Below are 1,127,565 nucleotides of genomic sequence, written 5' to 3' on the forward strand. Positions count from 1 at the left end.
AAGAGATGAATACCCTAAGCAGATTCAGAAGGATGTGGGTTGCAGTAGGTACTGGGAGATGAAGCAGCTTGCACAGGTTAGATTAGCATTGAGAGGTGCACCAAACCAGTCTCAGGACTCAAGACCACAACAACAACAACAACATGCAATATAAATTTCCAATTCACAGATTTGTTAAATTTTCCAACATTTCCTATCGAAGTGTGCATCATATTTGATATGAGATTAAGATAATGATATATTCCGCAAATGAATGTTAATTTAATTTAGTCAACCACAAAGGCGTTTTTCCGTATGATTCTGTGAGTAATGAATCAAGTTTAATATAAGTTCTTTTACCTCCAATTGAAAAATCTCAAATTTTTTTAACAAGTGAAACTACAGGATGTAAACAATACAAGTCTGCGACTTAACATAGTGGAGCAGAGGATGTCAAATGTTCAGATGTGTGTGAAATCTTATGGGACTTAACTGCTAAGGTCATCAGTCCCTAAGCTTACACACTATTTAACCTAAATTATCCTAAGGACAAACACACACACACCCATGCCCGAGGGAGGACTCGAACCTCCGCCGGGATCAGCCGCACAGTCCATGACTGCACCGTCATACACCGCTCGGCTAATTCCGCGCGGCCCAGAGGATGTCGAGATGGACAATTTGACGCATAAAAGGAGTCATTTGTCAAGCTATGAAACGACCTCAAACTGGCCTGGAAAAGCTTTCTAAGACAAGACACTTGCATGTTGTGTAAGGTTCTTAAAACTCTCTTTCCCTCTTATGCCCTGGCTTTCTTTATTTTTAGTAAGCTAACCTTTCCGGTGAGGATGAGGAAAACAAAACACGTTAGAAAATATTAATAAAAGATTAATTGTGTTTCTTGTTCCATTTAAACTTAATCCTTACAAGTATAGTCATTTCATCGCAAGAAGGCCAGAGAAACAGAATAATTTAACGATTACTTTTATGCTGTTACAGTTCATAAAATTACAAGATAAAATTTACACAGATGTAAATTTTACAATCTGTAAGTGTAAACCTAAGCAAGATGGTTAAGAGAGCCAGATGTAAAAAATATTATACGGCATGCAAGCACTGTAGATTAAGTGTCTTTTGTAACCCAGTTTGACATTGTTTCGAAGGCGGATAGAGCACAAGTGTCGTATATCATACTGCTCATTTCGACTTCCCCACATTAGGTGGTACGCTGGAAGAAGTTATCATTTACACCTTGTATATCAGAAGGTGGGTAACAAATAGCTTCAAGTGTGTGAATTTATTCAAGTGTAAAACCAGGAGAGTATTCATATCTGTATATGAAAGTTGATATGCCACGGCTCGCAGACGTGATTGAAAACTTCCTTAGACTATTTCTTAAAACATATGAACAGCGTTGAACTTATTACGTTATTTCACCTGACTTGGCACTGGATGTTCTACGGAAAGTAACAGGTTAATACTAAAGCTGAACAACTCCACTTTAGTGAATGGTGGAATAAAACGGTGTTTTTCATTCTTCATGCAGATATGCGGTTGCATCAGTAGGTTCATACCTCGTTATGTTGGTAAAGCTGGCGAATCTTACCTTATGTATTTTGATGTGAGTAGTGTTAAAGGTTGGTCATGTATCAACATCTTCCACGACCCAGTTTTGTTTAGCTTTCTCCAGAGAGTAGAACTTTCATGTGAAAAATATACTGCATGATTCTGGTACAGGGTATATCACAAAATTGATTTTGAATATCGAGAAAGTATTCACGATTTTCATTCAGATTTGCCCCTGTAACCGGAAAAAATTACACCACCATCTGACAGCAACAAACCAAAGAAAATAATTTAAATTTTACATTCAGAAAAGCTATGCTTTTCACTAGAGAAATCTAAACGATATTTGCATCGTAAGTTCACATACGAAAAGATTCATATTATTTCATTACAATTTTCAGGGTGTGGGGTGGGGGGGGGGGAGGGTGGCGAGGGGAGGGGGAGGGGTGCAGTTCTTAATTCCACCTTAACAGAAGTTTGTAAAATTTAAATTCGTCAACTGTTGTTCACTTACATTATCAACATATTATGTAAAGAGATACTGAGTGTAACTGCAATCCAGAATCTGAAAACATGTTTTATCACATTCTTAGCAGTACCAATGCACTTTGAATAATGTGTACTACCACTGTGGTACTTTATGACCACTAAATTTTTTTAAAAGAAGTAAAAAGAAGTAAAAGGAAGTATGTACGGGCCTGAAGCTGAAAATACTGATAACGGCATTCATTGTGAAATGCCTACTACAAAGACATAAACTTTGGATTAAGTTTAATTGAAAAATTTAAAACATTTATTGAACCTAATGCAGTATATATGAAACACATAAAACGAGAAACGTCTTGGAAAAGTGCATACAAAGCATCCATATTGATTGCAAAATCTAATTTTGAAAGGAACATTGTTTTTAACGAAAACTTATTTAGTATTAAATCCAATAACTCGTGCTGATAAGCCAACAGCAGTAGTAATTGCTATTTTAGGTATTTCAAAAGTGGCTCTAATAGAACTTAGTTATGTGTACTAAAGAAACTTCCAGAAAATCATGTGAATTCATGTTATACAGATCCAGACAGCTTAATTTGCCATTTTAAACATTCAAATATTTATGAGGTTAACGGGCCTCATACTGACACACGGTCTGACACTTCACATTTCCCATAAATAACAGCTATAACTATTATATAATTTGTTCATATAGACTGCTGGGGTGGCCGAACGGTTCTAGGCGTTGCAGTCTCGAACCGCGAGACCGCTACGGTCGCAAGTTCGAATCCTGCCTCGGGCATGGATGTGTGTGATCTTAGGTTAGTTAGCTTTAAGTAGTTCTAAGTTTTAGTGACTGATGACCTCAGAAGTTAAATCCTATAGTGCTCAGAGCCATTTGAAACTTTTTTTTTGTTCGTATAGAAACCCAAATGTATGCACTCAAGACTGAATCAGGACGTCTATTGAGCAGAGCAAACAGTCTCAAAGAGACTTCTCTTAAAGATATAATAATCGATTGTTATTGGGAATGTGTGTGTAGTTATGAAGTTAAAACCGATGTGTAATATGTTTCTACTAGTAAAAAGCACAAGTTACGTTTATCAGAGGAAGATGATACACGGTGTTAACAGCAAAATGTCGATATATTCAGTGTAAAAACAATAAATTTACACATCTCGAAGGTAAAGCATTTGTTATCAGAACAGTAACAAAAGATTCTCTAAAATCGAGCAAGATAAAATACAAATAAAAACAGTAAAATTATGTGGCTACTTTCGTTGCACCCACTTAATTTTTCTGTTCATATTTTCATTTTATCTCTATTCCTTTCAAAGATTCTTGTATTACATGTTGGATGATGAAGGCTTGACCTCCAAAATGATGAATTGTTAGTGTCTTTTGCAGTGTCAATAGGTGGTTTAAAGTCAAAGGGGTTAAATATTTTCTACTTCCAGTTTCATTTAAAACGTTAGCTTGCCGTCACTACTGAGTGAAAAACTGTGACACTAATAATGACTAATTTTCTGGTATATGTGTCAAAATGTAAAATTTTATATTAGTCTACCTGTGACAATGTGAAAACATTGAATGTGGTTAGTAGCGTTTATCTCTGAAAACATAACTACATTAAATGTGATTTGTAACTGATTTAATGTATGAAAGAAAAAAAACGCGTGTTTTATAGCTGATTTACTGCGTAAAAATAAAAATATTTAACAGTTTAATTTTACTTATTTCATCTGAAAATCTTTTCTACAGTTCAGTTTAACAGGAGGTCGACCATTACTCTGACTCATTAAAGTGCTTGTAACAGTAGAGTATGATTGTGAAACCCTTGAGCTAACTCAAACACACACACACACACACATTTAAAGGTTATGTACCGTATGTGACAGGGAGTAATGAAAGAGTAAAGCATAAATGATAATAAAGCATTGAAATTTATTAACAACACACTACAGTATTTAACCCAAATTTTTCTCTTAGTGAAGTATGGAACTGAGATACATTAAATTTAAGGATGAGTAAGTACAGGATTGGATATAAACGTTTTTAGTGCAGTTCAGTGCAATCACTTATGAATTAGTGTGTGTGGAGTGGGGTTGCACCTACATATATTTGATCAATAATTCAAGCGGCTCAGAAACTGCTGTGATAGGCTGTTTCATATTAACAACTGGTAAAATATTGGACTCGGATCATTTTCTTAATTTCCCACCAGCCACATCGCGCATTTTTTTTAATTTCTTGCCAGTAATATCTTGTATTCCGCCCACTGTCATCAGGTCCTGATGCAAGGACCCTCGATCCGAAACCAGGACTGAGGGATGGACTGGAATGCTGATAGTCATGCTACTGTTTGAATCGGTAGTCAGGCGTCTAGGGTAAGTACAAAAGTGTATATATCGCATTGAAACACATTTCCACAAATAAACCAATAAACCTCTCCTTCAGCACTGTACCAATACATTTCTCATCATACAGTTCTATGTCGATGGCTGACTCCAACATCAATAATAACAAAATATTGAGGCACGACACAGAAACTACCACTCCTCACACACCCAGAAAATATAAGTGAAACAAAATAAGATTGGGAAAAGGGAGGGAAAAGTCTTCTCAGCCAGAGACGTGCTTCTGAAAAGAGTCTAGCCTTACAGAACGGAGCAGCAGCGTCGGATTCATCTGAATTCTCCGAATTCTTCCTTTTTAGCGAAAACATTGTTCATTTGCCAACCTTGTTAACCTGCATTTTATTCATAAATCAGCCGAGAATTATCCTGTCAATTAACATCTGCCAGTTTTCCACAACAAAGAAAAGAACTGTGCTATTCCTCTTTAATAAGATCATTGCCTCTGGCTTGGAAAAGCCTCCCACCTTTCCACAAACACAAATTAGGGTTTCGTTAACTTAAGGCCTTCAATCATTATATTTCTGCCTTTTTTGGCGTCTAATGATGTATGCTTAATACCGATGGGTTCTGCGAGCTTGTAGTCAGTTCTGCTGATGGTAGGACTCCTATGGGACTAAACTGCTGAAGTCATGAGATCCGAGGCTTATATGCCACATAATCTAACTGAAACTAACTTACGCTAAGGACAACACACACACACACACACACTCACACACACACACACACACACACACACACACACACACACACACACACACACACGGACATTCCAGAGAGAGGACTCGAATCTCCGACGGGTGAGCCTCCCGAACCGTGGAAAGATGCCTCAGACCGTGCGGCTACCCCGCGTGGAAGCTTTGCTCACATTGTTTAAATCCATCAGCAATCCCCAGGAATGTAACTCCAAAATTTTTGAATCGAATTATTTTTCTTGCTCCTTATTTAATATTGTGGAACGACATTTTTACCTATGCTGAGGGATTCTTCCGACCTTGGTGTCATCTTATTGCATAACAATAAATTACCCCAAATAATTCCGCTGCCAGGGGCTGACTTGTATACTCACAGTAATTTTTAATTTTATTTTACATCTCATTTTCGATTCACAACGAAGTATTTTGTTCTATATTTTTCCATCTGTAATATAAAATAAAAACAAAGTATTACGAAAGAAAACAGAATAATATCTACAATAAATTGACATAAACTATATTTACCATTTTCTCCCGCACTTTATTGACCTGATTCGTCGGAAATGTAAAATACACTCCTGGAAATGGAAAAAAGAACACATTGACACCGGTGTGTCAGACCCACCATACTTGCTCCGGACACTGCGAGAGGGCTGTACAAGCAATGATCACACGCACGGCACAGCGGACACACCAGGAACCGCGGTGTTGGCTGTCGAATGGCGCTAGCTGCGCAGCATTTGTGCACCCCCGCCGTCAGTGTCAGCCAGTTTGCCGTGGCATACGGAGCTCCATCGCAGTCTTTAACACTGGTAGCATGCCGCGACAGCCTGGACGTGAACCGTATGTGCACTTGACGGACTTTGAGCGAGGGCGTATAGTGGGCATGCGGGAGGCCGGGTGGACGTACCGCCGATTTGCTCAACACGTGGGGCGTGAGGTCTCCACAGTACATCAATGTTGTCGCCAGTGGTCGGCGGAAGGTGCACGTGCCCGTGGACCTGGGACCGGACCGCAGCGACGCACGGATGCGCGCCAAGACCGTAGGATGCTACGCAGTGCCGTAGGGGACCGCACCGCCACTTCCCAGCAAATTAGGGACACTGTTGCTCCTGGGGTATCGGCGAGGACCATTCGCAACCGTCTCCATGAAGCTGGGCTACGGTACCGCACACCGTTAGGCCGTCTTCCGCTCACGCCCCAACATCGTGCAGCCCGCCTCCAGTGGTATCGCGACAGGCGTGAATGGAGGGACGAATGGAGACGTGTCGTCTTCAGCGATGAGAGTCGCTTCTGCCTTGGTGCCAATGATGGTCGTATGCGTGTTTGGCGCCGTGCAGGTGAGCGCCACAATCAGGACTGCATACGACCGAGGCACACAGGGACAACACCCGGCATCATGGTGTGGGGAGCGATCTCCTACACTGGCCGTACACCTCTGGTGATCGTCGAGGGGACACTGAATAGTGCACGGTACATCCAAACCGTCATCGAACCCAATGTTCTACCATTCCTAGACCGGCAAGGGAACTTGCTGTTCCAACAGGACAATGCACGTCCGCATGTATCCCGTGCCACTGAACGTGCTCTAGAAGGTGTAAGTCAACTACCCTGGCCACAAGATCTCCGGATCTGTCCCCATTGAGCATGTTTGGGACTGGATGAAGCGTCGTCTCACGCGGTCTGCACGTCCAGCACGAACGCTGGTCCAACTGAGGCGCCAGGTGGAAATGGGATGGCAAGCCGTTCCACAGGACTACATCCAGCATCTCTACGATCGTCTCCATGGGAGAATAGCAGCCTGCATTGCTGCGAAAGGTGGATATACACTGTACTAGTGCCGACATTGTGCATGCTCTGTTGCCTGTGTCTATGTACCTGTGGTTCTGTCAGTGTGATCATGTGATGTATCTGACCCCAGGAATGTGTCAATGAAGTTTCCCCTTCCTGGGACAATGAATTCACGGTGTTCTTATTTCAATTTCCAGGAGTGTATTTTCCCCCTTAAGTTTGTAGTTCCAGACAATCATATTAACGAGCCGTAACACCAAAACATCTTCTTCAGTATCCCTCGAATTTAAAAACAGAGTTAGATATTCCAACGGGAGGTAGTATTAATCAAATCAGAAGAAAAGTTCACATAATGACATGTACGGAAATCAATACTTGATAAGGACAAATCGCTCCTTGCATTCCCATTTCCTAATTTTGAAGACGCAGACACTATAGGCAGTGGTGAATGTTATTACCATGTATCCTGACACATTCTTCAGCCGATCTTTGTTGCGAACCACGCTCTTTTTAATATATAGCTTTATCCATTCAGATTGCGTCAGATGCACTGGTCACATTCTCCTGTAACGTGGGCACATTGTCCAAGGGTGGGGACTGTGTATCGATGATACCTGCGCGATACGTTACTAAAGAATGTGGTTGATACAGTTGGGGACAACAACCTATTTTCGGCGGATGGCCTCCTAGATCGACAGTCTTGAATCCGTTTTATTTCTGGCTATGACGCTGTTTGTAGACATTGGTGTATAACTGATGTGAAGCCAACATATAATTGTTATTCAAGCCCTATTGAGGAAATTCAGCCCAGTAGTAAGTCGTGTGATTATTGCCATGACACATCTCGGGACAACATTATTCCATTTTCAAGTGCTAAAAACAATGAAACCAGATAAAACAATCATATCCTTATACTGACAGACGTATTAGGACCAAAGAGGTTCTGAGTGATAACCTACCTTAAATAATTTTTTATGCCATTAGGCCTCGTCACAGCTTGAAAACAAGCTGTACACGTGCTTTACCAACTCATGTCCAAACAAGCTGTGGCAATAATCACACTATTTACTACCAGGCTGAGTATTCTCAACATTAGTGTATGTCCAACCCACTGACAACGTGCAGACATTGCAAGGGCATATTGCCAATGCATGTCAGTTCCATTTGAAAAAGTATGTCTTACACTGTGAAAATGGGCTGATGAATGAGTCATCATGCGTATTAAGCACATACAGGACTGTATATGAAGTCCACGTAACGTACACATGAGATTGAGAGGGTAGACTGGCCTATTTCCAAACACGTATTGGTTTAGGGACATATCATTATGGGAACATTTTTCGTGCCTTGACCAGTACTACCTTTTGAAACTTGTTTCTAAACTCCTTCAAAATCTTATTCTGTGACGAATACCGACAAATTACAAAACGAATTACCAGGCATATAATCATTTAAACTCTAACTATTGTCCGAAGCAGACTTATTTTACGACCTACCACAAACAGTGAAATATTCCAGAAACATTAATCTAGCAATACCTTCAACCTTGCAACGTATATATTGAAATCCAACAGTCACTGTCAAGTTACAACACTTTCCTCACTTGGTACATGTGAATCAGAAGGAAATTTGTAGAACTGGCGCAGTTCACCACCCGATCCGATTCGGTCGAACTTACCCTAGTTTACTTACCACGCCCAGAGAGGCATTTTGTCAGTTATTCTTTGTGTTCTCTATACAAAAATATTACGTAATGTATGGTACAATAGAATTATATTCTTTCATGTAGTCCGCAGAGGTCTGAAGAGTCTACGAATGTACATGTAGATGCAGATGTGCGTTTCCTGTCGTATTTCTTCGCTAATAGCTCCAAGACTGATGTTCTCATTATTTTATGCGGCACGTAGAGTTTCGTCCCCGTAGTTAGCAGCGTGGCGGAGTAGCTGTCTTGCCTTCCTGATGTGCTACGTTTCTAATAATCGCTGATCCTGTATTGTCCGATTGAGAACGTCTGCATTATAAGATGTGGAGATGTGAAGAAGTCGAAAAAGAAATGGGCGTCTGGAGGACTGACTCAGCGTACAGGGAACTCAAAGCATTCTTCAGTGAAATTAAAAGTAAGGGTCGTCAAATTAAAGAACGCAGTCAGAAATCCAGCATTAAACATGGAGAAAGTGGATAGAGTATTTATAAGGCCTCCATGAGGGAAGGGCTTGTCTCGTGACTTGGGAGAAGAAATGTTACCGACGTAGAAGACATAGGGGCTTCAGTATTTAGAGTCTGATTTTAAAAGTGTTCTGGCTGACTTGAGATAAAATAAGGCAGGAGCCGTAGATAACATTGCATCGGAAAAGCCACTGGAAGAAGTGACAACAAAACGACTATTCACATTGGTGTGTAAAATCTGTCACACCATCAGACTTTAGGAAAAACATCATCAACACAATTACGAAGGTAGCAAGAATAGTCTAATGCGAGAATTGTGAGACGATCAGCATTACAGCTCACACATCCAAGTTGCTGACAAGAATAATACACAGGAGAATGGAAAAAGAAACTTGAGAATCTGTTAGATGACGATCAGTTTGGCTTTCGGAAAGGTAAAGGCACCAGAGAGGCAGTTCTGACTGATAATAGAACCAAGAATGAAGAAAAATTTAAACACGCTCATAGAATTTGTCGACCTAGAAAAAGCGTTCGGCAGTGTACAGTGGTGAAATATATTCGAAATTTTGAGAAAAATAGGAGTAATGTATGCAGAATGACTGGTAATGCACAATATGTGTATCAGTCATGAGTGAACAAATGGACTGAAAAACCAAGAACGAAATACGCGGAGTAAAACGGGTGTGAGACAGGGGTGCAGTCTCTCGCCGCTACTGTTCAATTCATGCATCGAAGAAGCCAAGAGGAAAATTAAAAAACTTTCATGAGAGGGATGAAAATTCGAGGCTTAAGGACATCAGTGATAAGATTCGCTGTTAACATTGCTGTCCTCAATGAATGTGACACAGAATTACGGCATCTCTTGACTGGAATGACAGTCTGCGAATGGAATTTTTGTACCTTGGAAGCGAGGAGAACATAAGAATCAGAGAAGCAAAGGCAAAGGAACAAAGGACTTAGTTTGAAAAAAAAAGTTTATAAGCAAGTAGTTTCGAAAATGGTTTTGTATGACGGGAATCAACTGGAAGAGAAGGAAATAAAGGTGTTTGAGATGTGGTGCTACAGAATAATGTTGAAAATTAGATGGGCTGAAAAGATAAGGAATAAGGAAGTTCTCCAGAAATTCGGCGAATAAAGGAAGATACGGAAAACACTATCAAGAGGGACAAGATTCACAACCACAGGTGGAAGCACAAGCGGCCAAAGACACTGCTAGCTAGGGCATAGCCACCTATGGTAAGCTAACATACGCAAACAGCGACAAACGTCGGTAAACTCCTGCATATTAGCAACACTGACTGGCAACTACCAGCTGTTATTAGAGCCGACCAACAGGCCACAGCAGGGACACCGACGAGCTCGCCCACAGGCGCACAAACAATGTGCCAACATTGCCTCACACTGTGCTTCCGGAATATGACCTATCGGACACAAGATCGATAACAAACCTAACTGTTGCAGGTTGCTGACGCTGAACGAGGACTCCGAACCAGCACCCAGCGCCAGCCGCCGAGCAGCACAACGCACAACGCCAAGGTATCGACAAGCATGGGACCCACTACTAACAAAGCCTATCCTTGCACAACCTATCGCAGGCAGCAAGACAACCGCTACTGCTCTTACCACCCGACCTAACTATCGCAGAGGTTTTTTTTCCCTTGGCTCTTGCCTTGGCACTTTTTTTCCTCTGCCCTTAAAACCGCTACCATTCGTAAGATTTAGACCAATCTATCTCCAGATGAGCGCGTATTAATGGTTAATCTTAACCAGACGTACGCAAACATCGCAGTACCCACATCCTGCGACACCTCACTTTAGTGAATACTAACCCTTATGCAGAGATGGCAGTAGACCTTTTGTGTTGGCCATCATGCCGGTGTGGGCGTGAAGCGGCTCCGCCTCTTTTTTTTTTTTTTAAAAAAAAAAAAAGGACATCTATTAAGACATTAGGGAACAGCTTCCATGATACTACAGGGTGCAGCAGAGGGTAAAGAGTTTACGAAAAGACGGAGGCTGGATTCCATCCAAAAATAGTTCAGAACACAGGATGCAAGTTTTGACTCTGATACGAAGAAGTTTGAGCAGGAGAGGAATTCATCTCGTGATGCATTAGACCAGTAAGAAGAGTGGTGACAAAAAAAGCCTGTGTCAAACTTTACAGAAAGCAGAGACTGCTGTGATTGCCGCACCGCCTTATTACGGACTGCCACGTGCGAAGCCCACGCACAAGGAACAGTAAGGGCCGTTTGCTGACGTCAGTCGCCAAGCGGTGGTTCACTCGAGCCCTGAGGGCGTCCGCTGCTTCCAGTTTTAGTACCCTCTTTCGCTTGGTTTACGACTGCAACTTATCGTGTATTTTGAGACCAACGAGCTTCATTTAGACGCAGCAGTTCCATTAAATCTTCATAATGGGATCAGTTTACGAATGAATTAGATAGTTTTATGCTATTTAGTGACGAGTGATACAACTGACTCACCATTTTAATTTCATATATGCTCATACTATGTAACATTACGCAGACGTTTTATTTGAAGATATTATTTTTCGAACTTAAAAAATACAATATTCTTTCATGTGACTGTACAGTATGATAAGCCTATTTTCCATACTAAGTTTACTTTAGAGATCAAAACAACAGTTGTAGTTTCCAGTACTAAGATAAAAGTATTTACAATGATTAGTCGTGTAGCTCTAAGTACGATAACAAGATGCGCTGCTTGCTTTCATACCAACACGAATCTTCACTCCTATGAAAGAGAAAAAGAGCTCGTACATAGATATGACCATACAAAATTCCCATCAGTGGGCCATGACAACGATTGTTAGTCAACTATTACGTCGATATAAGAGGTTGGTGAAATGAGAAAACAAAACGAATTATTTAATTTGTAACAGGCGACGTATTTCCAATTAACAGTAGTCACAACTAAATGGCAGAAATTGTGCATAAGTGTCAGTAGTTTCTAACTGTTTTGTAGGATCGTAGTCAACCAGTGGAAGGGCTTGCTATTGAAACGTACGTAATGTGTTACATGTAATGTGTTACGTGTAACAGACGTCTTTCTCTTCGTAACTAATTACAGTTTTTGTTATTAGCAAACAAAACAATAATGACAACGCTGACATCTATAGCAAGGATGTTCCAAAAACGTCCAAAACATACATCCAGTTCTATACGTTCGGTTTATAAGAGAAACATGAGAAAAATCTGAATATCGAGGAATTGCAAATTCCATGTCTGTCATATATTGGAGTGACTGGTGTACGCTTCGATTCCCCAATGGAATTTATATTTAACTTCGTATCGGAAAAGGACGAAGATATCTGGCATTGCATTTTTACTGCTGTTTCATCCCCCACGGCCGTTTTACGGGTCAAATCCCCATTATAATACAGCAATATGTATTCGATAATTTTTACAGCATCCGAAAATACGTCAATCGCTTGAAGCGTTACAGCGTAGATATTATGTGTATCAAAGTGAACACATTTGTCAAAAGAACACCAGAACCACGGAAGACGTGGGCGAAGTAGTAAAAAAAATAATTTTACGCAGGGGATCACATTGTATGTGTCTCAGAAATGTCATTTCTTTATTAGAATCTTTTCAGACAATATTTGTCATATCACATAATTCATACGAAATAGAGAGTTATTTATTGATTATATCCATAGCACCTCAAGTCTTTAATGAGCAATACTTTAAGGTATTACTTATAGTAGTGTGGGTTAACAGACAGATTGGACATACTAGAAAGATTATTTTGCTATAAAGAATGTATTTTATATATCTGGCCGTATTTTGACGCGGGGCGAATCAATGTCACGTAACATACGTTTAAAAATATCTAACAAGAAGCAAGCTCACGTGATTCTGATGACTGTTGCCCTCTAATCTTTGATATGAAACAACAATTATCCATTTGCTTACTGCAAACAGCCACAGAAGACGAGATTTTTGTGAGACTGGGCAGTTTGTGGAGATGTAATTTATGAAGATGTGCGAAAACGGTAAGTTCTGTGCGCAGTAGTGAAATCAAATCTTCAGGGAAATAGAATTTTTGTTGACAAATGTATGCCCCGTTATTGAAAATGGCCGATCATTTCTTACTCATATGTTTCTCTATCTGACGCAATGAATGCTGCATTTTTTAGTTTTGTGTACTTCACAAACAAAATAGAGATCACACCATTCAGAGAGAGAGAGAGATAGAGAGAGAGAGAGGAAGAGAGGTGAGACGGATGAGGAGAGAACAAGAACAGAGGTTGCGTGTATGTGATACGCAGAAGTTCAGTATTTGTTGTGGCCACTACGGAAGAGCCTACAAGGTCGATTTGAATTAGTTCACTTCTCAGTTATCTGTGCAGTGTCAAACAGACCAGCCCACACTCTACAAGAAACATCAGTGTGGCAGTCTACGGAAGCTCACTCAGATTAAAAGACATTTCGTGGCGGCGCTGTGCTTGAAGGCTCCTGTGGTCGATCTCTCAGAAAGAAATATAAGTCAAAGGAAATGTTTTGAGAACGGTAGGATATATTTCGACGGGAAGGCAAAGAGACGAACTGGCGGTATGCTCAGTCAAGTGGCTCCACAAGAGCGGGCTTGCTGCACGTTTTTTATCTGCTGGATCAGAAGCAGAGGCCGGGGCGGAGCGGCAGTAAGGGAGCTCTGCGCTTCTTCCGCCATGTTTAAAGGAACGTCAGGCGAGCGCCGTGCCGCCGCGACGCCTGGCACGCTTCTCTCCAGAACGTTCGCCCATTTATTGAAACTCCCGAGCGGCTGACGTCATTGCTCAGTTTGTCTAACGAAACTTTGGGAGAGATAACTATCAGTGGTGAAAGAGAATCAAATCGCACTAAGTGCGTGTAACGTGAAAGGAATTAGTTTAGGATAGTATCCGGTGCAAGGGAACTCTTCGCAACAGATCATGTATTGTTTTATTCGTAAACGGATTTACGTTGCTTCTGATACTTACGAGAACACGCTGAAAAGTAATGCGTCCCAATTTTTTCTTCTTTTCTCAATATCGGCTGAGGTATTGTGTATTGTGTATTGATCCGGCAACCTAGAAACGACGGAAAGTCTTCATCCCACCGTTGCCCTCAGTGGCTGACAACAGGCCACAGCAGTCCACCCACCCCTCCGCAATCCCATACCATACCCCGGGTTACTGTGCGGTTCGACCCCCAGTAGACTCCCCACACAAAATATATGTAGGGTGAGTAAACACACTGAACAACGTGAGAGTCATTGTCAAGTGGTCGCGTTGCTGGCACATGAGAGGTATGAAAAGTCTGCAAGTCAGAGCAACGATGAATAGGAAAGCATGCAAATTCAGAAATCTACTGACGTATACAACTTTGACAAAGCGCAGATACTTAAGTGAAATTTTGACTTGTCCTCTGGCATGATACTTCCTGGAAGATTAAAACTGTATGCTGGACCGAGACTCGAACTCAGAAACTTTGCCTTTCGCTGGTAAGTGCTCTACGGGCTTTTTTCCCTCACATTCCTGAATATATCTAAATCTACAAAAAAAAAAGGAAAAGCTAATGCCACCGTCACATTTTCCCTAAACTTGAAAATGAGCGCCTCGTGATGGCTGGGTGTTGTGTGATGTCCTTAGGTTAGTTAGGTTTAAGTACTTTTAAGTTGTAGGGGACTGATGACCATAGATGTTAAGTCCCATAGTGCTCAGAGCCATTTGAACCATTTTTGAAAATGAGCCCTCAACCACTTCAGGCGTTGGGCCCTATCAAAAAGAACCCACAAGTCTATCGAAAACAGAAAGGGAGGATACAACGAAGTTTTCACTATTATTTAAATGTATGTATAATTTTTTTTATTGTTTACTCTTGTTACATTAAATCCGTTACCCTCGCTCCAGCTCGTCCCTGTAGAGCCTTCGACATCAGTGGGAGAAAACCAGCGAAGTGGTGATCCATCAGCAGGCTATCGAGGCACGTCTTCTCGCAAGTACAATCGTTGAGGGGACTGAATCTGTAAAATGGAAGAAGGTAAATACGCCAGCTGTTCCTAGGAAGGAATATCCAGCTGCGTGGAGGGGGGGGGGGGGGCAGAAATACACGGTTGATACTGATATTTACTGTTCTTGACAGCTGGACAATGCCGTTCGTTAAGGAACAGACAGAAATCGATGGGCTGATTTGTCACCGACAGCAAACAGGTAGTGGACAGCGTATTCGCTAATCCAAGTCACTTACTGGTTCGTTGCCAACAGGAAATGTCCGTGTCCGGGAAGAGAAGCATTTATGCAGGTCTATGGCCATTGTTATCTTGCACGACACACGAGCTAGACCATTGCTAAGCCTCCAAGATGTATCTGGTGAAGATGCGACTTGCTAAATTCTTCCCATTAACCGTCTCACGTACCAGTTCAATTGGACATCTGATATAGGTGTAAGGGCGTGCACTACACACCACACGACATTCCATCGGACGAGGGGCTGTTTTCCGTAAATTACATTCGGTGGAAGCTGGAATGCAGGAAGGCATACACATGCAGGGAGAAGTGCGGTCCGCATGTTGCTGTTTTCAAGAAAGAAGTAGCTCAAATAGAAGAAAGCGCACTGGGACGTATGTCAGTGGTACTGCGGCGAGCTCGGTGTGAGGGACCTCATCAAAAAGCTGTTGAAGCAAGCTGGGGAACGTCGCCACATCTTGAGATGCATACTTACAAAGAGGGCTGCTGGTCGATGTTGGACATGACCAAGATTGAGGCCTCCTTTGGCCTTTAGGAGACCTCATATATCACTGACTACCTGAGCTTATAGCTCATTGACTCACAAAGGAACACAATGTGGCTAAAATAGTACGACTCACGACCCCTCCTCATAGCTTTACTTACACCAGTACCTCATCTACATTTCAAATTTCATAGAAGCTCTCCTGCGAAACTAGAAAGACTGGCACTCTAAAAGATAATATTGCGTAGACCTGACTTAGCCACAGCCTGAGGATGTTTCCAGAAAGAAATTTTCATTCTGCAGTTGATAGCGCACTGATATGAAACTTCTTAGAGATTAAAGCTGTGTGCCAGCCCGAGATTCGAACTTGGGTCATTCGCCATTAGGGGACACATACCTCATGAAACAAACCAAGGATTCGTCGAATCCATACAACGCAGGAAAGCTGATTTATTGTGTTTCACGCTATTAAGAAGATCCTCATACTTTGGCTTATAATTGCACAGCGAGGCGCGATTTTCGTTTAAGCTGAGGCGGATAACGGGTCAAGTTATATGACATTGGTGGTGAGTAATGTTTTAAGGTTTATGGCTGCTCAATCATGATAGGTCATACGCGACGCTATTGTGTTATTATTGTTCGATAAAGTTTATAGGTGCGTATACGTAAACAGGGCTCGGCGGCCCCAATTATTATTTATGTGCAGACCCACACACACGCTAGTACTCATAGGGGTATCAAAGAATGCTACAACAATAGAGATTTGATGGGCATGAACACTGCGTGAGTAGTCTGAGGGTAAGTCGCAAATTTGTGTCGGCCGAAGACCATGGCCGTATGGCCGATGCGGTTATAGCAACCACTAATGAAAAGCGGAGAAGCGGTAAATCCGGGTTAGAGTTACATACCGCCAAAAATTTTCAAGTTTCCCCATTGATTTATGTAAGTTCCCACAGACAACCGTCGTCTGTTTTCCTTCGATTCATTTCCAAACAACTGATGATACTGAGGGCATCTTCGTAGGCTATTTCCAGCCTAACAGAGAAAAATGTAGCTGAATCAATAAAAAACCGTTTCTATGATAATTTAGCGGGTGCGAACGTTAAAAGTTGAAGAGTTCATAACAGAAACACCCCTTGTCAAAATTTACATTTTTCAGCAGAATATAAAAATTGTTTTGCGTCCTCTTGTTGACAGTTGGATGTTTTTGTAGTCCTTCCTAGGCACGTTTAAAATACTCCTATGATATTTTCACAACTTACCTTTTAGCCGAGCTCCAAGTAATTTTTTTTTTTCAAATAATAATCTTCTCTGATACAGTACAGTCTTGTTTACGTCCCGTCGCGTCGCGGTCGCGAGTGCTCGTAGTTGTTTACTACTGCGTTGTCGCTAGTTTGGAGTCCATCACTACCGACGCAACATGGCACATTCATACAGACAAGCCACCATCAAGATCAGTTTTCAACCCGATCATGCACGACCGCGAGCTTTTGAAGTGGAACGTTTCCTTCGTGACGACGTTAAAATTGACCCGCGAGACATAATTGGTATCCATCTCTCTATCACGAGCAGTGTGGTCTACGTCAAGCTAGTAAGTGACGAGGTGTGCAACAGAATCGTGAGCGCACATGCCAACGGTCTTAAATTCAAACATTCTGATGGCCATATTGGGGCGGTCTCTATCGATCACGCGGGGCTTGGCCTACGTACGATACGCGTCTTCGAACTCCCTTTTGAAGTACCACCGGACGTAGTCACCGAGGCTTTCCAGCCCTACGGCAGAGTGATCAGCCATATGGCCGAAAAATGGACCACCTTTACAACGTACCCCGTTCTCAACGGGGTACGACAGATTAAAATTGAATTAAACCAAACATGTTCCGTCATATCTTGTCATCGGCGGATGTAGGGCGATCGTTATGTATGACGGTGAGCCACGCACTTGCTCTGGTTGTGGCCAAGTAGGGCACGTCCGTTCGGATTGTCTCCGACGACGGCTTACTCAAATCCCGACAGGTGAATCTATGACTCCTTCTACGGTGACGACCCTTCCTCTCAATTACGCCGAAGTTACACGGGCAGCAACCTTTACCGATGCTGACGACATTAGTCCGATAGCCGCCCCCGATGGCGAGAACATAATGGCTTCTGCAGTACAGGATCCGGCCTCTACAACGGCACCCCCAAGTGAAGATAATCACCGACCGACCTTGCAAGAAGGCGCAGATGCCAGGATGGACATTGACCCACGGGTTGTGCCGACAGCGGCTTTTCTTCCAGACACCGGAGCAGCTGAAGAAATCCACCCACATTCAGATACTGAAGCACACGTCCGTAAACAGCGTTCCCCGCGAAAACACAAGAGACGGCGGCGTGCTCCATCGGACGAGTGTTTGCAGCGATCGTCTGCCATGGACTGTGGAAATTCCGACGACGGTACTGGCGGTACAGAGGCCGCTGTAACTTCAAACTCAACAGATCGCCGTGGTGACGGCTTCAGCCCCTCCGACCCCACAGAACAGCAGGATCACAAGCAGACAGCCGCTACCGATTCCCAGCCAGAAGAGCCGATGGAGTCAGCGCCGAATGCCGCAGCAGCCACTAACAGCCACCAACAGCCGATGGTATTTCATGGCGACTGGGCGGACGACTGTGAGGCACAATCCTTGCCCATCGTGTCGGACGACACGGGGGGAAATTTATCCCACCAGTGCTGACCCTTTCCCGCCATCAGTTAGAGTGACGAGACAGCCTTACAGGGGGCCAACACGGATGATGTGGATAGACCTCAAACATATCGCATTGCAACAATAAACATCAACTCTGTACGGACGCGCGCTAAGTTATCCTTGCTACAGGATATGTTGAACTCTGCTTCCATCGACATAGCCCTCCTCCAGGAAGTGTACGTCGACGACTTCCCAGGCATGTACGGTTACGATGCTTGCGTCTCTCCAGCTTCCCCAACAGGCAGCGATGTCGCTGTACTTCTTCGGGAAGGGATAGTGGCGGACGATATCCTGTTTCTGCCTGGGGCAAGAGGAATGGCACTCACAGAACTGGGTGTCCGCCTTATCAATATCTACGCACCTTCCGGGAAGGACAAACGTCGCGAACGTTCACGATTCTTTGCGGAAGACGTCGCCCCTCTCTTCCAAGGCCTCCACGACCATCTGTTGTTTGGAGGTGACTACAATTGCGTACTGGCGCCCAGAGACCAACTCCCACGACATAATCTGTGCCCGGAACTCGAGACGCTAATGCGAGACCTGCAGATAGTGGACACTTGGGAACATCTTCACGGCCACCGACCGGGATTGACGCACTTCATGAGTCACTCTTCCAGTCGTATCGACAGGATTTATGTCTCACGCTCTCTCGCCGCTGGAACACAGGATACGGAACTGTGGCCTGCAACATTATCGGACCACTCAGCTTACATGTGTGCCGTCACCCTGCGGCGGCAACAAGTGTGGAGAAGCCGCAGCCTGTGGAAATTAAACATCGCTCACCAAGCCGTTGAGGATACGTGGCATTCGTGTGAAAATCGCCTCCGTGCATATCCCACAACGATCCGCTGGTGGTTGGACTGCGCCAAACCGGCACTGAGGCGAACGTTGATAACCTACGGTCGCGACCACGCTACTTGGCGAAGACATACACTCGACTTTTACTTCCGGGTCCTGCGCGACTGCGATACTATGGCGCCGTCTCCGGAATGACAAACGGCGGTCCACCGTGCTAAGGCTCAGATCCTCGCTCATATGCGACGCCACCTAGAGGGGGTAGTCATCCGCTCGAGGACGCAGGATCGGATACCTAGCGAACGCCGGTCAATGTTCCAGGTCCTTCGTGGACGTAAACGACGCCAACGAGCGCTGATACGCTTCATCGACAAGGAGGACGGTCATCACATCACCACGCAACAAGACATAAGCACAGCGTTCTACAATCATTATTCCCAGCTCTATTCCGCTCAGACCCCTGATCCGACAGCACTGGAGGACGTCTCTCAGACGATTTACGGCACCGTCACCCCGGTAATAGAAGCGGCCTTGATGGAAGAAATTACAGAAGAAGATCAACGCCATTAGAAAAGGAGCTGTCAACAAGTCTCCGGGTCCTGATGGCCTCCCCTTGGAATTTTACCGGACTTTTCAATATTTATTAGCCTCCCGATGGACGGACATCTGTCGCGAACTACTATCCCCCGGACGTGCCGCTCCCTGCGGCCCTTGTGGAAGGGATGATTATTCCTATTAACAAACCGCCCGGTGGCTCACGACTGCAGGACTACCGCCCGTTGACGCTATTGAACTGCGACTTCAAGATATTTTCTCGACTGTTGGCGGCGCGGATACGCCAGACCCCAGGCAATGTTATCTCACCCGATCAGACGTCATTAGGAGGCGACAATAATATTCAAACGGCACTCAGCGAATATCGTGACTTGATCTCACTGGCGAGGGCATGTCGTCTGAAGGGTGCACTGGCGGCCATCGATTTTAGTCAAGCTTTCGACCGAGTGGACCACAACTATTTGGAAGCGGTCCTCCAACATATGCGGTACTCACAGCCATTCGTCACTGTCGTCATGCGACTACTCCGTGGCGCGACGTCCAAGGTGATCGTCAACGGCCGATCTTCGCAGCCCCTCACCATTTCTCGATCGATACGCCAAGGCTGCCCTCTGTCCACTTTACGCTGTGGCCATGGAACCTCTCCTCTGCGGCCTGCGCCAACGACTAACGGGTATGACGTTACGAGGCCACACTTTCCGATGTAAAGCGTACGCTGACGACCTGGTGATTGTCATCCGCAACGGTGACGACACCGCTAGCGCACTAACTTGGATAGCGAAATATGGCATGGCCACTGGTAGTCGTATCAACGTCGCAAAATCGGTGGCGATGAACATCGGGGTCGGATTGTCTGAGAACAGTGTCAGCCCCATACAGCTCAGTGATAGTTTGAAATGTCTCGGCATTGATTTTACAGACGATATACGACGGACCGCTGCTCACAATTTTCGACGGCTTTTACGAAATGTTCGGACTGGAATTGCCAACAACCGCCTACGAGCCCTGGATATCGTCCAACGGACCCAGTATGTCAACACACATTTAGCGTCACGCATTCCGCGCTACGCCCAGATATTACCTATACCGGTGATGTTAGCTCGCCGTATACTTGCGGCTTTTGGGTCCTTCGTGAGTTCTGGAATGCTTTTCAAGATCAAATATGAGACTCTCACCCTTCCCCCGGATCGGGGAGGGCTTGGCCTTTATCACGTTTATGACAGAGCGGTCGCCCTATTTGTGAGCACATTAGTCAAACTATGACACAGCCGTCCGGACAGTCTGACCAGTTTGTTAATAGAAGAACTAGCACCGTCCTCCCTGTTGCCGCCTGTGCCGATACACCACGTCCCCTCTTCGCTCTTCTACATCGGTGTCTTTTACCTCGAACTCATTTACGTTCGACTTGCCTTACCAGCGACTCAACTGGCGACGGCAAAGACTGTTTATAGGGTCCTGCAACGTGGACGACTCGATAACGTCGTGGAGAGGAAGCACCCAAACGTCAACTGGCGAGTAGTGTGGAGGACAACTCACCACGTAACACTAGACACTGACGTCACGGCAATGTGGTATATCACTGTCAACGGTAAGCAGGTGACCAGATCAAGGCTACATGCGATCCACATGGTAGACTCACCCATGTGCACGAGCTGTGGCGTTCAAGACAACGATGAACACCGTCTTAGCTGTGGCGAGTCTACAGCAGTGTGGCACTTAGTGAGGCAAATGTCAGCATACTTCCTTCGGGTAACGCCGCATCATATCGACCCCAAGACTATCTTATACCCGGATGAAACGTATTACCCACGCACTAAAACTAATGCAATGACGTGGCTTCGTGGACATGCAGTGCATTATTTGTTTCAAGACGGCACTAAGGACACTTTAGACTTTTGGAACTATTTGCAGGAACGGCATTGCAAGATCCTCCGTAACCCAAAGTATCGACAATATTTTTCCAATTTTTTGTGGAGTGCGTTCCACGACCCTCCACGTAGCTGGAACATCACGGGTAAGAGAAGCTAAAATTACAATACGATAATAGAACACTACACGGTACAACGTGGGATCTACTTTCATCATTACGAGAAGTCATACCTGGGTGATACAGCAGATGGAGAGTTTCGTTGGGAACCCTCACACTCTGTAGCAGTATTTGTCCCATTTCCTCTTTTTGTCCTCGGTGAGAAAAGGTCTTCGCAGTTTTAGTTTTCCCATCCGGTGCAAGATGTAGCACTGGTTAATGGTGGTATGGATTCCACCCTTCAGTTTTGTTTCATGGTTTCCTTCGCCCCGCACTTTGCTCTCTTTCTTTATGCCCTTTTCTACAACTATTAGTATGGTTTTAGTTACGTGCGTCCCCAACTCGACGCAACGAGTGCACTTACTTGTTTTCTGTTCCTTACTGTTAAAAGAAATAAAAATTAAAAAAAATTTAAAATAAATAAATGAATAAATAAAAAAAGTCACAATTAAAAAGAGGCGGTTATAGCAACCACTAATGAAAAGCGGAGAAGCGGTAAATCCGGGTTAGAGCTCCATACCGCCAAAAATTTTCAAGTTTCCCCATTGATTTATGTAAGTTCCCACAGACAACCGTCGTCTGTTTTCCTTCGATTCATTTCCAAACAACTGATGATACTGAGGGCATCTTCGTAGGCTATTTCCAGCCTAACAGAGAAAAATGTAGCTGAATCAATAAAAAACCGTTTCTATGATAATTTAGCGGGTGCGAACGTTAAAAGTTGAAGAGTTCATAACAGAAACACCCCTTGTCAAAATTTACATTTTTCAGCAGAATATAAAAATTGTTTTGCGTCCTCTTGTTGCCAGTTGGATGTTTTTATAGTCCTTCCTAGGCACGTTTAAAATACTCCTATGATATTTTCACAACATACCTTTTAGCCGAGCTCCAAGTAATTTTTTTTCAAATAATAATCTTCTCTGATACAGTTTATTCTTGACAGAAAACTTAGCTGGGATTAAGAGGGATTGATACAATACCTGCAGTAATTTTATTATATTGACAGCATGACATACTATAGGACAAAGATTATGTAATGTTAGAGAGAGATAAAATTAAACGAATCTAACATTCCCTGATGCTCTTCTCTACTTTCGTCAGGCTTAATCAAATCCCGACCACATCCTTCTCCATAAGCAGTCAATGAACTGAAAACGTTCTGGCTCTCACTCACTAAGAAAGAACTTAATAATCGTGATTACGTCATTGTAAAGGTGACTGAAAGTCAACTCACGTGGAATCTTCATTATATTTCGATATGGAACACTACGCCAAGACCCCGTACAACAGTCACAAACAGAAATGCGATTCTGTTTTATACAGTTCATTAGACCTTTCAGTTTGTTTTTTGTGCATGTGGTTTGTAATAGTGATCAATAGCCTCTTTCATTCTAATATCAATTACCTGTCTACGTTTCAGATGTTGAAAGGTGCAGGATGTTGTCGAGAAGAAATAATGACTATTATCGAGTGCTCAGGAACATGAAAGACTTGATTCTGTTTCTTACGTGAAATAAATCCTGCTCGTTGGGTAACAAAAAAATGACCTCTTACGGGAGAGAGTAGGTTATTCCGGTGATCATTTTCATACCAGAAGTACATCAAACGATAACTTTAATATGGACAGTGCTTCCATCGGATATCACAACTAAATCTCTTTCAAAATGTTGCTTATTTTTGAGTATTCACACAACACAATACGTCATGCCGTTCTTCCCCCTCTACAACTCCTCTATGATAACTGATAATTATGGCGTCATCATTGGAAAGGTAGTAAATACCAGGAACATAATATCGTAGCTGACTAATATAAAATATTCTTTTACTTTTTAGTTGAGATATAGGCAGGTTTTGTGTGAAGTTGAAAGATATGACTGAAACCAACCTCTGTTGAGCATTGTGGTTAAGCGTCTTTCTGGGAGAGGATTCTGCTGTGCGATACTTTTTTATTTTTTATTTATTTATTTGTTTATTTATTTATTTTGCACAATCAGTCTTGCTTTTCGCCAGTACTAACAGCGTTATCTGCTTCCCTGAAACTTCGCAGATAGACCAAGTGCCATACCAACGATATCAAAGTGATATTTCGCAAGTATGAAGCAATTCCCAGTACAGTTTATACGGCACATTAATCTGGTACTCGCTCAGAAAAACTTCTCACATTTTCATCATTTATACCGCTGAAGATGTCTCCCGCTGTCTGAGAGGAAATGTTAGGAGAATGTTTTACACATAGCCCACGGCGTAATAGCCCGAAAGTTTTAAATGACGGCAGTACCAGACGTGAAAGCTCACATTGTATGATCATTCGTACGTTTCCTTCTCAGTTAAAGTTTCAGGCAGATGCCTAATAGACGGATGTTTTTCTGGAATGAGTAATGAAAAACTCTTAGCTTAACTAAGGACATTTAATATTCACTAAGGTCTCCTGTGCAAAAGCCTGTTACTGGCTTTTCTCATATCTTTGGGAAGACTGTTATTCGATATCAAACGCAGTAATATCGTGCATAGTGGATCTGGAGAGATTGAATGGAAAGTCGCGAATGGCTCTGCACACACAGGTAGTTCTGTTGTAGTAACATCAGCAGTAATTCAGGCTTTAGAATAAAATGATAATTCGTGTGCAAAAGCTATAGGGGAATAGTGTGTACATAGATCATAAAGTATCTAGGAACAATGGATGCTTTTTGGTCGGTACTTTAGACTGGTGACTGATTTTACAACCACATTATGATTAAACAACAGCTAAATTAGCCGACCTACACCTCGCAATGCGGAAGAATGCATATTAGAGACCCCCAAAAACAGTTTCCGCCATTTTCTGCAGTTTCTGTTGTTGGAGATGAGGTCGTGTTTCTCCAACATTTGTAAATATCTCGAGTTCTGCACATTTGAGTGCTGTCTTATATATTGAAACTATTTGGAATACTTTGTTAACTTTTCAGCTATAGAATTCCCTGGTGAGTGAAATATATCTTTTTAAAACTATTTATATAAAATGTGGAGGGTTTGCTGACGGAGAAAATAAAATAATGAAACAGTGCTTACCTGCAACCATTTCTTACATGATTGATGGGAACATTTCGACCAATAATGATCTTGCGTTCCTCGTCCATCAGCACCCCCTTTTTTGCTACATTTTCTTTCCTTTCTTGACTTTTCTGTTTATTTGGACACTGCACACCTTTTTCAGAATTCACAACAGATTCACAGATGATGGTGCTTAACAGTGGTAAGAACTTCATTGACTTTTTAAATTGAATCTTCCAAGTTAGCTGCCAATAGTTTTATTATATTCCGTAAAATAGGCCTATTTCGGCAGTAATGCCATTTTCAAATACTTCCACGAATATTAAAGCTGCTAATCTTAGTTTTGCTATATTTGTACCACGTACGAAATACAATAAAACTATTAGCAGCTAACTTAGAAGATTGAATTTAAAATGGCATATTACGACGTGTTTCGTGCTGCGGGCCCATATATACAGGGTGTTACAAAAAGGTACGGCCAAACTTTCAGGAAACATTCCTCACACACAAATAAAGAAAAGATGTCCTGTGGACTTGTGTCCGGAAACGCTTAATTTCCATGTTAGAGCTCATTTAAGTTTTGTCGATATGTACTGTACTTCCTCGATTCACCGCCATGATTTCATACGGGATACTCTACCTGTGCTGCTAGAACATGTGCATTTTCGAGTACGACGCAACATGTGGTTCATGTACGATGGAGCTCCTGCACATTTCAGTCTAAGCGTTCGTACGCTTCTCAACAACAGATTCGCTGACCGATGGATTGGTAGAAGCGGACCAATTCCATGGTCTCCAAGCACTCCTGACCTCAACCCTCTTCACTTTCATTTATGGGGGCATTTGAAAGCTCTTGTCTACGTAACCCCGGTACCAAATGTAGAGACTCTTCGTGATGGTATTGTGGACTGCTGTGATACAATACGCCATTCTCCAGGGCTCCATCAGCGCGTCAGGGATTCCATGCGACGGAGGGTGGATGCATGTATCCTCACTAACGGAGGGCATTTTGAACATGTCCTGTAAGTGTTTGAAGTCAAGGTTGTACGTTCCGTTGCTGTGTGTTTCCATTCAATGATTAATGTGATTTGAAGGGAAGTAATAAAGTGAGGTCCAACATGGCAAGTAAGCGTTTCCGGACACATGCCTTCATAACATATTTTCTTTCTTTGTGTGTGAGGAATGTTTCCTGAAAGTTTGGCCGTACATTTTTGTAACACCCTGTATATTTGTGTGCGTGCGTGCGTGTGTGTGTGTGTGTGTGTGTGTGTGTGTGTGTGTGTGTGTGTGTGTGTGTGTGATTTCACCGTAGCCAAATCTGAAACTCATCGTTTGCTTCAATCAAAGTTAGGAGGAACAGCCGCTGTCCAGGATTATTGCAGCTGAAAGAAAAGGTAAATCTATAAAACGTAACTTTTTCAAAAAAAGTAAGGTTATTTTATGCAGTTACCTTTTCTTTCAGCTGCAGTAACGCTGGACAGTGGTTGTTCCACCTAAATGTGACTGAAGCAAACGGTGAGTCTTAGTTTTGGCTACGATGAGATCACGAAAACGAAAGAAAATGACAATTTTCTCTTTGTTATGGCCTCTTCCATTACATGCATAGGTTAGAAATTTGCTACGTTGGTTACAACTAGGCGAAAAGTGAGCAGTGATGTAATCACTCATTTTGTATATATTGGGAGTGGCTGCCCCTCCCTGTATATATGGCGTACACCGCTGTGCAAAAATTTGAGCGCAGTCGGGAACAAAACAGATACCATAAGCCGGCGTCAAAACGTCTCTCTCACTCTTCCTTTTTTGTTAAGTTGTCGGTCCTTGGTCTGGTTTACCTACATCATGCTTATCTTTTCATCCGTAAGTAGCTAAAGCACTCAAAATTTCGAGTAATATCCTTTGTGTATTCTAGAATTTGTCAATCTGTGGTATTTTTGCCATCTTATGCTTTTCCTTCGCCAGATTGTCTATTCCTGGTGACTAAAGCAAAGATCCAAGTATCTCTAACCCTTTTATAGGAAGGATCTTCTCCAGACACATCTCCTCAAATATTATTTCTAGTGTTTCTTCAGTGCGTACGATATTTGCACACTTGATGTTTTAAAACATCGATGGATGACTACCATGGTACTTCGACGAGCTATAGGAAGTGAAACTTGTCGAGGACGACTGAGATCGGAATGTAGCCAACAAACAACTGGAGATATTGAATGCGTGTGATTCACAGATAAAATAGCACTGTAGATCCATAATTCTTCCGTTTGTTTCCTGCTTCGTTGCGAACAATAATCCTTTGGTGAAATTTGTAACGTACAATAGCAAGAACAGAATTTGGAAAGACGTATTCATCTTTCAGCCTTCTTGCATTTCTCGATGAATGTGCGTTAACATTCCCACGACCGGCCGACTTCGGCTTTAAGCCATTTTCATGTGAACAGATAAATGAACATCATTAAGACGATTCATCCTACCAGGTGAGACGTTTCCATTGAACCACGGTTCTAACTGGGTATATGGTGAGCATTACAATGGTAGCTGACGAAGTAGTGTGGCCAATATGGGAACTTTCAGCGGTCGTCTGCTGCAGAGTCCCATGATCAGCAATGTGTCCTGAACGGCGTGCACCTAAAAATTTCTTCGTGCATGAAAATAATGCTGTGTCGACAAATCTGACACAAACTACCAGCTGTCCTGCATGCCACCTATGTGTCGTTTCACTGTCCTTTAGCCACCTTCCACTCATACGACAGTAGCACGCAAAAAGACGACCAACTTCGCTATTTTCTAAATGCTCGTTCTCAGACCCTTTACCAAAGTAGTTTACGTAAGTTGATTTCCTTGATACTCAATTCGTCTCTGCTCCGCACGTATGCCAGAAGTGTTCAATAAGTAATGCACAAGTTTTTTTTCTCGGAAAATTTCGGTTGAAAAATGCGGGAATTTGTTGTGGGATATCGTTAAATATTCCTGATTTGGCTTCTATAGGTTCGTGTAGTTCCAGTAGGTGATTGCGTAACAAATAGCCCTCAAAATGGCGTCTGTAATGGAGGTGTGTTCCAGGTATATAACTGTCTCTGAGTATCTTTTGGTGTCAAACCATAATATGGCATGCACTCATACGCTCCAGCTTGCAGTGAACAAAAGCACAGTGACTCGCTCGCCGAGGCGTCTGTATCATAGCGACAACATCGCGCGAACCTGCCTGATCTCGCGCGTGCCGGCTGGCCGCACACAAAAATGGTTCAAATGGCTCTGAGCACTATAGGACTTAGCTTCTAGGGTCATCATTCCCCTAGGACTTAGAACTACTTAAACCTAACTAACCTAAGGACATCACACACATCCATGGCCGAGGCAGGATTCGAACCTGCGACCGTAGCGGTGGCGCGGTTCCAGACTGTAGCGCCTAGAACCGCTCGGCCACCCCGACCGGCGGGCCGCACACAGCAGTCACTCTTGCAATGTCGTAATGTGCGGACACTCTCATTCGAGGAGATCGCCGGATCATTGTCCAACACCTCGCTGCTCAACTGGACGTCTTTGTTGATACTGCTAACACACTCGTACAACAGATGGAGTACTCAATGGTGTATGCCCGCTGGATTCCTCTCCGCCTAACAGTAAATCGTAAAAAACAACGAATGACCGTCTGAGCGGAATTGCTTCTGCGTTACGAAACTGTTCGTCACATTTATTTATTTCATTTATATCATTAACAGTACCGAGTAACCCATCTTCCTGAAATGTAAGGTGGGCTACTAAATCTAATAGCAAAGACTTCTTATTGTTACAGTCATATTGGTATGCAGGCATTAATATGATCTGAACAATATAAAGAACAAATTATATAAAAGCTTACAGAGAATTTAATGCTTTCCTGCTATTAAAGTGGTTCCATGTAAATTGTTTCTGCCTATTTGAGGAGAATATAATATATATTTTTTCTGCCTAGGTGAGGAGAATTCAATTCGTAATTTGTAATCTGTATAATGTGAACGTCAAAAAATGTAATACAATAAGTCAATTAAAGCTAAAAAAACCACAAATTTGAACCGATAACTCTGGGAAGAAAAACAAATGATATTAAGATAAACTGCTTGGCTTTTGCCGATGATTTTGCAATACTTTCAGAAAACCTGTCTGAAGCGGTTATTCAAATAAACCTTATGGAAGAAAATAGCAAACAGAACTGATCTCAAAATTTCAGCTGAAAAAACCAAATTCATGACAAATATAAAAAATGCACCAAAATTCATAGAAACACTAATGGGTAAAATAGAGGGAGTATATAAATTTAAATATCTTGGCGAAACTACGCAGTAGAATGGACTAGAAAATTCTGCAATAAATGTAAGAATGAACGAAATACAATGAAAATATGGTTTAAACAAAACTATTTCGAACAAGAAATGTATATCTAGACAAACGAAACTAAAACACTACACCACAGTGGTACGACCAGAATGTTTATATGGATCTGAATGCCTAAAGATGAACTATAAAATGGACAAACTAGAGGTACTGGAATGAAGGATTGTTAGAAAAATAATGCAAGTAATAAAAACTGCAGATGGCACCAAGAATAAGAAGAAGAAGACTATAATTGTGGTAAAAATAAGCTGCAATATGTAGAGGAAAGTGTTACGCTACACTTATATGTGTAATATAGTCTAAACAGCTTGTTCGTTGATAACAGCCTATTTCTACCTATTTCAGGTGTGAAAGTCCCGGTAGACCCTCGAGCTACTCTCATCTGAAACAGTGTGTGTTTATGTAGGTTTGTTGGGTTTATGTGTAGTGAATGTTACTTGGAATATTGCATGTCAGGACACTACATGATAAGCAGTAGATGTTTGCTTGTCTAAATGTTGGTAATTATGGTATATTCTGTTTGATACCTTAGATACACAAACACCTGATGTACATATTATAAACCGACGGAGCATCTGATACATGGGATACACGAAATTAGCTTTACACAAATAATAAACTTATAGTTGTAAATTTTCTAGTAGAAATAGACGATAGTTCATAGCCACGTGAGTACAGCATCTTCAAATAACTTAAAAGATTATATTTTTAGTATTATACATGGTTTATACAGAAAAACATTCGATGTATAAAATACATTCAATGTAGCTTTACATAAAGAGGAGAATATACTTCTGTCTACACATAATAAGACGAATAATACGTTATTGTTTGAGTGGAGTATACTAAAAAAATATATAGTGCATTGTTGGGGAGGAGGAACCTCGGAATGAATATAAGTTTCTCGAGCGTTCTTCTCCCAAGCGACGTTACCTTCTTATTACAGTCTTAGTATGTGGTATCACTGCTTCTGTGGCTGCTTGGTTTGTTTCGTGATTGTTACTTGTGTTGTTTGTGATTGTGTTACACCATGCATTGTCATGTGTTGTTAGTTTTGGTCCCTTACGTTATGATCCCATCTGAGTCATGTTCACTTAGTGTGTTGGTTCCTTCCATGCTTTCGGAAGTGCAGTGCTTGTGTCTTCCCAAGTAGTTTGTTGTGTTGTTTGTGCTTGTCTATGCATCCTTCCATACGGGGTTTGGGGCTTGTATTCTTCATTTCGTGTGTTCGATACAATGTCGGCTACGCTATTTGTTGTATTCCAGTCATGGGGATTGCGTATTATTCTGGCGATGTTATTGTTGTTCTGTATAGATCTCACGTATGCTAGAGTGTTGCATTGTAGTGTGACATGTCGTGGTGTCCCTGTTTCCCTCTCTGCTTATCCCCAAAGGTATATTTCATTGTTAGTTAATCCCATGTCTTTTAAGTGTACCGAGTATAGCCTGTGGGCGGTCAGGAAATGGACAACGTTTTGTCAAACATTGTCACAGGCGATGAAACATCGATGCATCACGTCGGAAACAATTTGCGACTCCATGGAGTGACACCACACCACCTCTCCTCTGAAGAAAAATCTCAAAGCAGCACTCTCATTCGGTAGAGTCATGACGACGGTGTTCTGGGACTGTGAAGTGGTTTTCCTGTTTGATGTGGTACCTTCCATCTGTCTGGCCCAATGAAGGACGCACTCCGCAGAGAACAGTACGTATATGATGGAAAGGTTGTTGTTGCTGCCAGACGCTGACTCCGATGTCAACCAATAGAGTGGTACCATGCTGGAATACAGGCTCTCCCAGTAAGATGGCGTAAGGTCGTCGCACTCAACGGAAATTATATTGCAAAATGTAGTCTTTTAGCCAACAGAGTGGGGAATGTATCTAAAGACTACATCACGAGTTTTTGTCTAAGTTCTAGGATAACAGTGCAAGTAACTCAGAGATAGTTTGTGAGTTAAAATTTTTTATATTATCAGTTCTTTTATACACAACTCCGCCAAGCTCATTATAACATTACGTTAAAGTTTCGACATTCACACGCAAATAGAGTCACTCCTAATAGCGAGCTTATGCTGTTCAACCGATACTGTTCCCGAAAAATTTACAAACAAATGTTCTGTTTTTTAAAACGCATGCTCTGTATTGTCCAGATCACTCTGTTTCGGACGTTGGTCGTTACCACTTGTCCGTGATAACTTGATGGTTCTTCACTGTCAAGTTTAACTCATAATTCCGCAAATTTATTACATCTTTCAGAGCTCCTAATACAAGAGTCCGAACATTATGATGGCTGAGATCAGAATCGCTTCTAGACTACACAAATCGATTCTTCTAACCCACAAAATACGCACGAATATACTCTCCTTTGATTGGATTTGAAACTTCATAGCCAGTGAACTGTTAGTATTAAGCAGCGCTATCTCGTGTTTCTGCTACGAACCAAGCACAACGTAATATCTTTTCAAGGCGATTTATTAAGCGAAGAAATTTAGACAACTCACAAATATAAACATAATCTGCTCTTTACTCAATTATCATATTATGACGCACTTACTATGTACAGATACATTTCTCGCGCTACCATTTACTCATTTAACAAACAACAATATTCCAGAATGAAATTTTCTCTCTGCAGCGGAGTGTGCGCCGATATGAAACTTCCTGGCAGATAAAAACTGTGTGCCGGACCGAGACCCGAACTCGGAACGAAAGCAAAGGTCCCGAGTTCGAGTATCGGTCCGGCACACAGTTTTCATTTGCCATGAAGTTTCGTAACAATATTCATTCATCATATTACTTCATATTCACACCTTCAGTCACACTAATAACTAAACACATTAAATCTGCAACAATTAACTAAAGACATAAAACTGATTTAAGATAAAGTTCTGTTTGCAAAAAACATTATTTTGATCTTTTAGGATAGCGACATCGTTAGGCAAAAGCCTGTTAGCAACTGAAAGGGGCACAACAACCTCTGTCACGATAGAGTTATGTAATGCGTCAGTTAGGAGTGATAAATGTTACGTATCGCAACATGTTTTCATGTAATGGTGGCAGAATAAGGAGTTATGCCAATGCACTTAGATGTCAAGTAAATGACCTGTGAAGCTGAAATGAGTAAAAAAGTTGGACGCCACGTAATTAATTCAAAAATCAAGTGCACAGAGCGACACATGATCTCTTAGCATCACAAATGCGTGTATTAGATAATACAGTTAGGCAAACATTATATGAGCCAAAGTTCTACACAACACAAAATATTTAGTAAGCTAGATTGAATGGAGGAATGCCTTAGTTGATTGCACTGCTCTTTAAATTAAATGACTAAAAACGAATTTCGTGCCAAGCCTAGTGGACTACTCACCTCACAAGGCAAAAAAGAAGCAACGACATGAGCTAAATAATTCCACTCGCTTCGATCATAGCACGCTCTCTACGTAAATCAACGATAACTTCAGCACGAAATGCAAAAGCCCCACGAACGGTTAATAAAATAAATATTTAGACTGACATTGCCTACTGGTAACCCCAATAACGTGAACTGCCTGACCAAGCAACACACACAGTGAACAGCTGTATTTCTTACATCTGCACTGGCAGACTTATTCAAATCTTCATCAATAGTATTTTACTCGGTTGGGAGAGATTCGATCACCTTAAAACAATATAAAAGTTAATCAAACTGTCTGCAGTCCACATTTAGCACATAAAACCGTCTTTTCATTACTTCTGCAATAACAAGTTCGCTTAATAAAGCAAAAATATAACTGAAAGCGGTAAGTGGCTATTTAATAGGCAACTTTAGAGGCCTCACAAGAGTACCTGATTTTGAAATCAGTAGTAGAACACGTTACAGAACGTAATTAAGTTCCACTGTATGCCCTTGTAATAAGTTCTTGATGTCATCTAGGTACCTATTACTGAGTTTCATGTCAATGAAGTTGTATGGTCCGATATCCTATTCAGAATCTACAGTACTTTCTATCCCATAATTACTGTCCGTTATTGTTTTGGTTACCGGACTCAATCTCTGAGCTAACAGAGTAACAAAAACAGAAGTCACTGCAGCACTACTTACTGCAAAGAAACCGTTCGTCGTCGACTTTCTGCAATCAACTCACGAGGAGAAAACGGCAAGTGCCGTTACCTGATTTCCCAGAATCTTCACTCAATGGAAGAAGACCCAAATAAGCGAACACGTGACTCGGCTTAACCGTCGATACCCGAAATTACTTGAAATATGACGGCCAAAACTTTAGAGGTCCTTAATGTGACTTTTGGCGAAGAAATAATTGAACATAAGCAATGGCACTGAGACCTATGTCGTAGATAGACACTTTTATTTTGGTTTTCAATTAATCCACCCACATAGGAGATTACAACGCGGATGCTTTTCAGTGTATATCGCTATAAGGTACTCATTATTCGTCTACTAATTGTATGCCTGGTGAACGAATTTTAAAAAAAAGTTATTCAGAATTTTTTAAAATTATTTTCAGTGAAATTCCTGTAGTGTGTCTTCATTCCTAATCAATTGTAAGCTCCATTTTACGGTAAAATGATACGTTACGAGTGGTTTGCCACGAAAGTATTGCGACCATGTGAAATCTTCAGCAGTATTGACAATGTTTCTTTCCCGAGTGAGTTTCATATGACGAAATGTCACTGTTACAAACCTGCCTCGCGAGATACTGGTGGTGATCAGAAGCTGTTAACCTCCACTCTTTCTACGACCGATGTCATGCAAGGGAATGCATCAAATCTTACTGAAGAACAAACATAAGAACAAAATGTAAAATCTGTACGATGTGAGGTCCGCCAGTTACGCAAAACACCGTTTTTTCAAGTGCCCAAACATGTTTCAGCACCACTGTGCCATCATCAGGGGGTTTCCGTTTTATTTAATCTGTAATGTGAACATTTTTACTAAATGATTACAAAATTATGTGGATACTTATTCCAAACAATTGTTCTTTTTTTGTTAATACCTTTACACTTGGTGTACACGATTTTCCAGGACCACTTGCATGTTTTTTATTACAGGTAGCTTGTCATCTGCAACCAAACGATGTTGATGAGAAAGTTTGTTGGGAGTTAACCTATCATCTCAAACTAATTTAGTATGTCGCGATATTTCGCTCCTATATTAATTTTTACTTACGTTTTCTGCCGGACCTCGCATCCTACAATTTTAACTGCAACACGGGAAACACAAGGAGCAGCAAATCCAAATGATGAATAAAATGTAATAATTTATATAAGAACTGATATAATAATGAAATAAAAGAGTATGAGAGTTTAAAGAGTTTGTATCCCTATAAAATACTGTACACATATATGTAACACAATAAATTTATGATATTAACTGTGAAACCTAGTTGTAATTTTACAGGTAATATGACATATTTGTAGCACCTACAGTCGTATAGTAATTTTCTACGGATATGGGTATATGAAAGGAAATGAAATAAAAAAATAAAAACAAAAATCGGGTGTTGAGCACGGGGTAGTGGCACGGTGCCACTATTTTGGTCGCGATAATCTTCCGCTGAAAGGCATCTATCAGTCGGAAAAGCTGAGTATCGTTTTCTCAGTAACAGTCGAGTGTCTACCGACAAACCGAGAAACACGTCTCCTTATTTTGGTCCTTCTTCCGCTGAGCGAAGTTTCTGGGAAATCAGGTTATGGCACTAGCCGTGTTCTCTGAGTCAGTCACGTAGTCGTAGATACTTTAGGCCGGCCAAGCCTCGACTTGAGGCGTAGCGCCTGCGCATCACTCCTGTCACTTGTTAGGACAATATCGTTATAGGCATGAGTCATCGACAGATGTGACCAGCTGACATAGACCTGAGTTACAGAGCTGCACGTAGTTGTACTAGTAGGCGGCAGAGGTCAGCAGTTGACGGACAGTGCTAGCAGTCGTAGTCAAAGCAATGTTGTAAAGTTGTGCTTGACGAATATTTAATGTATTTGCATAATTATAATTGTTTTATATGTGTAGTAATTAGCAGTGTGAGTGTTGTATGAGTGAAGAAGAACAGAAGTAAATGAAAATTGTTTTGTTTATTCACGAAGTACCACGTAAACTATACAGGGGCTTTACTATAATTAAATGCGCAGTCAGTTTATGGTACTAATAAATCGTGAATAGAACACAAATTAATCGGTAATATCGGAAGGAGTAATTTTACATTTTAATACTTTTCTAAATTTATTTATTTAGCAATTGCCATAGAAAGAAATGTTTTACAATGATTGGTCATTTAAGTAAGTCGCGGGATAATACTGCAACCAGATTTGCTATTTGTGATATCAGCCAATCAGAAAAATGCAGGTTCGCGCCAGTCTGTTCTGGGTACAAAGCCTTTGGTGTGATCTAAGTAAGTCAGGGCTGAGTGTTCGAACTAGTAACGTCTCATTGAAAGCAGCTCCGACGAAAGTACTATAAAATTGCGGGAAAATGCTAATTACGAGTTCGCGAAGTAGTACAAAGCGTATGTAAGTGAACGGTATAGTGGAACTCGTGTGGAATTTCAGACGGAATATCAAAATTATTGCTTTTGACCGTTAGTTAAAATCGCGTGGCGTGTTGTGCGGTCTAAGACTGGAACAGGTATTACATGTAGAACAGAGTGCGCAACATTTGAGCGAGAATTTTCATAACTAAACGATCTAGTGAACTCTATTAACTTCGTAACGGGTGTAAATACCATAAACTGGCTACGTGTGTGATTGTGGTGTGCGTGGGAACTTTAGATTGTGTAGACACTTAGTACGGACTTGGCAGTATTAACTGTGATCTTTGTCGTAAAAATACACCTGAAAATTTACATTGCCGAGATAAAACTTTTATTTCAGTACTAGCCACATCCCGTTTACCGGAAAATTCTATGTATGTTGCGACCTGCAGTAGACAGTAGTGGTCTAGTATTTTCTACTACAGCTTTTAGCTAGACAAATGAACATTGCTGGACACTGGCAGGGCGATAAAAAGTAACCTGCCGCGCCGCAGACTGGTGTGATCACATCGGCAAATGTCATTAGGAAAGCATGACATGCTTTCGTAACCACCCACTCCCTCTTGGAACATAGTGTAATTGTCAAATTGTATGTCAACGTAGTGCCGATATAACGTGTTGTAGTAGAGATAAATTTTTGAACCGCTCGTCATTGTTTAGGTGGTAGGCGAACGACAGAGAGCGCAGTGGGATTTACTCGCGCTGGGTGTAAGCTCGCTGGGCCCAGCGGAGCCCCTGTGCAGGCTTTGTTAAGTGCGGCGGGCTGGCCGCAGATGGGTAGAGAGGGCGCAGGAGCGGCTGCGGAGAGCAGCAACCGGGATTACGCCGGGGGATTTGCAGAATACACTGCCGCGAATGGGCGCGCTCTGTGAATTACAAGACCGGAAATCCACAAAGATTAAGGGCCACATCCAGCCCACATATCATTTAGCATGGCGCTTTCGAAGAAGCAGACACGCTAGAGAAATATTAGCCAGTCTCTGGGCGAACCCCACTGCTGAGATGTTTATCTTGCGCTGCAGAGAGCCCACGATAAATGCCGTCCTGCACGCCACAATAAACAACCTGCAAGTCTCCACGAACCATTTAAGCTGTGCCAGTTCATCCATTTTGATATGCTAGCTCTGGATTTAGGATACCCTAAGTCAGTGCGAGGATTTTCCAACGAAACTTTCTGACAATTAGTTCTATTATCAAGGTTCTGAGATTCAGAAACTTCCTTCTCTTATACATTCACTCCTTAATACACGGTGCTGAAATGAGGGACTAACTGGTGTGCTGATATTTATTCAGGTGATCCAGCTCACTCTGACGCATCATCACTTCGGTACATGAAATTCAATTTAGCATTAAGACTCCGCTGTTATGGAATACTTTGCTTGTGTATATTACCTCCATCATGGTCGCAAGTAGGCAGAAGCAAGGATGACATAATTCCTGGCACAGATGCAAGCTGCAAGCTGAGAAGCTGGTCGTCATTGTTACTTAACGGTCAACTATGCACCGGAAGAAGAGGCCGTGGAGACTGTCACCGACTCCGATGACTGTTATTCCAGTACGAAGTGATATACTTTTTATTGAACTAAAAATTTTATGTTTAGTTTACTGCCGGCCAGAGTGGCCGTGCGGTTCTAGGCGCTACAGTCTGGAGCCGCGTGACCGCTACGGTCGCAGGTTCGAATCCTGCCTTGGGCATGGATGTGTGTGATGTCTTTAGGTTAGTTAGGTTTAAGTAGTTCTAAGCTCTCGGGGACTGATGACCACAGAAGTTAAGTTCCATAGCGCTCAGAGCCATTTGAATTTTTTTTTAATTATAGTTTACTGAAGTCAGTTCATATTTTTACTTTGACATGAATACAATAGTTACGTATGTCAGTGTTCATATGGAACAGCATACGACTGATATACAATAAAGTAATGTGAAGATCTGTTATTAAGAAAGTAGAAGACTGTGTTGGGCACTATTTCAAGAATTTCATTTTAATGAAATCGGTGAATTGTTCTATGGAAGCAAATTACCAAATACGGAAGCCTGGATGCTACTAGGGCTGAAAATTTACGATTATGTGCGTTATAATGCTATTTGTGAGGTGGGAGTATTTGAGATAGAATATTTAAACGACGTAGTGAAAAGTAGAAGTTGCAAACACTCTTACGGTTCAGAAGAAATGTACTTGAAAATATTCTAAATTTCGTATTAACCAGAGAGTTTACAGTTGCAACTGCGATCTTTGCCGATTTTGGTATTTGGTGCAGGATCTATTGATTTCTTAGCAGAGGAAAATATTGAACCTACATCACGTAAAATTCACATTACACACTAGAAGAATATTCGTCATTTATGGTATTAAATTGGTTTGCGCTTCGGATCTGTTAAATATAGGACCTACAGAGATAAAATTATCAGGGAAGAGCGGAAGCTCTTGTGCCCATGAAGTGAAGGCTTGCAGGCTATAACGCAAGTCGATGTTTTACAACTAGACATCGAAAAGATAATTAATACAGGAAAAAGTGAAAAGTGAATAATCAAAGATAGCTATGAGCGACCACGTAGACTAATTAGTTGCTCAAAGCCATAATCGTCTTTATTAAACGGTTTTACCACATCAAGCCACAAAACTCACTACCAGCCAAAATATATGACAGTGAAAAAAGCATCTTTTTAAAAACTTCCTAGCTTATGAAACAGAATCTGCTCAAAGAGCAACAGTAAAGATAACTTTAACAATTTAAGAAAAAGTCGCTTAAGGATATTTTGGAAAACTAACTTTGTCCACATGTTAGGCAAGTACACTCTTAGTTCAGGCTCAAACCAGTAATTACTGTTAAATGTTTTTGAAATATTCGCATAACGTAATAATCAGGACAGTACCTTGTGCTTAAGCAAGTTTAAAAGAAACTTTGCTACCAGAAATTCATAACATGGGCAGTACATGCAGATTTCAAAGGAGTTGTATAACTTTACGTAAAACTTTAAGTAAGGTTCCATAGATCAGAACATTAATGTAGCTGCTACTTAAAATGTTCAAAGAGGCTAAGACAATAGCAGACATGCCTCAAAGGCAGCCAATAAACACCAAGGTGGTGCGTAAGAGCAATAAGTCCCCATGGCTATCAGCTGCTGGAAAACCGGCTTCGAAGCTCAGAAGACTAAGTAGGGCTGTTAACAAACACCACTTAGGAGAAACATCGGCCAAACAATATTAAATATTAATGGTCAACTTCAAGAGAAATGGTCAGCATAAGACTCTTAATATGCCGGCAAATTTCAAAAACATACCTTCAATTAAATTTACAAAATATAAAAAATGCACAGTAGTGGAAAAGGTAGTGTCTCTTAAATTATTCAGCAGAACAAAATTCGATGCATAAAAACTTAATAAATGCCCACAGAATAAGACCTGGCGGTAATTTAGCCAAACCACGTGGTAAGGAATCTTGTGTGAACCAAACAGTTGTCTTAGGAAACTGACAAGCTTCTACGAGGCAGTACTTAATAATTAGATCTTACAAGAAATGCTTCGTTCCATGGTATTTAGGCACGGAAATCTACAACAAAGTTTTAACATATATATTAAATACAGTAAATTTCTGTTGAAGTACAAAATATAAAATAAAAGATTAAATGCAGAATCCTTAAGAACACTTAAGATCACCATTTAACCTGAAAATTTTTGCCAAGGCTTACTGCCAAAAAATACTGCGGCACAAGAAAGCCAACGTCCATATCAGTGGAAAAATCTGACATTAAGGTCAACCACTGAATTTAGTCTTTCAGACTGCTGATATCCAGCAAACATACACTACAATGAAGCTCTCAGTAGTCACATAAATCCCCAATACAGGCACAGTTACATACACAGCCAAATATTCGACTTAACAGATAAATAATTAATCTGAAGCAACAGAGCTTTAGCTTAGATAATTACGTGCAAACTAATATTTCACTAAGCCACCAAGCACAGGCAGTAGATGTGGGCGTATCAGAATATGAGAAATACTGATCATATATGCACGATGTGGCAGAATTTGATAATCCTGGAAATATCCGGTGCAGCTCCCGCGCTGCAAATAGTCACGCCAGTGAATAATGCCCTAAATCGAGGCACGCGGCACAGATTGCGAGCCGCCCACGGGTCGCCCACCATTCTGCTCAAACCACTCCAACACTCTTCTTGCCTTGTTGGAAGGTATTATCGCCACCAGGATTTACATCAAGCATGAAGAGTTGCAGTGGGCCGCAATGATATTCACATACTCGACAGCTGTCATTGTGCCTTCGATTACTACCACAGACCCTACGGAAGCCGAGGAGTATGTCCCCCTAAGCATAATACTGCCTCCAAGCGGCCTGTGTCCGTGACGCCACGCTTGTTACGAGCAGCCAACTGCCTATATGACGGCAGACAGGGCATCAATCTAGCGTAGAGGTGAAATTAATACTTTTGACCAATTGTCACATTTCCATTGATTCACGGCCCGATCTCGATGACCCCCTAGTCAATTCAGTCATGATAATGTCATTGAATCAACTCGTGAGGTTCGCTTGCTGCATTGTAGCATATTCAACGATATCCACCGAACTGTGTGGTCCGAAATACTGTGTCGTCAGATATATCACAGATCGCTGACCGTCCTGTTTCAGACGTCGGGTAAGCTTCCAACCTCCTCACTGTGTGACGACAGCGTGGACGTCCTACTGCGTGTCACTTACTCGTAGTTTCAACGCCCTTTACTTTCTGTAGACGCAAAAGGCAGTAACAAGCGAACAACCGACAGGCTTAACCGTTTCCAACATGATAGTTCCCGGTGCCGAGTAATAAAAACATTTTCTTTGTCAAAGCGTTTTGCCCTTCTCCTTTTATACGTCTCCAAATACCTTCCTTATCGTGTCGAGTTACGCAAAGCTGCCTGTCTCGTTTCTTTGAAGTCGTATTACACGCAAACGTGTCTAAACATTCATGGTGGTGTCTGTTTGTTCTATATCGTGTCTCCCTACCACTTTCGCGCAACGACGCTCTGAGCGTGTTTTTTAGGGAACTAGTTTGAACCTGGGGCCTGTTGCTGGTAAGGAGACGCCAGACCACACATGACACGTAGAATTCAGAAGAGTTCAGTGAGACTAGCGATGATATAATCAAATGCTTAATGATCTCAGCGTCAGCTCCACTGCACTCGCTGTAAAAGAATCTTAATACTAACTAAATTTAGTGGAAAGGGTTCAAGGCTTTCCTATTTTTAGTTAGCTGGTAAAATAACGTCGAAAAAGCAGTTAAGTTTACCATTGGTAACTTTATTCTACTCACAAAACATCATTTATAAATTGCACTATTGATAAAAGGAAATGTTTTAATACAGGATGGTAAAAACTAACTGCGTTCAACAAAAATGTGAACGAATATTCCCTGAATGGGTTTCCAAGTTCTACAATCTATCGAAGGATGACCTATGCCATATCACATCTATAATCTAGGTTTAATTTAAGTTTCACAAAAGAGAAAACTATCAAAATGGTCTACAGTGACCCTCAATTATCTTTAATTACTTATTTAACATATCGTAAATTACAGTGGCTGATGTGGCTTCTCAATAACTATATAAAAGAAAAATCATCGCGTTTCAGATCTTTTCTTCAAGTGGCAAATGTGAACACCATGAGTTTTAATTAACGATCGACACTAGTATTAAGCAAAAAGGGGGTGTAACAGATGAGACTTCTGCACTTCTGAGTGAAGCCTTATGCGCTCAAAAATGCGGCATCGCGTACGTTCATTACCTTGTCGGTGTTTAGGCAGCGTCAGGGCGACAGCGGCCGCCGCACCAGCCATCCAGCTCGCCGTCTCGGAACCCACTCTCCTCTCACTTCTCCTTACTACAATTTACCGAAGTTAGTTTAAAAAAACTATCTGGCTATGTTTTCATCTGACCAATCAGGGTCTCAATGTTAACCTCAAGCTCCGCCTACAAAAATTCTGTCTATCCAATGAGAAACGTTATACTTTTCGTGGTGGGGCAATGTTTTTTAAAGTTTGCAACGTAACAGAGACGCTAAAAAGTCTCACGCTAAAACCTGCAGCTGGTGTGGTCCTTTTAGCCTTATCGTGAGATCTATACTGTTCTTCTGGAGGGCTCTATCTTTTAACATAGGCTGGAGGATTGTCCTAATGTAACAGACATACGAAAAAGTCTCACGCTAAAACTTGCGGGTGGTAGTGGCCCTTTTTGTGTTATCGTAAGATCTATACTGCTTTTCTGAAGGGCTCTAGCTTTTAACATGGGCTGGGGGTTGTCCTTGACGTACCTGAGACGCGAAACAGTCTCACGCTAAAACGTGCGGGTTGTGTAGTCGTACAGGTAGGCTCGCGGTGTGGGTGCCCAGCCCCTCCCTTATCGTAGGGCCTTCTAGCTTAACACGGTTCTGCTCTCGGCTTCTGTCCTCTTTTCTCCCCTCGGAACTGCGTCTGCCTCACGGTGGGAAGGTACGACATGCATTTAGACATTCTTGTGTTAGTCTGTGGTATTCCATTTGCTCACTCTTTACTCGTATTACTTTGGTTAATTTAATGTCACGATTTATTCGAAGCTATGTGACATACTAGTAGATTTGCTTATTATGTCAGGGTTTTCATGGAAGGTGTTGGATTTGCCTGACACCTTACACGTGTAACCGGAAAAACTCTCTGAACTAAATTCAGTAACATGGAATCATATGATACAGCTACCTGCGAATTTACCAGAGACTCTGTTTCCAGTGCTATACAGGATTATCAGAAATAGTCTGATGACTTTGTAAGAGTGCTGCACGGGAGGTTGTGCTGAGAAATAATTGTTAAGAAAAAAAACTGGAAACTTTGCTCCGTTTCTCAGTTATTTAGCATTACATCGGAAGGACGTTTACATGGGACGCTAAATATGTCCGTCCGTTTAAGTGGGAGGAAATAGGACGGAACGCAACAAACACTTGCATGCCGTTTCTGCCCAAATGTTCAGGTAAAACGTATGCTGATATGAGTCAAATTTTTGCTGATATATCACAAACGTAAGGCACGTATTTTAATCGTCCCACATGTGACTGTTTCGAGAAGTGAATGGCCCTTTTCTGGTGAAACATACCTTCGTTTTTCCACAAAAGTCGTCCTTTCCAAATTTCGAAATTCGATGCATTGCAAGTACACAGGGAATACTGCTTTAGAGAAGGATAGTCCTCTTCCACCATACCTGTCACTTTCTGTAGGTGATAAGAAAATAGATTTTGGCCGTGTAATACTTCCAATACTACAGCATGCGAAACCTGAAGCGACGAAGAAATGGATCCATGTTACCATATTTTGTGGAAATTGGAAATTGGTGGTACGTTCCTATGGGACCAAACTGCTGAGACCATCGGTCCCTAGGCTTACACACTATTTAATCTAACTCTAACTCACGTTAAGGACAATACACACACACCCCTCCGACGGGGTAGCGGCTACATTGCGCGGTGCATATGTTGTGTTCAGACCTAATTTTAAAAAATCACATTAACTCTACGTACCCCCGATGAATTACCAATGGCCCTCGCGTTGGTAGTCGGAGTTTCAATAACCTTATCACGGATGTTGTCTTCAAATTGTACTGTACGCGCCTAGCGTGTTGCAACTTTACACTAAAACTTCCTGTCTCCCTTAATTGCACATAAATCGCTGGAAACGTATTCGCACATGGAATAGCTCCGATCGTAAATCTTAGCATTGTAAACTGTACGGGCCTCCAGTGTATGTTAACCTGCAGCGCCGAATTCTAAATGCATATTGGCGTATTCGTAGAAAGAATACAGATGACGCCCCATTGCACCACTACATTCACAGTTGTGGAAGTGTGTGTCACGCTTACCCCGTCTTTATCCCATCATACGTTCTTGTCTACATTCGCATGTAAACGAAGTCTCCCGACACCAGTCAAGTGCCTCAGTAGGTTTTCCGCACATGGCCAAATGACTGGCACATAACCGTCTCCTATAGAAGCTGATAACATTAATGCCAGTTTCTCTCACTGTGTAGATGGTAGCGTAAGGGTTCGATCCCTGCTACTACAGCTGTTTAGTTTTTGTATTGCTCTTTTGTTCAGTTTGAGTAAACGCAGAACACGTTCGTCAATACCGCCTCCGGCAGGCTGCTTGAATCTGCCCGCGCGATCAGCTGTTTGGCTAACAATTAGTTATCAGCACAACCTCCTCTGCAACAGCCTTTCAATCTCTTCAGACTGTTTCTGACCACCTTCTAAAGCGTCTCATTGCACCTGCCTCTCTCGAGCTTCAACGACCGACTTGCCCTAGGCGTTCAGATCCAGACGTTCTCTACGAACCATGAGGACCGTTAGATTCTGATTGGCTTGCCCGATGCGGCCCTGTCAAAGAGTATGTGGAAGCTGTAGTTAAAGACAGTCAGGCTTCCAAACATCGAATGGCTGGTACAGAAGATATCCTCGCAAAGAATCTCCGATTTAACAACAGGCAAAAGTAAATCAGTACTGAAAGTTGTGATTGCGATAGACATCTTGCAGACCCTCGCTGTGAACAGTAATCAAATATTTTCATTCATCGCTGTATTTGAGTAAACGAGTAAGGACCTGAAGCCGTATTCCATTACGCATTTATTTTGATAGGTTTTCCCATCAGCGCTTTCTATCGAAATTTTCTGCACCCCTTAGTCTAACGTGATCGAGTCACCATACATTCATTGTTGATGTCCCATTTGCTACCTAAATAATTGTTCGGTGTTCCTATTAAACCTTTTGTTTCTGGGAGAGGTTGCGGAGGGAAAGGGGAGGGTGGGAGGGGGAAGCGCTGGTTGCCTGAATATGGAAAGAGTATTGAAGAAGGACAATGGGTAAATTATAACAAAGGAATATGTCATGATAATAGATCAGAAATCACTGAAATTGAAACAATAGGTAACAAGGGATTAGATGAAATACAGTCTGACGAAATAACATAAGAACAGAAAAGCTGTAGGAAGAATTTGTATTAATGCTGCGCTGCTAAAGTACGGGAGAATGGTGCTGAATCTACGACTGTTACATCTCTTAAACTAGTTGGAAGAGCAAGAGTATACCCAAAGACTGGAAGGGTGCTAGAGTGATATCAGTTTTGTAAAAAAGGAGGCAAAAGCCTGAGCAGTAAGTATAGAGAAATAAGTTTACTGGCCTCAGCATACGAGCACAATGTATACGCTAGGATTTGAAGCACAAGATTAACTATATAACGGAAGTAGCACTGCATGAGGAACAGGTGGATTTTAGGAAAGGACGCTCGATGAGGGGTGCTGTTTTTTTTCATCAGATAATACAAAACCGCGGAGAATATAATAAAGAAAGCAACATTCTTTTGTCGATTTCAAAAAAGCTTTCGACAACTTTTGGGAAGATAATGACGAATCGCGAATATGTGAAACATCCAACAAATCCGAAAGATAAAATTTTGTATCAGAATACGACTATCAATTTAGATCTCAGCGGAAAAATTAGTAATGAGACACCAACTAACAAATGCGTTCGACAAGGCTGTTGTATCTCCCCAGTTTTCTCCAACATCTACATAAATGAAATAATGCATAAATGGGAAAGAGAATGTCAGAAATGTTTACATCCCGTTAAGAGCACTCTTCTAAATAATTTACAATATGCAGACGATACACTGATCTTGGAAAATAAACAAGAGGACGTCCAGAAAGGAATGTACTTACTGAAACAAAAAAGCGCGAGATTTAAAATTGATATCTCAACAGATAAAAGTAAGACAAAAAGCCTACACGGGAAAAAAACACATTAGAGCCAAAATGTTGATAGAGCAGAGTGATTTAGAGCAAGTAAACCACTCCAGTTACCAAGTATGTGAGGTGACGCATGGCTACAGCAATGACACTGGAATTAAGCTCAGTAAATTCAGCCTGGTATCTGGAACAATTGCCAGAAACCTTAGAAAGAAACTAGGAAAGAAATTCAAATTAAATTCTACAATACCGTCGCAGTCCCCACACTGCCCTTTCAAACGGGAGGAAATCTCTAACCCGGGTAGAGTAACACATCTGTCCAGCACTTTACAGCGACTTACCGATAAAGGATGTGGATCACAAAAAGATGCCTGAAACTGAAAAGTCGATATTAATGCTGTTCTGTCTACGAACTACTCCTTTTTTCACGAAATGTGTACGTTGTCATATCTTCGGGAAGAGTTTCCGTTCCCAAGTAATGTAGGTGTACTTCTCTCACAAAATTTAGATCTCCCTTGCGAAACTCAACCTACTCGGAGATCACCGCTGTGGCTTGTGTGGCTGATTGGTGCGAACGCAGCAATTCGCCAGAGATGCTGCTGGCAGTGGAGTGGGTCGGATACCGGATAGAACAGCTTAGGCGGCCGGATGCGAACCACTCGTAAGGTGTTAGGCTACACTGATGAAATGGGGCGTGCGTCAAATCCATTTCTCCCGTGCCGTGTGTCACGCACCCTCACCGCCAAGCTCTATAAGCAAAGGGTAGTGTTGCAAATAGCATTCACAGAGAGGTGGAATGCTGTTTCTGACATCCGATGGGACTTACATATTCCATTCTCTAGCCCTTCAGAATCCGTTCAACAGTTCGACAGTTCGTGGATGTTGTATTTTTCACTTCGTATTTTTCTATTAAATTAACCTATGCACCTAAACACGAATGATGTGTGAGATTTAAAGTAATTATGTATTTACCCAGAAAAACTGAACCATAATACGTCATGCAAGTTAGAGATTTCTCCGTGTAGCAGCCTGTGGTTTGCCTGCTGTTGTCTTTGTAACTGGGGACGTAATTAATCAGACTTGCTGTAAACGTCGTACCAATGATAATCGACTACAAGGAAAACGACCAGATCAAAGTCGCTATTTGGAGAAATGGATCAAACAAAAATTTTAATTTTATCCAATTAATGGAAGTATATATTTGATTCTGGAGGAGGACCGCTTTGAGTGAAACAGAATTTTATCTTTTCTTCTGTTTCCCATACATGTTTCGCTGAAATTTCAACATCATCAGCGGGATGTTATTTTCCTTGTAATATGCTGGAAAAACGCTCTTTATTGATAGTACCCATATAAATTTGAGCTGTTTATATAATCTTCACAAATCCGAAAAACAGACAAAGTTATGTACATGTTGCCACATACTCTGGTTTACATGGATTTTTAAGTTTTTTGTTGCAGTTGTATCCTTTCACAGTTTGTCATCTGCAACGATATAGAACTTAATGTAGTAAAGTTATTTACTACTAGATTTCAGGAGTGGGCATGTTGCGCTTAGGCCTGACATTAACTAATTCTCTGTGCAAGATTGTGTGTGTGTGATATCAGTATGTGTCACTTACTTTTTTTTTTCTTTTTTTTCTGTACTGAGACCCGTGGTCTAGGGGTAGCGTCGTTGACTGATAATCAAAACGTCTTCGGTCACGGGTTCGATCCCCGCCATTGCCTAAATTTTGATAAATAATCAGCATTGGCGGCCGAAGACTTCCGGCATAAGACGTCAGCCTCATTCTGCCAACGGCCTTGTCAAAGAGGGCGGAGGAGCGGATAGAGGTTCTCTTGTCCTAGGGGTGGGAAATTGACCCTAAAGGCGGAAGAATCAGCAATGATCAACGAAATGAGGATGCAGAAGGCAATGGAAACCATTGCATTAAAGACACATAACGTGTATCCACAGGACATGTGGCCTGTAGTTGAAGAAGTGTCATGATGATCTCTCCATTGGCAAAAGATTCCGGAATAGTCCCCCATTCGGATCTCCGGGAGAGGACTACCAAGGGGGAGGTTACCATGAGAAAAAGATTGATTAATCAATGAAAGGATAATGTTCTACGACTCGGGGCGTGGAATTTCAGAAGCTTGAACGTGGTAGGGAAACTAGAAAATCTGAAAAGGGAAATGCAAAAGCTCAATCTAGATATAGTAGGGGTCAAGGAAGTGAAATGGAAGGAAGACAAGGATTTCTGGTCAGATAAGTATCGGGTAATTTCAACAGCAGCAGTAAATGGTATAACAGGTGTAGGATTCGTTATGAATAGGAAGGTAGGGCAGAGGGTCTGTTACTGTGAACAGTTCAGTGACCGGGTTGTTCTAATCAGAATCGACAGCAGACAAACACCGACAACGATAGTTCATGTATACATGCCGACGTCGCAAGCTGAAGATGAACAGACAGAGAAAGTGTATGAGGGTATTGAAAGGGTAATGCAGTATGTAAAGGGGGACGAAAATCTAATAGTCATGGGCTACTGGAATGCAGTTGTAGGGGAAGGAGTAGAAGAAAAGGTTATAGGAGAATATGGGCTTGGGACAAGGAATGAAAGAGGAGAAAGACTAATTGAGTTCTGTAACAAGTTTCAGCTAGTAATAGCGAATACCCTGTTCAAGAATCACAAGAGGAGGAGAAATACTTGGAAAAGGCCGGGATATAAGGGAAGATTTCAATTAGATTACATCATGGTCAGATAGAGATTCCGAAATCAGATACTGGATTGTAAGGCGTACACAGGAGCATATATAGACTCAAATCACAATATAGTAGTGATGAAGAGTAGGCTGAAGTTCAAGAGATTAGTCAGGAAGAATCAATAAAGAAGTGGGATACGGAAGTTCTAAGGAATGACGAGATAGTTTGAAGTTCTCTAGCGCTATAGATACAGCAATAAGGAATAGCGCAGTAGGCAACACAGTTGAAGAGGAATGGACGTCTCTAAAAAGGGCCATCACAGAAGTTGGGAAAGAAAACATAGGTACAAAGAAGGTAGCTGCGAAGAAACCATGGGTAACAGAAGAAATACTTCAGTTAATTGATGAAAGGAGGAAGTACAAACATGTTCCGGGAAAATCAGGAATACAGAAATACAAGTAGCTGAGGAATGAAATAAATAGGAAGTGCGAGGAAGCTAAGACGAAATGGCTGCAGGAAAAATGTGAAGACATCGAAAAAGATATGATCGTCAGAAGGACAGACTCAGCATACAGGAAAGTCAAAACAACCTTTGGTGACATTAAAAGCAACGGTGGTAACATTAAGAGTGCAACGGGAATTCCACTGTTAAATGCAGAGGAGAGAGCAGATAGGTGGAAAGAATATATTGAAAGCCTCTATGAGGGTGAAGATTTGTTTGATGTGATAGAAGAAGAAACAGGAGTCGATTTAGAAGAGATAGGGGATCCAGTATTAGAATCGGAATTTAAAAGATCTTTGGAGGACATACAGTCAAATAAGGCAGAAGGGATAGATAACATTCCATCAGAATTCCTAAGATCATTAGGGGAAGTGGCAACAAAACGACTATTCACGTTGGTGTGTAGAATATATGAGTCTGGCGACATACCATCTGACTTTCGGAAAAGCATCATCCACACAGTTCCGAAGACGGCAAGAGCTGACAAGTGCGAGAATTATCGCAAAATCAGCTTAACAGCTCATGCATTGAATCTGCTTACAAGAATAATATACAGAAGAATGGAAAAGAAAATTGAGAATGCGCTAGGTGACGATCAGTTTGGCTTTAGGAAAAGTAAAGGCACGAGAGAAGCAATTCTGACGTTACGGCTAATAATGGAAGCAAGGCTAAAGAAAAATCAAGACACGTTGATAGGATTTGTCGACCTGGAAAAAACGTTCGACAATATAAAATGGTGCAAGCTGTTCAAGATTCTGAAAAAAAGTAGAGGTAAGCTATAGGGAGAGACGGGTCACATACAATATGAACAACAACCAAGAGGGAATAATAAGAGTGGACGATCAAGAACGAAGTGCTCGTATTAAGAAGGGAGTAAGACAAGGCTGTAGCCTTTCGCCCCTACTCTTCAGTCTGTACATCGAGGAAGCAATGATGGAAATAAAAGAAAGGTTCAGGAGAGGAATTAAAATACAAGGTGAAAGGATATCAATGATACGATTCGCTAATGACATTGCTATCCTGAGTGAAAGTGAAGAAGAATTAAATGATCTGCTGAACGGAATGAACTGTCTAATGAGTACACAGTATGGTTTGAGAGTAAATCGGAGAAAGACGAAGGTAATGAGAAGTAGTAGAAATGAGAACAGCGAGAAACTTAACATCAGGATTGATGGTCACGAAGTCAATGAAGTTAAGGAATTCTGCTACCTAGGCAGTAAAATAACCAATGACGGACGGAGCAAGGAGGACATCAAATGCAGACTCGCTATGGCAAAAAAAGGCATTTCTGGCCAAGAGAAGTCTACTAATATCAAATACCGGCCTTAATTCGAGGAAGAAATTTCTGAGGATGTACGTCTGGATTAAAGCATTGTATGGTAGTGAAACATGGACTGTGGGAAAACCGGAACAGAAGAGAATCGAAGCATTTGAGATGTGGTGCTATAGACGAATGTTGAAAATTCAGGTAAGGAATGAGGAGGTTCTACGCAGAATCTGAGAGGAAAGGAATATGTGGAAAACACTGATAAGGAGAAGGGACAGGATGATAGGACATCTGCTAAGACATGAGGGAATGACTTCCATGGTACTAGAGGGAGCTGTAAAGGGCAAAAACTGTAGAGGAAGGCAGAGATTGGAATACGTCAAGCAAATAATTGAGGACGTAGGTTGCAAGTGCTACGCTGAGATGAAGAGGTTAGCACAGGAATTGAATTCGTGGCGGGCCGCTTCAAACCAGTCAGTAGACTGAGGACCAAAAAAAAAAAAAAAAAACTTTTTCTGGTTTCCCCATTACCTTTAGTGTGAAGAAGTGCACCGTGTAGCTTTCAGAAGAAGTAAATGAAACATATTGCAAACAGATACACCATACACGCAGACGCAATCACACACACACACACACACACACACACACACACACACTCACTCACTCACTCACTCACTCAATCACACAATCTTCCAAGTAGAATTTTTTAATATTGGGCCTGCCGATAACATTACCAGTGGTAAAATTTCGAAGTAAATAACTTTTATGCATTAACCTCAGTATGCCTGCAGATGACAAACTGTAAAAAAAAACAGCTGCAATGAAACATATAAAACCGCAAGAAAACCACGGGATGTGATAAAGAAGTATAAATAGAAGACTTTCTTTTTCAAATTTGTAAATACTGTCACAAAAACTCCAATTTATACGTGTACGAGTACTAGTAAAGAGCATTTTCCCAGTATTATACAAAGAAACTAAAAGCCCACTGATGGTACTGAAGCTTCAGCGTAACATATTTTGGAAATACAAAAAAAGATAAAAGAATGTTTTGCTCAAGGTGGATCCCCTCCAGAAAAAAATCTGTTAGCGAGTAAACACGAACAAAAAAGCCTCAAGCTCAAAATTATTAATGGAATTACAGTTCAACTACTTGAGGCAATGTACTTTAATTACATATTGAAATTAATTTTACGGCTGATAAAGTCCAGGATGCACTATTACCCAATGTTACAGTTGCAGTCACATTGCCCTTGTACTCATAATCAGAACATACAAATGAAATAAAGTGGAGAAGCCTTTCAAATGATAGAAAAAATGCTATGACACGTTGTCGTGCTACATCTTTTTCTAGCTAGTGCTTTCGGAGAGCGTGCATCTTCTGACAAAGCCACCGCACTAGCTCTTCCCACACAGCTCTCAGAGGATGGCGGCGACGGACAACTGGCTCTCTTACGGAGCCTTACCAGTAGTTCTTTTCTCCATGCATAATTCGCAAATTGAATACGAAAATAATCGTGGTGCCAGGAGTAAAGTGTATTGTACAATTATTTTTTGTCATTTTCCTTTACATCTTCACTTTTAGGGCTGAATGTTTGATGGAGACTACTAATATACTTGGTAATGCTAACCAAATATATTTCCTACATTTATTAACATTCCCTGTAATATCCATAATCATCGATTCTACCACAACCTTATTATCACTGTTTCACTTCTCGACGTTAACGGATTCCTAAAGTTCGGATCTGGTCTTCTTTTATTAGGGTCTATGATATTACCCTCATGGGTTGGCTGTCTAGTTTTTTGCTCAAAGTAATTTTCATCTAAGACATCGAGAACACCCTCACACGAATCCCTTCCTTTGGCACCAGTTATAATTGTATGTGTTACTCTCTCGTTCGATCGGTAACTTCATTTCCCTTATTAAAATAGCGTGATCAAGAACTTTCTCGCGGTATTCTCCAAGTTGTATCTGCATAGCTCTGCCACCACAGCTCATGGCGCAGGTAGTCAAAACAAGCAGCAAGTGCCATGTCTGATACGCCCTTGATGTCTATCGTTGCCAGCACTACTTCATACTTGGAATACGTGATAACCTCACTAGCTACTACACAGTTCATTATGGCAATAACTACTCCAGGACCACTGGCACTACTGTATCCGCCTGATTCACCGACTGTCTCTAGGAAAAATACCTGGTGGCCTTTGTTTGATTGAATTATTAGCTATGTTAATTTCATGGATGACACTGCCACTGTGAGTTACACAGACCGGTCCGAAACCGTATATACTCTATAATTGTCCATAACTTCTAATTAATTCACGGAAATGTCTCATTTTTGGTAGTCTCATAGTTTACTGTACTGGTAGTCGTCACACGGGCACTGTTTTGTTTTGTTTCTGGGTAGTCGCCACGTAAGGCTTGTTTTGCACTTGATGTCGCCACATAAGGTTTGTTATGTTTTGTTTTTGGTTGCGTGGGTAACCATGGCTGGTGCAAGGCTGGCATTCGATTAAAGGGAGTCAGATTGGAAGTGGTACATTAAGTATGAAAACATTAACACACTCGAATTTCTACATCTACATATACATGACTACTCTGCAATTCACATTTAAGTGCTTGGCAGAGGGTTCATTGAACCACAATCATACTATCTCTCTACCATTCCACTCCCGAACAGCGAGCGGGAAAAACGAACACCTAAACCTTTCTGTACGAGCTCTGATTTCTCGTATTTTATTTTGATGATCATTCCTACCTTTGTAGGTTGGGCTCAACAAAATATTTTCGCATTCTGAAGAGAAAGTTGGTGACTGAAATTTCGTAAAAAGCTCTCGCCGCGACGAAAAACGTCTTTGCTCTAATGACTTCCATCCCAATTCGCGTATCATATCTGTCACACTCTCTCCCCTATTACGTGATAATACAAAACGAGCTGCCATTTTTTGCACCCTTTCGATGTCTTCCGTCAATCCCACCTGGTAAGGATCTCACACCGCGCAGCAATATTCTAACAGAAGACGAACGAGTGTAGTGTAAGCTGTCTCTTTAGTGGACTTGTTGCATCTTCTAAGTGTCCTCCCAATGAAACTAAACCTTTGGCTCGCACTTCCCCACAATATTATCTATGTGGTCTCTCCAACTGAAGTTGTTCGTAATTTTAACACCCAGGTACTTAGTTGGATTGACGGCCTTGAGAATTGTACTATTTATCGAGTAATCAAATTCCAACGGATTTCTTTTGGAATTCATGTGGATCACCTCACAATTTTTCGTTATTTAGCTTCAACTGCCACCTGCCACACCATACAGCAATCTTTTCTTAATCGCTTTGCAACTGACACTTTTGTTTTTTATTTATTTATCAGAAGGCACATTTGGTGCTAGGCTACTGGCTGTGACATTCAAAATTAAGGAGGGAATTGTATTGGTGTTATGTAAAAGATTTAACATTTACTATGTAATAGATATTAATGTTAATTTATTTAGAACGCGAAAGTGATCAAGCTTTGATTATTTAAATATGTTAGAATGTAAAATAACGTAGAATAACCTGTATCCAGTCACATGGACGGCTTGAGGGAAGGGAACTTACTAGACGGTAAATTATAGCATCATTTGCGAACAACCTAAGAGAACTGCTCAGATTGTCACCCAGGTCATTTATATAGATCAGGAACAGCAAAGGTCCCAGGACGCTTCCCTGGGGAACACCTGATATCACTTCAGTTTTACTCGATGATTTGCCGTCTATTACTACGAACTGCGACGTTCCTGACAGGAAATCACGAATCCAGTCGCACAACTGAGACGATACCCCATAGGCCCGCAGCCTGATTAGAAGTCGCTTGTGAGGAACGGTGTCAAAAGCTTTCCGGAAATCTAGAAATACGGAATCAACTTGAGATCCCCTGTCGATAGCGGCCATTACTTCATGCGAATAAAGAGCCAGCTGCGTTGCACAAGAGCGATGTTTTCTGAAACCATGCTGATTACGTATCAATAGATCGTTTCCTTCGAGGTGATTCATAATGATTGAATACAGTGTATGCTGCAAAACCCTACTGCAAACCGACGTCAATGATATAGGTCTGTAGTTAGATGGTTAACTCCTACTACCCTTCTTAAACACTGGTGCGACCTGCGCAATTTTCCAATCTGTAGGTACAGATCTATCGGTGAGCGAGCGGTTGTATATGAGTGCTAAGTAGGGAGCTATTGTATCAGAGTAATCTGAAAGGAACCTAATCGGTATACAATCTGGACCTGAAGACTTGCCCATATCAAGCGATTTGAGTTGCTTCGCAACCCCTAAGGTATCTACTTCTAAGAAACTCATGCTAGCAGCTGTTCGTGTTTCAAATTCTGGAATATTCCATTCGTCTTCCCTGGTGAAGGAATTTCGGAAAACTGCGTTCAATAACTCCGATTTAGCGGCACAGTCGTCGGTAACAGTACCATCGGCACTGCGCAGCGAAGGTATTGACTGCGCATTGCCGCTTGTGTACTTTACAGACGACCAGAATTTCTTCGGATTTTCTACCAAATTTCGAGACAATGTTTCGTTGTGGAACCTATTAAAGGCATCTCGCACTGAAGTCCGTGCCATATTTAGGAGCGTCTGTAAATTTTAGCCAATCTTCGGGATTTCGCGTTTTTATGAACTTCGCATGCTTTTTCCGTTGCCTCTGCAACAGCGTTCGGACATGTTTTGTGTACCACGGGGGATCCGTTCCATCTCTTTTCCAATTTATGAGGTATGAATCTCTCAATTGCTGTTGCTACTATATCTTGTCAATGGCGAATAGAATTTCAAAGACAGCCATCGACACCTATAACAATTCCGCGCATTCGAGGCAAATTTGAAGTTGAAGGTTGTGTTACAGGCGTACCCAAACAACGATATGGACGACCTGTAATAGCAACAAGTCCGTCAAACTCCCGTGCAGTGCTACGACAATTCGTTCGCTCACCGGAGAAAACTGAGTTAGTGTGTCCGTGAAGAGTTCAGAGCACATTGAACACAGCGAAGTTTAAGTGCCGCATCCCAAGAGTGGTACACACTATGAACGAGGACAACCCAGATCGTAGAATGGAGTACAGCGAGTGGTTTGATGGCATGATGCGCAACAAGGAAGCATTTGCAAAGACACTTGTGAGATGTGATGAAGCGCAATATAAACTCAGTGATACAGTAAACCGCCAGAAATGTGTCTAATGAGCCACCGCAAATTCGTGCGTCAATATGAAGAACCCTGCGAATTTACCGGAAGAGAATCTGAATCTGAATGGACGTTCAGCACAGACGACACAGTTATAGGAGATTTCTACCTGGAGAAGCTGAAGGCATGTATTTTACTTGCCATCCGTGAGGTGTATGGGACCGAAAGGATTTACTTTCAACAAGATGCTTACCCACCTCACTACCATAACCTTGTTAGGGACTACAACAACAAAAATCTACCCGCACGATGGACACGTCTAGGAGCTGATGTCGAATATCCACCGCTTTCTGTACACTTGTTGTCTCCGGACTTTTATCCACGGCGAACATTGAAAGACGTCGTTCACCGACAAAAACCACGGACATTGGATTAACTGCGAGAATGCATCGATCATCCCTACTCAGATATCCTACTGGACACCCTGTAGTCGGTCGTTCCAGCAGAACTTCAGTGGCATCGCCAGTGTATGGATATTAAAGATGACGCTTCGAAAAGCTACACTGATTTTCAGAACTTTCACTTTACTCATCACTTTTACCGAAAATGAGGCATTTCTGTCAGTTAATTTCGAAGTTGTGCACAGTCCTACAGTAAACACTTTTCGCATCTCTCTGTAAAATTACTTGCGAGCTGCTTATTTTCAGACTTTAGTAGTAGTGTAGACGACAGCGCGAGATATGGAAACTTTACAATAAGTAATTAAATGCTGAATCTTTAGATGGATATATTTATTGTTCATGCAACTTTTTTACACGCTGCAGTTATGTGTTTAAGCCGCCTTTCTCACTCCACTACTAGCCGAGGCCTCATATCCAGATTTTATTGGCACGCGAAGCACATCACTTGTTCTCCAATGGGAAGCATTCAGCGGCCGGCCGTGGTCTGAAGTATTCGCTGGGAGCCGCGATCGTATTCTCTTTGTGTGAAGCAAATCTCACCCTCTGTTACAAACCAAAGAGGACCTCGCTGGAAGAGAAGAGCTGTTTACAATTGTGGGCAGCCCTGACTTCAAAGGAATGCTTATGTTGTTGAATCATCTCTTTCGGTATCGGACAAGGGTTCTGACTGCATATGTACCACAGCCCGAAAGGCAACAATTGTTTCAAATCAATACAGTGGGTAGAGAACACCAAAAGAACAATTTTTCGCTAGGGAACGTGTGGTACTTGAAGTCAGTTTGTAATTTTAGGGAACATCTCCTTAGTGGTGCTGACCTAAGCTGTTGTGTAGGTGTCGCTGACTGGGAATTTTCCCTGGCATTCAAAATTGTTCCGTGTACGGATGACTGGATATACTGGTCGGTTGTACCTACGAATGTTAGACAAAGGCTACACTTCTGGCACGATGCGGCGCCAGCCGAACTCAGTGTTGCTGTGAGGAATCATCCGAGAGCCACCTTCAGGAATCGATGGATCGGCCGAGACGGCACTGTGTCCTGGCCACCCAGGTCGCCTGTCCTCACGCGTCTGGATCTCTTTCTCTGGCGGCATATAAAGCAACTGGAGCTTGTGGTTCAAATGGTTCAAATGCCTCTGAGTACTGTGGGACTTAACTTCTGAGGTCATCAGTCTCCTAGAACTTAGAACTACTTACACCTAAGTAGCCTAAGAACATCACACACATCCAGGCCCGAGGCAAGATTCGAACCTGCGATCGTAGAAGTCGCGCGGTTCCAGACTGTAGCACCGAGAACCGCTCGTCACTCTGGCCGGCTTGCTTGAGGAATAGTTGCGCAAACAAAAGATCTTTTCAGTAGAAGTGTCGTCGCTGCTTGTAACATTGCGCACACGCCTGGAATCATTAAACGCACATAACAGAGCAAATCTCCGACAAAGTATGGCATACACACAGGCTAATGGTCTCGAATTCTAGCACCACCTCTGATTGCCACTACTACAATTACCATGCTATAATACCTTCTGTGTAAATCGTCTGTAGCACCAAAACCTGTCACCAGCGACCAGATGTGTCATAACTAAACACGTTAGTTGTGATATTCACTACCTCCTATATTAATGTGAAATAATACTTTCAGAATACCCCATATTAGCTGCCTAGTAAAGTCTCAAATTACTTATACGCCAGCCGGTGTGGCCGATCGGTTCTAGGCGCTTCACTCTGGAACCGCCCGACCGCTACGGTCGCACGTTCGAATCCTGCCTCGAGCATGGATGTGTGTGATGTCCTTAGTCAGGTTTAAGTAGTTCTAAGCTCTAGGGGAGTCATGACCTCAGAGCCATCTGAACCATGTGAACTTACCTTTGCCAGCCGGAGTGGCCGTGCGGTTCTAGGCGCTACAGTCTGGAACCGCGCGACCGCTACGGTCGCAGGTTCGAATCCTGCCTCGAGCGTGGATGTGTGTCATGTCCTTAGGCTAGGTAGGTTCAACTAGTTCTAAGTTCTAGGTGATTGATGACCTCAGAAGTTAAGTCCCGTAGTGCTCAGATCCATTTGAACCATTTGAACTTAGCTTTATTTATATATAATGTAATCTAACAATTACGGCATGACAGTTTCAGTTATTGAGACTAGTGTTTCGCCTATGTCGTCGTAAGAAAACTATGATGTCTGTTAGACTGTAGTGTTTAGCAAATCTGTAATTACCCTTAGTAATATACTTCACTTGTACTTACGTATCGTTCTGTTCTACAGTTCTGATGAGTAGAGATAGTTTGTATTGTATTGCATAGAACTGGGAACCTAGAACCGGCGGAGAGGCTTCATCCCTGCCGCACCCCTCAGTGGTTCAGAACCCCACAATAGGCTAAAGCAGTTCACTCACCCCACCGCCGCCCTCCACCGAACCTAGGGTTCACAGTTAGGTTAGTGAAGCTCCAAACTGAACCTTACACAGTCGCAGTTCACACGTTCCTATTTCACAGCAGTTTTATTTATTACTAACTTCTTTTTCTTGGTTATTTACATACGGCATGTTCTGTATTTATAGTTATTATAAGCAAACATCTAATACACATTTTCTAAATGTGAGTTCTGTCTGCCAGTATCCTCTCCACGCCTACATGCGTTTAATAAAACTGCCTGCCTCCAATTATTTGTGAAACTGCCGACTGCCATCGGCCTTCTCAAAGAGGGCGGGAAAACGGTAGGAGCCTCAATGCACTCTCTTTGGGTGGAAAGCTGCCCTTAAAAGATGGAAGACTCATCAGTGATTAACAGCATGGGGATGCAGAAGGCAAGTAAAAACCGCTTCATTAAACACATATAATTTGGGTCCACAGGTAATGGAAAAACATTCGTGACGATCTCTCCATTGGTAAAAGATTACGGACCTGTTCCTCATTCATATGTCCGTGAGGAGACTGCCAAAGGGAAGGTGATCATGAGAAAAATACTGAATGACCAACGTAGCGATAACGTACTACAAGTCGGAGGAATGAATGTCGGAAGTTTGAACGTAGCAGGGAACGTCAAAAAATCTAAAAATGGAAATGCAAAGAATCTACATGTAGTGGGAGTCAGTGAAGTGAAATTGAAAGAAGATAAGAATTTCCGGTCAGACGAATATAGGATATTGTCAACGGCACCAGAAAATGATTTAACCGGAGTAGGATTCGTTATGAATGGGAAAATAGGACAGAGAGTGAGCTACTGTTTACAGTTCAGTGATATGGTTGGTTTCATCATATTCGACTGCAAACCAACTCCGACAAACCGTAGCTGTGGTGTACACGCCAACGTCGGAAAGAGGAGATGAAGCGATAAAGTATATGAGGATATCGAATAGCTAATTCATTACGTGAAGCGACATGAAAATCTAATCGTAAAGGGGAACTGGAACGCGGTTGTATCGCAGGAATTAGAAAATAGGGTTTCGGGGAATTCGAGCTTGACACTATTAATGAGAGAGCAGAAAGACTAACTGAGTTCTGCAATAAATTTAAGATATTAAAGCGAATACTCTGTCCAAGAATCACATGTCGGGGAGGTATACTTGTAAAGGAAGGCTCCAGCTGCGTTACGTTATGATCTGACAGACATTCCGAAATTAGAAATTGGGCAATTAGGAATTCTCAAGAACAGACTCAGACTCAGATCAAAATTTAATAATGATGAAGTGCAGACTGAAGGTTGAGAAAATCGTCCAAAAGAATCAGTGTGGAAGTGGGATACTGAAATATTGAAGATTGATGTGACGCTCAGTTCTGCAATAAGAAGCATCAGACTTGGCATTTCAGAAGAGACAGATTGGACAGACAAACAGAGGAACAAAGAAAGTAGCTGCGAAGAAACCAAGGGCAACAGAAGTAATACTTTAGTGGATCAACGAAAGAAGGAACTACAAAAACGTTTCGCGAGATTCATAAATACAGAAATATGAGTCACTTAGAAATGAAGTCGATAGGAAGAGAATGATTGCTACGGTGAAATGGCTGCATGAAAAATGTGAGAAAATAGAGAAGGAAACTACTGTCGGAAAGATTAACTAAGTGAATAGAATCGTCAAAAATTAAGAAAGCAATGGGAATTACACTGATAAACGCAGAGGAGAGAACAGACAGGTGGAAAGAGTGGATAGAAGGCGCCTGTTAGGCGGGCTGGTCTGATAACACGATAGAAGAAACAGGAGTCAACAGAACACAGACAAGGCGTCCTGTGTTATGATCAGAAATTAAAAGGGCTTTGGAAAACTTAACATCAAATAAGGCAAATAAATCATAGGGGGAAGTCGCACCGAAACAACAATTCCCATTGGTGAGTAGAATGTCTGATACTGGATAAGTACCATCTGACTTTCAGGAAACATCAGATGCACAATTCCGAAGATAAGAAGGGCAGGTAAGTGCTAGATTTATCGCACAATCAGCTTAAATTTACATGCAACCAAGTTACTGACAAAAGTAATATCCAGAAGAATGGCAAAGAAAATTGAGGCTGCGTTGGATAAGGACCAGATTGACTTTAGGAAAGATAATGGCACAAAGAGGCAGTTCTCACTGTGCGTTTGATAATGGAAACGGGGATAAAGAAAAATCAATAAACGCTCATAGCATTCGTCTACCTGGAAAAAGCTTTCGACAAAGTAAAATGGTCCAAGGTATTCGAACCTCTGAGACAAACAGGATAAGATATAGGGAAAGACCAAGAGGCAACAAAAGGACTGGAAGATCAAGACGATGTGCTCGGATTAAGAAAGGTGTGAGACAGCGATGCAATCGTTGGCTCTTACTGTTCGATCTATACATCGAAGAAGCAAAGACGAAAATAAAATAATGGATTTAAAATTCAAGGTGAAAGGCTATCAGTGAGAGGTTAGATGATCACATAGCTGTCCTTAGTGAAGGTGAAGGAGAGGTACAGGATCTGTTGAATGGAATAGTCTAATGAGCACAAAATATGACTGAGAATCAATAGGAAGGAGACAAAAGCAATGAGATGTAGTAGAATGAAATCAGCGAGAAACCTGACAGCAGTATTTGTGGCCTTGAAGTAGACGAATTTAAGGAACTCTGCTACCTTGGAAGACAGCTTACAGATGACGGAATGAGGGCACAACAAACAGGCAGCACAGGCGAGGAGGACAATTTTGACCGAGACTAATCTACAAACAAATGCCTTAATTTAAGGAATTAATTTCTGAGAAGAACGTTTGCAGGGCAAAACCTGTAGAGGAGGACAGAGACTTGAAAATACGCAACACATAATAAAGGACTTTGTGTGGAAATGGTACTCTGAGATGAAGAGTTTAGTGCGGGTGAGGTATTCATGGTGGTCTGTGTCAAACTAGTCACAAGATATTTAAAAAAAGATACGCTGACTCGATGACTGTGTTCATATGTTATAAGTGGTGTTGTAGCTGTAGAGCGCGTACCTAGGAACTGAGAGGTCGTCGGATCGAGTCTCGGTCCTACCATAGGTTCTTCTGTCTCGTCTTAACCTAGTCGTCGCATTTCGACGATCTGAAGAGTCGCCAAAACATCACGTGGTCCGGTTTCCACGTTAAGCTGAAGATCCCCTTTCCCTGGTTGGATGACTGGGGCAGGTTAAGTACACATAAGTCCTTAAGTGGCCTCCAACAGAAAGAGAGGCAGCAGGCTTTTGCGCCACAGGAAATTATTATTCATTTATCAACACAAGTAATTACGTTTGTAAGGAATCCTCACAAGGTGAGTCCTGGTCGCCTTTGACCATTATTTTTTCATTGTATGCATTTCATTTCTCGATTATACTGGTTAGCACTGCATTACGTACATACAGGGTGTTTCAAAAATGACCGTTATATTTGAAACGGCAATACAAACTAAACGAGCAGCGATAGAAATACACCGTTTGTTGCAATATGCTTGGGACAACAGTATATTTTCAGGCAGACAAACTTTCGAAATTACAGTAGTTACAATTGTCAACAACAGATGGCGCTGCGGTCTGGAAAACTCTATGGTACGATATTTTCCACATGTCCACCATGCGTAGCAATAATATGGCGTAGCCTCTGAATGAAATTACCCGAAACCTTTGACAACGTGTCTGGCGGAATGGCTTCACATGGAGATGAGATGTACTGCTTCAGCTGTTCAATTCTTTCTGGATTCTAGCGGTACACCTGGTCTTTCAAGTGTCCCCACAGAAAGAAGTCACAGGGGTTCATGTCTGGCAAATAGGGAGGCCAATCCACGCCGCCTCCTGTATGTTTCGGATAGCTCAAAGCAATCACACGATCATCGAAATATTCATTCAGGAAATTAAAGACGTCGGCCGTGCGATGTGGCCGGCACCATCTTGCATAAACCACGAGGTGTTCGCAGTGTCGTCTAAGGCAGTTTGTACCGCCACATATTCACGAAGAATGTCCAGATAGCGTGATGCAGTAATCGTTTCGGATCTGAAAAATGGGCCAATGATTCCGTTGGAAGAAATGGCGGCCCAGACCAGTACTTTTTGAGGATGCACGGACGATGGGACTGCAACATGGGGCTTTTCGGTTCCCCATATGCGCCGGTTCTGTTTATTGACGAAGCCGTCCAGGTAAAAATAAGCTTCGTCAGTAAACCAAATGCTGCCCACATGCATATCGCCGTCATCAATCCTGTGCACTATATCGTTAGCGAATGTCTCTCGTGAAGCAATGGTAGCGGCGCTGAGGGGTTGCCGCGTTTGAATTTGGTATGGATAGAGGTGTAAACTCTAGCGCATGTGACGATACGTGGTCGTTGGCGTCATTTGGACCGCAGCTGTAACACGGCGAACGAAAACCCGAGGCCGCTGTTGGATCACCTGCTGCACTAGCTGCGCGTTGCCCTCTGTGGTTGCCGTACGCGGTCGCCCTACCTTTCCAGCACGTTCATCCGTCACGTTCCCAGTCCGTTGAAATTTTTCAAACAGATCCTTTATTGTATCGCTTTTCTGTCCTTTGGTTACATTAAACCTCCGTTGAAAACTTCGTCTTGTTGCAACAACACTGTGTTCTAGGCGGTGGAATTCCAACACCAGAAAAATCCTCTGTTCTAAGGAATAAATCATGTTGTCCACAGCACACTTGCACATTGTGATCAGCACACGCTTACAGTAGAAAGACGACGTACAGAATGGCGTACCCACAGACTGCGTTCTCTTCTATATCTTTCACATCACTTGCAGCGCCATCTGTTGTTAAAAATTGTAACTACTGTAATTTCGAAAGTTTGTCCGCCTGAAAATGTACTGTTGTCCCAAGCATATTGCAACAAACGATGTATTTCTATCGCTGCTCGTTTAGTTTTTATTGCCGTTTCAAATATACCGGTCATTTTTGAAACGCCCTGTAAGTTCTCTACCGCTTCGAAACATACTTTTCCATTAGTATCTTTTTACCTGATGGTGCGACGTTTGAAAACCGGTTTGTGACATAAATAACAAATATTTTGTAATATTATACCAGTAATAATAATTTCGTGTGACGCGGACCTCCCGTCGGGTAGACCGCTCACCTGGTGCAAGTCTTTCGATGTGACGCCACTTCGGCGACTTGTACGTCGATGGAGATGAAATGATGATGATGATTAGGACAACACAACACCCTGTCTCTCAGCGTAGAAAATCTACGACCCAGCCGGGAATCGAACCCGGGACCTTAGGACTGATAGTCCGTCGCGCTGACCACTCAGCTACGGGGGGCGGACATTATACAAATGTCGTCTTTGTTTTTATTCGTAATGTATAAAATATTGTAACAGCAGCCGACGGAACAGTCAGTAAACCCATCTGATATAATTTCGCAGCAGATTACATTCTCCCCATAGTTTCAGTAGGTTCATCATACGAGCGTTGCCTGAAAAGTAATGCCTCCTGCTTCGTAACACTTCATCAGTGTGCAGCTTTGGTATAGGGCTGGTACTGGCTTGTTCCGTTGCCTCCTCTCTACAGTCCCAGTTGGCGGAAAGCCTTAGCAGTTGTGTTACTACAGTGTTAAGTATGGAACCCTGTGAAGACGGTCGGTCAATGCGCTTTAAGCAACGTGCAGTCATTGAATTCTTGACAGCAGAAGGTGTCACGCCTAACGAGATTCATCAAAGGGTGGAAGCAATTTATGGTGACTGTGTAGTGGGGCGGGAACATCTGACCTGCGTGACAAACAAAGAGTTGGACGTCCTGTGACAGCAACCATCGAGTTTCACAAGCCAAATGTTGACTAATTGACTCAGGACGATCATCGTATCACTCAGAGAGAAATTTCAAGCACAATCGGCATTCCACAAGAACATTTGGGTCACATTAGTGCTTTGCTTGGCTATCAGAAGCTCTGTGCACAATGGGTACCCCGGATGCTGACTCCTGAAACGAAAGAGCACATCCTTGAAATTTACAGGAAATCCTCTCGCGTTCCGAGGATAAAGCTGAAGCCTTTCTCCATTCAACTGTGACAGCAGACGAAACAGTCTATCGAATATCGACGCAAAGACTCGCCTCAGAAAAAGAAATTTAAGACGCAGTTCTCAGCTGGAAAAAAACATAGCCATAGTGTTCTGGGACGCAAATGGTGTTATCCATGTTGATTTCCTTGATTGTGGAACAGCAATAAATTCAGAACGTTACATCAGAACGCTGCAAAATCTGAAACGACGGCGAACTAGGCCCCGAAAGGAAAAGGGATTTCCGTTTCCTGCAGCATGACAATGCCAAACCACACAATTCACGGGCGACCATAGCAGAACTTCAGAGACTGAGTCTCACCAGCATACAGCATCCTCCATACAGTCCAGATTTACCGCCGTCTAACTTCCATCTGTTCCCGATAATGAAAGGCTATCTGCGAGGGCATCACTATGCTTCTGATTAAGTTGTTAAGACAACTGTGGGACTGTGGTTGCGGAAACAGTGTCGATTTCTTTGGCGACGGCATAAAAAAACATGTTCATTGCTGGCAGAAAGGTGTCCAGTTGGATGGTGCTTTGTGGAAATGTGGATACTGGTAATTAAATACCACATTCTAAGGATTATTTCTGCGTTTGATTTATTAAAATATTCCCATCCAATCGCAATTAACGAAGGTGGAGGCATTACTTTTCATTCAACCCTCGTATTTGTATTTAGCTATTTTTATATTTCTACTACTCTGCGCTCTTTCGACGTTTATTTCGTTCATTCTTCTACTATTTCTACTTTCAGCAATCTGTTCAAGTCATCTGTAAGTCACTCGTAGTATGTAGAAATCCTGTCTTCATTCCTCCTTCGCCAAGTGTACAAAAGAAATGGTGATTAGGGGCAATATTTATTTCAGCTGTAATGACTTCTATCCAGTTTTGGTTGATAGTTGCCATTACTTTCATGATTAGCGCGATCTTACTCCAGTTTCAGCGTCTTAGCTTTATTTTATAGAAGCATCCTAGCATTCAGTTATTCTTCCAACCACTTCAACTCACAGCAGTGCCTTATAATTTGTCGTTCAGTTACCTACTGTTGAACCAGGTATATTACGTTCAGCTTTCCTTTACATTATTATGTTAAACTGTTCAAGGCAACAATTTACAAACTTACGCTCAATGTGCTTTAAGTTGATAGAAGTTGTAATATTGTGAACGAAAACAATTACATGACGCGTATTCCTTTGATTCCAATCTTTAACACTTCAGATCAAAAACAAAAAACACAATTTGTTGTGGGAGCATCGGTAAATTCTCGGAAAAGAGTTGCCTTAAAATATTTGAAGTGAAAAGTTTGTCGAAACTTGCCCAGCAGTTGTGGAGATAGAACTCTCTAGAAATGAAGTGGCTTGGGTATGAGGTATAATGAAACAGCATTTTACAGAAGATAACTTTTATTGAAAGATTTGTACAATGGTTTCCTTACTGGATTGTTTTGGCTGGGAGAACGACAGCTGTGTCGTTTGCAAGGCCTTCTGTTGCGTGAGTTCCGGCGTCTCATTACGTCTGATGGTGTGTATCTCGTGTCGCTGTTTCATCCACTTGACTGGAGACGCGTATCATGAGGTAGCCCATTCAATTATTATGAATGAAGTCGTGAATCAGATGGTGATACCTTGGATGTGGCATCCCAGTGCTTGTCTTCTCTAAGCGGCCGCGTGTGTCAGTGTTATGCCTCGGCCAGCGGAGCGGCGCGGCGGGGGAAGGCCAGTGTCTCGGACTCCAGTCTGCCAGTCTTCGGCTGTCAGATCTTCATCACCCACAGGTGACTGCTGATGTGATGCCGTCTCCTTCGCGTCCCCACAAGTCACCCGGGTAGATGAAAATCAGTCTTCAAATACCTTTTAACCACTGTCTTCTGGCGGAGAGGCTGCTGCTAGATATTCCATTGCAGCGGCGGACTTGGTGCTTCTGTGTACGATGTACTCTCTTCCTCCATGACGATCTTGAGCACCGACTGAACTGTACTGGAGCTGAACTCTAACTTCACGGTTATTGCCTCTTCTGTCATGTTGAAAAGCTTCTCGAAGAATATTCCTCACGTCGGTCATTGGTTCTTGGAATATAGGCGGGGGCCTTTGATCACATGTGACAATGGAGAAACACGTGAGCCGGTCGGGCGATGCCCTGATGGCTGAATCAACAGCTTCTGCTTGTGTAGGGAGGGCGACGGCTTCTCCTGAACGTGCTGACTTGCAAGTGCTGGCCGTTGCCACTGCTGCTCTGCCCGCTGTTGCCAGTGTGTAGCTCTTATAAAGTAAGCTAATTGTTTTAATTTATTTTCTACTGTCCACTTCACTTCACATTGATTTCACTAATTTATTTACCTATCTTAAGTACCACTCAACAGTAACAAATGGCACTTTCTACAGAAAAACTGCAATGATTTGCTCTAAAAACTGCCCCATGAAATTGTAACAACTCGCCACAAATCTGAATCAGCATACCCCAAATCTGTATCATGTTGCCCCTAGACTGTATCAAGCTATCCCAAACCTATATGAATCTGCCACTGAATCTGTAAGACCCTGCCCCAGAACTGTGACCAGGTGGCCACAAACAGACCATAATTTTCCCACCGCATAACACTTTGTGGGTAATGGTGGCAATAATTGCCATTTGGTGCAGTTGGTTACAGTTTCAGGAAAACTTGTTACAGTTTCACAGCAAGTAGTTTGAGGGAGCTAATTGATATAGTTTTATGGTGAAATGATACAGTTTCAAGGCAAGTTGATAGTTTTGAAGGGACAAGATGGTATAGTGTTTTGAGGCAGTTCGATACTGTCTCGAGGAATAAGCAAATAAAATTTTTTTGAGCTGTTTAGTATACTTTTTGGAGCAATTTGATACACCTTTTGGGCAAACTGATACAGTATGGGCAGCAATTTTTCACAGCTTTCCTGTAAACTGGAACGACAATTTATGGTCTTGGGGAGATTTTGAGACAGAGAGCGTAAGTTTATGTGAAGACTGCCATTCCCAAGCATGTGCACTTATGCTGACTCAGAAAATATTACGTGCTTATATATAGCGTCAGTACATGCGTGCTGACATCAACAAGTCTAACTGTGATGTCGACTAAGCCAGCTGAGACTTGTCCTAGTAAGCTGCCACTTTTCCCACAGAGCAACACTTACCAATGCCACTTGTCCACAGCAGGTGGTCAACAGGCTGACTGCCATGCAGTGATACCAGGTTCAAGTCCCAGTATGGTCAGAAAGGAACACGGAAGAAATTATTCAACTGTTGTTAATGTTCATAATGATGAAACGCATTGTGCAGGACTGCACACAAACAGAAATCTTCCACAATTGGCCACCCAAGACATGTACTGTCCTTTGTTGAACATTTATTGTGTGTTCAGCTCAGCTTTTCATCACAAATTCAAAAAATGAAACATGACCCGAACTAATTTCCCATTTTGCAAATTTTGATGTAACAAGGAGCCTAGAGTTTTGCAGTTTTCCTGTAAAAAACGAACAATAGCAACATTGTCATTTTTGAACTCTATGATATATATGAATGCTCTATATACATTTAACTAATTCTGTTTCATTATAACAAGTTGGTTGACTGTAATGTTAAGGACGTATTATTTATACTGGATTCAGTTTGCCCACAATTTGCAGTTTGATGCCATTTCTCCAAATTTGACTCTCTAATGGCGTTATCTCAAATATTCACTCATATTGTAAGAATTGTTCGGTTTGCAAAGACAATATTCAAAAAATTGTTATGTTTAATAAATTCGTATGTTTTCACTAAGTGTAACAGCATAAAGTACCAAACGAAATATGCTACAAGTCTACGTTCACTGCGATTTATTGTATGAAAATATAAAAAAAAATGTAATAAAATTTTTAACAACAGTATATTTTTATTTGTGGTCTTTTTTCCTTTTCATTTCCTCGTTAAAGTAAGCATTAGAGAGAGATGAATTATATTGATGATGAGGCAAATGAGCAATATTGTAGGTAATTTTTTGATGTTAGATGCACACATATGAAGTGTAATTTAATTATGAGAATGAGGTGGAAAGAGAGAGAATGAGAGAGGAAACTTACAGTGGAGTATGATTTATAAAATAATGATGATGAGGTAGGTGTGGAAATGTTGTGTTTACACTCATGACATGATATCTAATGACAGGACAGTATGATATTTACTAAAGTGGGGCATTATGCAATGTGTGTGTGGGTGGGTGGGTGTATGGGTTGGTGGGTGGATGGGTGGATGGGTTGGTTACAGAAGAAGGAAATAATCTGTCGCAAAATCACACACAGTTCAAAGAAAGAGATAGGTAACACGTGGAAGCACTGCATAGTTTTAGTTAAGAAAGGAAACATGAAATGCGGAAGGGTGTATTTGTTTTTCAATACGAAACAAAATACGTGAATCTCTGTTTCAACGCTATTTCAACAAACTAAAATCGTTCTAACTTAAGCCTTTCCATTTAATTCCCGCCCCCCTCTCTCTCTCCTTCAACACTATTTCAACATACTAAAATCGTTCTAACTTAAACCTTTCTTTCTTGTCTCCCACCCCCTCCCACCCCCCCCACCCCCCCCCCCCCCCCCACCACCCGCGTCTCTCACTCTCTCTCTCTCACTTGTCCTTTATTTTTACCAAAGGAAGGCGACAACTTTACTGTGCACGTGTCGTTCCAGCTAGGTCATTTTTGCTCCCCAAGTAACTGTGCACATAGACGACAAACAACCTCTATCTTTCTAACTGACGCTCTGTTACAAACAGTATAAACTATATTCCATCATACAACTAGTGCATGGAATTTCAGTGCTATACGAATGTTAATATAAGTAACACCTTCTGCTGCCAACATACCACACAAAACAACTGCGACAGAGTGATAATATTAAATTATTAAATCTACATTTAACAATACAGAAAGATAGATTTCTCATTATTCTTCGTAATTTTGATCCCAATGTTTAGTGTTTGATACATTATATGTAAATTATACGTTATTATTTAAAACTTTTAGGTGACAATTCTTTTCTTCTCCACTTTACATAGCACTAACATCACAATCCATTGAACTGCAATGATCTCTAGTTTCCCTCACTTTCCACAGTGTGTATAGTTCATATCAACGTTAGAGCTACCACAGAACTTCCGGTTGGATTCTGAAATCGGTATGTTACATAGCGTTCGTTAAAATCAATGTTACACATGTATAAGTCTAGTCATTCGCGTATCCGCCTCACAGTCACATCACCAACAGTAAACTTGGGCAACTTTCGAAGGTTATTGATACGTCCTTGGTGGATTTGGTACTCATGTGATTTCCAATGACTAGCCCACGTACGAAGTCTAAGAGCTCGCTAGATCGACCCATTCTGCTGTCACTGTGTATGTACTGGCGACAAAGTACAACCCGCCACTTTTATACTGGCATATTCACCCCTCGTAACATCTAGTGGTCAGTACTGCATTATATCGGAACATACAGATACTTTCCTTCAGAGATTGTTTTTACCGAGGTGTACTGAGAAGTAATCCCCCGAATGTTTTATTTGAAAACTCTTACACCATTTTACGTAAAAGTAACTTTGTTAATATTCTACATCTTTATTCTTCGTGTCTACGTATATATTGCTCAACAAAGTCACCCTAGCGACGAATATATTTCTTCCAATGCGGACCCAGTTGATACCTTCGCTGTAGAATGACTTTATTAACGGAGCCACAACCTCACCTCTGCTCTTCATCAGTATCAAAGTGAAATCCTGGAAGGTGTTCTTTAAAGTGTGGAATGAAATGAAAATTGGATGGCCTCAAGTCGGAATTGTATATGAGGATGATCGAAGACAGGGCTTCGCATTCACGCAGACGTAACGCTCTTGTGTGGTCCGCCATTGGCATGCTGAAAGAAAGGGTGCTCCACTTGTGGACGAATTCTTCGCATTCGAAACTCGAATATAGCACACTGTTTCTCGCTGACATAGTTACACACTACAATTTGGAGCCATCTAACATCAGAGGTCTGCAAATATGTAGACATGATGAGTAAAGACGTAGAATGCTTATAAGGTTTGTTTTATTAAAATAGTTTAAGAGTTTTCACAAAAACAAAGTCGGGGGCATTACTTTTCGGAACGCCTTCGCAACTTCTCCACGGAGTCTAATGGCGTGCAGAGTCTCCAAGAAACAGTTTTTCGTGTTATGGTTTAAGAGTGGCAGAGAGTTTCTCTTAAATATTACATTAGATGATTTTATTGTGGAGTAACTGGTCTGGAATCACTTCTTTGATTTAAGCCCTTTCAGTAACTGTACTTCAGGACCGAACGTCTAATTTTGGTTCTCGGGATGGCAGTAGCCGCAACATTTAGCAAGAAAAAATCTATTAAATAAAAAGTTACTGAACAATTTAGATGGTATTATTCGTGAAGTCTATAGTTATCGCGGATGTGGATGCATACCAGGAATTTATTTCCGTTAAGAATACTTGGCTGCCGTGTTACTAACTAAACCCGTCTCCTATACCGGGATACCCTTTACCCTTTACAGAACGCAAGTGCTACCCTGGCGCACATAAATAAAATACATTGAACTCGAAATTAATGAGGTGATTGTGAGGAAATTTGGAAATGAGACACTAAGATTAGTAGATATGTATTGTTATTTGGGCAGTAAAATATATGTCCATGACTGAACTAGAGGCGATGCAAAATTCAGACAGGTAATAGCAGTAAAAGCGTTTCTGAAAAAGGGAAATCTGTTAATATTTAGTATAAATTTTCATTTTAGTAAATGGTTTCTAAGCTTCCTTGAATGGCGTGTTTTCTTGGGCAGAAGTGAAAGGTGGGCTATTAAAGTTCAAACAATAACAGAGTATCTTTTTAAAGGTGTTGCCAGAAAAAAATGCTAAAGGCTGTTTGAGTACATCGGATAACTTATGAAGGGATACTCAGTCTAATATGGGGAGAAAGCATATTTGCAGCACAACCAGATTAAAAGAAAGGATTGTTTGAGAGAATCCATTCTGAGATATTAGGCAGTCGTTGATTTAGTAATGAAAGAAAGTGTGTATGGCTGGGGTGGGGTAAGGCGGGAGGGGTACAGATTGTAGAGTGAAACCAAGGCTAAACTACGGTAAGCAGGCTGAGACGGATACAGGTGACAGTAATCATCAGGAGGTTTGTCCAGGATAGACCAACAGAGAGAGCTACATCAAACCAATATTTGAACTAAAGGGAATGATAACAACTGCAGTATCGTGGTGGGGATTTCGTGATACTTTCCGATAATACCAATATGACTTAAGCGCAAATAATAATAGTTATTCCTAATACATGCTGAGCAACATAGTGTCATCTAACGTCGTTCCTTCTTCACAGTTGAGTGCTACTAAGATTTGTGTCGAGTAAAAGCACCTGTCACACAATGTTGGCCAAGAAATTACAAAGTTAAGGCAGTAGAGCAATCCATAGCTAGCGCAGACTCACCCTCGTAAACTATTTCCGCATGACAACAACAAAAAATGGTTCAAATGGCTCTGAGCACTATGGGACTCAGCATCTGTGGTCATAAGTCCCCTAGAACTTAGAACTACTTAAACCTAACTAACCTAAGGACATCACACACATCCATGCCCGAGGCAGGATTCGAACCTGCGACCGTAGCGGTCGCGCGGCTCCGGACTGAGCGCCTAGAACCGCTAGACCACCGCGGCCGGCCCGCATGACAACATCGAGTATGCTTTTTTTTAAAGTCTATGCCAGTAGTACGTATCACATGTCTCATGACAGTGACTCGTCAGTTGAAAGCAGGGGAAGGAATATCTGTAAATGTTAATGCACCAATGTTACATGCTGCATATTACAGTTGGAGATTTTGATGGAGAATGTTCACAGAAACAAAGCTGAAAACAAAAGCAAAAGCATTTAAAAAATGACAGTGACGTACCCTTGTTTTATTCGTGGACATAGCGTCTTTACCTTTTATTCGTCATGGCTTTAGATTTGATTCAATTAGTCTTGACTGGACGGATGGGACAGCTACTGTTCCACAGCCTCGCCTCCCCCCCTCCCCCCCCCCCCCCCCTTCCCGAGAGACCTGCAATAGCCAAACTCGTTTTTGTATTGACTTCACAAAAGCTAATGCAATTACCGACGAGAATGAGTCACAGTGGAAACGTTTGTGTCGCGCCGGTCAATTACTTTTATGTGCTTTGAGCGGACACTCATGTAAAATTCATTGGACACTGACAGCAAACAAGCAAATTAAAAAAAAAACGAAAATGCAAGCCATGTAGTTGGTTAAGTGGCTTGTGTAATGATGCGCGTCACAACGTATGAGCTCGACGTAATATTTTCTCTACAGAATATCGTTTCTGAAGATGTTCGTGTAGTTTGTTTCTGTCGTGTAACTATTTTTTAAAACGCCCGAAGTGTGAAAGCAATTCTTACAGTATCCTCTACCAACTCATAAAGAGAGAACTGAACCTAATTAAATCGCAGACATGTTCCGTGCACTGCTTAGTAATATAGAAAATAAGCTTTCAACATATGACCGCAGAGCAAGCCGACCGGGATAGCTCTCATAAGCTACTTTCTGTACAACTTTATAGATCCACATTTTGCCTCGTTCCTGTATGGAAAATTCTTCGGTATGACTTGTAAAATTTGAGGCTTACTAACGATACGTTTAATAACTAACATGGTTCAAAAAGACAGATTCGAATTCACAAGATTATATCTTATTCATGAATGAGGATAAAAATTTGGGGTGATTTTACAGTATTACCGAAACGATAAGTTACATCGGTGCCCCTTCTATATTTCATCGGTTTTTACATAAGGGGCGATCAGACGGTTTGCGTTTGAGGGTTTTGCTGCAGTGTATACGCAACGCAACGCGTCTCAGATGCGGACATATAAGCACCGACATGTAGACAAGGGATTAGTGTGGCATTCGTGTCTTTCCGATGTGCGTATAGCAAATGCTGAAACGTGATCTGTGGCGATAGTATTACCATATGAGCTCAAACATGATCAACGTGTCTTATACTTTTGTCGGTTGCCGAAGAACAAACACAGGTAGGCATCCACAGGAGAATGAAGAATGTGTTTGGGGTAGTACGTCTGTCGAAAATTCATCATCGTCGAATGGTATGCCAAGTTACAGGCCTCTGCTTCGTGATAACGCACATCCCCATATCGCAAATGTCGTACGGCTGAAGTTATGCCAACTCAAGAGGGAGCACTCCAGTACGCACCCTATTGTTCTTTTGTCTTGCCACGTGATCATCATACCTTCGGTCCCTCAAAAAAAAAAAAAAAAAAATAAGTACCTTGAAAGTTTCAAGCGCAGCAAACAGTTATGGAGTCTTCACGCACCAGGACACGGTGCTTCTCCAAAAGGGCATCTTCAACCCGGTGCCTCGGTGAAGTCATTGCCCAGTGCTCACGGAGGTGTTGCCTTGTTGGCATACCGATTTTGGACGGTATAACCTTCGGTGACTGTCGGAAGGACTGACTCAGCATGTAGGTAAGTGAAAAAAACCTTCGGTGACATTAATGGCAATGGTGGTAACATTAAGAGTGCAACTGGAATTCCACTGCTAAATGCAGAGGGCCAGCCAGAGTGGCCGAGCAGCTCTAGGCGCTACAGTCTGGACCCCACGCGACCGCGACGGTCGCAGGTTCGAATCCTGCCTCGGGTATGGATGCGTGTGACGTCCTTAGGTTAGTTAGGTATAAGTACTTCTAAGTTCTAGGGGACTGATGACCTCAAATGTTAAGTCCCGTAATGCTCAGAGCCATTAAATGCAGAGGACAGAGCGGATAGGTGGAAAGAATACATTCAAGGGCTCCATAAGGGTAACATTTAGGAGAAGAAACAGGAGTCGATATGGAAGAGATAGGGGACACACTATTAGAACCAAAATCAAAAGAGCTTTGGATGACTTAACATCAAATAAGGCAGGAGGGATAGATAACACTCCATCAGAATTTCTGAAACCATTGGGAGAAGTGGCAACAAAACTAATATTCACGTTGGTGTGTAGACTTATGAGTCTAGCGACATGTACTCTGATTTTCGGAGAAACATTTTCCATATAATTCCGAAGACTGCAAGATCTGGGAATTATCGCACAATCAGCTTAACAGCTCATGCATCCAAGTTGCTGACAAGAACGATATAAGAAGAATGGAAAAGAAAAATGAGGATGTGTTAGATGGCGATCGGTTTCGCTTTAGCAAAGATAAAGGCACCAGGGGGCAATTCTGACGTTGCGGTTTAAAATGGAAGCAACACTAAATAAATATCAAGTCACGTTCACAGGATCTGTCGATCTGGAAAAGGCGTTCGGCAATGGAAAATGGTACAATATGTTCGAAAGTCTGAGAAAGATAGGGGTAGCTGTAGGGAGAGATGGGTAATATACAATATATACAAAAGCAAAGAGGGAATAATAAGAGTGGACGCCAAGAGCGAAGTACTCGGATTAAAAGGGGCAGAAGACAGGGGTGTAGTTTTTCGCTCCTCCTGTTCAGTCTACGAATCGAAGAAGCAATGATGGAAACAAAAAAGAAAGCTTCAGGAGTTGGATTAAAATTCAATGTAAAAGGATGCCAAAAGATTCAGAAAGGGAAGAAAACTTACATGATTTGCTGAATGGAATCTAATGGGTATAGAATATGGACTGAGAGTAAATCGAACAAGGACAAAAGTAATGAGTAGCAGCAGAAATGAGAACAGCAAGGGCCTTATCATCGGGATTGCTGTTCACGATGTAGGTGAAGTTGCTACCTAAGCAGCAAAATAACCAGTGACGGAAGGAGGACATCAAAAGCAGACTACCTATGGCATAAAGTGCATTCCTGCTCAAAAGAAGTCTACCGTTACCAAACATAGGTCTCAATTTCAGGAAGAAATTTATGAGATTGTACGTTTAGAGCACAGCATTGCATGGTAGTATAACTTGGACTGTGTTTAAACCGGAAGAGAAGAGTGTCAAAGCATTTGAGACGTGGTGCTGCAGACGAATGTTGAAAACTAGGTGGTCTGATAACTTAAGGAATGAGTAGGTTCTGTGCAGAATCGGAGAGGAAAGGAATATGTGGGAAGCACTGAACGGAGAAGGGCAGGATGATAGGACATCTGTTAAGACCAGGGAATAACTCTGATGGTACTAGAGGGAGCTGCAGAGGGGAAAAAACTGTAGAGGAAGACAGAGATTGTGATGCATCCAGCAAATAACGGAGAACGTAAGTTGCTAATGTTACTCTGAGATAAAGAAATTGACACAAGAGAAGAATTCGTTGCGGGTCGCATCAAACCAGTCAAACGACTGATGACTCAAAAAAAAAAAGTCCTTCGAACGGTAACTTCAGGATTTCCTCTTATAAATGCCGTTAGGGGTCTCCGTAGTGCAGCTACCTCGCTCGCTCGATCCGTCGTTCGTTACCCAACATCCGTTATAGTAGTGGTATGGCGATAAAAACAAACATTTTACGTTCTTCCTTTCAACAGTTACTATACAGTTACAAACAAGTGACATGATTTTCGTCGAGGGCACAGCTCTGCACCTCCTACAGCGCAACACATTCGACGATGACACCAAATATGTGCCTAGTTAAAAAAAGAACACGTACTGCAGTTACGTGTACAACTGATATATAACCTTTTAAAATACTAAGTAAAACAAGAACTCTGTCCACGGCGAGTGAACTTTCGGTGCTTTAATGTGTATATTATTACGTCTGACTCGCACTGTGTAGCTTCTCGTTTAAGGTTTTAATTCTACAGTGTTTTAATACCAGTGGCGCACATGACTACCGTTACTTTGAGAAAGTGTATGATCATGTATGGCATTACAGCCTCCTTTTCAAAACTCTGAACGTTGCAGTTCCAGTGAACTATATCCGCCATGTAATATCCATTTCCTCAAGCAGCCCGCACTATGCAATCATATTCAACCTCACTTCCCGTATTTCCCACCCCACTCCATGTTCACCAAGGGGCTCTGTAATTCCTTTCGTATATCTTATATATTAGCAATACGTCTGTAGTCCCTCCTCTTGCCCATCTCCTGCGATACACCGCCGACACCGCATTACCTGCTCACTCCAACACCGTCCAGAAATCGCAATGATCCTTTAAATTCCAATTTACCTAGTCTACGTCCTGGTACAACCAATGGCTACTAAAAATCCTCCATGACGTAGGCAATAATTATAGGATAAACAACCTGCAGATTCCACCTCCATTATTTATGCCTCAACCTTCTCTGCAATATATTGTACTAACCGTCGACAGCAAACTAACCCGGTAACATCTCTTACCAACTATCATACAAAAAGTCCACAATAGACAAAAACTACTAGGGTAATGTCGGACGAATCGGGTCGCGAGACGAAACTGGAGAACTTTACAAAATGGTTCAAATGCTTCTGAGCACTATAGGACTTAACTTCTGAGGTCATCAGTCCCCTAGAACTTAGAACTACTTAAACTTACCTAAGGACATCACACACACCCATGCCCGAGGCAAGATTCGAAACTGCGACCGTAGCGGTAGCGCGGTTCCAGACTGTAGCGCCTAGAGCCGCTCGGCCACCCCGGCCGGCGGACAACGTTACAAATTTCATCCTCATCACCACATACGAAGTGGTATAGGAAGAGTTGACACATAGCGGTCGCTGATGGAACTCGTTATATAAGTTGGAAACTGGAAAACATTGTCTGGTGTGTTGGTCATTGTTTTAAAATCTGTGGAAAATTTTGTAAGTTCAGAAAATATTCTCATCTGGAAAAAGGTCTTAGGTTCAAATTAATGTATCTCTGATAATTCGTATGTAATTTCTTAAGTATTCGTTACACAATAAGTTTATATCCTGAAAAACAATTTATGATGTTCCTACCACTGCTTCGTGCTTGTGAAGGACTACTAACTTAGAGAAAAGTATATTCCGCATTTTCCTGGAATCGGGCCAACACAATGCAGGTGAAAAGGCTCAATACTTTCATTTCAGTTTATTGAAATTTTTATTTTGTGTTCGTTTCCACTTCTATGTTTTCGTTTTGTATTCCAGATGGGAAAATACATCAGAAAATTTGTTTCTTTGTGGACTGAGAATAACATTAAAAATACAATTAAAGCTCACCTGGAGAACAGAAGTCTGCGCCACGCAGCGAAATTGTTTGTGGTGCCGAATTCCTGTGTACAAAGACAACTGAGGTAGAAAAGATTTCCAGGAATGTTAACAGGCGCTCAAACAATATTCAGTAATTACCAAGATAAAGAATTAGTTTCTAGAATTCTGAAATTAAGGGCACGTGGCTTCCCGTTGGATTAAAATAATCCAAGGAGGGCTGGCTAAAAATTCGCGGAGTCCAACAAAATAAAGTATCCCTTCTCAGACGCCAAGCAAAATGGCAAGTGGCTACAAGGGTTCAGGGAAGAAAACTCGAATTTTCTTTGAGAAATGCGAAAGAGGTTTCCCTAGCCAGGCGCAATAGTGTTGATAAAGAGAATGCATCTGACTTCTTTTCCTTGTTGAGCAAAGCTATTGAAGATATCGATTTACTGGACAAAACCCAACTCATTTATGATACAAATGAACCAGGTTGCTAATGAACAACAAAGCCAAAAGAAAGTTTTTGCTGAAGACGAAAGCAAAGCTATTTATGCATATACTTCTGTACAAAGACGAAAACTGGTCACCATCTTAGCTTGTGCTAATTCCACAGAAAAAATTAACTCCCCTGTTGCTATATTTAAGGCTAAGAAATCTTTACAATAATTTCGCTACTATTTCCCAAACGAGTACATGATAACAGTGACAGATTACGGATCAATTAATAGAAGAAGTATACCTCAAATGGCTTAAACATTTTCAGTCTCACTGGGTTCCTGAGCACTGCATTTCACTTGTGGACGGTCATGCGCCTCACAAATCCTTACAGGCGCTCCAGTTTTGCTACGAAAATACTCCCAAGAACACAACTCATCGCCTACAACGATTAGATAGGTCACATAGAAGCCACTAAAACAATATTACGATAATGAGTGTATGAACTTCATTCGTAACGAAAAGGAGAATCGACAAGCTCATATTTGGAAACATTTCCAAGGCTGCATGTATGAGAGCGACACACCAGCGACAGCAGAAAATGGATTTCGTTCACCTGCCGTTTCTCCGTTTGAAGAAGCACAATGGCTGAGCAAAAGCTCTTTCCGCTAGTAGATAATCACATTGATAAAAAGTAGCGAAGCAGACTGAACTTCAGCCTGTGTCTCCTCATGCTGGTCCAGTTATCGACAGGCCTAACAATCATATGGCAAATTCTGCTTCATTACACGACTTTTTTGCCGTCTCCATGAAAGACTACAGCAAAGTATTCAGTCAGGAAGCAGAAAGCACTGCTTCTTACATCACAAGAAAATATAAACGCAACAAAAATAGTTTCTAAAAAGAAAAAAATATATCATCATACCCAGGCAGTTCGAAGAAACATCAGCGAGATGTTTCCTCTGCATGAAAGAATCGCAATAGTGGAGGCGAACATGTCTACCGATTCATTTAAGGAAACGCGGGACATTTTTGCGAAGAAGCTTCCTGGCGTTCCCACACCAGCGAACAGCAGTATCCAGCAGTCCAGAAGCTGCCACGTAAACTTTCCCAATAAGTGAATGTGCTGAATCCGCTGCTATATCTCATGAATAATGAAGCCTGATTCCATTCGCCAGGACATGTGAACTACCAGAACCCCAGACACTGGTCAAGAAAGAATCCCTATACTAATAATGACGAATCTGTTCACGGTGAAAAAATCTGAGTATGGTGTGCACTATTTTTTTTTGAAACAGCAGGAATCACTGCTGTGTATATGCGAATTTTTGAGGAATTTTAGGCACTGCTGACCCTCCACACGATTGTGGCCACAGCGTTCGCCGGACCTAACCGCTTGTGACTTTTATTTGTGCGGCAATCTAAAGGGAAATGTGTACGCAATAACCCAATAAAGTTTATCTAAGTGTTTACCTAGTTGTTGTTGTATCTGTTCGTGGCGGGCACCAATTCGTACGTAATTAGCGTGCAGTCTGTAATCCGTGTCGGTTTCTCGTGTGCCTCGCTGTACTATCAAATGACCACCATTTTCAAAAAATACAAACGTGTCCTCGCATTTTAATAGAATCTGAAATCAATAGAATAAGCAAGTACAATGGTGATTATAGGAAATTTCATATATAATGATTCAGTAGCAGTGTTTAAAATTTTTAACTGCTTGAATATTACACATTATTATTTAGACGTAGCCACCTTTCTTCGCTCATTTACGTAAAGCTTTAGGAAATTAGATGCACGTGTCCCGAACTGAAACCATTATGCAACAAGCGTAGTGCATCGTCAGAAGATCCGCAGTCCGGCTGCGGTAGGGATGACTGGTGTATCACAGAGTGATATGGATATTCTTATCCGCCATACAGTCAATCTCTTACACCACGTGATTTGCATCTTTTCCTCAACCTAACAGAAGACAAGGGGGAAAGAGATTTTCCAGCGATGACGATGATCACACAGAAATTCTCGAATGTTTTGGAACCAACGAGTGTATTACTATCATCGAGGAAATGGAGACTGATTGAACGTTCCGACCATTGTTTACAGAGATTTGATGATTGTGTTGAACGTTTATGTGTAAAGCAACATTCTAAAAATGTTACTTGGCCCTCATGATAATGTATGACTCATTTTTTTATGTGATACACGTAGATACACGTGCTTAATAGTACTCAAACTCACCACTCCAGCCTTTAGGGACATTTTCAGCACGGGAATCACGACAAAAGACAGTGAGTTAAACAAGTTTCCAAGCAAGCACCAAGACTCGGTTGGTGCAAGCGATATAGATAATTCTAAAGATCTATGTCGATGAAAAATTTCTGATTTTAATTCACTCGAAGTAAATGGATGTTACATAGTCCTTTTGACGATTTGAAGCGGGAGGTGTGCATAGAGGACAAGCCGCTAAGCTCTCCAGCTACCAGTGCGTGGAGTGTAAACGTAAATCTTACCGTAAGTAGTCACAAGGTTTTTATCTTTTGTTGTTATTATTTCAATGATACAATGGCAATCTTCAGGCGAGAGCTGTAATACAATGCAGAAAGTTTCTAAAAACATTTAAAAGGTAGAAAATGTTTATGTTTTTAAAATTTCCGAATCATATGGGTGGACATTCAGTATTGCAACAAAAATATTGTTTTATTTCAATATACAGCCACTTTTTGGCATTCTTTCACATAGCTGAAAATACAGAAGCAGTACATAATAGGCCTATCTGAGCAGAAGTGTTGATACCCGGACTGTGAGGAAAGGAAGGAAAGTGTTTGTAGGGGGTTGGCGAACAGTAGTCCTCACATGGAAAGCAAGACGAGGATTCTATTAGGGCTGTCCCGATAGGTAGATTTTCAGGCGATTAAGTTGGTTCCTTTGGGTAGGAGTTGGTGATTTAGTAGGTCCAGCATTATGAGACGTGTTGGCACAAGCCTTGCAGAGTAAGAGTGTTAATAATCGGAGATGAAATGACAGGGTGGATGGTGTCACGTTTGCAAAAAGTGTAGGTACCCACAGGTGTTCAGTGTGGGAGGGGAGAGCTAAGAATAATAAGCCCATACAGAACCCTTGAAAGGTATGTAAAAGGGAAGGCGGAGTGCGTGGGGCTTAAGGTTTGGAGGGAGTGGTAAAATTTTGAGTGAAGCGATAATCCAGACGGTGATGGCGTATGAGAGGTTTTGTCGGGTTAAGACATCGGCTGAATCCGGCCAAAATTTGGTAAGGTCCAAATAAAAGACCTAGTTCTACAAGAACAAATTTTCGTTCTAAACGCTCAATAATTAAGTCCTTTTGCGTAGAAAATATGATGTATAACAGTACATAAATGTTGTTCGTAGTTTCACAAAATTAGTCGTAAGAGTGAGTCGCATGAATCTATTCGTCTTCTTCATTAAAGCGTATAGGATCGTAAGTGCGGCGAATAGAGTCAGTGCAAAAATGTATACATCACATAAAATAAAGTGGCAACACATTTTCCACAAATGAACCTTTTCTTCTCCTCTGTACCAACAAAATGCTCGTGGCACGAAACTCTGTCATTGCCTTGACAGTGGATCAATCACCAGATTTCCCCGGTATCAGATCGCCGTATTTAACACTTACGGTTTTGTTCTCGTAGGTAGCTGCCATAATCTACGGACAGCTAATATAGCTAGAGTTTTTGAAGCTACAATTCGTGTGTGCAAATATATAGTTGTAATTTCAAAACACTTTTAGGTTAGTTAGAGATCTACTTAAAATTCACTTCAAGTGGTACCGCTAGTGTTAAATCTCGAATACGCAGATAAAACTGCAATTTAATGGTGATCTTAACAGAAAAATTTAAAAGGCGTTCTAGGATTTTAAATTGTAAGGAAACACGTGATCTTTCAGCTCACATTTCCCTTACAGCCAATTTACATCTACAGAAGCACACAAAACGCAAGTGCAAAGAAAAATTTCACGTTTGTAGTCGTCTACAGTGTGTTGCAAACTGAAACGTTAAGAGGTACACTGGCCAACACTATATTCACCAGACTCTTATGCTAGATTTATTTCGTGATGTATCTTTCATAGCAAGTCAGTGAGAATAATACGATAAAACTATGCAGCAAATGCTCTTCAAAAAAAAAGGTCTAGAATCAATACTATTTTCAGATGTGTAATCTGAATCGAAATTAATTAATTGGTTGTCATCATCTGTAAACTCGTCTGGGACTTTCTAAATGTTTTTTTCCAAACGTTTCCCCTCTTTCCTGCACTATTTGAACACAAAACCGACTTAAAAGCTGACGAAACGTAGTAGAGGGAACTCGAACGTCGTCTAATGCCTACGAAGCGAGAGACAATAACAAAGGCTTAAAAATAATGAATTGTTCAAGCGATACCGAAACTGTCATCTAAGAAACCTGTAGACCTCACAGATGCTACCGGGAACCGTAAAAATACGTTCGACATCGTGAAAAACCATCGTAGCTGGCGTGACGTAATATTACGTCCGCCGCACGCTAAGTGTTAATGTCGCAGAGTTCACAAGATGTGTCCTTATTTTATCTCTTTCTTCGGAGGATTCTGGTGAGTATGACTAATCATTCATGTTGCAGGCTTTGACTACAGCCAAGTCGCAATGGCTTTCGTACTGACAGCAGTCGCAACACCTTCGAAATGTAGATGACAATAGGGGTGCGACAATGAGCACTCTAGCACTCGGGGACGGCTTTTCGTTTTTGTTAGGAAAAGAGAAAAGCGAGATTTTCAAAAAGGTACATGGTAATTGTGCTGTCTCCAGAATCAATTATTTTTTTCTTTTCACTTGCGAATCTTGTAATTCAAGTAGAGGTGAAAGAAGTCAATTTATTCGTCACTACTATTATTTATTATTATTACTATTACCATACATTATTATAAGGTTCTTACAACACTACTATAAAGAATTTTTATTATTTTACTTATTAATTATTCAGAACTATTTATTATTATTATTGCGCTATTATTCTTATTGTTTTTTATTATTTTATTTATTATTTACTCACAACTCACCTCAGCCGACATCCAGTTTAGATTCTTTAATTCATATTTTTCTGAAATTGTCCAAAAGTGGAAAGCGAACAGTAATTACAACCATGACTAGTAAGTGAGGTTCTCTATTTAGGCAGCAAAATGATTGACAACGGCCGAAATGGAGAGGATGTAAAATCTAGACTGCCAACGCCAAGAAAAATATTTTTCAAAGAAGAGAAATTTGTTAACATCGAATATAAATTTAAATATTAAGAAGTACTTTATGGAGGAACTGTTTAGAGCGTAGCGTACGAAAAGGAAACAAGGACGATAATCAGGTCAGGCTAGAATAGAAAATTTGGAAATGTGGCACTTCAGAGCACTGTTGTAAATCATATAGCTGTAATAATAACTGAATAAGTATTTAGTCGAATTAGAAGAAAGAAATTTGTGGCAGAATTTTACAAAACAAGGAACCGGTTGATCTAACCTATCCTGAGGTGTCAAGGAAAAGCCCATTTGTTATTGGACTGAAGTGCGCAACAATAATTATAACCCGTGGGGAATATTAAAACAGAAAAAAATAACGACTTTCCGTTTAAGGAGGCCGGTAAGAGTCTTATTATTAACTTCTGTTTATTTCTGACACAATCACTTTTTATAATACAATAAAACCGGATTCTAGTGAAGCCTGACATTACCAGGAAGCGGACAGCGGTCTTACAGTAATTTATGGGATTGAAACCAACATTAGTTCGAAAAGCCTTTACTGCCCAGACCACATTTTACATTATACAATTAAAGCATGATTACTAGTGTCGGTCGCTTTCAACAAACATCTTCACATCGGTCAAATCGTAAAAACAAGTTGAATATGTACTGAAAAACATCATCTGTAGTTACAGTCATGAAATAACCTGCATTCACGCTATAGACCAAAACGACTAGAACAGTACGTCGTTAAAAGAGTCATCAAGAACTAACAAATTTCTAAACCCTAATCCCGCAAGGTACATGTAAGTAAAATTTGTATGCAACTATGCTAGCCTTGTTGTCCCATAATAATACGAATGCAAGTCATTACATGACTGTTATTAATGATGATGTTTTCTATTGCATATTCAATTCGTTTTTACGATTTGAACGATGTGAAGATGATTGTTGAAAGCGCCTGAAATTAGTCATCATAACATAATTATGTAATATAAATTATAGGCAGTAAAAGTTTTTCTTATATTAAAACATTTTTTTCATTCAACAACCCGGTATCATCCGAGAATGGCATCTTAAGATGATGTGGGCGATATTTAGTAAACAAAAGTGCATGCGTTGTCAAATTATAGCATGGACATTTGCACATGAAATGACACCTGCTACCGATAGCATCTGAAGATGGCCATTGTGGACCGAAAGCAGTTGCGATTGTATAATAAAATGTTACCGTGTCAGCAGTAAATAGAAGTCAAATGTTGGCATTCCAGAAGTTTAGACACGAAGCACTCGCCACTTGATTAACGAGGTACCATTCCACTGCGAGGTCACAAAAGGCCGATGATGTTTCCGGCATTCGATGCCCCACATATTGTCTACCATGGAACCACAATATTGGCTGCAAATTTCAACAGGGAGCGGGACCAGAGGTATCCAATGATGAGCACAGCATGACGCTATGGGACGTAGTTGAACTGCTTAGTAGATGAGTAACTCACAACATGCTACAGTGTTGGTGGTGTTGATACAAAGCAGAGCAACGGCCACGATAAATAAAGCAAACATTGCATTATATCCACAGCAACACTTTCCGAAGTCGACATTTTGTCAGAAAGAAATCCAAGGAATGTCGAAAAGTGACAGAGAAGTGGAAGATGATAAATTAGCGTATCTGCAAGGTGAGTCGTGGAATTTGTGGTGACGTATACGCTAGACTGTATGGAATGTACAATGAAGAGTACAATGGCGACAATATGTGCTTAACGAGTGAAAGCGACATTAAAACAGGTGTCGAACCATGTAACCCTTCGTCGTTGTCAGACAAATAGCTAAAAATCCCATCTCCAGTGAAATGTAGTGAATGACAATTCTTGTCGAAGGAGGGGATAATAAACATAATTACGTGTCTGGAAAATCATCCGGAGCATGTAAAGGTTTCGAGTAAGTCCACAGCAATCCAACGGAGTAGTCCGTAAGAACAACTGCGGATATTCAAGGTAGGACAAGGCGCGCTTGTTACAAAGCCTGGTATTTGCGAGTTTCAAGAGTGCTCGGTATAATTTACAGGATGAGCATGATACTGGCATACTACGTGTTGCACAAAAAATTATGAGTGACGTAGATTACACTGATTTCAAGGGAAGCAGTGGATGGTTGCATAACTTCAAACAGTGGAACAGAACTGGAAGACATAGGGTACTTAAATTTCAAACAAAGCTTCAACTTGACAATGAATAGCAGACTGCAGAATTGGCTTGAAAGTTTTTAGATGAGGTAAACAAACTTATCATCCTGTAAGAAAGAGGAAATGCATCAAAGAAGACCAACTGCCACCAATGCCTCAATGCATTCGTGCGCAGTTATGCTACATGTTAATGTGAATTGTAAGTTTGAAACTTCCTGGCGGATTAAAACTGCGTGCCGGACCGAGTCTCGAACTCGGGGCCTTCGCCTATCGCTCTACCACCTGAGCAACCCAAGCACGACTCACGCCCCGTCCTCACAGCTTTATTTCCGCCAGTACCTCGTCTCCTTCTTCATATCAGCGCACAATCCGCTGCAGAGTGAAAATCTCATTCTGGAAACATCCCCCAGGCTGTGGCTAAGGCATGTCTCCGCAATATCTTTTCTTCCAGGAGTGATAGTTCTGCAAGTTTCGCAGGAGGGTTTCTGTGATGTATGGAAAGTAGGGGACGAGGTATTGACGGAAGTAAAGTTGCGAGGACGGGGCGTGAGTCGTGCCTGGGTAGCTCAGGTGGTACAGCACATGCCCGCGAAAGGCAAAGGTCCCGAGTTCGAGTCTCGGTCCGCCACACAGTTGTAATATGGCAGGAAGTTTCATATCAGCGCACACTGCGCTGCAGGGTGAAAATCTCATTCTGAATGGTAAGTTTGTTCGAAAGATATTATCTTTATTACGAGAAGTTCGAGGTGCTCTGCCCCGTGTGATTCATTTTCGTGTACGTGATCTTGCAAGAGGAGCATTTACCTCACAGCCAGCAAGAGAGGGAAGACGTCCTGTACGGTCTGTAACTCCAAAGTAGTTCGTCTTCGACCTGGATGGTGCGAGCCTCTGTGTTCACTGTGGCGCACCATTTGTCATTCGTTGTTCGTAGTGCAAGTTACTGGTTTGTTCTGAACAGTTCTTGAATGTCATCGATGTCCATTTTGTTACATGTAATATATTGATCCCACAGAAGTTTGACCTCTACACCTCCCGAAGACTCATTTCTGTCACCCTCCTGATGCATACGGTGAGTCATTAGTGACTTATATATTTGCCCTCGTAATTGTTAACACAACACATTCAAATTAGTCTTACTTAAGACTGAACTTGCGACCTCGCATTCAAAGGGGCTGTGACGTCTCCTGGCCAGACGTTTACAAAATCGTTAGAATATTTAAAAAAGTAATAAAAATAAACATTTATCTGTGATATTATTATTTCATTGCAGTATGTATGGTTGTAGATTATGTGTTAAAGGAAATACCAATTTTTTATTCTTATGTTTGTGCAATATTTATGTATTTATATTTCACAAATAACGTCTGTGGTCGGCGAATGTACGTATCGAAGCAGATAATGATAATTAGAAATAATTACAAACATGCATATTCAATTGCCTATAAATAGTGGAGTTTAAAACATCACTGTCTCTGTCTTCTTGTAGCCGTTAAAGTTGTAAGAGCCTGTGACGCTCGCTTGAATCCTTAGTTAGCCTTCATTTGTCCTCTGATCGAGAAAGACACCACTGGAGTCTGGTGTTTGAAAAAGGTGTGTAATTTCAATTTATGTTGATTTTTCGAATCTATAAATTCTTAATATTATTACCTGTTATAATTTATTGCTAGCTTGCCCAAGATTTCATTCCACATTCTTAGCAGTTTTCAGCATATTCGGTATTTTTCATTCTGCAGAGCCGAGCAGCGATCGCGGGAGCCGTTGCCGCAGCAAATTCAAATTCTGTTACTTATAATACGTCTTGATTGCAGCATGTGAAAGTTGCTGGATTTGGACGGGCTACTCCTGTAACTGAAATATCAGATCTGAAGATGGTTCAGTATGAACCGAAACCGGTCACATGAATAAAAAAAATGCAATCAAGACGAATTATAAGTAACATTATACAATAACTGATTGCTGCTATCCCATCAGACATTATGTCTGTTTTCGCAAAATTCAAATTAAACTGAATGAAAGCAGTTTCCCCGCAATTTAGCGGGCATGTAACGGTACATTAAAATTATCTCTCTCAGCTCCCTGTAGACTTCAGAGGGAAATTGTGAATTATATTACGTCATTTTCAGGTGAACATGGGTAGCTGCTTTATTTTATGTTACTTAAACAATTCATGAGTGATAAAATCTTACTTTTTTGTGCCCAAAGACTGCTGTGCAAAACCTGTTCTTGCTAAATAACGTAATAATCAAATTTCAATTTTTTTGTTTCATTCTCTCATATTAGTCGTGTCGTGTTCATATATTACAAAAAATCCATTGCAGCTTTTACGTTTAGTGAACATAACATACGGGTAACTTCCGTACAGGTAATAAGGGTAATTTTCTGTGGATTCAAGACATGAAAGTAGCTAGGGCATTTTTTTATTCCATAATTACTTACAGTAATGATACCATGTTCCATATCTAACAAGCCAGATCAGTGTCATATAATGATAACTTGCAAATTAAGGATTGTACGTCCACAGCAGGAAATCTTTCAGTGTTGTGCGTATCCCCACATAATAGGTCAAAGTGTGTAAAGTTAAAATATTATCAACTGCAGAAACTAACAGTGAGGATCGTTTTTTTGATTATCCATTCTGGATGAGAGGTCGTGGTTGTGAATATACATGTTAAAAAGTATATCGGCTCAACCACTTGGCCAGCCGATGTGGCCGAGCGGTTCTAGGCGCTTCAGTCTGGAACCGCGAATGGATGTGTACGATGTCCTTAGGTTAGTTAGGTTTAAGTAGTTCTAAGTTGTAGGGGACTGATGACCTGAGATGTTAAGTCCCATAGGGCTCAGAGTCATTTGAACCATTTTTTTCAACCACTTGTTTATAGTGTAAAACACTAAGATTGACGCGTTTCAGAAGTCAAGCTTCCATCATCAGAATAATAAAAAGTAAAAGAACCTGTTAAAACTCGCTAAAATGAAAGGTTCACCAGGCACAGTAAAACTGATTATAAAATTAAAACATCGTGGCTACTTCCCTTGTTGCAGCCGTGTCTTCCATGGTGCATCTCCACGTAGTCGTCAAAATATAAAAATAACTCTAAAATGGTGTCGCCTACGGTGCATGTTCCATTTTAGCGAGTTTTAACAGGTTCTTTTACTTTTTATTATTCTGATGATGAAGCTTGACTTTCGAAACGCGTCAATCTTAGTGTTTTACACTATAAACAAATGGTTGAGCCGATATATTTTTAACAAGTGAGAATCGTATTTTACCTGTCGTGCTCGCAACAACAGGCAGTATAAAATTAATTAAGATATTATGACATAGAAACTGAATCAAATGTAAAAAGGGTGTGCGATGTAGATTACGCGACAGGGTCTTTGTAAGTTCCTGACCTAGTGTCCACAGCTTTTAGGCCGTTTAAACGGCGATAACGGAGGATAATCTACTATTGTCCCTCCTGGGCGGTATCTGCTTCGACTTGGAAGCCATTTCTGACCTCCTCCTCTTTCTTGCAACAATTGCTCGGACGGCCCCGAGACCGCCCCCAGCTGCGGGTGAAGTAGTCTTCCCAAAGAAGGTGGGGGCAGGAGCGGCAGGAGGTGGCGCAGGACAAGAGGAAGACGGAGAAGGAGAAGAAGAAGTTACAGCAACGACCTGGTGTCTGTCGTCGCGCCAAGAAGATTGAAAACAAAAGGACATATATATGAGATATATATATATATATATATATATATATATATATATATATATATATATGTGTGTGTGTGTGTGTGTGTGTGTGTGTGTGTAGGTATGTATATATATGAACGGGAGGACCAGCGGTGGCGCAACGCGCTAGTTTTGAAAGCGGATTGGTGGCGGGACGCGCATGCGCCCTGCGCGCGGTATTGATCGCGCGGCGGCGAGGCGGGCCTCGGTCAGCCCCGGTCGAGGGGCGGAGGGAGGCGGCGGCGGCGGCGGCGACCGAGGCGGAGGCGGCGGCGGCGGCGGCGGCCAGTGTCGTCCAGGGGCCGGCCGGCAGAGGGCTGCGGCACGACAGCGCTCGGCGGACGCACGGCGACGACACGGCGGCGGCGGCGGCTGGGATGCTCGGCGGCGGCCACGGCCACGGCGACGGCGACGCGACGGGCCCCCGCAGCCGCGGCTGCTAGCTGCCAGCTTCCAGCTGCCAGCACGATGCGCGCGCCGCCCACGGCCGCGGCGTGGCTGCTCGCCGCGATCGCCTGCTGCTGCCTCCCCCGCGGTGAGTACCCTCCGCCAGCCACCAGCTGCCCGCTTCCCTAGGCCGCCGCGGCGCCCGCCGCCTCATCCACATCTGGACCGAGGCTACCCGCTCACTCCAGTACTGGCACCTCTGTGCTACTGTCGGAATGTAGCTGCTACCGCCCTACGAGGGGAACCCCTTATCTGCGGCTTCCCGCGCACCACACTTCTTTACTAGTGCCTCTAGTGTCATTCAGGGCTGACAACCTATTATCTCCGAGCATCGCCAACCTCCTCCGCAATTTTGAGACTTTCTTTTGTTCTTAAAACACGCCTTTCTCAAAAAAACAACGGTTTACCTTTTTCTAATTTTTTTTTTTTTTTACTCAAATATGTTATGGTACCAACAGCGTCCCGCCCCAGAAGAATATCTGCTCCAGCTGCTCTGAAATTTCTATAATCATCCCAGGTAAGCAACCTAAAGATGTGTGCTTCTAAGGTAACTACGTCCACCTGTCCCAGTCCGGTACCAGTGCCTCTATAATCCAGAAATGGATCTCTATGACGTCTCTGCCTCAGGAATATGATACGATTTTTTTAATAAATAGTATTTCGCTATCGCTGACGCCAGTAAAAGAATTTCATATAATCATGCAGCTACTCTTTTCAATGTAGTAGTATCCTGATCGAGTACTGCCTAACTACAATTCTCATACGATACCGTCAGTAGAGGAATAATGGTCTCTAATGCATTTTCTATCAGCCCAGAATTCTGATTCACCTCTGGAGGCAAATCCACTATTAATACCACGGTCCCACGTTCAGCTCTGGGAATGTGGCTGCTAGCGTCATGTGCCGAGAAGCTCTATAGAAATTCGAGGAATGTTCCGTTCTTCCACTAGCGTTAAATTCCACAGTAGCAATGCCTGTGTGTTTCGTTTAACCTTGAAATCTTTTATGCCTACGTATCACGAATCGTCTCCTGAATTTTGTTTCTTTTATTTTTTCTTCACAAAACCACCATCTGCAACAGTCAGTGCTTTCCCTTTCATTAATATTTTCTTATTGCGTAAACGTTTCAGTTTTTATGCCAGGAATTTAATTAACGTAACCCATTTCGAAATTATACAGTTTCATCATCTGGTGTGCTTGTGGCTGTAACTACGAAGTACATCATTTTTCTTCTTTCTGTGATTGTGTGATTTATATTCATGGATGGAATGTTACTGTATTATTTTTGGTTAATCCATTCAGCTCTATAGTTGATAGTGTTTAAGTCTCATGATCAATTTCGAAATTATACTCATGATACTTTTTAATTTGCCTTTTCCAAAACTATTTTTTATCCCAATACGTTCCGACACTGACATCAGGTTCCATGCCGAGAAAGATGATTATCTGTTATGAAATTCGTTAAAAGTAGTATTCTGCTGTAGCGCGAAAAAGATTATCATACCTTTCTCAACACTTAGTTCATTCCTGAGATGAATATCGATTCGCTATAGTGCTGGGACACACAAATCACCGGAAAAATATTTTCTGTTAGTATTTCTCCAGTCATGAATTACGATTCAATTACGAATCCGAATGTGCCGATTGAGTAATTTATACTACTATCACCCGTTTGCTACGTTCAGCTGTGGGAATGTAGTTGCTACCATCAAATTCTGAGAACTTCTACAGGAATTTGCGGAATCTCTGCCACGTGTTTCCTAGGTAGCTATGTCCACCTCAGTTATTGTGTTGACTGATTACAACAGCTGTGTGTATCGTTGAACACTGGAAACCTATTACGTCAATGCACCGCTAACCGACTCTGAAATTTTTGAGGTATTTTCGAGCTTTTTTTAAGGAATATAAATTTCGCATGTGTCAAAACTCTTTTCCTTTTATTTAATTATTCACCCAAATATGTTTCCTCAGTTACAGGTTCTTTCAGCTGTGTAAATATGATTACTTCATCGAAATGTATTAAAAATATTATGCTATCGCTGTTGTTCGAGACAAAAAAGACTGTCATATCGTAGTGATCACTAGCGGCAGTCCTTCCCTAAACTTAAGCGTACCTAAATTTTCGGACCTAAGAACCAACTCAGTACAGCAATCCTACGATACACTCAGTATTGGACAAGAATGTCCTTGAAATGTATACTTTTTCAGCACGAAATTATGATTGAACTGCGGTAACCTAATGTGGCAACTGTGTTCAATAGTGCTACGTCTCTGGGACTTTCAGCAATGGAAACCTTGCTGCTGCTGCTGCCATCCGCCGAGAACCGTTACAGACATGCGGCGATCCTGTATCTCCAGATATCAACTGCTAGTTGTATATTTTTGCTAGACAGCTGTGTCCATCCCGACCAAGAGTCATGGCTTACTGCAATACTAGTAGCTCTGTGTACCGCTTTTATTGTTATGTATGTCGTTTCTCTTGCGCAAGAAGTACATGACTCGGATCAGAAAATATTATTGTACATTTTCATGTTTTCTCTGCTTTAAGTCTACGAAGTATAACACGTCCTTGATGAGGGTCTTCTGATTTACAGGTGTTGTTTGGATCCCACAAAAGCAGAAATATTAAATTCGAACTTGACGGAACGTGGCATTCAAGAAAGTTAGGGATTACACCAGATATAGGTTCGCCTAGCTTCCATTTGTAGCCTAGGACCAGTTCCCGGGCTGTTTTGTTGAAAACCATCACGACATATTGCATTATCCGTCCTTATCAAGTGCTGCATCACCAATAACACTGTCATCGACGCGACACAAAATACTGTCTTCGATCTTTCTTCTCGTCTCGCGTTTTCGATCAGTAGTTGAGCGAAATTCATAAATGTTATAATTAATTTTTCCCGGTACTGCACCTTTGTTCTATTTACGTGCCTAAAGGTTGTATTATCGAGATAACATTTTTATGTCGTAACACCATATCTTCCGACTGTAGCTTGGAATGGATGGACAGCTTGTATGATTTTTTTCACTGATGTTGCTGAAATTTTGTAATTATTACTCAAGGTAACGGACTTTTCAGAACTTTACATTTAGACCATTTACGTTTTGGTCCAAAAAACCACACTTTGACATTAATTTTTTACTCAAATATGTTTAACAGCAACGGGAGATTCCTATCTCAACAATGCAGTTAACTGCTGCTAAATTTGTTAAAAAGAGTAACTGCTTTCGCTATCATTCGCGCGTAATACACTAACGCATAGTTCTGTGGCCTCACGTGGTCCTAACAGCCTTACACTGTGCACCGACTCACTACCGTTCTCCTACAAATACTGGAAAAATATTTTTAATAATATTTCTTCACTCTTGGTTTGCGATTGTACTCACATTGAGAAAGTGCCAATCGTAAATAGAAATATAATTAAGGGTTTTGGGAAAACGTCCCAACAATTTGCTGTCGTTCGTACCTACAAACGATACTTTTGCATTTATCTCAAAAATGCCCTATAATTTTGATTTGTTGGCCTTTTTATACGGTTGTCCCTGATATACCCAGACTTTCATAGGCGGGCTGATTATCTTTAAAATTAAACGCACGCACACACACACTCACACACACACACACACACACACACACACACACACACACACACACTGCACTGAACAAATATTTCAGTTAAAAATGTAACAACATATCCTTGCTTTCTCGTGTCTTCTAGAGCGAACTCTTCTTTTTTGTAGTAATACTTGTTCAGAATATAAAGCACTGAATTTCATGCACACATACAGTATTTTTATAATTGACTTCAAGAGGTCTGCATTTCTTATCATTTATTTTATTTTGGTACTATAGTACAGTTTTGCATTAGGTCGTTTTCAAGTATCCGGATAAATTAATAAGCGTTTTTTTCACAAAACGTGTGCGATAGCAAATGTTGCCAAAATTTTAGAAGAGCACGAAAATAAAACAAAAATTATTAGGCAGCGTGGAGCCATTCAAAAAATTTATTGCAGCCATGGACCAAAAATGAAAGAAATATACGACAGTCTGGCCAATGCTATCCAATGTCCTCTTCTCGAGAACTGAACAAACTCATCTTGATAAAAACAGATTGTGCAATCCCAGTCAAGTACAGGGTGGTTGCAATTAAACTTTCACTACCTGAGAGTGTGCAGACAGTAAACTATTTACCGTATGGATACCTAGCTTTATAGGAATGATGTTCACAGACTTGCTGTTGTCACTTCCAAGCCAGTAACACGTGGCTACCAACCGTACTTAACTACTATTCTATAAAGATACAAATGGTCACAGCGTGTGATAACCTTTTCTTTCAACAAGCAGCGAAATTCTCAACAAACTCCACCTTGGTGGAAGGAAAAGGGACTCAGCAATCAGTCTCAGATCTAATCTGTTTTTTTTATTGCAGATCTAGGTTTCAGTTATTGAATACGGACTCATCATCCTTGTGACAATACATGTTACAATACGACTTTAAGATGTACGTGGCCAGATTCAAACTCAGAAAAATCGATTTAAACGCACTGAAGAAAGCTATCTAATAGCTGAAATCTGTATCCGCACTACAAATACAGACTGAATATGCGACTCGTTATTGAATTACTTTTTTTGCTATTAAAAATTTCTGTTCTTATGATTTTAACGGCATTTCATTCGCGACGTTTTCTCTCTATTAATAGCTCCGACATCTATAAGAACACTCCTGTTTGACCAGTGTCCTTCTGTCATGAGGATCAGAAAATGATGGTTCTAGATATTTCTTCTGCAAGCATGACAGACGAAGGACTCAACACTGAACATCCTTATCAAAGATAGTAACAGCTGTCTCGGCATTTTATCACGGAAACCCACTGATTACATAGAATATAGTTGGTTGATTCATACATATTCCTTGTCTTCTGCACTAGGACTTACCTCTAATTGTGAATGTGCCAGCCTTGAAGAAAGATAAATTTTGTAGTTTGTGAAGCTTTCCAAAAACTGTGTTGCTCTGTTAATTATGAACTGACGATCTGTTACATTTACTCCAGGGATGACAAACTGATTTTGTCGCTGTGACTTGTTTCTCTTTTTATGTGGTTGTTTCTGAAAGATCGGACTCCTCACGGTCAGGTTGAATGTCTTTTATTAATAAACTGAACTTAAAAAAAATATTCAGATACAGAAATAGATATAGATTTTAAGAACATTCCAGCTTTTTCTTAGTCTTTTTTATCTCCTGATAGAATACTGGTTCAACATGCAAAACAGTGAATTTGAGGCAATCATAAAATAATCTTATCAATGCTGTCCGATGCCAGATAAGTTACCGATCTTCTAAAGCATGGGTGGGCAAGCGGTGGCCCATGGCCCGCATCTGGTCGACAACTGCATCCATTCTGGTCCGCGGAAGAAATTTTGGGTGAACGTAAGATTAATGTACTCTCAGAAACATCTTTTAGGCACAATTTTCTGACATGGTGTGTTGAGATAGGGGTATGATTCATATCTTTGCTTTAAACATAACAGACGGTAAATGCTATTTTGTCGATAACTGATATTTTGAGACCGTGGCTGTGTGCAAAATACAGATTGATTCTTGCTACACTTATTATGCTATATATTCATATTAATATCCCCATTACCGGCGCCGGTAATGTAAATAACAACAAACATGTTCCTTAACGTGAACAGGCAGTCTGATGATAAACCTGTTTAGTTCGAAACGGGTAAGGGCGCTATTTATGTGAATAAATAGCGTTATAAAAAGTGGCTGGTTGTTTTTATCTTCTCTGCAAGAATCAACAGACGTTACGGTTTTGACTCTATAGACCAGGAGCGGTCCTTTCACGTCATGACTAGGTTGCCCACTATCTTAAATAAATAAATATGCGAATTAGGCCCGCGGGTCACCAAAAGTTGCCCGTGCCTGTTATAGAGGAGCTGGTTCTGATGGAAAAGATCGTGTACTCCCTGACAAATAGATTGGAATAATTCCGTACACACTTCTTAATGGTCCTATAGCGTTCTTGGCAAGTTCTAGTGACGTGATTAGTAGTGCTCGCTATAAATACTAGGCCATGTGGTGTATACATTTGCGTTTATTCTTTGAGGGGAATCACGTATTAGCACACCAATACAACATATTATATATTAATGCAACAGGGAAATGAAAAAATTAAGAAGTAGGGGGCGATCATCGTCTTCATTTCACATTAGTTAATGTAATTTTTATGATGACTGGCAAAATGTGGAGAAGCAAGGAAAAAAGTTATTGTTTAATGTCGCCCTCATTAATCGTAGAGATTTCTATCACGTGATTGTCTGACATGTTAAATGGTACCTATAACTGAATATTTGTACCTTAGCACCATCTTAAGGATCTAATGCTTTGCCCCAGCAGCATATGACACCCAAACTTTTTCTTGGTCTTCGAAAATAAACCTCTGCTTTCTGAATTTTGCCTACATTATCTTTGTGTTTAATAGAACAAGCACCATTTGAATTGAAAATACTTAGTTCTACCATCTATGCGATGACACCTCATCTAAGCTCTGGGCGTCTGGCGTAGAAGAGAGGATTTGCAGTAGAACACTAGCTTTTGGGTAGTGCAGGAATTCTTGGAAAGTAACTCTTGCTAGCATGAAATTGAGTACGGCATTGTAATACACTTTTAGATCCAGTTGGATCTCTGGAATGATACTTACTACTTAACTATTGAATGCATTTATTTAATTTACTTAGCTTTTATCATTTCTCCTACCTACGTCATTAAACGCTGTACTATTCGCGGAGTTTTGCTATTTGGGGAGCAAAATAACTGATGATGGTCGAAGTAGAGAGGATATCAAATGTAGACTGGCAACGGCAAGAAAAGCGTTTCTGAAGAAGAGAAATTTCTTAACATCGAGTATAGATTTAAGTGTCAGGAAGTCATTTCTGAAAGTATTTGTATGGAGTGTAGCCATGTATGGAAGTGAAACATGGACGATAAATAGTGTGGACAAGAAGAGAATAGAAGCTTTCGAAATGTGGTGCTACAGAAGAATGCTGAAGATTAGATGGGTAGATCATATAACTAATGAGGAGGTATTGAATAGGATTGGGGACAATAGACGTTTGTGACACAACTTAACTAGAAGAAGGGATCGGTTGGTAGGACATGTTCTGAGGCGTCAAGGGATCACCAATTTAGTACTGGAGGGCAGCGTGTAGGGTAAAAATCGTAGAGGGAGACCAAGAGATGAATACACCAAACAGATTCAGAAGGATGTAGGTTGCAGTAGGTACTGTGAGATGAAGAAGCTTGCACAAGATAGAGTAGCATGGAGAGCTTCATCAAACCAGTCTCTGGACTGAAGACCACAACAACACATTCGCGTACTTTACTGGCTTTCAACACCAAACATGAATATAACTTTCTCTTAAATCTGTTCGTGTTGGATGGAACTGATAGAGATCTGAGACTGTATTACTTAATTTATGAAAGCTTTTACAGCTTCCGTTAAGTCTATTTCCCAGCATGCTGCTATCAACGGTTTATGACTGGTATTCATAAATCAGTTATTATGTTGCACATTTCTGTGAATGTGAGACTGTCTTTTGCTGCCTGTGCCTTTGAGCATATATTACCACAGCATGGGAAGCACTATTTTCGAACATTAACTTGCTGACACACTCAGAAAGAAATCTCTCCGCACTTGACAACATCTGTAATGAACACATGATGTATAAGAAATAATTAGGTACACTATGTCTGCACTCTACCGAAAGTCACCTCGTCAGTAAATATGGCAAATAAAAGTGTCTGCAGCTGATGAAGCGTTATTTTGTAATTTTTTCGGCCTGTTATTCACTCTCTAGATTTTATATTTGAAAAAATGTAATTCCATCAGTTTTGTACTGTAATAAATGTATTAATCTAGTACACCAAAAAGAAGTAATAAACAGGGTAAAAAATTCTAAGTTCTCAGGTGCGTTTATCCATGAAAAGTTCAAATTGAAAAATCATATAGTAGACCTACTAAAACTCTCAGGTTCGACTAGTTCTATCATAATGAGTATTTTTTCCATCTTTCACGATAGAGAAGGAAATAAGTTGATAGATTTAGCAAGATTTCATTCACCGATGGCTTTTACGAGATAATGTTCCGCGGTAACATCTGATTTAGGCCAAAAGCGTTCATTGCTCAAAAGAAAGTAATTAGAATTTTTTGTGGAATTCACACACCTACATTTTTCCGGTGTCTCTCTAAGCAGCCAACTCTATTAAACATAACCTACAGCACACATTCATTTAGGAAATTTGTTATCAACAGTCCATCTGAGATTGAGTGTAACACAGATACAACACCAGGACGAAACTTTATCTGAATTATCTTTAACTGCATATAATTTTCCCGCAGAATGGGTTCAAATACGAAGCGATAAAACTCTTTGATAATCTACCCGTGGAAATAAACGGTGCAGTATACATCAGGAGTGTGTGAAAGGAGGATTAAACACGCTTCTCCACAGAGAAAATCCTGAGTAGAAATAATTATTCATCTAACAGCAAATGGCCAACATGTTGCAATACAAATGTTTTTTTGTTTTGTTTTTGTTTTTTGTTTTTTGTGTGTTCCATGTTTGTTCAGAATAATGTCCCACGTTATAACGTGAACATGATCTACGGAACACGTAACTTACTAATTCATGCAATAGTAAATGTTTCACCTTCAGACTGGTAATCGCTACTTAAGCAAATTCCTTTCACATCTTGCCTTCACGAAGCCCTGCCACCAAGTGGGAGCATTTCAGATAAATATTTACAGGTTGTCAAAAATAGATTCAATAAAAAATTAAATAAAGCACTTGTAACAACGCTATCAAACATGAGACTGCCATTGATACACAACATGTCATATCGTGATATACACATACGTCCACTGCCTCTTGCTACGACATTTATTCGCTTCTGTAAATTGTGACGCAGTGTGCAAACATATTAATAAACGACTACGTCCGAGGCAGAAGGTCTGAAAAAGACTTTCATGATTTGCTTTGGAAGCTTGTGTTATCTAAACTCATGCCGCAGTATTATTTTTAAATAATACTAGTGACCAATCCGTTCGTTCTCCTGATCGGCGCTTATTCTTGCGTCCCACACGAACCAATGAAGCGTTTGATTCAGGCAATTAGTCACGAAGGTTAACGTTCTTCTGCAGCTATACGTTAACAATACGCGATAAAATCGGCAATGAAAGTGCTTCTGGGACGGTATGCAATTACGTGAACTCCTGCCGTAGCCACGCTAGCGTAACGCCAACGAGCTGCCGTAATTTTCGACAGCGGGCGCTCTTTCGCTCAGTGTGGTAAAGGGCATTTGACTTGCCACTCATTAAACGACGTGTTACAATTTATGTAAATGAACAAACGTTTGCCGCATCGTAAATACGCTGTGTCATTTATAACATTTAGGTCTCGTTCCTCACCTCCAAGCGGAAACTGGGTCGTAAACAAATCGGGCTTTGCAGGCGTGATATGTAGTGTGTCAACAGTGTCGGTGGCGTCCCCACATTGGCGGTAGGAGCGATTTCAGATTATCTGCGTTCATTCACCACGCTGGCCTGTGTCCTCGTGCTGCGTTGCAATAAATACAACTGTGACGTCATGAAGTTACAGTGCTCTCCGCTGCCTCTCGTAATAATGCAGAACACAAATAGTGTTTGCAAACCGGTTTCCGATGCACAGTCACCATAACGGAAGATGCGTAAATCATAAAGATTTTTGTGTAAATTGTAATATGGAACCACTTACTTCAGCAATAATGAAGTAGCGTATGGTGCACATCTTATAGATGGATCCATCTCAACCGCGAAGATTGCCATTTATCATTCACTGAATTCTTTGGAGGCTCAGACGCGTGAGAGTAAAAATACGCAATGTCAACGACGTGTCGACGCATTAAAAATATCTCAACTTTATAACTTGTACGAGATTTTCTCCCAGTTGTTGTTGTAGTCTTCAAACCGGACAACTGTGTGACGCAACTATCAACGACACTCTGTTCTATTGAAAACTCTCTTCACCCTCCTCACTTCCCTGCATCACGATTCCTAAATGCCTCAGAATGTGTCGTATCAGTCAGTCCCTTGTTTTATACAAGCTGCGCGACATTTGTCTATTTTTTCCCCTTTCTCAGTAGTCAATCGATCCACACATCCAGTCTTCAGCATTGGCCTACAGCAACACATTTAAAAAGCTTCTATTCCCCTTTTTATATGAACTGTTTATTGTCCTGCTTTCACTTCCATACAAGGCTACACTCCATACAAATACTTTCACAAAAGACTTCCTCACAGGTGTGGTCGATGTTAACAGATTTCTTTTTTTCAGAAACCGTTTTCTTGCTGATGCCAGTCTGCATTTAACATCCTCTCCACTTCGGTCATAGCCAGTTATTTTACTGTCCAAATAGAAAAACTCGTCTATCGCCTTTACTGCCTTATTTCGCAATTGCTTCGGCGTCACAAGATATTATTCAACCTTGTCACTTATCCATTCTTTTATTTTTGTTGATAGTCATCTAGTATTTGCCTAAATTATAACACACCAAGATAGAAGAGGATGGTAGTATCAAATAAGGGGTATATCAACTTGATATTAATAGTAAATTAATTTGGGAGGAGTATACTACAGAGCTGCTGCGGACTGGAAAAGACATAAGCGATATAAAAATAAACAATTATTTAAATAAAAAGTTTTTAAAATCACACGTCTTTAAAACTAACTAAAAAGCATTTCTCCTAGCATTTCTCCTAGCCCCATGCAGATTCCTGCCCCTATATATTTATGGTTGTGACTTTAATAAGTATGAAGATACTTGTAGAATTTTGGAACGAAAGACATGTGGCACGTACAATAGATAATGGTAAGACGTGTAGTGAATAGGGCTCGTGCAATAGATAATGGTAAGTCGTGTAGTGAATAGCTGTTGTTGAGAAAAATGACACATCACTGAGGATCATTTAGACTACGAAAAAAAATTTTAGTGACTTAGGTGAAATATTTTTGTATGACTTATCTATTGCACGCTTCTACGTTTCTCAATTTAAATTTTTCAAGTATTGTCATAGCTATTAGAACTTCATAAGCACATTTTTCAAAATTTTCTGTAAGGGGTTAGGAACCTATATGGCGCTAGGAGAAGAGTCCTTATAGTCTGTTTTGAAAACGCATTATTATAAAACTATTTACATTTGAATATTTTCTGCTTATAAGTGTTGTGTGTATGAAATTTTTCAGTCCATTTCAAATATTTTGATGCATTTACAACAGATATATGTTTATGTATATAGTTTGAAACTGCGGGTTTGATTCCCAGCCTTGTTATAAATTTTCAGGAACTGCTTTAGTCTGTACACATAAAGTAATGAATTAATGAGACCATAAAATTTCTGAAATTGCGTTAATTCATTTTTAAAGAGATATGTGATAAGTTTCAGGCTTATTTCAGGTTCTCTCCACCTGAGTCAAACGATATATTACTTTCTCTTACATGTATCTGACGAGAATACAATGAATGAAAAATCAGAGAGATTCGAATTCACATGGAGTCTTACCAGCAATCGTTCTTCCCGAGTACTATTCGCGACTGTAAGAAGAAAAGGGGAAAATCGCTGTGGTAGACAGAACACCCACCACCACGTACCGGACAAGAAAGTGAGTTAATACAGCATTGTCATCTAGTTATGACATACGTTCTGACAAAGTTTCAAGTCTCTATCATATGGGGAAGTTTATTTAAAATCAACTGCAAAGTTTGTATCTAACAAACAGACAAGGAAGTGTATTAAAAAGGAAGTGTATTTCTCGTACTTCGATTCTATAATTTCATACAAGAATTTGTATGATCACTCATTAGGACAAACAAAGCTTTGTGAGTCCAAAAGTGTGTAATAATACATTTGTGGAGTAAGATGCAAAATGTTTTACAGAAGCCTGTTCTAAGAACTGTCTGCACAAACTACTACCTTCCAATATACTTAACTTTACTAAACTGTTTACATGTATATGTAACTCCTTGTCAAATGAACAGTGTAATACTATAAATAAGAATACATTTAATAAAGATTGACTTTAGTCCAGAAAGGTGTCCATTAATCACTTTCTTGCTATCTTCCCAGCAGCCATGCAAAATTGAAGTATTAATGAAGTTCAGTTTGACAGGCGCCTGAAAACTAAACTGGTCGCCAACTCATTCAACTTCATTGATATGTATACATAATTAGTAGCATAAAATAACTTGGCGGGAAAAACAGATTTCAGCTTATATACAGTAATGTGATAAATGTAAATGAGTGTCGCAAACACGTGTTCTGTTTAGAATGTGTAGCATTAATAGCTTAAGAATCATGAATGCATCTTAGTGCATTGTACATTTACATGCTCTGTGAAAAGTTTGTTATTACCTATTAAATAATAATACATTTCAGTTTTATTGACTTATTCCATATTTTTCAGCCTAATTTCACTTTTGGGGACGTAAAAAAAATTGGTGGTATGTTTGTTTTATGACATGTTCTCCTCTCTATAGAAACACGAGGAGCTACTCTGATATAAATGGTGACTACCTAACCATATTGATGCATTTAAAGACCTGGTGAAGCTTTACTGTAAAGCTTGCACAGGGTAGAGTCCACAAAATATAACATGTTACTTAAGGTACCAATATAGCACTAAAAAGGATAGGCAAACATACGCACCAGTATAACATCTTCCAACATTTACAGTCGAATTTTCGTTGCAGAGCAACTCATTAATTCTATGTGCCTTGGAAAACTTCTATAAGTCACTAACGTGTGACACGGAAGCTGCGCACAGCACATGGAACAGATGGGTTGCCCTGTAACTTGATCTGAAGATGTTATAAATCTGGACGACACGGGTAATCAAATGCGACAGTAAACTACAACAAATATGTTAAAATAATATTTATACACTATAGCTTATTGTCTATCAAGTCATCTAACAACAGCACAACAACCTAATTGTTTCCAAATGTAGAATCTTTGCATTGTGACTGTATCACAACATGTTAGGTATCGTCTTTAATGTGAGGCTGCTAATATAAATAAACATTGTCTGCATAGGCCAACACGAAAAGCTTCGTGAATGAAAATGGCTTTTTCTTGCCGTTTAGTCTTGCTTCAATGTGGTAGAAGGGAAAACCGCCTAAGTCTCCTCAATGAAATTTTTTAAGCCTGGAGAGAAGAGCGATCTGCTTAAGAACTGGTTCATCTGAGGTAAAACAGTTCTGTTACCGCTTCTATACTTGATGTTGGACCTACTGAAGGAGTTTGTAAAGCCTTACGCAAATATGGAGAATTTTTCACGTATCTTTGCGTACCTTCCCCCATCTAGCAGCAGCAAAATGAAATACCGCGTGTTTGTTGAACCCCACATTCGAGAAATGATTTTCTTTTCAATCAAAGGCATGAATGAGAGAGATTGTTACTAAGATCTGAGGCAGGAAAACGTACTCTAGCCAACGTCTTGAAAATGTTCAGAAAGTATTTCTGTTTGACAAAGGGCAGGAGTCATTCTTTGATCAGACACTTTGATTTTTCCCTCGAAAATCTGAGTTATGACTGCGAAGATCAATGTGAGCGATTTCATCAACAGGTTAAATTGAGTGAGGTACAGTAATACAGCCAATGGTATTCCATTATTATGGGATGCCAATGTTTGCCACTTCAGCAAGGAGCACAGCAGCAGTTCATTTAAAAGAAAAAAAGGCTGTTTTAGATTAATGAAAGCGAAAAGACAAAATAAATATAACCCAAGAACATATAATTCCTATGCAAACAAGTTACTCATACTTCAATAACGCCTCCATTCATACCGAAAAACTGAATTAGTTTTCATTCCAGTTACATCTGTTTCGCTAATTTTCTAGTTCATAACGAAGCTATACAGGGATACTGATTTCTATGTTTCACGTGCTCTTTTAAATAGTCCCAGACATTTTTTGTGGGGTAAAGAGAGAACCAGTTGAGGAGCGATAGTGCACCTGTGCGTTTCCCAAACGAGGAGTTATACGTGCAGCCCCGTGAATACATCTGTTGTCATCATGGAAGACGGTGGCGTCCATCACATACTAACCGAGATAATGTAGACGAAAGAGCAACACCTGATCTTCCAGAATGTTGAAATAAGCATCCTGGTTCACAGTCACGGTAAATTAATTAGAACAGAATGGAAAAGAACTATTATTTTATAACATAAAATTTCAAGTAATCAGATTAATGTACAAGAGACCAATCAAACCACAAAAGTTAATTTACATTCATAAAATATCAGTAATATAATATCAGGCCGTTAAAATCAAAGGGGTGCGATAAAAGTGACGATTCTGAGAGAATAAAAATTTGCGTGAAAACTTTTAAATGCTGTGTTCATTTGTTATATCGTCTACAGCAACAATCATACGTAGTGGTTATTAATGAAGCTACGCATACAATATCAGTGAGTTAAATAAAGAATGTTGTGTTCAGTAATGTTTTTACCAATAACCTAATTTGCACGTACACTCCTCTGCCACCAAGGATGCAATTTACTCGTGCATACCTCTGACTCATTAATATTTGGCTTAGAACGAAACACAACAATCTAACACACTCTTGTCCCATTTTCACGTATTATACCATTTCATACACATAACGTTTATTGATTACACGTATAACGACGTGGATAAGACAAACGAAAAAAAACGTTACATAAAAAACATAAATTTCGAAGCAAGTTCTTCTCATACGCACGTAGATATACTGTTATTTATTTTAAATAAGCGAAATGTCAATTCCGAGCCCTACATAGCATTATCATAAGGCTTGACCCACCACTTTGACAAATATATGTATGTGCACTTTCATATCTTTGTATCCAAAGAGAAAACGCATCTTGTTAAGTAATTCTTCAGATAATCGCTAGGAATCAGTTCAGATCACTCAGTGCACTAATATCCCATTGCCATGAGTAGAGTGGTTCATCCACTATTGCAAGTATCTCCGAATGTTTTGGTTTATCACTTGTAGCCCTTTGACTCTAGCCACCTTATATGCTGCATAGCATACGTAATTGATTATTTTTGAATGTAGCAAATTTTAAGGTTATATGTGAGTTCTCTTCTGCCCAAATTCTCGGATCATCCTTCATGAATTCTCCAACTGAATAATAACATTCCTGAATCAGTATGTCATATAAATTTTTTTAGTGATTCTGAATTAATATTGAGCAAATATTTTCCTTCTAGTCTCTTATATAATTTCGAACCGAGGTACTGTATAGTTTCAGAACAAAGCTTTAATCAAGAGCAGGGAAGCATAAAAATAATTTTCATTCCTTCAGTTTTAATCATGTTGAAATTGTTGAAACTGGTTTGCTACAATTAAGTGAGCGTTACTGTGAACAAATGCGAGAATAATTAGTTCAGAGATACAATGTCAAGGAATACTTAGTACATACGGTAATGGACCACTTAGTATACTTTTTAGGAGTGGTAAAAACATGTTTCTTCGCTTTGCGTCGTGTATATTTCTAAGCATGATTTGGTCAAGTGTTAATATTAGAGACACATTTTCGGGCTGCCTAAAATATATGAAGTGGTTCTTATTAACGTCGAGAAACATCCGAAGCGACGTAGATGACGCGGAGATAAGGAATTTAATGAAAGAAACAAATGGCACAAACGTCGTGAAGCAACCCAAACATGAATGAGAAATATTGTACAGGTGACGTCGAAAGATGTGCCTTGCCACACCTGCAGCATTTGTGGTTGGGCGTGATGGATGATTGAGATATTTAATAATTGCATTCGACCAAGGGATGCCGGTTTCAAACATTTTTTGTTCAGTTGTAAAGGTAGAAATTACAAATTTGTTGTCCTCGTTGTTATCAAATAAAAGTTGTATTATTTTGTGTTTTTTTTCGTTTCGTCCGTTCTTTCATTCGTTTTTTTTTTGGGATGAGGGATGCTATTGAGTAAAAAGACGCAGGTCATTTATTACTAACAACTCAAATCGGAAGCTTACTCATTTACTGGTGTCGCAGTCCATCAGGCGTTTGTCGTACTGTATTTTGGAATGTACCAGCGGAGACTGTGAGATCCATAAGTAAAATAATAGATCTTAGTTCAAATACGTAACTGCCTGACACAATGAAAAAAATACTGCCCGCCAACGCAAAACTGGAAACTTAAGCCACATGCGCTAAAGTCACGTACGATGGCCCGGTGCCCCACCGACGTGAATCCTTGACTTGTGGTGGGATGATCAGGCGCGATAGGCCCAACCGCTGCACGTGTGGTGAGGTACATCATCTGGTGACGTCACATGTTGAACATGTGTCATCCACTTTTGCGGTGTTTCAGGGTATTTGCGATCCCATGTGTCATATAGCAAATCGCTTGTCTCCTAAGGTAAGTCGATTCGAAGGTTTTTAAACGGTAATAAAATCATCCTGTATGATGGGCTATCATTCGTCTTTTGTCGAAAGGCGACAATTATGGATCATGGTGCACCAATCCACAATGGTGTCGAATATGTACGCTCCTTACACCAAGCGAGGTGTCGTTTGGCATTCACCAGCGTGATGTGTGGCTTATGAACAGCCGCTCGACCGTGAAATCCAAGTTTTCTCAGCTCCCACCTAACTGTCATTGTACTTACAGTGGATCCTGACGGAGTTTGGAGTTCCTTCGTGATGGTTTGGATAGATATCTGCCTATTACACATTACGAACCTCTTCAACTGTCGGCAGTCTCTGTTAGTCAACAGACGAAGTCGGCCTGTACGCTTTTGTGCTGTACGTGTACCTTCACGTTTCCACTTCATTATCACATCGGAAACAGTGGACCCAGGGATGTTTAAGTGTCTAGAAATATCGCGTACAGACGTATGACAGAAGTGACACCCAATCATCTGACCACGTTCGAAGTCCTTCCGTGGAGCGCCTCATTCTGCTCTCTGATGATGTCTAATGACTGCTGAGGTCGTTGATATGGAGTAGCTGCAATGCACCTAACATGAAAAACGTATGTTATTTTATTGGGGGGGGGGGTTCGCATATTTTTTATCACATAGTGTATACTTCATTCTCCAGTGGATGTCTGCCGATGTTTGTCCTTGTGCAGCCAAAAAAAGAATAACACCACGTTGGTCCTGTTTGGACGCATTTGATCATAAAGTGCCCATGATTCACATTTCTCCAGTTACCTCACACACGTCGGAAAGTGACTAAAGCCTCACTAATCCCTTGTTTACATATCGGAGCTTGTACACCATCATCGGAGTCACGCTACGTTCCATAAACGCTGCAGTAACACACTCAACCGAAACTTTTTGATCGCCCCTTATTGTTCCGTCTTTATCGCTGATTTGAAGCCACTGTGATACACGTTTTCCCTGGCGTTCATGTTTGTTGCATTTTATAATATCATCATTGCAAATGCACTGTGCATACAAGACCCAAAAAAAAAATTTTATGCAGTAGCATTTCTAGGAAATTCATAAAGTGGATACAACTCACTGTACGAGAAAAAAAGACAAGAAGAAATCTACGCAAAACATGACAGATTGCTAAACCACCGATTGTTAAACGCCTCATTGAGTCAACAATACACTCGATGCTGTGAATCACTTGAAAAAAGAAAGCGTGACTTGTCTGACCTCCAGGCTGCTAGCGTCCAGGTTCTGTGTCGCTTCGTCGATGGAAGACGTGTAGCTCTCAACTGCCGCTGTGAGCAGCAGTCTTTTCAGAAATACCCGGCCCCAAATCTCTGCTGTATCCAGTGCGTTCGAAAACTGGTCGACATGGGCGTTTACGTGGTGACAGCGTCAATTTCTATCGAGTTAGAAATCGCTTGTCGTTGACAAGCCGTGACATCCGTCTCCAATACATCCACATGATTTTTCATCGTGTTGCATAGTTTCGAGTCGACACGCTGGACCGTCCGCGATGGTACAGCAAGAATTCGGGTAACTTCGGTCAAAACGTGCTACTGGGCACGTCCGAAAACGAGAGTTCCTTGCTGCTGATTGCACGGTCTCTCCCGCGAGAGGTTCGAGTCCTCCCTCGGGCCTGGATGTGTATATGTTGTTCTTAGCAGAAGTTAGTTTAAGCAGTGTGTAAGTCTAGGGACAGATATTGTTGTTGTTGCGGTCTTCAGTCCTGAGACTGGTTTGATGCAGCTCTCCATGCTACTCTATCCTGTGCAAGCTTCTTCATCTCCCAGTACCTACTGCAACCTACAACCTTCTGAATCTGCTTAGTATATTCATCTCTTGGTCTCCCTCTAAAATTTTTACCCTCAACGCTGCCCTCCAATACTAAATTGGTGATCCCTTGATGCCTCAGAATATGTCCTACCAACCGATCCCTTCTTCTGGTCAAGTTGTGACACAAACTTCTCTTCTCCCCAATCCTGTTCAATACCTCCTCATTAGTTATGTGATCTACCCATCTAATCTTCAGCATTCTTCTATAGTACCACATTTCGAAAGCTTCTATTCTCTTCTTGTCCAAACTATTTATCGTCCATGTTTCACTTCCATACATGGCTACACTCCATACAAATACTTTCAGAAATGACTTCCTGACACTTAAATCTATACTCGATGTTAACAAATTTCTCGTCTTCAGAAACGCTTTCCTTCCCATTGCCAGTCTACATTTTTTATCCTATCTACTTCGACCATCATCAGTTATTTTGCTCCCCAAGTAGCAGAACTCCTTTACTACTTTAAGTGTCTCATTTCCTAATCTAATTCCCTCAGCATCAACCGATTTAATTCGACTACATTCCATTATCCTCGTTTTGCTTTTGTTGATGTTTATCTTATATCCTCCTTTCAAGACATTGTCCATTCCGTTCAGCTGCTCTACCAGGTCCTTTGCTGTCTCTGACAGAATTACAATGTCGTCGGCAAATCTCAAAGTTTTTATTTCTTCTCCATGGATTTTAATATCTACTCCGAATTTTTCTTTTGTTTCCTTTACTGCTTGCTCAATATACAGATTGAATAACATCGGGGAGAGACTACAACCCTGTCTCACTTCCTTCCCAACCACTGCTTCCCTTTCATGTCCCTCTACTCTTATAACTGCCATCTGGTTTTTGCACAAATTATAAATAGCCTTTCAAAATGGTTCAAATGGCTCTGAGCACTATGGGACTCAACTGCTGTGGTCATTAGTCCCCTAGAACTTAGAACTACTTAAACCTAACTAACCTAAGGACATCACACACATCCATGCCCGAGGCAGGATTCGAACCTGCGACCGTAGCAGTCGCACGGTTCCCGACTGCGCGCCTAGAACCGCGAGACCACCGCGGCCGGCAAATAGCCTTTCGCTCCCTGTATTTTACCCCTGCCACCTTCAGAATTTGAAAGAAAGTATTCCAGTCAACATTGTCAAAAGCTTTCTCTAAGTCTACAAATGCTAGAAACGTAGGTTTGCCTTTCCTTAATCTAGCTTCTAAGATAAGTCGTAGGGTCAGTATTGCCTTACGTGTTCCAACATTTCTACGGAATCCAAACTGATCTTCCCCGACGTCGGCTTCTACCATTTTTTCCATTCGTCTGTAAATAATTCGAGTTAGAATTTTGCAGCTGTGACTTATTAAACTGATTGTTCGGTATTTTTCACATCTGTCAACACCTGCTTTCTGTGGGATTAGAATTATTATATTCTTCTTGAAGTCTGAGGGTATTTCGCCTGTCTCGTACATAACCCCTTAGGAATTCACACAAATTTTAACATTTTGAGAGTTCTCTTCTGCTATTTGCGTCTGCACGTAGACACATCTTACTGCCCTGATTCCGTGCAGACGATTAGCACATTCGTAATCGTTCATAAAAGTTACTCCTTCGTCGTTGCTTGGCACTAATTGTCACTGTCTACAGTGGGTAGAGCAAATAGTGTGAGCTTTTAAGGGACGACTAATATTTTGACCAGTGATCTTTTGTTCATGGAGCTATAAATTTCACAAGCTGCGAAATGAACAGTGACCCAAATATAAAATAAATTACCTTTATTTCATGTCTATGGTCTCAAATGTTTTTGTCATCGGACTACCGGTTTCGGTCTATGATAGCCATCCGCAGATCTGTTTTATAAAAACATGTCATAATAAACTGGAGCCATAGTGGCATCGTGAAATGCTAAATATTCGAGATACCTTACGTGATTTTGTTTTCAGCGTCTGACGGTACCACTATGGCTCCAGTATGTTAGGACATGATTTTATAAAACAGATCTGAAGATGGTCGTTATAGACCGAAACTAGTTGTCTGACGACAAAAAAATATGCCGCCATAGATGTGAAGTAAAAGAAATTTGGCCTATAAATTGCGTAGGATTTGCCGCGCCCCTAATCTGTGCTAAGGGCTATGACTTCTTGCAGCAAGACTGTAATGCTCCAGTGATATGGAGCACGTCGAGTTGCCGGTCGTGGCCTTCGTCGACCATTTGCTTTTTCGGAACTGCAGATCACTGAAGACGTTTGATAAAGGTGCTCCGAAGTACGTAACAATCTAGACAGGGGAAGGAGCGTACTTGACGATGCCGCAATCCGCAAAGCAGGAGGCAGACAGGATGGTGCGAATATCGGAGCAGGCGAGATAAGCCAGCGGCAGGTTCCCCAGGGGTAGGGGTGTGGGCGTGGAGGAGAGGGAGAGGGACAGGGAGAGCAGGAAGGCCGCGCAGCGTCTGCACAAAGCAGCACCCCGCCTCCCTCCTCCCCTCCCGCGCTCGCGCTCGCGCGCGCGCGCTCTCACAAAGACGGCGCGCCCGCCATTGTTTGGGCAACAGGCAGCTGATGCATGCAGATAACTCGGAGGGCCCTCCGCCATCGGACCGCGCCATCTCACAATCACTATTTGGTTACAAGTCCGCGGCGGTGGCGATAGCTTCTCTCCTGCAATCACCTCGGAGCGCGGTGCCCAGTATGTGTTTGAATCGCCTCCCTACTGCATGAGCACAACCATGTCACCAGAATCCACATTCATGTTAAGAATCCAAGATTCATCATCCTTGGTGATCCACGTGATGATGGACCCTCGAGGGCAGCATGTAAGCCCTCAGAACAGAATTTTGGTATTCTTCTTAAAAACGCTCACTTATAGCTTTCGAGCAATGTAGTACTGGCACTGGGCAGCCACATGACCATCCACCCTTCATGGAGAATCAAAGTAAGTGAAGAGATATGTCTGTGCTCCAGTCGTTTGTATGGAATCCGCATAGTGCAACGGTGGTTGTATTATGTCAAAAAGGAGCTACAGTGTCCAGATGTGCCCAAAATCACATCATGAATGGAGATGTCCAGTTTGTTGATATGTCAGCTCGTACTGTTCAACTCGGACTGTCCAACATATCTCCGAACTGTGAATCTCTCGCGACAGGTAATACGGTGCGAAAATTATTGGTCGTTAAAAAATCCTAAACGACAGATATTGGATGAGTGTTACGCCTTGTGAGCAATCACAACCTACAAAAGTTGATGCAGTGAGTAAATGCAAGTCCATTTCAAAAACCTCCCAACTAAACATTTTGAGGGGAACTACATGCTTCCGAAATTTAAAGATAGGTAGCTACCAATGGCCACTGCTACCAGGGGCACATTTAGAGTTACAGCTTGAATGGGTTAAAGAGCGCAAGAACCACATAGTAGCTGAGAAGGAGTATACAGTGTAGTTCGACGACTGGAGGTGTTTCCTGCTTTCAGTTGATACAAGACATTGAAGACAATGACCCGATGAAGCGTTTAACGCAATGTGCGTCAAGGGTATAATACTAGCCAGAAGCTATTCTGTACCTGTATAGATGACCCAGATCGTTTGACGCGCTTTTTTTTGTGCCGTGACCTGAAGCCATACAGTCAGATTCCCGGGAACCTTGTCAAGGATGTTTACTTAAACGTTATCGGTGACCAGATGTTGCCCTGTCTTCTACACCTTCATGAGGAGTGCGCTGTGAACATTCCTATCGTCCTTGATGACCACCAGATATGAAAGAATACGGCCTTCCTAAACATACTTGTGCTATTATCAAGGCTATCGGCGTTATTACGTGGCATTTAAATTACGGCTCCTGGTGGTTAGCGTTCTTCGTCCAGTGTCTTTATTGCTTTCATAAAGGTTCTGGGTACCTGGCAGGTGTACCTGTATAGATGACCCAGATCGTTTGAGGCGAACACTATTGTACAATATATTCGTCTTTTGAACCTGTACAAGCGGCTACACTATAGTGTGTGTGCGAGTTGTCTGCATCGGTTTTACGTCCTGAGCTTTCAGTTTCTAGCACGTGTAATGTTGCGTTGTATTGTTTGAGTTGTGTGGATTTATAGTATAGATAGTAGGATCCCTAAAAGCACGTGATTATCATTTTCAGGCGGTTGTGTCTGACGCTTGGTGTGTTTCGCCAGTACGCCAATTGGCGTAATGAACTACATAGTACACAAGAGCCACAGAGTATCTTAGATACTAGCACCTGGACGGCAGTACCCTCCATGGAAGTGCGACAAAAATATGTCATACACACGGCAGCGAAATCGGAAGGCACAAAGTTGAGGACTTATTCTGTTCTCCTGTCCTTCTCTGTAGTTGTCATCTTCACCATCTTCAAGTAGTCTGTGATGCATCGCTCGTTTCTGTTGTAGTGATGTCGGTTGCCTCTTGACATCACCATTCTTACCACTTTGAGAAATAAATGGATAAGATTGTTAACTGCGTCATCTTTTTCTATTTCCTTAGCGAGAATATTTCGTAACTGATCAGCACCCCACAGTATTGGTCTCGTAAATTTTCAGTAAATCGTATTCGACTGGCTGTGACGGATTCCTACAAACTTCCCCCATCAATTCCTTTTCTGAGAATCTAATCACCTTTCTTACCGAAAAGTCAACAGGTCATCATGCATCAAATGAATTCATTCTCTCTAGTTTCCAAAGTTCATCTTTTGCACGTTTTATGCATTGCCTGTAATGCCTTTGCAATCATTGTATTAAGTTTTGAGTCTTTCTATGATTCTTCTTTCTGTTTGTTTGTATTATTATAGTAGGTTTGGTAGTCTGTCACCTTCCATGCTACTGACGAGCTGTTTCCATTTCTTTCAGTTCACCGCAGACATGTCATACGATGGGAGGGTTGTCTCAAACTCACCCCATTCCTTTACCCTCATGTCGACCCTTCTAATATGGCTCTGAAATGGAGGTCAGAACCGCGATGACCACGACTGAAATCACTTCTGTTCTCAGAAATTGGTATAATGAGCGTCAGTGAGACCTCTCCTTTCCTTATGAGGTTCATTTGCAAACCTCTGCGGTCTAAAACGGAAGTTTACACTGCGATGTCCAACAAAACGACGTTCTGCACAACATTTGATACTTCTGACACCCCTCCAGAAGAGGAGATATTGAGGCTACAACCTTACCGAACATTATCTGACCCCTTTGAATTGTAGCATGACCATAGGTTTTTAGTGGTACACAGGGTGAAACCACTGGGACCATTCAGAACCAATCGACGAAGTTTAGACGTCATCTGTAGTAGCAAAGGCCGTTGATGCATTTTCAGCCTGTTGTTTTGTGCTGTTCTGTAAATAGATCATGGAGGCCTGCGACGTTGACACATGTGAATAAAGTGGAAAAGTGTCCCTCTAAGACACTCCAGTTCATCATCAATATTGTCAGTGATACGTGTGCATGTTTGTTGAGCACTGTACAAATGTTCCTGTAGAGAGACGACATTTGATAAATTCCTGAGCACCTGTAGGTGGGCAACCCCTCTGACCCTTCGCTGAGTGGCGCTGTACTGATATTCTAGAACCTGCTTGCAGGCATGCAGAACTACACCCTTGTCTATTTATTTAATTTGTCTGCAATATTTGTTTGTGACAAATTATGTTAATTATTTAGAGGACGTCTTGTTGTCCAGTAAAATAAGACATGTCTCTTTTAACTATACTATAAGCTTTAATGAAATTCGTGAAGATCTATGTGTTTTCTTGCAGTGTTCTAAATTTTTTTCAGAACTTTTTTTCAGGTAGGTTCTGTTATCGATACAGTTCCTTCCTCCTCTAAATCCTGATTCCTGCTCTTTTTTTTAAATTCTTTTTCTAATGTTTCTGGAGTATGGCTTGTATGCTGTGTTCATTGTCTTTATTACTCGATAAATTTGGACTTTCTCCTTTCTTATGTACAAGAAACATCCCTGTGTGCTTTCACAGTATTGCCAAATGTGAGTTTTTTTCCTTTTTTGCAATCCACTACAATATTTTCTTCTGCATCTGTTCTTAATTTTACTTCAGCATTTGTCCACAGATCTTTATAGGTAGCCAATCACTATTTTTATCATATCATGTGGGTTGTTACAACTGCCACACGAAGATTAAGATACTTAACTACTTTGTGCACTGCATTCTGGCACAACATGCATGTGTTGAAGCTATAAGTGTCCCAGGTCGCCTGTTGATGTTTTCTAATATTCCTACAGAGTCATTTGCCAACATACGTAGTTGTTTACTACCATGTGTTTGTTTTTCTATCACATTCTTAAGACGTCATCCTTCCTCTATACTCCTCCTCCTACTTGTTCATTCCACTGCCTTTTGTGAGTTTACAGAGTATATAGGCTGCTGCAGCTGATTTATCACTTATGTTTTTATATTCTTTTATTACTCTTCTATATCGTTAACTAGGACATGTAATTACTTCTTTTCTTCACTTCTGTTATAGGTCTCTTATTGCACCTTGAGTTTCATATATGTTTATTTGTTTTCTTTGTATCGTATGCCTAGTAAATATATTTCTGAAATTAGCAATTAGTGACAGCTTTAGATGTCGTCTGCTCTATAAATTCGTGTGCCTGTGTACAACTTTGCTGATTTTTCATTAGCTAAGAAGTGTTTTATAATGCTTGTCTAATGTGCCATGCAAGTCACTTTGTGAATCTGTTTCGTTTAAAGAAGGAATCCGTATTTCTCAGTCGATAGTAAGCTACGAAGTTGCCCAAAAACTCTTCCATTTCTCTAATGGTGGTCTTCTGGCTGTGCAGCGCAATTGTAGTTTGCATTATACGCACAATATTTCGAAGAACAACTCAACGATCTTCCACAGATGCTGTGAGGTTTTCGATCTTTTGTACTCGCGGCCCTGATTCCAACCAGACTAATGAAAGACAGCTGGGTGTGTCGTGAAAATATTATGAAACAATAACTCGGCCGAATACCTGGAAATCCACTAAAAGTCAGTCACGCCGAGATAACGTGAGGTATGATATGCTCCATTTCTGTTTACTTCCGTGCGGGGTAGTCGCGTGGTCTTGGATGCCTTGCCACATTTCGTGCAGCTCCCCCTGTCGGAGGTTCGACTCCTTCCTCGGACATAGGTGTGTGTGTTGTCCTTAGCGTATGTTAGTTTAAGTTAGATTAAGTAGTTTGTAAGACTAGGAACCGATGACCACAGCAGCTTGGTCCCAAAGGAACTTCCCACAAATTTCTGTTTATTATTGCTTCTCCATGCTTTCCTACTATATTATCTAACAGTTCATTAGTAATCCCGCATTAAAGTTTTATTCTATATCCATGTGACCTCTTCTATCACTTAGATCTAATATGCGCTGAAACTCTACTTGTAATGTATCTTATTTGTCCTTACAACCTTCCTTCAGTGTATATGTATTAGTAGAATTCCCTATCACGACTAACTCATACTTCCCCAAAGCATTTGCACGTTCCAGCGTCATATGGCGTGTTCAATCCCCTTACCTGTGTTCCGAACTTGAAAATAGCTTCTTGCTCATCACGAAATCATTCTACATTAATACTCAGCAAAGCAAATTGTTCCTGTTAACTGCAGCGTCTCACTACAATTTAAAATTAGCAAGCAAAACATTGTCCATAGTAATAGGATCGTCACAAGTGGCTGAACATTTATGCTCGAATCGCTGTCTCTGAATATCTCCGTATTGTGCAGTAATGTGTCACTACTAACGTTTAACATCAATGTTTTCATAATATAAAGACAGTATTTTGTTTCTGGCGTTCGCAGTGCTATCCAAATTTGTAATGTGCACTATAATTCAATAACGTGTTGATTACATAACGAAAGTTTCACCAAATAGATGAACTGTCCTTCCTTACAATAGTTGAAAAGTTCCCTGCTTGTTAATGACGTTTGTTCGATAAATTACGTTGTTTATAAATTTTCTTTTGTTGTTTCAGATGTTGTCTGACGATTTTCGCAGCATGAGAGTTGCACGGAATTGAAAAAAAACATTTAGTTTGAGACATGACTTAAGAGAAGAAACATTCGGTAAGGCTCTCCAGCATTTGACTACAATGGTACACATTCACAGGCTTCCCCAGTTTGGGCGCCAGAAGCCGTGCCTTGAACAGACGATGTACAAATAAAAATATTCAGGAAAAAATAGACGAAGAGAGATGCGAAATACCACCATCGGCATTTGTAGGACAACTAATAGTAATTAATTATAAAGGAACAGTAGGAGGAAAGCGAGCAGGAAACAAATAGTGGTACGTCTAGTACAAATTAGCGACGATGTAGCACTGACAGAAACGAAAAGATTAGCAGAACATGGGAAGAGATGTAGCGCTACATTATTTAATAGAAAGAGAGACAGACATTGTCCAATTCAGTCGGCCATCTTTGCCAAGCTGTGGCGGCTCTTGAGTTGTGTGAGACTGTCGGTCAGGTTACACAGTTACAAAGGGCTGACAAGATTGTGACCCCGTAGCTCGCACGCTTAGCGGCTGGCGTCCCTTCACAAAGGCACGGACCGCCGTCGCCACACTGGGAGAATTCCTGGAGCCGTGATCGTTCCTCTTACGCAGTGGCGCTACTGGTTCTCGGACACCCGACGCCCTTAGACGGCTATCTGCAATACGACATTACTCCTCTTAGGTGCTGCAGTGTTTGATTCTGCAAATGTTCGTTTTCCGAACGTTGAACTAAGTTAAGGACACGCTTAATGCTTAATGTTTTACGAGGAATCAGATTAATAAACACCTCGATTACAAAATTGCCGTAATTCTCACCGTTACGTACACACTTCGCGTGTTCTTTCGTATTCGTAATGTAGTGTGAAATAAGGAGTTTCTAAGCCGCATGATTCGTCGGTGAGCGGAAACTGAATGCGAACTGCACTGTACATCATCGACTGCTAACCACAGTATAATCATTGTATCTTCGCATATTCATGGTCCATCCGATGAACATTTCGTTAATCGAAGCCAGTACATTCTAATGGACTGCGGATGTTCCACAGAGGCAAAAGTAAATCAAGCGCGCAAAAAGGAAACGTAATAGAACCTCCAATATTTTCAGTATACATAAACGGTTCGTCAGGTGGTATCACGAGCAGAATAATGTTGTCCCTGACCATATAGTTGTGTACAGGAAAGTATCGTCGTTGGCACATCGCAAAGAATTGCAAAAGGACTTAGACAACACACTAACTCCGTGTAATCAATTTTAGCTCTCTTCAAATGTGGTTAAATGAAAGGTAATGTCTGCAAAAAACTTAAAGTTGTATGAAAAATCGTATGAAAGTCCATAAATTTACGTAACATTGTCCACGGAGTACAGCGACCTATATTTAGGCTAAAATATATAGTCGAGATCGCAATAAAGTGTGTTTATTTACGGGTTTAGGCTTATGTTAAGGCCATCTTCAGAATTATTTTTTTGATAGTGTACGATAAAAAAAGCAAAAACATCTGAAGATGGCTTTCACATAAGATAAAACATGTAAATAAACAAATATTTATACGATCTAAACTGTTGCTTTTAACCTAAATTGTATGAAAGTGTTGGGCCTCCATTATCTACATAGCGTCAGAACTATATCTGTCATGGCTAACTGATCGTTATCAAATAGATCTTCAACTTTCTTTTTACTTTTCCAGTACACTATTCTCGCCAGAAATTTGGAAACATGGGCTGTTAAACTGGGTGTAAGATAGTTCTCGTATTTGTCTGCGTTTGTTATCGCCAGGATTGTACGGATGATATTTCTCCAAAAGTCCAGTGGTACGCCACCAGTCTCACAGATTTTGCACTTTAGTGTCAATAATGGTTTTCTCCTTTCGACCTAAGTTCTTTCAAAATCATCTAGTCATCGTCTGAAATTTTGCAAACCACCTAGTACTGATATTACAAAGGGTAAAGTGGAAGACAACCTCAGCGTGTTAGATTGAATGGACTACCAGTTGAGATACTTGTCCATACACTGAAGACCCCATGCTTTATGACAAAATGCTTAGTCATGTGTTAGTCCACCTTTGGAACGCAATACAGCAATGATTCTGTGCGATTTCGACAGCTCATTGGTAGTTTTCCAAGGGTATGTCGCGCCAGCATTTTACGCACAGTTCATGTAATTTCCGTACATTAGAGGCTAGTGGGTTGTGGGGGCGGAGTGTGCGAGATGAGCTCCATAGGGTTCAGATTAGGCCAAGACATCAACGTGAGATCACTATGATGATCCCCAAACCTCTGTGGCACGATTCTGGTCTTGTGACAAGTACAGTTGTTCTGCTGGAAGGAACCATCGGGGAAGACTTCATACGTTAGAGGATGCGCGTAATAATGATCACATGGTCCACAGCTGACATGCAGCTTCTATTACTAACACAGTTGGTCGCATGGTATCTCAGATAACTGTCTGTCGCAGTACACCCCTGTCCCAACCGGCTCGCATGCGTAGAATGGACCTTCCTTCGAGCAGAAATTCGCCGTGATTTCGGCATACCCAGCACAACCATCGTCATCGTGTGCCAAGAAAAGTCTTTTACCCACGTATAAATCTCGATGATCCAATACCCATGGCAATCGTGTCTGACTGTTTAGTTGGTTCAAGATGAATACACCTGATGATCGTCTGCTGAAAATCCCCACGTGCAACAATGTTCGCTGTACGGTGTGCTCCAAAACACGTATGCTTGACGCAGTATTGTATTTTGTTGTCAGATCTGCCACAGGTCAACTTGTATCCCGCTTTACTGAGGGTATAAACTTCTGCCCTCCATGTTCTGTGGGAGGCGCCCTCTTGTATCACCGACCTCCATTTTCCTGTGATGCTCCCGACAGGAGCATGTGAACAGCCGATCAACTTCGCCGTTTCCGAATTGGTCGTTTTGAGATGGTAGATCATAACAATCGCAGTTACAGTCGCTTGTGTCAGGGGATTTCTTCATTTTTGTCTCATATCGTCGTTAGAATGTTCCCCTTTCGTCTCTGCTCCGTTAATACACTTTTCTTACTGCGTCACATACCCTAAACGTCACCAGGTACTCAGTCTCATGATGAACAGTGGTCGTAAAGTTTTAGCTCATCACTCGTACTTTGTGTTCATACTAATTTGCTCAAACAACACACTGATTAAACGTAACGCTATCAACGTGTGATTTTAAGGCACAGCAGCGTGACATAACCATTAGGAACAGAAAGTATTCGCAGCAGAAAAAAATCCCTGCATCGGGCCTGAAAGCGCTGCTGCAGCGCGTGGAATGGAGCGCCTTTGAGCTCCGCAGACCCGCAACACAGGCGCGTCGGCACGTCCCCCTGTGCCTGTGCGGTGCACCGGGCGGCAAGCCGACGCCACGTCGCCCGCAGCCAGACAGCGCCAGCCAAAGCGGATACGCTGCCAGCCTGCGTGGGCGGATGAGGCTCCAAAGAGAGCTCAGCCCTCCTGCTGCCACCGCCGCCGTTGCTGCTGCTGCTACTACTACTGCTGCCCTGAGAGTCTTCCACACATGCCTAAAACAGCCGAGAGACATGCCAACATATCATCAAGTAAACACGCACAGCGCCTCGTACATCTGTCTTCTCTTGCCTGCAGAATTTGTGGTCAGAAACATAACTGCAGGGAACCAGAAATTATTCATTTGGGGTGAGAAGTCAAAAATAAGCAGACGAAAACAAAGGACCTTGTGCATAGTGCCAATCCGTCATCTTGCTTTGCAAATATATAAAATGTAACAGTCAGCCAACCGGTTGCACAAAACTTGTTTTAAAAAACACATTAACTAGATTTCGATAGCTCTAAGACTATCTTCATCAGAATGGTAAAAGTTGTCTTGTAAGTTCAAGCAACTTTTATCTTTCTGATGAAGATAGCCTTAAAACTATCGAAACGAGTTAATGTTTTTCAAAAAATATATATTTTCATACACTGTTGCTAAGCGCACTGCCAGAAAATTTTTTTAAAATCTTGCTTTGCTTTTTTAATACATTTCGATTGCTTTTAATTCCTCCTTCAGCCCTACCTAAGCGAATTTCGGCTTAAAAGGCGACCACCATCAGTAGATTCTCAGACCCGAAACTCACGTTCATATACGTATCTTGTCGTCACTGCTTACTCCAAGGTTACAAATCCGCTTCTACGTATAATGATTGACGTGATTTTAAAATAATAAATAACAAACAGAACCTTTGCGATGTCCATCACTACTCAGCAGAGAATAAAAAAGAATTCCTCTTTAATATAGCGTCACGAATGCTGCACCTGTGCTATTTATTATAAATTAATCGTATGAAACCGTTGCTTCCGCTGTTCTGCTAGTAACTGCCATAACTCAGCCAAAATTCTCGAGAAGTGTCCACAACTCTCCACATTTTGTTAGGCATGTTCTTTTATTATGGTGGCTTCTACGGCATTCTTACGATGAACCCACGCCTTACGTCAGAATTATAAAGTGCCTCATGACTTAAATAATTATTTGTATAAATTTGGATGATGCTGAAAGTCATCTTTCAATACGAATCAGTGGATCATAGAAATTTAGGATAATCTCGTTGATTGCTGGTTCTGCTAGCACGTAAATCTCTTTCATTATACTGTTACTTAAAACGAATTGAGATACAAATAGGAAGGAAAATTTCATATAAACACAAAAATCTCGATACACATGTTTCTGTGGTGTCTAAGGGGTATAAGTGCAGATATTTTAGCATGTGGTTACTTAATGTGCAGAAATATCAACGTGCTGTTTAATTTTTTTTCCATTTCTGAAAGGCTTCTCGAAAATACGTAGCATGGTCGTAACTGCATCACTATCTGGAACAAATCTGCTAGTACAGACTAACCGTTTGTAGTTCACGCTCCAACAGCCTGCCAGCTGTCCAGTGAAAAATAAACAATAGTGGCTTGCTTTTGCCACGTGTACTTGGAGGTACTAACCAACTAGTAACTGCTATGCTGCAAATGACATATTGATGTAACGTTGCTCATTATACCATATTCAGTCACCCATAGAGATATCTGCACTTATACCTACTACGTCCTGCAGAACACCTCAGTAACTTCGAACGTGGACGAATTATGTTGAGTGGTGGTGATGTGATTGTCAACTGGTAGCGCGAAGGAACGGCCGCAGTTAAACCATGATCACACAGTACAGTATAGCACGGCGGAGGGTAGTTGTACAAAATCGCCCTGACATCAGCGGAAGGAACCACTCGTGAGTACCGAAGCGCTATCAGCAGCCTTTCTAACACCATCACTGTGCATATGGAGTTAATAAGAATAGGTTACAATAGTCAGTCAGTTCTTCATAAGCTACTCATTTCTATAGCCAGTGCTAAGCGAAACTTGCGCTGGTGCAGGGAGCGACGCCAGTGACCAGTGGATGAATGAAAACGAGTCATTTGTTGTGTCATGCTATACTTTTTGCAGCCCCATGGTAGGGTCTGGATTTCTCGCATGTCTGGAGAATATTACTCGCCGTTATGGGTACTTGTGTACAGAAGAGAAACATTTCAGAGACGACTACTGTATCAGCTTGACAACGTATCATGTCTTACAGCAGTATGTGTGAGGCCATGGATGGTGGACAACAACATTCCTGAAGTGGACTGGCCTGCCCAGAGTCCCAACCTGAAACCAATGGAACAGTTTCGGCAGCGTTAGCTTTGCTCTAATGTCCTTAACTCTTCTGGTCTCAGCTCTTCATGACGGATGGACTGTCATTCCTTCACAGACAATGACACCTCCTTCAACGTGTGACAAGCAGAATTCAAGGCATTATAAAGATCAAAGGTGGACACAAACTACATTACTGTCCACAAATGGGTATGCAGATATATTTGATCGGATAGTGTATATCAAAAAACAGAATTTCGTTCACAAATCACACATGAACCCTTAGGTTCAGCCAAGGCAGTGTGTTTGGTACAGTAAAGATGTAACTGTACAGACATTCTATTTCATTAATTATTTAAAATAACGTCTCTTAGTTGAAGCAAATTAAGTATATCAAGGTGTTTCGACCTCTTACATCGACCGTGATACCGTAATTGTTCCAGAAAGTGTCGCAAAGTAAGATGTGCAAGACTATTTTTCCAGTCTTGGTAAATTAGTTTGTAGGAACTATCTCCGATTAAGAGATGGTTCTGAGTTCGAATTAATGTTAGTAATAATGGGGATAATTTCTAAAACGGAGACCAAATGTGAAAACTTAGATCATATGCGGAAACTTATAACATAAACATAGGCAGAAAGGTCGATGTGAAAAGAGACGTAAGATTTCAAGCAGTTTTGTGCTGCATCCCGAAGTATCTGTTATGTTGTATCTGAACCGACTTATTGTCGATTTTCGATTTACGAAAAGAATAAAGAATTCAAAAGAATTGTATTAAAAGTTTAACAAATGTCGTAAGTACACGGATTGTATTCAATCTAATACGAAAGATAAATGCAATTGTACTCATTTTTTACTAGAAAAAAACTTTCTATCCTAACTAGCTTCAGTTCGTATTCTCATCGCTGTTGTTACCATACCGTTTTCACTATTGTTAGTGCAATTCTGGACATTTCGTCATCAACAAATGGCTCTGAGCACAATGGGACTTAACATCTGAGGTCATCAGTCCCCTAGAACATAGAATTACTTAAACCTAACTAACCTAAGGACATCACACACATCCATGCCCGAGGCAGGATTCGAACCTGCGACCGCAGCAGTTGCGCGGTTCCGGACTCAGCGCCTAGAACCGCTAGACCACCGCGGCCGGCTCTTCATCAACAGTACAAAATTTTAGATGGTACATCATATAGGCATATTACTCTTTTTTTTATTTTGAGTCATTAGTCATCTAACTGGTTTGAACGCCCTGCTACGACTTCCTGTCTTGCGCCAAACTTTTCATCTCCAAGCAGCACTTACACCCAACGTCTTCAGTTATTTCTTGGACATATTCCAATTTCGGTATTACCCCACATTTTTTACCCTATACGGTTCCCTCTAGCACCAAGGAAGTCATTTCTTGATATCGAAACACAGGTGCTATCATCATGTCCTATCGACGTCAATGCTTCCCACATACTTCTCTCATCGTCGATTCCGAGGAGAAACTAATTTATTATTTTTTACAAAATTCTTCTGTAGCATCACATAGCAAACGCCTTGATACTCTACTTCTCGGCTTCCCTCACAGTCAGTGATTCGCTTCCATACCATGCTTAGCACCAGACGTATATTCGCATAAATATATATACAAATGTCTTCCCCGAATTGGCCGTTCCTTAGCATTGCTAAACATATCACTTGACATATTTAAAACCCTACCGCAAAACCCTTAACATCTCCTCAGCGCCGTCTTTTCCTCTTACTGACTCATCTGTATGTACAGATGGAACCAGAATTCTCCCGACAAATTTCGGAGGTGGTGGTAGGACGAAAAGGAAAAAAAAAAAAACGGTCTAGTAAGCACTGTTTGGAAAATGCAAGATGAACACTGGTTCATCTCCGCTACTGTGGGATATACGTACTAAAAGCTCTTTACCAATTGTTCGTCTTCGCTACTGTGAAGTACATATCTTCTACTGAAAAACTGCTCATAGCTCTTAAGGTAGGCATTTTAGAGCCCATTCCTGTTTTGATCCATACTACCACCCCTGAAAGTTTGTCGGTGGAGTTTTAGTTCAGGCTGTATTTCAGGCCTTGCACTGAAATATTTCATTGAATTTTGTTGCAAATTCACGGGCTACATTTTACAGTATTGGAATGAAATAGTAGATGTACTTAGACAGTTCGGCTCCAGTGTTTAGATTGTCCCGTCAAAGTTTCAATCTGCTAACTCTTCATTAGAGAATGTAGCCCACCCGTAATTACCCCATCGCCCAGCCACTATCTCGTCGCCAAACGGACATTAGAGCTCTCGACCAGGGGCAGTAACTGCCCCTGATGCCGTGATATAGACTCCCCGACGTCCTCGCTGCATTCCGTTTACGATGGTCACAAACCAACAACCGTCTCCTCTCTCGTGCGCATCCATAAAACCTGGCTAATGGCCCTCGTTTATTCGCTGTTTAAAAATTCCATAACTGCGTAGCGGCGTGGGGACGCGGCAACCTGTGCTCTGGCGCTGGGAAAGCGTGGGAGGCGTGGAGGCCATACTGCTTATGACCTGGACCGTACCGCACTAGGGACCGACTGTAATATTCTATTCCATGAACGCCCTTGTCGTAGTGTGAGGATTCTGCTGCCGATTTTTGCGTGGCTCTCCTACACTCCGGAGAATTGTGCAGAAAGACAAATACAAATTACATGTCAGGGGTAGTCTTTTAATCATCACCTCAATAAAAGCAAGCTGCAGCCTTGTAACTTGGTGATGGTGTTAGTCCTTCTCTACATGTTCACCCTTCAATTTGACATACTTTTCGGGTACATACTTGTACCCTACTTGTACATTTAGGAATTTAGTTTATCCACCTCGTCGTAGTTCCGGAATTGCATGCAACGCAATTGTTTTTTCCCACCCGAAAAAAGAGAAAAATGTCTTTACCCAATAACAGCTGAGCCTCCGCAGCTCACTGATTAGCGTGTTTGGCTTCTACCCGCGACACTCGGGTTTCGAGTCACAGTACAGTACCGCCAGAGATTTTTTCTTGGTCGGAGGTCTATAATGGGGTGCACTCTGTCTCGTGATGCCAAATGAGGAGCTGCTTGAATGAGAAGTACCAGTTCCAGAATCAAGAAATCCAATAACAGTTGTGAGAGTAGTGTATCGACGCCAATCCCCTCCGACCTCATACAGCGATGACGTCGGCTACGGATGACCCGGCGGTCGGTCGCTCCAGATTGCCAAAAAGTGGAGCTTTTATTTGATTTTGCCAAAGAACCACTATGTATGAATGTGTCATGTGCAAAATGAGCTTTGTCGCTGTGGCTGAGCGAAAGCACCCCCATGGACAGCTTCGTCTTGACAGTGTCCCGTAAACTCTCCAGGATATTTCGGTATTGTTCTATGGCGATTTACACATTATGAATATCTGTTAACAGCACATATTGGTTGTCCCTAAAAACAGTGCATCAAATTGCATGATTTTTTTTATAGTAGGGAATAGACATGTTCCAACGGTGTGACATTTGTCTCTGGTAAATTGTGAGATGTCTAGCACCCTTTCTTGATGATTACACGGCTGAATTAACCAGACACAGCTGCGATATTTCCGCTCCTCCTGCATAAGTTCGTCGTGGTTTTATACTGAGCTCACCAAAGCCATGGGATACCTCCTTTTGCCCGGCTTAGTGCAACAGCTTAACATGGCCTGGATTCACCAACTCGTTGGAACCCTGCAGAAACAGTGAACTACGCTGCCTGTATTGCCGTCCGTGATAGCGGAAGTGTTGTCGGGGCACGATTTTATGCACGAAGTGACATCTCGACTATAGCCCGTAAATGTTCGATGGCATTCATCTCAGGCGATCTGGGTGGCCAGATCAAACGATCGAATTGTCCGGAATGTCTTTCAACCCAATAACGGACGATTGTGGCCCGATAACATGACGTAATGTCATCCATAAAAATTCTACTGTTTGTTGGGTACTTTAAGTGCGGTAAAGGCAGCAAATTTTCTGCAAGTAGCCAAGCATAACCATTTCCAGTCAATGATCGGTTCACTTCCGTGTAAGCCCAGACCATAGTAGAGCCACTACCTTGTTGACAACTTTGGTTCATGGCTTCTGTGCAACACTCGAACCCTACCATCAGCTCTTAATAATTGAAATAGGGACTCACCTGATCAGGTCATGATTTCCATGGTCTAACCGATATGGTCTCTAGCCCAAGAGAGGCATCGCAGGCGATACCGTTCTGTTAGCAAAGGTACTCGCGTGGGTTGTCTGCCGCCGTAGCCCACTGACGCTACATTTCACGGGATTGTCCCAACGGAACGTTCGTCGTACTTGGGACATTGAACTCTGTGTTTGTTTCACGTAGTGTTGTTTGTCTCTTAGACAACTCTACGCAAAAGCCGCTACTTTCGTTCGTTACGTTAAGGCCGTTGTCCGTGAGGAGAGACAATGCCTGAATTTTGGTATTCTCGGCACACTCTTGACAGTGTGTATTTCGGTATATTTTGTCCGCCTGCTTAGCTGAGTGGTAACTTGCTCGCCTCCAATGCAAGTGGGCCCAGGTTCGATTCCCGGCTGGGTTGGAGATTTTCTCCGCTCGTGGACTGGGTGTTGTGTTGTCCTCATCATCTTTTCATCCTCATCACAGGCACGCAAGTTACTCAGTTTGGCGTCGAGTGCAATAAGACTTGCACTTGGTCGCCGAACTTCTCCGAATTGGGGCCTCCCGACCAACGATGCCATACGCTCATTTAATTTCATTTAATCTCGGTGTATTGAATTTCATATGACCTCCGAAACGGAATGTCCCATGCGTCTTGCTCCAACAACCATAACGCGTTCAGAGTCTTTTAAACAGCGTCGTGCGGTAATAATCACGTCGGTAACGTTTTCACATCAATTTCCAAATGACAGCTCGGCTAATGCACAGCCAGTTTAGCATTGTGTACACGAAACTACCTCCATTTGTATATGTACGAAACGCTATCTCATGACTTTTGTAACCTCATGAAAGAATGGTTGTGAGTGTCGACTATGATCACGTTCAAAATGGCGTGCAAGATGGTGAAAACTGATTCACAACGGAGAGTATCACATCGGTCTCTGAGCATCAAGACCACCACTTGTTTTGTGGATCCTGGTTCTTTACAAAGAGCCGAAGGTAAGTTATAAAACACAAATAACACAATGCCATTGTTGTGAAACGTTAAGAGCAGCTCGCTTCAAGATTACGAGCTAAGCCCTGAAGGCTACAACTCTGACCGGGCAGACGCAAACAACGCTGATTACGGTTCAAATGGCTCTAAGCACTATGCTACTTAACATCTGACGTCGTCAGTCCCCTAGACATAAAACATTTTAAACCTAACTTACCTAAGGACATCACACACATCCATGCCAGAGGCTGTATTCGAACCTGCGACCGTAGCAGCAACGCGGTTCCGGACTGAAGCGCCTAGAACCACTCGAAATCGTCGAAATATTTACGCCTAGGAATCAAATTAACATCAGCACCTTTATACTCGAGATTTTAGAAAAGCATCATTTCTGTAAAGATTCCCGAATGCATAATCAAATAGCTGTAGCAAACCAAAACGGGTGTCTATCCTCACTAACCAAGTCTTAAACTGCACCAAAACATGTTCCGAACCAAGAGTGAGGATCGTGAGGCACCGGCCAGTCACACTCGCCGTGAAGATGCGCAGTAGTTTAAAGAAAAAAAATACGTGAGGTGGTTACCCAATGGCTCCTAGAGACGTAGAAACAGAATTTGATTCGCTAAAAATCAAACTTCAAACTTTGTCAACCATTCTATAAGTTCTGCCAGCGGCAGTTCCCATAAAATAGTCTTCTGCCAGTAGGGGTGGCTCTCATTACAAATATTTTCGAGAGAACCAAGGGGAACCCTTCGACTCGGTTTTAAGTACTTCGTTAGACAACATTGGAGATGGTTTGTAAGGTTGGCACTACACTTGCAGAAAACGCAAGGGACTCTGTGTTCCCCTCACTGAAAGATTCGAATACATACACTTACACATTCACACATGCAGAGATTACCGTGGGATGTGATGTGGATGAGAAAAGGATGCTTTTGGTTAAACGGATTAAATAATAATAAATAGGACTGCCTTTGTCATTGTGAAGTACATGCTTGCATGTCCAATGGTACATTGGATAGTATTTCTCAATAATGTATGCGTTTCTTTTTCGTATTTATTCACCAATACAAGGCTCTCGATTCTCAATAAATATGTCCCGCCTTGACGGCAATACACGTAACGAGTTCAAGTTGTTACACGTGGATGACGACATGCGGAAGTTTTGGTGTGGACACGATTCGTGCTTCGAGAGTCGGGCGTTTATGGCGATGGCGACCGCTCGCGAGAAGTCTGGGTTCGTATAGGGCCGCAGTGAATGTTAGTCATATATATATATATATATATATATATATATATATATATATATATATATATATATATATATATATATATATATACGAGTGTTGTTCGGAAAGTAAAGAACGATCGACCGGTAGCGAAATGGAAACCAGAGTGAAAATCAAAACTGTTTCCATTGCACATTTAGCTACACCTTCGAAGTACTCCTCTACATAGTCGCCGCTCCGGCTTAGACGTTTGTCGGAGTGTTATACCAAATTTCCAACAGAATCGTCATAGAAGGCAGCCGCCTGTGCTTTCTCATAATTCTCTACGCAGGACTATAGCATGTAGCCTGCGCCCAAGTGCTGTCTTCGTATACAGCGTTTCATGTGAACACAGACGATACTCAGGACGAGCCAATTAGAGCTGTGTTGTGGCTGATCGAACACTTCCCATCGTAAAGGCTGCAGTAGCGTCTTCACTGCCCCTGCAGAGTGCGGCTGAGAATTGCCATGAAGAAGGAAATGCATGACAGTTGTGTCAGGTGGTCTGCATACATTAAGGCGAAACCTCTCAGTGGGCCGTTCACCTTGGGGGGAGACGTTGTTCTAAGCACCTATACTCGCTCACAGTGCGCTCGTAACTGAAAAGACCGTCTTGTTGCGATCGAAGGGCATACTAGAGACACTGTAAAAACGTCTGTTGAAAGCATTGTCGGATTTTCACAGACGTTTCCATTTCGCGACCGATCGTTCATCACTTTCCCAACAGCCCTCGTGTATGGTTGTAGACAGACACCTTTCTATCTGACAAAGTACCGCTGTGACTGTGTGCTAAAGGAAATAAAATTTTACATCGTACCTCTCTCGCCCACAGCTGTAAATAGCTTGTGTCAGACGAGTTACACGTAATATCGTTTGATGTTTTGGCATAGGTAATACTTTAACCTTACCTCACAAGGTGTGGTCTCTCAGACCGCGTGAAAATTTTCACACTCACTCTCCAACGCCAGTTGTGTTGGAATGACTCTATACTCCCCTACCCTCCTTAATTGCCAAGCATACGATGTTTTGCTGTCGTCTGCGTTATCGCCTTCGTTATTTATTGTTGACACGTGTTATTGATAACTATTGGAGTCTTCGAGTCTCCTAGACCGCGCCTCGTGAACTATGTACCTGTTATCCTCAGTACAGTACCGTATAGCTCAAAATGTGTTGGCACGAATGAGTCATTTTTAACATTCCCGAATTTGATGAAATTGTTATTTGCACTATGAAGGAAGGTAACGGTGATAAATATAAAGAAATAAACGAAGAAGACGGCGATTTTACATTAGTCAGTGATCACGTGCTATCGCACCAGAGTATGATTCAGAGGAATAACTTCAGGAAAGTTGTGATGGGGATCTGTCTGTTTCTCAATGAAATACTTAAAGTGTCTGTTTCAGTCGAATGTGTTCTGAGTGGTGATAAGAAAAATGTAGTTCCCAGCAAAGAACAGTCTTTCTTTTTGTACCTATCTGGTGAAATTTTTATGCGCGAATTTAAACCTTGGAAATTAGATTTATTTGGAAATTTAATTTGATACAGAGATTGTATAATTTTTCAGAATGTAAAATTCAGTACTGTTGAAACGTCCCCTTAGAAAAAATAGTGAATTACTGTGCTGGTAAACCTCCTACGTTATTTCATTTTCAAACAGCTGAGCAAAACTGAACGTACTCAAACATTTCTCTCTTTACTTATTCTGATCATCACTAAACTATCACACAATATTTTTAGCGCAACGCTATCTGACTTTTAATAATCCCTACAAAATTATGGCCCTGACTAACAATAACCTATACCTTTCATGAATCACTTACCTCACAAATATCTTCATTACTCGAAATACTGCAATACAGCGAGCACCAGTACTGCCAGCTAAATGAAAGATTCTAACTACTGAAGTAACTAACTACTGATAGGCATAGCAAATGAAAGATTTTGATAGAGAACAAACAATGTATTTACCTTAATATAGTGTTCAAAAGTTATTATATATATAAGTTCATGACATCCGTTCTTACAAATTTACTGTCTCTGATGGACACACGTCCAGATCATCCGCTCTCAAAACTCCGCCATCTGTCTCCCCACATCCACCACTGCTGGCGGCTCACCTCGAACTGCGCAACGCAACGAGCTGTTCACATCCAGCTGCCCAACACTACCATAGCAAACAACAATGCAAACCACACACACACTGCACACAGCACAGCCAGTGATTTTCATACAGAGCGCTACGTGGCATTACCAACATAAAAACCTAAACAGCCTACTTACACTCTAACAGTCTATTCATGTTTACTATTTAAAAAAAATTACACAAAATTGTGTGCTTTTGTATGATTAAATATTAAAGTGCCGCAGGCTCTGTTTAGTGCAATAAAATAAACTAGAAGCACTTAAACAACACTTAAATAATTGTAAAAATAAATTTTATATCACATAAATTAAAAATTTCAAATGATTTTTGCCATAAATCTCGTGGTATGTGCGACAGAAAAATCATATCGCGAGTTAAGGATTGTGACTGTGCACTAAACAAATAAAATTTTACATCGTACCTCTCTCTTCAACAATGGTAAATAACTTACGTCAGACGAGTTAGACGTAATACCGTGTGAGGTTCTGGCGCTGGCGATACTTCACTCTGCTTCAGAGGGGTAGGCGGCGAGGCGGTGCAGGCGCTGTTTGTCATGTGGATAGCAAGCAGTGTGCCTCAGTATTGCGCGGCACGGTGCGGCGAGCGCGCCGTTATTGATATTTATACGGCTGGGCCGTCCTTGTTTGTCTTAGGCTTCCCCGCCGCACATCCGCTCTCGTCAGCCGCATCTGGCCTAAGTCTGCTTCATCGCCACCGCTGCAGAGTCGGACTCCCAAAGTCACAAGGCTGCGCAGGGCCTCTGCGGATGTGACTCCTCCTCACAAACGTGTACAACAAGAAACCGACAGCAAAGATGTAGGAGACTATGGAAAGCTTTGAGAAACAGGCACTCCACCCCAAATACACTGGTGAGCCAATACACTATCAACACTGCTCACCGAGAGACTGAATGCCACCCGGGTGTACTGAGCGCACGTGACGTCATAAATGTACTGTATAAGAAAAGCAAAGTCGAATTATCATAGCGACTATATGGGCTGTAGAAGCGGAAATTCCCTAACAGCGACATTGATAAATGGTACATTCTTATGAATCGCAACCTTGGAATGAACGCCTCGGAAATAGCTCTTCACCAGCTGTTGCCGCGAGCATCTCCGGTGAGTTTAATGCGGAGAAACAATGACATAGCTACGTGGTGTCTGACGTCCACGGCTCATCACAGAACGCGAAGACAGGAGGCTTACTACTCTCGGGAAAGCAGTGCAGGCTGCATAACATATATTATAGTTCAATGCTGGCGAAGGTAAAAGTGCACATGGATATTTACAGCAATTGTACACTAGGTGTACCCCGATAGAGCCAATGAATGTGTCACTTGCAATTGTAGGTGATATGGAATTATAGAGACTGGTCAGTGGATCAATGGGAACGTATTGATCAATAGCATGTAAAAACCGTTATGATGTGGAACATGTCAAATAGACAAGAAATGTGCACAGGAAACAAGTTTTTTTTACATTATAGTGTTATACCTAAAAATTTCTGTTATCTATCCCATTCCCTTAAATGGCACAAAATGCATATATTATATCTCCAGATTTATTTATTCATATTCAAGAATTCATCTATGGTACAGAAGGAGTTTCTAAGGAGGTATGATTTCAATTTGTTGTTGAAAATATTACTGCTGTCTGTCAGACATTCCATCTTGTAATTTATCAAAAAGTTTTATAGCAGCATATTTTACCCCTTTCTGTGCCAAAGATAGTGTAGGATAGTGTAGGTCTTTCTTTTTTCTGGTATTCTTATCATGAATGTCGCTGTTGATTTTAAACTGGTCCATGTAGTTGAGAAAAAATTTCATTGCTGAGTATATGTACTGTGAAGCAGTTGTAAGAATTCCTAACCCGTTAACCAGATGCCTACAAGATGTGCCACTATGAACTCCATACATTATTCTAACTACTTTCTTTTGAGCAGTGAATACCTTTGGCCTAAGTGTTGAGTTGCCCCAGAATATTATTCCGTATGACATCAGAGAGTGCAAGTATGCAAAGTATGTTAGCTTACTAATTTCTACATCCTACATCATACGTCACAAGCTCATTCGCTTAAAGCGGATACTCAAACGCACAAGCCGTACCTGAGTCACAATTTTTCTCACATTCGTTACAGAAGGGGAAATGTATGTTAGACCCCGTCTCCTCACGCCTGTACAGCTGCTTGCGGCATTTTCATCTTATTGCCATTTATGAAATAAAATCGTCATAACTTCTGAACGATTTGCGTCAGGACGTTCAAACTGTTCGGTTGGCCGCGAGAAGATAATTAGCATTCGCATTCCTGGTTTACTTTAGCGACAAAACTCACTTTTATTTGGATGGTTTTCTCAGTAAGCAAAATTGGCGCATTTTACGGACTGAGAATTCGCATTTCGCGATCGATTAGTCTCTTCCTCCTCAACGGGTAACTGTGTGGTTTGCAAAGTCCACTCACGGAATAACTGGTGCGATATTCCTTGATGACACGGTGACCACCGAACTCTAGGGGAAGATTTTTGAAGATGACGTCATCCCCATTTTCCAAAGTGACCCTGATTTCGACAAGATGTGGTTCATGCAAGACCGAGCTCGACCCCATCGGAGCAGGAGAGAGTTTGATGTCCTGGAGGAGCGCTTCTGGGACCGCATTTTGGTATGGGCATGGATTGACAGCCATAATCTCTGGATCTGAACACATGCGACTCCTTGTGGGACTATATTAAAGACAAGCTGTACAGCAATAATCCCAAGACCATCGCTGAGCTGAAAACAGTCACTGAGGATGTCATCGACAGCACCGATGTTCTGACACTTCAGCGGGTCATGCAGAATTGTGTTATTCGTCTGAGCCACGTCATCGCCAGGCAGTCGAAAATGTCATGATCTAAATCCGAATATCTGTAGTGACGTTTACATGGTGCAGAAAGTGTGTGTACGCCGTAGTTTGTAACTAATTTACTTTTTTGTCATATAGTTCAATAATTGTCACCGTGTAATTAAGTCCCACACAGAATAATTCAAATTTCTCCTCCAAGACCCTTTCCAATGAAACAGAAAACGTAGATGCATTTAAAGAAATCAACTGCGATTTAATAATTCTGGACATTCAGAACATAAAAATTACTTCTGTACGTCAGAAAATTGACCACACTGTCCGTTTTGATTTCACGAAAATAGCACATCCATATCATTACTTATTTTGGGTGGGGTTTGAGCGACCTTTCTGAAGTATCCCATGCTACGTAGTAAAATCTATGTCCCAGAATAAAAAGTGTATTTGCTCCATAAAAATTTCAACTGGTTTAGTCATACGGAAGAGGAAACTTTTACAACTCTACATATCTTCCCTTTATAGCAACGGGAAGTCCTTTGTTACTCGGTTGATTGGTTGATTTGGGGGAGGGGACCAAACAGCGAGGCCATAGGTTCCGTCGGATTAGGGAAGGATTGGGAGGGACGTCGACCGCGCCCTTCCAAAGGAACCATCCAGGCACCTGCCTGAAGCTATTTAGGGAAATCACGGGAAACCTAAATCTGGATGGCTGGAAGCAGGTTTGTCCTGCCGAATGCTATTTGTAATCGGAATTGTTATTACAATTAGCATTCAGCCATGCAGAGATACTTTTCACAATATACATCCACGCAGTTTAAGTGTATACAGCATACAATGTGTTTAAAAATGTGTCCCGTATTCTTAGGCGCTTGGTTTAGTCAAAAAGAGGAAATGAGTCCTAGGGATATATGCTCGGAAAGAAATATATTCTGCAATACGGGCCATATTGTCCTAAGACTGCCATCTGTTAACGTTTCAGAAGGTACCCATCGTGACAGCCACGCATTATCACGCATCCGTCAGCGCTCCTAAGAGACTCAAGAACGCGAGTGAACACACATAACTGCTCTCGAATTTGGCCACATGCGTGTAAGGCAAACATTTGTATTGGCTGTTCAAGATGATATTCTACTTGGCGTGACATTCTCTCTTCCATATCTGGCGTACGAATTGGACACTTTCCACAGAGATACCTTGCCCTTGTTGCGAATGGTCCGTTGTCTGCAAGTTGTTGAAACAGCCTGTTGAACACTTTTTTTCTGGTGGAATATGGTGATGAGAAATTCGTACGGCGTACATTAAATGTTCGTGTCGATTAACTCCCTTGACTAAAACATACAGGATACCATGCCTACTATTTCTCACACGACGTAGTTAAAGTATCATAGTTATTATTCAGTTAATTGCAGATATGAAATGTTAACCGTTTCAATAGAATTCGGCTTCACTGTTTACAGTATTCACACGCTACAGAAACATTAATCTAGTTTTGATGCCAACATAATATCAAAAATGATGTGGCCGATATGTCAGCATGTTTTTATTTCCGTACTTGTGTTTACAGCTCCTCCTGAGCAGTTCTAGCAACCCTAAGAAAATTGGATCCATTAAAAAAACAACTCTGTATAAAGCGAAGAACACAGCTGACAATCTGAAGGCTAATCAAAGATGCATGAAGCATTAACATCCGTACCGTATCGTCCTGTAACGTCAAAATAAACCATTCGTCGACACTGGAATGCGTTTCAACATTAAGTCTCAAAGTGTTCGGCATTTCAACCGCTCAGTAGGACAAACCACCTTCTGTTGCTTTTATTTGTATTTTCTTACACACTGAATTCCCGGGGGTAAATAAAACATGAAGTAATTTTTTACCTAGACACGCAAAAACATAATGGATGATATTGTCAGCACTACTCTGTTAGAATTATTCGGGAAAAATTATCATTTTTCTTCTATATTATGGTGAGGGCGGTTCACGGTTTTAAAGGAAAGATGCCAGACGAAAGCCATTCAGAAACAGACTAGATACAAACGTTAAAGGAGTATAGCGAGCTGGTTTATGTCGTATGCAAGGGACACGATCGATGGCGCTTAATATTCATCTAACAAGCCTATACGCTTGTCCGGATTGATTTATGCAGACGGCAGGAAACGTAAATCAGTGTCCGTCGGACTCACCGGTTATTGGCTGCGTGCAGATACCAGCTCTGCACCATGGCGCACAGTCATTGACCCGGATTATACCGGTGTCACCGAGGACACTATTTCCCGTACACGGTCAGACGTTCAGTTGATGTAGTTGGTATTGCAAATAGATCTGTGGCGATCATCTAATGCGACTACGTGGGTTACGTGCAACATTCACCATATTTTATGCCTTTTGTAACATGGTCCTACGAAATTTTAGTCCTCTTCGTATTTTGTCACATACTTTCTGAGACCTAAATCCTAAACACTTTCTACAGCCATTGCAGAGCATTTGATGGTATTGACCGTGCAACACTTTTGCATGACTTGGAGCATTATGGGATTAGAGAACACGCTCATTATTGCTTCAGTTTATTCTTAGAAAACAGGAACCAAAGACTTTTCTTCGAATATGAATAAACATGAGGAGACTCAATCTGACTGCGGTCATCTAATGTGCAGATTAACAAAGGTTTCCGTTGCTTTACTTGATGTATATCCATGATCTGCTACTAAAAATGATAAGCGACTCCCATTTTGTTTTCTTTGTGGATGCAACATGTGTTCTTCTAAAACACTTTGAACGTAATTCAAATGATGAAGCTAACAGGGTAGACAGCAACATCAGCACATGGCTTTCAGAGGCCACATTAATATTTAGCTGCTATGTAATGGCATGCGTGACATTTCTGACACGTAAAGGCGAAATTTTAGTATGCCACGGTGATCTAACGGTCAGAAAAGTGGACTATTTTCAGTTAGTAGGGCTGAGAGTATATGATAGGCTTTATTGGAAATATCACGTTCAAGACATCGTGCGGAAACAAGATGCTGGCCTTACAAATCTTTTAACTGCCAGTCTTAGGAAGAATTACACTACAGTTCTCTTGAGACTTTGTAGGTTAAGCTGAAAAGCCAACAAATTCCCTTTCGTTCCACTATTTTTTTTATTCCGTAACGTTTTCAGCTAATTGAGGGTTATTCAGATAGCAGCTTAGTAATGTCTTGTCAGTTACTGGCTCATGCTTATCTAATAAGCCGAAAATCATTTAGTAGAACGAAACTCAATTTGTTTCTTTTTGAATCTAAGATTTGAAATCGTTCTGCTAGGAAGTGACAGAAGAATCCATTGAGCTGCAGTTTAAATTCAGAGAACCGGAGTTAGTGGCAATTCTGTTGCACTGCTTCCAGTGTATATCTTATGTAAGAAGCATAACAACGAAGAAAGATTTAAGAGTGTGTAGAGGCGTAAGGACATAAATTTTTCTTTCGCTCCCCTTCCTGACGGAACACGACAGTGAATGACTAATATGACACAAAACACCCTGTGCCATATGCTGGGCAGTATTTTGAGGAGTATACAGGATATTAAGAAAACTGAGAAATCGAAAGAAGTAGTACACATGTGTCGAGAAAAGGATATTTTATGGGACATGAACACTTGTTCGCAGCAGATGTAAGACTATTGTAAAACATGAAACGACGTGTCACTGAAGCTCTATTAACATACTCAACAAGCCGCTTTTAATGATTTTCTGTTTTTCTGTGATCTAGCTACACATTTGTCTGAACAATAGGTAACATAACCTTGAATTTATGTCAACATGCATGCATACCTGTATCGTGAATTCATGTTACGTTGAAAAATATTAGATTGGTGGCTAAGCGCGCCAGAAGTTTAATAAACACAACAGATAGATCTAACATGGAATTTAGTCTTCAGTAATATATTCTTCTTCACTGCCCACAAACGTCTGCCAACATTGGAGTAACTTTTCTATTTCGCCGATATAAAATCACGTGGTTTTGAGGCGAAGAACTCGTCGAGCGGTGTTCGAAGAGCATTTTCATCCCGAAATGAAGTTCCTTGAAAGTTGTTCAGCTGAGAGCGGAAAAGGAGAAAATGTTAGGCCGAAAGATCAGGTGAATAAGGTGGATGGAGAATGGTATCCCAACCCAACTACTCTATTATACCGAATTTTCTGTCTAGTGGAGTTGGGATGGCGGGGGGGGGGGGGGGGGGGGCGGGGGAGTTACCGTGGAGTAGCAGTTCTTCACGCAGTCTTCCTGGTCACTGTCCGCGGACTGTGTCAGCGGAGCGTCTCCGTTGTTGACAATAAATTCCAGCCGTGATGGTTACGTCTCGAGGAAGAAGTTCGTAGTAAGCCGCACCGTAGTTGTTCCACCAGATTCATAACATTATCTTTCGAGAATGCGAGCAAGTCTTTTTTACGAAAAGTAGTTGCTTTTTTGGGACTCAACCATTTCTTTATTTTCCTTACGTTGCCATAAAGATATAATTTCTCGTCACCACTAACGATATGGGAAGGCATGGCAGGTGTTATTCGCGAGCCTATTTGTGACGAGCAAGCAGAGTTGCACGTATGCCAACCCGCTGGTTTTTGTGATTTTTACCCAGACACCCCAGCCGGCCGCTGTGGACGACCGAGTCTAGGCTCTTCAGTCTGGAACCTCGTGACCGCTACGGTCGCTGGTTCGAACCCTGCCTCGGGCATGGATGTGTGTGATGCCCTTAGGTCAGTTAGGTTCAAGTAATTCTCAGTCTACGGGACTGATGACCTCATATGTTAAGTCCCATAGTGCTTGGAGCTAGTTTGAACCACACACCCCACTTTGGAATGTTCCCCAAAACATCCAAATCTCACACAAGGGTGGAGTGATCACAGTTCGTCACATTTGCCGATTCTCGAGTACAATGACGGGGACCATTGTGAATTAATGCGTTTAAATGGTTTTAATTAAACGGCGAGGGTCTTCCTGAACGTCCAGAGTCACTAATGTCAAAACAGTTTTCCTTTAAACGGAAAAATCCTTTTCTTACCGTGCTCTGTCTAACAGAGTTACTCTCAAACATGGCATAAATATTTCTGGCTGCCTCCGCTGCTGTCATCCCGCTACTGAACTCAAACAGAAAATTATGTCGGAAATGCTCCGAGTTCTCCAGCTGGCATCCATTTTCTAGCGTGCCCAGCTGCACTCACTATCTCCAATTGACAAAATGACAATATATAAACTCAAATAGCAACGGTGAACTACAGATAAAAAATTACGCCCCAAAAATAAACCCATAGCAATCAGAACTACAGCATGCAAAACAAAAACGCAACGAACTTGTACACTAACGTAATATACACTATGTGATCAAAAGTATCCGGACACTCCCAAAAACATACGTTTCTCATATTAGGTGCCTTTTGCTGCCACCTACTGCCAGGTACTCTATATCAATGACCTCGGTAGGCATTAGAGCAGAACGGGGCGCTGCGCGGAACTCACCGACTCCGAACATGGTCAGGTGATTGGGTGTCACTCGTGTCATACGTCTGTACGCGAGACTCCCACACTCCTAAATATCCCTAGGACCAGTGTTTCCGGTGTGATACTGAAGTACAGGCCGATCTCGTCTGTTGACTGACAGAGACCGCCTACAGTTGAAGAGCGATGGAATATATAATAGGCAGACATCTATCCAGACCATCACACAGGAGTTTCGAACTGCATCAGGATCCACTGCAAGTACTACGGCAATTAGGCGGGAGGTGAGAAAACTTGGATTTCATGGTCTAGCGGCTGCTCATAAGCCGCACATCACGCCTGTAAATGCCAAACGACGCCTCGCTCGGTGTAAGGAGCGTCAACATTGGACGATGGACTAGTGGAAAATCGTTGTGTGGAGTGACGAATCACGGTACATAATGTGGCGATCTGATGGGAGGGTTTGGGTACGGCGAATTCCCGGTGAACTTCATCTACCAGCGTGTGTGGTGCCCAGAGTAAAATTCGGAGGCGGTGGTGTTATGGTGTGCTAACGTTTTCCTTGGAGGGAGTTTGCACCCCTTGTCGTTTTGCGTCGCACTATCACAGCACAGGCCTACATTGTTGTTTTAAGTGCCTTCTTGTTTCCCTCTGTTGAAGAGCAATTCGGGGACGGCGAATGCATCTTTCAACACGATCGAGCACCTGTTCATAATGCACCGCCTGTAGCGGAGTAGTTACACGACAACAATATCCCTGTAATGAATCGACCGGCCTGCACAGGTTCGTGGCCTGAATCCTATAGAACACCTTCGCGATATTTTGGAACGCCTACTTCGTGCCAGACCTCACCGACCGACGTCGATACCTGTCCTCAGTGCAAGACTTTGTGAAGAATGGGCTTCCATTCCCCAAGAAATGTTCAAGCAACTGATTGAACATATTCCTGCGAGAGTGGAAGCCGTCATCAGTGTTAAGGGTGGGCCAACACCATACTGAATTCCAGCATTACCGATTGGGCGCCACGAACGTGTAAGTCATTTTCAGCCAGGTGTCCCCATACTTTTGATCACATAGCGTATGTAGTATGCAAAATTCTGAATAGGTCGCAGAGGGAAAACTCATTGACTGAATACAAAATGATATTATTAATGCAATATTGCGCATTTTGGCTTCTGCCATCAGATGTCTTGGAACTCCAAGTAACAAGGTGATAAAATAGTTACATGTTGTAGTGGTAACAAAAATGAGCAGTCCGTCTCCGATGCTATAACTACCTCCTAAGCTGGAGAGTGTTGGCACCGCAACTGCTGCCTACTTCTGTTGAGACCTTCGGCCAGGACACTGGCGCGGCCAGGCTTTTCCTTGCGCCAGTATCGCCTGCCGTGCGGTTATTGCAACAGAATCCGGCGCCACTTGATTCCGTTGTTTACGGTCGGACGGAGGGCTTAGGCCGGACCACGGCCGGCTCGAAATCCACGTTCACAGTGCGGTCCGTGCCAAAGCCAGCAGCCCATACAGCCGCTCGTCGCCAAAGCCCGCTCATACCCAACTACCGAGGGCCCACACACGCGCCCAAATCTCCCTAATACCTGAATGGCGTGGCAGTGGGTAGCATATTCCATCCATTATGTTTCTCAGTTTTACAATATCTTCAATTCGCAGGGGCTCGGGTTGCTTCAGGAATAATAATAAATATTATAGGAAGCGGTGGTGTACGCTAATTCGAGTGAAACGTTCTATAAAACGTATGTCAGTCTTTTAGTTGTCATGAAATGTATTCGCCGGAATGGGACTCGAACCTGGACCTCCTGCTTCACGCGAGCTGTCGCCTTAACCGCTTTGACTGTCCGTGCAAAACTCAAGGCCAGACCCAAACTTTCAGATGTCGCCGTACCTACGTCACAGCCTGTGCTTGTACAGAGGAGGCATTTCAATCGAAAGTCTCTGCTTGGTACCGACGAATAAATACAATATTGAACTTCCTATGTTGCTAAGAGGAACGATGCAGTATAGGTTTTTCGGTTGCACAGGTACTTATTTCACCTGTTCGTACTCTGTTTGCTGAGGGTTTGTTTAACAGCTGTTATTTTTGTTTTCAAGGACAAGTTGTGAACTTGTGCTTGAGTTCATTTAACTAAATTTTTCAATTGTTATTATGATTATGATTCGTCGATTCAACTGCATCATTTAACCATGCCACACATTTTACAAATTCTGAGTATCCCGATGGAAACGGCCTTGCCGCAGTGGATCACCGAAGTTAAGCGCTGTCGGGTGTGGTCGGCACTTAAATAGGTGACCATGGCGGCCGCCATGCGCTGTTGCCATTTTTCGGGGTGCACTCAGCCTCGTTATGCCAATTGAGGAGCTACTCGACCGAATGGTAGCGGCTTCGATCAAGAATACCATCATAACGACCGGGAGAGCGGTGTGCTGACCCCACGACCCTCCTATCTGCATCGTCCCTGAGGATGACACGGGGGTTGGATGGTCCCTGGAGGCGTGGCCTGAAAACGTAGTGAGTATCCCGATATGGTACAAAGGCTGCTCGGAAAATGAGGTCCGATCGGGTGCGAAATAGAAACCACAGTGGAAATCCGATGAGGCTTTGCACGGATGTGTTGGTCAGTGTCACGCCGCTCTTCAGGTCTGAGCACACGGTTAGAAAGTAAAAATACTTATAAAATAGTGTCCCCACCAAGTATGAGGGGCTGGTGACAGATTCCGCCTTATGACATGCAGCCCACATAATGCAACTGTCGTGTGTTCCTTCTTCATAAAAATTCTCACCTACACTTTGCAAGGTTAATGTAGGTGCTCCTGCAGCATTTTCGACAGGACGTATTTGACCACCGACAATACAGCTCGTAATTGGCTCCCTCTGAATTTCATCTTTGATAATTTGAACTGCTGGCTACGAAGACATTTTGGCACAGATAACGAGCTGTACACCAGCTTAGAGAATTGGCGAAAAGTACAAATGGCTGCCTTCTGTGGCAGGGTATTAGAAAGTTGGTACCACGCTATGGCAGATGTCGAACTCGGAGGGGTGACCAGAGAAGTAGCTGTAAGGTGTAGCTAACTATTTCAAATAAACTTTTTTGTTTTCATTGTGGTTTCCGTTTCGCAGCCGATCAGACCATTCTTTCCAAATAACCTTCTTATATGCAGGGTGTAACGGGTATAAGCATAGGTAACTGTAGATGGGGTACCTTAATATATACACACATCAATGTGTTGGTTATTTTTCCTCTTAGACGAAGGAGGAGGAGATTTGTGTTTATCGTCCCGTCGACAACGAAGTCATTAGAGACGCAGCACAAGCTCAGATTGGAGTAGGATGGGAAAGGAAATCGGCCCCTGTCAGTGTAGGCTAGGCATTTTGTGTCCACGCGTCCACACCTGACCTGGTGTCAAGGGGAAGATATGCATTAATGGCTTGCTCTTGTCATATGTACTTGGAGGAACTACCCAACCAAAAAACATGGGAATTGTAATAACTACAATTATTAGCTTGCAAATGATGTAATGTTGTTCAGTATAGCGTCCTCAGTCACCAAAAGAAGTATCTGAACTTACACCCATTGCACTCCATATGTAAGTGTTCTGTAGTGGATACACTGCCGTTGCTTTTAGAGAATACGGTAGACGATTTTCTGACCTCAGGGTATCAGATTCAAGAGTGTGGTACGCAGCAATTGCAGTTCATCTGATCATGAAGATAAACAGAGAGTAGATGTAACAGACGACATTATTTAGGTGGTAAAACGTAGTCCTTCAACTAGGACACATACCGCAGTTCTACGTACAAGAATATGGAAGACATTATACATACACATTCTTTGTCTTTATCATTTACAACGGATTCAACACCTTTTAGGAGATTATGGCAGATGATCAGAATTTTAGTGTTGGATAATTGCAAATTACCGGGTAATCCGATTTATACTGTCTACTTGTTAAGCCACTTTTACTCATACCCTTATCCGTTACATTGGTAAGCCACATCGGTGGCGTAACGAAACCCTACGTTATTTTGGGGACACACATTTTCAAAAAGCTTATCTGTGGCATTATAATCAGCTGACTGGACCAGATGTGTTGCCACATCGCCTCTTCTTCTAGTAGGAGGATATTTCAAGGCTATATTTAGAACTATTTTTTGTCCATCTTCAGCACGTGGTTTTCCTAGTTTTCGTTTTTTTCTATTCTGTTACCCAGACTTTTATGAGATTTCAGCACTGTTAGAAGAGGTGTTTCCTACAGTACGATTGGACCGCTGAAAATTTTAATCATCAGGTGAGAGATCATCTGAATCTAGTGTTCCCATGAAAATGGATCAGCAGACATAGACACTTTTTTGACCACCAAAGTCCTGTGCTTTACGTCTTTGGATTTTTGCCTTTGCGGATGGTTGAAAGACGAATTCCACAAAAAGCAAATACGAGCGTCGAGCTAATCTGTCTGATTACAAATAAAACAACGCCGACATGAGAAAGGCTACAAGTAGTGTTTTCAACAGAATTCCAAGTACATGGACGCCTTATTAACTTCTTCTTCATGGACAACATTGTAGACTGTTCCGACCTTAGATTTTAGACCATCTTTTTATGTAACGTTCAATATCTCTTCTTCAAAAAGGAGGATATTCCAAGGCAAGTTTCAGGAATCTTTTGTCTTCCATCTTCAGTACGTGATCTTTGCAGTTTTTCTATTTTGAAATACAGTGTTTAGTCGTTCAATGAAAAAAATGTTATTTTTGTCTCATTTCTTCATCCCTTTCCTATTGCTTAGAGAGTAACCTATTACTGATATCAGAAATCACATTTCCAGTACCCATACTGTCTTCATTATTTTATTCAAGCACGTCTTAGTTCCTTACAGCAGAATCAGTTCGGTAATAATTTTACAGAACTTTTCCTCTCAATGTTTCTTCGAATTATTCCTGTATAGAAATCTATGAAGTTTCTTTGTCACTTAGTCGTCGTCAACAAAAGAAAGTTCACGACCGAGGTAAGAAAAACTAGAGATCTGCTTTTTATATTGATAATCTATTTTATCTTTAACACGATGGACCAATCGCATTGCAGTAAGTTTAGTTTTCTTCCTGGATATGTGCAGATAGTAACTTATTCTATTAGCATGTAACATATGCATGATGTTCGAAGTCTGTCTTCGTCTTGCTGTAGAAATAATTGGCCTTCTACCAATGGCCTTACTTTTACATACTTGTTGATAATTTTTATTCAGGGTAAAATACTCTGTTCCCAGTCTCTAAACACTTTAGCCATGTATATATCTAAGAGAATTAGACAGAGGTTACAGCTTAGCTGTACTCGGTTATTAATTAAAGTTTATTGTATTAGTTTCTATCCCGGACCTAATACATTTTCGTCGTTTTACAAGTATTTTGCATTACGTGAATCATATGTTCCGGATGTCCATTATTTTGTGTCATCCTCCAGAGCTACTCATAGATTTGTTGAGATTCTTCCCGCTAGTTTTCTTATGGAACATATGCAGTTATCAATGTTTACACAGCCTATTTGGGGCCCAGGGGCTAAAATACTTTCATATATATAATGGTGTAATTTGATATTTTATTTTTTTCATTTTCCATTTAGTAATATTGCCATTCGTGCGGCAACGTTACCTTTACCTGAAACTCCACTATACATCACTGCATTTCTTTTACTTCTTTAGTCCCCTGCATTTTTTGTCCCGGTGATTAAAACATTATTAATTTAGTTTCCAGACAGATCTGATCTCTAACAAATTTTCATTCGTTTTTTTATACGTCTTATATTCCACTTTCCCTCTTAATTAGTATGTTGGTGTAAAAAGGAAAATAAATGAAAAGATGCTTTCGGGAGCTTCTCAGATGGTGGGTCCACCCATCGCCCCCCGTGGATCAACAGGCTGAGTTCTAGGAAAAGCATACGTCAATGTGGAACACACTTCGTATGGCGCCTCAGCTGATACCTGTGCGGTACGAGTGACCTTGCCAGTAGCAATGCTACTGCTGGCTTAGCTCTCGCCTGCGAGCCCGCCGACCACTCCAGCCACATGTTCAATGCTTAAATAATGCGGTGTTCCCTGTCGAGGTGCACTGGCTTCAGATGTATAATTTATGAAAAATCAACTGTGAACTTAATTATTCCCTTTGGGTAACACTTTCTGTGGTTATGTATCCTGTAACCGATAAAAAAGGGCAAATGTTAAATTATATGTATTATTCGAATTAGTCTCTAATAATACGCTCCCGCATGTGTAGCAGAACTCGCACCCTGTTCACTCGGGAAACAGAGAGAAGAAACAGACCTGACTGTTGCATCGGGCAGCTTGACAGTGGATTGTAGGTGGTTTCTCACGCTCTCTTGAGCAAATACTGGATTGGGTTCCCAATTTCCGCCTCACAAAATACGGCTCACAAACAGCAAACAAATTTTACACAAGAGACAGGCAGATGGCGCACACGGCTTCCTTATGTAACGGTCGGCTGCGCTACAGGAAGGGCATGCAACTGTAAAGTTAAATCAGCTAGATATTGCATTATAAAATACATATCTTTACCTCAATTGTTTATTGTAGACATTCGATTTCAGTCGAAAACAAATGTTACTTTGTTCCATTAACCTTTAGGATCATTATATGAATACGCGGTGTCTCGACATTTGGACATGTCCGAAAGTACAGACACCATGAATTCACATAATTGATTCGCCTCGATGAGCAATGATTCTAAATGAGATGGAAAAAAACGTGGCTTCTTGGTTAAGCGGTCACGGTTCAGACTATATGGCGGCCGCGCCGGGTTCGGAACTCCCTTGTGCCTTTTTTCTTTTTTTTTCAAACATCATTAACTCTCCGTCGGGTCATTGAAATGTTTGTTCTCTTTCTGTTGTCTTGGCAGTTGTCATATTACACATTGGTTATAGAATGTGAGCCACATGGTAAGAATACGTTGGCCTCGCAAATAAACGTGAATAGTTGCAGTAGGCGAGATATCATATAGGCGTCTCAGGGAAATGAAAACAACAAATAAACGAGCGTGAACTATGTTACAACAAAAGAATTCAAAATCCGAAACTTACAAAACGGAGCCTAACTTCAAAAGAGTTGAAACATATGTTTCGACGAAACACAGAGAAACTGTGTCAGTGTGAAACTGTTAGTTCATTTGTTGCAGCTTGTGTGACAAACTATTATGTTTTCAGAATTTCTTTGGGAGCTGGGTTAGGTTGTTTGTGGGAGGAGACAAAACAGCGAGGTCTTCGGTCTCATTGGATTAGGAAAGGAAGGGGAAGGAAGTCGGCCGTGCCCTTTCGAAGGAACCATCCCGGCATTTGCCCGGAGCGATTTAGGAAAATCACGGAAAACCTAAGTCAGGTTGAACCGTCGTCCTCCCGAATGGTGCTTGGGAGTGATCACACTCACATTCATACGAACACCTAATCGGGAAAGTAGGCATATCTCTCTTACTATGCGTAGGAATTAGGTGTGTCGGTGAGAGATTCCTATCACGTGACACACGTACTGTCACTGATGCCGTGAATCACACGTCAGACGTGTTTTCCGGTGGAGGCTTCGGTTGACTTGCCACCTTGTTATCAAATGTTTGCGGTTCTCATTTGAAAGTCACTTCCTTTACCTCAGATGTTAAGTCCCATAGTGCTTAGAGCCATCACTTCCTTTCGGTTGCTAATAGAGTAGTTGCGCAGGATCAACTGTCATTAAATGTTGTAAGGTCGCTTTGAAAAATTATAAATGACTGTGTTTAAACTGACACACAATATTTTTAGCGTAGCGCAATCTGACTTTTAATAATCCCTACAAAAGAATGGCCCTGACTAACAATAACCTATACCTTTCATGAATCACGTACCTCACAAACATCTTCATTACTCGAACTACTGCAATACAGCGAGCGCCAATACTGCCAGCTAAATAAACGATTCTAACTACTGAAGTAACTAAGTACTGATAGGCATAGCAAATGAAAGATTTTGATAGAGAACAAACAATGTGTTTACCTTAATAGTGTTCAAAAGTCATTATATATATATATATATATATATATATATATATATATATATATATATATATATATATATATATATATCAGTTCATGACATCCAGTTTTACAAATTTACTGTCTCTGATATCCACACGTCCAGATCATCCGCTCTCAAAACTCCGCCATCTGTCTCCCCACATCCACCACTGCTGGCGGCTCACCTCCAACTGCGCAACGCTACACGCTGTTCACATCCAGCTGCCCAATAATACAATAGAGACAACAATGCAAACCAGCCACAGACTGTACACAGCACAGCCAGTGATTTTCGTACAGAGCGCTACCTGGCGTTACCAACATAAAAACCTAAACAGCCTACTTACAAGGTCCTTTCATTATACCTCGCTCTTGCAAACGGACGTTACACAACGACACAGACACAAATTTGAATATAGCGAAGAGCGAAAAAGAAAGTTTCTGGCACAATGGAGGTTTCAGCACGGCTCGCCCTCTTCGCAATCAAACAACGTGACAATCAAACTACCTGGCAGATTAAAACTGTGTGCCGGACCGAGACTCGAACTCGGGACCTTGGAATTTCCGGGCAAGTGCTCTACCAACTGACCTACCCAAGCACGACTCATGCACTATCCCTATTCTTTTTTTTAGTGTTCTCGTGCTTGATCTACGCTCAGTTTCTGACGAGGCGTTCTTACCACTGAATCTGAGGAGGGTGCGATGTGGAGTTTCCCTTGTAAGAACAGGGCTGGTTCAAATGGCTCTGAGCACTGTGGGACTTGAGGTCATCAGTACCCTAGAACTTAGACCTACTTAAACCTAACTAACCTAAGGACATCACACACACCCATGCCCGAGGCAGGATTCGAACCTGCGAACGTAGCGGTTGCGCGGTTCCAGACTGAAGTGCCTAGAACCGCTCGGACAGAACGGCCAGCTGTAAGAACAGGAATAACATAAAATGGGACTTCTGAGGTCACCAGTCCCCTAGAACTTAGAACTACTTAACCCTAACCAACCTACGGACGTAGGGACGTCACACACATCCATGCCCGAGGCAGGATTCGAACCTGCGACCTCAGCGGTCGAGCGGTTTCAGACTGTAGCGCTTAGAACCGCTCGGCTACATCGTCCGGCCAGTAATAACAACAAAACAAGAAGAAGAAATCTGTACTGAAGCACTGTGCATATTCTACGTCCGAGGAAACGATAGAAAAACCTGCAGTGGAGTGTTGCAATGAACATACGTCACTAGTGGTAGTCGAACACTGAGTGCTGGCAATCCGGTCATTGGGAAAGCAGGCAGAGGAAGCACAGGCGAGGGGCAGCAAAGGCGGTAGGGCAGGGCAGGGCAGTGGCTAACAAGCCCGAGACAAGTGTTGGCCGGCTGCGTCAACAGCGCCGAGCTGGTCTGGCGTGGCCGCAGCCGACCCTGCCGCCCTGCCACGGTCGATACGCCACGCCACGCTGGACTGCGCGCTCAACAACGGCTGGCCGGAGCCGGTGCAGCTTCTGGCTGCGGCGCAGCGTCTGCGGCTGTCTGTAGCTGCGGGAGAGTCACTAGGCGTCAGCGCGATGCCTTCTGCACAAATGGCTCTCAGTACTACGGGACTTAACTGCTGAGGTCATCAGTTCTTTCTACACATACAGGGGTGGAGAATACTTCTAGACGTGCCCCGTACCTAGGCCCGTATCAACGGAGGGGGGGGGGGGGGGGGGGGGGAGGCAAACCGCGGTATCTGCCCCAAGCGGTGATTTCAGGGGGCACCAAATTCATATTGAAGAAAAAATCCTGTTTCACAACACGCCTATCATCCAGCGCACTTTGCTCTATCGATTATTCATATGATTTTGACACCCATCCCAGTTGGTTTTTGAACATTTTAGAACGAATCATAAGTTGATTTTTGCATGCGTGCGTACTGTAGGTGATTTCTTTGTCAGGTGAATCCCCGTCGCATCTAGAAATAAAAATAAGTTTCCTTTAATTTACGTCTATGGTCACAAACATTTTATTAACACGTTACGGGTCTCGGTCTATAAGAGCATCATCTACTGGTCGAAACAGTAATGCTACTGACAACATGACTCGTGCATGTCGCTGCAGTCATAGACTGTGCGGCTGGTCCCGGCGGAGGTTCGAGTCCTCCCTGGGGCATCGGTGTGTGTGTTTGTCCTTAGCATAATTTAGGTTAATTAGTGTGTAAGATTGGGGACTGATGACCTTAGCAGTTAAGTCCCATAAGATTTCACACACATTTCAACATTTTCAACTAACCTAAGGACATCTCACACATCCATACCCGGGGCAGGATTCGAACCTTCGCCCGTTGTGGTCACGATGTGCCGGACTGTAGCGCGTGGAACAGCTAGGCCACTCCGGACGGCGTACATTAGGACTTTGGTTTTATAAAACAGATCTGATGGTGCTCATTATAGACTGAAACCGGTAATATGTTAACAAAAAGTTTTTGGCCATAGACGTAAATTAAAGGAAACTTATTGTATATACGGGACACTGTAACAGTTGCAGAATTAGTGAGGACAAGATTGTTTGTTAGAACGAGGAAAGTGCAGAAATGGCGACAGCACACAAATTATATGGAAAAATACAACGATTCCAAATTTATATAAAAATTTCATTCTACTACTGTTCGACGTCATGGACAAGAAACTGGAGCGTACGAATGAAATGCGAAACTAATTCCTAACAAAAACATTTTTGCTTATAGTAGACCTAATAAGCGTTGTAATCGGTACTTTGTGAATTATGTTCTGTTGTGTTATTTATGTAAACGAGCTACATAAAAATGACTATTTGTGCCAAAACAGTCTCGCTTTGTGCGTGTGTTACGCCACTCTTGCAAATTACTAGTATTAACGGCTTTTCAGTATTAGACAAGGGCATTTCGATTTTGCGTGTTGCAAAATGTTTGAAAGCACGCCGTGTAAAGCTGTAGCAAGATTAGAGAGAAAAAGATGCCTCGACCTAAGCATTGAAGAAATGTACACTGTTTTGCTTGTCTCTTATCTTTGCTGGTTTTATGTTTCCTATATTTAACTTTATCTCACACAAAAGAGAAATTTATTAGCCAATAGGCAATAAAGAGTGTGAAGAGTTCTTATTCTCCCGGTCACAAGTAATCCTACCAGGTAATAATTGTGAGTCCTCTTTTTAAACGGGGTAGGATGTCAAACCGGCCGACTAGGACCAAGAGAGGCACCACAGGATATTTCAGTTTTCATTGTCCTCACTATAGGCTTGATGGCTTCAATTACAAAACATACACGTTTCAATTCCACAGAGCAAAATACAGTGACCTGAGACAGAAGAATGCTACGTGACGACGCCTAGCACTGCCCTTTGACACACTTAAGACCGAATAACATGTCCTCGAAATATATGTTTTATATATCCAAACGTTCAGAAATACATACACTAAAACACATTTTTCGAAATTTTTTGAATTTTAATTTTTGATGTCCTATCTGCAACCCTACATGCGGGGCTGCCCATACCACAAACTCCAAGCGTGTCCCACCGAAGTGTCTGGCAATGCTAGAGTAAGCGCCAGATTGCACCACTGTTTCTGAGTCGCTCTAGAAATCTTCGTCTGCTCACAAAGCTATTACTAATGTTGTGAAGGACGACAATGCACCATTTTTAAACTACAGAAACTTTGGGCCACGCGCTTCAAAAACTGGTTCAAATGGCTCTAAGCAGTACGGGACTTAACATCTGTGGTCATCAGTCCCCTAGAACTTGAAACTACTTAAACCTAATTAACCCCAGGACATGACACACAGCCATGCCCGAGGCAGGATTCGAACCTGCGACCGTAGCAGTCTCGCGGTTCCGGACTGAGCGCCTAGAACCGCTAGACCACTGCGGCCGGCTACCACGCGCTTCAATTGGTCGCCAGATTGCCCTGTTGCCAGATTCTCTGGACAACTCATGACCGCGAATGCTTTGCGTGCCGGAGATCGCGATGTATCCAAGAAGGGACGTTTGTATGTGTGGACCGACAACCATAGATTTGCCTGTCAACCGACGAACGGCAACAGGGCAATCCCACGGCCAACCGGAGCGCTTGGCGCCACTTTTTCGAAGTTTAAAAATTGTGCGTTGTTGACCTACACAAGATTAGTAATTTTGGTTCCCACTGGCATCAGCTATCCAGGATTAAAAATTCGTTACACAAATTTTCTCCGCCCTGTATAAGCAAATAAACGATTGCAAATTATCTGACAAATAGTCTCCTACGTTAAAAATAGGCCAGCTTACAGAACGAGCGAGGGAGCCTTATCGCCTAGTGACACTGGTATGAGTGACAAAAGCATTGTTCTTATCAATATTTTGATGATAAACAAATGAACTAGAGAAAAGTAATTATAAGTGCGTGCAGATATCACGAGCAAATACACTACTGGCAATTAAAATTGCTACACCAAGAAGAAATGCAGATGATAAACAGATATTCATTGGACAAATATATTATACTAGAACTGACATTGATTACATTTTCACGCAATTTGTTTGCGTAGGTTCTGATAAATCAGAAATCAGCACAGAGAAAAAAACACCTCTGGCCGTAATAACGGCCTTCATACGCCTGGGCATTGAGTCAAACAGAGCTTGGATGGCGTGTACAGGTACAGCTGCCATGCAGCTTCAACACGATACCACAGTTCATCTAGAGTAGTGACTGGCGTATTGTGACGAGCCAGTTGCTCGGTCACCATTGACCAGACGTTTTCAGTTGCTGAGAGATCTGGAGAATGTGCTGGCCAGGGCAGCAGTCGAACATTTTCTGAATCCAGAAAGGCCCGTACTGGACCTGCAACATGTGGTCGTCCATTATCCAGCTGAAATGTTGGGTTTCGCAGGGATCGAATGAAGGGTAGAGCAACGGGTCGCCGGCCGGGGTGGCCAAGAGGTTAAAGGCGCTACAGTCAGGAACCGCGCGACCGCTACGGTCGCAGGTTCGAATCCTGCCTCGAGCATGGATGTGTGTAATGTCCTTAGGTTAGTTAGGTTCTAGTACTTCTAAGTTCTAGGGGACTGATGACCTTAGAAGTTAAATCCCATAGTGCTCAGAGCCATTTGAACCCAATCCACGGGTCGTAACACATCTGAAATGAAACGTCCACTGTTCAAAGTGCCGTCAATGCGAACAAGATGTGACCGAGACGTGTAAGCAATGGCACCCCATACCATCACGCCAGTATGGCGATGACGAATACACGCTTCCAATGTGCGTTGCCTGCAATGCCGCCAAAGACGGATGCGACCATCATGATGCTGTAAACAGAACCTGGATTCATCCGAAAAAATGACGTTTTGCTATTCGTGAACCCCGGTTCGTGTTTCAGTTCACAATCGCAGGCGATCCTGTCCTTGATGCAGTGTCAAGGGTAACCGCAGCCATGGTTTCCGATCTGATAGTCCATGGTGCTGCAAACGTCGTCCAACTGTTCGTGCTGATGGTTGTTGTCTTGCAAACGTCCCCATCTGTTGACTCAGAGATCGAGACGTGGCTGCACGATCCGTTACAGTCATGCGGATAAGATGCCTGTCATCTCGACTGCTAGTGATACGAGGCCGTTGCGATCCAGCACGGCGTTCCATATTACCCACCTGAACCGACCGATTCCATATTCTGCTAACGGTCATTGGATCTCGACCAACGCGAGCAGCAATGTCGCGATACGATAAACCACAACCGCGATAGGCTAAAATCCGACCTTTATCAGCTTCGAAAACATGATGGCACGCATTTCTACTCCTTAAACGAGGCATCACAACGGTTCACCAGGCAATGCCGGTCAACTGCTGTTTGTGTATGAGAAATCTGTTGGAAACTTTCCTCATGTCAGCTCCTTGAAGGTGTCGCCACCGGCGCGAACATTGTGTGAATACTCTGAAAACCTAATCATTTGCATATAACAGCTTCTTCTTCCTGTCTGTTACATTTCGCATCTGTAGCACGTCATCTTCGTGGTGTAGCAATTTTAATGGCCAGTAGTGTAGAGTCAGGAAGTAGATTGCATTAAAAGCTACACCCATTAAAATATATACATGTCGTAGTCTATTTGCTGTACTCGTCGTTTAGACCGTTCGCCTGGTGCAAGTCTTTCGAGTTGACGCCACTTCGGAGACTTGCGTGTCGATGGGAATGTTATGATGACGATAAGGACAACACCAGTGCCTGAACGGAGAATATCTCCGACCCAACCGGGAATCGAACTTGGGCCGTTAGGTATGACATTCCGTCGAGCTGACCACTCAGCTATCAGGAGTAGAAAGTGGCAAAAATGGCATCCCTGAAATCAGAGGAGTGTATACTGAAAGGGACGCCATTGTCACCGTAACTTAGATCGATTTTCTTCTATGGATAATGTTGTCTAAAATTATGACTCTTTCAAAGGCAAAAGGTATCACTGTAACTGGGGACGCTTCTACGGCGTTTCGGCAAGTGAGGTAAAAGATAACTGGGGCATCCACTCAAACCGTACTCATCCACGTACGTAAAAGCACTACTTGCCTGGCCAAGGTGGTGCATGAAATCGCCGTCACACGCTCGGTGTCTGCTGTCTTGTGGGTATTCCGCTTTGAGGTCGCCATCGCTCAGCAGTCATCCTGACAAGATCGCCTGCTAAGGGATCCAGCCTTAGCAATGGCGCGCGGAGGGTCGAACTGAGCCCTCCGAGCCACCGGTCCACCTGACACTTGCCATATGCTGAGGTAGCCCGCCAGACCGCCTTGCCTATACATTAGCCAAGTCGAGTGTATCCCCCTTAAGAAAACCCATTTAGGTGTTCGAACTCGGAAAACATCTACAAAGTGGACAGCTTTTAGAAACGGCAGCGCTATTACACTCCAGCTACTAAAATGCGTGAGAAAAAAATTTGTTATATTAAACTGTGTAACTGGCCTGTTATCTGTGGTTGCGCCTTGAAGAAGATGACTCGCTGTAACAATAATTGGCATCTAAGAAGTATGAACCGCGTTTCTGTTATTTAGATAGGATCACTGTAGGTTTAAATTGTACCTATCCTCTCTATACTTCCTTCATTTCGTATTTTTATTATTCCACAACGTTGAAGTTACAGTTGTTCAACATGGAAATACGCACCAGCAACTACCACATAATTCTCCTGCAAGAAATGTACTGCATCTTATAACAGATCTGAACAGATTACTTTTTAACATACTTTGAAACATACTAATCAAGAAGAACAGAGATAAAAAAAACTCGTAACACAGCTATCTTACAGAGTATCATTTCTTACATCCAGAGATATTTATATCTGATAAACTATTTTTTTTTACACATGCTTTCAAATTATTACCCAGAGAACATTGCAGAAATAACAATAATGTCTATACTACGCTAGCAAGAATTTTAAATATCTTTCCAAAATTCGAAAAATAATAATCACTGTCAATTTGTATCACTTTTTCTGATTTCTTATAAGTGAATGATACTTTATGATTTTGTTTAACTTGAGAAGCATATATTTTTATGATATCACAAAAATGTCTCTATGTGGCATGACCTGCGTGTCTTAGTGTATCAGGTACTCCGAGTATTTTTATGTATCAAGCACTCCGATTGTTTGAGTGTATAGTGGTTCCGACGACGGTTCAATCCCGTGTCTGGCCGTGCTGATTTAGGTTTTAGGTGATTTCCCTAAATCGCTCCCGGCAAATGCCGAGATGGTTCCTGTGAAACGGCACGGCCGACTTCCTTCCCCGTCCCTCCTTTTCCGATGAGACCGATGACCTCGCTGTCTGGTCTCCTTCCCCAACACAACCAACCTATAGTGGTTCCCGGTTTGTGGTGAAAACAGAGCCATTGACCATTTCGATTTAAAGCCGCTGTCTCAGCACAGCTACCCTCGTAAGATCGTCCCCTGCTTTGCGTCTGCTAACTGTAACTATCCACTCATCCTCACTGTGGTCCATAGACGCCCACCACACGAATCTTCTGTAATAAAGCTATTGGGAAATAAAGGATTCAGCTGTCTCGGAGCAGTCTGTAAGTTGAGCTGACCACCTGCCTCCAACAGAGAGATTTGGCACTCTCACATCAACATCAATCCTAAAACTTTTTCGAGCACCTCGAAGAACGTGAAGCGGACAGACTTGGCCGAATGACGCTATTGGCTGCCGCATCACATGCTACCCCCTCGTCGCCACAGCGCATCGCCGCGCCTCGTGTCCCCCTATGTTCACTTGGTCGCAGAAGGGTGTACGTCGCAATCATGACACAGCTTTTCCAGCTCGAGACGAGAGCCTGTATCATAGGGAGATATAACATTGCAGTGACGTTTTGCGTCAGGATCTACTCATACTACACTCGTGCCTATCACATAAGAGGTCTTAGACATTCACAAACAGCGCTGTCCACGGTCACATTGAGACACAGTAACACGAATGCCAGGTCAGGTAACCTGAAAAAGACCGACGCCATGCTCTGCGCGTGTACGTGTGTGTGTGTGTGTGTGTGTGTGTGTGTGTGTGTGTGTGTGTGTGTGTGTGTGTGTGTGCAGACATCAGTAAGGGTTTCGAATACTCGCAAAAAAATATATTTTGCGTAAAAGATCGTAGTGTACAGGGTAGCACACAATTACTGGGTGCTGTAGCGTAACTAGTAACTGCCATAATTAACGCCAGGGGCAAACTTTGGCTTGACAAGCGCTACAGCATCACAACGCTTCCAGAACTTCTCTGTCGCCACAACACATACACGTACTTGGAAGCTGATATACACCGTCTACAACTCCAACTAGTAAATTGTTGTGTCAGAGACCATCGTATCCGCTATAGTTTTCCACGACCATAGGCTCTACTGACTTTTTTCTTCCAGTTAACTTTTAAATTCCATTTTTTCTGTCAGTTCATTTCTTCAGCGCCATGAGTAAATTTAGCCTTTACTGACGTCGCAGTAGCATCGTCAACGACGCATCTTTCCAATTTTAGTTCCTTGAAAATTACCTTACGCAGTTCTATAACTTGTGAGACTCAAACTTCATGCCCATTTCCATCTCGTACCTCTTCGTTAATTTAGTCTGAGAGTAATATTGTCTATTATGATTGCATTCACTCCGCGTACCTTTCATGTTGTTGTTGTTGTTGTCTTCAGAGACTGGTTTGATGCAGCTCTCCATGCTACTCTATCCTGTGCAAGCTTCTTCATCTCCCAGTACTTACTGCAACCTACATCCTTCTGAATCTGCCTAAGGTATTCATCTCTTGGTCTCCCTGTACGATTTTTACCCTCCACGCTGCCCTCCAACGCTAAATTTGTGATCTCTTGATGCCTCAAAACATGTCCTACCAACCGGTCCCTTCTTTTTGTCAAGTTGTGCCACAAACTCCTCTTCTCCCCAATTCTATTCAAAACCTCCTCATTACTTATGTGATCTACCCATCTAATCTTCAGCATTCTTCTGTAGCACCACATTTCGAAAGCTTCTATTCTCTTCTTGTCCAAACTAGTTATCGTCCATGTTTCACTTCCATACAAGGCTACACTCCATACAAATACTTTCAGAATCGACTTACTGACACTTAAATCTATACAAGATGTTAACAAATTTCTCTTCTGCAGAAACGCTTTCCTTGCCATTGCCAGTCTACATTTTATATCCTCTCTACTTCGACCATCATCAGTTATTTTACTCCCTAAATAGCAAAACTCCTTTACTACTGTAAGTGTCTCATTTCCTAATCTGATTCCCTCAGCAGCACCCGATTTAATTTGACTGCATTCCATTATCCTCGTTTTGCTCTTGTTGATGTTCATCTTATATCCTCCTTTCAAGACACTGTCCATTCCGTTCAACTGCTCTTCCAAGTCCTTTGCTGCCTCTGACAGAATTACAATGTCATCGGCGAACCTCAAAGTTTTTATTTCTCCTCCATGAATTTTAATACCTACTCCGAATTTTTCTTTTGTTTCCTTTACTACTTGTTCAATATACAGATTGAATAACATCGGGGAGAGGCTACAAACCTGTCTCACTCCCTTCCCAACCACTGCTTCCATTTCATGCCTCTCGACTCTTATAACTGCCCTCTGGTTTCTGTACAAATTGTAAATAGCCTTACGCTCCCTGTATTTTACCCCTGCCACTTTCAGGGAGAGTATTCGAGTCAACATTGTCAAAAGCTTTCTCTAAGTCTACAAATGCTAGAGACGTAGGTTTGTCTTTTCTTAATCTTTCTTCTAAGATAAGTGGTAAGGTCAGTATTGCCTCACGTGTTCCAACATTTCTACGGAATCCAAACTGATCTTCCCCGAGGTCCGCTTCTACCAGTTTTTCCATTCGTCTGTAAAGAATTCGCGGTAGTATTTTGCAGCTGCGACTTATTAAACTGATAGTTCGGTAATTTTCACACCTGCCAACACCTGCTTTCTTTGGGATTGGAATTATTATATTCTTCCTGAAGTCTGAGGGTATTTCGCCTGTCTCATACATCTTACTCGCCAGATGGTAGAGTTTTGTCATGACTGGCTCTCCCAAGGCCATCAGTAGTTCTAATGGAATATTGTCTACTCCCGGGGCCTTGTTTCGACTCAGGTCTTTCAGTGCCCGATCAAACTCTTCACGCAGTATCTTATCACCCATTTCATCTTCTTCTACATCCTCTTCCATTTCCATAATATTGTCCTCAAGTACATCTCCCATGTATAAACCCTCTATATACTCCTTCCACCTTTCCGCCTTCCCTTATTTGCTTAGAACTGGGTTTCCATCTGAGCTCTTCATATTCATACAAGTAGTTCTCTTCTCTCCATAGGCCTCTTTAATTTTCCTGTAGGCAGTATATATCTTACCCCTAGTGAGATAAGCCTCTACATCCTTACATTTGTCCTCTAGCCATCCCTGCTTAGCCATTTTGCACTTCCTGTCGATCTCATTTTTGAGACGTTTGTATTCCTTTTTGCCGGCGTTTTTATATTTTCTCCTGTCATCAATTATATTCAATATTTCTTCTGTTACCCAAGGATTTCTATCAGCCCTCGTCTTTTTACCTAGTTGATCGTCTGCTGCCTTCACTACTTCATCCCTCAAAGCTACCCATTCTTCTTCTACTGTATTTCTCTCCCCCATTCCTGTCAATTGTTCCCTTATGTCTCCCCTGAAACACTACACCCTTTCATGGCGTACGATATTAACGATCGGTTCATTTGCAGTTTAGCCGATTAGAGGGATACTGTATGGAACTGGTGTGAAGTGCACGTAACTATAACGAGTACAAAGTAATACTATTATCGAAAATGGGAGAAAGTCATAACTGTTTCCCCTGAAAGCTGTATAAATGTTTTATACAGCAGGTACTCTGCAGCTCGCAGGAGTCCTAGGAACTTCATTATGACTAAAAGTCGACATCGACTGTCTAGGATTTATTTTTAGCTTAACGTATGTTTGGCTTCAGTTGCTCTGCTGATGTTGTTCGAGTGGTTGGTCAGTGATTGTTTTTACGACTTGAAGCACAAGCTACCATACTTGCACATGCATATATTTTACAAATATTAAATATTGTTCATATCACATTACGGTACATACAATGTGAAGACGGCTAATCCCGAATGACAGTCCGACATAATAAATTTCAAAAATAAATCCTGTGCGGTCGACGCCGACTTTTTGTCGTCATGAAGCTCCGGAGGTCCGGTTACTGTTTTAAAAGTTTCAGGTAACCAACAGCAGCAGAGAAAACTGCCTCTCACCTTTGGTATCCTGTTTGTGGCTCTCCTCCTGTTTTTATCCATTAGTATTACTCTTACTGTTTCTGTTATTGCTGTTGCAACTACCAGCATCGAATACAGAAACCCCCGTGATGTGCGTTTAACCATTTCAAATATACTGGCTACAATTGTGTACATTAATTTTGCTGCGTGTTACGTGCAACAGAAACCTTTTTTTCTCAATGGAAACCTCATGTCTCATTTGCGAATGTTCAGTCGTCTCATCGTGCGCCACATGCATCACTATATAAATATCGGCAAGTCAATGTAGCAGTACGCACCAGCTCCGCTGAATAATTCAGAGCCATTATTGTTAGTTTGTATTTTAATTATTAAATGTTTAGTTAATTTATTACAATAGTGAATATTTCAGAATCAATTATTTTAGTTCATGAAACAAAACTACTTGTACGAAGTGTGTTTTGAAAACAGGTTCATACATTAGTATAAATCTTGCGTTTAAAATCATCAAACAAATAATCTAAGAGCGTCTTACTCCAGAAGAAATTCATGTCTGAAAGGGTTGATAATTAATTTTCCCTTTCGGAATTTTGTAATTTTCGAGCGTAGCGGGATAAGCCCTCTCTACAGCGTTAACTCCTCATATGCCAGAACTATTCTCATTTTACCACTGTTGTAATGCAACCACCACATTGGTTACATGAGCTCATATGGTGTGTAAAAGAGAGGGTATGCTCATACCACCATGCGTATTTCCATTCATTCCGTTAGCAACTATGTTCCAGCGTATCAAGACAAACGCTGTAGATGGTTTGACATCCCACTAAGCTTGAAAATGACAAAATGTCAAAAATTTTTATTGCGAGTGCAGTTTCCACAGCCATAAGCGGACTGACTACTTTTAGCAATCACAGTCTGCTGGCCCATTCCTCATCAAAAATTCTTCATTCAGTGTCGCATAGGTACTCCTTAAGCATCATCTGATCAAATGTTACATACGCCGCAGTAAGATCTCTATGAGCGCACACTTTCCAGCTTACGTGGGAAGTGTCCAAGAAATTATTCGTTCCCTATTGCTAGCGTATTTCTTTGCTCTATCTTGTATAAGTACAAGGTCGAAGTAAATCGTTTGATCGTAGTGGACGTTAGTCCTCCGACAAACAGTACGGGAAAGCAAAGCACATATTGTCTTCGCTTTATTTCCTCTGTCGAGGGGAAAGAAAAGATAGACGCTATAAAGCACAGTAAACCGGGTTTAAGAACTCCGACAATGAAGTGTTTCCTGTGTTTTAAGGTTGTGACACGTGATTTATTACGCCAGAAGTGGATTGTCCACTACCTTTTCGAAACATTTCATTAAATCAGCTTTGCGTCGGTCGAACGCCCTCTGTGAACAATGTAATCCACATTTTCTGCAGCGCGGACCCTGTTCGCCCTCTGAAACACGACACGGTGGTACAGTCGCTCGTTAATCCACCGCTGCCGCCACACTGCCTGTTCAGCTACCATGTCACAACAACAAAAATAATGTAATAAAACTTAATTTTTTACCAGTTACTCACTAGATAATCACATTCGCAATCACACTGTGAACACAGCAGGATCAGGTGTAACAACATTCCCATTTTACAATTTATTGTACGTCAATATGGATGCTGTGTGAGCCCAATTTTTACCACGACAGTCGTCTCAATGTGCTTCAGCAAAACTCTCCTGCAAAATGAGGTTATTGTATATTTGTTTTAACGAATTCTACTCCTTCATGCACATCACATTTCGCATAGGTGGCGTAAGGACTGAAAGCAATAGGTACTTAAACAGTAAAAAAGAAAGAAAAAAAGAAAAAAGGAAAAAAAACGCTTCATCTCAACAGTAACCGAATCAACAAAATACTACGCGACAAGTCCTTGGTTGTAAAAACCGTACGTCGTGTGACGAGTCCTTACTGTATATGAAAAATTGATTAAGAATTGATTAAGAAAATATTTTGTGATATCTCGACCGCGTGCTATGTATCGACCACCACAACTGTATTTGATACTTGACATTTAATTGTTATTGTGGTTCACTGTCTGCTTCTGGTTAGTAAATTTAAATATGACATCGACTGGACTTTCGCACTGGAGCCTAATACGTAATCATAAATGTACTTGAATTCTATTTTTTCAATAATTACCTATACTGCTTGTCGTAAATGTCATGTACATCTGCAGATACGCCTCGTTTGATGACAAATGACTACACACGAATGTTGAAAATTAGGTGAACGGATAAGGTAAGTAATGAGGAGGTTCTGCGCAGAATCGGATAAGAAAAGAACATGCGAAAAACACTGATAAAGAGAAGGGACAGGAAGATAGGACAATGTTGAGACATGAGGGAATGACTTCCATGGTAATAGAGGGCAAAAATTGTAGAGGAAGACAAAGTTTGCAATACATCCAGCAAATAATTGAGGACGTAGGATGCAAGTACGACTCTGAGATGAAGAGGTTAGCACAGGAGAGGAATTCGTGGCGGGCCGCATCAAACCAGTCAGAAGACTGATGACAAAAAAAAAAAAAAAAAAATGCAGATTACGCATCTTTTCTTGAATCTCGGTCTCCTTCTAGCGCTGCACAGAGTACGTAACGGTGCGGCATGACATAATGGATACATAGAGCTTTATGATGACACGATGCTCCAGTTATCCATTGCCAAGGACGAGATGCACCACGACTACTATTTGAAAGTCATGTAAAAATAATTACTTCAGTGATTGGGTTCATACTTCACTTACTCCATTGCCCCATATGGATCACCATAATAATAAAACATTTCCTTGATATACCTCTACACCCACAGTCCTCGCGCGAAATTACACTGTGGGAGTAGGGTAAAACTCCAACCACTGTCACTTCCTTCCCTTACCCCGTCCATCTCGCGAATGGTGAACGGAAACAACGAATCGACTGTTTGCAGGCGTCCAGGTGATTTCGAATTTCTCTCTCTACAAAGGGTGAACCAGAACTACCCCCTAAATATTTCAGGAGTAGAGGTAATTCGTTCTTTTCCGGCGGCGTTCAAGGTCATAAATAGCCCATTTATTCTAGCGCCTTGGGTCAAAACCAAGCTATTTTCACTTTCAGTCAGTTGTCTTAAAACATGACAACTACGATGCGACCCATGGTTAAATATCCTAAGACTGTCCTACACTACGTGATTTCACTTCAACACACATGTTGCTTTAACTATCACAACACTATTCTCAATATCTCAGCCCTGTAGGTGTGAGTTCATAAACAACTGCCCAACATTATACTTAATATATAAACACCACCGCAGTGTGTATACAGGCCCAACAGTAAATTCACCAAATTTCACAGTGATCAGGAAGCAGGTCAGAAGTGGGATCTGAAGAACTTCCCAAATGGGGATGTTGAATATGCCAGCTATCTCACCCTAAAGTTGTCAGTCCTACTGTGTCTCCGACAGCTTGATTATAATGTATTAAATTATATTAAAAGTGTGAATTATCCCCTCAAGTATATTGTTAGACCAACCCGCTGTTGGTCTATTGATCGATGGCACTCATACGATAATCTTTATTTCTGTTATATCTTTATTTCTGTTATTTTTGTCGGAGTCCAAATTCACTGGAGTGTGTGACTAAAAATAAGGGAGAAACCGGCGAATTTAGGTTTGGAGCTGGTTTATAGCTGCTAAAACCAGCGTTAGGGAAAGACAATAGCGATCTACCAAGGTCGCATTCATACAATGGTGGAAGAATTATTTATTTACCAATGCTACAACGATCACTATTACAATAAAAATTATTATACATCTACATCTACATCTACATGACTACTCTGCAATTCACATTTAAGTGCTTGGCAGAGGGTTCATCGAACCACAATCATACTATCTCTCTACTATTCCACTCCCGAACAGCGAGCGGGAAAAACGAACACCTAAACCTTTCTGTTAGAGCTCTGATTTCTCTTATTTTATTTTGATGATCATTCCTACCTATGTAGGTTGGGCTCAACAAAATATTTTCGCATTCGGAAGAGAAAGTTGGTGACTGAAATTTCGTAAAAAGGTCTCGCCGCGACGAAAAACGTCTATGCTGTAATGACTTCCATCCCAACTCGTGTATCATATCTGCCACACTCTCTCCCCTATAACGTGATAATACAAAACGAGCTGCCCTTTTTTGCACCCTTTAACCACAACAAAAACATTGCCATGTTTCTGACGTACGTTAAATATAAAACCATTGTATTTAATCTTTTTTTCATCTAATATTTAACACAAGGAAGGTGGGTTTCAGTTGTCATACAAAGTGAAAATAGAGCAATAATAATGAAAAGATAGAAGAATAAATTCGTTTTATGGTAGGACAAAACCACACCCCCACCGTATCAACATGTACCCTTACGCACTACACTACAGCGCCTTTTGGGGATGATAAGTAAATCCAACCCGTCGGTATCTCCTCAAATAAGGACCATCAGTGTGAATCATTCAAGCAGTACTTTAATCCCTGTCTCGGCCTCACGCTCACTCCGTGCAAAATTTTTTCCGCTGCTGTGAAGCTCATTTCTATACGACAAAACCTTTGAAGTTCTCGCTAATTTGGTGCTTCCTTGTATCGTGCATACCACAAGAGAAACGTGTGTCTACTCCGCATCGCACATAGAATATTTATCGTTAGCACTTTGCTGTTTTTTTCTTTCGTGTAAATTCTTATCTTCCATTGATTTCTGTATCGTGTCCCTCCCGACATAAAATGCACATCGTCGCAGCATTAACGTTTTTCTTGCATATTCTGTTAATTTTTCCCCTATGCGCTGTCACTGTTTTTTCCTCCTTATCAGGAATAAATTTTATTTTGTTAACAATAATTTTCCAATGTAAGGAATCGAGACACACTACGTACCTAGGAGAGCAGCTGTATCCAGTCAGCTGCAGTTTCAAAATAGACTCCTGGAAATGGAAAAAAAGAACATATTGACACCGGTGTGTCAGACCCACCATACTTGCTCCGGACACTGCGAGAGGGCTGTACAAGCAATGATCACACGCACGGCACAGCGGACACACCAGGAACCGCGGTGTTGGCCGTCGAATGGCGCTAGCTGCGCAGCATTTGTGCACCGCCGCCGTCAGTGTCAGCCAGTTTGCCGTGGCATACGGAGCTCCATCGCAGTCTTTAACGCTGGTAGCATGCCGCGACAGCGTGGACGTGAACCGTATGTGCAGTTGACGGACTTTGAGCGAGGGCGTATAGTGGGCATGCGGGAGGCCGGGTGGACGTACCGCCGAATTGCTCAACACGTGGGGCGTGAGGTCTCCACAGTACATCGATGTTGTCGCCAGTGGTCGGCGGAAGGTGCACGTGCCCGTCGACCTGGGACCGGACCGCAGCGACGCACGGATGCACGCCAAGACCGTAGGATCCTACGCAGTGCCGTAGGGGACCGCACCGCCACTTCCCAGCAAATTAGGGACACTGTTGCTCCTGGGGTATCGGCGAGGACCATTCGCAACCGTCTCCATGAAGCTGGGCTACGGTCCCGCACACCGTTAGGCCGTCTTCCGCTCACGCCCCAACATCGTGCAGCCCGCCTCCAGTGGTGTCGCGACAGGCGTGAATGGAGGGACGAATGGAGACGTGTCGTCTTCAGCGATGAGAGTCGCTTCTGCCTTGGTGCCAATGATGGTCGTATGCGTGTTTGGTGCCGTGCAGGTGAGCTACCACAGTCAGGACTGCATACGACCGAGGCACACAGGGCCAACACCCGGAATCATGGTGTGGGGAGCGATCTCCAACACTGGCCGTACACCTCTGGTGATCGTCGAGGGGACACTGAATAGTGCACGGTACATCCAAACCGTCATCGAACCCATCGTTCTACCATTCCTAGACCGGCAAGGGAACTTGCTGTTCCAACAGGATAATGCACGTCCGCATGTATCCCGTGCCCTCCACCGTGCTCTAGAAGGTGTAAGTCAACTACCCTGGCCAGAAAGATCTCCGGATCTGTCCCCCATTGAGCATGTTTGGGACTGGATGAAGCGTTGTCTCACGCGGTCTGCACGTCCAGCACTAACGCTGGTCCAACTGAGGCGCCAGGTGGAAATGGGATGGCAAGCCGTTCCACAGGACCACATCCAGCATCTCTACGATCGTCTCCATGGGAGAATAGCAGCCTGCATTGCTGCGAAAGGTGGATATACACTGTACTAGTGCCGACATTGTGCATGCTCTGTTTCCTGTGTCTATGTGCCTGTGGTTCTGTCAGTGTGATCATGTGATGTATCTGCCCCCAGGAATGTGTCAATAAAGTTTCCCCTTCCTGGGACAATGAATTCACAGTGTTCTTATTTCAATTTCCAGGAGTGTAAGATAATATAGGAATGCCCAATAAGAAAACAGTGAACACTGCTGAATATGCCGTGTGCATAGTACAAGAGGTACATGGAATATCACAAGAGACTGCCGTCACACAGGCACGCCCACTCGCCTGCCGCCATCTCATTTCAGAGCAACTTCATCCATGTGGCGCTCACAGTTAGGGACTACACTCTGCTTCTGCGCAACATCCATCAGTGCAGCAGAGCACTGTCAGCTGTGGACTATTTCACTGTGCCTAGTAATTCCCAACAAAAGAAGAAGGGCCACTGACACTCTTGCAGTTCCTATAGTTCAACCGTTCTTAAAGTTCCTGCATTTCCTGAACTACACTATGGAGCAAACGTTCGCTAATTGCATTCATAAGACTAGCAGTTGCTGTTTACGTATCAGAAACGCTCAAGTGCGAATGACGGCATAATTACGTTCAGTTAAATTAAATATCGTATCACCACGATTAAGGAGTAAATTCTCTGGTAGTGTAGATGTTTGGACTGAATTGAGAGTAACATTCAGTTACAACTTCCCAACAGAACTGGTCGCTTGAAATAAACAGATCAACTGGTGTGCAACGAATTACATCTGATAAATTTCGGGCATAGGACAACTTCAGAATGTCATACACAATATTTCCATACAATGCGTAGCGTCTTTCACGTACGTTCTCATTATAAGTGCTCAACCCAGTTGAGTACTGATGGTAAGGACTATGTATGTGATGCTTTGCGTTGTATGAAGACATTTTTATGACAGTCTGAAGATGGGTTACTCTTGAAACGCATCAAGCAAAATTTTTTGAATAGCAAGTGATGTGTACATTTCAAACAACCTTTTCAAAAAAAAATATACGAGGAGGGGGGGGGGGACGTTCAAAAAGTAAAGTAAAACTCTTTTTTTAAAAACGAAAGAAAAAAAGGTTGTTTTTATTCAGGATTCCTGGGCACCCTATTTTTGTACGTAGTCTCCATTAAATACGAGGCCTTATGCTACCTTACTGGGAGTGCCAGTATTCCTGCATGGTACTACTCTACTGGTTGACGTCGGAGCCAACATCTACCTGCATCTATAAACCCCATCATCCACATACTTATTGCCGTGGACTGCCTCCTTCATTGGGCCAAACAGATGAAGATCGGAAGGTGTCAGACTCGGACTGGATGAGGAAGCTCCAGTGGAGTACGCAGACTTGTCTGAGGCCTTGCGTTGTAATGGCGAATACAATTTCGTTTGAATTTTTGTGGCGAAAAACACGCTGAAGTCGTTTATTCGATTTCCTGCAGATGTGACAGTGGCACGCGGGAGATCAGAGAGGTCTGCGCGATGACGACAGAGGCCTCATCCAGCGACTCGCTGTGGTTTTGTTCACTGCCAGCTCGCGGTAGATATTCTGCAAGCGCCTATGCGTATCTGCGATGCTCTGTTTTTCCGCCAAAAGAAACGCAATAACAGCTTTCTGCCTGGAATGCACCTCCCTTGCAGACGCCATTTTGAAGGCTACGCATGACGCCGCACCATATCGGAACATAAAACTTCTAGCAACCCTACCACAACAAAGGTTAACATTTAATAATGATTGTGGTGTTGCTCACGCTGCTAAATACTGCATTTTCGGGGAACAACAAAGTTATTATGTGGGAGGTGTCACTAGAGCACAGTTAATAAAGTCATTTCATGCAATAATAAATAAACTAGGCACTCATCTTTTCGTATTTCCCACGCTGGTCTCATTGTAAAATCATGGCTCAACCGTCGGAAATCTAGGTGGTGATGATTCCAAGCTCGGATGGAAAGAGGCCTAGGTTTTTATTCTACGATATTCAAAAGTTTTATAGATGTATTTCACAAACCATTCTTGAAGATTGCACTTATGCGGTGATGTAAAAAAAAGTATATCAGCACTCCGAATTTAAGTTACACTCCCTTTTAATTGCTTTTATTGCAATATCACGTAACACACAAAAACATACTTGAAAACATCTTTCTCACTGTTAAAGTTCACATTTTATAAGCTGACGTCAATATGCGTCTTTCCAACATGACCTCCAAGACTTGACTTTCTAATGGTCCGACTCTCTAACAACTAACTAACCGCTTACGCGCCCAAAAATCACAGTCACAAGAATGCCAAAGACCATTGTGACAAAAAAAAGAATACACATAAGAATAATATCATTACAACATAAACATATCGATGTATCAAAGTACCTCTACATTAGTGAAATCAAATCTGAATGTTGTCTCAGAAATACGTCAACTACTTTACAGAAACACAGTAGAATATTGCTGGTATCGAGAGGATCAGTTGAGCTGCCGTAATGGTTACGTAATTTAAGTACAATTACAAACTGTAGGGGCGATGTCCGGTAACAAATTAATATTTTTTTTTCATCCGAGATTGCCAAGATAATTTTTTTTTTTTTCATTCTTTACTGAACGCCCCTCGTATGAAGTGCTTGCAGTTTGTATCTGATCATATGATCATGATAGTTCTAACCACTTCCGGCTATACTGCTTGTTGTACGAGTGATAGATTAACTTGTTTCAACTGGCTAGCGCCAACCATTCAGGTCACGTGCGCTCTCCGCTCCCCGAAGGTAACTTCCCGGAGTGGACCCTAGAACTCGTAGCGGCCGTTGCGACTGCCAGGCTCAGGCTAGCCGCGCCGAGCCACGCAGGCAACCCGCCACGCTCGCCACGCCACGCCCCGCGACACGGCGCCGCTGGCTGCACGCCGCCCGCAGGCACGCCCCAGCGCGCGCGCGCGGCCAGCTGTGCGTGCCGCCTGGGCGACAAATCTGATTTACGCGCCAACAAGCGTAACGTGGCCGCGTAATGCGAGTCACGCACAAAGCCGCGCGCCGCCTGCTGCCTCGCCGATGATTCCGAGAGTTTCGCCGCCGCCAATCGCGCACTGTTGCGGTTACTCAATAAAAGTAAACACGATAGCTGCTCATCTCCCTTAAGCTCTCAGTTTCATCTGCGCCAACTTCTGCCCTCGTCATGCCCGAATCCCTTACGCTATAGGCGACTAGGGGAGACAGGTACACATTTATACACATTTCTTTTCGGAAATTTTTAAACCGTTTGATAAATCGAGTTTTAAATTTTTGATACTTGTACATTGAAGAGCCAAAGAAACTAGTATAGGCAAGCGTATTCAAATACAGAGATATGTAAACAATCAGAATACGGACCTGCGGCCGCCACCGCCTATATAAGGCAACAAATGTCTGGCACAGTTGTTACGGCCGGCCGCGGTGGTCTAGCGGTTCAGGCGCTCAGTCCGGAACCGCGCGACTGCTACGGTCGCAGGTTCGAATCCTGCCTCGGGCATGGATGTGTGTGATGTCCTTAGGTTAGTTAGGTTTAAGTAGTTCTAAGTTCTAGGGGACTGATGACCACAGATGGTAAGTCCCATAGTGCTCAGAGCCATTTTAACCATTTGAACAGTTGTTACATTGGTAACTGCTGCTACATTGGCAGTTTATCAAGAATCACAGCATTTCCGAGGTAGCAATGAAGTGGAGATTTTCCCGTACGACCACGTAGCGAGTGTACTGTGAATATCAAGAATCCGGTAAAACATCAACTCTCCGACATAGCTGGGCCCGGAAAAAGATCCTGCAACAACGTGACCAACGACGACTGAAGAGAATCGTTCAACGTGTCAGAAGTGCAATCCTTCCTCAATGGAATGACCAAATAAAATTAATCATCGGTACGGCATGAATCCTAAGGAAATGCAGTCGCCGGCCGCGGTGGTCTTGCGGTTCCAGGCGCTGCAGTCCGGAATCACGGGATTGCTACGGTCGCAGGTTCGAATCCTGCCTCGGGCATGGATGAGTGTGATGTCCTTAGGTTAGTTAGGTTTAAGTAGTTGTAAGTTGTAGGGGACAGATGACCTAAGATGTTAAGTCCCATAGTGCTCAGAGCCATTTGAACTATTTTGAAATGCAGTCCGAAAACAAAGGAAGTAGGTTACAGTACACTTGTTCGCCCATTGCTTGAATACTGCTCACCAGTGTGTGATCCGTACCAGATAGAGTTGATAGAAGAGATAGAGAAGATCCAACGGAGAGCAGAGCGCTTCGTTACAGGATCATTTAGTAATCCCGAAAGCGTTACGGAGATGATAGATAGACCCCAGTGGAAGACTCTACAAGAGAGACGCTCAGTAGCTCGGTACGGGCTTTTCTTGAAGTTTCAAGAACATACCTTCACCGATGAGTCAAGCAGTATATTACTCCCTCCTGCGTACTTCTCGCGAAGAGACCATGAGGATAAAATCAGAGACATTATGGCCCACATAGCGGCGTACCGACAATCTTTCCTTCCGCGAACAATACGAGACAGGAATAGAAGGGAGAACCGATACAGGTACTCAAGATACCCTCCGCCACACACCGTCAGGTGGCTTGCGGAGTATAGATGTAGATTGTTGTAGATTTCAATGCTGGGCCTACAATAACCATCAGCGTCCGAAAGAGTCAACGAAACATCATCGATATAGGCTTTCGGATCGGAAGGCCCAGTAGTGTACCCTTGATGCCTGCACGACACAAAGCTTTAAGCCTCGCCTTGGCCCGTCAACACCAACATTGGAATGTTGATGAATGGAAACATGTTGCCTGATTGGACGAGTCTCGTTTCAAATTGTATCGAGCGGAGCGGAAGGACGTGTACGGGTGTGGAGACAATCTCATGAATCCATGGACATGGACTCTGCATGTCAACAGGGGAGTGTTCAAGCTGGCGGAGGCTCTGTAATGGTGTGGGCCGTGTGTAATAGGAGTGATACCGGACCCCTACGTCTAGATACGAGTCTGACAGGTGACATGTACGTAAGCATCTTGTCTGATCACCTGAATCCATTCATCTCCATTGTGCATTCCCACGGACATGGGTAATTCCAGCAGGAAAATGCGACACACCACGTGTCCAGAATTAGTACAGAGTGGCTCCAAGAACACTCTTCTGAGTTTAAACACTTCCGCTGGCCACCAAATTTCCCAGAAATGAACATTATTGAGCACATCTGGAATGACTTGCAACGTACTGTTCAGAAGAGATCTCCATCTCTCGTACTGACTGCTCAGTTCAGAGTCGCGGGGCGGCGCAGCTTGCTGCATGGATGTACACCTGCCGTTCTGGAGCATGAAGATGATCCTTAAGGACTGTAACCGGTCACTCCAATTAAAAGAAATGTTTAATTACATATAGCCTATTTAATTATACTATTGATGGTGCTCAGTCCGCCGAATGGAGAAGTTAAGAATGGCAGTGCCCTTGGTGCTGTTCGAGAGAAGTAGGGTATGTGCCGGCATCTGATTTCGCCCTCTCGCTTCTCTCAACATCATCATAAAACACAGACATACCCCAACACTATAAACGTATCCGTCACACTCAAGCACACGCCGCGAATACACATGCAACTTTCACGTATCTGTAAGGATGTGCCCGGATGATAAACATCCTTTCCAAGAGGCGGCGGAACCCACCCCATGGGATACCTCAGCCAACAAAGCCATACAACATTCACGTTCACATCGCAACCCTAAAACGAATAGATCTACTGAAAACTGAGTTTTAATACATTACAACAGGTGTGGAAATTAATTAGCCTTAGTAGTTATTTTGTGAAAAAATTATGTTTCCCTTATACGAGAAGTCGAAACAAGTTTTGATACTATTTATGTGACCTGAGGGTGATAAATCAGTGAAAATAGTTCTTATTTTTCTTCGACCTCAGTATTTCATTTACAAGTACCACTCAGGAACTGGGGTAGGAGCAAGTCAATCGTTTCCATTTTATTAGTAGGGTACCGTCTACAACCGCATACCCCCTCCTTCTCGAGCTCCACTTGCTTCACCTGTACAAATCGCAGCAAACGTTCAAAAATGGTTCAAAGGGCTCTGAGTACTATGGGACTTAACATCAGCGGTCATCAGTCCCCTAGAACTTAGAACTACTTAAACCTAAGCAATCTAAGGACATCACACACATCCATGCCCGATGCAAGATTCATACCTGCGACAGTAGCGGTCTCGCGGTTCCAGACTGAAGCGCCTAGAACCGCCCGGCCACAACCAGCAAGCGAAGGGACGCAGTGGTTGTACACTTGGACAGAGATTCAAGTTCCATTCGACTGTAGAAAATTATGTTATCCGTATTTCCTCTAAATCGATTAAAGCAAATTTCCGGTATGGTTCCTTTGCGAAGGACATATTTCCAATTTTTCCCCACTCCGATCGTGTGCTCCGTTTCCAATAACCTTGGCGTAAAGGACACGTTAACCTTTAATCTTCATTCCGTCCTACGTTATTTGTTATAACATGCACCACCTTCTAAAAAAATAGCATCGTTCCTCTTCCTCTACTAATAACCAGCGTAACAGTGCTCTGATGGTCCACTAGTTCGTAGTCTAGACCCAGTTTCTGCAACATTTTATATGACAACTCCGCTCCGGCGAATTCCTTCGGCCACAACAGTCAGTGAACCAAAATACAAATGGTTCCACTAGGCAACTTTGGAGGTTCTGTAATTTTCAGAAATCCTTCTTTCTTTAAATCATCCCTTATTGGCTTGTTTCATCCCGTCCATCTTTTCCTACCCTGTGTTAACCTTCCCTTCTCTCTGTAACAATTACACCCAAAATTTTCTAGTCTGTTCCCAATATTTTCCTCGTTTGCCGTTCCTTCCAGTGTCAATTCAACTGTTCCTTGATGCCACAGAAATGTCCGCCCAAGGTGCTCCTTATTCCGAAAAGGACTTATCAATTTCTTCCCTGACGTACTCTTCTAGGTAATTCTTCACCTGTGATTCGTACTCTTAATTTTCTGCAGTTCTCTATTTCACTATAGTTGAAAGGCTTCCAGCATTTTCTTTCTCAGATTTTCGTTGGTTCTGCTTTCACTATTACATAATGCTGTGACCTATACGTACTCTCTCGGGAATTCTTCCTCAAATTCAGATCAACATCTGATAACAATGGAGCGCTTTTATTGGATAAATCTTTCTTCTTCTGTATAATCTACTTCTGAAATCTTAATTACTTAGTATTTCTCTTTCTGTAGAAGAAACTTCTTTCACATCTACAATTATTTTGTGTTTTCTAACATTGTCTTTAAACAATTCGTTATTCCTTTTCCATCCCTGACCGAGTGAGGTGGCGCAGTGGTTAGCACACTGGACTCGCATTCGGGAGGACGACGGTTCAATCCCGCGTCTGGCCATCCTGATTTAGGTTTTCCTTGATTTCCATAAATCGCCCAGGCAAATGCCAGGATGGTTCCTTTGAAAGGACAAGGCTGACTTGCTTCCCCGTCCTTCCCTAATCAGATGAGACCGATGACCTCACTGTCTGGTCTCCTCCCCCACAACAACCCAACCAACCCATTTTCCATTTCTCTTCGTCATCTCCCTCACTGCTTTGATTTTCCTCAGGCCGTATTCTGTGGTAAATATGCTATCTATTCGTTATATTATTTGTTATTTACATCCAGGCAGAAGAGCTATGTCGTGTTCGAGCTTTACACTTCGGGAATTGTTATTTCACTTCATTAGTTATTTCTCCGAAGTACAAATTGGACAAGAGTGGTGATAATCTGCATCCAAGCAATACACCCTTTTCCAACGTCTTGTTTATGTTTTACAACACCTACATGGATTTTTTACAGCGGTTGTAGATTATTAGTCTCTCTAAAGATTCCAACTTAGAATGTCGAGGGGTCCCTACAGTTTCATAAACGCTTTGAAAGTACTCTTATTTTGCTAAGTCTGCCTTCCACTACTAAAAGCAATCGTATCTTTCATCATCCTGAAACTGGAATTGCCCTCGTGCGGCACGTGTTCATTTTTGTTTATATTCTTCTGTATGTTACTGTGGTCAACAGTTTACCAGCATTAACCATTGAACCATTAACAAATCATATAGCTGCGTGCGTTTGCAAAACCTATTTCCCGGTTCAGAGCGGCGATTCGTTCTCGTATTGTACCGCCTGCCGAATTAACGAGGAGGGCTGGTGTGCCGACGAACATGGCAGCGGTTTTCCAGCAGTTTTCCATACCCCACTAGACGAATATCAGTCTGATACTCACGTTCCTCTCAGTTTACACTGTTCGCAAACATTGCGAAAAACGTTTTCGCATTTTCCCATGGATAATAGTCGACGGAGCACACAAATTGAGTCCCACGGAGGGATGGGCAGTGTGGTGCGGAGGGAGAGAGAGAGAAATTGATGGAGGAGGACTGGAATTGTATAAGGATGGCGGCCACCTTTTACCGCAAACATTGACATTACCAAATCCAGGTTAAAACACAGCGATCCATTGAATGAGGCTAGTAAAAAAAAAGGAGTATGATTAAATCATTAACGGTTTGAAACCCTTTTCCTCCCATGGAAAAAGTAATTGCTGATTTTTTTACGGTATATTTATTTTATTCGGGAAATATAAAGTAAAATAGAACTCATGTCTCCCGATGTACATTTTCAACGACAAGAAAATATTTCTCGTGTATAGTTATACTTCTGGACCAGGTTAATTTTAATGCAACTCTTTGAAACTTTTATTATTCGTGGTCACCAAACCAGCGGTAACCGTGGGAGACGATCTTTGATTTGAGGAAGAGCGCTAGAAGTGTAAGAATACCTTCCTGGGAGGTAGATGGCGCATAGAACCAGTCAGATAATGGTAACTCTAGAGATCTGGAACTCACTTGTAATCGGACATATCTCTTTGTAGAAGGAGACTTTTAGTGTGGCAACAAAAATTAGTGCTGAAACCGGATGAAAGGTTGATACCGAAGAGATGCGACGCAAGTTGCCAGACGAAGAAGTAAACTGTCGGGGAAAAATCGCAACAGCCAAAAAATAATAAATGTTGTGTAATGAAATTTCTGGAATACACTTGTCTAGATGATATATTTAAGCGAGTAATATTGCAAGATCACAGTTTAGTGTAAGTGCGAGATAAGTCATTTCAAATATGCAATGTTTGTACTTAATAACCTGCGTAACCGCCAGAATGTTGAATGCAAGCATGCAGACGTGCGTGCATTGTGTTGTACAGATGCAGGATGTCAGTTTCTGGGCTGGACTTCCATACCTGTTGCACCTGGCCGATTAACACAAGGAGGTTAATGTTGGATGTGGCTGACGCTGGAGTTGTCGTTCGATAATATGACAGGTCTGGTGCTCGGCAAAAGTAACATCTCGATACTCTGGATCAACTGCGGTATGTGGCTGAGCAGTATCCTGTTGTCAAACACTCCCTGGATTGCTGCTCATGAATAGTGCCACAAGAGGTCGAACTACCAGATTGACTTACAAATTTGCAGTCAAGGTGCGTAGGTAACCACGACAGATCCCCTGCTATCATACGAAATCGCACACCGTACCTTAACTCTAGGTGTACGTCCAGAATGTCTAGCGGGCAAACAGGTTGGCTGCGGGCCCTCAACTAGCCTCCATCTAACCAACACACGGCCTCCACTGGCACCGAGATAGAACCAGCCTCGATCTGAAAACGCAACTGACCTCCACCCTGCATTCCAATGAGCTTTTACTTGACACCACTGGAGACACAACTGGGGGTAGTTTTGGGTCAGTGGAATGCACGTTACAGGATGTCTGGCTGGCAGCTCTCCTTGAACTTCGTTGTGTCACTGATTTTGTATGTCCATCAAAGGCTTGAGCGACTTCAGCAGTTCACTTAAGTAATAAAATGGAACATCCGCAGCCATCCTTTCGAAGTTATATGTTACATAACTACCAGTTTTGGTGATTCAATGCACATCTTCGGGCCTTAACTGACGCGGTAGGGTTAACTCCAATCGTTTAAACGATTCCATCAGTGGCCAACATGTAGGAAATGGTTTCCGTAGATTGTAACAAACTGAAGTGAGTTGGTGGTTGATGATTGGAGACAATGTTTGCTGAGTTTCTATAATCTCTTGAAAATTTTACCCGTCATGAAAATGGGATTTAGTGTCAATTTCCAGTAGCTTCTGTTTCAAAATGTATTTCAATTGTAACTGGTCCTTGACAATAGTTCTGCTTCGTTTGGTTTCACTTACTGATTTATTGACTCCAGTAGAGCAATAATGTAACTGATACAATACCGAATACAGTAATGGTAAGATTCTCTTAATTACAACGCTTTTAAAATTCAGTGGAACGTTTGTTCCTGGCTTCATAGCCATGTTCTACTTTGGAACATGTTTACAGATTTGGAAAAATAATACATTTCCGAAGAAATTTTTATAATTTTGGGAAAGACTTCAGCGCATAAAAAATTAATGCCATCTTTTAAAAATGGAATAAGAAAATATGTAGTTCTTATCTTAGGCCTCGATGGGGGGAGAGTGTTGTTAACCGAATCGTGCAGGTATCCTAGTATGGCGGCTGGTTAAATTTGATTTTAATGACAGCCGATGTGGATAGTTGCTACACTTCAAAGCTGTACAGTATCGTACTAAGAGAGAAAAAGAGTGAGCTTGACACGGATGAATCTGAGACCCAAAATTCCAGATGTCAGACACTCAAATCGGTACCAAACGTTGTACGTCAATGGAGTATCAAGCAAGACGCCGATTTATTTCGGGCTGTGACCTGTCGTTCAGTAGAACATGCATAAACGGTAATTAAAAGTAGCACAGAACTACCGAGCACAGGAAAACCGGATCTGTCCATAATTCTTTCGTAAATCTGCAGTGAGTGATTTTGTAGAGTGTGCGGTCGTCGTACCAAAAGCCCCGCTATCACACTGCAATGGTTACGATTTTTTTATCTGTTTAAGAATTAAAATTTTAACTACGTCTTCTGACATAGTAAAGAATTTTTCGGAGTTTGTAGCAGTGTTTTTTTGGCAGTCTGCTTTTCCTTCGTTAGTTGAACGATATGTACTTGTTATTGATCTAATTAGTTACGTATCTATTATTGATCTTATTATGTTGTTTATTATTACGACTACAAACAATAATATTATTATTATTGTTATTACTTCCGCACGTGTGATGCAATTATTTCTGTACTTTTCTTTTTACATATTCTGTGAAACTACTAATGCACTCTATTGATTTATTTCTTTCAAAGAAACGATACGAAAACAGACTGCCAACAGAAAATTGCTGTAACCCCAAACATCCCGTTTACATGTCACAAAAAATGTCGTATTTGGGGTTTGAACCCAGGAACCTTTATATGAGGTTCCAAAGGCCTGCCAACTTCCTCCAGGAAACACGTATTAATTACTCAGAATTAGAATTTTCGTGTGCTCTGTATATCTGGTGTTAGTTTTAATTATACTACAGTCCATTAAAATTCCTACACCAAGAAGAAATGCAGAAGATGAACGGGTATTCATTGGTCAAATATATTATACTAGAACTGGCATGTGATTACATTTTCAAGCAATTTGGGTGCATAAATCCTGAGAAATCAGTACCCAGAACAATCATTTGGCGATAATAATGGCCTTGACACGCCTGGGCATTGAGTCAAACAGAGCATGGATGGCGTGTACAGGTACAGCTGCTCATGCATCTTCAACACGCAGTGACTGGCGTATTATGACGAGCTAGTTGCTCGGCCACCATTGACCAGACGTTTTCAATTGGTGAAAGATCTGGAGAATGTGCTGGCCAGGACAGCAGTTGAACATTTTCTGTGTCCAGAAAGGCCCTTACAGGACCTGCAACATGCGCTCGTGCATTATACTGCTGAAATGTAGTGTTTCGTAGCGATCGAATGAAGGGTAGAGCCACGGGTTGTAACACATCTGATATGTAACGTCCATTGTTCAAAGTGCCGTCAATGCGAACAAGAGGTGACCGAGACGTGTAACCAATGGCACCCCATACCATCACGCGAGGTGATACCCCAGTATGACGAATACACGCTTCCAATGTGCATTCACCGCGATGACGCCAAACACGGATGCGATCGTTATGATGCTGTAACAGAAAATGGCTTCATCCGAAAAAAATGACGTTTTGCCATTCGTGCACCCCTGTTCGTCTTTGAGTACACCATCCCAGACGCTCCTGTCTGTGATGCAGCGTCAAGGGTAATCGCAACCATGTTCTCCAAGCATGGTCTCCATGCTGCTCCAAACGTCGTCGAACTGTTCGTGCAGATGGTTGTCGTCTTGCATACGTCTCCACTTGCTGACTCAGAGATCCAGACGGGGCTGCACGATCCGTTACAGCCATGCGGATAAGATGCCAGTCATCTCGACTGCTAGTGATACGAGGCCGTTGGTATCCAGCAAGGCGTTCCGTATTACTCAACTGAACCCGCCGATTCCATATTCTGCTAACAGTCATTGGATCTCGACCAACGCGAGCAGCAATGTCGCGATACGATAACCCGCAATCGCGATAGGCTACAATCCGACCTTTATCGAAGTCGGAAACGTGATGATTCGCATTTCTCCTCCTTATACGAGGCACCACAACAACGTTTCACCAGGCAAAACCGGTCAACTACTGTTTTTTTGTATGAGAAATCTGTTGAAACTTTCCTCATGACAGCACGTTGTAGGTGTCGCCACTGGCGCCAACCTTGTGTGTTTGCTCTGAAAAGCTAATCATTTGCAAATCAGAGAATGTCGTTCCTGTCGGTTAAATTTCGCGTGTGTAGCACGTCATCTTTGTGGTGTGGCAATTTTAATGCCCAGTAGTGTATCATTCATACATGTTTTTCTAGACGACAGCACATAGTACGAACTAAATCAGAGTTTTGGTTGATACTCTGTCGACGTAGAACATTTGGTACCGATCTGAGAGTCTGGAGGATTGGGTGTGTAGAGATCCATAGTAATTGAAGGCCAGGTAAATGGGTTCGCATCGTTCTTGACCGCACAGCCTGCAACGACGACGAAAACACTAAGCAACACAGCCAGCTGCAGACGGGCATCACAGACGCGGTGCGCCGACAGGTTTCAGTGGCGGCGAGCGGCCCTCATCGGCGCGTAACGGGCGCTCACTTTCCACTGAGCCGACCGTACGCGCACGCACAGGCAAACGCACTCGTACGCAGGCGATCGAATCTGGCGCCGCGATGCGTGAGACGTGCTCGGCCAGGCGTCGCCGCAGACGCCCGCGCCGGCAGACAAAGGCCGCCCGCCCCCTCCCCTCCCCCTGCCCGGCGACACCTGATTACCCGACCACAGCACCCAAACAAAGTCACGGCCGGTAGCTTTCCTACAGCTTTTGGCGCGTGGCGATTAAAAAAACGCCGCGATGAACCTGGAAAAAAAAGAGACTACCTACTAACGAACGGAAATTGTGCTGTAAATCTTCTATTTACGTATTCTGTTGGGGGCGACTGTAAAGTTAACTTGAATGCTATGCTTTTCAACTACCGAATTTCTGACCTTTTGGGAAAGTGGAATGAGTACTACTTTCTCATTTCTGTGTCACTTTCAGCAGATAAAGATGCATCGGCACACCCCACAAATGTGCTGGGGAGAGAGTTAATATTCACTATACAGGGTGGTCCATTGATCGTGACCGAGCCAAACATCTCACGAAATAAGCAACAAACGAAAACAACTACAAAGAACGAAATTTGTCTAGCTTGAAGGGGGAAACCAGATGGCGCTATGGTTGGCCCGCTAGATGGCACTGCCATAACTCAAACGGATATAAACTGCGTTTCTTTTTTTTATATAGGAACCCCCCCCTTTTTATTACATATTACTGTATTATGTAAAGAAATATGAATGTTTCAGTTGGACCACATTTTTCGCTTTGTGATAGATGACACTGTAACAGTCACATGGCTCACAATTTTAGAGGAGCAGTTGGTAACAGGTAAGTTTTTTAAATTGAAATGCTTAACGTAGGTACGTTTGAACATTTTATGTCGGTTGTTCCGATGTGATGCATGTACCTATGTGAACTTATCATTCCTGAGAACGCATGCCGTTACGGCGTGATTACCTGTAAATAGCACATTAATGCAATAATGCTCAGAATGATGTCCATCACCCTCAATGCCTTTGGCAATACGTGTAACGACATTCCTCTCAGCAGCGGGTAGTTCTCCTTCCGTAATGTTCGCACATGCATTGACAATGCGCTGACGCATTTTGTCAGGCGTTGTCGGTGGATCACTATACCAAATGTCTCTTTTAACTTCCCACACAGAAAGAAATCCGGGGACGTCATACCCGGTGAACGTGCGGGCTATGGTAGGGTGCTTCAACGACCAATCCACCTGTCATGAAATATGCTATTCAATACCGCTTCAACGGCAACCGAGCTATGTGCTGGACATCCATCATGATGGAAGTACATCGGTATTCTGTCATGCAATGAAAAATCTTGTAGTATCACCGGTAGAACATTACGTAGGAAATCAGCATAAATTGCACCATTTAGATTGACATCGATGTCATGGGGGCTAATTATGCTTGCTCCCATAATGCCGCATCATACATTAACCCGCCAAGGTTGCTGAATTCCACTAGACGCAGACACTGTGGATTTTCCGTTGCCCAATAGTGCATATTATGCCTGTTTACGTTACCGCTGTTAGTGAATTACGCTTCGTCGCTAAATAGAACGCGTGCAAAAAAAAGTGTCATCGTCCCGTAATTTCACTTGTGCCCAGTGGCAGAACTGTACACGACGTTCAAAGTCATGGCCATGCAATTCCTGGTGCATAGAAATATGGTACGTGTGCAATCGATGTTGATCTATGATTCTCAACACCGACGTTTTAGAGATTCCCGATTCTCGCGCAATTTGTCTGCTGTAAAGATTAGCCGCGACAGCAGCTAAAACACCTACTTGGGCATCATAATTTGTTGCAGGTCGTGGTTGACGTTTCACATGTGGCTGAACAGTTCCTGTTTCCTTAAATAACGTAACCATCCGGCGAACAGTCCGGACACTTGAATGATGTCGTCTAGAATACCGACCAGCATACATGGCATACGCCCGTTGGGCATTTTGATCACCATAGCCATACATCCACACGATATCGTCATTTTCCTCAGTTGGTAAACGGTACATTTTAACGCGGGTAATGTATCACGAAGCAAATACCGTCCGCACTGATAGAATGTTACGTAATACCACGTACTTATACGTTTGTGACTATTACAGCGCCATCCATCACAAAGCGAAAATAGTGGTTCAACTAAAACATTCATATTTCTTTACGTACTAAACGAAAATATAATAAAATGGGGGTTCCTATTTTAAAAAAACGCAGTCAATATCCGTTTCTACTATTGGAGCGCCAATTAGCGGCCAACCATAGCGCCATCTGGTTTCCCCCTTCAAGCTAGACAAGTTTCGTTCTTTGTAGCTTTTTCGTTTGATGGTTATTTCGTGAGATATTTGGCCCGGTCTCTATCAATGGACCACCCTGTATACTTACACATGAGTTTTCTACACTACGCTACTTCTAATCTGTAGAAGAATCTCATCTACTGAAGCCTTGCGAAAGGTACTATAGAGGAGGAAAGACCTGAAGGAAAATAATACAGGGCTTTGAGGGCTCAACAATCGCAATCCATCATACGATATGAACACTAATGATTACGTGTTTCTAATTTCACCGTTTTGTCATGACATTTCTCATGCTCGTGTTTGCTCATAGACAAAGTGAGTTTTTTTTAGTCCCAACTGAAGTACACTTTCTGACAAGTCGCCTGATGAAATGTTTCTTTCAGACACAATTAATTGCTATTATTTACGTGTAGAATTTAAGACGAAATACAGAATGCAATAGTAAAACATACAACTACTCTGTGCTACCAAAATATAAATGATTACTCTTGAGAAAGTAAAATTCCTTAACCTGAGTTACAATGATTCTTATACGTGATGTGTCAGGACGTTAATTTGAGTCAGTAGCGTAACTTAAAAACAATGAAGCAGTGCACGGCACAATTCCTGAATTAGAATGTGTCAAAAATGGTTCAAATGGCTCTGAGCACTATGGGACTCAACATCTGTGGTCATAAGTCCCCTAGAACTTAGAACTACTTTAACCTAAGTAAGCTAAGGACATCACACACATCCATGCCCGACGCAGGATTCGAACCTGCGACCGTAGCAGTCACGTGGTTCCTGACTGAGCGCCTAGAACCGCTAGACCACCGCTGCTGGCTTAGAATGTGTCAGCACAGCTAGCGTGAAACGCCTATCACTTCGTTAATGAAGCAGTGTGACTGTAGTATAGTTTAAGTGAAGCACCCAACATTTCGATTTCAGGTCGTCTTCGGCAGTATTCGAGAATCCGGTGGCAGAGTTCTGTGCGTAGTCCAGGTGGATAACAATCCTTCGGATTTCAGCATATTAACTCGGCTGTCCAGAAAGCTGTCAAGAGCGAACGTGCCTCCTGCTAGCTGCACACCGGTTTTATAGCCCATAGGGGCGTGGCGAAGTTATCACATGATGCTGCTTATAGATGGGCCCCGTCTATTGCACCGCTTACATTGTGAATGGGAAACTCTCTTCCTAGTATCCTATAGCCGCGAGGTATTACTGACCGGCGTGGTCTTGTTGTACACGAAGTAGTAATGGAGACTCGTGTCTTCCGTGTCTCCTGTCTCCGTGGTGCTGTGCTCGATGCGAAAACAGCATTTCAAGCAAAAAGACTTGATTATTCTTGGAGGCTGGTATAGAGCTCAGCGTATTGCAATGCGTGTCCCAATACGTCGGTTAATGGTTTGAGGTAGTAAAAATTACTTGTATTTAAATAGTCAACAAAACTGTTGGTCCTTGTATGCCTCATATGGTTAAGACGCAAATTTGATGCACTTAAGTGGTGTAACAAGCTCGTTCAACGGTCAGTCGTCAGTGGAAGTTAAGAACTTTGCAAGTAGTAGAAGTAGACCAGAATGGCGGAATACTCCGATGTAGCAAACCCAAGTTCAAATTTTCTGCCAAAGGTGCGAAATTCCTCAATTCCCTGCACAACAAGGTCCCCAAACTGAATATTAAGCTTGTAGCTAATTTTGTTTCTGCTCCTCCTCAATATTTTCTCTTTGTTATACTCCTAGTCCTTAATCTCTGCCCATTACTCGTTCTATCCAACACGTCCTGTCCCGCTCGCTAACATTCACAGAGGACGGCAATATTCTCAGTGGGTCTTAGTGTTGATATCGTTTCACTCTGGGTTTTCTACATGCCTTACGCCCTATTTATTTTTCCATTTTTCTCCTATTCCTTCGTTGTCCTTAAGTATCATTCAAAAAAAATGTTTCAAATGGTTCTGAAGTCATCAGTCCCCTAGAACTTAGAACTACTTAAACCTAACTAACACAAGGACATCACACACATCCTCGCCCGAGGCAGGATTCGAACCTGCGACCGTAGCTGGCTCGCGGCTCCAGACTGAAGCGCTTGAACCGCTCGGCCACAACGGCCGGCATCATTTTTCACCTACAGAGCATACTTATCTTTATATTACAATCTTTCCTTTCATTCCATCTTCTTTATATTTAAATCTTTCTTCATATTTCATTTTTCTAGATCAACAAACCCTAAAAACGTGTTTCGATTTTCATTACAGTCTCGTACTGTTACTAAGCATACCGTCAGACCTCTATCTCTTCTGCCTTCACCTCTAAAAAAGCCACACCGATTATCACGTTAACAGACATTCACTTTGTCTTTCCATCATGTTTTGTGTATTGTTCTTGGCAGTATTATTCTTGTCATCAATATGGATGCAAACATCATCAAGCCTATTGATAATTATTTCGTTCATCTGCCCTTTATCTTCTGGGCTGTGTACAGGATGCTCCTCTGCACGTCTAGTCCTTTCATGTAGCAGTACTAGAAGTGGAGAATCTATGAAGCGCGTAGGGAGGACGCCGAAAACGGTGAAGTAGTTGTAAAAAGGAAACGAATCTATCTGACGTCCAAAAGGCATGATCACAAACTTTCGGGGCAAGGATGGAGCGTTTCCGAAACGGCTAAGTTTATAAACTGTTCGCGTGAAAGTATACCGCACATGGCAAAACTGCGCTATCGAAAACCGGCGGCGAGGAATTTGTGGTGCGCCACGGGCCGTAGATGACAGTGGGGAACACCGGCTAAAGAGACGTGTACGGACGAATAGATGTGCCACTGTTGAACAATTGACCGACCAGATGAAACTAGGGCCTACTAACTTTGTCTTAAGCGATCGTCCGGCGAACAATGCTGCGTATACGTCTCCGCAAGAAGCGCCTGATTCACGAAACCATGCTGAAACTGTTCATCGGAGACAAACGCAAATGGATCTCCAAGGCTCCATCGGAGGGATGGCCTTTGGAGTGTGAGTCGTGAAACGTCAGAAATCAAACTCTCTGCAACAATCATTGGAAGGATCCAGAACAGAGAAGGAAGCTTCACGGTCTGGAGAATGTTTTAGTGGCATTTCCTCCTTTATCTCGTTATTGTGGAAGGCACAACGCATCAATACAACTACGCAACTGCCCTTAAGGATCTTATCTCCCCCTTACACGTAGTCTGCTTTTACTCGCCACGATGGCATCTACCAGCTGGACGATGCAACGCCTCAGTCACTTTGCAGTGTACGTGCGTGATTCGAAAACCACCTGGGTGAGTTTACCGCACTCCCGTGGCCACCAGACGCACCAGATCTAGAATCTGTGGGAACACATCTCTCGGGCAATTTCCGCAACTGATCACCAAACGAGAAACCTATCGCAGCTGATCGCGCCACTTGACCCAGCATGGTTCCACATCCCTGTCGATACCTTACAGAATTACACTGACTCTCTTCCTTCACGTCTAGCAGAAGTCAGCGTGGCACAAAGTGTTTATTCAGGCTCCTCACAGTTATTCCCATAAAACGACGATGTAGGTTCGTATGGTTCAAATGGCTCTAAGGACTATGGGGCTTAACATCTGAAACGGCCGAGGTGGCCGAGCGGTTCTAGGCGCTTGAGTTCGGAACCGCGCTGGTGCTAGGGTCGCAGGTTCGAATCCTGCCTCGGGCATGGATGTGTGAGATGTCCTTAGGTTAGTTATATTTAAGTAGTTCTAAGTTCTAGGACTGATGACCTCTGATGTGAAGTTCAAAATGGTTCAAATGGCTCTGAGCATTTTCGTCGTTCAGATTTCGAACTTTGTTTGATGTGACTCTTCTTAGTTTCATTCCTTACCCTACATCAACACGACATCTCGCCAAGCCATTCACAATCGTCGCTTTCTACAAAACAATCTGTGTCTTGCTGTAATAAACATTCAGGTTTAATTGCAAAAAAATGGCTCTGAGCACTATGGGACTTAACATCTATGGTCATCAGTCCCCTAGAACTTAGAACTACTTAAACCTAACTAACCTAAGGACATCACACAACACCAAGTCATCACGAGGAAGAGAAAATCCCTGACCCCGCCGGGAATCGAAACCGGGAACCCGGCCGTGGGAAGCGAGAACGCTACCGCACGACCACGAGATGCGAACAATTTAATTGCATTGAGGGGCCAATCGGCGTTCTGTAGCTTTCACCCTGTCCCTTTTTCTCTAATTTAAAATGTCATTTACGTGATGGAAACAGGTTCCAAGAGAAGTACCGACGTCTTCACGATCCAGGGGCAGAAGATTAGCAGGTGAGTCCTATTACCTGTCTGATTGGCAGTGATTTCTCCAGGTTTATTCATATTTTCATCAACTATGGACCAGTCGCTACAAATTAGACCATTGTATCTACTCTCTTAATTTATTTCCTTCCACTAGATTAATTTTGTCGCTCCATGTTATAGATATCCAGTCAGTTACTCCCTGACGTATACTGCCCCCTTCTTATGTTTAATACGTTACGATGATTATTAACTGCCAGTCCTTGTAAGCAAAGTCGAGTCTCCAAAGGTCTTCATACATTTCGCAAGTTTTTTGGCAGCCTGAGGATACCAAGTGTGTCGGGTGGTCCTTCTCTGAACTTATATATGATTAGTAATGTGTGTGATGATATCTCTTAAGGAGGCAGCACTTACACCATCACCTAACACCATAGGTGAACTGTGCAGAGTGTTTGTCTATCAATGGAATGGTTGAACCGCGATGGTTGACCTGCCCCCTTGTCACGGTGCATTCTGTACTGCCATGTAATGCCATCAGGAAACGTATTACAGTTGTGAAGATCATAGGTTTGGAGATGGTTGGAGTGGCAGCGGCGGTAAGGGAGAGGGGGGGAGGAGGGGGAAATTGAACAACACAAGTTAACTGTCACCAATCTAAGAACATTAAAGTAGCCGTAAACGTTTTCTCTCAAGGGTAAGCAGGAAGGACATTCGCCACCAGCGAGTAGGCTTAACAGTAGAATTTGCGGCAACTAGGGAATACGACTGGACCGGTCGTCGAAGTATTGAGCAAAACTGGAAATATCAACTCCCTTATAAACGCGTAGTACACCATTTAATCAGTCACTCCGAGAAAACCTGATATTTTTTATATGATACCTCACTGTAGCAGGAAACACCCTTTTTCTAAGGTGTCCCAGTGCTGGATACCAGATATACAGTAGACATCCGTTTCGAAGAACGCGCGACATCAAAGAAACAGCAAACTTAATCTCTTACGAGGAGCGGGAATGAGGTTCAGCAGACAGAAAGAAACAGAAAATGTCCGGCGTTTCACCACCGAAAATGGGCAGTGGCCGAGCGCTCCCCTCCTGGCCCTGTTCTTTCGCTGTCTATTACGTACGTATTGGCAATTTCGCCATGTAACAAGGAGTGTCGCAGCGGGAGAGCAATCGCAGAGAAATGCAGCAATTACATTTTTCCATTAGTGATTTGTGGGCGAGACGGGTGGCCAGCGAGTTGTGGTGGGCGCAGAGGGTTACGTGTGGAAGGGGGAGGGGGGGAGGGGTGGGGGTTGACAGCGGCGGACGCAATATCTGCCGCGGGCGCTGATTGGTCGCCGGCTCGCGCTCCGCCCCACGCCTTTTTATAACGCGTCGAGGGTATATTTCATCCCCCACCCCGTTACACGCAGATGTAAGAGGCGCACGGTCACCAGGAGGGAGAGGGTTACATTACATTTTTTCTATCTTTTTCCGACATATGTCCTCTCTAGCATCACAATTCGCATATTATAGCTACTGACATGGAGGTACTTTGGAAAGGAAAAGTGGGCATCTAATTGTAGCATACCATTCTCTCGGTAAACCAATTAAATGTCGCGTGGCTACAAGTTTGTAGCGTTCTGTTATATTTGACACCGCCTCGGCGATTCGAGCGCTTGTTACGCTACTTGTTTTTCCATGCTGCGTTTCATTGGCCCGTTATATAATTACGGACTGTCATTATTGTAATTATTTTCTATCGTATCAATGAGGTACTTACTATTTTCAATTAATAAAATACACATATAAAACTGTAAATTTAAGACATAAACCAATTACAAGTAAAAAAACAGTTAGAACTGTAACGAAAGTTCAGGGATTTTAATTAGGCAGTTGAAAATACTCCGACAGCACACTATGTACAAATTATTATCCAGAAATGGTACTTAAAAAACCAGCTTTATTACGCAGGGATGTGTGTCCCTTTAAACACTATTTAATGTATTTTGTAATAAAAGTTTTCATTTTTCAAATTTCATTATTAATGGTGGGGTATTTTGCAAAATTCAGATTGTAGCAAAAGGTGATTATACAGTTTCCAAGAATATTAATTATTTATCAACTTTCACATGAAAAACGTTTTTTGTATATCATGGTTTCGAAGATATTCCCTCTAAATCTAGTATGCCAAATTATCTTTCCGAATGTGTTTTACCCCTTCGAAGCGAAATTGGTTACAAACAAAAAATACTTATTGCACCGTATTGATCCTTGTACACAACTGACAAGTGTCATCAGGAACGTTTGCCGACACTTGGAAGTGTTCCCTTGTGTGTTGAATTTGTTCCAGAATTATCGACCGGCCGCGGTGGCCGTGCGGTTCTGGCGCTGCAGTCCGGAACCACGGGACTGCTACGGTCGCAGGTTCGAATCCTGCCTCGGGCATGGGTGTGTGTGATGTCCTTAGGTTAGTTAGGTTTAAGTAGTTCTAAGTTCTAGGGCACTTATGACCTAAGGTGTTGAGTCCCATAGTGCTCAGAGCCATTTGAACCATTTGAACCAGAATTATCAACCGCAGAAAAAGAGTGGTGATAACAGGCAACCGAACAAAGCACCTCAGTTTCAGTAGACAGAGGCGATAATGACTACAGAACTGAGCCGGCGTATCTTGTCAGGCATGCTATGGCAACCTCATAAAATGTTATGTAGTCTTTCCTCAGGACTTCAGCCTGTCCATCATCTATTCACATAGCGTGCTTTCCTGTCTTGATAGTTGCGTGAACATTGTTCTCGATCAAGCTGAAGAGTATGCCAGATGCACCTCCAGTGGATTTACCGTGTCTTAAGCCAGACTGACCGTCATCTAACCCATCTTCAGTTTTCTTTTCCATTCTTCTGCATATTATACTTGTCTGCAACTTAGATGCATGAGATAGTAAGCTGATTGCGGGATAGCTCTCGCACTCATCGCAACTTTTCATATTTAGGCCAATGTGTATATATTTCCGAAAGTCTGATACTGTGTCTCCATACTCGCATATTCTATGAAACTACTTGAATAACCCCCTGCTGGGCAAATCTCCTAATGATTTCAAAAATTGTGAAGGAACATTATCTATCCTGGCTGTGTTATTTGATCGCAGGTCTTCCAAAGCTCTGTTAAACTCCAATAGTAGGTTCTATTTGTCTCCATACCGACTCAGATTTCTTACTGAATCATCATGCAAATCATCCCTCACGCAAAGGCCTTCAGGGAATTCTTTCCACCTATTCTCTCTCACCACAGCAGTTTACACTGTAATTCCTCATGCACGATTAATACTGACCATTTTGCATTTAATTTTGCGGTAGTTTCTTTTCCAAAAAAGAATCCAGTTGTGCTGAAGTAATCCTTGCCACAAGATTTCTTTTTCGATTTTTTTTCCAGTTTCCTGTAGCCATTTCGCCTTGACTTCCCTGCATTTCCTAAATACTCGTATTTACTTATTTATTTCATTCCTAAGTGACATATATCGGTATATTCTTCTATAATGTGTGAACATTTTTGCACTTCCTTCCTTCTTCGATTAATTAGAGTATTTCTACTGTTATCCATGGTTTTTCGAGGTTACCTCCCTTTTACGAGGGGCGTACAATAAACAACTTCCCTATTTTGTTGATAACATTACATACGATTTATCATAGTGAAATAATCAGCCGGGCGGTGTGGCGGTGCGATGTCCTTAGGTTAGTTAGGTTTAAGTATTTCTAAGTTCTAGGGGACTGATGACCACAGATGTTAAGTCCCACAGTGCTCAGAGTCATTTGAACCATTTTTTGAAATAATCTTATTGACATTGTAACAGAAGCATTGTAGAATTCCAATAAAATTATTTCATCATGAAAAATTATGTGTAACGTTTATATATAAAATATGTAAACTAAGTTAATAGATGCCCCTCGTTCTCTAGTATGGTAGTGACATTTGGTACACAATGCAATGCGTTAAAGTGGAACCGATTTACGCTGGAAAAAACATTACTTCCAATTTTGGCCACCAAGTGCAAATCTGGCATTATCAATGCAGGGAACACGTATAGAAATATTTCCACATATAATGGACTATGAACGAGACGAGGGCAGTACATGTCACATAAGTGAGAAAGGAGTAACGTTTATTCTATTGTTAACCTCCGCTTACGTAATTTGCTCAGTAAGAGCACGAAAGATGTCGGCGAGATGCTGCATACGTAAAACTACTTGATGGACAGTTACTCGCAGCGGTTCCGGGGGAATCTGATCATTGCTGTCGTGCATACTGGCCTTCAGATCACGTAGATAATGACCCCTTCCCTGATAAACGCATTCTTTTAGACATCTCCAGAGCCCAAAGTCACATGGACTCATATCGGATGAAAACCCAGGCCATGCGTCTGGCAAACCTCTGGAGGTAACATGTTCTATTGTTGCGCCGTCTTGCATGGAAATAGCAGTTTCCACACAGTTGCACTCTTCCAAAGCAGGAATTATGTGCCGTACAAGGAGGTACCTGTAAGATACAGAAGTCACAATACACCCGACCGGCCATATGGGTGTATTTTTTTTCCTCTTCTTCTTCTTCTTCTTCTTCTTCTTCTTCTCAAAGAACAACGGACCGAGAATAAAGATGCTTGTTAATCCACACCAGACAGTCACATACGCCCAGAGCAGCTGTTCTTCGTACACAGCACGTGGTTTAACAGCACTCCAAATTCGTTATTTCTGTATATTCACTGCAGACTATAGTGCAAAATGTGCCTCGTCACTCCATACAATATTACTCGGCCACGTGTAATCAACTTCGATTTGCGCCAGAAACGGAAGATTACATCCAGGACGCTGCTGCGGATCATCGGGTTTCAGTTGCTGCACCGTCTGGATCTTGTGCGTGTATCAATGTCTTTCTCATATAGTCCGCAAAGCTTTCTGTATGGATGACTATGTGATGGGCAGTTCTCGTGATACTGGACGAGTACCAGCACTACCTGCGGCACGAGCTGCGTGGTCAGTTACGGCAACAGCAACCTAATCAATAACGTCCGCTGGCCGATGTGGCCGAGAGGTTCTAGGCGCTTCAGTCTGGAACCGAGCGACCGCTACGGTCGCAGGTTCGAGTCCTGCCTCGGGCATGGATGTGTGTGACGTCCTTAGGTTAGTTAGGTTTACGTAGTTCTAAGTTCTAGGGGACTGATGACCTCAGATGTTAAGTGCCGTAGTGCTCAGAGCCATTTCAGCCAATAACTTCCACCGGCATAGGACGCTTTCCTCTTACAACTGTCACAACAAGTTCATCCGTGTTTAGAATTTCATTATCATCTTCTTCAAACTATTTAGGGACATCAGGCCTCTTCTGAGACCTTCCAGTCGGCGATACACTCGTGCCGTTCACAACATTTTCACTAACAGTGCAAGGACAGTGCATCCCGTTCACTCCCGTTGTGGCTTTCCAAACGACAGTGAGGATGTCATACAATCTGACAAAGAGTCTACAGCGCCAGATTTGTATCTGGTAGCCACAATTGGAACAAATTTGTTTTCCAGTGTATATCGGTTCCGCATTAACGCATAAGCATACTACTAAGTTTCGTTGGCATACGATAATTATAGCCCACACTGAACCTCTGTTAGAAGCTGCATTTTAATTATAACCATCAGGTAATTCTATGTTCGGTCCCTGCAGTTGCTCTAGTTAAACATGTCCATTCCGCTTCAACCTAACTTCCTATTGTAGCATTCACTGTCTCAGTATCTACAGCTGAAATTCACTTCATCATAACTCAGGACCTCAGTATCCTTCTTCTTTCCACATCGATTCTTTCGGACACTTGTCTAGAATATTTGTCTACATCATTACTGATCTGTAGTCCGAGGCTACATTTGTGTCTGGGTACACATTACAGTCCAGCATCTGATTTAAAAATTCTTGTCTCACTGAGATGAAATGAACCTAGACTCCTCTTACGTCGCCAATTATATATCTTCCTCTTTATTGAGCAGTATATTCGCTATTACCAGCTGAAATGTGTTACTACCGACCACACATTCTCCCATGACAATTTTATGTGCTCCTGCTACAGTGTTCCTATCATTCGTGATTACTAAATCTTCATCTTCTGTTACATGTTGCATTACACGTTCAATATCATTACATAGTTTTTTTTAATCTCTGATCTACTGCATGCGTAATCGGGATGTATACCTGAACAAATTATGTCGTCGTGGGCTAACTGTCGATTTTAATGATACTAAAGCTATCAATGAACTATTCACAGTAGCTCTCTCTTGTGACGAATCCTACTCCTGTAACACAATGATATGCTGCTGTTAATTCGTCTGACCAGAGATCTTTAACATCTTTCACTTTTCCGATCAGTGAAAATTCTAGATGAAGCTTTTGCATTTACTTTTTCAGCTTTTCTAGCTTTTTTATCGCACTCAGACTCGAAGAAACTTACAATTTCGTTAATTATTCAGTCATTTCCTCAAGACCGTCTTTCCATTCGCAGTACTCTTGAATGTGGTACTAATCTATAATCTTTATCTAATGCAGATATCATCACTGCAGATGTCCCGTGAATACAAGTTATGTGTCACTAATTAAGTTATTTCCTTTGCTTCTGGACACTCACACCATTGACCATTGTTGTTCTTCTGCCTTTTAGGAGCAGTTTCCTACCCAAAGGGCAAGAACGTGGCCTGACTGTCCACTCATCCAGCCTCTTTGACAAGGTCGTTGGCCGAACGAAGCAGCGTCTTGTACAGGGAGTCTTCGACCGCCACTGCATTCACAGTTTAAGCAGTCGCTAGAATCGAACGAGTCACTACGGACGCTTTTCTACTGGTCTTAGGTGCTGTCCCTAGCCCACAGTCACGGATTTGTCATTAAGACCATCACTATGCCGTTATGAAGAATTTTCACTGCATTCTCATAAGGCTGCAGATCTGCCAAGAAGTTCAGGTTGATCTATTACAGGCATGCACTGCTGAATACTCTGTTTTACCTCAGTGCATGCATTCCTCATATGAAACCTCTCAGAAAACAGGCGTCAAACTGCCATTCGAACTCGGTCTAATGTGTGGCATTTCAGTCGACAAAGTGCTGGAACATTTAAAAGAATGGTTAAGGGAATGGTTTTAGTTTGAATGAGATTCACTTGAAGCCGATGTCTTCCGTGCGTTTCATCCAGACCAGGACGAGTAAAATTTCTTCCGTCCTGTCCCCAGACATTCACCCTTGAGCCCACGAAGCTGGAGAAACACTTGATTTGTTACCGAGTGGCTGCGAAAAATGAACTAGATGTCTTAAGATCCATAGGCTCTGATAGATGGGTTACTGAAGAGTGACGTCACTGCACAATAACGCGATAATAATAAACGACATTAAAATTTAGAAGTCAAGTGAAGAATAACAAATACATATTGTATAACGAAACATTTTTCTCCTAAATATTATACTGCTACAAAATACTTATGTTTACACTATGTTATTTCTTCAGTTCAAGTACTGACCTTCGCATAGATATGAATCATCGATTTACTCTTTTTTCAAACAAAAAAAATTTAGTTGCTTATAACGATGTTACTATATAGTGTAAAATACCTTAATGATATACGGTTTCCTCTAGTCTACATTTTCTTTCTTGATCTCATCCATTCATTAAATCACAAAACTGTAAAGTTTTATTCAATGAAATAATACAGCTGATATGCTAGGTTTCAGGTTTTAATTTGAAAACTGCTCTAAAATATTTTTGAAGATTAGGTAAAATCATTATACAAATTTTCTGGCTCAATTCATTCAAGATACTTTGTACAAAGCAATAAAAATCATAAGGCACTGACAATGTGTCAAAGTGATAATTTGACACGGACTGAAACATCGCCCGCTGAACCGACAGATATTCACAAAAAACGCTGGGATAGCGACAGGAACTTGACATATGGTCGCTTAGTTCTGAGGATTTGTGAACAGTTATATAGAGCAAAGTTCTCAACAGCCGCCTACGCGATTGAACGTTTCGGATTAACATAACGAAAGAGAGTGGGATAATTCAAACGCATTGAGTCAAGAAGGGAATTAGTAGTAGAAGCAGTCACATCACACGCACAACTGCGAAAGGCACTGCTGGGCTTTCCTTGGCTATATCAGATTAGTCAGCTCAATGGCCGGCAACGTGTGCTTTTGTGTGTGTGTGTTTGTTTTGCTGACAAGTCGTCACACAATTGACAATTCAGGTAAACACAGACTAGGTCGATTTAACTAATCTTGTGAGTGCCCTAAAACAGATTCTAAAAAATACTTTCATCTGTATATGTACATGTTCCTCTGCCTGAAAAATGACAGTAGCATCGCTTTCGCATCTTCCAGAGTGTGTAGATTATTTGAGTACTCTTGACGAACAAATAAAAATTACAAAGAGATTAGGTCGCCTAGGAAGTCAGAACATTTTACCGTTCTTTCTAACTTATCCATTCCGAACACGTTATGAAATTTTGTCAGGATTGCATATAGCTTTTAATGATTTGTTTGCTGTTTAGATTACGTCGTCACAGACAGGTGAAAACAATTCCCTGCTCAGTTTTATTGTACCTACATCGCTATTCTATCTGAGAGGCCTTTGCTGCAACTGAGCTCGGGCAGCACGAGAACAGTTCAAAGACTGCTGTTGTGATCCGATAGCAATACAAGACAGGTGTGCTACGAGAGACCATCTAAAAGCAAATCAGACTTTCATATCCCGGTTCTAGGCTTAAGAATTAAAAAAAATGTATTCTGCGTGACATCACAAAATACCTGGAAGGCATAGGAGATGTAGATAAAATGTGCCGACGGTCGCGAGGCTTGCAAAATAAATTTACTGCTCTGACGAACCGTGGCACTAGAATCCTCACTGTATTTGTGCTTTACCCAGTTCAAACTGTACCTCGATTACCAGTAAAAACACCATGCTGGGCGGAATGCTTCAGTTAATCGCTTCAAGATTTTAGTCGTCTCTAAAGAATAATCGTTAGCCTCGGCGAATGGTGTAGTACCTTCCGCCAGTTTTTAATGTCTGCTCTTAATGTTCCAGTTTCTACATACATACTGCACTAAAAGTCTTAGACAGTCTTTGTCTGCCTTTTACTGTCCATTGCTCGATCTATATCCAAGTTAAATATTCCTCTTCAATCTCTGTTCATATTTTATCTATTCTCATTTTTTCTTCTTCCCGTCAGTTTTTCGTCTCTTTTTTCCAGTGGTCTGTGTTTGACATCCATTTAACGCTGTACACCAGTCACATGATTTCAGAATCATCTTCCACACTTTCATGACAATATCACGATATCAACAGAGCTCCGTAGTTGAAAAAATCCGCCTTCTTCTGTCCATCTGCTCCTGTTGTGTTCCTTACTCTGATCATCTTACATCGTGGTCAGGACAGTTCCACATCATTTTGTGCTGCTACATCTTTTCCAGATTTCATATTAAGCATCTCATATTCGCTTTCCTCTAGTCTTCTTCCTCACCATTATCATTATTGCTTTATTCACCCTTAACCTCAATTCTGTGCTGTATGTTCCGCCACTTTAATTCACAATACCTTCAAAGTTTCCAAATTGTTGGCCAAAGGAGCTATGAAAATGAACAAATAAAGCACTACCATCCACTGATAGAGTATGGTGCCCGAACGACCTCCGTGACATCCTCAGCCAATGGTGTCATCTGGTGCGTTATGGAAGGGTGCTCTCCCTGTCATTTTCGCATTAGAAGACCTGGTATCGTTGTTTCTCATTCAAGTAGTTTCTTATTTATCATTGCTAGGCAGAGTACATCCTGTTCCAGTCCTCCCACCAAGGAAAACTCCCTGGAAGTACCGGAAAACGAACCCGGGTCCTTACATGTCGGTCAGCCCTTTTGGGCTTAAATGTGTGAAAAACAAATGATTTCTGTTTTGATCTTCGATTTTCATTACTCAAATTTGGTGTCTGCTGTAATTTAATTCTCTTTGTGTTTCAGTTCCATACTAAATCATTCCCAAAAGCTATCTCCCATTAGTTCGCTGGGATCTTTACCGTTCCTGTAAGCGTAATGATATTTGCACAATGTCACCTCCAATTTTATCTCTTCTTCTGTATAATGCTTTATTAGTTAGTTATACGCTTGAAATCAAAGACTAATACATACATTGCCTAATCGGAAAATAGTAAATCCGAAGTAAATCGCATTACCTTACCAGGGACTTTACATACAGTCGTTCTTGCCCGCTAGAATAAAGATTTCAGTTGACGGATCCTTATGTTTCAAAACTCGTTAGCTAGCAAGGCAGTAATAATTCTTCTGTAATTCAGAACTAGCTGCTAAGTCAGATGAATACTTTCAATATCTCTTATAGGTTAAATTAATTTACTAATAATATAAATAATATTTCGTTGTCGCCACACATTTAAAAATTAATACTCCCCCTAAAGAACACCAATACTTAAGTGGTGGGGGTGCTCGCCGGCCGCAGTAGCCGAGCGGTTCTAGGCGCTTCAGTCTGTAACCGCGCGACCGCTACGTTCGCAGGTTCGAATCTTTGATCACAAAGAAAGGCGATAATTCATGAATAACTGAGGTAGAGAAGATGAGTTGTCTTTGTATATGTAGAAGAGCTAAAGCTTCCAAATTGGTGATAATACATGCTGTTAATAAAATTACCAGCGACCTATAGTAAACCAGCTACAATTATTTACAATAAAAGAGAACATATGCCAGTGGTTACACAATGCTGTATCGACACTAACTTGGCAACGCCGCACTATTTGTTCTGCAATCGGATGTGAAGTAGTTACGTACAACACAACAGAACAAGTAATTGTTAGTCAAAAATTGATCATAACTACAGAATAAAAGCAGTTACAATAATGAGCGTCTTCCTTTGTAGGTATAAAAGATGTGGAAAAAAAAACTTGTTAGTTATTATGCATCACTAACAAATTAAGAGCAAGTTCTGCTGAATTTGCCACGTGTCTGAACAATAAAAGATCAGACGACAAAGTTTACTTTACCGGCGTTTGACGGATAAAACACGGAGTTATATATCCTTGACATTGTGTCGGCAGCTGAGGGCGATTTGAATATCAGGTACGCCAAGATATCTAGTGACTACCTGTTTCGGAAGATCTGTGCTGTCATCATCGGATTGGTACAAGGTCCGATGATGACGGTACCTGCTGAAACCTATAATCAAAAAAGAGATTTGCAAGCGATCTTGGCATACCTGATGTTTCAGAATAATAAATGAGTAACTGATTACCCAAATGATGAAGTAATAGGACACAAAACAGGTAAAAAACTTTGAAAACAGTTTCTAGTACAGCTTCCTTTTCGTTCGTTACCAATTTAAGATAACTATTTTGCAACTGCACTTTGATAGTATTTATTTACTGTCGTAGGTGCGTAGCTGTCAGTTTACAGTAAGCATTGTCGCCGGTTCCCTTGTTATTGTCCATAATTATTTTGTTAACATTTGTTCGGTGCAGTTTTTCAATTATTTGAATTAAGTGGCACTCTTTAATATAAGTTCTGCACGTAAGGTCATAGCTTGTGAAAATAATGATAGCACAGTCGACTACCACACTCGACAAAACTCAGGTAATAGGTTAACATTTTACCTCTTTTGCGGACCAGCGCTGTTTGCGCAGTCTACCGTTGGCAGCATGCCACATCTACTCACCAAACTTCCACCTGGCGATAGGCAGAACGTTTGCGATCAATTCCTCTGGATTTGATCTAACATTACATTCGAGAACCAGACCGTTTATGTCATGACTCAGTGAGGATCTAGTATAAGGCTGTTATCTGTATCAGGTGCCTATTTTATTCATGAAAATACTGTAGCGTAGTCTAACTGTTTTGATTAACTGTAGGCATACTGAAGATATTTTACGAACTGTTCATTTTCTCAGCAGTGACTGCCAGACTAGTTTCCTGTAAAACTGAACATTTCAAGCCCTCTTCACCATTGACATTAATGTCATCACTTAACTGACTGAACTTCGTGTGTTTGTAACTGAAGACAATGATGTACGTGTCTGCATGCCATTGTAATCTGCACACCTTCCCTTAATTTCTGCCAGTAGATTGATCACAATCACCGACTAAGCGAGAGGCCATGGCTAATTGCGCCTGCAAGCACAAGAGGAAGCTGATGCCTGGCTCACTGTCAGAACAGCATACTGAAAGATGGTGTCCGTTTCAGTGAGATCAGACAGTTCTGGTAGGGAAACTAATAAAAGCGTACATGTTTGATGTCAAAAGCAAGTATAATGAGGCGAAACCTATAACGACAATATCTGAATCCAATTTTAATATAATGAGTGACCCAGACGAAGGACTCGTACACTACACTCATGACACATCTAAGAATCGAAGTACGATAAGTACGAGTATGCATGTAGGCCAAAGTGAATCAGATGTGGCGAAGGCGAACAACATTCCAGTCCTCAGTGTCACTACGTTGTGGTTCTGCAGCAACAGAAATATTTATGCTTTGCACAATAGCCTACCATATACTGCCAATTCCAAAAATGAGATGTAATCTTCGTTATTCGTGTTCATTTGAATCCTTTAAAACTACACTTGAGACACTGGACTCATTGACTAACAAGACATGGGTAGTTATTTTATACAAGTCAGCGGTACATAAAAACATATTTAGGCTTCCTTGGCTGATTGCACGATCTCGTGTGCTGGTCCATACCCCGTTGACTTCCCGCTACCGACATCAATAGCGCTGGTCATTCGCTATTGGCGTAGTTTCGCGTTTCTTTGCGTCTGTTAATATATATATAAAGTGAACATCACATTAGCGTAATCGTGTAGCATATTGTCGAATGGGAACTGCTGTGTACATAGTTCCACGTAGTCAGCGCGTACACAACTTTCCCACTAGAGCGCGCCCCGCTAAGCACAAAAGTGCAGGCGCAGCGCTCGTCCATCTCAGCACTACGAGATGGCGCTGCCTTAGAGACGGACCAAATTCTGCTTCCACCGATCTGCAACGCAGCCAATGAGATTGCTGCTAACGTTCAGTGATACCTGAACACGCGAGGTGTTATAGTGGGTGTACAGACCTCCGATTAGTCAGTCTGCATTTCTCTGCACCAGTCTGTACCAGTCTGCATTAGTCTGTATCAGTCTATAGTCAAGTTTCAGTCTGCACCTAATAAGATTACAATATTCCTGTACATAGCCATGAAGATAAATGTACAGACACTTTGTCAAGTATCAGAGATGTGTGAGAATAAGATGAACATACCAAGACCAAAGGAACTTCAGATTGTCAATTGTAAATAGCATCCAGAATCAAGTTACATAATGTTTATGCTGTTATTATTTTAATAAATGTGTATGAAAATAATCAAGTTCTGTTTAGAGATGGTCACCGTCAATCTGCTACTCTAAGTGTGCAAGTGGCATTTCTATCGTCCGACCTAATGGCAGAAGATAAACACGCCACAGTAAGACCACAAGACATATTGCTGACACTCGCCTACTTCGTTAGAGCGACAAGTCAAATAATCTGATTGTGTGTGTACCAAAGGTCTTACAGTACTCACACCACAGGAATATAAAATACCATTTAAAAAAATAGGTTTCTCCGAGAAACAGATCAACATTTTTCGTTGACACTTGGCAAACCATGAAACACGTAAAAGTATGTTGTCTTTTGGCTGAGACCATCCTCTCCACGTTGTACCAACTACACGGCAAATATCTACCGAAACATTTGAGGTAATCTGACTCATTTCCTTTGGGGAGACATCTGGTACTCGTACTCTGTTAATTAGTGGTCCCAGTATGGAGTTCTAACGAACTGCCAGAGCTGCAGAGCTCTTCTTATCGAATCATACAAATATGTGTCAAATGAAATGTACAACTATCCCCTATTGCTTAAAGCCAGGAGGAACAAATAATAAGGGAAATCATCTTGCCTCAGAATAAATGAAGGGAGAGAAATTGTCAGCACTATGGCCCAGCAGTGCCACTGCTCGTAACCGGCTTCTGGGTATCTGTGTCTCAGTGCGCAACATTTCAGTGGCGAAGGCGACGGGCGTCAGGTATACCCCGCCAATAATAAAAGCAGCAGCTCGCCTTGGAATAAATCGGAGAGCAGGCGAATTTAAGACAGCAATTCCGGAGCGTGCAGGTGCACCTAATGGGCTCTGAAGTACGTAACGTATGGGCACCGAGCTAGGGTCCTGGTCCCGGTCCGCGTGGGTGGCGCTGCACAGCTGCGCGCGCTGCCCTGGCGCCGTGACGTCACGGAGCCGACCCGCCGCCCACGCGGAGCGAGCACCGCTCGCGGCTGTTTCCGGGCACGTAATGAGGAGCGCCCGGCTCTCGGCGGGCACTCCCCACCTGTGGCCCCACCAGCGGCTCACAAAGGCCCGTCTTGTTCGCATGCCTGCAACCAGTCTGTGGCGGAAATATGACTTGCAGGAAGGTTGTGTCCAAACATTCCAAATACATAGACTATTAATTAAAATTATTCCTCTCTTGCGTCGATCTTATTCAGCAGTACGAGCTTCAACGTCTCCCCTTGCGGGTGAATATAAAGATCCAAATCTTCCTGCAATTGTTAAACTGCAGGCCGGAAGTTTTCTTTTGTTGTGGTACCCTTTGCGATTCCGTTTGAATGTCCTCCAGTGTATCATCTGCTTGCTTCTTCAGCTTTTCTTCTTCGGGGAAAGAAAGACGTGCGTCTAGGGCGTGCGGTGAGTGGCAGCATGTCATTCTCAAAGGAAAGAAGTCTTCTGAAGTAAGACTGATTTCAGGTGTGCCGCAGGGGAGTGTCGTAGGACCGTTGCTATTCACAATATACATAAATTACCTTGTGGATAACATCGAAAGTTCACTGAAGCTTTTTGCGGATGATGCTGTGGTATATCGAGAGGCTGTAACAATGGAAAATTGTACTGAAATGCAGGAGGATCTGCAACGAATTGACGCATGGTGCAGGGAATGGCAATTGAATCTCAATGAAGACAAGTATAATGTGCTGCGCATACATAGAAAGAAAGATCCTTTATCATTTAGCTACAATATAGCAGGTCAGAAACTGGAGGCAGTTAATTCCATAAATCATCTGGGAGTAGGCATTAGGAGTGATTTAAAACGTAATTATCATGTGAAATTGATCGTCGGTAAAGCAGATGCGAGACTGAGATTCATTGGGAGAATCCTAAGGAAATTCAATCTGGAAAGAAAGGAAGTAGGTTACAGTACGCTTGTTCGCCCACTGCTTGAATGTTGCTCACCAGTGTGGGATCCGTACCAGATAGAGTTGATAGAAGAGATGAAGAAGATCCAACGGAGAGCAGCGCGCGTCGTTACAGGATCATTTAGTAATAGCGAAAGCATCACGGAAATGATAGATAAACTCCAGTGGAAGACTTTACAAGGGAGACGCTCAGTAGCTCAGTACGGGTTTTTGTTGCAGTTTCGATAACATACCTTCACCGAGGAGTCAAGCAGTATATTGCTCCCTCCTACGTATATCTCACGAAGATACCATGAGGTTAAAACCAGAGAGATTAGTATGCAGTGTTCCATTGTCATGGTGGAGTACCCAGTCGTTCTAACGCCACTTCTATGGACGTTTGCTATTCGTGACCTCTCTCAAACGACTTAACACGTGGTGAAAGAAAACTTTAATTATTGTCTGATAAGCAGGAAGGAACACTGCTTTTCAAGATATTCCCAATACAGAAATAAAAAAGAAACAGATCAACAAGGACATAATGCTGCTGTGTACTCCTCTAGACGATTTTGGCTGACGTGAAAAAGAATCCTTCCATTTTGACGATTAGGGCTTAGTTTTGCGTCCATAAGCATTAACCCAAGTTTCATCACCAGTGACAATATTTGAAATAAAATTCAATCGGTGTTGCTTTTGATCGTCTTAAAGCAGTTGCGACTCAAACTTCATCAGAATCCTAATTTTCAATAATTCTTATAGTATCCATTTACACGTATTTTAACGTTTTTGAGGTCTTGTATGGCATGTCCATGATTTTGAAGAATCGGATCCCTTACGTGCTGGAGGTTATCTGGTGTTATGCTAGCTGGCGGCAAAGTGGAACGGTCGTAGTTATACTTCCACGCTCGTAAATTTTTAAACATTTACACAAGTCCTGCATCTTTTTCTCATCCAATAGACTGTCTCCGAAAGCTTGTTTCCACTTTTGGAATGTTTCCGCAGCAGTTTCACTAACAAGGGAACATTCTTAAACATCAGAAAATAATATTAATTAACATGGGCGGGTCCAGTTCTGTAGAATGATTGTTATTTCAATATGGACTTGAGAAACGAAGCAGTCAAGCTGCAGTCCCAAGCAAATAATCAGTTCTCTTTGCCAAGGCTTACTAATGTACTGAAATATACCTGATAGAAATCAGAATATGCAGAGGATCAACCGTAGCAATTTGAAATACTGCTGAATTTCGTTTTGCATTGTCTTCTCCGTTCTGTATATTAGACACGAAAAAACTTCGTTCATTTCGTGTGCATGGTCTAATAAGCGTTATGTTTCAAGTATTTATTTACAGATTTTCGTTATTGAAATTATTTGCTATCATGATAACGAGTTACTTATTATTTTCAATTGACAACATGCATATATGTGAAACGGGAAACCAAAACAAACAAACATTGATGTAAAATGTAAAATTACAATTTGGAACATAAAACAAAAATAAGTAAAATAAATAATTAGAATAATAGTGAATGTTTAGATATCGTAACTAGGTATGTTGAAAACACTCCAATAGCACATTGCGCACAGTTTATTTTCCAAAAAAGTTATTTCAGAAACAGCTTTGTTACACAGGGATGTACATGAATGTTTCTTTAATTTATGCTAAAAGTTTTCAGTTTCTAAACTCATTAATGGTGGTGGGATATTTTGCAGGATTTCTAATTACTTTTAAAACTGATTATACAGTTTTCAAGAAAATTGTTTAGCTATCAGCTTTTATACGAATAATGTTTTACATATCATCGTTTCGAAGAATTCCCTCTAAACGATATACCCTCTAAACCTAAAACGACAAATTGTCTCCTGATGTGTGCTTTACCCATTAAAAGTCAATTGGGAACAAACAAAGAAATTCATGTTGCACTATTTTACCCCCGCGCCCCTACATACTCGCGAAGTTTCGTCAGGAATGTTTATTGGCATTTGGGAATGTTCCCTTGTAACAGTAAAACAGAACTTTACATACGCACGCTGCTCCTTCAGTTCAGTCATTGAAAAACGGCTGATATGATACCGGAAATCTCGCCGGTAACTAACGAAACCAATATCCCGCTGCCAGTCAAGGAGGATGTATGGGGAGACACCTATTGGTATTTAACTGTATTCATAATCATTCGTGGACAAAATTCAGATTTCGGGAATTTTTGGATATCACTTCGTATTTATGAAATTAATGGCCTCAACAACACTGCAGCTGACGTATCAACCAATAAAAGCGTTGGCCTCTTCTTACCATCATGATGTCTATCAGTGTTGCAGAATCACATGGTGTTTAGTATTGTCGGTTCGATTATATTATATTGCAGTATATTATATTATATTAGCGACGCTGACGTGAATTTTTAAACAACATGTTAGTAGTTTGAAGACAAGAGACCATTTCTATCACTAACATAAAAGAAGTTTAAAAAAAAGGGCTGTATAATTTATTTAGCGGTAACGTATGTATTTTGTTTTATTAATAACGTTGTTGTAAACCATTTTAACAATTACAACAGTTTTGCCTTCTAGGGGAATTTTGAGAAAATACAGGAATATTTTGGGTCCTGTTTGAGCTGTCGAATACTAGGGACTGCTTTCACTATAGTGACGGTTTAACGTGCTGCACCGGCCGGAGTGGCAGAGCGGTTCTAGGCGCTACAGTCTGGAGCCGCGGGGCCCCTACGGACGCAGGTTCGAATCCTGCCTCGGGCATGGATGTGTGTGATGTCCTTAGATTAGTTAGGTATAAGTAGTTGTAAGTTCTAGGGGACTGATGACCTCAGCAGTTAAGTCCCATAGTGCTTAGAGCCATTTGAACCATCTGAACGTGCTACAAAACAACAATGTTTTATGTTTAGATCATTATACTGGTAATGATAGTGTGAATATTTTAAGGATCATACAAAAAATGAACATGAGAGAGCACATTTACCACTGATATAGTTTGCAACAAAACTTCTGTACCTTTTTATGCAGTAATAACGAATAAAAATGAGTGTATTAGTACCATTATTGCAAAAACAGTTTGAGCTGTCATTCTGTAATGCTTTTATTCATAATGCTTGCAATACTGTGGCCAGACGATTGTATGTCTCTCTGTTATTATGTACTGACGCTCTGCAAAATGTCACTTCCCGAGCACATTCTTTGAGTGTTGCCCCTTTACGCATTTTTATAACAACTCTCTTTACGTCTGTGAGAGTGAAACTACACGCTGTGCCATTAAATACATTGCGAAAGATCTTGAAAGCCGTTTGATTACATCATTTTAGTTATTTGAGGTGTTACAAAATGTTTTGCTGTGTACATTATGTGATATGCATGGCTATATACGCATTTTCCCATGTGTGTGTGTGTGTGTGTGTGTGTGTGTGTGTGAATGAAAAAATCCCATGTTGTATGTAGCACCAATATTCTTAAATATTACACATGTATCACCGACACAACGGTAAGTAATAAAACAGCAGCTGTAATACACGAAGTGGAACAATGTTAAATAGTCATATACCTTTTTACTTTGTTGGTACTGTTGTTATAGGTATTTGCAAATGGCCACAGGCCGAAACTGGCCGCAATGTAACGTGGTGAAAACATCCTCCTCAGATAGAGACGAAACATTTTAAGGTAAAATCCATTCGACCGTGGCATAGTAGCCTGCAACGTTTTATTAATTGTTACACGATGCAATAAAGCGAAGTATTTGACAGCATAATGTGGATGTTTAAAACTGTTTTGTCATTCAGGACTTGCAATGGCTATTTTTGGTCGCAACATGGAAACCATAGTGCAAATGAAGTATATTTTGTAACATTTAGTTACACGTTCCAGGTAGTTCCCCACTTAGTCACCACTCCGACTTAGCGTAGTACTAACTTTCCAGTACCTTCGTCACAGAATGTGGCCGTCTGTTATTTACGACAATTCTCTAGTCTGGTCTGCAGTTTGTTGACTGTGCCAAATGCAGTTCACATAGCCAGCGGTTAATTTTAGCGAAGAGATGAAAAAAGAAGGGAGTCAGGTCAGGGATGTATGCTTGTGGATAAACAACTTCCCATCGAAAACTCTGTAGCTGCATCTCCGTTGCTGCATCACCCTGCAATTTGCGGCCTTGAATGTTCATGAAAAAGGAAATGCACTACAGATACACTTAGGTGAATTGCATGAAATGAAGCGAATTCCCAGGTTGATACTGTTTTCTAGGCATCTTTACGTATTCATTATATGCTAGTAACTGGACACTGCGACGTGACACGATCTACGGGTATACTAGAGACTCTGCGTCTTTCATCTGCACAAAGCTTCACCAGTTTTCCACAGCAGTTTTAATATGACGACCCATCAGGTTTTGAAAAAAAATAGTCTTTCTATATCGCGGCTGTGGACCCACACAAGAAGAAGCTTATAAATGTTTGAGAGAACCAACATGGCGAACATCGGTTTCAATTTTGTGACGTCATAGTAACTCCCTTTATTACATCTGCACCGTATTAATAGTTTAACCATCGAAAACACATGTTTACACACAATATGTAACTATATAGAGAATGTACGAGGGTTATTTGGAAAGTAAGGAACGATCTGTCGCGAAATGGATGCCACAGTGAAAATGCAATGAAGTTTTGAATAGGGGTGTTGGGCAGTGTCCCTAGTATGGCCGTCGATCGCATTAAATCGTTCAGTTCTGATAACACAGGGGGCACATAAAGATACCTAGAACAATAGTGTCTCTCGCCAAGTTCGAGGGTCTGGTGAGGAATTTCGACTGGAGCTATGCAGCCAACATTACATATCTGTCGCGCGTTTTCTTCTTCAAGTCAATTCTCAGCCGCATCCTGCAGGGGCAATGAAGATGCTCAGTGTATCGTTTTCAGTTGGAAATGTTTCATGACCCACAATACAGCCCGTAACTGTCTCCCTCTGAGTTTCATCTCTCATCACATGAATCGCTTGCTGTGAAGACAACTTTTTGTCACAGACAACGAGATGTACGCCAGCGTAGACAATTGGCGGGAAGCACTGGTGGCTGTTTTCTATAACGAGGGTATTGCAAAGTTGGTACAACGCTACGAAAAATGTCTAAGTCGGATATGCGGCTATGGAGATAAGTAGCTGGAAGTTGTAGCTAACTGTTGCAAATAAAACAGTTTTGATTTTCACTTTGGTTTCCATTTCGCGACCTATCGTTCCTTAGTTTCCGAACAGCCCACCTATATAAATTCACATTTACGGAATTGAGACCTCCAGCTGTCAAATGTCTTTTTCTAGTAATAAATTTTTAACAAATATCATGATAAACTAGAAATTTATTAAATTTCTTAAATTTAACCTTCAGCGATGCAGGTAAATGAAAATTGACTGCTAATAAAATCTGCAGATTTTTCCATATACTCTTAACGAAATAGCATTCAGTTTATTAAAGCGTGTTGCTTTAGTAACAAAAAGAGAAGACGCTGACTGAGGGAGGAAATAACTCATACTCGTCACAGTCTCCACCACTCTGAGCGTCTAGAAGAGGCAAAGTGTAGTCCGCCACCAGCCTAAGAATAAAGAACCCTTTCCAAATAACAATTACTAAATGAAATGAAAATTGTTTGCACTTAACTGAAAATAAATATCACATAGTCACTCATATTTTCTCACTATGCAAAACAAAAACAATGAACTGCTGAATGCAAATATACTAGTATATTCTTCATGAGAAAAATACATTCACTAAGCCTCTTAATATTCGGCTATTAACTGGCTTCAAACGAAAATCAATGAATTTTGAAATCAACGATTTGGCACTTATCCTTGCTTGGCGCAAGTAAAACATACGTCAGTCGGAGAAGAACTCAATTCGTAGATTCACGTGCAGACTCCGAATAAGACGGCACGGCAACAGCACCTCTAAATTCCGTGCCATCTGGCTCATTGTCCCTCGTCTCCAATACCTACGCATCCTCTGTCTTCTTTCTTTTCTCCCTGGAGTATACATCATGGTGATAACTCTGTCATTCTTAACATGCAACATATTTTCCAGAATTAATTAGCAAAAGAATGTTACATTACATGCAGCCCTGCAACACGTCATTTAGTTCCACGTTTTAAATTAAGACTTTACTGGGAAAAAAGAAGGTAGTGTGTATGTATCATTGTACAACATAATATTTGAGATATAAAAAGCTTACTACTATTTTTTCTGGGAAATCTGACGAGTTTTCTACCTCCCTACCTTCAGGCGGAAAGTCTTGTCACAATAATGATTTCTAAGTGCTTCTGAATTAATGAGCTTCCGCGTATCGTCCCATACATCTTGCAGAATATCACTACTTCATACAGGCATCATTTTGCAGAAGCTGAATATACACCACTCCCTGTTGCAGTGATAAAAAAACTCCACCTAAATAGTAAACTCTCTAAGCGAACTGAAGAAGAAATAAATATCACTAGCGACTGTCCACATAGTGTTTTATTGTACCGTGTATAGCAGTGGCAAAATTTGAAACTAAATCGTGTCGGATGCAACTGCACTTAAATAAAAATTACATTTATCTAGAGCCTTACATGTTCATCATAATGACAAAGTTAGAGAAACTGAAATTTATGTGGAGACATAGTAACCATCAATTTTTCCTATGCAGTGTTGGCTGACTAAATAAGAGTGATGGTAAATAACTACGCTGCTCTGCAACCACCCTCGCAATTAATTCCATACGGTGGTTCGCGAAGTACAGCTCAGAATCTTGCAGAGATTATGCCTAGGCAAACTGCATAAAAAGCTCTCCGTTCTTCGCCGCGTCAAATTCGAATAAAATTCCGAGCTTCCGATGATTGCCTATCGTCAGCGTCAGGAGCTAAAAGTGACTGTCGTGAACTGGCGAAGTTCCCACTTTTATACCCACATATTTCCCGCTTAAAAGAGAAGTAATTCTTGGGATGCCGTTAAAACAGCCCCGGAATACACAGTTGCTTTCCCGCTTATAACGTTAAGTCCTCATTAGCGCCTGGAACGCATAGACATTCTTGGAATCCCTTCTGCCTCACTGGACCTGTATACGATGATTACAGAAACTTGAAAGTTCGCCTGAACAACGTTATACGTCCATTAACCAACAAAGTTTTAATGTGTTAGTGAACTGCTCCGCTGTCAGAACTTTAGTTGTACCTCCGTAGCTACATTCCGTGCACACAGATTACTTAACGGGCCATTGACTAGGAGCTTTCCGTTATGGAGGCCTAAGATACGGTACAGTCCCTCGTGTGAAAGTGATTTATAGTCACAGGGTAAATATGTGAGTGGGCATGAAGTTCAAAATCCTTCCTTAAATTACCGCACAAGTATCTTCGTCTAAAATGTTGCAGCCGTTTCGACATTTTCTTGCACAGTAGCTTACAATCCTCCAATCAGACGCTTAGATTTCCTTCCAGAGAGCCTAATAATTTATCAGCTATGTATACGGGTAATTAATGGTCATCCGTTTTCTGTTACTGAAAGAACCTATACAGAACGCTGTACCTTTTGCGCGTGTATCATGATGCAGCGGCCTTGAGCGTATTGCATTCAAACGCGCCATCGGACATTTATCATTAATTTCTCTTAGCATTGCGTCACTGCAGTAACAGCAAATAATTATACAGGGATCCTCTATTAATTATCGGCATTAGGAAGTTAAATGGTCGAAATATTAAATTTTGCTCTCTGACAGTAAAACGCAGGATAGATCCATGCACACAAGTATAATACATGAAAAGGTTTGCCCATTTAACTCCAAATATTACCTTTGAGTCCTAACAGAGTGAAGCCGCATGTCCCTGCATGGCAAGCACGTCCTTTGCTACGTAAAAGCAGTAGCTATGCGCTCACAAGCTTCATGTCCGCACGTTTCCTTCGACCAAGCAATAGCTTAATACCAAATAATAATATGAGTATAAATTAAAACTTAATTATCAAACAATAAATAGTTCAGAGTCTACTAAAATTTCTGCTGACTTACAGTCTCCGTAGATTAGCATTTCTACCTTCTCTTCGTTGGTGCAAATTGTTCTCACACAAATCTTCAGCTGAAGGCGGTTGGCTAAATGACCAGTTTCATTTTTCTTGTGTTAACGTTTCTTTTCTGACGACTTCAGCAGACGGATGAATTACGTTACCCCAGTATCTGCGTTGTGTAATAGAACAGGCGAGTGAATGCCTGTTTCGGTTTACGATTTAATGACGTTACATTTATGTTACTGGTACAGTGTGATGCAGTTTGAATAGCTGTTAAGGAAATGAAATTGATAACCGAATAGTAAATATTTCATACTATTTAGAAAACCGTACTGCTTCACAATGAACAATGATATATGAAAGGCAAGTATAGTAGTCAATGTACGACTGATACCTAAATAACAGCTGGTGTATACACTTTTTATTTTGATTCTGAATAAAACAATATTTTGGATGGTCAGGATAAGTGGGACAACCCGTATACAGACTCTTCTTTAGGTTGTGCTCCACGGGTAGTACAAAAATCAATTTCAGGTATCTAAAATAACAAATCTACTAAAATACACTACTGGCCACTAAAATTGCTGCACCACAAAGATGACGTGCTAGAGACGCGAAATTTAACCGACAGGCAGAAGATACTGTGATATGCAAATGATTAGCTTTTCATAGCATTCACACAAGGTTGGCGCCGGTGGCGACACCTACAACGTGCTGATGTAAGGGAAGTTGCCAACCAATTTCCCATACACAAACAATAGTTGACCGGTGTTGTCTGGTGAAACGTTGTTGTGATGCCTCGTGTAAGGATGAGAAATGCGTATCATCACGTTTCCGACTTTGATAAAGGTCGGATTGTAGCCTATCGCGATTGCGGTTTATCGTATCGCGACATTGCTGCTCGCGGTTGTTGAAATCCAATGACTGTTAGCAGAATATGGAATCAGTGAGATCAGGACGGTACTACGGAACGCCGTGCTGGATCCCAACGGCCTCGTACCACTAGCACTCAAGATGACAGGCATCTTTTCTGCATGGCTGTAACGAATCGTGCGGCCACGTCTCGATCTCTGAGTCAACAGATGGGGACGTTTGCAAGACAACAACCATCTGCACGAACAGTTCGAAGACGTTTGCAGCAACATGGACTATCAGCTCGGAGACCATGGCTGCGGTTACCCTTGACGCTGCATCACAGACAGGAGCGCCTGCGATGGTGTACTCAAAGACGAACCTGGGTGCACGAATGGCAAAACGTCTTTTTTCGGATTAATCCAGGTTCTGTTTACAGCATCATGATGGTCGCATCCGTGTTAAGCGACATCGCGGTGAACGCACATTAGAAGCGTGTATTCGTCATCGCCCGGCGTGACGGTATGGGGTGCCACTGGTTACACGCCTCGGTCAAGTCTTATTCGCACTGACGGCTTTTTGAACAGCGGACGTTACATTTCAGATGTGTTACGACCCGTGGCTCTACCCTTAATTCAATTCCTGCGAAACCCTACATTCCAGCAGTATAATGCACGACCGCATGTTGCAGGTTCTGTAAGAGCCTTTCTGGATACAGAAAATGTTTGACTGCTGGCCTGGACAGCACATTCTCCAGATCTCTCACCAACTGACAACGTCTGGTCAATGGTGGCCGAGCAACTGGCTGGTCACAATAGGCCAGTCCCTACTCTTGATGAAGTGTGGTATCGTGTTGAAGCTGCATCGGCAGCTGTACCTGTACACACTATCCAAGCTCTGTTTGACTCAATGCCCAGGCGTATCAAGGCCGTTACTACGGCCAGAGGTGGTTGTCCTGGGTACTGATTTCTCTTCATCTATGCACCCAAATTGTGTGAAAATGTAATCACGTGGCAGTTCTAGTATATTTGTCCATTGAACACCCGTTTATCATCTGCATTTCTTCTTGGTGTAGCAAATTTAATGGCAAGTAGTGTATTCCTTTTTCTTGCAGCTAGCTTCGTCAGTAAGTAATCGTCTCACAGATTGCTATTTTTGAAAGGGTCTACACCACATATATTAACTCTACAATAAGTCATATATCTATTTATCACAGCAAAAGTAAGTGTGTAACCTACTTGGAATAGAGCGCGACATCACCTAGCCCAGAATGTCTTAAGTAGATACTCAACATATTTTAATGTTTCATACATGTGGTACACATCTTTCAGAATTGTAAAGACTGCCTGACGAGTACACACTGGTAGCTAGACAGCTAATCGATTTTGCCGTTTACTATTTTTCCTTTGCATCGCCGAACCGGAAAGAGCACGGAAATGTATCGTCATGGGGAATTGTCTAATCTTTAGGGACGAAGATTCTATTAATCTGATCTAAGTTTCTAAATTTTTCCACGCCGGACAAGGCGTAACTGTTTCCGACAGTGTGGTATGTAGACTCGTGTGTCATACGCTGCGGGTCTGTTCCGACACATTGTTCCTCGCTGCTGTTTACCCGGTGTAGCACTGAAATCCCCGTCTGAAGAACGGATTAATTAAATTGCCGCAGTGCGCAATTCTCCGCCGAATGAACTTCGCTGACCGTCGCAGCAGAGGAACGGGTGGGATACTATTGACAGCAAGTATCATCACTCCGTTTCAGTGTGAACATATTTGGTTTGTAGTTGAGCAGTCGCTACCCATATGTCCGGTGATTAAATGGGTCTCCGGTTCTGTTTAAACGCAACCTTTTGTTCCCTCTCTGCACGTTGTGAAGCAGATGCGGACTGGAGCGGCACAAATTGCTGAATGTAGACCAGCTCCGCGCACCGTGAGGGAAAGCGTGCTGCGTTGCTTGGTAATGATGTGCAACATTTACCTACCGACTTTTGGGCTCCGTTGTGTCTCCCACTGGAAAACCGATGGTAGAAGGTTGCGGCAATTGTGATAAATGATGCCAGAAACAACATCTAAATATTATTGAATTAATTCAATTGATATATTACGAACACGTATTCAGTTAACTTGTCTAGAAAGTACATTTTTAGTTGTTTGATGCTGGCAGTTGTTCAAACATAAATCCCACGAAGCCTCGGTATGTGAAGTGGCAAACCTACATGATGAATAGTATTTGAAACTAGTAATTGTTATTTTAACTGAGTTAGCTGGAATCTCCCTGAAACATTGCTAATATCACCTAAAATCCTACATTTTTCTGTTTCCTGCACATTTTTATTTTTTACGAACGAGTTTATTTTGTTTTCTCTGCACTTGCGGATAACTACATGGAAATCTGCTCCATCACTACCCCTCCCTCACGTATTCCATTTTATAAACATTGTACAAAATTTACATTTTAAATTACTGTAGACTTTACTGAAACAACTTTGAGTCACTTTTGTGTACTGTACAGTACACTATTAACAATCTTATGAAATGAGAATCTTTTTAAATGTTGCAAACTGAGGCTGTTAATATTTAGCTTTGGAAGTTGGGACCACATTCTAGATCAATTCGACTGGGTACACACTCTATGAGCATGGAAATTGCATGATCACGCCTCCTGCTTGGGATCAGGAGAGGCTCCAGTTCTGCTGAAAAAACCATGAAGCAGGCCACAGCCCACTTCTGCGAAAACTGACAAGGTCCCAAGGGACCTTCACCCATTCTAATGAGTTTCACTGATGGTCTCCTGCTGACAAAGAGGAAGCAGAGGCCACACTAAGAGAACAAATTCACTGTGAGAAAAACGCAAATCATCTTTCCTAGCAACAGTGCTTACTACAAAATAAAATTAACCTCGAAATAGTACCAAAAAGGAATCAATACTATGTGAGTACATGTGAAGGCAATGTAATCTATTAGGTGCTACATAAATTTCATGTACCATTATTTCATTTATTTGTTGTAGGTGATGAGGAATACCAATAAAGTCGGTTTGCAGTAGGGTTTTGGAGCATATACTGTATTCAAACATTATGAATCACCTCGAAGGGAACGATCTATTGACACGTAATCAGCATGGCTTCAGAAAACATCGGTCTTGTGCAACACAGCTAGCTCTTTATTCGCACGAAGTAATGGCCGCTATCGACAGGGGATCTCAAGTTGATTCCGTATTTCTAGATTTCCGGAAAGCTTTTGACACCGTTCCTCACAAGCGACTTCTAATCAAGCTGCGGAGCTATGGGGTATCGTCTCAGTTGTGCGACTGGATTCGTGATTTCCTGTCAGGAAGGTCGCAGTTCGTAGTAATAGACGGCAAATCATCGAGTAAAACTGAAGTGATATCAGGTGTTCCCCAGGGAATCGTCCTGGGACCTCTACTGTTCCTGATCTATATAAATGACCTGGGTGACAATCTGAGCAGTTCTCTTAGACTGTTCGCAGATGATGCTGTAATTTACCGTCTAGTAAGGTCATCCGAAGACCAGTATCAGCTGCAAAGCGATTTAGAAAAGATTGCTGTATGGTGTGGCAGGTGGCAGTTGACGCTAAATAACGAAAAGTGTGAGGTGATCCACATGAGTTCCAAAAGAAATCCACTGGAATTCGATTACTCGATAAATAGTACAATTCTCAAGGCTGTCAATTCAACTAAGTACCTGGGTGTTAAAATTACGAACAACTTCAGTTGGAAGGACCACATAGATAATATTGTCGGGAAGGCGAGCCAAAGGTTGCGTTTCATTGGCAGGACACTTAGAAGATGCAACAAGTCCACTAAAGAGACAGCTTACACTACACTCGTTCGTCCTCTGTTAGAATATTGCTGCGCGGTGTGGGATCCTTACCAGGTGGGATTGACGGAGGACATCGAGAGGGTGCAAAGAAGGGCAGCTCGTTTTGTATTATCGCGTTATAGGGGGGAGAGTGTGGCAGATATGATACATGAGTTGGGATGGAAGTCATTACAGCATAGACGTTTTTCGTCGCGGCAAGACCTTTTTACGAAATTTCAGTCACCAACTTTCTCTTCCGAATAGGTAGGAATGATCATCAAAATAAAATAAGAGAAATCAGAGCTCGAACAGAAAGGTTTAGGTGTTCGTTTTTCCCGCTCGCTGTTCGGGAGTGGAATAGTAGAGAGATAGTATGATTGTGGTTCGATGAACCCTCTGCCAAGCACTTAAATGTGAATTGCAGAGTAGTCATGTAGATGTAGATGTAGATGTAAAGTATCTTGAGATCAAAAACGCTGTCACTTATCTAGCATTTCAGCTGGATCCCTCCATAGTCGTATAAAATAATAATAATAATAATAATAATAATAATAATAATAGTTCTCAAACTCTTTAATTTCTGCCACAGACAACTGGAACAAACTGTTCTGCACTACACTAACATTTCAGTATCCTTCTGACATCAAAAAAGAAGGGTGAAGATCCTCCGTTAATCATTCCATACGTTTTATTCACAAATTATCGTTGTGACTACTTCCGTACCCCAAACGGAGAAGCATATTCTCTGTTCACCTTCCAATTACATTTCCCACTCCATGTTCCGCACATTAGTGTGAAATGGAAAGGTCGTCTGTGTTACATCTAGATCTTCATATATGCTGTAAGAGTCACCTTACGGTACTTTGAGTAACATTGTCGGTAACCCTCGGTGTGAACTCTAATCTCTCCTATTTTAGGTTCATGGTCGTATCGCGAGATGTATGTGGAAATGATTAGTATATTGACTGAGGGTTCTGAGAGCATACGCTCCCAGAACGTTACCATAATACATAGCTCCTACCTTGTAGTGTCTGCCACTAGAGTTGAAACTGTAACGAACCGCGTTGATTATGTTTTGATATTCTCTATTTGCTGTATCAGTCATACATGTCCAAGATGATGAACACGTTGACAAACGGATTTAGTAAGTGAAATTATTTGTGGGCGGACTTCCAGATGGATCTTTCGATGAAATTCTGGCATCTAACTTCATTACTACTAGTTTCATGTGGACTTTTCACTTTAAATCACAGCATACCAGTTCCTTCCGGTATTCCACCTATCTTCAGTAGTCGACCTGTCTGTTTATGCGCAATACATTCATTTGTAGTCGCGCGGGATTAGTCGAGCTGTATGAGGCGCTGCAGTCACGGACTGTGCGGCTGGTCAAGGCGGAGGTTCGAGTCCTCCCTCGGGCATGGGTGTGTGTGTTTGTCCTTAGGATAATTTAGGTTCAGTAGTGTGTAAGCATAGGGTCTGATGACCTTAGCAGTTAAGTCACTTAAGATTTCTCACACATTTGAACATTTGAACATTTATTTTCATTGAGAATCAAGTCACAATCGCTGCACCAAGCCTCGATCGCCTGTAGGTCTTCCTCTATTCCGCTACAACTTTCTAGTGTTTTGACGTCTCCTTTTTTCTTGTTTCTTTTCTTTCTTTCAACAGTTTTCTATTTCTGTTGCTGTTGCTCACCACGAATTCCTTTTCTGTGTCAAACACTGCATTCAGAGTCGCTTGTACCCAACGTATTCAAGTATATATTTGCTTATGCTGTCTTCGATACGGCGTAGATGATGTCTATCCAAAATTCTGACGGTATGTCGACAGTCTCATGGATTCTACATACCAACCTGAATAATCGTTTGGTTGCCATTTCACCAACGATTTTAGAAATTCTGAGGGTATGTAACGTACCCCTCCTCCGTTAATTGATCTCAGCTCTTCCCGAGCTCTTTTAAATTCTAACTCTAATACCAGATCCCCTATGTCTTCCACATCGACTCTAGTTTCTTCTTCTATGACGTCATCAGACAAGTCACGGTCCTCATGGAGCCTTCAGTGCACTCTCTTTACTTATCAGGTCACTCCTTGGCGATATGCACTGTAATTCGGGTCACACTCCTAACTGATCACCCTTGTTTTTAATTTCACCGACTGTTGTTTTACCTTTTTCCACAGTCATGTAAGTCCTTTCGACGATCAGTTCTTTATCGATGTCACGCTATGTCATAAGTAGCGATGTCTTAATTAACACACGTTCCAAAATACTGCAACATACTGTCGTCAGCGCTAAATGCCTATACTTTTGTGCTAATTGGTTTGTCCCGACGATATGTCCCCCCCCCCCCTAATGGTCTGGTAGGGGTAAGAAAATGCTGAGATACAAAAATGAACGCTAGTGTCAGTAAATAATGTATAAATCAATCAATAAACATCGTACCTCGCTTGATTCGCATTCTGGTCGTGCGATAGCATCCGTTGCAGAGACGGACAGCGAAGAGCGTCATTGAATCATTATTTTGCGCAGACTAGAGATGGATATAAGGCTCATCGGGTTGCATTTGTCTGTGAAGTTGAGAGTCGGTCGCACTCGCCCGACGTATCGCCCGCTGTTCCACAGTGCACGCCGCGTCGCCAGCCACCTTACATAATGCACATGGCAATCTCCCGCCTCAGCTGCGCAGTGTAGCTACGCTTTGTCGACTCCATTGTCTTTCTGCATTACTCGAAACGAAAACACGTTTTCTCTCCTGGTCGCTGGACCATATTGGGAAAATGCGAAGGGCTGTCGAACAGCATACAAGTTTATATCACTGGCGTTTGCTTTATTCTCGGGTGTTATGTGCCTAGAGACCGAAAATCTCCTCTGCAGGAATCAACACAGATTCCGCAAACAACGATCGAGTCAAATCCACCGCGTTCTGTTTGTCTGGCGCACAGATTGATGCTTAGTACCTTGACCTCTACAATGTGTTCGGCTAAGTTTCGTGCTGTCATCTGCTGAGGTACGAGATGAATGTCAGAAAAGGTTTTTGATTGGACTGATTACCTACTATATAGGACACTGAATATTTGTAACACAGTAAATTTCTAAGACGCAACAATGACTTCGAGTGTAACCCAGATGATCGCTACTGTTCACAATATATGTAACTATATTACTTCGTTATCTTCATGAGAGAGGATCCAGATGACCGAGAAGTCATAGGGAAAATCAAGAAGACTTGCAGCGAATCGACGCTTAGTGCATGGACCAGTAGCTGAAGCTCAGCATTAACAAAAGTAGAGTTTTACGTATAAGTAGCTGGGAAGACCAGTTATTGTATGATTATACGACTGTTGAAGAATCAGTACATAGGTGTTTCGTCTGGGTCGATCTAAAATGAAACGACCCTGTAAAACCAATCACAAGTTGGGCAGACTGAGATTCAGTGGAAGAATCATCTGGAAGGGTGGTGCATCCAAGAAGGAGGTAGCTTACGAAACCCTCAGTCGGTCGATCCTTTAGTACTGTTCATCAGTCTGAGACTCAGACCATTCAAGGCTGGAAAAACCAAATTAACTAGATCGAAAGAAGAGCAGTGGATTTCGACATAAATGTTCGTTCAAACAGTGCAAAAGCCTAAAAGACATGCTCGTTCAGTTCCAGGGACAGATGCTACAAGCTAAGCGTTGTGGATCACTGTGCGGTTTACGAGAAGACAGGATAATTTTCTACGACTTGTTAACCTAGAAACAGCTTTCGAAAAAGTAATTTGGAGGAAGAAGTTTGAAATCCCTAAAAAGGCAGCCACATGCCGGAGAGAACGGTGGCTAATGTACTACGTAGAGGAACCGATCAGTAAAAATAAGAGTCGACCACCAAGAAAAACTGGTTTGATAAAAATTACATAAGGCAGTGATGCAGTTTTCTCCTGCACTGCTGAATCTGTATATCTAATGAAAAAGGGCTGTCGTAGGAGACTGTTGCAAATGCTGTGTCTGACAACAACATCACAATTGACTAAGAGACAGCGCGACCAATACGACAGTTAATGTCAATAGAAAGACACAGCACTGAATTTTACCGTTATCGGTGCAAGAAAAGTTGCTTATATAGTTGTTTCTCAATTCGCCTTTGCTTTGGGTCATCAGTCTTCCGATTATTTTGTGACTGAGAAACTAAATACCTGTTTTCGAATTTCGAGCTTCAAAGTAACCTTAATAGCGACATACTTTCAGAAAGCCTTTCATCCCGTATTTCACTCACCTAGGAGTGGAATTTCTGACAATCTCTCCTTAAACGCTGCCTACAGTATAAAATTAACGTCTCAAAACTTCAAGATTGCCTTCTTAGTGGTTTAGGCTGGACGATGACGACTCATTGAGGATAGGGATTTACTTTCCAAAAATAGTGAAATATTTATGTTTTCATCTCTAACCGAGAAGCCAAACACCAACTTTCAAAGATCAAGTTTTAAAGATGCTTTATTTTCATAAAACCTTTCACCCCCTACTCACCCCCTTAGGAGTCGAATTTCCAAAAAAAGTGATACACATATGTTTTATTTCTAACGGAAATGACAAATGCAAATTTTCACAGATTTAGCTTCAAAAATGCTTCAACAATGAAATATTTCCATAAAAATTTTCGATCCCCCATTTCACAGAGGCTGAATTTCCAAAAATAATGAAACTCATATTTTTTTTTTATTTCTGACTGAGAAGTCAAACACCAATGTTCATAGATATAACTTTAAAAGTACTTTAGTAGTTGTTTAGTAATTATATTTTTCAAGAAAACGTTTCATCCAATATTTCGCCCCCATATGGTTAAGTTCCCAAAAATGCTGGAAAACATATTTCCTTATTTCGTATAGATAAATCAGATTTTGTAGCTCTAGCTTCAAAATTACCTAGCGACATTTTTTGAAAAATTGTTCATCCCGAATTATACCCCCTTAATGTTGGAATTAGATGACTGCTTCAAATGTCGAGCGTCTATCCTTAGTGGTTTTGGCTGGGCTATGATGTGTGAGTGAGTATGTCAGTTAGTCAGTCAAAATACTATATTTTGTATATAGAGAAGACTATCTGTCTTTCTCTACAACTGAAATCTGTTTTTCTCAGACTTTCGAATATCTTGCACTTTTTCCATTGTCGAAAGCTTTTTCCAGGTCGACAAATCCTATGAGTGTCTTGATTATTTTCAATTATTGCTTCCAGCGTCAAACGCAACAACAGAACTGCCTCTCTGGTACCCTCTGTTTTTTTTTTAAAGCCAAAGCGGCCGTCACCTGACAGATCCTCCATTTTCTTTTCGTTCTTTTGCCTATTATTCCTCTCAGTAACTTGGATGCATGAGCCTTTAAGCTAATTGTGCGCTACATTTCACATTTATGTGCCATTGCTATCTTCAATGTGGGTGCTAATTTTCCAGGTGCGTAACGGCATGCTTCCAGATGTGGATATGTGTCTAGGGATACTCCAAATTGAATAGTCGCTTGCTTTTCACTTACCACAGTGATTACAGAAAATCCAAAGGAATTTCATCTCTCCCTTTCTGCTTTATTTGATTGCAAATTTTCCGAATCTGTATTAAACTCTGACTTTGTTCGCTATTAATAGCTGAAATTTATGCAGAACGCAATTAATCTTTCTCCTCTCTCATCCATACTCACCATATTACCCGTGAGTCTTTTTTTTCCACTCCTTCTCCAATTTCCGCGTTCCAAGCTCACAATTATAAAATCATCATCTTGTTTTACATAAAGTATTACTGTTCAGTGTCTTCAACATTTGCTATGTATCTCTACTTTCTACTGCTACTGCTGTTGGCGTTGATTTGCTATTGATTGTCATGAGAACAGTCGGATCACTGAATTATTAGCAATTGCTCACTCTACCCCTATTTTTCTATTAGTAACTAATAGTTCTCCCACTACCTTTTTCATCTCCTATTGATATTATTCTTCTTTCGTCTGACCAGAAATTCCTATCTTATCGTTACATGACCGTTTTTCAAAATTTTGACCAAGTCTGTCCTCCGTAAAAAAGTAGAACATTTTACAAAAACACTCTATACATATAGTCATTTCACGAGAAATATTTTGCTAGCAAATGTTGATTCCAATGAAAGAAGCCATCGGTGCAGACTAAGCAGACTCTTCAGAATAGCTGCTCAGGGATCGGACGCACTGACTGGAGAGGCACTGGACAAAGTTCATTAAACCAAAGGATGATTTTGAAGAAAAGAAACAAATGCATATTTGATCTAAAAACATATCCTTATTAAGAGAGGAAAGGAAAGCACCACCATTGTGGCCACTGACGGGAAACTCAGCTACATTTACATCACAAAAAGAAACTGTGGCTCAGAAACTGATCGTTATTATTAATTTATTATACCACGAAGAGAATTAAATCACTTCTGTTATTTCACGATTTTCAATTATTGTTGTGTACTACTGTAAAAGGAGATGTTAGTGAATCCAAAGTCAAACAACTATGTTTGATGTAATGCACCAAATATAATTCGAATGAAAGAATGTGTTTTAACTGACTTGCCAGTTCAGCATCTGGAAGTCTACATATCTGAATCAACCAGTAATGAGTTTTCTCATTATATACAAACATACCGAAAGCTACGGATTTCGTAATGTATTCAGATCCACTGTAAAACTTAACCTCCGTTTTCACCTTCATAATCGGTAAATTCTATTCAACCACGTATATTTCGTCCAGGATTTGAGCTACAATTATTAATAAGTGTTAAAGGAGACATGGCCACGAAAAGGAAGCTATTTCGGCTCTGGCGGGGCGGGGGGACGAACTGAAACATTATCAGAATGCTGTTCAATACTCACGAAGTAACACCTCGTGAGCAGGTCACTTTAGATATTTTGATTCCAGCTGTCTAGTAAACTAAAAACTCGTTCATCTTCGTTCTACTTACACACTGTGTATACATACCACAGTTTAATCTCTCGCTACAGCATGCCATTTCTTATTCCATCTAAATCGATTACCTTAAAACAGAGCAGAAACTTGTGATCCATTTACATTAGGTTAAAGTTCCTTTCTCTCCAATCACAGTCACCTCTGGCTGCAGGTACCAAACGTGGAGATCTGCTTTCCTCTTGAGAGCCATGCCCTTGGTCTTTCGTCAGTCGGCGTCTGCTAACGCAGGAAAACGGCCACGTAAAAGTGATACTGCCAGCCCGCACGCAACCGTCGAATAAAACGTGCAGCCAAACGGCTGCCATGGGCCGTGACTCGCTCTAGCTCTCAGAATAATGGCTAAATGTTTTACGTTAGTGAGGCACTGAAACGGCAAAAGCGTCCCAACAGTTTATCACTACATACTTTGTCTCAGATTGAATACAGAATTTTCACGTGTTGAGAGACGGGTATTTAGTAATACTCGTACGCGTCGATACCCTCGAAATCCTCAAGGGACGGGCGTTGCACCTTGCCTTTCCCATTCGACCGTTTTTTCCCACATCCTATCTTCCTGCGTTCTCCACATCTTCTTCTCTTCTTACAGCAACTTGGCACTCAGTATGTAAACATAAAACCCCAATCCATTACCCCACTTCGCTTCCAAATTAGGCTCATATTTATTCTTCGATGCATTTCCATCCATTCTCTTCACCCAGAACTTCAAGCAGCTTCCACTTCCAAACCCTGAAATTTCTGCCGACGTCAGTGACATCCTACACAATCCATCCCAGACTTACCCTCCCAGACCTTTCTCCCTCGTTACACCTGTTCTCAACCCCGCCATTTCAATTCTACATTAGCGTCTCTTGAAGTTCTTAGCTGTCAAACGTCTTTTCATCTCCATCACGAATATAATGTTAACATTTCGTAGATGTTACGGCAGCATCATGTTCATTTTCCACTAGAATCTTCCTCAGAAATCTACTAGTTCCCAACCACACAGATTGAAAACGATGTGTAAAGTTGTGGCGAAATTTCCTTCGGATGTTTGTATCTAATGCAACGAGTATTAGGAACAACGGAAATCATCGAGTATCGCAAGAACTTAATAAGTTACGTAAAATTTTAAACCCCAAACAGCTATTTGATGACGAGACTGACGCTTCGAAACTAGTAATGATACTATCTGTTCCTAATAAATAGCATCATTAACAGTGCTATTTAATGTTTTTACTTTATTTTAAGAATCAACCAGTAATTTCAGATAGCTTCGAACTAAAAACGTCAGTATTTTTTAAAAAAAATACAAGAAATTGAAGTATGTTTCTGTTTAATAATGACACTAGCTAGGTAATGTAGGATGTTGACTGCAAATCTGGTAATGTATCAACTAGAGCAAGGAAACTTGTAACCGGCCGCGGTGGTCTCGCGGTTCTAGGCGCGCAGTCCGGAACCGTGCGACTGCTACGGTCGCAGGTTCGAATCCTGCCTCGGGCATGGATGTGTGTGATGTCCTTAGGTTAGTTAGGTTTAAGTAGTTCTAAGTTCTAGGGGACTAATGACCACAGCAGTTGAGTCCCACAGTGCTCAGAGCCATTTGAACCATTTGAAACTTGTAGACACTAAATTGATAACATATCACACTAACACCAAATTGTCTCAGTTTTTAACAAATGATTCAACTAAAACTGACATTTTGATAACACAGTATGGGCACTCGATTAGTGCATCTGAACAATTCAAATTCATGGGTGCTCAGATACTTCCTAAGGTGTCAGAATAGTGTCTGCAGTAAGCGATAGTCCGACATGAAAATAGCTCTGAGCACTATCGGACTTAACTTCTGAGGTCATCAGTCCCCTAGAAATTAGAACTACTTAAACCTAACTAACCTAAGGACATCACACACATCCATGCCCGAGGCAGGATTCGAACCTGCGACCGTAGCGGTCGCGCGGTTCAGACTATAGCGCCTGCCACATCAGCCGTCAGTCCGACATGAAATTAGTCTGCTTCTCATATTTTCATTCGCTTGTGCCACATAGCATTATAATCTGGTGTAACTCTTTCTACTCAAACAGCGTATTTTTTGCTCAGAACTGGGAAGTTAGAACAATATCTCGGGTAAGCTCTCGAACCTCTAGCTAAACCCTGTTCAGGGGAATTCTGATGTTGGCTTCTCAATGTATATTTTCTTTAATGTATTTGTTGATAACAATATGAGCTTTTTGTTTTTGAATCATCAGTTGTCTGGCTGATGCGGCCTGCATAGATTAATCCCCTGTGCCATCCTCTTCAACTCAGCGTAGCACTTGCAACAAAAACCCTCTATTATGTGCTGGATCTATTCCAATCTCTACCTTCCTCTTAAGTTTTTACCATCTATAGTTCCTTATAGTAACATGTAAGTAATACCCTGATGTCTTAACAGACGTCCTCCCATCCTGTCCCTTCTTCTTGTAAATGTTCCCCATACATATATTTTCTCGCTGATTCTCTGCAGAACCTCCTCATTCCTTACCTTACAAGTCCATCTACAATTTAACATTCGTCTGTAGTACCTCATATCAAATGTTTATATTGTCTTCTGTTCTGCTTTTCCCACAGTCCATATTTTACTACCATACAATCCTGTACTCCAAAAGTACCTTCTCAAAAATTTCTTCCTCAAATTCAGGCCAACGTTTACTATCAGTAGACTTCTCCCGGCCAGGAATGCCCTTCTTGCCAGTGCGAGTCTGCTTTTGATGTCCTCCTTGCTCTGTCCGTCGTTGGTTATTTTACTGCCTAGGTAGCACAATTCCTTAACTTCATCTGCTTTGTGACCATCAGTCCCGATGTTAAGTTTCTCGCTGTTACCATTTCTACTACTTCTTATTACTTTTGCCTTTCTTCGAGTTACTCTCAATCCATATTCTGTGCTCATTCCGTTCAGCAGATAATGTAATTCTTCTTCACTTTCACTCAGTATAGCAATGTTATCAGCGAATCGTATCACTGATATCCTTTCAACTTGAATTGTAATTCCACTCCTGAACCTTTTATTTCCATCATTGCTTCCTCATTGTACAGACTGAACAGTAGGGGTGAAAGGTTATACCCTCGTTCTTGATCATCCACTGTTGTTATTTCTTTCCGTCTTTCGTGCGTATTATATTTGACTCGTCTCTCCCTATATCTTACGCCCATTAGAATTTCGAACATCTTGCACCACTTTATATAGTCGAACGCTTTTTCCGAGTCAACAAATCCTATGAACGTGTCTTGATTTTCCTTTAATCTTGCTTCCATTATTAGCCGCAAAGTCAGAATTGCCTCTCTCGTGCCTTTCCTAAAGCCAAACTGACCGTCATCTAGCGCATCCTCAATTTTCTTTTCCATTCTTCTGTATACTATTCTCATATAATGCTATTCCGAAAGTCAGTTGGTATTTCGCCAGACTCATACATTCTACGCACGAACGTGAATAGTCGTTTTGTTGCCACTTCCGCGATTGATTTTAGAAATTGTGATCGAATGTTATCTATCCCTTCTGCCTTATTTGATCTTAAGTCCTCCAAAGCTCTTTAGAATTATGATTCTAATACTGGATTCCCTGTCTCTTCTAAATCGACTCCTGTTTTCTCTTCTATCACATCAGACAAATCTTCCCCCTCATAAAGGCTATCAATGTATTCTTTCGACCTATCCGTTCTCTCCTCTGCATTTAACAGTGGGATTCCCTTTGCACTCTTAATCATTTCTTTCTCGATTTCTTCACATTTTGCCTGCAACCATTTCGTCTTAGCTTCGCTGCACTTTCTGTTTATTTCATTCCTCAGAGTCTTGTAATTTTGTATTCCTGAGTTTCCCGGAACATTCTTATATTTCCTCCTTTCAATTGAAGTATTTGGTCTGTTAGCCATGGTTTCTTCGCCGTTACCTTCTTTGTGCCCATGTATTCCTTCCCAACTTCTGTGATGGCGCGTTTTTAGACATCTCCTACTGAGCTATTCCTTATTGCTGTATCTATAGCTTTAGAGAACTTTAACCGTATCTCGTCATTCCTTAGTACTTCCCTATCGCTCTTATTTGCTTATGGATTCGTCCTGACTAATGTATTAAGCTTCAGTCTACTCTTCAACGCTACTGTATTGTGATCTGAGTCGATATCTGCAGCTGGGTACACCTTACAATTCAGTACCTGATTTCGGAATCTCTGTCTGAACATGATGTAATCTAACTGAAATCTTCCCATATCACCTGGCTTTTTTCAAGTATACATCCTGCTCTTGTGATTCTCGAACAGAGTATTCGCTATTACTGGCTGAAACTTGTTACAGAAGTCAATTAGTCTTTCTCCTCTCTCATTCATTGCCCCAAGCCCATATTCTCCTGTAACCTTTTCTTCTTCTCCTTCCCCTACAACTGCATTCCAGTCCCCCTTTACATACTGTATTGCTCTTTCAGTAACCTCTTATACTTTTTCTATATCTTCATCTTCAGCTTGCGAAGTCGGCATGTATACTTGAACTATAATTGTCGGTTTTGGTTTTATGTCAGTTCTGATAAGAACAACCCTATCAATGAATTAGTAACTGCAACACGATTTTTGCTCTAGCTTCCTATTTATAACGAAACCTTCTCCCGTTATACCATTTTCTGCTTCTCTTGATATCACCCTTTACTCATCTGACCAGACATCCTCGACTTCTTTCCATCTCACTTTCTCTCACCCTACTATATATAGACTGAGCCTTTGCATTTCCCTTTTCAGATTTTGTAGCTTCCCTACGTCGTTCCAGCTTCAGGCATTCCACGCCCCGAGTGGTAGAACGTTATCCTTTCGTTGGTTATTAAATATTTTTCTCATGGTAACCTCCCCCTTGGCAGTCCCCTCCTGGGGATCCGAACGGGGGCTAGTCCGGATCTTTTGCCAATGGAGAGATCATCACTTCTTCGATTACAGGCCACATGTCCTGTGGAACACGTTACGTGTCTTTAATACAGTGGTTTCCATTGGATTCTTCACTCCCATGCCGTTGATAATTTCTGATTCTTCCGTCTTTAGGGGCAGTTTCCCACCCCAAGGACAAGAGTGCCCTGAACGTCTGTCCGCCCTTCCTCCCTGACGACAGAACCGAAAGTCTAAAATAAACATGAAAAGATCCCGGTTACCGGTTAGGTAATAGTAGCGTTCCCGCAAACAGTTTAGGTAGGGTGGTGTCTCTCATCACTTTGCGGCGTTTGCTGTGGGCGGCAGGCAAGCACGGCGGCCGCTGCACTGATGTAGGCCTCCCCAGTCGCTGCCGGCTCACGTCGCGGGTTTGCATAATGCCCTGTGGCAGGGGCCGCACTCATGCACGCCACAGACGCCACCACCCCCACCGCCACAAACACCGCCCCAGCGTCAAAGGTCTGACGCGGCACGCTCTGAGGCCCATTGTCCCTGCCAGTCCTGCTGTTCTTCATTCATTTCTGATTTTCCCCACACATCTCTTTCTCCGCATGAGACGAAATCAGCTGTACCACAGTGTTCAGTCTTGCGTCCCGTACTCTTTCTCTTCTGACAAAACTTCCTCTCTTACTTTGTCTACACTTCTGTGATACCACATTTATACAACTTTTATACTCAGATTTGGAATGTATCCTTTTTATACTTTTTCTGTGTTTTCCCTTTTCTAAACCGTAATTTCCTATTGCCATTATTTACACTGGCATTAAATTATTATAATCCTGTATAACATGTAGCACATATCTCTTCTCACTGCAAAAAATGACCCTAATAAATTTTCGTCCCTGTGTATTTTGTGCTATGATTTAGAGGGCAACAGATATTTGTACTGATATCCCTCTAATGTACAGCAGTCACTGTTTACACTGTAATTAATCCACTCTTTATTAGATTCCCTGTACAGGTGCACCACACAAAACCACTAACGATTGTAATAGTTGGATATGTAACACGAGTGTTGAACATTCTGTTTAACATACCCTGTCAAATGTAATGATACGACATTCTGCGTGTTGTCAAAAACCTCTGTTTTCGTGGTTTGGTTTCCTTCACACTAACGTATTTGTGAACGCTAGTCCGATGTTGTCTGCTGATGAAATAATATTCAGAAACTCTCTTGGTAATAAACAAATATCTACATCTACATCTCCATACTCCGCAAGCCACCTGACGGTCTGTGGCGGAGGGTACTTTGAGCGTCTCTATCGGTTCTCCCTTCTACTCCAATTTCATATTGTTCGTGATAAGAAAGATTGTCGGTATGTCTTTGTGTGGGCTCTAATCTCTCTAATTTTATCCTCATGGTCTCTTCGCGAGATATACGTAGGAGGGAGTAACATACTGCTTGACTCCTCGGTGAAGGCATGTTCTCGAAACTTCAACAAAAGCTCGTACCGAGCTACTGAGCGCCTCTCTTGCAGAGTCTTCCACTGGAGTTTATCTATCATTTCCTTAACGCTTTCGCGATTGCTAAATGATCCTGTAACGAAGCCCGCTGCTCTCCGTTGGATCTTCTCAATATGTTCTATCAATCCTATCTGTTACGGATCCCACACCAGTGAGCAGTATTCAAGCAGTGGACGAACAGGTATACTGTAACCCACTTCCTTTGTTTTCGGATTGCACTTCCTTAGCATTCTTCCAATGAACCTCAGTCTGGCATCTGCTTTACCGACGATTAATTTTATATGGTCATTCCATTTTAAATCACTCCTAATGCCTACTCCCTAATAATTTATGGAATTGACTGCTTCCAGTTGCTGACCTGCTATATTGTAGCTAAATGATAAAGGATCTTTCTTTCTATGTAATCGCAGCACATTACACTTGTCTAAATTGAGATTCTATTGCCATTCCCTGCACAATTCGTTGCAGATCCTCCTGAGTCTAAGAAAACCCAGCTTGTGTTTTTTTAACTATAAAAAAACATTTTCACTGTCACTGACATTCGCAAACAACGTTTATACCAGTTCTGAAACTTAAAACTTTTGCTGCGAGTTAGTCCTGTTGTATCCCTTGATCCGGCTGGGGACCTCGTTAGCAGTAATGTTTCGCAACTGTGCACACGGAAGTTGGTCAGCAACTCTCTTGTCTGTGATTGAAAGTGAGACTGATTCATAACGTCAATAATTTGGTTAATTTGTAAAAAGAGTTTTGTTTTCTGCAATAGTGATGTGACAGCGCGAAACATAATGAATGATTAACAACAGTTTTGTTTGTAACATGGAGTCTGTAAGAACATTGCCCATAAAAGCCAAGGTTTGGCGTTCGAGTCTGCCACAGTTTTAATATGCAAGAAAGGCTCAAGATTGTGACAATTTCACTGCTGATTTCAAGCTACGTTTACTGCTGGATTACCTTATACAGTACCATCGCAAGTTTTGCTTATGTGATATTTGTTTACTTATTTTTATTTCACGTGGAAAGATTCGAGCCTGCAGGTCGTTTCTTGCAACTAGCTAGACGTCCCGAGGAAGCTAAAATTACAACTGGTATAAATGTGAGCAACATTTAATAACAGTAATAATAATAACAATAATTTGCACTGCCATCCAAAGTGTCAGCAAAATCAAGGAGACACGACTTGCACTACTTTCCACACAGGCTTAGAAAATCGAATTGCAGTCACTCTGGCGTAAACCACGGAAATTGGTCGCAATGGTTCACAGGACACTGGGAGCAGAGCCAGATCTTGAGGGTGCTTGGAAACCGTTGGCACTGATAAGATATCCATCTACCAAAAAACAAAAGGTCACTTTATTGGGACCTGCACGATTTGTCTGGTGATACATGAGTTAGAGCAGTGATCGCTAACTGATGTATCGCAAGGAGAGAGGAGAATGAAATTTGAGCATTCGAAGGAAGTAAGGCAATAACGCTCACTTTCACAGAAGTTGTTCATCATATATGGAGAAGAAATGATAAGTAAGGCCACAGAAGAGGCAAGAGATACTGCAATTTGTGGAGAAAGGGTAAAGACAATAAAACAAGCGGACGATCAAGCACTAATGGCGGAAACAGAAGAGTAACAACGCCAGATGTTAAAGAATATTGCAAGAAGGGGCGAGGCGTATGGAATGAAGAGAAATACAGCAAAGACAAAAGTGATGAGAATAAGCAAGAAAGCAGCTCCAGTTAACATACTGCTAGAAGGAAAAAAGACAAAACAAGTAAAATTCTTTGTGTTCCTAGGAAGTTTCATGATATGGAGCGAAGGCTATACAAAAGAAATAAGGAGTGTTTGTGTGAGGAAGAGAACATTAGAAAATTTGAAGAAGACTTGCACAGGAACTTGGTAAATGTTACGTCTATCGTTTAGCATTATACAGTTGTGAATCATTCATAGTTCAAAAGAAAACGGAAAGGTATTTAGAAACTATTGACATATGGCTATGTAGAAGAATTCTGAAGGCTAGGCGGTCGGGAGGAGTCAGGAATAAAAGTGTAACAAAGAAAATAAGGTCAGAACGAAAATTATTGGAATTAATCGGAAACAGAAAAAAATCTATCCTGGAACATATACTGCTTAGGAGTTGTGAGGAACAATTAATTTTAGCAAGAAAAGGGGAAGGAATGAGAGCAAGTGGTAGCATAGGAAATGGACATTAGAAGAGGACGAACGTACAAAAAGATGAAGAAAGGTGGTCATAACAGAACACGATGGCGAGCCTCCAGCTGTACCCTCTCATAAGATAGAAACTCTAAAGAAGACTAGACGACGCTCACATTCCTAGACCCTTGGAAAGTGTCAGACTAGTGATAAAATACGAAAACCAGCGTGGTTCTTTTTACTCTGTGTTGATAATAATAACATTTAGAGTAAAAAATACGTGGAAATATCGGTCTTATCAGCAATGAGCAGTTCCCTCGTTCAGTATTTTCAAACGCGAGTAGCGACATGTAATAGAAACGTGTGACAACAGTACAGGAGGAATAAATGTGGAAAGGAACTTGACTCGTAACAGGAAGTGTGAAAAATTATATGATAAGATTAGAAACTGAGACAGAACGCAGAAAACAAAAAAAAAAAAAACCGACAACCACAGCACAGGTTCTTTACAGTGTGGCAGAAACACTGGTTCTATTACGATAGGGAAGCTAAGGCGAAAATAAAGCTTTAATATCATTTTTGAGGATCTAAGTTTCGGTAAACTGGAGAAGTACAAATACGCAAGCATTAATACGATTCGCAGAGGTTTGTAAGAGACACGCAGAAAAGAAGATGGTGGTTCCGTCGACGATGAGGAACGCTTTGAGGTCCTAAGCTGGGATTTGGCTTTTTGGGGAAGGAAATCAGGCGTTCTAAGGGAATCATAACGGTATTCGCCTAATGCGATATAGAGAAAATGCGGAAAAATTAAATCTGAATAGCCATTCGCGGGTTTCAGGGGCGGCCATCCATGATGCGACTCCTTTGTGCCTCTTCACTCGGTAGGACTTACAGAGGAGCTGTTGTAGAGATGATTACAAAACCTGCTGATAAAGTCGAGATTACCATAGCGAAGATGTGGAAGGGATAAGAGAAGCGGGACGAGCGAAGCAGGCGACGACAGCAAGTAGGGACAGCTGTAATCTGCGTGAGGCAGGTGACGCGAAAGGAATGGGGATTGCGGACGTCAGACACAGCCCGTGGAGATTGGCTGCGTGGCGCGGCGCGGCGCGGCTGGGGACGCCGTATTCCCGAGTCTGCTATCTCGCCCACACTCTGAATTCCAATGGCCTGCAGGAAGCGGGCAGGGACCGCGCGGCGCGGTGCGCCCACCCTCCGCCACCCACCGCTCTCCTCGGCTGCCGGCGTCCGCCGTCTCGTGGGAAATGTGCCCGAGCGCGCTAGCCCTGCTGACTCGGCCGCCGCGAGTAGCGAGCAGCGGGGAGGCTGCCTGCCGTGACATTTCGCGCCGCTTACGAATGGCGACGGGAACTTCATCCGGCTGCGCTGCACGTCCCACGGCTGCGGAACGCAAGTTGCAGGCTAAGCAGCCGAAGACTTTAGAGGGCGTCGCTTACCCTTGTCCCTGATTATCTGGTAGCAATCCCGCTAAGACTGACGTTAACTGGGATCTTGTGTCTTTCAAATGCTGCATAACAGACGACGCAGAACTGACAGTCGATCGTAAAATCTTTGTCTGATTCAGGGCTATATTTGAGGGTCCTCTATAAAAAGACAGTCATAAGGTACTGTTTTTAGGGAGGGGTACAGTACCAGTACTGCAGCGGTCTGGACAGAGAGAAAGAGACTCATAAAATGTCTTGTATGGAGTGTTCTTCTATATGGCGCTGAAACGTGGACTATGAGGAAAAGGTTTATTGAAAAGGAAGAGACCTATATATGTGCTTTATCTATCTAGAAAAGGCATTTGACAGTGTGGTTTGGGACAAGCTGGCGACTGTAATAAGGGAAAAGAGAGTGGACTGGAAAACAGTTTCCGACTTTGATAAAGATCGGATTGTGGCATACAGCGATTGCGGTTTATCGTATCGCGACATTGCTGCTCGCGTTGGTCTAGATCCAATGACTGTTAGCAGAATATGGAATCGGTTGGTTCAGGAGGGTAATAGGGAACGCCGTGCTGGATCCTAACGGCCTCGTATCACTAGCAGTCGAAATGACAGGCATCTTATCCGCATGGCTGTAACGAATCATGCAGCCACGTCTCTATCCCTGAGCCAACAGATGGGGACGTTTGCAAGACAACAACCACCTGCACGAACAGTTCGACTACGTTTGCAGCAGCATGGACAATAAGCTCGGAGACCGTGGCTGCGGTTTCCCTTGACGCTGCATCACAGACAGGAGCGCCTGCGATGGTGTACTTAACGACGAACCTGGGTGCACGAACGGCAAAACGTCATTTTCTCAGATGAATCCAGGTGCTGTTTACAGCATCATGATGGTCGAATCCGTGTTTGCCGATATCGCGGTGAACGCACATTGGAACAGTCTATTCGTCGTCGCCATACTGGCGTATCACCCGGCGTGTTCGTAAGGGGTTACACGTCTCGGTCACCTCTTGTTCGCACTGATGCCATTTTGAACAGTGGACGTTACATTTCAGATGTGTTACGACCCTTGGCTCTACCCTTCATTCGATCCCTGCGAAACCCTTCATCAGCAGGATAATGCACGACCGCATGTTGCAGGTCCTGTACGGGCCTTTCTGGATACAGAAAATGTTCGCCTGCTGCCCTGGCCAGCACTTTGTCCAGATCTCTCACCAATTGAAAACCTGATCAACGGTGGTCGAGCAACTGGCTCGTCACAATACGCCAGTCACTACTCTTGATGTACTGTGGTATCGTGTTGAAGCTGCATGGGCAGCTGTACCTGTACACGCCATTTAAGCTCTATTTGACTCAATGCCCAAGCGTATCAAGGCCGTTATTACGGCCAGAGGTGCTTTTTCTGGGTACCGATTTCTCAGAATCTATGCACCCAAATTGCGTGAAAATGTAATCACATATCAGTTCTAGTATAATATATTTGTCCAATGAATACCCGTTCATCATCTGCATTTCTTCTTGGTGTAGCAATTTTAATAGCCAGTAGTGTATTTAGATTACGGTTCAGTCACATAAGAATGACGCTAGTGGCGCCACTATGATGATCTAAAACAGGTTTGGTTTAAATATAAGCTGTATCGCCCTTGAGCGCTAGTTGCGTTTGAGATTGGGCGTGGTGAGCTGAGGGTAGTCAAGAAGTGACGAAGGCGGCGTTATCAGCACCTCACTAAGTGTGAAAGATGCCGTGTAATAGGGCTACAAGAAGCTGGATGTTCCTTACGCGATACTGAGGAAAGACTTGGCAGGAATGTAGCTACTGATCATGATGACTCACAGCGATGGTCACAAGAAGAACTACCAAAAGGGAGGACCATTGCATACGGTGACTAGCTCTTTGGCACCACAAGCAATGTTACAAATCAGTTACTTCAAGGACAGCTTCGAGCCGGAAGTCCTTATCATGCTAAACCCAAACTACAGCTATTTGCAACTATTTGGAATACACCGAGAGCTCATTGGAGGGCAGGGTGGAGATCTGTTGTTTTCTCTGAAAGTTGGTTGTGCCTCGGTGCCAGTGATGGCCGTGGTGAGAAGAAATCGAGTGGAGGGCTTGCAATCAACGTGTCAGCGTTCCGGACGTACCGGACGTACACGTGGAGCTGTGGTCCGGGGTGCGCTTTCGTATGACAGCATGAGCGCTCTCGTAGTTGTATCGTACACCCTGCCTGCAAATCTATACTTCAGTCTGGTGATTTGACGTGTTGTGCTGCCATTTATGAGCAGCATTCCGCGAAGGTTTTCCAACATTGTGACGCTCGCCCACACACCGATGTCATAACCAAACGTGCTCTAGAGTGTAACGACACGTTGCCTTGGCCTGCTCGCTCACCAGATCTGTCTCTAATATAGCACATATGGCAAATCCTTGGACGACAACTCCAGCGTCCTCTATAAACCGCATAGACATCTATTTACAGACCGACCAGGTGCTTTGGACATGGTTCTCCACCCAACAAACTTACATCCGCCACCTGAACAACTCAATGCACGCCCTTTTGCATGATTGCATTCAACATTCTGCCGGTTCCACACAGGTCATTACTGCACGAGCATTAAATATTTTCAATGGCTTATCTCGACCTTACATTAAGCTGTGAGCTTGCAACGCTGATCACTTACATATGCTATCTAGAGAAATGTATTTCCAAAATATAATTATTCCATATTAATTATTTTTTGGTGTTGCGATTTCTTTCCCGTCAGTGTATTTCAGTTTCTGGCATCTCCTACACTTCCTGCTCTCCACTGCTACCTGAAATACCGTGGAAGTTATTTCTTGATGTCTTAACACATTCCTTGTCATCCTGTGCCTTTTTACTGTCCGTATTTTCGACATGTTGTTCCCTTTCACGATCTGCGGATCGATTTCGCAGTTATTCCAACTTGCGGGCAGCCAGTATTATACTTAACACCAAGTGTACTCCTTTACTGCGTTCATAGGAATATGTCATAACACCTCCATACTCTCCTAGAATCTAGTAGTAGTTTGCTGCGCCACTTTTAGTTTCTATTTATTGTGGGATATAGCCTTTAATTGTCGTGAAATGTCTCTTTTCCCTTTCAAAGACGGTAGGAAGCACACATATCACGAAATATTGCTGTCTTGAAAGACAATGAGAAGTATTCTTACCACCAAAGTAGTAGAGACATAGAAGTGGACTTACAGCAAAACCAATATTTCCTTTTGTGGACTTCGGGAAGCATACATATCACTTGCATCTTGTTTACTATGCACATGGGATATGTCTCACCCCCTCTATGGTATGTGACATCTTGCGATAGAACGCTGTACCTGGTGTATATAGAAAGCGTGCGTGACGTCTTCGGGTAGTATGCTGCACTAGGTGTATAAAAAATGCTACATTAATCAGTTTCTGTTTTTCGTGTCATCACTTCTGTTGTCACTTGTGAAGTCGGAACATATGGTTCCGTTTCTACAGTTCGTAGTACTACCATTTGCTGCGTGTTGATACACTGGCTGGGACGAGCAGAAATCGCCAAATTGCCAAACCAAGTGCACAGTGAGTCGGTTTCAATGATACTTCACGTCATCAACGGAAGCTCGAAGTTTTCGTAATGGTAACAAATGACACCTCACAAAAGGACAGTGTATAGAATACTTACCACCATAATTTCTGATTCTAAATCACAAAAATAAAATTTAATTAGATATAGTCAACTGATCATAGGTCGAATATAATATCAAATAATTAACTTTGATGAGTCACTACAATAACATACTTGAGAAAGATTATCTTACACTTCATCCAGTTTTTACTATCGACCTATAGAACCGCATCTCTTATTTTCCGGTTTTCTGGCATGACTCACTGCTGTATAGTGTTTGCTCGAAACATATGTTCTCAGAATATCTTCTTGAAATTGTGGCCGAAGTTTGATATTAGTAGACAACTTTTGGCTCGGAATGTCACCTGCGACTGTGCTAGTAAATTTATATGTCCTCCCTATTTCGTTAGTCATGTATTATTTTGCTTCTAAGGTTAGCTCAATTCTTTCACTTTGTCTGCTTCGTAGTTCCGAATTTTAATGTTAAATTTACACTTTCCCATTCTGATTCTTGAACACATTGTATATTACGCACCTTACTCACAACTTACACCTATTTTTCTGAGAATTTGTAACACAACTTATATCATTTTACATTTTTAATGCTATTTCTAGACTGACAAATTGTACTAAAATGTCTAAAAATTATGAAATACGCCATCAGAACTGCCTCTCTGAAATCTATACATATCCTAAAGCCAAACTGACCGTTTTAACACCACGAAAAAATAAAGTTATTTTTTGTAAAATGCCGTTGTTAGAAGTTAGCTTAAAGAATATCTAATAGAAAAGCCAATTGACTAACCGCTAAAAGCGTCCATCCAATTTAGAAAAATTCTGTATTTATTCTTTGCTAACTGTTGAGAATAATGAACACTTGCACATATAGCAACAGTTTTTGAAAGTACAGCAGGAATGCCCTTCTTTGTTTCGCTCAAAATTTTGTTGATCTCCAGTGATGGACAGTGATACTTCGTTTCAAAATAAACTGAGTTTCCTATTGAAAGAGGTTACTACATCTGTTCTAGTAATGAATAGGGTCTTGGATCTTCTTTTGAGATCCACAGCCATGAAGTTTGACTTATAGCAGTCTTCGAGGCGTTAATGTATTTTAATGAGTAACTGCCAGAATCAAATAAGCTTTTTTGAGTAGTGTAGGACCTCCCACCGTATCTTGTCTCGTGTTCCATTTTCGTTCACACTTTCCATTACTTGATGAAGTGAAGAGTGCAACACCCGTTTCCTGTAGATATCCAAGAGGAACAACAACTAATAGAGAAGGAAAGAGCATTACAGTGACACATAGGCTACACACCCCTGATGGTGGTAACCTGGTGAAGTCATTATGAGTAGCTGGTGTGTAGTTACATTTGGACGTAGCACCAGTGCCATCTATTGGTGCAGGGAACGGACTATACAACTCTACATTGGCATTATGGCGTTTATTTACGTTTAACTTTATATTTATAATTTGACGGGTATTCGCTCTGAATGAGCTATCTGATACTTACTCCTCTTGAATGTTTGAATTTTATCTAGTATCCATTCTTCATCTGAAAATTAAATTTTCATTATTTGTAGCCAGTATATGTTGTGAGATTATGATTGAGCTTTAAGTATACCCCTGTGATCCTATGAAGACCTTAATCCAGTGATCTATACAACGAACAGACTGCTCTCTATAAGATAATGTGGACTGTTAAGAAAAGTGGCACAACGGATACAACTGAACATTTAAATTTGAACAGGTGTGTCCAAATTGAACACGAAATAGGTTACCACAGCGCGCATAGATATCATGAGAAAGGGTTCTATCTGGCTATGGAATGAGACCAAAGGTCACAATAAAGTCATCTTCGTCTCTAAAACATGTTAACTTGATTCCAAACTTTGAATAGATAATACTAGTAATAGTAATCATTAAGTGCACAATACTGCAAACGGATTACTAAACATAAAGAATAATACCTCAGTGCAGGTGGATGAAAAAGAATAGGAAATTATAATAACGACATTCAGTTAACTATGACCATGTAATCTGCCAGTGACTGATGAATTAGCTAACAAACTAAGGGAAAGTCCAAGAGAAGGACATATGAGCACCAGCTACCATGCCTATACGAACATTGAGTTCAACTACCTGAGTGAGTGACTTAATTCCGAAAAGCAAGACTAAATAGAAATAAATTACTTCGTGTTTGCCTCATCACATCATGTGCAAATGTGGCATATGGTTACCGTTATTCTAAAATTCATATGCAGAGTATGGCTGCAACGGCAGTTGAAAGTTACAACTGCTCCCTCAGTATCTGTAATCGTCTCTTAAACAGAGTCTCAAAATGAGCATCACGTGAAGCATTGATTGCTGTACGCACAGACAATAGTGTTCCGCTTTGAAGCTCTAAGATGAAGTGCCTAAATGCTTGCCTTTTAAAAATCTTGTTGATTCTGCCAGGATTGGATTCTCACTAGTCAGTTGCTGTGGACCTTCTAAGTTCCGTCCAGTGAAAGATTCATAAAAACTTTAGCAATCTCCCTCGTTAAATAATCTTCTGCAATTAACCAGTACACTCATTTCTCCCTTAGGGTAAGATAGAAATCAAAAATTCTCTCCCATTATCAGGTTGCTTTCATGTTTCTGTCAATGATACCCGCTGCACGCAGACAGTCCCGAGTTTACATCCCTGCTACAAAAATAAGTTTGATGAGCCAATTCTGGGATCCCCTTAAAAACGGTTTATGCACCAGTTACTGTTGACCACCTCCGAGTTCAGCAAATTCCCCTCGCTTTGAGTTTCTCATGTTTTCCCATCGCTATCTTTTTAGAAGGTATTCTTTTTAGTGCATCTCAAAATGTGAGTTTACAACTTTGCGAGTTCGACCTCCTGGCCTGTCGTGCGGCCACCAGCGGGGCGCAGAGCTCCGTCACAAACAGCACACATCGCCCAGTGAATACGTGCCTTGGCCTTTTAGTGAAAACAGTTTTACAAGCCACTTACTGTTCTATCCCATGACCTTCGCTTTCCCACAGTCAGCCAACGGACTCAGCTCACAGAAAAATAACACATAGCTATCAATAAGAAGTAGGAGCGAAAGCAAAAAGTGCTTATTAACGTCACAGGCAATGATATTTGTTTCCATCAAATGTATACTTACATGCATCACATGTAAGTTCAAATGAATTGCTAGTCTAATTTGTATAGTGGGTTATTAATTAGGTTATGGAGCAGTCCTGAAAAAACTTGCCATTTAACAATATACATACATCCTCTCAACCAATGTTGTTGCAATCCATATTATTTTTTACAATGACATAACCAGTAGGTCATTATTACTATAGTTATAAGTCTTTCTTCGTTTATCTTCTTTCCAAATTACAATAAGGTTTACTTCTGCGTTTGATAGTTTCTGCCTTCCACAGCATCCCAAAAACTCTTCATGAATTCACTATGTTTTTACTTTGCGTATGCTCTCTTGACGCCAGTCTTTTTTGTTGGCTTCTCTGTAAACTGAATCATTGTTGAGGGAATTATATTACGAAATGGTATCTAAAAGTAGTCGATGAGCTTTGATACTTGAGAAACAACATAACTGAGGTTAGTCAAAGTAGAGAGGGTGCAAATAGAGACTTCCAACAGCGAGACAAGTACTTCTGAAAAAGTGAAATTAAATATATAAATTTAAGACGTGTGTATCCAGGCTGAAACGGCGAATGAAAATTTGGATCAAGGCCATGATTCGAACCCAGGTCTCCTGCTCACTAGGCACATAGCCTTTGCACCACAGCATGGACTACTCTAGCCCATCTCCCTCCTCTGTCCAAATTCCTGTTCACTTCTTAGCCCACTTGGGATGCCCCCTTAAACTCGAACATCATTGTAGAGGCTCTTTAATTGTATTGGAACAGTACTTCAGCATCGAACGACATGTAGGATCCTGACTGAAATTCAGGCATTGGTGTTTTCATCGAATGAAACTATGTGGTTCCAGAGACCTTTTCAAGTATCAAACAATGCAGTTGCTCAAAACCACTTATGCAAGAACGGAGTAGTGGTTAGTGCGTCTTCCTAGTGAGCAGGATGTGTGTGTTCGAATAATGGCCTTGACAAAACTTTTCATTTGTCATTTCAATCTGCATATACACATCATAGATGTTTGAGACATGAAAAGGTCTCTGCATCTATATGGTTCCCTTGCTGTAAGTTAGGAAGTCTTTTCTGAATTTAGTTTGAGTGCAGCCTTTTATGGATGTGAATAGTGGACAGGAAGACAACAGAAGCATTTTAAATGGGATGCTACAGATGAACGCTGAAGATTCGGCGAGAAGATAGAATAACTAAAGAAAGAGGTAGTGAATCGAGTTGGGTAGAAAATATATTTGTGGTCTAGGTTGACTAAAAGGAGGAATGTGTACTAGGACACATCCTAAGGGATCAAGTTGGTAATGGAAAGAAGTGTGGTTTGAAAGAAAGATTATAGAGGGATATTAAATGGTTCAAATGGCTCTGAGCACAATGCGACTTAACTTCTGAGGTCATCAGTCGCCTAGAACTTAGAACTAATTAAACCTAACTAACCTAAGGACATCACACACATCTATGCCCGAGGCAGGATTCGAACCTGCGACCGTAGCGGTCGCTCGGCTCCAGACTGTAGCGCCTAGAACCGCACGGCCACTCCGACCGGATAGGGATATCAAGGTTTGAATACAGTACATTGGTTCAACTGGATGTAGGCTGCAATAATTATGCATAGACGAAGAGTGTTCTCATGTCAGACTGGCTTGAAGAGCTGAATGGAGACCACAGCAGTAACAACCTTGGAACTGTGCTTCCTTACTAGTGTTCAAAAGGCCAGACAATTTTCTTCTGTAATTTCCAAGTTTTATACAGCTTCCCAGTTTCTTCCAAATATTTTTATCACCTTTGAATTACTTATACAGAATAAACTGTTGGTGATTTTATTTTCCATTCACAAAACGTGGACACAGAATTTCAGGAATATTTTGTGCATGTCGTTAATGAACTTATGTTTGTGTGTAGAGATCATATGTTCTTCGCTTCATCTAAATTGCATTTTCTTGTGTTGGGACATAAAATTTGCTACAATTTTTAGTTCTTTCTCTTTTTACGATTTTTGTACAACTAATGAGCGCCCTCCAACAGCTATGTTCTCTATTAGTGCTACCGTCAAAAGAAATGTCTTATAACGCTTCAATTTCACATTTTACCATATTACATTTTTTATATTTGTTCCATGGAATTCTGAATAGCCACTAATCTTTCATGGGTTGCAATAGTGCCAAACCATGATAGCAATACGATTTCTCCTAGGTATTCGAAGGAGGATTGTTTCATTGGTTGCGCTACTGCCAAACGTTGATAGCAATATGATGTTTCCTCGGTAAGTGCAGGAGGATACCTGTAAATTCGTCCAATATTCCATCGTTAGTGGTACTTTCCTACTACTTTGATGCAGATTTTCCACTTAATTGGTTTTCTCATGCCTCTGAACATACCATTATTATTGCTCATCAACATACATTTTCCATTTAATTGGTTTTCTCGTATCTCTTAAGATATTATTATTTTCAGTATTATTATTATTTATCATAGTCGTTACTAAACACCTTATTGTAATGAATAATAACATATAACAAGATCAAAAATATATCTTATTTTGGCACTTAAGTCAAACACTTTTCCCACACTACACATATTGAATTACTTTAGAGCATAATTTAATTTCAACAGAAAAAAGTGAACAGCTTCACTTTCACTTATGTAGCTATGTGGAAGAGGTAATTCGTATTTTGCTGGAAATTTAAAAAAAGTTGTTCCTGTTCTCATGAAGGTCATTCGTGCTGTGCTGCAGTCGACAATGTAAACAGATTTTCATAGTTAACACTGAAACACAATAACTGTGTTGGTACTAACAGCTACTATTTCTAAATGGTTGCTTTGGAATGTGTTCCCTTGTACGAGGAACAGGTACAATCTGTGATGGTATTTTTCAATGTATCCTGAAGGAAACAATGATGGGCACACGAAATGGTTTCATGGGCTACAGGCAGCCAACCACTGGCCTGTAGAAGAAAGAATTCTGTCAAAAAAATGAGACGTGCGTAAAGTGAAAATTGGGTGTGGGACACGTATCTTCGCCTTTAAACAAAGCATGTAATGAAGAGAAATAGAAGGGAGAATAACAGCTTGCTTAGCATCAAAATTCGGAACGACATAGAAGTATAAGAAATGAAATAATTCACTCATCTATGAAACAAAGGATGTCTCAAGCAAGGAGGATATCAAAAATACATCAGCTAAGGTGAAAAAGGTAATTAAACAGAAATGAGGTATAAGAGAAGTCGATGTATGGAAGCAAAAACGTTACCTTAGGAAATCCGGAGGATATAAAACTACCAGTATTCGAAATATGGTGCTACTGAAGAATGTTAAAAATGAAGTGGAGAGATACGAAATGAAGAAGTTACATGGAGATCAGGTGAGGAAATGAGTCTGGGAAAAACACTTGCCAAGAGAGGGAGGAGGTTAGTGGGACTTCTGCTACTGGAAGTAGGAACAGTTAACTTATAAACGAAGGAGCAGTACTGGGGAAAATAGTAAGGGCAGGCAAAAATTAGTATGCGTAAAACAAATTATCACTTAGAAAGAAAATACGATCCTGCGGTGCCTATATTATTCCTAATTAAGGTGCAACGTTTCTTTGGGAACGGGCGTTGTGGTGACTACGGCTGGTATGAAATACGTTAAATGTATTCGCAATTGCGAACATGGACAACCATCAGCTTAAGAATAGAAATCATAGGAAGAAAGTATTGGTTGCTCAGCATGGTTCAGTAGCAACAATATGTGTTCACCTCTGCTCGTCATTTAGGTAGAGTTAATCATTTTAACTGCGTCGTCATAATACATACATTGCTGGACAAGAAAGTGAAGTAGCCATAAGGGAAGGAGGAATCGAAATGGAACGTCACGAGTTGAGAGGTGTGTGATGTTACTGCAGTACTTAAAAAATCTATCAAATTGCAAACAACATGATTGTATGTATCCATTTATCAGTACGACGATGCATGTCCTGTGGCCTAGATGCATGCACTGGTTTAGGTCAGGAAGGCTGCCATTAAGTCATTGTATCCTCTCCTGAGGTAAAATGGCTCATACTGGTGTAAAAAGACCTTGATATTCTTGATAGTGGCACTGGGACAGAGCTTACATCCGAACTGCCCACACATGTTCTATCTAGCACCTTTTTACCTTGGAAGTACCTCAACATTATTCAGTCAGTTCACATATCAACTTGTATGTGGGCGAGGATTGTTCAGTGGAAACGTGGCACCACTATTCCGTTGCTTTAGATGTAGCACATGAGCACATAAGATGTCCGTGATGTACTGTTGTGCCACAAGAGTTCTTCCAGTCACTATCAGCCCTGATCTGAACTCATGCCCAATGGGACACTATAAAGCAGAGAGTATACCGTTCTATCTCAATTAGACATTGGATGAAAGAGATGTTTTCCGTGGTCACTGTACACTCACCTATAGTGGTCATCGGGGTTAATACAGTGATTCATCGCTAAACACAATGTGACGCCATCCATCAGCTTCTCTAGTTTCTTGTCATCGCACCACTCCAAACGAAGCCCTTTGTATTGTGGCGTTAACGGCAGCCTGCAGGTGGAACAATAATTCCTTAGTCCGTGTCTTAGTCCAGTCTGCTCCAAATGGTGTGCGTGAAGACAACGTTGCACTAAGCCTGTTACTTATTGTCTGATGGATGGGGTTATGATGTGCTTAGTGCACAATACAGCAATATTCTCTTATGGTGGTCAGACTTAGTTGATCAGAACCTTGACGACGTGTATGTCTGCCCTCAAATGCATGTAGCCTGACATTTATTACCCATTACTAAAAGTGTCAATGTCTCAGGAAAGATTTCGATATGTAGCAACCGAAGTTTTTGATCATTTGACGTAAAGTGTCTGAAAGGTGGGAAAGAAGTTTTCAATATAACCTGAAATCAGTTCCGCTAGATAACTCATTCAATTTCATGACGAATTTTTAATTAAAAGTTAGTAGAATTAGTTTTAAGTGTGACTGCATGACTACGAGCAGAAGATGAGACGTTCATGATTGTTAACATTAATCTTTTATACACACCGTGTAAACTGACTTGTTCCACCTCGTTTTGGTAAAACAACAGTTCCAATGATCTACGAAACCTGAAACTAACGAAATAACCCACTAGACAAAGCTGGATGTTGTAGTTACAGAAGGAAGTGGGAAGTCCTACACCACTCAAACAGGCAGACAGTACAAAACTGGAGAAAGCGTGAGAATAGCAGCAGAAAACTCTTTTTGTCCCTGCTCTGTTTATTATTGAGCTCGGTATGCCACCTATTTTTTAACGTAGGTCTTCCAAATGTGCCTTATTTCCGCCCAGAAAGGCTATATCGTATTCGAACCTTAGCATTAGAAATCTGTACTCCTAACATTTTCATTCCTCTTACGAAATTTCTTTCACTGTCCTTATTGCTTCTTTGAAGAAGACTGGTGATATGCTGCAGCCCTGCGTTATTTTTTTGTTTCTTGAGTTTGAATTTTTATTACTTTCACTCCAGTACTCTTGATGGTCTCTGTACTTCAGCACCAATCTTATGAGGACTGCTTTGATTTTGACCATAAATGTTAAGAAGGCATACTTACTTTCTCTTGAATCTTCCTTGTATTGTTAAGTGCAATATTAGAATAAATTTGGTAATCCTACTCCACCTTACAATGTCTAAAACTTTCTCTATGTTCACAAATGCAAGGAGTGTATCTTCGTTACTCCTTAATCTGTGTACTATTACTAAACACAATATCAGTAAGAATTTATGAATCTGACAGTGGAGATGAGTTGCAACGTAGTATGCAGAGCATTTGAAAGATGTGTGTGTTCGGTATTTGAGGTGTTGGTATGGGCGCTAAATAGGATTGGCGTTAGAAATTAGACTACGTCAGGAATAATCTACCATTGTTGGAAAAGAAGAAAGTGCAAATGGAGTCAAGCTTCGAACTTCTAGCGATGTTACGTTTCGCAGTCTGTTTCATCAGATAAAGTACTCTGTTATCTGTTAAGGGAACCTTGTTACCATAGCGAGTTGTGGCTAGTTATTTTACTGACAGGTATCGCTGTGTTTATATTACTCTAAGAGTAAAATTCATGACAAATTTAGTAACCTGTTAGTTAAAGCTAGGCTGTGGATGTCGGGATTGGGAAAATGTTGTTACATGCACTATTTATCATCAGTGTTGTAAATAATAACCGTTTAAGGCTATCGTCAAAAATCAATAGTTCTTAAGAAACATGATAGAAGTGGAAACGTGACCAAACTGTCGTCTAGCGATGTTTAGTTCCCGAGTATATTACAAGAGAGATCTCGTCATCGAAACTAGTAGTGGTTTGTAAATTTTACTGGCTATGTCGTGATTCCGTTACTTGTGCTTCACTTGAAGGTCTTGGCCTCTCGGCTTTTCCGCTCTCAGTCTAGCCAACTCTTCCGTGGTTTTCCTTATTATTTTGTAGTTCAGTATTTGTTTTTGTGGTATTCCAGCCTCGAGATGGCAAAAGGACCAGTGACTTTATTTAATCTGACTATTTCTCTAAATTACTGTCTTCGTTACTTGCGTCCATATTTGATTTCGTGGTTTGTATTTTATCACATTCGATTTAATGGTGACTAGTTTCGAAAGCTTTCTTTCTCTCTTAAACCATAACCGTATTTAAAATTACATTGGACAAAATGTCTTTATTCCTTATATGATCTGTGAAACTATAACATCTTCTAAGTCTCGCACATTTTATTTCAGTATTTTTGTAACTTTAAACATAAATATTGAGACGAGTCTCGTACTTTATTAGTGCAAGTCGCCTGAAGATGAAAGAGTATTTGGGAAATTTGAAACTTTGGGGTTGAAAAATGTATTAGTATAGACACTAAGTACTACCTAAAAGATAAATTAGACGGCGGACGACGGATTACGCTGTTGTGTGTCACTTCCTTTACTCAGAGAGTCGTTCGGCTGATGTGCTGGGTTGCCTACCTCGCCCAACACGTTGCAGGGAGGCAAGCCGCGCGTCGCCAGGTCCGTCCCGCCGCGGCGCGGCCGAGTCATCGATTATCCGCTACGGCGTCGTCCCTTCTCGGCCTCTAAAGACATCCTCGAGCTTCTCCACGGCTATTTTTGACGCACCGTTAGGCTATCCTCGAGCTGTGTACCCGCAAAGGCAAGCCGCTTCTCTCGGCGGCCGCCAACGCCCTAAGGGGATAATCCGCCGTCGCGAGTGTCGAAGAATAACTGCGCGGTGGCCGGGTCGCACAAGAGAGGCATAAATTTTAGTAAGGCTTTGTCGAGGGCTCCGGTGAGGCCGTCTGGCGATCTTCCCTTCCCCGTAATACGACGATACATTCTTCGACCAAGAGAAGGTATCTATAAATTGAACCCGAAAACTGAAGGAAGACAATTGTAAGGATACCACAGGTTCATACACTTCGAGATAAACATCTAATTGACGGAAATAAATTTTTAATGTTTATCGATATAAATAATTTGCACCTTACATTACAACTTAAGCTGAAAGTAGCGACTGCCAATAAATATTTATTTTATTCATATAAATAACTTACAACTTAAACTCAAACTGATAACTGTCAATAAATATATTTAGTGTTTTATTGTTAAAAATATCTTATAGCTTGTACGATGGAGGTTCGATAAATAATCTAACACATTTTTTTCGGGAAGCAGGTCGGTTTTATTCAATTTCCCAATACACCATATTTTTCACCACTGTTTTGGTCACAAAAGCCTATTTTTCAACAAAATCAACCTTCAAAACGATGGATTTACGCCACCTTACAGGGACGGCCTATTTGCTCACGTAATACCACTCTACTGGTGTGCATCAGAACTGACGTCTTACAACACCAATCACGTTCCCGTCATGCACGTACTACATCCAGCGGAGTTCATCCTTCATTGGGCCAAACAGATAGAAGTCGGAGGGTGCAAGATTGGGATCTAGAGTAGCTGAAGAAAAGGCCCAGTGAAGTTTTGTGAGCTCTTTAGGATGCGCAGCCTTGTATGAAGCCATCAGTTGTCACGGAGTAGGAGAACTTCCTTTACTGTGTTGTAGAGACGAACACGCTGAAGTCATTTCCTTAATTTCCTTAGGGCAGCACAGCTGTTGGCGGCCGGCCGCCACGCGGGAGATCAGACAGGATTGCGTGACATTCGTGCGTTGTTGAGAGACACCTCACCCGACGACTGGCTTCCTCTGAGCACTATGCGACTTAACTTCTGAGGTCTACAGTCGCCTAGAACTTAGAACTAATTAAACCTTACCAACCTAAGGACATCACACACATCCATGCCCGAGGCAGAATTCGAACTTGCGACCGCAGTGGTAGCTCGGTGCCAGGCTGTAGCGCCTAGAACCTCACGGCCACTCCGGCCGGCACCCGACGACTCAGCATGCTTTGTTCACTGCCAGTCTCCGTAGACATTCTGAAAGCGCCTATGAATAACTACGTTGCTCTGATTTCCCGCGAAAACAAACTCAATGGCATCTCTCCTTGAAACGCACCCTCGTCACAGATACCGTTTTGAAAGCCACATGTAACGCCACCACCCATCGGAACCTTGTGAAACCGTATGGACTGAATCGGAAATATTCCACGATGTCCCAAACCAAATTCCGCGTTTTTCCAACCGAAATTGGCCGAGAAAAGAACGTGTTGTATTACTTGCTGAACGCCCATCCTATAAAAACTTCAGCTCAGTGTAATGGCTACCAGCTTCAAGGCATGCATTATACGATAACGATAACCTATTGACGGACATGAAATCTGTGTACAAAACCGCGTGGCCTCAGTGCTTCCACATATCGTATGTGACAGGAGTGTAATTCCGCACTACGTATTTCGTGTGTACATTTCATGGGCGTGTTGATAAGCGCTTAATGATTTTTGTTTGTTATTTGTTGTTCAAGGCATCATACAATAGAAGCAATAACATTTTTAGGTAAAACTGTAGTTTACAGTATTAAAACGAAGGTACTTAACGACAACACACTAAACTCATATTAAATAACACCATAGTATGTTATATGATTAGGAAAACGGTGTTCACCAACGACTTAGAGTGTTCAGATTCGAAAATTTGTACAGAAAACAGCAGCCTGAAATGCCCTGTTATTTGCTTTAACTAAGCCGACTAAGCTCCGCAGTTTATTCAACTTCCTGCAAATTTGCAAGTGGGATTGCTATTGTGATTCGCAGCATTCATAGCGTTCATCAGGTTTAACGGAGCTCCATTCCTTCAAATTTTCTTTACGTCAGGATGTGCCCGTCTTTAAGCAGCTCAGGGTGTTCCAAGTTACATAAGTGTTTTCGAAACTCGCAGAAAATTCCTCATTCGGATTGTTCCATGTGCTTATTAGAGGTGATTGCCACCGGCTCCACAAGGCGTTAATTATGCGATTATAGAGTTGCTCTGAGTGATTGTAAAAAGCTCTTTCTTTACTTCAGTCTCAGCGGCCGAGGACCATTTCCAAACACAGAGTGTCTGTGGTGCGTCTCTCGCTTTTGTTTATCAATCTATGCAGCTGTTCTGCTCATTTCTTCGGGAGCTATGACCATAAAGTGATAGATTTGATTTACAGACGTTGGGCGAAGACATCCTGTAATAATACGTCCTATCTACACCTAACTGATTGGCGTGAGTAGAGTTCAGCCAGACAGGGGACGCAAACTTCGCGGTTGAGATACTAGAAGGACCGTATTGGCTCAAATGGCTCTGAGCACTATGGGACTTAACTAACAAGGTCATCAGTCCCCTAGAACTTAGAACTACTTAAACCTAACTAGCCTAAGCACGTCACAAACATCCATACCCGAGGCAGGATTCGAACCTGCGACCAAAGCGGTCGCGCAGTTCCAGACTGTAGCGCCTAGAACCGCTCGGCCACCTCGGCCGGCGTGAGTGGAAGCCCATTGTTCTCGTGAACATTACGGTGACCATTGTTCATACGGAAGCATGTCAACAGTCGCTTTTCCCTCGTTTCATTATAGTCAGGAACAGGAAAGGAAATAACTAACATTGATATCGGATGCATTCCGCCGTGCACCCAATGGTAGCTTAATGTGCATGTATGAAGAGGTATATTCCACTGTCGACATATCACAGACGATTGCCGATTGTTTTAAGCGATAGCCCCTCCAGCACATTGCTTAATATGGAATACGTGTTTACCATACGTTCTTCACTCGAAAAAAGGAGGAAAAATAAAAGTTTAACATGTCGTCGGTCAAGGTTATTAGCAACGGTGCACAAGCTCAAATTAGGGAATGACGGGGAAGAAAATACACGGTTCACGTTCAAAGGCACCATTACGATATCTTGGGTGATTTAGGGAAATGACGCAAAAAACTAAAACTGGAGGACATCTGAATCGTCGTCCGGTCTGCTAACCATTACGATACCTCGCTCGCTTTGGACGTTACAGGCCACATAGTGCCTGATATACTCCTTCCCAAACATGACTTCTTATTGAAAAACACTAAATTTAAAATCTGCTACCGTCTGCGTAATTTTGACTCTACGGGCTTACGGAAGGAGCAGTACAGTAGGAAAAGAGGAAGAGCAGACGAAGACTAGAAAACGTTTCACGTCGTATTACTCAGCCTTAACCAGAATTTTATTTGCGAATTTTAACCACCGTAGTCAGATTTGCAGTGTTTATACTTCGCAGGCAGACACGAGAACAATATAAGCAGACGTCACCATTTTAGAGAGGACGTGTAGTTGGGTTCAAAGAAACATGTTGGAGTAATCGACGATTCGCAGGACATTTGACTAGCTGCGATGCCATTATTCGACGATGTTGGCAGGAATGGGTGAACCATGGCCGAACACAGTGTCACGATGGAAGCGGTCGACACAGAGAGTCGACAGAAAGACACGAACGAGCAATCGTCAGAGATACACTCAAGAACCCGGGATTAATAATTGTCATTGATCCGACTTGCAACTGGTGCGTCGGTGACAACAAGGACCACTTATGGGCGATCACAGAAAGAGGGCTGTGCTCAGGCCACCCCTTCCGCTGACTACCAGTGGCCTCTGTCCGCCGATAAGTCCATTTTCAGTGGTCTCGGGCACATTCAGCCTGGAATCTTATTGACTGGAGTATAATTGTCTTCAGTGATGAGCCCCGCTTCACACTCAGCCCCGATGACTAGAGCAGACGCTGCGGGTAATGGTGGGGTACCAACCCAACAGTCGCCCGCCACACGGCCTAACAGGCATGAGTGATGATCTGGGGTGCCTTTTCTTTCTATAGCAGGATCCCTTTGGTTGTCATCCGCGGCACTCTTACAGTAGTTCGACGATATTCTACGCCCTCTTTTGTTACCCTTCATGGCAAGTCATCCTGGGCTTACGTTCCAGCAAGATAATGGCCACCCACACGCTATTTATCCTCGTGCTTGTCAAACCCTACCTTGGACAGCAAGGGCGCCGGATCTGCCCCCAGTTGAGAACGTTGGGAGTATTACGGGCAAGGCTCTCCAACGAGAATGAGATTTTGAGTGTCTGACGCACCACTCGGACAGAATTTGGCGCAATATCCCTCAGGGTAACCGCTCCTATAAGGGCCAGAGGCAGACCAACGCGTCATTAACTTCCTCGAGATGACTGGTGTTGTGTGTCTTTCATCCTCATTCACTTGCAAGTCGCCGTAGTGGCGTTAAAGAACTTGTGAGTAGCGGCCGAACCGTCCCGCAATTGGTCTCCCTGCCACCAATGCCATACGTTCATTATTTATTATTAGTAACTTGCTCAGTTGGCGAATCTGTTCTCTTGAATAAAGCTGTGTTTATCTGTACGTGTACATCACATCTACCGATTTATGTCCCATTCGGATAATTGCTTCATGACACGCCTTTCCTTTCTTTTTTCCTTTGTTTCTTAGAGTGCATTAGCAGATGACAAAGTATGTTTCCCGTCGTATTTTCGAAGTTGTATGGATAAAGAGAAGGGTATCCAACACTGGCCACGGACGATAGGTGTGGTAGTTACGTCGTGCTGAAAACATTAGCAGAAGACTGAAGAAGATAGCATCAATTCAGTTGAAAGATTACACTAAATAAACACAAAAATTTACACGCTAAAAGTCATGAGCAAGAGATTAAATACGAAAGGCAATAAACGTCTACAGCCTGATTTGTTTTCATGAGGATTTTATTACATGGCAAAGTAGTCTTTGACGTTAATCCCATCTAGAAAACTTTCTCCTTGCCAGGTTTCCTCCTCAGGCCAGCAACACAACTTTCCTATTGAATATTCGTATCCTGATGTGCGCCGTTTCATTCCCGTCAACGGCTTCACAGGGAACATCACCAATTTAGAGGGAGGCTTTAGCATCCCTCAGAGAGCTACAAACACTTCGGCTCGGCGCCAACTCCGTATTTTCCTTAGCTCGCAGTCTTGTTCCAGAGATTCAGCGCTTACCTTTCCGGCACGTTTTGTAAGAATTATTCATCTGAGACAGAACACGAAGTAATACAAACAGCTGTGATACGAGCTGCACGCACGAACAGTGTGGTTACTGTAACAAATTACTTTACTCGCCAAACTTTGAACACAGCAAGGAAGCATTCTTATGGGTCTATTTTTAATTTTCAATAAGTCCGAAAACGAAGGGCTAATGACAAATGTTAGTATGTTTCTAGTCAATAGCTGCAGTTTTATCGAACTCAGAGCTGTTAAAGTTTTAGATACTCCTGTTACTTGGATATGAAGTACATGAACTGCATATATTTATAGATATACCTTTTACTTCAGTTTACAAGTGTCGCTACAATCAGTTTTCAAACTTCATCTAATTTAGATTTCTCAGGTTATTTTTCTATATAGGATGAATATTTACACGAAAACTCTGCTTTTAAGCTTTAAGAAATGAACTTCATTCTTACTTATCACTTTGACGAAGAAAAAAAAGTCATATTCGTATTTGGCACAAAGCCATAACTCACTTACTTTGGTAGTTTTGCAACTCTCTTATATTTCACTTAAGTGTTAAGCGTTAGCGTATTAAAATAAAATAATGCCGGAGGACATAATTCACCACTGGATATAGGTTTGATGCATTCATTGGAGTCACACGGCGCTGTCCTCTGAACAGTAAAAGTCTCATCAAGTACTAACAGTAATAACGAATATCACGATGACAAAAGCAAACTTTTTGTATGATGGAGAGAATTCGTAAGAGGATGAAACGAAGTGCAACGAAACTATTATTTGTAATCAGTTTTTTACGTTCGGCCTGTGAATAGAAGTTATTAGAGAAAGAAGGCTTTGTACATATTACACTTAGACTGACTAATACAGAATATAGGAGTTACTTATCTCCGCAAAGAAGGAGACAAACATTTTGGCATTTAAATGGAATTGCCAGTGAGATCGAAAAGTGCTCCCAATAATGTCAGTTTTGTACTAATATTGACATTTCGTAGCTTATGATGTAATGTATGGTATTAAAAAAATGATGACGCTAATGAACTAAATAGATTTCTACATGTTTGTGGGACCATACGTCGAAGTTCCGAACATAAATTAACGAAGGATTCAAAGCAATTACTCCTCCCGTCTTGATGTCTAGAAGCGAAAGAATGGAGACGGGCTGTTGTTAAGCTGACATAAGCGAGAGGTCTCTGCCATAGAACTGTAAATTACGAAATGAAGTACTTCTGGCGTATGTGAGTAGAAATCGAAATTTAATATTTCCGTACATCCAGTTCACATGTGTAGCTGGTTTTAAAATAGGTGATAACCAAAAGGTTAAGAATATGAGAAGATCAAATTCTTGTAGTATAAATATCTCTGAAATTATAAGTACTCATTTAGAGCTTACATCGGGTGATTCTTTCTTAGATCCAAGGTCGCCTAAATATATGATGTTATACTGCTATAGCGTTTGTGAAATTATTATATAAACAGGGACTTTGTTTTCATGACCACTTTTTTCTGCTCCCGACATGCATGACAAAGCATACAGCAGTCAAAAGAACGGAACTAATTAATATCCTAACAAATAGTGTTGTTTTGAATAAGATCCTGAGCTTTCATCGGGTTTCCACTGATTTGTAGTATTCTCTTCAGAAATATTAAACTGCAGGTTTTTCCCTAAACAAGTTGTAGAAATAAATTGTCCTGTTCTTACAGAGATAGGACCGCTAAAAACAAAAAAAAAAAAGTCCGTAACTAAATAGTTAGTACAGGTTATTCTGTCCTTTGATAAGCCTCTGTCCGTTGAAACTACAGGGATGGCTACCAATAATTCTTAAACATCTTTCAGCCTTCCTTTACAAATAATCACGAGCGATTTGGCTGCAACAGGATATTGTCACATACATGCGACAAACGCTCCAGTAATTTCATGGGTTCAAATGGCTCTGAGCACTATGGTATTTAACTTCTGGGGTCATCAGTCCCCTAGAATTTAGAACTACTTAAACCTAACTAACCTGAGGACATCACACACATCCATGCCCGAGGCAGTATTTGAACCTGAGACCGTAGCGGTATCGCGGTTCCAGACTGTAGCGCCTAGAACCGCTCTTCCACCCCGGCCGGCTAATTTCGTGGGCTTGAAATACACTAATAAGCTATAATTTCCCCATAGCCATAAATCTATTGTCAGGTAAAGAGGAAGGCCCCGATAATGGATCTCTCAATGAATCAGTAGCTCATAAAAAGCTTGTGTTAGGAACTGTCATATCGGTGTAGGAAAAAGATTTATGCTCCGTGATACATAAATTAAACCGTTGTCTATCTGTGCGGGTAAATCTCCAATAACTTGGAGAATTTTCCATGTGGATGTTGGTTAAGTTTTAAAAGAAAGTGTGCAGCACTTATTCAGAACTCGTTCCCGCACGTTGATAATAAAGCAAAATACCTTGTCATTCGTTTCTACCCACAAAACGATATGTACCAAGGGGATGATGAAGGATACATTATTGTGAAAGCTGTGAGATACTTACACAGAAGTCGTACGGATATTTTGGAATAGTTCGAAAACCTGCTAACAGACGAGGCCATGATGACTATATATAGTGCTCCTAAATAGTGCACCCCAACTCTGGGTGATCAGTTCCACCGTTCAAAACGTGAAAGGAGGATAGAGTACCGAAGGAAGAGATTGAAATCATGTTTTCCATTGAAAAACGTGTTTTTCTGGTAATGGGTTAAGACGGGTTAGAAGACAGTCCTTAGGCAAGAAGGCGCAGTTTTGAACAAAATGACCTGATGCGAAAACCATTCGCAAGCTCTTCGGAAAATTCCAAGGGGCAGGCAGCGTGGTTGATCACCTAGCGTGGAAATGTTGGCCCCTGGGAAACTGTCATAACTCGGGATAGTGTCACCACGCTCTCTTGAATTATTCATTAAAATTCGAGGAAATCCGGTTCGATGAACTGCAGCAGAGACTGGTTTGAAGCGTTCTAGACACAGCCTATACATGTTTCCATTCAAAATCCAGAGCCAGCAGGCCACACATGTAGAAGCTGTTACTTCATAAGGCTGATTTCGTAAGCCAGATTCTCACATGATTGATCATGAAGGATTTGATGTTTGTTGCATCTGATTCACATATGAAGCAAACATCCAACTGAATGGATTCATAAATATTCATTACTGGCTGTTTTAAGGTCTCGAAAAACAGTATTTGTGTGCAGCGAAGCCACTGTTTACTCTTAAAATTACTGTTAAGGCTACGTCAACTTACAGACGCTTTATTGGCCCTTTTTTGCGTCAGACGCTGTCACTAGTGAACGTTGCGTTGTAATTTTCGATCAGTTTGTTGCCACACAGCTAGCGTACGACGATCGACCAGTAAAAAAAAAATGGTTCAAATGGCTCTGAGCACTATGGGACTTAACATCAGTGGTTATCAGTCCCCTAGAACCTAGAACTACTTAAACCTAACTAACCTAAGGACATCACACACATCCATGTACGACGATCGACCAGTAAAAAAAAATGGTTCAAATGGCTCTGAGCACTATGGGACTTAACATCAGTGGTTATCAGTCCCCTAGAACCTAGAACTACTTAAACCCAACTAACCTAAGGACATCACACACATCCATGCCCGAGGCAGGATTCGAACCTGCGACCGTAGCAGTCACGCGGTTCCGGACTGAGCGCCTTAACCGCAAGACCACCGCGGCCAGCTCGACCAGTCACAGTGTGGTTCACGATGGGTTTCGCTTGTGAATGAATACTTCGGTGACAGAGTAATTGTCTTCGATTACTGCAAATTAAATTCCGCAGGGATGGCTTGCACTCCTCATATGAATCCTCTGAATCCACTTCCGTCAAGACACTGCAGGATGTGATGAAAGTTTCATTGTTTGTTTGCGCCCCGCCGTACTGCAAATGAAGGACTCTTTCGAAAAGATTGTGATGTGACTGCAGAGACTGTCTGCAGAGGACTATTTTAATTATGAACCCTGAAACTATACGAGCTGTACAACGTACAGCACCATCTGTTAGCAGCTTTTCTAACTATTTCGAAAATTCTGTATAACGTGTGTACAACATTTTTATTGCATTCAAAATGAACTTACCATTTGTTGCACTCGTCTACCGATTTTAGCTATCAGGATATTTAAATCAGAAGTCAAGGACTCCTTCGTTGAACACCCGGCACATAACCGCAGCAGGTGCGGTACTATTCTGTGGACCATATGGCCATAAAATAAAGAAATGCATGAACAAAAACGTTTTCATAAAGGAAAGTTCAGATTTGTGTCCCGGGTGCCAACAAACTTATCGGAAATGGCGAAGCTTGTCGATTATACGCATGCTACTGTTCGAAGATTTAAGACACGCATAGGCGTTAAGGTTTTGTAAGTATGCGCATCAACACAGAACTTCCGCGTCGGAAGCTTGCTTGCCACTTCTGTTAACTTGGATAGGTGGTGATCGTGGCAGATCTGGTACAGGAACAAGTTTTTCGGACACCGTTCAGTGTAGATTAACAAGGAGCTCCGCTTTACACAGCCCAAGGTCAGTTATGATTACAGTGGACAAGACCAAGAATGAAGTGTGAAGGACTAGCTGTTTAATGTGTCATTCACCCAAAGTATTGTTCAAGGAGTTGAGGAGAAGGTTGTATGGAATGGTTCGCAGATGGACCAAGGACCAAAAATGGCTCTGAGCACTATGGGACTTAACTTCTGAGGTCATCAGTCCCCTAGAACTTAGAACTACTTAACCGTAAATAACCTAACGACATCACATACATCCATGCCCGAGGCAGGATTCGAACCTGCGAGCGTAGCGGTCGCGTGGTTCCAGGATGTAGCGCCTAGAACCACTCGGCCACTCCGGTAGGAGACTAAGGACCAATGAAAACTATTCGCCTGGTGAAATGTATCATGTTTCGCATTACACCAAGTCGATGGTCATGTAAGGATATGGCTTCAATCAGGCGGAAAAGTCTTCGAAACATGCACTGTTCCACGGATGCGTGCTGGTATTATGCTGTGAAGAAGCATTCAGCTGGGTTTCCATGGGACTCGGCGTAGCAATCGAAGGCACCGTGATAGCTGTGGAAGACGGCCGCTGTGGCCGAGAGGTTGTAGGCGCTTCAGTCCGGAACCGCGATGCTGCTTAGGTCACAGATTCGAATCCTGCCTCGGGCGTGGATGTGTGTAATGTCCATAGGTTAGTTAGGTTTAAGTAGCTCTAAGTCTAGGGGACTGATGACCTCGGATGTTAAGTCCCATAGTACTCAGAGCCATTTTTGACTACGCGAACATTAATGCAGGCCACGCACATACCTTCACGTTTGGTGCCCTCGCCGACAGTGCTGGTACCTTTTAGCTGTATAGCTATCCCTATCGCAATGCCATAAACGTGTTACGGTATTTTGAGGAGAATGATAGTAAACTCACTTTGATGTCTTAGCCTCCTAATTTGACACATCTGAATAATTTGAACATATCTAGGACTCTGTCGATTGCCAGCTCCATGCCCACGATTCATCAAATAGTAATAAACGGAAATGGCCTGAGATGTGTGTGCACATCTGGTGGCACATGCCTCCGAAAGCATACCAACGACTTGTTGAACTCATGCCATGTAGGATCGCTGCTGTACTGTCTTGCAAAGGTGGCCCAAATCGATATTAGGCAGGTCTTTATAATGCTTTGGCTCATCTGTGAACCCTTTCCACACAACCTTCTGTTCAACTCTGTCAACGATACATTGGAAGCACGAGACATTAAACGCTAGTCCTTCACACTTCTTTCTATTACCTTTTTTCTCAACAGGTATCAAAGTCGTCTGGTCATTCTCCTTCTTCTGGTTGTGTATAAGCTCTCGCATCAATCAGACCTGGCTATCTGCGGGATTGTGAACCGCGAGACGTGAATTATTCGTCCGCGTCGCAGAGTGCCGACGCTGTTGTGACATCTGGCCGTGGACGCTGAATTCCTGCTCTCCGCCATGCCACGCCTCGCTTCCAGAAACCACTTCCGCCACTGGCACACCAGGCGGGCACCTGCGGGTTTGCAGGCGTAGCGCGGCGCGTTAATTGTGCAAACAGGCGCGCGCTGCGCAAATACGGCTGCAGCCGGATGGGCCATGCATAAGTCAGCCGCCCGCGCCAGGGCCAATGACTTTCTGGCCGAACTAGGCCCGCGGCGCCCGGCCGACACAACGCGCACCCTTCTCCCAGGGGCGCTGCCTCCTCGGTCCGCTACAACCTTCCACAACACTGTGGAGGCGCCGAAACTGTCGCCCCAGCAGCACAGTCTCTCGCTTTTCAGAAAAAGCACCTTTCCCCTGTATTTCAAATTGTGAAATAATACAATAATCCAGGGTAAGGCAAATAAAAGTGTCTCGGAGGAGTGGATACGGTTGGACATGAATGTATGCATAGAGCCACACCCGTGAAGCACCGTCAATTTACTTTCAAGACCTTTTCTTAAGAATTTATTTTATTTACTAGTGATTTATCAAGAAGATTAACACATTTAATCATACTATATCAGCGTGGAAGTAGTTGCCAGTGGTTAACTGATGAAAACAAATCAAATTTCTTTCAACAAATGGAATTTTTATTCCTAAAAGCGTTTTTTTTTTCTTTTAGAAAGAGATTTAAAATTATAATCAGAAAGCAGCCACTAAATATCAAGTTGCAATTTATTAAGAGACAGAAAGAACAAGCTTTTGACAGTATGAGCTTTCGGGCTGAGAACATTGCGCACCCTTTTGACATGGCTGCAGTCACGACCGCTCATAACAACCTCTGAAAGACTACACTGGTGCAAATCTGCAACACACAAGATCACTTTAAACTAAAAGTATTTTAACAACTCACACAAGCACATAACTATGCACCCCGTAGGAGGGATGGAAATGGTAAAAATACTAACATTAAAACATTAACTTTCCACCGAAGGTGCAACTTGTTAAAAAAAAAAAAAACTCTTACGGTGAAAGGGTGGCAACTTTATATACTAAAATAACCATTTAAATAAAAACCCATGAAATGCAGTCTTACATAAAATATACAAGGTTAGCCAAACATGCTCTACATTACACATATACCGCCTCCCAAGATGACGGGCAAGATAAAAACATATTTCAGGAATTCGGCCGTTACACTTCAAGCAATAAATTCGTTAACACCGAACCCGACAAACATGACAGAGGCAACTATTAACGAATGGCAGATTGACAGGGAGATTACTGAACAACCCGAACCGCAGTTGCTCTAACCCGACCCTACTCCAAAAGGAAAAAAAACGGACCACCCAGTTCATAAATAACCACCTTACCGCGGGTGGGCAAACGGAGAATAATGGTGGGATGACCCCAAAACAAAGCGGCTGGTGACATCATCAAGAAAACAAGTTAATGAAACAACATATCTCCAATCATTTAACTTCTAATGAACTGCGATTTCCGACAAAGACCTGGCGCAGAACCCCCAAAACGCTCTCCCGAACCTTCCGCTGCTAGCCGCTTCAACGGATGCAGCAAGGCGCGCCGATCTCCCGTCTCACGGCGTCGCAGCTCGCACCGCCCAGACCGATGTCGTGGCTTGACTCTTTGTTGCTCCCGTGTCGGCCGCGAAGCCACTACCCGTCGCTATACGGCGCGACCCATTGGACTCACGTGGTGACCTCACATGCGCCGACGCTCAAGGAGGACAAGTCATCTTGTGTCTCAGTGCGCGACCGACCAACCGATCGATCCAACCGCCAATGACCGTCGCCCGAGCAACTCGAGCAGACTGGCGGCCTAACGCGCAGACTCAGAGGCAGGAACTCAGCACCGACCGGGCGACCACTCGCTGAGTTCTCTTACTGGCGGAGTGGCAAGACTCTCATTTTGCCGGCTTTAAAGTTTGATCCAAACGACAAACATACTAGCACTCCAAACGACAGACAGACACTAACTGTCGCACAAATGCGAACGAGAGACAGACCAGCAACTGGTGACGAGTGACTGATCCAGACTCACTCCGACTGACCTAATGCCACTGGCGAGCTTATAGCACCCCTTAAATGCACGTGAACAGGCAGCCTTTCCCCCTTTTCCAGCAGTCGGAGGCACCGAATCTGCGATTGCCACAGTGGCGCCGCCGCCAGAAACGGAGGGCGACTGCTTCACTCAACGCGCTGCGGCGTGCTCTTCAAAACAGCAATTTTTCCCGCGGCTCAACGTGTACACCCGCCATTTGATACACATTGGTTCAGAGCGTAGTTCGGGCTGTGTCAGTACGAATTGACAGTGCAAAGGGGAAGATACTACTCAAAGTGGAGCAGCGGGTGTTCGTTGTGGTAAGTTACGTGACAACTAAGACGTGGAAATGGCGTGGTCAGTTGTTTGCTGAGAAGTTAAATGGTGTCAAAGTACCAGCAAAGAGTGCAATGCAACGCACAGTCAGAATATGGGGTCAGATAGGATCTGTTTTGAACAGTTCAGAAAACATTCCGAAACGTGACCGCATAGCAGAAAATGTGGCTGCATTTCACCAGAAAATGCTTCAGTTTCCTATTAAATCAACCCGACGCCTGCCGAAAGAGACGGGTATATCATGTCGATCATGCAGACGAATACTCCGCTTGGACCTTCACATGCATCCCTAAGGATTGTCTGTTGTTCATGCATTCAAACTAGCAGATGTTCATCAGCGCCTCCAGTTTTGTGATTCACTGTTCACTGAGATAACAGTAAATGGCTTGGACATGGATCTGTTCTTTAAATCTGATGTTTCACTGGAGCGGTTATGTCAACTCGCAAGAACAATGTGAAAACAATGTGACGTCCACATTACATTATTCGAACATACTGTGGTAACTTTACGCGTAGAGTTCGTTAAGTACAAAACAAAGCTTCCCTCATTAAGCAAGTAGCCATGAAAACCTAATTTCTCATTTTCAAGTTTACATTTCAAATATGTTTGTACTGAGTAGAACAACATTTGATATGAAGTCGTAGGCGGCTCTCAGCCACACATTCGCTACAATCTCGCAAATGGCTCGTTTTCTGGTTCTGTTTTTAATAGAACGTCTTCGGCTTCCACTATCGTACACTTCCACTTATATCAGTTTTCGCTTCTAGCTGTAACACACCTTCCATAGAGATTTCCAGTTCTTTGTCCAAGCGCATTAGTTCTCTTACATCATGAATATAAGAACACGTTCAACATTTTGAAACAGTTTCTGGTCACGGAAGTCTAACAGTAAATGACTGGAGTCAAGTGACTCAGTTTGTGGGGCATGCTCAGAGCGAAAAACTTCAAAACCCCTTTCCTATTTCCATCTATAGCCATAAATTGTTTGCAATATAGTATCTGTAGTAACTAATGTTACTATTTTCAGAAAATTTGCTTCGCTTCTTAGTGCAATGCTGTTTATCTTGTAGAAAAGAAGGCTGTTAGTAGTCTCCTACAATGGACATTTTTTCTCCTTAACAAAACACGTTTCACCTAATTGGCCGAGGTATGTTCTGTAGTCTGCAAGGGTATAGATTATTATAATTATCACTTACTTGACTACAATGTTCATACTTGTCTTATCATCTTATAAAATAAAGTCTGTAGAATATTGAAGTGCTCTGTCTACTTACAACTACAGCAAATGACTAGTTAAAGCAAGTGGTGTAATAAAAGAGAATATAGTAAAGTAAACGACTGAAAATAATTATAGGTAATGAGTGAATGTAGTGCAGATACTAAAGGTGAAATACACAGAGTGGCACTCTGGTTCGAAGTCCACGTTAATCTGTAAGTCTCCATAACTGACTCGATAGTGTTTCGTCTCCTTCATTGTTATACATGCGTGCGAATTAAGCACGGCGATTAGTTCTTAGGTGGCGTACCTTAGTAACTGATAAGGAGAACAGCACAACAACAGTAGAGCATTTTGTTATTTTGTTCTTTAAATTAATTTGCGATTGTGCGTGTATTCGCTATAAAGAACACGTAAAAAGCTCAACGGAAGAAGCTGAACTAGTCTTCGAAATATTTTGTTAATATATTTCAGTCTTTCAAATTAAAATACAGTTTCATAATTGTGAATACATTAGTTTTCCACAAGTTAAACGATAATTCTGTAAAACTGAGTATTTATAATGAAAATTGGTAACAACCTCGTAATCGCAAACAGAGATGTTCATTGTTGCTCGCAGAAGCAGTTAACTTTGAACATACACCAAACTATATTTTCTGTAACTATTTTCTCAACACTTTTCTTTTTTTGATATATCATGGTAGAAATATATATATATATATATATATATATATATATATATATATATATATATATATATATATATATATATTAGTATACTACACTATGTTTCATATGACCTAACTGTTGTTAAAAATAGGAGCGCCTTGCGGCGCGGGGCGTTTAGATTTACAAAAGCCCCGCCGCTTTAAAGGGTAATAGGGCCTTTAGGTATATTTTCTTTAGTATATTTTAGATTTGTTTTTTGTTTAAAGCATATGGTTATAGGTATATATAGAATTGTCTTTTTCTTATCTTTAAGATGGTGTTCTTAGTTCATTTTGTGTTTTGGAGACTCCAACTCACGTCAGGAGAGGTGCCCTCTATGTTCTTACTTAGCCTCAGTCGTTCAATTGCTCCAGATAAGGGACTTCCGCCTGTGTTATTCTTACTGGAGTATTGCTTATCTTTCAGTGTTCGCGATCTAGCGCTTTCGTGCGGCTCGAGAGCTTATCAGTAGCACTTCCTGCCTCGCTCTCTCTCTTACAGAAGTCCTGTGTCTTTAACTGTTAGTTCTTTATTGAGGCAACCGCATTTAGCTTTCAGCGAAGCAACTGCATTGGAGTGTTTTGCTGTGCATAAATAAGTGCCTTAAAGAAGTTGTTTAGTGTTGTAGCTCTCAAGGGAACTCTGGGATGCATCTCTGGGTGCCTCTCTGGGTGCCTCTCACACTCACACTACAGCAAAAAAGAAACCTATTGGGTCACGTTTAGTGACTCATCCCGAGTCATCCAGATATTGATTCACCAGCAAAACACGGATACATTATCTGGGGGGGGGGGGGGGGGCAAAGCTCTGTGGGGGGTTAAACCCCTACTGCATTTATTTATATATATTATGTGAAATGCTGTCATCGTTAGTTATATATATCTTTTCTTTAAATCAGTTTCTTATGAGTTCTTGGTTTCTCGGCGATATATATTGATAAGTGATTTAAAATCCATGAGCTTAAATTTATTGACGCAACTGGCAGCCAAAGAGAATTTTATAAGTTATATTTTTCTCTTACCACAATACAGCAGTCAAATAAGTGGAGAGAAAGAAGCAATGTGTTGTATCTACTGGAGAACAATATACAATGATAGCTTCATGTTCCTTACAGGACATTACTCTTAGTTCTTTTCAGCTCTTTGATTTCAATATTATTAAAACATATATTTAATGCTGTTATTCCCTAATATTTTCTAATCGCTAAGAATCTTAACACTACATCTTCCATCAAAATAAAAGAGAGGTTACAATGGATCAGTTCAGATATCGGAGACAGGCAAAAGCATACGGTCTCCATCTGGGACACATAGAAAAAACACTTTGTTTTTAGGAAATCTACCTTCAGTTTTACTTCTAAAGAATATGGAGACAACTCAGAGAGAAAAATTATGTCGCAGAATGAGATATTTATTGTAGTGTGTGTGTGAGTGTGTGTGTGAGTGTGTGTGTGTGTGTGTGTGTGTGTGTGTGTGTGTGGTGTGTTTTGTTTGTGTGTCGCATTACCTAGTCTTTAACAACAAGATCCCGCTTCCCATTTCTCTCGAAATTTGCCTCAGCGTCTCAGCAACGCGACATAATTATCCGGGATACGGGAGATGTTGCTCTGCCTTTGGCGTACCATTCGCCCCCCAAGACGGTCCGCTTAATGTTCCTCGCGCCTGGCTGTTAACGGAAATGTCAGGCGCAGGTTGCCGCCCCTCTGGAACAGCTGGAGAAATTTTAATCATATCAGTTGTCGCAGCGCTGCCGCCGCGGAATATTAAAGCTGGCAGCGCTTTATCACCGCCACCTGTTGGCTATTAATATCACAGCGGGAGGTGAGCCCGCAACGCCCGGAAACGGCTTTTACGAGCTCCGTTACTGCTTTACGTTCGCCGCAGGAGGTCCCAGGTGGCGTCAGCAGGACTCGAAGATGTCCTGGGTGGGCCAGATGTGTGTTGCGCACCACTTGGTTCTCCACGGGTTTTTCATATGTTGTATTCATTACCACAGAACTAGATAGCAACGAGGATTACGGGCAGCGGCCATGTTCTACATCTACATTCTACATTTATATTCCGCAAGCCACCCAACGGTGTGCGGCGGAGGGCACTTTACGTGCCATTACCTCCCTTTCCAATTCCAGTCGCTTATGGTTCGCGAGAAGAACGACTGCCAGAAAGCCTCCGTGCGCGCTCGAATATCTCTAATTTTACATTCGTGATCTCCTCCAGAGGTATAAGTAGGGGGAAGCAATATATTCGGTACCTGATCCAGAAACGCACCCTCTCGAAACCTGGACAGCAAGCTACACCGCGATGCAGAGCGCCTCTCTTGCAGAGTCTGCCACTGGAGTTTGCTAAAAATCTCCGTAACGCTATCCTGTGACGAAACGCACCGCTCTTCTTTGGATCTTCTCCATCTCCTCCGTCAACGCGACCTGGTACGGAGCCCACACTGATGAGTAATACTCAAGTATAGGTCGAACGAATGTTTTGAAGGCCACCCTCCAGTCTCTGAACAAAACAAAAATACACTGATAACAAAAAGCACTATTATTTGTAGCTGTATGTGATGTTGGCTATATGTGTAGTCTTGATTTCTACTACGCTGTTGGTGCTGAGGGTTCCTGTTAACGTTTTCTAGGCAAGGGCGTTGTACGTAGACTGGTGGGGAATCATCATCATCATATCCATTTTTGGTTTAGGCATTCTTACAAGTTCCAATGTCAGGCAGATTGCAGATGATTTTTCCATGTCTTCTTAGGACACCCACTATCTCTTTCCCCTTCAGGTGTATAGTTTTATATTACTTTAGGAATTCCTTCATCGCACATCCGTTGAATGTGTTAAAGTCATTTCTTACTGTAATTTTATGAAGTATGCTTTTAAAATTCACTTCATTTCTTATTTCACTAGTCTTTTCTGATCAATAAGTTTGTAACAAGCTAGTGATCTAAAGAGTCTCATGTCTGCTCCTTCAGTCTTCCAAAGCTGACTGCCTGTTAGAGCCCAAATCTCTGACTCATACATTTGAACTGGCACTGCTATAACATTAGATAATTATATTATTATCTTTTTTTGGAAAGAGTCCGATTTATAATACCACCAGTTGAAGCTCTCGCAGCTTGTATTCTTCATCACTGGCTGTAATACATGAGGTCTCACACACCACGTATTTAATATTATTTATTAGTTGTAGCACATGAAATGGTTCAAATGGCTCTGAGCACTATGGGACTTAACATCTGAGGTCATCAGTCCACTAGAACTTAGAACTACTTAAACCTAACTAACCTAAGGGCATCACACACATCCATGCCCGAGGCAAGATTCGAACCTGCCACCATAGCGGTCGCGTGATTCCAGACTGTAGCGCCTAGAACCGCTCGGCCACCCCGCCCGGCGTAGCACCTGAAAAAATAGTGGGAATTATTGGAAAGGGCCAATAAAAGGTATGTCGCTGGTAGGAGTTGGGTGAGATTGCATATGTGCTAGAGGAATGCCAGCATCAGCGCTCTTGAGATTGCTAAATTCTGGTCTGCACTAATGTAGTATGTGCAGTGTTTATGTTTTTTTTTCCTGGCTTGAGTACAGTAATCAAGTCCAAATGGATGTAGTTAACACTAGTTATACAGAGGATAGACTAGTTTGGAGACTGGCATTAAAGTAGTCTGCTGATTGAAGAGAACAACTTCCCTTCTTTTGGGATGCTGATGTAGTATAATGCCGAAGCGAAGAACGAATGCACCTAGAAAGGGTGTTAAATGTGATCGCACACAGTCCTCACCTCAGTCTGCACGAAACTAAACCAAATTATGAGAACACTTAATCGTAACACTATCATACAACTTCTTACCGTAATTTCTCTAGCCTGAGAGATTGCTCCTAACTACTACCAAAAATCGAAACAGCGACTAAACTTATCTTCACGTCCTGAATCACTACCCATGACTAACAGCTTGTACTTCTAGACAATGCTACACCTCCTGCTCGTGACACCCATATTGCCTATATCAATCAGGTGAAAACTTACACTTACCTTCATGGCTCCTCATCTTCGTTCAACTGTCACCTACTGAGCTTACACCTCAATCTCTGGCAGAGTCCACTGTTGGCCATGACACTACAGTCAAATAAAAAACAAACAAAAAAAGGGAAATGCACTCAGTTCAACATGTGTCGACAGAACAGCACCCCTGCAGTAGATGAGTCACCTTCTTCATCCAAGGATGGCAGTTGTAGACGTTTTATCCTCCATTTGCTACCACACAGTGGGGTGAGTGTGGCGACAGTTGGTTAGGTGACCCAGTAGAGACTCTGACCAAAAGAAAAGTGTTTATGCAGCTTTCAAAACAAACTTTGTCTCTGGCTTCGAAATACAAACCTAGCTCACTAGGTTGACTCTCGCCGCAACTGGCTCATGGCCGGCTGCTTCTGACCAGCAGAGGCGCTCACATAGATATCCCACTATGCTGTCGTCAGGTCGGAGCACGGCCAGGGGCCCCAGCAGACCACGACTGTGACGTCATTGACGCTGCATGTGTGCCGCAAAGGCATTCCACTAGGCGAACAGCACCTTGTCGCGGTCCACATAGGTTCAACATAATGGAGCGAGATGATTGCAGTTCGAGGGATGCGACCCACTGCCCTCCCGACAGGAGTCTGACAGCAGCTGGCTGGCACGTCTGGTCAGTGGGACAGAGGCACAAAGTCCCTCAAGGAGTTCCGTCCTGGTAGAGGCTGGCCCTACACGAACTCATGGCTGCTGATGGTGATGTCCAGTCGTCCAGCATGGACGTGGCGTGGTCGTGGTGGTGGCGCTGCTGGACACCAAAGCCCACCCGCCTCAAAACTCAAACATATTTCTATGCTACTAGTGCGCATCTGTTGCTCAAAATCCGGCACAGTGAGAGTGTGACTCTCGAGTGGTGACATCGACTCTCCCGTTATGACTATTACCATTATGTAGTGCAGTTTTACTCTGAATGCAGCTGGCCAATCTTGCAATCCGTCTGTGCACATATTAGTCTGACACACATGTTGCCACGTTGCAGGTACCAACTTGTGACTGGTATTGCAATACTTCACAGTGGTTTTCATGCCACCTCTATTGACTTCACTAACACTGGATAGCGACGCTAGAGCTGTGTTCTAAAATTATGGGATTTTGTTTCTTGCTCACCTGTAATAACTTACGTTTTTCTACATTTAGAGCTAGCTGACATTCATCACACAAATAAGAAATTTTGTCTATGGCATTTGTATCCACCTATAGTCACTCAATGACAACATCTTCCTGCACACGAGAGCGTCAGCAGCAAACGGCCTCAGATTGCTGCTCACCCTGTCGTCGGATCATTTATGTATGTAGAGAGTAAGAGCGGTCGTATCACACTTCCTTGGGACACTCCCGACGTTGTCCTTCTCTCTGACGCCCGCTTGCCGTCGAGCACAACATACTGGGATCTATCACTTAAGAAGTCTTCGAGGAATATGGAATCTGCCTGTTACCCGTCAGCCATGGTTCGCAGGATATCGTGTGAGAAAAAGGCAATCGAGGCAATACTTTCTAAAGCCATGCTGATTTGTGCACAGAAGCTTTTCCTCTCAACGTAATTTATTATATTCGAACTGAGAATTCGTTCAAGAATTCTTGCAGGAACGCGATGTTAAGACTACCGGTCAGTAATTTTGTACATCGGTTCTTTTACTTTTCTTATGTGCATGAGCTATCTGCGCTTTTCCCAGTCGCTTGGTACTTTAGACTTGGCTTGAGATTCACGAAATATGCTAGCTAAGTCAGAGGAAAACGCCACCAGACTTTCTTTCTTTCTTTCTTTCTTTCTTGTGCTTTTGCAGTATGTCCTGCGGATACGCAGGATCGGCATGGTTAATCCGGGGTGGCAATGTTAGTTGAAAGGGTGGCCGGATGACCTTCCTGCCGCCACCCCGTACCCCCCAGGACGGAATTAGTGTACCCCAAATGTCTGCCACTAGTGCAATCCATGGAATAGTGCTAAAGAGTTCAGATGTCTGCGAGCAGTGTAATTGAGGCTGGACGTGGGGACCAGCCCGGCATTCACCTAGGGGGATTTGGAAAACCGCCTAAAACCTACATCGAGGCTGGCCGGCACACCGGCCCTCGTCGTTAATCCACCGGGCGGATTCAATCCGGGGCTGGCGCGCCTACCCGAGTCCAGGAAGCAGCGCGGTCGGCTAACCTGGCGGGTAAGACGCCGCCAGACTACTCTATATAACTCCGGACTGGGAGTCCATCCGGACTCTTTCAGTTGTTTCTCTACTCCTGGGCGTCTATTATTATGTCGTACGATAGCCGAACGACATATTTCTGGGTGAAATAAGTAGTAACGTAAAATTTTAAGTTTCAGCTTTCCTTCTGCTGTCCTTTGTTGCCACACTTGACAGGTCTACAAGTGACTAGATAGATGACTTCGTCAGAGTTTTTCGTACACCTGGAATTTTTCGGGTTCTCAATAAGATCTTTCGGTAAAGCATCACGATGGAAAACTGTTGTATGCTTCTCCTATCCAACGTTTTACAAAAATACGAATTTCTACTAACTTTTGCCTGTCGTTATTTGTGTGTTGTTGTTTGAACCATAAGTGAAAATTATCTGCTTCCTCACTAGTTTCCGAATTTCTTTATTAAACCACTGCGGGTCTTTCCCGTACTTAATCCTCTTACTCGGCACATACTTTTCCAGAGTGTCATTTGCAGTCATTTTAAACTATGCTAATAAATCCTCTGCGTCCATAATGATTAAATTACCTCCTTTCATTCTGTAAGTGGGATGCAAACAACTGCTTATCTGCTCCTTTTTCCAAAAATACTCTCCTAGCATTCCTTGTGGACTTATTAACTTGCGTGACTGTAGTCGCTATGATGGTATGACCACTCCTGTTTCATGAAAAGAAAAAGATGAAACTATGAACATCTCCTGGTGATTAAATCTAGTTGCTTAGAAACTTTAGTAAAAAACGCAAACGAATCTACTGACTCTTCCATAAAGCTGAAACAAGATACATAATATTCTCGGAAACAAATTATTACTTAGTTGCGTGTACCTACGACTGTGACATTCTATATCATCGGGCCATTGTTTTCCAAACGTGTACGAAGAAGAGATCACAGAAAATGTTCGAGAAGAGTTAATTATACGGGCTTTGACGGGTTCGCCCGCTTAACAGCCGCGGCTACACGCCACATGGGACAGAAATCAAACGGGCGTGCTCTATGATTAAAATGTAGCACAAACCAGGTCTCCCACTCCGACGTGTGGACGTGGCGTACAAAATAATAAATTACCGTGACATGTCTCCTGGGCGCAGACGTCAGCAGCGTGTTTTATGGCTCGTGTCACGTGTTGCATTCGTGGCGCTGGAAACGCTGAAAGGCACCGTCACTTCTCGCCCCGATGCGAGGACGCTTTCAGTTACGTGGGGCGTTCCTACGTGTGTAATTACTACTGCTTTAATTATACTGCAGCGGTCTGGGAAGGGCAAGGTTCAGACCTGTTAGAAGCTACCTTTTTAATCGCCATTGGTGTATTAAGTCAGCTATCATTTGAAAGCAATTATCGCTCACAGACATGGGCCTTTTGTAGGTGCTCCATTTGATGAAAGAGCTGTGAAGCATGTTCAATGTCAGCTTTTCAGGAAACACGTTTGATCGCCAGATCTCGTGATGAAAGATCTGATCACACCTAATTAATACCGTGCACTGGAACGATGTGACATCGTACAAAATTATAGTACGGGTCTTCCACACGGCTCTTCCATACCGCAGAAATAATGTTCTCAACAGTATCTGACAGAACATTATCAACTAACACTTCTATTCTTTAGAATAACACACAGTTTTCGACGCTATCATATTTCCATTGTCCATCAAATAAGAGCCCACTCGATATAAATTGAATGAAATCGTTAATATTTCAGTGAATGCGCATGCGGCGAGGCAGACCAATGTATAAGATATGTAGAAATATTACTGTTTAGGTCGTGACACATAGGGAAAAAATTGCAGTTATTTTGATTTTTTTTCGTACTGTATAAGAAAAGATTTTTAAAAGCACACCCCTTACACCGACAACGACAATTCTTGCTTTTCCTCCGGCAACAGGCCTTCGTCTTATTTGGACGACCACACTTTGCATGCATGCTTCTGATACGTATTCTGATTTTCGGTCGACAAAGAGAACTAAAAATTGAGGAAATTCGTTCTGCTTCAGCTGTTTTTCGAATATAGAATTTAGGTGTAAAAACAGATCATGTGGAATCAGACGGTTACTATACCTGTTTCTCTAAATGGTTGAACTCGGTTTCATGCCTGAAGACTGGCTCTGTACAGATATCGTGCCTGCCAATGTGGCGGAGTTGCTCAGTGTTTCTCGGGATTTCTGCTTAGTCAAATAATGTTAAGTACACCCTGATACGGTACACGCTAAAATACACTCAGGAATCGTTTCTGGTGATGTGAATCGTATTCAGTCCATTTTGCAAACACATTTCAAAACGTATTTTCGCAAAGGTTGAAGATATACTGCTCTGCTCCTGAGTGATGTTAGATAAGATAGATATGATAGTCCCATAACCGACCAGCAGGTCTTGCCCTTGCCTACAGTACCACACAGGACCACGGCAGGCGAATTTCTGATTGTTTACAACAAACTGTAAACCCACTCAAATCATATGTAACATCGATTAGATGTAAGTATACAGGATGAATCTGAAGATGGGCCTTGCAAACACGACATCGGTGATGCAACTTGGAAATCGAAGACCGTTCTTGCATCCGGCTTATAATTTAATTATAGTTTCATTTTTGTCATGCGATTGCGTTCTCGCCCTACATCAAGACCGGAAGCTGTATTAATGAAAAAGATAATCCTGTAGTTTTATTTTTTCGACATCATGATTACACTGAGGTGTCTAAAGTCATGGGATAGTATATTTACATATACAGATGGCTGTAGTATCGCGTGCAAAAGGTATAAAAGAGCAGTGCGTTGGCGGAGCCACCATGTATACTCAGGTGCTTCATGTGAAGCGGTGATTGTGGACGTACGACGGAAAATAATAGACTTCGAAGGCGGAACGGTAGTTGGAACTGGATGCATGCGACACAGCATTTCTGGGGCCGAGAATACCAAATCTCAGGCATTACGTCTTACCACGGTCAACGTACTGGCCGACAACCTTCTCTTAACGACCGAGAGCAGTGGCGTTTGCGTTATGTTGTTAGTGCTAATAGACAAGCACCGTTGCTTGAAATAACCGCAGAAATCAATGTGGGGTGTCCGACGAACGTCTGCGTTAGGACAGTGTGGCGAAATCTGGAATTAATGGTCTACGGGAGCAGACGATCGACGCTAGTGCCTTGCTAACAGCACGGGTTACCCTGTAGCACCTCTTCTGGGCTCGTGACCAAATCGGTTGGACTCCACATGACTGAAACACCGTGAACTGATCAGATGAGTCCCGATTTCAGTACGGTAGGGTTCGAGTAAGGCACAGACCCACGAAGCCATGGACACAAGGCTATGTGCAAGCTGGTGGTTGCTCCATAATCGTGTGGGCTGTGTTCACTTGGAATTGACAGCGTCATCTGGTTCAGCTGCTACTTCGGAGAACATTTTCAGCCATTCGTCAAATTCATGTTCCGAAACAACTATGGAATTTTTATGGATGACAGTGCGCCTTGTCACTGGACCACAATTATTCGTAGTTGCTTTGACGAACATTCTTGACAATTCGAGCGAGTGAAATGGCCACCAAGATAGACCGACATGAATCCCATCGAATATTTATTGGACATAATCGAGAAGTCACTTCGTGCACAAAATCTTGCACCGACAACGCTTTCGCAGTTATGGACGGCTATAAAGGAAAGGTAGTATGGCTCAGTACTTCTGCAGGGGACTTCAAACGAGTCCACATCATGTACGACTAGTGCACTCAGCTGAGCAAAAGGAACCCTGACACGATGTTAGGAAGCATCCCACGATTTTTTTCACCTCAGTGTATAGCTTTACGTCTGTCCCTCGCAGATGCGGAGTGGTGATGTGTTCACGCTACCAGTGGCGACCTATTAGCAGGCCGCCGCCTGCAGACAGCGGCTTGGGTGCGGCGGTACTCCCCCGTCCCTGCTAGCCGCGTGCCGCGCAGCCGGGCGCTGCCTCCAGCCTCCAGCCTCGGCTGTCCCGGCCAGCAGCCGGTCAATACGCGCTGCCCGCCTCCCCGCCGCCGCCGCCCCGCCGTCGCCGCCCACGCATTCTTCGTGGCCGGCGACCCGCTCTAGAGCACACGCGGCCACTTAAGGCGCAATTTGCACCACCTCCGTCGATGGCGGCCCACCGCACACCTCCAGTGCACCCCCCAGACAGTCCTGCGCTGCTCAGTGGCCCCACTCCAGCTCTTACAGGTTTCACTCTCGCCTTTACCGCCTACAGTGAAGCAGGTTTATCAATGCAGAACACGCGTTAAGGATCAAAATAGTCGGATGTGCTTCGTTACAAGCATACGACGACGATAACTTTGGATCTGCAGAAACTTTTGTTTGCAGGAGAGGGGGAGTGTGGAGATAGGGTTAATAAGCCTTTTGAGAAGTTCATCTCACCCAGCGTGTATTATTATATGTTGGCTATATTCCAATCCCACCGTCACAGAACATAAGAAAAGAGTATTGGACATAGTCTGATACCATAAACGGCCGCAGTTTTACTGAGAGTGATGAATAGAAGGATATATAGCCAGTTGAAGTTTAACGAGAAGGTGAATGTGGTTTTTTAAGAGGAATAGGCACGAGAGATCCTACTGGCTTACTATGAATCCTACGAGAGAAAGAAATTAAAATTAATACCTTTTTGCTACAGAATTTCTTTTTGTCAGGGCTCACACAATTACGAGTATTTGACGCTATATCTTTTCGAATTACTTGGTCGATGTGAGCGTCAGTACATGCTAAAAGTAAACATATCATTGCGGCCTCTACTAACTATTGACACCTAGTATATTTTGACGCAGCCCTCTGCCATGCAACAATGGGGAAAATTCAGAAGAGAATACTATGTGTGTGAATGACGTTCCATTGAACACACATCTAGCAGAGTTAGTAGCTGTAACACAAGGTACAAGCTTTGTAATTAACCTTGTTACAGACAAAGCAACAAATAACTGTGTTAGTAATCTCTCTCAAAGAACTGTTGTTTCTCAGGAAAAAGACTCTGCCTTAAATGAAAACAAAAAAATAAGAATATATTCTGGTTTCCTACAAATTATAAGCTACCTTACAAAACCTGAAACAGACGGACGTGGCAGAGGAGACGATTTGAAACTTCACGGTTTAGAGGGTATGTGATGTTATTTCAGTGATTACCAAATCGAGTCAAATTCAGAAATAACTTCTCAGCATGGGCCCACTTAACAGTACGACACTGCACCTTCCTCTGGCCTCTCATATCTTCCACGTGTGGACATCATTGTCCTGATGAAAAATGGCGACATGATTCAGTCACATCAGAGTTTAAGATATGAGGACGCAGATTCCCTCGATGTACCATTGTGCCGTCAAAGTTCTGACAGTCGCTACCTGCCGTGGTTTTAAGTCATACCCGAAGGCCGCCGGTACAATGACGCTACGCAATGCCTTTCGAACATATTGGTAGAACGGGAGCTCTCCTAAGGGCGCCGCCATACTCGCCGATGATGCTACAGAGCTGCGATTCATCGCGGAACTCAAGGTTACGCCATTCATCAGCCGTCCATGGTTCTTGGGCAGCGCACCAAGCCAAACGCTGCCTTCTCTATTGTGCTGTTAACTGCAGCCCAAAAATGTGGCCGTAATTTCCTATTACGGCTGCTACCATTCTCAAACCAGTGTTGCGGAATTTCACAGAAAGTTACAGGGTGTCCGTTATTTGTTCTCGGATGGCTGGCGCAGCTGTCAAGAAGTTACGATGTCCTTGGTGCACCACACGGCGATTTACCCCGTCACCCCTTGTGTTGGTGGGACGACAGGTACCCCTGCCCCCACGTGTAGCCCAACGGCCTCTGTCACATCTGAATACCCCACAAAATTGTGTATTCATCTATTCGACCAGGCTTCCAAAGACGACCTACAATGAGATAACTTTCGAAATATGCTATGCACTGATGTCCCACTGGAGTGCGCGATATCTTCTTGACACCTCACAGTTATCGCTCATCATCTGTTCAGGTCCCCTGTATAGCGCGCCAGGCCTGATAACACTAAATACAAACAACACTGATGCACTTTGGAGGCAGTTCTACCCGCCATAGGGAATTGCAACTCCAATTATTTACATACCCGGCGATGGCTGCACGGGTACAATGTTACCCTGAGATTCGACTATGTCTTCCGGGTGCATTTTCTTGTTTTGTTAGACAGTGGTGAACAGCACCAACAGATAACTGATTAGGTGCACAGTAGCTAATAAACAGGATAAAACGTTTAGCTGCACACACGGATGGAAACTTCAGCTAGGAAAACACATTACTGACCTGCTCAAAGCAACTACATACTTTTGGAAATAGTAACATTTCAACATATTTCTCATTTTTCCACACAATATGTTATGACCTAATTTTCGGGGTAGCTCATTACTTAGAAAGGAAATAACGATTATACAAAAGCGAGCACTTTACGTGGTATTCACCCAGATACTTTCAATAACGACTCTTCGAGGAGCTACGCATGTTATCTACTTCTTTTATACGTATTTCGTGACGAAATTCGCCATAAATCATCCTTCATAGTTTCAAAGGTGCTAGAAAGAAAATGTACATTTACAGCACACAGGTAAAGCAGAGAGTAACAGAGAAAGGAGCTCAATATGTAGCCACAAAAATGTTTCATCAAGTACCCTGTAACATAAAATGACCGATAGGTAGAACCAATTATATGTCTGTCCTAAAATGTTGACTATACCACAAACGAATTTTCTATTAAAAGCAGTAGCTTCCGTTGTTTAAAAAATTAAATTCACCACTTGCAATAGACTGCAAAGTTCATTCTCAATGAAGTTTAGCCAGTGTGCTATTTACTGATCTGTACATGGGACATGTCCGAAAGAACAGATACCATCTTCATATCTATACATATATAGTTAAGGCTCAACGGCCATTTGACCATCTTCTTCTGTGCGAATGCACAAACAGTGCCAGAACTCTTTCGGGAATCGGCAAAAAAGCGACGAGTAATGAATATAATGGGCAGGGACACTATGAATATAGTGCGGGACAATAAGTTGAGAACGTGGGTCTCATGGGATGCGTGCCGGTGATAATACCCTGCAGTCGCACTCTCCTCTGTGTCCTCGGTGGCTCACATGGATAGAGAGTCTGCCATGTAAGCAGGAGAGACCGGGTTCGAGTCACAGTCGGGGTACCCATTTTCGACTGTCCCTCTTGACGTATATCAACGCCTGTATGCAGCTAAGCATAGTGATTTCTTTATATTTCATTCTTTTTCTAAGTCTACAAATGCTACAAACGTAAATTTGCCTTTCCTTAACCCATCTTCTAAGATAATTCGTAGGGTCAATGTTCCAACATTTCTACGGAATCCCAACTGATCTTTCCAAAGTCGGCTTCTACCAGTTTTACCATTCGTCTGTAAAGAATTATGTTAGTATTTTGCAACCGTGATTTACTAAGCTGGTAGTTCAATAATTTTCATTCCTGTCAGCACTTGCTTTCTTTGTAAGTGGACTTATTATATTCTGCTTGAAGTCTGGAGGCATTTCACCTGCCTCATACATCTTGCTCACCAGTTGGTAGAGTTTTGTCATGACTGGCACTTCCAAGACTATCAGTAGCTCTAATGGAATGTTGTCTACTCCTAGGGCCTTGTTTTGGGTTAGGTCTTATAGAGCTCTGTCAAATTATTCACGCAGTATAATACCTTCCATTTCATTCTCATTTACGTCCTCTTCCATTTCCATAATATTGCCCTCAAGTACATCGCCATAGACCCCCCTGTATACTTCTTCCACTTTTCTGCTTCGCATTCTTTGCTTAGGACTAGTTTTCCATCTGAGCTCTTGATTTCTTATGTACCTGTAGCGAAGTCCTGAATTCTTAAGGAACTGCCTGGTTGTCCACTGTTTACATCATGCGACTCCGGAGAAGACATAAAATTGTTGTTGTGATCTTCAGTCCTGAGACTGGCTTGATGCAGCTCTCCGTGCTACTCCATCCTGTGCAAGCTTCCTCATCTCCCTGTACTTACTGCAACCTACATACTTCTGAATCTGCTTAGTGTATTCGTCTCTTGGTCTCCCTCTACGATTTTTACACTCCACTCTGTCCTCCAAGGCTAAATTTGTAATTCCTTGATGCCTCATAACATGTCCTACCAACCGGTGCCTTTTTCTTGTCAAGTTGTGCCACAAACTCCTCTTCTCCCCAATTCTATTCAATACCGCCTCAATAGTTGTGTTATCTACCCATCTAATCTTCAGCATTATTCTGCAGCACCACATTTCGAAAGCTTATATTCTTCTTGTCCAGACTATTTATCGTCCATGTTGCACTTCCGTACATGGCTAGACTCCATACAAATACTTTCAGAAACGACTTACTGACACTTAAATCTATACTCGATGTTAACAAATTTATCTTCTGCAGAAACGCTTTCCTTGCCATTGCCAGTCGACATTTTATATCCTCTCTACTTCGACCATCATCAGATACTTTTGCTCTCCATGTAGCAAAACTCCTTTACTACTTTAAGTGTCTCATTTCCTAATGTAATTCCCTGAGCATCACCCGACTTAATTCGACTACATTCCATTATCCTCGTTTTGCTTTTGTTGATGTTCATCTTACATCCTCCTTTCAAGACACTGTCCATTCCGTTCAACTGCTCTTCCAAGTCCTTTGCTGTTTCTGACAGGATTACAATGTCAAAGGTTTTATTTCTTCTCAATGGATTTTAATACCTACTCCGAATTTTTCTTTTGTTTCCTTTAATGCTTGCTCAATATACACTTCGGGCAGAGGCTGCAACACTGTCTCCCTCCGTTCCCAACCGCTGCTTCCCTTTCATGCCCCTCGACTCTTAAAACTGCCATCTGGTATCTGTAGACATTGCAAATACCCTTTTGCTCCCTGTTTTTTACCTCTGCCACCTTTAGAATTTGAAAGAGAGTATTCCAGTCAACATTGTCAAAAGCTTTCTCTAGGTTTACAAATGCTTTCCTTAATCTATTTTCTAAGATAAGTTGTAGAATCAGTATTGCCTCACGTGTTCCAACATTTCTATGGAATCCAAACTGATCTCCCCCAAGGTCGGCTTCTATCAGTTTTTCCATTCGTCTGTAAAGAATTCACGTTAGTATTTTGCAGCTGTGACTTATTAAACTGATAGTTCGGTAATTTTCACATCTGTTAACACCTGCTTTTTTTGGGATTGGAATTATTATATTCTTCTTGAAGTCTGAGGGTATTTCACCTGTCTCATACATCTTTCTCACCAGATGGTAGAGTTTCGTCAGGACTGGCTCTTCCAAGGCCGTCAGTAGGTCCAATGGAATGTTGTCTACTCCTGGGGCCTTGTTTCGACTCAGGTATTTCAGTGCTCTGTCAAACTCTTCACGCAGTATCATATTTCCCATTTCATCTTCAGCTACATCCCCTTCCATTTCCATAATATTGTCCTCAAGTACATGGCCCTTGTATAGATCCTCTACATACTCCTTCCACTTTTCTGCTTTTCCTTCTTTGCTTAGAACTGGATTTCCATCTGAGCTTTTGATATTCAGACAAGTGGTTCTCTTTTCTCTGAAGGTCTCTTTAATTTTCCTGTAGGCTGTACCTATCTTACCCTAGTGAGATAAGCCTCTACATCCTTACATTTGTCCTCTAGCCATCCCTCCTTAGCCATTTTGCACTTCCTGTCGACCTCATTTTTGAGACGTTTGTATTCCCTTTTGCCTGCTTCATTTACTTCTATTTTATATTGTCTCCTTTCATCAATTAAATTCAATATTTCTTCTGTTACCCAAGGATTTCTACAAGCCTTCGCCTTTTTACCTACATGATCCTCTGCTGCCTGCACTACTTCGTCCCTCAGAGCTGCCCATTCTTCTTCTGCTGTATTTCTTTCCCCCATTCCTGTCAATTGTTCCCTTATGCTCTCCCTGAAACTCTGTACAACCTCTGGTTTATTCAGCTTATCAAGGTTCCATCTCCTTAAATTCCCACCTTTTTGCAGTTTCTTCAGTTTTAATCTACAGTTCATAACCAATAGATTGTGGTCAGAGTCCACATCTGCCCCTGGAAATGTCTTACAATTTAAAACCTGTTTCCTAAATGTCTGTCTTACTATTACATAATCTATCTGATACCTTCTAATATCTCCGTGATTCTTCCATGTATACAACCTTTTTTTATGATTCTTGAACTAAGTGTTAGCTATGATTAAGTTATGCTCTGTGCTAAATTCTCATTTCTCACTCCCAACCCATATTCACCCACTATGTTTCCATATCTCCCTTTTCCTACTATCAAATTACAGTCACCAACGACTATTAAATTTTCGTCTCCCTTCACTACCTGAATAATTTATTTTGCGTCAGCATACATTTCATGAAATTCTTCATCATTTGCGGAGCTACATCTACATCTACATCCATACTTCGCAAGCCACCTGACGGTGTGTGGCGGAGGATACCTTGAGTACCTCTATCGGTTCTCCCTTCTATTCCAGTCTCGTATTGTTCGTGGAAAGAAGGATTGTCGGTATGCTTCTGTGTGGGCCCTAATCTCTCTGATTTTGTCTTCACGGTCTCTTCGCGAGATATACGTAGGAGGGAGCAATATACTGCTTGACTCTTCGGTGAAGGTATGTTCTCGAAACTTTAACAAAAGCCCGTACCGAGCTACTGAGCGACTCTCCTGCAGAGTCCTCCACTGGAGTTTACCATCTCCGTAACGCTCTCGCGATTACCAAATGATTCTGTAACGAAGCGCACTGCTCTCCATTGGATCTTCTCTATCTCTTCTATCAACCCTATCTGGTACGGATCCCACACTGCTGCGCAGTATTCAAGCAGTGGGCGAACAAGCGTACTGTAAGCTACTTCCTTTATTTTCGGATTGCATTTCCTTAGGATTCTTCCAATGAATCTCAGTCTGGCATCTGTTTACCGACGATCAACTTCATATGATCATTCCATTTTAAATCACTCCTAATGCGTACTCCCAGATAATTTATGGAATTAACTGCTCCCAGTTGTTGACCTGCTATTTTGTAGCTAAATGATAAGGGATCTATCTTTCTATGTATTCGCAGCACATTACACTTCTCTACATTGAGATTCAATTGCCATTCCCTGCACCATGAGTCAATTCGCTGCAGATCCTCCTGCATTTCAGTACAATTTTCCATTGTTGCAACCTCTCGATACACCACAGCATCATCCGCAAAAAGCCTCAGTGAACCTCCGATGTCATCCACAAGGTCATTTATGTATACTGTGAATAGCAACGGTCCTATGACATTCCCCTGCGGCACATCTGAAATCACTCTTACTTCGGAAGACTTCTCTCCATTGGAAATGACATGCTGCGTTCTGTTATCTAGGAACTCTTCAATCCAATCACACAATTGGTCTGATAGTCCATATTCTCTTACTTTGTTCATTAATCGACTGTGGGGAAATTTATCGAACGCCTTGCGGAAGTCAAGAAACACGGCATCTACCTGGGAACCCGTGTCTATGGCGCTCTTCTAGAGACCTACGGTACACCGCTGCAACAACGGGGGCAAGTTCCTTCGCGTACTCTGTGCAAAATCGAACTGGTATCCCATCAGGTCCAGCGGCCTTTCCTCTTTTGAGCGATTTTAATTTTTTCTCTATTCCTCTGTCGTCTATTTCGGTATGTACCATTTTGTCATCTGTATGACAATCTAGAGAAGGAAGCACAGTGCAGTCTTCCTCTGTGAAACAGCTTTGGAAATGACATTTAGTATTTCGGCCTTTAGTCTGCCATCCTCTGTTTCAGTACAATTTTGGTCACAGAGTGTCTGGACATTTTGTTTTGATCCACCCACCGCTTTGACATAAGGCCAAAATTGCTTAGGATTTTCTGCCAAGTCAGTACACAGTACTTGAGACAAAACTTCCTACCTTTTTTAATATTTCTATTTACGGCTGAAATTATCGATGCAGTAACCGCTTTATGATCGCTGATTCCCTGTTCTGCGTTAACTGTTTCAAATAGTTTGGGTCTGTTTGTCACCAGAAGGTCTAATATGTTATCGCCACGAGTCGGTTCTCTGTTTAACTGCTCAAGGTAGTTTTCAGATAAAGCACTTTAAAAAATTTCAATGGATTCATTGTCCCTGCCACCCGTTATGAACGTATGAGTCTCCCAGTCTATATCCGGCAAATTAAAGTTTCCACCCAGAACTATAACATGGTGGGGAAATCTACTCGAAATATTTTCCAAATTATCCATCACGTGCTCAGCCACAACAGCTGCTGAGCCACGGGGCCTATAGAGACATCCAATTACCATGTCTGAGCCTGCTTTAACCGTGACCTTCACCCAAATTATTTCGCATTTCGGATCTCCGTCAATTTCCTTCGATACTATTGCACTTCTTATCGCTATAAACACGCCTCCCCCTTCACTGTCCAGACTGTCTCTGCGGTATGCATTCCAATCTGAGTTTAGGATTTCATTACCGTTTATGTCTGGTTTCAGCCAAATTTCTGTCCCTATTTCTATATGCGCATTGTGACCGTTTATTAATGAGAGCAATTGTGGGACCTTTCTATAGACCTTCCTGCAGTTCACTATTAGCATATTAATACCGATATTCCCTGTTGCATTTTGCCCACTCCTACCTTGCCGCGTCTCAGGAGGCGTCTTCTCGGGCCTAGGGAGGGAATTCTCTAATCTAAAAAACCCACATGTGCAGTCCACACGTACTCCGCTACCCTTGTAGCTGCTTCCGGCGTGTAGTGCACTCCTGTTCTATTCAGAGGGACCCCACATTTCTCCACCCGATAGCGGAGGATGAGAAATTTGCACCCCAGATCTCCGCAGAATCGTCTGAGCCTCTGGTTTAAGCCTTCTAGTCGGCTCCAAACCAGAGGACCGCGATCGGTTCTGGCAACGATACTACAAATAGTTAGCTCAGATTCCACCCCACGAGCTAGGCTCTCCGCCTTCACCAATTCCGCCAACCACCTGTACGAACTAAGGATGACCTCTGAACCGAGACGGCAGGAGTCATTGGTGCGACATGAGCAACAATTTGCAGTCGGGTGCACCCAGTGCTCTCTATCGCCGCCGGCAGGGCCTCCTCCACATCTCGGATGAGACCCCCCGGCAAGCAGAAAGAGTGAACACTGGCCTTCTTCCCCGACCTTTCCGCTATTTCGCTAAGGGGCTCCATCACCCGCCTAACATTGGAGCTCGCAATAACTAATAAACCCCTTCCCCCGTGTGCCTACTTGGACCTTGCTGAAGGAGCGGCCACATGTCCCCTTACAGGCAGAGCGGGCGGTGCCTCATGGCCAGCCTCCACATTTACCCTCCACCTCGTGCGCCGCGAACGCCGCTGAACCCGCCACTCCCCTTGGGGGCAGGGTGGCCCAACCGCGCCCGGTACCCGAGAAGATGTCTCGACAGCAGGGACAGTGGGTGAAACATGTAACACCTGTTGGCATATAAACTAGTACTACTGTAGTATGCATGGGCTTCGTGTCTATCTTGGCCACAGTAATGCGTTCACTATGCTGTTTGTAGTAGCTCACCCGCACTCCTATTATTTTATTCATTATTAAACCTACTCCTGCATTATCCTTATTTGATTTTGTTTTTATAGCCCTGTATTCCCCTGACCAAAGGTCTTGTTCCTCTTGCCACCGAACTTCACTAATTCCCACCACACCTAACTTTAGCATATCCATTTCCCTTTTTAAATTTTCTAACCTACCTGCCCGATTACGGATCTGAGATTCCACGCTTCTATCTGTAGAACTCCAGTTTTCTTTCTCCTGGTAACAACATCCTCCTGAGTAGTCCCCGCTCGGAGATCCGAATGGGGGACTATTTTACCTCCGGAATATTTTACCCAAGAGGACGCCATCATCATTTAATCATACAGTAAAGCTGCATGCCCTTGGGAAAAATTACGGCTGTAGTTTCCCCTTGTTTTCAGCCGTTCGCAGTACCAGCACAGCAAGGCCGTTTTGGTTAAAGGCCAGATCTCAATCATCCAGACTGTTGCTCCTGCAACTACTAAAAAGGCTGCTGCCCCTCTTCAGGAACCACACGTTCGTCTGGCCTCTCAAAAGATACCCCTCCGTTGTGGTTGCACCTACGGTACGGCCACCTGTATCGCTGAGGCACACAAGCCTCCCCACCAACGGCAAGGTTCATGGTTCCTGGGGGGGGGGAGATACAATATGGTTGTGATATTTAGCCATTCGCCATAAGCACTGAACCCAAAACATGATGAAATAACATTGTCTTGCTGCAGTGGTCATTCTCCGACCTGATTAACGCACTGAACAACACTGTATGAGCCTCATACTTTACGAATAGTCTAAGTAACTAAATATAGGTAAAAAATACCAACAAGTTGTTGTGAATCATTTTTGCACGCCACTCCTTCCTATCCCCACATCCACCCCTATGCGTAGTTGGGGAATCTTACTCCCACAATATTTTTACACAAATAATGAGTGAGGTAGGTATCAAATTTAGTTGAAATTTCTCCACGTTTCCTGGGCCACGCTTTTGTTTTGACAACCCTGCCCTCGGCCATAGGGCTATTTGGCTTGTCTCACTAATTCTTTCCATACAGAAGGTGACATCAGACTTCAGACGTTGCAGAGCTACGCCGATATGTCACTGTCTCTTCATCCTTAGGGTGCAGCGCCATCAGAACTGTCACCAATTACCCTCGTGTCCCTACAATCTATGGATTCGATACTAGTATCGATTGTTATCGCGTATTTTTACGTGCCACGGTTTCTCTTCACCAACATCAGACCCAAACCTGGAGCGGTGGTAGGAGAATGGTTGCTCCAGCTAAGAAATCATCGCAGGCGCGCAAACAACGCATCACCAAAGTTTCTTCGTAATTGGATGAATGATGTAGGATAAAGACAATAAAAGCAAACAAATAAATAAATATTAATTTTTATATAGGTTGTAAACGATAACTGTTAATGACATACCACAGTAGCGTAGGGGAAATCGAGGTTAACAATATGATACGGGGCGCTTGTGGTCTATCAAGCCGGGAAACAACCTAAACTGGTCCACAAAAGCCACCTAACCTACAGCGCATGTGCGCTGGGACAGATTTTCAATACTCTCTCTTTCTTACGCTTAGAGCTATGACAGCTATTTCGTTAGCAGCATTAATTTAAACTGTCCTGCGAGGATAATGAAAGGAAAAAGACTTTTTATGCAAAACGTAATTAGATTTAAAATTCGATATAAACTTAACCGACCCGATCTTAAATCACTTTATTATATCTTGAATAAAATGCAATACTTTTCTTTGAAACAATCCGTTGCCATAGGATGTGTTGTATATTTGTTACTGTCGCTGAATACTAACATATCAGTTGATGTAATAAAAGACAAGAGCTTCTTCTCTCAAAGTTCAGTTCACTATATTACGCAGAGATCTGTCTAAGACATTTCTCGCCCTGCTACCTGTAATGAGGTGAGCCTGTCGTCTTCGGAGACAGTTGCAGACTGGGCTGAGCGGTACTCCGTTCTGACGTAAGTAAACCTTCTCCAGAGTTAATGGAAATGAGCGTTTAGCGTCATTGTCCGGGAGGCCCCCTGAGGGGCAGGTCCGGCCGCCTTGGTGCATGTCTTACTACATTCGACGCCACATTGGGCGGCCTGCGCGCGGGATGGGGATGCAATGATGATAAAGACAACACAACACCCAGTCCTTGAGCGGAGAAAAATCTCCGACCCAGCCGGGAATCGAACCCGGTCCCGTAGGGCGGCAATCCGTCACGCTGACCACTTTTTTTTTTAATCTCATGTTGTTCGCTTTTGTTCGTTGCATCGGCTCAAGGCGGACGTCGTAAGACATCCGTTTAAGTTCGATGTTGATCGATTAACTTAGTTTTTTTTTTTTAATTACAGAGGGCACGTAACCCTCTGACCGAACACGCTGAGCTACCGTGTCGGCATCACTTAGCTATCGGGGCGGACTTCTCCAGCCGTTGGGTGTGGGAACTCTTGAAAGCGTGTTCAGGCGGACATCTCTCATTAGCCGTTGCGTCTAGCAGCGACTGCGCTTACTTGTGGTTCCGAAGCGCGGTACCAACCTTGGCTTCAGGCCTCGTTATTCGGACGGCACCACAATAAAAGCAATAACAATGGGTTTTTACTATTCAAGAACGATTTCAGTCAAAATCTCAAGCAGCTCGCATCCGTTGTATCTGAGGTGGCTTTTGTAGAGCAATCTGAGGCGATTTCCTGGCTTGATAGATCACAACTGTTCTGTATCTGTTTGTGTCGGTGTCACCTACACCACTACGGTACGTTGTAAACAAACAGTTTATAGCGAGCGTATCGGATAAAGAGCTAAAATAGCTCATACATACTTCGTGGTGACGTGCGAGTTTCACGACTAACGTGGAATGGGAAGTGATATTTCCTCGGCCATGTGCTGGATAAGCCATATGGGGCTACGCCGCTTTTGTGTACGTCTGCGAACGAACGCCGCGGCCGATACTATCTCTCCGGACGCGTTCCGCGTTATCGGACGCACTGGGCGCTATTTACCGGAATTCCTGCCGCCGCATAAGCATCATATCCCCCACGTGGCCGCCTCCCCCTTTCCTCTGCCCCCCCCCCTCCCAAATCCCTCCCCCTACCCCCTTGTCAGAGTATTTGCATAAGCGCAACGGCAGCGGGCCATCAAAGTGGATGACCCTCAGGTGGGATTGGCCGCCATTGAGCGTGGCTTAATTTGATGGTGACAGCGCGGCAGTCGTGTTAATCCGCCGCCATCGGCTGATGGGGTTTGCGTTCTAGGGCCAGCAGAGTCGCCGCCGCACTTATGTCTACCCAGAGCGCCCTCAACAACTCTTCCCTTCGCTTCTTCGTTTCTGCTTTCTATGCAGTGCCACGTGTCCACTGCTGTGTAAACAACAATCCAAGGGAGACTTCGGTAACACTACAGAGTTTGCATGCACCAGGTAGCTCAGCTGTATCTCTCGTGTTACTCGCAGACCTCTTTCAGGTCACCATTATGCTGTGTAAGTAGCTGTACAAGCCTGCTCTACTCATCCGCAAATGAAATAAATATTTCATTGCAGACCTTACGTTATCGTTATCAGAAATGACTATCATAAAACACAACATTGTTCTGGTATTACCACTGATACTAATATTACTTCCGTCGTGGTATGCAGATATCATTAAATGTTGAGATGGTCATTCCGGCCCAGGATTTATTTATTTATTGCACATTTAAAGAACTGTTCATGATATTTTAAAACAGATTCCGCCTATTACAGTTTTCTTTCCTCCCCCTGTATTGCATTTTTTTTTGTTTTTATCTGCAACATTTGACAAAGAACAATAGTTTTTAAAGTAACAATAATTTGAGGGAGAAATATAAATAAAATTTTGTTGTTCTAAGAAGAACGTAAAAGGTGATAATGTAGAGGAGAAATATTTGTAGAAATAATTCAAAAGCCAAGATTGCTTAAATACTATTTACTGGATAACCGGTTTCAACACACCAATGGTGCCATCAATGGATCTGAATGTAGCTTAAGATTTATGAACCATTTGGATATAACGATACATGAGGCAGACCAGCTGATTTAAAATCATTGTCACAAAAAAATCAAAAAACAAATGCTGCCATGGTCATTCTTTTCCATAAAGGAGTTGATTTTCTTTTAATTTTTTGTGACAAAGATTTTATATCAGCTGGTCTGCCTCATGTATCGTTATATCCAAATGGTTTATAAATGTTAATCTACATTCAGATCCGATGATGGCACCTTTAGTGTGTTGAAACCGGTTATCCTGTAAACAGTATTTAAGTGATCTTAGCTTCTGAATTATTTCTACAACAGAGTGATCGCCCTACCACGCAGTATGTGTTCACTGCAAAAGATAAATTTTTGTGACTGGCGGTGAATACCTCGGAATGATTTCTTCGAGCTATTGACAGCCAGTTACAACAAAATAGTTTTTAGGTAGTAGTAAAGAACTGTTATTGCTAAGCCTATGGATTAACATCAGGTAGTTATCCGTGTCCACACTGGTTGCTTTCTTCTCTAGATTGCCAGCACTTCATACTACATTTACTCCAATATGCACGATACTATTATTTGAGTGATATGTACAATTTGTTAGTGTATTTTGGCATGTTATGTCTGACTCGTAATGCAAGGTGTCCCGTTGACCGATACATCTCGATCTTCATTCTCATCCAGTTCCTCTTCAGTGTCAGTGTTTCCTCCGTCACTGCGCGTGTCGCCGTCCACCAAAAAAATGGTTCAGATGGCTCTAAGCACTATGGGGCTTAACATCTGAGGTCATCAGTCCCCTAGTCTTAGAACTACTTAAACCTAAGGACATCATACATATGCATGTCCGAGGCACGATTCGAGCCTGCGACCGCAGCAGCAGCGCGGTTCCGGACTGAAGCGCCTAGAACCACTCGGCCACAATGGCCGGCTCACCGTCCACATTTGACCTGTTTAATTTAAGGGTGGCAGGTTTGTCTTTCTGTCGCCACCCTGATACTACCCCTGTCCCCCCCCCCTTTCCCCCCCACCGCACCTTACACATGCGTACCCAAATTGCCCGTGGGTGGTGTTACTCTCGCGAAAGAGTGCTTTGGGTTTATGAATGTTTGGACAACGTGTAACTAGGCGGGACCTGGGTACCATCCCGGTATTTACCAAGTCAGATGGGGAAAACCGCCTAAAATCCACACCCAGGCTGGCCAGAGTACCAACCCTAGTCGTCAGTCCGCCAGCCGTTTTACATGTGAAGCTGACACATCTCTCCCTCCCTCCCCGCACAGCTATGCGGGCTGTTTTATCTCGTTACAGATTAATAATGTAATTTTATTTTATTGAATCATTTATCCCTGTTTCCTTTCATTCTGTGAAAATACCATCACAGCAGCGAAAAATCCTGTAGTATGTTGACACCAAACCGTGAAACATAACTCAACAAGTACTGCGCGTATGTATAGATGCAAAAGTATTGAGACGTGGTCGCCGTCGTTGCAGCAAGCGTTCAGCCACTCTTCCATTGTGTTGTATTACCTCATGCGAGACGTACGGTACACATCCGCCAATTGTTCATCAATAAACTCATCCATTATGCTGTGTACCACCATTTACATACAATTAACACAGCTGAAAGACAAATGCGAGACGGGAGCAATACTCAATGCAAGCCTGAGGGTAAAGAGTAAATTGGGCATTATTGTTCACAACAGCAGCAGCCGAGAATTAATCGAACAATTTTATTCCCAAGCAAGTCACACATTACATATCAATGATGTCTGCTCTGTTGTCCAGATATTTTCTGTGTAAATGTTGGTAAGAAATCAAACAAAATGTAGTTTCTCCGTAAAACCAGCAGAGACCAGGCGTCCCTTACACCAGATTACAAAGAAAATACCGCTGATGAATTCCTGAAATGTTTTCGGTGTTCAGGTTCAATCTGCATATTTTATGAGAAAAATTCTGTCATCTCCTTGTATTGTGATTTTTTAAAGTTGACTTTAGGTATTTATGGGTAAACGACCAATGCCTATATACAGCTGCTTGTTTTGGCGATAGATGTATGATAAAGTACAAATAATGAAGAAGAATTTCACCACGGACTAACACTGAAGCAATTTGCTCAAAACTGAGATGAGAAAGCTTCATCTCGATATAACGAAATCCTCTATTTAAACTTGTAAATCACGAAAATGGAGCTGTTCACCCTGAAATTCGTTTTGAAAAACAAAAATTTACCAAAATACTGTTGCTGGAATTCAGCTCATAAAATATACAGGAGGAAAGGTCAGGAATTAGTGATATGACAGGAATTCTAGAAAAAATGGGCTGTAAAATGCGAAACAAATTCTTCTATTTCAGGCTCTTTGATTTTTGGGTGTATGCCCCAAAACATGAAAGAATTGTAAGGACACATGGGCTTTGAAATGCATAACTCAAGAGATGTGAGCACCAGTTCAGTGTCAGAGATGTATTTCATAGTAGCGAAGATCAACAAGTGCTCAAGGATCCTAAGGTATGCACTTTAGAGCCCATGTCGACTAGGCTTTTTTCCTTCTAAAGATCATTCCTGCCATATCCCTAAAAGACCATTCTTCCTGTGACTCACTGTATATCTCACCCAGATGATCTACAATATGGGTATATCAAAGTTGTGTTTCTCCCACGAAACGTCACGTCTCTATGTCAACCGATGAACCAAGGTGTTCTCGAGACGATGAAAAAACATTTCAAAAAAACATTTCAGACGCAAGCTGCTGGACTACTTAATCAGTGCTATTGATGCTAAAGCAGATTTTGTGCAAGCTCTTAAAAAAGCGACGTTTTAAGTGTCATTCATTGGATTGCTGAAGCTTGGAATCTAATTCCTCCAATTTCTCACGTCAGGTCTTCGAAAAAATACTCTTATATCATAAGGCAAATCATCAGTGCTGGAAAGAAGGAGGCAACAACGAAACTCATGCTGACGTGACAGAAACTGATGAAAATGACGTGATTTTGGTGAATTTATGGAGAGGCTACCGCCTTGTGAAGACGCGAACTTCGAAGACGTTGAAGAGCGGATTTAAACAAACTTCTTTTTTATTTGACTGAGGAAGAGATGGTCCGAATTGCCACCAATCAGAAAGCGTCAGATGAATATGCCTCTGATGACGAAGCAAAGAAAAAAAATTCTCACACAGTCAGTTACGAAGAGATCCAAAACGCCTTGGAGTACATCAGCCAACAGAAAGAGGCGACTTATCCCGAAATCGTTTGTTTCCAACGATGGAGATATATTTCCCGCAGCAAAAGTCTCTCAAGCCACAAAACAAAAAACCATTGCAGACATTTTTACCAAAACATAAATTCTAAAGAAGCGACCTAGAACTTTAACGTCCATAAGTTAAATTTTTTTTTTTCTTTAAACTTCCTCTAGACAAATTTTTCGTTCCTTTGAGTAATCTCTAGATTTATTTCATAATTTTATACAGTAGTTTATTTTTTATTCAAAGGAGTAGGTGATAAAATTAAAACTCTTGTTTTTTCCTGCTGCCAAATAAGGCGGTTTTTTTCTCTAAGAACGCAAAATAAACGAGCTTTTTTATTGATCATTTAAAAACCTATGAGTTTTCAATCATACGTTGACGCCTTTTTAACCCGTCAACACAATATTTTGCAGTCAAAGACATGCAGGCTTATTCACAACCATATAAATAACATTGTACGTACCGTACGCATGTTTTACTATCATATTTCGCGGTGTTGATGTAATTCGGGGTGTTTCACGAGTGAAAACAGGGGACTTCGTTTTATCCGAAATTTTCGTTATCCAAACTGGCCGCCGTCCCTACCATTTCAGATAAACGAGAGTTTTCTGTATGTTCAAGTGAATTATCAACGCAATGTACAACATAATTATTGAAAACCTGAGAAATTATTCTGCTCACACCCGATTTCAAATCAACCAGTTTCAAGTTAATCAATTCTCCAGCACTCGTGTAGACCTCAGTTCCCCGTTATTCGGACAACACTTAGCGGAATTAATTAAGACCTTTGACGGCTGTGGATTGTTGCTAACTTCTTGGCAGATTAATTCTGTGTGGGCGGATCAGAACTTCAACATGGGACCTTTCTTTTAGCTGTAACACTCTTACCGACGAGTTGCCAGGTACGAGCCACAATTCCGACATTATTCTCTCTCCTTTGTTTTCCAAACTTTACGGAAGCTTTCCTGCATACCTCACGGACTGCCCCTCCGCAGCAGAGCGAAAGTTTCACCCTGGAAACAAATGCTGTGCTGTGGCCGAGACATTTCTCCGCGATAAACTCTTTTCCGAGAATTCTAGTCCAGCGGCGCGGTACCCACTCCCGATCTGCCAGTGTGTTTCGAAGCATGGTATTCTATGTCACGGAGTGAAACGTTCATTCTCGATATCATCATCAACGGGCAAGCGTCGTTCGTAGTGAAGGACGTATCGGTCTTCTCTCGAGAGGCAGTGACAGAGTGGATGCTGTTACCGATACACAGGGTGATTGTTCGATGTTCATTGTGGATCAAATAGCCTACAGAAGCCGAAAAGTTAACCATTTCACACAAACCATTCTTTACATAGCTAGTAAGCTCCTTATCTTGCGTATGATTCGGATTACATGCAAATGTGTATCCTGTATATAAGCCGTGAATTGAAATGCCCTATAATAAACAATGTTTAGACCAATGAATCAATATAATACCGCAAACTCTTAAGAAAGTATGACTAAAAACAGAATCGACTTATTTACTCTGCGCAACGTATTTGCAATGGGCTTGGCAAACAATTAATTGATTCACGTGAACTTATCAAGTTGCAACATTCATCTGAATATACGAGGGTAATGTGTAACCTGGTTTTAGCTGAACTGCAAAAATTTTTAATTGACACTTTTGGAACCTTTTTTTTACTCTTAATTGACTACATCTCCCCCCCCCCCCCAATCCCCCCAAAATTCCTCTCCGGTGCCAAACTCTTTATTCCACAGTATCACTTGCAACTTACGTCGTTAGTTATTTCTGGATGTATTCCAATCGCTGTTGTCCTCTATAGTTTTTACCCTCTACAGCTTATTCTAGCAGCACAGAAGTTTTTCCGTGATGCCTTAACAGATTTCCGTCCATCCTATGCCTTCCTCTTGTAACTGTTTTCCATACGTTTTTTTTTTTTTTTCCTCGGCGATTCTGCGAAGAACATCTTCATTCCTTACCTTACCTGTCCACCTAACTTTCGACATTCTTCTGTAGCACCACATCTCAAAAGCTTCGTTTCTCTCCTTTTCCAGTATTCCCACAGTCCATGTTTCGCTAACATACAATTTTGTGTTCCAAACGTAGATTTTCAGAACCTTCTTCCTCAGACTAAGACCTGTGTTAGATTCTAATCGACTTGTCTTGGACGGGAGTGCCCTTTTTGTAAGTCATAGTCTGATTTTTATGTCCTCCCTGCTCCGATCGTCGTGCATTATTTTGCTTCGTAGGTAGCAGAATTCCTTAACTTCATCTACCTAATCCTGATGTCAAGTTCCTCGCTGTTCTCATTTCTTCTACTTCTCATTACATTCGTCTTTCTTCGGTTTACTCTCATTCCATAGAGCAGATCCTGTAACTCTACTTCCCTTTCACTGAGGACAGCAATGTTGTTAGCGAACCTTCCACCTTGAATTTTAATTCCTATCTTGAACCTTTCTTTCATTTTCGTGATTGCTTCTTCGAATTATACATTGTACAATAGGGGCGAAAGGTTGAATCGCTGTCTTATACCCCTTTTAATCCTGGCACTTTGTTCTTGGTCCTTCATTCTTATTATTCTCTCTTGGCTCTCGTATCTGTATCTCCCTGTAGCTTATCCCTATTTTTCTTAGAACTTCAAACATCTTGCACCATTTGACATTGTTGGATGCTTTTTCCAGATCGACAAAAAATATTAACTAGTCTTGCTTCCATTATCAATCTCAACATTACAGTTGCCTCTCTGGTGTGCCTTTACCTTCCCACTGGCCAAACTTACCATCATCTAATACATCCTCAATTTTCTTTTCCATTATATTGTATAGTATTCTTGTCAGCAACTTGGATGTATTAGCCATTAAGCTGATTCTGCGATAATTATCGCACTTGTCCGCACTTACTCTCTTCGGAATTGTGTGGATGATGTTTCTCCGAGATTCATATGTTAAATCGCTAGACTCATATATTCCACACACCAACGCAAATAGCCGCTTTGTTGCAGCTTGCTCCAACAATTTTAGAAATATTGATAGAATGTTATCTATCACCTCTGCCTTATTTGATCTTATGTCTTCATAGTTCTTTTAACTTCTGATTATAATACCGGATCCCCTATCTCTCTTACATCGAGTCCTGTTTCTTCTTCCGTCACGTCATCAGACAGGTCTTCAGTCTTTGGTGTACTCTTCCCACCTATCCGTTCTCTCCTCTGCATTTAACAGTGCAATTACATTCACATTATTAATGTAACCACCCTTGCTTTTAATTTTACCGAAGCTTGTTTTGATTTTTCTGTATGCTGAGTCATTCCTTCCGACAACCATTGCTTTTTCGATTTCTTCAGATTTTTCATTCAGCAATTTCTCCTTAGCTTCCCTACACTTCATATTTATTTAATTCCTTAGAGACTTGTGTTTCTATATTCCGAAATTTCCCTGAACATTTTGGCACCACACAGTGATTCTGTAATTGAATAATATCAAACAAATACAATCCTGTTATTGATTTTCATTTTCCAATAACTTTACTGGACGCAAACGGCAGCATTTTCGGAAAACAACCTAAGAAGGCTTCCCGGATTGTCTCCCACGTTATTTATACAGATTAAGAACTGCAGAGGGCCTACAATACAACTTTGGGAAAAGTAGCATCTCTTTTTCTGTTTTAGCCAAGGGATTTTCATCAGTGGCTATGAACTGTGACCTTTCTGATAGGCCGCCCGGGTAGCCTCGCGGTTTGAGGCGCCGTGCCACGGTTAGCGCGGCTCTCCAATCGAAGGTTCGAGTCGTCCCTCGGGCATGGGTGTGTGTATCGTTATTAGAGTAAGTTAGCTTAGGTTAAATTATTAAGTAGTATATAAGCCTAGGGATCGATGACCTCAGCTGTTTGGTGCGAATCTTGCCTCGGGCATGGGTGTGTGTGATGTCCTTAGGTTAGTTATGTTTAAGTAGTTCTAAGTTATAGGGATCTGATGACCTCAGAAGTTAAGTCCCATAGTGCTGAGAGCCATTTAAACCATTTGTCTGGTCCGACAGGAACTTACCACAAATTTCCAAAGATTTCCCTTCTGATACGAAATCACGAATCCAGTAGCACAGCTGAGGCGATACACCATAGACACGCAATTTGACCTGAAGCCCCTTGTGAGGAACAGTGTCAAATGCCTTCCGGCAGTCTAGAAATATCGAATCAGTTGGATATTCCCTGTCGATAGCACTCATTACTTCAAGTAAATAAAGCCCTAGCTGTGTTTTACAACAACGATATTTTCTGTATCCGTACTGGTCATGTGTAAATAAATCGATTTCTTTTAGATAATTCGTAATATTTGAAAACACAGTATATGTTTCAAATCCTCCTGCAAATCGACATCAGTAATATGGGTGAGTAATTCCGCGGATTACTCCTTGAGAATTGTTGTGACCTGTGCAACTTTTCAGTCCTTAGGCACGGATCTTTCGTCGGACGTAGGGTTGTACCAACTGCTAAGAATGGAGCTATTATATTACATTTCATTGTTTTATATTATTTATACTATATCAGCATACAGTGAAAGGTACTGAACTGGAATACAATTTGGCCCGGAAAATCGTTTTTAGTATCATCGTTTTAGTGGTACTGTCATCGGTAACATTATTATCATTGTCAGGCAGTGCGGGTAGTGACTGCGTCTTGCTGCTGGTGTATTTTACATACAAACAGAAGCTCTTTGTGTTTTTTGTTGCCGGATTTCGAAACACAATTCCCTTGTGGAAACTATTAGAAGCACGTCGCACTGAAATGTGCGCTAAATGTTGTGCTTGCGTAAAACATCGTCAATCTTGGAGACTTTGCTTCCTTTTAAATGTAATCATGCCTTTTTTGTTGCTTCTACAACGGTGTTCTCACGTGTTTTCTATAGCATAGAGGATAATTTCCATCTCCTATTAACATACTTCATATAAATCTCTCAGTTGCCAGCGATACTACCTCACTCAAGCCAAATCTTGTCTACGCTTATACAGGCGTGTCTTAAATTCTAAGAAAAAGATCAGCGAAAACGTTTAATTTTCCTGAAAGTGGTTATATGAAGAGAACAGTGTGGATATTACATAACGGAGTAATATGAGAATGTTCGAGTTTACCTCGCTGGTCAACGGGGATTCCAGTGTATTTTGGATTGCAGTTTTAGATATAAAACTTTTGTCACAGTGGTATCTGACGGCCAGTATTTCATTTTGTTTGTATCGAGATTAACGAGGTTGAGGGACGAAGACAGGACTTGCCTCATATTCATTTTTAAAAAAGGGAATGCATTTGTATATATTAAAATGAACAATGACTCTGAATATATCGGAACCATAACGAATTCGAACATCAGTATGCAGCTCTGAAATACCGCTGTCCACCTGCCTTTTCGAGTATATCGCCCTTGTCCATTAAGCACGATCAGGAGATAACTTTAGGTAGCTTTCTTTTTTTAATTAAGAGGGTAAGAAAACCAATAACGGGGTGTTTCACGGCACAGATTAAATAAAGAATACCTATTAATCACACGTAGATTCCTCGAAGCAGCACGGTGAAGCCTACGCATCTATTTCCGCTTCTGGGCGGCTGCAACAGAAGCGAAACATTACCACACAGAGGTACAGCAGGCATCCCCCACACATTCCACTCGCATTGCTCATAGGAATGCAGGCCGCGATATCTGGCTGGCAGGGCGCGTATGTTTGTGTTGCACCCTGTGTGTGTGTGTGTGTGTGTGTGTGTGTGTGTGTGTGTGTGTGTGTGTGTGTGCGTGTGCATGTGTGCCAGCGACTGCGATCGAAGATACCGTCTGCTTATCCCGAGAGAACACAAATACCGCGCAGGCTTCGCTCCCACCAAGGTAATTCCGCTGCTGCGACGCACGTTCCCATTTCAGATCTGTTGTGCTCTTCATTCGTAGCAGGCTTAGGTCTCGCTGATGAAAAGAAAGCAAACATCGTGAAACTCTCTGATTAAAAAATTTATGAATATGTTCCTTTGCTATGCAGGAGATAAAAATACAGGGAACGAAAGGTCACAAAAATTGCCTTTTACAGCGGATTGTGAGAGGCACACGGCCCATGATGAGTGACAGTCCTGGAGCGCTCCAGAACGACCACTGGGCTCTTTTAAGTGGATGATTAATATTTTGTCAGGTGAGCTTATATGTACACTAAATACCCTCCACTATACACCGTGAGGTACTGGTGAAAATGTGTGTACGGAAACTGACAGCAGTCAGACACGAAGAAATGCAGAAGACCCAGAAAAAAAAAGAAGAAATTAACGCTGCCATTTCGAGCGTACACTGCAATTCACTTGCTGCGTAGTTCGCTTTACGGTGCAGTCTTTATGGCAAGACTGCACCTGAAATGTTAATCCAGGACGCCCGGTGGCTCTCAATTAGACCTGACGTTTCTCTCTGTGCAAATTGAGAACAGGCAGGTCCGTTATTTTCACGAAAATTCCGCTAATACGTTCCACGTTGTAGACCAATGGGAGCGTGCACACGGAACACCTTACAGCACGGATATAAAGCACCGCTGCCAGGCTCAAAGCAGAAAAATTACAGCACCACCTCCCATTTAAGAGCGTTATTGTGTTTGTTCGTGTTTCTGTAGTCAGGCTCTGCTAGTCTTATTAACACTGAATCGGCAAGCAGGGTATTAAGCACTGAGCCAATGCCAGAAAATTTCACAACGAAAAATGCTCTTGCCATAGCACAAAAAAGGTGACTACATCCTGGGCACAGTGAGGGATGTAAAAGAAGGAAACAAGTCTTTCGACTTACCTGACAGGCATTTAAATCAAAACATGTTGACATATTAGCGCCTTCTTACTTGGTAGTACTACACATGTCATGTAATATTATGCATTGTGTCGAGTAAAGTAACATGTTAAATTATATCATCCAGCCAGGAACAAATCCGTCTCCACAAATTTTAGCCCTCCATAAAAACGTTCTTATCTTTTACATGTATGATTTTCAGCCATATGACATTACACGTTGTTTATCATGGCTAGAGAATCTCCTGGATTTTGGGTACAGTGTCAGGGATTTTAAGTTATAAATTGCAACGTGTGCCAATGTCTTGCAGCTAGGGAGGTCACTGCTCTGGGGAAGTAGGGTTAACACTTGAAAAAGCGTGAATGTGGGAAGATCTTTTGATTTAAATGCCTTTCACGCTGCCAGGTAAGTCGAAAAACTAGTTCACTGCACTTACATCCCTAACTCTGCGCAGGAAATATTCGCCTTTCTTGTGCTGTGATAGGAGCATTTTTCATTCTGGTTCCCAATTTTCACTTAACCGTAATTTTGACATTAGAACGTCCTAGCGCAGCAACCGATATAGATATTTGTTGACTCGGGCGACGACGTATCCTGTAAAGGTGTCTCGTTGTCTTTCGAACCGTGTTTCTTATATCGTAGCAACGGATAAAGCTTTCACAAAACAACAGGACGACCATTAATCAGATATACTCCTTTACTTTCTTAACAAAATTTGGACAGATTCACACAAGTTTGTAACATACGAGCGGCGTGCTTCAAAATCTTTCGAGAAAAACGTGTTTTTTGCACGTAAACTGTAAACGAAACAATACTTTTGCAAATGGTTAAAACATGTTTTAGGCCAAGGTCCAGTCTACTAAATTCCAACCATCGATGTTACTTAAAGTCGACTGTTTTTTCATGTAAAATCTGAACGGTAGTCATACAAATGGTGCCATAAGCTGAGCATTAAATTTAGCCAAACTAAAATCTTTAGCGAAAGGAATCAATCGATTAGGACAATTTACCTCGGAGTCTGCTTGAGTTCGTCGTTCGAGCATTTCTAATTATACTGTAACACAGCTACTCGAAGAAAATCGATAGCAACAGGCGAACTTTGATTTAATATTTAGCACCCAGTTTCGGCACGTTCTTCAGGTCACTATACACATAACTAGACAAGCCATCAAAACGTTTGTGCTGTTATAGAGAGCACTATGTACAACTGTTTTCCATAGACTTCTTCTCCGTACACGTTTACCCTCCACACCTCTGAGGACAATGTCATTTGTCCACATGTACCGAGAAGAGGTCTATGTAAACCAGTTGGGTACAGTGATCCCTATAATAGCAAAAACGTTTAGATGACTTATCTAGCTACAAGTATAGGGATCTGAAGATTGTGCCAATGAGGCACCGAAACTGGTAGCTAAATAAAATTGGGGCTGCTAGTATCTATTTTCTGAGTCTTCAAATGGTTCAAATGGCTCTGAGCAGTATGGGACTTAGCTGCTGAGTTCATCAGTACCATAGAACTTAGAACTACTTAAACCTAACTAACCTAAGGACATCACACACATCCATGCCCAAGGCAGGATTCTAACCTGCCACTGTAGTGGTCTCGTGGTTCCAGAATGTAGCGCCTAGAACCACTCGGCCACTCCGGACGGCTCTGAGTCTTCGACCATCGCAGTCCCATCCCATTTACACAAAAGAAATTACAGAAACGGCATGCGTGAGTGGATCTATAAATGTCCACTGGTCCGGGAACAGAAAAACATTTTATTCGATGTTGCTAGTTTAAATAGGAACCGAGCACCGCATCCCTCCTCCCCCACCCCCCACCCCCACCCCCGCGCTCACTAAGGTAACAAGGTTCTGCCCGCGGCCTTTTCAGACTTACTTGTTATAGCACTCGGCAATGTAACGATTAACAAGTAATAATTATTATTAGAAAGCCAAGACATCGTGATACAGTGCATAACAGCTTGTTGGTTAACCTTTGTAACGCAACAAAGCAACGATACGGTGCGTCGTGTATTCGACAAATTCTCGGTAGTTTTTCTGGAGATACGTAGTACTGGGTACCTGCGTCTCCCTATAGTACCAGGGAAGCTACTCCCTCAGTCCTAAAACGTACCCTACCATATATAGTATTTCTCTTAAATTCAAATACACTGGACGATACTTAGGAGAGTGCCATGAAAGAATGCTTGCATCCTGATCTGTGGGACATTCGGCTGTGACTGGCCCGATGTTGGATAGCTTGGGAACATGGGACGCAGGCACTATTGCCGTCAGGGTTCTAGTCGACCACGTCTCACCACCACGATGAAAGATCGCCACACTGTGCACCAAACATACCTGAGCCTGCCGTCGGAGTACAAATAATCGACTTCCTGCAACAGTCTGCGTCATCCCAGTGCATTGGCTGGAGACTAGCAGCAGACGGTCTAGGGAACGACCGTCCGATGCGTAGGCTGCCGTTAACACCGCAAGACAAACGGCTGCGTTCGAAGTTGTGCCGTTACCGAGAAGTATGAACTCCTGATGAATGGCGTCGCACTGTGTTCAGCGATTAAAAGTAGTTCTGCACTCCCCCGGAAGATGATCCTCGGTGACCACGGTGGCGACCTTGGTATTGGTCCCACTCCTCCAACGCTTTGGAGAGGCGTAGCCGTGTCACTCCTGGCGTCTTTGCGTGAGGGATAATGAAGTATGACTGACTATAGGTCGCAGTTGGCAGAGAATGAGTCAACTCTAACGCCACAGCCGTGTACACCGATCCCCTGCGTCCTCTTGTGTTTACCTTTGACCTGATAGTATCGTGATGCCATTTTTCAACACGACAATTCTCGTCCGTACATTGCCACGTGACCTTATGAACTGTTGCTGTAGGTGGTTCGATGAACCCCCTGTTAGGCATTTAAACCTGATATGCAGAGTATGCATGTAGAAGTAGATGTAGATGTTGACGTTGAGGCACTCCCTTGGCTAGCACAATTCTCAAAGCTGTCCCCAATAGAATATATGTGGGACCTTGTGAAGTCCATCTTTCTTGTGAACGTGGGACGGCGGCAGACAGTGTAATGGAAATGGATCACCTCAACCGTGCTTTCGAAGTATTTATTATTCAGAAGACTTATTGGTTATGTAATGTATCGTTGATACTAGTCGATTGAATACTAAATACTTGGAAAATACGGCTTGGTTGTTCCATTTCCGTTACTTGCATGTGGAACCGGCTCGGACATCAACTCCGCCCCAGTTTCAGTATCGAGGACATCAATGATCAGTTGCACCATTTGTGGGCCAGGTTGCCTTAGGACAGGGTACAATAGCTTTATGACAACAGACTCAGTGCAGGCATCAGGCCAGAGTGAATGTAACGTCATGCTAATAAGTACGGTTATACTGCCCAATTCTTTCTAAATTTGGATCGATTTGGTAACCACCAAAATAACATCAGAGACCCTTCCATTTTTTTTTCTCCTCCCCTTCCGGGCTATTTTTGTCAGGCCGTGTATTTTTTTTTTCTTTTTTTACCCCGTGGCGTGCCCCAACGCCACAATGCCACATTCAATTTCTGCAGTGGGCGGTGGTCATAATGTTTTAACTCATCAGTGTATTTTTGTGCACATATGCGTGTCTGGTGTGTGTGAGGGGGTAGAGGGGGGGAGAGAGGGAGGGAGTAGGAGGAATGAGCAGGCGGTAGTTCTTTGTAGGTCTGTGCTCTGTGTTAGCTTTAAAGGCCTAACCATTGCCCCTCTCATATTTCGACAGACGAAATGAGCTCATAAAGGCGATGCTTTATAATACTGGTTCTACTTACTAATGAAGCGAAACAGCGTTACGCCGGGTATGGGACAAATGTGTGGTAATGAATTTGGCACAGCCAGGTTGTCACACGCTGCCGTTCCGCGCACTCCGCTCCGTGTGTGTGTGTGTGTGTGTGTGTGTGTGTGTGTGTCTGTGGGGATAATTTTCGATCCCAAACAGACTTTGGCCCATTACCTTTTATTAGTTAGGGAGGACGATCGATGGCTTGATCTCGTTATGTCTGTGATTACTGGCAAATAATACGCCCCGCTGCAGCCGCACCGCAAACTGCAAACGCCTCTGGGCGCTCATTCGGTACAATCATGTTATGTTATAACACTGTGATTGACTGACGACAGTTGACGCGAAGATCCGAATTACTTTTTATCTTTGAAAACTGAAGAAACCACAGGACATATGCGTAATAAACGATCTTTTATTGTGTACCGATGAGCGGAACAGTAAAAATTCCATCATCTGGTGAAAAAAATAAAATCACTTAATCAACTGAGGCGAATGATGTTACTTATTACACCAGATCATGGAACTTTAACTGTGTGTACACAACAAAGGATTGCAGATTAAGCAAATGACCAACGGTTTCTTCATTTTTCAAACTGGACAGATGCAACTGCCCCAGAGGAGGAACTCTTTTCATCTTTGCTTTTTATAATTGCTTATAGGGGTGACATGACAGCTTAGGTACGAAAGCAAACTATTAATCTCGGACTCCCCCCTCCTCTCTCTCTCTCTCTCTCTCTCTCTCTCTCTCTCTCCACTAAATACACACACACAAATACACGCCCTTATACAAACACACACACACACACACACACACACACACACAAACACACACACACACACACACACGCCCTCGCGCGCGAGTCACGCACGCACGTAAGCACACTAAAAGTTTGGTAGGAGTAGTTAAGGAAGTAAGTGTAAATATGTAGCCCACCAGGTAAATATTAGCATTTTGCTACGATAGTTATAGAGAATAGAAGATAGGCTTCAGTCATAAACGTGATTTTTATTTAAATGAAAATGCATCTCGAGCATTGAAGGCCAGTCTACTGGTGCTCAACATATACTAACCAGCCAGAAAATTATGATCATTGAACTACTGTCAATATAAATCAGTCCAGGCGATACCAGCATCACCTGGCGAGGAATGACTGTTCGCCAGACACACGCATAGTGACTGTAATAGTCTATCAGTCAGCATGCTGTCCGTGTGTAGAATGGGGAAGGCGCGTGATCAATCTGAGTTTGATCGAGGGCAGGTTATGATGGCCCGGAAGCTGGGCTTGATCACGACCTGTCCGATGATAGAGAAGTGCTGTGGTGAGTGTCTTCAGCAATGGCGAAACCAACGTGAAACCACGTCCAGACGTCGTGGGTTTGGGTGGCCACCCCTCATTACGGACGTCGGACGTCGTAGGTTGCGCAGACTGGTAAAACATGAGAGGCGGCGGACTGGGGTGGAACTAAAACCAAACTTTAATGCTGGGCAGACTACAAATGTGTCTGAATACGCAGTGCACCGAACATTCCTGCCGACTGGCCACTGCAATCGACGACCCACGCATGTAGCAATATTAACATCACGACATAGTAAACTACGGCTGAAATGAGTACATGACTATCGGCACTGCACGTTGGCGCAATGGCAGAGCGTTGCGTGGTCTGATGAATCCTGATACCTTCTTCATCATGCAGATGGGAGGGCAAGAATCCATCGTCTTTCAGGGGAACGGCTCCTTGACACCTGCGCTGTGGGATGGAGACCAGCTGGCGGCAGCTCCACTATGCTCTGGGAAACACTCACGTGGGCATCCATGGGTACAGTGGATCTCTGCAAGGCACCAAGGCGGCCAAGGGGTATAGTACACCAGTTGCAGAGCACATAAACCCCATTATGACGATCATGCTTTCCGACAGCAGTGGTATTTTTTACCAGGATAATGCGCCATGTCACAAGACCAGCAGTGGTTCGAGAAACACGGTGGCGAGTTCCAATTGACGTACTAGCCTCCCTACTCACCAAATCTGAACCCTATCGTACGCATCTGGGATGTGATTGAATGTGCTTTCATAGCTCGTAGCCCCCCCTCCCCGGAATTTACGGGAAATAGGTGTCTTGTGTCTGCAGATGTGGTGCCAACTCCCTCCGGCGACCTACTAAGACCTCATTTCTTCCACTGTCGACGCTGTCATCCGTACCTAAGTTGGGCATACTGTCTAACAGTAAGTGGTCATAATGTACTGGCTGATCGTTGTACTATTCTGTCATTACTCGTACTTAGCAATGCCTATATTGCACTTCATTTTAGTCTGATAACCGAATGAATGTCTTTAAAAGAAAACAGCTGTCAAAAATAATCAGCTACCTCTGTTAGTAATTGTGCAGATTTAGAGCAAAAACATTTTACTTCATATTGCTTTAGGAGATCAGGGCCAGAGGACCGTACGCAGCTACAAGGCTCTTCTTGCACTGGTTTCTGTTTTCTGCTTTCTGCCGCCACTGACCCTCTACGATGATCTGCAACAAGTTCTCGTGGATTCCGTCTCTGCACATTTCCTTTGCTCTACCTTGTGGTCATCTTCGGCGGGGACCGAACTCCAGCGATCTCAAAGAACACTGATCGTTGTCCTTCCGAGAGACATGTCCTCTCAATATAAGAAACTTAGTTTTCACCATTCCAAAGCTATTTGGACAGTTGCAGTTCTCATTCAGCTCACAATTATGCGAGATTCTGCATTCCTCATTGAACTAAGCTTCTTCATAGCAATATATTGTCCTTGAGACTTCCCACTCGATATCGAGGAAATTAACTGAAGTTCTTCGTGCTGACAGTCCGTGATTTGCAACCAATTATTTATCGATGCATGAAATTACTTTACGATCAAAGCCTTCCTTCAGTCAGCTTCAACACCGAGGCAAACGTTTTCTTCGCTATTTCCACCTCCCACGATAACACTCAGGAAACAGCTGCTTCATTTCAGTACTGGCCAAGTTTTTTTTCCACAATGCTAAACACCGGCTAACACTGGGAGAACATTCCTAGAAAAATGTAGCCCATTTAGCAGGACTAAGGATAGACCGCCGCACTTCATCCAGGCAAGACTATAGCTACCTCTTCCGTGAATATTGATGATGATGATGATGTTTGGTTTTTTGGGGCGCTCAACTGCTCGGTTATCAGCGCTCGTACAAATTCCCAACCTTTCCTCAGTCCAAACTCGCTACTCTCATGAATGATGATGAAATGATGAGGACAACACAAACACCCAGTCATCTCGAGGCAGGGAATCGAACCCGGGACCCCGTGCTCGGGAAGCGAGAACGATACCGCGAGACCACGAGCTGTGGACACCGCGAATATTAGAAACCAGCATCGGCATACACAGTATCCGTCAGTAAGAGCACACAGGTGGGGCCAGAAAACGACACGACACAGCTTGCTTCAGAATAAGAAATCTCTGAGAGGAAAAATCGTATACTGCTTATTTCTGTGCTTTTAAAAGATAATGATAGCCATAAAAGTAACATTTTTATAAGCAAAACTCGCCAACAGAAAGAGCACACTTACACTGAGTAACGACAGACCAGATTCGAGATTCATATACGTCCGAGCTTAAACTGAGAAATATTTTACGTATAAAGAGAAATAAAAAAAACATGTGACTGACAGGCCGCATTTCTGTCCGACGCAAACCTGATGGAAACCTGCATTTCTGAAGCTAAATATAAAACGTGTGTTAATTTCTAGCGCTTTGTACGAGCTCTGGCATTTTCTGTTATCATGCACGACTGCACGCTTACAAATAACAGCTGTTACCGCATCAGCCGAAAATATATATAATTCAGACAAGGCCTTTCCGCCAAAGGGCATTCGTACATTGTTTTGTGTAGTTAAGTGTATCTTTTTTTATGAACTCTTATCATTGTGACATTGGAGTATAAGCAAATGGAAACTGAAGACAGTTATTCAGCAATGTTCTGTTATTTACGAGAGTGAGTCAGATGAAAACCTTAAATATTTTTTTAAATATTATTTATTGTGCAGAAGTGGTACAAAGCTGTATCATTTTTCAACATAATCTCCCCCACGCTCAACGCAAGTCCTTCAGCGCTTACAAAGTGCATAAATTCCTTTAGAAAAAAATTCTTTTGGTAGTCCGCGCAACCACTCATGCACCGCGTGGCGTACCTCTTTATCAGAACGGATGCTGCAATGTCATTCAGTATCACTCGCTGTTTTTCCTTCACTATGTCTTCAACTGCTGCAGTGTTCTGTGTAGTAACAACTCGTTGTGCCTGATTTGGAATAGGAGCATCTTCCACTGAAGTGACACCATTTGCGAACTTCCTACTCCATTCGTACACTTGCTGCTGTGACAAACATGCATCACCGTACTGAACATACGTTCGTCGATGAATTTCAATAGGTTTCACACCTTCACTAACCAAAAACCGAATAACAGTACCATGCACTTCCCTGGTGCAAGTCGCAAGTGGGACGGCCATCTTTATACTGGTACTGCGATGGTATGTGTACATCTGCACTATGCTGCCACCTACAGGCCATTCTGCACGCTGTTTTTAGCACGCTTAGCAACTTACAGGAGAACGGCGCGAAAATTCGATTTGTTATTATAAATTTAAGGTTTTCATTTGACTCGCCCTCGTACATTGTCCGTTGGTCATATGTTCCGTATGCCAGTAAAGAAATGGAATTAATGCTCAATACCATTGCCGTGATTCCTGTAAGGATTGCTATGAACAGACAACGGCTGATTTCCCTGCCTAACAAATCTTTTTCATTCCTTTGTGACTTCCTCGTCGTCAACGAAAATTGAAACTGAAGAAGGGATATCCTTCGTTACACCTTATTACACTATCTAGTCACATTAATGTGACCGCTCGTCAAAATCCTGAATAACCACGTTTAGCAGCACACACCGCTGCAAGACGTACCGGAAGATTGTCGTTTAATTTCTGGAAGGTGCTATGCGGGCTCCAGTGCCGTGGCAGCTGCGCTAAGTTTCTAGGTTGATGATCTATGGTGCGAACTGCCGGATAGAGGTAGTTCCACATAGTCTCGACTTGGTTTAAATTCGGGGAGTCTGGTGGCCAGGGGAGTACGCTAAACCCGCCCTGATGCTTTTCGAACCACGCACGTATACTGGTGTGTGACACGATGTATTGTCCCGCTGGTAGATTCCAAACAAAAACAAACTGCATGTAGAGATGATCATGCTCCGCAAGGATAGAAGCAAACGAGGGGCGTTTGAAAAGTCCGTGAAAAAATAAAAACTACTTACGTGTTTGGGGTAAAACTTTTTTATTTTTCAACTTAGGCTCCTTTTAGACTTATACACTTCGTCCAACGCTGTTCTTATTTGTTGGTCCCTTCCATATAATAAGAATTGTCCAAGTCTGCAAAATAGCTATTAGTTGCTGCAATCACATCCTTGTTTGAATAAAATCTTTGTCCCGCCAGTCATTTCTTCAAATTGGGGAACAAATATTAGTCCGAGAGAGCCAAGTCTGGAGAATAGGGGGGATGTGAAGCGAGTGGAATCCTATTTCCATTAATTTTGCTACCGCAAATATTGAGGTGTGTGTTGGCGCACTGTCGGGATGGAAAAGGACTTTTTTGCGGTCCAGTACCCGGCGTTTTTCTTGCAGCTCGGTTTTCAATCGGCCCAGTAATGATGAATGATATTCACTTGTAATAGTTTCACCCTTTTCCAGATAGTCGATGAGGATTATCCCTTGCGAATACCAAAAGACAGTCGACATAACCCTTCCGGCCGAAGCAATGGTCTTCATCTCTTTCGGTGCAGATTCTCCCTTGTGTAACCCATTGTTTATATTATTGTATGGTCTCAGGAGTTTAGTGATGTATCCATGTTTCATCCACAGTGACGAAACAATGCTTAAAGTTCTGCGGATTCTTCATGAACAGCTGCAAATAATCCTTGCAACACTTCACATGATTACATTCTTGGTCAAGCGTAAACAATCGCGGAACACATCTTGCGGATAGATTTCTCATGTTCAAACGTCCATGCAATGCTTAAAGTTCTGCGGATTCTTCATGAACAGCTGCAAATAATCCTTGCAACACTTCACACGATTACGTTCTTGGTCAAGCGTAAACAATCGCGGAACACATCCTTCGGATAGCTTTCTCATGTTCAAACGTCCATGCAAAATATTATGTACCCGATCATTCGAGATGCCTGCAGCACTACCAATGTCACGCACCTTCACCCTTCGGTCATCCATCACCATATCATGGATTTTACTAATGATTTCTGGAGTCGTAACATCCACAGGGGGTCCAGAACGTTCAGCACCCCTTGTGTCCATACGGCCACTACAAAAATTTTGAAACCACTTATAAACTGTTCTAATCGAAGGTGCAGAGTCACCTTAATGTTTATCAAGCTTCTCTCTAGTCTCCTGAGGCGTTTTGCCTTTCATTAAGTAATGTTTAATCACCACATCGTCCATTTTTTGACAATTACTCGACTTCCTCGATTAACACGAATGCCAAATACAATCAAGTAGACCAATATGGCTGAAACTTGGTGTGCCTTCTTTCCAAAGATGATACTAACCAAACATGACGTCGATACGTGTCGGTGGTACCATCTCTCGGACTTCGCACGAACTTTTCAGACGCCGCTCGTACTTTGTTGATCCACTGTGCCTTCCAGAATGGCGAGGTCACCAGAGAATGCTCTCCGCCCTGGACCGGTCTGACGATTGCTGCGAAGTGTTTTCTTTCAGACGTTTCATTCCGTACACGCCAACAGCCTGATTGGCCATAAAACGTGATTCAACTGAATCACTCGCCACTCAGTGGTCTACTTGTGGTACTAGCTTTCAAATTCCAGCCTTCGTCCCCCACGAACAGCTGCCAACATAAATGCTTGAACCAGCAGTCTGCTGCACACGCCCACACGCAGCAACGTTCGCTGAACGGTCGTTGAGGAGACACTTTTGGTAGCTGCTTGGTTCGCCTTGACGGTCAGTTGCTCAACACTTGCACATCTATTCCCCCATATCCTCGCATTCACTCCTGTTATCTACGGCCAGTGGTGCACCAGAGTTGCTCGGTGACAGTTCTGGATAGCGCCGTCTTTCCATGGATGGTGTACTTTAATTACGGCAGCACGCAAATAGTTTAGGACTTTAGCCCCTTAGGAAATGCAATGGCCCAAAAGCCGATGATTATGGTTCTTCCGACATCATGTACATCACTCCACTTCCATTTTAAGACAACGACTCCACTGTTTTCGGGGTCATCTGACGCACTTAATATGTCCTCTACTGCTGATATTTTTCCCACTTGCAGCCTGTGAGTGATTATTACACGCTGACGTCGAACAGAGGAGGTGGTCACATTAATGTGCTTCCACGTTGTATATATATTATAATGTATTTATTATCCTGTTGTCTGATATGAACACAAACGGTTTCCTACCTAACTACACTCCTGGAAACTGAAATAAGAACACCGTGAATTCATTATCCCAGGAAGGGGAAACTTTATTGACACATTCCCGGGGTCAGATACATCACATGATCACACTGACAGAACCAAAGGCACATAGACACAGGCAACAGAGCATGCACAATGTCGGCACTAGTACAGTGTATATCCACCTTTCGCAGCAATGCAGGCTGCTATTCTCCCACGGTGTCGATCGTACAGATGCTGGATGTATTCCTGTGGAACGGCTTGCTATGCCATTTCCACCTGGCGCCTCAGTTGGACCAGCGTTCGTGCTGGACGTGCAGACCGCGTGAGACGACACTTCATCCAGTCCCAAACATGCCCAATGGGGGACAGATCCGGAGATCTTGCTGGCCAGGGTAGTTGACTTACACCTTCTAGAACACGTTGGGTGGCACGGGATACATCCGGACGTGCATTGTCCTGTTGGAACAGAAAGTTCCCTTGCCGGTCTAGGAATGATAGAACGATGGGTTCGATGACGGTTTGGATGTACCGTGCACTATTCAGTGTCCCCTCGACGATCACTAGAGGTGTACGGCCAGTGTAGGAGATCGCTCCCGACACCATGATGCCGGGTGTTGGCCCTGTGTGCCTCGGTCGTATGCAGTCCTGATTGTGGCGCTCACCTGCACGGCGCCAAACACGCATACGACCGTCATTGGCACCAAGGCAGAAGCGACTCTCATCGCTGAAGACGACACGTCTCCATTCGTCCCTCCATTCACGCCTGTCGCGACACCACTGGAGGCGGGCTGCACGATGTTGTGGCGTGAGCGGAAGACGGCCTAACGGTGTGCGGGACCGTAGCCCAGCTTCATGTAGACGGTTGCGAATGGTCCTCGCCGATACCCCAGGAGCAACAGTGTCCCTAATTTGCTGGGAAGTGGCGGTGCGGTCCCCTACGGCACTGCGTAGGATCCTACGGTCTTGGCGTGCATCCGTGCGTCGCTGCGGTCCGGTCCCAGGTCGACGGGCACGTGCACCTTCCGCCGACCACTGGCGACAACATCGATGTACTGTGGAGACCTCACGCCCCACGTGTTGAGCAATTCGGCGGTACGTCCACCCGGCCTCCCGCATGCCCACTATACGCCCTCGCTCAAAGTCCGTCAACTGCACATACGGTTCACGTCCACGCTGTTGCGGCATGCTACCAGTGTTAAAGACTGCGATAGAGCTCCGTATGCCACGGCAAACTGGCTGACACTGACGGCGGCGGTGCACAAATGCTGCGCAGCTAGCGCCATTCGACGGCCAACACCGCGGTTAATGGTGTGTCCGCTGTGCCGTGCGTGTGATCATTGCTTGTACAGCCCTCTCGCAGTGTCCGGAGCAAGTATGGTGGGTCTGACACACTGGTGTCAATGTGTTCTTTTTTCCATTTCCAGGAGTGTATTACCAGATAAGGTTAGAAATTTGAATTCAGTTATCTATTTGTAGACATGTTAGCACAGTCACCAAGTTACATACTCTGACGGTCCAAAATATGATGCTGACTGCTTGGCGCAAGACTGAACGCCGCCTGGTGGTAATGCGGATACATGACGGTGTAATCTACGTAAAGAACAGATGAGTGGGGAGTCATGCTACAGATGACATGTGCCACAAACAGGGAAACCCACTGACATAATCGACTTTGACAATGTTGTTGTTGTGGTCGTCAGTCCAGAGACTGGTCTGATGCAGCTCTCCATGCTACTCTATCCTGTGCAAGCTCCCAGTACCCACAGCAACCTACATCCTTCTGAATCTGTTCAGTGTATTCATCTCTTGGTCTCCCTCTACGATTTTTACCCTCCACGCTCCCCTCCAATACTAAATTGGTGATCCCTTAATGCCTCAGAATATGTCCTACCAACCGATCCCTTCTTCTTCTCAAGTTGTCTCACAGATTTCTCTTCTCCCCAATTCTATTCAATACCTCCTCATTAGTTATGTGATATACCCATCAAATCTTCAGCATTCTTCTGTAGCACCACATTTCTAAAGCTTCTATTCTCTTCTTATATAAACTATTTATCGTCCACGTTTCACTTCCATACATGGCAACGCTCCATACAAATACTTTCAGAAACGACTTTCTGACACATAAATCTATACTCGATGTTAACAAATTGCTCTTCCTCAGAAACGCTTTCCTTGCCCTTACCAGTCTACACTTTATATCCTCTATACTTCGACCATCGTGAGTTGTTTTGCTCACCAAATAGCAAAACTCATTAACTAATTTAAGAGTCTCATTTCCTAATCTAATTCCCTCAGCATCACCCGACTTAATTCGACTACATTCCATTATCCTCGTTTTACTTTTGTTGATGTTCATCTTATATCCTACTTTCAAGACACTGTCAATTCCGTTCAGCTGCTCTTCCAGGTCCTTTGCTGTCTCTGACAGAATAACAATGTTATCGGTGAACCTGAAAGTTTTTATTTCTTCTCCAGGAATTTTAATTCCTACTCCGAATTTTTCGTTTGTTTCCTTTACTGCTTGCTCAATATACAGATTGAATAACATCAGGGATAGGCTACAACGCTGTCTCACTCCCTTCCCAACCACTGCTTCCTTTTCATGCCCCTCGACTCTTATAACTGCCTCCTGGTTTCTGTACAAATTGTCAATAGCCTTTCGCTCCCTGTATTTTACCCCTGCCACCTTCAGAATATGAAAGAGAGTATTCCAATCAACATTGTCAAAAGCTTTCTTTAAGTCTACAAATGCTAGAAACGTACGCTTGCCTTTCCTTAATCTATTTTCTAAGGTAAGTCGTAGGGTCAGTATTTCCTCACGTGTTCCAACATTTCTACGGAATCCAAACTGATCTTCCCCGAGGTCCGCTTCTACCAGTTTTTCCATTCGTCTGTAAAGAATTCGCGTTAGTATTTTGCAGCTGTGACTTATTAAACTGATAGTTCGGTAATTTTCACATCTGTCAACACCTGCTTTCTTTTGGATTGGAATGGTTATATAGCATCTCGGAAATGCCGATTCTGGTCAGCTGTTCGCGTGCTAATGCCATCAGCATCTCTAGAAAGTCATGAACTGTATTCGCAGCTGCGAATACGAGAAACCTTCAGCTGCATAAGGGAACGACGGCAATGAATATTTGTGCCGAAGCGGGAGTCGAGCCCGGATTTCCTGCTATATGTGAGTGATCGCCTTATCCACTTATGCTAACGGTGTACGATTCAACGCAAGACCCAGACTTCCACATGTCGTCGTTTCTGAGTCACAACCTCACAACCTGTACTCCTACACAAATATGTAATTCCCATAGAGGGGTGAACATTGGAATTGAATGCCATTGTCGGGTATTGGAAGATAAATATTATATTGCAATGTTTGTGTTGTTAAGAAGAACGATGGAATATTCGTTAGCACATGCCTGAATATCCAAAGGAACACAGCATCGCTCTTCTTAACAACATGGGCACTGCAATATCGTACCTATGGAAAGCGGTTGAAGGATAACGACAACAGAAGTCTGCGACAAGGTGATCGAGGTTCATGCGTCATCACAGCCTCTTTAAAGCAGGATATGTGGTGATCTGTGTAAGATCTCATATTTAATAAAATATTCCAAGGTATCAAGCCGTATCGGATGAATTTCTTAGGGAAACTCAACGTTTCGTCCCCTTGTATGTCTTGAAAGGTAGTTCATAGATATTTCGAAGGTCAAATGCACTTCCTAGCTACTACTAACTTGTAGAAAGTAGTGAGCCAGAGTGTATATCGGACTTTAGCGATAACTGAAATCCCCGTTGTCCTCCGCAGAATAGGGTGTAAAGTTGGCATTCACCAAGAGATTGTGTACAATGCACTTTAACGATCAGCTGTTTATTTGTCCCATTAGTAATCTACCAGTTTCGATTATAAACCATCATCGAGGATGTAGGGTACAACAGATTAGTTAAAAGCATACGAGATCATTTTAACCAGTCTGTTAAAAGCATATGAGATGATTTTAACTAAACTGTTGTACCGTACATCCTGGACGGTTAAGAACCAAAACCAGTGATGACTAATGCAACCAAGCCGCACGGTCTAACGCGGTGCTTACCGGTAGGAAAGAAGTGCCAGTCCCCGGCACGAATCCACCCGGTGGATTTGTGTCGAGGTCCTGTGTGCCGGCCAGCCTGCGGATGGCTTATAAGGTGATTTTTCCATATGCCTCGGCAACTGCAGACTGGTTCCCCTTATTCATCTCAGTTACACAATGTCGGCGATTGCTGCGCGAACACAAGTACACCATAATTTACCACGCAATCATTTGGCGGGGAGGGGGGGGGGGGGGGGGGGGAAGATCCACTGGGGACCGTACCGCACATCAACCCTGGGTTCGGTGTGGGGCGGCGGTGGGGTGGGTGGACTGCTGTTCCCTGTTGTGGGGTTGTGGAACAATGCGGGTTACGGCGGGACGAAGCCTCCCCGTCGTTTCTAGGTCCCTGGCTCAATACACAATACACACAATGGCACCAATAAGCTGATAGTTAAAATGCATTTTACATAATACTTTACGGCTGTTGAACCTCACTTTATGGAAACATTACACAGCAATAAATTATTGTGACCACGGCCTAACAGCTAGGGATATTTTAGTGTGACATTTTCGGCTGCGCAAGTCTGCGTTGTGTAAGACTTGACGACAGAGCAAAATGATGGTACAGGCACAAATGTTTAGCAGCGCAGCGTTCAGCACACGTTATTGAACACGGCGATCCGCAGCAGACAAACATTTCTCTTGCTGTCCCGACGACTTCGCCAGTTAATGCCCGCAGCGTGGACAGGGACAGCACCATCAAGACTGCATCGTGCGTCAACGGATATGTGTCACCTAATAGGATCAATCACGTTTCCTGTTACACCGAGTCGATAGCCGATCCCGCATACACGGTCATCCAGGCAAGCGGATGCTCGAAACACGCACCGCGCCACGGACGCCAGCCGGTGGGACAGTATTACGGTATATGGAGGACATTCACATTCGCTGTCATGGTCTCTCTGGTAGCAGTCAAAGACACCGTGACAATCTGATAATGTGGACTACGTGAACGCTATTGAGGACTACTTGAGTTCCTTCACGCTTTAGATCTCCCACGATGGCATTGGAATCGCCCAGCAGAATGACAGTAACACAGCGCCAGTATCGTGCTGCAATGGCTTGAGGAACATGACTGTATTCATGGAGTTGCCTTGTCTAACAATTCGCCTGATGAAACACACATGGTCACTAATCGGGAATTTCGTGAACTGCGCGTAGATATCTGGAACCGCATACTTCTAGAACTGTCGAAACGAGATCACGCTGAATCGCAGCTGCACTGATCCAGAGCTGGACCAACACGCTGTTAACGTGGTGGTCATAAAGTATGTATAGTTCATGTCACAAATAGAGCACGATTGTAACATCGGAGTGATGTCAGCTCACGCAGAGCTGCGCTTCCCGCGTACCATTCACGAGTGAGATAAAAACAGAAATATTGTTGGTGCCGAAAATACCAACTGCTACACACCGAAGTCGATTAACAGACTACAGTTGTGGACCCAGGCACGCTGCTGGTAGCCGTCCTATGTGGCTCGCACCGCTCGTTATGGCTCTTCTGACCGGAAGCGTTGGCGGTGAACCGCGCACGTGAGTCTCGCCGCCCGGCTCCAAGGAAACCCCTTCTGCGCCGGCAAAGCCCTTCAACGGCCTTTAAGTTGATGTGTTAGCGGCCGCATCGATCTCCCGCCGCTCGGGAGGCGAGGGGAGCTGCATTTGGTTCACATCCCACGGTTAAAAACCCGCGCCTGTGAACTCCTCTCTGGCTTACCCCACCACAGTACTATAACTCCTCTCAGAGAGATAATGCGCATCTATTTACGTGTGCAAAACTTCAGGACTAAAGTAACTTTAGTTGATGTCTCACTGCCATACAACAAACCTCGATGAAAGATTAATCAAACATAGAATTGCTGCAATATAGTACAGAAGATATACGCAATGAGATGAATATAAATGACAATTTCATTCAAAGACATTAATTACACTAAGGAAATCGACGTTCTAAAAGGTCCTCTGGACATGGTGCTTCTTTATAGGATGAGTGATCAGCGCATTCTCTGCAACGTGCTCCCATAATGACCACAAGGCTGGCAAGGAGACTCGTGGTACGGCGCTCCATCCCGCCACCAGTGCTATTAACAACTGCTGGGTGGTCACTGGTGCTGCAGTACGTCTTGGTAAGTTGAGGGGAGAAGCCACTCCATTCGCCGAATATACTCTCGTTCCAATAACTCCTCCAGCTGCCGTTTCGATGCTGCCGCACATTTTCATCCATAAAGATGAAGTCAGTGCTGAATGCAGCCCTTAAGAGAGGCACATGGGGAAGGAATAGTTTCACAACAACACTGCTCGGTGAGTGTTCAGCGTTCAAAGGTATCGAGGTCAGTACGGCAAAGCGACATTTTGTCTCAGCACATCATAACACCTCAGCTATAAAAAGGGTCATGTTCAACAAAGTTCCCGGCTCAGTTACGTGTTTACACCTCTCTCCACATGATGGTGCAACCAGTAACGTTGAGTGGGCATACATGCCGCCAAGGTTGTTTCGACAATGCTGCAGGAGTTTCGCTGGGAGGCCCTTATACATCCTCCATACATTCTAATCTCTCTTCAAGCGATTTATATAATTTTCGAGCCCTGAACAAAAAAATTCGTGGCCGTGTCCTATCTTACAATGGAGCAAATGTGTTAACAGTTACGATGATTACCTTTCAAATAACAAACAGTTTACTTACTTATTTCCGTCGCTTCAATAAGCCCCCGCAACGCATTCGACACGTTCTCGGTAAGTCGGGGTAACAAACACGCCAGTCCATTCCCGAATACACTCTCGTTCCAAGAACTCCTCCAGCTGCCCATTTCGATGCGGTCGCACATTTTCATCCACAAAAATGAAGTCAGTGCCATTTTGAAACTGTCCTGCTGCTCAGGTGACTTCAAATGATACATACGTAACGTTTTGCATTCGTAGCATTGTTTTCGGCTGAGAAAAAAAAAGTGGTGCATTAATTTCTGGGAAGAAGCTGCAGAAACAATACAAGAAAGTCAAAAAGTATATAAAATGATCTTTCACTGTCTACCCTCCAAAATAAACAAAAGGAGTAGTAGTGAGGAAAGCCCACCAGCAAGACTGGGAGATACATCTTAGTAATACAGAACATGATAGTAATGGCCATCAAGAGATAGCATATAAAGCATTGCAAACGTTAAATAAAAATTAATAGGATTCAATTCGTTTGAATAAAATTACGAAAATAGAGTAGAATAATTACTATAAAAACGTTTGGAATGATGCTAACCTGGAAGAGAAGGAAGACAAATACCAAAGAATAGAGGTAAAAAGCCTAGATGACATAACAATAAAAGAACACACAAAAGATCAAAAAGCAGCAGCTTTAGATCGAATTAATGTAGAGTTACTTAAATATTGGCGTTTATCATCACAGTTTAAATTGTTAATTTGTTTGCCATGTTCTGGAAGCAAAATGATGTACCTCGAAATTTGAAGAAAACAAAAGTAATGTCGAACGAAAGGATCAAATACTATGCGTACAAAATACGAAAGGACAAGATTCCTTGTTACAGCTAATATATTAGATGCAGGAATTGTAAACACAAGTTGTTATATGTAACATTTTATAGTGCTATAGTTACGAGGGTTGCCCAGAAAGTAATGCAACGCATTTTTTTTCTTCAACAGTTCTTTACTGAACGTAATGACAATTACACATATGAAAGAACGGTGTTTTATCCATACATCCTATTTTTCCACGTAATCTCCATCCCGTTCCTTCCTCCAGCGCGAAACAAGAGCGTGTGTGCCCCGTCGGTACCAATCCCTGTTCTGGTGGCGGAGCCGCTGCTTCACCGTGTGAATCACCTCCTCATCGTCCTCAAAATGTCTTCCACGAGTGGCATTCCTTGATGGCCCAAACAAGTGGAAGTCCGAGGGTGCTAGGTCAGGGCTGTCAGGTGTGACAGCCGTGGATGATCTCCCCTACGGCTGCAAATTGTGGAGTTCCGCCAAACCGCTTTCTGATGAAATCACCCTCCGTGCCCAGCGACTAACTGTACTTGTGTCGATAGCAGATGCTGAACAGACTTTGCACGAGCGTTTGTGAATATTCCCCACAGTTTCTTTCTCTGCAGTGAAAAATTCAATGACGGCACATAGCTTGTAACATACTCTTACATCACCTACAGACGCCAGTTTGAAACTGTCCTGCAACTAAGCTATCTGTCGGAAGTGACGGAAAGATGGCGCGCTCAATCAGTTGACTCCAAATAATACATATTTAGCGTTTGGCATACGTAGCATTGTTTTCAGCTGAGAAAAAAAATGCGGTGCATTACTTTCTGGGCAACCCTCGTATTATTTTGACATTTCGTAGCTCAGTGTTTCCTAGTAGACGAACGGGTTTAATTTTGAAAGGGACTGTCAGCGCCTGATGCAGTTTTTACTTTAGAAATGCTTACTGAAAAGCAGGAAGAGTTTAACATATTGTCCACTTTTGAAACCAGTGACAACCTTTCAAAGAAAGTTTCACTTGTCTTGAAGCAGGTGTTTTAGGGGGGTAGGACGAGAAACAGACCGACTTGGAGCAGGAGAGGCACCACAGGACATTTTAATTTGCACTGTCTATACTTTTGCAAATAAATTCATAGAACGTTTTCAGCATGACCAGGATGGATACAGGATTCACGATCACAGAAGTTCAAAAACATAACAAAATAATTTTTTTAACATGTGAAATTTCATCATTTTTTTCACTTAGTATTGGTTGTATTTGTTGCTGTAGGTACACTTTTCTTCATAAGTAAGAGAGATTCTTCGACGGACTTTGCACAGCATGAAAACCATACTTACAGGTGTATGAAACTCTAGAATTTGCCAAAGATGTTAAAAACTGTGGTAAAAATTGAGATAACTCACTATAAAACTCCAGTTTTCTCTAAACATGAAGTTTAAAATGTAACAGTTCATTCATTTTTCATAGATTCAATAAAATCTAAAGTTTCATACACCTGTCGGTATGGTTTGTAAGCTGTGCAAAATTCTTCAAAGAATCTCTCTTAGTTATGAAGAAAAGTGTACCTATAGCAACAAATGCAGCCAACAGTAAGTGAAGAAAAATCATGAAATTTCACGTCTAAAAAAATTATTTTGTCTTGTTTTTGAACTTCCACTGCTATGAGTGTGAATCCTGAATCCTTCCTGGTCATGCTGACAAAGTTTTATGTATTTATTTGTAAAAGTATAGACAGTGCAAATTAAAATGTCCTGCGGTGCCTGTTCTTCTCGAAGCCGTCATATCCCCCTTAAATTTTCTGCAGACTTTACCCTGACTGTCACGTCACTCCCCCGACAGTAATTAGAATCCTAGGCGTGTCATCCGACCAATCATAAGCTTAAAAGCTACTGCAAAGGAGGCACACTTTGTTCTCGGCAGACAGTCAGCTCCTGACGAAGAAGGTGGTGCTTATCTTCGAAAGTTCGAGCTGAACTTAAATGTCTTGAGGCCTGCAGATCGAGCAGGTTTTATACACTAGCAGACGGTATACCGTGAGAATTCGGTTCACCTTTGTCCCGCGTATTACTCTAAGACAAAGCCAACATCCGACAGACACGAGGACGGCTCGTAGCACTTGTGCCGAAAATGTGAGCGCCGCTCTTGGCCGTCCGGCCGGGTTTCATCACAGGGCCTGCCGAGTCATTCCCCGGTTTTTAATATCTCCGCGACGGACGGCGAGCGCCATTCCGAGCAGAACGGCCTGGGAACGCGGGACAGGGGTGAGAGGAGGTGAGAGGACGAGAGGTGGGGGTGAGGAGTGAGTGGAGGGGAGGGGAGGGAGAAGAGGGGCGGAGAGGAGAGGACTCGTCCCGCGACAAGGTGTGACAACCGACCCGCGCAGAGAGCGGTGCGTAGTCATGCGCTATGGCGATAAAAGCCGTCACGGCTGAGCACCGCGGCGCAGAGCATCCCGCCGTGACGCATGCCGTTTCAAGCGGAGATGCCGGCGCATCAGCAGCGCCCGCGCCCAGACGGGCCTATCTGGAGGCCCATCTACCTCTCCTCTAGAGGACTCTGCTAAGCGTTACGTTGGCGCATCGTAACATCCTTACCTTGGTCACATCATTTACGCCTGAAGTGGATTCCTCAATCTCGTCAATACGATTCTCAGTTGTGGTTAGAGTTCTAACCAAGAAGAAATGCAGATGATAAACGGGTAGTCATTGGACAAATATATCATACTAGAACTGACATGTGATTACATTTTCACGCAATTTGAGTGCATAGATGCTGAGAAATCAGTACCCAGAACAACCACCTCTGGCCGTAATAATGGCCTTAATACGCCTGGCCGTTGAATCAAACAGAGCTTGGATGGCGTGTACAAGTACAGCTGCCCATGCAGCTTCAACACGATACCACAGTTCATCAAGAGTAGTGACTGGCGTATTGTGACGAGCCAGTTTCTCGGCAACCATTGACGAGTCGTTTTCAGTTGGTGAGAGATCTGGAGAATGTGCTGGCCAGGGCAGCAGTCGAACATTTTCTGTATCCAAAAACGTCCGTATAGGACCTGCAACATGCGGTCGTGCATTATACTGCTGAAACGTAGGGTTTCGCAGGCACCACAGCAACGTTTCACCAGGCAACGTCGGTCAACTGCTGTTTGTGCATGAGAAATGGGTTGGAAACTTCCCTCATGTCAGCACGTTGTAGGTGACCCCACCGGCTCCAAACTTGTGTGAATGCTCTGAATAGCTAGTCATTTGCATATCACAGCATCTTCTTCCTGTCGGTTAAATTTCGCATCTGTAGCACGTCATCTTCGTGGTGCAGCAATTTTAATGGCCACTAGTGTATTTTTGTCTATAATGTAACACACAGCCACCAACAATCTATATTTTACAATTGTTATTGCCTACACTGGCCCAAATAAATAGGTACTCGACAGAGGTCAGCTTCTTCTTTCTTCTAATTGACATAACAAAGGGCTTATCTGGAATCAAAGTACCACCTGCGAACTCAGCAAGTATTCCTGATGTCTCCAAAACCAGCAATAACATGACATGTAAACTGCAATCTAAGTCCACGAAAGACATCTGGACCTACTTGCTGAATTGGCCAGCAAGGCCAATGTCTATTGCTTTCAAAGATTTGTACAGGCACAATGTACCGCCAACGGCGACGGTAATAACGTCACCTAGGTACACAGTCGTAAGTTAACAAAAGTCTATTCCTGATACCTCCTGTCGAAGTAGTCCCATAGATTCTAGATTGGATTTAAATCCGCGTACTTTAGCGGCCAGGGCAATACGGTAAACTCATCCGGAGCCGATAAAAAACTAACTGCATGTGCGGGTGCACATGGACCCAGAGGACAGATGCGTACTTGTGTCCATACTTTGTGACTTCCTGAATCACTCAGGGAATGCTGCGAAAACATTCACCAGACCGTAACTCTTCCTGCTCTGACCTGGCCCCTTTTGACGACTGTTGTAGGGTGTTTCTACCTCGACGTTTCACGCCTTAAACGCCAATGGACAACTTTTGGATGGAGCATCAAACGTGATTCATCTATAAACGTCATCTGTCGCCAACCCGTACACGTCCATTTGCTGTACTGGTTTGCAAATTCCAGCCCTCGTCGCCGATAAACAACAGTCAGCATGGGTAGAGAATCAGGCGGTTGTTGCGGAGGCCCAGACGCAGAAACGTAGGCCGAATGCTCATTAAGGAGACACTGTTGGTAGCCCCTTGGTTTAGCTGGGTGGTCAGTTAGGACTTAACATCTGAGGTCATCAGTCCCCTAGACTTAGAATCACTTAAACCTAACTACCCTAAAGACATCACACACAACCATGCCCGAGGCAGGATTTGAACCTGCAACAATAGCAGCAGCGTGGTTCCGGACTGAAGCGCCTAGAACCGCTCGTCCACAGCTGCCGGCAGAAATGCTTCCATCCTGGGCCCGACCTTCTGGATGTTAGATACATCTGCTGACAATGGCTGCATTGTTTGCCGGCAGGAGTGGCCGTGCGGTTCTAGGCGCTCCAGCCTGGAGCCGAGCGACCGCTACGGTCGCAGGTTCGAATCCTGCGTAGGGCATGGACGTGAGTGATGTCCTTAGGATAGGTTTAATTAGTTCTAAGTTCTAGGCGACGACTGATGACCTCAGACCTTAAGTCCCATAGTGCTCCGAGCCATTTGAGCCATTTTTGCACTGTTTTCCGTAGCCCCTTGACACGCTAACCTCCGCTGTTAGTGCTGCCGCCTGTCATCTGTGAGTGGCCTTTTCAGGCTGACGTAGATCTCAGGCTGTGCTCACATTAACATGACTGGCCCGTATAATAACCACCCCGTAGATTTACAAGAACCAAGCAAGTACGGAGGACCGTAGAAATGACACAGACAGCAACAGTACGAACGACATAATAAATTGTTTCAATGGCTGCATTAGTTACATGAAAGAAGACTTCTTCTCAGTTCTACCGATGTGGATCGTAATAGTGCTATTGATAAAAAAGCTCAATCCCGTGCAGCCTAACTTCACACTATTTTGTTCTCTCTCACCAGGGAGGATGGAGTGTGTTTTCGCAGGTCCAGAAGCAGAGAGTAACATGAATTGCAGCAGGCAGCAGGGCTGGAGGCCGGTGAATCCCCAGCAATAAATAACGCCTTTGTCCCGGCGTGTTATTCAGCATGCGATGATATATTTACGCTTAGCGTTTGTGTCGCCGTTATCCGCATTCCAATTGCAGGCAGAAACTGTTGATGGAGGCACAAAGCCACACAGAAAGCTCACACGCAAGCAAACATATGATGGATTTCGGAAAGGACCTCTGCCATAGTATTCATGTGACACTATTTGACACTGGTACATTTACTTCTCACAGATTAAGCATATTTATGCACTCACTTATATTTTGTTCATAACATATCCAACTTCACAAATATTAAGATTTATCTGTTATTTATTCGTCACTTTGACGTGAAGTGCATTTCGTAGGTACCCACACAGAACGTAGGAGTCGGCCGGAGTGGCAGAGCGGTTCTAGGCGCTACAGTCTGGAATCGCGCGACCGCTACGGTTGCAGGTTCGAATCCTGCCCCTGGCGTGGATATGTGTGACGTCCTTAGGTTAGTTAGGTTTAATTAGTTCTAAGGGACTGATGACCACAGACGTTAAGTCCCATAGTGCTCAGAGCCATTTGAACCCAAGAACGTAGGAAAGATTTGTATATCGTCAAGAGCAGTCTACGAAAGGTCGCTCTTAGCATGTACAACGGTTCCGCATATCGACTGCACACGTCGCCAATGACGATAGTCTATCTATGCCTGAAACAGGTTACCAGAAAAACAATATTTGCTTTCTAAACTGATCTCTTTAGGGCCAAAGGAAACAGGAATGACGCAGGCGTAAGGCAACTCTGGTGGGACGGTAGCAGGAGGCACGTGCAGCTGTAAGGAAAATTAGGAAGAAGGACAGGTCGTCATATTTCGTCTTTGCATAAATCAACAACTCATCTTCTGTAGCCAGGACAATGCGCGGTTAAGCCAGTACGGAGACGGTCTGACGCCGATGGATAATAATAGTGACTTAACAAAAATATAATTGATCACAAAAAATTGACAAGCATCGTATGTGGCCTATTCGGGCAGTAAGCTTCGATTGGTCGCAAAATGGAAACCAATGTGAAAATCAAAAATGTTCTACATGCAACAGATGCCTACACCTTCCAGGTACTTCTCTACATAGCCGCCGTTCCGATTTGGACATTTGTCGTAGCGTTGTACCAACTTTCCAATGCCCTCTTCTTAGAAGGACGCTCGGTCAGTGCTTCATGCCAATTCACTACGCTGGTCTACATCTCGTTGTCTGTGTCAGAACGTTGTCTTCATAGTTGGCGGTTCATGTGAGGAGAGATGAAGCTCAGGGAGAGTCAATTACGGGCTCTGTTTTGGGTGATCAGACACTTCCTATCGAAAATGCTGCAGGAGCATCTTCATTGCCCCTGCAGAGTACGGCCGATAATTGTCATGCAGGAGGAAGCGCGTGGCAGTTATGTTGTGTGGGCTGTATGCCATCAGGCGAAATCTCATACCAGGCCCTCATTCTTGGCAGGGGACGCTATTACTCTAAGCACCTTTACATGCTCACGGAAAAGAGCGACGTGACGCGATCGACGTGCATACTAGAGACACTGCCCAACGCATATGTGAAAAGTTTCATAGGGTTTTCACTGTGGCTTACATTTCGGACTGCAGCGGACCTTACATTTCGAATAGCTCACGTAATATTGACACTGTCATTTAATTTTTAACCACAAAGCAATTATCATTGCAGATATCCGTACATACACCCACTGACATTTGCAGAAGCACAGATGTTTAGCCGCAAAGAATGTATTGCAGCAGATATTCGTCGATTTATCCGCTGATATCCGTAGACGCAAAATCTATATCAATATCTTTAATGCCTGCTAGCTGCTGAATTCTAGAGCATGTTCCAAGTTCGAACATAAAAAATTTCCCAGAAAAGAAAAGCTTCTGTCATATCAGCACGTGTTCAGAAAACAATGATCGCGTGAAACTCAGCTTGAACTTTTCCCATACTATACCCTGCACACCATGGATGAAGGGCACCAGGCAAAAACCATATTCTTACACATTCAAAAGCATTAGAAGCAATGAGACACTACAGACTATTAACGAAGGACCGGACATACGGAACAGTTTCTCAAGTAAGTGGCTCTAAGGCATTTTAAGTAACAGAACTCATTATGTTCTCCTGGTGGGCGAGTGTTCATCAGAAACAAGGGTGTTGTCACGTGTGCCGCAAGGAAGTGTGATACGACCGCTGTTGCCCTCTATATGCGTTAACGATCTGACGGAAAGTGTCGTCTTTGAGTAACTGTAGAAGGATATAATTTCTCTTTGGAGTCACGAATGGCGGCTTGTTTTAAATCTGAGAAAATGTAAGTTATTGCGGATGAGTTGTAAAAACAATCCTGTAATTTTCGAATATAGTATTAGTGGTTTACTTCTTGACAAAGTCACATAAATTACATAGGTTGGTGTGAAGTTGCTAAGAGATCTGAAGTGGAATGAGCACGTAAGGTCGGTTGTAGGGAAGGCGAACGGTCGACTCGCGTTTAATGGCAAAATTCCAAGAAAGCGTCGCTCATCTGTGAGGTAGATCATTTACAGAACACATACGCGACCCATTCTTCAGTACTGCTGGAGATTTTGTGACAGCCACCATGTCGGATTAAAGGAAGACGAAGTAATTCAGAAGCGTGCTGCTAGATCTGTTAGAAGGGAACGAGTTGCCCTTTTTGTGACACGCTATTGAGAAAATTTAGACCACCGGTATTTGCAGCAGATGGTAGAATGATTCTACTCACGCCGACGTACATATCACATAAGGACTGTCGAAAACAAGCTAAGAAAAATCAGAGCTCTTACGAAAAGCATACAGATAGTCGTTTTTGCTCTCTATAGTTGCGAGTGGAATAGGAAAACGAAAGACTAATGGTGTGAAATAGAACTGCCTTCTACGAATTCAACCTACAGTATATTTTTGGTTTACTTAAAACCATTTCCCCGGCGAGCTCATTTTGTTTCGAATCTGACATCACTATGCGACGACAAGTTTAGCATCGCAATGTAAGAGCACAGGGACGTAGTTCATCAAGCATTCACAATAATGATTTAGTCGATAAAGTGATTTATAGAATGTGCAGCTAAAAAGCCCTAATACAACATAATGGAGTGTTCCTTACAGCCAACGTCAGTGCCATGCATATGACAGTCCACTTCTTAAAGTTTGTAACACCAATGAGCAGGCCTCAACAATTTGAGTGCCGACGCCCGTAATACCACGTTGTCGTCAATGTCTGAAATAATGCAAAGCCCGAATTATTAGGGTCATAGCAGGTCTCACTAAGATGTTATGCCTGTAATATTATGACCATGGCACTTTTTACAACATTGAAGGCAACATACTATTACGGGAATGGAACTCAAAGCGTTAAGGACACAAATAACAGAGTACAGACAGAGTACTGTTAACCGAACTTTTGTTAAGAGGCGATATATAGACCCTGGTGACTGTGCTGCCGCAACTGCCAACAGTTACTAGTTCGGTGACTTATCCGTAACTGTTGAAAATCACATAATATAACGACGATACCAGGAGTGTTACTGAATGTTCAAAATATTTGTTAAAACTAGCACAGCTAAACAGATAACTGCGAGCAAAGCGTAACCTGTTGCAGTTGGTGACTTTATTTACACAACTGGTGGGAACAAAAACGTAGGAAGCAGTTATGTGGACAGAAAACGCTTCAGAAATTCTTCTATTTGAAAAAGAACCCTTTTACAGAACAAACTCGTGCACATTGAGAGCTGTTAATCAACAGCGAAATTTATTTTCACTTTAAGAAATGATTCAAATTACTACTCTCTAGGAGTCGAACTGACTTACGACAGATTGAAACGGGACATGTATCTACTGTAAGTGACGAGGTTGGCGTTGTAATGCATGGAGACGCGAATCAAGTTCGGCACAGACCTCAAATCCACTCATAAAGCTTGGGTTACGGTTTATACCTGAAGTCAAGAGAAGAATGAAATGATTTATAGTACGTAACCGCGAGATCGGGGCTAATAATAAGTGTCCCAAACGAGTAAAACCGATTTAAACTGCAATGCGTTTCCTTAAGCCAAAAGGACGTAATGATCTCAACGATAATGGCACCTACACGAATGAAGGCAGTATAGCAACCGACAGACGACGACTGCTCAACCGAGCGGAACAAATACAGGACAAATAGTATAAAGATCCGAACTTTTACAGCTGAAAATCGAACCCTTGATTGGCTGGACGTTACCAACGAACCTCCCCTGAAACATGTCGCTTGCCCGGCAATCTATTAGTTAAAAGAGCTACGCTAGATATTTCAGCCCAGACAACGTTCATAAAAAGATACGTGCCTCTTCGGAGTTGACAGATTAGTGCCATCTTAGTGTGTTAATGAAACAAGGAGAAAACCAGTCTCTTTTCAAGTGGTACAAGGTACCCTCCAGCTTGCACCATATGGTGGATTTTGCAGTCAGTACATAGATGTAGACAGTGCATATGACACATGTCAAAATAGTGGGCCAGGTTGAAATTCAAGCTTAGTTAGATGGGAACTTAGCCAAAAATCCTACATTTCAAAAGCATTTGTACTAACTAGCAAGTACACTGCCGTTGCCGAGTGGTCAAAGCGACAAAGCCTTATATGGGGAACCTGGATTCGAATCCCGGGACTGCCAATGATTTTTTTCTTTGGTGTGAGGACTAGATCGGGATACTCTCAGACTCGTGATTCCAACACCGGGGCTAGCCGACTGAGAGGTAGCCGTTCCAGCGTGTAAACGTTGGCATCGACCTGGTGCAGATCCAAGGCCTCTCCATAGTTTACAGTATCCAATGATAAATGCTGAGCATGACATGGTGGTCGGTCGACTATACTGCATGGTCTTCAGAGCCTGATCGAGAACTTTCAACCACTAAGTAGCATAATACACTAAAGAGCTAAAGAAACTGGTACACTTGCCTAATATGTGTAAGGCTCCCGTGAACACGCGGAAGTGCCGCAAAACAACGTGGCATGGACTCAACTAACGTCTGAAGTAATGCAGGAGGGAAATGATACCACGAATCCTGCAGGGCTGTCCATAAATCTGTAACAGTACGAGGGGGTGGAACCCCTCTGAACAGCACGCTGCAAAGCATCCCAGATGTGCTCAATGATCTTCATGTCTGGCGGGTTTGGTGGCCAGCGGAAGTATTTAAACTCAGAAAAGTGTTCCGCATTGTCCTGCTGAAATTCCCCAAGTCCCTCGGAATCCACAATGGACATGAACGGAGTCAGGTTATCAGACATGATGCTTATGTACGTGTCACCTGTCTTCACCAGCTTGAAAGTCCCCTGCCGACATGTAGGGTACATGGATTCATGAGGTTGTCTCCACACCCGTATACGTCCATCCGCTTAACACAATTTGAAACGAAACTTGTCCGACCACGCAACACGTTTACAGTCATCAACAGTGCAATGTTGGTGTTGGCGTTCCAGGCGAGACGCAAAGCTTTGAGTCGTGCAGTTATCGAAGGTACACGAGTTGGCCTTCGGCTCCGAAAGTCCTTATCGATGATGTTTCATTGAATGGATAGCACGTTGACACTTGTTGGTGGCCCAACCCTGAAATCTACAACAGTTTGCGGAAAGGTTGCACTTCTGTCTCGTTGAACGATTCTCTTCAGTCGTCGTTGGTCCCGTTCTTGCAGAATGTTTCTCTGACCTCAGCCACGTCGGAATTCCTGATAATCACAGTATACTCATGAAATGGTCGTACGGGAAAATCCCCACTTCGTCGCAACCTCGGAGATGATGTGTGCCATTGTTCGTGCGCCGACTATGACACCACGTTCAGACTCACTTAAATCTTGATAACCAGCCTTTGTAGCAGCAGTAATCGGTCTAAAAAACTGCGCTAAACACTTGTCTTATACAGGCGTTGTTGACCGCAGCGCCATATTCTGCCTGTTTACATATATCTGTATTTGAATACGGATGACTATACCAATTTCTTTGGCGTTGCAGCGTATTGTGTATTGAGGTCAGTGGCGGCTCGCAACCACAAATATGCATTTCTCTCGCAGACTGCTTGTTTGCAGACCAATGTTTGGTGATTTTTTTATAGTCTCATACTTTCATCTGTTTTAGTTTACAATACTGTATTGTATATATCGTGTTATACAGACGTAGTGCGTGGGATGATTTCATGTGATCAGCTCCTTGGACGAAGCTGCCTGAAGTGCTTCTGGCACGTGGCTAGTACACGCTTGTGTGAAAGTCGTTCCCTGTGGCGGAAGCAAATTGCCAGCACGTGACCGACCGCTACGTCTGGCGGTTTAATTCCCGCTAACGAGATTCTGCCGTCGGTTCGTGTTCCCTCTGACCCGCTCGTTCGTTTGCCCGAACGCTTCCGCCTAGCTGTGGTCGCGGCTCCAGTTTCACAGAGGGAGGTTCCTTATTGGAAGCGCTGATAGCTAGCACACGAGACTCATACATCTCCAAGGGGGCACTTAACAAACAGTACCACCACCATATATCTCGGAAAGCCGTTTCCCAGATCGGAAACCAGTTGACGTCTAACTAACTTCGTGTATTACTTTATGTTGTTTGAGCGTCCCTTTTCGAAGACTGTTCTCCAAGCTAGTCCGTCCTGCGCAAGCCATTTCTGAATAATTACTATAACCACTCTAATCTGTTTACTTTAGTAAAGCTTCAGTCTTTCTCTACAGTTTTTATCACCCCCCCCCCCTTCCCATCGACCAACTCACAATTGCGCTATATACGTTTCTCCCCAATTCGAGTTGGTATCTCTTCATTACTTATACGTTCTACCCGTCTAATCTGCAACGTTCTTCTGTAGTATCACATCTGAAGAACTTCTGTTCTCGTAGGCTACTGTTGTCCATTTTTCACTAGCGTGCAAGCTACACATTCTTCCCAACAGTTACATTTACATTTGATGATAACTTTCTCCCACTTTACACTTGGGCTATCACCGTCAATGTTTAAAATTATCTAATATTTGTAGGAGATCAGTAGTAATACAATTCCCTGAGCATCGCCTGATGTAATTCGACAGTATTTGCCCCCATCTCGTGGTCGTGCGGTAGCATTCTCGCTTCCCGCGTCCGGGTTCCCGGGTTCGATTCCCGGCGGGGTCAGGGATTTTCTCTGCCTCGTGATGGCTGGGTGTTGTGTGTTGTCCTTAGGTTAGTTAGGTTTAAGTAGTTCTAAGTTCTAGGGGACTGATGACCATAGATGTTAAGTCCCATAGTGCTCAGAGCCATTTGAACCAATTTTATTTATTTTAAAAAATTGTTCAAATGGCTCTGAGTACTATTGGACTTAATATCTGAGGGCATCAGCCTTCTAGAACTCAGAACTACTTAAACCTAACTAACCTCAGGACATCACACACATCCATGCAGGCAGGATTCGAATCTGCGACCGTAGCAGTCGCGCGGTTCCGGACTTATTTCTTTCCCAAACTAGTTTCGGTGACAGAAATCACCATCATCGGGGGAGTTTTTTAAATCTAAAACACGCAGAAAATAGCATAGTTTTACAAACACAGTAACACATTATTACATTTTTACTGTTCATGTTTTGAAATATCGTTTTCTATGGATACTTCTATACTACCTTATTAATTGGACGTTAAGGCATATTTTTAAGAGTTATTCTCGCTGTTTTCGGCATATTTTCTGTGCTTTTCTCCTGTTTGCCGTTTTTCTCAGTGTACATCATGTCATGGCAATGGAACCGCTCGCTGCACCCCTTTTCGAATCAAAGCTCAGGAAGCGTCTCGTGGACAAATATTGTAAGATCGCTATGATAATGCGATGGTGCACCATCCTAGTGGAAAATGACGTCGGAAGGCATTTGTGAAATTACATAGTTCGCCAACACGTCGAGACAAGTGTGCCCTGACACTGTAGACTTCATAAAAAAAACGTACCTGTTACACCATGGTTGTCTAATACCAACCTCACACTAAGTTTTGGTGTGTCACTGAAAGTAGTCAGTCATTTCTGGAGTTACAATTCCCCATATTCGACCGTCTGTTAATTTTGCCACGGACGTGGATGGTAGATCGACTCCATACTCCTAGATTTCCAGAAGGCTTTTGATACCGTTCCTCATAAGCGACTATTAATCAAATTTCGTGCATATGGAGTATCGTCTCAGTTGTGTGACTGGAGTCGTGATTTCCTCTCAAAGAGGTCACAGTTCGTAGTGATAGACGGTAAATCATCGAGACAGAGCAGAAGTGATATCGGTCGCTCCGCAAGGTAGTGTCATAGGACATCTGCTGTTCCTGATTTACATAAATGATCTAGGTGATAATCTGAGCAACTTTCTTAGATTGTTTGCAGATGATGCTGTAACTTACCGTCTAGTAAAGTCACCAGACGATCAGTTTCAAATACAAAATTATCTAGAGAGAATTTATGTATGGTGCGAAAAGTGGCAATGTGCACTAAACAAAGAAAAGTGCGAAGTCATGCACACGGGTAGTAAAAGAAATCCGATAAATTTTGGGTATACGATAAATCGCACAAATCTAAGGGCTCTCAGTTCGACTAAATACCTAGGAATTACAATTACGAGCAACTTAAATTGGGAAGACCACATAGATAATATCGTGGGGACGGTGAAACAAAGACTGCGCTTTGTTGGCAGAACGCTTAGAAGGTGCGACAAACCTACCTCTGCTGGAATAGTGCTGCGCGGTGTGGGATCCTTACCAGGGAGGATCGACGGAGGACGTCGAAAAAGTGCAAAGAAGGGCAGCCAGTTTCGTGTTATCGCGCAATAGAGGTGAGAGTGTCAGTGATATGATACTCGAGTTGGAGTCTCACTGAAACAAAGGCGGTTTTCTTTTCGGCGAGATCTATTCACGAAATATCAATCATTAACTTTCTCTTCCGAGTGCGAAGATATTTTGTTGACACCCACCTACGTAGTGAGAAATGATCATAATAATAAAATAAGAGAAATCAGAGCTCGAACTGAAAGATTTAGGTGTTCCTTTTTCCCACGCGCCATTCGAGAGTAGAATGGTAGTGAAGTAGTGTGAAAATTGTTCGATGAACCCTCTGCCAGGCACTTAAGTGTGAATTGCAGAGTAACCATGTAGATGTAGATGTAGATCCCCATCAATGAACAGAACTGCATTGAAGTAATCGTTGTTTTCGTCTATACGATGCAATATATTTTACGATGCAACATTTCGGTAGCAAAATCCCGCCGTCTGTTTCGATACGCAGGCTTAATGTGTTGCAAAAGTTGGTGTTTATAAGCACGCAACCGGAGATGTTTGTGCACTGTGTCGTTCGCCCTCGAACGCAGGACGGCTAGTTTCCTATTAGCTTGTCTAACGGATTCGTTCTGCGATCTTTTGGTTCACATGCCTTTTAGGACGCTCTCCAGCATTTGATATGAAAATTGCCGTTTGCTGAAAAGTTATGTCCCACTGATAATGGATTTAAGTGTGGGAGGATCCACTTTCCATTCTTCTGTTACACATCGGCGAACACTTGTTACAAATTTTAACTCAGCTAACCATTGCACATTGTGAACCTTTGGTTGTGGCGCCCACATGTTGACTGTTAGCAACACACAGTAAACTTTTGTACTCACACGCCTGCATGCGCCGTAAGACTTAGCGCTGTTCATAAAATGGTGAGGATCACGTCTTGGAGAGTGTCTCTAGAGACTGTGTATTTACCCAACAACACAAAATATTGAGTTATTTCGTTACAAGCATTTTTTGCGTATATTTCTAGCCGGACACATTGTACTTCATAATAATTCCCAGTTAGATGTATGGCCTGACTAGCTTGACGCAACTAGATCAGAGACCATTTGTTCACCAGTTCGCTTTTGCGGATTATACGGGTGCATACGTCGTACAAAGAAGCACCGGTGGAAAATTTCGATCATTTGGCAGGATTTCTGTGGGAACGGCAGGCCCGCTATCGTGTGGCCTTTGCAGGCGGGGAAGACTCAAGCGGCGCACGGGCTGGCGATGGCAGCGGAACAGAGCGGTTTCGCGATACACGTATCGGAAGCGGCGCGTCGATATCGACTGTCGTGCGTATCACGTTGCTTTGGCCCCGCGCCGGCCGGACGGGGTTTTGTGGAACTTTTTATCTGCCCGCTTCCCGAGACCTGGCCATCGCGGTTCACACACACCTCGTGTCCTTTTTACGCACCCTGGCGTATCTCCCGGTTCCACACACCGTCCACGGTTGCTGATATTCAGTAGCGTTGACTGAAAGGTCGAGAGTGAGGAGTTGGGAACGGAAGCTATCAGGCCAAGAAAATATATCGCAAAGAAACAAATAATTTCATTTTTAAGGCCAGTACTGCGCCAAATCAATAAAATCTGTACAAGTTTATTGCCGAAATGCTCAACAACAAATACAAGCATTTAACCGCGTCCCACACCAACACTCGAAGAATTTATATGTGTTTCAAAGCAGACAGCTTGCGATCAGAAAACGGCATCGTCATCAAAACTGGACGCGCACAACACATTAAAGGTCATTCTCATTAAACAAGGAAATGAATACAAGGTACACTATAATAAGAACTTGGAAACTAAGCCGCGCGGGATTAGCCGCAGAGAAGAATGCTGGTTACAAAGTCCAAGCCAGGAGTTACGACAATTGAGTTCATTTGTATAAAGCTCTCTTGCCCGCTCAATTAAAACCGTTGATGCACGGCGCTCGGGCTAGCCAGTACAGAAAGTCAAGCTCACGCCCTCCCATGTGTAAGGCACTGAAAACCACGAGTTAGAAGACCGGGGGACCGGAAGCGAAGTGCTGTATAAAGAGCAAACAAACCACCGCTTACGTAACGGGCACCGAGCGGAGCGCGTCACAGAGACAAACAAGGGATAGTGTAGTTCCACGTGCCGCAGGGCTAGTGGGGTGTGACGGCACATATGCCACACCTACGAACCAAGAAGTTAAATAATTTACAAATTATAAAGAAAGCAACTACAGCTAGACTCCAGTGCCCCGACACTGAACAAGCCACTAAGGTTGTCAACACCAATTTACCTAAGATTGTCTTACGCAAAGACACCAGTCACTGGATGTGGAGCACCGAACAGCTAGAAAAGAGTGCTGTGGAGCACCGAACAGTTAGAAACGAGTATTTTAAGGGGTTTCTCACCAAACTGTGATAACTGAAGAAAATTTCATGAGCCAAAATCGCTAAAAAGCATTTCACTTTATGCTTGTGAAACACTCCCGATTGGTTTGGATATTGTTAATCACCTTGTAGCAGCCTTATAAATGAGATTAGCCGTCTCCTAAGGATAAAGCGATGATTGAATAATACTGCTGTCAGAGCAGTATCAGTGTTTTGGCTGTTGAATAATGAATTAACACAACCAATAACATTCTGTTGCAATAATAATCACTACAGTGTTTGGCTGCAATTACGAGGGCAATCCCAAAAGTAAAGTCTCCTATTTTTTTGAAATACATAGACCTGTTTATTTCTACAATGGTTCACATGAGTTTACAGCTTGAACATTTAGCTATTTTGCGACATAATCACCCTTTCTGTCGATGCATTTTTGTAGGCACTGTGGTAGTTTTTGTATGCCCTTGTCACACCAGCTCGCCGCCATGCTGTTCAGAAAGTTATGAACCTCTTCTTTCAGCTCGTCGTCGGAGTTGAATCGCTTTCTGGCCAAATGTTCTTTTAACCTAGGCAGCAGGTGACAGTCACTGGGCGCCAAGTCAGGCCTATAGGGTGGGTGGGTGATTATGTTCCACTGAAACTGTTGCAGGAGAGCAACGGTTTGCCGAGCGATGTGTGGGCGAGCGCTGTCATGGAGAATTTGTACGCCCTTGTTCAGCATTCCTCTTCTCCAGTTGTGAATTGCCGGTTTGAGTTTTTTCAGAGTCTCACAGTACCTGTGAGCGTTAATTGTGGTCCCTCCGTTTCAGCTCCGACGACGAAGTGAAAGAAGAGGTTCATAAATTCCTGAACAGCATGGCGGCGAGCTGGTATGACATGGGCATACACAAACTGCCACAGCGCCTACAAAAATGCATCGACAGAAATGGTGATTTTGCCGCAAAATAGCTGAATGTTCAAGCTGAAAACTGATGTAAACCATTGTAGAAATAAACAGGTGTACTTATAAAAAAATAGGAGACCTTACTTTTGGGATTACCCTCGTAAGTGTTATATTCATGATTTTACTCAAATGTGAGACAATTGCTCCCTTCACATTCCATTTTAATGATGGTTATAGTCATCACAAGTGGCTCTTTGATCCCTTCACACTCTATTGCGTTAATCAGCACGGACTCACCACCACCCTCACTGTAGTCCAATTGTAGGTGGCCGGAGCGGTTGATACGAAACGCGTAATCACTGTAGACATTTAATAAAAACATTCAAAATAAACTCGTTTGTCATGATTGGTAAAGGCTGCTGGGAGTCAACCCGCACCGTCGAGGACACACTAAGTCGAAAATACGTATTACGGGCGGCGTTCAATCATTACACCCCGTCCTGCTCGCTTAGAGCTCTCTTAGCGACTTCTGCCCTTGCACATTATCTGCACTCCACTCACTGATAATTGCTGTATCTCTCTGGCACTGTATCTCTCCGGCAGCCGTGGCGCTCGACTATCGATATCTTGCCTACCTCGACCGGTGTGAGGCAAAACTACGTTTACGTAAGGGGCTGCGGACCCGTTGCAATTGGCTTCGACAGAGCTATGCTGACATCATCGCATCCGCAGGAGTATGAACAGAAGTTGATAGGAAAAGTATTTTACAATCGTGATAATGTAGCTTGATAAACTGTCTTGTTACGTAACCTTTGGAATTATAACATACCCTATGCTTTATAATTTTTACAACTGTTCTTTAGTGTTGCAAGTTGTTTGTCATTGTGTATGCACTTCTCACTATCATGAAGACCACGACACATAGGCCTGTCAAATATAAAAGTATTATGTACAGACATAAACATAAACACTACCAATGTTCATGTTCATCACCAGCGGGGAAACGCAACGACTAACTTGTAAGTCCATCATGCAACACTGTGGCGGTTGACTGGATTATCGTCCTGTATATAGCATAAAACGTAGGTGCATACTTCCAAATAATTGATAATACAATACTAAGAATGATTTTTATTTGTATTATTATACAGTCCAGTTCAGAGGAATATGGAAGTATTTGTAGACTTCATCAACAAATGAAAATTTGTACCCTCGGCCGGGGGGATTCGAACCCGGAGCTCTTGCTTACTAAGCAGATGTGGTAACCAGTACGTCACACTAGCACAGTGGATTTGTGTAACACCGTGGACTATCCTAGCACCCCCCCCCCCCCTATTCTTAATCCAAATTCCCATACACGTCTCACACCGAGGAGGAGAACCAGGTTCGAATCCCAGCCTTGGTACACATTTTTAGTCTTCATTAGTCTGCATGTACATGTCATAGATGTTTCAGAGTTGAAAATGTCGCTGGAACCATATAGGTTCAATTAACTATACGTATAATTAATGTATGTACTTTAATAATTTTGTTGAATAATATATGGTTCAAATGGCTCTGAACACTATGGGACTTAACTTCTGAGGTCATCAGTCCCCTAGAACTACTTAAACCTAACTAGCCTAAGGAGAACACACACATCCATGCCCGAGGCAGGATTCGAACCTGCGACCGTAGCGGTCGCACGGTTCCAGACTGTAGCGCCTAGAACCATCCGGCCACCCAGGCCGGCAGTAATATATGTATGACGAATGTTAAGGAACAAGAATTAGGATGGGAATATGCTAAATGTAGACAAGAATTTAAAAATAAATTCTCCAGGCAGGATGTCGGTATTCTGGTGGACTCTGTGTGACGTTTACAATTTACATCTGAATCGTCATGTTTCGAATTTCAGAGTATGATGGCTAGGAATTTTTTTTCAAATAGCTGTGCATACAATATTATAAAGAGATCGACGTTAAAAATAAAAATGTTATATAATTTTTATCACGGAATTACTATGTTCGTTTACCTCACATAAGCCGCCCTATGTTCGGTGTTCGGTGGTCCGCTTGTGTTGCAGTGGGAAAAGTCTCCAACAGGTAGTTCCTTTGGCGCAACTGGCCTCGGTCCGTCTTTAGACTGACCCTGCCATAGTCGAAGCAGAGACGATATAAAATGCAGACAGCCAGAAGCAGGAAAAGAGTTTCTGAATAAGAGTAATTTGTCTGTACTATACCCCTAGATCAAACGAAAGCGGACAGCAAACAGGTCGGTTATGAAAAAAATGTGGTGCTACAGAACAATGCTGAAGTTTTACGTACACGCCTCACCACATAACATGTAGGGTGGAGGCTCCCCGTATTGCATAGGGGGAAGCCGGCAGTCTAGGGCAGGTCTGACACTCAAGGGACAGGGACATGTGTGTCAGAGAAACCATTCAGCACACATTGCTCACCGTGGGAGGAAGGAAAGAACACTAGGGTTTAAAGTCCCGTCGACATGACGGAGCACTAGTCCTCAATCATCTTGGCAAGTGCAGGAAGCATTTCAGGGAAATCACGGGATATCTAAGGCTGGATGGCCGGACATGGATTTGAGCCATCGTCCTCTCAAATGCGAATCCAGTACGTTCTGTGCCACCTGGCTTGGTGTGTTGATAATGGGTCTCTACGGCATGAAAACCCTACTAGTTCCTTTGATGATCTAATGACATTGTCAACTACGATTCTAGTGGGAAAGGACAATCGATATTGGACCGTGGATCGCTGGGAACGTGTCATCTGGTCGAAGGAATCACTTTTAATGTTACGCCATTTCTACGATCGCGTCCAGATGCGCCGTCATCCAGACGAATGGCTAATCGGAACATTCACTGCGCCACTCAGACCCCAGTGAGGATGTGTTGGGTTCTTTGGGGAAGGAGACCAGACAGCGAGGTCATCGGTCTCATCGGATTAGGGAAGGACGGGGAAGGAAGTCGGCCGTGACCGTCCAAAGCAACCTAGAGCTATTTAGGGAAGTCACGGAAAACCTAAATCAGGATGGCCGGAGGTGGAGATCCCAGTGAGGCCGCTATTACGCCACATGTCTTTCGTCAGACTTGTGGCAATAATCGCAGGCAACATGACAACTGTAGACTATATGAACATTATTACGGAATACCTGCATCCCTTCATACTTGGTGTCCTCCCGACGGCGATAGCATCTACCAACAGGATAAATGTCTGCGTTAAAAGGCCAGAATCGTCCTAAAACGACTGAACTCGTTGTTGATGTGTTGACCACGAAAGTCGCTTGATCTGCAGGCGCTGGAAGACATCTGGAACCACTAAGTCGAGAACTGCGTAGCCTGCACGAAGACATCTGCCGCCACGTAGCTCCGTAGATCTACGAAGGACTTGTTGAATATATGCCCAGCAATCGTTACTCTGTTTTGTTCCAAAGGCAGACCAATACGCTTTTAAGCAGGTGGTTATAATGTTCCGGCTCAGCGGTTTACATTAAAACCAATATATGGTTTGTTAAATTGTGCCAGCCGGAGTGGCCGAGCGGTTCTAGGCGCTACAAAAAAAATTGTTCAAATATGTATAAATCTTATGTCACTTAACTGCCAAGGTCATCAGTCCCTAAGCTTACACACTACTTAACATAAATTATCCTAAGGACATACACACGCACCCATGCCCGAGGGAGGACTCGAACCTCCGCCGGGAGCAGTCTCACAGCCCACGACTGCAGCGCCTTAGACCGCTCGGCTAATCCCGTGAGGCATACATACTGCACTGCGGCGAATAGGCGAAAGGGGGAAGGTGTGAGATCTGGACTGTAGGAGGAAGAATAGTCCATTGTAGTTCCACGTGCTACTCTAGGGTGTGCAGGAATGTCTGCGAGCTTGCATTTTTATGGAGAAATTCCTTCGTTGCTCTTGACGGGCTTCGGTTAGGAACCCAGGGGGTACACACCTTTGATTACTCCAAATGGTAGACGAGTGTGTCAGCACTAACAACAGTGATGTATAGTTGTGCAGCAAGATGTTTGATTGTTACCCATCGATCAACTCGAATGAGAGTGTGTGCGCCGACCGGTGTGCCTGAGTGGTTCTAGGAGCTTCAGTCTGGAACCGAGTAACCGCTACGGTCGCAGGTTCGAATCTTGCCTCGGGCATGGATGTGTGTGATGTCCTTAGGTTCGTTAGGTTTAAGTAGTTCTAAGTTCTAGGGGACTGATGACCTCAGAAGGTAAGTCCCATAGTGCACAGAGCCATTTGAACCATTTGTTAATTTGTATTTCCCACGAATAAACTGAATCAAATAACCGCTCAGTAGATATAAGAGTCGCTTGGCCTGAGTTGCAGTTTCTGTACATTTTGTATAGGAGTGCTGAGAATAGTTTTGGAGGTGTGGAATCTCCTCTCTTGACACCTGCTTCACCTCTGAATTTCTCGCTGTCCTTATGAAATCTAATGAACGCTGTTGCATTGACGTACGTATTCTTAGATGTGTGCAAGTTTATAATGCTTCCACTGTTAAGTGCTTCTTCTTCTTCACAGCACCTAAATGCGCAGTGCTCTCTTCCCGATTCATTGCCACGTTTTCGCCGTTGGTGTTGCAGTGAGTTTAGAGGTTCGTGACCCGTGTTTGGAAACAACGGCTGGCCTGAATCGGGCCGCCTCGCTGCTCGGAGCTGGCTGGCTCATTACGCGCTTAACGAATCACCAGCAGAGCACGGCACGTCACGGCGGCCCCCACGAGAGCCACTCGCCGAACCCCCAGCAACGGCGCGCCTCCACGCCAGTCTGAATCGCTGCTACCGCGACGCCACGTCTCTCTATTCCCTCTTCACCCGCTCCACCGCATACCGGCGTCTGTCAGCTTTTTTACTGCCACGTTAAATGACGTAAAGTTATCCGACGCCTTCAGAATTACGAACGGGACGCGATTCCTAATTAGCGTCGACAACATTTAGTACCATCCCGTGCCGAACCTGCAACGAATCAGTAAACACATTTTAGAAGAAAAAGAAACCTTTCATGCGTCACCCTGCCTGTCAGATCGTGTGATCTCTTCTTCGAGCATTCGTGAAATGGAGCAGTAACGCTTTTTTTATGCGCGTACCCATAGATTCTTCGAGGGTTATCCAGAAAAGAGTTTTCCACACAGGCGAAAAGTGGAAGTACCGTGTGCGCAGTGAGAGGGGATGGCGCCTGTTTGAGATACGTAAGTAGTAGTTGTCCTGTTCGACAGCTGACACTGCGTAACATAACAAAGTGGAGCACCCTCACTATAACATCTATACGTATTACAAATTCCACTGCAGCGTTTTTAGGTCTGTATGTTATTACTAATCTCAGGAACTATTGTAGAGATTTTGATATGGTTTTCACTAACAGATGGCCTGATCCACAAGGATTGTTTATGTGAATAATTAGTTGTTTCCAAAATGTTCAAATGTGTGTGAAATCCTAAGGGACCAGACTGCTGAGGTCATGGGCCCTATCCATACACACTACTTAAAGTAACCTATGCTAAGAACAACACACACACACACACACACACACACACACACACACACACACACACACACACACACACACACACATGTCCGAGGAAGGACTCGAATCTCCGGCGGGAGGGGCCGCGCAATCCGTGACAGGGTGCCTCAAACAGCAAGACCACTTCGTGCGATAGTTGTTTAGAGCAATAATGTGTAGAGTATATAATACACTACTGGCCATTAAAATTGCTACAGCAAGAAGAAATGCAGATGATAAACGGGTATTCATTGGATAAATACATTATACTAGAACTGACAAGTGATTACATTTTCACGCAGTCTGGGTGCGTATATCGTGAGAAATCAGTACCCAGAACAACCAACTCTGGCCGTAATAACGGCCTTGTTTCGCCTGGGCATTGTGTCAAACAGAGTACAGCTGCCCATGCAGCTTCAACACGATACCACAGTTCATCAAGAGTAGTGACTGGCGTATTGTGACGCGCCAGTTGCTCGGCCACCATTGACCAGACGTTTTTAATTGGTGAGAGATCTGGAGAATTTGCTGGCCAGGGCAGCAGTCGCAAATTTCCTGTATCCAGAAAGGCCCGTACAGGACCTGCAACATTCGGTCATACATTATCTCGCTGAAATGTAGCGTTTCGCAGGGATTGAATGAAGGCTAGGGCCACGGGTCGTAACACTATTCGAAGTACCTTCAACGCGAACAGCAGATGGCCAGCCAGAGTGGCCGTGCGGTTCTAGGCTCTACAATCTGGAACCCTGCGACCGCTACGGTAGCAGGTTCGAATCCTGCCTCGGGTATGAATGTGTGTGATGTCCTTAGGTTAGTTAGGTTTAAGTAGTTCAAAGTTCTACGGGACTAATGACCTTATAAGTTAAGTCCCATAGTTCTCAGAGCCATTTGAACCATTAGAACATAAGATGACCGAGACGTGTAACAATGGCACCCCATACCCTCTCGCCGGGTGAGACGCCACTATGGCGATGACGAATACACGCTTCCAATGTGCGTTCACCGCGATGTCGACAAACACGGATGCCACCATAATGATGCTGTGAACAGAACCTGTATTCATCCGAAAAAATGTTGTTTTCAAATTCGTGCACCCATGTTCGTCGTTGAGCACACAATAGCCGGCACTCCTGTCTGTGATGCAGCGTCAAGGGTAACCACAGCCATGGTCTCCGAGCTGATAGTCCACGCTGCTGCAAATGTCGTCGAACTGTTCGTGCAGATCGTTGTTGTCTTGCAAAACTCTCCGTCTGTTGACTCAGGGATCGAGACGTGGCTGCACGATCCGTTACAGCTATGCGGATAAAATGCCTGTCATCTCAACTGCTAGTGATACGAGGCCGTTGGGATCCAGCAGGCCGCTCCGTATTACCCTCCTAAACCCACCGATTCCATATTCTGCTAACAGTCATTGTCTCTCGACCAACGCGAGCAGCAATGTCGCGATACGATAAACCGCAATCGCGATAGGCTACAATCCGACCTTTATCAAAGTCGGAAACGTGATGGTACCAGGCAACGCAGGTCAACTGCTGTTTTTTGTATGAGAAATCGGTTGGAAACTTTCCTCCTGTCAGCACGTTGTAGGTGTCGCTACCGGCGCCAACCTTGTGTGATGCTCTGGAAAGCTAATCGTTTGCATATCACAGCATCTTGTTCCTGCCGTCTGTTCCATATTTAATTAGTGCTTAACGTGACATCTTGTGGCAACGTCGAGAGCTACGAGCTGATCAGCTACACAGGAGGCGGTATCTGCTGGGAGAAGCGGTAAACAGCCGCCGCAACTCCGGAGCGCAGCGAAGTTACACCACAATCTGTACATATCATGAATTCAACTACTATTCTACACACGTTTTTCTATCAGTATGTGAAAGCTAATCTCAGGAAATACTGTAGGGATTATGATACAGTTTTCACTACATATTATATACAAGTCGTCCGACCATAGATTGGTTCAAATGGCTCTGAGAACTATGGGACTTAACTTCTGAGGTCATCAGTCCCCCAGAACTGAGAACTACTTAAACCTAACTAACCTAAGGACATCACACACATCCATGCCCGAGGCAGGATTCGAACCTGCGACCGTAGTGGTCACGCGGTTCCAGACTGTAGCGCCTAGAAAATCTCAGCCACTCCGGCCGGCTGACCATAGATGCTTAGTGCAAAGCAAGTCGCTAATCACTTATACAGTGCAGTTATTTTTGGACAACAGTTACGTAGTAGATATCAAAGGTGTACTTCACTCAAAACATTTTATAAATTATTATTATAAGTTAGCAGTTCGATTTGCTCACTGGTAGTGTATAGTTAATTTAGCCAAAAAAAATTGCACTACACTGGAGGACTTGATATTTAAAATTTCGTAATACCACATGCTCAAAAAATTCCGCCCTCACTTTAACTGCTACACTTGCCTGTATGAATTGAAGGTATTAAGTTTTCTGACTGCATAAAAGTGCTTGACTGAAACTTACATGTCATCATTCGGAACATGTTCTATTAACATCATCATTCGTATGATACAAAATAATGCATAATGCGTTAATTTCACTCCAAAAATATAGAAACTGATTAACATTTAAAAGCGCTAATAACCTCGTTGCTGCGCGCCTAACCGACACACAAAATTTAAAACTGCTTATGAATTACTAATGGGTACAGGGAAATGTGGAATCGTTTTGTTATATTATTAGCTAAAATTTCGTTAGCGTAACTAAGCCCAATTGCATAAATTTTGAATTATTGCATAAAAGTGAAACAAAGTTGCGCACTCGGACGCCACAGCGTGATTTCTTGCATACGTACAGCATAAACATGTGTGTAATAAAAACTCTTTTTCGCACACATTTTCGATGGAAAAAATACGTCAGATACAGTTTAACGAAACCGCAATTATATGCGTGAAAATTATGTTGAGTAAACAGTCTGAAGCTCTGCTAACCAACTTGTGCAGCTGATTGAGTTCTCCGTTACAATACTCGAGTTCTAGAGTTTTCAAAGGGAGGAGTAATCTTTTTTTCTTTTCACGGTGAATGAGAACACCGCTGACAGCTGTTAAAACTTGGTTTCGATTGATCACACTACCGGTTTCATGGCTTATAACCATATCTTCAAGTACAGTTTACATTTTTAAGAACTGAAATATAATTATAAACTCTGTTGTAATTTTTTGCTGTGGTTAGACAGTGCAACAAATTTGAACTGTGTGTCTTGCAGCAAAATTAAAGTATGTGTTCTTTCATAAATCAAACACGCTGACTGCGAAAATGAAATCAAAAATGTTCTATCACGTAAAATTTTTTCTGTAAAACATACGCCTCATATACTACTTTCGAGAAACCTGAAAACGATGTAACAGTACAGAAGAAATTGATTAGTATACAGATCATGTAACAAAAGTAATTGTTTGTATTACAAAACATAAAACAAAATGAAAATTTTACGAGAAAACTGAATAAGGCTTTAATTGTACTTACAAGTTAGACACTTTTCCTGGATACTTCCCGTTTGTGGGTGGACGGTGAAAATTCTTGTAGAAGTGTCCAGCAGTAACCCAGCAAAAGGTTTGGTGACCCTCTTCCTTTATATCGTCTTTTCGACGGCAGCAAAACCATAGTGAAATCACTTACCATGTTTGTCACTCATATCTCCAAGATTAGATGGAAAGAAATCCAAATGGGAAATAATGAAATGTAATTTCAGAGGCATTTTGCAGCCCAGAGACTTGTAACAGACCAGCATGTGTTCTGTCAGTTCCCTGTCAGTCTCAGACATTACGTTTTCTCAAGAAATTGCAGCACACATCTTTAAAAGCATCCCAAGCTGACGTCAACAACTATTCAAAAGTAATATCTTTCATCAAATCGCAGATTTGAGGCCCAGTGAAATTTTTCCTTTAATTTTTGTAGTACTAATCGCAAAAAAATTAGATATCAAAAATTGAAAATCCTGGCCATCTTTGTCCACTGCTTTCACAAAATTCTTCATAAAGCCCATTTGCAGATGGAATGGTCGTAATAGCGCACTGACTTTGTCATCAACGGATTCATATACACATTAGTTTCACCAGAACTGAAAAATTCTTTCAAAGGTCCCTCTTTTATTACATAATGGTCTTTCTTTGCCCTTTTAATCCAGTGACACAAGAAACAGCAATATTTTGTGTAACCAGTCTGCATTCTCAAAAGAATTCACAGAACTATGAGATCACCACAGATTTTGCATTTGTGATTCTAATAGCCAGTATACTTCAGGAGTAGCCTCATGTTCTCGCAGGTTTCCTTTAAGTGAACGGAGTGGGCCACTGGTATCGAAGGTTTCTTGTATCCGTTATGTAAGAGACCAGATTTGAGCCTACTCTTTGAGGAATCTACAAATAGTTACTACTCTTCCGGATTCTGAATCATTTCAAATTTTGTAAGCAGCCCATTTATGTCATTACAACATACAAACTGTCTGTCATTATAAAAAAAGTCGAAAGACCAAGCTTTCGATTACGGAATGAAATACTAGTGTTTGGTTCTAAGAGATTCTTTACTTTAAGTCGAAACCCAAGTAATTCTCCTAGTCTCTTTGAAAGATTAAGATCCCCTACAAGATCGTTCAGTTCTGTCTGCGACAACGGCTGTGGTTGTAGCCATGATGCAGGTGGCGTGTACTCAAGATCTTCATAATCTATCGATTTTTCACTACGATCTTCTGTTTCATCGTCCAGTGTCCATCCCATTGGCGGTTTTGGGACTGGGAGAGAATCAGAATGAGGAAATGGGAGAATTTCATATTCCAAATTTGGATACGAAATTGTGTGTTTTAATTTTCTTGAGATTCCTTTTACTTTGATTAAACAAAAGCAGCCACCTGTAATGAGTTTTCTGAGTTCCCTCCAAACTGTGGTACAGCAATTGACATAGTTGGGTGGGTTCCATGCAACCAACCTCCTAAATAGCGAGAGCAACATGAGTGACAGTCTGTGGTGCCCAACAGTTACTCTCATCTACCTTTGAATCAAAATACAACAGGTATGCCCTTTTGGACGATCGGTGAAATGGAATGTATTTGAGACCTAGTCGTAAACTCACCACACACATAACAGGAAAGATGTGGTGAATTAACACACTTCCTAGGCATAGCCGAGTGTAAGAAACGCACATTAACAAATGTGCACGCGTCAAGAACCGATACTGCGTGATGCAACTGCAACTTCATTTCATCTATCCCGCCGGCCGCGGTGGTCTCGCGGTTCTAGGCGCGCAGTCCGGAACCGTGCGACTGCTACGGTCGCAGGTTCGAATCCTGCCTCGGGCATGGATGTATGTGATGTCCTTAGGTTAGTTAGGTTTAAGTAGTTCTAAGTTCTAGGGGACTAATGACCACAGCAGTTGAGTTCCATAGTGCTCAGAGCCATTTGAACCATTCATCTATCCCAAGTGTCTGTCTTCCCATGCCTTCCTACACCCAGCATCGACAATGATATTCCTAACACAACAGAAAGCGATAAGCGCCGCGACAACATAAATAACGTAGCCGAGCGCAGATATAATTGCTTTTCCAGAGAAAAGTTTTGGAGATAGCGAACAACGATTTTCACCAATGTTATCAGGGCACTGAAGTACATAACAACCACACATTTTTGTTCTGCGGCAAATTTCATTGTCCCCTGCGTTATTTTTAAGACTTATACTCCCAAAAATTATTACATTAATCTTCCAAGCGTGAAGCCAACGTCCTTAGTCAATATATTACCACATTTTTGTTTTTTATTTTTTTTATTGCGTGATATGGTGGCTGGCTTCTTAATGGCTGTACAGAAATTATAGTAGATACTATACAAAACACACGAAGTTATTTAATACCAGTAAAGAAATAGTACAATCGTTTTTATCATTCAACATGTATTTTTCTCTAAAAAATTACTCTCATCTCTTCCACCCAATACACCTCTCCATGCTTACCGATCCACTATCAGCACCGCTTTCCGTTAAAACAGGAATAGTAATTATTATACAGAATTGTTAGTAGAAGTAATTAAACCTTGGAAGTTGTGGCGTAGTTTTATGGACTCAAATAATGCTTGCCAACCAGAATATTAATAATTTTAAGGCTTTTGGAATTGTTTATGACTCCCATGACCAGAATTCTGCTGAAGAATCAAGTGACAGAAAAGTAAATTTTATACGATACTGTTTTGATATATTAGATTTAGGACAATCACGTTCGGAATAAATGGCAATACGAGGCGTTGCTATTGTAGACTATCTTTATTATTTATGTATACCTACATTATGAATTATGAAATCTATCCAGATGACGAAATTCAAGCAATAACTGAACAGTGAACATAAAATCATTAGAACGTAGCATTACAATTTACGGCTGTGATTCTACCGTCAACTGTTAGGTTTATCAGTACTTCCTTTGTACTTACAGAATGTAGAGACAACCTGTGATCGGTTTGTCTGCTGGACGCGTTGAGGACTCTGTTGCTGCCCAATTACAGGATGCCAGAATTACGCACTGCCGTTGCCCATCACCGAACTTTGACTTAGGGAATAAGTGCGGCAGCCAAGAGCAAACCTCTTTGGGCCTCATTTATCTTTAGGGGCGTTCGACTGTGTCCAATATCGTGTTTCAGATGTCCACCGCACTGGACAGCTGTTAACCTCGTTTCTTGGGCGTTTATAGTATGTCCTTAAAATGCATGAAAGGCACAGTACCAGTAGGCAGTATCCACTGCAATGGACTGTGTGCATTTGGAGCCTCAGGGCGTACTGTAAGCGCCAAAGAGGCGATATTAAGAGCTGCCCATTGCAGTGAACAGCTGCACCAGAAGGCTAATTAATATACTGTTGTTGGTCAATCCTTTCCTGTGTTTTACTGATGATATTTAATTCACATGATCAATTTCGAAATATTTTGTTTTCTTACGTATCCGTGACAGTCCAATTCGGCAGAACTGTTAAAGTAAACAAAGTGGTCCAAAACAAAACCACATCAAAAATTAATAGAACTACCGTAACTGTGTAATATGGTTAGTTTATATGTGCACAATATGAAGTCAAAACGGACAATAACCGAAGTTACACTCCTGTCCAACGGAAAGTGATTTAAGATTTTCTTCAGGCCTTTATGCTGGAAGACGTGTCACCAACCACCCCAGTGAACTGATCCTGTGCGCAACACTTCAGTGTCTTAGTCCAGAAGTTGGCTTTAAAATGATGCGCGATTAGATATGCACTAGCTCCAGCGTGGCAGACATTATTAATGTTTCCAGGCATACGCTCATACAGCCATAGCCACATTTATTTTGTGGGCATGGAGTAATCGGGGGATGGCAGGATGAGGGTGAGCTGACCAGTCTTCTAACTGGTCTGATGCGTCCCACCACTACGAATTCCTCTTCTGTACCAGTCTCTTCATCTCAGAGTAGCATTTACGCCTGAGTCCAGAATTATTTCTTGGAAAGATTCCAATCTGTGACTTCCACCACAGTTTTTACGCTCCAAAGGCCCTTCTTGTACCATGTAGGTAATTCCCTCTATTACCTCCTCTTCTTCTCAGTGTTTTCCACAGATTCATTTCCTCGCCAATTTTGCGAAGTGCCTCCTCATTTCTTATATTTGCAGTTGACCTATTTTTCAGAATCCTTCTGTAGCACAACAACTCAAACGCTTCGATTCTTTTTCTTTCATGATTCACTTCTGTACCGTACTGTGCTCGAAATGTGTAATTACAGTATCAGCAATTTCTTCGTCAAATTTTACAGCTACGAAACTCGGTCTTTATCGTGCCTAAATCCTTTGTAGAGAAAAATGTCCTATCCAGACAAGGTTCCGTGGTCACTGTTAGAATGTAAGCAGCTGGATAATATAGAACATAAAATGTCTTTGGTATTAAAAACAGTCTGTAGATTATACATGATTCTTACATAATGGACGTTCAATCATTCCCCGCTAGTGAGCTGTTCGAGAACCTGTGTACCTATATACATGCTAGGTGATGGAAAATTCTTGATTATTTTTCCAATGCACAGACCAACTACGCAAAATATCAGTTGCATTGTGAAGCTTCGCAAGAGTTTTATTTCAGTACTATCCGTATCAGTGTAGGACGCCATTACAGTGCCATTGCGACTGCAATACAAAATAAACACGCTCAGCTAAAATAGTATCACACGCATTAGCATTTACTTTTCTTTTCTGTGTGATAACAGGAGCTAAAGGAAACCACAAATGGCCACCCACACCATTACAGAACACCCAACGTTCTTCGCCGCTGGATGGAGAAATTTTGTAATGTACTTTTTACCCGTTGTTCTACATTCGCAAACTGACCCTGCGACAGAGAGAATATCGAAGTACACTTACTTACATCACGCTTTGATAATGCAGGTTCTGTGTTCTTATTTGTGCAGTTCACATTTCACCTTTTTAACTGGCATGTTTTTAAATGAATACCGAACCAAGCAGTGTCGTTCAGTGGTGCTTGTCAGTCAGTTACTATTAATAATCATTGTATGTTGCCTCATGTCTCAATCAGTGAGTTTATATTTCCGCCACTAGTGTATTCACCAGACGAACTTAGCAACAGAATGTGTACGGCGTTCGATGCTACCCGCATACTTGTTCAAGCGCTCTTGGGGAATTTTGTGGTTCGCCACGGATCGATGCCACAGGCGATCAGCCACCAGTGCAGCGCCTTGATGCATTTCCAATAAGTGGTACTTCGTCGGCTGGCTACAGATCACCGAAAGATGAGCATAAGCCAGCGTGCAGTTTCGCAACGGAACCTTGTGGAAAGCCATAAGTGATTTCTCCCCTATCGGAAGAATCTCCCTTACTCGCAATGGTTGAAATAAAACCACCGTTTATCTAGCTTTATATTGTGATTCACGCAGTTAAATGCTTTAGACAGAACATGGAAAACACCAATCTGTATTTAATGCTTGAAAATCTTGTGAATGAACGTGTAAATGACAAGAATATAGATCGCTTTATTAAACGCCCACTGCATATCTTCCACATGTATAACTGTATACATCCCCGCAAGCCACTATACGGTACACGGCGGAGGTACCTTGTTCCACTATTACTCATTCCCTTTCCTGTTGCACTCACAAACAGAACGACAGAAAAACAACTGCCTATATCCCTCCGTACGAGCCCGAATTTCTCTTATCTAATCTTCGTAATCGTTACGAAAAGTGTACGTTGGTGACAGTAGAACTGTTCTGCAATCTGATGCAATTGCCGGTTCTTTAAATTTTGTTTTTCGTAAAAAAGAACGTCGTCTTCCCTCCAAGGATTCTCATTTGAGTTCACGAAGTATTTCTGTAATACCCGCTTATAGATCTAACCTGGTGGTGACATTCCTAGAAAAACGCCAATGAATTGCTTCGATGCGTTCTTTTAACCGGTACTCGCGAGGATCTCAAGAACGAGTCGCTCTAGTGTTCTGCAAGCGGTCTCCTTTATAGACGAGATACATTTTCATAGAATCCTCATTACTGCCGACCTTATGTACTTATTCGTTTTGAGACGTCACGCCTAGATATTTAACTGACGTGACTGCGTCAATCGGTACGCGACTAATATTGTTTTTGAACCTTACAGGACTGACTTCCCATTGATCTGCATTATAAATTAAATTTTCCGACACTCAGTACAAGCTGCCATCATCAGACAACACAAAAAGTTTTGTCACCCTATATCTTCCAACAGTAACACCAAGATGATACTTTTACGTATATTTCAGTGTCACCAACATACAATCGCAGATTGCTGCTCACCTTAACCGTCAGATCACTTATGTACGAGAGTTGAAACTTTAATAGTGGCAACTATTTATTTACAGCTAGTACAAAAAAGATGCGTGTTTCAAAGTTTTACCGACCTTCAGAGTAGTCACCAGCATTTTGTATAAGCCGTTGCCAGCAATGTGGAAGTCGTAGGATACTCTTAGCAGTGCCAGTTGTGTTGAGACTTCAAGCGGGGCGGTCTATTGCCTGAGGGTTATCTGCCATTTGTAACAAAAAAACTGAGGTAATAGATCAAAAAAGAACTGAAACGGGTGTCTTGCGACGTCTGCACCAAGCAGATGAAACGAACAACATGAGATTACAAAAAAGAGAAAAAAAACTGTCAACACAACTGGCACCGCTAAGAGAATCCTACGGCAACGGGTTATACACAATGCTGGTGGCTTCTTTGAAGGTCAGTAAATCTTTGAAACACGTACCTATTTTGTACGCGCTGTAAATAAATAATTGCCACTATTAAACTTCCAACCGTCGTATACACAGTACAAGAGCACGCCTGACGATACTCCTGTCTCTGATGAACGCTCACCATCCAGGACAACGAAAAGGGTTCTGTTACGTAAGAAATCTTCGAGCAATTAATATATTTGGGCGCCTGTTACGTACGCTCGGAGCTTCGTTAACTTTCAGTAGTGATGCAACACTTTACAGACGTCGAGGAATGTGGAATATGGTTATTGTCCCCATCTGTGTTTCACACGATACCGTGCGAGTAGAGGCCAGGCCGAGTCTCACACGAGCGATGCTTTGTAAATCGTTAGTGATTTGTGGGCAGAAGCTTTCCTGTCTTTCATATCCTTTGTTCTGACAAGCAACTGACCTCATTTTCCTGTTGCAGATTAGCGACTTGTAGCCAGCGTAACAAAGTGGCGGGACTGCCACCCTTAGAAATACTACAAAAGCTGATAAGAGTGGAAAATGTAAATTGAAGACACCCTTGAGACTCGAAATCTAATGTTGTCGGTGTAGAAAAAAGAGGAGTTAGCCACGGAAGGCTGGCACGCGTGACACAAGTAAGTGGAAGTAATCAGCTAACGGCCCATGTGGTTGCCATTCACATATCCACACGACGGGAGCTCTCCAGAGGTATTACAGTTTGTCTGAAATCTGACTAAAGAAAGGCATGACCATCTACAAAACATGGATCAAAGCCGGCTACCAAGGAAAGCCCATAATTACTGATCCTTTGACCCTAGAGTAGAAGAAAGATGATGACGAATAAGATGGCGCTATTAGCTTTAAATTGTTTGCTTTCGGAATAGGCACATATGTCTTAGCCGTATTTTTACAGGGGTTGACCAAATTACGGAAATAAAAAAACAAAGAACATCCCGAGACGTTTCGCCAACAGTCCGTCAGCGTACAAAGACACTTTTGCTGCTGAAGGGGTGGAGAAGTGACAGACGCGGGCGCCTAAATCTTCGAGGCTCTATACGTCGTTGGATGGCATTTCCGGACACAGCTTCCTAGCCTCGACTTGTTCCTCAAAGCACATTCTACAAGCCACCAAATTTTGTCTGAACATTTTTGGGACATCCTGTATAAACGATATTCTGTCCAGCGCAAATAACGCAGAATTATTGCCCTTCGGTGATGAGGCGAGCATTATCATTAAGCGCAGCAGAACAAGCAATATTTGAAGTATTCAGAAGTGTCACTGATCTGTTCTTGATAAATAGATCAGCACATAACTTATGAAAAACGCAAATCCCTCAGATTTGTGTAAGGCAAGATAAATCTTCGTGAGTAACAATGAAGTACAGGGTCAGGATAGTATTTAAAGTACTTGTTCAAAATTTCTGAGTGTGCACACTCATCAGAATTTGAACTAGAGATCAAATGTTATAGATCTCATACGCTTGAGTTCAGTAAGACTTGCTGATTCTGGTGGTGAACGATTAGAAAAATGGTTAATTCACATATTTCCCTTCATTGACAACATATGGGATAATTTTCTGTGGTATTTCTACATACACAATGCGTTCATTACACAGTAAGGTTCTGTGAGGACGATAGCAGGTGTGCATCTGCGAACTACTTGCAGGCAACCGCTTTAACAATTATGCGAACAAATCATAGCCTCACTGTGTATTTATTCTCATGGAACGTTTGTTGTGAAAAATCACACAAAAGATAGAAATAATGATAGCATTCGTAGATATAACACTGCGAACAAAAGTAGCCCTTACTATCCACGTCGTAACCTTATCTTGCACAGAAGGGAGCAAAGCACGCAGTGATAAAAATATAACAGAGAAAATGAATGTATAAATTAACGTATCTGACTTTACGATAAACTGCCTTAAAATTTACAAGATAGCTCTATTCCGGAATCTTTTACTAATATGAAACCTCTGAACTGGTACGACATTTTCACAGATACATACTAGAAAACACTGTGCTTTATAGTGGACAAGAATGACGATAATTAATTTGGCTTGCCTACCTGTGGAAAAGGAACGCTCGTTTCTTCTGCAACCTGCCACTATTGAAATAATGACGAAACTCTCTAAAATCAAATTTCCTTTACCGCCCTTGCGATGTGCGATGCAAGACCGTATCGTATCACTTTTCACGAAAATGCTTTTGTAGCTCACAACTCGCGACGTGCGATGCGAGTATACAAAACACATTCATACAGGTAAAGAACGAAAAATGAGGAACTAAACTTAACGATTGATTAATGAGAACAAAGACTTCAAGTATAAATACGCTTCATTAAACCGTAACAATGCACCCTTACATAAAGTTCTCCCAGCTACACAAGTTAGCAAAAATCTTTCTCAATAATTTTGCTGTGTACAATTACTTTCCTTGACACTTATTTCAGTAATAAGAGAAATCCATGTGCTTCACTGTAAAACCCCTTACAGTAAACTTTAACCGTCCCAAAGTTCTAAAAATAAGAAATCAAACAATTACTAATATACACATAAGAAACTATTGTGCCTTAGAAAACTTCCCTTTTGACATTCTTGCAATCATAGCATCTCAGTACCACAAAATTTGTCCTCAGAATAAATAAATACGGAATGCTTTTCAAACAGTGATGTTTCTACTTATAAAATGGCATTTTTTTTAATAATATGAATATTTATATATGTGTTTGTAGAGAGAGAGAGAGAAAGAGCGCGAGAGAGAAAGACAGAGAGAGAGAGAGAGAGCGAGAGAGAGAGAGAGAGATTGATTTCTGATTGAATGATTGAATTTTTTTACTTTAAGTCGTAACTGGTACGTAAATTTTGGTTGCTACCTCCTTAAATGATCATCTTCTGAACCAGTTGGTGACGTATTAGAATTTTGAGAAAGTTATTGTTCTTTAAGGTTTAAAATACGACTCCGTTAGTTTCTTGGCCGTATTGCGGATATCTTTGAGCCCAAGTTTTCGTAGCTTTTCATCATTAAGGGACCGCTGTTGTAAGTAAATAAGATCAAACAGCAATCTGCTTTTCGTGAGGAAAGGACATTGCTTGGCACACAAACTTCCTTCATACTACACTTCCTACTACATCACAATTGGTCAGTGGAGTTCAGCACCCTACTATTGTACAAGAACATAATCCAATTACTGTAATTAAGAAATTATGAGAGGTTGTTACTTATTGAATAAAAACTGTAGAGAATGCATTTCTTTTCCTGTATTTTAGTGAACTTTGTACCCTTACAATTCTGTCGATTGATGGACGGCGACGACAATGACGTTCACCTCCTTTTCAAAAAACAAGATATTTCTATTCTTCACTTCCAGAAAATTTGTACACATAAATGTTTGACAACTCTTACACATACTTTACTCGGTTTTATCACTAAAATATCAATTTTCATTAAATGTAACAATACGTTCTGAGCGACGGCCTAGCAACACGTCCTCTTTCCACAAGATACAGATTAACAGTCCTCTTCTTTTTTAATAAATCAATTGCCTTTCTTTTAGAGTCCATACTCAAAAGATTCACAACTACTACCGTGTCATGGATTGCTCGTTAAAGAGTTTTTTTTTTTTTTTTGTCCATCTGCACTTCACTTCACTTCAGGTACTTTTTGAATCAAATTTACATTTTCGGTATTTACACACATTACTGAGCTTCTCAGAATAAAATCAGAGACAAATTAGTTAAAAAAAAGGGGGCAGTTCGGCTCACATAACATTACATACTACACGGAGTCCAGCTTCCATCCTTCTCGAAGCAAGTACATAGCCAGACTGCTTTTTTATTCCAGTCTATGATCACAAAAGAATTCTTTAGACGATGACCGGTTTCAGCCTGTAATGACACACCTCAGATCTTTTTTATATCATGTCCTAAAGTGATACGGCCTTAATAGCGTCGTCAAAACATATAAATATGCCATTATGGCCGTATCACTTTAGGACATGGTGTAAAAAAGATCTGAGGTTGGTCATTACAGACTGAAACCGGTCATCGTCTAAAGAATTCATTTGTGATCATAGACTGGAATAAAAAAAGCACTTTACAGTATTGCGTCACTGTTTGTAGACGCGATTATGTCGCAGTTAGTGAGACATAGCCAGACTGTCTAAAGCTACTTGCTACTCTCTTCATAAGTCTGTGGTCTCAAGAACAGACTTGCAAAGAATATGGTCATATCGATAATACGGCGGTTGAGTACATTTACCAAATTCACAACTTCACGTTTATGGTCAAAAACCTCTTGAAAATCGACGTTGCAAAGAGGTCAGACCCCTACACTGTATTAGAGACGGTAATGTGTTTTTGAGTTCCCTTACTTTTAGCCACTGTGTGCACATGAAGATGACCTGCTTTTCTGTCTCAGGGAAATTTCTTACATTCGGGCTCAGAGTGCCTGTCGCGGCACGGTGCGCGACGGTCGGTCGCTGGCCGAGGAGTGTGCGGTGACGCGGCGAGGCAGCTGAGCGGAAGCCGGGCCACGGCGGGCCGGGGCAGGCTAGGGCAGGCGAGGCCAGCAGCCGCACAGCGCGGCAGAGCAGAGCAGAGCAGAGGACGGCGGCGCGGCGCGGCGCGGCGCGGCGCGGGGCGTATTGATTCCGCCGGCGCCCGCGCCGCGCTGCCGGCACGCACCGCGAACATGGCGCGCCAGCGCCGCGCCGCAGCGCCGCCGGAATCTGCGCCCCTTCTCCTGCCCCCTGTCCCCTGCCTGCCCTCTATCCTCTGCCTCACTGGAGGCCGTCTTCTGCGAGCTGCAGTCTCCGGCACTTGTGCCTTACAGGGCTCCTTGGTTGCAATAATCGGGCGACTTTCACAACCGTGGCCACTGGTTGTTGCAGCAGACTCTTGTTGCTGTGGTCGTCACATCTAGGACTGGTCAGATGCAGCTCTCCACATTCTCCTGCGCAAGCATCTTCATCTCTGCATAGCTTAGTGTATTCGGACCTAGTTTCCCTATCCAGCATCTACCGACCCCACGCCACTCTCCATTACCAAACAGATCTATTTTACCCACCAACCGACCTCCTTTCTTTTCTCAAAGTTGTGCAACAAATTTACACTACTGGCCATTAAAATTGCTACACCACGAAGATGACGTGCTGCAGACGCGAAATTTAACCGACAGGAAGAAGTTCCTGTGATAAGCAAATGATTAGCATTTCAGAGCATTCACACAAGGTTGGCGCCGGTGGCGACACCTACAACATGCTGACATGAGGAAAGTTTCCAAACGATTTCTCATACACTAACGGCAGTTGACCGCCGTTGCCTCGAAAACGTTGTTGTCATGCCTCGTGTAAGGAGAAGAAATGCGTACCATCACATTTCCGACTTTGATAAAGGTCGGATTGTAGCCTATCGCGATTGCGGTTTATCGTATCGCGACATTGCTGCTAGTGCTGGTCGAGATCCAATGACTGTTAGCAGAATATGGAATCGGTTAGTTTGAGACGGCAATAAGGAAGGCCGTGCTGGATCCCAACGACCTCACTCCTCTAGCAGTCGAGATGACAGGCATCTCATCCGCATGGGTGTAACGGATCGCGGAGCCACGTGTCGATCCCTGAGTCAAATGACGACGTTAGCAAGACAAGAACCATATGCACGAACAGTTCGACGACGTTTGCAGCACCATGGACTATCAACTCGGAGACCATGGCTGCGGTTACCCTTGACGCTGTACCAGACAGGAGCGCCTGCGATGGTGTACTCAACGACGAATGTCAAAACATTTTTTTGGATGAATCCAGTTTCTGTTTACAACATCACGATGGTCGCATCCGTGTTCGGCGACATCGCGGTGAACGCACATTGGAAGCGTGTATTCGTCATCGCCATACTGACGTATCACCCGGCATGATGGTATGGGGAGCCATTGGTTACACGTTTCGGTCACCTCTTGTTCGAATTGACAGCACTTGGAACAGTGGACGTTACATTTCAGCTGTGTTACGATCCGTGGCTCTACCCTTCATTCGATCCCTGCGAAACACTACACATCGGCAGGATAATTCACGACCGCATGTTTCAGGTCCTGTCGGGCCTTTCTGGATACATATGTTAGACTGCTGCCGTGGATAGCACATTCGCCAGATCTCTCACCAATTCAAAAGTCTGGTCAATGGTGGCCGAGCAACTGGCTCGACACAATACGGAAGTAACGATTCTTCATGAAATATGGTATAGTGTTGAAGCTGCATGGGCAGCTGTACCTGTACACGCCATCCAAGCTGTGTTTGACGCAATGCCCAGGCGTATCAAGGCCGTTATTACGGCCTGGGGTGGTTGTTCTGGGTACTGATGTCTCAGGATCTATGCACCGAAATTGCGTGAAAATGTAATCACATGTCAGTTCTAGTATAGTATTTTGTCGAATTAATACCCGTTTATCATCTGCATTTCTTCTCGGTGTAGCAATTTTAATGGCCAGTAGTGTATTTTCTTCTCATTAGTTACCTGACAAACCCCTCCAATCCTCAACATCCTTTTGTAGCGCAACATTTCAAGACACCCAATTGTCTCCTTCTCTGACCTGTTAATCATCCAGGTTTCATTTCTGTACAAGCCTAAAGTTAAAACAAATACAGATAAATACTCTGAGATGACAAAAGTCATGGGATACCGCCTAACATCGTGTCAGCCCTGCCTTTTCCCAGGGTAGTGCAGCAACTCGACGTGGCGTGGACTCCTCCTGCAGAAATATTGAGCCACGCTGCTTTTACACCGTTTGTAATTGCGAAAGAGCAGTATTTTGTGCCCGAACTGACCTGTTGATTACGTCCAATAAATTTTCGATGGGATTCATATCGAGTGATCTGGGTGGCAAAACAACCGCTCGTATTGTTCAATATGTTCTTCAAACCAGTCACGAACAATTGTGGCTTCGTGACATGTTTTAGAATATGGATGGCTGCAATTGGTCTCAGGGTAGCTGAACATAATCATTTCCAGTCAGTGATCGGTTCAACTGGACCATAGGACCTAGTCCACTCCATGTAAACATTGCACAGTACCTTGTAACGACTTTCGTGGCTTCGTGCGATCTGTACCACACTTGAACCCTACTACCAGATCTTACTAACTGGAATTGGTACTCACCTGACCAGGTCACCGTTTCGCAGTCGCCTAAAGTCCAACCGACATGGCCACGAGCCCAGGTAAGGCGCTGCGGGCGATGTCATGTTGTTAGCAAAGCCACTCTCGTCGGTCGTCTGCTGGCATAGCCCATTAACGCCAAATTTCACGGCACTTTCCTAATGGAAACCTCTGTCGTACGTCCCAAGTTGACTTCTGCGGCTATTGTCTGTTAACACGCAAACTCCGTGTCTCTCTGTGGTTAAGTGTCGGCCATTGCGCTGTCCTTGGTAAGAGGTAATGCCTGAAATTTGGTGTTCTAGTCACACTCTTGACACCTGGATCTCGAAATATTGAATTCCGTAACGATTTCCGAGATGAAATGTCCCATGCGTCTACCTCCAATTACTATTCCGCGTTCATAGTCTGTTAATCCCCTACTATAAGCACTTCGGACATCATTTTCAAATGCATCATCTGAATACAAATGACAGTTCCGCTAATGCATTTCCCATTTGTACCTTGTGTACGCGATGCTACCCCCATCTGTAGATGTGCATATCGCTATCTCATGACTTTCGTCATCTCAGTGTATCTCTTACTACCTTTTATCATCTCAGCGTACCTCTTACTACGTAAGAGGTTGGCAATACAGACCGCAGCCGATCTTTGGCCTCCTCAAAATATCCTGCCCCATCTTCCTCGGTCCACGCGGTCTTCTCCAACTAGTCCCATCATACACATATACGCCTGCTTAGCTGACTGGTATCGTCTTTGCCTGCCATCCTGCGGGCCCCTGGTCGATTCCCGGCCTTGTTGGTTATTTTATTCTCTCGGGGACTGGGTGTCGTGTTCTCCTCATCATCACCGACAGCCACGTCACCCAATGTGGCGTCACAGGAAATAAAACTTGAAACTCAATGGCCGAAGTTCCCTGGATGGGGCCTCCGGGTCATCAGTGCCACATGGTCATTTCATACGTATGCTCACTCTGATACCGTCCGTCTATCTCACGTGTGGTCCTCTCCTTGGTGTATTGCCTCTAATGACTTGTTCCACCACCTGTCAGGTGATCTGGTCGTCACGCCACATTACGTTCTCAAGCCACCTCAGTCTCATCTCTTTAATCGCAGTTGCAATGTCCAGCGGCTTGTACACCTCCTGCAATTAACAGTTTTTCCTTTTTCTACAGTCGCCTCCTCCATTAGCCCAAAAATCTACCTCAGAACAGCAACCTCAAAAGTCAACAGTTTTCTTTCTCTCTTTTGTGTCACAGTCCTGCTCTCTGATTCGTTTAGTACGGCAGGTTGTATTATTTTTTGACCTATTTCTCGCCTGGACTGTTGCCATTATTTACCGGTCTATCTCATTCCTTTCACTGAGTTCTGTCCCAAGCTATTCGAACTCTTTTCACCCTGCACAAGGTTTTATCAACTATATGTAAAGGACTGTTATCGTTCTCTCCGCTCACTACGACTTATTTGGCTTTATCCGTATTCATCTTCAAACCCGCTCTCATCAACTGTTCTATTAACACGCTGAACGAGATCTTACTCATTTTGTTGTATGAAAACTACTTCATCCGCATACGCCAAGTTGATCTTCCTACCCAGCTTTATTCCTGTCTGCAGACTTGTTACTTTTCTCAGTGGCTTTTCCAGAGTCAGATTGAAGAGAAGAAGGGAGAGGCAGTCTCTCTGTCGTATTCCAGTCTTCACCCGAAATTTCTCTGACATCTTTCCATCCACGTTCACCTTGCACGTTGTCTCATGTATACATGCCTGTGTTAGTTTTCTCGAAACCTGCCCCCTATTCAGTTCTTGCCATATTGTTTGCCTGTTTACTCTGTCATTCGCTTTTCGGCTGTCAATAAAAAGACACTGAGCATCTCTGCGAAATTTCCAGCTCTTTTATAGCACTTACCTTATTACACTCGTGTGAAGTTAGTCTACAGTTGATTTTTCCCCTTCCAAACCCTGATTGTTGGAGTCCTGGTACCTTCTCGAGGTATGGTGTTAGCCGCTTCAGCAATAATATACTCAGGGTCCAATACGTTGTGCACAAGGATACTTTCCCACCTACAAGCTAAAATTCCCTTTCTCATTATCTCTGCGGGTATGCCATTTTTTCATGGTACTTTTCCTCACCTCATCACTTTTGGCTTCTCCTAGCTCTTCCATGTTCAGCTGTTCATTCTTTACTGTTGGGATTGTATTTCTATCTTCGATGTACAATCCTTCTTCTTCTTCTTCTTCTTTTCAACACTTATATTTTTATTGTCTGTAATAAATTGTACTTCTTTTTTTCACTGCTGTTCTTGCTATAGCCTGTCTACATTTTATATTCTCTGTATTGCTGCCGCGACCAGTTATTTTGCTGTTCTTCAGTCTTAGCGTGACTCAATCCCATTACCCTTGTTTTACTTCCGTTGATATCCGTCTTACAATCTGTTTCCAAGAAATGTCCCTCCGTTCAATTGAGTTCTCTGCCGTCTCTGAGAGAATTACAGTTCAAATGGCTCTGAGCACTATGGGACTTAACATCTGAGATCATCAGTCCCCTAGAACTTACAACTACTTAAATCTAACCAACCTAAGGACATCACACACAGCCATGCCCGAGACACGATTCGAACCTGCGACCGTAGCAGTCGCGCGGTTCCGGACTGAAGCGCCTAAAACCGCTCGGCCACAGCGGCCGGCGAGAATTACGGTCGTTACGGCAACGTTTTTATCTCTGCGGCAAAGTTTTTATTTATTCTCCTTTAACTTTAATTCCCTTTCCAATTTTTTTAACGGTTTAGTTTACTGCTTGCTCAGTGTAAGGCTACAATAGCGTCAGTGATGCGCCACAGCCATGTCTCACTTTACTCTCAACTGCTGTTTACCTTCCGTGTCCATCGACTCATACAATCGCAACATGGCTTCTGTAGAAGAGATAGACAACCTTTCACTCCCTGTATGTCTATCCCGAAGCGCCGCCAAACTGCAACAGCACCCTAACCTGTTTTGTGTACCAAGGGGGATCTCTTCCATCTTAAACTCTACACCTCTATCTCAGTGGTATAATTTTCTGTGTGATAGATTGTATACCTCCTCTGTAACGCGAGTCTTCTTCTGCTACAACGATGATCTGAAGGTACTTCACATCCTAAACCAACAGTTGTAACGATAAACCAGAAATTCTTATACTGTTAATTAAAAGACAAAAAGTATACCTACAGCTGTTCAAGTTAATCTATGCAAATGACGTCTAAAATTGCAATCACGGATGAAAAGATAGAGATAGTGCATAGTATTGTATTGGCCGAGAGGCGTAGCCTTAGTATGTCATTACAACCGAAGTGCCTTGCACAAAAAATATAGAGAAAAGCTGAGATGGGAAAGAGAATTTCCATTACCTTGCAAACGATAAAACCTAAACTAGTGAATACTAGTCACATTTTCCGAATGACATGGTACTATGTTATCTGTTTCGCGTGGGTCGAACATAAGCATTTAAATCACAACGATCGTTGCATTTTGCGCGTTTGCAAAGGATCCGTAAGTATTATTAAAGCATAAAACACGAGTGATCGACTAGGTAAACCTAGATCTTGGCGGGAAGCACTAGGATTAACTCCGTAACCGTAGAACAGGAGAACTACTTCTATTACGGGACGGCCTTCTACAGATAGCAAAGCAAGCCGCACGTGATCAGCAAGGTAGCAAAAGTTTTCCCAATGAACGAAGAAAACATCGAATGCAGTCACACATTGTAAACCAAGTAGTTTCGACAATTAACAGTACCTTTGATTTTGAAAAACGTCGTATACTCTTTGGTGGTAAATTCAAAGTCCAGCTTATCCATTATCTTTATTTTGTTCAGATATCATTATTAATATATCTGAACTATAGGCCCACCACAGACACAAAAAAATAATTTTTACATTCATATGTATCTCATACATCCGCAATACACCCTAACCAACATGATATAATAGATATTTCTAACCATTAGAATAAACAGTTTTTACCTATGGGTACATAGATAGGGCGACTATTTAACAGCAAGCCAATCAAAATCATGTAATTAAAGTGTTTAGACTTTGAACTGAATATTATTTCAGATTGCTCAGTTTTGTTTGCATATTCGCCAATCTTAATTTTCTCAAGTCGTAAATAAATATTTCGAACCGTAATGCATACTTTACAAAGTAATACATTTGCATGAGTCTTCCAAAGAAGCCAAATATTGTCAGCCTGCCGCTCGACAGTAGATCAATAGATGTCATGATAGATGTCGTCTCTAGGAGGAGCTTTTCTTCGACTGCTCCGATTTCTGGACCCTTCCGATGCAGTTAGGGTAGTCTATGGCTCCTATTGTGAGCCTAGACTATTTGCCTAGTCTTTCCTAAACTGACTTCGCTGTAAGTCGCTCGTAACGACTGCGTCCGATGTGAGACTACGATTGTCAGTTGCTGACAGCAGAAATGGCTGACCATATTAAATGGCTGACCATATTCGCTGCTTAAATACTGTGCAAACTTCTTTCGTATTATCTTCTGACTGGTTTGATGCGGCCTACACTATGTCCTCTCCTTTCTACTCTCTATCTCAGTATAGCACCTACACTCAACGTTTTCGTCATTTCTACTACTTATTCCACTTAGAATTTTCAACATATTACTTTTCTAACTGATTCTTTTCTAACTGATTCTTCCGTAATACTTGTTAATCACTTCTTTTTCTCTCGTTCTCCTGTAGTCCATGATTCACTTCCATGCAATAATGTACTCTAGACGCACTTTCTCGAAAATTTATTTCTCAATTAACGATATGTCCTTGGTATTAACATACTTCTTTTGGTAGGAAATTACTTCTTGGTTACCCTAGTTTGCTTCTTCCAACCTCCTTGCTCCATCTGCCGTGTCTTATATTGCTTCCAAGGCAGCAGAATTTCTTCAACTACGAATTGAGAGTAAAACAATGAAAGATGCAAAACATCGCTTTATGTTAGACGCCTTTCTTTGTGCTTTACTCTCAATTCATATTCGTGCTCAATATTCTGATGATCCTCTCAAGATACCCTGAAATTCTTCCTCCTTTTTTAAGAGGTTAGCAACGACAGCAGCGAATATTATCATCGATATCGTTTCACCCTGAATTTTAATCCCACAAGTGTAGCTTATTTTTTGTTTCTTTCACTGCTCTTGCGATGTACAGCTTGAGCAGCAACGGTGGAGGAATTAATCCTTGACTGGCACATTTTATAATCTGGGCACTTCCTTCTGCGTGTGCGATTGTCGTTCCCTCTTGCTTGTTCTACACTATGATAAGGGACCTATCTTTCGCTAGAGCGTGTTACCATCTACTTAAGGTTTTTCAACGTTTTCCACGGTTTTAAACAATCAGCCTTTTTTAAGTCTATAAATGCTACGAACGTGTCTTGGATCTTCATAACTCTTATTTCCATTATCTAGTTTTACGATGGACCTATATCTCTTACATTTCCTATAGCCTAACTGAGACTCATCTCACAGATCTCCAATTTTAATTTCCATTCTTACTACGGTAAGCGTGACTTGTCTATATGAGTATGTGATAATTCTCTTTTCACCTTCGCGATTGTGTAGATGATGTGTGTGTATGAAATCTTACGGGACTTAACTGCTAAGGTCATCAGTCCCTAAGCTTACACACTACTTAACCTAAATTATCCTAAGGACAAACACACACACACCCAAGCTCGAGGGAGAATTCGAACCTCCGCCGGGACCAGCCGCACAGTCCATGACTGCAGCGCCCCAGACCGTTCGGCTAATCCAGCACAGCATGTAGATGATATTCTTCCAGAAGTCCGATAGCATTTCTCTAGTCTCATAAATTTTAGCCAACACCATTGGATAATTGTTTGATTACCGCCTCCAACAATGACTTTAGAAATTCTGAATTATGGTCATCTGTCGCTTCTGATTTGTTTCATCTCAGGTAATCCAAACCACTGTCAAATTCTGACTCCTACACTAGAGCCCCTGTGCCTTCCTTACATACAACCGTTTCATCTTATGTCACAGTTCCTTTACTTGATGAGTGCCTCAATCTCTTTAAAGACGTTATCCATTCAGTTCAATTGATCCTCCAAGTCTTTTTCCGTTATATATAGCCACGACACTGTGAGAGACGTAAAGTGAGGGATATAATGTAGTGGCATCAGTAAGAATAACTTAGATTCGTACTAACTGGAGCACAGGTGTTTGCTCTCGGAAACCACTTAGCGAGACGAACACGCTAACCTGTTGAGTTGCGTGACAAGCGGTCATTTGTAGCGTGAGATCGGGGGCTCCATCAAGGTGGCGTGCTGCAGCTGGCTCTCCTATGCGCTTGCTTTACTACATGCTTGTCGGGCAGTTTAACAGCAATTAGCTCGAAGACTGTTATCTTGCATTTCGGTGAGACAATCTCTTGCATAAATGACTGTAATACACGTGCGTGGGACTTAAAACATTATTGCTCGGCGGTATCAATATTTGATGCTACTTATGACACACCAAGTTCCTAATTTGTAAGTGAACATGTTCACATCTTGTACAACATAGACCAGCATTTTTTTTCTCCTTTCATGACCAATTCCGATGCATACACTCATCATCATATACTTCGGTTATTCTAAACTGTTCTAGTGTGGATCGCATAGATTGAAAAGCGTTAATACAATTAAAGAAAGAAATTATAATCAGACTCAACTTCATATTCCGCAAATCATATACATTGGATCATTGTACCCTTCACTGGTATTATTCCACATTCCATATTCACACTTACGTCGTCATCAACATGTAAGGGATCCACGATCAATTACTGAGCATTATTACTTGTTTATTCACACAGGTCATGCGTGCGTCAGGTACAGATTACCGAAGTCGAAGTGACGAGGTCACAGTGTCAGTGATGTATTGTTGTGCGAGTTGTTGACTACACCCAGTGGTGGTGGTCGAAAGTAGCGGTTGAGCGCGTCGCCTCGTCGCGGGCAGAACCTCAACAATCGCCGTAATTTTAATAGTGAGGAAGTGTATTTTTATTAATAGTGAACTTGTAAAACAAGATTGTGCATATGTGTTGCGAGTGAATTTCCGGCAGTGTTCGCGTCTACCGCGCCGGTCATTATTGGATTGCAGTGTATCTTGGATTGCAGTGTTGGATATTTGCGTGTCATCAGAGTGGCGTGTGACGATTAACATTTCAGTTTTGGCCTGTGTTGAAATTAACAGTTTTCAGTCACTCTAACCGGTGTCTTACATTTGTTTCTAGAAAGATTAGTCAACCGTAATTTCAACTACAATGGTAACGACATTCAATTTAATATTAGTATGGTGTCGTTTAATATCGTTGTAATATCTGTCCAAGTCAGTCGCCGTTACCCTTTAGATAAGATGTCTGGCTCTGAGCACTATGGGACGTAACATCTGAAGTCATCAGTCCCCTAGAACTTAGAACTACTTAAACCTAACTAACCTAAGGACATCACACACGTACATGCCCGAGGCAGGATTCGAACCTGCGACCGTAGTTGTTGCGCGGTTCCAGACTGGAGCGCCTAGAACCGCTCGGCCACCAACCGCCAGCTTTAGATAAGGTCTCGAACTAATTTCCGGCTGCTTGCCTTATTCAAAGGAAAACGTTCGTAAAATCACAAACAAGTGTTTGACATCCACAGTTTGACAGAGGTCACCTGCGGACAATTTCATTCATTACATTCTTCAACTATACGCACCCGTGTCCCTTCTCTATCGTTATCCAGCGACCTTTCACTATGTCGTTGTATCGGTCCTTCTTTAATTCGAAGAAACCACTAAATCTTCCTTAACCAACCTGCTGTCCATTTGTCTGGTTTCGTTTCCTACCTGCCTAAATGACATTTTCATTGCAGTCGTAATTATGTATTCCATTCCAGCCTCTTCCTCCCAATTTTCTTTTCTTTTCCCGGCTATCCCAGCAATCCCCAAAATTCATCTCTCCTTTATCACAAGCAAACTTCATATTTCTGAGTCCAAACTGTTAACACACAATGATTGCAAATTTCCAATTTTCGGCGCAGTGACACACACACACACACACACACACACACACACACACACACACACACACACACACCCTCACACTCACTCACTCAAGGTGTCTGGGGTATAGGTTAGTACGTTTTCTATTGGTATGCTGAACAACACTACGCAAGCTTTTACTTCATTAAGAGTAGTATGGGCTTATGTTGGTTAGTGTCTCTAAGTCCATGTGGCAAGAACAAGCAATTAATGCTTGTTATCCCCTGAACAGAATGTCAGGTGTTGAAGAACGGACGGATGGAAGCGAAACGGCTAGTCTATACTGACAGGCGTATTTCACTTAGTGGTGCACTAAGACCATGAAAAAACATCAGGTAATAAATGTGGCACTTATACCCCTCTCATTCTACTACGTTAATCAGTTGTCTCTTAGGCAACCAGGGATGTGGTACTAAGCAGTGCATTCAGCGAATCATTTCAGTGGTGCGATGGTAGTGGGTCATTCCTCTCGTTGTAGTTTTCACTGTCTCCACTATTACAGAATCTGGTATATGATGATATGATTCCAGCGTCCATGGAATTTACAAATAATTTGTCGCACTCATGACTACGATGTTGACCCGCACTGTCCACAATATAGTCACTGATACGGTTTGGAAGGGTGTCATAAAGCCGTCGCGTCGTCTCTTGAAACTAGCTGGCTCACAGATGTTGTAAATTGACCTTGATATCCTAGCTACGGGCACGGACGGATTCGGCATCAGAGATGATCTCACACATGATCTGTCGGGCACAGAACTGGGAACTTTGCTGCTCACGAGAGTACCTCAAAATCGTTCGATACAGTCGTACGAAAGGTAGCACATGAGGATGTACAGTTAAAACATATATTGTTCCTGTCATTGAGTGTCGCTCTTTTGTTTATTTCGCTTTTTCCTTGATACGTGACACCAAAAATCATTGATACTGCCAGCAGCATCATCATTTGCCGTGAATCGTCCACTGCTGAACATAGGCCCCTTCCAGACTTCTGCACTCGTTAAGATCTGCAACTGTCCGCTTCCAGTCTGGTTATTCTTGTTTCTTTATATCGCCGATCCATCAGTTCGTCAGTCTCTCATTACAACAAGGAGACCAACACACAATGTCCGTGACACATCCTACCTCACTCTCCTATCTTTCCTCTTTTCAATTTGTCTGCTTTCCTGTCCATTCCCGTTATGTTCGCTGCATATATTTCCATTGCTCGATGGACAACCTTCACTATTTGAGTTTTTATCACATTTAAAGTACATGTTTGTACTGAGAGTATACATTCTTCATCGACATTACCTTATCCACATATTGGGAACTTATTTCTGAACAAAGCATTCAGTTACCCAATTTAAAACCACTTTTTGTTTAACTTCTTATTTATCCCTTTAAGTACTCATGCGCTTCTTCTTTTCTGTCGTGCTAAATATTCAGTTCCATCAAATGTTTATATAATTTCAACGTCAATATGCCTGCATTTTGATTCTACGTCATTTTGACATATCTGTGAGTAATCTTCCTGCCTACTGTGATTCTTCCATTGTTCATTTGCTTCAGCTTCTACTGAAGTTCTTCTGCTGTCATACTTGTGCAAATTTTCGACGTGTTTACGATCCCGTACTACATTCAGTAAAAGTGGTACCCTTATACGATTGCTTTGTTGTCCGTCTATGTGTCCGTCTAATAAGATCAATTCTTTCCAGGAACGGGTAGAGGTAAAAATAGTTCAGTTCATTTAATATATAATGATCTGTAGTCCCTTGTGGATGTACAGAATTTGAGATACATGACTGGCCATTAAAATTGTTACACGAAGAAAAAATGCAGATGATAAACGGGTATTCATTGGACAAATATATTGTACTAGAACTGACATATGACTACATTTTCACGCAATTTGGCTGCATAGATCCTGAGAAATCAGTACCCACAACAAACACCTCTGGCTGTAATAATGGCCTTGATACGCCTAGGCATTGAGTCAAACAGAGCTTGGATGGCGTGTACAGGTACAGCTGCCCATGCAGCTTCAACACGATACCACAGTTCATCAAGAGTAGTGACTGGCGTATTGTGACGAGCCAGTTGCTCGCCCACCATCGACCAGAAGTTTTCAATTGGTGAGAGATCTGTAGAATGTGCTAGCCACGGCAGCAGTCGAACATTTTCTGTATCCAGAAAGATCCGTACAGGACCTGCAACATGCGGTCGTGCATTATCCTGCTGATATATGGGTTTTCGCAGGGATCGAATGAATGGTAGAGCCACGGGTTGCAACACATCTGAAATGTAAAGTCCACTTTTCAGAGTGCCGTCAGTGCGAACAAGAGGGACCGACACGTGTAATCAGCGGCACCTCACACCATCACGCAGGGTGATACTTCAGTATGGCGATGGCAAATACACGCTTCCAATGTGCATTCACCGCGATGTCGTCAGACGCGGATGATGCTGTAAACAGAACCTGGATTCATCCGAAAAAATGACGTTTAGCCGTTCGTTCACCCAGGTTCATCGAGTACACCATCGCAGGCGCTCCTGTCTGTGATGCAGCGTCATGGGTAACCGCAGCAGTGGTTTCCGATCTGATAGTCCATGCTGCTGCAAACGTCGTAGAACTGTTCGTGGAGATGGTTATTGTCTTGCAGACGTACCCATCTGTTGACTCAGGGATCGAGACGTGGCTGCACGATCCGTTACAGCCCTGGGGATGCCTGTCATCTCGATTGCTAGTGGTACGAGGCCGTTGGGATCCAGCAAGGCGTTCCGTATTACCCTCCTGAACCCACCGATTCCATATTCTGCTAACAGTCATTGGATGTCGGCCAACGCGAGCAGCAATGTCGTGAAACGTAAACCGCAATAACGGTAGGCTACAATCCGACCTTATCAAAGTCGGAAACGTTACACGGGGCTACACAACATCGTTTCACCAGGCAACGACGGTCAACTGCTGTTTGCGTATGAGAAATCGTTTGGAAACTTTGCTCACGTTAGCACGTTGTAGGTGTCGCCACCGGCGCCAACATTGTGTAAATGCTCTGAAAAGCTAATCATTTGCATATCACAGCATCTTTTTCCTGTGTTTAAATTTCGCGTCTGTAGCATGTCATCCTCGTGGTGTAGCAATTTTAATGTCCAGTAGTGTAATAAGCGAATCTTGTCAAAAGATACGGCCTTTTATGTCACATATTTTGATACGCGCGAACTCACTATTCAAAACCTGTATATGAACTAGCTATATACGTAATTCAGTTTTTTTTCTGACCTCTTGCTGCGCGAGACCTACTCGTACTTCTCCGATTTTTTTTACTGGTATCGATATCAAATATTGGATTTGACAGGTATGTAATAAAAGTCAGAAGACTGGTAACGGAAACATCAATGGACAGAACATTTCTCCAAAGTTGTAGTTCACAGTACAGGTTCTCAATACGGGCACAGTTTGTGCGCGTGGAAGGTCGATAGTGACGACAGAGAACGTGCATTTCGCGACTGCAGCCCGCCATAGAAAGCTGTTGAATTGGTTGCCTATCTGCAGGCGTGAACTAATTCGATGTGACAACAGGGAGCGTATGATCTGACTCACCTCCGCCCTAGTACAACTGCGTCACGGCGTGTATTACGAATCAAAACTGGGACAGACACTCTATCCGCTGATGTAAATTTTCTGTATACCTTTTGTTCTCGTGCAGTCATCTTCTGAAATCCCACACGTACTTATGAATAATTCTGCACACAATAACGTCAGTATCCACACTTTCCTCCGTATTATTAAGGTATCGATAAAGTTTTTATACGATGACATCGGAACGTATATCGCATTGAATCTGGTATTGAAACGCATAAAAATGCAACCTGCAAGTCAGACAATAACAGACGGTAATGGCGTATAAACAACTGGACGCCCGGCACGATGCATTCGACAAGACCGAAATGTGCCTCCAGGGAACAAATCTTTCTGAGTTGACTGTGAGAGCTGCATTGTCTAGATCGTAAAACCGTGTCGTCAAGTTTTGACTTGAAAAGAGGGACGGGGGTGGGACCAGGAGGTGTGGGCGCTAGAACAGAAGTCTGCTTGAAAAGGAAAGAGTGCGGCGACGGGGGTTGGGGTTGAAGAGGGGCGAAAGGCAAGATGAGGTAGTGGGTGGGGAAAAGGGTGAGCGTAGCAGGGTGGGGGAAGAGAATTCCCGTGAGAACTCGCAACTGTGGCCGCGACTGCGGCTGCGGCGCTGCGCAACAGCTGGCGGCTCCAGGCACAGGGAGCAGACCGTGCCTCGCTGTCGCAGCCCATCTGCGCGGCTTGGCTGATTAAACGTGACGAACCTTCTCTCTGTGTTGGAGGCGACGTTTTCATCTACAGTTATGAAGAAACTGTCGACATATTCAATTTCAGTTATTAATGGTTGGCTTTTGAATAAGAAAAGTGTGTAAGCACAGCGATTGTCTACCCAAAGGGTAGTTACCCACCTTGTGGAAGTTAACCATTTGGGGGATTAAATGAAAATTTCAGAGGGGTAAAATCAAGAAGTTTGACATTAACAGTTTATTTAAAAAGCAAAATTATTTCAAAAGTATCACACCTACTAGAAGTATTACTGTTTTGTTACAATCTATTATTTTCTAATTAAATTTACAAATACGAAAATCTGGTTGTGAGGGCGAAGTCAACAGTTATGAAATGAATGCTACTTTCAGTTTCAGCGCTATCAGCAGCCTTACCCCCTTGCTTGATGAAGCGCTTTTGAGTGTGCAGATCACTACATTCATCTGGAGAAACGTTTAGTTTACAGCTTTTGATGTGCAGTCCGTAGGTGGTTGTCAGATTTAACTGACAGGAAGGAAAGGACCATGTCAGATAGGTTATGAAACTCTCATGATGAATCCTCTTCTGACTGGCGAAAAATTTCTGCTAGTGTTCCACAGGGTTCAATTCTAGGACTCCTTCCGTTCTTGCTATATACAGGTTATCCCAAAAGTTCTGCGAATAATTTTTAGGTGTTTTAGAGGCTGTCTTGAGCAACAAATCGGAACCCGACGTCCGGTAACGTCACCCAACGATACTACAGAACGTCGAAGTTACAGGCGCCGAATCCCACCACTAGGCCACCCATTCTGCAGCAAACGTGACCCAGTACGATGAGTGACTGTGAGCGGAACGTCCCGCAGTGTTGTTTGTTTTTCAGTTTTGCCTGAATCACCAGTGGAAAACATGGCGCTAGCTGCTGCGTACAAAGGCCTTGTCTGCCACGAATGCGATGCCCTGTTGCCTTCGTGGATAACGATCTCATTCGCGTCTTTCTATCTGCAGTTTATTTTTCTCTTGCATATCGATAAACGTATTTTAAAGAGTTCCAGGCGAAAAATAAACTGCGGATAGAAACCTATGTCCAGGAACGTCATCCAGCGAGATAACAGATCATCGCGATTATAGGAGACAAGTCCTTTGTACGCTGCAAATAGCTCGATCTTCTCCACTAGCGATAGTGGCTATCAGTCACGATCACTGAACATTGCAAGACGTTCCGCCTACTGTCCATCAGCGTACAGGGTCACGTTTGTTGCCGAAGGGGTGGCGTAGTGGCAGACGCGGATGCCAATATCTTCGAGGATCTGTAGGTCGTTGGATGACATTTTCGAACACCGGATACAAGTTCCTAGCCTCGATTTGTTCCTCAAAACCCCCTCTACAAGCCATCAAATGGTTCAAATGACACCGAGCACTATGGGACTTAAAATCTGAGGTCATCAGTCCCCTAGAACTCAGAACTACTTAAACTTAACGAACCTAAGGACAGCACACACATCCATGCCCGAGGCAGGATTCGAACCTGCGACCGTAGAGGTCGCGCGGTTCCAGACTTACGTGTCTAGAACCTCTCTACCACAGCGGCCGGCTAGAAGCCATCAAACGTAGTCAACAACATGTCTGGAATACCCTGTGTAAACGATATTCTGTTTAATGCAAACAACGCAGAATTATTGTCCTTTCGTGATGAGGCAAACATTATCATCAAGCCCAACACAACAAGCAACAAATGACATATTCAGAAGTGTCACTGACTGGCTCTTGATAAATAGGTCGCCACTGGGAAAAACGCAGATCACATCCGTACAAGGCAGGATAAATCGTCGTCAGTAACAATAAAGTACAGCGTCAGGAAAGTATGTAAATTAATTGTTGAAAATTTCTGAGTGTGCACACTGATCAGAACTTTAACTAGAGGTCAGATGTTATAGATCTCATACGCTTGAGTTCAGTAAGACTTGCTGAATTTGTAATTGCTGATTCTGGCTGTGAAAGACGAGAAAATAGGTTAATTTACGTCTTTCCATCCATTGATACCACATGGAAAAATTTTCTGAGCCATTTTTACATACTGACGTAATTCATGCATTGTACAGACACGTTCTGTAAAGATGATACCTGATGTGCACCTGTGGACTACATGTAAGCGACTGCTTACACGATTGTGTAAACTAACCATAGCCTCAAAGTGTAGCTTTTATTGTGGAGAATCACAAAAAATTACAAATAATGACAGCATTCGTAAATGCAGCACTAAAAACAAAAATAGCGCTCACTATCCACATCGTAACCGTAACTTAGACAGAAGAGAGCAAAGCATGCAATGATAAAAATATTTCACTACCTCACTTCTGAATTGTAGGTGTTGTCAGATAACGAAACTTTTAAAAACAAATTGAAATCCTTTCTATATGACAACTTTCACTGCTTGAATGTATTTCTCAGTTCACACCATGTCTGTATGGTTTGACAACATCCAACAATTTTTGTTGCAGACTAAGGTTTTTTCAAAAAATCCTGTGATGCAAATGGTCAGCGTGTAGCCTTGATGTCGCAGAGTAACGTACCTTACTAGCAAAACTACTAACGTGGTTCACATTATGGCTACTTTTACGAATATGGTTCAAGACGAACAAAATAAATTAGCTCCACCTAGTTGCGACCTCGCATGTCCTTCAATTTTTTGCTTGGTCATTTGCTCGTTCATTGTCGGAGCAACAGTAATAAGAGATGTAACTATGTTCAAAATGGCGAACATTTTGGATTTCTCTCGAAAAATAAATATGCAAAATCTCTGCTTGTTCGCAGAGAAGGCAACTAATTTAACACTTTAAGGTAGTCAATTTCCAATCCAATGCTGAAGTTGATGTCAGTTCTCAGAACTGACAACAGAGCTCAACGTAATAAGCGAAAAATGCTCATACACAGATGATAATTGTCAGTACATGTCATCAGCAATAAATTCTAGTGCGAAGTTTTCTTCGAATTTGTAATTTCGAGTTACAAACGCCTGGGAACTTAATCAAATTTCAGTAAGTAACGTGACATTTTACAGATGCTGATATCTGAAGTCGAAACACAGAAAGTATGATTCAATAAAACCGAACTACCAACACTTTGATGAATGGTTGGTAGCGAATATCAATTACAGAGGTGAGCCCCCCATCACTGATTGCGGAACGCTTCCTCGATTAGATACAAACTGATAGTTTCTCGTCACCCTTTCAAGTCTAACCGTCTCTCATAGGTAAAGTGAAAGATAGTAGAGATATTCATTCATCATCTTCACAGTGACTATATAATGCATCTCAACTGCTTCTTGTTTATGTGAATCACAAATTAAAATCGAATGATACAAGTGCTCAATAAATTAGCGACTGTTGGCTTCATGTCGCATAACGTTATGTACATAAAAAATATAGCAGGTTTATTACAATGTCAATAGGCTTTTGCAACAACCTAAGACCTAACGCACTGGAAAATTTTTCTTTCAATAAAAATTAATAAATGAAATCTAATTTTGTTTGTAAAGAGACATGTGAGTGACTTTTATGGCAGGTTTGTGACTTAACTAGTGATTGGAATGAGAAAAGTATTTTCTTCTGAAATATTTTCATTACATATAACGAATGTTCTTTCTCGGAAATTCAGCAACGACTAAAGAATATACACTTCCATCACACTCAAAAATCAACTTAATCTAGTAAATTACGGCCAACATCAATTGGTAATTTAAAGCTAAATACATCGTGTTCGCCATTTCTCTTGACTGAGAATTTCGTCTCAGGTAAAAGTTTCCTGGCGAACGAAATAAGCCATCCGATGCTAATTAATGAATCTGCAGCGTAATATCATTGGTTAATTAGAATTGATGAGGAAATTAAATTGCTGGCAGCGTCTAAGACGGTGTATTAAACCAATAACGACTATAGTTGGGCTTTTCCATTATGAATGACGTATTGATCCCAGGCGACTGTTGCAGAAGTTCGCGACTCTCGACTGAAGGGGCACCTTTTATGCAGCCACCAGTAACTCCTTTCACCAGCTACGCTCGGAAGAACAAGAAGAAACCTACGCTCGAATCAGCTCCGTCGAAAACAAGTAGGAAGTCAGATTCATTAAGTATGTCTGAGTGCAGTTGACGCACTATGAAACTGAAAAAGCTACCGCTGATTTCCTTTGTCCTCATACCTCAGTTTGAGATTCCGTCTCTAACGATGCCGTCGTTGACGTGATGTTAAAGCATCAACTTACTTCCTTTTTACGAAATATTGCCGTAAATGTCAAATATATTTCGTATAATTGTATAATACAACGCGGTTAGGGAATGGAAGCCTGGGTGATATTGTCTGTTACATGGTTGAGCTGAATATTCCTTATTTTAAACTCTAATAGTAAGTAAAACCGCGTGTGGTTTTCGGACTTCTGCTTTCTACTTCCTGATTGCTGGTGGCCGTCGACTGCAGCACTACAAGGATAAAAAGCAACCAGACACGAGACACAGTTCAGTTCGAAAAACAGCTGTATAAATACTCTGGCTTTCATAACATTCTTAAAATACAGCCACAGTTGGAACTAGACAGTGTTGAACGTGCTAAATCTATTCGAGACTGATAAACCGTTTGCGCCAAAGGATCTATTTCTCAAGATCTAGTATGGACTAAACACGGCTGTTATATCGCACTAAATAATACGGACGTGCACAACAACCAACCTATCGAGAATGACGGAACTGCTACCAAGGACAGGTGGCTCCAGTCAGATCCAAACAAAGACAACAACAAACTTTTCCACCCACAAGTGAACAATCTCTGTCTTAAAATTTCTCACCACAAATGAATACGGATGAAACAGATAAGGACAACAAACCAAGACGCTTAAAACAGAATCTACACTTTTTCACGTCCCTGAGACGTGCCATTCGCAATGGGCTTCGCCCAGACAGTAGATGAGACACACTTGTTCAGGCAACGATGGTGTGACAATACTCACTACGTTTGCTAGTTTCTTGAACAACAAACACACAACAGATCTTGATGTTCCTCTTCCACAGCGTGCAGGATACCTCTTTACCGATCGATAGCCTCCACAGAACTGCAGAGCTCAGAACGACCATAATAAAGGCATACAATCGTACTTCGATGTCAATGTGCATAACACAACGTCGTCAAACAACAATAGGGAATGCACACTGACAGTCAAATGCAACAAGTAAACCGAGTTTCCAGGCGGATTGCATACGACAACATAAATGCTCACCGAAACACAATTTGCGTAGTTGTGGAGAGAACACAAACAAATGGATTTCCCAAGAAGTGATACCATTGTGCTCCAGAATACGCACTTATTCATACGTTGACTTGTGTGCGACCATAAAGTACATACCCGAAACAACACTCATGTAATAGTGTAAATCGCACCATCCCAAGACATGATGGCAACAGGCTCCGGAAAACACGCACACATTATTCGCCTTCATAGGGAGGCCAGCAAATCCGTTCCTAAAATAGAGCCAAGCTCTAAACAAGAAGGTCTACCTTGCCGGATTCATACGACTCACGGTAGTCCGCAACTACTGACGGCCCTTAGATACACAATCTTCCGCATACTAAGTCCGCAAGTCCACTCTGCTACTTCTCGGCAAGTGCTCTCTCCTACTTCCAACGACTTCACGAAAACCAGTCTGCTCGACATAAATACATACCACGTATGACACTGACGTTTAATCGCGAAACGCACTACTCCATAGCGTTGCTGGTATGAGCTGACCACCACTTCCGAATTAGTGGCTGGGAGAAGAACTCGTCGGCTCGGCAGTGTCTGTCTGCCTTTACAGGAAAACCGTCATCAGACCTCGCAACAACTGTAAATAGCACCGCGCAGAAGAGGCGGTGCGATGAGCAACCGGCTACATTCCTCTGTGTAAGTGAGAAGTTACCATTTAATATATTATCCTGTTCATCTATTCCGAGACATTATGTTACAGGTGCTCTCCTAAAATAGTATTCCAGATGTTATTTACACTCGAAGAGAAAAACAAACGACGCATCACGAAGGAATTATCAGAATGGGACGAAAGTAGGTACACGTGACGTACATGTTCACACCAATAAATTGTTGCAAAAAACAAATGGCTCTGAGCACTATGGGACTTAACATCTGAGGTCATCAGTACCCTGTACTTAGAACTACTTAAACGTAACTAACCTAAGGACATCACACACATATGCCCGAGGCTGGATTCGAAACTGTGATCGTAGCGGCCGCGTGGTTCCGAACTGAAGCGCTCGACCGGGTAAATTATTGCAGTCTCTGAAAAATTAGATGATTTATTCAAGAGAAAGAGCTTCACAAACTTATCAAGTAAATAACGCGTTGTGCCCTCTCTAGCTCTTATGCCAGCAATTATTCACCTTGTTGGATGTTTTCCTCAGGAATATCACGCCAAATACTGTCCAACTGGTGCATTAGATCGTCAAATTCCTGAGCAGGCTGGGGGGTGGTGGTGGGGGGCTGTCCATTATGCTGCATCGTTCTCAATTGGGAAGAGATCCGGTGACGTTGTTGGCAGTAGAAACTCTCGCCATGTGTGGGAGGGCATTGTTTTGCTGAAATGTAAACCCAGGAAGGCTTGTCATTAACGGTAACAAAAGGAGGGGTAGAATATCGTAGAAGTACCATTGTGCCGCCGGTGACAACTAAAGGAGACCTGCTATGAAACGAAACGGCACTCCAGACTACGACTCTGGTTGTATGGCCTTACGGCGGTGACAGTAGGTTGGCACGCTACCTCTGCCGAAGGTATCTCTAGACACGATTTCACTGGTCATAAGGGTTCAGTTTCAAGGATTCATCTCTGAAACCAACTTTATTCCAGTCAATGAGATACCAGGAGCCGATAATCAGTGAAGATGTGTCTGGGGACTCCCTGGCCAGCAGTTGGATACCAACCCTACTCTTAACCGCCTTACGGACCGACAACCAGGAATGATGGTCTGGAGTGACACTTCGTTTCACAGCATGACCCCTCTAGTTGTCATCCGCTGCACACAGAGGTACTGCGACGGTATTCTACGCCCCTTCTGTTGCCCCTCATGGCAAACCATCCCGGGCTTACATTTTAACGAGATAAAGCTCAACTACTGGCCTTCGCTCATTCCTAACCCTACTTTGGCCAGCGATTTCGCTGAATCTCTCCCCAAGTGAGAACGTTTGAGCACTGTGGGGATGGTCCTGCAATCAGCTTAGGATTTTGACAATCCAACGCGCCAATCGGACAGAATTTGGTGCGGTATCCCCCAGGAGCACATCCAACAACTCTATCAAGCAATGCCAAACCGTGTAACTGCCTGCATCAACGCCAGAATTTGGACCAACGCGTTACTGACTTGCTCAATTTGTGAAACTCTCTCTCTTCAATAAATCGTCCAATTTTCTGAAATTGTAAATATTACTTGTTTGTACATATACCTCACATCTACTAAATTCCAACCCATTCAGATAATACCTTCAATTCTTAAATGACTAGTGTTTGAGAAACAAATGAACAATTTAGCATTAGCTTTTCATATTATAAAGCACTGTAATGTGCCCGAATGTATATACACAACAGTTTTGTCCAATAAATGTTAACCAAACAAGTCTGTGCTATTTTAAAAAATCCGTGTTCGGAGGACTGGTGAATCTGGACCCTATCCGAGTATTCTGATGATGATTTTCCTAAATTGCTTCTGGCAATTACCAGAATGTTGTCCACTACAAGGCCACACATGTCTACCCGTCCCATCCTTATCAAACCAGACCAGTATTTATATATTTACATGTACGTATGTATCATGTTATTTGTTCTTAAACTATAAGAGCAGGATGAGCACTATCCTTGTAAAAGTGACCCACAGAACAAAACTACTTCTGTCACCACTAAAGAATTTCCTGATGCATTGGTACTCGCGTTATGGAGGTCATTTGGCCGTCTTAAGAAATGTCAGTCGTTTAAGAAAGCTATGATACGAATAGAAAGTTCAGCTGGAAGTGATCCAAATAAGAAAAGTTCATATTTTCCCATTGACTAATCATCACGGTACATTAGCCTCGCAAACCATTCGACTGGCACCCCTAACTGCTGTCGTAGGTTCCCTCGCTCGCGGTAGGCTGATTCAGCAGCAGCTGCATCTGATGCCTGGATAACGTGAAAGATAAGAACGGAGTCAATATTTTTGTACATTGCAATCTAATACAGCTGGAAAGATTTCTCAGTTAATTATTTGAAAGAATGATCGTAACAAACGACATGGAAGAACTGAATGGACGTTCCATCGACTCTATGTTCACAATATGTAGATCACTATCTGAGTCGGAGAAGTAGTCGGTAAGAAACTAGCTGTGACCGCTTGAAGCAGCGATAGCACCATTCCCCTAGAAAGGTTAGAGGGAAATCTCGGGAGCAACTTCTCTTATTCTTCTTCTGTCAATCCAGGTTTAGGACTTGAGGCCTGTCCGGCTCTCACCATCTTACCACTCTCATTCTTCCAATAGGATAGTATTCCATTGCTTGTCGTCAATTCTCTGTAGTGACATACCCGATACACGCTAATCATAATTTCGTTAGACTACTTTTTCAGTAAAAGGCTGTAAGCGCAGTTATTTCTTATTTTATCTTCACTTGTTCACTTGTGCAGCCTTTCAGTGATCTAAGGAACTTCATTTGTGATATTACAAGTTGCCTTATTCCTTTGATAGTAATGTACTAATTTCAACATAGTAGTGTGAGTATTTTCATGTGGTAGTGAAATATTAGTTCGGTTTCTCTTTCAGTTCTGCCATGTAAAGTTCTTATCATCGTACCACATATAGATCGATAGGTGTGAAATTTCTTGTTTATGTCTAGCTCTTCTTCAAAAGTTATGTCACACCCCGTATACAGGAAATGGCACCCGTGTTCTATTACTATATTGATGCAGATTATCTTTGTTCTCATCAGGCATTTTCCTAAAAGCATTTGTTTTTGTGTTTCTTATTGATAGCTTCAAGTTATAATTTAAGCTTATATTCTTTAAGCTATGTACTGGTATTTGTAACTTGTATTCATTGTCCTGTATGATTATCTGGTCGTAGGCAAAAAATGTTGGATTACAAATTTTTATGTCCCAATTCTTTTACCATGACGTATTATGTTCTTCATCCGTTCCCTGACAAGATCTTCGTGGTAGATGTTGAACGCTGTTCGTGACATACTACAGCCTTGCCTTACTCCCTGGTTTGCCTCTGTTTCTGGTGTCTGGTGTTTGCCAGTACTGTGCTTGTTATGGTATTTCAAAATAAACCTTGGCATATTTTTAAAACTTGCCTGGGGCTTCAACGTGCTCAAAATACAGGTCTACTGTGTCGTGTTTCTCGCTGAAACATGGTACAGCGCAGACAGGATAGGAGGCGACAAACAGCTTTCCTGTTGGCGTAAGGTTCATGGACATCAAAACCAAGCGTGATTTAAGTATGAAGAAGTGTGTGTAAATGAGCTACTTCTACATCTGTGTATGTTCTCTGTGATGCATTGTACGATGTGTGCGGAGGAGTGCATCTGCTACTATAATCATAACCCCTTTTCCCGGTGAGACCACAACGACAGTTGAGCCTCCGCGCCGACTGTGATTTCTGTTTGTTGTTATGGCAATTTTACGGATCTGTGTGAAAGAAGGTATGCTTTACTCTTGTCGGAATTTAGCAAATGACACACAACGCATCTATTCTATCACCTGCCACTAGTGATGGCTCGCTCTTACAAAAGGCATATATAGCAAAACGTTCTGCTCTTACCAACTCCTCTATCAACTCCACCTAGTAAGAGCCCCAGACGTACGAGCAATAGTCAAGAATAGGTTGAACAGGGGCCTTGTAAAGTACCTATTTCCTAGAAGAATTACCTTGTCGGTGATTTTTTTATGTTAGTCTCAGACTATCTACCAGTTTCACAATTAATTTCATGCTGCATTCAATTAAGAGTTGCTTCGAACAACATCTACATATTTTAAAGTTGTTAACTATTTTACTGTTTGATTGTCAACAGAGTAATGGAGTAATATCGGGTATTTCTCTCTATTTATGTGCAATGCATCACATTGTTTTATGTTGAAGGTTGAGAGCTCTGCGATAAACAGTCCAGACATGGAAGAACTGAATGGACGTTCCATCGACTCTATGTTCACAATATGTAGATCACTATCTGAGTCGGAGAAGTAGTCGGTAAGAAACTAGCTGTGACCGCTTGAAGCAGCGATAGCACCATTCCCCTAGAAAGGTTAGAGGGAAATCTCGGGAGCAACTTCTCTTATTCTTCTTCTGTCAATCCAGGTTTAGGACTTGAGGCCTGTCCGGCTCTCACCATCTTACCACTCTCATTCTTCCAATAGGATAGTATTCCATTGCTTGTCGTCAATTCTCTGTAGTGACATACCCGATACACGCTAATCATAATTTCGTTAGACTACTTTTTCAGTAAAAGGCTGTAAGCGCAGTTATTTCTTATTTTATCTTCACTTGTTCACTTGTGCAGCCTTTCAGTGATCTAAGGAACTTCATTTGTGATATTACAAGTTGCCTTATTCCTTTGATAGTAATGTACTAATTTCAACATAGTAGTGTGAGTATTTTCATGTGGTAGTGAAATATTAGTTCGGTTTCTCTTTCAGTTCTGCCATGTAAAGTTCTTATCATCGTACCACATATAGATCGATAGGTGTGAAATTTCTTGTTTATGTCTAGCTCTTCTTCAAAAGTTATGTCACACCCCGTATACAGGAAATGGCACCCGTGTTCTATTACTATATTGATGCAGATTATCTTTGTTCTCATCAGGCATTTTCCTAAAAGCATTTGTTTTTGTGTTTCTTATTGATAGCTTCAAGTTATAATTTAAGCTTATATTCTTTAAGCTATGTACTGGTATTTGTAACTTGTATTCATTGTCCTGTATGATTATCTGGTCGTAGGCAAAAAATGTTGGATTACAAATTTTTATGTCCCAATTCTTTTACCATGACGTATTATGTTCTTCATCCGTTCCCTGACAAGATCTTCGTGGTAGATGTTGAACGCTGTTCGTGACATACTACAGCCTTGCCTTACTCCCTGGTTTGCCTCTGTTTCTGGTGTCTGGTGTTTGCCAGTACTGTGCTTGTTATGGTATTTCAAAATAAACCTTGGCATATTTTTAAAACTTGCCTGGGGCTTCAACGTGCTCAAAATACAGGTCTACTGTGTCGTGTTTCTCGCTGAAACATGGTACAGCGCAGACAGGATAGGAGGCGACAATCAGCTTTCCTGTTGGCGTAAGGTTCATGGACATCAAAACCAAGCGTGATTTAAGTATGAAGAAGTGTGTGTAAATGAGCTACTTCTACATCTGTGTATGTTCTCTGTGATGCATTGTACGATGTGTGCGGAGGAGTGCATCTGCTACTATAATCATAACCCCTTTTCCCGGTGAGACCACAACGACAGTTGAGCCTCCGCGCCGACTGTGATTTCTGTTTGTTGTTATGGCAATTTTACGGATCTGTGTGAAAGAAGGTATGCTTTACTCTTGTCGGAATTTAGCAAATGACACACAACGCATCTATTCTATCACCTGCCACTAGTGATGGCTCGCTCTTACAAAAGGCATATATAGCAAAACGTTCTGCTCTTACCAACTCCTCTATCAACTCCACCTAGTAAGAGCCCCAGACGTACGAGCAATAGTCAAGAATAGGTTGAACAGGGGCCTTGTAAAGTACCTATTTCCTAGAAGAATTACCTTGTCGGTGATTTTTTTATGTTAGTCTCAGACTATCTACCAGTTTCACAATTAATTTCATGCTGCATTCAATTAAGAGTTGCTTCGAACAACATCTACATATTTTAAAGTTGTTAACTATTTTACTGTTTGATTGTCAACAGAGTAATGGAGTAATATCGGGTATTTCTCTCTATTTATGTGCAATGCATCACATTGTTTTATGTTGAAGGTTGAGAGCTCTGCGATAAACAGTCCAGACAAGAAGAGAATAGAAGCTTTTGCAGCTGGTGCTGCAAAAGAATGGTGAAGATGAGATGGGTAACTCGAGTAACTAATGTTGAGATACTGAATGCAACTATAAGAAAAAAAATTGCGGTGAACTTGATTAAAAGAAAGGAATGGGCTGGGGACAGGGAGGGGGGGGGGGATACACAACAGTATAGAGTGAAAGAATGACGAATATATTAAGCAGCTTGAAATAGATGTATGTAGTTATTCGGAGATGCAGAGGCTTGTACAGTATACATTTGGGTGCAGAGCTGCATCAATCCTGTCATTAGACTGAAGACTACAACGGCAAATCGCTGATCTAAGTTTCACCTATCTGCAGGTCTTCCTGAAAGTCGCCACGTTTTGTCCTGTCGGAAAAACACAGAGAATCCTCTTCTTTGACTATTATTATGATGGATGCGCCACTACCAGCGCACCTGTCTACTGTCGCATAGCGGTCGTCATGACGGCAGTCTGTGGCACCCCAGATGTCGTCGCACAGTCTCTTTACAAACTTGTGTTGCTGCAAACAAGTCCACGTGGCTGTACGATCCTGTGTAACTGACCAAACAAATTGTCTGCCCTCTCGCGCGCTAATCGCGTGGGATAGTTGAGATCCGGGATGACGCGCAGTATTGTTCTCCTAAACACATCGCTTCGATACTCGCGTGACAGTCACGGGAGTCCAGCAAATGCGAGCATCAATATTGCAGAACGATAAACTGCAGATTCTGTGGACCGTAATCCAACTGCTGCCGTGGCTTTCGATCCTACATAGCTAACCGAGAAAATTAACTTTCCTCTCGCATATAATTCAGGACGTCGGTTGCGAGTGCTACTCTGAGATGAAGTAGTTGGACAGGATAATGATTTGAGGTCGGCCACATCAAACGAGTCTGGAGACTGATGACTCAAGGAAAAACGCACAGTTGGACTGGCGACTACACTTTAGAAGTCACAAGTAATTTCTGATTTCAAGTGCCTCTCCACAATGCCCGGCGGTTCCTGTCTGTCAGCCTGTGTCTGCCTGCTCTTGGTTTAGCCACGGTTGTTCCTTCGTGTTTCCACTTCACTGCCACTTCACCAACAGTCGACTCTGGCAACTGTAGAACGGTTGCACAGGTGTTATCAAATGACTAGTCCGAATTCGAAGTCACTGATCTCTCCACTCCAATGTTACTTTTTCTCTACTGTCGATACAATTTTCCCACGTCCCTTTATAAAGGCGGATCCGCATTACATGGGGGTGACTGGACAGTTTTGATCAGATAGCTTCGAACTAGTTGCTCCCATCTACTTTGGGCAGTTGCACTGAAAGGCTTACCATTCGCATATAGTATCGTGCACGCAGAATAACTTGTCCAGTAGATGGGCAGTCAGCAGGGCGACTGTGGGAAGAACGGTAGCAGAAAGGCGGTCAGCACGCTGAAGGGGAAATGCCGAGCGCTTGAGGGGAAGGCTGTTCTACACTGAAGCCTACGCTCATATTTTTTTATAAATATTAAGTGGAGCCCATTCACGCACATACTTGGTTGGTGAAAGATGGTGGTAGGAGGAGAAGATTACTGTTTAACAAACATCCCATCGACAGCGAGGTCATTAGAGACAGAGCACAAGCTTCGATTAGGGAGGGACAAAGAAAGAAATAGATGTACCCTATCAAATGATCCATTGCAGCATTTGCATTGAGCGATATAGGGAAATCACGGAAAAACTAAATCAGGATGGGTGGACACGTGTTTGAACCGTCGTCCTCCCGAATGCGAGTCTTGTTTTCTTGCATATTGACCTTCCAAAAAGATCTACTGTCATCTATCTGCAATCGTTAGTATCCAAAAAGAACTCAGAGATTTATTTTGTGCTGACTTGTTAATAATTTGTAACTTTCAGAGAAGCGACAACAGCGGCGAATTTTGAGTAAACCCTACGCTTCTCTTGTTGCCACGTTAAAATTTACTTCGTTCGGCAAAACAGAGAAGCAGCTTATAGAGTGTCACCTCACTAATATATTGCGAGAAAATTCTAAAACAGTGGCTTACTAATTTTGGTAAAGTAGGAATGAGGACAAGTAAGATCAATAGTTTATGAAAAATGACATTCTTGATACAAACATTAACATGTGAGTTCTTGATTTACGTTATTCCAAAACCCACAACATTTCTCGCTTCACCAGTTATAAACGACCCTTAAAAATTACGTTCATTCATCGAAAAAGTATTAAGTTAGTAGAACAACTTGATAGATAATGAAGTTTCTTATGATAACCATATGGAAAAATACTCTGCTCTTTGCATGCTGTCATTTTAAAAAATCTCTTTTCGATATCCCAAACCGTTTTTTGAACTGTCATGAATTGTATGGATTTTTCATTGTGGCTGCGTCGCGGGCTGTCCCGATCGCAAACGAGTGTGATACATACGATTTACTTTATCGAAATTGGTGACAAATAGACACCTCCACCCTTCCCCCTCCCCCCCCCCCCCCCAAAAAAAGGTAAATTTCACACGCAGCAACATAATACGTAATTTACACCAAATGCAAAATCAAAGCGACAATTGTTTTTCATTGCAAGTGGTGCAAACGGCTCTAAGCACTATGGGACCGATGACCTCAGTTGTTGCCATCAGTTCCCTAGACTTCGAATTACTTAAACATAACTAACCTAAGGACATCACACACTTCCATGTCCGAGGCAGCATTCGAACCTGCGACCGTAGCAGCAGTGTGTTTCCGGACTGAAGCGCCTACAATCGCTCGGCCACAGCGGCCGGGTTTCATTGCAAACTTTTTTGAATTTTGCAAGTGTCTTATATAAACGTAAATATCACAAGAACTATGACCATCAACGAAATGATGTGCATGTCATCATGAAACTGACGTTGTTGTTGTTGTTGTGGTCTTCAGTCCTGAGACTGGTTTGATGCAGCTCTCCGTGCTACTCTATCCTGTGCAAGCCTCTTCACCTCCCAATACCTACTGCAGACTACATCTTTCTGCATCTGCTTAGTTTATTCATCGCTTGATCTCCCTTTACGATTTTTACCCACCACGCTCCCCTCCAGTACTAAACTGGTGATCCCTTGATGCCTCAGAACATGTCCTACTAACCGATCCCTTCTTCTAGCCAAGTTGTGCCACGAACTCCTCTTCTCCCCAATTCTATTCAGTACCTCCTCATTAGTTATGTGATCTACCCATCTAATCTTCCGCATTCCTCTATAGCACCACATTTCGAAAGCTTCTATTCTCTTCTTGTCTAAACTATATATCGTGCACGTATCACTTCCATACATGGCTACACTGTATACAAATACTTTCAGAAACGACTTCCTGTCACTTAAATCTATACTCGATGTTAACAAATTTCTATTCTTCAGAAACGCTTTCCGTGCCATTGCGAGTCTACATTTTATATCCTCTCTACTTCGACCATCAGCAGTTATTTTTCTCCCCAAATAGCAAAACTCCTTCACTACTTTAAGTGTCTCATTTCCTAATCTAATTCCCGCAGCATCAACCGACTTAATTCAACTACATTCCATTACCGTCGTTTTGCTTTTGTTGATGTTCATCTTATATCCTCCTATCAAGACACTGCCCATTCCCTTCAACTGCTCTTCCAAGTCCTTTGGTGTCTCTGACTGAATTACAATGTACCGGCGAACTTCAAAGTTTTTATTTCTTCTCCATGGATTTTAATACCCACTCCAAACTTTTCTTTCGTTTCCTTTACTGCTTGCTCAATATACAGATTGAATAGCATCGGGGAGAGGCTACAACCCTGTCTCACTCCCTTCTCAACCACTGCTTCCCTTTCATGTCCCTCGACTCTTATAACTGCCATATGGTTTCTGTACAAATTGTAAATAGCCTTTCGCACCCTGTATTTAACCGCTGCCACCTTCATAAATTGAATGAGAGTATTCCAGCCAACATTGTCTAAAGCTTTCTGTAAGTCTAAAAATGCTAGAAACGTATGTTTGCCTTTCCTTAATCTTCTTCTAAGATAAGTCGTAGGGTCAGTATTGCCTCAGCCGGCCGCGGTGGTCTCGCGGTTCTAGGCGCGCAGTCCGGAACCCTGCGACTGCTACGGTCGCAGGTTCGAATCCTGCCTCGGGCATAGATGTGTGTGATGTCCTTAGGTTAGTTAGGTTTAAGTAGTTCAAAGTTCTTGGGGACTGATGACCTCAGCAGTTGAGTCCCATAGCGCTCAGAGCCATTTGAACCATTTTGTTCCAACATTTCTACGGAATCCAAACTGATCTTCCCCGAGGTCGGCTTCTACCATTTTTTCCATTCGTCTCTAATGAATTCGCATTAGTATTTTGCAGCTGTGACTTATTAAACTGATAGTTCAGTAATTTTCGAATCTGTCAACGCCTACTTTCTTTGGGATTGGAATTACTATATTCTTCTTGAAGTCTGAAGGAATGCGCCTGTCTCATACAACTTGCTCACCAGATGGTAGTTCTAATGGAGTGTTGTCTACTGCCGGGGACTTGTTTCGATTTAGGTCTTTCAGTGCTCTGTGAAACTCTTTACGCAGTATCATATCTCCCATTTCATCTTCATCTACCTCCTCTTCCATTTCCATAATACTGTCCTCAAGAACATCGCCCCTGTATAGACCTCTATATACTCCCTCCACCTTTTTGCTTTCCATTCTTTGCTTAGAACTTTGCTTGATATTCATGCATGTTGTTCTCTTTTCTCCAAAGGTCTCTTTAAATTTCCTGTAGGCAGTATCTATTTTACTCCTCATGAGATAAGCCTCTACATCCTTACACTTGTCTTCTAGCCATCCCTGCTTAGACATTTTGCACTTCCTGTCGATCTCATTTTTGAGACGTTTGTATTCCTTTTTGCCTGCTTCACTTGATGCATTGACGAATGAAGCTATAAGTAAAGCAAAAACGATTTTTTCACCAAACAGTTATCATCACCATCTTATGTAAAATGGCTTAAGAACTACTGAAGGGCGTGTGCCTCGATTCTGTCATCATAGTGCGTCGACAGTCGTTCGAAAACGGCTAAACAGTATCGCTCTTCCCTTGCAAACAAACGAAAGAGTTCACCTAGTGATGTGTATTACGTGCTATATTCATCGTTTCACTATTTCAGTGGCCAGAGATGTAGCAGATATTAAAAACAGTTCCAAGTAACACACATACGAGTTGTTAAGGTTCGGCGAGTACCACGGCAGCTTTATTGGAAACGTACGCAAGTGGAATAAATGTAAAGTTTTGTCCGGGTCCTCTGAACGTTTGAGTCTCCGGCGACTCGCCTCGCACATTGTCGGCGGGCCTTTGTGCCGTGGCGCATGCGCACTGCGCCGTACTGTTGCCGATGCGCGGCTACCAGCTAGCTGCTTGCTACGTGCTACCTGCTGCTTGCTCGCGCGGAAAGGCTGCCGCCCAGCTGTAATCAGGCACCGCTTCGCCTCTCATTCACGGCCTGCAAAGGCGTTTCGCGGTACCACGGCACGCAGCAAACGGCTCGGCGTTCCGCTTCACAGAAACGCACCGCACTTCTCACATGTCGGCATTCCGCGTCCTTTCCCTCCTTTTAACACCAACTGAGGGAACACATCCGGCACAAAGAAATATTTTGCGCCTCCGGTCCTTGTTTCGACCGACATCAGTTGCGCGAAGAGCAAAAATTCACAGTAAAGCGGCACAGTACCGCAGGAGTGGTCGGTGCTCTCGTTTTATTATTTTGTCAACAGAACAGTTTATAACACATTTTTATTTAACTGTCATATGACACTGTAATTCTGTCAGAGACAGCGAAGGACTTGGAAGAGCACTTGAACGGAATGGATAGTGTCTTGAAAGGAGGATATAAGATGGACATCAGCAAAAGCAAAACGAGTAAACTGGAATGTAGTCGAATTAAGTTCGGTGATGCTGAGGTTATTAGATTAGGAAATGAGACACTTAAAGTAGTAAAGGAGTTTTGCTATTTGGGGAGCAAAATAACTGATGATGGTCGAAGTAGAGAGGATATCAAATGTAGACTGGCAAGAAAAGCGTTTCTGAAGAAGAGAAATTTGTTAACATCGAGTATAGATTTAAGTTGCAGGAAGTCGTTTCTGAAAGTATTTGTATGGAGTGTAGCCATGTATGGAAGTGAAACATGGACGATAAATAGTTTAGACAAGAAGAGAATAGAAGCTTTCGAAATGTGGTGCTGCAGAAGAATGCTGAAGATCAGATGGGTAGATCACATAACTAATGAGGAGCTGTTGAATAGGATTGACGAGAAGTGAAGCTTGTGGCACAACTTGACTAGAAGATGGGAGGAGCTGTTGAATAGGATTGACGAGAAGTGAAGCTTGTGGCACAACTTGACTAGAAGATGGGATCGGTTGGTAGGACATGTTCTGAGGCATTAAACGATCACCAATTTAGTATTGGAGGGCAGCGTGGAGGGTAAAAATCATAGAGGGAGACCAAGAGATGAATACATCAATCAGATTGAGAAGGATGTAGGTTGCAGTAGGTACTGGGAGATGAATAAGTTTGCACAGGATAGAGTAGCATGGAGAGCTGCATCAAACCAGTCTCAGGACTGAAGACCACAACAACAACAACAACAACAACAACAACAACCCGTTGCTGTCGAAATAAGTTATCTTCAAAAGTAAAACTAAAATATACGAGTAGTCTATTTTAAAACTGTACACAATGGAATGTTCTTGATCATGATCAAAAGCAAGAATGTTAACAATTGTTCTGCATCAGTTTGAGAAGCAATATTGGAGCAGTCATCTTAAAATCAGTGCTTAACTTGAAAGTGGCTGTTTTCAACTACTGTCATTTATTACTTGAATGAAGAAAGTCCAAGAATATACTACGATGTCATGGTTGACAAATGCGAAAGTTAACTATGAATAACAGAAGCATTTTTTATGTAAGTTCGACAAAGTATTGAAGCCATGTGTCACATATTTTTGTTTTGTAGTTTCTTTTATTTTACTACAACGCTCCTCTCTTTCACGTTATAGATTAACAATTTTCAAACAAAACCTGAATTTAAATGTTGACAACTTCAGTATTTCATAAATATTGTTTGTGCTTAAGTAATAAACAGAACGATAACTGTGTAGGACAGAGATATTGCGTAGATTACCCGGCCCATTACATACCCTTACTCAAGTTTCTAGACAGTTCACTACTTCTTGCCTTTAGAGGAATCTAGTAAGACAATGATCGCAAATGTAAAGAAAGCGATAACTGTAAGATAACGCCTAATAGATATGCAACACACCTAACGCACATGTAATGCGGGTGTGAACTTGAACTGACCAAAGTTACTTGGAGAAATGCCGTAGTCTACGCTGACTTACGTTATTGCACAGTAGCCTACAGTAGTTTTACAACTCTATGTGTAACTTTATTTTTACTTGTTTTGCTCGACCAATGCGAGCATCTTCAGAAATTACGTAGACAGTGGCCACACATTACATAGTATCGGCCTGTGTATAGTGTTGTCGTCATACATACATACTTTTTTATGTACCACAACGGCGCTTTACACAGCCCTATAGATTGTAACGTGTGAGGCTCAGCTACGTAACTTCTGGAGATGCTCACGTTGGTCGAGTTAAACAGGTCAAAATAAAGAAAATTTTATGCGACTTGTGGCTGCTCTGCAATTCTAGTTTCTAACGGTCGCGGTCCCCTTGCAGACGAATGGCATCATTCAGCCTAAGACATTCATACCATAGGAATAGCTTCCACTTTGGACCAGAATGGCTTTGGTAGATCTTCAGTCTACTCATCAGCGCTGACTGCTGTGCTAACTTCAATAGTGGATGCTGGACTCCATAAGTTAGTGCAAGTAGAGTACTTGTGTCGCCGTGAAGAGACTCTGGTCTACGATATCATCCATAAGGAGTGAATCGATTCTGCTCTTCTCGAGTCGTCATCGGTCTACAGTTACGCTACATGAGCTTATTTAATTTCTTACAGGGTTATTAGTGCTTAGTCAAACTCTCGCTAGTCGGTGTTCCGTCTTAACTAGTGCTTCTTGTGTAACGTTACGGAAGCTAAAGAAGGGTGGTTCCGTCTGCGCTATTCTAACCGTTGTCCCTTAAGTGCCCGCAGTCTCTTTCAAGAGTGGCGCTTAGGGTCCTCTGCCTGACCTAGTAAAGATGTTTATAAGTTTATGCTATCCAGCTGGCTTCTGGCGACACTTTCGCATGGTTGAGAAAGGCCGACACTTCTGAAGGTGGAAAAACTTTTACTCTCGCGTTCCCCTACTAATTTTGTTGCTTAACATCTGTACTACATTATCTGATATTTAACGTATTCGCTACATGTGTGAGTACATAATTGCGGCGAGTTTCTTAACCCTTACTAATTTTGATGCGTACCAACTATACTACATTATCTGATATTTATCGTATTCTCTAGATGTGTGAGCACGTAACTGTGACAAGTTTCTTAACCGGTTATGTACTACAGTCGCAGCTCGCATGTGAAACAGTTGATTATACAGAAACGTTCTGGTCACAGCGATCTGGGTCACCTTTAGATTTGTAAAAATTGTTTTTTGAACACTGGGAATGCTTATAGCAATATTTCTCCGTTATGAGTGTGTTTGCGATGGTCAAATACTGATATAGCCGAGTCGTGAAATATGAATACACTACTGGCTATTAAAATTACCACACCAAGAAGATGACTTGCTACCGACGCGAAACTTAACCAACAGGAAGAACACACTGTGATATGCGAATGATTAGCTTTTCAGAGCATTCACACAATGTGGGTGCCTGTGGCGCCACCTACAACGTGCTGACATGAGGAAAGTTTCCAACCAATTTCTCATACACAAACAGCAGTTGACTGGCGTTGCATCGTGAAATGTTGTTATGATGCCTCGTGGAAGGAGGAGAAATGCGTACCATCACGTTTCCGCTTTGATAAAAGTGGGATCGTAGCCTATCAGGACTGTAGTTTATCGTATCGCGACAATGCTGCTCGCGTTGGTCGAGATCTAATGATTGTTAGCAGAATATGGAATCGTTCAGTTCACGCCGTGCAGGATCCCAACGGCCTCGTATAACCAGCAGTCGATATGACAGGCATCTTATCCGCTTGGCTGTAACGGATCGTGCAGCCACGTCTCGATCCGTGAGTCAACAGATGGGGACGTTTGCAAGACAACAACCATCTGTACGAACAGTTCGACGACGTTTGCAGCAGCGCGGACTATCAACTCGGAGACCATGGCTGCGGTGCCCTTTGATGCTGCATCACAGATGGGAGCGCTTGCGATTGTGTAATCAACGATGAACCTGGGTGCACGAACGGCTAAACATCATTTTTTCGGATGGATCCAGGTCCTGTTTACAGCATCATAATGGTCGCTTTGGCGGCATCGCTGTGAACACACATTGGAAGCGTGTATTCGTCGTCGCCATACTGGCATATCACCCGGCGTGACGGTATGGGCCGCCATTGGTTACACGTCTCGGTCAAATGGTTCAAATGGCTCTGAGCACTATGGGACTTAACATCTGTGGTCATCAGTCCCCTAACTAACCTAAGGACATCACACACACCCATGCCTGAGGCATGATTCGAACCAGGGACCGTAGCGGTCATGCGGTTCCAGACTGAAGCGCCTAGAACCGCATGGCCACACCGGCTGGCCGTCTCAGTCGCCTCTTGTTCGCATTGACGGCACTTTGAACAGTGGGCGTTACATTTCAGATGTGTTTCGAGCCTGGCTCTACCGTTCATACGATCCCTGCGAATCCCTACATTTCTGCAGGATAATGCACGACGGCATGTTGCAGGTCCTGTACGGGTCTTTCTGCATACAGAAAATGTTCGACTGCAGCCCTGGCCAGGACATTATCCGGAACTCTCACCAACTGAAAACGTCTGGTCAATGGTGGCCGAGCAACGGGCTCGTCACAATACGCCAGTCACTACTCTTGATGAACTGTAGTGTCGTGTTGAAGCTGTATGGGCAGCTGTATCTGTACACGCCATCCAAGCTCTGTTTGACTCCATGCCCAGGTGTATCAAGGCCGTTATTACGGCGAGAGGTGGTTGTTCTGTGTACTGACTTCTCAGGATCTATGCACCCAAACTGCGTGAAAATGTAATCACATGTCAGTTCTATAATAATATATTTGTCCCATGAATACCCGTTTATCATCTGCATTTCTTCTTGGTATAGCAGTTTTAATGGCCAGTAGTATATATTTACTAGTGCGGAATTTAATATTTCGCTGATGGGTACTGCATGAAACACGACAAATATCATCCGTTATCCTGTGGAAGCGCCTGCTCACGGAAGAGAGCTGAAACAGAGAGGTTACGTCTACTGCGCCACGGTTTCCTTTAGCGTGTTATTTCTTTCGCTGCGCCTTCTTTTTTCCGCCGCTCTCTGGAGAATTGCCTTCCGCTGGCGCACGAAGATGAGAACTTCGTGATTTATAGCGCCACGTGGCGGCGTGGGCAAGCAGCTCTGTTCATCTGTAAAACAAATGGCTGGCACACGGTACGGGTGTGCGGCCAGTGGCGCGCGAACCGTAACTGCCCCCGCCGGTGCTGTGCTGCGGCGGGCAGTCCACGTGGCACGTGGCTGCAGACAAATGTGGGCGGGCGAGCCGTCCTGACACTCACAGTGGCCGCAGGGCTTGCGCCTTCTCCATGAGGGATATCAAAACGTGTCTACAAAAAATGGCTCTGAGCACTTGGCATCTGTGGTCATCAGACCCCTAGAACTCAGAACTACTTAAACCTAACTAACCTAAGGACATCACACACATCCAAGCACGAGGCAGGATTCGAACCTGCGACCGTAGCGGTCACGCGGTTCTAGTCTGAAGCGCCTAGAACCGCACGGCCACATCGGCCGGCCAAACGTGTCAACAGAACTTCCAATTCTGTCCTCGTGTAGATTTCAAAAATTCTTACTTTTATTCTGAGGGATTTAATATGACTCAGCAGCACGTTCTCTTCCGCGTTAATCACTTTTTCCGAGACTGGTATGTACCATAGAGATCGGAAATGAGCTCCCGTTGGTTGGTTGGATGATGCAAGCGACCACACTATTAGGTCTTCAGTTTCTTTTCGCCGCGCGGGATTAGCTGAGCGGTCTGGGGCGCTACAGTCATGGACTGTGGGGCTGATCCCGGCGGAGGTTCGAGTCTTCACACGGGCATGGATGTGTGTGTTTGTCCTTAGGATAATTTAGGTTAATTTGTGTGTCAGCTTAGGGACCGATGGCCATAGCAGTTAAGTCCCGTAATGTATCTCACACATTTCAACATTTTTTAGTCCCTTTTCCCTCTAACAGCACGTCGATATGATTGTAGATCAGAGACAGCCTACCACGCAAAACTAAGGGGGAAGGTCAATGAAGGCGAGATAAGAGACAAAAAGGAGACAGAGGAAGAAAGGAAGGCAACGTGCCCCGTATGTCGAGCAGCAAAGGCCACGAAAGCAGCATGCAGTGAGGAGACACACATTCCCCAGCCCCCTCGACTTACCAGAGGTAACACACACAGATATTGCCTAAGAGAGACTAGCAACACGGACAGTGCAGCAGAAACACAGAGAAGTAAAAGAGAAGAGGGGGAAGAATAGTAAGAGAGCAGGTAGGGTGAGGACCGGATTGTACCACCAAACCCAGAGAGCTGCAGCTCTGTCTGGGCAGAGAAGGCAAGGAAGTGCTCTGCCAACCCGTCAGTGGGCCGATAAGGTTAAGTGACCCTCTATTGAAGGGAGTGGTTAAAGCCCCTTTCGCGGATAAAACGTCAAACTTCAGTGAGCCACATCATCATCTCCTAACACTAGGTGTAGCGAGTCAGGGAGATGAAGTGTCCGCCACAGGGTGGCTAAGCCGGGATAGTACATGAGTCATCCAAGTATGGCTGATGCGGAACTACCGAAGAGTGGTATCGATAGCTACGATGGCAGTGGCTAGATTGCCACTACGACAGACACCGACGGCAGCGCCCTCTGGCCGGCGCTGGAGAGCTCTACGAGCATCGCTGCAGATTCTGCCCATTCCATCAGGTGCAGCCAGCCAGGACACTTCGCTTCAGCATCGCACTTACGTACATCGTTTATCACATTGTTTTTGCACCAATATACCATTTTCTTGCAGTACCGATTTGTATTACCTTTTGCCGCTCCTACCCACGCGCCGCCTTCTCGGCGGGATACAAAAGAAGGAATGGTAAAGTCCTTACGAGAGGCCTGCATGGAGGACCGCCACAGTTTGTTGTCCCCTTTATCACGTGTAGTTTGTATGGTGAAGTCAGAACGAAGCATTCCGTTTTCTAGATTCCTAAAACATAATGACACAGCACCGATCGGTGGTCTCTGAATACCTATCTCAAGGGCAGGTTTACTGGCAGTCAGTTCGACACTGATGAGATCAATATCAACAACCTTTAGAACACGAAGGTTTACATTTACATCGTAAATGAAATGCAGAATCAGATTCCTCTTAACTGCAAAAATAAGTACACTTGATTAAACTTCCTGGCAGATTAAAACTGTGTATGAGACCCAGACTCGAACTCGGGACCTTTGCCTTTCGCGGGCAAGTGCTCTACCTGGCAGGAGGTATGTTTGGAAGGTACGAGACGAGGTACTGGCAGAATTAAAGCTGTGAGGATATCTCAGATGGTAGAGCACTTGTCCGCGAAAGGCAAAGGTCCCGAGTTCGAGTCTCGGTCCGGCACACGTTTTAATCTGCCAGAAAGTTTCATATCAGCGCACATTCCGCTACAGAGTGAAAATCTCATTCTGCAGGTACACGTGATATTTGCAATTACAGCTCCACCTACCACGAATGGTAAACAATGATTTGAGTAAACCGTATGTCAGAATGAGATTTTCACTCTGCGGTGGAGTGTGCGGTGATATGAAACTTCTTGGCAGATTAAAACTGTGTGCCCGACCGAGACTCGAACTCGGGACCTTTGCCTTTCGCGGGCAAGTGCTCTACCTCGCAGGAGGTATGTTTGGAAGGTACGAGACGAGGTACTGGCAGAATTAAAGCTGTGAGGATAGCTCAGATGGTAGAGCACTTGTCCGCGAAAGGCAAAGGTCCCGAGTTCGAGTCTCGGTCCGGCACACGTTTTAATCTGCCAGAAAGTTTCATATCAGCGCACATTCCGCTGCAGAGTGAAAATCTCATTCTGCAGGTACACGTGATATTTGCAATTACAGCTCCACCTACCACGAATGGTAAACAATGATTTGAGTAAACCGTATGTCAGAATGAGATTTTCACTCTGCGGTGGAGTGTGCGGTGATATGAAACTTCCTGGCAGGTTAAAACTGTGTGCCGGACCGAAAGTCGAACTCGGGACCTTTGCTTTTCGCGGGCAAGTGCTATAGTGGTAGAGCACTTGCCCGCGAATGGCAAAGGTCCCAAGATCGAGTATTTTAAACCGTATGTATTTTTTGGCATTGAATCCGAATATGTAATACAGGGGAGGGGGAGGGGGGGCTCATGTTTCAAAATACGAAGCCGACTCCCCTCATGGACGAAGAGTGGGTTGGAGTCAGCACGTACAGATGTCCTATTTACTAATATTAAGTTTTCACTTCCAACATTTGTTTCGCACGATGTATTGTTTTCAAGATGTTTAGTTTTCCCTAGTTACAACACCCTTTGCAGCACACTTAAGAGACACCAATCACAAAATACTTCGTATTGATGAATCACTACAAATATTATATCATTTACAGAAAGGTAATGTCATGGATGGAAGAAAAGCGACTAATTACAGTTTTAAATTAACAAAAAGATTTTCGAAACAGAAAATTCCTGGAAAACTGCTCTCTTACTTTGCTCTAGACTACGACGTATACCAGGGCAACCACAATCTTAGTGTGTTCCCTGGTTAGGTTTATTTATGGGTGACAGCCCGGGCGGAAAGAACAGGAATTAAAGCACGCTCTTGCCTCCATGACAAAACCAGCCGAGCGTTCAGTTGATGTAATATCGGGAAAGCTGCGCCAGGTCGGCCAGACGATATTGCGGTTACGAGTCCAATTACTGTGCTCGGCGCTCGCTGGGGGGCGCGACCGCAGCCTGGTAACCGCGTCAGCAGCCGGTGCCAGGGCAGGTGGGCGCGCCGCTCCACCTCATTTCCGCATTCTTCGGCTCGCCGGAAACCGCCGTCGGAGATCCCCGTAGACCTGCAGCGACGGGAGACTCGCGGTAATTGGGGCGTGCCACGCAGGGCGCACTAATCCGTTTGAGCCCGCCATCTGCGCCTAATGCGACGTGCAAGGTGGCGGCCGACGCTCGTCTTCCGCTTTGCTGTCGCCTTTGGCAAGCGGTTTAGTGTACTAACAGGTAAGCGCTGCGAAAGACAATAAAAGAACCGGTCACATCTCACTAAGAATGTTAGTTAAGTCGGCAGGGAAGAACCAGAACGTTCTACAGGGTGACTCAGAAGTCTGTTAACGTACGACAGTTTAATACTTCATGGAATAATGTAGGCAGGGAGGTAAAAGTTGACACTCATGCGTGAAATGACTTGGGGTTTTATTGAAACCAGAAGAATATACAAATTGCCCGCCCCCACCACCAACTTTAGCACCGAATTGTTAATGACGTACTATTCTTGGAACACCTTTATTTTTAAAATGATGAAAGATATTTGTGTGTGTGTGTGTGTGTGTGTGTGTGTGTGTGGTATGTTTGTGTGTGTGTGTGTGTGTGTGTGTGTGTGTGTGTGTGTGTGTGTGTGTGTGTGTTTGTGTGTTTGTGTGTGTGTTAGAATGAATGACGAAGGAATTCATGGTGCATAACAAGTGCTACTGACAACTCCTTCTTAGATAACAAAGCCAACTATCCTCAGGGACGGTGGACACTCGTTACAAAACATACTCCCCCTGCGTTACTCCTCTCCATTACGTCACTCGCTTGACCTGCACACTGCAACTCCATTTAAAATCAACCAAGTTAAAATGTATGCGCTATACTTACTGTTCGTAAATCACTCGACTGCTGCACTCCTTACTTCTGAACTGGCAGAAAACCGAAGACTCCAGGCTGTGAATGCTTTGTGTCTGACCACAGCCATTAATAGTAAAAATAATACTGTGTACAGCACTATATTAGCCCTTATGTAGTTACTCCTGTATCGTGCTGTCAAAAAAAAATGGCTCTGAGCACTATGGGACTCAACTGCTGTGGTCATTAGTCCCCTAGAACTTAGAACTACTTAAACCTAACTAACCTAAAGACATCACACACATCCATGCCCGAGGCAGGATTCGAACCTGCGACCGTAGCAGTCGCACGGTTCCGGACTGCGCGCCTAGAACCGCGAGACCACCGCGGCCGGCCGTGCTGTCAATTAATACATTTATCTCATTCGAGGCAACTAATGAAGAAATTTGTAAAGTACTGCAGGAACTACCTACAACTCGGAGAAGACATTTTCTTGAGATATTTAAAATTTGTTACGTATATGTCTCACTTTTATCGTCAGCGATGTACGGGACAAAGCACAAGATTTGTGTGAATGTGAGGAACCTGTAACTTCCATCACATTAATGCCACTAAGTAAGAATAAGTAATTATTGATAACTCATATAAGCAATGTTAGCACTCCGTCTTCAGACTACAAGTGCCCATCGTGACCAACCGACCGCCGTGTCATCCTCAAGTGAGGATGTGGATAGGAGGGGCGTGTGGCCAGTACACCGCTCTCCCGGTCGTTAAGATGGTTTTCTTTGACCGGAGCCGCTACTAATCGGTCGAGTAGCTCCTCAATTGGCGCACGCGGCTGAGTGCACCCCGAAAAATGGCAACAGCGCATGGCGGCCTGGATGGTCACCCATCCAAGTGCCGGTCACGCCCGAAAGCGCTTAACTTTGGTGATCTCACGGGAACCGGTGTATCCACTGCGGCAAGGTCGTTGCCTCATCAATGTTAGAGTCTTACAAAATTATGATAAATAGTAATGATATTTTGAAAATAATTTAGTTTCGTGACTGAAACACAATCGAATTATTTGGTTTTTACCCCTCAGAAAATTTCAATTTACCCCTAATGGGGTGACATAAAGGCAGTGTACTAAAGAAATCCAGAGTATCTGGTTATAATATTTCAGGTGAAGTAATCAGCCCGAATGTAATGTCTGAAGTAATGTGACCAGACGAACAAAATTTGGACTCATTGTAAATGAAAATTACCTCAGTGACATTTGATTCAGTAATAGAAAAGCGAGGCAGTACGTTTGAAAACTGGCAGAAGCCCCAGCAGAGCCTATTTTTTCAAACTTTTCATAACTGAAAAGCATTTTAAACAAGAAAGGCACAAAGTGACAAGCGCTGTAGTACACAAGATAATTCAGCTATCCCTACCAGTGATTCTTATGCAACATGCAACACCCTTAAACATCACATGCAAGATTTTCATAATCTCTCGCTCATTACGTGCAAGCTATTACGCTTACAGAAAAAAATGAGCACAACCTTTTTTGTACGACATTTGATGTATTTAAATTTTGTGCTAGGATGAGTTACAGCTGAGGCGGTAGTTTCCAAATTACTCAGGAAAAGCCTACAGAAATGACCTACAAATCCGGGTTTCTCAAACATCTCGGAAACCGTGAAAAACGGCGAAAACGTATCCCAGTACAAAATCTAGCTACATTTATTTTCCTACAAAAATATCCGTTCGTTTTCTCTGTAGGACTAATAATTTGCGCATAGTGAACGAGAGAATATGAAAATCTCGTACTTGGTTTTTTAAGGCGTTGCGGGTTGCGTAAAACCCATCGGTAGTGGCAGCTGAATCACGATGTATAGTGCTGAGGCGGTGTCTAATACACTCAAAGGTGCTAGTGCTCATCGAAACATGAAAACAAGTTCGATAAAAAAGTGCATAGAAAGGCATAGTTTCTGAGAGATCTAAACAACTGTTCACAGGAGAACGTCGACGTTACGTCCATTCATTGTTCACAGGAGGTTTTTAACGTGACGTCTATCCATGAAAATGAATCCATCTGCCGTTTGGCATTAGGAATCGCGGAATTTTTTAAGTAAAGCAGTTGCTCATTAAAACAACGCTCAGACAAGAAGGCACCTACTGCATTCTTCTGCTACGAAACGTCGGGTATTGGTTCCTGGATTTTCGCCCGCCGTGTGCAGCGCATTTTCCTCCACCTCAGGCATACGGAATCAGCGAGGCTTTTCGTTTCAGACCTTTTGGGGTGTCAGAGGACCTGTGTCCATAAGACGCTAGAGGAAACGGCCGAACGGCTTATCAAGCAATAACTTGCCGCTGAAAAATCATTTCTGCTACGTCACATAAGAAGAAGTAAGCTTTTGTTGAGCGGTGGAAAAGAGAAAACAAAGGATACAGAACCATTTGAACGTACAAACAGCACTAACACGTTAAAAACAGAAGTGAAGTCATCTCATTTAGTAGAGAACACACCACAATCTATACCCAGAGTCGCTAGTGACGCAAGATACAAATTACACGCTGAAACGAATGAAGTTGCAGTACAACACAAGACGCACCAAACAACTGACTGCAAAATACTTAATACTCAGACTAAAGTATACCTAGGATATTACGATAAAGAAACACATGCAATCATAATGTTGAACCTACTGACTGTGTTTACTTCCACAACCAAAAGTATTTGAGCCCCACCTATGAAAATCTGTACAGCTCTCACGTCTTATGCAGTTCCTGACATATTTTATTGGTCTTGGTTTTCTTGTTTCAATAGAAACACAGGAAGTCCCAAATGTAACGATTCATTTGAATGAAACACATGTTTAAGTATCAAATCATACAACCATACAACAAGAGCAAATTAGAAATCATTGAGTTTCAAAGTGGCCACCCCGGAAGTCAACACAAAGAAATCACCTTCCCACCGCAGCTAGGAACGTGCTCTGTAGTTGATAAGGTGTAATTCTGTTAACCGCCTGCACAGTCCGCTCACGCAGCTGGTGCTAGATACTGATTTCAACCCTGTACGTATCATGAAGAAGTATAGAGGAGGTGACATCAAGTGACCTCTGAGCGCACATACGCGGTATACCTCTACCGCTCAACTGTCCAGGCAACATGCGGTTGAGGTAATTTCTAACAATGAGACCAAAATGGAGAGGAGTCCCGTCCTGCTGGTCCACGACGGAATTTAGAATTCCATCGGATACCAGTTGCGGTATCAGAAAAGCTGAAGCATGTCAAGGTAACAGGTACCTGTTATCGTTTTCTCTGCGAAGTAGAGTGCTCTCTGAACCTCAGTGTCGGTCACCCTAACCATACGATTAATTTCTGGGTGTTCACATTCTTCAATCGCATGAGAATTACTGTCGGCCTATATTCGGCAGTTATGATGGTTCACAAAACTACCCGTGTAAAGTGCGACGGAGGAGGCTATGGAGTAGGTTTTCACGGCCTCCAAAGGGTCAGCACACATTTGCATACCTGCGACATAAACTTTCTCCTCCAGGTGATGCCTTATTTGGATTAGATACGCTTTCTTATTCAGAGTGGAATGTTCAACTCACATCTCAGCCTAGGAATGAAAGAGTCTGTGGTTCTATAAATGACCTCCTCTATGCTGAGGACTGCGTCAGTGGATGTTGATGGTCGTCATGGACGTTCCCGATCAAGCACACTTCCTCTTCGTCTGAATTTTCTGACAAGATGCCTGATATTGGTCAGTCCTGGTATTGGTGAGTGTTCGTGGTCCTTTTCCATACCTTCGACGGAATAACTCACGTACCTCAAACAACGGTCATCCTGCAGACATCTATTTAAGGATCTAGATATCCTCACAGTAACCTCACAGTATATATATTCCCTTATGAAATTTGTTGATAATAATCCAACCCAATTCAAAAGTAATAGCAGTGTGCATACCTATAACACCAGGAGAAAGGATGATCTTCACTATGCAGGGTTAAATCTGACTTTGGCACAGAAAGGGGTAAATTATGCTGCCACAAAAGTCTTTGGGCACCTACCAAACAGCATCAAAAGCCTGACAGATAGCCAACTAACATTTAAAAATAAATTAAAAGAATTTCTAGATGACAACTCCTTCTACTCATTGGCTGTATTTTTAGATATAAACTAAGTAAAAAAAAACTTAATCATTAGTGTCATGCAATATTTTGTGTAATGTAATTTCTTGTACAGACATCTTTTATTAACCTGACACGTTCCACATCATTACGAAGTGTCGCATTCATGATCTATGGAACAAGTATTAATCTAATCTAATCTAATCTAATCAACGTTTTACAATGTTTCCATGAAACAGTGGGCAATCTCTCGTCTACAGAAAGACAATTGATGACATTAATGTTTTCATGAAATACGTCGTTATTTTTGGGACATAATTTTCACTTTGACGGTCTGGGAACTCGTGGTAGGAGCAATGCTAGCTCCACAGAGAGAGGTTTGGAAAGCAGAAGACACGCACCGGAAGAAATAAAACTGCGGTTGGCTCGTAACCTTCGTTGATAAATCCACTGGTAAGAGATTTGCTTGCTAAAGACGTTTCGGAGCGAGTCCTGGCCCGGCACACAGTACTAATCTGTCACGAAGTTACAATATCTTTCTATTAACGGCTATATAAGAGTATATGTGTATATATGATTCGGAAAGAGTAATGTACATGGTGCACAGGATGGTTCGGGGGTAGTAGTAACTAATCTCGGAGATGCTATTATAGGTTGTTTGGCATAAAACGTTCTGCATAACAATTGTCCAATTTTTATTCGTTACAGAGATGCAGGTTTTGCAATATAACACAAACAAATAGTCACACAAGGTGCTAAGCAAACGAAAATGATGATAAATTCCACTTCCAACTTGAATACTCTTTTGAATTCTCTTGGCAACACCGCGTATAGCTTTTCTGAGGTCGTCTTGACGTACTTTTATGAGGGCAACACTATTCAGACTTATGACATCATCCCCAGTGTTTACCTTTACCTTGTCAACGGCTGTGCCGCAGTGAATATACCGGTTCCCGTCTGATCACTGCAGTTAAGCACCATCGGGCAAGACCAATATTTGCGTGGGTGACCGTCCCGCGTGCCGTTGACAATTTTCTCTTTGACTTTACTACAGAGGGGTCAGGGCGAGAAGTGGCCTAAGGTCCTGGCTCACATGTCTATGCGGCAATGTCATGGATTAGACACGAACCTCTCCGCAGTGTGTACACGTGAGGCCATGCGAGACAGTTGATGGTGACCTATCCTTTGGATGGGGAAGTTAAGCTCGGCTGCTCCCTTGATGTCATTCGAGAACCGTAGGTTATATGCTGGTAGCGGATTCCTCCTTTCCTCTTCTCTCATAATAGTACAATACATACGTGACAAAGCATTAGATACACATCACTTACAGTTATCTTCACTTAACAAGCACACAACACTCACACTTCGCGAAGGAAAGGTACCTATGGACCAGAAGGATAGAAATCGTCTATCTAATTCAGGCGGCTGAAAATGGCCATCGGGGTCTTCCGGCCTGTCATGCAGCACTTTATGTTACTTTAGTTTTCCCTCGTAAGCTTCGAGTTTCGACCATGCCAATACGCAAAAGTTGAAGCCATCAGGATGGGGGAGTCTGCTGACCCAGGAACGTGATCAATCCATCACTCCAACTTCTGAGATTAGATTTTGTGTCACGTAACGACTATACTGTGCAGGTTTACAGGTTCCCTCTCTCATGCTGGGGGAATATATTCATCCTTGAAGCCAAAGGAACCACTTATAACAATGCTTAGAGCTTCTCCTAGATACGGGGCCCGTGTATACTTCGCGTTTCAAGCATACCAATAGGCAAAAATTTAAAGGGATGAGTATGGGGGACACTGGTGACCGAGGAACGTGACCATATTCATCGATCTTACTTCTGAGGTTAGATATTGTGTCACCTCTAGGCTAGAATGCACAGGTTGGAGGTTTACACTAATTCCGGAGGAATATACCCATCCTCGAAGCCAAACGAACCGCTTACAATAACGCTGGAAGCTCCTTGTAGGTAACGGGGCCCTGTAAGACGAAGTAGTAATATAATAGGCCCAATCAAATGATTGTGTGTCTTACCACAGCACACCACACATTTACAGAAAGGCGCTCTTGCCAATGCACCTACACAAAGCATGTGACTCATCGCCGAACAATCCATGTCAGTTACGAATGTATGTTCAAATGAGATACATCTGTTGGGTGCTGCACATGCCTCACGCAGTTAAGCGAAGACAGGAGCAAACACTCTTCAACCTGGTAATTGTTCCACAAGCGGCAGCAGTGTTTCCGTTACAAAATCCGTACAAAAATACCATATGAACATACTCGTCATTTGTAAATAAATATGGAATGCTTAAACGATAAAGTGAACTGTAAACTGAAGCAAAGCTCAACAACGTGAACTTCAGGTCAATAAACACGTAGGAACTAGAGTACCAACGGGCGAAATGAAACCTTATCGCTGTAGCAATAGAAACTGAACAAGTATTGTAGGGAATGTTTTATCCGAACTACTCTATACTATTTTTACAACATACTAAATATTTGTCATTACTCCTGAAACGTATTTTACACTACAGTTTTTCAAATGCACCGATAATCAAGACGCCAACGATTTTGAACAACAACGTGCTTCAGTATCAGTTTAACATCAGGCTGAAGCCACGTGGTCCAGGGCGCCATGTCACGGATTGCGCGACCCCTCCCGCCGAAGGTTGGACTCCTCTCTCGGGCATGGATGAGTGTGTGTGTTGTTCTTAGCATCAGTTACTTTAAGTAATGCGTAAGTCTAGGAACCGATGAGCTCAGCTGTTTGGTCCCTTAGGAATTCAGGCATATTTGAACATTTTTTAACATCAGGCTGAAGCCGTAAGTTTATCACACCCATAAATCGTTATTTTAGTGTCTAATACAGCGCACAAAATTGTCTGTAACGTTCAATCTTCTCCTGTCTGTTAGTGACATTTAAGAAGAATATTATGCAATAATGTGGAAAGAAAAGTCGATATATGAATTCTGGGAGAACATTTTTGTGGTGACACACTGTGACGGTTAAGTCTTTTTGTTCCTTTGCTTCGTACCAGTTCTTAGTGGAAAAGCAAAGGTGTAGAAAAACATCAACACAGGAGTACCATAAACGCTGTTTATATCGAGTCCCTTAACTTCCACTAGTTCACCTTGTACCCCCTGATAACAGCGAGTACTTGATAAACTATGCATCACAAAACGGCGTTCCCACAGACGGCAATAAATTTTTACATGCCCGATGTTGGTGAATGGTCGGTCGGGTTCGCCAGTTTTACAGCAAATTGCCGTCCCGTTTATTAGGTTTTTAATGCGGGTCGTCAAGTTTATCTGTGCGTGCGGTCTGGCGAGCGCTCTGCCGAGATTACCCAGGTCTAGGTATTATTCATTATCTCGCCCGCACAGGCGCCGCGCAGGTTTTACAGCGGCCGCCAACTTGTCCCCTTTGGTCCGCAGACTCCCTTGTTTTACTCCTTTCTTTTCTGCAAGGACTCATGCCGCCGCTCTCTGCCGAATGTTACGCAGTGACATTGATTTACAGACGCCACGTTGCAGAAAGAACGTGCGTAAAGCCGCTTTTTAAAACATTCCATTGTTGTGCAATTCTAATGAATTCCGTGTCCTTTCGTAAACCAAATACCGATTGTTAGCACTCGATCTATTTGTAATCGGTTGCGTCAGAAGAAGGGCCTTTTGTTCATCAAAACCTAAATTATCGTGTAACAAAAGTTCGTTCTCATGTAACATAACAGACACTTTTGACCACTACATGCAATTGTTTCAAATCAACCGTCATTTTCCATCGGACCTTTTACTAGAATATACTTCAGTGTCTTCCTTCGTATTTTGATGAAGTATCCGTATTTAATTTCACTTTTAGAAATTATTACAACCACCTCCTATTCGCAGTGACAATAGGTTTTGTGCAAGATAACGTCCATGGACTAACGCTGAATACCCTGATATGGAGCAATTGATGTACAAGGTCGAAATACTTTGATACCGGTAATTCCTTTCATTTAAACAACAATGTTTTAATTAATATCAGTTATTTGAAACACTGATAGAAATGCACAGTAATTTATGAGATTTCTCGCTCTAAATCTAAGCCTAGATTTGTAATAGAAACTTAAAATGCAATGTTTTTATATACCACGTAAGAAGAAAAGAGCGTTCCGTATTTTAGAGGCAGTAATATGGATCAAAATAATAAAGAAATGTGCAGCAAACATGAGATTTAAAATGGACACCTTTACATGTATTGTCCAATACTCTTTCACGTTTGCGAAGAGTGTTCATAACTCATAAGTTGCGCGTTTTAGAGTCGATGTTGACTGCACATTTTAGTCTTTTTTTGGACGATAGTACCACCCTCAAAATATAAAACACTTTTTTTTTCGTCCTGTATGTATATGAATAACTTTCTATGAATTTAGGTTTTGACTTCACTTTAGTGATTTTTGTTTTACCATATCCTAAAATCTAATCTTGAGCATTGTCCTGCAAAATGACGGTCAGTTCCTGCAGTGTCATCACTTCTATCTCTAAGCTGGTCGTAGGTTGTGTTCCAAAAATGAACAGCATAGAGAAAGATGTGGCGACACATTCTGCAGGACCTGAACATCATTTTGCTCAAGCACGTACAGTGCAAGCTGTTACTGAGTTGTTTGATAGGGCTTCTAAGTGCTATAGCACCTACTGCACTCTCCTGACTTAAGCCATCCTGATTTCATCTCGATTTCTAAAGTGAAGGAAATACTTCGCGTCATTCGCTTCAGAACTGCTACAAATTCCTCGGGAAATAGACCGCTCCGCTCGAACTGTCAACGCAACTGGTACTGCTAAGAGTATCCTACGACTTCCACATCACTGGCAACGGGCTATACACAATTCTGGTGATTACTTTGAAGGTCACTAAAACTTATACAAGCTGTAAATAAATAGTTGCCACTATTCGTCAGGCAATAGGCCGCTCCGCTCGAACTGTCAACGCAACTGGTACTGCTAAGAGTATCCTACGACTTCCACATCACTGGCAACGGGTTATACACAATGCTGGTGATTACTTTGAAGGTCACTAAAACTTATACAAGCTGTAAATAAATAGTTGCCACTATTAAAGTTCCAACCCTCATATTCCTATCTCTAGCTTGTTATTCCTGCTCTCAGTCATCATATCAAGATAATTAAAAATCGCTGTTCCTCACACTCCGACTGTATATACCATATTAGTATTCATCTTTTTAAGGTATCTCGCCAATTCTTTTATATCTTCCTCTGATTCATGATACGCTATACCATCAGCATATCTTCTGTACATACGTGTTTTATCACATTGATGACCATTTTTTTAAAAACTGGTTCATATACATTCAAAAAGATATCGATCCTGTGCCTGGTAATGCACAACTCGCTGCTGAATCTGTTTCTTGTACTTAAACTTATTGTTACCGAGTGAGGTGGCGCAGTGGTTAGCACACTCGGACGACGATTCAAACCCGCGTCCGGCCATTCTGATTTACGTTCTCCGTTATTTCCCTAAATCGCTTCAGGCAAATGCCGGAATGGTTCCTTTGAAAGGGCAGGGCCGATTTGCTTCCCCTCATTCCGTAATCGGAGCTTGTGCTCAGTCTATAACGACCTCGTTGGCAACGGGACTTGAAACACTAATCTCCTCCTCTTCTAAATTTACCACTATCCTTGAAGTAGTTGAGCAATAAGACAAACCTTAACAGTCTTTTAATCTCCTCTATTTCTACCGCACATATTTTACCTTGCTCATATAAGTTGTTTACTATAACTTGTATGGCTTCTTCAAACAGCACAGATGTATACAAATTTGTCACGTCTAATGAGCCAACCTTCCGCCATCATTAAATCTGCCCTCCTGTTTCAGTTGTGCCACCTCCTTACAGTTCCTAACGTAGAATGTTTCACCAGAACTGGACCATTTGCACTTAACCGTTTCATTAGTTTTCTGCAGTTCATTTTTGACACTGACGATGTGGCACCGTTCCGACGATTAATCTGTGGCCGCCAAAAAAACGTTACCGAGTAAATCTGCGGAGCAAAAGGGCACCTAATTTGCCTCGCGTGCCGAAATTCCCTCAGGATGTGTGGATTACAGCTATGGCCTCAAATGGCGATCTGTGCCACGCTAAGCAAGTTCTGAAAATGGACGTAATGAATTATTCAGCTTAAACAAACACAATCGCAATTTTTTCGCTCCTTGTAACCAGTTTCAGGGGCTATATTTCTGAAAACACTTAGATTGCCACAATAATTACTGTTCACATCTACAGAAGCTCGTGTCACCAGAAGCTTAGTGTAAAGCCTGGTATGGTACTCGATGGGGCTACAAAATTCAGTAGGCAGTCGACAAATGAAGACCTTGGGAAGCGCCATATTGGATTTCTCCGTATTTTTCGCATTACAACTTGCTTGTTATGGCGGTACACCATTACTACACAATTTCAGGGCAACGGTACGATGCACAAACAACTCACTGGTGGTACAATTTGTTATAATTAAATGCCAGTTAATGAGTCATTGGTGTTAAAAGCCTTCAGAAGATTCTAAAATGAAACAGAGATGTTGAAAGCTGTATCTGGTCGCTGTAGTGTAGTTGTTACAGAGATGAAGGTACAAAAGCGAAAGAAATAGGTTCGTGTTTATAAAAGAATTATATAAAAATAACATTTAATTGTGAAAAGGATAAATAGCTTGCAGAAATTTTTGATAGAATACTGAATGTCGTATACCCTCAAGCTCTGTTCCCGTCTAACTCTGTGTGTTTCTAGCACACCCAATAGGTTATTCCACCAGTCATCAGAGGGGTCGTATAACAGCGCATTGTTATTTATGGTTTCATGAGTCTAAATCGGCTACTACAGTTCAGAGACAATTCAAGAGTAAACACTCGGCTATGGAGTGAGCAGAAACCACGTCACGTAACTGAACATGTATGGAACACAAGTAAGGTAAATGTTTCTTGCGCTGTAAGCTGTAACAAGATTTACGATCGTTTCTGTTGTGTCCAGTAAACTGCAACTGGAAAAGTGTACATGAACGTGGCTGAAAATTATCTGATGCCTCAATTACAACAGAATATGTGCACAAATGTTGTTTTCCGGCAGGGAGGCGCGCCACCACGTTATCATTGTAGAGTTGTCGCATTTCTCTGTAGGAATGTGCCGACCTGGACTGGATGTGGTGGAATCATAACCTCTCCCCAGCGATCAGCTTATTTAACCACAATAGACTTCTATGTATTGGGTTATAACAGAGACATAGTTTGTTCCTCCACTTAGGGGAACATCGACGATCTGCAACAACGGATAACAGAAGGAGTTGCCACCATACATCAGACTTGTCTCGTAAGACTTGGGTGCTAGTTGATTGCAGATGGAACGTTTGTCGTGCTACAAAAGGTAGCCACAATGACCACAGATACACCTTAAAGATATACTGCATTCAGTGCTGTTTACAATATTTCTGTAAGTTATTTACCTTTTTCACAATTCTAGGTTACTTCCGTGTAACTAATTTACAAACTCCCTGTATTCAGTTTTTTATTTGTAAAATACTGCAGGATTTTCTTGCTAACGTACTAGCCGTGTGTTCTGCGGTATTTGGTGTTCTGTGATATTTAAGTACAGGATCGTTCTCTCTCAGGAGTGAACTTGTAGAATTTTGCGGTGTTAGTCTTATTAAAATACAAAAAAGTGCCACAAGTTAAACGATTGGCAGTGACATCTGTATCTTTGCTTGTCACAAATATTTGTCTGTTTTCCGAGGGTGAGACTGGAGAGATAGCTAACAGCATAGCGTGCTGTTGCTTGGTGGCCGTAGCCGCGAGGATCTCAGACCCAAAGTAGAAAGGGCAATGACCGTGTAGACGGAATGGTGTCCAAGACCCAAAATGAGAATTGCGTCTAACAAATCGACATACCTATTACTCAAGGGTCAGCTAGCTAGAAATCCAACAGTCACAATCGATGGCTCACCTGTTCTTCGGCGTCGTGAGGCGCCATACCTGGGGGTAGTCATCGATCGTGGTACAGTTTTGTCCAACACATTGACACGGTGACCAAGGGGTCGTGAGAGGTGTTAAGCAACTTGAAAGCGATTGGGCATAGAAGGTTTCATCCACCAACTGAATTTAATTATGTCACAATTTTCACTTCTGTATTGGGCCACGGATCGGAAGTATGGGCACACAGGTTCACCACTGTCTTGCCTGCCATGGCCGTGAGGAGGGTGCAGCGAAACATGCTCCTGCGCTAGTCGGAGCTTACAGGACATCTCCTAGGTGAGCATTGCTGGTACTCATGGGGATATTTCCCTTAGATATTAGGGGAGCAAACAGCATAGTACTGGGCCAAAAAGGACAAAATTGACAAAACTGTGGAAATTCTGGAAGTTCACAAGTTCACGTCAGGGATAATCAAAAGAATGGTGGGGGGGGGGGGGGGACTTTGTCAGGAGTGTTGGGATACCGAGGAGAGTGGACACAGAAAAAACAGAGGGCTACTGCATTTCTTCACGGGACATGGACCGTACCCGGCAAATACTTGCCGGTTCGGGAAACGGTCTACTCCTTCGTGTGACGTGCTGCGGTCATTCCATACCATGTGGTTTACGAGTGAGCCTGTTCGACGATGTGGCTGCTAGATTACAACGAGAATTGCCGCATCACGACACGTACCACCTGATTAGAGGCCACTATACCTTCAGAACTATTGACAGTCTCGCCAAGCATCAGAAGTCTTGTGAGACTACCGGAGGGACAACCAATGACTAGAAGCTGGTAGCGAAACACTCCTACGTACCTGTCCTATTCCGCCAGGGCGCACACTGGTTGATCGCCGAGACGGTCGGCATCCGCCGCGTCTTTATCAAGGGGAAGGTGCGTCACCAGCCGGGTACGACACCGCACACCGATAATGAGCTGCAGAATTAGGTTCGTTTTTAAGTAGGAAGTAATTTTCTCTAACAGCTTTTAAGTTGTAAACTGCAGCGACTTAAGTTCTTGGGCCAGGTCGGTGCCAGGAGTTGGCTCAGTGGGAACGGCCAGACAAAGTAGGTTTGTATTCTCTGGCACATTTGTAAGCTGCAGGAGAGTAGTTTGGCAGAATAGGTAGTAAAAGCAGATATAGTGATAAAGAGAAGATGTTGCCCATAGTTCTTAGCTAACACTTCCTGTAGTATTATAGATTTGCTACAAACTATTATATAAAAATATGACCCAGTAATGTATAAGATGGTGGGCTGTTGTGTTCAAATTATTGAGATATTGTCACAAATATTTGGCTGTTTATTTCCGAATATTTCCCGATTTTCGAGGGCCCGCTCACACATCTTACTTCTGCAAAACCCGATGCCAACACAAAATTCGAAAGCAGTCGAGCAATGATCCGGGCAAATACAAGTCATTTTGACGTCACTTCCAAGTAGCCCTCGGTTAAAATGAGCTTCTCCCGTTCAAAGCAGTACGACGCGACTCTGGCCAGCGTAGCGTGCAGGGGGAGGACATTTAAGCGTCGTGGAGGAGAGTCGGATTGATCGCGGGCTCAGCCCGCCAGATCCACCGGCAGCCGAGACGTGGGGGCAAGCCAGTGGGGTAGGACATGGCAGGCCGTGTCTGATTTATTCTGCGTAATAAAGGCGCCGGCGCCAGGTAGCGCCCCGCCAGTAAAACACCGTAGCGCCTCCGCCGCCGCCGCCGCCGCCTCCAGCCTTAATTACACGCCGGCGCGAGGGATGTGGCGCTCGACACGGACCCACGATGCCGCTCGGGTTTTTGCGGATCGCAGTTGGCACGCATCCGGACGAGGAAAAACAGAGAGCTTCGTAGGTGAAAAATGTCTAACGGCTGTTTGGCGCGCGTTACAAATGAGATGCGTCTACATCAGAAAGGGGAGTTTCTCAGATAAAATCTCGTAGGATTAGTAGAGGTGTGACGCCATCGTCTCCGAGCAACCTTTCGACACGTTTGTTACTTATGTCCAGGCGACGTGCCGCGATGCTATCGAAAGTAATCGTTTCTCGAGGGAACTTCGGGCAGCTCCATCGCATACCTTTGGAACTGAACACGGCAAGTGCCACAACCCGATTTCCGAGAAATTTCGCTCTGTGGAAAAGCGTTCAAAATAAGCGATCACGTGCCTTGGCTTATCTGTAGATATTCGACAGTTTGTGAGAAACCGACTATCAAAGTTTTTGAGTTACTTTATTTGCCTTTTAGAGAGTAAACAATCTAGTCGTAGATATGGCATGGTGTATAGCGTTGCGGCTTCATAATTTTGCATCCCGTGTTCAAGGCCGATTTTTAGTTTCATTTTACTTTTTTTTTTATTTAACTACCCAAGTCCGTATAAGATTACTACACGAATGTTCTCTAATAAATATTTAAACAGAGTTATCATCCGTCTACTAATTACATGTACAATGAATGAATGAATGAATAAATAAATAAATACATAGAAAAGTTAATTGAAATTGTTTTCGGAGAAGTTCCTGTACTGTATCTTGATAGCCGGCCCCTGTGGCCGAGTGGTTCTAGGCGCTTCTGTCCGGAACTGCGCTGCTGCTACGGTCACAGCTTCGAATCCTGCCTCGGGCAAGGACGTGTGTGATGTCTTTAAGTTAGTCATGTTTAAGTAGTTCTAAGTCTAAGGGACTAACGACCTCAGATCTTGCGTCCCATAGTGCTTAGAGCCATTTGGACCATTTTTGCATCTTCACTCACGATCAACTGCAAGCCCGAGTTTCCGGAAAAAGTGACCAGTTATGCGTGTTTTGTTGCGAAATTAATTCCATGTCTACATCTACATCTACATCTACATCCATACTCCGCAAGCCACCTGACGGTGTGTGGCGGGGGGTACCCTGAGTACCTCTATCGGTTCTCCCTTCTTTTCCAGTCTCGTATTGTTCGTGGAAAGAAGGATTGTCGGTATGCTTCTGTGTGGGCTCTAATCTCTCTGATTTTACCCTCATGGTCTCTTCGCGAGATATACGTAGGAGGGAGAAATATACTGCTGGACTCTTCGGTGAAGCTATGTTCTCGAAACTTTAACAAAAGCCCGTACCGATCTACTGAGCGCCTCTCCTGCAGAGTCTTCCACTGGAGTTTATCTATCATCTCCGTAACGTTTTCGCGATTACTAAATGAGCCTGTAACGAAGCGTGCTGCTCTCCGTTGGATCTTCTCTATCTCTTCTATCAACCCTATCTGGTACGGATACCACACTGGTGGGCAATATTCAAGCAGTGGGCGAACAAGCGTACTGTAACCTACTTCCTTTGTTTTCGGATTGCATTTCCTTAGGATTCTTCGAATGAATCTCAGTCTGGCATCTGTTTACCGACGATCAACTTTATATGATCATTCCATTTTAAATCACTCCTAATGCGTACTCCCAGATAATTTATGGAATTAACTGTTTCCAGTTGCTGACCTGCTATTTTGTAGCTAAATGATAAGGGATCTATCTTTCTAAGTATTCGCAGCACATTACACTTGTCTACATTGAGATTCAATTGCTATTCCCTGCACCATGCGTCAATTTGCTGCATATCCTCCTGCATTTCACTACAATTTTTCATTGTTGCAACCTCTCGATACACCACAGCATCATCTGCTAAAAGCCTCAGTGAACTTCCGATGTCATCCACCAGGTCATTTATGTATATTGTGAATAGCAACGGTCCTATGACACTCCCCTGCGGCACACCGGAAATCACTCTTACTTCGGAAGACTTCTCTCCATTGAGAATGACATGCTGCGTTCTGTTATCTGGGAACTCCTCAATCCAATCACACAATTGGACTAATAGTCCGTATGCTCTTACTTTGTTCATTAAACGACTGTGGGGAACTGTGTCAAATGCCTTGCGGAAGTCAAGAAACAAGGCATCTACCTGTGAACCCGTGTCTATGGCCCTCTGAGTCTCGTGGACGAATAGCGCGAGCTGGGTTTCACACGACCGTCTTTTTTGAAACCCATTCTGATTCCTACAGAGTAGATTTCTAGTCTCCAGAAAAGTCATTATACTCGAACATAATACGTGTTCCAAAATTCTACAACTGATCGACGTTAGAGATATAGGTCTATAGTTCTGCACATCTCTTCGACGTCCCTTCTTGAAAACGGGGATGACCTGTGCTCTTTTCCAATTCTTTGGAACGCTTCGCTCTTCTAGAGACCTACGGTACACCGCTGCAAGAAGGGGGGCAAGTTCCTTCGCGTACTGTGTGTAAAATCTAACTGGTATCCCATCAGGTCCAGCGGCCTTTCCTCTTTTGAGCGATTTCAATTGTTTTTCTATCCCTCTGTCGTCTATTTCGATATCTACCATTTTGTTTTTGTCGTCTGCCGACAATCTAGAGAAAGAACTATAGTGCAGTCTTCCTCTGTGAAACAGCTTTGGAAGAAGACATTTAGTATTTCGGCCTTTAGTCTGCCATCCTCTGTTTCAGTACCATTTTCGTCACAGAGTGTCTGGACATTTTGTTTTGGTCCACCTACCGCTTTGACGTAAGACCAAAATTTCTTAGTATTTTCTGCCAAGTGAGTACATAGAACTTTACTTTCGAATTCATTGAACGCCTCTCGCATAGCCCTCCTCACACTACATTTCGCTTCGCGTAATTTTTGTTTGTCTGCAAGGCTTTGGCTATGTTCATGTTTGCTGTGAAGTTCCCTTTGCTTCCGCAGCAGTTTTCTAACTCGGTTGTTGCACCACGGTAGCTCTTTTCCATCTCTTACGATCTTGCTTGGCACATACTCATCTAACGCATATTGTGCGATGGTTTTGAACTTTGTCCACTGATCCTCAACACTATCTGTACTTGAGACAAAACTTTTGTGTTGAGCCATCAAGTACTCTGAAATTTGCCTTTTGTCACTTTTGCTAAACAAAAAAGTCTCCCTACCTTTTTTAATATTTCTATTTAAGGCTGAAATCATCGATGCAGTAACCGCTTTATGATCGCTGATTCCCTGTTCTGCATTAACTGATTCAAATAGTTCGGGTCTGTTTGTCACCAGAAGGTCTAATATGTTATCGCCCCGAGTCGGTTCTCTGTTTAACTGCTCGAGGTAGTTTTCACATAAAGCACTTAAAAAAATTCACTGGATTCTTTTTCCCTGCCTCCCGTTATGAACGTTTGAGTCTATATTTCCGCAAATTAAAATCTCCACCCAGAGCTATAACATGGTGGGGAAATCTACTCGAAATATTTTCGAAATTATTCTTCAGGTGCTCAGCCACAACAGCTGCTGAGCCCGGGGGCCTATAGAGACATCCAATTACCATGTCTGAGCCTGCTTTAACCGTGACCTTCACCCAAATCATTTCACAGTTCGGATATCCGTCAATTTCCTTCGATACTATTGCACTTCTTATCGCTATAAACACGCCTCCCCCTTCACTGTCCAGCCTGTCTCTGCGGTATACATTCCAATCTAAGTTTAGGATTTCATTACTGTTTACGTCTGGTTTCAGCCAACTTTCTGTCCCTAGTACTATATGGGCGTTGTGACCGTTTATTAATGAGAGCAGTTCTGGGACCTTTCTATAGACGCTCCTGCAGTTTACATTAATATTGTTATTCCCTGTTGCATTTTGCCTACTCCTACCTTGCCGCGTCTCAGGAGGCGTCTTGTCGGGCCTAGGGAGGGAATTCTCTAACCTAAAAAAACCCCATGTGCACTACACACGTACTCCGCTACCCTTGTAGCTGCTTCCGGCGTGTAGTGCACGCCTGACCTATTCAGGGGGACCCTACATTTCTCCACCCTATAGCGGAGGTCGAGAAGTTTGCACCCCAGCTCTCCGCAGAATCGTCTGAACCTCTGGTTGAAGCGTTCCACTCGGCTCCAAACCAGAGGACCGTGATCGGTTCTGGGAACGATACTACAGATAGTTAGCTCAGATTCCACCCCGCGAGCGAGGCTTTCCGCCTTCACCAATTCCGCCAACCGCCTGTACGAACTGAACCCAGACGGAGGAGTCATTGGTGCCGACATGAGCAACAATTTGCAGTCGGGTGCACCCAGTGCCTTTTATCGCCGCCGGTTGGGCCTCCTCCACATCTTGGATGAGACCTCCCGGCAAGCAGACAGAGTGACCTTCTTACCCGATCATTCCTCTTTTTACCTAAGGGGCTTCATTACCCGCCTAACGTTGGAGCTCCCAATAACTAATAAACCCCTGCCCCCGTGTGCCTGCTCGGACCTTGCTGAAGGAGCAGCCACATGTCCACTCACAGGCAGAGCGGGCAATGCCACACGGCCAACCTCCACATGGTGTGATATCTCCAGCACTGGTAACGACATTTCATTCCCGAGTGAGATTCATACAAAGAAATGTCACTGTGGCAAATCTGCCGTCACATGACGCTTTTGGTGTTTGGAATTTAGATGTTTCAAATATTACTACCATCAGCATCATCCAAAGGATTGCACCAAATCTTAGTGAAGAATAAACTTAAGAATGAGAGATAAGAATCGATGTAACAGTGTGAGAATTTAAAGAGATTGTAAACCCTGAAAATACCATAAACACATATATAATACATATATGGCACTTTCTGTGAAACCCAGTTCCAATTTTACAATTAACGTAACACCCTTGTATCCCCTAGCTCGACAAGAAACATTTACGTAGGAATCTTCTATAGACGTGGGTAGCTCAATTAAAAAACAAAAAGTAAATAAGGACAGTAATCGGGTTTCCACCATGGAACATGAAAGTGAGAGACCGAGCGCTAACCTCTACCACTAGTTAGATTGAGCTCATTGCGTGCTCAAAAGCGTCTACACTACTACGAAAAATTTTACGCTCTTTTTATCAGAAACGGTCTAATATTTACGGATAATCAGAGGCATATGTTCGCTTATTTTGGCTCCTCTTCCACTGAGCGAAGCTTCTGGAAAATCGTATTAAGCCACTTGCTGTGTTCACCACGTGAGTGTCCCAGGTGCTCGTGAGGGATGCTGCAGTGGCTAAGGATGCGCCAAGTTCCAGTGCTTTCAGTTCATAAGTTCCGCTATTTGCGTCCGCTATTTGCGTCCACTATTTGCTTCTCTTTTTACGCCATAGCCTTTCTCGTCGCAGTGGACTACTAGTGGCAAGTGACTCAACTTGCAAGGGATCCGTGATCCCACGAACATAGATATTCGTATCTGACACCCAGGTCGATATCTGACAGGAGTCGATTGCACGAGGCAGTGAGATTAGTGTCGAGTGAAAGCAGTACTGGGAAGACAGGCAAAAAAAAAAATAATTAAAAAGTTACGGTCGAGCTGAGTATGGTGTCAATGGCGGATGTGCTGAGTGAGGAGTAAATTGTAAATTCACCGGAGTGTGACAAATGAGTGCGTTTCCTTACCGTCGTGGGGATGACCCTCATCAATACCGATTCGCGAGTGATATGAAACACAAAGTGACAAGTGCCGGATTACGTGTTTTGCGTCAACCGCGTCGGCCAGCTACAACCATGGATTCCGGTGAGAATTGTTGTGAATGTTAACCATCGTCATTGCGTGTGACGAAGTACTTAAAATCACCAGCCAATAAAAGATATAACCGTAATTAAACGTGTAAGGCGAAGGTAGCAACTGCCTCAGAATTTGTGTGTTAATAGAAATTTCATATCAGTTTGTATATCGCAACCTTTGTGGTCCTTAACAACAGAAAAACTTTCAGTCATTAACTATTCCCTTTCAGAACAGCAGCACTCTGTTGAAATACCCCGAAACCACAGCAGAAAAACCGATGGCCTTTCATCCATTAAGCACACAGTCATATATTCCTAATAATTGACTGTTTGGCGGCTTCGGTAAATCACACAACTCAATAAAGGATATAACGGAGTGTTTCAAATTGCAGTGCCTCTTCGTGTACTAAGATTTGTTAGTCACAAGTTATTGTTTTTGTTTTCATGTGACGATGCCAAAATCGCGTGTCTGGATTGCAGTTTAGCGCTAATATTTTTACTAGAGCACTATTTCCGTTGTACATCAGCGGAATGTCGCAGAATTAAAGAGAAAACCACAATCACGTTCAAATGATGGTGCGTCCACATTCAAAATCAGACGTCACTTAAGCCAGTAACTAACGTCAGTTGTTTCGGGATCCTGTTAAGAAAATTCTAAATACTGTAAAATCATAAAGGAAATAGGCACGATAGTAAAGTTTATTAATGGCCAAAGCAAACTGTATAACGGAGGTCCTTTACCAAAGCACTATGGTAAAATATCCACTATACTAAGAAATGAGAGGAGGGTAATGTGGTGTTCAAATATGATTAAACATCAACATTTACTTGCAGAAAATAGGCTTATTTTTCTATAGTTCGCTATGTTTATTATTTCAAACTACTGTTTCGGGCAGTTTTGCCCTTCGTCAGATAAATTATCATTGTTACTGAGCAACCATTCTTGAGGGAACTATTAGCTCTGCTTCATATTCAATTAAACTGAGAGTCCCCTTAAGACTGGAGGTAACTAAGAGAAATGATCTGAAGATGGGCGACACTAGCGGAAACCGGGCAATTAAAACAGTGATCACCAAAAGGAAAATAAACCTATTTTTTACACATAAGGATCGCGAATAATTCCCTGTGACAAGTATGTCCGGTTTCGAAAAATATTTATTTGTTCCGGAAAATATATGCATAGAAAAGTATCACACTATATTTAAAAGGCATACTTTATCTTCAGTGTCTTGTTTTGCTACTAAGCAGCAAATAAGCTCAATGTTATTTTCTCTCTCATTAGGGTAGGCTTTTCTCTATCCAAGCACAGTGAAACCAAAATCATGTTCCATTTCCATATATTTTTTATCTCTTGGTACAAATATAGAGTCGTCTTCCAAACTTCGCCATGTGAGACAAAAACGAAGCAAACGATTAGAGATTAAGAAGACGCGAAATACAAAATGCTTTACCATAGTGTGATTAAGCGTGGCCAGATATTTTAACACACGACGCCATCTTTTCCAGTCAGTACTCTGCTGTTTCTTGTTTTTTCGCCACACAAAGGGTTTTAGAACTCTACACTTGTGGCATTCACCTGATCACTGACGTTACCGACACATTCGCATCGGTTTTGGTGGCTGGGTTACACAGTAGCGTGTGCCATGCAGTGGCCACGAGTAGTCGGTTTAGACGAAGTGCTTCTGGTTAAAACAGAATTTAGGATAGTGCGACATCCCATGAGCACCTCGCTGCCAGTAAACGAACGTGAGCGTGACACTGAACTATTGTCTGTTCAAATGTGAACATGTGACACTTTCCTGTAATTGCTCACAAGTTTCAGTGACAATATTCGCATTTGGGCTCTGAATTGAGTCAATGGTTAAAGGTGTAAATTTGTGGAGGACCGAGACTCGAGCCTGGATTTTTCGCCTTACGCGAACCGTCGCTTTATCCACCTCCGCCATCCGAGCAAGCTTCCCTTCCGACCCATGTGCCATCCGTTAGACGCCATTAACGAAGCGTCACCCGCCCGTGAGCACCTTACCCGCAGCCACTGATTCCTGGAAGAGATCAGGAATTGTGTGCATCCGCACTGAAAGGAAGGATCGTTGATCGTCGTCATACGAGCCAAATCAATATGATCATCTGATTCATAGGTTGTTTGTCCGTCTTTGGAATGGTTCAAATGGTTCAAATGGCTCTGAGCACTATGGGACTTAACATCTGTGGTCATCAGTCCCCTAGAACTTAGAACTACTTAAACCTAACTAACCTAAGGACATCACACACATCCATGCCCGAGGCAGGATTCGAACCTGCGACCGTCGCAGTCGCACGGTTCCGGACTGCGCGCCTAGAACCGCGAGACCACCGCGGCCGGCTGAAATTTCGGTCACCTGGTTTTTCCTCAGAATGTGAAAACATTTGTATGGTGCCCACCTTCGTAGGGAGAAATGATCATCATAAAAAAATAGGACAAATCAGAGCTCGCACGGAAAGATTTAAGGGTTCGCTTATCCCCCACGTTGTTCGAGAGTGGAACGATAAGTAAGTAGCTTAAGTGGCTTGAAGATGATTCGATGAATGGCCTGCCTGGCACTTAACTGTGAATTGCAGAGTAACCAGGTACAGGGTGTTACATTTATCTGAAGACCGCCTGTGGGGCGCAGTAGATCCTGGGCAGCGAGCGTTCCGTTTCCTGGCGATCAGATGCCGTGTCACCCGTCTACTGCTGCGATACGACGTGACTACTGATAAAATACATGCAAATCAATTTTGTACTCACCCATGTCACGCAAGGAGATGCTGTAACTTCCTGCCATTATTTTCCACGCATTTTTGACATCTACTAAAGAAATTATAAATCACGCGATATAATGCTCTGTGAGATATTGAATTACTGATTCACGGATTTTATCCTTGAGTTCCTTCAGTGCACCTCACAAATAAAAATCGCACGGAGTTAAATCAGGACTTGTATCGGGCCAGATATTGATAGTAATCACTCTTTCATTCAACACATCGTGAACTGCGTGCAAAGAAACATTGACCCTATGAGCCTTTGCCGAATCCTGTTGAACAAATGCAAAGCTTCGTTCTCTTTCACTCAGATGATTAAAAAACGGTCATTAAAAACGGTTTTTCACATATCTCTCGCTTGTAAATGTGTCATTAAAATTGGGTCTATTATTCTCTCACCACTAACTGGGCACCACACTCCTATTTTCTGATCATGAAGTGGTTCCTCATGAAGCACAACAGGTCTATCTGCGCTCCAATGTCCACAATTTTGGGAATTAACATACCTGTGTATATGGAACCAGGCCTTGTCGGAAAACTGAATGAAGTAAGGATCCATTTCACCGCCATGCACTTGTTTTAAAATCCATTCGCAAAACTTAACCCTGTGTGCAGGATCACCAGGGCCTTAGCTCAAGCAGCTTAGTACCTCTTTGTACAGTGGTGCACGATAATTGTGTTTGCTGCGAAAGACGGTATGCAGTGCCATCGACACGACATTGTGTGAGCACTGTACGTCGTCGTTTACGCTTCTTATCTTGAACATTTCCCGTTTCACGAAAATTATTCACTAGTTTGTGAATTGCATCACGACTCGGAACTCGAACACCTGGAAACTTATGTTCAAACAATCTCCGAACAGTATGAGCGGGCCGGCCGGTGTGGCCGAGTGGTTCTAGGCGCTACAGTCTGGAACCACGCGACCGCTACGGTCGCAGGTTTGAATCCTGCCTCGGGCATGGATGTGTGTGATGTCCTTAGGTTAGTTAGGTTTAAGTAGTTCTAAGGGACTGATGACCTTAAAAGTTAAGTCCCATAGTGCTCAGAGCCATTTTAGGCAGTACGATCGGATGCTGTACGCACTTAACGAATCGTAAATAAACAGTCGTTGTGGAATTGAATAATTCGCTCTTGTCATTGCTGGGTTCGTGAAGTTCACTGTTACCTTCGTGATGTCTGTTTCACTGTTCGAGTGACACTGGCTGACAAGGCTAATCATACAATATAGGCTTTCACGGCCAGTGTTGTCTTCAGTTAAAACTTCCAGGCTGAGAGGTCGTGGTAGATGGATAAAATTTCCACCTAACGTTTCGTCTACATCTGCAGGGGACATTTTCTGAGGTCATCCGGCTACTGCCACTGAGGCTCCAGGTACTTTAGCATTTATAGAGCGCATAGAGCGCACCACCATTCGTCACGTTATGCCGACGGTGTGCCTTTCTTTGGAAGACGTCATCATTCTCGATTCAGAGTAATCGATTTCATTCTGCTGGCGCAACGTCGACATCCATATTTTTTCTAACTTTAAAACTTCCTATTAAAATTGCCTCAGTGGCAGTAGCCGGACGACCTCAGAAGATGTCTCCCGCAGATAGAGACGAAACGTCAGGTGGAAATTTTATACATCGGCCTCTCAGCCCGGAAGTTTTAACAGAAGAGAAGGCGTATGTCTGTACGGCCTTCAGGCTAAAACCCATAAAAAAGGGGAGGGGGGCATAGTGCGGTCACTCAGGACGTATTCGATCGGCAGACGCGGCTTCCGTGGCCACCCTACAGTACCCCAGGCAGGCGGTGATCATATAAATGGAACAGCCTGTAGATGTAGATGTGAACATATGTAGGACGCTCTCGAGCACCACCTCAGCGTCCAGAAACCACCAGTCGATAATTTACGGGAGAAGCGTCACCTGTGCATAGATCTCCAGAAATCTACCGAGGACCTATCGAATTCATGCCTCGCAGAATTTCTGATATACTGCGTGATGGACCAACCGACCATTAAGGAAATATACTGCTTTGGCTCATCAGCGAATCGCAAACAAGCCGACAGTCCAACTACGACGTGACACATGAACTACAGAGAGCCGTACTTGGCCCCTGTGCACCGCAGACAGGGAGCGGGAAGCGGCGCACTACATCGCTTCCCACTGCTAACTTCCCTCGCAGTGAGCCCGCCTGGAGGCAGGTGCAGCCAGCCAGCAGACGGCGCCAGGTGCGAGGCGCCCTGCCTCCGCCTCCGGCTCCAGCTCCAGCCGGCTCCAGCGCGGCTCCAGAGCGGCGGGCGCGCTCATTAGCAGGGCGTGGCGTGGCGGGCTCAGGTGCGCGCGCGCCGCCCTCTCCCAATTTAATTACCGCTGCGACCCGCGCAGCTCCTCTCGCCGCAGACACCGAGCCAGCCAGCCGTCTGATCGCCTCACAGCCCGTATCCAGCGTATGCACCGGCAGAGGTCCCGACGCGACCGAGCAGAGGTCTTGCATACATTTCATGACATTTCGCAAATTCCTCTCATCTGCCCCTCTGTATTTTCTTCCTTGCCTTCTGTGACACCAACCACCGTGACACTTCCCACAGTAAATCTGTTGTCTAGGGTTGGTTGGTTGGGTTGATTTGGGGGAGGAGACCAAACTGCGAGGTCATCGGTCTCATTGGATTAGGGAAGGGTGGGGAAGGAAATCGGCCGTGCCCTTTCATAGGAGCCATCCCGGCATTTGCCTGAAGCGATTTAGGGAAATCACGGAAAACCTATATCTGGATGGCCGGACGCGGAATTTAACCGTCGTCTTCCCGAATGTGGTTATCTAGGGAATATCATTTCAACTGTGTGCCTACATTTGTGATTTCGTGTCAGAAAGGCCGTAGGTCGTGGTGACTGACTAGTGAAAAAGAAAGTTTTAAGGCTTGTGCACAAATTAGAAACATTCTTCCATAAGATTTAGTAAACAGATCAGATGCACGTAACAGAGACTTTATTCATCAATAGGCCGGCCGCTGTGGCCGAGTGGTTGTAGGTGCTTCAGTCCCGAACCGTGCTGCTGCTACGGTCGCAGGTTCGAATCCTACCTCAGGCATGGATGTGTGTGACTTCCCTAGGTTAGTGAGGTTTAAGTAGTTCTAAGCCTTAGGGGACTGATGACCTTAGATGTTAAGTCCCATAATGCTTAGAGCAATTTTGAACCATTTCTATTCATAAATAACATATTCTCCTTCACTAAACAGTTCGTCAAAGCTGGGGTAACTTTCTGATTCTACAACTGTAGAAATCACATGGTTTTGAGGGGAAGAAACCGTCGATCCATGCTCGTAGAGCATTGTCACATGCAAAGTAAGTTCCTTGAAGACTTTTCGGTAGACAACGGAAACTACGAAAATCTGAGCGCGCAGGATCAGGTGAATAAGTTGGGAGCGGAATCACTTCCCAACCCAAGCCCTGTATAGTGTTTGTCAGTCTAGCAAAATGGGTATGAGCTTTATCGTGGAGCAGCATCAATTCACGCAGTCTTCCTGGTCGTTGCTCTTCGACTGCGCCTGCAAGATGTCTCAGTTGTTGACAATAAATGTCTGTAGTGATGTTTAACCTCGGGGAAGCAATTCGTTGCACACCATACCGTCGCTCTTCCACCAGATGCATATCATTTCATTTTCTATATGTTTTGTGGACCGGGGGGGGGGGGGGGGGGGGTTGCTTGGTTTGGGCTCAGACGCTAGTTACTTTTCCTTATGTTGTCTTAAGGACACCATCTTCCGTCACCAGTAAACTATGTAGGATAAGAATGTTCGGTATTGTTCAAGAGCCAACTGATCACTAGCGAGCAGAGAAGAACATACCTCTACCTGATGATTTTTCTGATTTTGGCTTAGAGCATGCGGTACCCAAACACCCAGTTTTTGAACGTTACTCATTGCATGTAAACATCGCATAATGGTGGAATTATCAGAGTTTATCACATTCGCCAATTCTCGAGTACTCTCTTCATCAAACACCAAAGGCATTCCGAAACGTGGAGAGTCACTGATGTCGAAACGGTTCTTCTTAAATCGAGAAAAGCATGTTATTGCCGTAGTCTGTCCAGAGTCATTATCCCCATGCAAGACGCAAATGTTTTTGGCTGCATCAACTACCGTCACTTCTCTACTGAACTTAAGTGGTAGAATGTATAGAAAATGTTCAGATATCTCCACTTGACACTTCATTTTCTTGTGTCCGAAGCTCCAAACACTATCTCCAAATGACAAAACGACAACATGTGAACTTAAATAGCAACAGTGAAGAGCAAATAAAAATGACAGTCGCTAAATAAAGCCATAGCAAGTGGAATACCAACATACAAAACCAATACGCTACGAACTTAAGCACTAACTTATTTTATCTACGTCGTCTTCCACGGAAGCATTATGGATGAGGAAGTTGCAGAGGTCTAAACAGTATACTACCAAGGAAATGGAATAGGAAGCACAAATCAGCCGTCATATTACAGAAACATCATTGACATCTATCTGCTGTAGTATTTGGAACATATACTGTGTTCAAATCTTATGAAGTACAGTGAAGAAACGTGCCTTCATAATCGAGGGTGCTATCGCTAAACTATACGGTACTGAGCCGACAAGTCAAGGAGGGAAAAAAGCACTCCGTCTTCAGGCCATAAGTGGCCCATCGCGACCATCCGACTGCGGTTAGGAGGGCCGTGTGATCAGCACACCGTTCTCCTGGTCGTTAAGATGGTTTTCTTTGACCGGAGCCGCTTTTATTCGGTCGAGTAGCTCCTCAATTGGCATCACGAGGCTGAGTGCACCCCGAAAAATGGCAACAGCGCATGGCCACCCATCCAAGTGCCGGCCACTCCCGACAGCGCTTAACTTCGGTGATCTCACGGGAACCGGTGTATCCACTGCGGCAAGGCCGTTGCCGGAAGTGGAAAGATGGAATGAAATTCCTAATCAGCAGCCCTTGCACCAATGTTCTGAATTCAATTACAAATCTCTCCACAGTGTCTCGTGAAGTGATAGCATGTCATACTATTGGTGATTATCCATCCATTCGATTTATGGAGGAAGCGCTATGACCACCTTGGTGCTATTCCAGGTTTCACTTATCATCATACACCACACACGTAACACTAGAGCTTGCGCAAATCCATTACAGTCACATACACACCACCAATACACATACGATACAGCTGTTGTAGGCAAGACAAGGAGTCCTTATGCACCGACGAAGAAAATCCGTGGTGATGGGAGGGGGGGGGGGGGAGGGAGGGTAAAGGGCATGAAGCCACCCCATGAAATTTCCCAACCAAAAATGTCATACGACATGTGCAATTCTGAGTTCGAAGTAAACGGTCTGTTGACACATAACCATTACGGATTTAGAAAATGTAGTTCTTGTGCAGCGCTCCTGGATCCTTATCCTCACGAAGTTACGAACGCTGTCGACGGGGGATCACAATCAGCATCTAATCAAACTACGCGCCTATGGAGAATCATCTCAGATGTGCGACTGTATCCATGATTTCCTGTTCGAAAGGACGCAGTTAACGGGAAGTGAGCTAGTGAAACGGATGCAATATTTATAGGGTTCCCCAAGGACTTGTTACAGCCCCTTTGCTGTTCTTAATTTATATAAACCACTTAGAAGTCAATTTCAGCAGCGATCTTAGTTTCTTGTAGATGGTGTTGTCGTTTACCATCTTGTAAAGTCATCAGAGTATCAAAACGAACTGCAGAATGGTTTGACATAATAATTACTGTTAAAATCACAAATTTATTTATGCTGGTAGCCGGTTTCGACCACGTTGTGGTCATCTTCAGACCTACAAGTCAAATACAAAGTCTGGTCAGAGGGCTATATACATAAAAGAAAAGAAAACTATATAAAATTACAAAGTTATAAAACGATGAACTACCAAAATACTATATGAGGAGGAGCCTCCTTCTGGTGGTAAATCACTGCTAGGTAGATCACTCTAAAAAGGTGATACGATGCTCCGTCACGATCATCTCAAAATGAACAAGATTGTGCTAAACATTTGCCATATAACCAAGGTAATGAAACAAAGTGGTTGTTCGTCATACCGAATGTGCTTCAGTTTTCTGCCTCTTAACACTTTCCAGTTCTCTCCAACCAGTTAATGTAATAGTTCACCATATTATACTGATTACGTCATTTCAATCGAGACAGATAACACTGGTACGGACTCAGGCACGAGCATAAAAATGGCTCTGAGCACTATGGGACTCAACTGCTGAGGTCATAAGTCCCCTAGAACTTAGAACTACTTAAACCTAAGGACAACACACACATACATGCCCGAGGCGGGATTCGACCCTGCGACCGTAGCGGTCGCGTGGTTCCAGACTGTGGCGCCAGAACCGCTCGGCCACCAGCGGCCGGCGCTCGAGCATAAAACAAATCGTTTATATGCTTCATGAATCTAGCCACGCTTCGTTGTCAACGTCTGAAAATCACTGTCCTTCTTTTATTCCAGAATGGACACACACCATACTCAGAGATATAATACTGACTAACAGCATCGACCTACGTTAGCTCATTCACGATGTCTATCTTTCTATAACAGCTGCACGTCTTTGACAGATATGTCTACCACTGACAAAACCTTTCCCAATACTATAGTCAAATGCGTTAAGGTTCAAATAAACAAACATGTAGTTAGGTATTTTTCACATAAATCCTTTACAAGTGAAGTTGCTAGCCAAAACACATACTGTACATGCTACATCCTTACCATTAGCTCACTGACACATAGAAAGTCGGAGCTCGATGGCATACAAGGCCAAGCCATCCGATGGAACAACTGTTACGAAACTTAAACTGATTAAAACTGTGTGCCCGACCGAGACACGAACTCAGAACCTCTGCCTTTCGCGGGCAAGTGCTCTACGATCTTTTTTTTTTTTTTACATTTAGGGAACGTGTACAAATGAGAATTCTAGTAACTAAGTGTTACAAGTAAGTGTTACAACAACAAAGGTGGCATAAAAGAGTAATCCAGAAATAAAAACATAAATCACTGATGTAATTCCAACTAAAAGGTTCTTCAATAATGTAACTGGTTCCACTTGGAGCATCGTCATCGTTATCTGATATCTCCAATTGCGCCTTTGAAAGGCATCTGCAACGCAGGCATTCAGCTTCGCTAGTGCCTCAAGGAAAACAGCATCCTTGCAGTAGCTTGTCTCTTCCTTCGCTCATGGCTGTCAAGGCAGAACGTTCAGCCGTTTGTGTGATGCGGCACAGAACATTAACCGCAGCTCGGCACTCCCCAGCTGAGTGGGGGGTTAACGAAAACGCTGCGTAAATAATTTGCGAAGAGCGTACGGTATTTCGGTATGCGTTCGAGGGCATTGTGAGTATTTTGTAGGAACCACCAGTAATCAAGCTGCTCTTTCTCTCCGTTGCTAAAGATGTATGTAGTCGACGGTAAGTCCTTTGAACCATGTAAGGGCATGTTATTTTGCAGCCGGAAAGTAAGTTCCATCGGGACAGAGTAGGGTCTGAGGGTCAATCATATCAGGTGTGACCCGGAGGTAACAAGCCAATATCTTCTGTGTTAGTCGCCAAACTACGGACGATGATGCGCAAGTAAAACGATGTTCATCGGTATTCAAAAGGTGACAATCTGGGCAATAACGGGAGTCTGCCAGTCCAATAGTGTGAGGTCGCTCTAGTGTGGCAAATTTTTTGTTGGCTATCTCATACCACTTCGAACGCACCGTGGAAGACAGAAAGTTGTGGTTTATCGTTTTCACCACTCTTGGCCAGTGAACCGTAGGGTACTTGTTTTCCACCACGTTATGAGGAACAGCACGTAGAAGGTTGGTATAAAAATCTTTCGCCTTTGGTGGATGCGTGGCGGAGAGGTTCGAACTGACATAGCTATAATCAAGAATGAAGGTCGACACATGGGAGAGCTGTGGTGCGACGTGCGCAACCGACACCGGCGGGACGTCAGAGACTGGCATCAGAACCTGTAGTAAACGACCCGTGAGAGAGATATATTGACTTTTCCATCGTTTCGTCATGTTGCTCATGTAAAGGGCAGCTGCTCTCGCCCTGACGTTGACCAATCCCATCCCTCCTTTGTGCACTGGGAGGGTAAGAGTGTCGTATCGTACTTTAAAGATATGACCTGCGGAAACGTAGTAACTGAAGGCCTCCTGAAGCCGGCGACCTATCTGCAGCGGTAGTGGGAGGACCTGTGCCACGTGGTTGAGTTTTGATGCCACGTAGAGGTTCAGGTATTCAACACGTTGTAGCTGATTCAAGTCCCGGAGCAGGTTCTGTCGCACCATTGCGCGTATGATCTGTAATAACCGTCGGTAGTTTGCTGCAGCTGTTTTACGTACATCTTTCTTGAACGTGATTCCCAAATATCGCAGATCAGAAACTGGTGGGAGGGGAGCGAGGGCTTCCGGTCCGAGACCACGCCCAATATCCAACGCCGCCGACTTGTTGATGCTTAGAAGACTGCCTGCGGCCTGTCCGTATCGCTCAATCCAGGTCATTGGAACGAACCTCAGCTGGCCGCGGGTCGGGATCTTGTGTCTCGACGTCCTCGGCCCACGAAGCGGGCGCGGATGTCTGTTCATGGTCCATAGCCTCGGAATTTTGGATAGTAAGGGACCGGGCGACTTCGCTGCCTGCACTGGTACCTTCCCGCTGCTCACTATTTCTGTCAATGGGCTGATGGTCGAAAGCTGCATGTTTTTCTGTCTGTTCTGCAAGGTTGAAGTCAGTGGAAACAGCCTCAGCTTCGCGGCTGGCTTCTTGAGTGGTCAGTTGTTCTTCCCCGGCCGAATGCGAACCGCTGTGTTCCGACACGGTCCGACGACGGCGCTTTCGGCGTTTCGGTGATCGCTGTTTCCGTACGTGGCCTTCATTGTCAGAAGACGGCACTGACTCACGCTCCGCCGGAACAAACGCTTCGGTCGGTACTATAAGGGAATCAATTGCCATCTTACTGGCGTCAATGTCTGTCGCGTTCGGTAGCTCCAGAGCCGTAGTACTATTTTCCACCACTGGCCAGGTTGGCGGATCATCCAGGTTTTTGTCCGTGGAAAGTGATTCTTGTACCGCTGAAGCGGTCGGCCGTGTCTGTTGTGTGAAGAACGTCGTGAGCGCCGCAGCGTAAGTAACGGGTAGAATAGTCTTCGCCGCTGGTGGTGCAACGTCCTTCGGTGGGAGTTGTGTGATCCAACGCTGGAGGCACTCGCAACGAAGGTGACCTTCCTTGCCGCATCCGGAACACGTCTTCGGCTGGCCGTCATAAATAACTATAGCCCGGCATCCTCCTATCTGTAGATAGGATGGCACGTGTCATTGGAGATCTATGCGCACTTGGCGTACTCCATTGAGTACTGGATACGTCTTAAACTGGGTCCATTTTTCAGCCACGTGTTCGTGTACCGTGCCGTAGGGGCGGAGCGCCGCTACAACTTCTGCCGCCGGGAGTTCAAATGGAAGTTCGAAGATGCGTACAGTCCGCAGTCCCATTGCGGCATGGCCGACCTCGACGTTGCCAACATTGCCATCTGCGTGGAAGAAGCGGAGTTCTTGTTTCATCTCTCGAAGCACCTTGTCGCAAGTAGTTTCGTTTATGAGCTTTACATAGACCATGCTACTGACGATCGAAAAGTGAATGCCGACAATGTCGGCAGCCGGGATCTTGGTTTCCTCTTTTAAGAAGCGTTCGACTTTGAGCGGCTTTGGTCGGGTAAAGTCGTTCCGAAATGTGAATTTCAAGGTTGATCTTCTGTATTGGTTTGCCATGGTCTTGTAGCGCTACGGCGTCACGTTAGTGTCGGCCGAAGAAAGTAAACAAGGCGCGTGGGCCCTCTCTATCAGCGGAGAGCACGCACCGCACGTCTGTTTCGCTCGGCTGCAAGAGCCGCACTATCCATCTGATCTACCGCAGCACGACTCACGCCCCGTCCTCACAGCTTTACTTCTGCCAGTATCTCGTCTCCTACCTTCCAAACTTTACAGAAGCTCTCCTGCGAAACACCTCTCAGGCTGTGGGTGCACCATGTCTCCGCAGTATCCTTTCTTTCAGGAGTGCTAGTTCTGCAAGGTTCGCAGGAGACCTTCTGTAAAGTTTGGAAGGTAGGAGGCGAGATACTGGCAGGAGTAAAGCTGTGAGGACCAGACGTGAGTCGTGCTTCGGTAGCTCAGTTGGCAGAGCACTTGCCCGCGAAAGGCAAAGGTCCCGAGTTCATGTCTCGGTCGGGCACACAGTTTTAATCTGCCAGGAAGTTTCATATCAGCGCACACTCCGCTGCAGAGTGAAAATCTCATTCTGGAAACTGTTACGAAGTACCTCCTGGCAAGACACATGACTTACCCAGGTACTAATTTACCTAGATTTTCTATACTTCACGTTGGCAGCACGCTGACGGTAAGCCTCGACCATATGAACGCAGTGTTCCTACAACAGTACTGTTGTTGTTGTGGTCTCCAGTCCTGAGACTGGCTTGATGCAGCTCTCCATGCTACTCTATCCTGTGCAAGCTTCTTCATCTCCCAAAACGTACTGCAGCCTACATCCTTCAAAATTTACTTAGTGTATTCATCTCTTGGTCTCCCTCTACGGTTTTTACCCTCCACGCTACCCTTCAATACTAAATTGGTGATCCCTTGATGCCTCAGAACATGTCCTACCAACCGATCCCTCCTTCTAGTCAAGTTGTGCCCCAATTCTATTCAATACCTACTCATTAGTTATGTGATCTACCCATATAATCTTCAGCATTCTTCTGTAGCACCACATTTCGAACGTTTCTATTCTCGTCTTGTCCAAACGATTTACCGCGCATGTTTCGCTTCCATACATGGCTACACTCCATACAAATATTTTCAGAAACGACAACCTGACACTTAAATCTATACTCGATGTTAACAAATATCTCTTCTTCAGAAACGCTTTCCTTGCCATTGCCAGTCTATATTTTATATCCTCTCTACTTCGACCTTCATCAGTTATTTAGCAAAACTCATTTACTACTTTAAGTGTCTCATTTGCTAATTTAATTCCCTCAGCATCACCCAAGTTAACTCTACTACATTCCATTATCCTCGTTTCGTTTTTGTTAATGTTCATCTTATATCCTCCTTTCGAGACACTGTCCATTCCGTTCAACTGCTCTTCCACTCCTTTGCTTTCTCTGACAGAATTACAATGTCATCGGCGAACCTCAAAGTTTTTACTTCGTCTCCATGAATTTTAATACCTACTCCAAATTTTTCTTTTGTTTCCTTTACTGCTTGCTCAATATACAGATTGAATAACATCGGGGAGAGGCTACAACCCTGTCTCACTCCTTTCCCAACCACTGCTTCCCTTTCATGCCCCTCGACTTTTACTACTGCCATCTGGTTTCAGTACAAATTGTAAATAGCCTTTCGCTCCCTGTATTTTACCCCTGCCACCTTCAGAGTTTGAAAGAGAGTATTCCAGTCAACATTGTCAAAAGCTTTCTCTAAGTCTACAATTGCTAGAAACGTAGTTTATTGTGTCACATTTCTAGAGTATTCAGATGTTTTCATTTTATTTTAGGTTTGACGACGGTTAAATAATCGAAACCGGTTACCAATGAATAAGTCTGACAATTGCGGCGGTAGACTTTTAATTAACCCTTAACTTACAATATGGTCTGTCAGCGGGAAGCTTCGAACGACTCACTTCCGATAGCAGGCTCCCTCCGCAGCGCCGTCCCCGGGGCGATTATTCAAACACAAAGTTCGAGTCGTTACGAGGCACCCCAACTTTATGCAAAGTTCTCAGAGCCACGACAGGCCATCGAAGACTCGTTAAACTTTCGAGAACACTCTGTGAACCATAAATACCATGCTGGCTTGCGGAGATGCTGAGGAATCGATAAGATGAGCGCTCGTGGTGGATAAACGGGATGGAGGTCGTACAGATTCACGGGGTAGTTGGACTTCTAATCTACCAAGGATCGAAGTAGCTATCAAACTGTCTACCCATCTGTATTCCAGATAGGTCATGGTGGGTATGATATAACTCGAGTTCTACATCACAACCGTGGAAAAAAAAGAAAGAAATCAGTCACTTTTTTGTGATTATTCCATTTTTTCCTCTGATAACTCAGATTACTGATAAATTTAAATAATTGCAAGTCACGTAGATTAACGCCGCAAAACCACAGTGATGAACAAACTAGATACATGCATCAAGCTGAACATCCACGATCCTGTCAAGTCTTTTGAGAATTTGAGTCTTGAAGTGAGTCAAAGAAGCAGAAAAATATTCGAAGCAGATGATAGAAACGGTTGACATTAAGTCATGGCTAACAGTCATACGACCAACTCTGTTGAGAATGTGATAGTATTAGAAAAATATTATGAAAACAAAAGCTTTCCGACAATATCCTAAGTTAAATACGTAAGTTTGATATCCAGGATTAAGGCTGCTGGCAAATCTTCTACATCTATATAACCCTCCGGTGAGTGCGCCTCCTGATTTCACATGAGTGGGCTCGCAGCGGCCTTTACACCGCAATTTCGTCTTCCATAATTATCGTTTCTAGGAAAATCGGAGGGTAAAAACTGAAGTAAAACATCTTTTCACTGTATTAATTATTTATTTATGGAAAAAATAAGTAAAAAAGAAATCACTTTATTAAAATAAGTAAAAAAGAAATCACTTTATTAAAATAGTTCATATGAATAAACATCCGCAAACAGAGCAAATTTCAGTTTGGTGATCATTGGCATCACAGCAGAGGCGCACAACGTTCTGACGAGAACGCTTCTTGTAAACACTGTGTCGACCACTGCTGCAATATGTCTTCGTCCTAACATTTTTGTGTCGTCAACGTGTGTGACATACCCCTGGTTTAGGTTCGTCGTAAACTGGCCCCCTTTACTGAATCTTTCTAGAAATATTTCTACATCTTTTGGAAGGTTCGTTAGCTTTTCTCTATGTACTAGATGAGCATCCATAAGACAATATGACAGACTTTTTTTTGAAAAACCGTCTCCTAAAGTTATTATCTTGGTTGTTGTGGCAAAAAATGATATTCAAATTTAGTCTCTCGTTACCAAGGTGGCGGTAGAATAATGCGAGCGGCCCATCTCCAGCTTGTTCTGGCTGTTGTATATGCACACATTTGAGCTGCAGTATCCACCCCTCCCTTGATTCTCCTCTACTCTAAATCTGCTGTCAATTTTCCATTTCCAACGTCAGTTTCATTTACGTCATGCGTTGTGGAGAGGAGGATCACAGCTATTTTTGTGACAATCGAATATAAATAGAAATCGTAGTGCAAGCTTCTAAGTGTTGTTCTGATTTCCTTTGTATCACTAGCCCGAAATTCTGGTGCGATTTGCGTTTCTTTTCCGAAGTTCCGATGGTAGTCAAATTTTTATCTGGTAGATTCTGAGGGAGACTATAGCTGGTGTAAGAGCTGTCGGTCTTAACATTCCTATCCGTGTCCTCTATGGGAATTTATCAGTCCTGACATCTTCGTGATGTAAACGTGGTCGTCGCCCGCCATACGGCCCAACAACCAGAGATGATGATCCGGGATACCATCTTTTTCATAGCAGGTCTCCTTTGGTTGTCATCAGCAGTAGCCTTACAGAATAGTGGTACGACGACGATATTTAGCGCCTTCTTGACAAGCCATCCTGGTCTTATATTTCAACAAGATAATTTCCGCCAGCAAACAGAATTGCTATTGCTTATCTTCGTGCTTGCCAAGCCCTGTAGTGGCCAACAACGTTGCCGATTCTCTCACCAAATGAGAACGTTTGGATCATTATGGACATTGCCCTGCAACCATCTCGGAATTCTCACGATCTGACGCGCCAGCTGGACAAAATTTGGAACGATACCCATCAGGCAGACATCCAACAACTCTGTCAATCAATGCCAAACCGAATAACTGTTAGCATAAAGGCCAGAGGTGGACCGACGTGTTGTTTACCTTCTCATTTTGATTTTGTGTGTCACTTTCTCTTGAATAAATAACCCATCTTTTCTGAAATTACAATCATTTATATATATATATATATATATATATATATATAGATTGCAGAGCAAAAGATTGCAGTGCAATAAAGCAGCTGGGGTGGATGAAATTAAGTTGGAACTCATCAAATACAGTGGAATGTCAGGTCTTACATGGCTACACAGGATAATTTAAATGGCCTAGGAGTCGGGAAAGGTTCCATCAGACTGGACAAAAGCAGTAATCACACAAATCTTTAAACATGGAAACAGGAAAGAGTGTAACAACTACAGAGGTATCTCTTTAATCAGCGTTGTGGGTAAAATCTTCTCAGGTATTGTTGAAAGGAAAGTGCGAGTATTAGTTGAGGACCAGTTGGATGAAAATCAGGGTGGGTTTAGGCCTCTTAGAGGTTGTCAGGACCAGATCTTTAGCTTATGGCAAATGATGGAGAAGTGTTATGAGTGGAACAGGGAATTGTATCTATGCTTTATAGATCTAGAAAAGGCATATGACCGGGTTCCTAGGAGGAAGTTATTGTCTGTTCTACGAGATTATGGAATAGGAGGGAAACTTTTGCAAGCAATTAAAGGTCTTTACATGGATAGTCAGACAGCAGTTAGAGTTGACGGTAAATTGAGTTTATGGTTCAGAGTAGTTTCAGGGGTAAGACAAGGTTGCAACCTGTCTCCACTGTTGTTCATATTATTTATGGATCATATTTTGAAAACAATAGACTGGCTGGGTGAGATTAAGATATGTGAACACAAAATAAGCAGTCTTGCATATGCGGATGACTTAATTGTGATGGCTGATTCGATTGAAAGTTTGCAAAGTAATATTTCAGAGCTAGATCAGAAATGTAAGGACTATGGTATGAAGATTAGCATCTCCAAAACGAAAGTAATGTCAGTGGGAAAGAAATATAAACGGATTGAGTGCCAAATAGGAGGAACAAAGTTAGAACAGGTGGACGGTTTCAAGTACTTAGGATGCATATTCTCACAAGATGGCAACATAGTGAAAGAACTGGAAGCGAGGTGTAGCAAAGCTAATGCAGTGAGCTCTCAGCTACGATCTACTCTCTTCTGCAAGAAGGAAGTCAGTACCAAGATTAAGTTATCTGTGCACCGTTCAATCTTTCGACCAACTTTGTTGTATGGGAGCGAAAGCTGGGTGGATTCAGGTTACCTTATCAACAAAGTTGAGGTTACGGATATGAAAGTAGCTAGGATGATTGCAGGTACTAGTAGATGGGAACAATGGCAGGAGGGTGTCCACAATGAGGAAATCAAAGAAAAACTGGGAATGAACTCTATAGATGTAGCAATCAGGGCGAACAGGCTTAGATGGTGGGGTCATGTTACACGCATGGGAGAAGCAAGGATACCCAAGAGACTCATGGGTTCAGCAGTAGAGGGTAGGAGGAGTCGGGGCAGACCAAGGAGAAGGTACCTGGATTCGGTTAACAATGATTTTGAAGTAATAGGTTTAACATCAGAAGAGGCACCAATGTTTGCACTGAATAGGGGATCCTGGAGGAATTTTATAAGGGGGGGGGGGGGGGCTATGCTCCAGACTGAACGCTGAAAGGCATAATCAGTCTTAAATGATGATGATGATGATTGTTATAAGCGGAGACGTTACTTCGCAAAAAATCTGCAGCATCTTCTCAGTTACTTTGATGCTCAACTATACTGTCACTAGATGGCGTTTTCATGAAATACAGTCACAAAGACTCTCAGTTCTGAGTGGAAGCGTCAGTCGTTGCAGCCGCTTAGCTACTAGCTGTGAGAACCGCTCCCTCTGCGCCGGATAATGCACATCTCTGCGCGTTCACGCAACAAGTCAGTACTCATCCTCTGCTGTTATGAAGTGAAAAACCGTTATAACAAGAAACGAATCGTAATTTTATTCAAAATAACCACACTCCATTGACTTCCACCCATTTGAATATTAGTCTTTCGAAAGAAGCTATCTCAGAGAAAACATCGTATTAAAACAATTCCTCACATTAACAACCTCAGTCTGTCTCTCAGAGTCTTCTTTTCTATTGCCGTTTATTAGCCTAGTGCATATTACCTATAAATATTCTCCTTGAAGGTGTTGCAGAAGTAAAGGTGGGTTTATTTGAGTTAGTGCTAAAGCCATTATTTCTCAGTACGTTATCCTACGTCAGATAATATGCTATGTTTTCTGTTCAGCTAATATCCCATCTCACAGTGTTAGACCCTTGTCTTTTGACCTTGCTGGTATCGCTGGGGTCAATATGAGCCCAAAAAGCAGACTGTAAAAACATACTGTTGAGGCAAAACGTAATGACCACTACTCACTGCGGCGTTGAATGCGGCCTGGTGGCGATGCGGGCACGTGACGTAGTAACGAAAGTATCTACGAGGAGCAGACACAGACGGGAAATCACCCTAACAAAGATAATGACTCTCAAATAGGAACTCTATTCTCATAAACCACTTTGACAAACATCTATATGAGTATCTCAAAAACGGCGAAAGAGACAGAAGGACTAGGCGCTACATAGTTCGGCGTCTACGACACCTCACAGAACATGAGTATCGGAGGCTTGTCTGCTGCCGGCGCTTTAGTCCGGAACCGCGCTGCTTCTACTGTCGCAGGTTCGAACCCTGCCTCGGGAATTGATGTGTGTGATGTCCTTAGGTTAGTTAGGTTTAAGTAGTCTAGGGGGTCGATGACCTCAGACGTTACGTCCCATAGATCTTAGAGCCATTTGAGCTTGTCTACTCTGTAAAGTAGGATAGATGGTGATCTGTGGCATGTCTGCCGAAAGAGCACAATGCTGGTGGTTGCACAAGTGTTTCAGAGTACGCTGTTCGTCGTACATTGTTTGCCACAGAGCTCCGCAGCCGACCATCATTGCTTGTTCACATGTTAACCCAACGACAGCGTCATTTGCGATTGCAGCGGGCACGGACCATCGGGATTCGATAGCCGATCAATGGTGAAACGTCCCCTTAGAAAAATTTATACTCGACTGTGCTTAAACTGACACACAACATTTTTAGCGCAACGCAATCTGACTTCCAAAAATCCCTACGAAAGAATGGCCCTAACTAATATTAACCTATACGTTTCACAAATCACTTACCTCACAAAAATCTTCGTTACTCAAGCTACTGCAATACAGCAAGCGCCACTACTGCCAGCTAAATAAAAGATTCAAACTACGGAAGGCACTAACTACTGATAAGGATGGTTAGCAAATGAATGATTTTAATAGAGAACAAGCAATGTATTTACCTTAATAGTCGTAATATATGTAGCAGTTCATAACATCCAGTTTTACAAATTTCAAAACTCCGCCATCTCTCTCCCCACGTCCACCACTGCTGGCGGCTCACCTCCAACTGCGCAACGCTACGCGCTGTTCACATCCTGCTACCCAACGCTACAATGACGAGTATTACAACAATGCCAACCAGTCACAGACTGCACACAGCACAGCCAGTGATTTTCATACAGAGCGCTATGTTGCGTTACCAGTAAGAAAACCTAAACAGCCTACTTACAATGGAAAATTGTGGGTTCTTCGGGTGAGTCACATTTTTGCTACGCGAGGCCGCTGGGCGTCCCAACAAACGCCGTCAACGAAGTGAACGGCGGCTCGGAACGTGCAGCGCCCCACGGACGCAGGCTTGTGGGAGCAGTATTATAACACGGGAGACAGTCTCCTGCCTTGCGTGGGACCTGCGGGAATAATTGTAGACACGCTGACAGCTGCGAACCATTTGCATCCCTTCATACTTGATGTCATACCCGACGGTGATGTCATATTTCAGTAATATCATTGTCTGCATCTCGGAGCCAGAACCGTTCTATAGTGGTTTGAGCAGCATTATACTGAACTTACATTGATGACTCACGCCTGATGTAGATAACATGGTACCCATTTGGGACGCTATCGGGCGACATCACCGCGTACGCAAATTAGCGGCCCATTCTTTACGCGAATTACGTGACCTGTGCGGAGCCCAGATACGCAGAATCAGTAACGTATTTCGTTCCAAAGACGGATAGATAAGCCATTAAGCAGGTGGTTATAGTGTTTTGGGTAATCAGTGTATATCTCCCTTGATTTCAAGACTATTATTTTCAAAAGATATCACTTTATCCCTATAAGTCAACTGTATCCAATGAGTTTTCGTTCATTTTCGTATTTACAACGCAGTAAAATATATTGATGGTTTTTTCATCGAGTAGCATAGGGTCAGTATGAGCTAACTTGAATTCTATGTTTGTTTCTTGAATTTAATATGGTAGTTATGGAAATAGAATGATGAATGGTATGTTGAACATGTATTATGCGACACCTGCAAGAGTGAAAATATTATTTCCCGTTGGTTTTTGTACACACTGCTAACACATCACCACGTTAGGTATCGTGACATTAAAGTTGCTTCTGGGCTACAATACCTGTCGTTAAATTAATTATTTACAAGAGCTGTCAAGTGGTTGTTATTCACTTATGGTTGCGGTTGTCCCTCATACAAGATAGGGGAAATTAATACGGTTTCAAATCTGCACGGGTACATATTCTCCACACGTGGACAACCATATAAGATGGAACGCACAACACATATGGAAACAATCTCCCGTGTAAGCTTACTGTATTTTCCCAGTATCCTGAAAATGAAGTGAGTCTATGTACCTCCTACCTTACCTACGACTGAAACTATGTTATCATTTTGCTGAATTTCCTAAAAACTTTTCGTACGTTTAGAGCAATTTGTCAATTTTCGCGTCATAGATATTATGGTCAAATAATATTATGCTTTTTTTTTATTTTATGAAGTGGAAAAGATTACATTTCGTCGGTTTAAAGAAAAGTTTCAATCTTCGCACTACTCTGAAAACATAACAAGATATGATTTTTGTGCAGCTTTTCTCAGACGCTAATTAAAAAGAAGTAATTGTATAATATTAGATTACTTAGATTATAGAGACGTATAACTACAGATCCAAATACCACATTACTATTTGATCGAAACATACAAAACAGCGTTTTTAAGATTCCGCGTGACCAAAAAAACTCCGCTTTATCTCGTTCTAAAGGGACTTAGGCGCAGCACGCACAATAATAATAAGACAATATTCCCCTGATATGCTCTCCAACATTCTCCGTTTCTGAATCATGGCGAAAAATTTTCTGTTTTCCTTTAAATGCTGAACATCACGAATACGTAGAAGTAAATTTGCAGAAAAAAATTGACAACTTTCAAAACATTTTCTCTAAATAGTACTGCAAAGTTTGAATGTGTTTATTGAAAAGCATCACGATGAGCCAAAAAGTTTCTGTACTACGTATTTATTTACAAACTACTTCATTCAAAGACCGTCTTCAAATCAACTACATATGAAAAATGACAAGCATTAAATATTACATGGGAAAATAGTTACAGTAGGCCATAGTATCATCTGTACTTGAAATGAAAAAAAAAAAACAGCTGATACAGTCGTTAATTTAGGATACGACTTTGGCCATTCAGTACGCCGAACACTGCAATTTACTAGTGATATTTGCACATGATTTTAGACCTAAAATGTTTAAGGTAATTAGTGCATCTACAAAATTGTTGAGATTTCGCGGCCACCCAGTTGTTGAATTTTGTCTCAGAGTCTTCGGCAGGCCCTTGTTTAATGTGTTTCACAAGCTCGAGCACTATTAATGGCTCAGCCATCGTTATTGGTGTCCACCAGCAACTAAGTGTAAATCTTTGACAACGCCAACACTCGTGCCTGCGAAACGTCAGAAAAATCGTGAAATAAACATCGGCCGATAATCCCGAGACAAAAGCAGGCAGATAATACGTGATTTATTAACGACAAAACACTTCCCCATTTTCCACGGATCGCCAGACAGATGGCTCACCCTGGTGTAAGCCGAACCTGTCGGCAACGTCCATATGTTGCACGATCTTGTGAGCAGTGCATGTAATGCAGCCTGAATGTATCCAGGTGAATTTGAAAGGGTACGTGATTCACCTGAAGATGGACTGAAGAACGTGCCAGGATGAGTGTTAACCGCATGCAGCACTGTGTATAGACAGATTAGTCCGTATCTCAACAGGTTTTCGTTTGCGATCATATCGTTAAAGGAAATGGTTCAAATGGTTCAAATGGCTCTGTGCACTATGGGACTTAACATCTTAGGTCATCAGTCCCCTATAACTCAGAACTACTTAAACCTAACTAACATAAGGACATCATACACATCCATGCCCGAGGCAGGATTCGAACGTGCGACCGTAGCAGTCGCGCGGTTCCAGACTGCGCGCTTAGAACTGCGAGACCAACGCGGCCGGCAAAGGAAATACTTGTCTAGTTTTGACCAATAGTACCTGCTGTATGTACGCTATTTATTTTAATGTATTCCCGCAAACAACACTTTTAACTATTTCATATAAATTCCGAAACTGAGAAAAAAATTTACACGGTGTGCAACTTCGCTTCCGCCGCTTTTCCCCAACATTTGAGGCTTTAATGAAACGAATTGGTTACACATGTATCGTTCAAAGTATTTTCCATCGCTGGCCACTACTTTCTCCCATCTTTCGAGCAGTGTACGAATTTCCGCGTCGAAAAAATTTTTCATCTTTTGGACCGATGCACGAATCGATCCCATTTGTGACTTCTTCATGACATCGGAAGTACTGGTCAGCCAGCCCACGCGCCATTGATCTAAACAGGTGATAGGCAGAGGGAGCAAGGTCTGGCGAATACGGCGGGTGGGTTAGGACTTCCCATTTTAACGTTTCCAAGAATGTTTTGACCTCTTTTGCAACGTGGGGTCGAGCGTTGTCGTGCTGCAAAATCACTTTATCGGGCCTCTCGCTGTATTGCTGCCTTTTGTATTTTAACGCTCTGCTCAAACGCATTAATTGCGTTCGATAACGAGTACCTCTGATTGTTCCACTTGCTTTTTAATACCTCATAGTACACGACGCTGAGCTGGTCCCACCAAATGCAGATCATTATCTTCGAGCCGTGAACATTCAGTTTGGCCGTCGACGTGGAACCATGGCCAGGATATCCCCATGATTTTTTGCGTTTAGTGTTATCGTAATGAACCTATTTTTCGTCCCCTGTCAAAATGCGATGCAGAAATCTCTTCCATTTTTGCCCTTGCAGGAACTGTTCACAAGCACACAACCGCCGTTCAACGTCTCTTTGTTTCAGCTCACACGGGACCTAAGTTCCTTCTCTCTGAAACATGCCCACAGCCTTGAGACGTTTTGAAATGGAATGCCGTGTCACTCCCACTAATCGCACCAATTCTTCTTGAGTTTGACACGAGTCTTCACTCAACAATGCCTTCAGTTCTGCATTTTCGAAAATATTCTCTCTTCCCCGACTATGCCGGTCTACGACGTTAAAATCACCGTTCTTGAAGCGTTGAAACCTCTCACGACACGTTGTTTCCATAATAGCGTCCTTACCATAGGTACTAGACAGCATTCGACTCAGCCGCTGTTTTCTTCATATTGAAGCAAAACAGTAACACCTCCCGCAAATGAGGAGAATTAGGCTCGTAAATTGACATTTTCAATCAAGAACAACTTTATGACGCAGACACAAATCTACTAATGTTTGAATGACGTTATGTCGACCAAAGTCCAAGCTAACTGCCTGACGTCTGAGATCTGTTTCTTTCGACCGCTACTTACCGTTGTCGCCACCTATCGGTAAACGGCCGAAGGAAAGTTGTACATCTTATATTTGAAGCCAAGAAACATTGCCTTAACATACTTCGGCGTGCACCAGATTGGTCGTACGCGTAAACAGGTAACGTGAAGATGGTCGGATGACCGGACCAGATAGTCTGTGAGTAAATGTACAGTAAATTTGCTTTAGATGGTCGCGAAGCAACTCAAATCGCTTGATACGGGAAAGTCTTCAGGTCCAGTTTGTATACCGATTAGGTTCCTTTCAGATTACGCTGATACAATAGCTCCCTGCTTAGCAATCATATACAACCGCTCGCTCACCGATAGATCTGTAATTACAGATTGGAAAACTGCGCACGTCGCACCAGTGTTTAAGAAGGGTAGTAGGAGTAATCTATCAAACTACAGACCTACATCATTGACGTCGGTTTGCAGTAGGGTTTTTGAGCATATATTGTATTCAAACATTACGAATCACCTCGAAGGGAACGCTCTGTTGATACGTAATCAGCATGGTTTCAGAAAACATCGTTATTGTGCAACGCAGCTAGTTCTTTATTCGCACGAAGTAATGGCCGCTATCGACAGGGGATCTCAAGTTGATTCCGTATTTCTAGATTTCCGGAAAGCTTTTCACACCGTTCCTCACAAGCGACTTCTAACCAAGCTGCGCGCCTATGGGGTATCGTCTCAGTTGTGCGACTGGAATCGTGATTTCCTGTCAGGAAGGTCGCAGTTCGTAGGAATATACGACAAATCATCTAGTAAAATTGGAGTGGTATCAGGTGTTCCCCAAGGAAGCGTCCTGGGACCTTTGCTGTTCCTGATCTATATAAATGACCTGGGTGACAATCTGAGCAGTTCTCTTAGGTTGTTCGCAGATGATGCTGTAATTTACCGTCCAGTAAGGTCATCAAAAGACCAGTATCAGTTGCAAAGCGATTTAAAAAAGATTGCTGTATGGTGTGGAAGGTGGCAGTTGACGCTACATAACGAAAAGTGTGAGGTGATCCAATTGAGTTCCAAAAGAGATCCGTTGGAATTCGATTACTCGATAAATAGTACAATTCTCAAGGCTGTCAGTTTAACTAAGTACCTGGGTGTTAAAATTACGAACAACTTCAGTTGGAAAGCCCACGTAGATAATATTGTGGGGAAGGCGAGCCAAAGGTTGCGTTTCAACGGCAGGACACTTAGAAGATGCAACAAGTCCACTAAAAATGGTTCAAATGGCTCTGAGCACTATGGGACTAAACATCTATGGTCATCAGTCCCCTAGAACTTAGAACTACTTAAACCTAACTAACCTAAGGACAGCACACAACACCCAGCCATCACGAGGCAGAGAAAATCCCTGACCCCGCCGGGAATCGAACCCGGGAACCCGGGCGTGGGAAGCGAGACAAGTCCACTAAAGAGACAGCTTACACTACACTCGTTCGTCCTGTGTTAGAATACTGCTGCGCGGTGTAGGATCCTTACCAGGTGGGATTGACGGAGAACATCGAAAGGGTGCAAAAAAGGGCAGCTCGTTTTGTATTATTACGTAATAGGGGAGAGAGTGTGGCAGATACGATACGCGAGTTGGGATGGAAGTCATTACAGCAAAGACGTTCTTCGTCGCTGCGAGATCAATTTACGAAATTTCAATCACCAACTTTCTCTTCCGAATGTGAAAATATTCTGTTGAGCGCAACCTACACAGATAGGAATGATCATCAAAATAAAATAAGAGAAATCGAACAGAAAGGTTTAGGTGTTCGTTTTTCCCGCGCGCTGTTCGGGAGTGGAATGGTAGAGAGATAGTGTGATTGTGGTTCGATGAACCCTCTGCCAAGCACTTAAACGTGAATTGCAGAGTAATCATGTAGATGTAGATGTAGATATATGACGTTATTCCTTACTGACACATTCATAAAGATTTTTCAGGTAGTCATGACTTCCGCAAGGAGGGGCCTTAAACTGTGGGTTTGCAAATTCGAATGTGAGGTACTGTTAAATCGACTTTACCCGTTTCGAGTCGCTCACTCTCACATTGTTTCTGACCCACTGAAACAGGAACAGCCGCAGATCTCTCTCTCTCTCTCTCTCTCTCTCTCTCTCTCTCTCTCTCTCTCTCTCTCTGTCTCTCTCTGTAAAGAACTAATATCGATTTTAAATCCAGTAGCTGCGTTTCCGCGTTATCGAAGCCACCGCGGGTGAGATACGAGTCAGCCTTTAATTTAAAAAATGTGCAGAAAAGGAGTTCCGTACGCGTGGCTGACGTCGAACGCGGTTGGCGGTGACGGCTCGACAACTCAGCGAGCGCTGGTCGGTTATTGGCTGAGCGCAGAACACGCCGAGCCGGGCAAGCGAGCGACACGCGGCCAGCACAACTTACGGCGTCAGTCGCGGCAAGTCGGGCGTCGCGTTTATCACGCCGGCGTCGCGACGCCGTAAACTTGGCGCGGGGCCTAACACGCCCCCAGGCGCCGGGGCCCGGGGGCCGCGCGCAGGAGGCGGCCGAGTCACACGCTTTGTAATTCCGCCGGCGACAACGAAATTCGATTAGGGAAGTTGGCGCCGCGAGCGCCGTGGGGTGAACAGGCGCGGCGGCGGCGCGCGGGCCCTGCCCGCCTGTTCTTCCATTACCGGCAAATTCGTTTTCCCTCGCACCTTTGCCTCGTAACAAGGACTCCCGCGTCGCCTCGGTGGAGACCTGGTGCGCAGGGCGGCGGCACGGAGACGAGTGTCAGCAGTGGAGGACGAAAACTGAGTAGCGGGCGATTTGGACCGAATTACCGAACGGACGTGATTCGTATGACTTACATGGAGACGGCACGGCCGTGGGGTCGGGGATTTGTCCGCAATTTTGTGTGGTGAAAGAGGACCCCTAACACCTCACGTGGTTAAAATATTAGGACGCACTACTCGGAAAATCCCGAGAAAAATCGACCCAAAGTTTCTTAGGTGCCTTATGAACATAAAATGCTTATCCATTGTCGTGCTGCAGTTTGGCCTACATGGTTAGCACTCGGACCCTTACGCCAGAGGTCTCGGGTTCGATTTCTCCTCTGGCACTTTTTTTTTCTTTTGTTGCATGCAAAATTGCCTCACATTGTTACAGGACAATCGTGAAATTATTCCCGGGAAGACAGTATAAAAATTAATTCTATTAATCACCATAAATTACCGTCACCAATATTCCGAGACATGATTCAATATGCCTGGTTTGCCTCAAAATTGCCAGAAACTCGAAACATTTTCGTAAATTTAATGGGGCATGTTTTTGTACAGATTTATTGCAAACGCCCTGTGATTGTAAAAAATCCGCTTTTGTATGTTGTGCAAGATGTCGCAAAAATTATTGCTTTGTTTGTTTATTCCATAATTTGCACTGTGGTTCTTGTTTATAATTATCGGAAGTTCCCTGCGGCTTTTCGCGGATGATGCTGTAGTATACAGAGAAGTTGCAGAATTAGAAAATTGTAGCGAAATGCAGGAAGATCTGCAGCGGGTAGCCACTTGGTGAAGGGAGTGGCAACTGACCCTTAACATAGACAAATTTACTCTATTGCGAATACATAGAAAGAAGGATCCTTTATTGTATGATTATATGATAGCGGAACAAACACTGGTAGCAGTTACTTCCGTAAAATATCTGGGAGTATGCGTGCGGAACGATTTGAAGTGGAATGATCATATAAAATGAATTGTTGCTAAGGCGGGTACCAGGTTGAGAGTCATTGGGAGAGTCCTTAGAAAATGTAGTCCACCAACAAAGGAGGTGGCTTACAAAACACTCGTTCGACCTATACTTGAGTATTGCTCATCAGTGTGGGATCCGTGCCAGATCGGGTTGACGGAGGAGATAGAGAAGATCCAAAGAAGAGCGGCGCGTTTCGTCACAGGGTTATTTGGTAACCGTGATAGCGTTACGGAGATGTTAAGCAAACTCAATTGGCAGACTCTGCAAGAGAGGCGCTCTGCATCACGGTGTTGCTTGCTCGCCAGGTTTCGAGAGTGCGTTTCTGGATGAGGTATCGAATATATTGCTTCCCCCTACTTATACCACCCGAGGAGATCACGAATGTAAAATTAGAGAGATTCGAGCTGGCACGGAGGCTTTCAGACAGTCGTTCTTCCCGCGAACCATACGCGACTGGAACAGAGGATGTAGATTATATGTATAAAAATTGAATGTTTCCCAATCGACTGATTAAACAGGCAATGTTTCTCCTCGTAAACTTTACAATGAAAAATGGAAAACCCGCCGGCATGAATTGTGTTATTGGACAAAAAGAAAATAATTTTTATTCAATAATGCAACTAATTTGTTAAATATAATGTAGGTTTGGGAAACTTTCTGAATAATTGGTGAAATAACCAAAGAAAATAAAACAGAAGAAAAAAAGTGCCAGAAGAGAAACCGAACACGAGACCTCTGGCGTAAGGGTCCGAGCCCTAAACACGGAGGCCAGACTGCGGCTTGGCAGTGTACGAACATTTTATATTTATAAGGCACCTAACAAACTTTGGATCGACTTTTCCCGGGATTTTCCGGGTAGTGCGTCCTAATATTTTAACCATGTGAGGTGTTGGGGGTTCTCTTTCATCACACAAAATTGCGGATAAATCTCCGACCCAACGGTCGTGCCGTCTCGTTGTTAGTCAAACTTTTAGTTATCACTTCGGAAGCTCAATCTGCGGCCATGAAACCTTCTAAACGACCTCTACATCCGCACTCTGCAAACTACCGCCAAACACATGGCAGAGGGTACGCATCATTAGTGCAGGAAAAATTGTTTAAACGCCTATATGCGCGCTGTTATTAATCTAATCTACTCTCCGCAATTCCTATGGAATTCCAATATTGACAATGTAGGGCAGCTGAACGGAATGCACACTGTCTTGAATGGAGGATATAAGATGAACATCAATGAAAGTAAAACGAGGACATTGGAATGTAGTCGAATTGAGTCAGGTGATGGTGAGGGAATTAGATTAGCAAATGAGACACTTAAAGTTGTAAAGGAGTTTTGCTATTTTGGGAGAAAAATAGCTGATGCTGGTCGAAGTAGGGAGGATATAAAATGCAATGGCAAGGAAAGCGTTTCTGAAGAAGAGAAATTTGCTAACATCGAGTATAGATTTAAGTGTTAGGAAGTCGTTTCCGAAAGTATTAGTATAGAGTGTAGCCATGTATGGAAGTGAAACGTGAACGGTAAATAGTTTGGACAAGAAGAGAATAGAAGGAACAGAAGAATACTGAAGATTAGATGGGTAGATCGCATAACTAATGAGGAGGTACTGACTAGAATTGGGGAGAAGAGAAATTTGTGGCATATCTTGACTAGAAGAAGGGATCGGTTGGTAGGACATGTTCTGAGGCATCGAGGGATCACCAGTTTAGTATTGGTGAGCAGCGTAGAGGGTACAAATCGTAGAGGGTACCAAGAGATGAATACACTAAGGAAATTCAGAAGGATGTAGGTTGCAGTAGGTACTGGGAGATGAAGAAGCTTGCACAGGATAGAGTAGCATGGAGAGCTGCATCAAAGCAGTCTCTGGACTGAAGAACACAACAACAACATGGAAGTGATAGGAAGGAATCTTAGTACATTTCTTCAATTCCTCACTTAAAGTTGGTAGGCTTTTGCGGGGTGCTTTTCATACATCTTCAGTCGACTGCAAGTTTAGAATATCTCAGTGACGCTCTCCCATGGGTCAAACACCTGACAATATGTGCTGTTCTCAAAACATGCCTCTGAGCACTATGGCACTCAACTGCTGTGGTCATCAGTCCCCTAGAACGTAGAACTACTTCAACCTAACTAACCTAAGGACATCACACACATCCATGCCCGAGGCAGGATTCGAATCTGCGACCGTAGCAGTCGCACGGTTCCCGACTGCGCCCCTAGAACCGCGAGACCACGGCGGCCGGCTGCTGTTCTCATCTGGATATTCAATAGCCATTGCTAGTTCTATTTAGTACGCATCTCGCACAGTCTAGCAGCATTCTAGTATTGGTCGCACGGGTGTAGACTGATACAATTTCCCTAGTGTTCTACCAATGAACCGAAGTCTGCGCGACTGAGTTGCGCCACTTAGCTGATGCGATCTTTTCATTCGATATCTCAAGAAAACTATCACACCCAGATTTTTGTATGAACTGACCAGTTTCAACCGTGAGTCTTTGAGATCATTGTTCGTATGATACACGCTTGTTCCTATTTGAAATGCACAAATTTACACTTTTCAACATCTAAAACTAGTTTCCAACTTTCTACCACTGAAATATTATCACAGCCCGACTGAACATTTGTGCTCTTTTTATATATTTATTCATTCTTACCTTTAAACAGCACTTCGTTATAGACAACTGCATCATTTGTTAAATGTCTGAAGATATGGTAATATCGTCTACAAGGTCATTATTATATAATAGGAACAGCGAGGTTCCCAACACGCTGCCCTTTGACACTCCTGAACTTACTTCTACATCTCCTGACAACTCTCCATCAAAGATAATATTTTAATACTATAACTTTAAGGATGTGAGGTTGCGGTTGTTACACTTTACAGTAATAACTTCTAGCATTCAACGGTTTTCGTCTTATTCAGAACTAGACAACGCGTTTCGAAAGACATCATCAGATTGTGAAATTTAGCTCATGAGGCTAAAACATTCAAAGACGTATCAGCACATTTGCGTCGTTCATAAAATGAAAAAGAATCAAAATACCTGCGTCGTCTTACATTAAAATAGTCGACTACGGTCAGTAGTGGCCTCATCGACCACCGCACCAGGAAACGCCCTGCTGTGGGTTTCAAGAGCGTCAAGCTGAATTTTTTCCAGGTGTCCTGGGGTGGTTGCATGTATTAGTGCGTAAGTGCAGCTGTAGGCTCAACCATAATGTCGTTCTACTGCTCTCTTACTTTTCTTGGTTACCAAAGAAGCTAATTGCTTGTCTACGACCGTATGCCTCCAGCTAATTCGTTAGTTCCAAATTTGTAGTTATACATCTGCTTCGTATTAAAATTCTAAAAAATTAAGAAATATAGTTCTGTCGTTTTCACTTACGTGTTAAGAACATTGTCGTATTTCTTTTCATGAATGGTGATCTCCACTTCTTTCACCAAGTTGTATTCTCGTCCTTTCTCTCCTTTTCTAAGGGTAGTGTGATAAGTCGTCTTCTGTTCGCTTAAGAGGATGGCCTGTATGGTACACAAGGTTCGCAACAGATGATTTGTCGTAGTTACAGTCTGAATGCATCTTTATGTAGCTTGTTTCTGATGGAAAAAAATTTCTTCTTGTATGTGTAATTTACTTTGTAACACGGGATGCTCATTGTATTTCATAAACTCTCGAACTTCGTCAACAAGCAACATAATATGGTCTACGTAACGTTCATAATAAACTTTTTTACCAATAATGACTTGCTCGGACTTTAAAGCTTTACCTTCTAAACCACTGATAAAAATATCTGCCACATTCCCTGAAAAGTAAGACCCCATCGCCAAACCATTATTCTTACTATAAAGCTTCTGACAGAAACAGAAATAGTTAAAACTTGTAATCAAATGTAAACGTTCTATGAATTCAATGGGCTATTGCCTTGAAATTTTCCGTATTTAGGCAAATTTCCCCTAATTACTTCAAACGTTTCTTTGACCAGAGCATTGAGTTATAAATACTTACCATTCAGTAAAACCATACAGGAAGAGTCAGAGACTGGTTTCTCCTTGATTTCGTTAATCACAGCCATAATATTACACATCAAATAGTTGTTGTCAAAGACTTAATTTTTCTTTTTTATGAATTTGGTCGGGCAGTCTACTTTCCTTATAGACTGTGGTATTTCCACATTCCACTATTGGTCAGATTGGGTGGTCAGCCTTATGTATTTACAGTTATGAGATTACTTCAGGTGCAGTTGGATTTGTAATTAAGGTGCTTCGTTTTCGGCATCTGTTGCCAAAAAATGTGTATGTTTGAATGGAAGTCTGCTATTTTGGATTATGGTACTCTCATTTTCATAAAAAACAATATCTTCGCAATGTACTGCTCCTCCTTTAATATTACAACTGTATTTGCTTTATCTACATTTTTAGCAATGGTCTTCACTTCAATAAGCTTTTAACTTATGGGACTAACAGTTAAATGGTCAGTTTGAGTTTGATGATTACTATTGTTCTGCTTGATAAATTCAGTTTTAGCAACATTTATCAGCTTATAGCTGATATGACCAATTTCATTATTTAATTTGGCAACTTCAGTTGTCTTTTCAGTGAATGCAATGAGTTATTTTCAATCTTTTTGTTAAATGACCGCTCAGTTTTAACCATTAGTCTTTCATTTAAAATTTCTGTTTACGCGTTACCGAATATCATTTTGAAGATAGTGGTCGATCAACAGCAGTTACAATGTAGATACTGGTGATGAACTGCTGTGATAAAGTAAAGTAGAAACAATCAAGTAAAGGAAGAAAAATGAAGGGCTCTTCATTGCTACTCTTCCACCCTTTTTTCACTCACCCCTTTTTCACGCTTACTCTCTTACACACACACACACACACACACACACACACACACGCACGCACGCGCGCGCGCGCGCATACACGCACATACACACAAACATACTATTTAGCTTATGGTCATTCATTAGTAACTGCTGTGTTAATCGTAAGCAGTAAATTGTAATGTTTGATGAAACTTCCATTTACGATGTCAGTGTTCTTGATCGTTTTCGTAACTATACGCCTCTCTGCTTGCAATGTTCACACCCCTCTGACCGTTCAGCTATAATGAACTTATGTAATGATAAACAGTTGATCATACGTTGCTATTAGAACAGTGTGCATGTGACATCGCATGTTGACACTAATTTTGTAAAACTTTTACAGGCACCTCATGTTTTTAAAGACTCAGAAATTTACAACCGCCGCTTTTAAGTGTGCCGCTGTCCCTGGAATCTCCTAAGCCCTGCACGAAGTTTCCAGAAAGTGCGGAAAGGAATCTTGTGGCATCTGCAGAGAAATGCGAACACGAGCCGTCCCACAACTTTGGTACAGAGTTTTAATGCCCCGGAACAGCGGCGGTCTGTAACGGGATTAAGGGTTCCGACCTATTTGCGCGCGCACCGGACGTGAATTTCAGGAATGCGAGACGCTCTTTGAGAAGTTCTCTCCCCGGAAAGAAAGGCTGTTCGCGAAGTGCTAAGAGAGATCAGACGAAAGACCGTACTTCAAATCGCTTCGCAAGAAGTCAAAAAAGAGTTTTAAAAAAGAAAATAAAAATTCTGTCTCCCTCATCCTTACTTTCGATAATTCACTGACGGACAAAAGGAAGGAGCAAAAGGAAGGTAAAGGCTTGATGTTCCACCGCCAACGAGATCATTAGATATTACACGAACACACACACGCACACACACACACACACACACACACACACACACACACACACACACACACACACACGCTCATACACCGTACAAGCGTTCACCTTCAGGAAAACATTTCAAAAGAGGAAGAGAAAGTTCGTTACGAAAGTGCGAGGCATCAGGGATCAGGTTCGCCTTACAGCGAGACCTTAATGCCTGCTTTGCCATTTTCAACTTTCTTCGGATTCGACGGCTTGGGCTCCCGCATTGCAGTATGTAGCAGTTTTCAAAAAATACATGAAAAACTCACCTTTGGAGACAAGAAGATTTCCGACTGCTGTTAAATGCAAAACATTCCTTGCATTTAAATAAAATGACCGGTACCTAAAAAACAAAACTGTTGTTCAATGGGTAACGTCAAAGTGTAGTAATCTCAAGGTCCTGGTCTGATCCTCCCTAGCAGCAATAGCCTTTTTTTACTGTTACTTTTTTTAACTTTTTCTACCAGCTTATCTTTCTGAAAAGTATTAAATATGTGATACTTAATAGCGGTTGGCAATCTAATCTTCAAAAGCGATTTTTTCGAGTTCTTTTAAGAAATGCGTAGCACTGGTTTGGGAAACTGATGTCAGGGTACTGAATTTCAAGTCTTGTAAGCGTAATGACTAGAAGGGGCAAATCCGTAAGGACCCTTCTTAGTTTCATGACGTCAGCTCACTACACTCAAATTTGTTCGTAGGTATCTGAATGTGTAATGCTCCGAGGACAATGCACATTAACTCTTATACTGTTCAGAATGAGTGGGACGGGACAGTAGCCAAACCTCCATCTTACGCAAATCTACACTGAGCTAGTAGTAAATAAAACCAAAGAGAAATCGCAAAAGTTAATTAAAGTTGAGGCTTATCGATTATAATGTAATTGTCTCATATACGGCAAAGAAATTAGAAGATCATTTCAACGAACTTCATAGAGTCTTGAAAAGATGTTAACACGTGAACATAAACCAAAATTAAATAAGGGTAATGGAGTAAAAACAGCGCTAATGGAGTAAAGTCAGGGTCACTGAGCGAATTTGTTTGGGAAAGGAGGCACTAATAGCCGTGGAAGTGTTTAGTTACCTGAGCAGCAACATAATTGGCGATGTGCGAGGAGAACTGGTTCTGAAACTGAGAATTTTTTTAAATACCAATTTTGGCTTTGAAAGTCTCTTCTGAAGGTATTTCTTTCGGAGGTAGCTTCAATGAAAGTGCTAAGTGGACAATAAGCAGCATAGAGAAGCTATCCACATTTCGCGCTACGGAAGAATGCACAAGATTAGAAGGGTAGATTTAATAACTAATAGAAATGTGCTGAATCGAACTGCGAAGATGTGAGGTTAGAACACAACTTACCTACAACAAAGAATCGGTTGATGAGAAAAATCCTGAGGTATCAAGGAATAGACAATGTGGTTACGGAGGGGACGGGGAAGGAGGAGGGGCGGGTGGGTGGGGGGAGGAGAGGAGGAGTAGTGATAAATTTTGAGTGCAGATCCAAGACTTCCTAAACACTGTAAGGCGGTTTAGCTGCATGGAGGTTGCAACAGTTGCACAGAAATGAACAGGTTTTTTAGGGATAGCAGTGAAAGCTGGATCAAACCAGTCTTGACATGAACAGCACAGCTACAGTATACCTTTTTCAGTCCTGTCACTGTTACAGCGCAATTATAGTTCACTATCTTTGAAGTGGAATCAATGGGTGGCAACTTCAGATAGAAGAAGTTTTTTCTGGCTTTTGGCCTGAAGACCAATCAACGACCTCTCGATGATTTAGTCATTTTCTAGGGTTTTACATGATAAGGTTACATTTGTTAAAAACTTTATAATACGTTTTAAAATTAATATATTATTTTGGTAAAGAAGAGTTACATTATTAGTCCGTAATGGTTGATGAGATCTATTTAAATGTTGCAAGAAATCAGTCTGCTTGTTGCCATATAGTTTACATTCGGAAACTATTGTGATTATATCTCCTACCGTAACTCCGTCACATTCACAGTAAGGTTATATTCAACGTAATTCGCTGAAGATGACTGCGGAATGATCCCTCATTAAATCTCAAGTGAATTTTGAAATTTACAAACTTTTTATTTACATTATTCGTGTGAAACCGGGGCTTCAGGGCAATCTTCGGCAACATTTGTTCGTTGCTTCCGTTTAGTGCGTATCGCTTATTGACGGGCGTGTTTACAGACTACAAAATAGTTCAAATGGCTCTGAGCACTATGGGACCAAACTTCTGAGGTCACCAGTCCCCTAGAACTTAGAACTACTCAAACGTAACTAATCTAAGGACATCACACACATCCATGCCCGAGGCAGGATTCGAACCTGCGACCGTAGCGGTTCTAGACTGTAGCGCCTAGAACCGCTCTGCCGCCACGGCAGGCTACAGACTACAGAACAGAGTAATTTTATGTACTAAATTTTCTCATTTTTAGAGTGCTGAAGGAGTGACCTGTTTTAATTGCTAAAAAAACATTCGACAGCCTGCATCCCATTAAAAATTTCTTTATTTAAGCCAACCGGTTTCAATAGACTTTGCTTTCACCTTTAGGTCTTAAAAATCTTTTTATTGTGAAATAGTACAGTGTTTTTGTGATGTAACAAGCATCTGGGAACAACATATGTATGGACATGGCCTTCTGCCCAGGGTGCTTCACGTTACATATAATTAAATATTTTCAGTTATGACACACCTTTCGTATTGTGATGGTTTGTATCCACTTGACAAAATGGCATGAGGTTCAACGTAAAATGAACACGTTTCACAAAAAAAAAAAGATTTTTAAGACCTGAAGATGACAGCAAAGTCTTTCGCAACCTTTAGTCTTAAATAAAGAAATACTTTATTCGATCATATTGCGTACACAACTGGAAACGCTCATGTCCTTGTGCTACCTTTGCACTTTGATTTCTGAAACGCGTCATGCATACTTTATGGTCAATAAAGTCATTCTACACCTGATGTTCGACTTTTTGCGTGACCTAGTCAGCTTAACTACAGATCAACACATATTTACTGGAATAGTAATAGCCTACTAGTGACTTTATGTCACACCTTTATTACCTCCTAAGATATTTACTATTATTCCTTAATCACTACGAATAGCCGTGGAAGCGGTTGTGCCTCGAATGCATAAACACTTGCTTTGGCTGACAGCAGGAAGAATTTTTTTCTTCAATCGTATCGCTGCGAGACCTTGCATTCATCCACAATTTTGCCAGTGTTACCAGGTACATACCTCGCAAAAGCGCTAATAACCACCCCGGTGAGCACTCTAGAAACCACAGAAAAATTTAATAGACAAAAATACCTTCTTAAGGAGGATATCTGTTTCTTATAGCCCTCTGCGTATACATCTTCCACCATCAGTCGTGTGCGTTCCTCTCGAGTTGCTCCTGGTCCGAGTCGTGTGATTTGTAGGGTGACGAGAAGAGAGACAAAAGGTGGTGGAGGAAGCCTGAGAGACACCGCAGCAGAAACGGGGCAAGGAGGCAGGCAGGGAACATCAGAGGGGATGAAACGCCGGAGGCGGCAAGACAATGGCGTTCTGCTGGGATGGGGGGAGCACCTGAGGCTGGGCAGGAACCAGCAGATGGTTACGGGCGGCAGCAGTTTGGCCATCAATAAAGACGACCGCCCATTGTGCGCGGCTGCCGCTGCGGCCGATGCCTGATGCCTGCCCCACTTTCATTCCTCGCTCCGGGCGCAGCTAAGCTCTGTATTACACCGCGAGAAAGTACACCGTGAACTATAGGGCTGTTCGCCGACGATGCTGTCGTTTATAGCAAAGTATCGTCATTGCAGGGTCATAAGGAATTGCAGAAAGTCTTGAAAAACATTTCCACCTCTTAACGTATATCCACCTTCAGACTCCCTCATCTGTATTTAAAGGTCTTCCTTCATTTGCTATTTGCTGTGTGTGTGTATGTCTGTGTGTGTGTGTGTGTGTGTGTGTGTGTGTGTGTATGTATGTGTGTGTGTGTGTACTAAGGTGGCAAAAGTCATCCATATATGAATTGTGCAAAAGTATTGCCAGCGTAGGATTTTGTTGACGAATTAATCTATCGATTTTGTTTCATAAATATTCGATGTGATTCTAGTCAGGTGATCCGGTTTCCAAACAGTTGTGGCCCATTATCATCCACAATAATTTCATCGTTGTTAGCAACCATGAAGTCCTTGGATGGCTGCAAACGGTCCCCAAGTAGCCGAACCTAATAATTTCCAGTCAATTATCGATTCAGTTGGACCAGAGGACCCATTCCATTTCAGGTATACACAGCCCATATCATTATGGAGCCGCGACCAGCTTGCACAGTGCCTTGTTGGCAACCTGGATTCATGGATTCGTGGAGTTGGTGCCACACTCGAACACTACCAGCACCTCTTACCAATTGGAATCGGGACTCACCTGAGCAGCCACGGGTTTCCGGTCGTTTAAGATGCAACTGCTGTTGTTAAGACCCCAGGAGAGCCGCTGCAGGTGAAGTCATGCTTTTAACAAAGGCAATGTCCTAACGAATACGTTCGTCGTACGTTCCACAGTGTTGCTCATCTTTCAGCACTGACTACTCTATGCAAACATCGCTGCTCCCCATCGTTAAGCGAAGGCCGTCGGCAAATGCATTGTTCGTGGTTAGAGCTACTGCCTTAAGTTTGGTACTCTCGCCATACTCTTGACATTGTGGACCTCGGAATATTTCCCAACGATTTCTGAAATCGAATGTCCCATGCGTCTAACTCAAGCTACCATTTCGCGTTCAAAGTGTTAACTCCTGTTGTGCAGTCATGATTATGTCGGAAATCTTTCCGCATAAATCACCCGAGTACAAATGACAGTTCCGCCAGTACACTCCCCTTAAACATCTTGTGTACGCGATACTACCGCCATCTGTATATGTGCATATCGCTATCGATGGACTTTTGTCACATAAGTGTATACAGAAAAGAGACCACTACTAATTTGGCCATCCATAATGATTCGTAACATCCCCACTCTTATAAGATGGTTAGTTTCAGGTCGTTACTCAACAGTTTGCAAAGTGTACCAAACAGTATAGTATATGGGTACAACATCTGAAGGACATGGCAAAACATTGCGTGCAGAGAACATTATACCCGTTTTTTATTCATACCTAAGAATCTTAGTACCTCCGATCGACACAAACAGACGTCTGGATCAGACCACTTTAATGGTAAGAGTGTTTATAGTATTGGTTGTAGTTGTCCACCAGTAAAATAATTCCACCAGTAAAATAATTCGGTCAGAAGGGGAGAAGTCTTAATATTAGTTTTAAAAACATTGCGATAAAACAAACTCGAAAACAGCACAGTGTGCACACCTACGCTCTAAGGGACGGCTCACTACTGTAGTTTCCAAAAATCTAAAAATTTTATAAACAGAACCTAAGGGATCTTTGCTTAATATTTTAGAACATTTGGAAGTAGTGGGATGTCTTAACACTATTGCCGAGTTAACGCTTAGTGGGCATGTAGAACTATGTCACCATTCCCTTTTGGAAAATTTTGCTTGATGACATACAACACACATGAGTACTGAGGGCAAGAGTGAAAGACGTGATTTATAATAAGTAAGTTACCCTCTCCCTATGCTTCTCGTGGCTCGGTTTCCTTTCCCCTTCTGTGTGCATATTATTGTGATACTGTATTACGTTCCTGTTATATCTTCTTGTTAATTGTAATACTATTAAGATGTACTACCACGGTATTTTGTTCTGTACAGAGGTTTCCCTGTCTTCCAGTGCCTACCCGCATTTATACACCGACTTAATGTTACACTTTGCGTTGCTTTTCGAGTTTGTTTGTGGCCTCTGACTCATATGTCGGTTCTTCTGGTTCTACAGATGTGCTGCTATGTCACGCATGTTCTCCTTAGGAAGCAGGCTACTTACGCAGTCTGTGTTGTACTTGTGGTGCTCGCCTCTGCTCTGAGAACACGTATGACGTTTGTCTGTTATTTATCGTGTGGGATATTTCAGGGACATTAGGTACTGAAAGGTCACTTCCTAATCAACATTATATTAATTTGGTAACTCTTGTTTCAAGGTAGTTCTAAATAATCTTCTTAGGTCAACAGTGTTTACATGAAGATGTGACTACTATGTGAAGAAACTAGTACTGATTAAAAAATCATTTTGCCACAAATGTCGTATTTTTCGTCATTTGAAACGTACTGAGGCACCAAGATATCATCGTTTGGTGGTGGAAGGAAGAGTGGGGTGTATCAGTTGCAGAGGGAGGCCAAGGTTTGAAACAGTAGACATACTGAAATGTATGTTGACTGCAGTAGTTATGCGAAAGTGAAGAAGCTGCCACTGGATTGTCTAACGTGGAGAGCAAACCAGGTTTCGGATTGAAGACCACTACAACAACAGCCAGAACAATCCGATATGACAACAACGGTACAGACCTCAAGGGAATTACATATTTTCCTTAGTTGAAGTATATATTTATTAGTTCTACTGTCATTTATCTGTGTACTTGTTTCTCCTCATGTCTTGCTACTCAAGCTATCAGAGAAGATCGGAGCACGTAAATTCCGATGAGACAGCATTTTTTGTTTTCCTTTTTCACCAGCTTGGAACTTACGTTGCTTGTGCGTATTTGCAAAATTTTACTGTTTTAGATGTACAGAGCAAATTTTAATGTAAGGATCATTAGAGGAAATAAATGTTGTTAGCGTCTTTGAAAGAGATTTTATTGTCTTGAATGGGGCTCCTCGTACTGCTACAAATCGCAGATAACCCTAGTCCAGTTTAAGCCGTTACATATTTCCCCAATTATATGCTCAAAGTGTCCTGTATTTAACTGAATAAAGTCACCATCGTCGTAAATGTCCTTGATGAGAAGTAAGCGTAGAGTACAGCAAATGGTACATGGTCCCCGACAGCGGCAACTGTCAGGAATCTTCTCTCGCTGACGTTATTGTAGCTACATTTAAGGAATTTAAGAAAGAGTTGGCACAACGACGTCTAAAATTCACAAGGTTTTAATTAAATGTCGCTCGTACCACAGAAGGCGCTGTATAAATGTATAATCAAACACGTGATGCTTTTCCTGTAATACTTTCTGCCTCACTCGCGCTAACTTGCTGCGGTGTCTAACGAATGCCAACGTATTCGGAAAGTGCAAATATTGAAGTAAGCTAATTGAGCGCCCGTGTTCACACTAGACGTAACGGAGGCTGGAGCACAGTCATCACCTACCTCGCTTCGTCAACCAAGCTCGTTGCTATCGCGGTCCCAATCATTTGTTCGCCTTTTAATTAGGGCGAGTTGAAGAAAAATGTCACGTCTCCCACGAGGAGAGTCGGTGGATTCCTCCAGGGAGGCAGGTAAATGTTCACTTAATTAAAGGCTACGGGTTTCTGCCCCTCTTGAGGTGTTCCATTTAAATATGTATTTAAGTCGCCTATGTCATCAGCACTTCTCTCTGCAGACCATGTCACATTTTTATTTTCTTAATTTATAAAACAGCACAGATAACTTCGCTAAATATCATTCAGGAAGACACTGATGAAAACCAAGGAGGAATGTACTACATACGATGAGTATTCGAGAACAGCGAGTTTTAATTCAGTGTCTACGGATGATCCCAAACATTAACTGGATGTCGGTCACGTTTGAATCTCAAAACAGTAGCTGTTGTGCGTAGCGTGGATTCGACGACTCCTTCATAGTTTTCAGAAGGTGTGTGGCAACGAATGTCTACGAGCAGGTCACGCAATTTCTGCAAATTACAGACCAGTGTTTTGTGAGTGAGGAGCTGGCAACCGCTTGCGACCCAGGTGAGTTCCGTCCGTCTCAGGTCATGCGTATTTGGTGGCACAGGTACCAACGTAAGTTCTCTAGCACGACTATCAAACAATGGGTGCATTGTGACTTGGACGATTGCTCTGCTGGCATTGCTGTCGCCATCAGGGAAGACAACAAGCATGGAAGGGTGTAGGTGGTGCGCAATAATGTGCAAGTATTACGCAGCTGCCACGTTACCTTTGACTACTAACATAGGTGCCATGGAAACCATGGCACTATCCCCCATAGTATAATAGAGCCCCAGTGGCCTACGTCCGCGGTGCAGTGCATGTTTCGAGCACCTACACGCCTAGATGATGGTGTATCCAGGCATGACAATCGACGTGGTACGACAGGAAATGGCGGCTGGTCCCGGCGGAGGTTCGAGTCCTCCCTCGGGCATGGGTGTGTGTGTTTGTCCTTAGGATAATGTAGGTTAAGTAGTGTGTAAGCTTAGGGACTGATGACCTTAATAGTTAGGTCCCATAAGATTTCACACACATTTGAACATTTTTGACAAGAAATGTGATCATTGGAGTCGTTGCTACAGGTTAACCCAAAATCGTAAACAGAACACACGAACGTCGTATTAATTCATGTAAATCCACCTGAAAATAAAGGTTTAACATCTGAAAAGAATGGTGGGAAAGAAAACTGTTTGTACTGCACTCGGGTGTCGATGCGAGTGCATTCGTTTAGCCGACCGGTATAGCCGAGCGGTTCTAGGCGCTTCAGTCTGGAACCGCGTGACCGCTACGTCGCAGGTCCGAATCCTGCCTCGGGCAATGCTGTGTGTGATGTCCTTAGGTTAGTTAGTTTTACGTAGTTCTAAGTTATAGGGGACTGCTGTTAAATACCATAGTTCTCAGAGCCATTTGACCCATTGTTTTACTGTCGTTTACGTAAGGTGGGTGGTATTTCTACAACGTAGCTTGCCATCATCTGCAGGAGATGCCTGCGGAAAGTATACATGTGCTCAGCGGAAACTATTAATAACATGGCAGTTATTCATCATTTTGACGATGCTGTTACTTCATTTGATTTTATTATGATTTCTGTGTTATTATTTATTATTTAGAATTGGAGTAATCACGGAATAGATAAAAAAATTTCTCGTTTCTTACAATTTTTTTACCTTTCCAAACAAACAGGTGTTCCATCAAAGTACCAGGATCCTCAAAGCTATCCGCCAGAGGAAATATTTAGGAACTCTTACTGTAGACTGACCGTCTTCGCTTTGCATAATAAGTGCAATTTCGTGTCTCCGTAAAACTTGTTGGGCGTTTTTCTTTTATCTCTTGCCGTTGTCCATTTGTTTACTGTAATAGGACAGATAAAAAATCGGGGAAAGTGAGGGATTATTTTTCCCATTTGCATGGTTTGATGTACGAAGAATTCTTTTAATCACTTAGTGACGGCATGCAAACATTTACAGCTTATTTTTGGCAACTTTCAGGCACTGCATAAAACATGATTTTCACTACATCGTGTGTCCTTCATACTCTTTTAGTCCCCAACCGCACCCCAGCACTTCCCCCACGCTTGTCAGGGTCGGTGGATTGGTGGGGTCTCGTGATTGCTGAACGTTGGGTGTGAACTCCGGTCCCTAATTGCTTCTGCCGTCAGCGTAGGACCCGGAAGCCGCTCTCCGCCCATGTTGTTACGTCAGCTGGCTGGGTGCTGGGTGCCACTTTTTATTGACAGTAACGTCACTGCAGCTCGTCAACCCGTATTTCAGTAGCCTCATTTAAAACACAGTACCACAGTGGGGCTGTCTCAGTTAACCAGGCCCCCACCCGTTTGTATTTCAGTAACCTCCTTTAGAACACAATCCTACAGCGATACTGGTATCTAAAGGAGAGCAATGAAATATGAGTGGGTGACCGCCTGATCAACAGACTCAGCGGTTTCACTCTCAGTAAAGCATGAGACCCTGCGATCAGTCAACTGGAATATGAAAGTCGGCCGAGGGCGACTTCAGCGTATTTCGGGGACGGCAAGAGCACCCAGGGATCGGATTTCGCACCCAGCTTTCGGAGATCGCGCCTCTCCGCCATTTCAACGGAAGGTGGCGTGCGACTGAGTGTTGATGGAGGGGGCGGAGCACGGTAAGAACAAAAATGAAGTGCAATGTAGCGGTTATACTCAGTTAGCGGATACACTATGTGATCAAAAGTATCCAGACACCTGGCTGAAAATGACAAAAAAGTTCGTGGCGCCCTCCATAGGTAACGTTGGAATTCAGTATTCCACTCTCACAGGCATACGTTCAATCAGGTGCTGGAAGGTTTCTTGGGGAATAGCAGTCCATTCTTCACGGTGTGCTGCACTGAGGAAAGGAATCGATGTAGGTCGGTGAGGCCCGGCACGAAGTCGGCGTTACAAAACATCCCAAACGTGTTCTGTAGGTTTCAGGTCAGGTGTCTGTGCAGGCCAGTCCATCACAGTGATGTTATTGTCCTGTAGCCACTCCGCCACAGACCGTGCGTTATGAATAGGTGCTCGATCGTGTTGAAAGATGCAATCGCCATTCCCGAATTGCTCTTCAGCAGTGGGAAGCAAGAAGGTGTTTAAAACATCAATGTAGGCCTGTGCTCTGATAGTACACGCAAAACAAAAAGGGGTGCAATCCCCCTACATGAAGAACACGACCACACCATAACACCACCATCTCCGAATTTTACTATTGGCCTGCACACGCTGGCAGATAACGTTCATCGGGCATTCGCCATACCCACATCCTACCATCGGATCGTCACATTGTGTACTATGATTCATCACTCCACACAACGTTTTACCACCGTTCAATGTTTACGCTCTTTACACCAAGTGAAGCGTCGTTTGGCATAAACAGGTGTGATGTGTGGCTTATGAGCAGCCGCTCGACCATGAAATCCAAGTTTCCTCACCTCCTGTCTACCTGTCATGGTTCTTGCAGTGGGTCCCCATGCAGTTTGGAATTCCTGTGTGATGATCTGGATAGATGTCTGCCTATTACGCATTACGATCCTCTTCAACTGTCGGCGGTCTCTATTAGTTACTACGTGAGGACGACCTGTAGGCTTTTGTCCTATACATGTCGCTTCAGGTCTCCACTTCACTATCACATCGGAACAGTGGACATAGGGATGTTTAGGAGTGTGGAAATCTCGCGTACAGACGTTTGACACAAGTGACACCCAATCACATTCGAAGTCCGTTTTTCCCGCGGACTGCCCCATTCAGCTGTCTCACAATGTCTAATGGCTACTGAGGTCGCTGATATGGAATACATGGAAGCAGGTGGCTGCACAATGCGCCTAATATGAAGAACGTATGTTTTTGGGGGTGTCCGGATAGTTTTGATCACAAAGTGTATCATTTGAAGATGATGGTAAAGTCTGCTGTGAAAATATCATGCTACGTAAACAAATGCACCTTGCTGGACACCGGAGACCACTAGGAACTCCAGGAATTTCGTTGTTTCAATGATTGGGTACTGAATATAGATGACATTCCTCTAACATACTTGGTATGGTTGCCCTGATAAGCTAATCATTTCCATACCTAATGACATAGGACATAAATTACGCCAATTTGACGTTGGTTGCATGCTGCCTCCGTAGCGCTGAGTTTCTGTTGGCCAGCGGCGTATAATGCGGAGAAATGTCGTGTGAGGAAGGCTGAAGACGTGGCCGGGAGCGTGTTCGCTGCAGGACCGGGCGAGCGGGCAGGCGGGCTATCGGCGTTCAGGTCTCGTCGCCGGCTCGTTCTCCGGCGCGCTGGCGTCCGCGGCGCACATGAATATTCACGCCGGAGAGGCAGCGAGGCGGGGCGGCGCTACAAATGAGCGAGAGCCACGGCCCTGGCGCGCCGCCGCCTCCGCCGCGCCTTATTAAATTATTTACTCGCCACCTGCGCTCACACTCCGCCCGCATACGCACGCCCCGCGCACGACACCTGAATTCCAGACGAGATCCATCCTACAGACACCGCAACGGCTCTCCTGCACTCGTTTCCGGTACCGCACCTCGACACTGATGCCCGCAGTTTCGTCATAGAGCTTAGCTCAGCACATCAGTCCTTTGTAACGGAGGTTATTCTGTCGTGAAATGGAAACAACAGCGAAAATCCGATGAATCGTTGTACAAATGAGTTCGGCTCACACGAAGTTTTAGTGCATGCTGAGAGATTTCGCCTAATTGCATGCAACCCCACACAACGTAACTGTCATGCATTTCATTCTTCAGGACAATTCACAGCCGCACACCACAGGAGCAGCGAAGATGCTCCTGAAACGTATTTCATGGTAAGGGTTTGATCACCCGTCATAGAGCTCCTACTTCGATCCTCCTGACAAAATTTTGGTACAGACAGCGAACTGCAGACAAGCGTAGAGAACAGACGGAAATCATAGGCGGTTGCGTTCTATAATGAGGGTTTTGGAAAAATGGTACAACGGTACGACGTATGTCTAAATCAGAATGGTGACTCTGTAGAGGGCCGGCCGCGGTGGCCGAGCGGTTGTAGGCGCTTCAGTCCGGAACCGCGCGACTGCTACGGTCGCAGGTTCGAATCCCGCCTCGAGCATGGATTTGTATGATGTTCTTAGGTTAGCTAGGTTTAACTAGTTCTAACTTCTAGGGGACTGATGACCTCAGATGTTAAGTCTCATACTGCTCAGAGCCATTTGAACTTTTTTTCGACTCTGTAGAGAATTAGTTGCAAGGTGTACCTAACTATTGAAGACAAAAACTTTTTTAGAATGAACTTTTCACTCTGCGGCGGAGTGTGCGCTGATATGAAACTTCCTGGCAGATTAAAACTGTGTGTCGGACGGAGACCCGAACTCGGGACCTTTGCCTTTCGCGGGCAAGTGCTCTACCGACTGAGCTACCCTAGCACGATTCACGCCCCGTCCTCACACCTTTAATTCCGCCAGTACCAGTTCTCCTACCTACCAAACTTCACAGAAGGTCTCCTGCCTGCCTTGGAGAACTAGCAATCCTGGAAGAAAGGATATTGCGGTGACATGGCTTAGCCACAGCCTGGGGGATGTTTGTAGAATGAATTTTTCACTCTACAGCGGAGTGTGCGCTGATATGAAAGTTCCAGGCAGATTAAAACTGTGTGCCAGACCGAGACTCGAACTCGGGAACTTTGCCTTTCGCAGGCAAGTGCTGTTTTAATTTTTTTTTATTTTTACTGTGGCTTCCATTTCGTGACCGATCGGACTTTACTTTCCAAATAGATCTGGTATATATTTATTATCTCGAGTCACCCCCCACCACGACTTTCTTTTCTATGTGAAACTCTTCATCTCATAGAAGCACATGCATCCTTCCTCCATAACTGCTTGTTCCTTATTCTTCCCCTACAGTTCTTAGTATCTCATGTTCCCCAGAGTCTTAACATGTCTCAAATCAATCTGCCACTTGCCAACGTTTTCCACATCTACGTTTCCTCGCCTAGACGTCTGTGAACCTTATCAGTCCATCTAATTTTCAACAACCTACCACAGTAGTACATCTCGAGCTCTTTGATTCTCTTCTTTTACGGGTTTCCCACAGTCTACGGCTCACTTACATACACTGCTGTGATCCAAATGTACGTTCTTACAAATTTCTTCTTCAAATTAAAACCTATTTTCTTCTTCTTCTTCGTCTTGCGGTTCTCTCCTCCGTCTGCGCAAGTTCAGCGTTCTGGAATCGTTCCTGTTGACTGTCCAAAGCAATTGCTACCGCATTCACAAGGAATTCCACAAATTCCAAGAACACTATCAACCGCGCACACTGGCGAGATAATACGCAACGCTTCAGAACACTGCAAAGAGCAGCGACGCCACACTAAACATAAAATAAAGTACCACACGTGCCTGCCCGTAACTCCTGATACTGGCGACGTAATAAGTTGTCGAAAGCTTAAGATTGCACACAAATCGGAATCAATAAGAAATGTTTTGAAATATCATCAAATATTCTAGAATACGACTTGGAGACGGCTCACATCGCGTCGTTCACCACTCCGGCAAAATTGTCTTAAATTATGAAATGTGAAACGTAGTAAAGACAGAGGAACAATTCATCGAAACTGTGCGTCTGTTTAGAAACTAAGTAAACAAAGAATGGTTGAGTGAGTGAAATAATTTTGCCAATAAAAACTATTGTAATTCAAAAAGAACTGAGCTAATATAGAATTTGATATTATCAGAAGTAAAAATATTTAAATATACTGCCGAAAAAAAAACAGTACACCTGAAGGACGATGTCGATTTTGATAGGATGCCAGTATGTGCCACTGGGGGGATAGTAGATAGTTTCAACGTCGTCCACCAACAGGTAGCGTAGTGGCATAGCTACGAGAGCGTCATCTGTCTTTAGCCATTAATACGGAATGCTTACAGCCAGAAGGCTCAGTGTGATGCAACGATGCCACGGAGAGGTACTCGTGCTAATTACAGCCAATTCAGCGAATATTTTTGGGGGTCGCATTGAGGCCTTCCGAATGGCGGGATGGTCCTACCGGAGCATTGCCACCCAAGTTGGACGTGCTGCGTCAGCTGTGCAAACGATGATGGTGGCCACGTGAACATTGTCTCACCCATAGACGAGGTTCTGGACGTCCACGAAGCACGGACGTCGGCCATGATCGTCATATTGTAAGGACAATAAAGGCAGATCGTACAGCTATCGCAGCACAGGTAAGAGGACTTTTGAGGCCAAATGTGTCAACACAAACTGTCGCGAACCGGTTATTAGCGGTGGGACTACGATCACGCACACCTCAAGCCCGTCTTCCGCTCACGCCGCAGCGTCGACGTGCAAGGCTTGACTGGTGCCGTCAGAGGATCACTAGGAAGACGCGTGGTGGTCTTGCACAATGAAAGCAGATTTTGCCCGCAAAGAAGTGATGGTACTTCCGCGTACAACGTAGGCCTGGTGAGCGCCGTTTTCCATAGTGCATTCGTCCAAGACACGATGGCCCCACCCAAACCTTATGGTCTTGGGTGAGAACTCTAGTTCACCTTTGGTGTTTCTGGAAGGGACTCTAACCGATGCTACGTACAGAATGTTATTAGATCCGTTACTTTGCCGTTCCTGCAACAGGAAGGCGATGTGTTGCTCCAGCAGGATAATGCTCGCCCACACTCAGCCAGTTAAACTCAAGGTGCTCTATAAGATATGCAGCGACTTCCCTGGCCAGCACGATCTCAGGACTTGGCTCCAACAGAGCATGTGTGGGATGTGATGGGACGAGAAGTGACTCATGTGACTGGTCAATCAACCAAGTGAAGAAGTCGAGGGGGCCTGTCCTCACTTATACCAGGACAGTATTCGCCACCAATACGACCGATTGCATGCCAGACTCCGTGCCAGCATTGTCGTCCGTGGATGCTACACCACTTACTAATACGGGTGTTTCAGCATGAGTTGATCTTGATACCTCAGAACCGTTTATGCTATTGATTTGTAAATTTAAGTATTTCATATAGTCTGAAGAATACTCAGTACTGTAGAACACTCAGTATAATGTCGGTTATTTAAACTAAACTACACTTCTCGAACAATCACTATACACACACACAAAGAAAACAAGTAACATGTAGACGACTATTCATCAACAGCGTCGGTGAGGTCCGTCGGAGCTGGTCCTAGCTCGGCGGGGAACTGGCTGTACTGCTGCTGCGCTGGCCTTATAAAGCCGGCGGAGGCCGGCGGAGTACTCCAACTTTCCCTGGGTCTGTGAGGCGACCTCTGCAGAGAAAGGTTCGCATTAGTCTCTAGCAAGTCTGTTTATTTTGAAGAATTGTTTTCCTCTTGGTTGCGTCTGCAAGTGCTTGTGAATGTTATATGGGACACAGGAGTCTCTTGAGTGTAGTCTGTCTGGCAGGGGCCGTCTTTGGCAGACGTAACATAGTCCACATGCACAATTCCACCAATAAATCTGGAATGAATGAGAAACCTCTAAAAGGGTGTGCAAATTTTTTCCGGTGTTGTACATTGATAAAATGACGAACTAAAGCGAAATCATGGAACTTTCCAACACAATTCTAAATATGACCAGGGAAAAAAGCTACGAAACAACATCATAAAAGCGGAAATATCCACCGGAAATGGAATCAGCAAGTCGGTATTCATAGCACAAATTCCACTCATTTCAAATTAATTACCATTCAGCTTTAAAAGGTTCCAGTTTCCAGGAAGACAAGCGTACAGTGCACAAATAAATCACAAGATCAAACATTTCAGTGCTGCGTAATGAGTGTAAAAGGACGTCATTTCGCAATGACACCTATGCAAAGCGTGTTTGTGTGTGTTGGACAGTAACAAAACTTATTCGTATTTGCACCTGAAATCAAAACATCAAAAATGCTTTATAACAGAAAAACTCTAAATTAGATGTTGTACAAATTATTTCACTTATTACAAATTTTTTTCCAAACCAAAACACAAATAGAAAAAAAAGTGAAGCTTGTCCTTTTCAACGACTGTATTCTGCAAATCACGTGAATTTCATGGCGGACGTACTTCCAATCGTATCACTTATTGGGGCTTCTTCCTGTCCCATAAGGGAGCGACGATATGTACGCCGTTGTAATATGATCCTAGATTATCACATAACATTGGTTTAGACTCTTTCTAAGTAGGTTTTCACGGAACGAATTGCGTCTATATTCTACTGTTTCAGTTCTTTTGGCATCTTCGTGACAAGCTCCTATGGGTCCAACAAGTCTTTGGCCATTCATGACGCCCTACTTTGTATCAGTTCAATATTCTGTTCATCTAGTTGGTACCTCGCACACAATTGACCAATATTCTAGGAAAGATGGTACGAGTGTTTTATATGCAATCCCGTTTCTAGACGTTTACATTTCCCTGGTATTCTACCAATGAACCACTGTATGCCTTTCCTAAAATTGAGGCTACGTTAGTGTTCTGTTTAATATCCCTACAAAATCTTACACCTACACTACGTGATCAAAAGTATTCGGACACCTGGCTGAAAATGGCTTACAAGTTCGTGGCGCCCTCTATCGGTAATGCTGGAATTGTATACGGTGTTGGCCGACCCTTAGCCTTGATGACAGCTAACGCTCTCGCAGACATAAGTTCAATCAGGTGCTGGAAGGTTTCTTTGGGAATGGCGGCCCATTTTTCACGGAGTGCTGCACTGAGGAGAGATATCGATGTCGGTCGGTGAGGCCTGTCACGAAGTCGGCGTTCCAAAACATCCCAAACGTGTTCTATAGGATTCAGGTCAGGTCTCTGTGCAGGCCATTCGATCACAGTGATGTTATTGTGGTGTAACCACTCCGCCACAGGCCGTGCCTTATGAATAGGTCCTCGACCGTGTTGAAAGATGCAATCGCCATCCCCGAACGTCTCTTCAGCACTGGGAAGCAAGAAGGTGCTTAAAACATCAATGTAGACCTGTGCTGTGATAGTATCACGCAAAATAACAAGGGGTGCAAGTCCCCTCCATGAAAAACATGACCACACCATAACATCACCACCTCCGAATTTTACCGTTGGCTCTACACACACAGCCTGATGACGTTCGCCAGGCATTCGCCATACCCACACCCTGCCATCGGATCGTCACATTGTGTACCGCGAGCCGTCACTCCACATAACGTTTTTCCATTGTTAAAGAGCCCAATTTTTACGCTCCTCACATCAAGCGAGGCTTCATTTGGCATTTAGCGGCGTGATGTGTGGCTGCACTAATTTCCAAACTCAAAAACAACAAGAATCACAGTAATTATTCTACATCTACATCTACATGGATACTCATCAAATCCCATACAAGTGCCTGGCAGAGGGTTCATCGAACCACCTTCACAATTCTCTAGCATTCCAATCCCGTATACCGCGCGGAAAGAATGAACACCTAATCTTTCCGTAGGAGCTCTGATTTCCCTTCTTTTGTCGTGGTGATCGTTCCTCCCTATGTAGGTCGGTGTCAACAAAATATTTTTGCATTCGGAGGAAGAAAGTTGTGACTGGAATTTCGTGAGAAGATTCCGTCGCAACGGAAAACGCCTTTCTTTTAATGATGTCCAGCCCAAATCCTTTATCATTTCTGTGACACTCTCTCCCATATTTTCGCGACAACACAAAACGTGTTGCCTTTCTTTGAACTTTTTCGATGTATTCCGTCAGTCCTATCTAGTAAGGATCCCATACCGCGCAGCAGAATTCTAAAAGAGATGGACAAGTTTAGTGTAGGCAGTCTCCTTAGTAGGTCTGTTACATTTTCTAAGTGTCCTGCCAATAAAACAGTGCCTTTGGTTAGCCTTCCCCACGGCATTTTCTTTGTGTTCCTTCCAATTTAAGCTGTTCGTAATTGAAATACCTAGGTCTTTTGTTGAATTTAGATTAGACTGATTCATAGTGTAACCGAAGCTTAACGAGTTCCTTTTAGCACTCATATGGATGACCTCACACATTTCGTTATTTAGGGTCAACTGCCACATTTCGCACCATTCAGATATCTTTTCTAAATCGTTTTGCAGTTTGTTTTAATCTTCTAATCACTTTATATATATATATATATATATATATATATATATATATATATATATATATATATATATATATATATATATATATTGTAATGGCAAAAGCCAGATAAATGTTATAAGACAATGAAAAGAAATAATAACAAGCAAAATACTACGCTATACGATTCCAAAGTGGTGTTCTGCCCAACAAGATACAAATTACTACAGAAAAACTACCGCGAGTGGCCACCGTGCTAGAGCTGGCGTAGGTATTGGCTAGAGCTGTCGTAGCTTAGGAACACATTGCCAATGTGATTCTGCTGGCAAGCTTAATCACATTAGTTCCAGTTGTGGATCTCTGACAAGTGGCTTTTCACGAAGTAGTGCCATGTTTATGCAGGAAGTTTGTTGATGTTTACATTCACTGGCGATGTTTTGATATGAGCTCTTGAAAGGAGGTCGGCAGCCCACCTTGTTTGTCTGTCGTGCAGGCCCTCTAACTGATAAGGGGCCGCCACGACAGTAGCATTATTCATTTAACGCTCCTGTTACGTTGCAGTAACGCCCTCAAACGGAATCTTTTTGATTGCCCCTTATAAAAACTAGATACATAACGAATGAACGGTTAAGACATACATCGTCAGTCATGCGGAGTTTTGTGTGTTGGGGTGGAAGGTCCTCTATCATGGAACACGTGATACTGCCAGTCTTGAAAGTGAAGATTTGTGTTCGTTAGCAACAGCTTCTATCTCAAACAGCTCTTGGCTTCTGGTGGAAAACTTGTCCACCACAAACGTTGCGCTGAATTGCCTATCATCGACAAACTGGATTATATACGGATTGCCTCCTTCCTCCCCCCCCCCCCCCCAAATGCCGCCACGACTAGCCAATTTATTCTAGGACCAATGAAGTCTTACAAATACCATGTAACGACAGGGAATGACTGAAATAAATAAGGGTACGTTGCCTCCTCTAAAATCAATATTGCCCTGAGAAAGACTGTTGTAGTAGTCCCGATATCTCGGTTTTAGAAATTACACGAGCAATATTCGGAATGTAAGGCCTGATCGGGAGCGAAATGGAAGCCACAGTGAAAATCCAATGGAGCTTTGCACACTTGCGTTAGCAAGTGCCCCCAGTAGGTCCATCGATAGCCTCACACCGCTCTTCCCATTTCCGAGCGCGCGCATAAAGGTGCCCAGAAAATATTATCTCCCGCCAAGCGTGGGTGCCTGCCGTGACATTTCACCTGATTTCAAGCAGCGATCGCAAAGTAACTGCCATGCTTTTCCTTTAACATGGCAGCTCTCGGCATCACACTGCAAGGGCAGCAAACACGCTCCTGCTGCGTTGCCGATGGGAATCTTTGCTCGCCCACCATACCATCCGGACTTTGCTCCCTCTGATTTTCACCTCTGCTCACACGAACCGCTGGCTATGAAGACAACATTTTGGCACAGACAGACCAGCGTAAGGAATTAGTGGAAAGCACAAGTGGGGAAAGTACAATGCTACGGAAACATCTACATCTACATTAATACTGCACAAGCCACCTAACGGTTTGTGGCGGAGGGCAATTTACGTGCCACTCTCATTACCTCCCTTTCCTGTTCCAGTAGCGTATGGTTCACGGGAAGAACGACTGCCGGAAAGCCTCCATGCGTGCTCGAATCTCTCTAATTTTACATTCGTGATCTCCTCGGAAGGTGTAAGTAGGGGGAAGCAATATATTCGATACCTCATCCTGAAACGAACCTTCTCGAAACCTGGACAGCAAGCTACACTTCGATGCAGAGCATAAGTTGTAATTGTGATTGTATGGAGTAGTAGCTGAAAGGTGTAGCTAACCGCTGGAAATAAAACATTTTTGATTTTTACAGTGGTTTCCGTTTCGCGACCGATCGGACATTACTTTCTGAATAGCCCTGGTATTTTAATGGATTTTATACAACGACGCGGTGCAACACTCCGACAAATTTTAATCGCCCAGTTCATAAATGAGCCAGGCGAAATACCCTCAGACTTCAAGAAGAGTATAATAATTCCAGCCCCAAAGAAAAAGGCGTTGAAAGATGTGAAAATTACATAACAATCAGTTTAATAAGTCACAGCTGCAAAATACTAACACGAATTCTTTATAGACGATAGGAAAAACTCGTAGAAGCAGACCTCGTGGAAGATCGCTTTGGCTTCCATAGGAATATTGGAACACGAAAGGCAATACTGACCTTACGACTTATCTTAGAAGGAAGATTAAGGAAAATCAAATCTACGTTTCTAGCATTTTTAGACTTTAAGAAAGCTTTTGACAATGTTGACTGGAATACTCTCTTTCAAATTCTGAAGGTGGCAGGGGTAAAATGCAGGGAGTGAAAGGCTATTTACAATTTGTGCAGAAACCAGATGGCAGTTATAAGAGTCGAGGGGCATGAAAGGGAAGCAGTGGTTGGGAAGAGAGTGAGACAGGGCTGTAGGCTCTCTCTGATGTTATTCAGTCCGTACATTGAGCAAGTAATAAAGGAAACAAAAGAAAAATTCGGAACAGGTATTAAAATCCATAGCGAAGAAATAAAAACTTTGAGGTTCACCGACGATATTGTAATTCTGTGAGAGACAGGAAAGGAAGAGCAGTTGGACGGAATGGACAGTGTCTTGGAAGAAGGATATAAGATGGACATCAACAAAAGCAAAACGAGGATAATGGAATGTAGTCTAATTAAGTCAGATGATGGTGAGGGAATTAGATTAGCAAATGAGAAACTTAAAGTAGTAAAGGAGTTTTGCTATTTGCGGAGCAAAATAACAGGTGATGGTCGAAGTAGAGAAGATATATAATGTAGATTGGCAATGGCAAGGAAAGCGTTTCTGAAGAAGAGAAATTTGCTAACATCTAGTATAGATTTAAGCGTCAGGAAGTCGTTTCTGATAGTATTTGTATGGATTGTGGCCATGTATGGAAGTGAAACATGGACGATAAATCGTTTGGACAAGAAGAAGCTTTCGAAATGTGGTGCTACAGAAGAATGCTGAAGATTAGATGGGTCGATCACATAACTAATTAGGAGGTATTCAATAGAATTGGGGAGAAGAGGAGTTTGTGGCACAACTTGACAAGAAGGAGAGACCGGTTCGTAGGACATGTTCTGAGGCATCAAGGGATCACAAATTCAGCATTGGAGGGCAGCTTGGAGAGTAACAATCGCAGAGGGAGACCAAGGGATGAATACACTAAGCAGATTCAGAAGGATGTAGGTTGCAGTAAGTACTGGAAGATGAAAAAGCTTGCACAAGATAGGGTAGCATGGAGAGCTGCATCAAACCAGTCTCATGATTGAAGATAACAACAACAACAGTTAATAAATTCATTCACAGCACTCTCGCCTCTAGTAGACCACTGGCGCCTTTTCCGATTCGTCCTCACCATATCATCTCTCAGTCTCCATACATAACAGTGCCAACTAATTTGACTAACAGACGCTGCCTCTCACTTGGAGAGTTCCCATACCTGCTTCATCCTTACGAAGTGAATCCTTACCTAGTGATTGCCGATATCACATTAGAATAATGTCGAGGAATCGAAGCACACAGAGATTCCAGTGCTGGCTTCGACAGCAATAAGTGCTGAGAGTATTTGTCCGGCTGGCGTAACCGAAGGGGGACGTCCTCAGCAGGGAGCCCGGAGAGCCAGCAGGCGGCGCAACCTGGGCCAGCCATTCGCGTGGCTGCGTAATCGCGGCGGGAACCCAGGGTCGCACAAAGAGGGCTGACGGAATGCCGAATGAGAGCGCCCGGCGCGGCCGTCTCAAAGGGACTGTCTACTGTCCGCTGCTCGCCGCCCACGGCCACCGCCCGGGGCAGGTGGGCGCCGCCATTAACCTCCGCTTTGGCTTCGCCCTCCTAATCACGGGCCCCAGACGTGGCCAGGTGGGGCGCACAGCTCCCACGGCACTCCCGCCTGCTCGCCTCTGTGCACCGCATTACCTGTCTGACTGCAAAGGACGCGCGTCACTTAAAAGTGTCTACTCAACCACGTGGCTTTGCCAACAAGTCGCGGTAATTCTTTTGCTGTACTCAGTGAAAGTATTAAAGGAGTGTATGCTATTACAGTGCCCTACAAAACGCTTGTCCACGTTAAGTACTACACTACTGGTCATTAAAATTGCTACATCAAGAAGAATTGCAGATGAAAACGGTTATTCATTGGACAAATATATTATACTAGAACTGACATATGATTACATTTTCACACAATTTGGGTGCATAGATCCTGAGAAATCAGTACCCAGAACACCCACCTCTGGCAGTAATATGGCCTTGATACGCCTGAGAGTCAAACAGAGCTTGGATGGCGTGTACAGGTATAGCTGCCCATGCAGCTTCAACACGATGCCACAGTTCATCAGGAGTAGTAAGTGGCGCATTGTGACGAGCCAGTTGCTCGGCCACCATTGACCAGACGTTTTCAATTGGTGAGAGATCTGGAGAATGTGCTGGCCAGAGCAGCAGTCGAACATTTTCCGTATCCAGAAAGGAACGTACAGGACATGCAACATGCTGCCATGGATTATCCTCCTGAAATGTAGGGTTTCGCAGGGATCGAATGAAAGGTAGAGCCACGTGTCGTAACACATGTGAAATTTAACGTACACTGTTCAAAATGCCATCAATGCAAACAAGAGGTCACCGAGGCGCGTAACCAATGGCCTCCCATACCATCACGCCACATGATACGCCAGTATAGTGATGACGAATACACTCTTCCAAGTGCGTTCACCTCGATATCGCCAAAGACGGATGCGACCATCATGATGCTGTACACCATTGCCGGCGCTCCTGTCTGTGATGCAGCGTCAAGGGTAACCGCAGCCATCGTCTCCGAGCTGATTGTCCATGCTGCTGCAAACGTCGTCGAACTGTTCGTGGAGATGGTTGTTGTCTTGAAAACGTCCCCATCTGTTGAGTCAGGGATCGAGACGTAGCTGTGCGATCCGTTACAGCCATGCGGATAAGATGCCTGTCATCTCGACTGCTAGTGATAGGAGGCCCTTTGGATCCAGCACGGCGTTCCGTATTACCCTCCTGAACCCACCGATTCCATATTCTGCTAACAGTCATTGGATCTCGACCAACGCGAGCAGCAATTCGCGATACGAACAACCGAAATCCCGATAGGCTACAGTCCGTCCTTTATCTCAGTCGTAAACGTGATGGTACGCATTTCTCCTCCATACTTGAGGCATGACAACAACATTTCACCATGCAACGCCGGTCAACTGCTGTTTGTGTATGAGAAATCGGTTGGAAACTTTTCTCGTGTCAGCACGTTGTAGGTGTCGCCACCGGAGCCAACCTTGTGTTAATGCTCTGGAAAGCTAATCATTTGCATATCACAGCATCCTCTTCCTGTCGGATAAATTTTAATGGCCAGTAGTGTATGTTAAGAAGACTTCCGCTGACAACTGAAAAAATTCTTGTTTTGTTGATACACAACTATACTGAAGCGCCAAAGAAATTTCTATAGGCATGCGTATTCAAATACAAAGATATGTAAACAGGCAGAATACGGCACTGCGGTCGGCAATGCCTACAGAAGACAACCAGTTGCGCATTTGTAAAGTCGGTTACTGCTGCTATAATGGCAGGTTATCAAGATTTAAATGTGTTTTAACATGTTACAATCGGCGCACGAGCGATGAGACACAGAACCTCCGAGGTAGCGACAAAGTGAAGTGGGAATTTTCCGGTACGACCATTTCTCGAATGTACAGTGAATATCAGGAATCAGGTAAAACATCAAATCTTCAACGTTGCTGCGGCCAGAAAAAAATATCCTGTAAGAACGGGACCAACGACGATTGAAGAGAATCGTTCAACGTGACAGAAGGGCAACCCTTCCGTAAATTGCTGCAGATTTCAGTGCTCGGCCATCAACAACTCTCAGCATGAGTATCATTTAACGGAACATCATCGATATGGGCTTTTGGAGCCGAAGAACCACTCTTGTATCCTTGACGACTGCACCACACAAAGCTTTACGCCTCGCCTAGGAGCATCATCACCGGCATTGGACTGTTGATGACTGGAAACATTAACAGGTGTTAAACTTGAACTCACATCCTAAAAGTTATGAGAAGTTCTCTACCGCAGAATTGACAGGACACTTTAGGAACCAGCATCCTACAGGGAATGAAGTACCTCACCCTCACAGGCCTTGTAGGTCGATGCGAATAGGTGTATGCCTGGGAGCTACGCATCCCATACTACTCACCTGCAGGAGATAGTAGACCTTAGTATTTGACATAAATTTCAACTTAACCCGTTCCTAAGCAAGTAGGTCTTAACAGACGGACAGACCGACAGACGGACAACAAAATGATCCCATAATGGTTCCGTTTTTACCGAGTGAGGTACGAAACCTAAAAATACATAAAATACCAACAGCAAGAAGAACTTGCTGTAAAAGAGACATACATAAAAATCGAAAATGAATTTAAGTTTCACGAGTTCCTTGAAAAATATTTGCCAACGGCCTTGCTGCAGTGGTAACACCGGTTCCCGTGAGATCACCGAAGTTAAGCGCTGTCGGCATGGGCTAGCACTTTGATGGGTGACCATCGAGTCTGCCTAGTGCTGTTGGCAAGCGGGGTGCACTCAGTCCTTGTGGGGCAAACTGAGTAGCTACTTGATTGAGAAGTAGCGGGTCTGATCTCGTAAACTGACATACGGCCGGAAGATCGGTCTGGGACTGGGTCTAAGAGGGCTTTCGGCATAACTTAACTAAAATAAGGGACAGTTTGGTAGGACATATGCTGAGGCCTCAAGGAACAGTTAATTTTACAATGGAAAGGAGTTATGCAGGGATGAAGAGAGGTTAAGGATAGTGTGTGTGGCAGCGTCACCCTTTCTTCGCAATTAAGAATAAAAAACAACGAGTCATATGCTTACACGGCACATTCCCAGTTGCTGTTTTATTGGCCGAACAGAATGAGAACTAACACTGGAAAGCGGGAAGAAAGATTAGAGTTTTATGCCTCAGAGACAATCGAGGTCATCACAGACAGAACACAAGCTCTAGCATGCACGCCTGCAATTGCCTTGACAGCCTATTGTGACCAGATGAACAAGTTACAAAACCGGCTACTTTATTTATTGTTTACAATAAATTATTTAGCATGTCTGTTTCTGTAACTAGGTTATGAGCTTCTCTTCAGAATGATACTTAATTTAACCCAAAGCAAGCCCACCACATGGGTAACTCGAGTTTACTGGCACCCTGTATTAATTGTTACACCTAGCATAATCTTACAGTGGTTGGGGTGACAAAGTGGTGAAGACACCGGACTCCTTCGCAGAAGAAGTGGGCTTCGATCCCTGCCTGACCAGCAACATTTAGGCTCCCTCCTAATATCCTCATCGTCGACGGTCGATAATTCCCAAACTTCCTCCCTTCCTTTCAGAAATATGTAACTGGGGTTGCAAAAAAACTGTAACCATTATTTTTACACTTCTCTTTGCTCACCTTTTCCTTCAGAGGAACGAAGATATAAATTTCGCGATCGCGGATAACAAAAGGGCAGATGCGACGGGCGGCTACGTATTGAAAAGCTCGTTACTGCGGCCTCCCGTGATTGATGGCCGCGTTGATTAACAGTGAATGATAAATGGCAGTCTCAGAAGCTCCCTGCAAAACCAAGTGGGAATAATTAAACACAGACGCCAAATGATAAATCCGCCCCACTCCATCACATTTAGGTAAAATCAGTTCCACATAGCTCCCTGCTCGATATATCGGAATGCAAAGTGATCGCAAAGCGAATGCAAGACCTTCTTAGGAAACTGATAGCGACGTCGGATGAAGAAGTAGCACTGCTTTCTACACGGGGTTTTGAAACACTTTAGGAAGGCACTGTTTAGTACAGGAAGTATTTGCACTCTACCACTCGCGTATGGTTGTAGGTGCCAAGAGATAAAAGTTAACCAGCAAGAAACACATTGTTTACAGTTTTTTAATATAATAACAGATTGAGAAATCGAGTAGGACTGAAAATTTAGACTGGCTCATTGGCCAATTACGTGTTATTACTAAATCGATACTGACAGACATATTAGACAGAGGGTTGATAAAAAGAAAACAAAATAGTAGTCTAATTGACACTTTTAACTCTCTACCAACAAACGAAGAGAGAAATTGTTTTTGAATCTTTCGAGCTACTTGTGTGGCTCGCAGAATATGAGGTATCAGTAACAAGAACCTTTAGAACCATAAGTACATGGATAAGAAAGAGTGTAACAAAAACTCCCTTGAATGAATGAAACTCAACTAAAAGAAAACTGAGACGTTGATTACCACCGTGCACAAAATGAAACTAAAATGAAATCATACGTTCCAGTATTCCAGGAAGACAGTATCCAAGAAACAAAATCTTAAGAACAACTTAGAAGTGGGCTGCAAAGTATCTATATTTCAAAATGTACTTACTTGAATGAAGTGCAATTCCTGCAACTGAATGGCACTGATGTGAGAAGAATGTGTCAGGAACACCTTACCTTTACCTTATTATTTGACATGGTCAAATTTGGAGGTAATCCATCTGTTGTGATAAACTGTAGACAGGTAGATAGATAGATAGATATCCAGCGATCACAAGCCCTGCAGACCATGCGCTGCTTCTACGAACTGCCTCCATTCCTTCCTGTTTTGTGCCCGGTTCCTCCAAGTGTCTTCAGTTCCCAGGGCTGTTAGGTCCTGCGCCAGGTCGTCCGCCCAGCGCTGCCTCAATCCCCCAATGGGTCGTTTGGTGTTTGGTTTCGTCTCTAGTGTCATCTTCGTCTGTCTTCCATGTGGCATACGGGCTACATGGCCCACCCATTCTATTATTTTGCTCTTTATGTTCTGTAGGACAGTTGGTTGTCGCATCAGAAGGTAGATTTCCTCGTTTTTCCTCCTCCTCCATCCTTCGTTATCTAAAACTCCCCATATCTTCTTTATTACTCTCCTTTCAAGTATTAATAGTTTTTCCTTTTCTCGCTTAGTCATGCTCCATGTTTATGAACCTACATTACTGCTGAGCATATCAATATGTTGCAGTTTTTCATCTTTGCGTTCACTGAGACCGATTTAGAGCCGAGCGTCTCTCTGAGGGAATGCATGCATTTCATTCCCACTGCTATTCTTTCCTTGATGTCCATTTTTATGTTGTTCTCTGTGGTAAACCAAGATACCAAGTACTTTAATTGGTGTACTCTCTTGAACCTCTTGACATTTATCTCAAGATATTCTTCTTGCTCTTGTCTTCTCTCTAATTGCATGAACTCTGTTTCATCTTGATTCAGTTTGAACCCTACCTTCTGTGGATAATTGTCCATTTTTTGGTACATTCCTTTCAACTCGTGCTTTGATTCACTTAGTAGTACTATGTCATCTTCATATGCGAGACAATTGAAATTACCGCCCATCTCTACTCCAGCCCACTCCTGTCGCTTACACTCTTTTATTACTTTCTCCAAGATGACATTGAACAGAACACATGAGAGATCATCCCCTTGTCTGAGGCCTGTCTCAATATCGAATGTTTCTGATACTGTTCCTCGGAAACGTACTGCTGCCTTTGACCCTTCCATACAAGCTTGCACCATTCTCACTAGATTCTGAGGGGTTCTGAAGTCACGCATTGCATTCTATAGGCTGTTCTGTGGATGCTATCATATGCACGTTAACAATCGACGAACAGGCTGTAGATATCTTTATTATATTGCCAGTGTTTTTCAGACAATTATCTTAGTGTGAAAATGTGATCTATAGTCAATTGGTTTGATCAAGCGAGCTTTGTACAAGTGTAAGCTCTCACCTCCCTCCTTGATTAATTCTGGTGTTATTCTGTCCTCCCCTGGGGCTTCGTCGTTTCTGAGTCCTTTGATTACGATCTTCAAGTCTTCTTCACTAACTTCCCATTCTTCTTCATCTTTCCTTTCCTCCGTCGTGTTTTGCAGGTAACAGCTCATCTCGTTCTGGGCGATATACTGTCCATCTTTCTGGAATTACTTCCTTGTCAAGTTGCCGTTCTTATCTGTAATGAAAAATGTTGGGCTCTGAAATCCACGTTTCTGATTTTTTATGTATTGGAAGAATTGCCTTGAGTTCTTGTTTTGGCTCTCTGACTCAAATTGTTCTAACAAACTGGTTAGATATATTCTCTTCTCTGTTCTTACGATTCGCTTTGTCTCCCTTCTGATGTTAATTAAATGTTCCCTTTTCTGCTCATTCTCCCTGTCAGCTAGCCACTTCTCCATCATCTTCATTCTCTTTTCTGTAGCCTTCTGGCATGTCTCGTTGCACCATTTCCACTTCTTCATTATCTTCTTTTTTCCCAATATATCCTCCGCTACAATCAGTACCGTGGACTTTATTTCTTTCCTCCTTTCATCCACGTCCGAGACAAGTTTGTCTTTCGTAACAAAGAGTTTTTTACAGGACTGGGTTGTTTATCCGGGCTTGGGACCGGCAGTGGCTGTTACAAGGCAACTGAACCAGGCGGAGTTGTGATAAACTGTGGATTTAGAAAAACCCTTAGATTTAATATCGCATATATTACTAGTTTCACCTTGTCTACTAGCAACCATCAGTTCATTACAAAATACACTGATCAGTGTTCAACAGCAAAGGACGGGACATATTCCATAATTAGCGTGAGAAGCATCGTTTGTTATACAGTCCAACGGGACAATGATGTAAATTATGCCACAATAAGTGGTTGTAATATGGAATGTGCAATTATAGAATAAGACAGTTTACATATATGAACACTGAGATAATGCTTTTCAAGTTACGTTATTCTAAAGTGACTTTCGAAGCAGTGATTGTTATGGACTCTGAAGAATAAGATGCCAGAGTCCGTAACAGATTCTGACCTAACTTAGAATAACTTAAAGTGACAAGTATGATTTCAGACCCACTTACGCTAACACAGTGATTCTTCAGCAATGTTACTCGACTTCACTGTGTCTCTGGCTTAAAAACGCGTTATCGGACAGCACTCCTTTGGTATTTATAAACAGAAGAAAGCCAAACCCACGTTTATAGCATAGATTTAGCGAACTGGAAGAGAAGAGAATCGAAGGTTTTGCGATATAGTGCTATAGAAAACTGTTGAAACTGAGGTGGACTGATAACAGATGAGGAGATTCTCTGCAAAATCGACGAAGAAAGGAATGTATGGAAAACACGGACAAGAAGAAGGGGCAGGTTGATAGGACATGTGTTAAGCATCAGGGAATGACGTCGATGATACCAGAGGGAACTGTGAAGAGTAAAAACTATAGGATAAGATGATAGAGAATACATTCGTTAAATAACTGAGGACGCAGCAAGCACGTGCTAGCCTAAAATGAGGAGGTTGGAGCAGCAGAGGAATTCGCGGCGGATCGCATCAAACCACTTTAAAGACTTGAAGATTTAAAGCTTTTCACAGTTTAGAGTGGCATATTGTCTTTGAAATTCTGAAGGTAGTAGGGAACAAACAGGAAATGAAAAGGTTATCTACAGCTTGAACAGAAACTAGACTGCTCTTGCTAGAGCTGAAAGTTTTGAAATGGAACATGTTTGAGTAGGAACTGAGACAGGGCTGTTGCCTGTACCCGATGATATTCAGGCTCTACATTAAGCGAGCAGTAAGAAAGGCTAAAGCAAATTTGTAAAGAGAATTAAAATTCAAGATGAAGAACTAAAGCACTGAGGCACGTCGATGACACTCCAGTTTTATCAGAGGCAGCGTATCACGTGTAAGATTATATTAACGGAATAGGTAGTGTCTTGAAAAGAAGTTACCAGATGAGCATCGATCAAAGTAAACCAAGGGTAATGGAATGTATCAAGATTAGTCAGTTAATGCTGATGGATTTGTGAAACGTGGCTGACAGACAGTTAAGAAAACAGAAGCTCTTGAAAATTCGTGCTACAGAAGAATACTGAAGATCTGATGGGTAGATGCATAAGTGATGACAAATTACTGAATCCAATTGGGCACAAAACAGATTTATGTCACAACTTGACCACACCTACATCGGCAGGATTACTCTGCAATTCACAGTTAAGTGGCTAGCTGAGGGTTCATTTAGATTATTTCTCCTCACTCTCTAAAGCCCGCTAGAAAAAGTGAACACTTAAATCTCTCTGTACGAGCTTTCATTTCTCTTATTTTATTATGGTGATCATTTCTCCCAATGTATTTGGGCACCAATAAAATATTTCCAGACTCTGAGGAGAAAATTGGTACTCGAAATTTCATGAAAAGATCCTGCCACAAAGAAAATCGCCTTAGTTTTAATGACTACCAGTCCAATTCGCGTATCATAACCCTGGCATTCCCTCGCCTATTACGCGGTAATACAAAACAAGATGCCCTCCTTTGGACTTTTTCGATGTCCTCCGTCATACTACCTGATGGGGATCCTACACTGCACACCAATACTCCAGTAGTGACCGGACGAGCATGGTGTAAACAGTCTCCTTAGTAAATCTGTTACATTTTCTAAGCGTTGTCACACTAAATCGCAACCTTTGGTTTGACTTCCCCACAGAATTATCTATGTGATCGTTTGTTTGTAATTGTAATCTCTAAGTATTCCCGTTCAATTTACAGCCATTAGATCTGATTTATCGTGTAGCCAAAATTTAGAGGACTCCTTTGAGTACTCATGTGGATAACTTCACACATTTCATTATTTACAGTCAGTAGCCACATTTGCATCATACATATATCTTCTCTAATTCATTTTGTAATTGCCTTTGACCATCTGAAAACGATAAATTAAGGCATCATCTGGAATCAATCTAAGACGACTGCAAAGACTGTATCCTAAATCGTTTATATACATCAGGAGCAGCAGAGGGCCTTCTTTCGAGATCGCCAGATATTGCTTCCGTTTTACTCAATGAGTTTCCGTCATTGACTAGAAACTTTGACCTTTCTGACGGGAAATTACAAATCCAGTAGCATAGCTCAGACGATACTCCACAGCACGCAGTTTGATTAAAAGTCGCTCGTGAGGAATCAATTTGGCATCCCCTCTCGATGGTAAGAAAAAGGAGCTAGTTGTCTTACACAATAACGATGTTTTGTGAATCCGCGTTTGTTATTTGTCGATAACTAAACTAAAATAATGGATTGACTAAGTGATCACATCTAGAGGCACTGAGGAATTTTCAATTAAGTAACAGTGAATAGCTGCATCAAATCAGTGTTACGACTGCAGACGCTAAATTTAGAAAACAGAAATCACTTTTTCAATAATGAATTATAAATACTACACCCTAGTCACGCATAGTGATTAACTGTCCAAATCAAATGTAACCATTTTTATGTATAAGCTGCAAATGTTTCATTTCATTGAAGCGTTGTCACAATGTACTCGAATGTACTCGTATTACTGAACTTTCTTTTAAAAAAAAAATCATCATTTTCAGTCTTCTTTGATGCGGGTCGCCACGAAGTTCTCTCCTATATCAAACTCTTCATCTCAGGGTAGCACTTGCACGCTACATCCTCAGTTATTTGCTTGGTGCATTCCTCTCTCTGTCTTCCTCTACATCTTTTACCCTACACAGCTCCCCGTACTAAGGTCCAAATTACTCCCTGATGCCTTAACAGGTATACCATCTATAGATGATCAAAGAGATCAGTGTGCTCTCTTAAGAAGAAGGTTAATATTAGTCCTTTGAGCTAATTTTATGAAGGAATCTAAATTTTTTGTTTACCTATACGTATTTAGGAGGTAATGGCTATCTGGCGAATTACTTCTAAGATGAGTTAGTTGTGGCGATAGGATTGTGATAATGCAGATGCAACGATAAAGATTTTCGGCCAGCGGTATTTGTGAACCAGATTTTCTTAAATTTTTGATGCAACCATTTCACCAAGATGTGGTCGAATTTTTCGACTGAAACTTGTAAATCTTGAAAATGGAACTGTTTAGGTGCATGACTCGAAATACTGCTGACACCTCTCCTGATGTAAATGTCAAACTGTTTTCTGGTATCATTAAAACATGTCGTCCCATTAAAACATGGTTCAAATGGCTCTGAGCACTATGGGACTCAACTGCTGTGGTCATTAGTCCCCTAGAACTTAGAACTACTTAAACCTAACCTAACTAACCTAAGGACATCACACACATCCATGCCCGAGGCAGGATTCGAACCTGCGACCGTAGTAGTCACACGGTTCCAGACTGCGCGCCTAGAACCGCGAGACCACCGCGGCCGGCATTAAAACATGTCGTGCTTCCTATTAAGCTCTCTGTTATATGAATAAAATGCTTTATTCATCACCACTAACCCACTTCGACAAAATATTCATTATTGATCACATTGCATGTACCACGAATGTCTTTCCCACAGCAAAGTCTGGACAACCTAGAAAGAAATAAGTAAGGACCCGCTAAACACACCAATATCCGTAAAATCGGTTTGCTCCAGAATTCTTGAGCATATTCTGAGATTGCATATCACAAAGTTCCTTGAGACGGAAAAGCTTATCTCCACGAATCAGCACGATTTCAGTAAGCAACGCACTCTTCTCCTTTTCTCACATGATATACTATGAACTTTGGATGAAGGGCACCGGCTGATTCCAAAATTTCTAGATTTCCGATAAGTATTTGACACGGAGCCCCACTGCAGACTGTTAACGAGGGTACAAGTGTATGGAATAGCTTACTACATACGTGAGTGACTAGAAGACTTCTTACGTAATAAAACTCCCACTCATTGTCCTCTACATCGTATGTTGTTAATGATGGACAAGATTATCGTCAGGAGTGCCACTCAGAAGTGTGATAGGTTCGCTATTATCTTCTATATACGTACATGATCAGGCAGACAGGGTGGGTAGCAATCTGAGATTGCGGCTGTTTGCTGATGATGATGTGATGTACGGGAAGGTGTCAAAGTTGAGTGACTGTAGGAGGATATAAGATGACTTAGACAAAATTTCAAGTGAGGGTAAGGAATGACAGTTAGCTCTAAATGTAGCGTTGATGACTGTGGCCAAAAAAGCGAATGGTCGACTTCATTTCCATGGGAGAATTTCGGGAAATGTGGTTCATCTCTAAAGGAGACCGTGTATATGACACTAGCGTGGGGTATTCTTGAGTACAGCTAGAGTTTTTCGGATCCACACCAGATCGGATTAAAGTATGACATCGAGGCAATTCAGAGGCCGGGTACTAGATTTGTTACCGGTAGGTTGAAACAACTTCGAAAGTATTACGGTGATACTTCGGGAACTCAAATCAGAACCCCTGGAGAGAAGGCGACATGCTTTTCTAGTAACACTACTGAAATAATTTAGAGAAACAGAATTTGAAGCTGACTGCAAACAGTTATACTGCCGCCAAGATACGTTTCGTATGAGGATCACGAAGATAAAATACGAGAAATTATTACTCATACGTAGGCATATAGACAGTCTCCCCCCCCCCCCCCCACTCTGTTAGCGAGTGGAACAGAAAAGGAAATCTCTAATAGTGGTACAAAGTGCCCTACGCCACGCATCGGATAGTGATTAGCGGAGTATGTATATTGAGCGAGATGTAGATATTTTTTACGTGCCAATAACAGAGCGTAAACGCGGTTCAATAAAGAAAATGCTATGTTCAGATGCCTTTTGACGCAGTCGACCACAGATTTCAACGAAAAACGTAAAAGATTACTCTAGCCATACAAAGCGGTACAAAGTGAAGAGTGTACAATTTTTAGGAGCTTCTAGTACTTCACGCTAGAAACAAAATATTTATCAATTCCGTAACTTTCTGGTGCGTCTATCAACTCGACCTTCTCATTTCGGCACATTTCCCAACGAGCTACCTCCCATTAGTCAGTCATCTGAGCGTCTTCAGCAATTGCGCGGTGCTCTCTCGCGGATTGGAGGAAGCACCATCCTACAGCAAGTCTCATTCGCTGCAATGCGACCACAGAGAGACCTCAGTCCAGCAGTCGCAGGTGGGACAGAAGCCGCATACCACCTCTGGGCGAACAGGGCAGGAGGGGAGGAGGGCGTGGGGCGGAGTGGGCTGGCCGCTGACAATGGCGGTCGGGGGCGGGAGGCGGGAGGCGGCGCAGATTGCGGCATCATCCGCAGCCGCAGCGTCCGCCGGCGCTCGGCTGTTCTCGGCTCAGCCCCAGCGCTGGCCGGCGAGCCGCGGCGGAGCTCCGCTCGCGTAATTGCGATGAAGTGCGCGTGATTATTTCTGCGGGGGCGTTTTGTTCTGCGCCAGCTGCGCGCCGCTCGCCCGCCAAATGTCTCCTCTCGACTTCTCGCACTCCTCTTGGGGATCGCAAGGTGGTCGCTTCGATCGGGCTGCGCCTGAGACATGAGCAAGGAAACGTTGCTACACAACTATATGGGGACCACCATCGATTTGGTTATGGCTATGTTCCCAGCGACAAGAGCCCAATATCCATCTCCTCGATATTTATAGGTATTCCACTTCACACTCCTTATTTAATAGATTCTGTCCGATAAGCGATTTGCCTCAGATTCGAGAAACATCAAACCAAATTTACCAAAGAGGGACAGAAACTTTATCAACACTGATGGAAATAGGAAGTGTTAGATCATGAACATCTCGAACGAATGCTACCGATATTTTGATTTCACAATTTGTGCTAGCTTATTTTCCAGCATTTTCAAGACAGAAAAAAAGGCTTCTGCAGATGAATGATGTGACTACTCTTACTGGAGGTTTTCAGATGTGTATCGCAACAAATCATGCCCAGAAGCTATGCACGTGCAGCTTATTGCCACCTTTCAAACTTTGAGAAAGGTCGAATCATTGGCATGAGGGACACGGGACCATCGTACAAAGATGTAAGAATTTAGCTTTCCGTCGACAACGGGGTCATTAGAGACGGGGCAAGAGCTCCGATTAGGCAAGAGTGGAGAAGGAAACTGACCGCGCCCTTTCAAAGAAACCAGCCAAGTGATTTCAGGGAAAACCTGAATCTCGATATCTGGATGGAGATTTGAACCTTTGTCCTCTTGAACGCGAGTCCAGTGTCTTAACCAATGCATCACCTCGCTGTGTGAGAATCATACAGACTGACCTAACAAACAACAGTAGTTCAAGGACAACAGAACGAGATGGACTGAGTTCAAAATTGTGACAAGAAGCGTACGCACAGGTACTTCAAGGAGAAAGGTCGCAGGATTGTCCGGCTGTCTCGGACAAATAAATTAACGAAAACATTTGAAACCCAGCCATATGTTGTAGGCAGAGTGTCAAATGGTTCAAATGGCTCTGAGCACTATGGGACTTAACTGCTGAGGACATCAGTCCCCTAGAACTTAGAACTACTTAAACCTAACTAACCTAAGGACATCACACACATCCCTGCCCGAGGCAGGATTCGAACATGCGACCGTAGCAGTCGCACGGTTCCGGACTGCGCGCCTAGAACCGCGAGACCACCGCGGCCGGCGGCAGAGTGTCATCACGAACCGTCTAGAATACGTTACTGTTTGCTTGGATGGGATCGCAAGTTTCCATATGTCCTTTACTGCTGACACTATATAACAGACTAAAGACAGAAAGAAGGTCAGCACCGGCCATAACGTCATCTGTCTTTCTTATTGCATTGCACATCTAGATTTGAACTGACAATGCAGCTATCGTCAATATGTTATAGGCAGCCATATAGGCTGAACGTAATTACAGTGACACATACTCAAATTGCTGCTACTATTACCTAATTATAACGACAAATGTTCAAATTACTGACACTGTTACGTTCAGTCTACTTGATTGTTTCTAAACCACTGACAGTAGCTGCACTGTCAGCTGAAATCTACATTTGCAGTGCAATAAAAAAGGCAGATGACATAGCGACAAATGGACAGATGGTGACCGTTCCGTCCTGGGTTAAATCACGGTCGTGTGGCAAATCATTCAATCATTCCCATGAAATCAAACGTGAGAGATTAAGCAGACTTGCACAGTGTAGTCAAACTGGGACTTTGGGTGGCATTCCGTGTTCATCGATGATTCTCGTTTCTGTTTGTACCCAGGATGGCCACCCCCAGAATGCCCGTAGACGACCTGATGAAAAAATTGGAAGCAGTGATTCTCGGGATTCCTGGCTCTCCAATATCTGGAATCGTGAACTCGCAAGCTATCGGATACGACAACAGGACTGATTTGGTAATTATTGAAGGTGTTCTGAATGTCCTACTCTGATCATTCTCATATTCTAATAAAAGTATCCTATATATTTTCGGCTTCCTAGTAGATATTTCACTTTTACGTGTCGACTTTTATCTTACATCCTTCTACTGCAACATTTTGAAATACCTCCAATTTTACCTCCGTTATTTTCTCAAGACCCACATTCCACTGTGTTCAAGTACAGGTATTTCTCCTTTTTCTCCAAATTACTTCTCATGTATTGTGCTGTGGAAACTATTTTCCCAGAGTGGAGAATTCGTTTCCGAAGCCAACTTCATCTTTACTCAATGAGTCGTCTAATTTGATAAAAATACGTAATGTATGATTTTTACAACTTTCCTGTCATTTTTATGGCAGATCATAAAGTACATGAGGAAGAGCAGAGTCATAAAATAAAACTGTTGCAATGTCCACTTTGCAATATCCAGGACAGTATCAGACAATTTTCCCTATTATTCATTAAAGAACAATCGTCTGCCTTTTATTTGCTGGATACGAAAGGATCCGCCACTGAAGCTCTCTTCACTAGAACTTAATATTAGTTTTCCGTGCATCTTCAGTCATTTCTGAACTTCAGCTCATTGACAGACTAACTCTAGCAAATGATGGGGTAGTTTCTGCAGTAGCGTACAGGCATTTACGAATCTGACAGTAATATAGATTTAGGTATTAAAATATCTGAGTTAACAATCTTTACGTCAATTTCAGGGCACACGTGGGAGTTTTTGCTCTCAGACAATTTCGAACGCTCAGTTAGTACCCTCAAACTTCTTCACACTAAACGCGAATTTTCGCTGATACTTACTGTCTGATAATTACTTGCGAGTACTTTCTGAAAAGATGTTGCGATGGAAGATCAACAGGACTGCATTTTTATTGCTTTTAATGGCAAAGATAAAACGTAAACGATCTTTTTCGTGGTAAATAAGAGAGTGAATTAGAGGGCGGGATGATTCTGGATGTAAGAATGTCATTGTAGAGCTTGTGAAGTAAAATCTACAAGAACACAGAAATTTTACGAGAGTGACACAGACCTAGATAGAAGAGATACTCATTATAATTGGACCCAAAATTGCCAAGCAAGATACCAGTGTGCGTAAATTCAGTGGTGTTAAAAACACATCTCTTGTGACACTAAGATTTCTAGCATCAAACACATTAAATCTCTTTAATATTTGATAATGTAACAATTACGATGAAATAACATCACACCAGATTTCATCCTGACAGCCATATTCGTCCAAAAGTCCAGCAGGGTGCATATTTCATAAATGAATCATTTTCATACTTACATTTATTTGAAAATTTTACTTGTACTAAGTTAAGGAACCAGTCGTAAATTTCTAAAGATCTGTTCCTCGACAATCAACATAATAGTATACGATACGGCTGTCTTGCTCGAAATTATTTGGCAATTTTCCGAGTTCTAAAATGATTACTTTGAAACATAAGTTCAGTTGTTTCTCCATCTTAACTAATTTATGCTGCGGAAGTATGGATATTCTGGTAAATTTCTTCTGTGTTAAAAACTTCAGCCATTTTAGCTAACAAATTTCGCTTTTTATCTCGGTTCCTGTAGTCCAGTAACTGTGTATGCCATAACGCTGGCCTTCCCTTATACAAAATAATTCATCGCTCAACTTTATTCTGAGTCCACTTTCGGCAGCCTTCTTCATAACATTTTTTGCCGAAGCCTCGCTGACATTCACTTGATGCCGCGCATCGACTGCGACGAAAGCCTCAGCTGTCCCGACAACGCCGGTACACGTTTACAGAGCAATTGGTCGCAGTGTGTACGTGGCGCAGTGATCAATGAGCTAGTGGCTCGTACATAGTAGTATTTTAACAGTAACCTAGGCTCGAGTCTCCACGGCAATAAGTTTTCGTTTATTAATTCCATAAAATATCTCTACGGTTTCTGGTAGGTTCTTTGCGGCGTTGCATTGTTTATGTCTAGAAATTTCGAAATAGGTTAACTGCTCCTGCTGTTTGTGTAGGAGATAAAACGGACCGTTTCTTTGCTCAGAAACGTACCACGGTCACAAATGGTGCGTCTAAAGACGTAGTTTCATGGGTACTTCCACTTAACGTGTGCATGACTACGACAAAATATATCACGGAGATGTGCTAGCGTAAGAAATGTGGCCTCTCCAAGAACACTCAGCACTCCTAACATTCTCAGTACAATTTTTCTGGTCTGAGAGCTACGGTGAGCAGTTCTCAAGAGATGGAGGTTGCCGTGTATACGAGAGAACGCAGAACGCAGCTTCCGGGCACTGCCTGTGAGCAGACCCTCGACGCTATTTACACGACGCTTGCTATTAGTAAAAGCTCTCTGACTGTGAAAAAGTATCACATATATACTTCGGTTAAGGAAGACTCGCAATAACTCACTGCGAGCTGGTAATTACCTTTGTGACAAACTTGTTAATTTCTGAAGTTTCAGCGATAAAATAGAGAGACCGAAATGTTATCTATGGCTTGTATAGAAACCAAAAGAGGCGGCCTGGGTGGCCGTGCGGTTCTAGGCGCTACAGTCTGGAACCGCGTGACCGCTACGGTCGCAGGTTCGAATCCTGCTTCGGGCATGGGTGTGTGTGATGTCCTTAGGTTAGTTAGGTTTAAGTAGTTCTAAGTTCTAGGGGACTGATGACCTTAGAAGTTAAGTCCCATAGTACCCCAGAGCCATTTGAACGATTTTTTTTTTAAACCAAAAGAGCTGGGAAGACAAACAATGGTTCAAATGGCTCTGAGCACTATGGTACTTAACTGCTGAGGACATCAGTCCCCTAGAACTTAGAACTACTTAAACCTAACTAACACATCCCTGCCCGAGGCAGGATTCGCGCGGTTCTAGACTGTAGCGCCTAGAAACGCTCGGCCACTACGGCCGGCCCTGGGAACTACAACGAGGCAATAATAGATCTGGGAGTGAGGCGGAGTCTTAGCCTTTCACCATATTATTTAGTCTGCACTATAGCAAAGAGTAAAATAAACTAATGATACGTCTGCGAAAGTGAATTTATGACGAAGAAAGAAATTATTAATGTAGTTCATTGAACTGTGGAGAAATCCAGACCAACAGGCATTACATGCAATGATCAAAAATTATTGTTCATTGAGAATGGCTAGTTTCTACGTGAAATCTAGATCTGCCAATAAAAATTCCAATGGACGAGTGATAGCTAAAATCTATTACTTACAAGTAAAAATAACAGTCGCTGCGTGCAGCAGCCTCTGAATGGAGGGTAATCTAATATAATGTATTGGTTTTGTTCACAGTTATAATGACTTTTAAGCAACATGCAACTAATGAACCTAGAGAAAACTCCGTGATCCACTGATCTGCGGCAGGTGCTTCAGTTTCTTAAACTGCGACGAGCAGTAATGGCATATTCGAGAACAGGCGAAGACCAAACTGACAGAGGGGAGGGGGGACAGATGTGGATTGGGGATCTGCAGGCAGCTGAGAGCTTCGGTCGCGATGGAGCAGGCGTAAGTGGGGACATATAAATCTCATCAGGTCGGGTCATCTGAGCAAGTATAGGCAGCCCGCTATACGGCCGACCTATTACCCATACATCACCAACGAAGCGTTTGGACTGGCCCTCACCCTCCATCCCTGTGATACCACAATCAACACAAAGATCTGCGTATTTTTCAAATTAAGTACACAACTCTGTCTTCTTGTAACCAAACGTCCAATCTCGACGCGATCCATCTCCAGAGCTTATCTTCATCTCACAGTACCACTTACGCCCGAAGTCATATTCATCTCACGATAGGACTTACCTAGATGTCCTCAGTTACTTGTGCTATACGCTGATGAACAAAAAAAAATTACGTCCACCTAGGTAATACTGTGCTAGTTCACATTTCAAACGCAATATAACAGTGATCCTGTATGCTGTATGGATTCAAATAGCCCTTGGTAGGATCCACAAGTCACCTAATTCTGGCAAATTGCGGGTCGGTCTTCTGTGGGCGTCGAGTTGGGAACCGGTAGAGACCCAGAAGTGTTCCCTCAGGGCAAGAGAAATACAAGCTATGCTCAGTAATACATGTTTTCGAATCATACCTGATATAAATATTAGCGACCTGAAGATTACCAGTAATGGACTACTATAAGGATCAGTCTTAGCAGTGCTCCTCTTCAACCTTTACACTTGCCAACGGAGCACTCACACGTTTTAAGAAAAACCTGACCTCTAACTCTCCACCGTCTTTCCGCTTGCTGGGCATGTTCCTGTATCCTCGCCCGCCACTACTCAGATACCATCTTACAGGACGGCGTCATCCGGTTTCGCAGAAACGGAGCAGAGACATGCACAGAGCAGGTACTGTCGATAACTGAGCGTTAAGGATGTCGCACGCACAACAAGGTCGTGCAAACCTGGGCCACCGGGCCGGAGTGGTCGAGCGGTCCTAGGCGCTACCGCTGCGGTCGCAGGTTCGAATCCTGCCTCGAGCATGGATGTGTGTGATGTCCTTAGGTTAGTTAGGTTGAAGTAGTTTTAAGTTCTAGGGGACTGATGACCTCAGAAGTTAAGTCCCGTAGTGCTCAGAGTCATTTCAACCATTTTTGAAACCTCGGCGATCTTGCGCGTACCGACCGGCAGCACACACCTGTAATTCCTGCGATGTTGGAACTTGAGGACATTCTCATCGAGGTGATCAAAGGATATAAAGGCATTTTTCCTCTCCATGACAGGGCCTTACATAAGTCTGTGCACCAAAGAGAACGTCAAAACCTTCCTTGGACTGTTATTCTCCATCCCTCCTACAGCCGGGATCTCGCACCTTCCTTCCCAACGAAAGATGCACACCACTCGAAGTAGCATGTGGATGACTGGGAGGCTATTGATGCAGCAAGACATTGGCTCCGATGTCAACCAGTGGTGCGGTAGCATGCAGGCATCAAGACCCATAAGGTGGTGTCATGCAGCCTCATTGAACGGACATTGTGTTTCGTAGCCAAAAGAGAGGGAAATACACTACTGGCCATTAACATTTGCTACACCACGAAGACGACGAGCTACATACGCGAAATAAGATGCTGTGATATGCAAATGATTAGCTTTTCAGAGCATTCACATAAGGTTGGCGCCGGTGGCGACACCTACAACGTGCTGACATGAGGAAAGTTTCCAACCGATTTCTCATACACAAACGACAGTTGACCGGCATTGCCTGGTGAAACGTTGTTGTGATGCCTCGTGTAAGGACGAGAAATGCGTACCATCACGATTCCGACTTTGATAAAGGTAGAATTGTAGCCTATCGCGATTGCGGTTTATCGTATCGCAACAATGCTGCTCGCGTTGGTCGAGATCTAATGACTCTTAGCAGAATATGGAATCTGTGGGTTCAGGAGGGCAATACGGAACGCCGTTCTGGATTCCAACGGCCTCCTATCACTATCAATCGAGATGACAGGCATCTCATCCGCATGGTTGTATCGGATCGTCCAGCCACGTGTCGATCCCTGAGTCAACAGATGGGGACGTTTGCAAGACAACAACCATCTGCACTAACAGCTCGACGACGTTTGCGGCAGCATGGACTATCAGCTCGGAGACCATAGCTGCGGTTACCCTTAACGCTGTATCACAGACAGGAGCGCCTGCGATGGTGTACTCAACGACGAACCTGGGTGCACGAATGTCAAAACATTTTTTGGATGAATCCAGTTTCTGCTTACAGCATTATGATGGTGACATCCGTGTTAGGCATTATCGCGGTGAACGCACGTTGGAAGCGTATATTCGTCATCGCCATACTGGCGTATCACCCGGCGTGATGGTATGGGGTGCCATTGGTTTCACGTCTCGGTCATCTCTTGTTCGCATTGAGGGCACTTTCAACTGTGAACGTTACATTTCAGATGTGTTACGACCCTTCATTCGATCTCTAAGAAACCCTACATTTCAGCAGGATAATGCAGGACCGCATGTTGCAGGTACTGTACGGCCCTTTCTGGATACAGAAAAAGTTCGACTGCTGCCCTGGCCAGCTCATTCTCCAGATCTCTCACCAATTGAAAACGTCTGGTCAATGGTGGCCGAGCAACTGGCTCGTCACAATACGCCAGTTACCACTGTTGATGCACTGTGGTATTGTGTTGAAGCTGCATGGGCAGCTGTACCTGTACACGCCATCCAAGCTCTGTTTGACTCAATGCGCAGGCGTATTAAGGCCGTTATTAGGGCCAGATGTGGTTGTTCTGGGTACTGATTTCTCAGGATCTATGCACCCAAATTATGTGAAAATGTAATCACATGTCAGTTCTAGTATAATATATTTGTCCAACGACTACCCGTTTAGCATCTGCCGTTCTTCTTGGTGTAGCAATTTTAATGGGCAGTAGTGTAATATGTAGTTTTGGAATCCTGGCTAAAACCAACCTGCTTCCAGAAGAAACAATTGTTGCATTACCTAATGAACGCCGCTCATACTTAGAAAAACACTCTAGATCACATAAATCGGATTTATTTCTGACCGGTTTATGTCCAAAGGCGGATCATCTTGAGACTATATTCCAAAGGTGATGTGTGGTGATGGATCCATGGAGCACAAACTGCAGAATACGACTGTTCGCCGACGCCGGATGAAGACGCCTTTCTGTGAGTACCACGCTCGCAACATTTAAAACATAGGGTATGTGAATTTTCTACGGAAAGACGTTGGCCACTTAGGTAATACAGTTCTGAAGCATGCCGTTAGCACTAATTCTCTCATAGTAATCAGTTCTTTCCGAAAGGCGCAGGCCATGGTGCAGAGAATCCCTTTGTCTTCGCTGTTCACGCATGTCCGCCTCTTCGCTAATGGTCCGCAGTGCGCTTCGGTCGTGCCTCCAGCTGCGTCGGAAAAACGACACCGTAAAATGTTGGCGGAAGTTTATGGTCCGGGTCCGCGTGCCAAAGCTATAGGCTGCCGCACGAGTGGCTTTGAAGAAATTAGACGAGAACGGCGGCGCGCGGGCGAGCTCCGTTATCCGCTGACGTCCCGACTGGAAGGAAAGGCGCCCAGCCAGGCATCCAGCGAGATTTCGCCCGCGAATCCGATCTGCCGAACGACCGAAGACACCCGAGCGGGGGAGGCAGTAAAAACGGCTGGGAGTTGCCACGGCTAAACCCTTTACGTTCGCGTCCTTTTTTTTTCAACGTAGCTTACGCTTCCCACTGGACGTCTGTCAAATAATGTCGAGCAGGAACATTTCCACAAATCTCAGTATTTTCCTCATTTTGGACGGATTACGTCCCGTTTATGCCGCCGCGTCGAGGAAGTTCTCGAATTATGGTTCTGAAATTCATGTCTTCTGATAAAACTGTATTCAGAAAATCGTCATGGTGTACCTAGGTATGCGTCTTCCAGCGAGATACAGCAAGAGCCTCCATTAACATCTTCTCATCGATATTTTTTAACATGACTCATCCGCGTACCAATTTTTATTTAATTATATAATCAATATGGACAGATTCGAGTGGCTCTTCTAAAAGACGTCAATCATTCTGTACACTGTCCAAGGAGTAACGGGAAGGAATGACAAACTTCGAAACGGAATTAAAGTTCAAGGAGAGCGAAAAAAACCTGTGAGATTTGCCAGTGCCATTGTAACGCTCACAGATGGCAAAGACTCGGAAAATTATGAAACAGAATGGATAGGTCATGAAAAGAGGTTGTAAGATCAGTATGAAGCAACAACAAAACAAACGCCATCCGAAAAGGCCTTAAAGGCCCAACAGTACCCGTCGACCGCCATGTCATCAGCCCACAGCCAACATTAAATGCGGAATACGAGGACGTGATATCTACAGGTCGCTCTCCTGGCCAATGCCAGATTTCGTGATCGGAACCGCTACTCCTCAGTCAAGTAGCTCCTCAATTGACCCCGCAAGGGCTGAGCACATTCGGCTTCAGTGCTCAATAGACCAGGACCATAACCCATCCGACTGCTAGAGGAGACATGCAGCACTTAACTTTAATGGTTTGACACAACATCAACAAAAACTTAACAAGGTTCAAATGTGTTGTGTACATAGTTCTGCGTAGTCAGCACGGACACAACTTTCCCACTAGAGCACGCCCCACTAAGCACAACAGCGCAGGCACAGCGCTCGCCCGTCTCCGCACTACGAGATGGCGCTGCCTTAGAGACGGACAAAATTCTGCTTCTTCTGATCCACGTATTAATATGTAACGCAGCCATTGAGATTGCTGATAACGTAGAACCTTTTCTCCTCGTGGATCACACTCATGCAATGATACCTGAACGTGCGAGGTATTAAAACGAGTGTACAGGCCTCCGATTAATCAGTCTGTATTTGTCTGCACCAGTTTGTACCAGTCTGCATTAGTCTGTACTAGTCTATAGTCAAGTTTCAGTCTGCACCTAATAAGATTATCATATTCCTGTACGTAGCCACGAAGATAAATGAATAGACACTTTGTCGCATATCAGAGATATGTGAGAATAAGATTAACGTACCAAGACCCAAAGGAACTTCAGACTGTCAATTGTAAATAGCATCCAGAATGAAGTTACGTAATGTTTATGTTTGCCATTATTTTAATAAATATGTGTGAAAATTAATCAAGTTCTTTTTAAAGTTGGTCACCCTCAATCTGCTACTCTAAGCATGCATGTGGCATTTCTATCGCCTAACCTAACGGCAGAAGATGAACACGCCACGATAAGACCACTCACCTACTTCGATAGAGCGACAAGTCAAATAATCTGTGGTGTGTGTACCGAAGGTCTTACAGTACTCACACCACAAAATGGCTCTGAGCACTATGTGACTCAACATCTGAGGTCATCAGTCCCCTAGAACTCAGAACTACTTAAACTTAACTAACCTAAGGACATCATTCACATCTATGCCCGAGGCAGGATTCGAATCTGCGACCGTAGCGGTCTCGCGGTTCCAGACTGTAGCGCCTAGAACCGCTCGGCCACTCCGGCCGGCGATAATGGAATGTATTCCACTTTAAAAATGCCATGCTGAAGGTATTGGTTTAGAATGTAAGACGCTAAAATTCGTCAATATGTTTTGCTATTTAGAGCTTACACCAACTAACGAAGATCGAAGCAGAGAGGATATGAAAAGTAGCTTGACAAGAGCTAGGAAAGCGTTTCCGGCAAAATATTTTTTTTTTAGAATCGAATACAAATTTATGTGTAGTGAAGACTTTTATAAAAGTATTAGTCAGGAGTGTAGACTGGAATGGAAGTGAAACGTGGACGATAAACAGTTCATACAGAACAAAAATAGAAGCTTTTAGAATGTAGCAGAGGCATGTGGGATGAACTACATAAAATGGACCAGTTGATGGTTCAGTTACTCTTTCAGTTAGTGGCAAGCTGAATACGCATCTCCGAAACAAATCTGAACTATGTGTATTTAGCAGGCGCTGGTTAGCAACGTCTCGCGCTTCAGTCGAAATGCGTATCGTGGACTGTCATTAAAACTGTGTCCTTGATCGGGCCCCGAAACAAGAACCATGCCTTTCGCAGACAGTAGTCTTACCGACTTCCGACGCTTTTTTAAATCTGTTCCTTTGAAAACTTCATTTATGAAAATAAGACATATGGTGTCCTGGTGACCACCATGATGTGATGGCTACCACTTCAAAGTCTCAAGGTCAGATACCTACTTGTTCCATCTCTCCATATCCCCACAATAGCACCTACCACCGCGCACACAAGCGGAAAAGGAAAGGTAGCTCAGGGCACAAACACCAATGATTGGAGAGGGCTGGTTGCGCAGGAACATATATACAGCGTCTCATCAAAACTATCCACACGCCCCTGTACAAAGCACATTTGACCATTAGAAGTCACTATAAGTTGATCTGTCAGAATATAAGGAAGTGGGGAGTACTGCGTCGACAACAGCGAAGAAGTAATATCAGAATGAGTCGATAGGGACAACTCAGTGACTACGAACATTGAATAGTCGTTGGGTGTCACCTAAGGAACAAATCCATCAGGGACATTTCAACAGTTGTAAAGCGGCACAAATTGTCTGTTCCGAGAAAGAACAATCACAAGACCAGTCAGACCTAATGTACCAGCTGACAGTTGATAGTGGAGCATTGCATAGGGTAGCTCTAAAAAACCACGTGAAATCAAGGGAAGGAACTACACGCGAGTACCAAAGTGCTACAAGCAATACAGATAGTACAATGACTTGAGCGTAAGGAGTGAAAATGATTTCGATACAATGGCCAAGCAGCTCCTCATAAGGTACATTTCTTCTGTAGTCAGCGCTACAACCAACGATCCAGGCGTGTGAAGAACGATACCACTACACCGTTAATGGCTACTAACGTGTCATTTGGAGTGATGAATCATCCTATACCCTATGACAATCCGATGAAAGTGCACGGCTTTGGCGATTGTCTGGAGAAAGTTACCTACCATCATGGATATCGTCAACAGTGGAGTACGGAAGAGGTTCTTAATGTTCGGTGTGGCGTGTTTTGTAGTTACGGTGTGCTCCCTTTATCGCGCATAAGAAAACGCTAGACGCGGAAGGATACGAGTATATTTTATAGTATTTTGTATTGTGTACAGCACATGAAAACGTTAGAGACCATGACTGTGAAAATGCAATTGTCGTGGTTCAGATGGCTCTAAGCACTATGAGACTTAACATCTGAGGTTATCAGTCACCTAGATTTAGAACTTCTTAAACCCAACTAACCTAAGTATAGCACACACATCCATGCCCATGGCTGGATTCAAACCTGCGACCGTAGCAGCAACGCAGTTCCGGACTGAAGAGCCTAGAACCGCTCGGCCACAGCGGCCGGCGCAACTGTCATAAAGAGGCATCAGTGATACATTGATATGTGAACAATCATATTCACGAAATGGACTGGCCTGCCCAGAGTCCGACCTAAACGCAGTGGAACACGTTTGGGGTGAGTTACAACGTCGACCTCGCTCCAGATCCCAGCATCCAACGTCAAGACCTGTGATTTTGGCTTTTGAGGAAGAATGGTCTGCCATTTCTCCAAGATATTCGAACATCTCAATGTATATGTCCCCACTAGAGTTCAAGCTTTGGAAAGTCGAAGGCTGGACACATTCTATATTGATGTCCACTAATGCATTTACATATACTTCCGATCAGGTTGTGTGTATGTATAGGCTGTTATGGCTATAAGTGCAGATATTTCTAATGATGACCGTCGACAGCGTACCTAACAATTTGCAGCAGTATTTACTTCGTTTGTAGACTAATAATTACAGCTATTACAAGTGGTATTGAAAGGTATGTGCTAAGGTCTGATCAGGGTAGCTCCAGAAAATAATGTCGGTAGTTGCCAACCGCAAGGTGGAACGAGTATAATATCTTTGAGTAGGAGGATCTTTGACGGTTAAGAGAGCCGGGGGCGCGCAGTAAAAAACCGGGGAGTCGCAGGTAGGTGCCCGGAGGGAGCAGACGTGTGCAGACAGCTTTAAGGGAGGAGTCGCTTCTAGGTGCCCGGAAGAAGCAGACCTGTGGTGACAGCCTTAAGGTAGGTCGCGCTCGCTGCCCTGACCAAACTTTAGCACGTAAATGAGAGAAGATATATAATGATTTCAAATTGGTTTTGTTAGATACTGTTCAGAGTTAGGATTTGTATGTCCAAGGATTGACACAATAAGCGTTTGGTAAAATTTTTTGTAAGAGTGATTCGTGCTGCAAAAATTTTGGAAACGTTAGGTTTTGTGTATGACTTAAAATTTTAACAATATTCATATTGAGATCAACATTGTGTTTAAATCTAACAGCCTGAATCATAATCCACATTCTTTGCTTGTATTGAATACGAAAATGAGTAGTAAAGTAAAGTTACCCACCAATTAAAGAACGTAAAGAAAACCACGCCTCTATGCAATATACAGGGTGTTACAAAAAGGTACGGCCAAACTTTCAGGAAACATTCCTCACACACAAAGAAAGCAAATATGTTATTTGGACATGTGTCCGGAAACGCTTACTTTCCATGTTAGAGCTCATTTTATTACTTCTCTTCCAATCACATTAATCATAGAATGGAAACACACAGCAACAGAACGTACCAGCGTGACATCAAACACTTTGTTACAGGAAATGTTCAAAATGGCCTCCGTTAGCAACGATTCACGCATCCACCCTCCGTCTCATGTAATCCCTGATGCGCTGATGCAGCCCTGGAGAATGGCGTATTGTATCACAGCCGTCAACAATACGAGCACGAAGAGTCTCTACATTTGGTACTGGGGTTGCGTAGACAAGAGCTTTCAAATGCCCCCATAAATGAAAGTCAAGAGGGTTGAGGTCAGGAGAGCGAGGAGGCCATGGAATTGGTCCGCCTCTACCAATCCACCGGTCACCGAATCTGTTGTTGAGAAGCGGACGAACAATTCGACTGAAATGTGCAGGAGCTCCATCGTGCAGGAACCATATGTTGTGTCGTACTTGTAAAGGCACATGTTCTAGCAGCACAGGTAGAGTATCCCGTATGAAATCATGATAACGTGCTCCATTGAGCGTAGGTGCAAGAACAAACTAAATTGAGCTCTAACATGGAAATTAAGCGTTTCCGGACACATGTCCACATAACATATTTTCTTTATTTGTGTGTGAGGAATGTTTCCTGATAGTTTGGCCGTACCTTTTTGTAGCACCCTGTATATGTGCAGTTCATAGTTTGAAATCGATTTTGGTATAACTAACGTTATCAGAGCAAAGTTATTTCAAATAACTAATTTTATTCCATTGCGCAAATGGCATTATTCAAGTCAAGATACACTTTCATTAAGTAAACATCAGGGCCAAAAGATAATTTTCTAGTACCACCTTAATGCCACTACACAAACGGCATAATTCTCTTAAACGTGATTGCTGAGTCAAATACATGTTGCATTTCCGGCAAAATGGAGGAGTGCAAGAAACAAGTTCACAGACGCAGTCAGATGCTGGTTTGTTGAATAATTAATTTAGAACAATATCATCAGTGATACTTTCACACAAAAAAGATACAATTTTGGTTAGATACTTTCAGTACGTTTTTAGGTTGGCTAGTGCCTCCAAGTACATGTGGCATAAGCAAACTATCAAATACTTATTTTACTGAAGTATGGACGTATAGATGTTGTTGTTGTTGTGGTCTTCAGTCCTGAGACTGGTTTGATGCAGCTCTCCATACTACTCTATCCTGTGCAAGCTTCTACATCTTCCAGTACCTACTGCAATCTACATCCTTCTGAATCTGCTTAGTGTATTCATCTCTTAGTCTCCCTCTACGATTTGTACCCTCCACGTGGCCCTCCAATACTAAATTGGTGATCCCTCGATGTCTCAGAATATACCCTACCAACCGATCCCTTCTTCTAGTCAAGTTGTGCCACAAGCTCCACTTCTCCCCAATTCCATTCAGTACCTCCTCATTAGTTATGTTATCTACCCATTTAATCTTCAGCATTCCACTGTAGCACCACATTTCGAAAGCTTCTATTCTCTTCTTGTCTAAGCTATTTATCGTCCACGTTTCACTTCCATACATGGCTACACTCCATACAAATACTTTCAGAAACGACTTCCTGAAATTTATATCTATACACGATGTTTATAAATTTTTCTTCTTCAGAAACGCTTTTCTTGCCATTGTCAGTCTACATTTCATATCCTCTCTACTTCGACCATCATCTGTAATTTTGCTCCCCAAATAGCAAAACTCCTTTACTACTTTAAATGTCTTATTTCCTAATCTAATTTCCTCGGCAACTTAATTCTACTACCTTCCATTATCCTAGTTTTGCTTTTGTTGATGTTCATCTTATACCCTCCTTTCAAGACACTGTCCATTCCGTTCAACTGCTCTTCCAAGTCCTTTGCTGTTTCTGACAGGATTATAATGTCAAAGGTTTTATTTCTTCTCAATGGATTTTAATACCTACTCCGAATTTTTCTTTTGTTTCCTTTATTGCTTGCTCAATACACAGATTGAATAACATCGGGGATAGGCTACAACCCTGTCTCACTCCCTTCCCAACCACTGCTTCCCTTTCATGTCCCTCAACTCTTATAACTGCCATCTGGTTTCTGTACAAATTGTAAATAGCATTTCGCTCTCTGTATTTTACACCTGCCACTTTCAGAATTTGAAAGGGAGTATTTCAATCAACATTGTGAAAAGCTTTCGTATAGATGCAAAACGGATTGTCTATACCGATAAGCATAATCCTCTTCGTGACGCTGTTACGACCACGCAGATAATACCAGGTAGTGATTTATGTTATGTATATGTCAGAGAGACAATAACAAGCACACTAAAGTTGTTACATATTAAGGTAACAATTATCACAATACCTGTGCCTACACCCCTAACATCCTGTATACACGTAATTGCTAAGGATTATTGACGTGTTCTGAGAGGTAACTGCAGTAACATCTAGAGCCCGTATGAGTCCGTACACGTAACCCTTCACAGCGCAACATAGGAGCCAAGTGCTGCCTGACTGTGAAATACCGCATCCGCTGCCGGCAGACGACCGCCGCCGCACGTCTCTGGGCCACATTCCTTTCGGCAAGAGGTGGAATTTTCTCGCAGCCTTTCAGTGTCGGCCGTAAATCTATTCCATTCCCGGAGCGAACAGCAGGCCGCGTTATTCGCAGCTGACGGTGAATCCCCGGCGCCGAGCGCCGCCGTTATTACCTCCGCCTGTGTCTGCGGCGGCGGGGCAGGCAGCCCGGGCCATCAAGCGCCGAGTCTCAATCGCTATAAAACGCATCCCAGCGGCGATCTCTGCCGTAATTCGTCCGCCGGTTCCTCGCTGCTGCTGTCATAAAGTGGCAGCGCGGCACGGCAGCGGTGCGCTGCGGTGTAGTCGCTCTGCCCCTGCCGCCTGGGTCAACCTCCAGAGACGCCGCAGTTGCTCCACAGCGAATGGTTACGTATCAGTCATTTTCCACCTCACCATCACCGCTCCTATCAGCTTCCTAGGCTCATTCAGTCGCAATACGAGGAATACCAGGAAGCGACACGCAGTCAGTTGCACTTTGCTACTACCTATAAAGGCTCGTTTTTCCTAGAAATGGGATCAATTTCGCGATATTACGTCTGTTATTTAGCCATATAGATATTCTGCAAGTATTTGTGCAGTGCGTTGCAGAGGGTACTTAGCGTGATACCAAATTTTAGGATTTCTTCCCGTTCCATTCGAGTATCGGGCATGGGAAGAATAAATGATTGAATGTCTCTGTGCATGCTGTCCTTGCAGTAACGGTACGTTACGGGCTGAAGAATATTTCTAGGTTTCCCACTTGACACGAACACTTGAAATTGGCGTCCGTCTTCAGCGAATTAATGGTTTTTAAACATTTTCGAGAGCCTTTCGCGTTAGTCAAACAGGCTTGCGACAATTTGTATCGCTCTTCTTTCTATACCTTCATTATCCCCAGCTACTTACTTGGTGTGTAAAATTTGATGGAGAAAGTAGCTTTCGCATGATGTGTTACTGGCAAGTAACACGGCTAGATGAAACTTCTACATCTACACCTACATACATACTCCGCAATCCAACATACGGTGTGTGGTGGAGGGTACCTCGTACCACAACTAGCATCTTCTCTCCCTGTTCCACTCCCAAACAGAACGAGGGAAAAATGACTGCCTACATGCCTCTGTGCGAGCCCTAATCTCTCTTATGTTATCTTTGTGGTCTTTCCGCGAAATATAAGTTGGCGGCAGTAAAATTGTACTGCAGTCAGCCTCAGTTGCTGGTTCTCTAAATTTCCTCAGTAGCGATTCACGAAAATAACGCCTCCTTTCCTATAGACTCCCACCCGAGTTCCTGAAGCATTTCCGTAACAATCGCGTGATGATCAAACCTACCAGTAACAAATCTAGCAGCCCGCCTCTGAATTGCTTCTATGTCCTCCCTCAATCCAACCTGACAGGGATCCCAAACGCTCGAGCTGTACACAAGACTAAGTCATATTAGTGTTTTAAAAGCGGTCTCCTTTACAGATGAACCACATCTTCCCAAAATTCTGCCAATGAACCGAAGACGACTATCCGCCTTCCCCACAACTGCCATCATATGCATGTCCCACTTCATATCGCTCTGCAATGTTACGCCCAAATATTTAATCGACGTGACTGTGTCAAGCGCTACACTACTAAAAGAATATTCAAACATTACGGGATTCTTTTTCCTATTCATCTGCATTAATTTACATTTACCTATATTTAGAGTTAGCTGCCATTCTTTACACCAATCACAAATCCTGTCCAAGTCATCTTGTATCCTTCTACAGCCACTCTACGACGACACCTTCTCGTACACCACAGCATCATCAGCAAACAGCCGCACATTGCTATCCACCCTATCCAAAAGATAATTGATGTAGATAGAAAACAACAGCGGACCTACCACATTCCCCTGGGGCAATCCAGATGATACCCTCACCTCCGATGAAGACTCACCATCGACGACAACGGACTGGGTTCTATTACTTAAGAAGTATTCGAGCCTCTCACATATTTGGGAACCAATCACATATGCTCGAACCTTAGTTAGGAGTCTGCAGTGGGGCACCGAGTCAAACGCTTTCCGGATGTCAAGGAATGTGGCATCCATGTGATACCCTTCATCCATGGTTCGCAAGATATCATGTGAAAAAAGGGCAAGTTGCGTTTCGCATGAGCGATGCTTTCTAAAGCCGTACTGATGCATGTACAGCAACTTCTCTGTCTCAAGGAAATTCATTATATCCGAATTGCGAATATGTTCGAGACCGATGTTAAGGATAATGGTCTGTAATTTTGAGGATCCGTCCTTCTATCCTTCTTATAGGCAGTCGCTCGAAACTTTACGTTAGGCAAGAGAGTCGCGATAAATGCCAGCTAAGTAAGGAGCCAATTCAGTAGGGTACTCTCTGTATTGGCTTCGAACACAGTACTACTACAGCATAGCACACAAGTAATTGAAAGAATTACGCAATGAGACACACGTAAATGTCACTTTTATTAAACGCCACAAATTATATCGTAGTCAAAGCTATTTACGATGGTTCTCTGAACATTACAAAAGTTGGGAAATTGTTCATAATAAGGTATGTGATCACCACGGACAGCAGAGAATGCTCTGCAACATGTTTCCATACTGACCACAAGATTGGTAAGCCACGCGGTGTGAGCTGCCATGTCACGGTTTGCGAGGCTCCTCCCGCCGAAGGTTCGAGTTCTCCCTCGGGCATGTGTGTGTGTGTGTGTGTGTGTGTGTGTGTGTGTGTGTGTGTGTGTGTGTGTGTGTGTTGTTCTTAGCATAAGTGCGTAAGTCTAGCGACCGACGACCTCAGCAGTTTGGTCCCTTAGGAAGTCACACACATTTACACATTTGAGGACTGGTAACAGTTCTCTAGGCAGGTCGCTCTATTCATCTAACAGAGCCGTTGACAATTCCTAGATTCTCGTTGACGCCTGTAGACGGTCTGCAACGCTCCCAATACCTTCTCGATGGGATTTAAGTCGGAGGAACGTGCAGGCCGGTCCTTTCGCCGAATATCCTCTCGTTCCAAAAACTCCTCCACCCGAGCTGTTCGATGGGGTCGCTTATTGTGAACCGTAAAAATTAATTTTGCCCGAGTGCAACTTTGAAAAGACACACATAGGGAAGCCGCACGGTGTCACTATAACGTTGATCAGCAAGTGTATGGTGTACATAGATTTGGAGGACAGTTCGACCATAGTACATTACGCCTCTCAACAACGTAACACCTGGACTACCAAAATGATCATTTAATTCTGCAGGATTCCGTGGGGTGTCGTTCAAGGTTAAATCTGGGTTGTTACGCCACCTCACATTTCATCTCTATGATCGATGTCTCGACCCTTCCGTTGGGATCATCCTCAGAATCTTTTTCTGACCATGGATAACTGAGCCCTCTCAAAGACCAGTGTCGCTTTCCTTATAAAAGAGAGTTGCCCGACGCTTATGCGAATAAGTGGCGTTATCGGTTAAAATTCCTGTGGCTACTGTTGATGGGCCATTGTCATTCGATATAAAGGAGATTTTCCCGCTCTTATTCTGAAGAATAGTCAGTAGTTAAAATTCCTCCTGATATCGCTTGTGGACCATTGTCATCGGATAGAAGCTAAATGGGGAAAGCAAGAAAAGGAGAATATTTAACAAAAATATTATTTTCCGCAAAGTTGGCTTCCTGGACATTGTTCGCGCACGCTGCCACATGTTCATTTTCTTCATGGTGGGAAGCCATGAATCTAACCCAATAGCAGACCTTTCTGATGAAGTTACACCCATTCTGATTACCTCCACAATGCATGAGTCTATGACACGACGCGTGGCTGGGGCAAAGAGTATATAGGCGATACGGTTGGACTATTAAAGAACGTATTAAGGAAGAGGAATGCCGCACACGGTTAAAAAAATGTGTGAAATCTCCAGTTATGGAACATCAGTAGAACTGCGGTCATGACACTGATATCAACAACGTAGATCCTCTGGAAAAGGAAAGCAACATTTATAGAAGAAAATTAGGAAAGCGGTTCAGATTTTTATGAATTGAACGCTTATTTCTGAAAGGGGACAACTCACGATTGATAAATTATTCACAAGAAGAAATAAACATTCCAAAATAATTGTTTAATACTTTAATAACGACTTTTATTTCCCTGTGTGAAATCATGAATTTTCTACACTGGTTAGGCGAATATAGCCTTGTCTGAAAAATATATGTAGCTGCTACGATGATTTATATCACGTAGAGTTCTCCCCTTACAGCAATAAATGAGGAAGCAAATGTATTCCAATACGCTTACTTAAATTACATGACGGTAAGAACAAAATTATTGAACGACAGTATTTCTAGTGCAATAAATTTAAAATAAAGTAATAATGCTGCCGTTAGCATACTGTTATACATAAAAATGCACTATTAAGATACGTAATCGTGATATGAAGTACGTTTATACAATACACAAATACTTGCTGTTTGTCAATGCTTTTGAACCTAAACCACTGAATATGTTTCAGATTAACGGTATAACGTTTGACTGTTCAGAAAACTACACTAAGTTCGTACAAAGATCAATACAAAACGTGTTACAAAAGATGACTGTTCTCTTTCTCATAAAACTGAGTACATGTTAAAAGCTGATTAGAAAATTGTTGACAAGACTGTCTTAACTTTGTACAAAAAAGGAATACAGAAAATGTTATAAAAGTTAATTGGCCACTTGTTCACAACTCTAAGCATTTTAATGTTATCTGTGGAATGGTTAATCAAAGTTATGTACAGAACAACCGATTGGTCCAGCATGATTCCAGAAAAGCCACAAGTTTATTTCTTACACGTGACAACTTCTTGAGTTGTTCCCAATTAGAAGGAACTGGAGGTATCCATCCAGTCTCTAAAACGGAAAGGCAATGGCGTCATCATGTCTTAAAAAAATGGCTCTGAGCGCTGTGGGACTCAACTGCTGAGGTCATTAGTCCCCTAGAACTTAGAACTACTTAAACCTAACTAACCTAAGAACATCACACACATCCATGCCCGAGGCAGGATTCGAACCTGCGACCATAGCAGTTACACGGTTCCGGACTGCACGCCTAGAACCGCGAGACCACCGCGGCCGGCCATCATGTCTTAGTTCCAAACTGTGCACATATGTCTCAATAGAACGAAACCAACAAAATCTGGATTTTTAATTTTTAAGGAATTATTCCCTTTTAATAATTGGTGATGCAGTTTCGAATATGATTTGTTTGTTCTCGATTCTAGCTATTACGCAAAGAGCAAAATTAAACATTACAAGACGCTCTAATACGGAGAAATATAAACCTTTGTAAGTTTCGGGAATTATCAGGTGTGTTTAAATTACAAAATAATTAAGAAAATATGCGCATAGGAGTATCATTCTGATTATCATTATACATGGCTTACAGCTTACGTGATATGCGAACAAAGCTTCATTGATGTGGAACCTGCACTTCAAGGTATTCGAATTTCCTTTACTATAAATCTATGTTCATCCTACACATGAATCAACCTGTTGCCAAATTAACAAATACTTTTATCAATACCTACTGTGGACCAGCAGCTTGCAGTTCAAATCGTCACTTGTTGCAAAACTTTAGTTAATGTTTCATTTGTTTTATCTTCAGTTTGTTCAGGCACTTTGTCGTTTCCAGAATAAACATGTAATAATTAGAAAAAGAGAAATCTAAGTTTCTTCTCTATGACAATAGATACTCATATTAATTATTCCTGTGTTTATGATTGTCACCAGAGCATAAGTTGGTCAAGGTTCCTGGGACTAAAGTAATTACCTCAGAAGTAAGCTGTTTAGGTGTAGAAATGGACTTGCAAATTAAGGTTACAGCAATACAGTTAATGAAGTGATCATCCGAAATGTTTCCAATTACGCTAAGTGCTCGGAAAAGGAACACAAATTGATTTTCCGCTTGAGATATTAAGAGCAGAGTTTAATGGACGTCGTTTGGATTGATTTGTTACGCTAATTAGTCGTAAGTACGTCCAACCTACAAATATTTTCATTAACACCACTTACATCACTTGTATAGGAAACAGAAATGAAAAATGACTTTCTCAAGGCAGCAACGTTCAGTTGTACGCCACAGTTTTATAGGTGCCGTTGCTCGTTTTCACCAGCTGTACTTGATTATATACACACTTGAAAAGTCTGATATATTGTTTATTTCATTTTAAATTATATATTTTTCTCGCTTCTCACTCTATCTTCGTCGTTAGCATCACCCCTATACCAGATCAGCCGCTTCTGTTTTTTCTGATCCATCGGCTGACATATCCACTCATCGGTCGTTCTCCTCTTAGTACAGAATAGAGTACTATTACGAAAGAAAGACTTCCATTTGAAGACATCTGTCAGTGTCATCACTGTTCAATCATTCACGGCACAAATTATCATCCTTGGCGAATTGTGTCATTTCTTAGGTTCCATATACGCGAACTCCCCTGGGGAATAGCTTTCTAGTCGCCTGTCACATGGATCCTGTCCTAGAAGCGAGATAAATCTCAAAATAGGAATTTTAGAGCCAAAGCAAATCTGTGGTCCAGTATTGTGAGTGACCCACGTAGCGCTCCACCATCTTTGGTTTCATAGTGCGATGTGTGAAGATTCTACTGCACTGAAGACTGGTGCAACCTGTAATGGAGCCTGTGTACATAATATTTTGTAATGGATTATTATACGCTTGTGATTTGTGAACGTAAAGCGAAAATAAGAAAATTTTCACTAAGGGACTTTCCCTGTCATATTGTTAACTTGTAAGTATGCTGCCAAAGAAAGCTAGAGGGGCAAAAAATGTAAGCGTTATTAAAAGTGAATATTCAGTAACTCACATATTTGAAAAAAGAGATTTTTTTTCCGTAGTGTATACAGTTTCTTACTGGCATGTGAAAATCGGAAGAGATCTCAAACTCCGTTGTAGGGTGTTACACCTAATGGAATGATGCGTTAGTGCGGGAGTACGCTGGAGATTCAATAACTTCCAGCATAAAAAGACCCAAGGTACTAGAGAAGCATAAATATTTCGTTTCAACTGGAATAGCTGGGAGGTGAAATGTATGTTGGTAGTCCTGATGTAATTAGTGGCATTTTGTTTCTCATTCAGAGATTCTATCATATAAGAACAGTTAAATCTCAATGCGTAATACCGGATTCAAACAAGCAACTCCTTGATGCATAGGCTGTGTTATCCTATCCCTGAATCTGGTATATGGTGATGAAAGTTTTCTGTCTAAACTGTTTCTGATGGCTCTTGTCAAGCCTTGTTTCTCATACAACATTCTCATTCTTTCGCATTTACGGTATTGTCCCTTCTCAATTTTGGTGTTCAGGTAGTCATTGTTTTTTTGTTTAATACTTTTATTATCCTTGACCCGAATTCTGTGCTAAATAAGTGTTCATTTGATTCACCAAATTCCTCAGATTTCCCTAAAATTATTGAGACATCTAAAGCACTAACTTTGGTATGTAATCTCCATATATTTTGACTCAAGAGTAGACTTTCCTTTTACTCCATACACTGTTCCTTATACAACAGAGGAAACAAGTAGTTACCCCTACTTTTATCGTGAACATGAACCTGTGTTTTAGATATTCAACTTTCATTACGTCTTCTTCGACATTAGAGATTACTCATATGCCTCTATATATGGCGCCTTTGCTTCTCAAATCAGTGCGTTACTGCAAAACCAATATAGTTATTTGGATTTTCTTTCAATTCTCCCTCCCGCCGTCTCTGCAGTTTTATATTTTCATGAATCCTGCACATATTTCACCTCCTACATTCCTTCTTTCTCTCTCGCTCTCGCTCTCTCTCTCTCTCTCTCTCTCTCTCTCTCTCTCTCCCCTCCTTCTCCTCCTCCTCCTCCTCCTCCCCCCTTCTAGCCGCTTATCTTTTTGCATACTGCTACAGCTCGCGTTTCGAACTTCATTTCAAAAGTCTGTTGTTGACTTCGCACTTTATAATTAATGACGCGTGGCTACATTTTGTACTTCGTAAACACCGAAAGTAGAATTCGGAGAGAGCTTTTTCAGAAGTTTGAGAGTTTTTGTTATGGATAAGGAACCTTTCTCTTTAATGGATGAATCTGAACTCTGCATTCTCCCTTCCAAAGTGTTACCGCATTGAAGTTGATTGCTAACGCAATATGGAGATAAGAAAACTCAATCAACTTCTCACTACTATGAGTGTAAACAAAACACTGGTGCCATTCTCACTTTCATTCCAGTATATTACTCATTTTTCACCTTAGGCTACATCGTAAGAAGAAAAAGGTGGCACATAAAGTAGTATTTTTCTTACTTTCCGTGATGGAGGTATGCCGTCGATGTAAAAGCGACGCTGAAGTGTTTGTCCCATCACGCTTCAATATTTTTATCATTTCTTCGTTTCATCATTATCTTTTCAAATAGTTTTACTCACAATCATATCTCTAATAGGTTTTGTCCACAGAAAGATTTTTGTTGTTACCAGTACTTGACGTATTCTGATCTACCTACGTAACAATTCATTTAATTTTAAAACTCTCTGCTTCAAAAACAGGTTTAATTTAGTATTTCTAACGAATCGTTTCTTGCGGTATTTCTATACAACATAAATGACAATGATTTTACTCTGCTATGGACGTTCATTAATGTTTGTGGTATTCCACCCATTTTTTTAGCTACCTAAACTAAATTATTCAGGTTCATATTTCTCTTTCTGGGCCCACGAACATATCTAGCTAAAATCAGTACGATCGCCAGCCTCACTATAAAATCTCATCCAATGAGACAAGGGTAACTAGTTTTAAATTAGAATCACAGAGGTCTATGCCTGTCTTACAGACCCAGCGTCTGTTCACGGATCGGGGAGCTGTAGGAAAGTCAAATTCCAAAGACAATAAAATTAAACTGTTACACACTAAGATTACGCCGGACACAGAAGAAAAACGTCAACCCGAAATACCTAAAATCGCTTACCATAAAGATGAGGGACTGATTATTAAAAGGACACGCTAAATTAAATGAAAAGTGAAAGCGCTTTATTAATCTCCGTTAATTAATGTTTCTACAGTTTGAAATGCAAGGTTTAATTTAGCTTCCATAACACCCTTAGACAGTCCGAGACACTCCTGAAAGCTGGTTGAACAGAAGAACTATAATTCCTACGGTCTTCACCTACCGGTTATCAGTACTTCCACCCACCAGTGAATAAACGATAGAAAGCTCCCTTTGGTACTTGACGTTTCACGGCGACAACGGCGTCTGTCCGCTTTCCATTGCTCCAGATCAAACTGCAAACTTCTTCCTCTATGTTGTTTACCCTTTCTTGCCTCTCGACACAGTCCACATCCATGGCTGCAGCCACCAATACCACAAGACTAACACCGATAGCCTGCAGTTGCCCCGTGCTACAGCACTCCGACTCACCTTTTGTCTTCCTTCTCTTTTAATGGCTCCCTCACCAAAATCTATGAAAACCGAGCGTCCACTCGGCACTCGCCTCCCGAGCCACATTCGTGCTACGACATTCCGAGTGAATTTCCAAAATAGCCGTCGTCCGGAAACAACAGCTATCGGTTAACAAAAGCAAAGCTACGTTTTTTACCGCTTCATAACGCACATTCATTTGTTGTTCGCAAGTATCTTCCGAGTTCACGGTGGCGCTACGGCTCCGCAACTATCCCAGAAATCATCTAAGCTCCGTAGCATAAATTACCGTGGTCGGTCTGGCGACTCCAGGGCTTCTGTATCTCAGCGCCACATCCCAACTTCAACACGTCGCTGCACAATACACAGTTCTTTCAGCTGTCGCCACTAGCCGAGAAGGAGCTACATGGTCCACTCACAGAAATGCGACCATCAACTATGTTCGACATCAACGTGCAATAACAACTCACTGATGGTAGATGTCTCCACTGGCAGTGGAGCGTATATAAAGTGTATCAGGATAACGCGGAAAGCAGTGCAGTCATTTATCGTAAGTCCAAAAGGGCGTAATATTTGGCTTTCCGGCCAAAGCTGCAGACATTTACAAAATGGCTGTTCGCGTGCCGAAGTGGTTAAATCATAACGTGCACGGCAAAATGGCGCCATCCAAAACAGGCACCAAGGCAATCGTGGTGTAACACGGGCCATAGATGACAGGTGTGAGAGATGGCTGCTAAGATGTACCAGCCCGAATAGACGTGCTGCTGTTGAGAAACTGATCGCCCAGATGAACCAAGGGACTAACAACAGTGTCTCCTCAACGGTAGTTCAGCGAACGTTGCTGCTTATGGGTCTCCACAGCAGGCGTCTGGTTCGTGCACCCATACTAACCGCTGTTCATCGGCGATGAAGGCTCCAATTTGCACGCCACTGGCCCAACTGGACATCCACTGGGTGGTGACATGTGGGCTTTTCAGATTAATCACGTTTTATGCTTCACCGACAGATGGCCATTAATGTTCACGGTGTGAAATATCTGAAAGTGAACATCCTGCAATAATTCACTGAAGGGCACTTTCTGGGCTATCTCGTCGTTCTGGAAGGAGGCACAGCGGATCAACACAAGTATGCATCTGTCCTTGGGGACCATGTACACCACTAGATACAGTTGCTCTTCCTAAGCATGATGGAGTCTATTGTACCTATTGTACGACGTCGTGGTCTCCTGACCTTCATTGCTTACATATTCCGCCCTCACAATCATGTTCCGCACATCAAGACGCTTCATTCGAACCCAAACTCGGTAAGATAAAGTCAATGTTGTATGAATTCATGTAAACGATATGCAAGTAAATAATAAATCGTAAGTGCGCACTGTGGTTGAAATACTCGAGGCTGGCGTACACACATACATTCCAGATACGAAGGTCACAGGAGCTTTTAGTTCGAGAGAGGCATCCGCACGCCAGGAGTCTGGTACCAACCCCTCTATGTCGGCCGGTGACCGCCCGTAGCGCAGACAGCGTTTGCCTGAGTGAAAGGACGACCCCGTGTTCGGCTTAAAAGCAGATACCGCTACATTGTGTGGGAGCGGCCAGGCTACGCATTCTTTACACATAGCACGCCCTTTCAGAGATTTTCACACGGAGACAGCAAATGTCAAACGCCAACACTACAGATTTTCGGATTGGTCGCCTTAAACGAAACGTCATTCTCCCGGTTTAGAAGAGCAATGCTGATTGTGAGACGATATTTCTGACGCTTTGAGCTGAAGGAGTAATGGAAGAGACCAAAAAATATACCCCTTCACGTCTGGCGTGGAGAGGGGCCGTTCCGTTGTCGCTCTTTGAGCGAGAACACGTAACGAGAGCGTGCGCGCTCGTACGTGTACTCAAAGAGCGAGGAACAAGACTCTCCTCAGTACTTCACTGAGAGAGCACCTCTGTTTAGAGCGAATCGAAGTGCGACCCTATACTGAGTCCTTGCGATTAAGCATTGTTCACTGTGTTGGCCGCCACACTTATTGTGCAGTGTGAACGGACAGAGTTATAGTTAAACGCCTGCGAGCGAATTTTTGAGTGTCATCGTGGTGGACTGGTTATCTGACCGGTGTAACACGCCAATAGTTAGACGAGGGGCGAATAGGAGTCCTTGGCTTCATCATGGCAGAGGGAGAGTTTGATTGGCGAAGGTCAGTCCAGATAGAACGAGAGTTATCTTATTTGTCAGCAGCGAGCCTGCGCAGACAGCAGTCATTCCAGCTTACGGTATTGTGCGCCACAGCTATAGCGAGCCCCATATTTCCTCCACAGCAGTACCCTTCACTGCATTTCACAAGCGACAGCCTCGACCATACCTAGCAACATTCTAATAGATAATTATTCAAGTTGAGTAGGCGCAGCTCTCAGCCATTCTGCCAAGTTAATAACAATCTTAAACTTTGTATAGAAATTTCATTAGCGAATCCTATCCGTGAGAGGTAACTTTACATTCCGAAAAGCACAAGGATATAACTTGTTTAATTCATAATTAAAAGTTCCATTGTGATTTCTCAGAATTTTTGCCAAATAAATAATAATTTTCGTTAGCTTCGTGTTCTTCTTACACTAACTAGTACTACTCCAGTACCCAAGTATCCTCCTAGTTACGTACGAAATTTTGTGAATTTTTGTGTAATTTCCTTACAGTGGACGACTCCAGAAGGTATTTATTGCTGAAAGTTTTTCAGGCATTTCTCTTTAGAACGTTAGGAGCGTCTGTCTGACTTCTGTAGTAGTGTGGGGGTGGAAATTGCATCTTGCAGGAGCCACAGGGTAAAGGGTACGTCTCAGATCAATCCCACGCTAACAGACTATGAGCAGGACCACACAACGTGTCACACAGTTCGCAGTGTACCAGCGTTAGAAGAGGACCAGGATGAGTTTAATGTACATAGTTGGCGACCAGACTCCTGGATTTAAACCCAACCGAGAATGGGACAACCACGATCAGATTCTCAGCCAAGAAACCTAGCGCAGCTCGCCACGGCACTGAAATCTGCATGGCTCCACATCCCTTTCGGGACCTTCCAGAACATCTTCGACCCTCTTCTTGCACATGTTCCAGCGTTCCGCACCGCAAAAGATGATTCACGCTTATGACAGCTGATCACTTTAATGTGACTGGACAGTGTATGTTCCCTACGTCTGACGGGCTGCTACAATCAAGTGCAGTTTGCCCCACTGCCATTTGACTCAAGAATGAGACATACTAAATCAAACAGTACGATAAGTTTCTCATAAACATACCATCACATGTTTTCCTCTGGGTTGGTGTTGTTTGGCTGCTAATTTCAATTTCATCACATTACACTCAAGAAAATTCAGTTATTTACATTCTGTTGCTGAGAATTCTTTCTGGTTGTATGGCCGTGGTCCATGGAACTCTTCTATCCCTGACGCTTCGTCCAACGCTACGATGGACATCTTCGGAGAAGCTCCTGGTTGTGCTGAGTCTTGCCGACTGACGAGTCGGACGCCGAAGAGCGGCTTAAATACCTTGGAAAGTGGGCGTGGTCTGGATTTCACGTAATAGCAGAGATAAACCTTTTCAAAGATGAAATTTAACAATCGATAATAGTATGTCAGAGGTACCAACTTCTCATCGATTCTGTAGCGCCATTGTCCATATATCGCTGAGTTTCATGACTTCTTCTTTTCTGTTAAAATTATCCCCCTGTTTATAAATTTCGATGGATTCTGTATATAGCCGTGAATAATAGTTCGTCATATTACATAAAACTTTTGTTTCCGAAAATTTCACTACTTGATCACCTGAATGAAGAGAATGTTCTGCCACGGCTGACTTTTCAATTTTCCGTAGTCGGCAATGACTTTTATGCTCCTTCAACCGTGTACCGTGTACAGGGACTAGACTGCAGTTATAAAAGCCGAATTATAATTAAAACACACCTTAAGACAAGCGAGCCAGCAAACATGTGGAGTGAACGGCAATGTTACGTTTCATCATAAAAAGGTATTCTTGCCGGACTCCTTGATTTATGTTTTATCAGTGAGCGCGCGTAAGAAGTGGCCGCAAGGAGGGAAAGGGATTTAAACATACCTTTGACAGTTAGCCAGTTTCATGTGGTTTTACTCACGTACAGTCCTTTCTACGCAAATTTTTTGTTGCATTAAACCACTGAAGCGTTGACTGAACAAATGTTCATGCATGGAAGATATTTTGAATCAAGAATAACTGTAACATTTAAAAAAGTATTATAGAGAGTTGTTTCAGCTGCGAAGGCAATAAACATTCGAGGAAGGAAGAAGAGAAAGATAGTAGATGAATCTGTTAGCGACTGGAGTAAAGCTCGTGATAATAAAGCTTATTGTTACCTTATCGTCTAATTTACTGTTGTACTGCAGACAATAACGTAATTTCAATTGCCATACATTCAAACAAAGAGTCGTCACTACCCTGTGGGACAGAAACGGCACGTGCCTGATCGACAACGAATGCAGACGAAGATATACTCAGGTTTAAATAACTTTGGATTGGCGTTTCATCGAGTCGAGTGGTTGGAGCCAGCCACCGACCAAGCGTAGTTCTTTCTCTCGTGCGTCACGTTTTGCAGGCACACGCAGAGCCTTGTCAAGTGTGACTGACTGCACGCCGACAATAATCCCCTCGTCACCGAAATCTGTCAGCCGCAACTTCACCGGGGAAGACAGTTCTATCAACACTGCAGGCGAAACGGTTAGGTTAGTTACAGTTTCTATTCAACTTGCAAATTAGAAAACCGTTTCAGCTGTATGAAATCATTTTTGTGGGGCGCAATTGATTTTCTGTGTCCCAATACGTATATTCACAGCTGTGGTTGCCCCGACAATATAGTGTTTAGCACAGTTTCTACTGGTGCTGTAACCTAGCCTGTGATGCCATCCCACTTGTCCCTATTCCGTTTCCCGTCTCTCTTCTTTTCGGACTATATACAATGGTGCTACTAATCTGACTGGAACCACAGTTCGCTTTGTCCAGCAGGAAACTGCCGAAAAATGTACCGACAAGACAAGCTGAAAACTGTACTGAGGCTGAAAGAGATTTGCCCGGAACTTAAACCGGAACACACAGTCCGTTATGGAGAGCGAGCTGCTCGGAACGACTGTTTCCCATCCAGACTCCCCGCTCGAAGTTTCGTACCGGAACTAAGAGCTAAAAGCTGAAAAGTTTTCGGGCTAGGAGACCCTGCAGAATGCTAGTAACTTGGCCACTTGAATGAGTTTCGAAGTCAGGAGACCTACTCAGACTAAAAATCCCACTGTGGCACTCTGAATAACAGAACCCTCTGCTCAGGTACTAACAGAAAAAAATCCATCTAGAGAGTAACTTCATACACGGCTTCTGTGCAATATGTTAGTTATAACTATCGATAATTTCCCGCATTGGTAATAAGGAATTACTTCTAGATTATTTATTAATTGCATTATTTTAAGAATGTTGTGTTCGTCATAAGAAAAGCAGTAACACTGAAGAAAACCAAAACGCTGTCTATGAGAATTAATGAGCAGCTGCTACATACACGGAAGAACCAAAGAAAATGGAACGCCTGTTTAATAACCTGTAGGGCCCCCGAGCACGCAGAAGTGCCGCAATACTCAGTGGCATGGACTCGACTAATGTCTGAAGCAATGCTGGAGGGAACTGAGGCCACGAATTCTGCACGGCCGTCCACAAAACCGTAAGAGTACGAGGGGATGGAGATCTCTTCTGATCAGCACGTTGCAAGGCATCCCAGATATGTTCAGTGATCTCCATGTCCGGAGAGTTATCTGGCCAGCGGAAGTGTTTAAACTCATAAGAGTCTTCCTGGAGCCACTCCGTGACGGGTGTCGCATTGTCCTCCTGAAACTTCCCAAGGCCGTTAGAATGCACAATGGACATGAATGGATGCAGGTGATCAGACAGGATGCTTACGTACGTCTCACTTGTCACAGTCGTATCTAGACGTATCAGAGGTCCCATATCACACGCCCCACGCCGTCACAGAGCCTCCACCAATCAGTCCCCTGCCGACAAGCAGGGTCTATGGATTCATGAGGTTGTCTCCATACCCATACACGTCCATCCGCTCGATACAATTTGAAACGAGACTCGTCCGACCAGGCAACATGTTTCCAGTCATCAACAGTCCAATGTCGGTGTTGACGTGCCCAGGCGAGGCGTAAAGCTTTGGGTCGCGCAGTCTTTAAGGGTACACTTGTTGATGACCCAGCATTGAAATCTGCAGTAATTTGCGGACAGGTTGCGCTTCTGTCACGTTGAGCGATTCTTTTCAGTTGTCCTTGGTCCCATTCTTGCAGGATCTTCTTCCGACCGCATCGATATTGGAGATTTGATGTTTTACCAGGTTCCTGATATTCTCGGAACAGTCGTAAAATGGTCGTACGGGAAAATCCCCACGTCATCGCTATCTAGGAGATGCAGTGTCCCATCGCTTGTTCGCTGACTACAACACCACGTTCAAGCTCATTTAAACCTTGATAACATGCCATTGTAGCACCAATAACCGATGTAACAACTGCGCCAGATACATGTTGTCTTATATAGGCGCAGCGCCGGACTTCGCCAGTTTCTTTGACGCTTCAGTTTATGTCAGCTTCACTAATTTCATAGAACATTGACAGTAAACGTAAAATCAGTTATTGTTTAACGAAATTTATTCCACAAACCAGATATTGAGCTGAATAATAGGAGTGGCTAATAACGTTCTCATTGACGTATTTACCGAATATCTGTCTAATTGCAAATTGATATCCTACTGCTACCGGTTACAGTTATTTACTTTTTCACTAAATTGTTAAAATTCCATTCTGAATCTTAGATAGGTATTCATAGTCGGAGTGGAAATTATTATCACTTCCTTTATTGTGCCTGTGCATTTCACTGCTCATCCTAAACTCACTCCATTTTTACTGAACTTGAATATCATCAGGAACAAACATGAATCAGTCGAGTTGTGGCGTCAGGCTGTCTCACCATTGTGACGAGATTCCTAAGCGTCATTTGAAGGTGACGATCAGAAAACTAGCCCAAACGTTGCGGCGACACGACGCAACGACTCAGCTAATAAACCGACAAGAATCCATCTATGAATTTCCTCGAGAAAGCCTGCATTCCCACATAAACATTTTGCAGTCTAAGTGTAAGAATCCCAAGTTCCCTAACGAATTTTCTGATAGATATCCATTCAACTTATAACCAAATTATCACCTTTATATAATATTCAGCTTATAATCAGTTTATGGCCTTTACACAACATTCAGCTATAACGGTATCAACTGTAGACGATATTCTCAGATTCGTGCTTCGACTAAACGGATACTTTTTCGTCATTAGGTGAAGTGCTCCACGGTATTGTTTCACAGTAGACCGCTGAGTGAATGCATGTAAAGTCCGCTAGCAGTCTAGTCTTGAGGGCAACACAGAGAGATTTCTAGGCACTAACCAGGCTTATGTGAACTTTTTGTTTACCATGTTGCCACCACAGCTTATTAACCGTGTAGATGAGAGAGAATTTGACAAGGAATTTCAATTAACGAGTTCCCATTGGCGGGCGCTTTCACACCCGTAAATCTTTTTATATTGCTAAGCATTGAAATTGCAACACTATGAAGGCGGCATGCAACAAGCGTGAAACTGATATGAAGGTTGAATATGCGATTAGTACCATTTCAGCGCAACAGAGTGATGACATCTACATTATGTATATAGGGAAATATTACAAAGCACCTTCTGCATACGGAAATTCTATTTGAAAGGTGGTTTTTTGTGAGATCGTGCAATGCCCCGTTGTAAGGAAGAGAAACGTCGTCAGAATTCGACAGCGGCAGGATCGTGGCAATCGAAACTGCAGTTAGCCGTTCTGCGACACTGCTACTCGCTTTTCTCGGGATGCCATAACTGTTATCCGAATAAAGGATTGATATGTGCCAACAAAACAACTGTTCACGTTGTTGTTTATAATGTATGAATCTGGAGATATACCATCTGACTTACAAAAAATATCATCCACACAGTTCCGAACACTGCAAGAGTTGACAAGTGTGAGAATTATCGCACGATCAGTTTAACAGCTCATGTTCCAAGTTACTGATAATAATAATATACAGAAGATTGGGAAAGAAAACTGAAGATGCGTTAGATGGCGATCAGTTTGGCTTTAGGAAGGGTAAAGGCACTAGAGAAGCAGTTTTATGTTGCGGCTGATAATGAAAGCAAGACTAAAGAAAAATCAAGACACGTTCATAGGATTTGTTGACTTGGGAAAACAGTTCGACAGTGTAAAATAGTACAAAGTGTTCGAACTTCTGAGGAGCATAGGAGTAAACTGTAGGGAGAGATGGGTAATATGCAATACGTACAAGAGCCAGGAGGGAGCAATAAGAGTGGAAGACCAAGAAAGAAGCGCTCGGGTTAAAAAGGATGTCAGACAGGTATGCGTCGTGAGTGAACAAGTACGGACTAATACTCAAAACTATTTCAGTACATCGCATCTGTTTCAGTCGCAGTTACCCATTTTTATAGTATTAATAGTTTCAATCTTCCCGGATCATCTTCAGATCTATAAATGTAAACGATATATTAACATTCTTTTATCTCTTTGGTGGATCTCATAATCGTTTAAACCCAATGCTTGGTCAATACTTCCCTGCTGCGATCCGTAATTTTCTTAATACTCGTAAGCTGGAGGAAAACCTTTCTACATGATGACCGGCAGTAAGGATGTCAATTTTACGGCCAACAGAACGACAGTCGATTACTTTTAATACAGAACAATGGCTTCAGCCAGAGTTAACACGTAGTCAGTGTCACGCGAAGAGCGCTGACGCAACTCTATATATGAGAAATTCCTTGAGCCCCTGATGCAATTATTGTTTAGCCTCAGAAAATGTCTCCTACATCCACAGACGAAACATCCGTGAATAGTTTCATTCAGGCTGGATTGTGCTGAGCGGTAACTTTTAAGAAAAAATTCAATATATTGGACCGTTACCGAGTTAGTTAACATTGAAAATAGCGAATCTGGCAGTTGCGGACGCAAATTCAAGCAGCCTGCTAAAGACACTGTTGCCCAAGGTGTGCCTCGTTCGGTGTCCGAAAACAGAATGAGAGAGCGATGCAAAATTCGGTCATGAGACGGTAGTAAGGATGGAGACCGAGCCTCCGGCTGAGCAGCCCCGTGTACTATCGTTTACGCTATGAGAACAACTGACACTAATTGTATCTGACGGGCCGCTTGAATTTGCGCGCGTAATGGCCTGATTGGCTAACATCAGCGCTAACTCGGAACGGCGCAATGCATCGAATTTTTTCCTTAACAGTTATTTCTCAGCACAACCAACCCTGCATTGTTCTCACAATCTTTTCAGACTGTTTCTGATTCCCTGTACATCGTCCACGAAATCTCAGCCCAGAAGTCTTAACTGAAGTGAACAGCTGCTGTGAAACACGTGTTTTGTTTGCTGCGCCGTGCAGATTCGCGTAACCACTTCACGTGGCGTTTGTTGGGATTGTTTGCAGCAAGACAACTATCTACACGGACAGTACAAGAAAACCTGGAGCACCACAGAAAGTATGGAGACGTCGAATAGAACGAAATCACCAGACTACATCCGTCAACCTCATACGGGCCCAGAGCCTGGAATGATGGTTTGGGGATCCACTGTGTACATAAGGCAATCGTCTCTGGTTCGCACAGGAAGTAATTTGAACAGGAGCCGTTACATTTTTGTCGTGCCAAGGTCGGTACCCAGTGTCTGCACGCTGTTTCCGAGGTCACCGTGACGTTAATCTGGCCTAGTGGGCTAACGGTACAGCGCGTGATTGGAAACCAAGAGATCATGGGACACAATCCCGGCACGACCACGGAAACTGGCTTTAACATAACCCTCACTTCTTACCGATCTAAGAGCCACCAGGAACGAAACGTTCTTCGGATTTCACGTTAAACTCAAGCTCTACATTCCACCGTTGGGTAGCCGGATTAGTTTAGGGAGAAGCAATCGAAAGACTTGCAGCCTGCAGCTGCGACTTTCTCGGTGAACAAGATAACGCAAGACTGCAGGTTCCCTATGTTCGCCTAACCTATCTAGATGCAGATGGTATTCGACATCTGCACTGACTAGTACGCTATCCAGAATTGATACCCTCATCATACTGATTTCAGAGCTGTTAGAGTCATGATTGGTTGGTTGGTTGAGTTGGGGGGAGGGCGGGGGGACCAAACAGCGAGGTCATTGGTCCTAACGGATTAGGGAAGGATGGGGAAGGAAGTTGACCGTGCCGTTTCAAAGGAACCATCCCGGCATTCACCTGAAGCGATTTAGGGAAGTCAAAGAAAACCTAAATCAGGATGGCCAGACGCTGATTTGAGCCGTCGTCCTCTCGAATGCGAGTCCCGTGTGCTGACCACTGCGCCTCCCCGCTAGGTCAACGGCGACCTTCGCCCAGTAAAAACGTGGTGATTTTGATTTGCACACAAAGTGGCACACTTTAACTCGCCAGCAAGTGCGTAACACTGAAGCAACATGAATCGAAGCACCCATATTCTCGATTCATGGTCTTGACTTGAAGCGGCATGAAGAGATGTACTCATGTCTGTCGTCCAGGATCAGTTCGACTCAGTGCCCAGCCAGGTTAGAGTCATTGTTTTTGCCAGAGGAGGCGGCTAACTACCCAAATTCCGCACCCTGTATTACCTACAAACTTAATCGTGTACTCTTTCTACAATACATTACACGCACAATAAATAAGATCTCGTTGTGTTTCAGTGTCCTAGAGTTGTACTTTTAATGACTAGCAGTGTATAGAAGGACACGCATATCTGGAAGAGACGCCGTGGCCAGCGTTGTGTGCCGGGTGAAAGTTGTGTGACGGCCGCAGGAGCCGCTGCCGGCGGACGCCGCTGGCTAGGGCTGCAGGCGGAAGCCGCCACGGCGGCGCAGCGCCCGCCTTCACGCTCGGCTGGCGCTCCACGCCGCGTGGCTACTGTCCCCTGGCCATCGATCCACCCGCAACCTGCTACACACAGGCGCGGAAACTTCACGCTCACCAGCCAGTACGCCTACTGTCCGCTCGTCCGAAGAATGCGAATGATAGGAATACGGTAGCCATTCGGGTTCGCATTTTGACATAGGCTACAGCAGAAACAGTAAATCCCCACCTACGATTCTTTAGAGTACCGAACACCCACATGCAAAAAGTAAAATAGTCCTGCATTCTTGTCCTATACAGGCCAATCGGGACCGACTGACCACCGTGTCAGCCTACGCCGATGGCGTCATAGGATGCGGCATGGAGGGAGATTGATCAGCACATCGCTCTCCCGGTCGTCGTCAGGTTTATCTTGTAACCTCTACTGCTCGGTCGAGTAGCTCCCCAGGTGGCCCCAGAAGGCTAACACCCAAACTTCCAGATGTCAGACACTCAGATCGCTACCAAACGTTCTATATCACTCAGATCGCTATCAAACGTTCTATGTATATAATCAACCAAAACACCGATTTAGTTCGTGCTATGTGCTGTCGTCCAGTAGAGCATGCGTAAATGGTAATTTGAAGTAAAACCAGAACTACGAAGCACAGGAAATGCGAATCTGTGCGTGACGGTTTTGCACCTCACGCGTGGGTTAGTTGGCAGGGCGTCAGGTCGTCATGTCAAAGGTCCCGCGTTCAAACCCCACTAATGACAATTTGTGTTAACAATTTACGCATGAAACTGTTACATGGGAGAATCTTTTCCTGACATGTAAAAGGACTTTTGGAGTTACTAGCAATGTTCTTTTGGCAGTCTACTTTCGCTTCGTTAGTTGAAAGAAGCGAACCTATAGAGTTCACTTGTATGGACAGGTGTTGTGTTCCGTCGGACATGTCGAACAATTGCGCCAGAACAGACACAACTAGCGATGAACCAGCTAGAGCATTTGTAGTTTCACAGACTATATGTAGGAACAGAAGAATAAAAAAAATGTTTCACACATGTGGAGATATTAATAGTCCCATACAACAATTAAACGGAAATACAGTAAAAAAATTGTAGAAATTCTTCCAGTCCATATGTGGCATAACAACAACCCAGTGCTTAACAGTATTGGTTGAAAACAGTCTTGGTTGCAATTTTATTTTTTTTATTTTTCAAGGACGCGTTTCGCCTTATTTAGGCATCTTCAGGTTATCTTTTCTAGATGCGTGAGCCCCCATCTTACTGTTACTCGCTCCTGTGAACGGGAAGGCGTTATGCAGATCTTAGTGCCTCTCGCGTCCATCTAGAAAAGGTAACCTGAAAATGCCTAAATAAGGCGAAACGCGTCGTTGAAAAATAAAAAAAATTAAAAAATGCAACCAAGACTGTTTTTGACGAATAAAAAAATTGTCATCATTGGAGTATGAATCCACATCCCTTGGTACGACGATCTAAAGCTCTGTCAACTTACCCAAGGAAGCTATACGTGGTAGCTACTCTCAGTTACGCTTTTCATGTGCTCTGTGATTCTAGTGTTACTTCTGATTAACGTGTGGTAGATCCCTCAGGACGACAGCACATAGTACAAACTAAATCGGAGTTTCGGTTCATATTCTATCGATATACAACGTTTGATACCGATCTGAGTGTTTGACATCTGGAGGTTTGGATACCTCGCAATAGCGGGAATTGAACCCTGGACCTCGCACGAAAGTCCGCTGTGCCGACCACTCTGCTAAGAAAGTGGGCAACTAAGTATTGTGCAATTATATAATTTTGCATGTACATTCAGTGGTATATGTGGACACTGACTGCAGATTTGTTTTGAATACAATTAGTAGTAAATATGTAAAACATTAAAAAGTCATGCCAAACGCTGCATTTTACTGCAAGAGTAGCGAAAATGCTAATCTCCGCAATATACTTTCTTCCAAGAGTGTTAGTACCATAAGTTCAACAGGAGAGCTTCTGTGAAGTTTGGAATTTGGAATGTAGGAGATGAGGTAATGCCGGAAATATAGCTGTGAGGACGATTCGTGAGTGGTGCTTCAGAACCTAAGTTGGTGGAGTATGTGCCCTCGAGAGATAAAACGTGCCGAGCTCGACTCTCGGTTGCGACACATAGTTTTAATCTGCCAGGAAGTGTCATATCAGCGAACAGTTCGCTGCAAGGTGAAAAATCGTTCTCTATCGAAAACGTAGTAAGCGATAAGCTTTCTTCGTTTTATCATTTTGTGATGGGTATCAGCGATAAAGAGTTTCATAAAATTTGAAATTTAAAGTTTGTTGGAAATTGCTATGTGAACTTATTCTCAAATACTTGAGTTATTCATCGTCAAGACATATACATAGTTTCGAACCGTTATACTTGACTTTTTGTGTTACACCTTTAACGTAAGATTATGACTATTAACAAGTAAATTATGACAGCATTTAAAATTTTTAAGTACGATCAATAATTATACGAAACGCTGAAAATCAAATTTTGATTTCTACTGGAGGCCGTTAGATAAGTAACATGTTTGGCCTGAGTTTCTCCTGGCGTAAACTATGTTCAAAGTACTTACGGGCATTCAGTAATATGTTACTGGAACCGTGTCCTGTGTCAGCCGCTTACTAATATAGATCGGTATACACAATCTAAAAATACTGCTTCAACACTGGTTCGAATATGTGCCGCAACCGAGTATAAACCACAACCACGAGTTACAAAATAGAACAATCAGCCTTTTTAATTAACAGTCTTCACTTTTAATTTCACCACCAATATTTGTTTCATCACTGTACTCAGTCCTCGCCACTAAACTTTAAAACAAATATTATATTACCTAATGATCCAATAAGGTGTCATGCTCTCATCGTCCAAGGTGTTTTGTGTGGAGGAAATACGATCTGATGCTTAATTCTAAATACTGATAATTTAAATTTACTATATCTTTCAAACAAATAAATATACAGAGTTGATATTTAGAACGTTTGTCATTTTACTGATGCTCTTCTACATTTCAATCGTTAATATCGACCAAAGCCTTCAGATTTTAGCATTCAGGTCTTTGTTACAAAACTTGTTAATTTCACTTTAATAGTAAATCCTAAACTTATAGATACGATCAACATTCAAGTTTTATTGGGATTACCAGGAACATTTATGGTGGACAGCAGATTAAAATTACTGTGGCTTGATTCCCTGTAGTACTACAGAATTAAATACTTTTCATAAATGTTACCTTGGTGGCCGATCCTGGGTCCGCCATATTTAACACTGCCACGTCCCCTCGGCCAGAAAAGCCTTACATTGGGTTTCCCTACGACGTACGTTCTCGTCTATCTGACTCATACACCACAGCGCTTAGGCCTCAGTAGACAATAGACGCCTGTGAGTTTCCCTATGTCGTGGTGAATCTGCGCCCTTTGTGGCATACTCTCTCATATCCTTTGCTGTAATAGTTTCCATCTCCTAAGGCAAAGTTAAATACGACTTTTAAGCTTGTCCTTTGTAGAAGTAAGTGGCTTTAGGGGTATAATGCGTGTACACTTGATCATAAATGTTTTATGAGCCATTATGTATAATTATTTTATGCACTTTATATACAGTTGTTCTTTGGTACAGATGGCCCACAGACAGTCAGAGTATGATGGAAACCGCCGGCCAGTGTGGCCATGCGGTTCTAGGCGCTTCAGTCTGGAACCGCGTAACCACTACGGTCACAGGTTCGAATCCTGCCTCGGGCATGGACGTGTGTGATGTCCTTAGGTTAGTTAGGTTTAATTAGTTCTAAGTTCTAGGCGACTGATGAGCTCAGAAGTTAAGTTGCATAGTGCTCAGAGCCATTTGAACCATTTCAACCATGATGGAAACAGAGTGTCAACACAAAAATAAGTACAACTGTGTACTGCACGATGCAGTTCTAAACTTTATGAAAGCCGTTCATCACACACACACACACACACACACACATATATATATATATATATATATATATATATATATATATATATATATATATATATATATGACCAGCAGACTAATAAAAGCTGTTTCCTTTCCTTCCGAATATGGCTCATAATTTCTGAGAAACAGGCGATCAAAAACTGTGATACTCAGAAGCTGGAGACAGATCGATCCGTCATGCGTCTGAGATCAAGAAGATACGTACAAACCGAAACACTGTTATCTCAAGGAGTGTTGATCTACAGTTTCTCCACTGGTAATCAAGAATCGTTTAGTTCCGAGACAGGGGTGGGAGTGCGCGGTGAGAGCGCAGCGCACAGCAAATACGCCTTCGGCTTCCGCCCACCCCGCGGCCCCCTGTCGCCGCCGTCCCAGCGGCGGGGTCTGAGGCTCTGGGCACGACGCTGGGTCCGCTCCACAAACACCATCCATCACGGCCGCTATCTGCCCTAATACAAACACGGCCGCCCCGGGACGGCCAACTCCCGGCGAGCGCGACCTTTACACCGGAGAAACTAATTTAAGTGGCTCACAACTCCGTCGCGGGCGAGCTGAATTACAAACACAGCTCGAGTGGAAGTTTTTCTCTTCCTCCCGCGGAAAAGTACCTCCCTAGGTACTCGAGTCGTAACGTTATGACAAAGTTTGGCCTTCTCTTACACTCAGAAGCTGCCACTAATAATCGGTCAGAAATCGTTTTTCACCCTTGTCGATGTCGGTTGAACGAATACCTCTCAAACGGGAACGGGACGTGTATTGGGACTCGTGTTGTTCATATTAAATATTAAAAGCTGGGCTCTGAGCACAATGGTGCTTAACTTCTGAGGTTATCAGTCCCCTAGAACTTAAAACTACTTACACCAAACTAACCTAAGGACATCACACACATCCATGCCGAGACAGGATTCGAACCTGCGACTGTAGCGGTCGGGCGGTTCCAGACTGTAGCGCCTAGAACCGCTCAGCCACTCCGGCCGGCAAATATTAAAAGCCTGCCAGGCATTAGTAACCACACGCCTCTTGCAGGCGGTGCACTTGTGCACAGGGTGAACCAAAATTCGAGCACTCGGACATCACAGGAAGATTCTTTTCTGTCATACTTCCGGATTTCCCCGAACTTATCCAAGTTCTGAGTGCGTCAAGGAGAGTCCTGGAAGAGCTGGGAGAGCTATACAACTGTCCACTCCTTATGTATCTAGACAAATTCGACTGACGGGAAACTAGTAGAATTTGATAAATGTTAGCTAAATATCACTAAATAAGAACTGACGCTAGGTAGTTTCTTTCGTTTTATATTCAAATATCATCGGCAAGTAAGGTTAGACGCTCTCCTATACACATACCTCATTCCAGGATAATGTTAGAAACTTTCGGGGATGCTGGAGAAGGATAAATGTATGAATTTGAGGTAACAGTCCCTGTACCGGAAAGGAACGAGTAGAAAGTTAAAAGACGTTGTTAAGATTATAGGGTAGGCAACTTCGAATGGTGGTAGTATAGACCAAAACAGTTTCCTGTGACAAATCGAATTATACACTACTGGCTATTAAAATTGTTACACCAAGAAGAAATGTAGATGATAAACGGGTATTCATTGGACAAATATATTATACTAGAACTGACATATGATTACATTTTCACGCAATTTGGGTGCATAGATCCTGAGAAATCAGTACCCAGAACAACCACCTCTGCCGTAATAACGGCCTTGATACGCCTGGGCATTGAGTCAAACAGAGCTTGGATGGCGTTTACAGGCACAGCTACCCATGTAGCTTCAACACGATACTACAGTTCATCAAGGATAGTGCCTGGCGTATTGTGACGAGCCCGTTGCTCGGCGACCGTTGACCAGATGTTTTCAATTGGTGAGAGATCTGGACAATATGCTGGTCAGTGCAGCAGTCGAACATTTTCTGTATCCATAAAGGCCCGTACAGGACCTGTAACATGCGGTCATACATTATTCTGCTGAACTGTGGGGTTTCGCAGGAATCGAATGAAGCGTAGAGACACGCGTCGCAACATATCTGAAATGTAACATCCGCTGTTCAAAGTGCCGTAATTGCGAACAAGAGGTGACCGAGAAGTGTAACCAATGGCATCCTATAGCATCACGCCGTGTGATACGTCAGTATGGCGATGACGAATACACGCTTCCAATGTGCGTTTACCGCGATGTCAGCAAACCGGTGTGCGACCATCATGGTGCTATAAACAGAACCTGGATTCATCCGAAAAAATGACGTTTTGCCATACGTGCACCCAGATTCGTCGTTGAGTACACCATAGCAGGCGCTCCTGTCTGTGATGCAGCGTCAAGGGTAATCGCAGCCATGGTCTCCGAGCTGATAGTCCATGCTGCTGCAAACGTCGTCGAAGTGTTCGTGCAGATGGTTGTTGTCTTGCAAACGACCCCATCTGTTGACTCAGGGATCGAGATGTGGCTGCACGTTCCGTTACAGCCATGCGGATTTGATGCCCATTATCTGGCTGCTAGTGATACGAGGCCGTTGGGATCCAGCACGGCGTTCCGTACTACCCTCCTGAACCCACTGATTCCTCGAGCAGCAATGTCGCGATACGAAAACCCGCAATCGCGATAGGCTACATTCCGACCTTTGTCAAAGTCGCAAACGTGATTGTACGCATTCCTCCTCCTTACACGAGGCATCACAACAACGTTTCACCAGGCAACGTCGGTCAACTGCTGTTTGCGTATGAGAAGTCGGTGGGAAGCTTTCCTCATGTCCGCCACCGGCACCAACCTAGTGTGAATGCTCTGAAAAGTTAATCATTTACATATCAGAGCATCTTCTTCCTGTCGGTTAAATTTCGCGTCTGTAGCACGTCATCTTCATGATGTAGTAATTTTAATGGCCAATAGTGTATTTAAAGCGCAATTTTACGTGTTCATTCGATAGAGATATCGTAGTCCATGGCGCTATTCGTTTCATCCGTATGTATTAACAGCGAGATTAAAATACACAGAATAACTGGGACTACAGCAGTGACCAAGCAGCGCTGCTGAATGTCAGTATCAGTCAGGGAGGGTCAAAGAATGCTGTTGCTGTTGACGTACTGGTGTTTTGCTGTCTCTGTTAATACATATAGACGAAAAGAATAGCGTTCTAGTCTGGTTTGAGACCGTTTTGTGGAATGGGTATGTAAAATTTGATCATTATTTTGCTTCTAATGGAAAACAAATCAAGGCTTTCTGTCGACATTTGGAGTCACGTGAAAGACTTGATGTGCAACATTCGTTCGGTTTGATTCTAGCAACACATTGCACACACGAAATTGCAAATATCTGTCGAAACAAGAGAGAAAACGGACCTGAGAGAGAGAGAGACCAAGATTTAGTAATTATGATACAGATGCATAAAGATGCAAGTCTCTGCATGCGACTAAATTCTAGTAAATAGGCTGATTGTAGAAATGCTGTATGGAGTTCCAGCGAGCGGCAAACAGCGCACGAAACAAGGGTGGCTGGCGAGTAACACCGAGTGCGACACTCAGGCGAGGTTAAGGCGCCGTAAAGCACGGGCTGCTTCGTAAAAGGCGTCGCCGGCAACGCAGAGGTAGTTCGCCCGGAAACTGGCGACCGGTTCGGCGGAAGAGACGAGGCATTAAACTTTACGTCACGATCCGGGAGACAGCAGCGCCGAGGTGTGGCCTGCCCAGATGAAGCCAGCGGCGGCTCGGCCTCTCCGTCCGCGCTTTACGACGGAACGGCTGCCGGCGAACATGTCACACTTAACTCCACGTAGGGGGCTCTGGAGCGGCGCTGTCTGAGGAGACGGCACTCTACGTGAGGGGTTGTTTTCCGTCCAGTAGCTGTTTACCTAGTACTTTGATATTAAAAATGGTGAAATTTGTCTGTAGTGTGAACAAACCATGCTTTTTTTAAAGTGTACATGCAGTATATTAATTTCAAAGTAAAATCTCTCAAAAATTCATCGTAATGAGTGAAAAACTATCACATGCCGTTTCTGTGATCCATGTAAAGCATATGACTGAATAAATCACAACATTCTTTTGGAAGAAACGTCCAGTTCATGGCGTCTGAGATATCTGACAGCCCTCAAGATGAATCTTCCCATGAATGTTGACAGATTACTAACGGCGTTCCACAGGGTTCAGTCCTGTGTCCACCGCAGTTCATGGTTTCTCCATACGCTGATGAAGAAGAATTCGTGCTGTCTGTTTTTGATGCCAGTGTTACAGTCAACTCTAACATACGGAGCACTAAATTAATATTTAAAAATATTATTAATTGGTTTGGGTAAATGCCCTAACACTTGACAGAAGAAACACGTTTTTCAGCTCTGTACAAAGCAAAATATATCATCGACAACAACAATACGGCGCGAACTGAAGACAATACTCAAACCTGATTTCTACAAAATACATGTGTTTGTTGATCTCTGCTTGAATTGGAAATACACTATTTGTCAGCCTCTTCTGTTTGGTAACATTTCATCTATGTGTAGATGGCGTAGAGAATAAGCTCAGATTGCATACTTCCATTCGCTGACGTTATATGTGAATTTTACACGTAGACGTAATGTAATCAATGCACAGAAAGGTGCTATATATGAAGTATCCATTCTTGGACAGCAAGTAGGCAACTGAAAAATTAGGCGTACCAACAACAGTCTAACAATGAATTTAACCTTTTGTGAAGTTTCTTTGGACAAAATCAGTCAGAAACTGAAGACATTAGCGGCCTTCATAAATACTGTGTGACACAATCATATCTAAACTTCGTCATTGAGTCATAATTTCCTTCTGAAAGCCCGAAGAAACAGGAAAGTTCCTTTAAGTATCTCAGTAGCTCTGGGAGAATTAGAAGTATTTTCAGCTGTCGGCAAGCTGATCGTTGTTTCTGCGCATGACGTTCTTTGTCCGGTGTAATGTAGCGTTTGCTCGGATCATATTAGTTATTCGTAGCCTCGTAGGTCACGGTGTATGAAATCTGTTAATGTGTAGTTCGGGCCAAGTGGCAGTAACGAGCAAATTAGTGATTCTTTCGCAGTCTCTAGCTGGCAGAAACATGCAGCACACACTTCGAGAGCAGGTTTTTTATTGTGAAAGCACTGGAAGACAGATTCGCTGGTTACAGCGCTACTGGTATTCCGGAGAAAATTCAATGTGCGCGACGTTCCAACAGAGGCAACAATAAAATCAGCTATAAAGAAGCCTAAGACAATTGCTGACAAAAGAGTGGCAGCAGTAAACACAAACCATCAGTACAAGCCGTCCGCGGTGGTCTAGCGGTTCAGGCGCTTAGTTAGGAACCGCGCGACTGCTACGGTCGCAGGTTCGAATCCTGCCTCGGGCATGGATGTGTGTGATTTCCTTAGGTTAGTTAGGTTTAAGTAGTTCTAAGTTCTAGAGGACTGATGACCACAGATGTTAAGTCCCATAGTGCTCAGAGCCATTTGAACCATCGGTACAGGTGTTACTGGTAACGTACGAAGGCTCTTGGAATACACTCCAAGGAAATAGTTGCGTCGATGGGGTCATACTCATGTGGCACATGTCAGAGCTGTGGAGAAATCGGCTTTGCGACCATACAGAGTAAGCATGATGTAAGCATTGGAACAAACAGAGCATGAGAAAAAGATAGTGTTACTGCCGATGGTTTTAGGGGTATTTTATTCAACGTCCAAACTTTCTCTCCATATCTTGGTTTACAGATAAGGCATGTTCCATTTGTTTGGTTACACCAACACACAAACGACCGGCCAGTCGATGTGACCCATCGGTTCTAGTCGCTTCAGTCTGGAACCGCGCGACCGCTACGGTCGCAGGTTCGAATCCTGCCTCGAACCGGGCATGGATGTTTGTGATGTCCTTAGCTTGGTTACGTTTAAGTAGTTCTAAGTTCTAGGCGACTGATGATCTCAGATGTTCCATAGTGCTCAGAGCCATTTGAACCATTTGAACATAAATGAGCAGATACTAGGCTGGTGTAAAATCTCTTGTCATCCACAAAACAGCACTGCATGATGAAAAGACCAGAGTGTGGTGCGCTATATCAGCCCCATTCTCTTTTCTACAACTGTAGACACTACAGATTATACGTGCATCTTCAATACATTCGTGAAGCAACTGGATGACGTCGGACATACAGAAGGTAATTTCGGACATGATGGAGCAACATGTCACACGTCTAACGTTTTCAGGTAAATTTGTCGCCCTGCAGGTCACCTGACCTGGTCCCGCCAACCCCCCCCCCCCCCCCCCTGAATTTTTCTTCTAGGAGTATCCTAAAAACCGAGTGTACATGAATAGACGAAGGACAGCTGAAGAACACCATGACGCCATTATATTAAGTAAGCACCTTTGGAGAGGATGCACTTCACAAAACGTCGCGGAATATGGTGGAACTAGTACATTTGTGCTTCGATGCTGGCTGAAGGCATTTCCAACGTTTATGGTGAAGACTTTCTATGTATGAAATCTCCCAATTAACCATTAATAATCAGCATTAGCAGCCGAGGACTTCTGGCCTGAGAAGTCTCCGTCATTCTGTCAACGGCCTTGTCAAAGAGAGAGGAGGACGGACAGAGGTTCAGGGCACTCTCTTGTTCTTCGGGTGGGAAACTTCCCCTAAGATCGGAAGAATTAGCAATGATTAACGGCATGAGGATGCAGAAGGCAGTACAAACCACTACATTAAAGACACATCAATTGTATCCACAGGAAATGTGGCCTGTAATTGAAAAAGTGTCATGATGAGCTCTCCATTGGCAAAAGATTCCTGAACAGTCTTCCATTCGGATCTCCGGGAGAGGACTGCCAAGGAGGAGGTGACCATGAGAAAAACATTGAATAACCAACGGAAGGATAACTTTCTACGACTCACGGCTTGGAATGCCAGAAGCTTGAACGTGGTAGGGAAGCTAGAAAATCTGAAAATACAAATGCAAAGGCTCATTTTAGATACAGTAGAGGTCAGTGAAGTGAAATGGAAAGAAGACATGTATTTCTGGTCAGATGAGTATCGGGTAATATCAAAAGCAACAGAAAATGGTATAACAGGCCTAGGATTCGTTATGAACAGGAAGGTAGGAGAGAGTGTGTGCTACTGTGAACAGTTCAGTGTTAGGGTTATTCTTATCAGAATCGACGGAAAATCATCATCGGCGATAGTTCAGGTATATTCAGGGATACGTACCGACGTCGCAAGCTGAAGATGAAGAGATAGCGAAAATATATGTGGATATTGAAAGGGTAATACAGTATGTAAAGGGATATGAAAATCTAATAGTCATGGGGGACTGGAATGCAGTTGTACGGGAAGGAGTAGAGGAAAACATTACAGGAGAATATTGGCATGTGCAAGGAATAACAGAGGAGAGAGAATAATTCTGCAATAAATAGCAACTAGTATTAGTGAATAGTATGTTCAAGAATCAAGAGACGAGGAGGTACACTTGCAAAAGACAGGGTGATACGGCAAGATTTCAGTTACATTACATCATGGTCAGGCAGAGATTCCGAAATCGGAGGTTCTGGATTGTAAGGCATATCTAGGAACAGATATAGACTCAGATCACAATGAAATAGTGATGAACAAACAGAATTGCGAACTTAAACCAAGAAACTGCTCACCGTTACAGTCTGTTGTTCTGCAGTGGAGTCGTTCATATATCGGCTTTATTACGAAGCTCTGCCCGGCACTATTTTACACAATAGAGACCACAGGGCAGGTGGGGCGGCTGACAACACCCACTACTCCTTCGGCCAAGGCCACGGTCCCAGGACCACTGCCGATACCATCAAGCCGCGGACAGCCAATGTTCCCCACACCGCACTGGCGCATCCTCGTCCAGGCGTCTCTGCTGTACTGCCTATGCTATTCCTAAAACGTACATCAGCGGTCACCGCCGACTAGAAACCTGTAAGTTCGTTCCGACAGAACAGGCCAAACAGAAAATGCGAAGAAGCGTCAGTACCAGAGGACAAGTAGCAAGGCTTGCTGGCTCCCGGCATACATTTATTTTTGTTTCCATTTACTTGGTGGACTTTATACTTACAAAACACTCGTGCTACACGCTCTACCAGTCATAGCTACCAGGGATGATGAGAGAACAGAAAGAAGCGTAGCAGTAATGATCACAGACTTTTCTGCATTAAGGGAAGCAGACGCTTCAAGAAAGACGCCGTCAATCTCGTGAAAGCGTGCTTACGAAGTTTCAAGATCAGTGTTAAAAGTAGTGACTCCCGAATGTAGGACCTGTCGTTATATGGAGTGCGTTTAGTGAGATGCCTAGAAGTTATTGTCACATAGTATACATGGACGACTGACGTCTAAGACTGGGAATGTCGTCCAGTTACCTTTAAAAGTCATCTCTAGTTCACTTCATATCAGCTAAGTTATTCAAATTCTCCGCGTGCTAGAATTTTTCGGTCGTAACACTTTCTATCACACACTGATCTGCATGTGAATCGTGTCATCCATAAATAATCACGTGAATCAATATTTTTCTCCAGTATCGGGGGCGACTAACAGGGAGAAAATAACGATATAACCCGATTTAAACAGTGGTGGTAACAAGATTCCAATTTAACTTGCGAATCATGCGGTACAACATGTTTCTTGTAACACAGTGCTGGGTGTGAATAAAAGACCAGTTGTAAAAAAAAGTGGGAGCAAATCCATCACAAGAACACGTGAGTTGTAAAAGCAGCAACTTATTTGGCATTCCCCTGGTGGAATTTTTAAACTGCAAGCACAAAAGAATAAGCAACTTCACTCCAGAAATCCAATTTCTTTTTCTTCCGCGTAGGGATGACAGCTCGGAATAATTAATGATCCTACATTATCTAATATTACTCCTGAATTTATTCATCGACCAAAATGGAAAAACTTCCACAAACTTCTGTATAATTTCATGCATTAATTAATGCTCCAACTCCAGTTGCGCACGTTATAACTTCCTCAAAATACTTTCTCGGAAGAGTAGACTCATTATAAAGTTTACTGTCTCTCACACAAGCAATTACTATCCATGTCAACATTCATGAACCGTTATGAATGTTCATCTATTAACATTACGGCATATCATGGTGAAATACGTTGAAAGTGATTGTTTTATATTCTTATGTAACATTATTCGAAATATTCCCGCTCCATGATAACTGGCAATAAAGTTAAGTTACAGGTAAGGTAATTAAATAGTACTTGAAAGTATAAGAGCTGTAACACAAACTTTACCTTGGTATTCCGCGTATTCCGCAAATAGTTTCAGGGAAATCTACGTCTGCAAGTACTGACAACAGTTACAGGTTTTCTATATCAGATAACTGATGCTGTGTGAGAACAACTTTGCCCACATCTGCACATAAGTCCGAATTTTATGACCGGGATCAATACGTGAGATGTAAGTGGGGCAAAGTTAAAATTTCTCGACTCATATTTGAAAGCACACTGCTGTGTTCCATTTCGTGCTACTCGTTATTTTTAATGGTTTGGAAATTCTAAAAGTATTCAGCGAAAGGCTTCACTTCAACATCGGCGAAAGAAAATTTCTTTACCTTCCTCTTATATGTAGCCTTTTAAATTACAATTTGTTTTCTTTAGTTTCCCAGGTGAATTATTTTGAAAGTGTTACAAAGAAAAAGTAGTGGCAAACTTAAATGTTCGTCGTCGGCATTCTTGGTGATGTGTGACCGCGTAAGTAACTTATATCCTCACACAGAAAAACGTTTTTTAAAAGGTTATCAGACGTCGCTCGAAAATGCAAGATCAGCATTAAGTAAATGTCTCGAATAGTAATAGTAAACGCTTGGCTCCTCTCGTAAATGATTAATTCATCGACCGGTTTCGTAGCTTAGAAGCCACATCATCAGGTTACATACGTTAAATCCTGACATTAAACAGGCGACATGGGTGGGACCTAACCTTCCTTCTCTATGAATAAGAAGCAATTAATGATTCGTTAAATAAGCAGAAAGCGTGGGTGCACTATTCCTCAAGAGTGCCACGAATCCTGAAATGACGACAATAGGCCGAACGTAGTCTGTTAAGAATTATATCTAGGATCATAATCCGTCAAAAGTTGCATAAATACAACGGCCCGCGATGCGTGGAGAATCAGGCGAGAGAGATCCCAACTAAGGAGTGCAAAGTAAATGATCAGCTAACGAGAGATCTAATGGCGCTCCCTCGCCAAAAATAAAAATGGTTTTAAATTAAAGACAGCATTATTATTCACATAACTCATGCAGTACAATGAACCTAAATCTGTAATAGTCAACGTCCATAACTGGAAGAAGGGGAATAATAAAAAAAATTGCCAAACTGCGAGTAGTACTCGCGCTTTAAGGCTCTTACAAACTTATTTCAGTATATAGCTGGTTCATCCATTACAGGAATCAAACATCTCTACCAATTTTTTTTTCGTTTTATCGATCTCGAAACAGGAAAGATATCGGAACCGATAATTCAATAAACTTTCGAGAATTTTTTAATTTCTAATTTTAGGTTTAAATTTTGTTGTATAATTTAGCGTTTGGTACTGTAATTTTTCGTTTACATTATTAAATCTAGCGTTGTGTTATCATGCTCTGCTTATTAGCAACACGAATCATGTAAACGTCTTAAAATCGTCGTTGAATAATGTTTGAGTTATGTGAACCAAAGTTTACAGATAAGTGAAAGTAATTTTCTGCGATCCTATGCGCTCAGGCGCCATTAAGTTTTCAAATAATAAGAACTACAGTATTGTAATTCTGGTAAAATTTGACTAATAGATACTGAAGTCTGATACTTCACTTCCAGCCACAGGGTATTTTGAGAATTAGTCCACAGACACTTAAATTCACATAGAAACTAGAAGTCGAAATTCTACTAAGAAATATTTCCCACGAAAAAAAAAAACATTCCTCTAAACATTTAAACTACAACATTGGTATCTTTCAGGCGATAGTGATTATGTATTTACAAGACCAGAGCGTCTTAGGCATTATCTTCACTCATAATCGTGTGATTTGAGAATGAAAACATGGTCCAAGTAGACTTTTTTGTATTGTCTGTGCGATCGGCCAGTTTCAACGTTGGGTCATTTTGAAGCAAGTATCTTAAGCTTCCCGATTCATTTTGCATTGTGATACTTTACCGGTACATGTGGACAGAAATACGTTTTCCGTTTGTGTCGGCTGATTGACCTAACCCTGTGTAATGCTGAACTGTTTTTTCACCATAAATATCCGTGAGATTTATTGCTGTCCACATGTACCAGCGATGTATTACATTGTAAAATGAAGCTGGAACTTAAGATATGTACTTGAATATGGCACAAAGTTGAAACTGGTCGTCCGCACAAATAATAAAAAGAATACAGTCTACTTGGACTATGTTTTTATCCTCAAAACAGGATGAGGCTGCGAACATGCATATGAATAAAATGTTGTAACGTCAGTTGAGGCCAAATATTGATTAGTAATTTGAACTCAAATAGAAAATTGAATAAAATGACTATATTTATTAAATTTTAACAAAATTTGTAAGTTATTACTAAAAAATGAATGAATAGTACCGCACAGTGTATCAAAGTTGGAAAAACCGTAGTCGATAATCGTGTTAGTTCTTGTAGTGCCTTGGTTAATAATGGTAACATGCCTTTGGAGAAGAAATATAGTAAAATTAGTAACAGCCAGTAGTTAAAATTAACTCAGAATATATTGAACAAATATGGCACAAATGAGGGGTAATCTTGTCACTCAGAATTGTTAGTGATCTATCAAGCTGCCACCTTGTTATAGGACAAACAATGAAATAGAAAATACATCAAGACATCATGTGTCCAACATGAATGTATCCAGTCCCTACAGAAAGGGAGACTTGCAGAACCGAAATGAATCAAGCAAAGGCTAGAAGTTAGTCATGAATTTCGAAACACGGGTCATAAAGACAGTGGCAGGACAATGAAGCTTTCAGTATTGTTATCAGAGCAATCGCAATGTCACATGCTCATGGTGGAAGCAACGTGACTGCACGATTGCAACCAACATAGTTGCTGCAAGTTACCTTTAGTGAAACACGTTAAGCCGGGCTATCTATGCACAACGATGATTCCAGGGTACTGGAGGACAACACTCGTGTATTAAAATTGCAGCTACTACTACCCGTGATGCGAAGACATCCAGGATCTGCAAGTGAATGGACTCGGAAAGCGTTGTCTCTGCACTTTTGTAAATTCGGGTAGGGTACCATAGCGTGCGTCCATGGAGGTGAAACTAATGCTGGTGCATGAGGGCAGTAGGGCGACACGGCGTCTCGAACTTAAGTTGAGAAACCTCTCCAGCCGCCAGTTCTCAGACCTCAGGAAGAACTAGTGCCCTCCACGTCAGTGTGGCTCAAACTTAAATTCGAAAATAACGGCCCCAGATTTTGCGGATTTCCGCCGTCTCCCGTAGGTTATTTATTAATTAAGTGATGAATCTGAAAATTACTTCACCTCCACCAATCGATGGTGCTCTATGCAATCAAGCCATAGATGGTATCCGTTGGCTGGAGAAAGAGTTTAATGAGTTTTTAAATAACTGGCAGTCAGGTCTTCGATTACTTTCAATGTACACGGAAATTTGCAAGCAACTCTTATTTAAGAAATTACAAAACTAATTTTGTTTGGCTTTCTGCCTATGTAATGGGGGATTGGACTGTACAGTCATTGTGATTTTGTTATGTACGCTGCGTGCCTTCGAAAAGTCTCTGCTATTAGTTATAGTTTTGGAGGCGTCAGTACATATCACAAAATACACTCCGGAAAATTATCAGAAATGCAGATTACAGTATATTGTCTCATCTTCTCTATTCTTTTGCTTTTTGAAGTTTTAAGTGCTAATTTGTGTTTATTTACATAACGGATTTTTTATATCTGTTCCTGTGATGCAATGTGCTTCGTACTTTGAAGAAGTATTCTGGCACACATGTGTTTAATATTCTCTGTGATACCTTGAAGATTATGGTTGGCTCCACCTGAGTGCATGATAATGAATTTTATTCATACATAAATGATAAATGGAACAAGAGACCTACAATTACCCCTTTAGAGTTACAACTTATTATAACAGCTTCGTTCTACAGCACCAGTTGTTACGATATAATACAATCATTGATTGCACGACATTTTTCATTATGTTCGTTAGAAATAGTTCGATAATTTTCTTATTCCATAGTCACACACACCCATCTTGTACTCTCAGTATCATTTCAAAATTTAATAATTATCTTAATATTTATACTGCTCCATCGTATCATTCGCGTTGTTCACACTTAAGTCCGCCATTCTCCATGCCCTGTGTTTTGACGCTACCTTAGGGTGCTCCCCAATCGTTAGCGTCCCTACGACATACGCTATGCGTTTCACCGATTGTACCACATTGTGTCACGTAATTTTCCGACGATTCCGCCCGCCGGTGTGGCCGAGCGGTTCTAGGCGCTTTAGTCTGGAACCGCGCGACCGCTACGGTCGCAGGTTCGAATCCTGCCTCGGGCATGTATGTGTGTGATGCCCTTAGGTTAGTCAGGTTTAAGTAGTTCAAAGTTCTAGGGGACTGATGACCTCAGATGTTAAGTCCCATAGTGCTCAGGGCCATTTGAACCATTTTGAATCGACGATTCCCATTCTCTTATAATCGATTCAGTTTTCTTACAGGTGCATTTTATCGTAAAACTGCTGCAATAAACTGGGGCTGAGTCCTAGATTATGTGAGGTGACCTCAAACGTTTCCATAGATATGGCCGTCATACAAGGTATTCACTAACTGCACTGTTTTGGTGAAAGTTTTGTTATAAAATTGAAAACATCGATTGCTGAAGTCATTTTGATGTACTCGACATCGGAATTACGATACGTTGGTGTTTTTCGGGCATTCATTATGAAGTGTTCAACCAACACTACCGCGGGTAAATCCGTTTGTTACTCTAACTACTGTACATTAAAAGCTGAATATTATTTATTAGTTATTTGACACATTATCTACCGATAGCGGGCACCAGGTCTCTTTGTTTCGACGTTCTAAAACATGGAGGAAGGTTGCCTCTGTGGCCTTCTCCATATTCGCTGGCAAGTGGCGCTGTTCTAGTAGACGTGTGCCCTTAAACGTAGCCAAGCGAGGTTTAGTGGGTTCAGGTAAGACGCCCCTGGCCGGCTGTAAACCTGCAACAGAGGACGGCAAGAGAAGGCCCGCGCGGCCACGGTCGGACGATTATGTTTACGCAAGCAGCGAGGCGAGCCGGCCCCCTCGGGTAGGTGGCGTTCTGTTTACCTGGCGACGGCTAACGCTATTACGCCGCGGACCCGCTCACCGCCCGCCTGCATAAACAAGCAGCCAGACCTGTCGCCCCAAATTTACAGCCGGCTCGCACCACCGCCATTCCGTCTGGCGGCGGCGTTCTCAATCCGAGCGTTTCTCCTCTCCAAACACATTTTACGCCACTGCTATTTTTTATTTGGTTTAATGTGTCTTTCTGCTATGGTCAGAGCCTGTCGGAGTGGCCGAGCGGTTCTAGGCGCTTCAGTCTGGAACCGCGCGACCAATACGGCCGCATGTTCGAATCCTGCCTCGGGCATGGATGTGTGTGATGTCCTTAGGTTAGTCAGGTTTAAGTAGTTAAGTTCTAGGGGACTGATGACCTCAGATGTAAAGTCCCATAGTGCTCAGAGCCATTTGAACCATTTTGCTATAGTCAGAATTCTGGAGAGAGTTTGACCTAACTATTAATGCTGATCTACCCCTGAAAGCCACCTCGTCAATTGGCTTATTATTCTGAAACCCGGTAATCCCACAAGAGTTTTAACCCCCCACATTACTTTCCTCCATTACTAAACTGCCTATTCGTTGATGCCTCAACATGCCTTAAATTTCTCCCTCGCCCCTCCTCCCTTCCCACCCCAATGCCTTCAGTTATTCGAACAACCCATCTAACATCCAGCACACTCCCGTAGCACAAAATTTCAAAATCTTCTATTGTCTTCTGGTCTGAACTGTTTATCGTTCACGTTTCACAGGGCAACATTCCGCAGAAATACCTTCAGAAAGGAGTTCGTGACTCTTAAATTTAAATCCGTTGTTAACTAATTTATCTTTTTCAGAAATTTATTCCTTGGTTTTACCAGTTTGCACTTAATATCTTCTCTGCTTTGTCCATCATAAATGATTTTGCTGCCGAAATAGTAAAACTCATTAACTACTTATAGTGCATAGTATCTTGAAGTAATTCAACTAACTGCATTCCATTGCTCTTGTTTTACTTTTGTTGTCGTTCATCTTAGAACCTCTTTTCAAGACAATATCCAATCTGCCGCGCAGAATTAGCCGAGCGGTCTAAGGCGCTGGAGTCATGGACAGTGCGGCTGGTCCCGGCGGAGGTTCGAATCCTCCCTCGGGCATGGGTGTGTGTGTTTCTCCTTAGGATAAGCTTAGGGACTGATGACCTTAGCAGTTAAGTCCCATAAGATTTCACACACATTTGAACGCATTTTGAATATCCAATCTGTTCTACTGCTCTTCCAAATCCTTCGCCGTTCCTTAGCAGTCTCTGAGAGAATTAGAACATTATTAGAAAACCTCAAAGTTTTTGTTGCCTCCTCCTGAGCTTTAATTCTCTTACCAAGGTTCTCCTGGGTTACTTTCACTGCTTGCTCCGTGAACAGATTCAATAACATAGGGACCATTACCCTACCTCACTCTCTCCTAAACTATTACGTCCCTTGTATCACCTGGTTGATTCGGAGGAGGGGACAAAACAGTGAGTTTAAAAATGGTTCAAATGGGACTGAGCACTATGGGACTTAACATCTGTAGTCATCAGTCCCCTAGAACGTAGAACTACTTAAACCTATGTAACCTAAGGACGTCACATACATCCATGCCCAAGGCAGGATTCGAACATGCGACCGTAGCGGTCGCGCGGTTCCAGACTGAAGCGCCTAGAACAGCTCTGCCACTCCGGCCGGCAAACAGCGAGGTAATCAGTCCCATTGGATTAGAAAAGAAGTCGGCCCTGCCATTTCAATGGAACCATTCCGGCATCCTTTCATAACTACAGTCTGGTTTTTGTACAAGTTATACTTAACTTTCAGTTCCCGTATTTTTTTCTGCTATCATCAAAATATAAACGGGTGTATTCCAGTCGCCATCGCCAAACTTTTTCTCTAACTCTATGATTACTATAAATATTGCTTTGCCTTTCTTCATACTGTCTTCTAAGTTATGTTGTAGGGTAATGCTTCGTGTAGACCTACATTTCTCCGGAACCCAGTCTGATCTTCCTTCAGTCGGCTTTGAGTTTTTCCAGTGACCTATGAATAATTTTCAGCTATCATTTATTAAACTGATTGTTCGGTAATAATCGGACCTGCCTGCACCTGCCTTTTTGCAATACGAATTCTTAGAGTGCTTTGCCTATAAACCACCGCAATAAATGAGCTGTTGTTAGAGAACTTGGCACAAAGGACTAATACAACTTAAGATACAGGTTCCTCGTATCTGGCAAAAATTTACGTTTATAACAAAATAATCGATGTATGAGTTACTTCGCAGCGTTTATTGCACAGATTTCCGATTGTATCACCTACAGGTAGGCACTACTTAAGTCCGCCTCGGTAGCTAACTGGTAAGCAAGCCAGATTGCTAACCGAAGGAGTCCGGTTCGATTTTCTCCGCTCAGTTGCAATACAGCACGGCGAGATGATGAGTTCCAGTTAAGAGTAGCGATATCAGAGTACAGTGACAGGGCGGTTGCTTAGCACAGCCGGTGCTAATCTGTTTGAGATGGCTGCTCAGGGAGAACTGACTCTCGTCTGTTCTACGTCTGGTTACATGGACACCTATGCAGTTCCCCGGGTGGCCGAATTGCGTGGCCAGCGTTCACGTGGAATAGTTACCGACGCTTGTTGCAGAGCCGCTGAACCTACGATGTCCACGGTCTCTGCCACTGATGCTTCCTTCTATATAAGTGAAAAAGGTCTACAAGAATCATATTTACAGATTCCAGGTCTTGGTCTCGTACCGTTCTGTCCAAATGTTTCCTTTCATCACGAAAGTCTGCAGGATTTCGCGACAGTTGTCACTGAAGACTGTTCAGGTAACTGTGAACAACACAAGAGCCTGAAGAAGATCCGAGCAGATGGCTTGAATCGTCGATGGTGTAGAAGAAACTGAAAACTGCGAGGCCTAACATCATAGGAGACTTTTACCTTGAAAAGAAATGAGCGTATGGCATTGTACCAATCATTTCAAAGGAACCATTCCGGCATCCTTTCATAACTACAGTCTGGTTTTTGTACAAGTTATACTTAACTTTCAGTTTTCTGTATTTTTCCCTGCTGCCATCAAAATATCAACGGGTGTATTCCAGTCGCCTTCGCCAAACTTTTTCTCTAACTCTAAGTTCGGCCACCGAGTGCAAGTCTTATTTTAATCGACGCCACACTGGGCGACTTACGTGCCGGTGATGAGGATGAAATGATGATGAGGGCAACTCAACACCCAGTCCACAAGCGGAGAAAATCTCCTACCCGGCCGGTAATCGTACCTGGGCCCGCTGCACGGGAGACACGAACGTTACCACCCAGCTTCCATTGTCTAAATTACCACACGTTAATGCCTCAAAATTCGTGTTAAACGTATCCCTTTTGTTAGTCAAATTGTGCCATGAGGGTCATTCCTCCCCAATGGAATCCATTACTTCCTCAGTACCTAGTTTCCTGATTTATCATCTAATCTTTAACATTATTGTACAGCACCAGTCATTACAGAGCAGTAATGTGATTACGATTTGTCAGTAATTGTTTCGCAAATCTCTCCTGGGTGATTTGGAAGTGTGTGTGGTCGTCGCATGAAAGTTACCGCGTTTATACCCAACTGGTGACAATTTTTTTAACTGTTTATCCGTGAAACACTTGTATGGAAAAACATTTTCGTGATATTCAAAAAGATTCCGGAGTTTTCGCAATGTTCTTGTGGTAGCCTACTTTTGCTCGTTAGTTAAAGGTTATATACTTATTATTGATCTTATTATTTTGTTTATTACTACTACTACAGTTATTATCATATTTATTATTATTATTACTTCCGCAAGTGTGATGCAATTGCTTCTTTGTTTTTATCTTCTGATCGTATATTCCGTAAAACTACACATACACTGCCAAGATAAAATTTCTGTAAACTGCAAACAGTTCTTTTCATGTCATAAATGAAAATACTTCAAATGGCTCTGAGCACTATGGAACTTAACATCTGAGGTCATCAGTCCCCTAGAACTTAGAACTACCTAAACCTAACAAACCAAGGACATCACACACATCCATGCCCGAGGCAGGATTCGAACCTGCGACCGTAGTGGCGCGCGGTTCCAGACTGAAGCACCTAGAACCGCTCGGCCACACCGGCCAGCACTACGAACTTAATCAGAGTTTTTTTTGCTACTCCACTGACATACAACTTTTGGTACCGATCCGAATGTCTGACGTCTGCAGATTTGGGTGTTACAGATATGACGTCATAAACACTCAGATGCGTGAAAAAATGCCGCATCATGCATGACGTTTTAATTCATTTATTCTTTACTATTAACAAGAGGGCCTTAGGGTCTCGGTAATTCAGTTCGGGATGAGACATCGCAGGTTAGTAATGTACCTCACGCGTATCCACCCATAAAAGCTGTAAAGCGCACACTCCAAAGATTTCGAGAAAAAGGGAGTCTAAGGTCAGCTCATGTTCAGGTCAGTTTATACGCTCTGACAGCACGGCAAAATCGCAGCACCTGCAAAGAACTCGTTAGCCAAGCAGGCGATCCAGATTTGACCCAACATTCGATTAACTTTTCATTTTGTTTTTGTAATTGTTTTAAAAGTTATAACAAGTTTTAAATAAAGTTAATGACCTAAAATAGAATCAATTAAATCACAAAAAATATTATTTTATTTATGAAATGATTGTTATAGCTAATTAACATAAATGTAAATTAAAATTAATATTTTCTTTTTAATACACATTTTAATGGAGGTAAATTAAAGCCTTAATTACCACTCCAACAAATTTTCTAGTAGGGTTTTATTTATATAAAATTTTAGAATATCGTCTTTATTTGTAAAGATCGTATTTTACACACATGTACAGTATGATAACTATAATAAAATGCTGAAAACAAAAAAATATTTTGACATCTTTCACAATTTACGACAGACAATTGTTTACACGAATAACCTTTATTTAAAAAAGAAAAAGATCTGTTGGAAAATATACTCCGTTAACATTCATGAAAACTTCTCTTTTATTAGAAAGCCTGAAAAGCATTCGAGACACGCAGAATCATTTCCTTAAATACTGGCAATGACATTTGATGATGCACTATTGATTGATATTTATACAGTCTTCACGGAAATTCGTTTCTCTATTATATTCAATGAGATAATCACTGTTTTGTATACTCTTTATCAGTTGTTTTTACCTTTATATACAAATACACGTCACAAGTTGGGCAAGAGGAATACATTTTGGAAGAATCACTTTAACTGTACATGTCTCTAATTTGTTGTCATCCTGAAATGTTTCGTCATATTATTCCGGCTTTGTTTGCCCACTTCAAGACTCAATAAGAAATAAAAAGTGTTCTTTTCCCACATAAGACCTTAAACAACTGTTGTGAAAGTCTGTATACAGTCCTGTCGTAGCTTCCCAGATTTCGAAAATGTTATTACGACATTTTTGTATTTTTGCTCATGTTCATTTGCTGATTTTTGAACCCGGGGGCCAAAGTTACCGGTTGTTTCTCGTAAACAAACAAACACTTGGGCTACAACTTTTCCAGACAAAATGAGAGCGTATTGAGAAGCATATGAATGCTTCAATCTATTCATGTCAAACCTCTTGGCGAAAATAGTTTTCCTTCCTTTGTCAGCTACAGTCCTATTGCTCAATGACTGCTACTTATATCCTGGAAAGAGAAAACAACCAAAATTGAAGTATTTTTTCATAGAGCCGTAAAAATAGAGAGAAAAGTGAATTTGTAAATACTCTGCAATAATCTACATATCTGGTAAGTGTTGATGACAGATTTTTTGTTGAAATTCGGTATCAGTTTGAATGTCTGTGTTCGTAAAGTGTGTGCAGAAGGCAAGGTTTCTTCGATCGTTATTTTTTCTTATTTTTTTAACAAATTTCTTACTTTTAGATGGCGAATTCCTTCTTTCTTTTTGAATTTATGCACCCAACTATCAGAGGCTTTAAATTCAAAATCTGTAAATTGTCGTGCTGCTTCTAAAGCCCACCCTGTAAATTCAGAGTAGTCGCTTGATGATAATTTTCTCGTGCTCAATAAAGCGACTATATGTCCAGGAACTGATTGTTGCATTCTTATCAAATGGATTGCCTCCTTTTTTATTCCTTCTTCCCATAGGGATAAATATTCCTTCTTTCCTAACCGGCTGCATGCTTTTTTTGTAATGCTTGTAGTTTCCTCGTGGAGTGAGCCTTTGCGAAATAATCAACTTTAATTTTGTAATCCAAAGAAAGATGGTCTGCTTGGCTTGTTTTTTTCTGGTTGACATTCGCCGTTGGGCTATGGACTTTGACTTTTTTAAAAGGATTCTCGACATAGTTTTCATTTTCATGAGATAGTTCATCATCAGCCACAAGAATTTTTTCATCCAGTTTGTCCATAGTGCGTTCGTAAATTTCTTCACCCGTATAGACTGGTTCAGGAGAAATTGATGTTGAATATTCCCATGAAACCAAATGGTTTTCAGCAAGTAAGCTTTCGAAATAAACTACCGTAGCTTTTAACCTCACATTCGACATTTCACTCTATAAGGAATCTTGGCTTATTTCACCTACAACTTCTGACACGTTCGCGATGTCTTCATTAACAACAGACATTTTTAATTCATAATACTTTAAACATTCCGATAATATTTCACAGTACGGAACGATCCAATCTTTGTGACAGCCACGAATTAACTGGCACGTTAGTTCGAGTTTCGAGAGGGTGGTACAACTGTATATATCGTATTGTAGCAGCTAAGGATCGTTGATCGATAGTTGCTTCAGGATCTTGACGATTCCTGACTACCTGCCTATTTGTATGAACAATACGGCAACAGTTATACTCTACTCTTTCACAAAGAAACCGGTTCCTCAAATTTCGACGAATATTAATCTCTCTACGACTTCTAATATCGTCAAATTTGTAATAAAATTTTCGTGACAGTAGCAACGAAAGCTTTAATTTACCTCCATTAAAATGAATTTGAATTTATTCAACTTTTTAAACAGAAAATATTAATTGCAATCATACTTCATGTTAATTAGCTGTAGCAGTCATTTCATAAATATCGACAAGAGACGTCACCTTCGATCGTCGGGTTAAGGATCGTCCGAAGTGAAAGATCTACCTGACTGTCATCCTTTCTATTGCTCTCTACGGTACCGAGTGTTGTCCAGCTGCAAAAGAGACAGAACGACGTTTGGGGGTCATTGAGACTAAGGTGCTTAGATGGACAGATGGCATCACTCGACTGGATCATATACACAATGACGCTGTCAGGGAACATCTTAGGGTCGCACCGATTCAGAAGAAAATGCAAGAAAGCCGTTTGCGATGGTTTGGACATGTGATGCGTACAAAGAATGATACTACTGCAAAGGCAGCATATGCAGTGGAAGTCATGGAAAAGAGACCCAAGTGACGATCTATACAACGACGTGCCGACACTCAGCAATGTGACATGTAGCCTGTAAATCTTCACCCAGAAATGACCCGGGATCGAGCAAAATAGAGACAGCGAATCCACTCAGCGGCCTCTTTCGTCAGGCGTAACAAACGCTAAGGAAAATGAAGAAGAACAGTCATTTCATAAATGAAATAAAATTATTTATGATATGATATTATTTTAGGTCCTTAACTTTAAGTAAAAATTGCAATAATTTTTAAAACAATTGAAAAAATACATTTCCCGAAGGTAGTATCAAAACAGCACCGCCCAGGTGGCAAGCGAGGCCGCTACAGACGCAGCCGTGTTGCTGTGCTGCCAAAGCGTATAAAATGATCACTATATGAGCTACGAGTAAAACTTCAGACTTCTTTTTCTCAGAATCTTGTGGCTAGCGCGCTTTACAACTTCTACAGGTGGGCACCTTTAATGTATACTACTAACCTATGAAGTATCATCCCGAAATGAATTTCCGATACCGTAACGTCTCGCAGGAAGACACTCCTAAAGTCGACTCAACTTCAGGAAATTCCTGACACACGGCTGCGCTTTTGACAGCTATCAACTGCGAAGCACAAAGATTATAGGCGAAAACAGTAGGAGTCTACAGAGCTATGAAGATGCGTTGCTATAAAGACATTTACAAAATAACACTGTACAGATACCAATCGACTGTATGTATACATTTGTGCAATCTGCATATTTCTTTGTACTACTGTTCCATAATTTAAAAGGTGTTCCCGTGAGTACATAAAATGAAATTTTTCGATGTTCCACTACATAGTTCATTTTTTGTTTTCGTTTCTGATAAAAAGTTGTCAAAATGAATACTAGTGCAATACCGGGTTTGTCAGCTAGTATTTACAAAAAAATAAACAAACCATCGACGACTACGGTAGCCTTGTACCAAAATACTCAAGGTACATTTGCTGAAAGTGAAGTTCAGGTTCGCCCTGCAGATCAGCTTTCAGTGCAAACAAAAGCGTCGAGTCGAAAGTCGTTCTGTGTATCTCGGAGATTTCCCAAGACGCACGCGTCAGTGTATGATGTGCTGTTAACAAAAATATGCTTCGTTTATGTTTGCAACTTGTTGATTTCCCTTTTTTAAATGATGCAGGTCTCTCAGTCACACGGTGACAATTTGACAGAGGGCTTCACACAAAAGGAGAAAGATGAACGGCAGACAGGAGAGCGACGGCGCTCTCTAACGCGCAAAAACAATTGTGCCGGCACTTATCGGATATTTCCGCTGCATCTGAGCTCTAGTAAACTGCACTCGAAAAAAGAAAATGGCGAGGGCCGCGAGGAAGACGGAAGTGGCGGCGGGAATTTTAATTAAAGCGCGTGGGGCTGCCTGAACACACTTGCACCAATTACGGCGTCCCAATTACGTTGGGCTCTGCGCGTGGCTTGGCGTGCCGCCTCAGTCCTTCCCATACTTCTCCCCCCCCCCCCCCCCCCCCCCGTACCCTACCACCGCTTCACCCCACCAACACCTTCTAACATCCATCTCTCTCATATCGCTGTTTCTGGCTCGCCTCACCACCTCATTTACAAGCTCTGACCAGCGCACATACCTCGCTGTGCAGTTATCGACTAGTAAGCGGTGTTAAAAGATAGAGAAAGTGTCTTTTTCTGAGCGTCGTACATTTGTTTCATTGTCGTTATTAAGAAGTTCTTTATTCGCATAGCTTCCATGTCTGCTACAGGCATATGAGATACCTGTCTGTACAGATTCCTGCGCATGTTCTGCAGTGCTCTAACACTTCGTAGGAATTTGAAAAAGGCAAATTACAGAACCGCCAAGGTGGATTTATGAAGTAAGTCTTAATTAACGGTTTTGATCATCTGATCAATCGTAAATACCGGTTTTGATCATCTGATCTTCTTCGTGTTATTTATTATTTCTTACTGTGACGCGTCCGCAACTCGTGGTAGCGTTCTCGCTTCCCGAACACGGGGTCCCGGGTTCGATTTCCGGCGGGGTCTACATCTACATTTATACTCTGCAAGCCACCAAACGGTGTGTGGCGGAGGGCACTTGACGTGCCACTGTCATTACCTCCCTTTCCTGTTCCAGTCGCGTATGGTTCGCGGGAAGAACGACTGTCTGAAAGCTCCATGCGCGCTCTAATCTCTCTAATTTTATATTCGTGATCTCCTCAGGAGGTATAAGTAGGGGGAAGCAATATATTCGATACCTCATCCAGAAACGCACCCTCTCGAAACGTGGCGAGCAAGCTACACAGCGATGCAGAGCGCCTCTCTTGCAGAGTCTTCCACTTTGTTAAACATCTCCGTAACGCTATCACGGTCACCAAATAACCCTGTGACGAAACGCGCCGCTCTTCTTTGGATCTTCTCTATCTCCCGATCTGGTACGGATCCCACACTGATGAGCAATACTCAAGTGTAGGTCGAACGAGTGTTTTGTAAGCCGCCTCCTTAGTTGATGGACTACATTTTCTAAGGACTCTCCCAGTGAATCTCAACCTGGTACCCGCCTTAGCAACAATTAATTTTATATGATCCTTCCACTTCAAATTGTTCCGCATGCATACTCCCAGATATTTTACAGAAGTAACTGCTAACAGTGTTTGCTCCGCTATCATATAATCATACAATAAAGGATCCTTCTTTCTATGTATTCACAATTCATTGCATTTGTCTATGTTAAGGGTCAGTTGCCACTCCCTGCACCAAGTGCTTATCCGCTGCAGATCTCCCTGCATTTCGCTACAATTTTCTAATGCTGCAACTTCTCTGTATACTACAGCATCATCCGCGAAAAGCCGCATGGAACTTCCGACACTATCAGGGATTTTCACCTGGCTCGAGATGACTGGATGTTGTTGTGTCGTCTTCATCATCATCATTCATCCACATTACGGTCAGAGGAAGGCCATGGCAAACCACCTCCACTAGGACCTTACCTACTGCGGCGGTTTGGGCCTCCCGCGTCGTTCCCCTACGCTCTGTCAAGGAGTAGCGGACATCATCATCATCTTCACTGTGGCGCGACATAAAGTAAAAGCCCTCGTGCGTCAGCTGTTGTGAATACTAAAAAGCATTTTACTATCAAACACGCAAAGTAATGTGGACCAAATAACGCATGATGGGTGACGCTGTTGAGAACACAATTTCGGATCATTTTGTATTCCACGGCCACACATGAAACCCAATGCCACTCTCCACTCCATCCAGTCAGCATTAAAACCTGCTGCAAATCGTTCAAATGGCTCTGAGCACTATAGGACATAACATCTGAGGTCATCAGTCCCCTAGAACTTAGAACTACTTAAAACTAACTAGCCAAAGGACATCGCTCACATCCGAACCTGCGATCGTAGCGCCTAAAACCTCTCGTCCACGATGCCCGGCAAAACCTGCTATAAGTTGGCCATCGTTTGTGATCACGTAACCAACACAATTCCTGACTCGCGGAAGACATACCTGTCGTCCTAAAGCGTCTTATCAAACGGTCTGTGCGTTGCTGTGGTCTAGAGGTAGCGTCTTTGACTGGTAATTAAAACGTCATGGGCCCGGGATCGACCCTGCTAATTCTTAAATTCTGAATAAAATTCATTAGCAATGATGGCCGAAGGATTCCAGTATAAGACTTCACCTTTATTCTGTCAATGGCCTTGTCAGGGCGGAGAAGTGGACAGAGGTTCAGAGTACTCTCTTGCCCTTGAGGTACGAAACTGCCCATAAAGGGCCGTGGAATCAGTAATGATCAACGACATGAGAATGCAGAAGGTTATGGAAGCAACTGAAAAAAATATCATGACGGTCCCTCCATTGGTTAAAGATTCCGGACTAGTCTCGCATTCGGAATTATTGGAGGGGACTGCCAATGCGAAGGTGACGATGAGAAAAACATTGAATAACCTACGATCGAAGAACGTTCTACGAGTAGGAGCGTGGAATGTCAGAAGCTTTAGCGTGGTAGGGAAGCTAGAAAATATGAAAAGGGAAATATAAACGCTCACCTAGATGTAGTGGAGGACAGTGACGTGACATGGATTTCTGGTAACAAGAGTATAGGGTAATAGAAACAGGCTAGCATAAAGGAGTATAACGGGAGTAGGTTTCATTATAAGTAGGAAAGTAGGACAGAGAGTGACTGCCAGTTCAGTGATAGGCCTGTTCTCATTAGGTTCAGTAGCAAACCAATGTCGAAAACAGTAGTCCAGGTATTCTAGCCCAAGCCACAAGCAAACGGTGAAGAGATAGAGAACGTTTATGAGGATAATGAACAAATAATTCAATACGTAGAGGAAGTCATTGGCGGTTGGAATGCGGTTGCAGGGTAAGCAGTAGAAGAAAGAGTTGCGGGAGAATATGGGCTTGGTAGTAGAAATGGGAGGCGAGAAAGGGTAATTGGGATCTGTAATAAAGTTCACGGAAGAATCAGAAGAAAAGGAAGTAAACTTGGAAAAGGTGCGGAGACACTGGAAGATTCAGGCTCGTGTACCTCATAGCCGGATAGAGAGTCCGAAATCAGAGATTGGAATGCGAGTTGCACGCAAGGGAAGATACCGACTCAGATCATATTTCACTAATGACGAAGAGTAAATTGAAGTTTAAGAGATGCGTCCGTAACAACCAGTGCAGAAGGAACTCGGATAGTGAAGTACTGAGGAATGAGGAGGCTCATGAAATTCTCTGAAGATGTGGATACTGCGATATGGAATTCCACAGTAGGCAATTAAGGCGAAGAGAAGTGGACAGCTCTGAAAAGTGTAATCACCAATGTTTGACAAATCAGCAAAGGTCCAAGAACGGTAACTGACAACAAATCTTGAGTAACAGGACAAATGTTCAATTGATAGACGAAAGAAGCCAACAATATTTATGCAAAGGCAGGCACAGAGAAATATAAATCACTTAATAATGAAATAAATAGGAGGACATAGAAGAAAGACGAAAGCAATTAGAAGTATTAGAAATGAAGACAACGAGAATCTTAACAGCAAAATTGGTGACCACGAAGAAGACGAAATTAAGGGACTCGGCTACGTTGGAAGGACGGCCGGAATGGCCGTGCGGTTCTAGGCGCTACAGTCTGGAACCGCGAGACCACTACGGTCGCAGGTTCGAATCCTGCCTCGGGCATGGATGTGTGTGATGTCCTTAGCTTAGTTAGATTTAAGTAGTTCTAAGTTCTAGGGGACTGATGAGCTCAGAAGTTAAGTCGCAAGTGTTCAGAGCCATTTGAACCTTTTTTTACGTTGGAAGCAAAATAAACCATGAAAGACGAAGCAAGTAAAACGTTAAGAGTAAACTAGTATAGGCAAAGGGGCGTTCGTGGCTAAAATAATTCTGTTAGTACCAAACACAGAACTTTGTTTGAGGACGAAATTACTGAAAATGTACGTTGGAGCAAAGCGTTTTATGACAGTGAACCATGGCCTGCGGAAAAGGAAAGTAAAGAGAATCGAAGCGTTTGACTTGTGGTGCCACAGAGGATTGTTGGAAATTAGGTAGGCTGATAAGACAAGCGATGAGAAGGTTCTCCGCACAATCAATGAATGAAGGAATATATAGAAAATATAACAAGAAGAAGGAACATAGCGATAGGGGAGATATGTTGAGACGTCAGGAATAACTGAGAGTAACTTCAATGGCACTAGAGGGAGAATGACAGAAACTGGAATATGTACAGCAGATAACTGAGTTTGAGAACATTTGGAGCAATCACTATTCTGAGATGTAAAGATTGTCACAGGAATTTGTGGCAGGCAGCATAAAACTAGCCAAACGACTGACCTTAAAAATAAAATCGCTCTTTCGATGTGCAGCTACAATGTCAAGCCGGATATTGAAGTGTTCTTCTTCATTTGGCATGTTTTCCGGTGAGATACAGGCTTTAACATCGATGATCATGGACTAAAAATTCTCAAGTTATGTCTACTGTGCTACGGCTACCATAATGATCTGAACGGTCCAGAGCTCTTGCAGATCACTTGGTGTGTACTCTGTTAAGATACAGGACTTGCCATTGATGGTCGTGGACGCAATATAGCACAGTTGAGTCTCTGATGATGCACTGTGTGATCAAGAACATCATCAGTGACCACGGCCACGAAAGACTGCAGATTCTGATGCAGTTTGGAATTACTGTGTGATGACTGGATAGATGTCTACGGCCCTCTTCAACTGTCGGCGGTCTCTGTCAGTCAACAGACGAGGTCGGTCTGTACGCTTTTGTTCTGTGCGTCTCTCTTCACGGCTCCACTTCACTATCACATCGGAAACAGTGGCCCTAGGGATGTTTAGGAGTCTGGAAATCACGCGTACAGACGTATGACACAAGTGACACCCAATCACCCGACCACGTTCGAAGTCGGTGTTTTCCGCGGAGCTCCCCATTCTCCTCTCTCACGATGTCTAATGACTACTGAGGTCGCTGATGTGGAGTGGCTCTGAGCACTATGCGACTTAACTTCTGAAGTCATCAGTCCCCTAGAACTTAGAACTACTTAAACGTAACTAACCTAAGGACATCACACACATCCATGCCCGAGGCAGGATTCGAACCTGCGACCGGAGCGGTCGCTCGGTTCCAAACTGCAGCGCCTAGAACCGCACGGCCACGCCGGCCGGCGCTGATATGGAGTACCTGGCAGTAGGTGGCAGAAAAACGCACCTAATATGAAAAACAGATGTTTTTGGGGTGTCCGAATACTTTTCATCACATAGTGTAGATATACGCCATTTTCCTGTGGATCAGGTGGTACACACCCTTTAAGATGCATTAATAGGTTTTTCCTCGCTCGTAATTGGTGTTAGATCAGCCTTATTCTTTGTGGTATGACATGACTAGTGTAATGCACATGTCATAGGTTCTTACAGGTGTGATGGACGCTTAACTTGGATGGCTGGCCGGTGCTGTAAATCCCTAACGCCAGTTTTGCTATGTCGTTCATTTCCCACGGCGAGTGATAAGGCAAGGAGTTGATCGACTACAATATGAAAACCATTGGACTTCCCTGTACCGGCTGGAACATAGCTCCACAGGTACACACAAAGTCTCCAGAATGTTGTTCAGATTTATTTTTTGAAAAACCAATTTTGCATATGTTGGTGCTGTACTTGGCTCCAGTTGACGCATGTAGTGCTGGCCACGTGCATTTCCATGAAACGTGATAGCAGAAACCCGAGAGTACTGGGCAGTACTAGAGAAAGAAATGCTAGAGAGGCAGAGAGAACACAATGGACGAAAAAAAGCGGAGTGGGGGAACAGAGCGGCAGGTCACAGGAGCGGAATGCAATTTTCATTTATAAATGAAATAATGCGTAAAATGTGAGCGACTCTAAAAGTAGCGTCCCAACTCCTGCCTGCCCCCTCCCCGCACAGAATGGTAATTACGCTCGCATATTAATGTGGCTGTGGCGCTTGTGGTAGGGGAGAGGGGGGTGGGATGAGCGTAGGGGAGTGCGACGCAGGAGTGGGGAGCACGGGCCTGCCAGCAGAAATGGAAAACTCGGGGAAATACTGTATAAATGTTGTTTCCGCACGATTAAAGGCCGTAGCTGTGTTTGCTCGCGCTGGTGTGAAAACGTAATTTCGTGGACTGTGTGCGTTACTTCCCTTTGTGCTCACGCCGCAAGGGATGACTTCACAGAAACGGTACAGTATTTTACGATAGAAACTTTGCGATCCTGAAATAGTGCGTAAATCAAAGCCCCGGTGTAAATTAATTTCGCCATAGAACATCAAACTAAATAATCTGTATCTGATTTTGCTTTTAAATAGCCATATTGTTACTAGTTGGAAGATACGATTTCCGGCCTGGCGGGAACGAATATTCCTTTCATTCAACTGCCCGATCGATTTCGTTTTGGCGAGGTATTATATATGCATTATGCAGCACATCTGACCACCGCCACAGAGCTACTCCACAAGCCACCTCATAGTGTGTGGCGGAGGTTACTTTGTGCAACACTGTCGGTTTAACGCTTTTCTCTTCCAGTCGCGAATGGTGAGCAGAAAGTACGACTACTAATATCCCTTCGTCTGCGCTCTAATATCTCCAAACTTGCCTTCATGTTGTTTTCAGTGTTTATTTATTATTTTAGAAAAGTACGCTCCCGGAATTTTGTCACTACGAGATACACAACGCCTATCTCAAAGTGCTTATAACTGGAACTGGATAAGCATCTTCGTTACTAAGAGAACTCGTGCCAAAAGGCGCTGGTCTCTTTCAGTTCTTCTCTGTTTCCTTTCGAAATCTTGCTTGTTACGTATCCTGGATTGAGTAGCAATGCTCAATTACCTTCCGAACGGGGTATTTTAAATTACCGCCTTCGTGGTGGGCTATACTTCCTGATTACCATGTACTATTACAGTAATACCAGTGCGTCGATAATGTTTCCTAAAATTAGTTTCAGGTGGTCGTTCCAATTGAAGCCGTTTACACGCTATTCACTACATATGAGTGTTCTGCTATTGACGTGTAACCAAACAACAGGACTTCTTTCAGCTTATTTACGCTCAATATGATACATTTGCTTGTGTCGAGAGGCAGTTGATCCGTTGCGGGTGTTTCTGCACTTCTCTTCAAATTCTAACATTGTGATTTGTCTTTATCCAACCGCCTGGACCTTCCATCGTTATCCATTAGGCTACATAACATTCCACTTGGGTACACGAGAAGAGGCTGTTACTAATGGCTCTGAGCACTAAGGGACTTAACATCTGGGGTCATCAGTCCACTAGAACTTAGAACTACTTAAACCTAACTAACCTAAGGACATCGCACACATCCATGCCCGAGGCAGGATTCGAACCTGCGACCGTAGCGGTCGCGGTGTTCCAGATTGAAGCGCCTAGATCCGGTCGGCCACTCCGGCCGGCAGAGGCTGTTACATCTTAAGATTTATTTCCGTTTTCAGTTTGTGGAGCTTACGTGGAAATACAGACAAGAAACGTATTGATTATTATACCATTTTTGTTTATAGCTACTTCTTTCTTTAATTTTGAACAATACCTAGGTGTAAATCCTTTCATCTTGCATGGGATGGGTATAAGCATCCAATACAGATCTATGACACAGCAATCTCTGCCGCTAAAAACGCTTCCTTCATTACTCATAGAACACAATTGAACCTTATAATTGTCCCATACTTAAGTCGCTAAAAACGGATTCTTTATAGGATCGCTTTGTTGTCCGTAAGTCTCTCCATCCCCTGTTCTCAGATACTTTCAGAACTAGGGCAGCCACGTCTGTGATCGACCACTCCTAAAGTACAGCACATGTGTTTGCATAGAGGTGTTAACACTTTTAAAATATAGAACTGAATGATAAGTCCACTAGTTTGCAGTAGCTGTATTTACTGTAGTCGATTAGAATCACACACAATCGGTTTCGCATGTTTTAAGTTGAATCTTGTGGTGTACATAATGCAGTGTCGTATGGTGTAGGGAGCTATTACAGAACGCTGCAGAGTGACAGCTGGGATGCAAGTCAAAATTGTCAGCCTTCCTCTATTGGTGAAAATGAAGAATATCCATTCTGCGTTAAAATCACGATAACCTATCGTGACTTGACCGATTAAAATATTTTCCTGTAGGTCTACATCAAGGAAAGGAACGGAAAGCTGCATGAAGCTGAAATTTGTAAAAAATACGAGTAGTAAGCCCTACGGTCTCTTGGCGGTTAAAATACTTCAGCTTCGAAGTCAAAGTAATGTAAAGCTATGGCCATTTAAGTTACTCGCAGCAGTCCGCTGTGGCCGAGCGGTTCTAGGCTCTTCGGTCTGGAACAGCGGGACCGCTACGGTCGCAGGTTAGATGAAGTCCCATAGTGCTCAGAGCCATTTGAACCATTTTTCTTACTCGCAAACTCACTCATCAAAACCTATACGGTACTTCCCATTGACGTAGAATAATGAAATTTGGAAAGAAGAAAGGTTTCACAGTAGAAGTAAAGGAAAAGAAATCCGAAAATTGTTAATTTATAATCATATGACATAAAAAATATTTTTTGCGCTTGCTGTCCGTCTGTCTGTCAAGACCATTTTTTCTCAGGCGTGGGTAGAGCTATCAGACTGAAATTTGTGTCAAATACTATAAAGTGTACCGCATTTAGCTTCTATGTCAATGCTATCAGTACGACAATATACGTCACATATTGTGACACTCTCAGACTCACTCACCATACCGTATAGATGAAATATCTATACACATGACTATGTTTGTACAGAATTCTCAGAGCACGAATCCTATCCTTTTTTAAAGTAATCCAGTAATAAGAACAGGGAGAAATCTATTTCTCATGAGATAAGTTCACAGATACTGCACCGTACACGTTGAGAAAGCTATTCCAGTGGCACGGGACATCTGCGACTGTTCCAGCTGCGGGGTAATAAACGTGCAGCTGGCAGGCGGCCCGGCGTCCAGCTGGAGCGATCCTGGAGCCGGCATATCGGCCGGCGCCCTTTCATTCAGGCGGCCGTCTGTTGCAGAGACGGCGAAAAGCGCGCCCGCAGATCGATGTGGCCGAGAATGGCGCGGCCGGGCCGGGTCGGCTGCGATGAAATATCGACGAACTTTTCTATAGGGCATACGTGCCGCACCTTAAGAGGCTCTTTATGCCGGCGCCCGATCGTAGCTTCTGCAGATACTTCTGCTTAGGTCCTTTCACATGCAGCCCACCCTGTTGCGACCGATAAATGGCTAGCTTCCCACCATTCTTCGATATCTTTCTCCGCATCGAAGCCTCAAGACGCTCCTATAGAATATTTAAGCCTCAATACATTTTAGGAATAATGGCTTATTCTTAACACATCGTAACGATCACTTCGCTAGCGTGTAAGTTTACAAGTACTATCGTATCACTGTAAATACCATCGTAAACTAATGCTTTCATCGCAACCATTATTCTTCCTTCAATAGTGCTCATTATTTTATGTACTTAATTTTTTATCTCCATAGTAAGCATTTTCATCATTATCACCGTCACATCACCATCACTATCAGCCACTAGACATACGTCTGTAGCTCAGAAATTAATGTTGAAATAATACCAAATGCTAACTTTTGTTCATTTTGTAGAACTGGCTGTTAACCACCGATAAAAGGAAAATCATCGAGTGTGTAATGGGAAACGTGAAAATTATAGGTTTCGTGTATACCTTGTTGTTATTCTGAAATAGTGACTAACTTAAAGCGACATTACTCGTCAGTTCAACGATCTCTTGTAAAGCAAATAACAACGCATCACACTTGTAGATACTTCCCTGCAAGTTACCTAAGTGACATACACACACACAAAGTCAGATACATCCACGCTTATAGTCGAAAGTTTAGCACCGCCGTCTTTGAGGGGTGGGAGGACCTATTACGGGTTCATACAGCCTCACGGGTCCAATTAGAAGATGTGGAATATAACTAGGAGGAACGGTGACACGCAATCCAGGCCGTGAAAGCCTTTCTCTCTGCTGTGTGATACGAGACTTCTATTTGATCACTCGAAAGATCCTTGTAGACTGTTATCTTCAATTAGGTGGAGTCTTTGTTTGTTGCAAAAAGAATCCCGACCGTTCACATCGGTCAAGAGTAGAGAATATAATGCTTACGTATTTGTGGACACCATCCTGTGCCTATAATACCTGATAAATGACCCTAAAGGCCTCGAGAAAAAAATTATCGCTTCTTTGTTCAATGAATTTAGTTATTATTTAAAATGACACACATTTCAATATATCTGAAATTTGAAGTGAAACATCTTGACCCTTCAGCTGTATATGTGGAACTTTATATCTCAACTGGTTTCACTTATTACAGGCATCACCACTGGAAGAAAAGCTATACAGTGAAAAATCAAAACGACGTTAACTTCAAATATGGAGTGACAATATGTTCCATATATAAATAAGTATCGTGATGAAGTGCATTAAAACAATAAAACTGACTTCAATGGAATTCATAGAGGTAGTGTCAAATCTGAAATTGCCAAAAACATTTCACTTATTCAGAACCTGTTACGACGTTGAATGGGATATATACCATCTGTCGACAACACTTTACATTGTAGAAATATAAAAGTATTACTGTATGTCGGCTCCTCATTAAATATATGACGTTCTTCTCATTGATAATGGTGTTATATAATCTCATAGAGACTGCTGAGGTGGTTCGGAATCACTAAGTCATAAATCTGATCGCAAGCAGTTACACTGTAGGCCACACAACTGCAAAAAAAAATAACTACATTACAATGGAGAGCCTGATTTCGCGCCGTTTTCGCATATTATTACAGAATTCAAAATAACGGAGAGTTTCCTTTCTCTGCTCATTACCAGCCACGTATAAGCAAGATCTCGCACAATCACATTATTCTTATTATTAAGCGTTTGTAATTACTGTTAAATGTAATACAAGTTTATATTTCACATACATGCTGCAGAATAGAACAAAATCTGATCGGAAGGCACTGGATGTTATGTTGGTCATCGGCTGCTGAATCCCGTGAGTCCAAAACAGTTTAGAGACTGGGTCAATAAAAAACATAGGTGAAACTTAAGATGGTGGTTTTAACGCTCAGATGTTCTTTATAATTCCTTTCACTTGCGTAAAACGCACGTAATTTTTATGCAATAAGGTGAAACTATCAGAAAAATCGTTCTTTTGGATGTTGTTCAACTCACGTGTCATGTCTTGAATGTCGTTTACTTTGTTAAAATGTTGATTCTTCACTTGAATTTCTGCAGTTTGTCGTTTCGCGGTTGGTACGTATTCATAACACCATGTTTCGTCACTGGAATGATTTTTTCCAGAAAAACAATTGTCCACGTTTTCCATTTCAATGAAGTCACGGTAGTCGTCCACGAGATGTTGGTTTTGTTCGGGAATAAAGGTTTATAAGAGAAATTTAGCACAGTCTTTTCCTTTCTTCAAAACTTTTTCAAAACTTTCTGCGAAATGTCTTGAACACTTCATTTAGAGATGATACTTCTTTGCGATTTCTGGCACAACGACGTTGGTACACTGCGGCCACACGTCCACAGCTTGAAGCTGCCTGCTCACGATTGACTGGTCGAAAGCGCACATTCGTCGTTACAGTTGTTAGTTGCAGCTGTCACAGTAGTTACTGCGCTGACGTCGCTTATACGCGAGTAATGAACAGTCTTGGAACTTTCTGGACGGCCTTTGTGTGCCGTGCTGTCCCGATTGAAAGGGGTTCTGACGCCCCACATTCAAATAAATCAGTGGCAATCTCAACACAGTAGACCATCGACAGCCCCATATATCTTTGTAGAGAAGACAGGATGATCGTTCACGAAACATTTGTAGTCGGCGAAAAAACAAACGGTCTTGGTTGCAGGGTTGTAATATTATTTATTTATTTTTTACTACCTGGTAACCAAACAATAATTACAACCTTACAATCAAGACTCTTTGTTTATTCAATGTACATTACTTATTGTTGTACCATGCTCTCTATACGTTGTGGCCGGCCGGAGTGGCCGAGCGGTTCTAGGCGCTAAAGTCTGAAACAGCGCGACCACTACGGTCGCAGGTTCGAATTCTGCCCCGGGCATGGATGTGTGTGATGTCGTTAGGTTAAAGTAGTTCTAAGTTCTAGGGGACTGATGAGCTGAGAATTTAAGTCCCATAGTCCTCAGAGCTATTTGAAACATTTTATAAGTTGTGAAAAGTTACACTTACAGTCATTCTTTGCGGTCTGTTGCGTGTGAGTGAACATAGTCTTTGTGATGCTGAAGGCACACCCTAAACACCGATGACCACGTAAAACGCGAATTCTCGTGCACTCTCCGATATGCTGTGACCCATGTGTCTTCCACCGATTATGATCCCACATTCAAAGTCTATTACCTCGCGACATTCTATTTTGTTCACTACAAACCAGCCTGTGTTTACGCTCGCGAAACGCGCCGCATGTAAATGCAACGTTAGAGGCTTTCGCCCATTCACCTTATTTCTTTTAAATACGAGAGTCTAAAGTCAGCCACACATACCACAGTTTCCTGCAGTTCTTAGGTCAATGGGTCTGTTAAGTAAATATGAACTTCGGCACATATCCTCATCGATGTCAGCACACATTCAAATATCCCAGGTATACGACGAATGCATTGAAAACCATCCACAATATATTACCGGGGTTCATAGATACAATCAACGGAGCTGCAATACACCAAAGCTTATAAATACTTCCACATAAGAAAAAAAATCCATCGGTTACAAGTTGGGGGACTGCGGGCCCATGGTATTGGCGATCTACGACCATCACACTTGTTGTACAGTACTTAGATATCCAGAATATTGATCAAATGACACTAAGGCAGCTGGTCACTTTGCAATTTCTTCCTCACTTTCAGACTTTCGAAATAATCACAGCCTTACAAATGGCTCTGAACACTAGGGGTCTTAACATCTGAGGTCATCAGTCCTCCAGAACTTAGAACTACTTAAACCTAACTAACCTAAGGACATCCATGCTCGAGGCAGGATTCGAACCTGCAATCGTAGTGGTCGTGCGGTTCCAGACTGAAGCGCCTAGAACCGCTCGGCCACAGCCTTACATTTTAACAGTGTTGTAACATTGGAATGACGGCACTTGTGCATACTTCGTAATGGGGAAGCAATTGGCTTCCAGACGTGTGTTTGTTAGGATTATTTGCTTGTTTCATTGATAGGGCATTAGGGGTATAAGTGCAGATATTTCTCTGATGACTGAAGACAGTGTACTGAACAACATGAAGTCAGCATTTACTTCATTACAGCTACTAGGATTACTATGTTTTTGGGTTGGTTAGCACATCCAAGTTTGCACGGCACAAGCAAGACATTAATGTTTATTTTCCGCTGGGCAGCTAGTCAGGTATTGGAGTGTGGACACGTAGACGCGGAACGGAAGTCTATACTTACAGGAATAGTTCACTTCAAGCGCAGTTATAACAGTTCAGAAAACATAAGGTAGTAAATTATATCTTTTGCTAGATTGGCATAAAAACACCAAGCATGCTGTCATGTAAAGGTACCGAGAGAGAGAGAGAGAGAGAGAGAGAGAGAGAGAGAGAGAGAGAGTCACAACTGTACATACTTCTAAAGGCCCCAGTTCGATTTGCGGTCTGGTATAGTTTTAATCTACCAGGAAGTTTGAAACCAATGTGCACTCGGCATCAAAGTGATTATTCATACCGCAAATATATATATATATATATATATATGTGTGTGTGTGTGTGTGTGTGTGTGTGTGTGTGTGTGTGTCTATAGCTGAATTTCGTACATGAATTTCGCGAGGGAGCGTGCACTAATGTACAGCTGTAAACAAAAGAATAATAATAAGATAGTTACGCTGGTTTATACAGAAGGAGGAAGTGTTAAGAGTCTGACATAAGGGAAGAGATCCGGTCTAACGGCAAAAGTATTATTTCGTTATAACACTATCAAAGGCGGCCCGTCATTAGCGAGCTCGAGGAAAAGATGGTACGAGATATTCGAACAGCTGCAACGGTGCAAGACGCCGGCTGTTCGCTGCTTGCTGATGATGGTAATAAAGAACAGAGGGGGCGGCTGGGCTGTGACGGCGCTGGAGTGGCCGCTCCCCGAGACTATTTCTTCATTCGTTTGGACTCATTATGCGCGGGTCCTAATGAGCCAAGTTGAGAGCGCCGCCTGTCTGCGCGCCACACTTGTGTTGCCATTGACAGCGGGACTGGCTCCGCCAAATCAGCCGGCCGGTGGCGTGTGCTCGCCTCCACTGGGGGTTAATTAGAGCCCTGCGCAGCCCTCCCACCTGCTTTCCTCCGTCCTCTGCCAATATTCCCACGTATCTTCGCTGCGCATTCCGTGCAGTAACGACTAAGGCATTCGAGCCGTGTGTGAGACCAAAGTACACTCCTGGAAATTGAAATAAGAACACCGTTAATTCATTGTCCCAGGAAGGGGAAACTTTATTGACACATTCCTGGGGTCAGATACATCACATGATCACACTGACAGAACCACAGGCACACAGACACAGGCAACAGAGCATGCACAATGTCGGCACTAGTACAGTGTATATCAACTTTTCGCAGCAATGCAGGCTGCTATTCTCCCATGGAGACGATCGTAGAGATGCTGGATGTAGTCCTGTGGAACGGCTTGCCATGCCATTTCCACCTGGCGCATCAGTTGGACCAGCGTTCGTGCTGGACGTGCAGACCGCGTGAGATGACGCTTCATCCAGTCCCAAACATGCTCGATGGGAGACAGATCCGGAGATCTTGCTGGCCAGGGTAGTTGACTTACACCTTCTAGAGCACGTTCGGTGGCACGGGATACATGCGGACGTGCATTGTCCTGTTGGAACAACAAGTTCCCTTGCCGGTCTAGGAATGGTAGAACGATGGGTTCGATGACGGTTTGGATGTACCGTGCACTATTCAGTGTCCCCTCGACGATCACCAGATGTGTACGGCCAGTGTAGGAGATCGCTCCCCACACCATGATGCCGGGTGTTGGCCCTGTGTGCCTCGGTCGTATGCAGTCCTGATTGTGGCGCTCACCCGCACGGCGCCAAACACGCATACGACCATCATTGGCACCAAGGCAGAAGCGACTCTCAGCGCTGAAGACGACACGTATCCATTCGTCCCTCCATTCACGCCTGTCGCGACACCACTGGAGGCGGGCTGCACGATGTTGGGGCGTGAGCGGAAGACGGCCTAACGGTGTGCGGGACCGTAGCCCAGCTTCATGGAGACGGTTGCGAATGGTCCTCGCCGATACCCCAGGAGCAACAGTGTCCCTAATTTGCTGGGAAGTGGCGGTGCGGTCCCCTACGGCACTGCGTAGGATCCTACGGTCTTGGCGTGCATCCGTGCGTCGCTGCGGTCCGGTCCCAGGTCGACGGGCACGTGCACCTTCCGCCGACCACTGGCGACAACATCGATGTACTGTGGAGACCTCACGCCCCACGTGTTGAGCAATTCGGCGGTACGTCCACCCGGCCTCCCGCATGCCCACTATACGCCCTCGCTCAAAGTCCGTCAACTGCACATACGGTTCACGTCCACGCTGTCGCGGCATGCTACCAGTGTTAAAGACTGCGATGGAGCTCCGTATGCCACGGCAAACTGGCTGACACTGACGGCGGCGGTGCACAAATGCTGCGCAGCTAGCGCCATTCGACGGCCAACACCGCGGTTCCTGGTGTGTCCGCTGTGCCGTGCGTGTGATCATTGCTTGTACAGCCCTCTCGCAGTGTCCGGAGCAAGTATGGTGGGTCTGACACACAGGTGTCAATGTGTTCTTTTTTCCATTTCCATGAGTGTATATGATACTAAACATGTACTGTCAGCAGCCAGCCGCTGTTTGCACTGACCTTCGAAAACGCAGCATTTTTCCTTGAAGCTTGTAATCTCACATTCCTTCTTAATTCCAGTTATTGCCCACAATAAGCAAAGTCCTTTATGAAAAAACTTTCTAGCTTACTTAGCTTTTCGTGTCGAGTTGGCTCTAGTTCGTCTTGTCTAGGGCCTGGTTCTTGAAGCTGAAATTCTCACATTGTAGGTCCTCATGCTTGAATTGATCCAAATAAATTTGAAGATCGTTGTTGCAGAACTTTTGTTGTTACATTAATATATTTTGTTACATTTTAGAAGATCCTACAATCTTTTGGAGTTTCATATTAACAAAGCCAAAATTATATTCTTCGCCCACAATACCAAAAATACTTCGGATCACAAGAGAGGCATGCTTAATACTCCTTCACTCTGCAGTAATAACCATATTCCAAAGGGTTTACAATTTTTCTTGACAAATGAATTTTATTAATTTAGATTATTATTTCACAAATGCATCCAGAAATAATCATAGTAAACAGTACTAGATTGCGTAAATAATAATAGAAATTTTAAGTGTGCATATAATTCGTAATTTCAAATGTTCATAAAAAATTTGTACATTCAAATCACTAACTTCTGATACCGTTCGAATAGTGAAAATGGCAGTATTAAGTCTTTGAACAATATCCTGAACGTTGACTTTCCACGACAGCTTACTATCTGAACACCTAGGAATATGAACTGTTCAGTTTCACTAATCATATGCCCGTTCTGTGAAATTAAAACGTCAGGTTTTGTTGAATTGTGTGTCAGAAACTGTAAGAATATTTAAACGACGTCAATGACTCAAGCAGCATACTAATAATCTTGTATCCGAACATTACCGTTTTGTTTTTCCTACTCATGTGCATTAACTTACACTGTTCTAGATTGAGAGCTAGCTGCCATTCATCGCACCAGCTAGAAATCTGCTATCAGTCATCTTGTTTCCTCACACAGTAGCGCTCCATCGACCCCTTTCCGTACAGACAGCATCATCAGCAAACAACCGAAGCTTGCTGCCCACCTTGTCCGCCAAAACATTCATTTATGTAGAAAATAATATTGGTCGTATCACTCATCCCCAGGGCACTCCTGACAACACCCTTGTCTCTGATGAACACTCACCATCGAGGAAAATGTACAAGGTTCTACCACTTTCAAAAACGTTCGAGGCACTCACATATGTGGGGCCTGTTCTATATGCTCGTACCTTCGTTAACAGTCTGCAGTGGGGCACCGTGTCAAATACTTTTCGAGGATCTCGAGATATGGAATCTGCGTGTTGCCCTTCTTCCATAGTTCTTAGGTTATCATGTAAGGAAGGGCAGAGTATAGCAACAGCTATCATTTCTAAATCTGTGCCGATTTGTGGACATAAGCTTTTCGGTGTCAAGGAAATTTATGATATTTTAACTCAGAATATGTTCAAAAATTCTGCAGTAGGCCAATGTTAGAGATATTGGTCTGTAATTTAGCGGGTCCGTTCTCTCATCACTCATACATACAGGAGTCGCATGCTCTTTTTCCTAGTTGCTTGGAACTTTGTGCTAGGCAAGAGATTCGCGATAAATGCAAGCTAATTGAGGGGCCAATGCTGCAGTGTACTCTTTGTAAAACTGGATTCGGATTCCATTCGTACGTGGCGACTTATTTGTTGTTTACTTATTACTGTGTCGTCCATACGGGAATCTGTTCGATGGCCGAACGACGGTATGTTTGTACGATTCTCCTGCGTGAATGATTTCTTAAGCGCGAAACTTATAACTTCGGCTTTCGTTTTTGTATCTTCTACTGCAAAGCCAGACTAGTCAACGAGTGACTTGATGGAAGCCTTAGACTCACTTAGAGATTTTACATAGGACCAGAATTTTCTCGGGTCTGATCTTTTGCTAAGACATAACGGTGGTAGTTGTTCTACCCCTTGCACCGGACTAACTCGTCCAGGAAAAGACACTGCGATTCCCGGCGGGGTCAGGGATTTTCTCTGCCTCGTGATGACTGGGTGTTGTGTGATGTCCTTACGTTAGTTAGGTTTAAGTAGTTCTAAGTTCTAGGAGACTGATGACATAGATGTTAAGTCCCATAGTGCTCAGAGCCATTTGAACCAAAAGACATTGCGAGCGGCACCTACCTACCTCGACCACGGCCAAGTCAACAGCGCCCTCTATATCGCCCAGTTGCCGTGCTCGGCAGCACGTCGGGAAATTCTATTTGAAGATCTTCGACATACACGGTACACAATCATTCCATACACTTTCGTTCAATGCAGCTTTCTCAAATACAGGTTTCAAACCTACATCTTCCATTCGATGGCTGTGCTTGAATAATTTGCTCAGCGATAACCTTCTCTTTGGGGAACATTTGACCACAGAGCATGGTCATCAGTTTTGTGAATTTTAATGCAATTTGAAATCAGAGAACAAAATGGAAATAAAATGAAAATACAGATAAGAATGATAATGATTACCAAGCTAGGCGCAGGGCAAAGGTGAGCAGAGTTTGAACAAAAAGGCATAATCAGGTAACAACAACTTGTCCATGTACGATACGATATTGCAGTGCCTGTGTTATTCTGGTGACGATGCACTGTGGCGACCACTGGCGTTACGAAACACTTCAGATCAATCGTAGACGTGTGGTTGACGACTTATGGAAGTTTGGATCTGGCCGTGAGTCGTGCACGGATAGCTAAATGGTAAATTCATTGTCGTCATTCAATTCAGCAGCCGAGGGTAGTCATCATTCGCAATTGCGAATTCATCTGATGTGTCCGTATGTGTTCCCGTGAATATTCCCTTCTGCTGTCGTGGTTTAGAACTTTGTCGTCATATCTGAAGCATCATCCATGAGGTGAGGCTGCCACTCGTGTTGTTTCCAGTCGAAACTCCTCGAGCTACTCACAGTTATGACACGTGTTAGCTACAAGGTGTTATTCCCGTATCAAGAGTTGATTTTGAAGTAAGCAATCAGGCTGTCACTTCTTATTGTCAGAGCTCTCCCCACGTCTGCCCACAGGCTCTTCTCGGCACACTTTCTGAAACGGAGTCATCACATTCAGACTCGTATTTCACTGTTCATTCTTTGTAGTCTCCCAATTTTGTAGCCTCTATTTATGTGGGCTAATGACCATCTTACTTCGTTAGATACTGCTGCCTTCGGGTGGAAAACAAACTGCACGTTCTCCCTGTTTTATCGCTGCACTTTTTTAGCGACATAAAAGCCGCGACAGAGTAAAGGCGTGCTCTAGAAAGAAATATGACTTTCGCAAAAGGATTCTTACAACGCGGTTCATTGATTCCGATTGCCAAAGTCGTTTTTCCGTCTAATTAAAAACCTCTGATGAGAACAGTCTGATATTTATCTTTGTGAACTGCTGTTATTTAGTCTCTGCTGAGAAACCAACCCAAAACTGCGTCATTAAGCTTCAGCGACAGCCAAGAAGATAAATTCTTTAATCAAGTGGAATGTCCGGGAATCCTTTTTCCGTTTCATAATATATAGAATTACCAGTGATCTGGGTAGTTGAATCAGCAATCTAGCCCCAATTTACACCTCACCAGTCGAAGCACTGTAATAGTGGTCCTAGCGTCGCAATGCTTCATTCTGTGACATTGCATTCCTACTACAGGATGTAAACTAAAATTTCATGCGCATTATGTACTACTACTGTCGAGCAAACAACAAACGTCATAAGCATTTAGCATCAGTGAGCAATGAAAACAAAGTATTTGTTTGTCTCTTTTCTTTTCTTCCTTAGCCTAATTAGCGAAGTGTTGATTTTCCCAATTACCTTGCATTCCTCTCTTCCATATGATTGCGACGATTCGGTTTATGAGGATCTTTAACAACGATTGCTATGTTGCGTTCTGAAGTTGAAGATAATATAGGCACTTTTTACGTGCCGCAAAAGTTCCCTTCCCGCAGAAGCTCACTGACGAACTCACCATGTTGTTGTTGTGTTTTCAATCTGTCTATACTGTGCAGGCCTTTTTTTATCTCGGCGTAATTGCTGCAGTTTAGATCCGTTTGAACCTGCTTACAGCGGTATTCATTCCACTCAATCGTTGGTTGATTGATACAGGCACCGGTTTTCATGGTTATTTTAAAAATAAAATACTCACGGTTGCAAAGTTATTGTTCTTTAAAACTAAGTCATTTCCTCGTGGTTACGCATCATCGGATTACGTAAAAGCCGACCGGTACGGCCGTGCGGTTCCAGGCGCTTCAGTCTGGAACCGCGTGACCGCTACGGTCACAGGTTCGAATCCTGCCTCCTGCATGGATGTGTGTGATATCCATAGGGTAGTTAGGTTTAAGTAGTTCTAAGTTCTAGGGGACTGATGACCACAAATGTTAAGTCCCATAGTGCTCAGAGCCATTTGATCCATTATCTAAAAGGAAAATGGAGGCTAATTAAATAACTATCCTGTAAACATTATAAGGCGTGGTTCTAAACTGCACCAAAAATTTTATTAAAACCGCAAACAACACTCACGCAAAACAGCTGTCAAATGCAGTTCACTGCGCCAGCTATCAAAACTCTCCGTCTGCCACATACGCATGAAACCGCCTGGATGAAAATCCAGTAGTCAGCGTAACCAAAAGGAACTGTGGGAACTTAAACAGGAACAAAGAAGAATTACAAATGCCTTTGAACTGTTACAGTATCAAGCAGAGCGCGGGGCAGAAGCACGCGTACATGTTGACCTGGATGCCAAACAGCTAAGAGGTATGACTGCCAGCGACACTAAGAGTTGCTAAACTGCGGATGGCCGCATGTAGCAGCGCTAATATAACAAAAGCACAATAGAGTAAGCTACATAGAAGGTAGTGTGGCGTTGATTAACCTACACTAGATAGTAAGAAATAAATTAGACTGAAAATAACTTAAAACCTAATGATGATCAAAATTATTGACCAGGTAATATTAGCCATCCAAATCACGTGCAATACAGTGATGTTTGCTGTACATACTATGTAAATAGTATTGTGGTAAATGACAGTAATATTAAAAGTTAGCCAGCAAGCATGACATGTGTAAGGCACACATAAGCAGCGTCCATGAACAGTTTTGTATGGTATATAATATGTTATAATCCCATGACTACCACATAGGCACTTGAATGTATGAGGACCCACTATAATTGTGAATCCGGCCGCGGTGGCCGAGCGGTTCTAGCACTACAGTCTGGAGCCGCGCGACCGCTAAGGTCGCAGGTTCGAATCCTGCCTCGGGCATGGATGTGTGTGACGTCCTTAGGTTAGTTAGGTTTAAATAGTTCTAAGTTCTAGGAGACTGATGACCTCAGAAGTTAAGTCCCACAGTGCTCAAAGCCATTTGAACCATCTGACAGGTGAAGTTGGATATTTGACCGTGCAGTAGTTTGGGTGGTGTTCTTTCTATTTTTATCGGTGGACCGTATTTGTATTTTCGACTGTATTAAGGAATTTGCGTGAGCCCACTGTACTGAGTTTACTTTTATGTTCCCTTAAATCAGTAGGTGCTTTCATATTCATGAATGCTATTTTTGACATCAGTTATAACCTACAAATTACATCAGTACGATGATATGTACAAGTGCACTTGATTAGTGACGATTATGTAGAAATTGGCCAGTAGTGTGACAAACAATTTTCATATGATAGTAGCCTCAGCGCAACCATGGCTTCAGTGAATTGATTTTTCAGAGTTATGGAACCCGTTATAAAAAAACTTTCGTTACATACTTTTGATGTGATTTCTTTTTTCTTTTGTTCAATGCCAGACCTGTGGACATAGAGGCATCTACTATGTTAAAAACTTCTTGTCACACGTGCGTGGTGTAAAGAACCACGTAAAATTTGCACGTGGTCGCTTATAATAATAGTTGCCCTAATAAAACACAAGGGAAACGAAGCAGTTTAGTTACGATTGAAAGAAATGAGTTTTAGCTTAGTTTCTCCGTGTGTGTTGTATACTGAATAAATATAACTTCAATAAATCGGTGTTTGTCTATTTCTTCAAACTCCTTGTAAGACTAATACGAGTAATTATTTTTATATGACGTATATATTTTCTTCGTAATGTACGTCCACAACTTCTCGGAGCGTCTGCAGGCGAATGGATGCGGCTGTAAGCAATTACAGCCTTCGAATTCCGCCTTTTTTCTGTTCCATGAGTGGGCTTGCCAAAAGGCAGACAGGGCTGCCAACCGACGGAACTCTCGCTAATGAGCGCCCTCCTCTTCCTGTGCTGCCAACTTTCTCTGACTAAATGGTTGAAGTCCTCTTTTTGTGCCGCGGAATTGCTGCAGGGACTGCCCAGTATATCATTAGGACCGGGCAACGAAATGAAAAAGAGCAGCTGATAAGAGGAACTAAGTTTTTTTCTATTGAAATTGGTAATCAGCAAGTTACCAGTCGACAAACTAGGTCAGCAGACGGCAATGCGGTAGCCGTTTTATCTGAAGGAATTTGTTACCTTCTGACAATGGAGAAGGTTTAAAAAGTCGCTTTAAGATTCAAGTTTTAAATGGAATCGTTGTGTAATGTAGTTCTGTTAACACATTCGGCAGTCATTAAAAAAAAAAATCTTGTTGAAAGATTTTGCTTACTGTCAGCGTTTTCTCCTCATTCCTAAACTGATGCTAGCTCCTTCAGCCTCACTTACTTGTAATAACAGCACTTATATAACAGTCCAATCATTGTATTTGGATTTTCTGCCTGGGAATAATAAGAGTTAGTTTTTCTCACAGGCAGTAAAACAGTTTGATGATATTCCCCAAAAAACAAGTGTTCAGCTTCTCATCACCCTTCCCCACAGCTTTGGAGGAAACTTAGTGCCCTTTGATTATTAAATAAATAATGTCTGATGCACTTACGGAAAACAAGAACAACTCTGTAGTACAAGGCAAAAGCGGATGTGTGGGTGCAGCAACTTTTCCAACAATGACACATCTTGAAAAGACCAAGTTCTGTAAAAAAGAATCGATCCCAGTCTTCACAGATATGTCATTTTCACTGATGACGTCACCTGTTCACGGTCAATTACCTCATACGACGCCATCAGAGGGGAGTGGCTTGTGCGTCGCAAATGTAAACATATTAAACGTTTCTGACTAGGTAGTTTAAAAGCCACAAAGCATTCCTCCTTTCATTTTCGCATTGTTCCTTATTCACAACACCAAACTTTGTGAATTGTAATTACTCTGCAGCTCAGCAGCACAAACAGTCGTGCCTCTAACATTCAAGGAACGCCTCCACATAGCCGTTTTTTTTTCTTTTCTCAGGGGAAATCAAGATGTTAATTTAGATGCCAGGTCTAATTAAATCCGTTAGGGTACTGCCATATTCCGAAATGACACGACATCTTGTACGAAGAAATGCTCCCGAGTTTAATGAAGTTCTCCTGCTCGGATCTGGCGGTAATTTATACACGCAATTATGCTCAGCTCTGACAGGAGAACTTATCAAGCCTGATTTGCTGCAACATTCCGCGGAACTTTGCGGCAGCTATATTGGACGTAATGGAGCTCTTCGTTTCCCACATAAACTTAATTTCGTCGCAGTAATAATCAGCTCGACGAGAAACTTAGCTCGCAGCAGTCTCTTAATACCTTGTTCACCTTCCAGCAGGTACCGTAACGACAGTCAGCTCGGCACTACCAGCAAGTGCTTACTACTTCAGTACAGCCAATAAAATAAGCCCACCTGGAAAGCACCCTCTACTAGCCAATAAACGAACTGCTGAATTCTATCGCTTGCGCCACTGTCCCGCGTTGAGTGCGGGGTTGGTTAAATCAGATTTGGCATGATAACTTGAAGGTGTGGCCGGATGCCCTTCCTGCCGCCACCCCGTACCCTCCGGGGCGGAATCAGAGTACTCCATCCGTCTGCATCTAGTGTAAATCATGGAAAAATGCGGATGTGTTTCAAATGTCTCTGAGTCGTGTAACTGAGGTGGGAAGTGAGGACCAGCACGGTATTCACCTAGAGGGATGTGGAAAACCTCCTAAAAACCACATCCAGGCTGGCCGGCACACCGGCCCTCGTCGTTAAACCGGCGGGCGGATTCGATCCGGGGCCGGCGCGCCTACCCGAGTCCAGGAAGCAAACGAACTGCTGAATAACTTAATGCAATTTTGTTAGATAAAAGCTTAGAACTATACCGTTATATTTCTTTTCTGTGTGATAGCTGTTCAAATTTACGCCTTTGTCAAATGTCTCACAAACCTGAAAGATTCGTTCTGGATACAAAACCGCCGCCTAGGTGTTCAGTCTCACACTGACAGCACCACGAAGTTCTTCTCGGGGGCAGACCGTTGAGAACTAGGCCACTTTGTAGCGTGTATGACGTAGGATCTCTTGGAGACAAGTGTTTTCCTGTACGGTAGACAGTCAAAGAGGTCCCACTCAAAAAGACGCAACCATCTTTGAAGCCTCGCTCCACTGAGTAATATGGGAAACGAAACATGAAATGAAATTACCAGTTGTAAAGACTGACTGAGAAACGGTCACAAACTTTGAGGAAACATCGATTCCAGCCGCAATCAGACATCGAAATAATTCGATGGTGAAAGCTCAAGTTTGTGTTGGACCAGGAGTCGAACCAGGATATCCTGCTTAATGTGAGCGGTCGCCTTAGCCGCCTCGGCCATTCGGACCCGCTTCCCGTTCGAACTAAATGCTCAGCTAATCGCAAGTACGCTTCCACAGCCGCTCGGTCTATTGAGTCTACCAGTTTTAGAAAGCAGTCGACCGCGCTATGCCTATAGAAACAAACGAAGTTACCTTCTCCTGCTGTTCAGCAGTTGAGTTAATATCAGGAACCGGCAGAGGGGAGGAACATTTACGTCACTGTCCAGGACCGAGGTAATGAGAAGATGAAACTAAGAAAATTCCTGGCAGATTAAAACTGTGTGCCGGACCAAGACTCGAACTCGGGACCTCTGCCTTTTGCGGGCAAGTGCTCTACAGATGTGAGGCCAGGGCGCGAATTGTTATTGGGTAGCTCAGATGGTAGAGTAGTTTCTCGCGAAAGGTAAAGGTCCCGAGTTCGACTCTCGGTCCAGCACACTGTTTTACTCTGCCAGGAAGTTTCTCACCAGTGCACACTCCGCTGCAGAGTCGAAATCTCATTCTGGAAGATGAACCTAACTTGATTCAGCATCACTCACTACATCTACATCAATATCTACATTTAAACTTCGCAAGTCACCCAACGGTGTGTGGCGGAGGGCACTTTACGTGCCACTGTCATTACCTCCCTTTCCGGCTCCAGTCGCGTATGGTTCGCAGGAAGAACGACTGCCGGGAAGCCTCCGTGCCACCTCGAAACTCTCTAATTTTACATTTGTGATCTCCTCGGGAGATATAAGTAGGGGGAAGCAATGTATTCGATACCTCATACAGAAACACACGCTCTCGAAACCTGGACAGCAAGTTACACCGCGATGCAGAGCGCCTCTCTTGCAGAGTCTGCCACCTGAGATTGCTAAACATCTCCGTAAAGCTATCACGCTTACCAAATAATCCTGTGACGAAACGCGCCGCTCTTCTTTGGATCTTTTCTCTCTCTCCTCCGTCAACCCGACATGGTACGGATCCCACACTGATGAGCAATGCTCAACTATAGGTCGAATGAGTGTTTTGTAAGCATATTTCCCTAATTTATCTCAAGTTTCTCACAAAGTAAGATCACGTATTCTCATCGGAGTGATTTCATGTTGGCACAATACAATAACGATGTGCCAAACGACTAGGAGTATCAATAAGCGATCGTAGGCATTAAATTTTCAATTCACCACCCTCGTGCTTCATTGGGCGCTGCTCCAAAGAGCACACTGTATGTTTTGGTCACTTTAGTGTCCCGATATGTAGTCTTCACCTAGTAAATGACCAGCTCTCTGACTGGATATATTAACATTTTATTAACACAGCATACAAAGAGCAACATTCAGCATAAGGTAGCTCGTGAACGATACAGGGAAATGGATGGTCCTGATCTGGTATCGTGGCGTGGGTAAGAGTCTGTCGTGAATTGGGTCGCGATGATGTTGTGACTTAGATAGTGATGCTAGCCAATTGTGAGGTCGTTGTGATCCAAACTGCGATAACCGTTGAGGTAACAGGTCTTGGGAGTGCAGTATCGGACGGACGAGTAGTCCGAAAACAAGGCGGCTTGCGGCCGGCGTTAATGCCGAGGGTGTACAGAAACGTAAGCTGGAGTACTGCCGTCTGTCTGCACCAAAGACTTTGTAAAAATAACTAGACTCCCCGCGGGTGCTGTAAGTAAGAGACATTGTTGTGGTAAGACTCTGATAACTGAAGTGGTTTTATGACTTGTAAGGACACAGATCGAACGTTATATATTTAAAGGTGCCCGCATACAGTATTTGTTAGTCATAACTGTACTGTCTACACATTCCAGTAAATGTGAAGAAACATGATGAAGAGTTGTGTACGAATAATTTCGAGACACAAACCAATATTACCTTCAACAGTTTCGTAAGCTCATTGGAAGAAGCCTGGGGAAATTCAGTCCGAAAACAAAGAAAGTCGGTTAAAATGGTTCAAATGGCTCTGAGCACTATGGGACTTAACTTATGAGGTCATCAGCTCCCTAGAACTTAGAACTACTTAAACCTAACTAACCTAAGGACATCCCAAACATCCATGCCCGAGGCAGGATTCGAACCTGCGACCGTAGCGGTCGCGCGGTTCCAGACTGTAGCGCCTAGAACCGCTCGGCCACTCCGGCCGGCGAAGTAGGTTACAGTACACTTGTTCGCCCACTGCTTGAATACTGCTCACCAGTTTAGGATCCGCATCAGATATGGTTGATAGAAGAGATGGAGAAGATCCAACGGAGAGCAGCGGCGCGTCGTTACAGGATCATTTAGTAATCGCGAAAGCGTTACAGAGGACATACCTTCACCGAGGAGTCAAGCAGTGTATTGCTCCCTGCTACGTATATCTCGTGAAGAGACCATGAGGACGAAATCAGAAAGATCAGAGGCCACACAGAGGCATACCGACAATCTTTCTTTCCACGAACAATACGAGACTGGAATAGAAGTGAGAACCGATAGGGGTACTCAAGGTACCCTCCGCCACACACCGTCAGGTGGCTTGCGGACTATGGATGCAGATGCAGATGAATATATTTAGATGATTTGTATTAGGAACTTCTAGTCTTAGTGAATTTTCAGGAGGTATACAGCACTGACCTTACATTGTTTTATTTAACAGTAACTGCTTACTGGTGAAGATTAGATACAAAACGTTTCATTGTGCAGTGCAGTAAAAAAGCTCATACGCTGATAGAACACAACACAATAAGGTATTACGATTCACCACATACTGTAGATGGCAAGAAACGGTAATAACGCAATGTATGAGATACTGGAAACATCATGAGATGCTAAACACATTTCATTTCAAAACTAGGGAGCACCATTTTACAACGCATGCTACAATTCTAGCTCAAGCTACGGCATTAAGAGACATTTAGTTGAGACAAAGAATTATTGCGAATTTCTTGTAGTACGTTAAATATAAATCAGTAAACAGTGACTGATAGTCGTTCACTGGCCTTTGTGGCCGAGCGGTTCTAGGCGCTTCAGTCCGGAACCGCGCTGCTGCCACGGTCGCAGGTTCGAATCCTCCCTCGAGCATGGATGTGCGTGATGTCCTTAAGTTAGTTAGGTTTAAGTAGTTCTAAGTCTGGGGGAATGATGACCGCAGATGTTTAGTCCCATAGTGCTTAGAGCCATCTGAACCATTTGATAGTCATTCGTTCATTAATTAAATTGCTTCCACATAGAGCAGACTTTGTAGTTAAACCAGCCACACCCTGGCTGTATCGTTTTTAAGATAAGGCCGCTTGAGCTGTACGTCCTTCATTTACGAGGGTCGGTCAAAAAGTAATGCCTCCCATTTTTTTCTACTTAAAAAAATTAAGTTAAGTGAAAAATTTGAATTTGGCGCCATTCTTCAAACCTTCTTCTGCAATCCACTGCAGTAGTAACTTTCTGTGTCAACAGGTGGCAGCACAGCAGAAGTTTGTAAGATGGCCGACATCGATGTTCGTTTGAGACAGCGTTGTGTGATTGAATTCTTGAATGCAGAAGGTGAAACGCCCATACGCATTCATGAAAGACTGAAGAAGGTGTATGGTGTTGTGACAGTGGATGTCAGCACTGTTAGACGATGGGTTCGTCGTTGTAAGGAAGCTGAAGGGCAAACACCGTTGACTGACGAAAAGCGGAGCGGCAGGCCGGTGAGTGCAGTGACTCCACACAACATTCAGCAAGTTGATGACATCATTCGTGGTGACCGTCGGGTGCTGCAGATGAAGTGTGTCGCATTATTTCTCTTAGTAAAGGCAGTGTGATCACGATTATTAAACAATTGGGGTACTCAAAAGTTTGTGCACGGTGGGTTCCAAGAATGTTAACCGATCAGAATAAAGAGGCAAGGAAAACAATAGCCTCCCAACACTTGCAGCGCTTCCGTTTGGAGGGAGATGAGTTTCTGAAAAAAATTGTGACCGGGGATTAAACATGGGCATTTTTTTGAACCCGAATCAAAGAGGCAGTCAATGGAGTGGCGTCACACAAGCTCGCCGAGGAAGAAAAAATTCAAAACTGTGCGATCGGAAGGGAAAGTTATGACAACAGTTTTCTGGGATACAGAGGGTGTGATTCTGGTTGATTTTTTGGAGCAGGGATGCACAATAAATTCTGTTCAATACGTCAGAACCCTCAAAAAACTTAAAGCACGTCTTCAGCGAGTTCGCCCAACAAAATCAATGGCAGATGTTCTTCTTTTGCATGACAATGCAAGACCACACACCAGTCGTCACACCTCTGACGAGATTGTCAAAATTGGATGGGAAGTTTTGCCTCATCCCCCATACAGCCCTGACCTGGCACCATCAGACTTCCATCTGTTCGGGCCACTAAAAGAAGCTCATCGTGGGATTCATTTTGAAGATGAGGAGGCCGTCAAAACATCCGTCCGTCAATGGCTTAGGAAGCAGAGCTGTGATTTTTACCGTGCTGGGATACATGCCCTTGTTCAAAGATGGACCAAAACTGTAGAGATGGGCGGAGATTACATTGAAAAATGACAAAATGATCCTCAATGTTGTGGTTTTCAACCTATGTAATTGCATTTAAATTTCCTGACAATTAAACGTAGAAAAAAAAATAGGAGGCATTACTTTTTGACTGACCCTCGTATAAGCACGTCCGGTTTCGCAGCGTTTTAGTTGCATCGTCAGGAGCACTCTGTACAAAGTAATAGGTAAAACCTAAATTAACACAAGAAACGTAGCTAAAACGGAAAGATGTACGGGACTAACGTACAAAATCAAATCCTGTTACGATCGAGAAAAGAGAATGGGTCATCCATGATGATTTTGTGAGTATGTTCATGACATACGTCCTTTCATTTTTATTTTGTTCTCTTCCCTTAAATGAGTTAATGTCCATTAATTTGTCCAGATTGCATTTGATAATGCAACTAAAATCCTGCGAAACCGATCGTGCTTCTAAATAAAGGACCTTCAGCTGAAGGGGTCATGTCTTCTAAACACTGTTTTGTAGTTACATACTTACGTGAGCGTGGTGGGCGTACTGTAAGACCTTCGGTACACACACCATCAGATTATTTGACTCGACGCTCTAACGAAGTAGGCGAGTGTCAGCAAAATGTCTCTTGGTCTTATCGTGGCGTGTTTATCTTCTGCCGTTAGGTCAGGCGATAGAAATGCCACTTGCACGCTTAGAGTAGCAGATTGACGGTGACCAACTTTAAGCAGAACTTGATTAATTTTCACACACATTTATTAAAATAATAACAAGCATAAACCTTACTTAACTTGATCATAGATGCTATATACAATTGACAATCTGAAGTTTCTTTGGTCTTGGTATGTTAATCTTATTCTCACATATCTCTGATACTTGACAAAAGTGTCTATACATTTATCTTCATGGCTATGTACAGGAATATTTTAATCTTATTAGGCGCAGACTGAAACTTGACTATAGACTGTTACAGACTAATGCAGACTGGTACAGACAAATGCAGACTGACTAATGGAAGGTATGTACACTCGTTATAATACGTCGCGCATTCAGGTATCACTGCGCGAGTGTGATCCTTGAGCAGAAAAGGTTCTACGTTATCAGCAATCTCATTGGTTGTGTTGCATATCAATACACGGATCGGCGGAAGCAGAATTTGGTCCGTCTCTAAGGCAGCGCCATCTCGTAGTGCGGAGACGGACGAGCACTGTGCCTGCGCTGTTGTGCTTAGTGGGGCGCGCTCTAGTGGGAAAGTTGCGTACGCGCTGCTTACGCGGCACTATGTACACAACAGTGAGACATTAAGTGTGTCACATAAAACTCAAGGAAGACGTGCTATACCCAAAGGCGCGGAAGTTTACCACCACAGTGACCACCGAGTCACCTCCCTAATTGTCCACTTTTCACAGTACACCATTTACAGGACTGCGACGCATTGGCCTGCGCACGAACAGCGCCTTTATAAGCAGCGGGCACAAGGATCTGGCGAGGTGCATGGCGAGCAAGTGATGGCGGATGCAACCTAGCCCCTGTGCTGTCAGCGCCACTGTCACCGATACGTGCGCCACTGGAGAGTGAGGCTGAAGCCCCTGGTGACGCCTGCTATGTGTCGGATTGTTAATTGGTGTGTTCTGGTTTGTCTGCACTGACGCTTCCAAAACGCGCGTTGTACGAGCGATGCTCGGCGCGTAATTCTCTCTGGTGGAACAGCGCCTGCGCCACTGGAGCAGACTACCCGCTGCTCAAGAGCGTCGTGCAGGAAGTAGAAGTGGTCGGCTTATGACTGGTATATGGCAGCCACCACGACCGGATCTGGGGTAGCATGAACTACGACTATCAATTCTCTGACGCTCGTGTTTCTGTCTACACAAGCGCTAAGCAAACTTAATTCCTTTAATCTTGTGGCTAATCGATGATCTTTCCGACACTTGATTCAATTCCTCATCCCTCCATCCTTAATCACCATGATATGTAGCGTAATGCATGTAACTACGATATATTCATCGTAATTCCTAAATAGCTTACAGTGTTGATTTGACAGATTCCAGCTGACCTGTGCTTTTCAAACTTTTTTAAACTATCTTCGTACATCCCTGGCACGCAGATGGCATAATTTTTCTTAAAAATGAAACTTCTCCAGCTGTACTTAAGATTTTATATTTATTTGGCTACTAGTTTCGATGTTGCGTCAAGACCGTCTTCAGGCCCGTACACTTTGATGAAATCAATTGTGTGTGGCTCAGTACTAGAAGTCCGCGGTGAGACCGTTGGGAGCAACATCACGATCACCTGCTAATTTGGTTGGGAATTCCATATCTGCAATTGTATCACCTTCCTAATTAACTAATAGGAATAATCTAGCAACTTTCCCTTTTTCCGGCATTAAAAACTGAGCCAAGACGGATCTGAAAGTTCTCTTGCTCTCGCTTCACAGTACAGAACGGAACCAGAACTCAAAATTGCACAAATTCTTGCGTTTATCAGACAGACAGAATATGTGATACTATGTTTCTTACTCAAAACTCAGAGAAATCTGTGTACAGTTGGACAACTGAGATATCGTGAAACACCAGTTTTCACTTTAATTGGTCACACTTCTGCACTTTTTCGTTGCTGACTGCCACCAGCAGATGATAATAAACAATCGTTCATCTGCTCTTAAACAAGAAACACCATTGACGCACATTACCTCCACTGATCACATTCAATCCATAAGCAGGGCCAGTTTCGTTATTAACGTCAAATCTTGTAAAAGTTTTGCCACAGAAAAATGGTACAGGCTGTGTAGCGACTGTTCTATTGCCCCCAGTAGCGCCTATTCTGCATGAAAAGAGAGGTTTCTTCCCGGAAAGCCATATGTGCCCACAACAGGAAATGTGTACGGCGTTTGGGCGGGAGAGTGTGTAGGCCATGACATGAATTACTCATCAACAACGTCACTACGACATATCCATCGGTTACTCAGTTTCCTGTTTAAGCATTCACAGCATGACGATGGAAGTGGGGTGGCACACCAATTGTTGGTAGATGAAGACCACAATGTCGGTCTCCGGATGTCGTATGTGCCATTTTTCCAACATGTCCAGATACACGTATCCTGTAACGGTCTTTTTGCAGAAGAAAAAGGAACTGCAGGCCGAACCGCCGATTTCCACTTGCAGAGGCATCCTCAAGCTTCAAACTGCGCCGAATGGAATCGGCAGTTTGATGAACTTCGTTACGAAGTGTCCTTGCTCTGTTACGGCAGACTGATTTGAATGCATTTCAAGTACTACATTCGTTTTCTCGTCACCTGCCGCCATCTTGCCTAACTGCTCACTGCTGCGCCCTCGTGGCAGAAATCCGAAATGCAGCTGCATCAATACAAGACTTCTCTAGCTTTTCTCTGAGTGAGTTTTGTGACAATATGTCAAGAAATATAGCTGCAGTGAATATACAAAATAGCTTCGATCATTTATAACAATCCTGGATTATGTTTTCATTAACCAACTTCAGCATAACATTAAATACAAACTTAGGGAGCAAAGAACATATGATCTAACCACAGTCAAGATTTCGTAGTCTGGGAGTCCTGAGTTCGATTCCCGGCCGGATCAGAAAATTTCTTCTGTCCTGGATTGAGTGTTTGTGTTGTTCACCCAATTTGGTGATCATCAACGAGCAAAATCATCGAAATAGTGACAAATAGCAAGACTTGGCAGTAGGCGGCCGAACAACCCCCCCTCCCCCCCTCCACGGCTTATAATGGTATATGATTATTTTTTTTATTCTAATCACGAACATATTGTAGGGGCTGACGTTAGTCTCTGGCACACATATACTCACAGTACATCACTTACAGCTGTTTTGTTTTGAAAGGCAAATCATTCTCTTATAATAAGTTTTTTTTAATACAATTTAAAATATGAAAAGGTTTCTATGTTTGCCTGCAAACTATGTATTACTGGGACACTGTATGCCTGCGTCCTTTACCAATACAATATAAGACGACAAATCACGGTAGCAGGTGTTACATGTAAGTCAACACGTGCCCAAGTGAGGCATACTGGAGGGAAGTTGTTCTCAACGACGCGTCCCCCACCCCTTCCCCCACGTCCTCGTTACTACCTGTAGCAAAAAGTTCACATGCTGCCCCGTCACAGGCAAAGATAAAAATTTAGTATAAGTCTGAACAAAGCCTCTCCGAAACTAACATGAGTCGCATCCCCTGACCCTAGCTCAGTTTCTGGTTTCGCTCTTCGTTGTACCGGTACCGGATCAGTAGCTTACATCGCTAAGGTGAGGAAGACCACCTGTAGTTACACCCGAAACATTTGTTTATGTTACTCTCAGAAAAACGTTTTTAGCGAACAGTTAATTGGGAATAAAATTAATTACGATCTGCTTCAGAGTGTTTTAATCCGTCGCAAAGATCACTGTTCCAAGGGCGCCGGAGAAGAGCTTCATACGAACACTCTTCCGGACCAGGACGATAACAAAGGCGCGGGCGCAGAGGTGGGGTGGGGGTTGGGGGAGTGGGAGTGAGGTGGCGCCGTCGGGACGCTGAAGGCGCCGCGGGCTGGCGGGGCCGGACAAAGACGCCAGCCGCTAATGAAGGATTAGCGCGGCCAGCTCATTGTGGGCGCCGAGCTGTAGCTGGCGCAGTGGTCTGAGGGGTTGAGGGGGGGAGGGGGGGGGGGCGCTATGGCCGGGCCAGCCAGCACACACGCGCCGCTCTCGCTCTCTAGCGCCGCATTGCGTATGCCGTACGCGTGGCGCGTGCGGACAGCGGCTGCGCGCATGCGCACAGCCGCCACGCGCTGTCAGCCTGCCCTCTCCCCGCTGCCCTGTCGTAGCAGCTCGGTAACCCCGCTTGTTGACACAGTTGCGGTTGTTATTGCTGCCGCTGCCGATGCCATTGTTGCTGCTCCTGCGTGCAAAGCGTACTCAGCAGCGGTATCAGTCAACCCGCACGCCCCAAATCACTGCACCGCGCGTGACGGTAGCCTCGTGAATGCTATGCCTTTCTCCCTCTTCTTTCTGCTGCGTTATAAACACGTATCAAATTCCTACGGTGGACGTCACTTTATCGTGTATTTTGAAATCGAGCCCGGACTGCGGTTACAAGAGTCGAAGAAAATGAAATGGAAGCAGTAGCCCTCTACACACCTAACAAACAAGCATTACTACGAAAAAATCTTTCACACGTGCCGTACGATAAATCTGATATTCTCACCAGATCAGGTGTAAAGTGTTCCACATCATTTGGCTAGATATTTCATAAGTGTAGTTAGTGGAAGCGCAACCTGTATCCTTTACGATATGAGAGCACACGAAGGTTTTGGCAATGCACACAAGTAAATCAAAACTCAAATGAAAATACTTAAACATAAATACCAAAAGGCGTTTCAGACACATTCCTACAGTCTTTATATAACAAGCGCGTCACGAAATCAATTTTTCAGTTCACTTATAAGTATTACTCAACACTTAGAGAATTACTCAGACGGATGTCATCTAAACAATTTTTAAACAAATATCTACTGGTGTTGCATTAGAAACGACTGCGAGAAATAAAATGCTGTGATGCGAAAATGTGCGGCTTCGTTTCCCTTCTTGCTGTCGGCTTTAACTACGATAACAGGGCATTTAAACCACGAGGGAGATTGTTTCGCCCATATGTATTCTTTCTCCTTATAGACAATTTGAAACAAATTTGTGTACACAGCTATGTACTGTTTTGTTTTCTTCCTCGCAATCAGTTTAAACATAAAGAGGAAAGCTGTATTTATGGCTTATGCTTATGGCCTTATGATCACATTACTACAAAACAATATTCGTTCGAAACTTTGTAGCCCTGTCCGTTTGTAGCTTAGAACTAAGGGAAATATTGTCATTGAAGCTATCATCCTCACAGATTGAGCAGCAGGAGAGGTCTCCCATACACCGCATACCAAGACATTTGCTGTAAGCGACGTCAGTTCCCAATAAACGTTTCGTTTTGTATAACAACAACCTAGACTCGAGATCAACGAGAGGTGGCGTAAGAGGTAATGGACAGAGCCGGTGGCAAGGGAATGGACATAGAGAGGAGGAAGGAAGAGGTGGACAGGTGGAAGAGCAGGAGGTTGAAAGAGATTAAGTGAGAAGGAGGTGGACAGAGAGAGGGGAAGGATGTTATGGACAGAGAAAGGGGGAAGAGGAATAGGAGATAAACGGATGACGAGGAAGAGATGGACAGAGAGACAAGGGAGAAGGAGATTAGGACAAATATCCAGTTCACATACATGTTTAACAATTGCAAAGCACTGCCGGGTATTCTGGTAAATTTTGTAAACCTAGTATATAATATTACACTGCAATAAAAATACATCTTGAATTTATAAAGCTAATCGCTGTTCCATATTATCCTCGTCTCTGAAACTTGGTTGAAACCAAACATTTCTTCCGACGCTATCCGAATGACTGGTTACTCTCTCGTAAGGGCAGATCGCGAAACACGACGCGGGGGTAGTGTGGGTGCCTATGTTCGCTCTGATCTGACACCTACTGTACTATGCACATCGGATGCAAAGGGCGAAGGAGAAGCAGAGTTCCTGTTTTTCGAAATAAATACATCAAATCAGAAACTGTTAATTGGAGTAATCTATAAACCTCCAAACGTCGGTGCCATGTCCTCCTTTCAGTCTGCCCTGTCCTCTCTCGTGACACAGTATGAACACATAATCATTATGGGCGACACAAACATCGACTTACAGTTAAAATCTCCCTCTGCCGAAAAACTAAGGCGACTGTTCCACTCCAGTTATATGAGTTTAACACCGCTGGACCCAACTCATCACACGCCACACAGCCTCACACTCATAGATATAATAGCAACAAAGCGACCAGGTAAAATAATCCGCGCCAATCAGACATCCGCTCCGGGACTTTCTGCTCATAACGTGATATTCTTAAATTACTCAATGCATACTACCAAAGAAAAATCTCACTTGGTAACCTACAGAAACTTAAAAAATGTTAACCATGACGCTCTTCAAAATGATTGCTCAGACATCCCTTGGCATGATATAAGCAATGAACCGACTTTAGACGGAAAAATTCGGCAATTATGTGGCAAAATTATTGCACTGTATGATAAACATGCTTCTCAACGCACTGTCAGGGTAAAGAGAGCTCCCTCTCCGTGGCTCACCACTGCATTACGCCAATTAATGAATAAACGCGATGCTGCACATAGGGCCTTCAAGCGTAACCCAACTCCCGAGGCGTACGAAGCTTATAGGAAACTCCGAAACAGAACCAAGCAAAGCGTGAGGAATACCAAAATCAGACATGCCCGCTCTGTCGTATGCGGCATATCAAAACCTGCTGCACTGTGGAAAAATCTGCACAGTTTCGGTATAGGGAAGCGAAGATATGACGCTGTTTGTCAAGAATTAAACGATTTCTTCTCAACAGCTGTAAACTGCCACGCAGCGACAAATTACCAGCCCCAAGATATCAATCTCTCGAGAGACAAGTTTTTCCTAAAACATGTCACAACCGGCACAGTACACAAGGCAATTATGAGAATCTTTTCCGAGGCAGTAGGGAATGATGGAGTGAGCATTGGCATGATTAAGAACGTCGTAGAGACTATTATTCCAGTTATCAAAGACATCTTCAATCTGTCTCTTGTCAGTAGTACGTATCCTACTGAGTGGAAGCAAAGTTTAATTCAACCTATACCCAAGACTGACAACCCTAAGTCGCCAGGTGACTACAGGCCGATCAGCATACTACCTGCAATATCTAAAGCACTAGAATACATCGTCCATGAACAGCTGACGGATTACCTCAAAACTCATAACATCCATGACGAATATCAGTCAGACTTTCGAAAGCACCATAGTACAGCAACTGCATTAATCAAAGTAACTGATGACATTAAACATGCTATGGACAGACGTGAAGCTGCTATCCTAACACTGCTTGAATTTAGCAAGGCTTTTGACACAGTTGACGTCGATATATTACTGATTAAAACGAAACAGCTGAATTTCTCAAACAGCGCAATATACTGGTTCGACAGCTACCTCAAAAACAGAAGTCAACAAGTCATTTGTGGGTCGGAAAAGTCATCATGGAAAAACGTGCGCTCTGGAGTTCCCCAAGGTCCGTCCTTGGCCCACTACTCTTCTCACTGTACATTAATGATATTTCTTCAGTGATTCACTCCTGCAACTACCATCTATATGCCGACCACATCCAACTGTACATAAGTGCAAGCCACAAAAACATTGCTGACGCAGTAGCGAGTATGAACGCAGATCTTTGCTCTGTTTCTCGATGGGCACAGAACCTAGGTCGGAAACTAAACCCCAAGCAATACCAGGTCATACTTATATCTCATTCAAAGTTAATCAGCCGGTACTTTCGCGAAACAGTCCGTCAAATACTCCTCAATGGTACCCAACTACCATACCAAAAAACAGTAAAAGACCTTGGAATAATCTTGGATGAACACCTGAACTGGGAAGAAGAAACAGTCACAGCTTGCCGGAAATCTCTCTCCTCCCTACATGCAATTGAAAAATTTAGAAAAATGTTTCCAACCCATGTTAAACGAAAATTAGTCCAAACACTAGTCTTGCCTAATCTTTACTACTGTGATGTAGTTCAACACGGCACAAATAGTGAAAATTCTAGATGCCTCGAGATAGTGATGAATGCTTGCGTTAGATACGTGTGCAATATTCGGTTGTATGATCATATCAGTCCTTCATACTCCCAGCTAGGTTGGATACGCCCACATAAGGCACGCGATCTCCACACGATGTGCTTACTTCATCGATTTCTTAGCCACTGGTGCCCCCAATACTTATCTTCTCACATTAAACACCTATCATCATTCCACAATCGCAATACCAGATCGGATACGTCTAGCATCTTGGCTGTACCTCTACATAACACAAAATCTTTCTCCGTGTCATTCTCCATCTCAGCCATACGACTATGGAACGCGCTCCCCTGTGATCTGCGTCTTATCCAGAACTACTCAACATTCAAGAAGGAACTCAAAACTTACATTTTAGGGACGGTATAGCCACCATTGTTGTGCCCCTCTCATCTCTTTCTTTCTCCTCTCCATCACAGCTTCGAATTTTACCATTCTATTTCTCTTCCTCTAACCTATCTACCTCTTATATATGTCTTTCACCCCATTCTGTCGTCTTATGTCTCTGCTCGATGAGAATAACTCACAAGCTGCAAGAATATAACGAGAAATTTCCCAACTAACAATAGGACTGACATTCACAAAAGAAAAGTATGTTAACTTTCATATACATAGTCATTACTATTATTATTATTATTATTATTATTATTATTATTATTATTGATTGTTATAATTATTTTTTTACTGTTGTAGTTATGATTGTACTACTGTTATAATCTCTATTTTTTTCTTTAACATCAATACTGCATAATACGTTATATGTCCTCAATGTTCTGTAGAAACTGTAACTCGTTCAATCTGAGTATGCCTGGTTAGGTATAAGAGAGGGCCTGAAGGCCCTAATCTTGCCAGGTAAAATAAATAATAAGTATTTCTTCTGTTAAATATAAGTTTTTTCGAATGCCTTCACGTTTCGACAGTAAATGGCCCAATGACGCACAGTAATTGTCTTTTCACTTGCACTATCCTCAGCTCCCTTCTCATAATTACATACCGGATGTTCAATCCAAACGAAGACATTGAAATATCTTGGAACTATACATAATTCCCATAAATTTCGGGTTGGGGGGGGGGGCGGTGGCGGGGGCGACGAGCTCTGACCCCACGTTCAGTCACATCCCAAATACGTTCGTTTGGGTTCAGATTTGGCGAGTCGAGGAGCAGGACATCAAATGGAACTAGCCACTCTGTCCCTCGAGCCTTTCCAAAACACTCCTGGCCTTGTGACATGGTGCGTTATGTTGCAGAAGAATCCTACTTCTGTCGGGAAGAGGTGTACATGGTCTGCAACCATGTTCAAAAACTCCACGGCCATCATGGCGCCTTGCACGAGCTCCACTGCACCCATGGAAGCCCACGTGAATGCTTCCTAGAACATAATGGAGCCGCCGCCAGTTTGGCTCCGTTCCGCAGTACAGGTGCAAGGAGCTGTTGCACTGGAAGGTGACGATTTGCGCCCTCCCGTTGGCATTATGAAGAAGATACCGGGATTCATCAGAGCATTGTGGTTGCGCCAACGTCCGGCGCCGATGGTCACGTGCCCATTCAAGTCGTAGCTGTCGACGTCGCGGTGTTGACATACGCACATGCGTCGGTCGGCGGCTGTGGAGGTCCGTCGTTAAGGCAGCACGGTGCACTGTGTGTTGAGACACATTTATACTCTACCGAGGATAAAAGTCTGACGTTATTTCCTCCACAGTTCGCCGCCTGTCTTGTTCTATCAGTCTGCCCGCCTACGACGTCCGGGCGTGGGTTCACCTTGGTTTCGCCACGTGTTGAAGACATTCATCACAGCACTCCTCGAACACTCGACGAGTCGTGCAGTTTCCGAAACGCTCGAGCCCAGCCTGCACGCCACCACAACCTGCCCTTGGTCGAACTCAGATCGCGCGCCTTCCCCATTCTACACAGAACAGCACGCTCACTGACACCACACGTACCGTGCGTGTGTCTCACCAACAGTCGCTCCTCGCCAGGTGACGCTGCTGTCGCCTCGACGGGTTTATCCATAGTAGGTCGGTGGTCATAATGTTCTGTATATTCTCCTCCTAGAATTAGAATTAGTTAGCAACGACTGTGGAAAGCGTCGACATCACAAACAAGAACAACACGAAACTAATGATGACATGTGCACCAATATACACATCTGATTTGATCCATTATAAACGGTCTTTGAAAGCCTGCGACTGTGAAAACAATAGGTTTATTTATAAATACATCTCCTGCCAGTCACGATTTTTCTTTATTTACTTTTCGCACGACGCGTTTTGGGAAATGATTCCCATTTTCAAGTGCGTACGTTGTTTGTATTTAGCAATTTCTATTGACGTTGTCGATGTGTGAGAGTCTGCTTCATTTCGTTGACTTTTACTGCAATATATAAGAAACACGCGATTTTTTAGTTGGTTATCGATTCTTTTGGGTGCTACGGTCGCAGGTTCGAATTCTGCCTCGGGCATGGATGTGTGTGATGACCTTAGGTTAGTTAGGTTTAAGTAGTTCTAAGTTCTAGGGGACTGATGACCATAGATGTTAAGTCCCATAGTGCTCAGAACCATTTTTTTTATTCTTTTGGTGAAGTTAGTGACAAAATTTAGAAGAATTTGTACTTACAGTTTTCTAACTGTACTTACCAATATTTTGAAAGGGGAAGCCAAGTGCACACTGGAACAGGAAATGTTCAGATCCACATTCTGCTCCCCTGTAGACTGTGCAGTCCTCCACCTTTGTACGATTACTTTCATTCCCTATAGCTCAATCAATTAGAGATTGTTAACTTCCTTGTAGTCTGTGTCCAGGAATATTTATGGTTCCCTTTGCGTTGAGACAAGCCGTTCCGTTTCTTAAAACTGTACTATGCACACATATCTATCGGCCTCTCCCATTTGCCTACAACCTTGCTAGCACGCTGCTTATCCACTCGTCCACTAAAATCTTCTGAAGGATACAACTCCTTCCTGTTGCTAAGGTCATCTAGGAGGTTTGTCAGATCATTAAAGAAACTATTCTTTTCAGCGTCAGTAGCATTATTTCTCGGTGTATATGCTGCAGTATTCGCTACGTCATATCCTTTTAACTTCAAATCGACACGCATCAAATATTTGTTCGCACAGTCCCATTTCCGAATGCAGTGTTTCCATTTTTTATGTACCGCAACGAATACCCCTCCTTTGCCCAACATTGTTCACTCCACTGTAACTATGAACATAATCGTCTATTTCGTCTACGTCTTTGCCTTTATTTCTTGTTTCTGCTCGTGCTATTACGTCTACATTGTTCCGATTGATTTCTCGGAATTGTTCTGCTTTCTTACTTGCTATACCCTGGACGTACCGTGTACCAAAGTTAAAATACGAATTCGTTTGTTGGCTTGATTGCGTTTAACTCTGATTCGGTACCGAGGATTTACTCCAGGATTTTTTGCAGATTTAAGTTTTCTGAGTGATGGGGAGCAGGCCCAACGCCTCACCCCCAACCTGGAGAAATCCAGGTGACTTAAAATTTCTTCCCATCAACATGTCTCCAAATAACTGTGGGCATTAAGATAGCAGATTTCGGTGCCTCATTTATAGAAGAATTCGAGGAAAAGGCGCTGGAATCTGCTGTCTTAAGGCCTACAGTATTTTGGAGATGTGTTGACGACACATTTGTAGTGTTGGCTGTTGATATACTTTTCGCGATGTGAGGTCGTGGTCCAAGAACTTTTCTGCTCCTTACGTTTCGTCCAGGACTGCGCTGGACTTCCTCAGAGGCGCTGCTCCGCTGAGTCTTGCCGACTGACTGGTCGGGTGTCTGAGAGCGACTTATATATTGTGAGAAGGGAGGCGTGGTTCAGGAGACACGTGATGAGCAGTGATAATCCATAGGAAAGTTAAGGTTGACTATCGATTACCACCTTGTCAAAGATAAAACTTTTTAGCATTTTTGTAGAGCCACCAGTCAGTCGGCAAGACTCAGCGGAGCAGCGCATCTGAGGAAGTCCAGCGCAGTCCTGGACGAAACGTAAGGAGCAGAAAAGTTCTTGGACCACGACCTCACATCCCGAAAAGTATATCAACAGCCATGTCACCCGGTCGTGAAAACCTTCATTCTACAATTTGTAGTGTTGCCCCATGGTGAAGATAAATTACAATAATTTTTAAGTGATCTCAATTCTATCCGTGCACAAATCTAGTTTACAATGGAAACTGAAAGGCATGGATGCCCTCCATTTTTTGGTATTTCTGTTCGGCGTAAAAATGATGGCACCTTGAGACATACAGTACATCGGAAACTGACACGTACAGATTTATATTTACTTACAAATAGCTGCCACCACCCATTCGCAGACGGTTTGTATTCTCAGAACTTCAGTTCACGGAGCACACACAGTTGCTGCAGGACGAGCTCCTGCACTTAAAAGTTTTTGAATCCAACGGTGATTCGCCACATCAGATTCGTAAGGCACTACAAATGAAACTAAAGGTGACCAGAGGCAATGCAGAACAAGACACAGAAAGATTTTAAGCCACGGCTTCCCTGCCGAATGTGGGAAGCCTTCGTCAAAAATATGACGGATCCTCAGTAAGTACAAAGTGATTTTTCGTCCTCCATCGAACACAGCTGCACACTTGGGTTCCATTAAAGATGAGCTGACGCCCCGGAAGGCTGGAGTATACAAGATTCCCAGCGAATGTGGCCTCTCATACATCGCACAAACGAATCGTACAGTCCATGAAAGATGTACGGAACACGGCACGTACGCCCACCTTTTACAGCAAAATAAATCTTGTATGGCAGAACACAGTATTGATACTGATTACTCTATGTTTTACAAAAAGTCGAAATTTTAGCGTGTACATCATATTTCTGGGACTCGGTGGTGAAATAGACAGATGAAATGCGCTTGGCGACGAATTTAACTAATACTGATAGGGGCTTCAGATTGGAGAAGTCATGGAATCCAGCGCTTTCTGTGACAAACTTACAAAGACGTCGTGACAGTGCAGTTCAAAGTGATACATCAACATCCTATCGTGGATCTACTGCGCAACCAAAGACATAATTCATACACATTGTATTTCTCTGAAGCTGATCAGCGTGTCTGGCGCCTGTGTATCTGTGGCTGCATGCGTAGTTGCACGTTCCGCGAGTTTAAAAGTATTCAGCGAGCGCTGGAGCGTCCGTTTTTCTTTTCACTCTGAAGACGGCTAAACGGTATAAAGACGAAATGTAAGAAGAAGGAACTGAATTTAAGCGGCTGCACATCCGAAATTCAATGGTGCATTCGCCGCGGAAACATGAAGATGCACATGAATGTAAACTGTTTTAAATCATCGACAATTTTAGGGTCTCCCGACAACGCGTCGTTTTAGGTACGATTTTTTATAATAAAATGGCAGGAAATTACATACGGTAGGTAAAGGCTTCCTGTAAACCTATAGATCCCAGTATCAGCTATCCCTCTCTCCCTGCCCCCAAAGCCACTCCTATCCCATCACCACCTCTTACCAATCCTCATTCCTCATCACCCCCCCCCCCCCCCCCCTGTTCCGACCCTTCCTTTCCCCTACAGCCATGTGTCCCAGAGCAGGTCCTTTTCCAGTTTTAGCGAAAATGTACAGTCCTTCGTCTTTAATGGTCAGTTTATGTTCTATCATGTTCAGTGTTTCAAGAATTCTTTCAAGTGCTTAGTTTCTTCAAATGTTTCTCTAGTAGTTTTAACTGCGTTGCCTGCCCATATTTTTATCTCTGTTTTAAATAATTCATCAACACAGTATTATATTAGTTATATTCTCCCATTAATTTTGTCTTTTAAAATAATTTTAATTCATAGTTCATATGTCTCCACATTTTGTTTTTGTTTTACCGTCTACGCTAGAGACATGTTCAACTGCCTAACGAGCGGGTTACTTGTATCGCTGCTTGCCCTCCCCCCCCCCCCCTCCTCCCCCTTCCCCATCATGCGAGAGGTCATGGAAATAACAACAAAGGAGACAAAAGGCTTCCTGTAGTTGATGTTTTTGTGTTATTATTGTATGATACGAAAACATACGTTTCAGTGCTACGGCACAATGGTATATAAAAAGCAGGTCTGTTTGGTTCAATTTGCGTATTAAATATCAAATAACGACATTCGTAGATGCAGTTTCAGACAGTATCTGCCATATACGGAAGCCCTTTGCTATGTCGAAGCTGTAGAGCAGATGACATTGTCGTGAGCTGCGAGTACGGAAAACAAAATAGCAGGTTACGTGCATCTCCTTCCTACTTTTATCATATTTTGTTTTTAAACGTTCTGAGTCTTTTTATTCGTTTAATAGAACTATTATCTGAAAATTCGATGTTCTTTGAAAAATGATGTCCCATACTTCTTTACAGAGCGTAGGGGGACGACGCGGGAAACCCGCGCCGCCTTACTAGGCGACGTCCTAGTGGAGGTGGTTTGCCGTTGGCTTCCTCCGACCGTTATGGGGATGAATGATGACGATGAAGACGACACTACAACAACCAGTCATCTCAAGGCGTTCTTTATGATAAATAATGTATTTCCTGTCATTCTTGTTGCAAAGGCTCACAGCTGGAATGTATCCCCAGTGGCGATAAACCTTACGTGACTGTCAGTCTATGTCTGAAAGCTAACGCAAGCTGCACACTGGAAGTTTTTACTCTTGTGAAACTTTATATAACATGTGGGTTTATGGACTGCGTGGTAGGCGTCTTAGGAACGAATAACACGGGTTATCTGGAAACATTCGGACGCATCTTGTACCTTACGCTACGTATGATATGGTTAAGGGAATGACGGACTTGTTGACGAAAGAGATGAGATAATGCATATGAAGACGGTACATCTACATCTACACACTCCGCAAGCCATCTTATGGTGTACGGCTAGTAATCATTTCTTTTCCTAATCCACTAGCAAACAGAGCGAGAGAAAAACGCTAATCTATATGCCTCTGCAGAGCCCTACTTTCTCCTATCTCTTCCTAGCGGTCTATACGTGAAATGTATTCAGGCGACAGGTGAACCGTTCTATAGTCAGCTGCAAATTCCGCTTATCTATAATGTTTCGCGGGAAGAACGTCATCTTCCGTGCAGGGATTCCCGTTCCAGTTACCGGAGCATTTCCGTAACACTCGCGTGTTGATCGAAACTATCGGTAACAAATCTAGCAGCGCACCTCTGAATTGCTTTGATGTCTTGCTTTAATTCGCCCTGATAGAGAACCTAAACACTCGAGCAGTACTCAAGAGTGGGCCTAACTAGTGTTCTATTTGCAGTCTTCTTCAGAGATGAGCTATACTTCGTTTGAGTTCTCCCAGTGAACCGAAGCCGACCATTCGCCTCCCATACTATCCACGTTCGTGCTCGTTCCATTTCACATCGCTTTGCAACGCTACGCCTAAATATTTAATTCGACGTGACTGCACACCTGCATTCTCCCACTACAAGAATATTTCTCCTACTCGCATCAACCTGCATTTTTCGAGGATTATACAGGGTGTTACAAAAAGATACGGCCGAACTTTCAGGAAACGCTCCTCACACACAAAGAAAGAAAGAAAATATGTTATGTGGACATGTGACCGGAAACGCTTACTTTCCATGTTAGAGCTCATTTTACTACATCTCTTCAAATCACATTAATCATGGAATGGAAACACACAGCAACAGAACGTACCAACGTGACTTCAAACACTTTGTTACAAGAATTGTTCAAAATGTCCTCCGTTACCGAGGATACATGCATCCACCCTCCGTCGCATGGAATCCCTGATGCGCTGATTCAGCCCTGGAAAATGGCGTCTCTACATTTGGTACCGGGGTTGCGTAGACAAGAGCTTTCAAATGCCCCCATAAATGAAGGTCAAGGGGGTTGAGGTCAGGAGAGCGTGGAGGCTATGGAATTGGCCCGCCTCTACCAATCCATCGGTCACCGAACACTTCGACTGAAATGTGCAGGAGCTCCATCGTGTATGAACCACATGTTGTGTCGAACTTCTAAAGGCACATGTTCTCGCAGCACAGGTAGAGTATCCCGCATGAAATCACGATAACGTGCTCCATTGAGCGTAGGTGGAAGAACATGGGGCCCAATCAAGACATCACCAACAATGCCTGCCCAAAGGTTCACAGAAAATCTGTGTTGATGACTTGATTGCACAATTGCGTGCGGATTCTTGCGGATTCTCGTCAGCCCACACATGTTGATTGTGAAAATTCACAATTTGCTCACGTTGGAAAGAGAACATTTGCACTGAAATGAGGATTGACACATTGTTGGATGAACCATTCGCAGAAGTGTACCCGTGGAGGCCAATCAGCTGCTGAGAGTGCCTGCACACGCTGTACATGGTACGGAAACAACTGGTTCTCCCGTAGCACTCTCCATACAGTAACGTGGTCAACGTTACCTTGTACAGCAGCAACTTCTCTGACGCTGACATTAGGGTTATCGTCAATTGCACGAAGAATTGCCTCGTCCATTGCAGGTGTCCTCGTCGTTCTAGGTCTTCCCCAGTCGCGAGTCATAGGCTGGAATGTTCCGTGCTCCCTAAGGCGCCGATCAATTGCTACGAACGTCTTCTTGTCGGGACACCTTCGTTCTGGAAATCTGTCTCGATACAAACGTACCGCGCCACGGCTATTGGCCCGTCCTAATACATACATCAAATGGGCATCTGCCTACTCCGCATTTGTAAACATCGTACTGACTGCAAAACCACGTTCGTGGTGAACACTAACCTGTTGATGCTAGTACTGTAGAACAATGAGTCGCATGTCAAAACAAGCACGGAAGTCAACATTACCTTCCTTCAATTGGGCCAACTGGCGGTGAATCGAGGAAGTACAGTACATACTGACGAAACTAAAATGAGCTCTAACATGGAAATTAAGCGTTTCCGGACACATTTCCACATAACATCTTTTCTTTGTTTGTGTGTGAGGAATGTTTCCTGAAAGTTTGGTCGTATCTTTTTGTAACACCCTGTATAAAGCTGCCATTCATCACACCAAACAATAATTCCCTCTGTCTGTACCTTCCTATAGTCCCTCAACGACTCCACTTTCCAGTACACTACAACATCATCAGTAAATACTCACAGACTGTTATTCACCCTGTGCGCCAGATTATTTATGTACACAGAGAACGAGAGCGGTACTATCGCACTTCCCTGGGGCACTCCTGACGATACTCTTGTCTCTGATGAACACTCTCCGACCAGACCAACTAACTGGGTTCAATTGCTCAAAGAACTCTTCCAGTCACTGAGATATCTGAGATCCCTCTGCTCGACCTTCATTGCAATGAGTCAATGGTTTTCCAGAGATCCAGGACATAGGATCTGTCTCACGCCCTTCATGCGTGTCTCTCACTTATCACGTGAGAAAAGGGCTGAGTTTCTGCTAAGCGATGCTCTCTGGAACTAGACCTATCGGATGCGGGCAAAGAGCCACCTGTGACCTACAGGTATACACGCTTTAGGAATGACCGTTCCGCCAACGCGCTTACCACGCCGTATGTAGCGTACTGCGTATCTAATAAAGCAGCGACGCAATCAGCCTCGCGTCACTGTTCGTTACGTCACAGCCGACTCAGTCCGCGGAGGTGATCCACGTCGCAGGCAGCGAATACGCGTCACGATGGAAAAGCAATTTGGCCTGTCTTTTCGATTTTCAGCAGACAGGTACAGCGCCAAACAAATTTGCTGCTGGCAGTCCGCAACTGATGAAGGCTTAAATAAATACGCTAACTGGAGGGGAAAAAAGCAGCAAACGAGAAGTGAAGGGAGCTGCGTGCGTCATTAATTAAACAAAGGCCTGCAGTACCCGGCTAACGTCATATTTTGCTTGAACCCTGCCAGAGGTGAATTATGGATCGTTTGGAGTGCGTCCTGGTGTCACGGACTCGTAACCTGTCGCAGTGCTCTCTGTGTGCCACAGCTTCAACAGTGTTGAAAACTGAAATACACGGTCTATATGTTCCACTATAGGATTTATTTTGCAGTCCGTTGTGACACAGTTTTGAGATTTTTGGCCATCCTGAGACAGCTCAAGACTAGAGAGTCGACACAGCATTATAGCTGTACAAAGGCTGTTTTTCCAAAGACATGTAATGTTTTATGAGTATACGAGATGGTTCACACAGATAGGCAAATATTTTAACATGTTATTCTACAAGTAAAACTAAATAAAAAAAGTTCGTATAAACATAGGTCCGCAGATGTTTGGTTACGGAGTTACGGCTAATAAAAGATTTTGATGAAATTATTATATCACTAGGTGTGAAATATATTAACTGATTGCTGCTACCTTAGCAGGGGTAAATAATGGAACTGTACTTGACCGTCAAGGATTCTGCGATTGGTGTTTATTGATAGCCATAATTCAGAGTAATATTAGTTTTATGCCTATATTTGCTTTAAGGAGATCACGTCATTTAATATCATCCTTCAGAGCACGTTCAGTGAAGGTAGTAGCATCTTTCTTTTTAAGTCTTCAACTCCACCTTAATAACAATAGAATGACGATGGATATTCAAATATATTACATTTCGGTGTCTGTAATTTTTTCTTCGGCAATGCATAATAAAAAGGTGTGAGTTCAACGCTGTGCGTCACGGTTCTGGCCTCCATGACAGAGGTGTCAAAGGAGGGGGTAAAATGTTAAGAGTCGGAGTGACGGCCTTCCACCGTGTGAGACATCCACGGTAGCATTAACAGAATTATGGTGACATTTTTTGCCAATGTGACATCATTAGCCCACGCTATTCCTCATGTGAACTTCCGAGCTCTAACCTACGTTTTCTTGTATTGTCACAGTGCTGTGTGAAGCATCGCTGACCCCTAGGGTTACGTCGCAGGGGTCCACGCTTCTGTGCCATTACAGACGGGGGTTGGAAGTACCTCTGAGCCAACTTTTAAACTTTTGCCTCATAATGGAAGACTGTTACAGGATTTAAAAAACCAGAGCCTTTAATGGTGTTGCGCAGCGTGTTTTATTTCTTTTTTTTACATATTTAATTTCACAAAACATTTGACCTTTTTTTTCTTTATTAAATTTATCATCTGACGATGTCTTCTAAGTAATTCACCATTAATGTAGTCTACACGAATTCCAACAGAAACTTGTGGTAAATTTTAAATTACGTATCGAAACTACAAGTTGACCACGGCCCCAGCAAGTTAGTGTCTTATGTGACTGAATAAATTACTTCACTGGTGCCGCTACCCAATTCGACCGTTGGCGCAGTTGCCGCTGGCAGAAAGTGATTCAGGGCAAGGTGGTAATAACACAGCAGTGAAAGACGTTTCAACAGGTGCAATTCAACAGGCGTGTTGTGATTTTTGTCAAAATTACGGCATTGCAACTCCTACAGCGCAACAGACGTACGGATATAGCATTCTCCTTTGGCATCTAAGGTCGGATGAATTCAAGGTAAGTAATTTTTTTGTAGAGGTTTCTGAAAAATTTAGTCTGCTCCCATCCCCTCTCTCCCCTCCTTTCCATCAGCTTTGGGTGAAGTGCTATGCCCCCTAGCAACAACTGGGAATGAGCTAACCCCAGACACGCTCGCAAAAGTATGGACAGGCTATGGCTGTCTTCTGGATCATGATGAATAAGACCGTTTATGTTTGATCCATCTAGTTTCACGGCGTTAGAGCTACATCTTAGGGATACAGATTTATAATTTATTCCAAACACTAATCAGTAGATGACCCAACAATCTTCGTCCCATTTAGATAAAACTGTTTTACCGTCAGGAGGTCAGTAAACAGTGTTATCACAGTGTGAGAAAGAATGTTGCATCATCTACTGCCTGTCGTTGGGAATAAATCATAAATCTGTATCCCTGAAGATGTGGCTATAAGGCTGCGAAACTACAGTAGTTGGAGCCGGCCGGTGTGGGCGTGAGGCTCTAGGCGCTTCAGTCTGGAACCGCGTGACCGCTACGGTCGCAGGTTCGAATCCTGACTCGGGCATGCATGTGTGTGACGTCCTTTGGTTAGTTAGGTTTAAGTAGTTCTAAGTTACAGGGGACTGATGACCACAGATGTTAAGTCCCATAGTGCTCAAAGCTATTTGAACCATTTGAACTAGTTAGATGAGAAATATTTATCCTAGATTTGAAGCAGTTTTATTTATTTTGAAGACAAAACCGATTCAGCTGCAAGTACTTTATTTATAAGCACGATCGGTTCCGCAACATTTTAGCTGCATCTTCTGGTGCAATAAAATCAATTTGTGATCTAATGATGCACCTAAAATGCTGCGAATCCGGTAGTGCTTATAAATACTTACGGCTGAAGGGGTTTTATCTTCAAAATGAAATATCCAGGCTGTCGCTCCCCAAAATACAAAGTCTCTTGAACTTATTCGTCATGATTCATTTATACAGTTGTGGATACCCACAATACAAAATTTGCTTTATCTTCTAAATATCTGTACTGCTTCCAGTGGAGGACACATTGAGCGTTAGTGAAAGGTAACTGGAACTTTGACACTGAACAGAATTGTAAAAGAAGCTGATATACCTTTGCGTTCTGGTGGTCCATACGTTCCTAGCGTCTTTCCATAAGTGTAATAAACGAAACATATACACGTAACACTAACTTTAGTCATCAGTAATATATTCTCTTTCACTAATTGCAACTATCTGTCAACACTGGGATCACTTTACGACTCCGCGGCTGTGGAAATCATGTGTTTTTGAGGCAAAAATCTTGTCGATCCATGTTCGGAGCGCATTTTCATACGGAAAGAAAATTCCTTTACAGTTGTTCGACAGAGAACGGGAAAGGTGACAATCGGAGGGAGCAAGACCTGATGAATAAGGTGGGTGCGGCATGACTTCACAACCCAACTCCCGTATAGTGTTTTTTTTTTTCGATCTAGCAGAATGCGGGCGAGCGTTATCGTGGGGCCGCATTACTTTACTTAGTTTTCTTGGTCGTTGTTCTTGGACTGCGTCTGCATGACGCCTCAGTTGTTGAAAATAAATATCAGCAGTGATGGCTACACCTTGGGGAAGCAATTCGCTGCTTCACCAAATGCATAAAATTATCTCTTGTGAATGAGCGCAGGTCATGTTTCGACTCAACCATTCCTTTCTTTTTCTTATGATAGCAGGAGGACACCATTTCTCCTCACCAGTAACGATGCAAGATAAGAATTGTCGGTGATGTTCATGAGCCGCGCGGGGTAGCCGTGCGGTCTTAGACGTCTTGTCGCGGTTCGAGCGGCCCGCCCGGTCGGAGGTTCGAGTCCTCCCTCGGGCATTAAGTAGTGCGGAAGCCTAGGGACCGATGACCACAGCAGTTTGGTCTCATAGTCGTTACCACAAATTTCCAAATTTTTTTATTTTTTTATTTTTTTTATTTTGGCTTAGAGCATGCAGTACCCATTCACCCGAATTTTGAACCTTCCCCACTGTATGCAGATGTCGCACGATGGTGGAATGATCGCTGTTCACCAAACTTTCCAGTTCCCGAGTAACTGACGTGGATCATCGTGGATTAATGCGTTTAAACGATCCTCATCAAACCGCGAAGGTCTTTCTGAATGTGGAGAGTCACTAACGACTCATGAAAACGAGAAAACCGTTTTCTTGCAATGCTCTGTCCAATGGCATTATCCTCATACACGGTGCAAATGTTTCTGGCTGCCTCCACTGCTTTACCCTTTTGCTGAATTCAAACAGAAGACTATGTCGGAAATGTTGCCATTTCTCCACTTGGCACTCCATTTTCTAGCGTCCATACTCACTCGCTGTCTCCAAATGACAAAATGATAATACAAGTAAACAATGACAGTCGATAAATAAATAAAAAATTACAGTCGACAAATAGACCCATAACAACAGGAAAACAAAAACGTTACAAACTTACGCACCAGCTTAATATAATCGGATGGTTGTGTAATTAGGCTGTTTAGGTTTTTATGTTAGTAACGTCACCTAGCACTCTGTATCGAAATCACTGGCTGTGCTGTGTGAAGTCTGTGGCTGGTTTGCATTGTTGGAGTATTTAATATTGTAGTGTTGCGCTAAAAATATTGTATGTCAGTTTAGTGTTGATCAGAATAGGTAAAGAGCGAAATGTCTGAGTACGTTCAGTTCTGCTCAGCTGTTTAAAAATTATATAATGTAAGAGGTTTACCAGCACAGTAGTTCATTAATATTTCTAAGGGGACGTTTCAGTTGTAGTGAAAGTGAAAAATTTGTAGTTCTATGGATATGTTAAAGTTTACGCCAAGTTTCTACCTTCACTCACGTTAGAGATGTCCTCTTGTGAAATCGGATAAATCTATTCGAAACATTTTGTGTACGATGTGGTGTTGCTCTAAGCTCAAGAGGGAGCGTGTATTTACGAGCGCAGAGCGTGCGACGGCGCCTTGAGGTCGCGCGGCTGCTGTCGGCGTCCCCGGTCCCCGGCGCCACAGACCGCCGGCACCGCGGAAGCTGTTTTCGTTCGCCGCGCCGCGACGTCTGCCGTAATCACTATTCATTGCGCATGCGCCGAACAGCGAGGCAGCTGCGCGCTCTGGGGAACGGGACCCGGCAATTCAGCCCAGGGAAAACAATCGCCCCGGAGTGAGGAACTTTAATTTCACAGGCACAGGGTACAGTCGCTGCAGGATCTGAGCGGGGCCAGCAGCTGAAACAACAGACGCCTTCTCGTCGGCATTTGTTATACAAGGCGCTTTTCCCGCTACGTTCGATAAAACCGAGGCTCTCTCTATCTCTCCTTAGAGAGAGCGTCGTAAAGCTGCGCAGAAGACAATAGTACCTTGCCCAATATTGTTCACACAGTCGACTTACTTGAAAACGTTAGTAAGGGAGGGTGAGGGTTACCGTTTTGTGTAGACTAAACTCCGTAACTTATTGTGCCAGCTGAACTCAAATTTTCCCAACGCTTTGCTGACGTCGCAAGTACCTTCTTTCGAGATGGTTTTCACATCACTCTTCTACACTGCTATGAAGGGTGGGAAGTGGCTTTATAAAACAATAGTGTCTCGTGTTTTTTGATCCGTAAGCCCACAGCATTTTGCCGGCCGCGGTGGTCTAGCGGTTCTAGGCGCGCAGTCCGGAACCGTGGGACTGCTACGGTCGCAGGTTCGAATCCTGCCACGGGCATGGATGTGTGTGATGTCCTTAGGTTAGTTAGGTTTAAGTAGTTCTAAGTTCTAGGGGACTAATGACCACAGCAGTTGAGTCCCATAGTGCTCAGAGCCATTTGAACCACAGCATTTTCTTCATTCGGTGTTCTTCAGGTTCTTACATTTCACTGGATGACAGAGGATTAAAGAAATTGGAGATAATAATGTAAACACATCTTTCTTAGAAAGGTGCCTCAGATGTTAGGCTGGCGAAATCGCTTCTGCAAATATAAGAACACTGTACACAGCGAGAAGGAGGTAGAAGTACTACTCATCTGTTGAAAATAAAAGTTAGCAGAACAGCAGAAGCAATAATGCTTTCTTACAAAAAAGGTACATGCGCTACAGTACTGTAGTGCTTTTAAATGACACATTGCGAACAGTAAAGGAGTCTCGATTTATAACTTACCATACTACATGTTACTACACTCCTGGAAATGGAAAAAAGAACACATTGACACCGGTGTGTCAGACCCACCATACTTGCTCCGGACACTGCGAGAGGGCTGTACAAGCAATGATCACACGTACGGCACAGCGGACACACCAGGAACCGCGGTGTTCGCCGTCGAATGGCGCTAGCTGCGCAGCATTTGTGCACCGCCGCCGTCAGTGTCAGCCAGTTTGCCGTGGCATACGGAGCTCCATCGCAGTCTTAACACTGGTAGCATGCCGCGACAGCGTCGACGTGAACCGTATGTGCAGTTGACGGACTTTGAGCGAGGGCGTATAGTGGGCGTATAGTGGCCGGGTGGACGTACCGCCGAATTGCTCAACACGTGGGGCGTGAGGTCTCCACAGTACATCGATGTTGTCGACAGTGGTCGGCGGAAGGTGCACGTGCCCGTCGACCTGGGACCGGACCGCAGCGACGCACGGATGCACGCCAAGACCGTAAGATCCTACGCAGTGCCGTAGGGGACCGCACCGCCACTTCCCAGCAAATTAGGGACACTGTTGCTCCTGGGGTATCGGCGAGGACCATTCGCAACCTTCTCCATGAAGCTGGGCTACGGTCCCGCACACCGTTAGGCCGTCTTCCGCTCACGCCCCAACATCGTGCAGCCCGCCTCCAGTGGTGCCGCGACAGGCGTGAATGGAGGGACGAATGGAGACGTGTCGTCTTCAGCGATGAGAGTCGCTTCTGCCTTGGTGCCAATGATGGTCGTATGCGCGTTTGGCGCCGTGCAGGTGAGCGCCACAATCAGGACTGCATACGAGCGAGGCACACAGGGCCAACACCCGGCATCATGGTGTGGGGAGCGGTCTCCTACACTGGCCGTACACCTCTGGTGATCGTCGAGGGGACACTGAATAGTGCACGGTACATCCAAACCGTCATCGAACCCATCGTTCTACCATTCCTAGATCGGCAAGGGAACTTGCTGTTCCAACAGGACAATGCACGTCCGCATGTATCCCGTGCCACCCAACGTGCTCTAGAAGGTTTAAGTCAACTACCCTGGCCAGCAAGATCTCCGGATCTGTCCCCCTTTGAGCATGTTTGGGACTGGATGAAGCGTCGTCTCACGCGGTCTGCACGTCCAGCACGAACGCTGGTCCAACTGAGGCGCCAGGTGGAAATGGCATGGCAAGCCGTTCCACAGGACTACATCCAGCATCTCTACGATCGTCTCCATGGGAGAATAGCAGCCTGCATTGCTGCGAAAGGTGGATATACACTGTACTAGTGCCGACATTGTGCATGCTCTGTTGCCTGTGTCTATGTGCCTCTGGTTCTGTCAGTGTGATCATGTGATGTATCTGACCCCAGGAATGTGTCAATAAAGTTTCCCCTTCCTGGGACAATGAATTCACGGTGTTCTTATTTGAATTTCCAGGAGTGTATATTGTATACAGGGTGTTTCCGCAAAAGCATGCAAAAAATTTAAGAGGACATAGAGGATGCTCCGCTGGACTATATGAGATAGGGAACTTGGGGTCGGAGAAGGCAACATAATCAGATAATAGGAAAACACATTACTATGTATTTTTTTCTTTACATTAGTTAACTGAAAATACCATCATTGACACAATGAACTTACCATCTGTCCTGTATCTCACAAAATGTGCTGAAACTGATGGCCATCAACCTCAATGCAAGCATGGCATCGGCGAACAAGATTCTGACGTACCCTGACAACTGGTGTGTTTTGAATCACATCAGAGGCGGATACAATTCTGGCAACTAATTCCATCTCCGAATCAACTGTGCTTTCATACACAAGTGACTTTCGATACCCCCGTAGGAAATAATGAACGGGATTCAGCAGCGCGGGATTAGCGGAACGGTCTTGGCGCTGCAGTCATTGACTGTGCGGCTGGTCTCGGCGGAGGTTCGAGTCCTCCCTCGGGCATGGGTGTGTGTGTTTGTCCTTAGGATAATTTAGGTTAAATAGTGTGTAAGCTTAGCGACTGATGACCTTAGCGGTTGAGTCCCATAAGAATTCACACACAAACACAAACACACACACACACACACACACACACAGACACATACACACACACAGCGGGATTCACGTCAGGTGACCTCGCAGGCCATGGAATAGTACTTCCTCTTCCAATTCAGCGAACAGGAAATACTGCACAGGTACTGCTCCATCATATTGTACTGTACGTATCTGAATAGCAGTGAGTAATGAATGAGTACGTCGTTGATTCATAGCACGTCCCGTCATGGGAAAATGTAAATAAGATACAACAGAGTCACCTTACGGACAAGTAAAAGGTGCATCATGAGTTTCTGGTAATCAGAGCCGTCATACTTGTTTCTTTACAGGAAATAAGGAATTTACATATAAATAAACAGCACAGTAAGTGTAAAATTATTCCAAGTTAGTTGCATCTAAGCTGGAAAACAATAATGCTAGACAACACGGTAGACAAGTTTATTTCCAAATCTCTTATGCTCGCTTCTCCGACCCCAAGTTCCCTATCTCAAACTGTACAGTGAGCATTCTCTATGTCCTGTTACATTTTTACACACTCTGACGGAAACATCTTGTATAAGAAAACACAGGTGAACGGTACTTCTACCTCCTCTTCGTTGCTGCGCACTGCACTCACATAACCACTCTCATAAAGTCGATTGACTGAATAACCAGTATGCATTTTCCTTGGGTTTGTATTTTCCTACTGCTAACTCCAGCAAGTGAACGAGTTAAGCTAACCTGGGTACCTCAGTCTGCACTAGAACAGGGGAGTCAACGTCAGTTTTGTGTTACGTTTCTAAAAACCTCGTGCTTACGGGAATGTCGAATTGTGATACGTTTTTGAGCAGATCTTGAGAAGAGTAAGTGCACTACCAGATAAAAAATTTAAAGTGCTACTTAAAAAGACATACTTCTGTTCGTGCATTTGTAACTAACAAAGTTAGGGGAAATAAATTAGGCTGGCAATGCCCTCCCCCCCTGGTAGCTAAGCAACATTTCCATGACAATTTTATTTTGATTCTAGAGAAAACGTTATCTAGGATGTTCAAAATAAATGAGATACCTCCCTTATCAATCCTTCTCCTATTGATGACCTGAGTACCTCAAGATCTCATCACCACTATAATCTCCTACCGTTGCCGGTGTTATTACATGTGCCATGCCTTTGTAAGGTAAAAGCGAGTACTGTAGATAATAGCGATTGGTGATATTTAACGGGCACAGCGGTTCTAGGCGCTGGTTTACTTCCAGTAAGTTAAACAAATCAATACATTTGATACCTTGTCACTATAAATAACAGCCGGTTACTTCTTTCTTGCATCCTGTTAGGCACTCATGGTTCCGCGCAGCACCTGCGGAACGTTTGCAGCCGTTCCGCACTTCAGCCGTGGCTCGTTATCAGCTCCGCACACTCAGGGCCTTAGGAACTGCAGTATATTCGATTCTTCGGTAACAGCTAAAAGGGGCGGGCCGCCGGGTGCTGAATCGTTTCACTTCGCAGCCAGTGCCGCAGTTCCAGAAATTTTGGCGCGTTTCGAGTTGCTGCTGCGTTGTGGATCATTGAATGCAGTAGTTTCCTCGCCTGTTATGCAAATATAATATACTCTAGAAAAGTTAAGTATAGAAACTTGCCATCAGTACTTACAAAAAATTGTTACAGTATTGCGAACAGTATCAGTGGTTTCAGTGTACTTAACAGTCCACACGAACCTATTAAATAATTAATGGGTTTCTAGGACCTACTATTTGTTTGGAATTGGAACGTTGTAACATTGTTGTTATTGTTGAGCTCTTCAGTCGGAAGGTTGGTTTGATGCAGCTGCCTAACTACTGCAGACTACATACATTTGAACCTGATTTCTGTATTAGTACCTTGGTTCCCGTGTAGAATGTTCATCCTGCATCACCAGGTACATCATTCCTAGGCGCCTCAAGGTATGTCTGATCAACCACTTTTACATAAGTTGTACCACAAATTTCTTCCTACCCTAGTTTCACTCACTACCTCCTCATGAGTAAGTCAAATTACCCAATTCATCTTCTGCATTCTTTCCTGGCACCACATTTCAAAAGGTTGTCTTCTCTTCTTGTCTGAAGTGTTTATCATCCACGTTTCACTTCCACACAAGGCTACACACTTCAGAAATACCTTCAGAAGTGACTCCTAACATTTAAATTTAAAGTGGGTCATAACAAAGTCTTCTACTTCAGAAATCTTTCCCTTTTCAAATTTCGTCACTTCTTCGGCAATGTACAGATTGAATAAAATAGGGGATAGACTGCAAACCTCCCTTCCCAATCATTGTTTCCTTTCATGTTCTTTGACTCTTAAAGTTGCAGTCTGGTTTCTGTACAAGCTGTATATAAACCTACGCTCACTGTAATTTAGCCCTGTTACTTTCGGAATTTCAAAGAGTGTATTCTAGTCAGCATTGTCAGAACGTTTCTCTAACTCTACAAATAATGTAAACGTAGATTTGCCTTTCCTCTGAGATAAGGCGGCAAGCCTGGTATTGCCTTGTGTGTTCTTGTAACCGATTAATATAGACAGGAAGAAAACGTTTTATTTTATGACCAGTTTCGCTGTCATTTTTAGCAAATTTCAGTTTATCTTTCTCCAGCTTCAGTGTCATCTTTTGCTCACTTCGGTGTTGTTTTTGCCCGGTTTCGGAGTTATTTTTGAAAGTTTCGGCGTTATTTTATGCGAATTTTCCCGCTATTTTGTCTCAAATTCTGTGTTTTTTTGCCAGTGGCAGTGGAATGGAGTTCGTTAGAATTATGGTATTTTCGTATGACGTAGCATATGAAGCGATAATTCTCGATAAATGAAATTTGGCGATTAAACACGTAGCTCAATGTTGGAAAAAATCAGAATACAAAAAAAAAATGGCTCTGAGCACTATGGGACTTAACATCTGAGGACATCAGTCCCCTAGAACTTAGAATTACTTAAACCTAACTAACCTAAGGACATCACACACATCCATGCCCGAGGCAGGATTCGAACCTGGGACCGTAGCGGTCGCCCGGTTCCAAACTGAAGCGCCTATAACCGGTTGGCCACACCGGCCGGCATCAGAATACAGTTTTAAGGTCTAGTAACAACCAGCTACCAATATTCCCCTATTTACGACATTTCACACGGAAATAAAAAAAAATTGGTTGAAATTCGTAAAAAACTGCTTATTTCGCTATACGCCACTAAAAATCATTTATTTCATGTTAGTTTCCGCATTGTCGTTTACGCGAAATTTTTCTGTCCCTGCGTATTAGTCGTAATTCGTAATTTACCCATCGCTACTAAACAGAGAGTTCGAAAGTACGCTACATACAGAGTGTCACGTAATGTACTCCCACGAGGCCAGGTGCAGAGCTTTGCGTGTTAACGGACACGCCGTACGCCTGTAACGCGTCGGGCTCAGCAGGTCGGCCGACGCGGCGATTTCTGCCCGATCGATAGGACGCGATTCGGTCGACCGGTCGCCGGACAAGTGCACACACAGTGCGCGCGCCAAAGGCCGACAAAACCGCTCTTCGGCTAATGATTAGGTGTGAGGGGCAGGGAGGGGAGGCGACGGGATGGGAGGGAAACACTGCCGCCGAAAAAACACGCGGGCGGCGGCGCGCCGCTTTTTTCAACTGATTTATGAAACAAAGCGGTCGCGAGCGCGCTGTCAAATTGTGCTCGCATCGCGCTAACGATGAGCGATGACAGCGCAGTGCCACGGCTCGCCGAGCAAGGAGTGGGCTGTATCGCACTGTTGCTTTTTCCCTGCCACTTTCCTCCTTTTTTGGAGTATGGGCTACGAGCAACGGGAACGGATGTCAGTGCACCACGGCTGTAAGCGCTGAATTTTCCGCGGACTGAAAAAAATAAAAACGTGACGCTGTGTTTTAGCGGCTTGTCGCAGGTTGTTGCGGCGTGACTTCCATTTGCGTATCGAATTTGTTCCGGGATACCTCACTCTGCATATTACGCGACACTGGTCTTACTATAATTAGTTCGTCGTAAGGTCAACACTAATACAAAAAAAATGCCCCCCCCCCCCCCCGATTTGTCATCGCAGGCAGTGAACCTACACCAGATATTGTAACGTAACCGTAAATATGCCCTACATCTATACTCCGCAAGCCACCGTACAGTGTGTGACAGAGGGTGCTGTTGACACCATTATGACCTCCCCCTCCCATGTTCGTTTAGCAAATGGCGTATGGCGAGAATGATGATCATTAAGCCCAGTGATTATCTCTAATTTCTCGGATTTTCTCGTTGTTGTCATTTCGCGAGATGTTATGTGGGAAGGGAGTAATGATAATAATATCGTGTGATTCAACGGCCTCGTGCAAGTCTTTCGATTGGACACCGCTTCAGCGACTTGTGTCTTTGAGCCAGTGGGGACCCGACGTTGCGTAACTTCGAGATGATCGGGCGAAGACCGCTGTATCCAACATGGCATGACTCTTGTCTGGAGGTCTGGAGAAAGTAATACGTTACTTGTCTCTGGTTTCCAAGATACACAACTCCTCTCTCGCAGCGTCTGCTACTGCAGTTTGTTGAGCATCTCTGTAAAACGCTCTGGCGAGAACTAAACGATCCCCTGACTAAACGTGCCGCTCTTCGTTGGATTTTCGCTATCTCTTCCAGTAATCAGTTGCGCAAAGGATATGAGAGTGATGGGTGGCAGCCAAGAATCGGTGGAATAATTGTTTTGTAACAAAGTTATATCGTGAATGAACCTCATATCCTTAAGATTCTTCCTATAAATCTGAGCCTTAAATCTGCTTTTCCTACTATTCCTTTTATGTGCTCATTTCTGGTAAGGCCGCTGCAGATGATTAGTCCTAGGTACAGTTTGGCCAAAATAAAGGGGCCCCGTGTCTTAAACACACAGATATTTCACTCGTTTATTGTAAATGTATAATACAGAGTAGTACATTATTGTTATAAAAAACAACGTACTGAATGTTCAATAGGTCAACAGTTCACAAGAGGTGCTAAAAGTTTTGACCGTAAACTGCGGTACACAACTCAGCACATCTCAATATGTCTCTGCAAATTTAGGCAATCTTTTGGTGTTATTTCCGCTGTCGCATTGCGAATGAACTCTTCAATTGTATGTAGGTTGTTACTGTAGGCATTATGCTTTAACTTGCCCCACAAATAAATATCACAGAGAGGCAGATCGGGCGATCTGGAGGCGATAAGCTTGCAGAAACTCTGCGTTCTTCTCCGAAAGCTTCATTGACGTACAACATTGAAAACCGTGAAGTATGCGACATATATATCTTGCTGAAACAAGACATACTCTGTGTGATATGAAAGGCTGCTGCAATTCAGTTACATACACTTGAGTTGAACTGCACACCAGACGCCTACTTTCAAACCATGCACAGCCTCATCAACGCGTTCACTGGGAGTGTCTGTTGACCAACAGCGAGCGGTTTGGGTCTTTATGTGCCCGCTAAGGTGAAATTATGCTTTGTCTGAGCTGAAGTAAGGCTTTGGATCCAGGTACCATCAGCGACATGCGTGATTCTCAGTAGTGTTGTCGTTGAGCGTAATCTGTAGGTTTTAATGCTCGCATCACTCTCACTTTGCATTTTCTCATATGTATCAGCTTCAATATGTTTTGGCATGACGTTCGTTTGATGTTTAGTTTGGAGGACAGTCGTCTAGTTGATTACCGTGGACTTCTTACCATAGTCTCCTGGACACGTTCAATATTTTCCGGAGAACAAACATTCTTTAGTTTACTGAAGTTAAAATCTTCTGGGTGATTAGGCCGCGTCATGTTTCTTCCAAAATGTTCGACGTTTCGACCCTTCTGCTGGGACTTCCTCAGGATCATTTGGTGTGCACTACTGCCAGAACACTGTCAGAGACGAGAGTCTCGTCCACTTATAAAGGGGGAATTTTCTGGCGTTAGTGCTGAAGAAGTGATAGTATTGGTTAAAATTCATATTGGTACCATTGGTGGGCCATAGTCATAGGCTAACACAGAAGAAGGGGCGTTGGTAACTCATCTCCCGTGGATACCATTGGCGGTCATCGTCACTGGATAGAAAGGCACTGTTCCACACTTATAGTGGAGTAGGGTTATTGGTTTAAATGCTTGCTACTGCTATTGGTTGGTCGTTATCAGCGGCTAGATTCGAACGCCAGAAAGTTCCCCCTTTATAAATGGATGCGACACTCGTCTCTGACAGTGTTCTAGCAGTAGTGGACACCAAAAGATCCCGAGGAAGATCCCAGCAGAGGGGTCGAAACGTCGAACATTTTAGAATAAACATGACGCGGGCTAATAACCCTGAAGATTTAAACTTCAGTGACAACGGCCACTAAAGCCTGCAGCCTTACATGTTCTTTAGTTTACATGGTTACGTTTCGCGTTAGCGACTGAACCTGTTGCTCTAAATTTAGCGCAGGTCGACAAACGGACGGGGATTGCATTGTTCTCGGTTCCAAGCGACAAACGAGCTTTGCGTTTGATTTATGTGTGTATTCTGCAAATTACGATTCTCACTTGCTGTAAGTCGCTACGATCACGTTTAGTGCTCGCATTGAACAGAGCGCTCAGAGTACTGTTGAACGCTCCTCTATCCAACCAAAACTGACGAAGGAGGTCGGAAGCACCGTGACCAAGCTGTCGGTCGCTGCTACCGGCGACGGCGACATCTGGCAACGGAACCTACCTATCATTGTCGGTCCCACTGTGAACGCAACGTAAGGTCTTATTTGTCAGTCACTCGACAAACTGCAGAATATGTTTATGGGCTACATAACCAGGGGATCTGGGCGAAACATTCGCACTTTTATAGTTTCAAGTAATGGCGGTATTCGGAATACGTTGGGATTAGCGTAGTTGTGGGAATGAAGAGGAAAGCAAACGATGTGAAATAATAATCATGTACATTTCCACGCACACAATATTGATCAAAATTCTTTACAGAGCATTACAATACCCCGGTGTAAACGATGTTTGACGTAAGAATGATATCTTCGTGTACTTTTTGTTCAAATATGTGTTAAATCTTATGTGACTTAACTGCTAAGGTCATCAGTCCCTAAGCTTACACACTATTTAACCTAAATTATCCTAAGGACAAACACACACACCCATGCCCGAGGGAGGACTCGAACCTCCGCCCGGACCGGCCGCACCGTCCAGGACTGCAGTGCCTTAGACGGTTCGGCTAATCCCGCACGGCGAGTACTTTTTATTTTTCATTTTATTTAAAGGGCAGGGGCACAGGTAATGGACTATTGCAGTGGTCACGGTTATTATCTATGACAATGCTGCATACAACGGTTAATAAGCACTTTAAAACAAATATGGTATTTGCAATAAAAATACGCGTGATCAATAAGTTAGCTCTGTAAAATATGAAGCTGCGCATCTACGATGCCCTTTTGCCATTGATAAACCGTGATCATCATAAGAATAAACCCGATGTAAACGTTACATTACACCATGTTTTCTTCCGTGTTTGCTTGAATCTCACTGGATTTCGTTTCACGTGGAGCGAAAGCCAAGCTGTGTTCAGTACAGTCAAGTGCGATCATAAGTGTATGTTTTATGCAGTGTTACACGCACGTAAACTGTGTGATAATGTGGGACAAGAGCTTTATCGGCGCATTTAACTCGGGCAGCACTGGCCAGCCAGGCTGGTCCAACTACCCTGCAATGATGTGAGCAGTTGCAGTTCAGAGGGAAAAAGAGACGAGCAGAGAAACAATATAGCTTCGAATGCCTTTTAAATTTTAAAGAGTATGAAATAATATTCAGCAGAACTCCAGCACTAACGCGCGTTTCTTAGGTGACCACACGGAAAGCATAAAATGCTCTCGTTCTCACCTAACGTGGTACTCTAATCAAAATCAAGAGTGACGAAAATTCCTAACTTAAACACAGAGTAATTTTTATGAGCGAGCTATCTGTGATGTAAAAGCAGGGATTTCACCGTATTGTTGAATACTGAAGCCACTGAAGGTATATAGCCGGCCGCGGTGGTCTCGCGGTTCTAGGCTCGCAGTCCGGAACCGTGCGACTGCTACGGTCGCAGGTTCGAATCCTGCCTCGGGCATGGATGTGTGTGATGTCCTTAGGTTAGTTATGTTTAAGTAGTTCTAAGTTCTAGGGGACTGATAACCACAGCAGTTGAGTCCCATAGTGCTCAGAGCCATTTGAACCATTTTTTGAAGGTATTGATTACAGTCAATCGTCTGGTAGTCTTTAGCTCCTTTCTTATTCGAATCCGAGAAATACGTTTCAGTTCTGGAACTGTCGTCTGCTGCTTTGATAACGAGTCGATCAACAACAGAATCCAGACGCCGCATTTTCTCCTCTTCTTTTGTGACGTGCAGCTCTATATCCCGCCAGCGTTCGGCGGTGACATGTGAAAAAGCTAGGTGCTTCAGTTACGGTCATGTTATTTCTCGCGACAAATCCCTTAACTTGGTTCCAATCAGTTCTGTTGGGTTCATATTGTAATGGTACAGTGTCAAATGCAAAAAAATGCAGCATTTATATGGTGTGCTCGATGCAGTGAAAATAATTGTTGTTCATGTTTGTACGACACTTCTCACTCTGGCTCGTATGAGACTACATCTGTGGTATAAAACAGTGGGCACAGTCGAGATAAAGAGTATTTGGTCTTTCACGTATGCCCTAAAATTTAAATAGTTGTTTTCTTAATTTAGACAACGTTTATTAACAATCTTTCATAAAATATCGATACTCAAGAACTTATATTTGAAGTGGAAACAGGAATTTCGCGTGCAGTACATAATTATAAGCAAGAAGTAGTGCATTATTCATAAAAAATGATGATAAATTTTACAAGTACGAGATATATATGTAGGTATTTCAAATCTAACCTAAAGTAAAGGATAACCAAGGCGAGACTTAAACCAGTGAACCATGAATTACACCAGATCATCAGTCTGCTACGCTACCGATTTCGCTGTACACGCAGTATATATTTGTATCTCAACTGTATCAAATACAGTCCCTCGGAAAATTTCAAACTCGTTTTTTTTTCTTTAAATTTATGAATAAGATTAAGGACAACCCATTTCTCTGCACTTTCTAACCGTGTTTCACATGCGTGTTTCTTTACTGAGGGGAAGCAGCGTCAATCATTTTCATACTGCGGATTAACAGTGAGACGATCACAGCACAGCAGTACAGAGACTATGAATGTACACTATTTATGAAATAAAAACTACATACTGTAGCTAATGCGTGATTACAAAAACCGTTGATGGCTGCTAATACATCAGAATATCTTAAAGTTACATTTAATGTAACTTGTTGTTGTTGTTATAGTTTTCAGTCCTGAGACTGGTTTGATGCAGCTCTCCATGCTACTCTATCCTGTGCAAGCTTCTTCATCTCCCAGTACCTACTGCAACCTACATTCTTGTGTATCTGCTTGGTGTATTCATCTCTTGGTCTCCCTCTACGATTTTTACCCTCCAATACTAAACTGGTGATCCCTTAATGCCTCAGAACATGTCCTACCAACCGATCCCTTCTTCTGGTCAAGTTGTGCCACAAACGTCTCTTCTCCCCAATCCTATTCAATACTTCCTCATTAGTTATGCGATCTACCCATCTAATCTTCAGCATTCTTCTGTAGCACCACATTTCGAAAGCTTCTATTCTCTTCTTGTCCAAACTATTTATCGTCCATGTTTCACTTCCATACATGGCTACACTCCATATAAATACTTTCAGAAACGACTTCCTGACACTTAAATCTATACTCGATGTTAACAAATTTCTCTTCTTCAGAAACGCTTTCCTTTCCATTGCCAGTCTACATTTTATATCCTCTCTACTTCGACCATCATCAGTTATTTTGCTCCCCAAATAGCAAAACTCCTTTACTACTTTAAGTGTCTCATTTCCTAATCTAATTCCCTCAGCTTAACCCGACTTAATTCGACTACATTCCATCATCCTCGTTTTGCTTTTGTTGATGTTCATCTTATATACTCCTCTCAAGACACTGTCCATTCCATTCAACTGCTCTTCAAAGTCCTTTGCTGTCTCTGACAGAATTACAATGTCATCGGCGAACCTCAAAGTTTTTATTTCTTCTCCATGAATTTTAATACCTACTCCGAATTTTTCTTTTGTTTCCTTTACTGCTTGCTCAATATACAGATTGAATAACATCGGTGAGAGGCTACAACCTTGTTTCACTCCCTTCTCAACCACTGCTTCCCTTTCATGTCCCTCGACTCTTATAACTGCCATCTGGTTTCTGTACAAATTGTAAATAGCCTTTCGCTCCCTGTATTTTACACCTGCCACCTTTAGAATTTGAAAGTAACTTAGTAAACTAACTTAGTAAAGTAACTTAGTAAAAAGATATCTAAAACATAAACAGGACCTACTTCCAAGAGCATATACAACACCAGTGCACGTGCGCTACGGCTTCTGACCAACTGTCAAGTTTATGTTTGTTTACATCAAGTTTATTCTTAGCTGCCGAGATTTATACCGAGTTGTATGGCAGTGGTGCGTGGAAATTTTCTATCTCTGACGTTTCGTCCAAAGCTGCGTCGTACATCTTCGGAGATGCTCCTGGTTGTGCAGAATCTTGCTGACTGACGAGTCGGATGTCGAAGAACGGCCTAAATACTCTGGAAAGTTGGCGTGGTCTGGATTTCACGTGATAGCACAGATAAACCCATCAATCATAGTTTGTCAAACATAAAAGCTTCTCATCGATTCTGTAGCGCCACTGTCGATATATCGCTAAGTTTCATGGCTTCTTCTTTTATGTTAAAATTATGCTCATGTTTATATATTTCGATGGCTTCTCTATATAGCCGTGGACAATAGTTCGTCATAGTACATAAAACATCTGTTTCTGAACATTTCACTGCGTGATCACCCGACTGAAGAGCTTGTTCCGTAAAGGCTAACTTGTCTGTTTTCCCTAGTCGGCAAAGACTTCGACCGTGTATTCACACTTCTCTTTGTAGTTCCAATGTAGACATTACCACATGTACACGGATTCGGCCGGCCGGAGTGGCCGAGCGGTTCTAGGCGCTTCAGTGTGGAACAACGCGACCGCCACGGTAGCAGGTTCGAATCCTGCCTCGGGCATGGACGTCTGTGATGTCCCTAGATTAGTTAGGTTTACGTGGTTCTAAGTTCTAGGAGACTGATGACCTCACCAGTTAAGTCCCATAGTGCTCAGAGCCATTTATGATGCTGTGTCCCGTCGCTCGTGCGACCACTGGAACAGCATGTTCAAACTCACTTAACTGTTGATAGCCTGCCTTTGTAGCAGCAGTAACCAATGTAACAACTGCGCCAAACACTTTTTTTATATAGACGTTGCGGACCGCAGCACCGTATTCTGCCTTTTTACACGTGTCTGTATTTGAATAAACATGCCTATACCAATTATTTAGCGCTTCAGCGTACATAATGTCGAGTAACAAGAAACGAATACTTTGCAACTGATGTGCGTCTCCACAGGAGCGAATACATATGGTACAAGATCTGGTCCCTACGGTACCTTGGCCTGTGTCGCCTCGCGCTGGCTGACGCCCTCCCCGCGCCGCAGTGCACGCACAGCCTGACTGTCGGGTGAAATGAGGCGCGCTTGAGCCAGATGGCCTGCGACGTGGCGCCGCGCTGCGCAGTGTTTACGATGGCCACTGCGTCGCGTGTCCGCTTGGCTGCGCCGGCCAGCAGACGCGACGTGTAGCGGGGAGGGGCGAGCCCAGCGTGCGCGGCCGCCACTGGCAACTCACTGGACCGCGATCGGCCTTTGTTCTCCACTGCCAGGGCCGCCACCTTTTCGTCCTTGATGTAGTCGCGCCCTAATGCAGAGCCCAACGCGAGCCGTTGCTCTCCTTCGGACCCGACTAGAGCTAGTGCAAAAAGACGTCTGTGTACAGACTTCATCGCAGACAGTGTGGCTTCAAAGGCGCAGTTACATGGAAGACTGGAGGCGCATAAACGGGTTGACCACTGCCCCAAAAATAAAACACTTTAGCAGACGTTCACATTCTGAACACGTATTTACAGTACCGGACATTAAAATTGCTACACCAAGAAGAACTGCAGATGATAAACGGGTATTCATTGGACAAATATATTGTACTAGAACTGACATGTGATTACATTTTCACGCAATTAGGCTGCATAGATCCTGAGAAATCAGTACCCAGAACAACCACCACTGGCAGTAATATGGCCTTGATACGCCTGGGCATTGAGTCAAACAGAGCTTGGATGGCGTGTACAGGTACAGCAGCCCATGCAGCTTCAACTCGATACCACAGTTCATCAAGAGTAGTGACTGGCGTATGTTGATGAGTCAGTTGCTGGGCCACTATTGACCAGACGTTTTCAGTTGGTGAAAGATCTGGAGAATGTGCTGGCCAGGGCAGCAGTCGAACATTTTCTGTATCCAGGAAGGCCAGTACAGGACCTGCAACATGCGGTCGTGCATTATCCTGCTGAAATGTAGGGTTTCGCAGGGATCGAATGAAGGGTAAAGCCACAGGTCTTAACACATCTTAACACATAACGTCCACTGTTCAGAGTGCCGTCAATGCGAACAAGAGGTGACCGAGCCGTGTAACCAATGGCACCCCATACCCTCACGCCGGGTGATACGACAGTATGGCGATGACGAATACAAGCTTCCAATGTGCGTTCACCGCGATGTCGCAAAACACGGATGTCTACATCTACATGACTACTCTGCAATTCACATTTAAGTGCTTGGCAGAGGGTTTATCGAACCACAATCATACTATCTCTCTACTATTCCACTCCCGAACAGCGAGCGGGAAAAACGAACACCTAAACCTTTCTGTTCGAGCTCTGATTTCTCTTATTTTATTTTGATGATCATTCCTTCCTATGTAGGTTGGGCTCAACAAAATATTTTCGCATTCGGAAGAGAAAGTTGGTGACTGAAATTTCGTAAAAAGGTCTCGCCGCGACGAAAAACGTCTATGCTGTAATGACTTCCATCCCAACTCGTGTATCATATCTGCCACACTCTCTCCCCTATAACGTGATAATACAAAACGAGCTGCCCTTTTTTGCACCCTTTCGATGTCCTCCGTCAATCCCACCTGGTAAGGATCCCACACCGCGCAGCAATATTCTAACAGAGGACGAACGAGTGTAGTGTAAGCTGTCTATTTAGTGGACTTGTTGCATCTTCTAAGTGTCCTGCCAATGAAACGCAACTTTTGGCTCGCCTTCCCGACAATATTATCTATGTGGTCCTTCCAACTGAAGATGTTCGTAATTTTAACACCCAGGTACTTAGTTGAATTGACAGTCTTGAGAATTGTACTATTTATCGAGTAATCGAATTCCAACGGATTTCTTTTGGAACTCATGTGGATCATCTCACACTTTTCGTTATTTAGCGTCAACTGCCACCTGACACACCATACAGCAATCTTTTCTAAATCGCTTTGCAACTGATACTGGTCTTCGGATGACCTTACTAGACGGTAAATTACGGCATCATCTGCGAACAGTCTAAGAGAACTGCTCAGATTGTCACCCAGGTCATTTATATAGATCAGGAACAGTAGAGGTCCCAGGACCTACATGATGCTGTAATCAGAACCTGGATTCATCGGAATAAATGACGTTTTGCCATTCGTGCACCCGGTTTCGTCGTTGAGTACACCATCGCAGGCGCTCCTGTCTGTGATGCAGCGTCAAGGGTAACCGCCGCCATAGTCTCCGAGCTGATAGTCCATGCTGCCGCAAACGTCGTCGAACTGTTCGTGCAGATGGTTGTTGTCTTGCAAACGTCCCCATCTGTTGACTCAGGGATCGAGACGTTGCTGCACGAACCGTTACAGCCATGAGGATAAGATGCCTGTCATCTCGACTGCTGGTGATACGAGGCCGTTGGGATCCAGAACGGCGTTCCGTATTACCCTCCTGAACCCACCGACTCCATATTCTGCTAACAGTCATTGGATCTCGACCAACGCAAGCAGCAAAGTGGCGATACGTTAAACAGCAATCGCGATAGGCTACAATCCGACCTTTATCAAAGTGGGAAACGTGATGGTGAGCATTTCTCCTCCTTAAACGAGGCATCACAACAACGTTTCACCAGCCAACGCCGGTCAAGTGCAGTTTGTGTATCAGAAATCGGCTGGAAACTTTCCCCATATCAGCACGTTGTAGATGTCGCTATCGGCGCCAACCTTGTGTAAATGCTCTGAGAAGCTACTCAGTTGCACATCACAGCATCTTCTTTGTGTCGGTTAAATTTCGCGCCTGTAGCACGTCATCTTCGTGGTGTAGCAATTTTAATGGCCAGTAGTGTAGTAACGTGCTCGTCCACCATTGGAATGCGGTACAACAGCTAGTCTACGCAGTATGGATTCGACAAGTCGTTTCCACATTTACGGAGCGTGGCATCAGATATCTGTAAGCAAGTCTCACAAATTGCAACCCAACGCGGAGCTCGCATCCGACAGGGAAACAGATGTGTTCCACCGCGTTAACATTAGTCGAATTTGGTAGCCAAGGCATCAAGGCATTTTACCATTAATAACAAGCGTCAAAACGGTCACAGGGATTAGTTATCACAGTGTTGCTGTATCGAGATTGAACACTGTAACCCACAAATCCTCCAGAAATAAACGAAAAATATACCTGTACAAGAAACCGGGTAAAAATTCACTTGGCGCATTCGTGAGAGACAATCTCCACTCGTTCTAAATTAACAATATAAATGATTTTTTACCAAATGAATTAACAAACGACCTAGGTGATCCTTGGAACAGAAAACGTGTCAGACCACTGTTGCGGAAACAACGAAGGAAAAAATGCCAAATTTAAAAGGACGCAAAATCTCCAAGATTGACGATCTTTCACAGAACCTAGAAATTTAGCGCGGACTTCAATGCGAGGTGCTTATAACAGCTTACACAACGAAACTTTGTCTCCAAACCTGGCAGAAAATCCAAAGACGTTCTGGTCGTATGTCAAGTATGCTAGCGGCAAGACACAATCAATGTCTCCTCTGCGCGATAGCAGTGGAAATACTATCGATGACAGCGCTGCCAAAGCAGAGTTACTAAACAGAACCTTCAGAAATTCCTTCACTACAGAAGACGAAGTAAATATTTCCGAATTCGAATCAAGGACTGCTGCTAACATGAGTGGCTTAGAAGATGATATCCTCGGAGTAGGGAAGCAAACTAATCACTAAACAAAAGCAAGTCTCCCGGTCCAGACTGTATACCCTTTAGGTCCCTTTCATAGTATGTTGATACAATAGCTCCATACTTAACCATCACATACAGCCGTTCGCTTGACAAAAGATCCGTACCCAAAGACTGGAAAGTTTCCCAGGTCACACTAATACTCAAAAAAGGTAGTACAAGTAATTCACTTAATTACAGGCTCATATCAGTAACGTCGATATGCCGCAGGATTTTGGGACAGATATTGTGTTCGAACATGATGAATTACCTCGAAGAGAACGGTCTATCGACACATAGTTAACACGGATTTACAAACATCGTTTCTGTGAAATGCCTTTTCAAATTGATTCCGTATTTCTAGATTTCCAGAAGGCTTTATGACACTGTACCACATAAGCGGCTTGTAGTGAAATTGCGTGCTTATGGAATATTGTCTCAGTAATGTGACTGGATTAGTGATTTCCTGTCAAAGAGGTCATACTCATAGTAATTGACGGAAAGTCATCGACTAAAACAGAAATATTTTCTGGCGTTCCCCAAGGTAGTGTTATAGGCACTTTGACGTTCCTTATCTATATAAAAGATATACGAGACAATTTGAGCAACTCTCTTAAGTTGTTTGCAGGTGATGCTATCGTTTAGTAGTTTCGACTGGTAAAGTCATCGTAAGATCAAACCAAATTGCAAAACGATTTAGAAGAGATATCTGCATGGTGCGAAAATTGGCAATTGACTCAAAATAACGAACAGTGTGAGGTCATCCACATGAGTGCTAAAAGGATACACGTTAACTCAATCTAATCTTAAGGCAGTAAATTCAACTAAATAACTAGGAATTACACTTACGAACAACTTAAATTGGAAGGAACACAGAAAATGTTGTGGGGAAGGTTAAACCAAAGACTACGTTTTATTTGCAGGACACTTAGAAAATGTAACAGATCTACTGAAGAGACTGTCTACACTACGGTAGTCCGTCCTGTTTTAGAATACTGCTACGCTGTGTGGGATCCTTACCAAATAGGAATGACAGAGTACATCGAGAAAGTACAATGAAGGACAGCGGGTTTTGTATTATCGCGTAAAACGGGAGAGAATGTCGCTGAAATAATGCAGGATTTGGGATGGACATCATTAAAACAAAGGCATTTTTTGTTGCGGGGGAATCTACTCACGAAATTTCAATCACGAGCGTTCTCCTTTGTTTGCGAAAATATTTTGTTGACGCCGACATACATAGGGAGAAGCGAACATCATGGTAAAACAAGGGAAATCAGAGCTCGCTCGAAAAGACACAGGTGTTCGTTTCTTCCGCGCGCTGTACGAGATTGGAATAATACAGAATTATTGCGACGAATCGATCTGAAATCCCTTGTCAGTAGCACTCAACACTTCATGTGAATAAAGAGCTACTAGTTGTGTTCCACGGGAACGATGTTTTCTAAACCCATGTTGACTATGTGTCAATGGACCGTTTTCTTCGAGGTAATTCATAATGTTCGAACACAATATATGTTCCAAAATACTGCTGCATATCGACGTTAACGATATGGGCCTGTAATTTACTGGATTACTCCTACTATCTTTCTTGAATATTGGTATGACCTGTGCAACATTCCAGTCTTTGAGCACGGACCTTCGTCGAGCGAACGGTTGTATATAATTTTAAAGTATGGAGCTAATGCATTAGCATACTCCGAAAGGAACCTTCTTGTGTGTCATTGTTCGCCGATTGTGGCTTTACAGTTTCTTTCATCTTTTATTTAGAGGGTGGTTCGATGAACCCTTTGCCAGGCATGTAGATGTAGGCTACAGCACGGTTCTGGACTTGCGATGCAGCCTCCGCTGTGAGGAAGAGATCAGGCATGAGGGACGCACGTAGTGCGCAAATTATTCGCGTTGTCCCCAGCTGGCATGTTCTAGTTGACGCCCAGGTGACTGTCCCCCATAGCATAATACCACACGCTCGCAATAGGGGGGAGGGGGGAGGAGGAGATGAACCAATAGAAGATTGGAATAAATACACACCAGGGCAATGCCAGGTACTCCGCTAGTATCTGATACATTATTTTTGTCGCGTTCTTGCGATTTCGTAATTCCACTAGAAACCACGGAAATCAGCTTCTTCAACTCAGAAGGAAGACAGCGCATACGAGAGATGGACACTGACGTGTGAATGTTCGTGAAAATACACTTCCCCATATTTCAGGTAACTGACTCCTCTGGGAAAGTAACACAGCATTATTTCCACTTCGCGAATTAAGCAGTATATACCTGTAGATTACCATAGCTGTTATTGGCTACGCTGAGACCTACAATGAGTGAAGAAGTGTCAGAGACAGACAGTAAGAGATTTATTTTAGAATAAAAATCCGTCGACTGTCTGTATTTCGATTTTTCGGTTTTATTATCGATTCATATCGGAAATGATATCTAAAAATCGAAATAAAAACAGATTAGATGTAAGGGAAATAGAATCTAAAAACTCAGATATAGACAGATTAGATTTTAGGTTTAATTTCCGATACGTATCCGAAATAAAACTAGAAAATAGAAGTCTAGACCGTTCCCGGAGTTTTATTCATAAAATATACTTGCTTTATTAGAAATGTCAAAGAATCCAGCCTTTCACCACGCCTTGCACCATGATGAGCGAAGTGTAAGACTTTAATCGTTGAAAGTGGCCTGATGATCTTTAGCAGCTCATAAAAGCATTTCATGTCTGTTCTGAAATAATTCTGGTAATCGTTGGAGCCCAGCTCCTTCGGCAATGAAATATGGTTGAAATTATTTCTTTGAGAAAATCATTTCCAATAGCATTCTCTGATCATTACAGGCCAGTCCGCCCCCGTAGCTGAATGGTCAGGGTGACGGATTGTCGATCCTCTGGGCCCAGGTTCGATTCCCAGCTGGGTTGGGGAATTTTCTCCGCCCAGGAACTGGGTGTTGTGCCGTCCTCATCATCATCATCCACATCGACTGCAGGCGCCGAAGTGGCGTCAGATTGAAAGACCGGCACCCTGCTAACGGCCTGCCCGTCGGGGGGCCCTAGCCATACGTTTAAATAAATAAATAAAATAAAATAAAGAGGCCTGTGCAGTTGTGAAACAGTCAAGTCAAATCCAAGGTTCTGCGTCTTTGTTACACCAAGCGGCATCTCCAAGAACCTAGCAAACAGCTGCGAGCGATATGAATAGGGCGGTGTTGTGATCGCTGAGTGCAGTTGATCGGGCCGTGTGGAGTCTAATTGTAAACTGTAAACTTTCACGGACGGAATCGTCACAAATAATAAAATATTCCGGCCTGTTATGCCATAGTCGAAGGGATTTCACTTTAACACCCGACGACTCGTCCCCATCTGCGGACGACAATTTTAAGGAGGACCGTAGCTTTGTTGAATGTCCGATTCACACTCCGGTTCGCTAATGAGCCAGCGAGCGAAGCTGTGATTCAGACATTCAACAAAACTACGATTCTCCTTAAAAATGTCCTCCGCAGATGGGGACGAAACGTCGGGTTTTAAAATTAATCGTGTGGAGTTTGCATAAATAAACAGATATTACGAACTGAGGCGTTCTCGTTGGTATGTTCGATCTCTATGCACTGCAGCAGCTAATTAAAGCACTACCAACTTCTTTACCTCTCTACCAGATGTCAGAGGCAAGTCAATTCTTTGTTAGGAGACACTCAGCTATATTTTATATCAACTGTCTGTTACAGTGCTTCGAGAACAAATTCTTAACGCAAGGTTTTATAAATACAGTGTCATGAGTTGATGTGCTGCAGATTCAGATTCACTTGATTCATGCTAATATATATTTCCAATGATTTTCCTAAATCACTTATAGTGACTGCTAGGATGGCTTTTTCAAAAAGCCAGTATGGCTTATAATGCTTTTCCACATCTTTTCACCTGGAAGATCTGTATTTCTTTCGTCCTCTCTTACACCTTAGTAAGCCAATGCTACTTCATGGACTCATAATAACAGGGATTTGAACGAAACTGACCATAACTCAGCGGGGAAAGCTAAGGTACTGCACACTCATTGGTCTCGACCTCCGTGCCATCCCTCGATTTCATTTCCTTGTGGCTAGCGGAGGCAGCTCTCCAGCCACGCCCGACGCCCCGTTGCACCCTTGCACCTAACATTGCCCGTCCAGCCAACGAAGGGCGGGCAATCAGTTGCTGCGTGCCCAAAGCTTTCGGAGCAGAGCGCCCTCAGTTCTATCAAGAAAACAAACGGGACAGTTATCATAAACGTTTACGACGCCGGACATTACTGCGACGTCGGCCACTAGAATACGGAAGAGCCGAACGTCCGCTTTGGCCGGCCGGCCATTCGTTCCCCGGACTCCAGAGGGAGGGAAATCTGGAATGGCGCGGTCTCCCCAGCGACCGGCAGAGCAGCTCGGTTTGGGAACAACAGTCGTACGAAATGGGCAGGGGCAAGAGCTTAGCATTTACGACAGTCATCGGGCCCAACGGACGTGCGTCGTCATCTACGAGCTGTCTGCAGTGGGCGGGAAGTCGATGGATAGTTCACGAGAGCAGACAACAATACACTCTGGAAGAAGAGGTGAAGCAAAGTGCAGGCAAACGTACGACGTAAATCTGACCCTGCCTGTGTTATAGCCCCTGGAAACATGTTACTTTTATACTTTTTTAGATTTATTTGTGTTGTTGGTGTTATAGTCTTCAACCTAGAGAATAGTTGATGCAGCTCTTTGCGATAAAAAATGGAAGCCGTGCGGGATTAGCCGAGCGATCTGGGGCGCTGCACTCATGGACTGTGCGGCTGGTCCCGACGGAGGTTCGAGTCCTCCCTTAGGGCATGCGTGTATGTGTTTGTCCTTAGGATAATTTATGTTAAGTAGTGTGTAAGCTTGGGGACTGCTGGCCACAACAGTTAAGTACCGTAAGATTGCATACACATTTGAACATTTTTTTGAAGAAATGAAAACAAAAACAATGTGTCCAAAATTTGTAAAGGTTAAAATTTGTATTCCATCACGGTTGTTACAAAGGCTCGTTTGCGGGGTAGGGGTTGGGAGAGCGGGGGTGAATGCCCCCTTGAAAAATTTTACTAAAAAGTTAAGATTTTATCATCTATTATTTTAAAATCATTCTGCAAATTTTCTGAAAAACTACAGGTTTCATTTAACACAAGACACTTTTCTTTCGTTTCCCTAAGAATTTGCTCACAATGGCTGGCATGCGGCTTGACTGTAGAAAATTTTCCAGCGAGGAAAAGGCACCATTCACAGCCTGACCGCAACAGCTGGCCAGTGACACTGTCCGTTGAATACACAGGAGGAACTGACAAGCCACAGAAATCTGAGAGAAGACGAGACCGAAGGTGGAAAATTCTTACTAAGAAAAATAACAGAAAGACTGGCTTTCTCGAAAGCAGGTGGACAGAACAGGAAAATTTAACATTCCCCCATTTGTATAGTCGTATCACAATCTCAGATCTAAGTGAAATACAGATAATGTTCAGTGCACACTTCTGTAAGAGCTCACAAATCCGGCATTGGCCGTATATTAATTTTGCCAATTCTCTGTTAGGAACGGAAAAAAAACCGTGTTTGTAGTGTATTATCCCGGACAGTTTCTGTGTGCTGAGCGAACACGATTTTGTATACGTCCCCATGTCAACATCTCTTCATACACAATGTGATCAATAGTATCCGGACACATGGCTGAAAATGACTTACAAGTTCGTGGCGCCTTCCATCGGTAATGCTGGAATTCATTATGGTGTTGCCCTCCCTTAGCCTTGATGACAGCTTCCACTCTCGTAGGCATGCGTTCAATCAGGTGCTCGAAGATTTCTTGGGGAATGGCAGCCCATTCCTCACGGAGTGCTCCACTGAGGAGAGGTATCGATGTCGGTCGGTGAGACGTGGCACGAAGTCGGAGTTCCAAAACATGCCACAGGTGTTCTATAGGATTCAGGACAGGACTCTGTGCAGGACAGTCCTTTACAGGGATGTTATTGTCGTGTAACCACTCTGCCGTAGGCCGTGCATTATGAACAGGTGCTCGGTCGTGTTGAAAGATGCAGTCGCTACCCCAAATTTCCCTTCAACAGTGGGAAGCAAGAAGATGCTTAAAACATCAGTGTAGGCCTGTGCTGTGATAGCGCCACGCAAATCAACAAGGGGTGCAAGCCCCCTTCATGAAAAAGGGGACCACACAACATAAAACCACCGGCTCCAAAATTTACTGCTGGCTCTACACATGCTGGCAGATGACGTTCACCGTGCATTCGCCACACGCTGCCATCGGATCGCCACACTGTGTACCGTGATTCGTCACTCCACACAACGTTTTTCCACTGTTCAGTCGTCCAATGTTTACGCTACTTACACCAAGCGAGGCGTCGTTTGGCATTTACTGGCGTGATGTGTGGCTTATGAGCAGCCGCTCTACCATGAAATCCAAGTTTTCTCACACCTACCGCCTATCATAGTACTTGCACCACTGCCTGCCGCAGTTTGGCATTCCTGTGTGATGGTCTGGACAGATGTCTGCCTAATACCCTCTTCAAGCGAGCGCGGTCTCTGTCAGTCAACCGACGAGATCGGCCTGTACACTTTTGTGCTGTATGTGTCCCTTCAAGTTTCCACTTCACCATCACATCGTAAACAGTGGACGTAGGGACGTTTAGGAGTGTGGAAATCTCGTGTACAGACGTACAACACAAGTGACATCCAATCACTTGACCACGTTCGAAGTCCGTGAGTTCCGTGAGCGCCCTATTCTGCTCTTTCATGATGTCTAATGAATGCTGAGGTCGCTGATATGGAGTACCTGGCAGTAGGTGGTAACACAATGCATCTCATATGAAAAACGTATGTTTTTGGGGGTGTCCGGGTACTTTTGATCACATAGTGTAGCTGTATATACGACGATTGTTTTCGCGTACAGCCTTTTGCACTACGCAACCAAAAGCTGTGAAAAGCACTGCCAAGTGTAAGGAATTTAAGTTGACTGGACTGTAGTAGCGTGTTAGTAGAAAAGAATAAATGTATTAAAACTTCATGCCTAATCAACACTTTTTCACGCATCTCATTGTTTACGAAGTAATATGTCTTGAATTATGTGTCGTACAATAATATATTTGTGAAGATACATTCAGAGGCATATGTGGATAATGTCTGCAGACGAAATGCGACAGTTTTTCACGCAGTTTTGTGTTTATGACGTCAGTCTCCAGAACTAACTGTGGTACCATGATATTATTTTGTAAGTGTATTTAGCTGCATATGTGGATACTGAACGCGAAATTTATTTCGAATCACAGAAGTAATAAATTTTAACGTCATACATGATGCGGAAGTTTTTGAAGTAACTGTGATAGGTGTTTCACTTCCACTAGCCCAGCTAGCACAGAGACTGTGCGTAAGGAGTTAAAAGGAATGGGGTAGAAAGGTCGGACAGTTCCTCATAAGCCATACATTTCTGTGATTACTGCTAAGCGACGCTTGAGGTGACGTCAAGAGCGATGCCACTGGACAGTGGATGATGTGAAACGAATGATTTGGAGTGTTGAATTACACTACACCCTGTGGCAACCCGATGGATGCGTTTGAGGTGGTGAATGCCTTGGCAATGTTACGTGTCATCTTCTGTAATGCCAACAGGGAAGTAAGGTGGGTCAAATGGCTCTGAGCACTATGGGACTCAACTGCTGTGGTCATTAGTCCCCTAGAACTTAGAACTACTTAAACCTAACTAACCTAAGGACATCACACATATCCATGCCGGAGGCAAGATTCGAACCTGCGACCGTAGGAGTCAAACGGTTCCGGACTGCGCGCCTAGAACTGCGAGACCACCGCGGCCGGCGGGAAGTAAGGAAGAGATGGTGTTACAGCATGCAGGTGTTTCTCGTCGTTAGTGTGTGGTCCCCATTTCTGAGCTTAAGAAAATGCTGAATGTGGAAGTATGTAAACACACTGCACAGCTTTGTGTCGAGGAGGAACAGTTCGGAGACGATGCTTGTTTGTAGCAACATGACATTGGACCCTCACATAAAACAGTACCTGTGAGGCAACTGTTTTGTGGCAATAACATTCCTGAAGCGGACTATCTACCCAGAATTTCTTCCAGAACTTAGTGAAACATCTTTGGGATGAATTTGAAAGTCAACTTCGCTCCAGACTCTAGACTACCTTCTATGTTCCGGCTCTTGAACTATATCCGATCCTATTGGTCAGATAATACAGGGTGACAATTATTCCACTATATGAAATAAAATCGTCATAACTTCAGAACGGTTTGCGTTAGGACGTTCGAACTGCATAGCTGGCCGCGGGACGTGATGGGAATTAGTACACGCAGGCACGTGGTTTGGTTTAGCGTCGCAGCTCATTTTCACTTGGAGGGCTCCGTCAATAAGAAAAAATTGGCGTATTTGGCGGACTGAGCCTTCCTATTTAGCGATGGAGGGGTCTCTTCATCCTCAACGGGTGACCGTGTGGTGTGCAGTGTCCAGTGACGGAATAATCGGTGCGATATTCCTTGATGGCACGGTGATACGTGACGGTTTTGGAAGATAATATCATCCCCATATCCAAAGTGACCCTGATTTCGACACAATGTGGTTCATCCAAGACGGAGCTCGACGCCATCGAAGCAGAAGAGCGTTTGATGTCCTGGAGGAGCACTTTGGGGAGCGGATTCTGGCTCTGCGGTACCCACGAGCCGTTGGCATTGGTCTCGATTGGCGACCATATTCTCCGGACCTCAATATATGCGACTCGTGGGGCTATATTAAAGACAAGGTGTACAGCAACAATCCCAAAGCCAGCATCGATGTTCCGACACTTTTTCGGAGCATGCTGAATTTCGTTATTCGACTTCGCCACGTCATTGCCAACGATGGCACGCATATCGAACACGTCATAACCTAAATCCGAAAATCTGTAGTGACGTTTACATGTTGAATAAACTGTGTGCATGCCGTAGTTTGTAACCAATTTACGTTATTTTTCGTGTAGTTCAGTAATTGTCACCTGGTATAATCAGCGCAGTGTGATTGATGGACGTGGAGATGTGACAGAATAGCATAATTGAGATGTGTTTGGACGTGCCCATGACATCGTTTATGAGGTTACCCGATTTGGTGGTTTATTACTCAGCTGTCCAACCAGACAACGCCGGAATGATGTACCACCAGCAGCCATGTAATATGGTTTAAGAACTTAGTCGCAAAAATACTTACTCTCTCTCTCTTTCCTTGTGCCTGTGTCCCGTCCTTCGCAGCGTCGGCATGGTTATCGACTGATCTGGCAGGGTTAATTGAAGGGGTGGCCGGATGCCCTTTCTGTCGCAACCCCAGTGGATAAGATGATGATGAAGAAAACACAACAAGGTGACGAGAACAACACAACACCCAGTCCCTGCCGGCCGCAGAGGCCGAGCGGTTCTAGGCGCTACAGTCTGGAACCGCGAGACCGCTTCGGTCGCAGGTTCGAATACTGCCTCGGGCATGGATGTGTGATATCCTTAGGTTAGTTAGGTTTCAGTAGTTCTAAGTTCTAGGGGACTGATGACCTCAGAAGTTAAGTCCCATAGCGCTCAGAGTCATTTGAACCATTTGAACCCAGTCCCTGAGCGAAGAAAAATCCCCGACCCAGCCGGGAATAGAATTCGGGCCCCCTGGCGCGACATTCCGTCGCGCTGACCACTCAGCTATCGGGGCGAACCTTAAAAGACTCTTACTGCCAGCGACCAAAGACGAGTTCATCTCTTTCCAGTAAGAATCGGTTTCAAACTCGAGAGGAATTTCTGTTGTTAGTGAACGATGTCCCATCTCAGCCACGTTCTGAGTGAACGTTGCGAAGGAAACTGCATATAATGGGCAGTTAGAATTGAGTATCTCGCAAAAAGTTATTGCTCACGGCGTCACATAGCGCTGCACATCTTAAATCGAACAGCACACCAGAAGCTACACACTTTCTGCCTTGAGGCGTGTGGCATGGTCGGCCGAGTCGAAATTCCGCCTCTTCTCGAATAACGCAAGGTGTGAAGTGTGTCGATATCCCAATGAGTCATTTAAACAACAGTCTGTGGTACCTGTCGTTCAGCCCGGAGGTGATTCTGTGATGTTTTGGGGTGCTTTATGTACAATAACTTGGACCCCCTTATTTTGTTTAGCATGAACATGAACTAAAATGTTTGTTCCAACCTTCTGGTGCCAAGAAAAAAAATGGTCAAATGGCTCTGAGCACTATGGGACTTAACATCTGAGGTCATCAGTCCCCTAGAACTTAGAACTACTTAAACCTAACTAGCCTAAGGACATCACACACATCCATGCCCGAGACAGGATTCGAACCTACGACCGTAGTGGTTGAGCGGTTCCAGACTGTAGCGCCTAGAACCGCTCGGCCACTCCAGGTGTCAAAAAGTTATCGCTTTTTACACTCGTTCATGGGGAGTATGCTCTTCTTCCTAAATTACAACAGTCGTATTCACAGGGCTACACGCATACTATGGGAGTTCGACGAACACTCAAGCATTGTATTGCATCTCGACTGGCCCACTATGGGGTCAAATCTAAATCCTGTAGAGAATGGCTGTGGCCATTCAGGACAGCGGGTGAACTGTAACAGTCAACATTCTCGGAATTCAGTAGATGTAATGGGATTCGGTCATCAGTGAGTGACTTTAGATAGTTATGGCAAACGCGTCAAGAACCTTGTAACGATCTAAAAAAATGGTTCAAATGGCTCTGAGCACTATGGGACTCAACTGCTGTGGTCATCAGTCCCCTAGAACTTAGAACTACTTAAACCTAACTAACCTAAGGACATCACACACATCCATGCCCGAGGCAGCATTCGAACCTGGGACCGTAGCAGTCGCCTAGAACGGGGAGACCACCGCGACCGGTTGTAACGATCTCCCTCGCCGAAATAAGACCACCGCAAGGGCAGAGATAATTTTACATGGAATTAATGTGATATCTTCTAAGGTAAACTTTTTTTCCAGTGTGCTTATGAAGTCGATTAAACTTTCGTTCTTCAGCAAGATTTTAACAATCAATCTGCACGACGGCAGTGGTTGCCAACGGTTTCGGCCATTTGGTAGCATGTCCCGTTACCTCGCTTGCACTATGCGGGTAGAGTCTCGGTCCCACGAAAGAACGTACGGAAGTGAGAATAATCGATCGTCACGAGGCACTACTGTATACGGCGGAGCGTAGTGACGGTGAAAGCGAGGGCCCGACCAATAAATAAGGGCAGTAAAGAGCCTCCGGCCCATCCCCCACGCTGCTGCCGCTGCGCGCCAGGGGCTGCGCAGATCACTTCTCGGAATTACGTCACAAATCACCGCCAGCGCACGCGACCCCGCGACATTGCGGATGCTCGGCTATGAACGCCTGCGTGACAAAGTGCGCGCAGCCGGAGTGAATTTTCTGATTGCACGGCCCTCTGACTGATACCACCGCGGAGACAACGCCGGCAGTAATAAATTCCGGAAGTGGTGCAAAGCGCTTTGGAGCGCCACTGCGAAAATCGGAGCAAGAAATCCTACCGCCAAGTTTACGAGTCTGAAGTGATACGTCTCCTAAACATATACGAAAAAGCAGGAAAATTTTCTTAAATGGCGTTACTACTGGCAAGCCCTGTTCAAGCTTTCAACCAGATGCAAAGTGGGACGCACGGTCCTCTAGGTCAGCGTTTGTCAATCGCCTTGTAGCTACACATGGGGATGTAGGTATACAGGGTGGATGGTACGACGGTCATAATAATGGTAAGAACCCAAAATCTACTTCTTAATTGCACACGTTATTAAACACCAGTTGAAAAAAAGTTAAATGAATGTAGCAAGGAAGTCCATATTAAGCTCAGTCGAGCGAGAGAAAGGCCACCTTCACACGGAACAACAGAAACGCGTCTCAGTTCCGCGGCAAAGCAGTGGTGTAAAACGTCGCAGCCTCACCCGGCAGTGGTGTGATCTGGAATTCTTACGTTAGTGGGGTATGGGTTTTAGTGCACTCATTGAAGTTTCTTATATATTTTGAGTATTGAAATTAATGTTTTAGTCATTTGTAAGTTATTACTAATAGCTATTGTATCGAAATAACTGAGGTTACGATCAACAGAATATGTTTTATGTTTAGACAGTACCATAACAGACTCACTATGCAAAAGAACATATTCATGATTTATCATCTCCTTTCTCTTTACCAAAACATTTCTTTTCTGCATGTAGTCATTTCATCTTTCCCCAGACAAAAGCTGTCATTGACCTCATCTTCATCGTCTTCATCTCCTTCTTGCTCTGATGTGTAGCGATGACTGACAATAACAGCATCTTTGTCATCTCCATCATCAGAATCAATTGGCCCCTCATCAAAGTACATCATCAGTCAGTGCTCGCACTTGGTCTCTTTCTGGCTCATAAGGATCAATCCATAACAATATTTGTTATTAGTTATACAATCAAATATCATATCTTACGCACAAAAAAGCAATGAAATAGCTACCTTGACTTTTTCTTCTTGTGTGGGACGAGAGTGGCATGTTGCGGTTTCGCAACCCCCAACTTGTCTCAACAAAATGGTTCAAATGGCTGTAAGCACTATGGGACTTAATATCTGAGGTCATCAGTCCCCTAGCACTAGAACTAATTAAACCTGACTAACTTAAGGACATCACACACATCCATGCCCGAAGCAGGATTCGAACCTGCGACCGTAGCGGTCGCGCGGTTCCACACTGAAGCGCCTAGAACCGCTCGGCCACAACGGCCGGCTTGTTTCAACAGTACATCACGATGTCCTATGCACAACCACAGTTACAAAAACACACTTGCACCTCTCTACTGACATCTCGTAGCAGCCACCTGTAACTACAAGGTATTGCGACATGTCATACAGCTGTTAATTACAGAAATTCGTCAGAAGGTGTATACCACACCCCAATCTGCTCGTGACGTATTGGAATTGCTGAGTACTGTTATTCGGTAGTATAATCGTGTAGGTCATACTGTTGATTGCAGGTGGAAGTCAATGCAGGAGATTTCATCTGTGAAGCTGAAAAACATTCATCGGTATGCAATAGGAAGTATAAGAAATAGTCAAATAAACTTAGAAAATTAAAGTTTTCACCGAACGTTGGAGGTAAATGTTCATCAGAGAAGATGACGATTGGTGGGCGTCATTCACAATTCTTCCAGTTTGTGTTAGGTCTGTGGACATGTAGCACACAGGCACTCAAATTGTAGATTATCTTGTTTGCCATATCATGCTTGCGTTGAGGTCCGTGGCCGTCAGTTTCAGCACATTTTGTAAGATACTGTATACAAGGTACGTTCATTGTATCAGTGATGGAATTTGCACTTAACTGTAACTAATGTAATGAAAAAAGCACACAGTGAAACGTCCCCTTAGAAGAATTTATACAAGACTGGTCTATGTGAAACGTCATCTTTGAACAATTATACACGACTGTGCTTAAACTGACACACAATAGTTTTTAGCGCAACGCAATCTGACTTTCAATAATCCCTACAAGAGAATGGCCCTGACTAACATTAACGTATATGTTTCACAGATCACTTACCTCACAAAAATTTTCGTTACTCGAACTACTGCAATACAGCGAGCGCCACTACTGCCAGCAAACTAAAAGATTCAAATTACGGAAGTCACTAACTACTGATAGGCACAGTTAGGAAATGAAAGATTTTAATAGAGAACAAACAATGTATTTACCTTTATAGTCATAATATACATATCAGTTCATGACACCAATTCTTACAAATTTCAAAACTCCGCCATCTCTCTCCCCATGTCCACCACCGCTGGTGGCTCACCTCCAACTGCGCAACGCTACGCGCTGTTCACATCCAGCTGCCGCTGCCCAACACTACTATGGCAGACAACAATGCAAACTAGCCACAGACTGCGCACAGCACAGCCTGTGATTTTTCATACAGAGCGCTACGTCGCGTTGGCGTTACCAGTAAAAAAACCTAAACATCCTACTTACAACAGTAATGTGATTTTGTTCCTATTATCTCCTTAAGGTGGCATGTCCGATCCCAGGTTCCCTATCTGAAACTGTTCAGTGGAGCATCCTCTGCGTGCTGTTAAATTTTTGCACAGTTTCACGGAAACACCCTGTAGATATCTTGCAGCCTGCAACTTCGAATAGGACCACTGTTTGCTGAAAATAATACCCTTCCCAGTCGTCAGGAAACATGATTATTTCATGGAGCCGATTGTGGGTGAATGATTGACAACCACCCTGGGTGCTGCTAGCGATGCCACCTCAGGGTAGCAGCGGTTGTGGCGCAAGGCCAGCGTACTCGGCTGGAAATGGGATTGTCGGGGAAGGGAGAGGCCGGCCACACGTTTCTTTCCTCGTCAGGGAGCAGGAGAAGGCGACGGAGTGCGCTCCATTCGAAGGCCGAAGCTGGGCGGCGCGGCACAATGGGAGCGCCGACATTATGGCGCCGAGTCAACACTGGCCACAATGGGCCCTGTTTATTCCATTCTGCGTGGGCGCCAGATGAAGAGCTGCGGCCGCTGATATTGGGTCAGGCTGCACCCTCAATGCGGCGCTGCTGGAACAATACGCCGCCGCGGCCCGCGCCGGTAATTGTGTCCGGTGGCCGGGAGGGCGGGTGACCTCACGGAGCCGCGGAGGTCGCGGCTGTAAGGCGGGACTTGAAGCTCGGCACACACGCGCCCTGCGGCAGACCGTCCCGCAAAAATCACGGTCGCCTGCTGCCGTGCGTGCCGCCAGGTGGAGGATGGGGGTGGGAGTGGATGAGCACAGTTTGATGCTATCTCCTTTCCTCCCTCCCTCAGAAGTTAACTTACGTATTTCATGTGTCACAGATGACTACAAGTTTAAAAACACTGAATAACAAGGAGCCATTTGAACCAATTTGAACCCAAGCCCATCCAGGTGGCTAAGATACTTTTCAGTGTATTGCGATAAACATTGACTATCATTCCTAGACATTTTCGGGCTCGTATTTTTCAGGTTACTTTATTATCCGAAGGTCACTAGGCGAATTTAGAAACGACATATAATTACAATTTCGTGCGGATCAGTAGCTGTGTCGAAGTCTTTCAATTACACCCCCCTACGGCGACTTGCGTGTCCTTAATCGACCCCAGTAATTCCGTCAGGGAAAGAGGATCTGCAGTTTAGTGTGAATTATGAACCACGAGTTGCTGGTAATTCGTCACATCGCTGAGAGGTTGCTCCTAGATTAAAAGAAGGCTGAAAATTTCATACGACCTTTCGGTTCCCAGGCAAGAGCTCTCTACCTCTAGACCACCGGCGCTGACCAATTGATATGTAGTGTCGTCAGAAACCGGTTGGATAGCTTATAACGGCGCTGCAGGGTAGGTTCTGCTGAGAAATAATTGTTAAGAAAAACTTTCAATACTTTAAGCCGCTTCCGAGTTAATTAGTATTGAAGTTAGCCAATTAGGTCACTGCGCGCAAATTCAAGCCGACTGCCGGAGATAGTATCGCCAAACGTGTACTTTGTTTGGTTTCCTAAAACCGAACAAGAGAGCGATACAAAAATTGGATATAGGGACGGTAGTAAGGAAGGAACCCGAGCCAGTGGGTGAGCAGTCTCGTGCACTATGTAATAGTAGTAGTAGTAGCTTTGTGCATCCGTAGCCCTCCTTTTACAAGGATACAGGGCATGTCAAAGTATTTACAAGTTTAGACCAATTTAAAATAAGCTAATTCGTAATCACATATATTTACAGACTTCTAGTTAGATACAATCATTAGATTTACTCCTGGTATGCAACACTTTTTTTACAAATAACTTATTAAATAATGTAATGCCACACTGTTCACTCATATCTCACTATCAGTCATTGCACACACTACACACACATTGTTTCATAACACTTCACTCACTACGTACACCAATACTCACACTGCTGATCTCCTGGTCATTTTCTATACTGCAACTTCCCCGTTGCTATCCTGAAAAACTGAGTCAGCATCTCTCTATAATGAGTAAGATGTTGAGCTCAGAAAGGGGAAGAGGTGTTAGTATTGTGCTATGCACAGCTTGAAGATAAGTATTTCTAGTAAAGGAAATACCGTAGTGTGAAGATGTTACGTGGAATGTTGGATGTTTTGTAATCATTATTATTATTTATTTGTAAAACATGTTTTTACCAAACCCCTACTCTGTTTTGTCTAAGTAATCCTTCAACGTATGAAATGTATTGCATAACGTTTTAGCTGCCTTTTTAAATAAGTGTTTTTTTTTGCACTTTCTTTTATCTCGTTTGGTAATTTATTGTACAGTTTTATTCATTGGTAGAAAATGTTGTTTTGAGTTTTGTGTTAATTTTTTCTTGGTAAGTGTAAGTTGAGTCTAGCTCTTGTTCCATGGTCATGGATAGAGCTGTTTGTGCAGCGATTACCAATGTTATTTTTGGTCTGTATAACTGACTGGTAAATGTATTCACATGGAGCAGTTAAAATCCCGTGTTTTAAACAGATCTTTACAATGAGCTCGAGTACTAGTTTTGGTTGTTATTCTTATGGCTTTTTTCTGGAGTTTGAAAATTGTGTTAGTATTTTGTGCATTTGTTCCCCAAAAAAGAATGACATAGCTAAGAATTAAGTGTACATATGGACAGTATGTAACAAAAAGACACTGCATGTTACACACTGATGATAGAATTCTAAGGGCATAACATGCCGATGGCATTCTGTTTGCAAGTACCTTTGTGTGTTCACACCACTCCAACTGAGAATCAATATCAATTCCTAGAAATTTTGCATTTGTTACACAGTCTTTAGAAGTGCCATCTACAGTTAATTTAACATTGTCACTTTTCCTCTTCGAACTGAAATTCATAGCATTAGTTTTCTTTACGTTCAAAGTCACTTTATTGCTTATTGATCAGTCATAAACTTCCTTGAGAGCTTCATTTGCATTCTCTGCAAAGAGTTACCTTGCTTTCTCAGTGACTATAATATTGCGGTCATCTGCGAAGAGAATTTTTTCACCATGAGTAACACTACTGGGAAAGTCATTGATGTATATCAGGAATAGTATTGGTCCAAATATGTTACCTTGCGGAACCCCTATATTTAATGAATTTTGGTTCTGATAAGTATTTTAGTAAATGTTTAGATCTATTTGAAGTTCGTGTTATCTCTACTCTTTGTACCCTATCTGCTAGGTATGATCGAAACCAGTCATTAGTCACCCCTCTTATTCCTAATGCTTCTAATTTATTTAACAGAATCTTGTGGTCAAATGTACCAAAGGCCTTAGAACGATCCAAAAATATGCCTATGACACACTCATCCAGAGCATCAAGGACAACGTTTGTGAATTCCACTATGGCTTACTCTGTATTTTTACCACTTCGGAAACCAAACTGTGATTCGCTTAAAAGATTGTATTTATTCAGGTAATTCATTAATCTGTCTTCTATTACTTTTGAGAATTGTGACAGCAGAGGAAATGGGCCGCTAATTTTCTATGTCTTCTGCATTTTCTTTCTTAAGCAATGGTACAACTCTTGCCTGTTTTAACTGCTCTGGAAATGCCTCTGATGTGAAGGATTCATTTACGACATTTGTTAAGGAGCCTTGTATAATCTCTACGCATTGTTTCAGTAGACACAAAAAACTATCGTCTGCGCTATGAGAAAAACGGACACTATATCTGGTGGGCCGTCTGAATATACGCGCGCAACGGTTTGATTGGCTAACTTCAACGCTAATTAACTCTGAAACGGTGCAACGTATCAAACTTTCTTCTTAACAATTGCATCTCAGCACGAGCTACCCTGCAACATCCGTACAAGCTTCTCAGACTGTTTCTGACCACCCTGTATACAACCGAAACACCACTCACCCAGATTAGCCCTTCGCCGACTGATTCATTCACAGCAGTGCGAGGAGCGATCTACAATCGTGAAACGTGTAATGAGCAAGTAACCAATCCCTCCATCCATTATAGGCAATAGGTGACTCGTGACGATGCGGCTGCTTCTTTATTCACGCCATTCCTATTCAGCCTAACAAGGTTGACTGTAAACCGTTCCAGACCTCTCTGCCGCAGAAAAATCCGATGAATCGAACTCTTGAACTGTGGTCCTTCTGCACCGAAGGGCAATGACGCTAACCATTCGGCTACGGAGGCGGACCAAAAATTGATTGCAAAAATATAAATGCTTTTACTAATGTTTTTCTTTTCTTGGAGAGGGGGGGGGGGGGGGCGTTTATGGCCCCATTATGCCCCTCTTCGCCTCTTGGACCGCGTCTGAAGGGAGACAGCGAGTACGGGACAATCAATAAAGCCAGGTTCCTCCACCAATGAAGACGGATAAGCAAGCATTTCTAAGGCGCAAAAGCATTTCCCACCATAGGCTGCCTATTTTATGCTATCTTCCAGTACTGCTTAAACCGCAGCGCGATGGCTTGAGAGACAGGGTTGAGGCCTCCCTGAGCAGAATCCGCGTGGCGCAGTAACGACCGTTGGTTTGGTACATCACCCAGCCCGTGTGTGGTTCCTACTCGGTTTTCCACGGTCGTCCCCTACTTCCGATTTAGCATCCAATATACAAAAGAAGAGTTAAAAACAAGCTCACTAGACAAAATGTTGGTCATTGTCAAAGCACAATGGTCGATTTTGGAGCACTGTAGATGGTGTATAACTGGTACTGGATGGTCATGTGACCATCTACCCCGCACTTAATTCATATAAGTGGTGTAATATGCCAGCCAGTTGTATGGCGTCAGCGCAGTAAGGCGGATGGACGTAAAGACGTAATAGTGCGTCAGAAAAGAGCTGTCGTGTTCCGATGGGCCATGATGACACCGAGAATGAAGTCGGCCGATTTGTTGCTGCAACTACGTGGACTGTACAACGTGTCTACAAGGAATGTTGTACATCTCGCAGCAATGTAGCACTGTTTAAGAGCAAAGATACGAAAAAGAGCATTGTAGTGCAACCTGCATCCTTTCATGCTTGCTGCTTGCTGTCTTCCGCGAACCGTGTCAGGGTTTTCTCCTCCCGGGAATTAGGTGTTTGTGTTCTCCTCGTCATTTTATCATCATTCGGAAAACTGGCGAGACTGGACTGTGAAAATATTGGTAATTTGTTCAGGTTCTGATAACCGCGTCGTTGAGCGCTTCACAAACCAGACATCGTGATCATCTTCCGCGACGGCGATGGCATATTCCAGCAGGATAGCTGTTAATGTCTCAAGACCAGAATCCTGCTATATTCGTTCGAGGAGCATGGTAGTGAACTCACGTTGAACTCCTTAGCCACCAAAATTTGCCTGATCTGTACCCGATGTAACACGCATGGGACGCTGTCGGGCGCCAGATTCTCGCCCACAAACCCCCAGTCCGTAATGTACTACAATTACGCGACCTGTGCGTAGATATCTGGTCCCATATTCCTCCGGAAACCTACCAAGGACATGTGGAATCCATGTCACGCAGAACTGCTCAAGTATTGTGTTTCAAGTATGAACCAAGATCACTTTACGCAGGTGATGGTTACCCCTTGGCTTGTCAGTGTAACTTGTCTCCCGCATCTTATCCTTGCCAGCTTGCCTTAGGCGCGGAATACAAAAAAATTTTCGAGTGATAGAATGTCTGTCTTCGCTAAAGTCTTGCTGTGGCTTTAAGAGAAGTTTTAAAGCAATAAAAAAGTAGAAGTAAAAACTTTTAAAGACTGACAATGTGGTCTCTGAGCACGCAACCAGGTCAGATTTATTCATTGTCACTGATGTTTCCACCTGCAAATTCCGTACACTACTACCATATGCTCTGCCACGTAGTAACACAATCAATGGAGGTCCATGCCTTACACTATCAGAAGGCGTGCTAACACAGCCTAACGGTTGGCGCGACAGCTGGTGATAAGAAGGAAATCCGTGCCCAGCACAAATTTTCAGTTGTCATGGCGGATACCAACTGTCAGCGTGATCGTCGCTGCCACCAACTCTCCACGTCGGGTTTGGTCATCCGAACGCAGAGCGCCGTTGAATATTGTGGCTTCCGACGTGAGACTGCCCCTTTCTCTCATGAAGCCCAGCAGCAGCTTATGCCACTTACGCCTCCTGTCGGCGCTGCTGTAAGCTGTGCCGTCAACGGCTCGCGAAGTGCTGAAACTAGAAGCTGCGAATCGGGCGTTATAAGGGTACGGCCGAGGAGCTGAAGGCAGGCAGTAAATACGGCGATAAAAGCAGTGACCTTTCCTGCCAGGGGCGGCCACAACCGACCCAGACTGTTATCGGCCAAGCACCTAGCTGGCACATTCCCGTGATTGTTACCTTGCAAACCGCCTTGTCGCCCGTCCTTGTTGTCTGGTATCGCGTGAAGACTTCGATACCGACAGTGTTGTCATACACTGTTTTGCTATTCAATTAGAAGAATGGTTTGACGCAGCTCCACCGCTGGTCTGTTCCACGCTGCTCTATTCTGTGTGTCTTCATCTCTGAGCAACTACTGCAAGCTACATCCATTAGAAACTGTTCGCTGATGTGAAGCCTTAATTTTTCTCTGCAATTTTTACCCCGCACCTCCATCCATTACGAAATTGACCGTTTCTTGTTGCCACATCTTGATGTGTCCTATTAACCAACCCCTCCTTTTAGTCAGACTGTGCGACAAATGTATTTTATTTCCAATTCAGTTCAGTTATTGATTATTGCTTTATACATTGTAAGGCGGGTACGCCTTCACCTCCTATAAAATCGTCGCATTTTATGTGTGAGCGGTCCAATGCTGTCGCTCGTGCAAGAGTGTATAAAGCAATGGACAATAACTGAACCGAATTGGAAATAAAATTAATTTGTCGCACATCCTGACTAAAAGGAGGGTTGGTTAATAGGACACATCAAGCTGTGGCAACAAGAAACTGTCAGTTTCGTAACGGATGGAGGTGTGGGGTAAAAGCTGTAGAGAACAATTAAGGCTTCAGAGCAGTAAACAGTTTCTAATGGATGTAGCCTCTTTAGCTATTCCATCTGCTCACTTGATATTTAGCGTTCTTCTGTATCACCACATTTCAAAACCTATTCTTCTATTCTCTTCTTGTCTGAACTCTTGATCGTCGACATATCACTTCTGTACAAAACTACACTCCGTCCAAATACCTTCAAAAAAGACTTCTATATGTTTAAATTTATATTCAGTGTAAACAAAGCCCTCTTTTTCTGAAAATCTTATAAAGTGACGGCTGTGATTTTATGTCGAGTGGTCTGACAGTAGACCAGTGTTCTTAATCGATATTTTCGTTTGGAAACAAACAAATATGTGACAGTAATACACTTAACCACTAATTCCTATGGTTCTTTCAACACATCCACTGATGATGGTGTTGTACACTCTAGTTAATTAAAGTAGGACGAATTTCCTTAACCCAATGTAATCGACACAGGCAGCACAGTATGGCCTTGTGGAGATAAACACAACGTTTAGTCGTATCTAATATACTTATTAATCTGTTGCCTGATGCATCTGAAAATGATCTGAGATGCTCGAAGTAAAATACTAAATTCAAATCTTTAGATCTAGTGACAGTTACTTTTACAACGACGGAAATTTGATCTGTTTATCAAATAATGTTGTTAAACGCTACTGTCCCTTGTGAAATGAAGACTTGGAAATTTGATCTGTTTATCAAATAATGTTGTTAAACGCTACTGTCCATTATGAAATGAAGACTTGGCGGTAAGTTAATAAAGTGATCAGCTTTGGGATTCCTCTATAGGAACAAGGGAAGGATTTTGTAAGCTTGTGCGTGATCCCACACGCTGCAATAGAGATAAGCGTTGCTGAGATCGAAGAACAAGAGAGGAAGTTCCTATTCCTCATTTACAGAGATTCGCTGGGCTGATAAATTTACAATTACGTTGACCGATTTGCACGGGACAAAAGCAGAGCGACCGAGAAATTTATGTTACAGTTGGAATCAGCCGACCTCTATGGCCGAGTGGTTCTAGGTGCTCCAGTCCATAACCGGGCGCCTGCTACGGTCGCAGGTTCGAATCCTGCCTCGGGCATGGATGAGTGTGATGTCCTTTGGTTAGTTAGGTTTAAGTAGTTTCTAAGTCTAAGGGACTGATGATCTTAGATGTTATGTCCCATAGTGCTTAAAGCCATTTGAAGATGGAGTCATGAACAATGGCGGTCGAGTTTAAGCTCGTTCTGCGCACGTACGTCACGCATTCTCCGACAGCCAATGAGCGATCAGTATTGTTGTGGGCGCTCTGTTACGAATTTGTAGCCTGTGCGAGCATTGCACGTTAGCGCAGCGAATTATTTAGAGAATTTTTATTCCATGTATTGCGAGTAGTCATCGCTGATGGTGGTCGTAAGCGACAAATTCTCGACAAGCAAGCGAGTGACATGATTTTTATCTACGGCCACACGAGCGTTTTTCCCACGCGCGTTTCTGCCACAATTCACGCAACACGCGTGACCATTTAAGGAGACCATATCCCGCAAAATACCTTACGAATAAAGAAAAAGTGTTTAACTACAGATTGTCACTAGCACGACGTTATGTGGAATATGCATTTGGCATTTTATCAAATAAATGGAGAATTTTCCATCGTCCAATCGATGTTAACATGGATGTGGCGGATACTATTGTTCAAGCATGTTCTGTACTTCACAATTTTGTGAGACAGCATCATGGTTACAATTTTGAAGACACACTGACTTGCATAATGGAAAGTATTCCGGCACATGGGACAAAAGGGACGGTCAGTGGCAAAACTATCAGAGATCATGTTGCTGATTACTTCTGTTCCCCTCAAGGATCTGTAGCATGGCAAGATCATTATGCAAACTTCTTCGGATGAAGACTAATTATTGAATTGGCTTGTTAACATTTTATTCATGTAAAAATATCATTTTACACTGTTTTATAGTAATTAATAAAATATTTACTATCTATAATTACCTAGATCTGATTTTTGCTTGTTATCCATTCTATCCCATTTTCTACCAGAACGGCCGCTGTAACTGCTCGCTGCGATTCCTTTTTTCTTTCTCTAATTTTGTATTCCGGATCCCTTGTATTGTGACAGCCATGGATGTTTCTGCACTTCCATAATAATGATTTCACTGTCCAGGCGCTCCATTCTGGCACTTTATAAAATACAAGAAGACTGCTACAATGACAACGAAGCGAGGACGGCAAAGTCTGTCCGTAAGCTGAACAGCGAGCTGCCGAGCAGGGTTGCCAACAATAGAACTTTTTTCCTCGTACATAAACAACTAAAATCTCGTACTTCCGCTTTCAAACCACGTACGTTTATCATGCATTTGACATGTTATAAAACCACAAATGAGACATGTGTGGCTACTTCATTATGAAATACCTACTTTTTATGATATCGCACCACGCATTGTTAGACTGCATATGTTGTTTATTATGAAATACCTATTGAAATAATACGGCTACACGCATTGTTGCATATGTTGGCATCGCTACGATTTCAGTTCGGTAATTGTCGGTAAGCGTCGGAGGAAAGGGCTGAGGTTCCGGACTCTGCCGCAGCGTGTCTCCCGCCCGTGTGGCCAGCGCCCAGCGTGAAAAACACGCAGAACGAATGCACCCGAGGGCGTTCGCTCAGCGTGAACGCCGAAGTTTGCGGGCCCGCGGCGGGCGAAAACGCCTCGTGTGGCCAGCCCCATTCAACACGCAGTGGTCTATAATGCCGGCGTGAACGCCGGCAGAAACGCGAGTGAAAAAAACGCTCGTGTGGCCGTAGCCTTACGGTACACAGCCCATGCCCCAACTGTCACTTGGAACCGGCAACAATGCGATCCCGGTCCATGCCTCGACGTGCACGAACCGCCATCGTTCGTGGAGGAAGAGAGAACGAACGCATTGGTCAACTTAAACAGGGCGGCTTACAGAATGTGGCTTACGACACACGTGGCAAAGATTTCAGCGATTCAGAAGGATTGTTGTACACAGAACTGTGACTACAAACAAGCTCTGATCGCGACGTAACTAACAGTACGCCAGCAAGCAGTCTCACCGTCGTTGCCCCGTGGTACAGCTGCTTAACATGTCCCCACCGGCCCACTGCATCTCCAACGTGTCCAGACAGCAACTCGCTCCATATTCAACAGCCTACTGTTCGCTCCTCAAGAACGTCGAGAGGATGCGGTTTTTGTCGCACACTCCCGCCAATCACAGGCCTATACTCGAGACAGCGTAAGAGTGTTGCTGACAGTTCGAAGCGCTGTTGCCAGCTTTCGACTGCGAAGCGCTAACCGCTACAGGCGAAAACAGTAGCAGTGACAACACTGTGGCGTTTCCGTAGCGACATTTAGAAAACTGCATTACGTTATTGTTTGACATAGGCCGCACCCAACCCACTGCAACTGCCAGGGATCAATTTACGCCGATTCAGCTGTAGCTTCCGGGTGTAACGCAAAGGTCCAATCGGTTCGCAGCAAAAGCGCGCCCTACGGATCCCTTGTTCGTCGGTTTTAACAGATTTTCCACAAAGATCTCGGAGCATCTACTGCGAAATTCCAGCAACCAATGAAAACACTCGTCCACGAATTCGACGAGAAAGATCGATCCACCTACGCGTTCCAAGTTACATACGCCGAGACAGAGAATGTTGGAATCCTCTCCCACCAAATTCTCTTTTCTTTTGATCCTCTCCCCCCCCCCCCCCCCCCGCCCCCTCGCCCTACAGTCCTAAGCACTCCAACGGTCCAACGCCCACAGCCAAAGTAACCCCCACCCCTATAGTCCTAAGCAGTCCAACGGTCCAGACCTCCGTTTGCTCGGAGGGAGCAGAAAATTTGCCTTAGCCCACAGCCAAAGTAACAGAATGAATTTCACGCAAGACAGGGAGTGTTCATGAAACAGAGGCAGCTGATCGAAAACGGAAAGTTAAAACGTTTACCCCGCACATGAGTTCCTATAGTTACTGGTCCGAGTAGAATATAATAAAGATGGCATATAAAAATCATAAAGTACTGTACCTACTCGACATGATGTACACTAAAGAAAGACGTACTCAAATAAATGTACATCTTTCACTCTTTTCTTGCAGACATATTCTCACCACTCAGTTATTTCGCTGTGTAAGTAGGAAAAGTCATATACTATTATTAGTGTCACTATTCCTAATGGCCGACAGGAAGGGCATCCGATGGTCATTTGAACTAACCGTTCCAGAATCCGCCCCTGATAGCTGAGTGGTCGTCGTGACGGAATGTCATACCTAATGGCCCGTGTTCGATTCCCGGCTGAAACGGAGATTTTCTCCGCTCAGGGACTGGGAGTTGTGTTGTGCTTATCATCATCATTTCATCCCCATCGACACGCAAGCCGCCGAAGTGGCGTCAAATCGAAAGATTTGCACCAGGCGAACGGTCTACCCGACGAGAGACCCTAGCCACACGGCATTTCCATTACCGTTCCCGAACTGTAAATAACCAGGTCGACTTAGCGCAGTTGCGGACAAAGGCACGAGAAAAAGAAGAAGAAGCGTGTCAGACATCCTAATCTAATTCGCCAGCAACGCCTCATGTAATTCAACTACATTTGATTACTTTTGTTTTATGTTTGCTGATGTTCATCTTGTAGCATCTTTTGAAGACACTGTCCGTTCATCATTAATTCAGTTTGTTGCGGTGCGGTTTGTTGTCCGCGCAGTAATGTTCACTCACCTTTCGAAATGCAGCACACACACGTGTCCTGAAGCTACGAGCAGCTTTTTGTCGGCTGGAAAACTGTAGCAGAAACCGGTCGCGCTGCTTGCGCCAAGGGAGTGTAAGAAATTTTCTTCTGGTTCCATGTCTGCCTAACTGCTAAATAAGAGGAAGTCACTGAATGAAAATTTCCATTTTTGCCACTCTTTGAATACACTTTCAACAGACAAGCCCATACTATTTTTGGAGCTCGAAATACGACATTCACACGTAACCTCAATCACAGTTTAATAGCCGGGTATCGTTTTACCAGAAAAATGCACACATATCGTCTGTGGATTGAATGCTCGTTCACTACTCTATAACATTGTTCACTTTGAATTATTTGCTCTTGGTTAGACGTGGTACAGAACGCCACGCCAGGCGATTCTAAGTTATTCAAAAAAATGGTTCAAATGGCTCTGAGCACTATTCGACTTAACTTCTGAGGTAATCTGTCGCCTAGAACTTAGAACTAATTAAACCTAACTAACCTAAGGACATCACAAGCATCCACGCCCGAGGCAGGATTCGAAGCTGCGACCCTAGCGGTCGCTCGGTTGCAGACTGTAGCGCCTAGAACCGCACAGCCACGTCGGACGGCAAGTTATTCAAAGAAGGTGACAATATACACAGAAAATCCAGTATTCGCGCATTCGTTTTTACCGTTCGTCAGTAAATACATGTAACATAATTTTAATGAAACTAAAAATGATTTAATGAAAATGAAGTAATTTACGACAAACTAATTTTCCTTGTTACACAAAAGCTTGATATACCGTCAAATCTTTTACGAATGGTTAGCTAACACTCATGAGTTTCTCAAGATGTTACTGACCCATGTAAGGCTTAAATGCTGAGTTTTACTGATTTTTCGTATTTCTAAAGGTATGGTACATTTTAGGCTCCAATTTACACTGTTGTTAGCTATACTGGATAAAGTTTTGCTCTATTTGCTATATGGCAAATGTCGGATTAATTTGGCAATAGCGTACGTAAGCTGGCTCACATGTATGACATCCTGTATGAAGCTAATGTCTGTTTGATTCTGTATGGGCGATGTATGGTTCTACGCCACAAGCTGTAACCTAATCCTCGCCTGTTGTGAAACCCAGATGGTGGAAGAATAGCGCAACTGCCGGTTAAATTCTCAACAGAGCAACGTGCGAACTGGGAAGCTGCAGCACAAACTTACTGTAACAAACGCGTATATATTGGTCAGGACGTGATAGTACAGAGGTAAAAAGAACGCAGAGTAACATTATAAGCAACGTTTACTCCCGAGTTAAGCTGAAGTTGACGTGTGTACAGCCACCAATCGGCGGCATCGACGCGAGACACTACTCCCTTGTCTCCTGGGCCGGGAGGCATTGCGCGCCGCCTGAACCATCGGCTGGGCCGCTCTGTGTTTGGTCGGCCCTCGCGATCGATGGCGGAAGCCCGCCACAGGGAGGTTTGTGCCGCGACACCAGCTGTGCCTCTGACCCAGATTCTAGCAGCCGCCGGCGGGGGCGTGCTGCTGCCACATCACACGTTTATCCCACACTCGGGGGTCCTAGAATTGTTGGTACCGGAAAATTGTTTCACTAACGAGTAACATATAGCGGTTTCTCCTCTCATTCCTTGCACGAACGTCAAAATAGCAGATGCTGAAATGAGTAATTTCTGAATAGAAAAATACCTGTGAGTGCTCAACTGACCTGCGAAAGAATTTGCTCAGCTGTCTATCGTAGGTCGCTGGAGGGACGAATTACTGCGATTTGTGCCAGGTAGGACTGATGGAAGTGTGTGTGTGTGTGTGTGTGTGTGTGTGTGTGTGAGCAGGAGAGAGAGAAATTCTTCCCAAATTCTGTCTCTGAACAAAGTGTCCCCATATTTAGGGCTCTTCAAATCGTAAAGGCAAGGATGTTGCGAGACCAGCTCACAGAGCATCACACCCTGTCAGTGGCTCATTTCAGTTTTCCGTGACTGGCTCGACATCTTTCTAGCAGCCGTACGTCTCCGTGTCGTCCGACTTCCGTCGCAACACTACTCACTAGTGCAGTGCTGCGGCAGCTGCCGCAACAGTCGCGCGTCGCATCCCAAACTCGAACTGCGCATGCGCCAGCAGGCAACTTCTGACGTCACGTAGCGACCCTTCGCAGTCGCTAGTGTGCGTCGCGTCTTGGACAACGTACCTTTAGCCGACGCGAGACCGTTACAGAGTTACCCAACATACTCCATTTGTAGACGCTACAAGAGGGGTGTTGTGCATCACTGAGATGTTGTCCCCTCTTTCCCCTCTTCCAAATCAACCAGCAACCACTGAGAGTTTTGCCATCGAAATTTCGAGAGAGTACTTTCTCGTAAGAGCCAGACAACATATTACTTCCTCCATCGAAATAGCCACGACAAGAAAATTCGAGAATGTAGAGCTAATGCGAAAGCTTACTGGTAATCATTCATCTCACGTGCGGTTTGCGAGTGCAGTAGGGAAGGGAAGATCAGTTAGTGGTACAGTACCATACATACACGCCACAACACGTCGTCAGATGGCTTGCGAAATATTGATGTGGATGAAGTATCCTAGTGATTGGAATAATGCACAGATCATTCCTGTTTTCAAGAAGATCGCTAAACAGACGTGTACAACTATATAATGACGATGCGCGGTTATCAGCACCCGTACAAATTCCCAGTCATTACTCAGTCCAATCTAGACACTTTCATGATGATGATGAAAGAATGAGGACAACACAAACACCCAGTCCCCGGGTGGAGAAAATCCCCAACCCGGCCCGGAATCGAACCCGGGGACTCCGTGATCCGGAGGCAGCACAACTATAGGCCTATGCGCGACACAGGTTGGCTGTGGAACGTTAGAAGTCTTAAGCACGCTTATTACGATCTTTATGGAGGCAGAATACCTTCTCTGTAGGGATAAACATTGATTCCGGCAACTGCAATCATGTGGAACACAGCTCTTTCAGTTGGCCTATGAAATCCGTAAGGCAGTAAACACTCGCACACAGCTTGGTGCCGTGTTCCTTGACACCCGAAACTCGTTCGATGCGGCTTCTGCACTGTCAACTAATGAACAAAATACGAGCTTTTGGAGATGGCACCAGTTTTTTTGATAGGGGGGAAGAGTTTGTAGCAAATAGAACAGCACTTCATTCTTAAAGGAGAGAAGTCGTCAGACTTAAAGAGGAGTTTCAGGCGTTTTCCAGGGGAGCGTTATATTACTACTCGCTATTTATGCAGAGTATTTGAGTATTATAGACACAAACGAAAGAGGCGAGTAGGGGATAATGAAACAAACAAAAATCCTAATAAATGTAGGTCCGAAAACCAATGGTTTCGCCTACAAGTCGTGTGCACAGTTGCAGTCATACCAATGTTACAACACTGTTAACGTCAAAGGAACACGAAAATTGAGACGCTGCTAAAAACCGTCGTCGGTTGATTTTATCATCATTTCGGATTTCAACGTTTCGGTAACAAGTGTATCGCTTGTGGATCGTCCCCTGATTTCAACTTGTCGGAATTTTTCTTAGGTGGGGACATTTAAAAGCTTCCAGCCCTGTTGATAGCGTTGGTGAACTTCGGAAATGCATTGTGTATCGCTGTCAATGGGTGCAGAATACGTCTGGGCTTTTTTAACATGTGTGGGCATCGGCAATGAGGCGTGCTGTCTCCTGCCTTCTCACGAATGGTGACTATGTGGAACGCATGTAATGTGTTTGTCCTCAATGCATATCTGCAGTTTAAATCTTCGGAAACTCCGTTGCAAGGTGTCCATGTACTCTGCCGTAACACGTCGTATCGGGGTGACGATTGGTTCCCGCAGCTACGTTTATTGGGATTAGTTGCTTGTTTCATTGTCCTTTACTTAGAGTTTCGTTTGTAGCCATAACAGTGATACACGCTGTGTACGTGACATACTGTATAACGCCACAAGCTGCATGAGGTCATAAGATGATGCTGCTGCACACACAGGAGTCACAAAGCAGAGAATTATAGTGAAATGCAAGACGAGCTGCAGAGGATCGGTGCATGGTGCAGTGGTTGTCAATTGATCCTCAAAATAAATAAATGTAACGTATAGCGGATAGACAAACAAAAAGACCCGTATTGTAAGATGACACGAATGCCGAACAAGCACTGGAAGCACCCCCATCCATTAAACATCTCGGCAAATGTCTGCGAAGCGATTTCAAGCGGAAAGACCACATAAAACTACCCATGAGATAGTGCAGATGTCAGACTGATTCACTGGAAAAATCCTTACAAAGTGCAGTCCAGCCACTAAGGAGGTAGCTTGATTTGGATACTAGTTGTGTGCCCTTCTCTGGTTCGGTGTTGAAACCTTGATGTCACCTAAGAGACAAATGTACTTAGTTCTGAAATGTTTTATATACTGGAATTACTACTTTCAGAAAGCCATCTGTAAGAGTCTCTTAGCAGAGACTAGTAAAAAAGCCAGGTTTTTGCGGTATGTCGGAAAATCCATGAAATGGACTAACACTGCCAAGTAAACAGCAAACAGAGCGAAGATTTGCGTTGTTCAATCACATGCCTTAGTAGCGTCCGGTGTACCTGGAGAAAATATATTTGGACATTTCTAGATTTCGATATATGAATATTCTGCCGCAAAAAGAAGGTTGCTACCCTTTTGCAAATTTTCGGTCAGCAGAAGCAAAACTCAGAATTCTAAGCTCATTTGAATCTTATTTCCTGTTGTAGTTGCTTAATGGTTGTAATAAATACAACAGGCTTAAAAAAATGTTCATCTTTCACGAATGGGAATGCTACTGGTGATCACACAATCATCACTACAAATGATTTCTTCTCAGTGAGCGGGCTCGTATGGATCGCTAAACCCACAGGTAAATAGTCTTTCTTCATCAAAATAAAACAGTATTCTCCATCAGTATATACGACTATCAGAACGAAAATATCTGAGACGACTGCAGAATAATTCGCTGCTGATAATACGTTTTACGTTCTTGTAAACAAAACACAGCAGTCTTTGACGCAACATCAAATACAATACTAGGAATTGGAGTTCCATTTTGTACCAGGGGACCCGTGTGAAACTTTCGCACTTATATAGTTTTAAGTAATGACAGTATTTATAACAAAGTGCAATCATTTGAATAAGGGAAGTGGTGTGAATAAAGAGAAAACATCTTAAAAACTAACCGAAGCTCATGAAATAATAATCATGAATTTATGGTACATCCTTGTAGGGTATACAATTCCAGGCACATAATTTTGAACACTTTCTTCTTTGCAGAGCATTACAATACGTCTACGTAAACAATTTTTGACGTAAGAATGTAATCATCGTATATTTTTTATTTTTCATATTCTTCGAGGTTTTACATGAATGTTTGTTGATTCAATTACAGTTGAAAAGGATACATCCAGTTGTCCGTGTGTAAAGATGGGATTTGATAAATTCAGTCCTGATCTTTGAAGCTTTTGTCCCTGCGACTTGGTTATAGTGATCGCAAACGCAATTTTAATGGGCGTACTTCGATCAGATGGAGTCAAGTTTATCTGTGGTATTACAACACATTTCCCGGTGTCAGTCAGCTGAACATTAATTACAAGCAGAGGATCCGTGTAAAACTTTCGCAGTTTTATAGTTGCAAATAATGAGTGTATTTGGAATAAGTGTACTCGTTAAGACAAGTGTAGTTGTGGGAATGAAAAGGTCTTAAAAAAAAACAACCGAACCTCATGCAGTAATAATCACGAATTTCTGATACGTCCTTGTCTGTATAAATTGTGTGAGAAAAATAACGAGCCTTATTCTTAATCTACAAAAGGTTTTGTTTCTTTCAAATAAAAATATTGTCCCTTTCGAAGCAGTTCTCCTCGCCAGCTATACACTGGTGGAGTTGTTCCCAAAAAAAAATGGCTCTGAGCACTATGGGACTTAACATCTCAGGTCATCAGTCCCCTAGAACTTAGAACTACTTAAACCTAACTAACCTAAGGACATCACACACATCCATGCCTTCGGCAGGATTCGAACCTGCGACCATAGACTGAAGTGCCTAGAACCGCTCGGGGAGTTGTTCCCAGTTTTGGCAGCACGCTGATAGGCTTCAACTGGTAGGGCCTGTAATATGTCTGTCACATTTTTTCCGAATCTACATCTACATCTACGTGATTACTCTGCTATTCACAATAAAGTGCCTGGCAGAGGATTCAATCAACCACCTTCATGCTATCTCTCTACCGTTCAACTCTCGAACAGCACGCGGGAAAAACGAGTACTTAAATTTTTCCGTGCGAGCCCTGATTTTTCTTATTTTATCGTGATCATCGTTTCTCCCTATGCAGGTAGGTGCCAACAGAATGTTTTCGCAATCGGAGGAGAAAACTGGTGATTGAAATTTCATGAGAAGGTCCCGTCGCAACGATAAACGCCTTTGTTTTAATGATTGCCACTCCAATTCACGTGTCATGTCTGTGACACTATCTCCCCTATTTCATGATAATACAAAACGAGCTGCCCTTCTTTGTACTTTTTCGATGTCATCCGTCAGTCCCACCTGATGCGGGCGGACAAGTGTAGTGTAAGCAGTCTCTTTGGTAGACCTGTTGCACCTTCTAAAGCTTCTGACAATGAATCGCACCCTTTGGTTTGCTGTACCCACAATATTATCTATGTGATCGTTCCAATTTAGGTTATTTGTAATTGTAATCCCTAAGTATTTAGTCGAATTTACAGCCCTCAGATTTGTGTGACTTATCACGTAATCGAAACTTAGCTGATTTCTTTTAGTACTCATGTGAATAACTTCGCACTTTTCTTTATTCAGGTTCAATTGCCACTTTTCGCACCATACAGATACCATATCTAAATCACTTTGCAAGTCGTTTTGATCATCTGATGACTAAACATAGCCTTAAATGAGAGCATCACCTGCAAACAATCTAAGACGGCTACTCAGATTCTCTCCTATGTCGTTAATATACACTCCTGGAAATGGAAAAAAGAACACATTGACAACGGTGTGTCAGACCCACCATACTTGCTCCGGACACTGCGAGAGGGCTGTACAAGCAATGATCACACGCACGGCACAGCGGACGCACCAGGAACCGCGGTGTTGGCCGTCGAATGGCGCTAGCTGCGCAGCATTTGTGCACCGCTGCCGTCAGTGTCAGCCAGTTTGCCGTGGCATACGGAGCTCCATCGCAGTCTTTAACACTGGTAGCATGCCGCGACAGCGTGGACGTGAACCGTATGTGCAGTTGACGGACTTTGAGCGAGGGCGTATAGTGGGCATGCGGGAGGCCGGGTGGACGTACCGCCGAATTGCTCAACACGTGGGGCGTGAGGTCTCCAAGGTACATCGATGTTGTAGCCAGTGATCGGCGGAAGGTGCACGTGCCCGTCGACCTGGGACAGGACTGCAGCGACGCACGCATGCACGCCAAGACCGTAGGATCCTACGCAGTGCCGTAGGGGACCGCACCGCCACTTTCCGGCAAATTAGGGACACTGTTGGTCCTGGGGTATCGGCGAGGACCATTCGCAACCGTCTCCATGAAGCTGGGCTACGGTCCCGCACACCGTTAGGCCGTCTTCCGCTCATGCCCCAACATCGTGCAGCCCGCCTCCAGTGGTGTCGCGACAGGCGTGAATGGAGGGACGAATGGAAACGTGTCGTCTTCAGCGATGAGAGTCGCTTCTGCCTTGGTGCCAATGATGGTCGTATGCGTGTTTGGCGCCGTGCAGGTGAGCGCCACAATCAGGACTGCATACGACCGAGGCACACAGGGCCAACACCCGGCATCATGGTGTGGGGAGCGATCTCCTACACTGGCCGTACACCTCTGGTGATCGTCGAGGGGACACTGAATAGTGCACAGTACATCCAAACCGTCATCGAACCCATCTTTCTACCATTCCTAGACCGGCAAGGGAACTTGCTGTTCCAACAGGACAATGCACGTCCGCATGTATCCCGTGCCACCCAACGTCCTCTAGAAGGTGTAAGTCAACTACCCTGGCCAGCAAGATCTCCGGATCTGTCCCCCATTGAGCATGTTTGGGACTGGATGCAGCGTCGTCTCACGCGGTCTGCACGTCCAGCACGAACGCTGGTCCAACTGAAGCCCAAGGTGGAAATGGCATGGCAAGCCGTTCCACAGGACTACATCCAGCATCTCTACGATCGTCTCCATGGGAGAATAGTAGCCTGCATTGCTGCGAAAGGTGGATATACACTGTACTAGTGCCGACATTGTGCATGCTCTGTTGCCTGTGTCTATGTGCCTGTGGTTCTGTCAGTGTGATCATGTGATGTATCTGACACCAGGAATGTGTCAATAAAGTTTGCCCTTCCTGGGACAATGAATTCACGGTGTTCTTATTTCAATTTCCAGGAGTGTATATCAGGAACAACAGATGGCCTATAACATTTCCTTGGGGAACGCCGGATATTACTTCTGTTCTACTCGATGACTTTCCGGCTATTACTACGAACTGTGACCTTTCTGACAGGAAATCACATATCCAGTCCCACAACTGAGGCGATACTCCGTATGCACGCAGTTTGATTAGAAGACGCTTGTGAGGAACGGTGTCGAAAGCCTTCTGGAAACCTAAAAATATGGAATCAATTTGACTTCCCCTGTCGATAGCACTTTTTACTTCATGAGTATAAAGAGCTAGTTGTGTTTCACAAGAACGATATTTTCTGAATCCGTGCTGGCTATATGTCAATAAATCGTTTTCTTCGAGGTACTTCATAATGTTCGAATACAGTATATGTTCCAAAATCCTACTGCAAATCGAAGTTAGTGATATAGGACTGTAATTCAGCGGATTACTCCTACTTACCTTTCTGGGTATTGGTGTGACTTGAGCAATTTTCTGGTCTTCAGGTACGTATCTTTCTGTGAGCGAGTGGCTGTATATAACTGCTAAATATGGAGCTATTTTATGAGCATACTCTGAGAAGAACCTGACTGGTATACAATCTGTAGAACAATTTATACACGACTGTGCTTAACCTGACACACAATATCTTTAGCGCAACGCAATCTGACTTCCAAAAATCCCTACGAAAGAATGGCCCTGACTATCATTAACCTATGCGTTTCACAAATCACTTACCTCACAAAAATCTTCATTGCTCAAGCTACTGCAATACAGCGAGCGCCAATACTGCCAGATAAATAAAAGATTCTAACTACTGAAGGCACTAACTACTGATAGGCATAGTTAGCAAATGAAAGATTTTAATAGAGAACAAACAATGTATTTACCTTAGTAGTCATAATATATATATCAGTTCATGACACCAATTCTTACAAATTTCAAAACTCCGCCATCTCTCTCCCCACGTCCACCACTGCTGGCGGCTCACCTCCAACTGCACAACGCTACGCGCTGTTAGCATCCAGCTGCCGGTGTCCAACACTACAATGGCAGACAACAATGCAAACTAGCCACAGACTGCACACGGCACAGCCAGTGATTTTTGTACAGAGCGCTACGTGGCGTTACCAATAAGAAAACGTAAACAGCCTACTTACAAATCTGGACCGGAGGCCTTGCCTTTATTAAGTGGTTTAAACTGCTTTGTTTCACCGAGGATATCTACTTCTATATCACTCATTTTGGCAGTTGTTATTGATTGGAATACAGGAATATTTACTACGTGTTCTCTGGTGAAGGAGTTTCGGAAAATCGTGTTTAATAGCTACTTCAGTGGCACTGTCATCAGTGCCTTCAACGTTGCTGAAACTTCCTGGCAGATTAAACCTGTGTGCCGGACCGTGACTCGAACTCGGGACCTTTCGCGGGCATGTGCTCTACCAACTGAGCTACCCAAGCACGACTCACGCCCCGTTCTCACAGCTTTAATTCCGCCAGTACCGTGTCTCCTACCTTCCAAACTTCACAGTAGCTCTCCAGCGAACCTTGCAGAACTAGCACTCCTGAAAGAAAGGATATTGCGGAGACTTGGCTTAGCCAGATACTGGGGGTTGTTTCTAGAATGAAATTTTCACTCTACCGTTGTTATCGCGCAGTGAAAGTATTGCTTGTGTCTTGCCACTGGTGTGCTTTATGTATGACCTGAATTTCTTGGGGGTTTCTGCCAGATTTCGAGACAGAATTTCGTTGTGGAAATTATTAAAAGCATCTTGCATTGAAATACGCGCAATATTTCGAACTTCGGTAAACTTTGCCAATATTGGGGATTTTGCGTTCTTTTAAATTTGACATGCTTTTTTCGTTCCTTCTGCAACAACGAGCTGACCCGTTACGTTTTCCATGGGGGAACAGTACCATCACTTATTAATTTATGTGGTATATATCTCTCAACTGCTGATGATACTCTCTCTTTGAAAACATTTCACAACTTTTTTACACTTACATGATCAGATCGGAAGGGGTGAAGACTGTCTCTTAAAAAGGCGTTAACAGCATTTTTATCAGCTTTTTAAATAGCTATACTTTGCGGATGTTCTCCAGAGTCCCAAAACGACTTCCTTTTAAGACATTTTTCAATCTATGGAAAAGAAAGAAGTCACAAGGACTCAGATCAGGTGATTAAAGGTGCTGTGGAACAACAGGAATGCCTTTTGAGGTTAAAAATTCCCTGATGGAAGTGGCCACGTGACATGAGGCGTTGTCATGATACAGTATCCTCTTGTCTGCAATGCCCGGTCTCCCTCGATTCACCTTTTCCCTGGGACTTGCAAGGACATCTGTGTAAAACACTTGGTTGACGGTTTGTCCTGAAGAAAAAAAAATCTTTATGCACTATACTTGCAATGTATGATTTGCTCATTCGAGCTTTTTTCGCTCCAGTAGATGCCTCAGTGTGCCACTCCTCACATTGCCGCTTTGTCTCAAGATTGTACTCAAACGTCCAGGATTCACCATCACCTGTGATCACAGCACTGAACCATTTGTGGTCATTGGCAGTCCTTTCAAGAAGATCAACGCATACGTTTCTTCGAGTGCCCTCCTACTCAGTTGTGAGGTTTGTCGGCTACATTTTGGCACAAACCTTTCACATACGCTGAACTTGTTGAAGTGTAAGGTCTCCCTGAGCGAGGTTCATCGTCAACGTGTTCTCGGTCTTCCAAGAATGATTTGTGACAAGAAAAATCTTGTGCCCTTGATAAGTAATATTCCCCAAACGCTTGTTTCAACTTTTCAAAGGTCACATTGGCAGTTTACCCAAGTTTGGCATAAAATTTAATGGCTTAACTTTGCTCAAGAATTCCGTTGTCACGTTTTCGCAACACCACTTCACTGATGTCGCACCCAGAAATCACGTGTGGCTGTTCGGAGCTGAAACTCGACTTGAGCTCCTGAAACGGGTCAGCACACCGTTCTACACAAACAGAAAACAGCGTTGCTAGATCACTCGCAGTGGCGTCCGTTTAAAAAAAAAAAAAAAAGGTTCAAATGGCTCTAAGCACTATGGAACTTACAATCTGAGGCCATCAGTGCCCTGGACTTAGAACTACTTAAATCTAACCAACCTAAGGACATCACACACACCCATACCCGAGGCAGGATTCGAGCCTGCGACCGTAGCAGCTGCGCGGTTTCAGACTGAAGCCCCTAGAACCGCTCGGACACACCGGCCGGCTCGTCCGTATCATTACTTTTGACACACACCTCGTACATTTCAATGGACATGATTTTGAACAAAATTCCTAACAGAGCATTACAGTACCTAAGTGTAAACGATGTTTGACGCAAGGATGAAATATTCGTATTTTTCTTGTTTTTAATATTATTTAAGGGATAGGGGCAGAGGTAATGGACTGCTGGAGTTATCACAATTATTTTCTGTGACAATGCTGTGTACAAACCATGCAGTTAATAAGTACTTCAAAACGAATGAAATGTTATTTGTAATATGTTAATATGAAAAAGGAGTCTCTTATTTGTGATTAATAAGTTAGCTTAGCAAAATTACATATGAATCTGGGCATCCATTATGCCCTTTTGCCTATGATGGTTAAAACTCTCTTTTATGTTAAAATTTTCCGTAGACTTCAAGTTTTAGCTCAAAATCTGTAGGCAGTGTCAGAACCATTTAACAATCATTTCCAACGGTACCTCAATCACAGCTGTACGATTAGTGTCTGTTGAGAAAAAGCGATGTTGACTTCAGAAATTATATAAACGATCACGACTGCAACCATGAGCCTGGAAACAAACTAACAAATACACTGGTTGTTTCGAAGTGATAATTCAAACTCGTGCAGCCGAAAGTGTTGAAGATGTTGTCTAGCATGAAACGTCGCCGGAGACAGCAAGCAATCCTGTTTGAATCCTCCCCGAATATGAGTAGTTCCGGAATATGAGTGATGTCGCACAGCCTCACAATGGGGCGTTGGCTCGTATGTACACTGCCAGGGTGGAAAACGCGTTATCTCCCCCGTATGGAGGTGGAAGGCATTAGGCTCCACTAACAGTCAGCGTCTTGCGCTCATTAATCTGGGCGCATACTGCGCTGCACTACCCCCACCCCGACACCCAGCTGCCCCCACCACCACTGCAGCGCGCTCTTTGCACGCCATTACCTGCCCAATTATCCGCAGCGCGGCGCTGCGCGTGCGCGCTCTAGGAAACGCCGCGCCGACGTGGCGGGGCTTATAAATTACGCAAACAAGCCGCCGGGTCACAAGTAATTTCCGGCTTCAAGTTTAATTTACGCGGGGCCAGGCTGCGGCGTGCTCCCTGGACTGTGAGCCGGAGATAAGGTGACGAGCAGACAGCCGCGGGCGCCACGCGGCCTCGCAGGCTTAACGAGGTCCGCGCTTTGCCGTACCGTGGCGAGCGTGAGCGCCACCCGGCTCCTTGCGGCCGGCGAATGTACTAGCTGCGGCCGCGGCAGGACTGCAGGCGTAGTCTGTGCTTGAACAAGACTCGAACAGCTCGATCACTGTAAGTCACAGCGAGAGAAATCACGGATTCTGCTTCATCTTTCAGTTGTTGCAGAGCCTGGCGACTTCTGTTGATACTATCTACACGACATGGTTATGATTAATCATGGAATTTAATAATAAATATAATTGTGAAAAGCGTTCTCCGATATATTCTACAGTACAAGATCAAATGGGACAAATACCGACCGGCAAATTATGAAAGACGGGATCGCTGTGTTACGATCTACACATACCAGTCGCCGAATGCTGGCCCCTGTTTTGATTGGAACAGAACTGGAATTCTTCCTAAACGTCTGTCAGGGAGAGTGAAGAAGAAGTAATGTAGCGCTGAAACTGGTTACTCAAATAAAATAAGTGGAAATTTGGACGGCTGAAGGTATTTTGGTTCGACATTTTAAGTTGAACAGCCGAGGTCCCGCAACCATCTGTGTAAAGATGCACTTACGGAGACTATCAGAACTAAAGTTGGTAGCGATCGGAAGCAAGTGAATGTCGTTCCGATGAGATACATCTTTCGAGTTTTAGTCGAACAGCGACTATCGACAGTCGCCGCGCTGTGGCTCTTTAGAAAAGAACAGACAATACTTCCTCTGGGCGTACCGCCGTAATTTATTCTAGAGATCGCACTCACAGTGAATAAAAGTCATGTATCTAGTTTTTTAGGCATTTTGTTCTTCACTGATTTTCTTCCTTGTTTCATCTGAATGTTGCTACCTCGATTCCAAGCTAATTAAAAGCTGATAAATAATTTACCCGTTATTCTAAAGCGTTAACAATGATCGAAGTGCATTGCAGGCAGCAGCGATTGATCTCTCGCAATTCCCAAGCAATTTGATCAGACGTATGCGATAAATCGCTCCTGTGTGGCAACATGGCCGCCTGGCTGTAGTTACTAAGCGTGATTGTGTAGTTTTCTTTCGTTTCGCTGTGCCCACGTAGTATTACGAATTTATGTTAAGATGTATATGTATTCAAGGAGCACGCACCACAGTGAAAACCGTAGCTGATGGTGGGTTGCCACTTACATTATGAAGGAATAAAAATATAAATACATTGCCAGCCATAAATTTGTAAGTGAGCCGCTTTTTAAGTTAATGATAAAGAAGCAGAGAAAGTTCGTTGTTATACTCACAAAACACTGAGCTACGCCTGGTCAGTTTCACTAATTTATAAAACAACTGAACGCATTATCAATGTTTGTAATTTCTATTCGGAACGAGATAATATTAAATGGATATTTCAGTCTTGTTGTTGAGGGCACGGCTATTGTAGAGTCCAACACCTCATATGATTTAACTCTCCATCAATTTGCAAGAGGCATGGACACCAACAGTGCTGCTAATGGTAAAATTTGTTACGGCATTGAGACTGCTAAACCACTGTGCAAATACTTGTAATTTAAGTAAAAGACTGTGACATTAAAAGAGAAATGGAGGTTCTGAGATTTATTTGCGAAGTACAAACCCGAAATTTGTACAAAACGCATTTGCCGTCAATGAAAAGCGAGGTGTATTCTGTGCAGATGGTTCCAAAGAAAAACGCTACAAACAAAGATTAATAAATTTAAACTTTTTGTTGTCTATGCTGTTTGCCTTATTTGATGTCAAATCTTCCAGAGCTCTGATAAGTTCGATTGTAATACTGTATCCCTTATATCTTTCACATCGATTACAATTTGTCTTCAATTACGTCATCAAGATAGTACGTTCCCCAAGTAGAGGCCTATAAATGGACTCTTTCTACCAGTCAGTGCTTTCCACTACTTTTAACAGTGGAAATCCTCTTGCAATCTTGACTGAATCGTTTCATCTACATCTACATTCATACTTCGCAAGACATCGTATGGTGCGTGGCGGAGAGTACCTTGTACCTCTACTCATTTCTTATCCTGCCCCACCTGCAAATAGAGCGAGGGAAAAACAACTGTCTATACGCATCCGTACGGGCCCCAATTTCTAGTATCTGATCTTCGTGGCCGTTACGCTGAATGTATGTTCTCGGCAGTAGAATCGTTCGGCCGCCAGCTTCAAGTGCCGTTCTCGAAATTTTCTCAGTAGTGTGCCGCCAAAAATATGTAGCCTTCCTTCCAGGGATTGCCACTTGATTTCACGAAGGGTCTCCATAAAACTTGCGTGTTTATCGAAGCTACTGGTAACAAATCTAGCAGCCCGCCTCTGAATTTCTTCGATGTCTTCCTTTAATCCGACCTGGTGGGGATACCATATACTCGAGCAGTACTCAAGAATGGGTCGCACATATTGTATACGAGTTATTCCTGTACACGAAGTATTCTCCCAATATACCAAAGCCTTCTCTACAGCCATCCCTACATCCTCGTTCTGTTTCATATCGCTTTGCAACATTATGCCTAGATAATTTATCGACGTGATTGTGTCAAGCATTATACTACTAATGCCGTATTCTCATGTTACGGACCGAGCGAGGTGGCGCTGTGGTTAGCACACTGGACTCGCATTCGGGAGGACGACGGTTCAATCCCCTCTCCAGCCATCCTGATTAAGGTTTTCCGTGATTTCCCTAAATCGTTTCAGGCAAATGCCGCGATGGTTCCTTTGAAAGGGCACGGCCGATTTCCTTCTCAATCCTTCCCTAACCCGAGCTTGCGCTCCGTCTCTAATGACCTCGTTGTCGACGGGACGTTAAACTCTAACCACCACCACCACCATCATATTACGGGATTGTTTTTCGCTCTCATCTACACTATCTAGAAATTTTTTCTGTGTCATCTTGTATTCTCCTACAGTCTCTCAATGACGACACTTTCCCTTACACCACAGCATCATCAGTAAACAGCTGCAGATTGCTGCTCCTCCTGTTTGTCATTTCATTACGCCGGACCTTTCTGTTTCCTGAATATATCCTTTCTATGACCATTTCTGTTTCTATTTCCCTTTAGGCTCTTTACACTTACTGTTTATTTCATTTCTAAGTGACTTACACAGTTGTATTTCCTCCTTTACATAGCATTTCTGCACTTCTTTGTTTCGGTAAATAGTTGAAGTGTTTCTTCTGTTACCCAAGGTTTCTTCGCAGTTACCTTCCTTTTATTCACGTGTGTCCAACAACTGCGATTGGTCTTTTTCTCGTCAGCTGAACCGCATACGTGGTGTCCATTACCACAGTATCAGTCTTCTGGTTGGTTCGATGTGGCCCACATCGAATTCCTCTCTTGTTTCAAACTCTTGATTTCAGGGCAGGACTTGCACTTTAAGCTCGCAATTACTTGTTGGATGCATTTCAATCCCTGTTTTCCCTTACACTTTTTATCCTCTACATCTCCCTCTAGCACCAAGGAAATTATTTTCTTATGTTTTAACACATCTCCTGTCATCCTGTCCCTTTATCCTTCTAGTGTTGGCCGTATGTTCCTTTCTTCGCCGATTCTGCGGAAGACCTCCTCATTTCTTAACGGTCCATCTAATTTTCAGCATTCTTCTGTAGCACCACGTCTCAGGCGCTTCAGTTCTCTTCGTTTCCGGTTTTCACACAGTCCACGTTTGACCACCACGAAATTCTGTGCTTCAATCACACATTCTGAGAAATTTCTTCCTCACATTAAAGCCTACGTGTGACAACAGTAGACCTTTCTTGCCCCCGCTGTCTGTCATAACTTACTTTTTATGTCCTGTTCTTCCGTCGTTTCTGCTTTGGCTTCAAAGATAGCAGAATTCTTTAATGCTGCCAACTTCGTGGTTCCAGATTAGGAAGTTAACTTTATCGATAATCATAATTTTGCTGCTGCTCATTACTTTCGCCTTTCTTCGGCTCTCAACCATATTCTGAGATCGTTCTTTCTATTCAGTCCCGTAATTCTGCTTCATTTTCAGTGAATCTTATGATTGATTTCATTTCACCCTCAAATTTAGCCCCAGTCTTGATCCTTTGTTTCATTTCCAACATTAATTCTTCGACGTGCAGGCTAGAAAACTTCGGACGCACATCCTCTTCAGCAGTTCGGTATTGCACTTCTTTACACATTGATTCTTCATCATTACTAAACTGTGATCGGCATCTATATCTTCTTCTGCATACGCCTTATAATTACATATCTCATACAAGAACTATTGTTTTTGGGGTCAACTTGTTCAGTATTCTTCCGGTAGGAGATGTCACCCTAGTTCTGCCGACGGCCTTGCCAGAAGAGGGCGGATAATAATTCTGTTACTGAACTGTTCAAAGAAACTCACCATCTGCCCTGGCTCCCTGATTATGACGAATCCCACTCCCGTTGCAATATTTTCTGCTGTTGATGTGAACCAGTACTCATTTGACCAGAAATTCTTCTTTCCATTTCACTTCACCGGCGTGCACTATAATTAGATCGAGCCTTTTCATTTCCCTTTTTCAGGTTTTGTAGCTTCCACATTCAAAGTTCTGACATTCCCTGTGCCGAGTTGTAGAATGATACTCATTCGCTTGTTATATCATCTATTTCTCATGGCCACCTCCCCTTTGCCAGTCCCGTCCCGGATATCCGAATGCGAGACTAATCCGGCATCTTTTGGCAGTAGAGAAATCATCAAGACACTTTCATCAATTACAGGCTACGTGTCCTATGGACACACATTACTTGTCTTCATTGCAGTGGCTTCGATTGCCCTCTACATCCTCATCCCGTTGATCATTGCTGGTTCTTCCTCCATTTAGTGAAAGTTTCCTATCCTAATGGAAAGAAGACCGCTGCCACCTGTATCCGCTCCTGCGCCCTCTTCTGCCAAGGCCGTCGGCAGAGCTAGGGTGACATCTCGTACCGGAAGTTGTAAGATGCCACTGTTGATGATACCTCCTTAAAATTTAAGCAGTGGATGGGACCGTGCCCGACACGTAAGATGTTTTGGTTGACGGATTCTCGTCTTTTTACATTTTCTTTTATTCATGTTGTTTTTTCTAACGTAATGAATTTTCACTTTCTGTTTGTGTGTTACCATTGTACAATTAAGGACTAAGAATGAGAAGAAAATTTGGTGGGTCTGCAGAACATTAGTAAAATGGCTTGCGCAACCTGGTACCACAAAACTTGCACAGACTAGAACATGGTGAACGGGGAGAGCTCGTTGTGGAAGCGGATAAGGAATAGTCATGGGCATACAATGTCCGCCATTGTTATGGAAGCAATAAAGCCAGTATATTATCTGGTAAATGTCTACGTGGCCTCATTCAAAACCATAACGAATGTTTCGACAGATGTGTATGGCAGCGAGTATAAAAGCGGTCTTTGTTGCTTGGAAAATTCTGGAAACAAAAATAATACACAAATCAAAAAATGTTTAGCGTCGCCCTGGGTCCCAGAACTCTGAAGATAGACGTTGACTGTGCATATTGTATCACAGACACAGCCCTTGACTGTTCAGAGGTGTCACTAAATCCGCCCAAAGATGTAAACAACCATGCATCAGCAGCGCCTATTAGATGGAGGGGGTCCGACAGCCGATCATTTCGTCATTCCACCAGGAAGAAGGTACACGGCTCGTATTGTCTGTAGTTCAACAATGCCAAGAAGGTCAATATCGTGGTTCGATCGCGTCCGCATTGTTACTTTGTGCCAGGAATGGTTCTGAACGAGGGAAGTGTCCAGGCACATCGGAGCAAACCAAAGTGAGGTTTTTTCGGAGTTGGAGGAGATACACAGAGACAGTAACTGCCTCCCTCAGGCCGCCCAAGGGCTACTACTGCAGTGGATGACCGCTATCTAAGGATTATGTCTCGGAGGAACCATGAAAGCAACGCCACCATGTTGAATAATGTTTTCGCGCAGCTACAGGCGCAATAGGCTGCATCATTCGCAACTTCACTCCCGACGTCAATGGCGAGGTCCATCTTGGCAACCACGACACCATGCAGCGCGGTACAGATGGGAGCAAAAACATTCCGAACAGACCGCTCAGGATTGGCATCACGTTCCTTCACCGATGAGTGTCGCATATGCCTTAAACCAGTCGTGTCTGGAGGCAACCCGGTCAGGCTGAACGTCTTAGACACACTGTGCAGCAGCAAGGAGATTCCCCTTTTCTTTTGGTGGCATTATGTGGGACCGACTTACGCCACTGGTGGCCATGGAAGAAGCTGTAATGGCTGTACGATACGTGAATGCCATCGTCCTACCGATAGTACAACCATATTGGCAGCATACTGGTGAAGCATTTGTCTTCGTGGACGACAATTCGCACCCCCACCGTGCACATCTCGTGAATGAATTTCTTCAGGATAACGACATAGTTCGACTAGAGTGGTCAGCATGTTCTCCAAACATGAACTATACTGAACATGCCTGGGAATGATTGAAAAGGGCTGTTTATGGATGACGTGATCCACCAACCACTCTGAGGGATCTACGCCGAATCGCCGTTGAAGAGTGGGACAATCTGGTCCAACAGTGCCTTGATGAACTTGTGGATAGTATGCCACGACGAATACAGGCATGCATCAATGCAACAGGACGTGCTATTGGGTATTAGAGGTACCGGCGTGTACAGCAATCTGGACCACCACCTCTGAAGGTCTCTCTGTATGGTGGTACAACATGCAATGTGTGGTTTTCATGAGCTATTAAAGGGGCGGAAATGATGTTTATGTTGATTTCTATTTGAATTTTGTGTAGGGGTTACGGAACTCTTGTAACCAAGGTGATTTAAAACTTTTTTTGATGTGTGTATGTTTCAGTGTTAGTATAATTGTTGTTGTTGTTGTCTTCAGTCCTGAGACTGGTTTGATGCAGCTCTCCATGCTACTCTATCCTGTGCAAGCTGCTTCATCTCCCAGTACCTACTGCAACCTACATCCTTCTGAATCTGCTTAGTGTATTCATCTCTCGGTCTCCCTCTACGATTTTTACCCTCCACGCTGCCCTCCAATGCTAAATTTGTGATCCCTTGATGCCTCAAAACATGTCCTACCAACCGATCCCTTCTTCTAGTCAAGTTGTGCCACAAACTTCTCTTCTCCCCAATCCTATTCAATACCTCCTCATTAGTTACGTGCTCTATCCACCTTATCTTCAGTATTCTTCTGTAGCACCACATTTCAAAAGCTTCTATTCTCTTCTTGTCCAAACTAGTTATCGTCCATGTTTCACTTCCATACATGGCTACACTCCAAACAAATACTTTCAGAAACGACTTCCTGATACATAAATCTATATTCGATGTTAACAAATTTCTCTTCTTCAGAAATGCTTTCCTTGCCATTGCCAGTCTACATTTTATATCCTCTCTACTTCGACCATCATCAGTTATTTTACTTCCTAAATAGCAAAACTCCTTTACTACTTTAAGTGTCTCATTTCCTAGTCTAATTCCCTCAGCATCACCCGTTTTAATTTGACTACATTCCATTATCCTCGTTTTGCTTTTGTTAATGTTCATCTTATATCCTCCTTTCAAGACACTGTCCATTCCGTTCAACTGCTCTTCCAAGTCCTTTGCCGTCTCTGACAGAATTACAATGTCATCGGCGAACCTCAAAGTTTTTACTTCGTCTCCATGAATTTTAATACCTACTCCAAACTTTTCTTTTGTTTCCTTTACTGCTTGCTCAATATACAGATTGAATAACATCGGGGAGAGGCTACAACCCTGTCTCACTCCTTTCCCAACCACTGCTTCCCTTTCATGCCCCTCGACTCTTATGACTGCCATCTGGTTTCTGTACAAATTATAAATAGCCTTTCGCTCCCTGTATTTTACCCCTGCCACCTTTAGAATTTGAAAAAGAGTATTCCAGTCAACATTGTCAAAAGCTTTCTCTAAGTCTACAAATGCTAGAAACGTAGGTTTGCCTTTTCTTAATCTTTCTTCTAAGATAAGTCGTAAGGTCAGTATTGCCTCACGTGTTCCAACATTTCGACGGAATCCAAACTGATCCTCCCCGAGGTCTGCATCTACCAGTTTTTCCATTCGTCTGTAAAGAATTCGCGTTAGTATTTTGCAGCCGTGGCTTATTAAACTGATAGTTCGGTAATTTTCACATCTGTCAGCACCTGCTTTCTTTGGGATTGGAATTATTATATTCTTCTTGAAGTCTGAGGGTATTTCGCCTGTCTCATACATCTTGCTCACCAGCTGGTAGAGTTTTGTCAGGACTGGTTGTCCCAAGGCCGTCAGTAGTTCTAATGAAATGTTGTCTACTCCGGGGGCCTTGTTTCGACTCAGTTCTTTCAGTGCTCTGTCAAACTCTACACGCAGTATCGTATCTCCCATTTCATCTTCATCCACATCCTCTTCCATTTCCATAATATTGTCCTCAAGTACATCGCCTTTGTATAAACCTTCTATATACTCCTTCCACCTTTCTGCCTTCCCTTCTTTGCTTAGAACTGGGCTGCCATCTGAGCTCTTGATATTCATACACGTGGTTCTCCTTTCTCCAAAGGTCTCTTTAATTTTCCTGTAGGCAGTATCTATCTTACCCCTAGTGAGATAAGCTTCTACATCCTTACATTTGTCCTCTAGCCATCCCTGTTTAGCCATTTTGCACTTCCTGTCGATCTCATTTTTGAGACGTTTTTAGTATAATTAGCAGAACTAAAACAATGGACAAATTAGGCATTCGGCTAGGGAGTAACCTGATTAAAGCCATGACAATTTGGATTGTCGGCAGAGGGCCAAAGTAGAAAGAGCTACTGAGATCACTTTTGAGGACTCCAGAGTAGGAAAGAGACTTTAAAAAAAGAGTGCAGATGACAGAAAATCAGATAGTCAAGAAGAATAATCAGCTGTAGTGTACTGAAATGTGACAGCGACACATTCTTTTCTAATTTTCCGGAACTTACATTTCCATATTCTCTACGTTTTCATCTATATTCACCAAACGTTTCCCAGTTAAAGTTTACGGTAGTATCGTTATATTATGCCTAATACTGACTAGAAATGTTCTGATGTGGGCACACAGCACATCATTGAAGACAGAAATGTTTGTACTCCATCAGCTGCTTCATAAACTTTACTGACATGTGCTGCTGGTTTCTATTTACGTGCACCATCGTCTGGTACCTGATAATTGTAAACAAAACACTTAACAACGTCAGTGTATTGCAAAAATTCTAATATTACCACCGATATCTAGTTACTGAGCAAAGAGTCGATTTAGCACCTTGCTTTCCGTTGTTAACTAATTTTAACCACTACGTCTGTGTCTCAGAATTGCATCTTTTGCTTCACTTGGCAGGCTGTGAAATATTTTTGCAAGGTGGTCCACCACAGCTGTGATTCTTTTAATCAAAGACATTTTTGTATACGCCATCAGCGTTGCTGTTTCGATCTATTTGGTCTGCTTCCCAGACGACTTGAGGCTAATTCGGCGCCTTGCTTGTTTATTTCCAGAGTCACTCCAGGGGCCCCACGAGAAACGATTGCTGCACACCCTGCTGGACCACTACAACGTCCTGGAGCGGCCCGTCGCCAATGAGTCCGATCCACTACAGCTAAGTTTTGGTTTGACCCTCATGCAGATCATCGACGTGGTGAGTGTCTGTTTCCCCAGTCCCAAAACTAATCCCACTTTCTGCAAGTCACGCTGTGTGATTTGTACTTATTATTTTGATGCCCAATATATTATACTTTGCTTTGATTAAATTCGCTTGTGTATCTTTTCGTAGCCAATTGTACAACAGCACTTATTACGTTTTGTATCGAGTATACCCGAAATATTTAGTTTTTCTTTTATCATGTGTTTTTCTCAATTCCATAACATGATTTATTTCATATTACAAATGACTGATTTAGCACATTAGTCCTGTTATTTAAATGTGTTACGATGTTTTCATGTTTTACAACTGAATTTTTGACAGTGAATAGAAGATCTGTGTTCTTAAATGCGTCGCTCTCGTGGTCTTTCGACAGACAACGAAACTGCACTGGTTACCAGATGAATCAGTTGTATATATTTTGTGTTGATATATCCATGTTACTTAAGACATATTGTCTAATACTAGTCTGAAAGAGTACTCGAGTTAAATAACAGAAAATTATAAATAAATTAATTTTTGGAAATAATGCTGTAATTTTTGCTGTTTAGAGTACTTCAGCAGACATCTGTCTGCCATCGTGGAGAAAAGAACTTTTCTCTTTTTGCCTTTTTCAATATAACTTTAACGATATAATAATTTTCCTCTACAGGATGAAAAGAACCAAATCCTTACCACAAACGCTTGGTTAAATTTGGTAAGTTCTGTGTTGGTATAGGGATGTATGCGATAAGCCTCTATTACTCACGAAACTAGATGGTACAACTTAGTTAAATTGTGAACAAACTAAAATCCTTTATTTCCTGTCTAAGCGAAGCAATAAATGTTAAAGCTTATGCTATTGTTAAATCCTTTCAGAGCTACCGTATATGGCAACAGTCACAATCTCCGATATTGCTCCTCGAACATTCATGAAAATTGAACAATTCCTTAACAACCTCTCTTTTTTTCAAAACGAACAAAGGCTGAAAACTTATGTTTCATTTGCAAACAAGACATAATTTAGTTTCGTGTGCAAATGTGGCTATCTGTGCTATTGGCCGAACGATTTTTAAAACTGGCCTACAAGTTTTTTAACATGTTTATACAAAATTTTTAATCGACGCTGAGCTTCCACGTGAAAGATTTGTGTCCCTTTCCACTTTCGAAAACAATATTTGCAACAACAAAAAATTTGGAGGCTGGTAATGCAGGCTTGGCAATATAAATTAATTTTTGTTGCCAAGTCTCCTTGCTTCAGTGTTGTCGAGCTTGTGAGAGATGGTCTTAATCTCTGGAAGCTTTTCAATTTGAAATTCACAGACATTTCTCTCACAAGGTCTATGCGTATGGTTTTGGTGTTTGCATTGTAACAATTGTAAACTAACATAAGCACATTTTCTTCTCATTGCATGTTAATAGGATGAGAAGAATCAGCTTCTAATAACAAACATATGGTTAAAACTGGTAAGTCAATTAACTCAAAACGAAACTTTTTAAACAAGAGGATAAAAAAAGTTGAGGCAAAGCGAAAATTGTAATTCAATTCATATGTGCTGAACGTCAAAAACGACTGACTTTCACTAGTTTGTGTTCCGCTTATTCACAACTTTTTCTATCCTCGCTACCTAAATTATTCTTTTAACTTATTTGGGAGATATAACCGTTAGAATGAAGAAAGTCACTTGTTTGGCGTATGAAACCTGCATGGAAATATTAAAAGAAACGCCAAGTATTCCACATACGTAGCTTGACATTCTTGTCCGATATTTGCAAATATAATTTCTGTGTCGTATTGTTAATATTTTGCTTCAACTTACGCCATTTTGTAATTATGTCTCGTTCGTTACAATTTCCTGTATACTTAGGCAATGTAGATGCACTTTTCTATTTATTACCATTTTAACGACAATCAGTGGTTAAATAACTTCGTGTAAACCATTAGTATGTGAATTCACTCACAAATTAGAGACTACACCGCAGAACCCGTTTATACCCCTCTTAGACAGTAAATTGGTGCATTAATATGTGTTTAATAAGAAAAAAAATCAATTTTCACACTCATTTCTGTAAAGTCGTAGAAAATATCCGTTGATGCGGTTTGATAAAAAAAATGTAGTAGGTCGTCAATTTAACTTTATTCAGGTACTGGGAAGCCTTTTCGTGAACTGGCAAACATTACGTTTCATGGGATGGGCGTTAAGAAAAATTCTGAACTGAAAGATAATTTTAAATATCCCTGTAAAAAATAAAGGGTTTCTAAAAGTCTTATTTTAAGAAAGACTTTAAAGAAGAGTCGTGTATGTATCTAAGATGAAATGAGATAAACAAACTTTAAATACCTCTGCTATAAACCAAAGAACACAAAGCGATAAAAATAATCAATACATATCTGTTTAAAACTGTAGATGTATATTTCTGTTCTGCAAGTTATCTTTGTATATAGTATTGTAAATATTTGTAGTGTATTACCTGAGGTAAGTAGCAGCAATATGGCATGCATTTGTAGTTCAAAACTAGTCGTACACCTACTGCATGGGAGTTAAGAAAGTAGTGTAACTATAGGCCTGTAGTTGCTTAGCCTGCAACGCTTAGTGAAGCTTCGAAGGAGGGACGACCTCTGCTTCCCGCGGTTTTCTGTCGGGAATTAATTAACGTCTTTTCTAAGTAAGATATCCTGCATGTCCGAAATTCCGTTTATAGAAATAACTATCCCCGAATGAACACACCACACCTATCTCAGCCAGCTTCATGTTTGAAGTTTTGGCGACGCGAGTCTACCTGCGTTGATTATATCAATTGTTTCGGAACAGCGTCATGTTGTAAAATAAGCCTACGTTTCGAGTATCATTGACTATGTCTTTAATGGCACTACGTCCGTGCAGCTCTTCATTCTCAACTGGGTCTCAATCTCTCACACAATTATGTAAATAGCGAGCCTTTGCAGTGTGCATTTCGAAGGCTTAGGTTCCTTTCCTGTCGCCAACTCCCTTTCCTGCTCCATTGGCGAACTGTCCGAGGGACAAAAAGTCTTATGCCGCCGTACGCATGAAAAAACATACTTTTGGGCGCTCGGTATTGTGGTTTCCACCACACACATGCGCACACACTCACTCACTAACACACACACACACACACACACACTTACATACACGCGCGCACACACACTGACTGATATTGATAAAAAGATAAATTTTATTATTAAAATACACAACATAACTTGGATGCCCCTTATATTGCACATGTCGTTAAACGTATCTAAAAAGGTTTACGAATTTGTAATTAGGTTCCCTTAGTTCAGTCACCGTCAGTCGGACATGACAGCTACGTATGATAACACCAATTTCCGCTGACAACAGAGATCGATTTAGTGTTAGAAACAGGTATATAATTGGTTCTAAATATTTATACGAAACTATTATCGGATTTCGGAGAGTCGACAAAAATCGGTGTTTTATTCGGAATACGAAGATTCATATCGCACTCAGCAATCTCAGTCGACATCATAGGCATGTGAAATCCTCCGACCCTCGTCTGTCGCAATTCATGGTAGCGGTATTGATTTTTGATTCAAGTTATACCATACGATAACAGCACTTGAACGGCTGATATTAGTCATGGACGGATATATGCAGTACGAAAGTGCTGTGCGCACTGTGACTTCTCAAGCGCCTCAGAGAAATGCGAAGACATTGAACAATAAATGGCAGTACACTCGTCTTAGTCACCAATACATTTTTTTTTTTAAATTTACCATCTCATTACGCGTTTCGGAATAATCCCATCATCAAACCTGTGGTATGAAACACACAATACAGATCACGATGTACAGAGGTATATACGTACATTGTAACAATGTAGTGAAGCTGAGAAAGTTCGTCAATGCCTAAACTGACACAACCAGTTCGAAGTGGCACAATGTTAACAGTTTTACCAGTAGGTGGCCTTAGTGGCAGTACGCCTATGATAATCGCAAACTTATACAACACTTGTTTCATAAAGTACTTGCCTTTTTTTAACATACACGCTATGTTGTATATAAAAGGTGTGCTGCTAAATTAACCACCTTGAACAAGGCTGCAGTTATTACATTCCAAGCTGCTACATTCTGAACATAAGAAGTGACTCAAGTCGAAACAGCTCCGTACCTAAATTTTATCCAAAACGTTAAAAGCAGTTTTAAGTGGCACATCAAAATTACAAACAGCTCAATAAATATGAGCCTTAAACTGTGGAAGGAAAGGAGAGCAGACAGTTCAAGTGTGCTTACAAGGCAGCACAACCAGTTATGCCCTGGTAACTGGTAATGCTTGTAACATCGATATCGGCCATTACAGTTACACTGCACAGACTGTCAGTAATTGTAGTGAAAACGTTTTACCAAAAAAAGCCGTATTTGCAATGCTTCAGGATCCTATGATTAAACCCACACATATAGCGAATAAGGGGCTGTTCAGTACCCCAAATTCAAACAACTATTTAAACAACAGTGTATGACAGTGAAACTGTTAAAAAAACGTCTCTGCAGTTTGGTTGAAATTTTGACTGGTATGCACTAATGTGTGCAGACAATGTAACTCTCATGTACTGTTATTTACGTTTTTCATTGAAACTGGCGTAGTGAACATGTACAATATTTGTGGGTTTAGTCACAGCCGGCTGAAGCACTGCAGCTATGGCCTTGTAGAGAGGAATTTTTAACTATACCTACTTTTGTGGAGAAATTGTAACGACCGATGTCGAAGCTGAAAGAATTACCTGGTAACAGGGCATCACTGGCACTGCTCCCTTGTACACACACTGTGTTTATTGAGCTGTTTGTTTTTTGATCTGCCACTTAACATTGTTTTTAACGTTTTGGAAGGAATTTATGTACCACGCTGTTTCACAATCTAGCAGCTTCGAATATATTATCTGCAGCCTTCTTGCAATGTGGTTATTTTATTAATAAAACATTTGTATACAGCACAGTATGGAAGTTAAATAATACATGTACTTCTTTTACAGGCGACAGTGTGCATTGACTTTGACTGGTACGTTTCTCAGCTTCACTGCGTTTTTTGGTGTATGCCTGTTAATATCTTGTCTTCCATCGGATCTTTCATACCACAGTTCTGATGACGGGGTCATCCAGAAACACGAAATGAAATTATGAATAAGAATGTACATTGGTGACCAAGACCAGTGTATTACCAATCAGTGCTAAGGATACCCGCAGATTTGCTGAGAGACTGCTTGTTTAAAATAACGAAACACAGAAATGCTCCCCGTCTAATTTTCAAGTGGTAAAAATTCAAATGAAAATTAAAAGCTGCTATCATTGAGCACATCAGCCTTGAGTTCAACTTTTATCTGTTCAACGCAACACACAAAGTTATACGATAACTAGAGTATTGTTCAGCAAGTTACAAAAAAAAAAAAAAAAAAAAAAAAAAAAAAGAACTACACCGAAACACAGTGCGATAAATTGTTGTGATGGAGACCACATACTATGATGGCAGAAAGATAGGGCCATCTTGCCACACAATGTAGTCACCAGGGAGATTAAACATATATTTAATCGGAACTTCTACAATGAAGCAGTTAAATAATGAAGCAAAGCAGAGCCACAATTTACAGTCCAGTTTAAATCGCGAATATATTTCTTCGGTCTGCGTCACTGAATTCTTCCTGCCGACTACGCCGCCACGATTATAAGGTTGCCGCATCTTGGCGTATTTAACTGACAGCTGCAGCTGCAGCTGCAGCATGAGGTTATCCTTAGAGCCGAAAAACACAGTGTTGAAACCTTGTAACGCCATTCATGAACAGTGGACGGACAAAAGTTTTAAAGCGGTTTTGCACAATTTGCTTGTGATCGCTTTTCGATTCGAAGATACTTCACGCACTTTTACAACACAAACCTAACACGTGACCACTCCGACACAGCCGAAGAGACAGAGAAAGCGACTTTCCGATGATAATCGAAACAGGAACTGCATGAGTTAGTGTTTACTGCGGCGATAAACATCGAAGACTTTCATTCCAGTGTTTCGGCATGCTACGGCGCACTATTCGCGCTGGAAAATAAAAATGCTGTTTACGGCACACATCTCCGTTAGAAAAACTGTACACACAAGTCGTGTCGTTAGGAGAAAAGAGACGTAAATAAAGACAGTGGCCCTAACAACAGAACGTTTCTGAGTGTATTATATGTTCAAACTTCGGGAGTTACATATACCAAACCTGGAAATGGCATTCATTAATTAAAAAAGAGCATTTTGTCACTCTGTTGATGACTGTGACAAATGTGTTAGGTTTCAAGCGATCCTTCAGTTGAGAGCTTATTCATGATCAGGACGATTGCAATAGGAATTCAATAAATGTGTGTCGGTACAAGGAAGGAAATGTCTTTCGTAAGTGAAATGCTGTTGAACGCTGGGGAATTTTGTGAATTACACGACTTACGGGAAAACAACCAACAAGAAGGCAGAAAATATTCACAAGAACTGTGTTTTTACCCAAAGAGATAAGGCAGGTTTTGAATGAAATTGAAATAAATGAATACCGAAGAGCCACTGCACCTTACGAAAGTACTTTCGTCACATTCATCAATTACTTAACACTGCCTGTCAAATGGTGATAAAAGCATCATATGTAGACTGAGATATGTTTTGTTCTTTGAACACTGTATCCTGAAATTTCCTCTGGCAACTTTCTTGTAATAACGTAATACATGGACTGATAGGAGTGGGTCAGGTAAACTTTTACAAAACTACTTCTTCCTCTTCTTCACTTCACGGAGTAGATGTACAGTCTGATCCTTCTTCACTGACGCTATCTGTCCATCGGATATCCTAACCCGCTCTTTCATGTTAGTTTGTTTGACTGATCTTTAACCTCATTCTCTTCATAAGTAGCTCTCAGTTTATGCGTCTTTGCTACATTTTTTTCATTTACAGTGTATACGTACTTTGTTCTCTTATAATATTGTTTTACATTTTATTTCTGATGGTACATCCCTTAATTGCATTAAAAATTTCATTTCAGCAGACTGTATTCCTTTTTTCCTTAGTAAATGTCGAAGATTCGCTTCCTTATTTTGGTGCAGGGATAGCCATCACTTCGTACCATTCCTTGTCTCGTCACTGTATGAGAAATTCAATTTATTGGTGACATCGTTTGTGTATTCGTAACTATTAACACAGCCTAATAGCTGAAAGTGTGCCACTCGTTTCACTGATCGTCTTTCCAGTACTATGTCGCACCGTGCTGGAAATTTCCGTTTGAATGCCAATGCTTTAGTGTTTTTTACTGAACATACAACGCTCACTCCTAATGAAGAAAAGATGCCTACGGGCGTAAAGGATAGAGCACACCTTTCCACTTCAGGCAGCTGAACCTGTCCTCCAGGGTATCCGAATCATGCCATACGCCTTTACTTTACTTCAATGAAAATTTTAGGTGATACCTCTCACGAATTTCAGTTCGGATATGTACTGAAAACTAGAGGTCGTTATCTGCCTTGTAAAGAACCGTTTGTTTTCTGAATAATTTTCTGTCGTCTGAACAATTATGTAATGAAAAAAAGCACTCCGTCTTTAGGCCACGAGTGGCCTACCGGGACCATCCGACTGCCGTGTCATCCTCGGTGGAGGATGCCGAGACGAGGGGCGTGGGGTCAGCACACCGCTCTCCCGGTCGTTATGATGGTATTCGTGACCGAAGCCGCTACTATTATGTCGAGAAGCTCCTCAATTGGCGTCACGAGGCTGAGTGCACCCCGAAAAATGGCAACAGCAGATGGCGACCTGGATGGTCACCCATCCAAGAGCCGCCACGCCAGACAGCGCTTCGGTGATCTCACGAGAAAGCAGCGGGTAATTCATTACACTACCTTACTGCCCATAAGAGTGACCTGTAACGGTTTTCTTCGAACTATCAAACAGCTGAGGCTGTTTTTCGGACGTATGTATCACGTACAGGTTAATTTCATTCAGAAATATTTAGACAACTGCGCGGATAAAAACTGAGCTGAAGGAAATTCTTAGATACGAACAGTCAGGCCCATGGTTTCTTGAAGGTTTCAACTTGTTTGAGGTCTCTTCCATCACTTACAATATGTGCTTTTCTAAAAATTCTAATCTCTGAACGTCCATCATTTTTCTCTTTCTCCATTTGCTGCTCTTTCCGGTGCCGACATAGCTATTCCATCGCCATCTGGTAAGGTAAACTTCTTCCCTCTCCATTTGGTTTTAGTACTTCTTCACTTCGTACATTGTCCGTTCACTTGTGAAATAACATACTTAAGTAACACCACATTTCAAATACCTCCTGTCGCCTTCTCTGCAAATTCTAGCAATCCAGTTATCACTTTCTTGCTATTATTGTTTGATAAAAAGCATCCAGACGCCTGCCAGTGGATATTTAACGTGGAGTGTGTCCACCCCCAGCCTGTATGACTGCTTCAAATCTACTGGGGACCCTTTCAGTAAAGAGTCTGAATGTCTATGGAGGAATGGCAGACCACGATTCCTCAAGAGCCGAAATCGGAGGAGGTAATGAAGCTGGACGCTGGGGTCTGGACCTCCTAACTAATCCTAAAGGTATTCCATTAGGATTACGTCAGGACTCTGGGCAGGCCAGTCCATTTCAGGAATGTTATTGCCTCACAGATATGGGGTGCTTTGTCACGCTGAGCAAACAGTCATCGTCTCCCAACTGTTACTCTACTGTACGCAGTGCACAATACTGAAATTTGAGTTCATACCGTACCTCCTTTAGCATCTTCCTTAGCGCAATTAAGGGCATCAAACCCTAACCACGGAAAACACCTCCATACCGTAATACTGCCTCCTCCGTTCCTCACTGTTGCAGCAGACTGGGTCTGTCAGGAGAGCTCAGCTACTACGAACGTAGACTAGCCATCGAATGCCACCTGGATAAATAATCTGTGAGCGTCATTTGAATACCGAGCGAGGTGGCGCAGTGGTTAGCTCACTGGACTCGCATTCGGGAGGACAACGGTTAAAACACGCATCCGGCCATCCTGACTTGGGTATTCCGTGATTTCCCTAAATCGCTTCAGCCTAATTCCGACATGGTTCCTTTGAAAGGGCACGCCCGACTTCCATTCCCATCCTATCCTAATCAGATGGGACCGATGACCTCGCTATTTGGTCCCTTCCCCCAAATCAACCAACCAACCGACATTTGAGCACTACCCAAGTCGACTGTCGGTGCTGTCACTGTGAAGTAGAATCGCGAACGAACAACTACAACTAAACCAAGAACAGGCAGGTCTCATCTACTGAGGGTCACTGATCGTTGAGCATTGCGGAGGCCAGTTGCAAAAAGTCGCATGAAAGTCGGTAGAAGGAACCATTTGTGAATTCCAAAGAGCTACTAGCAGTCCTGCGAGCACAGTAGCTCTGCGTAGGGAATTAAAAATATTGGGTTATTATGGTCGAGCAGCTACTCAAAAGAAACGATTTTTTGTAGTCAGTTTTAGCGACGGCTGAGGTGGTGTATGGTGCGAAGCAACTGGACAGTAGATGACTGGAAACGAGTGATTTAGAGGGGAATCAGGCTGTATTCTGTGGCAATATGACATCGGGGTTTGGGTTCAGCGAATGCTTGGAGAGCGTTACCTACCATCATATGTAGAGTCAATAGTCGAGAACGGAGGAGTTAGTGTTAAGGTATGGAGTTGTTTTCCGTGGTTAGAGTGTGGTGCCCTTATTGCGCTTTTGGAAGACGCTAAATGCTGTGGGATGTGAACAAATGTTACAGCATGTGCACTGCGTACAGTAGAGGAACAGTTGAGAGACTTTGATCGTTCGCGTCAGCATGACAAAGCACCCCGCATCTGTGAGGCAATAACATTCCCGAAATGCACTGGCCTACCCAGAGTCCTGACCTGAACCTAATGGAACTCATTTATGATGAGTTATGAGGTCGGCTTCGTTCCAGACGCCAAAGTCCAACTTCACTATCCCCTCTGGTTTCGGTTCTTGAAGAATGGTCTGCGATTCATCCACAGACATTCAGACATTCCACTGAAAGGGTCCCCATCAGATTTCAAGCAGTCATAAAGCAGTCATAGATCCACTAACAGGTGGACCCATAATAGGATATCTGTTAAGACATCAGGGAATGACTTACGTGGTACTAGAGGGAGCTGTAGAGAGCAAAAACTGTGGAGGAAGACAGAGATTGGGATACGTCCAGCAAATAATTGAGGATGTAGGTTGTAGGTGCTACTCTGAGATGAAGAAGTTGCCACAGCAGAGGAATTCATGGCGGGCCACATCAAACCAGTCAGAAGACTGATGACACCCCCCCCCCCCCCCCAATAAAAAAGACTGTCTGGTGCTTTTTATCAAACAGTGTAATAGTAGGAAAGTGAGAAGTGGACCGCTAAAAATGGGGAGAACGCGAAACAGGATGAATGTGAAATGTGGTTTTATCTCTACTGACAAGCCAATAACACCCACATTCTTTTATAAATTCGGCGCGGCCTTTTCTGACCAGTCAATTCCGCTTTACATACGGATGTCCAGATCTGTTATCAATAAAATTGCAGAAAGCTATCTTTGTCTGCACGAACGTACACAATTCATTTTTTGTTTCTGCCATCTTGTATAATCTTGCTTACTAGATGGTGGAATTCTTCCACCACTATGTCGTTGAAAACATTGATGTTACCTGAGTCCACATTCTCCTTTTTACTATTCTCCGTCACCTCCTTGAGCCATAATCTGTGCTACGTACGCTGTCGTTTGCTTCCTGAGTGAACCCTACATCGGATTAGGATGACTATTCCGATACACGAATTCCAACGCCACCGCGAGAGCGTCGAAGATTATAAGGTTCTGGATGACTTCCTGGGGTTTCTTCCGAATAAATATTCCACAAAATTCAGGGTATCATGTTAAGTGATCATCGCATTAAAACCTATTAGACAGTTAAGACAATATTCTTTTTCCTGGGCTTAGTCCGTATCTCCGCATGTTAGTCTGGATTTGGCAACGTTAGTGGTAGAGCGTGGCCGGACACTCTTCCTGTCCCCCTCGCCCCCTACCCTTCTGAACGTGAATTGTACGATTACACTCCCATCAGTTTGGGTCCAGTTTTATCCACGCGAAAGTCTGAGGTGGGACGTACGTACTACCACAGTATTCAGCTACACGGTTGTGGGAAGCTGCCTAAAACCAACAAAAAGACTGATCAGCACACCGACACACGTCATCGATATACCGGGCGGATTCGATTCGGGACCGTCGCGCCTCCCCGAATCATGGAAGCTTCTATGCGGACTGGCCTGACAGTTAAGACAGTGGGTACATAATATAAATGATGTGCTGCTTACGAAGAATTCCCGTGTATGAGGCGTTCGCCTTTCATGGGTTCAGACCGAAAATGGTTGGTTGGTTTGTGGGATTAAAGGGACCAGACTACTATGGTCATCGGTCCGACCGAAAATGATCTAAAATGAATATCATATGTGCAAGAGCTAATGCAATAGCTCAAAGAACATCTGGTGATTTCGTGTGGGTGTAAATTAAACGATTATTCGCAAGAGACAAAAGTGTCGTTAAAACGAGTTGGTAAAGGTCAGTCTGCTCAGAAAGAAAATGAAACTCATTTCGTCTACAGAAAAAGTGACGGCATGCGTTTTTTGAAAATCATGGGATATTTATTTGAAGAAGTGTGAGAGTGACAATTCCTTATTATACTATGTTACGGATCATTTAAATAGCGAATTAATACACAAAGGACCAACATTGGCAAGCAAAAACTTGTTTTTGTAATGCCCATTTTCTTTTTCCGTCTAGTCGAATCCACGGCGAAGAATTTAGTTGTGCTGTAAGCGTGGATGACAGATACTCGGAAACCGATTTTTCTTCTGAAGAAGATAAAAGAAACTGGAATGTCGGTGGATCATATCCGTTAGATGCCGAGTAGATTGCGTTGAGGAACATTTTTTTTCCAAAAAGAATATTAATTCCAGCCAATCTGGATCTTGGTGAGTGTCACAGCTGACAAATTTTAATTATTAATGGAAACCAGTTCAGCTGCATAATTAAACATTTATTGTATAGGCTGCGCTCTTAGAATGTCAGTAACTAGCCGAGGAGTACTAAAGACTTGACATAAATTGTCTGGTTGCCGAATGCAGAGTTGAAGCACAAAGCCAGAAACAATGACCAGAAACATCCTTCCAATCGCTTGGCGGAACTTTGGCGAGCATACACAGTATGCTGCGTACATTCTGGGCAATTTACTGTACGCATGATGCCGTGTCCGCTCGCCTTACTTCCGCCAGGAGGCCGGAAGGATGTTTGTGATCATTGTTTCTGGTTTTGTGCTTCGACACTGCATACGATAAGCAGACCATTTATATCATGACTTTAGCATAACTCGGGAACCTGCAGATGTTTTAAGAGTGCAACCGGTTGTAGCAATTATACAGCTGACGTAGTTTTCATTAATGCTTAGACTGGTAATTATTGGCCGCATCTCGTGGTCGTGCGGTAGTGTTCTCGCTTCCCGCACCCGGGTTCCCGGGTTCGATTCCCTGCGAGGTCAGGGATTTTCTCTGCCTCGTGATGGCTGGGTGTTGTGTGTTGTCCTTAGGTTAGTTAGGTTTAAGTAGTTCTATGTTCTAGGGGACTGATGACCATAGATGTTAAGTCGCATAGTGCTCAGAGCCATATTTTTTGATAATTATTATGCCCACTTAAATATCAGATGTCATAAACGATGACCGGGCACAATAGCGTACTATACGAATGATTATATTACAGTGTTTTAATAAATAACGTACTTTGAAGGCTGTTATCCACTTAGAACATCTGCATCCTAACATCCTGTCAGAAAATCAGATTCCCTTGCACGTCTCAGTCACTGCTTGAAAATACTGGAATTACTTGATATCCGCGGCGTGCAATGCTTTTTCACTCTTCTGTTGTTCGACAAGATTTATTCACTATATTTCATTTTATACTGCCTACATAGAGTTTAAGTCTGTTGTTAGCTTATTTATTCAACTAACACTAATTTTTTACATGGTATCATTTTCAGTATGGACTGCATTAAAAGGGTGCGCTGAACGTATTGATATATTCAGTCACAGAGAGATTAAGCTAACCGGCTTTCTATTTTAGGAATTCTAACTTGTCCCCAACGGATAGGAACCGCAACCAAATTCAGTTTCACTCACACCTTACGTCCAAATGGCAATTTTAAAATTTCTTTCAGTAACAGCACACGAAGAAAGTAAATGCTTTGAAGGATACCAACATACGTAACTCAGTATCAGAATCGTAAATACTGCCGGCCGCAGCTGCTAAACGCTGGAATAGTGCCGGGCACCTTACAGCACTCTGATCTCAAGAAGAAGAATGTTTCAGGTTGAAACATGACCAGTTTTACGCTTACCATTTGCTCTTAAAGTATGCCATAACGTACTCTTCTTATTTGTCCATTTATTGAAATTCACAGTTAGACGCGCCATTTGTTCCTTCAGTATCATAGTTACTTCGTTTTATTTCTCCATTATCCAAGCCAATGGCAGAAACTTTCTTATGAAATGAGTATATGAGGGCTGTCAGCAACTACATGTGATGATTATGCCTAGAACACTTAATTTATCTGCAACAATGACTACATTAATCTGATGATAAATTCATTGTCACTCCGTGACGCTTATGGTAGAGCTTATAAGCTGACCAATCGGGTTTGGTCCCCAGTTGGAGAACTTTTTCTGATCTGTTTCTAGGTTCATTACTGTAGGGTGTTGGTCGAGTTCCGGAACTATATTAGTTTTAAATAAACCTTAGATTCAAGGCGAAAAGAAACAAGTTAACACATTGAAAACACACACATGGAAAGTGCAAGTGATATATGCCATGCGACAGATGTGGGCGAAAGAACGCCAGAAATCAGCCAGCTGGAGTATTGAAGGCACAAGCATGAGTTACCGGCGCTGGAAATCGCCACTGAGGACGCTTCTCAAATAAAAGAAGCGAAACGCATATGACAATAAACAAACTGCCTTCAGTTATCTGCATAGACGGAAAATACCTCCACGAGTTAACACAAGCTGCAATACAGATACAAATACAGTGTTCCTACGAACAACATATAAAAGTGTTACCACAAAAAGAACTGTTGAGAAACTACACTGGACGAATTTACGATGCACATGCAACTTGTAAATTACACGTGTTAACTTAGCAGTGCCATTTAATTTAAAAGACAACAGGCTTCTGATGATATTTACTGTAATGTGCAACATAGGATGCTGCGTCCTTGAAAACTTGAATAAAACAAACGGTAAGCACGAAAGTATAAGTACATGTCGCACCAATACCTCACGCTTCATGAAATGGCTGCTTCACTCTTTCTTGTACATGAGACGTAAATATTCGTCAATAGGCAGTTCTTCGAAGAATCTTCTTAGAAGAAGTGATTGGTATTCAAAGGCGCGGTAATTAGAGATCTTTCTAACACAATCTGAAATATAATCAAAAAATAAAATACAATGTTGACATTACAAAAATTTGTCTCGAAAGCGCGTTTCCCCTAAAATTGTTAATATACGCTATGTCCGGAACATTTAGAGTCAAAATTGACCAGGGTTACGAAACTGACTTACTACATCTAACATTTACGAGCCCATTCGTTATGACCACTTGGTACATAGCGGAATAGTCCACGTTCTGAAAGCAATACAGCAACGATTCTGCTTGACATTCATTCGATAAGTCCTCGGTAAGAGTCTAGAGGCACGTGGCAGTAAATGTCTACGCGCAGCTCACGCATCCCTCGTAAATTAGGGGCCAGTAGTTTCTGGCAGAGCTGCCAGATGTGTTCCATCGCGTTCAGATCAGGCGAATTTCGTGCCCAATACATTAAAGTGAATGTCTTATCGTGCTTCTCAAACCACTGTAAGGCGATTCTGGTTCTGTAACATAGACAGTTATCATGAAGGATGACGTCTTCGCCTTGGAAGTAGACCTCAGGCATTAAGGAACGCATGTGACCTGCACTGATGTTTAAGTATTCCGCAGTTGTCATGCTATCTGCCACAGGACCCGAAGGAAATCCAGATGAATAGCCCCATAGAATAACAATGGTCGCATCGACCTGTGTCCGTGGGGCATTGCACGTTTTCGGCAGCCGTTCGTCTCGATGACGGCATAACGACCTAGTGGTGTAGCCAGACACGAGATTCATCTGTCCAGGTGACACGTTTCCATTGATCCACGGTCCAATTTCGATAATCCTGTGCCCGTCGCAGTCGTAAATGGCGACGTCGTTGGGTCAGTATAAGAACTCGTAGAGGTCATCTGGTGTGGAGCCTCACGTTCAATGTCGTACGATCAACGGAGTACTCTCAAATACTTGCGTCTGCACCAATACTGTTTTCTGTCGTCAGATTTGCTACAAATATGCGCCTACTCCATTTTACGGGGCTTTCAACCAGCTCATTCCCACGTCCTGCGATGATGCGTGAACGTTCAAAACATTGACCGCTACTTGTGGTTTCGTAGCCATTTAACCACTTTCCATAGATGCTGAAGACAGTTGCACGCAAACTGCCAACAAGCATCGCCGTTTGCGTGATGCTCGTTCGCACCCGCTGGGCAACAATAATCTGTACTTTGTGAATGTTGCTTGTGTCGGTGGATTTCCCAATATGTGGAACTATTGTCATTACAACGGCTCCACATTTGTCTCCGCTCCACTTGTTTACGGGTTACGTGCGGGTAACGCCACTACGCAGGATTCATTCTCGCGATGGGCAGTGGTCATAATTGATATATGGGTGCTTTCAATTCTTTTGGACATTTCATCTGTGGAACATGTTTTGACTCATCAGTGTGTAGCAACAACTTAATCTCATAGCAATTTTCAAAGTGACAACGTTTATTGCCTATGAATTAAATGCATTACAATACAATCAGCTGACCGAACTGAACGCTGGGTTGCAGGGACAGGGAAGGAAGCGTATCCGTTCACGCTAAAGGGGGGGGGGGGGGAGGAAATAATTCTGTGAATTCAGTTCATAGCCTGCTCAGCCACACATCAAAACTATTTCCTGGTAGGCCGCACCAACTTGGCAGCTGAAAAATACGAGATTCCTCCGCTTTCTAAAGGGTTTTCCTTTAATTCGCGATGTTTATTCTCGTGTTATCACCTAACCTTAAAACCTACAACAAATTTGAAAGTCAAAAGCATTCATTTGGATCTGAATGCCCGACAGGAAATTCGTATGTAGAAAATCTCAAACGAACCATACTCGCTGGACAAAAAGTTCTCGGTTAACTTGCCGCGTAAAATTCGAGAAGATTGAGGCAGTCATCGAAAGCTTGGCATCTTATCCGTCTTTGACGCGGCATTTAGCCGGAAAGTTTTTGTCCAAGGACTCCGTCGCGTGAGACTTCGTAGCCCACCTGTACTCCCTCGTACATGGTAACTAGGAGTCTACATGCTTGTGCAGCCATCGGCTAAGAGGTGATGCGGACTGCTGGGAATGACGCAAGTGACGAAAACGGTTTAGACAATCAACACTATAGCTGTCAGCATTCACTGATAATGCCAGTAGTTGTACGTAACAAATAACTAAAGGCTTCCTACTGCAACTGTTAAGGGGGGTAGGACGTCAAACGGACCGACTTGGAGCAGGAGAGGCACCACAGGACATTTTAATTTCCACTGTCTATACTTTTACAAACAAAATTCATAAAACTTTCTCAGCGTGACCAGGAAGGATTCAGAATTCACACTCATAGCAGTGGAAGTTCGAAAACCTAACAAAATAATTTTTTTTTACATGTGAAATTTCATCATTTTTTTCACTTACTAATGGCAGTATTTGTTGCTATAGGTACACTTTTCTTCATAAGTTAGAGAGATTCTTTGATGAATTGTACACAGCATACAAACCATACTTAAAGGTGTATGAAACTCTAGAATTTTTTAAATCTATTAAAAACTGTGGTAAAAGTTGAGGTAATTAATTACAAAATTTGTGTTTTTCCTAAACATGAAGTTTAAAATATAACAGTTCATTCGCTTTTTTCATAAATTAAATAAATTCTAGAGTTTCATACACCTGTGAGAATGGTATGTATAATGTGCAAAATTCATCAAAGAATCTCTCTAACTTATGCAGAAAAGTGTACCTATGGCAACAAGTGCAGCCTTTAGCAAGTGAAAAAATTATGAAATTTCCCACGTAAAAAAAAATTATTTTGTTATGTTTTCGAACTTCCACTGCAATGAGAGTGAATCCTGAATCCTTCCTGGTGATGCTGAAAAAGTTTTTTGAACTTATTTGTTAAACTATAGACACTGAAATTAAAATGTCCTGTGATGACTCTCCTGCCCCAAGTCGGCCCGTTTGACGTCCTACCCCCCTTAAAGCAGACTTTAGGTGAAAGATTTCCATTAAGTTTCGTTACATCGAAGTTTAAATTTAAAATGTAATGTAAAAAAATGAATAGCTGAACTAAAGCTAAGATAACGTTTCATGTAATGTGGCTGGCAAAATAAATCGAACTCACACTCAAAGAGTGTATCCTGTGTCTCTCATCGTTTAAGGTATGTTGCAGGAACATGAACCTACAATCCACAAACTACCCTCCTGGCGAAATACAACAACTAATGTGCTACATAAACTGTACGCTCAGGCAGCCTTCGAAGTGCTCGTTCGCCAATTTGCACACCTCGCTGTTGGCTACAAAGGATAACTTACTCGTTCGTTCGTCGTGTAGTTCTGGCTTCATTCACGTGTTGGCGTCGTATGTTGTTACAGGATTGCGTTGCAAATCGAGGTTTTCTCTGTAATACACTTTCTGGGAGGAATCTCTTTACGCCAGTGGGCTACCCGAAACCCATTAGTACTCCTCCGATCTTTTCTTCGGGAGTTACCTAGCCATTTCGTTCGCCAATGACCTCATGACCACGAATAAAGAAACATAGAGTGTCTTGTGTTCTAGGCGCGCAGTCCGGAACCGTGCGACTACTACGGTCGCAGGTTCGAATCCTGCCTCGGGCATCGATGTGTGTGATGTCCTTAGGTCAGTTAGGTTTAAGTAGTTCTAAGTTCTAGGGGACTGATAACCACAGCAGTTGAGTCCCATAGTGCTCAGAGCCATTTGAACCATAGAGTGTCTTGAAATGTCCTGGTAGATAAAAACTGTGCTGCACTGAGAATAGAAACCGAGGACTTTGTCTTTCTCGGGCAATGCATACGCCTAGATCGATAGTAAGAGTATTGCTCCAGAAAGGCCAGGTTCCGGGCGCGTTTCTGGTCCGGCACAACGTTTTAATCTGTCACGAAATTTCAGAACAGCGCATACTCCGCCGAGTACTGAGAGATTCATTCTACATAACGTGTTTCGTTTTCATTAGCCGTTGTTGCAGTAGGTAAACTGTCTGTCCCACGTGCTCCCCCCAACCCCCCCCCCCCCCCTCCCCCCCGCGAGCAGCCTCCTTCGTTTGCGCTGTGTTTCCTTGCGTTGTTACGGTACCATCGGCTGTAGTAAGTGTGTAGAGAAGTAGTTTCATTGCTAGACGGGCCGGCGCGGGCCGCCGCGGGGCACCGGGGCCGCGTCGACGTGCGCGTCAGCGGCGCCGTGCTCCGGGCGGCCGGCCCCGGGCCGCCCCCAGCCTCCTGCCCGCTCCCTCACCCGCAACCTTGTTTTGTTTCTCTTGTTGGTCCTCAGGAGTGGAACGACGTGAACCTCAGGTGGAACTCGTCAGAGTTCGGCGGCGTCAAGGACTTGAGGATACCGCCGCACCGCATCTGGAAGCCAGACGTGCTAATGTACAACAGGTATGGCAGCGGACGTGCACTCCTCTAGCCCTCGCGCACAACACTCACGACTCACTCGTAGTGATCGAGACTTCGCCGAACTCTGCCAGGACTTTCTTTCCGTTTTATGCTGCGCGCCACCGGCACACCTTTTCCATCCATTCGTTTTGACCTGTGAAGAGTGCAAATGAGCTTGCCTCTTTACTCTCAAAATTTGCAAAATCCTGGAAGTGGATATCTTTAAATATGTTTGTTGCCAAAATATATTGACACTAAACTTATTCATACATAAAGGTTACCTTCGCAGACAGTAAGCACACTGGGCTATATATTAATCAAACTGGTTACTTTTGAGCATTCGTAAGCCACGACACAGAAGCGGTGTATGCTTGTCAGTCAAGAATCGTCGCTTAAGATAAGTCCAGGTGGAGACACGTCAGATTGGCACAAAGGAGCTATCGCGTGCTGGACCTGCCGGTGGCCACACTGTGAATGAAACTGCTCGTTTTGTTGATGTATCTATTCGGGCTTCCAATGTGTCTACAAGGAACGGTTACAAGTCGCAGGCATGTAACACGGCGTAAGACGAGTTGTAAAACAGACTGTCACCTAGAGGGACCAGAGACGATTGCCATGTCTTGTCAGTGACAATCGGATTCAAACTCGACAAGAATTTCTGCCGTCAGTGAATGCAAGTCCATCTCAACTAGTTGCCGACACTACGAAGCAACGTTCATGCAATGGATGTTTGAAACCATGTATTATGTACAATGCCGTTCGTTGCTCACGGCCGCACATCAGACCACAAGTCTTCAGTGAACCGTCTCTTTTCAGATGATGCACCGACAGTTGAATGAGACGCAAAGCCGCAGTATGTGAAAGGCGTATTTGTGGCCCGAGGTAGCTGTCTCGTAGTTTTCACTTACCATGTAGTCGTTCCACTCATTCAGGGTACCGCAAACACGAAAAAGGCCGTTTATTTCAACATTCTCGGTGACGAATTGTTGCCCTTTCTTCTGTATCTTCATGATGAGTATGCCGTGGACACTCCCTCATCCAAGATGACAACGGCCGTGTTCACATGCCTGCGCGCAAACGTTCCTGATTGACGAACACTCCAGCACCCTATGACACCTGGGCTGGCCTACTAAATCGCCCAATCGTAATGCTGCAGAAAACGTATGGGACTATTTGGAAGAGAGGGTGAAACGTAGCAATCAACATTCCTGCTCTACAGGATCCGATTAGCGATGGCTTCATCTGAATCGTCATACCTGACCCGAAATGGGGCCTTTTTCAAGGCTAGAGCCTGATTTGGACAGTGAACTATTAGCATGATGTCTCTTAGGGAATTGGCTAATATTTGGCCTGGTGTGCTTGGCTACAAAATTGAACTTCAGCAGAACGAAAAATGAAATTTGGCGAATGCCGATTGTTGAACAAGGCGCATCGAAAACAGTGGGAATAGCTGATGATTGGATTCCTCAGGTAAGAACCGGAAGGAAATTTTATACCCGAATGAATTTGGAATTGTTTAGTTTCATAGTTATGAGAAAGCCATATTAAAACGTGTGAAACTCTTCTTTAAACTTGCCACTTGGTGAATTTTTCAAATGGTTCAGGTGTCTATCTTATAGGTGAATAGTCCTCAGCGCGTTCCTATGGCTTCATCTTTGACAGATGTTGCTTCATACGTCGGTTTTTCCGCAATACTATGTAAAGAAATTTGGTAGGTAAGGCGAGAGGGAGAGTTAAATTGTTCTTTACCTATCCATCCACCATTATTATGTGCATTAAGATGCATTCGGACTGACACTGCCGAGTGTACTACTGCGACATTATCCCTCTTGCCTGCTAAAATCATCCCATCCTAGTGAACGTAAGAAATTTATTAAAATAATTGATACATTTTTCAAGAACCAGATGAAACACATTCATTTGAGACAGTAGCCATAAAGACTGTGTCATAACACGGAAAATAATAATTTCCGGACACTTGTTGTTACTGCTTTTCTGCTTATTATTGCATGAGGATTCCGATTCATCGCACTTGCTCACTATTTTCGATTTACCTTGTATATATTCCTAATATTTCGTTTATAGTAAAGAAGATACAAATTATGTAGGGGAATGACTTATTTACAACTGCACACTTTTCCGATTGGGTTAAGACGGAAGACCTCTGGCAAGATCTGTCGTCAGTTGTAAAAATACTGTAAAAGTTAGAGACCTTAGCTATAGAATTTCAGTTTTCTGTTGAGTCAGACAACATTTCCGATCTCCTAGAAAAGTATCATGCTAGCTACAATTGTCCTCTGCTTGTTTCATTTCAGTAATATTAACAAAAAGATAGATCCATAAAATGGATGTGCCACAAATATTCAAACGAGGGTTTGCTAGCAACCATGTTTCTATCTGAAAAAGTAAAACGGAACGAAAGGAAAATGGCATGAATAGATAATCCACATGTATTGTCTTTAGAAATGTGAGAATTTAATATAAACGATGAACGTTGTTTTCAGGGTCAAGTTAAAAGAAAATACTACATAGTACTGTAAGGAACGAAACAAGTAAGTTTTGCATATACACATGTGAACTGAGGAGATGAGAAATTCAACTCAGGATGAAAAAAATTCGGTATTCAAGCCAATAGAGATATTCTGGAGAATCGATCAGTCAGCCGACTATCTAATATCGAGAGCAAATGTGTGGATAACTGTATAAAGCAACAAGTCCTTCCATTAAGGACGATATATATATATATATAGCATTTACCCGCTTAGACAAATAGCATCCTTGCTTAAATTCTGCCACCACACGCAATCAACTATATACAGGCTTCATATTAGCTGTAGCTATTAGCATGAGCTATTATTTGCACTTTTCTTGGTCTTTGGCTAAGGAGCAAAGATTTCAGCTGTTTATTAAGTAACTAGAAGGTTTATTTCATCTATTGTACATAAAACGGAGTTGCCTGGAACTTGTTCTCAATACTCATTTTGTATCTTGATTTTAATTTCTTGCTGTCGCTGCGACGAACCGTGGAGAGAGAGAGAGAGAGAGAGAGAGAGAAAATCGGAAGGCGAGGGCCCCGAGAAGGGAAGTACCTTCTTTCCAGAATACCTCTATTGTGTCCTGAGCGAGCGAGAATGTGTGTGAGAGTATGGCTGTAGGATGGACACAGCACGTGCGATCAGCAACGGCCACCGGCACCTCGTACCGGCACCTCTGCTTGCCTCTCTTGGGTTTCTATCTGTCTCTATCGGTAGGACTAGACAACAACAATCAGGGTATGTAACGCTTCCTCTCTCTCCCATTGTCATTTAAACGCCATTTCAATAAATTGAAAAGCAACCAGACTTAAATGGAATGTGATAGTGCCATTATTAAAAATAACTTACCTCCTTTTGTGCCCTGAGACAGAAAAAAAGAAGAGATGAAAACAAAATTATAACACATTTAGCTGGCATGCATTCATTCACATTTCGAACTTGCTTAATTTCATATACGATCTGTCATTCTCTGAGCAAAATAGTAAACTAGAATGTATTGACTAAAAAAAAAAAAGGTTAACTTTAAAATTACGTTACCTTTCATTTGCCATTTTATAAATTTCGTGTTCTTCTCATAACAGACACAGTTAAATTAACTGTTTCAGTTGTGCTTAAGGAAAAATTAAGGTAAATCCACTAGAATTCTCTTTTCCATGAACCAAAAAACTACACATTAAAACGTACTTATCTACTTCTAACTAGCAGTTCTTAATCTGAAACAATATTAAAACGAAGTGTCTAAATATTTCGCAGGACTGGCAGGCTGACAGGCATTGAAGACGGTCAGGACGACCTCGTCTCTCACCAGATGGCTCTGCGGACGCTGGGCAGTGACGACTTTAACCTCTAACTAAAACATAACTCTAATACTTGGCTGGCTGACGGCCACCCTAAGTATACGCCACAACTTCTCTGCTTTCTGTCAGACTCCTTTTCTTGTTTTTTTTCTTTCTTTCTATGTTTTCTGTAAAATAAACATTATCATTTCGCCTGTACAGTGTAGCTCGTTCCACGGGAATCCACTTGCCCTGGTTCCGCACACTCTGATTGTCGCCTCTTAGTTGATTCAAAGGATTACATTAACGTAGTAGACCTGGCAACATCGCGAATTGCGCGTCGCCGAATGAACAGACTGAGAGTGCCGCGTTTGGCCACAAAGTAGTGTCTTTGACAGTCCTGTAGTACAGGAGATTTTATTCGTAAACTCGTAGAGCTACGAAGTGTTTGTAACTACTGAAAATACGGTATGCTGAGTGTGACGAATGTCCATTGAGTAAATCACTACGCAGAATGGAGCAGAATTTGAAATGAGCAGAAACACGATAGGTAAAACGGAACACCTCCGTTGAATTCATCCTTAAATTAAACGCCTATCTATGCGTCAAACTGACATTCGAAATGTGTGTCTTCGTCTGAGCTACAAATCCGTCAATCTGGAAGGTGGATGGATTTCTGTGGCAGATGTTTTCTTTTCCGCTGGTGCAGACATAGTGAATTCGACAAAAGTCGAGGTTTTCGGGAGCCAAGAGCGTTCTGCAGCAGTAATATCGTGTTTTTTTCTTCTTTCTAGAGTTATAAATCGTAAATTGTATGCATGAACATATTAAATACTATACAGCGATACGCATATATATGAAGGGGTGCTCGTCACGATAATATGGTAGAAATGATGCACAAAACATATGAAGGCAGTCATAATGCATGAAGTGTTCATGGCATAGTAAATTATCGTCCGTATCTGATGGAAGTACATGATTGTCTTAAACGGTATTTCCTCTACATCGCTATCAAATGAGTCTACATCTGTCTAAAAACTCATGACCGTTAATATTACTTCATGGACAGGGTGCACCGATGTATAATATCGAAGCAGAGCTAGTGTTATTTATACCGAAAAACTGCACTCGAGCTACTTATTATCAGAAATACAAAAAAAAAAAAAAAATATTTTCGTCTCGATGGCGAAGTATTTTTACTAACATATGACTGGTTACAATGCAGTATCCCCCGCCACCAAAATGACTGCAGATAGCACGTCAGTGTTAACTGGAGTATCGTAAGTTTGCTCCTTAAAATACTGCGGTTAGCATTGACGGTGCTATTCGTAGTCAAGCATTTTATATCTGATGACTGTGCACAAGACGTTGTAACCGATATTATGTTAATAAAAAAAAGATTTTCGATCCAGACGGTAATAGATTTTTACATTAATAAACAGTAGTGGGATCACAACATCCCAGTTATTAATTAAGGTTGAGATATGAAAGACGTACCTGCATCGGTAGATCAGCAAATAACCATCCATTATAAAGTCCTTTCGGTGATTCGGTCTGACCATTCGGGGCGCGCTTGTATTCTCTGCGTATCTTTCATCGACAGTTATTCTGGTGCCAAAACAAAGCGCGCTCAGTCTGCCATATTCAGCGATTCGCGAATGTCGGTATCAGCCGGCGATGCCTGCGGAAGCTAACTGCAATATTCCGTGAAACAAAAAAAATGTTTCCTGTAAACAACCACAATTATTTAAAAGAAAAAAAACAAAAAAACCTAAAATAAATACCAGAGCATAACGTCCTTCAACGGGCTGCACTGTAACATGCTTTCTGTGTTAAAGTGTTTAAATTTAATTTAAAATAATTAATATTTACATACATGGAAGTAAAAAAAAAAGAATATTTACTCTTTGTGTGACCTAATAAATAACTAAATCAATCAAAGGGGTAATCCCGAGCATCAGTGCCCGGTGCCAGGTACGGTCTGTCAGTTGCCGTTGTTGTGGGCCACTGTGCTCCCTGCGGGCTGGTGCGAGACACATTGCCGGCACACGCCGCCAGTGTATCTCCTCCCAGTCCGGCTTCTCGTGATACTCCCACATACCATTCTCCAAATTCTCATCTTTTCAACAACGACAAACAAGTAGACACATTTAAAATACTTCAACTGTTCTGTTTAACAGTACTGCTACTATAAATTTTGCCTTTTTTCTCAAAGAAAGTATTTTTGATTTCTTTTTCTACTCTTTTAACTGTGACGATCTATGCAGAAATTCCTCTCTGAGTTTTTAATTTTTTTTTTTTGTAAATGAAATTTGAGATCACACTAGATTAACTTACTTTTCTTGCCTGTAACTCTGTTGTTTTCAACTTTTCCACCACAAGTGCTGATGAGGGTTTCGACGGGACGTATCCAACGAACGTTGTGGTCAGAAATAACGGTAGCTGCTTGTACGTTCCACCGGGCATCTTCAAGAGTACATGCAAGATAGACATTACGTGGTTCCCCTTTGATGATCAGCGGTGTGAGATGAAGTTCGGTAGCTGGACCTATGACGGCTTTCAGGTACCCCAACAGCATAGCAGAAATGCCATTTCATTGTTAATTCTGAAAACACTGTTAATAGAGATAATCCACTCACTCTCCATATAGTCACTGCATGTCACGTATAGAATTTTCTCAGCCTGTACTAGTAAATGTGCAGTAATTCCTCTGCTCAACTTAGGGAAGTGTTGCACTCTGCAAAGAACGCGGACACATAGACTAACTTTGCAGAAGATATAGCAATGTGTATGATGCAGAGTTCCATTAAAACTTGACCTCATCTACGGCGACATACATGTAATCGTGTGTGGCTTTGTAGCGTTACGCTCTGAACTGAGAAATGTGTCGTTCTCAGTCGCAAATGCTTCAGAAGTGGCCGTAGACGATAACATAAAACGTGCATAATTTTTTTTCGGTAAGAGTAAAACCCGATATTTCGGCGACTGCCAACGTCGTGACCTTAAGGGCCACGGACGTCCCCTTTCCCCTTCCTCAACGATGAATACTAATGTCTCGCTATTGAAATTAATGGCAATGATGAGTTTGCACACTGACAATAGTGACGATGGAAAATATAGATCAGGTTTGAACGACCAACAGATGACGGATTTATTAGACTTGAAGCACAAGGATTGGGGGATGACAGGGGGGGAAGTATGTGATTCTGGCGTTTACATTAAGGGAGGTAGGACGTCAAACGAGCCGACTTGTAGCCGGAGAGGAACCACAGGACATTTCAATTTCCACTGTCTATACTTTTACAAATAAATTCATAAAACTTTGTCAGTATGGCCAGGAAGGATTCAGAATTCACCCCCGTAGCAGTGGAAGTTCGAAAACATAACGAAATAATTTTTTTGCATGTGACATTTAATCATTTATTTCACTTACTAATGGCTGCATTTGTTGCTATAGGTGCACTTTTCTTCGTAAGTAAGTGAGATTCTTCGATGAATTTTGCACAGCATACAAACCATACTTAAAGGTGTATGAAACTCTACATCTTTCCAAATCTATTAAAAACTGTGTTAAAAATTGAGGTAATCAAGTATAAAATTTATGCTTTTTTTGTAACCATGAAGTTTAAAATATAACAGTTCATTCGTTTTTTCATAAATTAAATAAATTCTAGAGTTTCATACACTTGTGCGTATGGTATGTATGCTGTGCAAAATTCATCGAAGGAGCTCTCTAACTTATGAAGAAAAGTGTACCTATAACAACAAATGCAGCCATTAGTAATTGAAAAAATGACAAAATTTCGCACGTAAACAAATATATTTTGTTATGTTTTCGAACTTCCATTGCAATGAGTGTGAATCCTGGATCCTTCCTGAAGATGCTGACAAAGTGTTATGAATTTATTTGAAAAAGTATAGACACTGGAAATTAAAATGTCGTGTGATGCCTGTCCTGCTCCAAGCTTACCCGTTTGACCCCTTAAACGATTTAAGGGAATCAGAGCAGACCGAAATTTCGTTCGCCTGACACTGATTTAAACAGCCCACCGTGCTAACCACTGCGCCAACTTATTTCTTGTGATGATGATGATGATGTTTTTACCAATAACGGTGATGGCGAGAATAGATACACATCAAGAGATATCGGCCAAATATTCGCCCTTAGTGTCTTACATGCATTAACAGATACACGAACACAAAAACTAGCCCTTCCTCACATTTTGTCTGCGACAGTGCTGTCGCAGGAACAAATATCAAATAGTTGAAAGCCTCCGGTTACAAACAAGACATTCGGGCAGTTCCCGTCAGTTTGAGATAAATGCTGAAACTAGTACTTTTTGTCTAATATTTCCTATTGGGAGCCTCCTTATCCCAGTCAAAGCTGTCTGGGAGTTGATTAAAAAGAATTAAGAGTTCTACAGCTTACGTAGGAAATGAATTTTGGAGAAAAATGAAAAAAAATCTGTGATGGTTAAATCACTGATGTTGGTGATGGTTAAGTTCCCTGATATTTTGACGATTGTTTTATCACTGAGGATTAAGACGATTTTTACCAGTGATGACAGTGACAAATATTTCATCCCTGGGGAAACTGTTGACGGTTTTAACAATGAGGATGAAGATTGTTTGGTCACTGACGTTAATAATTATAGTGAGAAGTTACACTTCCACAATGTATTTGACCAAGCTTAACTGCAGATTGTATTTCATCTGTAAAATATGCCATGAAAATTGCAAACCCCATAACTGTCAAGAATCTTTCAAAATTTGCTATGCTTTTTGTGTCAGTCGAAGCCATATTTCAGATTTTCCGGGTGGCTTCGGGATACCGCTCTTCGGCACAATATTTCACAGACTTATTCGCTGATATTTCGACTGCGGGAAGAGCAGGGTTCATACTTCGGTCCGGCCATCGAGATTTAGGTTCTCTACGTTTCCCTAGTTGAACTGAGACAAACGCCGGAATACGACTGACTTTCTGTCCCATCCATGACCGATCTGAGCTTATAATCCATCTCCAAACATACTCGAAGAAACCTTCACCGCCGATCCTTCAGCTGCCAAAATATAATGAACATAAATATGAAATCGCCACACTGGATGCACAATGGGAAGTTAAGTCGCGAGAGCCCTAGAAATCACACCGATTTGTTAGTCCGAAACCAGATATAAGAACTTTTTACAAGCCACCGCACAAATCCTCTGTTGATCCGTTATCTGTTGTAGATGGAGAGAACTGAGAAATGTTATTTGCCACCATCAATCACGACGTAATATCCGTTTCATGTCACGTGAGTATCACGTGAGTAAAATGGACGAAAACTGTTATGGAGGAAGAAAAACACATTTACTATTATCAATGCAGAGAAAATTCTCGTAACTACATGCAACGTAGATTTTTACAGTAAAAATGAGAATGGTTAAGTGAAAAGGAACCGCACCTTAAATTATTTTTTTTCGGATACCTTGAATGTCCTTAACATTTTGAAGAGCACATAGCAAAATCGTGGTTTCTCAAATATCCGTTTTCATGTTTACTGGAAATAACTTCTCTCACACTCCTACTTGTACTTACTAGTAGATCATTTGTCTATAAGAAATCGATGACAATCGCCTGTGTTCCAACTGACGCGTGGACTTGCTTTTCACAGCTGGATTTGCAGCTACAAGACGACACGGGCGGAGACATCAGCAGCTTCATAACGAACGGTGAATGGGATCTCCTAGGTATGTACCACTCGACAGTGCGACTACCCACACAGCCAATCTTTTCATTACGAGCACCGCTTTGTGAGTACAATCATTCTCTGCGAAACAAGAAAACGAAAAAAATAGTTCAATTCAAATTCAGATTGCTTGCTCAGAAATTTTACTTCAAAGGCAGCACGTACTTGCAGTACGTGAAACAATGTCTGCTCTAAGTTGTTTGATGATTTTCAGTCCTCAGTTTCACTAACTTAAAATTCTAGACCTCATATTTCAATAATATCAGCAGAAGAGTTTTTTCATTCTCGCATATGTAGAACATACTAAAATTTACAATGCTTATGTTTCAGATAACGAACGAGCGAAAAAGGGGCCCCTCTCTATATATAGTAATGAAATCACTGTAACTGATGTGACCTGTCACTTTTTCACTCGTTCTATTGCTTGAAATCCTACTTAACCCGAACTCAGCGTGTAGTTAGATTCTAAACAGCACTTAGGGACCCATAATTGCAGAACTGTTCCAGAAGCAAGAATTTTTCTCCATGTTGTGGAAACTTGAGAAAGAAAATATGGATCGTTACGTAGTTTACTACGAGCTAAGTCTACTGGAGAAACGATTTTAAAGTTGCTGCCCTCTGAGAAAATTTTTTTTTTTCGTACTTACTTTCTGTCTCAGTGTCAGTAAGGTAACGGTAAAACCATGTTGTATGGTAGCCTTAATGAACGAGAGATGTAATTTCACAGTCTTCGTACCAAAAACAGATTTACATTAATTTAGTGATGTATACGAAGGTCGAGGCACGATACAAGTAACTAATCTCTTCTTTTGTTGTACTCACTACAAGTTTCGAAAATTCAAGTCAATCGGTAGGTGATAAAATTTGGTTTATATACCTTCTCTATCAAGAAACATTTGGATTCTAGTAATTTGTCTTTGTTAAATAACTGGAGAGCAGTATGTTCTAAATAGTTATTATTAATTTTACAAACGTTATGTTTACTGACGTTACCTACTGTATTCTAACGATTAAAACCTAAGATTATACTTTACTGTATTCTTTGTGCAGTACTGTATAAAGTGCCTCATACTTGAAGAAAATTGTTAAAGGATCCTTAAAAGTCGCAGTTTTGTACCTACTGAACTATTGAAAATGAAACAGTTGCGTATTCACAACAAAACGATGTGACGAATGTATTGCATCATATTTTATTACATGTGCTTCGAGTCACAACTCGAAACTGAAGACATCTCTCGATCAGTAACACAGCAGTATCAGAGACTGTTTACTGCGTGTGTGTGTGTGTGTAATTTTTTTTTCATATCGAGTCAACTACTTCAAAATACTTTTACTCAATTGTTCTATCAGGTTTTATGTGTTAGATACTGATGAATGGGATTTTAGATTCGGTTGTCAGAAATATACGATCTGCTAGAGACTAACAATCAGAATCAGTGACATGAAGACGGCTCTGGCTCTGTTTTGTCGACCCTTGCATCGTCTTTCTTTGCCAGGTAAGTAAAAGCCCTCTACCCTCTCCTAGTTCAAAAGATCCTTGCGGAAGGTTCATGTACCAGATGACAACAATGGAAATTGTTCGTCTCGGTTATAACAAGGCGACAAAATAATCACGTGTCATCAGTATCATTATAGTCTACAATTCGTACCAGGTTGTATAATATTTCCGAAAAAAAATATTGCGTGAGAACGGATTTAAAGCTAGTGACCACTAATTCGGTGTGGCATTTGTTCCAGTAGAGACTTTGGAACACGGAAAGTGACATTATCATTGTGTTTTCGTGTTGCATATTCTTGCTGTGCTCCGTAACTACACATGCTGCGTACGGGTTGAGGAGGAGCTTCAAACAGGCACGTGGCGCCGCAAAGCGGCAGTCGCTCGAACTGCGACGAGTGTGCTGCGCACTGCTCATTTTACGCATGCGTCACGCCGCGAGCGCGCTAACGGGCCCTGTTGTATTTTCAACTTAACGTTTAAGTCATTCAGACAATGAAATTTCACTTACTTTTCTTCTTTATTATTCTCTGATACTTTCAAGTCATTGCCAATACATTAAAGAAATGAATTTTATATGTCTTAATTTTGAGCTGTCACAAAATCAGTAATATCTTTTTCAAATGAATTAAATTTTTGTAGCAATTTTCACATCCATTATGAGAGGTAATATTGGATAGCAAATAGCTCTGTAAAGCGATACTGCTTTTGTTTGATTCAGTTGTTCGATGGCAGGTAAACGCTGGAGCAGTATTGAATGACAAAGCTGTTTGTAGTACAAGTGCGGTTAGGCGGGGCGGTGTCAGACTCCTAAAGCTGCGGCACAGACAATGAAAAATTTTTCCATTGCCCTCTGTTGATGGCTACTCGCCCAAAACAGGTGCAACACGATGCCGTCCCATCTAGCCTCGCATATGTCTTGTGGTTTTTAATTTATGACTACATATATTGCTCAATCTGATTCTAAATCAAACGAGAAGTAGCTTAACAAATCTATATGGCAGCTCCATTGGTTTGAGGAAAGCCCTGGCCGAGGCAGCGCCAATGGTGTAGTGGTTCAGTATTGGACGCGAGAGAGCTCGTGGAAGGCGAGAAGTTTGAAAACTTGATCACAGACCGAACCCTTGTGAGTAGGAAAATTTTTCCTCCTTTCCCTCCTTACCTAACCTGCCAAAATGCTTCATAACCTCCGTTATTTCCCTTTTCTATTCTTTCTCTAGTTTAAAAAAAGGCTATTACAAAATGAACAAGAACTTTCAAAGGCTTTCCTAAAACCATATATAAATAAACACAGATGATGGGGCAGCCCAGAGGTGTAGAAATGCTTGCCCCATTGCTTATCAAACTGTATTTTTTCCCATTATAAATCAAGTACATAAATAAAGAGCAGCATAAACTTTCAGTTATTAAATCAAGTGATTGGAATTGGAATGGATAACATATGAAGTTATACGATTAAAATATTTTGTTTTGATTTTGTTTGAATGCATCATTTATTTGTTCTTCTCTTTCCTAGAGAGCTTCCATCTTTGCTCCTGTCCTTTATTTCTTCATTCCAGGTGTTCCCGGGAAAAGGAACGAAATTTACTACAATTGCTGCCCCGAACCTTATATAGACATAACTTTTATCATTATCATACGGCGCCGGACCCTGTACTACTTTTTCAACCTTATTGTTCCATGTGTTCTCATCGCCTCCATGGCTGTTCTTGGCTTTACTCTGCCACCGGACTCAGGCGAAAAACTATCTTTAGGTAATATTTCTCGCTCAGGTATTCATTCATTTTGTTACGTATTTATATCCTTCTTCAGCCACTCTTTTTGTTTAAAGGTTGGCTTCTTTTTTCTTACCTATGATTTCTCAAAGTTTTTTGTATTCTATGCCCCCCTTTCCCTTGTTTGTGCTATATTTTCAGGCATGCCAGGGGAAAAGAACGTTAAAGAATATGCTTGCTGTCCAGAGCCCTACGTTGACATAACTTTCGTCGTTCATATCCGGCGACGGACCCTGTTTTACACGGTGAATTTGATCGTTCCTTGTGTAATGATCTCGTCTATGACACTCCTTGGGTTCACTCTACCACACGAGTGTGGAGAGAAACTAACATTAGGTACAGTAAAGTTCTCGCAGGAGCTTCCTTTTGTCTAGCATTTGTGAGCAACTGTAACATGGCAAAAAATTGTTGCACTTTTCACAGAGTAATTTTCTCGTATTAACTAAATGCAAACCATTTCATTCAATGCTAATACACATTGCTTGCAGCATTTAAATCAACCGTTGTATGTAGCTTACTGTACACAGTTCTGTAATGATTAAGGTGTCATAATTATGTTACAAACATTTGCCTGATAACGGCGGGAACATAATTTTTAATGAAAATGCTGACATACTGGAAGTTCCTCAGAATATGTTTCTTATAGTGCGGTTATGTTTCTGTTGAGTTGTATTGCCTGGACATTAGGACGGCACTTTGTTTTCATTTATATCCCATGCTTATATTTTCGTTTCGTTTTGTCCATTGCTTGCTTTGCATGCCCAGACTCTTGGTGGTTGGTTCCTTGTCGATCAGACTAAACAGAAACGATAATGCCGAATCCACAGATACACTGATACCATAACACATTTACACTTAATCGTATATACACTCATACTATGATGCAAGTTGTCTTTGTAAACATTTATCTGTTGCAATTGTATAGGTTCGTTTATTCCCAACAGAGGTTTGTGAAGATATAAGTGACTTTAAGATGTTAAAAACTGTACTACATGTTGTTCTTTTACAGCGCAGGTGAATATTTTAGATTTTATGAGAATTCCTTTGATTAGACCTGTCCTACGAGTATCACTTTTATTAATTTGTGTAATGTTTAGGAACGTCAGCCAAGTAAAGGTAATGTAATTGAGTGTCACTTCATAATAAAAAAAAAACATGTAAGTAATCTGAGCTTAAAAATGTTTTTAACTTATGTTTATAATGTTACTGTAAAAATTGTATAATCAACTAAGAAAACCTAAACATGTCATCTAAAACAAATGTAAATTCAATTTTTTAAGAAAAAGTACACTAGAATTAAAATAAAATGGATCTGTAAATGCCAGTATCTAAAAAATTTGCATGAATGTGTCATTTTATCCCTTATTTTGTTTTTGAAAGATTTTGTGCAGTACTTTCGAAGTGTTCAATTCCGACGCATTAATTATTTAATTTCCGTCTTGTGTAAGGTTTAATTTTTTGTTTTGGTTTTTGCGAATTTCTTAACTATCTAGATGGGAACATTTTCAAGAACTTTCCTTCCGAAAGATCGACAAGTTGTTTTACTGGTAGATGTCATGTACGAAACATCACATATCCCACCGGAAGATAGTGGTTTCTCGTAAAACTGACAATAATAATACATTTTTCCTCTTAAAATAGCTTCGCTTTAACGAGGGTAAGTTCTAGTACAGTGAATGATTTCTTCATGTCTTTTCTGTATAGAACGTGTGGGTGGGTTACTATACCCGGCAGCAGTGGGAGACACACGAATAAAAGTCTCATTTTTAGTGATAACTTCTGTGGTACAAGAAGCAGTTATTTCTAATAAAAAACTATACCCTTAATCATCAAAATTAAATGTAGAAATTAATTTTACCTAAATATAAGCATATAGTTGTATTCGGAACAAGGTTACATGGGAAATGATAGCACCTAAAGGAGTGGATCGAGAGTGTCGAGATCTTTGAGCGTTTCAGTTTATTGTTGGGAAGGCACTGGCCTTAGCTTGTGTATGCCGGCCCCCCTTAACTGGTTGTGTTCTTTTCTCCCCTTACAGGTGTTACTATCCTCCTGTCTCTGACAGTATTCCTAAACATGGTGGCCGAGACGATGCCAGCCACCTCCGACGCTGTCCCCTTATTAGGTAAAGCAGGACAGCTGGCGCAGCTGGTGCTTGCGAGACAGAGGGGGGTGGCACTTTTCTTGTCTTGTTTTGCGCTCACTTGTCTTGCCTCTCCCGTACTACCTTGTCTTGTCTTGGGGATGGCATAGTTCACCCTCGTTCGGTGATCCCTTCACTCCCCTATCCCGAGCGGTCCAACCTTCTCATCCTGTTCTTGCTCTGCTGTGTTCTTCCGGAACGTTTGCTACTACTCCCACTCTTCCTCACTACTACTACTACTACTACTACTCTACGACTATTACTAGCTATTCTTAAAATGCTGCTGTTATGACCGTCAGCATTGTTTCTCTTCCTATGGCTCTGTCCTCAGTGGTTCATTATATTCATTTATATGTGTATGTGTTTGTTTATTCTGTGTATATTTTCATTTTTTTTACACTGTGTGTTTTTTATCTACTCACTTGCTATGCAAACGTCGTTTGTGTGTTGCTCACAGCTTTTTCCAGGAGGAACGAAACATTTTGGTAATGCGTCCTGTGTATTGTTTAACAATTAGATTTCTTGTGTGGTGAATGTTGAAAATTTTTCACCTGAACACCTGCAAAGTCTGAATGATTTAGCGCACTAGGTGGTTCGATTTGTGCAGAGTTTTTTGAAAGCGTAGATTTGCATTGTCCAACTTTGATTGGCGCGTAGTTAGAGCTGCACACATTTAGTTGAGCGCGCACTCTCGAAGACACGCCCGGATTTAATTGTAAATGTGTGACACGCTAGCTGTAGTTCCCCGTGCCTTCAGTATGACGGGTGTACTCCGTAACGACTGTGCCAGACCCGGTCTGTTACATAGTTCTGAGACCTCGACCACTAGGCTACACTAGTCTTTTCTCCATTATTTGCATCAGATTCTTTAACTGCAGTAATTCCCAGCATTCTGTGACTCTAACTGTATGCTTTTTATTGCCTTTTTAAAGTATCATCATGTAATTACAAGTTACTTGACTCAACTTCATTTCTAAATTTCAAACTAACAGGAAGATTAAAACAAAACTGTAAGATAAAAAGACTGCTTAATTATTTTGTACTTAAAAAAAAACAAATGACAAAATATAAAGGAGCAACAATGGCTGTTGCTTCGAAAAGTGGCTGAAAATATGTTGATACTGTTAAATGTTTGTGAAAATATTTTCAGTCTGTCTTCGCGCTAGTTTTGAACGGAGCCAAAAGTAGTGAAACACGAGACAGTTGCTCCAGAATCACTCGAAATTGACGCATCATATTTGTGTACATAAATGTTAACGAATTATTGCTACCACTATGGCTTGATCTGAGATAAGTAAAAGTAGTATATACATTAGTTTTCATAGTAGACCAACATAAGCACTCACAAAGAGCCATAGATGAACGTGCAACATGAACATTAGTAATTCTTCACACCCTACCATAGGCTAAGAATAGCACACAGTTTAGAAGCCTTGAAGAATGTCCTAATTATAACCAGTGTGTACAAGTTCCTTTAGAGCTCTACAAAAACCGCTACGGCAGAGCAGCAAGACGGTTAAAGGTAAAGATACGGTGCTGGCATATAATTGAGGCATTCTTCTTTGCGCTCCCAGAGAAACAACGCTTTAAACGTAACACAGACAGGAGCTGTATTTGTATGTTGCAGTCTGATGTATGTGGCTGCTACGGTTTGTCTCCTATCTATCATAGGCACCGGCTTTCTGTGTTTATCCTGCATGAAAATTCAGTATTTCCCTTACTTGTACAAAATATCGAAAATGTATAACGTATTTGCATTAGCATATAAATAATACAGAAAATAAGATTATACTAATTTTAATGAAGAAATGAAATGTGTATGTAAATTTGGAAGACGTCGGTGCCTATGGCCCTGATCCGTCCGCTTATTTCCTTTTATTGTTTACCTTACAATTTTTGTTTGCTTAAAAATACAATGGTAGTTGCACTGTATTTAAGTTGTTTGATTTTGTTTTAACATGAAAATCTAACCACCTGAATATTTTGCAGAAATATCGACACAGTACTTTTGTTTGTTTGTTTGGAAAGAATAGTTCTAATTATGAACAGATTCAACTGAAAGATGTAATACATCCGTTGAAATCTGAATTTGCGTTCATTTTTCACGGTCGAAACTGTGTGTTGCTTTTTTGTGGAGCAAACTCAGAGAGTTGCATTTCGACCTTTTTATAATTATTTTCGTCTGCAGTTATCAGTGAAATAAGTAACCACCGTTTCAGACCAGTAATGCATTTATTTGGAACCTAGAAAGTTCAAAACAATTTTCAACATTGCCATATTCTTACAGTAGATTCTTGAACTTGGTAACGATGATGATTTTTAGTAGTGCTTTCTCCCCACAGATGTCACCGTTCTTCTCTCTCTAACGTTTTTCCTTAATATGGTTGCCGAGACCATGCCTCCGACTTCAGAAAGACCGTTAATAGGTAAAATAAAATAAACGTAGATATACCTATTTAGCTGTCTGTTTAGTTTTCTAATATAAGTCCCTCATAGCATGTGATTTTTAGAAAATTTTGTTCTTGGACTGCAGAGGGACAATGGATATAACGTTATCATCGCTGGTGTTGGAAACGTATGACAGGCGTTTTCAAGCAAAGCGTGTATCTTCAGACGCCGACGCAAATAGCACAATTTTATGACGCTATCATAAAAGTAGTTACCATACCAAACCAATCCCAGACCTATCTCAAAAGAATCTTGTCCGTTAACGGAAAGTTCTACTTGTTTATTTTTCTCTTGCGTTCGTTATAATAGTGCACATGGGATGTCGTACTACACGTTGTCTGTTGGGTATATAACGAACAAATCATTTAATTTTTGACATGTCACCGTGAGTCTTAAATTTATTTTTCGACTTTAGGTTCTATTTTTTTTTCTTTTTGTCGGAAGTTTTATTATATATTTTAGTGTAGCATTTTTATTTTTGTAATCTCTGTGTTTCATTTATCTGCATAAAACAACATGTAAAAACGATAGTTAAATATAAAAATCATTTGCTGCTAAGAGAATTTCTTAAAGTGGCCATTTTTAAAATTTTGTCTTAAAAACCATTACTTCAAAGAAATGAAACGTCGATGTTTCATACATTAAAAGACGCAAAAAAATTCATTGTCAACAGTCCTTGCGTTATGTAAGAGGAAGAATAGTTTAAGTACACTCAGTTATTACTGTAAAAAAACAATTCAGTCATAATATAAGGTCTGGAAACCTTTAATAAATGCGGTAGGTTGAATTCTAGATATAGTATTAGGTGTTAATCGTTTAAATTACCAGTTTACGTGCAGCTAAATAAGGATGAAACTTTCCCCTTTTACATTGTTTTCGAAAATGTAGCACCGCCGAAAAAACTCGCGCCACGCATTAAATTTTGACCCTTATGTATAAACTGAAACAATGGGCTAGAAGTACTTCGGAGTATGAATAAAATCAAACGAGAAGGAACTAAACACGAATTTCACGTAAAAAAAAAAAATACATCGTTGCTGGACAATGTATTTTCCTAAACTTCCGAAAATAAAATGTGGTTACTGGTCTAAGTAGGTGTAAGCACGAACGAAGTGGCTACATGCAGGTATCCCGGTACATGCAACAAGTAAAAAAATAGTAGTTACTGAATTATAAATCGAAACAGGAAAATGTAGGCACCAAAAAGTCATGTTCATCTGAAAGAGAAGAAATGTGTTCCGTAGAAAACCATAGGTGAGAGACATAACTGGAGCTAGTTTCTTAGATGCGTTAGATGAACACTGAACATTTTGGTCATAGTTTGATTTAAATTACCCGAAATCAGTTTGCACGTCATGGTCCGTTGACCAAAGGTGGATTTCTCCGTCGTAGGGAAAACATCCAGCTACAATTTCACACACGAGACCATACTTCTTATAACAGGAGGAGGTCGTTGTTTTCAGACAAATGAATTCTTGGGGCTGTCGCTATGTTATATACACGTTGTCTCCATATTTAAGATCCAATCTATTGAGCAAAAAATACACTTAGGAGAACCAAAAACGAAAGAGACCATTTTCAACTTTCAGTTTATGGCGAGAAAGAAATGAAAGTTACAATTAAATATCCCGATGACGTCGAAGTCATTAGAGACAGAATACAAGGTCGAGGGGGCAAATTATGGAATTAGGCTGTTGCCTTGCTTAAGTCACCATTCTGTAATTAAGCGATTTAAACACGATATACCTACATCATAACGGTCTGTAGGGTTTGAAATCCGTGCCATCAGAACACGAGTCGATTGCATCAAACGCTACACGATCTTGCTAGGGGGCATCACGGATCAGTAGCATTCTTCTGTGTATACAGGGTGGTCCATTGATAGTGACCGGGAGAAATATCTCACGAAATAAGCATCAAACGAAAAAACTACAAAGAACGAAACTCGTCTATCTTGAAGGGGGAAACCAGATGCCGGTAGCTTGGTCCACTAGGTAGTGCTGCCATAGGTCTAACGGATATGAACTGAGTTTTTTTAAAAAAATAGGCACACCCGTTTTTATTACATATTCGTGTAGTAAGTAAAGAAATATGTTTTAGTTGGACCACTTTAGATGACGCTGTAATTGTCACGAACGTATAAGTACGTGGTATCACGTAACATTACACCAGTGCGGATGGTATTTTCTTCGTGATACACTACCCGTGTTAAAATGGACCGCTTACAAATTGCGGAAAAGGTCGATATCGTGTTGATGTATGGCTATTGTGATCAAAATGCCCAACGAGCGTGTGCTATGTATGCTGCTCGGTATCCTGGACGACATCATCCAAGTGTCCGGACCGTTCGCCGGATAGTTACGTTATTTAAGGAAACAAGAAGTGTTCAGCCACATGTGAAACGTCAACCACGACCTGCAACAAATGATGAAGCCCAGGTAGTTGTTTTAGCTGCTGTCACGTCTAATCCGCACGTCAGTAGCAGACAAATTGCGCGAGAATCTGGAATCTCAAAAACGTCGGTGTTGCGGATGCTACAACAACATCGATTGCACCCGTACCATATTTCTATGCATCAGGAATTGCATGTCAACAACTTTGAACGTCGTTTACAGTTCTGCCGTTGGGCACAAGAGAAATTACGGGACGATGGCAGATTTTTTGCATGCGTTCTATTTAGCGACGAAGCGTCATTCACCAACAGCGGTAACGTAAATTGGCATAATATGCACTATTGGGCAACGGAAAATCCACGATGGCACCGACAAGTGAAACAGCGTTAATGTATGGTGCGGCCCCCATTTTATCGATGGCAAACTAAATGGTGCAATGTATGCTGATTTCCTACGTAATGTTCTACCGATGTTACTACAAAATGTTTCACTGCATGACAGAACGGCATTGTATTTCAAATATGATGGATGTCCGTCACATAGCTCGCGTGCGGTTGAAGCGGTATTCAGTAGCATATTTCATGACAGGTGGACTGGTCATCGAAGCACCATACCATGGCCCGCACGTTCACAGGATCTGACGTCCCCGGATTTCTTTCTGTGGGAAAAGTTGAAGGATATTTGTTATCGTGATCCACCGACAACGCCTGACAACGTGCGTCAGCGCATTGTCAATGCATGTGCGAACATTACGGAAGGCGAACTACTCGCTCTTGAGAGGAATGTCGTTACACGTATTGCCAAATGCATTGAAGTTGACGGACATCATTTTGAGCATTTATTACATTAATGTGGTATTTACAGGTAATCACGCTGTAACATCATGCGTTCTCAGAAAAGATAAGTTCACAAAAGTACAAGTATCACATTGGAACAACCGGAATAAAATGTCCAAACGTCAAACGTACCTACGTTCTGTATTTTAATTTAAAAAAAACCCTACCTGTTAGCAACTGTTCGTCTAAAATTGTGACCAATATGTTTGTGACTATTTCAGTGCCATCTATCACAAAGCGAAAAAAGTGGCCCAACTGAAACATTCATATTTCTTTACGTACTACACGAATATGTACTAAAAATGGAGGTTCCTATTTTTAAAAAACACAGTTGATATCCGTTTGACCTATGGCAGCGCCATCTAGTGGGCCAACCATAGCGCCATCTGGTTTCCTCCCTCAAGCTAGACAAGTTTCGTTCTTTGTAGTTTTCTTGTTTGACGCTTATTTCGTGTGATATTTGGCCCGGTCACGATCAATGGAACACCCTGTATATAAACGATCACGGAAGGATTTCACAGTATTTCAAGCCTTTCTAGGGGGCCGAGTAGTCAGGTATGAAATAATAGTTATTTGATGTGATAACTTACTCAAGCAAACGTACTGTTCTGACGCTAGAAGCATACCTTTGACTACTGCGAAGCTGATACGTCTATGTATCTTTGTAGACATTGCGGACTACAGTTAGTCATCCTCGATGGGAAGAAGTTCAGCTCGGTTACTAGCTACTAAGCGAAGTGCGTCTCTAAGAAAACCTTTATTAACTGAGAACTAACTTGTGAAAACAGTTTATAGCTTTTTATAATAAAATTTACAACGTTCATACACATACGAGCAAGAATCAAAATGTTATCTGAGACAAATAATACTAGTCTCTTTGAAAAGCAGGAAAAAACGCAAAAATAACATATCACTGATGAAAAATATTAAAGGTGCCGTACGGCTCACGCGGTGACCAGCTAAAAAAATTGATTAATAAATTTACCAACAACTATGAACGATGTGTGATTACATCATTTGCATTTCAATTTTTAATTACTGTTAATAATCGCAAAAGAAAAAAGTCTTCTACAAAGACAACAAAAAGAGATGTAGGTTATTAAACGACTCTCATATAATTGTTACTATCAAGGAACAATAAATTTGCCTCGGTTGAGAAAAATGAGAAATCAATTAGATATCCTTTGACTTAATCATCTGAAGTAATTATTAACAGCTCAGAGAAAAATTAACCGGAAATAATTTCAGTATCGGAGAGAGAGACGATACGCGCGTTTAGGCATCACCTTCTTGTTTCTTTACTTTTTGTTTTCATTTCACTAAGAGTTCTTTCACTTAAGTTAAATGGTTGTTTGGTTGAGTTTTGTTCAAATTTGTTCTTTTGTTTCACTGCTAAATGTGAACACACGTTAAAACCTGTAAATGAGAAGTTCCGTTCCGTTTGTTTTGAGTTGTTTGGTTTGCCTAGGTGTTCCCCTCGCACTCTCCAGTCCCAGCCCCGCCCCCACATTCGCACCGGCCCGGGTCCCCCTCCCAGGCTACAAACTCTGACGTCTTGTTTGCTGGTGTTTCAGGGAGCGACGACTGCAGCCGGGGAGCCAGATCCGCTGCCTGCCTGCTTGCGCCTCATCCTCCCATGCCACGGCGAAAAGGACTAGCTGCGCTACACGCACACGCACGCACACACACACACACACACACACACACACACACACACACACGCACGGATGCAAGCACACATATTGATATTACAAAGCCTCCGCTACACCACACACGGTGAAATACAAAATTACAACTACTCACGCATAATTCATGTGTGGTGAAGTGTACAGTACTTGTATGTCATGTAATGAAGTGTTGTCGTAGTACCAGGCACAAAATTATTCAAAGATTCTAGGTTGATGTGTTCACGTCTCTGATGTGTTTAGGGTCTGGTGCCTCCGTTGGTAAAAGATAACCCTTATAGGATTACTTTGTTGTCCATCTGTCAGTCCGACTGTTAAAAACCATTTCCCTCAGCAACGGGTAGAAGTATGAAGCTAAAATTTGTGTCATATACTAAGGTCTACGATCAGCTGGAGGTGTAAACAATTGGAGCGTGTAAGACAATGCAGTCTACGGCCATTTATGTCACATATTTCCATACTCCTAAACTCTCTCATCAAAACCTGTACGGTGCTTTCCGTTCATCTAGACTCACGAAATTTGGAGAGAAGCCAGGTTTCACAGGAAAACTGCCGAAAAAAATACGAAACTTGATAATGTCAATTTATACCACATGAAAAAAGTTGTTTTGTCATTCCTTATCCGACTGTCTGTCTGTCCGTCCGTGTATTATGATCGGTTTTTTTCTGAGGAACGGGTAGACAAGTTGAAAGTCCTGCCACATACTGATGTCTATGGTCTCACAGTGGTGTAAAAAAGTTAAGCTTCTAAATCAAATCGTGTAAAAGATACAGCCATTTGTGATACATACTTTGATACTAGCAAACTCACTCCTGAAATTTATGTGCTACGTCTCGTCGACATAGAAACATAAAATTTGAAAAAAACGAAGTTTCAGAGTACAAGTAAATGAAAAAAATCAGAAAATGATATAGAAAATTATATATATATATGTATATATATATATATATATATATATATATATATATATATATATATATATATATATATATATATATATATTATAAAGAATATTTGTTTTGCAGTTATCTGACTTGAAACTTGAAACATTCTCAAATGCATTGGGATTCTCATGACCAATATCTTCGCAGTATCAATGGTGATAACAGGCAGAAATCGTGGAGATTCTCATTTCCTGGGATGGATGAACTGTCTATATATGTAATTAAATTTGTACAAAATCCTCAGAGCGCGAGTTCCAGGGGAGGTACCCAATTTTTGCACACCTGGAAACTTTTGGGCCGTAGGGAAGTGTCAGCAACTGATACTTGGGCCGCTCTTTCCGGAGGACTGTTTCTGTGTGCAACTACACTATTGTTCACTAAAATAGCATTATCAGGATGGATAGCAAAAGGGAATTTTTCTACGTGTAAGTATACAGTATAGTATGAGCAATTACGATTAAATTTGAGGGTATATGGGATGCGAAATATTGTATACAAGCTGCACCAACAACGGCTCTAACTCTGCTGAATGTCGAGTAGAAATAAGCTTACTTGGCGTCATTCCATGCGTCTACATCTCTATGCCAAAGTCCAACTGAGTTGCTGGAGAGTCATTTCGTCCCATTTTCTCGGCAACCGACGACACGATGCTCTCAGTGGGCGAGTGATATGGACAACATGGTGACCAGAACGACAGTCTGTCGTCCTATGTATCGAGGTAGGTCGGCACGGCACAGGCAATATGTGATTGTGCTTTACCCTTTATAGGATGATTCCACGATGTAGTCACAAACTTCCAGCGGTGATGAGAAGGGTAAACGTATCAATTTGAGCTGAGGCGCTCCGGTTAGGGAACACCAGGGTGGAAAGCTGTAAACGCAAATCGTTGTGATACCTTTGACAGTGGAATACATGTACTGATATTGTTATTGCTAAGACACGATAGGAAACTTCCAGTAGTAGTATTAAGTACCAAAACATGAAAAAAAAATTCTAGTGAACATGGATTCTAAAATGCAGAATGGGTCAAATGGCTCTGAGCACTATGAGACTTAACATCTGAGGCCATCAATCCCCTAGAACTTAGAACTACTTAAGCCTGACTAACCTAAGGACATCGCACACATCCATGCCCGAGGCAAGATTCGAACCTGCGACAGTAGCAGTCGTGCGGTTCCGGACTAAAGCGCCTAGAACCGCTCGGTCACACCGACCGGCCGCTACAGAACTGTTGAGTACTTTAATCAAATGAAACTATGGGTTCCAGAGACTTTTCAAGTCTCAAACATCTATGATGTCTAAATGCACACTGAAGTGACGAGTGAAAATTTGTACCAAGGTCGGGATTCAAACCCACGTCTCCTTCTCACTAGGTCTATGCTCTAACCACTAGTGATCAGTTTAGATATCTGCGTTATTGAGCACTTGTTCATTGTCGATACTGCGAAAGACATATCTTGTACTCGTAGGTCTTAGGTTTCCCTATTTTTGGAGGAGGTAGTATGGACTCTGAAATGCATACCTTAAGAGTTATGGACACTTGTTTAGTAGAACAGATGTGTTTCACAGTATCGAAGATGAACAAGTGTTCACACCTCCTACGTTATGCATTTCGCAGCCCATGTTTACTAGCCTTTCTTCCGTTTTATTCCGTCACCTCGGCCCTGCAGTCTTAGTATACCTCTGACCACTGTCAGAGGTATAAAGACGATTTTCGCTTATTACTTTCGACTCGGCTGTTTCCATACTGAGGTCCCTTACGTCAAACTGATAAATTTACTCTTTTCCATCATCCCTGAAAGTTTTTAACATCGTCATGGAATCACCCTGTACAATGTCACAGGGCCCTCGACGTTAGCTACAGCCACTAGCCTTAAAAAGTCCAAAATGTCGCGGCTTCTGCCTACCTTAGCAGCTGTCCGAACCAGAGATGATCGTGTGTGTACTCAATGGCTCCCACGTGGATACATGCTTGCGAACAAGCCCCTTTCCTCACTCAAGATACGGAACGAAGCCCAACGATCTAGCACGGCCGAGCAGGCAGACCCTGTCCTCTCGGGTGCAAGTCGCACGCGGCCACTGAGATCCTGCATAGCTTTGAGTAAGGTTATCCTAAAGCCATCGATCATATTCTCGTGACATTCGTAGCAATATCGCTGAACGATAGACCACAGTCTCGATGGCACCCAATCTTACCGCTGTCGAATGCGCTTCAGCCATTAGGAACCTACTACGTAATCCTTCCTCATATACAATATTTTGATGCTGGTTACTCCATTCAACTTTGTGTGGTTCCTCTGAAATGCTTATGATTTGCATATCCAAGCATGAAGCACGCTTCATGCCAAAATTGCTTCATGGTGTACCACTTGCAATGGCTTGCAGTGCGTTTTGGGAGACTTCTTGCTACTAGCTGTTGATACAAGAAGGCAAAATTTTAGTTCGGTTTTTCCTTACGCATGACTAAGAAGGAAATGGTAATTCTGCGTGAAAAAACTGGTGAGCAGATTTCGCCGATGCGGCGCGGTAGCTGTAATGTACCCAGGTGAATATTCAGCTCTGCTTGGAAGCACACGTGATTTTATATCGGCATCTTTCGAGTATCTGCAGCATGCAGATGCACGATGGGGGTTGTAGGGTGGGGGTAGCAACTTTAGTCTGGGCCTCTAGTGCTTCAAAAGGGAAGTCACCATTCAAATGGGCACTTTACTAACACGTGTGCAGTCATAAAATCGCAAAACAGAGACTGTATACTATACGCAACCATCCCATTTAATTCTGGTATAGAATGTACTTTCGTCGTGAAAATGATTTTACAATCATGTGTAATCGAATCAGGAGCAAAACAGAGGTAACACCCGAGTAAAGCAAAAGTGATACCCGGTAGACCCAAATTAAGTATTATAGGCCCTGTGTTGTTCCTGATCTAGATAAACGTTTTTACAGACATCTATGCAGCACTCTTTGAGTGTTTGAAGATGATGCTGTCATTTACCGTCTTTTAAAGTCATCACGTGATCAAAATCAATCGCAAAATGGTTTGGACAAGATAGTAAACAGTGTGAGGTCATCCACAAGAGTACTGAAAGGAATCTGCATGAGTAATGAAAGGAATCCGCTAAATTTCGGTTACACAATACATCACGCAAAGCTGAAGGCTGTAAAGTCAACTAAATATTTCGGAGAACGAACAAGCTTCATAAGCCGCGATCGCAGTGTAGACACTTTTATTGCTCCAAGATGAACGGTTCCTACAGTCTTATCCTGCCATCATATGATCTAAGGGGCACAAAAGATAATACGGGCGATGGAGGAAGAATATAGTTATACAGCGATAATATAAAATATACAATATTCCACGTGTAGACACTTTTATTTCTCCAAGATGAACGGTTCCTACAGTCTTATGCTGCCATCATATGATCTAAGGGGCACAAAAGATAATACGGGCGATGGAGGAAGAATATAGTTATACAGCGATAATATAAAATATACAATATTCCACGTACCTTTTGAAGCTTGCTACAAAATGGCCAAGCTACATAATATGAAGTCAATGCATAGAAGGCGCTCCTCACGTGTACACGCCTGGATAAAAATGCAGTCGATGTAGTATACACAGTTGGTACAGTGGATTATTTGGTTTTACCAACTTTGTGTATTTTATCGACTGGATTTTTACCAAGACATGAATACGTGGGGAGTGCGTTTTTTGGTATGATTTCGCGTAATGTAACATGATAATTTTATAGCACGTTCCAGAAGGTAGTGGAATAATGCATATTTTGTACATCCTTCATATGAATTGTAGTCTCCCTGTCCTTCCCCACCCCACCCCCTCCTTATTATCTTTGTTTTCACCTTAGATCGGATGACAGCAGCTTAAGACTGTAGAAACTGGTCATCATGGTGCAGTAAAAGTGTCTACACTGCATTCGTGGCGTATAAAGTGTGTTCATTCTCAACCAAACCATTCGTCCCGCAGCACAGCATGTATACCTTAATAAATATTTATGGATTACAATTACGAATAACTTATATTGGAACGATCACATACATAATGTTATGGGGAAAGGTAACCAAAGACTACTATTTACTGGCAGAACCCATAGAAAATGCAGCAAATCTATTAACGGGACAGTTGGCGCGGCACTTGTCCGCCCTCTTCTGGAGTATTCTGTGCGGCGTGGAATCCGCATCAGATAAGGTTGACAAGAGGACATCGAAAAAATTCAAAGTACGACAACTTGTTTTGGGCTGTCATGAAATATGACAGATACTGCCACGGATATGAGAATTGGGGTGGCAAACATTAAAGGAAAGGCAGTTTTCGTTGCGGCAGGATCTTCTAGTGAAATTTCAATCACCAACTTTCTCCTGATAGTGTGCAAATACTTGATTGGCTCCCACCTATATAGGGAGAAATGATCACCACAACAAAAAGACAAATCAGGACCCCCCACGGAAAGATTTCAGATTTCGATTTTCCCGCGCGTTGTTCGAGAGTGGAACGGCAGAGACATAGCTTGAATGTAGTTCGCCAAACCCCCTGTCAGGCACTTTATTGTGAATTGCGGGGTAGTCATCCTGACAGATGAGAAGCTGCGCAGAGAAAGCTGCAAGGTTCTTTTCCAATTTCAGTGATGTATTATAGTTGACATCCCTCGAAACATGCGACGAAAAGCAATATAAGACTCTATTATAATCTCCGAGCAGACTGGCTCGCTTTTAAACAAAAAACAGGGAGGGTACCAACACAAAACAATATCGAGGCTCCACACTTTCACCCTTACGGAGGCCTTGGGATTCAGTGAGTAAGTAAAAGGTAGTAATCGTTCCATTGCGCATCTTGATTTAAATACTTATTTGTACAAATCTTTAGCCATAGTAGTCTAGTGTAACGTGTCTCCTAGTAAAGATAGGCGGTCCTAGGATTTGCTGTCACTTATCCCCTCTTTCGGCTCTGGAAACGATTTGTTGATGTGGAGAACGAGTGACTGCACCGTTCCGAGTCCACGTTAAACACTAGGCTCCCCCGTAACTGGCTGGGTTAGTCAGCTCAGCAGGCGGACAAAGACAAAAACCATACCGCCCCCAGTAGTGGAGCTATGCCTCACGAACCTTAGGATTTAAGACATTTGTACTTAACTTACCATTTGTGTGTGTACATCTGTGTATATTATCATTACAAAAACGACATTAAAGTAAAACAAGTTGTTGGGATCGTCAGTGCGACGTCTGCTTTGAAAGCGGTCTCCACGCTAATCCATCTTGTGCAAGCGCTCTCATACTTGCTTAATTACTGCAGTCTATGCCCTATTGTACGTGACTGCTATTGTCAAATGTTGGTCTCCCTCTGCAATTCCGCCCCATCCCCTTCTCATTTCCATTATCAAACTCACTGTTCCTAGATGCCTCAGGATGTGTCCTGTCTACATATACCTTTTTTTTAGCCAAGTTACGCCACAGATTTCCTTTTTTACGCAATTAAGTATCTCTTCGTTAGTTATCTGATCTTAGTAAATTTGTCAGAATTATTTTGTAGCTCCACATATCAAAACCTCTTATTATTTTCTTGTCTCAGCTGTTTATTGTACGCGCTTCACTTCTGTACAAGGCTACATTCCAGACAAATACGTTCAAAATTGCTCTGAGCACTATGGGACTGAACATCTGAGGTCATCGGTTCCCTAGACTTAGAACTACTTAAACTAACCTAAGGACATCTCACATACCCATGCCCGAGGCAGGATTCGAACCTGCGACCGTAGCAACAGCGCCTAGAACCGCTAGACCACAACGGCCCCTTCAAAAAGTCTTCCTAACTTTGAATTTGATTTCGATATTAACAAAATTCTCTCTGTCAGAAAGGATTTTCTTCAGTTTGCTCTTTATATCCTCTCTACGTTTGTCACCGTCAGTTATTTTCCTGCTCAAATTGTGAACCTTTGTTACTACTTTTAGTATTGCATTTTTAATTTAATTCTCTCAGCAACGCTTGATTCAATTCAGTTACACTACACATTGCCCTTGATTCACTTTTGTTGATGTTCTTCTTATAACCTCTGTTCAAGACACCATCCGTAAATGTTCCTTCCAAGTCCTTCTCAGTCTCTGGCAGAATTAAAATCTCATTGGCAAATTTTAAGGTTTCTATTTCTTCCCCCTGAACTTTAATTTCCTTTCAAAATTCCCTTTGGTTTCTTGAACTGCAAGCTCACTGTCTTACTCCCTCCTCAATAATTCCCTCCCTGTTATATTTGTAGTCTAGCTTCGGCACAAGATGCATATAACATTTCGCTCCCTGTTACTTTCAGAATTTCAAAGAGTGTATTCCAGTCAACATTGTCAAACTGTTTCTCTAAACCTACAAATACCAAAAATGCATGTTGACGGTTTTAAAATCTATCTTCCAAGATAGGTCGTAGGTTCTGCAGCTCTTCCACTCTTCTCTAAATAATTTGCAAAATTTTTCATTTTGCAGTCATGACATTTTAGACTGATCATTTGGTTATATTCACAGCTGTACGCACTTTCCTTCCTTGGAATTGGGATTATTATGTCATTATAGAAGTCTGAGGGTATTTTGTCTGCATACTTAAAAGAACAGTTTTGCACAGTTGGTTCTAAAACGTATTTCAATAATTCTGAGGGAATGTAGACTACGCCCGGTGCTTTGCTTCGACTTGGGTCTTTCGTAGCTATGTCTAATTCCTTCTCGCATTATCATATTTTTTAACTCATTTTCATTTAATTCTTATTCCCTTTTATAATATTCTCTTCCAGCTCTTTTCCTTTGTGCAGATTTTTTGTACTTCTTTCTACTTTACAACATTCAATTCTTTGTTTAGGGCTGCCTTTTCCATCTCAACTCTTGATATTCATACAGGTGCTTTTCTTTTCTGCAGCAGTTTCATTAATTATCTTATAGGAGTGATTGTTTTTATAATTCCAAAGCAGTAAAATGCTTATAGTCGTTAATATTGCAGCTTTACATTTATCCTGCAGCCATCTCTGCATTGCCAGTTTGTTTTTCGAATGAAACTAATTTTTCAGGCGTCTGCATTCCCTCTTGCCTTCTTCATATGCTGAATTCGTACATGTTCTCCTTCCATCAGTTACATTCAATATCTCTTGCTCGTACTGGGCCTCCTCGTTTTGCCTGGATGTCCCTCTGATGCCATCACTATTTTACTCCTATCCATTATTTTTTATCGTAGTCCTTTCACCTATTTCAGTCATTCGTTGCCTAATGCTGCCTTGGACGCTCTCAGCAAGCTCTGGTTGTTTGAATTTATTTATATCCCACATAGTTAATTTCCCAATTTTATGTAGTTTCAATGCTCATTTCATCACAAGTAAATTATAGTCAGAAATCATATATACTCATAGGAAAGTTTTGTTGTTTCTTTCGTGATGTTTATTGAACGAAATGTGTAAATGATTTAATTCCGCTCTGTGCAGAATTTCACCTTGGGGTTTTCGCGTTTGTTTCTTTCTCAGAGTCTATCTTCTCCAACTGTTTTTCATTTACTTCCTCTTCCTACAACTAGATTCTAGTCGCCACTCAAAATTAAATTTTCGTCTCCCTCATTGAAATGAATAATTTCTTACAGCTCATTATTCATTATTTAAATATCTTAATTATTTTTCTGTGTATCTCGGGTACCGTAGTGCGTCCACTATTCTGCCCATAGTATCTGATTCTCATTCATTTTTAGTCCTGTACCTGCATTATCCCTATTCGTCCCTACTCTTCTTGTCATCACGTTTCACTGATTATCTGTGTGTGTTACATCAACCTGTCCCATTTCTGAAGTTCTCTAACGTGCCTTTCCGCTTAAGGGATTTAACATTCCATTTCCTGTCCATCAGAACACTAGATTTGATTTTTTGATGCTAAAATCCTCCTGGGTAGTTTCCGCCCCAGGATCAGATTATGGGAATAGTTTACCTCCGAAATATTTTACAAAGAGGCTGCCATCATAATTATATCATGCAGGAGTGTTGTGCGTTATCGAGATAAGAAATGAAACAAAAGGCTATTAAAATACAGAAACTGAGAAAAGGAAAACAGTCAAATATTTTCTGAAATGATTTGCCCAAATGTAAGAAATAGAACAGATTAGAGAAACATTTGATGCGCCTTTGAATGATGCTCGAAGTCTCAAAATCATCTACAGATAATAAGTTGCAGATGGAGAAATTAAAGTTCGATGTTTAACTTAGAATTTTGAAGAGTTCTAGAGGCTATTCGTGTGGTGGTTTATTTAGGCCATACAGTCTGCTGTAGTGTGATTTTGAATTCATTCAACGTGGTGAAGCATATGTGTGTCTAAACCATTTTATTTCTAGCTCTTAGACAAATCATTTCACAGTTCTTAATTTTTTTTAAATTTTCAAGTTTTGTTCATAATACATGATACCTATTTGTCCAATTCGCACTATTCATATGCCTTTGAAAACTCGGACAAAAGTTTTCCCTCAAATTACTAATTCAAGTCTTCTTAGTTACCTTCTTACCTTCAAGTAAATAAACCTTTTATTTCCAATACTAGACATCACGCTGGTTTATTTGATAGCCCATTTATCCACATTCCACTCTTCGTTTGGGTGTGAATATTCGGACAACATTCCATTCCGCAATTTTCTCCAAGTCACTAAATAAGTTTTTCTTGATTACTATGATTGGTTCCAGGCGGTAATACGTTTTTACGAACCTAGACCTTACGATGGTAAATGTCCATTTCCTGTTCTTAAGTTGGTTATGAAACTTCGGACAAAAGGCCAATATGTTATTATTAGGCAGTCTCATTTTTGCGCTGCTCATGAAAATTTGGGAAAAATCCATTGTGTTATTATTAGGCAGTCTTTTCTTCGCTGTACTCATAATGTTTTATGGAAAAATAATGGCGTTGATTCCCCTTGCTTCCAGTTGTTCGCAGTACCAACACGGCTATTCCATATTGTCTAATGTTACAAGGACAGATCAGTCAATTAACCCCTTAGATATGGTGACACCTCCGGTACAGCTACAAGTATCGATCTAGCATGCAAAGAATCCTAAAGCGGCAAAGTCCTTGGATCGTGGGGACGCAATAAAAAATGTAACATTAATGTATTTCTACAAAGCACATTTAATATGGTTCAAACGTCAAAACTGGTGGGAAAGCTGTAGGCCTATAGTCTAGTCGTCACAATTTGCGAATAAACACAGCGAAGCTGCGATTTCTGACTGGTATTAAGAATGATGATTTCCTTTACTGTCCAACATTCCTGCAGTCAATGAAAACTAAAACAGGCGAAGAAGGCGAATCCTTCAAAAAGTTGTACACGTCAGAAATGACTATGTGAGCAAGCAGAGCTACCTTCACTAGATCAAAAATGGTTCAAATGGCTCTGAGCACTATGCAACTTAACTTCTGAGGTCATGAATCGCCTAGAACTTAGAACTCATTAAACCTAACTAACCTAAGGACATCACACACATGCACGCCCGAGGCAGGATTCGAACCTGCGACCGTAGCGGTCCCTCGGTTCCAGACTGTAGCGCCTAGAACCGCACGGCCACTCCGGCCGGCCCACTTAACTAGACACATAGTTTACGGGCGCCCTACGCACAACGGCAACTTGATGAAAGGGTGTGTTGTTTCATTGTTTCATTAGAGATTCTCAGCGGACTTTACGTTTCCAAAATAAGAAGTGAATGTTTATGTCGAAATGCTGCAATGTTTTGCGGCACCTACACTGCAAAATATTGCGCAAGTACATCAAAGCCAGTTTGAACACGCCAGTGGACATCGCACAGTGCAAACCTGTCAAAGACAGCTGTATGAGAATAATACGATAACCTTATCTTATCATTACCTGGTGAATTTCCCGTCTTCCCTTAACACTATTGTGATTCTTTTTTAAGAAGCCGGGTCTATTCTACTCAGACTGAAATAGAATAATAGTTCTCACGAAATTTATGGCATGTAATCTTACCAGGTGCACAAATCTTGTCCAAACTGCTAATATTTCACCTTTCACTTCTGTACAGGGCTACACTCTAGACAAATACCACCAGAAAAGACTTTATAGCACTCAAATTTATATTAGGTGTTAACAATTTCTTCTTTTTTGCAGAAATGTTTTCTTACTACTGCCAGTCTTCATTTTATATTTTCTGTACTTCGCCCATCATCAGTTAGTTTCCTGTCCAAATAACGAAACACATCTAGTAGTGTTAGAGTCTCCTTTCCCCATCAATTTTCCTCAGCAACGATCGATTTCAATCTACTGCATTCCGATAGCCTGGTTTTACTGTTGTCGGCCATCATCTTATAACCGCATTTCAAGAGAAAATCCAAACGGTTTAGCTGCTCTTCCAAGTTCAATGCAGCCCCTTACAGAATTACAATGTCACCAGCTAAGCTCAACGTTTTATATTCTTAAGCTTTAATATCTTGATAACTTTAAGCTTTAATTCCCTGGCAAAATTTCTCGTTTTTTTTCCCTTTACTGCTTGCTCAGAAAACAAACATATTTAAAATTATACTCTTCAAACGACTGTGAAATGCATGGACGTGGGTACGTCACATTGAACCAGTTATTAGGTTTTTTACCGCTCACTTCACGTATCGAGCGCGGGAAGAACGACGGTTTAAACCCCTCCGTGAGTGTTGTTGTTAATCTAACATTTGTCCTCAAGATCCCTACGGGAACAATACGTCGGATGTTGTAATACATTCCTACAGACATAATTTAAAACCAGTTCTAAAACTATGTAAGTAGTCTTTCTCCCCACGTTAGTCCTATACACTCGACTAATAATAATCTAGGATGGGTCACACTCGTGATGTGCTAAGCAATCTCCCTTGGAGGTTGACTGCAATTCCCAAACATTCTACCAATAAAGCGAAGTGTGAAATCTGCTTTACCCACGACGGATCCTACGTTATCATGCCATTTCATATGTCCACAAAGTTCAATATGAATAGGTTCATTCCAACTGTGACTCATTGATATAGTTTTTCCGTTTTGTGTAGTGTACAATATTTCGTTTCTGAACATCTAAAGCAAGTTGCTAACATTTACACCACTTTTAAATCTTAAAAACAAGAGCCAACTGAATATTTATGCTGCTTATTTAAGACGACACTTCATTACAGATAACTGCGAAACCTGCAAAAAGCGTGAGATTACTATTAATATTTTCCCCAGTAATACACCACATGAACAGCAAGGATTCTGATACATTTCTCTTGGGCACACCTGAAGTTACTTCTGCATCTGTCGCTGACAATATGCTGAGTCCTCCCTATCAAAATATCGTCGCTCCAGTTACAAACTTCTCTTGACTCCCCATAAGATTGTACTTTTGATAATAAGCGTGCATGTCGTACCGAGTCAAATGTTTTTCGGAAATCGAGAAGTACTGCATCTACCTGACTATTTTGATCCAGTGCTTGCACAAGTCTTGTGAGAAAAAAAGAGTTGGATTTTACTTAATCAGTGTTTCAGGATTCCATGCTCCTTGGCATGAAGGAGGTCATTCTGTTCGAAATACCTCATTAAGTTTGAGGACAGAATATGTTCTAATATTCTACAACAGTTCAATGTCAAGGATTCTGGACGGTAGTTTTGTAGACCATTTCTACTACCCTTCTTGTAGACAGGTGTGACCTGTGCTTCCCTCCAAGTACTGAGCACGGATTATTCTACGAGTTCTACGACACATCACAATTAAAAGAGGAGCTAACTTAGCCGCAAATTCAGTGTAAAATCTGGCATGTATTTCATCGTGCCCTGGAGCTTGGTTTAATTTTAGGTATTTGAGCTGTTTGTCTACGGCACTGACACTAATAGCTATTTCGCTCATCTTTTGCGTGGTAGAATGTTTAAATTGGAACAATTCTTCTGGGTTTCCCTAGTAAAGGGACATTTGAAAACAAAGGCAAGTATTTCTGCTTTTGCTTCGCTATACTCAATTTCAGTTCCTTTCTCTTCTGTGACTGACTGGACACTAACTTTCGTGCCACTAACATCATTTACATAGACGAAAATATCTTTGGGTTTTGTGAAATATCATTTGAAAATATTCTGCTACAGTAGGTATTAAACGCTTCACGCATTGCTCTTCACAGCCGAATACATTTCATTCATCACTTCTCTATCTACAGTCATATGCTTTGTTTTCACCCATTATCCAGTAGTCTCTGTTTCTTTAGATGTTTGGTCTCAATAACGATATACCATGGAGGTCCTCCATTCATGAACTGTTCTACTGGGTACATATCTAACCAGTGTTTGGTCAAGTATTCTTTTAAACCAGCCACTGCTTCTCCTTGCGCTCCTGTCCCACGCTATACGTTTCTAGTTTCTCATTGGGTATGGCACCGCAACCCTTTCATCCAATCTACTGATCGTATAAATCTTTCTACTTTGTTATTAGGTAATCACTACTGCCATTGCTGCCCAATGGTCACTGACGTCAGTTCCAATGTGGACATAGTGTCCATCTGTACCTATTAGATCTAACATATTTCTATCGTGAGTGGGATTCCGAACCATCTCTGAGTAGTTTTCAGAGAGCGCACTCAATAATGTTTCCCAGTATGTCTTGTTGTGGCCACCACTATAAAAACTGTAATTTTCCCAGTTGACTGTCCTCCAGTGATACATATTGAATAATATCGGGGATAACAACCCCGTCTCACTCCCTTCTCAATCACTGCCTTCCTTTCATGTCCTTTAACTCTTAAAACAGCAGTCTGATTTCTGCATAAATTATAATCTTTCGCCTCCAGGTGTTTTATCCCTGCGACCTTTGCGACCTTCAGAATTTGAACGAGTGTATCCGAGTGAAATCTTTTTGGCTGTAAAACGAAAATTATTGTGTCCCTGCTCGTATTAATAAGCTTGTTCGTTCATCCATTTTTGTTAGTATCTTCAAAAGCTCATCTATTTTCATTGTGAGATCTTTCGATATTTTTATGTTGATTATGATTCCGAAAGCACTGTTACATAACGCAGCATCTCAAAGAGTTAAATGTTTACCCACATGTCTTTTCGCATTCTCCCTGTCTTCTTCAAATCCTCGTTTGGCATGTAACTCATAATTACGTTATGAAAGTACTCTGTAGCACAGTACATTCCACCGCCTTCACTAATGCACCTGGGTGCTGAATTTTCGGAGGTCAAAAACACTACGCAAGTGAGTATTAGCACAGTAGTTTGTACCAGTGCACAATGGCTATGGTGTGCCGGTTTTTACTTGAAATTCGTGTACTTTCAATCTTTGAGCATAAAGTAATGTAATATATTTTTTTCATAGTTTATTTATGAATTTCATTAATCTTGTGTTATCGTATAAACATATTTCCACACAAGGATATATATATTTATAAAAACAATATTTGTACAGCTGCAAGCTCTGAATGATGTTTTTTGGACTATCTCTTTAGTCTCTGAGGATGGTCTGAAAATCCGAAATCAGTCACAACGATCTATAAAATAAATATTATTGTGGAGTATAAACACAGTGTATTTCGTATTTTAATATGTCTGTGTTCCTCCAAGTACTGACAGAATATTCAATAAATATGTCTTTGATGTCTGCTATAGTTTTCTAGGTCGATTTTCCTTTCGTTCCCACAGTTACTGAAATAGAAGTTACAGAGGATCTGTTCTAAAGTTATTTCCTGCATATGTCAGTTGTCTCCTGCGTATGTCAATTGTTTAATAATTACATTTGTAGCACTATGAAAAATTCATCTTTGACCACACCATCTGTGAAGTGTTTACAAACATGTGTTTGCGACTGTGCCTCTTAAATCAAGTGGTACGTCTGAAAACATTGGAACAAAAAAACCCATGCTGTAGCTAAAACGTTAAAAACGCTTGTCTTGGATTATTTGGTAAGTTTACACTATTCATCATTTCCACTATTTCGCACATATTTTTTCGCGTCTGACATACGAAATTCGTAACCTAACATCAAACCTTTTCGTGACAGGAATATACATTTCATCTCACTCAAGAGAACAGATCATTGTATTAGGACGAAGATGGGCTCACAGGGTACGAAATGCATCGCGTACTGAATAAAACACGAAAATGTGTGACCGAAGGCCTCATTTTTAATTCATTCCTCGAGTGTAAATCCGATGACTGTGTCTTGATTTTTCTTAATTCTTGCTTCCATTACTCAACGCAACGTCACGGCTGACTCTCTGATGCCTGTACTTCTCTTAAATTGTACCTGATAGTCATATAACAGCTCCTCAATTTTCTTTCCCATTCTTCTGTATATTATTCTTTTCACCAATATGGGCGCATGAGCTGTTAAGCTGATTGTGCGATACTTCCCTCACTTATCAGATCTTGCTATCTTTGGAGATATATCAATGATAAGTTTTTCGAAAGACTGATGAGGTGTCGATAGTCTCATAGATTCTACACACACAATTCCACTTGTCACTTGCCCCAGTCCTTTTAGAAATCTCGTCTACTTTGTTTGAACTCAAGCCTCCCCCCCCCCCCCCCCCCCAACAGCCCTTTCAAATTCTGACCTCTACTACTGTATACCCTTTTTCTTCAACATCAGCTCCAGTTTTTTCTTCTATCACGTCGTCAGAAAATTCCTGCCGCCTCACATAAGCTTCAATGAACTGTTTTCTCCTCTCTCCATTGCGTTCAACAGTGGAATGCTCTTTCTAGAGATGTCCTCTCCACTTCAACTGGATTAGCTGCTGTGGAATTCCTTATCCCAGTATCCACATCTTTAACAAACTTCAGAGTGTCTTACCGTTCTTCAGTACTTCAGTATCCCACTTCCTTCCACCTTGATTCTTCTGGACAATTTTCTTAAATATCAGTCTATTCTTCTTAGTTACTAAATTGTTATCTGAGTCCATATATTGTCCTGCATGAGCCTTACAATCCAATAATTGATTTTGAAATCTCTGTCTGGTGGTGATGTAATTTAGCTTGAATCTGTCCGTATCTCTGCGTCTTTCCCAAATATGCCCCCTGCTCTTGCGAGTCTTGAAGAGAGTATCAGCTACAATTAGATGACATTTATTTCAGAACTCAGTTAGTCTTTCCCCTCTGTTATTCCTAATACCAAACCCATACACTTCCGTAACTCTTCCTTCTACTCCTTCCGTTACAAACACGTTCCTATGACCTCGATTATTAGATTTTCATCTCCCTTTACATAATGAATTACACGTCCAACGTCGTCATAATTATAATATCTCTATCTCTTCATCTTCTGCTTGCGACGTCGGCATGTATACCTCAACTACTGTTGTCGGCGTTTGTTTGGTATCAACTGAACAGGTCGCAGTAACTCACTTTCTGTTCTGATTTCCTGTTCATAACGAATCCTCCTGCCGTTATACTACCTGCTGCTGCTGTTGGTATGACTCTATATTCGACTCGAAATCTTTGTCATCTTTCCATTTCACTTCACTGGCCGCTCTGTATCTAAAACCAGCCCTTTTCGGATTTTCTATCTTCCCTATCACGTTAAGATTTCTGACGCTTCGAGCTCCGACGATCAAAATTTTACCTTTTCGTTGTTGACTACATCTTTTCCTCACAGTCACTCCTAGCTGGAAGTCCCCCCCCCCCCCCCCGGAATCCGAACTGGGGACTAAACCGGAATCTATTGCCAATGTAGAGGTCATCGTGACACTTTTCAGATTACAGGCCACATGTCCTGTGTATATACCATATGTACCTTTAATGCAGCAGTTTCCATCGTCTTCGTAATCCTCATGCTGTCATCATTGCTGATGTATATAGTATAAATTATAAAATAATTAGTTTCGTGTGTACAGTGACGGAACACCACATATAGGGCAAGTAGGGTACAACGTTTCTTCTCATGCTGAATCAGCCTTCTGCCCTTGTAACACAGTATTGTATGCTTCTTTAAATATACCTTTTATGGTGCACTGAAGGTAACATATACCACTGAACCTAGATTGAAACTACGCTTCGGTTCAACTATCAGTCGACATTGTGTCTGTTTTAAGGATTCCTCACACTCAAACTCCCCGTCGGAAATACAAAGCACAAACAATTAAAACAAAGAGGAGAAGGAAACTTACTGGCAGATCTAAACTATGCGCCGGACCGGGTCTCGAATTCGGGACCTTTGCCTTTAGTGGGAAAGTGTTCTACCAACTGTGCCACCAGAGTACGAGTCATGAATCGTGTCCTGAAATACATACAAGTACATAACTAGCATTCCTGGAAGAAAGGAAACTTTGAAAATGTGACTTAGCCACAGCCCGAAGGACTGTTTCCAGAATGAATTTTCACTTTGCAGCCGCGTGTGCAGATTTCAGTCTGCTAGGAAGTTTCATATCTGTGCACGATCCGCTGCAGAGTTAAAACTTTTGTCTGGCCAAAAGAGGGCAATCACAACCAGCTGCTACACCAAAAATTCAAGTTTAAGTCATTTTGTGACACGATGGAAATTCGCTCTCATAAATAATTCGATCACAATTATCCAGTCAATAAGTACTCCGTGTATATACAGTAGAAACTAATGGTCGGAAATGAACATTTAGATTTTCACTGTCTAAACAACTTATATCTTACAAGAACAACTTAATCTCACAGTAACTGTCAAAAACATAATTACCAGTTCCAAAGCATTAATCATAAGACAACACAGTGAAAGAATTGAACTATTGGTTCAAAATCATATAGTTCCATTGTTTGCACACACATTGTTTTGATAGGTATGTAACTTCTGATACACCGGTACTTGCCACATTCTGTTCTTCGAAGGCTGGTTTTATGGATACGTCAACGGGTGCTTATTAATTATCTGCTCCTACATGATTTAATCATCGTCTCGATTCTTGCCGTACAAACAATTCTTCGTCAGAACATTCCACCAGCTGTCTGTGATGTATAGGCCCGTTTCTCTAAGTTTCATACTTGGCTCTAAATTTCTACCAATTAGGGCAATGCCTGATGTGAAACTTCCCTGATGTATATATTGGTTTTGCTTACCGGGCTCTGTACCCAGATGAGCCGTACACTTCATACAAGCCCGTGTAATGAGTACCGCTCCATCATAGTCAAACAGTTATGAAATATAAATGCTACAGTGGACACACCAAAACCCCTTGTGTGTTGTTCTTCAAGGAAGTGGCACCCTCCACGTTGATTGTTATGAATCAGTATACTCATTCGCGTCTGACAGGTGTCTCTCATTCAAAAGCTTGCATGCCTTAAACAGTCGCCTCCGACTATTAGTTCCTGATCGCAAAACACTTAACTTGGGATTCACCGCCGTCTGAGTATCTTTAACTGTAAAGTTTGAGACACTTTGTTGAAGTAATGCTAAGTACACAACATGTGACTTCTCAGTATAGTGTAGAGACTGAAAACGGGGAATAGTTGGGCCAGAAACTTGTGGACTCTCTTCTCAACGACTTATAGGCATTATTAAAGCCAGAGGTGTGGGATGAATTTTTCGTCCAAAAAGAACGGCGTCATAAGGCTTGTAATTGTTGAGAAACATAAATAAAACTGTTTTCTGCTTCATTCACTTACTTTTTAGCACTACTCGTTTCGATGATTCACACCCACATTTTTATCTGGAGAATTGTTTAGTCACAAAGCTCATGAAAGAAACTGTTTTTTACAAGAAGCTCTTTAAAAATTAAAAAAAACATGAATTTTTGAGAGTAAATTTTACTTACAGAGGAACTATAGTCGTAAAATGTCTGCGTACTGCTACTTGCAGTATGTCCTTACCACTGTACATAATGTTTACATCTGCATTTTTTATTGCTTTTCCGGCTGTGGACTCGTTGAGGATCATCTCTTTTTATCATCCAGCAGATCTCTTTTTATCATCCAGCAGTAGTCCGCTATCATGTTGACGTTCCATCTTCCTTGATATCTTCTTTCCATTTCTTTCATGTCTTGGTGGAATCTTTCGCCCAGCTCTTCCACTTACATCACCAAGGTTTGCAGGGAAGTAGTCAAGATGTGAGTGGAGAAAATGAACCTTAATGCTCATGTTACAGCCGAACTTCTTAAAGTTGTCGAGCATGTTTGCGACGATTGTCTTGTAGTTTGGATCTCTTTTGTTTCCTAGGAAACCGGTAACAAATAATTTAAAAGATGTCCATACCGCCTTTTCTTTTGTTTCCATTGTGTCCACAAAGTTACTGTCTGTCATTAGTTTTCTAATGTCTGGTCCGACAAAGATTCCTTTCTTGTGCCTCGGATAAAGCAGGAAACTGAAACACTCCCCTTCTTTTGGCAATACCTTAACAAATTGTGTCATCAGTTTCAACTTAATGTGAAGTGGAGGAAGTAACACATTTTTGGGATCCACAAGGCTTTTCCTCTCAACATTTTTAACCCCTACTTGTAAGGTTTCTCTCAAAGGGCCACCTTTATTTATGCAGTGTTGTTTTCAGTCTCTACTGTCTGAGTCACAGAGAAAGCAAGGGAACTTTGTATAGGCACTTTGTTGACCAAGCAGCATTGAAATCACTTTTAAATCACCACATAGTATTCATTTGTGGTCTGAATAGCAGAGTTTGCTTAAAACCAGTTCAAGGTTTTTGTAACATTCTGTTAAGTGAACCGAGTGTCCAACTGGTATAGTAGCACGATTATTGCCATTGTGTAGAAGTACTGCTTTAAGGCTTCTTTTTGAAGAATCAATAAAAAGTCTCCACTCATCAGGAGTATATTCTATTTTGAAACGTGCCATAAGTCCAGCAACATCACTGCCAAACACTAGGTCACCTTCTTGAGAGAAGAAAGATACAAACTACTTTTCCCTCGATAGAAACCGGGAAAAGGATGTACCCGGAGCCGACATATGTTTATCTTTCAATCTAGATCCTAAAACATCTGCCGATTCTTTAGAAAGGCCTTGGTCTCCAACTAAATCGTTCAGTTCAAATTGTGAGACTGAAATGGGATCGGTTGTGCCAGGATCGTAGCAATCTCTGTCTTCTTCACTATCACCTTGCTGAGCCAATGGCTCGTGATCATCTATATCATCCAAAGAACCTGGAAGAGAGGGTACTAGTACTTCAGGTCCATGAGGAACACGGCGAGTGGCTGGTTGAATGTTAGGATATGAAGTATCCTTTTTGTTTTTAAAATTGAAAGCTCGTACGTTGCAAGAACAAAAATAGCAGTCATCACTATGATTTTTGGGCTCCCTCCAAACCATTGGTATTCCAAAACATAAGGACTGCTTTTTACGTTGAAACCATTGCCTCAGTTCTTCAACACACTCTGAACAAACTTTGTGCTGGGCCCAAGGCTTATCTTGATCGCCTAACTTTATGCCAAAATAGGCGAAATATACTTTTTCAACAAAATCAGAAATGTTTCTTTGTTGCTTTTTAACGGTATAGTTACCACAAACGTAGCAGAAGCAATCTGGCGAGTTTATACACTCTCTGGTAGCCATTGTCCATAAAATAACTTCACAACTCAAGAAAACAACGCGTGAACAGCACAAAGTGAAGAGGTACTGTGAACTGAAGGACAATAGCAGAAGCTCACTGCTTGGTGATGGCGGGGGAAGGGGCAGAGCGACAGACAGGCACTGACATGAAAATACTGCTGGTTTCTCCTAAATACTCTTTATTTTACGTACATCTAGTATAAAAACGGCTAAATAATAGTTTATGGTGATCCTAAAAACCAAAATTCAAACTCACTAGTGTGCTGAAATATCGAAAAAAGCTAAAACTAGACAAGCAGTTTGTGAAATAATTGTACGTGATGGAATTTTTTCAAAACTTTTAAATAAGCGTTGAAAACACTACAAAAATCACTTAATAAATTTGAAACAATTTTTATGTTGCAGACCTGTGTTACTGGTAAATGCAGAATCTTCGTAAGCAGCGTGCCACAAGCTTAGTATCCCTATTCTCTACTAATGATTTAGAATGTATTAGGTGAAACCACCGACTTTTTACATATTTGCGATGCTTCAATAAGTCTGCTACAGGTAGGTCTTTCAGTGTTATGCACAAGGTAATCCACCAGTCTTGGGACATCAAGTATCCGCGGAAACATATATTATATACGAAAAAATGTCCAAAAAAATGTGCTCATACGAAATGGGAAAACAATATTATTCTGTCAGTTCGTTCTTAGATGAGCCCGTCATCAACTTTATTTCTAAAATTGGGAATCCTATATATTCCATTACAGCTTCATATTCACCATACTACACACGCAACTAATTACTGCACTCTACTCTCAACAAACAAAGATGATCTCAATGAAAATTATTCTGAGTCACATTTCGTCGTCGAGGAACAGTCAGATTTCAATCTAGAATGAGATCTGTGAGAAATATAACAACAATTTTTCTTTTAAGCGTTTTTTGCCATCGTAATAGTAATGCTAAGCTGATGGTCTCGTACTGTAAGCATCCAAATAGTAGATACAGCATTTGAAGTAGATACTTCCTGTGAGTTAGTATGGGCAGAGACCATTGTTTGCAACCGGAATAAAATAATAATTGGATCCTTTCACTGACCTCCTAATTCAGATGATACAGTTGCTGGAAGCTTAAAAGAAAACTTGAGTTTGATTTCAAACACGTAACCGACTCATACGAAAATAGTTGGTGGTGACTTTAATTTACCCTCGATATGTTGGCGAAAATATATGTTTCATTCCGGAGGTACGCATAAAATATCATCCGAAATTGTGCTAAACGCATTCTCTGAAAATTATTTGTGAGAACACACTTGATCTCTTAGCAACCCAGTCGCAGGTTCGAATCCCACCTCGGGCTTGGATGTGTGTGATGTCGTTAGGTTAGTTAGGTTTAAGCAGTTCTAAGTTCTAGGGGACTGATGACCACAGATGTTAAGTCCCATAGTGCTCATAGCCATTTGAATCATTTTTTTTTGTTAGCAACAAATAATCCTGAATTAAAAACGACAATAAAAACCAATTCAGGGATTAGTAAACACAGAGTTGTCGTAGCGAGATTGAATATTGCAATCCCCAAATACTCGAAAAATAAGCGAAAAATATACCTATTCAAAGAAGCAAATTAAAATTCACTTAACGCCTTCCTGAGAGACAATCTCCACTCATTCCAAATTAATAACAGAAGTGTAGACCGGATGTGGCTTAAATTCAGAGAAAAAGTATCGGCAGCAATTGAGAGATTTATACCAAATAAATTAAGAAACGACGAAGCTGATGCTCCTTGCTACCCCAAACGTGTTAGAACGCTGTTGCAGAAACAACGAAACAACACGCCAAATTTAAACGGACGCAAAATGCCAAAGATCGGCGATCTTTTACAAAAGCTCGAAATTTAGTGCCGACTTCAATGCGAGATGCCTATAACAGTTTCCACAATGAAATCCAAAGAGATTCTGGTCGTATATGAAGTAGGTTAGCGGAAAGAAACAATCAATGACTTCTCTGCGCAACAGCAATGTAGATACTATCGAAGACAGTGCTGCAAAAGTAGAGTTTCTAAACACAGTCTTATGAAACGCCTTCACTAAAGAAGACGAAGCAAATATTCTAGAAAGTAGAGTTACTAAACAGTCTTCCGAAACGCCTACACAAAAGAAGACGAAGCAAATATTCCAGAATTCCAATCACGAACAGCTGCCAACGTGAGTAACGTAGAAGTAAATATCCTTGGAGTAGCGAAGCAACTTAAATCACTTAATAAAAGCATGTCTTATGGTTCGGACTGTATACGAATGAGGTTCCCTTCAGAGTATGCTGATGCATTAGCTCCATACGTAACGTCTGTGACGTAACAATCATATACAAGCGTTCGCTCGACGAAAGATCCGTACCCAAAGACTGGAAAGTTGCACAGGTCACACCAACATTCAAGAACGGTAGTAGGAGTAATCCACTTAATTATAGGCTCATATCATTAACGTCGATATGCAGTCGGATTTTGGAACATATATTGTGTTCGAACATTATGAAGTACCTCAAAGAACACAGTCTATTGACACAATCAACATGGGTTTAGAAAACATCGTTCCTGTGAAACACAACTAGCTCTTTAGTCGCATGAAGTATTGAGTGCAACTGACAAGGAATTTCAGATCGATTCCGTATTTCTGGATTTCCAGAAGGCTTTTGACACTGTACCACACAAGCGGCTCGTAGTGAAATTGCGTGCTTGTGGAATATCGTCTCTGTTATGTGACTGGATTTGTGATTTCCTGTCAGAGAGGTCACAGTTCGTAGTAACTGACGGAAAGTCATCGAGTAAAACAGAAGTGATTTCTGGCGTTCCCCAAGGTAGTGTAATAGGCACTTTGCTGTTTCCTATCTATATAAACGATTTGGAGACAATCTGGGCAGCCGTCTTCAGTTGTTTGTAGATGACGCTGTCGTTTATCGACTAATAGAGTCTTCAGAAGATCAAAACAAACTGCAAAACGATTTAGAAAATATATCTGAATGGTGAGAAAAGTGGCAGTTGACCCTAAATAACGAAAAGTGTGAGGTCATTCACATGAGTGCTAAAAGTAACTTGTTAAACTTGGAACTTGCTAAACTTCGGTTGCACGATAAATCAGTCTAATCTAAAACCCGTAAATTCAACTAAATACCCAGGTATTACAATTACTGACAACTTAAATTGGAAGAAACACATAGAAAATGTTGTGGGGAAGGCTAACCAAAGACTGCGTTTTATTGGCAGGACACTTAGATAATGTAACAGACCTACCAAGGAGACTGCCTATACTACGCTCGTTCGCCCTCTTTTGAATACTGCTGCGAGGTGTGGGATTCTTACCAGATAAGACTGATGGAGTACATCGTTAAAGTTCAAAGAAAGGCATCACATTTTGTATTGTCGCGAAAGTAAAAGAAATGCGTTTTTCGTTGGGACGGAATCTTCTCACGAAATTCCAATCACCAACTTTCTGCTCCGAATGCAAAAATATTTTGTTCATACCGACCTACATAGGGAGGAACGATAACCACGATACAATAAGGGAAATCAGAGCTCGTACGGAAAGATATGTGTTCATGCTTTCCACGTGCTATACGAGATTGGAATAATAGAGAATTGTGAAGGTGGTTCGATGAACCCTCTGCCAGGCACTTGAATGTCATTTGCAGAGTATCCATGTAGATGTCGATGTAAACATTGAGGTGACAAAAGTAACGGGAAAGCGTAAAAGTGTAAAAGGACAGTGCATTGGCGGAGCTGTCATTTGTACTCAGATGATTCATTTTTTCAAGTTGCTGACATGATTATGAAGGCAAGACGGGAATTACCTGACTTTGAACGCAGAATTGTAGAGCTAGACGCTTGGAACGCTCCATTTGGGAATAGTTAGGGAATTCAATATTCTGCGATCCACAGTGTCAAAAGTGTGCCTAGGATACCAAATTTCAGGGGTTACTTCTCACCACGGACAACGCAGTGGCAGACGGCCTTCATTTAACGACCGAGAGCAGCGGCATTTGTGTAGAGTCTTCAGTGATAACAGACAAGCAACACTGCGTGGAATAAAGACAGAAATCAATGTGAGTTGTATGACTAACATATCTGCAAGGGCAGTGCTTCGAAATTTAGCGTTAATGAGTTATGGCAGCAGACGACCGACGTGAATGGCTTTGCTAACACCACGACGTTGCGAAGACTCTGCTGGGCTCATGAGTATATCGGTTGCACCGTAGACGACTGGGAAACCGGTGTCTGCTCAAATTAGTCCCGATATCGATTGTTAAGAGCTGATGATAGGGTCCGAATGTGGTTAAGGCCCCACGAAGCTATGGGTCCAAGTTTTAACAAGCCACTGTGCAAGCTGGTGGTGGCCCCATAATGGAGTGGGCTGTTTGTACATGGAGTGGACTAGGTCTTCTAGATAAACTGAACCGATTATTGAGTGAAAATGGTTACGTTCGACTACTTGGGGTCCATTTTCAGCCATACATGGATTTCATCTTCCCAAACAACAACTGAATTTTGATGGGTGGCAATGCGCCATGTCACCGATCACAGCTGTTCGCGACTTGTTTGAAGAACATTCTAGACAATTCAAGCTAATGATTTAGCCATCCATATCGCCTGATGCATCCCATCGAACACTATTTATTTGACGTAATGGAGAGGTCGGCTCTGCAAAAAATCCTTCACCGGTGACACCTGCGCGATTCTCGACGGCTATAGACACAACATGGACCAGTATTTCTGCAGGGGACTTCCACTGACTTGTTCAGCCAATATCATATAGAATTACTAAACTACGCCGGGAAAAAGGAGGTCTGACACGAAGTTAGGAGGTATCCCATGACTTATATTCTCTGATTATCCAGAATATTATGACCGTCTACGTGATAGCCGGCATGTACAACTTTGTCACCTGTCACAGCGGCGACGCGTCGTAACACGAAAGGAGGAGACCTTGGTAGGTCGAGAGAAGGAGTAGGTACCACATCTGCATACACAAGTCACCTAATTCCCGTAAATTCCGTGGAGGAGGCAATGAGCTCTGACGCCACGTTCAGTCACATCCTAGATGTGCTCGATCGGGTTCAGATCCGACGACTTATGAGGGCAGCACATCATTTGGAACTCGCCACTGTGTTCCTCCAACCACTCCATCACATACCTGGCCTCGTCAAATGGCGCCATTATCTTGCTGAAAAGTACCACTGTCGTCGGGAAACACTATAGTCATGAAGCGGTGAACCTGGTCTGCAACCTTGTATGATATTCCCCTGGGCCCATGGATGTCGACATGAGTGCTTTCCGGAGCATAATAGATCCGCCGCCAGCTTGTCTCTGTCCCGTAGAACGGATGTCAAGGGGCTGTTCCCCTAAAGACGACTGAGCACGGCCTCCCGTCGGCATGATGAAGTAGGTACCGTGATTCATCGGACCATGCAGCGCTTTGCCACTGCGCCAACGACCAGTGCCGATGGTGACGTGCCCATTCCAGTCACAGGTCCGATGTCGTGGCGTTAACGTTGGCACATGTATGGTACGTCGGCTGCGGACGCCCATCGTTAGGAGTTTTCGGTGCACTCTGTGTTCAGACACACTTGCACTCTGCCCATAATTAAAGTCTGATGTTAGTTCCGCCGGTCCTGTTTTACCAGTCCGCTCAGCGTACAACGTCCGACATCGGTGACGTGGGGCTCTCGCCCAACCGCACGGCGTCTCTACGTGGTTTCACCTTGGTTTCGCTACGTGCTGAAGACACTCACCACAGCTCTTCTCCAACACCCGACAAGTCTTGCAGTTTCCAAAGTGTTTGTGCCAAGCCTTGGGCTATCACAATCTGCCCTCGGTCAAATTCAGATAGATCTCGCGCCTTCCCTATTCCACACACGGGCAGCACGGTTACCGATACTACACGCACCGTGCGTGTGTCTGACTATCAGTCGTTCCTCGCCTGGACGGGTTTATGTTGATAGTATTTCGGTGGTCATAATGTTCTGGCAGATCTGCCTGAACATATATTAGCCGAGAAACCCTGCGTTGCCTAGGTATTTATTTATAGAGATGCGTCAACGCCCGTACTGTGCATCGCCTGGCCTTGTGATTAATGATTGTTACGTCACATCTCCTGAACCATGTGATGTACAATGGCATTATTTTCTATGTACATTCAGCAGCTTATGTGAACACTGTCTGCAAAATTTCTTGCGAATCGAATTTGTGGAAAAGATGTGGTATATGTGCTTACTGTCTAAACAATGTTACGCGAATAAGTTTACTAGTAAAGAAGTGGTAAATTATAACGCCATTCCTCATATGGTATTTTTACTGCATGAACAGCGGAAAAGTTATAAGTCATAGACATTTTTCCTTTCACTATTTTCCAGGTATGGGCAGCGAATAAAAATTTCGTTAATGTTTGTTGTAAATCGCTAAGTGCTCTCATTCTGAAATACTGGATGCATAAAATTTGGGAATTCACGGGTCGCGGGCTACACTTCTTTTTCGCCGCCAGCCACGGCGATTGTCATCTGACAGTAAGTCATGTGTGTAACAAGTTTGGTTGAAATCGGTCAAGTGGTTTTGAAATGACTTCTCTTCCGGTTGCCATCTTATCATTCCATAAAATTATTTAGCCTGTTGCCACCAATTTCAATACGTTTGACTGATTACATACAGCATGTTAGCATATTAGTAGTAACATCCCAGCAAAATTTTCTAACACGTTATATCATAATATTAATCAAGACTCAGTCAAGGTATCTTAAAGTGAAATGGAAAGGAAATTAGAGTTTCTGTTCATATGGTTGTAGGGTAATATCTAAAGCATCAGGAAATCATATAACGGGGGTAGGATTAGTTATGAATAGAAAAGTAGGCCATAGATTGAGTTACTGTGAACAGATCAGTGATAGGTTTGTTCTTATCAGGATGGACAGTGAACCAACGACAACAACAATGTTTCAGGTGTACATGCTGACGTCCCAGAAGATGAAAAGATAGAGAAAGCATATGAGAATACTGAGCCGGTAAATCAGTGTGTAAAGGAATATGATAATCTAATAATCATTGGGTATTGGATCGCGATAGTAGGGGGAGGAACGGGAGAGAGAGTTTCGAGAAAATACGGTTTGCTAGTAGGAATGAGAGAGGAGAAAGGCCAAACGGAGTTATACAATGAATTTCAGTTGGTATTAGGCAGTATACTGTTCAGATATCACAAGTGTAGAAAGTATATCGGGGAAAGGCCTGGAGATACGGGAAGACTCCACCTGTAATACGTCATGGTCAGACAGGGATTCCGGATCCAATACTGTATTTCATGGCGCACGCTGGAGCAGATAGAGACTCGGATTGAGATTCGTCGGATCAACGAGCAAAAGGGTGACGTACTGAAATAGTGAGGAATGGCAGGCTACGTTGGAAGATGTTTGACGATGTAGGTACTCCGATACTGACTACTAGAGTAGGTCAGTTGAAGATAAGTGGGCAGTTACTGAAGATGGATGGACAAACAACGGTACAAGGTAGGTAGCTTTGAAGATACATTGGAAAATGGGAGAAAAACTTCCGTTTTTCCACAAAAGAAGTCGGAAAAGTTTAGGGAAATTCAGGAATAAAGAAATATAAGTTAGCTAGGAATGAGATAAACTGGAAGTGCTGCGAACCCAAGGCGAAAGGTTTCAAGATAAATTCAAAGAAATTGATTCACCACATGGAGAAGTCAAAAAAACCTTCGGTGGGGTTAAAAACAAGGGAATCAACGTTAACAGTGCAATGGGAATCGCACACAGGAGAGAGCAGATAGGTGGAAAGAGTACATTGAAGGTCTGTGAGAGGCGGAGGACTTGCCTGATGACTAGATAGAAGAGAAATGGGAGTCGATAAAGGAAATACAGGGGTCAATTATTGGAGTCAAAGTTAATTAGAGCTTTTATAAGTCTTGCGATCAAATAAGGCAGAATGGATAGATAAAATTCCTTCGGGATGTCTGAAATCGTTGGGAGGAAGTGGAAATGAAGCGATTATTTAAGTTGGTATGTAGAATCTATGTATCTGGAGACAAACCATCAGATATCTGTAAAAGTGTCATCCACGCAGTCTCAAAGGTAGCAAGGGCAGCAAAATACGATCGCATTGTTGTACAATCAGCTTAACATCAAAGCTGCCGACAACAATAATACACAAAATAAAGGAAGACAAAGCTGAACATCTGTTAGATGACGGGCAGTTTGGCTTTCTAAAAGGCAAGGATACCAGACAGGCAGTTATGACGTGACTGATAATAGAAACAAAACTTAAGAAAAATAAAGGCACATACGCAGAATTTGTCTACCTGGAAAAAGCGTTCGCCAATGTACAGTAGTCCAAGATATTCGAAGTCTGAGAAAAACAAGAATAAACTGTAGAGAAAGTCGGATGATTTGCAATATGTGTTAAGACCAAGAGGGATTAATATGAACTGAAGTGGTCGGATTAAAAAGGGCTTAATAGGGATGCAGTCTTTTGTCCGTACTGTTCACTCTGTACATCGAAGAAGCAATAACGGGAGGAAGATACAAGGGCGGGATTAAAATACATCGTGCAAGGACACCTACGATAAGATTCACTGATGACATTGCCACTGCTATCTTCAGTGAAAGTTAAGAATTACAGGACGTGTCAAAAGAAATGAATAGTGTAATGCGTACAGAATATGGTTTGAGAGTATATCGAAGGAAGAAGGAAATAATGAGGAGCAACAGAAATGAGATTAGCTATAAACTTAGCACAAAAACTGAGGGTGACGAAGTTGACGAATTCTGCTAACTTGAATGCAAAATAACACATGACGGGCGAAGGAAGGAAAGAACAAAGAGCAGATTAGCACAGCCAAAGTGTCCATTCCAGACAAAAGAAAGTCTGCTAGTATTAAACATTGGCCTTAATTTCAGAAAGAAATTCCTTAGGATTAACGTTCGGAGCATAACATTGTGTGGTAGGGACTCATGGACTTAGAGAAATCCGTAAAAGAAAAGAACCGAAGCGTATCAGGTGCAGTGCTATAGAAGGAAGTTGAAAATTAGGTGGATTGAAAAAATAAGTAATGATGAGGTTCTCTGCAGAACCAAAGAAGGAAAGAATGTGTGAGAAACACTAGCAAGGAGAAGTGACAGGATGATACGATATGTGTTAAGATATTAAGCAATAACTTGCTTCCTACCTAATGGGACAGTAGACAATGAAAACTATAGGGGAAGACAGAGACTGGATAGATACAACAAATAAATGAAGAAGTTGAGCGCAAGTACTAGTCGGAGATGAAGAGGTTGGAAAAAGAGAGAAAAACATTTGTGGACGGGGCAATGGGGTGCTCAGAAACCTGATGACTAAAAGAATATTCTATGGCTACAGTTATATGAACAAAACTGTGTACAATAAGATTGTTCATTTTAGTGTTCATGACAAAGGGAAGTTTGAAAGTGAACGGATGGCTAAGGAAAACAAAAGTAATTTACCGGTGGTTGGTTGCCTGTCATTAAGTACAAACACGAGAACTACACAGCTGCTTCAAAATCTCCCTCACTGTCACCTCTGTGGCGTCCGGCCCCGGTACCTGAGTGGTCAGCGTGACGGAATGTCAATCCTAAGGTCCCGGGTTCGATTCCCGGCTGGGTTGTAGATTTTCTCCACCCAGGGACTGGGTGTTGTGTTGTCCTAACCATCATCATTTCATCCCCATCGACGTGCAGGTTGCCGAAGTGGCGTCAAATCGAAAGACCTGCACCAGGCGATCTGTCTACCCGACGGGAGGCCTTAGTCACATGACATTTCATTTCACCTCTGTGGCCATTCTTCGAATGTGTTACATTGATGGATTTACAGAAAATCAGGGTGTCCTACTCTAGCTACAGTAGTACGAGAGAACAGTATGAGTAACTATCTGATATTCTTGTCTTCAACATGACTATAGTGCAAGAAAAAATACAAATGGAATTGCATCGTGTGAGGCCTGGAGTGCTTTACAACAGAATTTGTGAAACTGAGGTCTTTCAAGTAATAATCGTTGCATGAGTAAGTGATATGCGTTATTGATGACATCGAATGCAATTATAAGGCGCCAGTTACGATATTTTTCCGTTACGGTATGAATTATAGATGCCAGAGTACTGCTACAAAACGTTATACAGTCTCGGAAGCATATGGCTTTTGCAAAGCACGCCTCTTTATCAGATGGCTTCCACTAACAAGGGAAACGCGCCTCATCGTCATCACCGATTTCGTCCAAATTTGTGCTGCATGCAAGGCTTGGCTAGAAATAAAAGTGACAGAAGTAGGAGCTCCAGATGGCCAAGCGTTTAGAAGAAATAGCTTGTGCGGCGCGGGTTGCGCGTGACATAAGTGTTTTACATATTGTGGTTTCCACGCAGCGGCGGGAATAGTGGAATAATTACAGGATACTGGGCTCATGGCCCTGGGTTCGACACCCTCCGCAGAAACTTTTTTTTTAACTTTTATATTACTTACACTACAAATAAAATTCTCAGTATATTGTATTTATTAATACTGTCATAAAAGACATGAAGAGGAAAGGCAAAGGAAAATTTGGGATTGCAAATAGATTTCCAGAACGGAGTTGCAAGGCCTATAAGAGAACTTTGTATACATATATCAAAAAACTTTTTGCATCATCGAGGTTCCCAGAAATCCAGAAGGTAGACGTTGACTGTGGATATTGTATCACAGACACAGTCCCTTTGACTGTTCATAGACACAGTCCCTTTGACTGTTCAAAGATGTCACTAAACCCGTCCAAAGATGTAAACAACCATTCATGAGCAGTCCATATTAGACAAAGGGGGTCCAACAGCCGATCAGTTCCAGTTATTCCACCAGGAAGGAGGTACACGGCTCGTGTTGTCTGTAGTTCAACCATGCCTAGACGGTCAATGCCGCGGTTCGGTCGCGTCCGCATTGTTTCTTTGCACCAGGAAGGGCTCTCAACAAGGGAAGTGTCCAGGTGTCTCGGAGTGAACCAAAGCGATGTGGTTCGGACATGGAGGAGATGCAGAAAGATAGGAACTGTCGATGACATACTTCGGTCAGGCCACCCAAGAGCTATTACTGCAGTGGGTGACGGCTACCTGCGGAACCCTGAAAGGAACGCCATCATGTTGAATAATGCTTTTCGTTATGCCACAGAACGTCATGTTACGACTCAAACTGTGCGCAATAGGCTGCATGATGCACAATTTCACTCCCGACGCCAATGGCGAGGTCCATATTTGCAACCACGACAAAATGCAGCGCGGTACAGATGGGCCCGACAACATGCCAAATGTACCGCTCAGGACTGGCATCAAGTTCTCTTCACCAATGAGTGTCGCATATGCATTCAACCAGACAATCGTCGGAGACGTGTTTGGAGGCAATCCGATCAGGCTGAACGCCTTAGCGCCTTAGTCACACTGTGCATCGAGTGCCGTAAGGTGGAGGTTCCCTGCTGTTTTGTGGTGGCATTATGTGGGGCCGACATACGCCGCTGGTGGTCATGGAATGAGCTGTAATGGCTGTACGATACGTGAATGCCATCGTCCGACCGATAGTGCAACCATATCGGCAGCATACTGGTGAAGCATTTGTCTTCATGGACGACAACTCGCACCCCCATCGTGCACATCTCGTGAATGAATTTCTTCAGGATAACGACATAGTTCGACTAGAGTGGTCAGCATGTTCTCCAAACATGAACTATACTGAACATGCCTGGGAATGATTGAAAAGGGCTGTTTATGGATGACGTGATCCACCAACCACTCTGAGGGATCTACGCCGAATCGCCGTTAAGGAGTGGGACAATCTGGACCAGCAGTGCATTGACGAACTTGTGGATAGTATGCCACGACGCATACAGGCAAGCATCAAAGCACGAGGACGTGCTACCGGCTATTAGAGGTATCGGCGTGTACAGCAATCTGAACCACCACCTCTGAAGGCCTCACATGCAATGCGTGGTTTTCATGAACAATAAAAAGGGCGAAAATGATGTAGATGTGGATTTCTATTCCAATTTTCTGTACAGGTTCCGGAACTCTCGCAAAGGAGGTGTTGCAAACTTTTTTTTTGATGTGTATATAAAATTAGATACTTTATTTTACAATTGTTGCTTTACACGAGCTGGGGTGATTTTGGTCATAAAAGCAGGGGAAACAGTAACTTTCCCGGCATCTTGCCTCATTTTTACAGGTTGTAAAGAAAAACAATATTTCTACTGTGTTGTTAAAATATTCTCGAAAAATTCACGTTATTCGGTAGAGAACTACTAAGCAATGAGTTCGTAATGGTAGCTAAGGTCATCCTCGTCGTTCGATGAGCCGAGTTTATCTCCGCAGTGGACCTGTTCTTCGCGTGCAACTGTCGAAGGCTGCTCGCACATCAAAATTAAGCTAAAAGGGTACGGATTGCTATATCAATTAATTACGATCTCACCTTGTAAAGTTATTTGCTGAGTCCTCGTGGACGGTGTAAGGACAATCCTTTCTTGCAAATTTATTTGCAACCCCAAATTTCCCATTGCCTCTTCTTTTCACGCTCTTAATATTAGGTAATATTCACAAATATAATATATAGAGCATTATTTCGGTTTATTTGCAGTACACGTAACTGAAGAATTGAAAATAAAAAAGTTGTGGCAGAGATCCTCTTTCTGTACTGTTTCTGCTGCGCCAACCGCGACCGAGAAATGACAACACAACTGCTGACGACTCACCTGACCCACTCCAAAAATGCTATTTTTCTGAAAGCGTTTGGGTTTCCCACTTCTGTCACATTCATTTCTGGCTAAGCCATGCGTATACTATGAATTTGGACGAAATCGTTGGTGACGAGTAGCTTTGGTCTCCTTGTAAGTTAAGGTCTTGTGCACGCTGTGGTTTGTTCTATATACGAGCTGGTCCATTATAGCGCCGCCTATGGCATATGTACAGTATCGTGATCGCCACCAGGACGAAGTAACAGGCAACAACAACAATAAACAATTATTACATCAAGTTAACTCCGATAAAGGATGTGTAACCATGAATTCCTTACTCTGCCCCAGTGTCATGTAGAGTTTTACCTGTTGCGGTCGTCTTTTCTGATTTAGTTTAACAGCCAGCCTTAGTAACCGTTACTGGTGGGTGTATAACAAAACATAACTCTGTTGACAGTCAGAATTAGTATCAAGATTACAAATTTCAAACCTGGTCAGTATACTTTCTATCTACTTATGGTACTCATAAGAAAAAAAACACTAGCGATAGTTACAATGTTTCACTTCGTCATATGTTTCATTATAAGCAGTTATTCCGCCCGGTTAACAAAAGTTTTTCTAGCTATCGAACCGCGTAAAATTGTAAATACACTCCTGGAAATGGAAAAAAGAACACATTGACACCGGTGTGTCAGACCCACCATACTTGCTCCGGACACTGCGAGAGGGCTGTACAAGCAATGATCACACGCACGGCACAGCGGACACACCAGGAACCGCGGTGTTGGCCGTCGAATGGCGCTAGCTGCGCAGCATTTGTGCACCGCCGCCGTCAGTGTCAGCCAGTTTGGCGTGGCATACGGAGCTCCATCGCAGTCTTTAACACTGGTAGCATGCCGCGACAGCGTGGACGTGAACCGTATGTGCAGTTGACGGACTTTGAGCGAGGGCGTATAGTGGGCATGCGGGAGGCCGGGTGGACGTACCGCCGAATTGCTCAACACGTGGGGCGTGAGGTCTCCACAGTACATCGATGTTGTCGCCAGTGGTCGGCGGAAGGTGCACGTGCCCGTCGACCTGGGACCGGACCGCAGCGACGCACGGATGCACGCCAAGACCGTAGGATCCTACGCAGTGCCGTAGGGGACCGCACCGCCACTTCCCAGCAAATTAGGGACACTGTTGCTCCTGGGTTATCGGCGAGGATCATTCGCAACCGTCTCCATGAAGCTGGGCTACGGTCCCGCACACCGTTAGGCCGTCTTCCGCTCACGCCCCAACATCATGCAGCCCGCCTCCAGTGGTGTCGCGACAGGCGTGAATGGAGGGACGAATGGAGACGTGTCGTCTTCAGCGATGAGAGTCGCTTCTGCCTTGGTGCCAATGATGGTCGTATGCGTGTTTGGCGCCGTGCAGGTGAGCGCCACAATCAGGACTGCATACGACCGAGGCACACAGGGCCAACACCCGGCATCATGGTGTGGGGAGCGATCTCCTACACTGGCCGTACACCTCTGGTGATCGTCGAGGGGACACTGAATAGTGCACGGTACATCCAAACCGTCATCGAACCCATCGTTCTACCATTCCTAGACCGGCAAGGGAACTTGCTGTTCCAACAGGACAATGCACGTCCACACGTATCCCGTGCCACCCAACGTGCTCTAGAAGGTGTAAGTCAACTACCCTGGCCAGCAAGATCTCCGGATCTGTTCCCCATTGAGCATGTTTGGGACTGGATGAAGCGTCGTCTCACGCGGTCTGCACGTCCAGCACGAACGCTGGTCCATCTGAGGCGCCAGGTGGAAATGGCATGGCAAGCCGTTCCACAGGACTACATCCAGCATCTCTACGATCGTCTCCATGGGAGAATAGCAGTCTGCATTGCTGCGAAAGGTGGATATACACTGTACTAGTGCCGACATTGTGCATGCTTTGTTGCCTGTGTCTATGTGCCTGTGGTTCTGTCAGTGTGATCATGTGATGTATCTGACCCCAGGAATGTGTCAATAAAGTTTCCCCTTCCTGGGACAATGAATTCACGGTGTTCTTATTTCAATTTACAGGAGTGTAACTATCAAGGCACCCAATGTTTAGGCCAAGGTTGTAGTGGCCTTCTTCTGGGTCTACTGATAGAGAGGACAATGTCACTCTAACCGCGGACGAAACGTTGGCTTCATCATGGTAGGTAAAGGAAACGGCCACTATAGCCGTGGCCGAGGCGTTGGTTTCATTAGATATAGCTTTTCCTAATGACGCGGCACCATTCCCAGGAAACATTCGTGTTAACTGACCCTGGCCGCGGAAACCTAAGCAGTTATAATTATATGATCGATTTAAAGTATTACAAGAGTGTCGCTGTCGTAAAGTGAAGTTCAGACGAAAATTTTTCAAGTCACTAAATGCTCTAAAAAGGTAAACAGGATCACAAGTTTTATACTACAGCAGGAAAGACGAGTACATTCATTTTAAGACGAGGCCATTAGCGACGTAACACAAGCTCCGACTGAGTAAAGAAAGGGTCTGTGTTCTTTTCAAAGGAACAATCTCCGCATTTCAGTAATGATTTAGGGGAACAACGGAAAATCTAAATCTGGATGGTTGGATGTTGTTTGAAGAGCCGTATTCCCGAACGCGAGCTCCTTGCATTGCCACTACGCCACCTCACTCGGTGCCATTGTAAAAGAAGTTCGTGTAGCCAGTAGGTAAGCGAAAGTGAAAGAACAAATGAGGAGATGGGCCGAACATTTTCGAAAACAGAATCGAAAAATCAACCCAACGAAACAAAAATTACAGACAAAAAAAAAACTAAAACTTGCAGACCAAGTAGTGAAAAACTGACACAAGGAATGCGAAGAAGAAACAGAATAATATTTTTAATTTCTTACCACAGTAATTTAACACATATTCTTTATTCCTTGTTTCATACCGACCATCCTCATTTGATCAATGAGGACGAGGCGAATTTTCACGCTCAACAGTTTCTCAATTCGTTCTAGTGTCGCCTCGAATTACGTCTGAGAGAAGCCATTGTTCTGAGCTCTGATATTACGTATGCCATCATGGCTGGTCCACTGCCTACATGAATGGATTGCGGGTAATACAACTGCATTGCCGACGAATCCTTAGAAATTCAAAAGTATGTGTTGTATGTACAAGGCATGCTGCGAGACACTTACTCACTTGTGGCAAACAAGCCTTGTAATAAGTTGGAAACAACTTCTTTTTCTAAAAGTCAATCCGAACCGCTCGTAGTATGGGTGTCACACGTGATTTTCTCTTATGTAACGTCCACATTTACAGGTAAATGGAATATTTTTAGATACTAATCATACGCATATAGCTTCAACTATTTTTGAAAAATCTTCGCTGATAAACTGGAGTTTACAGTCAAAATGAAGTTAATGAAATTAACAAAGTTTTTTATATAGGTTTTAAGGGAAACGGCATACCCCCGTTATGATTGTGGAAGGCTATAGGAGCGGCACGGAAAGAAAAAGCAGTCCCTATCTCACACAGCGCAGCCACAACACTCAAATATTTCGTCTAATAGACGCTTTAGACAATACTACACATATTAGGCAACTGTTGTCAGCTGAACAATAGGTTTCCGTGACCTCAAAAGGACGTGTGTGCGCTATATAAATTCTAGCCACACGAGATGTACACTAACGAGGCCTCAAAAAGAAATTAATTGAAACATAAAAGAGTTACATACGGAATATCACAGCTGATTTTAATGCTTAAGGGAAAGAAAAGAGACAGGAAAAGAGAATATGTTTCATTTACAGCCTTCGTCTTCGTTATCTCCTTCTTCTAGGCGATCATTTCCAAGGGAGAGGTGATGTCTTAACTGAGACGCTCCAGCCCTGCTTCAGCCTTTGCAACACTTCAGTGCTTGGCAGGTCTTCTTTTAATCTACCCATCATTTCTTACATATTCTTAAGAAATGGTTCAAATGGCTCTAAGCACCATGGCACTTAACATCTGAGGTCATCAGTCCCCTAGACTTAGAACTACTTAAACCTAACCAACCTAAGTACATCACACACATGCATGCCTGAGGCAGGATTCGAACCTGCGACCGTAGAAGGCGTACGGTTCCAGACTGAAGCGCCTATAGCCGCTCTACCACAGCGGCCGGCTTAGATATTCTTAAGGATTTTCTGCTATCCGTTTCCATATCCACAGAAATCTTTAATTTTTCATTGTAACCATGTGTTCCCCATATTCTAGGATCTAATTCTGAACCAGTTAGACAAATTTAGGCTGCTGGTACAGATTGCACTGCATTGGGAAGATCTTCATTACCCTGATTCACTTTCTCAAAGCGCTCCCGAGAAATTTACTTTCAAAAATGAGGGGCTGTTTCAGTCCTCGCTTTCTTGTGCCTCAAGCCTTGCAAGTGTACATTAACAACCAGAGGATGAAATGCAGATATTCTTTATGTTTAGTAATGATGGTATTGTCTATAAATGTAGTCTTTGAATGTCACAAAATGACAATGTGTAGCTGATAGCGCACTGAACTCATATTAATAGGAGAGAGGTTCAAATAACCGACCGGCCACCTACATTTATGATTTCCTTGGTTTTCGTAAATCGCTTAAAGCAAATCCCAAAATAGATCCTCCGAAAAGACGGCCAAATTCCCTCCCCGTCGTTTTCTTGATCCGAGTTTGTGATCCTTTTTCTAAAGACCTCGTCGTTGACGGGACGTTAATCCATAATCTTTCATTTCTTTCTTCATTGTGTGAAGTTGTATAACTTCAGGAAACAGCAAATCTTCATCTTAAGTCGACCTCTACAACAGAGGAGTTCTTTGTGTCATTGTTTCGGTTCTTCATTCTTAATCTCATATTTTTCTGAGAATAGTGTTGCAAGGAATGCTGTTTTTTCGCGTCTGTTATTTTACGCAACAATTTAAATTTAGATTATGCGAAATATATGAGCGTACGTTAGTCTCTATATTTCACATGTGCCCCGAACGAATCACAATACACGGAGCGTCTTGTCGTTATTAGGAAATTTCATGATAAAGGTGCAACGTGTCTCCTCCTTCCACTTCGCTCTCCATAATAATGCGAAGTCTAGCTTTCTCGTGATGTAACAACTAATATCTACTGAATGACTTTTCGATGTAGAAAATAGCCAAGGTTGTGGAATTCAGTTCATTTTGTGTAGCTGATGACCGGTTTCGCGTATCAGGAATACATTCTACAATAATCCAGACAGAAAGAATGGTGTATTCTGTGATAGAACGTCAACAATGTTAATATTGTTCAGACAAATTTCGGGCTTACAGCCGGTCGTCGTTCAACTGATCCCACGATATTTCGACTGGGCAACTGCCAGTCATCCTCAGGTGAGCGTCGTTTAATTCATCCCGCGATATTTCGACTGGGTATCTGCCAGCAGTCTGCAGGTGTTGGCTCACCTGAAAATAGCTGGCAGATCCCAGCGAAATGTCATGGGGTGAATTAAACGACGACTGGCTCAAGCCCTATATTTGTTTGAACATTCAGTTCATTGAGAAAATTTTAAAATGCACATGTTAATAGTGTTTAAGTCAAGCTTTTAGTGACCATTGGCCTGACAAACACATAAAATGTTTAAGACAAGTTGCTATCCTGTTATTAACCCAGTATGATGGAAATACTACTAAACGATTGTTAGCAAAAAGAGATAGCTCTGTAATTAACTCACTTAGGATGGTTGGTTTTCGGGAAGGAGACCAGACAGCGAGGTCATCGGTCTCACCGGCTTAGGGAAGGACGGGGAAGGAAGTCGGCCGTGCCCTTTGAAAGGAACCATCCTGGCATTTGCCTGGAGCGATTTAGGGAAATCACGGAAAACCTAAATCAGGATGGCCAGACGAAGGATTGAACCGTCGTCCTCCCGAATGCGAGTCCAGTGTTTAACCACTGCGCCACCTCGCTCGGTCTCACTTAGGAGATTCTGTATCTATTGATGACGCCGTTCCCCGCAGACGTTGGAAACTTTGGTGCAGGTGTTCTACTCAAGCTCAGCTTTGTATCTAAATGCTTCAGCAGGCAGATATGAAGAATAGCAGGCGCAGAATGTATCTGGTTACTTGCGTTGTACTTATTTTAGAATTTTCTGTGTACATTGTTTTCCACCTTCCAAACCTCACAACTGAACAGCACATCACGATGGAAACCATGAGTAGTTGTACAAATTTTTGATGCAGTTTGGTTACGGAATTCTGGTTTTTATAAAGTCTCCGGAACTGCTCTTTGTTTTATTTCAAATACGCATTTGTGGTACCACTGTCTCTCTAAATGAAACTCACATTCAAAACCTTACAATGCGGCGCTGATACATTGTGTCACGCTATTGCACCGGTATGAATACCACTGAGAGTATAGGTTCTCGATTCATTCTGCCGTTCTGGATTTCAAACGCCACTGTTTTGATTCTCACCGACCTTTGTTGATATGGTCGTCATCTGGAAAGTGTATTGCAATGAGCCGTAAGCATAAAATAAAAAGACATACATTTTAAGGTATCAGTATCTGTGCTAGCTGCTGTATCCGAAAGTACCATATGCAGACTTTTCTTGATAACTTATCTTTAGTTCTCATCCGCAGGCATCGGAATGTTTGGTGCCAGCAGTGCTTGATCTTCCGTCGGTCCTTGAGATCAGACAATACGGTAGTAAATTATTATTTGTATAGGTTCTGCCTTGAGTAGACTATGTTGCAGTTGTTGTGAGTTGCTTAGTGCTGTAAGTGAGAGAGTACCTACACTTGTTTCTCTGGGTGCTTCTTTTTCATGAATGTTTGTGTGTGTGCTTCTGTGTGTTTATATTTGTGTTCTGTGTTTGTGTAAATGTTGCTGGTGAAGTATTTCGTTTTGTATGCCAGGTGCGTCTTTCACTTCTGTTTTAATTTTGTGATTCATTTCATTTTAAAATGGTGGTGGCATATACATTCTCCACAGCTGTTGTCTGGTTACCTGGAGTTTATTTCTGTAGTTGTCTCCACTGAGTCAGTCCGTGCAGCATGTATTGAAACCCAGCTTGTGCGGTTGTTATAGGGTAGTTTGAGTTTTTGTGTGGCTGAGCTGGTGGTGACGATTTCCTGAGTATATTGGTTGTTCAGTCTGTGTATTGTGAGGGCAAGATATTTAACTTCTTGTAATTTTGTCAGTTTCTATGGTGAATTTTATTTTTGGGTAGACTGTGTTTATGTCATTGGCGACTTACAGGATGTAACAGTCTGTTTCATCTAGAAAACATTTTTTGATGCCAACCACACAACAGTGTCAATATATTATTCTGTATTATTTGGGTTTATTAAGGTTTGAAATAGTTTGTTGTCAATGTGACTCAGGAAAATGTTGGCTAAGAAACCACTCACTGGTGACCCCATAGCAATCCATTGTTATTGTCAGTGGAGCTGGTTGTCAAATGAGAAATAGTTTTGCCATGTGATTAAGTTTAGAGTACTCGTAATTTCTTTTCTAAGCCATCTGGTAATGTCATTCTGTTGTTCTAATTACTGTCAGATGATGATGGTTTCTCTGGTGGGAGTATTGGTGCACGTAGACGTGATGTCAAATTATGTACATGTGGCTGTTGTGGGTGTGTTGATGTGTTTGATATAATGAATGACCTCTTTGGTGTTGTGTTCGCTTCTGTTGTTTGTACTACATCAACCTATTCAAGAACACAAGAGTGAGAGTCAGCCACAAGACAGAACTGTGGTGCACAGTACCAATATATACCATCAATGAGCTCATCAACAGTATGTTCAGAAAAAGTGTTTAATATTCTGACGGGAGATACTTCCTGTCAAAAGTAGAAAATAAGTGCAATAAACATTTGTAGAGAAACAATTAATTACTTGTTGAGTTTTGGATCATTCTGTCCTAGGAGAGATAAGTTTTCTGACGGTGAAGGAGTTGCTCAATGTCGATGCCACACATTCCTACACATACCTCAGCCCTCCTTCTCCAAAAATAACCGATTTGCCCTAACACACCTGGCTACTATCGGATTTCGGCACATACCTATATATAGGATATAGCCCTCTGCACCGTGTGCAGGTTGGTGATTGGTGTGGAAAGCAACCGTGAGTTTAAATGTCTCCCTAGCCAAACTACTGAGGAAGCAAGATCAGTTGTATAGGAAAGACATGCTGCTGGCCGTTTTCGTTCAATGTTGTCGCGCTGGCATCTTATATGATTATTTTATTTTTAATAATAATTAGTTGTGGAGTGCACTATTGCAAAAGGTTGCGCCTGTATCTGCTCAAACATGATAAATAAAATAATGTATTAATGTATTCTTAACTGATGATAAAATGGAAGTCCAATGAAATAAGTAAGATGTCAAAAAATACGTAATATTTGAGATTTATGTTTTTTAGCGGAACATCTCGACGTGCAATATGTTTAGTTCTGCGAACAGAACCCCATTGTTTTGGTTATTCTGCGCTTCCATGGTTAGATAGACGACTAGTAACTGGACATTCCAGTTTGAACAAATCTATTGCGGTACTGCAGGTGTTGCTGGAGAGCAGAATGGACACATTTTTATTAGTAGTATTTTGCCAGTATTGGATTTGAGGGAATCCTATAGAATATCTCTGGGTTGTTTTGGAACGCCGACTTCGTGCCAGGCCTCGCCGACCTACATCGATACCTCTCCTCAGTGCAGCACTCCGTGAAGAATGGGCTGCCATTCCCCAAGAAACCTTCCAGCACCTGATTGAACGTATGCCTGCGAGAGTGGAAGCTGTCATCAAGGCTACGGTTGTGCGAACACCGTACTGAATTCCAGCATTACCGACGGAGGACGCCACGAACTTGTAGGTCATTTTCAGCCAGGTGTCCGGATACTTTTGATCAAATAGCGTAATTGCTATCCACACGTTAATACTAAAGCGAATCTGATGCCTTGCCTGCAATATCGCTCGAGGATTTGCATCCGGCGGCTGCTGTGGCCGAGCGGCTCTAGGAGCTTCAGTCCGGAACTGCGCTGCTGCTACGGTCGCAGGTTCTAATCCTGCCTCGGTCATGGGTGTTTGTAATGTCCTTGGGTTAGTTAGGTTTAGTTAGTTCTAAGTCTAGGGGACTGATGACTTCAGGTGTTAAGACCCATACTGCTTAGAGCCATTTGAATCATTTTTTGATTTGCATCCTCCCTCAAGTTATTGTGGTTATTAGTAAATGCTGCTTTGTCTGTACTCTGAGAATAAAATGCAAGCTGTGAACTGCGGATCTTAGAACAGATTCGCAGGACTGTATTCTTAATTGGTGGTCTCGTCGTCTGAGCACAACAGACATCTCAGAGACAAATATATCCAGTAAGAAATGAGCAACGATTGTCAACAGGATGCCAGAAAATTATTTTTTATATTCACATCATTATAGGATGTCTTGACCAGCACTATCTCCTGCAAGAATAAGAACATTTTTTAAACATTCTGTATCGAAGCTGCATTTACAACCATATTCTGAAAACTAGTGTGGAGAGCTTGGCAAACGGTGTTTCGCACTGTACCAGTTATTACTGTTTCTTTCCGCTCCATACACGTTTAGAGCGCGTAAGAATGACTGTTTAAATGCCTCTGTGCACTTTCTAATTAGTCTAGTCTTAGAATCCGCACGGTAGCGATATGTAAAAGGTTATAGTGTATTCTTAGTCTCATTCAAAGCCGGTTCTGGACATTTTGTATGTAGGCTTTCGTGGGATAGTTTGTATCTATCTTCAATATGTGACACTGTCCCGCAGGCAAACGAACCCTTGAGAATTCATGCTACCCATCTCTAAAACACTCTCTAGCCTCTCTCACTCTTGTTTGGTACTGGTACAACATTTTTTAAATATGTTCTAGGAAGTGTTGCACGTGTGATTTGTGAGCAACCTCCTTTATAGGCTAATCGAATTTCCCCATTATCCTACCGATGAATCGAAATCTGTCACCTGTTTTACCTACGTTTCACCCCATGCCATCGATCCATTCCACATCCTTACAAACTGTGGCGCCCAGGTCTTTGTGTGAGTTGACGATTCCATTTGCGAGTGAGTGATTTGCAGTAACAGACTGTCTGGTTTATTTCGTTTTGTTAAGTGTACAGTTTTACATCACTCTACATTTAAAGCAAGTTGCCAGTCTGTGTATCACTTTGTAATTGTACCAAGACAGAATATTTGTGCAGCTTTTTTCAGACAGTATTTCATTACATATAACCGGATTATAGTCTGAGGTTACTATTAAAATTGTCTGCAAGTTCATTAATATGCGAAATGAGAAACACGGGTCCGAACATAATTCTGTGGCACACACCTGAAGTTATTTCTGCATCTGTCGATGACTCTATATTCAAGGTAAATGCTGCCTTCTCTGTACCAACAAACCCTGGATCCACCCATAAATTTCATTTGATACCCAGTACCATCGAACTCCTTATAATAAGCATAAGTGTAGTGATTACGTGAAATGCAGGCACTAATCGCTACAAATGAAGATCTTAAACTGCCTCAGGATACTCAATCAGTACGGAAGTTCCCTGACAAAGGATATCCTTCTCCTTCACATTCTTCACAATATTCGTTTTCGCAACCAGGGACATACCAGTGTCAGATTAGGTCTGATATTTGGTATCTATGCAAATATCTGAAACTGTACCGACACCTTAGTAATAGCGAGGCATTAATTTAAAATACAAAGTGAAATATGGAAATGTTTCAGTAGTTGTATTTAACTACTTGACTATAATATGAAATACAGCCGTACGTAATGAAGCACAGATGTACCAGTCACAAAAATAGGCCTTTGCAAAGATTATATGCTACCCATAAGTGCAATTATTAGCCTGTAATGAAACGTTAGAAGCATTTTTTTAGCAACATTAGAAGCATTTCTTTCAGACAAAAACGCTGATTTACTATAAGCTTTTTTGAAAGAAAAATCTACTCGTTGTGAATATACGAGGATAAGTCAATTATTATCCACAGCATAATTATAAAATTTTATTGTAATCAAATAGGAAACATACAAGAAAATCTTCTGTCTACATAGTCTCCTTGCGTTTCAATGCACTTGGTCCATCGTTGTACAAGCTTCCTGATGCCCCCATAAAAGAAGGTTCTCGGTTGAGCTGCGAGCCAGAATTGCAGCGCTTCTTTCACTGCTTCTTCCGAGGCAAATCGACGGCCCTTAATGCCTATTTGAGAGGATCAAACAAGTGACAGTCAGCAGGTAAATTTTTTTTGTTTATGTATAGACGCCGTCATAACCGGTTTCGACAATAAAATGACCATCTTCAGATTCTAAAGGCGGCATACACTGAACACAGGTTCATGCGTCGTCAGTTTGTCTATAAACTAACAAAAAAATTTTTTACGAAATAATCAATCACTCACTTCATTGACAAAATGTCGTTTTTTTCCATAGTCGGAAGGGGCAAGATCGGGACTACATGGAGGATGATCCAGTACTTCAAATTTGAGTTTCTGGAGCGCTTCAGCAGTGTGGGCAGCAGTACGCGGACGGGATTTGCCGTGCAACAAGGCAGCACCTTTTTACAGCAATCCCAGGCGTTTGTTTCGAACTGCAGGCTTTAGCCTGGCAGTAAGAATCTCATTGTAACGTACACTGTTTATTGTTGTGCCCCTTTGCCCATAATGTTCCGGTACTGGACCTCGTACATCCCAAAAAACCGTAAGCATCGGTTTTCCTGCGGACGGTTGGACCTTTACCTTTTTTCTTGCACGGCGAATTTTGATGTTTCCATTCCATTCTCTGCTGTTTACTCCCGCCTCGTTATGTTGGATCCATGTTTCGTTACCAGTAATAATCCTGTCTAAGAAGTTGTTCCCTTCGATAGCATAGCGATCCAAACGTTTTTGCAGGTGTCTAAGCGCGTTTATTTATACAACTGTTCAAAAATGGTTCTAAGCACTATGGGAGTTAAGAACTGAGGTCATCAGTCCCCTAGACTTAAAACTACGTAAACCTAACTAACCTAAGGAAATCACACACATCCATGTCGAGGCAGGCTCAAATGGCTCTGAGCACTATGGTACTTAACATCTGAGGTCATCAGTACTCTATAACTTAGAACTACTTAAACCTAACTAACCTAAGGACATCACACACATCCATGCCCGACGTAGGATTAGAACCCGCGGCAGTAGCAGCAGCGCGGTTCCGAACTGAAGCGCCTAGAACCTCTCGGACACAGCAGCCGGCTATGCAGCTGTGTGAGTTGTTTTGGGACCCACCTTGCACAGACATTATGAAACCGAAGTCTGTTGTGGATGATTTCGTAGACAGAACCGTGACTAATTTGCAGATGATGTGCCACTTTGTCAATAGTTAATCATCTGTCTAAGAGAATCATTTCACGTGAACGCTCAATGGTTTCTCCATTTGTGGCGGTAAACGGTCGTCAGGCTCCTTCATCGTGCGTAACACTTGTGGGACCATTTCTGAATTTTTCAGTCCATTCGTAGACACTCCATTGTGGTAAAACATTATTCCCGTACTGTGCCGAAAGTCTTCGACGAATTTCGGCCCCTGATACGCCTTCCGACCACAAAAAACGGATCACTCAACGTTGCTCTGCTTTGGTGCAAATAGACAGCCGAGCAGCCATAATTAACGGGACGGCAGCGACAACGATTATAACCTAGCAACTTGAAAATTGCAAATATATAACAACAAATAAACAAATCATGCGTCATCAGCGTTAAATGACAGTACTACCAAAATAAACAAAGATGTAACTAAATTACGGATAGTAATTGACTTACCAGCGTACAACAAAATACGAGAATTAAGAGAAAACTACATGAACAAACTATACTCGAACCTCTTTTTCAAGGTAGTGGTTACGTGCTTCCTTATAATATCTTGCTGAAAATTTATGTATACACTGAGCATGGTATGTAAATTTTACGGTCTACGTATGTACATTTGAACTTGAAGTAAAGCTAGTATTGAGGAGGTATTATTTTCCTCAACAGCATTCGATACTTTCGATATCAATACTCTGGTATATTTGACATTACAGTACACTTATCCAATACAATTATCCAGGACTTGGCGTCGTCACACCTACTGTAGTATTTAATGATATCAGCAATATCGGACGCTCCTGCATACAACATAGCTTCTACTCTCCACATCATTCAGGAACTGAAATTTCAGATTCTACATCATCCCCCACGTGGCACTTATTCCTTTCCTCCGGGTCATGCACTATTTACACCCATCCAAGAGCATCTGTGGAGGTGGAGTGGAGCAGGGTATTTGGTGAAATGCCGATCTAAATACTGGTGCATTTTTCTTAGTTCAACAAACAATCAAAATATTTTGTTACGTGCTACAGAACAGTTGGTGCAACGCCGTAAGAAATACAACGAAAACAAGAGTGATAATGATGAAAACTGACAATTTATATTTAGAACTGAAGTAAATACACCGCCAGACGGAGTGGCCGAGCGGTTCTAGGCGCTACAGTCTGGAAACGCGCGACCGCTACGGTCGCAGGTTCGAATCCTGCCTCGGGCATCGATGTGTGTGATGTCCTTAGGTTGGTTAGGTTTAAGTAGTTCTAAATTCTAAGGGACTGATGACCTCAGAAGTTAAGTCCCACAGTGCTCAGAGCCATTTGAACCAAGTATATACACTGACTGATAAAAAGTGAAACACCTGAAAAGGAGGAAGAAACGAAATCAAACTTCACCGCGTGAGAGGGTATGTCATGTTAATTAGGCGATTACAATGTCGAATCATATTTACAAAATTTGACAGTTTGAGCCCACTTTGAAGTATGACGTTGCACCCTCTCTGGCCCTGGGTGCACCCATTGATTCCGTTGCCAAGCGTGTCACAAAGAAGTTGAATCCTCTCGTGAGGCAAGATGGCCCACATCTCTTGGAACTGGTCTTTGATGTACAAGCTCGTCCCAGATATGTTCTATCGGGGACAGATGTGGGGATTTTTCTGGCCACGGGAGTACCTCAACATCACGCAAACAGTTCATAGAGACAAGTGCAATGTGTGGAAAAGCATAATCCTGTTGAACAGTGGTGCCAGACACAGTTGTATGAGAGGTGACACAGGAGGACGCAGGATGTCTGCGACGTACCGTTTTGCCGCCAGAGTTCCCTCAATCACTACCACCCGTGACCGGAAGTCATACCCGCAAAACAGTTATTCCTCACCAAGACATTGGAAGAACGGGACCTTTTCAGGTTTCCGCCATACACATCGAAGATGGACGTCTGGGCTAATGCAGAACAACCATTCATGGCTGAACACAATACGACGCCATTCATTTGCCTCGTTAGGTTCCCAACCATAATCTACTCTGTTACAGTAGATAAACTGTAGCGATTACCAAGGCTTCATCTTGTTTAAATTCTTACCAGAGTCAAGCGAAAGAGATGCTGAGCAATGTTTTTAGAACTAGACAGTGGGTCTGCCAACTTAAATTCCTTTAGTGCTACGAGATCGAGATAAACGTTATTGCCTGGTACCTTTCAAAACCAAATGTTACCTATACAATGATTTTTCTTAGAAGTATTCTGTAAGCCTTGATGTTGAGCCATGTAAAAGTAAATTAATGAAGCTTACGCGGAGTTGGTGTTTCTTTGTATCTTTCATAATACCGCAGCAGTTAGGGCATAATTACACATTTATCAAAACGGTCAACGAGATTTTTATAACGTGCGCTTTTCTTCAAGATATCTGAATAAAATATCGTTCGCCATGGCGTCTCTCCTACCAAACTTTTCACACAACCGACTTACACATTCATCACGGTCATTTATATCTCCACCTCATCGTCAATAAATTTACTGATGTTAAGAACAAACAAAGAAATTTTCATTGATGGCTTTTCAAGCTTGCTTGTGGAAGTAACATCGAAAGCAAATTTAAATGGAACAATGCCTTACCATCAGTCATGTGACCAAGTCACTTCTAGCTACAGCCGGGTCTACTATTCGTTTTCTCGAGTAACAGCTTCAGCCAAGTACAACTGTCGGAAAAGAAGCATATACCTTGCAAAACGTGAGGTAAAAGACTTTATTTTTGTAACTCGTTCACATGATTGGAAAACCAAGTTTTGGCAACCAAATTAATGTGGCTAAACATGCTGTAGTAAAAAAAACTTGAATATTTCTGATATTTTTCAGTTTAAAAAAAATAATTTATGGTGCTCTTAGCGCATTAAAGGAGCACGAAATTCTGTAAGAATCTAACTACTACAAATTTTTGCTGCACCCAATACGAAAGGCGTTATAACACTTTATGAAACAATGTGCAAAAAGGCAAAACACCAAGTTTTTGAGCTCTTTCATTTCAGTTACTATTTATATAGTAGAAATTATATGTTACTTTATACAGTGGAACTGAACATCTCAGTCTGCGATATGGCCAGTACATGTAACATCGCTGGCATTACATTCAGTACCTACTATACCAGTCAGGTCAGACTGCGTGAAGCTTTTTCTCGTGAATGAGAGACTACTTCGTACAAGTGCCGCCATGTGCCGTTAATGATCAGATATAAGAAACAGTGTATAGGAACTGTTATTTATTGAGCAACATTGCAATTCCAGAATGAGATATTGACTCTCCAGGTGAGCACGTGTCTGCAAAGGCAACGGTCCCGAGTGCGAGTCTCGATTCGCACACAGTATTAATCTGCCAGGAAATTTCAACATTGCATTACATTTATTCCTTGGTGCGCGTAGAGCGATTTTATTTGCTGATTATTTTCACAGTACAATCACAGCTATTAGCATACAACAGTAAGGTTCGAACATTATGGCAGTGGTTTCTATCTGTTCAGTTTCAAAGAGAATTTCCTCTTCTGTGCAAAAGGAAACCCTAATAAATTTTAAACCAGGCAGTTAAAATTGCCGCATACCAAACGAAATGTTGTTTACGAAGCAATGTAATAGCAAGTGCTATCTCACAGCTTAGGCTAGATAAAGCTGTTTCAGCGTGATTCAGGTGCTGGAGAGAAAAGAAAGTAGCGATCTGCAACAAAAATAGATGAAGGGTGGAGTTTATATTTGGCTACCTGGAAACCAATACGAAAGCACGTCAGTTTCCTATAGGTGGTCCATTAAAGCAATATCAAGATCTCAGCTTGATGTTCTAACTTTCCACGCTTGTCTTTTCCAGAAACAAGGTGACAATGAGTTGATAGCTGACTCAGCTTCAGAGGTAGCAATTCTCTGATTCAAAAACACCGGGCACCAAGTATATGGAAATTTGTACAGTAAAAGAAATGCAGATCCTCGACAGGAAAGAATTTGACAAACTACTGCAAATATCACATTAGACAATATATGATCAGTAGGTGTATGGTGCAAAACAGCCCCCCCCCCCCCCCTCTGATGAATTTTCATTGATATGGAATCTGTTATACTAGAATCTGTAAAATTGTCCTTCGAGACAATAATTTTGAAACACAAACATTCTCCCAGAAAATGGGAAAAAACATGCGTTTCTCTTCTTCATGCGCTCACAAGTGCTGTGGGACGACGTTCATTTACATATCCCTCCTGATCGCTATTGGTGGACATTTGTACAGGATGTTTTGCTTAAAAGATCTCAGTCAGATTTTGTCTGCCCTTGGTTTTACAGCGTATTATACTGAAGCTTCCCTATAGGAAATATTTTCATTTCTTCGGATTAACAATAAAGATAATGCATTTTTAATTTAAACACCCTTGGCGGAACTGGTATTTTCCATACAGTGGGAGGTGTAATGTGCGTTATTCGTCGTGATGTATTGCTTCCTGAGAAAAATATTCAAAGGCTGAAACATCGTCGTTCAGCTGAAGTTGTTAGTGAAGGCGAAGCAGCTGACTTACTGGCATTCCACAGAACACTAGTTAGAGGGCTGAAGGCTATAAAAATGAAATATTGAAATATAACTGCTCACAGAGTAACTGAGCACCGCAAATTGAAACGTTCAATTCCACTATTTAACATAATATATAAACAAAACCTGAAAATAGTGCTCAAAAACTAGTTTTTTCCATTTTGTACAAAATTTGAAAAATTGGTATTTTTTGACGAACTGTTGCGTTGTTAGTGCTGGGCGCAGAAAAAATGCAGTAATCAAACTTGTAGGAAAAGTTTTTGTTCTTTTAAAAAGGAAATGGACGCCAAATAGCAAGAAGCGCAAGAAACTAAGATTTTCTGAAAAAAAACCTGATAGAAGTCCGATTTTTGTAAAAGCTTTTGACAACAGAAAGCTTAGCGACGTTAATTTTGTTGGAAAAACTTGGTTTTTCCATTCTTTCAAACCATATAAACGAGTTAAAAAAGTAAAATCTTATATCCCACCTTTAAAAAGGTATATCTACTATTTGCCTGAACTATACGGTGCTCAGTTTTGTGAGTGGTCTCCACTGTCTCTCGTTAATACGTCAAGCCGGCGGGAGGTGCCGAATCGAAATGTGTAGCGACGTAGGGAACACTGCTGAATACGTGTTCTTATGACACTAGTGCTATATACAATTCTTGACAACTTACATCTTATACTACATGTTGCTCGAATAATCTGAAAGTCGTTCGCAGTACAAATCATGTAACAAATTAAAACTCCAACGAGAGACTGAGAAGCCTTAGGAAAGTCTCAGGTTTCCCTCACATTACTGTCAGAAATATTTACAACACTGTGCTGAACAACTGACAATAATGCGTTCATTTGAGAGTCTCTTACAAAAAGCTGCCGAAGCCGATAAACATACTGGACTCGCATTTTGGAAGACGACGGTTCAAACCCCGTCCGGCCATAGAGGCTTTGGTTTCCCGTGAAATCCATAAACCGCTTAAGAAAAATGCAGGGATGTTTCCTTTGAAACGGTACGGCCAATATCCTCCTCTAAACTGCGTTTGTGAGCCGTGGGTATTGATCTCGTTGTTGACAGGGCGGTAAAGTCTAATCTTCCTTCCTTTATTTTTAGGAAGAAAGTTTGGGGAAAAACATATAAACATTTGACATTGTGGTCGCTAGAGATGGGGCATTGAGGCCCTCCTCTGTTTGACATTTCTGGCGGAAGTAATCAGATGTGGCCTGTAACAAGAGTTAACATTTCTGGCGGAAGTAATCAGCTGGCCAGTTATTATATTGAATTATTAGGAAAAACTTGGAAATACTAGACAAGGTCCGGCAACAAGTATTTAAACTTACCGGAAGCCTTAACTACTGCGCCCCCACGCTCTAATTGTATAATGATCTGGAGTAACGCACCGAGAAACCTATACGTCTAACACGAAGAAGCCAGGAGACTGTACTTCAATGAAGCACCCGAAATTGTCTATAAAGCCCACAGACAACAAAAAGTTTCTCAGGTAGCGCAGCATGCACTATTTCAAACGTTATTGACCTGACCAAAAATATTGCACAACCTATCAACCAAAACCATAGTTCGTATAATGCGGACAGTATATCGTGGCAGTCGGGCTCGACCATAAATAAACGAGAACTTTACCTGTCCAAGGGGTGGGGAGCGGTGTGGGTAATAAGCCCATCCCCTCTCTTGCAGGTCTGCCATCCTACGTCCCCGTTCTGATCTTCCACGAAGACAGAACTGACAAAACGTCGAAGGGGTCTTTGGTTCTTGTTCTTGTGGTGAGAGTATCATTCGAATTCCTTTATGCATACTGTTTAGTCTCTTCAATCACTTCAAAATTAGAAAAAAAACACTCAATCAGTAATGCAAGGAAAATTGGAGTACACAAGGCATTTTGTAGCAATTATTTGCTGCGGTTGGCAATGGTAGTTTACGCCCGACCTCTAGCGGCATCTAAGGCAACCACAGTTCAAAACATTCCCCACCTAAAACTGTCACCTTATAGTGTCCACAAAATAGTTGATGGCTGGAGACATAACATCGTTGTTACAGGGAGTTTGTGGAAGCCATTTTGCAGATGTTGGCCACTGATGAATTGTGTATACGATTGCAGTTAACCCACTCAGAGTCAGTTAAGGCCTGAAGATGGTGAACTGAAGCACAGAAATTGGTGGCCATAAAATAAAATAACATCGTAAGGACGGCTGTGGCTGTTCCATTTTATTACAGGAACCATACACATTCAGTATTACTGCACATCCGGAAATATAGATTAATAATATTGCCCACCTAGTAGACACTTAAATGATGGTCGCTGCATACTGGACTTTTCCCGCGGTTAATAAAACACATATACATAATGAAAGCTTAAACTGTTTCTTGTGAGCGAAAATGAAGTCACTCTATACATTGCCTTGCACTACTAAATAAAATGAAACGATGTACAGCATTCACCATCTGCAGAACTATTTAATCAGAAAATTATACAGCAAATTTAGAAAGAACATTATCTGCCGAACTGTCTCGACTGTTTTAATGATACTATTCGGAGAATATCACTACAAAAGAGACTTCCTGTAACAATGAGGAAGAACCCGACAGTATCTGATTACAAGGTTAGTGGGTACCTATTTGTACAAGTCACATCGTAGTAGTACTTAGCGGTAAATGTTACAAACTGACAGAAAATGGGTTGCTCACACAAAATCAGCAGTAGGACATAGCCCTACATTCGTATGAAGGGTTTTTTGAAAGTGCAGTATCTGGAAAGGAAATCACATACAAACCACTGCAACGACCAGTTGTAGTATTCCAGTGTTTAGAATCCTTATCAAGGGGAAGGATAAAGAGGAATATTCGATACGAGTAGATAGGAAACATGCGACGAAAGCCATACACAACGTAACAACTATAATGTGATATAAGTCGCGACTTTTTCAAAAGGGTTACGCTTCTGCAGTACAACAACGTTTTTTTTTAGTTTCACATTCATTGGCTTAGCTAACTCACAACCAACTGTCATCTCCCAACCTAACCTTGGGCAAAGCTACAGGTCAGATTTTTCTTTTGTTTTTACTTTCATACCCGTTGGCTCCGCTAACAACGAAACTGTGTTATATGCACCAAACGTCCCATCAGTCACTAGCGTTACGTCGCTGAGGTGGCATCACAATAGGCATCGAACAAATTCGAAGACACTGCTAGGATCGTAAAACGTCGTTATAGCCCATACGAAATTGTAATAGCAATGCTCCGAGAACTTAAATGTGAATCCTTGGAAGAGAAATGACCAGTTCTCATGAAACACTTAGGAATGAATCTGAAGAAGTTTGCGCGAGCATTGTATTCGCACTACTGTCCTTCATCGCTTAGGGGTCTTGACAGTAAGGTGGGAGATACTAAGGCACGTACAGAGTGATGCAGGCATTTTTCTCTCTCTCAATACACGAATGCAAAAGGAAAGAAAGTCGATAGTATTGGTACGATGTACTCTCCGCCGTGCTTTGTAAATTGGCTTGTGCAACACAGGGTAGCTGTAGATGTAGACTCATATTGACTGGGTTCAACACGAAGGTGAAGACATGTCGTGATAAATATGATTATTAGTGGAAATTCTAGTCGTAAAGAACGATTATTTCTCAAAAACTGTACTATCTAAAACATATACACTCCTGGAAATTGAAATAAGAACACCGCGAATTCATTGTCCCAGGAAGGGGAAACTTTATTGACACATTCCTGGGGTCAGATACATCACATGATCAGACTGACAGAACCACAGGCACATAGACACAGGCAACAGAGCATGCACAATGTCGGCACTAGTACAGTGTATATCCACCTTTCGCAGCAATGCAGGCTGCTATTCTCCCATGGAGACGATCGTAGAGATGCTGGATGTAGTCCTGTGGAACGGCTTGCCATGCCATTTCCACCTGGCGCCTCAGTTGGACCAGCGTTCGTGCTGGACGTGCAGACCGCGTGAGACGACGCTTCATCCAGTCCCAAACATGCTCAATGGTGGAAAGATCCGGAGATCTTGCTGGCCAGGGTAGTTGACTTACACCTTCTAGAGCACGTTGGGTGGCACGGGATACATGCGGACGTGCATTGTCCTGTTGGAACAGCAAGTTCCCTTGCCGGTCTAGGAATGGTAGAACGATGGGTTCGATGACGGTTTGGATGTACCGTGCACTATTCAGTGTCCCCTCGACGATCACCAGAGGTGTACGGCCAGTGTAGGAGATCGCTCCCCACACCATGATGCCGGGTGTTGGCCCTGTGTGCCTCGGTCGTATGCAGTCCTGATTGTAGCGCTCATCTGCACGGCGCCAAACACGCATACGACCATCATTGACACCAAGGCAGAAGCGACTCTCATCGCTGAAGACGACACGTCTCCATTCGTCCCTCCATTCACGCCTGTCGCGACACCACTGGAGGCGGGCTGCACGATGTTGGGGCGTGAGCGGAAGACGGCCTAACGGTGTGCGGGACCGTAGCCCAGCTTCATGGAGAAGGTTGCGAATGGTCCTCGCCGATACCCCAGGAGCAACAGTGTCCCTAATTTGCTGAGAAGTGGCGGTGCGGTCCCCTACGGCACTGCGTAGGATCTTACGGTCTTGGCGTGCATCCGTGCGTCGCTGCGGTCCGGTCCCAGGTCGACGGGCACGAGCACCTTCCGCCGACCACTGTCGACAACATCGATGTACTGCGGTGACCTCACGCCCCACGTGTTGAGCAATTCGGCGGTACGTCCACCCGGCCTCCCGCATGCCCACTATACGCCCTCGCTCAAAGTCCGTCAACTGCACATACGGTTCACGTCCACGCTGTCGCGGCATGCTACCAGTGTTAAAGACTGCGATGGAGCTCCGTATGCCACGGCAAACTGGGTGACACTGACGGCGGCGGTGCACAAATGCTGCGCAGCTAGCGCCATTCGACGGCCAACACCGCGGTTCCTGGTGTGTCCGCTGTGCCGTGCGTGTGATCATTGCTTGTACAGCCCTCTCGCAGTGTCCGGAGCAAGTATGGTGGGTCTGACACACCGGTGTCAATGTGTTCTTTTTTCCATTTCAACGAGTGTATATGGTAATCAAAGTTATACCAAAGGTAGTTTATACTTACATTTTCCTTCGTCCACTTCCACAACCCGTATCAAATCTCTCTTCGACAGCAAGTGTAATTACAAACATTGCCAGAAATTTATCTGCTAATTGCAGCGCATCTGCTGAGTGGATAGTGTATAATGAAATTGAACGTTGATTGTCAAACAGATAAAAGCGTTATGCACAGCCGGGGTTTAGAAAAAGTACTACTCGTTTCGCTAATAAATGTAACCGTTCACTGATACAGCGTGCTTACTACGGCAATGAAGCGTGGGACATCGCACAATACAAACCAGCGACAAAGAACTTAAATAATCCAGAGATATAAGTCTACATTTCGTTACGAACGTCGATAACACTAAGTAAGGCTCGATTCACACGGTGGGCAACGTCATGTCAACGTCAGTGACGTCACACCGTCAAAAATCGACTTGCATTCACACTGGACGGAACGTCAAGCGACGGCAAAACTTCAACTACGTTTTGGCGCGTTGTTGGAAACTCGCCGAAGGGTTCACGAGAGAGGATGGCGGACATTAAATTTAGTCTTGATGAACTTGCTACTATTGCAATTGCTTTAAATGATGAGGAAAGAGTGTGGAAATTGGCAAAGCAATCAAAACGAACGTGGGTTAAGAAAATGATTTCGAAGAGAATGTGTGATGGCAAATATCACACATTGTATAGAGAGCTGGAAGAAAAGGAGACGTCAGCAAAGCAAATGTAACTTTCGCACTGCAGAGAACCAACTGCACACTGTATATGAATGTGGAACATTGAACTTTTACTGCAGTTGTACTTAAATAAGCTGTATCCACACGAAATGTTGAGTGAGACTCAGTAGCAGATAGTATGTAAATAAATACTATATATAAGTAAACTACTAGCCAAAAATGACTATGTGGCGTAGAATACTCATATTTGCTTCGGAATAATAAGTATTACATATAAACGCGGTCCAAATAAACTTTCACGACCCGCGAATAATTGTGTAATTGGAAAGCAGGAAGGCTCTAACGTCTGCTAAGCGTTTTCACCTCCTAATCGTGAGTACATAAACACATAAATACATGCAGGTGCGATGTTATATATCTAAATACATTACATACAAAATAAATATAATCTGCATAGGCCTACAATATTCATACAGTTATTTACCTGGGCGACCGATAACCAATCCAATTTTGTTCCATATTTCTTCTTTAAACAAAGTGTCGCTGTATTTTTTGCAGCTCATGTCATATAACTCCACATCATGGCAAACAAGTTCGATTAACTTCTCGTCGTTCATATTTATAAAAAAAAACATTTTATAACTAAAAACTCGGTAGGTATTTTCGATGTGGAGAACACTGCTAGCAGAATCAAACTCGTGTCATGCGAGCAGCCGCAGAACAGAGAGGAAAGTAACAGCCAATCGTAAGCAGTTCGCCAACCACGTGACCCCCACCGTCAACGTCAAACTATTCCTTCGAAGTATACCGGCCGGCAGGCAAACTGACGTTGACGTGACGTTGCCCACCGTGTGAATCGAGCCTAAGACTTATTCAGGTTTGTGCGATGCGAAGCAGTACAGTGGGAAACATCGCTCGCTGTGCATTTTTAAACTATTGCACGCAGCGTAATATCTGTTAGTTCTTCTTGTATACAGCGAAAGCAAATTTATAAGAAGGTATCTCGGAAGTAAATGCCAGTCTGTCATGACATTTACTGAAAGTTCTGTCCCGTGCGTGTTGGTAGTAACCTACGATTGAACCATAACCGAAATTCTGCAAACACATCAGGATCTTCTCTGTTCGTCAAAAAATTCTACGACTTTCATTGCCAGGTATTTTAAAACGATCAGGTATAGCGTCACGACTGAAATGTCTCCCAAGTTCAAGAGGACAAAACATAGACTCTTTTTTAAAAAATAGAGCAGCCTTTTCTTTTCTTTTTTACAACTTTACGTACACGTCTTGGGAGTGCACTCCGCTAACAACAAAATTATGAATATGTGCACCAAACTGTGACGCCCCATCAGCTATTAACGTTACGTCGCTGAGGTGGCATCACAATAGCCATCAAACAAATTCGAAGACACTGCTAGGATCCTAACACACTACAGAAAACATTCATGGAACCTGTCTTTGTCGCTGGGGATAATTTCCAGTAGATGTCTTTCTTCAACTGTGGTATTACTCAACGGCGACTCTAATCTGTTTATGCAACGGTTAAAAGAATTGTTTAGTGTCATCTGGAGAGTTTTTTTAAGTTATCTATAGACTGCTAATGTAATTCACAAAACGGTGGCTGCTCTCATGCATTAACATCACACACTGTCATTTTATCACTATTACTGAAACCTCGCCTTCTTATGTAAACTATTTCCTTTTTGGCTACCATACTCGGTTTTCACTAAACATATGATTTTCATCTGTTTTTCAAGTGCAGTATCACTCCCTAGACATAGGTACTGCTAAGTCTCGATTTCTCGCAAAGTTGAGTAAGTCGGGGATTCCTTCTTACATTACCAGAACGATCGCCCCACATAATTCCCCGTTTCTGAAAACGGAGAGAGTGGGAGGAAGTGTGCGTTTCATGAGCATGTAGGACATTACACCAGTTGTCACGATAGCTGATCTCATCGCGCTAATCAACGATGGGGAATCCGACATGAAACAGAATATTCGAAAGTACGACAGAGCTGTGCTATAATTGCTGTGAAGATATGAAGAACGCCATGATGCTCAGGGCACAAGTGAATAATCTAAAACATGTATAGTAATCAAGTTACAGGCAAAGATAGTTTATACGTACATTTTCCTTGGTCCCCTAACGTAATCCGCTTGAGAGCTCTCAGCGACGCCAGCTCAACTCTGCCACACTATTCTTTATTAAAGGTTATCGGTTTCAATGGTTTAATCTTCCGTATTCAGGCATTTTAATGCAACTGTCAGGGAGACACGACACCAACACGTAAACTTATGCCTGTTTTAGGATTCAATTCTGTACACCCGTCATTAATTCTCAGAATCTTGCAAGTTTTTATGAGTGTTACTTACAAACGACGAGCTAACAAGTATGTGTTCCGTTACAGAACACCCTATATATCTTCAATGTAGGTGCAACAGCACATACAGGGTGTTTCAAAAATAACCGGTATATTTGAAACGGCAATAAAAACTAAACGAGCAGCGATAGAAATACACCGTTTGTTGCAATATGCTTGAGACAACGGTACATTTTCAAGCGGACAAACTTTCGAAATTACAGTAGTTACAATTTTCAACAACAGATGGCGCTGCAAGTGATGTGAAAGATATAGAAGACAACGCAGTCTGTGGGTGCGCCATTCTGTATGTCTTCTTTCTGCTGTAAGCGTGTGCTGTTCACAACGTGCAAGTGTGCTGTGGACAACATGGTTTATTCCTTAGAACAGAGGATTTTTCTGGTGTTGGAATTCCACCGCCTAGAACACAGTGTTGTTGCAACAAGACGAAGTTTTCAACGGATGTTTAATGTAACCAAAGGGCCGAAAAGCGATACAATAAAGGATCTGTTTGAAAAATTTCAACGGACTGGCAACGTGACGGATGAACGTGCTGGAAAGGTAGGGCGACCGCGTACGGCAACCACAGAGGGCAACGCGCAGCTAGTGCAGCAGGTGATCCAACAGCGGCCTCGGGTTTCCGTTCGCCGTGTTGCAGCTGCGGTCCAAATGACGCCAACGTCCACGTATCGTCCCATGCGCCAGAGTTTACACCTCTATCCATACAAAATTCAAACGCGACAACCCCTCAGCGCCGCTACCATTGCTGCACGAGAGACATTCGCTAACAATATAGTGCACAGAATTGATGACGGCGATATACATGTGGGCAGCATTTGGCTTACTGACGAAGCTTATTTTTACCTGGACGGCTTCGTCAATAAACAGAACTGGCGCATATGGGGAACCGAAAAGCCCCATGTTGCAGTCCCATCGTCCGTGCATCCTCAAAATGTACTGGTCTGGGCCACCATTTCTTCCAAAGCAATCAATGGCCCATTTTTCAGATCCGAAACGATTACTGCATCACGCTATCTGGACATTCTTAGTGAATTTGTGGCTGTACAAACTGCCTTAGACGACACTGCGAACACCTCGTGGTTTATGCAAGATGGTGCCCGGCCACATCGCACGGCCGACGTCTTTAATTTCCTGAATGAATATTTCGATGATCGTGTGATTGCTTTGGGCTATCCGAAACGTACAGGAGGCGGAATGGATTGGCCTCCCTAGTCGCCAGACATGAACCCCTGTGACTTCTTTCTGTGGGGACACTTGAAAGACCAGGTGTACCGCCAGAATCCAGAAACAATTGAACAGCTGAAGCAGTACATCTCATCTGCATGTGAAGCCATTCCGCCAGACATGTTGTCAAAGGTTTCGGGTAATTTCATTCAGAGACTACGCCATATTATCGCTACGCATGGTGGATATGTGGAAAATATAGTACTATAGAGTTTCCCAGACCGCAGCGCCATCTGTTGTTGACGTTTGTATCTACTGTAATTTCGAAAGTTTGTCTGCCTGAAAATGTACTGTTGTCCCAAGCATATTGCAACAAACGATGTATTTCAATCGCTGCTCTTTTAGTTTGTATTGCCGTTTCAAATATACCGGTCATTTTTGAAACACCCTGTACCTGATGACATAACCAGGATGTCGGTGGTTTCTATGAATTTTTTAGCACGATTGTGTAAATGGACACATCGTATTTCCTCGAGCGTCCTTGTAGAATCCGAAATTCTGCTCTACGTGAAATGCCTCGGCCATTGGAAGTTCAACCCTAAAGTAACATTTCTCCCTTCTCTCGGGACGAGACGAACTGTAACCCTTATTTGCTCTCCCTAGTGTGTTTCTGTGTTTGGAATATTGTAATCCCTGCTTACGTGGCGACTACGGATCTTGTGGTAACGTTGATATGTTGACTCAGCTACCGAACACCCTGACAGACAAATGAAAAGCAACACCCTTTAGCCCGGGAGTACAGTATGCTGTGTTACAGAGTATAGGAATAACTGTCGCATATGAGGCGGTTGAGTATCACAAACAGGAGCAAAGTAATACGGAAGAAGGAGCTGATCTCTACATTTAAGAGAAGGTTCAGCACACTAAACAGAAGATGAAATGCTTGACAATTATTGTTTCTTGCAATTTTTTAAAGTTACGCTGTTAGAACTCAGCTTCCTATTCAAAACATTCTATTATAATTGTGTGAAAGGAGAAGGGTAGAGCTCGTGTAGTACTGATTCGGCTGCTGTACAGCTTAAGGAACATCATTTTGAGCCCAGACCTCTGTAACGAAGTCCATTCGCCTATGAACATTTATAGACGTACATTTATAGATTTCGTCGACTTTCTCTAATGTATGAAGGAGAGAAACAATATTAAATTTTAGAGCTGCTGCTTAAATATCTTTCCTTCTGTTGGTTACGTTTCCTCACAGACCGCGTCACTATCTTTGTGTAAGATACTACATTTGCATGAAGTCTGTGAAGACATAAATCCAATAGGAAGTTGACTAATGTCATTGTCTAGATGTTTATAATGCAAATATACAGCGTTGGTAGTGGTTTCGATAATGGCAGCCGCGTTGTTTCTCTGCTTCGGAATTTGCTATCGTTGTTAATATTGGTAACTGCCATGTCTGCAGTGATTATGAATATTTTGTGTGCTTGCTGTTTGCACTAAATACATTTAGCGAACTCATTCAGACGTGTGAGCTGATACTGCAGAATTTTGGCCGTTAATTATAACCCTTCACGTTTCGGCAAACACTAGCAGCCACACACAAAACACACGCAACACGAACACACACACACACACAGACACACAAACGCATGCATGTCACAAAATCACAAAGTAGGTACAGACACAGAGTAAAGAATAGGATCGCCTCATTACCAAGTTTCATTAACTATGTGCTTTCTCTTTTAGCCTTGCCAGCGTCCGTGAAGCGACGTGTACGACATCTGTTGGCCGATGTTGCTACTAATTTGTGTCTCCACCTGCCTCCCCTCACCGATCAGAGATGGCGAGACAACCTATATTGTGCTAGCGCATTTATCTATTGCTCAGTAGTTGTGATTGTATGTAGTAGACAGTCCAGCTCCAGCGATGTATGTTGTTTTGTTTCACCGCCACCATCACGATACACAGAAGCATGCATGTAGAGCTGAAATCCCTTCCAGTACTCGCTATGTAATGCCTTGTGAATCACACCGTGAAGACACACACACAGTTATGTACCCTCCACAGCAACCGTTTCCTTTTTTGTTCTTATTTTGTGCTCGATGACGCAACCCAACCCTCGTTTTAGACTTATAGCTCCTTGTTTGTGCTTCCTTTTTGTGTTTGTCACTGGTAGAAGAAACGCAGTGTTTGTGAATGTCGGTGTGCTGGCTGTTGGAGCGGCAGGTGGAATCTAATCACTGTTTTATCTGTTCCAGGCGTAACCATTCTCCTTTCCCTTACGGTGTTCCATAACCTGGTAGCCGAGACGCTACCCCAGGTGTCCGATGCTATGCCTGTGTTAGGTATTGCCTACCTGGGACCAATGACTTATTTTAGTGTTGTTGCCTGCATCAAACAAGCCAGCCAACACCCTTCTTTGCCTTTTCGGTGTTATTACGTATGGACAAAGCTGCCTTCACAACGTCCTTAACGTTTCAGGGTTTAAGAGCTGTGAGAGTAAAAATGAATTTTTTTAAAAGCATTTGGCTTCGAGAGAACGAAGACGTCAGACGGCAGTTTAAGATTTTACAAAGTGTTTCAATGTTGTGAGAGCAGCCGCTGAACTTTATTTGGCTTTTGTCAAATATTCAGCAAGAATCCACGTTTAAACGCTTCTACCTTGTTTGTCAAATATGTAAATCCATTTTTGCATGTGAAACTAAACGGTCTGTGTGTTTCTGTTCTATAAATTCTTTGCATTTGTACTTTGCCCTTAACTATGTTCCTAAAACTGTTTTCTTAAACATGAGTATTAACGATGAAATTAACAGCTAAAGACTTCGGCAGCAGGGGTTGATCTTTCTAGTCTCCACGAATGTACTGTTGTTAGTAAAGGGTAAACCGCATTTTACGAAAATGTGATTGAACGGCGAAATCTACACAGACATTTGTAATGTCGGTTAGGTTGAAAGTAACTTTCATAAAGCGTAGAAGCTGATACACAGTTTCATCCACCCATTCAAAACGCTCTCAAAATAGGAATCAACAGTTCGGGAATCTATCATTTCTTTAATAAATCTGGGCCTGATGCTCAGTTACAGGATACTGTGAAAGCAACTTTGTCGTACATAATGTTATCCACAGATGCTCTTGTATACTATTTCAGTACATGTTTGTGCGTATAAATGCCTGAAATCCTGAAGTTAATACTGAAAAGAATGTAAGGCATTCCAGGAGTCGCTAGTATTAAACATTGAAATACTGTGAAATGTATACCATATATAACAAATATGTCTTTTCTTAAAGGTAGCCGCTTTGTCCATCAGGAATTGGAGTTCTGTGGCAAAGGGACACGTAATTTAGGAAATACAAAGAATAATTCTCAGCTTTGTTGAAAAGAAACGTCGATATTTGAACAACTTTTTTTTCGTTCCAGGGGTCACAATCCTCCTCTCTCTCTCTGTCTTTTCTCTCATGATCGCTGACGCTTTACCGCAGACGTCAGAAGCTATCCCCTTACTAGGTCAGCCCCTACTGCTCTTGGAATGAGACAAACTGTAACCCTTATTTGCTCTTCCTAGTGTGTTTCTGTGGTTGGAAGTATTGTAATCCCTGCTTACGTGGCGACTACGGACCTTGTGGTCACGTTGATGTGTTGGCTCAGGTACCGAACACCCTGATTGACAAATTAAAAGCAATGTGAAAAATACCTAATTACCGAGAGACATTCACGATACAGAGCTATCTGGGAAGGTATTTATCATTTTGCCCTCACATCCGTCATTACGGAAGTAAACATAGCTGCCAGAGTTGTGACTGGCTGGTCAATGACAGTAGTCACATGCTGATAACTGTTGGTAACAACGTGTATGTCCTTCAGGGTTCAGTGTGTCCACAGAAATTGTTAGATCAATACATATATATCGTGCTACACTGAAGACCGTGCGTAAGTTCAACCAGACTATATACTGGTGCCATTAAGTTACAAGCGTAAGACGTTAATGAACATAGCCAGTGTTAACTACGTTTCAAAACTAATGTAGCTGTAATGTCCTCCGTCACTCCAACGGAAAACGGTCGCACACTAATTATGCCAACAAATACCAGCGTATCATTGTTGAGCAACAAAGACTGCTGTGTTGATTTACTTCTGTCAGAGATATGTTCCCTGAGTTTTAATGAAAGTCGAAAGCTATATCTAAAATACAGCACTATAATTCTGAAGCATTATTTCGATCGGTTAGCCCCATTGACTCGCATGAGTTCGGGCGTCCGGCTCCACAAGGTCTGTACGTCACTAGAATACAGCTGATCCTGCACTGCCGAATGATAGTTGTGTACTCTGTCGCTGCTATGCCTATGCATGACCCTAGTTCATAAAGTGATAACAATTCTTTTCCATATTCATATATATGTTTTACCTCTGTATGATTGTACCAGCTCCTTTTTGCTTAAATGGAATGTTGTGTTTAATATGTTTATTAAAGCACAAACTCTTACCCCGCTCCTGACCGGGCCCTTAAAAAACTGTCATTTACAGCCTGCAACAAAATTAAACTACAAAAAGATAAATTCAAACGCTTACCTGTATCCTGATTGTACAATCAGTTAACTAATTCTAATTATAATGTGTTTAATAGACGAATTGTTTTACAGATTGAAGGAGTTGGCGAATTTGAGCTACTTTGGTTACAGCTGCCATTTCAACTGTGTGTCCTTATTCTTTCCTGACCTTCCTGCTTCCCGCTTGGCCTCAAACAAAAAAACAAAAAAAACAAAAAACTAAATTATCAAGAGATAACGAAGCACAGTAACCGCATGAAAAAGACAAAAAAATGACGAACCCCTCTGCCTCCAAGTAACAAACGGATATATTATAAACTAAACTAAATGATTAACTTTAAGTAAGAAAACTTAAATATTAACTGGCTTAAATGTGGCATGACTAGAGTAAAACGCAAGACGCGGCGGCTCCTCTGGACGCGCCACAAGTAAAACAAGGTAAATCAAGCTGAGCATAAATATCTCTATCATTTCATATTAAATCGCTCGTAGTTAAATTTATCTTTTTAAACTAACTTCTTCAAGAATCGTTTATTTAAAATTTTCAGTTATTCACCCATTTCTCTGCGAAGGAGGCGTGGTATCAGTTGGTTACTGGGTGTCAAATGTGAGCTCACTCTAACACACTAAAACAAAGAAAGATTTACCATCTTTTTTTATTTTCTCAATTTTTTTTTCTGTGAGGTAACTTTCACTGCTTACCACGCCTTTGCGAGGAAATTGGAGTCTTTCGGGTGATTCGTCGCAATTTATCCGGATCTGTTAAAAGTGCTTGAGCATGTGAACTTAAACCAGGACTCCAAGCTCTTCTTTCTCACTGTTTTTGGTATACGTACAAAATGAAAGTTGCTAGTACAGCTGTACGTTGTGTACACGCCACTGGAGACCACACATGTACACGTACACCTTTACTAGAACGAAACCACGACTTTTGTACGACATACATCCCAATAAAGTGCACCAATCTCATGGTATAACATTCAGTTCACTTTATCTATTTATTGACGTCTTACTGTATACTTACGTATTATCTATCCATGCATGGCTTTACGTATATGGTGAAATAAGCTGTAATAAATCGGAGGCTCTGGAAGCCTTCCATTATCGTTCAATAAAATTTTTCTATTAATGCGACTTTGTTAGATAATTTCTGAAAGTAAAATGCACGTTACTCGAATAAAACATTTGAGAGAAGTGTGTAGGCATGTCGTAAATGTACTGTCTTCTCCGAGTATATTTAAACTGCAGTCCTTAGTCTCTCAGTAGTTTGGCTTTTACAATTAGTGTCTAATTAAACAGACAAACCTTGACATTCTACTATTATTTGGAGTCAAGAAATACCAGAACGTATAATAACAGGAATTCCCATTTTACAGGTACATATTTCAACTGTATCATGTTCATGGTGGCGTCTTCCGTAGTTTCGACGATACTCATTTTAAACTATCATCATAGGAATGCGGACACGCATGAGATGTCGCCGTGGGTAAGTTTTTCTGCGCAAAGACTTATGCGCACAGTATTTTGTATAGGAAGAATGTAACATGATAGCTCTAAGATGTATTTTTTAAAAATGATTTCAAACAACAATTCACAAATTTATCTCATATAAGTACAAGAATACGATTTTTGATGCCGTTGTTAATGTGCGTTGTACACTTTCTCACGAGAGCCAACTAACACTTAGTATTCTCGGATGTTTTAAAGTGAAAGACTGTTTTTCACAGATAAGAAGCTTGAATTCTAACTTTTGTATGACTAAACTTGTGAATATGTAGCGAGAACTTAATATCAATAGTTATCTCTTTCACATGTCCTTTGCATGTATACAGGGTGAGTCGCGTAAGACGTAACACCCTCTTTACTCGGGAAGGGATTGCACGTATCGACAAGCGGTGTCCGGCGAATCAGAGCCGACTATGGGGCACATACTTTGGTGGATGCACAATAATCACAACGTTTATATTGACCGAGATAATGGGGCAAGTATGTGTTTTTTAAAAGGGACGCTATACTTTTTTTACCATCATTCGAATGCTCTGGAAAAGACGCATATAGTAACGTAACACATGTTGGTATTGTGATTCAAACTTCGCTTAAAAGACGCTGGGAAATATTGTACGATTGAAGGCCGAGGCGGGCCTCGCGCTTCCCGCAGGCCGAGTTGCAGGCTCTATGCAGCGTGCACGGCCTACGCTACGTAGGTAAATCCTCATCCGCCTCTTTTAAGCAAAGTTACAATCACAATAGCAACATGTGTTACATCACTATACGCGTCTTTTCCAGAGGGTTCGAATGATGGTAAAAAAAGTATAGCGTCCCATTTAAAAAACATTTACTTGCCTCATTATCTCGTTCAATATAAACTTTGAGAGTATTGCGCATGTACCAACGTATGTGCCCAATAGTCCGCTATGATTCACCGAAAACCGCATGCCGATACGTGCAGTCGCCCCCGGAATAAAGGGAGTGTTACGTCTTACGCGACTCACCCTGTGTATAAAAGATTTGTTTCACAACTGGTGACGAAAGTAGTACATTAAAGTGTTTACCGCAAAAACAGGAAATTATCTCTTTAGTATGACAATGAAAAATTCTTTGGTGAAATATGAGGAATGGGTAATAAATAAGTGAAGGAGAATGCTCATTTTATTGATGACATGAAGCACTGAGCAATAAGTAAATCCACAAACATGAAATTGAACGTAGCATGTAAGCTTCTGCTACAGAACTACATATATTACTGGAACTGCAGTCCTTTATATTACTGGAGCTACATGTATTATTGGAACTGCAATCTCTCTCTCTGTCTCTGAGCCTGGCTCGTTCATTAGGTAAGATAAGTGCTACATCTTACGCAACTCATCCTGTATAGACAATGAAATTTTCATTCTGCAGCGGAGTGGGCGCTGAAATGAAACTTCCTGGGAGATTAAAACCGCGTGCCGCACCAAGACTCGAACTCGGGACCTCAGCCTTTCGCGGGCAAATGCTCTACCGCATGAGCTACCCAAAAACTACTCACGACGCGTCCTCACAGCTTAACTTCCGCCAGTGCCTCGTCTCCCGCCTTCCAGGCTTCTGTAAGCTCTCCTGCGACACTTGTATGACTGGCAGGGTTCCTGAGTTTGATATATATCCGAAATGAAACTTTCTGGCAGATTAAAACTGCATGGCGGACCGAGACTAGAACTCAGGATCCGTGGCAGTCTCACAAGTGTTGCAGGGGAGCTTCTGTGAAGTCTGGATGGTAGGAGACGAGGCACTGGCGGAAGTTAAGCTGTGAGGACGCGTTATGAGTCGTTTTCGAATACTTCAGGCTTTAGAGCACTTGCCCGCGAAAGGCAGAGATCCCGCGTTCGAACGTCTCTCCGGCATGTGGTTTTAATTTGCCAGAAAGTTTCATTTCAGCGCCCACTCCGCTGTAAAGTGAAAATTTCATTTTATATTCAGGGTGAGTCACTTAAGATGTAGCACTTATTTTATTTCGTGAACGAGCCAGGTACTAGATACCGAAACGAAGTTACCGGAGAATAATGGTACGAAGGAGGGCAGTTAATTTTGTTGTACGTTTGTTCTTTGTATCAACAAGGATATTGAGGCAGCTATAATTTTTTTTAAATGGGACATTATACTTTTACCAGCATTTGAAAACTCTTCAAATGACGAATAGAATGATATAATTTCTGTTAATGTTGGTCCTGAAACTTTTCGCAAAAATATTCTAGACATGTGCTAAAATTGAGAGCAAGGCGGCGGCTGTTACCTTTCACTGTTCGAACATCGCCAAGTGGGCTCTCTTGTAGCAGTCTGTTCAATTAAACATGAGCATGTACACACATTTAAAATAATTTTCCTAAGCGTCTTCTGGTGCTTTGGAAGGTAGTATATATCCATTTACAAGAAATCTTAATTGACCGAATGTCCACGTCATATAGAGGGCCGAAGAGAAATAGATTTTACAAAGATTGACGTAATGTCTCTGGGAAAAATGTGCCATCACTTCTTGAAACACATTTTTTATTGTTCTTCTTAATTGGATTGATTTTTTACAACAATACATTTTTTCAGTCCACATTTTGTACTTATTGGATCATTTAGGATTTTAGTAATTTATATCGTTCAGGTCATTGTTTACCTTAGACTAGACAGTCGTTTTTGCAACATAGTCATCCACATTTTCATATAATAGCTAATGACAAAGCTTGAGAGCACAGTAAAAAACCTCACGCTACAACAAGAATATGGGAGAACAGAAAGGTGAAAGACGAAAGAAAAGGGTAAAAGAAAGATATGAATGACAACCTGTCTAAAGTTCAAGCAACGAACAATGTGGAATTTTATCGAATAATGTAAAGTGGCGGAATGAGATACGAAGAGTATTTTTTATAATAGTTAAGCCAGTAATTCGGAGTTGAAAGTGGAAAAATATTTAAATGTTTGCTAGTATTTAGAAAAACAATCTCTTTTCTGTAATCTACTAAAAATTTACTATATAACATTTGCTCACGTAATTTTCTGTACCACTATAATTTTAATTAAGAGTATTTTAGGGTTGTTGATGTCTTATCAGATACAGGAATATAAAGAAATGAACTTCAAACGTATTCGTTACCATTTATGTTCTGAATGACACAGAGAACAAAGAATTCGAAAGAAATCCGTAGTTCTTCTCCAACCGTCTCCTGTGGACAGCTTATGGCGTTCTGCGTATTTTAGACCCCACTCGGTCTAAGGCGTCTTGTCACGCTCCGTGCTGCTCCCTCCCCTTGGTCCGAGTCGTCGCTATGCATGTGTGTTTTGTCCTTAGCGTAAGTTAGTTTAGGTTAAATTAAGTATTGCGTAAGCTTAGGGACCGATGACCTCAGCAGTGTGGTTCCATAAGACCTTACCACAAATTTCCAAAATTTAGATCTGTGCTGGGTTCACTTCAAAGCAGATAATTTTCGTAGAGCACTTCCTTCTTTGTGACAATAGAGACATAGTTCACATCAACCGTCATAGACCTGCCTGATGGCGCTAATTATAATGATTACAGTGGTTTGCCCATGCCTAATTTACAGGCAGTATGAAGTGGCACTAAAATCGTCTACCAATTCTGCCAAATGCTATCGATTGATAGGCCTGACACACAGCAACAACCATGCTAGGCACTCAGTAATTGTCACCTCCTTAAAAAAAGAAAACCTCTTGCATTTGTTGAGTGTGTAGTCGTAAGTAATCACACACACGCTGATTCAAGACTCTCGCAATCATGGTTAAATTGCATAAAATTGCACTGATATATGTCATTAATTTATGTGGGCTACTACCGTCTTTTGCGACTGTATTAAAAATCTTATTAAGACCAAACGCGTTTCACTTTACTGTAAAGCACCTTCAATGCTCATTGTAACAATATGCCTTTTCTAATAATTTTGTTTGCCAGGATCATGGACAGTTCTCAAGCCTGAATTTACTACTATAAACAATATTACATTAGTATCGTTACTCAAGGTTTTATTATTTCTTGCGTCATTATTCAAGTTTTTCTGCACATACTGTCATTAACACTTAAGTGTGTAGTGAAAATCCACTGCCATCTCGCCATTTCGCGTACTATGTTTTAATATTGTGGGCCGCATTCGTCTTTTGTTTTATGTTAGTGGTAGTAAACGTTGAACGGCTGGTGCCATATTTCCATGCTCTTTCATGTTCTTATACCTTATATCAAATATTCTGCTGGTCTGCCCTAAGTATAGGGTATCGCAACAATTCCATCGGAATTGATAAATGCCAGTTTTTTATGGGTCTCAGTGTCATGTTAGTTATTTGGACATTTTTGTAGTGCGTTATTTCTTTGGTGCGCTGTTTTATTCCTTGTTTCTTTAGGACGTTCCCTGTTCCGCGTGTCAGTCTGTTTTTATATGTGCATGTGTACCTCTTTCCTGAGGCGACTCTGTGTTGTGTCATTGTTGTGGAGTGCTTTTGTTGTTGGTGTCTGTGCCTTTTTCTAGTGGGTGTTGTGTGTCTGTGGATTTGTGTGAGGTCTTTTTTTGCTCCTATGATTTTCCGGATTTTTGTATTCAATTTTTAACTTGAAATTCTTGGTATTGCTTACTTTTCGCTCTCTGAGTTATTATATCCAACACCATATTACAGCTGTGTTTGCATAGTGGCACTCTGTTTAGTCTCTGGAAATTATATCTGAGAGCTGTTTGTTTTTGGGATTCATGTAGCATCGAATCTGTTGTGGTGTTTTTCCTGTAAATTCTGAATGAGTGTTGGTTTTGTCTTGCATATATCTAGGAAGATTATTTGAAGTGCTCTTACTTTCTCGAAAGTGCACTTCACTTTTTTTGCATTGTGTTTATGTCTCTGCGTAATTGTTCCGTCCCATTTACAGATTTTTCTAGCATTATTGTATATACTATTTTCCTGATCTTATTTTCTAGAATATTCTGTCTTCTGTTCTGCCAATGAAGATATTTCCTAACTTTCCTGAAATGGGGCTCCCACTCCTAACCTTTCATATTGTAAGAAGAGTACTTTATTGTATTCAAAGAAATTTTGGTCGGTAAAGAGATGTAGGAGTGTACTTATCTCTGTTTTGTGTAACTTTTGTAACTGGTTGTAAGTATTTAGGTCGTGTTCTACTATCTTGATTGTTTTTCTGACTACAATTGAGAGTGCCCGTTGTCTACATCAAATGAGAAAATAAAACTGTTCCTGAAATATATAAGCCTTGCCGGTAAGGTCACAGGTTCAAATCCTGTCTCGGGCAGGGATGTGTGTGATGCACTTAGGTTAGTTAGGTTTAAATAGTTCTAAGTTCCAGGGGACTGATGACCTCAGATGTTAAGTCCCATAGTGCTCAGAGCCATTTGAACCATATAAAAGCCTTTTATGTTGTTTATTAGTTCTTGTGTGCTTTTCGCCCTTAAGTCGTTTTGTTTTTTATGCTGTTGTGTGAGTACCTCTAACATATGTCGGGTGAGGGTGTATGCATGTGGGTGCTTTTCTGTAATGTACCGTCAGGACCGCAGGAGCATTTACTTTCGGAATTTTGGCTACATCTGGAGTTTTGAAGCACTAGGTTACATACATCTCATTTGAGCTTTTTTTCTGTCATCAAGTGTGTGTTCATTTGATGTAGAAAACATGTGCTCCACAATTCCAGTCAAAGGAACAATCAGTTAGCAAAGGAACTTATAAAAGAAACAAACACATTCCTGCATTTCATTTCTGACCAAAACTACTTTTCATTTAATAACGAATTGTTCTTGCAAGAAGAAGGATTGCCTGTTGGAGATAAGCATATTCCCACCACTCGTTACCGACCGAAACTACTTTTAATTCAATAAAGAATTCTTCTTACAAGAAGGTGTTTGCCTGTGGGATCACCCATTTCACGACAGCTACTAATTCATCATGACAGAAAAGGGAATGTTTCAGAAATTAGTACCAGGAAAATACAATTTACTATAGTTATGGAGGTACATCGATGACATCCTCATCTTGGTAGACGAATCAGAAAATAGGATAGAGCAACTACCTTTAAATATGAACACAAAAACATAAAGTTTCTTTTAGAGAAAGAACAAGCAGGCTGAGAAAGCTTCCTAGATGTAGCCACCACAAAGAAGAATAACCAACAATTACCCAGCGTTTACAGGACAAATACAACAGACACATCATCTATCCACCCTCAGTCCCAAAAACAAGCAGCTCTCAGGTGTACGCTCCTTAGACTGTACCACTTGACAAACACAACGATAATAAAGAGCTAGACGTAATAAATCGGATAGCAAAATATAACGGATGCTAAGAATCTCAGATTACCAAATTGAACAAGAAAAATCCAGAAAAATGGAAAAGAAACGCTATACAATTCCAGACACACACAACACCCACGAGATACCAACAACACCAGGACCACACAACACAGAAACTCAGCAGAGAAACTGGTACACACTCAAATACATAAGCAGACTGACACACGACATTAGGAAATCCACTAGAAATAAGGAGTAAAAATAGCATACCAAAGCACTAACTCAATACAGAAGTGTCTGAAGAAGGAAGATGGCTCAGATGTATACAAATAATTTGGCATTTACCAACTCCAGTGTAACAGTTGTGATGTTACATACTTATGGCAGACCGGCAGAACATTTGAAATAACGTACAAATAACATGCAAGAACATGGAAATGTTGCAGAAGCCGTCAGAGTTTTGCAGAACACCAACGACACAAAAATAATCACACTACCACAATAGAAACACACATGAAAATAGTCAGATTCAACAAAAAATATCTGTTACCCTATAAAAGAACTTCAAAATTCAAATAGCAATAATACACTCTTAGACACAAACAACGACAAGCCACGAAGATGTTACCCTAATGTCACGAAAATCGGCAGATATGACGATTTGTTCAAGAGAAAGAGCTTCACAAACTGAGCAAGTGAATAACGCACTTATGCAAGCAGGAATTCGGGCTGGAAGTGAATAATATAGTTGTCGGATGTACCGCTGAGACCTATCGTGCCAATTTCTGTCCAATTGGCTCATATGCTGTGAAATTCTATCCAAATGCCACGTTAAATAGTCAGAATGCCGATCCGCTTGTAGTGCCCTACCCATAATGGTCCAAACGTCCTCAATTGCGGAGAGATCCGGCAACCATGCTGTCCTAGGTAGGTTTTGGCAAGGATGAATACAAAAAGAGAATCTCGCTGTGTGCGTGCAGGCATTATCTTGCTGAAATGTATACCTAGAAAGGCTTTCCATGAAGAGCGACAAAACGGAGCGCAGAAAAACGTCGATGTACCACTGTGCTGAAAGGGCGCCTCAGATGGCAACCCAAGGGGGTCCTGTAGTGAAACGAAGTGGCATCCCAGACAATCACTACTCGTTATTGGGCTGTATGGCGGTCGACAGCCATGATGGACTCCTACTGCTGTCCAGGGTGTCTCCAGGATACTTCTTTGCTGGCCATAAGGGCTCAGTTCGGAGCGGAACTCTTCACTGAAGACCAGTTCTACTCCAGTCAATGAGATTTCAGGTAGAAGAGGTGTCTTAAGACACCCCAGACAGCTGTTGGATAGCAGCCTGACTATCACCCACTTAAGGCCTGACATCCAAGAGCGATGTTTGGGTGTGCCATTTCTTTTAACAACATGAGTCCTTTGGGTGCCATTCACGGCGAGAGTTTCTATTGCTTGTCTTCTTGCTTGCCAAACCCTACCTTGGCCATTAAGGTCGCCGGATCTCTCCCCAACTGAGAATTTTTGGAGTATTATGGGGAAGGCCCTCCAACCGCCTCGGGATTTTGACGATCTAACGCTCCAGTTGGACAAAATTTGGCACGACTTCCCTCAGGAGGACTCTGTCAATCTATGCCGAGCTGAACATTGCTTGCAGAAGGGCCAGGGGTGGACCAATGCGTTGTCAACTTGTTCAGTGGGTGAAGCGCTTTTTCCTGAATAAATAATCCAATCTCCTGAAACTATACTGATTTGTTTCTCTGTAAATGTACATCACATTTACCGATAACGGTCCCATTCGACTAATTCCTTCGTAATGAGTTGTTTTTTTGGTCTTGGGTTGTAGAAAGGAAGTACACAATAAAAAAGACAGACATATTAAATGACCAAACAAACAGTAGCAACCAACGTTATTTAAACTAATAAAACACACGGTGAATAAATAAACACCCGCTAGATACCACACAGATAGTATCATATAAACTAGGAATAAACCAATCCTAGATCATCCACCACTGAACCATAGTAAAGTAATAATTTACACACACAGAAGTTCAACACAAACAAACTGTCTCTCTCTCTATCTCTCTCTCTCTCTCTCTCTCTCTCTCTCTCTCTCTCTCTCTCTCTCTCACACACACACACACACACACACACAAGAAAGGATGCATTATGCCCTTAAAATAATTATATATATTCGCAGGCGTACGCACACACAGACAGACACACAAACACACATACACACACACACACAGCAATAGCAAATGCTCCAAATATGGCCAAGACAAACCAAAAGAGCGACGCAACCCTCAATATCAAAACGAAGTACACGAAATGAGGAGATGGCTTGAACCTTTACAACTCACAGTGGGTTAGCCGTGAGGTCAGAGGCGCCTTGTCACGTTTTGCGTGATTCCCCCCGTCGGAGGTTCGAGTCCTCTCTCGGACATGGGTGTGTGTGTGTGTTGTCCTTAACGTAAGTTTGTTTAAGCTAGAATAGGTAGTGTGTAAGCCTACGGACCGATGATCTCTGCAGTTTGGTCCCAGAGGACCTTACCACAGTTTTCCAAATTTCCAAATCACTAACGTGAATATATTTGGTGTTAGAGAAAGTGCTGAGTGCGTCCACAGAACGTGAACGTGAACGAAGTTAGAAACAAAGAAATTGTTCGTAATGCACAGATTTAATACTTTTATAGTAGCAAGAGAAAGCATGAGAACTGTTAGTGATCCTAGCAAACAAAATAGCAAAAAAATAATAATAATAATCCCTGTTGTTACAGTGACCACTGAAGATGCCTTACAATGGAGCGAAATGCGTTTAGTATTAACAAGATTTTTATTCCAGTCAAGAAAGAGCTATATAACTTGTATAACTGTGACTGCGGAGAAAAGACGCCATAAAACAAAGAAAACAACATGTGTATGTTATGAACTGAAGCCAGTACATTTTATGGGATAATATAGTCGTTTATGTCAGAAGGATTCAAAACCTTGTGATTCTTCCACAGAGACCTTTAGTCTATGTGAGAAGTCTACATATAATCTGAGACTTTAAATTTACAGTCTATTTCGTGTGGGAGAGTAGATTATAACAAGCCACATGCATCTGGTACAACAACATCTTGTCCTAAGTCTGCTTGCTGTCTTTTGATTATTTTAAAAATTGTTGTTCTGTTCGATTTCTGAGAGTGGGACAGTGTTGCCGCTAAGAGTACGTACGGTATAATATAACAAACTCCACGTAAGTTTGGATCAAGCTTATGACGAAACAAACTGTTTTAAGATATATCTACAAATGAAACTACAGCTTTAACCGTGGATCCTCTAATTCTGTGGTAGGTGGTGCGTTTTTTGTACTATAGACTAAGATTCCCTCTCTTACTACTTACAGTCAGTGTATGGGAATAATTATTTCTCTTGTGCCTCTTTGTTAACTGTTAGTAGTCGAAATTTTATCTTCATAACCTGTAGTCAATGTATACCTAGAGAACAGAGGAGTGTTCATACTTTCTGCAGGTTATTAGGATTTTCCAAATACGTTTTTGTGCGTCTGGCAGATAAGGTTTTTCAACGTTTCCCACCTACCTGTTTCTAGACAAAAAAAAAAGCTGTCAACAATATTCGAACTGTCCTCTTCATACACTCGATATCATTTGCCAAGGGGCCTGATATACAGCCACCACGCGACTGTTATGCTAGAATAGGTCTTCTTAGTGGTTTATGAACATTTTCTCTTGCAGTATTCTTGTGTTGGTCTTGTGGGTTTTTAATATGTTGTAACTTTCGCAAACAGACTACAGTACCAGTCAATCGAAGTCACTACCTGTTTCATCTAACACTTACTTTATGGGGTACCTCCACTTTGTTTACTTACATATTTGTACAAGAAATCTCTTGTATGAGATACCTGAATCTAGTTGTGATTCAGTAATCGTCTGGTCAAGGATAATGCTTATTTATAGTTAGTGAACTACCGAAGTTGTATGATTTACAGAAGGAGATAATTGCTTCTCTGTGCGAAAGGCTAATATTTTTTCAGGATCTATTGGTACATTGCTACATTTTTTTACTGACTAACACTTCATCATAGATAACAGTGTTATGTGTAGAAGGTCTGAGACTGCACCTATTACTCTCAGCTGTATTAATAATATGTAACATAAACGATGGGCCTGTTACACTTACCTGCGGTAGACCAGGTATCAATTCTGTGTCTGTGTGTGGACATTTAAATATTCTGCTAGAGACAGAGTTAAGTTCTTCCGCATTTTTAAATAGGTAGGGTTGATCTGTACACTTTTTAATGTCTGCAAACAGTTGTCTTCTCAAACAGAGCATTTAACTTGCAATATCTGTCAGACTCATAGACCTTTCCGAGGTTTAGTGATTTCAACTGATAGCTTTATCAAAGATATTTCTTGAATACGGCAGTTGATTTTTGGCAACGTCCATTGGGTTTTCTTTGCCAAGGAACATTGGATTGCTATTCACTTTTCTGTTATCTGTTTGAATCCCAGTTCTGTTGAGTGTGGGGAATAATTTTCGTGGCACTGACAGCGCAAACACATGACCACAATATGTATAGATCTAAAAGAGGCCCATTCTTAACATTTTTCTACAGTAGCTTTTGAAGGCATTCCGTAATGTTTTTGTTACCCAAGAGCGTTTCACTTGAGTTCTGTTTGTCTGCAGAGTTGGGATTTGACGTATACCCATTGTGTGCTTTCTTAAAAAGATTTCTGATAATGTATATAACAAAGTGTGCCTCTATGGATTTTAATTTTTCTCTTAAGAACATATTCTCCAGAGCCTTATCCATCATACGTTTGTAACTGAGAGACAGTTCCTTTATTTACTGTTCGTAATGAGTAATTCTATATTTGTCAGAGATTTGTAATCACTTTCTCCTAAATCATTTTACGAGCATGCAGATATTTCTTCCTATTTTTGTAGTGCTTCGTACCTTTTGGGTCCATTGTGATTACATCTATTTAATGATTCCTGATTCTAGTCTGTATGTGCAAATCCTTAAAGAGGCCAAACCTGTTTGTAGTCAACAAGCCTTATGTACATGCTTGATATATAGGGATGCAAATCATCTGCTCTAGCTACTTAACAGAGAAACCTAATATAGTAACTTTGCATCACCTATGAAATTTTCCCAGCGATTGTGGATTGATCAGAATCCCCAAAAGATTATAGGAGAGGTACTTAGTAGTGAATAAAGGCTTTCTCAGGCATTCGGAGCTGTTTCTTACGTGAGTATAATGGATAGTAGAAGAAGCCAACTGGAACAGTTATCATTTCGATAGTTGTTCTTCCCCATATCGTGTATGCTGGCTTCATACCACAGCTACGCTAAATAATCTTGTTTTGGTAAACAATCAAGTGCAACCCTTTTTTGGTGAGTTACAGACTTTTCGAAAACCGCTTCATATTTTTAACTTTTTAAAAAATTGGTCAACAATCTTTATCCACATAATTATTCTTTGTTGTAAAGAGTATCGTGTTATAAAGTAATGAAGCCATAGTTTGGTCACTTTTGTTTGTGTCCCATTTCAGGGTTTGCAATATTAAGTGTTTTAGGTCACTTACATGCGGTGGGGGCCAAAACGCTGGTTCATTGTCTAAAGCTTGAATTGTAATACGACCAGAAGAATTTGATCGAATGTAATTCAGACTGCAATAGTCCACGAGTTTGCTTCTACAGCTTATCGCCAACATCTTAGTACTGTGATCTCTCGAGAACATTTCTTTAGGTCGGATCGTAAATGCAACTGCAGCAACACTTATCCTGGTGGTGTGACTAGTCGCCTACAGTAAAAGAAACTTTGCGTGATATCCGCACACAGACAACTATAATGGTGCTCCTCAGCAGTTAAATACATGTTTCAAACATTTAAAGAACCCTGCAGCTTGCAACCCAACGGCATAATTCTAGAAATCCATATTGTAAGTCATCACAAGAATACCGAAGTTTCTATCTTATGCCTTCCAAATGAATTAAAATTGAAGGTCCCTAGTCAATTGGAGGAAAAATTTTGCATATTATGATCTGTGTCGAAACATCAGAACCAATTTACTGTTGTCTCCCCAATTCCTGATGCTGTACCAAATGACACTGGTTGAAATCTTTCCTGGCTATTTTATCTTTGAGATTATCGCTTTTTGTTACACTAATCAAAGTTTCTTAAATGTAATTGAATTCGTATGACAAATCACCATTGCCATTTGACCTTTTAAAAGGTCAAGACCTGTATTTTTGTTTTAATATTTATGTCAATGTATTTGCACATTTAATTATAATAGATAGTGTGGAAATGAAAATGAATCAATTCCTGAAGGGATTGTTGTGCAAATTAGGATAACTGAAATACATAAAATTCTGTGGACTCTTTTGATTTACATAAATACTTCAGTTACCAGAGCTGTATTTCGTAGCAATATTATCCAAGAGGAAAGAATAAAATTTAGGCAGTTTACCAGTGTGTTTACACAAACTGAAAGTACATATTTGTCTCACAATTTTTCGCAGATCGCATTATGAATCCCATTGAGGAACCTGTTTACTAATTTGTTGTCAACTATCTATAAATATCTTCCCATTTTCATCTCATTTCGTTTACAACGCCAATTATCGAAATCTATTGCAACATGTTTGGCTTTTTTCGTCATATTCACATACATAGCTCCATTACACAACTAAATTTGTATTTTTTGTATGTGATAAATCTCCTGAAATGGTCACATTCAGTGTCTGATTGGGTATATAGCTTAGACATGAAGCTTTTGTAAGTAAGAGGCCTTTTATAGACATTGATTAGGCGAATCTGTAAGGCAGATCCCTTTCTTTGTTGCCTTTTGCCTGCACAACTTACCTTTCCTAATTACCGCAAATTTTATCTGAACTGTTATTTGCGACACATTCCCAGAATGTATTCCTTGGAAACGTTGGTACTTTGCTGATATTTCTATGTGTGTCAGTCACAGAAATTGTGATAAGATTTAATTTATCATTCTCTGTGAGTAATCATTATCAGTTAGGACTATAGATTTTTGAAATTCATTCAGTTTCACTTTATGTGTCACAATCATCTTTCAAATGTAACTGTAACCAGAAACACACGACTGACAGCGATTCACAGAAAAAGGAGATAAATGTTTTTATTCTAGTTTCTTGTATATATGCATTATCTGAGTACCCAATGTTTCCACTGTATGCATTTATTCCACCTTCTGAGAGTCTTCTCCTTCTTCCCTTTCTGCTCAGCTTCTCACCTTCCTCTATCTGTTCATCTGCTCTTCCCATCTCTGTCCATTTCCTACTTTTCCCTCTGTCCATCTCCTTCTCCCCCTCTAAGTCCATCTTCTCCTCCTCATCTCTTTGTCCCCACTCTCTCTGTCCAATTTCTCCTCCCCCCATCACTGTCCATCTCGCCCTTTTCCTTTCACTGTCCATCTTCTTCTCTCCCCTCTCTTTGCCCATCTGCTCCTCTTCCCTTTCCCTGTCCATTTCCTCCTTACTTCTCACTGTCCATCTCCTCCTGAACCTTCTCTCTGTCCATTTCCTCCTCCCCTTGTCTCTGTTCATCTCCTCCTCCTTCCTTCCTCTGTTAATTTTCTCTCCCCCTCTCTATACATGTACTCCTCCCCCTCTAAGTCAATCTCCTCCCCCTGTTATTGTCCTCCTCCTATGCCTATTAATTGTGCATCTCCTCTTCCTTGCCTCTTTCTCTATCTGCCCCTCTTCTCTTTCTGTCCATCTCCTATGTGCCACCTCAATATCCATGTCCCTCTTCCATTTCTCTGCCCATCTTCTTCTATTCTCTCCTCTTTATCTGTTCTATCTCTTCCTCTTCCCTTTCAATTTCATCTTCCCCCTCTCTCTGTCCATCTCCTCCTCCACCACCTCTCCCCTCTGTGCACACCCCTTCCTCCCCTGTCTCTGTCCATATCCTTCTCTTTTCTCTCCCTATCCATTTGCTTCTCATCCTCTTTTCATCCCCCATATCTCTTTCTAACTCCCTTTAAGCTAGTCTCCTCCTTCCCATCTCTTCCTTCCCCATCTCATGTATATCCTAACCTCTCCCTCTCTCTGTGCATCTGCCTCCCTCTGTACTTACGCCCTCCTCATTCCATTCTCTATCCATTTCCTCTTAGCCCCTCTCTCTACCCACCTTGTCTTCCCATGTCTCTGTCCATCTCCTCCTCTCCCTGTCATTGTCCATATCCTCCTCCCCTCTATCACCTTCTGCCGGCCACGGTGGTCTCGCAGTTCTAGGCGCACATTCCGGAACCGTGTGACTGCTACGGTCGCAGGTTCGAATCCTGCCTCGGGCATGGATGTGTGTGATGTCCTTAGGTTAGTTAGGTTTAAGAAGTTCTAAGTTCTAGGGGACTAATGACCACAGCAGTTGAGTCCCATAGTGCTCAGAGCCTATCACCTTCTCTCCTCCTGAAAGTCCACTCCCACTCTCTGTTCATCTCCTCCTCCTCCACTTTTCTCCCTGTCCCCTACTTCCATCGATTTCTTTATCTCCCCCTCTTTTGTTTCCCTGTCCATTAGGTCCTCCCCTGTCTGTCTGTTCCTTCCCCCTCTGTCTGTCTCATCCTCCTCGCTATCTATCTCCTCCTTCCCACTCTTCATTCATTTGCTACTCACCTCCCTCTGTTCATCTCGTCCTTACCCCCTCTCTGCCCATCCTCTCCTTCCCTGTACCTCACGATCTCCTCTTTCCCCCCTCTATGTCTGTCCGTGTTCTTCTAACTTTTCCCTCTCCATGCTGTCACCACAACATCAGTAGGATATTCCTAGTTTTTACCCTCACAGCATTTCTTTCCAGATAGTAAATAATATGTGTACAATTTTTATTTTAAAATGATCCAAGATTTAGGAAGAGCGGTTTACCCATGGCTTTGCCTGTGTACACAAGTCACATATATTTCACATATATACCATAGATATTTCATACATTTCTCACATAATTGTACACTCAGTTAACCTGTATCGCTAGCGAATGTCACCCTGGGGTTCCTTTTTTATTCAGCTCAGTGTTTATGACGTCATATCTCCTGAATATGTATCATAAAGCAATATAACTTTGTCAGTGTATTCGGTGGAAAATGTGGATACTGATTTTAAAATGTCTCACGAAGGGTATTAGTAGTAGAGAACAATAAATTAAAACGTTTTGCTTCATATGACAGTTTTACAGGATGAACAACGAAAATGTAGTAAGAGGAAAACTTTTTGTCTTTGTCATTTTTGTGGGGATTATCAGGTAGAAAACTTTTGTAAATCTTTGAAATAATGTGTAAAGTTCACTACACGTTACTAAATACTCTCATTCTCAGACATTGAATGAATGACATTGGGATATTCATACATTGTGGGCTACACTTCTTCTTCACTCCGACCCCTTAGTGGATTCTTTCTAGACAGAAACTGATACGTATACAGAGTTGTGTTGAAATCAGTCATCTTGTTTAGGAGGAGGTGTGGAACATAAGTAAATATGCACATACATATATATGTACATCCATTTTCAGAATATGTTTGAATTGTAAAGTTCTATGTGTCAACTTTTCCTGAGCCAAGAAAAGCCACTCAGTAAAAACATTTAAATTAAACATATAATGGTCTTTTATTCATATATTTTTGGCAGATAATCCCCTCTCAACGTTTTACTGTGTGGGATCAGATGAAAAGAAGGCTGTATAAAACGATAATGGATACAGGTTTTAAAAAATACTATCAGAATTTAGTTTTAATTTTGTTGTTACTGATGTAGCATTGTTAAACTGTATAGTGAAAGTGTCATTACAGTGTGTATATGGAATTTTGTACAAGTACTGATGATTTTTATGTGAAGAATAGTTTCTAAATTCAATACACCATTCTTTATCGTAACTGTCGAGAAGTAGTAGAGGAATAGTGCAGAAGATCATTTCAAATACTGATGTTCATACCAGGTGCAAATCATTTTTTTTAATTTGCTTACCATTTGCAGTGCATTGCTGCTGCTTGTAAAGAATTTGATCCATTTTTTTTGTTGCACCACTTATTGACCTGAATAGTTTATACTTCTGACAGAAGTATTATGATGTCTGATGCACATATAACACTCATCTATGTAGCCAGTGATCTACTACATATTAAGAAGATTTTAAATTTTCAGCTCTTTATTCATTCATTTACTGAAGGATAGATCACCTTGCTATACAATCTGCAAATATTCAAATCTCCCAAAAACTTGCATCATGTCTTCATCTTGATGTCCTCAAACAAAATTGTTCTCTAAGGTCCAGTTGGTTTTCCCCCTAACACCACACTGTCAAACATATTTGTGTGATTGTATGTCTTTATATACATCTGATGAACTTGATCTCAAATATTCCACTCATTGGTGTATCAATCAATAAAGATGCTGCTTCCTTTTTTGTTTCCATCTTTCAGATCCTTCTACCCCACTACAAGATTTTAGGTTTACTGAATATGTTACTGTATTTTCAAATTTTAACATTTTACAGAAGTCACGTAATACAATTCTTTCTCTGCAATATAAATTCATAATACATATGTGCTGTTTATGATCTGATTGATCCAAAATCAGAAACAATTTAAAAGCTCTCTTAGACAGAAGTTTATATCAAGGACGTTTTCAGTAATTCTAGAAGAACTCAGTCTATGTTCTTTAAAATATAAATGTAAAGCAATAAATAGCAATACATTTAACAAATGTTGAACATGTTTGTGATTGTAAATACTAAATGGCAACTACATAAACCTGCAATGTTGAAAAATTTCAAGATGTTGTAGAAACCACAGAATTTCACATTTAATCACAAACATACAAATCATGATGTGGAACAAAGAATCCACAAGCAAAATTAGTCATATAAATGTTTTGCAGGATACATAGTATTAGATTTTTCAAAAGTGGAGACTGTATGTACCTGGTTAAAGCTTATCATCCAGAGAAAAGTCTTACATGTAAGGCTTTGTCAAACATTTTATAAGATATTCCTTTTTGAAATAGAGTAATACTATAGAAATTATAGTTGCTGCTTCATGAGTACTCAATTTATTGTTTCCTTTTGTTGGCTGCCTGTACCTGTAAACTTACAAAATTCGTACTGATGACAGTTTTCCTTAAAACCCAGCTGCGTACAACAAATATCTAACTTGACTTCCCAATGTTATAATGTGGCTCCTACTACATGTCTTCTGTCTCTAAAAGCTGTTATTTAAACATTTGATTCTGTTGCTCATCTAGACAGTTACCAGTTCCTTTTCCCAGGAATAAATACCAGTTATCAACTCTAATACTGTTGGTCTATGTCCTTTTATTGGGCTCCCAAATTTACTTTCAGTTTATTTACATGTCCGAAGTGGGTAATAAGTTGAATATCAGAGTCTGTCTATTTTATAAATGGAGTTATCATTATTATAATTCTATTTATTCACCTAAATTAGTTTCATTATTTTCCGTAGGTATTATGGCACTGTTTGTAGCTCCTTGCTTTTATCCTCAGCAAGTCACAGTTTGGGTTTCAGAAGGGCTGCTCTACAGACAATGCCATTTACATGTTCACACCAGATATTAGAAACATTAAATATTGAAAGAGCACTGGTAGGTATTTTCTGTGACATATCCAAGGCATTTTATTGTGTGAATCATAGTATGCTTCTAGATAAATTGTTTATGGGATTGGTGGTACAGCCAACCAATGGATCATGTCACATCTAACCAAAAGAATGCTGAAAGTTGTACTTAGTAGTAATTCAACAAACAGAATCCAGGGACATAATTTTGACTGGGAGAAATCATGCATGGGGTTCCCCAAGGCTCAATCTTAGATCTACTATCGTTTCTCATACACGTAAATGATCTACTGTGTAATGAATATCAAGCAGAATTTGTTCTTTTTGCAGATGACACCAGCGTTGTTATCACTCCCAGTGTACCTACAGAAATGGGAGAAATGGTGAACAGAGTTCTCAAAAGTATCATTGACTGATTTTCTGTGAATAGTCTCACCCTGAATTTTACAACGACCTTTTTATTCAGTTCTGCACCTCTAGGGATACGGTACCAGTGATAAGTGTAACACACTGTGATGAAATAATACAAAGGTTGAAAATTTCAAAATTATTAGATGTTCATATTGATGAGAATTTAAATTGGAAAAAACACATTTTGGAATGTCTAGAACAACTTAGTTCAGCTGCATTTGCACTTAGGATCATAGCAAATTTTGATGAGAGAGACATCATTAAGTTGACAAAATTTGCTTATTATCACTCAGTAATCTCATATGAAATAATGTTCTGGGGTAATTCATCATTCAGAGAGATCTTCATTGCCCAAAAACCTGATGTAGGAATAATATGTGGTGCTAACCCACGATCATCTTGAACACATCTGTTTAAGGAGTTGGGCAGTCTGACTACTGCTTCACAGTATATTTGTTCCTTCAAGAAGTTTGTTGTAAATAATCCACTACACTACAAAAGGAGCAATGAGGCATATAATTTCAATACTAGATGAAAGAATGACATTTATTACACGACATTAAAGCTGTCTTTAGCACAGAAATGAGTGCACAACGTTGCATAAAAACATAACCTGTGATATAAAATGTCCAACAGGCAGCAAGGTAAAATTTGAAAATATATGGATAAAGTTTCTCTTTGACAACTCCTTTTATTCCACAGAAGAATTTCTGTGTTTGTAATGTGTAGAAGATGGGGGTAGGAATTGATGACTCAATCTGTATCTTCTGTTTTCATTTCAGGAAAAAATAATGACATAGTGATGTGTAGACTACAAATAGATGCATAAATTAATTTCCAATATGAGTGTGAAAATGACTCATTCCACTCGTTGACAACTCCTTCTATTCTGTAGAAGAATTTCTATGTTTGAAATGTGTAAATGGCGGTAGGTAGGAATAGCTAACTCAATCTGTATATCTTGTTTTCATTTCAAGGGTAAAAACAATTATATGATGATGTTTAGAGTACAAATATATGTAAAAATTTATTTGCAATATGAATGTAAAATGACTCGTTCCACAGCAAAACGATTTATCGTGAAAAATGACCCATGAAAGAAGGCTGTAACTAACTAACTAACTTTTAATTTAGTCATTCCTAATATGCTCATTTTCATATTGTGACACCTAATAACCCTTGTGTTGTCAAAAACTGGCACTTCAGATTATTTGATAAAATTTGACTGTTCATTGTCCCTAACTGAAACAGTCATTTAATGATATTAAAATTAGAAAAGGTTTCACCAGCATTCCCTTCATTCAAAATGGGATGTGTCATAAATTTCTTTCCTTGTTTTCTGGATCTATTATGTCATGTCTAATATGTCACATTGTACAGTCATTGTTCATTATATTTTTAACATATCATTTTCCAAAGACATTTTGTTGTAGGTAAGTTTACTTCTATTAGGTGACAGCTATAGAAATACATTTCCCATTTGTGATCAGTCAGTAACTAGTTATTCATCCAAATTTCTACCATTTACTGATACACTGTTATAAGTTAATTTTCTCAGGCTGACACAGATTAAGTATAGAGTGGTAATTTGAGACATCTCGCTGTCTTACAGTAAAGGTGAGGTCAGAATTGTTCATTTAATGCCTTTGATTCCATTTTTTCTTCATTTTCTCTTCATCAATTTAATTAAAATTTGGGCCCCTGAATATCAAACAGATTCAATAATAGATCTACAGTTGGTGACAGAAGACTTGTTTGAAACTGAACAAATAGATGTTTTGTAAAAAATAACTACAAGAGAACTTTTTTGGTATTTATTGATACCACATATGCAGACATCTACTCCCTACAATTATTGTTCCTTTCATGAATTATTCACAGTTGTATGTAATGCTAATCTCTTATTAACACTTACAAATATGAAAACAGAACAGAGTCCATAAATCTGTCAAGTATTTCTAATTATTATTATCATATTATTTCATATGTGTTAAGAGGGTCCAGCTGCATTGGTTGTATTAGAAACACACCCAAATCTCTAATTTTCGCTTTATAACATTCGAGTTTCTGATTTATATAATTGATGTTACCGATCTCCCTAGATTTTTCTTTGATTAGCCCTGCTGTTATCAGTGTTAATCTTGGTTTAAATCATTGTACACTGTTCGGCTGCTTCAAATTCGTATGCTTTACATGTGCATATTTTCCTCCATATTTCAGTGTTTGATGAAACTGCTAATCACTAGAGTGGTATCAGCTGTATCTGATGGTTGTCATGGGAATGCTGTTCTGTTAGGTTGTTAGGTTGTTAGGTTGTTTCATTGAAAACGATTGGTTCACATGCATACATTTGATTTACTGATAAATTATTTGCCTGCAGTTAGCCACAGCAATTCGAAATTTGGATTTTTGAAATATATGTTTCATATGATGCATTTCTAGCTGTTTCATTCCTTAGATGTATCCACAATACATTTAACACTAAACAATGAGTGGATATCCTGAAGTAAATTGCATTAATTTAAAAAAAAAAATGTAAGGTTCAAACTGTGACTAGCTCTGCCTTATCATATACCAGATACTTTTCATATTCTTATCCACCTAATAATTAAATGATCCAATGAGACCTTTAGTAAGCGTATTGTCATTCCGGCAGCTAGGTTCAAATGAGTGTGAGGTATAGCAAATTTTTTTTAATTGTGCCCATATGGCAGTTTCGACTCATATACAGAGTGTTAGGTGTGTAGTTCAGGTACTACAGACGTTGGTACCTTAATATGTACCCACTTTTGAATGTTAGCTGTTTTTTTCTCTATGCCTGACAGTCTTCCTTCAGATTCATCACATTATTTACTACCTGATGTTTTCTGCACACTCCTAATTGCATCATCTATTGGACTGTGCTTGTCAGTATAAACTCTCTGTTTTGCATCCACATTTCAAAACCTGACCTTCTGCGTAGGGGAAAAATAAACATTAACAGCTTACTTGTGCCTTGCATACTTGTAGATACTAAGAGACCTAAAAACATACTACTTGTAATAACTACTCATATAATTATTAGCTTGCAAATGAAGTTAATACTGATATAGTGTTGTTCAGTACACAGTCATCAATCATCACTTCAAGTATCTATACTTTACCCTTAACACTGTGTATGTTAAACAAACTTTATTTCATCATATTATCTCCACTTTGAGAAACTGAAATTCGGAGTCTCCTTTTGCGAAAATTTTTCCTATATTTCTGTTTTTCAAGGCGTGTATTTTGGCTTCTGTGTTGTCACACCATGTGGCACACTGTCAAATAAAAACAGTTCCCCATGAGTGTTTTCTTTGTTTCTGTTAGTCACATCTATGATCAACAAAATGACCCACAGAGAATCTACTTTGGTCAGTGGCAACCATTTTTATGTCTCTCTTAAACATATCCCAATATAATAGAGCCAGAGTACCGATAACAAGGGCAATAAACTAAATGAGCGCGGCGCCGTCAAAAATAAAATAGAAATTGTTCAAACTAGCCCACAGGGGCATAGTATGGACAGTGCCACTGTTCACAACACACTCAAATTCTTTGTTGTGTTGCTCCCATACTGATTTTAGGGGCTTCAGCAGGCTTTTCTTGTCGTAGGTGCTTTTCCTATTTCAAGAAAAATGGTGCTCAATAAGGTTTTGCAATACACATTATACAACTAGTGTGCATTATAGTTCGCAATTGAATATATAGGAAACTATAAACAAACTTACTGTCCTTTGACAGCATAAAATCATTTCTAATTTTCTTCTGCCCTCATTCTCCTTCTTTTCTGCGATATAACGTGGTATGTTGGGTATTTCACACAAAATATTTGATCTTACACTGTTGTGCATTTGTTGGGTCATGTTTCAACATGATTGTTACACATACTGAGCCGGTTAGCACAGTGAGAAACTGCATGTTGAGGTAGGATGGCACTGTAGCAGGTGTCGACATTACTGATTACACCACTATCCAATAAATAGCTCAATTCCAAAACATTGTTCCCAGGAGCCTTTTGGAGATGAGAAGGTTCTATATTTGATCTTACAGTTTCCACTGCATCAACTCCTGTGGCTAGTTTTATGGTGTGGTATGTACATGTTTTGACCAGTAGCCACGAAACGATACTAAATGTCATCACCCTGTTTACAATATCATGACCAACATATTAGAACAAGTTGTCTTTCTGATACATTTTTATAGAGCATCAACACATAAATGTAAGGAAAAACCACAGACAGAAACATAGATCATTGGAAACTTTATCCTTTTGGATATAATTTTGCACCAGAAGAATATGAAGCCTGTACATTTCACATAATATAGCTGTAAATACTGAAAGTAATAAGCCCCTGGTAAGGATAATGGAAACAGTTTATCTTTCATACACAATGAATACCATTTTCACAAAGAAAGACAAGTAGTATAAAGAAAAAGAAATGGGACTCAACATCCTTGAGAGATTTACGATTTATGATCGTTAGACAAACATGTATCAAAAGAAATAAGAATATCAATTGGGCGATTTTCAGAACAATGTACACAGGATGTCGCAGGGGGAATGATCAGTATGTTTTTCAAACATGGGATACCCATCTTCCATATGATCAAATTTTTGATATTTTTGTTGTCTCCTGGAATCCACCAATCTTTGAATTTGATCACTCAGTTTTTGGATGATTTTACGTCCATCAAATGTCACTGCCACACATGAAAAGTTATAAACATTCGTCATAACTCATACAATTCTTTCACACCTCCTCTGGAATTACATATGAAATGTTATAATTTACATTACTATCTCTCTTGTCAAAAACTTTCATTATGTCTTCATACATTCAACTTAATATATTTTCAATTACTTCTGCTTCATTCATCATGTTTTTTTCATATTGTTATTAAAATTTGCTAGAAACTAATGCCTGTACTTTAATAAATGTTTTATTTTGTTTGAAGTTTTCTGTAGTTTAATTTTTTGATATGTGATTCATACTTTTCTGTTAGCAGATGTACTTACCTTTTTTTAAAAAAATGGCACATTTCATCTAAGTTTGATTAGTCTCTATTTTGGAAGAAGTTGAACTTCTTGGTTATCTTAATTTTACAAGTCTAATTTAGATTCATTCTAATAATTTACAGCTCCTATTTGATTTGTGTTCTGCTTTATGTCTATTGTCACTGTGTATTTGATTAGTCTATCATCAATAGAAGTTAGACAGTGTTATAGGGCTATCACATCCTTTACAGCTCCATTGTGACTTATTGAAATATTTGAGAAATCCCTTTTTTGTTACATTTGGACTTCTCCATTTCATGGTATCCTTATTTATCCATGGTAGAACCTTCCAATGGTGATCAAGTTCTTCTTGGCAAATTCTGCTATTGTACGACCTGTATCACAACAGTGATTCCAACTGAAGATAAGAACTATAGTTTTATAATGTACAAAGTATAATCTAATTAGTGGATTCAAGTTTCATTGAAGAATTTGAGGATAGATAGTGAGAATGAAAACAGGTTTTCGACTTGTGACTGACTAACTCATTAACATTTTTTCTCACCAATCTCCTTGTTGACAGTACATTTACTTGAATAACTGTCTTTAAACTAAAATAGATATCTAAAAAACGAAATAGTAATTGGAAATAATTATCATGCAGTATAAAATTTGGTATCCACATGGGTATCATCGAATTGTTCCTGGAAGCTTCCCTGTACTACATTTATTTTCTAATTTCATCTGTCATTTATCCAACTTACTGGAAAGAATGGATTGGATCTCCAAAAATTATATTATTGGCTATTATACATATCATTTCAATCGTAAAACAATGACAACTTACTCTCAAAAATATACACTTCATCTTCACACATAACACACATTTTGACATTCAGCAGAAAGAAAAACAATAATCTGAATTCAAAATGAAGTTAATCATAAAATCATGTTCTTTGATGTGTGTAAGAGTCTCTTTTCATATACAACAGCAAGTGCTCAAAGTTAGGATTGGTACATCTGTAACTAAATCTCTATGGTGAAGATGTCTTTGTAGAAATTAAGCTGACTTTTGTCTTACTGATAGCTTCTAACTGCCTCTGAAACTTGCAAATCTATGGATCTAAATATTAAAAATAACTATATTTTTGGAGTAAAAACATACCAAAAAATACAGTTGTTAATTAACTTCAATTGAAAGCTATCAAATATGTGCTAAAGGTCCATAATAATATTTTGCAGATGCCAATTTTTCTATTTCTGATATTGCATAAGTCTGCAAAATCATGGTAAAAAATTCCAAAGTGATGTAAAAATATTGTATGGCAGTTATATAGTTTTGATATAGTCTCCACATGCCATTATACATTACATATGATATTCAGCTTTGTGTGAATTTTGTATATGGGATAATCTTTAAGGACTCTGAAGCTGAGGCACAGTCATATACGCCACAAGGTTATTGTTTCTGAAACGAAAGTGATTTTGATTTGTAATACATTAATATGGAACTATATTGAAACATTACAGCGCTTTTTAATCGCTATCCTGTCATCTTCTTGGAGAAATTAATGTGATCATAATAAAACATTTTGTCTCTATACTTGGAGAGTCAGAGAATTTTAGAACATGTTTTTTGCTGGAGTATCATGTCGTTTCTGGAAACCCAGAATCTACTCTGTAGGAATCAATATGGATTCCGGAAACAGCGATCGTGTGAGGCCCAACTCGCTTTATTTGTTCATGAGACCCAGAAAATAGGAGATACAGGCTCCCAGGTAGATGCTATTTTCCTCGATTTGCGGAAGGCATTCTCACTGTCTCCTGATAAAAAAGTAAGAGCCTACAGAATATCAGACCAGCTCTGTGGCTGGATTGAAGAGTTTTTAGCAAACAAAACACAGCATGTTGTTATCAATGGAGAGACGTCTACAGACGTTAAAGTAACCTCTGGCGTGCCACAGGGGAGTGTTTTGGAACCATTGCTCTTCACAATATATATAAATGACCTAGTAGATAATATCGGAAGTTCGATGCGGCTTTTCGCGGATGATGCTATAGTATACAGTGAAGTTGCAGCATTAGAAAATTGTAGCGAAATGCAGGAAGATGTTCAGCAGATAGGCACTTGGTGCAGGGATTGGCAACTGACCCTTAACATAGACAAATGTAATGTATTGCGAATACATAGAAATAAGGATCCTTTATTGTATGATTATATGATACCGGAACAAACGCTAGTAGCAGTTACTTCTGCAAAATATCTGGGAGTATGCGTGAGGAACGATTTGAAGTGGAATGATCATATAAAATTAATTGTTGGTAAGGCGGGTACCAGGTTGAGATTCATTGGTAGAGTCCTTAGAAAATGTAGTCCATCAACAAAGGAGCTGGCTTACAAACCACTCCTTCGACCTATACTTGAGTATTGCTCATCGGTGTGGGATCCGTACCAGATCGGGTTGACTGAGGAGATAGAGAAGATACAAAGAAGAGTGGCGCGTTTCTTCACAGGGTTATTTGGTAACCGTGATAGCGTTATGGAGATGATTAGAAAACTCAAGTGGCAGACAGCAAGAGAGGCGCTCTGCAAAGCGGTGTAGCTTGCTCACCAGGTTTCGAGAGGGGGCTTCTCTGGATTAGGTATCAAATATATTGCTTTCCCCTACTTATACCTCCCGAGGACATCACGAATGTAAAATTAGAGAGATTCGAGCGCACACGGAGGCTTTCAGACAGTCGTTCTTCCCGTGAACAATACGCGACTGGAACAGAAAACGGAAATAATGACAGTGGCATGTTAAGTGCCCTCCGCCACACACCATTGGGTTGCTTGCGGAGTATAAATGTAGATGTAGATGTATTCAAGAATGTTACTTCTATAATTTAAATAATTTTCGACCATTTTTAAAAGGAAAGGAAACTATTCCTTTTTTAAAGGTGATACATTGAAGTTGAAAATAAAAATACTCACTTTACTTTTAATAATGTTAAGTACAGTACAGTTTATTTCCTTTTATGAAGCACTTAATTAACAGCTGTGGTGAACAGATATCTAGTGTAGAGTTAGTGACAAAATGTTTTAAATTACAAGCAAGTCATCAAGCATACAACAAGAATAAGGGAAAACCTGTCATGTATGAGTGATTTCAACACAATACCAGATGTTACATGTTCTGATAATGACTTCCCTCTTTACCAAAGGCAGAAATAGTTTGTTTTACACTATCTTAATTTACTTTATATGGGTGCTAAATCAGACATGGAAAACACTTACTACAGTGTGTTTAGCAATGTATGAAAATTTATATGTTATTCCTTTCAGACAATATTGGGAGTTCTACTTTTTATATGGAATTTGTATATTAACATGTGGAATGAATATGGTCATGCTCTTTACTATAGTGTTCATATCTTTATTTGCTGATTTGAATTTTTAGGTGCAAAGTAAGCCACAACAAACTTCAGCCATAGAGTATGCACATGAAAATGTACCAGAAAAGATCGATTACTGTACAGTGTATTAACCATGACCTTCAAACTCAAGTTCATGTTAAGATTGTTATAATAAAAGGCGTGAAAGAATTTTCAGAAGGACAGTTGAAATGAAACGCTAATAAATTTAAATGGTAATATTTACAGGTTTATACAAACATTCCAGGTAGAAGTTATGGAGATTTAGAAGGCCTGTTGAACTGAACAAAGATTTTGCTTATCGCCAGATGTGGGTTATGGATTAATAAAAAGGCTCACATGAAAGGGATACAGACAAAAGGCAATTTAGAGGCGAAAAACTCGACCTGTATATTGGAAAATAGGCAGAATCATATTTATATTCGTTGCAGTGGTGTTCCATATAGCTACACGATTAAGGTACATCACATTATTAATTCAAGTGGTTTTAAGTTTTATGTGGCTTAGCACTATGCATTTTGTACTTTCGTCCATCATTAGGTACCTTATTTCCTTAAGTGTAAATCAATGTACTTATGTACTACAAAATAACACAACATATAAATTATCCTAGCTTAACCTATTGTAGCAATCTGCTGGCTGTTCCTGATTTCTGGTCTTTTTTATCTAGCTGTTGGGTAGATCCAGGTAACGCAAATTCGATATAATGACAACGAGGCAATTTTTTCAGCAGTTTCTGTAAAGTTGTCAAAAAGTGTGCGATTAGTCACAGACCACAGCGAAGAGACGTCTGTCATATGACTGAAAATGTTTCTTATGGTGTGATGACATAGCACAGCACACCATTAGGTACAGCCAAACAGAAATGAACTCTGTCAAAGAAAGATGAAGTGCAATACAGGTTAAAACAATCAGATACCTAACAGCATACTGAAAAATAGAGTAAATAAATGTGCAAGCATAGACTATTTGTCAAAAGTGGAAAAAATTTCGATAGCACTGGTATCATAATAGCTTTCAACAGTGGCAAAAGAGTAGCACGCAATATCAAGCTGAAACAAAATGAATATTTAGTGTATAAAATTGCCTTTTTAGCAACACAAATCACTTCTCACAGAACAAACTGTGAGAACAAAAAGCATTTCAAAGACCAAGTAGACTCCTGTAGATATGACGCAATACTTAAATCTGCACTAGCTAGCTACATCGGCAACGCTACCCACATCCTCAACACTGAGTTTAGATAAACAATCACCAGATACTCCATATTATTCCAAAAGCCGAAATATACACCTGATAGAGTAACTGGAAATATATATATACCAGTATATAATAACACTCAATGAGGGGAAATAATTAATGAAACATTGGACTTTGTGGCAGTAGTCCCTTCAGCGATGTGAAAACATTAATCCACACAAGCTTTAATGCACTGTATGAAAACCAGTCTCGAAATATTATTAAACGCAATTGTGTATACACATTTTTCAGTTTTGTTCATAAATATTAGTATTTAATTGAATGTAAAGTAAAATTACCTAGATCCCACTGTTAAACGTTAAACCTTAGATAATCTTAGCTTAAAAAGGTAAGGATCTAGCACCGAAATATAAACTACATCGTCTGGAAAGTATGGAAATCCGAAAACAGGAAGTGAGTTATATAGTGGAAGTGATGCAAAAATTGCATGCAGTGCTGCTACATCACATGACGAGAAGGAAACAATGCGAGACTCTGCTTCTTCCTGATCTGTGATCAGTTGCACTTTCTTCCAACAACATTTACAGCCAATTCTGAAAAACTTTTGCTCATTGTCATTGTAAACAATCAAATGGGCCTGTTGAAATTACCTAGCTGCAGTTTAACAGCTGACATCAGAAACAGCTACTGCTGCAGTGGTATAAGTTAAAAGGGTCTCCAAAAAGAAACAAACCTGAAGCATAGTTACAGAAAAAGTACCTGTATGTTGGCAGTACTGACCCTGGTTGTTGAGACACGTGTCCCATTGTGACACAAGGCAGTTAATGACTGTTTCTCAAAATTCCTGGGGTTGTGATGTTAACCAGTTTTGCACATACAGCTGGACGTCGTTGTCTGAGGTGAATCGTTTCCCCCTCAGATCCTTTTTAAGGGGCCAACAATGATTCACTTCTGATTCACTTTCTGCAGCACAGGACAACAGTGAATGCCCAGAATTACTTGTAAACCTTGACCACCTTTCGCCAAGCGATCAAATCAAAATGACCAGGTAATCTCACCTGTGGGGTCATTCTGCTCCATAACAATGCAAAGCCTCATACAGCCAACACAGTCGTGCCACTCCCTCAGAAAGTCAAAAAAAGTGGTTCTCGGCCATCTTCCATTCAGTCTGAACCTCTCTCCCTGTGATTACACCATTTTTGGTCCCCTTAAGAAGACTCTGAGGGGCAAACGATTTACCTCAGACGACGACATCCAGCTGTACCTGCGGACGTGGTTTGACATTGCAGCCACGGGAATTTTATGAGACAGCCGTTCACCACCTTGTATCACAGTGGGACATGTGTCTCAACAGCAAGGTCAATACCTCTAACATACATGTACTGTAATTATGCATCCAGATCGTTTCTTTTTTAACGCCCATTATGTTTACATGGCGTTAGGCTCAAGTATGTGTGTGTGTTTTGCATCAGACTTGAGCAAATAATGCAATAGTGGATGTATATGTGAGGTGCGAGGTGCTATACCTACAATGGAAATAAAAACATTTGATTAATAATGTTACATGACTGTTTGCAACCATACAGACACAGATTCCTTTGCATCACAGTCACTAATGAACCTGAGTCGATATGGCTCACAATATTTCTGATTCAACACAGTCTTGAAACCAAAAGAAAGACACCTATACTGTTATCAAATAGTGACTTGGATTTGAGTATTTAGTTTCTGAACGTGTACTTGTGAGTTCTGCCATTGTATAAAAGTGAAGTGGGGACATTGGGAGGTCCAGAGGAGAGGAGAAGAACATATGGGGATGTAGTACAAGGATCTTCAAAGTTATGAGAACTGATAATGCACAGAAGAGAAGCATGTTACCAACAATACATGAGTAAAACTATCTAGTACAATCATAACCATGTAAGTGATTTGTACATCTGTTACAGCTCTCATGAACAGAAGACTTGGGGTGTGAAGGACCAGAACAGTGATATACTGTTCGATGAGAATATGCGGCAAATATTAAGGAGAATGTTGGGTTCACTATGTGCATTCAGATCAGTAGAAGATCTCTAATGACGCATATGGAGTGAAAAAAGTAAAAGATTGGCGCCTTAAAGCACAAATCAAGCAAAACACTAAAATTCAGATGAGAATAGCTGAAATGGAACTCTAATTACTGTATTTACACGACTAATGTTGTTTAATGCTTGCACAAGGTCACCCTTGTAGTCAACAGTTCCTATTTATAGATCTCGGCCTTCAATTGGTTAGATGTTCCATAGATCATTTACTGATTCTTTTATCAAAATGATGTGGAAGGTGTCAGTATACATATATGTATAAATAATTAGTGTTAACATCAATGAACACATTATTATTTTAGTCTACTCATGCAAATACACTTAAAAACAAAACTTTGTACTGGCTAACAGTTTTGCAGTGGAAATTTGTTGGTGAAATATAGGTAGAAACGGTTTTAAGTAAAATTTAAAACTTGCTTTACTACCAGTCGCACATAGATTTTTGTTGTTGCGTATTGAGCTCCTTTCTGAGCCCTGACATTCGTAATAAGAAGTAGTAAAAGCCGATTTTTCCTCTAGTGTTAAATTTTTGGATTCATGTTCTTCCCAGATTGTGTTGATTTTTTTTTGATCTATTTCGCCAGTGAATATATGTTTTGTGATTTTTGTGATGGCAGAGTTACAATGCCTAGTTCCTTGAATGACATCTGAGGGTGAACATCAGATATTATTCTTACTGCTCGCTTTTGTGCAATGAGTATTTCCTGTCTATGTTATGAGTTACCCCATAAAACTAGTCTGTAAGGCATTATTGAGTGGAAATATGCAGAAGGTAACACAATGTTGATGTTTGTTTCAAATGTTAGCATTTATGTGAAGAGCAAAAGCAGCTGTCATGAGTTGTTTGAGAGGCTCAGTAATATGCTTCCTCCAGTTCAGGTTTTCATCAATATGTATAGCCAAAAATTTCAAGTATTCTGCCCTATTTCCTGTTTCCTATTCATGTACTATATCAATTGTTGGTATGACTTTATTTGCCATACATAACTGAATGTAGTGTGTTTTTTCGAAATTTTGAGAGAGCCCATTTTCATTGAACCACTTCATAGTTCTTTGGAAAATATCATTTACCAACTTTTCTGTTTCTTTCCCTGCAATGAGATTTATTATAATGATAGTATCATTTTAAAAAGATACCAATTTTGCTTCCTGTACGTTAAGTGGAAGCTCATTCTCATATATAAGAAATAGGGATGGACCCAAAATTGAAACCTGTGGGACTCGCTTTGTGATTTCTTCCACTCACTAAAATTTACTACAATTCTGAATTGTTTGAATTATTCAGCACAGCATTTTGCAATGTATTTGTTAAGTATGATTCAGACCAGTTGTGCACAAGGATATCAGTTCCATAAAACATGACTTTTTGTATGAGAGTAGCTTGATCTACACAACCAAATGCCTTAGGGAGATCACAAAAGTACCAACTGGCGATGTTTCATCATTTATAGCCTGTACTATTAGATGAGTGAATGTATAAATAGCATTCTCAGTCGAGCAATTCATTCAAAATGTGATGTGCTAAGTAAATTGTTTCTACCTCAGTTGAGACCACTATTGACTATATAACTTTTTAGAATCTTCTGGGAATGGAAATTGGATGAGAGTTGTTTACATCTGTCTTGGCACTTTTTTGCAAAGAGATTTAATAATTCCATAATTTAACCACTCAGAAAAAAATTTCTGTGAATGTGATGTATTGTGTATATCACTACATTGCTCCCAAGGCAGTAGCATTGGGAGAGATGCAGATGAGATGGAAACGTCAAATTAGGAACAATGTATCAGGTCACAAGTATTGTGAAGCCAAATGCTAGCCTTAACAAGGTGACAGTGAAGATAGAAAATTTTTACAAAGATTTTGGCAAAGATAATCAGACTGTTGTAGTGGGTGGAGTGGGGAACAACCTGGCTCAGAACCGTAATTTCAGGATTAGGGGCCACCTAACACCTACCCACAGATACGTGTTTCATTGAGGTTGGGAGGAATTTGGACTCCTTACTATGCTGTATGTCAGACAGCAGCAAGCAGTTAATAGTCTTTTGTGACTTCAGTATAGATTTTGTAAACCATTATGATAGAAAGATGTTCTGGGTACCCTAATGGATCCTAAAATACTATCTCTGTGATTAACTTTCCATTATGGATGGATAAAGACAGTAGGACCCTAACTGATAACTTTTCCTTGGTGAGGCTCAAGGCAAGAAAACAATGATTTACCCAGTAACAAATGCGCTCTCTGAATATGATGCACAGTTAATTAGGATAAATAGCATAGTGCCTTACAGGATGGATACTTCTCACTGAAAATCAGTCAGATTAATTAATGCCTCCAGGACAAACGTTTTGAGCATAGTTCACAAGAGGTAAATTTGGATGAAATTTATAATGAAACAATGCTAACAAAAAATTTAATTTATCACACAATAAATTCATATAATTACTTGAAAATAGATTTCCACATAAGCTAGTCGGAAAGGACGCTAAACAACCATGTAAACAGCCACGGATTACTAGAGGAATTAAAATATCTTTTGAAAGGAAATGGGAAAGTTATGTCTTGCCAAGAAGAAATAGAGATAAAGCAGAAGTTGCACACTGCAAAACCACTCCAAATTAATAAAAAAGTTTATGAAAAAATCAACCAACATGTCAGAAATCAGTAATTCCAAAAACAAATTAAGGCTACATGAAATGCAGTGAAACGAGAGACAGGACAACCAGCCAAAGAGCAGGATAATATCAATACTGAACTGAATTGAATGCTATAAACGATGAGTCACAGGTAGCAAATATATTTAATAATTATTTTTTAAAGATAATAGAATGTGTAGGGACAAACTCTATAAGAGAAAAATCTTAGCAGTAAGTTGAAAAAATAACTGTCTTAAAATTCAGTCATGTAGATATATCGCCAACTTATTGATTTGTAATTAAGGAAATTATACATTATCTCAAATTATTGTAATTAAGACAATTATACATTACCTCAAACAAATAAAAGCTCTTCAGGTTTTCATGGTGTTCCCAGCAGAGCACTAAAGGTTTATTTACCTACAATGAGCTCTGTCTTCACACATTAAAATTGTTTGTTAGACTGGGACTAGAACTTGGGACCTTTGCCTTTTGTAGGAAAGTTGTCTGCCGACTGAACTAACCAAGGACGACTCACGACCCGTCCTCACACCTTTAATTCCTCCTTTATCCCGTGTCCTACCTTCCAAACTTTGCAGAATCTCTTATTAAATTTGTAAGGTTATCACTCTTGCCCGTGATAGCAAAGGTCCGGAGCTAGAGTGTCGGTCTGACACACAGTTTTAATCTACCAGGAAGTTTCATATCAGCACACACTCCACTGAAGATTGAAAATTTCATTCTGGAAGTCCTGCCTTACCTGAAATATGTAATGCATCACTAATCCAAGGCATTTTTCCAGAGAGACTGAAATAGCGTTGTCAGACCCTGTTTAAGAAAGATGACAGAAGAAATGGCAATAACTACTGACATGTTTCACTGCTGATAGCTTTTACCAAAATTTTTTGGTGACTCATTCTAGAGCAGTATCTCACTGAGCATCAGTAATATCCTCAGTAAATCACAGTTTGGATTTCAGAAGAGTTGCTCTTTTGAGAGCACTATTTACATGTTCACTCACTTAGTAATTCAACCAATATAGTCTTGAGATGTTAATTTGACTGGGGAGATATCACATATGTAGTTCCCAAAGGCGAATCTTAGGTCCACTATTCTTCCTCATGTATTTATCGATCTTTCCTATAATGTACAACAAGCACAATTAATTCTTTTTTCAGATGCCATTAGCGTTGTAATCATACCAAATGTGTATACAGAAATGTAATGAATGATAAACGATATTCCTAAAAGTATTATCGACTGGTATTCTGAGAATGGTCTCTCCCAGATTTAAAAAGACACAACTTATTCAGATCTGCACATGTAGAGGTAGTAGAATAATGACAATTGCAACACATATTGAAGGAATAACAAATATGGTAGGAAAATAAAAAAATAGCTTTCCATATTGATGGGGATTTAAATTGGAAAAAAACATGTTGTGGACCTCCTAAAACAACTTAATTCCTCCAAATTTACATTTAGAATCATTGCAAACCTTAAGCAGAGACGAATCAGTAAATTGTCATATTTTGGATATTTTCATTTAGTAATGTCATGTGGAATAATGTTCTGGGGTAACCATGTTCAAGAAAGAAAGTCTTCATTGCTCAAAAAACTACTGTAGGAATAATATGTAGTGCTCAGTTATGATCATCTTGTAGTGGCCATTATGCTATGGCCCATCTGTTTAAGGAGTTCAGCATTCTGACTATTCCTGCATGTTGCATTTGTTGCCTCACAAAGTTTGTTGTAAATAATCCACTGCAGTTCAAAAGGGGAAATGATGTACTTAATTACAACACCCGAAGGAAAAATTACATTCATTACTCCACAGTACAGTTGTGTTTCGCACAAAAATGGGTGTACAATGCTGCTACTAAAGTTTTTGATAACATAGCCAGAGAATTTCTGTTATTGTAATACTTTCCCATAAAGGTGGTGGGTAGGAAATGCTAACAGATTTATATTTATTTCTTTCTTCCTTTTTAACCCTGCAGTGCACGCACCTGGAAACAGGACGGTAGTACACACAGCTGGTCTCACAGACCCTTGCAGTTTCTATCTTTCTGAATTTGCATTTAGATGGATATTATGGAGGGAAGCGTTATTAAATGAAGTAATATCATAAAAACTCAGTTTAGTAAATATATTTAAGGGATAACTTTAATATTTTGGTCATAAATATTTACACAAATGGAGATATATAAAATTTAACTGTTATCAAAATAATGCATGTATTCAGTCAGATATTTTGTTGACACAGTCTTGGCACACAGTAACAGCATGTTCAAGGCAAATGTATTTCTTGCAGTTCTTACAAATATATCTCGTTCTTCTGTTTTTGCTTCTGCAGTCTGTCCTCGTGAAGTCGCAGTTGATTCCACTTCAGGAATTTTCACACTGCAAATCTCTCTGTTTCTTTCAGTTATCTTCCTTGGCAATATTTTTGACATTACTCTTTGCTGAAGATGATCATCCAGAAGCGCAAAAGAAAACTGCCTCAAAAACTCTTCTTTTCAGTTGTTCTTTCTCATCTGAGTTGAAAATAATAGCAGCATTTATCGCAGCTGTGTTCATGATACTATCAAAAATAACCATTGGCCATCTTCTTGTGTTTTCAGCTACATTGTATGTTGCATTCATTCCGTCTGCTGTGGTGTATCGAAAGGTTGCAACAATGGAAAATAGTACTGAAATGCAGAAGGATCTGCAGCGAATTCACGCATGGTGCACGGAATGGCAATTAAATCTCAATGTAGACAAGTGTAAGGTCATGCGAATACATAGAAAGATAGGTCCCTTATCATTTAGCTACAAGATAGCAGGTCAGCAGCTGGAAGCAGTTAATTCCATAAATTATCTGGGAGCATGCATTAGGAGTGATTTAAAATGGAATGATCATATAAAGTTGACCGTCGGTAAAGCAGATGCCAGATTGAGATTCATTGGAAGAACCCTAAGGAAACGCAATCCGACAACAAAGGAAGTAGGTTACAGTACACTTTGTCGACCACTGCTTGAATACTGCTCAGCAGTGTGGGATCCGTACCAGATAGGGTTGATGGAAGAGATAGAGAAGATCCAACGGAGAGCAGCGCGCTTCGTTACAGGATCATTTAGTAATCGCGAAAGTGTTACAGAGATGATAGATAAACTCCTGTGGAAGACTCTGCAGGAGAGACGCTCAGTAGCTCGGTACGGGCTTTTGTTAAAGTTTCGAGAACATAGCTTCACCGAAGAGTCAAGAAGTATATTGCTCCCTCCTACGTATATCTCGCGGAGAGACCCTGAGGATAAAATCAGAGAGATTAGAGCCCACACAGAAGCATACCGACAATCCTTCTTTCCACGTACAATACGAAACTGGATTAGAAGGGAGAACCGATAGAGGTACTCAGGGTACCCTCCGCCACACACCGTCAGGTGGCTTGCGGAGTATGAATGTAGATGTAGATGTAGAACGTCAACTCCACCCTTAGTAAGGTTATAGAAAATGATAATTTCTATTTTTTTATCATTCCCTGTATTTTCGTCAATATTTCTTATGGTGCATCGTTGATGTTAGTAATACCACTCTATTTTGTTTCGGCACATAAGAGACTAAGGTGCAATTTTTCTGAAACCCAAACATAGATGACTTTTCTTGTCGGTTTTTAGTGTTAATAAATCCCCTTGGGACTTGTCTCTTGTTCTTCCTCAGGATACCAACGATGGTCGTCTTCTTCGTAATAAATGTGTTTGCAAAATCGTAACTTGTAAAATAATTGTCGCAAGTTACGTTGCGGCCTGTATTCAGAATTGGTAGACCAAAGTTTCTGAAAAAGTTCAACTAGTCTGTTGTCCTGTCTGTAAGGGCCTTCAGGCTGTTGCCCAACATACACCTCCATGTTGAATGTGCAAAACATTCTGGCATCCACTGCTGCCAAAATCTTTACTCCATACTTGTTTGGCTTATTTGGCATGTACTGTCGGAATCTGCATCTGTCACAGAATGCTTCTAGTTTTTTATCAACTGTCACGTATTCAGAAATCGTACAAGCCTTCTGAAAGTTTTCGACACCTGTCTTACCGCCGCCACGTGATCTGTTTTCTCCCTTTACATTCTCGTTTGCTTATCGTCGAATCTGAGGCATGGAAGGAGAAAACTAATTCCGTTTATTCCCATTGTGAGATAAAATATTTCAACTCCTGTGCCATCTGTTAGCCACAAATCTTGTAGACTTAGTGGATGGGCACGCATTACACCAGCATTGTTCAATAATCCCAATAAGGCCTTTATTTCAGCTTTATTTGTTTGTTGTGCATCTCTTTCCCTTGAAAAGTTTCCCTGGGTACTTTGAATGTACCTGTTAGTGCAGTCAACGAGTAGGTGTATAATGTTTTCATCAAAAAACGGTTCCCAGCACTGTAGAGGATTTGTAGCACTTTTCACATCACCTTTCACACCTGGTAAATGGGTTATGATGTTATGACAATGTGTGCGGGAGTTCTTTCGCGGAGCCCGAGAGTTTCATACTGTTCCGTCTTTACCGTCAAACACATCACTGTCAGCACCACAATCACTGTCTTCTCATTCATCACTTGACGTTTTTTGTTCGGTGCCGGAATCACTTTTCCACTCTGGGTCCTGGATTTCTTCAAAGTCAGTTTCTCCATCTTCAGAATCACCAGCGTCTCTTTCAGCCATTATTTCTGCAGTCAAGTTCCTAATTCTCTCCTCCTGTGCCTCATAAGAATAAATCATGATGCATTTACAGCACTTACAACACACTAAAATAAGGTACAAAGCACGAAAAAATCTGTTCTACCACTAAACTAAGCAGATACCGCAAATATGCGTGCTCGTGAATAACCTTGGCGGAGCTAACAATAAACTGACACCAGAGCAGGCGGCTGGCCTGTGAGACCCTAGACCCCTTTGTTGTGAGCTAACCGGAAGTGGTATTGTTGAAATACCAGATACACCATACCATACGACTCCTATTACACTCATTTAAAGGTACTGCGAAAATAGCTGCTTGGAAACAACTTCTCCTTGGTCTGACAGACAACTTAGATGTAGCCATATTTACGAATTACTTAATGATGTCGAAAGTGACATGACTCGTTCCATATCATCACGATTTACCGTGAAAAACGATCCATGGAAAATGAAACTAACTGACTTAGGATATTACTTATTTAGCTTTTCAGAATTCCATCAACACCTGTGCTTCTGTGTGCTTATGTGTAGCCATTATTTCTAAATCGATCTAGTTCTCAGTCAGATCTTCCATGTGACCAGCAGTTCGTATGCCTATCACGCACTTGCAAAATCTCATGAGGTGTGTGAAATATCATACAGTCATTACTCGTGTTAGAGCACAACGTTACACTGATTCTTCAGTCTAATGGTGTGATTGTAATGCAAAGGTTTACATCGTCTTCCTCCAATCTATAGAAGGGGAGTAAATATGTTCTGAGGATCATATACTTCGGTGCTTGAATTCCATAATATGGTCAACTGTGAACGCTGCTGAACTGTTGTGTTTGTGCGAGTGAACTCTTTCCTCTTCAGGAAATTATCACCGGTTTGCGACAGAGAAATAGAGGGATGGAGCAGGCAACTTGGGTCTCTTGTCAGGGAAGCATTATGGCGACAAGCTACTCCACTAAATTAAATTCCCTGTCACAGTTAGAACAGAAGCATGGCTTAAATACACTTTACCTTAGATGGTCATGGCGTTTCGCTGGTAGTATCGGTTGAATTATCTTCCTTTAGTGACGTGATAAACTTAGGGGTCAGTCTATACAGAGCCCCGTGTTCAGCTATGTCTACTGAATGGTGCGCTCCGAAAGGACTCTGTTCTGTCGTCAGGTCTGTCCATCATTAGCGAGAGAGCAAGACTCCGGCAACCACGTTCTGTGATGAGGCATGTACGACTAGTACCTTGCCATCTACTCCTGCTTTCTCCATCGTTCAACTAGCTCCCATAGCTGTTCAGGACAGCAGTGCGCGAAAAACCAGGTGTCTTTACGTTTCGTTCCCAGCCACGAGGGCCTAAATATTTATCCTCTGGCAAAGTCGCTTATGTCAGTGGATTTCTCCATTTGTGACATGTACTGCTGTGCGTATACACTAACCTCCATAAGTTTGGAAACACCTAGTAATTATAGACAATGGAAAGGAAATACATTGTAAAAATGCATTTTGTTGTTTTCCAAACGTTTATTAAGCTCAAACAATACACAAGAAGTTGCAACAAATAAATTTTCGATTCCTCAAAATATCCACCCGTTGTTTTCATCACTCCCTTGCACACTCTCGGGATGCGCTGCGCCAGTCTTGCCAAGGTTTCAGTTGGAATTAATCTCTCCATTCTTGCTGCAGGACCTCCCACAATTGTGACTCACTCATGATTTCCCGTTTTCGGATCCTCCTACATCTACATCTACATTTATACTCCGCAAGCCACCCAACGGTGTGTGGCGGAGGGCACTTTACGTGCCACTGTCATTACCTCCGTTTTCTGTTCCAGTCGCGTATGGTTCGCGGGAAAAACGACTGTCGGAAAGCCTCCGTGCGCGCTCGAATCTCTCTAATTTTACATTCGTGATCCCCTCGGGAGGTATAAGTAGGGTGAAGCAATATATTCGATACCTCATCCAGAAACGCACCCTCTCGAAACCTGGGGAGCAAGCTACACCGCGATGCAGAGCGCCTCCCTTCCAGAGTCTGCCACTTACGTTTGCCAAACATCTCCGTAACGCTATCACGCTTACCAAATAACCCTGTGACGAGACGCGCCGCTCTTCTTTGGATCTTCTCTACCTCCTCCGTCAACCCGATCTGGTACGGATCCCACACTGATTAGCAATACTCAAGTATAGGTCGAACGAGTGTTTTGTAAGCCAGCTCCTTTGTTGATGGACTACATTTTCTAAGGACTCTCCCAATGAATCTCAACCTGGTACCCGCCTTACCAACAATTAATTTTATATGACCATTCCACTTCAAGTCATTCCTCACGCATACTTGCAGATATTTTACAGAAGTAACTGCTACCAGTGTTTGTTCCGCTATCATATAATCATACAATAAAGGATCCTTATTTCTATGTATTCGCAATATGTTACATTTGTCTATGTTAAGGGTCAGTTGCCACTCCATGCACCAAGTGCCTATCCGCTGCAGATCTTCCTGCATTTCGCTACAATTTTTTAATGCTGCAACTTCTCTGTATATTACAGCAACATCCGCGAAAAGCTGCATGGAACTTCCGACACTATCTTCTAGGTCATTTATATATATCGTGAAAAGTAATGGTCCCATATCACTCCCCTGTGGCACGCCAGAGGTTACTTTAACGTCTGTAGACGTCTCTGCATTGAGAACGACATGCTGTGTTCTGTTTGCTAAAAACTGTTCAATCCAGCCACAGAGCTGGTTTGATATTCCGTAGGCTCTTACTTTGTTTATCAGGCGACAGTGCGGAACTGTATCGAACGCCTTCCGGAAGTCAAGGAAAATGGCATCTACGTGGGAGCCTGTATCTAATATTTTCTGGCTCTCATGAACAAATAAAGCGAGTTGGGTCTCACACGATCGCTGTTTCCGGAATCCATGTTGATTCCTACAGAGCAGATTCTTGGTTTCCAAAAACGACATGATACGTGAGCAAAAAACATGTCCTAAAATTCTACAACAGATCGACGTCAGAGATATAGGTCTATACTTTTGCGCATCTGCTCGACGACCCTTCTTGGAGACTGGGAATACCTGTGCTCTTTTCCAATCATTTGGAACCTTCCGTTCCTCTAGAGACTTGCGGTACACGGCTGTTAGAAGGGGGGGGGGGGGGAAGTTCTTTCGCGTACTCTGTGTAGAATCGAACTGGTATCCCGTCAGGTTCAGTGGACTTTTCGTCTGTTGACTGATTCCAGTTGCTTTTCTATTCCTTGGACACTTATTTCGATTTCAGACATTTCTTCGTTTGTGCGAATTCATCCCATAGCAGCTCGATTGGGTTACAATCAGGGGATTGGGGCGGCCATTCCATGTTTTTCAATATTTTACTAGCCTCTAGAGAATTCACATAGTTCTGACACAAGCGAGACGTATTGTTCGGGTCATTGTCTTGCTGCAAGGCAAACGCTTTCCCAATCAGACGCAAACTAGATGTCTTAGCATGTCCCTGGAGAATGGCATGATAAGCCTTTTGGTTAATTTTTCCATCTATTTTCACCAAATCTCTAACTTTATTCCTTCCAAAGGATCCCCATACCATCACAGAACCCCCTCCATGTTTTAAAGTTCGAATTACACACTGAGGATTGAAGCGCTCATGGGGTACACGGCGTACAAATTGACGTCGTTTACTTCCATATATTTCGAACTTGGAGTCATCAGTGAATAAGACTCTTTCCCAAGCCCCCGCTGTCTAATGGTGGTGTGTCTTAGCTCACTGAAGCCTTTCCTTCTTGTTAACAGGGCGCAACAGTGGTTTCTACATCTACATCTACATCTACATCCGTACTCCGCAAGCCACCTGACGGTGTGTGGCGGAGGGTACCCTGAGTACCTCTATCGGTTCTCCCTTCTATTCCAGTCTCGTATTGTACGTGGAAAGAAGGATTGTCGGTATGCTTCTGTGTGGGCTCTAATCTCTCTGATTTTATCCTCATGGTCTCTTCGCGAGATATACGTAGGAGGGAGCAATATACTGCTTGACTCTTCGGTGAAGCTATGTTCTCGAAACTTTAACAAAAGCCCGTACCGAGCTACTGAGCGTCTCTCCTGCAGAGTCTTCCACTGGAGTTTATCTATCATCTCCGTAACGCTTTCGCAATTACTAAATGATCCTGTAACGAAGCGCGCTGCTCTCCGTTGGATCTTCTCTATCTCTTCTATCAACCCTACCTGGTGCGGATCCCACACTGCTGAGCAGTATTCAAGCATTGGGCGAACAAGCGTACTGTAACCTACTTCCTTTGTTGTCGGATTGCATTTCCTTAGGATTCTTCCAATGTTGCTACGTAACCTCAGAGGTTGTTGACTGCCAGGCGTCGTCTCACTGTCGACTCACTCATGGGTGTATCCCTCGCTGCGTTTAGTGCAGCAGTCAATTCACCAACAGTTTTTAATCTGTTACGTTTACTGGTCACTACCTAATACTTTTCCTGGCGTTCTGATATTTTCCTGGATGCTCCTGACCGAGGACGATCTCCATAGGAGCCTGTTTCTCGATGCCGGTGTATGGTTTTGACAACTCCGCTGATAGAAATCATCAGTTTATTTGCTATTTGTCGGACACTACTGCCTTCTTGGTTCAAAGTGATTATCATTACCCGTGATTCATGAGGAATCTGGCACTATGGGGCCGTTTTGAGTTACTTTCGCGGCGTGTTATATCTTTATGCAAATGCAACTACAAGTGAACAGAAATGTAAACAGTGTACGTCTACATAGCCATGCGGTCTACTCGCGCCATCGGACGTGTTTAGTAGAGCTGCATGGACAGGTAACATCGGTTTACATAAAACGGAGCAATTCTAGTATGTTGCAATATGTATGTATATGTACAATAGTTAAGTGTACAACACTATACGTGTCATTATTAACCGTTATTTGAGCTTGCTAGTCTATATTCTAACCAATAACTCACATAGATCACTTCCATCTTGCTCCGTTGTAATACTCATCATGGTGTTTCCAAACTTATGGAGGGCCGTGTATAACCATAACATCATCAGGCAGCATTCTTTTTTATTGTGGGCAGTGGTCATAGTGATCTGGATCAGCAGTGTGTATGACATACTATAGTCACTCATTATGTATCTACATCTGGATATTCTTTGGCAAAAAGCAGGTTGCTTTCTTCTTGGTTAGCGGTATGAGCATATATAGGTCGCTGCTGATGCTGTATCACCAACACAGTGAGAAGCAACCTCATACGAAGAGAGGTGAGAACACACAATTGTCATACTTGAGCGTTTCGTTGGTTTCCGTGTTATGGTGTGGAAAGGCATATTTTTACATGGGCATACTGACCTTAAGATCCTTGAACACGGTACACTCGTCCGTCAACCTTAATGTGACGCTGTACTCCTTCCCTATGAGCGTATTTTTAGAGGTGCTTTAAGTCCATTTTTATGGATGCAACAACGCAGATGGAGAAGCTCTTGGAAATTTAGGATATGCGGCGAATGAATATCCTGCCCATTAGCCCGACTTAAGTGCGATTGAGAACGGGTGGGATACGTTGAGGAGCCGTAGACCTGCACGACCACATGGACCAACTACCAGCCAACAGTTGCCTGCCTCGCTGGTGGGGGAATGGTACGGCTTACCGCAGGAACTTACCAACCTAGTGGCTAGCATGGGAGAGCGTCACTCACTGTATAAGAATCACTTTCCGCCTTTTTTAATGTCCAGGGGACGATCATGGATCGTGTAGACTTCAGTCTAAATGTTTTTTTGAGTAAATATGTAATTTCTGTTTGTGTAATTCTTTTAGTTATCTTCTCTGCTGAAGTGTACCAGTTCAGTCTCCGTATTGTCCAAGTTTCGTTGAGCTATGTTACTTCGCAGTGACACATCATGTGAAAGTTACTATCGCCCTTACGTTTTGCACGCCAGTGCATATTCTCTGTAATACTATGGAATAACATTTGTCTAGAAACCACGTAACAGATTAAAACAGTTCGCCGACCGCGATTCGAATCTGAGACCTTTCCCCATTGCAGCAGTTGCTCTACCAACTGATCTACCCGAGCTCGATTCACATACAGCCGTCACACGTGCATTTCGCCAGTTCCTTATCTCCCACCTTACAAACTTCACAGAAGCTCTCCCTTGAAACTTGGAGACCAACAGTTATGGACGGGAGGTAACTGGGAAGACATGGTTTAGTCACAGCCTGGAGGATGTTCCCAAAATGAACTTTTCACTCTGCAGTGGAGTGTGCAGTGATATGAAACTTCCGTATTGTTTTTAAAACGAATTTTCTTTCCACACAGTAGTGTGTATTTCACTGGTCTGTTGGCAAATGCTGTTCTTTGTTATCAGTCGATGCAGGATTTTCGCCGTTTGTTGATCCATCGCCAGTCTGGTATCAGTATCTTTGTCTCAGGTGCCAAAGCTGGATACAATAACCCTAAATGTTTAAAATTAAGTGTAACTTAAAAATTAATGGGGACCGACTATAACCTTACTTAAACTTTATAGTAACTAAAAAATGAACCGGCGAGGGACATTGTCTACTGTTCAAACATGTGAACGCAGTGGTGGCTAGAGTAAGAGAGCATAAACTTTATACATCTAAAGCCACTACTTATACCTGTCTTAACTCAAGTGTATACTGCTGCTGCTGATGTTTCTCCTACAATTTTAGCCCCTCACATTTAATTTTATCACTAAACAGACGTTTCTGTAATGGTGTGTCCTATCAACTGATTCCATCCTTCACTGAAACTATGCCGCAAATTTCGGTTCTCCTCAGTTTGATGTAGTAACCCTTCATTAGTTATCTGATCTGCATCTATAATCTTCAGCATCTTTAACACTTTAAAAGTTTCTATTCTCATCGTGTCTCCACTGATTACTGTTCGTACTGCACTTTCATACAGGGCTACTCACGAAATACCTTCACAAAATACTTAATAGCACTTAAACTAATGATAATTGATGCTAACAAATTCGTCTTGTTTCAGAAACGCTTTTATTGAGATTTGGTAGTTTCCATATTATATCCTCTCTGGTTGTTATGAGTTATTTCGCTGCACAAGTAGCAAAACTCATGTACTACTTCAGATGTCGCATTTCCTGATCAAACCCCATCTACATCGCCTGATTTAAGGAGACCTGTTTGTCATTGCACATATTAGTAAAATAATATTTCGGAATACAGTAACACAAAAGCTTTCAGAGATATTGATATAAAACTATGTCTAAGTAATTAGTATACCTTGACCTCTACAAGACAAATATTTAAATACTGTGGAATTCATAATGGAGTGAAAATTGATTTTTATCTTACATATTGATTTATGTGCAATTTTTGTTGTTTATGCAGTGTACCTCCACTCTATTCAAAATAAAAGCTCGAAACAAGATTTATGTCTTTGGTTGTTAACTTGTTAAAAATCATAAAGCAGGAATATTTGCCAATTTCTTGTTCTATGTATTAAAAAAATTTCTTAGAAGATAATTGCTTCTCTTACTAATTTAAGAACATCTGAAGAGCTGCAGCTTACAATATTTAACACACTGTTGAATTATCTGGTTGACTTTCTGGACAATATCAAATTAATATTGACACAAAATTCTGTTTTTGTGGGTTTGACAATCGATGTACTTATGTTCCCTAAGTATGCAAAAACGGTGATTATAGGAAACTGAAGCTAATGATTTACACCCCATTTTCTTCTCAGTGATAAATGTCGAAACATTGCAGCTCCATATTCTTGTTGACTGTGAGTGTCATTTTCAGCTTCTCTAGTTTTCTTTCTTTTCTAGTTGTTCTGGCCTCCTTTGTCATGACTTGAGAAGCTTCTTCAGCTTCAGTGACATTTTGCCTGTCAATTGACAGAAGCCCATTTCTCAAGTAGTTCCCAGTTTTGGTGCCTAGTCTGCTTGTTAATCCATCATTAAAACATGTGTCATGTCTGAGAGCAAACTGAAACAAAAGCGTTTTAGGCAAGTGTTACCAAATGCAACTATTGAAACTTTCATTTGAATTTTGCGTTTGGCCGTGGAAACATTTTTCCAGATGCTTAGAATGTGAAAAATGTCTATCATATTGGCTTCAGTTTTACCATAACAGTTTGTTGCATGGGGCCTGCATTAAGTGTTTCTGTCCATTTTCTTAACATCTACTGTGCTTGCACACATCACATTCGGTTTAAAAAAAAGGTATTTAAACAGGAAAATAATGAGACAATATACATGAAGTGCATACTTTTAGAGTCAGAAAAAAATCACATAATTTTATTAAATAAAGAAGCAATTTTCAATTTCATGAGCCCTCATTTTATCCAGGTCTCCATAATTCGACTACAATCCATTACTCTTACTTTACTTTTGCTGAATTAAATCCATTCCTTTCAACTACTCTTTGAAGTCCTTTGCTGGCTGCTTAATACACATTCACTATTAAACAATACATTGTATTACAGTTCAATGGTGCCCCAAAAGTCAGGTACAATGGTAAAAGGGTAGTGGTGACTTAATAAATGACAAAATGCTTATGATAAATCTAATACTGAAAAGGCGGCAGTGAATTCATTTCCTTGTATCACGTCGATACACCTGCAGTGCTCTTCGTCGCCACGAAACTCCTTGATTTGAACTCAAATTCTCCCGCGTGATTTTTCTGCTTGTGGTTCCCTTTACGCTCACGCGATGTCGTGACGATCTGTACAGCTTTCAGTGGCTGCCGCTAGGTGAACGCACGATGCATTTTTTGCCACTTGCTCGGCAACATCCAGATATTGACTTAGGGACAGGAGATGCGCCAGTACTCAATGAAAGTTATTCTCGTATATTGCCTATGCATTATGCTGTCAGCTGTCTCTTCAAAAAACTCCTTATCACACTTACATATCAGAACAGTTATTTCTTAGAAAGATCTGTAATTATTTTTGGGACTAGAATTGGCGTGTTATAAGGCTTTATTCTTTCTCTGCAAGGCGATCTGCTTGTGATCGGAGGCGGAATAGGCGCACTGCACATATCAACTGTACTCTGTATAAATGAAGAGTGCAACCGTTTATGGGAGATTTCTCTCAGTTAGAGAACAAATGCTTAAACTAGAAATCCCCTCCAAAATATTCCCATTTGCGCCATCCTCTGCCTAACTAGCAATTCATCTGCTAGATTAGATTAAATTAGATTAGATGTATTTTTCCTTCGAATAGGTATATGGTGAGGAGACCTTCCAGTATGTAGAACATGTCAGAAAAACAGGAATACACTACGAATATTTACAAAGAAAAATATGCTGTAACTTTCACAGATCCTTGGTCAAATGATCCTCATGAATGCGAAATAAGAAAAATAATCTCAAATGCATTTTTCTTTTAAACGATAATAGCAATCATGTCACAAAACATGTAAATGTTCAGTCAGTGACGTGTATAATTTTTAGGCTATTTTAGTCATGATTCATCAAATACATAAATAATTTTATGACTCTTATTTACAATGATCTTATTAATACATTGATTTATATGGAAGTCAGATTGTATTAACACTTGCATTCTTTGATATCATTAGTAACATACGCAGATCAGTTGCTCGTACTAAGAAATTCATCAGTGCAGTACAAGGAGTTCACCACCAATAAATCCTTTAGGCTCGTCATAAACTAAAATTTATTAGTAGCTGAATTTTTGTAGCTGCTGTCAAGTTACTGAAAATGTGTGTTCTGGATAATGGACATGTAAGTGTCTGTAAGTCGTTGGGAGAATTATTCATATTTCTACTACTGGCTCCACGGATTAAGCTTTTGGTCAGAAAAAGAGATACGTTTTTATACATTGCAGTGCAGTAGTTAGTATCCCTAGTTCCTTAAAGATGTCTCTGCAGGACGTTATTGAGCTCACAGCGTAAATAATTATTGTTATACGTTTTTAGGCCCAGAAAACTATAGCTTGGCGTGATGACTTAACCCAAAAATAACTTTTAATGCTATAGAATGAAATTCAGCACACTATGCTGGCTTCTTTAGTTTTAAATAACCTATGTGTGACAACATTTGCATTACACATATAGATTTGTTTGGGCGCTTCGGCAGTTCTCTGATATGCTCCCCTCAGTTGAATTTAATATCAAGCGGCAATACTAAGAACTTAAAACTGTCAACTACTATCTGTCTCTCATCATACTTCAAGTATATACTGAAGGGAAACCTCTTAAGAGTTCTATACTGCATATGGCATGTGTTTTCCTTTTTTATTGTCACATAACAATTTATTGATTATTTATTAATCTATACTGCATATGGTATGTTTCCTCAGAGTTTCGTGAGAAATAATTATTTATATATTGTTTTTTACTTTCCTTGAGCAGTCCAGGAACCGATCTTGGTAAGACTATACTTTATTTGCTGTTTATTGGAACATATGTGTCATGTGACAGAAAATGAACTTGGCGTCTGGTACTGTACAGAGAAAAGGTCATTGACACACTCATGAAAAAACCAAGGACCTTAAGATAGAACATTGTGGTAAGGCATCTGGTACTGTATACAGAAAAGGTCATTGGTACATCTATGAAAAAACCAAGGACCTTAAGACGGAACATTGTGGTAAACCACATATGATTAGTTCCCACGTGGATGAGCCCTGACAGCTAAACATCCATCCCTTACGCAATGACATCCTCAGTTACCTTCAAAAGGACTTTGGCAGCCAGGCGACTAGCGCTAGTTTTGGTGTTTTGGTAGGGATAAGTCATTTTAGATTATAAAAACATTTAGTTTAGTACTGATTACGTAGTAAATAGATGTATTAGTGTGCTTTTTAAGCGCACCATTAAAGGTTTCATTTTTCTTTACGTGACATAGCAGAAAACGTGAAAAAATCGTACAGTGGGGTTACAGTCTTTTTTCTGTTTACGTTTTGCCGCAGCAAATCTATAGAATTTCGTTCAATTGGTCTTTGCTCTCTCCAGCAATTTAACTGTAGCGTGTCTCTTCATTATTTAACTCTCATTTTCGGAAGGTAGCGTAAAATTTAAATTGGTGTTTCAGAAACCTCGCACTGTTGATTTTGTTTACATACAGTTGAGTATAGGCCAAATTTGTGCAATCATATTTTCATGTTTATCTGTAATTTAACTGACTTATTTTTAACGAACTATTACATTTATCATGAGTGAAAAGTGCTTGACGTGCAGTAGAACTGTTAGGTCAGGGCTTAGGTGTGACAGGTGCTGTATTTTGTTCAATGTGGCTGACTGTAGTGGCGTGGGAATAGGGAAAGTAAATGAAAATTATCAGTGCTTTTGTAGGATATGTAGTAGGGATAGGAAGATACTAGAACAGGAGGGGAAAATTGCTGCCCTTCAGGCTGAGTTAGACAAGGCCAGGCGAGATCGTCACAGGTTAAGGAGGGAGAAGGGTAAAGAGAGGTGGGAAGTGGCAACAGGTAACAGTAGGAACAGGCCTAGAACTTTGACAACTTCATGGTGAATGTGGAAAATAGAATTGACCTGTTGCTTAAGTCAGAAGCTGGTGAACCTCAAGCAGTTGCAGATGTAGACAGGGCACAACAAACTTTCAGCAGCAAATTGAAGAGTAAGAATGTAGGGTATTAGTAAAGAGAAAGAAAGTGTTGTTGTTAGGTAGTTCCCATGGAAGAGGTGTAGGCTCAACCTTTGCAGGATGAAGTAGGATCAGAATACCAGGCCACCAACTTTTTAAAACCAAATGCTGGTCTGGAGCAGGTGGCAGAGGATTTAGGATCACTCTGCAAAGATTTCACTAAGGAAGACTGTGGTTATAGTGGGTAGGCTGGGTAATAATATTGACAGATATCGTAGGTACATTATAGAGTGTGACCTGTCAAAGACTGCAGTAGCACCGAAGCATACTAATGTTGAGTTTGTATCATTCAATGGGAGCCATGACTGACCTCATTTGAACTCTTGTGTCAAGAGAATTAATTTGGAGTTGGAATGGCTTCTTATGTTGGGTGCAGGGTCACATATTGGTGTGGTTCCTGTGATTCTTTCAATAGGTGGTATTATACTAGGCATAGCCTTCACCTCAACAGGAAAGGGAACAGTAAACTGGCTAGGAAAATAGCAGGAAAGTTAAAGGGGAGAGGCACTGTAATTGGTTATAGGGTTCTGAAAAGACCCTCTTTTAGAATAGGGGTGACAGAAGCAAACCAAGTTTTAAGAGAGGTTAGGATTGAGGCAAAACTTCAGTTTGAGAAAGAAACCAAAAAACACAATTCTAGCTTATTACATGAGCATAAACAGCTGTTGGTTGAGATTTTTCAACTATCGGCAGGAATTTCAACTCTACCCAGTTTTAACTCAATAAATGTGAAATGTCAGCTATCTTTAGTGAATCAAAATATTTGAGGACTCAGAAATAAATTTGCTGTATTAATTATCTGCATGGATGAATTAGAATCCTCAAACCCAGCTGACATAATCTGCCTCTCTGGACAGCATGTGACCACTGGAATAAAACTTTGCCACATTCATCAGGAGCTGTCATAAATTTAAGAACATAGACATTCATAAATTTTGCCTAGAACAGCATATGTAACCATGTGTAACAGACCTAGAATTTTACAAAAAAAGACTTCATAATATGAAGTGTATATCGAACACCTGCATATAACTTTAATCTGTTCATAAACGACCTTGAAGCTGTACTGGCCCATTTAACAACCAAAAACCAAGAAATAGTGACTGATGGTGACTTCAATATAGATTTCCTTAAAGATTCTCCCAATAAGAACTTATTGGAATTATCAACAATATCATTCAACTTAATTCTCACTATACAGTTGCCCACTAGGGTAGCCAATTGCTCACAAACAGCCACTGACAATATCTTTATAGAAAAATCCAATGAACAAAATTTGCATTACTAAACCAATAGCCAATGGCCTCTCAGGTCATGACATGCAGGTCCTTCTGTTAAATTTTAATACTGAACAGGATATAAAATCTATTAAATCTGAGCTCAAGAGGGTAATCAATAAGCCAAAAAGTGATTATTTTAGGACACTGCTCAGAGACATACACTGGAGTGATGATTACAGTGCTCAGGGCATGAATGAAAAATATAACACTTTTACTAATAAAGTGCTTACCTCATTTGAGCAATGTTTCCCCCCAAAACTAACCAAGGTCAGAGAAAGTCTACAAAGAAGCAATGGATTACTTAAGGATTAGAGGTATCTTGTAAAACAAAAAGAATACTGAATCTGTCAATCCGAAACAGTTCTGATGTTGATGCTATAGCACATTACAAGAAACAGTGCAAAATATTACGGGGTGTAATACAGACATCAAAGCAAATATATTACAAGGAAAAGATAACAAAATAATTACAATATGGGATATAGTATTGGAGGAGACCGGTAGAACCAGTCATGAAGAGGGACAAATCGCAATAAGAGTAAATGATACATTGGTGACAGGTGTGTATAGTGTTGCAGAACTTTTAACAAACATTTTACAGTTGTTACTGAAAAGATGGGGTTGTCAGGTTCTGCAGATGCTGCTATGAAATATCTCAGTCCATACATTTCAAGTATCTTCCATAATATGAATTTGACCCTCACTACCCCAACAGAAGTAATGTCCATCATAAACTCTTTAAAATCAGAAACATCTAATGGGTATGATGAAAAATCAACAAATTTAATTAAAGAATGTGATTCTGAGTTAAGTAACATATTAAACTACCCATGTAATTAATCGTTTATCAATGGAATGTTTCCAGAATAGTTGAAATATGCTGAAGTTAAGCGACTGTTTAAGAAGGGAGATGAAGAAATAGCATCAAATTCCTATCCAATTTCACTTTTGCCAGCATACTCAAAAATTTTACAAAAGGTAATGTACAATCTGCTTCATAACCATCTTGTCACAAATAACATACTGTCGAAGTCGCAGCTCGGATTTCTAAAGGATTGTGACATTCTGAAGGCTATCTTCACTTACAGTGAAAATGTACTTAATTCATTAAGCAAACAATTGCTGGCAACTGGTATATTTTGTGATCTGTCTAAGGCATTTGACGTGTAAATCACAATATCCTTTCAAGTAAATTAGAAATTTATGGTGTAACAGGAGATGCAGAAATATCGTTCAAATCTTATATCTCTGGCAGGAAACATAAAGGAAATTAGGAAAGATACATATATTAAGCTATCAGGCATAATCCAACTGGGAACTAATTGTGTGTGGGGTCCCACAAAGTTGTGTCTCAGGGCCCTTACTTTTTCTTGTGTATATCAATGAACTTTCATCAGTAACATTACCACATGCCAAGTTTGTTTTGTTTGCCAATGATACAAACATTGCACTAAATAGCATACCAAGTGTAGTCTTCGAAACATCAGCTAATAAAATACACTCCTGGAAATTGAAATAAGAACACCATGAATTCATTGTCCCAGGAAGGGGAAACTTTATTGACACATTCCTGGGGTCAGATACATCACATGATCACACTGACAGAACCACAGGCACATAGACACAGGCAACAGAGCACGCACAATGTCGGCACTAGTACAGTGTATATCCACCTTTCGCAGCAATGCAGGCTGCTATTCTCCCATGGAGACAATCGTACAGATGCTGGATGTAGTCCTGTGGAACGGCTTGCCATGCCATTTCCACCTGGCGCCTCAGTTGGACCAGCGTTCGTGCTGGACGTGCAGACCGCGTGAGACGACGCTTCATCCAGTCCCAAATATGCTCAATGGGGGACAGATCCAGAGATCTTGCTGGCCAGGGTAGTTGACTTACACCTTCTAGAGCACGTTGGGTGGCACAGGATACATGCGGACGTGCATTGTCCTGTTGGAACAGCAAGTTCCCTTTCCGGTCTAGGAATGGTAGAACGATGGGTTCGATGACGGTTTGGATGTACCGTGCACTATTCAGTGTCCCCTCGACGATCACCAGAGGTGTACAGCCAGTGTAGGAGATTGCTCCCCACACCATGATGCCGGGTGTTGGCCCTGTGTGCCTCGGTCGTATGCAGTCCTGATTGTAGCGCTCACCTGCACGGCGCCAAACACGCATACGACCATCATTGGCACCAAGGCAGAAGCGACTCTCATCGCTGAAGACGACACGTCTCCATTCGTCCCTCCATTCACGCCTGTCGCGACACCACTGGAGGCGGGCTACACAATGTTGGGGCGTGAGCGGAAGACGGCCTAACCGTGTGCAGGACCTTAGCCCAGCTTCATGGAGACGGTTGCGAATGGTCCTCGCCGATACCCCAGAAGCAACAGTGTCCCTAATTTGCTGGGAAGTGGCGGTGCGGTCCCCTACGGCACTGCGTAGGATCCTCCGGTCTTGGCGTGCATCCGTGCGTCGCTGCGGTCTGGTCCCAGGTCGACGGGCACGTGCACCTTCCGCCGACCACTGGCGACAACATCGATGTATTGTGGAGACCTCACGCCCCACGTGTTGAGCAGTTCGGCGGTACGTCCACCCGGCCTCCCGCATGCTCACTATATGCCCTCGCTCAATGTCCGTCAACTGCACATACGGTTCACGTCCATGCTGTAGCGGCATGTTACCAGTGTTAAAGACTGCGATGGAGCTCCGTTTGCCACGCCAAACTGGCTGACACTGACGGCGGCGGTGCACAAATGCTGCGCAGCTAGCGCCATTCGACGGCCAACACCGCGGTTCCTGGTGTGTCCGCTGTGCCGTGCGTATGATCATTGATTGTACAGCCCTCTCGCAGTGTCCGGAGCAAGTATGGTGGGTCTGACACACCGGTGTCAATGTGTTCTTTTTTCCATTTCCAGGAGTGTATTTGTGGACATTAATCACTGGTTCCTAGCCAATTCTTTGTCACTAAACTTTGAAAAAACACAGCAGACGCAGTTCAGAACTTGTAAGGGGTGTCCAACGAGTATATGCCTAACATACAAAGACAGGCAGATAGAAGAAGTCGACAGTGTTAAATTCTTGGGATTAAAGCTTGATAATAAATTCAACTACGAGTAGCACACCACATAACTGCTGAAGCATCTTAACAAATCTGTATTTGCAGTGCTAAGACAGCCAGTGTAGCCGAGCAGTTATAAGTGCTTCAGTCTGGAACCGCGCAGCCACTACAATCACAGGTTCGAATCCTGCCTCGGGCATGGATGTGTGTGATGTCCTTAGGTTAGTTAGGTTTAAGTAGTTCTAAGTTGTAGGGGACTGATGACCTTAGAAGTCAAGTCCCATAGTGCTCACAGCCATTTGCAATGCTAATTGCGTCAGACATACGGGATATAAAAATGAAAAAGCTGGCATACTAATCTTATGTTCATTCTGTAATGTCATACCTTAATTAAATTTGTCATTAAAATATATCACTTTTCAAACCAACAGCTCAATTCATGGAATCAATACAAGAAACAAGATTAATCTTCACAATGATTAAATTCGTATATTCTTGTACAAAAAGGTGTACATTATTCAGGAACACACATTTTCAATCATTTGCCAGCAGCCATAAAAAGCTTAACAACCAATGAAATTCAGTTTAAGAGAAGCCTAAAGGTTTTATTGGTGGCCAATTCCTTCTACTCCATTGATGAGTTTCTCAGAAGAAGCAACTAATTTTAACTTCTGCCCCATTTCAGTGCAGTAATGTGTTCATTGTAAATAAGTGCATGTGTGCATGTCTCTCTCTCTCTCTCTCTCTCTCTCTCTGTGTGTGTGTGTGTATGTAGATGTACATCTAACTTCTGCACCATTTCAGTGCTGTAATGTAGTCATTTAAGTAAGTACTATAGAACCACTTGCATAAATATCAAGAGCTGAGATGGGCACCCAGTTCTAAGCAAAGAAGGGAAAGCAGAAAGGTCGAAGAAGTATATAGAGGGTCTATACAGAGGCGATGTTCTTGAGGATAATATAATGGAAATGGAAGAGGATGTAGATGAAGATGAAATGGGAGAAATGATACTGCGCGAAGAGTTTGACAGGGCACTGAAAGACATAAGTCGAAACAAGGCCACGGGAGTAGACAACATTCCATTAGAACTACTGACAGCCTTGGGAAAGCAAGTTCTGACAAAACTCTACCATCTGGTGAGCAAGATGTATGAGACAGGCGAAATTCCCTCAGACTTCAAGAAGAATATAATAATTCAAAACCCAAAGATAGCGGGTGTTGACAGATGTGAAAATTACCGAACTATCAGTTTAATAAGTCACAGCTGCAAAATACTAACACAAATTCTTCACAGACGAATGGAAACACTGATAGAAGCCGACCTTGGAAAGGATCAGTTTGGATTCCGTAGAAATGTTGGAACACGTGAGGCAATACTGACCCTACGACTTATCTTAGAAGCTGGATTAAGGAAAGGCAAACCTACGTTTCTAGCATTTGTAGACTTAGAGAAAGATTTTGACAATGTTGACTGGAATACGTTCTTTCAAATTCTGAAGGTGGCAGAGGTAAAATACAGGGAGCGAAATGCTATTTACAATTTGTACAGAAAGCAGAAGGCAGTCGTAAGAGTCGAGGGGAATGAAAGGGAAGCAGTGGTTGGAAAGGGAGTGAGATAGGGTTGTAGCCTCTCCCCAATGCTATTCAATCTGTATATTGAGTAAGCAGTAAAGGAAACAAAAGAAGAGTTCGGAGTAGGTATTAAAATCCATGGAGAAGAAATAAAAACTTTGAGGTTTGCCGATGACATTGTAGTTCTCTCAGAGACAGTAAAGGACTTGGAAGAGCAGTTGAATGGAATGGACAGTGTCTTGAAAGGAATGTAGTCGAATTAAGTCAGGTGATGCTGAGGAAATTAGATTAGGAAATGAGACACTTAAAGTAGTCAACGAGTTTTGCTATTTGGGGAGCAAAATAGCTGATGATGGTCAAAGTAGAGAGGATATAAAATGTAGACTGGCAATGGCAAGGAAAGCGTTTCTAAAGAAGAGAAATTTGTTAACATTGAGGATAGATTTAAGTGTCAGAAAGTCATTTCTGAAAGTATTTGTATGTAGTGTAGCCATGTATGGAAGTGAATCATGGACGATGAATAGTTTGGACAAGAAGAGAATAGAAGCTTTCGAAATGTGGTGCTACAGAGGAATGCTGAAGATTAGATGGGTAGATCACATAACTAATGAGGAAGTATTGAATCAGATTGGGGAGAAGACAAGTTTTTGGCACAACTTGACAAGAAGAAGGGATCGGTTTGTAGGACATGTTCTGAGGCATCAAGGGATCACCAATTTAGTACTGGAGGGCATTGTGGAGAGTAAAAATCTTAGAGGGAGACCAAGAGATGACTACACTAATCAGATTCAGAAGGATGTAGGTTGCAGTAGGTACTGGGAGATGAAGAAGCTTGCATAGGATAGAGTAGCATGGAGAGCTGCATCAAACCAGTCAGAGGACTGAAGACCACAACAACAACAACAACTACAGTAGTTCTGTTATATGTTTATTACATTAGAAATAAAAATAACTTTTTTTTAAATTTTAGAGTCAGTGCATTAATGTTATCTTAGTAAATGAGTGTTTGTAGAATGATTCTTTCATACAGTGTTCATTAAATAATTGATCATTCCACTTAGGACCTGTGGAAGGTTCATTAGCTTATTCGTTTCAGTTTCAAATATTTGCCACGAAAAATAGTTTTTCTGACATTTTCTACATCCTGGAGGGCTTCCTCACTATTGATCAATTGGGATGAAAGTAAATCTAATCTAATCTAGGATTTGAACTAGTGTGCAGTATTTTCTGTTGTACAATTATATTCTGATTTACTTAAAATGATACTTTGATTTACTCAGTGAGATGCAGTTGACAGATAACAAAATATACGGCTAGCCTGTAATCATTTGTCTGATGAATTAGTTACATTATAATTTTAAATGTAAATAGTCTTTACAATATCAGAACACTTTAGAAATCCAAACTGTGACTTTGGCAATATGTTATTTGTTGCCAGACAGTTAAGAAGCTGATTTCATGTACCTTTCCTAAATATTCCATAATGATGGCAAAAGTGAAATTTGATGGAAATTTTATAGCATTTCTTTATCTCCTTTCTTAAACAACAGCTTATCTTTAGCATATTTCAACTGCTCAAGAAATGTCCTGGAGAAAAATGACTGTTTGCAAAAATAACTTAATATGTTACTAATATCTGTTTTATGTTCTTTAATTAACTTTATTATATTTTTCAATAACCACATGAATTTTTTTATTTTAAAAATGTTATGGTGGACATTACTTACATTGATGTAATGAGGGTTATATTCATATTACTGAAGTTATTTATAATGGATGATTTGAGATATTCTATGGCAGCATCTACTTAATATTACAAACATATCTCTTCAGTACTAGTTATGAAATACTTCTCAAAATGTTTTACAGTATGGTACACAGCTTTAACCAGTGTATCACTTACACTTAATGCTATATACACCTCTTCATGTCTAATTCTACCAATCTCCTCCCTTAATATATCCCATATAGCCTTTATTTTGCTATCTGATGTATTAATGTTTTCTTATATTGCATTTGCTTTGATGTCCTATTACTGTATTTAGTATAGTGCAGTATGTCTTGTAGTGACTTTAGCATCTAAATCAGAGCTGTTCCTGACTGATGAATAAGTTTTTTTGTTTTAGAAGATACATTTATTTATTGAGTAATCTGTGCACATTTCATAGACTTTGGTCTAATCTAGGTTAGTTTTTGGGGCAAAACTGTAATTCAAATAAGGTAAAGATAACTACAAAGGAGGTGTATTTCTAATTTGCAATAGGCACTGTATACATCATTCCAGTTGATGTGTTTGATAAATGTCCTAAATCAATTTTTGGCTTACTTACTACTGTCCTGAAATCAGTTTTTATATCCTGTTGAGTATTAAGAGTTAACAAAAGAAACTGAGGCCTTTGATAGTTGATTTTTCAGGTATAATTTTGTTCATTAAACCTTTCTATAATAATACCATCAGTCACTGTTTGTGAGCAATTACCTGCTCTAGTTGGGAAGGTTACAATTTGAATTAAGTTGAATGATAGTGTTACTGTCTGTAATACATTTGTATACAAAAAGAAATCTTACACCACATTTGATTTTGATATCATCTACGTCCAAAAACATTCACACTGAAAATGAATATATGTGTAGGCACTTCAGTTATGTTATGTTGTACACCCCTAAATTCAATTTTTTATCCACTGTTAATTCCAAGAAATTAACAAAACCAATCTCTGCTATCTGCTTTTTGGTTATTTTAGGCATCTATTTGGTGGAGGCAGGTGGTGGGGAACTCTCTTACAAGCTGTGAACTGCATGTACTGTCTTTAATGACAAAGAATTATCTATGAACAATTTATTAATATCCACGGAAATTTCCTTAACTAATCTTTCTAGAACTGTACTTTGTATGCTACTTCACTGCAATATATCATCTTAAGGAGAACAGATTTGGAATCTGTTAATGTTACTGAGGAAAGGTCAAAAATATATATACTGGACAAAATAAGAACCTTGTGGGACACCATATTTAATCAGTTCCCATTTTGGCAATGACTGTTAGCTTAATACAGACCTTGTACCATTTGCTGAAAATTCCTTGACATTTCTGTCTAACAGCTCTGTCCATGAAAAACACTGACAAATCCTTGAAGGTAACCGTATTTTTGCGTCTTATCAAAATACAGCACATAACTTAAAACTATTGTCTGTTTTACATGAAAAATCAGTTAATGAGGCAATCACATACTGTGCCCACAGCCTCTGAAACATCCAGCAAAGGATAATAGCGTATTTTAAACGTTGTTTCATTTACATTAGGACATGTGTATGGCGGACAGATGCGAGTGATACTCCACTGGTAAATAACGTCTCTGAAATGCATAGGTCTAGCCTCGAAATTCGTGTTTTTCCTAGACTTTTCCTGCTAATGATCCTGACACTGAGTTATAAGAATGCTCTGTCAATATGACAAAATAGTGTGGTACAAACTGTATATTCAACTTTTATCTCTAGATAACTGGCAAGATTTCTGGATTAGTGTACATGACAAAACAATTGGGTGTGTTTTGCTGTAGTAGTTAACACAGATCCCTCTGTGTTGAACGACGCTAAAATTCTTAGTTATTTTTGACTGTGAAAGCCTTACTTGCAAATGTCGTTGCTGTCCAAACAAATATTGAGCTGGAATGAAGCTCAGTCTGAATATTTCACAATGAGTTCGGAAAAAACAAATATTTATCCGAGATTCCCAACGGTGGCGACAAAGCGGATTCACAATGAGTTCGCAAAAAGTAGTGATTTACCTGTGATTCCCAACGGTCGCGATAGAGCGAAGCTTTAGGTGCGTTTCAGATAAATTGTACACAAAATATATAAGACTCTATACATACAGCTGTTACTTAAGAACCTGAGACAACATTTCAGAGGTTGATCAGAGATATTTACTGGGAATTTTGGCTTCAAGGACCCTTCGGTTGCGGTCGCTGAGCACAGAGTAATTGAATTTTGTTTGATTTCTGGCCTTCATTTATCCTTGTATCTGTATTGTACTGAAGACATCTGCACAACAGTGTAAATACCGACTGTATGGGCTCTGTGTCTAGGTTTTATACGCTGGCCGGTGTGGCCGAGCGGTTCTAGGCGCTTCAGTCTGGAACCGCGAGACCGCTACAGTCGCAGGTTCGAATTCTGCCTCGGGAATGGATGTGTGTGATGTCCTTAGGTTAGTTAGGTTTAAGTATTGCTAAGTTATGGGGGCCTGATGACCTCAGATGTTCAGTCCCACAGTGCTCAGAGCTATTAGAACCATTTCTAGGCTCTATACAAACGTTCCATTCTCTGACGGTACTTGCTGTTAACAGAAGCAACCCTTATTTTATTTCTCGTCCACAAGTTTGTCATCAGTACTGCCCACATCTGTCTCGTTTTTCTCTTTGTTCCATGATTCTCTTAGTTGTACATTAGCCATGCTACACAGTAGTATGGATAGGTTAAGTGACGAAGAGTTACAAAAGTTGCAGATGCGAAAATACCGTAGCATGAGTGTCGTCGCTATGGGAACAGCTCACCGTAGCGTCTTTGTGCAGCTCTTGCACTACATTTATTGAACTCATATTCAATGTCCATACCAGCCAACTCACTGTCTGTAAATCTATATATACTCCTCTGTAACAGCTCACACGTATACCCTATACTGCCGGAAAAAAAACACGAGAAGAACGGAGCAGTACTGAGTACAAGCTTGACGACGAAAACTGGAGCGGGCGTTACTGGTGTCAACAGCAGGCAGAACGTGAATACATGGAATAATCACACAGCGTATACCGTCGACGTCTGCATTTTCGTACTGATATTTTCAATCACTACGTTTACATGCGACACATCTTCCGAAAGACGAAAACCTAATTTTGGAAACCGCTTTTCACTGCTGTGTTTACATGTTAAGGTCTGAAGTCGGTTTGCCAGAACAGTTATATATAGCGTCTGAAAAACAGCTTTTCCAGTTCCTGAATTAGTTAACAAATCGCTATTTCTAGCCACTTAAATATTAGCGGTAGACAGTTTCATGCTCAGTCTAATATTTCTGCTTTTCATTCAGCGCGAAGTAAATCATTCCGCCCACATTAGTCGAATATTTTGAAACCAACATGACAATTCAGGCACGTTTCGAAACCATCGTGCGTTTGCATGGGAGTGATAATCTATTGTGAAAGTGGCAAACCGGTTGCTAGGAACGGTTTTCCAGAATCGATTTTGGAGTGTATACATGACCAGGCAGAAACGGTATTGTGAAATCGTTGTTCGAAATCCGGTTGTGGAAGCACCATCTAAACATGGTGAATGTAATACAAAGATATATGAGGGTAAGATATAAAATGAAATGCAGTTCATCTGAACGAACCACTGGAGACCCTCCGATCTTTCTTCGGTGGAGTTCAGGATTAGTCTGTGTAATAAAACCGATGAATACATTACACGTTATAATATTCTTTCTACATTCTTTACAGCAGAAACAACACTTTCTTCATTGATGGAGTGGTAAAATTCAAATCCGAAGAAAAAATTACTACTGTACTCTATACCCACATTTACACTCTGGAAACCACTATGCAGTGCATGTCAGAGAGAATTTCTCGTTATACCACAGATTATCTGCTGCTTACATTCACGTATAGATCACAGGAAAAATGACTGCTTAAATACCGTTCTTCACGCTGTAATTGGTGTTACCCTATTTTCTCTGTCCTTCAGGAGGGTCACGCAGGAACTATACAATATTCCTGGATTCCTCGTTCAGAGTTGCTTCTCGAAACTTTGTAGAGAGGTTTTGTGAGATAGGGGACGCCTAACTTCAAGCGTCTACCAGTTCAGGTTTCCTGCAAGGCTCTCCCGAATGTGATCAGTCATGTGGATCATCCTTGTACAAAGGGTATATATAAACATGAGTCAGAAAAGTTAGGGATTTACTCTTGACATCAAAACATTAGAAAAATTTCATATGAAAATGGATACGAAAATCCTTCCATAGTCACCTTTTAAAAGATTTACTACACATGGCCAAAAACGAACCATTTACCAAACATTTATATGAAAGGCACACAATGATACATTCACCATACATTTGCAGAATGGCTCGAGGTGACCACCTCCTGCTTCCATGCAGCACCTGAGGCTGCTTTCCATACTTTCCCACATGTTGTGGAAAACTGCTGATGTCCGTATTTCATCAAATCCAGTTTGGATAGGTTCCCACAGAACATTCACACCAGGTACAGGAGTTAAATGCATCAACGATTTTAAATGTCCCAAAGGAAAAAATACATTGGATTCAAATCTTGGTATGGGGCAGATCATTCAGTGGATCCCCCACGACCAATCCACTCTTTCGGAAACTGTTTATTGAGAAACTGGCGAACTATTCGCATACACCACATTCATTGGACTGCATCTAGGGTTACATCATCAAATAAATGAAGCAACATATATCTGAGAATCTGCAGATCTCTTTGTCCAGTTAAACGTTACGGAAAAAAGAAGCGGTGAATCAGATGGTCATGCGTGATTCCACCTTACACGCTGAGGGCGAAACTCTCTCGATGTCTGTCTTGTCATAAGTTGAAACGTGATTTTTATGGTAACTGAAGTTCACATCAAGCGTATAAGGTAAATGCTATGAACTGCAAAAACGTAGCACACTGCTCTAATGTTCACTGACAGAACATTATTCTTGGCTGAATGTTTGTCTCATTTAACGCTTGCTCCTGTTCAATGCGATACGAGTATAAAAGATCTTTGTGCGTAATGTTCCAGATCATCTTATGATTAACGCCTTCCTGTGTTGCAAGTCTCCTTGTGCTAGTTTATGGCCGTTGATCCACAGTACGAAGAAATCGTTCTCCAAACTCAGGCGTTCGTATCCAACATTTGTAACCTCTCTTCTCAAATGAGCGTTTGTCTCGCAAGCGTTAGTGGAATCGTACTAAGGTTCAAGATGGATTTTATGTAGAGAAACTTGTTTTGTTTAGAAACTGTCTAATTTTTATCCAACAAAATGAAAACATTTTATTTTGATGTAATAACTGACACTTAAACATTAATGAAGCAAATGTTTTCTACTTTTAGCCTTACTGAACTAGTTAACCATTATCCAGTTTAGATGCTTTATCGGCTTCAGTAGATAAAGCTGCCAAGATAGAAAGTCTTTGCTGACTCATTCCACTTCTTAAATAACATTTTATTAATTTTAATTTCAAAATATTCTTTCTTCAAAGGCTGCACCTACTGGAAATTTCGAGTACATTAGAATGACACTGTAAATATTCTGGCAAATTTCTTTTAAGTTTTTTCTGTTATGTATAGCAGTAGCTGTTTCACATCTTTAATGAAGTTGGCTAAATTTGGAATCATTATTTGCAATAATTCTTCAAATAATTTGGAAGTTCCGAGTTCACACAAAGAATACTATGGTGTGCTTGGGTAGCTCAGTTGGTAGAGCTCTTGCCCACGAAAGGCAAAGGTCACGAGTTAGAGTCTCGTTCCAGCACACAGTTTTAATCTTCGAGGAAGTTTCAAAGAATATTATGGTCCCCAGCCTCCTTATTTCCGTAATCGTACGGTAGACTGTTGTTGTTGTTGTGGTCTTCAGTCCTCAGACTGGTTTGATGCAGCTCTCCATGGTATTCTATCCTGTGCAAGCTTCTTCATCTCCCAGTACTTACTGCAACCTACATCCTTCTGAATCTGCTTAGTGTACTCATCTCTTGGTCTCCCTCTACGCTTTTTACCCTCCACACTGCTCTCCAATACCAAATTGGTGATACCTTGATGCTTCAGAACATGTCTTACCAACTGATCCCTCTTCTAGTCAAGTTGTACCACAAACTTCTCTTCTCCCTAATCCTGTCAATACCTCCTCATTAGTTATGTGATCTACCCATCTAATCTTTAGCATTCTTCTGTAGCACCACATTTCGAAAGCTTCTATTCTCTTCTTGTCCAAACTAGTTATCGTCGATGTTTCACTTCCATACATGGCTACACTACATACAAATACTTTCAGAAACGACTTCCGGACACTTAAATCTATACTCGATGTTAACAAATTTCTCTTCTTCAGAAACGCTTTCCTTGCCATTGCCAGTCAACATTTTATATCCTCTCTACTTCGACCATCATCAGTTATTTTGCTCCCCAAATTACAAAACTCCTAATCTAATTCCCTCAGCATCGCCCGATTTAATTTGACCACATTCCATTATCCTCGTTTTGCTTTTGTTGATGTTCATCTCATATCCTCCTTTCAAGACACTGTCCATTCTGTTCAACTGCTCTTCCAAGTCCTTTGCTGTCTCTGATAGAATTACGTCATCGGCGAACCTCAAATTTTTATTTCTTCTCCATGAATTTTAATACCTACTCCAAATTTTTCTTTTGTTTCCTTTACTGCTTGCTCAATATACAGATTGAATAACATTGGGGCGAGGCTACAACCCTGTCTCACTCCTTTCCCAACCACTGCTTCCCTTTCATGCACCTCGACTTTTATAATGGCCATCTGGTTTCTGTACAAATTGTAAACAGCCTTACGCTCCCTGTATTTTACCCCTGCCACCTTTAAAATTTGAAAGAGAGTATTCCAATCAACATTGTCGAAAGCTTTCTCCAAGTCTACAAATGCTAGAAACGTAGGTTTGCCTTTTCTTAATCTTTCTTCTAAGATAAGTCGTAAGGTTAGTATTGCCTCACGTGTTCCAACCTTTCTGCGGAATCCAAACTGATCTTTCCCAAGGTCCGCTTCTACCAGTTTTTCCATTCGTCTTTAAAGCATTCACGTCAGTATTTTGCAGCTGTGACTTATTGATAGTTTGGTGATTTTCACATCTGTCAACACGTGCTTTCTTTGTGATTGGAATTATTATATTCTTCTTGATGTCTGAGGGAATGTCGCCTGTCTCATACATCTTGCTCACCAGATGGTAGAGTTTTCTCATGACTGGCTCTCCCAAGGCCGTCAGTAGTTCTAATGGAATGTTGCCTACTCCGAGGGCCTTGTTTCGACTCAGGTCTTTCAGTGTTCTGTCTAACTCTTCCCGCAGTATCGTATCTCCCATTTCATCTTCATCTGCATCCTCTTCCATTTCCAGTACATCGCGCTTGTATAAACCTTCTATATACTCCTTCCACCTATCCGCCTTCCCTTCTTTGCTTAGAACTGGGTTTCCATCTGAGCTCTTGATATTCGTACAAGTGGCTTTCTTTTCTCCAAAGGTCTCTTTAATTTTCCTGTTGGCAGTATATATCTTAGCCCTAGTGAGATAAGTTTTTACCTCCTTACATTTGTCATTTAGCCATCCCTGCTTAGCCATTTTGCACTTCCTGTCGATCTCATTTTTGAGACATTTGTATTCCTTTTTGCCTGCTTCATTTACTGCATTTTTATATTTTCTCCTTTCATCAATTAAATTCAATATTTCTTCTGTTATGCACGGATTTCTATTAGCCCTCGTCTTTTTACCTACTCTATCTTTTGCTGCCTTCACTACTTCATCCCTCAGACTTACCCATTCTTCTTCTACTGTATTTCTTTCCCCCATTCCTGTCAATTGTTCCCTTATGCTCTCCCTGAAACTCTCTACAACTTCTGGTTCTTTCAGTTTATCCAGGTCCCATCTCCTTAAATTAGCACCTTTTTGTAGTTTCTTCAGTTTTAATCTACAGTTCATAACCAATAGATTGTGGTCAGAGTCCACATCTGCCGCTGGAAATGTGTTACAATTTAAAACCTGGTTCCTAAATCTCTGTCTTACAATTATATAATCTATCTGATACCGTTTAGTATCTCCAGGATTCTTCCATGTATACAACCTTCTTTTATGATTCTTGAACCAAGTGTTAGCTATGATTAATTTATGCTCTGTGCAAAATTCTACCAGACGGCTTCCTCTTTCATTTCTTCCCCCCAATCCATAGTCACCTACTATGTTTCCTTCTCTCCCTTTTCCTACTGACGAATTCCAGTCACCTATGACTATTAAATTTCCGTCTCCCTTCACTACCTGAATAATTTCTTTTATCTCATCATACATTTCCTCAATTTCTTGATCATCTGCAGAGCTAGTTGGCATATAAACTTGTACTACTGTAGTAGGCGTGGGCTTTGTCTCTATCTTGGCCACAATAATGAGTTCACTATGCTGTTTGTAGTAGCTTACCTGCACCCCTGTTTTTTTATTCATTATTAAACCTACGGTAGACTAGACTTTTAAAAAGCGAATGTTGTAGGTTAATATTATCCGTTGTTTGCTAGATATTGGGATTGATCGCCGTATAACGAGTAAAATATTTATTCCCCCTCATGGCTTTTAATGGTACTAGCTGAATATTTTCCATGAGTTAAAGAAAGCTGCATAAATGTTAAAGAGCGTAAGGCCCCTCTGACTGCGAAGCCTTGAGCGGTGGCCCACTTCCCCCAAGACTTATGCTGTTTCTTCGTCCCCATTCCCGTCCACTAGGACGTAGAAGTAGTCTTTATCTTCCATTTCAGACGCTCAATTCACCGTTGGGGCATTTTGTTATGAAAATTACTCTAAAATAGAACAAGCGGCAACGGATGAATGAGTAGAAATGAATGTTCGAAGTAATTGTATGACCAGGATCCACTACAGAGAATTCCTTCCACTCAATCCTAGCAAACGATTTTCGGAGCTATGTTCACAGGAATTCCGTTATGTTCTTGGGTTAAGAATAAATTTCTTAAGTTTATTGTACGATTTTTTATACAGACTCTATTCACAGTATCCTCTATTGGTACTCCTTTATATGAGATCCACTAACTTGTACAGTATTCGAGAATAGCAATCTCCTTTGTAGGCTGACTGCATATTTCGACCATCCTACCGATAATGTGAAATCTTCCATCTGATTTACCTAGGAATTAACCTTTGTGATCCGTTTCATATGTATTTGTAACAGTTAACTCATTCCTGTTTTCTCTTTTGATAATGTAGTCGTATGATATCACATATATATTTTTTGTGAAACAAGCAATTTTACGTTGGGGGACAGTTAAGGAAACTGTTAATATTTGCTCTGTTTTGTAATCTTATACCGATATCACTGATTATTTGTGTTAATTTTTTCAGTTAGTATTTCGTTACAGGTAACTGCGTCACGTGCAAAAGTCTGAGATGTCTATAACTCGTGTTGGAAAAGACTTTAACCCTTTCAGACCTGAGTTTTTTCTGGTAGAAGAAAAATTTTTATTTATGTAGTATTTCTCTTAGGTGGTTTTCTTTAAATGAATTTAGATGCAAAATTTATACCCATTTTCCAAACATACTTTGTACACTTGTCTTCATTTTATGGACTAAAATAAATAATTACGAATCATTCTCTATTGTAATAAACAATAAAATGATCAATTAATAATTACCATGCAAAAAACAATAATAATATTAAATTAAGCAATGTAATATAGCGAACCAACCACATCCATGTATTCTAGTGGTCACGAGCTGCAGCGCACTTGCTGATATTTTTATAGTGATTCACATCACTGGGCAGCACTTGCGCACTGTTGAAAGCTGGAACATTCATAAATGAGTACCTCAGGTTTCCATTAGAAATAAATACTTCTCTTGCAGCTAAGACACAGTAAATGTTAATGTACACAATTTTAGCCAGAGGGTCTGAAAGGGTTAATGTTCAAAATGAACAGAAAGAATGGCAACACTCTCCCTAGGGATATACCTGCAGTAACTTCTACATCTGTCAATGGCATTTCATCCAAAGTAACAGACTGTGCCTACCTTACAAAGAAATACTCAGTGCAGTCACAAATTTTTTTTCCCACCTCATATGATCGTACTTTCGTTAAAAAGCGTAGATAGAGTACTGAGTTAAATGATGTTCTATGTAAAACAAAACCACACATATATCTAACTGCCGTCATCCAAGGTTGTTAAAATGTCAAGTGAGAAAAGTCTAAGTTGGATTTAGGATGATAGATTCTTTCAGAATTGATGCCAGATACCATCGACAACTCATTCTGTTTGAGTTCATTCGGTTTTGGCTCAGAATAGGTTCTAAGATTCTGGGATAAAGATCAAAATCATTTCTCTCAAAACAAATTCAATGGATTATCCCCCATTTCGTTAGATGCTGAGGTGCTATACCAATAAGTTGGAGAGTCTCTGCAGTGCTGTTCGAGTTTAAGGAGAACATGAAGTGGCCTGAGGCGTTAATGGGAATTTGGATTGAGCATGGTAGGACAGCCCATGCAATTGTGCAAAGCCACTGTGCCGTGGTGGTGTAGTGGTTACTGCTTTTACCTAGTGAGCGGGAGACACAGGTTCGAATCCTGGCCTTGGTACAAATTTTCATTTGTCGCTGCAGTCTACATATATACATGATAGATGTTTGCGAGTTGAAAAGATCCCTGGAAACATATAATTTAATTAAAACCATACTAACATATATAGGCTGTCAGTTTTAATCTCTTAATGCACTGTGGATTATGTATTCCATAATCAGTCATGCATTTATGCAGGATATTGCTAAATCCATTCGAAATATTTCAGATTAAAATCTCTCATCTATTGTCAAATTTAATGTCCAATGACAGATTTACGAATGTGAAAGCGTAGGCTATCAGCATTCTGTGCATTTTATCTTTGTTATGAACTGATACAAGTTGGAAAATCTTAGGGTAGCAGTGGTTTGAGTATGGGTATTTTCAACTGCAGCTCTAAAATATTTCAGTGATAATTATGTTCAGAGTAAAAATAGTTGAATTTCGTTTTAGGTTTCGCTGATATGTATTTTGCAGCAATTAATATGATTATTGAGAACTTCGTTATAATCTGTGACTTCTGTCTCAGTTACGATAATACAGACTAATTAATCTATTGTGACCTTTGTGTCTCACTTCTGCTTACAGAGACATTTAAAGGTGTGAAGCTTCCACTGAATGAGGGAGGATTTGCTGGACTGTCAGTGTGGGAGACAGTAAGCTGGCAGAGCTTCCTTCTTTAACTTCTTGAACCCTGCTACCAGGTCCCCCTACCATTTGTCATGTTAAATTGCATACCTATTACTATAGTACCATTCTGTTAGATGCCAAAACCACAAGACTGAAAGGTACAGTGCGAAATTCAGACCACAGATGTCACATTCACTTATTCATTCAATCACAAACCATGTTATGTGCATCCCATCATGCACTGATTTCCTCAGTCATATGAAAAGACTAATATTATGCAGTAATTGGCAAAAGCAGTAGCTACATGCAATTTTTGTGAAGTATATTCCAACACACTGCAGCTAGAACTAACATAGAGACATTCATAATTATGGAAATTGCATTTAGGTTACTTTAGTTCTATATATCTCTCACCAGAAAAGATGCTATTTTTAGGAAAGGTTGTTGCACTTCCTCTTAAAACATGCAGCTGTGTTTTCATCTAGTATTTAAAACTAAGCATGTATACATAATTTTACACATAACAGCTGCTTTTTCTTGAAAAATTGAAAAACCTGCTTAGTATGGATTATATTATTCAACAGAACTTGCATCCCCAAGCCCAAATATTATTCGAAATTACAGAGTGAGAGGTTATTAAGGTATGCTTGGGGCTTAGTTTTGCATACTTGGCGTTGCCGACTCCCTGCCAGATATCTAATGGCAGTCAGTTAAAGACCTTTACGCTAGAATATAAAACTCCTTCCTGAATACTAAAATAGGGTATATAGTCCATATGGAAATTACTTTTCCTTGTAGTAAAGTAACTGGGAATTCCACACTTCATGTCAATTCAAACCAATTATTAACGACAAATGCCAATAGGGAATAAATGTGTTCTCATCTGGAACTAAGAATGGCAAGGCTCTCAAAAGGCTTCCACAATATGCTTCGTTATTAAGTTAACATATGTCCTAACCCTCATTTCTGTAAAATAAAGTATGCTATTTTCTATCAAGTCGATACCTTTATGATGGCACCATATCCAACTTACAACAGTAAAATGTCGCAATCCTATAGCCATCACTATTTACTTGTGGCGTTATTGGTTTGCAGTTCCCTTAAATCGGATTCTGTATAGTCTTGGTGGAGGTATATGTATCAAAGAAAGTGCATCATGGCAAGTTATAATATTAATTTCTTTCTATTTTGGCATTTAATATTAACAATCCTAATTATTTTACTCCCACTACATGTGTCAATTTTCTACATGCCAACCTCAAATTTCCGTATGTTGTACACCATATGTTGTTATTGCTCTGTTCCTGCTCAAAAATAACATTACAAAATGTTGAAACTTATTGTGATGATCGAGAAAATCTCATAGAATGGGAGCATACTCGTTTGTTACAATTATACTTGAAAACGTCATGGTTTACTTCTTTGTAAACGACATCATGTTGTCTGTTGGCTATAGAAATTATTTATTTCTGAATTACAGTTTCGGCCTTTGGGATATTTTCAAGTGCTACTGCAAAAAGATTACAACATGTGTCAGACTTTGCAGTCATCTGACATATATACATATCATCATCAAAAATAAGCCTTTACACAATGTTAACATTATTTATGTAAACAGATACAAAGCAATTGTCTAGCACACTGTTTACATGTGAATTGAGGCCACTGTAGCGAAAATTTACGCATAACATTTTTGAAATATGTATGAGTAGTGGGGCACTTCTTTCTTATGAGCTATAATAGTGGTTTCAAATTCACAGTTCTGTCGATATACTCATCCATGCTCACTTGTTATAAACAATGTTTTTATGGAATTGACTTGAATAACATTAAGATGATTGCATATTTGCCGTAACTATTTCTCCCAAATGCTGCAATACACTTTTTTGAAATTTTCTATAATTCTTATGCTGAGAATTATTAAAACGCTTTGCCATTTTCTTATTGGTGTGAGCTATTTACCGATTTTCTTGAAATAACATATCACTTAGTCCTTGACAATTTCTTATTTCTCTTCTTACTACCCTTCATATTGTTTTTGTATAATTAATGTAATGTAATGAACAAGCTTTTACACTTCTTGGCAGAACATCGTATACAGACTGACAATTTCTATAATATGAAAGTAACCGCAAGTATATGTTTAGCCAGCTCGTCTTTATATTTATTTTTTACAGCTGCTTAAAAGTAAAAAATTTTGCTGTAAAAAAATAAGTCTGTTTAAAATTTTTTGTGGTAATGGAAAACAGAATGCTCTAATGTGCATTCTCAAATTTGGCATTAGAATAAACCTAAATTAAACAAATGAATTGTTGCATTCAAAATGGAATTATAACACTTCAACTCTAATGTCCAGTATGGCTATTCAAGGTGTCACATCTGTCTGTTGCCATAGTGTTTTCATTCAAATATTCTAAACAAGAAGTTAATAAGCCCCATCATAATCGATCTCAGTATAATTTTGGGTATATCAATACAGGTAGAGTGCAAGTAACTCCTTCAGTTTTAATAGACAAGGCAGTACTGATAGTAACTAATATGATGTGGTTTAACAGCTATATTGGGGCATTTGTTAGGATATATATGATTCAACAAAGTTTTTAACTATCCATATTGAGTGGCTGATTTATACGAATTATGTTTATTTATTATAAACAGTGCACTAAACAGTTATATTTATTATCCATAAAAACAAACTGTTAAGGTAGATCAGCTACAGGGATTTGATAAATGAACTTCATTGTAGCTTTCGTACTTACAAAATGTATCTTTTTCTCCCACAGATAAATTGATGGTAAAAACTCATACAGTAGATGTCCATCTCATGCTAAAAAAATTCTGATGAAACAGCTCTGATAATTGTAACTTCATAATCAATTTTCTTAGTGCTTTTAGACAAATGGAAAGTTAGCAGGTGGACGTTTACTGGGTGACTTGTATCATTAATATCAAAGCTTTGCTATTGCATACAGTGTACATAAATCAGTATGTAGCAGCAGTTGTCAGCATGTTGATGACCTGGGCCTAATTAGACAAGGTCTGTTTCAGGAAAGACTAAAAGATTATCAGTAGTATAGCATCTACGTCCTGAAAACTTCGATCATGTTGGACATTCTGGCACACTGAAGTCACATATCTATTGATATCATCAGTACCAGAAATACCATTAGTGATGTCACTGATCAGTGGGAAGCCATGCACCCGTCCCCCCCCTCCCTCTCTTTATATAATCGTTGTGCAGTGTTTGAAATGAAACAACATAAAAAAATCTAAGATGGCGAAATTAGCGATATTGCATTAGTGGGAAATTAAAAACTCTCTCCCCTCCTCTTTTCCTACCTCTACCCAATCAAGAAACCCAAGACTGGGGAACGAGATCACTTTTACATTGTGGTCCATGGCCCTTCTCTTATACCTGACCCCAGCACAAAGAAGTACTGAAATGTGAAAGCTAAGAGTAGAACAAGTCCATTTGTAATTCATGTCCACATACCCCCTCCACTTTTCCCTTCTAACCAGTCACAATGTAATACTAAAAAGATGTGTAAGAACACCACCAAGTCGGATTATTTCTTTGATATTTATGTAAAATTATGTACAGACATAAAGCATAATGTTCCACCTCTCTCCCCTCTTCTTCAATAATATCCTGATGTTTTAATCCGCCATTAAAATTGGAGAGCCAGTTACAATATAGACTCATTTGAGTTGTGCTCAAAAGTATCCGAACGACCTGAATTATTAATAAAAATACATCACACACTTCTCTTTCTCTCCTCTCCTACTGCTGTCAGATGAATGAAAGACTCAGTTGCAATATAGCCTCATCCAGACTGTACTGAAAGGTATGTGAATGATCTGAAATATTTATAAGAAAAATGCATCAGGTGTCTCTCTCTGTCCTCTCCTGCAATCAGAGCGTAGTATTAAAATGAGATAATTACACTGTACCTCTATCTGAGCAGCCCTCAAATGTATCTAAAATATTTATTAAAAGGAATGCTTCAAAATGTCTGAATTGCAATAAAAATGGCGAACTATGTTTGCATCATTCACTTCCAAAAATCGTTTGTGGGCTGGTTCACCAGTAACATCACGCATTTCCATTCAGAGCTATATATAACCCACTATGACGTACTGGAACAAGAATATAAAATACTCTGTATATTTAATAAAAAAACAATATTCTCTAATAAATATAATCAGTGAAATAGTACACTAAAACTGTGTGCTGGACTGAGACTTGGTTTGGGACCTTTGCCTTTATCGGGCAAGTGCTGTCTGGACTGAGCTACCCCAGCACGATTCACACCCCATTCCCACAGCTTTACTTCTTACAGATTTCGCAACAGATCTGCTGTGAGGTTTGGAAGATATAGAACGAGGTACTGGTCGAAGTAATGCTGTAACGATGGCTAGTGAGTCATCTCGAGTAGCTCAGTTGGCACAGCACTTGTCTGTGAAAGACAAAGGACCTGAGTTCGAGTCTCAGCCCGGTGCAATTTCAATCTGTGCCCATGTTTCAAATTAGTAATACATAGTTGTCGAATAAGAGTTAATTAAAATGCTATTCTGCAAACACTGGAACCGTGAAATAAAATGAAATGCTGCTATATGGCCTGTTGCTTACACCCACAAACAGATTGTTGTATTGGTAAATGTCTTAAAAGTTCGATCTTCACACTAGAAATAGCTTACTGCCGCCAACAACAGCTACAATTACAAAAACATTAAAGATAGATAATTGTGTAACGAGTTGCTTGCTGTCAACAACAGATGTCTGTAATGACAAATACATGATGTGAAAATAAGCACACCTGCATCACAGCCAAAAGGAGAGCGAACACGGTATTGGGAAAGAAGTAAGTAAGAAATTATTCTTCATAGGTGTTATTACACCTCTTTTTTTTAGAAAGAAAGTAGGTGTTTCATTGCTTTGTATTTCTTAAGTTGCAGGACGACATGCTTTGTTGATACGCACAAGACAATCAAAGACAATAACTGAGAGATTGACATGTTCAAAGACAATAAAAAGTCCATATATCAAAATTAAATAAATTTATTTATTATTTATTGAACAATATGTAAGGTTTTGCATACTTTATGAGCTCAGTGAGGGCTTGAAACTAAGGATTTGCGGTTCTAAAGCGTCTGTATAGGTTACTGAAATACATACATCAAAAAAGTTTTGCATCACCCCAGTTTTCAGACCTCCTGAAGGTAGACGTCGACAGTGGATATTGTATCAGAAACACAGTCTCTTTGACTGTTCAGAAACGTCACTAAAGTCGCCCAAAGACGTAAACAACCATGCATGAGCAACGCCTATTAGATGGAGGGTGTCTGACAGCCTATCAGTTCATTCCACCAGGAAGGTGGTACACAGCTAGTGTTGTCTGTAATTCAAACATGCCTCGATAGTCAATACTGCGGTTCGATCGCGTGCGCATTGTTACTTTGTGCTAGGAAGGGCTCTCAACAAAGGAAGTGCCCAGTTGTATCGCAGCGAACCAAAGCGACGTTGTTCGGACATGGAGGAGATACAGAGAGATAGGAACTGTCGATGAAATGCCTCGCTCAGGCCGCCCAAGGGTATACTACTGCAGTGGATGACCTACAGGTTATGGCTCGGAGGAACCCTGACAGCAACGCCACCACGATGAATACTGCTTTTTGTGCATCCACAGTACATCGTGTTACGACTCAAACTGTGCGCAATAGTCTGCATCATGCACAACTTCACTGTCCATCTTTGCAACCATGGCACCATGCAGCGTGGTACAAATGGGCCCAACAACATGCCGAATGGACCGCTCAGGATTGGCATCACGATCTCTTCACCGATGAGTGTCGCATATGGCTTCAACCAGATAATCTTTGGAGACGTGTTTCGTGGCAACCCGGTCACGCTGAACACCTTAGACACACTATCCAATGAGTGCAGCAAGGTGGAGGTTCCCTTTTTTTAGGATGGCATTATGTGGGGCCGACGTACCCCTCTGGTGGTCGTGGAAGGCACCGTAAAGGCTGTACGATACGTGAATGCAATCCTCCGACAGATAGTGCAATCATATCGGCAGCATATTGGCGAGGCATTAATCCTCATGGACGACAATTCGCGCCTCCATCGTGCACACCTCGTGAATGACTTTCTTCAAGATAACGACATCGCTCGACTAGAGTGGCCAGCATGTCCCCCAGACATGAACCCTTTCGAATACACATGGGATAGATTGAAAAGGGCTGTATATTCACAACGTGATCCACCAACCTCGCTAAGGGATCTACGCCGAATCGCCATTCAGGAATGGGACAATACGAACCAACAGTGTTTTAATGAACTTGTGGATAGTATGCCACAAGGAACAGAGGCATGCATCAATGAAAGAAGACGCGCTGCTGCGTATTAAGAGTACCAGTGTGAACAGCAATCTGAACCACCACATCTAAAGGTCTCGCTGTATGGTGGTACAACATGCAATGTGTCGTTTTCATGAGCATTAGAAATGCCGGAAATGATGTTTATTTTGATCTCCATTCAAATTGTCTGTACAGGTTGCGGAAATCTTGGAACTGAGGTGATGCAAAACTTTTTTGATGTGTGTACATGCATGCTTGTCATAGTAAGCAAAATCTACGAAAATGTGAACAAAATTAATGTTGAATCGTATGAGGCATCAGATTAAATATTTCCACAACAAATCTTTCTGTATTATTTAAATAAATTATAGGTTAGCACATGACAGTAGTTCGATAGCACTACATTCATCTAAATATGTCAAAATTAGGTAAAAATCGGCATTTCTGGAGACCTATACTACAGCTTAAAATCCACCATGTCTAAAAATCACTCATAGTTCCATTCTTTGCAAGCAAATCAAAACTTTTTGCACCTAAATAGACAGTATATACCTACTTAAAACACCCACAACATTAACATCATTTAGAGCACAACTGCACATCTCACTTACTGCTTGTAATGACACACAGAGCTATGTATGATCCAGTAACTAACATGGATCTCGTGGTAGAATACTATTTAAGACTCAGGAATGCCTAACTCTTCCTCAAAGTTTTCCACCCAGTAACACCTAACAGTTAACACCTAAAACATAACAGCTAATGTCTAATGGATAATGATTAACACCTAATGGTCAAAGTTTAACATCTAATGGCAAATGTATAACACTACATGCCTAATGTCTCATGACTAGTACGTAATGCTGAATACTGCAAACTTCTCTTTACAATCGAAGTTGCACAAACATCGTCATCTGAATCGTTGTTGCACCATAACTTTCTGTCGATTCTTTTGTATAAGGTCTTAAATAAAATGACATATTAAGTTTTAATGTGAGTCCCACATACACTCTCTGAATCATTCTCATGCACTCACACAGCAAAATTATAAGCAAATAATAATTTTGAGCGATTACTAAAGTTTTAAAAGAAAATTCTAATTAATTGATTTTATGCACTGATAACTTTGTATTGGCATCAAATAATAATGAAAGTAAATTTGTTATTGTTCCTAACTGGGTTTTAAAAAATTTGCGTCGGTTTTAGCATTTTTACATAATTTTCATTATCTCTGGAACTACAATACACAAAAATCAGAAATATTGAAAGCATCATTCTATTAATAACAAAAGGCTGTTTACCAAACTTGAACAAAATCGAATAATAACTAATATGAATCATTTAGATTCGTAAAGGGCATGAACTCCATATGGACTGAATGTTACTCTATGCAGCTCTCACAGCAGGCAGTGTCAGCTGCATTGTGAGCAAAGCGAAAAGAAACATAGCCATCCTGTAGCAAATTCCTGCATGCTTTACTGCAACGAATGTCATTCCGTAATAAATTGGTACGTTACAAGGTGACAAGTGACTCTTAGGAGGAGATTAGTGGGCACCCAGGAGGGGAAAGGTGGGCACCCTAAACAATAACTACATAAAGCATTTGTAATAAGGCATTACAGTGTCTTAAATAGTACTCTGACACCAGATGGATGTCAGCTACTGGAGACAGAAAATGTATTCCCTCTTAATGTATTATAATTTTGTTCCCTGCAACTGTTATGCATTAGTCATTATGTATTACCCATTAGGTGTTAGGCTATAGCATTAAGGGATAGTATTAGGTGTTACATAGTACTGTAACACTAATAGACTTTATCTACTGGAGGGCAAAAGAGTATATTATAATGTTCTTGTCTGGAAGTTGTGTTCTTTAGCCAGTGTTAGTCAGTCTCAAATGCTATTCTAAAACTGTGAATTATAATGTTGTTGCCTGGTGGTGTTATGCACTAATCTGTTATGTGTTAGCTGTGAGGTGCTACGGGCACTAGCTTTTATCTGCGTATTAAGTAGTACTGTAACATTGCACAAATCTTAGCTACTGTGTTGTTAATAATATTGTGTCACTAGACATGGTATCTTGTATCTTCAGTGATGCCCTATATAAGTTTAATGTTGAGTCAGTTTTAATGAACTTTATACAGATATTTTAGGCCCTGAAATTAATTTGCTTGCAAAGAGTGTGGAAGTTTCAATTGCTTTACGACGTGGTGCATTCTAAGGTGCAATATAGGTCTATAGTGGTGACCTAGTGCAATTAGCTTTTAGGCAATTAGGTGAGTGTGATGCAACTGAACAACTGTTGATTGCAACCTATAATTTATTTAAGTATTACAGACTGATTAAGTGTGGGAAAATTTAATTAATATCTCAATTTTTTGCAAAGTGAGTGAAATAATACATTTAATTCATTATTTTTGCCCGAATTGTCGTAGCGACTTTGGATATTATGAGAAGCACTTGTGTGTCTTAAGAAGTTTTACAGACACTTTAAACAATAGGAAATACTTTGTTTTAAGTTCCATCAGGCGGGGAGTATTTGGCAAAATCTTACAAAAAATACAATATATAATAAACAAGTTTATTTATTTTCGATATATCGACTCTGTTATTGTCCCTTTTACTGTCACAGCTGCAAAATACAAACGCGAATTCTTAACAGACGAATGGAAAAACTAGTAGAAGCCGACCTTGGGGAAGATCAGTTTGGACTCCGTAGAAATGTTGGAACACGTGAGTCAATACTGACCTTACAACTTATCTTAGAAGCTAGATTAAGGAAGGGCAAACCTACGTTTCTTTCATTTATAGACTTAGAGAAAGCTTTTGACAATGTTGACTGGAATACTCTGTTACAAATTCTGAAGGTGGCAGGAGTAAAATACAGGGAGCAAAAGGCTATTTACAATTTGTACAGAAACCAGATGGCAGTTATTAGAGACGAGGGACATGAAAGGGAGGCAGTGGTTTGGAAGAGAGTGAGGCAGGGTTGTAGTCTCTCCCCGATGTTATTAAATCTGTATATTGAGCAAGCAGTGAAAGAAACAAAAGAAAAATTCGGAGTAGGTATTAAAAACCATGGAGAAGAAATAAAAACTTTGAGGTTCGCCGATGACATTGTAATTCTGTCAGAGACAGCAAAGGACTTGGAAGAGCAGTTGAACGGAATGGATAGTATCTTGAAAGGAGGATATAAGATGAACATCAACAAAAGCAAAACGAGGATAATGGAATGTAGTCGAATTAAGTCGGGTGATGCTGAGAGAACTAGATTAGGAAATGAGACACTTAAAGTAGTAAAGGAGTTTTGCTATTTGGGGAGAAAAATAAATGATGATGGTCGAAGTAGAGAGGATATAAAATGTTGACTGGCAATGGCAAGGAAAGCGTTTCTGAAGAAGAGAAATTTGTTAACATCGAGTATAGATTTAAGTGTCAGAAAGTCATTTCTGAAAGTATTTGTATGGAGTGTAGCCATGTATGGAAGTGAATCATGGACGATGAATAGTTTGGACAAGAAGAGAATAGAAGCTTTCGAAATGTGGTGCTACAGAGGAATGCTGAAGATTAGATGGGTAGATCACATAACTAATGAGAAAGTTTTGAATCGGATTGGGGAGAAGAGAAGTTTGTGGCACAACTTGACCAGAAGAAGGGATCGACTGGTAGGACATGTTCTGAGGCATCAAGGGATTTCCAATTTAGTATTGGAGGGCAGCGTGGAGGGTAAAAATCGTAGAGGGAGTCCACGAGATGACTACACTTAGCAGATTCAGAAGGATGTAGGTTGCAGTAGGTACTGGGAGATGAAGAAGCTTGCACAGGATAGAGTAGCATGGAGAGCTGCATCAAACCAGTCTCAGGACTGAAGACCACAACAACAACAACTGCCTTTGGGTGGCTGACGAGTGTTTATAAACAAAGCATATCGATCTGCACTTTTAAACGATAAATCGTTAAAAAAACCGTGTTCGTTCCCAGAAACCGAAGAGATAAAAACAATTTCTTCCTTCCTAGAATCGATCGCGTTCTTACTTTCGTACGTTCTTCGTAATATGGTTTTGCCTTTTGGCTGTGTTATGGGTTGTGTGTGTGTGTCTTCGCATCGCATATTTTTATTAGATCGTGGTGTTATTTAATTTTTTCGCTGCTGCAGACGAGCTCCTCGTGTTCCGTGCTGAGGTTGCTTTTGTTACGGTTGTAGTGCTCGAGAAACGCTGGTGCCTGTGTTGAGAGACGCCGTTTAGGGTGAAAAGAAATACTTATGCCCCGAATTTTCGAAAACCATCAGATGATTTCTTTTTATTTTTCCCCATCTTATAGTGCGATATCTTCACTCGATAGAGAACTAAATTCCTTTTCGTTCTTCATCATTGCATGAAATTTTAAACAGTTCGCAGAGGTAAAAACGCATGGTTCATGGTTGATTTCAGCTCATACATCAATGTGAACGAAATGTAGATAACGTATAGAAATTTTATTTAAAACTGAGAGCATTAGAACATTTCATTCAGTTATCGAGTTATTGGGTTTTATATTCGAAAAACGGCCGCGCGTGATGCGCCCACCAGTGTCTTTGTGTGTGGTCATAACAATAGTAATATGTCATTAACGGTTCATGGTTCAGAAGATAGCACGCAGTGGGGCACATCTGTTGCAACCTAGGTACTTGAAATTTTTATTCGCCGAGATATTGAAATAACTTGTCAGCAGCAGCGAGAGGTGGCAGCTGACTTATCCAGACGTACACGGCATTGTAGGAAAATCCAAGTGACACGCATTTAGATCTCTACAACACCTGGAAAATGGAGCAGTAGGACTTGTATACACACCCACGGCAGTGAAAAGGTTAATATCTGATTATAGGAAATACAGGCCGTAAACGTTTTAGAGAGCTTTGGCTGCATGGTTCTGACTGCGAACATGATCGCAGCATTTACTGTACATAATCTGTAATAGACCTGAGACATTTGTAATAAAAGCAACAACTGTAAACCAATATCATCGATTTATATTTCTAGGACGTAACATGATGCATTGTTATCTTTATCCCTCCTAAAATAGTGTTTGAAAGCAATAACTCGATGGTGTATTGTGAATTACATAAATAGTAGGCCCAATTAATTACTTTCAGACTATCCATTTGTTCCTGTACTTGCTTTCTTAGTGAAGTATTTAACTACCACATTATTCCAGCATTTATAAGCCTGGTCAGGTTAATTTTACGATCGTTGGGTCTAATGTCAATTGTAAGTTTGTCATGTAACTTGAAACTATTAGGCGTGGAAATAGCATTGGAGAACTTACTTCATAGTTCACAGTCATGTTTTAGGCACTAATTTGATGACTGAGTTTATTTGGAAATTAATAATACGATACTTGACGATACCACTGCAGTTTCTTTTCATTTCAAATGTATCTTTGTAGATATTTAATATTATCACACCTGACAAGCATGCTAAATGTGGAAAGTGGTCAACTGTTATTTCAAATATTTGGGCATGGAAACAGCATGCAGTACTTACTTTAGAGTCGACATACATGTTTTAGCCTCTAATTGACGACTGCGTGTGTAAATAGAAAATAACATTATGGTACTTGACGTAGGTACTGCACTTTCTTTACATTGCAGACGTATTTTTGTAGATATGTTAGATTTGAAAATGATGTTGTAACATTCCAAACTCATCATAGATGTAGAAAATAATTAATTTAACTCTCTTCCATGTCTTAAACAAGCATTGAACTTAGGTGGAACATTTAGCATTGTTTCCAGTGCTGACAACTGTTGGTGACTGTGAGCAATGAGGATGTAATACAGCATTTGATTTCATTTCGAGTTTTCAGAGTTTGCAGTGTAGCATTTAAAGTAAAACTCGTCTTTAACAACTGTGTATTACTAATTTGGTAATTACATTTACACAGAAATATTGGTTTTTAATTATTTATAGAAAATGTGTGGTATTCTCGTTCTAACATTCCATAGTGAATGAGGTATAGCTTCAAAGGAAATTTACTGATGCAACTGGTGAGTCAGCCGATAAACTATTTTTAGTACTTCAGTAATACAAACATGTGTCGTAATTTTTTACATGATTCAGGTATTTTGACGTACTTTTTGATAAACTGTGTGGATACTTTCGAGGGAAGTTTGGATGGAGCTACATTGTAGTTGTCTCATTTTAATACTAGGCTCTAGTTGGAGGAGAGGAGAGGAGAGAGAAATGTGATTTAGTTTTTACAATTAATCCTGAGTGGCTGGATACTTTCGAGCACAGCCCGTATAGACTACACTCTAATGGGTTGTAATTTGAGGGCAGGTAAGGGGACATGACCTTTTTCAGATAAATAATTCAGTCTGATTTTTTGAACACAGACCAAATGAGGCAACATTCTAATTGGTTGTCTCATTTTAATGGCAGCTAAAATACTAAATTATGGGATGGAGGAGAGAGGAGGCAGGTGACACAATATGCAGATACATTATTTCTTTGAGACATTTTTTGTAAACATCATGAAGATAATGAGTCTTGTTGTAATTCTTATTCCATATTTTTTGTTACATTCTCTGACTGGTTAGGAAGGAGAGATGGAGGAGGGCATGGAGATATAAAGCAAAATGGAAGTAGATCCCCTATTGGTTGTTTCATTTTTAATACTTTGTTGTGATTCGTTGGGACTAAGAGGACTGGGGCCAGGGCATAATCTAAATTTGCGCCAGTTCCCCTATCTTTGATGTTTTGATTTTGTGTAGATATGTAGAGAGGAGGCAAGGGTTGAGGACTACTTTCACCATGTTGAAGTTTTTGACTGGATCTTTAATTTTTTACACTACGCTACAATTGACTGGTGATAAAGAGTGCTTTGCGGAGATGGGAAAGGGAAGGGAATGATGAAATGATTTTTAATTTTCGAGTAACATAATAAGGCTATTTACAACACCTTCGATTTTTCGTAGGCTCTTTCAGTTTTAATATTCCACTATGATACACAGGAGATAGAAATTGGGAGATGTGTGACTTCATGACATCACCAAGGAGAGCAATGATGTCACTCATGGCGTCACTGATAAGGGTGATGCAGTGACTAGGTCAGTTACCTGAGTGTACCAGAAGGCCCAAAGTAAATGTAGTGTGTCAGGTAGTACACACCTATACTTCTATTATAATTTCTAATGGTCATTGCCACAGTCTTGAAAAATCTTCCAGCAGCCAATAAAATGCGTTACATCATATGTATCAGCCAAAGTACGCGAGGAGTATATGCAGCAGAATTTGCTCTGAGTATGTACTTATTTTGATTAGGGAACTCAGATTCTTTGTATTACCAATGGAAATATTTACCATCATCTTTGCCCTTGAGTAACGCCTACTGTGCCTGTGCTAAAGGAAACTCATGTATATGCCAAAATTAATCAGACTAAAAGTATTTCAGGTACATGATTGATTTGCGGATATCTCTATCATTTTATGAAAACTCTATACTCCATTTATTCCTATGTTTTAAGTTAGCAAATCTTCATACTTAACCGTTGTTCACTGTTACTGACCCTGTAGACCATCAGAAACAGGAATTCATTTCTGCTAGTAGAATGACACTAATGTAGGCAATCCCAGTGCATCATTATCTGGCAAGATTTTTGTTTATTATATTTAAATGCGTCGATGTATCGACATTCTACACATTAGAATTATAATTTTCATTTTATACTACATCTCTTTCTAAATATTCTTGCCTTATAGCCAGAGAAATGAATACGACTGACTTTATTTGTATATTTAACATATACATTGAACATCTGAAGACAATGATTCTTATTTATCAGTGATATGGGAAATAATCCCAACTTAAGACTCAGTAGAGTTATCAGACACCAACTTGACTAGCAAAGAATTTTAAAAGTATATACCTGTCTTACACTATTTCTTGTATGAGTACAATATTTTTTGTTGAAGAATTAGCTTACTGGCTATTTTTTTGTTGAACCTACTGTCATGGACAAAGAATATATAAACTATTTTCATATGATCTGCTAATGAGTAAAGAGCAAGAAAACAGAATTATAAATACGAAATTAATTTCTGTAGTATTTTGTAAAAGTACTACTGTTTCTAAATGTATTCTATATCATGGAATCTTAGGATGTGAACAGTGATCTGCAATGCATTCAGGTGAGAACTTACAATTTGAACATATATTTAAATACATTTATTTTTAACACAAACCATTTATGTACAAAATGATTTCAGTTGTTTCAATAATAGTGATTAAATTGATTTTGTTTTGGTTGAACATGTCTTTTTGGGACGATTATGATGGTATTAAGAACAATGAAAGATGGAGTGATGGTAGCTCAATGAAACTGGGTGCTGTTCATATTACAGTCCATTTCTATTTGTAATGTTAACCTTGACTTTGCTGTAACATATTCTTTGAGATCGGACCTCTGGGATCCTCGTGTGTAATCAGAGAACTTTGGCACAGATCATTTGACGTTTTTAGTTTGGGTTATGTAACAATTATTGAAGTGAAGTTGAAATAATTTTTGTTGATTTTATTGTACTAAATAGCGCTTGAAATATTTTAATTTCTATAGCACAAAATCACATACTTTCCCACTTTTATTTTTTTTTAAAAAAAAAAGCACATATAAACGAAGTCTCAGGGAACCTAATTTCACGTTCTGAAACCTTATATTATCTTTGTGCACTTGAGTATTCAAAGTACTGTAACTGACACCCAAACAACAGGGATTTACATGCATTGACAATAGAAAATAGTGCATTGAGAATGGTTAGCTACTAGCCGAAATCTGGATTTGCGTAGTACAATCTTAAAATGACGACTGATGGCTGCACTCTATAACTTATAAATCAATAGCAAGAGCCTCATCATTTTCCTTGGGTAAATGTAGATCTTCTATGTTTGTCAGTCGCTCGACCTAATATAATACACTGTGGCCTCCATTACAAAAATCCTCATTCCAGCCAGAAACTTCCTTTGACATACCAAATGTTAGCATTTTCGTTAATAAGCTTGGTATCTACCTGAGTGGTTCCATCCATAGGAGTCAGGAAACCATGTGAGAAACGGACGAATTGGGATTTCTTAAGGAGCAGAATATGTTCTAAGATTCTACAATGCGGTGAAAAAGATACTGGATAGTAGTTTTGTAGACGAGTTATGTTACCTATCCTTTACACAGGTTTACACAGGTGCTATCTGTGCTTTCTTCCGACTGCAGTGCACAGCTTTCTGTTAGAGAAGTGGGAGTATGTTTATATTAAAATAGGGGCTGATTTGTGTGCAGATCCGATATAGAATCCGACAATTCCATTGGCCTTGGTTTTTTTCAGTTTTATTGATTTCAGATGTTTCTCAATTCTACTGACACTAATATCTGTGTCATAAGTCTTTGCAGTAACGCAAAAGTTAAACTGAGGTAGTACTACTGCATTTTTCTTTGTACGAATTTCAGATTTTCTGCTTTTCTTTCGATACTATCAATTTAAGTTCCTGTGTTATTCATGAGTGCCAGAACTCTAACTTCAGTGCTTGTGACAGCACTTACATGTAACTAAAATTTGTTTGGGTTGTGTGAGAAGTCATTGAACAAGATTCTACTACAGTCGTCATTGAAGGCTTACATTGCCTTATGGTAGCTAAAGTGTTTCCTTTAATAGCTCTCTATATAAAGCCAAGTCCATTATTGTACACATGTTGTGTAATTGTAGCTTTTTGTTAAGAAATTTCTTTGAAGAGTACGCATACCAAGGAGGGTAGTAGGTACATTCCTGTTTAGTGTGTTGCAAAATATTCACCTAAAATTAAGGTACAGTTCCTGTACATGTTCCCATCCAGAAGCCCCTCCTTGAGATATGTCCCTGCTGCCCACTACATTATTGTTTTGCTTTCGTTTTGTATCCAAATCTCTTGCTGACTGCATCAGTATCTTGTTAGGTAAATAACTCTTATAGGTATGAGTAATTTTCATTATTAAAGATAGTTTATGTACTTCTTAAATTAATTTTATATATGTTCATGTTCTTAAACCAATTCTCATATTGTATTCTATATTTCTGATATCCTGCTTGATGCCCTGTTCCTGATTTTATTCTACATGTACTGAGTAAATGATCATCTCTATTTCAAAACTGGTTTGTGTCTATCATATTATGTATAATTTCTTTATTTTCTGATAAGATGGAGTCAGTCACTCTGTTGCCCATTACATCCCCTTCTCGTGAATTTCTATTTGCTTTTTATGGAATAATGTGCCAAAGACAGTTATATATTTTGCTCATTCATGTATCATACCTGAAGTTTCCCACTGATTCATAGTTCTTTAATTTTTGTCCTACTTACAATTAAAAGTATGTCATAGTATTTAAATGTGTATACAGTTATTAATACGGTCACTAAATCTGACATACTTTCATATTTTTCATTTGATCTTATAGTCTAAATAATGAAAGTTTCATGATGTTTTCCCATTAATAACAAAAGTATGTTTTGTCTTGTGTTTCTAGCCAAAATTAATGTATTTATTTCCTTTTATATGTTATCAATCATGTTACATAAAAACTTTGCTCAGAGAGGATATTCTTTTGCAAGATCATCTTTGTTGTGTAACAGTAGGTGTGATGTTCCAATGATTGACATTTTTACTGGCCTGCCTCCTTGAGTCTTAAGCTTAGGTATATGCACAGACTGAATTTAGCATTCATAAAACACCAACATAATAGTTTGTACTGTAGTTTTAAAAATTCACAAATAGTCAGTGTTGAGTATACATCCCACACAGTAAAAGTATTTACTAAGATGCAGCTAACATCTGTCATATTATTCGGGAATGTTATAAAAAAAGCTACAAAAAATTTCTGTAATGTGTTTTATTTAATTACAAAAGTTCAGTCAAGTGACCATCTTCAAGTCACAAGTATTATTACATCAGGTTAAAGGAAGGTCCCTTGACATCAAGCACATAATTGTTACAATTTTCAACATATTAATTATGTCCTAGATGTCAACAAACCTTCCTTTAACTTGTTGTACTGATAATAGGGACTCGAATTTGGATGCTTGACTGAAAGTGGGTGTCGAAAATAGACATATGCTACAGCAGTATTCAGTGGTTTCGTGATGCCATTCCACAAGTAAACTAAAACTGTGCTCGGCCGTTTACAGAAGTTTGCAAATGAAATTATATGATATTTTTAACATTACAATCAGGTCCTTATATTCTAAGAGTATATTGGAAATTTTGTTAAATATATTTCTAACTGATTATTGGTTTATGTTCGACTACTATAATTAAAAGTAAGAACCTAAATGTTACTCTAATCCTGACGAACAGTATGTTTGTCTGTGGTGTCAGCTATTTTAATAGTGACATGCTTTTTACTTAAACACAGAAATGGTTTTGTATCAATTCTGTGTAGACTTCTTCTGTGTGATATACTTAGTTCTTCACACATGGAACCATAACTCGTCTAGAGATGTGAAATTCAATAATTTCACTGAAGCAGTTTGATTCCAGTGTTTCTGTTTCTTAAGAATTATTTTAACTTCACTGATCCAGCAATGAATAGAAATAGCATTATACTCTCTTGTACTGTCTGATCTGTACTACTATAAAATTATTTCTTATTTTACCATCAGTAAGAACTATCTTATAATGTTGATTTTTTAATTAAATAATCTTTAGATGTTTATATAATACTACAGTACAAAAAATTCAGTAAAATTTTATTTATTTAAATCTATATGTTAACTGAGCAAGATAAGGCATTATAACTATCTTAAATCCTGTGAAAGTCCTTGAATTGCTAATATATATCAAAACATTCATTAAGTACATTATTTTATTGCGTTTTTGTATGTGCATTGAATTTGTAATTACAGACCTGCATGCATTGTGGAACTGTTTAGCAATGAGACAATCAACAAATATTTGTCTCTCATATTTTGCTTGGCTAAATCTACATTGGTAACTTCATATATAAAATGAAGCATTTATAGACTGCTGCCACATGATGTTACCACCTGTTCTGTTGGTAGTTAGTGTCTGTCAGCTTCCATGTCATAGTGCCCTTCTTCTGACACATCAACTGAGTTGCAGCTCAATAAAATCAAATATCTTCTGGTATATTGTCGTCAATAAAACATTTTTATCCCTCGGAATCAAACTTTGTCTTCCATAATGACAGACAGTATTCTGATAATGACAGCATTTTCAGAAATAACAAAATCCCTTTTTTGTTAGTTTTTTTCAGATTGTTTCTTTTAGATTAGTAGTGTATATATTATCAATATGAAGACAAAGAATTGTTCACTTCAAGGCTCACAGCTGATCATTTAACTTAATTTCATCAAGTCCCTAACTGCTGACAATATCCTTTGACACAGAGGTTAATCACTGCTGAAACACACAGAAATAACTATACAACTAAAAAGATGTAACAGTTAAAGTATGGTACTAACCACGTGAAAGTTATTGATTATTAATCTTACTGATATGTAGGTACAGTGTAGTACTGCTTTATTCATAATATTTGCCACTAAAGGCCTAAGATATCACTAGATCTTCAGTTTATTAATGTTAGTTGTTTCTGAAGAGGAAACAAATGTACTGAACTGTTATCATTAACTTCTTTACATTATTTTAACTCTCTCATACATTATGTTAGTCTATGAGCTAAACAATTTATTAGTAGATTTTTTAGGATGGTACAACTTTGAATCAATGTTTGAAAAGGTTCTCTGTCAGTCATCCTAAGTTACTTTGAATTCATATCCCACAGTTGCGTCTCTCACTAAAAATTTTATTTTCAGTATATTATTCACTAATAATATACAAATATTTATGCTTATAATAAGAATACACCTACATGAACATTTCATTATAGTTAATGAACAAAACCTGTGGCAGGACAAAAAGCGTTTCACCTACCACATCTAAATTTTAACACAGTGACTGTACTTAGGTAAACTCTTGTGATATGTGGCAAGTACCACCAGAATGTGTTAAACAAACCTAGCTCAACTGAAAAATGTGTGACATTTAGTTGCTATTGTCATAGTCATTCTTTTGATTCAGAGGGACAAAAATGTTTTACTGATGACAATATACCAGAAGATATTTGATTTTTTTGAGCTGTAGCTCAGTTCATGTGTGAGAAGCAGAGCAATATGACATGAAAGCTGACAGACACTAACTATCAACAAAACAATTGGTAACATCATAGAGTGTCAGTCTATAAATGGTTTCTTTTATATCTGGAGCTACCAATGGAGATTTAGTCAAACGAAAGATCAGTCAAAAATGTGTATTACATTAATCATTTCTAACCAACATTATTTGTTGGTTGTCTCATTGCCAAACAGTTCCACCATGAATGCAAGTCTGTAATTACAATTTAAATAAATAAGATTTTACTGAATTTTTTAATCTGTAGTGTTTTATAAATATCTAAAGATTATTTAATTACAAAATTAACATTAAAAGGTAGTTCTTACTGATGGTAAAATAAGAAATAATTTTATAGTGGTACAGATCAGACAGTACAAGTGATTATAACGCTATTTCTTTTCTTTGCTGGATCAGTGAAGTGATAATGATTCCTAAGGAACAGAAACAATGGAATCAAACTGCTACACATTTCAATCAAATTACTAAGTTTCACATCTCTAGACGACTTGTGGTTCCATGTGTGGAGAATTAAGTACACCACAGAGAAGAAGTCTACACAAAATTGATACAAATCCATTTCTGTGTTAAAGTAAAAAGCATGTCACTATTGGAATAGCTGACAACACTGACAAACATAATATTCATTAGAATTAGAGTAATATTTTGTGTATTAATTTTTCAAAATAGTAACCAAACATAAACCAATAATCAGTTTGACATATATTTAACAAAATTTCCAATATACTGTCAGAACATAAGGACCTGACTGCATCGATAAAAATATTATGGAATTTACTTTGAAAACTTCTGTAATAATATTTTCTGTAAACTGCTGAGCACAGCTTTAGTTTAATTGTCGAATGGTATTATGAAACCACTCAAAACTGCTGTAGCGCATATTTATTTTTGACATCCACTTTCAGTCCAGCAACCAACTTCAAATCCTTAGTACCAGTACAACAAGTTAAAGGAAGGTTCGTTGACATCTAGGACATAATAAAAATGGTGAAATTGACAATAATTATGTACTTAATGTAAAGGAACCTTCCTTTAACCTGATGTTATGATACTTGTGACTTGGATGTGGTCGGTCGATGGAAACTTACTCTGTCTGAGTTGACTGTTGATGTTTCTCTTAATATTTGTACATTTCGCACTTTACTCAGTGGCGTAAATTTTAACATTCCTTCTGCAACAAAGCACTCAAACGTTATATTTGTTTGTCAGTTTATGATTTAACGATTTGTTACTCAATTGTTTCAAACGGTACAACTGCAGCGTTTTTTGGATCATCATTATTTTCCTTAATGGAACATAATAGTTTTAATCAATACTTGACAAGCTTCTCTGGCAGTCAGCCAATAATATTTAGCATTCACCTCCCACAGCTGTGTGTGATACGAGAAATTACATTTGACGTTTAAGCTTGTAAATCTCGTCCTGATTTATTCTCAGCGAGTAGTATGTCTATGTTGTTCTTCATACTTGTACTCTGTAATGCACATTTTAACATCCCTAATATAACAAAGAAACTGGAACACTTTTCTGTCTTGTTTATAAAACCATTAAGTCATACACATAAATTCACTTGATTAAAATACTAATTCAAAAAACTTGCTGCTAGACTGGAAACTAAAATTACTTGAAACAAGTTGACACAAACATAGAGTTATTTACACACTTATGAAGTTTTCTCACTTGTAATACTTGTAGTTCTGTTTATAGCTTACACTGTGGCTGTAATAAAGCAATGGTCTATAGCACTCCAGATAATACCTGTAATTCAGTTAAGAGTTTGAAATGAGTGCTCCCCTAACAATGAATGAGAAGTCCACTAAAAAAATTGTTGGCAGATTGTTCAAATGTGTTTTCCTACATTTTCTCTTAGGGGAACTGTGTTCTTTGGTGGCTTGCTACAGGATAACAGTTTTTTATTTCTTCTAGGATGTTGTCATTATACATACACACAAGTATTATTTATAACAGATGTACATAACGTAAGAATAATGCAAAAACCAAGACATACAAGTACATAAGAAGTCTGTGAGACCGACATGTATACAGAATTTATTAATAAATTACGTAGGGCAACATTAAAGAAACAGGAAGGACCTAATCCAAACAAGAGACAATCACAAAACTCCACTGATAATACACATTAGTTTCCAGATTGCACATAACAATTTGCAAACTAAACATGTATGGCATGGTTTACAAATATGCACTATCCTCCTTGGGTATTTTGTTATTGGTCCATCTGATTATTAATTAGTAAGGATTTTTATTGCATGAACTGCATATGTGAATAAACTATTTCTTCTTAAATATAACTCAAGACGTGTTTTGAATTAACACAGGTCCTTTATGTTTCATCTCTTTTGCCAGTTTATCATATAGTTTGACTCCTTGGTAAATTGTAGTGATTTGGCTCTTTACTTTATTCTTCCTATGTGGGTACAAGAGACGAATACGTCTGGTTTGGTGTTCACATATGTAGCTTTTTGCTACATACTGCTCAGTGTTTTTCTGTATAAAATCTGTGATTTGAAAGATGTATTCACCTGGAGCTCTCAGAATACTGCAATAATTAAACACACATTTCGTGGCTTACTCACAATTCTGATGGCCAGTTTTTGTAGTATGAGCACGTTTTCCACATTCTGAGCATTTGCACACTGAAATATTGTGTCATGCTTGATGATAGACTCTGTGTGTTCAAAGTATGTTGTTCTTAGGTATGGGATGTGTTTAATATTCATAGGATGTAGCAAGATGTCCTAATTCTTTTTCTGAGTAATTTGGTATGCTCATCCAATTTCAGTTGCTAATCAACATCCACACCTACAATATTTGTATTAGTTCAATACTGTATGATCTCATTATGCACCTTAAGTGTTGCTGTATTAGGTTTTTTAATTACAAGGAAGTTAATGTTACTAGATTCTTTTATAGTAAGACTTATGTTACTGTTCACTACCAATTGCAGAACACTATAAGCCCCAAATGAGCTTTTACTTCTGACGTTTCTGGTGTCCTATCTGTAGTTATTGTGCTGTTGTCCTCAGCAAGAACTACTATTTCACACTGTGTGGTCCAGAATGGGAAATCATTAATTGAAAAGAAAAATAGTATTGAAACTAAGAGACTCCCTTTGCAGACTCCAGAGCTCAAGTATTCTGCATCTGACTGAACTTCCACCCAATATTTTGTGGTATGTGAGACCTGGGTTATCTCTAACCTCTGCACTCTGTTTGCTAAGACATAGAACATATATTCATTACACTCTTTATTCACAGTAATTCCAGTTTGTCTAGAAGTATTTCATGACCAATTATGTCAAATCGCCTACTTAGGTCTCGCAAAACACCCGTAACATGTTCTCCTTTATCCAAGGATTGTAAAACTAGTTTAATAAATTTAGAGCGACTTCCATCTTCTTCCAGGCCTGAAACCAAACTGTTCTTCACATGGAATTTAGTATTTATTTAAACAATACTTTCTATTATTCTTGAAAAAGAAGATAGTAGCGAAACAGATCAGCAGTTCTCTGTATGTTCTCTATAACTGTTTTTGGAATGGGGAGAACTTATGCATACACCGGGTAACCAAGGATACAATCAAATTGTGAATGACTCACCTTTAATGCCGGTTAGGGATACTTTTGTGCTGCTAATGTAGTATTTTAATAGCTACATATGTGCAACATCTAGACATGTGGATGTTTAAGCCTTAAATTTATTCGTGATCCCACTGATTTTATCCCCAGAGGTGAGTACCTGAGCTTGTGTGAGGCACGTAGTAAATTGTAACTGTCTGTTATATTTTTGGAAGCTTTTCTTTGTGTTTGGTTACTGTGTTACCAAAGTGATTGTTACGCATTTGGCAAGGTTCTTAGGGGTATCTATCAAACTGCCTTTATTTCTGATTTTTAAGATTCTTTCTTTAAACTTCCTGTGACTGGTTTATTGTTTTTCTATTTTTTTATTTATGTCCTTTTATTTTTGAGCTCTGTATTGGCTTATCATTTTGGAAACTTCCTGCTTAATTTTGCTGTATGTGCTTTCTCCATCTGAGAAAAAACTGTAAGGAGGCTTGGTCACACTTATTGTCTTTGAAAGACACGAGACATTTGAGTGTTTCAGAGGACTGATGACGGATGAGTGTTTGGTTATTCTTATTGCACTCGTTACCCATCATGAGGTACCAAGACTATAAAAGATATTGAAGAAACTGTTGCTGACTTCATGTAGTTTCATCATAGTGATATTTAAACTTTAGCTCAAAATTTATTTCTTCAGACGGAGATGTCGTATCACTAATAAAAATGAAATGAGGTTCCCTCTTAAAGTAAATACATGTGTCTCCATCCATCCTTAAGGAGACTTGCTCACGAATAGGTAACATTATCATCACTAATTTTCAGAGTGCATTACTCTTGATCTATATCTCTTAGGATGTTGCTGTTTTATGCCAACACAGATCAGCAGTAGATTACACAGATGAACCCTGTGCCAGGTACTCAAATGTAATTTGCAGAGTATCCATGTAGATGTAGATATGTGTATTGTATTTATTTATATATAATTATTTAATTTCTTAAATAATTTGTTTATAGTGTGAGTTTTTAAGACAAATTTAGTTTTTGGTACCATTATCTAGGAATTCATGCTCCTAATACCACTCAAACTGCGTCAACTTTTCTCAGAATCTGTAGAATTATGTTACTCCTCACAATACATAATTGCAATATATTAAATGTCAAATGTTACTTGTCATTCTTTAAGAAAGTAAGGATTAATTACACAAATTTATTTAAATTTCTCGGACATACTTCAATGTATAAAATGTGAGGCAAAAAATAAATTCATGAATGTTGAGAGAGACATGCCACAGTTTGAATGGTATGGACACATGATGTCTGAGATTATGGAACTGAAAACTAAACATGTCTTCAAAACTCATCATGTTAACAATTGTTGTAGTAATTAAACTATAATTGATAAAGATAAATAGTTCATACTATTACTTAACCTAATGTCATCCAGTGTTGGCATAAGACACCAGTGTCCTAACTGCTATAGAAGAAGAACAGTATATTTTGAAAGTATGTGACGAATATGCTACCTGTTCATGAGCATGATATGCTACAGTAACATGTTAATTTATAAGAAGGTGACACCGTATATTCAGTTTCAGTTTATTTGCACCAGCGTTCAGTAATGTAGGCAACATAGCTACTATAGGTCCATGTTCGTTTTCTAACTTTTGCACTGTGTTTCTTATTGATTAAATATTCTGGTGAAACAAAGTTACTTACCTTTGACGCTTTTGCTTCCTTCCTCCTTCTAAAAAATCTTTCAGAATGGAAGGCGGCCTGTCCTTTTGTCATTATGATCCATCAGTTACTTTACATCCTATGAAAGTAACTATGTAACAATAAAAAATCCTGTAATATAGATTACAAACCAGAGAGAAATGGAACAACCCAAAGACGAAATATGTGCACTGTGAAGTAGTTGCTGCCACAGAAACAGCGTGTTGTTCCACATCTACATCTATTTATATACTCCACAATCCACCATGGTGGAGGATACTATGTCAGACTACTAGTCATTTCCTTTTCTGTTCCACTCGCAAATAGAGCTAGGTAAAAACGAGTATCTGTATGTCTCCATATAAGCCATAATTCCTCTTATCTTTGTGGTCCTTACGTGAAAGGTGCTTCGTCGGCAATAGAACCTTTCTGCAGTCGGCCCCAGAATTCTTCAGTAGTGCCTTGTGAAAGGAATGTCGTCTTCCCTCTAGGGATTCCTGTTTGAGGTCACTTCGTATCTTCATAATAACTGAGTGCTGATCGAACCTACTGGTAACAAATCTAGTAGCACACCTCTGAAGGACTTCGATTCCACCGCATTAAGTCAAGCCTTACTTGATACCCATATCGTCGAGCTTCCATCAGTAAACCTATTCACAGTGGTATGCATCAATTGTTAATGCGCAGCTAACACTGCTGGAGAAAGAGACCCGAGACGGAACTGGGAAGTATTGAGTACAAGATAGAGACCGAACACTGAAATAGGCATTACTGTTGACAACCGAAAACCCTATGAGTGAATGGCATAAATGCATTTCTAATCAAATCACACAGAGCGCGCCGTTGACTTTTCCACTACTCTGCGGATACTTTCTGCGTCAGAAGATTTTGAAAGGTAAACGGGGTTAAGAAATCAATCGAGGTGCATCAATGACGAGCCACGAGAGACTACAATTAATGTATATTAACAATATACGGAAAATATCCCTGAACAACTTTTGAAATTCTGTTGTAGGTATCTGGGATCACCAGGTGTAGTAAAGTAAAGGAAGTTGAAGATTTAGTGTGTCGTCGATAGTGATGTTATCGGACCATAAATCAAATAGAGCATGCATAGGAAAGAAGTCGACCCTGTCCTTGTCAGAGGAATCGTTGCAGCTTTTCCCTTAAGATGTTTATGGAATCAAAGGAAAACATTTATCTGGATAACCTAGTGAGTAACTGAACCATACTTCTCTCGCAGTGCCTTAATCACTGCGCCACGTTTCTCTGTCCCTCTATGTAGATGTAACTGTAGTTGTCGTGGATGGATGATGTCTATGGTGAATGGTGGAGCTGGGCTGCTACTGGTCAGGTAGGACTGTAACTCACCACCCTAGGTGTGGTTGCAGTGGTGTGGCTGGTAATTACTAGGTGGTTGTGTGATGTTCCTTCGCGAGAAGAGCAATATTAAATATTTTTTTATTCCATTGCAAACAACAACAATCCTAACAGTACTAGAATGTGCCAGAAATAAAGACAACACTGGACGCTGCAACGACCTTAGACAAGGACATGGCCTCATGTCGTGGGCAGCATACAGCATCGGTAGGAACAGTAGACAGCGGCTCAGTGAGGCGGCTTGGTCAACAGTCCCCTCATGACAGTGGCTGTGGGCCAGGAGCAGGGCAGCGAATCGAATCCAGGCAGCTGTCGTTGAAGCAAAGCTTGATGTGATATGCGCTGGCAATATAAAATCTAGCTGTGGACCCTAGGACAGATGGAGGTGGGTCACAATGGTGGCATGTGCCTGTACAGGCCAAGACAGGCAGGAGCAGCATTTGCCCACACTGATAGTGACAGAGAAGAACAACTAGAGGGGTCCTTCTCGAAGGGTGTACCTCTGGAGTGGGTAGCCACCAGCAATTAGAAATTGACCAGCAAGTGGCCCACTGGCTGGTAAGCACCAAGTCATCAACATTTAGAAAAAAATAGTTCAAATGACTCTAAGTACTATGGTTCAAAATGGCTCAAATGGCTTTGAGCACTATGGGACTTAACATCTGAGGTCATCAGTCCCCTAAAACTTAGAACTACTTAAACCTAACTAACCTAAGGACAGGACACACACCCATGCCTGAGGCAGGATTTGAACCTGAGACCATAGCAGCAGCGCGGTTCCGGACTGAAGCGCCTAGAACCGCTCGGTCACAGCAGCCGGCCAACATTTAGACTTAGTGTGGATGGCAGGCCCACAGTGAGTACAGACAGAGTCTTTTGGCAGCAGCTTGCTGACCCATATCGAATTGTAGACTGACATAGTCCTCCCCAAGTAGTTGGTTTCTGGCAGTGGCTGCCTGATGCTTATCCAAAACTGGTGGCATAAATGCAAGCTTGGTCCGCTATTGTTTCTGAAACTGCAGTGGTATTACCCTCTTAATACGACAGTATCGAGGCATGAGGTGTGATTGTTGAGGAACCGTTACATCCTTAAACCAGCTCTCCCACTCAGTAATGAACTTCACATCTCTGGTAGAGCTGTGATGGTGTAGTAACTCCTTCCAGAAGCCTGAGATAGTGGCTTCTGAAGTTACAGCCTACTGGATACATCATCTTGTGCAAGAATTGTAACTATTGAAGTTTTTTGCACCATCCTTCCTATGATATTTTCTTGCTGAGATGGCACAAGAATCTGCTGCTTTGCCAATTAGAACTGTGATGCAACGTGCCTCCCCTGTTTGTGAGCTCTGATTCACTACATTTTAGTCTGTTTACATCCCTGCATAGGTCTTGAGAAAATTTTCCATAGATCGACAAATAGGTACAATGTACTCAGTGTTTGTTTATACTACTTCGGCTTAAAACACACTGTGCCTTAGCCAAGAACACAACTAATTCTTACATTCTAAGGTTAATTTGTTCTAGTATCAGCTTAATTACGAAACACATTTTAGCAACATATTACAGAACAGAGACCACAGGGCAGGTCAGGCAGCTGATAATACACTCTACCCCTTCTGTCAAGGGTCCCAGACCAACTTCCGGCACTAACAAGCTGCGGACAGCAGAGGCCCCCCCCACACCACACTCACGTTTCCTTGACCAGGTGGCTCTTGACAGTATTGCCAATGTTATTCCTAAAACGTTCCTCAGTGGGCAACGCCGCCAAGAAACTTGTAACTTTTTTCTAACAGAACAGCTTATAGAAGACATGGAAAGAAGGATCGATACTAGAGGACAAATAGGATACAACTCAAAAACCATCTGGGTCTGAAACATGGTCACATGCATAGTACACAACAAATAATAAAAAAGTTCCTCCAGCAAACAACTGCCATTTCATGCACTGGATATTCAAGTGGGTGAATATTTTTCCGCCTAAAATACTTGCAGGTTGCACAAAGTAGAATTAGAACCAGAACAGTACCAGAAATTGAAACACTCATCGTTACAACCTGTATATACTGCACCATCTGCTAAGTAGTAGCGCGTCATTTCTGAGTTGCTGTAAGTAGTGTATCTTTGGTGCTTCTGACCCACCACATCCTAAAGTTGTAAAATTCTAATTTCTGTATGTCACGTGTCACAGGTCATTGACCTCAAAATCCAAAATGCTGAGACCCACTCCCACTCCTATGTATCATGTAACAAGCCACACCCACGCCTTATCTATCACGTGGCAAGTAACACCTGGCTCCTCCATGGATACACAGCCGATAGGAAAGGAAGACGGTAAAGAAATGTAAACGTCATGTGATTAGGGCCTCCTGTTGGGTAGACCACCGGGTGCAAGTCTTTCGATTTGAAGCCACTTTGGTGACTTGCACATCAATGGGGATGAAATGATGATGATTAGGACAACACAACATCCAGTCTCTGAGCGGAGAAAATCTCCGACCCAGCCGGGAATCGAACCTGGACCCATAGGATTGACATTCTGTTGTACTGATTCAAAGCACCTGCACCTCACTTATAAGATGGAGAAATTCACATTTAGAGCTACTGCAGACCTAACTCACAGCCTAAAGTACACTGAGGATTAGCAAGTTAACAATGACAACATCGCAAAAACCAGTTCACCATATATCTTGTAATTCATTTAGCATAGCAATATTATAGGGAATGTTGTCATCTTGTCTTGTTACACAGTGCAAAGCTGTATTCTCTCTGTAGTAGATTATGATTTTCTTTAGTTATTAAAGTAAACATTACAGCCTTTCATTCCCTCAGTAATATATATGATGTATTATAACGCTATTGCCTCATTTATGTAAACATTATAGAGGGAACAGAGAGTTTATTGCGTTGTATAAATCAGAGAGATAATGATTATGATTAGGCAGAATTTTTTGATGAAAATTAATAATGCACTAGAGTAGCAGTTAAGACAGTAGTTGTGAATGTATCTGATCACTGTTAGCCTTTTCGCTATTAAGTGGAGAAATGATGGATGGTGGAGAACGATGATCGATGGAGAGAATAATGGGCAGTACAAAACGATAGTCAGTAGAGAATGATGGTCAGTGATCATTTAACATGGTGACCACGATCCGCCCATGAGCAATTACCTTTCTCTTATAAATGGTTGCACAATATCGGTCTCCTTTCTTAAATATTCTTGTGATCCGAGCTACTTTCCAGTTTCTCGGTATGCCTTCCGTTTAGCAAAGTATTGTATATGATTATTAAACACAGAGCTATTTCGTCAGCGTACTCTGAAAGAAACATAATAGTTTATGACCTGGACCAGAAGATTTGCTTTTTTTAACTGAGAACGACTTTATCATTTCAGTACTATCTAACGCTAGGTGAGCTGTAAGAAATACATTGTTTTGACTGGCAAAGATTAGACAGATGCAATGACCTTAAAAAAACCTTATTTTCTCATACTGCTGTAAGTACGTGAAAACATAATAACTGGTTAGATATTTCTTCCTAGAATTCGTTATTAACCACAACAGAAGTTGTTTTCGAGTTTGTGTATCCAGTACACATTTCTCCATCCCTAATTACTTTATTTAAGCTCAGTCTTAATTCGCTTCCTAATTTACTTCCTAGTGTACCTTATAGTTCCAACATTATAGAACAAACAACATAGATCGCATGTTTCATGACCTATTCCAAGCAAGGAAGTAGATTATGTGTTCATAGATTTCCGAAAGTCCTACTGAGTTCTTAAAAAGTGTTATCAATCTTTATCTGCAGATTGTTTGCTGTTGTTACAAGATCGTCACAAAAGGGATTGGATGTGATGTTCAAAGTGGAACACTGATACTATCGCCTTATGATGCCAGTGATGAACAGTTTGATACATACGACATTAATAATACATTTTCCAACTTTGTTGATGGCTTTACTAGATGGTAAATGACAACTGTTTTACCATTTGACTATTTACCATTCACCGTTCACGGTTTACCTTTCACAGATCAGCATTCATCGGGTCCCATTCATCTTTTATTGTTCAGCATTTGCTGTTCAGTAATGTGTTCCATTGTTTGAAACGTGACCCAGCCCATTTCTTTGAAAGGTGACCCATTCAGGTTCTTTAATTGGTGACATATTTATTTTCCTTAATAGGGGACCCATTCCTTTTTGTGGTCACCCAAAGGGATGATTATCATCTATTAGGGGAATGGTGACATCTATGCGGAATGGTGGTACCTGCAGGCAATGGTGCCCACAAAGGGAGAACAGTGGCCACCCAAGAGGGAATGATGGTCGCCCTGTAAAGTGACAATTATTGTCTCCAGGTGAATGCCACCCACCAAGGGGGAACAGTGGTCGCCCATAGGGGAATAGCGATTCCACTGATAAATGAACGCTGACCATCGTTCTCCATTGTCCATCTGTCTCCACTGACCATCATTCATAACTGACCATCATTCTCTCCATCTAATAGCAAGCAAGGTAATAGTGGTTAGATATATCCACATCTGCTTCACCTATGACACTACCTCATTATTAATTTTCATCTCACATGTGTGGACACAATATCTAAAAATTATGTATGGTATTTCCACGTGGCCCTTGTCACCATCAACATGTCTCTGGTTTATGCAATACAGTAAATTTGGTCTTTCTCTCTTTAATACCTAGTTAAGCGACGCAACCACACCATAATATATATTACTTAGGGAATGAAAAGCTTTAATATTTACTTTAATGAGGAAACAATATTGCGATATATTAGACAGGGTTAATGGTGTCATATTGGCATCAATTTTCACTACAATTCTACCCAACACCATCGTCACAGAATGAAAAGATCGCCACAGCGCACCTTACATTTTACTCCTTCTTTTGATGTTTCTGCATTGGAGGTCAGAACCGTGACACCTAGTCTTGTAATCACGCAGTTTTCCACTTCACACATACTCTATACTAAACGCATTCCGAGATCTCTGCTTTTTTAAATGTTTTCATTGTTTACTTTGCTAATTGTTGGTGTACTTAAGGCAGCAAGTTAGATTTGCAATTGTGTTCTATGTGAATCTGCGTAGTCAGTAAGTGAGATGCAAGTATTTTAATAAGTGACACAGACAATTTAGGTGCAGACATATTAATTTTAATGTCTATTTTACTTGCATAGTTTGGTAGCAATATGGAAATTCCGACTTCAGAGACGAATTTTAGACGCGAGAATGCCATTGGTAATTCTGTGCACAATTTGAGGTGTAAAATATATCTGCAGTAGTTATCATATGGGTGTTTTTGCAACATATTTTGGTGTATTTGGATGAATTTAATGTGTGGTACAAAGATCGAACTGTAGCCGTCCACTAACCAACAGTGTACTGTAGTAGTGAGATTTAGCAGGCTGCATGTATTTCAATAGTTATACTGATAATTTAGAGATGACAGTATTTAATTTGAACGTTAATTAAGTAATTAATATTTTAGCAATGTGACTTTTTACAGACATAATTTACTTCAAGAACTGCATTTTTAGCCATCAGCTGCACAAATAAACTTTTATTCTCTACTTGTTTCGGTCTCTCACATTATAATCTCAGTTTTGATATGAGTCTGGGCTGTAGTTTTCCCGTTGCTAATATTATTGTGAACTGATATGCTAATTTTATGTGTGTCCTTACTTCTGGATTCTATATCACATACACAGTTCTGATGTAACATTATTCTACTTTGTATGATAACTCATTCTTAGTCACCTGTATACCCAAGTTCTAGTTGGTTCTTATTTGTATCTATGTTAGTCCCTGACATGTATACAGTATGACATTTGATGAACAGTATGATGGGATGACTACTTTGACATTTTAACATACGTTTTCAAATTTGAATGTAGTATTATACTACATGAGGGCTCAAGCCATCTATATAATGAGGTCGATGTTAGTTTCATGTTTGTAATCTATTGGATGAGGGCCCAACGCTGATATTTTGACATCTAACATTCATATAAGCTGATTGCGGTGACTGTATGAGGATTACATTGACATTTCAACATATTCCTATGTTGTTGACATGATACAGTACCACTGTGTGTATCATCCATATACCAAACTCTCTGTTATTGAGGTTTAGAACTCTACTGTAGTGTCCCAGATCAAAGAACATAAAACACAAGGTGTTTACAATGTTTGTATAATAGATTTTGTATATTACACTTCTTATGATGTACTGTATCTGAGATATACGTCATCCAGGGACCAAGGCCATAGTTAATTAGAATGTTTGACTCAAAATGATTATTATCCAATGATTATATTAGGTAGTAACAGATTAGCGCTTATGATAAATGTTATATAATGATTCAATTTGTTAATATACACTGTCTGTCCATGACATGGGCCCTTATGTATCAATGGGTATATGTTTATGTATATTCATATATGATAGTCACATTATAATATAATGTTTGTCTAATATATATACCTTATTGACTCTACACCTTGGACAGCTGGCAGTGTACTTCACTGTAGGTAACTTACGTTGAATGTGGTAGGATATAATTTGGATCTTGTTCCTTGAGTTCTTTAGTGACCATGCTGTGATCAATGCCATTCTCTAGTCAACTGGGATCATTTTTCATGATAGGTGTTTTACATTTGGTACTGTATTATTGTAAGACGAATTTGATACTTTTCAAGGTTATAATACACGCTCGACGATCATGTTGAGGTCTTTCGAAACATCTAAGAAAAATATAAATTTGTTTTTCATCTGATGTTTTTGCCTTTGTAAATACTTTTATATTTCTCTTCAACCTTTGTGTTAAAAACATTTGCTACTCATAATGTTAACACTGTAGTTTTTAAATTTTCTATTAATAGTCTTCCTGTGATGATGGTCCGAGAGACCAAAACTGGTAGGGAATAAATGTTTATTTGTACAGCTGATTGTTAAAAATGTGGTACAGTAACCAAACTGTCAGTGGTAAAGAGTGATGCATAATGGAAACGTTTTTATCAGTTATGTCAATGACCAAGCTTTGTACATTTCAGTAAGTAATACAAAAATTTTAGATGTGAAAATATTTCATTTGAAGGTCTATTGGGCTTGTGAAGTGTGTGTAATTTTGCTCAGTTCAAGGAATTCATTATACTTGCATATTATGAGAAGCAACTTCCACTTCTGCATGTTTGTGTACTCGATAAATGATTAATAAATATATCAAAGAATCTGTTTTCGAGATACTGAGTCAGTCGTCGTCTTTGAAGATGTTATGTCTCTGCTATCGTCTTTGTTCGTTTCAAGTGTGTATAAACAAAACAAAACAGTCGTCAAGTGATACATCGTAAATAGCATCTTTTTCCTTCCTACCTACAATCGTGTTTGTCTGTGTCGTGTGTAAATGTGTGGGGTTTACATTGCGAATTTTTATTAATGTCGTTGTTATTTAGTATTTGACTATATGTAACGCGGTCTGTAAATGTTTTAGAGAGCTGTAGTTCCGATTGATTAACGTTTCAGAGAGCTATAGTTCCGATTGCAGCTGCCCGTTTCATACCTAACCTAGACTAGGCTAAATTAAGTGTAATTACTGATGATCAGTAACATCGATTATATTTTTATAATGGTACATTATCATAGTTCCTCCTAAATTGGTGCTGGAAAACGTAAGATGAGAACAGTAGACAGTACAAGCTTTACCTATTGTAATATTGTTGGAACACTTAAATATCTAATTTGAGGGTGTTACACCAAGTGTATGCCTAAGTACTTTCAGAATGCTTGTTTGTGTATCTTTCTTTGCCAAGTATTTACGCATATGCAGGTTATTTTCGATCTTTTAGACCAACTTTAAATGTTTACTACATGATATATTTTCTGAATCCCCATGTGTTTAGGAATGGAACTAGCATACTACGAAAGTACTTCTACGCTCATTTTGATGTTCCATAGCCAGTGATACATAGATTGCTACGAAATTCACAGATGGGACTGGCATGCCAATCCATAAACTCTTTTATGTAGTTAGTAATGAAAACATAGTTTACGATATATTTGATGCTATCTTATGCAGTTCAGGCATTTTTAAGTGTGTGACTTATTTTAGATTGGGAAGAACTCCTATCGTAATTTTTGGGCAAAGACTGCAGATATTTTTCAGCACAGACAAAATGAGGCTCCATTGCAATTGCCACTTTCATTTTAGTAGCTGCTAAAATATTAGGCTCTGATAGGCTGGGTTTTACTCATCATTTTATTTATACACTCATTAAACACAGTGGTGTATGTGTGTGCACTATTTTAAGTAAATGTACGGATGTAACGCATATATTTGATCTTGGTGTCACTTGCACACATAGTTTTCGCTTTTACCTGTGAGTGGCTCAAAGGGAGGGTCAGGAATAAAGCACAATTGATGTAGCTCAACCATCTGGAAAATGTGGAACTTCCGCTCATGTTTTACTTAAACTAACGATTCTCCATTACGTTAGCTGGGCGATGGAAAGTCTGTGCTAAGAAAACACAAGTTGCGCTGTTAATTATCAGATTATTACCTTGTAGCTCTAGTAGCATTGTCCCTGTGGGCTGACGTTGCTCATAGCAACTAGCAACCTCTGCTTCAGTTTTGTACATGGGAAATATCCAGTGTACACGTACCCTTAGGAATAACATAATGGGGTTAGGATATCTCTTCGGCATCCTGCAACTTTCGCTTTACCTAAGAACAATAGAACCCAACACGCATCTGCGTCAGTCTGAACTTAGCAGTTCAAGCAAAACATATGACACTGTTTCTGGCAATGGCGGAGTTTATCCATCGACGTTACCGGTTAACTCTTCCCTTCCTTGAAAAGTAACATCATCGCTATCATTCTTACTCAGATGTACAGGGTGTTTCAAAAATGACCGGTATATTTGAAACGGCAATACAAACTAAACGAGCAGCGATAGAAATACACCGTTTGTTGCAATATGCTTGGGACATCAGTACATTTTCAGGCAGACAAACTTTCGAAATTACAGTAGTTACAATTGTCAACAACAGATGGCGCTGCGGTCTGGGAAACTCTATAGTACGATATTTTCCACATATCCACGATGCGTAGCAATAATATGGCGTAGTCTCTGAATGAAATTACCCGAAACCTTTGACAACGTGTCTGGCGGAATGGCTTCATATGCAGATGAGATGTACTGCTTCAGCTGTACAATTGTTTCTGGATTCTGGCGGTACACCTGGTCTTTCAAGTGTCCCCACAGAAAGAAGTCACAGGGGTTCATGTCTGGCGAATAGGGAGGCCAATCCACGCCGCCTCCTGTATGTTTCGGATAGCCCAAAGCAATCACACGATCATCGAAATATTCATTCAGGAAATTAAAGACGTCGGCCGTGCGATGTGGCCGGGCACCATCTTGCATAAACCACGAGGTGTTCGCAGTGTCGTCTAAGGCAGTTTGTACCGCCACAAATTCACGAAGAATGTCCAGATAGCGTGATGCAGTAATCGTTTCGGATCTGAAAAATGGGCCAATAATTCCTTTGGAACAAATGGCGGCCCAGACCAGTACTTTTTGAGTATGCAGGGACGATGGGACTGCAACATGGGGCTTTTCGGTTCCCCATATGCGCCGGTTCTGTTTATTGAAGAAGCCGTCCAGGTAAAAATAAGCTTCGTCAGTAAACCAAATGCTGCCCACATGTATATCGCCGTCATCAATCCTGTGCACTATATTGTTTGCGAATGTCTCTCGTGCAGCAATGGTAGCGGCGCTGAGGGGTTGTCGCGTTTGAATTTTGTATGGATAGAGGTGTAAACTCTGGCGCATGAGACGAGACGTGGACGTTGGCGTCATTTGGACCGCAGCTGCAACACGGCGAACGGAAACCCGAGGCCGCTGTTGGATCACCTGCTGCAGTAGCTGCGCGTTGGCCTCTGTGGTTGCCGTACGTGGTCGCCTTACCTTTCCAGCACGTTCATCCGTCACGTTGCCAGTCCGTTGAAATTTTTCAAACAGATCCTTTATTGCATCGCTTTTCGGTCCTTTGGTTACATTAAACCTCCGTTGAAAACTTCGTCTTGTTGCAACAACACTGTGTTCTAGGCGGTGGAATTGCAACACCAGAAAAATCCTCTGTTCTAAGGAATAAACCATGTTGTCCACAGCACACTTGCACGTTGTGAACAGCACACGCTTACAGCAGAAAGACGACGTACAGAATGGCGCACCCACAGACTGCGTTGTCTTCTATATCTTTCACATCACTTGCAGCGCCATCTGTTGTTGAAAATTATAACTACTGTAATTTCGAAAGTTTGTCCGCCTGAAAATGTACTGTTGCCCCAAGCATATTGCAACAAGCGTTGTGTTTCTATCGCTACTCGTTTAGTTTTTATTGCCGTTTCAAATATACCGCTCATTTTTGAAACACCCTGTATACCCCATGGCTTCCCAATTTATTGAGTAGGGCTGGACTCTGAAACACTCATCAGGTTCCTTTGTACTAGCTAAAGGAAGTCAGGTAATTGCATAGAGATGAGCATTGTCAGTATCTATTCCTACGATGTGACGTAAGAAAATGACAACGTTTGCTTAGTTGGTATGGTGATAAGCTCTAAGTCAGCTGGTAGTTCCTTCTGGGCGCATCATAGGAGAGTCAGGAAACGTTCAGGAGGTAACAGTATAGAGCCTAACAGCCCATTTGCAACTTCCTGCGATCCCACTATTTCTACTCAAGCGTCGCCCATACTGTCAACTAGTGTCAGCAAGGATATTCCTGCAGTGAATCTTTTGTCCAACAAGTCCAACCAGGTCTGTTTACTAGTGAGATGTCTATTCATCACGCTACTGGCCATTTTCACGTAACCTGTCATTCGTGGTGCTATCTCATGCAGCGTTTTTGTGTTCTTCAATATGCCACGTTCCAAGTGCAGTGTGCACTCACTTATATCTGTGTTACTATCCGCTATTAGTCTCACCTCAGCCAGAGTATCTTTCTGTTCCCAAATATGGTCGGCATTCGTGATCCTGGGTGCCGTCGTTAACAACTAACCCTTGCACCCAACTACCCTGTCTTACGCCGTTGCAAAACATGATACAAAGATCATTGTTTGATGCAACTGCTCACACGACTTTCATTGGAAATACATAACTCCTTTGCACCTTGTGCAACGTCCCTTCTTCTTAGCCTCAAATTGTAGCTCTGAGAATACCTCCTACAGCCTCCATACTTCTTACCTCAGTTCCCACAATGTCCAATGGCGGCTTGTTAGGACGATGTCTTCCTCCTTGAAGAATAGTACTTCTCCTTTTATTGTCGATTCTGAATTTGTGTACACTTTCTTCAATGAAGAGGTGCAGCACTGCCAGAATTAAAACGCACATAATGATCATCCCGGGTGGTGTAACTACCTGGAGAAAAGAACGTGCGATCACTCTCTCTAACCCTTTTGAAAGACCCAATGACTGTGATCCACACTCGTGGATATACTATAAATTATATAATCTTCCCCTAACATACACTTGCTTTATTCAATAAATTAGAACAATAAACTCCATTCCGTGTATACTGCTAACAAAATAAATCAAACTGAATAAGCCTACAACTTTCCACATTAACAAACCAAGATCCCCAGGCAAAACACAAAATTTACGCGAACAAGAAACAACCATTAACAATGATTCCTATGAATCCTACAGTTTCTATAACTCCAGACAGTGATCATTATAATGTAAAATTCGAAGCAAAATTCCTACATGCAAAAACAATGTAACCCCATTCATAAAAAATCCACTTAAAATGAAATGTTAGTGTACCCTCTACTTTCACAATCTTAATACGTACGTCATTTTGCCTGCAGTATGCATCAGTGTCGGTGCCTTTTTATTCTCCCTCTAATGACCTACTTTCTTCCACAAATTGGTGCTGCTACCGGTGGGAGTGAATCTGGGACACCTTTAAAAGGATGAAGGTGCCCCACTTTGTCAACTGTAATTTGACGTTCACACATGATGCCATTTCCACCACTTGGTATGGCAGCTAGTACAATGCAACTAACTTCGTTGTCTTACCCTTTGAAATATAAGGGCTTGTTAATATAACACACTGTAATGTGCTGCCCCATCCTCTCTTGTCACTGAAAAACCTTGCTACTCGCTTTTTACACACAACTCTGCACATCCTTTACTGTTCAAATGAAGTTCCATATGGGTTCCTCATTCCTTCTAATCCTCAGTTTGACCACATGAAAAGGTGAAGACATTTTTCTCTCATACACGGCCTCATGTGGTGAAACACAAGTGCTGTATTGGGTTTTCGAATTACATGCTGCTACAACACGGGCAAGTAAATATTCCTGTCATTATGGTGGCTATTGATGTCATAGTTCAGTAGCTTACCAATAATTTGATGAATACATTCTGTCCTCCAATTATCTTGTAGATGCAGTGGGCTAGTTCCTATGCTTAACAAGCGACACAACTGCTTCATCAGCTCTGACGTTCATGCCTTGTTGTTTGATCATCATCTTGGAAACAGGAAACCTCAGTGGCTAGTTATTTACTATCAGAAGCAATACTGTGTTCACATGTTGATTTGGAATGGCGATCATCACAACATACCATAAGAAATGGTGTATGGCTAAATGGTCCTTAATTCTCCATTCCAGTCATTTCGAATTGTAGGAATGCTTCTGGTAACCTTGGTAATAGCACTTGATGATGACTTACATGTGTACATTGTGCACACAGCTTCTTATGTATTGATCCACATCTTATGTTTGCATCAACTACCAATAATGCTCAGCTGCTGTCTGGTCCATCGTCCTGCACCCTCTGTGCCTATATAATACACGATCATTTGCTTTCTTTAATACTTCTTCCTGCAGCACAGTAGGCACTGTGATATGTGGTCCAAGTTTAATCGACTTATACACAAAACCTCCATAAATCTAAACTGTGACTGTGGCGTGAATAAGCCGCAATCCATGTCAATGGCTTGCGCTGTCTGCCGCTCAGCAAGGTTACACCACAGCATCTCTGTTACACCAATGTTTCTGGTAAGCTCATCTGCGTTACTATGTATTTTACCTTACTTTTGAACCACTTTGAAGTCAAACTCACTCAGCTTGAATGCCCACTGGGTAAGTCTAAACAAGGGCTATTGTTGTCAGCTTTGTTCGATTGCTATGAAGTGTAATCAACTGGATTTTCCTTATCCTGTCCTTCTTGCCACAGAGCACTGTCTATCGCCTCGCTGCTGACATGATAAAATATATTCCTTTTCATAATCTCGAAACATCATTACAAGGAATTGTCAATACTTCATTCAATTTTTCAAATGTGGCTTGTCCTACTGCTGTCCATTGTAATTTCATACCTTTCTTCAACAAATGCATAAGTGGTTGTGCAGTAACTATAAACCGTACAACAAATTTTCTGTAATATTTAGCCAATCCTAAAAATGACTGTAACCCTTTACTTACCTCTGATGCCAGAAACTGTTGCTGTACGTCTATCAATGTGGGATCTCTTTTCACATCATCATGTGTACTCACTTGTGCTAAATAGTGCAGTTCCATTAATGCAAACTGACACTTCTCGATGCTTATGTTCAAATGAGAGAAATGCACTCTCTTAAAAACTCCTTTTAACTGTTACACATGTTCCTCAATACCCTTAAAAAATACGACAACGGCATGAAGGTACACCATACATTGTTACGGCTCTAAGTGCTTTACCATTCCATGTAGCGACTACTGAAATGTGGTTGGTGCATCTTTTAACCAAATGGTATTCGCTGATGCTGGTAATACATCCTAGGGATTGTAAATGCAGTCTTCAATCAGTTCCTTCGTTTGATGATAATTACTTTCAAGTTCTATTATGGAAAACTTTTTACGTTTTTTTAACTATCCAGGGTCACAATAACATTTGGTATTAGACATGCATCTGTCATCATTCTAATGTTCAAGTAGCGATAATTGCAGCAGACTATATATTTCTTTGTACCACCCAGTGGCTTCTCGTTTATGATAACATTTGTTTCTCTCCAGGGACTAGTATTTATGTGCATTATTGCTGCTTAATAAATTTTTCCATTCTCACTTGCAAATGATAGGGTACCGTATAAAGCTTCCGGTACACAGGTGTATTACAGGGGTTGTGACAATGATTCAACAGGACTCAATTAGTCTTCAAAGTCTAGCAATTGCTTTTCAATGGCTATCCTTCCTTTTCCATTTAAATGCTCCAATTTAGCACGTAACGCAGTTGTACAGACAGTTTGCTAATGATTAAGATCCACACTTGAAATGCCTAGATCATCTGCATGCAGGTAGTCTAAATTAGCAACTAACAACTCTTCTGCAGAACTCACTTAATTGGCGACAAAATTATCTGCGCTGATGGAAACCACATGGTTACCATCGACTACCTGTACACGAACAGTACACTTCATATAAAATATCATGGTGCATCCAATTCACCATTCTCCTTTAATGGTTCTGTCACACACAAAATGTTATACGGTAGTTACGTTCACTCGTTCACCGAAAGTAATTTTCCCTTTACCTTGCTGCTCTCCATCATGTGAATTGAGTGTTAATGACCTAGTTTGCAGTTTCATCGGTTCCTCCTTCTTGAAAGGCGATTCTTGCAACAATACGTCAATGACAGCAGTTACCCCCAAGTCGGAACTGTGCCTCATCGAGTTCCACCTTATGTTTCTGAAGACAGAGTTTTGTATGATGTTTCTTCGGGGCATCTAACCTGTAAGATCGCGCAGCACCCTTCATCTATATGGGGCGAAACTCTCTTGGAATTGTTTTACTTCGACCTGAGAATCGAATACCACTGAGCCAAGCAATTCCACGTCATTATGCCTTACCCACGTAACCTATGATGTGGGGGATTGAACCTCCTCTTACCTGGGAGGTACAGACTTGCCACAGATAGGTGTCTAACAATAACGTACGCTCTAGATCATCTATCACGCCAATTAAGGAACACTGCCTCTGTACATGTCTTTCTTCGTAGCATTGAAAGTTACAGTGAGTTCAGTATGACACATTTGGAGCTATCATTGGTGTTCAACGATCTATTGACTTTGTCCTTGCTCAGTTTGCTTTTTACACCTACAATCTTGCACTTGATGCCCACTTACCCCACATCCTTTACATTGTGTCTGGCGATACTGCCTCTAAATACAGCTTGAACGGCTACACCTCTAACACTTTAAGCCTGGAGAGAAGAAACTCTTCTTATCTCGTACCATTTTCGGTAAGTATATTTCTTCGAGCTTCATGGCTACTGTGATGAAGGCACCGAGGTCCTTCAGGTTTTATCCACGTACCCTATTTGACATGTCAGGTGGCAGCCCCCTTAGGGAAGCTTACAGTGTCCTACGCTCCACTTCTGGAAAATAACTTTTTCGTTTCGTCATTCCCTGTCAACTATTAGGTTTGGCATTCACAATTCTTATTCTGTCGTCAAATCCTTCCATTGATTCATTTCATCTCTTTGACACCCCACTCACCTGTTCACGAAGGAAACTAGAGCTAAGTTGCCTCTTGTAGTGCTGCACGAGACATCGTCTACGTTGCTGGATGTAAAGGCATTTCCTAAGTATTCGTCTTACACAGCGTAAGTCTTTGCTACCCCCATAAAGCGGAGTTTCTTGTGGCTGTGAATAAATCTTCCAAAAATGCCAAGACATCTTCCATCTTAACCAGACTAGAGACAGCAGCTGAATCTAAGAAAGAAGCCGTTGAACTAGATGAAGCTCTATCTTCTTTCACCGCAAGTAGCTGCCTAAGCATTTTCGTATGCTATGCTTTTGAATAAGCTAGTTGAATTACGTAAGATTCAATTGCTTGTTGTGCTGAAACACCCTGTGTATGATCAAGCATTATGGTATCTCTGTCTATCACATAAAAATACAACAACTGAGAAAAAGGAGAGATAACAGCAACAACGTAGACAACTGTAGTACTAACATACTATCTCTAATTCTTATGCTTAATCATAAGCCATCTGCGCACTTAGTGCACTGTCTAGTGAAATAGCCTTAGCGACGGGACGTGTGAGAAATGGTACTGAGTCTGCATGTGGTTCTCTGTGGCCTAACAGGTTGCACTGTAGTCACCTCACTGGATCCATGCCAGCGTAGTTCTCCCTAATGTTTCAGCAGAATAATAACGGATCATCAGGTTCTTACTGCTTCACAAACTCCACCTCAGGCTCCTATGACAATCTTGTTTCCAATCCATTCTCCTCTTGCACAAACCAGGAGAGGGAAAATTAATCGATCCACTCCCGCCACTGCATTGTGATATATGCAAGGTGAGGCTGGTGACGTCGTCCTGGCAGTAACACTTCTGACGCCACCTGTAGAGGTCAGGGTTAGATAATTTTTATAGTAGGCTGTGGAGCTGGGCTGCTGGTGATCAGGTGGAGGTGTAGTTCACTAACTTAGATGTCGTTACAGGGAGGCAGGAAATCATTACCATGTGGTTCTCTAATACTCTGTAATGAAAACAGAATTGTTAAATATTCTTTTTATTCTTTAACAAAGCACGTCAGTCTTGCTGGCAATAGAACGTGCCCAACGCCTTCCAAGGTGCAAGCTGGATTTGGATCGTTTGCCCTCACTGCAGAGGGGACTGGAAGGGTGGTGGCATAAAGTCTCTGATCACCAGTCTTTGCGCCAATGACGTGGATTAAATTCCAAACCATTCCACAGTATCTCATTACGTGAGAACATGCAACACTTTTGGTGATGATCTGTCTGTCAGATGGGGATGTTAAGCCTGGCAGCCCCCTTAGTGTTCTTCGAGAGGAGTAGGCTGTGTGTTGACACTGTGTTTCACCCTCTCCCTTTCCTCAACACCTCCAAGGCGGACGTGACATTACACTCCAAATACGCCATTTAAGTCATCTACACCTAAGAGATTCATTTATGTAGACAACTCTCATTCTTCATGATGGAAAGGTACCTGTGGACGTGAAGGATAGGGAAAACCTTTCCAATTAGGCTACTGTTTCTGAAACGGTAGCGGTTTTGCCCTACAAGTCACAACATGATCGCTGCGCAAGTTGAGACCATTGAGAAACTATGACATCACTTTACCAGTTTTCTCGTCGTGTCAACAAATTCACAACCCTGGCGGTGCTGCAGTGACGTAGCTTTCAGAAGCCCTAGGGAGCGACATTTGCAGTGACAGCGTAGTGATTGCATCATTTTGTGCAAGAATCCTAACTGCAGAGGTTTCTTGCAGCGTCCTTTCTCTGATGTCTTTTTGCTTAAATGATCACAGGAGTCTGTACTGTGCCAGACGGTATCGTGGTCCAACACGATGAACAATACAGAACTGGAAAGTCGACCACCGTTTTTCGAAGCATGAGTAACTAAATTTTTCGTTGTTCATGTTCTCCGTGAACTCGAAATGAGTAAAATATCCTCAAAATTGCGCTTTGTTACCACGGTAAGAGTTGTTTTTCTTCCTAGTCTGTGACCGGTTCCGTAGCGTAGCGGTAGCGTTACCGCCTACCACGCAGGGGGCACAAGTTCGATTCCCGGCAAGGGGCTGGGTGCAGTGTGTTGTTCACCATAATTTTAATCATCATTGACTCGCAAGTCGCTGATGTGGCGTAACCTAAAAGGACTTACAATACGGCGGCCGAACTCTCCCGAATGGGGCCTTCCGGTCAACAATGCCATACGATCGTTTCCATTTCACTTCCTACAATGTAAATAAACTGACAGTCTGCAACTAATTCTGACTAATAGCTGCTGTTGTAAGATCCTGCCGTTACTACTTTTAAAGTGATTTTACAACACTCTTCACTACACTACCCTCTGATAAATGTGATCTTCCAATCACTTCTGAGAATCGCGCTGTACGATTCCTTGCGCGTACTTCATATCTTGGCTGTTAATTTCTTTTTATGAATTTGGTGCGTATGTGTAATAATATTAACGACAGTAGACTACATTCGTCTTTGGGAGGTTATGGCTTCATTACATAGACCACATGTTGTTATATGACAGTTGGCCAGCAACATCTATTCTCAACATCTATTCTCTAATATGACAAAAGACCTCCCTCAGCATTGCTGACGTGGCGTTCTTCTTCAGGTCTTCATATATCCTATTTCTCCACACTTTTCCCTCAGTTTTAATGTCTTTCATATTTATCTACCAACTAACCTACTTCAGTTCTTTTAGATATTTTTTTTTCATTCTTCCATGTGCGTACCTCATCCTACTCACTCTACATTGCAGTCTTTGTATTAGGTTGGTGCATAAGTTCGTAGCGTTTTCCCATAAGTTTAATAAACACAAGAAAAACACACAGCAGATACTTAATCATCAATAAAACATTCTCCTTCACTATGTACAACAGTCTGCCGACGCTGGGACACCTTTTCGATTCTGTGACTGTAGAAATCACGTGGTCTTGAGGCGAAGAACTCTCCAAGCCATGTTCTGAGTACATTTTCATCCGGAAGGAAACTTCCTTGAGGGTTTGTTCGATAAAGAACGGAAACGGTGAAAGTCTAACGTGCAAGATCAGGTGGATAAGGTGAGTGTGTACTCTCTTCCAAACCCAATGCCAGTGTAGAATTTGTTGTCAGTCTAGCAGAATGCGGGCGGGCGTCACCGGGGAGTAACATCCTTCCACGTAGTCTTCCTGATCGTTGTTCTTGGACGTCTCAGCTGATGACAGTAAACATCAGCAGTGATGGTCACACCTTGGGGAACCAGTTCATAGTACACCACACCGTCACTATTCTACCAGATGCATAACTAATTCCCTTATGTTAACTTAAGGACATCATTTACCGTCACCAGTAACAATATCGGCTAGGAATGGTTGGTGTTGTTCACAAGTAAATTAATGATGATTAATCAGAGAAGCACATATTGCGACCCGCTGATTTTTGTGATTTCGGTTTAGATCATGCGATACCTATATACACGATAGTAGAATCTTCCCCATTGCATACAAGTATCGCGCTATGGTGAAATGATGACAGTTCATCACATTTGCCACTTCTCTACTACACTAACGTGTATGTTTGTCGATTAACGCTTTCTAGCGATCTTCATCAAACCTCCGAAGGTTTTTCTGAACGTGGAGAGTCACTAATGTCGAAAACATCCTCCTTAAAACGAGAAATCCATTTTCTTGTGCTGCTCTGTCCAGTGGCTTCATGTCCATAAAAGACACAAATGTGTCTGGTCACCTCCGCTGCTGTCACCACTCTATCTAACTCAAACAGAAGGGGAAATGTTTGGAAGTCTCCATTTGGACTCCATTTTCTAGTGTTCACAGCTCCACTAACTATGTCCAGATGACAAGATGACAATGTGTAAAGTCAAACAGCAACAGTGAACTACGAATAAAAATGACAGTCGACAAATAAACACATAGCAACCGGAATACCAACATGAAAAACAAAAAGGTTATGAACTTATGCACCTACCTAATAGTTCTACTTGTTTGTACACCAGCTTTTTACTCTGTCTGTCATAGAAACAAAATATTAAATTGTAAAGCAAAAGGAAGTCTCAACAGAATGTCAGACCATAATTTATTAGTGATGACGAACGTATTTGATAGACTAAATACCACCAAAGCGAAAAGTGCTGCACAGATTAACTAGAAATTCCGAGAATTCGGAATTCAGTAGAGATACTAATGATGTAAAGACAAAAGCACTGAAGACATCCAGGCAACGGGTGAATGCGCATACTAAAGAGAGATATAATTAGAACCGAAGAAAATACGATTGAAAATAATTATTGTGCAGTTCAGTTGGATGTGAGAAGGAATGTGTCTGCCTCGACTGATCTAAACTTTAAATGGTACGAATAGCTCATTAAGCCGGATTTCAACAGAATACTGTAAAAATAAATGTATGGTATTTGCATCTTCTACGAAATGAATATTCAATAATTAAAAATAACATAACTGTATCCTTATGTGTTACGAGTGGATTTCATGTATTTTGGGACCAGAAAATACGGAGTGTATCTGTGATCAGTAATTACTCTTTGCGTTGTAGTCGTAAAGTCATGTTTAACCTGATTACCAAGGTTTTTGTATTCTATGGTTTCTGCATTGTTAGAAAGTAATTGCTCATCGATAATGAGATGATTATAGAGGGAATACTATCTCAGTGGGAAAATTTCCGGTGAATAAAATACCTGTGATCTGCTTTGAAAACCTATCTTGATTTTCATCATGTTCGATTCCTTGGAAATGATTGTGCTCGCGACCACGTAATCCAGTGCAGATAAAAGACCAGCACAGGTCGTAACGTCATCTGTCTTTTTATTGCATTACAGATCTACTGTTCAGCTGACAGTGCAGCTATTGTCAGGGTATTATAAGTAGCCACGAAGACTGAACGTAATTTCAACTTCACATATTCCAATTTAAATCAGGCACATACAAGCGTTGAATGCTTCTACATGTCTGAGATAGATTAGGGTATGTACTGTTATAATTACGTTCAGCCCACATGACTACTTATGATGCACTGCTGATACCTGCACGTTAGTTGAAATCTGGATCTGAAATGTAATAAAGAAGACACATGACTTTACCACCGATGTTTGACCTCCTTTCTGTCCTGTATATTGATTTTAGGTTAAAGGAAGTATGTTTCTATTGCTGCATAAGAACCTTGAACAACCTCGCACCAAATACACGTTCCAAAAATATAGATTATTCACATCGTTTCTGATTAATATGATGCTAGGTATAAATATTTGTGCATTCATATACAGATTTAGGAAACCAAGAGGCCATCTTGTGAAGAGTTTTCTTTTAATGTCAAGATAAAATTTTCTCATGTCGCGTTTTATTTCATTTGTTACAAGTTTCACTTATCACTTTCAAACTTTTAAGTTATTCATTGCCTTGATAGTACAAAGCTCCGCTCGACACTGTAGTCACCACAAAGTGGTGTGAGATGGTGGGCAATCATTCTCTGAAAACTATGAGCCAACACAGTTCACACAATATTTTACTGCAGATTCTTCTATTTTGTTGCTGAATTCTGTTACGCTGATAATGCATTTGTCTGCTGAATCTAGTCATGATCATGCATATTTTCTATTTCACCATTTGTCGTTTTTACCTGACGTTCATAATCGAAATGATATTAATGATAGGAGTGATTTCTCAGGAATATGCAGAACTCCAAAATATCTACAATCAAAACACGTCCAGAGAGTTACAAGTGAGACAAGCAGACTGTATTAGTTTCCGCTGGAGGCGCCTTGACAATGTTGCGATCGACCACATAACTCATCGAGAAACCCGTATACCTCAGATTGCAGCAATAGCAAAATTTTGCAAAACTTCATACAGTGTGGGAGTAAGAACCTTTGTGTCTGCTGAAATAGTGTTCAAATATTCTCAGTTTTTATTGATGTATTTTCAGCTATTTTATTAATACCTTGTTATTTCCTGTTCAAGTTATCTGTATATATCATAATTGTACTGTCTAACTTTACAGTATCTGAATTATTTAATAATGTAAATACAAATTTTCCTTTACTATCTGGGCCAGTAAGAGCATGAAACTTGCAAAATACAATCGTAACATTTTATTTTAATAAAAAGGATTATAGCCATCACTTAATATTCAAACATCGTTACAAAATTTTTCTATCAACCTGATCACTGGATCATTGTAGAAGCAACTTTTCTTCAGACATCTGTAGCCACTACTGAAACCTTTAAATATCCGCAACTTCTTTAGCTGATATTAGTTAATATTCCTCCCATTTGTTTCAGTACCTAACTGCATATAAAAGATTACCAAGGTTTATTACTAGCCTTGGTTATCATTTATTTATCATTCTTTCATCAGCTCAAAATCCTGCAAATCGTTTTAATGGTAAATATTTTTGCACACTTGCTTCGACACTAGCGTCAATATTACCAGCAAATGGAAGTATATTTGACTTCATTGACTTCAACGTTTATGCCTATTCGTTTGTATTTGATAGAAAAACAAACGAATACGCATAAACACTGTAGCAGTGATGAGTGACAAACAGTTAACAAAGTCAATTACAAATAGTGCAGCGCAGGAAATAACGCAAAATGCCAAAAACTGTAGATTTAAAATGAAGCCTGTCGACATCAGTCACTGCTAGCAAGAGAGGACGGTGCAGACTATGTAAAGAAACACCAATGCCACAGAAGATGCTTTATAAATAAGAGCGAAACGCGTGTGACGTAATTCTTTTTAGTTACATTGCTATCAGCTCAAGACAGATAACCTATAATAACGGATTTATTACAACCTCTGTAATAAAGAAAACAGAAATCATCATTAAAAAACTATTCCTGAATGCTTCACTATTTTTTCCAAGTCTCACTTTGTAAAGAGTTACGTGTTGATACTTCTGATCATTTGTAGCGTACTGTCAATATGTTTCCATTCAATAGAATTATTTTTCCGAAGCAACTCACATAAAACTTAAGGTAATTTTAAAAAAGGGGAATTCCATTAAAAGTGCCATGACATACAATCCGATCCAAGAACAGTAAAGGATTTCAAAATTTAATTTATTCCATAATTTTCTGACACATGTAAGAAATATAAAAATCACGTGTAATATACACTCCTGGAAATTGAAATAAGAACACCGTGAATTCATTGTCCCAGGGAGGGGAAACTTTATTGACACATTCCTGGGGTCAGATACATCACATGATCACACTGACAGAACCACAGGTACATAGACACAGGCAACAGAGCATGCACAATGTCAGCACTAGTACAGTGTATATCCACCTTTCGCAGCAATGCAGGCTGCTATTCTCCCATGGAGACGATCGTAGAGATGCTGGATGTAGTCCTGTGCAACGGCTTGCCATGCCATTTCCACCTGGCGCCTCAGTTGGACCAGCGTTCGTGCTGGACGTGCAGACCGCGTGAGACGACGCTTCATCCAGTCCCAAACATGCTCAATGGGGGACAGATCCGGAGATCTTGCTGGTCAGGGTAGTTGACTTACACCTTCTAGAGCACGTTGGGTGGCACGGGATACATGCGGACGTGCATTGTCCTGTTGGAACAGCAAGTTCCCTTGCCGGTCTAGGAATGGTAGAACGATGGGTTCGAAGACGGTTTGGATGTACCGTGCACTATTCAGTGTCCCCTCGACGATCACCAGATGTGTACGGCCAGTGTAGGAGATCGCTCCCCACACCATGATGCCGGGTGTTGGCCCTGTGTGCGTCGGTCGTATGCAGTCCTGATTGTGGCGCTCACCTGCACGGCGCCAAACACGCATACGACCATCATTGGCACCAAGGCAGAAGCGACTCTCATCGCTGAAGACGACACGTCTCCATTCGTCCCTCCATTCACGCCTGTCGCGACACCACTGGAGGCGGGCTGCACGATGTTGGGGCGTGAGCGGAAGACGGCCTAACGGTGTGCGGGACCGTAGCCCAGCTTCATGGAGACGGTTGCGAATGGTCCTCGCCGATACCCCAGGAGCAACAGTGTCCCTAATTTGCTGGGAAGTGGCGTTACGGTCCCCTACGGCACTGCGTAGGATCCTACGGTCTTGGCGTGCATCCGTGCGTCGCTGCGGTCCGGTCCGAGGTCGACGGGCACGTGCACCTTCCGCCGACCACTGGCGACAACATCGATGTACTGTGGAGACCTCACGCCACACGTGTTGAGCAATTCGGCGGTACGTCCACCCGGCCTCCCGCATGCCCACTATACACCCTCGCTCAAAGTCCGTCAACTGCACATACGGTTCACGTCCACGCTTTCGCGGCATGATACCAGTGTTAAAGACTGCGATGGAGCTCCGTATGCCACGGCAAACTGGCTGACACTGACGGCGACGGTGCACAAATGCTGCGCAGCTGGCGCCATTCGACGGCCAACACCGCGGTTCCTGGTGTGTCCGCTGTGCCGTGCGTGTGATCATTGCTTGTACAGCCCTCTCGTAGTGTCCGGAGCAAGTATGGTGGGTCTGACACACCGGTGTCAATGTGTTCTTTTTTCCATTTCCAGGAGTGTAGTTTACCCGTTTTTATTTCCTACTTTCACTTTGTGAGAAGGATTACAACACTCAAACAACAAACGCGGTGGAGCATATCAAAACGATATAAAATACTAATCATAGTAATGTATTCCATGAAATCCTTGTGTAATCGAACAAACTAGATATAAAGAGAAACTACGAAGGGTGAGTTTTTAGAAGTGAATGAAGGAAAAAGCGGACTTGTAACCAATAACCTTAATTGTTCTACTTGTACATTAATAATATTTTACACGAATTTGATAGACGAACCGAAAGCGTGTTCATCTGGAAATAAAATCATATTATGACAATAGTGATTGGAGTAGATCAATTGCATATAGTGGATTAGGGAGACAATCCAAAAACGAATTTAAAATGAGTAAGAATTTCGAGGTACAGACTACCAAATCGGGGAAATGATTTGCAACAAACGTGGATGATAAAAGAACACCGTGTATACCTATCTGATAAGTTTTAATGGAACGTGACTGATTTCGTTGCCTGTAGTAACATCAGATGTGCTATATGTGGCTGGTGTGTTGGTACTGTTCGTGGGGACTGCTTGGGTGCTGTACACATCTTCCAGTTCCTTTTCTATCTGCAGCTGGCCGGTTACGCCGTTTCATCAATCAAGATTTCGTCTCTCTATCTCGATCTCATTGACTTAAATTATTATGCACACTTGAGGGTGCGCTAACAGGCCACAAAATCTGCCATTTTCCATTAAAGATTATAATACAGCTCTACACCTTATTCTATTTGCAAAATGTATTACCAGAACTGTGGCTACCCAGAGTACAGAGGTGTTTCTAATGAGTGAAGAGAACTAAAGTACTGGTCAATGGTCAAGCAGTATTACATCAAATCTCTGGTTTCTTCTGTGTTTGTAAACATTGTGGATGCTATCGCAGAAAATAAAATCCGAGGTACAACAAACTTAATGGTTTCCATTAATGGACAAATATGGGAGGAGTGATCTTAATATTAGAATGTATACGAACATAATTCTTTTGTGAGAACCCAGCAACGTAAGAGAAAAATAACAATACAAAAGGATAAATCTTTATCATGTATTACGATGAAACTGATACTGATAGTACAAATTATTATGTCTGAGCTTACTGAAATCTGACAACACAGCTAGAGAAGGCACAGAAAGAGCAAACAAATTTTCTCCCATCTAAGAAGGTCTACCACGTGCTGCTTCCATGAGAAGTTGTTTTCTACAATCAGAAAGGAGGACACAGTTAATATGAAGTCTACAACTTCTCTCACAATAATTAAAATATTCTGGGATATTATGCAGTATTTTCTTATTGAAACCCAACACTTTGTCCCAATCTGACGAGAAAAGTTTCTTAAAAACAGCTAACGCCCTCTGCGGATGGGGATGATATACTGGATATCAATAAGAAAATTAATCTCACCATGGAATAATGACACGGAATATTTTCATAAGTGTGACGTTTTACAATTACAGTTCATTTACATTTAGAAACGACATTTGATCCAGTCTTGTGTGGAAAAAGATGAAGATAATGATGATCATGATGAAGAAGATTGAGAAAATTGTGACTATGAATTACTCCTGTGCTGACTGCCCCCTTTAGCTAGCCTTGGTTGTTTTTATTGTTTAGTGTCATAAGAACTGCTTATTCACCTCCGAAATTATTTAAAATGTATGTTTCATGGGTAGCATTAACACTATTTCCTGTCTGGTAACAGATTTTCTCCTGTTTCCCATAGTTTTACTCACTCTACCATCACACAAAACGTGACAAGATACTGATTACATTGACACATTGTAAGTTTTACCGTGTTACGTTTATAGAAATACACTTTCAAATTCAAAGCTAGTAACGAAGCAAGTTTGCATCATTACCTCTTCTAAACGTTCGCTAAGTGTGATTCTGTGTCAAATGGCCTAGTTTCATGATGTTCCCTATTCGACTATCTCAGCTTTCATTCAAATTTTGTTTATAGACTTTCTAAACTGTCAAAGGAAAATTTATTGACAGTGGCGATTGGGAAAAAGAGAAAAAAGAGAAACCATTTTACGAAATTTTTCAGATTCACTACAATTACTGACCGGAAATCAGTACTGCGAACCTGGCCACCGCTTGGGAAATTTAGAAGTATCATTTTGTCATCTTTGTGTCAAGATGCTCCTGGTCACAAAGTATTGACATTTCTGGACTCAGAATTAATGTATTTTCCTTCAATCGTTTAGCAAATCTGCACACAAAATTTGAACAATATTGAACATGGTTACGCGACAACCCGTATACCAATAGATATGGAATCACCACTAATGCTTTTATGCATACCTGTACCCTGTAGTCTCTAAGCCACGACTGTCAGCTCCACTGTGGCACTATATGTATATCAAAAGACACAATGTACTATGGAATTATGAAGAAAGGGAGATTAACATCCAATGTCAGATCGACGGTGAGATCATTAGAGGCAGAGCATAAGATCTGATTGGGGAACTATAGAACGTGCATTTTTCAAAAAGTCCACCTTGATATTTTCCTTATGGCCAAAGAAAATAATTCTAAATCTAGGTGGCTGGGAGAAGAGTTGAACACAGATTATGCTGAATCCAGTATCTTAGTTTCTGATCATTGCGCTTCTGTTTACGGTACGAATTTTTAAAGTAGCCGAAGGCGAAGGCTTAATTGGGGAAGACGTTACAAAAATTGGATTTGAGTCATCGAAAGCAGCACTTCTGGAGTCGAAATATGCCCTGATGGAAAGAAAAATCGCAACATCAAGAAGGAGGTGTGCGACATAAACGAAAGGTGGCAAGCGTGTTTCACTTAAGAGAGGAGCTAGTAGCGCCATTATGAGGATACAAATCAGATTTGCCTTAAATACACGCTGTAATGGTCGTAAGCGTTAGGTACCTTTAAGATTGAACATGGTGAATTGATGTTAATCGAGAATGCCTTCAAGGAAACACAGACACTATTATGAACGCCTCACAGAGTTTGAACGAGGTCGTGTAATAGCGCTAGGAGAAGCTGGCCGTTCCTTCTGCGACATTGCAGAAAGGCTGGCAGGAATTTAGCCACTGTACATGACAGTGGCAGCGGTGGTCACGAGGATGTACGGTCACAAACAGACCGGGCTTCAGAGGCCACGTGGCATCACCGAGAGGGAAGACCGTCGTGTTCAGCATATTTCTCTGACGTATCTCACTGCATCTTCAGCACCAATTTGAGCACAGTTGGCGCACACTCACACGGAGAACTGTTACAAATTGGTTTCTCCAGGGACCCCTCCGAGCCGTCCACCCTGTAGCGTGCAGTTCGCTGACCCCATATCATCGCCATTTTCAGCTTTATTGGTGTCAAGGGAGAGCACATTGGAACTTCGGGTGGAAGTCTCTTTTGTTTTCTGATGAAAGCTGGTTCTGCCTCGGTGCCAGTGATGGTCGTGTGTGGGTTAGAAGGAGGCCAGTTAAGTGTCTGCAGCCAACCTGTCTGCGAGCTAGACACACAGGACCCACACCTGGGGTTATGATTTCGGGTGAGATTTCGTATGACAGTAGGTTATCTGCAAGCACATTGACTAGAAATTTGAACGTCAGTCTGGTGATTCGACCAATTGTGCTGCCATTCACGAGCAGCACTCCAGTGTGTGGTTTCCAAAAGGATAACGCTGACAATCATATCACTGTTGTAAGCCAACATGCTCTACAGAGTGTCAAATGTTGCGTTGGCCTGCTGGATAATCAGATCTGTCTCCAACCGAGCACACAAGGGATACTATCGGACGATAACTCTAGCGTCATCCACAACCAGCATTAATCGTGTCTGTATTGACCGATCAAGTACAACAGGTCTGTAACTCCATACCACAAACTAACATACGGTACCTGTACAATGCAGCACATTAGCGTTTGCATGCTTGCATTCAACATTCTGGCGGTTACATCGGTCATTAGTGTATCAACATTTCACATTTGCAATTACTTATCTCGCGCTAGCGTTAACCTGTAGTCTTGCAATATTTTGCCCATACAAATGTATATCCGAATTTTCAGTACTGTACATTAATTATTTTTTTGTGTTACGGATTTTTTTCTTTGTCCTTATCGAATATTTCCACTTGATATTTGATGCAAGAAAGTTGCATGCTCTGTTACTGTGACAATTACAGTTACTGAAAAAAAAGTGAAAACTAACGCAAATGATTCTTGTGACTGTGCATCTATATTCCAATAGATTGCCAATATCTCTGTATCAGAATGTATCTGAGGTGGAAATGTTAAGAACCTAATACTGTGTATGGCGGAAAGATGTGGCGCTAGTATGAATACCTGATGAACAAACTAACAACCCCACCAAACACTTTCAGTTTCTGTCTTCCCACGGTCGAAGAAATTTATTGCTTATTACCGTTTGCGTCTTGGTGTGATGAATTTTTTCAAAATGTCATACCCTATGATCTCAAAGTGTGAAAACGTAGCAAAAAATATATGTTTAGATGTTTTCGCTTTTTTTAAATACAAATATGTTCCCATATACTTTTCTGGGTGGAGGGCCTATAGCTATATGATGCCAACAGTTACACACATGGAATACTAACGTGATAGTAAATTCAGTTTGACAAAGCTTTTGCGTAAGTTCAGCAAACTGTTTTGTTATGAATTTCCTTGGCTGCAGTAACCCTACAATTATGCACTGTAGGGTTTGCTGCTGTTGTTGTTGCTGCTGTTGCGACCTTCCTTTTTATGACCCGTTTGTTGCAGTGCTCTATCTCAGTTCATTTCATGTAAGTCTCTTTATCTCTAGGCAAGTACTGTAATCTACATCCCCTTGAAACTTCTTAGTGTAGTCAAGCCTTGCTCTTTCTCTAACGTTTTTAAACTTTTCACATTTCGCACGTTTACAAAATTATCTATTCCTTGAAGTATCAGGATGTGTGTGGTCAATCAGCTCTTACTTTTACTCCAATTGTGCCGTAAATTTCTTTTCTACCAGTTCGATTCATTACCTCTTCATTAATTATCCGACTTATCCATCTGATCTTCAAGTTTCTTCTATAACAGAGCATTTAAAAAGTTATATTCTTCTTTTGTCTCTATCGTCCGTTGTTCCCACTTCACTTGTGCACAGCGCTGCACTTATACAAAGCTTTCAGAAAGGAAGGACTTTCCAACATCGAAATATATATTCCATGTAAACAAATTTCTCTTTTTCAGAAAAATTCTTTTCGCTGTTGCTGGTGTGTATTTCATATACCATTCAACTTGGCCGTCATCGGTTAGTTTTCTGCCCGAAAAAGCAAATCTCGTTTAAGATTTTCACTGTCTCGTTTCCTGAAGCAATTTTCTCAGCATCGCCGGAGTTAATTCAACTAGGTTCCACCACTTTAATGTTATTTTTACTGATGTTCATTTTGTACTCTCTTTTCAAAACATTATCCATTCCATTCCACTAATCTTCCTAATACTTTGCCGTCTGTTATATAACTACGATGCCATTGGTGGATATTATTGTTTTTCTTTCTTCTCATTATTCTTTTCTTTTTCATTCTTCCTCAAGATTAATTCCTGGTCTAAATTACTCCTTAATTCCTTTTGCTGGTTATTCCGTTTAAAGATTGCTTGTCAGTTACTAAACGTGAAACCAATCTCATAAGAGTCTTTGGAGCTGTGTCGAACTCAGATATTGTATAGCATTCGCCTTATGTGATTTGGTTAATAGCACTTACATCAACTGATTCTGCCAAGTAATTCATTAATGGAGTAAAAGCAATCCATCACAAATAAATCATTTAGGCTTGTCTTAAACTGGGCGTTAGTAGGTGAGATCTTTATTACTAGTGGCAAGTTATTAAAATATATGTTTTTTTCTTATTCAAAGTGACTGACTACATTTTTAAGAAGATTGTTTTCATTGCTGATTAAGCTTCCACGAACGGAGTGGTTGTTTTGTAACTCAGGTATTTTACTTTAGAAACAAATATTCTGTGAAAAATTCGCTGGCGCACCTTACATAAAATACCTAACTCGTGTTACACACTGATTTTCACCTCCATTTGATGAGTTCCTTCAAAATGCGATACCACGTAATATAATGGAATCAAAATAAATAAAACTAGACAATTATTTTTCTAATTGATAGCAAATAATTCTGTAGACGTTTCAGCAGTGCTGTCGTATGTCCCCATATTTTATACATTTATTGCTATGAAGAAACGTTTAAGGAAGAACCTAACAGCATTAAATTCTTTGTTTGAAGATTTGACAGGACTGGATAGACTGCAATGACGTAGGAATTATCTTAAGTACTTTAGTATGTACACATTTAAGTAGCAGTTTGTAGTAACTTCTTCAAGTAATGAGAAAAAGAAAAACGCAATAATTTTTTTAAAATTTTTCCTCGCCCCACTTAACGCAAGTTATCAATCTGTTCCTTGTAAATATGATATGCATTTTTGATTTTTTAAAAATTTTCTGCATCCTCGGTATCATTCTCCTCAAGGGTCGAAGGAACATTATATCTCCTCTACGTCTTTTCCATGGTCTGATAAATTTATTTTAATTTAACTGTGTGGCCAGATGCTCTTCCTGCCGCCATATTCGTCAATTAACTCAAAGGAAGGAAGTCGAGTGCACTTTCTGTCTGTGAATCGCCTAACTTTCTTCTATGTATTATCGTATTTTAACTCTTGTGTACTGTATTTTCTGGGGTGCAGTGTATCCAACAGCCCAGCATTTAATTAAGCCAGTGCGGAAAACCACCTAAATACCACACCCGCGCTGACTGACTAACCAGTCTAACAGTCTTACGCTCGGATTCGATCCGGGTTTGGCTCATCAGACAGGCTGGCGTGCTCCGCTTTAAATTACACGAACAGGTTATTCCATTAGCGCGTTCAGCTTAGGATAAATGGCTGTCTGTGTATTTCTGTACGCTCTATAATGTCTCTTATCTCATTCTCGTGATTCCCGCGAGCGATATGCCGTGGTGGCAGCAGAATGATCGCACAGTCTTCCGCGAGTACCGCTTCTCCTCATTTACTAACAGTATTTCGCAGGAACTGCTTCGCTTCACTTTCAAGTATTCCCATTTACGTTCTGGGAGTTTTTCTGATGCAGTTTTATATGGAATGGGGGACGAGTCAGTTTACAGAATATGTATGTATAGATGATTAGTTTTAATATGAATGAACACATTATTATTTAGTACTGTTCATACACCTACACTTAAAAACAAGAGTCTCTTTTTATAGGCTATAGGTTTTCAAGCAGAAATTGTTCCATGGAATAGGAGTTGTCCAGGAGAAATGATTGTTTCTTAAATTACAAAGTTGTTTTGCTACCTCACAGACATTTTATGTTGTTGGGCCAATGATACAAAAATTTTGTTGCTACACATTGAACTTCTTTCTGAGCCACTGACATAGTAATAACTTAATAATGAGTGATAAAGCTCACTTTACCTCCAGTGTGGTCTGTTAAAACTGTGACTGATTAGTTACGACGTATTTAATTAGTGAATATATATATTGTGACGGATACAATTAAAATACCTAGCTCTTTAATGAAGTACCTATATGAGGTTCACTCTAAACGCATATTATTCTTACTGCTCGCTTTTCTGCAATCATTACTTACTTCTTAAGTGGTGAAAACAATTGAGTGAAAATATGCGGCATACGTCGTGAGGTAATTCATTCTTTCTTTTATACCAAGATCAGCAATTACACTAAGAGCAAAAGTAGTTGAACTTAACTGTTTGAGAATCTCAACAATATGCTTCTTCTAGTTCAGGTTTTCATGGGTATGTACGCCCACGCTACTTTCTGACTCCTGCTCATGTGCTACATCAATTGTTGGGATTTCTTGTACAGAACTGCATATAGTGCATTTCCTCAAAATTTAGGGGTAGTCCATTTTCAAAGAACTACTTCATAATTATTTGTAAAATGTCATTAACATTCTCTTGTGTTGCTTTCGCTCTACTGTGATTTATTATTACACAAGTAGTACCTGCAGAAAGTACCCATTCTGTTTGTTGAATGTTAAGTGGAAGTTCATTCAGATATACAAGAAATAAGACTGGACCCAAAAGTGAACTCTCTAGGACTCGCTTTGTTATTTCTACTCAGCCACTAAAATTTTCTACCATCCCAACAGAGTTTGAATTACTCACCATAAATTTTTACATTCTGCTTCTTAAGTATGATTCAAACCAATTGTGTGTAAGGTTTTCAGCTTTGTAAAACTTGAATTCCTATACACAATCCAACTCCTTAAAATGACGAATAATACCATCAAGCTATACTTTATTAGTGAAGGAGTTCAGTATACGACTTCATATATAAACAGCATTCTTTGTCGAGCATATCTAAACCATGATATACTAAGGAAACTGTTTTTACTTAAATGTGAGACTACACCTGAGCACATTTCTTTTTCGATTATTGTGGAAACAATATGCCAGTAAGGAAATTAAGCGATAATTATTTAAATCCTTCCTGTCACATTTATTATGTAGAGATTTAACGGTTGTGTATTGTAATCTGTCAAGAAAATTGCCTGAGTCAGTGATGTATTACATATATCGCTAAGGATGTTACTTATTAAGATAGAGCGAGTTTTTAAAACTATGTTTGAAAATCCGACAATGCATATCAGTTTTCGTTTTTTTTAGAATCTTTATAATTCTATAAATTTCAGTATAGAATGTTGGTGCTAATTCTAATTGATTAAAATTTTGTGGTATGACGCTTTTAATATATTCTGCTACTTTTTCAACTGAGTCATGTAATTCTATTTTTACTGTCACATTTAGAAACTGACTGTTAAAAGTACTCGCAACTTGTAAATTATGAGTCACCACATTGTCATATAGTTTAATTGTTATGGTATCTTGTTAAATGACTGGCTCTTCTGTCTCCCCCTTCGCAGTATCATATATACCTTTGATCTTACTATCTACTTTATTAACTTTTGCCAGAACAGATGTCCTTCTTAGCAATTTAATGACATTCCTTAAAATATCACAGTATTACTTTGCAAGTATTAGTATGCAAGTAATGTCCGATCTTCAGTTATTCTGACATTTGTATAAAGTTCCCTCTTATGTGAGATTTTCATTCCCTTAGTTATTCACGGCATATATTATTTTAATGGCTCTTCTGGATAACTTTTTAAAAAAGTAACTTTCAGAAATTTTCAGTTTTCCACTCGTATGAGCTCTTTGAGCATTCTGCTAAGAGCACTTCCTGAATTCTTTGTATAAATTTTCCCCTAATGGTTCAGTAAAATATTGCTTGCTTGGCGTTGCTAGCAACATCAGGCAGCGTTGGTAACCTATCGTTGATACCTTAACATTGTGTAGCATTGCTAGTCATTTTCCATCATGTGAGAAAAACATCCTTATAAATCAGTCAGATGTAGTTAAAGTAACTAAAAGCGCCTGATACTCAAATTTAGTAACAACGATACCAGTAAATGGCGACTATTTGCCAAAAATTAATAAATACACATATTCACAGCTATGGGGGGGGGGGGGGGGACCTTCAAAAATTATGTTCTGCCTCACTTACTCGGCTCGCAGACATCTGAACACATTGGCACTATTCCATGGATTACACTAGACGCAGAAAGTTGAGGTACACTAATTCCTTCCCAGGGGGTATGGGGTGGCGACAGGAAGGACATACAGTCATGCCTTAAAATTGACATGCCACATCTGATTAACTAGCAGACCCTGCAAGTCGGGACAAATGCTTGTAATGAAAGATTCCTCACAAGGAAGTTATTTATGATCCTTATTTATCTAAAATAAGCTTATTTTCCTGTTTGTCTTTCGCTATTTTTTATTTCAAAATTACTGTCAGTGTCTTCCATCATCAGATCAAAAGTCGTAGTTACAGAGTATCCTGTTGCAATGGAGATACCAGTGCGGTGTCATATGCATACAGGGTGTTAGGAGTATAATTGCACATATTTCTATTGGTGACTGACGACAGTGCACTGAGCGACATTAGATAAGTATTTTATTCATATGAAGAATAATAATTTTAGCTGTTAGGAATATTATGTTTTTTGGTTGGCTGCCCTGTACATGTGGCAAGAGCAAGCCATTAATGCTTACTGTCACTTGGGTGGCAGGTCAGATGTTGATGTATGGATGCGTGGACACAAAACGATTAGTCAATACGGAAAAGTTTTTGGTAAGACTGTTAGACACAGAGAAAAACAGAAACACACTACAGTGGGTATGTATTAACGTACCAATGATCACAGTATCTGGATTTCTACCCTTAGCATCCTGTATATGACAGTTAAGGCGTTGCTTTAGAAATGTGTGTGGGGGGGTGGGGGGTGGGGGGTGACGAACCAGCCCCAGATAGAATCCGCCTCGAGGATTAACGACGAGTGCTGGCGAGCTGGCTAGTTGGATGTGGTTTTGAGGAGAATTCCAACATCCATCGAGGAAAATTTCGTGCTGGTACCCACATCTCGCCTCAGATAAGAGCTGCGCAAACAATTAGAAAACGTTCACAAACATAAACAACGAATTTACTCTAGATGTAGACAGATGGGATACATAGATTCCGTCGCTGGCGGAGTGATGGTGTGAGGCTTCCATGCACCACTATCAATTCTTCAACCCATATAACAACGCCAATCTTTTAGTGAAATGTTGAAGGGCAAAGTCCACAACATATCGTGAAAAGCTTCCTCTAAATCTAGAAAGGCTATAAACGTGGGTTTGTCTTTCTCGTTTTAAGATTAGACGTAGAGACAGAACTGTTTCATGTGTCCCCATGTTTCTCTGGAACACAAACTGGTCTTTACGGAGGTCTGATTATACCGCTGTTTTCAATATTCTACAAATAATTCGTGTTAGTATTCCGAAACGATGACTTACTAAACTAAATGTTCAGGAATATTCCATCCTGTATTCACTTGCCTTTTTTGAAATGGGAATTATTAAGTTTTTTTGAAGAATGAGAGCATTTCACCTGTCTTATAGATCTCGCATACTAGGTGGTATGGTTTCCTCGTGGGAGAACAATAGTGAAGAAACTGTTCCATCTAGTACGGGAAATACACCGTCTGATCAGAAGTATCCGGAGACCCTATTGACACTAGACATCACGAGAGTATAAAAGGAGGCGGGGAGTATAGTTTTATCAGTAGAGAAAAAGTAGCAACAAAATGAAATGATCACGAGAGCTCTGTGACTTCGAGCGTGGAGCAATCATTGGACGCCACCCGGGTAACAAATTCACAAGGCTCATATCAACGCTTCAAAAGTCGCCCATGTCGACTAATAGTATAGTGGATTTGAAGCAATAACGCGAAGGAACAGCCTCAGCTACCCTGCAGTCCAGCTAGCACAATGACAGCACGTTAAGAGGTGAAATTTCCTAGGAGCACCTCATAAGCCACACGTTTATGTAGGCAGTGCTAAGCGACACCTGAGGAGATGTAAGTAACGACGCCACAGGACAGTGGATGATTGGAAACGAGTGATTCTTTCCTGTGTAGTGACAGCATTAAAGTAAAGGCGGTATGGGGGTATTTGTCATCATTAGAGTCTAGTCCCCTTGTCGCTCTTCAGAAAATGCGGAAGGTCATGAACACATTTTACAGCGTAGTGTAATGCATACGGTAGAGGAACAGTTCTGAGACGATGATTATTTGTGTCAGCATGACAACGCACTCTGTTGTAAAGCAGCGTCTGAGAGGCAGCACGTTATGGACAATAACATTCCTGAAATATGAGGGAAGGGACGTTTTACAATCGATGCAACACTTTTTTTTGTGGAAATCAGGTTGGCTTTATTGAGGATACCAATACACCGTATTATTCCCCACTCTTCTGACTACTAGACCATATTTTTCAGCATGATGATGACAGATACCTCGCCCAGCAACTCACCACGCTTTTGATCACTGCTAGGTCTCAGTAGAATTGCAGCAAGGGCTTTTGAATATTTCCGATGGTATGGTTTTCAGCCAAAAGACACTCAGTCACAGCTCTCTTCTGGGACCGCACCTCCATTACAGACACCGCTATGGTGGCTACGTATAGCGCAGCCACCTATCTGGACTTCATGAAACTACACTCATGCTCATAAATTAAGGATAATTGTAGAATGTGTTGCCACACAACGTGGCACTACACAAAGCTGGCGCTAATACCATAGGCACATAGGGAACACACACGACACACATCTGTAAGTCCACGGTATTGGTGTTAAGTTGAGAAAACAATCCCGAAACACATGTGCTACATAACGTCACTGTTTCTTGCGTATGAATCCAGACGTCAATACGGGATATGATCACCATGGACACGTACACAGGCCGCACAACGGGTTGGCATACTCTGGATCAGGTGGTCGAGCAGCTGCTGGGGCATAGGCTCCCATTCTTGCACCAATGCCTGTCGGAGCCCGTTAAGTGTCGTAGGGGTTTGAAGAATGCATCGATACGTCGACCGAGAGCATCCCAGACGTGCTCAATGGAGTTTAATTCTGGAGAACAGGCACTCAATTAGCCTTATATCTTCTTTTTCAAGGTACTCCTCCACGATGGCAGCTCGGCGGGCAGTGCGTTATTATGCATCAGGAGAAAAGGGCGGACATACTGGTGCAAACTGACATCCCGATACACATGACCTGTTACAGTTCCTTTGCCAAAGACATCCAGGGGTGTACGTGCACAAATCATAATCACACCCCACAACATCAAACCACGACCTCCACACAGGTCCCTTCCAAGGACACTAAGGGGTTGGTATCCTGTTCCTGGTTCACGCCAATGAAAGTCCGGGTGTTCAGATTATACCTGGACTCGTCCGTGAACATAGCCTGAGACCACTGTTGCTCTTGACACCACGCTTTACGTGCTCTCCTGTGACCAGGGGTCAGTGGAATGCATCTTGCAGGTCTCCAGGCGAATAAACTGTGTCTGTTCAGTCGTCTGTAGACAGTGTGTCTGGAGACAACTATTCCACTCCAGAATGAGATTTTCACTCTGCAGCGGAGTGTGCGCTGATATGAAACTTCCTGGCAGATTAAAACTGTGTGTCGGACCGAGACTCGAACTCGGGACCTTTGCCTTTCGCGGGCAAGTGCTCTACCAACTTAGCTAACCAAGTACGACTAACGCCCCGTCCTCACAGCTTTACTTCTGCCAGCTGTGAGGACGGGGCGTTAGTCGTGCTTGGGTAGCTCAGTTGGTAGAGCACTTTCCCGCGAAAGGCAAAGGTCCGGAGTTCGAGTCTCGGTCCGACACACAGTTTTAATCTGCCAGGAAGTTTCAACTATTCCACTGTCTGCACAAGGCCCCGAGCAAGGCTACCCGCAGTACTTCGCAGCCGTCTGCGGGCACGGATGGTGAGATAACGGTCTTCTTGTGGTGTTGTACACTGTGGACGTCCCGTACTGTAGCGGCTGGACACGTTTCCTGTCTGCTGGAATCGTTGCCATAATCATGAGTTCACACTTTGTGGCACATGGAGGGCCCGTGCTACGACCTGCTGTGTTTGACAGCCTCCAGTCGCCCTAGTATTCTATCCCTCATAACGTCATCCATATGTGTTCTTTGAGACATTTTCAACCCACAGTCACCATTATCACGTCTGAAAACGCTTGCATACTTACTAGCTGCACCGTACTCTGAAATGCGCCAAGTGCATGTGGACTGCTGCCAGCGCCACCGTGAAACGACCGAAGGTCAAATAGACTTCATGGTTATACCCCGAGGTGATTTAAACCCGCAAACCGCCCGCCAGAGCGTTGTTTCTCCATGTATCAACATTATCCTTAATCTATTAGCATATATGGGCTGAAACGAGAACATTCCACGATGTGCTGCAACAAATTCCGCGCCGCGCGGGATTAGCCGAGCAGTCTTAGGCGCTTCAGTCATTAACTGTGCGGCTGGTCCCGGCGGAGGTTCGAGTCCTCCCCGGGGATGGGTGCGTGTGTTTGTCCTTAGGATAATTTAGGTTAAGTAGTGTGTAAGCTTAGGGACTGATGACCTTAGCAGTTAAGTCCCATAAGATTTCACAAACAAGCACACACGCACACACACACACACACACACACACACACACACACACACACACACACAAAGCATCTTTTCCTGCTGAACGTGACCGAGAATAACAACGTGTTACATTACTTTTTGAGCACCCTGCAGATTGGGCTGTCCGTAGTCCCGACCCGATTCCACTGAAATACCCTTGCGATGAGTTTCGACGTCAGCCTCGCTCCAAACCCAGCGTCCAACTGTTGTGTTGGCAGAAGAGCCAACACTGTGTTACTAGAGGAGGCCGAAATGCACACGTGTTAGCTCAACCAGGCTGGCGTGAAGAGGGAAGAACTGTACTGACGTGAGGTCTGGAACATGACAAGGAATTTGAATTCAGAAAGCGGACGTAATTAGTTTGAAACTTGTACTACTGAGTCTCACTAGACTAGACCTGCCGTGTGGCGGCGCTCGGTCTGCAATCACATAGTGGCGACACGCGGATCCGACGTATACTAACGGATCGCGGCCGATTTAAAGGCTACCACCAAGCAAGTGTGGTGTCTGGCGGTGACACCACACCAACATCACTAAGTTCTTTTGTTTCGGCTCTTGAGGTAGAATGGGCTACTATTCAAATTGGTTCAAATGGCTCTGAGCACTATGGGACTTAACATCTGAGGTCATCAGTCCCCTAGAACTTAGAACTACTTAAACCCGACTAACCTAAGGACATCACACACTTCCATGCCCGAGGTAAGATTCGAACCTGCAACGGTAGCGGTCGCGCGGTTCCAGACTGAAGCGCCTCGAAGCGCTCGGCCACAGCGGTCGGCAGCTACTATTTCCCCACAAACATTCAGACATCTAAATGAAAGTGCCCTCAACAGCGGCGTGCATGGGCACACCTGTCATCAATGCCTACTAATTGCGTGTGAATGATACTGATCAGATAGTGTATAGGAGTTAGGTGAAAAGCTCTAAGACTTACGACTGTAGTAAATTGAATTCCAAAGAATGCAGGTTGTGAAAGTTCCAGCCAGATTAAAACTCTGTGCCGGACCGAGACTCGAACTCGGGATCTTTGCCTTTGGCAGGCAAGTGCTCTACCAGAAGAGCTTCTGTAAAGTTTGGAACCTACGAGACGAGGTACTGGCAGAAGTAAAGCTGTGAGGACGGGGCGTGAGTCGTGCTTGGGTAGCTCAGTTGGTAGGGCACTTGCCCGCGAAAGGAAAAGGTCCCGAGTTCGAGTCTGGGTCCGCCACAGAGTTTTAATCTGCGAGGAAGTTTCATATCAGCGCACACTCCGCTGCAGAGTGAAAATCTCATTCTGGGGTGGAATAGTTGTCTCGAGACACACAGTCTACAGACGACCGAACAGACATGGTTGTGCTGGTTGTGACAGGCGGACGGGTGTGTTACGGAACATTTAGTGGATTTTCTTTCAGCCGGGTCATGTGATGAGACGTAGGCTGCAGGCGAGAGCAGGCGTGGCGGGCCGGCCGGCCGCCGCGCCCCCGCGGCCCGCCTCTTGGTATCGCCGCAGCGCCGCGCCGCGCCGCCGGCCTATCGATTACACGGGCACGCTGCCGCTGCTGCCGCCGCCGCCGCCGCCGCCGCCGCTGCCGCTGCCGCCCTGCCAGTGCCACACCCGAAACGCCAAAGTCCCCGCAGCGCGCTGCGCTCAGCGTTCCGCCCATGCATCGACCCGTCAGCAGCTCGCGGCGATCGCATTCACCAGTCCAATCTTTTATGAAGGGAGCTCACTTGACGGCGCTGATGAGCCAAAACATAATGATCACCTGCTTCATAACACGTTGGCCCACTTTTTGAGCGCATGTAGCACCGATTCTCCGTTACATGGGCTACACTGGTCCTCTGTAGGTTTGCGGACGCACGTCACACCGGCTGTCTACCCACAGGTCACGCAATTCCAGTAAATTACATGCCGGTGGCTTGTGGGCGGGGAACCGGTGACGGATAGCTTCCCACATGTATTCCTTCGTGTTCAGATCAGACGAATTTCGTGTCCAAGACATCAGTTTGAGTTTATTCTCATGATTCTGAAACCAGTGTAACACGATTTCAACTTTGCGTCGCGGAATGTCGTCCCGCTGTTCAAATATGGTTCAAATGGCTCTGAGCACTATGGGATTTAACTTGTAAGGTCATCAGTCCCCTAGAACTTAGAACTACTTAAACCTAACTAACCTAAAGACATCACACACCTCCATGCCCGAGGCAGAATTCGAACCTGCGACCTTAGCGGTCGTGCGGCTCCAGACTGTAGCGCCTAGAACCGCTCGGCCAATGCGGCCGGCCGTCCCGCTGCGAGATACCTAGGCGTCGGGCAAGACATTAAACATGATGCCATGCACATCGTCCGCAATACACTAACGTGACAAAAGACATGGGATAGCGATAGGCACATATGCAGTTAGCGGTAGTACCGCGCTCATTTCGTATAACAGGGCAGTACAATGGTGGATTTGTCATTTCTACTCAGATGATTCATGTAAAAAGGTGTTGAACTTGCTTATGGTCACACGACTGGAATTAACAGACTCTGACCGTCGAATGGTAGCTGGAGGTAGACCACAGTGTCAACAGTGTGTCGATAACACAAAATTTCATTCATTACCTCTCACCATGGACAACGCACTAGCCAACGATCATCAATTAACGACCGAGAGCAGAGACTCTGTGTGAAATGAGCGCAGCAATCAATATGGGACGTACGATGAAGGTATTCATTAGAACAGTGCGGCGAAATTTGGCGTTAGTGGGCTATGGCAGCAGACGACCGACGTGAGTGGCTTTGCTAACTGCACGATATGGCTTGCAGCACCTCCCTTCAGCTGGTGCCCATATCGGTTGGACCGTAGACGACTACAGAACGGTGGCCTAGTCAGATGAGTCCCTATTTCAGTTGGTATGTGGTGATGGTACGGTTCGAGTATAACGCAGACCCATTAAGCGCCGGATCCAAGTTGTCAAGAAGGGCCGGTCAGGGTGTCCAAGCGGTTCTAGGCGCTTCAGTCTGGAACCGCGCACCGCTACGGTCGCAGGTTCGAATCCTGCCTCGGGCATGTATGTCTGTGATGTCCTTAGGTTAGTTAGGTTTAAATAGTTCCACGTTCCAAGGGACAGATGACCTCAGAAGTCCCATAGTGCTCAGAGCCATTTGAACCATTTTTCAAGAAGACAATGTGCAAGCTGGTAGTCGCTACATTATTTTGTAGCTTGTACTTACATAGAATAGAATGGGTCCTCTGGTCCCACTGAACGGGTCATTTACTGGAAATGGCCACGTCCGGCTGCTGGGAGACTACCTACAGCCATTCGTGGAGTTCATGTTTTCAAACAACGACGGAAATTTTATGGATGGCAATGTTTCATGTCAATGGACCACAATCGTCCCCTACCGGTTTGCAGAACATTGTGGACAGTTCGAACGATTGATTTGACCAGTCAGACCTCCAGACATGAATCCCATCGGACATTTTTGGAATGTAATCGAGAGGTAAGGTCGTGCAAAAAATTTTGGACTGTGTAACTCTGTGTGACTCAATATTTCTGCAGCGGACCTTCAATGACAATTTGCGTCCCTGACCTTGTCAGGTCGAGTTGTTGCACTACGCCGGGCAAAAGGAGGACCGATTCAATACTAGAAGGTTTCCTCAGTTCACATAGCCCGTACATGCCTTCTATTACTATCACAACCTCCATGAAATCAGGTGTGGATGTCTTCCATGGTACAACATTGCCCTAACCGGCTTGCATCCATGGCACTGTGCTTGTTTCGAGCATCCGGTCGCCGGGATGACTGCGTAAGGATGACTGCGTAAACATACCTGACCTCGACCTGGTGTAGCAAGAAACAACGTGCATCCGATCTTGCCCAGTCTAGATACCCACTGCAATCGTAATTGTCGATGACTTTGAGTCAACATGGAATCATGTAGGGGTAGTCTGCTGCGAAGAACGTTGCTCAGTAATATGAGCAATGTGCAGATCACAAGCTCGAGCCTCAAACCAACCGATTTATTAGTTCACGCAAGCGCCATTGGTTTCATTTCAGCTCATAGCTCATTAACATTAGGCGAAAAGGTCGCCTAACTATCCCCAGGGTTTACTATCAAAGCTCAGCGCAGCCAACGAGTAACTAATCTGTCAGTACGCTTCACTTCTCTGATGCGTTTGTTTAACTGACTTGGTGGGGAACTCAAACGTCGAGCATTACTCTAGAATGAGTCACACAAGTGTTCTATATGGGTTCTCCTGCTCTATATTTTGCCTCAGCTCCTGCCTTTAGTATTCCCCTATGTGTTCCTTCTATTTTTTGTTGTTTTGCAACGATACGCCTAAATATTTAATTAATATGACTGAGTCAAACCCCTGAACGAATGCTATTTCTGAGATGGTGGACCACGCTGCGCTGTCACACAGTTATACGTCTACCTACAGAAGACGTACCGTACTTCTAGTATCAGAATTTGCCAACGGCCTTACTGCAGTGGCAACACCAGTTCCCGTCAGATCGGTGTCGGGTTTGGCTAGCTCTTGGGTGGGTGACCATCCGGATCTGCTGAACGTTGTCGGCATGAGGAGTGCACTCAGTCCTTAAGAGGCCATTCGAAGAGCTCCTTGACTGAGATGTGACGGTTCTTGTCCCGAAAACTGTCAATGGCTGCGAGATCGGTGTGCTGACGACATGTCTCTGCATATCCGTACCCAGCGGCGCCCATCGGCTGAGGATGACACGGCTGTCGGCTGGTAACGTTGGGCCTTCAGAGGGGTAGTCACACGGAGTTCTTTCGGAAGAGAGTCAGAATTTGTAGACGGTGTAGGATCCTTCAATGAGTAGTGGTTCAAATGGCTCTGAGCACTATGGGACTTCACAGCTGAGGTCATCAGTCCCCTAGAACTTAGAACTACTTAAACCTAACTAACCTAAGGACATCACACACATCCATGCCCGAGGCAGGATTCGAACCTGCGACCGTAGCGATCGCGCAGTTCCAGACAGAAGTGACTAGAACCGCTCGTACACTCTGGCAGGCAAATGAGTAGTGCGGGATACAGTATTCTCGGTAGTAAATATGTGTTTCATTTTTATTGACGTACGCAACTTACTCTATAGTGGAACAAATGAAGCTGATAGCTAATGTTCGAGATGGCGAGCTCTTATCTCAATCCTTTTACTTAGAAATCATGTACTAAGCGAACAAAATAGCTTGGACTCCTTGTCTGTACACTGAATATCTGACGGGAATGGAAATGTTTCTCCATGCGTAGTCTCTACAACATTTCCTTCGAGTGTGCATCTCACGAGTGCGTGTTGATGTATCTTCACTCAAGCTGATTCAACGTCGTCCCCCCATATCTACTGATCAAATCACTCTTCGATGATAACATTGGTCAGCTTCCTTTGCATAGAACGGAACAGTTTCTCGTAACTGTATATTCGTGGGGTTAATTTTATTACAATTACGGTGATTCCTGTTTCAGAAATTTTCTCTGAACGTTCGTTTGCCTTTCTGTAAACTTCGTGCTAGTACATGATACATATAAACAACGTCTACAAGTTCCTGTGAGGAGTACACACTACATACGTCAGCCAGTCATCAGATACAAATAGGGATAAACTATCATTCATACCTCAGATAATGTTGTATGTTTTTTTTCTAAGGAGGACCAAAAAATGGCGTGACAAACTTGTTTCTTATGAAAAATAGAAAGTTTACAAACACCTATAACATCCTCACTGTTCACTAACAGATTTGTAGCACTGAATCATTCATTTTTTATTATTGTTTCCTCTTTTGAAAAGTACCCAGCTTTCTGTCCTCTACGTCTGCATTAACACAGCCCTCCAAATCTGGGATGTTTTGCTTATTTCACAAACGAATGTGCAATATACGGTGCAGATTACTACACTGATGAATCACAATATTATGCGGGCACGTGGCACAATAAAGACAGTATTGTACATAAGCGGAGTACGAAGGAACGGAGAATCATTCTAGCGACGATACTGGTCACAAAACACGAAATCCACTGTCATACCCGACTTTGACAAAGGACAGATTGTAATGGCCCGACGCCTGGGAGTGAGCGTCTCAGAAACGGCAAAGGTCATCGGATTAGCTTTCCTCGTACTTTTGTCTTGAGCATCTGTGGAAAGTGGTTCAAGGACCAGTGAAACCAGAAGTTGTTGGACATTCATACCTCATCACGGAGCGTGAAGGTCGGAGGCTTTCTCGCCCTGTGCAACAGGACAGGCGAAGGTCACTGGGAGATGGGACAACAGAGTACAATGCTGGCGCAAGCATTAGTTCTTCAGGGCACACTGATCACGATGTTGAAAGTGGGGTTCCAAAGGTCCACCGTCATGAAGGCGAATGGATGCTCGAAATATGCACCGCTCCACGGACGCTGGCTGGTGGATGCAGTATCAGGGCATGGGAAGCATTCACCTGGATTCCTGTGGTATCTGCGATAGTAATCGAGGGCCTCATGACAGCTGTGGACTAAGTGAGCATAACTGCAGGCCACTTGCATCACTTCATCCTTGGTGTGTTCCCGACGTCTTTGACATCTTCCAGCACGACAAAAGTCAGTTTCAAAAGGTCAGACTAGTGATACAGTGGCTTGAGAAGTGTGATAGTGAGCCCATGTTGACATTTTGGTCGCCAGATTCACCTGACCTGAATTCGACGAAGGGGTTTGATGCTAAATCTAAACTAAACTAAACTCCGTCCGAACAGGACTTGGAAGGCCCAGCGGTACCGACCGGCCGCCGTGTCATCCTCAGCCCACAGGCGTCACTGGATGCGGATATGGAGGGGCATGCGGTCAGCACACCACTCTCCCGGCCGTATGTCAGTTTACGAGACCGGAACAGCTACTTCTCAAGCAAGTAGTTTCTAAGTTTCCCTCACAAGGGCTGAGTGCACTCCGCTTGGCAACGGCGCTCAGATGACTGGATGGTCACCCATCCAAGTGCTAATCCAGCCGGCAGCGCTTAAATTCGGTGATCTGACGGGAACCGGTGTTACCACTGCCGCAAGGCTGTCGGCCCTGGTGCTAAATACCTCCGGAAATTGCAGTGCCTGCGTTGTGAAGAAGCACAATGCACTGTGACGACTACGGCTGCTATGAAAGACATGAAATGTTATCAAGTAGAAAATGACTCCCCTGTACGGGAGTAACATTAATGAGATGTACGAGTACAGGTGTGACTCATGGACGACAACATGTAGAAGTTTGGGTCTGGCCATGACTCGTGCTCGGATAGCTGCAACGGTTAAGGTGGCCGTTCGCGTAAAGCGGGAAATCCGTGTTCGAGCCCTGGTCTGGTAAAAATTTTCATTGTCGTCATCGCATTATACAGCTGGAGCTGGTTCATATTCTCGACTGCGAGAACGCTTCATACTACAGACGTCGAATCCATGCCACGCATAATCGCTACTGCACTTCGTTGCAAAGGTGGGGCAATGTTTAGCCTCATTAGTGTACGTCTTCCATTTTGAACACCTCACGAATGAAAGCAAATGGGTACAATGGTGCAGTTTCAATGTTTGCCGATAGAGATGTATGTCCACGGTTGTTGGAGACCTACCCTCGTAGTCCATTCGAGGACGTGGTTTTAACTCGATGGACCACCATCTCCGTTCTATATTAATGTTCTGGAATACTTGAACATCAACAGGAGGTCCTCTGCCATGCCCAGAGCGATCGCCAGACCTCACTGTTGTAGATTTTTTTTCCTGTGGCGTTACATAAAGTCGTTGGCGTACGAAAAGCTTGGAGCGACGGAAGGGCAACAAGCTAGTGGGGTCGTAGTTCTTAAGTTTCACTGTAGAACAGAGAACGGAGACCTTTGAGAGAGATTAAGACTGAGAGAGAGAGAGAGAGAGAGAGAGAGAGAGAGAGAGAGAGAGAGAGAGAGAGAGAGAGAGAGAGAGATGGAGGGAGGGAGGGAGGGAGGGAGACATACGCAATGTGATCAAAAGTATCCAGACATCTGGCTGAAAATAACTTAAAAGTTCGTGGCGCCCTGAATAGGTAATACTGGAATTCAACATGGTGTTGGTCCATCCTTAGCCTTGTTGACAGCTTCCACTCTCTCAGGCATACGTTCAATTAGCTGCTGGTACGAAATAGGCGTTCCAAAACATCCAAGAGGTGCTCTATAGGATTCAGGTCGGGATTCTGTGCATGCCAGTGCATTAGAGGGATGTTATTGTCATGTAACCACTCCGCCACAGGCCGTGCATTATGAACAAGTGCTGGATCGTGTTGGAAGATGCAGTCACCATCCCCGAATTGCTCTTCAACAGTGCTAAGCAATAAGATGCTTAAAACATCAATGTAGGGCTGTGCTATGATAGTTCCACCCAAAACAACAAGAGGTCTCCATGAAAAGCACGACCGCAGTATAACACCACAGCCTCCGAATTTTACTGTTGGCATTACACGCACTGGTAGATGACGTTCACCTGGCATTCGCCATACCCATACCCTGCCATCGGATCGCTACATTGTGTACCGTGATTCGTCACTCCACACAAAGTTTTTCTACTGTTCAGTCGTCCGAGTTTACGCTTCTTACACCAAGCGAGACGTCGTTTGGCATTTACCGGCGTGATGTGTGGCTTATGAGCAGCCGCTCGACCATGAAATCCAAAATTTCTCCACTCCCACCTAACCGTAATAGTAATTGCAGTGGATCTTGATGCAGTTTCAAATTCCTGTGTGATGGTCAGGATATATGTCTGCCTAGTACACATTACGACCCTCTTCAACTGTCGGCGGTCTCTGTCAGTCAACAGACGGGATCGGGCTGTACGCTTTTGTGCTGTCCGTGTCCCTTCACGTTTCCGCTTCACTATCACATCGGAAGCAGTGGACCTAGGAATGTTTAGGAGTGTGGAAATCTCTCGTACATACGTATGGCACAAGTGATACCCAATTACCTGACCACATTCGAATTCCGTGAGTTCTGCGGAGCGCCCCATCCTGCTCTCTGACGATGTCTAATGACTACTGAGGTCGCTGATATCGAGTACCTGGCTGTATGTGGCAGCACAATGCATCTAATACGAAAAACGTATGTTTTTGGGGGTGTCCGGATACTTTTGATCAGATAGTGTAGTTTTATGTTCCGCTGTCGTACTTTGAGACTTGCGAACGTCGCTTTCAGCACCTGCTCTGTACCTAAGTTTTTGCAGTAAGTTGGAATATGGTCAGGTCAATAACAAAACACAAAACGCCGACTAATATCTTATCTCAAAGTACTTTTTTTCTTATGAGCTGCTATCTGGGAAGCTTTCAGCAAAAATATGTGTGGCACCCTGCGTGTTTTTGTATACACACAGACCTTCGCTGCCGCTTCTTGACATACTGCATGCGGGCGTCTGATGCGCATTCCTCAGTCGACGGCTGATTGGTGATCTGCCGGTTAGTCAGCACGGGTAGCTGGCATTCTTAAAGAATTATTCCCCATTGCTTGTAGTCCAACAACTTCTACGTGCATGACACCTTGTTGGCAAGCGAAGTGCCTCGCATCGTGTGGTTTTCGATGTAGTCTTACGATGTCTGTACGACATTGGTTTGGTGAGGCGTTGGTCGCTTTGATACCACGTTCCTTGTCTTTCGGAAAGGCATTCGATACTGTTTCGCACTGTCATTTTCTTATCAAAATATAAGATTACCGAAAGTCACACGAGGCTTTTGACGATTTCAAGGCTTCGTAACATGAAAAAACCCAAAACGTCACTCTTAACGAGACAAAATCGGCTTGTATGACTTCTAGGGAACATCATGGGAGTGTTGTGGGGCATTATGTTCAAAATATATGTAAATTGTGCAGCAGATAACGCAGAAACTCCCGGCCGACGGTGTTGTCTGTAGGAACGTTGCAAAGCCAGACGATTATAGCGAAATGCAAGAAGACCTGTAGCGGATCGACGCTTGGATCACTGACTGGAAGCTGAATTTTACGTTAATAAATTTAATGTATTGTGGACAAAATGTTGAAGATTACTCGACAGTCCTATTACGCCTACTTGGCGATAAATCAATGGGAACAGCAACATACGTAAAATACCTACAACCATGAAAAAACGAATTAGTAAACCGTCGTTCATGTACAATTACTTTATATATTGAAACTAAAAATCACAACCAGAGATGTTATTTGGTAAACTAACGGTAAGGGGCTTCCTCCCTAATCCGTACATATAAAAGTATTAACGAAATTTCCTTCTGCAAAAAGTAAATAAAAGTTTTATACCAGCTGGCTTCACCCTGCGTGGAAAAATGTATTCACGGATACAAAGAAAATTGCGATGTCCATAAATATTATAAAAATTATAATAGTTTGTAGATACTCCTTTTCTCTGTATCCATTCTGTTAACCACTTTGGTATGGAATGATTCAGTTATTTGGTGGTCTCTGGGGTAATATCGTGCTATTGTTGTTGTTTACATTGTTTCAGAACAGTCTTATTTCGTATTTCATGTTTTTATGGCCATTCTTTATAACGTACTCCAAAGATATTCAGTTGGATTAAGGTATGTACTCTATGTTGCAAATTTGAGAACATGGGGAGTGTGTTGCTATAACCACAGCCAAACAACTTCCGCTGTATGGCCAAGGCAATTGTCTTGCTGAAAGTCGTAATCTGTGGGTAAACCTAGGCTATCAATACCTTTTTTTGCAGGTTTCTGTAGGATACTTAAATAACTTTCTGTAGGATATTTAAATACTGAACTGTATCCATGTTACATTCAATAAAGACAAGTTGCCCAACGGCAGAAGTAGCCACACATACACATACATTAATTCCTCTAGCACCATGCTTTACTATGGACTGAATGTGTGTGAGATCCAGTTCAGGATCTGATCATCTCCACACCAAAAATCAGCCATCATTTACAGATATGTTAAGATTACCCTCATCTTTGAACAGTGCCTTATCCCAGAAACTTATTTTTATGTTTATGTGCTCTCGGTCAAATTCAAGTCTCAATCTCTTGTTCTTCTTGCTGATGAATGGCTCTACCTCGATAACCTGCATTACTTTCAATTTAGCGAACAGACCTTGGTGCGACTTCCTTCCCGAACTGTTCATTAACAAGCACAGACAATGCAGGAACTGTCAATTTAGGAACTTTTTTGACCATACTTATTAACATGTTTCGTTCTCTCTGTGTCAGCTTCGGTATTGTTGAGAATATTGCTCTCTCTAAATCACGACATTGTGAACTGCAGAGTTGCCCGATTCCTTCCAATAATATCATCTATTTACTAAAACGATTTTGCCTTTTCGTAATTGGTAGATAATGTTTGTCTTTCCTCTACAGTTCTTTCCTGCCCTTTACAGCCCATTTAGCTGTTGCACGGCACTAATCGCGTTTCAGGACCAATTTGCACGGGGTGGAGCTTGTCCCTGTTGGTGTACCCTGCTGCAAGTGGTTCGTTAGCCGCTCTTATGTTTAGATTTCTAGCAGTTTATGAGTACCTTTTTTCCGAATGTGTGAAGCTAGTGGCACGGAATTTTTATTTACTTTTTGCACAAGGCTAATTTAGTTAACCCTTTTATAAGTACAGATTAGGTAGCAAACCCCAAACTGTTAGTTTACCAAATACATCTCTGGTTGTGATCTTTAGTTCCAACAAATAAAATTATTCTACACTAAAAACGGTGAATGACTACTTTTTTCCATGACTGTCTGTGTAACCGCCCGGAGCGACTTTGAGCGGAATGACCATATCAAATATGTTGTATGAAAATCATATGACAGGCTGAGATTCATCGAAAAAAATCTTAAGGAAATGAAATTCATGTACTTTTCCATCGACGTATATACACAGCAACCCATTGTACAGTTCATAACGGAGGGTGCATGGTAGGAATATCGATTTTCTTTCCCGTTCCATTTGAGTATTGTATACTGAGCGAGGGAAGAATGGCTCGCTTCGTACTTACCATTAAATCCACTGGAGATATAGTTTGGTGGCAGGATAATGCTCCTACAGACTTCCACGAATATAGTTTCTCTTAAATTATTTTATAGCTTTTCGCAAGAACTAGGTCATGTTTCTTACGTAGAATCCAATTTCTATTCACCGAGCTTATCTACTATACATTCGTATGGGCTACATCGACGTTTTGGATCGTAGCACTGCGTCTCTAAATTCATTTGCAATCTGTTGTGATGCCTTCTTGGCAGGGGCCTCGAACACTGGAACAGTACTCTAGAATTTGTTGCACTAGCGTCTTGTATGCGATTTCTTTTACATATTTACCTATTGGATCTTTCCAAAAAATCGAAATCTTCTATTCACCTTCCGTAATACTGATTCCAGTTGATGGTCCCAGCTCACATCGCTTCTTAGTATTATCCTTAAGTTCAAAAATGATCCAAATGGCTCTGAGCACTATGGGACATAACATCTGAGGTCATCAGTCCCCTATAACTTAGAACTACTTAAACCTAGCTAACCTAAGAACACCACACACATCCATGCGCGAGGTAGGATTCAAACCTGCGACCGCAGCGGTCGCGCGGTTCGAGACGGAAGTGCCTAGAACCGCTCGGCCACACCGGCCGGCCCTTGAATTCTTATCCGATGTACTCATGGTATTCACCCCTAATTTTATAAGTATGTATTAATGGTTCCCTATCTTAGTTAATGGCGTTAGAATGCTTTTATTGACATCTGGAGAGGGCTACCTTCCATCACACCAAGGGGAAATTTTATTCATGTCTTTATCTAATTCTTTAAGATCCTCCAAAGACGATCCTTTCCTGTACGGAACAGCATCGTCAGTGAACGGACTTCTGCCGATCTTATCTTAAGCATCTTGTACGTATACTGGAAATATTAGAGGACTCATTACGCTCTCTTGGGTCACAGATGATGTTTCTTCGTTTCTGTGGAACATTCGCCGTCCAGTACAACGTACATAAAATCACTAGTTCTACAGATTATTCACTGTTGCTCTGGGACTTTGACTGGACTGGATTCTGAAAGGGATGAACAAGAGCTGATAAAGAGGGGCACGTTCTGTCACGGTTTCATTTAGCTTTCGCGAGATTGCTAAGGAGAAGCTCTATAACTGTAGTGGCAGACGCTACAAGAGAATCATTGTACATGAAGGGGAGGCTGCCTGTTAACATTCCCAGAGCGCACGTTCTGGGAATGTAGAGTAGAGGGACGTGTTACTTTCATATTCGCCTCGCGATGGAGTAGACGTGTGGGGGAAGTTGGCAAGATATGACCGAGGTATTTTTGGTGGTGTTCTCCAAAATTGGAAAATATTACGTATGGCCGCTTCGTATCGACCTCTGTCATTGTTAATGTTTCCCACTCACTTTCAGTCTCACTTCCTCTTTCCACGCCGACAGCAATGCAGTGCCAAGTCAGGTAATCTGAGCAGTGAAACAATATTACCTCGTTTCAGCTCGAAAGTGGCACACGTACGAAGAATCAGTCGACGTGTGTGTTGTCTGCATGAATGTAGAAGTAGGCGAACAAAGAACGATGAATTTCATTAACTAACACAGGTGTGGAACTCAGTAATAAATGTACACAAAGACCGTATCCAAGAAAAGGATATTCTCGTTGCTACCGTCGTAGCATTAGAGCTGCGTAGTGTGCCATAATAATATTCTACACAGATTCTTAAGACTTGTTAACTTTTATGAAGCTTCATCACGTGTTAATATTAATTTAGCTATTTTACGCGTTGTTGAGCTCTTTGCTATGGATTATATTGCTTCACGAAATACAGCAGTCACTCACTTTTTATACATTTTTATTCATATCTGTTGCCGTTTCGAATTCATCTTTGCTGGCGCAATGCGTTTTTACATTAAATTAGCACTTCGTTAAGATCATAAGCTGCTATTTGCTTGCTGCGGCTGTCAGTTTATTCTGATTTTGTTCCTCCTATTTTCCACATTCTTACTTGTAGCACAAGCGCTTTTCCCTTACGTGATGCACAGAAATTAGAGCAGAATTCACCATGTTACGAACTCTGGCTTCAGGTGCATGGGATTTGCGAACTTCATAGTTCTCTCAGTGTATTATCTCAAGAACAAAAAGTATTAACATCAAAATTTGATTATTTCAAACTAGGTCAATGAATTCCTTCAGTCCTTCCACCAACGCACAGCAAGCATATAGTATCAAGACACATATCGATGAGAATGCCCAATCGCATCAAATGAGCTGCAGCTGCCTCAAATTGGTGTGGCGTTTAGATCATATGACGAATCACTATACGAATGCATCTAGTTCAATTTATAGCTAGTGAATGACTGTTGAATGTATTCTAAAACGAAGCACAGGGTGTGTATGCCACAGGGTAGCTATTCCTACTAAACGACCAAAATGGCAAAGAGAGTAATTCCTGGTGGCGATGTCGAGAATGGTGCTACTGTTTCCTACAGTGCAAATGAAGAAAGTGATTCATCTTTCAGTGATTCAGATTCTGGAATACTAATCAAAGTGACGATGAGTGAACACAAGCCCATTTAAAACGTGTTAGTTTTACACGAAGACTAAAAAAAGTGAATGGGAACTGAAAACACTGACAGGAACCCTGTTTTCGTTCTCTTCAATGTGGGTTTGTGAAGATTTGTTGAACAAATATGAATCACATTTTTAGAATATACAGGACAATTATTCAGACTACTTGTGACGACTCCTCACAGATAGTCCTTCGCCGTCGGATGGCCGAGCGGTTCTAGGCTCTACAGCCTGAAACCGCGCGACCACTGCGCTCTCAGGTTCGAGTCCCGCCTCGGGCATGGATGTGTGTGATGTCGTTAGATTAGTTAGGTTTAAGTAGTTCTAAGTTCTAGGGGACTGATGACCTCAGATATTAAGTCCCATAGTGCTCAGAGTCATTTGAACCATTTGGATAGCCCTTCACTGCTATTTATGGTCTTTTGTTAGGCGGCGAGGTACCCAGGGGCCACACTTTGAGTACCCCAACGGGTGGACGCGTTTGTCAGTACTACCAAAAGAGAAGTCCAGTTGTGGAGCGATCCATCGATCACTTCGAACGAGAGTGTCCATACGTTCCCATATTGCAAGAGATACAGCTGTGTGCGGCCAGCCGGCACGTGGCAGATCGGACAGGTTTGCACGACCTTTTTGCGATGACGATAGAAGCCTCGTCCAACGACTCACCTCGGTTTTGTTCATTGTCACGTCTCTGTAGACATTCAGCAAGCGCGTATGAATATCTGCCACGCTCTGGTTTTCCGGCAAACGAAACTCTATAGCCGGCCGCGGTGGCCGAGCGGTTCTAGGCGCTTCAGTCTAGGGCCGCGCTACTGCTACGGTCGCAGGTTCGAATCCTGCCTCAGGCATGGATTTGTGTGATGTTCTTAGGTTAGTTAGGTTTAAGTAGTTCTAAGTTATAGGGGACTGATGAACTCAGATGTTAAGTCCCATAGTGCTCAGAGCCATTTGAACTATTTGAAACTCTATGACAGCTCCCTGCTAGCAATGCACCTCCGTTAAGACACCATTTTGAAGGTAACATGTTGCGTCGCCACCTATAGGGAATTAAGCGTGAATATTCCACGATGTCCCGCAAAAACTGGCAGAGAAAAAGGTGTGTCGAATTTCTTATTGAACGCCCCTCGTAAATACGATCACATCAGGTGAAATAAGTACATCAGGTTTCTATATGAACCACCTGTAGTAAAAATTGAAGGATGATTGCCAATGTGGTTGTAACTGGTGTACTGTATTTCGTATTGGTATTGGTCTGACAAATCATCAACCAATTGCAGATTCATTTATAATCATGCTTCAATATTCTGGAAAAAGTGTAAACTGAGCAACAGCTCCAGAGTTAAGGTTTCGAAAGTAACCCGCTTACTTAATCAAGAATGCAACCACAAAGTCCGATTTCCGCTTTTTTTTTGCTAAATTTATTCATACAAATGCATGCGAGCTCTTTGGTCCATTTCGCGACCATACTATAGTTCGTGTAAATACTTATTACGTGTAAATACTATGTAAAAAACAATGGGCAGAAATGTTGCGAATATGTGATGTGTAGCCGCCAATGTCGCCACCCATCCTGCTGGGCTACGTTGTCGGAAATATGCAATTTGTGTTGGCCTTCAAAAAGCTCCTTAATTGTCAAAAAAGCTGCGAGTTGTAGCATGACGTGAGCTTTGATTTGCGACGTGAGGCAGAAGCAGCTAGCTCTCCGCTTCCTGGGCGCTCGGCTCGCCGCCGAGTGTCTGGCATAGACCCAGGGCGGCCCCTGGCAGGCTAGGCCAGCCCGCCCGTCACATTCTGCGGCCTGCCGCGACCGCGCTGCCAGGCACACCGACCACACGTAATCAAACCGCCGATGCCCGGCCGCCGCGAGGCTTGGCTAATAACACGGGACCGCCGCTCCTTCCGCAGATACCGGCTCTCCAATGCACTCCCACTGCCCGCCGCTATCTGTCTGTTTATCGCTGTGAAACTTGTTATGACGATACCAGAATTGACCAAAATTTATTAGCCTGACGAATTACGAATACGGATAAAAATTCGTTTTCAGCATTTCGTGAAAAACAAATAAAAAATATTTATTTCAACCGTTGTTCATTTATACGAATAAGAGCATTTCTTCATTATCCATGAATGAAAGAATATAAGAACGAAAAATAAATTTCAAATCCATAAAATAGTTGCTACTCCAGTTCTTCCTCATTTATAAACAAAACTTATCTTAACTGCAGATGATCTTGTAGGTGAGGCGACCACAGCTATGAGTATTCATATTGGGTATTAATAACCTCGCCCTCTCGCCGGAGGTTTGAGTCCTCCCTCGGGCATGTGTGTGTGTGTGTGTGTTGTTATTAGCATAAGTTAGTTTAAGTAGTGTGTAAGTCTAGGTACCGATGACCTCAACAGTTAGAAATTCACACAGGTTTGAACAGTAATAACCGCGTCAGCTACTTTTGGTTTTTTATTACTGTACTACTACCGGTTTCGTGGCACTAAACGCCACATCTTCAGGTGACGCATGACTAAAACATTAGAGCGGAAAGACTGGGAATCTTTTTCCCAACTTTAATTGTCCGTCAAAACAAAACACCTCTAAGAACGGTATGTTTTTAATCCATGACATACCGTCTTTTAGCGGCGTTCTGTTTTGACAGACAATGAATATTGAGAAAAAAGATTCCGAGCTTTTCCGCTTTTCATATGTCACCTGAATATATGGCTTTTAGCGCCACGAAACCGGTATTGGTGCAGTAATAAAGGACCAAATACAGCTGAACCGGTTATTAATACCCAAGATTATGTTAACTGATTCTTCCGTCCCTTCTTGATAGAACAACTTCATAATTACAAATGATAAGCACAAATACTGAGTTTGTTCTACATTATTATTTGCTTTCCTACGTGGTTTACGGCTTACAAGACTGTAACTCACTATCGTTACCAAAGAAGATACAATATTTGTAAACAAATTTCATAAAGATATTGCACATCAAGAATGAGTTACGAACAAAGAGTAAAAGTCATTCTTGACAGTGCATTGGTGTTTGCAGTTAAGATTGTTGAATAGTAAATATGAATGGAACAAACGAAAAAAAAATCAACGCCGAAAATGGTAAAACGTCGTACATAAAAATTTAAATCATATTAACTTCATTTTTTTTTTACTTCGTTTTCAGATCAGTTAACCAATTTTTTCGACTTCTGTTGGCTACTTAAGGTCATTGTAAGTCATCCTTGACCACGTATAGCAATACCAGTAAGCAATTTGTATTCATATCGTGAGACGATTTTCCCCTTAGCGTACAAAGACGTTCCCGTGGTATGTAGCGCAAGAGCTCGATCACAGACAATTACCACTTTTATTAGTTCCAAACAGGTAAGCAACTCACACACTTAATCATAACACATTTCTCGGAATGCTAAAGCCATTTTTGTGTTCACTGCTACTGTTAGAAATTTTTTTATCCAGTTGATTTCCATTACAACATGTATGACGTTATTTGGCACTTTCGGCCTATGACCATTTTCAGATGTCTGCAGTTTCAAATACCAACGAGTTAATACAAGTTAAAAGGACCGAACAGTTCTTTGAACAACGTTGCACTTCGCTAATTGCAGTCGTCTTTACATTATTTTCATGTGGATCGGTGGAATGTGTGTTTTTATATCTAAAAACTCTTTAATGCTATTTGGGAAAAAGAGACATTTACTTTCTAAAGTTCTGTTTGAAAACTTGCCATCGAGTACGGTCAATGACGATGGGGAATAATTTTGAATGGACAATCTTGAGACCTTAGATTTAACGTGTGTTGATGTTAACTATTACCAACCACAGAACCCTTACTTTGTTCACATTTCTGTAGTACTGAGAACTGCTTAATAACATCAACGGGGCCCACACCCAATAACATCAGCGTGAGTCCGCATGTTGGCAGGACTGTGGAAAGGAAGGAAGTATTGGCAAATGCAGTGTCAGCTGCAGTGGGCCAGGTCGGCTATGTAACTTCTAATGCCATTGGCCAATGAAGTACTTTTAAATCTGATGTATTATACTACAAAGTACGTATAAGGGTGCTCAACATAGAGGTTGATCTGAACACCACAGTGCATTACTAGTCCCGTACGTTTGAAATGACTTAGCAAAGCAGTTGTAGGAGGACCTACAGTTAAATGTGAACCATGAAACGGTAAGTTAAGCATTTATCAAATCAACAATTCATTGCCAGAGGTGTAGGAAATCCAAGTGACAGAGAAAATCAATGAACCAGTCTGGGGATGACTCCAGACTTCTAAATTTCTTGTCTGCCTTTGAGCTAGACCTCTGCAAAATAATTAATAAATCATTTATCGAACAGCAACAGCTTTGAGCCACAGGAACAAACATTGGTCATTCGTGAGAGAACGACGATGTAAAAGTAAGCAAAGAAAACGCAGTAGTTGTTCATGTTAATCGTTAGTTAAAATTCCAAACAATAAATAACAAATAATGTTTTGCATCTGCACAGATGAATCCCTTTATTCACAAACAATTTATTGAAGTATGCATTTATTCAGACAATTACCTAAACAGGAATTTATTGGAATAATGCCCGTCTCTGCCTGATACAAAATGTATACGAAAATATTTTTAATATCCAGATACTTACTTTCCTCCATTCGGTGCTGCGAAAAACTTTCATTTTGCTACCGAACTCGATCTTAATAAATCATAATCTTGTGCCTGGCATACATAAATGATAATAACTTTAAAAAAATTAGAGACTGAAGTTATACAAAACGGAAAACCTAATAAGTGTATATATTGTCATTTCAGTAACGCATTTACTTCTGCAATGTACATTTCTGAGCAAAGATTTATCGTAAGGGTTTCAGTTGTTTATCGATGAATCTTCAATGTGATGCCAATGTACCAGAAACGCTTGTTTCAGATGAAGTATTGTGCTCTGAATAGAAATTGACTGATTATTGGTGAAACACATATAAATTGCAGAAGGATATATGTAGATTCTTGTTAAAAATTATGCATCTTAATTTTCTGATTCCTGTAGTATATGACGTTACAATTAATTATCTTCTACATGTTGTTTATACACTTAAGTGAACATAATGTTTTCAGAGACGTAGTTATATGTTTCAAAGAACATATCAAATTGCGTAGGCAGTTCAGTAGTAGACAAATAATAAATAATATAAATTTTGTACAACGCTATTCAAACTTTAAACACCTTTTTACTTATGTATTTCACGAAAAAAGTAATTATCTCAGTGGTTGAAATTAAACATGACAATTTGTGTCAAAGGCGTATGTGAGTCTTAAATATGCATGGTATTTCATAGAGGAATAAATTCTAGCATATCTTGTAGGTACACAATATGCGAAAACCTACACACAGTACCTAATAATCGTTTATTGATATGCCAAATTAATGGAGTTCATTAATAACGATCCCATAGACATGGAAGTGTAAAAGCATCTTAGCTATGGTGTTGTTATGTTCGTGCCTGCGTCTCCATCTCTCATTCTCTCTGTCTCTCTCTCTCTCTCTCTCTCTCTCTCTCTCTCTGTGTGTGTGTTGTTATGTGCGTGCGTGCGTCTCTCTCTCTCTCTCTCTGTGTGTGTGTGTGTGTGTGTGTGTGTGTGTGGTGTGTGTGTGTGTGTGTGTGTGTGTGTGTGTGTGTGTGTGTATGTGTGTGTGTGTGCGCGCTTGCGTTAAATAGTCGATTCGTTAGGGCTACATGGAATTTATATTCTGTCGTTTCATTCGAGGTGGACTGTAGAGAACGGCCAACCTAGATGTGTGGGCGACAGTTTAGACTGTGAACTTGGGGATGACAAGGTAAAGGCATAACTCATACGAAAGTGATTCATTAGAAAGAAGGGATACAGAGGTAAGGTAGATATGATATACAAAAAACACAATAACTTTCATTAGTGAAGGATAATGGGGAGAAGTAGACAAGATAATGCTGGCTTAAACTTTGTTCGTATCAAGTAACCTGATCTCTCAAACAGGTGCCAGATTCTCAAGATACACCAAAGCAATGCAGCATTATTTGTCCCTTAGCAGAGATAAACGTACATTAGGAAATAAATCCCCAAAATACATATTTCAAATTTTACAGCTAACGTACTTGGAATAAACCGAAATGTGACACCAGACTAAACGGATCTCTTACGCATGCTCTAATAGCATAAACAAGATGGCTGAGTGATTTGCATTGATATAAATATAAACTATATTACATTAATAATAAACAGTGGCTATCATTTCATTCAGTATCTGGATAAGGCATGTATCAGCGAGGAAATCGGTTATATTTCAGTCTACAATTATTCAAACATGCTCATGATTAACAAATATGCGATTGTAAATGAGGTAAATCGGGTTAACTATTTCGTCATGATAATAAAACTATGCGATACAGAGAATTGGTTTTTTCAACGAGCGTTGCTCTTTCTGTTGTATAACAGTTCTTCCGAAAAGTATTTAATTCATCGTTAATAGAATTAAGCAGTTCCGACAACAGGTCAGGCTGTTCTAAACTGAAACTGAAATTGGGGCGATACAACAAAATTGTTAAATTTATAGAATACATGAGAAAATTAAATAAGTATTTGTGGCTGCTGGCGATTGCAGAAGACTGTGTAAGAACGGCAGAAGAGCTCAGCTGCGACAGGATACAGTAGCGCGACAGTGACACGCGACACCTGCGTGTTTCTGTGCAGACGTTGTGCTGTGCCGTAATGCTATACGATAGTTGTTACGTTGCTACTGTGCTGTGAAACCGGAGGCACGCACCTTTGGCAAATATATTTTGCTTATGCAGCGAGTACATGTTTGCCGATGGTGTGCCCTGTGCACAGAACACGATATTATGCCATTTCCGCACACTTTTCTAGTCAAATAACCCACTAACAACCGTATGTGCCGACGCACCTACGACGTCAAAAGACCCTCGAATATCGTATTAAGTTGCCTATACGTAGGGGGCGATGAAATGAAATGATCATACGGTACTGATGACTGGAAGACAATCTCCGAGCCGGCCAGGAATCGAACCCACACTCAGTGTATTGCAGTCAGACGAGCTGACCACTCAGCTAAGGAAGCGGACGAATCGAGCGATAAAATCTAAGCAATATTTGACTTCCGGTTGACTGATATCTAACTATGAAGTCAGGCATGGAGCACAACGTTAATCTCTCTCTTTACGTCTCTATACTGTAAGATAGAGACTTCAGGCTTCCCCGTAATCTCGATTAATTCAAACTCGTTAAGTAAAGAAAATATTAATGTTCACCACTAAATCCAATTTCTTGGACATTTAAATCATAACTTTGCTTTACTAACACATTCCGAAGCTACAAGAGACTATACACATATCGCTATCTAGGCGAAACGATTCTGCCAATAGCTTGAAATTATCTATCTTCAGATTTCTCTTCCTAAAGCGTACACAAACCGCTAATCAGTGAATAACAACCTATCGTTTATTTATTTATTTTTACTCACGATAAAAGTAAAGTAAAACTTCTCCAGTGCCTCAGTTAGCGATGGTGTCTACAGTCAGACATATGTTTTACTGCTAAGCGAGCGTTGTATCAGTAGCCTGTGTTATTACATCTATCTTTGTTTCTTTTATTTGACAGAACTATTATAAAGACTACCATTATCAGTCGAATTACCCATAATGGCAATATAATAACTTTCTTTTATTAATGGTTGAAGTAAAATACCTAATAAAATTATTTCGTCTTAACTGAAGTTCGTCAAGCAAAGAATATCTATGACATTTTTCGCAAAACTCTAACACGCAATAATTACTACTACCTTTTCTTTCATATAATATTATATCTTTAGGTTTTACTATTTTTCAGCGTCTGTTATGCTTCCTTTTTTTTAGTTATATTTCTTTCGCATTTTATGTTATATTTCTTCTCTTGGTACTTAAATTAATGTTAAGGGGAAGTTCAAGTTATTTCCAGTTGGAATGCGGGGACTATAAATTTATTTTTGAACTCTTAGGCGTTATTGAGCTTTTTATTTCAACAGTACAGTAACGAAACAAAGATCGAGAGACATAAAAAATTAACCCTTCATGAATCAATAGTAATTTAAAAAAAGAGGAGAAAAATCCTATGTGTCACCGCATTTGCCCTTAACTTATATGATACAAACGAAATTTAGGCTCTTCAGGTGTTCGCTCTGCCCTAACCCACAATCATGCCCAATTTTAATTGGCGACTTGTCGCTTGAAGTTATCAGTAACAGTAGTCCTGTCATGCATTTACTCGAATGGTTCCAGTCTGGCGTGGTTTGCCTAATACTAGGAAAATACCAGCTATTAACAGGTGTCTTCTGCTTTACGACTACAGTTCTAGAACTCTTCTATCACAAATACTGGTGTCTGTTTGCAAATTAAGTCAACAAATTTGAGTCCTGTGCTCGATAAAAAAAGTCCACTTATCCAAAATTGTGGCACTCAACTATTACTTCCTTGTGTTCCAACAAATCCAACAAAACTGCAACCATGCACGCTTGGAGTGCGCTGACAACCGAATTATACATATATGCATGTATTATGAAAATGTAAATTCCTTTGAGTGCACAGACTGGATCACTAGTTAATATGCGCAGAACCAATCAGTATGACGACTGATTGTAGTGCAACCTAAGCATCAATTATCATGTCTCGTCTAGATACAGCGTTTATTATACAATGTAGTAAACTATCAATCCATCCGTATATGTTGTGAGACCCACAGTTACCCGCAGAGATATCTCATTGATCATGACTTAATTACAACGATCAGAATTAATTGCACCATATGACAACTACTAGTAGTCAGTATTAATCTTCGACATACCAATATACTCCAAGTACAACCTTGAAGTTATACAGAAACTATTTCTCTGAATAGACTTAGTCGAGCAATTAAACGGTGGCCATTGACACGACAGCTGACCGGTCACTCATCTGTGCCATAACTCCATTGTCCTGTACAAGACTTGATATCCACATGAATAGCTCTAGGTCCGATACTCCAAAGGCCATTTGCCCAAATTTTATAACTATTCAGCAAATAAATATACAACGCTACAGTTACTTTTAACAATTAATTAATTACATTTTGCAGCCTTCGGTTCTTGCTTCTGTGACTAGCTCCCGTCAGGTGTAATTTTTGCCGCAGGGTGATAATGCGAGCGTAACTTGCACCACCTTTGCCCACTCGGTTTGCTTGTACTAGCGGTAAGTCTCACTGCACCATGACTACAACATTTTTTTAAGAAAGCAAACATACAGAAAAGCCTTATACTAACATTCTTATCAGTTCTCCAACTTCTCTGTATGTAATGAGCCACTAATACAACAAGTTCACAAGACGTAACTCCCATGACGACAATTAAAAAAACTTTACCATTGCTTTTTAACCCATCAAAAGGTTTACAGTCAGCTAATTTATGTGGTAGCATTGAGTTTACTACACCGCGAACCTTGCGAGTAAAAGCAGCATACGCACAGCAAATGTATTCAATGCTGAAAAATACAAAGCGAAAAGGCTTTTGCCTACTGTCAGTAGTTGCTGCTACTTACTGCACTGCTGTTCTGCTCGTCAGTTGGAAACGAGGGAATATAGTGCAGAACTATTATCAATACTTGTAGAAGAACTTTAGTAGTATTATTGCCTGGTCAGAGGGTTACATATGATAGTGATCTGATTAGCTGTATTGTACACCTGTTATTAATGTGTAAAACACAGGTGATCACAATATAAATGAGAACTGTTGGTTCTGGTTTAATGAAAAACATTTTTAAAAAGGGTGAAGACATGCTATGTGAGGACAGTACTAGGATATGGAAGGTGTCCAATACTTATGTGAAATCGCGACGGACTGAGAAAACAGTCTTTCTCGCAAGCCTGGCTACTTTCCTCTCGTTGAGAAAGCGCGATTGCACTGCTGCGTAAAGCAGTTATTTGGTTATAATAAATCATTACGAGTTAAGTTTCGACTTCAAGGAGCATATGATTCTAGGTCGTTTTATCATACCTATATGGTTTTTATATCATCCCGAAGTGCATAAAAAGTGGAAAGAAGGGGGTACATTGAGGTTAATATACGAGGATTTGTCTCAGAGGTTATGAAGAAATCAAAAGAAATCCAAAAACACAGATCAGAACCCAAACTGGATTTTTTTTTCCATTTTACAAACAAAAGAAACAGGTGAGTCTGCTTGACTCTCATTTTTCAGCACTGCCACTACACAACCTGTAATTAAATACACTAGAAAGAATAGCTCTTCTGGCAGCTAGCAATAACTATCTTAATCGTGTTACTATTATAACTGTCATCAACCTATCAAATTGAACTACGTCTTCCTGATGTCACAGTTGTAATTTCCGCATTTACTAGTGATGATAAGCAGATTATTCGGTAGTGACTTTCCCAGAGAGGTGTGAACTTTTAGTCTGGCCGTTTTTTACAGCCAGATTCTTGACTGAAACACACTGCACAGGCTGGTAATTTGGAATTCTCGCATTCTTTTGACTTCATGTAACTTGGCTTGCGACAGCAGCGTCATTGTTTTTCTGTACCTGTTTCCAAGCAGTTCTCAAGAATCGGGATAGCTGTTTTTTTCACTGTTGCATCAACTGCTAGGGACAACTTAACTAGTCTGAATGGCGAACCCATTTTGCATCCGTATTTCACCTGTAACGGAATGATGCCAACTGATTCATGTTTTCTTGTGTTATGCGAAGCAGCAATGAACTAGAGGTTTCTCACCCAACTCTCATCAGTCTGACTGATATAATACAACAACATTTCAAGAACAGATTTGTGCACATGCTCTACACTTTTTGGAAGGAAGAAAATAGTTCGTCACTTCTCGATTTTAATTACTTCGAATCATGTGTAAAAAAGACATCACAATTAGTTATTCCCTTGCTTTGTTACGATTGCTTTAAGTTATCCACGCAACAAAATTTTGTCATGAAAGCTTTGTGACTACTTCTGCAGTCATATCTGCCAGAGTCACCATAAGTAAAAAACAGAAAAGTTGTCAGTAACTGATAAAACTTATTTATTATTTTTAAATTAAATTGAGAATGGTTCCACGATGTCAAGAGCAACCCATTGAAGAGGTTTAGTGGCTTCTAGAAGAATCTGAGCGAGAATTTTTGGTTTTACATTCTGAGCGCTTTCTGCAGATGATAAGCAAGACTATACATAACTTTCGACTTCCTTCTTACTAATAAGCCACCAGAATTCCTAGGCTGTTCATGCGTTGGTTGCCTCCCTACCACTGTTGCATGACTGTGTACTATCATGTGATTGCAGCAAAATTTTTCTCTAAGACATTTCAGAATAACTTTCTGCATTCATTGGGGTATTTTTTATGACAGAGGAGTTTGCTTAGAAACACAGAGCCTGGAAAAGCTCCAGATTACTTGCATTCATCGTCGTCTTGCTGTTTTATCTAGTTCAGCAACTAGTACCTCGTTGGCCTTTATACACCGAACTTCTCGGCTTAAACCATCAGCATAATGATTGGAGCTTTCCTGTCTTCTGCCTTACTGAGTAATCATAATTGCTAAATTTAAGGCCCACATACTCAATCTGGTGCTAGGATCCTTGAGGCTCAACAAGCACGTTAAGGCAGTATAAGTCAAAACAATAAATTACCTCCCAAGTAAGTAAAGTTTATAATAGTTCATTTCATATGGTAGACCTATTAGCTCCTGCTCTGTTAAGCTATAGTTGAGCTCTGGTTGATTTAATTTCGTAGGTAAATACCCAACAGGACCCTCAAATTCCCCATGTACTTTCCTAAGAACATAACTAATTTCGATATAGATGGTGTCACTCCATAATATAACTGATTTCTCAAAATTAGGGTATGTCAAAATGGGTGAGTGTGTTGGAATTTCTTTTAATATAAACATTCTCATTTCACAATCAGCAATCCATACAAATATTACCTTTCTTTCACAATTTGGTAAAAGATTTTAGCAATAGTGGCATATTCTGGTACAAAACAGTAGTAACAGTTTGGCAAGCCGAGAAAAGACTGTAATTCTTTCATGTTACGAGGGTAAATGAAGTCTTCGACTACATAAATTAACTATGGATCGGGTTCTACGCCACCAGTCGAAATTATCTGGCCCAAATAATTAACCTGTGGTTCTGCAAATTTGCATTTCTCCAAATATGGGCTAAAATTTACAATATATATATATATATATATATATATATATATATATATATATATATACTCTTACTTGTCTTTTCTAGCTATCTGCCATCATTAATCTAGTGTTGTTTGTGTTTATTTTCATTTTGTGGTTGGCTGGAGCTTCAGACCTGTGGAAGTCTCTATTATCAGCAAATCGTATAAAATCCATTTGTACAGGACCAATACTTAGCACTTTGTCGTCGTTTTTCATTGTTGTATTGCACGTGGTACTAAGAAATAATTTTTTTTTGTGGAGATAGAGATTCAAACTTTTAACTCTGCGAAGTATTCCAGTTTCATACGATTCTCCAAAGTGGCTTACGATGGTTTACATATAGTCAACGTTCAAACAGCAAGACTTATTCACATTAGTACATGTTTTATTAAGCCGACAAATATTGAGTCACTGGTGTGCCAGCGCACGTTGTAAGTAATGTTTCAAGTCCACTTGCTGCCTCTCTGTTATGTCCATTGCTACGATAGAGGAAACTCTTCTTTCATAACAGCAGGTTGTATTGTATGGCATCTGTATTCTTAAGTTTCTCATTTCTATAAATATCGGCGCTAGACACCAACTATTGGATAAGATGTTGCCAACAAGTGTTTTTGTTAATGGTGCTCTAGAAGTTGTAGGCTGGACCGAATTTCACTATCTGAAATTATTTCTTCTGTCTCTCAAAAATGTTCTCTAACCCAGGTACTAAACCAGTATTGCTAATATAATTTATTAATGGCGACAACTTCTCACTACAAAATCTGAATGTGCAAAAAAAGAAAAAAAGGTACAATTTTTCATGGATGCACTAGGGAAACAATATAATTTGTAAAACAGGTCTTGCAGTGCGTCTGAAACTGGAACTTCACAATCACTGTGTATAAACAGTCTTGCCATGTCAGGTAACAAAGAGTCTTTGGCATTACCTGCAGCAACCTTTTAAAACTGAGGATTGCGTGACAGAAAACATTATGAAAGAGAGGAAAACAAAGAAACGAATCGCAGAAGTGTTTGAAGTGGTAGACATAATTATTATTGTGATGAAAAGGAAGTATTTAATTAGGCCAGTAGATAATATACACTTAGAGATAATATATATTGCGATGATAACAAAATGGAAAATGCACAAGCCAACGACTGTAGAAAATGTGCTTGAGAGACATGTTAGCACATTGGTGAGGAGTGCAGTGACCAGGAAATTCTATAGCAGACCGTTAACTATGGATATGAAATGGCGGATAATTATGACAATGACGATGAAAAATATCTTTTAAATATTTCAATCTCATGATATGTGATAGTGCAAATTATTTTTAAGTAACTTAGAGTCATCACTAAACGATAAACAAACGTTTTATGTTTTCACCTCTTAGAAATTGTCATTTTACCTCCAAGGGGATAGCTGCCACGCTCACACCGGTTCTGAAACAGAGGTCCCCAGCCGTGACAAATTTTCTTATAGTCATTTCTAGCGCTGTCTGATGCTCAATATTTATTCGAACGCAAGAGTCAGATACACCCAGCTGTTCCTGCGGTATGTGTTGACAACAGCCAGAACAAACATGTGATCACTACTTGTACAGAATGGAAAAAGTGTGATCAAAAAACTTTAGCTGAATGTGAAATTTAATATACTGACAAAGCGGTCACATATCCAGATGAATCTTATAAACTGATAGTTATTACGTTGATAATTTTTTCGGTTATATCTACATGCAATTGAATAAAACCAATTGTATCATGCCATTCACATTTCGCCTGTCGTTCAACACATGCAAGCAACCAACAGCCACAGACACAATAAAGCATTCCACATCATACCATCTCTATGATCAGAAGCTCAATGCAGTAAGCTACTTGTTATATTGAATAAGGGAACTGATGAAAATGAAATGCATACAACCACACAAATAGTTTGAGACAATGGCTATGACACACGTTTGATACGCAGAGTCAATCATGAAATTTAAACACAGCATCAAAGAAAACATAAAAATGTGTAGGAAAATTCACAGACCCCAACCCAAAAATACATACAACAAACAAATACAATGACAACACCAATTAGAAACATGGGAAATACTATATTATGATTTACACACATAAAACAACACAAAGAGTGGCCAACACACCAATGAAACAGGGTCTTCATTTACCTTTTAAAATGTGGGAACTCCGCAAACAAATTTTAGGCAACTAACAATCTTGAGGGACAAACACAAGAAGCAGGAATATGTTATGTTGACCGCCAAAGTTTTGCTGCAATATGTAAGGGAATGAGAAGCAGAAATTTCAAAACACTTACAAACTTACAAAGGACACATCAGATGTTGAAAGTGTGAAAATATCCATTCTACATTCGAAGAGCACAGAAAAAAACTGCAACCGTTACCGCAATGAAGAAAAGAACAGCAATCCATGACTACATCTGTCATTTTGTTACAGCAGATGTAGATTTCAAGTATTACATAGTCATCTTCAGTGCATATAACAACATGCGACATTAGTCCAGTGTCACGCAATAACCAATATTTGTTGCTGTAGAGCATACAAGGGTCTAACGTGAACACATGCATTCATTTTAGATTCCAGTATGTTCTACAGTAACCAATATTAATTATTTCGTGATAATTTGGATTAGTATTACCTATTCTTCAGTTAAAACTTCCGGGCTGATAGGCCGTGGTCGAAGTATAAAACTCTCTCCTGACGTTTCGTGTCCGACTGCGGGAGACATCCTCGGAGGTAAAGCGGCGAACTGCTTTACCTCCGAGGATGTCTCCCGCAGTCGGAGACGATACGTCAGGAGAGAGTGTTATACTTCGACCACGACCTATCAGCCCGGAAGTTTTAAGTCAAACAATACCGGCCGTGAAAGCTTACATTGTATGAGTATCACCTATTGTTATATGCACTGAAAATAACCAAGTAATAGTTGAAATGTACATCTGCTGTAACAAAATGACGGATTTCGCTATCGATTGCTGTTCTTTCCTCCATTGTCCGTATTCAACGATCACTGCACACAAAGTGATCATATGGATTCCAATCTGATTAAAATCATTATTCCCCCTATGTAGAATATGACATGAATACAATCAGGAGAAAAAAGAGAGACAAAATCCTTACCACAATAGAAGAAAATTAACATATTCGCAATGCTGTTTCAGAGAACGAAGAAATGATAAACGATTGGAGAAATATAGACTCTAACATTCTGCTAACGCTGATGAAATGTATACTTTTATAAAATATACACCGGTATATTTGCCAATAATTCAATTCTTAATAACAACATACGACACTTGGTAACATCATTCAAAACAGGATATGGAAAGAACATGTGTCCATACTCTCAGTGCAGCGATGAAATTTTGAAAGGATGAATCCAGAAGAACAGCCGTACAACCAGCAAAGCAAGCATACATAATTATAGCGCGGCGTCTGCAAACCTTTTGTGCAAATTTGGACCATTATTTCCTTATACAAAGTGAGAAAGTGCCAGTGTCTAGTAAGTAACGCAAATTTGCAATTACCTAAACAATATGTATATATTTCAGGCCACTGATGATAATTTTCGAAACATAAAAGACAAACAAATTTTCCATGATAAAATTGGTGTTATTCAGTCTCATATAAACGTAACCAGAAAATAATCAACATAATACTGTACGAGGCTGAGGACATTAGGGCCATAGAAGTTAAAAAGATTAGTAGTTGCAAATAGTGGAAGTTATCTTACCGAAGTGAAAACGCAGGCCAAAACTGGGGCGAAATACGAGAGTTAGGATATGAGAATGAAACTATATCTCAAATGCTATTGCACACAGAACATAATTCTCCACATTCACAGTATATGGGCATAATGATACGTCATCTGAGACAAGACTCACGTGAAAAGAGTATCGCTTATACACATGTACACTACCTGCTGAAAAGTATACGAACACTAGGTTGTCCACGTCATCCAATCAACGTACCTGGATACATCTGATTAAAGTAATTTCTTTTTGCTATGGCATAGTGCGGCGGAGTTCCTTCTTGCTCTAGCCACATGTTTGCTCTTATTTCCAGAGGGCCATCTTCAAGTAGCTCTGGCAGAACCCTCCTCAAAAAGACTGAGTATTTCTGTTTATTTACATTATCAAGTAAAAAGTATAGTCCTAGTATTTTGTCTCCTAAAATTCCCACCCATCCATTAACCGAAATTTGTCTTGTCAAACGTGTTCGCACATTTGGTGAGAGTTAGCATTGGACTAATAAATGTTATTTTTGGTATTGAAGATCCGTTCTTCATTAAATATAGCTTCATCGGTAAACGTAACAACAGAAATAAAATTAGGGCCCAGTGACTATCCAGCACAAAAACACTGACAAATTTCAGTATGACGCACATAATCTCTAACCTACAACATGTGCACTTTAGCTTTGTGGTACGCTTTGAGCGCTTCCCCGTTGCACACAAGACATTCCATTGACTGCTAAAGGCCCAACTGGCCCACGGCAAAGCAACTTCCTCCATTTGGTCTCTTAAATGGGAACGAGAGCCAACATTACCTGTACATTCGATATCCTGGAAGGCTGAAATTAATTATAAACATCCACATGCGATGAGAAAATCATGAAATACAGTATGAGTCGAAACGTTATAGCGACTGTTAAGTTAAACACTCGAGAAAAAACAAGGCTGTAAGCTACTGTAAGTATTTACAAAACACGTTTCTCAAGGTTTCACATAAAAACTCATAAAACAAGTACGAGCAAAGTAGAAATTGTTTCTTATGTTAGATCTTGTCTCACAGCCATCGTTGATTTCACAACATGACACGTCTGACCATTGTGTTACCATCTCTCAATACAGCTTTGCTTTCAGTGTCTATTTATGCAAAGCACCCCAGTTTCACGCATCATGAAATGTTATCCCATTCATCATAGTCTTTTATTACCACTGCCACGAGCACTGCCGTACCACATCGGATAATGCAAGAATGAAAACAGGGTAGCCTAGCGGAGCAATGTGTTGCACTACCCTTAGCGGCCAGGGTAGAATCGACAAACTCAATTGATACACGTGCGGCGATGTACGTCATCTGGTGACGTCATATGTTCAACATTTGTCATCCGCCATTGGGGTATTTCCCGACATTTACAGCTTCGTGTGTCTATATTAAATTACCAGTCTCACCACTTACGTCACTTAGTAGGTTTATAAACCTTAATGAAAATCGCACTGTATATGTCCCTAGTGAGGATTGCAATTGATAATTTAGCTACAGTCATACTACCTAGAACTCTTTAGTACATATGAAACACAATACGTTTACAAGCATAATTGTCATAGGGCCTCTCAACCTCAGACTGGCCCAGCAGATGAATCTGACAGTGTGTCCCACCACTCACGCCTCATCATGTTCCCCTTAAGCTTGCACACAACAATCCTACGTCACACCGATACAGGTAGATTTCAGTTAGGTGGTTAGATACAGAAGGACAATCCTCTGAGCTGAATCACAAACAGTGTGTGCAGTAATCGTCTGCAAGCTTCTTGACAGTCCATACTGCTTTCAATAATGGAGAACTGAGTGACTGAGTGTCAGGGACTCAACATTACAGGTTGACCCTTTGTCGACGCAATTCAGCTCGTGAACAGATAATGTGAGGACCATTCTCAGCCGTCAGTAGTGATGAAGGACTGTCTGAAACTGCTCAGAGCTCTGCTTCACCAGATATGTATCTTATGTACTATAACGGACGTTATCGGAAAACCTGCTGCTGTGTACAAATTCTTGGAATGTAGATATCCTGTCCTGAATGAAAGCTTGCTGTAGGCAATAGACTGAGCCAAGTCAAGTGTTGTATTTGAAACATGGGGCACGACAGTTATGTCTGCACCCACGTGTAGCTGCAAGCAGTCATATTAATACAATATATCTTGACTTCTTTTACAGCAGTTCGTAGAGGCACTATAAAATGCAAAAAGACTGAAAATAGGCGGACTGGGCTGGTAGTGGAATTAAATAATCTCAAGAGAAATATTATAGGAGTACCTGTGGAATGAACAGAGGAAAATGATCAGATTAGGCTGTAATCACAGAGACACAGACCAAAGTGGGCACTCACGAGTAGGCGTTATCAATAACAAGAAAATAAGAGATCAACTATTGATGTTGTAAAAGAGTAAGAATAGCAGTACCAACATTTAAGAGAAACTGTCTTGGTTCATGAATTAACAACGCTTTGCGGCTTCGTGGGGTGTCTTCGGATTACCTTAAAATTTTACTTTCATAACATGTTGAAACCCACATTACGGCTCAGTACGCGTTGAATCAGGTGGACCCGCAGACACCTATCACTTTTCAAAATAAAAAAAAATAAAAACATAAAATGGCCCTGTGCTAGATTGAAACCAGCATCGAATTAGATAAACCCACAGAGACCTTAACAAAGTCATACCAGCAGGCCAGAATGGGGCAATTGTAGGACCACACTCACAAAGAAGTGTACACAAACATAATAAAATGAGCTGCAGCCCTAACTCAGTGACAGGAACGTCATTCGGGTATACAGGTGAGGAATGAATGCTCACAAATCCCTGGTGACCTTAAAACATGATTTTTTGATCTTCTTCTATCACTGAAACAAACTTTCTGATTTCGGTTCATTCTCAGGTTCTGCGACAGAGTGCGTTCATTTTCCCAACAAATCACTACTTCGTGTGCAGCTAGTGTAGAAATTTGACCAATAGTTAATACACACGCCATCAAAATGTATAAGAAAATGATTTACGTTTGTCTGACATGTAACTGTTGATTGCCAGTGATACCAGTTAACGAAAACAGTGGAGCACCCAGAGGACGAGCAGGAAATAAATTGAAGCTTCATTGGTTCAAAGGATATGTGAAATAGTTTCAATGATTACAAAAGCGAATAACGTATACTAATAACTTGGCAGTATGAGGCCACTTATAAGTGTTACATAAGCACCCATCTGGACTGGATGAATGTATTGACTGTGAAGGGCGTCATAACGCTGTAGCATCCTCTCCTGACACAAGCTACCCACACCTGCTGTATGAGTATATGGTCCTTGATGTCCTGATACTGGCACTGGAATGGAGCTGACATCTAGATCGACACACGTTCTATCACGGACAGACATAGGGACTTGCTCGCCACAGGAGTACCTCAGTATTACTCAGGCAGTTCATAGAGACACATATGTGTGTGGATGAGCATTGTTCTAATATGTGATAAAGTCGCCATTGAGAGCCCATAAGCTCCACACACACACACACACACACACACACACACACACACACACACACACACACACAAATATATACAGGGTGTTTCAAAAATGACCGGTATATTTGAAACGGCAATAAAAACTAAACGAGCAGAGATAGAAATACACCGTTTGTTGCAATATGCTTGGGACAACAGTACATTTTCAAGCGGACAAACTTTAGAAATTACAGTAGTTACAATTTTCAACAACAGATGGCGCTGCAAGTGATGTGAAAGATATAGAAGACAACGCAGTCTGTGGATGCGCCATTCTGTACGTCGTCTTTCTGCTGTAAGCGTGTGCTGTTCACAACGTGCAAGTGTGCTGTGGACAACATGGTTTATTCCTTAGAACAGAGGATTTTTCAGGTGTTGGAATTCCACCGCCTAGAACACAGTGTTGTTGCAACAAGACAAAGTTTTCAACGGAGGTTTAATGTAACCAAAGGACCGAAAAGCGATACAATAAAGGATCTGTTTGAAAAATTTCAACGGACTGGGAACGTGACGGATGAACGTGCTGGAAAGGTAGGGCGACCGCGTACGGCAACCACAGAGGGCAACGTGCAGCTAGTGCAGCAGGTGATCCAACAGCGGCCTCGGGTTTCCGTTCGCCGTGTTGCAACTGCGGTCCAGATGACGCCAACGTCCACGTATCGTCTCATGCGCCAGACTTTACACCTCTATCCATACAAAATTCAAACGCGGCAACCCCTCAGCGCCGCTACCATTGCTGCACGAGAGACATTCGCTAACGATACAGTGCACAGGATTGATGACGGCGATATGCATGTGTGCAGCATTTGGTTTACTGACGAAGCTTATTTTTACCTGGACAGCTTCGTCAATAAACAGAACTGGCTCATATGGGGAACTGAAAAGCCCCATGTTGCAGTCCCATCGTCCCTGCATACTCAAAAAGTACTGGTCTGGGCCGCCATTTGTTCCAAAGGAATCATTGGCCCATTTTTCAGATCCGAAACGATTACTGCATCACGCTATCTGGACATTCTTCGTGAATTTGTGGCGGTACAAACTGCTTTAGACGACACTGCGAACACCTCGTGGTTTATGCAAGATGGTGCCCGGCCACAACGTACGGCCGACGTATTTAATTTGCTGAATGAATATTTCGATAATCGTGTGATTGCTTTGGGCTATCCGAAACATACCGGAGGCGGCGTGGATTGGCCTCCCTATTCGCCAGACATGAACACCTGTGACTTCTTTCTGTGGGGACACTTGAAAGACCAGGTGTACCGCCAGAATCCAGAAACAATTGAACAGCTGAAGCAGTACATCTCATCTGCATATGAAGCCATTCCGCCAGACACGTTGTCAAAGGTTTCGGGTAATTTCATTCAGAGACTACGCCACATTATTGCTACACATGGTGGATATGTGGAAAATATCGTACTATAGAGTTTCCCAGACGGCAGCGCCATCTGTTGTTGACAATTGTAACTACTGTAATTTCGAAAGTTTGTCTGCCTCAAAATGTACTGTTGTCCCAAGCATATTGCAACAAACGGTGTATTTCTATCGCTGCTCGTTTAGTTTGTATTGCCGTTTCAAATATACCGGTCATTTTTGAAACACCCTGTATATATAATTGTGCTGATAAAAATGTAAAACTGTGCACTACGATGCTGTTCTATGTAAGACATTAGGAAACAGGACGTTTCGGACATACTGTTGTTGTTGTCAGAGTTCTCTCAATCATTACCTGATGACTCTCTGCGCCAAGATGCTGGGAGTAAAACTGCTGTGCCTCTCCAAAACAGGTAACCACCTAACTCACTCACTATGGTAATTCAGGCTAGTACTGAACTGTAATTCGCTGTTGAGCAAATTGCAACACCATTGATCAACACTCAATGCTTCTCCATCATGGCATCACTCCTAATACAGCCATTTGTACTGTGATGTAAACGGGAGCCTATGTGTGAGACGGTAATAAACCGTTCTTGCTGCTACTGGTCTTTAATCAGTGGTGTGAGATCCCATACAACATTGCAAGCGTTCCATTACTGGTCCTCGGATGGCTTGTGGTGGTCAAACTTGGTCTACCAAAATGTTGAAGTTGAATAGATGTGTCATCATGTTCACATGCAATCCAACATCAGCCCACGGCCACATCTAAATGTCCCAAAAATCTGGAGAATCCACAATGCCATAAGTTAGTCAAATGAAGACACACAATGAGGTCCCTTTCAGACTCTGCAGGTGCTGATAATGCTGCCTCAAATGAGTACACAGAATCTCTGGCAGTAGTATGGCTACAGACATTCTGGTGCATGTTTCACTAGACTAATATGAGAGCAATTATGTAGCTACCTACATGCCAGGGACAATGGCATCATCAATTACCTAAAAAGCATTAAATCAAGATGGTGAATGGTGGGAACTTTAAATGTCCAGGATGGTAGATTGTAAGAAATTTAAAAGTCAAAGATGGTAGTGACTGTAAAATTAAAAAATTCAAGATGGAGGCAAACAGCAATCACAGATCCAAGATGGCTGAACTAGCTGTGTTGCACTATGTAAACTCTCCCCTTCCCAGCCCCTCCCAATGGAATAACAATGTAATATAGAGGGCATTAAAATGACACAGTCACTCACAATTGACCCATATCTCCTGTGTACAGCAGTACCCAAATGATCTGAACTTTTTCTCATCATTCTCAAAAGCATTTAGCCAGAAAATTATGTACAGAATCGAACTTGCAGTATATCCACATCTAAAATAGTGAGTGAGACAACAACCCATGTACGCTGACACCCCCCCCCCTCCCTCCTAAACACACCCACAACATTTATGACATCAACTAACAGCTAAAATAATATGAAAACTTCACTTCCTGTAATACATATGCAGTCAGACACAAAAGACCCTCAAATTAATTTTTTTCTGACATCCCAATTGATGTATGATGCTTTTACTGTATCTCACTCTTCTACACCAAACAAATCCAATGGCCAGAACTTGTCCAAGTGTTATTTTACACACACACACACACACACACACACACACACACACACACACACACACATTCACGTACATCCACTTAAACTGCTGATACCTAAAAGATGGTTGTGGATGCTCATATTAAGTTCTACCTTGCTGTTTCTGTGTCTTGTCTACCTGTCTTATTTTTATATGAGAGTACAAAAGAAATATGGGATGCTAAAGAGCCAGTTAACAAGTCTTGCTTAGCCTAAATGGGCGTATGTCATTGGTAGTTCAAAAACTATGTATTATTATCAAAAACACATGAATACATGTACACTGCGTATGTCAATGTAATTACCATATATCAGATGTTCTATAAAACTCATTCTTCGTTTAAATAATATTTAAACTACTAAAATACTGCAATGAATGTGTGACACCTAAAACGTTGAGTGTGGAGTCTCAAATTAAGTGTCAGAATGCTGTTTCACTGCACAAATTATCGTTCCTATTCTTATATAACATTTAAGAATACTTGAACCATGCTAAATAGGCAGTTATCATCTAACACAAGGCCCAAATGACACTTTGTTACTTTGAGAACAAAGCGATATCTTAATTATCAAAATTCTAAAAGCACACAATATGATTACCAAGTCTAAATTGTTCCACAACATTCATGTTTAGCTCAAATAAAGTGTCAACTGTATGAAGAATGAAATCAGAGTGTTACATATATAAATGTGACTGTAGTCCCTCAAATTAATTGCGAGAATTATATTTACATGCAAACTGTTCTATAAGACAAATAAACTCATAATGTGAAATTAGGAAATATTTTACAGCTATTATTGCTTTTCTATTACATTTATCTAGAAAATATCTGGGTAGCGAGACTCAACAGACATCACATTTCCTGACATTTTAGGACAACAAACCAAACTAAAAATAATGTGTTTTGAAGCTACTGGCAATGTTTTGTACCTATTATACGACATATTTCTGTGATAGCCAAATATAACTTGATAATTCGAAATATTTACCTTAAACATGACACAACCAGAGATGACGCTAGTGGTGGAACAAGACAGAGATGAAACATGACAAAAGACAGTGGTCAGTATCTTGAAAATAGTATATTTAGTACTAAATAAAATTAATTGCCATAAGAAATAATGAATTTACATTAAATAGAACTGCAGGTTTCTTATCGTAATATGCAAGTATAATCACAGATCTTACATCGTATCTGAAAATTGAAAATTATCAGCAAAATAAATAAAATTGTATTATTTCTCAATTTATGCAAAATTTCAAGCACAAATCACATATGCCACTACTGCTATAAATTACTTATTTAACATGATTAAAAAGTACACATGGCTGGCATACTGGTACTACTGATAAAACTTATTGACAACCAAAGTTTGACTTTTGGTCCACACTCTGCAAGCACAATTGACCTACAAATTAAACAATTCCACATCTAAATTGATTGAATTGCTTAGTAAACTATGGCTCACTTATTGGCACTCTTGAAATAAATTAGAGCCTAGGAAATGATTATTGTTTAATATGTGTACCTCGCAGAAATACCATGCTTAAATACATGGAAATACATAAAAATTGGTACTACATTACTGTAAAACTTAAATGAACGCTACTGCTGACCTAACATACATAGCAAAGTGCACTTGGCGCTGAGGTATTAAATTCATACTGCAATTTAAAACGTTATGTCATTTGCTGTCACAAGTGGCACTGATGAAAAGCATACTGATGAGTTCTTATGATGAAAGATAGTTGTATACATAAAGTATGGTGGATACTATTTATGTGGTAATGAGTGTCAGTTGACATGGTGACTGCCATTACCCCAACTATGCAGTTTGTCTGAGAAAGCACACATACATTTATGACTGCCCATTGAAATATGACACACTTGGAGATTGCATCAAATATATTTACACAGATGTCACCAAGTCTGAGCATAAGTTAGCAGTATCAGCAGTAGATTCTAAATGTATTTCATTGGAGGATAAAGTTAATACCATAGCACAGGGTCACTAAATGTAAAACTAAAAGGAAACATATGCACTGCATTTTATTTCACAGTGTGAAAAAATAGGATTACAATTAATGTTGCTCTTCTGTTTCCTTCAAAATATCTGTGTTCAAACTGTATAATTCAGTTTAATTTTAGGTGGGCTGGCAGTCTGACTCTTCATGTTCATTTGTAAGTCTCATAACAAAATTCATAGTGACTGCTAAAGTTTTAGCCTGTGAAATATCACATAAATATATAATAACTGTTCTGAGACAAATGGTAATCAATTGCAGTCAAATTATGACATTCTTCTCAAAATTTCTTACTAATTTTAAAAAGTTCTTTACATACATGTATTGATTTAATCCATCTGAACAAAAAAATGCAGTGTTAGAATCTGCAGCAACTTCATCCTTTCTATGACCACTGTTGAACATATAGCCTTCCAGCTGTATCATCTTAACATCCTCAAGGATAATGCATTTCAGAATGCTGAAGACAGCAAGGCAATGTCTGGGGCAAAATTCAGCATTTTATAGTTGTCCTTTTCTTTTGACTAGCAATGTACTTTTATTTCACTTTCTTAATTGATCAATTACTGCTTTCAGGGGTGTTTGTGAGAAGCAGGAGAAATTGTTATGATTTTATTAATTTTTGTCACACAGCACAGCAAAAATATCAATTACTCGCTATGACTGAGAGCATAACTTTTAAGATCTGTCTTTCCACATAGTCTGCAAGTGCTGGCATCTGCTAAAGCACAGTGATGCAGTCTCTATGCATGTCATATTTCCGAGTCAACATAAATTCATATATGCTTTGTCAGACAAGTCTAGACTCGCTGGTTCTATGGATATATCAGCGACTGTGGGTAACAGCTACTGGGGATGTCTACTCCTGGGAGTGTCAGCTGCTGTGGCTGTCAGCTACTCTGGTTGTCAGCTACTGGATCTTACACGGTATTCTATAGCCAAATGCTGATACTGAGGAGGTAATGTGGGTGTCAACTACTGGATTTTAGTAGCATTCTAACACCAGAAGCTGACATTGTATATGTGCAATGGATGCCAGCAGCTATATCTTAAATTATTACTGTACTGTAATGTTTGACGTTGCCCACAGGAGATGGCAAGGTTTTTGTACTGCAAGGTAAAGTCAGTACCCTTACATGGGGCTGTGATAATGCGTGGATGACTTCAAAAGCATAGCTTTCCTATGCATCTGAATGTGTAGTGTTACTGGAACATCCTGGCAGATTAAAACTGTATGCCAGACCAGAACTCGAAACTGGTACCTCTGCCTTTTGTAGGCAAGTGCTCCACCAACTGATCTTCCAAGCTTGACTCATGACCCATCCTCATACCTTTACTTTCTCTAGCAGGTCATCTCCTACCTTCCAACCTATGACGAAGTTCTCCTGCATATCTTGTGGGAGAAGCACTCCTGGCAGACATGGCTTAACTTCAGGGTAGAGATTTGTTTGCAGAATGAATTTTCATTCCCAGGAGAGTGTGACTTCATATGAAACTTCCTGGCAGATTAGAATTGTATGCTGAACCAGGATTCGACCCTGTGACATTTGCCCTTTGCGGCAAGTGCTATTGCAATAGAGGTACTCAAGCAAGGTTGTGTATTATTGCTGTCCAATCTGCCATTTCGTTTAACTGTCTTGTAGCTTCTGTTGTGTGACAATAGAACATGACAATGAAGTGGACTGAAATTTGAAGTTCACATGATACCCTTTGGTTATTACAATGTTTGGCTTGCTTTGATATAGATCTTAGAGACGATGTTTTGACGAATGTAGACGTGGGATTAACATTGTTTACTTTGGTCATTGTCACTAACAAGTGCACTGTATGTTAGATCAACAGTAGTGCTCACAATGTTTTTCATTGTTACAAAACCATGTATTTCCATAATTTTGTGCACTACAAAGATCGAACTAAGATCATTTACTGACCACTGATTGATATCAGTAGTGCCAATAGGTGAGCCATGTGTGAAAAAGATACTCTAGACACGGAAATGCTTAATCTGAAGGTTTGTAATACTTGCAAAGTGTGGTCCAATAATAAGACTTTGGTCATCAACAAGTTTTATCAGTAGTACCAGTATGCAAGCCATGTGCACTTTTAAATTTTGTAAAATAAGTAGTTTACAACAATAGTGTATTTTATGCTCAAAAATACAATTTTCTTTATTTTGGTGCAAAGTTTGAATTTTGACATGTGATCAAAGACCTATAATTATACTCACATATTACAATAAGAAACCTGTAGTTCTTTTTTACTCAAATAAACTACTTATTGTGGTAAATAAAACTGATTCAAAGTCAAAGATAAAGTTTCTAGATTTCGGCCATTGTATTTGGTAAAGTTCAATATCTGCCTTGTTCTATCACCACTGTAATCTCTGATCATATAGTACGTTTTATAAAGGTTTTGTGTTATGAAGTTATATTTGCTAAAGTGACAGAAAAGTAAATGATACATGTTTTTTGTACTGCCAGTGACATATTCTCACTGAGGATTAGGAGGAACTGTAACTGCCTACTTACATGTATCCTGTTATACAAAAGTAACACAGATACTTTAGACATGGAAATATCATGCCGTTACTTTATGTGAGCATCCTCAGCCACATCTAAGACATCACTTTTGTCAGAAATGTGTGTGTGTGTGTGTGTGTGTGTGTGTGTGTGTGTGTGTGTGTGTCTGTGTGTGTCTGTGTGTTTATGTGTTAGTGTGAGAAAATAACATTCTGAAATTTGTTTTAAACAATTCTTTTCTTATCTGCTGACGCATTTTTAGCGATGTATTAGACTTGAAAAAAAAGTTATGACACTTCACAGGTGTATAGAAACAAAAAATTAATCTGAGGATTCGTTGTGACCTACATCATATATGGCATATTAACAAATGCTACTTTACTTGTAAAATTATAATCATTATATATATATATATATATATATATATATATATATATATATATATATATATATATTAAATTTGCAGGTCTTGTTCTTCACTTGTATCACTGAGAGTATTCTGCACTTCACTTTTCGGAGAGCTCAAGGCAGAAATATCTGGTGGATTGAGTCAGGTGATCTCGGAGGTCTAGGCACATGCTCCACTCTATCTAATTAGCAATCTTGAACCATATTAGTGCTTTAAATGACGTCTTAAGTCAATGGCTCAACAGAAAATCCAACACAACGGCCATGGGTGTAAATTGACTCTTATCTTTTCTTCAATTTTCCACCATTCATTTTTAAATTTACCACCAAATGCCATTCAGTTAAAGAGACTGAAGCAAACAGTTTACGTGCATTAATTAAAGAATGGAATTATAACGCAGAATTAGTATTGCTATGATGATTGTTTCTGGATTTTTCGATTTTGAAGAGGAAAGGACACCTTTCCCATTATCTTGTGAGCCCAAATTTCACATAGCACATATCTGGAATGGACTCAAACTGGAAAGCAGTCCATGAAAATTTATCACGAAATTTAAAAAGTACATAATGAGAAGCAATCTATTGTGTTTATATCGAGATGAAATGGTGGGAGATGGACTAAGCAGATTCTCGGTTAGGTTTCTTGTGATAAGAAGAAGCCATACGGGCGACCTAATGGAAATGCACTGTAGACACAAAGAAACAAACTTGGATGTGGGAATCTGAATATTGCAGTCAATGATCGCTTTTGGAATGGGCCTGTTTTCAGCAGTAACTGATAAATAGCTGGAATATACATGGCGAATGCTGACATGGGTGAAAACATGCTGTGTTACAAGCAACGAAATTAACGAAAGGGTGGAACTGTAAAGGAACCCTTTGAGAGATAGTTGCGAATGTGTGACATTAATATGGAATATTGACCAATTTAGTACAACGGTATTAGAAATGTAAGCTCTTCGATTACGTCACTGTCTGAAAGAGCTTCAACTGTTCCCCTTGCTAACATTTACAAGAAATGCAATATTGCTTCAGCGTGTTAAATGTTGCTGTGCATTGCGACCGGTTCACAACTGCGTTCCACATGTCGTCACTGCATTTTTATGCAGTAATATTCTCTCTCTATAGTAAGTTTCGAATAATGTTAAGCAGACTTGGAAAATTCTAAACCTTAACAAAACTGTACAATTTGCAGCTCTTGTTCTTCACTTGTATCAGTGAGAGTATTCTGCACTTCACTTTTCGGAGAGCTCAAGGCAGAAATATCTGGTGGATTGAGTCAGGTGATCTCGGAGGTCTAGGCACATGCTCCACTCTATCTAATTAGGAATCTCGAACCATATTTGTGCTTTAAATGACGTCTTACGTCAACGGCTCAACAGAAAATCCAACACAACGGCTATGGGTGTAAATTGACTCTAATTATACGGAAATATAATCGCAGTGTATACATTTCAAATACACTGGTATCCAGTCAGGTCAATGAAACCAGTAGCGACTTGTTACCAGACACTAAGAACTATCTCCAAACGGCTTTATTTGTGGACCAATGTTTCCTAGCATGTTGTCGCGTCTAGTAGCGCACACATACACTCTTGTCAGTTTTTGCTAGTAACTATAGAGAAACGCTGTATTACTCACTCATAATAAGAAGATAAAATGTTGAGATTCACTGATAGTTAATTCCGACGTCATACCTAGCAAAATGAGGCAAAGGTAATAAAAGTTTCTGTAAGACATAGTATATGTTTTACAAGGTTAATGTCAAATGAATTAAGGGACGAGCTTGTGTACTGTCCCAAAATCGTCGTGACAACGTACTGACTCAACTGTGGTAATTGCAGAGTGTGACTGAGAGGTAGAGTAAGTCAACTGGCAGCTAGATGCTACAAAAACAATTATCACAGTTGGAAATTACAGTTATGGAGAGTGACAAAAATCAGAGCTACTTGTAATGAAAATACATACACAAAAACATAGACAAACAAGATAAATAAAAGTACAAGCAACAAGAAAATATATTTTCCTATGGAAATAGAACACAAAACCAAATTTCAGCGAAACAGAAATTTACGTAAGAGAAATTAGAGGCTTTCTTACCGTGTCTATAATGTTGTTGTAGATAAGAAACTCGTCAGAAAAACGGAAGTAGAACAGCCTGTTGAAACGATAATTAGTACGATACAAAGGGCGTATGGTGGAAAAGAACTGAAATTCTAGAATGGTACGTCAGAAAATGGAAGAAATTACTACTTCATAATAGTTTGACTAAATGTCGCTATGCAATAATCAGACTGGCTGACCTTTTTCTTTATCTCACTTGATTACAGGAACTGAAAAAAATGGTGGTTTCGTCAATGAAATTTCCTCATCACTCTGCCAAAACAAAAGGTTAAAGTAAATCTGCCACACTATCACTATAATTTACGGAAATATGCGTCTCGATGTATTTACTTGAAGAAATCGTTCCGAGTGTGTCTAGAGCGTAAGCTTCGGATACCTCATTATGTATAAGACAGATATAGCAACATGCAGACAAATCAAGGATAACACAGAGATGATAAAAAGAGCTACAATGCAAAGCTCACCAAGAAGTTAAAACGTGTCTTAAATTTCTTGTCCTCTCACCCTCAACTTTGTGTGATATTTGGAATTTTTAGGGCTAGTAGTTTTTCTAGATAAATCAGGTTGTACTGAGCTACATGTGTGTTAAACAAGTTCTGGTGTTACACTTTATACCACGAAACCCGTAGGAATGTGACACTAGTATGCAACTGTTATCAGTGCTGTTCATTACTAAGAATTCACTATTAGAAACACCTCAGTACAATTCATATTATAATTGGTAAGCACTTATTATGTCGCAGACTTTCCTTGGCTTTGCAGTCATTAAAACTACTTCACACACATGCTCACTTGCTATAATCAAGCCCAACTTCATGTTGACGTCAGCTGATATGTCAAAACACAAGCCATTGTTCCGCAGGTGCGTTGTTGTAGGATATAATGCCACATTATATCATATTAGTGAACCCGGTAATCTTTCACAATTGTTAAATATGTATGGGAACTGGATATTCGTCCTAAGCTCCGCCCCCCTCGTCTCTGACTATTTTCTCTTACCGTTCTCTATGTCCATTTCTTTCTTCCTTCCTCCTCTGTCTATATCCTCTCCTTCCCTCTTTGTAGTATTTGACCTGTTTTAATTGCTACTGTAAACAAAACCATGACTGGGAGTGGAAGTTGCTTAAAATGAATAGTAAACCGATTGGGATGATTGGTATGTGGGTGGTATGGGAGAGACCTCTAAAGCTACTGGATCTGTGAGGATAGTAACTTCAACGACAGTATTCCACCTAGTTTTACTCTACGAGTTCAGAGTATCACAAAGTTTCAGACGATCCACATTGTGGAGCTGGGTTCTAATGAGATGCCGCTAAGCCATAAATTGGCTTACGTGACTTGTTATCATACTTACGACAGCATTTTCTTTCTCATAGTCGATTTCAACAGAAAACCTATATATGGAGCTGGGTTATAATGAGATGCCACTAAGCCATAAATTGGCTTACATGACTTGTTATCATACTTACGACAGCATTTTCTTTCTCATAGTCGATTTCAACAGAAAACCTATATATTATAAATAAAAAGCAAATGTTTATTATGTTTATGCAGACGTCCGTTAGTGTTTTATGTAAAAATTTGTAGTACTTCGGTTAGGTTATTTCTGAGGTTGCTACCAATAATATTTCCCATTTGTCTACTGTATATCAGCATTCTTTATAGCCATATGCCCATCAAAATTTCATTAGGCTACGTGAAAGAAATTTGAATTAAATCAGTCAAGGTCTTTTCAAGGTAGGAGACGGATACTGCCAGAAGTAAAGCTGTGAGTACCGGACGTGAGTCGTGCTTCGGTAGCTCAGTTGGTAGAGCACTTGCACGCGAAAGGCAAAGGTCCCGAGTTCCAGTCTCGGTCGGGCACACAGTTTTAATCTGCCAGGAAGTTTCTTTTCAAGATTTTTGTTAACAAAGTTTATCGTTCATCTATACTACGGTACAAAGACAATTTGTAGTTTAACCTTATCTCCAAAACTCTCGGAAAAGTTCTTAAGCAATTTACTTTGAACTCTTACAAGATACTCAAACAGACGTCCAGATAGGCATAGGCTATACATTTTAAATATATTTGTGGTACATAAATATATGTACATCTACTGTGTAATGGGAAATGTTGTTAGCAAAAATCTCGAGAAATTATTTACCGATTGACTTCAGATATTTACACGATGCTGCAACAAACGTTTGGACATATATACGGCTGGTCCCAGAGGGGGTTCGAGTCCTCCCTCGGGCATGGGTGTGTATGTTTGTCCTTAGGATAATTTAGGTTAAGTAGTGCGTAAGCTTAGGGACTGATGTCCTTAGCAGTTAAGTTCCATAAGATTTCACACACATCTGAAATTTTTTTTGTACATGCATAGACTATATATTTTTAAATATATGTAATATATGAAAACCTATGTCTGTATCACTATATAAAAATAGATCGTTATAACGTTGTACCAAAAATCTAGAACATTTCTTGACAGATTCACTTCACATTTTCATAAGGTTCTCCAATAAATGTGCAGAGCAACCCAGGCTATATGTTGTTATTACTTACTGTATATAAATGTATGCCTAACACATCAAAGCGAAATGTTTTTAGGAAAAATTTCAAAAGTTCTTGATCGATTTAGCTGAGATTTTTATGTGAGACACTGGCATACATTCAGATGGACATAGGACACATTTTCAAACATATATGGTATATAAATGTGCATGTAATACATAAAGGGGAAACCTTGTTAGCAAAATCTCATAAGATCTTAACCAATTTATTTGAAACTTGTACCAATGCTCTAAAAAGAATTTGGACAGATACAGAACGTATATTTTTAATTACATATATAATATGAAAACACACACACACACACAATATATGTAGTACATAAATGAACAGTATGTAAAGGGTAAACATCGTTAGGAAAAAGCTAAAATGTTCTTGACCAATTTACTTCCAATTCTTACATGATTCTCTAATAAACGTTCTGATGGCCATGGGCTACATATTTTTAATATACCTTATATGTTACATAAATAAGTATGTAATACATAAAGGGGAATGTTGTTAGCAAAAATCTCGAATATTTTTTGACCAATTTATTTCTAATTTTTACACAACAGACCCCAGGTTAGCACCTGCAACCTACCTGTCTGCAGTCTTGACACACGGAACCTTTACCTGGAGTAAGAGTCTGGGGTGCGATTCGGAATGACAGCAGGAGCACTCTCGTGGCTATACCACACACCCTCACTGCTAATCTGTCAATGAGTCTGATGATTCCACCTGATGCTCTGCCATTCATGAAGAACATTCGAGGGGGTGTTTTCCAATAGGACAACTCTCATCTACATACTGTTGTTGTAACAGAACATCTTCCAAACCGTGTTGAATGTTTCCTTGGCTGCCCAATCACCACATCTGTCTCCACTCGAGCACATATGGGATACCATGGGACGACAATTTGAGCCTCCTTCACAACCAGCATTAATCATCCCTGCATTCACCAGCCAAGTGCTATAAAAACTCACACCCAGTACCTGTAAAACACTATGCATGCACATTCGAATCCTTCCATTTAATGACCCCAACCCCCCCCCCCCCCCCCAAGTTACCAGTCATTAATGTTTCACATTTACAGTGGATTTTGATGCGTTTACAGTAATCTGTGATTTTGCAAAGTTAATCACTTAAATGTGTTACCAAGACAAACGTATTCCAGAAATTTCATTACTCTGGATTAGTTATTTGTTGGTTCTGGAACTTTTTCCATCAGTATTTATGTTGAAATACCATAAATATTTTAAAAAAATGTAGCCTATTTTCATGTGAACAGTTATTAGAGTGCTGTGTAAAAACCTGGAGTAAATCTCTCAAGACTTTTCCGAGAGTTTTCCTAATAATTTATTCTTTTTATTTATTGTGTATATTTGTACATTAAAATACGTAACCTCTGGGAAAGTCGACAGAATGGAGACTTAACTTTTCCAATAATTTCGAATAGTTCTTCACCAATGTAAATATAATGGTGAAGTATTAAGATTTTCATAAACAGAACCGCGATTTTTGGTAACAATGTTTCTCCTCTATATAATATATACAGAAAAAATAGATAATGTTGGTCCGAATCATCTAAACATTCCTGGTGGTGTCTGTTTGTTCTATATCGTGTCTCCCTACCACTTTCGTGCAACGACGCTCTGAGCGTGTTTTTTAGGGAACTAACTAGTTTGAACCTGGGACGTGTTGCTGGTTAGGAGACGCCAGACCACACATGACATGTAGAATTCAGAAGAGTTCAGTGAGACTAGCGATGATATAACCAAATACTTAATGATCTCAGCGTCAGCTCCACTGCACTTCCTGTAAAACAATCTTAATACTAACTAAATTTAGTGGAAGGTGTTCAAGGCTTTCCTATTTTTAGTTAGCTGGTAAAATAACATCGAAAAAGCAGTTACGTTTACCATTGGAAATTTTATTCTACTCACAAAACATTGTTTATAAATTGCACTATTGATAAAAAGAGATGTTTTAATACAGGATGGTAAAAACCAACTGCGCTCAACAAAAATGTGAACGAATATTTCCTGCATGGGTTTCCAAGTTCTACAATGGGTCGAAGGATGACCTATGCCATATCACATCTATAATCTAGGTTTAAATTAAGTTTCACAAAATTGAAAACTATCAAAATGGTCTACAGTGACCGTCAACTATCTTTAATTACTTATCTAACTTGTCGTCAATTACAGTGGCTGATGTGGCTTCTCAATAACTATAAAACAAAAAAATCATCACGTTTCAGATCTTTACTTCAAGTGGCAAATGTGAACACCATGAGTTTTAATTAACGATCGACACTAGTATTACGCAAAAAAGGAGGGGTAACAGATGAGACTTCTGCAGTTCTGAGTGAAGACTTATGCGCTCAAAAATGCGGCATCGCGTGCGTTCATTACCTTGTCGGTGTTTAGGCAGCGTCAGGGCAGCGGCGGGCAGCACAGCTCCGCTCACCTCGCCATCTCGGAAGCAACTCTCTTCAAACTTCTCCTTACTGCAATTTACCGAAGTTGGTTTAAAAAAACCTGTCTGGCTATGTTTTCATCTGACCAATCAGGGTCTCAATGTTAACCTTAAGCTCCACCTACAAAAATTCTTTCTATCCAATGAGAAACGTTGTACTTTTCGTGGTGGGGCAATGCTTTTAAAGTTTGCATCGTAGCAGAGACGCGAAAAAGTCTCATGCTAAAACCAGCAGCTAGTGTGGTCCTTTTAGCGTTATCGTAAGATCTATACTGTTCTCCTGGAGGGCTCTATCATTTAACATGGGCTGGCGGGTGGTCCCAATGTAACAGACACCTGAAAAGGCTCACGCTATAAGTTGTGGGTGGTAGTGGCCCTTTTTGTGTTATCGCAAGATCTATACTGTTTTTCTGGAGGGCTCTAGCTTTTAACATGGGCTGGGGGTGGTCCTTCACGTAACAGAGACGCGAAACAGTCTCTAGATAAAACGTGCGGGTTGTGTGGCGCTAGTGGTTAGCTGGCGACGTGGGTGTCTAGTCTGTCCCTTATCGTAGGGCCTTCTAGCTTAACACAGTTCTGCTCTCGGCTTCTGTTCTCGTTTCCCCCCTTGGAATTGCGTCGGTCTCACGATGGGAAGGTACGACATGCATTTAGGCATTCTTGTGTTAGTCTGTGGTACTCCATTTGCTCACTCGTTACTCGTATTACCTTGGTTAATTTAATGTCACGATTTATTCGGAGCTATGTGACATACTACTGGATTTGTTTATCATGTCAGGGTTTCCATGGAAGGTGTTGGATTTGCCTGACACCTTATATATCACCACCCTTCGAACTTAATTTTTGCACTGAATTTAGGCAATGATTGAATCGTTGTCTAAGTCAGTCAAAAACTTTCTAATTTATCTAAATTTTGTTGCATACTGTTCAGCCACGTTATTCTGTTCTATGCTAGTTTGTATTACTAATTTATGTATTTATATTCTTCCACATTATAATTAAAAATGACAAGAGGAGAATATTTTTATGCTTTAATTAATTTTTAATTATTTTCTTTCTTTATTTAAGTGTGAAGTTTGTTTTTTAAGAAGTATGTTATCGAAAGTGATGAGTCTTTCACAAAGATTTTCTTAGAAATATTGTTTTTATAAATGTAGTAATTAAGTATCTATTCCTAACACATTTTCTAAATATCAGGTACAAATAAAATGTTTTTGTTTGTAGACACTCATTTCAACATTGTTACACTAACAAATAAAAATTATTTCCAAGAATTGCCTTGACAAAGAAATATACATACACAAGTATTGAGATATTATCTTAATAAATGGTACAAATGTTAAAAAAAAGGAAAACATCCAACAAGATAATTTTTTTATGCTTTGTTTTTATAAGGAGAAAATAAGTAAAATATGGTTATTCTTTTATTTTTATGAGGAGAAAAGAAGTGGTATATAGTTTTAGTGTTTATATTGACTTACGTGGTGTTCTTTATACACTGTCCATTTCAGAACTAATGACTTGTTATTATCGACAGTCTATTTTTTACTTAAATCCATAGTCAATGACTGTTATTTTTTGTTTTATTAGCTGTCTGGTGTGCTTAACTTATTTAGTTTTTCACATGTTTCTTTTGCACAATTCCTACATCACATAATTTGATTTCACACGTTCACACAATCCTATGAATGTTTAAGCATGAGGTTGGCGAATGTTGTTGCACGAACATGATGGTCTTGAGCGAGATGGATGTGGGCAAGTATTTGATGTGCAGCTTTGTCCGTCATTCCTTGTTGGCTTTGCAAGTGTGTGTTGCTGTTGTGGAGGTCCCATAATGGAATGGAGCTGTGAGTGCAGAATCTCGTGGTTTACTGGCTTTGCATGCGTGAAAGTCATCGTTATGTGTCGTTGAATGCGGTCGTTTTTCGTTGTAATACTTCGCAGACGACTAGTTTACAATAGGATAGGGATTTGGGAAGGTATGTCGTCTATTCTTCACCCATCTTCTTTCTTGGTCTCAATCTTTTGAATGTTCAACTTCGGTTCTTTGTGCTTTTTCTCTGTTTCTTACTTACTTCTTGGTTCTTCTCTGGGCAGGATATGGAAATATTTATTGATAACTAGTCGTTTTGAAGTTCTCCTCCTAGTAACAGTTTGATAAATAGTTTGGGCGTGTCATTTTTACTTTGTGGAAGTTCTTCTTCAGTTTCGTGCGTCAGTGTGCTGTTTAATAGCAATAGTGTGACTTTTACACATTTTTTTGCCCGTGGTGGCTTAACCTCGTCGGGCCGTTTTTTGCTTGCTCCGCTGAGTCGGGGGCGCCCCGGGGTTTACGAGCGGTGAAAATCCGATGTCCCTGCACCGGTCTCTTCTGGCGTCCCGTGGCGTCTCTGCAAGGCTGTCACTGTGCAGCTCCCTGTTTCATCCCAGCAAGGTTGCACCTAGCGGGCAAATTTAGTTCCCACTTTCTGTACAAGGGCCTTCTGTTGGTTTCACTGTCCTTCCCCTACTCTCGACGCTCCTGCTATGTAGGAATCGTGTCTTGCTAATTATGTCCTTTTCTTTCTTGATACATCTCCTGTTGCAACTTGTGGGTCGTTGCATCACTTCCTTGCTGGAGTTTTTACAATGGTTCTTACAAAATGTTTTACTTATAATCATCTAACATATATCTAGTACCTACTTGTTTTATGCCTTCTTAAAAAGGTTTACTAATTATAGCGTCCTTTCCATGTTACAATTCTAAGATATTTGCAGTCGTAACGTCTACCCAAGAATCCTCAAATTCGTTTTTTATTTTTGTGTAGTGTCATGGAGTATAGCATTTTAGTATTTCATGCTGTTAGACTATCTACGCTTTATCCCTTCACCTTAATCAATCGTACTATTGGTGTTATTATTGAAACTACTTTCTTTTTCCCACCTTCCTCTCTCTTCATTCTTCTTTCTCCTGACGATCTTATCTGCAACATAATCTTGAAATATTGTGCTGATTATTTACCAGTAATAAAATTAATCTTCAAACTTTTACTGAAAGTGTTTAATACTGCCAGCCTTAGGTAAAAATACCTCTGCTTTATCTCGTAAAATATCCTATAAATCTCTTTTACTGTGTTCCGAAATACCTTGAACTTCTTGCAATTTTTCGTCGATATCTTCATGGACTTCTAACATGAGTTGAGGCGATTTCTTCTTTTGTGCATACCATTCTAATTCTTCATCCTCTTTATCTTGCGTCATTCTTAATTGTTTGTTTATAACTGGTATTGCTTCTAATTTTAGCTTTTGCTCAAAGAGAAATGTGACTTTCCCGAATGTTACGCTACCTTTCCCCATATCTATTATCACTCGTCTCTCATTTAAAAAATCTGCCCCTGTAATCAAATCTGCAGTTAGTTTAGGTATAATCACGAAGTTGGCTTCGATCTTTTGACCTTGGCACGAAAGAGTTAACCTTGTTTGTCTCGTAACTTCCGCAGCATGGGTTCTAATAGGACCTCTTACTTTAATCTTACGTGTTTTCAGAACTGGCAATTCCTCATTGGCATTACACTGCATGAATAAATTTTCTGAGATCGCAGTCAGTTCACTTCCGCTATCAATTACAATATTGACTGGGATATGCTTTACCATGGCCTTGACAATTGGTTGAATTTGAAAGGGTCGGTTCTGTTCTTCTTTTTGCAGCAACGAATCCTCCACTGAATCATAGATGAGTCTTTTTAGGAATTTCCCTTGTGAATTCGAACTTTCTGTAGGATAAGCTTCGACTGCTGCTTCTCTCTCTTTTATTTCCTCTTCTCTATTTCTTCCTTCATTTACGCTGTCTTCTACATCCTCTATTTTTTCCTCATCCTCGTCTATCTTCTCCTTCTTCGTCGCTACTTCCACATAACCCCATCTAAATGCTCTAATTATCCCTTCATAACTTCCTTCATATGTGTGCCCACTTGTAACTTATTTTCAACTTCTGTCGACTGCGCATTATCCTCATTGAATTCGCTTTCCCTGGTTTCAATCTCAAATAGCTCTACAATACTCATTTCTTCGTCCTTTCTTCCTACATTCGTTGTGCATGCCTCTGGTAATTCATACTTCTCGTCAGTATTCTCCCAATTAATTTCGTCCCAACACGATATTGTTATTTTCTTGTCTTGGTTTTCATCTGGTCGCTGCGGATTTGTTTCTTCCTTCTTCTCTTCTCGTGATAAGATTCTTACTTTTCTGTCCAAGGTGCTGCAATTGTCCTGGGTCGGTGCGTCATTCTCTTTGGCATGGTCGCTTAGCTGTCAATTCGAACGTTTATCGGGCTTTGGTGATCTTACCTCCACGCCTTCTATCTGTATTCACTTTTCTTGTTCAGCTTGTTGATAGTGGTTTCTTTGTTGATAATTTGTCGGTCTATTGGTTCTCCAGCACCCGTTCTGGTTGTCGTTATTCCCTCTGTAATAGTTGTTGCCGTTCCTGAGTGAATTACAGTTATTGCCATATTCTCTTCTAAATCCATAACCGGTTCTTTGTTGAAACCTATTGTCGTTTCTTGGTGCGAAGTTATCACGTGGTTCGTAATTATTGTATCTTCGTACTGTGTCTTGTGGATTCCACTGCTTTTTGCTTTCGTTTTCACGTGCACTTCGTCTTTTTCTTGCGTCATCTTCCGAAAATATGAACTCTAGTTCCCTTAGAACACCTTTAAATGCTTCGACGTCATTGCCTCCGCGACCTACTAATGATTGCTGGTATTTCAATGGTAGCTTCATCGCGCATAATTTAATCAACTCTCCGTCACTGTATGGTACATCCAAGGATTGATTTTCCTTTGCCATTAATTCGAAAAATTTCACGGGACTCTTCTCTCCTGAATTTTCAAAATATGGGTTCTGCAATAATTCGTACTTCACTTTGTTCTGTGCTTCACTGGACCAATATCGTGAGAGAAACTCCTCTCTGAAATCTTCGTACGATCGGCATGTCGCTGCAACATTCTGCATGGTTTCTGCGACTGTTCCTGACATGTGTGCACATATAAAGTCTAATTTGTGTGCTAGCGTCCAGTGTTCTGGTAATCCTACTCGGAATTGATCAATAAAAGTTCGTGGATGTAATGAGTTTCCTTCTCGAAAGTGTTGAAATTTTCTGACTGTGAGGAAATGATCGTTGTCGTACTTCGTCATAGTTCCATATGAAATTCGTGATTCTTCGCCACTTTTGTTTCTGATCATTTCTCCCGTCGTTCTTTCCGGTTGTGGTAGATCCACTGGATATTGCCCACTGTGACTTTTGCCTACCCTAGCGTTGTATCGTTGGAGTGGTACACAATAATTTTCTTCCATCGGTTGTGAACGTGTAGTTGAATGCATTGCACTGTACTCTTCGCGACCTGGCTTTCCATTGTCACGTATGTTACTTTCCGCCTGTGATTGGAATAGCAAATGCGTAATATCTTCGTTAATTGCTTGTTTTTCCGGTGCTGTTACAGGTACGGATGTGGTTGCAGACTCTGTGCTTGTCCGATCTTGTTCACTACGCTCTTCAATGGTTTGCAACAACTCTGTTCGCAATTTCTGAAATTGTCGCTTCGTTTGCGCTTCTATTTTGACTATCCGATTATCATATCTTTTCAGCGCCGCTTTTGTGATACGTTTGTGTAACACACTGTTTTCAACAATTTTACGTGCTGTACCTGCTGCTTGTCTAGTAATTACGTTTATTTGTTTCTCTACTTTCTTGACTTCTCCGTGGGTGTTGTTACGTAATATTTTGATCTCGTCCTGAATGTCATTACGCAATGTTTGTACGTCCGCTTGTACCTTGTCAATGTCTGTTCTCAATTGATTGTGACCTATTATTAATTTTTCTATCACTTCTCGAGATTCTTTCGCCTCATCTTCAATATGACTTAGGTGTAACTGAATTTTTTTGTTTTGTTCTTTAATCGCACGCATTTGTCTCGTGGTTTCGGCATTCGGAATTTTAATTTGGTTCGCAATTTCTTTACTTTGCCTTGTCATGGTTTCCGTAATTAATTGTAATAATTCTGCCAGATTGGTGGATCCTATTGTGTTTTCTTCCGACGTTCTACGATCTGTATTTTCGCCCAAGTGTTGGTTTGCAACCGATTGCATTGACCTCTGCTGTGACACGTTTCTGCTCGCATTCCTTGTACTCTGTGGTGAGGGAGCTCTGATTACTTGTACCATGGGTTCTACGTATTCAAGACGCAAGTTAGAATCCTCATCGCCTGTCTCTCTACTTTTCTGCTCCTCTGTCATATGCTGGCCTAGGTTTTCTGTGCCTTGGCGTACATTATCCTCGTTATAGTGCGTTGTATGTCCTATTTCTCGCGATACTGCTTCGTTTGTTGTACTGTCCTCTATTCTCTGTCCATTTTTCATGCTGGGTCTCTATCTCAATTCGGTCAAGGTCTCTATCTGCCATTGCTAATCTTTCCGAATCCCTTATTTTCTGTTTTAAAAGCAATTCACGCGCCCTACTTCGCGTCAACATGCGCTCATACGATCTCATGCGTTTCATACACTTTTTGTTCACACGACTTGACAAACCATTCACTTACTTGTTGGGTCAAAACCAACTTGTCAACGACGTATCCGCCACCTGTGCGCTTGCATTGGAGAGAAAACTTAATTCTAACAATATTAAAATTCATAACTTAATTCTGCTATTGCCTCTGCTAGAAAGTCACACATTTTTAGAATACTTTCTTACTATCTATCGCTGCAGCTACTGTTTTCGACTATGTATAACTTTAAGAAAAAAAATTTTCTACGAAAATTTTTCAGCAGGTATTTTTCTGACCTAGTTAGGCATGTGGTCGACCTTCAATCATGGTATTTTACCATCCTGGCAGGATCGCCATTTTCTAAACATTCATGGTGGTGTCTGTTTGTTCTATATCGTGTCTCCCTACCACTTTCGGGCAACGACGCTCTGAGCGAGTTTTTTAGGGAATTAACTACTTTGAACCTGGTAAGGAGACGCCAGACCACACATGACATGTAGAATTCAGAAGAGTTCAGTGAGACTAGCGATGATATAACCAAATACTTAATGATCTCAGCGTCAGCTCCACTGCACTTCCTGTAAAAGAATCTTAATACTAACTAAATTTAGTGGAAGGTGTTCAAGGCTTTCCTATTTTTAGTTAGCTGGTAAAATAACGTCGAAAAAGCAGTTACGTTTACCATTGGAAATTTTATTCTACTCACAAAACATTGTTTATAAATTGCACTATTGATAAAAAGAGATGTTTTAATACAGGATGGTAAAAACCAACTGCGTTCAACAAAAATGTGAACGAATATTCCCTGCATGGGTTTCCAAGTTCTACAATGGGTCGAAGGATGACCTATGCCATATCACATCTATAATCTAGGTTTAAATTAAGTTTCACAAAATTGAAAACTATCAAAATGGTCTACAGTGACCGTCAACTATCTTTAATTACTTATCTAACTTGTCGTCAATTACAGTGGCTGATGTGGCTTCTCAATAACTATAAAACAAAAAAATCATCACGTTTCAGATCTTTACTTCAAGTGGCAAATGTGAACACCATGAGTTTTAATTAACGATCGACACTAGTATTACGCGAAAAATGAGGTGTAACAGATGCGACTTCTGCAGTTCTGAGTGAAGACTTATGCGCTCAAAAATGCGGCATCGCGTGCGTTCATTACCTTGTCGGTGTTTAGGCAGCGTCAGGGCAGCGGCGGGCAGCACAGCTCCGCTCACCTCGCCATCTCGGAAGCAACTCTCTTCCAACTTCCCCTTACTACAATTTACCGAAGTTGGTTTAAAAAAACCTATATGGCTGTCTTTTCATCTGACCAGTCAGGGTCTCAATGTTAACCTTAAGCTCCGCCTACAAAAATTCTGTCTATCCAATGAGAAACGTTGTACTTTTCGTGGTGGGGCAATGTTTTTAAAGTTTGCGACGTAACAGAGATGTCAAAAAGTCTCATGCTAAAACCTGCAGCTGGTGTGGTCCTTTTAGCGTTATCGTAAGATCTATACTGTTCTTCTGGAGGGCTATATCTTTTAACATGGGCTGGTGGGTGGTCCTAATGTAACAGACACCCGAAAAGGCTCACGCTAAAACTTGCAGGTGGTAGTGGCGCTCTTTGTGTTATCGCAAGATCTATACTGTTTTTCTGGAGGGCTCTAGCTTTTAACATGGGCTGGGGGTGGTCCTTCACGTAACAGAGAAGCAAAACAGTCTCACGCTAAAATGTGCAGGTTGTGTGGCGCTAGTGGTTAGCTGGCGACGTGGGTGTCCAGTCCGTCCCTTATCGTAGGGCTTTCTAGCTTAACAGTTCTGTTCTCGTTTCTCCCCTCGGAACTGCGTCGATCTCACGGTGGGAAGGTACGACATGCATTTAGGCATTCTTGTGTTAGTCTGTGGTATTCCATTTGCTCACTCATTACTCTTATTACTTTGGTTAATTTAATGTCACGATTTATTCGGAGCTATGTAACATACTACTGGATTTGCTTATCATGTCAGGGTTTTCATGGAAGGTGTTGGATTTGCCTTACACCTTACAATCATCTTTAGAGAATCGTGTAGAAATATGAAATAAATCTGTGAAGTACTCTGCGAGATTTTTGGTAAGAACATTAAACAATCACTTGTCTGTATACAGCAGTATACAGTATTCATGCTTGAAAATAAAAATCATTAACTCTACTTTTTGCCACTCTGAAACTCATCTTATTTGTTCATAGCTTGATTAATGATGTGTGCAAGTAAATATTTAACTTTTATGTCGAAGTATTGTAGTAGAGGATTACATCCCAGGATGTACAGGTTTCTTGAGAAATGTACAACTCTACAGAAAATCATATATTGTCATCAGCATAAAAGAAATTTCGATTTTTGTTTTCACACTACTGATTCGTTGATAGACCACTTGGTGTTCCAACATCCATATATATTTAATACCCTACCTAAATAAAATTTCCTTTGTACTGATAACACGTTTTAAAATAAACTATACGAAATTTGAAGAGAAGTAGTTGCTTCTTTCTATGTTGCTTGCTGTGTGGCATTCTTAAACGTAAAAAATTTTGTTTCTCTAAGTACAAAGTTTAATATATAAATTCATTGAGAAAGTAATTTATATTAATGTTTCTTTTCACTTATATGTGGGGTGCAGATGTCTATTAGTCTTATGTGGACAGTTAGGGAATATAGCAATCTTACATGAAACAATACGTAATTTGAGTTCTTGTGTGAACATTTTTGTGTCAAAATTTTCAGATTTTCATAAACAGAATCAGATTAAAGTGATGATGCCATCTTATGGTCTTTCGTTACAATGAAACTTCTGACTTGTAAATCACTTTATCATTACCAGTGCTGTTACTGAAATGTAAGCTAATAATTGACAGAGAAGACATGTGCAATACCGTATGAGCAATATGTGGAATTTTATTTATTTGTAGGACAAGAAAGAGAGGAACAACGGTAAATCTTTACCAGATCTGTAATTGTTAATGAAAAATACTTTTAGCTTACAATAAGGGATATAACTTGAAATAATGGTTTAGAAAACTAACTTGAAACATCAGTTTCCTAACGTATTTTTTGATAAACTTTCTTGATTCTTTGATTTCGTCAGCCACCCTGACGCACCCTACCTAAACAAAAACTTTGCAATCGATTAGTTGATAAACAAATGTCAGAGGTACATAATTTACATGAATAAACCATCTTCATTTTTGTGTCCTCTTATTGGTATATTCTCATTTTTCAGAAATATTTGTAAGTAGTTTGAGATACATTCTGCATTAAGTGGAAACAGTCTAGTTCTTTGTGTGTGTTAGCAGTAAATCATTTGAAAGTGAAGAATCTCTCAAGAAATCAGAATGACCATATCAGTTACTGTAATATAGGGCACGTATCAATTTTCACTCAGTGGCATCACTTTATTTCAATATTTTTATACACCTTATCCAGATATTAAGCACAGGCACTGAACAGTTATGAAATGTTAAAGAATTGATTGGTTCTGTCACAGTTCTCTTCCTCTTAATACTGAATTCACTATGTTACATACTTTAATTTATCACACGAAAAAAAAATGCGTGCTTTACTATTGGTTGGATACACTCTCATTTATGCACCTGTAATCATTTGACATTACATAAATGCTACTTCAAAAGTATCATCAGTTTTGCAAGCATAGTATACATTTGTACTTATACACTAATGTTCATAAGTGCTATAGCTTATGGAGTCACCATCTGTGCAGTATTATAGACATCATCTGATGCTACGTACTTTAAATGTGTATTTGGAGATAATTAGTACAGTGCTCATTTGAACATATATAATTGAGCACATGACAACTGAAATGAACAATAAAAGAGAAGTACATCACATAACTTCTTACATTTCATTTATGTAACGTTTGTAACGGTTTTTAGATGGTATTACTCGGTACAGGACAGAATCTGCAATTTCCTTGTCGAATTTTAACAAAAAAAAGTAAGGCACATGTTTCTGACATTGAAATGTATCACTGACAATGGGTCGCTTCGAGAAATTTTTCCACGCGAGCGACATAATATTTGCCTCTCACTTCCACCCCACCAGCTCCTTCACGCAATAGTTGCCTTTTCTTGGATTTTTATCGCTTTGATCATGTCAGAAATATGATGATCCCCTTAACAGATGAATAGTAGCATTACCTTACATGGTGGAACTGAGTTCCATTATGGAAGACAGCACCAATTTAAGCTGAGATTCTCGATACTGAAATAGCATCGGTTGAAGATATTTGCCCAGAGCTGTAAATCATATTTGTTACTTATATATCTACAGACGGTATTAAAAGTAATGGAGGCACATGTCGGGATATAGTGACCTTGCGACCTTGCCACATCTTTCAGAAGGAAGGGCAAATCGATATTATAACATTTGTAGACTTCGAGAAAGCTTTTGATAATATGGCTCGAATACACCATTTGAAGTTCTGAAGGTAGGAGCTAAATATATGGAGCGAAAGTTGTATAAATATTGATAAAAACTTACGGTCTGGATGTTTGTTAGAGGATCGTGTAAAAATTTGAAGTAAATCTCTGATGTACTTTCCGAGATTTTTGGTAAAGACCTAATGACCTTAAGCAATGACTCTTCTTTATACTGGGTGTTCATTTTAACTGAAGGCATTGAAATATCTCGAAAACTACGCATGGGATCAAGAAATGTTACAATTCCAATTCGTTTGACTCGGATGGGGACATCCAATTATACCACACTCGAGCCCTCACACCACCCAGTGCGTGGGTGGCACAGGGCAACTTTGGAATCGCCAGTAGCAGCTCCCGTTTTTATTGCAGATTACGATTCGGTGGCAAAATCGACATACGTTTTGTCTGAAGCGTTTTCTTCGTTTCGCCACAGATGGCGCTCTAATTGGAGGAATAGAAGTGGGTACGAACCGTTACTGACGACATGTTACTCAATGTCCCTTGAGTCTCCAGTGGCTCGTGGGGCCCCAACTCTATGCTGCGAGGGCAGGACAGGCCAGCATTTCATAACTTGTGATTGGAAACCCCATTCGCAACGTATTCCTCCGACATATCGAACAGGGGACTACTCGACGCCTCACTGTGGCCATCGTTCGTGGCGAACGCTACTCTACTTCCCCAATAAGAATAAGTGCTCAAATATAGTACTGCCTGCTCCCGTATACCTAGTGAACTGCTTTTCAAACGACCATACGCAGGACAGAAGCATATCTACGGGAATGTCAGCACGCCCTGTTGACATTTTCGGGTGCACCTTACGTTTTAAATATTCACACAGAAAGGAATCCGGCAACCAAGAGGGTCCAATCAATAGGGCCACATTATGCCGATCCACCGGCCGTTGCGTAATGCGCTGTCCAACCGTCATACTGAAACTACATGCATTGTCGAACACCCTGGGCAACATCATGCAGTAGTACGCGTAGTTCATGTTCCATTTATCGTGCCGTCGATAAAATACTGACCAATGAATTTGTTCCCCAAGATGCCACACCATATGTTAACCGTCAAAGGGCGTTACTTTTCAACTTGCCGTAATCAGTGGGGATTATTTACCTTCCAGTAATGCATGTTATGCCGGTTAACGATATCATGGTTTGTGAGTGTAGACTCATCGGAAAACAGTACCTTGGCAAAGAAAGTGGGGGTTGTCTGGATTTGTTGACGTGCCCGTTCACAAAACACTGCCCTGTTATGAAAATCGGCGCCATGGAGTTCTTGATGCACTGACACGCGGCGTGGATGATACGTATAATTGTGACAATACTATCTACCGATATACCGGAATCGCGGTGTAATTTCCGGGCGCTCATCTGTGGGTGTGGTGCAATGCCGCTAGTACAGCTACTTCATTAGCTTCTCCTGCAACACGTTTGCTTCGTGTCCTTTTGCCAGTCTATTTGCTGCCATCAGACGTAAACACAACCTTGTAAAAAAACGAACGAGAGCAACCTTTCTCCAGAAATTGCTCGGCATACAAGGCAACAGAATCCTCAACTCCGCGGTTGCAACATTCATCGACACTTGCATGTCTTTTCTCCTACTGATAACTGGGTGTGCAGCCAATAAACACTGCGCAAGTTTTGTGATGTTTAGAGCCGCTATCTTTTCTACGTCTACACCGTACGTGAGCTCCGGTCGCAGTTTACTGCCTGTTATGATACACCGTAGTTCGCTACACGTCCTCGTATTACTACAATGTTGCAAATGGGATTTCCAAACACATGTTATGAAATATTGACTTGTATATTGAATGGAGCGTGGAGCTGAGGTCCCACGTGCCCTCCGAATATACAAGGACCATTGAGTAGCATATCGTAAATTACGGTACTACACCCACTTCTATTCCTCCAAGACAATGGTTCACACAAAACGTATGTAGATTTTGCCTTGAATTTCGATCTCCAATAAAAAATGTGGTTTTCCATCTAAGATTTCAAAGTTACCCCATCCACCCACGCTAGGGGTGGGGTGGCGGGTCGAGTGTGGTGGCACTGGGTGTCCCCTTCCGAGGCAAACTGGAATCATAACATTCTTTGATCCGATTTGTAGCTTTCGAGGTATTTCAATGTCCTCAGTTAAAATGAACAACTTGTGTAGTATTATAGATTTGTGCTTGATAATCCAAAATTTCATTAGATCTTTGTTTTTATTACTCTGAATTATGAAAGGATAGAGACAGGGTGGTGGCTTATTCCCGATGTTATCCTATCTGTTTATTGAGAAAGGAGTAAAGGAAACCAGAGAAAAATTCGAAGTAGGTTGGTTGGTTTGGGGAAAGGGACCAAACAGAGAGGTCATCGGTCGAAGTAGAAACTAAAGATCTTGGAGCATAAATATAAACTTTCAAGTTTACCTACGGCATTTTCAAAGACAGGAAAAGACTTGGAAGTCCAACTGAAAGGAATGGACAGTGTTTTGAAAGGAGGATATAAGATGAACATCAACAAATGAAAAACAAGGATAATTTGGAAAAGTTGTTGACGAGTTTTTGCATTTGGGCATTAACATAACTGATGACGGAAGAAGTAGACAGGATATAAATTGCAGACTGGCAGTGGCAAGAGAAGCCTCTCTAAGGAAGTTAATTTATTAATTAATTTAAGTGTTCGGATGTCTTTCCTAAAGATATATCTCTGGATTGCATCCTTGTACAGAAGTGATACGTGGACGATGTATAGTTCAAACAAGAACTGAATGGTACGTTCTGAAACGTGATGCTTCAGAAGAATGCTGACTACTAGGTGTGTAGATCGAGAATCTGATGAACAGGACTGCGGTAAAAATAATTTTGTAGTACAACTTGACTAAATGAAGCGCGGAGGCTCCCTGCTGTTTTGGGCTGGAATTATGTGGGGCCGACGTACGCCGCTGGTGGGCATGGGAGGCGCCGTAACGGCTGTACGACACCTGAATGCCATCCTCCGACCTATAGTGCAACCATATCACTGCATATTGGCAAGGCGTTCGTCTTCATGGACAACAATTCAGGATCCCATCGTGCACATCTTGTGAATGACTTTCTTAAGGATAATGAAATCGCTCGATTAGAGTAGCCATCTTGTTCTCCAGACATGAACCCTATCAGATATGCCAGGGATAGTTTGAAAAGGGCTGATGAATTCTGCTCCGCTTATCAGCGGAGTGGTGGCGTCGTCTTGGAATATATCTGGCAGACACAACGATGTATCTCCCAGCGCTATACAGAACACATCAGGAACGTACGACTAGGACAGACAAACAAGTCCGCGGTAGCAGAACATAGCAATATCGAGGGACACACCTTCGAATTCGAAAAAGCGAACAAGCTGTGCTTTGCCAACCGATACGTCTTCACTAAAATTTAGTAAACAGGGATAGCGGTTTTCAGCTTAGTGCAGCGTGGAATCCCACAATTGACGGAATACAGCGGAAGGCGGCGTCCGCAGACAGATTGGATGCCACAAGACGACGCCACCAATCGGCTGATAACCCGAGAAGAATTCATCAGTGGAAAACGCTGAGAAAGATTGCAATGGCATATTGAAAAGGGGTATTTATGGACTACGTGACCCACCAACCAGTCTGAGGTATCTACACCGAATCACCGTTGAGGAGTGGGACAATCTGAACCAACAGTGCCTTCATGAACTTGTCGATAGTATGACAATACGAAACAGGCGTGTACCAACGCAAGAGGACGTGCTACTGGGTAACAGAGGTACCGGTGTGTACCAGAAAACCGTGTGTGAAATCTTATGGGACTTAACTGCCGCCGGCCGAAGTGGCGGTGTGGTTCTAGGCGCTACAGTCTGGAACCGTGTGACCGCAACGGTCGCAGGTTCGAATCCTGCCTCGGGCATGGATGTGTGTGATGTCCTTAGGTTGGTTAGGTTTAAGTAGTTCTAAGTTCTAGGGGACTGATGACCACTGCAATTAAGTCCCATAGTGCTCAGAGCCATTTGAACGATTTGAACGTAACTGCTAAGGTCATCAGTCCCTTAGCTTACACACTACTTAACCAAATTATCCTAAGCACAAACACACACACCCATGCCCGAGGGAGGGCTCGAACATCCCCCAGGACCAGCCGCACAATCCCTGACTGCAGCGCGTAAGACCTCTCGGCTATTCCCGCGCGGCACCGGTGTGTACCGCTGTCTGGACCACCATCTCTGGAAGTCTCTCTGTATGCGGTACAAGATCCAATGTGGGGTTTTCATGAGCAACTGGAAATGATGTTTATTTTGATCTCTATTCCAATTTTCTGTACAGGTTCCGGAACTCTAGGAACCGAGGTGGAGCAAAACTTATTTGATGTGTGTAGTTATAACACCTGTTTTTAAATACTTGTTGTACTGTATGAATTGTCTATCAATCCTGTTTAACTAATCTAGCTGAGGCTGAACCAGTTCTAAAACTGTCTGAACAAGAAAGGTCAACAATTTTGCGTTTTATAAAAATTAGTTGCATCTTTAAACATAACTGTGTGCAGCAACCGTGAAAATTGTTTATGTAGTAAAGACAGCCCGCTGGTTGCAATGGATTTTATAGTCGAATTAACCGGGGTTTCGAATCCTAAACTATGGGAGTCTTCATCAGAGTTATATTACCTAAATAAGGGGGATACAAAGTTAGTCAGGAATAAGAAAAATACAAGACAGTAATAATTAATATTCGTATATAAAGACGTAGCTGTATACCCAAGAAGTTGAGCATAACAACTCTCGTCATACAATTTTAACGCCAAAACTTTGTATCCCCCTTATTTGATGATGATGAGTCCCATAATTCTTTACAGAGCGTAGGGGAGCGAAGCGGGAGACTCGCGCCGCCTTACCAGGCAAGGTCCTAGTGGAGGTGGTTTGCCATTGCCTTCCTCCGACCGTAATGGGGATGAATGATGATTATGAAGACGACACAACAACACCCAGTCATCACGAGACACGAAAAATCCCTGACCCCAGCGCGAATCGAACCCGGGACACGGTGCTCGGGAAGCGAGAACGCTACCGCGAGACCGCGAGCTGTGGATATAAATTCTAATGAAGACTCCCTTAGTTTAGGAGTCGAAACCATGGTCAATTCGACTATAAAATCCACTGCAACCAGCGGGCTGTCTTTCCTATAAAAAAAATTTGTTGATTTGTGCCAATGTACGGAGTCGCGCTCGAGATGTGACGTTTGGCGTGTCGGTGTTGACAGATCAAGACAATCTTCCTGCACTGGCTGCCGTGCGTGCTGCGCATGAGCCGGCCGGGCATGGAGGCGGAGGCGGCGGCCGGCGGCGCGCGCAACAAGACGCTGCAGCTGCGCGAGCTGGAGCTGAAGGAGCGCTCCTCCAAGAGCCTGCTGGCCAACGTGCTGGACATCGACGACGACTTCCGCCACCACGGCGGCTCCGCGGCCGGCACCTTCCTGCGCGGCGGCGGCGGCGGCGCGAGCGCCGGCGACGACTCCAGCAGCACCGGCGGCGGCACGCTGCTGCACGGGGCGGGCGCCGCCGGCTCCTGCCTCGGCCCGCACCGCGAGCTGACGCTCATCCTCAAGGAGCTGCGCGTCATCACCGACAAGCTGCGCAAGGAGGACGAGGCGGCCGAGGTCACCAACGACTGGAAGTTCGCCGCCATGGTCGTCGACCGCCTGTGCCTAATCGTGTTCACGCTCTTCACCGTCATCGCGACGATAGCCGTGCTCTTCTCGGCGCCGCACATCATCGTCACGTAATGCGCCGGCGCCGCCTCCTCTCTTGCCTGCCTCTCTCTCTCTCTCCGCCTCCTCGCCATGTCTCTTTGTCTCCCCGCCCTTGCTCCGCCGCTGCGCGGCACACGGCGCGGGAGCCACCGGTCACGTTCGGCGCCGGCTGGACCGTCTCTCGTGACACCAAAGTGTACTTCGGCGCGTGGCGCTGCTGGGCGGTGACGTCAGTGGCGGGGCCGCTCCACCGCGCCCGGCAGCGACGCCTTTCCGACGCCCGTCGCCCTCCGACCCCGGACGGGGGCACCGGGTCGTCGCCGCTCTCGCACCCGGACCCAGCGGCCGCGCTGGCCGAGGTTGCCCCGGGTGTTCGACTGCGAGTGGAGTAGGCATCTCGAAACTTTCCGACAAGTCTTCCCAACAAATTCACAAATTGGTGTAGCTAGTGGACTCTCGTTACATTGCAAGACAGCCAGTAGGACACGGGAAAGTTAGGTATCTCCGGTGCGCCAGCGTCCTTACAATCTGGAAGCGCTGCACTAATATTAATCGCTATACGAACGATCGCGGCGCATTAACATTCGCCGACCGCGACCGCTTCGTATGAACTCTGAAGCGTAAAGCTTCGATTCTAGATTTCGGTTGTGATTTTGACGCTGTATTGGGCCTCAATTTCTTTAGAAAGCTAGCGAATTGACTTGGAGTAAACGTACGTTTAAAAAAATCGTGAACTGCTGTTGGAAGCTATTTCGTTTCTATTACCTTTTCCTTTCACTCAACCTTCGCTTCATGACGGGCTAAGTGATGAAGTAGTGTAAACTTTTCTTTCACAGGACTGGCTGGAACAGTCATTTTTTTTAACAGACGTGAGAAAAAAGGTTGTCGAAGCCGCTAAGTGATCACTCGTGCGAAAAACTGAAGTGGCGCCAGGTGATAACTTGTAACCGAGTGACACTATCTGGGGAGCTTCATTCCAGAGCAGGTTCAGTTGCTCAGGACCTCCAAGTTTGTTTTAAAATGCGAAGTACACTCAATACATCCGCCTAGGAGAGCAGTCGTCGAATTAAATATTGTATTCCACTGTCAGTATTGTTTGTTTATAAAGATTACGCGAGTGCCTGTTGTAGAATCGACAAGTTCCCTGCATGTATGTACTCCATCAAACTAGAAACGCGTCGTGGATGTCTGCAACATACCGCGGTTCCACACTTTCTGTGAATGGCAAGCTACGTCATATCAGAGATAGTGATGTTTCTAGGGGAGACACTTTTTAAACCCAGTGAATTGCGTACAGGGATTAGCGACGCAAGACTTTCTGTAGAAGGCAGTCATATTTTTGAACAACAGTATTATTTTGTGACGACAGTTGTTGCAATTTATTCAAAATAGACGAAAAAATTTGTTGTGATAGGCGGATCCCCCACCCTCATGGACATAAACTGCATGCGTGAGGATGGAATCTTTTAACGTTAGTAGAAGTGAATCAAAATATTGCTCTTTTTGTAAATATGCATTTACTGATAAGTATTCTGCGCTGTGGTCTTACTTCTGTGGCATGAAATCATTTGCGCGAATGTGTGCCAAAATGTTTGCCAAGTGTCCCATTTTGAGAACTGATGCCATGCAAAGTGATGTGATTGAGGCCATTAAATGCAGTAGAGCATTACTCCAGACCGTCGCTCAGTAGCTATCGCTCAATAGTCATCTAGCTGAGTCTCCTCTAGTACCTTCCTACGCTCTAAAATTCTTCCGTGTAAAAGAGCAGCCGATTTCAGAACTATAGAATGTAGGTAGATTGCTTCTTTGATCACATGTGATAATTCGACAATTTCCGAAAGGTATTTACACGTACACGTGGGAGTTTTGAGGAAATTTCCAGGCAGCTTGTTGAACGACTTACAAAACATTTTACGCACTTTTTTTTATTCTCTACGTTATGAAGTCACGAAGTGCTCGATACAAAGAAAAGTACTTGCAAATCTCCACTTTGCGGTTATCTGACACTGATTTACTATTCTTTGAAAACAAGAGAAGTGAAAACAAGACTTTCTGCATTTCTGATGTTATACATTCCTATCAAGGTTTAAAAATAGGAGCTACGAAACACAAATTAACAAACTGTGGAAAGCTCTCTTCGCCTCAGTAGAAGCATTGTAGAAAAAAAAGAACTTCTAGAGCTTGCTGTAAGTTGCGCGTATTTTGTACCCCTGATCATAAGTAATGAAGTTATGCCTTCTGCATGCCGTTCCATAGTAAAATTAATTTAGATGGACATCCTTTAAATGATGCTAAATACATATTTTGCCATATCACTTTTGTAACTTAAATATGAAATTCTACATATCAGATTTCTGTCATTAAAAGATTAAAGCAAACAGATAAAAATCTAAAACTCTCTAGACAGTGAGACTTAATATGATTACTGTAAAAAAGTTTATCTTGTCAACTTGCTAAAAAACAAGATTATACTTACTATTGCTCTATTAATCTAAACATTCATACATTTCTAACATAGTATTTAGGGCCTAGGAAAGCAAACAACGTGCTTGATAGGGTCGTGAAGCTCTAGAAGGACTTCCTTTCTTCGAACTGATACCATTAGCCTCTTTATGAGGACAAGAGATTAATCTATATACTTAGTTGAGAGCTGTAGCACTGAGAGCAATATATTTCTGTAAATCTCGTCCTAGTCACTTAAAAGTAAGTAGAGTAGAAATGATTTTTTAAAAAATGTTCTTATATTAATTAGTACTGGTGAACTCTCAAGAGGTTACAGTAATAGGGGCTGACACCACTTAACTCTAGTAGCGAATGAAGTTGCCAAGGGCTATGTGTGCAAACACCTGTTCTTATTCTTTAACATGTACAGTGACTGCCAGCTAGAATTTCGTGTCAGTATGAACCCTGAAAGAACAACTACCACAAAAAGCAGGAATTATACATTTCTATGTATGGTACAAAGCATAACATATGTGTTTATGCATATTGCACTCTGGCAACAGTAAAGCTACAGAGTTGTTTCATAAAACTATATGTAGTATACTAGTATCTGTTACATCTTTTAGAACCCTTGTGAATATAGAAGGGTGTTCGACGGTCTGGTGTGATGCTAAATGGGATTCAAAGTGTTGACTCAAGCCTCCATATTAAATTTCATTTGACATAATGTTAAAATTACTATTACTTTTGAATACATCAGCACATTTCTGTGAAATTTTGTTTGTGAATTGTAAATTGGTTACGGTGAAACGCTTTATGGTGAGACACAAATCATAGTCATATTTATGAAATGCTATGCTTAATTTTAATTGTGTTAGTGTTAACGGATCTTTCCCAGGAACACAGAAGACAAATGAACTGATGAAAGACTAGATATTATAGGAACCGAAGTGTTAAACAGTTTCAATAATTTTTATACTTAAATAAATGCTCAACTTCGTAAATGGGAAAATATAACAAATTGCCATGTAAAAATTGTTATTGAATTTAATAGAATGGAATTGCAATTTTACCTGAATTCTAATGGGGTTTTGTAATACTGTCAACTTATCTTCTTTCATCTCGTATGTTGTAGGAGCGTTTTAGCTCCAAAAATCCTGCTATCCTGCAAGAATTCATCGGTAAAATTGAACACTTTGTCCATCACATATTTCATAACACCAGCTTTATTTCTGATGTAACATGATTCAATACTTGAATTTGAAACTAAAGTATGTATAATACCAGAGCAGATAAGAAATAATTTCTCGGTTTTATTCTTGATTGATGTTTAACAGATTTGAAATTGTATTGTTGTTATGATAAGTTGATTTTACTCCACAGAATTTATAAAAAAAGTTGTTTGATGTAAAAATATAACACTGTTGGTATATATAGCTTTTTAGACTACAGCCAAAATAATTTACTGCAATAAACTGAAATAATGCAATCAAACCTCACAATGGCACTGAAAATTGAGATTTTTACTTTTCTCAAAAATTTATACAAATTTTTCAAAACAATATTGGTTATATCAGTTGCTATAAATTCTGCAATAATCAGACCTGTTTGTTTCCATTTTGTATACAACAATCTACTGTAAAGTGTTTTGAGAGACAAATAATTTGGGTATACAATCTATGTTATCAGTTCATTTTCACACTGGGATATCACATAATTTCTTCATAGATTATGTTATGAATTTCATTATGTGAATGTGCCTGAAGTAGTTGTTCAGATGTTAAAATTTGTTTGCTATTACCCTGTAAGTTGCAGCATAAGTTAAACGCATTTTGTTCCATTCTTTGTTTTGAAGTCAAAATTTAAGTCGTCTTCTTGGTTTTGCGCAATACTGAGTTAATAATTTATGCACCACCACTAAAGCAAATTACTGTCCAGAAAATCTGTTTTAGTAACTTTCAGCTGGGGTACTTTTCAGATACACAATTGAGCAGGGATACCTATAAATCATGAATCATTCCTAACACCTCTTTCTATTTCTCTATGACAATCTACAAAACTTCCCTTCGCATAAACACTGATGGTGCTTCAGCAGGTTACCGTTTTGACCTGTTGTTTGTATTGAGTTTAATAGTATAAAAGGTCATCAGGTGATCATAATGTTTGTCATTGTTAATGATGTAGTTGATATTACAGTTTAAAGAAAAATTGTTACATAGTTATAATAAGAATAAAATCACAAAGAAATACTGTAATTTACAGAAGTAAGTTCATGAAAGCTAAGTATGTACTTATATACTATACATGATCTGCTTAGAAAAATAAAACATGTATATCTATATGATGCCTAGTATTTTTTGTTGCAATATACTAAACACAAATTTGTTGAAATGATACTGCCAACATCTAAAAATTCATTAGTGAACCTTCCATGAAACAAAAGGGAAATAGTGGCTGTAAATGAGATTTCTAATTGTGAGATGCTTCTTTTATGTACAATTTTATAATGACATAGACAATTTCTACATAGCTCTTCGTCATCTCACCAGTCTGCATGACAAATATCTGTAAGGTACTGTCTTTCATCATCCAATTGCTCATAGTGTTCTCCCTTGTACATTTTTGGTGAAAGAATTGTTAATCAGAGAAGAGATGTAATGTAATCATAATGTACAATACTACGAAAATACACTTCAGACATATTATGTAAGAAGAAATATTTAATTATCTATCCTTGTCAGTAAAATATTGTTTTATCATGATACTAAGAATTTTATAATAAGTTCATTTCTGGGTCCTGAACTGAAAACTTCGTCTGCATATTTTTTCCATATGCTTTACAGTAATCAAATAGGTTATTTAAAAAATTGGTCGGTGGTTCGCGCTTGAAACTTCATGTAGTTTCTAGCAACATTAAACTGAAGAACTACACAAAATTCAAGTTCAACATACTTTGCTTTTTGTTATTAATTGTACTTAACACTCTCCCTCTATTCTCAAAGCAAAAAGTCGGTAGTTGTATTACATTCACAAGAAAGACAAACAGATAACCATTGATAAATACTCTTGAATGCTGACACTGGTATACTAGAGACAATTAAGATTTAATATGATTCGGTAGCTAAGTAAAAGAAGTCACTTCAGTGTAATATTCTCATACATAGAAATAAACAAACTATATTCTAGCTTTCTCACCACCATCAAAAGTTAACTGTCTTCCAGAAAGCTATGACACATAGTTACTTTTGTTTCAGAGAAATATTTTCATGATTATAACTTGATACAATGTCACACGGATATTGTGGTGTAATAATTTTTCGCTGTTACGTCAGGGTTTTTTGACAGCAGACATGAGAGACTGTTACCAAGATTCAAAGTTCAGACAGCACAAGAGAGGTACCAGAACTGGTTGAAGGAAAGCTTCGGAGGTGGGTGGGTGGTTCACGAGTCATGTTGGATACCTCAGTGCGTAGATCATTCGCACAGGATAGGTGAAGGTTACCGTTTCGTGTTCCATTTTCGCACACACATTTAGTCTGCTAGGAAGTGAAAACAAATGAGCCTGTATGGAACCAAGGAAGAATCTGGTACAAGTATTTAAGTTGAAATAATTTAAAGAATAGTCAGAAAAGCCAGATAAGGTATAGTGAATCACCTTCTCAAAAATTACATTTTCTGTTACTGGTAGCTGATATGATGCAGCGATAAATAATATGAAAATAAGTAATAAGTTGCATGACAGATTTTAACCGTAGCACATGCTAGCTTTCCTCATCAGAATGTGGTATCAATAATATTTTTCAGTTTTTCTTCAGTCATCTACAAGATAATGAAGGATTACACTCATCTACAAGATAATGAAGGATTACACCTTATATGAGTTTATGATAGTTGGGAGAGCTACAAAAATGATTTATACGTCTTCAGGAGCACATTTTAGAGTCTCAGAGAAACATTTATGAGATGCCATAGCTGGAAGAATAGAGGTGTTAAAATGTTTCGACTCCTGTGCTTGCTAAGTTAGCGAGCCACTTGCGGAACTGCATCCATTAACAATTTTAATTTTAAGACATTAGCTAACCATTATTGCAGAAACTTCAACAAATATATAATATGTGTATGCTGCAAGAGTTCTTATAGAGTTAATATAAAAGTGCTGGAAGAATCTGACAGTGGATTCTTCAACAATGTAGCAGCATTATATTTGTCCATCTATTCAGTTCATGCAGCAACCCGAGATAATTCGATCAGTATAGCCGTAGTTGTTGCACCAGAAATTTAACCAGTGGCAGAAATTTTGTCAACAACTTTGATTAACATACATAAGTTCCCAAAATGGGTCAGTGCACAAAGAAACTGATACCAGTGTTGAATGTCTACACTGATCCCTAATACTAATTAAATTCAGAAAGTTCCAGGATTAAAAATTCCATTCCCACGAATAATGTCAATCGCATGTAAAATTTCCTCAATAATCATTAAGGATAGCTTGGCCCAAGTAAGAGCAGAATTTTGAAAATGTGATAGCAAAAATCACAGAAGGTAATACCAGCTCTCCAAACGGATTCTATGGGAACTAGAACCGAGTCCATTGAAAAATACTTGCCATTAAATGAATTTGAGAATTCTGGGGGAGAGTGGGTATATTATTAAATAAGGAGGAGCTGGAACACAGTTACACACATAAATATCTCGAATTTAACTGGACGGAGCATTTACTTTTAAATCATTGCAATAAAAACTATCAAAACACTGCATCTTCTGGCAGTCATTTGGATGAGCTGCTTGGCTACAAAAGTGGAGCCCATTGCCTTGTACCAAGGCACATCTTCTCATATGATGAAAATGGATGGCTCGTCAAATGAAACGTTGTGGATAATCAGTGGATGTCTAAAACTCACTCTCGTAGGTTTTTATCCAGCGCAAGTCTGCTCTTAAGAAAAGGGGAATTCTGCAGCTGAGACAGAAGTCGAAGAACTCGCAAACATGGTCGCCATCCACTGTGCTGGTATCAGGAACTGAAAAACAGAAGTAGCCTTTAACTGAAATCTGTCGGAATTTACACTATTGACGATTAAAATTGCTACACCAAGAAGATGAGGTGCTACAGACGCGAAATTTAACCGACAGGAAGAAGATGCTGTGATTTACAAACTATTAGCTTTTCAGAGCATTCACACAAGGTTGGCGCAGATGGCGACACCTACAACGTGCTGACACGAGGAACATTTCCAAGCGATTTCTCATACACAAACAGCAGTTGACCGGTGTTGCCTGATGAAACGTTGTTGTGATGTCTCGTATAAGGAGGAGAAATGCGTACCATCACGTTCCCTAGTCTGATTAAGGTCGGATTGTAGCCTATCGCGACTGCGGTTTATCGTATTTAGACATTGCTGCTCGCGTTGGTCGAGATCCAATGACTATTAGCAGAATATGGAATCGGTGGATTCAGGAGGATAACACGGAATGCCGTGCTGGATCCCAAAGGCCTTGTATCACTAGCAGTCGAGATGACAGACATCTTATCCGCGTGGCTTTAACGGATGGTGCAGCCACGTCTCGATCCCTGAGTCAACAGATGGGGACGTTCGCAACACAACAACCATCTGAGCGAACATTTCGACGACTTTTGCAGCAGCATGGACTATCAGCTCGGAGACCATGGCTGCGGTTACCCTTGACGCTGCATCACAGACAGGAGCACCTGCGATGGTGTACTCAACGACGAACCTGGGTACACGAATGGCAAAACGTCAGTTTTTCGGATGAATCCAGGTTCTGTTTACAGCATCATGATGGTCGCATCCGTGTCTGGCGACATCGCGGTGAACGCACACTGAAAGCGTGTATTCGTCATCGCCATACTGGCGTATCAGCCGGCGTGAAGGTTACACGTCTTGGTCACCTCTTGTTCGCACTGACGGTACTTTGAATAGTGGACGTTACTTTTCAGATATGTTACGACCCGTGGCTCTACCCTTCATTCGATCCCTGCGAAACCCCACATTTCAGCAAGATAATGCACGACCGCATTTTGAAGGTCCTGTACGGGCCTTTCTGGATACAGATAATGGCCAGGACATTCTCCAGATCTCTCACCAACTGAAAATGTCTGGTCAATGGTGGCCGAGCAACCGGCTCGTCACAATACGCCATTCACTACTCTTGATGAACTGTGGTGTCGTGTTGAAGCTGCATGGGCAGCTGTACATGTACACGCCGTCTAAGCTCTGTTTGACTCAATGCCCAGGCGTATCAAGGACGTTATGACGGCCAGTGGTAGTTGTTCTGGGTACTGATTTCTCAGGATCTATGCACCCAAATTACGTGAAAATGTAATCACATGTCAGTTCTAGTCTAATATATTTGTCCAATGAATACCCATTTATCATCTGCATTTCTTCTTAGTGTAGCAATTTTAATGGCGAGTAGAGTAAATTGGAGACGGTTCATGGGCATTTGCTGAAAACTAACTGTTTAGCATTCTAGATACTAGTTGGCGTGCACTACAGATAACTCACATTCTAGGACAGTACAGTGACTTGTAAGCTCTTCCTTCTCTACCATGCAAATGCTTATCCTGAAACATGCTATAAATAAGACTGTCCTCTTCTACATAAAGACCGGAGAACTGATATTTTTAACGCTATCTAACAGCGATATTTTAAAAGGAAACAGAGTAAGAGAAGCATAGAAACAAGGTACCTTGCGCAAAGTAATCTTGAAGGTTATAAAGGAACATTTGACTGGGTCTTATAGAGGTACAAATACATAAATCCTTTAGCAGGCATTATAAGTGAGTACATATTGGCATTTGATAATATTAAATGTCTAGAAACGCTCAGAGTGATGAACAAGCAGGATTAAAGTACAAACGCATGGGCGTGATAGCTTCCATAAGAAATACTTGAGGTTGATTAGCAATTTTCATCAAGAACAAGAAGCAAAATTTTCTAAAGGCATGAACAAGGTTATGCTCTCTCACCACTTATACTCAATGCAAGTATCCAGGAATGTATAGACCTAGTCTACAAAACTACTGAGGTATGTATCGAAATTAATGAGCAGGTGATAGAAATGCTACGTTTCACAGATCTTGTATCTGTTTTCACAGAGATGAAAGGAGATCTGCAGAAGATCCTCAGCCGAATGGAAAGCATTTTCTGTAATCAGAAAGATATGAAAGTCAACAATCGAAAGACTAAAGTGATGGTGCCCAATGCTGAAGAAGAGTAGGAAACTTTAAGTATAAGAATTGTAAGAGAGGAGCTAGAAGCGGCAGAGAACTTGACATATTTGGAAATCAGTATTGCAACGGATAGTAGAAGCCAGTAAAAAATTGTGAGCATAATACAGCAGGCTAAAATTCCGTTTAATTTGTGGAATAATTTACTCTCTAGAAAGAACATCAACCTGGAAATCAGGAAATTGATCATAAAAGGATTTGTTTGGAGTGTAGTCCTATACGGATGAGAAACTCAGACCACTGGAAAACACGAGAGAAGACAGCTAGAAGCCCTGAAGAAATGTTGTTACTACAGGATGAGCATATGGAGAAATAGAATTTCCAGAGCTCAGTAAACGAGATCACTGTGAAGATACATCCAAATAAGGAGAGACAAACCAACAGAACACATGTAAGCCACAACAAAGTCACTAGAACAACAGTAAAAAGGATCTGTTGAGGGAAGGATGCTCCAGGATGTCAAACATGCTCAAGATTATGAATAATGGGATACATTATATGCACGTAAATGAAGAGGAAGGGACATAGAACCGAGGATCGGAGTACCACTGCAAACCAACACCATGTTTGAATGCTAATGAGAGAAAAGGGAAACTTACTAAAGAAAAATTCTTGACCTGGCCTTAACCACGTGTAAGCAGCCCTGTTTATAGTCAAGCTACGTGCAGTAACCATACTTGGCTTAGTCTGTTCTTTTCTTTTTATGGTTCAAATGGTTCAAATGGCTCTGAGCACTATGGGACTTAACATCTTACGTCATCAGTCCCCTAGAACTTAGAACTACTTAAACCTAACTAACCTAAGGACATCACACAACACCCAGCCATCACGAGGCAGAGAAAATAGCTAAACACGCCGGGAATCGAACCCGGGAACCCGGGCGTGTGAAGCGAGAACGCTACCGCACGACCACGAGATGCGGGCTTTTTTTTATGAATCTGAAATTTAAAGACATATAGAATTCACGTCATGTATACCATAAAGGGATGAACCTCTAGCTCTCTAGATCTCTAGCTGATTTACACTCTCGTCTGAAAAGTATGCAAAGGAATAATCATAGTGTACTGCTGACCGCAGCTTTCAAAAACTTGTGTACTTATGGTAATGTTGGTTCAGGAAGATGTGTATCTCTAGTGAAGGAAGAAAACCAGTAACATTACGTATGATAGATCGGTGAATATTTCAGAGTGCACACTCTATCGAAAATATACCAGAATCGTATAACAGTGACAAGGGATGAAAGCATTATTTCAGTGACCATGACTCACAACATCCCTGTGTGACACATATGGCACAATAAATGATCACAACAGAAATGATATTCAATTTTATTTAACATCTCACTCAACCATAGCAGTGTCTCTGCACACCAACCTACACAAACCGATAGCATCGAAGTAGGACACTCTATTTCGTGTAAACTAAATATTCGCTGTGAACGCAACGCTCTTGTACCTGTACCTGTGTGCTGCTACAGCAAGCCAAAGTGTTTCCACATGTATTCCTATTGAATGTATCAAAGACAGTTATGCTTTCAGAGATCAATGCTCGTAACAGAGAACACTTTTGGATGGCGTCTACAATTTAGCATATACGGAATAAAATTCAGACAGCTTTAAAAGTTATGATGAAAATATCATAACATTATTAGACCTGTTGACAAGAGTGGTCGGTTATTTTGATCAGAGCATTGCAGTTATAAACGCTCCAGAAATTACTGCATCATCATCATCATCATAATCGTCATAGTCAATAGCAGCTACTTCGTATTCAGTGTTATACAAGTGCTGATATTTCTATTATTTGTATGTATCATGGACTCATTCATGTTGCTTCTGCATGCTTCCTGATGTCGCCTGCTTAACTTCCATCAAGTCTTTATCTCAGTCTCTTATTGTCCGTTTTAATCCAGAAAAGGATTTCTTGATTAAATTTGGCTGGATATCGCGACCACCTCCATTTCAGCTTAATTTCAGGTTCGACTAATTACATCTTTCAATACACTCTGTTCTCTGATCCATCACTTTGTTTTTCTCTCGTGGTGATCCCCAAGGCTTATGCCCTGGGCATCATCCTGTTTTGAATAGTTTTCGAAATTTTTGATTGTCATAAGTCAAAATTAGTAAACCACACTCTCACTGATTTGTAAGCTTTGCTTTTCAGACGCACGATTTTGACAATCCTGTTTGGTTTATAGAAAGTGCTCTAGACCATTTTTACTCTTACGTTTACATATGTCTCTGTCAATTTAAACGGTGTCTTCAGCTGGCCAGAATACAAAAAGGTCATCTACTTTTATGGCTTCATTGTTATAATACTAAATTCCTTTAAATACGTATGTCACAAAGTACACTCCTGGAAATGGAAAAAAGAACACATTGACATCGGTGTGTCAGGCCCACCATACTTGCTCCGGACACTGCGAGAGGGCTGTACAAGCAATGATCACACGCACGGCACAGCGGACACACCAGGAACCGCGGTGTTGGCCGTCGAATGGCGCTAGCTGCGCAGCATTTGTGCACCGCCGCCGTCAGTGTCAGCCAGTTTTCCGTGGCATACGGAGCTCCATCGCAGTCTTTAACACTGGTAGCATCCCGCGACAGCGTGGACGTGAACCGTATGTGCAGTTGACGGACTTTGAGCGAGGGCGTATAGTGGGCATGCGGGAGGCCGGGTGGAAGTACCGCCGAATTGCTCAACACGTGGGGCGTGAGGTCTCCACAGTAAATCGATGTTGTCGCCAGTGGTCGGCGGAAGGTGCACGTTCCCGTTGACCTGGGACCGGACCGCAGCGACGCACGGATGCACGCCAAGACCGTAGGATCCTACGCAGTGCCGTAGGGGACCGCACCGCCACTTCCCAGCAAATTAGGGACACTGTTGCTCCTGGGGTATCGACGAGGACCATTCGCAACCGTCTCCATGAAGCTGGGCTACGGTCCCGCACACCGTTAGGCCGTCTTCCGCTCACGCCCCAACATCGTGCAGCCCGCCTCCAGTGCTGTCGCGACAGGCGTGAATGGAGGGACGAATTGAGACGTGCCGTCTTCAGCGATGAGAGTCGCTTCTGCCTTGGTGCCAATGATGGTCGTATGCGTGTTTGGCACCGTGCAGGTGAGCGCCACAATCAGGACTGCATACGACCGAGGCACACAGGGCCAACACCCGGCATCATGGTGTGGGGAGCGATCTCCTACACTGGCCGTACACCTCTGATGATCGTCGAGGGGACACTGAATAGTGGACGGTACATCCAAACCGTCATCGAACCCATCGTTCTACCATTCCTAGACCGGCAAGGGAACTTGCTGTTCCAACAGGACAATGCACGTCCGCATGTATCCCGTGCCACCCAACGTGCTCTAGAAGGTGTAAGTCAACTGCCCTGGCCAGCAAGATCTCCGGATCTGTCCCCCATTGAGCATGTTTGGGACTGGATGAAGCGTCGTCTCACGCGGTCTGCACGTCCAGCACGAACGCTGGTCCAACTGAGGCGCCAGGTGGAAATGGCATGGCAAGCCGTTCCACAGGACTACATCCAGCATCTCTACGATCGTCTCCATGGGAGAATAGCAGCCTTTATTGCTGCGAAAGGTGGATATACACTGTACTAGTGCCGACATTGTGCATGCTCTGTTGCCTGTGTCTATGTGCCTGTGGTTCTGTCAGTGTGATCATGTGATGTATCTGATCCCAGGAATGTGTCAATAAAGTTTCCCCTTCCTGGGACAATGAATTCACGGTGTTCTTATTTCAATTTCCAGGAGTGTAATACAGCACGTAACAGACATTTTATTCAAAAGCAACGTAAAGTAATATTCCCAACACACTGTCGGTGGGAACAGTGACCAACACAAAAAGAAAAAAAAGTAGTCTACAGTCGCGACAACAGACTAAAGCAATTTTTTATAATGTAAGGTCTCATAGTATTCGAAAATTGGTATTTATTCTAGGAGTGCATTATGCTATGCATGAAAAACGTCACTGGTGTAGTAATTTCATTCTTTAAATCACTGTGACCAAAAAATAATAAAGAGGGAACGACGTAAAATAATATCAGCAAAAACGCGTTAGAAACAAGAAACCATGCGGGAAAAGCAGGAACGCCGTGTTCGGTTTGGCTCAAATTGTCGTTAGCCATTGCATACTCATTACACGGTAGGTTCAGCATTTATGATCAGTTTGCTAATTATATCCTACTTTCAGTTAATAAATTATAAGGACAGCTGTTAGCAAAATGGTTCAAAATGCTCTGAGCACTATTGGACTTAACTTCTGTCATCAGTCCCCTAGAACTTAGAACTACTTAAACCTAACTAACCTAAGGACATCACACATATCCATGCCCGAGGCAGGATTCGAACCTGCGACCGTATCGGACGTGCGGTTCCACACCGTAGCGCCTAGAAACGCTGGGCACACACCGGCCGACAGCTGTTAGCCAGATGTTTCTCCGGGCGTCGTTGAACACATTTAGTTGCATACATACATATATGTGTAATACTGTATCCATGATGTCACAAGCCAAGCCCTATTTCTATGACATCATCACGCCACAATCGCTTTCTTGGAAACAGACCAGTCAGAAGTTTTTAAAAAACGTTCCCACACTTAGATGCTCCAACCACAGCTCAATATTTCAGCAGTCAATCACATCCTTCCAACTCCATCTTATAACCCTAGCGATATGCATTTTCCATAGAGTGTAATACCAAGGTGGGGGAGTACTTTGCACCTACCACAACAAATTTCTTTAAATGTGTTTAACTTTTATTAACAACATACTTTTTAAATAAGTCTTAAGTATAGGTAGTGTACAGAACCTGAAAATACATTTTACAACATTTTAGCAACACCAACACATTTTTCTTAATATTTACTTTGAATCATGGCCACCATCAAATTTTTTTAGAAAATGCGAAGTTGATTCATTGTTACTGATCTTTACAAACAACATAATTTTTAAAATTATATAGAAGTGTAAGAAGGGTCCTGAATCTGAAAATATGAATACGATATTTGTTGCAAAAAGTGATAATCACTACTAAGATTTAAATGTTGGGGTTAGGCTTTAGTGAAAAATTAAAAACAAAACTTACGGAATCTGGTATAAGAAATCACCGAAAGCAATATTTTTTTTCAAAATTTTAAAATATAAAGTACCAGACTAGATTACGATATTTTCAAAAGGTGGGCAAAAGTGTGTGTTTCCCTAAAATCTCTCTGACTGATCAAGGGATGTGATTGGTAGCAAAATTACGGGATGTGATTGTGATATCGAAATATGGTAGCTCTTTTGTGAAATATCTCTGTGGTTTTGTCTTAGCAACGGTGAGCCAAAGCGTAGTTGGTACGTCGCAACGCAACCACAGAGGATATAGCCGCTGGAATGTGCATCAACGAATATGTGAAATCAGTGTAGTCTCACTCGTAAGACATTCACTACGCCATCGCAACTGTGCTTCTACTTATGGCCGAAGCACTGCTAAATCCCAGTCCGCTATCATCAATTAAGATGACAGAATTTTCTTCTAGTGGTCCATCTGGCAGAAGTCTACGTGTAAGTTACAGTGAAACGTACTATGAGTGAGAGACTATTTCGTCAGTATAAGTGAATTCTTAGTATTCAGAGACACTTGTAAATACCCATGACATTCCTGTGGAAATGGACTACACAAAGTCAAGCAATTCGTCTATGTTATAATAAAGTGAACGTGTATTTTATGTGTGTTATAGTATCCACTCTGTCTCCTCCTGGAGCAATGTAAAAAAAACCACCGTTGTGCAAATGAAGGTATTTTCACCTGATGCAACAAGCTCTGATGGGTCAATGGTAGTGGCTTAGCATTTTTAAAAGCTCACTTATTGGCCTATTTCCAAGAAAACGGAAGTGGCATGACGACGCCCTTTTCAAGGGGTATGGCTTGAGATGTATGAGAACAGTATGTAGAGCGTCGGTCAACCGAACGACCGCTTAACCGAACTGTGTACCTGCTCGCACCTGTTACTCTCCCACCCTACCGTCCATCATCCCCCTCACTCCCAAACCAAGTTCCCCACAGTAGTCGCCGCACTGGGCCACCGCTGGCGGAACATTGCTTCTAATGGGGCCTTTACAAGGCGCTGCTGACCGGCCAAGCCGCCAGTCGCTGTGTTTCAACAATCAGCACACTTCTGTCGGCTCGCCACTGGCAGTAGAAGTAGCTGCAGTAGCAAAGCTGTTCACAGCAACAGCTGCGCCAGCTTAGAGTTGAGGCGTGCCGCTCCGCGCAGTTTGAAGGATTGCGCGCCCCCAAGAAGAGCTTCTCATGGTGCAAACAGTCACCTTCTGTTCTCTGCTACGACCACTTGTGTGCTGCTGCGTGAAGAAGTGAACTTGACGATACAAAATGCTTAAGCGTAAGCGTGTTGTCCTTTCTATGAGGGACAAGTACGAGATTATTAAAAGGTTAGAAGAAGGTGAATCTGCAACCACTTTATCCAATTTTAGTTTTCTATACTGTGTGTTTTGTTCATACAAAATGCGTATGTAATATGTATATATTTTTGTTTAACAAACTGTGTCACATACTATATATTCCTAATGAAGTTGCCTGTGCATGTTACTTTGTAATACTAAAAGAGATGCCTGTTTTTTTTAATAAATTTACTGTACAGTACTTCTTTTTGGCAAATAAACATGTACAGTTCGATTATGCGAACAAACCAGTTTTCCGAACACCCGTGTCTCCCAGTTACTTAGGATAATCGACGCTCTACTGTACATATGCACTGACTAATGTTTCAGGTTTCCTATAGTTATACTATTGGGATGATTTTTTTTTAAACCGAACTGTGCAAAAAATAACATATAATCGGATAACAGGTAACTTGGACGAGTATATACTCCAATTTCAACATTCATGTTACGCTTCCGGTGAAGACAGCGTTCATTATCAGGCTTTCAAATCTAATTACCGGTACTAACGGGCAAACAACAAAGAACAGACTGATCACTCAGTGATGTCAACAAAGTTTGATCTTGGGTGGATAGATAATGGAATCAGAAGTTGTTGTTACTACTACTAAAATTCAGCAGGATGTTTCCTTCTTATTTGTCTTTCAGCTTAATGTATGGGGATTTGGTCTCTAGTGTGGTTGAGTTGAATTAATGATTATATTCTGAATCAGGAAAGAAATAAATTCCGTGGGCTGCGTGTCATAACCTCACAGGTGACGAAATTGTTCTAAGACAACAAATGGGAGAGTATATTTCTGCAGTCGATGGACTGAATTAAATAAAGGAAACAAAGTGACACACCTGCAACTGTCATTTTTATGTTAGTATGCTGTATGACAGCCACTTTGTGTGACTCAGTACCTCACATTCAGGCTTTCTGTCTGACGGGTTCCTCTTATTCATCATTGGGAGTAGTTGGGAGTGCCACCATCAGAGAGAAATCTCTTGTTGAAGTTGATGGTTGATGCTGTCTTCATTACCTTGATCTTGTTACTAATAAATCTGCGTGACTGGCCGTTTACCTGGTACGGTACTTCAAGCTTTTGTATGTCCATCCTTGTGATCCATAGTCACTGCTACTTTGGCTGTTCACTTGTGTAATAAAATGAAACACCTGCGGCCGTAGTTCTGATATTATTTTATTATATGGCAAACAGTTGTAGTGACTCAGAACACCATCTCCAGGCTTTCTGTCTGATGGTCCTGTCTCCTCGTATTCTCACTTGGGCATAGTTGCAAATGAAGCTTTCAGAGACACATATCATGTAGAAGTTGATAGCTGATGGTCCCATTAGTAATGGGACTGTCCCATTACTTGCTACGTTCATCAATTTCGCATGGTTCAAATGGCTTTGAGCACTATGGGACTCAACTCCTGAGGTCATCAGTCCCCTAGAACTTAGAACTACTTAAACCTAACTAACCTAAGGACATCACACACGTCCATGCCCGAGGCAGGATTCGAACCTGCGACTGTAGCGGTCGCGCGGTTCCGGACTGTAGCACCTAGAACCGCTCGGCCACCTCGGCCGGCCACCCATTTCTTGTACGTACATCTTTAAGTTGTAACTTGATGGTGGGTGTCAGCTACTACATCACAAATTTCCCAATTCATCGCCATGTTATAGCAGCATTGTAACAAGTCGCTCCTTCCATCAACAGAGTATAGGAAAATCGTAACAAATTGTCTTCATACATCATCTTTGCTAGAAATAAAATTGCAACAAATCGGCCCATATACCATGTTACATCAAACTGTTCTATAAGTCGCAACTGAATATAAAATAGGGCAATTTTTACAATTTCATTTGATGCTTATCTGTAATCAAATCAAAAATGGAACCATCATGTTTGTTTGCTGCTTATTTTTATTTCAGCCATGTGTTCAGGGTAATGGTAGTCACCACGATTAATGGGAGTTTCCATGCCAACAGATTATTACTACACCGACAGCATAAATCAACGTATCATTTGACCCTTATATAGCATCCATATAGCATCCATATTTACACTATCGTAAATGTTTATAGTATCGCAGCATCAAATTTAAGAGAATGTGTGAATAAACGAGCAGAAAAAAAGATTTGATAATAAAATCGTTGCATATTGGGCAACTAATAACAACTTTTTATGCTGCTAATTTTTTTATGTAGTTTTCGATCTTATTGATTGTTCAGTCGTTGAATCATTATGAATACAGTATAAATGAGATGCAAGATATCACACCACTAGAAGCAGTGAATGGCGGTTTAGTGCAGCTTCTAAAACGCTCTTGCCGAGTGATATTTTTGCTGGGATGAAGCTACTGCGTAGAAATTATGAGTGAACACCCATACTGGAAGAAGGGCCTCGACCGAAAGCAATAAGCGGTAGGAAATAAAACAGAGCATAAAAATCTGTTTCATGCCGCAGTGGCGGACGGTTGCAGTAATCTTATTGTAAGTTGATTGTAAAAACAGTCGTATGTTTAAGATTTGTAGTCGTACCTGAGTACATTCAGTTATGGTATTGTTATCCATGTGACTTATCTTTTGGTATTAATTTTTAAGTTTCACCCGTCGCTGGCATTTACTTTAACATTATCTGATATAGCCCCACCCCAGAGAAACATGTAACAAACAAATTAAAAATCCGCAACCTACAACTGCTTTTGCAACCAAAACAAAATGTTCTTCAAAACGTGTTTTCTTTCGTTGGTTTTATGCCTGAAGGCCATATAACCATAAAACGTGTTTTCGAGCACATATAAAGATACAGCACTGCAGATAACGCATTTTGGCTCTGGAGCACGAGTGGCTGGCATTCTAAATGTTAGTCGTGCTGGTAAAGAGTCAGAAAAATCGTTAAATAAAGACCGCCCGCAGGTTCCAAGAGTAAAGCCAAAACACAATAGATCAACAAATGGCCACGAAAGCCTTAACAGTTTTGTATTGTTACAAGTATTATATCGTTTTTATCAACAGTAGAAATAGAGAACGTAATCAAGAGCAGCCAAATAAAAAATAAACAAGAAAATATTATATTGCTAAACAGAGTAGAGGGGATTCTGCTTAGAAGCGCCAGAGAAACTGATATAGCCATGTGTATTCAATTACAGTGATACGTAAACAAATAGAATACGGCACTGCGATCGGCGACGGCTATATAAGACAGCAAGTGTCTGGCGCAGTTATTAGATCGGTTGCTGCTGCTACAACGGCAGGTTATCAAGATTTAAGTGAGCTTGTACGCTGTGCTATAGTCGGCGCACGAGTAATGGGACACAGCATATCCGAGGTAGCGATGAAGTGGGGATTTTTCCGAACGACCATTTCATGAGTGTACCGTGAATATCAGGAATAAGGTAAAATATCAAGTTTCCGACATGGCTGTGGCCGGAAAAAGATCCTGCAAGAACGAGACAAACGACGATTGAAGAGAATCGTTGAATGTGACAGAACTGCAATCCGCCCGCAAAATGCTGCATATTTCACTTCTGGGCCATCAACAAGCGTGCGAACCATTCAACGAAACAGCATCGATATGGGCTTGCGGAGCCGAAGGCCCTATCGTGTACCCTTGATGACTGCACGACACAAAGCTTTACGTCTCGCCTGGGCGCGTCAACACCGACGTTGGACTGTTGATGACTGGAAACATGTTGCTTGGTCGGACGAGTCTCGTTTCAAATTGTATCGAGCGGATAGACGTGTACGGGTATGCTGAATACCTCAAGAATCCATGGACCCTGCATGTCAGCAGGGACTGTTCAAGCTGATGGAGGCTCTATAATGATGTGGAGCGTGTGCAGTTGGAGTGTTATAGGGCCCCTGATACGTCTGGATAATACTGTGACAGGTGACACGTACTTAAGCATCCTGTCTTATCACTTGCATCCATTTATGCCAATTGTGCATTCCGAAGAACTTGGGCAATTCCAACAGGACAATGCGGCACCCCACCCGTCCATAGTTGCTACAGAGTGGCTCCAGTAACAGTTTTCGGAGTTTAAACACTTCCGCTGGCCACCAAACGCCCCAGACATGAACATTATTGAGAATATCTGGGATGTCTTGCAACGTGCTGTTCAGAAGTGATCTCCACCCTCTCGAACTCTCACGGATTTAGGGGCAGCTCTGCAGGATTCATGGTGTCAATTCCCTCCAGCATTACTTCATATACGCCATGTCATGTTGCGGCACTTTGTGCGTGCTCGCGGACTCCGTGCACGATATATAGAGGTGTACCGGTTCCTTTGGTTCTTAGGTGTATAAGTAGGAGTACAAGTGGGCCTCCGGATTTTTTGTGAGACAGCGTCCATGTTGTGCTCCGCTAGCGGTACTGCGCCATATGTCCAGATGCAGAAAACCTCTCTGGGTCACTACGCAGAAGTTCTTGTTTTCCACATTTCATCTGACAAAGAAATACCTAAGCCAAAGATACTCTGTATTCGCGTCAAGTAGCTGCTATCTTATGCCAATGAAAAAGATCGCGAGATCTAGCTAGTTGCGATCAGTAAACCCACTGTTGCAGTCACAGTTTTTCATACCATCTTTGTAATTACAACAAATGTGCATTTATGTTTCCAAAAGTGATTCGTTCGATTCACTTACAATCGTCTGCAGTTTCTTACACCTGATTCTGCTTACATCTGTGGGTGACGTATGCATGCACATTTTTAGGCATTCTTGCGAATGGCACTGTTTTATTTAGTCTAATATAACATTCAATTGCAGAGCTATACACTTACTGACATATAAATAAGTCCATAAATGTTCATTGACATTACAGTAGCAAATACATTCTCATAAAAGAAGAAAACGACGCTCTACTAAGAAATTAACCGAATGGAACGGATATCGGTATATGTGATGTAAACGTACGGATGAAGGCAAATGAGTACAGTGTCAGAAAAATTTGATGATATATTTAAGAGAAAAAAAGAGCTTCACAAATTGAGCAAATCAATAGCGCGCTGGTCCACTCCTGGCCCTTACGAAAGCAGTTATTCTGCTTTGCATTGAGTCAGAGAGTTCTTGGATATTTTCCCGACCGATATCGTAGAAAATTCTGGCCAGTTATACCGTCAAAACCCCGAGCCGGCTGATGTCTTACCCATTATCCTCTCTCATGTTCTCAAATGGGGAGATATTAGGCGGCCTTGCGGAGCAACGAAGAGTTTAGCAACCAGAAAGACAAGCACTAGAAAGACTCGCCATGAGCGGGCGGGCATAATATTGCTGAAATGTAGACCACGGATGGCTTGCCATGAAGGGCAACAAAACGGGACACAAAATATCGTTGACGAACCGCTGTGCTGCAATGGTGCCGTGGATGAGAACCAAGGGGATCCTGCGATGAAGAGAAGTGGCAACCCAGATCATGGCTCCCGGTTGTCGGGCCCGTGGTCGGCAAAAGTCAGACAGGCATTCCAGTGTTGTAGGCCGACGGTATTCTACGTCCTACCATACCGTTAGTTGTTCTTGCCAGTGCTATCAACATTTTTTTTTTCTTCGCCCATTTTCCAAAGAACCTCCACATTCCTTGCCTTATCAGTCCACCAAATTTTCAACATTTTTCGTTAGCAACACTTCTCAAATGCTTCGATTTTCTTCTTTTGCAGTTTTCCCATAATCCACGTTTCACTACTATACAGTGCTATGCTCCAAAAGTACGTTCTCAGAACTTCTTCCCCCAAGTAAGGCCTTTGTTTAATATTGGTAGACTTCTTTCGTGCAGGAATGCCATTTTTGCTACTGCTAGTCTGCTTTATACCTCATCCTTGCTCCGTCCATAATGAGCTATTTTGTTGCCCAGGCAGCAGAATTTCTTAACTTCATCTACTTCGTGATCACTGAGGCGCCCCGCTTCACCCGCAGGACAGGGGCCAAAATAAGGGCTGTCAGTTACACTCAACCATACAACTTTATTATTTTTTAAGAAAATGAAACACAGCTTTAATCCTTGGGACTTAATTACCGGCTGAAAGCCACTTTAATTTAAAAATGGCTGAAGGCATAATCAGAAATTTAAAAGGCAAGCCTTATCTTAAAACAGTTCTTTAGTTAGGCTGAAGCAAACAAGTTAAATTCCAATCGGCTGAAGGCCGAACACTTAAAACTCCAAAGCATTATTAAAAAAAAAATACCAAAATCCTTACGTGAAACAGTTCTTTAATTTAAGCTGAAGGCCTTAAGAACAAACAACTGAAACTCAAACCGGCTGAAGGCAGAAGACTTAAAATTTCAATACGTTGAAGTAAACAAGTTAAATTCAAATCGGCTGAAGGATGAATACTTAAAAAACCAAAAATAATTTTTTAAATGTCAAAGGGCTTACGTGAAACAGTACTTTAAACTAGGCTGAAGGCCTCAAAGGTAAAACAACTCTAATTTAAAACACGAAACCATACATATATCAACAACAAGAACAAACTAAAAAAAAATAAGGCAGTACACTCAAGGGCGCCCAGATGTTCGAGGATCGGCTTGTAATTCGACCACTTAGGTGAGACAGGCACTTAGGCCAACCATTCACGATCCGACGACAACCCAAGCGACCGACAGTCAGCGGACCCGCCGACGAGGTAACTTCCACTTCACCCGACCAGGGCACAACAGCACAACAGGGAGTTCAACGGAACAACGTAGAAGATATTGGGGCCCACTACCAGTCACACACGGAGATGTGAAACTACACACCGTGCTGGACAGCAACAATACGATGAGGAAACTACACTGCCTGAAATTTACGTCAACTCCCAGGGAAGGTAACTCGAACGTTAACGGCCACAAGGAAGAAGATTCTGCTGGTGCACTACAGTTAATATAACTAAATACAGTCAAACTCCACCGGAGGGTGGCTAGAATTTTCAAACTTGAAAACCACGTTGTTGCTCGAGGGAATATCCCAACAGCCGAGGACGAACTCCAAACGACACAATGTGAACAGTCTTGACTTGCTGGTAGGTTAAATCAAAACTCAACTTTCGTGTCCATGGTCGGTGAGCCATGGATCTCGTAGCGATGGGAACAGCACCACACTCCCCAACCCCGTGTAGAGACCGCCAGCTGGCCCCGGCGAAACTACGCCCCTCCGAGAATTCCTCACTGCTCCACGCCAATCGACCGACTCCTCAGAGCCAGTACGCCGTAAACATTTAAAATAACTCGTCAATAAGAATCACACAAACTACACGCAGTGTTACGAACACTTGCACGAAGAACCAGACAATGCTAACGGCAGTGACTGTACAATAACAGGGACGAATCACGAGGGGTGGCCGAGCGGCTCTAGGCGCTACAGTCTGGAGCCGAGCGACCGCTACGGTCGCAGGTTCGGACCGTGCCTGGGACATGGATATGTGTGATGTCCTTAGGTTGGTTAGGTTTAAGCAGTTCTAAGTTCTAGGGGACTGACGACCTCAGAAGTTAAGTCCCATAGTGCTCACAGCTATTTTGAACCAATCACGAGTCGGCACACAAAACCATCCCACAAGCGATCACCGGCTAACATACACGTCGTCCGAGAAGACGACCCACCGACGACCAACCAAGATGGTCCGCACTCAAATGATATGTAGCGGCAACCGTCGAGGGAGTCATGGCGATCCGGACCTCATTGCAGCCGCGCCTCTACCGAACTTATGCCGCGTCCGAAGTCAAACACAGCCAGGTCCGAACTAACTGCTGGCACGTTCCAACTGGTTGCACGACACACGACGACCTGGAAATAATAACAGTCCAGCAAAGATAATACGGCAGGACCTATATCGATAAGCGCTGCTGCTGCCTCTCACGGGCAGGCAAAGCAGGAACTCAGTGACACCAGTAATTGAAAATGAACGTAACGAGGTGGCAGTACGGTAAAAACAAGATGTAAAATAAGCAATAGCACGAACGCAAGCCACGCACGGTTCAATCACCAATCCTGATGTCAAGTTTTCCGCTCTTCTCGTTTACGCTGATTCTTATTACTTTCGTCTTTCTTCGATTTACTCTCAATCCGTATTCTGTATTCATTAGACTGTTCAATCCACTCAGCAGACACAATGATTCTTCTTCATGTTCACCGAGGATAGCAATGTCATCAGCGCATTTTATCTCTGATACCCTTTCAAGCTGAATTTTAATTCCACTACTGAACGTGTCATGTATTCCATCCCTGTTTCTTCGAAATATCGATTGAGCAATATGGGCGAAAGGATACATACCTGTCTTATGTCGTTTTAATCCGAACACTTCGTTCTTGGTCTTCCACTATTATTGTTCTGTCTTGGCTCTTGTACGTATTGTATACTACCCGTCTATCCCTATACATTACCCCTATTTTTCTCAAAATTTCGAACGTATTGCACCATTATACACTGTCGGACAAATCTTAAGAAAATGTCTCGATTTTTCGCTACTCATGCTGTCATTATTAACCGCACCGTCGGAACTACCTTTCTGGTCTCTTTATATTTCCTAAAGCCAGACTCATCGTCATCTGAAATGTCATCAATTTCTTCCATTCTCCTGCATGTATTCTTGTTAGCAACTTGAATGTATGAGCTGTTAAGCTGAGTGTGTGATAGTTCTCGCATTTGTCAGCTCTTTCAGTCTTCGAAACTGTTTGGATGACATTTTTCCGAGAGCCAAATGGAATAGCCGCCAGACACTATATTCTACGCACCAACGTGAATAGTCATTTTGTTGCTACTTCCCCCAATTGTATTAGAGATTCTGATGAAACATTATCTACCCCTTCAATCGTATCTGGTCTTAAGCCGTCCAAAGCTGTTTTAAATTCTCATTCTAATACTGGATTCCCTATCTCTTCTATATCGACTTCTGTTTCTTCTGTCTCTACATTAGACAAGTTTTCCCCTTCAGTCTACAGTGTACTCTTTCCACTTATCAGCTCTCTCCTCTGCACTTAACAGTTGAACTTCCATTGCACTCATATTGTTATCATTCTTGATTTTAATTTTACCGTAGATGGTTTTGACTTTTCTGTAGACTGCGTCAGTTTTTCAGACAGTCATTTCTTTTTCGATTTATCCGCATTTTTCATGCAGACATTTCACCTTAGCTTCCCTGCACTTCCTATTTACTTCGTTTCTAAGTGACTTCTATTTTTGTTTTCCCACATTTCCTTGAACATTTTTGCCAACTTCAGTGATTGCTCATTTTACAGATGTCCATTGCTCTTTAACTGAACTGCCTGCTGAGCTGTTCCTTACCGCAGTATCCAGCAGCTATAGAGGAAGACAGAGATTACACTACATGCAGAAAATAAATGAGATCGTAGGTTTCAATTGCTACTCTCAGATGAAATGTTGCACAGGAGAGGAATTTGTAGCGGACTGCATGAAACCATTCTGAAAAAAAGAAAGAAAAAAAGCCTGCTCTCATACTGCGAAAGTTTATACTGTTTGCCTTCGTGTTTGCCAAATCCAACATTGGCTATCAAGGTCGTCAAATCTCTCCCACGTTGTGAATGTTTGGAGTAATATGGGAAGGACCTTCCAGTCAGCTCGGGATTTGGACGATGTACGGTATCAGTTGCACAAATTTGTCCCATTATTCCTCAGGACGACAACCAACAACTCTTATCAATACCGACCCGAATAAATGCAAACATATGGGCCTGAGGTGAGCCGCTGCGTTTTTGACTTGCTCAATTTCTGAAGCTGTACAACTGGGGCGAGTGCTAGGAAGTCTCTCTAGACCTGCCGTGTGGCGGCGCTCGGTCTGCAATCACTGATAGTGGCGACACGCGGGTCCGACGTATACTAACGGACCGCGGCCGATTTAAAGGCTACCACCTAGCAAGCGTGGTGTCTGGCGGTGAGACCACATTCCTCCCCCGCAAATCGGCGTGCGGTTGTGGCATAAGGCTTCCGCCCGCCGTGGGGAGGACCCCATGTTGACGTATGCGACGAGGTGGGGAGCCTAGCAACAGGCGAGGCTGTGCCATCCGCACCCTGCCATTCGGATCCCGGGGAGCTAGGAAATGCCTAAAAACCCGCTCCAGGGTGCACGCCAACATGCGGTGTATGCGCCCGTAGAGAGACAGGAGGGCCGAAGGGTCGTCCTCCATCGGGCCGGGGCACCCGACGGGCGAAGACGACACATGGTCCGGAGCGGGCAAGAGTCCCATGTCGGAGGACAACTGGTCACGGGAAGCAATCGGTGGCGCGTGACCCAGGGAGGCGCCCGGCGGTTGCAGCGATGCGTCCACTGCCGGCGTCGCCGGCGGGAGAACAGGCGGCGGCGGCGGTGGCGGTGGCGCGTCGCCATGTGGCAAAATCGAAGGCAGCGTCCGTAACACCTGGGGCTGAGGCCAGCCAGTAGATGGGTCCCCGAGGCGCTGACCGGACGGCACCGTCGCTGAAAGCAGACGGCGAGCGGGAGATCCAGTGCGACGACAGAGGCGCAGCTGATTGAGATGCCGACGCACCTTACCAGAGGCCCCCAGAACCAGATACATAGCGCGTCCGAGGCAGCGAAGAATGCGCCCTTCGAGCCAACGCCGTGAACCTTGATAGTGGCGATAGTAGACAACAGCAAAAACAGGTGTCTGCCGCTGCACAGGAACCTGATGCGGCGGATGTAGATACGACATCAAGGTTCGATGATGACGACCGTGGAACAACTCAGCCGGCGTGCGACCATCTCGGGGCTGAGAGCGATACGAGGACAAAAAGAGCAATAACGCGTCCTCCCGAGAATGCGACTCTTTCAACTTCAACATCTGTGACTTGAAAGTCCTGACCAATCGTTCAGCGGCACCGTTTGACTGTGGCGAAAACGGCGCGGACGTCAGATGTTGAATACTATTGGCCTTGCAGAATGACTGAAATTTTGCGGACATGAATTGTGGGCCATTGTCGGAAACAATAGTCTGTGGAAGACCTTCAATGCAAAAGATTGCGGATAACGCTTGGATGGTGGCAGGTGACGTCGTGAAAGACATCCGGACAACAAAAGGAAAATTACTGAATGAATCTACCACAACCAACCATCGAGCACAACGCAGAACGGGAGCAAGGACAAGGTCGGCATCTGTGGCTGTAGCTACACGACGAAAATCAATCGGAAACGATTCGACCACGTCATCGGTTTCCGCATCAATGAACATGCAAGCAAGTTCGGAGGAATCGAATGTATATCCTCAGCAACAGGCAAGCGGGACAACGCATCGGCGTTTCCGTGCTTAGCAGTGGACCGATACAAGATATCGTAGCGGTATTGCGAGAGAAAAATAGACCAGCGAATGAGTTTCTGCGCTGTACGTGGAGGTACAGGCTTCGTCGGATGAAAAAGCGATGTCAAAGGTTTGTGGTCTGTGATTATGGTTAAGTGACGACCATACAAGAAATCATGAAACTTTGTAACACCAAATACGAGAGCCAATGCTTCTTTCTCGATCTGTGAATAATTTCTTTGCGCAGACGAGAGCAATTTGGACGCAAAGGCAATAGGGCGATCGTGCGATCCATCTTTGTGCATAAGCACAGCACCGATCCCGAAATCCGATGCATCCACCATCAACAAAAGGGGCTTCTGGGGATCGAATGGCGTAAGGCAAGTATTGGAAAGTAACGCCGATTTCAACTGGTGAAAGGCGCGTTCGCATTCCGTCGTCCAGACGAACCGATCACCCTTACGGCGTAAGCGATGAAGCGGAGCTGAAATGGAAGAGGCATGCGGAACATAGAGGTGATAATAATTAATTTTTCCCAACACACTCTCTAGCTGCTTCAAATTCTGCGGCGACGGCAAGTCTTGTATGGCACGAAGGTGCGTGGGACTGGGATGTATGCCTTGGGCACTGAGTACATGTCCCAAGTGTGGCAAGTCCCGAGCAAAAAACACATATTTGTCCTTCCGCAAGCGAAGACCATTTTGTTGCAAGACCTGAAATAATGTTCTGAGATTGGCCAAATGTTCTTCTTCCGTCTTTCCGGAGATCACAATATCGTCCAGATAATTTGCTGCAGTAGGAACCGACGCACAAACAGTTTTTAGACATTGCTGAAACAATACAGGGGCGGATGCACACCCGAATGGCAGTCATTGAATTGATACAACCCAAGATGCGTGTTAACTACCAAAACGCGGTGGGATTCTTCGTCCACCGGTATTTGCAAGTACGCACCTGCTAGGTCCAACTTCGAAAAATATTTACCCGGGCACAGTTTGTCATAAAGATCTTCCGGGCGGGGTAAAGGAAAAGTTGCAATCACTAGTTGTGGATTCACTGTTGCCTTGAAGTCCACACAAAGTTTTAACTTTCCGGAAGGTTTTGGCAAAATTACTAAGGGTGATGCCCAGAGAGAAGCCTGCACACATTCAATTACACCTTGTGATTCCAAATCGTGTAACGTTTTTGCGACCTCATCACGCAATGCGTGGGGAACATTGTGCGCTCTGAAAAATTTCGGTTGTGCGTTTACTTTCAGTTCCAAATGTGCTTTATAGTTCGTAACGCAACCGAGGCCCGGTGCAAAAATGTCTGCAAATTCTTCACATAGACGAGAAACACTGTCTGAAGGCACCGTTTGGTTCACAGATAGGACCTGGTTTACTATAGACAAGTTAAACAACTGAAATAAATCGAAACTAAACAAGTTCACTGCAGAAGAAGAACGAAGGACGTAAAATGACACAAGTTTTGTTTGTCCTTTGTATGTTGCGAGAAGGCTGCACTGTCCTAACACTGGGATAACTTGACCGGAATAACTACTTAACTTAACATTTGCGGCGCGCAACGGAGGTGTGCCCAGCATTTTGTAAGTGTCTTGATTGATCAGTGAAACTGCAGCTCCGGTAACGTGCTGGAATGGTATCACTTTGCCGTTAATGTCCAAGTCTACAGAAAGTTTATTGTCCTGCTGACGACAAGAGCGACTGTCTCGTGCAACGTGAACTGACACTGGTACATAATCACTTGCGACTTGACGGGAGTTCCGGCGATGTCGACGCACACTATTTTTGGGACGAACACAGGCACTGTTAGAGAGAGTGGCACTGCGCGGAGTGGAATGAACTACATGAATTTCCATGGGCGAAGTTTCTCGAGCCTGAGTATCCTTGGTTCGGATCTGATTCCGGCGCGAAGCAAAGGGCCTGGAACGGTTTTGAGCTTTCGATCTGAGCTTTTTCTGGCAAACATTCTGAACATGTTGACTCGTCCCCTTTGAAAAATTGTACACGACTGGTCTATGTGAAATGTCCTCTTTGAACAATTATACACGAATGTGCTTAAACTGACACACATTATTTTTAGCGCAACGCAATCTGACTTTCAAAAATCCCTACGACGAATGGCCCTGACTAACATTAACCTATACCTTTCACAAATCACTTACCTCACCAAAAATCTTCGTTACTCGAACTACTGCAATACAGCGAGCGCCGCTACTGCCAGCTAACTAAAAGATTCAAACTACGGAAGTCACTAACTACTGATAAGCACAGTTAGCAAATGAAAGATTTTAATAGGGAACAAACAATGTATTTACCTTTATAGTCATAATATATATATCAGTTCATGACACCAATTCTTATAAATTACAAAACTCCTCCATCTCTCTCCCCACACCCAGCACTGCTGGCGGCTCACCTCCAACTGCGCAACGCTACGCGCTGTTAGCATCCAGCTGCCGCAGCTCAACACTACAATGGCAGACTTACAATGTCCTTTTTTTTATTACAATAAAAGCAGATAGCCTGGCGTGACGGGCAGTTCTCACGCGAATGTTTAGTAGCACACCGCGGGCATGATTTGATCACTGCATTTGCTTGCCAGCGCGACACACGTGGCTGAGAGCCGGGCGGCAGCGGCGCGGCCGGGCGCGAGGGCTGTTTACTGCTCCGGGCAGCTGGCCCGGCGGGCCGGTTAACCTGACACACTGCTGGCGAACTTTAGAATGATTCCTGAGCAAAGTCAATTATGTCCTGCCGATCCAATATGTCAATCACTTGTTGAAGGGAGGGATTGACTAGTTAGAAAATCTGTTCCCTTATACGAACATCAGAAACGTTCTGTGGAATTGCATCACGTACCACAGTATCTGAATAAGGGAGTCCACATTGACACTCAAAAGCACAATCCCTAGTAAGGCCTTGCAGGGTTGCAACCCACTCCCGATTAGTCTGACCTGCCATACGTTTTGTACGAAAGAAGGTATACCTTTTCGCAACTACATTGACTGATTCTTTAAAATATGCATCTAATGCAGACAAAATTTCTTCGTAGGACAGAGTTGCTACGTCGCGTCGGGGAAATAATTTGACTATCACACGGTACGTTTGTACCCCGACGGAGGAAAGGAGAAAAGGCTGCCGCTCGTTACCTTGAATTCTGTAGGCGGCGAGATGGAATCCAAATTGGCGTGACCACTCCGTCCAGCTTTGCAGTGCAGCATCAAAAGGTCGAAAAGTGGGTGCAACAGCGTGTTGTGGCTGCGTTAGCGCTGCAGCGGCTGCTGGCGCATCGTCTCGCATCGCACGTTGACCCTGGACGAGCTGTCCAAGGGCATCCAGTAAGGCCTGCGTCTGTGGATTCTGTAAGCGATAAAATTCGGACAGTACATCTGGAGACTGTGGCGAAGCCATTACACAAGTAAATCACGGCCATTTAGATAAGAACACTTTTACTCTCGTCGCCAATGTTGTGGTTGGCAGGAGAGCCAACACCGTATTGCTAAAGGAGGCCGAAATGCATGCGTTTTAGCTCACGCAGGCTGGCGTGAGGTCTGGAACATGACAAGGGAATTAGAATTGAGAAAAACGGGCGTAGCTGGTGGAATACTTAACTTTAATCCATTAATGGAGAACGTCGCTCTTTATGGTACATGATTCACAATATCAATAGACCTTGCTAGGTCGTAGAAAATAACGTAGCTGAAGGCTACGCTAACTATCGTCTCGGCAAATGAGAGCGTAGAAGGCAGTGAACCATCGCTAGCAAAGTCGGCTGTACAACTGGGGGAGTGATAGGAAGTCTCTCTAGACCTGCCGTGTGGCGGCTCTCGGTCTGCAATCACTGATAGTTTCGACCCGCGGGTCCGACTTATACTAACGGACCGCGGCCGATTTAAAGGCTACCACCTAGCAAGCGTGGTGTCTGGCGGTGACACCACACTTACGCTCTCATTTGCAGAGACGACAGTTTAGCGTAGCCTTCAGCTACGTCATTTGCTACGACCTAGCAAGGCGTCATATTCGGTTACTATGTCTTCTGAACAGATAATATTGTGACTCATGTACCGTCAAGAGCGACGTTCATCATTAATGGATTAAAGTTAAGTATCTAACTAATTACGTCCGCTTTCTGAATTATCATTCCTTGTTCATGTTCCAGACCTCATGTCTGTATAGTTCTTCCCTCCTCACGCCAGCATGCGTGAGCTAAAACGCGTGCATTTCGGCCTCCTCTAGTAACACCGTTGGCTTTTCTGCTAACTACAACCATAAATGTAGCCGTAACACTGAGAATAGTGCCTAGAGCTTCGAAGTTGGCAAGTACATTAAATAACTACAAAGACAGAGACAAATTCCCCATCTAGTTCGAAGTTGTATAGGGCATTTTACTGTATCAACGCTTTGGCGGAGGTCCGGAAGCGGCCTCTGGGTAATCAGTTTCAGGATCACAGACGGCTCCTGAATCTCACCTCTCACTAGTATGGGTTCAAAAAAATGGCTCTGAGCACTATGGGACTTAACTTCTTAGGTCATCAGTCTCCTAGAACTTAGAACTACTTAAACCTAACTAACCTAAGGACATCACATACATCCATGCCCGAGGCAGGATTCGAACCTGCGACCGTAGCGGTAGCGCGGTTCCAGACTGTAGCGTCTAGAACCGCTTGGCCACTCCGGCCGGCCACTAGTATGGGTTCCACGGACGTAAGTCGATAGAAAATGCAACTAACCGCGCATTTTATTTAGCATACAAGGTCAGACACAAGTACCTGGTGATCGAAAAGTCAGTATAAATTTGAAAACTTAATAAACCACGGAATAATGTAGATAGAGAGGTACAAATTGACACACATGCTTGGAATGACTTGGGGTTTTATTAGAACAAAAAAAAATTCACAAAATGTCCGATATATGGCACTGGACAGCAAAACTGCTAACGTAACGGGTGAGAGGTACGATATGTTACAGAATCGCATCATCCCCAGCCAGGCTGATAGACACCTCCTGGAACGTACGATGTTTATGCAGGAAGGCACTCCACCCCATGTTGCTAGACGCGTGAAAGATCTATTGCGCACGTCGTTTGGTGATGATCGTGTGCTCAGCCGCCACTTTCGTCATGCTTGGCCTCTCCGTTCCCCAGACCTAAGGCCGTGCGATTATTGGCTTTGGGGTTACCTGAAGTCGCAAGTGTATCGTGATCGACCGACATCTCTAGGGATGCTGAAAGACAACATCCGACGTCAATGCCTCAGCATAACTCCGGACACGCTTTACAGTGCTGTTCTCAACATTATTCCTCTACTACAGCTATTGTTGAGGAATGACGGTGGACATATTGAGCATTTCCTGTAAATAACATCATCTTTGCTTTGTCTTACTTTGTTATGGTAATTGCTATTCTGATCAGATGAAGCGCCATCTGTCGGACATTTTTTGAACGTTTGTATTTTTTTGGTTCTAATAAAACCCCATGTCATTCCAAGCATGTGTGTCAATTTGTACCTCTCTATCTACATTATTCCGTGATTTATTCAGTTTTCAAATTTATACTGACTTTTTGATCACCCGGTATATTGCCAGGAAATCAGGAAATTCGATAACCTCTCTTGACCCGTGATGTTCACGAGGCTACTGAAACTTCAGGTACTAGCAAATTTATACAGTAGACTATTAACTACAGTAATAATAGAGAAGTTGGATGGTGGGTCGGTAAACTGCAAATGATGTAGAGAATCGCAAAGGAGGATCCCAGAGGGTTCAATCTATGGGCCCATGTTTTGGGATCGTTCCATTGAGAGCCTTCTAACAGAAACAGACGGAGATGCACAGACTGATGCGATTGTTGCTTACACTGACGACCAGTTAGCTGTGGTGTCAGACAACTCAAGAAGAGAAAGCAAAGGCAGTGCCTCTCTATAGAGGGTGGGCACGTGGTGCCTGAAGAACAAGCTCACTGCTGTCTCCGAAAAGACACTCTACGTGAAATGAGCAGTGAGTTACGTAACTTGGAGTGGTATGGCGAGGCTGTCGAATAAAAATAACAGTTTTATTGAAATAAACCAACACAGAGCTCATTAGGTACCAAGTTAGAAATGGTTACTCAAAAGTTTATAACAGAATTACAAAACCCAGCAGGTGTCCAGTTAGCTTCTTTTTACAGTCAAGTGAATGAGGGCAGGACGTACACATTCGTTAACACTCGTTAATATCACATGTACTTTCATTAGAGAGAGAGAGCTCCTTCTAATCGCCAGATGAATTGGCGCACCACTCTGAAGCATTCAACTTCATTTGCAGCTCCATAACTGTTCTGCAATCCATTAATCATGGTAGCCTGTTCCTCGTATTAATTACTCCCAAGTGTTGAATATGATTATACCAATGACTACACTTGCACGCGGTTTACTTGCACACAGTACGATGGATTACTATACTCCTAGAGCTGACTATTTTCCCCAACATTTGAGAGAGGGCCGGAAGAAAAACTTAGGGTGGCACACACGACACCAACATTTCCACTGACTTGCCGCTACACCACATTGCCGAACGCCTAGTGAAAGGTCTCTGTTGGATTCCTTTCATGTTAGTTTCTTGAATCTGTTGTCATTTACGGCATAAATTCCTCTTCTAAATTTACTGTGGCGTTTCTGACTATCTGCGAGGAGACTGAGCAGTGGAACGTCTTACTTTTACACATAAACAAGAACGATCTGTCACTCTACTACACTTTAAAGCACAGTTTATATCTAATTCATATATGTAATTCATGTCACACAGTCTCATACGGAACCTACATCCGCTTTCTTTTATATACTGTACATGATAAGATACTGTCATCCCCCTTCCCTTCTGTGTGAAAGAATGAATGAGCAAATGTATTTCTAGTTGCACGCTTGAGGGTAGCAGACAAGCCTGTCTGCTAGAGAGCAGTAGGACCAACGTCGGAACAGGTAGCTACGCTTTCTAGGAGCAAAGAGGTTTCTATCCTTAGTACTGTCCTGTCCGTCCCTTGTCATGTTGGTATAGGAAGCTGCCCCTCTGTTCACTTCCGTTTTGTATACGGAAGCACCCTTGGTAGGAGCGCAGGTCAGTCTGTCCGTGGCGAGCGTCTGAAGTGGTAAGATCTCCGGGTAAGCGCGTGTCTGCTAAGTCCGTAGGACAATGGATTTCTTAAGTTCAGCCTAACTGAAAATTTAATCAACTTTATTTCAGGTCAGGTTTAGCTCTAAAATATCTAATGTTATCTTAAATTGCAACGCAGTGTATTTCGAGTGTGAACTTCAGAATATTTTCCAGTGGTTGCTTTGTCACTACTTTGTGAGTAAAGTGGAACCACGTGTTGATCAGTAACTCTAACTAAGATCATCCATCTTAAATGCGAATGTGCGTGAGATTATAACGTCTCGCCTTAACAATATTTTTCAATATAGCAACTTTTTTTATGTTTAACCCACGTGGGGTGTACTTTGTGAGACCAGTACCACGTGCTTATACAATTGTTTGATCCATCAGGTTAATAGTAAGACGATAGTAACCAGTTCGAGGTTTTTCTTTTGTAAATTGCTTTTCGATCTAATTTATTTTAATTATCAAAATTATTGTGGAGTTACACTATTTGTGTAAACCAAGTTGACCACGTGAAGCATGCGGTGTAATCATCAACGTAGCCCTCAGCTATTCTTTTCGGGACGATTTCACAGAGAGTTAGTATGAATTTAGTATACCAGTGTGTGGTAATTACATGACGGACAGGATTGCGCTACGAACGTAACTTCTTTGGGTGAAAATTGAATCGGTTGGTTGTGGTTAATTTCCTCTCGCATATGTTTCAACGTTCTTCGTGTGTTATTTTATGAATGCAGTGTTGTATGCAGTCTCCCAATCTTGGCTCCATATTTGATGTGTTCCGTAAGATTACAAACTCACATTTTCACAATCCTAAATAAAGCACCAGCTTAGTTATGACAAGTTTAATATTCTGAAATTTCAATAATCAATGTTAAAATAAATTTCCAACTATAAACTGATTTATTTCTTTTTATTTAAATTCTCTTTTTTATATATGTATCACCGGTTTTCGTATGACTATTAAAAGATTATAATTAATGTTAGTCTGGTTGGAAATTTGGTAAGCTAGACTGGATACCTGGTGAAACAGTTGCTCAGTAATGCAAGGTTAACTTCCTCAGATAGCTCACAGCTTTTAACCCGATTTTATTGTCTATCAGCACCGCTTTCACATCAAATTAAAGCAACAATATTACACTACGTTAGAAATGCTATCCTCTCCCTGTTGGCTATGGACCTGAAACAAAAATTTGTGTCCCTTATACAAAAATTTGTCAAAAGTGATGCTTAATTGATACTGTTCATTTGCGCAGCTCCTGGGGAACCACACTCTGCTACCATTGAAATGGCTGTGAACTTAGCACTTGGGGAGTGTAGGGCTGGACCATCAAATAAACATAATTTGCACAATAACAGTTTTATTGAAATGTGCCACTACTGTGCTAGTTAAGTAACAAGATAAAAATAGTTGCCCAAGTGCTTACAATACATATACAAATAGCAACAACTGTCCAATTACCCTCCTTTGACAATCAAGCAAATGTGGGAACGCATCAAACCTAGCACCAATTTACAGTAATGGATGCGGCGTTCTACAGGATGCTGGTGAAATAGCGCAGTCGTTAATACTTGTACAACATATAAATAGATTACATGATAACCATTTCACAAAGGTGGACCAATCTAAATATACATCAAATAATGTTTAATTACAACCCGTGATAACAAGCACTAATTAAAGCACAGAATCAATTTGAAAGTTTAATGTTAAATTTCTAAACCCGTATTTGCAAGTGTCTGGCTGGTAATTGAAAAATTGGTGTGAAACTTATTTTCATATCGAAATACATAATTCTCATTGCCAGGACACAGAACTTATTTTCATATCGAAATACATAATTCTCAGTGCCAGGACACAGAACTGTGTTGAAATTAAAATTTGCACAGAAACATGTGACGCTCACGCTACACGATGCGAAATCCAGACTAGCCAGTACATTAAATAATTCGTCTGCGAGAGAGAAAGTCGTTTTCGATTAAATTTCCCTATGCTGTCTCACTGCAAAACAAAAGACTCAGATAAAAATGTTGGCCCTGAATATTGCTGATTTCTATCTTTAGTCTGGTAAACAATGATTTGTACCAAAACTGATAATTTAATCACACAGCAAATAAACATAAAATTTAATGCATCTAGCCTGTGATAAAATTACAAGATAGCACGTTTCTCAAATCTTTAACTGATTTGAAACTTCTGAAATGATATGATATTTTTAAAAATACTTTCCGACAGTCACTGTACCTTACAGTGGACATGAATTTTTATGATAATTAAATTTGTTTTCCTAAGTGCGCTCACGGAACGCTCGGCTGTTAAGCAACCTGTTACTGTATTAAGCCAGAACAACAAAACACCATTTCATAAAGTTCTTACAAGACAAGTTAGCAAAATACGTCTTAACAGTTTTCAGGTGTATAATTACTTCCCTTGACACTTGTTTCAATTATAAGACAAAACTGTATTTTGTATTATAAAATTGCACACCAAACTTCAATCATACGCAATGTTCTAACAATAATAAACAGCACAATTACAAATATAAAAAAAACTGGATTACCTTACACATTGGCCTACATAATTTCTTCATTAACACAATCCTGGTTAATATTTTTTCATCAAAATATCTTATTGCAAAACTCTTTCTAAATAATACGGCCTCCAATGCACGGCAGGCCGGCTTCCATCCTTTTGAAACCAAGTACATTGCCATACTTTCTAAGACACACTGACTGGATCTCTGACAGAGTAAAACTAACCTGTCTGACTAATATCTGTAGTCTCAGAAACAGACTTACAAAGAATACATTTATATAGATACTACAGATTTTGGGTACATTTATCAGATTCGCAACTTCGATATGCTAAATAGGGGAGTTCCCTTTCAAATTTAACACAAAACAATGAATAATCAACTCATGTCAATTCTATTGGCACCAATAACAAACTGCACGTACGACACCGAATGCAGACCAACAGGGAGCGAAGTTCTGACAAATAGCATTAAACAGACTGAACCTCATGTTAAAGTCAGCTCCGCAGCCCAAGAGCAAAGCAATAGGAAATGTTCTGAAACATGCTCGTCAGGTTCACTTCTTTCTGGTTGAACAGATGGCAAGTGGTACACCAATCAATCCTTTGGTCACGCTGCATGACCTGACAATTTCCTCACTCGATGAACAGCCAGCCACTTTGCCTCCTGTCTGCACACTCGCATAACCACTGCACTGGCTTCATGACTATGTGCTGCTAAGGACGCGTCCACTCATATTTTCCCCTGTTGCGGCTGGAACCTGCAGCCTTCACCGCCAGCCAGAGATTCCTCTCCAGGAGCCAGATACGCCTGTAAACGGCTCGGAAGTAGCTGTACATGCCCTCTCAGGCGCCACACATGAAGCCATTGTTGGGTGACAATCAAATAACAAATCGTGTGCAATACTGGTAATAGCTGGCAGAGATCACTACATATTAGTGGAAGAAAAACAACAGAAAGACCCGATTATAAAATTGTGCAATATAAATATTCACAGAAGACACCCGACCAGATACTTAGCGGTACTGATTGACGATCGATTGGCGTTTAACCAGTACATAAAACTGGCAAGTGCTACAGCAGACAAGCTTGGGGTGCACTAACTCGGACACATCACCACAATACTCTGAAATCCAGTACAAGCTATGTGACTGTATCCCTCTGCCTTGTCTGATTCAATAATATATTTCGCTACGAGCACACGGACGCACAGACTCTGTCACAGCGATCAGAACCGTTGATAGGAGAGATGAAAGAAGTGTTCTGCTGAGAATATGAGGGGCTTTTAGCACCATGTCAGTGGAAGCACTGTGCGTTGTGCTCAGAATGCACATGACTGACTTACCAATTCAGGAGCGAGCTACGACATACAGGCTGAAATGGGGCGGACTAGTCAGAGTTATGCTAATTACGGGATGACATTAAAGGTACAAGCACCAACTGAAACATATCCATTTGAATGTTTTGAACGCCACAGACTTTATTCCTCTTTCCGCAACATCCAGGAGTGGTTGAACATGCACCTTGGAGACCGCAGTCAAGGCATGATGAAGGTTTTAACAGGACACGGCTCTCATTCAATGCACCTTCATCGAAAGCACCTCATCCAGTGAACAGGGAATTCCTGTGGCGAGTCAGGAACCTGCAGGCTTACTTTTCTACATTGCACACTTCAAACTCAAGCCTAACAAACAAATTTCACACATGACTACATCTAAAAATCCGTAAAAGACCCAGAAAAATGGCGAGGGCTGAACAGAGCTGCTAACGCTACATTCATGTGTACTGTAAATCAAACATATAGAAACAGGACTATATACAAGGAGCAGACAGGCTGTTGCTGAGGGTGAACCTGGCCCATCTGATGCAAAACAGAACGAAAACACGGACTCTGACAATGATTAAAATGAATGATCATGAAGTGGAAGCAAAGTGAACACTGGCAGACTGGTCGCTAACAGCTTCCAAATCCAGAGAAACCAAGCCGAATCCAATACATAACTAGCAACAGCCGTGTCACTGTGTGTCCTAAATAACTATAGAGTGCATTTATGCCGCCACCTCGCTGCTCTCGAGCATGGTACGGCAGCGATGAGTCAAGCCCACTGAGTCTTACCACCCTATTTAACCTGCACCGTCCCGTCGCCGCTTGCTTGTGTTTGGCGCCGCGATCATCGGCGTGTCCTGAAACTTGAACCATGATTGGCTGCTTCGAGGTCACTCCAGCGGTGCCGTGTCTGACTCTGTTCGCTGTGTGAATGGCTGCAGGGTAATTACTCCAGGCGAGCAGCGAGCAGCGAAGTTGGAGCGTAAATATGACGAGGTTAGCGGCAAGCAGCAAGGGTCGAGGTGCGATGTGCCGGCAGCGAGCTACCAGCAGCGAGGGTGCAGCACAAACTTAACGCTTACACCTGTGACAGCTATAGTGTAGAGCTAGTATCACTAGATCACTAAACTGTATGTAAGCAAAATATACTAACCACACACACAAAACGATACAAGGACCTGGATTACAAGAGAGTAGAATAATAGTCAGAGTTGCATAGCGTGGAAGACAGATATAAAGCACACAACACATTCATTCTTAGATAGTTTCTTGGAGCCAATCCATCACTAGGATTTGAAAACAATATTTCACGCAGAGTTGAGTAGCCCGAAGTGTAGTACTAATGTCTTCGCATTGGGAATGACATTTCTGGTTGATTTTTACAATTTCATTCCTACCTTTTTTTGTCCTTTCTACCCATACGCAGCATGTCATCGTCGATGGAGAGAAATCTTCCGACGTGAGAGTGCTTTCAGGTGTGTCGCAGGGGAGTGTCGTAGGACCGTTGCTATTCACAATAAAAATAAAGGACCTTGTCGATAACATCGGAAGTTCACTGAGGCTTTTTGCGGATGATGCTGTGGTATATGGAAAATTATACTAAAATGCAGAAGGATCTGCAGCGAATTGGCGCATGGTGCAGGGTATGGCAATAGAATCTCAATGTAGACAAGTGTAAGGTGCTGCGAATACATAGAAAGATAGATCCCTTATCATGTAGCTACAATATAGCAGGTCAGCAACTGGAAGCTGTTAATTCCATAAATTATCTGGGAGTACGCATTTGGAGTGATTTAAAATGGAATGATCATATACAGTTGATCGTCGGTAAAGCAGATGACAGACTGAGATTCATTGGAAGATTCCTAAGGAAATGCAATCCGAAAACGAAGGCAGTAGGTTACAATACGCTTGTTCACCCACTGCTTGAATACTGCTCAGTAGTGTGGGATCCGTGCCACATAGGATTGATAGAAGAGATAGAGAATATCCAACGGAAAGCAGAGCGCTTCGTTACAGGATCATTTAGTAATTGCGAAAGCGTTACGGAGATGATAGATAAACTCCAGTGGAATACTCTGCAAGAGAGACACTCAGTAGCTCGGTACGGGCTTTTGTTGAAGTTTCGAGAACATACCTTCACCGAGGAGTCAAGCAGTATATTGCTCCCTCCTACGTATATGTCGGGAAGAGACCATGAGGATAAATTCGGAGAGATTAGAGCCCACACAGGGGCATACCGACAATCCTTCTTTCCACGAACAATACGAGACTGGAATAGAAGAGAGAACCGATAGAGGTACTCAAGGTACCCTGCGACACACACCGTCAGGTGGCTTGCGGAGTATGGATGTAGATGTAGATACGATCTTAAGTTATATACTTCTAATTTCTCAATGTAACATTATTTTTAAATTTTTGTTTAGTTGTGAAGTCGTAGGCATAGTAGGATACAATAAAAATATATTTTGTAGAACACAAAAAATTTAAGACAAAAAACTGTCCATTTAGTTAAGTAGTGATGCATCATCATAAAGACAAACACAAATGTAAATGTAAAATGTTACTGTTACTAAATTTTGAAAGGCGGCCGTTTCAGAACGAGAGCTTCACTTACATCGCGGAACTGCAACACGCTTGGTCGTAAGTCATTTGTTGATCACAGAGAGTCAGACACGCGCTGCCTCTGACTGCTCAGGAGATTCACCTTTGCTATAAAGGAGGACAAAACTTTAACTGGAACAGGCCAATGAGAAAGCTAAGCGACAGAATCCATCGGGCTTCGAAGCAGAAGGCACACTCGCCTCGTCTTCCACCATGAAGAGCACACTGAAGCAAGCAGACATTTGTCTTCTTGTTGAGACACTGAAGAGCCAAAGAAACTGGTACACTTGCCTAATATAGTGTAGGGCCTCCGCGAGCACGCAGAAGTGCCGCAACACGACGTCGCATGGCCTCGATTAACGTCTGAAGTAGAGTTGGAGGGAATTGACACCATTAATCCTGAGGGCTGTCCGTAAATCTGTAAGAGTACGAGGGGATGGAGATCTCTGCTGAACAGCGCGTTGCAAGGCATACCACATAAGCTCAATAATGTACGTGTTTGAGGAGTTTGGTCTCCAGCGGAAGAGTTTTAAGCAAGTGTTTTAAACTTTGTGTCGAGCAGTCATCAAGGGTACACGAGAGGTCCCTCGGCTCCGAAAGTCCATATCGACGATGTTTCGTTGAATCGTTCGCATGCTGACACTTGTTGATGGCCCAGCGTTGAAATCTGCAACAATCTGCGGACGACGTTTAGTCGTCGCTAGTGCCTTTCTTGCAGGATCTTTTTCCGGCAGCAGCGGCGTCGGCGATTTGATGTTTTACCGGATTCCTGATATTCCCGGCACGCTCCGTATTTGAATACGCATGCCCATACCAGTTTCTTTGACGCTTCAGTATATTAACGCATTCGATCAGCGACTTTGTGTGAGACGTATGAAGCCGCGAGTTTTACGATTACGCTCACATTATTGGCTTCCATGATATTATCCAAATTAGGTAAAGTCACGTCTTTTCGCGTTCTTTCTTACATGCGGATTTTTCGTGACGAGTACTGGGTATTGGTCCGCATTTGTGATTGCTTCAGAACACTTCTTGATCGAAACCTATCTCCGTATCAAGAACCTGTAAATTCTAGTGAGTTACAAACAGCTTGTCCCACTCTTGAATGTGTTTTCAATCGATCTGTAATGTTATTTCTTTTTTGATACTGAGATGTTTTTCGGAAGTGATGTTAGATACTTAGGTTCCATTTGTGTTTAGAACCACCGTGGCGAAACTGTATACATAGCCTGCTTGTAAATTGTATTGGTTCTCTGGTACATTTCGACTTCGTCAGTTCATTAACTCACAATTTTTTCCTGCACTGACAATTTATATCATATATATTTGCCTCCATTTTTGAAACCTAAACGTATTTTCGTAGGGAACCGCGTTTCGTACACTTATGTTGCATCTTACCTGCACTCACGTTGCACTTGCATGCACCAACAGTTTGCATGAATTTGAAAAGATTTTCAGCAATTCACAAATACTGCTGCAGTTATACGACGTATCCTGCATCTTGTACTACCTAACTGTAATTCGTCGCATTCACCACACAAGCTAAAACTACAATGTTCTCAGGTTATTACGTTCTGTAGGCAGCAGACGACAAAAACATTTATTCTTGCACAAAAAACAGTTTAAATGGCCCTAAGCACTATGGGCCTTAACGTCTGAGGTCATCAGTCCCCTAGACTTACAACCACTTAAACCTAACTAACCTAAGGACATCACACACATCCATGCCGGCAAGCACGCGGTTCCGGACTGAAGCGCCTGGAACCGCTCTTCCACAGCGGCCGGCTTTCTTGTACAAATCCTACCTATAAACAACAGTGGAATATATTCTGAGGCCGTATAGTATGTGGTCTACAGTTCACAAACGTGTTGAATATTCAATTCGGTTAATTATTCAATTGTGTTACTTCCGAAAATCTTCTCCCCTTTTCGTTGCTGTTAACGTAACTTTCCATCTCCAATTGCTAGCTAAAACTCAGATCGTATTATCAATAGGTGATATTGACTGTCTGGGGCTGTACTTGAGAACGTAAACTGTGTTCATGATTTTGTATGAACACTCGTGCGTAGTTACGAAGGGGATAGTAGCTCATATTGTAAAGTTTAAGAGTCAGACGGATTTCAGATACCCTAAGAATTAGTACAGCGACCAGAGCACCATGCCAACACAAATGAAAAATTCTAGCGCTTGTAATTTTTGAAAAAGTAAATATTCAAGTAACGCAGAAATTTAACGCTACATCGAGGTAAGTCCCGCGTAACAGCAGAAGTAGTACAAAATCGGTTTCATTTTGTCAATACTGATTGCGCTCTTGTCTGTTCTGTGGCCGTGACAATGTCGTGAAGTGTTCTGTAAGGAATAGGTTCCACTGTAGTGTCATTGTTGATTGCATGTTCTTTGTTTCTCAAGTGCCAGGCATAATGAACAATAATAATTTTCAGTAGTAATAAAATATGAATTGGAAGTGTTCTGGCAAAAAGCGTCAAAATAATGTTAGAGGAAAACCATCACAACCCATTTTATACCCCATTCGACTCTTGCGCCGGCCGAGGTGGCCGAGCGGTTCTAGAGCCTACAGTCTGGAACCGCGCGACGTCTACGGTCGCAAGCTCGAATCCTGCCTCGGGCATGGATGTATGTGATGTCCTTAGGTTAGTTCGGTTTAGGTTGGTTGGTTGGTTGGTTGTTTGGGGAAGGAGACCAGACAGAGTGGTCATCGGTCTCATCGGATTAGGGAAGGATGGGGAAAGAAGTTGGCCGTGCCCTTTCAGAGGAACCATCCCGGCATTTGCCTGGAGTGATTTAGGGAAATCACGGAAAACCTAAATCAGGATGGCCGGACGCGGGATTGAACCGTCGTCCTCCCGAATGCGAGTCCAGTGTCTAACCACTACGCTACCTCGCTCGGTGTTCGGTTTAAGTAGGTCTAAGTTCTAGGGGACTGATGACCTCAGAAGTTAAGTCCCATAGTCCTCAGAGCCTTGCGCCACATTATGTTAAAAGGAAGGGTCTCTCAAGGATTTCCATTTCACGGTAAAATGAAACAGAACGACAATTGTTTTCCAGCGCTGCAGTCTATCTCAGGGTAAGTGGTCTCCTGACTGTGTCGTGACTTCACTATTTTCTGTATCAGTAGAGTTGATTAATGAGCTTCCTTCGAGACGCGGCAGACGACAGTAAACAAAGTACAATTCTCTTTCCTCTATTGACGATGGAGACAGTTATAGTATACAATTGGGCAATATTATGCAATATTCTGTCCACACTTTGCCCACAGGCGTCACTTCCTTTCCACCATTTTCTATCTGTCGACGATTACCGTCGCCTTCGTCAGAGCTCTGAAGTCTGACGCACACGTTAATGTAGAGTGAGCATAAAGCATTTCCCTAATTACAAAAAATGTGTGTCTAAGGAAGAACGGTAGCTCAACTTATAGCATTTTTGTAGATACGCTGCAACTGTGTACGGTTTTAGCAAATGTTATCTAAACTCTCGAAACTTTTATCGAAGCCCTTTTAAGTGTGCTCTGAAGGCATCTGATTTCTTTTCTAGTGTTTCAACAAACTGGTGAACCGCCATATTGCGAGGGGAAGGAGTTATTTGTTCACCAATTCTTGATAAAACCTTTATCACAATAAACATTTGTTTCCTATGGAAACTGGATGTCGAAGTTGATATGTTTCAGTGTCTGTACCAGTGTTGTACGGCCGCGCGGTTTGAGGCGTCATGTCACGGACTGCGCGGCATCTCCCACCGGAGGTTCGAGTCCTCCCTCGGGCATGGGTGTGTGTGTTGTTATTAGCGTAAGTTAGTTTAAGTTAGTTTAAGTAGTGTGTAAGTCTAGGGACCAATGGCCTAAGCAGTTTGGTCCCTTAGGAATTCACACGCATTTGAACATTATTTTGTACAAGATCCCTTGTGCTCTCAAGTATAGACCTTAGCCAGAACCAGCAGAAGATGTATGTAGATCGATTGCTCTCCTATCATATGCTGGAAGCGTATCTCCAAAGACAGGACAGATTTTAAAGATCTGTAAATTAGAAATGTGTTTCGTCGGCTAGCCAACATTTGAGAACTCCATGGCTATGTTAAAGACGATCTAGGGCCGAGGAAGTCCTGTGTTTACAAAATCGGTTGCTTGTGTATTGGCCAGATAAACCACATCATCTACGACAGATGTATTGAGCAACACCTACACACACCGTTACTACAAACTGAGAAATCACTAGTGATGAAATACTACTGTCTAAATAAGAGACATAGAATGATGTACGATGAGACACAGATAGAGGTTCCTGCGTCCCGCTAGTGCTACTGGCCTTAAAGGAATCGATTGAAATCAGAGGAGCAGCTAATACTGTACTTAGAGACAAAGGCTACCCGGTATAGGAAATGTGGAATCCTGTTTTCACCCTGATGTTCAAAAATTGGGCCGTCAGAATGCACTGAACCACAGAGCCAGTAACAGTTCATCATTTCTGCCAGCTTTCACAAGTGCAGTGCCGTACCTTCACTTTGTGTTAGGGGGCAGCACGCGTTGTTGGTATTCATGCCGTGTTAAAAAATGGCTCAGGGCACTATGGAACTGTAGCGCCTAGAACCGCTCGGCCACTAAGGCCGGCGGCGTCTTAAAGTACCGCCGTTCATGGTAGATATCAGACCCGGTAGTATTTAGAATACAGTTTCACTCCTGGTGCTGGCGATCAAATGAAACTCTGAAATATCGTATCAAGTGATTGTATTCTGCGGCTGGAATCTACAAAGAATTATAATCAGACACAGAAACTAATTGAGTATCTTTTATTTCTGTAGTTTATCGTCTGAAGTTCTTTCTTTTACATGAATTAAGTTTACTTTATAGGAGTTTTCATACATCGGATATACTACGGATCTGATACTTATCGCCGACCGGAGTGGCCGAGCGGTTCTAGGCGCTACATTCTGGAACCACGAGACCGCTACAGTCGCAGGTTCGAATCCTGCCTCGGGCATGGATGTGTGTGATGTCCTTAGGTTAGTTAGGTTTAAGTAGTTCTAAGTTCTAGGGGACTGATGACCTCAGATGTTAAGTCCCATAGTGCTCAGAGCCATTTGATATTTATCCACTTCAGACTGCGTTCCAGTAGATGACTTCTCTTTTACAAGCAGAAATAAATAAGAAGATAAAATATTTGTAGTTTGTCGACCCTTCGTTTTACAGTACTGTCTTTAAAGGTGAATCAATGAAAACTACAACAAAGGAGAAGAAACGTTGATAGAAAACGTCGAAGTAGACTACAATTTTACTCCGCTTAAAGCACTCGGAAGCCGGGCAGGAAATTGTCACTTCCGATTATCCTTAAACACAAGGCTGGATGACTTAAGCACTCTTCATAACTCCAAGCACGCCGAAGTTCTGCTCTCAGAGACCGGGATTCCACACCTCGGTAGTATAGCGCCCGGTGTACCTAATTTTCAAGTGCACATCTGTGAACAGTTACAGCAAGCACCTATTACCCAATAAGGAGCATTCCCAATTAAAATCTTGTAAGTGAAGGGAGTCGGGCCACCGAACTCACATATAATCATACAAGACAGCAGACATACTACCTTTGTCAGAAAAGTTCCACTTCCATTTTTTTTTTTTTTTGCACTACTGGCCATTAAAATTGCTACACCACGAAGATGAAGTGTTACAGACGCGGAATTTAACCGACAACAAGAAGATGCTGTGATATGCAAATGATTAGAGTTTCAGAGCATTCACACAAGGTTAGAGCCGATGGTGACACCTACAACGTGCTGACATGAGGGAAGTTTCCAACCGGTTTCTCATACACAAACAGCAGTTGACCGGCGATGACTGGTGAAACGTTGTTTTCACGCCTCGTGTAAGGAGGAGAAATGCGCACCATCACGTATTCGACTTAAATAAAGGTCGGATTGTAGCCTATCGCGATTACAGTTTATCGTATCGCGACATTGCTGCTCGCGTTGGTCGAGATCCAATGACTGTTAGCAGAATATGGAATCGGTGGGTTCAGGAGGGTAATACGCAAAGCCATGCGGGATCCCAACGGCCTCGTATCACTAGCAGTCAAGATGACAGGCATCTTATCCGCATGGCTGTAACGGAAAGTGCAGCCATGTCTCGATCCCTAAGTCAACAGATGGGGACATTTACCAGACAACAACCATCTGCACGAACAGTTCGACGACGTTTGCAGCAGCATGGACAATCAGCTCGGACACCATGGCTGCGGTTACCCTTGACGCTGCATCACAGAGTGCCTGCGATGGTGTACTCGACGACGAGCCTTGATGCACGAATGGCAAAAAGTCATTTTTTTGAATGAATCCAGGTTCTGTTTACAGAATCATGATGGTCGCATCCGTGTTTGGCGACATCGCCGTGAACGCACATTGGAAGCGTGTATTCGTCATCGCCATACTGGCGTATCACCCTGACTGATGGTATGTGGTGCCATTGGTTACACGTCTCGGTCACCTCTTGTTCGTACTGACGGCACTTAGAAGAGTTGGCGTTACACTTCAGACGCGTTACGACCCGTGGCTCTACCCTTCATTCGATCCCTGCGAAAGCCTACATTTCAGCACGATAATTCACGAACGCATGTTGCAGATCCTGTACGACCCTTCCTGGATACAGAAAATGTTCGACTTCTGCCCTGGGCAGCACATTCTGCAGATCTCTCACCAATTGAAAACGTCTGGTCAATGGTGGGCCCGCAACTGGCTCGTCACAATACGCCAGTCACTACTCTTGATGATCTGTGATATTGTGTTGAAGCTGCATGGGCAGCTGTACCCTTATACGCCATCCAAGCTCTGTTTGACTCAATGCCCAGACATATCAAACCCGTTATTACGGCCAGAGGTGGTTGTTCTGGGTACTGTTTCTCAGGATCTATGCATCCAACTTGCGTGAAATGTAATCACATGTCAGTTCTAGTATAATATATGTGTCCAATGAATACCCGTTTATCATCTGCATTTCTTCTTGGTGCAGCAATTTTAATGGCCAGTAGTGTATTTTTATTTCTGAGTTTGCAATATTAAAAAGGAACAAATGTTATTTTTATGTAACCTGGTATGTGCGAATCCTTTACAGGGCATTGGCCATGTTTCCGCGCAAATTCACAGAGTGGCAGGGTTATCCTTAATAACACACTACTCAGGTTCTTGGTGCATTAGTTACGGCGATACAGTGGATGCTGATTGTAGGCAAAGAGTGAACGCTAAATTTTGTGTTTAGCTCGGGAAAATACCTAGCGAAACGTGAGCAATGATTAAGCAACATATGCAAGCGAGGCACTTCCAAGAAGCGTTTTTGAGTGGCGCAAAAGGTTTTGTGAAGGCACAGATTCAGCACCAACAAGCCGTCCCAGAGCTGGTCTTCTGTCTACGGCACATACCGACGCAAACGTGGAGCGTGTAAGGAAGTTATTGCAAGAAGATCTTCATGTAACTGTGCGTGCGATATCAAAAAGTACTTAATTTGAACAGTGATGTGTGTCATAAGATTTTAAGCCAGGATTTAGGGAAACGGCTTAATGCAAAACTCGTCCCTCATACACTAACAGACGAACAGAAGGAGGAAAGACGAAGAATTTCTGCTGATATACGGGCATACAGCCAGATGTGATCCCACATTTCTGTCAAATATTATTGCTGGAGCGAAAGTTGGTGTTACCTATATGACCTTCACTTGATGTGTCAAAGTGCTGAACGGCGGAGTCATAGATCACCAACCACTAAAAAAGTCGAACAACAACCTTCGAGAACAAAGACAATGTTCATCGCATTCTTTGATAGTAAAGGATTTGTTCCCAATGAGCGTATTCCTCCAGGTCAAACAGTGAATTAAACTCTTTACACTGAAGACTTGAAACGTATGCTACAAGCAATTCGACGCCACTGTCTAGTTTGTGGAATTCTCAGGACTGTTTCTTACTGCATGACAACGCAAGTCCGCGTACTGCTTTATCTTTCACCGAATATCTGGCCAGACATTTCGTTATTGCCATCACACAATCGGCATACTCTCCCGATCTCTCGCCTTGTGATTGTTTCTTGTTTCTACGAGTGAGAAAACAACTGAAAGGAAAGTTTCATCGAAATACCGCAGACATTAAATGGGCTGTGACAAATGTTTTTACAAGCATCGCAGTGGAAAATTTCCCTGCTTGCTTCCAAGACCTCCGAAAATGTTGGCAACTGTGTATAGACAACCAAGGCGACAACTTCGATAGGAGCTACGTTCTTTACTTGCTAAGTGCGGCAAACGCGGTTAGAAAAAGCTACCATATGTAATCGCTGCGACGTCAGGTTATACGGTAATAGCCAAAACGTTTTGATTCTGCTCATAGCGGGACTGAATGACACCTGGTGGCGTTTCGAGCTCGTGACGTGATGAAAGCATCTGACGGGAGCAGAGACGGGTAGAGGCTCAGTCGAGAGGCGATACGGGCCTTATACGGGCAAATCCACTGACGTAAACGCTTTTGTCAAGGTGCAGGTTCTTAAAGTCTGACGTCTGGGAAGATGCGTCTCGGAAATAGCGAAGTTGGTCGTCTGTTCGCGTACTGCTGACGTGAGCATCTACGGAAATTGGATGTAGAACGGTGAAATCACTTCAACGAGGAGCATACGGCAAGCGCCAAACCCGATTTTCCTAAAACTTTGCTCAGCGGAAGAGGGGCCAAAATAAGCGAAAACCTGTCTCGACTTATCCATGGATTCCCGACCTTATGATAATTTAGGTTAAGTAGTGTGTAAGCTTAGGGACTAATGACCTTAGCAGTTAAAAAATTAACGTCAAAATTTTCGAGGTATTTAGAGGTACTTAGCATGAGTTTTACGACGCGGTGTATTCAGACGAATTATGGCACAATGGTTAACGTCGCGGCTTCTTTTTAATTTTGCGGCCTGTGTTCGAAACACGATTATTACTTTTATTTTTGCTTTTCATTTATGTATCCTGGTCTGTTGAAGATTATATTGATATAACGCTGTCCAGAATCGTCTACTCGTTGTATATAAGATGAATGAATTAAAAAAAAGTAGGAAAGTTATATCAAATTGATTCCGGTGAAATCGCTGTAGTGATATCGATTCACAATCTGTTGCAAGCCGCAGTTTTCGTGAAAGTAATCCGTGGTGCATCGTTTGCCGCGAAATCAAGGCCAACACGCGACATCTTCACTAATGTTAACGACATTTCTTTCCCGAGTGAGAATCATATAAAGAAATATCACTGTGCCAAACATGCCATCACGCGATGCAAGTGTTGGAAATATATGATTAGAATGTGTCTAAGATCAGTATCATCCAAGGAAATGCAACAAATCTTCCTGAAGAATACACATATGAATGAAATGTAAGAATTAATAGCCCTACAAGAATTGATATGAGAATGAAATATTAGAACATGAAAATTTAAAAATATTGTTGCCCCCTAATTGTGAAATTAATTTTGCAATTAATATAATTAATTTTGCAATTAATATAACGCCTTTGTATCCCCAAATTTGATAAGAAACATTCGTGTAGTAACCTCCTTCGGACTTTCGTAGATAACTGAAAACAATAAAAATACAGTAAAATAAATGAAACAATAATCAGGTTTCGAACATTGAGCGCAAGGCCTGAAAAAAAAAGAAAATAGAAAGAAACCTCTAAGTGCTAAGCACTTAGCTACCATTTCGTTTGAGTGTATTACGCGGTAAAAGACACGTAAAGTTCCTCGAAAAATACCACGAAAAGTTTGAGCGCCGTTTTCTCTGAAACGGTCGAGTATCTACGGATAAGCCGAGACACGTGTTCTTCCACTGAGCAAAATACCTAAGAAAACGGGTGACGGCACTTTCTGCGTTTCCTTCATAAATGACAAGATGACGGACGTCCGCGCCCATCACAGAATGATCAAGTCGGAGCCTTGCAGGGTCTGTAAAGCAGCATAGGCAACCATCTGCGTCAGATCTAAAGACAGAATATAACGTCCGTGCAGGCACTAGTCTTTCTGAGCGCACTGTTAATAGCACATGTTGAACTTCGGGCTCCGCAGCGGACGACCGCTACAATTTTCTATGTTTTCTTAAAGACGTTGTCAATTACGTTTGCTGCGGGTGCTGAATCACAAAAGAAAAAACTGGTTCAAATGGCTCTGAGCACTATGGAACTTAACATCTGAGGCTATCAGTCCCCTAGAACTTAAAACTACTTAAACCTAACTAACCTAAGGCCATCACACAGACATCCATGCCCGAGACAGGATTCGAACCTGCGACCGTAGCAGTCGCGCGGTTCCAGACTGAAGCGCCTAGAACCGCTCGGCCACAGCGGCCGGCCGCTGAATCACAGATCGGACTATATATCAATGGCAACTTTTACACGTGGTCGATGGTCGTGATCATATAATCCCTCAGCCAGGCGAACGGCTTTTGGAGACGTGGATCTCGGTAAGCACATAAAGTGGTGGTTGCAGTATTATGATATAGAAGACATTCCTTTAGGCTTCAATGGGACCTGTGGTAGTAATCGAAGGTACCACGATAGCTATAGACTACCTGAACATTACTGTGGACAACTTGTGTCCCTTTGTGCTCTATGGCACCATCCTGCAGGATAACTTTCCGTCTGACAAGACTAGAATCGTGCTACAATGGTTTGATAATCATCATACTGAACGCACGTTGTTGTTTGACTACCAGTTTGACTACCACCTTCGCCTGATCTGAACACGCAACCAGGACGCTATTCGACGCCAGCTCCACGCCTGCAAGCAGTCGGTTCATAATTTTTGGTATGGCATGACCTGTGTGTAAACATATGGCGCCACATACTTCCGAAAACCTACCAATGACTTTTCGAAACCATGTGACGCAGTATCGCTGTTGTATTGTTCCAAAAGTGGACTAACGCGGGCTTAAGCAATTTTATTATAATTGGATGGGCCACCCAACTGTCGAACTTACATCCAACGCTGCGTACCGACCTCCACCACTCTAGAGCCGGCACGATAGCTCAGCGTGTTTGGTCTGAGAGCTGGTTGGCCTCTGTAATAAAAAAACTGAGTGGAAGGATCAACAAAAAACTAACTTTAACGGATGTCATGTGACGTCTGCAACGACGAAACCCAACGATCAACAACGTTAAAAAAAAAAAAAAAAAGTAGACGTGCTGTTACCTCGCCTCAGTCGGGGATTTTCCTAGGTACCTTGAAACTGTTTATCACAAAACCGATGTTGCCGAAATATTTTTCTTTGTTAAAAGAAATTTATTTTACACGATGCATAGGAAATAAAAGCTAAATAACACATTCGAAGTATATTTTTGAAATGCTGTTTACTTCCTAAACATACACAGACATTTGCTAATACATCTGCTCAGATACGTTTTCTCACACTTTGAATATCTTCATTTAAAGCGAAATGGTGGGTAGTATTTCTATACATTTCTTGGTCAATACACCAGGTGATCAAAAAGTCAGTATAAATTTGAAAACGTAATAAACCACGGAATAATGTAGGGAGAGAGGTAAAAATTGACACACATGCTTGGAATGACATGGGGTTTTATTAGAACAAAAAAAAACTAATTTCACAAATGTCAGACAGATGGAGCAGACCAGCAAAACGTCAGTGACTGCGCATGACAATCGTGTTACAGAATCGCATCATCCCGAGCCTGGCTGATAAACACCTGCTGGAACGTACGATGTTTATGCCGGACGGCGTTCCGACTCATATTGCTAGACGCGTGAAAGATCTCTTGCGCGCATCGTTTGGTGATAATAGTGTGCTCAGCCGCCACTTTCGTCATGCTTGGCCTCCCAGGTCCCCAGACCTAAGGCCGTGCGATTATTGGCTTTGGGATAACCTGAAGTCGCAAGTGTATCGCGATCGACCGACATCTCTAGGGATGCTGAAAGACAACATCCGACACCAATGCCTCACCATAACTCCGGACATTCTTTACAGTGCTGTTCACAACATTATTCCTCGACTACAGCTATTGTTGAGGAATGATGGGGGACATACTGAGCGTTTCCTGTAAAGAACATCATCTTTGCTATGTCTTACTTTGTTATGCTAATTATTGCTACTCTGATCAGATGAAGCGCCATCTGTCGGACATTTTCTGAACCTTTGCATTTTTTTGTTCTAATAAAACCAAATGTCATTCCAAGCATGTGTGTCAAGTTGTACCTCTCTATCTACATTATTCCGTGATTTATTCAGTTTTCAAATTTATACTGACTTTTTGATCACCCGGTATATATCAATTACATTTCGACACATCCAGAACCGAATTCGAAAACTAACCATCTAACTAATAAAACGAAATGTGCTGACTCTTGCGGTACATGAACTTTCCCAAAACCAGCATTGTTTGTTCAGTTCCATCGAACAAATGACCAAAAATAAGAACAAAACTTTTCACTGTTGTCTGCGTTAAGTAGTTATTGAATATCTAGCTTTCCAGAGAAGGTGATTATGCTAAAGAAAAACTGAGTATGGCATTATGCTGTGTCCTCGGTACTATGTCATGTCAACAGCTGACTCAAATTAAATTTCTTCATGTGAAGCGATTGTCATTGCCCTAACTTCAAAACATGTTGTCTTGGGCTGCGATAAAATTTTCAACATATTGTCTACAGTGCAATAATAATACACAAAGAAACAGGTTAGTCTTCTGGCTGCAATAAATCAACACTAATTTTAAAGGAGCTTATATAAATGAAAGCTACTAACAGATGAAATGATCGACAACCAATTTAGAGACAACATAAAACAAAATGTGATGTGAAAAAGGAGGAAGGATAGGGGGAGATTAGTGTTTAACATTAGAGATGGAAACAAAGCTCGTATTATGGAAGGATGGAAAATGAAAGCGGCTGTGCACTTTCGAGCGAACCATCCTGGCATTTGCTGTAAACAATTTACAGAAATCACGGAAAACCTCAATCAGGATGGCCCTACATGGGAACCGTCGTCCATCCGAATACAAGTCCAGTGTGCTAACCACGCCACTACCCGTCTCGGTTCGTATGAGAAACAATTTTTATAATGTATTCCTTCGCCTTTTTGATATTGGAGTTGCTTTGAAAAAATGGAAGAGTATCAACATTCACCGGGCCAAAAGTGACTGTCGTGCACTTCGAATGAAACCTGCAGAAGTAAAATTTATGCAAAGCTGGATGTGTGATGTCACCGCCAGACACCACACTTGCTAGGTGGTAGCCTTTAAATCGTTAGTCCGTTAGTAAAAGTCGGACCCGCGTGCCGCCAATATCAGTGATTACAGACCGAGCGCCGCCACACGGCAGATCTAGTCTAGAGAGACTCCCCCAGCACTCGCCCCAGTTGTACAGCCGACTTTGCTAGAGATGGTTCACTGCCTACATACGCAACGACGACAGTTTAGCATACCCTACAGCTACGTCATTTGCTACGACCTAGCAAGGCGCCATATTCAATTATTATGAATATATTCTGAACAGATAATATTGTGAATCATGTACCGTCAAGAGCGACGTTCATCATTAATGAATTAAAGTTAAGTATCAAACTAGCTACGTCCACTTTATGAATTCTAATTCCGTGTCATGTTGCAGACCTCACGTCAGTATAGTTGTTCCCTCCTCACGCCAGCCTGCGTGAGCTAAAGCGCGTGCGTTTCGGCCTCCTCTAGTAACACCGTGTTGACTCTTCTGCCAACACAACAGCATGACCGTACACAGAAAATTTTTTCTGTCAATCGTATGAAGGGTCGAAAACATTTGTGTGTTTTCATTCCAATAAGAAGCCACATTTTTGACCAATTTACAATTCTGGTTTAAGTGCCTGTTTAATTCATCTGTGGAAGTCGAATTTCTATAATTTTGTGTGTCAAAACAAAGTCTTTTAGTATATAATTTGTCAGATCAAGCAGAATGTAAAAGTGCAACTGAAAACAAAATCAAATGTTCCGTTCTTAAAAAATACTTGAATTATTTTCTAGTATTTCAGTACTTCTCAGAAGTTGCTCTCCGATTCTACTTGGACAGTCTGACAAACATTTCACATTTATATTTGACTATTCTTTAGGTGAGAATATACCTAAGATGCCCGTCTTTTGTGTAGCCGAGTTTAATTTTTGTTTGGTTGATGGCGCTTGACGAAGGAGCGACTTTGTGACTGGTCACTTGAAATTATTGATGTAGTAGTTAGTAAATAGTATGCTTTACCTCTCCCATGACTTCACGTCTTTGAGATCCAGATATCATTTTCAGATGGCGAAATGGTACACATAGGAAAGTAACTAACTCGTGCTGTCATTCCCACTACATAAATTTTCAGGCGGATTCGCAAGGTTTAAACACTTAAGTATTTCTAGAACCTCATGTTCCATGACAACTGGAGAGGCAGTGTAGGCGATTTTTACGTTTCCAGTTGTTGCGTCTCGTTGAAGGATATCAGAAAAACCCCTGCTTTATAGTTCCTGAAATAATTTACGGCTAATGTATACCAGTTTAATATAAAACCACAACAGCGTATATGCCGTCGTAACAGAAATCAGCTCGTCTATCAACGTGATGTCAATTCCTTTTATTCTCTTTGTTTATCATTTCTCAGAGAACTTTTTACGCTTTACAGAATACTGCCTTTTCACCGATTCAAATGTGGTCAATCGTGTGTCTCAGCGACAGAGAATCGTTCAACTGCTCCAGTGTTCTCTCTAGGCCATGAACAAAGCAACTTTGTTTTGCAGTTTTCACAAGTTCCTTCCCTATAGTCAGAATAAAATGAAATAGCAGGCAACTGGATGACGTATACTGCATATTAAACGCATTTCCTATCACTGGCGGGAACAATTCAGTCTGGAATGTCTACGAAGAGCAGCGATAATGTTGGCACCTTGGTCAGTCATCTTCGAGACTATTCTCGTGAATATCAAAGGAGATAATTAGTCCCAACAATTCCTTTCTAATATTTTAGGCTCGTCTGGAAACCGGATCGTGAACAAAAAGCGTGATTTGAGGTTCCAGTTAACAAAATAATAAACTAGACGTGTCATGTAATGATCCCTCCTTCCGCTATAAGTCCTCATAAATGTGGTCGCTGAGCAATCACTTTCGTTTAAGTAACAATTTCCTTCAAGTATAATTTTATTTATAAGGTTTATCACTTTTTCTGCGGTGTGTCGTGAGACAAATATGGGGTGAGCCATAATGCGTTTGGCGGATACTTTTGTGTAAGTCGCCTCAGTGTCGACTAATCTCTGAGCCAGATCCAAAAATCCTTCACCTTCAATAGCTTCATAAGATCCTAAATCTCATGCACATACAGCCACGCACTTGACATTAATCTTTCCCTGTGCAGATTTGGGGACGGCGTTTTTAGTCAACACATGTCACTGGTTTTTTAAAGAGACACAAATAGCGTGAAATATGCGTTGCCATCACCATCTGTTACAGGCGTAAACACTGACCAAACTGAACTTTTGAGATTGGGATCAGACTCTACGGTTTTGTATTCACCAGCCATTAGCTTTTGTTTTATTTCCCGTTTTCTTGATATATTTTCATTTCTTTTCGAACCACTTGCAGCTTCTGCACGTATCTTCTATATAGAAAGAAAAACATGAACAGATAATAAGACACTGTTATTCCCAGAAGATTAAATACGAACATTTGTAAACAATTTTCTAGAATTTATGAACTATTCGCGCGTCATTTATTTGGCCCATTGCTGCAAATTTTGCTAGGGCAGTTGTGTTACAAAGCATCTATTTTAGAAGTATGAAGACGTTACAATGCTGTACAGATAACACCATCGTAGTTAGAAAAATTTAAATCGTGTGCATTAAAATAGCCAAGGCGATTACTGTCATAAGGGAGACAGTAAGGTAGCCGATGTGAAGAAATATGGCAACGATCTAAGAAGTACTATGTTGCAAAATACAGAATGACAGTTTTTCTATGAGTGCTTCTGCGTAAATTAATAGAAAAAGTCGTATATGTCTTTCAATTAAACTCTAAAGTGAGATTCCACTATTTGAGACAGAATACTTATGTAGTAAGAACACAAAGATCGCAATAAGTTGAGAAGGGAAGATAGTCTCTATCTAATAGCGATCTAGATTTCACGTGAAATAATATGAATGTATACCGGATGAAAGTAGACCCAGAAAAAAGTAACGATACTCTAGAAAAGAAAGGGGAGGTGTTATAGTATGACTGTGTACATCGAAGCAATAAAACAGTTAATTTCTAATTGAATGACGGCTATACAGGCGTCTGATGAAACTGAAAATAGTTCTACGCTGTACCAGGAAGATAAGTAGACACACATTCTGGTATGTTTGTTAATATTTTGACGCAGGGTCGTTAGTAAAAACAGCTTCCTTTGATAATTACCTACACAAATGTCAGACACTCTCTCAGTTCGCAAATAAATCCAAAATATGATCTTTGACTCTCCAGCAGTGCATTCCTCGACGTACTTTCCTCACCGAACGAAGCTGTCTGTATTTTTTTTTTTAAACAAAGGATTTTTAACATTTATCGATTTGGCTTCCTTTATCGGTAACCATGGCCAACTTTTGCTACCTAATCGTGTCCAAATTATCTTTGTTTTACATTCCATGCGATATTTCATACGTTATATATTTGATCAAATAAGAAAATAGAATACTGGTGTTTTTTTTTTTTTTTTTTTTTTTTTTTGCAATGCAAATACACGTAATACGGCACAGTAGGATTCCTTACAATTGACTTCATCATATTTCAGCTTCAGACACTACATAAACTATACAAAGTTTCAGAAATGTTTGGAATAGTAAAATTAACAAAAAATCTAATAGATAACTGTAATAAGAATTAAACAGAGCCTTACGATGTGATAGAGAGCCGTAATTGTTGTTCTTACGTAAACGAGTTGCATATATTAACTGAACAGTTGTTCCCAACAGAACTCTAATTATACTACGTTAGGCGACGTCTACGACGTGTAGTTTTTATTAAATTGCTATTCGTGAAATACAATGAAGTGTGAGAGAAAGTCGCGTATTCAAATACAGAGACATGTAAACAGGGAGAATGCGGCGCTGCTGTTGGAAACACCTATAAGGCAACAAGTGTCTGGTGTAGTTGTCAGATCAGTTACTGCTGCTAAAATGGCAGGTTATCAAGATTTAAGCGAGTTTGAACGTGGTGTTATAGTCGGTGCACGAGCGATGGGACGTCTCCGAGGTAGCGATGAAGTGAGGATTTTCCCGTACGACCATTTCACGAGTGTACCGTGAATATCAGGAATCCGGTAAAACATAAAATCTCCGACATCGCTGCGGCTGGAAAAAAATCCTGCAAGACCAACGACGACTGAAGAGAATCGTTCAACGCGACGGAAAGTAATCTTTCCGCAAATTGCTGCAGATATCAGTGCTGGGCCATCAACAAGTGTCAGCGCGCGAACCATTCAACGAAACATCATCGATATGGGCTTTAGGCGCCGAAGACCCACTAGTGTACCCTCGATGACTGCAGGAGGCAAAGCTGTACGCCTCGTCTGGGCCCAACATTGGACTGTTGATGACTGAAAACATGTTGCCTGGTCGGAAGGGTCTCGTTTCAAATTGTATCGAGCGGGTGGACGTGTATGGGCATGGAGACAAAAACTCAAATGTTCAAATGTGTGTGAAATCTTATGGAACTTAACTGCTAAGGTCGTCAGTCCCTAAGCTTACACACTACTTAATCTAAATTATAATAATGACAAATACACACACCCATGCCCGAGGGAGGACTCGAACCTCTGCCGGTACCACCCACAGTCGATGACTGCAGCGCCAAGACCGCTCGGCTAATCCCGCGCCATTGAGACAACCTCATGAATCGATAGACCCTGCCTGTCAGCAGGGGACTGTTGAAGCTGGTGGAGGCTCTGTAATGGTTTGGCGCGTGTGAAGTTGAAGTAATATAGGACCTCTGATACTTTCAGATGCCACTCTGACAGATATCACGTATGTAAGCATTCTGTCTGATCATCTGGGTCCATTCATATCCATTGTGCATTCCGACGGACTTGCGCAATTCTAGCAGGTCAATTCGACACCCCACAGGTCCACAATTGCTACAGAGTGGCTCCAGGAACACTCTTCTGATTTTAAACACTCCCACTGGCCATCAAACTCCAGATACATGAACATGAGTGTATCTGTGATGGCTTGCAACGCGCTATTCAGAAGAGATCTACACCCGCTTGTGCTCATAGGGATTTATAGACATCCCTACAGGATTCATGGTGTCAATTCCCTCTACCAGTAGTTCAGACATAAGTCGAGTCCATGCCACGCCTTGTTGCGGTACTTCTGCATGCTCGCTGGGGCCCTACCAAGATATTAGGCAGGTGTACCAGTTTCTTTGGCTCTTCAATGTAGAATTGTATAAACTAACGAGAAAATACGAGTAAGGTACGTGTTCCCAATTGTGGGATTAAAAGGTAAAATTATTGTGAACAGCTTTAAAATACTGTGCGGTGCAGCCCGGTCCCACACAGTGTCGTGACTACCTCGCTTCGCCCGGCTGTCTACTGCCCAGTGCGGAGCAGTGCGGTCTCAGCCCGTGGGCCGGACGGATTTGAAGGACTGAGAGGGCAACCCCGGCGCGCCGCACTCCGGTCATAAACAGATGACCTGGCCCGACTACTGCGGTGACGTCACGAGTTAGTTTCGTCCGAGACTGCTGAAGCCCAGTGCGGAGCAGTTTCGCGCCCAACCGTAAGATGGGCCTCTTTGCAGAACTCTGGTCTCTAGTGCTAACCACTACGCCATCCCGGCACAGCGACTTGGCACAATCGCACGCACTATCCTAGCACGCCTCTGTCCTTAATCCTGATTCCATTCACGCCTTAGACTGAGGCGGGAGGCGTGATAGGGCAGTCCGTGCAGTTGTGCAAACTCACCATGCCAGGTTAGTGTAACAATTAGCACATCTGCCTAGTGAGCAGGAGACCTGGGTTCTAATACTGGCCTCGGACAGATTTTCAGCCTGCATATATTCGTTACAGATGTTTGAGACTTAACAAAGTTCCATCTGAATAATGATATAGTAAGACTGAGTTTTCAAAATGGTGCTGCTGGCTAGAAGACACAGGTCACAAAATGTCTTCATTTATTTGTCAAGGAAGGATAAGGTTTTGTGAATTGCTACGTACTTATATGCTATGTGGGACACAGAATAGGGGCATATGAACTTGAGTACTGTTTGGAGTTTACCTGAAGTTGTTATGGCCATACTGAAATTCGTTGAAGATTGTCTAATCGCCTAATTGTTTCATCCGATTTTTGGCTCAAACCATTAGACTCTGACGAATTTCGAAATGGTTACATGTGCTAGCGAAAACGTTTTAGAACATGAAATGGCCAGTTGAAATGGTATGATAATTGACACTCAAGAACCATTGCTCCAGTCTCCGAAGAAACCCAGGTGCATATGCCGTGCTGCGGCTCGCCTTGGTGCCGTGTGTCTGTCAGATTTTATCGTTTAGTTGGCATGGTTGCGTTCTTTGTCTTCTTCTCATGTTCACTGGCGTCACTCGGTTTCGTAAGCGTTGCTTTTCCGCTAGTGGCAGCAGCGGCTCTTATCGATATGTAGCTCTGCTGCCCTATTTTGGGTCGACCTCGTTCTTTTTCCGTGTGGTGTGAGTGGAGAGTTCAGTCGGTGACGCAGGAGCAGCGAGGTCCGCGCAGAAGCAACAAGACGCCGGGACCGCCGGCGGCGTGTATGGACTGCCAGATCGAAGGGCAGTGGTCACGAGGGTCACGACTTCGTCGAAAGCGGATCCTGCATGTTTAAGTTAAGTGCATTGCAATTCGCTTAGAGAAACCTCCACCACTGTGAAAGCTCGCGATTCTCCAGTGCCTTGGGTTCGTGTTGCTGCTCATAGTGTCGCCGAGGCGAAAAGCAGCGAGTGGAGTACCTGAGGAAGACTCATGTGGTTAGCCTTCCTGAGCTTCTTACTACTATTTTCAGCTTCTTACATTGTTAAGTTCAACGAGCTCGGTTTTTCTTTCTTGTCGCCACTATCGTCCCAGTTGCTTGCCCCGAGGGTTAGTGTTTGTAACAGCAGTGTACATTTCCTCGCCTTGCCGCCGCTGTACCGTGAGGCGTGTAAGTTTGACAGATTCTTGATTGTAGTTTGGGAGGCGTTCTTCTACCTTAGTGGTAGTCATTCCTTCTTGTTCTCGGCGCTCTAAGCACAGTATTCTGCGGGTGGAGCCCAGACCGCTGGTTCCAGCTTTGGCGTAGTTTTACATCTTGCATTTGTTTTGTTGGATGTCAGGTATCCTCATCAAGACTATAATTAGTCGCTCGTTAGACTGCCACTATTCCGAGTTACCGTCTTGTGATCTGAATGCAACTCTTGGTTGGCTTTCTCTACGCTCGCGAAGGTATTTTTGGTGTGACCTGCTCAGTGGTCGATTCCTGGGGTACCGTCTGTCACTGGCCCTTGTGTTTGATTTTATTATTGTATTATTAAGTTACCATCATTTGTCTCACCTGTTAGGTGACGTGCTTTTTTTTACATTAACATTTGCTATGCCATTCGCCGTTTGACAGTATATTAGTTAAATTTTTTACTATTGCCACTTTGGCGTTAAAGGCCTTCAGCCGTGATTGTGATTACTTGCTTTAAAATTCAGATTGCGACCACACTGGCTAGTTTTCTAAATTACTTTCTATCTGTATTTCATGTATTTTTGTTAAATTTTTTGATAATTGCCCTTTTGGGCGTTAAAGACCTTCAACCGTGATTGTGGTTACTTGCTTTAAAATTTTGATTGCCACCACATTGAGTTGTTTTCAAAAATTATTCAGTGTCTGTATTTTATGTATGTTGGTAAAATTTTTTAAATAATTGAAATTTTTCGTGTCAAGGGCCTTCAGCCGTGATTGTGGTTACGTGCATTAAAAGTCCTATTGCGACCTCATTTGCTTGTTTTCAAAAATTATTTATCAAAATAAATGTGTGAAATTGCAAAGCGAACCAACAGCAATTGATTCGGGCCCCGTCCACAATCGTAACCCAATCCTGCCTTCCTTAATTACCAGGTTTCAGTGAATTTGTTTGTCCTCTCAGAGTTTCGACCTGCATCCCTTCGAATCTCTTGAGTCTGAACTAAAACACCCGCTGTGTGCTCGACCGTTTCACTCAGAAATATCTGTTCAGGAGAAATGGAAATAAAATCAGCAGTCCCCAAAATTCCGTCAGTACAACAAAAAATGCTGCAGGACAACGAAAGCATACACCCAGCTTTTGTTCGTCAGTCACTCTCACTGTCATAGTTACATTCACTAAGAATGGGTTGGATATGTTAATATAGATTCTGGGTAGGAGTGCATTAGCTGCAGCGTTGCTTGGCCGACTGCGATATACAGTATTGCACCTGATAAACTATCGACAGTGTGTCTCGATCACATAGTTTGACTTTTCGATATGCATAGAAACTTCGACAGTAGAAAGCACGCATAACTCCAACATAAACACGCTTTTGTCATTGCTTTGGTCGGCCGAAGGCTTAAACGATAATTAATGTCAAAATCTCTTGTTTATAGAAACTTCGATCAGCATCTGCGGCCCAACAGGCAACGGTGGGCATATATTGGTACAAGCACCCATCCGCGAGACTTCCTGGTTCGTGTTGGCAAAACGCGGCGGATACATTCAGGGAATAGTACGCTATCATTCACTGGAAGACATTCGCCCAGTAGCGCTACAAACTACGCTAGGACTAAGTACAATTTCTCGTCAATTACTCCTTTTTTCATTGGTTCAGTGCTGAAACATTTTGTAAATTTTGCAGCTCACGTGTTCTGTTTCTGTGAAACAACTCGTTGAAGTTTTCAGGATGTGATCAGTTTACCTATAAATTGAAACCTCTCGTATGTGAGCTACCAAAACGTTATTAGTAAGAAATACAGGTTAGGCTGAAAAACGGTACAAAACATTTCGATACCGTTTAGCAGTCTCTATACGATTTATGATTTCCTGTACACACTGAAAAGCCATCCTGTATGTTGTGTTGGCTGAAGAGCCAACACCGTGTTACTAGAGAAGGCCGAAATGCACGCGTTTTAGCTCACGCATTCTGGCGTGAGGAGGGAAGAACTATACTGACGTGAGGTCTGGAACATGACAAGGAATGATAATTCAGAAAGCGGACGAAATTAGTTAGATACTTAACTTTAATCCATTAATGATATACGTCGCTCTTGACGGTATATTATTTGTTCAGAATATATTCATAATAATTGTATATGGCGCCTTGCTACGTCGTAGCAAATGACGTACTGAAGGCTATGCTATACTGTCGTCGCGGCAAATGAGAAGGTATGTAGCCAGTGAACCACCGCTAGCAAAGTCGGTTTTACAACTGGGGCGAGTGCTAGGGAGTCTTTCTATACTAGACCTGCCGTGTGTCGGCGCTTGGTCTGCAATCACTGATAGTGGCGACACGCGGGTCCGACGTATACTAACGGACCGCGGCGGATTTAAAGGCTACCACCTACCAAGTGTGGTGTCCGGCGGTGACACCACACTGTACATGCATGAAAGAGTCACACAGTGTGCAGTTCATTTGATGTGATACCGAATTGGGCACCACCTGAGTCTTATTACCTTGCTGATTAAGGCTCTCACACAGCACGCAAGAGTCTGCAGCTCAAGCCCACAAGGATAAGATGAAGTTACGTAGGAGCTCCGATCTATTGTGAAATTCTACAATCCCATTTTACGGGAACCTAAATGCAAAAAAAAGGAAGACAAGAGGTATATAATAAACAAGGAAATAACTAAGGCCGTACAGGACACTAAATATATAGGCAAAGTAGAAACAAAGAAGCCACAGATGACTCAGGAAATACTCGAGCTGTCCGGAGGTACTAACTGACAGACAGAGAGTGTCTGATAAGATTCAATATAAAATTCAGCATATGGATGAGGTTTTCGTGCGCCAGTATCTTTGTCACTTGTCGCCTTCCACGAAGAAGAAACTGTGCAAAATTATCGACCAACTTGTGACTGACGACTTAGTCAGGCCTTCAACGTCCTTCTACACATCACCAATATTTTTTCGTACCCAAGCCCAATGGGGATTAAAGGACATTGTCAAATTCATCAGGATGGCTAATTTATTTCGAAAATTGATCCCCAATTTTTCCCACCTGGTTACAGGATGTCTGCTGTTAGAGTAAATAAAGAACGCACCAATTTCATTCGCCTGTTCTAGCAGCCAAAGGACTAAAAAGACAATGACAGATTAACGAGGATGGTGAATTTCTTTCAAAAATTCATCTCCAATTTTCCCCTACTTGTTACAGGTGTCTGCTGATGAAGTTATAGAAAATGAGCTCGTCAAGGGCATTCACTGCACGAACAGCCAAGGGCTAAAAGGACGCTGCCAGATTCATCAGGATGGTGAATTTCTTTCGAAAATTGATCCCGAATTTTGCCCATCTGACAGCTTCTATGCACCAGTCGCAGCGGAAGGGAGAAGGATACCAATGTGACACTCAGTAAGTGTCGCCCTCCAATGCTTTGAAGGCAGCCTTGGCTAGTGCACTTCTGCTATTCATATCTGATTTTGATGGCGAATTTGTCCTGCAGATGCACAAATCTAATTCTGATACTGATTCAGTGCTCCTCCAAGAGAGTGAAAGGAAGAGAAACCCTACCAGGTTTGCCTTCAGGTCAGACAGTAAACAGCATGCCTACCAGTTGGAGAAACTGGTCGTGCTATTAGTTTTCGAGCAATGTTTTACATTGAGTACAAGTCTTTCCATTTAGAAACAGATAACCAGGTGTTAATCTGGGTGTTGACGAGTCCCCGTAAGATGGGGAGACGTTTTCCAGTGCGACATGTAAAAGGGAAGTATAACCGGGTTGTTGATGCCCTCAGTCGCATGTTATAGCATGAGGAGCAAGTGGACGAATCCTAGGGAAACAAAGAAGAGCCGATTTGTGTGGGAGCACTTGTCGGTGATATCGCACAACTGTTTGGGAACATAGCAGCGAAGCAGCAAGATGGGATGTTGAGCCTTGTTTACAGGACGTAAAACAGCAACTCAGAGAGGGTAAACAACTGCCAGGGTACTCGCTAAAAACAGGGATGCTTTGCTACCGAACCCACTTCAATGGGAAGGACAAACTATATCTGTCCAATGAATTAGCTGCTCGTCTGGAAGACGACGGATTCGCGCCCTCCCATCGGCATGATGAAGAAGGTATTGGGATTCATCAGTCCATGCAAGATGCTACCACAGCGCCAACGTCCGGTGCCTATGGTCACGTTCCCATCGCAGTTGTAGTTGCTGAAATTGTCGTGTTAGCATTGGCAAACTTAGGGGTCATCGGTAACAGAGGCCCATCGTTAGAGGTGCTCGGTGCGCTGTGTGTTCAGACACATTTGTACTCTGTCCGGCTTTAAAGACTAATGTTACTTCCGCCACAGTTCGCCGTCTATCATGTTTTACCAGTCTGCCAGCCTACGATGTCCGACATCTGTAATGGAGGGTGGCGGCCCGACCCCACGAAGTCTGGATGCGATTTCACTCAGGTTTCGCCACGTGTTGAAGGCGGTCACCACAGCACTCCTCGAACATCCAACAAGTGCAGTTTCCGAAATGCTCACGCCTAGCCTCCAGGCAATCGCAATCTGCTCTCTGTCAAATTCAGACTGATCGGGTGCCTTCCATATGCTATACACGGAAAGAACGCTCCTCGAGCCAGGTGGCGCAGTGGTTAGCGGACGGGACTCGCGTTCTGTTGGACAATGGTTCAAACTGGCGTCCAACTATGCTGATTTAGGTTTTCCGTGATTATCTTAAATCTTTTCAGGTAAATGCCAGGACGGTTCGCAAATACGATGGGACTGATGACCTCGCTGTCTGGCCAGCCTAACAAACAACACCTCGCTCACAGATACTACACGCATCGTGCAAGTGTCTGACTAACGATGTTTCCTCGCTAGGCGACGCAACTGTCCCCTGGACGGGTTTATATCGATAGTAGGCGGTGGTAATAATGTTCTGGCTAATCAGTGTATGTTGTTACGCTTTCAGTGATCCATGCTCTTAAGAGATTTCTTATATTCATGTAATTTCTTATGTAGCAGGGGAGCATAGAATTATTATTATTATTATTATTATTATTTCTTTCCTTTCTCGGACGTTATGTCTGGTTAAAAATGGAAAGTGACGTGGACCTTGATCAAGCGTGACTTCCTTGTAACTGTACGGTATATATTACATTGCATTTAGGAACTTTCAGGTAATTGAACATGTATCAATAATTACAGATTTCTGTAGTTGTATGTACACGTTTGGATGTAGCTGTATTGCTTTGATGTACTGGTGGATACTGTGTGGTATGACCCCTGCAGTTGATAGTATAATTGGTATGATGTCAACTTTATCCTGATGAACATGTCCTTGACTTCCTCAGCCAGTTGGGTGTATTTTTCAATTTTTTCTCCTGTTTTCTTTTGTATATTTGTTGTATTAAGTATGGATATTTCGATTAGTTGTGTTAATTTCTTCTTTTTATTGGTGAGTATGATGTCAGGTTTGTTATGTGATATTGTTTTATCTGTTATAATGGTTCTGTTCCAGTATAATTTATCTGTTATAATGGTTCTGTTCCAGTATAATTCGTATTCATCATTCTCCAGTACATTTTGTGGTGCATGCTTGTATGTGGGAACGTGTTGTTTTATAAGTTTATGTTGTAAGGCAAGCTGTTTATGTATTATTTTTGCTACATTGTCATGTCTTCTGGGGTATTCTGTATTTGTTAGTATTGTACACCGGCTTGTCATGTGATCTACTGTTTCTATTTGTTGTTTGCAAAGTCTGCATTTATCTGTTGTGGTATTGGGATCTTTAATAATATGCTTGCTGTAATATCTGGTGTTTATTGTTTGATCCTGTAATGCAATCATTAATCCTTCCGTCTCACTGTATATATTGCCTTTTCTTAGCCATGTGTTGGATATGTCTTGGTCGATGTGTGGCTGTGTTAGATGATGCAGGTACTTGCCATGTAGTATTTTCTTTTTCCAATTTACTTTCTTCGTATTTGTTGATGTTATGTGATCTAAAGGGTTGTAGAGGTGGTTATGAACTTGCAATGGTGTAGCCGATGTGTTTATATGAGTGATTTCTTTGTGTACATTGCTAGTTTCTGCTCGTTCTATAAAGAATTTTCTTAAATTGTCTACCTGTCCATAATGTAGGTTTTTTATGTCGATAAATCCCCTTCCTCCTTCCTTTCTGCTTAATGTGAATCTTTCTGTTGCTGAATATATGTGATGTATTCTATATTTGTGGTATTGTAATCGTGTAAGTGTATTGAGTGCATCTAGGTCTGTGTTACTCCATTTCACTACTCCAAATGAGTAGATAAATATTGGTATAGCATAAGTATTTACAGCTTTTGTCTTGTTACTTGCTGTCAATTCTGTTTTCAGTATTTTTGTTAGTCTTTGTCTATATTTTTCTTTTCGTTCTTCTTTAATATTTGTATTATCTATTCCTATTTTTTGTTTGCATCCTAGATATTTATAGGCACGTGATTTTTCCATCGCTTCTATACAGTCGTTGTGGTTATCCAATATGTAATCTTCCTGTTTAGTGTGTTTTCCGTTGAGTATGCTATTTTTCTTACATTTGTCTGTTCCAAAAGCCATATTTATATCATTGCTGAGTACTTCTGTTATCTTTAGTAATTGGTTGAGTTGTTGATTTGTTGCTGCCAGTAGTTTTAGATCATCCATTATGGCAAACGTGTGATTTTGTGTTGGTATGTTCCAGTAATAACGTATCCATAATTTGTATTATTTAGCATGTTGGATAGTGGGTTTAGAGCAAGGCAGAACAGAAAGGACTTTCTGAGTCTCCTTGGTATATTCCACACTTAATCTGTATTGGCTGTGATGTGATATTATTTGAATTTGTTTGGATATTAAGTGTGGTTTTCCAATTTTTCGTAACTATGTTTAGGAACTGTATCAATTTAGGATCTACTTTGTATATTTCCAATATTTGTAGTAACCATGAGTGGGGTATACTATCAAAAGCTTTTTGGTAATCAATGTACGCGTAGTGTAGCGACCTTTCTTTAGTTTTAGCTTGATATGTCACCTCTGCATCTATTAGCAGTTGCTCTTTACACCCTCGTGCTCCTTTGCAACAGCCTTTTTGTTCTTTATTTATAATTTTGTTCTGTGTTGTATGTGTCATTAATTTCTGTGTAATGACTGAAGTTAATATTTTGCATATTGTTGGTAGGCATGTTATGGGGCGATATTTAGCTGGGTTTGCTGAGTCTGCTTGATCTTTAGGTTTCAGATAAGCTATTCCATGTGTAAGTGTATCAGGGAATGTGTATGGGTCTGCAATGTAGCTGTTAAATAATTTAGTTAGATGTGAATGTGTTGAGGTGAACTTCTTTTGCCAGAAATGTGCTATTTTATCTTTTCCAGGGGCTTTCTAATTGTGAGTAGAATTAATTGCTCGGGTGACATCATGTTGCAAAATTATCACTTCCGGCATTAGCGGTATTATCTTGTATGTATCTGTTTCTGCTTGTATCCGCCGTGCATGCCTGTTATGTTGTACTGGGTATGATCATATGTTGCACGAGAAGTGTTCCATGTCTGTTATGTTTGGTGGATTGTCTATTTTAATGTGTGTGTTATCTATTGTCTGGTAAAATTTCTTTTGGTTTGTGTTGAATGTTTGATTTTGTTTCCTTCTATTTTCACTTTTTTTGTATCTTCTGAGTCGTTGGTCCAATGCTTGTAATTTCTGCTTCTTTTCATCTGATTGCTCTATCGCTTGTTGTTGTGAGATTTTACCTAACCTTTTTCGGTTTTTTTCTGACATTTCATTTCTTATAAATTGTGTTAGCTGTCCGATGTCTTTTCTCAGTTTTTCTATTCTGATCTGTAGCCTGTGTTGCCATGTTGGTTTTGTGGGTTTCTTCTGTGTGTTGGTTGGTTCTGATCTCCGTCTAGTGTGTATATTTAGTGTAGTGAGTGCTCCTATATAAACCAGTAGTTGTAACTCTTCCATAGTTGTATTTTCATTTATTTTGTTGTGTATGATTGTGTTGATAGTTTTTATTGTTGTTTCAACTTGTGGGTTATTTGGTGGTTTATGCAAGAATGGTCTAATGTCTGTATTTGTGTCTTTGTATTCTATATATGTCAGCTGAAATTTTTCTTCTATATCTAACATGTGTCTCACTTCGTGTTCTATTCGTGCTTGTTCTGGTGGCTGTCTTATGATTTCTTTTTCCTCTGTTTGTTTAATTGATGAGTGTTGTTCTTTGTTTGCTTGCTCTGGGATGTTTGAGTCCATTACTGTATTTTCTTCTTCTTCTGATTGCACATTATTTTGCCCAAGTATTTGTTGTACTTGTTGTTGGATGTTTTCTAATTCTAACTGGGGTATCCTGTTATTTTTGATTATTACACAGATCTGATCAGCTAGTCGCTGTTCTGTTAAAAATTTTAATTCTGGGTATCTGATAATAAATGTCGTGTACACTTGTGATCTGTATCCAGTTGTGTTGGTTCCTAGGTTTGTTGCTTGATAATAACAGAACATGAGGTGTCGATTAACTTCATCTGACCATCTCATCCTCTGTCTGTTTTCCTTCTAGGGAGGTTGGAGGAAGCATATCCAGCAAAACACCTCTATTTGAATTTAAATTATTTTCCAGTTGGCTAGCAGGGTCGTTACCATTGTGGGCGGGCATAGGGTTCAAACGTCGTCCCCGACCATGACGGCGCTTGCCCGAGTTTTCTTTAGTCGTGTCCTGAACCAACTGATCACACTAAAACGGGGGTTAGCCCTATTAGTGGTTTGTTCTTTTCGTCGCCTTTTACGACTGGCAGAACATACCAGAGGCCTATTCTTTTCCCGGGCCTCCACGGGGTTTATTATTATTATTATTATTATTATTATTGCTATTAGTATTAGTGTATGTACACGAGAAAGAAACCCAGAGAGGAGCCTCATTGCATAGTTGTACATGCTTACTACCGGGCGCCTGGATTGACAGTTCAAAACAAAGAGCCACCTTGACGTATTTTAACATCTAATTTGAGCGACTAATTCTGTTATATGCCTCCTTTTCTTAAAGCAGGTGCACATATAGTTAAATTTGTGTGGTTCTACAGAGTTCGATTCTTTGCGATGTTGCCACTATTTTCTATTCTTACCTGTTCTGTCCCTACTTGCTGCCCCAAAGGGCGAAGGTTAATTTAACGATTCTGTATTTACTGTTTTCTCCGTTCAGTGGCGTTAATTGTTAATCTATTTTTTTAAATTAATGAGTATTTCATTTTTCGAAAATTTTAAATTGCTTGCTGTCCTACGGCGTTTACCTTGTTGCATTAATTTGGTGTGAGAGGACATTTTACTTAAACATCTAGGATATAACCAGTACGTATTTGATGCTCCTGTTTTGCCTATTATTGGTCAAAGGCGCTTTTGCTAAGCATAATTTGAGATCCGGTTTCTCAGGATGGGACAGGATAAGGTTACGATTGTGGACGGGGCCGTAATCAGCTGCTCTCGGTTGCACAACAAATACGTAAACTTTATTTCAAAAAACTAAAATTTTAAAACAATGTGTTATAAAAACACAATTGACTGTATGACGGCTGAAGGAATTATCACAGGGAAAAAAATTCACAATTTTGGGGTCGAAAGCCACCAACAATAATCTCAAACAACAAACGGCTTAAGTCCTGAGTTAGAAGACAGAAGAACAATTCCAAACAACACATATTAAGATAAATACTTTGTTTCAAAACAAACTGCAACACGGCTGAATAACAGACGTGAAATTATTACTCGGCTGAAGGCCACAATCAATTTCAAATAACAAACGGCCGAGGGCCTGAATAAGAAGTCAGGAAAACAATGCCAAATAGCACTTTTAAAATAAATATCTTGCTTTCAAAACTAGGTTGCTTAAAAAAACTTACTGTAACACGGCTGAAAGCCTTATCACCAAAGAAGTGAAATTATTGCTCTGTGAAGGTTACACCAACAGTAAATAGAATCTACAACAGTAAATATCTAAGAAATCAGGACAAGTGGTTCTCAGCAAGTGTTCGAAGGGTCGGTCTGGGGAGGTAACTCAAACATAAGGTAAGGAAAGACAGGCAACCAATTGTACTCACGTAACAGGATGGCCACTCAAACTAGGGGCAGCTTAAGCATCGATCGACCAACTAACCAAACCGCCTAACGTCCGATCATCGGTACAACGATGGAATGTTTTTAGGCAAGGGCGAAGAGACATACAGCATTAGGTCTTCAGAAAACACCCAATGCCGAAGGAAACGCTAGAACCAAAATAGACCTCCAAAAAAATACGCCTAGTACAATGCATGAGGCTGTCGAACTACACGCCTTGTCTGACAGCATTAACACGACGAGGAAAGGTACACTGCCGGAAAAGCACGCTGACCTCCAGGGCAGGTAACTGGGGCGATAGCGGCCACAAGGCACAAAATACCGATGGTTGTACTTCACTAATAAAAATAATACCAAATTCAATGACGAATAACCAATAGAGAAAGACGTCTGCAATTTTTCACCACCTCGAAGCACTTCACTCGTTGCCATGGCTCAGCAGCCCTGGGAGCAACAACCTGCCGTCCAAAGGCGAGATCTCAGAACAGTCGAGGCTGCATTAGCAGTTACCTCTTCACTCAAACGTCCAGGCTTCGGTGTGCAACGAAGTCGTCGCTCTCGCTGCTACCCCGCGTCGATCTGGCAATGTCAGCAGGCCGCCAGCTGCCCAGCTTCACGTTGCGCTGCACGGTCCTGCTCGCTGTTGCGCCCCCAACCGACCTGATGTCCATTCGCAACTCCCCACCAAATCCAGTACGCAGACAGCATTAAAATAACTGCTCAATCAAAACCACAAGATACGCACGGATCCGGGAAAACAGTTCCACCAACAACTCACAATACTGAAACCAGTCACTGTGAAACAACACCGGCGAATTATAAGTCGGCACAAATACAGAGAAGCCAGAAGCGTTCGGAAGACATGCATATCGTCCGCTGTGACGACCGACCGACCGACCAATCAACGGCTGTCCCCACTCAAGTCAGGTACGGGAAAGATCCCAGTACAAATCGTCGACTGACAACTTATTACCATGAGGTCACTTCGATGAGCGGACGCACACACACACACACACACACACACACACACACACACACACAAAGGTGAAAGTTGCACTAATCGAATTCAACTAAAACTCGCTGGATCCGGTCCTTGACGTCTTGACGTGGTCGTACAGTCTCGCGACCACATCCTTCTGTCGGACAGTGCATGTACGTCGCCTGCGGATGGGCGAGTACTGGCTGTCCAGCCCTCACTGCTGCTCCGTCCCAACTCCATTAGCTCGACACACGACGACCCAGAAATCCTAGAGACCACTCCAAAGATGGTACCGCAGTACGGGCTATCGTTAAGCGCTGGTGCTGCGACACACGGACAGACGAGGCGAGTAAACGTAGTGGCTCCAGTGCACACACTAAGAAAACGAAACGTCACTATCGCTGTTAGAAGATGCCAAGCTAATAACGGCATCAACGTGAACCGCACACGGTTCATAATTGTTCGTGGCCATTGATGGCGATTGCTTTCGATTATAGAAACTGAAATAAATCTTTGCTAGTCCGCAGTGAGGTAGTTTTCAATCTCTAACTTGTGACTTGCCGCTGCTGGCGAATTGTGACTTAACATCACGCTTTTAATCCTCAGTGGGCCTTGCTTTTACTCCAATCTGGCATTCACTGTATATTAAGTTCATTTTTGAGGCGCTCCAATTTCTGGAAAGTTATAATTGGTCTGTTGGCCGTAAATATTGTTTTTCTTTATTTAATATTCATTCTGTTTTAAAATTTTGGAATTCTGTGTTGTTTTAACATTGCCTGTGATGCTGAAATAGAAGAGACCAGTCCGCCTGCTTAGCTGGGTGGTAACGTGCTCCCCTCCCACGCAGGCGTGCCCGGGTTCGATTCCCTCGCGGGTTGGAGATTTTCACCGCTCATGAACTGGGTGTTGTGTTACCCTCATCATAATTTCGTCCTCATCACCGACACTCAAGTGGCCCAATGAGGCGTCGACTGAAATAAGACTAGCATTCGGAGACAGAAGCTCCGCGGATGGGGTCTCCTGGCAGTGCCATACGATCATATCATATAGCAGATACCAACTGCCTCTTTCCATTACTTTCTTTGTGGAGAATTGTAATACTTATTTATTCTGCCTTGCAAGGCGCGTTTTCGTGATCCATAATAGCTTCGACATTAAGTGTTTACTATTTGTTTATTTGGTGACCTGTAATGCTAATAAATTTTTTAAAAAAATTTTATGCTTTTATTGGAGCAGAACCTTACCACTCACTCCACCAGCTCTCTAGCTCTTCAGGCAGCAAAATCACTACAATTTTAACTCCCACTTTTAGCTAAATTCTGTCTCTTAGAAATGTTTTTCCACAATCCATTTGTCTTATCATTTAGGTAGAGGAAATAAAAAAAATAAATATGAACGGCCACACTTCACAAGCATTTGAATTACGATATTAAATACTACAGTAAGCAGCTCAGCTGAAGATGAGTGAACATCTGTCAAAAAGGCAATCATAGAAGTCAGACTGACATATGTAAGCACAAGAAAGGTAACTGGGAAGAAAACTTCGGTAACAGAGGAAATACTTCATTTGATGGACGAGAGAAGAAATAAAAATATGTTCAAGGAAAGACAGGAATACAACAGTGTAAGTCGCCTGGAAAATAAATAAGAAGGTCTCAGAAGTGGAGGGCAGATGGATGCAGGACACATATGGAGAAAACTAAACTGAAACGACCTTCGGAAAGACGGATTCAGCATACAGAAAAATTAAAAAATTCTTTTGTGAAATTAAATGCAAGAATGGTAACGTTAAGAGTGCAACGGTAATTTCACTGCTAAACACAGATGAGAGAGTGGAAAGTTGGAAAGAGTACACTGAAGGTCCCTATAAGGGGGAAAACTTGTCTGATGTGATGAAAGAAGAAATGGGAGTCGATATCGGAGACATGGGGATGCAGTAAAAGTGTGTCATAGATCTCTGTGGGATACGAGGTCAAGTAAAGCAGAAGGGATGGATAACATTCCATCGTAGTTTCTTAAATCATGGGGGCAGTGACAACTAAATGACTGTTCAGGTTGGTGCGTATAATCTACGAGTTTGGAAACATACACCACTGTTACAGGAAGATATCAATCACACATTTCTGAAGACAGCAAAGACATAACAGCTTAACAGCTTATGCATCCAAGTTGTTAATTAGAGTAAGATACAGAAGGATAGAGACATTCGCACCACCGGTAATTTGCAGAGACGTAAAAATTTATTACACCATCCCAAATCCACTCCTGATATCTTGCTTCCTGAATCTACCCGAAAACTGGCTCACGGTTTATGACAGTGCGAACGAAAGCTGATCATTCTGCGAAAGGGGTTAGATATTTCTACATTTTTTGTTAATCCACGAAGGCTCCTATAGCGATCTGCACTCCTGTGGCGACGGGTCAGCCGCCTCTCTCTTGGATCGCGGGGCAGTTCTGCACCAAGTACCCAACCTCTTTACACCGAAAACAAATCTTGTGATTGGTTGACTTAAGACATAGACCGGTAGACCTGTCCACCCATATGTCAGAATCATATGGTGAAGGCTATGCTTCTCTTCATTGAAAAGAACGTTGTCAATACTCGGAACTAGTTTTTCTACCGCGTCGAATGTCTGAGCCTTGCTAGAGAACAGAATATGTCGCCAGTCTTCCAGACGCATCCCCTCTACTACAGTATTCATTGCCTCTACCTCCAAAATGCCGAGGCACAATGATGGGGTGGCTAGCCGGATATCTTCGGTATAGTGTATCGGGCTCTTTTTGTCCGTGGACATAGGAAAAGTATCGATTCTCAAGGCCGCTGCAAAATCATCTGGATAAACTTCCTTCCAGCAGGTTTTTGTGAGACCTACTTAAAATCGAGGGCTTCCAAAGCTACCCGACTTAGTTTACACCTAGTCCAGGGAAAAAGTCACCTAGAATAACAGAATCAATAACTTGCAAAACTGCTACCTCGTTCTGTGATTGCACCGTTAGACACAACAAATCTACTACTTATCCACTGGTATCCACAGACAGGCTCATAATGCCTTGCACCCCAAATCAAAATGGGTAAAGCAACTTATTAAATAACTCCCAAGTTCCTGTCTAGTCCCAATCCCATGACTCAGCTGCTTGCACATGGTTAACCTTCTCAGAAACCAAACTCTATTCTCCTTCCGAATTCTCCAGCCAGTTCAAAAAGCGTCACATTGTAATCAAATAGCCTTATCACACAATTCCTCAATGGGGAACTTTTGTGTAGTATCGGTCTTCCCTATATTGAGATCTTGAACACGATTAACTAGGTGATTCAGCTGAGCTTGGATCCTAAACACTTGGGCCCACGCAGGAACAATCCCCTACAGACGCTCAGCATTGGTCTGGTTCAAGTGGCTCTGAGCACTACGGGACTTAACATATTTGGTCATCAGTCTCCTATAACTTACAACTACTTAAACCCAACTAACCTAAGGACATAACACACATCCATGCCCGAGGCCAGGCTAACAGGAATCATACACTCACCATCGATATTACTAATGCACACTACACTCCTTTCGCACAAAGTAATGTTTTTAACAGTTCGTCATTATTTTCTCATGGTTCTACGACACAAATACTTCTTGTGATAAGTATCTATAGCAACACAAACTAACCTTCCCGTACCCAAAGATACATTATCTGCAAAACATTCCTTAGTGTATGTGTTCGCAGTTCAGTTGACAACACCTTCATGAGTGGTGCACCTTGCGACATTGCTTACTGTTGTGGCTCACAGCAGAATCAAAGTTCCACTAAGATCGAATGTATACGGTTAAGGATCGATTTCAGCACAAGGTTTATGAAGGAAGTCAAGTCTGAGAGCTTCATCAATGTGTGACAACGTTTCCATGTGATCACGAAACTTTTTTCCCCAGTGGTAAAGTCAAGTAGTGTTGTTGCTGATGACATTACACCAATGGTATCTATCCTACATAACCCTGTAACACGACTGACATGTGTGCCCCTGTCTCTATGAAAAATTATGTTCCTTGCACTGTACTAATTCTAATAGGCAGCACTCCATGTTTGCATACACCTGTGCAGTGGCGTGTCCTACTGGGCATGTTTTCCGAAGAATGTTGGATTCCCATTTGCGTTTAATGGGCAATTCTGCTTGTAATGTTTTTCCTGCTTCTTATTTCTTCGCTCCTGTGTTCTTTGGTTGACGTAGCCTCCCCTCACAGCACTCCGGTTGCTGATATTGCTTGTGCAGATGTCCATTATATCCTATGTCCTTTTATAGCTATAGACATTTCCTCTAACTGTTTGGCGATATAAACGTGGACAGATCAGACGGATTCCACATCCTGACTCTACATGACATGTCACCAGGGATACCCCAAAAAAAGGGATCAAGCGCCCTACTTTCAGCAGCATTACTCAGTCAGTCTCTGCACTCCGCAGCAGCTCGTGTATTTGTGCATTAATGTTTCAATTTCTCCCAGAATAATCACATAACATTCTGTCATTCTTTGAAATTTTTAATTGCGTCAGTGGGCTGAAAGTCCTTCTTGAATTTGATTTAGGGTGCTGTTACTCCACTAATCATGGCTCGCAGAATGAAGTAATGTTATCTTCACAGTGAGGTCATACTGTTTGTGGTATCGATAGTAACGATGCCACATAGTTTCAAAGGTTGGCACTAACACGAGACACCGACGGCAGCGCCCTGTAGCTGGTGCTGTGCAGCTCTAGGAGCTCCGCTACAGATTGTGCCCATTTCATCACATGCAGCCAGCCAGGAAACTTCGCTTCAACTTTGCAACACCTTGCAAGTTATGTATTCCTATTGCTTGAGTAAACGGGATTTAAATTCATACAGCAGTACCGACGTGTTTTGCATTTTCCTGATCCAACCCACGCCTCCTTCCAGGCGGGATACAAAAATCTGGCGACGAGGATGGAATACAAAACCGTTGAACTGGCAAGTCATAGAACTTGCTCGAACCAAATCTCTGCACAGTCCTGATGTAATGCAGCTGGGTTTTTCACACGTCTCTGGGCCTGTTCCAAATATATCTCCTTCTCTCGTGATTCTTGAATAGTGAATTCGGTATTACTAACTAAATTTATTCCAAGTAGTACCACACTTAGGTAATGAGTGTAGGAGAGCAAATGCAGGAATACTGCATCTCCTTTCGAGGCAAGGTCGTAGTGGCGGTGGTTTCTCATTGCCTTCCTCCAACCAGCTATAGAGTGTGAAGAGTATATCTATATCACGTGGATGACTGTGATGAGTGCTTGCGAACTGCAGTTTGTAGTCTGTGTAGTTACAGGTGAGAAGTATGGAGAGCCAGCACATAGCCTACTCCTCCCAAATAGTACCAAGGTGGCTGCCGATCTTAAAGTTCCCATTCAATGCAAGGATCGCCATCAACAGTGTGGTACGCATCACTTCATACGACACTGTGGAGAGGTTTGCTATATAATTCAGGATATTGGTGATCGGGAACTTCATGTCAGCACCTCTCTGCCGATTGCCGGCCGAATATTGGCAATGAAAGTCTTCCACCACCAGAATTCGAACTGACATACCTCTGAGTCGAGCACAATTGCACGTGTGTGCATTAGTGACCTCAGTTACGGCGTCAGCTTGGAATCTATAGTCTGTATCCTTTCTTACTCCTTCCAACAGACCCGTATTGCCCTGATACTCTTTCTTCTTTTCCTTCCCCTAATCCTGCGTTACAATCTCCCGTGGTAATTAAATTTGCATCTCCCTTTAGATATTGAATTTCCCATTCAATATCCTCAGATACATTGGGATGGCGCTCGTAGACGTTTACAAGGAATTTTAGTCTGTGTGACATGAAGCCTTGTGTACACTAGTTGCTGACATAGCACAGTCACTTCTGATGTGCCTCCAAAATTCGTCTGCTGTTGTGGTGTGAACAAAAGGCACAAAATACGGCTCCTCACTAGGTCCTTGTAAAGAGGCTTAAGACAATTGCTGTCTAAAAGTTACCCGACTGTGTCTAGAATGTAGTAACACCATAAGGATCTTTGTAGGAACATACATTTGCATGGAAATAATCGATGTTCCTCAGAATGTCGACCTGATTAGGTCCAACATAGGTACAGAAATATCTACCCCTAATGTAGTCAAAGACCACAGAACAAACGATGATGAAAGCCGTGAACAGCGGCTTTGTTCTTTACGATGGGCTTCAAGAGTATACTGAGACAGTGAGATTAGAATCATCTACCCAGAGGCAAGGAGAGCCTCTTTAAGGTGCACGAAAGAAATGGTTCAAATGGCTCTGAGCCTATGGGACTTAATATCTAAGGTCATCAGTCCCCTAGAACTTCGAACTACTTAAACCTAACTAACCTAAGTACATCACACACCTCCATGCCCGAGGCGGGATTCGAACCTGAACCCGTAGCAGTCGCGCGGTTCCGAACTGAATCGTCTAGAACCGCTCGGCCACCATGGCCGGCTAAGGTGGAAGAACTGGCTTGTGTGGTCTGCGGACTGGCCTTTAGAGCTGCCAGCGGCTGAATATTCGTGGCACTTTGTCACGTGCTGTGCAGACGTAAATAAGTCCCTATAAAATGGCGGCCTTTTCCAGCGATGTTACGGCGCCCTGGTGTCCAGTCGTGATTGTGTCGTAGGCAGCTCGTGACACAGAGCCGTGCTGGGGCCATGCAGACTGCACGCATTCCCGAAATGCCCAAGGTGTTAGTGCTTCCTTCTTCGTGAATCTCCTATATATTAGCAGCTGGCTTCTCCCACCTCTCTGGAAGAACATGATGATGACGGGAAGTCGTTGGAGCAGCCAATGCGTGAAGTGCTTCAAAAGTCGGTCTTTTCCAAGATGGAGCATATACATTGGCTCTTACACCAACGATGCAGCCTTATACACCTGCAGAATGAATACTGAGATGCTACGCTACTGGCCATTAAAATTGCTACACCAAGAAGAAATGCAGATGATAAACGGGTATTCATTGGACAAATATATTATACTAGAAGTGACATGTGATTACATTCTCACGCAATTTGGGTGCATAGATCCTGAGAAATTAGTACCCAGAACAACCACCTCTGGTCATAATAACGGCCTTGATACGCCTGGACATTGAGTCAAACAGAGCTTGGATGGCCTGTACAGGTACAGCTGCCCATGCAGCTTCAACACGATACCTCAGTTCATCAAGAGCAGTGACTGGCGTATTGTGATGAGTCAGTTGCTCGGCCACCATTGACCAGACATTTGCAATTGATGGAGAATGTGGTGCCCAGGGCAGCAGTCGAATATTTTCTCTATCCAGAAAGGCCGTACAGGACCTGCAACATGCGGTCGTGCTGAAAAGTAGGTTTTCGCAGGAATCGAATGGAGGGTAGAGCCACGGGTCGTAACACATCAGAAATGTAACGTCCACTGTTCAAAGTGCCGTCAATGCGAACAAGAGATGACCGAGACCTGTAACCAACGACACCCCACACCATCACGCCGGGTGATACGCCAGTATGGCGATGACGAATACACGCTTCCAATTTGCGTTCACCGCTATGTCGCCAGACACGGATGCGACCATCATGATGCTGTAAATAGAATCTGGATTCATCCGAAAAAATGACGTTTTGCCATTCGTGCACCCAAGTTCGTCGTTGAGTACACCACCGCTGGCCCTCCTGTCTGTGATGCACCGTCAAAGGTAGCAGCAGCCATGGTCTCCGAGCTGATTGTCCATGCTGTCCATGTTGGGATCCTGCACAGCGTTTGTATTACCCTCCTGAACCCGCCGATTCAATATTCTGCTATCAGTCATTGGATCTCAACCCACGCGAGCAGCAGTGGTGCGATACGATAAACCGCAATCGCAATAGGCTACCATCCAACCTTTATCAATGTCGGAAACGTGATGGTACGCAGTTCTCCTCCTTACACGAGACATCACAACAACGTTTCACCAGGCAACGCCGGTCAACTGCTGTTGGTGTAAGAGAAATCGGTCGGAAACTTTCCTCACATCAGCACGTTGTAGGTGTCACCACTGGCGCCAACCTTGTTTGAATGCTCTGAAAAGCTAATCATTTGCATATCGCAGCAACCTCTTCCTGTCGGTTTAATTTCTCGTTTGTAGCACGTAATCTCCGTGGTGTAGTAATTGTCATGGCCAGTAGTGTACATCATCGTCTTTAGCTCAGCTGCAACGCCATTGGCTCGTGCTCCACGAAATGGTGGCGCATGCTTGAAGCAGCCCATTCCATGGTTGAGGATAGGATGATAAGGACAATACAATACCCGCATTTGAGACATCAAGAGTAGCTGGGTTGCCTCCATGTCCTGCAAAGCCTGCTCCGCCAAGAGACAACACTGCCTCCACACTATGACATCACGCTCTACCTGTCGCTAGTCAGAACAGTGCTGCAACATAAAGATGTGGTTTGAGGAAATGCCGATGTCAAGCATATGAGACGTCCGAAAACCTGCAAAATATAGCCCTGATGCTCACCTTACACCGAACATGGCAATTACGTTGTGAGACAACTTCCAAGACACTTCACACCTTGTCTATGGAAAGGGGCAACAATCACCAAACCTGGGACAGCAGGTACACTTTCGGCCAACAAAAAGACCAGACTAGATGCGAATGTCATCGCCCTCACAGCATCAGATGAATAAGAAAGTGTGTCTCAACCCAGAGGATAATTCAAAATGTCATGTCTGATAAACAAACCTGCAAGATTAAGACTAGATTCCTTGGCCTGAACTCAGTCATGTTCATGTGGGCCTTTTATTTCGAGCGCCGATAAGACCTGCAATGGGGCCCAACCACTGTCAGTTTCGACCTTGACAAAGAGAGATTATTGTAGTACGGTGGTTAGGAATAAGCAGTTCGAAAACGTTGAAAGGTTGAGCGATGATTGAACCACCTGTAGGGGGATCCCCGGCACGAATCCGCCCGGCGGACTTGTGTCGAGGTCCGGTGAGCCGGCCAGTCTATTGATGGTTTTTGGCTGTTTTCAATCTGCCTCGGTGAATGCGGGCTGGTTCCCCTTATTCCGCATCAGCTACACTATGTCGGTGATTGCTCCGCAAACACGTTCTCATGTACACATACACCACCATTACTATACCCCGCAAACATATGGGTTACCTGGTGGGTCCAGCAGGGGCCGAACCGCACAATAAACCTGGGTTCGGTGTGGGACGGCGGAGGGGTGAAGTGGACTGCGGTAGTCGTCTTGGGGTTGTGGACCACTGCGACTGCGGCGGAGACGGTGCCTCTCTGTCATTTCTAGGTCCCCGGTTACAATACGATACAATACAGTACAGTACCTTTAGGGGACCAAGTGTTGGACGTCCACAACACTTCACAGAATGTGGACGATGGAGGCTTGCACTGTCTGTAAAGCAGAAGATGACCCTTCGTGTTCCCGGGTAGATCGAACGATGGCATCGATTTATGCTTCAGTGCTCTCGTGATCACTAAACTCCATCGTAGATCAATGAAAACGGGATGCCAGATAGAATGAATCACGTTTCTTGTCACACAGGGTCCAACAGTTGTGTCCAGATACGCTGTAGGCACAGCAAACGGCTGCTCATTGCATGCATTGCACAGTGCCATGGAGCAGCCTCGTGGTGTCGGTACTGATGGCTCAAATGCCCTGTGACAACTGCGGGCTACATCTACATTATTGTGAACCACCTGCATGCTACACAACAGGCCATTAAAATTGCTCCACCACGAAAATGACGTGCTACAGACGAGAAATTAAACCGACAGGAATAATATGCTGTGATAAGCAAATGATTAGCTTTTCAGAGCATTCACACAAGGTTGGCGCCGGTGGCGACACCTACAACGTGCTGACATGAGGAAAATTTCCAACCGATTTCTCATACACAAACAGCAGTTGACCGTTGCTGCCTGGCGAAACGTTGTTGTGATGCCTCGTGAGGGGAAGAAATGCGTACCAATACGTTTCTGACTTTGGTAAAGGTCGGATTGTAGCCTATTGCGATTGCGGTTTATCGTATCGTGACATTACTGCTCACGTTGGTCGAGATCCAATGACTATTAGCAGAATATGGAATCGGTGGGTTCAGGAGGGTAATACGGAATGCCATGCTGGATCCCAACGGCCACGTATCACTAGCAGTCGAGATGACAGGCATCTTATCCGCATGGCTGTAACGAATCGTGCAGCCACGTCTCGATCCCTGAGTCAACAGATGGGGATGTTTGCAAGACAACAACCATCTGCACTAACAGTTCGACGACGTTTGCAGCAGCATGGACTATCAGCTCGGAGACCATGGCTGCGGTTACCCCCACGCTGCATCACAGACAGGAGCGCCTGAGATGGTGTACTCAAAGACGAACCTGGGTGCACGAATCTCAAAATGTCATGATCCAGGTTCTGTTTACAGCATCATGATGGTCGCATCCGTGTTTGGCGACATCGCGGTGAATGCACATTGGAAGCGTGTATTCGTCATCGCCATACTGGCGTATCACCCGGCGTTATGGTATAGGGTGCCATTGGTTACAGGTCTCGGTCACCTCTTGTTCGCATTTACGGCACTTTGAACGGTGGACGTTTCATTTCAAATATGTTACGACTCTTGGTTCTTCCCTTCATTCGATCCCTACGAAACCCTACTTTTCAGCAGGATAATGCGCGACTGCATGTTGCAGGTATGGGCCTTTCTGGATACAGAAAGTCTTCGACTTCTGTCCTGGCCAGCACATTCTCCAGATCTCTCACCAATTGAAAACGTCTGGTCAATGGTGGCCGAGCAACTGGCTCGTCACAATACGCCAATCACTACTCTTGATGAACTGTGGTACCGTGTTGAAGCTGTATGGGCAGCTGTACCAGTACACGCCATCCAAGCTCTGTTTGACTCAATGCCCAGGCGTATCAAGGCCGTTATTAAGGCCAGAGGTGGTTGTTCGGTAGTGATTTCTCAGGATCTATGCACCCGAATTGCATGAAAATGTAATCACATGTCAGTTCTGGTATAATATATTGGTCCAATTAATACCCGTTTATCATCTGTATTTCTTCTTGGTGTAGCAATTGTAATGGCCAGTAGTGTAGATATCTTTCCCGAAGGTGATGGCATTTTCTAGCATGATAACTGTCCACATATCTCAAGGGCAGACTCGTGCCACCATGGTTTGAGGAACATCTAGTTCCATACCCACAAACTGTCGGCCGCTGGCGTTGGGGAATCGCGTGACTCATGCGTAGACATCTGGTGCTCCATACCTGAGAACCATACCAAGGACTTGTCGAATACAAACCACGTAGAACCACAGCTGCACTGCGGTCCAAAGTGGACCAACACGGTATTGAATTGCTGGACATATCAGTATGACTAGTGAGTGAATGTTCTTGACTATGGGGCCATAGTGAGACGCACATTCTGAGCCATCCATCTAAAGTACTGACCAATTCAGTGAGCAGTTACTTCTTTTTGCACCAGAGCAGCATACAGCTGCCACTCGTAGATGGCTCTGTTCTGAGTGAATGCCGTACTTTAATAAGCGAGACTTCCTCCGAGCCGGGGCCGAAGGTTGGTGGGCTGTAGTGGGCGCAGAATCCGATAAGACGTGAGCAGCTTTGTTTCGCCGAGGCACGCTCACTAGCATTGGCCTTTCCTTGTTCGTCGGGATGCCTGTGATGTCGCCGCCACAAAGGAAGGCTTTGGCCACGAGCTCGGCGGTGACGGCGGCAGAGGCGGGCACAGTGTCTGGAGTGGGGTGGAGGGAAGCAGAAGAAGCAGGAGGTGGCATACCTGGCGCCGCTGCGGCTCTTTGAAGTCGCAGGCACGCGACTGCCGAAATATGCAGTAGCCAGCTGCCTGCTGCCTGCTGCCGGTGGCTGCAGCGGGACACACCCGCCGACGTGACGTCATTTCTGTAGCTGGGATGGCGGCGAGCGCCAACCATTGCTCTTCCCTTGGCAAGGCTGTAATGAACTTTTGCAGGAAACGTACGCACTGTGAGTAGTTTTTCTAGCGCTTGATATAGTGCTCCACACAATAACCAGGACATCGTGCAATCTATAATGTGTCACCTATTTTCTGAACGCATACGTAATTACGTGCAAATAGAGAGCGTTAAAAATGATGCAGTGATGAATGTTACATGTTAAATAGTGTAACGTCCCAAGGACATTAAACCCCAGTTAACAAACTTTATGACCGAGCGAGGTGGCGCAGTTGTTAGCACATTGGACTTACGTTCGGGAGGACGACGGTTCAATCCCGCGTCCGGCCATCCTGATTTAGGTTTTCCGCGATTTCCTCAAATCCCTGTAGGCAAATGCCGTGTTGGTTCCTCTGAAATGGCACGGCCGACTTTCTTCCCTCTCCTTCCCTAATCCGATGAGACCGATGACCTCGCTGTTTGGTCTCTTCCCCCGAAACCAACCAACCAAGCAACAAAATTTGTGAAAACTTAAAGTAGGGAAGTGAGTCATTTTGACAGCCACAACAACTATAGGTGATAAAAAAATTAATTATACTGATAATGTTTTGATTAACAACTATAACATTTAAATACTGAGAATAACATACAAAAAGAACAGATAAAAGGAAAGGGTTGTCATGCGTTATCATTTAAACATCTACAGAATAAATTTAAATTCATATGATCTAATGTTAAATCCAAGGAGGTAATTCGGTTAATAATAACATTTACCATGGGAGAGAGTTGTAGCCGCATCGAAAAGGAAATTCATTGCGCCTACAATGCAACTCGGATATGGAAATGTTTAGTTAGTTGCTCTTCAGTCGCTCTAGAGAACTATTGCGATAGTCTTCTGAAAGCAAACGCTATTAGATTGTTTCATTAGTGAAAGTTCGATAGTCTGGGAGAGAGAGAGACTAAAGCCTTACTCAGTCATTCGACTGAATAAAATAATATTTACAGTTATCATCGTGGTCGTGCGGTAGCGTTCTCGCTTCTTACGCCAGGGTTCCCGGGTTCGATTCCCGGCGGGGTTAGGTATTTTCTCTGCCTCGTGATGGCTGGCTGTTGTGTGATGTCCTTAGGTTAGTCAGGTTTAAGTAGTTCTAAGTTCTAGGGGACTGATGACCATAGATGTTAAGTCCCATAGTGCTCAGAGACACTTGAACCGTTATCAACGCGACGGTGATTTTAATTGGTGATACTGATTTACTGGACTTAACATTCGGACTCAAGAACAGTTGCGAACTTGATAGTAATGGATCAGTGACACGAAATCCATTCGTAGTCTTGATTAGGACACAATAATACACAGTCAGGAAGAAAAACCAATTCAATCAAAAGTTGTTGTCAACGTCTCGACTACTGGACTGAGAAGTTAATCTCGAATGATATATCGGTGTGTGTGCGTGATAGGGAGAAACAATTAATTACAAAAAGAATAATAAATTATTAGTCAAGAGATAAATCAGATGATTCAAGGAATAATATTACGTATGTTCATACTAGTGATTGAGTCTTTTAAACATTTTAAGAGAATTTGTGAAGACATTAATAACAAACAGGGAAAGGTGAATAATATAAAAATCAGCATTACGGCGTGTTACAAGGACGTTACTTCAACATAAGTGATCTCTGGAGTTACGTTACACCATTGTTAACAATTTGACGTAGCAACAACATAGTAGCGGAATTACGAACAGCAATTATTAATCCTCGCTAAGGATGATGTGAAAAACGACCGTAATGATAGGAGTAAGAACTAAGATTTCACTACTCAACGAAACTAACCGGGTATAAGATAAAAGATAAACAATTGATCAGTTGACACAAACTGATAAGACTGTTACGGACAAACAATAACATATTTCTTAATTACGCGAGGAGCTGTGTTTTACGAGAGTTACAGGTGCTGTTCCATGTGAGCCTGACAGGGACGAACACCATTACGAGTCGCGTCTCCTCCCGATGAGTGCAGAGGGAGGGAAGGGACGGCCCAATAGCCATTTTCAGTTACGTTATCACTTTATTTCATGAACTTGTCATTGCGGAATTTACGCAAAGGTGACTACAGACAATATATTTTAAGTGTCCCTCTCTGTGAGGTTTGTTGAAAGCACTGTCACGCGTTTGCGGCTGTTTGGCCAGTGAATGCTGTAATCAGTATGTGAGGAAGCGGTATCGAAGCATGTTCAAACTAATCTTGTTCCTTTTTCTGAATGGCGTCTATGTTTTCCTTCTTCTGTGTGGTATGTTGAATATGGCGTCGCAGGATGGCGGATGTGGTGCGACGGTCCAGATTTTTGGGTTTATCCGTTGGTACTCCTCCCCCCATGAACCATGGACCTTGCCGTTGGTGGGGAGGCTTGCGTGCCTCAGCGATACAGATGGCCGTACCGTAGGTGCAACCACAACGGAGGGGTATCTGTTGAGAGGCCAGACAAACGTGTGGTTCCTGAAGAGGGGCAGCAGCCTTTTCAGTAGTTGCAGGGGCAACAGTCTGGATGATTGACTGATCTGGCCTTGCAACATTAACCAAAACGGCCTTGCTGTGCTGGTACTGCGAACGGCTGAAAGCAAGGGGAAACTACAGCCGTAATTTTTCCCGAGGACATGCAGCTTTACTGTATGATTAAATGATGATGGCATCCTCTTGGGTAAAATATTCCGGAGGTAAAATAGTCCCCCATTCGGATCTCCGGGCGGGGACTACTCAGGAGGATGTCGTTATCAGGAGAAAGAAAACTGGCGTTCTACGGATCGGAGCGTGGAATGTCAGATCCCTTAATCGGGCAGGTAGGTTAGAAAATTTAAAAAGGGAAATGGATAGGTTACAGTTAGATATAGTGGGAATTAGTGAAGTTCGGTGGCAGGAGGAACAAGACTTCTGGTCAGGTGACTACAGGGTTATAAACACAAAATCAAATAGGGGTAATGCAGGAGTGGGTTTAATAATGAATAGGAAAATAGGAATGCGGGTAAGCTACTACAAACAGCATAATGAACGCATTATTGTGGCCAAGATAGATACGAAGCCCACACCTACTACAGTAGTACAAGTTTATATGCCAACTAGCTCTGCAGATGATGAAGAAATTGAAGAAATGTACGATGAAATAAAAGAAATTATTCAGATAGTGAAGGGAGACGAAAATTTAATAGTAATGGGTGACTGGAATTCGAGTGTAGGAAAAGGGAGAGAAGGAAACATAGTAGGTGAATATGGATTGGGGCTAAGAAATGAAAGAGGAAGCCGCCTAGTAGAATTTTGCACAGAGCACAACTTAATCATAGCTAACACTTGGTTTAAGAATCATGAAAGAAGGTTGTATACGTGGAAGAACCCTGGAGATACTAAAAGGTATCAGATAGATTATATAATGGTAAGACAGAGATTTAGGAACCAGGTTTTAAGTTGTAAGACATTTCCAGGGGCAGATGTGGACTCTGACCACAATCTATTGGTTATGACCTGTAGATTAAAACTGAAGAAACTGCAAAAATGTGGGAAATTAAGGAGATGGGACCTGGATAAACTGAAAGAACCAGAGGTTGTAGAGAGTTTGAGGGAGAGCATAAGGGAACAATTGACAGGAATGGAGGAAAGAAAAACAGTAGAAGAAGAATGGGGAGCTCTGAGGGATGTAGTAGTGAAGGCAGCAGAGGATAAAGTAGGTACAAAGACGAGGGCTGCTAGAAATCCTTGGGTAACAGAAGAAATATTGAATCTAATTGATGAAAGGAGAAAATATAAAAATGCAGTAAATGAAGCAGGCAAAAAGGAATACAAACGTCTCAAAAATGAGATCGACAGGAAGTGCAAAATGGCTAAACAGGGATGGCTAGAGGACAAATGTAAGGATGTAGAAGCTTATCTCACTAGGGGTAAGATAGATACTGCCTACAGGAAAATGAAAGAGACCTTTGGAGAGAAGAGAACCACGTGTATGAATATCAAGAGCTCAGATGGCAGCCCAGTTCTAAGCAAAGAAGGGAAGGCAGAAAGGTGGAAGGAGTATATAGAAGGTTTATACAAGGGCGATGTACTTGAGGACAATATTATGGAAATAGAAGAGGATGTAGATGAAGACGAAATGGGAGATACGATACTGCGTGAAGAGTTTGACAGAGCACTGAAAGACCTGAGTCGAAACAAGGCCCCCGGAGTAGACAACATTCCGTTAGAACTACTGACGGCCTTGGGAGAGCCAGTCATGACAAAACTCTACCATCTGGTGAACAAGATGTATGAGACAGGCGAAATACCCTCAGACTTCAAGAAGAATATAATAATTCCAATCCCAAAGAAAGCAGGTGCTGACAGATGTGAAAATTACCGAACTATCAGTTTAATAAGCCACGGCTGCAAAATACTAACGCGAATTCTTTACAGACGAATGGAAAAACTGGTAGATGCAGACCTCGGGGAGGATCAGTTTGGATTCCGTCGAAATGTTGGAACACGTGAGGCAATACTGACCTTACGACTTATCTTAGAAGAAAGATTAAGAAAAGGCAAACCTACGTTTCTAGCATTTGTAGACTTAGAGAAAGCTTTTGACAATGTTGACTGGAATACTCTTTTTCAAACTCTAAAGGTGGCAGGGGTAAAATACAGGGAGCGAAAGGCTATTTATAATTTGTACAGAAACCAGATGGCAGTAATAAGAGTCGAGGGGCATGAAAGGGAAGCAGTGGTTGGGAAAGGAGTGAGACAGGGTTGTAGCCTCTCCCCGATGTTATTCAATCTGTATATTGAGCAAGCATTAAAGGAAATAAAAGAAAAATTTGGAGTAGGTATTAAAATTCAAGGAGACGAAGTAAAAACTTTGAGGTTCGCCGATGACATTGTAATTCTGTCAGAGACGGCAAAGGACTTGGAAGAGCAGTTGAACGGAATGGACAGTGTCTTGAAAGGAGGATATAAGATGAACATTAACAAAAGCAAAACGAGGATAATGGAATGTAGTCAAATTAAATCGGGTGATGCTGAGGGAATTAGATTAGGAAATGAGACACTTAAAGTAGTAAAGGAGTTTTGCTATTTAGGAAGTAAAATAACTGATGATGCTCGAAGTAGAGAGGATATAAAATGTAGACTGGCAATGGCAAGGAAAGCGTTTCTGAAGAAGAGAAATTTGTTAACATCGAATATAGATTTATGTATCAGGAAGTCGTTTCTGAAAGTATTTGTTTGGAGTGTAGCCATGTATGGAAGTGAAACATGGACGATAACTAGTCTGGACAAGAAGAGAATAGAAGCTTTCGAAATGTGGTGCTACAGAAGAATACTGAAGATAAGGTGGATAGATCACGTAACTAATGAGGAGGTATTGAATAGGATTGGGGAGAAGAGAAGTTTGTGGCACAACTTGACTAGAAGAAGGGATCGGTTGGTAGGACATGTTTTGAGGCATCAAGGGATCACAAATTTAGCATTGGAGGGCAGCGTGGAGGGTAAAAATCGTAGAGGGAGACCGAGAGATGAGTACACTAAGCAGATTCAGAAGGATGTAGGTTGCAGTAGGTACTGGGAGATGAAGCAGCTTGCACAGGATAGAGTAGCATGGAGAGCTGCATCAAACCAGTCTCAGGACTGAAGACAACAACAACAACCGTTGGTACTGGTCATTAGAAAAGTGATTTCATTACATTCACGAGGTATTTCTATTATATTTTCAGCTTTTCACAAATTTAAGTGGCGAAGTTTCTATGTTTGCTGCGAGCGAAAGCATGTTCGTCATGCCATTACTAAACTATCCTGTCACATTAGTGTAAGCATTTGTCAGAAACATGAATGACTTTTTTTTGCAGCTTTAGAAGTGCAGGAAGACAGTCAGTGAGGTTCTGGAAGGTACCAACAAAGATGTGAAGACATGTTGGCTCCAGTCCCACGACGAACTGCACTGGCTTTCCCGGTTGAGGATCCATGGCGCAAATTTCCCGATCGAAGTGATCCATAGATTCTCGAGTGGTTTTAATCAGGGAGTTTGGTGATCAGGGGAGTGTGGTAAACGGATCCTGCTGCTAATGGAATCACGGTCGTACACTGCGAACTGTGCGATACATTGCATTTTCATGCTGATAGATGCCATTGTGCAGCTGAAAAACACGCTGCATATAGTGCATACCTAGGACCCGCCAGGGTAGCCGAGAGCGCTAACGCGCTGTTTCCTGGTCTCGAATGGGCCCGCCGGTTCCGGATTGAATCCGCCTGGCGGATTACCGACGAGGACCGGTGTGCCGGCCAGCCTGGATGTGGTTTTTCGGCTGTTTTCCACACCCCGCTAGGTGAATACCGGTCTGGTCCCCACGTTCCGCCTTAGTTACACGCGTCGCAGACATTTGAACACCTTCGCATTGTTCCATGGATTACATCAGACGCAGACCGTTGGGGTACACTAACTCCATCCTGGGGTGGCGGCAGGTAGGGCATCCGGCCACCCCTTACAATTAACAAGCCAAATCCGATTAACCATGTCCGATCCTGCGCAACAACTGGATAAGGCGCAAGCGATAGTTAGTTAGATAGATATAGTGCATACCTTGGAGGACGTGGTCCCCATGGACAGATGCATACCTGTGTTAATCTATTGTGTCTTCCAGAATGACGAGATCATCTAGGGAATGTCACGAAAACATTTCCTAAACCATAACGCTCTCTCGTCGTTGCAGGGTGTTTACTTTCAGAGGTTTCACTTCGTAGACCCAATCAGACATCTGTCTCGTGGAACGTAAAACGTGATTCATCCAAAAAGGCCACCTGTCGCCACGCAGTGGATGTCCAGTTGCGGTTTTGTCTTAGAAATTCGTTCCTTCACCGGCGGTGGACAGCAGTCAGCACGTATGCATGAACGAGGCTCCTGCTGAAGAGGCCCACACGCAGGAATGTTCGCTGTTCCTGCTGCAGCTGCCGATCACGCTTGTCGTCTATGACCCCATGGTACACTACAGGTGCCTCGGCGCCGGTTTTGATTACGGCCACTTTGCCATGCACGGTGTACTTTAACCACAGAGGCACGTGAACACCTAACACTATTATCAGTACTACCTGTAGTGAACTTATCCAACTTCTCTATCTGTTTCTTACTCAAAGTCATTTCTGTATAACAATGCTCTTGATATAACATTCATGAAAATGTTTATTCATTATTTATGATAATTCATGTAATTGTAATTAATCTATGGATGAAATATCAGAAGCAATGAGATGCAAAAGAATGTAATAATCAAAATTTTAATTGTAATACTGGTTCATGCATAGGGACAGTTGGTTTGCTATCGCGTAAAACTTGGAGGGAAATGCCTCCGCAGCGAAGCTAGCTGGGTGGTAACAGAGAAAGGTGATGGTCAAACTGCAAAGCTCCTTTGCGGCGTGAGTCAGTCGTTGGCCATCAGGCAAAGGGTAAGCAACTCGTGGGCTGAAAGAGAAGAACTGCAAGATTATATAATAGAGCATCGGATGTGGAAGTAATTCGGTTTATTACTCATGGCGTACTTTGGTTAGCTCTATACTGTGAAAAGCCAACGGTAAGGAGAGAATTTTCACAGCTTGTTGCACAGGAGTAGCCATGGATACTTTTGCAGCCTTTTCTGACTCGCACAGGAGATCGACACTGCCACCATCTTCATCCCAAATTAGCAGATGAGTACTGTATAACTGCAATTACGTGGTTTTGTTTTCAATACTAGTTCTGTGTTCTGTAAACGTTAGACTAAAGAATGTCAGGATGATTTCGAAAAGTTGAAGAGTGAACTAATGAGAAAGATTAAAACATCCCGTATTACTGGAACCCTTTCACATGATTGCAGATAGCAGTGCATATGGAACCCGGACTGAGATTTTCCAAGAAACAGAAGAATCCTCTCATAGAACAGTAGCATCCACAAATAGGACGTTAAATAAATAGGAAAGGAATATCGGAAAATGGAGCCTTAACGGGCACCTGGGGTTTAAAAAAACTTATGCATACAGACCATAAAGCACTGACATTTCTGAAAGATTGCTGCCTATTAACGGGCAGATTTGAGAGGTCACATGCCTTTAATTTGCACACAGTGGCTCACCCCCTCTCATATTTATATCTTACTCAGAGTAATTCGATTTGGGGAAGTATGGCCGAGTATTGTCATTACAAGGCTAGTATTGAGAACTCAGAAGATATGAATATTTTCCTCTCTAATTGCATGTGGTGAAAAGTTGCTATTGCTTCACACGCATACTTCCCACACAGCGTGTCTCGTCTATTGGGTGGTCCGGTGACAGGCGGGTTCTGCTGATCTTGATAGCGTTATGCCGACGGGTGTGAGGGAGTCGAGTGGATGATGTCCAGACGCCGAAATTGTTATAAGAGCGGGAGCGACACGCCCACAGGGGCCTGAAGGAGCGGCTGGGGCTAGAGAATCCTTTGCTTCGCTACCAGCGAGGAGAGGGAATGACTTGTGTTCCCAGGCAGTTTTGGCGCGCAAATTCACGCGTTTTCTGCAAAATCATAACTGTGATTGGCTTGCTCAGAGTATAGCTCAGTGAGTAGCAAACTCGGCGCAGAAATTGCTGCCAAGTATCTCCATTGGCGGAATAGCAGTGCTTTGGCAATAGAGTGGATTTTTTGAGTTGCTGATTGGAACGTTTAACCACGGCCACTGTCGTGGGGGCGGGCATATTCTGTGTTCGGCTTATACGGGTGCTCTTGAGGGAGTCAGCTCTCGCCTTTCAGTCGGAGTAGGATACAAGACTGAGCTCTCGCTGCTCTGGACAGCCTGCCTTCCGCTGGATGTCTAATATGCTATCATTTAATTGAAACTGTTTGACGAAGTTGCTGGAGTTTCGACTTCAACGTAACTTTTCGAGTACAGTCGGCAATTAAGCGTTCTACGTACAAGTGTCCTATGTTGTCCGTCTTGAGCAGTTTTTGCTAAAGTTGACTGTATCGGAGTTACTGTGTGACTTCGCTTGTGAAAATCAATCAGTGTACCGTCAGTGATTGTGTAGCGAGCCTTGTTCGTCTCCCTCAGAGGCGCATTTGTGTTGCTAGGAACTCTCTAGTCTGGAACAACCAGACCAGGATAACTTGTTTCGGGCTATACTCGCGACGTTATCATCACCACGACGGGACGTCAAAGCAAACCAGCCATCGCCTCCGGTATGCCAGATAGTGTCCTTGCAGTTAAGAAGACAGCTTGGTAATGTACGTCCACAGCACCGGCAGATTAGGGAAATTAGCTATGTGAAAACCAGAGCTCAGCAGAGCGGGATTGATGCCATCTTTCCTAACGTGGTTCTGTCTTGGGTGTTCATTGCCTAAGTTCTCACTACTGTAGCAGCAATTAATGTGGCGTTGGCTGGGTGTTTCTCTTAAGATTTGAGTTGCAACGAATTGGCTCTACATACTATTTGGTCATAAATGTCACAATCTAGTTTATGGACAACTTCACCTTCACAGCATTTATTCGAGTATCCAATTTGACGCATCGTAAATGTTTCATGTGTTTTGTTTATTATTTTGAGTTTAGTCATAATAAGTCAAATTGTTATGTTGGACAGAACTTTCATTCTGTTGATCGGTAGAGCAACCCTTTCATTTCTCACTATGTTAATGATCCTTTCCTTTAAAAATTAATTTCTATCAAATTAAATTATTGCAGGTGGCAAACTCTTTTCTACTCTACTTGCAGGGTCAGTTCAGTCAGTTTGCATTTCTTCTTAATCCATGTGCTACAGCAAAGCTCAGAGTTACAAAAAGGTAGGGGTGGGGGGCTTAGAGCATCGTTTCCATATGAAGATTCTAGAATAATTCAATGTTAAATATACTACTAGCCCTGCACCTGGCATTAAATGGCGACCATGCCAGGATCTTTCCTGTAAACCACTGACAAGCAAAAGGTATTCTCATTAGAAACATTCAAATATTTTTCTGTACTTTTTTATTAATTATTCCCAAGCTTTTTTTCGGGTAGTTCCGTATTTAGTTTTTAAGTAGCTGCGCAGTTTTGTTTTCAGTGTATATATTTTTTGTTTCTTCATTGTTTTTTGTGTTTCTTTGATGTGGTGTCCATACCACATCACCCTTCATCGGGTTTGTGTGCGGTTTCTGTACCACAACAAATAGTGCATATAATTACAGCGTTGGAATGGTATTGTGGAAATTTTATCTCTATGGTAAAAATATAGGGAGTAGATTATTTTTACTGTACATTTTAGATAAATTAGTTTTTCATGAATGATCACGAGTAGTAAGGCCCGACTATTAGCGAGCGAAGCTAAAACATTAGACTATAGCATAATGGATAAGGGGCAGCTTACTGATGGGGTAGGTCCGGAAATGAGATGGGCACATTTTTAGCAGGACAGGACAACAGGGTCATTGATGAGGAAGGTGATTTGGACGCGATCTGAAAGCAACGTCGAGGCCATGATTATGATAGTGAGGTTGAGGATGAAACAGACAGGCACACAGGTCGAGACAGTAGCAGAAGTTTATAGTCAAACGAACGAGAGCAGGCAGAGGCCAGCTCGGCCACGCCACAGCTCTAGCACCCAGGTATCCAGAGTTACATCGCCCATGTGTGACGAGGATCAAAAAGATGACATTAACCCAATACTGAGCTTCCTATTATCAATGAAACTAGAAGCTGACGAACAACGAAAGAAGGAGAAGGAAGAAGATGAGAAACAGCGTAAGAAGAAGAAGGAAGCAGATGAGAATTAACGTAAGAAGGAGAAGGAAGAAGATGAGAAACAGCGTAAGAAGGAGAAGAAAGAAGCTGACGAACAGCGTAAGAAGGACATTCAGGCAATAATTTCGCACATAGGGGAAATTCGTGGGGAATTACTAACAATAAAGGAAGAATGTGGAGAAGTAAACCAAATGTCAATGGTAGCACAAAAAGTAACAGGCCTAGCCAAAACGGCAGCAACAGTGGCAATGAAAATCGCAAAAACAACTTCTCAACTCACAGGGCGCTTGCAACGTGCGACATTAGCCCACTCAAAATCCTTAGCGTTCTTAAAAACTCAAGGTAATATCGCGGTTACGAACCTCACAAAACGAGTGTAAGAAGTAGAGAGTCGGATAACAAAACTAGAGCGAAACGTGCACACGAGCACTGCGCGTTCGTATACCAATGATGGAGCACACAAAATTGTGTCTCCGACGAAAAGCCCGCGGTGCTCTATCCCAGTGACAGAGTGCGGAATGACTGAGTGCGGAATGACAGAGTGCGGAACTAACAGTGCATACGCAGAAACAGCGAGTAATAGCTCCAATAATTGCAGCCAGCTTAGAAGAGTCAATGCTGAATGCCATTCCTAATGTGTTAAACAGGTAGCGCATCACAGTTATCAGCAAGATAGAGCAGGACCCTAATCAGACGTGCAAGTTTCGGAAACGAGTGACAACACCAGTGCGAGGATCGGGCAGGATTTTGATCACAATCACTTCCTGTCGATAGTAAAATTCCAAACGTTCAGAGATAATGGAGGGTCGATGCATCCCAAGAGCTGGGTGATGCAGTTTGCAAATTCATTACCGTCATTATGGCTAACTCTGGCAAAATATTAATTCATGTGTGGACACATCGAAGGCCAAGCCACGGAAAAGATGCGGTGTGTGGCAGTGACAAGTCAGACTTATAAGGAAGTTGTTGATGCGTTCCTGCGGATCTGTTTGTCAAAGGAAACGCAAGACAGAATTAAAGAGGAAATAATATTTTGTCCTGAACTGGAAGTGTCCGGGCAAAGGAGCGCAACCAAATTTCTTGATGATTTACTCAAGAAGAATCAATCTTTAGGTAGTCCATATAGCAAGGGAGAAGTAATTAAATTTTGCTTTTCCAAATTGCCAGTTAGTTACCAATAGACACTTGTCGAGAAGTGTGGATCTGACATAGAAGCGTTCAAGAGTCTATTGCTTGAACTCGAAGTACTCAGACGCAAAGGACAGGAAGAAGGGGCAGAGTAACAAATACCAACGACCAGCAAGAGAGGACGACAACAGATGGCATAATCACACTGGTCATTTAGGAAACCAGGGTTACGGAAATCTAAGTAACGCTAACCAAGGTTATGGAAACCAGACACACGGAAACCAGAACGTCAGGGAACATCGTCATGCTAAACAAGGAAGCTGGGAATAACGAACGGCAAAGCGACCGTAATTGGAGAGAGCGAAATCAAAGACAACAGGAAAACCAGGAGATTGAAATTAGACCTGCAAATCCTAATGCACATCAGAGGAGGGGAGTGTAACAAGGGATTGGCGCTAGTCCTTAGGGACTCACCACATCTCTCACATAAAGAAATTCGTGGAATAATAGTAGTTTAAGTGGTGTACATAGTAGAATAGGCAAATATATGAACTTTTCTTCGGGGAACAATAATTGTTGCATTAATAAATTAAGATTGTTAAAGTATTAACATTCTGCGTTGTCTTGTAAAAGGATTAACTGCTGCTAGCCTTTTTTTTTTTTTTTTTGTATATGTTCGCGACTTCCAATGTCGATGGAGTAGGAGGCACTACCATTCCATGACTAATGTTTTTGTCATTTCCCGTCTGGTGTCCATGTTGAGGGATAATGATGAGTGAGGAGATGTCGCCCAAACGGGCGCATACAAGAACGTGCTCCTAGAAGCGTTCTGGGATGTCGTGATACGCTCCATAGCGGCCACAACCAGTTAGCGAGACGTTCATACCAATTCTTGTGAGCATGCGTCATTACATTGCAAAGATTGTGGTATATTGCGTGATTTAGAGGATGAATATGGGCAGTACTGTTTTTACAGTGGTGCGCCAGCATCGTTGTCTTGCAAGTTGGGGTGAACTTGTGACTCCAATGGTGCCCTGGATGGTAGAAATGCGGGCATAAAGCCAACCAGGGGAATTGGGAGTTTAGCATGCTGCTCGTGACTGTCACAGATGAATAACCAAGCAATTATAATTAGAGATTCGTGACATACTGTGTAGCTGGCGTGTGGTGGGCGAATGAATCCTCAACAGGAACCAGTCCTGGCTTGGTCATATTACATTGCCTCTGGTGCCTCTGGAAAGGTGCGCTTTGATAGCTAAAACAGCATCACATAGAAAAAGAAGTTGCAACTATAAATTTATTCCCTTGTGTAGCCATGGCTAACCCAGTCTCTGGAGTTTCAGTGAGGCATAGAGAGAATTCGGAGGCCGTGTTGTACGGCGCGCACATCACTGCCGTCGTCAATAGCAGCGAGCAGCGAGACATCTCAGCGTAACAGGAATTACGTAAGAGTATTGTAAAAAAAAGAACCATATACTAGGATAAGTTAAACTTTAGGATTTAGCTATAACTAAATCCTTAATATTATGAGGGGAGGGTTTTCCACCACAAGTAGGAATGTTTGGCGCTCGCCTGTTGGGATGTTATTTTTCAGGTCACCAAACCACAGACCCAAGATGGAGGGATGACGGGTGAGCTAACGTAGAACATTTGCATATTCTTTATACCTCAGTAAAACTTCAACCTGCATAATAACATAATTTATTCAAAAGACATAGAATGTAGATCGTTGGCAAATGGTAGTTAATTCTTGAGCATGTCTACTGTCGATCTATTTAAGTAATAGCAATATTAGTGCGGCCCATACATTTACTTGTTCATCCAGTACATAGAATCAGTTGTCACACACCATGTACAGTGGTGATATCGGTCTCTACACAATTATTAAGATAAATTATTTCCATGTCTAGATTAGATGCACCAAGATTTTGTTATAATGATAGCCATATATTAATAACTATAAAATTAAAATAAGAGTGTCTGAAATGACAGACCATAAATGTATCGTTATGTAAATTTATTATAACATAGAAGTTCATAGGAAATTATCATCACCACGACTGGACGTCGAAGCAGACCAGTCATTGCCTCCGGTATGCCAGATCGTGTCCACAGCACCGGCAGATTAAGGAATTTAGGTATGTGAAAACCAGAGCTCAGCAGAGCGGGCCTGTTGCCATCTTTCCTAACGTAGTTCTGTCTTGGGTGTTCATTGCCTGAGTCCTCACTACTGTAGCAGCAATTAATGTTGCGTTGGCTGGGTGTTTCTCATAAGATTATTATTTTGAGTTTAGTCATAATAAGTCAAATTGTTATTTTGGACAGAACTTTCATCAGAATAATTTAGTGTGAAATACACTGCTTGCCCCGGCAGTGCGAACTGTACCGTCGACAGTTCGATTACAAATTTTGTTACATCAAAGGGACTGACAACTATGTAGCAAACACTTTATCTAGATTAGCAGAAGGTATAAATTGTGTGACGAAGAAAGTAATAAAGACGGTACTTTCCAAATAAGGCTCATGAAAGTAGTGAATGGGAAAAGGAAAACTGAACCGATTTGTAATAACTTGATATCAAAACGAAGATAAAGTTATGAAATTAGTAAAAGTCAATTTTGATAGCGCAAATAGTCCCAAATTGCTAAATGTTAAAAGATCTATGTAGGCGTTTTATATAAAATCAAAAGTCTGAAATTAAGAGGCGCAGTGAGGAAGTGTACAGTTATTGTAAATGGTGTTGTGTTACTTTGCTGAACTGAATAAAAAATTAACACAGCTAAAAACACTTATTGGTGGATGTAATAATTTTTGCTTATTGATTTTGAGGCACACAAATTGAAAGTAGTAACTTTAGAAGTATTTTTGAAAATGATAACAAATTTGAAAAGTCCTTGAAAGCAAAATAAACAATCTGCTTAAACTTTCTAGTAAATAACCATAAATAAAGGACAAAATTTAAATAATGTTTACATAAATGTTTGTATCACATTTTATCCCTTGCATTTGTGTATTAAGTATTCTTTTATTTATTTGTCATTATCAAGTGCGTGTAACCACAGCTATTCACTACTCTAAGTAACTCAGTGTTTCTTCTCTATGATGAAATGTTACGTAAAATGGAACTAATGTTGTATTCATATGGACGAGGTGAAATTATGTTCTTTGTTTTTGCATTGTTATTAATGCAAAGTGAATGCTGTCGTGATGTATTTACCAAATTATTTCTTTCAACACACACTGTTCGAAATTTTACAGATCTTTCACTGATGTTTCCCTAACAGGAAACATTGTCGAAACAGGGTATTCATTATTTATGATAGTTAATGTATTTGTAATTAATCTATGGACGTACTGTCAAAAATAATGTGCTGTAGAAGAATGCAAAATTTCAAACTGTAACTGTAAATCAGGTTCACACATAGGGAAAGCAGGTTAGTAATCGTGTAAAACTTGGAAGGAAGTGCGTCCGCAACGCAACTAACTAGGTGGGAATAGAAAAAGTGGATCTGGCGGTCGTATTGCGAAGTTCCTTAGTGGCGTGAGTCAGTCGGTGGCTAGCAGGCAAAGGGTATGCATCTTGTGAACTGATAAGGGCAAGGTGAACTGCACGTCTATGATGTGAAAATAATTCCCCTTATTATTTATTGCATATCTTGGTTAGCTCTGTACTATGAAAATTCGAAGCTAAGAAAAGAATTTTCAAAGTTTGTTGCACAGGAAGAGCCATGGATACTTTTGCCGCCTTTTTTGAATACCAGAGTAGATCGATGCTGCCACCTCCTTTAGCCCAAATTATCAATTGGCTACTGTATACCTGAACGGGCCACTTACGTGATGTCGTTTTGAGTAATAATTTTGTGTTCTGTAAGTCTTGTGTTGGTTGGTTGGTTGCGGGGAGGGGACCAAACAGCGAGGCCATTGGTCCCATCGGATTAGGGAAGGATAGGGAAGAAAGCCGGCCGTCCTCTTTGGATGGAACCATTCCGGTATTTGCCTGAAGCGATTTAGAAAAATAATGGGAAACCTAAATCAAGATGGCCGGACAAGGGTTTGAACAGTTGTCCTCCCGATTGCGAGGCCAGTGTGCTAACCACTGCGCCACCTCGCTCTGTAACCTTGTGTTGAGCTACCGTATCTTATTCTTAGTCATTTACCTAGATAGGTTCCTACTCCAAATGCTAATCCAAGTATCCCATTTTGCTGAATTGAAGAGCAATTATGTTCCTTAATGAAAGTTAGTAAACCTCGTGAAGTTGTAAAATATGTAATTATTTAGTGAGCATATGATTTGAAATACTTCACGTAGTTTTCATAAATGAAGAGATAAAGTTTTATCAAAGTACATTTCCTAAGAGAAGATTTAATGTGTTCAGATCAAAGATTTTTTATCACTGATGTAATAGTGTTTGAATTTCATGTGTTATGCAGTTAACAGTATTTCCCATATTGTGTTGTGATTAAAGGATTCAGTCTCTATCTCAGTCTACCGACAGATTAGTTTCTGAGTCCCCATGCTAATAGTTGACCCAAATTTAAATGACATGTTACAGTTATAGCAGTCCAGAATAAGCAACTAGCACCAAATATTCAAACTATACTAGATACTGGCTTCATATGTTCCACCTCAGCTAAATAATATAAGGAAGTGTATGTATCTTCAGAATGAAAGCAATAATCAGTACAAAAGGTACAATTACTTCATAACTATTTCAGTAGTAATAATTTCCTATTATTAAGCTGACAAAAGAACATCTTGTCCCAGTTAGTAGTACTTTACCGTTAATAATCATTTACTTATACTTATCGCTATCTTCCTACTGTAATGTACTGATTGGAAGTGTAATTGAGAGGCAGTTGTTGCGCAAACTCACTAATACTTCTCCTGTGTAGTTCAAGTAAAACAAATCACTAGTACTTTACTTGCTAAAATGTGCTACTGTCTTGTATATTGTTAGCAAAACTTGAGTTCTGTGTCAAGTAAAGTCAATCCTAATAGTTAACTTACCTTATGAACCATAATAGCACTGGGTACATCTTTGCCTAATTAGATAGGCGACTGTTTCTTTTTATGTAATTACAGTTTCCTTGGTTACTGCTATAATGTTTGTTCGATTCCCATTTACCTTGCTACTGCCATCTTTCAATAGAAATCTTTAGAGAAGCAAATTAGTCAGATCCCTTACCACTACGCGCAGTCACGGTCACACAAAATAAAAATTCTTTAGAGGGGTAATATTACCGGCATATTACTGTTTTAATAGTAGCCGATAGTGTTATATGTGGCTTTTGCTGTGGCAGGACTGTTTCTGTTAGGAGAATAGTCTTATAAACAGATTAAAGAAAGCCGTTTTGGAAATGCTTCTACCTTTGCCCCAAAAGCGAATGGTCATGCCTGTTTGGGCATCAGATAAATCGGTGCATTTCCGCATTATGACATCGACTACACCGTTCCCACATACACCCCCCCCCCCCCAATAGGCTTCATATACCCTCCTCTGTTAGTACTGTTGTGTGCATTCTGTGAATGGTTCCTGCACATTGACGTCGGTGAGCACATGAATGTGACGTGAACATGTATTTCATTAAATGACGAGGTCTGTAGTTATGATCTATAGTAAGGAAACAGAGCAGTCACCGGAATCACTCTCCCATTAGATCTCATTTATTAAATTTTTTGCAGACCCTCTGAAGTTTGGTGCACTTGCAGTTTATATATCTGGCTCATAGACAACGTACCTGCGTGTTATCATGTTCAGATGATTTCGATTTAATTATATGCGAAGGAAATTACACTGAGGAGTCAAAAGTCATATCCACATATACGGATGGTGGTAGTATCACGTACACGAGGTATAAAGGGCGAGAACTCGGAAATGTCATTTGTACTCAGATGATTTATGTGAAAAGGATTCCGTTGTGGTTATGTACACTCGAGAGAATTAACAGACTTTGAACATCGAATGGTAGTTCGAGGTACAGAAGAGCCATGGGACATTCCGTTTCCGAAATCGTTAGGGAATTCAATATTCCAAGGCCCACAGCGTGAAGTATGTGCGGAGAATACCAAATGTCAGTGATTACCTCTCATCGTGGACAGCGTAGCGGCCAACGGCCTTCACTTAACGATCAGAGCAGCGGCGTTTGCTTAGAGTAGTCAGTGCTACTAGACAAGCAGCACGGAGTGAAATAACCGCAGAAATCAATGTGGAACGTACGGTGAGTGTCTCTGTTAGGGCAATGTGGCGAAGTCTGCCATTAATGGGCTATGGCAGCTGACGACCGACGCGAGTACCTGTGCTAGCAGCACGACATCACCTGCAGCGTCTCTCCTGGGTTGCTGATCATGTCGGTTGGACCCTAGATAACTGGGAAACCATGGCATGATCAGATGAGTCCTGATTTCAGTTGGTAAGAGCTGACGGTAGGGTTCGAGTGTGATGCAAATCCCACAAAACCATGGACTCAGACAGCTAACAAGGCACTGTGCAAGCTGGTGGTGGCTCCATGATGGTCGGGGCTGTATTTTCATAGAATGGATTAATCGTGGGCTGCAAATGACTCTGTTCGGCTACTTGGAGACCATATGCAGCATTCATGGGTTTCGTGTTCCCCAACAACGATGAAACTTATTTGGATGACGTTGCGTCATGTGACCGGTCCAAAACTGCACACGAGTGGTTTGAAGAACATTTCGGACATTTTGAGCGAATGGTGTGGCCACTCAGACCGCGCTTCTTGAATCTCACAGAACATTTATGGGACATAATCGAGAGCTCATTCCTGTGCAGAATCCTGTACTGGCAACATTTCTACGATTGTAGACAACTATAGAGGCAGCTTGGCTAGGTATTTCTGCAGTGGGTTTCCAATGACGTTTTGAATCTATGGCACGTCGAGTTGCTGGACTATGCCGGGCAAAAGGAAGTCAGATATTGCATTAGGAGGTATCTCATGACTTTTTTCACTTTTGTGTACATACTTTCTTTCATTTAAATTTCCTTGGCCATTGAATTAATATTGACTGAATGAGGATAATTTCTATTAGGACACCATAACATGATGACCTATTGCAAAGAGACGCCCTATCTCAAAACAATTTCTTTTAAAGTATGAGACTTTTCAAGAATATCTGGAGTCCCAAATTTCTCTTATAATTTTTTCTCTAGCAGCTTTTAAAACTGAAAGCTGGGAAGCCACTCTCTCATTTTAACTACTGTGTCGGTCAATTAATATTCATATCTTAGGTCATGATCTCCGTGTTCCCCAATACTACATTTCGTATGTGTGGCTTATGACTTCTTACATGAGGAAATTGTGAGCAGATATTTTTATAACTGCATGTGTAGCCAGAAGACAACTTGCACCCAATGTAACTAGCCTGAAGCCAGGAAGTCGCAAGTTTCTTTAAGCAAGCATAGTTGACAGGCACGACTGTCTGGGAAGCTAAGAAGCCTTCTATTAGAAATTGGAAATGGTCAGCCTGGAAGGATTAGATCTCTTCATAAATGAGGGACGATGGTGCCATATAGATAGAAGCTTTTTGCCGAAATATGACAATACTAACTGTGAGAACGACGTCTCCATAGTCTCAAACCTTCTTTTCTTCACACAAGAGATATTTTGGGTCGCTGAGGGAGTCCCCTCGGGATATGCAAAGCAGAAGCTTGCTCCACCCGTGTGGGAACCCTGGTGATGTGTCTCTATTGGCTATCAGGCCAGCAGAACAGTCAAGAGGAGAGATTGAATGAGTGCAGGATAGTTCGATTAGTCTGTACAACTCGGAGGCGGAGTTTTGCTGTTAATTCAGTTCCTATACGAGGCTCGGTGGAAAGTGACTGTAATTCTTTACCTTCTTCATTTTCTGGTCCTCCCCTGGTGGGGAACTTCAGAACTTTCCCTAGTGGGCGAGTCTTGTGACTGCAACTTGTGGTGGAGAAAGAGCCAGTGGCAATTTCCAACTGTAGTGACACTGGAACTGCATACCATCTTGGACATATCGTGTGTCACAATCGTGAACTTATTCATCATGAGTCGGTCCTCTGAAGTTTGACAATTCCAGCATGCTCCGTCGTGCCCGTGAGTCAAATTGGTTGGCCAGCCCAGTGAACGGGAGCATCTCAAACTGGAATCTGCTGAGAATATTACAGCTGTCACCACGCTCGGCCCCTCGCCCGCATCGTGCCGTTTTTTGCTGCCATCCGAATCACAATGAAGTGGTAAAACATTGCTGCACTGGCATAGGGTTGTTAAATGATATTAACGGCTCCCTGTTCTCTGTAAACCATAGTTAGTGGTGTACCTGGTCGTAGGTGGTTCCATTTGAGTAGAATGTGGCCACACAGTGGATTCACATAAACCAAATATGATTGCGTTGTAAAACAGATTGATTCAGGGGAGAACTTGTGTAATTTCCACCCCAATGAATGCTTTGCCAATCAAGGACCAATTCTTTCGAGATACTTGTTTGTCATTTTTTTTGTAAGATTTATCAACTCGATAAAAACTTGTCATTATTTTTAAACTTAAATACGCCACTCTTCTCCTTCATACTTCCCCAGCCATTGCTGTTTTTATTTTATTGTGGTAATACGTGGATACACCAGCAATTCGAAATGCAATGTTACTAAATTAGTTACTTTGATGATTAATTTGTGTTCTGAAAGTGACCGCAGACAAAGGCAACAAAGGTGCCATGAGTAAATTTAGTTATTCTATATATAAAAATAATGATGTTGAGCCGAGGCGACTGGCGCTAGTCATGTTCCATTAAGTCGCTGATATCGACACTCGTTCTGGTCTTCCGCCTTTGGTTTTCCTGCTTGGCGTGTGGCCGACCTCTCTCCCTGGTCGGCGTTCAACGAGCCAACATGTCGTGAAGACAGGCCCTCGTCTCTATCCGCTGTGTCTGGACCCCATTCTCGCCGTCCTTGCCGTTTCGCCGCGGGCCGAGTGTACGGTGCTGATTAGTCGACGCGTTTGAGTGCTCAACGGTGGCGGGTCCGTCATCTCAGGTTGAGCATCTTCTCATCCCGTAACTGGAAGCATTAAGTTACGTATGATACATATGGTGCTGTTAACTTGTGAAGATTTGTGAAACTTATGGTGGCATGTTGTACCTGCCGGAGATCCGCTAAGGATGGTTCTGAATAAGATTGCGTTGTACTGAACTTGAGAAGTCTAAGGCTTCCAAGGGTTGTTTACTGCTTGTCTTAAAGGTTCCTTGCAGTGTTAATTTGATGGAATATGTTAATTATTGTACTCTTCGTCAAGTTTTGGTTTTAGACTTTCTTTTAATATGAGGGCAGAGCTTTGTAAGACAGTGTAATTTTAATTGTTGTTTTATTCGGTAAATGTTTGTTGGGTTGTCGGTTATGTTGCAGGTAGTCGCGTAGTTAATAAGCCCTGCATGTTCTTCAAAAGGCTGAATAACCAGTTGAATTTGCCTGCTGCGTGAATTACTTGCTGTTGCAGAAATAGTCTGGCATGTGGGGCAGATGCTCCTATTCTTTAGTTAAGTATCCGGCCTGTCCGCCGGGACGGAAGAGATCCTTTTATAAGTAACTCAAAGTTAATCATTAATGTTGCTTAAATTTTGGTTACGTAAGCAATGAACTTAACAGTGTGCTTATTGCGCCGACTGTCTGTGATCCTTTTGCAATAAGATCTAATTATTATCTTTAAAATATTGTTTGTTATATTAATTCAGCGTAGACCATTTAAGTTAGTTGTATATTCTCTTAAGAGGGCAAAGGACAGAATTAAATTTTATGTTATCCAATTTTGTAAGTCCATAATAACGAAATTTGTTCTTTAGTGGAAATTAAAATTATGTGCCAATCATAAGTTTGTCCATCACCAACGATCCCTAGTTTCCTATCTCCTTTGAGTAGCTGTGGTTAAATTGCAATTTTTGTTTTTCTAGCACGTCATTTGAACAGTCACACAGCTCAGGTGCATCTCACTATCTGAAGATTGTTGAGAATATAATACTTTTCTGTAGATAAAGATAACAACATTTAGCATCACTTGGACATATGTTTGTGATAAAGCAAGCGACCGCTTGCAACTGGCGACTCTTGGCCAGGATCGCGATTCCTGACACTTTCGTGAGGCAGTTAGTTAAGTTGCGGAATAGACGATTTTCTGCCTTTTTTTTAAGTGAGTCTACGGTGCACTGAGGACATTTAGTCTCGGTTTTGGCACTATGTGTTGGATCTCTGTAATTTGTAGTATGATGTAGTCATTTTATTTCATTGTATGTAACGTCTGTGTCATCTATTTAGTTCTCGATTTTGTCTTGTCTGTGACTTCTGTGTCATTTCTTGTCCGATGTTGCGTCGTTGATAACAGCATTTTGCAAGCTTTTGTGGAGAAAATTTGCTAATGGGGATGTATATCACATTTTAGAGTAGGTTATGTTTCATGGGCTTAGGCATAAATGTGCGCGTTATTGGAAAACAATGTCAGTAGAGTTGTAGCGCGTGATGCATTTGAGTTGGAAGCTTGTGGAAGTAGCAACTGATGCGAATGCTTACGAGAAGCAAAGCTCGTGTGTGTCGTGAGAAAGGCTGCGCACTATTGTCATAAAAAATGGAACACGATTCGGTCATTGATGCTGAACAAAATAGGAGGCGGAACGAACTCATTTCAATCACTCTCCAAACGAAGCACAAATGTCAAATGCAGAATAATCCGAGTTCAATTCACTCAAGAAACGAAAGCGAAAATGATGCCGAGGTGGCAGGCCACGTAGGTTCAGTAACTACGGAAAGAGATACAGCCAGGGAAAGTAACAGTCAGATTTCGCGGCGAATGCGTCATGGAGTACTTTAGTCGCAAGCGCCTAGCCATGTGGACTTTACTGGAAGTGCACAGTTAGAATCGATCATTCAATTTATGCAGGAGGCAGAGAAAAGACGATATGAGGAGGAAAACAGGCGCAGGAAAGAGAAGAAAAGAGACAGCGAAGGAAGACCAAAGACCGAAGATCCTCATTAATGAGATCAGGGAAATTCAGAAGCGACAAGACAGGGAGGAAAGAGACAGGACAAAGTAATGAAACAAGTTAAGGAAATTCAAAGGAGGGCTGATGAGTTTGTCAGAAACGTAAGTGAGGTCAGGAAGGCCAAGTTAGTGTGTTATAGTTTCTTCTGCTCCATGTCACACGAACCCCCATGCAGAAATATTCGATAACAGGGAGGTAGCGAGAGGTGACAAGCCACTCCCTCACTTTAACTACTCTGTAGATCACATTAAAATTCATATTTTTGTCATAATATCCGTGCTCCCCAATATCATATTTGGGATGTGTGGCTTATGGCTTTTTACGTTAGGAAATTGTGAGCCGAATGTTCTTATAACTGCCTCTGTTGCCTGTAGGGAGTTTGGACTCGAGGGGCCGTAGTGGCGGCGACGGAGAACAGGCAGAAAGATTGATTGCGGGCCATAAATGCTGTGTGGCTCTGCAAGTGATTCAGAAAGCAGCACTCTGGCAACTGTACCCGCAGATGGACCACAGGCCGGGGCAATTCACTCTTCCCATCGAGGGTCGGAGCAGGAGGGCGACAGCTCGCAAAACACTCTACCTGCGCCAGATGACAGTCTGTCACAAAGGCGTCCAGATGGTATATAGGGGGTGGTGGAAGGCATTTAGGGGAGACTGCTGTAATCTGAGCTGTTGTGAAAATGGTGGGACGGTCATAAAACTACAGGCATTCTCATGTTAAAGGCTGGGACGGTACGATCAGAGCGGCTGGTGCATGTGTTTACTGGAGGCAAGACTTTAACTGCCCTGACGGCAGAAGGTCGCCAAGTTCTTTCAGCGAGAGGAAAAAAAAAACTATACACTACTGGCCATTAAAATTGCTACACCACGAAGATGACGTGCTCCAGACGCGAAATTTAACCGACAGGAAGAAGGTGCTGTGGTATGCAAACGATTAGCTTTTCAGAACATTCACACAAGATTGGCGCCGATGGCGACACCTACAACGTGCTGACAAGATGGAGTTTTCCAACCGATTTCTCATACACAAACAGCAGTTGACGGGCGTTGCCTGGGGGAACGTTGTTGTGATGGCTCGTGTAAGGAGGAGAAATGCGTACCATCACGTTTCCGACTTTGATAAAGGTCGCATTGTTGCCTACGCGATTATCGTATTGCGACAGAATATGGAATCGCTGGGTTCAGGAGAGTAATACGGAACGCCGTGCTGGATCCCAACGGCCTCGTATCACTAGCAGTCGAGATGGCAGGCATCTTATCATCATGGCTGTAACGGATCGTGCAGCCACGTCTCGATCACTGAGTCAACAGATGGGGACGTTTGAAAGACAATAACCATCTTCACCAACAGTTCGACGACGTTTGCAGCAGCATAGACTGTCAGCTCCAAGACCATGGCTGCGGTTACCCTTGACGCTGCATCACACACAGGAGCGCCTGCGATGGTGTACTCGACGACGAACCTCGGCGCACGAATGGCAAAACGTTATTTTTTTCAGCTGAATCCAGATTCTGTTTATCGCACCGTGATGGTCACATCAGTGTTTGGCGACATCGCAGTGAACGCACATTGGAAGCGTGAATTCGTCTTCGCCATACTGGCGTATCACCCGGCGTGATGGTATGGGGTGCCATTGGTAACACGTCTCGATCACCTCTTGTTCGCACTGACGACACTTTGAACAGTGGACGTTACGTTTCAGATGTGTTACTACCCGTGGCTCTATCCTTCATTCGATCCCTGCGAAACCCTACATTTCAGCTGTATAATGCACGACCGCATGTTGCAGGTCCTGTATGGGCCTTTCTGGATACAGAAAATGTTCGACAGCTGCCCTGGTCAGCACATTCGCCAGATCCCTCATCAATTGAATATGTCTTGTCAACAGTGGCCGAGCAATTGGCTCGTCACAGTATGCCAGTCACTACTCTTGATGAATTGTGGTATCGTTTTGAAGCTGCATGGCCAGCTGTATCCGTGCACGCCATCCAAGCTGTGTTTGACTCAATGCCCAGGCGTATCAAGGCCGTTATTACGGCCAGAGGTGGTTGTTCTGGGTACTGATTTCTCAGGACCTATGCACCCAAATTGCGTGAAAATGTAATCACATGTCAGTTCTAGTATAATATATGTGTCCAAAGAACGTCCGTTTATCATCTGCATTTATTCTTGGTGTAGCAATTTTAATGGCCAGTAGTGTATATTGCACAGGCACGACTGTCTGGCAAGCTTAACATCCTTCTTCCAGAAACTGAGAATGGTCAGCCTGGAATGATTAGATCTCTTCATAAATGAGGGCCTGTGATCTGATGATTACACTGAGTTCTGAAATGAATTGCAGGGAAAGGAAATAGTAGGGCCATGAGTAAATTCATTAATGTCGTATATAAAAATTAGGGTATAGCTCAGGATTTGCAGATTTTTGACAAGATAATTGTATTTTATTGTATTGTACGTCAGCCTGGGGCCTAGAAACGACGGAGAGGCTCCGTCCCCGCTGCGGTCGCAGTGGTCCACAATCCCACGATGAGTATCATAGTCCACTGCACCCCTCTGCCGCCCCACACCGAACCACTCTTTCAGGGTTACTATGCGGTTCGGCCCCCGATGGACCCCTCCAGGGAACGTTTCACACCAGACGAGTGTAGCCCCTATGTCTGCGTGGTAGAGTAATGGTGGCGTACGCGTACGTGGAGAACTTGTTTGTGCAGCAATCGTCGACATAGTGTAGCCGAGGCGGAATAAGGGGAACCAGCCCGCAACCGCCTGAAAACCATCCACAGACTGGCCGGCTCACCGGACCTCGACACAAGTCCGCCGGGCGAATTTGTGCCAGGGACCAGGCGCTCCTTCCCAATCCGGAAAGCTGTGCGTTAGACCGCACAGCTAACCGGCCGGGCGGGAAGATAATACTTATCTATATGTGAAGATAGTAACATTTAGCATAACTTGGAGATACATTTATAATAAAATAAGCGGTATCCTTCAGAACCATACGTGAACAGTTGTTCGCTTGGCGTGTGTTGTGTAAACTGGTCAATGAACTGGCCAGCCAGAAAAAAAACGCGATATACAGTATCAAGCACCTTACGGTAAGCTCACCACCTATAACGATTCACCGTATTCACAATGACGTGTATATCTATCTGCAGTCCGAAAGTCTCGTATCCTCTTATTACCTAGAACAAAATGACATTTAAAACAAACTTACTCCCAGCAGTTAGTTGTACACATGTTTGGACTTTAAATGGCATGGCGAACTGCTTTTTTCTGCATATGGATACAAACTCAGCATATACGCAATGCCAGGTACAATAATTTTCGTCCATGACCGAGATTCTAACATAGCCGTGATCGTCTTTATCGCTTGGACATAAAAAGACGCAATACACGTAACTTTTACCCAGTACCGCTTAGAAAATCTGAAATCGATATTACACGAGGAAAAATTTTGTATTGAAATGAGCCACCTAGTTTAGGCAAGAAATAACATTAAATACAGATTTCTCTTATCAGTAGCGAGATATGTGTATGTCTGAACTATAAATATCGTGATAAGAGTGCAGTGCTGGCTGATAATCGGACCGCACACATATCGTCGTTGACTACACACGAAGAGATGATACTCACCCAATTATTTTTCAGCAGTAGCTGGGGTGGCATGTTTCAGCTTGTGATATGACGAAAAGTTCTGTGTCTGAGTGGGGGTCGAAAGTGTTGCATATCCTTGTTGTTCACACTGAGAGAAGGGACGTAAATAATGAAAATTGCTTTCCACTAGCAGTTAGGTATCCTCATGTTACAGCTTGAAAATACAAAGTGAAAACTTTTGGACCGGACAAGGATTCCAACCAGACACCGGCCTTTAATGTTGACCATGAGGGCTTTAGAATTATGACCAAACAACGGAACCGCCTCCTCACGAAGGGACAAATTCATAAGAAAGGGAATATCAGAGTTCGAATCCCAGTAGAGCTACCATAGGTCAAACGGATATCAACAGCGGTTTTTTAAATAGGAACCCCTATTTTTGTTACATATTCGTGTAGTACGTAAGAAATATGAATGTTTTAGTTGCACCACTTTTCGCTTTGTGATAGATGGCCCTGTAATAGTCACAAACGTATAAGTACTTGGTATCACGTAACATTTCGCCAGTGCGGACGGTATTTGTTTCGTGATACATTACCCGTGCTAAAATAGACCGGTTACCAGTTGCGTAATAGATCGATATCGTGTTGATGTATGGCTGTTGCGATCAAAATGCCGGACGGGCGTGTGCTGTGTATGCGTCTCGGTATCCTGGACGACATCATCCAAGTGACCGGACCGTTCACCCGATAGTTACGTTATTTAAGGAAACAGGAAGTGTTCAGCCAAATGTGAAACGTTAACCACGACATGCAACAAATGATGATACGCAAGTAACTGTTTTACCTGCTGTCGCGGCTAATCTGCACATCAGTAGCAGACAAATTGCGCGAGGATCGGGAATCTCAAAAACGTCGGTGTTGTGAATGCTACATCAACATCGATTGCACCCGTACCATATTTCTATGCACCCAGGAATTGCATGGCGACGACTTTGAACGTCGTGTACAGTTCTGCCACTGGGCACAAGAGAAATTACGGGACGATAACAGATTTTTTGCACGCGTTCTATTTAGCGACGAAGAGTCATTCACCAGCAGCGGTACCGTAGACCGGCATAATATGCAATGTTGGGCAACGAAAAATCCACGATGGTTGCGGCAAGTGGAACATCAGCGACCTTGGCGGGTTAATTTATGGTGCGGCATTATGGCATTATGGGAGGAAGGATAATTGGCCCCCACTTTATCGATGGCAATCTAAAAGGTACAGTGTATGCTGATTCCCTACGTAATGTTTTACCGATGTTACTACAACATGTTTCACTGCATGAGAGAATGGCGATGTACTTCTAACATGATGGATGTCCGGGACATGGCTCGCGTGCGGTTGAAGCCGTATTGAATAGCATATTTCATGACAGGTGGATTGGTCGTCGAAGCACCATTCCATGGCCCGCACTTTCCCCGGAATTCTTTCTGTGCGGAAAGTTGAAGGATATTTGCTATCATGATCCACCGACATCGCGTGACGACATGCGTCAGCGCATTGTCAGTACAAGTGATGTGCGAACATTACGGACGGCGAACTACTCGCTGTTGAGAGGAATGTCGTTACACGTATTGCCAAACGTATTGGGGTTGACGGACATCATTTTGAGCATTTATTGCATTAATGTGGTATTTACAGGTAATCACGCTGTAACAGCATGGTTTCTCAAAACTGATAAGTTTACAAAGGCACATATATCACAATGGAACAACCGAAATAAAATGTTCAAATGTACCTACGTTCTGTATTTTAGTTTAAAAAACCTACCTGTTCGTCTAAAATTGTGAGCCGTACGTTTGTGACTATTACAGCGCCATCTATCACAAAGCGAAAAACTGGTCCAACTAAAACATTCATATTTCTGTACGTACTACACGGATATGTAATAAAAAATGGGGGTTCCTATTTAAAAAATCGCTGTTGATGGTTTCCCCCCTCAACCTAGACAAGTTTCGTTCCTTGTAGTTTTTTCGATTGACGCTTATTTCGTGGATATTTGGCCCGGTCACGATCAGTGGACCACCCTGTATAAGCAAGTTCACGCGAGTACACTGTGAGTGGACAGCAAACAGCCATTATGTCTGGAGTCGCTGTGGGTACAGTACTGTGGGCTGTGGGTTGACAGTCGAAGTTGATCGCTGGGTGTGTAACCATTACTGACTTAAACTGCGCAGTGAAAATTTTTAAACGTAGCGCTACAGATACATACATCTGGTGCTTGTAGTGGACATTTATAAAAGTTGCCTGCGGAATATACTATAGGCTGTGAATAAAAGACAATAATTAAATCAATATACAAATAATACTGGTGGATGGATGTTGAACAGACCTGAAGGACTAAAAGAAAAGAAAAACGGGTGTTTAATAAAGTCACAGATCTAGTTAATGTATTCAAATGATTAACTAATTGTTTATATTCTTACGTGAGTGTTAATATTATTTTTATTTCAGGAAAACCTAATGTAAATCCTACATTATCTTCTATTGATGTAGAAGCACAATGTTTTACATACCCTGTATCTGACGAGCTGCCTGACGTCTCCTTCAAATGAAACCATCCCATCCTGAATCCCGTGGCTGTCCGAATATCCTTTCTGCAACGGATTATGTCGCCGACGATCGGCATTTCCTTCCCCCCTGGAGACGAGTTTACTCCACTGCAACATGGTAGACCATACACGGACAGGTAATTAGAGCTCACAGCGTATGGTTAAAGTCTGGATTACTTTATTTGTGCTTGAAATCATATTTAACATATTTGTCTCTCTATTTAGTTGTAGTCCTCGGGAAACGTGAGGTAAAAATCGATAACAAGCCTTCATATTTCAACGTAATTCACGTGTATAAGTATTACGGAACAGGATGTGCAGGTCACATGAAGTTTGGAACTTAATTTACTTACAATTGATCATGAATTTAAGTTCTTCGCGATCGAATACAAGTATATGGCTCTTAGATAACTGCCATATGCTTGAAACAAAATTAGTGAAAGTACAGAGCTTTCGGCATGTATAGCATTCGACAAATTTTCAATTTTGTCTATGAGCGGTAAACACAGTTCCATTCATCGTGTTTTGTCTGAGAACAGATAAGAATATTCTGTAAAGTTTTTTATATAATAGTTTCTACAAAAACGGTATGCACACATGTAACGCAAGGCGAAAATATTTCCTTGATTTGTAGAAAAGACGAGTTCCATTTTTTATAAGAATTACGTAGTTTTATTATCGTATATACACTCCTAGAAATGGAAAAAAGAACACATTGACACCGGTGTGTCAGACCCACCATACTTGCTCCGGACACTGCGAGAGGGCTGTACAAGCAATGATCACACGCACGGCACAGCGGAACACCAGGAACCGCGGTGTTGGCCGTCGAATGGCGCTAGCTGCGCAGCATTTGTGCACCGCCGCCGTCAGTGTCAGCCAGTTTGCCGTGGCATACGGAGCTCCATCGCAGTCTTTAACACTGGTAGCATGCCGCGACAGCGTGGACGTGAACCGTATGTGCAGTTGACGGACTTTGAGCGAGGGCGTATAGTGGGCATGCGGGAGGCCGGGTGGACGTACCGCCGAATTGCTCAACACGTGGGGCGTGAGGTCTCCACAGTACATCGATGTTGTCACCAGTGGTCGGCGGAAGGTGCACGTGCCCGTCGACCTGGGATCGGACCGCAGCGACGCACGGATGCACGCCAAGATCGTAGGATCCTACGCAGTGCCGTAGGGGACCGCACAGCCACTTCCCAGCAAATTAGGGACACTGTTGCTCCTGGGGTATCGGCGAGGACCATTCGCTATCGGCGAGGACCATTCGCAACCGTCTCCATGAAGCTGGGCTACGGTCCCGCACACCGTTAGGCCGTCATCCGCTCACGCCCCAACATCATGCAGCCCGCCTCCAGTGATGTAGCGACAGGCGTGATTGGAGGGAGGAATGGAGACGTGTCGTCTTCAGCGATGAGAGTCGCTTCTGCCTTGGTGCCAATGATGGTCGTATGCGTCTTTGGCGCCGTGCAGGTGAGCGCCACAATCAGGACTGCATACGACCTTGGCACACAGGGCCAACACCCGGCATCAAGGTGTGGGGAGCGATCTCCTACACTGGCCGTACACCTCTGGTGATCGTCGAGGGGACACTGAATAGTGCACGGTACATCCAAACCGTCATCGAACCCATCGTTCTACCATTCCTAGATCGGCAAGGGAACTTGCTGTTCCAACAGGACAATGCACGTCTGCATGTATCCCGTGCCACCCAACGTGCTCTAGAAGGTGTAAGTCAACTACCCTGGCCAGAAAGATCTCCGGCTCTGTCCTCCATTGAGCATGTTTGGGACTGGATGAAGCGTCGTCTCACGCGGTCTGCACGTCCAGCACGAACGCTGGTCCAACTGAGCCGCCAGGTGGAAATGGCATGGCAAGCCGTTCCACAGGACTACATCCAGCATCTCTACGATCGTCTCCATGGGAGAATAGCAGCCTGCATTGCTGCGAAAGGTGGATATACACTGTACTAGTGCCGACATTGTGCATGCTCTGTTGCCTGTGTCTATGTGCCTGTGGTTCTGTCAGTGTGATCATGTGATGTATCTGACCCCAGGAATGTGTCAATAAAGTTTCCCCTTCCTGGGACAATGAATTCACGGTGTTCTTATTTCAATTTCCAGGAGTGTATGTTAGCTTGTATGTTTAGACAATCAGTTTGAGAAGTATGATGGACGTTTTGGATGGTAGCTGTCGACGTATGGTCTTCCAAGTTGAAATGAGATGAACTGGAGCCCAGGTTACTGAAACCGTTATGGAAGGGTAGATATTCGGACAGAATGGCCAGTTAAGTGATAGATGGTCACGGACTTCAGGATAGATTAGTTTCATTTCAGGGAGATGTCAGGCTGGTCGCCAGATAGGAATTACATGAAACAGTTATCCATTTTTATCAATAACAAATAACATGAGACATACATTACCCTGTTCTAAAATGAAAACCATGTGAACACACACATAAAATTTACATAAGAACATAAAGAAATTGTTAATCATTTGAATCCATTAAATAGATCTGTCGTCTCCTTGGCGATCCATCTTCTTGTCTTTTAAGCTTGCAGTTCTGTTCACTGGCCACCATCCTACACACACACACACACACACATATATATATATATATATATATATATATATATATATATATATATATATATATATATATTGTTTATTGATTTAATTATTGTCTGTTATTCACGACCAGTAGTATGTTTCAGAGGCAAATTTTTTATGTGTCAATGTCCACTACGTGCACCAGTATGGATAAGTTTAAAAATTGGCACTGCACAGCTTAAGTCAATAACGATTACGCCCTCAGCTTTACACTTCGACAGCAAGTAAACCACACCTATTGTGGCTCACAGAGAGCCATAACGGCTGTTTATGGTTCACTGACAGTCACCTTGAGTGCCGTAGCTTACATAAAATAGTTCATCTAACTCATCTGGAGTTGAGGTCTCTTGACTGGATCAAGCATGTGAATACATTGTCATGAACGAGAACTCACAGTTTACTTATTTATGCACTATACTTGCTGTCCTTGTCAGCACTTGCGAGCATCACTCACACGAGTGTCTTTAACTGTTCATTTTGCAAAGCTTAAACGTAAGCAGATACACATAGTGTTCATACTACCACAGTCTTACACTTCACATATTATGAAAACAGATATTTAATTATCGTCCCCACAGATAGTAGTGACTAAAGGTAAGAAGTATAATCAAAATTATTTCCACTGCATTTACACATTTGTAGGAAACAAGAACTTTAATCATCAACGATCTTATAGATATATAACAGGGTGCCATTTGACGTAACTATACATAAGTACACTGTCATGAACTTATTATCCTTAGTGATGGTGTATGACATAATTGTTTATTTTGAAAAGTATAATTATCTGCATATACTACACCCACATCAGAATACGAGAAGCAGAACTCACAGAACAGGAAAGTAAAAGCCAATTGTAATATCGAAAACTGAGTGAAATAAACAGTTGCTAGCTGCAAACAAATGTCAGTTCTAAAGCAGATAATTCAAAGCCAATATTGATCTAATATTAATACCATTAGGTCAATGAACATCCACACATAAGAACTTGGAAATAGTTCTAACACTACAGTTGCAAGTTACCATACATTTATCTATACTATTACATATAGGCAAGTCGTTGTTTGATGTTGTTACCAAAAATCTCAGAAACTGTTTGACCACTTTGTTTCAGAGTTTTACATGCTAATATATGTTCTGAAGGCTAGTTGTAAGTTAACGTTTTTATCAAAATCCTCTAAATGTTCGAGATTGATTTACTGCAAATTTATATGCTACTTTAATGAATGTTCAGACAGACATTGGCTGCACATAATTTTAACATATCTGGTATATAAATATATATACACTGTTAAACAGCGAAGGTTTTTAATAAAAATCATTGAAAGTATTTGAAAAAGTTACTTTAAGTTTTTACACAATACTCTAATAGAGGTAAAGACAGAATAAACTACTTCTCTGTATAACAGAAAAGTGTTATTAACAAAACTCTCCAATCGTTTTTAACTGATTTCCTTCAATTTTTTTCATGAGACTTTAATACACTTTCATACAGATATAGGTTACACACTTTTAATATATATGGTATAGAAATATATACTACATAAAGAAGAAACTAGAAATAGTTTTTAGTGACAACCTAATAAACATTCGAATGAATGTATGCCACACATTGTCAAATATATATGATTTGTAAAAATCTATGTCTATACCACTATGTAAAAATAGGTCATAGTTTAATGTTGCTAGGAAAATGCTCAAAAAGTACTTCAATAAATGTATTTCAAAATATTTTCATTTTCCTACACACACACACACACACACACACACACACACATATATATATATATATATATATATATATATATATATATATATATATATATATATATATATATATTTCTTGACAGTTTACTTCAGATTTCAACATGACACTCTAATAAACGTTTGGATAGACATAGGTTGTATATGTATTTGTCTGAAAGTATTTTGGGGTAGAATGCAAACATTTATGAAATTATTGCTATAGTGTTTTGACCGAATTTTTTGCCTGTTTTTACATTCTACTCCAACAAACTTTCAACAAACATGGGCAACATTCTTCTTAAATATGTACGGTTTATGAACCTACATGTACTACATAATGTGGAAATATCGTTTGCAAAAATATCTGAAAGTTCTTCGCCAATTTATCCGAAAATTGTACATGATGTTCTAACAAAAACTTGGACAAACTTTGGCTCTATGTTTCTTGAATATCCCGTATATATAAAACATATATAAATATGTGCAATACATAAAGAGTTGGTTAGCAAAAGTCTTGAAAAGTGCTTGACTGATTTAATTCAAATGTTTACATTATACTGTAATTATGTTTGGCTGGTCTTAGGCTAACTATTTCTTTAACATGTGTGGTATATATAGTAAGTAAAGTGGAACCATTGTTAGCAAAAAGTGAAATACAACAGTGTACAGATTTTCTGTTAAAACTGACTGTGGGAAAGAAAAATGTGTGCTCTGAAAATCTGCTGTTTTATTTTCTTTCACTCAGTCGGTTTTCACCTAAATTTCGGGGTATATAAACCATTTGATAAACTGTTTCTTCCAGATTTTATCCTTCCACTTACATATCATTTTGAACAAAAATTATGTACACAACAATGTGCCATCCACATTGCAGTCATTTTAGGAGGAAAGAGTTAAGTTGCATTTATGACTTATCTACTTCTCTTTAGAATACTGCAATGTGCTCTGAATACTTCAAACCCAATTCCAAGATTAAAACTATGAGAAATACTGCCACTGAACGCGCTACCCTCATAGATCAAACAGCTGGAGAGGTCTCCCACCCTCCCTGTAGCTTTATATTAATGATCCCAATTTATTTAACCACTCATTTTAAGTGACTCGATTTAACAATCAATGTTTGGTTTGCAATAACAATAAATAAACCCCAAGGTCAGAGAAAGAGAGGAACAGTAGATGGACTGAGAGGGAGAGAATGAACAGAGAGTGGGGGGAGAGGTAAATGGACAAAGAGGCAAGTATGAAGGAGATAGAGCGAAATTGGTGAGAGGAGGAGGTGGGCAGTGAGAGAGGAGAGGAGGAGGAGATGGACAGAGAGGGGATGGAACAGGAAAGGATGGACAAAGAGATGGGGAAGAGACGATGGACAGAGAGAGTGGGAGAAGGAGATTAACATGTATATCAAATTCTCACACATATTTAGCAATTGCAAAGCATTGCGTGGTTTATCATACACTCCTGGAAATGGAAAAAAGAACACATTGACACCGGTGTGTCAGACCCACCATACTTGCTCCGGATGCTGCGAGAGGGCTGTACAAGCAATGATCACACGCACGGCACAGCGGACACACCAGGAACCGCGGTGTTGGCCGTCGAATGGCGCTAGCTGCGCAGCATTTGTGCACCACCGCCGTCAGTGTCAGCCAGTTTGCCGTGGCATACGGAGCTCCACCGCAGTCTTTAACACTGGTAGCATGCCGCGACAGCGTGGACGTGAACCGTATGTGCAGTTGACGGACTTTGAGCGAGGGCGTATAGTGGGCATGCGGGAGGCCGGGTGGACGTACCGCCGAATTGCTCAACACGTGGGGCGTGAGGTCTCCACAGTACATCGATGTTGTCGCCAGTGGTCAGCGGAAGGTGCACGTGCCCGTCGACCTGGGACCAGACCGCAGCGACGCACGGATGCACGCCAAGACCGTAGGATCCTACGCAGTGCCGTAGGGGACTGCACCGCCACTTCCCAGCAAGTTAGGGACACTGTTGCTCCTGGGGTATCGGCGAGGACCATTCGCTACCGTCTCCATGAAGCTGGGCTACGGTCCCGCACACCGTTAGGCCGTCTTCCGCTCACGCCCCAACATCGTGCAGCCCGCCTCCAGTGGTGTCGCGACACGCGTGAATGGAGGAACGAATGGAGACGTGTCGTCTTCAGCGATGAGAGTCGCTTCTGCCTTTGTGCCAATGATGGTCGTATGCGTCTTTGGCGCCGTGCAGGTGAGCGCCACAATCAGGACTGCATACGACCAAGGCACACAAGGCCAACACCCGGCATCGTGGTGTGGGGAGCGATCTCCTACACTGGCCGTACACCTCTGGTGATCTTCAAGGGGACACTGAATAGTGCACGGTACATCCAAACCGTAATTGAACCCATCGTTCTACCATTCCTAGACCGGAAAGGGAACTTGCTGTTCCAACAGGACAATGCACGTCCGCATGTATCCCGTGCCACCCAACGTGCTCTAGAAGGTGTAAGTCAACTACCCTGGCCAGCAAGATCTCCGGATCTGTCCCCCATTGAGCATGTTTGGGTCTGGATGAAGCGTCGTCTCACGCGGTCTGCACGTCCAGCACGAACGCTGGTCCAACTGAGGCGACAGGTGAAAATGGCATGGCAAGCCGTTCCACAGGACTACATCCAGCATCTCTACGATAGTCTCCATGGGAGAATAGCAGACTGCATTGCTGCGAAAGGTGGATATACACTGTACTAGTGCAGACATTGTGCATGCTCTGTTGCCTGTGTCTATGTGCCTGTGGTTCTGTCAGTGTGATCATGTGATGTATCTGACCCCAGGAATGTGTCAATAAAGTTTCCCCTTCCTGGGACAATGAATTCACGGTGTTCTTATTTCAATTTCCAGTAGTGTATATACAAAGATGAAGAATCTTGAAGTTTATACTTATTCTGCATTACGGTTGTACATTCATTTTGCACCAGTTGTGACCATCATAACAGTATAAATACTTCTCTTTGTGTGTGCCAATGGTTATGCATGAAGCCTAGATATTATACCATGTATAATGTATACAGTCAGTCTCTTGTCTTCACATCGTTGACATCTGAACGAGTGTCAACCACGATCTTACTGAAAGTAAGTTTGACTCTAAAAATTGTACGAAAATTTATTTAGTAAAAAGCTGTCCTTTGTCTAGACATTTACTTGTCGTTTCTAATTGAATACATAATATGCTGTTGATTTGTGCATTTCACTGACTATCTCTTCATAATAACGTTGATATCCACATTTCCATAAAAAACTGATAGCTATCAACATAGATACGCTAGCTAATAGTACTGTAAGGTGGCTGTCAATGTTGCCCTTTAACATACTATTTTAAATACAGAAACCTAATCTACTCAGCGAGCTGAGGAGTTTGATACCACACATGCCCTACTTCAAGTAAACTGATACTAATTTTCATAGTATGGAGAGTAACCTTTCATATGTGGCGAACATGATTCTCTAATTTGCGTGTTAGTAGTCATTTACTATCGGAATCACTTTGAACTGATGTGGACGCAGGGAGTTCCCAGAAATCGAGAGAAGTAGAACACAGAATGCATTCCGAGAGGGGCCATGTAGAGCTGGTCTTTCGCAGCGGGGAGGCAGGCACCATTAACTAACAATAAGCCATTAAGCGAGCCTCTCTGACTCACACCTGCGTGGAATAGAAAGAAAGATCTTAGCATTACGGGGGTCTGCATTACTAGTCATAGAGGACCAATACATGGAATTTGCATTTATGAAAAATGTTGAGCCGCACAAAATAAACAGCTTGGCAGGGATGACTGGATGGAACACATATAGAAAGACCACTCTTGGTGTCTGGGAAAGCTTCTAAGAAAGGAACGCTTTTAGAATCACAACGGAAGGCCTTTGAAAACTACAGTAAAAGTTGTCGCTATGTTTCTTTTCTTCAAAACAGAAAACAGGTCACAGTGGAAAGCACCACTAATTTTAACAAATATTCCCATAAAGCGTGATGAAGGCACGGAGAGCACGAGGGTGCAAGTGGACAGCTCGGTATGGGAGGAGTCTGAGAGTATAGGAGAAAATATGAATGTTATAGGCCAGAACAAAAATTGTTTTCACCCCCAATACGCTTCTCAAGCTTCATTGGGCCAAAAACGACGCAATTAGTACCACAATCGATACTGACAGCTACGACATGAGGTGGGGAATGAACACAAGGTATAGTGCGGGTGGGGGAACAAAAAAGATATACAGACTGGGGCCATGGGTAGAAGGGGAGAGAGGTCTCTTCAGACTAGGGCTGTGTATAGAGAGAACACTTCCTGTTCTGTCAGCCTACAAGTGCTTGTTAGTGAATACTTGCATTCACAGGGTTTGAAAATCCTATAACATCTCTGGAGTGGAGATTACAGATTTCGACATGAGTTAGTTACGTTCTGCAGAAAAAGGGAACAGAGGTGTACATTTCGCTAAGCTAAAGGGAGTAGACATTGCCAATCGGTTAGGTAGGAAAAACGCAGTTTTTCGCCTCACGAAAACTCAGGGCAGTTTCCGACTGCTGAGACAGTCAAGGCCAAAATAATACTGAGGTTTACAGGTCCACACAGCGTCGACGCACCATCATCATCATACGCCACTCCTGACCACAGCAGTTGCCAATAAAGCACGTTAAATATCGCGTTTGCTCCGGCTCTCGGTTAGGGAGTCACTAGCTTGTGTGTGGACTTCAGTTCTATTGGACATTGGAGTTGTGTTACGTATTTTCTTCTCATTCCCTCGTTTCCATGCTAACAATGTACCGTGTGTGCCCATAGTACTTAAAAGTAGCTCGCCTGGGTGGCCGAGCGGTTCTAGGCGCTACAGTCTGGAACCGCTCGACCACTACGGTGGCAGGTTCGAATCCTGCCTTAGGCATGGATGTGCGTGATGTCCTTAGGTTAGTTAGGTTTAAGTAGTTCTGAGTTCTAGGGGCCTGATGACCTCAGAAGTTAAGTCCCATAGTGCTCAGATCCGTTTGAACCATTTGAACTTAAACGTCGAGCGAGGTATCGGTAAACCAACGTTATTGTCCACCTAAGACAACATAGATAATAGGGCGTATTGAAGTGTTGTGAGTGTAGTATTTTGGAGGGTAAATTGTTTTGTAAGGTACCCTAGGTCTTTTTTTTGTAATGGATGAACGCTTTTGAAAAGTTGTTATGTCTTCATGTTTGTCACGATTAATTTCATTTGGTTTGCGAATTCATTGTCAGACTTCCTAATTATAGGGGATTTTCCAGCGTCACCAAGCACGCTCTTGAACCCAGTGTGTATGGTGATTCCGTACTAAAAAAGTTAGTACAGGTAACAACTGTCTGCATGTGGCAAGGTTGTAACGACTGGGCGGAATACCATAGTTAGAATTCGATAGTGCAGTCGTGTTTCTACTTTAAAAGAGTTTTATTCTATGTGATAACGTACTAACATATAAATACAGCAGACATGGGGACGATTAGCTGGTCACTCACTTACCCTGTTTCATAGCTTAACTATGTTTATGACAGTTACTTAATTGACAGAAGACAATTTCTGTTTCTGGGTATTCTTTGAACTACATACTAAATAACTATGCAACACTCATATATTATGCATAGTATGTAGATGAGTACAGGTCACATTAATTACTGCAGCCTAGTGATACCCCTGTACTTTGATATAAATAATGTACTTAAACTTTGTTTCAGTGTCTATAAATCAATTAGTTACATATACCTCAGAGCTTCTATGCATTTACACGAAACAGTAAGTGTTGAAAAATTAAAGTGACTGTGTGTAATCCTTTCAGTCCTCTTGAGGGTATAGTCTCTTACCTTGCTTCACTCAGGGTAGGAAAATAGGTAGCTCCCTTCATGCAGTATCCTAATTATTTTAAATAGATGTGAAAAATCAGTTGACATTTTAGATTTTTCTTCTTTAAAGTGGATGGCGTTGGGTGTGCCTTCAAAGTGATTTTATCCCCCACATGAAGTTCTTGGACACGTGTTAACTTTTTATCACGTTATTCTTTCCTTCGGCGAGCATTTACTGTTAAGGTAATCTATGTTTGTTTTAATTTCTCTTCCCAGGAGCTGTCCTTCGTCAGGATTTGGGTAAGTGGGGCTATTCACTCATGCCTTTCTGGTTTCCAAAGCACTGATTCAGGTAGTGTATACTGAGTAGAGGTATGTGATACATTACTGGCTATTTACTCGAAAGGCCCAAGTTACTCAGTTCAGTGTGTTTGCTGATTGACAGGGTAAGTACGAATGAATTGACTTAATCCTGTAAAAACTCTTTCCATAGGGTTTGTTCTTCTACGAACCTTTGGAATTAAAATCTGCTTAAATTTCTGTTTCCACAAGGAATATGCTCCACTTTGCACTAGTAAAGTTAAGAAGATAACGTTGTCCGACAGAAATGTGTAAGGCTTACTATTTCATGGTATACAGTCGTTTGTTATTCTTCTAATAATGTGTACTGTTGTGTAAGTTTTCATTGCACACAATCTGATGTATTTAGAAATGATATTTTGAAGAGTGACCGATTGAATCCACACTGAGCTTGAGGCAGAGGGCAAGAGATACTAAGTTACATGATTTATAGAAGTTTAGCTTTCAGTTTTGAATGTCGTACCATCTGACAGCACTTGTTTGATTGTTTGGTTTTCTAACAGATTATTCACGACCTCAAAAGTTGCTTCATTCATGTGAATAAATTTGGAAAGCAAGAGTCTCCATACATATGCACATCTATATGCAGTTTTGCCTTTAAGCTTTGTTCTTTATAAGAAAGATTCTATAATCTGAAGTCAGTTCAGTTAATTCTGAAAAATCCTGGAAACCCAAGGGAAGGTACAACAAGGCATCTGCTACCTCATTACTTTTACCACTAACACGAATTATTTCGAAGGAATGTTCATGTAAAAGTCAAGACCAATGATCCAAGTGGGAATGTATGAACTTGCAGCTGAAAAGAAAACCCAGAGTCCGATTATCACTAAAACCTCTAATATGATTACAGTAGATATTATCAAGGAATGCTAGAAGTCTCTAAGTTAGTGGTAGAATGTGATCTTTCATACTCAGAAAGAATAGAGCTGGCAAATTCTGTGACAAAGCTGTAACGTTTGGGTTCATCTTCATAGATTTTGAGTAAACAAGCTCGCTGGACACAGCAGGAAGCATCTGTCACAAGATGGAAGTCCTTAGACATATCAGACTAGTGTAATAGTTGAGTTTTCACTAAGGTTACTCAATAAAACCAAATTCTATTTGCCAATCTTCCAAGCAAAAGTGGTGTACATTTTTTCTCAATTAATTCATGTGTGCTTCATCATTTAATAATTGATCAGACACAGAATGTCTATAAAACATGGCTAAACTTATGAATGCATTATGGTACTTGGTGCAGGATTTTTTTTATTAAACTGGTTTTGTCACTATCGCATATTATTCCTATAGGTGAAATTACATGTCCAAGAAATATGATGTTTTCCTTATTAGATTCCGATTCTTAAAGATTTTCTGTGATGTTTTACTCTAAAAACTTCTCTAATACACTTTCCATGTATTCCTTCCAGGTGGCTTTTGTGACAAGTAAATCATTGACATACAGAGTTATCTAATAGTTCAGCTGTTAGTATAGTGTCTAGAGCAGTTATGAAGGATACGAAATTGGTAACCTCTACCTGCAAATATGAACCCAATGTACCTCCTAAATTCCTCTGTTGTAGTGACCTGCCAACAGGAGGACCTAAAATCAATTCTTGTCAAAAATTTTAAACCATTAAGTTTCTGTACCAATTCATCCAGTTTCCCACTCCTACTATGGACAGGAACAATAATTTGATTAATTACTCTAGCAGATATTAACACCAAGATTATCCACTGACAATAGCAGACTACAATATGGTGGCAATGGTGGCTCAGTGGTCTTCTAGGATAACATTTTACTTATTTCTTTAGTAATAGTTTCTCACTTGGACCACAGGTTAGTGTACGATGTATGATAGGTATTGTTAGGAATTACCTCCATACGATGTTCATAATCTTTAATGATTCCTGTTATTCTGAAAGCACATCTGCATACTTTAATAATGATTTTATTAGTTGGGCTTGTTGCTGCAAATTAAGAAATTTTGATTCTGATGCTTTTCTGCTAGTATGATCTTCACTAGATTCATATCTATGCAATAAGATTACTGACTGCTAATATGGAACACTTTTGTTTTAAAACGTTGATCATTAGAACTTGACAGCACTTGCCACATTTGACTTTTGTTTTGAATAAGTCTATAATAATATTCTTTCCATTAATACACAGGTAACACTTAGCATTAGAAGGGTCTAATTTGATGTCCCTGTATCGTAAAAATTCAGTACCAGTGATGCAGTTCATGATTAAACTTACTGAAATTAGGAATGTAAACGTAATGTCTACATTTCCTAAGATCACAGGCACTTGTCTTTGCACCGTGACATTACATGACATAGAATTGATTGCAACAATAATTTTACAGTTCTCAACTGGCAAGTTAGATACTTTAAAAATCTCATTAACTCTGCTGAATAAGTTGCTGGATATAAAAGAGCCAGCAGCTCCAGCATCTAGTATGATGGTAGTAAGTACATGTCGCACTACAGTGTTAACAGTAGCCTGAACTGAATTCTCATTTTACTTATTACACATTCTATGATCAGTAAACAATTCATATGTAACATCTGCTCCATCACGTACAACAACAGGTTAACAGTTGCCCTCGCCATATCCCATGATGGACACTGGAGTGTATAGTGAGATTAATTTCAGTCTGTTGAATTTGGTGTAATTGGACGACTGTCTATCACCACCTCAGCCATTCTACCTGTTGGAATTTGATTGTGCCAATTCGTTTTGGCAGCTCTGTTTGGCACTTGATTGTTGCCCTTCTGAGTGTCGTTTACATCTCATTGACCATGATTTCTTAAATTAGGATTTGCCAGTTGTGATAATTATTATGCCACCGAATTCCTCCACTAGCAAAATACCTACTGTCACGTCTTCTCCTTTTATTTAGGTTTGTCAGACTCTGATTTCCTCGCATACAGTTATTCATTAGCTGTTGTGGCAACTGTTCATTCTACTTTGACTGTTAGAATCATTACCTGATGGAATGGATTGCTGGTGCAGTTAACATAATTTATTTTAGAATCTTCATTTATCAAGTCAGTCGAATTGATTATGGACATAAAATGTTCTAAGTTTGCTGCAAGAACATGTACTAATTGTTCTCTAATATTTAGTGGTAATTTAGCTGTAAGAATCTGCCCCACATTTCAGTGTCAGGTAACTCCAGCCCAGTATCGTGTTTAGTTAAGAGTTTTTTTCGAAGTATTTGTGTAAAATATTTCCTCATATGGAAGGGCACTGGATTAAAAACTTGTTTCCTGAGCATTTCCTGGGCACAGGTTAACAAATATTTTGACAAGAAAGCCTTTTCAAATTCTTCATATGACACAACACTCGGCAGCCTCTGTTGACCATAGTGCTGCTTCATCTTGTACAAATACTGTAACGAGATGTAGATGTTTACAAATCAGTCCACGTCTGAAGCAAAGCTCCTCTACAAGATTTTATAAAACTGAGTTGATGTGTGCCCTTTTTCTCACGTTAAAATACTTGTAACTGCCTATGCAGCTGACCTTCCTCTAAAAGAACGGATGACAAAGTAGGAACTACCCTCATGCTGTACAATACACAGTTAGGTGATGGGCTACTACCATCTAATATGTCTCTATGTATTCTTTCAGACTGACCTGGAGTGTTATAAGCATCACCTCCCCTAGAACCAAGTGGTGGTGCATCATGCACGTTTCCTCTGACGGTGGACAGGTCTCTCTTTATACGTGGGTTGGAACTTAAATAGTGGCAACTATTTATTCACAACCAATACAAAGGATTTGCACGTTACTCTCCTTCAAAGCAGTCACCAGCGTTGTGTTGAACTCATTGCCAGCGATGTTGAAGGCGTAAACAACATGTCGAATCTCTGGAACAGTTCTGAAGCGAATCCCACGAAGTGGTTCCTTCATCTTCGCAATCAAACCGAAGTCACAATGACTTACCTCCGGGGAGTATGGTGGATGGTACAGTACTTCCCAGTCCCATCGACCAAACAGAGCAGCCACATCTTGCAACGTATGCGCCAGCGCATTGTTGTGCAAAATGATGGGTGGGCTGCGCAGAAAGTGTCGCCGCTTCTTTCGCAAAGCTGGTCGCAGGTGATACTCGAAAAACGAACAGTAATACTGTGCATTGACGGTCTGCCGTGGAGGAACGTAATGCGTTAGGATAACACCATCACAGTCGTATACGAGAATCACCATAACATTAGACCGCTCCATTCACACCATCAACAGAACAGGCTCTGCGAACGGTATACTACGCCTTCCACATCGCTGGCAACGGGTTCTAGACAACGCTGGTGACTACTTTGATGGACAGTAACAGGTGAAAACATGTAATTCTTTTGTATCGGTTGGAAACAAATACACTCCTGGAAATTGAAATAAGAACACCGTGAATTAATTGTCGCAGGAAGGGGAAACTTTATTGACACATTCCTGGGGTCAGATACATCACATGATCACACTGACAGAACCACAGGCACATAGACACAGGCAACAGAGCATGCACAATGTCGGCACTAGTACAGTGTATATCCACCTTTCGCAGCAATGCAGGCTGCTATTCTCCCATGGAGACGATCGTAGAATGCTGGATGTAGTCCTGTGGAACGGCTTGCCATGCCATTTCCACCTGGCGCCTCAGTTGTACCAGCGTTCGTGCTGGACGTGCAGACCGCGTGAGACGACGCTTCATCCAGTGACAAACATGCTCAATGGGGGACAGATCCGGAGATCTTGCTGGCCAGGGTAGTTGACTTACACCTTCTAGAGCACGTTGGGTGGCACGGGATACATGCGGACGTGCATTGTCCTGTTGGAACAGCAAGTTCCCTTGCCGGTCTAGGAATGGTAGAACGATGGGTTCAATTACGATTTGGATGTACCGTGCACTATTCAGTGTCCCCTCGACGATCACCAGAGGTGTACGGCCAGTGTAGGAGATCGCTCCCCACACCATGATGCCGGGTGTTGGCCCTGTGTGCCTCGGTCGTATGCAGTCCTGATTGTGGCGCTCACCTGCACGGCGCCAAACACGCATACGACCATCATTGGCATCAAGGCAGAAGCGACTCTCATCGCTGAAGACGACACGTCTCCATTCGTCCCTCCATTCACGCCTGTCGCGACACCACTGGACGCGGGCTGCACGATGTTGGGGCGTGAGCAGAGGACGGCCTAACGGTGTGCGGGACCGTAGCCCAGCTTCATGGAGACGGTTGCGAATGGTCCTCGCCGATACCCCAGGAGCAACAGTGTCCCTAATTTGCTGGGAAGTGGCGGTGCGGTCCCCTACGGCACTGCGTAGGATCCTACGGTCTTGGCGTGCATCCGTGCGTCGCTGCGGTCCGGTCCCAGGTCGACGGGCACGTGCACCTTCCGCCGACCACTGGCGACAACATCGATGTACTGTGGAGACCTCACGCCCCACGTGTTGAGCAATTCGGCGGTACGTCCATCCGGCCTCCCGCATGCCCACTATACGCCCTCGCTCAAAGTCCGTCAACTTCACATACGGTTCACATCCACGCTGTCGCGGCATGCTACCAGTGTTAAGGACTGCGATGGAGCTCCGTATGCCACGGCAAACTGGCTGACACTGACGGCGGCGGTGCACAAATGCTGCGCAGCTAGCGCCATTCGACGGCCAACACCGCGGTTCCTGGTGTGTCCGCTGTGCCGTGCGTGTGATCATTGCTTGTACAGTCCTCTCGCAGTGTCCGGAGCAAGTATGGTGGGTCTGACACACCGGTGTCAATGTGTTCTTTTTTCCATTTCCAGGAGTGTAGTTGCCACCATTTAAGTTCCAACACTCGTATAATTAATTTGTGCAACTACACTGCTACACAACACAAGTAGGTCATTACTCAGTTTTGTTTTAATTTGAAGCAATTAATTTCCCTGAACAATATCGTTCCAATGATGATCCAGCACTAAGCTGTTGTGTGGCAACTTCTAACTGTCCAACTTCTCATTAATCTGTCCATCTTTTCAGGCATCAATTTCGTAAATTCATAAGAAAAATTCTGGCTCTGTTCATTAAATTGTTCTCTTACCTCTTGTTGCGCAGCTAAGTTATTTACTGTCTGCATTAGGTGCTGAACATTTTCTTTTAGGTTTGATTGTTCCATATGCAAAAAACTATTAACCTTTTTATCATCGGGAATACCGCGGTAAGCATCCTTTAATGCCGACATTTCGGATCTGTGTGGACTGAATGGCGTTAAATTTGGAGAGATTGGGTTCCTGTATGGACTGAAAGGCGAACTGTTTGGACTGAGTGTCATATAGTTTCAATATTAAGGACTCTTCAGTGGATTTATAAGTGCCCTGTTTTCATGATAAGCGCTCGAAACAAGCATTGATCATTGCTTCCCACTTTAATCCGATCTGATTTAGATATGTATTCATCATTGCTTCTACGCTTTTATAGAAATCCACGAAACAATCTACAATGTGCCCCGTTTGTGGAACAAACTCCTCACCTTCAACCTGTGATTCCATCTCGCCAGCTGTACGTTCCACATCATCGATTGCTGGATCAGGAAATTCGGTGCCACTGGCATGTGATTCATGACGACAGTTTACAAAGGATTCCATATTTATAATTTTGCCTTGTTTTACCATGCCTCGTGAAGCGCAGCTCCTATACCTCACGCCTATAACAATTAATAAGAGTGACCAGTTTCATGCGGAGATGAGTCATGATTCTAGGGTAACTGACTGTAGCTTAATATCGAGGAAAGCTCTTAGTTCCAAGTAGTAACGGCTGTGGCCGAACTATAGGCTGACCTACAACTATGAAGTCTATAACAGTTAAAACAATGTATTGTGGAAACAAATATTATCTTTTGTTTCTATTATGTCATTTTTTAATTATTACTGATGATTTAATGTGTTTTGTTATTAGTGTGAACAAGATGTGAATGCCAAGTAAAATGGCGAACGAGTACTTTTATGTTTATTAACTGAGCAAACGATAGGGCGAGAAATTTTTCTGAACAGCGGGAGTGATTCATAGACTCAGGGGAAATCTTCAGTGTATAATTCACCAGTTTATGGTACAGGGGAAACATGACACATACGATAATTCAGTTAGGTAAAACGGGGAGTATTTTGCTACACCACAGGCCATTAAAATTGCTACACCAAGAAGAAATGCAGATGATAAACGGCTATTTATTGGACAAATATATTATACTAGAACTGACATGTCATTACATTTTCATGCAATTTGGGTGCATAGATCCTGAGAAATCAGTACTCAAAACAACCACCTCTGGCCGTAATAACGACCTTGATACGCCTGGGCATTGAGTCAAACAGAGTTTGGATGGCGTGTACGGGTGCAGCTGCCCATGCAGCTTCAACACGGTACCACAGTTCATCAAGAGTAGTGACTGGCGTATTGTGATGAGCCAGTTTCTCGGCCACCATTGACCAGATATTTTCAATTATTGAGAGATCTGGTGAATGTGCTGACCAGGGCAGCAGTCGATCATTTTCTGTATACAGAAAGGTCCGTACAGCACGTGCAACACTCGGTCGTGCATTATCCTGTTGAAATGCAGGGTTTCGCAGGGATCGAATGAAGGCTAGAGCCACGGATCGTAACACATCTGAACTGTAATTGTCCACTGTTCAATGTACCGTCAATGCGAATAAGGGGTGACCAAGACGTGTAACCAATGGCATTTAATACCATCACGCAGGGTGATAAGCCAGTATGGCGATGACGGATACACGCTTCCAATGTGCGCTCACCGCGATGTCGCCAAACACGGATGCGACCATCATGATACTGTAAACAGAACCTGGATTCATCCGAAAGAATGAAGTGTACCCAGGTTCGTCGTTCAGTACACCATCGCAGGCTCTCCTGTCTGTGATGCAGCGTCGAGGGTAACTGCAGCTATGGTTTTCGAGCTGATAGTCCACGCTGCTGCAAACGTCGTCGAACTGTTAGTGCAGATGGTTGTTGTCTTGCTAACGTCCCCATCTGTTGACTCAGGGATCGAGACGTGGCTGTACGATCCGTTACTGCCATGCGAATAAGATGCCTGTCATCTCGACTGCTAGTGGTACGAGACCGTTAGGATCCAGCACGGTGTTCTGTATTACACTCCTGCACTCGGCGATTCCATATCCTGCTAACAGACATTGGATCTCGACCAACACGAACAGCAATGTCGCAATACGATAAACCGCAATCCTGGTAGGCTACAATGCGACGTGTATCAAAGTCGGAAACGTAATGGTACCCATTTCTCCTCCTTACACGAGGCTTCACAACAATGTTTCACCAGGCAACGCCGGTCAACTGTTGTTCGTGTAAGAGAAATCGGTTGGAAACTTTCCTCATGTGAGCACGTTGTAGGTGTTGTCACCGGTACCAACCTTGTGTGAATGCTCTGAGAAGCTAATAGTTTACAAATCACAGCATCTTCTTCCTGTCGGTTAAATTTCGAGTCTGTAGGACGTTTTCTTCGTGGTGTGGCAATTTCAATGGCCAGTAGTGTGTTTTTGGGTATTATAAATTTATTCATTTCATAAATCGCTCATAAAAGGTATTATGTTGTGGTTGGTTAATGAGAGAAGACGGCGGATAGCATGGTTTAATACTCTATAATGTCTCTCAGCCAATGAAAAGAGAATACGTTCGCACGTATTTTGTGGACTAGAGAAATACTTTGTGGATGCTAGAAGGAATCCGGAATTCTGCCTTCACGACGGTAGAATGTGTGTATTAGCAGCTCTGAAAAGTGATTGTAATTCTGCTAGATGTTGAGTTAAACTTGACCGTGGATTGCCACAAAGTAAACGCGAACGATAGAGAAGACGAACGCCCAAAATTTCTGTTTTTCTGTATAAACTGCTCGAAGGGACTGATTGGGATCGTATAGAGCTGGAATTCTGAAACACAGAACTTGACTGTGGCTCCGTGTGTGTAGAAACTGTAACTTGAGACTACCATTCACTTGGTGGTGTTTTGTATAAAAGAAGTGGCAATATATCGAAGTTTTTACTTAAAAGCTATCCCTCATTCAGTAATCCAGAATCCTTACAATCCTTTGCGACTTTTAGATACAGGTAATGCGGCTGGTTGTCCAATGGTGCAACACTGATTTGTTTGCTAAAAGGGAAGGCGTGTTAGAGCTACAGAAGACGAGAGAATCATTGGAAGGTGAGTGGAACCATTTTCTGTGGGCGAAAAGAAACAGCACCGTCACGCACAGAAGACTGAACTTGGTTTAATAAATTTTGTATATCCGTTTTAAATAGCAATATGCACATGATATTAATTCATAGGCCCTTGCAGGATGTCTACAGAGACCTGGCAATGAAAAAAAGCCCAGTGAGTAGCTGGGCGTGGCGTTATCATCGCAACAAGATCTTTCAGACCTGTCCTATCTCCTGTGTGCCGGCCAGCCACACACAGCTGTGACTCCTGTAATGTTGGAACGTGCGGTCACCCTCATTCCAGGTGATCAAGGGATCAGAGTCAAACACTTCGGGCTGAAATGGTCGTCTATGTTGACTGCGGCATCGACCAGTAAAGTAGTAACATGTGGGCATACAGGCTCCCCAGTAAGTTGGCCTAAGCCCGACGCGTTGAACTGCGATTACCTTGAGAAATACTGTTTTGTACACAAACGAGTGGATGATAAGATGAAACCTGGAATAAAATGAACCTGCTTACAAGAAAATATGTGCATTACTTGTTGAATGCATCCAGAGATGTAGAAACTTCAGCTACTGGAGAAAACTGTATTCCTTTCATTCCATAGGTTTCCAAACATCAGGAGTCCATTGGTCCAGGCGAAGCGTAAAGCTTTGTATCGTGCAGTCATCAAAGGTACACGAGTGCCTTCGGCTCCGAAAGCCCATGTCGATGATGTTTCATTGAATGGTTCGCACGCTGACACTTGTTGATGGCCTAGTATTGAAATCTGCAGCAATTTGCGGATCGGTTACTTTTCTGTCACGTTGAGCGATTCTCTTCAGTCGTCGTTGGTCCCTTTCTTGGAATGATGTGCCTACAGGCTAAGACCTCGTAAGTAAGTTATACAATTGTTATTTGTTGGGTTTTTATTTTTATTTTGGTTTAGTATATCAGGGAGTATGTATTTCTTTTTGCCGTTGGGGTATGTGCTGTTTTTCTTTTTTTTCCGCAGCGGTTAATTCTTCATGTCATCATTGCTGACATTATTTTTGTGGATTGTGGATTCTCGGAAGGAGGTAGAGGTGATAGACTAATTTGCCACCAAGTACAAACTGATATGCGAAATTGTGAAAGAAGTTTGTTTCTAGGGGTAGTAAATGGGACAAGTTGTGGGAACGAGCTTCTGCAAGGCAAACGTACTTCCAGAGAGTAGGTACACATTGGTTATACTCCGTATTCACGTCGGAAAATGTATGCTTGAATTGCTACGAATCGGGGAAGCAGAACAATCGTTAATGGCATGACTTGCGAGTTAGTTGGGACGGATTTTCGTCTTCAGGCTACGCTTGCAGGCTCAACTGTTATGACAGTGTCAGGAAATACGTTGTATTGGCCAGGAGGATCTCTGAGGGTATTCCCACTCAAAATTTAACGTATTTCAATGACAGACTCAATCCATAGCTTTGGCTGTCCTTGGACAGATTATTAGTCCCAGCAAGCGGGAATTTGGTTGGAGAAAATGTGGTAGCATGTACACCATTTCCGGGATGGAGTACAAAGTATTTGTGGTGAGCGTATCAGCCACCAGTTGTGGCGTATTTCTAACAGTCTTCGGCGTACTGATTTCTGGTTAAGAGGCGAGAGGGCACTGGCTGAGTGCCTGCCAACACACCAATTACCAGTAGAGTGGTTGACCGGCACTGGCTGGGGAAGCAATTAGTTCTTAGGTCTTCATCAGTGTATAAGGCTATGATAAGGGATACATGGCAGTAATAAAATGCGAGTGGAAGACCTATATGCCGCGCGGGATTAGCCGTGCGGTCCGAGGCACTGCAGTCATGGACTGTGCGGCTGGTCCCGGCGGAGGTTAGAGTCCTCCCTCGGGCATGGGTGAGTGTGTTTGTCCTTAGGATAATTTAGTTTAAGTTGTGTAAACTTAGGGACTGATGACCTTAGCAGGGTTTTTTTATTTTTTTATTAAAGCCTATATGGTGCATTCGGGAGACTTTCCTCACTGTGTAAATTACTGCAGTTAAGTAGTTGAATGGGAGCAGGATGTTACAGATTCGGACAAATCTTCTTGGACGGGAGGAGGTATGGTGCGCCACAAACAAATGCAGGCGTGGATTTGGGGAATACTTGTAAATCTCACGCAGCTATGGCTGGAAGGTAGCAGTTACGGGATCGACTGGCACATCGGGTGGCAGGCGAGGGTGAGGTTGATATTTTGAAAACGATTCTACGAGGCAGGTTTATGACACGACTCGCAATCTAGAAGGCACGCCCGGCGGGCACTGCATGCAAATGTGAAGTAATCAGGGCAGCACAGGGCACCGACGTGTCGTGAAGAGCCTACACGTTGCAGTTACAACAGCGCCTAGTGACCTGTGTGTATGTTTTAATGATCAAAGAGCGCTCCAGTTGTACCCTTCAGGTGAACTAATTACGTCAGAGGCGCAGTGCTCTGAGCACTATGGGACTGCATGTTCTGCCATTCGTGGCCGGCCGGAGTTGCCGAGCGGTTCTAGGCACTACAACCTGGAGCCGAGCGACCGCTACTGTCGCAGGTTCGAATCCTGCCTCGGGCATGGATGTGTGTGATGTCGTTAGACTAGTTATGTTTAATTAGTTCTAAGTTCTACGCGACTGGTGACATCAGAAGTTAATTCGCATAGTGCTGAGAGCCATTTGAACCACTTGGCATTCGCGATTGGCGCTGCCCCGCGCAGACTGCGCGGCACCATCGCCGAATTCAGTGCCAGGCCCTCTGTGTACCTACGATATAGTGAAGTAAATCACACTCCATGGCGTGAGATCGGTCGCTTAACGGAGCGTTTGGTGCGGCCCTGTCCGTTGCCGGCTCGCCTTAAGGCACGGAGGCTCGCACTACGGCGTATCGCTTCTAGTAGGGCGTGCCGCGACAGCCCTCACACGGGGAAGTGATGCGTCTCATATAGCCTCTCCTTCCCAAGTGGCTCTTTTGGCTTCCCGTGGTGCCAGACGTCAAGCTCGGCATTTCTCGGGTTCGCCCTAACGCTGGCTTGCGACAAAAGGGAGAGCTGCCACCCAAACCGATGCGAAAGCGAAGGCTTCTTGGCAAAGGGGGAGCTGTGTCTGAAGGACCGAAGATCCGTCATTCTCTGCACGCTTCGGTGTCAGTCCCCCTCTCTGTCAAACCATACATTTTGGTCGTTCGGTCGTTCTGACGTATTACAACCCCTGAGCTCAGGGGGGGGGGGGGGGGGGAGGGGGGGGGGAGGTTGAAACACTTCTTGTACTCCTTGGAGCATGATGATGGGCAAGAATAGTTCTTCGGTCTGAAGACATAATGCTGATTTATCACAATGGTAAATGCAGGCAGGATTTTCGGCTCAGCTCAGTAAACGTGCAAATGTTATCGTATCAGAAAGAGGTGTCAGTTATTACGAAAAGTTGTCACTTACGACGAATTTCCATTTAATTCTGACTTTGATTTTCAAGCAATCCTGCTTTCATTTTGTTATGTAATAGCTACGCTATTTGTTTGACCACGTTCCTCAAGGAGTCTTACCGTAAGCCAATACATGACGATTACAAATACGTCAATTTCAAAGTTTCTATAAACGAACAATGTAGACTGGGCTACACAATACCACCTAGAATTGGCTAATCTACTGAAGGTCCATGTGATAATTGGTTCAAACCTAACTGAATTTCTGTAAGTACCTATTCTATAAATCGTTTCACGTGAATATTCGGAGATTTTCTTGATTTCAAGGTTTCGAGTTGCAGCGTATTCATGGGAGCTATCCTGCAGATTAGTACAAGTGTACTGTAGATAGGGTAGAATTTATGGGAGAACTGTTTCTCTTTGTTGGACAGATGTAATATTTTAACTAACACCACTTGACCAATGCGGAATTCTCTTATGAGTGCATTTCTCTCCCACATCTCTTTCACTACCGCTGCATGCAGCCTCCTGAGTGCCAGACCAAAAGTTCGCTTGTGTCTTAGTCGGGTTCTCGGGGGGAAGTTTACGACTTCGCTGATTAGTCCTCTGAGTTGCCTGTTCTTCATAAAAGTCGCTGTTGCTATCTTAGGGGCTCCATATGGCAACCCGTTCATTATGTCCTGGAAGTTGCATAGGAAGACATACCAGGTGGCCTATCGTTTTGCGCAGTATATACGGCAAAGGGTTTTTCAGATTTTTCATTATCCTTCGTGCCAGGGACGATTGGGGATGCTGTATGGGAGCGTATATCGGTTTAAGGCTGTGTTTCCTTTCCATAAATTTCCATTTCTCTGACTGGAACTGGGGTCCATTGTCGGAGATACTCCTGTCTCTGTGGCGTACCTGAGTGAGGAAATCTTTGCTGTTGCCTATTCCGAGGGGATTAAGGTGACGTATCTGGATGTCAGCTCCACGACTACCAGGATGTAACTATATTCTTTACCTGTGCCCCAAGCGGGCCCATTAAATCAGTTGCAGCGAGATATTTTAGTTTGGTTCCTGCATTGTCACCATATCATCCTTGATTTTTGACAGGCTTTACACATCTGTCCATATTTTTAAAGTGGCACAGTCAGCGTAATTCAAGTACATTTCCTGGCTCTAAAATGTGCTTAGCTAAGGCGAGTGTGCCAGCTAACCTTCTTCCCAAGCTCATCTGGAATGCAAACACGCCAGGGCGGTCCTTCTCCTTCACTGAGGAAGAGCAAGATTTCCTTCCGCAATAGACAGGATTGCCTGAGCTTAGTTTTTGTCCTGTCATTTAACCTTTTCTTCAGAGCAAGAAGAATTTGGTACTTGTCTTGTTCCCTGCTGAGGTCCTCTAGGCTTGTGGCGACATAATTCTTAAACGCCACCTTTTTAATATCATACAGGCTTCTTCTAGTGGCTTTGCACCATTTATTTCCAACCCGCGATGATGTTCTCCTCCCCTTGTATGTGCGTAATAGTAAAATCGTACTCCTGTAGCACGAGTGTCCATCTCGTGACTCTCTTATCGCGGTGCTTCGTCATGAGTAAGAACTCCAAGGCTTTGTGATCAGTGAAAATTCCTGTTAGTCTCCCATACAGGAAGACTCGAAATTTTGAAGCCAAACATAACCGCAATGCTTCCAAATCAGTTACCGAGTAGTTGCTCTCGCATTTACTGAGGACACAGCTTCCAAAAGCAATGGTCCTACGCGTCATGCTTTCCTCTTGCTGATACCTCTGGAAGATTACTATGCACAGACCAGAGTATGAGCTGTCGGTTGCCATGCAAAATTCTTCCACCAGGTTGGGGTGCGACAGAATCGGAACATTAACCACCGCTGTTTTGATGGTCTGGAATTCATCTTCCGCCACATCATCCCTGTCCTACAGCACCTTCTTCCCGGTGATCTGGCATAATCGAGGTACAGCTAGTTGCTTCACGTGAATGAGTCTCTCGTAGAAATTTGCGACACCGAGAGAGGCATGGAGCTGTTTCTTACTTTTTGGCGGTACAAATTTTTCTGTCACCTCTATCTTATCCGGATCTGGTGAAATTCCTTCCGCGGTGATGATATGGCTGAGTGATTTTACTTATGAGGGCCGAATAAACGACTTTGTGATGTCGGCAGTTACCCCGCATTCCTTGAAGGTCTGTAGTATTTCCCTTAAGTTCACACTGTGTCCTTTCTATGTCGGTTCCGCAATTAAGAGATTACGTAAGTACTGATTCATTGTTTCAGGGAATATTTTAAGATACCATCAAGTCCCCTAATGAAAGCAGCTAGAACACTTTTAACCCGACTGGTAGCCGTTTGAGTTGGAAACATCTACCGCAGTCGAGGAATGCGGTGTATTTCCTGCAGTCTGAGTGGTGTGTAATTGCCCAGAAACTGGACTGTATGTCGATGGACGAGAAAACTGTTACCCCATGGAAGTCTTGTAGGAGTTCCTTCAGCTTCTTGGGACGATATGTTGTTTCTGCTTCTATGATGGCATTAATTCGGAGTGAATCGAGCACTAAATGGATGAGCCGTCGTACTTTCGTACTACCGTGAGGGGGAGGGGGGGAGAGAGCGGTTGTACGTGGAGGCTTCTGGTTCAATGATGTCGTTGTCCAGTATCCACTTGACCTCTAGGAAAACTTTGTGACGGTAGGCCAAGAAGATCTGATAAGAATAGTTTCATGTGCTCGAGCACTCGGAATGAGTATTCAAAATTATGGAGTGCTCTCGCTTTCGACGGAAATACATCCGCATTTTCAAGTAAGATTTCTTCCAGGTCTTCCCTGTCATTCACTGGAAGTTTCCCAGGATCCTTAACATGTTATCAAATGCATTGCGCATTTTCCTACGAATTTGTTCATCTTCTCGCACTGTGTGACAACACTCATCACGCCACGATTGATTACTATCTTCCTCCAGTTTTGTGATGTAATTTAGATTGAGGCATTCGGCAGGAATTTGCACCCGTATAGTGTTATCACCAAATCTAATTTTGTTACAACGTCTTTTAGTAAAGTGAACACTCCTCGTCCCATATTCAATACAGCCTGATTTTGGTTCAGAAATCCATGTAGAATATTATTTCAATTGCCAGCGAAGGGACAACCAGAAAATTCGCTTCAAAGGTATACCCTTGGCAGCTGAATATCAGCAAGGATTGTATCTTCACCTCCCAGTGCTTTCCCTCTCAGTGCGCCAGTGATTTTCATTTTCTTCAGAGTGATTGCTGGCCATGGGTGATTTGCAATGCATCTCTTGCACGCAGATTCCGAGATCTATGTGACATGACTAACAGGACGTAGATCCGGTCACGTCATTACTTCTCTTTCCTCACGCAAAAGCTCTCTTGTGTCTTCATATTCCAGCATGTCCTTGTTGTTCGTTCTGATTGTTCCTGCGTCCTTGTTTTGAGCTGTGTCCGCAGTTGCCGAGCGTCAGTTTCTGTTTAAACTTCTGCTTCGTTTGCCCTGTGACGTGGTGGATGGGATAATCTGAATATTATGATCTTGTTGGTTTTATTGCTACCATCGACTGCAGTTCTCCTAGTTGTTTCTCTTCTGCTGTAGTTATCCAGTATTCCGCTGTAACTGTATTGGTTTTCATTGTTCTCTCCAGTTTCCTTTTTGCCGTTCGTTGTAATTATCGCTGTAATTGCCTCATCTACCTCTGTTTTCCCATGGTGGCTGGTTAGTCCATACATAGTTTCAGTTGTTGTTTTCCCGTGATCGATAATTTCCCCTATTCTGTTCAAATGGTTCAAAGGTCTCTGAGCACTATGAGACTTAACATCTGAGATCATTAGTCCCCTAGACTTAGAACTACCTAAACCTAGCTAACCTAAGGACATCATACACATCCATGCCCGAGGCAGGATTCGAACCTGCGACCGTAGCAGTCACGCGGTTCCGGACTGAAGCGCCTAGAACCGCTCGGCCACACCGGGCGGCTCCCCATTCTGTCTGTGGCCGTTCCTTCCTGACGAGTCTTTCCAACTGCGGTCATTGTTTCTGGTCCGCTCTCTTGCGTTTTGTATCTCGTTGACATAGTCTGATCAATAAATGGAATTGTTACACATTCCGAGGAGGAGTTGTTGTTATTGCACAGGTAATGCGAAGTAACAGTGGCTCATAATTTCCTTGTGGCTGTACGGCTAGTACAAAAACCGATTCTTCTTCATTAGCGATTCAAAGAACTTCATAGGACTACGGAATCCTGATTCTTTTAGATCTTTCCATAGCATAATCTCCTGCTTAATTCTTTCCTGTGTGTCTTGCGACCTATATGCGTCAAGGAATGTGTTCCTGAATTCTCTATATGAGCGACAGCTTTCAGCAACACTGTGCATGTGCTCCGAAATCAATCTCTCTAAAAATTCGCAGATAAATTCCAGCTTGTATTTCAGTGAGCACGATTCCGGCAGCAGTTTATTGTACTGGGAAATCCAACTTTTTGGGTGTAATGTACTTTTATTCTCTTAGAACACTTGGAAATTTTGAATGGATAAGAAATGTTTGTGGTCGAATGGTTCGATATTTCCAGCTTTCGAATTTTCCCTCGTTTCTGTCCCAGGTGTCTCCATAAATCGGTTTCCAAACGATCCTTGTGCACTGTTAAGGTCATCTCTTGTGTCTTCAGATTCACGAAATAATGTTTCCGATCGCCGAAAACGTACATAATTGTGTTCTGGTTCGGTTTCTACCATTCTTCGCGTCTCCGACAGGGCGCGCTTCGTCGCGCGACCTGTGTTAGCTGGTGTATTCTCCTGCGGCATTCGCCTTTGTGGCAACGATGTATTCTCGTGTTGCGCATCGAAATGTCGTAATACATGCTCTTCTCTCCTTCCCTAATAACTGGGGTTGCTGTCGTACAAGACCGTTATTCTAATTGCACTGTCCACTGATGTGGTTGCTGGACGTCTTTTGGTGTTCGGTGATCCGAGTCTGCTCTTCTTTAACCTGTAACATTTCTGATTGTTTGATGTCTATCTGTTCGATTCGCTTCACTTTCTCGCAAAACTTTTCCTGCCTTTCCTGGACTATTCTCGCTAAACTTTTCTTGCATTCCCTGGCTGATCTCTCTTCCGCGTTTTTCGAGAGTGTCAAGAACCTTTTATGTTGTGCACATTCCGGTTTTGGTCTGTTTTACTTGTTCTTTAGCTAATAAAGCGTCCTTGCTTGCACCTTGGGCTGCTAATGTTGCCGCTCTGGCATCGCGGCTTGCCAAGTTCCCGACCTCTTGCGTCTTTGTCGATGTTTGCTTTGCGCATTCTACTTCTTCTTTAACACCCGCGACTTTCTTCTTAACGAGCTCTATACTTTGAACAAGCTATTCTGTTATCATACTTATCTCCTCCTCTCCTTAGTGACTAATTCCTTCATCTCCTTTGATGTTATGTTCTCTCTCTCCTGATTCTTCCTCCGCTTATTGTCTCTTCCGCTCCATTCCCTGGATGAATCGCATGAGGACCTCAAGTTGAAATCCACCGCTAAAACGTCCAGGACTAGATGAACACGATTCCATCGCTCTGTGAGCGTCTTTTCGTGAGTCTGCTCCTCTACTCTCACTCTGCCATCACATCAGATGCTACATTTCGCTCTGCTGTGGTCGTTGTCCAACTGAATGTCCTCGTCGTAGTCAGATAATTCCGCATTCGACATATCCGCGAGGTCAGCTACTACATTCGACTGAAAATCCTCCACACTTTCTCATGATCAGTGCTATTGGTCTGTAATCGACATATTTGTGACGAGATTCGAATATCCTTATTGCTTCTTGTGAGCGGATATTCAGGTTTCTACTCTTGAGAAATTTCAACTGCTCCCCGTCAAATGCCACACAATTACACCCTGAAATTCGCTCTGTCGAGCCTCTATTTCCAAATGGCAGACAACGCATATCAAATAAAAACAACCCTAACCTACTTTAAAACGCACCACGTTGATGCAGCTCAGAACGAGGGTCGAGATTGTGTCCCTGTTTGCCCTAAAAAGCCGGAGCAGATGGGTGGCGCTGTCTCAGGTGACTGTCGGTGTTCCAGCGTCTGCAGACCAGTGATGCCGCGCGGTATTATCCGAGAGGTCTGGGGTGCTGCAGTCATGGACTGTGCGGCTGGTCCCGGCGGAGGTTCGAGTTCTCCGTCGGGCATGGATGTGTGTGCTCGTCCTTAGGATAATTTAGCTTAAATAGTGTGTACGCTTATGGGCTGATGACCTTAACTGTTAAGTACCAAAAGATTTCACACACATATTAACACTTGAGACGAGCGATGTGCGGCGCTCGCAATTCACTATTGCGGGCACGAACTACGCAGAGTCGCAGCCATCACTCTGTAACGGGGCCCTGAATACCTTCGCAGTCTGCAGCGTGTGACACCTCCATTCGCCAGTCATATAATGGAGCAATTTGACGCACTTACACGGCAATGTGCACAAGGACATCAAACTCAAAGTGGCAGACCTGTCACGAATAAGATTGCCCTCAGCACAGTAGTCCAAGACGAGTGAGATCTAAATTGTCAGTACGGCTGAGTCCTCACCACTGGCTTCCAGGCGAGACCATTGCTTGTGGGAAGTCATCCTCAAGACAACTGTCCCAAGTGCACTCCACTAATTAAAAAAGTCAAAACCAGAATCCTCTCCAGACCGGAGTCTCAGTCAGAAGACCCAGTTTCTCCTCTCCTCACTTTCCATTAAATCTTACTAAAATCCACAAACGCACCCCCACGACCACCCCCACAAGAGTTTCGTACCAATCACAAAACTCCACAATCTCCATTTTCCCCCTGTAGCTCTTCTGCTCTACTGATCGGCCAATCACAATCAAAGTAATATATCCGCCGTCCGCGGATAGCAAAATCCCAGAGTGTGGGTTATAGCGTTTCTATTTAAACTAAAGTCTTTCTTCAAAATGTACAAAACAATATTCGTGAGGCAGTACTGATCCTCCAAGCCTACCAATAACTAAATCAGAGATTTTTCCAAACATAAACTGTCTGTAGTAACCATACAACTTCACCAAACCAAGCCCCGGGCGTCTCGTGAAGAGCGGCGCGGAGTCCACGTTGCCGTCACCTGAGTCCGAGGAAGAATGGAGGCCCTGCGCGGCGGCTACGATGACACCAGTGGGCTCGCTCGGGGTGAACTGCCTCTCCAGGTATTTTTCTTTATTGTGATTTCATTCCCTTGCCACATATGGGTCTCTCCAGGCTCCTGCGCCAGCCTAAATACTGCTCGGCGCATGGATATGGCTGGCTCTATTTGCAGTCACGTGTCGAGCGGAAGGAAAGAGGTCCGCGGCTGTAGCGACCTCTTGCGGCGCCGTGGACGCCTCCTGGTGGTCTCTGGGAAGCTTCTGTGTTTCCGGGACGACCGGTCAGGCTGACCCCTACTCGGTCCGGGGCCCGCTGTACCTCTCTGCTTCGCGGGAAGCGCGAGTTACAGGCGCTTAGTCTGGACGACACAGTACAAAGTTAACAATATCCTTTTTTTTTTTTTTCAGGAAAAGTGACCAATCCCTGACTCGCAAATTCCCACCCAGAGAGAAGGAGACGTTGTCTCCTAACTTGTTTTTTCTCACAGTCACTTCAGGCAGCGCGTTCTTTTGAGTTTCTGTATATCTCCATGTATCATGGAGATCATTGTCTGGATGGCCCGAATGTTACCGCATGACCGATCAGGGTCTTCAGCTAAACTAAGAGATACGCTTTTGTGTCCCAACATAGATCATTTAAGAGTCGCCATAAATGTTGTGCTCCTTCTAAAATTGTTTTGAAGGCCTGAGGCTTCGCAAAAAACTCTGCAATCCGAGGCACGATAACACCTGACGTCTCCCTGGATAGCGTCTGGTCCACGGTGAACATGGACACTCACGAATTTTTGTTGTCGTTATTCCTGTTCACAAAGGGCGTTTATGACACTGTCGTAATGCATTGGCCGGATGATCAAGATCTGTATCGTGCCCCCTATCCCTGCTGTGGCAAGAGGCATTAACACGCAAGTCTAGGTAGACTGTTTTCTTGCCTCTTCGACCGAACGCTTTGTCTGCACACCGGTGCAAGAAATTCTTGGGCCTGGAATTCTGTACCAAGTAAGTGCTTCGAGGTGTTCCTTTGCCTAACAGCTGCACGTTTCTTTCAAGACCCAAACGTCTACTGCAAGATTTACTGTTAAATGACCAAATTGCCTTCTTGCTGTCAACTCCAGGAAAATGTTATTTGAAGGAAAGCCGTCATAAAGATGACGCATGCATTAACAGTATACACGCTTTCATCAATACCTGATCATGCTGATCCGTCGTCTCACAAATACAATTTCTTGGTTGAAACATCAACATTAAATTGTAGCCTTGAATATGGAGAATAGTGAAAGAGTGACGTCCTCTCTCACTCCTAACAAACGCAATTTGGATTTTTTCCCTTATTGCTATTTTATTCTCTTACCTAGAACAACAAGGATTGGCTATCACCAGCATATCGCTGTTCTTCGGTCTAAAGAGTTTACCAAATAAAGAATTATTCAAAACTATTTAGACACTTCAAGATACTGTAAAAATGTTTGTAATGAAGTAAGATTTTCACTCTGCAGCGGAGTGTGCGCTGATATGAAACTTCCTGGCACATTAAAACTGTATGCCGGACTGAGACTCGAACTCGGGACCTTTGCCTATCGCGGCCAAATAGGAGACGAGGTACTGGCGGAAGTAAAGCTGTGGGGACGGGCTGTGAGTCGTGCTTGGGTAGCTCAGACGTAGAGCACTTGCCCGCGAAAGGCAAAGGTTCCGAGTTCGAGTCTCGGTCCGGCACACAGTTTTAATCTGCCAGGAAGTTTTATTATATGATTGTATGTATGGAAACAGCAACTCAATATTTTTTTTTGTTATAGCTTTCATCGGCAAATTTGGCAGGTAGGCCATAACCACAGTGCAACAGAAATGCAGGACCACATTTAACAAGGCTTCACCTACCAAATGATCCATTTACTAGTTGGTGCAGAATTTCAAAGAAACAGGATATCTTTGCCAGAAGATATGGTGACCGTCGGCATCTGATTAACAAGTCGAACGGATCAGAGAACGTTTCCTCAGAATACCAAAGAAATCAACGTCAGCTACCAGTTCGACAAATAGTTGTTACGAGAGAGCTGAGAAAACGCCTGAATGAAGCTGTTGGATCCGCCAGAGGTGGGCATCGAGTCATTACATAGGTGGGTCCTGAGACAAATCGCAGAAATGATTAAAAAACACAAGTAACGTGAATAACACCGTCTTTATTTAAGAACAGCCAGCAAATCTGGGATAGTCCATTAATCAGAGCCTTCTCGTCATACATGATCACAATACAGCCGTCGCTGTGGCTCAGTGCTTCTAGGCGCTTCAGTCCGGAACCGCACTGCTGCTACGGTCGCAGGTTCGAATCCTGCCTCGGGCATGGATGTATGTGATGTCCTAAGGGTATTTAGGTTTAAGTAGTTCTAAGTCTATGGGACTGAAAACCTCAGATGTTAAGTCCCATAGTGCTTAGAGTCATTTTATCACAATACAAAAGTCTGCTATAAACTCCTGACGCTTCGGCTAACTCCGCTCTTTGAGCGCTGGTACACTGTGCTGGCAGCGTTACGGCGTCTTCATATGGCTGCTTGGTGGTAGCGCTACCTGCGACGTACAGCCTGAGGTGTGGCTTCCAGATGGCCGCGGATTGGTGAGGCCATCAAATGGTTTTCTGGCAGCCTCGTAATCTGTTCTGCCTGGTGTGGTATCGATACTGAACAACACCACATAAACCACGTCGGATTCAGTTGCTACATTAGATATGGGGAAAACGAATTTGGAAGCAGTTTTGTATTGATATATGGCAGTTAATGGAAAAGGATCAGTTCGCCTGCACGTTTATTTTCAATGATGAGGCTACCTTTCACCAGAACGGTGCAGGAAACTGGCACATTGTGCAGATATAAAGTGCGGAGAATCCCCACATTATTGTCAAACGTCCGTGGATCCACAAAGGTTGTCAAAGTTAAACGTTTATGAACTCGTATGTGGTGTTTCGATAAGAATTCGAAAGCGTGGTGTAATCTCTTTGACTGTGTAGCTAAACGCTCACATCCACTTCCCGCTAGAAGCCTCCGCGTTACCCAGTGTGCTGATTCAACGGCGTTGCGCAAGAACTTGCTCTCAGGCGTTCGCCGCTAATAACAGCAGGGTGGCCATCCAGACACAACTATTGTCAGTCATATGGCACTTGGATGTTGTCGGCATTTGTCGAAGCTGAATATGATTTTGAGTGAGCATGCGACAGTACCCGTGGTCTGCTGAGTTTCGTGCGCCGCGGTCTGCTGTGCTTCGGCGTGGTAAGTCGCAGTGCTTCTTGCAGCGTTGTAGGAAGTCTACGAATATTGACATTTGAAATATGAATTCGTGATGGCCCACTTGGACAGACAAGATACTTTGAAATTCTCGTTTGATCGTAATTACGCCCGACCTAAACTACACCAAATCGAAGATTGGCTGGAATGCGAAGTGAGAGTTGATTCAGAGGATGTCATTGGAATGCATCTTTCGATAGTGAGCAGCGTTGTATTTGTGAAATTGAGGAATGCTAACTTATGTGACAAAATAGTTGAGTCTTGCGGAGGAATTATGAAGTTTAAACATTGCGATGGAAACGTAGGCGAAGTCACCGTAACACATGCAGGGTTTGGAATACGAACTATCAGGATATTCGAACAAATAAACGCAGTGATAGCGCCGTACGGTAAAGTTCTCAGCAATGTTGCCGAACGGTGGTCCAACGAGCGCAAATTCCAAGTTCTCAACGGAGTGAGACAATTAAAGGTCGATTTGCACAAGCATGTACCGTCATACATCAGCGTCTGTGAATACCGAGGTATCTTTATATACGACGGCCACGTCCGCGCGGAGTGTTTACAGCGGCGAGTGGAGCAGCTGCCGGCTGGCGAGGCGCCGCGACCGCCGGCTATGACTGCGCTGCCATCGACTTGCGCTACGGCTGCCCGCGGCCAAGTCCTGACCCCAAGCCCTGATGTGCACACGGAGAACCATCCACCCCGAGAAGAAGCCCAGATTGCCACCACTGACACAACAGAAGCTAGACCACCCGAACCTAAGGAAATCGTGACAGCGGTAACGGTTTCAACACAACAGACACCGAAAGATATCGGGAACCACAGCAAATTCTCCGAATCCTCTGCCGTTGAGAATGACATGCAAGAACCATCCCGGAATGAGCAACCTCATAGTGAACCGATTTCTCTATTGACAGCATCATCCACCAGGAGCACGGTCGACAATTTGGCTCGAAACACCACCCGCTTAGACGATGTGAAGCAGGCCGAGGAAGACAACATCAGACAGCAGCCGGTGAAACCTAAACGGCAAACACGAAAACAGAGCCCTGAAGAGATTCAAGAACTGGAACAAAAACTCTCCCGTACCAAAAATGTCCTTAAAACAGATCGAAGCGGCAAGCAAGGCGTGGCAGACATCGGAAAACCAGACATCCCCAACCCAAATGAGGACGTACAGATGAACCTGGCCCCTCCAATTGAAGAACCAATGGACACTGTTGACCGCTGTGGACCTGATACGCGGACAGCATGATCTGACGACACTGAATGCGCTTAGTTGGACTACCGAATCACGCAGGCGTATAAAATCGCTACGCTCAATGTAAACAGAATAGTTTCGGAAGTAAAGTTACAATCTGTGAAGGACTACCTATATGCCGCCGACATTGACATAGCGATGTTACAAGAGGTAGTTACGACCAAACTAGCGGATGTGTACGGATATGAGGCGATCTTAAACATAGGCAATGAATGTGGAACGGGAATATTGTTCAAACACGGCATACCATGTACAGCAAAAGCAATACATGAATCTGGACGAGGCGTCACTGCACAAATATATGATCTGCTTCTTGTTAATATATATGCTCCCTCTGGGTCCAGCGGAAAACGAGCAAGGGGCAACCTGTTCCGGGACGAAATTGTCCAATTAACAACGGATCCTCGACTGCACACACTTTTGGGTGGAGATTTTAACTGCGTAATGCGTCCAGAAGATCAAGTCCCGAACTTCAACTTTTGTGAGGAGCTGTTGTTGTTAACTAACGGACTAGACATGATAGATGCTTGGTGGCATCTTCGCCCGCACACCCGAGGATACACGTACGTATCCAGTACTTCGGCAAGCAGACTAGGCAGGCTGTATGTAACGAAAGGTTTTATCCATAATGTAACTGACTGCGAAATATGGCCTCTTAACTTCTCGGATCACACTAAACAAAAAACATTCCTGGGAAGGGGCGTATGGCAGCTAAACGTGGCACTTTTGGAGGACGCCCGTACTGAAACAGGAGATCCATGATACATGGCAGCGTTGTCTTCGACGCAATCCAGATATCCAACATGCATCATGTGGTGTGTACATTCTGCGAAACCACAGATAAAAAAATGCATCGCACGATACGGTCGCATGAAAGCGTACTGGCGAAAAGGCACCCTGGAGTATCACTTTCTTTGCCTCCGCGAACTATATGATGATCCCATGGGATTAGTAGCAAACAGCTCTCGAATAAAACGCACTAAAGCAAGAATAACGGCGTTGGTACGACAATCACTGGAGGGAAAAAAAGTTCGATCACGTCCTCCGATTGAACTGACGCAGGAGAATACGTCCCTATATCACATGATACGGGAAGCCAAGAGAGGTAAACAAAAGTTAATCTACACTCTCAGTGATGAACAGGGGAACGAATACGATCAACAAGTCACAGTGAAAAACTACGTGGTGCAACATTATACAGTGTTTTACGCCGCGTCGGCGACTGATGCGACTGCAAGTGAGCCGCTTTTATCCAACATTCAATCCACGGTCCATCCGACTGACAACGCCGCCTTTGTAGCCCACATAACAGAGGACGAAGTATGTGCCATAATCAAAGATTCACCTACAAAGAAATCTGCTGGTTTAGATGGCCTACCCATAGAATTTTATGCTTGTTTTTGGCACATCATAGGACCGGAATTCACCAAAATATGCAATGAATTATTGGGAGACGTGCAGATGCCATCTCAGTTTACCGAAGGACTGATCGTCCTGATTCCCAAAAATACACGTAGCACTATGCTGAAGGATTTTCGACCACTAACACTACTCAATTCCGACTATAAAATCTTCACCCGACTCATCAATTCTAGACTGAAGACGGTACTGCCGAAAGTACTTGGACCTTATCAAATGAGTGCTGTCCCAGGGAGATCAATGTCGAATGCATTATGTGAGCATAGGGACATAATATATTTGTCGTGGCTATGTAAATGCAATGTTGGTCTCATGTTTTTAGACTTCGATAAGGCTTTTGACCGCATCAGCCACCACTTTCTATTAACTGTAATGCAACGGATGGGATTCAGTGCTCATTTTATTCAGATCATACGCAAATGTATAGTGGGAACATCCTCTCGAATCAAAATTAATGGTCAGCTAAGTCCACCAGTCCCGATCAAGCATCAGTGAGACAAGGCTGCCCCCTTTCTATGGCACTATACGCAATCGCCTAGAACCGTTACTGTTAACCCTGCATCACAGTTTACAAGGTCTACAGGTGTTGGGTACAAAAACCGTGTGTCACGCTTATGCTGATGACATCAGTGTAGTCGTTAACACGCACTCAGAAATGGAAGTCATTCAACAAATAATCCACGCTTACGCCACTTCTTCCGGAGCCAAACTCAATGAACACAAATCGAAAATTTTACCTGTCGGACCCCATATGGAGACAATTCAAAGAACATGGCTACAAAGGACAGAGAAGACGAACCACTTAGGTATGATTCTAATGGCAAACCCAAGAGAGATGACAGTAGCCAACTGGGAACATAAACTAAATATATTCAGGGCTACTCTCCGTGAACACAAAACCAGAACGCTCAATCGGATACAGAGAACTCTCTTGATTAACAGCTATGCGCTAAGCAAAATATATCACATCGCAGCAGTATTACCAGTACCCCAGGATACAGCGCAAAAGCTTTTAGCTGCAGCGTATTGGTTCATATGGAGCGGAAACATCTTTAAAGCCACCATGCCAACCATAGTGTTAACCGGCGCCGCTGGTGGTTTGGGCGTCAAAGACATCAAGAAACAATGCACTGCCATATATATGGACCGAATCCGCAAAATACTGCCGACACCCCACCCGAGCATTACGAAAACGTTATTCCACAGGTTAGCCCCAACGAGCAGAGAGGCCCTAGTCGATGTTGGTCGCATCAGCGCTCAACTCGATCACGTCCGGACTTACTACCTGGAAATGAGCTATATTCAAAATACTTCACAGCTGCTTAACACCAGAAGGACCTATTACCACCTCACGACACACCATAGGCAAAACCCAATGGAAGCGAAATATACAGCGGTCAACTGGAGTAACGTCTGGAAAAACATTAACAATCCCATTCTCCACTCCAATGTTGTGTCCACATGGTATGACATTGTAAACGAGAAGGTCCCAACAGGTGAAAAGCTGCACAATATCAAAATGAAGCAGAGTCCATACTGCGATCATTGCCATACTGTAGATACCTTGGCACACATTCTCATTTGCCGAGACCAATACCACATATGGAACTGGACTAGGAAAAAACTCGCAATAATTACTAGAACTACAGACTCTGCTATAACACTTAAAGATGTACTTCAACCAGAATGGCATTTCTTTCCTGCAACAAAGCAGAATAGCTACACTTGGATCATCGGCCAGTTTGCATATTTTGCAGTTACGAATACGCATACGCGTATAGACTACTACATACAGTATATAATGGAAGAGCACCACAACCTTAAAACGAGTCGTTTGTTTCAAAATTTCTTACTTCACACTTTGCCATAATGAAGCGGCAATTTTGGTTGACGCACAACACTACAGCGAGTCGATACTAATTTTGGTTCATTATAATTAATTTGGCATTTTTTTTATTTTTTTATTTTTTTTATTTTTGTAGTACGGCAATGGAAGTGTCTCAGGAAAACTAATTTTGCCAGAAGCTGTAACATAAAAGAAATCAGAAGTGCTTGCTAGATTTCGTGTTCTTCTGTTTTACGGGTATTGGGCAGTTTGTCACGGAAAGAAGATTTATTCAGTTTCTTTATATATTATTTTTAAAAAAATAGAAAAAAAGAGAGTAGGTTAAGTTAGGGTGAAAGTGGTGGTGGCAACAGATTGTTTTTTTTATGTTAGATAGGATTTGGGGCGTGATAAGGGTGATAGGAGCCAACGCCTGAAGTGGAAGAGGTCAGGTAAAAAAAATGGGGGGGGGGGGGAGTAGCGTCTAAAAAAAAGAAAGTGGTCTAGGGATAGCGTCTTTGATTCATATTCAAAACGTCTTCTGTCCCGGGTTCGATCCCCACCACTGCCTAAATTTTGATAAATAATCAGCATTGGCAGCCGAAGACTTCCGGCGTAAGAAGTCAGCCTCATTCTGCCAACGGCCTTGTCAAAGAGGGCGGAGGAGGGGATAGAGGTTCAGGGCACTCTCTTGTCCTAGGGGTGGGAAATTGCCCCTAAAGGCGGAAGAATCAGCAATGATCAACGACATGAGGAAGCAGAAGGCAATGGAAAGCACTGCATTAAAGACACGTAACGTGTATCCACAGGACATGTGGCCTGTAACTGAAGAAGTGTCATGATGATCTCTCCATTGGCAAAAGATTCCGGAATAGTCCCCCGCTCGGATCTCCGGGAGGGGACTGCCAAGGGGGAGGTTACCATGAGAAAAAGATTGAATAATCAACAAAAGGATAATGTTCTCGAGTCGGGGCGTGGAATGTCAGAAGCTTGAACGTGGTAGGGAAACTAGAAAATCTGAAAACGAAAATGCTAAGGCTCAATCTAGATATAGTAGGGGTCAGTGAAGTGGAAAGAAGACAAGGATTTCTGGTCAGATGAGTACAGGGTAATATCAACAGCAGCAGAAAATGGTACAACAGGTGTAGGATTCGTTATGAATAGGAAGATAGGGCAGAGGGTGTGTTACTGTGAACAGTTCAGTGACCGGGTTGTTCTAATCAGAATCGACAGCAGACCAACACCGACAACGATAGTTCAGGTATACTTGCCGACGTCGCAAACTGAAGATGAACAGATAGAGAAAGTGTATGAGGATATTGAAAGGTTAATGCAGTATGTAAAGGGGGACGAAAATCTAATAGCCATGGGCGACTGGAATGTAGTTGTAGGGGAAGGAGTAGAAGAGCTTTGGAGGACTTACAGTCAAATAAGGCAGATGGGATAGATAACATTTCATCAGAATTTCTAAAATCATTAGGGGAAGTAGCAACAAAACGACTATTCACGTGGGTGTGTAGAATATATGAGTTTGGCGACATACCATCTGACTTTCGGAAAAGCATCATCCACACAATTCCGAAGACGGCAAGAGCTGACAATTGCGAGAATTATCGCACAATCAGCTTAACAGCTCCTGCATCGAAGCTGCTTACAAGAATAATATACAGAAGAATGGAAAAGAAAATTGAGAATGCGCTAGGCGATGATCAGTTTGGCTTTATGAATAGTAAAGGGATGAGAGAGGCAATTCTACGTTACGCCTAATAATGGAAACAAGGCTCAAGAAAAATCAAGACACGTTCGTAGGGTTTGTATACCTGGAAAAAGCGTTCGACAATATAAAATGGTGCAAGCTGTTCGAGATTCTGAAAAAAGTAGGGGTAAGCTATAGGGAGAGACGAGTCATCTACAAAATGTACAACAACCAAGAGGGAATAATAAGAGTGGACGATCAAGAACGAAGTGCTCGTATTAAGAAGGGAGTAAGGAAAGGCTGTAGCCTTTCGCCCCTATTCTTCAATCTGTACATCGAGGAAGCAATGATGGAAATAAAAGAAAGGGTCAGGAGTGGAATTAAAATACAAGGTGAAAGGATATCAATGATACGATTCGCTCATGACATTGCTATCCTGAGTGAAAGTGAAGAAGAATTAAATGATCTGCTGAACGGAATGAACAGTCTCATGAGTACACAGTATGGTTTGAGAGTAAATCGGAGAAAGACGAAGGTAATGAGAAGTAGTAGAAATGAGAACAGCGAGAAACTTAAAATCAGGATTGATGGTGACGAAGTGAATGAAGTTAAGGAATTCTGCTACCTAGGCAGTAAAATAACCAATGACGGACGGAGCAAGAAGGGCATCAAAAGCAGATTCGCTATGGCAAAAAAGACATTTCTGGCCAAGAGAAGTCTACTAATATCAAATACCGGCCCTAATTTGAGGAAGATATTTCTGAGGATGTACGTCTGGTGTACAGCATTGTATGGTAGTGAAACATGGACTGTGGGAAAACCGGAACAGAAGAGAATCGAAGCATTTCAGATGTTGTGCTACAGACGAATGTTGAAAATTAGGTGGACTGATAAGGTAAGGAATGAGGAGGTTCTACGCAGAATCGGAGAGGAAAGGAATATGTGGAAAACGCTGATAAGGACAAGGGACAGGATGATAGGACATCTGCTAAGATATGAGGGAATGACTTCCATGGTACTAGAGGTAGCTGTAGAGGGCAAAAACTGTAGAGGAAGACAGAGATTGCAATACGTCTAACAAATAATTGAGGACGTAGGTTGCAAGTGCTACTCTGAGATGAAGAGGTTAGCACAGGAAAGGAACTCGTGGCGGGCCTCATCAAACCAGTCAGTAGACTGATGACCAAAAAAAATGTGATTATTCTAGCAATGTACATGCCAAAGGAACACGTCGCTCTCATTTGGCAGAAGACGGCCTGGCAAATTTCTTTGCAAATTGTGTCTATGGAATTCACGAGCCAACTGAGATTAGTTAGCTGTAGTCATCAGCACTCGTTGCACCTATTTAGTAGGCATCTTAGTCTGTATAATCTACGAAGAATTATTCGGACCTACCCACAGTGCCGTAGGGTTCTTTCAGCTATGGGTGTAGTACTGTTGTAGGCCGGTATTAGCTCAGTTTTTAATTAGAAAGTTTGCCAGTTCCAACTTCGCTTACTATGCAACAATAGTATATGCCACAGTTATTCGGGACAGGTTTCCTAGTTCCTGTCTATTCGGTTCGAGCCGTGTTATAATTTACGATTATTATATGTTCTGGTTACAGGTAATTTATTTTATAATAAGGATTCATGTAAGTTCAGTTTCATTACCTGTTGTTTACAGTTTACATGTGGACGTTGTAGTTTAAATTTTATTTATACGTTCCCTTACTGAAAGAGCCTAAGTTATCAATACTTAAAATCAAGCTACGTACATTGTCACATTCTCTCGTGGCTGAAACCGGCCGGGGTGACCGAGCGGTTCTAGGCGCTACAGTCAGGAACCGCGCGACTGTTACGGTCGCAGGTTCGAATTCTGCCTCGGGCATGAATGTGTGTGATGTCCTTAGGCTAGTTAGATTTAAGTAGCTCTAAGCTCTAGGGGACTGACGACTTCAACAGTTAAGTCCCACAGTGCTCAGAGCTATTTGAAACATATTCTTCTCGTGGCTGAGCTTTGCGTTCTGACTAATTCTATGTGTATCTGTTTGCTCCTAATCTCTTTAACGAGATAATGGCTACCTGTTTAAGAGAGTTCAAATAATGCTTCTGCTCATTCACGTACAGGTTGTACATTACATTTTTAATTGCTCATGGTCTGATGTGAGCTGGTGTGTTTACTGTTGTTATGTAATACGTTATATAAATATTTATCGATGCTGATGAATTATTCTGGATCATACGTTAACTGAAATGTATTCGTGCCTGCTGTAGTAGTACTTGAATTCATACAGCTGTTTGTTAACAGAATCCTCCGAGAGACGTGGAACTCTACGCAACGTCACGCTATGAAATCTGAAATTAATACTGATAAAATTTTAAATACTAAATGTTTTATGCCGATTTTCCTGAATTTTTATTAAAAACTGCATTCATTTAAACTCCAAGAGTTAGATAATTAATAATAACTGTTTACACAACTCGCTGCATAAGATCAGTTTATCTTTTCTACGTGCCATATTATGTTTTTCATACCCTGGGACCTTGACACTTCCATCTCCTCGCTTGCAACCATTTACACTTCTTCTTTGCCGAGTTGACTATCCAGGAACATTTTTATCTGGACCTGCTTCAGCCGTGGCTCCTACTGCAATTGCAAGAGGACAGTGATAACATCTTCCAACAGTAAAATGCTCGATTATAGTTCCATAATCATAGTTCTTGCGATGATGAATCAGTAGTGCACGGCTTGGGAATCTGCAATTTCTGGCATGGCGTCCGTTTTCACCGGACAGTCATTGTGTGATTTTTACCTGCCGAGTTACACTGAAGACACTGTTTTCACACCTCCGCTTACCCACGACATAGCAGATTTACGAGGAAGTATTATGGCAGCTGTGACTGACATCGATGTAGATGCTTCGGGACGAGTGTGGGCCTAATTAGCCTATAGAACGAATACATACCGTACGACTAACGGGTCACACATTGGACGTTTGTGAACATGTTACAAAAAACTCTATGAGTTTCGGTTTCTATACCTATAATCATATGACAGCTTAGATCAATAAAAACGTTTTTCACTTTCACCTACAAGTATCTAGATTATTATGAATAACCCTGTGCATATAGACAGCTTTTAAAAATTAAAAGTATGATTTTGCATAAGCCCGCCCGGTCAGCCGTGTGGTATAAAGCACTGCTTTCCGGGCTGGAAAGCGTGCCGATCCCCTGTACGAATACGCCCGGCGGATTAGTGTCGAAGACCGGTGTGCCGGCCAGCCTGTGGATGGTTTTTAAGGCGGTTTTCCATCTGCCTCGGCGAATGCGGACTGGTTCCCCTTCTCCCGCCTCAGTTACACTATGTCGGCGATTGCTGCGCAAACACTTTCTCCCCGTACGCGTACACCATAATGACTCTACCACGCAAACATTGGGGTTACACTCGTCTGGCATGAGACGTTCCCAGGGGGTCCTCTGGGGGCCGAACCGCACAGTAACACTGGGTTCGGTGTGGGGCGGCGGTGGGGTGAGTGGAGTGCTGTAGCCTGTTGTGGGGTTGTGTACCTCTGTGGACTACGGCGGGGACGAAGCCTCTCCGTCGTTTATAGGTCACCAGTTCCATACAATACAATACAATGATTATGTATATATTTTTAGGATTGTTTTAAGACTGTTGGTACAGTGAAGATTTGAAGAAAATATAACTATCTTTCTTAAAATAAAGGGTGTTTATAATTAAATTTTCGCTATTTGAACCGGTGTCGACGGTAAACTGCTTACAGTATGGGTTTCCAACTTTATAGTAACGGCGGGCAGACTGTGCGCTGCAGAACCTGGCGTTGTCAATAGTGTTAGTGTCATGACCTGTTGTTAGGCAGCGGTACTTGTACGGCGACGTAGCCTGAAACATGAGCTCACTGTACACTGCAGTTGCAGGCAGCAACATGGGACTGGACAAGCTGCGCAGGGCTTTACTAGCAAAGCTGTTTCATTAAAACAACGGTAACTGTACTGCTACTCTTCGCGAGTATCGACGCATTAAAGGAATACAGTGAGGTCCTCTTTTGACATCAGGGTTGAAGAAGATCATTCGGAATTTCGAATTAAGTGGCTTTTTGGGAATGGCTCCTGGGAGAGTCCAACGGCCAATTGCGGCAAAAAATTGTTGAAGAAGTTGAGAATTCTTGACGTATTGTGCCATCTTCAAGCAGTGGACGAACTGTGTCACTACAGCTGAACATTCGAAGATCCACAATTCAAAAAGTGTTGCAAACAATTGTGAAATGGCAACTCTAGTGAGGTTCCGGGCTGTCGTAAAAGCACATGGTCATCCAATTGAGCAACTTTTGTAGCTTGTAACGTAAACGCGGAACGCAGTTAACAAATGTTAAACTCTCATGTGGAAATTAAAATATGTTTCTTTGAAAACTTTATTCATTCTCTGCCGCAAGACCTGACAAATGCCTCTGCAAAGTTTCATTGTCCTAGTTTTATTGTCCCACGATCACTCGTTTCTCATGGGGGCTCTCTCGAATAGCGAAAGTTTGGTTATAACTAGCCTATACAACTGACGATAGCGTTTGTAAAACGGAGTGTTGTGCCTTACAAAGTTACTGGAAATCAGTAACAGGTAAGGAGGGTTGTTGAAGGAAGCATGTTTCAAAAATGGTGTGGAACGGAAGAGAGGGAAGAACTAAGAAGTTTGAAAGGAAGAGAGGAAAGCAATGAGAGGAGGTGAAGAAGTGCTCTGATATGGAGAGGAAAAGGAAAGCTGGCCGGATTTCATCAGGTAGTGGGAGGTGGTTAAAGTTTCGTTAGGTTAGGGTGTTGATGTAAGGCCGGAAGGGCGTGAACTTTTTTTATCCTAGTTGTTCTTACATCCCGTCACCTCTTATAAAACAGGGGTGTGCTGTAAGCAGTACATTTTATTTTTTTGGTGATATTTACATAGATTTCTTAGTTTTAATTGAATACTTAAGAGTTCAACAGTAAATTAAAAACAATGAAATATAGATTTAAAATATGGGTTAGAAAACCATGACCTTCGTAGAAGAGCATCTTCACTCTCAAGGGTGGAGGAGGTGATTAGTGTTTAGTTTCCCGTTAACAACGAGGTCATTAGGGACGGAGCACAAGTTCGGATTAGGGAAGGATGGGGAAGGAAACCGAATGTGCCCTTTCGGACGAACCATGCTGCCATTTGCCTGGTGCGATTTAGGGAAATAGTGGAAAATCTAAATTACTTCCGAAAGCGAGTCCAGTGTCTAAACCACTGCTCCACCTCGCTCGGTGGGTGTGGACGTAAGTATAGGGTCCATTGATAGTATCTATCGAGAGGAAGTTAGGTAGTAGGGTGGTATGGTGGAAGACATAAGGGGATATGGTGTTTGATGTGTAGAAAGAGCTGTAGTTGGAAGACGAGAAGCGGTAGGAGAAGATGGAGAGACAATGGGAATCCTGAATGGAATAAGATAGATGGGGAAGAGTTATAGTTGACAGGATGGGCAACTAATGCTGTGGATTTCATTGCCTGCTAGTAGGAGTCGGTTGAAATTTCACTGGAAGCCGATATGGGCTGTGTGCCGATGTATCAGTTGTGGAATTTGTCGGCAGAAGCGTGTCAATGTTCCAGGATTCGATAGTAGAGGGGAGGAACAAGATTATTCGAGCGAGTTCCCCAATGATTTAAGAAGTACACATGAGTTCAGTGTGCGTGAGGAGCAGTGGAAATGTGATGAGATGCTGAAGGGTCGATGTGGAGAAAGGTGAGAGAATGAGAAAAGTTTCAGGGATTTGTGGGGCTTGATAGATTTCTGGTGCAGCGGATACCCATACAATACATGCATATAACAGTACAGGTCAGATCAAGATTTTGTAACTATGAACCACTGTACAGAGGTGCAAAACTCATGTTTAACCAATTTGTAGCTTCCTTGTCTTGTCGCTTTTCTGTTGAATGGTTCGTAGTGGAATTTTAATGTTACTTTCCACTCAAGTGCTGGTTCCGGCGGAGGTTCGAGTCCTCCCTTGGGCATCGGTGTGTGTGTGTTTGTCCTTAGGATAATTTAGGTTGAGTAGTGTGTAAGCTTAGGGACTCATGACCTTAGCAGATAGGTCCCATTAGATTTCACACACATTTGAACATTTCCCACTCAAGTGTCAGCCCCAAAAATTTTAATGTGCTGGTTAGATGGATAGTATTGCCACAAATAGTCAGGTAAGAATAATGGTGGTGGAAGCTGCAGGTGGTTGATGCTGTAATTATTACTGGGGATTGGGAAGAATTTATCTTGAAGAGCTGAGGAGGTTAATCCCAGGAACTAAAATGCTTAAAGTAGAGTTGGAGGGATAGTTGATATGTCTGGAGTGAAGGAAAGCAGTGTCATCAGAATACTGAAGGTGGTAAACATGTGGAAGTTGTTTGACCAAATTGGCAGTATAGAGAATATAGAGGACATTAGTCTTGGGGCACACGTGCACCAAAAGGTAAGGAGTAGATGTTGTTAACACTGGCAGATTTGGGTCTCTTTGATAGTAACGCTATAATAAGGACAATGTTAATAGGAAGTACATGGTTCTTGAGTTGGAAGAGGAGACAGGAATGCCATGCTCAGTCAAAACATTTTTCGAGACGACTGGACACAAAAATTGTGGAATTTTTGCTGATAAGTTGATGTGATAGGGGATACGTGAGAAATGGAGGTTGGTCATCAGAGAATAAAATGGAAAGTGATTTTAATTTGTTTTATATTGCAGTTACTTACCTCTCCCCTCCGCCTTTAACCATTCTTCAGCCATTAATTTTTATAAATTAGTTAACCTTGAAGAAAAATGGTTTATGAACAACTTTAAACATAACTGAAAACCGTGAAAATATTTTTTATGGTAAAGACAGCCCATAATTATGTGACTGGCCATTTTTTTGGCGTTAGAATTGTATGACGAGAGTTGTTATGCTCAACTTCTTACGTATGTAATATAAATTCTGATGAAGATTCCCTTAGCTTAGGTGTAGAAACCATGGTCAATTCGACTATAAAATCCATTGCAACCCGTGGGCTGTCTTCACTATAAAAATGGTTTATGGAGTTAAAATACAAATGATGATACTTATCAAAAGGATGACAGTGATGTGCTATTTACTCTAAATTATAGCGACAGTGGTGTGATGCGTGCGTGCGGCACTGTATGTGGTGTTTGGAATAGAGAGGGTGTTGACGATGATGTTAGATACAAAAGGATAAAGGATATCCTTGTGGGAGGGAACTGATAGCTGGGATGTAGGTCTGAATGTAGGAGTGGGATGCCAGTCGGCCAGGTAAAGGGTGGGTTGTAGCCTTCATTCGGGATAGGATGGGTAGGACAATGTGTGGGGTAGTTTTCTGGGATGGATCCACGGTCTGCGACAGACATACAAATGAATTCCATTGGGAAAGGGTATGGAGTGCACAGATATGGAGGCAGGGTGGAGCTATTAATACAGGAACAATGGCGGACCTGAGTTCTTAAGGATAGGAGAGAATACAGAACTCAGGTTCACAGGGGCATGCTTGAGGAGGTGTGCTAGACGAGGTGTGAATAATTAACTGTCGAAGGAGACTAGTCGGTAATGGTTGTCAGATACAGATGTAAAAGCGTAGTGCATAGCATTCCAGGATATGGAGGGACTGGTTAAATTCAAGAGGAATGGAAGTCCTGCATCATTGACATAGGTAAGTATGAGGGTCTTGTAGGTATGGAGAACAACAGAGGGTTCAGTCCTCATGTTTGGATGTTGACAGTTTTATTGTGAGGCTTCATTTGGATGGTTAGTAGGTAGTAGGGATTCTAAGTTATTTTCAGATGATGTTAGTCCAAGATATTTTAGTGTTTTAATTAGGGTGTTGGAAAAGTGTCGATTGTGATGTAAAGGTACTGGGGAAGGAAAGCCCAGTCTGTTTTACTTTGCCCAGGTATTTTAGGCTACACCCGGAAATTTGTTTTATTGTGCAGTTGAAGGGATCGTTGTGGTAGCAGAACGGTAGGATGGGTGTTGAGGAAGGCACTGTCATCAGTTTGCTGGAAAAGATACAACAGTAAGGGGTGGTTTTGGGACACTGGCTGTGCACAGATAAACAGCTGTGATAGGACAGGGTTCTCCTGAAGTTGGTGGAAAAATACGGTATGGTGTTGTTCGTGATTTTTCTCTGTTACTTTATTGTTATTTCACCACCCTCAGCCCGTATGAGTGGGTGCCAGTTGTCAGCTATACAGTACTCCGCTCTTCAGACAAGAGCATTGTTAAAAACATACATAAGATGAAAAAAAAATACGTGGACTGTTTTTCGTTTTTAAATTGAAAAGTTAAAGCTGTACAGTGAAATGGACAAACAATACAGAGAGGTCCAAAAAATGTATCCACTGTTTAAAGGTCCATAACCTGCAAATAAATTGACGGAGTTGTCTCATTTTTGGTGAAAGTGTAGCTTAAAGTCCAACTTAAATATATCACTGTAGGTGTTCGAAATGGTCACCATTAACATCCAAACAGAAACGATGCCGCCGAACTGCAGCACGAACGACTGACTACAACATGTTCAGTTGGATATTTGCACATTCATGTATGATGGATTCTCGAACTACAGCTAGGCTGTAGAGGTGCTGTGGAGTATTCGCCACTTTCCCCAGACCTAACTCCTCTGGACTTTTACCTGTGGGGAACACTAAAGGATGTCGTTTATCGACAAAAGCCACGCACATTGGATGAATTTCGAGAATCCACCGTACATTTTTATGCAAATATCCAACTGAACACGTTGCAGTCAGTAGTTAGTGCTGCAGTTCGGCGGCATCGTTTCTGTTTGGATGTTAATGGTGACCATTTCGAACACCTACAGTGATATCTTTAAGTTGGACTTTAAGCTACACTTTCACCAAAAATGAGACAACTTCGTGAATTAATTTGCAAGTTATGGACCTTTAAACAGTGGATACATTTTTGGGACCCCTCTGTATATAAAATTTAAAAACACAGTTGTAACCTGGTGAGCTTCTTGTATTGAAAAGGATTGAAACATGCACTGTCACTTAAAATCTGAAGGACCCACACTGGGTGAGAAGGATTCTTCGACGAGAGAAGATGTTCCATCGGGTTGGGGGGTGTGGTAAACAGATAGGGGTCTGTTAGGTAGGAAAGATTTGCAGATGATAATTAGGAGTTGAGGTGGGTGGTGGGAATACAGACAGTGGGAAAGAATGGAGGGTGGGAATTAGTGTGGTGTCTGGGAATGGTGGTGGTTACAAAAGAAAAGGGATGGGGACAGATGGGGAGAGAAAGG

At 42.1% G+C, this 1,127,565-nt stretch overlaps 1 protein-coding gene across 12 annotated transcripts; it reads left to right on the forward strand.

Moving 5' to 3' along the window:
* The first annotated feature begins 89,082 nt into the window (after positions 1 to 89,082).
* Positions 89,083 to 970,158, forward strand: LOC126272147 (neuronal acetylcholine receptor subunit alpha-7-like). Of its 12 annotated transcripts, none has more exons than XM_049974765.1 (11): positions 89,102 to 89,324; positions 660,712 to 660,851; positions 661,507 to 661,551; positions 679,553 to 679,662; positions 685,853 to 686,033; positions 689,125 to 689,200; positions 692,254 to 692,448; positions 692,611 to 692,805; positions 764,714 to 764,800; positions 767,217 to 767,326; positions 964,887 to 970,158. In XM_049974765.1, exons 1-11 carry the CDS (start codon positions 89,258 to 89,260, stop codon positions 965,406 to 965,408), a joined length of 1,728 nt encoding a protein of 575 aa, XP_049830722.1. In that variant the 5' UTR covers positions 89,102 to 89,257; the 3' UTR covers positions 965,409 to 970,158. The 12 variants fall into 12 exon arrangements, with proteins under 12 accessions (XP_049830727.1, XP_049830729.1, XP_049830728.1 ...); XM_049974766.1 differs by lacking the exons at positions 661,507 to 661,551; positions 764,714 to 764,800 and adding exons at positions 662,256 to 662,300; positions 696,955 to 697,038; XM_049974764.1 differs by lacking the exon at positions 661,507 to 661,551 and adding an exon at positions 662,256 to 662,300.
* The last annotated feature ends 157,407 nt before the right edge of the window (positions 970,159 to 1,127,565 follow it).

This window comes from Schistocerca gregaria, chromosome 5 (assembly GCF_023897955.1).
Source record: "Schistocerca gregaria isolate iqSchGreg1 chromosome 5, iqSchGreg1.2, whole genome shotgun sequence".
NCBI lineage: Eukaryota > Metazoa > Arthropoda > Insecta > Orthoptera > Acrididae > Schistocerca > Schistocerca gregaria.

What these genes read in the sequence shown, in the direction of transcription:
- LOC126272147 (XM_049974765.1), top strand. Translation starts at nt 89,258, where the DNA reads ATGCGCGCGCCGCCCACGGCCGCGGCGTGGCTGCTCGCCGCGATCGCC. An exon ending in GGACCTATGACGGCTTTCAG is followed by an intron (nt 686,034 to 689,124) that starts GTACCCCAACAG and finishes TGCTTTTCACAG; the next exon opens with CTGGATTTGCAGCTACAAGA. An exon ending in CGGTGAATGGGATCTCCTAG is followed by an intron (nt 689,201 to 692,253) that starts GTATGTACCACT and finishes TCTTCATTCCAG; the next exon opens with GTGTTCCCGGGAAAAGGAAC.